We start from the raw sequence: 1153433 nt of genomic DNA on the forward strand, positions 1-1153433 counted from the left end.
TTACTTTGTGGCTGTGTGATACTCAAATTCTATACAGTGCAATTTAGCACCCCCAAAAATTTGAAAGGCAACAGATTTGCCAGTGTGGTATTTCCGTTACAGCCGTCATATATCTCTGCTCCAAGTTTTGCCATTGGAGGCCGGTGTACTTATTTTTTGGCTGTGAGATGCTCAAATCCTATTCAGCGCTTTCGCATAAATTAACTTTAAATAAAAAATTGAATACAGTCTGTTAGGTCAGGCTGAGGCCTGCCTCGTGTTTGGGTTTGAAAAATCGTAGATTTGCAGGCATACTGATCACATATTATTTTGTTACTAATAAAGACATTTGAAATAGTGCAGTAGTCCATTTAAAATGGTTAAGGCAAGGGGCAAGGGACGGGGAAGTGTAGGTGATGCTGATGGTGCATCCAGAGGACGAGGCCGTGGGCAAGGTGAAGATGGGCAACAACAAAGACCCACATCTTCTCGCTCGACCTTCCTGTCCCAGTTTCTAGGGGACCGCAGCACACCACTATTGAAGTCAGAGCAGTGTGAAACGGTTGTTGGTTGGATAGCGGATAATGCTTCCAGTCACTTAGCCACCACCACCACCTTGTCTTCCAAATGGTCAAGACTGAGTAGCCATGAGTGTGGCCAGGATATTCCTCACCCTGATCCTCCTTCCTCCCACCATGCCGAGTGCTCTGAGACAACTGATCCCACACTTGGACACTCTGATGAGCTGTTCAGTTTTCCATTTCAAGATTCAATAATCTCTGTCGGTCAACTTGAAGTGGGGAAAGATGAGACCGCATGTAGAGCTGCCCAAAGCTTTGACCAGTCCCGGTCACACGAAGGTGATGAAGAGACACAATTGCCAGAAAGTCAGGAGGAGGAGCAGAGTGCGGATGTGAAAGACGAGGTGTGGATGGCATAGTGACTGACCCAACATGCAGGAGGACATGCATAGCGAGGACAGCAGCACAAATGAGGAAGGAGGCATATCCCCCCAACAAGCAGGAAGAAGTAGTGTGGTTGCCACAGACAGAAGGCATGCATACGTTCCCCGTAACACCAACATGAGTGAAGTTGCCATTCCACCTGTGAGATCTTCCCGAGTTTAGCTATTTTTTAAAGACTCTGCCGATAACCCCAAACAGGCCACTTGCAACACCTGCCATGCCCGCATCAGCAGGGGTAGCAAAACAACCACCCTGACCACCACCAGCATGATCAGGCACATGCAAGCAAAGCACCAGACTTTGAGGGCCAAACCCCAGGCTCCACGACCACTGCCTGCTGGTCACATCACTGCTTCTTCCACTGTTTTGCATAGAAGCCAATCCCCAGTACACCATGCATGTGAAGATGCCTCTAGCCCTGCACCTGTTGTGGCCCACAGTCAAGCAGCAACAATCAGCAAGCCCATCCACGTCCTTGTCCCAGCACAGTGTTCAGTTGTCTATAACCCAATCTTTGGAACACAAGCGGATATACCCAGCCAACGCCCCACAGGCCACAGTCCTCAATTCTAATATTTCTCTTCTGCTTGTGCTAGAAATGCTGCCTTTTAGGATTGTTGAGATGGAATCTTTCCACAACCTGATGGCGGCGGCCGTCCCAAGGTACTTGGTCCCCAGTCGCCACTATTTCTCCCGTTGTGCTGTACCGGCATTACACCAGCATGTGTCCCACAACATTACCTGTGCCCTCAACAATGCTGTTACCGGGAAAGTCCACCTAACCATGGACATGTGGACAAGTGCTTGAGGCCAGGGACGGTACATCTCACTGACGGCACACTGGGTTAACATAGTGGAAGCCAGGACCCAGTCGGACCTTGGGATGGAACACATCCTCCCCACACCGAGGATTGCTGGCCCTATGTCAATCAGGGTTGCCTCCACAGTCTACAGCTCCTGCACCTCCTCCTCCTCCTCTTCACCCTCCATATCTGAAATCAACACATCAGTCAGAAGCTGGAAGCACTGCAGCACTGCCTCAGCCAAGCGGCAACAGGCTGTTCTGAAGCTAATCTACTGTACATAGGTGACAAACCGCACAATGCAGAAGAATTGAGGAAAGCGCTGAAAGAGCAATCAGATGTTTGGATGACACAGCTGAACCTAAAGCCAGGCATGGTCGTGTGTGACAACGGCCGTAACCTGGTGGCAGCTCTGAGGCAAGGTGAGGTCACACACGTAACTTGCTTGGCCCATGTGCTTAACCTCGTGGTTCATCGTTTTCTGAAAAGCTACCCAGAGCTGCCAGATCTGCTAGTAAAAGTATGCCATCTGTCTGCTCATTTCAGAAAGTCAGCTACCACTTCAGCTGCCCTTGCCGTGCTTCAGCAGCGGTTTCAGCTTTCAGCTCACCGACTGTTGTGTGATGTCTCCACGCATTGGAACTCTATGCTTCAAATGTTGGAAAGGATTTGTGAGAAGAAGAGTGCCGTTGTTGACTACCAACATCAACAAGGCCATCGAATTTCAGGTCAGACTCCACACATAAGACGTCAGGAGTGGACATGGATGTCAGACATATGTAACATCCTCCAAAACTTTAAGGACTGCACCAAGATGGTGAGAGTCGATGATGCCATAATTAACATCAACATCCCGCTTCTCAGCATTCTGAAAAACTCTCTGCTCACAATCAAAGAGGATGCATTGCAGTCGGAGCATGAGGACATGGAGCAAGGAAACATACAGGGGGATAACACTCAGCCCAGCCTCATGTCTTCTCAACATGGATTGGTAGGCAATTAGGAAGAGGAGGAAGAAGAGCAGGAGCTACTTTCATGCGCTATAGATGGTACTACAAACAAATCTGTATTAGCTTTTGTTCAGCAGGTATGGCCTGAGGACAGGGAGGAATAAGATAAGGAGGAGGACAACAGCATGGTCAGTCGTCCTGTTGGTAAGGACACGGAAGTCTTGCCAGTTAGCAGTTTGGCACACATGGCTGACTTTATGTTGCTCTGCATTTCACGTGATCCTCGGATTATCAAAATTTTGTGTGACACTCATTACTGGTTGGTGACACTTCTAGACCCACGCTACAAGGAGAACTTTCAATCTCTTCTGCCTGAGGCAGAGAGGTGTACAAAAATGTTGCAGTTCCACAGGGCCCTTGTAGCGGAATTAGTTAGAAAATTCCCAAGTGAGAACGCTGGCAGCAGACGTCAGGGCTTGTTGTACAACCAAGGACTCCAAGCGATAGAGACAGAAGTACAATCCAGCTCAGGTAGGGAAACAATGGCCAAGTTCTGGCATAGATTTCTCAGACACTCTCATCGTGGTGACACAGAGGCAAGGGGGGCTGTCACAAGAAGTACAATGTTTGGGAAGATGGTGAGGGAGTACCTTGCAGATCGTACAAACGTCCTCCGTGATTCCTCTGTGCCTTTTAATTATTGGGTATCCAAGCTGGACACGTGGCATGAACTGTCTATCTACACCGTGGAGGTCCTAGCCTGCCCTGCTGCTAGCATTCTGTCAGAGTGGGTTTTTAGTGCCGCTGGTGGAATTATAACAGAAAGCGCATCCGCCTGTCAACTGAAAATGCTGACAGGCTGACTTTTATCAAAATGAACAAGGCCTGGATTGGGAAAGACTTCTGTACACCACCAAGTGAAACCAGCGAAACATAACCTGAAATACATTCTCTGTTTTGGGGAGGTGTATTCTCATGCACCTCTTCACAACCACACATGGATATACGCTTCCAGATTTGGTCTGTTTGTTTTTATCCTTATCCTCATCCTCCACATCCAGAACCACTATATCACCAGGGTGAACGTGGTCTGTACGGTGCATTTTGGCCAAGGGCGCTGTGATGGCACTCTTTTATTTTTTTTAAAAAAGGACAACACATTGGGGAATTGGGCATGATATTTCTTTGGGCCTACTTCTTAACTCAGTCTCCTGCAATCTGTCCTGTACCTGCCAATAGATCACCAAGGTGAACGTGCTCTGTAGGGTGCATGTTGGCCAAGGGGTCTGTGATGGCACTCTTTTCTTAAAAAAAAAAAGGATTTTACATTGGGGAATTGGGCATGACATTACATTGGGCCGACTTCTTAACTCTGTCTCCTGCAATGTGTCCTTTAACTGCCATGAGATGACCAGGGTGCACGTGCTCAGTACTGTTATAGGCAGGTGATTTTTGGGCATGGGGCTCTGAAGGCACTATTTCATTTTGCAAAAACAGGACCCCACATTGGGGAATTGGGCATTACATTACATTGGGCCCACTTCTTAAGTCTGTCTCCTGCAATTTGCCGTTTAACTGCCACTAGATGACCAGGGTGCACGTGCTCAGTACTGTTATAGGCTGGTGATTTTTTGGCACAGGGGCTGTGAAGGCACCATTTCATTTTGTAAAAACAGGACCCCACATTGGGTAACTGGGCACTACAGAACATTGGGCCTACTTCTTAAGTCTGTCTCCTGCAATGTGTCCTTTAACTGCCACTAGATGACCAGGGTGCACGTGCTCAGTACTGTTATAGGCCGGTGATTTTTGGGCACGGGGGCTGTGAAGGCACTATTTCATTATGTAAAAACAGGACCCTACATTGGGGAATTGGGTATTACATTACATTGGGCCTACTTCTTATGTCTGTCTCCTGCAATGTGTCCTTTAACTGCCACTTGATGACCAGGGTGCACGTGCTCAGTACTGTTATGATCCGGTGATTTTTGGGCACAGGGGCTGTGATGGCACTATATTTTTATGTCCAAAAAGGACAACAAATTGGGGAATTGGGCATGACATTTCTTTGGGCCAACTTCTTAACTCGGTCTCCTGCAATCTGTCCTGTACCTGCCACTAGATCACCAGGGTGAACATGCTATGTATAGTGCATTTTGGCCAAGGGAGCTGTAATGGCACTATTTTAATCAGTCCAAGAAGGACACAATAATGGGGAATTGGGCATGGCATTCCATTGGGCCTATTTCTTAACTCAGTCTCCTGCAATCTGGTCTGTAACTGCCGATAGTTCACCAGGGTGAACGTGCTCTGCACGGTGCATTTTGGCCAAGGGGGCTGTAATGGCACTACTGGCACAGTTCAGAAAGGACACCACATTGGGGAATTGGGGATGGCATTCCTTTGGGCCTACTTCTTAAGTCTGTCTCCTGCAATGTCTCTTGTTTAACTGCCACTAGATCACCAGGCTGAACGTGCTTTGTACTGTTATAGGCTGGTGAAGTTTGGTCAAGGGGGCTGTGATGGCACTAGTCTATTTTTACAAAAGATACCCCCATTGGTGAAACCACATCCTTGTTGGCAAACACTTCATAATCATAACATTTGTGTACCTTAAAGAGCTCACTTGAAAAGCTCATTTTTGTGTTGCCTGGTTGCTGACATTGGACACAATACACTTCATAGAAATTTGATAAAGCAATGCTGTTACTTTGCCTCAGTGGTTCATTAAAAATATACCTTTGTCCACTATATTTGTTTCTCTCCTTCCGAGCCTTAACTTTGTCTGCCTCAAATGTACAAATGGAGAATATACAAATGGCGATTTGTAAGCAAGATTAAAATACTGTATACTGAATGCATTCAGACAATCACATAGTTGCATTTCTTGTAAAACATTTATAGATGTGACAGACAATGCTCAAAGTGACACAATATTGTTAAATGTTTGTTTATTCACTTTACAAACAGTTCTAAGCCTTTATATGTTTGCTGTTTGTCATTGTAAAACATTAAGGTTTACTGAAACTATGGCGGTGGTGGTTTTATCAAAATCCTTTTGGCTTTTATTTTCTAGGGGTTTATGGCCCCTCATCTGATGACTCCATGGTATCTCATTTTCATCCAACCTTGAAAAGTGGCCACTTGAAGGTACGTGTGAAACTAGAGTTACTACATAGTGCTATTCACTGTATAAGACCAGAGAAACATGACTAAGACAGATGCCAAAACTGGGGTACCTGTACATGTACAGTGTGCTGATAACTGCATAATTGGGGACGCCCATGCAGAGTAGGTAATCTCCCAGGGATCCTGTGTCTTGGTGTTGCTTCTCTGATATTCCAGACGGATGATGTTTAAAAGCCACTTGGTGATGATCTAACTGTGCTGTATGTAGTCAATCTTCATATATACATATTCACTATATTTATTTAATCCTTATATGTACTTATTAACCTGTGTATGTTAACACATGCAAAAGTGTACGCACTGACACTATTCAATCATACTATTCCTTGAATTTTGTAGTTTGCAATAAAATTGTCTTGTATTGCAAGTATTTGCCTTTTTTAAAGCCGTATCTGAACCTTAGTGTTAAAAACATGTCAAATAAAATAGCAAAATTCTCCTGTAAATAATTGTGCAAAGAGGGAACCATTAAAAAATATGAGTGAATTTCCTGGGCCCATCCAGTATGTGGGTTCCAATGCCTAATGGGGTGCATATGACTATGCAGCAGGGCTCGCCTTCCTGCCAATGTATAAAACAAAGGAGTATGGAGCACAAAATGCATGTGGATGTAAAGTGGATTTTCCTGGGCCCATCCAGTATGTGAGTTCAAAGGCTTATTGGGATGCATGGGAATTGGTATCAGGGCACGCCTTGAATTCAATGGAACACTTTTCCTGGAGTCCCCCTGGACTTATGACAGGGATATCGTGGTGCATCGTAATTGTTGGCAGCACATCCACTCACAGAAGAGGCTACAACAGCTTAGGAGACCCACTGTTTCATAATGGCCCTTTAAGAAGATTAATGCCACCTGATGCACCAGTAAAAATAGGCTCTGTGACTTTGAGAATCCCTCCTTCATAAGTGAAACAAGATGGGTCTGCTTATGTGTCACACACCACATGGCCAGCTAGGGTTGTTAAATGTTACAATGACATTTCCCAGTGAATGCATTTGTAGTGGTTGAAAGCAATGTTAAAGTTGAAAAACGCTTCAAAAACGCAGCGTCTGAACTAAGCCTAATTGGGAGAGGGAATTTTTGGTCTGGGGTTAAATATTTAGCCTTACAGGCAAGTCATTAACCTGCAAAGGATGTACCTTGACATATTTCCAAGCAAAATCCGTTTTGGTTTCGTTTTCATGTGTTTTATGTGGCATCGGGAAAAATGGCATGAATCTTGGAAAAAATGATTAAGTCTGTGACCTAGGAGTCAGGAATGCTTCCAGGGGCGATCCCCATGATGTCCCTCTGTCATTTGAGCAGTGATTCCATCATTTTCAGACTTTTTAAACCTTAAAAGGACCCCCGGGGGGATCGCGGTAAAAATACTCAGGTCTCCCATAGACTTACATTGGGCTCGTTGTTCTGGCCGAGTACCCGAGTATTTCAATTTGCTCGACCCAATCAACGAGCAGCCGAGCATTTTAGTGCTCGCCCATCACTACCTGCAGACCTCTATTGTTCAAATGTACAGGTCCTTCTCAAAAAATTAGCATATAGTGTTAAATTTCATTATTTACCATAATGTAATGATTACAATTAAACTTTCATATATTATAGATTCATTATCCACCAACTGAAATTTGTCAGGTCTTTTATTGTTTTAATACTGATGATTTTGGCATACAACTCCTGATAACCCAAAAAACCTGTCTCAATAAATTAGCATATTTCACCCATCCAATCAAATAAAAGTGTTTTTTAATAACAAACAAAAAAACCAACAAATAATAATGTTCAGTTATGCACTCAATACTTGGTCGGGAATCCTTTGGCAGAAATGACTGCTTCAATGCGGCGTGGCATGGAGGCAATCAGCCTGTGACACTGCTGAGATGTTATGGAGGCCCAGGATGCTTCAATAGCGGCCTTAAGCTCATCCAGAGTGTTGGGTCTTGCGTCTCTCAACTTTCTCTTCACAATATCCCACATATTCTCTATGGGGTTCAGGTCAGGAGAGTTGGCAGGCCAATTGAGCACAGTAATACCATGGTCAGTAAACCATTTACCAGTGGTTTTGGCACTGTGAGCAGGTGCCAGGTCGTGCTGAAAAATGAAATCTGCATCTCCATAAAGCATTTCAGCCGATGGAAGCATGAAGTGCTCCAAAATCTCCTGATTGCTAGCTGCATTGACCCTGCCCTTGATGAAACACAGTGGACCAACACCAGCAGCTGACATGGCACCCCACACCATCACTGACTGTGGGTACTTGACACTGGACTTCAGGCATTTTGGCATTTCCTTCTCCCCAGTCTTCCTCCAGACTCTGGCACCTTGATTTCCGAATGACATGCAAAATTTGCTTTCATCAGAAAAAAGTACTTGGGACCACTTAGCAACAGTCCAGTGCTGCTTCTCTGTAGCCCAGGTCAGGAGCCTCTGCCGCTGTTTATGGTTCAAAAGTGGCTTTACCTGGGGAATGCGGCACCTGTAGCCCATTTCCTGCACACGCCTGTGCACGGTGGCTCTGGATGTTTCCACACCAGACTCAGTCCACTGCTTCCTCAGGTTCCCCAAGGTCTGGAATCGGTCCTTCTCCACAATCTTCCTCAGGGTCCGGTCTCCTCTTCTCGTTGTACAGCGTTTTCTGCCACATTGTTTCCTTCAAACAGACTTACCATTGAGGTGCCTTGATACAGCACTCTGGGAACAGCCTATTTGTTGAGAAATTTCTTTCTGGGTCTTACCCTCTTGCTTGAGGGTGTCAATGATGGCCTTCTTGACATCTGTCAGGTCGCTAGTCTTACCCATGATGGGGGTTTTGAGTAATGACCCAGGCAGGGAGTTTATAAAAGCCTCAGGTATCTTTTGCATGTGTTTAGAGTTAATTAGTTGATTCAGAAGATTAGGGTAATAGGTCGTTTAGAGAACCTTTTCTTGATATGCTAATTTATTGAGACAGGTTTTTTGGGTTATCAGGAGTTGTATGCCAAAATCATCAGTATTAAAACAATAAAAGACCTGACAAATTTCAGTTGGTGGATAATGAATCTATAATATATGAAAGTTTAATTGTAATCATTACATTATGGTAAATAATGAAATTTAACACTATATGCTAATTTTTTGAGAAGGACCTGTATACTAAGCAGTCACCCCATCCATGAACTGGTAGGTTGTGAGTGGCCGTCTATTTAGTATTTTGCACCTGTGTTTTGCAACATCTTTGCTACATGGGCTGGCTGTATCCTGTAGTACATTTGTTCAGAGACCTGGGCGGGTAAGCGGTGCTGCCCTTTTTCAGCTGTATTTTTGAATTTTTGGACGGCTTTTTGTCCTCTTTTGTGGCTTTGCTACTAGCATGGTCTCATAAAATAACATTGGTCTGTGTGCGATCCGATGTTTCGTCAGATTGCACTCCGACTGAAAATATGCTTGTCTACACCAGCCCTAAGATAGGGATAGGTGAAATGCACATAATGCAAACCATCCATAATTAATGTGCAGTGGTGCATCTGGACATTTTAGAGGCATAAATGTGAGTATTGGATTGCATGCTTTTTTGTGTTGTGTTTTAATTTTATCACTGTTACTATTTTTGTTGTGGGAACTTTGGTATGGTAATTCCATAAGAATGCTTTCATTATAGCTCGGATTGGAACATAGTATTAAAAAAAGGCTTTTTACTTTTCTTTGTCCAGTAGTTCAGCAATATTTTTAATACCCTTGCTTTATCATTTTCTTCTCAGAGAGAACATTGCAATAGAAATTCCCCAAAACCCTGAATATGTTGATGTAGAGAAATGTAACAGTAAGTATTTAGTGTTTTGTAAATTACATTGATTGCTATAGGTGGTTTCAATTGATTCATGCGCATATTATAAAACCAATATCGAAGTGAACATAAACCATAATAACCGAAAAGGTATATAAAAGATATAATTTTATTGAAAATAAAAAATAAAAATTACAAAAAAGGAAAAAACAACCAATAATACTACAACATGTAACAAAAGATATTTTGAATGAGGAGACCAGATCCATATAATATAAAAGGTACTAAAAAAGTACATGTATATACTAAAACATATAACCCTACAAAGTGCAACAAAATGAGACAAAGTAGATGACCCCCAAAAAATAAGTCATCCATCTCAGTAAAGTGCATATGCATCCATCATAAATAGTCTAACCTAGACAAAATAAGTGCATAAAGCTCTGGAAAAATACTAGTACCAGTGTACCTTTGGCGAAACGTACGTTGGAGTCGGAGTCCTTGAGGGTCACAGATCATCTTCACACTGGTACTAGTATTTTTCCAGAGCTTTATGCACTTATTTTGTCTAGGTTAGACTATTTATGATGGATGCATATGCACTTTACTGAGATGGATGACTTATTTTTTTGGGGTCATCTACTTTGTCTCATTTTGTTGCACTTTGGAGAGTTATATATTTTAGTATATACTTTTTTAGTACCTTTTATATTATATGGATCTGGTCTACTCATTCAAAATATCCTTTGTTACATGTTGTAGTATTATTGGTTGTTTTTTCCTTTTTTGTAATTTTTATTTTTTATTTTCAATAAAATTATATCTTTTATATACCTTTTCGGTTATTATGGTTTATGTTCACTTCGATATTGGTTTTATATTTGCTGGTGGACATTAATTCACTAGGGTGAATTGTGTTGTTTATCATGCGCATATTACTTTAATGACTTTAGTTTTATTTGTTGGGATAAAAATATGTTTTGTTTTAGTTGCCAATGCAGGCATCATTTTTTAACACATAGTTTACAGGTTTTTAGAAATTTTAGGCTTATAGTTTGAAAATTTGTAACAAAAAATTTATTTTTACATAATTTTTAATTTTCTGGTGATCATATATTGTTACCCTGATGTTACTATCTACTATCTAATCAGATGACTAGACAGTCTACACCCACACTATGAAAATATATTAATCTACGGCAGAGGGTGTTCAGTATTAACCTGCACATTAGTGCAATATATTTGTGAGCTCATGCAGAAGTAGAGCACTCCTTCCAGCACATGGGAAAAAATATTTTTAGCAGACCCCTTCTGATCTACAGGGAATTTCTCATCACATATTAGTAAAAAAAAGTTGTAAAGCCTCAGGCTGCCGTCACACTAGCAGTATTTGGTCAGTATTTTACATCAGTATCTCTCAGCCAAAACCAGGAGTGGGTGATAAATGCAGAAGTGGTGCATATGTTTCTATTATACTTTTCCTCTATTTGTTCCACTCCTGGTTTTGGCGTACAAATACTGATGTAAAATACTGACCAAATACTGCTAGTGTGACGGCAGCCTCATTGTTTTCCTTTCATTTTGCTTTATTCTAGATAAATAATTTCACATATATCATGCCCTATTTTTTTCTTTACAAATGTTTTATTTATTTTTTGGAGGAACATCTTATCTTTTGTTTTAAACTTTAATGAATAATGAACGATGACTTTTGATTTTCCTATGGTGGCCTTTATAAAGTCCCCAGAATTCATGGTATCTATTCAATATAAATCACTGACAATTAGAGATACATCATGGAGGTGTCCACAGTAAGTATGCAAGCAACCAAGCCATCCAATGAGGATGGCTAAATACAGTGTGCCCGTAAAGTCATGGTGCACTTTTGACCAGTCACTGGAAAGCAGCAAAAAACGATAGAAATGTGAAATCTGCTCCAAATAAAAGAAAAACTCCCCCATTTTCATACCTATTAAGTGCAGTTTGATGTGGGCTCCATTTTATTGCCCTACACACATCCAAACGATAGCATAAGCTTGTGGTTGCATGATGTCACAGACCTGGCAGTGTATTAATCAGAGTTCAGTTTATCAGGGGTTAGTCTGACTGGGGGCTCAGCAACAGTTTAAATGATTTTGTGTTGTTAGATTGGTTCTTGTTATCTCTCCTCATGAACAGGTCTGATATGATTGGGCCAGAGAAAGGGCGCCAAAATGTAAACTATAAAAGTGCACCATGACTTTACAGACACACTGTAGTACTCCTCAAAGTAGTCTAATAGGTATGCAGAAGAAAAGATTTAAAATCTAACTTTTAATAGGATTCATTTAAAGAGCTCTAACTTATATAAAACACACACAACAAAAGTATATTCAAGAAATAAAATAATGATAATAAAGTCCTAGATAGTAGTATTAATGGTTCCGGTCTCACCCAGTCCATAAATTTCAGACCCGATGCAACGCTCGAACACACACACCACATATCTCGGCAGTTGGAAATATCACTGATGTTTTCCCTCATTCTCCTCCTGAATTTATATATAATCTTTCAATGTATTCTTTGCCACAACTTTCATTTTTAATAGGATATAAAGTCATTGATAATTTCTTTGTGCAATCTTACTTGTAAAAGTTTTACCTGTCTCTATAAAAGGACACGCTACATATCCCTGACATAAATAACAGTCTTTCGGTCTATTGGGGAGCCAGATTTCAGTAGTTGGTAAAACAGGAAAGTGAAAATGTACTATACAGTCACCAATAGATCGATTCTTTCAGCACTTAATTCTGGGGAGGGGCTTACTAGATTTCCGAAATCCTTATCCATCTTTAATATGTCTAGTGTTAATTAGGATATTCCTCACATCTAGTGCCCCATTGTCAAAGGTGGTTATTAGACGAACAGTTTTGTCCTCAATTTTTCTCCTGCTGCTGGGAGAAAGTTCTAACTTTTAGAACAAAGAGAGTGTTGAAACACTACCTGTCACGATTCCCCTGACCGCTGTCACCAATGGGTCAGGATTCCCACCGTGACCGTCACCCCTACGTCACGGATTGAGGTGACTTTCGGCCAACAGACGGCTATCACATGTGCAGGGGGGCTTATCTTAGTTATCCCTCCACTGCTAACAATGTGATGAGAAAACACACTCAAGGCTATTGACCTCTTAGTTTACAGCAGGGGCTTTGTTGTGAATTCTGTGGTCAGGCTCCCTCCTGTGGTCATGAGTGGTACTGCGGCTGGTTCTGTCCATGAGCTTCCTTTGGTGGATGTGAGTGGGGCTGCGGCTTCTGAGTTTCCTTCCTCAGGTGAGGAGGTAAAGTCGTTAGGTGCTGCTCTATTTAACTCCACCTAGTTCTTTGTTCCTGGCCTCCAGTCAATGTTCCAGTATTGGTCTTGCTCTCTCCTGGATCGTTCTTGTGCCTGTCTGCCCTGCTAAGTTCTGCTTGTATTACTTTTGTTTGCTATTTTTTCTGTCCAGCTTGCTATATTGGTTTGTTTTGCTTGCTGGAAGCTCTGGGACGCAGAGGAAGCACCTCCGTACCGTTAGTCGGTGCGGAGGGTCTTTTTGCGCCCTCTGCGTGGTTGTTTGTAGGTTTTTGTGCTGACCGCAAAGCTATCTTTCCTATCCTCGGTCTATTTAGTAAGTCGGGCCTCACTTTGCTAAAATCTATTTCATCTCTGTGTTTGTATTTTCATCTTTACTCACAGTCATTATATGTGGGGGGCTGCCTTTTCCTTTGGGGAATTTCTCTGAGGCAAGGTAGGCTTATTTTTCTATCTTCAGGGCTAGCTAGTTTCTCAGGCTGTGCCCGAGGCGCCTAGGTCTGGTCAGGAGCGCTCCACGGCTACCTCTAGTGTGGTGTGATAGGATTAGGGATTGCGGTCAGCAGAGTTCCCACGTCTCAGAGCTCATCCTATGTTATTAGTAACTATCAGGTCATTTTCAGTGCTCTTAACCACCAGGTCCATTGTGGTTCTAAATCACCAGTTCATAACAGTACTGGAGGCCCAAAGTACTAATGCTTCTCAATAGAGGGAAAAGAGAAGTTCTGAGACCATTTTTTTTTCTCTGCACTGTGTTTTGTCTTTCTTTTCCCCTAGACATTTGGGTGGTTCAGGACACAGGTGTAGTGATGGACATTAAAGGCCTGTCTTCTTGTGTGGATCATCTCACTGCAAGAGTACAAAATATTCAAGACTTTGTGGTTCAGAATTCTATGTTAGAACCTAGAATTCCTATTCCTGATTTGTTTTCTGGAGATAGAGCTAAGTTTCTGAGTTTTAAAAATAATTGTAAACTATTTCTGGCTTTGAAACCCCGCTCCTCTGGTGACCCAGTTCAACAAGTTAAGATCATTATTTCTTTATTACGTGGCGACCCTCAAGACTGGGCATTTTCTCTTGCGCCAGGAGATCCTGCATTATGTGATATTGATGCGTTTTTTCTGGCGCTCGGATTGCTGTATGATGAACCTAATTCAGTGGATCAGGCAGAGAAAAATTTGCTGGCTCTGTGTCAGGGTCAGGATGAGGTAGAGATATATTGTCAGAAGTTTAGGAAAGTGGTCTGTGCTCACTCAATGGAATGAATGTGCGCTGGCAGCAATTTTCAGAAAGGGTCTCTCTGAAGCCCTTAAGGATGTCATGGTGGGATTTCCTATGCCTGCTGGTCTGAATGAGTCTATGCCTTTGGCCATTCAGATCGATCGACGCTTACGTGAGCGTAAGACTGTGCACCATTTGGCGGTATTATCTGAGCATAAACCTGAACCTATGCAATGTGATAGGACTTTGACCAGAGCTGAACGGCAAGAACACAGACGTCGGAATGGTCTGTGTTTTTACTGTGGTGATTCCACTCATGCTATCTCCGATTGTCCTAAGCGCACTAAGCGGTTCGCTAGGTCTGCCACCATTGGTACGGTACAGTCGAAATTTCTTTTGTCCGTTACTTTGATCTGCTCTTTGTCATCCTATTCTGTCATGGCATTTGTGGATTCAGGCGCTGCCCTGAATTTGATGGACTTGGAGTATGCTAGGCGCTGTGGGTTTTTCTTGGAGCCTTTGCAGTATCCTATTCCATTGAGAGGAATTGATGCTACGCCTTTGGCCAAGAATAAGCCTCAGTACTGGACCCAACTGACCATGTGCATGGCTCCTGCGCATCAGGAGGATATTCGCTTTTTGGTGTTGCATAATCTGCATGATGTGGTCGTGTTAGGGTTGCCATGGCTACAAGTCCCTAACCCAGTATTGGATTGGAAATCTATGTCTGTGTCCAGCTGGGGTTGTCAGGGGGTACATGGTGATGTTCCATTTCTGTCTATTTCATCATCCACCCCTTCTGAGGTCCCAGAGTTCTTGTCAGATTACCGGGATGTATTTGATGAGCCCAAGTCCAGTGCCCTACCTCCGCATAGGGATTGCGATTGTGCTATCGATTTGATTCCTGGTAGTAAATTTCCTAAAGGTTGACTGTTTAATTTGTCTGTGCCTGAGCACGCCGCTACGCGGAGTTACGTAAAGGAATCCTTGTCGAAGGGTCATATTCGCCCGTCGTCGTCGCCATTGGGAGCAGGGTTCTTTTTTGTGGCCAAGAAGGATGGTTCGTTGAGACCTTGTATTGATTACCGCCTTCTAAATAAAATCACAGTCAAATTTCAGTACCCCTTGCCGCTGCTGTCTGATTTGTTTGCTCGGATTAAGGGGGCTAGTTGGTTCACCAAGATAGATCTTCGTGGTGCGTATAATCTTGTGCGTATTAAACGGGGCGATGAATGGAAAACAGCATTTAATACGCCCGAGGGCCATTTTGAGTACCTGGTTATGCCATTCGGGCTTTCCAATGATCCATCAGTATTTCAGTCCTTTATGCATGACATCTTCCGAGAATACCTGGATAAATTCCTGATTGTATACTTGGATGATATTTTGGTCTTCTCGGATGATTGGGAATCTCACGTGAAGCAGGTTAGAATGGTGTTCCAGGTCCTGCGTTCGAATTCTTTGTTTGTGAAGGGGTCAAAGTGTCTCTTTGGTGTTCAGAAGGTTTCATTTTTGGGTTTCATTTTTTCCCCTTCTACTATCGAGATGGACCCTGTTAAAGTTCAGGCCATTTATGATTGGACTCAGCCGACATCTCTGAAGAGTCTGCAAAAGTTCCTGGGCTTTGCTAATTTTTATCGTCGCTTCATCAGTAATTTTTCTAGTATTGCTAAACCGTTGACTGATTTACCAAGAAGGGTGCTAATGTGGTCAATTGGTCTTCTGCTGCTGTGGAAGCTTTTCAGGAGTTGAAGCGTCGTTTTTCTTCTGCCTCTGTGTTGTGCCAGCCAGATGTTTCGCTCCCGTTCCAGGTCGAGGTTGATGCTTCTGAGATTGGAGCAGGGGCTGTTTTGTCGCAGAGAAGTTCTGATGGCTCGGTGATGAAACCATGTGCCTTCTTTTCCAGGAAGTTTTCGCCTGCTGAGCGTAATTATGATGTTGGCAATCGAGAGTTGCTGGCCATGAAGTGGGCATTAGAGGAGTGGCGTCATTGGCTTGAAGGAGCTAAGCATCGCGTGGTGGTCTTGACTGATCACAAGAACTTGACTTATCTCGAGTCTGCCAAACGGTTGAATCCTAGACAGGCTCGTTGGTCGCTGTCTTTCTCCCGTTTTGACTTTGTGGTTTCGTACCTTCCGGGTTCTAAGAATGTGAAGGCGGATGCTCTGTCTAGGAGTTTTGTGCCCGACTCTCCGCGTTTGCCTGAGCCGGCGGGTATTCTCAAAGAGGGGGTTATTTTGTCTGCCATCTCCCCTGATTTGCGGCGGGTGCTGCAAAAATTTCAGGCTGATAGACCTGACCGTTGCCCAGCGGAGAAACTGTTTGTCCCTGATAAATGGACGAGTAGAGTTATCTCTGAGGTTCATTGTTCGGTGTTGGCTGGTCATCCTGGAATCTTTGGTACCAGAGATTTGGTGGCTAGATCCTTTTGGTGGCCGTCTCTGTCGCGGGATGTGCGTTCGTTTGTGCAGTCTTGTGGGATTTGTGCTCGGGCTAAGCCCTGCTGTTCTCGTGCCAGTGGCTTGCTTTTGCCCTTGCCAGTCCCGAAGAGGCCCTGGACACATATCTCTATGGATTTTATTTCGGATCTCCCCGTCTCTCAAAAGATGTCGGTCATCTGGGTGGTTTGTGATCGCTTCTCTAAGATGGTCCATTTGGTACCCTTGTCTAAATTGCCTTCCTCCTCTGATTTGGTGCCATTGTTTTTCCAGCATGTGGTTCGTTTACATGGCATTCCGGAGAACATCGTTTCTGACAGAGGTTCCCAGTTTGTTTCGAGGTTTTGGCGAGCCTTTTGTGCTAGGATGGGCATTGATTTGTCTTTTTCCTCGGCTTTCCATCCTCAGACAAATGGCCAAACTGAACGAACCAATCAGACCTTGGAAACATATCTGAGATGTTTTGTTTCTGCTGATCAGGATGATTGGGTGTCCTTTCTGCCTTTGGCTGAGTTCGCCCTTAATAATCGGGCAAGCTCGGCTACTATGGTTTCGCCGTTTTTCTGCAATTCTGGTTTCCATCCTCGTTTCTCTTCAGGGCAGGTTGAGTCTTCGGACTGTCCTGGTGTGGATACTGTGGTGGATAGGTTGCAGCAGATTTGTACTCATGTAGTGGACAATTTGACATTGTCCCAGGAGAAGGCTCAACGTTTCGCTAACCGCAGGCGCTGTGTGGGTCCCCGACTTCGTGTTGGGGATTTGGTTTGGTTGTCGTCTCGTTATATTCCTATGAAAGTTTCCTCTCCTAAATTTAAGCCTCGTTTCATTGGTCCGTATAGGATTTCTGAGGTTCTTAATCCTGTGTCTTTTTGTTTGACCCTCCCAGCTTCTTTTTCCATCCATAACGTATTCCATAGGTCATAGTTGCGGAGATACGTGGCACCTGTGGTTCCATCCGTTGATCCTCCTGCCCCGGTTTTGGTTGAGGGGGAGTTGGAGTATATAGTGGAGAAGATTTTGGATTCTCGTATTTCGAGACGGAAACTCCAGTACCTGGTTAAGTGGAAGGGTTATGGTCAGGAAGATAATTCCTGGGTCTTTGCCTCTGATGTTGATTCTGCCGATCTGGTTCATGTCTTTCATTTGGCTCATCCTGGTCGGCCTGGGGGCTCTGGTGAGGGTTCGGTGACCCCTCCTCAAGGGGGGGGTACTGTTGTGAATTCTGTGGTCAGGCTCCCTCCTGTGGTCATGAGTGGTACTGCGGCTGGTTCTGTCCATGAGCTTCCTTTGGTGGATGTGAGTGGGGCTGCGGCTTCTGAGTTTCCTTCCTCAGGTGACGAGGTTAAGTCGTTAGGTGCTGCTCTATTTAACTCCACCTAGTTCTTTGTTCCTGGCCTCCAGTCAATGTTCCAGTATTGGTCTTGCTCTCTCCTGGATCGTTCTTGTGGCCTGTCTGCCCTGCATAAGCTAAGTTCTGCTTGTGTTACTTTTGTTTGCTATTTTTTCTGTCCAGCTTGCTATATTGGTTTGTTTTGCTTGCTGGAAGCTCTGGGACGCAGAGGAAGCACCTCCGTACCGTTAGTCGGTGCGGAGGGTCTTTTTGCGCCCTCTGCGTGGTTGTTTGTAGGTTTTTGTGCTGACCGCAAAGCTATATTTCCTATCCTCGGTCTATTCAGTAAGTCGGGCCTCACTTTGCTAAAATCTATTTCATCTCTGTGTTTGTATTTTCATCTTTACTCACAGTCATTATATGTGGGGGGCTGCCTTCTCCTTTGGGGAATTTCTCTGAGGCAAGGTAGGCTTATTTTTCTATTTTCAGGGCTAGCTAGTTTCTCAGGCTGTGCCCGAGGCGCCTAGGTCTGGTCAGGAGCGCTCCACGGCTACCTCTAGTGTGGTGTGATAGGATTAGGGATTGCGGTCAGCAGAGTTCCCACGTCTCAGAGCTCGTCCTATGTTATTAGTAACTATCAGGTCATTTTCAGTGCTCTTAACCACCAGGTCCATTGTGGTTCTAAATCACCAGTTCATAACAGGGCTTATTCTAGGTATCCCACTGCTTTCAATATACCACAAACTGCAGGGATTTATGTATATCCCGCTTACAGTTCCACATAACACTTGCAGCTCTCTGGCGCCCCCTTACTCTCAGGTCAGATTAGGTACTGCACCCTGGGTAATTAGTCGCCAGACAGACTGCCTGCTATGTACTGGCTATTGGGCACGCTGCAGCGACGCGATAACTACTCCCACTCAGGCAGGAACAATAATTATTAACGCCGCCGCCACTACAACACAACCCAAAAGTCTGCACACTATCGGTATCACTGCCACCAGCTTCGATTAAACGGGTCCGAAGCTAACCCAACACAGTAGCGTATTTCCCTTCAGAAGACAGGGTAAGTTTAGAGCAGGATGAACGAACTAATATTAAATATTATATCCCATAAAAATAATTAGGCAGTGCTTTATTAAAAATATTTTATAAAGAAGTTATAAATGAGACAATTGCAAATACAGTGGGGCAAAAAAGTATTTAGTCAGTCAGCAATAGTGCAAGTTCCACCACTTAAAAAGATGAGAGGCGTCTGTAATTTACATCATAGGTAGACCTCAACTATGGGAGACAAACTGAGAAAAAAATCCAGAAAATCACATTGTCTGTTTTTTTATCATTTTTTTTGCATATTATGGTGGAAAATAAGTATTTGGTCAGAAACAAACAATCAAGATTTCTGGCTCTCACAGACCTGTAACTTCTTCTTTAAGAATCTCCTCTTTCCTCCACTCATTGCCTGTAGTAATGGCACCTGTTTAAACTTGTTATCAGTATAAAAAGACACCTGTGCACACCCTCAAACAGTCTGACTCCAAACTCCACTATGGTGAAGACCAAAGAGCTGTCAAAGGACTCCAGAAACAAAATTATAGCCCTGCACCAGGCTGGGAAGACTGAATCTGCAATAGCCAACCAGCTTGGAGTGAAGAAATCAATAGTGGGAGCAATAATTAGAAAATGGAAGACATACAAGACCACTGATAATCTCCCTCGATCTGGGGCTCCACGCAAAATCCCACCCCGTGGGGTCAGAATGATCACAAGAACGGTGAGCAAAAATCCCAGAACCACGCGGGGGGACCTAGTGAATGAACTGCAGAGAGCTGGGGCCAATGTAACAAGGCCTACCATAAGTAACACACTACGCCACAATGGACTCAGATCAGAAGTGCCAGACGTGTCCCACTGCTTAAGCCAGTACATGTCCGGGCCCGTCTGAAGTTTGCTAGAGAGCATTTGGATGATCCAGAGGAGTTTTGGGAGAATGTCCTATGGTCTGAAGAAACAAAACTGGAACTGTTTGGTAGAAACACAACTTGTCGTGTTTGGAGGAAAAAGAATACTGAGTTGCATCCATCAAACACCATACCTACTGTAAAGCATGGTGGTGGAAACATCATGCTTTGGGGCTGTTTCTCTGCAAAGGGGCCAGGAAGACTGATCCGGGTACATGAAAGAATGAATGGGGCCATGTATCGTGAGATTTTGAGTGCAAACCTCCTTCCATCAGCAAGGGCATTGAAGATGAAACATGGCTGGGTCTTTCAACATGACAATGATCCAAAGCACACCGCCAGGGCAACGAAGGAGTGGCTTCGTAAGAAGCATTTCAAGGTCCTGGGGTGGCCTAGCCAGTCTCCAGATCTCAACCCTATAGAAAACCTTTGGAGGGAGTTGAAAGTCCGTGTTGCCAAGCGAAAAGCCAAAAACATCACTGCTCTAGAGGAGATCTGCATGGAGGAATGGGCCAACATACCAACAACAGTGTGTGGCAACCTTGTGAAGACTTACAGAAAACGTTTGACCTCTGTCATTGCCAACAAAGGATATATTACAAAGTATTGAGATGAAATTTTGTTTCTGACCAAATACTTATTTTCCACCATAATATGCAAATAAAATGATAAAAAAAACAGACAATGTGATTTTCTGGATTTTTTTTTCTCAGTTTGTCTCCCATAGTTGAGGTCTACCTATGATGTAAATTACAGACGCCTCTCATCTTTTTAAGTGGTGGAACTTGCACTATTGCTGACTGACTAAATACTTTTTTGCCCCACTGTATGTACAAGGGTAATTATAACATAAAGGGAATAAAGGAGAAAAGATAACACTTACATGTTCAAAGAATGACAGGCAACCATACGTCCCAGCTCATTTGGACGTGCTGCTGGCTTCAGGAGCAGACAAGAAGTCAGGAAGCAATCTGAGCTGGGGAAGCCTGCCACAAACTTAATACCTTAAGGCTGTGACATCACAGAAAGGCTGGCTTATCCAGACCCTCCTCTCTCTACATTCTGAGTAAACTTTAAACTATTTTCTCTAATTTCTATAACTTCACTACAAAACACGTCATAGTTCTAACAAACCCATCAATCATCTCGGATTAACGTGAGCATTCTAATGAGATCAAATATGTCCTATCTGGGATACATATTTACAGAGAAAACCCTACTTCTTTACCAGATGGAGTTAGAAGCCCGAGTTTCAAGGGATGGGTACATACACCGAGTGGGAATACGAATTTATGTTTTCGTGTTCTTACCGTAAACATGGTGCATAATATTGTATAAAAACCAAACAAAGAATCTTTCATGAATTTTGGAGCCACTTTTCCAGTTTCAACTAGTGCAGGTGGGAGGGGTGAGGGAATTTCCTCAAGCCTGGAATTTATGACCCCAGGGCAATAAAACCCCCTTCTAGCATACAGTCCGTAGCCCAGAGAGAAACATGGAGAGTCAGCTAGTGAAGGGGGGGGGGTGGTTTAGCCCACCTCATGAGCTGAAGAGCAACTAAACTTATATGATATTTCATACCATATCGTGACACTACCCTCACCCTTTTCTCTGAACAATTACATCTTAATAAAAATATTGTCACTTGGGGTAGCTTTTTTAGGGGAAGCAGATGATAGCTATCCCATTTGAGGAGTGCATTTTTGGCAGTTGGGTTTCAGAATATGGTTGTTTGTAGTGCCTCATTCTTTGTTTTAGTGAACAAAAGATCCAGAAAAGACAGTTTTTGTTCTTTAATTTCATAGGTAAATATTAAAACTATTGAGTTGGTGGTCAATAGTGATGAGTGAATGTGATCGGTGATACTCGGATATCCCTTGAGTATCTGGGTGCTATGATGTGCTTGGCATTTGGTGTACGTTGTCTGCTGCTTAGATGTAATGCTCGAATTCCTGCCATGCATGTTTGGCTGGCGCCTGTTATACAGTCAATAACATGTAGGGATTGCCAGCCAGCCATCTCAGTAGTAGCATTTCTTTGATTGGTTGGCTGCATTAATTCATCAGAGGTTATAAAAGGACTTGTGCCACCACGCTAGGCACACTGATGCCATTACATAACTTAGTGTCAGATCTGATTGGAGGGAGAGAGTAGTTGTCCAGTTATGTGTGACCAGTCTAGCAATCAGAGTCCTCTAAAGATGATACAGTTGCTGAACCACCATACTAAAAATCCTTCAAAGGGCTAACCTTGCGCTTTGCTGTTTCTATGTGATACATTCTGATGAGCCTAAGGACAGCTGCTATCACAAGACTGTGGAGACCTGTGTGTTGTCTACAGTGCCTTCCCCCCTCCCACCTATCCCACAATGAAACACAGACAGTCCTATGTGAATTGAACAGGTCCGTCTCAGTTTATTAACCACTTAAACCCCGTTAATGACTGGACCAATTTTTACAATTCTGACCACTGTCCCTTATGAGGTTATAACTCTGGAACGCTTCAACGGATCCCGGTGATTATGACAGTGATTTCTCAAGACATATTGTACTTCATGACAGTGGTAAAATTTCTTCGATATTACCTGTGTTTAAACGGAAATTTGGCAAAAATTTTGAAAATTTCGCAATTTTCCAACTTTGTATTTTTATGCCCTTAAATCACAGAGATATGTCACAGAAAATACTTACGTAACATTTCCCACATGTCTACTTTACATAAGCCCAATTTTGGAAACAAGATTTTTTTTTGTTAGGGAGTTATAAGGGTTAAAATTTGACCAGCAATTTCTCATTTTTACAACACCATTTTTATTTAGGGACCACATCACATTTGAAGTCGATGGATTGGTCTGTAGGCATCACGTTGCATTTGCAGAGCCCCTGATGTACCTAAACAGTAGAAACCCCCTACAAGTGACCCTATATTGGAATCTAGACCCCCAAGGAACTTATCTAGATGTGGTGTGAGAACTTTCAACCCACAAGTATTTCACTACAGTTTATAACGCAGAGCTGTGAAAATAAAAAATTATTTTTGTTCCACAAAAATGTTTTTTAGCCCCCCAAATTTGTATTTTCCCAACAAGAGAAATTGGACCCCAGAAGTTATTTTCCAATTTGTCCTGAGTACGCTGATACCCCATATGTTGGGGTAAACCCCTGTTTGGGCGCACGGGAGAGCTCGAAAGGAGCAGTGTTTTACTTTTTCAACACAGAATTGGATGGAATCAGATGCCATGTCGCATTCGGAGAGCCCCTGATGTGCCTAAACAATGGAAACCCCAAATTCTAACTGAAACTCTAACCCAAACACACCCCTAATCCCAACCACATCCCTAACCCCAACCCTAACCACACCCCTAACTCCAACACACCCCTAACCCTAATCCCAACCATAACCCTAACCACACCCCCAACCCTGACACACCCCTAACCCTAATCCAACCGTAAATGTAATCCAATCTCTAACCCTAGCCCCAACCCTAACCCTAGCCCTAACCCTAACAATAACCCTAACCCTAGCCCTAACCCTAGCCCTAACCCTAGCCCTAACCCTAATGGGAAAATTGAAGTAAATACATTTTTTTATTTTTTTTTTATTTTTCCCAAACTAAGGGGGTGATGAAGGGGGTTTGATTTACTTTTATAGCGGGTTTTTTTAGCGGATTTTTATGATTGGCAGCTGTCACACAATAAAAAACGCTTTTTATTGCAGAAAATATTTTTCTGCGTTACCACATTTTGAGAGCTATAATTTTGCCATATTTCGGTCCACAGAGTCATGTGAGGGCTCGTTTTTTGCATGACGAGTTGTAGTTTTTATTGGTAACATTTTCGGGCACGTGAAATTTTTTGATCGCTTTTTATTCCGATTTTTGTGAGGCAGTATGACCAAAAACCATCTATTCATGAATTTCTTTTTTTTGGGGGGGGCGTTTATACTGTTATGTGTTTGGTAAAATGGATAAAGCAGTTTTATTCTTCGGGTCAGTATGATTACAGCGATACCTCATTTAGATTTTTTTTTATGTTTTGGCGCTTTTATACGATAAAAACTATTTTATAGAAAAAATAATTATTTTTGCATCGCTTTATTCTGAGGACTATAACTTTTTTATATTTTCACTCATGATGCTGTATGGCAGCTCGTTTTTTGCGGGACAAGATGACATTTTCAGCGGTATCATGGTCATTTATTTCTGTCTTTTTAATCGCGTGCTATTCCACTTTTTGTTCGGCGGTATGATAATAAAGGTTTTTTTTCTGCCTTGTTTTTTTTAATTTTTTTTTACGGTGTTTACTGAAGGGGTTAACTAGTGGGACAGTTTTATAGGTCGGGTCGTTACAGACGCGGCAATACTAGATATGTGTACTTTTATTTTTTTTTTATTTAGATAATGGAATGTATTTATTGGAACAATATTTTTTATTTTTTATTTATTTATTTATTTAGTTTTTTTTTTTTTTTCCACATGTAAAAAAATTTTTTTTTAAACTTTTTAACTTTGCCCCAGCGGGGGGCATCACATTATATTGACAGATCGCTGATCTGACACGTTGCTGTGCATTGTGTCAGATCAGTGATCACACAGGCAGAGCAGGGGGGTAAGAGACCCTCGGAGCAACGCGGTCACATCACGTTACTCCGATGGTCTCAGGGAAGCATGCAAGGAGCCCCCTCCCTGCGCGATGCTTCCCTATACCGCCGGAACACTGCGATCATATTTGATCGCACTGTGTCAGGGGTTAATGTGCCGGGGGCGGTCCGTGACCATTCCTGGCACATAGTGGCGGATGTCAGCTGAGATAGTCAGCCGACACAAGCAGCAATCGGCCGCACTCCCCCCATGAGCATGGCTGATCGCACTGGATGTACAATCCCAATACTGGGAATTAGGAATTAAGTCCTTGGTCACCTTGACGGGATAGTACGTCCAATGGGATTAAGGAGTTAATTACATCAGCAGAAAAAGGCAATTACATTTCGTAATGGGCGGCTCATCACTGTGCTCCTGTCCGCAATTGACAGACAATTTGGCCAATGAGGGGTTACAAACCTTTGCCCTCCTCTGCTTCTTCCGCTGTGACTTAGTATCGCTAACAATGGTTAGTTATATATACATAATCATTTTTTTTTTACACATTTACATCTATCCACCAGATAGTAAAGCAATTCACACCTCATAAGGGAAGGAAAGTGGGGCAAAAGCTTCCAGGTGTCGGCCAGGTGGGAAAGAGGAAGCTACTGACCCATACACCTGGATTTAACCTTGTAAGTGTTGCCGTAGGAGCCTTCCCCTTTAAGAACCATTGGCCGGCAGGGGTATCCCAATTAGTGCATCAACAAGGGGAGTGGTGCAATAGGGGAATTGGGCACTGATGGTATTTTATTGGCTTTAGTCACATGGGCTCCACAGTCAGAGGCACGTTCCTTATGCAATTCCGTGCCTGCCAAACTGTGGAGACCTGTGTGTCGTAAACAGTGCCTTCCCCCTCCAACCAATCCTGCAATGAAACACAGACAGTCCTAGGTGGCTTGAACAGTTCGGTCACAGTTTAATAATTACATCAACAGAGAAAGGCAATTGCATTTCATAAGGGGTGGCTCATCGCCGAGGTCCTGTCCGCGATTGACAAGCAATTTAGCCAATGAGCAGTTAAGAACCTTTGCCCTCCTCCGCTTCTTCCACCACGAAGGATCCCGTGTATGACCTACACAGGACTCCGACCCCCAACCCATCAACATTAGGACCTGTTCAACTCCATCCTCTAAGCCAGAGGCCAATGTCTGTCAGGTGAACTCTGTCCGGTCTTAATAGTGCTGTGTTATTCCCTTCCAGCTGGTGGTGATGAACTCTGATACCTCATTTTCTTCTCATAAATTTTCCAATCCGAGCATTGACCATGACCATGCCTGGCTGTAGGTTCAGCGGTGTCATCCGCAGATCTGCCGGCTCTTTCAGAGCTGTCCACAACTGTTCAGCATTGTGCAGTTTGTCACCTAAGCATATTAGCTTCAGCACAGCCTGTTGCCGCTTGGCTGAGGCAGTGTTCAGTGCTTCTAGCTTGTGACTGATGTGGTCATTTCAGAGATGGAGACTGAAGAAGAGGAGGAGGAAGAGGAGGATGAGGTGCAGGAGCGATAGACTGTGATGGCAATCCTTGGCATCTGGAGGACATGTTCCATCCCAAGGCCTGACTGGGTCCCGTCCTCCACTATGTTAACCCAGTGTGCCATCAGCAAGATGAACTGTGCCTGCCCACATGCACTTGTCCATGTGTCCATCGTTAGTTTCCTAGTAACTGCATTGTTTGAGGGCATGGCTAATGTTGTGGGACATGTGCTTGTGTAATGTGGGGGCGGCACACCGGGAGAAATAGTGGCGGCTGGGGACTGAGTACTAAGGGACGGCAGCCGACATAAGGTTGCAGAAAGCTTCCATCTCCATGAGCCTAAAGGCAAGATTTTGAGTCCAAGCAGTCACGAAATATGGGTTTTTAGTAGTGTAGCTTCTGGGGCATTGGCTGTGTTTTTGCGCTTGCATTCCAAGAACGGGGGTATGGACAACTGAACGCTGCACTTGGACAAGGACAAGAACATGCTTGCTGAGGGTGCTAGTTGAATCTGTGCAATGACAGGTGCATGGCAGGAGGCATCTTTGCATGCACCATGGACAGGGGATTGGCTTGTACGCACAACAGCGGAAGAAGCAGTGGTGTCACCCGAAGACACTGTTCCTGGACTCGGTTTCAGACCCCAAAGTCAGGTGCTTTGCTGCCATGTGCCTGATCATGTCGGTGGTGGTCAGGCTGGTAGTTTTGCTGCCCCTCCTGATGCAGGCCTCGCAGGTGGTGCAAATGTCCTTTTTTTGGGTTATCTGCAATGTCTTTAAAAAACAGACTCGGGAAGATCTAACAGTTGGACTGGCAACTTCCGTTATGTTGGTGTTACAGGGAATGGTTGCCTGCCTTCTGTCTGAGGCCACCACACTGCTTTATAAAGCCTGTTGGGGTGCTACGCCTTCCTCCCCCTGTGTGCTGCTGTTCTTGTTTTGCATATCCTCTTGCCATATTGGGTCAGGTACTATAATATCCACCTCCTTATCTTCCACTTCCGCACCCTGATCCTCCTCCTGACTTTCTGGAAAATATGTCTCATCATCGTCTACCTCTTGTGACACTTTCCCACCGTCGCCTTCTTGTGACCGTGGCTGCTCAAATATTTGGACATCACAGCATGTGATCTCCTCTTGCCCCGCTTCAAGAGGCCCGAATCTATGAATGGAAAAGTGAACAGCCTCTTCAGAGTGTTCAAGTGTGGGATGAGTTGTCTCCGGGCACTTGGTGGGAGGAAGGAGGATCAAGGTGAGGAATATGCGATCCAGACACACAGCTTCTGATACTTGACCATGTGAAAGACAGGGTGGTGGTGGTGGTGGCAAACTTACTGGAAGCATTATCCACTATTCGCTATCCAACCAACAACCTTTTAACACTGCTCTGGGTTCAATAGCAGTAGTAGTAGTAGTAGTGCTGTGGTCCCCTAGTAATTGGGACAGGAAAGTCGGGTGAGAAGATGTGGGTATTTGTTATGGCAACAATTTTTGCTTGCCCACGGCCTTGGCCTTGAACCCTGCATGCACCATCACATCCAGTTCCCCATCCCTTGCCACATGCCTTGCCCATTTTAAACGGACGACAATATTTTCTACGTTCAGTACAAATGGCTGAGTTTTGAGCGCACTTACATGTGATCCATGTGACGTACAAACCACAGTTTTAAATAGCTGGCCTGTAGGTAACTATTTTTAACAGCAAACTGGTGTCAATAACGTCACTAACACACTTAATAAATAATCTTAATAATAATAATCTTTATTTTTATATAGCGCTAACATATTCTGCAGCGCTTTACAGTTTGCACACATTATCACCGCTGTCCCTGATGGGGCTCACAATCTAGAATTCCTATCAGTATGTCTTTGGCATGTGAGAGGAAACCGGAGTGCCCGGAGGAAACCCACGCAAACACGGAGAGAACATACAGACTCTTTGCAGATATTGTCCTGGGTGGGATTAGAACCCAGGACCCCAGTGCTGCAAGGCTGTAGTGCTAAGCACTGCGCCACCGTGCTGCCCACACTGCAACAAAATGTAAATGGAGACCAGAAATGGCAGAATTTTGAGCACACTTATATGTGATCTGTGTGACGGACAAACCACAGTTTTAAATAGCTGTTTTTTTTAGCAACAAACTGGTGTCAATAACTTCGCTAGCACACTGTGTTAGGCACTGGGATTCTCCCGCTGTACAGGGTAGATCCCAAGCCTTGTCTGCATCTGCGGTCTTTCATTCAGTTTCGGCCTTTGCGGTTGCTGCCGAGCATTGACGTCAGTCCCAGTGTCTTGCTCAGGCTCGTGCTGTTTGCCTGATTACTGCTGGCTCTTCAGCCAAATCGATGGTAACCAGTGGTAGGCAGCGATGAACGGATGCTCTGGAGGCTAAGTCGAGAAATCACCCTACTGAGCATGTTGGTGATGTTGCGGCGTCTCATTGGTGGCAGGTGTCTGCTGCTCTGGTGATGCGGCAGCCCCCAATTGGTCCGCGAGCAAGGTCCTATCCGTCTGGATTTGAACATATAAAAGGGTCTCAAAGGCACACGCAGACATGCTAGTATCATTCTTGTTACATGGGTGTATGGGACACTGCGCCAGTGTGATGTTTACCAACATGTGCTCAGGGTCAGAGAAAAGCCGTTAGAATTTCAGTTCTCTGGAGAGGAGTTGGTTTAGTGCATTTTCTGATTGTGTGACCACAAGGCTATGTTCTCCAGTGAGGTTAACAGGGGTCGTATCTAGTGCCATACTTCTTTCGTTTCTTTGTGCAAGTGACAAAGCTCCGTTGCAGAGCATCAGTTCCGTTTCTGTGTGCGAGTGGCACAGCTCAGCTGCAGAGCATCTGTTTTGTTTCTGCGAGCGAGTTCTGTGTTTTGTGCTGTTCACACTGAGTGGCGTTTAACTCAGTGTCTGCAAGCAATCGCTCACTGTGTCTTCCGTCATTGTTCACACTAGCCGCAGTTTAATATCTCTGCATGGTGGACCCCAGGTTGCGATTGCACTTTACTATTAAATTTATTTAGTTCAATCCGCCAAACCTAACAGACTGCAACAAAATTTAAATGGAGGCCAGAAATAGCAGAATTTTGAGCGCACTTATACGTGATAGATGTGACGGACAAAATACAGTTTTAAATAGATGGATTTTTAGCGCTGTATTATGGAAAGGATCTGGCTGTATTCTGCAGTGCCAACAAGCAAATGGATTAGAAAAACTGTTTTCTGGATTGTTTTTAAGCAAATAATCAGGATTAGGATCTGAAAAAAAATTATTCCTGGCCCCTGATACTGGGAACTATGTCTAGAAATAACTGTAAAAGTAGTAGCAGACAGAACTGGAACTCTTTTTTATTATGAAAATACAGATAAAATTACTAATTTACAAAACAGTGGACAAAACAAAAGAGCTTAAAACCAATAGACCAGAGTCCAGAGTCCAAAAGAAGCTTTCCAGCTTCAAGGACCCCCAGCAAGGACTTTTCCATATCTTTACTTTCCTCCTAATGCCAGAAAACAAAAGAACAAAACTTAACACGTATTTATCCACATCCACACATTTTTAACAAAAAAACAAGAATGAAAAAGCCTGGACCATTTGCCCATAAAAAGAAAACAAAAAGCCTCCTTGGCCATAGCAAACCTGGCTAAACAATTAAACCAGACTGTGAAACACACACTTTTTTCCCTTTAATTTTTTTTTCTAATTTAACTTAAAAAAAAATATATATATATATATTTTTTTATTTTAATTTTTTTTCAATACAGCAAAAACCTAACCCAACCTAACACCTTGCACCCAAAGGTCCATGAAAAGTCTCATGCCTATCACAGCACACCAAGGTCCATGAACAGTTTATCATGCCCTTATACTTTAATAGGTCCCCTGTTATGATCTGGTGGCCTAGGAGCAGCATGAGACGTACTCTGGAGAAGGTGGTACCTGTACTGACCGCAAACCCTGAACTTAGCATCGCAACTAGAAGTAGCCGTGGGGAGTACCTAACACTCCCTAGACCCCTCGACACAGCCTAAGAACTAACTTCCCCTAAAGACAGAAACGGGAAAACTATCTTGCCTCAGAGAAAATCCCCAAAGGATAGACAGCCCCCCACAAATATTGACTGTGAGAGGAGAGGGAAATAACATACACAGACTTGAAATCAGGATTTAGCATAGGAGGCCATTCTAGCTAAAAAGAAAGAAAAGGACAGAGTACTATGCGGTCAGTATTAAAACACTAGAAAATATCCACCACAGAAAATACTAATCACCACATCTGACTAAAGACATGGAGGGTATATCTGCATCTCCAGAGACACAGCTTGGCTGGAAAAAATCGTTCACAGACAAAGCTGGACTAGACAAAACATGAAAATGCACAGAACTATAAGGTCCACAGCAGGTGGACAGCAAAAACAAAGCCAGAACTTATCTTTGTTGAAATGGACAGCAAAACAGGAGAGACCAGGAATGGATGTGAATCCTCCAAAAACAATGGACAACTGGCACTGACTAAAGGATAAAGCAGGACTTAATAGCCCAGCCCAAATTGCAAAAAGTGGATACACCTGATAAATGCTGCGATCCAAAGACAGCAGCACTACCATTCATAACCACCGGAGGGAGCCCAAGAGCAGAATTCACAACAGTCCCCCCAACATGCTATCTAACACTTTTTCTTCACAGGCAAACCATACAATCATAATAGAAGCAAGAAAAAAAGAACAAAACCAAAACACCTATACATTGCTTATCCATTTTACAATTTATGACTTTAGCATTACAGAACAAAAAACAAAACACTTAATTTTCAGACCCAAGTTTTGCACCTGCAAGCCCAATATCCATTATTCTCTTTTCCTTCCAAAACAAAAAGCTATTGGTGAGACACAACAGCTCAGCACCAGCTAAATTGAGTTTTTTAAGAGGCCTCAGACCTGACTACACACACCAAGCACCCTGCCCCTTTGCAACTAAAGCTGTCCCTCATCCCTTATAAAGCTGACCCTATCTATCCCTACTTGCTACTTACTATCCCTCCTCGACCTAATTTACCAAAATTAACTATCTATCCCTAAACTGTCTCTCCCTGTCTGTTTGCCACTATGCCTCTATCTGACCCTAAACACCCCTTTATCTTATCTTATCCTATCAAAACAATCACACCAAGCTAGCTTTCCCTAGGGTACATAAAAGGAGAAACCCCTCCAAAGTCGGGAGGCCTTCTCTGCACCCAGCCTCTCAAACTCCATAGAACGTATTTTGCCCAGGTCACCCAAGATGTTGCTAACCACCCCTTCCCGGGGGAGGGCTTTCTGCTGTGTTGACACTAAGCACCGAGCATTCTAAGTGTAAAACCTAACCACTAAACTGACTAAGAATAATAGGCCCTGATCTCGGCAACCCAGGGACCTGAATGCCCCATAGGCCCACTCCGCATAGGAAAGGCATGCTAGCCTAGGCCAGCCAACAGAAATGCCCACCCTGTTGTAGGCCCCTGTATTAAAGGGACACCGAAGGAGGAAGTGCTCCATGCTTTCCAGCGTGTTGCCACACTCCTCTTGGGGACAATCCCGGTCATCAGGGTTCCTGTACTTCAGGTTGTCCCTCACATACAGTTTCCCATGGAAGCAGCACTAAGCCAAGTCCCAAAACTTCAAGGGGATCCATTCAGAGTTCAATAACACAAGCCCCACCTCCAGATCCCGGCCTGGGCAATCTTTGAGCACCAGAGGCTTCTGGAAATGGGTCAACAGAACCCTACTGTCAAGGAATTTCCTCGACATGGTCCTGACTCCGGATCTCCCACATCCCCTGACCCCACCAGCAGATCACCTTCAGAACCAGGGCAGCCCAAGCCATGTGGTGTGCTAAGGTCCTTCACCTGCCCTCCTGTCTCCCATTCCTGGAAAAAAGGAAAAAACCATCCCATGCAGGAGAATATCCACGGAGGAGCCCTCTCTAACCAGAGGTTGGTGATGTTTGTTTTAATAAAGGTGTTTACTATAAACACAACAGGGTTGACCATACCCATCCCTCTTAGTCTCCTCGTGCGGTACATGACCTCTCTCTTGATTAGGTTCCCCCATAACAGTTGGAAGAACAGGCTATAGACCTGTGTCCAAAGAGGTTATGGCAACATGCAGACACTGCCCAGGTATATTAACAAGGGAAGCAGAAAACCTTTGGCCAATTTGACTCTTTCTTCCAGGGTTAAGGACCAATCATTCCATTGGTCTACCTTTTGGGCGATGATCTTAAGTCTGCCCTCCCAATTTTGCTGGTGGTAGTCCCCAGGCCGAAATTGATGCTTAGAATTTTTTGCTGAGGCCTGAGGCCCAGGAAGGGTGTCCGGGTGTTAGGAGTCGAGTTTCCTCTGCTGCACAGGGGGAATCTCGATCCGTCTCCGCTGCGGTCTCCCATTCTTCTCCAGCCGCAGTGGAGTCTGCTCAGCGGGGACGTCGATCCCAGCATCTCGCTCAGTCTGACTCTGTGCGAAGAGTTGCTGCTGCTTTTCCTGCTTCTGCCATTGAAGCCAGTGCTGGGCAGCGGCGAGTGGACGTTTCTGGATCTAAGTCCTGCTTTTCTCTGTCTGAGCATGCCCAGGGCAGGATCTCCCGTTGGAGATCGAGGGTCACATGCTCAGGTACTGCAGCACATCCCACTGGTCCTTTTGGCAGGTCCTGAATGGGCAGAACTTCTGTAGCTGTTTCCTGTGCTTCAGCTATATAAACTGCGCATGACCGCACGGCCATGCGCTAGTATTGTCTTGTAAATATGTGTGTGTGTTGTGAGTGAAAGTCGCTCTTTAAATAACCCTCCCTATTGAATGATTGTTCGCGGAAGGTGTATGTTTGCTATCTAGTGCCCGACTTATCCAACAGCACGTAACACACATTACAGCTACCAGTTGCTGTGTCTGCCTGTACGGCGCCGTGCACTTGCTCTGCGCTTTCCTGACCCAAGCCTGGGTGGTTAGTGGCGTCCGTCTGTGCGGCACCGCACGCACTCTTGTGCCTTTATATTATTATTTCGTTTCCTTACACACCCAGTTGCGGTGTTGTGCCAGCAAGTGTCTAATCGGACTTCAATCCTAGTTGGGGTTGAGTTCGCTGACTTTTTGCTCGAGCTCTATGTGCGGTACCGCTGTCCTGTGACGCAACAGGATCGCTTCCTTCACGCAGGGTGAAGTTAACCCGTGCGTGTATACTTATAGTACCGCCATATAGTCCGTCTTACTAGCAGCAGGGTTTTTACCTGCACGCTGGACCTCGGACTGCGAACGCACCTAGTTCCATTTCATCTTGTACTTGGTGTGTTCCGCCAGTCCTTAACATAATACTAGCGCCAAGGTCTGGCTAGTAAATGATGGACGATCAGCGTTCACAGCGGTACATCCAGCAGCTGGAGGGAAGGTTGGCGGCTCTTGAGCGTTCAACCTCAGCTGTGGATGTCACTGCTGTCGCTGTTCAGGCTGCTAGTGTTGCTGCAGCCACCTTGTCCACTGCCGCTCCTGTCCCAACTCTAACTCGCCTCCCGCTTCCAGAGAAATTCTCTGGTGACAGTAAGTCTTGTAAGGGTTTCATGAGTCAGTGCTCTATCCATCTCGAGCTTCTGGCCTCTCGTTTCCCTGCAGAGCGGGCTAAGGTTGGATTTATAGTGTCTCTTCTATCGGACAGGGCGTTGCAGTGGGCTACGCCGCTATGGGAGCGTAGCAATCATGTGGTGCAGAGTGCTCCGTTGTTTCTGAGCACTCTGAAACAGGTCTTTTTAGGACCTCGTGTCACCCATGATACGGCGCTCCAATTGTTGGCATTGACTCAGGGCTCGTCCTTGGTCAGTCATTTTGCCGTCCACTTCCGCACCTTAGCATCTGAGCTGGAGTGGTCGGATAAAGCCCTCATTCCAACATTTTGGAGGGGGCTGGCTGACCACGTTAAGGACGCCCTGGCCACTAGGGAGATTCCCGCCACACTGGAGGAATTAATAACTCTATCCACTCGTATTGATCTCCGTTTTCACGAGCGGAGGTTAGAGCGAGCCCAGTGTAGGCAGAGGTTTCGGCTGGCTCCCACCTTCGCCAAACCTTTGGAATCTCCAGACCAGGCTCCTGAGCCCCATGGGCCTGTGGTAGAGTCATGAGCGGGATCTAAGTCCCGGACCGCTCGTGCACTCCAGATTTGTCATCTTTGCCAACAGACAGGACATCTTGCCTCCAGATGTCTCCAGCAGTCGAGGAAACGTCAGCGTCTAGTGGTAGTTGGAGGAGGTGCACTAGACACGGCGACGTTTGCCTCTAAATTGTCCTTTAAGGGGACAATAACATTGGGCTCATCCTCTCACTCGGTAGAACTCTGCGTGGATTCTGGGGTGGAGGGCAATTTTATGTCTTCAGCCTTCGCCCAACGTCACGCAATTCCTCTGGTCATGCTATCTCAACCAGTAACGGTACGAGTGGTGAATGGGTCGACACTGCCCGCACAGATTACACATCAAACTATCCCTTTTACTCTGTCCATGTCACCATCTCATCAGGAGATTATATCTCTACTCGTCATTCCTGAGGAAATTGATGAGGTTCTCTTGGGGATACCTTGGTTACGGTACCACTCTCCTCACATCGAGTGGTCCTCAGGCAGAATTCTGGGATGGGGTGAATCTTGTGGGAACAGGTGTCATCGAGAGTGCGTTCAGGTTACTACTACAGAGGTACCCGCAGATCTTTCCTCTCTCCCCAAGCAATATTGGTCTTATGCAGACGTGTTCTCCAAAAAGGCAGCGGAGACCCTTCCGCCTCATCGCCCCTATGACTGTCCTATTGATCTCTTGCCTGGTGCTGAGCCTTCCCGGGGTCGAGTCTATCCATTATCTCTCCCGGAAACGGAGGCAATGTCTCAGTACATTCAAGAGAATCTGGCAAGAGGGTTCATCAGGAAGTCAGTGTCACCTGCTGGGGCAGGGTTCTTTTTCGTGCAGAAGAAGAATGGAGAACTACGTCCATGCATAGACTACAGGGGTCTTAATGCTATCACAGTTAAGAACAAGTACCCTTTGCCTTTGATATCTGAGCTTTTCGATAGGCTTCGGGGAGCTAGAGTGTTTACTAAACTAGATCTGTGGGGTGCTTATAACCTGATTCGCATCCGTGAGGGGGACGAATGGAAAACGGCATTTAACACCAGAGATGGGCACTATGAGTATCTGGTGATGCCCTTCGGGCTCTGTAATGCACCTGCCGTTTTCCAAGACTTTGTCAACGACATCTTCCGGGATATGCTTTCCACCTCGGTTGTAGTCTATCTGGATGATATTCTCATCTTTTCTTCAGATATTGACTCCCACCGGAGAGATGTTGGCAGAGTCTTCGACCTCCTACGGGCAAACTCTCTTTATGCGAAGTTGGAGAAGTGTGTGTTTGAGCAGGAGTCCTTACCTTTCCTGGGCTATATCATCTCCGCCCAGGGATTGGCTATGGATCCTGCCAAACTACAGGCTGTGATGGACTGGCAAGAGCCCCATTCTCTTAAAGCGGTGCAGCGCTTTATGGGGTTCATAAACTATTACCGCCAGTTCATTCCCCACTTCTCAACTCTGGTAGCTCCCTTGGTAGCCCTCACCAAGAAGGGAGCGAATCCCAAATTGTGGTCGGAAGAGGTCTCGAAGGCCTTCACTTCTATTAAGTCCCACTTTGCTAGCGCTCCCATCTTACATCGTCCTGATGTGGATAAGCCATTCCTAATGGAGGTGGATGCCTCGTCCGTTGGTGCTGGAGCAGTCCTCTATCAAAAGGATGCTCAAGGTCGGAAGCATCCATGCTTCTTCTTCTCTAAGACCTTCACGCCAGCGGAGAGAAACTACTCCATCGGGGACAGGGAGTTGCTAGCAATGAAGTTGGCCTTTTCGGAGTGGAGACACCTTCTGGAAGGTGCGCGGTTTCCCTTCCAAGTTTACACGGACCACAAAAATTTGGTCTATTTGCAAATAGCCCAGCGGCTAAATTCTCGCCAGGCCAGATGGTCCCTGTTCTTCTCCCGGTTCCACTTTTCCCTTCATTATCTCACCGGGGAGAAGAATATCCGTGCTGACGCTCTCTCTCGCTCCCTTATGTCAACTGAGGAGAGAGCCTGAGAACCGTAGCGCCGGTTTCGCTACAGTCTGTGCCTCCGGGCAAGACTTTTGTGCCCATTAATTTGCGACCGGAGGTTCCCTCTTGGGCTCATTCGTCCAGGGTGGGTGGACACTTTGGTACAACGAGGACATCTGAGCTACTGGCGAGGACGTACTGGTGGCCGCATATGGTCCGGGATGTCAGGGATTATATTCTGGCGTGTGTCTCCTGCGCCAAAAATAAATCTCCGCGTCAAAGGCCAGCTGGGTTGCTCTATCCCTTGCCGGTGGCAGATAGGCCCTGGGAGATGGTCGGGATGGACTTTGTTGTGGGTTTACCCAAGTCTGGCGGCTGTACCATCATTTGGGTCATCACCGATCATTTCTCAAAAATGGTGCATTTGGTGCCACTACCACGGTTACCTTCTGCACGGGCCTTGGCAGCGTTGTTCATTAAACACAACTTCCGCCTACATGGTATGCCTGACAAAATTGTCAGTGACCGGGGTCCCCAGTTTGCGTCTCGGTTCTGGAGAGAGCTTTGTCGTCTTCTCAGTATTGAGTTGAATCTCTCTTCCGCTTATCATCCCGAGACGAATGGGTTGGTAGAGAGGGCCAACCAGACCTTGGTCACATACCTGCGACATTTTGTTTCAGCCAGGCAGGATGACTGGGCATCCTTGCTATCATGGGCAGAGTTTGCACTGAACACCGCCGTAGCCGACTCCACTGGACAAACCCCATTCCTCCTCAACTATGGTCAGCATCCACGGGTACCTGTACCTATGCCCGTGTCTTCCGCCGACTCCAGGGTGGCAGACTGGGCTGTGGAGGCACGGGATATTTGGGACTGCACTCAGGATGCCATTCGGGCCTCTAAGGAGAGAATGAGGTCCTCCGCCGATGCTCATCGACGCCCCGCTCCGACCTTTGCTCCTGGCGACTTGGTGTGGCTCTCCGCCCGTAACATCAGGCTGCGAGTTGAGTCCACTAAATTTGCTCCTCGCTACTTGGGTCCATTCAAGGTCCTCGAGCAGGTTAATCCTGTGGTCTATCGTTTGGCCCTTCCGCCACGCCTGGGTATCACCGACACCTTTCATGTGTCCCTCTTGAAACCCGTGTATATGTCCCAGTTTTCTGAGTCATCTGCTGGGACATCGGGTTCGTCTACGGACGATTATGAGGTGAATGCTATTTTGGGGTTCAAGGTGGTACGTGGCAAAAAATTTTATTTGGTAGACTGGAAGGGTTATGGCCCCGAAGACAGGTCCTGGGAACCTGTTGAGCACATTCGGGCCCCGCAGCTCATTGCTGCCTTCGAACGTAGCGAGGCCCAAGGAGGGGTGAGCCCTAGGAGGGGGGGTAATGTTAGGAGTCGAGTTTCCTCTGCTGCACAGGGGGAATCTCGATCCATCTCCGCTGCGGTCTCCCATTCTTCTCCATCCGCAGTGGAGTCTGCTCAGCGGGGACGTCGATCCCAGCGTCTCGCTCAGTCTGACTCTGTGCGAAGAGTTACTGCTGCTTTTCCTGCTTCTGCCATTGAAGCCAGTGCTGGGCAGCGGCGAGTGGACGTTTCTGGATCTAAGTCCTGCTTTTCTCTGTCTGAGCATGCCCAGGGCACGATCTCCCGTTGGAGATCGAGGGTCACATGCTCAGGTTCTGCAGCACATCCCATTGGTCCTTTTGGCAGGTCCTGAAAAGGCAAAACTTCTGTAGCTGTTTCCTGTGCTGCAGCTATATAAACTGCGCATGACCGCACGGCCATGCGCTAGTATTGTCTTGTAAATATGTGTGTGTGTTGTGAGTGAAAGTCGCTCTTTAAATAACCCTCCTTATTGAATGATTGTTCGCGGAAGGTGTATGTTTGCTATCTAGTGCTCGACTTATCCAACAGCACGTAACACACATTACAGCTACCAGTTGCTGTGTCCGCCTGTACGGCGCCGTGCACTTGCTCTGCGCTTTCCTGACCCAAGCCTGGGTGGTTAGTGGCGTCCGTCTGTGCGGCACCGCACGCACTCTTGTGCCTTTATATTATTATTTTGTTTCCTTACACACCCAGTTGCGGTGTTGTGCCAGCAAGTGTCTAATCGGACTTCAATCCTAGTTGGGGTTGAGTTCGCTGACTTTTTGCTCGCTATGTGTGGTACCGCCGTCCTGTGACGCAACAGGATCGCTTCCTTCACGCAGGGTGAAGTTAACCCGTGCGTGTATACTTATAGTACCGCTATATAGTCCGTCTTACTAGCAGCAGGGTTTTTACCTGCACGGTGGACCTCGGACTGAGAACGCACCTAGTTCCATTTCATCTTGTACTTGGTGCGTTCCGCCAGTCCTTAACACCGGGAGATCAAAACTCAGATCCACCCTTCCAGCCAGAGACTCTGACACTTTTCCTGGTTGAACATAGACCAGGAAGCCTCTGAGCAGAGCTCGACCTCAGACATTACCCAATTTGCCTCCTATTTCGAGGATACAAAAAGGGAGACATCATCGGTGTCCACTACCACCCTCAGCGTGGCCCCCGGCCCCACCAAGTTCATCCTGATTCCCACCAACGGTCCACGATCCACCCTCCTTTGAAGGGGATTAATCACGAACACGTATAACAGTGGGCTCAACGGTCAACCCTGGCGGACGCCAGAACCAACCTCAAAAGGGTGACCCACCCAACCGTTCACAAGCGGAAAAGTCTCTGTCCCTTTGTACAAGATCTTTAACCAATTTACAAACCTCCCATTCAGACTGCTCCTCAAAAGGACAGACCAAAGGTACTTGCGTGTTATGACCTAGTGGTCAGGACAACAATGGACCTAGTGGTTAAGAGCACACAGAATGACCTGATAGTTTCTGATAATAAGGACGAGCTCTGGGACGTGGGAACTCTGCTGACCGCAATCCCTAATCCTTTCAAACACACTAGAAATAGCCGTGGATTGCGCCTAACGCTCCCTATGCAACTCGGCACAGCCTAAGGAACTAGCTAGCCCTGAAGATAGAAAAATAAAGCCTACCTTGCCTCAAAGAAATTCCCCAAAGGAAAAGGCATCCCCCCACATATAATGACTGTGAGTAAAGATGAAAATACAAATATAGAGATGAAATAGATTTAGCAAAGTGAGGCCCGACCTACTGAACAGACCGAGGATAGGAAAGGTTACTTTGCGGTCAGCACAAAAACCTACAAAAAGACCACGCAGAGGGCGCAAAATGACCCTCCGCACCGACTCGGTGTGGAGGCGCTCCCTCTGCGTCCCAGAGCTTCCAGCAAGCAAGACAACAATAAAAATAGCAAGCTGGACAGAAAAATAGCAAACCAAAGAAATACAAGCTGGAACTTAGCTTCTGCTGGGAAGACAGGTAACAAGAACGATCCAGGAGAGAACTAGACCAATACTGGAACATTGACAGGTGGCATGGAGCAAAGATCTAAGTGGAGTTAAATAGAGCAGCAGCTAACGAATTAACCTCGTCACCTGTGGAAGGAAACTCAGAAACACCCACCAGAGGAAGTCCATGGACAGAACCAGCCGAAGTACCATTCATGACCACAGGAGGGAGCCCGACAACAGAATTCACAACAGTACCCCCCCCTTGAGGAGGGGTCACCGAACCCTCACCAGAGCCCCCAGGCCGACCAGGATGAGCCAAATGAAAGGCACGAACCAGATCGGCAGCATGAACATCAGAGGCAAAAACCCAGGAATTATCTTCCTGACCATAACCCTTCCACTTGACCAGGTACTGGAGTTTCCGTCTCGAAACACGAGAATACAAAATCTTCTCCACCACATACTCCAACTCCCCCTCAACCAACACCGGGGCAGGAGGATCAACGGATGGAACCACAGGCGCAACGTATCTCTGCAATAACGACCTATGGAACACATTATGGATGGCAAAAGAAGCAGTAAGGGCCAAACGAAATGACACAGGATTGATAACCTCAGAAATCTTTTACCAACCAATGAAACAAGGCTTAAACTTAGGGGAGGAAACCTTCATAGGAACATAACGAGACAACAACCAAACCAAATCCCCAACACGAAGTCGGGGACCCACACAGCGCCGGCGGTTAGCGAAACGTTGAGCCTTCTCCTGGGACAATGTCAAATTGTCCACCACATGAGTCCAAATCTGCTGCAACCTATCCACCACAGTATCCACACCAGGACAGTCCGAAGACTCAACCTGCCCTGAAGAGAAACGAGGATGGAAACCAGAATTGCAGAAAAATGGCGAAACCAAAGTAGCCGAGCTGGCCCGATTATTAAGGGCGAACTCAGCCAACTGCAAAAAGGACACCCAATCATCCTGATCAGCAGAAACAAAGCATCTCAGATATGTTTCCAAAGTTTGATTAGTACGTTCGGTTTGGCCATTTGTCTGAGGATGGAAAGCCGAGGAAAAAGACAAATCAATGCCCATCCTAGCACAAAAGGATCGCCAAAACCTCGAAACAAACTGGGAACCTCTGTCAGAAACGATGTTCTCCGGGATACCATGTAAACGAACCACATGCTGGAAAAATAATGGCACCAAATCAGAGGAGGAAGGCAATTTAGACAAAGGTACCAAATGGACCATTTAGAAAAGCGATCACAAACCACCCAAATGACCGACATCTTTTGAGAGACGGGGAGATCCGAAATAAAATCCATAGAAATATGCGTCCAGGGCCTCTTTGGGACCGGCAAGGGCAAAAGCAACCCACTGGCACGAGAACAGCAGGGCTTAGCCCGAGCACAAGTCCCACAGGACTGCACAAAGAACGCACATCCCGTGACAAAGAGGGCCACCAGAAGGATCTAGCCACCAAATCTCTGGTACCAAAGATTCCAGGATGCCCAGCCAACACCGAACAATGAATCTCAGAGATAACTCTACTAGTCCATCAGGGACAAACCGTTTCTCCGCTGGGCAATGGTCAGGTCTATCAGCCTGAAATTTTTGCAGCACCCGCCGCAAATCAGGGGAGATGGCAGACAAAATTACCCCCTCTTTGAGAATACCCGCCGGCTCAGGAACACCCGGAGAGTCAGGCACAAAACTCCTTGACAGGGCATCAGCCTTCACATTCTTAGAGCCCGGAAGGTACGAAACCACAAAATCAAAATGGGAGAAAACTAACGACCATCGAGCCTGTCTCGGATTCAACCGTTTGGCAGACTCAAGATAAGTCAAATTCTTGTGATCTGTCAAGACCACCACGCGATGCTTGGCTCCTTCCAGCCAATGACGCCACTCCTCGAATGCCCACTTCATGGCCAACAACTCACGATTACCAACATCATAGTTACGCTCAGCAGGCGAAAACTTTCTAGAAAAGAAAGCACATGGCTTCATCACCGAGCCATCAGAACTTCTTTGCGACAAAACAGCCCCTGCTCCAATCTCAGAAACATCAACATCAACCTGAAACGGAAGCGAAACATCTGGCTGGCACAACACAGGGGCAGAAGAAAAACGACGCTTCAACTCCTGAAAAGCCTTCACAGCTGCAGAAGACCAATTGACCACATCAGCACCCTTCTTGGTCAAATCAGTCAACGGTTTAGCAACAGTAGAAAAATTAGCGATGAAGCGCCGATAAAAATTAGCAAAGCCAAGGAACTTTTGCAGGCTCTTCACAGATGTCGGCTGAGTCCAATTGTGAATGGCCTGGACTTTAACAGGGTCCATCTCGATAGTAGAAGGGGAAAAAATGAACCCCAAAAATGAAACCTTCTGAACTCCAAAGAGACACTTTGACCCCTTCACAAACAAGGAATTCGCACGAAGGACCTGGAACACCATTCTGACCTGCTTCACATGAGACTCCCAATCATCCGAAAAGACCAAAATATCATCCAAACACACAATCAGGAATTTATCCAGGTACTCTCGGAAGATGTCATGCATAAAGGACTGAAATACTGATGGAGCATTGGAAAGCCCGAATGGCATAACCAGGTACTCAAAATGGCCCTCGGGCGTATTAAATGCTGTTTTCCATTCATCGCCTTGTTTAATACGCACAAGATTATACGCCCCTCGAAGATCTATCTTGGTGAACCAACTAGCCCCTTTAATACGAGCAAACAAATCAGACAGCAACGGCAAAGGATACTGAAATTTGACTGTAATTTTATTAAGAAGGCGGTAATCAATACAAGGTCTCAAAGAACCATCCGTCTTGGCCACAAAAAAGAACCCTGCTCCTAACGGTGATGACGACGGGCGAATATGGCCTTTTTCCAAGGATTCCTTTATATAACTCCGCATAGCGGCGTGTTCTGGCACAGATAAATTGAATAATCGGCCCTTAGGAAACTTACTACCAGGAATCAAATTAATTGCACAATCGCAATCCCTATGAGGAGGTAGGGTACTGGCTTTGGGCTCATCAAATACATCCCGATAATCCGACAAAAACTCTGGAACTTCAGAAGGAGTGGAAGACGAAATAGACAAAAATGGAACATCACCATGTACCCCCTGGCAGCCCCAGCTGGACACAGACATAGATTTCCAATCCAATACTGGATTATGGACCTGTAGCCATGGCAACCCCAAAACGACCACATCATGCAGATTATGCAACACCAGAAAGCGGATATCCTCCTGATGTGCAGGAGCCATGCACATGGTCAATTGGGTCCAGTACTGAGGCTTATTCTTGGCCAAAGGCGTAGCATCAATTCCTCTCAATGGAATAGGATACTGCAAGGGCTCCAAGAAAAAACTACAGCGCCTAGCATACTCCAAGTCCATCAAATTCAGGGCAGCGCCTGAATCCACAAATGCCATAACAGAATAGGATGACAAAGAGCAAATCAGAGTAACAGACAATAGAAATTTAGACTGTACCGTACCAATGGTGGCAGACCTAGCGAACCGCCTAGTGCGCTTAGGACAATCGGAGATAGCATGAGTGGAATCACCACAGTAAATACACAGCCCATTCCGACGTCTGTTTTCTTGCCGTTCAGCTCTGGTCAAAGTCCTATCACATTGCATAGGCTCAGGCCCATGCTCAGATAGTACCACCAAATGTTGCACAGCTTTACGCTCACGCAAGCGTCGATCGATCTGAATAGCCAAGGACATAGACTCATTCAGACCAGCAGGCATGGGAAACCCCACCATGACATCCTTAAGGGCTTCAGAGAGAACCTTTCTGAAGATTGCTGCCAGGGCACATTCATTCCACTGAGTGATCACAAACCACTTTCTAAACTTCTGACAATATATCTCCGCTTCATCCTGACCCTGACACAGAGCCAGCAAGATTTTCTCTGCCTGATCCACTGAATTAGGTTCGTCATAAAGCAATCCAAGCGCCAGGAAAAACGCATCAACATCACGCAATGCCGGATCTCCTGGCGCAAGGGAAAATGCCCAGTCTTGAGGGTCACCACGTAACAAAGAAATAATGATCTTTACTTGTTGAACAGGGTCACCTGAGGAGCGAGGTTTCAAGGCAAGAAACAATTTACAATTATTTTTGAAATTCAAGAACTTAGATCTATCACCAAAAAACAAATCAGGAATTGGAATCCTAGGCTCTGACATCGGATTCTGAACCACAAAATCTTGAATGTTTTGTACCCTTGTAGTGAGATTATCCATCCAAGAGGACAGACCTTGACTGTCCATGTTTACACCAGTGTCCTGAACCACCCAGAGGTAAAGGGGAAAAGAGAGACAAAAAACACTGCAAAGAAAAAAATATTGTCTCAGAACTTCTCTTATCCCTCTATTGAGATGCATTAGTACTTCTGGCCACCTGTACTGCTATGACCTAGTGGTCAGGACAACAATGGACCTAGTAGTTAAGAGCACACGGAATGACCTGATAGTTTCTGATAATAAGGACGAGCTCTGGGACGTGGGAACTCTGCTGACCGCAATCCCTAATCTTATCAAACACACTAGAAATAGCCGTGGATTGCGTCTAACGCTCCCTATGCAACTCGGCACAGCCTAAGGAACTAGCTAGCCCTGAAGATAGAAAAATAAAGCCTACCTTGCCTCATAGAAATTCCCCAAAGGAAAAGGCAGCCCCCCACATATAATGACTGTGAGTAAAGATGAAAATACAAACATAGAGATGAAATAGATTTAGCAAAGTGAGGCCCGACCTACTGAACAGACCGAGGATAGGAAAGGTTACTTTGCGGTCAGCACAAAAACCTACAAAAAGACCACGCAGAGGGCGCAAAAAGACCCTCCGCACCGACTCACGGTGCGGAGGCGCTCCCTCTGTGTCCCAGAGCTTCCAGCAAGCAAGACAACAATAAAAATAGCAAGCTGGACAGAAAAATAGCAAACCAAAGAAATACAAGCTGGAACTTAGCTTCTGCTGGGAAGACAGGTCACAAGAACGATCCAGGAGAGAACTAGACCAATACTGGAACATTGACAGGTGGCATGGAGCAAAGATCTAAGTGGAGTTAAATAGAGCAGCAGCAAACGAGTTAACCTCGCCACCTGTGGAAGGAAACTCAGAAACACCCACCAGAGGAAGTCCATGGACAGAATTAGCCGACGTACCATTCATGACCACAGGAGGGAGCCCGACAACAGAATTCACAACACTTGCGATCCACTCAGTCAAAAGCCTTCGCTTGGTCTAAGGATGGCAAATACCCTTTCCAGTGACCCACCCTGCCCTGCTCCACTGCCTTCCGGACACCGAGCACAGCAGCAAACATACGGAGGCCTAGAACAGAGCAGCGCTGAGCGCTCGAAAGGAGCCAGGGTGCAAACTTCACCAACCGATTGAACAACACCTTTGCCAGAACTTTTCGGTCCATATCGACAAGCGCTATAGGACACCAATTCTCAATACAGGATGAGTCTTTACCTTTCGACAGAATAATCAGGGCTGACATCCTCATTGATCTGGGAAGAGTGCCTGAGGAAAGATATTCATTAAAAATCTCAGTCAAGAGGGGGACCAAAGAGTCCCTAAAGGTCTTGTAAAACTTGGATGTTAAGCCATCTGGACCAGGTGATTTTTTTGGGCCGGAGCCCATCAACCGCCAGTCTCACTTCCTCTTCCCTGAATGCCTCTGCCAAAACAAGAAGAGAGGGGTCATCCCCTGGCTCAGGAATGGTTTCAGCCAGGAAAGTCGATATCCCATCTCGATCCAAATCCCTCTTTCGCAAGAGGCGTGAGTAAAAGGATCTGACTACCTCCAGGATCCCTGGAGTTTCCTCCTCAGAGCCTGATACAAGTGATGCCTGTTTAGACTTCTGAGGCTCGAAACCTGACGGAAGAAATTCGCCACCCTTTCTTTGAAGAACTCCCACCACATAGACTTACTACTACAGAGATCCAAAAGAGGTACCTCGCTCTGAAGAAAGTACTCAAAAGATTGTCTCACCTCCGCTTATTCCAGAAGGGATGAATTCAGCTTCCATAGGCCTTTCCCCATGCAGGGAGTCTCTACAACATTCAAGGAAAAGAAAATTAAACAGTGGTCGGAGAATTCCACCTCAACGGCAGATACTGCGGAAAAGATGGCAATTCTCCTTAAAAAAAAACCTATCTACTCTAGACCTACTGCTTCCCCTATGAAAGGAGGTGAAAACCCCATGACCTGGGGTGTGACGGATGTGGACATCCACCAGGATAACTTCACTAGCTATGCTATTTAGGGTATTGCTATCATAAGCCAGTCTTCGGTCTCCGGGACCCCCTCATCACGGGATCTCGTAATGGTGTTAAAATTCCAACCAAAGACCACCTGCCGACTCGTAAAAAAAAAGGGCTTGACCTTCAGGAAGAGACATTTACGGTCCCACTTAGATTGTAGATATTAGTGAGCCAAAGCTCTTGTCCCCTCATGAAGACATCTAAAACTAGGCACCTCCCCATTTCTACCTCAATCACCCATCTGCATTCCACTGATGTAGTCTTAAAAAGGACCGCCACCCCACTACACAGCTCGGCTGCAAGAGACCAGTATGAGGGCCCGCTCCTCCACTCCCTTTTAGCTTTATAAATGGCCCCCATGTCGGTTAGTCTGGTCTCCTGCAAAAACAAAATGTCAGCCTCAATTCGGGTGAAAAAAATCAAAGGCTGCAATTCTAGCCACATCTGACTTTATACTGGCGACATTAATAGATGCCAGAGTCAACGGGGTGGGTTCCGCCATATGGGTGATTACGTTGGATGGCCTTCTTTTTCCCCATCCCCTCTTCTCCCTTTCCCCCTGAAGAGGGATCATGCTCCTCCCTTCTTTTTAGGGAGACTGAGGTGTCCATGCTCCCATTTATCTCCTTGCCTATGGGCTCCATGGCAGTCCCCCCCAGAGGAAACAGCATCCTCCGGAGGACAGATGCCACCGACCCCTCACACCTGACCTCCATCTCAGCAGAGTCATAGAGGGCTTGGAACTGGTTGGAGAGGGTGATCAAAGGGGAGCTGGTGAGCCATTCCTCTGGCATACTTACAGCCAGGGGGGTTGGAAGGCGATTTAACCTTCCCTTTCTTCCCCCTTTTCTTGGTACATTTGACACCCTTTTCTGTGGGCTGCTCCATGACCTCCTCATCCACACTTTCATACTGGGAGGAGTTGTTGGAGTCAGCCAGGTCCTTCTTCTCCATCCTCCTGATCTCCTTGCATACCTCTTTCTCCCCCAGGGCCTCAGAGACACCAGCCACATGGACAGGCATTGCCCCAGTTGCCTAAGGCTCTCCCTGCCCCTCACCCCCCATGGCGCTTTGCCTGCCTCTTTTGATAGAAGGCACCTCTAGCCTAGTCCTTCCTCATCTGCCCCTCAGCTAATCTCCCACCACCACCACCTGCTATGGCAGAGGTTGTGCCGCCAGGGGTTTCCCCCATGGTCCCCCCCAGTCTGTCCTGCAGCGGCATTGGAAAAGGAGTGGGGACAGGGGCTATATGAGTGACACAGATCACCACACAGGTGGCACCTAATGTTCCATCCCACAACACAAGGCATATTTCTGCACATTGCAGCTCCTAGCGCTCCTTCTCCCATCAATACGATCAGCTGTATCAGCTAAATGCCGGTACAGCTGATCTTCCGATGATGGCTGGGGCCCACTGCTGGCACTGGCTCCCCCACCTGCTCAGAGGTCCATAGCGGCCGGGTAGCAGAGCAGGGAAATTGATTCTCCCTGCTCTGCTGCAGAATGTAACTGTATCATAGCTCCGGGTGGGCCCCCTCAGAGCACCGGGCCCGGGGCGCCCACAGCCTTCCCCCCCAGTAGCTACGCTACTGCTGTGCCCTCTAAATTATAAAACAACCCTCTGTAATATAGTAATGCTGGGTGCAAGTGCCCTAGAAAACAGTGCCCATATATTGCCCCCTAGAAAGTAATATTGCCCTGTGAGCCCCTTTGACAGTCACAGTAACCTGAGTTCCCCTATAATAAGTGCCCACTTTACATTGGATAATGTCCCGAGTCTCCCCCTGTACAGCTCCCCTACACACAGTATGATGCTCTTTTTTTTACACAGTATAATGCCCCCTCACTCTATAGTACCACCCACACAGTATACTGGCCCCTTAGTAGCCCCCAAACTCTTTGATGGCTCCAACACTGTAAGATGACCCCCTAACTATAATCTCCACACTGTATGATGGCCCCCTAGATAGCATCCATATAAAATAATGCCCCAGATAGTCCTCAATATAGTATAATGTACTTCCCATAGTCCTCAATATAGTATAATGCACTACCCATAGGCCTACTCTATATTGTATAATGCACCTCCATAGGCAGACTCTATAGCATAAAGCAGCTCCCATAGGCAGACCCTGCAGCATAAGGCAGCACCCCATAAGAAAACTCTGTAGTATAAGGCAGCCTCCCATAAGCAGACCCTGTAGTATAAGGTAGCACCCCATAGGAAGACCCTGCAGTATAAGGCAGCACCCCCATAGGCAGACTATGTAGTATAAGGCAGCACCCCATAGGCAGACCCTGTAGCATATGGCAGCACCCCATAGGCAGACCCTGTAGTATAAGGCAGCACCCATAGGCAGACCCTGTAGTGTAAGACAGCATGTTACGGAATTGCAACACAGAACTAGAATAGAAGGGGAAAACTGACCCTGCACTGAGACTATGCTGATACCCTACGATGGAGTGGGTGACCCATTCCTTGCGAATAGATCCACTGATGATCCTAGGTTAAACTGAAGCGAAGACCTATAGACAGGGGGAAGGGGGTCCCTGAAAGATCTAAGGACTGGGTATAAAAACAGGTCACCTCCTAATAGAAAACACAGATATGGCTGCAGAAATCAACTGAAAACAAAAACTAAGGATATCAGAACCAGAGATCCCAGGACTGCACAATATCAAACTCAGAAAGCTATCAAAGCATCTAGCCAGAACTCTAGCGGATTAACACTGTTGTCCAGCAAGGAATGGGAGGCAGGTGCTGGGTAATAAAGAGTGATACAATCACCTCACTTAAAGGGAACCTGTCACCTGAATTTGGCGGGACCAGTTTTGGGTCATATGGGCGGAGTTTTCAGGTGTTTGATTCACCCTTTCCTTACCCGCTGGCTGCATGCTGGCCGCAATATTGGATTGAAGTTCATTCTCTGTCCTCCGTAGTACACGCCTGCGCAAAGCAAGATTACCTTGCACAGGCGTGTACTACGGAGGACAGAGAATGAACTTCAATCCAATATTGCGGCCAGCATGCAGCCAGCGGGTAAGGAAAGGGTGAATCAAACACCTGAAAACTCCGCCCATATGACCCAAAACTGGTCCCGCCAAATTCAGGTGACAGGTTCCCTTTAAGACAACCCAGCACCAGGGAAAAAGACCAGCAGCCAGAAAACCACTACAAGATGGCGGATGGTCAAAAACAAAACAGATTCTAACAGCCACACCATGGCAAGGAAGACTCTTTTGGCCATGTCCTACCCTACTCTAACTTATTAAACATGTCTTAAAATATCCTACACTCTTTTTAGGTATATTTTCTTTATTTTTCTTTAAGGGGATGGGTCACATTAAATTAAAAAAAAAATGCCCATTAATACCACATGCAAGGCACAAATACCATCACACCATGATCAGACCACATATTACCACCACATAGTTACCGAATAATACCAAATACAAGAGTAATGCTCAATCATCACGCACTCTCTTGATAGATGCTTGTGAGAATTTTATTGTACAGATGCAGCAATAACACAATTCAGGTGCAGGGATAGAGAAAATGGTCAGGCAACAAGAACATAATGTTTCGACCCTCACAGGATTTTATTCATATAGTCGCTGTTGGCAAAGTTCATTGCAGCCTATAATCTAAGATGCAGGTGCTCCCCTGGACCCAGGTGTCCTTTGCAATTAGAATATCCTTTATACTGTTCAGTAGTGTTGAGCGATACCGTCCGATACTTGAAAGTATCGGTATCGGATAGTATCGGCCGATACCCGAAAAATATCGGATATCGCCGATACCGATATCCGATACCAATACAAGTCAATGGGACATCAAGTATCGGAATGTATCCTCATGGATCCCAGGGTCTGAAGGAGAGGAAACTCTCCTTCAGGCCCTGGGATCCATATTAAAGTGTAAAATAAAGAATTAAAATAAAAAATATTGTTATATTCACCTCTCCGGCGGCCCCTGGACATCAGCGGGAGGATCCGGCGTCCGGCACGGCTTCTTTCTTCAAAATGCGCGCCTTCAGGACCTGTGGAATGACGTCCCGGCTTCTGATTGGTCGCGTGCCGCCCATGTGACCGCCACGCGACCAATCAGAAGCCGCGACGTCATTCCTCAGGTCCTAGAAGGCGCTCATTCTAGGACTTTAGCTGAGGAATGACGTCGCGGCTTCTGATTGGTCGCGTGGCGGTCACATGGGCGGCACGCGACCAATCAGAAGCCGGGACGTCATTCCACAGGTCCTGAAGGCGCGCATTTTGAAGAAAGAAGCCGTGCCGGACGCCGGATCCTCCCGCTGATGTCCAGGGGCCGCCGGAGAGGTGAATATAACAATATTTTTTATTTTAATTCTTTATTTTACACTTCCGATACCGATACCCGATATCACAAAAATATCGGATCTCGGTATCGGAATTCCGATACCGCAAGTATCGGCCGATACCCGATACTTGCGGTATCGGAATGCTCAACACTACTGTTCAGTGAACCTTGCCAAGAGAGACTATATGAATAAGACTCTGTGAGGGTCGAAAGGTTATGTTCTTGTCGCTTCACCATTTTCTCTATCCCTGCACCTGAATTGTGTTATTTCTGCATCTGTGTCTGTACAACAAAATTCATACAAGCATCTATCAAGAGTGTGCGGTGATTGAACATTAGCCTACTATGGGGATTGCCATCCCACTTCACCAGCACCTCGGAACTCTCCAGGCTAGAGTGCTCGCCACACTACCCATCTACGAGGGGCGATCCAAAAGTAATGATAATCAATACTAAACACAATGAATATAGTCAAAAATTTTTTTTATTTTTTTACATAGTCTCCTATCAAGTCTATACATTTAGTCCATCTCTTTTCTAAACTTAGAATTCCCTTAGAAAAAAATTCTTGATCTTGACCCTCAAAAAAATCCCCAACAGCGGTTATCACGTCGCTATTGTCATCAAATTTCTTGCCCCGGAGGTGTTCCTTGAGTCGAAGAAAGAGAAAGAAGTCACTGGAGGGCTAGATCTGGCCAATAGGGGGGTGTTCCACCAGTTCAAAGCCCGCTTCTTGAATGGTAGCCATGGCAACAGCAGCTTTGTGAGCCGGCGCGTTATCTTGGTGAAACAACACTCCAGCCCGCAGTTTGTCGCGCCTTTTCTCCTTGATAGCCTCCCACAATCTTCTTATTTGTTCTGCGTAGTAGGAGCCCGTAATAGTGGCTCCCTTCTCCAAATAGTCCACCATAATAATTCCTTCATCGTCCCAAAAAACGGACGCCATAACCTTCCCTGCTGAGCTTGACACTTTGAATTTCTTCGGCGTTGGTTCGTCGGCTCGTTTCCACGTCATCGATTGTTGTTTAGTTTCGGGATCAAAGTGGTGGATCCAGGTCTTGTCCATGGTCAAAAAACGTAACAAAAAATTTTCCTTGTCTGCTTGGAACTTTTCGAGATTTGCTATTGAAATGTCAACTCGTTTCTTCTTTTGCTCATCGGTTAACATTTTTGGCACCCAACACGCGGAGACCTTTCTCATATGCAATTCTTTTGCATGGATTCTTTGAATACTGCCATATGAGATCCCTGGGACCTCAGCTACATGCCTGATAGTCACTCTTCGATCTGCCAATACAACTTCTTCAACTTTTTTCACGTTTTCTTCATTGAGGGACGTGGATGGGCGTCCTTGACGATGTTCATCTTCCTTCGATGTTCTTCCCAGCTTAAATTCCTTGGCCCAGCATGCAACTGTGGAATATGGAGGAGAAGAGTCCCCCAATGTTTCCACCAAGTCGCTGTGTATGTCTTTGGTAGTCATTTTTTTCAAGCAGAGGTATTTGATGAAAGCTCTGAGCTCGTTTTTTTCCATTTTGATGTTCACTCCTCGGCAGTTCATATTCAAATGAATGTAGCTCCCGGGAATCGTGGTCTATTTAAGTGATTTTGTTTTCCTGGACTAGTGGGTACCTAAGAGAGAAGAAAACATTTTATTTTAATTTCTGTGTGCAATAGAAATAAGCGATTATCATTACTTTTGGATCGCCCCTCGTATTACCAAATACAAGGCACAAATACCAACAAACCATGACCAGACCACATATTACCACTACGTAGTGACCAAATAATACCACATACTAGGAACAAATACCACCACACCCTGCTTGGACCACATATTACAACCACATAGTGACCGAATAATACAACATGCAAGGTACAAATACCACTACACCATGACCAGACCACATATTACCACCACATAGTGACCAAATACTACAATACTGATCAATAATTAAAAGAACACAATGCTAAGTGCCATTATACACAGTAGCTCTGTATATACTGTCAGTGTACAGATAATAGAGTGATCGCAAGTGACATTATACACAGGAGCTCTGTATGGAGTGTATGGTGCACAGGTGATAGAGTGATCACCAGTGGCAATATACACAGAAGCTCTGAATATAGTGTTAGCATACAGGTAATACAGTGATCACCATTGACATTATACTAAGGAGTTCTGTACATAGTGTCATTGTACAGGTAATACAGGGATCTCCGGTCAAATTACACACAGGTGTTCTGTACATAGTATACAGTATATAGTGTAAGTGTACAGGGAATACACTGACTTACCAGTGAAATTTCTAGTTGAGGTCCTTAATTTTTCTTGTTTTCTTCATCCAGTGCAGACCGCCATCAACTACTCCAGCCAGGACTCGTTTCTGTATAAAATAACATAGTTATTTAGAGCACCGCTTCCAAAGCACGTTCCCCACTTTTTTCCTTTCTTCTACACTACACAGGCGAATGCAGACTTGCACAAACCATTAATTTATCATTAGTTATTATGCAACCCACCATTACAAATATAAAATTATAATGGGCTACTGTTTCCCCACCAACTATAAATAGTCCCATTTCCCACCTAATAAATATACACCTAATAAATATATAAATTAATTAACCCCTGTACTCTTCCCTAATTCATTACCAGTCACTGCATCCTCAATGCCCCTCACTAGAGATGAGCGAAACGGGTCGAAATTTTTCAAAAGTCGCCGACTATTGGCAAGGTCGGGTTTCATGAAACCCGACCCGACCCCAGTGTGGGGTCGGCCATGAAGTCGGCGATCTTTTGAATCTAGAATCGGAATTCCGATACCGATTCCCGATATGTTTATATCGGGAATTGGTATTGGAATTCAGATTTAAGTGGAAAATAGGTAAATAGGTAAATAGAGGTAAATAGTGAGGGGTAGGGTTGAGCGACCTTTACTTTTATAGGATCGGGTCGGGTTTCACGAAACCCGACTTTTTCAAAAGTCGGGTCGAGTGAAATCGGCCGATCCTATAAAAAAGTCGGGGTCGGGGTCGGCCGAGACTCGAAACCCAATGCAATGCATTGGGTTTCCATGGTTCCCAGGGTCTGAAGGAGCGGAAACTCTCCTTCAGGCCCTGCGATCCATATTTTAGTGTAAAATAAAGAATAAAAATAAAAAATATCGCAATACTTACCCTCTGACGCGCCCTGGTACTAACCGGGAACCTTCGTTCCTTAGAATCAGCCTTCCAGGACCTTGCGGTGACGTCGCGGTGACGTCGCGGCTTGTGATTGGCCGTGCGGCCGCCCACGTGACCGCTCGCGCGACCAATCACAAGCCGCGACGTCACCGCGACGTCACCGAAGGTCCTGGAAGGGCTGATTCTTAGGAAGTAAGGCTGCCGGAAAGAAGCAGGGCGCGTCCGAGGGTGAGTATATTCCTATTAGGTATATACTCACCCTCGGACGCGCCCTGCTTCTTTCCGGCAGCCTTCCTTCCTATTCCTATTAGGTATATACTCACCCTCGGACGCGCCCTGCTTCTTTCCGGCAGCCTTCCTTCCTAAGAATCAGCCCTTCCAGGACCTTCGGTGACGTCGCGGTGACGTCGCGGCTTGTGATTGGTCGCGCGAGCGGTCACATGGGCGGCCGCGCGGCCAATCACAAGCCGCGACGTCACCGCGACGTCACCGCAAGGTCCTGGAAGGCTGATTCTAAGGAAGGAAGGTTCCCGGTTAGTACCAGGGCGCGTCAGAGGGTAAGTATTGCGATATTTTTTATTTTTATTCTTTATTTTACACTAAAATATGGATCGCAGGGCCTGAAGGAGAGTTTCCGCTCCTTCAGACCCTGGGAACCATGGAAACCCAATGCATTGCATTGGGTTTCGAGTCTCGGCCGACCCCGACCCCGACTTTTTTATAGGATCGGACGATTTCACTCGACCCGACTTATGAAAAAGTCGGGTTTCGTGAAACCCGACCCGATCCTATAAAAGTAAAGGTCGCTCAACCCTACCCCTCACTATTTACCTCTCATTCCCCTGATTCATTATATTTACATGCCTCTTACATCACAATTCATTATGTCATGTCTTCTCTTTCTCCCACCTCTATTTTCCATTTTCGTCTGAAATAGATTCTAATTTTTTTAATTGAATTGCGCATTTTATAGGTGACTGTAAAAGTGGAAAAAGTTTAGAAATTATTCTTCTTGGTATGATTTTTTTTGCATGACAAAAACATGGCATTTTAACAAAGGTGTGCTATAATTATTCTGGGCTTTTTTTACCCACACTTTTTTGTGCGTTTGAATTATTATTAATTGATCCCTTTTAATGCATATCTAATAAATAATATGATTATATTAGGTGGATTTTACTGTGAAATTTTTAACTCGGCAATACCCCACTCCTGTCAAACTCAGATGTCCCTGTTGCTGTTGACCGAAACATGTCTGGGGGAAAATGTGTGTAAATGGGTTAGTAACTGGCTTAGTGATAGAAAGCAGAGGGTGGTTATAAATGGTATAGTCTCTAACTGGGTCGCTGTGACCAGTGGGGTACCGCAGGGGTCGGTATTGGGACCTGTTCTCTTCAACATATTCATTAATGATCTGGTAGAAGGTTTACACAGTAAAATATCGATATTTGCAGATGATACAAAACTATGTAAAGCAGTTAATACAAGAGAAGATAGTATTCTGCTACAGATGGATCTGGATAAGTTGGAAACTTGGGCTGAAAGGTGGCAGATGAGGTTTAACAATGATAAATGTAAGGTTATACACATGGGAAGAGGGAATCAATATCACCATTACACACTGAACGGGAAACCACTGGGTAAATCTGACAGGGAGAAGGACTTGGGGATCCTAGTTAATGATAAACTTACCTGGAGCAGCCAGTGCCAGGCAGCAGCTGCCAAGGCAAACAGGATCATGGGGTGCATTAAAAGAGGTCTGGATACACATGATGAGAGCATTATACTGCCTCTGTACAAATCCCTAGTTAGACCGCACATGGAGTACTGTGTCCAGTTTTGGGCACCGGTGCTCAGGAAGGATATAATGGAACTAGAGAGAGTACAAAGGAGGGCAACAAAATTAATAAAGGGGATGGGAGAACTACAATACCCAGATAGATTAGCGAAATTAGGATTATTTAGTCTAGAAAAAAGACGACTGAGGGGCGATCTAATAACCATGTATAAGTATATAAGGGGACAATACAAATATCTCGCTGAGGATCTGTTTATACCAAGGAAGGTGACGGGCACAAGGGGGCATTCTTTGCGTCTGGAGGAGAGAAGGTTTTTCCACCAACATAGAAGAGGATTCTTTACTGTTAGGGCAGTGAGAATCTGGAATTGCTTGCCTGAGGAGGTGGTGATGGCGAACTCAGTCGAGGGGTTCAAGAGAGGCCTGGATGTCTTCCTGGAGCAGAACAATATTGTATCTTACAATTATTAGGTTCTGTAGAAGGACGTAGATCTGGGGATTTATTATGATGGAATATAGGCTGAACTGGATGGACAAATGTCTTTTTTCGGCCTTACTAACTATGTAACTATGTAACTATGTAACTATGTAAGGGGTTAGATGCCAGAGATCTGAAAACAGCCATTGCAAACATAACAGAGCTCACTCTGTCAATCACACTGATATATCATCTGTGCCCTAAAGAATGTATGTCATGGACCTCCAAGGGTGATTGTCAATTGATGTTTTTCCTTGTTTCCTTCAGCTTCCTCTCTGTTGAATTTGGAACAATGTAAGATTGGAATGGAGTCTCCATTTCCCAGTGGTTTTGTGCTAGAAAATAGCTGGAAACCTGTGTTTTGCAGCATTTCCAACTTCACTAACCAAGAACAGAGGTACAATTGTTTAAATGACAAAATGATCTACTTCATGGGAGACTCAACCGTACGACAATGGTTTACATATCTAGTGCAGACTTTTAAAGGTAAGATGATGTTGATGGCTATCGGTTTGCATAGTAAACCAAATTGTCAAATAAAGGTATATTTTGAAGTGTCCATAATCTAAGAGGGTCTTAACTAAATAACTACAATGTCCACTGGAATCTTCAGCATGGATGAAGTTTATTACATTGTAGTGTTGAACTTTTTGCAACTGGATCACACAATACTGTATATAAGTTCATTTATCCCTCCTTTTCTTAGAGTATTAAAGAGTTTGATATTGCATGTGTATTATCCCTGCAAAAGTTGGGTCACACTTTAAATGTCAAAAAACAACATTTTATTTGATATTACTTAAGAAATCTCATATAAATAACACTAAACAGAAACCGGAAAATACAAGACATAAAAACGGACATGCGTAAGTGATTGTATAAAATAATGATGGCCAAGATTAATGTCAGTATTATATTTAAAATGTATATGTGACTGTAAGAATAACAAATGATTTCTACATCTAGTTAAAGGAAATCTGTCAGCAGATTTTTGCTACCTCATCTGAAAGCAGCATAATGTAGGAAAAGAGATTCTGAATCCAATAACGGATCACTTAGCTTACTAGGTGCAGCAGTTATAGCACAGAGTTTATAGATTTACCCATACAGCAGAGCTAAAAAAGCTGACCCTGCCCCACCAGGATCTCCATACAGTTATGGCCGAAAGTGTTGGCACCCTTGAATTTGTTATGGAAATTTGGGTTGGATAAATCTATCCCGTGTGTGCTGCGGCCGTTCCCAATAAGACTGAGTATTTTGAGCGCTCAAGAATGAGACTGCACAACATTGTGACAATAACATTGCATCAATACTGATCATTTATTGTACATACATAGTTTTACAATTGCATATAGAAAGGAGTGGTTAGGGGTGGTTAGTTAATTACCATATTGTATAGCTCCTCTGTTATTGGTTATCTAAATATATATGGAATATTGTGATTAATGCACATATGAATGCTGATTAAGCAACTACATTTTAGCTGTCTGCATCTTTCTGCATCTAGGACAAAGTTGAGACATCTGATCAGCACTTAATACATCTGGAGTTGTTCCGCTTTTTGCCTGGAAACCCCCCAGTCTGTCTGGCTTATATCAGTTTAGGTCAACCATTTTAAGCCATTGATTATAATATATATAGATATATTTGCGTTTATATGAGTATATATGAGTATAGAGGAGTATACATGCAAGTGAGATCTACATGATATATATATTTCTATCACCAAATTGCTCCAGAAAATGAAGGACTTCTCCCCAAAAATTATTCCAATTACACATGTTTTTAATGCACATGTTTGTTTCCTTTGTGTGTATAGGAACATCATCAAAAAAACAAAGTAAAAAGGCATATTGGACATAATTTCACATAAAACCACAAAAATGGGGCGGACACAATTGTTGACATCATCAACTTAATATTTGGTTGCACACACTTTGGAATAAATAACTGCAATCAATCGCTTCCTATAACCATCAACCAGCTTCTTATACCTTTCAATTGGAAGTCTGGACCACTGCTCCAATGTGCCTTCTCCCAACAGCAATTATAAGATCTCTCCACAAGTGTTCAATGGGATACAATGGCCACTTCAGAACTCTCTAGCACTTTTTTTATATCCATTTCTAGGTACTTCTTGAAGTATGTTTGGTGTCAATAAATTGTATTTGTATTGTAAAACTTCATTTACCCAGATGATAAATAAAAATTGGTAAATGTCACTGTCCAGATAGCTTGTCCACTGAGATTCAACAAAATGTTCACTCAGCGCTAAATCTTACTCAGGTCCTTTATCACCCATATACAGTATGTTCTGCCCATGTCAGAGCTTTATTAAGGTAGATCCCTGATAAATCCCAATACTTCAATGACTTTATAGTAGGTTAAGATTTTCGACTTTAAGAAATGGTATCTAATGTAAGTATAGAATAAGAAGGAAAAAGATGCAGCACTCACCCGTGATCTTCATCAAAATGTGTCCTTTATTCAGCGATACAAGCCATACAGAATGTAAAACGGCATTCGCAGGGATATGTGAGGGAGCGGGGAACACAATCGATCTATTTCAAGATCTAGTAATCAAAGATATAGAGGCAATATTATATAAAAAAACACTAAAAAATCTATTAACACAGGAGGAAAAAGCCTTAAAAGAAATACAAACGTGGAATGATATCATTATCCGAAGAGCCGATAAAGGCGGAAATATTGTCTTACTAGAGAGATCCTATTATATTGAGGAAGCACTATCCCAACTAGATGACACAGAAACCTATATCAGATTAGATGGCAACCCCACAAATAAATTTAAAGAAAAATTGAGGAGTCTATTAAGAAAGCATGTAGAAAAGGGGACGTTAACAAGAGGGAGAGCCGAGAAACTAATGCCGGAATTTCCAAATTTCGCGCATTGGTATAGCATCCCCAAAATTTACAAAAACGCAGAAAAACCGCCAGGACGCCCAATAATCTCGGGCAGAGAATCGTTGACCGAACCCCTATCTCAGTTCTTAGATTGGCTACTAAAACCATTGCTATCAAAAATCCCCTCCTTCATAAAGGATTCAGGAGATTTTCTCCTGGCCCTTAAAGACTTTCACTGGCAGCCCACTTTCGCTCTTGCATCAATTGACATCGTTAATCTCTATACTAGAATTCCACAACAAAAAGGGTTGGAGGCAATCCACCATATTCTAATGAATACAGATAAAGATTCAAATTTTATTCCATTTGTGTTGGATAGTCTCGAATTCGTTTTGTCGCATAATGCCTTTAAGTTCTTAGATAGATGGTATCTCCAAAAAGTTGGCACCGCGATGGGTACCCCGGTGGAATGTGTCTTTGCAAATCTGTTTTTAGCAGCTTTTGAGGAGAGACATGCCACCGGACCCCAGAACCCATACCTTCGGCATATACAGCTCTATTTAAGATTCGCCGATGATATCTTTATACTGTGGGATGGCGAAGAATCTAAATTTAACGAGTTTGTTGCTTTCCTAAATAACAATAAGGAGGAAAACATGAAATTTACTTCAGTATTCAACAATAGAGAATTAGAATTTTTAGATGTCAAAGTAGAAATCGTGAATGAAACTATAATAACGAAAGTCCATAGAAAAAGTACAGCCACAAATAATATCTTACATTTCAAAAGTGCCCACCCGAATCACACAAAGCATAGTATTCCATATAGTCAAATGGTTAGATTACGAAAAATTAATAACAATGAGGAAAATTACAAAAACCAGGTAGATGAACTAAAAAAGTCTACTAAATAGAGGATATCCAGCAAATGTTTTACAACAAGCAGAATTTAGAGCAGCTAAACTATCTCAATCTCAGCTGTTGGAAAAGGGCATTAAAAAAATAAATAAATAAATAAAAAACGTGAGCGGAGGTTCTAATAAAAACCGCAGGTTCACATTCACATTTAAACATAGCCCACTTGACAAAGACATACAAGCAGCGATATGAAAAAATTGGCACGTGCTGCAAAAAAATGCCGATTTTAGAAATCTTCCGGAGACTTCTCCTCTATTCGCTTATAAACGATCAGTCAACATAGGAGACCTTGTCGTAAAAAATAAAGTGTCACCACCAACAAACAATTGGTTAACTAAAATTACACCGCAAGGTAATCACAAATGCGGCAATTGTAGTGTATGCAATTTGCACAAAGTAGATAACCCATTGCGAATTGGTATGATTGAACATTTTGTGAAGGATTTCATAACCTGTAAGAGTAAATTCTTGGTATATGTTATTTTCTGCCCTTGTCAACGATTTTACATCGGCAAGACAATTAGACCACTCATAGTCCGAATTCGAGAGTATTACAATTCAATTCGGACAGGAAAGGGACGTGTGCGCTTTGTAGAGCATATGGCGGAGGCACATAATAGTGACCCAAACCAATTGCGTTTTGCAGGTTTAGAGATAGTTAATTTCTCACAATATGGCGGTAATCATGACCGCCAACTCCTGCAGCGCGAGGCTAAATGGATCCTAAAAACTAACGCACAAGGACCAGGGGGTCTTAATGATAAACTTGACATGGCAGTGTTCATATAATACTCTTGTAACTTATCACTCTGTATTAAGAGACTCTGTTGTTTTTACCCTTCACATCTTGCAATTAATAGAGTCAGGTGGGTCTAAACCCTTATAAGGAAATGACATCACCTGTTTGAGCATGGACCCGTAGAAGCGCCGTAGCGCGAAACGGCCGTCGTCCGGTCTCTTCTCACTCCCGCTCCCTCACATATCCCTGCGAATGCCGTTTTACATTCTGTATGGCTTGTATCGCTGAATAAAGGACACATTTTGATGAAGATCACGGGTGAGTGCTGCATCTTTTTCCTTCTTATTCTATGGTTATGGACTAGTTCTTATATATGCATAGCACCACCCGCAACTCACAAATTGGAGACCTCACTTGTCCAGCCGAAGTAGATCATATATGCAGACTTCCTATTGCGGTTTAGTGGATCTCAGTGCCGGTCACTCCTTTTTCTCTTTATAACGAAGTATCTAATGTAAGTCTTAGGCTGAATATACACAAATTATTGAGAGCAAGTATTCCTAAGAATGCACGTTTCCCCATAATCAGCCCCTCTAAACAGGCTGCCAGTAACCCGATGGATGCTTCTCTGTTAAAAATCATCTTTCTCTGCACCACATGACTCCATGTTAAAAAAGAAAAGTACTGCCAAAAACAATGGTATTCTATGCAAATAGAATGATTGTGAGCAGCTGCTGGCCTTTCTAATGAGACTAGTAAACAATTCCACAGGTTTGGTAGTCTAAATGCACACTTAGGGTACCGTCACACTGAAACGATGCTGCAGCGATACGACAACGATGTCGATCGCTGCAGCGTCGCTGTTTGGTCGCTGGAGAGCTGTCACACAGACAGCTCTCCAGTGACCAACGATCCCGAAGTCCCCTGGTAACCAGGGTAAACATCGGGTTACTAAGCGCAGGGCCGCGCTTAGTAACCCGATGTTTACCCTGGTTACCATCGTAAAAGTAAAAAAACCAAACACTACATACTTACCTACCGCTGTCTGTCCCCGGCGCTCTGCTTTCCTGCACTGACTGTGAGCACAGCGGCCGGAAAGCACAGCGGTGACGTCACTGCTCTGCTTTCCGGCTGGCTGGCGCTGACACTGACACAGGATGCAGGAGTGCAGAGAAGCACATCGCCGGGGACAGACAGCAGAAGGTAAGTATGTAGTGTTTGCTTTTTTTACGTTTACGCTGGTAACCAGGGTAAACATCGGGTTACTAAGCGTGGCCCTGCGCTTAGTAACCCGATGTTTACCCGGGTTACCAGTGAAGACATCGCTGAATCGGCGTCACACACGCCGATTCAGCGATGTCAGTGGGAAATCCAGCGACGAAAGAAAGTTTCAAACGATCTGCTACGACGTACGATTCTCAGCGGGGTCCCTGATCGCAGGAGCGTGTCAGACACAGCGAGATCATAAGGATATCGCTGGAACGTCACAAATCGTGCCGTCGTAGCGATCAAAATGCCACTGTGTGATGGTACCCTTAGGGCCCTCATACACATTTGACTGAAGTCAGCTGGATCCACTGGCATTGTCAGCTTAGGGTGAACTAACGTGGATGATGGTCAGGACAGATATCGATGTCCATGGTTCTCCCTAAGATAAGCTGCCGGCCAGCATGTCAGTAGGCAGCTTTCTCATAGGGAACACAGGAGCACTCTGCGGAAAGAGCATTCCTGTGTATGGTAGTGTTTGCTGAAGTGGCTTTTGGCCAAACGATCGGGGAAGGTATAATTTAGTCTACAGCCATCTAGTATGAATGGCCAGATTTAGGAGCCACAAACACTTTAGATAGCTATTGGCAGAATGTCGAATGTTCAGCTCGACCAAAAGCTCCCGTCTTTTCTAGACTCCTAGACCAGTAGTTTATCTCTGCACTGAACAAAATCACTGTCCTTTGAAATTCCACATGTATTATTTTTTAATCCCAAATTTTCTGTCCGATGAAGATTGAGAGGCCTTTATATGAGACCATCAGCTAAACCCGACATTAGGTGCATGGGGGTCTTTACTAGTGCTGATCGAGCATACTTGGTAATGCTCGGTACTCGCCCAAGCATCGCTTTACTCGCAGGGTTCAGCGAGCGCCGAGCATTTCTGGGATTGTTAGGCGGGAGTTCAGCTCCACGTCCTGCATGTTTGGCGCTCTTTAGAACGCCAATCCACATTCAGGGATTGTGTGCCACGCACTGTAATGCCACAGTCATGTTGGTTGTGGCATTACAGTGATTGGCAGAGCGTCATCAGGTATATATCAGACCTGGCGCCACCCTGCTCGACACATTCAGCTCCGGAATCAGCTAGTGTAGGGAGGGAGAGTTGCTACCGAGATACTATCAGATTTGGGGGTTTCAAAGATAGTGTGGGTATACCATAATTGAATACACAAATCCAGCTATATCAACAGTCCTTCTAAGGACTAATTATGGGGTATATAGATTGCAGTGCTAGATAGGCAGGCAGTGTATGTGGGTATATACTTATCAGTAGAAGGCATGCAGGCACTCTATGTGGGTATATACAGTAGATATCACCGCTAGTCAGGCAGGCATTGCATGTGGCATACTTCATTGCATACATCAAGAGGGTCCATTCCATTTCTTTCTGATGCTGCTGCCTATTACATATATTGACAGTATAGACATAGCCCCAGGTGGTCAGGAATATTTTTTTTTTGCATCTTAATCCTGATTATTTTATTCCAAAGCAATCCAGAGCACATGCTTATGTTCTCCATTTGCTTGTTGGCAAAATACAGCCAGATCCTTTTCATAGTACAGTGTGAAAATCCAGCTATTTTAAATGGGTTTGCCAGTCCCAGTGATCACAACTGAGTGCGCAGAAAATTGCCATTTTTGTGGTACTGTAAAAAAATGTTGGAGTGTATTATCCAATTTCTTGACACCATTTTGCTGCCAAAAAAATATTTAGCTACTAAAAAAATATTTAGCTACAGAGCAGATATTTTCCACGGAGTTTTGTCCACCACAAGGATCGCATATCATTGCGGTCAAAATTGTGCCATTTCAGGCCTCCATAGAATTGTTTTTGTTGTTGTCTTAGCCTGCTTATTGACACATTTTTTCTGGCCAAAAAAAAAGAACACAGGCCAGATATTTGAAAGTATGGTATCTCCGTCACATGCCTTAGCTATCTGTGGGCTAAAAATTGTGGCATTTGAGGCCTCCATTCAACTGTTTTTGCTGTGTGTTACCCTAGTTCTTGACACTATTTTCCTGTAAGAAAATAAAAATACACACCACATATTTTACAGTCTGGCATCTCCGTCACATGCCTCATCTATCTGTGAGCTAAAAATTTTGGTATTTCAGGCCTCCACTGAACTGTTTTTGCTGTGTCTTCCAATAATTCATGACACTATTTTCGGGTAAGAATATAAAAATACAGGCCACATATTTTACAGTCTGGCATCTACGTCACTCGATTCATCTATCTGTGGGCTAAAAATTATTGCATTTAAGGCCTCCATTCAACTGTTTTTGCTGTGCTACCCTAGTTCTTGACACTATTTTCCTGTAAGAAAATAAAAATACAGGCCACATATTTTACATTCTGGTATCTCCGTCACATGCCTCATGTATCTGTGGGCTACAAATTTTTGCATTTGAGGCCTGCATTTAACTTTTTTGCTGTGTCTTAGCCTACTAATTGACACAAGTTTGCAGTTTTCAAAAAAGGCCAGATATTTGAAAATGGGTTATCTCCGTCACATGCCTCACCTGTGGGCTAAAATAGGGGCAATTTTTGTGCTCCACTGAATTGTTTTTGCTGTGTATTAGCCTACTTATTTACACTACTTTGCTGTTCAATAAAAAAAAATCCAGGCCAGATAATTTAAAGTGGGGTATCTCCGTCACACGCCTCATCTATCCGTGGTGTAAAAATTGTGGCATTTGAGGCCTCCATTGAACTGTTTTTGCTGTGTCTTAGTCTAGTTATTGACGCCAGATATTTTAAACTGTGGTTTTTCCGCACATGGATCACATTTAATTTAGCTCCAGGCATTTTTAGTGAACGTGGCAAATATTGTAGTACATTTAAAATGGGCAACACATGTGGCAAGGGACGGGAAAGTGGACGTGATGGTGCATGCAGAGGGTGAGGCCGAGGCCGTGGGCAAGCTGAAATTGGGTCACAACAAACACCCACGTCTCCTTGCTCAACATTCCTGTCACAATTACCGCAGAAGCACACCACTATTGAAACCAGAGCAGTGACAAAAGGTTGTTGGTTGGATAGCGGATAATGCTTACAGTCACTTTGCCACCACCACCATCACCTGTCTTCCACTCGGTCAAGTCTGAGTAACCGTGAGTGTGGACCGTATATATTCCTCACCCTGATTCTCCTTCCTCGCACAATGCCGAGTGCCCTGAGACAACTGATTCCACACTTGGACACTCCAAAGAGCTGTTCACTTTTCCATTTATAGATTTTGTCTGGTTTGCTTGAAGCAGGGCAAGAGGAGGTTGCATGCATTGATTTTGGTCACACGGAGTCGATGGTGGGAAAGTGTCACAAGAGGAGGACGATGAAGAGACACAGTTGCCAGAAAGTCAGGAGGAGGACCAGGGTGCGGAAGTGGAAGACAAGGTTGTTGATGATATAGTAACTAACCAAGCTGGCAGGAGGACAGGCAAAGCGAGCACAGCAGCAAACAGGGAGGTAAGCGTAGCACCCCAAATGGCACAAAGAAGCAGTGTGGTGGCAGCAGACAGGAGGCAGAAAACCATTACCCGTAACAGCTACCCAACGGAAGTTGGTAGTACAACTGTTAGGTCTTCCCGAGCCTGGTTGTTTTTCAGGATTCAGCTGACAACCACAAACAGGCCATTTGCACCACCTACCATGCTCGCATCAGCAAGGGTAGCAACACAGCCTGACCACCACCAGCATGATCAAGCGTATGGCAGCAAAGCACCTGACTCTGTGGGCCGTACCCCAGTGTCAAGGAACAGTGTCTGCAGGTGACACCACTGCTTCTTCCTATGTTGTGCATGCAAGCCAATCCTCTGTCCATGGTGCATGCGAAGATGCCTCCTGCCTGTCGTTGCACACGCTCAATTAGAACCATCATTGTTATGACCTGGTGGTTAGGACAATAATGGACCTGGTGGTTAATAGCACACGGAAAGACCTGATAGTTACAATAATACAGGGCAAGCTCTGGGAAGTGGAAACTCTGCTGACCGCAATCCCTAATCCTATCACACACACTAGAAATAGCCGTGGATTGCTCCTGAGTCCTAACGCTCCCTATGCAACTCGTCACAGCCTCAGAACTAGCTAGCCCTAAAGATAGAAAAATAAAGCCTACCTTGCCTCAGAGAAATTCCCCAAAGGAAAAGGCAGCCCCCCACATATAATGACTGTGAGTTAAGATGAAAATCACAAACACAGAGATGAAATAGATTATAGCAAAGAGAGGCCCGACTTACTGAACAGGCAGAGGATAGGAAAGGTAACTTTGCAATCAGCACAAAAACTACAAAAAAAACCATGCAGAGTGCGCAAAAAGACCCTCCGCACCGACTCACGGTGCGGAGGCGCCACCCTGCATCCCAAAGCTTCCAGCAAGCAAAACAAAAATCAAAATAGCAAGCTGGACAGAAAAATAGCAAACAAGAGAAAAACAAGCAGGAACTTAGCTTCTGCTGGAGAAGACAGGTCACCAGAACGATCCAGGAGCGAACTAGACCAATACTAGAACATTGACAGGTGGCATGGAGCAAAGATCTAAGTGGAGTTAAATAGAGCAGCCAGCTAACGAATTAACCTCGTCACCTGTGGAAGGAAACTCAGAAGCCGCAGCCCCACTCACACCCACCAGAGGAAGCCAATGGACAGAACCAGCCGAAGTACCATTCATGACCACAGGAGGAAGCTTGACAACAGAATTCACAACAGTACCCCCCCCTTGAGGAGGGGTCACCGAACCCTCACCAGAGCCCCCAGGCTGACCAGGACGAGCCAAATGAAATGCACGAACCAGATCGGCAGCATGAACATCAGAGGCAAAGACCCAGGAATTATCTTCCTGACCATAACCCTTCCACTTGACCAGGTACTGGAGTTTCCGTCTCGAAATACGAGAATCCAAAATCTTCACCACATACTCCAACTCCCCCTCAACCAACACCGGGGCAGGAGGAACCACAGGCGCCACGTATCTCCGCAATAATGACCTATGGAACACATTATGGATGGCAAAAGAAGCTGGAAGGGTCAAACGAAATGACACAGGATTGAGAACCTCAGAAATCTTATACGGACCAATGAAACGAGGCTTAGACTTAGGAGAGGAAACCTTCATAGGAACATAACGAGATGACAACCAAACCAAATCCCCAACACGAAGTCGGGGACCCACACAACGCCAGCAGTTAGCGAAACGTTGAGCCTTCTCCTGGGACAATGTCAAATTGTCCACCACATGAGTCCAAATCTGCTGCAACCTATCCACCACAGTATCTACACCAGGACAGTCCGAAGACTCAACTTGCCCTGAAGAGAAACAAGGATGGAAACCAGAATTGCAGAAAAACTGCGAAACCAAAGTAGCCGAGCTGGCCCGATTATTAAGGGCGAACTCAGCCAAAGGCAAAAAGGACACCCAATTATCCTGATCAGCAGAAACAAAGCATCTCAGATATGTTTTCAAAGTCTGATTAGTTCGTTCGGTTTGGCCATTTGTCTGAGGATGGAAAGCCGAGGAAAAAGACAAATCAATGCCCATCCTAGCACAAAAGGATCGCCAAAACCTCGAAACAAACTGGGAACCTCTGTCCGAAACGATGTTCTCCGGAATGCCATGTAAACGAACCACATGCTGGAAAAACAATGGCACCAAATCAGAGGAGGAAGGCAATTTAGACAAGGATACCAAATGGACCATCGTAGAGAAACGATCACAAACCACCCAAATGACCGACATCTTTTGAGAGACAGGGAGATCCGAAATAAAATCCATAGAAATATGCGTCCAGGGCCTCTTCGGGACCGGAAAGGGCAAAAGCAACCCACTGGCACGAGAACAGCAGGGCTTAGCCCGAGCACAAGTCCCACATGACTGCACAAAAGAACGCACATCCCGTGACAAAGACGGCCACCAAAAGGATTTAGCCACCAAATCTCTGGTACCAAAGATTCCAGGATGACCAGCCAACACCGAACAATGAACCTCAGAGATAACTCTACTAGTCCATTTATCAGGGACAAACAGTTTCTCCGCTGGGCAACGGTCAGGTCTGTCAGCCTGAAATTTTTGCAGCACCCACCGCAAATCAGGGGAGATGGCAGACAAAATTACCCCCTCTTTGAGAATACCCGCCGGCTCAGGAACACCCAGAGAGTCGGGCACAAAACTCCTTGACAGGGCATCAGCCTTCACATTCTTAGAGCCCGGAAGGTACGAAACCACAAAATCAAAACGGGAGAAAAATAGCGACCATTGAGCCTGTCTAGGATTCAACCGTTTGGCAGACTCGAGATAAGTCAAATTCTTGTGATCCGTCAAGACCACCACGCGATGCTTGGCTCCTTCAAGCCAATGACGCCACTCCTCGAATGCCCACTTCATGGCCAACAACTCTCGATTGCCAACATCATAATTGCGCTCAGCAGGCGAAAACTTTCTAGAAAAGAAAGCACATGGTTTCATCACCGAGCCATCAGAACCTCTTTGCGACAAAACAGCCCCTGCTCCAATCTCAGAAGCATCAACCTCGACCTGAAACGGGAGCGAAACATCTGGCTGGCACAACACAGGGGCAGAAGAAAAACGACGCTTCAACTCCTGAAAAGCTTCCACAGCCGCAGAAGACCAATTGACCACATCAGCACCCTTCTTGGTCAAATCAGTCAACGGTTTAGCAACACTAGAAAAATTAGCAATGAAGCGACGATAAAAATTAGCAAAGCCCAGGAACTTTTGCAGGCTCTTCACAGATGTCGGCTGAGTCCAATCATAAATGGCCTGAACTTTAACAGGGTCCATCTCGATAGTAGAAGGGGAAAAAATGAAACCCAAAAATGAAACCTTCTGAACTCCAAAGAGACACTTTGACCCCTTCACAAACAAAGAATTCGCACGAAGGACCTGGAACACCATTCTGACCTGCTTCACGTGAGACTCCCAATAATCCGAAAAGACCAAAATATCATCCAAATATACAATCAGGAATTTATCCAGGTATTCTCGGAAGATGTCATGCATAAAGGACTGAAATACTGATGGAGCATTGGAAAGCCCGAATGGCATAACCAGGTACTCAAAATGGCCCTCGGGCATATTAAATGCTGTTTTCCATTCATCGACCTGTTTAATACGCACAAGATTATACGCCCCTCGAAGATCTATCTTGGTGAACCAACTAGCCCCTTTAATACAAGCAAACAAATCAGACAACAGCGGCAAAGGATACTGAAATTTGACTGTAATTTTATTAAGAAGGCGGTAATCAATACAAGGTCTCAAAGAACCATCCTTCTTGGCCACAAAAAAGAACCCTGCTCCTAACGGTGATGACGACGGGCGAATATGACCTTTCTCCAAGGATTCCTTTATATAACTCCACATAGTGGCGTGTTCTGGCACAGATAAATTGAACAGTCAGCCCTTAGGAAACTTACTACCAGGAATCAAATTAATTGCACAATCGCAATCCCTATGAGGAGGTAGGGCACTGGATTTGGGCTCATCAAATACATCCCGGTAATCCGACAAAAACTCCGGGACTTCAGAAGGAGTGGACGACGAAATTGACAAAAATGGAACATCACCATGTACCCCCCGACAACCCCAGCTGGACACAGACATAGATTTCCAATCCAATACTGGATTATGGACCTGTAGCCATGGCAACCCCAAAACGACCACATCATGCAAATTATGCAACACCAAAAAGCGAATATCCTCCTGATGTGCAGGAGCCATTCACATGGTCAATTGAGTCCAGTACTGAGGCTTATTCTTGGCCAAAGACGTTTCATCAATTCCTCTCAATGGAATAGGATACTGCAAGGGCTCCAAGAAAAAACCACAGCGCCTGGCAAACTCCAAGTCCATCAAATTCAGGGCAGCGCCTGAATCCACAAATGCCATAACAGAATAGGACGACAGAGAGCAAATCAGAGTAACGGGCAAAAGAAATTTAGACTGTACAGTACCAATGGTGGCAGACCTAGCGAACCGCTTAGTGCGCTTAGGACAATCGGAGATAGCATGAGTGGAATTACCACAGTAAAAACACAGCCCATTCCGACGTCTGTGTTCTTGCCGTTCAGCTCTGGTCAAAGTCCTATCACATTGCATATGCTCAGGTCTATGCTCAGATAATACCGCCAAATGGTGCACAGCTTTATGCTCACGCAAGCGTCGATCGATCTGAATGGCCAAAGACATAGACTCATTCAGACCAGTAGGCGTGGGAAATCCCACCATGACATCCTTAAGGGCTTCAGAGAGACCCTTTCTGAAAATTGCTGCCAGGGCACATTCATTCCACTGAGTAAGCACAGACCACTTTCTAAACTTCTGACAGTACACCTCCGCTTCATCCTGACCCTGACGCAGAGCCAGCAAGATTTTCTCTGCCTGATCCACTGAATTTGGTTCATCATAAAGCAATCCAAGCGCCAGAAAAAACGCATCAACATCACGCAATGCCGGATCTCCTGGCGCAAGGGAAAATGCCCAGTCTTGAGGGTCGCCACGTAACAAAGAAATAATGATTTTCAATTGTTGAACAGGATCACCTGAGGAGCGGGGTTTCAAAGCAAGAAACAATTTACAATTATTTTTGAAATTCAGAAACTTAGATCTATTCCCAAAAAACAAATCAGGAATTGGAATCCTAGGCTCTGACATCGGATTTTGAACCACAAAATCTTGAATGTTTTGTACCCTTGCAGTGAGATGATCCAGACAAGAGGACAGACCTTGAATGTCCATATCTACACCTGTGTCCTGAACCACCCAGAGGTAAAGGGGAAAAAAGAGACAAAACACACTGCAAAGAAAAAAAAATGGTCTCAGAACTTCTCTTATCCCTCTATTGAGATGCATTAATACTTTGGGCCACCTGTACTGTTATGACCTGGTGGTTAGGACAATAATGGACCTGGTGGTTAAGAGCACACGGAAAGACCTGATAGTTACAATAATACAGGGCAAGCTCTGGGAAGTGGGAACTCTGCTGACCGCAATCCCTAATCCTATCACACACACTAGAAATAGCCGTGGATTGCTCCTAACGCTCCCTATGCAACTCGTCACAGCCTCAGAACTAGCTAGCCCTAAAGATAGAAAAATAAAGCCTACCTTGCCTCAGAGAAATTCCCCAAAGGAAAAGGCAGCCCCCCACATATAATGACTGTGAGTTAAGATGAAAATCACAAACACAGAGATGAAATAGATTATAGCAAAGAGAGGCCCGACTTACTGAACAGACAGAGGATAGGAAAGGTAACTTTGCGATCAGCACAAAAACTACAAAAAAAAACACGCAGAGTGTGCAAAAAGACCCTCCGCACCGACTCACGGTGCGGAGGCGCCACCCTGCATCCCAGAGCTTCCAGCAAGCAAGACAAAAATCAAAATAGCAAGCTGGACAGAAAAATAGCAAACAAGAGAAAAACAAGCAGGAACTTAGCTTCTGCTGGAGAAGACAGGTCACCAGAACGATCCAGGAGCGAACTAGACCAATACTAGAACATTGACAGGTGGCATGGAGCAAAGATCTAAGTGGAGTTAAATAGAGCAGCCAGCTAACGAATTAACCTCGTCACCTGTGGAAGGAAACTCAGAAGCCGCAGCCCCACTCACACCCACCAGAGGAAGCCAATGGACAGAACCAGCCGAAGTACCATTCATGACCACAGGAGGGAGCTTGACAACAGAATTCCCAACACATCATCAAGCACGTCCACGTCCTTGTCCCAGCGCAGAGTTCAGTTGTCCATACCCCAGTACTTGCAACGCAAGCGCAATTACACTGCCAACGCCCCACAGTCCACACTACTAAATTCACACATTTCTCCTCTGCTTGCGCTTGAAATGTGGCCTTTTGGGCTCGTGGAAACGGAAGCTTTCTGCAACCTGATGGCGGCAGCCGTCCATTGGTACTCGGTCCCCAGCCACAACTATTTCTCCCAATGTGCCGCCCCTGCTTTACACAAGCACGTGTCCCACAACATTAGCCGTGCCTTCAACAATGCTGTTACTGGGAAAGTGCGCCTAACCACAGATACTTGGACAAGTGCTTCTGGGCAGAGATGTTACATCTCGCTGGCGGCACACTGGGTTAGCATAGTGGAAGCTGGGACCCAGTCAGATCTTGGGACAGAACACGTGCTCCTGACGCTGAGGATTGTGAGCCCTACGTCAATCAGGGTTGCTCCTACAGTGTACAGCTCCTGCACCTTCTACTCCTCCTCCCCTTCAGCCGCCATCTCCAAAATGACCACTTCAGTCACAAGCTGGAAGCACTGCCTCAGCCAAGTAGCAATAGGCTGTGCTGAAGCTAATATGCTTATGTGACAAACAGCACAATGCTGAAGATTTGTGGACAGATCTGAAAGAGCAGGCAGATCTGTGGTGATGCTGCTGAACCTACAGCCAGGCATGGTCATGTGAGACATCGGCCATAATCTGGTGGCGGCTCTGAGGCGAGGTGAGCACACACATATACCATGCCTGGCCCATGTGCTTAACCTCGTTGTTCAACAGTTTCTCAAAAGCTTCCCGGAGTTGCCAGATCTGTTTGTCAAGGTACGCTGCCTGTGTGTCCATTTCAGAAAGTCAGCTATAGCTTCCTCCACCCTTGCCATGCTTCAGCAGAGTTTGCAGCTTCTGGTTCACCAACTGTTGTGTGATGTCCCAACGCATTGGAACTCTACAACGCAGATGTTGGAAAGGATTTGTGAGCAGAAGAGGGCAGTTGTTGACTATCAGCATTGACTATTAATATTCAGTACAGACTCCACATATAAGACCTCAGGAGTGGACATGGATGTCAGACATATGTACCATCCTACAAAACATTGAGGACTCCACAAAGATGGTTAGCGGATATGATGCCATAATTAGCATCACGATCCCACTTCTCTGTGTCCTGAAACACTCTCTGCTCTCTATCAAAGAGGATGCATTGCATGCGGAGATTGATGAGATGAAGTAAGGAACCATACATGGTGACTACACACAGCCCAGCCTCATCTCATCCCAATGTCGATTGGGTGACAATGAGGAAGAGGAGAAGGAAGAGCAGGAGCTACTTTCATGCACTATAGACGGTACTACAAGCACAACTGTCATACCGTCTGTTCATTGCAGATGGCCTGAGGAAAGGGAGGAGGACAGCATGGTCAGTCGTCCTCTTGGTGAGGAAATGGATGTCTTGCCTGTTAGCAGTCTGACACGCATGGCTGAGTTTATGTTACGCTGCCTTTCCCGTGACCCTCACGTTCTCAAAATTTTGGGTGACAGTCATTACTGGCTGGTGACACTTCTAGACCCACGCTACAAGAAGAACTTTCAATCTCTTATTCCAGAGGCAGACAGGTGTACTAAAATGGTGCTGTACCAGATGGCCTTTGTTGCGGAATTATTAAAAAAATTCCCATCTTATAACACTGGCGGCAGAGGTCACAGTTCGTTGGGCAACCAAGGAATACAGGTGAGAGAGACACAACTCCAATCTAGCAGAGGCAGGGGAACACTGTCAAAGTCCGGGGAGAGTTTTCTCAGACCCTTCCATCGCACAGGCCCTGAGGCATGTGGTACTGTCACAAGCAGTGCAAGTTTTGGAAGATGCTGAGGGAGTACCTTGCTGACTGTACCAGCGTCCTCTGTGATTCCTTTGTGCCTTATAATTATTGGGTATCCAAGCTGGACACATGGCATGAACTGGCTCTGTATGCTTTGGAGGTCCTGGCCTGCCTTGCCGCTAGCATTTTGTCAGAGTGGATATTTAGTGCCTCTGGTGGAATTATAACTGATAAACGCATCCGCCTGTCAATTTAAAATGCTGACAGGCTGGCTCTTCTAAAAATGAACAAGGGCTGGATTGGGACAGACTTCTCTACACCACTGAATGATAACAGTGAAACATAACCTCAAATCCGTGTCATTTTTTTGGAGGTCTATTCCCATGCACCTCTTCACACCCACACATGGGTATACGCTCCCTGATTTTGCCTATTTGCTGTTGTTGTCCTCCTCCTTTTCATCCTCATCATCCACCTCCACAATATCATCATGGTGACCATGGTCAGTGATGGAACAGCCACGTTAATGTGTTAAAGGGTGTTTTTGATGCCAGTAAAAAAAGTTTACACATTATTTTGATGTGTACCCCAAGGGGCAAATGATTGTTACAAGTATAGGAGACCCACTCCTTTAAATTGGGTAAAGAGTTTTTAGAAGGCCATCCTCAACGTCTCTTCAGACATCACCACTAGATCACTAGAGTGAACATTTTCCTTGATGCAACAGTCATGTTAGTGTGTTAAAAGGTGTTTATGATGCCTGTAAAAAAATGTTTACACATTATGTTGATGTGTACCCCCCAGGGGCAAATGTCTGAAATTCTGTACTGCAGGTTCTACCGCCTTAACACTGCAATTCTCCACTGCAGATTTTTCAGCCTCCACACTGAAATTCTACACTGCAGGTATTTCATCCTCAGCACTGTCATTCTCCATTGCTGGGTCTTCAGCCTCAACACTGACATTCTCCAATGCAGGTTCTTCAGCCTCAACACTGCCTTTCTCCACTGCTGGTTCTTCAGCCTCAACACTGCAATTCTCCACTGGCGGGTCTTCATCCTCAACACTGACATTCTACAATGCAGGTTCTTCAGGCTCAACACTGAAATTCACTGCATAGGCAAACAGAATGGGAGTACCAACTTCCTAATAATGTGAACTTTGGTTTCATGTGGCCATCCAAAACGTCTGTTCAAAGGGTTATTGGGTTGCGTGCAAATGTGGGGCAGGCCTTGCATTCACTTCATGGGCAAACTTTATGGGAGTAAAAAAAATCATAATAATGTGAGCTTTGGTCTCATGTGGCCATCCAGGATGTCTGTTCAAAGGGTTTTTGGGGTGCGTCCAAATTTGGGGCAGGCCTTGCATTCAATGCATAGGCAATAACAGTATAGAAGACACACTGTTTAATAATGGGAACAACAAAGCTCTCTAAGAATAGTGAGGACCAACTGCTGTCCTTTTAAGAATAATGGCCTTCCTCCTTTAATAGCTCCTCCTTCATAAATGAAACAGGATGTGTCTGATGATGTGTCACACACGACATGGTCAGCTAAGGTTGAAAATGTTAAAATGACATTTCCCAGTGAATGCACTTGTCTTGGTTGAAAGCAATGCTAAAGTTCAAAAACGCATCAAAAACGCTACGTGTGAACATAGCCCAACTGTCACGATCCATGTTTGGATCTGTGGCAGATCGGGTTTCCCTCTGATTTAAACCTTTTTTCCTTTCTGGTCATTGGGGGTTAATGCAGTTTCACAACACCCCCCCCGGTGGCCGCTGGTGTTATTGCATTGCTGCTGGGTCAGCTGATGTTTGTGACCACTCCCATCATCCTTAATAAGGTCACCTGGTGCATCAACTGACTGTTGGTTATACAGGTCCTTTTAGGAGACCAACCTTGCAGTAGCAGCTCCCTGGTGTCAGCCAAGTCTGGTGTTTGGAGCTCAGTTGCTGTACTATCTATGTTGTGGAGTCTGCAGCGGCGTGCAAAAGCTAAGTTCTGAGTTTTGTTTCTTTGTAGTTTGTGCATTCACTTTTTGGTATCGTGTTCCCTTCTCTCTCATATTGTTTTTTTCCTGTTTATTTGCTTTGTGGTGCTGTTTACACTGTTTACACTACTGGTGGGGGTTGGGGGTTTAGTTCAGGGTTTAACAGGAGACAGGGACAGGTCGGTGACTTGGCATCCCTACCTTCAAGGGTACCCCCAAGTTAAGGAAAGACAGGGCTACCCCTAGCCTGAGGGGTAGTTCAGGGGCCCAGATTCCTAATCTCCAGTCTTCCTAACCTTGCTCCGTGACACCAACTGATGGAGGAACATTTTTGTTTTGGGTTATTTATTTTCCCTTACATACAAATCATTACCCTGGAAAGGATGTTCGTTAAAAGGACTCTGTCACCTGAATTTGGAGGGAGCAATTTTCAGCCATAGGGGCGGGTTTTTCGGGTGTTTGATTCACCCTTTCCTTACCCGCTGGCTGCATGCTGGCTGCAATATTGGATTGAAGTTCATTCTCTGTCCTCCCTAGTACATGCCTGCACAAGGCAATCTTGTCCATCCAGTTCCGAACCCTGTCTGCTGAATTGGCCTGAAACAATGACACTCTCTATGCTACACCAATCTATCCAGTTGGATCAGAGACAAATTTTGGTGGTAGAGATTTGCCTTCTTCCTTTGAAGACTTGGTTTCCCTTGACACCTGAGTATACCTGGATTTTAAAAGAACAGTCAAGGGATAAACTAGATTTTTATGTCCCACATTTTAGAGTGTCTTCAAAATCTCCTAGAATTACCTACCAGAACCCGTGCAAGTGGGTAGAAAAAAATTATCATCAGCTCGGGGGCGGACATATTATTGGTGGAACTTGTGCACAGAGACCTAAGAGGTGCAGAGGGGAAATTTCCATTTCCAAAGTAGGTGGCATTGTGCATTATGAGCTATTGGCTGCAAAGGACCCACATACTGTTCTTGCACGGGGGCCCTCTTTTGTCTGTGTCTGCCAATGCATCAGTTAAAATATTCTGTTACCTTACTGAAGGTAGGGTCAAATAGGGCAAATACCCTATCCAGCGGATATATTGATGATTTATTTAATTAGAGAGGTTAGGGCACATCAGGGATAACTGAAGACAAGTGGGGGCGCCACGCTCGATTCTTTATGGTGCCAATTTCCATTGCCTAGGCAGTGGTGACGTACAGGAGAAAGTAATTCACCCCACTGTGCTTATACAGGTTTGTATAGTATAGGGAATTAACTAGGCTATTCCCTATAAGAGATCTTCCTCTATCAATCTACAGTAACTGTAATGTAAGGTGTCCTATTTATAGGTCAGACTATATATATGTGCTGTTTGTATTGTTTGTATTGTTTGTGTTGTGGCACTTTATAGGTGACTTTATCTATACGAATAGAAAGTGATTTTAATTTTTTTTTTCTTTAAAATAGTTTCTGACACCCTTGCTTAAAATCAATAAATGGGGGCTATAGCAAGAGGGGCTGACTTTGGGGACATTAGGAGTTGCTAGCTGTGGAGAGATTATGAGGGGCTGGTTGTAGGAATATTATGTGGGGCGGACTGCGGGGGCATTACAAGAGGGGCGGACTGCGGGGGCATTATGAGGGCCTGACTGTGTGGACATTAAGTCAGGCTGACTGTGGGGAGAAGATGAGGGGCTGATGGTGGGGACATTATGATAGACATGTTGTTGAGGATATTACAAGAGTGGTTGTGGACGCAGCATCCAGATGTTGCAGCATAGTGGAGGGGATTTCATGAAATCCCGTCTCCACTATGCGTTAAAGGACGCAGGCGGCAGACCCGCGTAAACGAACATGTGGCGCATCTTTTCAGAATGCAGCATGTTTACCATAGACAATTATTAGATGCGGTAAAACCACATCTAATGATTAGTCACATGCGTAGTAACTGCGTTAATGGAGCTTACTACGCATGTCTACTAATTCACATGCCGGTTCACCTGTCCCGCCGTCGGAAGTCCCTCGTCCACTGCAGTTCTCGCGATAACTTAGCTTATCGCGAGAACTGCCATGCACGTGACCGGGGTTATCTCCGGTCACTAGGCTGGTTCTCATGATCAGCTGATTGTGAGAGCGCTGCAGTGTAGGTGATCGCTGGAGAGTTATCTCCGGTGATCATCTACAGGCTCTGCTACATCTGGATGTCAGGAATCCAGATGTAGCAGAGCTGGACTCATCTAGACTGTGTGCACATACAACACACAACATACAACATTGAACATACAACATACACCATGCAACATACAACATACACCATGCAACATGCACCATTCAACATGCACCATACAACATACATTAAACATGCAACATACAACACGCAACATACATTACATACAACATACACCATACATTGACTAGCACTTGCTTATTACTGTGATTTTTTTTTACAAGAGTATTTTTGACCTTACAGTGCTCTTTTCTGTCTTCAAGTTTCTTGGTGGTGTGTGAACAGGTTCCTACAGACTTGTTCATTGTGCAAGTAGCCCATGTGTTTCTGGTTCTATAATTGTTCTCTTGTTTCTACAAGACTAGGGAGTCCACCACTCCTTATGGGTCATTTGCATCAAAGCTGTTCCATCCAGCATGTCCACATGGATATTCCCTCTCTGAACCCTGCTTATACAGGTACTATACAGATAATCAGGTTTTTAAATACATCAGATAGGGATTATATACATTAGGTAGGACTGCTCTATATGGTTATACCTTGACGATTGGTGGAGCAGCTAAGTATACCGTATATACTCGAGTATAAGCCGACCCGAGTATAAGCCGACCCCCCTAATTTTGCCACAAAAAACTGGGAAAACTTATTGACTCGAGTATAAGCCTAGGGTGGAAATGCAGCATTTACCGGTGAATTTCAAAAATAAAAGTAGATCATTATTTCCCCATAGCTGTGCCATATAGTGCTCTGCACCGTTCATATTTCCCCATAGGTGTGAACCATATAGTGCTCTGCACCGTTCATTGTGCCCCCTAGCTGTGCCATATACGGTGCTCTGCACCGTTCATTGTGCCCCATAGATGTGCCATATACGGTGCTCTGCACCGTTCACTGTGCCCCATAGCTGTGCCATATACGGTGCTCTGCACCGTTCACTGTGCCCCATAGATGTGCTGTGCCATATACGGTGCTCTGCACCGTTCACTGTGCCCCATAGCTGTGCTGTGCCATATACGGTGCTCTGCACCGTTCACTGTGCCCCATAGCTGTGCTGTGCCATATACGGTGCTCTGCACCGTTCACTGTGCCCCATAGCTGTGCTGTGCCATATACGGTGCTCTGCACCGTTCACTGTGCCCCATAGCTGTGCTGTGCCATATACGGTGCTCTGCACCGTTCACTGTGCCCCATAGCTGTGCTGTGCCATATACGGTGCTCTGCACCGTTCACTGTGCCCCATAGCTGTGCTGTGCCATATACGGTGCTCTGCACCGTTCACTGTGCCCCATAGCTGTGCTGTGCCATATACGGTGCTCTGCACCGTTCACTGTGCCCCATAGCTGTGCTGTGCCATATACGGTGCTCTGCACCGTTCACTGTGCCCCATAGCTGTGCTGTGCCATATACGGTGCTCTGCACCGTTCACTGTGCCCCATAGCTGTGCTGTGCCATATACGGTGCTCTGCACCGTTCACTGTGCCCCATAGCTGTGCTGTGCCATATACGGTGCTCTGCACCGTTCACTGTGCCCCATAGCTGTGCTGTGCCATATACGGTGCTCTGCACCGTTCACTGTGCCCCATAGCTGTGCTGTGCCATATACGGTGCTCTGCACCGTTCACTGTGCCCCATAGCTGTGCTGTGCCATATACGGTGCTCTGCACCGTTCACTGTGCCCCATAGCTGTGCTGTGCCATATACGGTGCTCTGCACCGTTCACTGTGCCCCATAGCTGTGCTGTGCCATATACGGTGCTCTGCACCGTTCACTGTGCCCCATAGCTGTGCTGTGCCATATACGGTGCTCTGCACCGTTCACTGTGCCCCATAGCTGTGCTGTGCCATATACGGTGCTCTGCACCGTTCACTGTACCCCATAGCTGTGCTGTGCCATATACGGTGCTCTGCACCGTTCACTGTACCCCATAGCTGTGCTGTGCCATATACGGTGCTCCGCACCGTTCACTGTGCCCCATAGATGTGCCATATACGGTGCTCTGCACCGTTCACTGTGCCCCATAGATGTTCCACATAAATTTGTGCCGCCGCTGCCGCAATAAAGAAAAAAAAACACATACTCACCTCCCTTGATTGCAGCTCCCGGCGTCTCGTTCCGGCGCCTCCATCTTCCCGGCGTCTCTGCTCTGACTGATCAGGCAGAGGGCGCCGCGCACACTGTATGCGTCATCGCGCCCTCTGCCTGAACAGTCAGAGAGCAGAGACGCCGGGAAGATGGAGGCGCCGGTCGGGAAGATGGATCGGCGCCCGGCGGCTGGAACGAGGACAGGTGAATATGCTATACTTACCTAGTCCTGGCGATCCTCGCGCTGTCCCCTCCTGTCTTCGGTGCCGCAGCTTCTTTCTCTATCAGCGGTCACCGGCACCGCTGATTAGAGAAATGAATAAGCGGCTCCGCCCCTATGGGAGGTGGAGCCGCTTATTCATTTCTGTAATGAGCGGTCCCACGTGACCGCTGAAGAGAGGAAGAAACTGCAGCGCCGAAGCCCGTGGGACGGCAGGGACAGCGCGAGGATCGCTGGGACTAGGTAAGTATACCTCAGCGCCCTCTCCCCCTCACCCGCCGACCCCACCGCTACCGTGACTCGAGTATAAGCCGAGGGGGGCACTTTCAGCCCAAAAATTTGGGCTGAAAATCTCGGCTTATACTCGAGTATATACGGTACATTTTTTTGCAAAAAAGTATCAACTAAATACCCTGTTTTTTCCATCTTTTGACTAGCACTTGCTTATTACTGTGATTTTTTTTTACAACAGAGTATTTTCGACCTCACTGTGCTCTTTCGTGTCTTCAAGTTTCTTGGTGGTGTGTGAACAGGTTCCTACAGACTTGTTCATTGTGCAAGTAGCCCATGTGTTTCTGATACACCATACAACATGCAACATACACCAAACATGCAACATACAACATATAGCATGCAACATACACCATGCAACATGCACCATGCAACATACACCATACAACACACACACAATACAACATGCAACATACACCAAACATGCAACATACAACATGCAACACACAGTACATACAACATACACCATACAACACATACATACAGTACACTACATACAACATACATATAGACATACAGTACATACATATAGACATACAGTACATACAACATAGAGTACATACTCACCATCACCTTGTCACCTTGATCCCCGAAGCCATTCTCACCTGTAAAAAATATTAAAATAATAAACAAACAATATACTGCCTGATCTGCAGAAATCCAATTAAAACAAGTGTCCAACGACAATCTCCCATGGAGAGCAGCCACATCAGCTGATGTGACCACTCTCCAGGGGCTCCAGGAATATAATGACGGAAGGTATCCTTCAGCAATGTATTCCTCCGCCTCTGTGGGAAATAGTCCATACTCTCACTTGTGGCACTGCTTTGTGGGAAAATTCCCACGCAGCTTTGCCATAAATTGAGACCCTGAACTCTGGTAACCTCTTCAGTGATGCACTGCAGGAGCCATTGTCTCCTGTCAGTGTGTCACTGAAGGTTTATAGAGCAGTGACATCACCCGATGTCACTGTTCTATAGGGGAGATCATCGTGGGACGGCGGAAAGGTAGTATACGGTTGGTTTATTATTTTTAACTTTTTGCAGGTGATCGAGTATGGTAAGTATGGTGAAATTAAGAATATTAAAATACTTTTTCCTGGCTGTGTCTTTTTTTAACCCTTTCACTACTATAGGATTAGTAATGGATAGGCGTCTTATTGACGCCTCTCCGTTACTAACCAGGCTTAATACCACCTTACATTAGCAAGGTGACATTAACCCCTTATTGCCCCATATCCCACCGCTACAGGGGAGTGGGAAGAGAGGGGTTAAGTGCCAGAATTACAGATGCGCCATTTCTGGGGCGGCTAGGGGCTGGTATTTGTAGCTGGGGGGGGGGCAATAACCATGGCCCCTCTCTAGGCTATGAATATCAGCCCGCAGCTGTCTGCGTAGCCTTTTTGGCTATAAAATATAGGGGACCCCATGTGATTTTTTTTTTGGGGGGTCCCCCTAATTTAATAGCCAGTAAAGGCTACGCAGACAGCTGTGGGCTGATATTCATAGCCTAGAGAGGGGCCATGGGTATTACCCCCAAGGCTACAAATATTTGTCCCCGCCCATCGGCTTTCTGCCTCTGGCCAGAAAATTGCACGGGAGCTCATGCTGTTTTTTTCCCATTTTTTTTTAATTAAACGTTCATTAATAAACATCGGCCTTGCTATTATATATCTACTAGATGGTGGCCCGATTCTAACGCATCGGGTATTCTAGAATATGTATGTAGTACATTTACAAAGCTGTGTTTAAATCCCACTGCAATATCTCTGATTGGTCGCGGCCGGCCGGGCGCAACCAATAAGTGAAGAGTGGTTTAAATCCTGCGTCAATTCACGGCCGGACTGCACCTGTCGCTGATTGATCGGGGGCGGCTGTCGCGACCAATCAGCGACGCGGGATTTCCATTACAGACTAACAGACCCTTAGACGATTATATATATAGATGGATAATCTATCTATAGATAGATATATCTATAGATACATAGATATACTAAACATCAGGCTTGGTATTATATATCGATCTATCTATCTATTATCTATCTATTATCTATCATATCTATCTATTATCTATCTATCGTATCTATTTATCTATTATCTATCATATATCTATTGTATCTATTATCTATCGATATATCTATCTAGCTATCTATAGATATATCTATCGATAGATATGTTTATAGATAGATAATAGATACGATCGATAGATACGATAGATAGATACGATAGATCTAGCTATCTATTATCTATCTATCTATTATCTATCTATCTATCTATCTATCTATCTATCTATCTATCTATCTATCTATCTATCTATCTATCCCGTATCTATCTATCATCTATCTGTTATCTATCATCTATCTGTCTGTGTGTAAACATTCTTCAATTGAGTATGTAAATGAAGAGGTTGGACAAGAAATTACATCACCATTCTTTTTTTTTAATCTTTATTGAGCTTACAAAAACACACACAAATCCGCATGAAAAAAATGCATGAAAAACGCAGGTGACCTGCCAGTGACCTCAGGTGCAGATTTGGTGCAGATTTTACCTGCGTCAAATCCTGAGCAAATCCTGATGCAATCCTGACTGTGGAAACATACCCCAACACAGAGGCAGAAGGAACCAAAGAGACTGACACCCTGCGTCTTGGGCTGTCTTGTGTTTACCCGGCTGCAACCCGGAGGATAAAGAGTGCAGTGCACTGAGTGAGTACAGAGACTTGATACCGGCATGTGGTCACCCAGTGAAACTGGAGAGATGGAAGTTCGGCCGGTTTATTGACTGCATCATATAGCCATGTATTACTAATGGACTGTATGAAGAAGCGGGATAACGTATAGACTGTGTGAAGTAACACAATAAAGGAGCGTTTTATTTGAACTTGCTTGGTTCACTACCGTTTCACTGTGCATGGTCCTACCGCTGCATCACAACTGATAGTGGTTCTGGTGATGTATTCATGTACTGGATGGTGGTTCGGGTGCCATATTAATGTATTGATGTTGGTTATATTGACTTATTTATATACTGATGATGGTTCTGGTGCCATATATATTTATGTACTATTGATGGCTCTGGTGTTCATATTCAAGTTCTGATGATGGTTCTGGTGATGATTACATCACCAGAACAACCATAACTACATGAATATATCAAAAGAACCAACATTTTGCATCAATATGTCATTAGAACCACAACCCACAAAAAATATGGAACAAGAACCACCATTTGTTTTGCAGCAAGCTGTATTTATCGCATGACTAATGTAAAAACCATCAGACGTATCACATTATCTATACTGTGTCTGTTTAGTTTCCTTTAGGGTATCCACCAAATACTGGACAATTTAATTGAAACAAAGCAACCACCATTATAGCTAGGCTTTTTTAGTTTCCATGACCTTCCTTGGGTCTGACCTTTAAAATATAGGATGTCAGGGATGAATATCATTATTTACCGGTGAAACCAATAGATGCCACGCTTGAGGATGTTAGAAACATTAGCCACCCACATACAGTATCTGGTGTGAAGTAATTCACCAATCCCACCTGTATAGCTAGTGGCAATAAATCCCGGAGCTGATACCAAATAATCCTCCAGGCTCCTCCACTGACCACACACTAAGTATGAGTGGCGCTCAGACGCCGATGTCCCTCAGCTTACCTTATACCAATTAGATGCGGCTGAGTATGGACCCGTGCTGAGTGTGTCTTCACCCGCCCAGTCGGTTTTCCCGGGACTGCGGTGTGGTGTGTATCAGATGGCGGGGTGCAGTATAGTGAAGCCCCGGCCGGTAGCGTTCCCTGAATACCGCATGTAACAAAAAAGATGGCCGATAGGCTCCTCCTACCTCGTGACGTCACCTGTAGTACGGAGCGCTAGAACGCTCAAAAAAGGGGGATAGGAAACAACCAACGCGTTTCGAAGAGTGACCCTCTTCTTCCTCAGGGTATAATATCATTATTTGTCCCTTGTATTGTGTAAATGGTTCAAAAAAATATTGAATGATAAAATATCTAACTTTGAAAACACAATTGAAAATGCCAGAAAAAAAAGAGCAAAATATATCCTATAGAAAATATAAAGTTTATTTCTAGAGAAAATACACTGAAAATTCATATAAAACGACAAAGTGGATAGATGATCTACACAGATGTAAAATGCACTGGACCCAGTAGTTTGTAATGGATGGGGGAGAGTAAAAAGTATCAGAAAAAATTAAAGTGCTGGTGCTCATACAGTTTTTGTTCCCAAGTTTCACAAAGTGCAAATATATGGAATATTTATTTATCATATATACCAAAGGGATTCAATCACTGGTTAGGTAATAAGGTATGTACCGATGTAAGAGAAACAAAAACTGCAATAAGGCTAACATCTGCTCTTACCCATAATGGCCAACTGAGACCAAATGCTGTCAGCTCCAATGCGCGTTTCGCTTGGGCTTCCTCGGGCTTCCCCACAGGGCTTACTCCACTCGTTAGGAAGGCCATTCATGACAAAAAAAGGAATTTAGCATATATAAATCTAAAGTGTCAGCTCTACCATTTAACCCCTTAGTGACAGAGCCAATTTGGTACTTAATGACCGAGCCAATTTTTACAATTCTGACCACTGTCATTTTATGAGGTTATAACTCTGGAACGCTTCAACGGATCCCGCTGATTCTGAGGTTGTTTTTTCGTGACATATTGTACTTCATGTTAGTGGTAACATTTCTTCGATATTACTTGCAATTATTTATGAAAAAAACGGAAATATGGCGCAAGTTTTTTAAATTTTGCAATTTTCAAACTTTGTATTTTTATGCCCTTAAATCAGAGAGATATGTCACGAAAAATAGTTAATAAATAACATTTCCCACATGTCTACTTTACATCAGCACAATTTTGGAAACAACATTTTTTTTTGTTAGGGAGTTATAAGGGTTAAAATTTGACCAGCAATTTCTCATTTTTACAACACCATTTTTTTTTTAGGGACCACATCACATTTGAAGTCATTTTGAGGGGTCTATATGATAGAAAATAACAAAGTGTGACACCAATCTAAAAACTACACCCCTCAAGGTTCTCAAAACCACATTCAAGAAGTTTATTAACCCTTTACGTGCTTCACAGGAACTGAAACAATGTGGAAGGAAAAAATGAACATTTAACTTTTTTTTGCAAACATTTTAATTCTGAACCATTTTTTTTTATTTTCACAAGTGTAAAAACAGAAATGTAACAATAAATTTTGTTACACAATTTCTCCTGAACACGCCAATACCCCATATGTGAGGGTAAAACACTGTTTGGGCGCACCGCAGAGCTTGGAAGTGAAGGAGCGCCGTTTTACTTTTTCAATGTAGAATTGGCAGGAATTGAGATTGGATGCCATGTCGCGTTTGGAGAGCCCCTGATGTGCCTAAACAATGGAAAACCCCCACAAGTGACACTATTTTGGAAACTAGACCCCTTAAGGAACTTATCTAGATGTGTGGTGAGCACCCTGAACCCTCATATGCTTCACAGAAGTTTATAACGTTGAGCCGTGAAAATAAAAAATTGCATTTTTTCTACAAAAATGATTTTTTTGCCCCCAAATTTTTATTTTCACAAGGGTAACAGGAGAATCTAGACCACAAAAGTTGTAGGGCGATTTCTTCTGAGTACGTCAATACCCAATATGTGGGGGTAAACCACTGTTTGGGCGCACCGCAGAGCTTGGAAGAGAAGGAGTGCCGTTTTACTTTTTCAATGTAGAATTGGCTGGAATTGAGATTGGACGTCATGTCGCGTTTGGAGAGCCCCTGATGTGCCTAAATAGTAGAAACCCCCCACAAGTGACCATGTTTTGGAAACTAGACCCCCCATGGAACTTATCTAGATGTGTGGTGAGAATTTTGAATGCCCAAGTGCTTCACAGAAGTTTAGAATGCAGAGTCATGAAAATAAAAAATATTTTTATTTCCACAAAAAAGATTTTGTAGCCCCCAAGTTTTTATTTTCACAAGGGTAACAGGAGAAATTGGACCACTAAAGTTGTTTTCCAATTTATCCCAAGTACGCTGATGCCCCATATATGGGGGTAAACCACTGTTTGGGCGCACGGCAGAGCTCAGAAGGGAGGGAGCACCATTTGACTTTTTGAGCGCAAAATTGGCTGTCGTGTTTGGAGACCCCCTGATGTACCTAAACAGTGGAAACCCCCCAATTCTAACTCCAACACACCCCTAACCCTAATCCCAACCCGATCCATAATCCTAATCACTTACCCTAACGATAATCACAACCCTTACCCCAAAACAACAGTAATGTCAACCCTAACCATAACCCTAATCAAAACCCTAAATCCAACACACCCCTAATCCTAATCTCAACCCTAACCTCAAACCTAACCCTAATCCCAATACACCCCTAATCACAACCCTAACCTTAACCCTAATCCCAAACCTAACCCTAATCCCAAGCGTAACCCTAATACCAACCCTAATCCTAATCCCAACTCTAACCCTAACTTTAGCCCCAACCCTAGCCCTAACTTTAGCCCCAACCCTAACCCTAATACCAACCCTAATCCAAACCCTAACCCTAATCCCAACTCTAACCCTAACTTTAGCCCCAACCCTAGCCCAAACTTTAGCCCCAACCCTAACCCTAGCCCTAAGGCTACTTTCACACTTGCGTCGTTTGGCATCCGTCGCAATCCGTCGTTTTGGACAAAAAATGGATCCTGCAAATGTGCCCGCAGGATGCGTTTTTTGCCCATAGACTTGTATTGCCGACGGATCGTGACGGATGGCCACACATCGTGTCCATCAAGCACTGGATCAGTTGTGTTTTGGCGGACCGTCGGCACAAAAAAACTTTCAATGTAACGTTTTTTTGTGTCGCATCCGCCATTTCTAACCGCGCATGCGTGGCCGTAACTCCGCCCCCTCCTCCCCAGGACATAGATTGGGCAGTGGATGCGTTGAAAAACTACATCCACTGCCCACGTTGTGTACAATTTTCACAACGTGCGTCGGTATGTTGGGCCGACGCATTGCGACGGCCCCGTACCGACGTAAGTGTGAAAGAAGCCTAACCCTAAATTTAGCCCCAACCCTAACCCTAAATTTAGCCCCAACCCTAACCCTAGCCCTAACCCTAGCCCTAACCCTAACCCTAGCCCTAATCCTAGCCCTAGCCCTAACCCTAACCCTAGCCTTAACCCTAGCCCTAACCCTAGCCCTAACCCTAACCCTAGCCCTAATTTTAGCCCCAACTGCTCTTGTCCTGCCGGCCAGCAGATGGCGACAGATGGCGGGCGCACTGCGCATGCGCCCGCCATTTTCTTTTGCCATGAGGACGTCAGGAGGAGCAGCAGGAGGACCCAGGGACACCGGTAAGTATGGCAGGGTCCCCGAATCCCCCTATTTCTCTGTCCTCTGATGTGCGATCTCATCAGAGGACAGAGAATTACACATTACTTTTTTTTTTTTGCGGTCGCCGGTAAACAGTTAATTACCGGCGATCGCAAAACAGGGGTCGGTAAAACCTACCCCGATCATGTTCTTTGGGGTCTCAGCTACCCCCGACAGCCAAGACCCCAAAGATTCTCCCGTTACCGGCTGGCGGGCGCATGCGCCCGCGATTTTTTTGCCGGAAAAAGATGGCAGCGCCCATCGGGAGCCACGAGGAGCACCGGGGGAGACAGGTAAGTATTGGGGGGCTACCTGGGACCCCATTTCTCTGTCCTCTGATGTGCGATCACATCGGAGGACAGAGAAATTAAAAAGAAATCGCGTTTTTGGTTTTTTTTTGCTATCGCCGGTAAACGGTTATTTACCGGCGATCGCAAAAGCGGGGTCGGTAAAAGAACCTCCGAGTCATGTTCTCTGGGGTCTCGGCTACCCCCGGCAGCCGAGATCCCGGATAAAATCCGACTCTGGGGGGCGCTATTTACTTTTTCCACAGCGCTGTTAATTAACGGCGCTGTGGTTTAAGTACCCTTAGCGGCTGCCGTTAAAAGGCGTATCGGCGGTCGTTAAGGGGTTAAATATTATGAAGAGCTGAATGTACTCTAGAAAAATGCAATCAAAACAGCAAAAGTAGAAAATGAACAGCAGCAGAACAAATTCCAAGATGTAAATACAAAAACACAAGGAAAACACATGTGGATCCTTTGAAAAATGCTAGTGGGAAGTTGGTCCCTGAAGATCAAAAGAAGGCAGAATTATTAAAAAAGGTTTTTTTTCTTTATACTCAAAAGACAGTGATGCATGTAGTCCATCCCATTGCTCGTAATATGTCATCTAATATACTCCGTTGGCAGGACCCCAAGCCCAGATGGGCTGCATTCAATGATTCTCAAGGAACTTAGCTGAGTTATTTCTTTACCCTGTACATATAAATTTTAGAGACTTTCTAGTGATTAGACCGGTGCCAAGTGACAGGCACAAAGTTAGTATGGTGCCCATTTTAAAAAATATGCTTTGCTTATACAGAGCTATCTTATTAAGCAGCACTTTACAGACATAATCAACACTGTCCCCAATAGGGCTCACAATCTAAATTCCCTATCAGTATGTCTTTTGTTCTTTCACAGATAATACACCAGTAAGCTTCAAATCAGTTATGATAAATAATCTTGAGGGTTTTGTAAGCCAACCTAATTAATTTTTATTAAGAGGTGGTGTAATCTTGGACAGAGGGGTAGATGTGGATGTGGTAATTTTTGACTTTGCAAAAAATATTTGACATTGTCCCACATAGATACCTAATAGGTAAATTAAAGCCAATATGATTAGAAAGTAAGGTTTGTAATTGGAGTGAAAACTGGTTCAAAGACCACATCAAGAAAGTTTTGCTAAATGACTGCCTATCTGAATGGCCTTCAGTTGTAAGTTATACAGTGGGGAAAAAATATTTAGTCAGCCACCAATTGGGCAAGATCTCCAACTTAAAAAGAGTGGCCTGTAATTGACATCATAGGTAGACCACAACTATGAGAGTCAAAATGAGAAAACAAATCCAGAAAATCACCTTGTCTGATTTGGCAAGATTTATTTTGCAAATTATGTTGGAAAATAAGTATTTGGTCATTAACAAAAGTTCATTTAAATATTTTGTTATATATCCTTTTTTTGGCAATGACAGAGGTCAAACTTTTTCTGTAAGTCTTCACACGGTTGGCACACACTGTTGGTGGTATGTTGGTCCATTCCTCCATGCAGATCTCTAGAGCAGCCTGTCGGTGGGCAACACAGACTTTCAACTCCCTCTAAAGGTTTTTTATGGGGTTGAGATCAGGAGACTGGCTAGGCCACTCCAGAAACTTCATATGCTTCTTATGAAGCCACTCCTTTGTTGCCCTGGCGGTGTGCTTGTTATTATTATTATGCTGAAACACCCATCCACGTTTCATCTTCAATGCCCTTGCTGATGGAAGGAGGTTTGCACTCAAAATCTCATGATAAATTGCCCCATTCATTCTTTCATGTACACGGATGAGTCATCCTGGTCCCTTTGCAGAGAAACAGCCCCAATGCATGATGTTGTCACCCTCATGTTTCACAGTAGGTATGGTGTTCTTTGGATGCAACTCAGCATTCTGTCTTCTCCAAACACGACGAGTTTTGTTTCTACCAGTTATACTTTGGTTTCATCAGACCATATGACATCCTCCCAATACTGTTCTTGATAATTCAAATGCTCTCTAACAAACTTCAGACAGGCCAGGACATGTACTGGCTTAAGTAGGGGGACACGTCTGGCACTGCAGGATCTGAGTCCCTGGCGGCGTGGTGTGTTACTGATGGCAACCTTTGTTACAGTTGTCCCAGCTCTATGCAGGTCATTCACTAGGTCCCCCTGTGCGGTTCTGGGATTTTTGCTCACCATTCTTTTGATAATTTTGACCCCATGGGATGAGATCTTGCGTGGAGTCCCAGATCGAGGGAGATTATCAGTCGTCTTGTATGTCTTCCATTTTCTTATTATTGCTCCCACAGTTGATTTCATCACATCAAGCTGCTTGCCAATTGCAGATTCAATCTTCTCAGCCTGGTGCAGGGCTACAATTTTGTTTCTGGTGTCCTTTCACAGCTCTTTGGTTTTCACCATAGTGGAGTTTGGAGTGTGACTGTTTGAGGTTGTGGATAGGTGTATTTTATACTGATAGCAAGTTCAAACAGGTGCCATCACTACATGTCATGAGTGGAGGACATAAGAGTCTCCTCAAGAAGAAGTTACAGGTCTGATAGAGCCAGAATTCTTGCAGGTTTTTAGGTGACCAAATACTTATTTTCCAACATAATTTGCTAAATAAATCTTGCCAAATCAGACAAGGTAATTTTCTGGATTTGTATTCTCATTTTTACTCTAATAGTTGTGGTTTACCTATGATGTCTATTACAGGCCTCTCTCATCTTTTTATGTGGTAGAACTTGCACAATTTGTGGCTGACTAAATGTGTTTATTTTCTCTCTGCATTTCCAAGATTCAGCCATGAGTCTGCTGGTATTTAACTTATTTATTAATGATATGTAAGACAGGATTAATAGAGGTTTTTTTTTCGAATTTTGCAGATGACACCAAACAAACTTGTGTGGTGTAGTGTATGGAAAATGTTCATAAATTACAGACTGACTTGGATAAAATGAGTGTTTTGGTATTCACTTGGCAGATGAGGTTCAATGTCGATAAATGAAGAGTTATGTTTATCACTGAGAGTGGGGTATTCAGATCGCTGGGCAACATTGGATTCTGGGGGTCATATGGATGGTGGCCGTGCCTGGTGCCTGTGCTCTGGGGACAGTGAAACAGGGATTAAAAAGAAAAAGGAAAACAAAAATTAGAAAAAAGAGTTTGTGATGCAGGTTGGAGTGTTCGGCTGTAATATGGCCAGCACTGCAGATGATCCTTGGGGGGTAGGTGATGATGGCTGTGCAGATGTTTAACTCCCCTCCAACTAGGGCTGGCCCCCAGGGATAGTGATAGAAGTAGATGGTGCAGAGTAATAAGTCAGGAGACAAGGAAAGTCACTTTCCCATTTACTGAAGTTCAAATACAGTTTCAGAGGATGGAATACAACTCTCAACAGGTATACAGTCTGCTCTGAACGATGGGAATTATCTCTCTCTGCAGTGATTCAGTATAAACACCCTGCTGCTCTAATACTTTTTGGGACAGCAGAGAGAGTCACCGCTCTGCTTTCCGACCGCTGTGCTCACAGCCAGTGCAGGAGGAGTGCAGAGAAGCAGAGCGCCGGGGACAGACAGCGGTAGGTAAGTATGTAGTGTTTGTTTTTTTTACTTTTACGCTGGTAACCAGGGTAAACATCGGGTTACTAAGCGTGGCCCTGCGCTTAGTAACCCGATGTTTACCCTGCTTACCAGTGAAGATATCGCTGGATCGGCGTCACACACACCGATCCAGCGATGTCAGCGGGAGATCCAGCGACGAAATAAAGTTCTGGACTTTCTTCAGCGACCAACGATCTCCCAGCAGGGGCCTGATCGTTGGTCGCTGTCACACATAACGATTTCCTTAACGATATCGTTGCTACGTCACAAAAAGCAACGATATCGTTAACGATTTCGTTATGTGTGACGGTACCTTGAGGGAGGAGGGTAAATTGTGTTTGCAGTTGTCCCCAGCAGAGAAAGCATAACTCCCATCATTTGAAATACACATATAAAATAGTACATATGTGACTATTTTGCGGTGCGCAGACACAGGGTGCCAAATTCCTCCCTAGTTAAAGATAGCACGTCCTTGGGTTACACCACCGAATGCTGGCATATAATAAAATTATGTAACATTTAACCTGAGTATAAGTAAACAGTCACATTGACTGAGTTGTGGATTACAGCCCAAAACCACTTCTGATTGGTTGGCTCGTCCCTGAATGCAGCTGCAGGGCACACAGACCGTACAACAGGATACACGTCATACACCCTGCTGTTCAGGAAAAAGGGACGTGAGATTACCGAGCTGGAGTTGGACCCAGAGGAGGACTACTGACGGACAAGGATGTCTACCTGGGTCCATGAACATCAGCATCATTTGCAGACTCTACATCGATTGGTGTAGACTAAGTTTCAAGAACTTGAGGACCATGAGACAATGCCCCTGTGAGGGACAGCTCTCAAGGCTGGAGACTTGGTGCTGGTCCGAGACAAGCGGCCACGAGGCAAGTTAGAGCTTCGATAGGAAAAAACTCTGTATCTGGTGAAACGCCGAATCGGATCCAATGGTTCCATCTATGAAGTTCAGGCTGAAGGGGAAGGAGGGGCCCCTACCCGAGTAGTTCACTGGAGTATGCTGTGTCCTTGCCTGTCACGAGATAACAAGAAGGAAGAGAGAGTGTCGAGTGTCCCCGAAATGCCCACTACAGCCACCTTTGAATGTGATGAAGAATCATCATCTGCCTCATCCTCTGACCTGGATGGTCTGCTACCCATCAGCAAGGGGAAGTGTCAGGACCTGAGACTCCTGAAATGGCTGCTCCATTGGACTATGATGCTTCCCCGTCCTCGACTACCCAGCCTGACTCGACCACTCAACCTGACCTATGCCGCACAGAATAAACGACAGCTGGAATACCTCCCAATTGTTATGAACAAAACCAATTTATTTGGCAGCGGATTACACAAGATATGGAGGAAGGTAATGCCTACTGAAAGAACTCTCGCCTGTGGAATGGTGAGCTAAAGGTCAGGGGGTGTGTAAGGAGGAAGACCGGGCCCACGGGTGCTTGTGCTGAGCTGGATCCGGAGCTGTCGAGGCTGCGTCCCAGGTTGTTCAGGGGAAAGAATAGTTAACTGGACAGAGATGGTCATCCGGAAGCAGGGGGTGTAGCAAAAGAGAAGCGTGCGCGGCGGCAGTGAGTTTTGGCACGAATAAGCAGCACGCAGCAGGGTGAGAGGCATGCTCTGTCCCCTGAGCATCTGCGCTGCGTCAGGCTGTATTTGCTGGCTCCCATCACCACAAGTGGGACTGTAAGAGAGAGGAATGCATGGAGGAGAGACATATGTTTGCAGCCCTCCGTGCCAGTTGCTGTACGCCAGCCCACGTTTGACTCTGGCCGCACAGGTTTATGGACTAGGAGCTCAGCAGAAGGTACCGGAGAACGACCGCTGCCGCCAGAAGACGGCCCCTAATTTAAAGGACATCATTTGTGGACATCTTCCCAGCCGCTGCAGGTACTGCAACCCCTGCGTGATCATCTGCGGAGGAGGAACATGAAGGACATGTTAAGTTTCATAATTGGGCTGCTGTTATTCTGCATTTGTTGCTCATTTCATTTCCCTGTGAGGAGTTTACTGCTCTGTTGGATTAAACTGTTAAATTTATTAACTCTTGCTTTGCCTCCTGTCTATCACTGCATCCTGCAACCTGCTTACACATGCATGAGGCATCAGAGTATGGCCCAGAATTTACAGCTTGGAATTGAAGTTTCAAAGAGGACCTGGTGGCTAAAAGAGCAGTTTAAGCCTTCTTAGCTGGGAGACCTGAAACCTAATGCAACACTTCCAATTTCAAAATTTTTTACTCCAGCCAAACTCCGATGGCACAAACATCAGTTTCATACAGTAATATTGGTAGAAAAAATGTAAGGAAAGTACCACAGGTAGTTGGCAGAAAGTAAGTGCAGGCCTGTCTGTCTGTAAGCCCTACTTTCACAGGCAACCCACCAGATGGAGACCAACTCATCTACATATTCAGGCCAACAGACTTTCCTGCTCGTGCGCTTCCGCCCCGATTTCCAGAAAAGAAATGCGCAGATTCACCCGCAAACTCTTCTGCAAGGCCTGTTTAAGCAGCGCATCCCTGAGGCTTGCCACTAGTTGGTCTCTCAAAATTACATCAGAAGGTATGATGTCCACACCATCCTGCTTAGCGATTGCGGCATTGATCTCCTGCTGTGCGTTCATATATTGGGTCACAGACTCCCCCTCCCTTTGGACAAGGCTAAACAAGCATATCCGCAATACTCCGTTATCCGTTGGGTCCCCAGGTATCTCTTGCAAGATCTGCAACACCTTGGTGAAAGTGTTCTGCTCATGCAGGGGCCGGAACATGACAGAGCACCTAGCTTCCCCGTTCAGGGCAATCGCAGCAATCTCTGTCTGCATGGCGGGGGTTATGGGGGGCATTCTTAGCATGCCTTTAACCTGCTAGGACCAGTCTCATAGCAGTGAATTGGGCCCTGCAAACTTTTGGAGATTGATGAGCATAGCCCCCAGTGGCAAGCTAGCCCTTGGGACACCCATGGCCGCTTGGTCTGCCACCTCTGCACCTGTGGATTGCATCTTGCCGACTATGTCAAGTGTAAGCAGGTTGCGGGATGCAGTGACGGACAGGAGGCAGAGCAAGAGTTATCAAGTTTAATAGTTTAATCTAACAGAATAGTGAACTCCTTGTAGGGAGATGAATGGTTAAAAAGGAAATAAAATGAGCAACAAATGAAGAATGACAGCAGTCAAATTATCAACATAATCGTATCCTTTATGTTCCTCCACCACAGAGATGATCCCACAGAAGTTGCAGTGTTGGCGGCGGCCAGGAAGATGTCAACAAATGGGGTCCTTTAAACAAGGGTCCATCTTCTGGCGGCAGCAGTCGGTTTCCGGTACTGTCTGCTGAGCCCCTTGTCCATAAACCTGCGCAGCCAAATCAAACAAGGCCACAGCACTTATAGACTCAAATGTGGGCTGGCGTACAGTAACTGGCAGAGAAAGCTGCAAGCATATGTCTGGTTCTCGGCTATCAATTCTCCATCCAAGCGTGGTACTCATGGTTACTGAGCACACAGCACCCCTCTCCCTTATGGTCCCGCTTGTGGTGACGGGAGCCAGCAAATACAGTCCGATGCAGCGCCGATGCTCAGGGGACGGAGTACGCTTCTCACCCTGCTGTGTGCTGCTTGTTCGTGCCAAAACTGACTGCTGCCACACGCGCTTCTCCTTTGCCATACCACCTGCTTCCAAATCACCGGATCTGTCCGGTTCACTATTCTTTCCCCCGGACAACCTGGAATGCAGCCTTGACAGTTCCGGACTCGGCTTGGTCTTCCTCCTTACACATGGCCCATGGCTGCCTGCTGATGTGCCATTTGCTAATTTCTACTGTGGGTCTATTGATGCCTCTTTTCATGATGTCATTTTTTTCAAGCTATAGAAACACTGTAACTATATATAACTATGTAACTATGTATTTTGGGGAGTGTGAACATTCTTAAATAAACTGTTCCAAACTAAAGGTCAAACAAAACTTTCACCATTTTGGGAAAAGGAACAATCTCACCAAATCAAAGCGCCAGTCCATCACATCCTTGAAAATTAATAATCAGATTGTAATATGTGCCACAGAAAAGAGAGGCACGATTGTTACATCACAAGGGTCCACCTATGTGAATGAGGTGCTATGGATCCTGATTGATGTGCAATATTATGAAAGGTTATCATGGGATCCTTCCTTGCATTATTTCAAAGAGTACGATGATTTAGTTGGTAATGCAATAAAAAAAAACAATCTTCTAAATAAAACAAATATTTTATTTGTATTAAATAATGTCATTTACCTTATTTTTATTTTTTACCTAAAATCCCCAAAAGTTTCATTCATCCTCCTGGTCATCCCACCATGTTTGGGATCAAATCCATTACAGCACATTATTTACACTATATTGATTTGTTTCTCCAACAATATGTATATGAATAATCATCACATATACGTGATTCATCCCATTTCATTACGGAAACAAATCAAACACTAGTCCCTTCTAAGTAGTCCTTAGATTCAAGCCCATTATATTGTAATATAAAGCATTATTTAGGGCTAAAATCTATTTGAATTCTTCCTCTTTGGAATAATTCAATTCCTATCAACCAAACACGATTTCTTTTACACAGCACTGACTTTATATTAAATCACAGTATTTTCTTTTCATTTGAGGGTGTGACCTTATGGTAGTTGAGGTGCTGCAAAACAGGAACGCAATTTGCCCCAAAGAATGCAAATTTGTTCATGGGTCCTTCCTGCGAAATGGGTCACATCTTATTTTACAAAAGATTTCTAGATGATGTATTTTTTTATTATTTGTACAGGGGCAGATAGCACAATTTTTGTTGCTAAATTTAACATGAATCATCGGGATTTGAATTTTTCATTTCCAGATTCCAAAACGCATACTGAATTTTTAGACCTCATCATCTCATACGATGATAAAGGCAACAATTCTGCCGCCCATTTTTAAAATATAGATGTAAAATAGTCATTTAGATTTTACGTGTAGCTTTTATCCCAAGTGGGTTATAAATAAATCATACTAGCAATATTGGTGTATTCATAAAAATTGTACACATGATGATTAGTCATGAATCTCATATTTTTACAGAGGAGATTCCAAGAGAAAGGATACATGTGTTCAGCATATATGTGTGTATGTATGTGTTCTTTGTATACATATGTGTGATATATTTCTGATTTATTTTGCTATCACTTTGACCATCTTATGTGCTTGGAAGATTTTGTATACCGTTTAGTATCTGATGAGAGCGGGTTTGATAACTATATTATTGAGCATTAGGATGGTTATTTGTCAGCTTTACCAGTCTTCCACCATCTTGCTTATGCATGCACATAATGTTACCAGGAGGTCAGTAATGATTTGCAATGTAATGTAAACTTCTGCATTTGCACTATTTATCCTATACAACCCTTTAGTGGTTTCCTTCATGTTTCTCCTAATTTTATATTATGACGTTCTTTTTGTTAATTAAAAATAAGTTTTGGATCAATTTGCATATAAATTTGTTGCCTGTATTGTTTTTTTTTTATTGAATACTGATGTATGTATAATATATAGTGTTTGTGTCACTTGTGATATGCATAGTATGTGTTCAGTAGTACATTTCTAAATGCCAGCAGCCCAGACGTGAGTTCATGGATGTAAATATGTCAATAATCACCCCAGCGAACAGAAGGACGATCATATATCGGGTAAGTGTATTATTTATGCTGGAAAAAAAATCGTTCTAGGCAGCACATTGATTGTTGGAAACAGGATAAATGTTGCTGAAAGCATGATACTATATGGGGACAGAATGATTTATTAGTGATTGATCTACACCCATCATTCATGCTTAATGGTCAGAAATCAGCATGTGTAAATGCACCCTAAATGTTTCCATATAATGATGTAATATGTTAGATAAAGTGGGGCCCCAAATTCTAACACCGACCCTGCTAGCCATACGGTAGTTTATATCACAGTAGCTGACCATAAGTATACTATAATGTATATATTACATTCTATTTTGTCATCATTTCTTTGTTGATAAAATCCTACTAATACTTTCTATTTTTGTGAATACCATACCTGTTCTTTCTTTCTGTTGAATATCAGGTCATTTTCATTTAATATTTCCCCTTAGTCTAGGTTATTTTAAGCATTAACAGTACAGTGATACGATTTGTTTCTATTGATGATTAGTGGAAAATTAATTTTAAGTTTTATTAAATATTCATTTTACTATTATATAAAAGCTTTTACACTTTTGAAAGTGAACGTTTTGTCAACCTTGTCTTTTTGATACTAGCAGTTTCTAAACCCAAATCCTTAATTCCAAGTCCAACACTAAGTGCCACTGACATATTTTCTAAATTGGTCAAATCTTATTTGATCTACAAACAATATATTAATGGTAATATGAATGACCCAGAGTTATGTGCTTTGTATTGGTAAACGATTAGTAGGATTTAAATGGAACCTCTCAAACGAATCCCTCTAAGGGAAAATATCTCAATAAAGACACCATCTAATGGAATATTTAATCACTCTTGAGGTATATGCAGATACAATATTGTAGTACCCGACAAACACTATGAATCTGTCATGCCTCCTGCATCTCCCTCTTGCTCTTTTCATACTTACCTGTCCCGGCGCACCGCTGCTGCCGCTTCTGCCGCTTCTGCCGCTTCTGCTGGGTCTTCCTGCTCCCGCTGTGCATGTCCGTCTCTGCGCGCTCCCGGACTGTCCGCGCGCCGCCTGGACTCCTCTCTTCCTCTCTCTGCGCTGAATCCTGGTCCTCGGCGCCAGCGCATGCGCACTTCACCTTCTTGCTCTGGCGGCGCACTCCCACAGACTGGTCTTCGCGCTCTCCGCTCCTCCCTTTCCTGATCCTGGAGGTTCCAGACCCGGAAGGGCTCACTACTCCTGCTATATCAGGTAGCCTTTCCTCATACTCCTTGCCTGATTGTCATTTGTCTTCATTTGACCCAGGTCCTCCTTACCTTGTTCTGTCCTGTGTCTCCGCCATTCCCTGCCAGTCCTGGGCGTCCGCCATATCCGGTCGGTCCTGTGTTTCCGCCATACCCTGCCTGTCCTGGTCGTCCGCCATATCTAGTCCACTCTGTGTTTCATAGAAGATAACGTAGGCACAACTCGCTAGTGGTGCTCAAGTAGGTGCCCAAACCGTGCTAGTAGAATAGAAAAACTTGGCACACACAGGACGTAGATGCGATGAAATTTAATGAGGTAACAGTACATACAATAGTAGACGTTTCGGTCAATTTTTAGACCTTCATCAATGTACTAGATAAATAGAAAGTGAAAAAAATATAATATAAACAAGGTATATACAAAATAAAGGTCATCTGACAACATGTAGACAAGGCTTCTCAGGCCGCCGGATCAATATAACGGTACGTATGAACAACTATACAAAAGCCGTCACTGGTCACTCACAATCATTATAGAGCAATCATAGTGAAAATTAGCAGCATGGCAGAATAACTTGCGGTGATAGAGGTACCAATGATGGTAAGTATGTAAAGATAGGCTTGTGCCCTGGGTGATATAGACTGTGGTATATAGGAGCAAGAAAACAAGAGGAAAATATAAAAATATAAAACGAACCAACCCTCTTCTTAATATTTAAAGGCTCAGGGTCATATATGGGAGAATACCTAATGGGAGCAGAACATGGGTGTTATTGCATGTGCCTATTGCGAATGGGCAGTGATGTGAGTCATGGAAGCGTACCTACCCCACACTATAGGTCAGGAATGTCGTAGTGACACTGTAGGGTAAAATAAACAATAAACAGCTGTGAGGTAAAATCCTAACACAGCGGGCAGAGCGTAGAGAGCCGATGCCGGTGGAATAAACTTACCCAGGTCAGAAGATGTGAACAGCGTGGGATGGACGCAGTATCCACTGCTTGTCCGGTGCGCTGGGTCAGTGCTGGCATACTGCGGTATATAAGCGCTGGTCTCAGTGAGCAGGAGACCGCGCGGCCGGAAATGGATAACCGGAAGTGACTCGAAGAGGGGGCGGAGCGTGATCAGGTGGATATTGTGAGCATTCCACTGAGAAGAAAAGTGGGTGGCACTGGAGATATGTTTGCGTTCCACCCCTGAGCATGCGCACAGAAGCCTGGCAGCAGAAGATACCTAGAGCAAAAGTGCACTCCGATGGGTCTATTTTGAGTGACGTGAAGAAGGTGTAGAGAGGGTGGTGGTGTTCTTGAAGACATTCGTGGGTACACAATCTTAATATAGACGATTCTGCAAGGGAAATGCAAAAGAATTAGTCTTTTTGGCACCCAAAAGGCAACATATTGTAAATAAAACATACATACATCATGAATACAAAGTGCAAGACCGGGAACATTTGTCAAAGACGAGATTTTCTCTCAAATGGAAACCAACCTCAGGTATCGCTGTTAGGTAGGCACCTACAATTGGGAGAAATAAATCAGAGAGACAGACAGCAGGTTGTCTTTCAGAAATAATCTGCTTTATTGTCCCCCCAGCCCTCTTTTATAGCCCAAAAGTCACAAGGAGTATAGGTTACACAACATTTGGCAAAAACACACATATTACTTGACGGCTTGTCACTTTTGCCCAAGATAGAGGGCGGGGGTGTTTTGTACATATTTGTGGTAAAATAGGAATTTGCCAGGATTATGTAGGTTATTCTGGTGAAGAGGTCAAGAACAGATGCACATCCTTGAGAGGATATCAACTCCCAATCTACGGACATTCTTCCTGGAATAACTGACCTTTAACTAGATGGAATGTCCGGGAAACTGGACTCAGGGAGACTTAGATGATAATACTTGACCCCTTGCTTAAGAGAAATATATTTTATTTATTTCAGATTAACCATTTCTTTCACAATTCCCCTCTTTTTATCATCTAATTCACCTTGCCCTATCTGATCCCTTCCTACCGCTAGGTCTGCAGAATAGCCTTACTTCACGAAATACACAGCTTATCTAATGTATATCATGGGATGCCAGTCCTGCTGCGCATCCATTCAGACTATACCTGGGAATCAGACCTACCGTATATACTCGAGTATAAGCCGAGATTTTTAGTCCATTTCTTTGGGCTGAAAGTCCCCCTCTCGGCTTATACTCGAGTCATATACCGGGAGGTCGGCAGGTGAGGGGGAGCGGGGGCTGTGTAATCATACTTACCTGCTCCTGGCGCGGTCCCTGCAGTCCCTGGCTTCCCCGGCGCTGCAGATTCTTCCTGTACTGAGCGGTCACATGGCACCGCTCATTAAAGCAATGAATAGGCAGCTCCACCCCCATAGGGGAGGAGCCGCATATTCATTGCTGTAATGATCGGTGCCATGTGACCGCTCAATTACAGGAAGAAGCTGCAGCGCCGGAGAAGCCAGGGACTGCAGGGACCGCGCCGCAGCAGGTAAGGGGAGCGCAGCGCTATAATTACCTGCTCCTCGCTCCGGTGCGGCTCCGTCTCCAGCGTCCTCTAGCAGTGACGCTCAGGTTAGAGGGCGCTGTGACGTAGTCAGTCCGCGCCCTCTGCTGAGCGTCAGCGCTGGAGACGGAGCCGCACGAGGAGCAGGTAAATATTGAAAGCGCTGCCATCCTGAGCAAGAGAGGTGAGTATGTGATTTTTTTTTTTTATTGCAGCACCAGCAGCATTATATATGGAGCATCTATGGGGCCATAAAGAATGGTGCAGAGCAATCTATATGGCACCACACAGCGTGATAAGGAGCATCTATGGGGCCATAATCAAAGGTGCAGAGCATATATATATGGCACAGCTTTATAAGGAGCATCTATGGGGCCATAATCAAAGGTGCAGAGCAATAAATACATGGGGCACAGCTTTATAAGGAGAATCTATGGGGCCATAATCAACGGGTCAGAGCAATATATACGGCACAGCTTTATAAGGAGCACCTATGGGGCCATAATGAACAGTGCAGAGCATATATGGCACAGCTTTATAAGGAGCATCTATGGGGCCATAATCAGCGGGTCAGAGCAATATATACGGCACAGCTTTATAAGGAGCATCTATGGGGCCATAATCAAAGGTGCAGAGCATATATATATATATATATATATATATATATATGGGGCACAGCTTTATAAGGAGCATCTATGGGGCCATAATCAAAGGTGCAGAGCATTATATATATGGCACAGCATTATAAGGAGCATCTATGGGGCCATAATGAACGGTGCAGAGCATATATATGGCACTGCATTATAAGGAGCATCTATGGGGCAATAATGAACGGTATAGAGCATCTATTTTTATTTTTGAAATTTACCAGTAGCTGCTGCATTTTCCACCCTAGGCTTATACTCGAGTTAATAAGTTTTCCCAGTTTTTTGTGGCAAAATTAGGGGGGTCGACATATACTCGGGTCGGCTTATACTCGAGTATATATGGTACTTTCCCTTGACAAACCCTAACCACTATAGAAAGTTCTAAGTAAGGGGATTTTATATGTGTATAAATATAGTGTTAATACATTAATATATAAGGATATATATAAAGATATAAGATTTAGATATAGACATATGAATTTCAATGTATAAACGGTTTCTTTATGTGAAGCTCATATTCGAGGAAAGTTCATTTAATAAGAAAATCTTGTTGAATTCTTGTGAGCGTTCTTCCTTAGGTTAGACCATCGGCTTTCCACATTGCATACAATCCGACAGGTCCACCGAAGTTTGTTTGTTGCAGAAGATGCATTCACGCTGGGGTGAAGTTATAAAGGTAGTCATCATTACTTGAGTAGACTTTATCTCTGAATCAGTATCGATTTTTACTTCACGTTTACCTGGAAAACAGTTGCATTTAGAACTGAGAATTTTCTTGATCAACAGTACGAACAACTTAACAACTACTGCGAGGATCAAAATTACGAACACAATCTGAATAAGAAAATGCATTATCCCAGACAACCAACCGCCTATTCCCTTGAACCAATTTAAAGGATTTAACCATGAGAGCCACTCAGGAAAAGGCAAATCTTCGAGTGAATTAGCTTTTCACACTCCTTCCTTAATTAGCCTTGCTTGCTCTGTCATGGCTGACTCTCATAAGTCCGGAAGGATATATATAATGGCAGCATGCAGGTCCTACCACCTGGCAGAATCCTCCCTGTGTGGCAGTGAGATAGTCAAGGACCATGGAATGTTGGTTGGTGATTACTATAAGCTGTTTAGTATATATGGATTCGACATTAAGAACGTCAAATAAATATTCAGTTACATTATCAAAGATATCCCCCAGTTCCTCTATCATCTGAGCATTTCTTACAGTTCCAAACATAAGGCCAAGGGGACCGGTCATTATCATTCCTGTCTTAAGGTACCATGGGGTTTGCATTAGATGGCCTTTTTGTGGAGATGACACACTCCATTTCACTATCATGTGGTTCGTGATATTATTATAAGGGAAATCCCTTTCTTCCCACACCCACGTGGCTGGTTCTAGTCTAGCCAGAGTACAGGCACCCTATGCTCCTCGGGGAATCCACCTGTATGCATACTATGTATACCCCCTTGGGCAACTCAAACTGATATTCACTTGTGAGGGCCACAACTATTGAAACCATGAGTGTGGTATCGGAGTAGAGACTCCAGGAATCATCCAAATCAGTGGTGACTGACCTATAATATTGTAGTGTCTGGCATTGGGGAGTAGTATTAATACTTATAGACATTTCAGCTGCCCCATCCCCAAGTTTGCCCTCCCTGGTTTCTTCATCTACATGGACAGCTTCTCTTTCCCTGCATATGTTAGTGTCTCCTCCCATGAAGAAATAATTTCTTGACCAATTGGAGTTATGCAGCATCCATTCTAGACAGACGCCCCTATAACATTGGAGTTTACCTTCCTTGGGGAAAGGGACCTTGGCAGGAAAACTAACTTTCAGCTCCTGATCTGGAACCTTTCCTATATAATTCCTGTCTACTTCCCTATTTCCCCAGGTGCCATCGTTATCCTTGAATTCAAACAGATTATTTGGATGCTTACTTGAAGGATCCCTGGTTCCAGTAAGATTAAACTGGAACCATGGTTGTTTAGTCCATCCCGTAATGGGCAAAGCAGCGGCAGTTTTACTCTGCTGCTCAGAGAGATCCAAAGGCCGCATGTCCCAACACCCCCTTATGAACAGGTCTTGTTCAGATAGTGGAGTTACAAAATAGGGCATAGTCTTAGCAGCTATGGGGGCATGGGAACAGATCCAACAATTTGACAAGTTTCGGGCTTGAGCAATATAGTTATGATACTGGACAAATTTATTAGTCCACTGTTTTGACATATCACTATCTCAGGCCTCAGGTACTCCTTTGCTTAGTTTACCATGCTCCAAGAAAACATGCATGAGAAGTTTGAAGGGATAGTACTTTCCTGGTTGCATTTCTTTTAGTTCTTGTGGAATCTGTAACAGTGAGACGCGTGGATCCAGGCAGGCTTTCCTTCCAGCTTGACTGAAGTTGGTGTGGTCAGCTGGACTTGGTATGGTCCCTCAAATCGGGGGTCAAGGCTTTTTCTCAGATGTTTCCTCGTCACCACCCAATCTCCAGGCTTGAGATCGCGCGAACCTGGCAAGGAGGAGGGATCTGGAATGGAACTGAAAACACGAGTGTGAATTTGTTGCAATATTTGTTGCAATGCGCCAACATAAGCTGTCATATTGGAATGAGAGGCCTGCATCTGCTGAGGGAAGTACAACCCTGTTTTGGGAGGTCCTCCAAAAAGAATCTCATATGGACTCAGACTAGTCCTTTTGGTTGGCGTAACCCTTACTGTATACAATGCAATGGGAAGGCACTCAGTCACCTGTTTCTGCCATTGCTTTTTGGATTTTCATTTTTAGAGTACCATTCAACCTTTCCACCTTACCGCTACTTTGCGGATGGTACGGAGTGTGGAAGGACTGCTCAATGCCTAGAGCTCGAGTGATTTCTTGACACACTTGTGACGTGAAGTGACTACCTCTATCGCTTTCAATGACCTCGGGCACTCCAAATCTGCAAACTACCTCTGATAAGTTTCTTTGCAACAGTGCGTGCATTAGCACAAGAACAGGGCCAGGCTTCTGGCCAGTTGGAAAACAAATCAATGCACACTAGTACGTATTCATAGGTGCCTACCCTTGGAAGCTGTATGAAATCAATTTGCACTCGCTGAAAAGGATACAATGGTCTAGTGGTGCACTTTGGCGGCACCTTCACCGTTTTACCTATGTTATGGCAGGCACAGATAACGCATCCCTGTATGAATTTGGCAGCAGCATAGTGGAAACCTGGAGCGACCCAACTTGCTTTTACCTGACTTACCATTGCATCTTTGGACTGATGCGTTTTGCCATGAGAGAGAGAGAGAGCACATCATGGGGAACAGTGCCCTTGGAAGGCAGTACTTACTGTCGGCTCTCCACAGACCATCTTCTTCCTTCACACATAGGTGCCTTTGCCAGTCTTCTTTTTCTGGAGTAGAGGCCTGTTCTTGCAGGCTCTGGAGTAGTTGTAGGTCCATCCCCCCGGACACCTGTACAGTGTATATCTCTGTGGGGAGAGGAGAAAGTGCAGCAGCTTTTGCTGCAATGTCAGCTCTATTATTGCCTTCAGCTTCTCTAGTGCGCTCTTTAGTGTGAGCCTGCACTTTGATTATTGCGACTCTCTTTGGCAGCTCTAGTGCTCTCAGGAGTTGAGCTACCAACTCTGCATTTTTAATGGGTTTGCCAGAGGAACCAACAAACTGCCTGCTCTTCCATATGGGACCGTAATCATGGCAGATGCCAAAAGCATAGCGACTATCTGTAAAAATATTTGCTATTAGATGTTCAGCCATTATACACGCCTCAGCGAGTGCCCTCAATTCAGCTTCCTGAGCAGACATCCCAGGTGGCAAGGCTTCACTTTTAACTACACCATGTTGGTCAACCACAGCATACCCTGTGTGGGGTATTCCATCCTGATAAAATCGTGACCCATCCACATAAAGCTCTAGATCTGCATTAGGAAATGGTGTCTCTTGCACATTGGCGAGTGGTTGTGTTTCTGCATCCATAAGCTCAAAGCAATTATGCTGAGCTTCAATTTCTTGGTCATCATCTGAGTCAGGTAACAAAGTGGCTGGGTTTAGAACAGTACACCTTTTTATTGTTACATTTGGAGGTGTCAGCAAAGCCACTTCGTACTTTGTCAGTCTATTCATTGACAAATGTTTTGTTCTGGCTTGGAGCAATAGCTCCTGTACAGAGTGTGGTACTAAAATCTCCAAAGGATTATCCAGCACCAAATCTGCAACCTTTTCCTTCAGTACCGCACACGCGGCAATTGCTCTGATACATGTGGGTGCTCCCTTGGCCACTATATCCAGTTGGGCGGAATAGTATCCCAAAGGGCGATGTTTTCCCCCATGCTCCTGTGTTAATACACCTTTAGCATGTCCCCCCGATTCATAACAGTACAAACGAAAAGGGAGGTCATAATTTGGAATTCCTAGTGCTGGGGCTGAGAGAATGGCTCCCTTCAGGTCCCTGAACCCCTCTTTGGCTTCTGGGGTCAGTTGATATGGCTGCCCCTTGTTGCATGTGGACAATACATCAAAGAGGGGCTGCATCAATTGAGATGCAGCAGGAATCCACTCTCGACAATATCCTATCAGCCCCAGGAATGTTCTTAGTGCAGGGATTGATGCGGGCTCCACTGCTTGGCTAATAGCCTTTTTCCTTTCTGGTGTTATGTGTTTCAACTGTGATGAGATGCAGTGTCCCAAAAACGTGACTTTTTCTTTTGCCATCTGCAATTTTTCTTTGGACACCTTGCATCCCTCATGATACAAAAAGATCAATAGAGAAACTGTTTCTTTTAGACAGACTTTTCTGTTCGGGGTACACAATAGCAGGTCATCAACATATTGTAACAATTGTACCTCGCCATTTTCAGGGTGCCAGGAGAGCAGAATCCCCGCCATTGGCTCAGAGAACATAGAGGGGGATGTTGCTCCTCCTTGAGGCAAGCGTGTCCAACAATACTGTTTGCCTTCATGGGTGAATGCAAACAGCAGCTGGCTTTCCTCATCAATAGGCACCGAGAAAAAGGCGTTGCTTAGATCAATTACAGTGAAACATTTTGCATTGTTTGGAATTTGATTCAACAGAGTGTGTGGGTTTGGAACTATCGGTATGTCAACAATCATTAGTTTGTTAATTTCTCTGAGATCATGTACCATGCGGTAAACCGCTGGCTGTCCCTCAATCTGCTTCTTTTTTACCGGAAAAAGAGGTGTATTATATACGGATCATGACGTTCAAAAGTTCTGATCCATGCAGCCACTTGCTCCTCATATCCATGCTTTTCAATCCACGCAGCATGCTCTCTGCTAAACCGTTTCCATCTCTCAGCATCCAAACACCCATTCTTCGGCATACCTGCCCTTTCTAAAATCCTTGCTGCATTTCTAACAGCCTTCTTGCCATGCTCTAGACACACCAGGTCCTTCATTTTATATCTTGGATCCTTATCTTGTCCTGGCCTGGTAAATCTAGCAGCCATAACAGCTGTGAAAGGGAGCCACCCCTGTCTTCAGTCCTGCTATGTAATCACCAGAATCCACTGGTCTATCAGTGATTCCTGTCTCCACGGCAATTAGCTGTACTGCAGCTCTCTGTTCTTTCCTGATGCTGGAGTAAATTCTTTTAAACAAATAACTGTATACCACTATGAATAACACAATTCCAAATACCAGTGCTATATACTCTCCATACATTAACATCTGAGATCCTACTGAAATATGAGTATGCCAAATCAATTCCTGATTCTTATTTATAAAGTGTTAAAATAATACTCATGGGTGACCATGTCCTGCCACTGAGGCATATACCATCTAGTATTTATAATGTATGTCCAACTTTTACTCAGCGCCTGAGGGTGTGGGACTACGTGACAAGAGAACACTCTATATAACTTATTTCTTCGGCTATACTGATGCGGAAATACAGGCGACAAATGCACTCTTTTCAGAAACCAATCTTCCTCACCCCCTACTCGCTTTTCAACTATAGTGACAGAACACAAACAGTGTGTACAAGGCATACAGCATGTATATAAGGAGTATTACCAATATAAATTCTCTTTGCCGTAATCAATCTTGGTTCCTGCAACTCGTGGATGTCATAACCAGAAAACCACTAGTGACTTGTCCTTAAATGCTCTAGAAGTTAATAAATTCTCAAACAGGCTGAATACACTTGTTTATCCTAACAACCAACGTTACAGCAGTATACCATGATAAGGTGATCTATCATTAAATACAAAGCAAAAATAGCACAAAGGGTAAGATAAATGGTGCAGGTATAACAAGACATAATATAACTTCTACTGCAAATATCCAAATATCCGAGACTATTTTTAGCAGAACCGCATGTTGTGCAACAGAAATACAAATAAACACACCCAGTGATCAGAATATATCAACAAAAACCGGAGCCAGTCCGGATGTAGAAAGAGACACAGCCTGGATCACAGTACACAATACAGACGGGACGTACTGTTCTGACATGTTACAACAATTTAGCAGCACCTTTTTATGGAACAGATGGGCTTGGAGATGAATTTGATTATTGTACCACAATTTAAGCACACAAGCAAAATCAACAGTGACGGATAACGGAGTATGATGACAATCATGATAAAAAAGAGGTAAAAAAAATTGACAACATAAAACAAACAGCAGAGATGACAACAAATAACACAAAAACACAAATATTTCTACCTGAAGGGATTCCCATTAGAAAAACCCGGCAGACTGACCTCCTACCGGCCTCCCCGTCCGGAGAGACAGGAAAAAAAATGTGTGAGCAATAGCTCACTTACCCGGGTTCTATTTTTCCCCCCTTTCTCGGACCAGGCGGCAGGTAACTTGATTCAGTCTGGAACGGTAGTCGAAGGGGAATGGAGTGGAAATCTCGCTGGGAAGCCTCCAAGTTGGCAAAGTATTAGGGCAAATCTTTCAAGGCAAAAAGGATTGAATATCGTACTCCCTATTTAGGCCCCTTGGGGCCAAAATCTGGAGTTCGTGAATCCAGTATGCCTCCCTTTTCTTTAGCAGATTGATGCGTTCACCCCTACACCCCCCCCCCCCCCCCGCCGAGGTGGTGCGACAGAATCAATTACCTGGAATTTTAATTGGGCAATGGTGTGTCCTGCAGTGATGAAGTGATAAGGAATATAAATGTAAAAGAGTTCAACACCCCTTTTCTTCCCTGCTTCAGGAGACCACGGAACATACTAGACAAATTAGTCAAGGCAGATATAGGCCCTTCTAGTCAGGCAATAAAACAACGTTTCTTCATGAACCACAAATTCGGCACCTGCCTACAGTGCACACAGTGCAACAATGTCCAGAAAGGACAGAGCTTCTACCATCCCCTAAACGGGAAACAATATACCATCAAGGAATATTTCACATGTGACTCATCGTTTGGTTAACGTCATCTACTTGGTTAAGTGTCCATGCGGTCTCTGTTACATAGGTGAAACCACCCAACCCATAAGAGACCGCATATCTAAACGCAAATCAACCATTAGATGCAAGAATCTATTATTGCCTATTCCTTGGAGTCCCGTTTGTCGGCCCTTCAGACCTCTGATCCTGGGAGCGCTCCAACAGGAGCTTGCTCAGCAGCGTGATACCCAGGCCCACATTCTGAATTATATGGTGTCTGTGGATGGTCGTCTGCTTGCCCTTCAGTCCGCCGCCTCTGTCTCATTCCAGGCTACAACTCCTCACCCCTTGCCCCATTTGGCAAAGAGGGTTTCTTAATCAGTGCCAACTACATTTTGAGTTGCTGCCTCAGCAGTATCCCACTGACCGAGCAAAGGTGGCTTTTGTTGTGTCCCATTTAGCGGGAGAGAGCTTAGCCTGGGTGAAACCTCTCTGGGAGCGTGATGACCCTTTCTCGATACGTTCGGCAAGGTGTTTGATGAGCCTGGTCGCCTGGCTTCTGCTATGGAATCACTCTTTAATCTTCACCAGGGTATGCTCTTTGTGGGTCAATACGCCATTTGGTTCCGCACCCTGTCTTCCGAGTTAAACTGGAACAATGAGGCTTTGGTGGGAGCTTTTTGGTGAGGTCTCTCAGCCCAGATCAAGGACGAGTTGGCTGGCCAGGATACTCCGACATCATTAGAGGATCTGATCTCCCTGGCAACCCATATAGACTTACGCTTCCAGGAGCGCTCCCTTGAGGCCGCTAGAGAGAGAAGATTTCCTCGTGTTCCTCTGGCTACCTCTAGTTCCTCCCGTCCTTGCTCTGTGTCTTCTCCAGCCATTCCTACTCCGGAACCCATGCAGGTAGACTGACTTAAGCCTGTAGAGCAGGGTCGTAAAGAGAGACTCGCTCAAGGGCTCTGTTTCTACTGCGGCAGTGCTTCTCATTTCCTGCGTTCCTGTCCCGAAGCTGGGAAACGCCTCCGCCTAGGAAGTCCTCTCATATCTCATCTAGGTGATTCTGACTCCTCTCCACCTTTGACTCTTTCTGTTCTTTTGCATTTAGGTTATAAGCGTTTCTCTGAATTAGCTTATATTGATTCTGGTTCGGCCGGAAATTTCATTCAGCTCGAGGCGGTTAGAAGACTTTGGATTCCTGTCAGGTCCCTGGAGACTCCTTGGAGGATTACTTCAGTCGATGGTCAACCCCTGCGGGAGTCTGTTACTCAGGTTACCGAAGAACTGGAATTACAGATCGGAGTCCGACATCGAGAGAAAATTGTCTTTTACGTGCTACCCTCCTTGTCTCATGATATTCTTCTCGGTCTTCCTTGGTTAGGGAAGCACGAGCCAACCCTCGACTGGCAGTCTGGGGACATTCTGCATTTGGGACATCTCTGCCAAAATCGCTGCTTGCTTCCCGTCCAGTTTAAAACCTCTTCTCAATCAACTTCTGTGTCTCCAGATTTACCATCTGCCTATGTGACGTTTGCTGACGTCTTCAATAAGAGACGCATATGATTGCCCGATCGACCTCGTTCCTGGTTCCACTCCACCTAGGGGCCGGATCTACCCTCTGTCCACTGCTGAGACTCAAGATATGACCGAATATGTTTAAGAGAACTTAGCCAAAGGCTTTATTCTAAAGTCGTCTTCTCCTGCTGGTGCAGGGTTCTTTTTCGTCAAGAAGAAAGATGGTACTTTTCGTCCTTGCATCGACTACCGAGGTCTCAATAATATCATGATTAAGAACAAGTACCCACAACCTCTCATTCCAGAACTATTTGACAGTCTCCGTGGAGTGCGTATCTTCACTAAGTTAGATCTCCATGGGGCCTACAATCTCATCCGTATCCATCCCGGAGATGAGTGGAAAACCGCATTCAACACCTGGGATGGTCATTACATGTACATGGTTATGCCTTTTGGTCTGTGCAATGCTCCCGCTGTGTTCCAGGAATTTGTCAATGATGTGTTCCGGGATTTACCTTATTCTTGTGTGGTGGTGTACTTGGATGATATTCTTATATTCTCTTCAGATCTTTCTTCCCACAGAAGTGACGTTCGTCAAGTCCTCTTACGCCTTAGAGCGAATCGTCTGTATGCCAAGCTTGAGAAGTGCGCCTTTGAACAGTCGTCCCTACCATTCTTAGGATACATCATATCTGATTCTGGTCTACATATGGATCCGGGAAAAGTGTTCGCTGTGCAGAACTGGCTGCGTCCTCAAGGCGTCAAGGCGATCCATCTGTTCCTTGGATTCGCTAATTACTACCGGCAGTTCATCCCTCACTTTTCTACCCTGTCCAGCTCCATCTTTGCTTTGATCCGCAAGGGAGCTAACCCTCACTCCTCGACCCCGGAGGTCGAAAACGCATTCCAGTCTTTGAAACAAGCCTTTGCAACAGCTTCCGTTCTCCATCGTCCAGAGATTAGCAAGCCCTTCATTCTGGAGGTGGATGCTTCTGCTATCGGAGCCAGCGCAGTTCTTTCCTAGAGGTCTTCCTCTGGTTAGCTGGTCACCTGCAGCTTCTTTTCTAAGACCTTCTCCATGGCTGAGAGGAACTATACCATTGGAGACAGAGATTTGCTGGCTATCAAACTAGCGTTGGAGGAGTGGTGGTATTTGTTGGAAGGAGTTGTTCATCCTTTTAAGATCTACACTGACCACAAGAATCTGGCTTACATCCGGTCTGCACTGAGACTTAATCCTTGGCAAGCTAGGTGGTTGCTGTTCTTTGCCCGATTTGATTTTGAGCTACATTTCTGTCCTGGCAATAAGAACTTCAAAGCTGACACCCTATCCAGATCCTTTCTGACTGCCGATGTTGAGGAGAGACCTTCACATCGTGGATCCTAGCAAGGTCATCTTGGTTGCTCCCATTACCTTGACTTCATTGCCTCCGGGTAAGACTTATGTTCAAGAGCGCAACAGGAAGCAAGTTTTACGTTGGGGTCATGCTTCCAAGCTGGCAGGTCATGTCGGTTTCAAGAAAACCCTTTCTTTGGTGTTGCGGTACTACTGGTGGCCATCTCTTCCTCAAGACATCCGAAGTTTCATCGCTTCCTGCCCATCCTATGCTAAGAACAAAGTTCCTAGACATTTACCCTCTGGTCTATTGCATCCACTTCCAGTTCCCTCGGCTCCTTGGCGACAGCTTGCAATGGACTTTATCACTGATCTGCCTTGGTCCTCAGGTCATACAGTTATCTTTGTGGTCGTGGATCGATTTTCCAAGATGGCTCATTTCGTTCCTCTTCCTGGTTTACCTTCTGCTCCCGAATTGGCAAAGATCTTCATCGCTCATATTTTTCAGATTCACGGCTTTCCTCAGCACATAGTTTCGGATAGAGGAGTTCAATTCACCTCACGCTTCTGGCGTGCATTATGCAAACTTATGGATGTGACTTTGGATTTCTCCTCTGCCTACCACCCTCAAACTAATGGTCACGCAGAGCGCACAAATCAAATCCTGGTCACCTACCTCCGTCATTTCTCTAACGGCCATCAAAACGACTGGTCCAGTCTGCTCCCTTGGGCCGAGTTTGCATACAACAACCACACTAGTGAATACTCTTCCAAGTCGCCTTTCTTTGTCGTCTATGGGCAACATCCTGGTGTACCTTTGCCAGTACTCCCTGCTTCGGGTGTGCTGGCGGCCGATCTTCTGCCGAGGAGTTTTCTAGGGTCTGGCAGGAGACCAAAACCGCACTTTAACGAGCTAGAGACAGAGTTAAAAGACATGCTGACAAGAGGCATCTGGATTCTCCGTCTTTTCAACCTGGTGATAAAGTATGGTTATCTTCCAAGTTTATTCAGCTTAAGATTCCTTCATGTAAGTTAGGTCCACGATATATTGGTCCATTCGAGGTGTCAGCTTGTATTAATGATGTTGTTTACAAGTTATGGTTACCCGTCTCGCTTTGCATTCCAAATTCATTTCACGTTTCTCTACTCAAGCCAGTCATTCTCAACCAATTTCACCCTACCACTGGCCAGTCGCCTCTACCTATTTCCGCAAAAGATGTCTTTGAAGTTAGGGACATTCTGGCTATGAAGAAATCTCGAGGTAGGACCCTCTTTTTAATTGATTGGAAGGGCTTTGGTCCTGAGGAGAGATCTTGGGAGCCTTGAGAGAATATCCAGGCTCCTCGAATTCTAGCTAAGTTTCTTTCTAATCTTAGGAGGAGGGGGCGTAAGGAGGGGGTACTGTCACGCCTCCTGCATCTCCCTCTGGCTCTTTTCATACATACCTGTCCCAGCACGCCGCTGCTGCTGCTTCTGCTGGGTCTTCCTGCTCCCAGCATGCGTGTCCATCTCTGCATGCTCCCGGACTGTCCACGCGCCACCTGGACTCCTCTCTTCCTCTCTGTGCGCTGAATCCTGGTCCTCGGCACCGGCGCACTTCACCTTCTTGCTCTGGTGGTGCACGTGCACTCCCACAGGCGGGTCTTCGCTCTCTCCACTCCTCCACTTCCGGATGCCTTTCCCCATACTCCTTGCCTGATTGTCATTTGTCCTCATTTGACCCAGGTCCTCCTTACCTTGTTCTGTCCTGTGTCTCCGCCATTCCTTGCCAGTCCTGGGCGTCCGCCATATCCGGTCCGTCCTGTGTTTCCGCCATACCCTGCCTGTCCTGGTCGTCCACCATATCCAGTCCACTCTGTGTTTCAGTCACTGTCACTCAGTCCTGTGTCTCCGCCTTAGCCACTTCCGCGTCTTTCCTCTCCTGATTCCTGTTCCCTGGTATCAGCTTCCACGGCAATAGTCTCCCTCGAGCCTGCCCCTATTGCTCCCTGTATAGGGGGTGGTCTATCTGGTTAGCTCACCCTTGGGAGGTTCGTTGTCGCGGTACTGTCGTAGCTGTTTTCATTCTGACCCAAACGTCAGTTGACAGATCACCAGTGAGACCAAATTGTGGAATTACGCCCGTCATTTTACAAGCGCGCTTGGAGACAAAAAGACACCTCACACATATCCTGTGAGCAAGTCACTTTTATCTGAAGTAATAGAGCAAGAGGCAATATTTTATACCATTTACAACATTAATGCAATTCATGTAGCCCCCACCATCACCCAGGGTCATACTGACCTTTAACCCCTTACCGGCATCGGACGTACTATACCGTCCGATGCCGGCTCCCCTGCTTTGATGCAGGGCTCCGCGGTGAGCCCGCACCAAAGCCGGGACATGTCAGCTGTTTTGAACAGCTGACATGTGCCCGTAATAGGCGCGGGCAGAATCGCGATCTGCCCGCACCTATTAACTAGTTAAATGCTGCTGTCAAACGCAGACAGCGGCATTTAACTACCGCTTCCGGCCGGGCGGCCGGAAATGACGTCATCGCCGACCCCCGTCACATGTCCGGGGGTCGGCGATGCGTCTCCATTGTAGCCATAGAGGTCCTTGAGACCTCTATGGTTACTGATTGCCCGTCGCTGTGAGCGCCACCCTGTGGTCGGCGCTCACAGCACACGTGCAATTCTGCTACATAGCAGCGATCAGCAGATCGCTGCTATGTAGCAGAGCCGATCGTGCTGTCCCTGCTTCTAGCCTCCCATGGAGGCTATTGAAGCATGGCAAAAGTTAAAAAAAAAAGTTTAAAAAAATGTGAAAAAAATAAAAAAAACATAAAAGTTTAAATCACCCCCCTTTCGCCCCAATCAAAATAAATCAATAAAAAAAATATCAAATCTACGCATATTTGGTATCGCCGCGCTCAGAATTGCCCGATCTATCAAATAAAAAAAAGTATTAACCTGATCGCTAAACAACGTAGCGGGAAAAAAACTCGAAACGCCAGAATTACGTTTTTTTGGTCGCCGCGACATTGCATTAAAATGCAATAACGGGCGATCAAAAGAACGTATCTGCACCGAAATGCTATCATTAAAAACGTCATCTCGGCACGCAAAAAATAAGCCCTCAACCGACCCCAGATCACGAAAAATGGAGACGCTACGAGTATCGGAAAATGGCGCAATTTTTTTTTTTTTTTTTTTTTTTTTTTTAGCAAAGTTTGGAATTTTTTTTTACCACTTAGATAAAAAATAACCTAGTCATGTTTGGTGTCTATGAACTCGTAATGACCTGGAGAATCATAATGGCAGGTCATTTTTAGCATTTAGTGAAGCTAGCAAAAAAGCCAAACAAAAAACCAATGTGGGATTGCACTTTTTTTGCAATTTCACCGCACTTGGAATTTTTTTCCCGTTTTCTAGTACACGACATGCTAAAACCAATGATGTCGTTGAAAAGTACAACTCGTCCCGCAAAAAATAAGCCCTAACATGGCCAAATTGACGGAAAAATAAAAAAGTTATGGCTCTGGGAAGGAGGGGAGCGAAAAACGAACACGGAAAAACGAAAAATCCCCTGGTCATGAAGGGGTTAATCTCTCACGTACCAAATAACATGTTGTGACTGAATGTTGAGAACATACATGATAAGAAGTGTAGTCTCCTTGAAGCGGAGACACTAAGACTACTGCATCAACAGATTCTAGCAATTGTAGCAATTAAAGGCAAAAGGCACTTAAAGGCAAACTATTAACCCTTCTATATCAATTTCCTCCTTTTGTAAATGGTATAACCTCTGCTACGGGGTCAGCTGATGTCCACAAAGGAGCTACTGTCTCATGGGTATAGTACCCACAAGGGGACTTCCTACCTGCTTCGCCCATCCACCCTCAGTGTGGACACTCACCTCCCCCGTCAGCAGTGGCTACACGGGGCCTATGATACACTACAGAAGGTTCAGCCTTAGATTTTTTTTTTCTACACCTACATTATTCCATAGCTTAGGTAATACATATATTAGTGCTTTTACGGCTACATAAAACAATAAGCAAAGCAACAAAATTTGCATACAAGTCTGTAAAATACCAAAAATAATCCATCCCGCTAGGCCGCTAAGCCAATTGGCTGGATTTAAAAAGGAGTCTCTATATTGTATTAGTCTCATTAAGAACCTTAAGGAACCAAGAAAATCTGAGTCCAAGTCTCACTGTGCATGCAGTGGGGTGCTAATACCTTCCTTGGCTCCTGGGGTAAGGCTAAGTACAGCATAGTCCTTGCAGATACTGGGCTGTGTGTACAGATCCAACAGTCCAGCAGTTTTTGTCCTTCCGCGTCTTTTATAAGAAAAGCAAGATGTTGAATAAGTTTGTTTATCCAGTGCCTCTGTAAGGTGCAAACATTCTACCACTGCCAGCAAGGTGATTAGGACAACAGTCATTCTGCTGGTAAAAAGATCTTTTTGCAGTGACTGGCATGGATCCAGGTCGGCTTTCCCTCAAGTTTCCCTGAGGTGAATGTGGTCAGCTGGACTTTAGAATGGGCCATCAAACTGTGGATCTAGGCTCCTTCTCACGTGTCTGTGTATGACCACCAATCACCTGGATTCAGCTGATGTATGTCTGCACTGGCATTAGGATCTGGAATGGATGAAAACATATGTTTATGCAACACATTAAGTCTTTTCTGTAAGGCCTGGACATGGGCTGTCATAGCACCGTGTTGCATTTGTAGCACCTGTGGGAAGTACAGACTGGCCTTTGGCACACCACCAAACAGGACTTCAAAAGGACACAAGCCTGTCTTTCTATTTGGAGTGTGTCTGACTGACATGAGTGCAAGAGACAAGCACTCTACCCCGCTCTTTCCTGTGTCTGCCATGGCCTTTGATTTTCCAGTTTAAGTGTCCCGTTTAGTCTCTCCACTTTCCCACTACTTTGTGGTCTATATGGTGCATGATATGCATGCTGTACTCCCAGGACCTGCATGACTTCCCTCATTGTTTCTCCCGCGAAGTGTGTACCCCTATCACTTTCTATGGTTTCTAGGACACCATACCTGCAGATCAGTTCTTTCATCAGTTTGTCTGCAGTCACTTTAGTATTTGCACATTTTACCAGATAGGCTTCCAGCCAACCAGAGAAGAGATCTACACATACTAAGACATTTTTCACACACTCCTACCTTGGGTAGCTGTATGTAGCCAGTCTGCAGTCTCTGAAACGGGTAGAGAGGCCTGGGTGTAGCTTTCTTAGGGATTTTTACTGTTTTACCTGGGTTGTGCTGTGCACAGATGAGGCATGACTGTACGAGGTTTGCGGCTGCGTAACTGAAACCAGGAGCGATCCAGAAGGCATCTTGTGTTGCTTGCGCCAGGATTGGGAGCAGGGATCTTGGTATATACAATTTATCCTTATTCTCCCATACTCTTTCTGAGTTCAGCTCAGCTCCCATTCTCCCAGTGTTCCCTCTCTGTTTGGGCAGCTGGAGGGATTTCAGAACATCTAGGCTCAATGTGGCTGGAATACGCTGACTCTCCTCACCACCGTCCACTGCTCCCTAGGCCGCCTTGCTGCTGCTTTAGCAGCCTCGTCTGTCCTTCTGTTGCCCTTTTCCTCCACAGAGTCACCGTCCGTGTGTGCTTTTTACCTTGACGATGCCAACCTGGACTGATAACGTCAATGCCTCCACTAATTGTTTCACCACCTCTGCATTTTTAATGGACTTACCGGCTGATGTAAGAAACGTTCTGCTTCTCCAGATAGGGCAATAATCATGGAATATTCCCCATGCACAATTTGAATCTGTGTAACTGTTAGCGACTTTACTTGCAGCAACTCTACACGCCTCAGTGAGTGCCTTCAACTCTGCCTCCTGCACCGACATGTGAGGAGCGAGTGGTTCAGCTCGGATTACCTCATATGAGGATACTACTGCATATCCAATGTAGAGTCGCCCATTCTGGTGGTATCTGGAGCCATCTACAAAAATAAAAAACCTCAAAATATGCATTAGGAACAGGTTTTTTTCTTCCCACGAACATATGTAAAACCCACTGTCTCCTGACTCATCAGTTCCTATGCGGTCACGTTCGTGCGTCATGTCAACGTCATGTCATGTTCTCTTTCCCACCTGCCAATGCTGTCACCAATGTGCGTCATGTCATGTTCTCTTTCCCACCTGCCAATGCTGTCACCAATTCCCCCTTTTCTGAATCCACAGGCAGATGAGTGGCTGGATTCAGAACATTATGTCTTTTGAGGGTGACATATTCAGGAATTAGTATTAGAGCACATTCAAGTCTGATCAGTCTGATCTGTCTATCCATGGGAGGCCCGGGTACAGGTGTTTTGGTTGAACTTGTACGAGTATGGCATTAATGTCACGTGGGGAACAAATTGTCAAAAAGAAAAAGTCAGTGTGATTTCACATGCCTTTCAGTAAATCAGCAGCTCTTACAGCACGTACACATGTAGAAGACCCTCTAATCACGGGGTCTAATTGTGCTAAGTAGTAAGCTATCGGTCTCTGTTTCTTTCCATGTTGTTGTGTCAGTACTGCGTTAGCATGTCCACCCTGCTCTGTGAAAAATAAGAAAAATGGCTGATCATAGTTTGGAATGTCTGACACAATCAGCAGTTTGAGAGAGTGGAAGGAGTCAATTGTTTCTTGAGTGAGATTGTAGGGGTCTGATGGCAAACAGTCATAGAGTGGGTGCATCATTTGTGAAGCAGACCTTATCCAAGGCCTACAGTAGGTCACCAAATCTAGAAAAGTGCGTAGATGCTGGTGTGACCTGGGTAAAGGGAGATTTGTATTGCCTGTTTTCTGTCTTGAGTCAGGTGTCTTGTACCTTCAGCAATACAATGTCCTAAAAATGTCACCTTTTGTTTGCAATACTGTAGTTTGTCACGTGAGACTTTGCAAACCTATTCTGCTAAAAACACAGCAAGGAAACTGTAGCTTCCTTGCAGGACATCTGGTCCGGGCAGCAGAGCAAGAGGTTATCCACGTACTGTAATAGTACAATCTGTGGATGAGGTGGTTGCCACTGCTCAAGAATCCCTGCCATCGCTGTTGAATAGATGGCTGGGGAGTTCTTTCCCCCTTTGTGGGAGGACCGTCCAACAGTATTGTTTACCTTCGTGAGTGAAAGAAAAAAGATACTGATAGTCAGAGTGCAGTGGTTCAGAGAAGAATGCATTTGCCAAATCAATAACTGTGAAACATTTTGACGTCGTGGGGATCTGTGACCGTACGGTGTGTGTATTAGGGACAGTTGAGGTCACACTCACTGTAACATCATTAATAGCTCGTTAGTCATGAACTATTCTGTAAGTGTCAGGGGAACTGTTGTGAATTCCGTTCTTGGTTGTAAGTAGTATTTTGGTGAGTTCTGCTCTTGGGCTCCTCCTGTGGTCTTTAGTGGTATTGCTGCTTCTTGGATTTAGCTTCTCAGCTGTTTCCTTTGATCGTCTTTTGGGCTCGGCTATATTAGTCTGGCCTTAGCCCTCAATCAATGCCAGTTGTCAATTGTATCTGACTGGAGTCATTGCTCTTTGGACTTTCCTGACACTCTGACTAAGTTCTGCTAAGCTAAGTTCTTCCATGTCCTTTGCGGTTCACTTATGTGGACTTGTTGTTTTTGTACTGTCTTGTTTTTGCTCATTTGTCCAGTTTATCAGTATGGATCTATTTAGCTAAACTGGAAGCTCTGGGCAGCAGGGTTTGCCCTCCACACCTTTAGTTAAGGTGTGGAGATTTTTGCATTTCTCTGCGGTGGACTTTTTCTAGTTTTTTCTACTGACCGCACAGAGCTCTTTTCTGTACTTTCCTTTCTAGCTAGAAGTGGCCTCCTGTGCTCAATCTTGTTTCATACTATGTATGTCATTTCCTTCTCCTCTCACCGTCATTACATGTGGGGGGCTGTCTTTCCTTTGGGGATTTTCTCTGAGGCAAGATAGTTTTCCTGCTTCTATCTTTAGGGGTAGTTAGCTCTTAGGCTGTGACGAGTTGCATAGGAAGCGTTAGGAGCAATCCACGGCTGCTTCTAGTTGTGTGTTGAGCTTAGGATCTGCGGTCAGTATAGATACCACCTGCTCAGAGCTAGTCTCATGTCGCTCCATAATCACCAGACCATAACAGGGAACCCTTGGGTCCTTTTTTTTTTCTTAATGGGATACAAAGGGGTGTTGCAGGGGGAATATCTCTGCACTAGAACCCCTGCCTTAACATACTCTTTAATATTCCTGCTCAGGGCCATTGATTTGACTAGACTTAAGGGGTATTGCCTTAACCAAAGAGGAGTGATTACTTCTCTTGATTTATCATGACAGGGGGAATGGGCAGCCGACCCATATCAGATTTTCCCTTGCCCAAACGGTGTCTGGTACCTGACTCTTTTCCCTGACCTCAGATATTCTGGTGTCAGGTGTTACTTTCACTACTCTTGCCATATACACCATTTCTGCAATATTACACAAGTGTTTTATATAAGTCACACATTAATGTCCAAATATTATTTATACCCGTATTTGATTGGGTAGAGTACCCCTTAAAAAAAACTAAATTTGATTCACAAAATGTTACCAAAAGAAAATTATATATATGATTAAGAAAGATACTGAATCATAAAATGGGGGAGCACAATGCCATAGGTCACAGCAAAGAACAAGCTTATTCTAAGAAGGTAGCAGCCCTATATAAATCCATAACTAACAGTTCCAAATACAAAAAGAAGGGATTTGAAAAATACCAAATATCGATGTCAGTTGCTTGCGATAAGGTATAAAAACTGGAAAAGACAAATAAACAGTGACTATGGTTTGAGCCAATGTAATGAATGGCTTAAAAACTATATATCATATGATGACAACCTAGAAATACACGGTAACTATACCATCTTGTGTAAGGAAACTACTAAACTGGTAAATTAATGGAATTAAGTGTAACTATAATAGGGCATGATTTATCTGTGGTATAATGTGCACGTGGAAGACCCTGGCGTCCCTCTGCCACAAGTGTTTATATGAAAGGGGACTTGTGACTGTAATACCCTCAGGAGAGTACTGTATAGTGGCCTAGACAGCACTCAACTCTGCTCCCAGCAAATTCATAGGGGTATTGTCACTAACAATAAGTTTGTAAGCACCTCTTGGCTGTCTCGTGACTCTAGTCTTTTCTTGTTTAGTCATAGGGGCTTCAGTCGCTTGTCCCCCTACCCTCACGTATTCCACAGTCTCATCAGTAATCATGTCTGGCAGTATCAAGTCTTTGTGTACTAGTCCCAGCTGCCCCAGTGTCGGTCAAGAATTCTGTCTATTTCCCTCCCATCATTGGTATGGTGGTCATCAAGGCAGGACCAAGTCCGGAGGGGACAAGAACAGGGCACACATTTGTCACTGGGTTGTCAGTTTCCTAGTCTGAAGGTGAAGGAGGAGGAAGATTGGTCTGAGTGTCCATTTTCTCCACAATTCCAGCACTTCACTGTTTCTAAGTCCTTAGGTCCCTTACTACGTCTCTACTGTTTTCCTTGTGCTCCAGCATACATGACACGTCGTCTTATTGTCTTAGTCTCTTCAACTCCTGAGCAACCTTCAGAAGATCTTTGGATCTACATTTCTCCATTTAGGTCTGGCTGTCTGTACTGCGTCTCGTAAGCCTTTGTCATACCGTTAATGAATGTATTTACAAATATTTTAACATCGAGTGGGTTTACTGGACTGTACCCCATGTCTGCCCATTTCAGCTGTAACCGTCCAGAGTACATCTCTACTCTCTCTCCTTTAGTCACATCTGTAAAAGTCTTAATTTGCATCCTAGTACGTCACCTGCTTTTGTGCTCACCAACTCTCTAGGTCTGCTCAGGTGCACTTATACATCCATCATATTGTCTTTGTCTGTAAAATGGGAAAAGTTTGATCTCAGGGTCACCCAGTTATTTTAGCGTAGCTAGCTAGTCAGAGGGCTTCCAGGGATAATACTCCTGTATCTGTCTTCCACTACCTGATGTGGTTGGTTCTCTGGTGGTGGGGGTGACTAGATGACTGGTTGGGGGTGACATGAAATGCTGGTCTACAGCTCCTTCCCAAAAGGATTACTGTCAGCTTACTCCCAAAAGTTAATGTCCCCACTACCCACTAACCACAATCCTGTGTCAGCTTCTTATCTCACTACATGTGATCTTGCCTGGACAGGATTCAGTGTAATTCACTTAGGTTGGGTTACAGCACAGATCATACAAGTATTTCTCCAGTCTGGGTTTATCTGACCGCAATGTTTACAAGTCCATCTGTCTTGTCTTGGTCTCTGGTTATACAAAGGTATGAACATACCAGTAATGTGTCGGTCATAGTCGGACTTTTGAGCATCAAAACATTCATAATACACCTTACTTCCATCCTGCTGCACTCTCTCAGACGCCATTTATTCACATGCTATTTTCCTCCTTTGTCTGTGCATTTTTGAACATCCAAACATCCATCCACTCACTGGCATTTTTGCCTGTTTCAATATTGGTCTCACATCTTTCACTGCTTCCTTTTTCCAATCTGTACAGCGGTTTTTGGATCCCATTGGGGGCCCTGACTGCATACAGAATAAGTTGCCCATGGCTTCAACTTATCCGCTCAGACACTCACCTCTAAAAATGCCCTTTTTAGTGTGCCTTGCCTTAAACCAGGGTTGCAACACGTGACAAGTCAGAGCGAGTGTCAAGGTTTAGCGAGCAGGTTACACCACCTACCACTCGGTAGACCTAAAGGATTCTAGCGGGCAGGTTAAACCACCTACCACCCGGTCTTTCTTTCTCCCCGGTGGTGGGCCTTGACACCTTCTCTGTGATTAAGGATCTTCACCTGTTTGCTTGGTCCCTATTGTTCAAACGTTATTTTTTTGATGACAATCTCCATCAACTATTTCCAACAGAGGAGGAACAGAATACACTGAGGACCCTTGAGGAGCTCTCCAGTGAAAATGTTGCGGAGGGAGGTAAGATTCCATCTGCCATTAAACCACGATCTAAGAGGTTTCCCCCTCTTTCCACATGTGCCCCTATTGATATGTTCGTCCAGGTGGTCACCCAGGATCTACTTAAAATACCTCAGCACCTTGGGAGGGATAATTTAAGTAGAGATGAAAGGTTACGACTGCGGCATCTCAGGGACCTTCCCGATGTTGTACTGAAACAGGCCGACAAGGGGGGAAATGTGGTCATTTGGCCAAAAGTGATGTATGAAAAGGAGGCATTTAGGCAACTACATAACACCATTTGCTATAAGAAACTTACCTTCAACCCCTTGTCGGCCTTCAGTGCACAACTGGATGGGATCCTGGATGCTGCTGTTGCCGGAGGTGTCATTACTGGTGAACTCTCTAAAGCACTCCGTGTTATTGAACCGACCGTCTCGACCTTCTATCTCCTTCCCAAGGTGCACAAAGATGCGTTGGTGCCTCTTGGGTGACCGATCATTTCGGGCAATGGGAATTACCTCGAGAAGGTCAATCAGTGGATTGACTTTCATCTTCAACCCTTGGTCATTACTTACCCTCATTTTTGAGGGACACTGGGGAGCTCCTCAAGAAGGTTGATTCAGTCCATCTAGATGAGAATACTATCTTGATGACAGCAGACGTCGAATCATTGTATACGAACATTAAACATAAGGATGGACTCAGTGCTGTTCGCTTTTTTCTGGATTTATCTGGATCCTCCTCTGATTTTGGAAATTTTTTATTAGAATTATTAGAGTTTGCTCTAACTCACAATTTTTTTATTTTTAAGGGGTCCTTCTTCCTGCAGCTCCAGGGAACAGCCATGGGAGCGGCCTTTGCTCCCTCCTATGCTAATCTGTTCCTGGGGCTGTGGGAGAGGGACCTCTTCCTGTCAGATCGGGGGTTGTCAATGGACCGGGCCCTTCTATGGGCCCGGTACATTGATGACATACTCATGATCTGGCAGGGATCTTCGGATGAATTGGTTTCACTTATGGATGATCTTAATATCAATGATTCAAATATTCATCTTACGTACCAGTGGAGTAGGGAGAGAGTGGAATTTTTGGACGTTACCATCAAGAAGGACCAGCTCGGCTTCCTTCAAACTGATTTGTTTAGGAAGCCGACTTCCACGAATTCCCTGCTCCACGCATCATCTTGTCATCCACCACATGTCATTAGGGCTGTACCGGTCGGGCAGTTCCTTCGTTTACGAAGGATCTGCTCGACCGAGTCAGATTTTGAACAACAGGCCAAAGAGCTTCAGATTAGATTCCTTAATCGTGGGTACAGTAAGCGATCTATTAAGAAGGCTTACAATAGAGCTAGGTCTGCCTCCAGGGAGTCTTTGGTTTATAATCATTCATCTAGGGGATCCCGTCAAGCTGATAGGCAGTTACGCTTCGTGACCAACTTTATTTCCCAAGCTTCCAGAATCCGTGAGTCCTTATTAAAATCTTGGCCCATCCTTAAGGTAGATAAAACCATCTCTAAAATACTACCTGATCATCCCCTTATTTCTTTTAGACGTGCGAGAAATCTCAAAGACCATCTTACGAGGAGTCATTATGAGGGGGTACCTAGAGTTACCTTTCTTGATGGTGCTCCTCCTCGTTTTGGCTCTTCTCCTTGCGGCCATTGTGTGGCGTACTCCAATATGGAGCGGACCAGTGTATTCTCTGACTCTAGTGGTGAAAAAACATTCAATATCAGAAGTAGGATTGACTGCACAACACGTTATATCATCTATTACGCCACGTGCCCATGTGGCTTAATATACGTGGGGCTTACTTCTCGCCAATTTAAGATTCGCATTCGCGAACACGTGCGTGGTATTGAGGCAGCGGCTATCCATACTTCTGATGTTGCAGAATTAAAAACACTCCCTAGACATTTCAGGGAACATCATGGCTGTAATGGTAGATTGATTAAATTTAGGGGTATTGATAGTCTGGATGTTGGCATCAGAGGCGGCAAGCTTACTAATAGGCTTGCTCGCCTTGAGGCCAAATGGATTTGGACCTTGCGGACAATTCATCCCCTTGGTCTCAACGAAAATTTAAGTTTTGTCCCATTTTTGTGATGGTCAGACTGTTGAGCACTCTTTTTGATGATGGGTGTTCATTCAATTTGTTTTTAATTATTTTATCTTTTTTCAAGTTTTAGTTGTGATATTTTGTTCTATGGCTATTTTCGGATGAGATCTGTTCTTACCTGTGCCGTATATCCTTGAATGAGGCGCTAGAAGAGGACTACAAAGAAGAAGAAATAGAGAGAGAAGGAGAAAAAGAAGTAAGGCTACGTTCACATTAGCGTTGCGCGCCGGTGCGTCGGCGACGCAACGCACGACGCACAAAAAACGCACGCAAAACGCGCGAAAAAATGCTGCATTTTGCGACGCGTGCGTCGTTTTTTGACGAAAATCGGACGCACGAAAAATGCAACTTGTTGCATTTTCTTGCGTCCGACGCTAGCGTCAAAAATGACGCACGTGTCGAAAAACGCAACCAAAAAAACGCACACGTCCCCTATGTTAAACATAGGGGCGCGTCGCCGCTGCGTCGCCAACGCAACAGCGACGCACATTAGCGGAACGCTAATGTGAACGTAGCCTAAAAGATGAATAAAAGAAACTGTTATCATACTGCCATCTGGTGGACATTTTAATTTCATGCATGCTATATATATATATGTATACTATTTATATGGAAAAGAAGTCTGCTGTTAGTTATGATTTTTGTAGTTTATGGAAATTAGTACCTTTATTGCCGCTATTGCTTGACATGTGATGATTCTATAACCATATGTGACGTGATGTTTATATGTTAAGTACTATCGGCCTACGTACTGTTATTTATTCCAAAAGCTGCTTTTTAGTACAGTATGTCATTATATTTTCCATGTATGGTCAAAATATATATCTCATATATGATTATGTATGCTATAACTATCCTTCCAGATCGGTACGATCTATTTCCCTTCTTTGCCCATATCCTCTATGGAGTCCATTCCCCGAGTACGCCACTGCGCATGCACCCGCCAGGCAGATTCTCCAAGGTGAACGGCGCTCCGGTGCGTTGTGTACACTGGTCTTGTGGGGCCCCACATGTACCAGTGCGCATGGCCCGGATGACGCTGCTTCCCTTGGTTGTGCCGGCGGTTGCTAGGAGATGCGCCTTCCCATCCGGGTTACGCCACGGGTTCACTTCCGGTTTTCGGCCTTTTATACCGCACATGTTTCTCAGCTTGCTATGCGCCCCCTGACGAATGTGTTCCGAAACGCGCGTTGGGGCGGACACTGAGGCGCTGCGCTTACCTAGGATTATTACCGCTCTATATAGCTTCTAATTAGTGTCAATGTCGTATGTTGTGCTTAATACTGCACTGTTTAATATATTGTGACTTGTTAGCACTTCAGTCCATTATGACTCTATTCTTGCCCCATATTGACCTGACTATGCTAATTTGTTGCACTTATGTGGTGCAGTAGTCTGTTACTATGGATTGGTAGGCAGTTGTCTCAGTGTCCCACATGCACTGTTTGTTTTTAAATACTGTTGGATGACTCTATTGTCATCATTGTCCCCTTGCCTTGCACTTTATAAATAAAGCAATTTTATTTAAGACATAAGGTTATCTTCTTGGATTTATTTCCTTTCCCCCCTGCACCTACCACCCGGTAGATCAGCTGGCTAGCACAGCTCCATGGAACGGCAAGGTTACACCACCTATGTGCCGTAGGCTGACTGTAGGAGGTTACACCACCTACTACATCAGCCGTGCAGTTGGCTACCTCCTCCGTTGATCCTCAATTTGCTATATCAATCACTCAACTTGAAGCAGGTGAATCTATTGCCAATCTTTTCAATCACTTACAAGTTTCCTCTAAAACTAGGCACAGTTCTTTTCACTTTCAAATTCCACCTTGAACTTACGATATTTGTTTCTACTTCAATACATACAGTACTATTGCTTTAAACACAAATCTCTCAGCGCGTACTGAACCAAGGACAGAATATGCACAGCTCCATATTCTTCAGCGCAGCTCCATGTCCCCCCCTTTCTCTGGCCCGCAGCACAAGGAGGAGAAATCACAAACAATTTGCGCAGGGGTTCGCCCCTCCCATCAGCTATAAACACAGATAAGAGCTTGTTGTCTTACACACAGAAACAGAATGCAGCAGTTTTCAGACTTAGGGTATGCTCACACGTTCAGGATTTCCATCCTTTTTTTTTCAGGACAGTTTTTTTAAAAAACTGCAGCTCTTGGCAGAAAACGCAGGTCCTTTTTTTGGTCCTTTTTTTGTCCTTTTTTGATGCGTTTTTTGATGCGTTTTTTGATGCGTTTTTTTATCCTTTTTTTGCAGTTTTCTATGCAGAGACTGTGTGTTTCCTAGGAAGCTTTTTAGGGCTAAAATGGCTGAAAATACCCTAACCCTACCCCTAACCCTACCCCTAACCCTACCCCTAACCCTACCCCTAACCCTAACCCTACCCCTAACCCTACCCCTACCCCTAACCCTAACCCTACCCCTAACCCTACCCCTAACCCTACCCCTAACCCTAACCCTACCCCTAACCCTAACCCTAACCCTACCCCTAACCCTACCCCTAACCCTAACCCTAACCCTACCCCTAACCCTACCCCTAACCCTAACCCTACCCCTAACCCTAACCCTACCCCTAACCCTACCCCTAACCCTAACCCTACCCCTAACCCTACCCCTAACCCTACCCCTACCCCTAACCCTAACCCTAACCCTACCCCTAACCCTACCCCTAACCCTAACCCTAACCCTACCCCTAACCCTAACCCTACCCCTAACCCTACCCCTACCCCTATTCTAACCTTAGTGAAAAAAAAAAAAAAAATTCTGAATTTTTTTATTGTCCCTACCAATGGGGGTGACAAAGTGGGGGGGGGTGTCATTTACTATTTTTTTAATTTGATCACTGAGATAGGTTATATCTCAGTGATCAAAATGCACTTTGGAGCGAATCTGCCGGCCGGCAGATTCGGCGGGCGCACTGCGCATGCGCCCGCCATTTTGCAAGATGGCGGCGCCCAGGGAGAAGACGGCCGGACGGACACCGGGACGCCGGGTAAGTATAAGGGGGGGAGATTAGGGCACGGGGGGGGCATCGGAGCACTGGGGGGGGGGCATCGGAGCACGGGGGGGGGGCATCGGAGCACGGGGGGGCGGGATCGGAGCACGGGGGGGCAGCCACACTCCGCCCACGCACTTCCGCCCGCTCCCCCGCACTTCCTGCTGCAGCGGTTCTGCACATCAAATCGCAGTAAAACCCGCAGATATATTTTTGATCTGCGGGTTTTACTGCGATTTTGACCTCACAATGGAGGTCTATGGGTGCAGAACCGCTGCGGTTCAGGAAAAAGAAGTGACATGCTCCTTCTTTTTTGCCGCAGCTATTCTGCGCGGCTTTTTAAACGAAATTACGGATTATGTGCACAGCAGTGACTGTTTTCCATAGGGTTACATTGTTATGTACCCTGCATGGAAAACAGCTGCGGAACCGCAGCGGCAAAACCGCTGCGGTTCCGCAGTAAAAAACGCACTGTGTGAACATGGCCTTAATCTCTACAAAACATTCATCCTCTCGGCTTAAAAACAGTTTCTCTATACAGGCAGATCACTGCACAACTTGAATAAGCTGATTCTGACCGCGTCCGGCCAAAACACATATAGAAACCTATCCAATGTCAAACCATATATAACACAGGCTTCACTGAATCTCAGATGTAAATTAAATGTGCATTAAAAATATCCACAACTCATTTATCCTGGACAATTAACAACAGTTAGATAAGTAGTGAAGTAATGATACTTATGTGATCACTCATACATACATACAAGGTTCACACAGCCTGCCTATTTTGCACTTTGGAATTAACACAACTCTATATAACAAAAACTGCAGCAGTGTCCACTGACACTCTGAAAGCACTTTAAGGCCAAACAACAAAAACCACGGTCCTAATACAAAATACAGCTTCATATAATGTACTGCCAATCCAAAATGACCAAAATAACAACACTGCACAGAGTCTTCTATCCCAGCTCTGTATTACACACACTAAACAAATACACAACCAATTAGGACACTGACAAATAATACAGATAACAATTATCATCTTATAACTCTATTATTCAACTCTCATACGGACATAAACAGAAAACAAACACAAAACTCACTGGTGATGTGGATTCTTTGAACCATGTTCGCAGCCTTTTACCCAGAGGTATGGAGAGATCCAGATGAGAGATTGCAAGTGCAAAACAGGTTTGTAAGAATAACATTTCTCACCTTGCTGCAGCTGGTGTTTTGCATGTCCAATTTCTCATCTGGATCTAACCCTTCTATATCAGTACTGTGGGTCCACTCTAGGGGTTCGGAAGTTCTGACAGAATCTGCTAAATAATAACACAGCCAGCTCTATAACTTAAGCTTCTAGCATATAGACTGCCTATAAATGTTTAAGGGCCCAAGGTAATTACCTTTTTGCATTTGTCATGATCCATAGGCTGTAGCAGAACAATTGCAATAGGCCCATGATTTTGACTGTAGCATTACGTGGTCTTGATGATTTTAAAGTATATATTTTTCTTTGTCTTTTTGAACAGGTCTCAAGACATTTGATCTGCATAGAGCAGGAATGGATACTTTGATGGTAGCAGTAGATCAAAAAAGAAATATTAATTTACAGTGGAAAAAGCACAGTCATCCAATTGTTGCAAGTCGCATTTACATGGTCAAAGATGATGCTTATGTCCATGAACAGATCGATCGACTAGCTGGAGGTTCCAATTATGTGATTGTCATTTGTTTGGGTCAGCACTTCAGACCTTTCCCGGTCCAACTTTTTATTAGAAGAGTTATTCTGGTGCAAAAGTCTTTGATTCGTCTCTTTTTGAGGAGTCCCGATACCAAAGTCATCATCAAAACTGAAAATACAAGAAATGATGATCTTAGTTCAGAGAGATTCAGTGACTTCCACGGGTATATCCACAACCTGATTTTGAAAGATGTCTTCAGAAATCTTCCTGTTGCTGTGGTTGATGCTTGGGACATGACTGTTGCTCACAATACACATGATGTTCATCCTCCAGAACATGTAGTCAAGAGCCAGATAGATTTGCTCCTTACATACATTTGTTAATTTTACTAGTAAAAAATCCAATTATTTTCTATTCTATTCTACTTCACATCTTGAATTTGGAATCCTATAATTGAGGCCACTATGTTGTTGTGAAGCATACTAATAGATAAGATAATAAAAAACTGAGAAGAAATGAAAATATAACCAATGGTGTACTTATTATATAGGAAGGGGTCACGGTTACATTTAACCCCTTCATGACCCAGCCTATTTTGACCTTAAAGACCTTGCCGTTTTTTGCAATTCTGACCAGTGTCCCTTTATGAGGTAATAACTCAGGAACGCTTCAACGGATCCTAGCGGTTCTGAGATTGTTTTTTTGTGACATATTGGGCTTCATGTTAGTGGTAAATTTAGGTCAATAAATTCTGCGTTTATTTGTGATAAAAACGGAAATTTGGCGAAAATTTTTTAAATTTCGCAATTTTCACATTTTGAATTTTTATTCTGTTAAACCAGAGAGATATGTGACACAAAATAGTTAATAAATAACATTTCCCACATGTTTACTTTACATCAGCACAATTTTGGAAACAAAATTTTTTTTGTTAGGAAGTTATAAGGGTTTAAAATTTCACCAGCGATTTGTCATTTTTACAACGAAATTTACAAAACCATTTTTTTTAGGGACCACCACACATTTGAAGTCAGTTTGAGGGGTCTATATGGCTGAAAATACCCAAAAGTGACACCATTCTAAAAACTGCACCCCTCAAGGTACTCAAAATCACATTCAAAAAGTTTATTAACCCTTCAGGTGCTTCACAGCAGCAGAAGCAACATGGAAGGAAAAAATGAACATTTAACTTTTTAGTCACAAAAATTATCTTTTAGCAACAATTTTTTTATTTTCCCAATGGTAAAAGGAGAAACTGAACCACGATAGTTGTTGTCCAATTTGTCCTGAGTACGCTAATACCTCATATGTGGGGGTAAACCACTGTTTGGGCGCACGGCAGGGCTTGGAAGGGAAGGAGCGCCATTTGACTTTTTGAATAAAAAATTGGCTCCACTCTTTAGCGGACACCATGTCACGTTTGGAGAGCCCCGTGTGCCTAAAAATTGGAGCTCCCCCACAAGTGACCCCATTTTGGAAACTAGACGCCCCAAGGAACTTATCTAGATGCATAGTGAGCACTTTGAACCCCCAGGTGCTCTACAAATTGATCCGTAAAAATGAAAAAGTACTTTTTTTTCACAAAAAAATTCTTTTAGCCTCAATTTTTTCATTTTCACATGGGCAACAGGATAAAATGGATACTAAAATGTGTTGGGCAATTTCTCCTGAGTACACCAATACCTCACATGTGGGGTAAACCACTGTTTGGGCACATGGTAAGGCTCGGAAGGGAAGGAGCGCCATTTGACTTTTTGAATGAAAAATTATTTCCATCGTTAGCGGACACCATGTCGCGTTTGGATAGCTCCTGTGTGCCTAAACATTGGCGCTCCCCCACAAGTGACCCCATTTTGGAAACTAGACCCCCCCAAGGAACTTATTTAGATGCCTAGTGAGCACTTTAAACCCTCAGGTGCTTCACAAATTGATCTGTAAAAATGAAAAAGTCCTTTTTTTTCACAAAAAAATTCTTTTCGCCTCAATTTTTTCATTTTCACATGGGCAGTAGGATAAAATGGATCATAAAATTTGTTGGGCAATTTCTCCCGAGTACGCCGATACCTCATATGTGGGGGTAAACCACTGTTTGGGCACTCGGCAGGGCTCGGAAGGGAAGGCGCGCCATTTGACTTTTTGAGTGGAAAATTAGCTCCAATTGTTAGCGGACACCATGTCGCGTTTGGAGAACCCCTGTGTGCCTAAACATTGGAGCTCCCCCACAAGTGACCCCATTTTGGAAACTAGACCCCCAAGAAACTTATCTAGATGCATATTGAGCACTTTAAACCCCCAGGTGCTTCACAGAAGTTTATAACGCAGAGCCATGAAAATAAAAAATAATTTTTCTTTCCTCAAAAATGATTTTTAGCCTGGAATTTCCTATTTTGCCAAGGATAATAGGAGAAATTGGACCCCAAATATTGTTGTCCAGTTTGTCCTGAGTACGCTGATACCCCATATGTGGGGGTAAACCACTGTTTGGGCGCACGGCAGGGCTCGGAAGGGATGGCACGCCATTTGGCTTTTTAAATGGAAAATTAGCTCCAATCATTAGCGGACACCATGTCACGTTTGGAGAGCCCCTGTGTGCCTAAACATTGGAGATCCCCCAGAAATGACCCCATTTTGGAAACTAGACCCCCAAATGAACTAATCTAGATGTGTGGTGAGGACTTTGAACCCCCAAGTGCTTCACAGAAGTTTATAACGCAGAGCCGTGAAAATAATAAATACGTTTTCTTTCCTCAAAAATAATTATTTAGCCCAGAATTTTTTAATTTTCCCAAGGATAACAGGAGAAATTTGTTGTCCAGTTTCTCCTGAGTACGCTGATACTCCATATGTGGGGGTAAACTACTGTTTGGGCACATGCCGGGGCTCGGAATTGAAGTAGTGACGTTTTGAAATGCAGACTTTGATGGAATGCTCTGTGGGCGTCACGTTGCGTTTGCAGAGCCCCTGATGTGGCTTAACAGTAGAAACCCCCCACAAGTGACCCCATTTTGGAAACTAGACCCCGAAAGGAACTTATCTAGATGTGTGGTGAGCACTTTGAACCCCCAAGTGCTTCATAGAAGTTTATAATGCAGAGCCGTGAAAATAAAAAATATACGTTTTTTTTCCTCAAAAATAATTATTTAGCCCAGAATTTTTTAATTTTCCCAAGGGTAACAGGAGAAATTTGACCCCAATATTTGTTGTCCAGTTTCTCCTGAGTACGGTGATACCCCATATGTGGGGGTAAACTACTGTTTGGGCACATGCCGGGGCTCGGAATTGAAGTAGTGACGTTTTGAAATGCAGACTTTGATGGAATGCTCTGTGGGCGTCACGTTGCGTTTGCAGAGCCCCTGATGTGCCTAAACAGTAGAAACCCCCCACAAGTGACCCCATTTTGGAAACTAGACCCCGAAAGGAACTTATCTAGATGTGTGGTGAGCACTTTGAACCCCCAAGTGCTTCACAGAAGTTTATAATGCAGAGCCGTGAAAATAATAAATACGTTTTCTTTCCTCAAAAATAATTATTTAGCCCAGAATTTTTTATTTTCCCAAGGGTTACAGGAGAAATTGGACCCGAAAATGTTGTTGTCCAGTTTCTCCTGAGTATGATGATACCCCAAGTGTGGGGGTAAACCACTGTTTGGGCACACGTCGGGGCTCAGAAGGGAAGTAGTGACTTTTGAAATGCAGACTTTGATGGAATGGTCTGCGGGCATCACATTGCGTTTGCAGAGCCCCTGGTGTGCCTAAACAGTAGAAACCCCCCACAAGTAACCCCATTTTAGAAACTAGACCCCCCAAGGAACTTATCTAGATATGTGGTGAGCACTTTGAACCCCCAAGTGCTTCACAGACGTTTACAACGCAGAGCCGTGAAAATAAAAAATCATTTTTCTTTCCTCAAAAATGATGTTTTAGCAAGCATTTTTTTAGATTCACAAGGGTAACAGGAGAAATTGGACCCCAGTAATTGTTGCGCAGTTTGTCCTGAGTATGCTGATACCCCATATGTGGGGGTATACCACTGTTTGGGCACACGTCGGGGCTCGGAAGTGAGGGAGCACCATTTGACTTTTTGAATACGAGATTGGCTGGAATCAATGGTGGTGCCATGTTGCGTTTGGAGACCCCTGATGTGCCTAAACAGTGGTAACCCCTCATTTCTAACTCCAACACTAACCCCAACACACCCCTAACCCTAATCCCAACTGTAGCCATAACCCTAATCACAACACACCCCTAACCCTAATCACAACCCTAACCACAACCCTAATTCCAACCCTAGCCCTAAGGCTATGTGCCCACGTTGCGGATTCGTGTGAGATATTTCCGCACCATTTTTGAAAAATCCGCGGGTAAAAGGCACTGTGTTTTACCTGCGGATTTTCCGCGGATTTCCAGTGTTTTTTGTGCGGATTTCACCTGCGGATTCCTATTGAGGAACAGGTGTAAAACATGGAATCCGCACAAAGAATTGACATGCTGCGGAAAATACAACGCAGCGTTTCCGCGCGGTATTTTCCGCACCATGGGCACAGCGGATTTGGTTTTTCATATGTTTACATGGTACTATAAACCTGATGGAACACTGCTGCGAATCCGCAGCGGCCAATCCGCAGCCAAATCCGCACCGTGTGCACATAGCCTAATTCTAAAGGTATGTGCACACGCTGCGGAAAACGCTGCGGATCCGCAGCAGTTTCCCATGAGTTTACAGTTCAATGTAAACCTACGGGAAACAAAAATCGCTGTACACATGCTGCGGAAAAACTGCACGGAAACGCAGCGGTTTACATTCCGCAGCATGTCACTTCTTTGTGCGGATTCCGCAGCAGTTTTACAACTGCTCCAATAGAAAATCGCAATTGTAAAACCGCAGTGAAATGCGCAGAAAAAAACGCGGTAAATCCGCCATAAATCCGCAGCGGTTTAGCACTGCGGATTTATCAAATCCGCAGCGGAAAAATCCGCAGAGGACCAGAATACGTGTGCACATACCGAAACCCTAACCCTAGCCCTAACCCTAACCCTACCCCTAACCCTACCCCTAACCCTAACCCTAGCCCTAACCCTAACCCTACCCCTAACCCTACCTCTAACCCTACCCCTAACCCTAACCCTACCCCTAACCCTACCCCTAACCCTACCCCTAACCCTAACCCTACCCCTAATCCTAACCCTAGCCCTAACCCTAACCCTACCCCTAACCCTACCCCTAACCCTACCCCTAACCCTAACCCTAACCCTATTCTAACATTAGTGGGGAAAAAAAAATGTCTATTTTATTATTGTCCCTACCTATGGGGGTGACAAAGGGGGGGGGTTCATTTATTATTTTTTTTATTTTGATCACTGAGATATAATCTATCTCAGTGATCAAAATGCACTTTGGAACGAATCTGCCGGCCGGCAGATTCGGCGGGCGCACTGCGCATGCGCCCACCATTTTGGAAGATGGCGGCGCCCAGGGAGAAGACGGACGGGACCCCGGCAGGATCGGTAAGTATGATAGGGTGGGGGGGACCACAGGGGGGGGAATCGGAGTGCGGCAGGCGTGGAACGGAGCACGGGGGGCATGGAACGGAGCACGGGGGGCTGTAACGGAGCACAGGGGGCTGGAACGGAGCATGGGGGGGTGGATCGGAGTGCAGGGGGGGTGATTGGAGCACGGGGGGATGATTGGAGCACGGGGGGAGCGGACAAGAGCACGGGGGGGAGCGGAGCACTAGACGGAGGGGAGCCGGAGCAGTGTACCGGCCAGATCGGGGGGCTGGGGGGGCGATCGGTGGGGTGGGGGCACACTAGTATTTCCAGCCGTGGCCGATGATATTGCAGCATCGGCCATGGCTGGATTGTAATATTTCACCCGTTATAATAGGTGAAATATCACAATTCGCTCTGATTGGCAGTTTCACTTTCAACAGCCAATCAGAGCGATCGTAGCCACGAGGGGGTGAAGCCACCCCCCCTGGGCTAAACTACCACTCCCCCTGTCCCTGCAGATCGGGTGAAATGGGAGTTAACCCTTTCACCGGATCTGCAGGGACGCGATCTTTCCATGACGCCACATAGGCGTCATGGGTCGGATTGGCACCGACTTTCATGACGCCTACGTGGCGTCATGGGTCGGGAAGGGGTTAAAGGTGGAGGCCTAGCTCAGGTTCACATTCTAGTTTTACCTCATAGCTAGTTGATAGTTCCTCATTGATAGTTTGATAATTCCTTAAAAGTTCTGACTAGAAAGAAAAGATGAGGAAGACTTAAAGAGGTTCTCAACTACCCTGTTATGTCTGCTAATGAAAGGTGTAATGAAGGCAATCCAGAGACACAGTGTGCCTAGCGATCCGAGCGCACACAGTGATCTGACAAATACCAAAAAACAAAAGAACGAGCTCTGAGACGTGGAAACTCTGTAGACTGCACACCTGATCCTATCCTAAACACAACTAATAGCGGCTGTGGATTGCGCCTAGCAACTACCTATGCAACTCGGCACAGCCTAAGAAACTAGCTAGCCTGAAGATAGAAAAATAGGCCTGACTTGCCCCCAGAGAAATACCCCAAAGGAAAAGGCAGCCCCCCACATATAATGACTGTGAGTAAGATGAAAAGACAAAACGTAGGGATGAAATAGATTCAGCAAAGTGGGGCCCGATAATCTTAGACAGAGCGAGGATAGTAAAGCGAACTTTGCAGTCTACAAAAAACCCTAAAGCAAAAACCACGCAAAGGGGGCAAAAAAGACCCACCGTGCCGAACTAACGGCACGGCGGTACACCCTTTGCTTCTCAGAGCTACCAGCAAAACAAAAGACAAGCTGGACAGAAAAAAAGCAACAAAATAGCAAAAAAGCACTTAGCTATACAGAGCAGCAGGTCACAGGAACAATCAGGAGAAGCTCAGATCCAACACTGGAACATTGACAAGGAGCAGGGATAGCAGAATCAGGCGGAGTTAAGTAACGAAGCAGTTAACGAGCTCACCAGAACACCTGAGGAAGGAAGCTCAGAAGCTGCAATACCACTTGTGACCACAGGAGTGAATTCAGCCACAGAATTCACAACAGTACCCCCCCTTGAGGAGGGGTCACCGAACCCTCACCAGAGCCCCCAGGCCGACCAGGATGAGCCGCATGAAAGGCACGAACAAGATCGGGAGCATGAACATCAGAGGCAAAAACCCAGGAATTATCTTCCTGAGCATAACCCTTCCATTTAACCAGATACTGGAGTTTCCGTCTAGAAACACGAGAATCCAAAATCTTCTCCACAATATACTCCAATTCCCCCTCCACCAAAACCGGGGCAGGAGGCTCAACAGATGGAACCATAGGTGCCACGTATCTCCGCAACAACGACCTATGGAATACATTATGTATGGAAAAGGAGTCTGGGAGGGTCAAACGAAAAGACACAGGATTGAGAACCTCAGAAATCCTATACGGACCAATAAAACGAGGTTTAAATTTAGGAGAGGAAACCTTCATAGGAATATGACGAGAAGATAACCAAACCAGATCCCCAACACGAAGTCGGGCACCCACACGGCGTCTGCGATTAGCGAAAAGTTGAGCCTTTTCCTGGGACAAGGTCAAATTGTCCACTACCTGAGTCCAGATCTGCTGCAACCTGTCCACCACAGAATCCACACCAGGACAGTCCGAAGACTCAACCTGTCCTGAAGAGAAACGAGGATGGAACCCAGAATTGCAAAAAAATGGAGAAACCAAGGTAGCCGAGCTGGCCCGATTATTAAGGGCGAACTCAGCCAACGGCAAAAAGGACACCCAATCATCCTGGTCAGCAGAAACAAAACATCTCAGATATGTTTCCAAGGTCTGATTGGTTCGTTCGGTCTGGCCATTAGTCTGAGGATGGAAAGCCGAGGAAAAGGATAGGTCAATGCCCATCCTACCACAAAAGGCTCGCCAAAACCTTGAAACAAACTGGGAACCTCTGTCAGAAACAATATTCTCAGGAATGCCATGCAACCGAACCACATGCTGAAAGAACAAAGGCACCAAATCAGAGGAGGAAGGCAATTTAGCCAAGGGCACCAGATGGACCATTTTAGAAAAGCGATCACAGACCACCCAAATGACTGACATCTTTTGAGAAACGGGAAGGTCAGAAATGAAATCCATCGAAATATGTGTCCAAGGCCTCTTTGGGACCGGCAAGGGCAAAAGCAACCCACTGGCACGAGAACAGCAGGGCTTAGCCCTAGCACAAATCCCACAGGACTGCACAAAAGTACGTACATCCCGTGACAGAGATGGCCACCAGAAGGATCTAGCCACTAACTCTCTGGTACCAAAGATTCCAGGATGACCAGCCAACACCGAACAATGAAGTTCAGAGATAAGTTTATTAGTCCACCTATCAGGGACGAACAGTTTCTCCGCTGGACAACGATCAGGTTTATTCGCCTGAAATTTTTGCAGCACCCGCCGCAAATCAGGGGAGATGGCAGACACAATGACTCCTTCCTTGAGGATACCCGCTGGCTCAGATAAACCCGGAGAGTCGGGCACAAAACTCCTAGACAGAGCATCCGCCTTCACATTTTTAGAGCCCGGAAGGTACGAAATCACAAAGTCGAAGCGGGCAAAAAATAACGACCAACGGGCCTGTCTAGGATTCAAGCGCTTGGCAGACTCGAGATAAGTCAAGTTCTTATGATCAGTCAATACCACCACGCGATGCTTGGCTCCTTCAAGCCAATGGCGCCATTCCTCGAATGCCCACTTCATGGCCAGCAACTCTCGGTTGCCCACATCATAATTACGCTCAGCGGGCGAAAACTTCCTGGAAAAGAAAGCACATGGTTTCATCACTGAGCAATCAGAACCTCTCTGTGACAAAACCGCCCCTGCTCCAATCTCAGAAGCATCAACCTCGACCTGGAACGGAAGAGAAACATCTGGCTGACACAACACAGGGGCAGAACAAAAACGACGCTTCAACTCCTGAAAAGCTTCCACAGCAGCAGAAGACCAATTAACCAAATCAGCACCCTTCTTGGTCAAATCGGTCAATGGTTTGGCAATGCTAGAAAAATTACAGATGAAGCGACGATAAAAATTAGCAAAGCCCAGGAACTTTTGCAGACTTTTCAGAGATGTCGGCTGAATCCAATCCTGGATGGCTTGGACCTTAACTGGATCCATCTCGATAGTAGAAGGGGTAAAGATGAACCCCAAAAATGAAACTTTCTGCACAACGAAGAGACACTTTGATCCCTTCACAAACAAAGAATTAGCACGCAGGACCTGAAAAACCATTCTGACCTGCTTCACATGAGACTCCCAATCATCTGAGAAGATCAAAATGTCATCCAAGTAAACAATCAGGAATTTATCCAGATACTCACGAAAGATGTCATGCATAAAAGACTGAAACACAGATGGAGCATTGGCAAGTCCGAACGGCATCACTAGATACTCAAAATGACCCTCGGGTGTATTGAATGCAGTTTTCCATTCATCTCCTTGCCTGATTCTCACCAGATTATACGCACCACCCACAGGACTGTACAGTACCAATGACGGCAGACCTAGCGGACCGCTTAGTGCGCTTAGGACAATCAGAAATAGCATGAGTGGAATCACCACAGTAGAAACACAGCCCATTCAGACGTCTGTATTCTTGCCGTTCAACTCTGGTCATAGTCCTATTGCACTGCATAGGCTCAGGTTTAACCTCAGGCAATACCGCCAAATGGTGCACAGATTTACGCTCGCGCAAGCGTCGACCGATCTGAATGGCCAAAGACAAAGACTCATTCAAACCAGCAGGCATAGGAAATCCCACCATGACATCCTTAAGAGCCTCAGAGAGACCCTTTCTGAACAAAGTTGCCAGAGCAGATTCATTCCACTGAGTGAGTACTGACCATTTCCTAAATTTCTGACAGTATACTTCTATATCATCCTGACCCTGGCACAAAGCCAGCAAATTTTTCTCAGCCTGATCCACTGAATTAGGCTCATCGTACAGTAATCCGAGCGCCAGGAAAAACGCATCTACACTACTCAATGCAGGGTCTCCTGGCGCAAGAGAAAATGCCCAGTCTTGAGGGTCGCCGCGCAAAAAAGAAATAATAATCAAAACCTGTTGAATAGGATTACCAGAAGAATGAGGTTTCAAGGCCAGAAATAGCTTACAATTATTTTTGAAACTTAGAAACTTAGTTCTATCTCCAAAAAACAAATCAGGAATAGGAATTCTTGGTTCTAACATAGATTTCTGATCAATAGTATCTTGAATCTTTTGTACATTTATAACGAGATTATCCATTGAAGAGCACAGACTCTAAATATCCATGTCCACACCTGTGTCCAGAATCACCCAAATGTCTAGGGGAAAAAAAAAATGAACACAGAGCAGAGAAAAAAAAATGGTGTCAGAACTTTTTCTTTCCCTCTATTGAGAATCATTAGATGGCTCCTTGTACTGTTATGTCTGCTAATGAAAGGTGTAATGAAGGCAATCCAGAGACACAGTGTGCCTAGCGATCCGAGCGCACACAGTGATCTGACAAATACCAAAAAACAAAAGAACGAGCTCTGAGACGTGGAAACTCTGTAGACTGCACACCTGATCCTATCCTAAACACAACTAATAGCGGCTGTGGATTGCGCCTAGCAACTACCTATGCAACTCGGCACAGCCTAAGAAACTAGCTAGCCTGAAGATAGAAAAATAGGCCTGACTTGCCCCCAGAGAAATACCCCAAAGGAAAAGGCAGCCCCCCACATATAATGACTGTGAGTAAGATGAAAAGACAAAACGTAGGGATGAAATAGATTCAGCAAAGTGGGGCCCGATAATCTTAGACAGAGCGAGGATAGTAAAGCGAACTTTGCAGTCTACAAAAAACCCTAAAGCAAAAACCACGCAAAGGGGGCAAAAAAGACCCACCGTGCCGAACTAACGGCACGGCGGTACACCCTTTGCTTCTCAGAGCTACCAGCAAAACAAAAGACAAGCTGGACAGAAAAAAAGCAACAAAATAGCAAGAAAGCACTTAGCTATACAGAGCAGCAGGTCACAGGAACAATCAGGAGAAGCTCAGATCCAACACTGGAACATTGACAAGGAGCAGGGATAGCAGAATCAGGCGGAGTTAAGTAACGAAGCAGTTAACGAGCTCACCAGAACACCTGAGGAAGGAAGCTCAGAAGCTGCAATACCACTTGTGACCACAGGAGTGAATTCAGCCACAGAATTCACAACACTACCCTAACTCAGTAACTGTATTTGCCATAAATGCCTAAGGATAATGTCCCGAAGATCCTCATATACTTTTTCTGCCAATTTTCATATTGTTTTATACCTTTTCAGCTTCACTTCCTGTCAACTGTAACCAGCTCTGATACTCGCAGCCATCACTTCTTCATCAGGATCTTCTGCTCTCACCTAACTACATGTCACATTATCACTTGTTCTGGGCTACAAGCCAGCAGTGACTACAGCCCCTGTGAATCTACCTTAACCCCTCTTACTCCTCCCTCAGCTTCACACACACAACCTCAGCATAATGTCCTGACCTACATTGCATAAGAGTAGAGATGAGCGGATAGATCAGCAGAGAATCAAATTTGACTCGAATTTCCTTAAAAAATAGAGTTCCACGTGATTTCGAACAATCTGCAATTTGATTTGCGATGATCGGCAAAAAAAATTGCCCAATGCCATACTACACAGGCTACACTCAGAGAGAGGGCTAATAGCATCAAGCATAACAATGAATTATTCCCCTAAAGCATTGCAGCAATCCGATCACGTGGTATAGCACAGCCAATCAGAGTGGTTTTCACAGATAGTATAAAACATAGGGGTCAACCAAGGAATGACATTTTATACTTGCACTGTGTAGGGGTAGGAGCTCACAGAGTACACGGCATAAGGCCTTATTGACACATCAGCATCTGGTCAGTATTTTGTCAGGTGTTGGTATGCCAAAACCAGGAGTCAAACTTACAGAGAAAAACTATAACTGAAAATGAAAACCTGTTCTGTGTTTTGGAGACACCTCTGGTTTAGGTATACAAATACTGATGAAGTACTGATCAAAAATACTAAAATGTTATTAAACCTAAGGAACAGAAAAATACCTAAATCAATCATGTTAGTACCTCAGGGTTGATGTACTAAATTGAAAATGTGAGTGATAGTCTCAGTCTGTGAATAGAAATCCAAGATTTAAGTGATATACAGTGAACTGTTATAGGGTCACACCATCACCACTGTGACTGTGAATTACTATATCTGTGATATACTATATAACAGCAACAGTGCCTTAAACTCTGAGTGATAAAGCCAATTTTTTAGCTTAATGACCAAGTCCTAGTTTTAAAATCTGACCATTGACATTTTATGTGGCAATAACTCTGGAATGTTTCTATGTATAATAATAGTTGTTTTTTCATGATACATTATATTTTGTTAGTGGTAAATTTAGGTTGAAAAGCTTTTAGTTTTTGGGGAAAATTACTAAAGTTTTATGAAGTATAGGTGGCACTAGAGTTCTAGTTCTCTTCCTCTCTGAAGAGACAATTTGCATAATTAAAATTTTATGGGAACTTAGAAAAAATTGCAAATGAATATATCCTTAAAAGCAGATTGTCATACTACACAAAATAATTAAAGGGAACCTGTCACCCCGTTTTTTCGATATTAGATAAAAATATCGTTCAATAGGGCCTGAGCTCTGCTTTACATTAATACCTTTTACTAATCACTAATTTACGGCTGTCAATCACCCCGCTCCGGTCCGATGGGCGGGGCCTAATCGCCGATTCTCCCCACCTCCGGCTTTTCACTACGAATCTTCTTCCCGGCGTTGCCGTTGTATTTTGCACCTGCGCATTCAAGTGTCATCTCGTGTCTGCGCAGTATGCTTTGACCAACTGTGGGCAAAGCATGCAACATTATTGCGCATGCACCGGCTTTTGACACTAAATTCTCTGCCCCGGAAGTCTGTATATGCAAATTGTGTTGTCCTAGACACAGTAAAACTTTTCCCATCCAAGACATAACGCTGTAACCCACTGCTAGCGTAAGTTTTGTGACAATTTCGCTAATCTATCTATCTATTTATCTATCTATCTCTTTACATCTATCAATCTATGCATTTATCTCTTTACATCTATCTCTCTATTTCTTTACATCTGTCAATCTCATTCTATCTGTTATTCCTTCTAACTTTCTTATTCCTTATTTCTATCTATTTATCTATTTCATCTAAGAGTAGAGTACATCCAACATACACCCTACAACATACACAATGCAATATACAACATACACCATGCAACATACACCATGCAACATACACCATACACCATGCAACATATGGCCGGCGTCACACTCAGCATATAAAAATACGGTCTGTAATTTACGGCCGTAATACGCAGAAAAGTCCCCAAAATAGTGGTCTGTATCTCCTCCGTAGGCAGGGTGTGTCAGCGTATTTGGCGCATGGCATCCTCCGTATGTAATCCGTATGGCATCCGTACTGCGAGATTTGCAGGCTTGCAAAACCGACATACGGATATACAAGGGATCCATGTGCTCAAAAAATAATAAAAACATATGTACTGTATATATTATATATATATGTTAGTGAGACACATATATATATATATATATATATCAATCATAAGAAATAAATAGAAAGGGATGGCACTAGAGCGATACAATTTAATCAGGACGGAATCCCAAGTTGTCAGGTGTCACGCATGCTGGGGGTAGTGGTGCTCTGCACACCAATAATGAATGAAGAGTTCATATGAACAATAAAGAAAAAATATGCGGCACTCACCCCAATGTAGCAGTGAAGGCGTGAACTTTAATGGAGAAAATAAATCAATAATACATCCGTCAGGACATAAGGTAAGCAGGAGGGTGCGGTAATGGAGCTTGGACCAAGCTCCATTACCGCACCCTCCTGCTTACCTTATGTCCTGACGGATGTATTATTGATTTATTTTCTCCATTAAAGTTCACGCCTTCACTGCTACATTGGGGTGAGTACTGTAAATGACGAAAGCTAGCACTCAACGGTAGTGAGTCACGGTGCTAGTGAACGGGTCATAAAAGTCCCATAAACCATAGGATGAAGAAATCACTGCACTCGTATGTTGAAGTTGCTTGAACAAGTGTAAAGTTTTATTCACAAGTGAGAGTTCATGTTGAAGCGATAGGCAAAATAACGTTTCGGCCAACTCGTGGCCTTGTTCACAATATCGCTGCGGTTAAACAAAAAAGAAAAGCAGAAATCAGACAATATACAAATATACATATGTACAAATAACAAAAGTATATACACATTTGGGCGAATGCATGTCAACGGAGTTATGTTCAAGAGGTCCGATCAAAAAGATAAAAACATAGACTGAATTCCACCTATAGAGCAAGATGAGGGTAACTAAACCCTGTGGTCCCAATGAGGCATATTGGACAAAGGTAAAAACAAGTAAGGCAGGTAGGGCGGAGGTAGAGAACAAAACAAAGTATGCTGACGGATAAGAACAATGAACATACCCAAAGAATATACTTGTGGTGAATTGTTTAGAGTACTGGATGGTTAGGATAATTTTGGTGGGGGACCCAGTCAGAGGTACCTGCAAGGAACAATATAATGTAAGGTACGACCAAAAGCTGTATAGGGGCAGTATGGTACTATGTGGTGGAACCTGGAACAACTAAACACACTCAATAGACCTTGGGGCAGGAAGCTATCTCTTGTGTTAGATTATGTAACATAGGAAACTACAGACATGGTGGAATGATCGTTATAAAGAGGCATGGTGTTAGGGGTCGAGTTCCCGCTTCTGCACAGGGGGAATCTCGAGCCACTTCCGCTGCGGTCTCCCATTCTTGTCCAGCCGCAGTGGAGCCTGCTCAGCAAGGACGTCGGTCCCAGCGTCTTGCTCATTCTCACTCTGTTCTGAGAGTTAGTGCTGCTTCTCCAGTCTCTGCCATTAAAGTCAGTGCTGGTCAGCAGCGAGCGGACTTCTCTGGGACTAAGTCCTTGTCTGCATGTACTGAGCATGCCCAGCGTAAGGTCTCCCGTTGGAGATCGAGGGTCATGTGCTCAGGCTCTGCAGCACATTCCATTGGTCCTCTTGGCAGGTCCTAGAAGGGCAAAAGTGCTGTGGCCACTTCCTGTGCTGCTGCTATATAAACTGCGCATGACCGCACGGCCATGCGCTAGTATTGTCTTACAATTGCTTATGTGTGTATGTTGTGAGTGCAAGTCGTCCTTGGAAACCCCTACCCTATTGAATGTCTGTTCGCGGAAGGTGTATGGCTGCTATCTAGCGCCCGACTTAGCCTACAGCACTAAACACACATCACAGCGTCCTGTAGCTGTGCCTGCCAGTACGGCGCCGTGCGCCTGCCTTGCGCTTTCCATACCCGAGTCTGGGTGGTTAGTGGCGTCCGTTAGTGCGGCATCGCTCGCACTCTTGTGCACATAGATTCCTTAAGGTTCTCTACACACCCAGTTGCGGTGTTACGCCAGCAAGGGTCTAATCGGGCTCCAATCCCTTCTGGGGTTAAGTCCGCTGACCACTTGCTCGCGCACTAGTGCGGTACTGCGTTCCTGTGAATTAACAGGATCGCTTTCTTCACGCTGGGTGAGGTTTAACCCACGCGTGTATACTTTAGTGTACCGCCATATTGTCTGCAAATTGCTAGCAGCAGGTTCTCACCTGCACGGTGGACCCCGGACTGCGAACGCACCTTTATCATCTGTCTTGGTGCGTTCCGCCAGTCCTAACAGAATACTAGCGCCAGGGTCTGGCTAGTAAAATGGCGGACGATCAGCGTTTACAGCGGTACATCCAGCAGCTGGAGGGAAGGTTGGCGGCTCTTGAGCGTTCAACCTCAGCTGTGGATGTTACTGCTGTCGCTGTTCAGGCTGCAAGTGTGGCTGCAGCTACCTTGTCCACTGCCGCTCCTGTACCGACGCTATCTCGCCTCCCGCTACCAGAGAAATTTTCTGGTGACAGTAAGTCCTGAAGGGGTTTCGTGAGTCAGTGCTCAATACATCTCGAGCTTCTGGCCTCTCGTTTCCCTACAGAGCGGGCTAAGGTGGGCTTTATAATTTCCTTATTGTCGGACAGGGCGTTGCAGTGGGCTACGCCGCTGTGGGAGCGTGGCGATCATGTGGTGCAGAGTGCTCCGTTATTCCTGGTTATTCCTAGTCTTTCTAGGACCTCGTGTCACCCATGACACGGCGCTCCAACTGTTGGCACTGACTCAGGGCTCGTCCTTGGTCAGCCTTTTTGCCGTCCATTTCCGCACTCTGGCATCTGAGCTGGAGTGGTCGGATAAAGCCCTTATCCCTATATTTTGGAGGGGGCTGGCTGACCACGTTAAGGATGCTCTGGCCACTAGGGAGATTCCCGCCACACTGGAGGAGTTAATAGCAGTATCTACTCGCATTGACCTCCGTTTTCACGAGCGGAGGTTAGAGCGAGCCCAGTGTAGGCAGAGGTTTCGGCTGGCTCCCACCTTCACCAAACCTTTGGAATCTCCAGTTCAGGCTCCTGAGTTCCAGGAACCTAAGGTGGTGTCACGAGCGGGATCTAAGTCTCAGACTGCTCGTGCACTCCAGGGTTGCCATGTTTGCCAACAGTCAGGACATCTTGCCACCAGATGTCATCAGCGGTCGAGGAAACGTCAGCGTCTAGTGGTAGTAGGTGGAGGTGCACTAGACACTGCGACGTTTGCCTCCAAATTGTCCTTTAAGGGGACAATTACCTTTGGCTCATCCTCCCACTCGGTAGACCTCTGCGTGGATTCTGGGGCGGAGGGCAATTTTATGTCTTCTGCCTTCGCCCAACGTCACGCAATACCCCTGGTTATGCTATCCCAACCAGTAACGGTACGAGTGGTGAATGGGTTGACACTCCCCGCACAGATAACACATCAGACCATCCTTGTTACTCTGTCCCTGTCGCCATCCCATCAGGAGATTATTTCTCTGCTCGTCATTCCTGAGGGTATTGATGAGGTCCTGTTGGGGATACCTTGGCTACGGTACCACTCTCCTCACATCGAGTGGTCCTCAGGCAGAATTCTGGGATGGGGTGAGTCATGTGGGGGTAGGTGTCACCGAGAGTGCGTTCAGGTTGCTACTACTGAGGTACCCGCAGATCTATCCTCTCTCCCCAAGCAATATTGGTCTTATGCAGACGTGTTCTCCAAGAAGGCGGCGGAGACCCTTCCGCCCCATCGCCCCTATGACTGTCCTATCGATCTCTTGCCTGGTGCTGAGCCTCCCCGGGGTCGAGTCTATCCGTTATCTCTCCCGGAAACGGAGGCAATGTCTCAGTACATACAAGAGAATCTGGCAAGAGGGTTCATCAGGAAGTCAGTGTCACCTGCTGGGGCAGGGTTCTTCTTCGTGCAGAAGAAGAATGGAGAACTACGTCCATGCATAGACTACAGGGGTCTTAATGCTATCACAGTTAAGAACAAGTACCCTTTGCCGTTGATATCTGAGCATTTCGATAGGCTTCGGGGAGCTAGAGTGTTTACGAAACTAGATCTGCAGGGTGCTTACAACCTGATTCGCATCCGTGAGGGGGACGAATGGAAAACGGCATTTAACACCAGAGATGGGCACTATGAGTATCTGGTTATGCCCTTCGGGCTCTGTAATGCACCTGCCGTTTTTCAAGACTTTGTCAACGACATCTTCCGGGATATGCTTTCCACCTCGGTTGTAGTCTATCTGGATGATATTCTCATCTTTTCTCCAGATATTGACTCCCACCGGAGAGATGTTGGCAGAGTCTTCGACCTCCTACGGGCAAACTCTCTTTACGCAAAGTTGGAGAAGTGTGTGTTTGAGCAGGAGTCCTTACCTTTCCTGGGCTATATCATCTCCGCCCAGGGATTGGCTATGGATCCTGCCAAACTACAGGCTGTGATGGACTGGCAAGAGCCCCATTCTCTTAAAGCGGTGCAGCGCTTTATGGGGTTCATAAACTATTACCGCCAGTTCATTCCCCACTTCTCAACTCTGGTAGCTCCCTTGGTAGCCCTCACCAAGAAGGGAGCGAATCCCAAATTGTGGTCGGAAGAGGTCTCCAAGGCCTTCACTTCTATTAAGTCCCACTTTGCTAGCGCTCCCATCTTACATCGTCCCGATGTGGATAAGCCATTCCTACTGGAGGTGGATGCCTCGTCCGTTGGTGCTGGAGCAGTCCTCTACCAAAAGGATGCTCAAGGTCGGAAGCATCCATGCTTCTTCTTCTCCAAGACCTTCACGCCAGCGGAGAGGAACTACTCCATCGGGGACAGGGAGTTGCTAGCAATGAAGTTGGCCTTTTCGGAGTGGAGACACCTTCTGGAAGGTGCGCGGTTTCCCTTCCAAGTTTACACGGACCACAAAAATTTGGTCTATTTGCAGACAGCCCAGCGGCTAAATTCTCGCCAGGCCAGATGGTCCCTGTTCTTCTCCCGGTTCCACTTTTCCCTTCATTATCTCGCCGGGGAGAAGAATATCCGTGCTGACGCTCTCTCTCGCTCCCTTATGTCAACTGAGGAGGAGGAAGAGGAGCCTCGGCTTATTGTCCCTTCCGAGAGCCTGAGAACCGTGGCGCCGGTTTCGCTAGAGTCTGTGCCTCCGGGCAAGACTTTTGTGCCCATTAATTTGCGACCGGAGGTTCTCTCTTGGGCTCATTCGTCCAGGGTGGGTGGACACTTTGGGACAAAGAGGACATCTGAGCTACTGGCGAGGACGTACTGGTGGCCGCATATGGTCCGGGATGTCAGGGATTATGTTCTGGCGTGTGTCTCCTGCGCCAAAAATAAATCTCTGCGTCAAAGGCCAGCTGGTTTGCTCTATCCCTTGCCGGTGGCAGATAGGCCCTGGGAGATGGTCGGGATGGACTTTGTTGTGGGTTTGCCCAAGTCTCGCGGCTGTACCATCATTTGGGTCATCACCGATCATTTCTCAAAAATGGTGCATTTGGTGCCGCTGCCGCGGTTACCTTCTGCACGGGCCTTGGCAGCGTTGTTCATTAGACATATCTTCCGCCTACATGGTATGCCAGACAAAATTGTCAGTGACCGGGGTCCCCAGTTTGCGTCTCGGTTCTGGAGAGAGCTCTGTCGTCTTCTCAGTATTGAGTTGAATCTCTCTTCCGCTTATCATCCCGAGACGAATGGGTTGGTAGAGAGGGCCAACCAGACCTTGGTCACATACCTGCGACATTTTGTTTCAGCCAGGCAGGATGACTGGGCATCCTTGCTATCATGGGCAGAGTTTGCACTGAACAACGCCGTAGCCGACTCCACTGGACAAACCCCATTCCTCCTCAACTATGGTCAGCATCCACGGGTACCTGTGCCTATGCCCGTGTCTTCCGCCGACTCCAGGGTGGCAGACTGGGCTGTGGAGGAACGGGATATTTGGGACCGCACTCAGGATGCCATTCGGGCCTCTAAGGAGAGAATGAGGTCCTCCGCTGATGCTCATCGGCGCCCCGCTCCGACCTTTGCTCCTGGCGACTTGGTGTGGCTCTCCGCCCGTAACATCAGGCTGCGAGTTGAGTCCACTAAATTTGCTCCTCGCTACTTGGGTCCATTCAAGGTCCTCGAGCAGGTTAATCCTGTGGTCTATCGTTTGGCCCTTCCGCCACGCCTGGGTATCACCGACACCTTTCATGTGTCCCTCTTGAAACCCGTGTATATGTCCCGGTTTTCCGAGTCATCTGCTGGGACATCGGGTTCGTCTACGGACGATTATGAGGTGAACGCTATTTTGGGGTGCAAGGTGGTGCGTGGTAAAAAATTTTATTTGGTGGATTGGAAGGGTTATAGCCCCGAGGACAGGTCCTGGGAGCCTGTTGAACACATTCGGGCTCCGCAGCTCATTGCTGCCTTCGAACGTAGCGAGGCCCAAGGAGGGGGGGGCCCTAGGAGGGGGGGTAATGTTAGGGGTCGAGTTCCCGCTTCTGCACAGGGGGAATCTCGAGCCACTTCCGCTGCGGTCTCCCGTTCTTGTCCAGCCGCAGTGGAGCCTGCTCAGCAAGGACGTCGGTCCCAGCGTCTTGCTCATTCTCATTCTGTTCTGAGAGTTAGTGCTGCTTCTCCAGTCTCTGCCATTAAAGTCAGTGCTGGTCAGCAGCGAGCGGACTTCTCTGGGACTAAGTCCTTGTCTGCATGTACTGAGCATGCCCAGCGTAAGGTCTCCCGTTGGAGATCGAGGGTCATGTGCTCAGGCTCTGCAGCACATTCCATTGGTCCTCTTGGCAGGTCCTAGAAGGGCAAAAGTGCTGTGGCCACTTCCTGTGCTGCTGCTATATAAACTGCGCATGACCGCACGGCCATGCGCTAGTATTGTCTTACAATTGCTTATGTGTGTATGTTGTGAGTGCAAGTCGTCCTTGGAAACCCCTACCCTATTGAATGTCTGTTCGCGGAAGGTGTATGGCTGCTATCTAGCGCCCGACTTAGCCTACAGCACTAAACACACATCACAGCGTCCTGTAGCTGTGCCTGCCAGTACGGCGCCGTGCGCCTGCCTTGCGCTTTCCATACCCGAGTCTGGGTGGTTAGTGGCGTCCGTTAGTGCGGCATCGCTCGCACTCTTGTGCACATAGATTCCTTAAGGTTCTCTACACACCCAGTTGCGGTGTTACGCCAGCAAGGGTCTAATCGGGCTCCAATCCCTTCTGGGGTTAAGTCCGCTGACCACTTGCTCGCGCACTAGTGCGGTACTGCGGTCCTGTGAATTAACAGGATCGCTTTCTTCACACTGGGTGAGGTTTAACCCACGCGTGTATACTTTAGTGTACCGCCATATTGTCTGCAAATTGCTAGCAGCAGGTTCTCACCTGCACGGTGGACCCCGGACTGCGAACGCACCTTTATCATCTGTCTTGGTGCGTTCCGCCAGTCCTAACACATGGTCTAAACGTTATACCTGTCAAGGTACTGCGAACGTTGTCCCAGCTTGGGAATGATAATTGCATACGGCTGTAGAGGAAAATAGAGTGTAAGACACCAGGAATGAGGTGTCGCCAGATATCCACATGTATACAGGAAAAAATGAGGATAGTACCTGTTTGAATCTATGAACGTGTCAGGTAACAAGGTCCCTGTGTAATATAAGGTGTCCCGAGGAGATCAGCAGATAATAGCGCTGTGAAAAGGGAAGTGGGTTTGAGAACCAGAGTAAAACAAAGCCACTACTTATCTGAAGGGACAATGCTGTCATACATCTTTGAGGTAGCAGATCCTGGGAAGCAGAGCCAGCGTAGGTGTGATGTGCCGACACCGTCCGTGTCTAGGCAGAGGGGAGGCTGCTAATCCTATCTGTCTCCCTGCTCAAATAGGGCTCCCGCCGGTCATGTGACCGGATATGCGATGGTACATGGGCGCCTGCGCAGAGCGCACTAGTGGGAAGCTGAACGCTGTAACCAGGAGGGAGAAGCTGCGCCTGCGTGTGACGCATCAGTGGCGGCGCCTGCGCAGTGGGAATAATACAGGCTTGTGTTGCCTAATGCAGGACGGCGCCTGCGTGTAACGCATCGGTGGCGGCGCCTGCGCAGTGGGAATCACACAGCTTGTGTTGCCTAATGCAGGACGGCGCCTGTGCGTTGTGCTTTGATAGCGGCGCCTCCGTGGTGATAATAGTAGTCAGCACCTGCGCAGAGAGGGGTGTCAAATGAATGACGGAGGCAGGGGCTTACAGGGCAGTAGGCAAGGTTTGCATAGTCACGTGTGGTCTTGGTGTGTCCCTAACATGGGGGTGAGCTGTTAGACATGTATGAAAGCACAAATAGTCACCATTTAGTGAGTATTGTGAACATGATCCCTGGAGTACACAACTGTAAACAATTTATAAAGAATAAATCACCAACAAATATATGTATACATTTTTTTCTTTTCAATGGTAGGAGTCCAAACCGAAGAGGAAGGGAGGAAAATGATTAAACCTAGTGAGAACAATATGGGGTATAGGTCTAAGAACAAGAAAATAAAGATAGTAAAAGAGTAAGATAAATGAAAATGATGAAGCTAATGGAAATAATGCAACTAATGAAAATAATGGAAAATAATGGAAATAATGAAACATCAAAAATAATAAAAAAATGAAAAATTGAAAAAAAGAAAAAAAGATAAGAAAAAAATAAGAGATTTTATGAAAATGAATATTTATGGAGAAAATAAAAAAATACAAATAAAAATAAAAAATGAAAAATAAAATGATGAAAATTGAAATTGGAAGGGTATGTGTCTTACCGTCATAGACGTACAAGTTGCGGATATTGCAAGTGCGAAAGGTCAGTTGATCTACATAAAAAATGAAATCAAGTTAGCCAATCTATTTCTCGGTTCAGACCGTGTGGGTATAGGGTATCGAGAGTGTAGATCCAAAATGTTTCACGTTGTTTCAATAATTTCACGTGGTTGCCCCCTCTTCTGGGGCGAGGAACCTTTTCTACAACCTGCAAGCGCAATTGGGCCACATTGTGCTTAGCTTCCTCAAAGTGAAGGGGGAGGGGGAGCCACAGTTTCTCACAACGAATTGTGGATTTGTGGCTAGATATGCGTTCTCTAATTGTTTGTGTTGTTTCCCCTACATATAATAGTCCACAGGGACATTTGATAATATAGACAACGAAATTAGTGTTACAAGTGCAATAATCCTTGATGTGGTATGATTTACCTGTCCGGGGATGCACTATTTCGTTGCCCTTTATTATATTGGAACAGCATGTGCAATTGAGGCAGGGGAAGGTTCCTGTACGTTTTTGTCCCGTGAGTGTCATAGTGATCGATGTCTTAGAGGTGCCCAGATCGGCTCGTACTACCCTATCATGGATGTTTCTGGGTCTTCTAGTACACATAAGTGGGGGATCCTTAAAAATTGGGATATTGGGATAGGCCTTGTTCAATAGTGGCCAGTGTCCCCGGATGAGGTTGTGTATTTTTCTGCATGGTAGGGTGGTGACTATGTACGAAGGGGAGTCTAGGACTTTTATGTGGAGTAATAATAGCATTTTCTGTCTCATTGAGCACCCGAGAGGACTCGGTGTCAAGGAGGTTAGTGGGATAATTCCGAGCTTTGAATTTGTTGGTCATCTCCTGGATCCTGTTTGTCCTGACTACTGGATTGGAAACAATTCTGGATACTCTTTTGAATTGAGATCTGGGCAGGCTATTCTTAGTGGATTTAGGGTGACAACTACTATAAAGTAGGAGGCTGTTACAGTCCGTTGGCTTGGTGTAGATGTCAGTGTTAAGATTACCCAGGGAATCTTTGAGTACTTTGGTGTCTAGAAATGTAATCTCACGGCTATGGTACAGTAGTGTAAATGATAACTCGGGTCTGACAGTATTAATGGTCTTGTGGAATTCCTGTAGGCTGGTGTAATCACCCTGCCAAATACAAAAAATGTCATCGATATATCTGTACCAGGTTTTAGCGTGTTCCTGAAATTGAAGATTAGGGTATATGTGCTCTTGTTCGAATCTGTCCATGTACAAATTAGCGTACGCCGGGGCCACATTCGACCCCATGGCGGTACCGCAAGTCTGTACAAAAAAGTCATCTTCAAAGAGAAATTTTTTTTCTCTGAGTACTAAGTTGAGTAGGTCTAAGCAGAGACCCTGGGATTCCTTATCAATGTTGGCTTCTTGTAATGTGAGTGAGACAGCTTCAATCCCCTTATCATGTGTAATAGAGGTATATAGACTATTTACATCCAATGTGCAAAGTAAACTATCAGGTGAGATATTGGAGATGTTGTGGATCTTGGTGAGGAAATCGCTCGTGTCCAATATGAACGATTTTGTAGTCTTAGTATACGGTGTGAGTAACTTTTCCAGAAATACAGAAAGAGGATTGAGTATAGAGTCTGTGGACGCCACAATAGGGCGGCCTGGTGGGTTTTGAAGATTCTTATGGATTTTGAGTAAAATGTACAGTACCGGGGTTACCGGGTGGTGATTGATAAGGTAAGTTCTGGTTTTGGCATCGATGGTTTTGGAGTCAACGTACTTGTTGACCACAGTGTTGATTTTTTGGCGTATGGCAAATGTGGGATCCCCTTGCAGTTTCTTATATGTGTTGATATCAGAGAGTTGTCTTCTAACCTCAGTAATGTATTGGTGTTTATTCATAACCACGATGGCACCTCCCTTGTCTGCCGGTTTAATTACAATATTTTTGTTCTCACTCAGTGAGTCGAGGGCTTGTTTCTCTAGAGAATTTAGGTTATGGCGGACAGGGAGGAAGCCAAGGCGCTGCTCATGAATGACTTTCTTGATGTCCCTGTCAAGTAGGTTCACAAAGGTTTCAACTGCATGGTTGGTTTTGGGTGGGACAAATGTGCTAGGGTTCCTGAGGCCCAATGCTCCTAAAGTAATCCTGGGTTCGTAGCCCTGGTCAGATGATGTGCCTAATCTATTGATTACCGGGTTAGTGTTATCCTCAAAATGTACTTTCAGTCTCACGTTTCTGTAGAAACGTTGGAGGTCCTTCTCTAGTTGGAAGGAATCCCATTTAAGGGTTGGGCAAAAGGATAAGCCCATGTTTAAGACCTTCAGTTCAAGGGGAGAAAGGGTATAGTTAGAGATATTTATGACAGAGTTTGGACCCCTACCTGTGACCTCAGCGTCATGTGTCGATCCACGTCTCTTCTTCCTTGCCCTCCTTGTGGGCGCGCGGTTTGCCCTAAAAAACGCGGTCCAGTTGTTGGTGCTCCCCCCGTTTCGCTTCCGGATCCACCTGAGGAGCCTCCGGCTGGCGAGGAGCCTCCTGAGGGGTAATTTCCCCCGGGTGTGTGTCGGTATTTTGATCTTGATCGGCGGGGAAATGGGTCTTCCCATTTGTAAACTCTATTGGTCTGGTAGTCCTCAATGTCCCTCTGAAATTTCGTACGCTTCCTTTCTTCTAGAGTCCTCTGATGAGTAATCAATATGGAGTCTACTTTACTTTTGAGAGAGGTGAATTCTGTATTGCTTAAGGCGGATGTAAGCTGTGTCTCGATGCTTTCAATTTTCTCTTCAGTGTTTTTGATAGCTTCTTGTAGATATTCTATAGTCAATAGCATAATATCAAATGAACATTTGTTCAAGATTTTTTGAAACGTGTCACAATATTTTGAATTGTCAGAGAACAGAGTTGGACGTAGATTGCAACGGAGGCCTCGCGGTATTTTGGCTTGTCGATGATACTCTCCTAAAGTCGCACAGTGTAGATCGTATCCAATGAGTTTCTTTCTCTCCTTCTCCCAGTCCCTTGATTTTACGTCCTTACTTGGTAGGTGGAGGAAGTCCGTCTTTGTCTTTATCCTTGATAGGATGGTTGAGCCAGTGGCTTCATCATAGACATAGGTTTCGTTTGACATGAACTCGGTCGGTGCTTGAAGCTTAGATAGCAAATACTGTAAATGACGAAAGCTAGCACTCGACGGTAGTGAGTCACGGTGCTAGTGAACGGGTCATAAAAGTCCCATAAACCATAGGATGAAGAAATCACTGCACTTGTATGTTGAAGTTGCTTGAACAAGTGTAAAGTTTTATTCACAAGTGAGAGTTCATGTTGAAGCGATAGGCAAAATAACGTTTCGGCCAACTCGTGGCCTTGTTCACAATATCGCTGCGGTTAAACAAAAAAGAGAAGCAGAAATCAGACAATATACAAATATACATATGTACAAATAACAAAAGTATATACACATTTGGGCGAATGCATGTCAACGGAGTTATGTTCAAGAGGTCCGATCAAAAAGATAAAAACATAGACTGAATTCCACCTATAGAGCAAGATGAGGGTAACTAAACCCTGTGGTCCCAATGAGGCATATTGGACAAAGGTAAAAACAAGTAAGGCAGGTAGGGCGGAGGTAGAGAACAAAACAAAGTATGCTGACGGATAAGAACAATGAACATACCCAAAGAATATACTTGTGCTGAATTGTTTAGAGTACTGGATGGTTAGGATAATTTTGGTGGGGGACCCAGTCAGAGGTACCTGCAAGGAACAATATAATGTAAGGTACGACCAAAAGCTGTATAGGGGCAGTATGGTACTATGTGGTGGAACCTGGAACAACTAAACACACTCAATAGACCTTGGGGCAGGAAGCTATCTCTTGTGTTAGATTATGTAACATAGGAAACTACAGACATGGTGGAATGATCGTTATAAAGAGGCATGGTCTAAACGTTATATTTCATCCAGCGCGAGATAGCCGGCTTTTCCTATCTCCTTCCAAAACCCGACATGATATGAGACATGGTTTACATACAGTAAACCATGTCATATTCCCATGTTTTTGCATATTCCACACTACTAATGTTAGTAATGCGCCCAAACAGTGGGGGTAAACCACTGTGTGGGCACATGGCAGAGCTCGGAAGGGAAGGAGCGCCGTTTTTTCTTTTCAATGCAAAATTGTTTCAAATTGAGATTGGACGCCATGTTTGGAGAGCCACTGATGTGCCTAAACAGTGGAATTCCCCAATTTTAACTGAAACCCTAACACAAACACTCCCCTAACCCTAGCAATAACCCTAACCACACCCCTAACCCGAACACGCCCCCAAAACTAATCCCAACCCTAACCACAAATCTAACTCCTACACACCCCTAACCCTATTCCCAACCATAACCCTAACCCCAACCGTAAATGTAATCCAAACCCTATCCCTAACTTTAGCCCCATCCCAAACTTTAGCCTCAACCCTAACCCTAACTTTAGCCCCAACCATAACCCCAACCCTAATTTTACCCCTAACCCCAACTTTAGCCTCAACCCTAACTCTAACCCTGAGGGAAAATGGAAATAAATACATTTTTTAATTTTATTATTTTTCCCTAACTAAGGGGGTGATGAAGGGGGGGTTGATTTACTATTTATAGCCTATTTTTTAAGTCAATTTTTATGATTGGCATCTGTCACACACTAAAAGACGCTTTTTATTGCAAAAAAATTGTTTTCGCGTCTCCACATTGTGAGAGCTATAATTTTTCCATATTTTGGTCCACAGAGTCATGTGAGGTCTTGTTTTTTACGGGACAAGTTGACGTTTCTTGACGTTTTTATTGGTACCATTTTCGGGCACGTGAAATTTTTTGATCGCTTTTTATTCCGATTTTTGTAAGGCAGAATGACCAAAAACCAGCAATTCATGAATTTGTTTTGGAGGGGGGGAGTTTATACCATTCCACGTTTGGTAAAATTGATAAAGTAGTTTTATTTTTCGGGTCAGTATGATTACAGTGATACCCAATTTCTGTCATTTTTTTATGTTTTGGTGCTATTATACGATAAAAACTATTTTATATAAATTATTTTTGCATCGCTTTATTCTGAGGACTATAACTTTTTAATTTTTTCGCTGATGACGCTGTATGGCAGCTCGTTTTTTTGCGGGACAAGATGACGTTTTGAGCGGTACCATGTTTTTTTAAAAATCCCTCTTTTTGAACGCATGTTATTCCACATTTTTTCGGCGGTATGATAATAAAGCGTTGTTTTTTTCCTCGTTTTTTTTTTTACGGTGTTCACTGAAGGGGTTAACTAGTGGGACAGTTTTATAGGTCGGGTCGTTGCAGATGCGGCAATACTAAATGTGTACTTTTATTGTTTTTATATTTAGATAAAGAAATGTATTTGTATTTTTTTCTTTATTTAAGATTTTTTTTTTTTACTTGTTCACTTTGTCCCAGGGGGGGACATGACTATATATATATATATATATATATATATATATATATATATAATTATTATATACATATACTTGCAAGCCGCCTCCCTGCAGGACCTGGAAGGAGCCCCGCGACCATTTTGAATCCGGGGCCTGCAGGGAGGAGGAGGTAGGAAACCCTCGGAGCAACGCGATCACATTGCATTGCTCGAGGGTTTCAGGGAAGATCGCAGGGAACCCCCTCCTTGCGTGATGCTTTCCTATGCCTCCGGCACGCTGTGATCATGTTTGATCACAGTGTTCCGGGGGTTAATGTGCCAGGAGTGGTCATACGTGCCCATACCACCTCGACGGGATAGTACATCATATGTTAGAAAAGGGTTAAAAGGAAGCAGCGGAGTGAGGCAACCCCTCACATGTGGTGGCTCGAGTATGGGCAGCAAACCAGCAACCCGGATAGAGACTGTGGACATCTGCATGTCCTGGGTGAAATTCGCCATCCAGCACAAGCTGTCCGGCAACATGGAGGAGCTGGTGAAACATCTTGTGAAGGTGCAGCTAGCACAACAGGAAATGAGTAAACTGTTGGTACAGCAGCTTCAGCAATTTAATCAGCAGCAGCGACAGCAGCAGGAGGCGCTAACGCAACAAATGGAACTCCTTGCAGAGGCAGTTCGGGTAAGGCCGGTGGTCTCCTCTTCATCTCCGGAAGGTGATGCATACACCCAGAAGACGGTAATGCGAGCTATGCAGAAAATGACTGGGGTGATATGGAAGTCTTCTTGACAGTTTCTGAGTGAGTGGCTGAATGGGAGAGACTTCTGCCGGAGCAGTGGGCAGAGGTACTGGTGCCATATCTGATGTGGGAGCCCCAGAAGGATGATCATGACTTAGCCTTCCAGGATGCCAATGAGTATGAGAAGTTAAAAACTGAGACATGGCACACCTGGAAGTGACAATGTCTGTAAGGGCTCAATGAGTCCATCATTGGTTATATGCTGGCGATAAACCACCCCGCTCACAGATGTTCGACTTGCTACACCTGGTCCAAAAGTGGCTGCAGCCAGAGTCGTCCACTCCAGCGCAGTTGGTCGAGTGGGTGGTGATAGACCGATTAATTTATGCTTTACCCAGGCCAATACAGACCTGGGTTGCCCAGGGCGACGTCCAGAATGAAGATGATTTGGTTTGACTGGATGAGAGGTAATAGGTGGTGGAGAAATCCCTGGAGAGACCAGATGATACTACTCTCCTCTACTGGGATACCCAAAAGGGGGTGGGATGATCAAAGAGGGTGGCTGGGCCCACAGTGGGGGGACAACCCAATCCTACTGAGAGGACCTCTAAGACTGGGATGAAAGACAAGATCTGTTGGTGGTGTTACAATCCCGGGCACGTAGCCATTCAGTGCAATATACTCCCTGAACTTATGGACTGCAGTCTCGGCAGACGGTGCTTGTATTATGCTTACCCGGTCTGCAGGGTGGACTGTAAACCCAGCGACGGCCCCCAGTCGTGTGCCATCTCCATAAATGGGGTGAAGATCCTCGAGCTGCTCTACTCTAGAAGTCTGGTGACAGTAATCAGCACTGCACTACCCCACCAGTTAATCCCCAGTAAGTTGATGGTTGTCCGCTGCATACATAGAGAATCTAAGGACTACCCTGTCACCAGAGTACCCATGGGGACAGACTGTGGTAATATGACCCATGGGGTTGGGGTAGTGAGAGACTTGATCTATCCCATCATACCGGGTTGTGAATGATCTCTATTCTGGGACTTGTGTCAGAAAGGGTCTGTACCGAGTGTCCTAGTTCAAAGCCAGGCCCCTCTGAAGGTAACTCCATCAGGAGTAGAGAGGATGGAATTTCCCCTTTGTGTCCTCACTGGAGAGGATAACGAGACTGTACAGAAGAAGCCAACTTCCCTGACTTAGAGGTGCTCTGGGAGAACGTTGAAACTGCTCAGCTTCGAGACCTCATGTTGAAATATGCTTTTTAAAATGTCACTGTTTGTAATGGGGTTGCTCAAAAGCCGGGGGCTGACACCAGGTTCCCTTATTTTGCTGTGACTAGAGAGATACTGTATCGGGTGACCAAATTGCGGGGTGGAGAAATTGTGGAACAGCTGCTAGTTCCAACATCACATTGGTGGCGGGTTCTAGATATGGCCCATACACATATACTGGGTGGTCACCTAGGGATAGAGAAAACTCAGGAGAGAATACTGCAGAGATTCCGTTGGCCAGGTTGTTACCGTGAGATTCTAGATTATTGTAGGTTTTGCCCCACCTGCCAGATAACTGCCCCTCTATCTCACTTCAGAAGTCCCTTAGTGCCATTACCAGTGACAGAAATTCCCTTTGAAAGAATCGCTATGGACCTGGTGGGTCCTCTTGTTAGGTCTGCATATGGCCACCAATACATCTTGGTTGTGATGGATTATGCAACACGATAACCTGAAGCAGTGCCACTGAGAAACTTATCAGCTGACACACATCTTTGCCAGGACCGATTTGCCCAAGGAAATCTTGATGGATCAGAGAACGCCATTTATGAGGCGATGCGGGAGCTGTGTAGTGTCATACAGATCGCTCTGCTGTAAACCTCCGTGTACCATTCGCAGACCGATGGCCTGGTAGAGAGCTTCAACAAAACCTTGAAGGCTATGCTCAAGAGTTTCATTGAGAAGGATGGTCAAGACTGGGACTATCTGCTCCCATTCTTGCTTTTCTCCATTAGAGAAGTTCCACAGGCCTCCACGGGGTTCTCGCTATTTGAACTTCTGTACTGCCGACATCCACGAGGGCTCCTGGATATCACCAAAGGAACCTGAGAAGTCGATACCACATCACACCGAAGCGTGATAGAGCATGTCACCCAGCTGCAGGAGAAGATGGCTAACGTAATGCCTATCGTGATGGAACATCTGGCCAGGCGCAGGAGGCTCGAGCCAGGGTTTCACAAACGATCAGCCAGTACTCATACCAAAGGTGGAAAGCAAGTTCCTGGCCAAGTGACAAGACCCATATGAGGTCGTGGAGAAACTTAGGGATGTGAATTACAAGGTACACCATCCCGGTCGCAGGAAGCTGTACCAGGTGTACCATGTGAATCTGCTCAAACCCTGGCGAGACCATGATCCACTGGAAGCTCCCTACCTTGGGGCCTCTCCTAAAGCCAAGGTCGAGGAGGTTGCGATCGTGGAGATGTTAACACCAGCACAGAAGTAGCAATGTCGAGAGCTGCTACAGCAGAACTGTGATCTATTCTTGGAATTGCCAGGGCACCCACAGGTCATTGAAAATGACATTTTAACGGAACCACAGTTACAGGCAGGGCCGCCATCAGGCCATTACAGGCATCACTGCAGTATGGGGCCCGGTGATGAGGAGCAAAAAGCGAGCACGCTGGCAGCCGGTCCGGTCCGCGCTCTGCTCGGGCCCCCCTGACATTTTTATTCAGGCTGCGGCTGCGCAGCTGCCACTGTGCCTAAATGAGCCCTGTAGCTTTAAGGCAGCTGTGCCCGCGGTGCATCATGGGCCGCAAGTTCGTGACGTCACACGCTGCCCTGCTCCACTTCCTCATTCCGGAGCAGAGCACCGTGCGATGTGCCACCACGTGGCTGCGCCTGTGGATGGCGGAGGAGCAGACGGCGGAGGGAGCAGAAGAGACAGGCGGCAGCGGGGGACCACCGGACGATGAGGGACCCGGCGGAGGACCAGACGGCGGAGGAGAAGAGGCAGGCGGCAGCGGGGGACCACCGGAGACACTGGGGGCAGAATGCTGGAGACACTGGGGGCAGAATGCTGGAGACACAGGGGCAGAATGCTGGAGACACAGGGGCAGAATGCTGGAGACACAGGGGCAGAATGCTGGAGACGCATTGGCAGAATGCTGGAGACACGGGCAGAATGCTGGAGACACAGGGGCAGAATGCTGGAGACACTGGGGGCAGAATGCTGGAGACACTGGGGGCAGAATGCTGGAGACACTGGGGGCAGAATGCTGGAGACACAGGGGCAGAATGCTGGAGACACAGGGGCAGAATGCTGGAGACCAGGGGCAGAATGCTGGAGACACAGGGGCAGAATGCTGGAGACACGGGGCAGAATGCTGGAGACACTGGGGGCAGAATGCTGGAGACACTGGGGGCAGAATGCTGGAGACACTGGGGCAGAATGCTGGAGACACTGGGGCAGAATGCTGGACACAGTGACAGGGGCAGAATGCTGGACACAGTGACAGGGGCAGAATGCTGGACACAGGGGCATACTGTGAGACCCGGGGGCAGAATGCTGGACATTGGGGCAGAATGCTGGACATTGGGGCAGAATGCGAGACACAGGGCAGAATGGAGATACGGGGCATGATTGGAGACACGGGGCAGGATGAAAGACATGGGGGCATGACTGGAGACAGATGGGGAGGATTGGAGACAGATGGGGCAGAATGGAGACACAGGGGGCATGATTGGAGACAAGTGGCAGGATTGCAGACATGGGCAGAATGGAGACATGGGGCATGATTGGAGACACTGGCAGCAGAATTGGAGACAGATCATGCAGGATCATGGGGCAGGATGGATATGATGGAGACAGATGGGGCAGGATGGGGAGATCATATGGGGCAGAATGAATACTCATGAGGGCAGGATGGGAGAACATATGGCTGACGCCAGGAATGAGACACACGGTGGCCAGGATGGGGAATATTATTACCATAGGGGCTAATTTAGGGATATTATTACTGCAGTGATGTACCGTATTTATTTTATTTTTTGAGGACACGGTTTTAAATGGGGGGGCGGTCCTGTTACTGTGTAGAGTGACACTATGTCGCCACTTTTTCTTCATGTGGTGTAATGTAGAAGTTGGGAAAAAATAAGTAATGTATTCTACAAGCAGAGCTCGAGATAACTGTGTTATTTCCTGCAGAGAGAAGTCCTGGCTGGATGAAATGATGGCGGTCTGTGCTGGATGAAAGATGAAGGACTTCACCTAGAGACGTCACTGGTGAGTCAGTGTGTTACCTATACACTGACACTATACACTGTATACTATATACAGAGCTCCTGTGTATAATTTCACTAGTGATCACTGTATTATCTGTACACAGACACTGCATACTAAGTACAGATCTCCTGTGCATAATGGCACTTATGGTGATCGTAAGGTGCTTTTTTTTAAATTACTGATCACAATTGTAGTATTCAGTCACTATGTGGTGGTAATATGTTGTCTGGTCATGGTGTAGCGGTATTTGTTCTTTGTATGTGATACTATTCGATCACTGTGGTGGTAATATGTCATCTGGTCATGGTGTAGCGGTATTTGTTCTTTGTATGTGATATTATTCGATCACTGTGGTGGTAATATGTCATCTGGTCATGGTGTAGCGGCATTTGTTCTTTGTATGTGATATTATTCGATCACTGTGGTGGTAATATGTCATCTGGTCATGGTGTAGCGGTATTTGTTCTTTTTATGTGATATTATTGGTCATTTTAAAAATTGAAAAATAAATAAAAATATACCTAAATTGTATTGCATATTTTAACAAATATTTAATAGGTTACAGTAGAGTAGGGCCCGGCCAAAAGTGTCTACCGTGTTATGGTGGCGGCTTAAAAAATCTTTTGGCCAAAACAAAAGCTGCTGGCTATGTATGTGATCTGGTGATGGGAACTGTTAATGTGTGATAGGTGAGAAGTGGAGTTTTTCCAAGAGAGAGCGGTGGGACTGTGGACAGTTCGAGGGGTGGAGCGTGGAGGTGGGGCTGGGGTGGAGCCTGTGCGGAGTCTCAAGGGGGCCCCAAAAATTTTGCCAGTATGGGGCCCCGAAATTTCTAGTGGCAGCCCTGGTTACAGGTGAACTTAACATCCTACAGAAACCCCAAAGCATGCCGGGAGATAATCTCACAAGAGGTGAAGAGGATGCTGGATATCGGGGTAATAGAGGAATCAAAAAGTGGCTGGTCCAGTCCCATCGTCCTCGTACTAAAGCCCAGTGGCGAGTGGTGGTTTTGCAATGACTACTGCAAGCTCAATGAAGTGTCCAGTGTTGACGCATACCCGATGACCCGCGTAGATGAACTGATCGTGCGACTGGGTCCCGCGAGACATATCACCACCCTCAACCTAACAAAGGAGTACTGGCAGATGTACTGTACGTCGCAGAGCACCAAAGAGAAGACGGCTTTCTCAACGCCTGATGGCTGCTTCCATTACACCAGGATGCCATTCGGATTGCATGGTGCCCTGCTACCTTCCAGTGGGCGATGGATCGGGTCTTGGCACCACATAGGAAGTATGCCGCCGCTTACTTGGATGACATCGCCATCTTCAGCCAAGACTGTAGCTCGCATCTCTTAAAAGTACAGGCGATCCTTGATGCCTTGAGGAAAGTGGGGCTTACGATAAACCTGAAGAAATGTGCCATCGGGAAGGAGGAGGCAAGGCATTTGGGCTACATCGTTGGGGGCAGAGTAATTAAGCCCCAATGGAGGCAATTCAGGAATGGTTGCAACCACTGTCCAAGAAGGAAGTGAGGGCATTTCTTGGAACTGTGGGATATTACCTGCAGTTTGTCCCAAACTTCACCATTAGGGTTGAGCGACTTTTACTTTTATAGGATCGGGTCGGGTTTCACGAAACCCGACTTTTTCAAAAGTCGGGTCGAGTGAAATCGGCCGATCCTATAAAAAAGTCGGGGTCGGGGTCGGCCGAAACACGAAACCCAATGCAGTGCATTGGGTTTCTGTTATGATCAGGTAATTCAGTACCACAATTGGCATAGAAGTCAGAGTACATACAGTGACCTGACAACAACCCAAAAACACAGAACGAGCTCTGAGACGTGGGAACTCTGCTGACCGCAATCCCTAATCCTCTCCAACACACACTAAAGGCAGCCGTGGATTGCGCCTAACGCTCCCTATGCAACTCGGCACAGCCTGAGAAACTAGCTAGCCTGAAGATAGAAAATAAGCCTACCTTGCCTCAGAGAAATACCCCAAAGGAAAAGGCAGCCCCCCACATATAATGACTGTGAGTTAAGATGAAAAGACAAACGTAGAGATGAAATAGATTTAGCAAAGTGAGGCCCGACTTTCTGAACAGAGCGAGGATAGGAAAGGTAACTTTGCGGTCAACACAAAACCATACAAACAACCACGCAAAGGGGGCAAAAAGACCCTCCGTACCGACTAACGGCACGGAGGTACACCCTCTGCGTCCCAGAGCTTCCAGCAAGCAAGAAAAACCAAATAAGCAAGCTGGACAGAAAAAACAGAAAACAAAAAATAACACAAGCGAAACTTAGCTATGCAGAGCAGCAGGCCACAGGAACGATCCAGGAGGAAGCAAGTCCCATACTAGAACATTGACTGGAGGCCAGGATCAAAGCACCAGGTGGAGTTAAATAGAGCAGCACCTAACTACTTCACCACTACACCTGAGGAAGGAAACTCAGAAGCCGCAGTACCACTCTCCTCCACCAACGGAAGCTCACAGACAGAATCAGCCGAAGTACCACTTGTGACCACAGGAGGGAGCTCTGCCACAGAATTCACAACAGGTTTCCAATGGTTCCCATGGTCTGAAAGAGAGGAAACTCTCCTTCAGGCCCTGCGATCCATATTTAAGTGTAAAATAAAGAATTAAAATAAAAAATATTGCTATACTCACCCTCTGACGCGCCCTGGTACTAACCGGGAGCCTTCCTTCCTTTGAATCAGCGCGTGAAAGACCTTCCGATGACGTCGCGGCTTGTGATTGGTTGCGCGACCGCCCATGTGACCGCTCACGCGACCAATCAGAAGCCGCGACGTCACCGAAGGTCCTTCAAGCGCTGATTCTTAGGAAGGAAGGAAGGCTGCCGGAAAGAAGCAGGGCACGTCCGAGGGTGAGTACATTCCTATGTACTACCTTCTGGGCCGTAGGGTCAAATTAGTGTCAGACTATGCTCCACTGAGATGGTTGAGTGAGAAAAAGGGTAAGAACGCCAGGTTGACAAGGTGGTTCTTAGCTCTTCAGGACTTCTTGTTTCAGGTCGAATACAGGCCAGGGGAGTTACATGGCAACTTAGATGTCCTCTCCCGGATTCCCTGTCTAGTGTCTGATGGTGCCAAAACCCCCGGCTTTGGGCAGAGGGGGGGAACATTTAACAGAGTCACTGGCTTTGTGGCAGAAGGGAGGCACGTGTCACTGCGCATGCAGCGGTCAGTGATGTGAAACCGGCACGTTTTTGTGTTTCTAGCACACTAGGTACTGAGAGGCTGGTAGAGTTTAATGGGCCGGTTTTATGTGAGCATCCACAGTGGGCAAGGCCAGACTGGCCTTCGGGCACTTCTGGCAAATGCCAGATGGGCCGGTGCCAGGAGTGGGACAGTTGAATGCAATGATGGAGGAGAGAGCGTCTGTTGTTGCTCCCTTTCCCATCATTCCCCGCTCTGCCTCGCACTGACACTGCGGGTGCGCGATGACGTCATATCATTGCGCACCTGTTGTGTGGCCGGGCAGACTGCTGCTGCTGAAACCGGAGCCGGGAGCAGCGCGGGGAACGAGGAGAGGTGAGGAGAGTGTGTGATTTTTATTTTTTTAATATCAGTGAGTGGATTGTGGGGCAATTGGGGGAGCTGTATTACATTCTATAGGGGCTGGCTGCACTACATTCTATGGGGGCTGGCTGCATTACATTCTTTGGGGGCTGGCTGCATTACATTCTATGGGGCTGGCTGCATTACATTCTATGGGGCTGGCTGCATTACATTCTATAGGGGCTGGCTGCATTACATTCTATGGGGCGCTGTATTACATTCTATGGTGACTGTGCTGTATTACATTCTATGGGGGGCTTTATTACATTCTATGGTGGTTGGCTGTATTACATTCTATGGGGGCTGTGCTGTATTACATTCTATGGGGGCTGTGCTGTATTACATTCTATGGGGGCTGGCTGCATTACATTCTATGGGGGCTCTGCTGTATTACATTCTATTGGGGGGCTTTATTACATTCTATGGGGGTTGGCTGCATTACATTCTATTGGGGGCTTTATTACATTCTATGGGGGCTGTGCTCTATTACATTCTATGGGGGCTGTATTACATTCTATTGGGGGAGGGCTTTATTACATTCTATGGGAGCTGGCTGCATTACATTCTATTGGGGGGCTGTATTAAATTCTATGGGGGCTGGGCTGTATTACATTCTATGGGGGCTGTGCTGTATTACATTGTAGGGGGCTGTATTGCATTCTTTGGGGGGCTGTATTACATTCTATGGGGGCTACATTATATTCCATGGGGTGTTGTATTATATTCTGAGGGGAGGTGGGCTGTATTATATTCTATGGGGGGCTGTATTACATTCTCTGGGGGCTACATTATATTCTATGGGGAGCTGTATTATACTATATGAGGAGGGCTGCATTGTATTCTATGGAGGGGCTACATTATATTCTATGGGGGGCTGCATTATGCTCTATGAGGGGGCTACCATATATTATATATGCAGGGGCTACATTATACTATATGAGGGGGCTGCATTATATTCTCTGGGGGGCTACATTATACTCAAGGGGCTACAATATATTCTGTGGGGTGGCTGCATTATACTTGGAATATACATATATATTTGGAAGACTGTTGTAATGCCCACAGGGTGTGACAAGGTAAAGTGGACTCACTAGACCACTGATGGTGCAGTGGCGGCTGTATACCCGATACTCAAAAAACAGGAGAGTAGATCTCATAAACCAAAAGATATTTGTTAACAAAGTTAAAACAAAAAGGAAACATGTGTCAGAGGGAAAGAACCTCTGGATCACAACACTGTACCACGTAGTGGAATGCCGGGCAAGGTGTACCCCTATACAGGGATTCCCCCATCACAACACCAGGTGGCCTGAATGCTACGAATCCAGGACCAGAGGACGACCCGTACTGACAAACTAGCAACACAGTAGAATACTTGGGTCAGCTGGTGGGGACAATCCCAGAAGCTCCATGAAATCCAGGAAGGTTGATTCCACTGGTAGCAGGATCTGGAGGATTCCGTGAGGAGAGGCAAGACAACCTGGAGTGAGAACCGGAGAGACCAGAAGAGTCCAGAATGGGATTCACCAGAAGAGAACTCTGTGAAAATAGAGACATACCGTATTTTTCACTTTGTAAGACGCTCCGGATTATAAGACGCACCCCAAATATTGAGGAGAAAAATAGGAAAAAAACTTTTTTTTAATAAATTGGTGGGGCGTCTTATAATCCATGCGTCTTATTACTCACCAGGGGTTGTGACTGCAGCGGATCAGGGTCCCAGGGTCGGTGCTGGAGGCAGGAGTGGAACATTGCTGCAGGCTGGGATGAGGGGGTCTGCAGGGGGGCTCCTGTGCTGCAGGGCTGTCTCCGGGGCTGCAGGGCTGTCTCCTGGGCTGCAAGGCTGTCTCGGGGGCTGCAGGGCTGTCTCGGGGACTGCAGGGCTGTCTTCGGGGCTGCGGGGGGGCTCTGGCGACATTTTGTGAAAGACCAGAGCCCCCCGGCAGTTCGTCCATGCGTTCCTGTATGACTGACTCCAGGAAAATGGCCGCCAGAATCTCGAGAGATGAGATCTCAGCGCTGAAATCTCATCTCCCGAGATTCCGGCGGCCATTTTCCCAAAGTCAGTCATACTGGAACTAACTCCGGGAAAATGGCCGCCGGAATCTCGAGAGATGAGATTCCGACGGCCATTTTCCCGAAGTCAGTCATACAGGAACGCATGGACAAACTGCCTGGGGGCTCTGGTCTTTCACAAAATGTCGCCAGAGCCCTCCGCAACACCGGAGTTTCCAGGATCTCTCGGGACAGCAGCGGGCAGCAGCGGACAACCGCGGCAGCGGACACCCCCTCATCCCAGCCTGTAACGGTAAGCGGTATATCCGCTTTGTAAGACGCACCCCCATTTCCCCACCAAATTTGGGGGAAATAAAGTGCGTCTTACAAAGCGGAAAATACGGTAAGTAAAGTGCAGAGCACAGCAGAGCGTGGCCTGAAGCTGAGGCAACAATCCAAAGAATGAACACATAGCCCAGGCACCTCCCTAAAGGGGAAGGTGCTTTTTATGCACAGAGCATCATAACACAGACAGCCCTAATAGCGAACAGGTGTCCTGCTGTTTCAAGTATGTGCAGGAAGCAGGGCACGGCTCCTAAGAGCATTTCCAGGAGACCTGCCAAGAGGATGCAGGTTCTTAGCAGAGAAAGAAGCCGCAGATCGTCTGGAGCCACAGACAGGGTGAGTAAGGTTGTGTGATAGGCGCCGGTCTCCCTGCACAGTGGAGACCGAACCTGCGGCTGAGGGCATGACAACTGTGGCAGTACATTATACTATATGGAGGACTGAGGAGTGTATTATACTATATGGAGGACTGAGCAGTGTATTTTTATATATGGAGGACTATGAGGAGTGTATTAAACTATATGGAGGACTGAGGAGTGTATTATACTATATGGAGGACTGAGGAGTGTATTATACTATTTGGAGAACTGAGGAGTGTATTATACTATATGGAGGACTGAGGAGTGTATTATACTATATGGAGGACTGAGGAGTGTATTAAACTATATGGAGGACTGAGGAGTGTATTATACTATATGGAGGACTGAGGAGTGTATTATACTATTTGGAGAACTGAGGAGTGTATTATACTATATGGAGGACTGAGGAGTGTATTATACTATATGGAGGACTGAGGTGCACATTATAATATATGGAGGACTATGGGGTGTATTATACTAAACAAGCAAAATGCTGCCTATTCATCAAGTGATTGGATTGTTTATGTGGGAACAGAAATCCTTGTTGTCAGCAGCACATCGCCGGTGTAAACTGTAGATGTGCTGCTGATAACATGATACTGTATGGGGACAGATTGATCTAATTGTGATTGTTCTGTCCCCATCATTCTTTCTCAGTTGGTGTAAAGAGACCAGGAAACAAGTGAACGACTTCAGTATTGTCGATCCCACTCATTTAGCGGCCTGAGATCAGTGTATGTAAATACAGCAGAAATGCTTCTCAGGGAGATGAGGCAAGGATGATGACAGTTGTAGTTAGCACCCGACGTCTGGGAATAGAGATAACTCTACTGCTTTTCCCAGCCGCCAAATCATTTAATTCTGGTATGTGTAATAATTTTTAGGATTGATGTCAGCTGCGTAATGTCAGCTGCTATCAATCCCTGGTGTAAGTAATGGAGAGGTGTCTATCAGACACCCCCACTGCTAGTCCAGACCTGTCGACACCCAGTGACTCTGAAGAGCGGTAACGGTGGTAACAGTACTACTTTTCACAGTCGCCGAGCTCAGCGCAAGACCCAGAATATCTGAAGAGTGGTGACGTTACTGATGTCACCGCTCTTCAGAGTCACCGGGTCTCATGCTGCGCAGCAGAACCAAAAGTGGCTGTAGGCAAAGTTTATGGAGCATCAGAATGAGGTTCCATAGCCTTTGCTCGTCTCATCCCTTTATTATCTACGAGATCCAGTTATGTAGGTGTTGTAGCTGTTTTCGCTCTGACCCAGAGTCAGATAGCCAGATCACCAGTGAGGCCAAATTGTGGAATTACGCCCTTAATTGACAAGCGCTTGGAGACAAAAGAATCGCACACGTTGTTCTGTGTGAAATTCACTTTTATCTGATGTAATACAGCAAGAGGCAGTATTTTATACCATTTTACAACAAATGTAACTCTCAATGTAATTCATGTAGCCCCCACCATCACCCAGGGTCATATTGACCTTTATTTCTCACATACCCAGAACATGTTGTGGCTGACTATTGAGAACTTACATGATAAGAAGTATAGTCTCCTTGAAGAGGAGACTAGCAGACTATTGTAACAACAGATTCTTGAAATTCTAACAGTTAAAGGCAAAAGGCACTTAAAGGCAAACTATTAGCCCTTCTATATCATAGGTAAAGTAGCGTTTTTTCTTGGTACTGCAACTAAAAGCAATAAATAGAACTGAGCTGTATTGTTGGATACAGCTCTAATTATATGTTATATAGTCGCGTTACACTCCCCTCACTTCTTATAACCTTCAAGTGTACAAAGATATTATACAGTCACCATGTGACAAGTGGGCCTGTGTAACTTCAAATGCCAGGGCTGAATTTTAGTCCCAGTCTGGCCCTGGCAGTGGGGGTGGGAGGGTGCTCACCGTATCCAGGGCCGGACTGGCCATCGGGCAGTTCTGGCAAATGCCAGAAGGGCCGGTGGCAGTAGTGGGCCGCTCGAGTGTGCCGCTGTCGGCACACTCCCTCCGTTGTCGGCAGATTCCCGGCCCCGCATTCAACTATACCGGCGTCATAGACGCCGGTACAGTTGAATGCAAAGATGGAGGAGAGAGTGTCTGCTGTCGCTCCCTCCCCCATCATTCCCCGCTCTGCCTGCCGCTGACACTGCGGGTGCGCGATGACGTCATATCATCGCGCACCTGCTGTGTGACTGGGTGGGCAGACTGCAGCTCCTGAGACCAGAGCCAGGAGCAGCGCGGGGCAAGAGGAAAGGTGAGTAGAGTGTTTTTTTTTATTATTATTATATATCAATGAGTGATAACTGGATTGTGGGGCTATTGGGGGGGGGCTGAATTACATTCTATGGGGCTGGGCCGCATTATATTGTATGGTGGCTGTGCTGCATTACATCCTATGGGAACTGGCTGCATTACATTCTATGGGGGCTGTGCTGCATTACATTCTATGCGGGCTGTGCTGCATTACATTCTATGGGGGCTGTGCTGTATTACATTCTATGGGGGCTGTGCTGCATTACATTCTATGGGGGCTGGCTGCATTACATTCTATGGGGCTGGGCTGCATTACATTCTATGGGGCTGGGCTGCATTACATTCTATGGGGGCTGGCTGCATTACATTCTATGGGGGCTGGCTGCATTACATTCTATGGGGGCTGGCTGCATTACATTCTATGGGGACTGGCTGCATTACATTCTATGGGGCTGTGCTGCATTACATTCTATGGGGCTGGGCTGCATTACATTCTATGGGGGCTGGGCTGCATTACATTCTATGGGGGCTGTGCTGTATTACATTCTATGGGGGCTGTGCTGCATTACATTCTTTGGGGCCTGTGCTGTATTACATTCTATGGGGCTGGGCTGCATTACATTCTATGGGCCTGGGCTGCATTACATTCTATGGGGACTGGTTGCATTACATTCTATGGGGTCTGTGCTGCATTACAGTCTATGGGGTCTGTGTTGTATTACATTCTATGGGGCTGGGCTGCATTACATTCTATGGGACTGTGCTGCATTACATTCTATGGGGGCTGGTGTTATGACCTGGTGGTTAGGACAATAGTGGACCTGGTGGTTAAGAGCACCCGGAAAGACCTGATAGTTACAATAACATAGGACAAGCTCTGGGAAGTGGAAACTCTGCTGACCGCAATCCCTAAGCCTATCACACACACTAAAAATAGCTGTGGATTGCTCCTAACGCTCCCTATGAAACTCGTCACAGCCTCAGAAACTAGCTAGCCCTAAAGAGGAAAATAAAGCCTACCTTGCCTCAGAGAAAATTCCCAAAGGAAAAGGCAGCCCCCCACATATAATGACTGTGAGTTAAGATGGAAATGACAAACACAGAGATGAAATAGATTCAGCAAAGAGAGGCCCGACTTACTAATACAGACAGAGGATAGAAAAGGTCACTTTGCGGTCAGCACAAAAACCTACAAAAAGCCACGCAGAGTGTGCAGGGAAAAAAACTCACGACTCACGGTGCGGAAGAGCCACCCTGCATCCCAGAGCTTCCAGCAAGCAAGACAATATAAACAATAGCAAGCTGGACTGAAAAATAGCAAATAGGTAAATAGCAAAAGGAACTTAGCTTCTGCTGGAGTGAACAGGTAAACAGAACGATCCAGGAGCAAACTAGACCAGTAGAACAACATTGCCAGCTGGCATCCAGCAATGATCCAAGTGGAGTTAAATAGAGTAGCCAGCCAACGAATTAAGCTCGTCACCTGTGGAAGGAAACTCAGAAACACCCACAGCCACCAGAGGAAGTCCATGGACAGAACCAGCTGAAGTACCATTCCTGACCACAGGAGGGAGCTCGACAACCGAATTCACAACAGTACCCCCCCTTGAGGAGGGGTCACCGAACCCTCACCAGAGCCCCCAGGCCGACCAGGATGAGCCAAATGAAAGGCACGAACGAGATCGGCAGCATGAACATCAGAGGCAAAAACCCAGGAATTATCCTCCTGACCATAACCTTTCCACTTGACCATGTACTGGAGTTTCCGTCTCGAAATACGAGAATCCAAAATCTTCTCCACCACATACTCCAACTCCCCCTCAACCAACACCGGGGCAGGAGGATCAACGGATGGAACCACAGGCGCCACGTATCTCCGCAACAACGACCTATGGAACACATTAGGGATGGCAAAAGAAGCTGGAAGGGCCAAACGAAATGACACAGGATTGAGAACCTCAGAAATCTTATACGGACCAATGAAACGAGGCTTAAACTTAGGAGAGGAAACCTTCATAGGGACATAACGAGACGACAACCAAACCAAATCCCCAACACGAAGTCGGGGACCCACACAGCGCCGGCGGTTAGCGAAACGTTGAGCCTTCTCCTGGGACAATGTCAAATTGTCCACCACATGAGTCCAAATCTGCTGCAACCTATCCACCACAGTATACACAACAGGACAGTCCGAAGACTCAACCTGCCCTGAAGAGAAACGAGGGTGGAAACCAGAACTGCAGAATAACGGCGAAACCAAAGTAGCCGAGCTGGCCCGATTATTAAGGGCGAACTCAGCCAAAGGCACAAAGTCTGATTAGTTCGTTCGGTTTGGCCATTTGTCTGAGGATGGAAAGCCGAGGAAAAAGACAAATCAACGCCCATCCTAGCACAAAAGGATCGCCAAAACCTCGAAACAAACTGGGAACCTCTGTCCGAAACGATGATCTCCGGAATGCCATGTAAACGAACCACATGCTGGAAAAATAATGGCACCAAATCAGAGGAGGAAGGCAATTTAGATAAGGGTACCAAATGGACCATCTTAGAAAAGCGATCACAAACCACCCAAATGACCGACATCTTTTGAGAGACAGGGAGATCCGAAATAAAATCCATAGAAATATTCGTCCAGGGCCTCTTCGGGACCGGCAAGGGCAAAAGCAAGCCACTGGCACGAGAACAGCAGGGCTTAGCCCGAGAACAAGTCCCACAGGACTGCACAAAAGAACGCACATCCCGTGACAAAGACGGCCACCAAAAGGATCTAGCCACCAAATCTCTGGTACCAAAGATTCCAGGATGCCCAGCCAATACCGAACAATGAATCTCAGAGATAACTCTACTAGTCCATTTATCAGGGACAAACAGTTTCTCTGCTGGGCACCGATCAGGTCTATCAGCCTGAAATTTTTGCAGCACCCGCCGCAAATCAGGGGAGATGGCAGACAAAATTACCCCCTCTTTGAGAATACCCGCCGGCTCAGGAACACCCGGAGAGTCAGGCACAAAACTCCTTGACAGGGCATCAGCCTTCACATTCTTAGAGCCCGGAAGGTATGAAACCATAAAATCAAAACGGGAGAAAAATAGCGACCATCGAGCCTGTCTAGGATTCAACCGTTTGGCAGACTCAAGATAAGTCAAATTCTTGTGATCTGTCAAGACCACCACGCGATGCTTGGCTCCTTCAAGCCAATGACGCCACTCCTCGAATGCCCACTTCATGGCCAACAACTCTCGATTACCAACATCATAATTGCGCTCAGCAGGCGAAAACTTTCTAGAGAAGAAAGCACATGGCTTCATCACCGAGCCATCAGAACTTCTCTGTGACAAAACCGCCCCTGCTCCAATCTCAGAAGCATCCACCTCAACCTGAAACGGGAGCGAAACATCTGGCTGGCACAACAAAGGGGCAGAAGAAAAACGACGCTTCAATTCCTGAAAAGCTTCCACAGCCGCAGAAGACCAATTGACCACATCAGCACCCTTCTTGGTCAAATCAGTCAATGGTTTAGCAACACTGGAAAAATTAGCGATGAAGCGACGATAAAAATTAGCAAAGCCCAGGAACTTTTGCAGGCTCTTCACAGATGTCAGCTGAGTCCAATCGTAAATGGCCTGGACTTTAACAGGGTCCATCTCGATAGTAGAAGGGGAAAAAATGAAACCCAAAAATGAAACCTTCTGAACTCCAAAGAGACACTTTGATCCCTTCACAAACAAGGAATTCGCACGAAGGACCTGGAACACCATTCTGACCTGCTTCACATGAGACTCCCAATCATCCGAAAAGACCAAAATATCATCCAAATACACAATCAGGAATTTATCCAGGTACTCTCGGAAGATGTCACGCATAAAGGACTGAAACACTGATGGAGCATTGGAAAGCCCGAATGGCATAACCAGGTACTCAAAATGGCCCTCGGGCGTATTAAATGCTGTTTTCCATTCATCGCCCTGTTTAATACGCACAAGATTATACGCCCCTCGAAGGTCTATCTTGGTGAACCAACTAGCCCCTTTAATACGAGCAAACAAATCAGACAGCAACGGAAAAGGATACTGAAATTTAACTGTAATTTTATTAAGAAGGCGGTAATCAATGCAAGGTCTCAACCATCCTTCTTGGCCACAAAAAAGAACCCTGCTCCTAACGGTGATGACGACGGGCGAATATGGCCTTTCTCCAAGGATTCCTTTATATAACTCCGCATAGCGGCGTGTTCTGGCACAGATAAATTGAACAATCGGACCTTAGGAAACTTACTACCAGGAATCAAATTAATTGCACAATCGCAGTCCCTATGAGGAGGTAGGGCACTGGCTTTGGGCTCATCAAATACATCCCGATAATCCGACAAAAACTCCGGAACTTCAGAAGGAGTGGAAGACGAAATAGACAAAAATGGAACATCACCATGTACCCCCTGGCAACCCCAGCTGGACACAGACATAGATTTCCAGTCCAACACTGGATTATGAACCTGTAGCCATGGTAACCCCAAAACGACCACATCATGCAGATTATGCAACACCAAAAAGCGGATATCCTCCTGATGTGCAGGAGCCATGCACATGGTCAATTGGGTCCAGTACTGAGGCTTATTCTTGGCCAAAGGCGTAGCATCAATTCCTCTCAATGGAATAGGATACTGCAAGGGCTCCAAGAAAAACCCACAGCGCCCAGCAAACTCCAAGTCCATCAAATTCAGGGCAGCGCCTGAATCCACAAATGCCATAACAGAATAGGATAACAAAGAGCAAATCAGAGTAACGGACAATAGAAATTTAGACTGTACCGTACCAATGGTGGCAGACCTAGCGAACCGCTTAGTGCGTTTAGGACAATCGGAGATAGCATGGGTGGAATCACCACAGTAAAAACACAGCCCATTCCGACGTCTGTGTTCTTGCCGTTCAGCTCTGGTCAAAGTCCTATCACATTGCATAGGCTCAGGCCTATGCTCAGATAATACCACCAAATGGTGCACAGCTCTACGCTCACGCAAGCGTCGATCGATCTGAATGGCCAAAGACATAGACTCATTCAGACGAGTAGGCATGGGAAATCCCACCATGACATCCTTAAGGGCTTCAGAGAGACCCTTTCTGAAGATCGCTGCCAGGGCACACTCATTCCACTGAGTGAGCACAGACCACTTTCTAAACTTCTGACAATATGTCTCTACTTCATCCTGACCCTGACACAGAGCCAGCAAGACTTTCTCAGCCTGATCTACTGAATTAGGTTCGTCATAAAGCAATCCAAGCGCCAGGAAAAACGCATCAACATCACGCAATGCCGGATCTCCTGGCGCAAGGGAAAATGCCCAGTCTTGAGGGTCGCCACGTAATAAAGAAATAATGATCTTTACTTGTTGAACAGGGTCACCTGAGGAGCGAGGTTTCAAGGCAAGAAACAATTTACAATTATTTTTGAAATTCAAGAACTTAGATCTATCACCAAAAAACAAATCAGGAATTGGAATCCTAGGCTCTGACATCGGATTCTGAACCACAAAATCTTGAATGTTTTGTACCCTTGTAGTAAGATTATCCATCCAAGAGGACAGACCTTGAATGTCCATGTCTACACCTGTGTCCTGAACCACCCAGAGGTATAGGGGAAATGAGAGACAAAACACGCTGCAAAGAAAAAAAATGGTCTCAGAACTTCTCTTATCCCTCTATTGAGATGCATTAATACTTTGGGCCAGCTGTACTGTTATGACCTGGTGGTTAGGACAATAGTGGACCTGGTGGTTAAGAGCACCCGGAAAGACCTGATAGTTACAATAATATAGGACAAGCTCTGGGAAGTGGAAACTCTGCTGACCGCAATCCCTAAGCCTATCACACACACTAAAAATAGCCGTGGATTGCTCCTAACGCTCCCTATGAAACTCGTCACAGCCTCAGAATCTAGCTAGCCCTAAAGAGGAAAATAAAGCGTACCTTGCCTCAGAGAAATTTCCCAAAGGAAAAGGCAGCCCCCCACATATAATGACTGTGAGTTAAGATGGAAATGACAAACACAGAGATGAAATAGATTTAGCAAAGAGAGGCCCGACTTACTAAAACAGACAGAGGATAGAAAAGGTCACTTTGCGGTCAGCACAAAAACCTACAAAAAGCCACGCAGAGTGTGCAGGAAAAAAACTCACGACTCACGGTGCGGAAGAGCCACTCTGCATCCCAGAGCTTCCAGCAAGCAAGACAATATAAACAATAGCAAGCTGGACTGAAAAATAGCAAATAGGTAAATAGCAAAAGGAACTTAGCTTCTGCTGGAGTGAACAGGTAACCAGAACGATCCAGGAGCAAACTAGACCAGTAGAACAACATTGCCAGCTGGCATCCAGCAACAATCCAAGTGGAGTGAAATAGAGTAGCCAGCCAACGAATTAAGCTCGTCACCTGTGGAAGGAAACTCAGAAACACCCACAGCCACCAGAGGAAGTCCATGGACAGAACCAGCCGAAGTACCATTCCTGACCACAGGAGGGAGCTCGACAACCGAATTCACAACAGGCTGGCTGCATTACATTCTATGGGGACTGGCTGCATTACATTCTATGGGGACTGAGCTGTAATGCTGGATACAGCTGTAATTATATGTTATATATATTCGTGTTACACTCCCCTCACTTCTTGTAACCTTCAAGTGTACAAAGATATTATACAGTCACCATGTGACAAGTGGGCCTGTGTCACTTCAAATGCCAGGGCTGAATTTTAGTCCTAGTCTGGCCCTGACCGTACCCCTTTTCCCCCCAGGACCTGCAGGAGTATGAGGACCTGCAGTGATGTCATGATTAGAGTTGAGCGACCTTGACCTTTTTAGAGTCGAGCCGGGTTTCGCGAAACCCGACTATCTCAAAAGTCGGGTCGAGTGAAATCGGCCGATTATGACGTAAAGTCGGGATCGACCGAAATACGAAACCCAATGCAAGTCAATGGGGCAGCATAGTCGGCAGTGAGTGGGGGCCAGGAAAACACCTAGAGTGCCCATTTTAATGTCAAAACCATCCATTCTTCTTAATGAAGCTTGTCAAGCGTAATTAACCTTATAATAATTGGAAGGCATTTGAAATTGGGGGTCATTTGGCTAAAGTTGTGGTGGGTAGGGCTGGTTCAAGTAATTAGTGGGCCCAGGAAATCTGGACCACGTCACAGCAGTGGAGCAGGGAGAGGTAAGTATTTCAACTTTGCAAGTGCTGTGAACCTGAGCAAGCAGGGGGGGCCCACTCGTTGGCATTGGCACTGGCACAGGGCCCCTCAAAGTACAGCGGTGTGTTTGCCCGGCGGGGGCGCCTCCCACCGGCAGCAACACTTTTGCGTACTATGAGAGGCCCTGTGCCAGTGACGTCGCCAACTAGTATTCCTCCCCCCACCTGATGAAGGAACCTGCACTTTCATCTGCACCTTCCTCTTTGTCCCCGTGTAAGGTGGTATGGTATGCGGGAAGAGGAACCTGACTTTCAGCAGGGTCACAATCTTGCTGTGTAGCGTGCACGGGGAATTTTGCGTTATGGGTCAATGTACCAGCAGACTCATCTATCACTGGCTGGGCAATGGGCAGGATGAGGAGGAAACACAGATATAGGCCCAAAGAATAAAGTTGGCTAAATGCAGTTCAAAATTGGTAACACAGGACTAACCAGGGGGCATTGCAGTGGAGGACAACTGGAATGAGAGGCTGACACAGAGAGTAGGCCCAAATCAGTAAGTAGTCGAAATGCAGTTTAAAATTGGCAACCGTAGTAAACAGGCGGCACAGCTTTGTTCAGTGGAGGAGAACAGCAAGGAGTGGCAGACACCGATAGTAGGCCCCAACCCAACTAGTAGGCCAAATGCAGTCTAACATTAACAACTACTTAACGAGCGCCTGAAAACGGAATTTCAGGACAGGAAACCAGGAGAACAGCAAGGAGCGGCAGACACTGTTAGTAGGCCCCAAACCAACTAGTACGCCAAATGCAGTTGTTCCATTTAACCACAATTTAACGAGAGCCTGAAGATGGAAGCTCAGGAAAGGCAACCTGGGGAACACCTTGGAGTGTAACACACCATCTCTCTCCACCCCATACCCATTTTGTAGGCCTAATGCAGTGTAGTTTTCTACAACTACTAAACGAGAGTCTGAAGACCGAAGCAATGGCAAGGAAACCTGGGGAACACCTTGGAGTGTAACACACCATCTCTCTCCACCCCATACCCAATTTGTAGGCCTAATGCAGTGTAGTTTTCCACAACTACTAAACGAGAGTCGGAAGATCGAAGCAATGGCGAGGAAACCTGGGGAACACCTTGGAGTGTAACACACCATCTCTCTCCACCCCATACCCAATTTGTAGGCCTAATGCAGTGTAGTTTTCTACAACTACTAAACGAGAGTCGGAAGATCGAAGCAATGGCGAGGAAACCTGGGGAACACCTTGGAGTGGAACACACCATCTCTCTACACCCCATACCCAATTTGTAGGCCTAATGCAGTGTAGTTTTCTACAACTACTAAACGAGAGCCGGAAGATCGAAGCTCAGGAAAGGCAACCTGGGGAACACCTTGGAGTGTAACACACCCTCTCTCTACACCCCATACCCAATGTGTAGGCCTAATGCAGCGTAGTTTCCAGCAACTTCTAAACGAGAGCCGGAAGATCGAAGCTCAGGAAAGGCAACCTGGAGAACACCTTGGAGTGTAACACACCATCTCTCTACACCCCATACCCAATTTGTAGGCCTCATGCAGCATAGTTTCCGACAACTACTAAACGAGAGCATGAAGATCGAAGCTCAGGAAAGGCAACCTGGGGAACACCTTGGAGTGTAACACACCCTCTCTCTACACCACGGAAGGGCTGATTCTTAGGAAGGAAGGCTGTCGGAAAGAAGCAGGGCGCGTCCGAGGGTGATTATATTCTTATTAGGTATATACTCACCCTCGGACGCGCCCTGCTTCTTTATTTGTAATGAATGTTTATTTGCAATGTGCTTTTGACTTACTCTATTTTTTTGGTAAATAATGATTTTATTATTTTCATTGTTTTGCATCTTCTTGGCAATAATATAAAGAAGACGCGACAGGACAACACTCGGTGGATGCCATATCTGTGTTTTAAATTTAAAAAAACTTTCAGTTAACTACTTGCAGGAGAAAGTTATTGTAGCTGGTGGCCATTTTTAGTACTGTACCAGATTTTTGTTGTATGTGTTTGTTTTTAATTTTAAAATGTCTGCAATTGATATCTCTCCAGTATTTTCTTTTTTATAAGCAAAATACTTATTTTTTTATTTTCTGATGTTGGTTCAAGGGGTACACGGGCAGCAGTAGACAGGTCAGTGGAGGCCTAGTGGAAGGAGGGACCGCAGACAGGCTTCGAAGGCCTAACATAATAAATTGGGCTGGCTGTAGGCAATTAAAAAATTGGTTCCAGGGGAACACGGGCAGCAGTGGCCTGGTCAGTGTAGTAGTAGTGGAAAGAATGGGCCGCAGACAGGCTTCGAAGGCCTAACATAACAAAAATTGGGATGTAGGCAATTTACAATTGGTTCCAGGGGAACACGGACAGCAGTAGACAGGTCAGTGGAGGCCTAGTGGAAGGAGGGACCGCAGACAGGCTTCGAAGCCCTAACATAATAAATTGGGCTGGCTGTAGGCAATTTAAAATTGGTTCCAGGGGAACACGGGCAGCAGTAGACAGGTCAGTGGAGGCCTAGTGGAAGGAGGGACCGCAGATGCGCCAATGTTTCCCCCATACCCAATTTGTAGGCCTAATGCAGCGTAGTTTCCAACAACTACTAAACGAGAGCCGGAAGATCGAAGCTCAGGAAAGGCAACCTGGAGAACACCTTGGAGTGGAACACACCATCTCTCTACACCCCATACCCAATTTGTAAGCCTAATGCAGCGTAGTTTCCAACAACTACTAAACGAGAGCCGGAAGATCGAAGCTCAGGAAAGGCAACCTGGGGAACACCTTGGAGTGTAACAAACCCTCTCTCTACACCCCATACCCTATTTGTAGGCCTAATGCAGTGTAGTTTCCAACAACTACTAAACGAGAGCCGGAAGATCGAAGCTCAGGAAAGGCAACCTGGGGAACACCTTGGAGTGTAACACACCCTCTCTCTACACCCCATACCCAATTTGTAGGCCTAATGCAGTGTAGTTTCCAACAACTACTAAACGAGAGCATTAGATCGAAGCTCAGGAAAGGCAACCTGGAGAACACCTTGGAGTGGAACACATCATCTCTCTACACCCCATACCCAATTTGTAGGCCTAATGCAGCGTAGTTTCCAACAACTACTAAACGAGAGCCGGAAGATCGAAGCTCAGGAAAGGCAACCTGGGGAACACCTTGGAGTGTAACACACCCTCTCTCTACACCCCATACCCAATTTGAAGGCCTAATGCAGCGTAGTTTCCAACAACTACTAAACGAGAGCCGGAAGATCGAAGCTCAGGAAAGGCAACCTGGGGAACACCTTGGAGTGTAACACACCCTCTCTCTACACCCCATACCCAATTTGTAGGCCTAATGCAGCGTAGTTTCCGACAACTACTAAACGAGAGCATGAAGATCGAAGCTCAGGAAAGGCAACCTGGGGAACACCTTGGAGTGTAACACACCCTCTCTCTACACCACGGAAGGGCTGATTCTTAGGAAGGAAGGCTGTCGGAAAGAAGCATTGCGCGTCCGAGGGTGATTATATTCTTATTAGGTATATACTCACCCTCGGACGCGCCCTGCTTCTTTATTTGTAATGAATGTTTATTTGCAATGTGGTTTTGACTTACTCTATTTTTTTTGGTAAATAATGATTTTATTATTTTCATTGTTTTGCATCTTCTTGGCAATAATATAAAGAAGACGCGACAGGACAACACTCGGTGGATGCCATATCTGTGTTTTAAATTTAAAAAAACTTTCAGTTAACTACTTGCAGGAGAAAGTTATTGTAGCTGGTGGCCATTTTTAGTACTGTACCAGATTTTTGTTGTATGTGTTTGTTTTTAATTTTAAAATGTCTGCAATTGATATCTCTCCAGTATTTTCTTTTTTATAAGCAAAATACTTATTTTTTTATTTTCTGATGTTGATTCAAGGGGTACACGGGCAGCAGTAGACAGGTCAGTGGAGGCCTAGTGGAAGGAGGGACCGCAGACAGGCTTCGAAGGCCTAACATAATAAATTGGGCTGGCTGTAGGCAATTAAAAATTGGTTCCAGGGGAACACGGGCAGCAGTGGCCTGGTCAGTGTAGTAGTAGTGGAAAGAATGGGCCGCAGACAGGCTTCAAAGGCCTAACATAACAAAAATTGGGATGTAGGCAATTTACAATTGGTTCCAGGGGAACACGGACAGCAGTAGACAGGTCAGTGGAGGCCTAGTGGAAGGAGGGACCGCAGACAGGCTTCGTAGGCCTAACATAACAAAAATGTCAATACAATGGTATTGACAGTGCCAGGCATTGAAGGATGTCAGCGCATAGACTAAACATTGGTGGAGCTGTGAGAGAAAATTTTGCAAGTGGTAGAGCACTGTTTGAGCTGGGGGGGGGGACTGTCTTGTGGCCGGCGGTACAGGCCCAGGGCCCCTCATATTACAACGGTGTGTCTGACGTTGGGTGCGCACCACCACCGCCAGACACTTTATTGTACTATGAGGGACCTAGTGGCAGTGCCGTCGACCAAAAGCGGGCACACCCACCTCTTCAGACAAACAGTACTCTCACGGGTGCTGGCGCCAAGTGGCGATACCACGGCCCCGTGTGGGGACTTTGGCCATTTAGGGAGGTGTTAAAATGTCGGATGCTGGACAATCAGGTGCTGCAAATTACGAGATTGGAAAAGTCGTTCAGAATAGTCCACAGGCAAGACCTTTACATAGGAAAGCTAGGTGTCAGCCGAGCAAGGTGGGGCAAAAGATTTCGAAATCCAGTTGTGGTTCATTTTAATGAAGGTTAGATCATCTACATTTTGGGTAGCCAGACGAGTCCTTTTTTCTGTTAGTATTGAACCTGCAGCACTGAATACTCTTTCTGATAGGACACTAGCTGCCAGGCAAGCAAGCTCCTGCAATGCATATTCTGCCAATTCTGGCCAGGTGTCTAATTTTGATGCCCAGTAATCAAATGGGAATGACGGTTGAGGGAGAACGTCGATAAGGGATGAAAAATAGTTAGTGACCATACTGGACAAATGTTGTCTCCTGTCACTTTGAATTGATGCTACAGTACCTGTCCTGTCTGCGGTCATAGCAAAATCACTCCACAACCTGGTCAGAAAACCCCTCTGGCCAACGCCACTTCTGATTTCTGCCCCTCTAACACCTCTGGTCTGCTGGCCCCTGCAGCTCGTGTGAGAACGTTCACGGGCGCTGTGTGCAGGGAATGCCAGAAGCAAACGGTCAACAAGAGTTGATTGTTTGGTTGCTAATATTAGTTCCAAGTTCTCATGTGGCATTATATTTTGCAATTTGCCTTTATGGCGAGGATCAAGGAGGCAGGCCAACCAGTAATCGTCATCGTTCATCATTTTTGTTATGCGTGTGTCCCTTTTGAGGATACGTAAGGCATAATCCGCCATGTGGGCCAAAGTTCCAGTTCTCAAATCTGTGGTTGTGCTTGGTTGAGGGGCAGTTTCAGGCAAATCCACGTCACTTGTGTCCCTCCAAAAACCAGAACCCGGCCTTGCCGTGCCAACAATTTCCACTGGCCCCGGAAAAGCTTCCTCATTAAAAATATAATCATCCCCATCATCCTCCTCGTCCTCCTCCTCTTCGCCCGCTACCTCGTCCTGTACACTGCCCTGGCCAGACAATGGCTGACTGTCATCAAGGCTTTCCTCTTCCTCAGCTGCAGACGCCTGATCCTTTATGTGCGTCAAACTTTGCATCAGCAGACGCATTAGGGGGATGCTCATGCTTATTATGGCGTTGTCTGCACTAACCAGCCGTGTGCATTCCTCAAAACACTGAAGGACTTGACACATGTCTTGAATCTTCGACCACTGCACACCTGACAACTCCATGTCTGCCATCCTACTGCCTGCCCGTGTATGTGTATCCTCCCACAAAAACATAACAGCCCGCCTCTGTTCACACAGTCTCTAAAGCATGTGCAGTGTTGAGTTCCACCTTGTTGCAACGTCTATGATTAGGCGATGCTGGGGAAGGTTCAAAGAACGCTGATAGGTCTGCATACGGCTGGAGTGTACGGGCGAACGGCGGATATGTGAGCAAAGTCCACGCACTTTGAGGAGCAGGTCGGATAACCCCGGATAACTTTTCAGGAAGCACTGCACCACCAGGTTTAAGGTGTGAGCCAGGCAAGGAATGTGTTTCAGTTGGGAAAGGGAGATGGCAGCCATGAAATTCCTTCCGTTATCACTCACTACCTTGCCTGCCTCAAGATCTACAGTGCCCAGCCACGACTGCGTTTCTTTCTGCAAGAACTCGGACAGAACTTCAGCGGTGTGTCTGTTGTCGCCCAAACACTTCATAGCCAATACAGCCTGCTGACGTTTGCCAGTAGCTGCCCCATAATGGGAGACCTGGTGTGCAACAGTGGCAGCTGCGGATGGAGTGGTTGTGTGACTGCGGTCTGTGGACGAGGTCTCGCTTCTGCAGGAGGACGAGGAGGAGGGGGTGCGAACGGCTACAGCCAACTGTTTCCTAGACCGTGGGCTAGGCAGAACTGTCCCAAACTTGCTGTCCCCTGTGGACCCTGCATCCACCACATTTACCCAGTGTGCCGTGATGGACACGTAACGTCCCTGGCCATGCCTACTGGTCCATGCATCTGTTGTCAGGTGCACCTTTGTGCTCACAGATTGTCTGAGTGCATGGACAATGCGCTCTTTAACATGCTGGTGGAGGGCTGGGATGGCTTTTCTGGAAAAAAAAGTGTCGACTGGGTAGCTCGTAGCGTGGTACAGCGTAGTCCATCAGGGCTTTGAAAGCTTCGCTTTCAACTAACCGGTAGGGCATCATCTCTAACGAGATTAGTCTAGCTATGTGGGCGTTCAAACCCTGTGTACGCGGATGCGAGGCTAAGTACTTCCTTTTTCTAACCATAGTCTCATGTAGGGTGAGCTGGACTGGAGAGCTGGAGATCGTGGAACTAGCGGGGGTGCCGGTGGACATGGCAGACTGAGAGACGGTGGGAGATGGTATTGTTGCCGCCGGTGCCCTAGATGCGGTGTTTCCTACTACGAAACTGGTGATTCCCTGACCCTGACTGCTTTGGCCTGGCAAAGAAACCTGCACAGATACTGCAGGTGGTGCAGAAAATGGTGGCCCTACACTGCCGGAAGGGATGTTGCGTTGATGACTAGCTTCATTGGCCGAGGGTGCTACAACCTTAAGGGACGTTTGGTAGTTAGTCCAAGCTTGCAAATGCATGGTGGTTAAATGTCTATGCATGCAACTTGTATTGAGACTTTTCAGATTCTGCCCTCTGCTTAAGGTAGTTGAACATTTTTGACAGATGACTTTGCGCTGATCAATTGGATGTTGTTTAAAAAAATGCCAGACTGCACTCTTTCTAGCATCGGATACCTTTTCAGGCATTGCAGACTGAGCTTTAACCGGATGGCCACGCTGTCCTCCAACAGGTTTTGACTTTGCCACGCGTTTTGGGCAAGATACGGGCCCGGCAGATGGAACCTGTTGCGATGTTGATGCCTGCTGCGGCCCCTCCTCCTCCGCTTCAGAACTGCTGCCGCCTGCACCCTGTTCCCCCAATGGCTGCCAATCGGGGTCAAGAACTGGGTCATCTATTACCTCTTCTTGTAGCTCGTGTGCAACTTCGTCTGTGTCACCGTGTCGGTCGGTGGTATAGCGTTCGTGATGGGGCAACATAGTCTCATCAGGGTCTGATTCTTGATCAGCACCCTGCGAGGGCAATGTTGTGGTCTGAGTCAAAGGACCAGCATAGTAGTCTGGCTGTGGCTGTGCATCAGTGCACTCCATGTCAGATTCAACTTGTAATGGGCATGGACTGTTAACTGCTTCACTTTCTAAGCCAGGGACAGTATGTGTAAAGAGCTCCATGGAGTAACCCGTTGTGTCGCCTGCTGCATTCTTCTCTGTTGTTGTTTTTGCTGAAGAGGACAAGGAAGCGACTTGTCCCTGACCGTGAACATCCACTAACGACGCGCTGCTTTTACTTTTACCAGTTTCACGAGAGGAGGCAAAAGAGCTAGAGGCTGAGTCAGCAAGATAAGCGAAAACTTGCTCTTGCTGCTCCGGCTTTAAAAGCGGTTTTCCTACTCCCAGAAAAGGGAGCGTTCGAGGCCTTGTGTAGCCAGACGACGAACCTGGCTCCACAGCTCCAGACTTAGGTGCAATATTTTTTTTCCCGCGACCACCTGATGCTCCACCACTACCACTACCCTCATTACCAGCTGACAATGAACACCCCCGGCCACGACCTCTTCCACCAGACTTCCTCATTGTTTTAAAAACGTTACCAAACTAACGGTATTTGTTGCTGTCACACAACTTACACGGTGAGCTATAACTTCAGTATGATTTAGCTACCCCTTTACAGGTGGGTGAGACCACAACGAAAATCAGCCACAATGTTACACACTCTGTTGTTGTTGGCAACAAATGAGAGAGATGCCACACACGCAGGACTGTCACTGAAGCGCAAATGTAAATATTAATCTCCCACTGATTTGTGTTTTTTTTTTTAAAATGGAGACTTTAGAAAAAAAAATAATAAAAAAAAATGATTTTTTAAGGAAGAATTTATAAACCAAATAAAATGAAATGATTGTTTTAGGGAGAATTTAGAAAACAAAAAAAAAAAAAAAAAGGCTTTGTAGGGCCCACTGAGTGAGAGAGGACGCACACAGGAGTCAGGAGTGGCACACAAGCCCAGAGGCCAATATTTATCTCCCACTGATTGATTTATTGATTTTTTCAGGTAGAATTTAGAACCCAAATCAACCAAAAAAATTAATAGGCTTTCTATGGCCCACAATTGGAGAGAGAGAGAGAGAGAGATGGCACACCCAGGAGTCAAGACTGGCACACAAGCAGAAAGGGCAATATTAATCTCCCACTGATTTGATTTTTTTTTTTTTTCAAGGAGACTTTAGAAAAAAAAAATACAAAAAAAATGATTTTTTCAGGAATAATTTAGAAACCAAATAAAATAAAATGATTTTTTCAGTGAGAATTTAGAAAACAAATAAAACAAAAAATAGGCTTTCTAGGGCCCACTGAGTGAGAGATGACGCACACAGGAGTCAGGAGTGGCACACAAGCCCAGAGGCCAATATTTATCTCCCACTGATTGATTTAGTGATTTTTTCAGGTAGATTTTGGAACCCAAATCAAGCAAAAAAATTAATAGGCTTTCTATGGCCCACAATTGGAGAGAGAGAGAAAGATGGCACACCCAGGAGTCAAGACTGGCACACAAGCAGAAAGGGCAATATGAATCTCCCACAGATTTGATTTTTTTTTTTTTTTCAGGGAGACTTTAGAGAAAAAAAAATACAAACAAAATGATTTTTTCAGGAATAATTTAGAAACCAAATAAAATAAAATGATTTTTTCAGGGAGAATTTAGAAAACAAATAAAACAAAAAATAGGCTTTCTAGGGCCCACTGAGTGAGAGATGTCGCACACAGGAGTCAGGAGTGGCACACAAGCCCAGAGGCCAATATTTATCTCCCACTGATTTAGTGATTTTTTCAGGTAGATTTTGGAACCCAAATCAAGCAAAAAAATAAATAGGCTTTCTATGGCCCACTTAGTGAGAGATGGCACACACAGGAGTCAGGAGTGGCACACAAGCCCTGAGGCCAATATTTTTCTCCCACTGATTGATGTAGTTATTTTTTCAGGTAGATTTTAGAACCCAAATCAAGCAAAAAAAATAAATAGGCTTTCTATGGCCCACTGAGTGAGAGATGACACAGACAGGGATGGCACTCTAGCAGAAATGCCAATCTTAATCTCCCACAAAAAAAAAAAAAAAAGGAACTGTCCTTCAATTACTATCTCTCTGCAGTAATCTCAGCCAGGTATGGCAGGCAGCAATGAGGAGTGGACTGATGCACAAATTAAATAAAAAGTGTGGACAAACAAACAAGATAGCTGTGCAGAAAGGAAGGAACAAGAGGATTTGTGCTTTGAAAAAAGCAGTTGGTTTGCACAGCGGCGTACACACAGCAATGCAGCTATCAGGGAGCCTTCTAGGGCAGCCCAATGAGCTACAGCGCTGAGGGGAAAAAAAAAAATGTAGCTTCCACTGTCCCTGCACACCGAAGGTGGTGTTGGGCAGTGGAAATCGCTACAGCACAAGTGGTTTTGTGGTTAATGGACCCTGCCTAACGCTATCCCTGCTTCTGACGAAGCGGCAGCAACCTCTCCCTAAGCTCAGATCAGCAGCAGTAAGATGGCGGTCGGCGGGAACGCCCCTTTATAGCCCCTGTGACGCCGCGGACAGCAAGCCAATCACTGCAATGCCCTTCTCTAAGATGGTGGGGACCAGGACCTATGTCATCACGCTGCCCACACTCTGCGTTTACCTTCATTGGCTGAGAAATGGCGCTTTTCGCGTCATTGAAACGCGACTTTGGCGCGAAAGTCGCGTACCGCATGGCCGACAACGCACAGGGGTCGGATCGGGTTTCATGAAACTCGACTTCGCCAAAAGTCGGCGACTTTTGAAAATGTTCGACCCGTTTCGCTCAACCCTAGTCATGATCACATGACTAGTACATGTGATATATGCCTGGACCTGGGGTTCAGTCTGTGTTGCGTCTTTGGATAGGAAGTACTTCCATGTAGCTCCAAGGAGGAGCTGAGGACAGTGTGTTGTGTCTGCAGGTTGAAATCTGCAGAGAAAGGTCTCTGTTTAACTTACTTTGTTTTGTTTTTTCCTTTAACCCCTTAACGACTGCTGATACGCCTTTTAACGGCGGCAGTTAAGTGTACTTAAAAAAAAAAAAAAGTGAATAGCGCCCCCCAGAGTCAGATTTTCTCTGGGTTCCCGGTTGCCGGGGGTAGCCGAGACCCCAGAGAACATGATTCGGTGTTTTTTTACCGACCCCCGAGTTGCGATCGCCGGTAATTAACCGCAAAAAATAAGAACGCGATTTCCCTTTTAATTTCTCTGTCCTCCAATGTGATCGCACATTAGAGGACAGAGAAATGGGGTCCCCAATAGCCCCCCGATACTCACCCGTCTCCTCCGGTGCTCCTCGTGGCTCCCGATGGGCGCCGCCATCTTCTTCTGGCAAAAAATGGCGGGCGCATGCCCAGTGCGCCCGCCGGCCGGCACCCAGAGGACAGTGTGTCAGTGTCGGTAAGAACCGACCCCTGTTTTGCGATTGCCGGTAATTAACTGTTTACCGGCGGTCGCAAAAAAAAAAGCGATCGGTCATTCTCTGTCCTCTGATGTGATCGCACATCAGAGGACAGAGAAATAGGGGGATTCGGGGGAGCCTATCATACTTACCGGTGTCCCTGGGTCCTCCTGCGTCCCCTCCTGCCCGCGGGCTTCTTCCTCGGGAAAGAAAATGGTGGGTGCATGCGCAGTGTGCCCGCCATCTGCTGCCATCTGCCGGACAGCAGGAGAAAGGAGTTGGGGCTAAATTTAGGGTTAGGGTTGGGGCTAAATTTAGGGTTAGGGTTAGGGTTGGGGCTAAATTTAGGGTTAGGCTTCTTTCACACTTGCGTCGGTACGGGGCCGTCGCAATGCGCCGGCCCGACGTACCGACGCACGTTGTGAAAATTGTGCACAACGTGGGCAGCGGATGCAGTTTTTCAACATATCTGCTGCCCAGTCCATGTACTGGGGAGGAGGGGGCAGAATTACGGCCACACATGAGCGGAAATGGCGGACGCAGCGTACAAAAAAAAGGTTACATTGAACTTTTTTTTGGGACGACGGTCTGCCAAAACACAATGGATCCAGTGCACAACGGACGCGACGTGTGGCCATCCGTCGGCAATACAAGTCTATGGGCAAAAAAGACATCCTGCGGGCACATTTGCAGGATCCGTTTTTTGTCCAAAACGACGGATTGCGACGGATGCCACACGATGCAAGTGTGAAAGTAGCCTTAGGGCTAGGGTTGGGGCTGAAGTTAGGGCTAGGGTTATGGTTAAATTTAGGGTTAGGGTTGGGGCTATATTTAGGGTTAGGGTTGGAGCTAAATTTAGGGTTAGGGTTGGGGCTAAAATTAGGGTTAGGGCTAGGGTTAGGGTTGGGGCTAAAGTTAGGGCTGGGGTTGGGGGTAAAGTTAGGGCTAGGGTTGAGGCTAAAGTTAGGGTTAGAGTTGGGATTAGGGTTTGGATTCGGGCTGGTATTAGGGTTAGGGTTGGCATTAGGGTTAGGTTTGGGAGTAGGGTTAGGTTTGGGATTAGGGTTAAGGTTGGGATTAGGGTTAGAGGTGTATTGGGATTAGGGTTAGGTTTGAGGTTAGGGTTGAGATTAGGATTAGTGGTGTGTTGGATTTAGGGTTTTGATTAGGGTTATGGTTAGGTTTGAGATTAGATTTGTTTTGAGGTTAGGGTTGTGATTATCGTTAGGGTTGTGATTAGGATTATGGATCCGGTTGGGATTAGGGTTAGGGGACTGTTGGGGTTAGGGTTGGAGTTAGAATTGGGGGGTTTCCACTGTTTAGGTACATCAGGGGGTCTCCAAACATGACAGCCAATTTTGCGCTCAAAAAGTCAAATGGTGCTCCCTTCTGAGCTCTGCCGTGTGCCCAAACAGTGGTTTACCCCCACATATGGGGCATCAGCGTACTCGGGATTAATTGGACAACAACTTTTGGGGACCAATTTCTCCTGTTACCCTTGTGAAAATAAAAACTTGGGGGCTAAAAAATCTTTTTTGTGGTAAAAAATATATTTTTTATTTTCACGACTCTGCATTATAAACTTCTGTGAAGCACTTTTGCATTCAAATTTCTCACCACATATCTAGATAAGTTCTGTGAGGGGTCTAGTTTCCAAAATGGGGTCACTTGTGGGGGGTTTCTACTGTTTAGGTACATCAGGGGCTCTGCAAACGCAACATAATGCTGGCAGACCATTCTATCAAAGTCTGCATTCCAAAATGGCGCTCCTTCCCTTCCGAGCTCTGCCGTGCGCCCAAACAGTGGTTTACCCCCACATATGGGGTACCAGCATACTCAGGACAAATTGGACAACAACTTTTGGGGTCCAATTTCTCCTGTTACCCTTGCAAAAATAAAAACTTGGGGGCTAAAAAATCTTTTTTGTGGAAAAAATATATTTTTTATTTTCACGACTCTGCATTTTAAACTTCTGTGAAGCACTGGGGCATTCAAAGTTCTCACCACATATCTAGATAAGTTCCTTGGGGGTCTATTTTCCAAAATCGGGTCACTTGTGGGGGGTTTCTACTGTTTAGGCACATCAGGAGCTCTCCAAACGCGACATGGCGTCCGTTCTCAATTCCAGCCAATTCTACAATGAAAAAGTAAAACGGCACTCCTTCTCTTCCAAGCTCTGTGGTGCGCCCAAACAGTGGTTTACCCCCACATATGGGGTATCGACATACTCAGAAGAAATTGCCCAACAACTTTTGTGCTCTAATTTCTCCTGTTACCCTTGTGAAAATAAAAATTTGGGGACAAATGCGATTTTTTATTTTCACGGCTCTACGTTATAAACTTCTGTGAAGCACTTGGGGGTTCAAAGTGCTCACCACACATCTAGATAAGTTCCTTAAGGGGTCTAGTTTCCAAAGTGGTGTCACTTGTGGGGGTTTCCACTGTTTAGGCACACCAGGGGCTCTCTAAACATGAAATGGCATCCAATCTCATTCCAGCCAATTCTGCATTGAAAAAGTCAAACGGCGCTCCTTCACTTCCAAGCTCTGCGGTGCGCCCAAACAGTGGTTTACCCCCACACATGGGGTATCGGCGTATTCAGGAGAAATTGCACAACAAAATTTATGGTTAAATTTCTGTTTTTACACTTGTGAAAAAAAAATGGTTCTGAAGAAAAATATTTGCAAAAAAAAGTTAAATGTTCATTTTATCCTTCCACATTGTTTCAGTTCCTGTGAAGCACGTAAAGGGTTAATAAACTTCTTGAATGTGGTTTTGAGCACCTTGCGGGGTGCAGTTTTTAGAATGGTGTCACACTTGGTTATTTTCTATCATATAGACCCCTCAAAATGACTTCAAATGTGATGTGGTCCCTAAAAAAAATGGTGTTGTAAAAATGAGAAATTGCTGGTCAACTTTTAACCCTTATAACTCCCTAACAAAAAAAATGTTGTTTCCAAAATTGTGCTGATGTAAAGTAGACATGTGGGAAATGTTATTTATTAACTATTTTTTGTGACATATCTCTGTGATTTAAGGTCATAAATATACAAATTTTGAAAATTGCTAAATTTTAAAAATGTACACCATATATCGAAGAAATGTTACCACTAACATGAAATACAATATGTGATGAAAAAACAATCTCAGAATCAGCGGGATCCGTTAAAGCGTTCCAGAGTTATAACCTCATAAAGTGACAGTGGTCAGAATTGCAAAAATTGGCTCGGTCATTAAGTACCAAATTGGCTCTGTCACTAAGGGGTTAAGCTAGGAATGATCTGGTTTTGTTTTCTGAAGCCTGCCTTGGTCTATGTGGACTTTAATAAACCAGCAGGTGTTTTACTGCCAAAGTGTTCCTGCGTCTACCTGAGGAAGCATCGAATTAAGGCAATCCCTCACAAGATGCAAATATTGGGTATATACAGCAATATGTCCACAGATATTAAATAGATTCATAGTCCTTTATTATTCCATGGTAAAATGGATGAATTTCACTCATTTCAAACAATTCAGTTCATATTCATAGTACCATTCATAGTACAATGAATAAGAACTGAATTGTACTAAATGCGTAAGGTTCATCCTAAATATTTTTTGCACTGTTTTTCAACAATGTTTTTAATCTCTAATTTTAAATATGGAAAGATAAAGGACTTTGATTTTATTTAATTACTGTAGGCATTACGCTGGCTACACCCAACAATTGCATCTGTACAAACTTATGGAAATCATCAATCAAAGAATGTCTCTGAGCTGTAGTAACACCTCCCCGTCAGTAAGCCATTCTACTATTTGATTTCACACAGCATCTAAGCTCCAATCTAACATTTTTCACATCTGGCTCCAATAGGTAAGTGAAGTATTTCATTAATTGCCCATCGTGTAGTTATATTTCTGATGTAGGATATATTTTGCACGTATTAATAACTGAATTAAATTTACCTATAGTCTTATGTATAGCGTTGCTATATCTAATATCATTAGCTCTGCCTCTGCTACATCTGTTTATTTACCTTGAAAGCCCATTATGGGTAAAAAAAAAAAAAAAATCTTTTATTATTTAACAAATTTCAAAGAGCGAAGGAGAAAGTTTTGAAATGCTGTTGTGGCAGACTGATAAGTCATTTTTTGTTATTTTTGAAATTCTTGGTGTTGGATCTTTATTCTTTAACATTGAAATACCAAATCTGAGTTTGGCCCTTTGCTTCAGAGAACCATATGGAAAGTGCCCTTGCTGCTTCTATGGTAGGTACATCCGTGACTGGTAAAAAAAAAAAAAATTGTCAGTTTGTTTGGATATCAAAAGACTGGAAAATCTGAAGGGTTTAATTGTAGGCTGTCAGGTACTTACAGTAAATAGATGTTACTGTATCTAATCTAAAAAAGTATTATATTTAACGTTTCAAAAATCTTCAGTTTTGCATTGTTTATTTCTACATCACTAGAGCTCTACGAGGAGGGAAATTGTCACTTGAAAGAAAAGCTATTAACCTGCAGATATGGGGTTAATCTGCAGGTTAATGGTGTTTTGAACCTGTCCAGCACTGACTGACAGCTTGCTCTAGATCACGGCATGCTGTCAATCAGTGCCGGAGGTGCAGTTACTGCCATCGTTTTCTATACACATATCGGTGACTAAAACCGCACCAACGACACCCTTGTGACTGAAACTCAAATGCTGCCAGGGAAAATAAAGTTTATTTCCTTTTGGCAGCGAGGTGAAAATGCAGGCACCTTGTAGGATCAGAACTCAGATTAACCCAATATCTGCAGGTTATTTTCGTTTATTTCATGTGAAAAGTTTCCTTTTATTATTAATTGTGAGGTGAATTGAAAATGTTTTAAAAGTACTTAAGTGTTTTAAAATTAGATTACTTTATAACACAAGCTTGAAAAAATGATTTAAAAATCAAAAATGTTGGCATACTGAAATGTATATTCAGTTAATGCACTCAATACTTGGTTGGGCCTCCTTTTGCATCAATTACTGCATCAATGTGGCGTGGCATGGAGGTGATCAGCCTATGGCACTGCTGAGGGGTTATGGAAGCCCAGGTCACTTTGATGGCAGCATTCAGCTTGTCTGCATTGATGGGTCTTGTGACTCTAATCTTCCTCTTTACAATACCAAATAGATTCTCTATGGGGTAAAGGTAAGGTGAGTTTGCTGGCCAATCAAGCAAAGTGATACTGTTGTTTTTAAACCACCTGTACTTTTGGCAATGTGGAAAGGTGCCAAGTCCTGCTGGAGAATGAAATTTCCATTTCCAAAAAGCTTATCAGCAGAGGGAAGCATGAATGTGGAGATTTCACACGACACCTCAAGCAGCTTGGATTGTGGTCTCTCCACTCTTCTTCCAGACTGTGGGACCTTGATTTCCAAGGTCTTATGTGAGGTTTCCACAATAAGTGATGGTTGGGGAGCCATGTCATCTGCCGGTATAGATCCACTGTGTTTTATCAAGACCAGAGTCAGCGCAGCCGTCTACCAGGACATGTTAGCGCACTTCATGCTTCCCTCTGCAGACAAGCTTTTTGGAGATGGAAATGTCATTCTCCAGCAGGACTTGGCACCTGTCCACACTGTCAAAAGTACCAGTTCCTGGTATAAAAACAACAGTATCACTGTGCTTGATTGGCCAGCAAACTCATCTGACCTTAACCCCATAGAAAATCTGTGAGGTATTGTCAAGAGGAAGATGAGACACAAGACCCAACAATGCAGACGAGCTGAATGCTGCTCTCAACGCTACCTCGGCTTCCATAACATCTCAGCAGTGCCACAGGCTGAATCCCTCCATGCCATGCCGCATTGATGCAGTAATTGATGCAAAAGGAGGCCCGACTAAGTATTGAGTGCATTTACTGAACATACATTTCAGTAGGCTAACATTTTGGATTTTAAAATCATTTTTTCAAGCTGGTATTAAAAAGTATTCTAATTTACTGGGATAATGACTTTTGGGTTTTCATTGGCTGTAAGCCATAATCATCAACATTATCAGAAATAAACACTCAAAATAAATCACTCTATTTGTAATGACTCTATCTAATATAAGAGTTCTAATTTTGTGAGATGCACCTGTATCACTAACTTCTAGTACCTTCCCCATTGCTTTCAAACCTGCTAAAATCACACCCATCCTTAAAAAGCCATCTCTTGACCCGAGCACAATGTCCAGCTAGCACCCCATAGCTTTGCTCCCACTTGCTTCCAAGCTCCTTGAGCAGCACATCCACACTGAACTTTCCTCTCACTTTGCATCTAACTCACTCTTCCACAACCTACAGTCTGGCTTCCACCCTCACCATTCCACTGAGACTGCCCTGACCAAACTTACTAACGACTTACTTACAGCCAAAGCTAACAGACTATTCTCTATACTCCTCTTTCTTGACCTGTCCTCTGCCTTTGACACAGTTGACCCCTCTGCCTTTGACACAGTTGACCACTGCCTCCTACTACAGATCCTCTCTTCATTTGGTTTCAAAGACCTTGTCCTATTCTGGATCTCCTCATACCTTACCAACTGCACATTCAACGTTTCCTACACCCACACTACCTTCTCATTTCGACCTTTCTCTGTTGGTGTCCCTTAAGGCTCTGTCCTAGAACCCCTTCTCTTTTCAATCTATACCCTTGGCCTGGGACAACTCATAACTATGGCATCAAGTACCATCTATATGCTGATGACACTCAGATCTACCTCTCTGGCCCAGATGTTACCTCTTTGCTGTCCAGAATCCCAGAGTGTCTATCAGCCATATCCTCCTTCTGCTCCTCTCACTTTGTCAAGCTCAATGTGGACAAATCTGAACTAATTATCTTTCCTCCATCTCACATATCTTCCCATCCTGATCTATCACAATAAATGAAATCACACTTTCCCATGTCCCGGAAGTCCGCTGCCTCAGAGTAATCCTTGACTCTGCCATGTCCTTCAAACAAGAGAGGAGCGAATATTTCACTATTTGATTTGGATTACGCTTGCCGAATTTGCAATATTCACAGATTAATTTGTCGAATATTCGCCGAACATTACCAAACACCATTATATTCAATGGGAGGCAAAAAGAAACACATGCACAACCCCTTAGAACAGCCCCAAATGCTGCCAAAACACATCAAATGAGGGGCAGACACCAAGAAAGTGGCCTCATCTCATCCAAAGTACAAAGTACAAATTTTAGCATGGAACAGCAGCATTCAGCCAGTCATGAGGTATCAGGGTCTGGGCCAGCATTTACAGCACTCCAATGAACGTCACAGTAAGACGAGGTGGGTGAGGGATTGGTGTAGGGCCCCTTTGCTGGGAGCCCTGATAAATCATGGAACACCTCTACCTGCTTTCATGCTGAGCCACACTCAGGTGGCACAAATATCAGTTTTCTAGACTACCATTGTCAGAAAAATTTAAGGATAGTAACATGGGTAGTTGAGTGCAAGGAAGTGTAGGCCTGACAGCCTCGGAGGCCTACTGCAACAGGCAATGTATGAAGGAGACCTAACCAGGAGTGTTCACATTTCCAAAAATTATTGGCAGACACCACAAAAGTGGCATCAATTTCACCACAGTAGAACTAGTCTAATAGGGTCTGACAGGTCTTTCTTTACACCCAGTCCAGCAGATGGACACCCTACCAGGAGTGTTCTCGTTTAAAGAAATGAGGGCCTAACACCACAGAAGTGGCATCAATTTCCCAACAGTAGAAATAGTCTAATAGGGACCAACAGGTCTTTCTCTACACCCAATCCAGCAGATGAACACCCTGCAAGTTGTGTCCACATCTATAGAAATGAGGGCCTTACACCACAGAAGTGGCATTAATTTCAACACAGTAGAAACAGTAGAACAGGCACCAACAGGTCTTTCACTACGCCCAATCCAGCAGATGGACACACTATCAGGAGTGTTCACATTTAAAGAAATGAGGGCCTTACACCACAAAGTGGCATCAATTTCACTACAGTAGAAATAATCTAATAAGGACTGACAGGGCTTTCACTACACCCATTGCAGCAGATGGACATCCTACCAGGAGTGTTCACATTTAAAGAAATGAGGGCCTTACACCACAAAGTGGCATCAATTTCACTACAGTAGAAATAATCTAATAAGGGCTGACAGGGCTTTCACTACACCCATTGCAGCAGATGGACATCCTACCAGGAGTGTTCACATTTAAAGAAATGAGGGCCTTACACCACAGAAGTGGCATCAATTTCACCTCAGCAAAAAATAGTATAATAGGGACCAACAGGTCTTTCTCTACTCCCAATCCAGCAGATTGACACCCAACAAGGAGTGTTAACATTTTAAAAAATGAGGGCCTGACATCACCAAAGTGGAATAACTTTCACGAGAATAGAAATAGTATAATTGGGACCGACACATCTTCCACTACAGTTAACAGTAGATGTAGACTGACCATGACTGTTCACATTTCCACAAATTTGTGTAAACAGAAGCAGTAGCCACAGAAGCAACACTAAAGATATCACAGAGTGCAGTTACATGACATTAATGCATCACACTAAAAAATGCAATATCACCTAGTCTGTACAGTCTGGGATTGGGGTGAAAAAGTCTTTGGAGATCCATGACTTGTTCATCTTAATGAAAGTTAGGCAGTCAACACTTTCAGGGGACAACCGTATGCGCTTATCCGTCACAACACCACCAGCAGCGCTGGAGACACCTTCTGAGAGAACGCTAGCTGCCAGGCACGATAAAACCTCCAAGGCATGTGAGGCGAGCTCAGGCCAACCCTCAATTTTTGAAGACCAAAATGTGAAAAGGTCGAAACCCTCCCTGATGGTATCAATATTTAAATCTAGATACTCCTGCACCATCCTCTCCAAACCCTCCCTGATGGTATCAATATTTAGATCTAGATACTCCTGCACCATCCTCTCCATTTGTTCACCACGTGTAAAACTTGGACTCTGTTGTGCTGGAGCACGAGTTTGTCTTAAAAAAAAGTGTTAAACGACTTACAGAAATTGCTTCTTCCACTTACACCACTGCTGCTGCTAATGTTTTGGAGTTGTCGAATTGTCAGGACGGATGTTGGAAGTCTACAACTGAGATGCAAACTGTGTGCTTCACTGCTGTCTTGGGGAAAAGCTCTCTTAAGCTTATATAAAAACGTATTTCAATGCTCCAGCATTCACGGGTCTTTTTCTAGGGCAGGAATCATCTGGCAAAATTTGGATTTATAATGTGGATCTAATAAAGTGGCAACCCACTAGTCATAATCATTAGTGATGGGCAAGCACCAAAATGCTCGGGTGCTCGTTGCTCGGGTCGAGCAAATTGGAATGTTCGGGTGCTTGACCCAAGCAACGAGCCCAATTTAAGTATGTGGGAAACTAGAGCATTTTTACTGAGGCCCCCCCGAACGGTCTGCAGATGGACTAAAAATTGCGAAAATCGATGGGAACAGTGCTCAAATTACAAGGGAACGTCTGACTCCCAGGTCACTGCTGTGAACAATGTTGTCAGTATTACGCCACTTTTCCAGACTCACAATAAAACATACAAGCACGAAACCAAAATGGATTTTCCTGGGAAATATGTTAAGGAGCATCCTTTCCAGGGTAATGACTAGGGTTGAGCGAAACGGATCGGACAAATTCAAAAATCGCCAACTTTCAGCAAAGTCGGGTTTCATGAAACCCGACCCGATCCTGGTGTGGGATCGGCCATGAGGTCGGTGATCTACGCGTCAAAGTCGCATTTCGTATGACGCTTTCAGCGCCATTTTTCAGTCAATGAAGGGGGACGCAGAGTGTGGGCATAGGTCTCGGTCCCCACCATCTTAAAGAAGGGCATGACAGTGATTGGCTTGCTTTCTGCGGCGTCACAGGGGCTATAAAGGGGCGTGCACGCCGACCGCCATCTTACTTCTGCCGATCGTAGCATAGGGAGAGGTTGCTGCAGCTTTATCAGAAGAAGGGATATCGTTAGGGAGGGAAGATTAACCCCCAAACTGCTTGTGCTGTAGCGATTTCCACTGTCCAACACCACCATTTTTTTGCAGGGATAGTGGAGGCTATATTTTTGGAGGCTCCCTGATAGCTGCATTGCTGTTTGCGCACTGCTGTGCAAACCAACTGCTTTTTTAAAAGCAAAAATCCTGTTGCTCCTTCTGCACAATTATCTTGTTTATTTGTCCACACTTTTGTGTGCAGCAGTCGTTTTTATTGCTGCCATACTTGTCCTGAGATCATTGTAGGGAGATTGAAATTGTACTACAGTCCTTGTATTTTCTCATATATCTTCCAGCCACTTTCTGCCACTTAGATTGCGTTGTTATATACTGTACACTGGGCCTGAGTTTTGTTTGTCTCCCCCCAAAAAAGTGAGGTTCAAATTCTCACAAAGTGGATATACTTCAGTCCTGTTGGTTTTTCGTATATCAGCCAGCCACTTTCTGCCTCTTACATTGTGTTGTTTTATACACTGGGCCTGAGTTTTGTTTGTCTCCCCTCCCCAAAAAGGGAGATTCAAATTCTCACAAAGTAGATATACTTCAGTCCCATTAGTTTGTTGTATATCAGCCAGCCACTTTCTGCCACTTACATTGTGTTGTTTTATGCACAGGGCCTGAGTTTTTGTTCAGTCTCCCCCAAAAAAAGGGAGATTCAAATTCTCACAAAGTGGAGATACTTCAGTCCCGTTAGTTTTTCGTATATCAGCCAGCCACTTTCTGCCACTTACATTGCATTGTTTTATACACTGGGCCTGAGTTTTGGTTCAGTCTCCCAAAAAAAAGGGAGATTTAAATTCTCAACAAGTTTACATACACCTTCTACCTTGTTTTACAGTACCATATAACGGTTGTTATTTTGGTTAGATTTTCCAAAAAATTAGGAAGTCTGGTGGAAGAGCCCGTGGGCAGTGGTTGCCAGCTGGTACTGATGGTGGTGGTGGTGGTGGTGCATCTAGTGGTAGTGGCAAAAGCACAATAGCACCTAAGGTTGGAGGTGTTGAGCCAGTGTCATTGTCTGGCTACACAAGGCCTCGAAGGCTCTCTTATCTGGGTGTAGGAAAACAGCTTTTAAAGCCAGTGTAACAGGCCAGATTAAACCCCCCCACACCCAGAATATACCCGGGGTTAAAGTGGCCTAGGCCAGATTATACCCCGGGTATATTCTGGCCTAGCCCAAACTATACCCCGGGGTATAAATTGGACTAGTCCAGATTATACCCCTCCAGGTCAGAATATAACCCAGCTGCTATAGATCAGATTTTTCAGCCTTTTGAGAACCATTGAGTGATATAATCAATAACGTAGCCCCAGGCAGCAAACGGGACCCCAGGCAGTGCACAGGACCCCAGGCAATCCACAGGGGCCCCAGGCAGTCCACAGGGTCCCAGGCAGCCCACAGGGCTCCAGGCAGCGCACAGGGGCCTTAGGCAGCACACAGGGCCCCTGGCAGAACACAGGGCCCCAGGCAGCGCACAGGGCCCCAGGCAGCGCACAGGGCAACAGGCAGCACAGAGGGGCCGCAGGCAGCAGAGGGGCCCCAGGCCGCACAGAGGTGCCCCAGGAAGAGCACAGAGAAAATAGAAAGTGCACGGGGCCCCATACAGCGCACAGGGCCCCAGGCAGCGCACAGGACCCCAGACAGTGCACAGGGGCCCCAGGCAGCACACAGGGGCCCCAGGCAGTGCACAGGGCTCCAGACAGTGCAAAGGGGCCCCAGGCAGCACAGAGAGGCCCCAGGCAGTGCACGGGGCCCCAGGCAGAGCACAAGCACAAGGGAAAGCGGCAGTGCACAGGGCCCCAGGCAGTGCACAGGACCCCAGGCAGCCCACAGGGACCCCAGCCAGCCCATAGGAGCTCCAGGCAGCACATGGGGCCCCAGGCAGAGCACAAGGCCCCATACAGCACACAGGGCCCAAGGCAGCAAACAGGGGCCACAGGTAGCACACAGGGCCCCAGGCAGAACACAGGGCCCCAGGCAGCACACAGGGGCCCCAGGTAGCACACAGGGCCCCAGGCAGAACACAGGGCCCCATGCAGCACACAGGGGCCCCAGGCAGCGCACAGGGCCCCAGGCAGCACAGAGAGGCCCCAGGCAGAGCACAAGGGCCACAGGAAGTGCATGGGGCCCCAGGCAGTGCACAGGACCCCTGGCAGCCCACAGGGACCCCAGCCAGCCCATAGGGCCCCAGGCAGCACAGAGTGGCTCCAGGCAGCCCACGGGACCCCAGGCAGCCCAGAGGGGGTCCCAAATAGTGAACAGGGGCAGAGACAGTGAGCAAGGGGGTAAGAGAGTGCAGAAGGAGGGGAAATAGACAGAGCACATGTCCCCTGTGCGCTGTGTGGGCCCCCTGTGTGCTATCTGGGACCCACTGTACGCTGTCTGGGACCCCCTGTGCGATGTCTGGGGCCCTGCTCTTGAGTATATCACTCAATCCTAGTTTCACATTTGCGTACAGCCGTGCACATGCATACACTCTCAGTGAAGCCTTGACCACTGCTGCTCCCTGCCGGTTAAGCTCTGCCCACATTCTTTTGATGGTGCTGCAACCCGCGGCGAAGGCAACAAGTTGGATTTTGTTGAATTCACCAAATCGTCAAAACAACGCATGCGAACGCAAACGCAAACATCCGCAGGGCCTGCCTATCCAATGATAAAGATAGGGAACGCAGGCCGCATGCGTACCTGGGCGGAGCTTAACTGGCAGGCGTGGCAGTGGGCGGGGCTTCACTAAGAGCGTACACAGCCGTGCGCAAATGTGAAACTAGCCTAAGATGTCTAGGACCCCTGTGCGATGTGTGATGTCTGGGGTCCCTGTGCGATGTCTGGAGCACCGTTCTTGAGTACATCACTCAATGGTTCTCCTAAGCATCAAAAATCTGATCTACAGCAGCAGGGGTATATTCTGGCCCAGAGGAGTATAATCTGGCCTAGGTATAATATACCTATGGTCTATACTCCTCTAGGGCAGAATATTAGTGTGTTTTCGCTGCTGTAGTGCTACAGTATATATAGATGCACATACACAAACCATATACCATTTTATGTGGCTTTTGTCAGATTTTCATGCAGTCTGCAGCAGATTTCCATCTTCCACGTGACATGGAGAAATCTGCTGTGCTTCTGCACAAAAAAATCCACATCATTGGGATGCGAATTTTGATGCAGATTGACTGCTCATTTTTTCCCTGTTGAAAATCAGCAGCAAATCTAGTGCAAGGGACTAGACTTATAGCATGTGTTGGAGGCATTACATTGAACTGACAGTAGATGGTGCAGTTCCACCAGTGCATAGTTAATGTTATGTGTTGTATCTTGTTATGTATGTTTCCCTCTGCTCTCTATGATATGCACCTTAAGTTCTCCAGTGTGTGTTCCTATTCTATCCTGATAAGGTATATAAAGTGAACTTGGAACACCTCCAACAAAAAAAAAGTTTTCCAATTTTGACAACAATGGAAGACCAAGTATATGATCAGCTTTTGAGATTCTACACTGCAACAGAACAAAAGTACCCCCAGTGGATCTACGATCTACCTCCAGAGAAACATTCAAATGCCATGTCCCAGTTTAGACAAACATCTAAGCCATACTGAGCAGAGAAAGGGATAATATACTATGGAAAAAAGGAGGTTCTCACTAAAACCGACTGCCATATATCTTGAAGGCCTGACACGACAACCCAACTTCTGGTGGCCATTTTGGTAGAGACAAACATTTGCCAAAATTTCTGACCGTTATTACTGGAAGGGAATGAAGAATGATGTTTACCAACATTTCAAAGCCTGTCAAAAATGTTTTGTCACATGTCCCAAAATCAGCAAAGAAGCTCCACCACTCAACAGTATACCACTGCCTGGAAAAGTATGGAGCTTAGTTGGGATTGATATGATCGGTCCTCTTCAGGAAACATCAAACGGCAACAAATATATAGTTGCTGTCACTGATCATTTTTCGAAGTGGACTGAAGCAACAGCTGTTCCATACAAGAGTGCCATGTCAGTAACAAATTTTTTGTACACCATTTTTTGCCGCTTAGGCTGTATGGACACTCTGATTAGCGACCAGGGAAGAGAGTTTGTGAACTCGATCATCGACAACCTGATGGATAATTTTAAAACAGATCACCGCATTTCATCTGCCTACCACCCACAAACAAATGGTCAGCAGGAACGTGACAATCGAATACTCAATCTCTTTGCAAGCTTGTCAATGACCAAGGAACCAACTGGGACCAGTTCATCCCTGGTGTTTTTTTTGCCTATCACACATCTGTGCATGCCTCAACCAAGTGCACTCCATTTGAAGTCATGTATGGATGAAAGGCTAAGCTTCCTATTGACCTCAATCCATCAGAAAATGAAACTGTGGATGTCATGTCTCTTTCAGATGATGCCAACCCTGATGTGCTAAATACACTCACAACCATTCATAACAGGTTCCTCTCCACTGTAAGTACCAACATCCATTCTGCTCAGGAACACCAAAAGTGTGCCTTTGATCCCCGACACAAGAGCAACAAAGAAATCACTGCTGGCACCATTGTTTATATCAAGAATCAATGTCGTATTCATCGCATGGGTTCAAAGATGGCACCATACTGGGTTGGACCCTACTTACTTGTGGAATCCTTAACCAAGGGACAAGTAAAACTAAAGAACAATAAGACTGGCAAGATACTAAGCAACACCTACCATGCCAGCAACCTTAAGATTTACCAGGATGAAGAGACTTCTCTACCACCACAGTCCCCTGATGACTGTCCTAGTGACTCTGCCACAAAGAAACACCAGCAAACCAAGACTTTCAACCCACTTCAGGAAGGAAGTATCTTACCACCACTCTTGACCTTACGTTTAATAGGGTTGTGTACTTTGGAGGCACAAGAGATCTTGGACAACCACGGCGTACATATAAAACCAAAGGTGATGGGAACTGCTATTTTCGGGCCATCAGCTATTTCCTGACAGGAACAGAGGACAACTACTCCCTTCTCAGAGCTAAAGTCATCCACCACATGAAAACTGACTTGTCCAAAAAACTACAGGGCTACTGTAATCAAGCTGTGAATGAATATGTGAACACCTCTGGCATCTCTCGTGATGGAGTCTGGGCAACTGATGCTGAAATCATGGCCACAGCAAATCTGCTCAGTTGTGACATCGTCATCCACACCAAAGTTGGTGACACCATGGATTGGTTGACCTATCCCGCAAGCTTCAATCTGCAGTCAACAACAGAACATGCACTTTATCTTGAAAACAATCATGGGTGGCTTCCTGCAGCTCAAGTCTAACTACGCCATCAAGAGCTCTAGTGAAGTCTTCTAGGAGCTCCTGATCTCCAGCCTGGAAATCAACATCCATCGGCCACACTGCTGCTGTAAATCATCTCGTTTTACTATCTAAGCCTCCATGAGAGTGTGCTGCGCCTGGTGGACCACAAGAAAATAGCTTTTACAGACTGTGAAGGGTTCTCTGGAGCCTGAGCCTCGACACCTGGTGAGTGTAACGGGCCTGTGCGTCCCCTGTGGAGGAGGGCCTGTGATTTGCTCTCTGCACCTCTCGCTTCTCAAACATCTAACAACAGAAACACCAGCACTTTTATCATTTTCCAGAGCTTTCCTTAATCCTTCATGGAGTTGTATCCTCAAGTACACTGTCCTGGGCTTGTCCCACACCTAACCTTGTCAAGCTGGACCTAAAATGAGGTGACAAGCTTTGGCACCACCAGACATAATGCGGCTCATACCAGCTTTCACTGACTCTCCTGACCGCTGAGGCGCTTACCGCTAGCACCGCAGCACGACTGGGCACATGATGACCCGAGGCAGATCTCATAAGAAGGCCTCTCCTCCTTGCCTGCCAGACTTCTTTCCGTGGTCTCAAACCGCACATGCCGCACGGAAAATGGCGGCGGCTTCTCCCTCCAGATCATCACACTCCTCCTGCGGCTCCCGGGATTCATAAAGAGGTGAGACTTCAGCGGCAGCACAATATAGCAGCTCTGCACCTATGACCAGGGGGGATATGAAAGAATTCCTCACATCTATACGCGCCTCATTAAAAGAGGATATGCAGGACATGTTGAAGGAGATAAGAGGAGATATTAACTCCTAAGGGGCCCACACGGATCATTTGGAAAACAAAATATCCGACTATGTCTCTGTAATTAACACTCTGGTGGATGAAAACCAAGTTATAAAAGGCAAGTTAGCAGGGGCGTTTAATAAATTGCACGACTTAGAGGACAGATCCAGGAGGAACAATATTTGTGTGAGAGGAATCCCTGAGAATGTTGCAGATAAAGATTTAGCTGCTTTCCTTCTGAAATTTATACAGGCTGTTCTGCCCTCACTTTCCTTGAGAGATCTACTGACGGACAGGGTTCATAGAACACCCAAGCCCAAGCATCTAGATCCATCTCTTCCTAGAGACATCCTTGCACAGATTCATTTGTACACTACTAAAGAGACATTCCTGCGGCAGATAAGGAGCCCCCCTGACCTACCCCCTAAATTCCGGGATCTCCAGGTTTTCCCGGATTTGTCAGCTGCTACCTTGGCCAAAAGGAGAGAATACGCCCATGTCTGTAAAGCATTGAGGTGCATGTAAAGAAGCTGCGGAGACACCATCACGTGTTTCTCGACGCAAGCAGTGAATAGCCAGGCCTTTCCCCGAGAAGGAACAACCACGGGAAGGGCAGCATCCTGTGAAGGAAAGCCACCTATGCCAAGCATGGTATCCATCCACAGACAGCTGTTTCGGGGTTTTTGCCCCTCATCAGTGTGGAGTAGGAATCTGGCTATTAGGAACAGTGCCTAGTAAAAAGGCTATAAAGGCACAGATGATTGGCCTCGGGGAGACCAAAACATCCAACACCGCGGAGACACCATCACGTGTTTCTCAACGCAGTGATTCCAGAACACTGCCCCCATCCCTTATGGGAAATATGCAGATGCATGTAAAGAAGCTGCGGAGACACCATCACGTGTTTCTCGACGCAAGCAGTGAATAGCCAGGCCTTTCCCCGGGAAGGAACAACCACGGGAAGGGCAGCATCCTGTGAAGGAAAGCCACCTATGCCAAGCATGGTATCCATCCACAGACAGCTGTTTCGGGGTTTTTGCCCCTCATCAGTGTGGAGTAGGAATCTGGCTATTAGGAGCAGTGCCTAGTAAAAAGGCTATAAAGGCACAGATGATTGGCCTCGGGGAGACCAAAACATCCAACACCGCGGAGACACCATCACGTGTTTCTCAACGCAGTGATTCCAGAACACTGCCCCCATCCCTTATGGGAAATATGCAGATGCATGTAAAGAAGCTGCGGAGACACCATCACGTGTTTCTCGACGCAAGCAGTGAATAGCCAGGCCTTTCCCCGGGAAGGAACAACCACGGGAAGGGCAGCATCCTGTGAAGGAAAGCCACCTATGCCAAGCATGGTATCCATCCACAGACAGCTGTTTCTTTTTTTCTTTTTTTTCCCTCAGATGGGAAAATCCACGGTCCAGAATTCCAAGACCAAAGAAAAATCCCAAACAGCTGCGTCAAATCCAAAACACAAAAGCTGTTCCCATCATCATCGGAAAATTTCAGTTTACTACAACATCAAAAAAAACAAGTCAAGACATATTTACAAGGTATCTCCACTTCTTCACCTTCCAAATCCCTTCGGCATCCACCTCCCCCCTTCTTCTTTTATCCCATAGAAAACACACATACATCTTCCCCAAAATCACTTTTAGACTATTCTTTACTACAATTTCCTTTCTCTTAAAAACATACACATTCCTCACATCCCATAATACTTCCTTTATACATGCAACTATTAACCACAACACTCTCTCCTTCACTCCATCACACATTCCCAAGCCAAACATGAACAACTCGAATGATAACAAGCTCACACCACACAATTCTTTACACAACGGTCCCATTCTTCCAATCACCTCCCTAGCATAATGACAATTCCAAAACACATGTATTACACTTTCCCTTCCACCACATCCACCTCTCGGACACATATCATTTCTCCCCAACCCACGATTCTTCTGAAATTCCCTAACTGGTAACACTCCATGCAAAGACTGCCACACAATCTCACTCTGCCTATTCGTCATACCGTCTAACCGCACTTTCTTCCATACTTTTTCTATATCATTCCCTCTTACCATGTTTATTCCACACTCTGTCTCTCTACATTCACACTCTGTCTCTCTACATTCAATCATCCTATATACAGCCTTCTTATTACTCAACAACCTAACATCCACATCACATAGCTCATACTTCACCAAAAATTTATAAACCCACACATACCATCTAGGCACGTCAAAAGCAACCGGATACCTCAGATCCCTCTCTCGCCACTTCAAACGAAATAAATACGCCCCAAACAAAAACCTACACAGACAAGAAAACTTGCCATCCATCCTAATCACCCTCAACACAAAAACCACAATATTTACACCAAAAAACACCTCAAGGTTTGGAAAACCCAACCCACCTTTTTCTAAACGTTTCACCAAAACCTCCCTCCTAGCCCTCTCCATTCTTGAATTCCACAAAAACACAAACAGAATCCTATTTAACCCCCTCATACACATATACCCCGGCGGAAAGACCACTGCAATATATAAGAAAATAGGCAAAATCACACTTTTAATAACTAAGATTTTTCCAAAAAACAAAAGACTTCTCATCTTCCAAAAACATAACTTCCGCTCAACCTTTCCTTTCGCATCATCCCAACTTTCTTTCCCATCCAAACTCTCTGAAAATTTCACCCCCAAAACCTTAATAGACCCAGTCACCTCATTCACTCCTACATCCTTACTTAAAACCCCTCCCCCAAAAACCTTACACTCACTCTTCTCCCAATTCACCTTTAATGCTGACGCACCACAAAAAATAGACGCTAATAACTTCACCCGCCTCACAGAATACTCTGAATCACACAACACACACACGTCATCCATATAAGCACTAACCTTCCATTCCCTCCCTCCACCTCCTGGCACTTGTACTCCTCTAATCACTTTATCTTTCCTCAACATACAAAGCAACGGTTCAATCGCACAAATAAAAACCACAGGAGACAAAGGACAACCTTGTCGCACACCTGAAAAAGCATTCACTCTTCTACCCACAGAACCATTCATCAAAACACAACTATAAATGTCTTTATATAAGCTCCTCACCCTCCAAACAAAATCAGGCGGAAACCCCATTCTCAATAATACCCGGAACAAAAAACTATGTGATAACCGATCATACGCCTTTTCAAAGTCCAAACTCAAAACAAATACACTCTTCTTCCGACTCATACAGTCCCACAAACAATCTCTCAACATACACACACACTCATGTATACGTCTCCCAGGCACTGCACAACACTGTTCATCCCCAATCACACTCTCTATCACATCACGCATCCTATTCGCCATTACTTTCGCATAGATCTTATAATCGCAATTCAACAACGTTATCGGTCTCCAATTTTTTAAACTCTTCAAATCTCCTTTTTTAGGTATTAACACAACCATCCCTGCACGCATACTCTCAGCCACCTCCATACTAGACCACATATACTTACACATATCCACAAAATCCTTACCAATCACATGCCACATCACCCTATAAAACTCTATAGGAAGTCCATCCTCTCCTGGAGTCTTATTTAACGCCATGCTATTCATTACCTTCCATACCTCATCACCTGTCACCTCACCCATCACTCTCTCTCTCTCCATCTCACTCAATTTATTTTCTAATACACTTAGTACATCCTGCTCCAAAGCCTCATCCCTCCACTTCACTGCATACAGCTCCTCATAAAACTTAGCCACATGTTCACACATATCCTCCCCACTTACCTCTCTTCCATCCTCTGCATTCAAAACACCCATACTCTGCTTTTTCCCAAAAACCTTTTTAAAGAAAAACCTCGAACACCTTTCATCTTGCTCCATTCTATCAATTTTTGCCCTAAAAATAATACTCTTCCCTTTCTCTTCCAAAAACTGTTTAATTTCTTTTTTAACCTTTTTTATCCCCTCCTCCACCTCCATTCCTCCTTCCCTCAATTTATACAATAAACATAAACGGGCATTCAACTTAACAAACTTTTCCCTCTTAATTGCCGCAAATTCATACCCCACACTTTTAAAAAACTTTTTTGTCTGCCTCTTAACCCAATCCCACCACTCACAAACATTCCCAAAACTTTCCTTACTTTTACACCACTGTTCATACTTTCTCACATACTCCTTCCTCACAGCTTCATTTTCCAACAATTTCACATTTAATTTCCACAAACCCTTTCCAAACACACCACTAACATTAATATCTAACTCGCACAACACACAAACATGGTCCGAAAAAATGACCCTATCCTGCTTATATCCAACAGGAATAATATTTTTAGAAATAAAACAATAATCCAACCTGGACTGTGCTCTTCCACCATCAGAAAAAAAGGTATCTAACAAAGGGTTAACCTTACACACACGCTGCATATCACTCAAATCAAAGTCAGTAACTAACTCCAGCAAAACTTTTCCAGACACATCCACATTCACTCCCCCCACATCACAATTCATATCACCCACAATCACCACAGGCACTCTTCCTGGAACAAAAAGCTTCACTTTTTCAAATAATAACTTACTCTCATTTTTTTCTACTGGCGCATAAATATTGATAACACAAAACTTAGCATTTTTATATTCAAAATTTGCTAAGATACACCTCCCCACCTCCACCACCAAATAATTATTCAAAACAACCTCCTGCCCCTTAACTAAAATACCCACACCATCATTTCTATTATTTGCACTACCAGACCACACAGACGCACCATAAGACCACTCATCCCCTTTCACACCATCCACAATCCCACATTCTTGCAAACAAAAAATAGATGCACTCTGCATAGCTAAAAAATCCAAAATTGCTGCTCTCCTCCTCGCTTTCTTAAAAACTCTTACATTTTGAGAAACTATAGAAAAACCCATACTATAAAAACAAAAAAACAATGCAAAAATTACCACAAAACTACACACATTACACAAAAAGCCCTTGACAAAGGTCAAGACTCACAGAAAGGAGAGAAAAAAAAAAACAGATCCACTGAGCTTTCATTTTACCCAGTATCACCATTGTCCTCCTCTGCCATTTGGACTGAACAGCAAGTCTCTGAACCACTAACCCCTTCGTGCTCACTCCATTTTTTTTTTTAGCTGGCCCAATTTTCCTCTTAGGCATACTACTGCATGCCTCATCACTTTCCCCATCATCCTCCCTCTGACACTTATTCGCACCCCTGTCCTGATCTGAAGAAAGCCCTCTAATATTCTGAGGATCTGAGGGGTGCACAGGGCTCTCAGCTTCAGAAATATGCACGTCTTCCTCCGTTGCATCCATTGCTTTCTCAAGAGAAAACATTTCAGGCACAGTAGAGTCATCATCTTCTTCCTCATCTTCTTCCTGATCTTCCTTATTAAACCCCTTCTCTACTTTTTTTGCCGCCAACCAAAACTCCTTATCTTCCTTCTGTGCATCACTCATAGTACCACGGGGTGCTAGCACAATGTCATCTGGAGTCACAGAGCGTCTTTCCCTCTCCCTCTCCCTCCTTTCCTCTCTCTCCATTCTTTCAGTTTCCTTCCTGATAGTCGCCAACCTCCTCCTTCTCTCCTCCTCCTCTCTCCATTCACTCTCTGAGCGTCTAGGCGCCCGCCACGGACAATCCTTATACATGTGGTCACTACTACCACACACGTCACAGGTCTTAGCCATCGGGCAATCACCAGCCATATGCCCCTCCTTCTTGCAGTTTCGGCAACACTGCCCCTTCTGGCAGTCTGCCTGGACATGTCCAAAAGAGAAACATCTCCTGCAAAACAGAGGCTGCCCATGGTACATGAGGAAACCCCTATGCCCTGCCACAGAGAAGTTCGCCGGAGGGTGTCTGAACCCACCCACACTGCCAGGATCTCTTCTGAACTTTACACGATATTTGTATCGACAATTGAAGATTCCTAAACAGTTCACTTGCTTCTCTCCCTTTGAAACAAAGTCACAATACTGTGAGAGGAAGCTCTCCAACAATGCAGGTTCAGTAAAGGGGTTATAGACAGTGATAGTCACCTGCCTTTCCTGAAGACCAAACAGTGGTTCACATTTGACTCCCTTCAAACAGGGATCTCCGGCATGATTCCGAAACCACTCATAGACATTCAGGCAATAATGCTCCGACATAAAAGTAACATCGTAGTTACCTTGATTAGGGAACTCATTGATGCTATAGATGTTCTCCCGCTTTCCTCCAGCCTTTTCCTCAATAAGGTCACGTACAATAAAGACCACGCTGTTCCTTGCCCGGATAGATGGCTCCAACGTCACTCGGATGGTGTTCTTCACATAACTCATCTTCAAAGCTGTCGGTACAAATGACCACAGAAAAAAACAGAAGTCTTCTAGGAGCTCCTGATCTCCAGCCTGGAAATCAACATCCATCGGCCACACTGCTGCTGTAAATCATCTCGTTTTACTATCTAAGCCTCCATGAGAGTGTGATGCGCCTGGTGGACCACAAGAAAATAGCTTTTACAGACTGTGAAGGGTTCTCTGGAGCCTGAGCCTCGACACCTGGTGAGTGTAACGGGCCTGTGCTTCCCCTGGGGAGGAGGGCCTGTGATTTGCTCTCTGCACCTCTCGCTTCTCAAACATCTAACAACTAGTGTTGAGCATTCCGATACCGCAAGTATCGGGTATCGGCCGATACTTGCGGTATCGGAATTCCGATACCGAGATCCGATACTTTTGTGGTATCGGGTATCGGTATCGGATACATAGAGATGTGTAAAATAAAGAATTAAAATAAAAAATATTGATATATTTACCTCTCCGGCGGCCCCTGGACTCAGCGCGGGTAACCGGCAGGCTTCGTTGTTCAAAATCAGCGCTTTCAGGACCTGAGAATCACGTCCCGGCTTCTGATTGGTCGCGGGCCGCCCATGTGACCGCCACGCGACCAATCACAAGCCGCGACGTCACCGCAAGCTATTAACGCGCTCATTTTTAAAAATGAGCGCGTTAATGGCTTTCAAAGACGTAGCGGCTTGTGATTGGTCGCGTGGCCGCGACCAATCACAAGCCGCGACATCACCGCACGCTATTAACGCGCTCATTTTTAAAAATGAGCGCGTTAATGGCTTTCAAAGACGTAGCGGCTTGTGATTGGTCGCGGCCACGCGACCAATCACAAGCCGCGACGTCACCGCAAGCTATTAACGCGCTCATTTTTAAAAATGAGCGCGGTAATGACTTTCAAAGACGTAGCGGCTTGTGATTGGTCGCGGCCACGCGACCAATCACAAGCCGCTACGTCTTTGAAAGTCATTAACGAGCTCATTTTTAAAAATGAGCGCGTTAATAGCTTGCGGTGACGTCGTGGCTTGTGATTGGTCGCGTGGCGGTCACATGGGCGGCCCGCGACCAATCAGAAGCCGGGACGTGATTCTCAGGTCCTAAAAGCGCTGATTTTGAACAACGAAGCCTGCCGGTTACCCGCGCTGAGTTCAGGGGCCGCTGGAGAGGTAAATATATCAATATTTTTTATTTTAATTCTTTATTTTACACATCCCTATGGATCCCAGGGCCTGAAGGAGAGTTTCCTCTCCTTCAGACCCTGGGAACCATGAGAATACCTTCCGATACTTGATGTCCCATTGACTTGTATTGGTATCGGATATCGGTATCGGCGATATCCGATATTTTTCGGGTATCGGCCGATACTATCCGATACCGATACTTTCAAGTATCGGACGGTATCGCTCAACACTACTAACAACAGAAACACCAGCACTTTTATCATTTTCCAGAGCTTTCCTTAATCCTTCATGGAGTTGTATCCTCAAGTACACTGTCCTGGGCTTGTCCCACACCTAACCTTGTCAAGCTGGACCTAAAATGAGGTGACAAGCTTTGGCACCACCAGACATAACGCGGCTCATACCAGCTTTCACTGACTCTCCTGACCGCTGAGGCGCTTACCGCTAGCACCGCAGAACGACTGGGCACATGATGACCCGAGGCAGATCTCATAAGAAGGCCTCTCCTCCTTGCCTGCCAGACTTCTTTCCGTGGTCTCAAACCGCACATGCCGCACGGAAAATGGCGGCGGCTTCTCCCTCCAGATCATCACACTCCTCCCGCGGCTCCCGGGATTCATAAAGAGGTGAGACTTCAGCGGCAGCACAATATAGCAGCTCTGCACCTATGACCAGGGGGGATATGAAAGAATTCCTCACATCTATACGCGCCTCATTAAAAGAGGATATGCAGGACATGTTGAAGGAGATAAGAGGAGATATTAACTCCTTAGGGGCCCACACGGATCATTTGGAAAACAAAATGTCCGACTATGTCTCTGTAATTAACACTCTGGTGGATGAAAACCAAGTTATAAAAGGCAAGTTAGCAGGGGCGTTTAATAAATTGCACGACTTAGAGGACAGATCCAGGAGGAACAATATTTGTGTGAGAGGAATCCCTGAGAATGTTGCAGATAAAGATTTAGCTGCTTTCCTTCTGAAATTTATACAGGCTGTTCTGCCCTCACTTTCCTTGAGAGATCTACTGACGGACAGGGTTCATAGAACACCCAAGCCCAAGCATCTAGATCCATCTCTTCCTAGAGACATCCTTGCACAGATTCATTTGTACACTACTAAAGAGACATTCCTGCGGCAGATAAGGAGCCCCCCTGACCTACCCCCTAAATTCCGGGATCTCCAGGTTTTCCCGGATTTGTCAGCTGCTACCTTGGCCAAAAGGAGAGAATACGCCCATGTCTGTAAAGCATTGAGGGACATCAATATACGTTACCGATGGGGGTTTAATCCTGTGCATTTGATTATCACTTATGTAGGTCGCACGGTTGCTTGCTCCTCGCCTAAACAGGCAGAGGAGAGGCTTACGGCCTGGAAAATACCCTTTGCTACCAGACCTGCGGATACAGGAAGGAAAATAGCCTCAGACTGGTCTACGGATTGACAGTGCCACACGGACGGTGTCTGTATGGCTGAGCTCTCCTACTGCACCCCTCAGTGGGCCTTTGGATTGTGAACCTCTCACTTCCACCCCTTTACGCAGATTCTGTTCTGCGGACAGTCTGGACTGTTCCGGGCGTTCTTACGAGGATTCCTCGTATATTGACCTATGTTTTGGTCTTTTTTCTGTTTTTTTTTTCTTTTTCCTTTTGTTTTTACTTCTTTTTATTTCTTAGTTTTTGGTTCTTTTTACTACATACTTGACCTTCCCCTTTCTTCCCCCCAGGTTTTTTCTCTCCAAATCCCTGGGCATTTTCTGTCTATATTGATGTTTGATTGTTATTATGGAACTGACAGTTATTTGTATATAAGTTTCGGTACACCGCCAGTGGGGTCACTGGGTAATACCAGCAGTATAGACTTTAGTATAACGGTACCATGAGTTTACAAATTCTTTCTTTGAATGTCAGGGGTTTAAACTCCCCTGAGAAGAGATCTATGATGTGGATGGAGGTGAAGCGGTTAAGGGCAGATATTATCTGCTTGCAGGAGACCCATTTGTTGGTTGAGGATAATATTAGGCTCCATCATCCCCTCTTCCCACACATTCTATTTGCTAATGACCCAACCAAAAAGGCTTGTGTGTGCATCATGGTGAAAAATACAATTGCTTTTAAATTGATAGCGCAAAATAATGACCCAATGGGTAGGTGCTTAACTATCACGTGCATATTGAATGGTGAGTTACACACGTTGACAAATCGTTATGCTCCCAATGAGGGACAACATAAATTCCTGAGAACAACCTTTCATGAAGTCTCTGCGAATGTGAAGGGTAGCAATATAATATGAGGTGACTTTAATCTCCCCATGCGGGTGGACCTTGATTGCTCTTCTGGTAGCAGACGACCTAGAGGGGACTTGAATCTCCTCACAGGCGAATTTCACCTGCATGATTTTTGGAGATATTCGCATGCATCTGAGAGGGATTATACCTTTTACTCTTCCAGGCATTCCACATACTCCCACATTGATTATTTTCTAACAGACAGTGCAACCTTGTCCAGATGTAGATTTGCAACTATAAGCTTAATAACGTGGTCTGATCATGCTCCCATCACTCTAACTCTTACTTTAGCACAACAAGCTAACCCAGCCTTTAGGTGGTGATTAAATGACGCATTGCTGCTGAATGGGGAGGTGTTAGATAGAATCTCTTCGGAGTTGGAACATTATTTTCAGATACACGATAATGGAGAGGTTTCTGATGAGTCCTTATGGTTGGCGCATAAAGTAGTGATTAGAGGTGTGCTTCTCCAACAAGCTTCCTACCTGAAAAGGAAGAGGGAGAGTAGCAGATAGGCTTTACTTTCCCACCTGCAATATTTAGACAATATCAACAAGTCTGCTCCAACGCCTTCTATCTCCGAGGAGATCTATCAGATTAGGTTTAAATTGAGAGAAAATCTTCTGGCCAGATATGCACATAACATGAAGAAATTTATGTAATGTATATGCCGCAGGTGATAGAGCAGGTGCACTCCTGGCGCGCAGAGTACGTAAGAGGGAAGCTAAATCAAGAGTGGAACATATCTTAGATAAAAATGGGAAGGCCCTCAGGAACCCTCAGGACATAGTCCAAGCTTTTGCAGAATATTATTTCAAAAACCTGACCTGCACATCCAAACATAGACTGAGTGTGAACAGGTGCTGAACCCAGAGTCGCCAACTCGCATATAGTTAAATAGGGCAGCACACTGCAGCGCCAAAACATGCAAACTTGAAAAAACGAAATTTGAACTGCATTACTGCACTAGAAATATGAAAAATGAGAGCTTTTAGCGCACAAAAATGGCCAATTTTATGTGTACCTCGTAGCCACGTTAAGGCATCTCTCTTATACGAGGTCCTACGTTTGACCTACCTCACTGAGAATAAACGTCTCCATCTGAATGGGTACATGTAAAAACCTCTTCTTGGACTCAAATTCTCTCTCTATGTGGAGGGGTATTGGACCTACTATAATTAAAACACCTGAAGCTAGGAGGCGGGGAGTGCACGATCAGAAGGCTAGAGAATACATTTCAAAAACCTGACCTGCACATCCAAACATAGACTGAGTGTGAACAGGTGCTGAACCCAGAGTCGCCAACTCGCATATAGTTAAATAAATAGGGCAGCACACTGCAGCGCCAAAACATGCAAACTTGAAAAAACGAAATTTGAACTGCATTACTGCACTAGAAATATGAAAAATGAGAGCTTTTAGCGCACAAAAATGGCCAATTTTATGTGTACCTCGTAGCCACGTTAAGGCATCTCTCTTATACGAGGTCCTACGTTTGACCTACCTCACTGAGAATAAACGTCTCCATCTGAATGGGTACATGTAAAAACCTCTTCTTGGACTCAAATTCTCTCTCTATGTGGAGGGGTATTGGACCTACTATAATTAAAACACCTGAAGCTAGGAGGCGGGGAGTGCACGATCAGAAGGCTAGAGAATACATTTCAAAAACCTGACCTGCACATCCAAACATAGACTGAGTGTGAACAGGTGCTGAACCCAGAGTCGCCAACTCGCATATAGTTAAATAAATAGGGCAGCACACTGCAGCGCCAAAACATGCAAACTTGAAAAAACGAAATTTGAACTGCATTACTGCACTAGAAATATGAAAAATGAGAGCTTTTAGCGCACAAAAATGGCCAATTTTATGTGTACCTCGTAGCCACGTTAAGGCATCTCTCTTATACGAGGTCCTACGTTTGACCTACCTCACTGAGAATAAACGTCTCCATCTGAATGGGTACATGTAAAAACCTCTTCTTGGACTCAAATTCTCTCTCTATGTGGAGGGGTATTGGACCTACTATAATTAAAACACCTGAAGCTAGGAGGCGGGGAGTGCACGATCAGAAGGCTAGAGAATACATTTCAAAAACCTGACCTGCACATCCAAACATAGACTGAGTGTGAACAGGTGCTGAACCCAGAGTCGCCAACTCGCATATAGTTAAATAAATAGGGCAGCACACTGCAGCGCCAAAACATGCAAACTTGAAAAAACGAAATTTGAACTGCATTACTGCACTAGAAATATGAAAAATGAGAGCTTTTAGCGCACAAAAATGGCCAATTTTATGTGTACCTCGTAGCCACGTTAAGGCATCTCTCTTATACGAGGTCCTACGTTTGACCTACCTCACTGAGAATAAACGTCTCCATCTGAATGGGTACATGTAAAAACCTCTTCTTGGACTCAAATTCTCTCTCTATGTGGAGGGGTATTGGACCTACTATAATTAAAACACCTGAAGCTAGGAGGCGGGGAGTGCACGATCAGAAGGCTAGAGAATACATTTCAAAAACGTGACCTGCACATCCAAACATAGACTGAGTGTGAACAGGTGCTGAACCCAGAGTCGCCAACTCGCATATAGTTAAATAAATAGGGCAGCACACTGCAGCGCCAAAACATGCAAACTTGAAAAAACGAAATTTGAACTGCATTACTGCACTAGAAATATGAAAAATGAGAGCTTTTAGCGCACAAAAATGGCCAATTTTATGTGTACCTCGTAGCCACGTTAAGGCATCTCTCTTATACGAGGTCCTACGTTTGACCTACCTCACTGAGAATAAACGTCTCCATCTGAATGGGTACATGTAAAAACCTCTTCTTGGACTCAAATTCTCTCTCTATGTGGAGGGGTATTGGACCTACTATAATTAAAACACCTGAAGCTAGGAGGCGGGGAGTGCACGATCAGAAGGCTAGAGAATACATTTCAAAAACCTGACCTGCACATCCAAACATAGACTGAGTGTGAACAGGTGCTGAACCCAGAGTCGCCAACTCGCATATAGTTAAATAAATAGGGCAGCACACTGCAGCGCCAAAACATGCAAACTTGAAAAAACGAAATTTGAACTGCATTACTGCACTAGAAATATGAAAAATGAGAGCTTTTAGCGCACAAAAATGGCCAATTTTATGTGTACCTCGTAGCCACGTTAAGGCATCTCTCTTATACGAGGTCCTATGTTTGACCTACCTCACTGAGAATAAACGTCTCCATCTGAATGGGTACATGTAAAAACCTCTTCTTGGACTCAAATTCTCTCTCTATGTGGAGGGGTATTGGACCTACTATAATTAAAACACCTGAAGCTAGGAGGCGGGGAGTGCACGATCAGAAGGCTAGAGAATACATTTCAAAAACCTGACCTGCACATCCAAACATAGACTGAGTGTGAACAGGTGCTGACCCCATAGTCGCCAACTCGCATATAGTTAAATAAATAGGGCAGCACACTGCAGCGCCAAAACATGCAAACTTGAAAAAACGAAATTTGAACTGCATTACTGCACTAGAAATATGAAAAATGAGAGCTTTTAGCGCACAAAAATGGCCAAGCTAAATCAAGAGTGGAACATATCTTAGATAAAAATGGGAAGGCCCTCAGGAACCCTCAGGACATAGTCCAAGCTTTTGCAGAATATTATATCGGCTTGTATAATTTAAAAGATGACCCTTCTACTCCCCAACCAGATCACCAATCTATTTGTAAATATCTAGACTCTATAACATTACCCCGTATTACATCTGAGCAGCTAAACTACCCTAATTCTCCCTTCACAGATGTAGAAATTAACTCAACTATTAAACAAACTAAATCTCATTAGGCGCCAGGCCCAGACGGGCTGACAAATGACTATTATAAATCCTTTCATCTGTTGCTGACTCCATATTTGCAGAGATTATTCTCGGTCTGGAGAGACTCGGGTGCTGTGATGGCTCCTGGTTTGGAGGCTACCATATCTACCATACCCAAGCCTGGGAAACCCCTCACACACCCTGGTGACTTTAGTGCGCTTCTTGGGGCACCTGTGTGCTACCTGGGGCCCTGGGTGCTGTCTGGGGCCCCGTTATTAAGAATGTCACTCAATGGTTCTCAAAAGCCTGAAAAATCTGATCTACAGTAGCTGGGGTATAATCTGACCTGGAGGGGTATAAACTGGACTAGTCCAATTTGTACCCCGGGGTATAGAATACACCCGGGGTATAATCTGGCCCAGAGGGGTATATACTGAACTAGTCTAATTTATACCCCGGGGTATAGTTTGGGCTAGGCCAAAATATACCCGGGGTATAATCTGACCTAGGCCACTTTAACCATGGGTATATTCTGGGCGGGGGGTTAATCTGGCCTGTTACACCGGAGCAGCAGGAAAACGTTTTGGCTTTCCTTGCTGACTCAGCCTCTAGCTCTTTCGTCTCCTCTTCACAAAGTTCCAAATATAAAAGCAGCGAGTCATCAGTGGATGCTCCTGGTCAGGAACAAGACGTTTCCTTGTGTCCTTCAACCAAACCAAAAGTGAAGGATGCGTCAGGCGACACTACAGGTTTCTCCATGGAGTTCTTTACACATACCGTTCCTGGGTTAGAAAGGGAAATTGATAACTGCCCATTACAAGATGAATCGGACATGGAGTGCACTGATGCACAGCCACAGCTAGATTATTATGCTGTTCCATTGACTCAGATCACTACATTGCCCTCGCAGTGTACTGAGCCAGAATCTGACCTTGATGAGACTATGGTGCCCCATCCCGAACGCTATAGCACCTTACACGGTGACACAGAGGAAGGTGCACATGACATTGAAGAGGAGGTGATAGATGACCCAGTTGTTGACCCAGATTGGCAGCCATTGGGGGAAGAGGGTGCTGCTGCCAGTAGCTCAGAAGCGGAGGAGGATGATCCGCAGCAGCCATCTACATCGCAACAGCTGTCATCTGGCAGGCCCGTATCAGGCCAAAAACATTTGTCAAAAACAGTTTTAGGACAGAGCAGCCATCCGCTGAAAGTAGCACAGCCTGCAATGCCTGAAAAGGTATTCCATAGTAGGAAGAGTGCAGTGTGGCAATTTTTTAACCAAGATCCGAATGATCAGTCCAAAGTTATATGTAAGAAATGCTCCAAGACCTTTAGCAGAGGGAGGAATCTTCAAAATTTAAAGACAACGTGCATATTTAGACATTTAACCAGCATGCACTTGCAAGCCTGGACTAACTACCAAACGTCCCGTACCATTGGTGCATCTGCTCAGAATGAAGGTAGTCAGCAACGCTACATTGCTTCCCTCACTGTAAGCCCACGGGTTAGGACACCACCAGCAGCAAATGTGGAGGTATCGTCGCAAGGCCAAAGCTGTCAGGGAATCACAAGGTTCTTGGTAGGAAACACTGTATGTAGGCCAACATCAAGAAAACCATCGCCAACCCTCTCTCAATCCGCCATGTCCACCACCACCCCCGCTAGTTCCACCATATGCAGCTCTCCAGTCCAGCTCACCCTACAAGAGACTCTCATTAGGAAAAGAAAGTACTCATCCTCTCCTCTGCGTACACAGGGTTTGAACGCCCACATTGCTAGACTAATCTCGTTAGAGATGATGCCCTACCGGTTGGTTGAAAGCGAAGCTTTCAAAGACCTGATGGCCTACGCAGTACCATGCTATGACCTACCCAGTCGGCACTTCTTTGCGAGAAAAGCCATCCCAGCCCTACACCAGCATGTCAAAGACTGCATTGTCCATGCACTGAGGCAATCAGTCAGTGGAAAGGTGGACCTGACAACAGATGCATTGACCAGTAGGCATGGCCAGGGACGTTACGTGTCCATCACGACACACTGGGTTAATGTGGTGGATGCAGGGGACAGCCATAGTGGGACAGTTCTTCCTAGCCCATGGTCTAGGAAACAGTTGGCTGTAGGCATTCGCCACCCATCCTCTTCCTCCTCTTCCTCCTCCAGAAGCGAAAGCTCATCCACAGAGAGCAGTCGCACGACCATTCCATCCGCAGCTGCCAGTGTTGCACACGAGGTGTCCCATTATGGAACAGCTAGTGGTAAGCGTCAGCAGGCTGTGCTGCAAATGAAGCGTTTGGCCGACAACAGACACACCGTGGAAGTACTGGCCCAGTACTTGCAGCAAGAAACTCAGTCATGGCTGGGCAGTGTACATCTTGAGGCAGGCAAGGTAGTCAGTGATAACAGTAGGAATTTTATGGCTGCCATAGCCCTTTCGGAAATGAAACACATACCTTGCCTGGCTGACACCTTGAACCTGGTGGTGCAGTGCTTCCTCAAGAATTACCCTGATATACCAGACCTGCTCCTGAAGGTGCGCAGACTTTGCTCGCACATCCGCCGGTCGCCCGTACACTCCAGCCGTATGCTTAACCATCAGCAATCGCTGAATCTTCCCCAGCACCGCCTAATAATTGACGTTGCAACAAGGTGGAACTCCACACTGCACATGCTTCAGAGGCTGTGCGAACAGAGGCGTGCTGTAATTAATTTGTGGGAGGATACACATACACGGGCAGGCACTTGGATGGCAGACATGGAGTTGTCTGGTGTGCAGTGGTCGAAGCTACAAGACCTCTGTCAAGTCCTTCAGTGTTTTGAGGAATGCACACGGCTGGTAAGTGCAGATAGTTACATAGTTATTAAGGTTGAAGGAAGACTATAAGTCCAACTAGTTCAACCCATAGCCTAACCTAACATGCCCTAACATGTTGATCCAGAGGAAGGCAAAAAAAAACAATGTGGCAAAGAGTAAGCTCCACCTTGGGGAAAAAAATTCCTTCCCGACTCCACATACGGCAATCAGACTAGTTCCCTGGATCAACGCCCTATCAAGGAATCTAGTGTATATACCTTGTAACATTATAGTTTTCCAGAAATGTATCCAGTCCCCTCTTAATTTAAGTAATGAATCACTCATTACAACATCATACGGCAGAGAGTTCCATAGTCTCACTGCTCTTACAGTAAAGAATCCACGTCTGTTATTATGCTTAAACCTTTTTTCCTCCAGACATAGAGGATGCCCCCTTGTCCCTGTTTCAGGTCTATGATTAAAAAGATCATCAGAAAGGTCTTTGTACTGCCCCCTCATATATTTATGCATTAAAATAAGATCACCCCTTAGTCTTCGTTTTTCCAAACTAAATAGCCCCAAGTGTAATAACCTATCTTGGTATTGCAGACCCCCCAGTCCCCTAATAATCTTTGTCGCTCTTCTCTGCTCCAGCTCCAGTTCAGCTATGTCTTTCTTATACAACGGAGACCAGAACTTTGCACAGTATTCTAAGTGTGGTCGAACTAGTGACTTGTACAGAGGTAAAATTATGTTCTCCTCATGAGCATCTATGCCTCTTTTAATGCATCCCATTATTTTATTTGCCTTTGTAGCAGCTGCCTGACACTGGCCACTGAATATGAGTTTGTTATCCACCCATACACCCAGGTCTTTTTCATTGACGGTTTTGCCCAGAGTTTTAGAATTAAGCACATAATTATACATCTTATTACTAGAGTTGAGCGACCTTGACCTTTTTAGAGTCGAGCCGGGTTTCGCGAAACCCGACTATCTCAAAAGTCGGGTCGAGTGAAATCGGCCGATTATGACGTAAAGTCGGGATCGACCGAAACACGAAACCCAATGCAAGTCAATGGGGCAGCATAGTCGGCAGTGAGTGGGGGCCAGGAAAACACCTAGAGTGCCCATTTTAATATCAAAACCATCCATTCTTCTTAATGAAGCTTGTCAAGCGTAATTTACCTTATAATAATTGGAAGGCATTTGAAATTGGGGGTCATTTGGCTAAAGTTGTGGTGGGTAGGGCTGGTTCAAGTAATTAGTGGGCCCAGGAAATCTGGACCACGTCACGGCAGTGGAGCAGAGAGAGGTAAGTATTTCAACTTTGCAAGTGCTGTGAACCTGAGCAAGCAGGGGGGGCCCACTCGTTGGCATTGGCACTGGCACAGGGCCCCTCAAAGTACAGCGGTGTGTTTGCACGGCGGGGGCGCCTCCCACCGGCAGCAACACTTTTGCGTACTATCAGAGGCCCTGTGCCAGTGACGTCGCCAACTAGTATTCCTCCCCCCACCTGATGAAGGAACCTGCACTTTCATCTGCACTTTCCTCTTTGTCCCCGTGTAAGGTGGTATGGTATGCGGGTAGAGCAACCTGACTTTCAGCAGGGTCACAATGTTGTTGTGTAGCGTGCACGGGGAATGTTGCGTTATGGGTCAATGTACCAGCAGACTCATCTATCACTGGCTGGGCAATGGGCAGGATGAGGAGGAAACACAGATATAGGCCCAAAGAATAAAGTTGGCTAAATGCAGTTCAAAATTGGTAACACAGGAATAACCAGGGGGCATTGCAGTGGAGGACAACTGGAATGAGAGGCTGACACAGAGAGTAGGCCCAAATCAGTAAGTAGTCGAAATGCAGTTCAAAATTGGCAACCGTAGTAAACATGCGGCACAGCTTTGTTCAGTGGAGGAGAACAGCAAGGAGAGGCAGACACCGATAGTAGGCCCCAACCCAACTAGTAGGCCAAATGCAGTCTAACATTAACAACTACTTAACGAGCGCCTGAAAACGGAATTTCAGGACAGGAAACCAGGAGAACAGCAAGGAGCGGCAGACACTGTTAGTAGGCCCCAAACCAACTAGTACGCCAAATGCAGTTGTTCCATTTAACCACAATTTAATGAGAGCCTGAAGATAGAAGCTCAGGAAAGGCAACCTGGAGAACACCTTGGAGTGGAACACACCATCTCTCTCCACCCCATACCCATTTTGTAGGCCTAATGCAGTGTAGTTTTCTACAACTACTAAACGAGAGTCGGAAGACCGAAGCAATGGCAAGGAAACCTGGGGAACACCTTGGAGTGTAACACACCATCTCTCTCCACCCGATACCCATTTTGTAGGCCTAATGCAGTGTAGTTTTCTACAACTACTAAACGAGAGTCGGAAGACCGAAGCAATGGCAAGGAAACCTGGGAAACACCTTGGAGTGTAACACACCATCTCCACCCGATACCCATTTTGTAGGCCTAATGCAGTGTAGTTTTGTACAACTACTAAACGAGAGTCGGAAGACCGAAGCAATGGCAAGGAAACCTGGGGAACACCTTGGAGTGTAACACACCATCTCTCTCCACCCGATACCCATTTTGTAGGCCTAATGCAGTGTAGTTTGTACAACTACTAAACGAGAGTCGGAAGACCGAAGCAATGGCAAGGAAACCTGGGGAACACCTTGGAGTGTAACACACCATCTCTCTCCACCCGATACCCATTTTGTAGGCCTAATGCAGTGTAGTTTTCTACAACTACTAAACGAGAGTCGGAAGACCGAAGCAATGGCAAGGAAACCTGGGGAACACCTTGGAGTGTAACACACCATCTCTCTCCACCCCATACCCAATTTGTAGGCCTAATGCAGCCTACTTTCCGACAACTACTAAACGAGAGCATGAAGATCGAAGCTCAGGAAAGGCAACCTGGGGAACACCTTGGAGTGTAACACACCCTCTCTCTACACCACGGAAGGGCTGATTCTTAGGAAGGAAGGCTGTCGGAAAGAAGCAGGGCGCGTCCGAGGGTGATTATATTCTTATTAGGTATATACTCACCCTCGGACGCGCCCTGCTTCTTTATTTGTAATGAATGTTTATTTGCAATGTGGTTTTGACTTACTCTATTTTTTTGGTAAATAATGATTTTATTATTTTCATTGTTTTGCATCTTCTTGGCAATAATATAAAGAAGACGCGACAGGACAACACTCGGTGGATGCCATGTCTGTGTTTTAAATTGAAAAAAACTTTCAGTTAACTACTTGCAGGAGAAAGTTATTGTAGCTGGTGGCCATTTTTAGTACTGTACCAGATTTATGTTGTATGTGTTTGTTTTTAATGTTAAAATGTCTGCATTTGATATCTCTCCAGTATTTTCTTTTTTATAAGCAAAATACTTATTTTTATATTTTCTGATGTTGGTTCAAGGGGTACACGGGCAGCAGTAGACAGGTCAGTGGAGGCCTAGTGGAAGGAGGGACCACAGACAGGCATCGAAGGCCTAACATAATAAATTGGGCTGGCTGTAGGCAATTTAAAATTGGTTCCAGGGGAACACGGGCAGCAGTGGCCTGGTCAGTGTAGTAGTAGTGGAAAGAACGGGCCGCAGACAGGCTTCGAAGGCCTAACATAACAAAAATTGGGCTGTAGGCAATTTAAAATTGGTTCCAGGGGAACACGGGCAGCAGTAGACAGGTCAGTGGAGGCCTAGTGGAAGGAGGGACCGCAGACAGGCTTCGAAGCCCTAACATAATAAATTGGGCTTGCTGTCGGCAATTTTAAATTGGTTCCAGGGGAACACGGGCGGCAGTAGCCAGGTCAGTGTAGTAGTAGTGGAAAGAACGGGCCGCAGACAGGCTTCGAAGGTCTAACATAACAAAAATTGGGCTGTAGGCAATTTAAAATTGGTTCCAGGGGAACACGGGCAGCAGTAGACAGGTCAGTGGAGGCCTAGTGGAAGGAGGGACCGCAGACAGGCTTCGAAGCCCTAACATAATAAATTGGGCTGGCTGTAGGCAATTTAAAATTGGTTCCAGGGGAACACGGGCAGCAGTAGACAGGTCAGTGGAGGCCTAGTGGAAGGAGGGACCGCAGACAGGCTTCGAAGGCCTAACATAATAAATTGGGCTGGCTGTAGGCAATTTAAAATTGGTTCCAGGGGAACACGGGCAGCAGTGGCCTGGTCAGTGTAGTAGTAGTGGAAAGAACAGGCCGCAGACAGGCTTCGAAGGCCTAACATAACAAAAATTGGGCTGTAGGCAATTTAAAATTGGTTCCAGGGGAACACGGGCAGCAGTAGACAGGTCAGTGGAGGCCTAGTGGAAGGAGTGACCGCAGACAGGCTTCGAAGGCCTAACATAAGAAAAATGTCAATACAATGGTATTGACAGTGCCAGGCATTGAAGGATGTCAGCGCATAGACTAAACATTGGTGGAGCTGTGAGAGAAAATTTTGCAAGTGGTAGAGCACTGTTTGAGCTGGGGGGGGGGGACTGTCTTGTGGCCGGCGGTACAGGCCCAGGGCCCCTCATATTACAACGGTGTGTCTGACGTTGGGTGCCACCGCCAGACACTTTATTGTACTATGAGGGACCTAGTGGCAGTGCCGTCGACCAAAAGCGGGCACACCCACCTCCTCAGACAAACAGTACTCTCACGGGTGCTGGCGCCAAGTGGCGATACCACGGCCCCGTGTGGGGACTTTGGCCATTTAGGGAGGTTTTAACATGTCGGATGCTGGACAATCAGGTGCTGCAAATTACGAGATTGGAAAAGTCATTCAGAATAGTCCACAGGCAAGACCTTTACATAGGAAAGCTAGGTGTCAGCCGGGCAAGGTGGGGCAAAAGATTTAGAAATCCAGTTGTGGTTCATTTTAATGAAGGTTAGATCATCTACATTTTGGGTAGCCAGATGAGTCCTTTTTTCTGTTAGTATTGAACCTGCAGCACTAAATACTCTTTCTGATAGGACACTTGCTGCCGGGCAAGCAAGCTCCTGCAATGCATATTCTGCCAATTCTGGCCAGGTGTCTAATTTTGATGCCCAGTAATCAAATGGGAATGACGGTTGAGGGAGAACGTCGATCAGGGATGAAAAATAGTTAGTAACCATACTGGACAAATGTTGTCTCCTGTCACTTTGAATTGATGCTGCAGTACCTGTCCTGTCTGCGGTCATAGCAAAAGCACTCCACAACCTGGTCAGAAAACCCCTCTGGCCAACGCCACTTCTGATTTCTGCCCCTCTAACACCTCTGGTATGCTGGCCCCTGCAGCTCGTGTTAGAACGATCACGGGCGCTGTGTGCAGGGAATGCCAAAAGCAAACGGTCAACAAGAGTTGATTGTTTGGTTGCTAATATTAGTTCCAAGTTCTCATGTGGCATTATATTTTGCAATTTGCCTTTATAGCGAGGATCAAGGAGGCAGGCCAACCAGTAATCGTCATCGTTCATCATTTTTGTTATGCGTGTGTCCCTTTTGAGGATACGTAAGGCATAATCCGCCATGTGGCCCAAAGTTCCAGTTCTCAAATCTGTGGTTGTGCTTGGTTGAGGGGCAGTTTCAGGCAAATCCACGTCACTTGTGTCCCTCCAAAAACCAGAACCCGGCCTTGCCGCGCCAACAATTTCCACTGGCCCCGGAAAAGCTTCCTCATTAAAAATATAATCATCCCCATCATCCTCCTCGTCCTCCTCCTCCTGTTCGCCCGCTACCTCGTCCTGTACACTGCCCTGGCCAGACAATGGCTGACTGTCATCAAGGCATTCCTCTTCCTCAGCTGCAGACGCCTGATCCTTTATGTGCGTCAAACTTTGCATCAGCAGACGCATTAGGGGGATGCTCATGCTTATTATGGCGTTGTCTGCACTAACCAGCCGTGTGCATTCCTCAAAACATTGAAGGACTTGACACATGTCTTGAATCTTCGACCACTGCACACCTGACAACTCCATGTCTGCCATCCTACTGCCTGCCCGTGTATGTGTATCCTCCCACAAAAACATAACAGCCCGCCTCTGTTCACACAGTCTCTGAAGCATGTGCAGTGTTGAGTTCCACCTTGTTGCAACGTCTATGATTAGGCGATGCTGGGGAAGGTTCAAAGAACGCTGATAGGTCTGCATACGGCTGGAGTGTACGGGCGAACGGTGGATATGTGAGCAAAGTCCACGCACTTTGAGGAGCAGGTCGGATAACCCCGGATAACTTTTCAGGAAGCACTGCACCACCAGGTTTAAGGTGTGAGCCAGGCAAGGAATGTTTTTCAGTTGGGAAAGGGAGATGGCAGCCATGAAATTCCTTCCGTTATCACTCACTACCTTGCCTGCCTCAAGATCTACAGTGCCCAGCCACGACTGCGTTTCTTTCTGCAAGAACTCGGACAGAACTTCAGCGGTGTGTCTGTTGTCGCCCAAACACTTCATAGCCAATACAGCCTGCTGACGTTTGCCAGTAGCTGCCCCATAATGGGAGACCTGGTGTGCAACAGTGGCAGCTGCGGATGGAGTGGTTGTGCGACTGCGGTCTGTGGACGAGGTCTCGCTTCTGCAGGAGGACGAGGAGGAGGAGGAGGGGGTGCGAACGGCTACAGCCAACTGTTTCCTAGACCGTGGGCTAGGCAGAACTGTCCCAAACTTGCTGTCCCCTGTGGACCCTGCATCCACCACATTTACCCAGTGTGCCGTGATGGACACGTAACGTCCCTGGCCATGCCTACTGGTCCATGCAACTGTTGTCAGGTGCACCTTTGTGCTCACAGATTGCCTGAGTGCATGGACGATGCGCTCTTTAACATGCTGGTGGAGGGCTGGGATGGCTTTTCTGGACAAAAAGTGTCGACTGGGTAGCTCGTAGCGTGGTACAGCGTAGTCCATCAGGGCTTTGAAAGCTTCGCTTTCAACTAACCGGTAGGGCATCATCTCTAACGAGATTAGTCTAGCTATGTGGGCGTTCAAACCCTGTGTACGCGGATGCGAGGCTAAGTACTTCCTTTTTCTAACCATAGTCTCATGTAGTGTGAGCTGGACTGGAGAGCTGGAGATCGTGGAACTAGCGGGGGTGCCGGTGGACATGGCAGACTGAGAGACGGTGGGAGATGGTATTGTTGCCGCCGGTGCCCTAGATGCAGTGTTTCCTACTACGAAACTGGTGATTCCCTGACCCTGACTGCTTTGGCCTGGCAAAGAAACCTGCACAGATACTGCAGGTGGTGCAGAAAATGGTGGCCCTCCACTGCCGGAAGGGATTTTGCGTTGATGACTAGCTTCATTGGCCGAGGGTGCTACAACCTTAAGGGACGTTTGGTAGTTAGTCCAAGCTTGCAAATGCATGGTGGTTAAATGTCTATGCATGCAACTTGTATTGAGACTTTTCAGATTCTGCCCTCTGCTTAAGGTAGTTGAACATTTTTGACAGATGACTTTGCGCTGATCAATTGGATGTTGTTTAAAAAAATGCCAGACTGCACTCTTTCTAGCATCGGATACCTTTTCAGGCATTGCAGACTGAGCTTTAACCGGATGGCCACGCTGTCCTCCAACAGGTTTTGGCTTTGCCACGCGTTTTGGGCAAGATACGGGCCCGGCAGATGGAACCTGTTGCGATGTTGATGCCTGCTGCGGCCCCTCCTCCTCCGCTTCAGAACTGCTGCCGCCTGCACCCTGTTCCCCCAATGGCTGCCAATCGGGGTCAAGAACTGGGTCATCTATTACCTCTTCTTGTAGCTCGTGTGCAACTTCGTCTGTGTCACCGTGTCGGTCGGTGGTATAGCGTTCGTGATGGGGCAACATAGTCTCATCAGGGTCTGATTCTTGATCAGCACCCTGCGAGGGCAATGTTGTGGTCTGAGTCAAAGGACCAGCATAGTAGTCTGGCTGTGGCTGTGCATCAGTGCACTCCATGTCAGATTCAACTTGTAATGGGCATGGACTGTTAACTGCTTCACTTTCTAAGCCAGGGACGGTATGTGTAAAGAGCTCCATGGAGTAACCCGTTGTGTCGCCTGCTGCATTCTTCTCTGTTGTTGTTTTTGCTGAAGAGGACAAGGAAGCGACTTGTCCCTGACCGTGAACATCCACTAACGACGCGCTGCTTTTACTTTTACCAGTTTCACGAGAGGAGGCAAAAGAGCTAGAGGCTGAGTCAGCAAGATAAGCGAAAACTTGCTCTTGCTGCTCCGGCTTTAAAAGCGGTTTTCCTACTCCCAGAAAAGGGAGCGTTCGAGGCCTTGTGTAGCCAGACGACGAACCTGGCTCCTCAGCTCCAGACTTAGGTGCAATATTTTTTTTCCCACGACCACCTGCTGCTCCACCACTACCACTACCCTCATTACCAGTTGACAATGAACGCCCCCGGCCACGACCTCTTCCACCAGACTTCCTCATTGTTTTAAAAACGTTACCAAACTAACGGTATTTGTTGCTGTCACACAACTTACATGGTGAGCTATAACTTCAGTATGATTTAGCTACCCCTTTACAGGTGGGTGAGACCACAACGAAAATCAGGCACAATGTTACACACTCTGTTGTTGGTGGCAACAAATGAGAGAGATGCCACACACGCAGGACTGTCACTGAAGCGCAAATGTAGATATTAATCTTCCACTGATTTGTTTTTTTTTTTTTAAAAGGGAGACTTTAGAAAAAAAAAAATAATAAAAAAAAATGATTTTTTAAGGAAGAATTTATAAACCAAATAAAATGAAATGATTGTTTCAGGGAGAATTTAGAAAACAAATTAAAAAAAAATAGGCTTTCTATGGCCCACTGAGTAAGAGAGGACGCACACAGGAGTCAGGAGTGGCACACAAGCCCAGAGGCCAATATTTATCTCCCACTGATTGATTTAGTGATTTTTTCAGGTAGATTTTGGAACCCAAATCAAGCAAAAAAATAAATAGGCTTTCTATGGCCCACAATTGGAGAGAGAGAGATGGCACACCCAGGAGTCAAGACTGGCACACAAGCAGAAAGGGCAATATTAATCTCCCACTGATTTGATTTTTTTTTTTTTTTTCAGGGAGACTTTAGAAAAAAAAAATACAAAAAAAATGATTTTTTTCAGGAATAATTTAGAAACCAAATAAAATAAAATGATTTTTTCAGGGAGAATTTAGAGAACAAATAAAACAAAAAATAGGCTTTCTAGGGCCCACTGAGTGAGAGATGACGCACACAGGAGTCAGGAGTGGCACACAAGCCCAGAGGCCAATATTTATCTCCCACTGATTGATTTAGTGATTTTTTCAGGTAGATTTTGGAACCGAAATCAAGCAAAAAAATAAATAGGCTTTCTATGGCCCACAATTGGAGAGAGAGAGAGAGATGGCACACCCAGGAGTCAAGACTGGCACACAAGCAGAAAGGGCAATATTAATCTCCCACTGATTTGATATTTTTTTTTTTTTTTCAGGGAGACTTTAGAAAAAAAAAATACAAAAAAATGAATTTTTCAGGAAGAATTTAGAAACCAAATAAAATGAAATAATTGTTTCAGGGAGAATTTAGAAAACAAATAAATAAAAAAAAGGCTTTCTATGGCCCACTGAGTGAGAGAGGACGCACACAGGAGTCAGGAGTGGCACACAAGCCCAGAGGCCAATATTTATCTCCCACTGATTGATTTAGTGATTTTTTCAGGTAGATTTTGGAACCCAAATCAAGCAAAAAAATTAATAGGCTTTCTATGGCCCACAATTGGAGAGAGAGAGATGGCACACCCAGGAGTCAAGACTGGCACACAAGCAGAAAGGGCAATATTAATCTCCCACTGATTTGATTTTTTTTTTTTTTTCAGGGAGACTTTAGAAAAAAAAAATACAAAAAAATGAATTTTTCAGGAAGAATTTAGAAACCAAATAAAATAAAATGATTGTTTCAGGGAGAATTTAGAAAACAAATAAAAAAAAAATAGGCTTTGTAGGGCCCACTATTTGTGAGAGAGATGGCACGCTCAGGACTGGCACACAAGCCCAGAGGCCAATATTAATCTCCCACTTTTTTTTTTTTTCCAGGGAAAATTTATAAACCCAATAAAAAAAATAATAAATAGGCTTTCTATGGCCCACTATCTGAGAGAGAGAGATGGCACGCTTAGGACTGGCACACAAGCCCAAAGGCCAATATTAATCTCCCACTGATTGATTTATTGATTTTTTCAGGTAGAATTTAGAACCCAAATCAAGCAAAAAAATTAATAGGCTTTCTATGGCCCACTGAGTGAGAGATGGCACACACAGGAGTCAGGAGTGGCACACAAGCCCTGAGGCCAATATTTTTCTCCCACTGATTGATGTTGTGATTTTTTCAGGTAGATTTTGGAACCCAAATCAAGCAAAAAAATAAATAGGCTTTCTATGGCCCACTGAGTGAGAGATGGCACACACAGGAGTAAGGAGTGGCACACAAGCCCTGAGGCCAATATTTTTCTCCCACTGATTGATGTAGTGATTTTTTCAGGTAGATTTTAGAACCCAAATCAAGCAAAAAAATAAATAGGCTTTCTATGGCCCACTGAGTGAGAGATGACACAGACAGGGATGGCACTCTAGCAGAAATGCCAATCTTAATCTCCCACAAAAAAAAAAAAAAAGGAACTGTCCTTCAATTACTATCTCCCTGCAGTAATCTCAGCCAGGTATGGCAGGCAGCAATAAGGAGTGGACTGATGCACAAATTAAATAAAAAGTGTGGACAAACAAACAAGATAGCTGTGCAGAAAGGAAGGAACAAGAGTATTTGTGCTTTGAAAAAAGCAGTTGGTTTGCACAGCGGCGTACACACAGCAATGCAGCTATCAGGGAGCCTTCTAGGGCAGCCCAATGAGCTACAGCGCTGAGGAAAAAAAAAAATGTAGCTTCCACTGTCCCTGCACACCGAAGGTGGTGTTGGGCTGTGGAAATCGCTACAGCACAAGCGGTTTTGTGGTTAATGGACCCTGCCTAACGCTATCCCTGCTTCTGACGAAGCGGCAGCAACCTCTCCCTAAGCTCAGATCAGCAGCAGTAACATGGCGGTCGGCGGGAACGCCCCTTTATAGCCCCTGTGACGCCGCGGACAGCAAGCCAATCACTGCAATGCCCTTCTCTAAGATGGTGGGGACCAGGACCTATGTCATCACGCTGCCCACACTCTGCGTTTACCTTCATTGGCTGAGAAATGGCGCTTTTCGCGTCATTGAAACGCGACTTTGGCGCGAAAGTCGCGTACCGCATGGCCGACCCCGCACAGGGGTCGGATCGGGTTTCATGAAACCCGACTTTGCCAAAAGTCGGCGACTTTTGAAAATGAACGACCCGTTTCGCTCAACCCTACTTATTACTTCTACCCAAGTGCATGACCTTACATTTATCCCCATTAAAGCTCATTTGCCATTTATCAGCCCAAGCTTCTAGTTTACATAAATCATCCTGTAATATAAAATTGTCCTCCTCTGTATTGATTACCCTGCAGAGTTTAGTGTCATCTGCATATATTGAAATTCTACTCTGAATGCCCCCTACAAGGTCATTAATAAATATGTTAAAAAGAAGAGGGCCCAATACTGACCCCTGTAGTACCCCACTGCTAACCGTTACCCAGTCCGAGTGTGCTCCATTAATAACCACCCTTTGTTTCCTATCCCTGAGCCAGCTCTCAACCCACTTACACATATTTTCCCCTATCCGCATTATTCTCATTTTATGTATCAACCTTTTGTGTGGCACCGTATCAAAAGCTTTTGAAAAGTCCATATACACTACATCCACTGGGTTCCCTTGGTCCAGTCCGAAACTTACCTCTTCATAGAAACTGATCATATTAGTCTGACATGAACGGTCCCTAGTAAACCCGTGCTGATACTGGGTCATGAGGTTATTCCTCTTCAGATACTCCAGTATAGCATCCCTTAGAATGCCCTCCAGGATTTTACCCACAGTAGAGGTTAAGCTTACTGGCCTATAATTTCCGAGTTCAGTTTTTGTCCCCTTTTTGAATATTGGCACCACATTTGCTATACGCCAGTCCTGTGGTACAGACCCTGTTATTATGGAGTCTTTAAAGATTAAAAATAATGGTCTATCAATGACTATACTTAAATCCTGCAGTACTCGAGGGTGTATCCCATCCGCCCCCGGAGATTTGTCAATTTTAGTGATTTTTAGATGCTGCTGCACTTCCTGCCGGGTTAAGCAGGTGACATTTAATTGGGAATTTTTATCACTAGTCATTTTGTCTGCCATGGGATTTTCTTTTGTAAATACTGATGAAAAAAAGTCATTTAGCATATTGGCTTTTTCCTCATCCTCATCCACCATTTCACCCAGACTATTTTTAAGGGGGCCAACACTATCATTTTTTAGTTTCTTACTATTTATGTAGTTAAAGAATATTTTGGGATTATTTTTACTCTCTCTGGCAATGAGTCTCTCTGTCTCAATCTTTGCTGCCTTGATTTGCTTTTTACAGAATTTATTTAATTTTTTGTATTTATTTAATGCCTCCTCACTACCTACTTCCTTTAATTCTCTAAATGCTTTCTTTTTGTCACTTATTGCGCCCCTTACAGCTCTATTTAGCCATATTGGTTTCCTCCTATTCCTAGTATGTTTATTCCCATATGGTATATACTGTGCACAGGTCCTATCCAGGATGCTAATAAACTTCTCCCATTTTCTTTGTGTATTTTTGTGTCTCAGGATATCGTCCCAGTTAATTGCACCAAGATCCTCTCTCATCCTTTGGAAATTTGCCCTCCTGAAGTTTAGTGTCCTTGTAACCCCTCTATTACACATCTTTTTAAAGGATACATGAAAACTTATTATTTTGTGATCACTATTCCCCAAGTGACCCCCAACCCTTATATTTGATATGCGGTCTGGCCTGTTGGTTAATATTAGGTCTAGCAGTGCCCCCCTTCTTGTTGGGTCCTGAACCAGTTGTGAAAGGTAATTGTCTCTCATAGTTGTCAAAAACCAATTACCTTTGCTGGAACTGCAGGTTTCTGATCCCCAATCTATTTCAGGGTAGTTGAAGTCCCCCACAATAATGACTTCCCCTTGAGTCGCAGCTTCATCTATTTGCTTTACGAGGATATTCTCCATTGCTTCCATTATTTTTGGAGATTTATAACAAACCCCTATCAGTAATTTATTATTTTCCCCCCTCCCCTTATCTCCACCCACAGGGATTCTACATTTTCATTAAATTCACCTATATTATCACGCAGGATGGGTTTTAAGGACGATTTGACATATAGACACACCCCACCCCCTCGCTTATCTGTATGGTCATTTCTGAACAGGCTATAGCCCTGCAAGTTAACAGCCCAGTCATGGCTCTCATCCAGCCATGTTTCAGATATCCCCACCATGTCATAATTATGCTCTAACAACATTAGTTCTAATTTGTCCATTTTGTTGGCAAGGCTTCTGGCATTAGTATACATGCACTTGATGTTCCTTTCTGTACCTCTAGTCTTTCTTCAATTATTAACTATTCTAACCCCACCCCCCATGCCACCGCCACCCCCAACTTCCTTATTTGTGCCCAGGTCTCTGTCTGCACTATCTTCCCCTCCTATAAATTGAATACCCCCCCAATCCCTAGTTTAAACACTCCTCCAACCTTCTAGCCATTTTCTCCCCAGCACAGCTGCACCTTCCCCATTGAGGTGCAGTCCATCCCTAGCGTAGAGCTTGTAGCCAACTGAGAAGTCAGCGCAGTTCTGCAGGAACCCAAGCTGTCCTTCCTACACCAATTCTTGAGCCACTTATTAACCTCCCTAATCTCCCGTTGCCTCTCTGGCATGGTACAGGCAGTATTTCGGAAAATACCATGTTGGAGGTCTTTGCTTTCAGCTTGCAGCCTAATTCGCCGAAATCATCTTTAAGGACCTTCCACCTACCTCTAACTTTGTCATTTGTGCCAATGTACACCATGACCACTGGGTCCTCACCAGCCCCTCCCAGTAATCTGTCCACCCGATCAGCGATGTGTCGGACTCGAGCGCCAGGTAGGCAGCACACCGTTCGACGATCCCTGTCTTTATGACAGATTGCCCTATCTGTTCCCCTAATAATTGAGTCCCCCACTACCAGCACCTGTCTGGCCTGCCCTGCTCTCCTATTTCCCTCCTTACTGGAGCAGTCACTCCGGCTTTCAGAGGACATGCCTGGCTGCAGCAGTGCTACCCCTGTACTGGCACCCCCCTCATCTGCCAACTTAGCAAACTTATTGGGGTGTTCCAGATCAGGACTAGCCTCCCTGGCACTCTTCCCTCTACCCTGCTTTCTAACTGTCACCCAGCTTGCTACTTCACCGTCCTGCAGCTCTATCCTACCATCCCCCCCTCATCTATCACATTGAGCGTCTGCTCAGTGAGCAGAGGACTCCTCTCCATATTGTCTATGGATCTCAGTGTTGCCAACTGCACATTTAGATTCAGAATCTGGGTTTCCAAATGCACAACGTGCTCACATCTCGCACAGCAGTATGCACCCTCGACCGGCTGATCAAGGACTGCATACATGTGGCAAGATGTGCACTGGATGGCATTAACAATAGTGGAGTACATTTTCTAATGGGGATTGCACCAGATAGAAAAGTTAAATAAAAAAAATAAAAAATAAATACAAAGTATTAATAAAAAACAGACAGTAATTCCTCCCTTGGAAACTCCCTGAATCCAAAGTCACTGAATCACAAGTCACACTTACCGCCGTTCACACTTACGCTCAGCTCACACTCAGCTCGCTCACACTCGCTATGCTGAAGATTTATAGATTTTTTTTTTCTCTAGTTCCCCTCAACAGCAATCCACCTTGCTGTTCAAATGCACTTCCAAAAGAAGACGCCATTATAAGCATGAGCATCCCACTAATGCGTCTGCTGATGCAAAGTTTGACGCACATTAAGGAGCTGGCGTCTGCAGCCAAGGAGGCGGGAAGGCTCGATGACAATCAGACTTGTCTGCTCAGGGAACTCTCCTGGACGACGTGGCAGATGAAGAGGAGGAGGATGGTGATGAATATTTATGGGAGGTGGATGCTTCTCAATAGAAACTGGTGGCGTTGCAAGGTCAGGTACAGGGTTTTTGCGGGACACAAGTGATGTTGATTTGCAAGAAAGTGCTCCTCAACCCAGCACAAGCAGTGAATTGACACCTGGAACATTGGCCCACATTGCTGAGTATGCCTTGCGTATCCTAAAAAGGGACCCCCGCATTATCAAAATGATGACCGATGACAATTACTGGTTGGCCTGCCTCCTGGATCCACGATATAAAGGAAAATTACACTGGCACAGGGTCCCTCATAGTACAATGAAGTGTCTCTGACGGTGGTGGTGCACAACCAATGTCAGACACACCGTCATAATATGAGGGGCCTTGTGCCAGTACTGCCGCCCACGAAAGTGTTCCCCCCCAGTTCAAACAGTGCTTTACCACATGCAATACTTACCTCTCCCTGCTCCACCACTGTGTAGTCTGTGCTGTTAAATCCTTCAATGGCACTGCCAATACAAATTTGTTGAAATGATAGATGATAATTAAAATACCGTATATACTCGAGTATAAGCCGAGATTTTCAGCCCAAATTTTTGGGCTGAAAGTGCCCCTCTCGGCTTATACTCGAGTCACGGTGGCGGTGGGGTCGGCGGGTGAGGGGGAGAGGGCGCTGAGGTATACTTACCTAGTCCCAGCGATCCTCGCGCTGTCCCTGCCGTCCCACGGGCTTCTGTGCTGCAGCTTCTTCCCCTCTTCAGCAGTCACGTGGGACCGCTCATTACAGAAATGAATAGGCGGCTCCACCTCCCATAGGGGTGGAGCCGCCTATTCATTTCTCTAATCAGCGGTGCCGGTGACCGCTGACAGGAAGAGGCTGCAGCACAGAAGACGGGGAGGAAGGCGGGGAGCGCCAGGATCGCTAGGACTAGGTAAGTATGGCATATTTACCTGTCCACGTTCCAGCCGCCGGGCGCCGCTCCATCTTCCCGGCGCCTCCATCTTCCTGGCGTCTGCGCTCTGACTGTTCAGGCAGAGGGCGCGATGACGCATATAGTGTGCGCGGCACCCTCTGCCTGATCAGTCAAAGCAGAGACGCCGGGAAGATGGAGGCGTCGGGACCGGACGCCGGGAGCTGCAAGCAAGAAAGGTGAGTATGTGTTTTTTTTTTTTTATTGCAGCAGCAGCGGCACAGATTTATGTGGAGCATCTATGGCGCAGTATGAACGGTGCAGAGCAATATATGGGGCATCTGTGCAGCATCTATGGGGCAATATGAACGGTGCAGAGCACTGTATGGGGCATCTGTGCAGCATCTATGGGGCAATATGAACGGTGCAGAGCACTGTATGGGGCATCTGTGCAGCATCTATGGGGCAATATGAACGGTGCAGAGCACTGTATGGGGCATCTGTGCAGCATCTATGGGGCAATATGAACGGTGCAGAGCACTGTATGGGGCACAGATATTGGGCAAAAATGAACGGTGCAGAGCATATATGGGGCACAGATATGGGGCAATATGAACGGTGCAGAGCACTATATGGCACAGCTATGGGGAAATAATGATCTATTTTTATTTTTGAAATTCACCAGTAAATGCTGCATTTCCACCCTAGGCTTATACTCGAGTCAATAAGTTTTCCCAGTTTTTTGTGGCAAAATTAGGGGGGTCGGCTTATACTCGGGTCGGCTTATACTCGAGTATATACGGTATACAGGGGCCCTGGCCTCCATTTAGACCAGTTAATACTTTGCACCTACTACCACTGTCTGCTACTCAGCAGAGAAGCCCACCCTTGTACCTAGCTATGCCACCTGTTTATTTATGAAGAATTTTTTGGCAGACATTTAGCCCACTTTATTATTTGGGCCTACTAACTGTGTCTGCCACTCATTACAGTTGTCCTCCACTGAACAAAGCAATGCCACCTGTTTAGTCCTGTTACCAATTTTGAACTGCATTTACCCTACTTTAGTGTTTGGGCCTACTAACTGTGTCGGCCACTCATTACAGTTGTCCTCCACTGAAGAAAGCTATGCTGCTTGTTTAGTCCTGTTACCAATTTTGAACTGCATTTAGCCTACTTTATTCTTTGGGACTATATCTGTGTTTCCTCCTCATCCTGCCCATTGGCCAGCCACTGCTACATGAGTCTGCTGGTACATTGACCCAGACCACTAGGTTCCCCTTCCCGCATACTATACCACCTAACACGGGGACAAAGAGGAATGTGCAGATGAAAATGCTGGTTCCTTCATCAGGTGGGGGGGGGGGCATACTCGTTTGCGACGTCACTGACACAGAGCCCCACATAGTACGCAAAAGTGTCTCTGTCGGTGGGAGGCGCCCCCGCCGTCAAACACACCGCCGTACTTTGAGGGGCCCTGTGCCAGTGCCAATGCGAAAAAGTGGGCCCCCCCTGCTTGCTCGGGATCACAGCACTTGCAAAGTTTTAATTACTTTTAATACTTTAATACTCTCCCTGCTCCACTGCCGTGACGTAGTCCGCGTTTCCTGGGCCCACGAAAAACTTGAACCAGCCCTACCCCCCCACTTTAGCCAAATGACCCCCAATTTTCAATGCCTAACTATTATTATAAGGTAAATTAAGATTGACAAGCTTAAGTGACAAGAATTGATGTTTTTGACATTAAAATGGGCACTGTAGGTGTTTTCCTGTCCTCCACTCACTGCCGACTTTGATTCCCCATTGACTTCCATTGGGTTTCGTGTTTCGGTCGTTCCCCGACTTTTCGCAATAATCGGACGATTTCACCCGACCCGACTTTTGACAAAATCGGGTTTCGCGAAACCCGACTCGATCCTAAAAAAGTAAAATTCGCTCAACCCTAGTGGTAATGTATCAAGTCGGCACTACCCTTTAAATCGGTCCTTTGACTTCGGGCATGTCACCATGAAATGCAGACAAATCTGCAGGCCTTTAAAGGAAAAAGGGTTGTATCCAGCAAAAGTTAAAAATCAGAGGCGTAGCTAGGGTTTCAACTTAGGGGGCGAAACATCTGGGTGGGCCCCTAACCAGTTAACCCTGATTACAGTTACGGGTGGTGATGGGGGGGGGCGGCATTATGGGTGGTAATGGGGTGGGGGGGCAGGATTATGGGTGGTGATGGGGTGGGATTGTGTGTGGTAATGGGGTGGGATTATGTGTGGTGATGGGGTGGGGGATGGGATTATGTGTGGTGATGGGGTGGGGTGGTGGTGATGGGTTGGGGGGCCTTGATGGGGTGGGGGGCGGGATTGTGTGTGGTGATGGGGTGGGGGGTGGAATTATGGGCGGTGATTGGGAGGGGGGCAGGACTCTGGGCGGTGATGGGGTGGGGGGGCAGAATTATGGGTGGTGATAAGGTTGGGGGGCAGGATTATGGGCGGTGATGGGGTGGGGGCGGGATTATGGGCAGTGATGGGGTTGGGGGGCGGGATTGTGTGTGGTAATGGGGTGGGATTATGTGTGTTGATGGGGTGGGGGGCGGGATTTTATGTGGTGATGGGGTGGGGGTGTGTGATTATGGGTGGTGATGCGGTGGGGGGCGGCATTATGGGTGGTGATGGGGTGGGGGGGCATTATTGTGTCTGGTAATGGGGTGGGATTTTGTGGTAATGGGGTGGGGGGCGGAATTATGTGTGGTGATGTGGTGGGGGTGGGATTATGTGTGGTAATGGGGTGGGGGGCGGGATTGTGTGTGGTAATGGGGTGGGGGTGGGATTATGTGTGGTGATGTGTTGGGGGTGGGATGTCCTTCACAGTTCCCCTGTACAAAGTATGATGGACTTGCAGCTCCCTTATACACAGTATGATGGGCCCACAGCTCCCTTATACACAGTATGATGGGCCCGCAGCTTCCTTATACACAGTATGATGAGCCCGCAGCTCCCTATACACAGTATGATTAGCCCGCAGCTCCCTTATACACAGTATGATGAGCCCGCAGCTCCCTTATACACAGTATGATGGACCCGCAGCTCCCTTATACACAGTATGATAGGGCCACAGCTTCCTTATACACAGTATGATGGGCCCGCAGCTTCCTTATACACAGTATAATGAGCCCGCAGCTCCCTTATACACAGTATGATGGACCCACAGCTCACTTATACACAGTATGATAGGGCCACAGCTTCCTTATATACAGTATGATGGGCCTGCAGCTTCCTTATACACAGTATGATGGGCCCGCAGCTCCCTTATACATAGTATGATGGGCCCGCAGCTCATTTATTCCAAGCCTTTATCAACTTTATAGTAATAAATTGCTTATTATTAAATTATTAAAGCACCACTCTAGCAGGATTTTTTTTTCCACCGTTGGAGTGGTGTTTTAAGTGCAAGTCCCGTCCCCGGTCATGTACTCATCCTCCGGCGTATTCACTATTTTGTGGCACTGCTGCAGTCCCACGGCTCAAACTTGTGAGCGCAGCTTCTGACTGGCCAGAAGTTAGAAGCTATGTCACAAGCGCTCAATGTAACACTATGAGGCTATGTGCACACATTGTGGATTCATGTGCAGATTTTTCAGCACCGTTTTTGCAAAATTCACAGGTAAAACGTGCTGCATTTTACCTGTGGATTTACCGTGGATTTCTTGTGTTTTTTGTGAGGATTTCGCCTGCGTTTTTACACCTGCGGATTCCTATACAGGAGCAGGTGTAAAACGCTGCAGAATCCGCACAAAGAATTGACATGCTGCAGAAAATACAACGCAGCCTTTCCGCGCGGTATTTTCCGCACAATGTGCACTGCGGATTTGTTTTTCTATAGGTTTCCATGGTACTGTACAACGCATGGAAAACTGCTGCGAATCTACAGCAGCCAATCCACTGTGGATCCGCAGCCAAATCCGCAACATGTGCACATAGCCTGAGAGTGAGAAAGAGGCCGAGGCTCCCATAGACTCACATTGATTAGTGACCTGCGCTGCTCCATGAAACACTGGGGCAGTGGACAGGTCACAAACTGCAGGCGACGGAGCCGAGCAGAGACAAAAACAGATGAAAACGCCAGAAGGTGAGTATCAGACAGGGGGCAGGGGACGTGGATTTTCAGCATCGCTCCAGCAGTGAAATAAAAAAAAATGCTGGAGTGGTGCTGTAAATGTGATGCAGCTCTTAATTACTGTATGGGGGCTTCTTATACTAATACTCATAAAAGACCCAGTGGTACATATCAAAAGCCCCCTACCCCCCATCTCCAGCCTCCCCAGACAGCAAATATTACGTGATGGAGCACATATAATACCATAACAAAACATTATAATATTCAGCCCCCAGTGCCCTGTCCCTCCTCCTTCATTTCAGCCCCAATGCCTTCATCAACTCACATCCACCCCCTCAGTGCCCTGTCCCACTTCACCCACCTTCAGCCCCCACAACACCCCCATGGTCTCACATTTACCCCCCAGTGCCCTGTCTCCCCTCCCCCACTTCAGTACCCAATACCCCCATCATCTCACATCCACCCCCTCAGTACCCTGTCCCCCCTCACCCACTTTCAGCGCCCACAATACCCCAATGGTCTCACAATCACATCACAGTGACATACCTGAATTTAATAAACCTAAAAAGTTCCATCCCCAGCACTTACTGATAAAGTTTGCAGGCAGGACCAGGAAGTGTCTAGGTGAAATGCAAGATGTGGACACTGGGACCCAGCGTGCTTGAGCCAATCCCAGCGTGCACAGAGTGAAGAAAACTGCAGCCAGGGAAAAGCTTCATGATCAGGTCAGACGGGCGACACCATTCACTGCAGGAGGGAGACTGCAGCCGGCCACTGTGCTAGTAGCGTGCAGAATCTCCGTCAGATAGGAGCAGACATTATACTTCTCTGCTCCTATGCTGTGTTCTGCCTGGTCACAGAAATGGGCCTGGCTCCTGATAGGCCCCTTCATGTGACAGTGCCCGGGGTGATGGTGCCCTCTGCCCCCCCCAGTAGCTACGCTACTGTTAAAAACAGTATATTGGGAAATTTTAAAAAGACACATTGTCATGAGTCAGTGCATCAATTGTGTATTGTGAATCGCAGATCTTCCATTTAACCTGTGTGTTTGGATCCCAAACACACAGGCTAAATTTCCACTTACATCAAGCCCATCACTGCCAATACGATTCTCCATGCTCGTGGAGCGCCCCCAAGGGCAGCAGGATACTCGGTACTGGGTCCTTCAGTTCACAGGGGGATGTCTCGGTGGCTGACCCGGTCCATGGCCCTAGGGACGTCTGTGTGAAAGGGAAAGGTATTTAAAGGGGAAATGGTTGAGACGCCACCTGTGGTATTCGGTCAGAGTGACCGACGCTGCTTTAAGGGGGGTCCGCTGCAGTGATGTTATGGCAGCTAGATGGTATACCTTCCCACAGGTGAAGTATGTCCCCAGGGCTTCCCAGTGTGTAAGATGGTGGATGGTGAGAGGCGCAGTGAAGAACGAGGACACAAGGTTGCAGTCTCTTTACCTTTTTACTGAAGGCTTCAGCATCCACAGTCCAGGACACCAGATCACAGGGCAGGCAGAGTCAGGCTGGTTTGGAGGCAGATCTAGAGTCCCCTTGTCCAGGTAGAAATCAGTAGCCTTCCTCAAGCGCCGTGGTGTTGTAGTACCTTACGCTGAGCCTGTCATAAGGTCCTCACAGATGCTATAGATGTTATGTCTCTTTCTCTGTCCCCCAGATGGATAGGACAAACCCGTATGACCGGTGGCTTAAGGCATTTTACAGGGACTCTATCATGCCCCATCCTCCAAGCGGTGCCACCTTGCCTCCTGGGTGTAGGGGCGGATAGGTAACATGAAATTAGCTGTCCTGCCGGTCTCTGGAGCAAGGCATAAAGGACTGTTGCTCCCTCGGTGTTCCGGCTACCAGGATCCTGCACCTCAGACCTGCAACTCCTCCTTGTATCCACTCCTTTGCTATGACTTCTTCACCCTCTCTACAATACAATTCTCTTTCAGTGTCCCTTCTTAGAAACTGCCGCACTTAGGGCAGGCACAGCTCCGTGTCCTTCTGTTTCAGCCTCTGACAGGCTCCCACCCCTGTCAGGGACCAACTACCTGAGCAAAGCTCAGCCAGCAACTGCGTAGGGCTACGTTCACATTTGCGTTGTGCGGCGCTGCGTCGGCGACACAACGCACAACGCAAATATGAACGCATGCACAAACGCTGCATTTTCCGACGCATGCGTCGCTTTTTGCATGGTTTTGGGCGCAGGAAAAACTGCATCATGCTGCGTTCCCTGCGCCCTGACGCATGCGCTGCAGCGACGCATGCGTCGCAAAACACAAATGCAACGCATGTCCATGCGCCTCCATGTTAAATATAGGGGCGCATGGCGCGTGCGTCGCCGCATCTGCGCCCGACGCAGCCGGGAGCGGTGCAAATGTGAACGTAGCCTTACTTCTCCCCAGGCAACCAGTTTTACCTTAGTGTGAAGAGTGCCCTAATAAATAGGAGCAAAGCTCCCCCTGGTGGCCTGGAGTGCGAAATGTGATGCATGTTTGTGATACCTGGATTCGGTTGTCCTTCTTTGCCTCCAAACGTAACATCACTCATCCCTAGAGGAGAATGATATTACTGCAACGACCAGGGCGCTGCTCTTGTAGCAACCATCCTGAGCATACAATTTGATCCATCCTGGAGGGGGAATTAAGTAGACTAAAAAGAAATTCAGATATTCTAGATAGGAACATCAGTGAATCTTATAGTAGATTGGGAAAAAGGGGTTACCCCCCCTCCCCCCACTGGTTCCTAGACACGGCGGGCAATATTATTCAGTCTAAAAATAGACCAGATTCCATGAAGGGAACGAAACAAGACTACGGATGGGATAATTAAACCTATCTTATCAATATAATAAAGCCTTCAATGTAATCGTGTCAAAAATATCATATATAAATTATTACCAATTCTTTATCAGGATCCAATTCTGTATTTTATTTTACAACCAGGCTGTTCCATAGTAGCAAAGAAAGAATTTACAATAGGGAACATAGTTTTCCATAACTTCTTTTGCTCTCAAACTAATTTAGAAACATGGCTTTCATGCAAAGGCTTCCTATAGGTGTGCTGGCAATAGATGTAGGACCTGTTTATATGCATTGAACATCTAGACATTTCATAATCATGACAAATCTTGTAATTAAGATAACAACAACTAAAAATATATACATAATAGGGTGGGGGGAGGAAACCATTGGAGACGTCTGCATAGCAGGGAAGCCTTTTGGAATTATAATTTAGGTACCCACGTCCCTTATAGATTGAATATGCGCAGGGATACTATGTTTTATTATTAATCTTGACAGGACATTTTTTTCTGTTTTGATATACAATTCTGATGTTTTTCTATGTTCATTTCAATCTCACTTCAATTTGTTCTTTGTACATTTTGGTTGTTTGTATACCTATGGTATTTATGCAAAATGTGAGCAGGTGATATGACTTGGCTGATCATCTGCTTTAATTTCAGTTGCCATAGTGTTTGCTCACATTTGAACTTAACACCAATGACAAAGGACACCAGAGTCACTTCTGAAACATGTTACAATGTCCATCTACCCCTTTACCCTCTTTAATGTATGTGTCATTTTTAACTTTTCCAATAAATTAACTGTTTTTAACTGGAGCTGGATACAACCCTTTTTGCTTTGAATGTTTCCTATTTCTGGTCAGGAGGACTTCCATGTTCCTCCACACTGAACCGCATCAGCTGAGCTGGCTCCTCTACCTAAAATCGGCACGCAGATCCTATGTTATAGAACAGGGGGTGCTGAGTAGATTGACATGCAGTTTTGTGAGAAAATATTCAGTTTAATCTCTGTTTTAATAATATAAACCTCTGCTCTTTCACTTATACAAGGAAAGTTGTAAGTCAATGATAGGACTGCACACTGGACCAAAAATCCCAGAAGAGAAAGAGAAATTGATTAGATGATAAATACACAGATTATATCAAATCTTTTCTCACAAAAGTATATATTAACCTACTTCGCTCCCCCTGCTCTATAACATGGTACCTGCATATTGGGCGCCATTTTCATAGTGACAGGTTCTCTTTAATATCAGCGGACTTAGCTTAGCTCAACACAATGATGTTAAAAGCAGATGATGGATATGTCACACAGCCATCATCTGCTTGCAATGCCTCTGAGCCTGCTCCACACACCCGGTCCCAAATTGCGCCATATATGTAAAAGCTTTGCTCAAGAGCCATAACTTTGCATTGTTCCACATAGCTGTGAGAAGGCTTGATTTCTTGCAGGAGGAATTGTTCTTTTGAATGTCACCATTCATGTTATCATGTGATGCACAGGAAAGTAGGAAAAAATTCCAAGGGCGTTGAAATTACAAAAAAAGTGCAACTCCGCAATTTTGGGGGGTTTTTGTATTTACCATGTTCACTAAACGATAAAACGGACGTAATAATAGAATTTTCCAGGACTGTGTGATTAGGCAGATGCCAAACATCCATAGTTTTTCATTTTATTGATGAAAAAATTTTGAAATTTGCAAAATAAAATTGTTTCTGTCACCATTTTCCAACACCAATAACGTGACTACTGGGCTGTGTTAGGACTTATTTTTTATGCACTAAAGCTGTCATTTTTACTGATACTGTTGTGCAGTAGATACAATATTTTGATTGTCTCTTATTGCATTTTATTGCAATGTTACAATGGCCCAAATAAATAAAATTCTCGTCTTTTGATTTCTTTTCTCATTATACCTATTTACTAATTGGATTCATTTATTTTATAATTTGATAAATCGGACTTTTACAAATGCAGAGATACTACATATGCATTTTGTTTTTTTTTAACAGTTTATTAATAATTGGCAAAAAGATTAATTACATTTTCATTTTTTTATTTTTTTAATATTTTACTGTGTTTTACTCCATTTGGGGAACTTGAACATGAGGTCGTCTGATCACTTCTGCTCTACACAGCAGTGCAACAGCACTGTTATGTACATCGAAAATCACGGTCTCCTAAGAATGCCAGCTACAGGCTGGTAATTACAGATGTACCATAATGTCAGGCAGCAGCAGACCCTTGGCTGTTCTGGCAGTTCATCGGCGCACCACGATCAAGACACAGGCGCAATGATAGCATAAAATTACGCATGCCCTTCTGGTGTGCATTAAATGCCATCGCCAGAGGTTGATAGAGGCTTTTAACAGATTAACAGCCGAGAGCAGAGCTTTGCTCCACCATCAACTGTTAGAGGCAAACGATGGCTGAATCATTCACCTATCTGCCTGTAAAAATGAGGGCCAGCATCAAAATCAAGGAAAGATCAACATGTTTCAACTTGCATCTAAATAGTCAAGATCTGACCTGGTAACATGATTGGTTGCATCATAAAAGTAATTACCGTAGTATATATGCCAAATACAATAAAGAAATGTAATTAAAAGAGGTGTGACAGAAAATAATAGCCGTGTACCTATGAATAAATTTAATAATGGCAGATAAAATGATATCCTGCATTTAGACAATATATATAAAAAGTTAGGGAGAGTGGTGTTTAAAGATGAATTCAATATTGGGTAATTAAATCATGCCTTGCGTTTAAACCATATGGAATTCGCATGTCTATCATAAACATCAAGTAGGATTCTCTATTTAACAACTTGTGTTTCTGATTTCCACCTCTATATGGTTTGTATACTTTCTCTATTTCAGAAAATTTAAAGTTAGTTAGGCTGCCCTTAAGGATATTAGGAAAATGTTTAGATGCAGCAGATGCCGATATTGCCATGGAATTAGCCACACCCGAAAGATGGCATCTAATGCGGACTTTTAATGGACATGACGTACAGCCTGTATATTGTACTTTGCATTCATCACACCCTATTAAATATACTACATTTGTAGTAATGAAATTGATGTACTCACGTATCGGGAAATGAGAGGAATTATGAGTAGAACAAAACTGATCCTCTTTTTGTGCATGATCACACGCTTTGCAGCGATTCGCTCCGCATTTGAAAAAACCTTTGGTGTTAAGCCAGGTTCTGTGATTATGTGATTTATTTGGATTGCTATCAAAAAGGCTGGGAGATAAGACTGAGCCCAAGGTGAGTGCTCTCTTAGCTGCAAAGTGTATATTGTTTTTCCATATCTCTCTTAGCTAGTCATCTTGGTTCAGCATGGTTACATATTTTTTATGATCATAACTATGTTGATATATTGTGGACTGTAATTAGTTGTGAAAGTGACCATGGATTTATTTAGTTCTGATTAATTCACCATAGAGGATGTTATTAATGATGTGGGGAGGGTGGCAAGATTTAGCTATCAAAATATTGCTGGTGGCCGTAGGCTTTCTATAGGGTATGATTGTTACCCCATGATTAATTGCATCACTGGACAGTTGTAGTTCCAAAAAGTTAATGCTGTACTTTTGGTAGGAGTAAGTAAATCTCAAGCCTTGTCTGCTGCGGTCTCTCATTCTGCATCAGCCGCAATGGAGCCTGCTCAGCGGAGACGCCGGTCCCAGCATCTCGCTCACTCTGGTTCTGTGCAAAGGGTTACTGCTGCCTTTCCAGGCTCTGCCATTGTAGCCTGTACTGATCAGCGCGAGCAGACGTCTCTGGGACTGTCCTGCTTTTCCCCTTTTGAGCATGCCCAAAGGAAGACCTCTCAGTGGAGGTCTGGGGTCACATGCTCAGGTACTGCAGTAGCTCCTATTGGTCCTCCAGGAAGGTCCTGAAGTTGCTCAGTTACTGTAGCAGTTCTCGTTGGTCCTCTAGGAAGGTCCTGAACTTGCTGCCGCTGTAAAAGGTTCACATGGCCGCACGGCCATGCGCTAGTATACACTTGTTTATGTGTGTGTGTTGTGAGTGAAAGTCGTTCTTTAATCATCCCCTCCCTTGTGTTTGAATGCTTGCGTAAGGAGGATGATTGTAATCTAGCGCCCGACTTTACCAACATAGTACACAAACAGCGTCTATTGCTGTGACAGCCAGGGTGGCACCGTGAGCTATCACTGCGCTTTCCAAACCCAAGTCTGGGTGGTTAGTAGCATCCGCCAGTGCGGCACCGCATGCACTCTCGTGCTACTTTATTATATATTATTTCCATTACGTGCGGTACTGCGGCCCTGTGACGCAACAGGGTTCGCTTCTTTCACACAGGGTGAAGCTAACCTGTGTGTGTATCCTCATTGTACCGCCATATAGTCTGTCATTGCTTAGCTGCAGATTCCATCTCTGCATGGTGGACCCCGGGCAGCGAATGCACCTTATTCCTTTTCTCCAATTATTTGGTGCGTTCCGCTAGCCCTAACATAAGTGAACTTTAAATTGAAATTATTCCTGTTGATATGGTCGGTAAATGCAATGACCTCCTCCCATGCCCTCCCCCCACACACACCAGGAGGAGTTAATCAATGAAGCAATCATACCAAGTAATATGTGTGCTGTAAATAATATTGTCATTGTACCAAAAAAAGCTCTTCCCATCTCGACATAGTGATGTTGACTAGAGATGGTGAGAATTTGGCACCGATGCTGACTCCTCGCTTTTGAAAGAAGTATCTGTTAACAAAACTAAAATAGTTATGGTTGAGAAGAAAATGAACTGCAGAGATCAAGAACTCTTTAATTTCAATATCGTAATTACTGAAGGTGTCAAAGTGGTATGACAAGCTAGACAAAGCAATAGAATATGGAATAGATGTGTAAAGCCTCACTACATCACAGGAGAGTCAGGCATAGTCATTAGGCCAGAAGAATTTATCAAAAATAGTAGTAACATATTTAAAGTCCTTGATATAACTGGGGGTTTCCTGAACTAAGGGTTAAAGGTAATGATCCACCCAGGCCCCTATCCTTTCACCCAATGATCCTATTCCTGCTATTATGAGTCTTAAAGGTGGAAAAAAAAGTTTTTTATGGATTTTTGGGAGTGAGTGGTAGATTGATGTAACTGGATGATCGTTGTAGAGATATTCTGCCATTTTTCTATTTATGGCACCTATATTCAACCCCTCCTATATAAGATCTTGAAGGATAGAGTTATATTGATTAGTGGGATCTGTAAATAATTCTTTATAAACCTCAACATTTTCCAAACCAATAAGGTTAAGTTTCCTGTATAGTCCAGTGTCCAACAAAATAATAGTGCAGCCTTTGTCAACCTGCCATACTATAAGATCATAGTTGTTAATGATTTCTTTAAGTGCATCTTTTTCAGCACACATTAAATTAGAATTCTGCTTTGCAGTTCCCAAGGTCTGTTTTTTCAATTCCACTAAATCCTTCTCTATAAGATCCTGAAAACGATCTAACACTGGAGGCCAAGATTGCAGTGGGTAAAAAAAGGATTGTCAATCGTAAACTGATATTTATCCCCTTTCTGTCATTAGACTTACTATTCCGTCCATATGGGGTGGGCCCTACTTCCCATGGACGGAATAGTACATCGTAGGCGATCGGCTGTGCTCATGGGGGGAGCGCGGCCAATTGCCGCCGGGTGTCAGATGATTATTACAGCTGACATCCGGCACTATGTGCCAGGAGTGGTCACGGACCGATCCCGGCACATTAACCACCAGCAAACTGCAATCAAAGATGATTGCAGCGTTCTGGCAGCACAGGGAAGCATCGCGCAGGGAGGGGGCTCCCTGCGTGCTTCCCTGAGACCCTAGGAGTCTCCTAGGAGTCTCCTACCTCCTCCCCCTGCAGGCCCTGGATCCAAAATGGCCACGGGGGTCTTTCCGGGTCTTGATATTCCCCCCCCCCCCCCCCCCCCCCCGGGGTAATGTTACAAAAGTAAAAAAAAATGTTTACACGTGTAAAAAAATAAATAAATATCGTTCCAATAAATACATTTGTTTGTCTAAATAAAAAAAAAACAATAAAAGCACATATATTTAGTATTGCCGCATTCGTAACGACCCGACCTATAAAACTGTTCCACTAGTTAGCCCCTTCAATGATCACCGTAAAAAAAAAAAAAAAAAGAGGCAAAAGACAACGCTTTATTGTCATACCGCCAAACAAAAAGTGGAATAACATATGATCAAAATGCAGATATAAATAACCATGGTATAGCTGAAAATATCATCTTGTTCCACAAAAACCGAGCTGCCATACAGCATCATCAACGAAAAAATAAAAGTTATAGTCCTCAGAATAAAGTGATGCATAAATAATTATTCTTATAAAAAATAGATTTTATCGTGTAAAAGCGCCAAAACATAAAAAATGATATAACTGAGGTATCGATGTAGTCGTACTGACCCGAAGAATAAAACTGCTTTATCAATTTTATCAAACGTGGAACGGTATAAACGCCCCTCCCCCAAAAGAAATTCACGAATTGCTGGTTTTTGTTCATTCTGCTTCACAAAAATCGGTATAAAAAGCGATCAACAAATGTCACGTTCCCAATCATGGTACCAATAAAAACGTCAACTCGTCCCGCAAAAAACAAGATCTCACATGACTCTGTGGACCAAAATATGGAAAAATTATAGCTCTCAAAATGTGGAGATGCAAAAACTATTTTTTGCAATAAAAAGTGTCTTTTAGGCTGGTTTCACACTTGCGTTTTGATCTGCAGCATTTGAACCGCAAAAAAAGCATGCTTTTTTTCCCTATGTTTAACATTAAAAACGCATGCGTTTTTTTTACGCATTTGGCCGCGTTTTTCAACGCATACTTTTTTTGCTGCATGCGTTCTGTCACAGAAATGCAACATGTAGTAATTTTCAGAGGCTTCTTTTGACGCATAAAAACGCATGCGTTTGCTTGCGTTTTTTTGCGTAAAAAAATACATTGATGTCTATGGAAACGCATTTGTTTTTGTGTACATGCGTTTGCATGCGTTTTTGAATGCATGCGTTTCAATTAAGATAACCATGTCTAGACACTGATAAGACACCCCCTACCAACAAGGTGATAAAAGGGAGGTTGGGGAAAGTTTCAGGACACTTCTCATCAGACTCTCAAGAAGACAGGACACTGGCTGGACGCATTTTGGAGGACAAGACCCAAATCAATGTGAGTATATCCTAACCAATGCCGTTATTTTCTATTTTTTGGCTCTACATGTCCTAATTTCTTCCATTTATTTCTTTCTACATGCATCAGAATGTCTTCTGAGGAGTCTTCATCTGAGGAGGAATACCAGCCACGTGAGTCGGAAGTGGAGCACGTCAGTGAGGTGAGTGTTTGCCTCATCAGATTGGTAAGTATTCACTGTCACATCGACACGTGCAACAATTTTATTTTTACTTTTTTTTAGAGCATTTCTACTGAGGCACAGACCGGGCAGGAGCAGCGGAGTCAAGGTCCGGTGGGAAGACGGCAGCGGGTATGTATACAAGGATGATTGTCCTCATTGTAAAATTCTTGAATCTTACTTTCTTTCCACTCGTATTTCTTAAATTTTTTCTTCTGGAATCCTTTTGTATGTTTACGTTTGTATTCATGCCATTTCTCATCATCTGTTCTCTTTCTTTTCCTTATGTGATAGAGCAAACTTTAATGATTGTCTTTATTTTTTAGGACTCACGACGGGATGATGACCTTATCGACAACGACCTTCTAATAACCCTGGTCCATGAGCGAGTTCCGTTGTGGGACAGCCGGGATCCACTGCATTCGATGAACACCACGCTCTGCCGTTTATGGAATGAGGTGGCCCAAGCGTTGTGGGATGGATGGGACAATGCCACGCCACGGGTCCGTAGTGCATTTGGTAAGTATTGCACTGCACTGTGAAGCAGCCGAGACCTTTGCCGTGCTCTCTTGACTGTGTGTGATGAAAACTCTCTGGAGTTTCTCTTATCACACACAGTTGTCTTCGAATGGCAAAACTTCCATTTCCTGACCATAATGTTTTTTTTTTTTTTAACAGTGGACAAAGTCAAAACACGTTGGCGTTCCATGAAGGACCGCTTCAACAAGGACCTGCGCCAAGAGAGTCGTGCTGCCAGTGGTTCAGGAGCAAGGATCAGACTGTACAAGTATCATCGCGTGCTGTCATTTCTAAGACCGGTCCTTGTCCAGAGAACGTAAGTTTTTCTCACATTCTTCCGGTTGTATTGTATTGACATAATCTGTATTTTAAAATTCCACAGGATTTAGTGTCTGGTTATTTTATGGTATTAATTTTCTGTTTCCTTTTTTTCACAGCACACACAGCACGACTGTTGGCCCAGGCTCTGGAGCGGTCCCTCTTCAGGCTGCCACGGACCCGTCCCAGCCATCCAGCAGCGCAGCAGCAGGTGGGCCTTTCACACTAACTGGAGACCAGGGAGCTGGCCCATCAGGTCTTCTCCTTTCGCAGTCCTCTTCCACTGCACCCTTTTTTTTGGGGGGGATCATCCCGGCAGCGACAGAGGGCTTCGGACAGGTCACTCATGCCCGAGTTTTTGCACTTGAGCTCGGTTTTACACGAAGCAATCAAGGCTTTAGGTGACCGAATGGATGTTTCTCATAACCTCTTAAATTGCCGTATCAAAGAGGTCACCAAAAGCCTTGATCAAGTGAAAGCCGACCTCCAGAGGCCAGCTCATCATTTTTTCAATCAAATTGAGCAGAGCATGTCAGAATACCTTAGCCCTGATCTCCAGCTCAGTGTGATGCAGGCCTGCAATGCTGCTTTTGTGCAGGCTATGCAGCAGAGTCGTTACTTACAGCAGACAGTGGCGGCATATCCAACTGTGCCGTCACTGTCACGATTAACCTCCATGCCGACCTCTGCTGCATACCACTGCACGGCCATCTCTATTCCTTCCACAGGCGGACTCCACTACAGTGCCAACACCATGACGAGTGCAGTTGGACATCCCACCGCAACCACCGTGACCACCGCTGCTCCAACTTGGACCTCCTCCACTGACACCATGATGCAGCAGGACCCTGGTGTTGCTTTTAGGATCGGCCCCACCATGATGCAGCAGGACCCTGGCGTGGCTTTCAGGACCTCCCCCACCATGATGCAGCAGGACCCTGGCGTGGCTTTCAGGACCGCCCCCACCACGATGCAGCAGGACCCTGGCATGGCTTTCAGGACCGCCCCCACCACTATGCAGCAGGACCCTGGCGTGGGTTTCAGGACTGCCCCCACCACGATGCAGCAGGACCCTGGCAGGGCTTTATGTTCCCCCCCACCACGACGCAGCAGGACTCAAGCATGGCCGAGCGCTCGACAAGCGCAATGGACTGTGAGACAGTGCTGCAGCCCGACCCTGTCGGGTCTCCCGCCACCACGCTACAGCATATGAGCCCGCCAAGACATCCCCTACCAGGCAAAGCCAACAAAAAACTCAACAAAAAAACAAAACAAGAAACTCTTAGTATTCCTCCCCCTTCACCTACCGATGTGTCTGTATTGTCAGTTTTGTCTCACCCTTCCAGTGCGTCTCAAGCCTCTCATGTGTCAAGCCCCATCCCCGAACTTCAAGACCCTTCTAGTTTCATTGCCCCTTCTCCTGCCACCTCTGCGTTGTCCACGGTTAGCCAGGCCTCAGTTCTTCACACCCCCCATTTACATCACGCAACCCCAAGCCGGCGTGGTTCAAAAAAATAAGTTTTTTACATTGTTAAAAAAATAAAACAAGTTTGATTTGCCACAATTTTGTTTGGTTTATTGAGTCTTTCGCCGCCGGCAACACACACTGTGCACCAATAAACTTCGCCACACACTTATTTTTTGGGCCAAAACATATCTCCAGTAGTTAAAAAAACAAGACTGCAGCTATATATGTGTGTCTTTAGTATACAGATATGAAGTGGCCCCAAAAATATAACATGTATCTACATAATTTCTTTTTGTATATGCCAAGTGTGGCAGTATGAAGTGAAAATGGTGGAAAAACAGTGCAGTCCTCTACTGAACAGGTCAGGTGTAAAAAAAACTCAACAGTTATGACTAGGGTTGAGCGACCTTTACTTTTTTAGGGTCGAGTCGGCTTTTGCGAAACCCGACTATCTCAAAAGTCGATTAAGGCAGCACACTGCAGCGCCAAAACATGCAAACTTGAAAACACGAAATTTGAACTGCATTACTGCACTAGAAATATGACAAATGAGAGCTTTTAGCGCATAAAAATGGCCAATTTTATGTGTACCTGGTAGCCTCTTTACGGCATCTCTCTTATACCAGGTCCTACGCTTGCCTTACCTCGCTGAGAATAAACGTCTCCATCTGAATGGGTACATGTGAAACCTCTTCTTAGACTAAAATTCTCTCTCTCTGTGGAGGGGTATTGGACCTGCTGTAATTAAAACACCTGTAGGCTAGGAGGCGGAGTGCACGATCAGAAGGCTAAAGAATACATTTCAAAAACCTGACCTGCACATCCAAAAATAGACTCAGTGTGAACAGGTGCTGAACCTAGAGTCGCCAACTCGTATATAGTTAAGTAAATAAGGCAGCACACTGCAGCGCCAAAACATGCAAACTTGAAAACACGAAATTTGAACTGCATTACTGCACTAGAAATATGAAAAATGAGAGCTTTTAGTGCATAAAAATGGCCAATTTTATGTGTACCTGGTAGCCTCTTTACGGCATCTCTCCATAGGTAGGGACAATAATAAAATAAAGAATTATTATTTTTTTCTTCCACTAAGGTTGGGGCAAGAAAGGGTTAGGGTTAGGGTTTCGGTATGTGCACACGTATTCTGGTACTCTGCGGATTTTTCCGCTGCGGATTTGATAAATCCGCAGTGCTAAACCGCTGCGGATTTATGGCAGATTTACCGCGGTTTTTCTGCGCATCTCACTGCAGTTTTACAACTGCGATTTTCTATTGGAGCAGTTGTAAAACCGCTGTGGAATCCGCAGAAAGAAGTGACATGCTGCGGAATGTAAACCGCTGCGTTTCCTTGCAGTTTTTCTGCAGCATGTGTACAGTGATTTTTGTTTCCCATAGGTTTACATTGAACTGTAAACTCATGGGAAACTGCTGCGGATCCGCAGCGTTTTCCACAGCGTGTGCACATACCTTTAGAATTAGGCTATGTGCACACGGTGCGGATTTGGCTGCGGATTCGCAGCAGTGTTCCATCAGGTTTACAGTACCATGTAAACATATGGAAAACCAAATCCGCTGTGCCCATGGTGCGGAAAATACCGTGCAGAAACGCTGCGTTGTATTTTTCGCAGCATGTCAATTCTTTGTGCGGATTCCGCAGCGTTTTACACCTGTTCCTCAATAGGAATCCACAGGTGAAATCCGCACAAAAAACACTGGAAATCCACGGTAAATCCGCAGGTAAAACGCAGAGCCTTTTACCCGCAGATTTTTCAAAAATGATGCTGAAAAATCTCACACGAATCCACAACGTGGGCACATAGCCTTAGGGTTAGGGTTGGAATTAGGCTTGTGGTTAGAGTTAGGGGTGTGTTGGGGTTAGGGTTGTGGTTAGGGTGTGTTGCGGTTAGGGTTGTGATAAGGGTTATGGCTACAGTTGGGATTAGGGTTAGGGGTGTGTTGGGGTTAGTGTTGGAGGTAGAATTGAGGGGTTTCCACTGTTTAGGCACATCAGGGGTCTCCAAACGCAACATGGCGCCACCATTGATTCCAGCCAAACTTGTATTCAAAAAGTCAAATGGTGCTCCCTCACTTCCGAGCCCCAACGTGTGCCCAAACAGTGGTTTTTCCCCACATATGGGGTACCAGCATACTCAGGACAAACTGTGCAACAATTACTGGGGTCCAATTTCTCCTGTTACCCTTGTGAAAATAAAAAAATGCTCGCTAAAACATCATTTTTGAGGAAAGAAAAATGATTTTTTATTTTCACGGCTCTGCGTTGTAAACGTCTGTGAAGCACTTGGGGGTTCAAAGTGCTCACCGCATAACTAGATAAGTTCCTTTGGGGGTCTAGTTTCTAAAATAAGGTCACTTGTGGGGGGTTTCTACTGTTTAGGCACACCAGGGGCTCTGCAAACGCAACGTGACACCCGCAGACCATTCCATTAAAGTCTGCATTTCAAAAGTCACTACTTCCCTTCTGAGCCCCGACGTGTGCCCAAACAGTGGTTTACCCCACACATGGGGTATCAGCGTACTCAGGAGAAACTGGACAACAACTCTTGGGGTCCAATTTCTCCTGTAACCCTTGGGAAAATAAAAATTCTGGGCTAAATAATTATTTTTGAGGAAAGAAAACGTATTTATTTTTTTCACGGCTCTGCGTTATAAACTTCTGTGAAGCACTTGGGGGTTCAAAGTGCTCACCACACATCTTGATAAGTTCCTTTCTGGGTCTAGTTTCCAAAATGGGGTCACTTGTGGGGGGTTTCTACTGTTTAGCCACATTAGGGGCTCTGCAAACGCAACGTGACGCCCGCAGAGCATTCCATCAAAGTCTGCATTTCAAAACGTCACTACTTCACTTCCGAGCTCCGGCATGTGCCCAAACAGTAGTTTACCCCCACATATGGGGTATCACCGTACTCAGGAGAAACTGGCCAACAAATATTGGGGTCAAATTTCTCCTGTTACCCTTGGGAAAATTAAAAAATTCTGGGCTAAATAATTATTTTGGAGGAAAGAAAACGTATTTATTATTTTCACGGCTCTGCGTTATAAACTTCTGTGAAGCACTTGGGGGTTCAAAGTGCTCACCACACATCTAGATAAGTTCCTTTCAGGGTCTAGTTTCCAAAATGGGGTCACTTGTGGGGGGTTTCTACTGTTTAGCCACATCAAGGGCTCTGCAAACGTAACGTGACGCCGGCAGAGCATTCCATCAAAGTCTGCATTTCAAAACATCACTACTTCACTTCCGAGCCCCGGCATGTGCCCAAACAGTAGTTTACCCCCACATATGGGGTATCACCGTACTCAGGAGAAACTGGACAACAACTTTTGGGGTCAAATTTCTCCTGTTACCCTTGGGAAAATAAAAAATTGCAGGCTAAAAGATCATTTTTGAGAAAATATTTTTTTTTTTATTTTCATGGCTCTGCGTTATAAACTTCTGTGAAGCACTTGGGGGTTCAAAGTCCTCACCACACATCTAGATTAGTTCCTTTGGGGGTCTAGTTTCCAAAATGAGGTCATTTGTGGGGGATCTCCAATGTTTAGGCACACAGGGGCTCTCCAAACGTGACATGGTATCCGCTAATGATTGGAACTAATTTTCCATTTAAAAAGCCAAATGGCGTGCCTTCCCTTCCGAGCCCTGCCATGCGCCCAAACAGTGGTTTACCCCCACATATGGGGTATCAGCATACTCAGGACAAACTGGACAACAACATTTGGGGTCCAATTTCTCATACTACCCTTGGCAAAATAGGAAATTCCAGGCTAAAAAATCATTTTTGAGGAAAGAAAAGTTATTTTTTATTTTCATGGCTCTGCGTTATAAACTTCTGTGAAGCACCTGGGGGTTTAAAGTGCTCAATATGCATCTAGATAAGTTCCTTGGGGGGTCTAGTTTCCAAAATGGGGTCACTTGTGGGGGAGCTCCAATGTTTAGGCACGCAGGGGCTCTCCAAACGCGACATGGTGTCCGCTAACAATTGGAGCTAATTTTCCATTCAAAAAGTCAAATGGCGCGCCTTCCCTTCCGAGCCCTGCCGTGTGCCCAAACAGTGGTTTACCCCCACATATGAGGTATCGGCGTACTCGGGAGAAATTGCCCAACAAATTTTAGGATCCATTTTATCCTGAGGCCCATGGGAAAATGAAAAAATTGAGGCGAAAAGAAATTTTTTGTGAAAAAAAAGTACTTTTTCATTTTTACAGATCAATTTGTGAAGCACCTGAGGGTTTAAAGTGCTCACTGGGCATCTAGATAAGTTCCTTGGGGGGTCTAGTTTCCAAAATGGGGTCACTTGTGGGGGAGCTCCAATGTTTAGGCACACAGGGGTTCTCCAAACGCGACATGGTGTCCGCTAACGATGGAGATAATTTTTCATTCAAAAAGTCAAATGGCGCTCCTTCCCTTCCAAGCATTACCATGTGCCCAAACAGTGGTTTACCCCCACATGTGAGGTATCGGTGTACTCAGGAGAAATTGCCCAACAAATTTTAGGATCCATTTTATCCTGTTGCCCATGTGAAAATGAAAAAAATGAGGCTAAATAATTTTTTGGTGAAAAAAAAAGTATTTTTTCATTTTTACGGATCAATTTGTGAAGCACCTGGGGGTTCAAAGTGCTCACTATGCATCTAGATAAGTTCCTTGGGGTGTCTAGTTTCCAAAATGGGGTCACTTGTGGGGGAGCTCCAATTTTTAGGCACACGGGGGTTCTCCAAACGTGACATGGTGTCCGCTAAAGAGTGGAGCCAATTTTTCATTCAAAAAGTCAAATGGCGCTCTTTCCCTTCCAAGCCCTGCCGTGCGCCCAAACAGTGGTTTACCCCTACATATGAGGTATCAGCGTACTCAAGACAAATTGGACAACAACTTTCGTGGTTCAGTTTCTCCTTTTACCATTGTGAAATCAAAAAAATTGTTGCTAAATATAATTTTTGTCACTGAAAAGTTAAATGTTCATTTTTTCCTTCCATGTTGCTTCTGCTGCTGTGAAGCACCTGAAGGGTTAATAAACTTCTTGAATGTGATTTTGTGCACCTTGAGGGGTGCAGTTTTTAGAATGGTGTCACTTTTGGGTATTTTCAGCCATATAGACACCGTAAACTGACTTCAAATGTGAGGTGGTCCCTAAAAAAAATGGTTTTGTAAATTTCGTTGTAAAAATGAGAAATCGCTGGTCAAATTTTAACCCTTATAACTTCCTAGCAAAAAAAAATTTTGTTTACAAAATTGTGCTGATGTAAATTATACATGTGGGAAATGTTATTTATTAACTATTTTGTGTCACATAACTCTGGTTTAACAGAATAAAAATTCAAATTGTGAAAAATTCAAAATTTTCGCCAAATTTCCATTTTTATCACAAATAAACGCATAATTTATTGACCTAAATTTACCATTAACATGAAGCCCAATATGTCACGAAAAAACAATCTCAGAACCGCTAGGATCCGTTGAAGCGTTCCTGAGTTATTACCTCATAAAGGGACACTGGTCAGAATTGCAAAAAACGGCCAGGTCATTAAGGTCAAAATAGGCTGGGTCCTGAATGGGTTAACCCAAATTTGGACTGTCATTAGTTTAGATTTTGAACGTACCGTAATGTCACCAGCAGACGTTCCTCGGGTGGAATTGCTCTATGGAGCTGGGTGTCCTGTCGCCGTATGGCTCCTTGGACACGAGACAGCAAATCCCGTAACGATTCTTGCAACATTCTCCTGTACTCCTGGAATTTCTCCGGGTTGGCATTCAGCTCAGCATAGAGCGTGTGATGTGCTCCACGGCTCTCACGCACTTCAATGATGGGGTGCCTCCAAAAACACCTACGTTGTCTCCTTCTCCATCTTTCGCGATTTCGGTCTTGCTCCCAAGCAAAAGCACAGGCAAGAAACATCTTGAAGCTGAAATCCAGGTTGAAATAAAAGCTCTCCATGCGAAGATCCATCATGACACAGGATACAGTAGCAAGCTGTTAAAATTTCAGTATCCGTAGGGTCTATATATAGAGAGCCCATCATTTGCCCCCTCTCTAGTCCCATTGGTGGTGTCTGGTTATCTTTTTTTTGCTCTTGTGAAATTTCTCTTCTTGGACAAAAAAAACGCAAACGCATGAAAAAACGCATGTAAACGCGTTAAAACGCTACGTTTTTTTAAACGCATGCGTTAACGCATGCGTCAAAAAAACGCTGCGTTTGTCCACTTTTACATGCGTTTTTTCATGCGTTTGCAGATGCGTTTAAAACGCTGCAGATCAAAACGCAAGTGTGAAACCAGCCTTAATGTGTGACAGCTGCCAATCATAAAAACCGCTAAAAAAACGCTATAAAAGTAAATCAAACCCCCCTTCATCACCCCCTTAGTTAGGGAAAAATAATAAAATTTTAAAAATGTATTTATTTCCATTTTCCCATTAGGGTTAGGGTTGGGGCTAAAGTTAGGGTTAGGGTTGGGGCTACTGTTAGGGTTAGTGCTACATTTAGGGTTGGGGCTACAGTTAGGGTTAGGGTTGGGGCTACAGTTAGGGTTGAGGCAACAGTTAGGGTTGGGGCTACAGTTAGGGTTAGGGTTGGGGTTAAAGTTAGGGTTAGGGTTGGGGCTACATTTAGGGTTGGGGCTAAAGTTAGGGTTGGGGTTAAAGTAAGGGTTAGGGTTGGGGCTAAGGTTAGGATTGGGGCAAATGTTAGGGTTAGGGCTACAGTTAGGGTTGGGGTTACAGTTAGGGTTAGGGTTGGGGCTAAAATTAGGGTTAGGGTTGGGGCTAAAATTAGGGTTAGGGTTTGGATTACATTTACGGTTGGAATTAGGGTTGGGATTAGGGTTAGGGGTGTGTCACAGTTAGGCGTGTGATTGGGTTGGGATTAGGGTTAGGGGTGTGTTGGAGTTAAGAATGTGGTTGGGGTTAGGGGTGTGTTGGGGTTAGGGATGTGGTTGGGATTAAGGTTAGGGGCATGTTCGGGTTAGGGGTGTGGTTAGGGTTATGTTTGGGATTAGGGTTAGGGGTGTGTTTGGGTTAGGGTTTCAGTTAGAATTGGGGGGTTTCCACTGTTTAGGCACATCAGGGGCTCTCCAAACGCGACATGGCGTCCGATCTCAATTCCAGCCAATTCTGCGTTGAAGCAGTAAAACAGTGCTCCTTCCCTTCCGAGCTCTCCCGTGCGCGAAAACAGGGGTTTACCCCAACATATGGGGTATCAATGTACTCAGGACAAATTGGGCAACAAATTTCTCTGGTTACCCTTGGGAAAATAAAAATTTGGGGGGCTAAAAAATCATTTTTGTTGGAAAAAAAATGATTTTGTATTTTCACGGCTCTGCGTTATAAACTGTAGTAAAACACTTGGAGGTTCAAAGTTCTCATAACACATCTAGATAAGTACCTTGGGGGTCTAGTTTCCAATATGGGGTCACTTGTGGGGGGTTTCTACTGTTTAGGTAGATCAGGGGCTCTGCAAACGCAATGTGACGCCTGCAGACCAATCCATCTAAATCTGCATTCCAAACGGCGCTCCTTTCCTTCCAAGCTCTTATGCCACTTTTACAGACTCACAATAAAACATACAAAAATGAAACCAAAATTATTTTTCCTGGGAAATATGTTAAGGAACATCCTTTCCAGGGTAATGACTTGTATATAAGGCAAAATAAATAGCCAAAAACAAAAATGCTCCTCCACACCTTGGGCTATCTTCACACGTAGCATTTTTGATCCGTTTTTGAACAATAACATTGCTTTCAACCAAGACAAATGCATTCACTGGGAAATGTAATTTTATAATTTTACAAACTTATCCGGCGATGTGGTGTTTGACACATCATGAGACACATCCTGTTTCATTTATGAAGAAGGGACTCTGAAAGTCACAAAGCCTTTAATATTCTTAAAGGGCCAGCAGTCGGACCTCGCTATTCTTAGAGAGCTATCAGCCGGGTATTGCTTATGTAGTGAGTGGCAGGGCTGCCTAAAATTTGGATGCACCCCAATACCCCTTTGAAGAGACGTACAGGAGGGCCTCATGAAAAAATGTTCCCATTATTAGGAAAGGGTCTCCCATACTGTTTGCCTATGCAATTAATGCAACGGCTGCCAAAGCACTCCAATGACCCTGGGAAGAGACATGGAGAACCTCATAAAAAATGTTCCCATTAGAAAGGAGCGGGTCTCCAATACTTGTAATGCTCATGCAATAAGTGTATGAGATGACAAATATTTAACCCTGGGGGTATACATGAACATACTGTCTAACAAATTGTTTTTTTATGGCATCATAAACACCCTTTAAAAAAAAATGTTGTGGGTATTGCATCACGGACCACGGCACCCTGGTGATGTGGTGGAGGATGAGGAGAAGGAGGACAACAGCAAATAGCCAAAATCAGGAAGCGTATACCCATGTGTGGGTGTGAAGAGGTTCATGGGAATAGACCTTTCAAAAAAGAGACTGGATTTGAGTTTATTTTATGCTGCTATCATTCGGTGGTGTTGAAAAGTCTGTCCCAATGCATCCCTTGTTCATTTTTTTTTAAGAGTCAGCCTTTTCAGTTTTCAGTTATAATTCCACCAGCAGCATTAAAAACCAGCTCTGACAAAACACTAGCAGCAGGGCAGGCCAGGACCTCTAAGGCATAGAGAGACAGTTCATGACACATGTCCAGCTTGGCTATCCAATAATTATAAGGCACAGAGGAATCACAGAGGACGTTGGTACAGTCAGAAATGTACTCCCTCAGCATCTTCCCAAACTTTGCACTCCTTGTGAGATTACCCTGCGTCTCAGGGCCTGTGCGATGGGAGGGTCTGAGAAAAATCTCCCAGAACTTTAACAGTGTTCCCCTGCCTCTGCTGGATTGGATTTGTCTCTCTCGACTGTACTCCTTGGTTGTCCAGCGAACTGTGACCTCTGCCGCCAGCATTTTCAGGCAGGAATTTTTATAATAATTCTGCATCAATGGCCCTCTGGTACAAATTATGACCTCTGCTGCCAGCGTTTTCCTATGGGAATTTTTTAAATAATTCCATCGGTACTTTCTATGATCTTAAGTCGGAGGAAGAGGAGCAGAGGCGACTTGATGCAGTGCTTGCCATCTACTGGAACATATGTTCTCTGTGGCCCTAAACTACAAAGCGTACCGCTGTGTGGCTGCCAAAGAAAGGGAGTTGCTCATCCAGTAACAGAAATTGTAAAAATGATGCGCATATTCTGACTACCTGTCTCCCAACCCTAAACAGCTATTCAGTACTTTCAATTCTTTTACTGCGTTCATCTCCTCTCATCTCAGCTGAATACTTTGCCTCACCACCTGTGAATTTGTCTCAATAACATCCCACCTCATTCCAAACTTTACCACAGTCTTCATGACAAGCATAACCCACCTCTTCAACCTGTCGCTAATAACTGGTGTCTTCCATCCTGATTGACATATACCTCGATCACATCCATTCTCAAAAAGCCCAACCTTGACCAATCCTCTGTGTCTACTAATCGCCCAATATCATTTCTCCCCTGTGCCTCCAAACTACTGCTACAATATGCCGCCACTTGTCCAAGTAGGGGTTTGGTAAGGGCACTTAGTTGAGCCCCTTCGAGGCTTTCAGAGTGATACAGAACAGTGTTTCCACCAACTTGCCCGTTAGTCTCCATCTGCTAGGTTAGTTGTAGTGAAAGAGGTGTCGGTCCCCGCTATACTAATTCTACTTTATTGTAATTGATGCACTTTATTGATGTCAGCCACTAATTTTTATAAATGTGTAAACTCCTGGTTGGGTCTCCTTCATGTGTGTTGCCTGTAGCAGTAGGCCTCTGAAACCAGCAGGCCTCTGCCTCGTTGGACTCAACTACCCGTGTTACTATCCTTAAATTTTTCTGACAATGGTAGTCTGCAAAACTGATATTTGTGACACCTGTGTGGCTCAACATGAAAGCAGGTAGAGGTGATGCATGTGGTATCAAGGCTCCAGCACAGGAGACCTACACCAATCCCTCACCTACCTCGTCTTAGGCTGGGTTCACATTGCATCTTTGGCGTCCTTTAGACGGACTACGTTACACCGCGGCATAATGGGCGTGCGCTAGCGATGTGCTGTCATTGAGTGACGGACCCTGGGACATGGGCTGCAGCATTTCCGGGTCCATCACTGCTAGCACAGATAGAGCATCTGCTAGCTCTATTTGCGCTAACGTGCTGACATAACGGCACTTGTGTTAACAGCAGCCCGTTAACGCATGGGTTGAACTGGCTGCTGTTAACGCAATTCTTACTGTTACATTCAATTGAAAGCTGTAAATGCTGTCCCACACCCCGATACCTCATGCCTGGCTGATTGCTGCAGTGCCATGCTACAATTAGTATGTGGATAAATGGAGGCCACTTTCCTGGTGTCTGCCCCTTATTTGATGTGTTTTGGCAGCATTTGGGGCCGTTATAAGGTGTTGTGCATGCCTTTGTTTTTGCTTCACATTGAGCTGAATGGCGTTCGGTTATGTTTTGTGAATATTTGTCTAATTAATCAGCCAATATTGCAAATTTGGCAATCGTTACTGAAGTGAACACTGAAATATTTGCTCATCTCTACACAAAACCATATTCAAGAAGTTTGTTAACCTTTCAGGTGCTTCACAGGAACTAAAGCAGGAAGGAAAAAATGAACAGTAACATTTTTTTTCACAAAAATTGTATTTTGGCTCCAAATTTGTTATTTTCTCAAAGCTAAGATGAGAAAATGGACACTAACATTTGTTGTGCAATTTCTTCTAAGTATGCTGATGCCCCACATGTGGGAGAAATCCACTGTTTGGGTGCACAACAGGTTTTAGAAGGGAAGGAGCATCATTTGACTTTTTGATCATAAAGATGGCTGGAATTGAGATTGGACATCATGTCACGTTTGGAGAACCCCTGATGTGCCTAAACAGTGGAAATCCCCACAAGAGACACCATTTTGGAAATGAGACCCCTCAAGGAATTTATCTAGATGTGTTGTGAGCACCTTCAATCTCCAGGAGTTTCACAGAAGTTGATAACGTAGAGCTGTGAAAATAAAAAAATTACATGTTACCCACAAAAATGTACTTTTAGCCCCATTTTTTATTTTCAAAAGGGTAGCAAGAGAAAATGACCCTAAAATTTGTTGTCAAATTTTTGTGGAGTATGCTGATACCCTATATGTGGGGAAATAATACTATTTGGTTACACGGCAAAACTTGAAAGGGAAGGAGCACCATTTGACTTTTTAAATGCAAAAATGGCTGGAATTGAGAGCGGATAACATGTTTTGCTTGGAGAGCCCCTGATGTTCCTAAACAGTGGAAACTCCCACAATTGACCACATTTTGGAAACTAGACCCCACAAGGAATGTATCTTGATGTGTGGTGAGCACCTACAACCCCCAGGTGTCACAGAAGTTTATAACGTAGAGTTGTGAAAAAAAAATCACATTTTACCCAAAAAATGTACTTTTAGCCCCAATATTTTTGTTTTCTCATGGGTAACAGTAGAAAATGGACCCCAAAATTTGTTGTGCAATTTCTTCTGAGTACGACTATACTTCATATGTGGAGGAAAACTACTGTTTGGGCGCACGGCAGGGCTTGGAAGGGAAGGAGCACCGTTTAACTTTTTGAAAACAAATTGGCTAGAATTGAGAGCGGACGCTATGTAGCGTTTGGAGAGCCCATGATGTGCCTAATCAGTGGAAACTCCCCACAAGTGACCCCATTTTAGACACCACACCCCTCAAGTATTTTATCCAGGAGTATAGTAAGCATTTCAAACTCACAGATACTACACAGATTTGATCACATTAGGTCGTCATGTTGCACATTTTCATTTATTTTTCATGAAAATTATGTTTTAGCCCCAAATTTGTAATTTTCACACTGGATAATAGGGAAATTGAACCATATAATTTGTTGCACAATTTGTCCTGAGCACGATGATATCCCATATGTGGTCAAAAACGTCTGCTTATGCACTTGGCACAGCTAGGAAAGGAAAGAGCACTATTTGCTTGGGATAGATTGTGAATGCCATGTTGTATTTGAAGAGCCCCTATCATGTGAAAACAGCAGGAACCCCCCACAAGTGACACCATTTTGGAAACTACACCTCTCAAGGAATTCATCTAAGGGTGTAGTGACTATTTTGAACCCATAGATGACTCAGAATTTTATAACATTGAGACATGGAAATATGATATTTTAGTGGTAAAAATGTAATTTTTGTATTTGCTGCAAATTTGTTGTACATAAGGGTCAATAGGTGAAATTAGGCCCCACAATTTATTATGCAATTTTTTCCCATTGCAGTGCTGCCCCATATGTTGTCAGAAATTATAATATTAAACAAAAAATACCACGCTAAAAATCTGTGTTTAGGTGGGAAGGTCTACCCACCTGAACAAGTGCTCAGTAAGATGCGATTATATGTATACAGCAATAAGCAGGGAGGACTCACACATCCGTGCGGAGCCAAAGACGACCCGGACGGTGGTGTCCCTGGTTGCATGGAGAGAAGCAACCTCTTCTTTGAAACAGCGCAAGTATGAACATCGCATATGAGTGAAACTGCCATGTGATGACTGCTGGAACCTGCAAGCAGAGCTGAATCCTGACAATGAGAATATTTCAAAAATGAATTTGCTTTTGCATCGTCATATTCTGAGAGCTGTAACTTTTTATTTTTTATACCCAATGAGCCATATTAGGGCTTCTTTCTTGCGGGACGGTTTACAGTTTTCATTTCTACCATTTATTTTTTACATCTGACTTTTTGATCTCTTTTTTTTCACTTTTTTGTGTGTCACTATGATGAAAAAGCAACAATTTTTATTTATTTTTTTCGCCGTTTTCCAAACAGAATAAATAAAATGCCAGTCATATCGTTTTGGACATGGCAATGTCAATTGTGTACTTTTTTTGTTTATTTTTGTTTTATCAGAAGCGGTGCATTTCGAGTGATGAAACTTTTTTGTGATTTGTGTGTGCTTTTTGTGTTTATTTCACTTTGTTTTATTTTAATTTTTTTCACTTTTTTTACTTAGTCCCACTGTGGGACATATCATTTTTACTTTGATTGCTGGTCTCATACACTGCATTACTCATGTACAGCAGTGCATGAGCGCAGTCAGTGCTTCACTGACACAGCCTGTGAGACCCAGCTTATGGCTGGGGTCACACTTGCGTGTGCAATGAGAGAAAGTTGCGCGTCTCTTGCATCAATACCCGGCACTGCCGCCAGCACTCGGGACTGGAGCACGCTGCTGCATGTATTTCTAGGCAGCTGAAATCTCCGGTCCCGAGTGCCGGCGGCAGTCCCGGGTATTGATGCAAATTTCTCACATTTCACACGCAAGTGTGACCCTGGCCTATAGCTGAATCTCACAGGCCACTATACCCTGGGGTAATCACATGACCTCAGGGTACATGCTAATCATCAGGACCCATGATTCTGATCGCAGGGGTCTGTTAGTTACTAAGGGGGTCTTGTGACCTGCTGGCAACAACTTTAAATATGTTTGTCGCAATTGACAGCAGTATTAAAGGGGTTAATCGGTCCTGATTGGTGGCAAAACAAGCCAGGTCCGATACTGCAGGGTGTCAGCTGTCATGTGCAGCTAACAACCATGGGAATCAATGCCAGGTGGCACTATTCCCCTTTGCCATTTTAATGGGTATCGGCGGTCATTGAGGGTTAACCCCTTAACGACTGCCCATACGCCTTTTAAGTAGTTAACTACCACTTAGGTAGTTAAGAGTACTTAAACCACGTTAATTAATGGCACTGTGGAAAAAGTGTATAGCGCCCCCAGAGTTGGATTTTCTCTGGGGGAGACCCCATAGAACATGATTCCGGTAGGTTTTTACCCCCGGATTATTAACAGTTTACCGGCGACCGCAAAAATAAAGAGCAATTTGCCATCCAATTTCTCTGTCCTCTGATGTGATCGCACATTAGAGGAGAGAGAAATAGGGTCCCCGATGCCCCCTGATACTTACCGGTGTCTCCCAGTGTCCGTAGGTCCTCTCGCTTCCTCCCTCCATGGGTAGCTGAGACCCCAAAGAACATAATTCGGGTTGGCTTTTACCAACCTGGTTTTGTGATCTCCACTACTAATGGTGTAGCGGCGTCCTCAAAAAAAAAGTCTGATGTGCCATGTAATTTCTCTCTCCTCTGATGTGATCGCATATCAGAGGAGAGAGAAATAGGACCCCTGATCCCCCCCCATACTTACCAGTGTCTCCTGGTGCTCCTCGGCCTTCCTGCTTCCTCCAGTGGGCACCGCAATCTTTATCAGTGAAAAAATCGCGGGCGCATGCGCAGTGCACCCGCTGAGATCTGCCCGCAGGCACCCGGCAACAATAGGAAGATTTTTCCTATTAGTTCATTTTGGTCACTGTGATAAACCCTATCACAATGATCAAAATAAAAAAATAGTAAATGACCCCCCTTTATCACTCCCTCAGTTAGGGAAAAATAATAAAACAAATAAAAGGTATTTATTTCCATTTTCCCATTAGTGTTAGGGTTGGGGCTAAAATTAGGGTTAGGGTTAGAGTTGGGGCTAAAATTAGGGTTAGGGTTGGGGCTAAAATTAGGGTTAGGGTAAGGCTTCTTTTACACTTACCGAGGCATTGTGTCCCGTTTTTGCAGGCCCAATAGATTTCTATGAGGCTGCAAAAATGGGCCGCAATAATTTTCCGGAGCGCCGTGTGGCCATGAGTGCCGTATTTACCACTGTGAAAAAAATATCGAGCCTGCTCGATATTTTTCACTGCTAACTGACAAATTGGCAATACAGCCCGCAAAAAAGGCCCGCAATAATGGGCTGCAAAAAACCCGGTAAGTGTGAAAGAAGCCTTAGGTTTGGGATTAGGGTTAGGCTTGGGATTAGGGTTATGGTTAGGGATGGAATTAGTGTTACGGTTACGTTTGGGATTAGGGTTATGGGTGTGTTGGGATGAGGGTTAGGTTTGTGGTTAGGGTTATGGTTAGGGTTGGGATTAGGGTTAGGGGTATGTTGGGGTTAGGGTTGAGATTAGGGTTATGGTTAGGGTTGGGATAAGGGGTGGGTTGGGGCTAGGGTTGTGATTAGGATTATGGTTAGGGTTGGGATTAGGGTTAGTGGTGTGTTGGGGTTAGGGTTGGAGTTGGAATTGGGGGTTTCCACTGTTTAAGTTCATCAGGGGGTCTCCAAACGTGACATGGCTCCACCATTGATTCCAGCCAATTAAGCGTTGAAAAAGTCAAATGGTGCTCCCTCCCTTCTGAGCTCTGCCGTGCACCCAAACAGTTGTTTACCCTCACATATGGGGCTTAAGCGTACTCAGAACAAATTGGACAACAACTTTTGGGGTACAGTTTCTTCTGCTACCCTTGAGAAAATAAAAAAAATTGGGGACTAAAAAAATCATTTTTGTGGAAAAAAAGATTTTTTTTCACGGCTCTGCGTTATAAACTTCTGTGAAGCACTTGTGCGTTCAAAGTGCTCACCACACATCTAGATAAGCTTCATGGGGGGGGGTTAGTTTCCAAAATGGGGTCACTTGTGGGGGGTTTCTACTGTTTAGGCACATCAGTAAACGCAACATGATGCCCGCAGACCATTCTATCAAAGTCTGCATTCCAAAACGGCGCTCATTCTCTTCCGAGCTCTGCCATGCGCCCAAACAGTGGTCCCCCCCACATATGGGGTATCAGCATACTCAGGACAAATTGCCCAACAAACTTCATGGTCCAATTTCTCCTATTACCCTTGAGAAAGTAAAAATTTGGGGGTGAAAATAATAATTTTGGGGGAAAAAATTATGATTTTTTATTTTCACTGCTCTACGTTATGAAACTTCTGTGAAGCACTTTGGGGTTCATAGTGCTAAATTCAGTTCTTTAAGGGGTGTAGTTTTCAAAATGGTGTCACTTGTGGGGGGTTTCCACTGTTTAGGCACATTAGGGGCATCCTAAATGCAACATGGTGTCCGATCACAATTTCAGCCAATTCTGCATTGAAAAAGTCAAACGGCACTCCTTCTCTTCCAAGCTCTTCCGTGCGCACAAAAAGTGGTTTACCCCCATATATGGGGTATCGGCATATTCAGTTCAAATTGCACAACTTCTTTGGTGGTCTAATTTCTCCTGTTACCATTGTGAAAATTAAAATTTGGGGGCTAAAATATCATTTTTGTGGAAAAAATATGTTTTTTTTATTTTCACGGCTCTAAGTTATAAACTTCTGTGAAGCACTTGAGGGCTTAAAATGCTCACCACACATCTAGATAATTTCCTTAAGGGGTCTAGTTTCCAAAATCGTTTCACTTGTGGGGGGTTTCTACTGGTTAGGCACATTAAGGGTATCCTAAACACAACATGGTGTCTGATCTCAATTCCAGCCAATTCTGCCTTGAAAAAGTGAAACAGCACTCCTTCTACTCCAAGCTCTGCCATGCTCCCAAACAGTGGTTTACCCCCTCAAATGGTGTATTGTCGTATTCAGGAGAAATTGCTCAACAAATTTTGTGGTTCATTTTCTCTTTTTACACTTGTGAAAATAAAAAAAATTGGTTCTGAAGTAAAATGTTTGTAAAAAAAGTTAAATGTAAATTTTTTCCTTCCACATTGCTTCACTTCCTGTGAAGCACGTAAAGGGTTAATAAAATTCTTGAATGTGGTTTTGAGCACCTTGAGGGGTGTAGTTTTTAGAATGGAGTCACTTTGGGGTATTTTCTGTCATGAACACCCCTCAAAGTGACTTTAAATGTGAGATGGTCCCTAAAAAAAAGGTTTTGCAAATTCTGTTGTAAAAATGAGAAATCGCTGGTCAACTTTTAAACCTTACAACTTCCTAACAAAAAAAAAAATTGGTTCAAAAATTGTGCTGATGTAAAGTTGACATGTGGGAAATGTAATTTATTAACTATTTTGTGGGACATATCTCTCTAATTAAATGGCATAAAAATTCAAAGTTTGAAAATTGCAACATTTTTAAAATGTTTGCCATGTTTCTGTTTTTTTCATAATTAAACGCAAGTAGTATTGAAGAAATTTTACCACTAATATGAAGTACAATATGTCACGAAAAAATATTCTCAGAATCAGCGGGATCCGTTAAAGCGCTACAGAGTTATAACCTCATAAAGTGACAGTGGTCAGAATTGCAAAAATTGGCCCGGTCATTAAGTACCAAATTAGCTCTGTCACTATGGAGTTGAAAAGGTTTTGTGACAACAAGCCAGAAATTCTTTACATTTAAAACAGAGCAATTGTTTTGTCTCAAGAAAAAGAGGATAATTTTTAGATAACTTGATAAATTATTTGTAATTATCTAATCGTTTGGGGATTAGCCAAAATGCAGACCCCCCAAAATGGATTCTTTTTTCACTTCTAGGTGGGAGGCCATTACGTCTTCACATTAAAACTGTACAGTACATTTGTTTTGCCTTCCTAATTAAAGGGACCATATTTGGATGCCTTATCAAAAAGCTATTGCTTTTTCATTTTGGAAAATGAAAAACTCTTTATAAAATGCCACAACTTCTTCCAATTCCAACTCACAGCAAAATAAGAAAATACCCTGCAGTACATAAATAAATAAATACATAAATAGCAAAATTGCTTGAAAATATATGGTACTTAGGTAATATAATTTTGATCATAAGATGTAAAAACCATACCACCATGTCAACGTGACACTATTCCGGACCGTCCTAACCTTGAGTATTAAAACCTTACAATATGTCAAGTGACGTAAAATGAATGAGACCTACCTAATGGACACCTAGTCATGGGGATCTATATGAATGTAATGTCCAACTGAAGATAAAGGGAGACCACCCACTTATTTGTGCAGAGTGCAAAAACCCTGAGACAAAAACCTTAATAGATGAACTGGAATATAAGTTGCATGCAGCATACAGGTGCATGGGAACACTGACCACTAAACAGGCAAAACCCAAGTTAAAAATAAAATAAGCGAATATCCTGCAGTAAATAAATAAATAGCAATAGTGCCTGAAAATAATATAGGGTACATAACTAACATAATTTTGATAAAAAAAAAAATCTAAAAGCCATCCTACCACATCATGGTGACCCTATTCGGGACATCCTGACCTCTAGTATTAAAACTTTACCATATGTCAAAGGACATAATGTGAATAAGGGCTGTCTGTAAACAACAGCATCTGTCCTGTCCCCCCCACCCCCCAAGGAACATTTTTTGGATGGTTTATACAATGTAGGTACCCTAAAAAGTCTGATACTGCAGTTTGTTGTTAGATACACCGCTAGTCACCTCTGGTTACCAATTTACCATCTGTTTTCCTCTAGCCAGGTAGATTGAAGTCATTTCAGGGGGTTGTCCTACCTTAGGCTGCAGGTCTTCAATCACTTTATGAGATCGTAAACTCTCACATCACGTAATTGTCCTTAATTATATATTGGGGTCTGGAAATACCCCCAGAGTATAAGAAACATTAATATGCAGAAAAAAATGATACCTCACAGCTCACCTGTCTGGCACCTCTTCTAATATCTCTAACATGCGAGTACGGCGGCGGTAATGAGAGACTCCAAGGACCAAATGGAGGACAACAAACAGCAGAGGTGGCCAGAGAGGTGGTGTGAGTGTTAGGTTTTTTTAGCAAAACAAGTCATATGCCATTTTGCTGAATTGGCACAGAGCGAATTACAGAAAATCTATATTCTGGATAAAAAAGATTCTTGTAAATTTCCACTTCAATAAATTCTTATGCATGTAATCTGATGAATAGAAAACAAAGGCCCCTCCATGAAAGGGAACCAGTCACCTACTTTTTCGTATATAGAGCAAGGTACTGCAGTACGCAGACGCCTGGAAAGGTCAGAGAGGCTCAGCGCCTGTGCACTGCAGTACTTTGCAATGCCCTCAAGAGGGCAGACAAAGTACGCCTGCGCAGGAGCTTCGACAGGGAGTAAGGATGAGGACATCATCGCATGAAGATGGGAGGCGCCGGACCTGGACCGAGATGCCCATCAGACCGGACCACCCCTGGGTGAATATAATATAACTTGTTTTTCTTATCTTTCAGGTTACATTGGGGGCTTATCTACAGCATTACAGAATGTCAAGACTATTGACGCTCTGCTTTTTTCAAAGGAGGACAGCTGTATTGAGTGGCGCAGACAGACACAGGTAGTAGGCCTTAAACCAAAAATGTGGCTCACTGCAGTTTAAAAAAGGTTACAGGGGTACACAGGCAGCATTGCTCTGGGCAGTGGAGGACAATTTCAATAGTGGACCGCAGACAGAGTTTGTACGCCTACTATTAAAAAAAGGATGCTCTATGCAATTAAAAATAGGTTCCAGGGGTCCACGGGCAGCAGTGCTGTGGTCAGTGGATGAGTATTGGAAGGAGGGACCGCAGACAGGCGTAGTAGGCCTAACATAACAAAATTAGGTTGTAGGCACTTTAAAATTGGTTCCAGGGGTACACGTGCAGCAGTGGTGTGGTCAGCGGAGGACAATTTGAATTAGGGACTGCAGACAGACTTTGTAGGCTGTCCCCTGTGGACCATGCATCCAACACATTAACCCAGTGCGCCGTAATAGACACCTAACTTTTTGTGGACATGCCTACTGGTCCATGCGTCTCTTGTCAGGTGCACCTTTCTACTGTTTGATTGCCTGAGTGCTATGACAATGCACTTTTTCATGCCGGTGGAGGGCTGGGATGGCTTTTCTCGCAAAAGAAATGTCGACTGGGTAGCTTGAACCGTGGTACAGCGTAGTTCATCTGGGCTTTCTAAATATAAAACAAAGAAAAAAACGAGGCTCCATGCACTTTCAGCTGGGTTCCAGGGGTACACGGCCAGCATTGGTCTGGTCAGTGGAGAACTATTGGAAGGAAGGACCGCAGACAGGATTCGAAGGCCTAACATAATAAAATTGGGCTGTAGGCACTTTATAATTGGTTCCAGGGGTACACGGGCAGCAGTAGACAGGTCAGTGGAGGCCTAGTGGAAGGAGGGACCGCAGACAGGCTTCGAAGGCCTAACATAAAAAAAATTGGGCTGTAGGCACTTTTAAATAGGTTCCAGGGGTACACGGGCAGCAGTGGTCTGGTCAGTGGAGGAGTAGTAGAAAGAACGGACCGCAGACAGGCTTCGAAGGCCTAACATAATAAAATTGGGCTGTAGGCACTTTATAATTGGTTCCAGGGGTACACGGGCAGCAGTAGACAGGTCAGTGGAGGCCTAGTGGAAGGAGGGACCGCAGACAGGCTTCGAAGGCCTAACATAAAAAAAATTGGGCTGTAGGCACTTTTAAATAGGTTCCAGGGGTACACGGGCAGCAGTGGTCTGGTCAGTGGAGGAGTAGTAGAAAGAACGGACCGCAGACAGGCTTCGAAGGCCTAACATAATAAAATTGGGCTGTAGGCACTTTATAATTGGTTCCAGGGGTACACGGGCAGCAGTGGTTTGGTCAGTGGAGGAGTAGTAGAAAGAACGGACCGCAGACAGGCTTCGAAGGCCTAACATAATAAAATTGGGCTGTAGGCACTGTGAATTCTCTTGCAGGAGTACACAGGCAATGAGCACCATTGGTGTTGTCAGCGGCGGCCGATTGTAATGAGTGTCTGCCAGTTAGTAGTCCCAAAAAATCAATACATGTTAATGTCTCGCATTACAACAAAAAGATGAACCAAAAGGGTGCAATCATTAGGTACAGGGTTGGGCTCCTCTGCGTAGTTTCAGACCTAGTAATTTTGCACAAAGTATTTACTTGGGTAAATATAGGACACTGCCCCTGACTATGTTAAGTACCATCATACATGTCAACACAATAGTATTGTCAGTGGCAGTAATTTACGGATGTCAGGGCATAGACTAAACATAGGTGTAACTGTGAGAGATAATTGTGCAAGTGGTAGAGCAATGTTTGAGCTGGGGGTGGGTGAACTCTCTTGTGGCCGGCAGTACATGCCCAGGGCCCCTCATGTTACAACAGTGTGTCTGACGTTGGGTGCGCACCACCACCGCCAGAGACACTTTATTGTACTATGAGGGACCCAGTGGCAGTGCCGTAGACCAAAAGCGGGCATACCCACCTCTTCAGACAAACAGCACTCTCACGGGTGCTTGCGCCAAGTGGCGATACCACGGCCCCGTGTGGGGAGTTTGGCCATTTAGGGAGGTGTAAACATGTCGTATGCTGGACAATCAGCTGCTGCAAACTACGAGATTGGTAAAGTCATTCAGAGTAGTCCACAGGCAATACCTTTTCATAGGAAAGCTAGGTGTCGGCCGGGCAAGGTGGGGCAAAAGAATTCGAATTCCAGTTGTGGTTCATTTTAATGAAGGTTAGATCATCAACATTTTGGGTGGCCAGACGAGTCCTTTTTTCGGTTAATATTGAACCTGCAGCACTGAATACTCTTTCTGATAGGACACTAGCTGCCGGGCAAGCAAGCTCCTGCAAAGCATATTCTGCCAATTCTGGCCAGGTGTCTAATTTGGATGCCCAGTAATCAAATGGGAATGACGGTTGAGGTAGAACATCGATAAGTGATGAAAAATAGTTAGTAACCATACTGGACAAATGTTGTCTCCTGTCACTTTGAATTGATGCAGCAGTACCTGTCCTGTCTGCGGTCATAGCAAAATCACTCCACAACCTGGTCAGAAAACCCCTCTGTCCAATGCCACTTCAGATTTCTGCACCTCTAACACTTCTGTTCTGCTGCCCCCTGCTGCTCGTGTGAGAACAATCACGGGCGCTGTGTGCTGGGAATGCCTGAAGCAAACGGTCAACAAGAGTTGATTGTTTGGTTGCTAATATTAGTTCCAAGTTCTCATGTGGCATAATATTTTGCAATTTGCCTTTATAGCGAGGATCAAGGAGGCAGGCCAACCAGTAATCGTCATCGTTCATCACTTTAGTAATGCGCGTGTCCCTTTTGAGGATACGTAAGGCATAATCCGCCATGTGGGCCAAACTTCCAGTTGTCAAATCAGCGGTTGTCCTTGGCTGAGGGGCAGTTTCAGGCAAATCTACGTCACTTGTGTCCCTCAAAAAACCAGAACCCGGCCTTGCCACGCCACCAATTTCCAGTGGCCCCGGAAAAGCTTCCTCATTAAAAATATACTCATCCCCATCATCCTCCTCATCCTCCTCCTCTTCGCCCGCTACCTCGTCCTGTACACTGCCCTGACCAGACAATGGCTGACTGTCATCAAGGCTTTCCTGTTCCTCTGCTGCAGACGCCTGATTTTTTATGTGCGTCAAACTTTGCATCAGCAGATGCATTAGGGGGTGCTCATGCTTATTATGGCATTGTCTGCACTAACCAGCCGTGTGCATTCCTCAAAACACTGAAGGACTTGACACATGTCTTGTATCTTCGACCACTGCACACCTGACAACTCCTTGTCTGCCATCCTACTGCCTGCCCGTGTATGTGTATCCTCCCACAAAAACATTGCAGCCCGCCTCTGTCCGCACAGTCTCTGAAGCATGTGCAGTGTTGAGTTCCACCTTGTTGCAACGTCTATGATTAGGCGATGCTGGGGAAGGTTCAAAGACCGCTGATAGGTCTGCATACGGCTGGAGTGTACGGGCGAACGGCGGATATGTGAGCAAAGTCCGCGCACTTTGAGGAGCAGGTCGGATAACCCCGGATAAGTTTTCAGGAAGCACTGCACCACCAGGTTTAAGGTGTGAGCCAGGCAAGGAATGTGTTTCAGTTGGGAAAGGGAGATGGCAGCCATGAAATTCCTTCCGTTATCACTCACTACCTTGCCTGCCTCAAGATCTACTGTGCCCAGCCACAACTGCGTTTCTTTCTGCAAGAACTCGGACAGAACTTCCGCGGTGTGTCTGTTGTCGCCCAAACACTTCATAGCCAATACAGCCTGCTGACGCTTGCCAATAGCTGCCCCATAATGGGACAACTGGTGTGCAACAGTGGCAGCTGCGGATGGAATGATTGGGCGACTGCGATCTGTAGACGAGCTCTCGCTTCTGCAGGAGGACGAGGAGGAGGAAGAGGGGGTGCGAACACCTACAGCCAACTGTTTCCTAGACCGTGGGCTAGGCAGAACTGTCCTGAAATTGCTGTCCACTGTGGACCCTGCATCCACCACATTCACCCAGTGTGCCGTGATGGACACGTAACGTCCCTGGCCATGCCTACAAGGTCTATGCATCTGTTGTCAGGTGCACCTTTGTACTCACAGATTGCCTGAGTGCATGGACGATGCGCTCTTTAACATGCTGGTGGAGGGCTGGGATGGCTTTTCTCAAAAAGAAGTGTCGACTGGGTAGCTCGTAGCGTGGTACAGCGTAGTCCATCAGGGCTTTGAAAGCTTCACTTTCAACTAACAGGTAGGGCATCATCTCTAACGAGATTAGTCTAGCTATGTGGGCGTTCAAACCCTGTATACGCGGATGCGAGGATAAGTACTTCCTTTTTCTAACCAGAGTCTCATGTAGAGTGAGCTGGACTGGAGTGCTGGAGATCGTGGAACTAGCGGGTGTGCCGGTGGACATGGCAGACTGAGAGACAGTTGGAGACAGTATTATTTCCACCTGTGCCCTAGATGCAGTGTTTCCTACTACGAAACTGGTGATTCCCTGACCCTGACTGCTTTGGCCTGGCAAAGAAACCTGCACAGATACTGCAGGTGGTGCGGAAAATGGTGGCCTTACAGTGACGGCAGGGATGTAGCGTTGGTGAGTAGCTTCATTGGCCGAGGGTGCTACAACCTTAAGGGACGTTTGGTAGTTAGTCCAGGCTTGCAAATGCATGGTGGTTAAATGTCTATGCATGCAACTTGTATTTAGACTTTTCAGATTCTGACCTCTGCTTAAGGTAGTTGAACATTTTTGACAGATGACTTTGTGCGGATCAATTGGATGTTGTTTAAAAAAATGCCAGACTGCACTCTTTCGAGCCTCGGATCCCTTTTCAGGCATTGCAGACTGAGCTTTAACCGGATGGACACGCTGTCCTCCAACAGTTTTTGGCTTTGCCACGCGTTTTGTCCCATCTACGGGCCCGGCAGATGGAACCTGTTGCGATGCTGATGCCTGCTGCGGCCCCTCCTCCTCCGCTTCAGAACTACTGCCGCCTGCACCCTGTTCCCCCAATGGCTGCCAATCGGGGTCAACAACTGGGTCATCTATAACCTCCTCTTCTAGCTCGTGCGCAACTTCGTCTGTGTCACTGTGTAAGTCGGTGGTAGAGCGTTCGTGACGGGGCACCATAGTCTCATCAGGGTCTGATTCTGGATCAGTACCCTGCGAGGGCAATGTTGTGGTCTGAGTCAAAGGACCAGCATAGTAGTCTGGCTGTGGTTGTGCATCAGTGCACTCCATGTCAGATTCAACTTGTAATGGGCATGGCCTGTTAACTGCTTCACTTTCTAAGCCAGGGACGGTATGTGTAAAGAGCTCCATGGAGTAACCCGTTGTGTCGCCTGCTGCATCCTTCTCTATTGTTGTTTTTGCTGAAGAGGACAAGGAAGCGACTTGTCCCTGACCGTGAACATCCACTAACGACGCGCTGCTTTTACATTTACCAGTTTCAAAAGAGGAGGCAAAAGAGCTAGAGGCTGAGTCAGCAAGGTAAGCCAAAACTTGCTCTTGCTGCTCCGGCTTTAAAAGCGGTTTTCCTACTCCCAGAAAAGGGAGCGTTCGAGGTCTTCTGTAGCCAGACGACGATCCTGGCTCCACAGCTCCAGGCTTAGGTGCAATATTTTTTTTCCCACGACCACCTGATGCTCCACTACCACTACCATCATTACCAGCTGACAATGAACGCCCACGGCCACGACCTCTTCCACCAGACTTCCTCATTGTTCTAAAAACGTAACCAAAGTAACGGTATTTGTTGCTGTCAAACAACTTACACGGTGAGCTATAACTTCAGTATGATTTAGATATCCCTTTACAGGTGGGTGAGACCGCAAGGAAAATCAGGCACAATGTTACACACTCTGTTTTCGGTGGCACCAAATGAGAGAGATGCCACACACGCAGGACTGTCACTCAAGCAGAAATGTCAATATTGATCTCCCACTTTTTTTTTTTATTTGTTCAGGGAGAACTTAGAAACCAAATAAAAAAAAAATAGGCTTTCTATGGCCCACTATTTGAGAGAGAGAGATGGCACACCCAGGAGTCAAGACTGGCACACAAGCAGAAAGGGCAATATTAATCTCCCACTGATTTTTTTTTTTTTTTTCAGGGAGACTTTAGAAACAAAATAAAATAAAATGATTTTTTCAGGAAGAATTTAGAAACCAAATAAAATAAAATGATTTTTTAAGGGAGAATTTAGAAACCAAATAAAAAAAAATAGCCTTTCTATGGCCCAGTGCCCACTATTTGAGAGAGAGAGATGGCACACCCAGGAGTCAAGACTGGCACACAAGCAGAAAGGGCAATATTAATCTCCCACTGATTTCTTTTTGATTTTTTCAGGGAGAATTTAGAAACACAATAAAAAAAAATAGGCTTTCTATGGCCCAGTGCCCACTATTTGAGAGAGAGAGATGGCACACCCAGGAGTCAAGACTGGCACACAAGCAGAAAGGGCAATATTAATCTCCAACTGATTTTTTTTTTATTTTTTCAGGGAGAATTTAGAAACACAATAAAAAAAAAATAGGCTTTCTATGGCCCAGTGCCCACTATTTGAAAGAGAGAGATGGCACACCCAGGAGTCAGGAGTGGCACACAAGCAGAAAGGGCAATATTAATCTCCCACTGATTTCTTTTTGATTTTTTCAGGGAGAATTTAGAAACACAATAAAAAAAATAGGCTTTCTATGGCCCAGTGCCCACTATTTGAGAGAGAGAGATGGCACACCCAGGAGTCAAGACTGGCACACAAGCAGAAAGGGCAATATTAATCTCCAACTGATTTTTTTTTTTATTTTTTCAGGGAGAATTTAGAAACACAATAAAAAAAAAATAGGCTTTCTATGGCCCAGTGCCCACTATTTGAAAGAGAGAGATGGCACACCCAGGAGTCAGGAGTGGCACACAAGCAGAAAGGGCAATATTAATCTCCCACTGATTTCTTTTTGATTTTTTCAGGGAGAATTTAGAAACACAATAAAAAAAAAAATAGGCTTTCTATGGCCCAGTGCCCACTATTTGAGAGAGAGATGGCACACCCATGAGTCAAGACTGGCACACAAGCAGAAAGGGCAATATTAATCTCCCACTGATTTTTTTTTTTCAGGGAGACTTTAGAAACAAAATAAAATAAAATGATTTTTTCAGGAAGAATTTAGAAACCAAATAAAATAAAATGATTTTTTAAGGGAGAATTTAGAAACCAAATAAAAAAAAATAGCCTTTCTATGGCCCAGTGCCCACTATTTGAGAGAGAGAGATGGCACACCCAGGAGTCAAGACTGGCACACAAGCAGAAAGGGCAATATTAATCTCCCACTGATTTTTTTTTTTTTTTTTCAGGGAGAATTTAGAAACACAATAAAAGAAAAATAGGCTTTCTATGGCCCACTATTTGAGAGAGAGAGAGAGATGGCACACCCAGGAGTCAGGAGTGGCACACAAGCAGAAAGGGCAATATTAATCTCCCACTGATTTCTTTTTGATTTTTTCAGGGAGAATTTAGAAACACAATAAAAAAAAATAGCCTTTCTATGGCCCAGTGCCCACTATTTGAGAGAGAGAGATGGCACACCCAGGAGTCTAGACTGGCACACAAGCAGAAATGGCAATATTAATCTCCCACTGATTTTTTTTTATATTTTTTCAGGGAGAATTTAGAAACACAATAAAAGAAAAATAGGCTTTCTATGGCCCACTATTTGAGAGAGAGAGAAATGGCACACCAAGGAGTCAAGACTGGCATACAAGCAGAAAGGGCAATATTAATCTCCCACTGATTTTTTCTTTTTTTTTCAGGGAGACTTTAGAAACAAAATAAAATAAAATGATTTTTTCAGGAAGAATTTAGAAACCAAATAAAATAAAATGATTTTTAAGGGAGAATTTAGAAACCAAATAAAAAAAAAAATAGCCTTTCTATGGCCCAGTGCCCACTATTTGAGAGAGAGAGATGGCACACCCAGGAGTCAAGACTGGCACACAAGCAGAAAGGGCAATATTAATCTCCCACTGATTTTTTTTTTTCAAGGAGACTTTAGAACTAAAATAAAATAAAATGATTTTTTCAGGAAGAATTTAGAAACCAAATAAAATAAAATGATTTTTTTAAGGGAGAATTTATTAACCAAATAAAAAAAAATAGCCTTTCTATGGCCCAGTGCCCACTATTTGAGAGAGAGAGATGGCACACCCAGGAGTCAAGACTGGCACACAAGCAGAAAGGGCAATATTAATCTCCCGCTGATTTTTTTTTTATTTTTTCAGGGAGAATTTAGAAACACAATAAAAAAAAAATAGCTTTCTATGGCCCACTATTTGAGAGAGAGATGGCACACCCAGGAGTCAAGACTGGCACACAAGCAGAAAGGGCAATGTTAATCTCCCACTGATTTTTTTTTTTCAAGGAGACTTTAGAAACAAAATAAAATAAAATGATTTTTTCAGGAAGAATTTAGAAACCAAATAAAATAAAATGATTTTTTTAAGGGAGAATTTAGAAGCCAAATAAAAAAAAATAGCCTTTCTGTGGCCCAGTGCCCACTATTTGAGAGAGAGAGATGGCACACCCAGGAGTCAAGACTGGCACACAAGCAGAAAGGGCAATATTAATCTCCCGCTGATTTTTTTTTTTTTTTTTCAGGGAGAATTTAGAAACACAATAAAAAAAAAGAGCTTTCTATGGCCCACTATTTGAGAGAGACATGGCACACCCAGGAGTCAAGACTGGCACACAAGCAGAAAGGGAAATATTAATCTCCCACTGATTTTTTTTTTCAGGGAGACTTTAGAAACAAAATAAAATAAAATGATTTTTTCAGGAAGAATTTAGAAACCAAATAAAATAAAATGATTTTTTAAGGCAGAATTTAGAAACCAAATAAAAAAAAATAGCCTTTCTTTGGCCCAGTGCCCGCTATTTGAGAGAGAGAGATGGCACACCCAGGAGTCAAGACTGGCACACAAGCAGAAAGGGCAATATTAATCGCCCACTGATTTTTTTTTTATTTTTTCAGGGAGAATTTAGAAACACAATAAAAAAAAATAGGCTTTCTATGGCCCACTATTTGAGAGAGAGATGGCACACCCAGGAGTCAAGACTGGCACACAAGCAGAAAGGGCAATATTAATCTCCCACTGATTTTTTTTTTTCAGGGAGACTTTAGAAACAAAATAAAATAAAATGATTTTTTCAGGAAGAATTTAGAAACCAAATAAAATAAAATGATTTTTTAAGGGAGAATTTAGAAACCAAATAAAAAAAAATAGCCTTTCTATGGCCCAGTGCCCACTATTTGAGAGAGAGAGATGGCACACCCAGGAGTCAAGACTGGCACACAAGCAGAAAGGGCAATATTAATCTCCCGCTGATTTTTTTTTTTATTTTTTCAGGGAGAATTTAGAAACACAATAAAAAAAAAGAGCTTTCTATGGCCCACTATTTGAGAGAGAGATGGCACACCCAGGAGTCAAGACTGGCACACAAGCAGAAAGGGCAATGTTAATCTCCCACTGATTTTTTTTTTCAAGGAGACTTTAGAAACAAAATAAAATAAAATGATTTTTTCAGGAAGAATTTAGAAACCAAATAAAATAAAATGATTTTTTAAGGGAGAATTTAGAAACCAAATAAAAAAAAATAGCCTTTCTGTGGCCCAGTGCCCACTATTTGAGAGAGAGAGATGGCACACCCAGGAGTCAAGACTGGCACACAATCAGAAAGGGCAATATTAATCTCCCACTAATTTTTTTTTTTTCAGGGAGACTTTAGAAACAAAATAAAATAAAATGATTTTTTCAGGAAGAATTTAGAAACCAAATAAAATAAAATGATTTTTTAAGGGAGAATTTAGAAACCAAATAAAAAAAAATAGCCTTTCTATGGCCCAGTGCCCACTATTTGAGAGAGAGAGATGGCACACCCAGGAGTCAAGACTGGCACACAAGCAGAAAGGGCAATATTAATCTCCCGCTGATTTTTTTTTTTATTTTTTCAGGGAGAATTTAGAAACACAATAAAAAAAAAGAGCTTTCTATGGCCCACTATTTGAGAGAGACATGGCACACCCAGGAGTCAAGACTGGCACACAAGCAGAAAGGGAAATATTAATCTCCCACTGATTTTTTTTTTTCAGGGAGACTTTAGAAACAAAATAAAATAAAATGATTTTTTCAGGAAGAATTTAGAAACCAAATAAAATAAAATGATTTTTTAAGGCAGAATTTAGAAACCAAATAAAAAAAAATAGCCTTTCTTTGGCCCAGTGCCCACTATTTGAGAGAGAGAGATGGCACACCCAGGAGTCAAGACTGGCACACAAGCAGAAAGGGCAATATTAATCGCCCACTGATTTTTTTTTTATTTTTTCAGGGAGAATTTAGAAACACAATAAAAAAAAATAGGCTTTCTATGGCCCACTATTTGAGAGAGAGATGGCACACCCAGGAGTCAAGGCTGGCACACAAGCAGAAAGGGCAATATTAATCTCCCACTGATTTTTTTTTTTTCAGGGAGACTTTAGAAACAAAATAAAATAAAATGATTTTTTCAGGAAGAATTTAGAAACCAAATAAAATAAAATGATTTTTTAAGGGAGAATTTAGAAACCAAATTAAAAAAAAATAGCCTTTCTATGGCCCAGTGCCCACTATTTGAGAGAGAGAGATGGCACACCCAGGAGTCAAGTCTGGCACACAAGCAGAAAGGGTAATATTAATCTCCACTGATTTTTTTTTATTTTTTCAGGAAGAATTTAGAAACACAATAAAAAAAAAAAAGGCTTTCTATAGCCCACTACTTGAGAGAGAGAGATGGCACACCCAGGAGTCAAGACTGGCACACAAGCAGAAAGGGCAATATTAATCTCCCACTGATTTCTTTTTGATTTTTTCAGGGAGAATTTAGAAACACAATAAAAAAAAATAGGCTTTCTATGGCCCACTATTTGAGAGAGAGAGATGGCACACCCAGGAGTCAAAACTGGCACACAAGCAGAAAGGGCAATATTAATCGCCCACTGATTTTTTTTTTTATTTTTTCAGGGAGAATTTAGAAACACAATAAAAAAAAATAGGCTTTCTATGGCCCACTATTTGAGAGAGAGATGGCACACCCAGGAGTCAAGACTGGCACACAAGCAGAAAGGGCAATATTAATCTCCCACTGATTTTTTTTTTTCAGGGAGACTTTAGAAACAAAATAAAATAAAATGATTTTTTCAGGAAGAATTTAGAAACCAAATAAAATAAAATGATTTTTTAAGGGAGAATTTAGAAACCAAATAAAAAAAAATAGCCTTTCTATGGCCCAGTGCCCACTATTTGAGAGAGAGAGATGGCACACCCAGGAGTCAAGACTGGCACACAAGCAGAAAGGGCAATATTAATCTCCCGCTGATTTTTTTTTTTATTTTTTCAGGGAGAATTTAGAAACACAATAAAAAAAAAGAGCTTTCTATGGCCCACTATTTGAGAGAGAGATGGCACACCCAGGAGTCAAGACTGGCACACAATCAGAAAGGGCAATATTAATCTCCCACTGATTTTTTTTTTTTCAGGGAGACTTTAGAAACAAAATAAAATAAAATGATTTTTTCAGGAAGAATTTAGAAACCAAATAAAATAAAATGATTTTTTAAGGGAGAATTTAGAAACCAAATAAAAAAAAATAGCCTTTCTATGGCCCAGTGCCCACTATTTGAGAGAGAGAGATGGCACACCCAGGAGTCAAGACTGGCACACAAGCAGAAAGGGCAATATTAATCTCCCGCTGATTTTTTTTTTTATTTTTTCAGGGAGAATTTAGAAACACAATAAAAAAAAAAGAGCTTTCTATGGCCCACTATTTGAGAGAGACATGGCACACCCAGGAGTCAAGACTGGCACACAAGCAGAAAGGGAAATATTAATCTCCCACTGATTTTTTTTTTTCAGGGAGACTTTAGAAACAAAATAAAATAAAATGATTTTTTCAGGAAGAATTTAGAAACCAAATAAAATAAAATGATTTTTTAAGGCAGAATTTAGAAACCAAATAAAAAAAAATAGCCTTTCTTTGGCCCAGTGCCCACTATTTGAGAGAGAGAGATGGCACACCCAGGAGTCAAGACTGGCACACAAGCAGAAAGGGCAATATTAATCGCCCACTGATTTTTTTTTATTTTTTCAGGGAGAATTTAGAAACACAATAAAAAAAAATAGGCTTTCTATGGCCCACTATTTGAGAGAGAGATGGCACACCCAGGAGTCAAGACTGGCACACAAGCAGAAAGGGCAATATTAATCTCCCACTGATTTTTTTTTTTTCAGGGAGACTTTAGAAACAAAATAAAATAAAATGATTTTTTCAGGAAGAATTTAGAAACCAAATAAAATAAAATGATTTTTTAAGGCAGAATTTAGAAACCAAATAAAAAAAATAGCCTTTCTTTGGCCCAGTGCCCACTATTTGAGAGAGAGAGATGGCACACCCAGGAGTCAAGACTGGCACACAAGCAGAAAGGGCAATATTAATCGCCCACTGATTTTTTTTTTATTTTTTCAGGGAGAATTTAGAAACACAATAAAAAAAAATAGGCTTTCTATGGCCCACTATTTGAGAGAGAGATGGCACACCCAGGAGTCAAGACTGGCACACAAGCAGAAAGGGCAATATTAATCTCCCACTGATTTTTTTTTTTCAGGGAGACTTTAGAAACAAAATAAAATAAAATGATTTTTTCAGGAAGAATTTAGAAACCAAATAAAATAAAATGATTTTTTAAGGGAGAATTTAGAAACCAAATAAAAAAAAATAGCCTTTCTATGGCCCAGTGCCCACTATTTGAGAGAGAGAGATGGCACACCCAGGAGTCAAGACTGGCACACAAGCAGAAAGGGCAATATTAATCTCCCGCTGATTTTTTTTTTTATTTTTTCAGGGAGAATTTAGAAACACAATAAAAAAAAAGAGCTTTCTATGGCCCACTATTTGAGAGAGAGATGGCACACCCAGGAGTCAAGACTGGCACACAAGCAGAAAGGGCAATGTTAATCTCCCACTGATTTTTTTTTTCAAGGAGACTTTAGAAACAAAATAAAATAAAATGATTTTTTCAGGAAGAATTTAGAAACCAAATAAAATAAAATGATTTTTTAAGGGAGAATTTAGAAACCAAATAAAAAAAAATAGCCTTTCTATGGCCCAGTGCCCACTATTTGAGAGAGAGAGATGGCACACCCAGGAGTCAAGACTGGCACACAAGCAGAAAGGGCAATATTAATCTCCCGCTGATTTTTTTTTTTATTTTTTCAGGGAGAATTTAGAAACACAATAAAAAAAAAGAGCTTTCTATGGCCCACTATTTGAGAGAGACATGGCACACCCAGGAGTCAAGACTGGCACACAAGCAGAAAGGGAAATATTAATCTCCCACTGATTTTTTTTTTTCAGGGAGACTTTAGAAACAAAATAAAATAAAATGATTTTTTCAGGCAGAATTTAGAAACCAAATAAAAAAAAATAGCCTTTCTTTGGCCCAGTGCCCACTATTTGAGAGAGAGAGATGGCACACCCAGGAGTCAAGACTGGCACACAAGCAGAAAGGGCAATATTAATCGCCCACTGATTTTTTTTTTATTTTTTCAGGGAGAATTTAGAAACACAATAAAAAAAAATAGGCTTTCTATGGCCCACTATTTGAGAGAGAGATGGCACACCCAGGAGTCAAGACTGGCACACAAGCAGAAAGGGCAATATTAATCTCCCACTGATTTTTTTTTTTTCAGGGAGACTTTAGAAACAAAATAAAATAAAATGATTTTTTCAGGAAGAATTTAGAAACCAAATAAAATAAAATGATTTTTTAAGGGAGAATTTAGAAACCAAATAAAAAAAAAAATAGCCTTTCTATGGCCCAGTGCCCACTATTTGAGAGAGAGAGATGGCACACCCAGGAGTCAAGTCTGGCACACAAGCAGAAAGGGTAATATTAATCTCCACTGATTTTTTTTTATTTTTTCAGGAAGAATTTAGAAACACAATAAAAAAAAAATAGGCTTTCTATAGCCCACTACTTGAGAGAGAGAGATGGCACACCCAGGAGTCAAGACTGGCACACAAGCAGAAAGGGCAATATTAATCTCCCACTGATTTCTTTTTGATTTTTTCAGGGAGAATTTAGAAACACAATAAAAAAAATAGGCTTTCTATGGCCCACTATTTGAGAGAGAGAGATGGCACACCCAGGAGTCAAGACTGGCACACAAGCAGAAAGGGCAATATTAATCTCCCACTGTTTTTTTTTTCCAGGGAGACTTTAGAAACAAAATAAAATAAAATGATTTTTTCAGGAAGAATTTAGAAACCAAATAAAATAAAATGATTTTTAAGGGAGAATTTAGAAACCAAATAAAAAAATAGCCTTTCTATGGCCCAGTGCCCACTATTTGAGAGAAAGAGATGGCACACCCAGGAGTCAAGACTGGCACACAAGCAGAAAGGGCAATATTAATCTCCCACTGTTTTTTTTTTCCAGGGAGACTTTAGAAACAAAATAAAATAAAATGATTTTTTCAGGAAGAATTTAGAAACCAAATAAAATAAAATGATTTTTTAAGGGAGAATTTAGAAACCAAATAAAAAAAAATAGCCTTTCTATGGCCCAGTGCCCACTATTTGAGAGAGAGAGATGGCACACCCAGGAGTCAAGACTGGCACACAAGCAGAAAGGGCAATATTAATCTCCCACTGATTTTTTTTTTTTCAGGGAGACTTTAGAAACAAAATAAAATAAAATGATTTTTTCAGGAAGAATTTAGAAACCAAATAAAATAAAATGATTTTTTAAGGCAGAATTTAGAAACCAAATAAAAAAAATAGCCTTTCTTTGGCCCAGTGCCCACTATTTGAGAGAGAGAGATGGCACACCCAGGAGTCAAGACTGGCACACAAGCAGAAAGGGCAATATTAATCGCCCACTGATTTTTTTTTTATTTTTTCAGGGAGAATTTAGAAACACAATAAAAAAAAATAGGCTTTCTATGGCCCACTATTTGAGAGAGAGATGGCACACCCAGGAGTCAAGACTGGCACACAAGCAGAAAGGGCAATATTAATCTCCCACTGATTTTTTTTTTTCAGGGAGACTTTAGAAACAAAATAAAATAAAATGATTTTTTCAGGAAGAATTTAGAAACCAAATAAAATAAAATGATTTTTTAAGGGAGAATTTAGAAACCAAATAAAAAAAAATAGCCTTTCTATGGCCCAGTGCCCACTATTTGAGAGAGAGAGATGGCACACCCAGGAGTCAAGACTGGCACACAAGCAGAAAGGGCAATATTAATCTCCCGCTGATTTTTTTTTTTATTTTTTCAGGGAGAATTTAGAAACACAATAAAAAAAAAAGAGCTTTCTATGGCCCACTATTTGAGAGAGAGATGGCACACCCAGGAGTCAAGACTGGCACACAAGCAGAAAGGGCAATGTTAATCTCCCACTGATTTTTTTTTTCAAGGAGACTTTAGAAACAAAATAAAATAAAATGATTTTTTCAGGTAGAATTTAGAAACCAAATAAAATAAAATGATTTTTTAAGGGAGAATTTAGAAACCAAATAAAAAAAATAGCCTTTCTGTGGCCCAGTGCCCACTATTTGAGAGAGAGAGATGGCACACCCAGGAGTCAAGACTGGCACACAATCAGAAAGGGCAATATTAATCTCCCACTGATTTTTTTTTTTTCAGGGAAACTTTAGAAACAAAATAAAATAAAATGATTTTTTCAGGAAGAATTTAGAAACCAAATAAAATAAAATGATTTTTTAAGGGAGAATTTAGAAACCAAATAAAAAAAAATAGCCTTTCTATGGCCCAGTGCCCACTATTTGAGAGAGAGAGATGGCACACCCAGGAGTCAAGACTGGCACACAAGCAGAAAGGGCAATATTAATCTCCCGCTGATTTTTTTTTTTATTTTTTCAGGGAGAATTTAGAAACACAATAAAAAAAAAGAGCTTTCTATGGCCCACTATTTGAGAGAGACATGGCACACCCAGGAGTCAAGACTGGCACACAAGCAGAAAGGGAAATATTAATCTCCCACTGATTTTTTTTTTTCAGGGAGACTTTAGAAACAAAATAAAATAAAATGATTTTTTCAGGAAGAATTTAGAAACCAAATAAAATAAAATGATTTTTTAAGGCAGAATTTAGAAACCAAATAAAAAAAAAAATAGCCTTTCTTTGGCCCAGTGCCCACTATTTGAGAGAGAGAGATGGCACACCCAGGAGTCAAGACTGGCACACAAGCAGAAAGGGCAATATTAATCGCCCACTGATTTTTTTTTTATTTTTTCAGGGAGAATTTAGAAACACAATAAAAAAAATAGGCTTTCTATGGCCCACTATTTGAGAGAGAGATGGCACACCCAGGAGTCAAGACTGGCACACAAGCAGAAAGGGCAATATTAATCTCCCACTGATTTTTTTTTTTTCAGGGAGACTTTAGAAACAAAATAAAATAAAATGATTTTTTCAGGAAGAATTTAGAAACCAAATAAAATAAAATGATTTTTTAAGGGAGAATTTAGAAACCAAATAAAAAAAAAATAGCCTTTCTATGGCCCAGTGCCCACTATTTGAGAGAGAGAGATGGCACACCCAGGAGTCAAGTCTGGCACACAAGCAGAAAGGGTAATATTAATCTCCACTGATTTTTTTTTATTTTTTCAGGAAGAATTTAGAAACACAATAAAAAAAAAATAGGCTTTCTATAGCCCACTACTTGAGAGAGAGAGATGGCACACCCAGGAGTCAAGACTGGCACACAAGCAGAAAGGGCAATATTAATCTCCCACTGATTTCTTTTTGATTTTTTCAGGGAGAATTTAGAAACACAATAAAAAAAATAGGCTTTCTATGGCCCACTATTTGAGAGAGAGAGATGGCACACCCAGGAGTCAAGACTGGCACACAAGCAGAAAGGGCAATATTAATCTCCCACTGTTTTTTTTTTCCAGGGAGACTTTAGAAACAAAATAAAATAAAATGATTTTTTCAGGAAGAATTTAGAAACCAAATAAAATAAAATGATTTTTAAGGGAGAATTTAGAAACCAAATAAAAAAATAGCCTTTCTATGGCCCAGTGCCCACTATTTGAGAGAAAGAGATGGCACACCCAGGAGTCAAGACTGGCACACAAGCAGAAAGGGCAATATTAATCTCCCACTGATTTTTTTTTTTTTTTCAGGGAGAATTTAGAAACACAATAAAAAAAAATAGGCTTTCTATGGCCCACTATTTGAGAGAGAGAGATGGCACACCCAGGAGTCAGGAGTGGCACACAGGCAGAAAGGGCAATATTAATCTCCCACTGATTTCTTTTTGATATTTTCAGGGAGAATTTAGAAACACAATAAAAAAAAAATAGGCTTTCTATGGACCAGTGCCCACTATTTGAAAGAGAGAGATGGCACACCCAGGAGTCAGGAGTGGCACACAAGCAGAAAGGGCAATATTAATCTCCCACTGATTTCTTTTTGATTTTTTCAGGGAGAATTTAGAAACACAATAAAATAAAAAAAAAATAGGCTTTCTATGGCCCACTAGTTGAGAGAGAGAGATGGCACACCCAGGAGTCAGGAGTGGCACACAAGCAGAAAGGGCAATATTAATCTCCCACTGATTTTTTTTTATTTTTTCTGGGAGTATTTAGAAACCCAATAAAAAATTAATAGGCTTTCTATGGCCCACTATTTGAGAGAGAGATGGCTTACTCAGGACTGGCACAGAAGCCCAAAGGCCAATATTAATCTCCCACTGTATTTTTTTTATCAGCGAGAATTTATAAACCCCACAAAAAAAAATAGAAAAATGAAAAGGCTTTCTATGGCCCACTATGTGAGAGAGATGGCACACACAGGGATGGCACTCTAGCAGAAATGCCAAACTTAATCTCCCAACAAAAAAAAACAAAAAAAGGGACTGTCCTACAATTACTATCTCCCTGCAGTAATCTCAGCCAGGTATGGCAGGCAGCAATAAGGAGTGGACTGATGCACAAATTAAATAAAAAGTGTGGACAAACAAACAAGATAGCTGTGCAGAAAGGAAGGAACAACAGGATTTGTGCTTTGAAAAAAGCAGTTGGTTTGCACAGCGGCGTACACACAGCAATGCAGCTATCAGGGAGCCTTCTAGGGCAGCCCAATGAGCTACAGCGCTGAGGAAAAAAAAAGTAGCTTCCACTATCCCTGCAAACAAAAGGTGGTGTTGGACAGTGGAAATCGCTACAGCACAAGCGGTTTGGTGGTTAATGGACCCTGCCTAACGCTATCCCTGCTTCTGACGAAGCGGCAGCAACCTCTCCCTAGGCTCAGATCAGCAGCAGTAAGATGGCGGTCGGCGGGAACGCCCCTTTATAGCCCCTGTGACGCCGCAGACAGCAAGCCAATCACTGCAATGCCCTTCTCTAAGATGGTGGGGACCAGGACCTATGTCATCACGCTGCCCACACTCTGCATCCACCTTCATTGGCTGAGAAATGGCGCTTTTCGCATCATTGAAACGCGACTTTGGCGTGAAAGTCGCGTACCGCATGGCCGACCCCACACAAGGGTCGGATCGGGTTTCATGAAACCCGACTTTGCCAAAAGTCGGCGACTTTTAAAAATGAACAATCCGTTTCGCTCAACCCTAATTATAGGTGTATTTATGCCAAAGAATTCAGTTAGATGCTTGAAAATGTGATCACTTGTAGATCTTAGTGTCACCCGCTACAACCTCAGTTTGAACTTCATACGGCTTGTCCTTCTTTGGGTTGCTATTTCAGTGTTGGCGAATGTATTAAAAAGAGCAATTCACAGCTATGAATGGACTCAATGTGGAAGTGAAACAGCTATTTCCCTCAAAAATTAAATTATTAGCTAAGGAATATGTAATACATTGAAGCAACATTGCGCTACTGTGATTTTATTCCTCCAAAATTTACAGATTTTCTGTATATCTATGATTATGTGATAATTGTCTTTATCCTTTTTGTTTTTTAGGAGAACCAATAGAATGTCGAAACCTAACACAACACAGTTTAAGATGGTCTTGGGCCTTGCAATATTTTTCATCACCTTGCTTAGCTTCATCATTCATCTTAAGGTAGGTACTTCATTAGATAAGTTATCGTGCATTTCACAGCATTTTTACTTGTGTAACTGAAATTTTTTTGCCAATTTCTCATCAGCCTAATGACCTTAAAATCGTACTATATCTCTCTGTTTGAAAAGGCTAATGCATCAATCCCATCAAATGAACCAAACAGCATAGATATTCAAATAAGTGAACTAATGACTCTCATAAATCATACTGTTCCAAATGTCGATTTTACATTTTTAAATGCAACAACCAGTGCCAAAAATAGCAAGGCAACCATTGTAGATGAGAAAACTAATTACTGTGTTGGAGACACCATAACTGTTCGGGTGGAGATGTGTAACTTCTTGGGAGGAAAAAAACTGATGGAGGAGACTTTTTAAGAGCTCGTATTTTTTCTCCAAAACTTGGTGCTGGAGCTTCTGGAGAGATTAAAGACTTAAAAAATGGAACCTATAATGTATATTTTACTCTGTTTTGGGAAGGTGAAGTGAAGATCTCTGTTCTCTTTATGCATCCAAGTGAAGGAGTCTCTGCTTTATGGAAGTCAAGGAACCATGGATACAAATATATCAAATATACCAGGAAATTCCTTAATAAAAGTCAAGAAGTAGTGACAGAATGTGGATTTTCTTTAAACACAAAAGGTGTTAAATGTAACTATGAGAATAAAAGATATGGAGAATCTTTCTACTGCTTTAAACCTCCTGGTGTAGCTTGTGAGGCTTTCATATCTTTGAAGAGTGAAAACAATCCTTATACTTATCTGACTAAAATTCAGAAACATCTCTTTGCAAGGTAAATACCAGATTCAATTCAATTAAAGTAGATAGAAATATTTTATTATTTTTTTTAATCATTTTTCTGACTTGACATGGTTACAGTATGTCACAACAAACATGCACCACCAAGCAAAATGAAATAAATGGTCAAATGCAGCCTATTCCGAGTACATCAAGGTACAGTGCCTTAAAAAAGTATTCATATCCAGTGAAGTTTTCCATTTTTTTCAAGTTACACCTCTGTGGAGGCATGGGGTCAGCAGGCACCCCAGTCCGCTAGCTGAAACTGCATGGACCAGGGATCATCCCGTCGAACACGCGCTTTCCCTTTAACTGGGCATAACGCTACTTAGAGAACACAGGGTGATGGTAAGCCGTATTACAATGCTTTATTGAACCACAAAACAGGCAGATAACACATAGAAAAATCCCAGCAAAATACCCCAAGATGGTGCACATTAGAGTCTCAACCTTCCATTGACTCGCCGGGATAATGGCAGCTGTTACTTCAGCACTTCCAGAGCCGATTACATCACATGTGGAACTAACACAGACACACAGAGAGGAGGTAACAACAAGTGTAGGAAGATGACAGTTCATTGAGGTACAAGGCCAATTGACCCAAGGGTCACAACCTGGCTTCTCCAAACATCTCCATGGTTAAGCAATGGTCAATGGAGCAGATCTGTATACTTCCATCTAGGGCCGAGGTCTCCTAAGTTGTTTCCTGTAGAATGATAGATTTGTGTCCATTGTGATGGAACCATGATGTATTGGCAGCAGTCTTGGCACAATCTCTGGCTGTCTCTCCCTCTCTCAGTCTCTTGAACACAGGCAGATCCTCCTTTTTATAGGTCACAACTTCTAATTCATTCACTCCACCACAGGCTTGGGGGAAGGTGGTAGGGGGTTATCCCTGTTATGATCCAGTGACCTTGGAGCAGCATGAAAACTTTCACTGGAGTAGGTGGTAACTATACTGACTGCAAATCCTGATCTTAACACCGCAACTAGAAGTAGCCGTGGGGTGTACCTAACAAGCCCTAGACACCTCGTCACAGCCAGAGGACTAAATACCCCTAAAGATGGAAATAGGAATACTATCTTGCCTCAGAGCAGAACCCCAAAGGATAGGCAGCCCACCACAAATATTGGCTGTGAGTAAGAGAGGAAAGACACACACAGTCAGAAAACAGGATTTAGCACAAGAGGCCGCTCTAGCTAAAATAGGAAAGGATAGGACAGAGTTCTGTGCGGTTTGTATTAAAACCCTTCCAAAAATATCCACAGCAGATTATACAAAAATTCCTCCATCTAACTAAAGACGTGGAACGTATATCTGCAACTCCAGAGACTACTAAACTCAGAGCAGGAATACAATAAAAAAAACAAGCACACAGCTTGTGTGCCATAGAAAAAGAAACAGACACTTATATTTGCTGAATTGACAGCTAAGCAGGAGAGCCAGACAGAGATCCAATACTTCCCAAGAAACATTGACAACTGGCAAGGACTAATGAGTAGGGTTGAGCGAAACGGGTCGGCCACTTTCAGAAGTGGCAAATTTTTGGCAAAGTCGGGTTTCATGAAACCCGACCCGACCCCTCTGTGGGGTCGTCCATGAAGTCGGCGATCTTCTGAATGTGGTATCGGAATTCCGATCCCGATTCCCGATATGTTTGCAATATCGGAAATCGGTATCGGAATCCATATTTAATGTAAAATAAAGAATTAAAATAAAAAATATCGCAATACTTACCCTCTGACGCGCCCTGGTACTAACCGGAACCTTCCTTCCTTCGAATCAGCGCTTCCAGGACCTGGCGGTGACGTCGCAGTGACGTCGCGGCTTGTGATTGGTCGCGCGGCCGCCCATGTGACCGCTCGCGCGACCAATCACAAGCCGCGACATCACCGCGACGTCACCGAAGGTCCTGGAAGGGCTGATTCGAAGGAAGGAAGGCTGCCGGAAAGAAGCAGGGCGCGTCCGAGGGTGAGTATATTCCTATTAGGTATATACTCACCCTCGGACGGGCCCTGCTTCTTTCCGGCAGCCTTCCTTCCTAAGAATCAGCCCTTCCAGGACCTTCGCTGACGTCGCGGTGACGTCGCGGCTTGTGATTGGTCGAGCGGTCACATGGGCGGCCGCGCGACCAATCACAAGCCGCAACGTCACCGCGACGTCACCGCCAGGTCCTGGAAGCGCTGATTCAAAGGAAGGAAGGTTCCGGTTAGTACCAGGGCGCGTCAGAGGGTAAGTATTGAGATATTTTTTATTTTAATTCTTTATTTTACACTTAAATATGGATCGCAGGGCCTGAAGGAGAGTTTCCGCTCCTTCAAACCCTGGGAACCATTGGAAACCCAATGCACTGCATTGGGTTTCGAGTTTCGGCCGACCCCGACCCCGACTTTTTTATAGGATCGGCCGATTTCACTCGACCCGACTTTTGAAAAAGTCGGGTTTCGTGAAACCCGACCCGATCCTATAAAAGTAAAGGTCGCTCAACCCTACTAATGAGTCCTGCAAACCTAAATACTCCAGTCAGAACTGCAATCAGCAGATACACCTGTCCAGGACTGCAGCCCAGAGACAACTGCATTACCACCTACAACCACCGGAGGGAGCCCAAAAGCAGAATTCACAACAGTACCCCCCCCTTGAGGAGGGGTCACCGAACCCTCACCAGAGCCCCCAGGCTGATCAGGATGAGCCAGATGATAGGCACGAACCAAATCAGCGGCATGGACATCAGAGGCAAAAACCCAAGAATTATCTTCCTGGCCATAACCCTTCCATTTGACAAGGTACTGAAGCTTCCGCCTCGAAAAACGGAATCCAAAATCTTCTCAACAACATATTCCAACTCCCCATCAACCAACACAGGGGCCGGAGGATCAACAGAGGGAACAACAGGCTCCACATATTTCCGCAATAAAGATCTATGGAAGACATTATGGAAAGCAAAAGAGGCCGGAAGCGCCAGTTGAAAAGACACCGGATTAGTAATCTCAGAAATCCTATAAGGACCAATAAACCGAGGCTTAAACTTAGGAGAAGAAACCTTCATAGGAACATGACGGGAAGACAACCAGACCAGATCCCCAACCCGAAGCCGGGAACCAACACACCGACGACGGTTAGCAAAACGTTGAGCCTCCTCCTGAGACAACACTAAATTGTCCACCACATGAGCCCAAATCTGCTGCAACCTGTCAACCACAGAATCCACACCAGGACAGTCAGAAGGCTCAACCTGCCCAGAAGAAACACGAGGATGAAAACCAAAATTACAAAAGAAAGGCGAAACCAAAGTAGCCGATCTAGCCCGATTATTAAGGGCAAACTCGGCCAATGACAAGAAAGCCACCCAATCATCCTGATCAGCAGACACAAATCATCTCAAATAAGTCTCCAAAGTCTGATTAGTTCGCTCGGTCTGACCATTTGTCTGAGGATGAAACGCAGAAGAAAAAGACAAATCAATGCCCAGCCTAGCACAAAAGGCCCGCCACACACATAATGGGTTTGGAAAGAATTCAGACCCTTTAAATTTTTCACTTTGTTTCACTGCAGCCATTTGGTAAATTCAAAATGCTTAGCTACTTACCGGCAGCAGTGTTTTTCTGATACCATGACAGCACGACGAGAGAGGGGATCCACCCTTCAGAGACAGGAAACCTACCGACACAAAAGGGTGGCACTTATCTCCCACATCAGTTGGATTACAGAGAATGAGAGGACCTCCCAGGTTAGTAGCACAATATTCAACATCTTTAAACTAAATACAATTTTCACATATGTACAAGCCTTCAGCCCCGAAGAGTGCTCACGCACATGTGAAGGGAGGGAATATAAGGGTGCTGTCGTGGTATTTGAAAAACACCACTACCGGTAAGTAGCTAATCATTTATTTGGTCTCCCTTAGCAGCACCACGAGAGAATTACAGAGATGTAAAGATAATGGGAAGGGACTACTGCCTCAAGAACCCTTCTTCCAAATGTGAGATCAGAAGAGCCACCCAAATTCAGTCTATAATATCTGAAGAACGTGGATGGAGAAGACCACGTAGCCGCCTTACATACTGTATGTCCTCAATCGACACTTCTGACCTCTCCACCCACGATGTCACCATGGCTCGGGTGGAGTGCTCCTTAAAGCCTTTTGGAACCACAGTGCCATTTTCTGTGTATGGCAAAGAAATTGCCTCCCTAATCCACCTGGTTAAGGTGCTTTTGGAGACTCTAAAACATTTCCTAATCCCCTGAAAGGCCACAAACAAAGAATTTTTCTTAATAAGACAAAGAGAACAGCGATCCGCACCACCAATTAAGCGCACTGTGAACGGTCCGGTGGGTTAACCCTTGCTGGTCTGCAAGATTTCGGGTGCTAAAGCCAAGAAAGCATACGGACGTGCATGTAAGCAGGAAGGAATACGGCAGCACTCACCAATCTTCTGTGCAGGTCACTTTATTAATACATCATCTTCACGGCACGGGCGTGTATAACCAGGGCAATGTGAGGGCTGAACGACGGCCGTTTCACACCTATCCGGCGCTTCAATGGGTTCAATGTGTGGGCGGACGTGACGCCTTAAGAAGAGTGCTCGATCCCCGCAGCCTCCTCCGGCCTCACTCCGCCCACTCACAGTACACAACACTAAAAACCACAATCAAAAATTACAATTAAAAACAATGCTAATACAAGAAAGTACACATTAGCAATCAATTGTGCGTGTTTTAGCAACTAAAAAGTAGCGAAGGGTGTTCAATATCCCTATACAACCAATTCCTGGTTCTGCTGTCAGTGATCCGATTCTGCACCAATATGTCCCTTATCTGGGTACTCCTTTTATTAGAGATCAAAGGGCCCCTAGCTGTCACTTCGGCCAGCTCTCTGTCCCTATCCAGTAGGTGCCAATTATTTCTAATAGCTGCCCTGATCTGTTGATCCATCGGGCCGTACTGGAAACAGAGCGTAAATCTTTTACCTGTGGGGTTAGCCATATTTCTTACTCTACTAGTCTGGTGGCTCATTTTCCTCTGTGCCTCCTGCCAAATATGCTCGGGATATCCTCTGTGTTTTAATCTTATTTCTAATTCGTTGGACTGTGTAGAGAAACTCTCTTCTGTGTTACTGGCCCTCTTGGTTCTAACTAATTGCCTATGCGGCAATGCACATTTAGTATGGCTGGGGTGATAGCTATCAAAGTGCATAAGTGCATTGGTAGCTACCGATTTCCGGTACAGTGAAGTCCTATTCTTTCCATCCTCTATGTCAATAGCCACATCTAAAAAGTCCAAATGTAGGCCTCCAAAGACCGAGGTAAAGGCCATCCCCATACTATTGTCATTAAGCAGGGCAACGAAATCTTCAAAATTTTCCTCCGACCCATCCCAAACTAGGAACATGTCATCGACATACCGCAAATACATTCGATATGTTTCAGAAATATGTTCCTGGTTGAATACAGATAAAGCTCCTCAAAATGACCCAGATATAGGTTTGCGAACGTGCATGCTGCCGGAGTCCCCATGGCAGTGCCAACTACCTGAAGGTATCAGAGGTCCATGAATGTAAAGACATTGTGTGTAAGAATGAATTTAAGGCTATGGCAAATAAACTCTATGACATTACTCTCTTTGTGTGTAGTTTGTAAAATCTGGCGTATAGAATCTACTCCTTGCTCTTGTGGAATCCGTGTGTATAGGTTAGTGACATCAATTGATGCCAATCTGTAACTGGGTTGTCAAGAAAACTGCTGGATCTGCATTGAAAACGCCCCAGTATCTTTAATATATGACGGAATGTGTATGAGTAACGGACGCAATAACCAGTCTATATATTTAGAGAGTGGTTCTGTAAGAGAATCCCCCCCCGACACAATCGGTCGGCCTGGTGGGTTATCCGTGGCCTTATGAATCTTTTGGACAATGGTACCAATGTGGCTTAATGGGGAACTCAACGCAATTTATCCGCTCTATTACAAGAGAGAACCCCGGTCTCTACTGCTTGTCTTAACAGCGATCTTAACTCCCCTTTAAATTTATTGGTGGGGTCTCCCCCCAGCCTCCTGTAAGTTTTGTCATCTTGTAATTGTCTAAGAGCTTCATCAATATACATGTTCCTCGGGATAAGTACGGTTTTACCCCCCTTATCGGCGGGTCGGACTATCGTGTCCCTCCATCCCCTTATTTCATTCAAAGCCTTATTCTCTTCAGGCGTAAGATTGGATGGAGCTTTGGGGTAGATTAAGGCCTGTACGTCTCTGAGTACTTGTGCCTCGAACAGATCGATGGAGTTACCAGGAGACACTGGGGGCATATACCGGGATGCTGTTCCTCCTGTGAACGGTGTAATAGGCGCTGTGCGTGGTGCCGAGGTATGTGGCGCCTCCCCAGCGAGGCTAAGTAACAACTCAGCCTCACTGTAGGTGTCAGCTAATGTTTGCAAGCCCGCCCCCGCCATAAAGCCTATGGGTCCAATCGTACATGGTTGTTCCCCTTCTGAATTATTCATAATAGACGAACTGTTCAAAAAATGTTTATACAGGTGAATCTTACGAACTGATTTAAATAAATCTATTTGGAATTCGATGAGATCAAAATCATTAGGGATACAGAAGTTAAGGCCCTTCGTGAGTAGTGACCGATGTGCATCGTTCAATGTATAGCTGGTCAGATTCACTACATGCTGTTCGTGGAGCTCTCTTAGCGCTTCTGTCTCCACGATACGTATTTCCTTTTGCGCTCCTGCATGGATCTGCCGTCTCTTGCCTCCTCGGCGCGTCCTTCTCCTCCTGAAGGGAAAGCTTCTTCAGGCGCTACTCCTGCACCACGACTCTCCGCCGAGCTCACTGACGCAGCCGCCCCCTCACTCTGGCTCGAATCGGACTCAGTGGTGACGTAGTCCCTTCGCTGAAAGGCATTACGTTTTCGAAATCTCTTTCTGTTGTGACCGGATTTGGCTGGATCATTATAGCGTTTATTGTCGGCTGTCTGTTGTTTGTGCCAGGTAAAGACCTGTCCCAGGTCAAAGTCTCTTTTGTCTCGTATAAATTTGTCGCGCTTCCTCTGCTTGATATCTGCTTGAATGGGAATAAGTTTAGTCTCCATTCTTTTATTCAATTGTATCCATTGATTTTCAGTAAGTCTTGTTTGTAATTCCACCTTGGTTTTTTGTATATCGGACTCAATTTGATCATAGTTTCGGATATTAGAAGTTAATACTAATTGCAACAACTCCTGCGAACATTTGAGCATAATTCGCTCCCATTGTGCCCGAAAGTCAGGATCATTTGTGAAACGGGATATATCTTTCCAGACTCTCAATCCCCGTGGGACTCGCCCACTCTCAGCATATGATGTTAAGGAGTTGTTGGTCCAAAATAGTTTCACCTCACGTTCAGACAAATTAAGCAACTTATATTCCAACGCTTTACTGCTTAATGTTTGTACCTCATCAGCCTCTTCACATTCCTTAAAGTAATTAATTACATCCACCCGGCCGGCTTTGAGACCTGTGCTCGCAGATCCAGCATCTGCCTCCATTATAATGGCAGTGTTCACCCAACGATATCTCTGGGTGTTCAACTCACGTAGTTCAACAGTCAATCAGTGTGCTGGGTCCACAGAAGAACATGAATCATAATAAGACAAAAAGAACAGCGATCCGCACCACCAATTAAGCGCACTGTGAACGGTCCGGTGAGTTAACCCTTGCTGGTCTGCAAGATTTCGGGTGCTATAGCCAAGAAATCATGCGGACGTGCATGTAAGCAGGAAGAAATACGGCAGCACTCACCAATCTTCTGTGCAAGTCACATTATTAAAACATCATCTTCACTGCACGGGGGTGTATAACCAGGGCAATGTGAGGGCTGAACGACGGCCGTTTCGCACCTATCCGGCGCTTCAACAGGTTCAATGTGTGGGCGGACGTGACACCTTAAGAAGAGTGCTCGATCCCCACACCCTCCTCCGGCCTCACTCCGCCCACTCACAGTACACAACACTAAAAACCACAATTGGCACCTACTGGATAGGGACAGAGAGCTGGCCGAAGTGACAGCTAGGGGCCCTTTGATCTCTAATAAAAGGAGTACCCGGATAAGGGACATATTGGTGCAGAATCGGATCACTGACAGCAGAACCAGGAATTGGTTGGAGCGTGCTACTCCCCTAGGTAATTACCGGTGTGGACATTGCTCATACTGTAGGCAGCACATTATTGATAGGATTTTACATATCAGGCCAGTGGAGCATAAAGTTATGCAGTTCATCACGTGTCAAACCAAACATGTTGTTTATGCGGTCTGGTGCCCGTGTGGGAGGTACTATATAGGCAAAACTATCAGATGTCTGTACACACGCTTCAGGCAACACTGTAGGTCGGTGGTTACAGGAAAGGGGGCACCCAGACTTATTAGTCATATACGTGAGATACATGATGGGAATTCAGGAGTGATGACCTTTGCTGGCATAGAGCAGGTTAAAATGTCCAAAAGAGAGGGCGACCATCATAATCTATTGCTCAGGCGAGAAGCAGTATGGATCATGCGGACAGTTGCAATGGGTCCCAGGGCTTAACGAAAAAGTCGATATGTCTATTTTTTTATGAGACATATGAGGTTCCATAAAGGAAATAATTGGGCCCCTTGCAATAATGTATATAATATACAATAAGATTGGTTAATATATCCGTGCACCTAGGTCCTATTTGGAACTGTCACATGGATGGAGACAGGTAATGCCTCTTATGCCCCCTCACATTACAGGTGGATAGAGAGGTCAAAGTAAATGAGACATACATACCCCACCTGAACCTTTCTCTGCGAGACAGGGATTTTCAGTTAGTTATCTGATAAAACTGAAGGTCGGCTCATGTAGATAGATAGTATAGGGATATTGAACACCCTTTGCTACTTTTTAGTTGCTAAATCACGCACAATTGATTGCTAATGTGTACTTTCTTGTATTATCATTGTTTTTAATTGTAATTTTTGATTGTGGTTTTTAGTGTTGGGTACTGTGAGTGGGCGGAGTGAGGCCGGAGGAGGGTGCGGGGATTGAGCACTCTTCTTAAGGCGTCACGTCCGCCCACACATTGAACCCGTTGAAGCGCCGGATAGGTGCGAAACGGCCGTCGTTCAGCCCTCACATTGCCCTGGTTATACACCCCCGTGCCGTGAAGATGATGTTTTAATAAAGTGACCTGCACAGAAGATTGGTGAGTGCTGCCGTATTCCTTCCTGCTTACAAAGAATTTTTCTTCTTCAACGGGTCAGTTGCTGAAATATAAGATGACACCTCCTAACATCTAACAAATGGAGCTTCCTTTCCTTTTGATTAGTGGGGTTATCGCAAAAGGAAGGACTATTTCCTGCAGTCTGTGGAATTTGGAAGTGACTTTTGGCAGATACAGGGGATCTGGTTTCAAAACAACCCTATCATCCCTGAACTGGGTATATGGAGGCTGTCTAGATAGGGCCTGCATATCACCAACCCTCCCAGCCAAAGTCAGCGCAACTAAATGGCAGTCTTGAGTGATAGAAATTTTATCAGGGCCTTCTTAATAGGCTCAAAAGGGGCCTCTGTCCATAGTCAATACCAGGTTCAAGCCCCATGGTACCAAGTGCTGCTTAAGGATGGGCCTAGACCTAGCCGCTGCTCTAATAAACCTGGATATCCAGTAATTGCTTGCTAGATCACAATTATACAGGGCTGCTAATGCCGACACCTGGACTTTAAGGGTGCTCGTGACTAGACCCATCTCCAAGCCCCTCTGCAGGAACTCCAACACCTGGTTTATCTTAACCTTTCCTACAAAATCTCCTCCCCGAGACTGACAGGAACTTTCTCCAGGTTCTGGCATAAATTCTAGTAGTAGACGCCTTCCTGCTTTTTAGCAAAGTCTCTACCAGGCCTCCAGAAAACCCTTTCTCCCTCAGCAGTGCCCTCTCAAACTCCACGCCATCAGGTGTAGGTTGGACACTTGTAGATGGAAGATCGATCCCTGTGAGAGGAGATCTGCGAGCTCCGGGAGAACCCATGCGTTGGTGAAAGACATCTTTCTTAACCAGGGTAACCACGGTCTTCTGGGCCAGAACAGAGATATCAGTATTACAGATGCCCTGTCTTGCCGTATCTTCCTTAGCAAAAACAGAATCAGGGCTATTGGGGGAAAAGCATATGCTAGCCTGAAGTCCTATGGGATCCAGAGGTCATCCACCGCATGTGGGTCTTCTCTGGGATTTAAAGAACAAAACCACCGCACTGCCCTTTCCCCTTGCTGGCGAACAAGTCTGTCCGGGGACCCCCACATCTGTACAATCTGGTTGAAGATAGTCTGATTCAAGACCATTCCCCCTGCCTGAGCTTGTAGCGGCTTAAAAAAAATCGTCTCTGACGTTCTCCTTCCCTTTTATGTGAAGAGATGTTAATGACAACAGATGAGTTTCGGCCATCTGAAAAATATGATCCGTCACCTCCATCAATGAACTGCATCGTTTCCCCCCCTGGTGGGTAATATAGGCCACAGTTACCTGATTGTCTGAAAACACTCTGACATGATGGCCCTGCAGGGATAAAAGGAGCTCTCTTAATGCTCGCTCCACAGCTAATAGCTCAAGATCTGACCACACCCCCTGGACCCACACCTCCCCCATATGCACCACCAAACCCTTGGGGCTAGCATCCGTAGTAACAATTTGGGAAATCTGGTTTACCCTGGGGACCCCTTTATAAAGGTTTGGCAAGTGTAACTGGGACACCCCAGGGTCCTGGTCATCCCAGTGACATTGCTTTCCTCACGGTGAAAGTAGTGTTATGCTTGGAAGTGATGAAGGATATCTCTTTATCAGGTAATCACAATGCACACAACATGTTCACACTCCAGGCCACACATGTTTACACTCCAGGCCACAAGGGGGAGCTTTTGATCCAATTCCTAGATGACTCCCCTATATACAGTGGGGCAAAAAAGTATTTAGTCAGTCAGCAATAGTGCAAGTTCCACCACTTAAAAAGATGAGAGGCGTCTGTAATTTACATCATAGGTAGACCTCAACTATGGGAGACAAACTGAGAAAAAAAATCCAGAAAATCACATTGTCTGTTTTTTTAACATTTTATTTGCATATTATGGTGGAAAATAAGTATTTGGTCAGAAACAAAATTTCATCTCAATACTTTGTAATATATCCTTTGTTGGCAATGACAGAGGTCAAACGTTTTCTGTAAGTCTTCACAAGGTTGCCACACACTGTTGTTGGTATGTTGGCCCATTCCTCCATGCAGATCTCCTCTAGAGCAGTGATGTTTTTGGCTTTTCGCTTGGCAACACGGACTTTCAACTCCCTCCAAAGGTTTTCTATAGGGTTGAGATCTGGAGACTGGCTAGGCCACTCCAGGACCTTGAAATGCTTCTTACGAAGCCACTCCTTCGTTGCCCTGGCGGTGTGCTTTGGATCATTGTCATGTTGAAAGACCCAGCCACGTTTCATCTTCAATGCCCTTGCTGATGGAAGGAGGTTTGCACACAAAATCTCACGATACATTGCCCCATTCATTCTTTCACGTACCCGGATCAGTCGTCCTGGCCCCTTTGCAGAGAAACAGCCCCAAAGCATGAGGTTTCCACCACCATGCTTTACAGTAGGTATGGTGTTTGATGGATGCAACTCAGTATTCTTTTTCCTCCAAACACGACAAGTTGTGTTTCTACCAAACAGTTCCAGTTTGGTTTCATTAGACCATAGGACATTCTCCCAAAACTCCTCTGGATCATCCAAATTCTCTCTAGCAAACTTCAGACGGGCCCGGACATGTACTGGCTTAAGCAGTGGGACACGTCTGGCACTGCAGGATCTGAGTCCATGGTGGCGTAGTGTGTTACTTATGGTAGGCCTTGTTACATTGGTCCCAGCTCTCTGCAGTTCATTCACTAGGTCCCCCCGCGTGGTTCTGGGATTTTTGCTCACCGTTCTTGTGATCATTCTGACCCCACGAGGTGGGATTTTGCGTGGAGCCCCAGATCGAGGGAGATTATCAGTGGTCTTGTATGTCTTCCATTTTCTAATTATTGCTCCCACTGTTGATTTCTTCACTCCAAGCTGGTTGGCTATTGCAGATTCAGTCTTCCCAGCCTGGTGCAGGGCTACAATTTTGTTTCTGGTGTCCTTTGACAGCTCTTTGGTCTTTACCATAGTGGAGTTTGGAGTCAGACTGTTTGAGGGTGTGCACAGGTGTCTTTTTATACTGATAACAAGTTTAAACAGGCGCCATTACTACAGGTAATGAGTGGAGGAAAGAGGAGACTCTTAAAGAAGAAGTTACAGGTCTGTGAGAGCCAGAAATCTTGATTGTTTGTTTCTGACCAAATACTTATTTTCCACCATAATATGCAAAAAAAATGTTAAAAAAACAGACAATGTGATTTTCTGGATTTTTTTTTCTCAGTTTGTCTCCCATAGTTGAGGTCTACCTATTATGTAAATTACAGACGCCTCTCATCTTTTTAAGTGGTGGAGCTTGCACTATTGCTGACTGACTAATTACTTTTTTGCCCCACTGTATATATATATATATATATATATATATATATTGTGGTTTGGAAGGAAAGTCAGACAGTTCCTGTCAGAGAGAGACAGAGGAGAGTGCAGACCGACATAGTGTCAGAAGGTCTGAAGGGGCCCTGTAGTCTGAAGTACTACAGCCCCTGGAGAAAGAGACATACAGAAGGAAAGAACATCGTTCAGTGAGCGTGAAGGAGAACAAAACACAGGAGAGTGATATCAGGGGAGACCAGCTGTGGATGAGCTGCCTCCCTCTGAAGTGCAGATAACCGGTAGCTGGAATACCGAGGTTGTAAAGGACTCTGCGACTTACAGTAGAGACCGGCAGGACATCTGAACTGCAAGTTACCTGTCCACCTCAATGCCCAGGAGGCACAGTGACGCATAGAGCCCGGGACATGATAGAGATCCTGTAAAAAGGCTCGAGTCACCTGTCATACGGGTTTGTGTCCTATCCTATATGGGGAATTGTGAGGACCCTAACAGAAGCCATAGGCAGTAAGGGAATACAACACCACTGCACTAGAGGAAGGCTTTTAACTCCACCTGGTAAAGGGGAACTCTAGATTTGCTTCCAAGCTGGCCGGACCTTGCCTGTACCTGTGATCTGGTACTCTGGACTGTGGCTTCCTGAAGTCTTCAGTAAACCAGGTAAAGAGACTGCAAACCTGTGTCCTCATTCTTTACTGCACCATTCACCATCTTCTACACACCTGGAGCCCTGGGTATATACTTCACCTGTGGGAAGTTATACCATCTAGCTGCCATAACATCACCCCAAAGGACCCCTTAAAGCAGTGTCGGTCCCCACTGACTGAATACCACAGGTGGTGTCACAAACTTAAACTTTATTCAATTTCACTTTTACATGGGCGCCCAGGGCCATGGACTGGAATGGAATTGAGCCCGGCATACGGCCGGAATGCAAGATGTGAGTGAGCCTAAAATTGACAGTGCCCCCTAAGGGATATAGATAGGTTATTAACCACTCTCTGCACCTGATACCAACTACTTTTGACTCTGGCAGTCAACATTCCTGAACTTCAGAGTCCAGAACGAGACCAAGAAACTCCTGTACCCTCAGGGGCTCCAACCGTGACTTCTTGAAATTAATGAGCCACCCTAGATTTATTAAAACCAATATTACCACCTCCAATTGAGCACTCCAGTGCTGGAGTGAACATCCCACAATTAGAAAGTCGTACAGATAGGGAACTACCAGGATGTCCTGCTCATGAAAATGTGCCATCACCTCTGCGACTACTGTAGTAAAAACCGGAGAAGCAATGGCGAGGCCAAATGGAAGAGCTCTAAACTGGAAATGATGTATCACACCCCCCAGAGATACTGCCACTGTGAGATACTGCTGGAACCCCGCATGTATCCGAATGTGATAGTAAGCATGTTTGAGATCTAATACTAATACTAATACTAATAATGAAGCAATCCTTAAAGAACAGTTTTATTGCTGACAGTACTGACTCAATTTTTTAAAGCATCATTTTTATTGTATTTTTTAAACAAGTAAGAAAAATACATACTGCAAATGTTGTTCTAGACTGTTACACAAAAAACAAAACAATCATTAATCTTTTAGCACAAATACTAATAACATACCCCCGAATGTCCACATCTATCCAGCTTCAATGATTGTAGTCTAACAATCAAATCCTGAACAAAACATCTGATGAAATTATCATGTGACAAATTTTAATTTACCCAAGCTACCACTTTAGTCGTCAAACAAATACCAATCTGAGTTAATAAAAGACCTCATTATCTCCTGTATTTCCCCAGTAGACAATAACCATTCTATGAACACTCTCCATTTAAAAAAAAAAAATATTTTCGTCATCTTATCTTTATTCTTTTCTGCTTCTCTTTTTCTCTAAATATAGAACAGACATTAGTCCTGCTTTAATCTCTTTTGTCCCTGGAAGTGTACTGGCCAATCAGTATTGTAAAATTAAACGTTTTGTTACCAGTGTAATAGTGTGGAACAAGTCATGTAACTGTCCCCCTCTTGTTTTGCCTGTCGTATAATGAGACAACCGGCACATTGGGTCAATGTCCACCCAGATACCACACATCTGCAGATACATTTCTTGAACCGTGGTCCAAAGCTCTTGTGCCTTAGGACATGACCATATGCCATGCTCCATTTCTGTTTTGTATGTGCTACATTTGGGACAACTCATCTGCCTATCAGGGTTCTGTGAAGTTGGCGGGATATTAAAGTCACATATTATTATTATTTCTGCATTATTCTAAATTGGCTCTCCCTCCATTGCTCATTTATGATATGCTCTGACTCCCTTTTAAAGGATCGGACCAATAAGAACCTATTCAGACCTCTCAGGATAATAATGGTCCAAAACGAACCGTCTTATTTCTTAATCAGGAAAAAGGGGGAATAGAACCTTGCCTCTTTCTGACGTAGGAACATCTATCAGGACAGCTTTCTGACATAGTTCCTGGACCTCTTATTCCAATGCCTACTGTTCTGTTGGTGAAGAACGAATAGGAGTCAACATAAACCTGTCCTGAGGTACTTTCAGGACCTCAAACTTAAGACCTATACTGATGACACCATGAATCCATGCACTGTCTGTAATTTTTGCCCAGGCCGGGTAGAAAGCTGAAAGCCTCCCCCCACCTGATCTGTCAGTCATTGGGGCGGTTTCTTATGATATCGGTAAGAACTGATCATGTAGCCTCTACCTTTCCTTTTATTGTCCCATCTAGCTTTGTCTCTAGATGATCTCCTATGGCTGGACGACTTCCTACAGAATTCACGCCTATGTGAAGGACCCGCCAAGCTCGGCAACCTTTTCTTGCTGTCCCCCACCTTCTCCAAGAGCTCATCTAATACTGGCCCATACAGGTGTCCTCCTTCACAAGGAATACTGCACAACTTAGACCTTGTTTGAATATCCCCAGGCCAGCACTTCAGCCACAAGGCTCTGCGTGCAGCATTAGAAAGGGCTGCAGTTCTTGCTGCCAGCCTTACTGAGTCCGCCGAAGCATCCAAAAGAAAAGCTGCCACCCCCTGAATTATGGGGAGAGAAGACAGGATACTGTCTCTTGAAGCTTTTTCCATAAGCTGTTCCTCCAACCGGTCTAACCAGACCATTAGCGATCTAGCTGTGTAGGTGGCCGCCACTGCAGGCCTAAGGGACCCCGCTGATGTCTCCCAGGTGCCCATTAGAAAGACCTCTGCTTTCCTATCCAACAGGTCTTTTAAACTCCCCATGTCCTCAAATGGCAGTTAGGCTTTCCTTGATGCTTTAGCAATTGCTGAGTCAATTTTTGGGGTTTCTTCCCATAATTTATTATACTAAAAACTCAAATCGGAGACGTGTCCTAAAGCTTCTTGGGATAGTGAGTTTTTTTCTACCTCCTCCCATTCCTCTAGAATCATAGCTTTAATGTGCATATTGACCGGAAATACTTTATTCATACGGTGTCTCAAGCCGCCAAACTTTTGATCCTGTACTGAGGAAGGAGGTAGACTCGTATCGCCTACTCCCATAGTATTCCTGACTGCTGGCAACAAGGTGTCTGTATCTTCCCAGGAAAAGAGATATTTTTTCTTTTCTTCTGTGAGACCCAGCACAATTTCCTCACTTTACTCCTGTTCTGCATCAGAGTCGATTGAGGCCTCTTCCCCTTCAGAACTGGACTCCTTCTCCAACCGTGGTCTCTTTGGTTTAGGGCCTACTCGGGAGGGATGTAGAGCGGCAAACTCTGACACAGTGCTTTGAACTTCCTCCCTAATTATGGTTCTTATGTCCAACATAAAAGAGGAGTGTTCATCTTTGACCACTTTCGCGATCCACTTTGGGCATAATTGCTTTCCATATGCATCAGGTAATTTTGCATTACACATGGCACACTTATTTCCCTTCTTTTTAGGAGCAGATGTAGCAATGGTCCTTTTAGGAGTTTCCTTGTCCTATAATGGAACACAGGAATAAACTATTGAATATACCCCCTCTAATTGGTCATGGCCAGAAGACAGAGAGACAGAGGGGCAGAGTAAGGCACAAGGTCCCAGACACTCACTTGTATTGGGGTCTTAGTAGGAGTATCAGGCAGATTAATGGAGTGTCCATCCATTGCTGGCTTATCTTATGCACTGAACATCAACTCCCATCCCCTACCATGCCTTATATAGTCTCACCTGTCTTCCATCTGAATCATTAGGAAAAAAGTGGTTCCCTTTTAATTCCTAGGGTTTGGTGCTGTTTTTAAAAAATAGGCCGGAAATGCGTTCCACGGTGGAATGCACGCTGGCCGCTAGAAGGCGCTCGTCCACCTCGAAACCGGAAATCCTCTTCTGTGCATGTAAAATGCACTCTGGACATGCCGCGCGAGCTGAGAGCCCCTCGGGAGGGGAAGCGGCTCCCTTCAGGGTCCACCGCCGGCGTGGACCAGGCTGAGGGACCCCATGTACTGCGGGGTGTCAGCCTCCGGACCTCCGGCAAAAGGGGGGAAGATGACAAGGATCCCCGCCCGATCCTCCTGCATCCGGCATCAGAGCTTCTGCTCCTGGAGAAAAGGTAAACCTCTTCCGCGTCCATTCTGATAGGGACAGAAAAAACACAGAGGGCCTTTTAACCTCATGTGTGTTGCTGTCCCTATCAAGGATAAGAAGGAGAACCTCCTGTTGGTGCTGTTAGGAGGGACGTCCTGGAAAAAAGGATTGAGTGGCAGACACAGTGGCAGATTGAGTGGCAGACTGTAATGAGTGGCAGACACAGTTAGTAGGCTCAAGTAATTTAGTGGGCCAAATGAAGTTCAAAATTGATAACAGGAGTAAACAGGCGGCACTGCTTTGTTCAGTGGAAGAGAACACCAAGCAGCGACAGACACCGTTAGTAGACCCAACCAAACCAGTAGCCGAAATGCAGTTTAATATCTCATATAGCCCGAAAGCCTGAAGATTGAAGCTCAGCTTTGTAAAATGGAGGAGAACACCAAGCAGCGGCAGACACCGTTAGTACACCCAACCAAAGCAGTAGCCCAAATGCAGTTTAATATCTGATATAGCCCGAAAGCCTGAAAATTGAAGCTCGTCTTTGTAAAGTGGAGAACACCAAGCAGCGGCAGACACCGTTATTACGCCCAACCAAAGCAGTAGCCCAAATGCAGTTTAATATCTGATATAACCCGAAAGCCTGAAGATTGAAACTCAGATTTGTAAAGTGCAGGAGAACACCAAGCAGCGGCAGACACCGTTAGTACGCCCAACCAAACCAGTAACCCAAATGCAGTTTAATCTCTGGTATAGGCCGAAAGCCTGAAGATTGAAGCTCGTCTTTGCTCAGTGAAGGCAAACAACAAGCAGCGGCAGACACCATTAGTACGCCAACCAAACCAGTAGCCCAAATGCAGTTAAATATCTGATATAGCCCGAAAGCCTGAAGATTGAAGCTCAGATTTGTAAAGAGGAGGAGAACACCAATCTGCAGCAGACACTGTTAGTACGCCCAACCAAACCAGTAGCCCAAATGCAGTTTAATATCTGATATAGCCTAAAGATTGAAGCTCAGCTTTGTTCAGTTGAGAAAAGCAAGCAGCGTTAGACACCCTTATTAGGCCCAACCAAACAAGTAGTTCAAATGCAGTTTAATATCTGATAAAGCCCGAAAGCCTGAAGATTGAAGCTCAGATTTGTAAAGTGGAGGAGAACACAAAAGCAGCGGCAGACACCGTTATTAGGCCCAACCAAAGAAGTAGTTCAAATGCAGTTTAATATCTGATATAGGCCGAAAGGCTGAAGTTTGATGCTCAGATTTGTTCAGTCGAGAACACCAAGCAGCCGCAGACACCCTTATTAGGCCCAACCAAACAAGTAGTTCAAATGCAGGTTAATATCTGATAAAGCCCGAAAGCCTGAAGATTGAAGCTCAGATTTGTAAAGTGGAGGAGAACACCAAGCAGCGGCAGACACCGTTAGTACGCCCAACCAAAGCAGTAGCCCAAATGCAGTTTAATATCTGATATAGCCCAAAAGCCTGAAGATTGAAGCTCAGATTTGTAAAGTGGAGGAGAACACCAAGCTGCGGCAGACACCGTTAGTACGCCCAACCAAACCAGTAGCCCAAATGCAGTTTAATATCTGATATAGCCCGAAAGTCTGAAGATTGAAGCTCAGCTTTGTTCAGTTGAGAAAAGCAAGCAGCTGAAGACACCGTTAGTAGGCCCAACCAAACAAGTAACCCAAATGCAATTTAATCTCTGATATAGGCCGAAAGCCTGAAGATTGGAGCTCATATTTGTAAAGTAGAGGAGAACACCAAGCAGCGGCAGACACCGTTATTAGGCCCAACCAAAGAAGTAGTTCAAATGCAGTTTAATATCTGATAAAGCCCGAAAGCCTGAAGATTGAAGCTCAGATTTGTAAAGTGGAGGAGAACACAAAAGCAGCGGCAGACACCGTTATTAGGCCCAACCAAAGAAGTAGTTCAAATGCAGTTTAATATCTGATATAGGCCGAAAGGCTGAAGTTTGATGCTCAGATTTGTTCAGTCGAGAACACCAAGCAGCCGCAGACACCCTTATTAGGCCCAACCAAACAAGTAGTTCAAATGCAGGTTAATATCTGATAAAGCCCGAAAGCCTGAAGATTGAAGCTCAGATTTGTAAAGTGGAGGAGAACACCAAGCAGCGGCAGACACCGTTAGTACGCCCAACCAAAGCAGTAGCCCAAATGCAGTTTAATATCTGATATAGCCCAAAAGCCTGAAGATTGAAGCTCAGATTTGTAAAGTGGAGGAGAACACCAAGCTGCGGCAGACACCGTTAGTACGCCCAACCAAACCAGTAGCCCAAATGCAGTTTAATATCTGATATAGCCCGAAAGTCTGAAGATTGAAGCTCAGCTTTGTTCAGTTGAGAAAAGCAAGCAGCTGAAGACACCGTTAGTAGGCCCAACCAAACAAGTAACCCAAATGCAATTTAATCTCTGATATAGGCCGAAAGCCTGAAGATTGGAGCTCATATTTGTAAAGTAGAGGAGAACACCAAGCAGCGGCAGACACCGTTATTAGGCCCAACCAAAGAAGTAGTTCAAATGCAGTATAATATCTGATATAGGCCGAAAGCCTGAAGATTGAAGCTCAGATTTGTTCAGTCGAGAACACAAAGCAGCTGCAGACACCCTTATTAGGCCCAACCAAACAAGAAGTTCTAATGCAGTTTAATATCTGATAAAGCATGAAAGCCTGAAGATTGAAGCTCAGATTTGTTCAGTCGAGAACACCCAGCAGCCGCAGACACCCTTATTAGGCCCAACCAAACAAGTAGTTCAAGTGCAGTATAATATCTGACAAAGCCCGAAAGCCTGAAGATTGAAGCTCAGATTTGTAAAGTGGAGGAGAACACCAAGCAGCGGCAGACACCCTTATTAGGACCAACCAAACAAGAAGTTCAAATGCAGTTCAATATCTGATATAGGCCGAAAGCCTGAAGATTGAAGCTCAGATTTGTTCAGTTGAGAACACCAAGCAGCAGCAGACACCATTAGTATGCCCAACCAAACAAGTAACCCAAATGCAGTTTAATCTCTGATATAGGCCGAAAGCCTGAAGATTGAAGCTCAGATTTGTAAAGTGGAGGAGAACACCAAGCTGCGGCAGACACCGTTAGCATGCCCAACCAAAGCAGTAGCCCAAATGCAGTTTAATATCTGATATAGCCAGAAAGCCTGAAGATTGAAGCTCAGATTTGTAAAGTGGAGGAGAACACCAAGCAGCGGCAGACACCGTTATTAGGCCCAACCAAAGAAGTAGTTCAAATGCAGTTTAATATCTGATATAGCCCGAAAGCCTGAAGATTGAAGCTCAGCTTTGTTCAGTTGAGGAAAGCAAGCAGCTGAAGACACCGTTAGTAGGCCCAACCAAACAAGTAACCCAAATGCAATTTAATCTCTGATATAGGCCGAAAGCCTGAAGATTGAATCTCAGATTTGTTCAGTGGAGAACACCAAGCAGCGGCAGACACCGTTATTACACCCAACCAAACAAGTAGCCGAAATGCAGTTTAATATCTGACATCGGCTGAAAACTGAGGCTCAGCTTTTTTGAGTGAAGGACAACCGTAATGGTAGGCAGACACAGTTAGTAGGCATAAATAAGAAAGTAGTCAAAATGCAGTTGAAAATTGGTTAGTAGAGTACACAGGCGTTATAGCTTTGTTCAGCGGAGGTCAACTGTAATATGTGGCTCAGACAGACACGATGTAGGCCTAGAATTAAACAGGGTGGCTAATTGCAGTTCAAAATTTTTTAAGAGGAATACACGAGCGGCACAGCGTGGTTCAGCGGAGGAGGACAAGTGTAATTAGTGCCTCTGACACACTGAGTAGGCCTAAAATAAAAAAGAAGGCTATAATCAGTTCACACTTGGTAAGAGGAGTACACAGGCGGACTTGCTGGGTTCAGCGGTGGGGGACAACTCTTGTGAGAGTCTGACACAGTTACTAGTCCAAAATAACTAAGTTGCCTAAATGCTTTTATAGATTGGTAAGAGGAGCACACAGGCAGCATAGCTTTGGTTCAGCGGAGGACTACTGTAATAAGTGGCTCAGACAGGCTAACAGGCAGACAGACAGAGGCGTAACCTAAAAAAAGGTGGCTAATTGCAGTCGAAAACTGCTAGCAGGACTAACCAGGCGGCCTAGCTTGTTTCATGGAGGGACAGTTGTAATGTGTGGCACAGACAGAGGCCTAACCTAAAAAAGGTGGCTAATTGCAGTCAAAAACTGCTAGCAGGACTAACTAGGTAGCCTAGCTTGTTTCGGGGGGGACAGTTGTAATGTGTGGCACAGACAGACAGTCAAACAGATGCCTAACATTAAAAAGGTGGCTAATTGCAGTTCAAAACTGCTAGCAGGACTAACCAGGCGGCCTAGCTTGTTTCAGGGGGGGACAGTTGTAATGTGTGGCACAGACAGACAGAGGCCTAACATAACAAAGGTGGCTAAGTGCAGTCCAAAATTTGTAAGAGGAGTACACAGGTGGCATAGCTTTGTTCAGCGGAGGTCAACTGTTAGACATGGCTGACACAGTTAGTAGGCCAAAATACTAAAGTGGGCTAAATATCAGCCAAGGAATTGGTCATAAATAAACTGGTGGCATAGCAAGGTACAGGGGTGGGCTCCTCTGCAGAGTTGCAGACAGGGGTAGTTGGCGCAAAGTATTAAGGGGTGTAAATGGAGGCCAGGGCCCCTGTATATTTTTACGATCATCTCTCATTGCAACAAATTTGTAATGGCAGTGCCATTTAAGGAGTTAACAGCACAGACTACACAGTGGTGGGGCAGGGAGAGGTAAGTTTTGCAAGTGGTAGAGCACAGTTCGAGCTGGGGGGGAACACTCTCTCGTGGGCGGCGGTACTGGCACAGGGCCCCTCATATTACGACAGTGTGTCTGACGTTGGCTGTGCACCACCACCATCAGGGACACTTCATTGTAGTATGTGGGACCCTGTGCCAGTGCCGTCGCCCAAGAGTGGGCACACCCACCTGTCCAGGCAAATGGCACTCGCACGGGTGCTTGAGCCAGATGGTGACCACGGCCCTGTGGGGAGAGTCAGCCCATTTAGGGAGGCAAAAAAATGGCCTATGGTAGACATTCAGCTGCTGCAAATGGAGGAATTGGAGAAGTCAGTAAGAGGACGGCAAAAGTAAGACATTTTTCAGGCAAGCTACGTGTCAGCAGGGGAAGGTGGGGCAAAATAATTTAAAATCCATGATTGGTTCATTTTAATGAAGGTTAGATCATCAACATTTCGTGGAGCCAGATGTGTCCTTTTTTCGGTCAGTATTGAACCAGCAGCACTGAAGACACTTTCTGAGAGAACACTAGCAGCTGGGCAAGCAAGCTCCTGTAATGCATATTCTGCCAATTCGGGCCAGGTGCCTAGTTTAGATGCCCAGTAATCAAAGGGGAATGACCTGTGAGGGAGAACATCGATAAGGGAGGAAAAATAGTTCGTAACCATACTGGACAAATGCTGTCTCCTGTCACTTTGAATCGATGCAGCAGTATCTGTCGTGTCTGCGGTCATTGCGAAATCACTCCACAACCTGGTGAGAAATCCCCTCTGGCCAACGCCACTTCGGCTTTGTGCACCTCTAACACCTCTGCCATGTTGCCCCCTACAGCTTGTGTGAGAACCATCAGCGCCACTGTGTGCTGGGAATGCCTGACCCAAACGGTCTACAAGAGTTGCTTGTTTGGTAGCCAATATTTGCTCTAGGTTCTCATGTGGGATGATATTTTGTAATTTGCCTTTGTATCGCGGATCCAGGAGGCCTGGCAACCAGTAATCGTCATCGGTCATCATTTTGATAATGCGTTGGTCCCGTTTTAGTATACGCAAGGCATACTCTGCTATGTGGGCCAATGTTCCAGGTGTCAATTCACTGCTTGTGCTGGGTTGAGGAGCACTTTCTTGAAAATCAACATCACTTGTGGCCCGCAAAAACCCTGTACCTGACCTTGCAATGCCACCAGTTTCTATTGCCCCCTGAGAAGCATCCTCCTCCCATAAATATTCAGCCCCATCATCCTCCTCCTCTTCATCCGCCACCTCGTCCCTGAGACTTCCCTGACCAGACAATGGCTGACTGTCATCAAGGCTTCCCTCCTCCTCGGTCGCAGACGCCTGCTCCTTGATGTGCGTCAAACTTTGCATCAGCAGACTCATTAGTGGGATGCTCATGCTTATTATGGCGTCATCCGCACTGACCAGCCGTGTGCATTCCTCAAAACACTGAAGGACTTGACAGAGGTTTTGGAGCTTCGACCACTGCACACCAGACAACTCCATGTCTGCCATCCAACTGCCTGCCCATGTATGTGTATTCTCCCACAAATACATGACAGCATGCCTCTGTTCGCACAGCCTCTGAAGCATGTGCAGTGTAGAGTTCCACCTTGTTGCAACGTTGATTATTAGGCGGTGCTGTTGAAGATTCAGCGACCGCTGATGGTTAAGCATACGGCTGGAGTGTACGGGTGACCGGCGGATGTGCGAGCAAAGTCTGCGCACCTTCAGGAGCAGGGCAGGTATATCAGGGTAATTCTTGAGGAAGCACTGCACCACCAGGTTCACGGTGTGAGCCAGGCAAGATATGTGTTTCATTTCGGAAAGGGCTACATCAGCCATAAAATTCCTTCCGTTATCACTGACTACCTTGCCTGCCTCAAGATGTACACTGCCCAGCCATGACTGAGTTTCTTGCTGCAAGTACTCGGCCAGTACTTCTCCGGTGTGTCTGTTGTCGCCCAAACACTTCATTTGCAGCACAGCTTGCTGACGCTTACCACTACCTGTTCCACAATGGGACACCACGGGTGCAACACTGGCAGCTGCCGATGGAGTGTTCGTGCGACTGCGCTCTGTGGATGAGCTTTCGCTTCTGGAGGAGGAGGAGGTGCAAATGCCTGCAGCCAACTGTTTCTTAGATCATGGGCTAGGCAGAACTTGTCCACTATGGCTGTCCCCTGTGGACCCTGCATCCACCACATTAACCCAGTGTGCCGTGATGGACACGTAACGTCCCTGGCCATGCCTACTGGTCCATGCATCAGTTGTGAGGTGCGCCTTTCTACTGACCGATTGCCTCAGTGCATGGACAATGCATTCTTTGACATGTTGGTGGAGTGTTGGGATGGCTTTTCTCGTAAAGAAGTGTTGACTGGGTAGGTCATATCGTGGTACTGCGTAGGCCATGAGGGCTTTGAAAGCTTTGCTTTCAACCAACTGGTAGGGCATCATCTCTAAAGAGATTAGTCGAGCAATGTAGCCATTCAAACCCTGTGTACGCGGATGAGAGGAAGAGTACTTTCTTTTCCTATCGAGAGTCTCTTGCAGGCTGAGCTGGACTGGCGAGCTGCATATGGTTGAAATTGCGGGGGTGATGGTGGACATGGCAGATTTAGAGAGGCTTGGTGATGGTATTCTTGATGTGGCCCTACTTACAGTGTTTCCAACCAAGAACCTTGTGATTCCCTGACCCTGACTGCTTTCGCCTTGAGACAATACCTCCACATTTGTTACTGGTGGTGTCATAACTGGTGGGCTTCCAGTGAGGGAAGCAATGTTGCGTTGCTGACTAACTTCAATATGACCAGGATCATCAACGGTACGGGAAGTTTGGTAGTTAGTCCATGCTTCCAAGTGCCTGCTGGTTAGATGTCTACACATGCACGTTGTATTTAAACTTTGTTGATTCTTCCCTCTGCTAAAGGTCTTTGAGCATTTCTTACATATAACTTTGGACTGATCATTCGGATCTTGGTTAAAAAATTGCCACACTGCACTCTTCCTACTATGGAATACCTTTTCAGGCTTTGGCCGTCGTGCTACTCTCACCGGATTGCAATGCTGTCCTACACCTGTTGTGGTTTTTGACACACGTTTTGGGCCTGATGCGGGCCTGCCAGTTGACAGCTTTTGCGATGTAGATGGCTGCTGCTGATCATCCTCCTCTGCTTCTGACCAACAGGCAGCGGCACCCTCTTCCCTCAATGGCTGCCAATCAGGGTCAACAACTGGGTCATCTATCACCTCCTCTTCAATGTCATGTGCTCCGTCCTCTGTGTCACTGGCGTTCGGGACTGGGCACCATTGTCTCATCAGGGTCAGATTCGGGCTCAGTACACTGCGAGGGCAAAGTAGTGATCTCAGTCAATGGAACAGCATAATAATCAAGCTGTGGCTGTGCATCTGTGCACTCCATGTCCGATTCATCCTGTAATGGGTTTTTAACAATTTCCCTCTCTAACCCAGGCAGGTTATGTGTAAAGAGCTCCATGGAGTAAAGTGTAGTGTTGCCTGACACATCTTACACTTTTGGTTTGGGTGAAGGACACAAGGAAGCAATTTTTTGCGGACCTGGAGCAGCCACTGACAACTCACTGGTTTTAGATTTTGAAGCTTCTGAAGAGGAGGTGAAAGAGCTAGAGGCTGAGTCAGCAAGGAAAGCCAAAACTTGTTCCTGCTGCTCCAGCTTTAAAAGCTGTTTTCCAACTCCCAGATAAAGGAACCTTCGAGGCCTTGTGTAGCCAGACGATGACGCTGCCTCAACACCTCCAGCCTTTGGTGCTATCTTGCTTTTCACTGTACCACCAGATGCTCCACTACCACCAACACCATCAGTACCAGCTGGCAACGACCGCCCACGGCCTCTTCCACCAGACTTCTTCATTTTTGCGGGAAAGTAACCAAAATAACAACCGTTATATGCTACTGTTAAACAAAATAGAAGGTGTATATTTACTTTAGAATAATTTATATATCCCTTTTTTTGGCGGGAAGACTGCAGGGAAAAACAGGCCCTGCATATAACACAACACAATGTACAAGGCAGAACGTGGCTGGCAGATATACGCCAAACAGAACTCACGTAGATCCACTTAGTGGCAATTTAAAGCTCCCTTTTTGTGGGAGACAGCAGGAAAAAAACGGCCCTGAGTATAATACCACACAATGTACAAGGCAGAACGTGGCTGGCAGATATACGCCAAACAGAACTCACGTAGATCAACTTAGTGGCAATTTAAAGCTCCCTTTTTTGGTGTGGGTGACTGCAGGAAAAAACAGGCCCTGTGTATTACACCACACAATGGACAAGGCAGAACGTGGCTGGCAGATATACGCCAAACAGAACTTAAGTAGATCCACTTAGTGGCAATTTAAAGCTCCCTTTTTTGTGGCAGACTACAGGAAAAAACAGGCCTTGTGTATAACACCACACAATATACAAGGCAGAACGTGGCTGGCAGATATACGCCAAAGAGAACTCACATAGATCAACTTAGTGGCAATTTAAAGCTCCCTTTTTTTTGTGGGAGACAGCAGGAAAAAACAGGCCCTGTGTATAACACAACACAATGTACAAGGCAGAACGTGGCTGGCAGATATACGCCAAACAGAACTCACGTAGATCAACTTAGTGGCAATTTAAAGCTCCCTTTTTTTGGTGTGGGTGACTGCAGGAAAAAACAGTCCCTGTGTATTACACCACACAATGGACAAGGCAGAACGTGGCTGGCAGATATACGCCAAACAGAACTCACGTAGATCCACTAAGTGGCAATTTAAAGCTCCCTTTTTTGTGGGAGACTGCAGGAAAAAAACAGGCCCTGTGTATTACACCACACAATGTACAAGGCAGAACGTGGCTGGCAGATATACGCCAAAGAGAACTCACATAGATCAACTTAGTGGCAATTTAAAGCTCCCTTTTTTTGTGGGAGACAGCAGGAAAAAAACAGGCCCTGTGTATAACACAACACAATGTACAAGGCAGAACGTGGCTGGCAGATATACGCCAAACAGAACTCACGTAGATCAACTTAGTGGCAATTTAAAGCTCCCTTTTTTTTGTGGGAGATGGTAGGAAAGAACAGGCCCTGTGTATAACACCACACAATGTTGAAGGCAGAACGTGGCTGGCAGATATACGCCAAACAGAACTCACGTAGATCCACTTAGTGGCAATTTAAAGCTCCCTTTTTTTGTGGGAGACGGTAGGAAAAAACAGTCCTTGTGTATAACACCACACAATATACAAGGCAGAACGAGGCTGGCAGATATACGCCAAAGAGAACTCACATAGATCAACTTAGTGGCAATTTAAAGCTCCCTTTTTTTGTGGGAGACAGCAGGAAAAAACAGGCCCTGTGTATAACACAACACAATGTACAAGGCAGAACGTGGCTGGCAGATATACACCAAACAAAACTCACGTAGATCAACTTAGTGGCAATTTAAACCTCCCTTTTTTTTGTGGGAGACTGCAGGAAAAAACAGGCCCTGTGTATAACACCACACAATGTACAAGGCAGAACGTGGGTGGCAGATATACGCCAAACAGAACTCACGTAGATCAACTTAGTGGCAATTTAAAGCTCCTTTTTTAGGTGGGAGACTGCAGGAAAAAACAGGCCCTGTGTATTACACCACACAATGTACAAGGCAGAACGTGGCTGGCAGATATACGCCAAAGAGAACTCACGTAGATCAACTTAGTGGCAATTTAAAGCTCCCTTTTTTTGTGGGAGACAGCAGGAAAAAACAGGCCCTGTGTATAACACAACACAATGTACAAGGCAGAACGTGGCTGGCAGATATACGCCAAACAGAACTCACGTAGATCAACTTAGTGGCAATTTAAAGCTCACTTTTTTGTGGGAGACAGTAGGAAAAAACAGGCCCGTGTATAACACCACACAATGTACAAGGCAGAACGTAGCTGGCAGATATACGCCAAAAAGAACTCACGTAGATCAACTTAGTGGCAATTTAAAGCTCCCTTTTTTTTGGTGGGAGACAGTAGGAAAAAACAGGCCCTGTGTATTACACCACACAATGTAGAAGGCAGAACGTGGCTGGCAGATATACGCCAAACAGAACTCACGTAGATCCACTTAGTGGCTATTTAAAGCTCCCTTTTTTTGTGGCAGACTGCAGGAAAAAACAGGCCTTGTGTATAACACCACACAATATACAAGGCAGAACGAGGCTGGCAGATATACGCCAAAGAAAACTCACATAGATCAACTTAGTGGCAATTTAAAGCTCCCTTTTTTTGTGGGAGACAACAGGAAAATACAAGCCCTGTGTATAACACAACACAATGTACAAGGCAGAACGTGGCTGGCAGATATACACCAAACAAAAGTCACGTAGATCAACTTAGTGGCAATTTAAAGCTCCCTTTTTTTTTGTGGGAGACAGTAGGAAAAAACAGGCCCTGTGTATAACACCACACAATGTAGAAGGCAGAACGTGGCTGGCAGATATACGCCAAACAGAACTCACGTAGATCAACTTAGTGGCAATTTAAAGCTCCCTTTTTTTCATGGGAGACTGCAGGAAAAAACAGGCCCTGTGTATAACACCACACAATGTACAAGGCAGAACGTGGGTGGCAGATATACGCCAAACAGACCTCACGTAGATCAACTTAGTGGCAATTTAAAGCTCCTTTTTTTTTGTGGGAGACAGCAGGAAAAAACTGGCCCTGTCTATAACACCACACAATGTACAAGGCAGAACGTGGCCGGCAGATATACGCCAAACAGAACTCACGTAGATCAACTTAATGGCAATTTAAAGCTCCTTTTTTTGGTGGGAGACTGCAGGAAAAAACAGGCCCTGTGTATAACACCACACAATGTACAAGGCAGAACGTGGCTGGCAGATATACGCCAAAGAGAACTCACGTAGATCAACTTAGTGGCAATTTAAAGCTCCCTTTTTTTTGGTGGGAGACAGTAGGAAAAAACAGGCCCTGTGTATTACACCACACAATGTAGAAGGCAGAACGTGGCTGGCAGATATACGCCAAACAGAACTCACGTAGATCCACTTAGTGGCTATTTAAAGCTCCCTTTTTTTGTGGCAGACTGCAGGAAAAAACAGGCCTTGTGTATAACACCACACAATATACAAGGCAGAACGAGGCTGGCAGATATACGCCAAAGAAAACTCACATAGATCAACTTAGTGGCAATTTAAAGCTCCCTTTTTTTGTGGGAGACAGCAGGAAAATACAAGCCCTGTGTATAACACAACACAATGTACAAGGCAGAACGTGGCTGGCAGATATACACCAAACAAAAGTCACGTAGATCAACTTAGTGGCAATTTAAAGCTCCCTTTTTTTTTGTGGGAGACAGTAGGAAAAAACAGGCCCTGTGTATAACACCACACAATGTAGAAGGCAGAACGTGGCTGGCAGATATACGCCAAACAGAACTCACGTAGATCAACTTAGTGGCAATTTAAAGCTCCCTTTTTTTCATGGGAGACTGCAGGAAAAAACAGGCCCTGTGTATAACACCACACAATGTACAAGGCAGAACGTGGCTGGCAGATATACGCCAAACAGAACTCACGTAGATCAACTTAATGGCAATTTAAAGCTCCTTTTTTTGGTGGGAGACTGCAGGAAAAAACAGGCCCTGTGTATAACACCACACAATGTACAAGGCAGAACGTGGCTGGCAGATATACGCCAAAGAGAACTCACGTAGATCAACTTAGTGGCAATTTAAAGCTCGCTTTTTTGGTGGGAGACAGCAGGAAAAAACAGGCCCTGTGTATAACACCACACAATGTACAAGGCAGAACATGGCTGGCAGATACATCAAAAAATCCAAGGGCGGTAGTAGAATTTCAATCTCCCTACAATGTTTAAAAGATAAGTATGGACTGCTGCACACAAAAGAGTGTGGACAAACAAACGAGAACTGTGCAGAAAAAAGCAACAGGATTTTTGCTTTTAAAAAAGCAGTTGGTTTGCACAGCGGCGTACACACAACAATGCAGCTATCAGGGAGCCTAATAAGGCAGCCTAATAAGCTACAGAGCTAATGCACCAAAAAAAAACTCCACTGTCCCTGCAAAGAAAAGGTGGTGTTGGACAGTGGAAATCGCTACAGCACAAGCAGTTTCGGGGTTAATATTCCCTCCCTAAGTATATCCCCCTTCTGACGAAGCTGCAGCATCCTCTCCCTATGCTCAGATCGGCAGAAGTAAGACGGCGGTCGGTGTGCAGGCCCCTTTATAGCCCCTGTAATGCCGCAGAAAGCAAGCCAATCACTGCCATGCCCTTCTCTAAGATGGTGGGGACCGAGACATATGTCATCACGCTGCCCACACTCTGCGTGCTCCTTCATTGGCTGAGAAATGGCGCTGAAAACGTCATACGGAAAGTGACTTTGGCGCGCAGATCACCGACCGCATGGCCGATCCCACAGTGGGGTTGGGTTTCACGAAACCAAAGTCGGCGACTTTTGAAGATGTCCCATCCGTTTCGCTCAACCCTGTGAGGTCAGGCTGTGAGGGAGCGCAGGCTCAGTGACGTCACCGCTAGGGTTGAGCGACCTTGACCTTTTTAGAGTCGAGTCGTGTTTCGCGAAACCCGACTATCTTAGAAGTCGAGTCGAGTGGAATCGGCCGATTATGGCGAAAAGTCGGGTATCGCCCGAAACACGAAACCCAATGCAAGTCAATGGGGGAGCATAGTCGGCAGTGAGTGGAGGCCAGGAAAACACCTACACTGCCCATTTTAATGGCAAAAACATCCATTCTTGTTACAGAAGCTTGTCAATCGTAATTTAGCTTATAATAATTGGAAGGCATTTGAAATTGGGGATCATTTGGCTAAAGTTGTGGGGGGTAGGGCTGGTTCAAGTAATAAGTGGGCCCAGTAAATGTGGACCACGTCACGGCAGTGGAGCAGGGAGAGGTAAGTATTTCAACTTTGCAAGTGCTGTGATCCTGAGCAAGCAGGGGGGGCCCACTCGTTGGCATTGGCACTGGCACAGGGCCCCTCAAAGTACAGCGGTGTGTTTGCACGGCGGGGGCGCCTTCCACCGGCAGCAACACTTTTGCGTACTATGAGAGGCCCTGTGCCAGTGACGTCGCCAACTAGTATTCCTCCCCCCACCTGATGAAGGAACCTGCACTTTCATCTGCACCTTCCTCTTTGTCCCCGTGTAAGGTGGTATGGTATGCGGGAAGAGGAACCTGACTTTCAGCAGGGTCACAATCTTGCTGTGTAGCGTGCACGGGGAATTTTGCGTTATGGGTCAATGTACCAGCAGACTCATCTATCACTGGCTGGGCAATGGGCAGGATGAGGAGGAAACACAGATATAGGCCCAAAGAATAAAGTTGGCTAAATGCAGTTCAAAATTGGTAACACAGGACTAACCAGGGGGCATTGCAGTGGAGGACAACTGGAATGAGAGGCTGACACAGAGAGTAGGCCCAAATCAGTAAGTAGTCGAAATGCAGTTCAAAATTGGCAACCGTAGTAAACAGGCGGCACAGCTTTGTTCAGTGGAGGAGAACAGCAAGGAGTGGCAGACACCGATAGTAGGCCCCAACCCAACTAGTAGGCCAAATGCAGTCTAACATTAACAACTACTTAACGAGAGCCTGAAAATGGAATTTCAGGACAGGAAACCAGGAGAACAGCAAGGAGTGGCAGACACCGATAGTAGGCCCCAAACCAACTAGTACGCCAAATGCAGTTGTTCCATTTAACCACAATTTAATGAGAGCCTGAAGATAGAAGTTCAGGAAAGGCAACCTGGAGAACACCTTGGAGTGTAACACACCATCTCTCTACACCCCATACCCAATTTGTAGGCCTAATGCAGCGTAGTTTCCAACAACTACTAAACGAGAGCCGGAAGATCGAAGCTCAGGAAAGGCAACCTGGAGAACACTTTGGAGTGGAACACACCATCTCTCTACACCCCATACCCAATTTGTAGGCCTAATGCAGTGTAGTTTCCAACAACTACTAAACGAGAGCATGAAGATCGAAGCATTGGCGAGGAAACCTGGGGAACACCTTGGAGTGGAACACACCATCGCTCTACACCCCATACCCAATTTGTAGGCCTAATGCAGCGTAGTTTCCAACAACTACTAAACGAGAGCATGAAGATCGAAGCATTGGCGAGGAAACCTCGGGAACACCTTGGAGTGGAACACACCATCTCTCTACACCCCATACCCAATTTGTAGGCCTAATGCAGTGTAGTTTCCAACAACTACTAAACGAGAGCATGAAGATTGAAGCATTGGCGAGGAAACCTGGGGAACACCTTGGAGTGGAACACACCATCTCTCTACACCCCATACCCAATTTGTAGGCCTAATGCAGCGTAGTTTCCAACAACTACTAAACGAGAGCCAGAAGATTGAAGCTCAGGAAAGGCAACCTGGAGAACACCTTGGAGTGGAACACACCATCTCTCTACACCCCATACCCAATTTGTAGGCCTAATGCAGTGTAGTTTCCAAGAACTACTAAACGAGAGCCGGAAGATCGAAGCTCAGGAAAGGCAACCTGGAGAACACCTTGGAGTGGAACACACCATCTCTCTACACCCCATACCCAATTTGTAGGTCTAATGCAGCGTAGTTTCCAACAACTACTAAACGAAAGCATGAAGATCGAAGCAATGGAGGGGAAACCTGGGGAACACCTTGGAGTGGAACACACCATCTCTCTACACCCCATACCCAATTTGTAGGCCTAATGCAGTGTAGTTTCCAACAACTACTAAACGAGAGCCAGAAGATCGAAGCTCAGGAAAGGCAACCTGGAGAACACCTTGGAGTGGAACACACCATCTCTCTACACCCCATACCCAATTTGTAGGCCTAATGCAGTGTAGTTTCCAACAACTACTAAACGAGAGCATGAAGATCGAAGCATTGGCGAGGAAACCTGGGGAACACCTTGGAGTGGAACACACCATCTCTCTACACCCCATACCCAATTTGTAGGCCTAATGCAGCGTAGTTTCCAACAACTACTAAACGAGAGCCGGAAGATCGAAGCTCAGGAAAGGCAACCTGGAGAACACCTTGGAGTGGAACACACCATCTCTCTACACTCCATACCCAATTTGTAGGCCTAATGCAGTGTAATTTTCTACAACTACTAAACGAGAGTCGGAAGACCGAAGCAATGTGGACGAAACCTGGGAAACACCTTGGAGTGGAACACACCATCTCTCTACACCCCATACCCAATTTGTAGGCCTAATGCAGCGTAGTTTCCAACAACTACTAAACGAGAGCCGGAAGATCGAAGCTCAGGAAAGGCAACCTGGAGAACACCTTGGAGTGGAACACACCATCTCTCTACACCCCATACCCAATTTGTAGGCCTAATTCAGGGTAGTTTCCAAGAACTACTAAACGAGAGCCGGAAGATCGAAGCTCAGGAAAGGCAACCTGGAGAACACTTGGAGTGGAACACACCATCTCTCTACACCCCATACCCAATTTGTAGGCCTAATGCAGCGTAGTTTCCAACAACTACTAAACGAGAGCCAGAAGATTGAAGCTCAGGAAAGGCAACCTGGAGAACACCTTGGAGTGGAACACACCATCTCTCTACACCCCATACCCAATTTGTAGGCCTAATGCAGTGTAGTTTCCAAGAACTACTAAACGAGAGCCGGAAGATCGAAGCTCAGGAAAGGCAACCTGGAGAACACCTTGGAGTGGAACACACCATCTCTCTACACCCCATACCCAATTTGTAGGCCTAATGCAGTGTAGTTTCCAACAACTACTAAACGAGAGCATGAAGATCGAAGCACTGGCGAGGAAACCTGGGGAACACCTTGGAGTGGAACACACCATCTCTCTACACCCCATACCCAATTTGTAGGCCTAATGCAGCGTAGTTTCCAACAACTACTAAACGAGAGCCGGAAGATCGAAGCTCAGGAAAGGCAACCTGGAGAACACCTTGGAGTGGAACACACCATCTCTCTACACTCCATACCCAATTTGTAGGCCTAATGCAGTGTAGTTTTCTACAACTACTAAACGAGAGTCGGAAGACCGAAGCAATGTGGACGAAACCTGGGGAACACCTTGGAGTGGAACACACCATCTCTCTACACCCCCTACCCAATTTCTAGGCCTAATGCAGCGTAGTTTCCAACAACTACTAAACGAGAGCCGGAAGATCGAAGCTCAGGAAAGGCAACCTGGAGAACACCTTGGAGTGGAACACACCATCTCTCTACACCCCATACCCAATTTGTAGGCCTAATGCAGTGTAGTTTCCAAGAACTACTAAACGAGAGCATGAAGGTCGAAGCATTGGCGAGGAAACCTGGGGAACACCTTGGAGTGGAACACACCATCTCTCTACACCCCATACCCAATTTGTATGCCTAATGCAGCGTAGTTTCCAACAACTACTAAACGAGAGCCAGAAGATTGAAGCTCAGGAAAGGCAACCTGGAGAACACCTTGGAGTGGAACACACCATCTCTCTACACCCCATACCCAATTTGTAGGCCTAATTCAGTGTAGTTTCCAAGAACTACTAAACGAGAGCCGGAAGATCGAAGCTCAGGAAAGGCAACCTGGAGAACACTTGGAGTGGAACACACCATCTCTCTACACCCAATACCCAATTTGTAGGCCTAATGCAGTGTAGTTTCCAAGAACTACTAAACGAGAGCCGGAAGATCGAAGCTCAGGAAAGGCAACCTGGAGAACACCTTGGAGTGGAACACACCATCTCTCTACACCCCATACCCAATTTGTAGGCCTAATGCAGTGTAGTTTCCAACAACTACTAAACGAGAGAATTAAGATCGAAGCAATGGCGAGGAAACCTGGGGCAAACCTTGGGGAGGCAGACACCGTTAGTAGGCCCTACCAAAGTTGTACCCCCAATGCAGTTTTAAAATTCCTAGAGGCTGAAAACAAGACTATTGACGCTCAGCTTTTTTCAAAGGAACACAGCTGAATTGAGTGGCGCAGACAGACACAGGTAGTAGGACTTAACCCAAAAATGTGGCTCACTGCAGCTTAAAAAAGTTACAGGGGTACACAAGCAGCAGTGCTCTGGGCAGTGGAGGACAATTTCAATAGTGGACCGCAGACAGACTTTGTACGCCTACTATTGAAAAAAGGATGCTCTATGCAATTAAAAATAGGTTCCAGGGGACCACGGGCAGCAGTGGTGTGGTCAGTGGACGAGTATTGGAAGGAGGGACCGCAGACAGGCGTAGTAGGCCTAACATAACAAAATTAGGCTGTAGACACTGTAAAATTGGTTCCAGGGGTACACGGGCAGCAGTGGTGTGGTCAGCGGAGGAAAATTGGAATTAGGGACTGCAGACAGACTTTGTAGGCTGTCCCCTGTGGACCATGCATCCAACACATTAACCCAGTGCGCCGTAATGGACACGTAACTTTTTGTGGACATGCCTACTGGTCCATGCGTCTCTTGTCAGGTGCACCTTTCTACTGTTTGATTGCCTGAGTGCTATGACAATGCAGACTTTTTCATGCCGGTGGAGGGCTGGGATGGCTTTTCTCGCAAAAGAAATGTCGACTGGGTAGCTTGAACCGTTGCACAGCTTAGTTCATCTGGGCTTTCTAAATATAAAACAAAGAAAAAAAGGAGGCTACATGCACTTTCAGCTGGGTTCCAGGGGTACACGGCCAGCATTGGTCTGGTCAGTGGAGAACTATTGGAAGGAAGGACCGCAGACACGCTTCGAAGGCCTAACATAATAACAGATGGCTGTAGGCAATTTTACATTGGTTCCAGGGGTACACGGGCAGCAGTGGTGTGGTCAGTGGAGGCCTAGTGGAAGGAGGGACCGCAGACAGGCATCGAAGGCCTAACATAATAACACATTGCTGTTGGCAATTTTAAATTGGTTCCAGGGGAACATGGGCAGCAGTGGCCTGGTCAGTGTAGTAGTAGTAGAAAGAACGGACCGCAGACAGGCATCGAAGGCCTAAAATAAAAATATTGGGCTGGCTGTAGGCAATTTTAAATTGGTTCCAGGGGTACACGGGCAGCAGTGGTGTGGTCAGTGGAGACCTAGTGGAAGGAGTGACCGCAGACAGGCATCGAAGGCCTAACATAATAACACATGGCTGTAGGCAATTTAAAATTGGTTCCGTGGGTACACGGGCAGCAGTGGTGTGGTCAGTGGAGGCCTAGTGGAAGGAGTGACCACAAACAGGCATCGAAGGCCTAACATAATAACACATTGCTGTTGGCAATCTTAAATTGGTTCCAGGGGAACACGGGCAGCAGTGGCCTGGTCAGTGTAGTAGTAGTAGAAAGAACGGACCGCAGACAGGCATCGAAGGCCTAAAATAAAAAAATTGGGCTGGCTGTAGGCAATTTTAAATTGGTTCCAGGGGTAAACGGGCAGCAGTGGTGTGATCAGTGGAGGCCTAGTGGAAGGAGTGACCGCAGACAGGCATCGAAGGCCTAACATAATAACACATTGCTGTTGGCAATTTTAAATTGGTTCCAGGGGAACACGGGCAGCTGTGGCCTGGTCAGTGTAGTAGTAGTAGAAAGAACGGACCGCAGACAGGCATCGAAGGCCTAAAATAAAAAAATTGGGCTGGCTGTAGGCAATTTTAAATTGGTTCCAGGGGTACACGGGCAGCAGTGGTGTGGTCAGTGGAGGCCTAGTGGAAGGAGTGACCGCAGACCGGCATCGAAGGCCTAACATAATAACACATGGCTGTAGGCAATTTTAAATTGGTTCCGTGGGTACACGGGCAGCAGTGGTGTGGTCAGTGGAGGCCTAGTGGAAGGAGGGACCGCAGACAGTCTTCGAAGGCCTAACATAAAAAAATAGGGCTGTTGGCAATTTAAAATTGGCTCCAGGGGTACACGGGCAGCAGTGGTCTGGTCAGTGTAGTAGTAGTAGAAAGAAGGGACTGCAGACAGGCTTCGAAGGCCTAACATAACAAAATTGGGCTGTTGGCAATTTAAAATTGGTTCCAGGGGTACACGGGCAGCAGTACAATGGTCAGTGGAGGCCTAGTGGAAGGAGGGACCGCAGACAGGCTTCGAAGGCCTAACATAACAAAAATGTCAATACAATGGTATTGTCAGTGCCAGGCATTGAAGGATGTCAGCGCATAGACTAAACATTGGTGGAGCTGTGAGAGATAATTTTGCAAGTGGTAGAGCACTGTTTGAGCTGGGGGGGGGAACTGTCTTGTGGCCGGCGGTACAGGCCCAGGGCCCCTCATATTACAACGGTGTGTCTGATGTTGGGTGCGCACCACCACCGCCAGAGACACTTTATTGTACTAGGAGGGACCCAGTGGCAGTGCCGTCGACCAAAAGCGGGCACACCCACCTCTTCAGAAAAAAAACAGCACTCTCACGGGTGCTGGCGCCAAGTGGCGATACCACGGCCCCGTGTGGAGAGTTTGGCCATTTAGGGAGGTGTAAACATGTCGTATGCTGGACAATCAGGTGCAGCAAATTACGATATTGGAAAAGTCATTCATAATAGTCCACAGGCAAGACCTTTTCATAGGAAAGCTAGGTGTCAGCCGGGCAAGGTGGGGCAAAAGATTTCGAAATCCAGTTGTGGTTCATTTTAATGAAGGTTAGATCATCTACATTTTGGGTAGCCAGACGAGTCCTTTTTTCTGTTAGTATTGAACCTGCAGCACTGAATACTCTTTCTGATAGGACACTAGCTGCCGGGCAAGCAAGCTCCTGCAATGCATATTCTGCCAATTCTGGCCAGGTGTCTAATTTGGATGCCCAGTAATCAAATGGGAATGACGGTTGAGGGAGAACGTCGATAAGGGATGAAAAATAGTTTGTAACCATACTGGACAAATGTTGTCTCCTGTCACTTTGAATTGATGCTGCAGTACCTGTCCTGTCTGCGGTCATAGCAAAATCACTCCACAACCTGGTCAGAAAACCCCTCTGGCCAACGCCACTTCTGATTTCTGCCCCTCTAACACCTCTGGTCTGCTGGCCCCTGCAGCTCGTGTGAGAACGCTCACGGGCGCTGTGTGCAGGGAATGCCAGAAGCAAACGGTCAACAAGAGTTGATTGTTTGGTTGCTAATATTATTTCCAAGTTCTCATGTGGCATTATATTTTGCAATTTGCCTTTATAGCGAGGATCAAGGAGGCAGGCCAACCAGTAATCGTCATCGTTCATCATTTTAGTAATGCGTGTGTCCCTTTTGAGGATACGTAAGGCATAATCCGCCATGTGGGCCAAAGTTCCAGTTCTCAAATCTGCGGTTGTGCTTGGTTGAGGAGCAGTTTCAGGCAAATCCATGTCACTTGTGTCCCTCCAAAAACCAGAATCCGGCCTTGCCGCGCCAACAATTTCCAGTGGCCCCGGAAAAGCTTCCTCATTAAAAATATAATCATCCCCATCATCCTCCTCGTCCTCCTCCTCCTCTTCGCCCGCTACCTCGTCCTGTACACTGCCCTGGCCAGACAATGGCTGACTGTCATCAAGGCTTTCCTCTTCCTCAGCTGCAGACGCCTGATCCTTTATGTGCGTCAAACTTTGCATCAGCAGACGCATTAGGGGGATGCTCATGCTTATTATGGCGTTGTCTGCACTAACCAGCCGTGTGCATTCCTCAAAACACTGAAGGACTTGACACATGTCTTCAATTTTCGACCATTGCACACCTGACAACTCCATGTCTGCCATCCTACTGCCTGCCCGTGTATGTGTATCCTCCCACAAAAACATAACAGCCCGCCTCTGTTCGCACAGTCTCTGAAGCATGTGCAGTGTTGAGTTCCACCTTGTTGCAACGTCTATGATTAGGCGATGCTGGGGAAGGTTCAAAGAGCGCTGATAGGTCTGCATACGGCTGGAGTGTACGGGCGAACGGCGGATATGTGAGCAAAGTCCACGCACTTTGAGGAGCAGGTCGGATAACCCCGGATAACTTTTCAGGAAGCACTGCACCACCAGGTTTAAGGTAGGAATGTGTTTCAGTTGGGAAAGGGAGATGGCAGCCATGAAATTCCTTCCGTTATCACTCACTACCTTGCCTGCCTCAAGATCTACAGTGCCCAGCCACGACTGCGTTTCTTTCTGCAAGAACTCGGACAGAACTTCCGCGGTGTGTCTGTTGTCGCCCAAACACTTCATAGCCAATACAGCCTGCTGACGTTTGCCAGTAGCTGCCCCATAATGGGAGACCTGGTGTGCAACAGTGGCAGCTGCGGATGGAGTGGTTGTGCGACTGCGGTCTGTGGACGAGCTCTCGCTTCTGCAGGAGGACGAGGAGGAGGGGGAGGGGGTGCGAACGGCTACAGCCAACTGTTTCTTAGACCGTGGGCTAGGCAGAACTGTCCCCAAAATTGCTGTCCCCTGTGGACCCTGCATCCACAACATTCACCCAGTGTGCCGTGATGGACACGTAACGTCCCTGGCCATGCCTACTGGTCCATGCATCTGTTGTCAGGTGCACCTTTGTGCTCACAGATTGCCTGAGTGCATGGACGATGCGCTCTTTAACATGCTGGTGGAGGGGTGGGATGGCTTTTCTGGAAAAAAAGTGTCAACTGGGTAGCTCGTAGCGTGGTACAGCGTAGTCCATCAGGGCTTTGAAAGCTTCGCTTTCAACTAACCGGTAGGGCATCATCTCTAACGAGATTAGTCTAGCTATGTGGGCGTTCAAACCCTGTGTACGCGGATGCTAAGTACTTCCTTTTTCTAACCATAGTCTCATGTAGGGTGAGCTGGACTGGAGAGCTGGAGATCGTGGAACTAGCGGAGGTGCCGGTGGACATGGCAGACTGAGAGACGGTGGGAGATGGTATTGTTGCCGCCGGTGCCCTAGATGCAGTATTTCCTACTACGAAACTGGTGATTCCCTGACCCTGACTGCTTTGGCCTGGCAAAGAAACCTGCACAGATACTGCAGGTGGTGCAGAAAATGGTGGCCCTACACTGCCGGAAGGGATGTTGCGTTGATGACTAGCTTCATTGGCCGAGGGTGCTACAACCTTAAGGGACGTTTGGTAGTTAGTCCAAGCTTGCAAATGCATGGTGGTTAAATGTCTATGCATGCAACTTGTATTGAGACTTTTCAGATTCTGCCCTCTGCTTAAGGTAGTTGAACATTTTTGACAGATGACTTTGCGCTGATCAATTGGATGTTGTTTAAAAAAATGCCAGACTGCACTCTTTCTAGCATCGGATACCTTTTCAGGCATTGCAGACTGAGCTTTAACCGGATGGCCACGCTGTCCTCCAACAGGTTTTGGCTTTGCCACGCGTTTTGGGCAAGATACGGGCCCGGCAGATGGAACCTGTTGCGATGTTGATGCCTGCTGCGGCCCCTCCTCCTCCGCTTCAGAACTGCTGCCGCCTGCACCCTGTTCCCCCAATGGCTGCCAATCGGGGTCAAGAACTGGGTCATCTATTACCTCTTCTTGTAGCTCGTGTGCAACTTCGTCTGTGTCACCGTGTCGGTCGGTGATATAGCGTTCGTGATGGGGCAACATAGTCTCATCAGGGTCTGATTCTTGATCACTACCCTGCGAGGGCAATGTTGTGGTCTGAGTCAAAGGACCAGCATAGTAGTCTGGCTGTGACTGTGCATCAGTGCACTCCATGTCAGATTCAACTTGTAATGGGCATGGACTGTTAACTGCTTCACTTTCTAAGCCAGGGACGGTATGTGTAAAGAGCTCCATGGAGTAACCCATTGTGTCGCCTGCTGCATGCTTGAAACCAGGGATTCAAGCTTCAGGAGGCTAATTTGCATATTCCAGGTGCCTTCTGGGAGAAGCGAAGTCTCCCTAAGCTAGAAGATCGTTGGGTACAGTCGGGACCAGCTGCTTCGAAAGCATCACCAAACCAGGGATTCAAGCTTCAGGAGGCTAATTTGCATATTCCAGGTGCCTTCTGGGAGAAGCGAAGTCTCCCTAAGCTAGAAGATCGTTGGGTACAGCCGGGAGCAGCTGCTTCGAAAGCATCACCAAACCAGGGATTCAAGCTTCAGGAGGCTAATTTGCATATTCCAGGTGCCTTCTGGGAGAAGCGAAGTCTCCCTAAGCTAGAAGATCGTTGGGTACAGCCGGGACCAGCTGCTTCGAAAGCATCACCAAACCAGGGATTCAAGCTTCAGGAGGCTAATTTGCATATTCCAGGTGCCTTCTGGGAGAAGCGAAGTCTCCCTAAGCTAGAAGATCGTTGGGTACAAGAGAGCTTGGCTGAGTAGATTACACAAGAAGGAAAACACACAGCAAGTCAGCAGGATCTAGGAGCAACATGGCAGATGTGACAACCTACATGGTGAGCTGCAGCATGTGCTACATGTTCACAGATCGACCAGAAGAAGAATCCAATTTCACCTGTCAGAAGTGTAGACTAGTGGCCCTTTTAGAAGAAAAGGTGCGGGGTCTGGAAGAAAGAATAGCAACTTTGAAACTCATCAAAGAGAATGAAGACTTTCTAGACAGAACAGAAGCATCTCTACTGGTCACAGAAGGTGCAAAAAGTGTCAGAGAACCTCCAAAAGCAGATGAGTGGAAGCATGTGACCAAAAGAAGCAAGAAGACCATGGAGAAATCACCAAACACAACTGAAGAACCGATATCAAATCTTTGTAGAGGATGAAGATGGCACACCTAAGAATGAAGCAATACCAGCAAGCAAAAAAGAAAAGGGCACACAGCAACAAGTGACAGCAAAAAGTACAGCCAAGAAGCAACGAAGAGTGGTGGTGGTGGGAGACTCACTACTGAGAGGCACCGAAGCAGCCATCTGTAGACCGGACATAACTGCAAGAGAAGTATGCTGCCTTCCAGGTGCGATGATCAAGGATGTGACCGATAGGATACCAAAGCTCTTCAGCTCCAAGGACGTCCACCCATTTCTTCTGATACATGTTGGCACCAATGACACGGCAAGGAAGGACCTACCGACAATCTGCAAGGACTTTGAAGAGTTGGGGAAGAAAGTAAAGGAACTGGATGCACAGGTAGTTTTTTCTTCTATCCTTCCAGTAGACGGGCATGGCACCAGGAGATGGAACAGGATCCTTGATGCAAACAACTGGCTAAGACGATGGTGCAGACAACAAGGATTTGGATTCCTGGACCACGGTGTGAATTACTGGTATGATGGACTCCTCGCCAGAGACGGACTACACCTCAACAAACCTGGGAAACACACATTCGCCAGAAGACTCGCTACACTCATCAGGAGGGCGTTAAACTAGAAGAAGAGGGGACGGGAAGAAAAACATTAGACTCGAACAAAGACGACCCAGGAAAACATACTCAGAAGGGAGGTAAGAACATTTCTAAAACAATCCACAGTGAGGAGATTGGAACAAAACAAAATCCTCTAAACTGCATGCTCGCAAACGCCAGAAGCCTGACAAACAAGATGGAAGAACTAGAAGCAGAAATATCTACAGGTAACTTTGACATAGTGGGAATAACCGAGACATGGTTAGATGAAAGCTATGACTGGGCAGTTAACTTACAGGGTTACAGTCTGTTTAGAAAGGATCGTAAAAATCGGAGAGGAGGAGGGGTTTGTCTCTATGTAAAGTCTTGTCTAAAGTCCACTTTAAGGGAGGATATTAGCGAAGGGAATGAGGATGTCGAGTCCATATGGGTTGAAATTCATGGAGGGAAAAATGGTAACAAAATTCTCATTGGGGTCTGTTACAAACCCCCAAATATAACAGAAAGCATGGAAAGTCTACTTCTAAAGCAGATAGATGAAGCTGCAACCCATAATGAGGTCCTGGTTATGGGGGACTTTAACTACCCGGATATTAACTGGGAAACAGAAACCTGTGAAACCCATAAAGGCAACAGGTTTCTGCTAATAACCAAGAAAAATTATCTTTCACAATTGGTGCAGAATCCAACCAGAGGAGCAGCACTTTTAGACCTAATACTATCTAATAGACCTGACAGAATAACAAATCTGCAGGTGGTTGGGCATTTAGGAAATAGAGACCACAATATTGTGCAGTTTCACCTGTCTTTCACTAGGGGGACTTGTCAGGGAGTCACAAAAACATTGAACTTTAGGAAGGCAAAGTTTGAACAGCTTAGAGATGCCCTTAATCTGGTAGACTGGGACAATATCCTAAGAAATGAGAATACAGATAATAAATGGGAAATGTTTAAGAACATCCTAAATAGGCAGTGTAAGCGGTTTATACCTTGTGGGAATAAAAGGACTAGAAATAGGAAAAACCCAATGTGGCTAAACAAAGAAGTAAGACAGGCAATTAACAGTAAAAAGAAAGCATTTGCACTACTAAAGCAGGATGGCACCATTGAAGCTCTAAAAAACTATAGGGAGAAAAATACTTTATCTAAAAAACTAATTAAAGCTGCCAAAAAGGAAACAGAGAAGCACATTGCTAAGGAGAGTAAAACTAATCCCAAACTGTTCTTCAACTATATCAATAGTAAAAGAATAAAAACTGAAAATGTAGGCCCCTTAAAAAATAGTGAGGAAAGAATGGTTGTAGATGACGAGGAAAAAGCTAACATATTAAACACCTTCTTCTCCACGGTATTCACGGTGGAAAATGAAATGCTAGGTGAAATCCCAAGAAACAATGAAAACCCTATATTAAGGGTCACCAATCTAACCCAAGAAGAGGTGCGAAACCGGCTAAATAAGATTAAAATAGATAAATCTCCGGGTCCGGATGGCATACACCCACGAGTACTAAGAGAACTAAGTAATGTAATAGATAAACCATTATTTCTTATTTTTAGTGACTCTATAGCGACAGGGTCTGTTCCGCAGGACTGGCGCATAGCAAATGTGGTGCCAATATTCAAAAAGGGCTCTAAAAGTGAACCTGGAAATTATAGGCCAGTAAGTCTAACCTCTATTGTTGGTAAAATATTTGAAGGGTTTCTGAGGGATGTTATTCTGGATTATCTCAATGAGAATAACTGTTTAACTCCATATCAGCATGGGTTTATGAGAAATCGCTCCTGTCAAACCAATCTAATCAGTTTTTATGAAGAGGTAAGCTATAGACTGGACCACGGTGAGTCATTGGACGTGGTATATCTCGATTTTTCCAAAGCGTTTGATACCGTGCCGCACAAGAGGTTGGTACACAAAATGAGAATGCTTGGTCTGGGGGAAAATGTGTGTAAATGGGTTAGTAACTGGCTTAGTGATAGAAAGCAGAGGGTGGTTATAAATGGTATAGTCTCTAACTGGGTCGCTGTGACCAGTGGGGTAGCGCAGGGGTCAGTATTGGGACCTGTTCTCTTCAACATATTCATTAATGATCTGGTAGAAGGTTTACACAGTAAAATATCGATATTTGCAGATGATACAAAACTATGTAAAGCAGTTAATACAAGAGAAGATAGTATTCTGCTACAGATGGATCTGGATAAGTTGGAAACTTGGGCTGAAAGGTGGCAGATGAGGTTTAACAATGATAAATGTAAGGTTATACACATGGGAAGAGGGAATCAATATCACCATTACACACTGAACGGGAAACCACTGGGTAAATCTGACAGGGAGAAGGACTTGGGGATCCTAGTTAATGATAAACTTACCTGGAGCAGCCAGTGCCAGGCAGCAGCTGCCAAGGCAAACAGGATCATGGGGTGCATTAAAAGAGGTCTGGATACACATGATGAGAGCATTATACTGCCTCTGTACAAATCCCTAGTTAGACCGCACATGGAGTACTGTGTCCAGTTTTGGGCACCGGTGCTCAGGAAGGATATAATGGAACTAGAGAGAGTACAAAGGAGGGCAACAAAATTAATAAAGGGGATGGGAGAACTACAATACCCAGATAGATTAGCGAAATTAGGATTATTTAGTCTAGAAAAAAGACGACTGAGGGGCGATCTAATAACCATGTATAAGTATATAAGGGGACAATACAAATATCTCGCTGAGGATCTGTTTATACCAAGGAAGGTGACGGGCACAAGGGGGCATTCTTTGCGTCTGGAGGAGAGAAGGTTTTTCCACCAACATAGAAGAGGATTCTTTACTGTTAGGGCAGTGAGAATCTGGAATTGCTTGCCTGAGGAGGTGGTGATGGCGAACTCAGTCGAGGGGTTCAAGAGAGGCCTGGATGTCTTCCTGGAGCAGAACAATATTGTATCATACAATTATTAGGTTCTGTAGAAGGACGTAGATCTGGGTATTTATTATGATGGAATATAGGCTGAACTGGATGGACAAATGTCTTTTTTCGGCCTTACTAACTATGTTACTATGTTACTATGTATTCTTCTCTGTTGTTGTTTTTGCTGAAGAGGACAACGAAGCGACTTGTCCCTGACCGTGAACATCCACTAACGACGCGCTACTTTTACATTTACCAGTTTCACGAGAGGAGGCAAAAGAGCTAGAGGCTGAGTCAGCAAGATAAGCCAAAACTTGCTCTTGCTGCTCCGGCTTTAAAAGCGGTTTTCCTACTCCCAGAAAAGGGAGCGTTCGAGGCCTTGTGTAGCCAGACGACGAACCTGGCTCCACAGCTCTAGACTTAGGTGCAATATTTTTTTTCCTACGACCACCTGATGCTCCACCACTACCACTACCCTCATTACCAGCTGACAATGAACGCCCCCGGCCACGACCTCTTCCACCAGACTTCCTCATTGTTTTAAAAACGTAACCAAACTAACGGTATTTGTTGCTGTCACACAACTTACACGGTGAGCTATAACTTCAGTATGATTTAGCTACCCCTTTACAGGTGGGTGAGACCGCAAGGAAAATCAGGCACAATGTTACACACTATGTTTTTGGTGGTAACAAATGAGAGAGATGCCACACACGCAGGACTGTCACTGAAGCACAAATGTAAATATTAATCTCCCACTGATTTGTTTTTTTTGTTTTTTTTCAGGGAGACTTTAGAAAAAAAAATAATAGAATAAAATGATTTTTTAAGGAAGAATTTAGAAACCAAATAAAATAAAATGATTTCTTCAGGGAGAATTTAGAAAACAAATAAAACAAAAAATAGGCTTTCTATGGCCCACTGAGTGAGAGTTGACGCACACAGGAGTCAGGAGTGGCACACAAGCCCAGAGGCCAATATTGTTCTCCCAATGATTGATGTAGTGATTTTTTCAGGTAGATTTTGGAACCCAAATCAAGCTAAAAAAATAATAGGCTTTCTATGGCCCACAATTGGAGAGAGAGAGAGAGAGATGGCACACCCAGGAGTCAAGACTGGCACACAAGCAGAAAGGGCAATATTAATCTCCCACTGATTTGATTTTTTTTTTTTCAGGGAGACTTTAGAAAAAAATAAATAATAAAAAAAAATGATTTTTTCAGGAAGAATTTAGAAACCAAATAAAATAAAACGATTTTTTCAGGGAGAATTTAGAAAACAAATAAAACAAAAAATAGGCTTTCTATGGCCCACTGAGTGAGAGATGACGCACACAGGAGTCAGGAGTGGCACACAAGCCCGGAGGCCAATATTTATCTCCCACTGATCGATTTATTGATTTTTTCAGGTAGAATTTAGAACCCAAATCAACCAAAAAAATAAATAGGCTTTCTATGGCCCACTATTTGTGAGAGAGATGGCACGCTCAGGACTGGCACACAAGCCCAGAGGCCAATATTAATCTCCCACTTTTTTTTTTTTTTTTCAGGGAAAATTTATAAACCCAATAAAAAAAATAATAAATAGGCTTTCTATGGCCCACTATCTGAGAGAGAGAGATGGCACACTTAGGACTGGCACACAAGCCCAAAGGCCAATATTAATCTCCCTTTTTTTTTCAGGGAGAATTTATAAAACCCAAAAAAAATAAATAAATAGGCTTTCTATGGCCCACTATTTGTGAGAGAGATGGCACACTCAGGACTGGCACACAAGCCCAGAGGCCAATATTAATCTGCCACTTTTTTTTTTTTTTTTCAGGGAAAATTTATAAACCCAATAAAAAAAAAAAAATAGGCTTTCTATGGCCCACTATCTGAGAGAGAGAGATGGCACGCTTAGGACTGGCACACAAGCCCAAAGGCCAATATTAATCTCCCACTGATTGATTTATTGATTTTTTCAGGTAGAATTTAGAACCCAAATAAAGCAAAAAAAAAAAAATAGGCTTTCTATGGCCCACTGAGTGAGTGATGATGCACACAGGAGTCAGGAGTGGCACACAAGCCCTGAGGCCAATATTTTTCTCCCACTGATTGATGTAGTGATTTTTTCAGGTAGATTTTGGAACCCAAATCAAGCAAAAAAATAAATAGGCTTTCTATGGCCCACTGAGTGAGAGATGGCACACACAGGAGTCAGGAGTGGCACACAAGCCCTGAGGCCAATATTTTTCTCCCACTGATTGATGTAGTGATTTTTTCAGGTAGATTTTAGAACCCAAATCAAGCAAAAAAATAAATAGGCTTTCTATGGCCCACTGAGTGAGAGATGGCACAGACAGGGATGGCACTCTAGCAGAAATGCCAATCTTAATCTCCCACAAAAAAAAAAAAAGGAACTGTCCTTCAATTACTATCTCCCTGCAGTAATCTCAGCCAGGTATGGCAGGCAGCAATAAGGAGTGGACTGATGCACAAATTAAATAAAAAGTGTGGACAAACAAACAAGATAGCTGTGCAGAAAGGAAGGAACAAGAGGATTTGTGCTTTGAAAAAAGCAGTTGGTTTGCACAGCGGCGTACACACAGCAATGCAGCTATCAGGGAGCCTTCTAGGGCAGCCCAATGAGCTACAGCGCTGAGGGAAAAAAAAAAATGTAGCTTCCACTGTCCCTGCACACCGAAGGTGGTGTTGGACAGTGGAAATCGCTACAGCACAAGCGGTTTGGTGGTTAATGGACCCTGCCTAACGCTATCCCTGCTTCTGACGAAGCGGCAGCAACCTCTCCCTAAGCTCAGATCAGCAGCAGTAACATGGCGGTCGGCGGGAACGCCCCTTTATAGCCCCTGTGACGCCGCAGACAGCAAGCCAATCACTGCAATGCCCTTCTCTAAAATGGTGGGGACCAGGACCTATGTCATCACGCTGCCCACACTCTGCGTTTACCTTCATTGGCTGAGAAATGGCGCTTTTCGCGTCATTGAAACGCGACTTTGGCGCGAAAGTCGCGTACCGCATGGCCGACCCCGCACAGGGGTCGGATCGGGTTTCATGAAACCCGACTTTGCCAAAAGTCGGCGACTTTTGAAAATGAACGACCCGTTTCGCTCAACCCTAGTCACCACTAGTTACTGAGCCTGCGCCCCCTGCATCTCATTCATTCCCCAGTACTTACAGCCGGGAGCGGTCCCATTAGCAGCGCTCCCGGTTTTAAGCTTTATCTCCCCCAGATACTGCCTGGGACATTCGGTATATTGGACTGCGTCGGAACAGGGAGTATTTGTGTTGGTTTATTTCATTTTTATTTCAGGAGATCGAGGGCTTTGCTTGGAATGGCAGACTAATAAAGATGGCAAAACTGTGTGTATTGTTTTATTTCATTAAAAGACTTTTGAAGACTTATGAAAATACGGTCCGTTTTATACGGCCGTAATACGCTGAAAAGTCCCCAAAATAGTGGTCCGTAGCTCCTTCGTAGGCAGGGTGTTTCAGCGTTTTTTGCGCATGGCATCCTCCGTATGTAATCCGTATGTCATCCGTACTGCGTGTTTTTATCGCAGGCTTGCAAAACCGACATACGGATATACAAGGGATCCATGTGTAAAAAAAAAAACAAAACATATATACTGTCTATATATATATATATATATATATATATATATATATGTCAGTAGACACATATATGTATATATATTAATATTTCATCCAGCGCGATATAGCAGAAAGCCGGTAATTCAATTACCGGCTTTTGCTTTCTCCTTCCTAAACCCGACATGATATGAGACCTGGTTTACATACAGTAAACCATCTCATATCCCCATTTTTTTTTGCATATTCCACACTACTAATGTTAGTAGTGTGTATATGCAAAATTTGGCCGTTCTAGCTAGTAAATTAATGGGTTAAATGGCGGAAAAAATTGGCGTGGGCTCCCGCACAATTTTCTCCGCCAGAGTAGTAAAGCCAGTGACTGAGGGCAGATATTAATAGCCTGGAGAGGGTCCACGGTTATTGCCCCCCCCCGGCTAAAAACACCTGCCCCCAGCCACCCCAGAAAAGGCACATCTGGAAGATGCACCTATTCTGGCACTTGGCCACTCTCTTCCCATTCCCGTGTAGCGGTGGTATATGGGGTAATGAAGGGTTAATGTCACCTTGCTATTGTAAGGTGACATTAAGCCAAATTAATAATGGAGAGGCGTCAATTATGACACCTATCCATTATTAATCCAATACTAGTAAAGTGTTAAAAACAACCACATACACATTATTAAAGATTAATTTAATGAAAAAATCACAAAGGTTGTTGTATTAATTTATTCTACTCTCAATCCACTCACTGAAGACCCTCGATCTGTAAAGAAAAAAATAAAAATAAACCAACAATATACATACCTTCCGAGGATCTGTCACGTCCAATGATGTAAATCCATCTGAAGGGGTTAAAATATTCTGCAGCCACGAGCTTTGCTAATGCAACGTTGCTCATGTCTGCAAAACCCCGGAGAATGTAGGTAAAGTAGGTCATTGACCTATATTTACCTGCATTTGCGGTGAGGCGCCCTCTGCTGGTTGTTCCTAGATCGTGGGAACTTTCCTAGAAAGCGCCCTGGCTCGAGTTCATATGAGGACAACCAGCAGAGGGCGCCCTCTTATGATCTCGAGCAATACGGTGACAAACGCAGCATGCTGCGATTTTCTACGGCCGTAGAAAGCCGTATAATACTGATCAGGAAAATATGGCAGATAGGAGCAGGGGCATAGAGAATAATTGTGCCGTATTTTATGCGAGTTTTACGGACGTAGTTTCTGCGCTCTTACGTCTGTAAAAATCGCTAGTGTGAGGCCGGCCTTACTGTATATGTGTTTATTTAACCCTTTAACTACTATAGGATTAGTAATGGATAGGTGTCTTACTGACACCTCTCCATTACTGAGCTGGCTTAATGTCAATAGGAAGGTGACATTAACCCCTCATTACCCCGCTTGCCACTGCTACAGGGCAATTGGGAAAAGTCGAGCAAAGTGCCAGAATTGGCGCATCTAATAGATGCACCTTTTCTGGGCAGCTACAGGCTTCTATTTTTAGGCTGGGGGGCCTATATCAATTATCAATGGCCCCTTACCAGCCCCTAGCTGTGAGCTTTAGCAAGGTTGGTTGTCAAAAATGGGGGGGACCCCGTGACGTTTTTTTTTTTAAATTATTATTTAAATATTTTTTTTTAAAAAGCATGATGACTTGTGATGAGTGAACATGCTCACCACTACTCGTTACTCACCCGAGTATCGCTATGCTCGGCGCACTCGGCGAGCAGTGAGCATTTCTGGGATTCTTCGGCGGTAACTGCAGTCTCCACCCAGCAGTTTTGGCGGACTTTAGAGACCCAATCACGATGCAGGGATTGTCTGCCAGGCCATGAAACGCCGCAGCCATCTTTGTTGTGGTCGTACAGTGATTGGCTGGGCTGCACAGCATTATCTCAAGTATAAGAGACCTGGCGCCGCCCTGCTCACCGCATTCTGTTCCTATTTCAGCGAGAGTAGGGAGACATCAGTAGGTTAAGTGTTTTTGAATATCCATATTGAATCAGGAGCCCCATATAATGCTCCATACAGTTCATGATGGGCCCCATAAGATGTTCCATATTAAAATATGCCCCATATAATCCTGCATAAAGGTTAATAAAGGCCCCAAGAGATGCTCCATAGACACATTTTCCCAATATAATGCAACACAATTGCTGATTATGGCCCCATAAGATGCTCCATAAAAATATTTGCCCCATATAGTGCTGCACAAACCTTAATTATGGCCCTATAAGATGCTCCATACAAATACTTGCCCCATATACCGTAATGCTCCACAAACGTTAATTATGGCCCCATACAGACACTTGCCCCATATAGTGCTGCACAAACTTTATGGCCCCATGGATGCTCCATACAAACACTGTCCCATATAGTGCTGCACAAACGTTATGGCCCCATATAGTGCTGCACAAACGTTATGGCCCCATAGATGTAGAGCGCCCCCAGACACAGGGCCGCGGGTTACTCGGTACCGGTCCTCTCTGTCTCGGTTCTAGGGTTGTCACGAGGGCTGGACCTGGTCCGTGACCCTGCTAAGAGGCATCCAATGAAAGGGTGGTGTAAGTTTGTCAAGGATTCGTGACGCCACCTGTGGTATTCGGTCAGGGTGACCGCCGCTGCTTAGAGGCCCACTGGGGTGATGGAATGGCAGCTAGATGGAACACCATCCCACAGGCGAAGTATATCCCCAGGGCTTCCCAGTAGTGTAGGTGGCGATGGTGTGAGGCGCAGTTAATAATGAGGACACAGGGTTGCAGTCTCTTTACCTTTTTACTGATGACTTCGGGATCCGCAATCCAGAGCACTGCTAACAGGGCTGGCTGAGACCGGCCAGTCCGAAGGCACATCCAGAGTTCCCTTTGCAGGTGGAAATCAGTGCCTACCAACTAGCGCCTGTGTGTTGTAGTTCTTCCCTGCTGAGCATTCGAGATAGTCCTCACAACTTTCGTATTCATTCTTTTCTCTCTCTCTCTCTCTCTCTTCGTCCCCCAAGTATATCTGGCTAGGACGCACCCATTTGACGGGAAGGCTCGGAGCTATTCTGAGACCCTAGAGATGCCCCTCTCCACGCTTGCCCCCTATGTCTTCTTAGGTGATGTATGGTAGACAGCCAACCTATAATCAACTGTCCTGCCGCTGTTTGAAGTAATGCTTGGAGTCAGTTACTTCCTCGGCGTTCCGGCCACCGGCTATGCACCTCAGTAGGATGTTGCCAATCTCGGGGCATGACTCCTACTGGCTCTCCTTTGTGCTCTAATCTCGTTTCTCACTTCTCCACAATATCCTTCGCTTCGTGTCCTTCCTTAGGATGCCGCCGCAAGGTAGTGCAGGCGCTGCTCCTCTGAGTTCTGTCCTTCTGCTATGTACCTGCCAGGAACTCACCCCTGACAGGTCCTCCCTGGAGCTCTCCCAGGCTGCGTTCTGACTAACTTCCTATCCAACCCCCAGTTTTACCAGAGTGTGAGGAGTGGCCTAATACATATTGCCTTTTGCTCCCCCTGGTGGCCGGAGTGTGAAGTGTAATGTGTGACTGTGATACCTGGTCAGATAAACTCCTTTAGTGCAATCAGACATAACATCACTCCCCTTAGTGGCAGAGCGACATTACTGCAACGACCAGGACTCTGGGGCGCTGCACTCCCCCCCCCCCCCCCCCCCCCGGTTAAATCCAGTACTCCCGGACTGGGAAAAAAAGAACAACAATACATGTTAGAAAAAGACATACAAAATTTTGAAATGCTATGAATAAGTAAATATAACAAGGCTTCCCTTTATGGGAGGTGAGGTCACTTGAACATTACAAACAGAAACATATTGAAATATTTTAAATAACATCCTAATCTACGGACTATAAATAATTTCTATTACCCAGCCCGGTATTCTACTAAGTGCAAATCTCTGAACAATAATTTAACTTTCCCTTTAAGGGCGTATAAGCTGAACCCACTAAAGGCTTACTATCAAAACACTATGGTACAAAGCTAACTTTTCTGTATTTCTTCTGACTTCACACACATGCAGGATCGCCTGGCTATTCATCCGGGCCTACTGCCTTTCTTCTTCTAGGTTCACAGCAACCTTCTATCAACCATCTCTCTATGGTTCTCAGACTCACTAACCCCTACGGGTTTAAGCAGCAAAAGAGCAGGAAACAAACAGTTAACTATTTACATTTGTCGAGGTTTTGAGGTTTATTCCTGTGACGGTAGGTTGCAAGGCATCAGTTGGTAGCGAACACTTCCTGGCCTGGGAAGATCTGTATTCGACTTCTCATCCAATGCGGTATCAATGTCACTAATCGGTTTTTCAGGTATAATCTGGGTTCAAATGTCAATTTTGGTAGTAGGTTCATTAGCGGCAATAATGCCCACTGTGGTAATTGTCAGCTCAGAGTTAGTCTTAGTCATGGCAGCAGGTGGCGCGGCTACGGGGCCTACCAGTAGGTCTTCTGTCTCTGGGGCAGGGTCGTTTTTCATACCTGCTTCAGATGCGGTCCCTCCGGTGCCGGCCTGCTCCGTCTCAGCTGGGATCTGGAACGCTGACTGCGGGGCCTTGTGCTGCGGCATTGTCATCTCTATTTGCAGCATCTCGCTTTCCGGCAGGGCCTTGCTTTCTGGCTTCGGAGCGTTGGAACTTCTTTCCTGCTCCGGACCAAACGAGGCTGCCAACAGACGTCTGGTGAGGCCCCCGATGACGGTCTCCTTCCACCCGGCCTTAGTGCTCAGCTGCGTCTGCCGGAGTTGATTGCTGAGCTCGTCCACTCCGGCCTGCAGGAAGTCGGGGCCAACAGGTGATGCCTGGCCGCGGTATCTCTCTGGGTAGCTGAGGGAGTCATCTGCTCCGACCCCACGCTCCGATCCCTGGCGGCTGGCCATGGCGTCTCCCACGTGGCTAATGTCCTCCTTGTCCTTTTCCCGCTCTCTTCTCCGTGGGCGGTTTCGTTTCTTTGGTCTCCTCCCACCATTGAGGATCAGGAGGCGGATCTCGGCTGCTGACGGACACGTCCTCAAGGTACAGAAATATTTAGACTGGGCGGCCATTGTTTTTTGCGCTTCTCAGTTCGTTCACGCCCACAACTCCACAACTTCTTCTTCTCCTGCGCTCCTCATGGTGTGGCAATGGCGGCGGTTTTGGCGGGAATCTTGGCGGCAAATAGCAATTCACAGTCATTGCAATAAATCACAGTTCAAGCACAATTCAATCACAGCTCTAAGGCACACATGACCTGATTCTGCAGGCTTAAGTACATCCTGTTCGTGATGCCAAGTTAGAGCGCCCCCAGACACAGGTCCGCGGGTTACTCGGTACCGGTCCTCTCTGTCTCAGTTCTAGGGTCGTCACGGTGGCTGGACCCGGTCCGTGACCCTGCTAAGGGGCGTCCAATGAAAGGGTGGTGTAAGTTTGTCAAGGATTCTTGACGCCACCTGTGGTATTCGGTCAGGGTGACCACCGCTGCTTAGGGGCCCGCTGGGGTGATGGAATGGCAGCTACATGGAACACCTTCCCACAGGCGAAGTATATCCCCAGGGCTTCCCAGTATTGTAGGTGGCGATGGTGTGAGGCGCAGTTAATAACGAGGACACAGGGTTGCAGTCTCTTTACCTTTTTACTGATGATTTCAGGATCCGCAATCCAGAGCACTGCTATCAGGGCTGGCTGAGACCGGCTGGTCCGAAGGCACATCCAGAGTTCCCTTTGCAGGTGGAAATCAGTGCCTACCAACTAGCGCCTGTGTGTTGTAGTTCTTCCCTGCTGAGCATTCGGGATAGTCTTCACAACTTTCGTATTCGTTCTTTTCTCTCTCTCTCTCTCCTTCCACCAAGTATATCTGGCTAGGACGCACCCGTTTGACGGGAAGGCTTGGAGCTATTCTGAGACCCTAGAGACACCCCTCTCCACGCTTGCCCCCTATGTCTTCTTAGGTGATGTATGGTAGACAGCCAACCTATAATCAACTGACCTGCCGCTGTTTGAAGTAATGCTTGGAGTCAGTTACTTCCTCGGTGTTCCGACCACCGGCTATGCATCTCAGTAGGATGTTGCCAATCTCGGGGCTTGACTCCTACTGGCTCTCCTTTGTGCTCTAATCTCGTTTCTCACTTCTCCACAATATCCTTTGCTTCGTGTCCTTCCTTAGGATGCCGCCGCAAGGTAGTGCAGGCGCGGCTCCTCTGCGTTCTGTCCTTCTGCTAGGTACCTGCCAGGAACTCACCCCTGACAGGTCCTCCCTGGAGCTCTCCCAGGCTGCGTTCTGACTAACTTCCTATCCAACCCCCAGTTTTACCAGAGTGTGAGGAGTGGCCTAATACATAGTGCCTTTTGCTCTCCCTGGTGGCAGGAGTGTGAAGTGTAATGTGTGACTGTGATACCTGGTCAGATGAACTCCTTTAGTGCAATCAGACATAACATCACTCCCCTTAGTGGCAGAGCGACATTACTGCTACGACCAGGACTCTGGGGCGCTGCAGATGCTTCATACAAAACACTTGCCCCATATAGTGCTGCACAAACTTTATGGCCCCATATAGTGCTGCACAAACGTTATGGTCCCATATAGTGCTGCACAAACTTTATGGCCTCATATAGTGCTGCACAAACTTTATGGCCCCATATAGTGCTGCACAAATGTTATGGCCCCATATAGTGCTGCACAAACGTTATGGCCCCATATAGTGCTGCACAAACTTTATGGCCCTTTATAGTACTGCACAAATGTTATGGCCCCATATAGTGCTGCACAAACGTTATGGCCCCATATAGTGCTGCACAAACGTTATGCTCCCATATAGTGCTGCACAAACTTTATGGCTCCATATAGTTCTGCACAAACTTTATGGCCCCATATAGTGCTGCACAAACGTTATGGCCCCATAGATACTCCATACAGACACTTGCCCCATTTGCTGTTGTTGTGATTAAAAAAAAAATCACATACTCACCTCTCCATTGCTCAGGTCCCCGGCACTTTCAATAGTCACCTGCTCCTCATTCCGGTGCAGCTCCATCTTCAGCACTGACGTTCAGCAGAGGGCGCGCACTAACCACGTCACCGCGCCCTCTGACCTGTGCGTCACTGCTGAAGAACTGAACGAGGAAAGGTGACTATCGTGCAGCGCTTCCCTCCCTGTATACTCACCTGCAATCTTGCCTTGTGCAGGCGTGTACTATGGAGGATAGAGAATGAACTTCAATCCAATATTGCAGCCAGCATGCAGCCAGCGGGTAAGGAAAGGGTGAATCAAAAACCCCAAAACCCCGCCTCCATGGCTGAAGATTGTTCCCTCCAAATTCAGGTGACAGTGTCCCTTTAAATGAGGTTGAGTACATACAGTAGACGTTTCGGTCTAATCAATAGACCTTCATCAATGTACCTCACTCAATTTGTAAAATTGGTGCTCCAATTCATGCAGTGGACAGGGAGTCCCTGTGGTGGAGGAATAGCTCCTAGTAGTTGAGAGGGAGCAGGCCGCGCAGTGGGAGGAGACCGGTGCCTGCGGACCGTGGATGCAGTATCCACTGCTTGTTACTTTGCCTCAGTAGTTCGTTAAAAATATAGCTTTGTCCACTATATTTGTTTCTCTCCTTGCGAGCCACAACTTTGCCTGCCTCAAATGTACAAATGGAGAATATACAAATGGTGATTTGTAAACAAGATTGAAATACTTTCTGACAATCACATAGCTGCATTTCTTGTAAAACATTTAAAGATGTGACAGACAATGCTCATAATCTTGATAAATGTTTGTTTATTCACTTCACAAACAGTTCCAAGCCTCTATATGTTTGCTGTTTGTCATTGTAAAACATTAAGGTTTACTGAAACTATGTCGGTCGTGGTTTGATCTAAATGCTTGTGGCTTTTATTTTCTAGGGGTTTATGGCCCCTTGTCTGATGACTCCATGATATCTCAGTTTCATCCAACCTTGAAAGATGGCCACTTGAAGGTGTGGGTGAAACTAGAGTTACTACATAATGTCATTCACTATATAAGACCAGAGAAACATGACTAAGACAGATGCCAAAACTGGGGTACATGTACAGTGTGCTGATACCTGCATAATTGGGGACGCCTATGCAGTGTAGGTAATCTCCCAGGGGTTCTCTGTCTTGGTGTTGCATCTCTGATATTCCAGACGGATGATTTTTAAAAACCTCTTGGTGATTATCTAACTATTAGATGGTGGCCCGATTCTAACGCATTGGGTATTCTAGAATATGCATGTCCACGTAGTATATTGCACAGCCCACATAGTATATTGCCCAGCCACGTAGTATATTGCCCAGCCACGTAGTATATTGCCCAGCCACGTGGTATATTGCCCAGCCACGTAGTATATTGCACAGTCACGTAGTATATTGTCCAGCCACGTAGTATATCCCCCAGCCACGTAGCATATTGCCCAGATACGTAGTATATTGCCCAGTGACGTAGTATATTGCCGAGACACGTAGTATATTGCCCAGCCCAGTGACATAGTATATTGCCCAGCGACGTAGTATATTGCTCAAGTTACGTAGTATATTGCCTAGTGACATAGTATATTGCGCAGCCACGTAGTATATTGCCCAGTGACGTAGTATGTTGCCCAGTGACGTAGTATATTGCACAGCGACGTAGTATACAGCACAGAGCCACGTAGCATATTGCCCAGTTATGTAGTATATTGCCCAGTTACGTAGTATATTGCCCAGTGACGTAGTATACAGCACAGAGCCACGTAGTATATTGGCCAGTTACGTAGTATATTGCCCAGTGACGTAGTATACTTCCCAGTGACGTAGTATACAGCACAGAGCCATGTAGTATATTGCACAGCGAAGTAGTATACAGCACAGAGGCACGTAGTATATTGGCCAGTCACATAGTACATTGCCCAGCTACGTAGTATATTGCCCAGCCAGGTTTGTCACAGGTTAAAAAATAAAAAAATAAACATATACTCACCTTTCCGAGGGAGCCCTTGTAGTCCACTGCAGCTTCCGGTCCCAGGGTTGGTATCAGCGCAGGACCTGTGATGACGTCGCGGTCACATGACCGTGACGTCATGGCTGGTCTTTGTAGTGCAGGCGCGCAGGGCCTGTGATGACGTCGCGGCCACATGACCGTGTCGTCATGGCAGGTCCTTGTCGCGCAGGCGCACAGGGCCTGTGATGATGTCGCGGTCACATGACCGTGATGTCACGGCAGGTCCTTCTGCCACCGGAACCTGCAATGGAGGATGGCAGCCGACACGAGCGGCAATGGAGGGTGAGTATAGCAGGTTTTTTTTTTATTATTATTATTTTTAACATTAAATTTTTTACTATTGATGCCGCATAGGCAGCGTCAATAGTAAAAAGTTGGGGACACACAGGGTTAATAGCAGCGGTAACGGAGTGCGTTACCCACGGCATAACGCGGTCCATTACCGCCGGCATTAACCCTGTGTTAGCAGTGACCGGAGGGGAGTATGCGGGCAACAGGCACTGACTGCGCACTGACTGGGGGGAGTAAGGAGCGGCCATTTTCTTCCGGACTGTGCCCGTCACTGATTGGTCGCGGCAGCCATGACAGGCAGCTGGCGAGAGCAATCAGCGAATGAATAACCGTGACAGACAGAAGGACAGACAGACGGAAGTGACCCTTAGACAATTATGTAGTAGATACTGTATTTAGTAAACCTTCAAATATACGTAATCACTATATTTATTTAATCCTTATATGTATTTATTAACCTGTATATGTTAACACATAGAAAAGTATACGCACTCACACCATTCAATTATACTATTCCTTGAATTTTGCAGATTTGCAATAAAATTGCCTTGTATTGCAAGTATTTACCTTTTTTAAAGCCGTATCTGAACCCTAGTGTTAAAAACATGTCAAATAAAATTGCAAAATTCTCCTGTAAATAATTGTGCAAAGAGTAGTGTTGAGCATTCCGATACCGCAAGTATCGGGTATCGGCCAATATTTGCGGTATCGGAATTCCGATACCGAGTTCCGATATTTTTGTGATATCAGGAATCGGTATCGGGATTAAGATTCATGTGTAAAATAAAGAATAAAAATAAAAAATATTGATATACTCACCCTCGGACGCGCCCTGGTTGTCACCGCTGCAACCGCCATGCTTCCGTTCCTAAGAATGAGCGCGTTAAGGACGTTCGATGACGTCGCAGTTTCCTCTTCTTCAGACCCTGGGAACCATAGAGGATACCTTCCGATATTTGTGTCCCATTGACTTGTATTGGTATCGGATATCGGTATCGGCGATATCCGATATTTTTCGGATATCGGCCGATACCATCCGATACCGATACTTTCAAATATCGGACGGTATCGCTCAACACTAGCAAAGAGGGAACTATCATTCCATTAAAAAATACGAGTGAATTTTCCTGGGACCATCCAGTATGTGGGTTCCAAGGCCTAATGGGGTGCATATGACTGACTATGCAGCAGGGCTGGCTTTGCTGCCAATGTATAAAACAAAGGAGTATGGAGCACAAAATGCATATTGTGAAGTGGATTTTCCTGGGCCCATCCAGCATGTGGGTTCAAAGGCTTATTGGTGTGCATATGAATTGGTATCAGGGCACGCCTTAAATTCAATGGAACACTTTTTGTGGTGCGTCGTAATTATTGGCAGCCCATCCACTCACAGCATAGGCTACAACCAGCGTCGGACTGGAGCACCTTGGGCCCACCAGAGAAAATCATTCTTGGGGCCCACTATGTAGCTACATAAAAATAGATACAAGACCACCAATTGTGTGGTAAAGAGCGCTAATATCAGGGTATAATATAAGGTAGTTCACGTCTTAATAAGATAGCAAGGGTTGGGGTAGCCCCCTCACAGAATATAGTGTAGCCCCCTCATAAAATATAATGCGGTCCCCTCTCATAGAATATAATGCAGCACCCCACAAAATATAATGCAACCCCTTCAGGTATGACACAGTCCCCACCATAGAATATAATGTAGCACCCCCATAGGGTATAATGCAGCCCCCCTCATATAGTATAATGCAAGCCACCGCAGAATATAATGTAGTCCCCTGAGAGAATGCAGTTCCGCCACAGAATATAATGCAGCCCCCCATATAGTATACTGTAGCCCCCTCATATAGTATGATGTAGCCCCCATAATATAATGTAGTACCCTGAGTATAATGCAGTCCCCCCACAGAATATAATGTAGCCCCAAAAGGCCGTATTTAGAGTTTCTGCTGCCCTAGGCACTTTTAGTGCTGCCTCCCCCTTTGGTGAGTATGACACTATCGGCATAGACTTTGGCAAGAATCGCTGATGTGAAAGTCGCCTTTTGCAGTAGATCTCTCCGTGTTTGCATGGGTTTCCTCCGTGCACTCCGGTTTCCTCCCACCTTCCAAAGACATACTGTATGATAGGGATTCTAGATTGTGAGCCCCATCGGGGACAGCAATGATAATGTGTGCAAAACTGTAAAGCGCTGCGGAATATGTTAGTGCTATATAAAAATAAAGATTATTATTATTATCAGGCAGTTTTTCTGCATCTGCCGCGTAACGGATCACTTACAGCAACACTGCATTCGGACTCATTCATTCCCTATGGGATTTGTGACACTTGCCGTGATCTGGCAAATGCGGTACCATACCTCCCAACTTTTGAAGAAGGGAAGGAGGTACAAAGTTTGCGGCGCGCGTAGTGCGCCGCGGCAAATTTTAGGCCACACCTCTGACCACACCCACTTCACAACTAGTCACACCCATATCCACATTCCAACCACACCCATTTAGCACTGCTGATCACATTGTTTTATATACAATTATTATAAACAAAAAAAATATGGCCACACATGATGCTCAATACTGTATAATGGCCACACACATGATGCTCCATACTGTATATTGGCCACACATGATGCTCAATACTGTATAATGGCCACACATGATGCTCCATAATGTATAATGGCCACACATGATGCTCCATAATGTATAATGGCCACACAGTGCTCCATACTGTATAATGGCCACACATAGTGCTCCATACTGTATAACGGCCACACACAGTTCTCCATATTGTATAATGATCCCACATGATGCTCAATACTGTATAATGGCCACAAATGATGCTCCATACTGTATAACGGCCACACATGATGCTCCATACTGTATAATGATCCCACATGCTCAATACTGTATAATGGCCACAAATGATGCTCCATACTGTATAACGGCCACACATGATGCTCCATACTGTATAACGGACACACATGTTGCTCCATACTGTATAATGTCCATTGGCCACACATGATGCTCCATACTGTATAACGGCCACACATGATGCTCAATACTGTATAATGGCCCCACATGATGCTCAATACTGTATAATGGCCACACATGATGCTCAATACTGTATAATGGCCACACACAGTTCTCCATACTGTATAATGATCCCACATGATGCTCAATCTTGTATAATGACCCCCACTCCTGCATGCATGGCTCATATCCCCCTCCTGTATGCATGGCTCATATTCCCCCTCCTGTATGCATGGCTCATATTCCCCCCCTGAATACATGGCTCATATTCCCCCCCCCCCCGAATGCATGGCTCATATTCCCCCCCCCCCGAATGCATGGCTCATATTCCCCCCCTGAATGCATGGCTCATATTCCCCCCCCTGAATGCATGGCTCATATTCCCCCCCTCACCCCGAATGCATGGCTCATATTCCCCCCTCTATGCTTGGCTCATATTCCCCCCCTGAATGCATGGCTCGTATTTCCCCCCCTGAATGCATGGATCTTATTCCCCCTGTATGCATGGATCTTATCACCCCCTGTATGCATGGCTTATCTCTCCACCCCCCGCTCCCATCTTGCATGGCGCGCCGGCTTATGTCCTCCTTCAGACCCCCCATGTGTGTGACAGCGCTCCCTCCTTCCCCACAGACCCCCCCATGTGTGTGACAGCACCCCCTCCTTCCCCACAGACCCCCACGTGACAGCACCCCCTCCCTCCCCACAGACCCCCATGTGACAGGACCCCCTCCTTCCCCACAGACCCCCACGTGACAGCACCCCCTCCTTCCCCACAGACCCCCATGTGACAGCACCCCCTCCTTCCCCACAGACCCCCACGTGACAGCACCCTTTCCTTCCCCACAGACCCCCACGTGACAGCACCCCCTCCTTCCCCACAGACCCCCACGTGACAGCACCCCCTCCTTCCCCAAAGACCCCCACGTGACAGCACCCCCTCCTTCCCCACAGACCCCCATGTGACAGCACCCCCTCCCCCACATTCAAAAGTCACCCTGCTCTCTGTACAGCCTCCATGTAGGAGCGTCCACTTATCTGTGCCCCCACAACTCTCAGATCAGCCCCATGGAGTCCTGTGTACAGAGCCCCCACCATTGCGCCGCTCCTCAGCCTCTCTCCACAGCACAGGAGGTCTCCTGCTATCAGCGCTGCACTGGAGGATGCCCCGCCCCCGTCCCTCATACTCACCTGACCTGACCCGACGTCCCTCAGACTCACCTGTCCTGTCCCACACACCGCGCGGCCGCGTCGACATGGCTCCAGGCTCTGTCCCGACTTCCGGCACAGCACCTTCTTCCTGCTTGAGCGGTCATGTGATACCGCTAATTAAGGTCATGAATATGCGCATATTCATTACCTTAATGAGCGGTACCACATGACTGCTCATTCAGGAGGAGTTGAGCTGCAGACGCCGAGACCAGCCATCGCTGGAGCAGGGTGAGTATCGTCTTCAAGGAAGGAGGGAGGGAGGCCCTGGAGCAGTGGGGGCCCACACAGCAGGTGTCAGTGCCTGGGCCCACCGGAGAATCCTCCGGTTCTCCGGTGGGCCAGTCCGAGCCTGGCTACAACAGCTTAGGAGGCCCAGTGTTTCACAATGGCCTTTTAAGAAGATTAATGCCGCCTGATGGACCAATAAAAATAGGCTCTGTGACTTAAGAGTCCCTCCTTCGTAAATGAAACAAGATTGGTCTGCTTATGTGTCACACACCACATGGCCAGCTAGGGGTGTTAAATGTTACAATGACATTTCCCAGTGAATGCATTTGTAGTGGTTGAAAGCAATGTTAAAGTTGAAAAACGCTTCAAAAACGCAGCGTCTTAACTAAGACTAAGTTGGGGAGGAAATTTTCAGTCTGGGGTGAAATATTTGGCCTTACAGGCAAGTCGTTAACCTGCAATGGATGTACCTTGACATATTTCCAAGCAAAACCCTTTTTGGTTTAGTTTTATTGTGTTTTTTGTGTCACCGGGAAAAATGGCATAAATCTCTGAAAAAATTGATTAAAGCTGTGAACTAGGAGTCAGGAATGCTTCCAGGGGTGATCCCCATGATGTCCCTGTGTCCTTTGAGCAGTGATTCCATCATTTTCAGACGTTTTTAGACCTTAAAAGGACCCCCGGGGGGATCGCAGTAAAAATACTCGGGTTTCCCATAGACTTACATTGGGCTCGCTGTTCTGGCCGAGTACTCGAGTATTCCAATTTGCTCGACCCGAGCAACGAGTATCTGAGCATTTTAGTGCTCGTCCATCACTAGAAATGAAGCATTACACAATAATTTGGCAAAAATATATGTTATACAATGGGTTGTCAAATACATCCTGAGACACGAGAAAGATTACATAAGAGAACGAGGGGGAACTTGTTAAATATGCTTATTTCGTACATTTATTTAATCAGGACTCTTTACCAAATGCGATAATTTTAAAGAAAAATGTCATGATATTTTCATAAAAAATGTAGTGGTTTATTGGATTGTCCACAAAAAAACCACATTGCCGCAAAACATAAAACAGGTGAAGTAGTTACAAAGAGATTGTCCATTTGTCCATATCAATGTTTGTTTCTCATCTTTCCTGAAATTCTGGTAGTTCTGAATGGTAAATGGCATCTGTTCCTGTCATTGAGAATGGTAGAAGTCTTCATTAGCACAGCTAGCAGCTGTTCATTCTGTCTGTCTGGAGTCTGTAGAGAGTGAAGGTGACAGCCCCCACGTGACCGCCCCCAAGTGAATATATATGCCCCATAGAGCACGTGCTCTCTCTATAGGGAGTTAACATCTACTCTGAGCTAAATATACAGGAATAGCTTTTGTATTCTCAGCGAAAGGCAATGTGCTCAGTACAGAATTGAGAATAAGAATAATTCAATTAATAATTAATATTTAACAGAACCTTCCAGAACTTTTCATATGTCAGTGTGACCTGGTTCAAAAGTTGACATTCTCACGAAGAATTGGGCTGTAAAGAGAATTTTGGAAACAACAATGTTTTTGACCAATTTTTCGGACTTGTAAGAAAAACCATTAAGCCATTAAAATACCAGCATGTAGACAGATGATAACTGCAACATATGCCATTCTTGCATAAGTCACAGAGCCTATTTTTACTGGTCCATCAGGCAGCATTAATCTTCTTAAAAGGCCATTGTGAAACACTGGGCCTCCTAAGCTGTTGTAGCCAGGCTCGGACTGGCCCACCGGAGAACCGGAGGATTCTCCGGTGGGCCCAGGCACTGACACCTGCTGTGTGGGCCCCCACTGCTCCAGGGCCTCCCTCCCTCCTTCCTTGAAGACGATACTCACCCTGCTCCAGCGATGGCTGGTCTCGGCGTCTGCAGCTCAACTCCTCCTGAATGAGCAGTCACGTGATACCGCTCATTAAGTTAATGAATATGCGCATATTCATGACCTTAATTAGCGGTATCACATGACCGCTCAAGCAGGAAGAAGGTGCTGTGCCGGAAGTCGGGACAGAGCCTGGAGCCATGTCGACGCGGCCGCGCGGTGTGTGGGACAGGACAGGTGAGTCTGAGGGATGTCGGGTCAGGTCAGGTGAGGACGGGGGCGGGGCATCCTCCAGTGCAGCGCTGATAGCAGGAGACCTCCTGTGCTGTGGAGAGAGGCTAAGGAGCGGCGAAATGGTGGGGGCTCTGTACACAGGACTCCATGGGGCTGATCTGAGGGTTGTGGGGGCACAGATAAGTGGACGTTCCTACATGGGGGCTGTACAGAGAGCAGGGTGACTTTTGAATGTGGGGGAGGGGGTGCTGTCACATGGGGGTCTGTGGGGAAGGAGGGGGTGCTCAGCGTATCCAGTTCAAATTGCTAATACTGACCTACAAAGCCATCCACAACCTGTCTCCTCCATATATCTCTGAACTAATCTCTCGATATCTTCCCTCACGTGATCTCCGGTCCTCCCAAGACCTCCTTCTCTGCTCCACACTTATTCGCTCCTCATCCAATCGCCTCCAAGACTTCTCCCGAATATCCCCCATCCTCTGGAACTCTCTGCCCCAACACGTCCGACTATCAACCACAGTCGGATCCTTCAGACGGAACCTGAAAACTCATCTCTTCAGGAAAGCCTACAGCCTGCACTGACACCGCTGCTGCCTCATCACTATCGAAGCTACCGCCTCACCAACACCGGAGCTACCGCCTCACCAACACCGGAGCTACCGCCTCACCAACACCGGAGCTCCTGCAACCCTCAACCTACTGTCTCCTTCCCCATAATCCTGTGGAATGTAAGCCCGCAAGGGCAGGGTCCTCGCCCCTCTGTATCAGTCCGTCATTGTTAGTTTGTTTACTGTATGTGATATTTGTAACTTGTATGTAACCCCTTCTCATGTACAGCACCATGGAATCAATGGTGCTATATAAATAAATAATAATAATAATAATAATAATAATAATAAATAATTTTCTTGTATTTTACTCAGAACAGAAATTTACTATTTCTTTCACACAATGTATTTACAGATGAATTTGCTTTTCTCCTATGCATGATTTCTCATAAGCTGGCATTTCAGATCTCAAAAAAGTATCATTTTTATTTAGGGACAAGTGCCTTTACAGCTTATTTCCCTGTTTAAAAATGAACTGTCAGGTTGCATCCCTGTATTTGATTAAGCACAGCACCTTAGCTTTGCAAATAATGTGTGTTTTACACAGCCATTTATTTTCTGCCTCACACTGCAGCACTTGAAACGGAGCATCACGCACTGCTTTTAACTGCTTAAATGCCGCTATAAATATCTGACAGCAGCATTTAACGCATACAATACCGGGGTTTCCATGCTTTCATTGCCCCCTTGCGCTGAGATCACGATTTACCAATGGTTTGCCATTGAAGCCAGGGATACTATATATATACCTATATACCTAATAGGAATATACTCACCCTCGGACGCGCCCTGCTTCTTTCCGGCAGCCTTCCTTCCTAAGAATCAGCCCTTCCAGGACCTTCGGTGACGTCGCGGGTGACGTCGCGGCTTTAGGTGTATACATGAATTAGGATCCAACACAGTACCTGCATAGGTATTATAGCAGTAAGAACTAGTAAACACGATGCACATCAGCTACTCGGTGTAGGGGCAAAACACCCTAAAAAAATTAATGATGGCAGTGTAACAAGAGCGGTAATAAGCAGCACTTACATGGAGTCTGTCTGTGTGTATGGCATCCCTGCCGCCCCAACGCACGTTTCGCTTCTTCGTCAGGAGGTGATGTGCATCGTGTTTACTAGTTCTTACTGCTATAATACCTATGCAGGCACTGTGTTGGATCCTAATTCATGTATACACCTATAGTGGATGTCCCTGCTTCTTAGCAGTTACCTTGTATTAATTTTATCTGTATTAATTATTTAATAAAAGTTTATTGATATTGGCACTTTATACTGGTTTTTCTCTGAGTTGATATAGTAACATTCAGTTTTTTGTGCCTTTGTGATATGGTTTGGGTTTAGTGTTGTAGTTATGTTTCATGAACTTGTATTTTGGGAGCAGCACCTAAAGGATTTATGGGGCTACAGCATTTCGGCTAATGTCAGCTTGAAGGGGTTGGAGATATTTGAATCTGACAATCAGCAGCGGTGCGGATGTGCTTTTCTTTCTTTCTTGTTCAACATGTAGGGATTGTCTGCAATGTACTTTAATGCTGCAGCCTTGTTGGTTGTGGCATTACAGTGATTGGCTGGCCGCACAGCGTCATCAAGTCCAGCACCCGGCGTACCTGGGCAAGTGCCGGGGCCCTGGCGAGACGGGTGCCCATTCAAGGCCGGAGTTAGGGGCAGGCAGCTGCCAGTGCCTAGGACCGGGAGCTGTCAAATTATACTCACCTACCTACTTCTGGCGCGGTCCCTGCAGCCGTCCCCGGCTCCCCAGCTTCTTCCTGTACTGAGCGGTCACATGGTACCACTCATTACAGTAATGAATATGCATATTCATTACTGTAATGAGCAGTAACGGTGACTGCTAAATACAGGAAGAAGCAGCAGCGCCAGGAAGCAGGGACTGCACAGCGCCAGGAGCAGGTGAGTATAACGGGGAGGGGAGCGCTGCGCTGCACGATATTTACCTGCTCCTCGTTCCAGCCGCCACTCCACCTCTGTCTTCAGCGTCTTCGGCAGTGAGGCTCAGGTCAGAGGGCGCGGTGACGTGGTTAGTGCGCGCTCTCTGCCTGAGCGTCAGTGCAGAAGACGCTGAAGAAGATGGAGCGGCAGCTGGAACGAGGACAGGTGAATATTGAAAGTGCCGGGGGCCTGAGCGAGGTGGGTATGTGATTTTTTTTTTATCACAGCAACAGCAAATGGGGCAAATGTCTGTATGGAGCATCTTATGGGGCCATAACGTTTATGCAGCACTATAATGGGGCAAGTGTCTGTATAGAGCATCTATGGGGCCATAACGTTTGTGCAGTACTATATGGGGGCAAGTGTCTGTATGGAGCATCTATGGGGCCATAACGTTTGTGCAGCACTATATGGGGCAAGTGTCTCTATATACTACATGGCTGTTCCATATACTACGTGGGCCGTGTTATATACTACGTGGGCTGTTATATGCTACGTGGGCTGTGCTATATATTAGATGGCTGTTCTATAAACTACGTGGGCCGTGTTATATACTATGTGGCTGTACTATATACTATATGGGTTGTTATATGCTACGTGGGCAGTGCTATATACTACGTGGCTGTGTAATATGCTACGTGGGCTGTTATATACTACATGGCTGTGTTATATGCTACGTGGCTGTGCTATATACTACGTGGGCTGTGTTATATACTACATGGCTGTGTTTTTATGCTATCATGAATCGTAGTATGTGTTAAAGGGGGGGGCCACTGAGACTCTTTTGCCTGGGGCCCTCAAAAACCTGGAGCCGGCCCTGATCAAGTCTATATCAGACTTGGCACCGCCCTGCTTGGCACAGCCACCTCCAGAATCAGACAGTGTAGGGACAGATTTGGGGGTTTCTAAGTTAGCGTGGGTATACCATAATAGAATACACAAATCCAGCTTAATCAACAGTCGTTCTAAGAACTAATAATAATAATAATTATTATTATTATAGCGCTTTACATGTGAGGAGGGGTATACATAACAAAAACAGGTACAATAATCTTGAACTTTACAAGTCCCAACTGGTACAGGAGGAGAGAGGACCCTGCCCGCGAGGGCTCACAATCTACAAGGGGTATAAAGATTGTGGGGTATATAGATTGTAAAACTAGCTGGCAGGGAGTTTCTGTGGGTATATTGATATCAGTAGCAGGCAGGCATTGTATGTGACATACTTTATTGCATGCTTCATGGGGGACCATTCCATTATTGTCTGCTGCTGCTGGCTATTACATATATTGATTGTATATACATAGCCGCAGGTATCAGTGGCAATTAATTTATTTTTTTTGCATCTTATTCCTGATTATTTTATTCCAAAGCAATCTAGAGCCCCGTTTCTTTTCTCCATTTGCTTGTTCAGAATGCAGCCAGATCCTTTTCATAGAACAGCATGAAAAGCTAGCTATTTTAAACTGGTTTGCACGTCCCAGCCATCACATCTGAGTGCACAGAAAATTCTGCCATTTTTGTGGTACCGTAAACATTTTTTGGAGTGTCTTATATTTTCTTGACACAGTTTTGCTACCCCAAAAATATTTAGCTGCCAAAAAAATATTTAGTTACAGGGCAGATATTTTACACTGAGTTTTGTCCGCCACACGGATCGCATATCATTGTGCTAAAAATTGGGCCATTTCAGGCCTCCATAGAATTTTTTTTCTTCTGTCTTAGCCCACTCATTGACACAATTTAGCTGGGCAAAAAAAAATATATATGTAGGCCACATATTGAACAGTGTGGTATCTCCGTCTGACGCCTCATCTATCTGTGGTCTACAAATTGTGGCATTTGAGGCCTTCATTCAACTGTTTTTGCTGTCTGTTACTCTAGTTCTATACGCTATTTCGCGTTAAAAAACAAAAATACAGGCCACATATTGAACAGTTTGGTAATTCTGTCAGTCATCATCGATCTTGTAGCCTAAAAATTGTGGCATTTGAGGTCTACATTCTACTATTTTTGTTGTGTGTTACCCTAGTTCTATACACTATTTTGCGTTTAAAAAAACCCCAAAAATACAGGCCACTAGTGTTGAGCGATACCTTCCGATATTTGAAAGTATCGGTATCAAATTGTATCGGCCGATATCCGAAAAATATCGGATATCGCCGATACCGATACCCGATACCAATACAAGTCAATGGGACACAAATATCGGAATGTATCCTGGAATGGTTCTCAGGGTCTGAAGGAGAGGAAACTCTCCTTCAGGCCCTGGGATCCATATTCATGTACAAAATAAAGAATAAAAATAAAAAATATGGATATACTCACCCCTCCGGCGGACCCTGGACCTTAGCGGTGTAACCGGCACCCTCCGTTCCTAAGAATGAGCTGGTGAAGGACCTTCGATGACGTCGCGGCTTGTGATTGGTCGCGTGACCGCTCATGTGACCGCTCATGCGACCAATCACAAGCCGCGACGTCATCGCAGGTCCTTCACTCGCTCATTCTTAGGAACTGCCGGTTGCAGCGGTTACAACCAGGGGGCGTCCGAGGGTGAGTATATTCATATTTTTTATTTTTATTCTTTATTTTACACATAAATAATCATCCCGATCCCGATTCCCGATGTCGCAAAAATATCGGAACTCGGGATCGGAATTCCGATATCGCAAATATCGACCGATACCCGATACTTGCGGTATCGGAATGCTCAACACTATAGGCCACACATTGAACAGAGTAGTATCTCAATCAGGCACCTCATCTATCTGTGGGCTGCTAATTGTGGCATTTGAGACCTCCATTTAACTGTTTTGGCTGTCTGTTACCCTAGTTCTATACACTATTTTGTGTTAAAAAAAAAGATACTGGCCACATAATGAACATCGTGTTATCTCCGTCAGACACCTCAACTATCTGTGGGCTACAAACTGTGGCATTTGAAGCCTCCATTCAACTGTTTTGGCTGTTTGTTACCCTAGTAATATACACTATTTTGCGTACAAAAAAGGCCACATATTTAACAGAGTAACATGTCTGTCAGACGCCTCATCTATCTGTGTGCTACAAATTGTGGCACTTGAGGCCTACATTAAAATGTTTTTGCTGTTTTTTACCCTAGTTTTATACACTATTTTGCGTTATAAAAAGGCCACATATTGAACAGTGTGGTATGTCTGTCAGATGCCTTATCTATTTCTGGCTTACTAATTGTAGCATTCCATCAGACACCCCATCTATCTGTGTCCTACAAATTGTGGCATATGAGGCCTCCATTCAACTATTTTGGTTGTCTGTTACCCTAGTTCTGTACAGTATTTTGAGTTAAAAAAAGATACAGACTACATATTGAACAGTGTGGTATCTCCGTCAGACACCTTATCTATCTCTGGGCTGCAAATTGTGGCATTTAAGTCCTCCATTTAACTGTTTTGGCTGTATGTTACCCTAGTTCTATATACTATTTTGCGCATAAAAATAAAAAATACAGGCCACATATTGAACAGTGTGGTTATTCCGTCAGAGGCCTACAAATTGTGGCATTGAGGCCTCCATTCAACTGTTGTCTGTTACTCTAGTTCTATTCACTATTTTTGTTAAAAAAAGATACATATTGAACATTGTGGTATCTCCGTCAGACGCATCATCTATCTGTGGGCTACAAACCGTGGCATTTGAGGCCTATATTCAACTGTTTTTGCTGTGTGTTGCCCTAGTTGTATACACTATTTTGCATTAAAAAATAAAAAATACAGGCCACATATTTAATAGTTTGTTATCTCCATCAGAGTCCTCATCTCTCTGTGGCCTACAAATTGTGGCATTTGAGGCCTCCATGCAACTGTTTTGGCTGTCTGTTAACCTAGTTTTATACACTATTTGCATTAAAAATAAAAAAACAAAGGCCAAATATTGAACAGTGTAGTATCTCTGTCAGAAGCCTTATCTATCTGTGGCCTTCAAATTGTGGCATTTGAGACCTCCATTCAACTGTTTTGGCTGTCTAATACCCTAGTTCTGTACAATATTTTGCATTAAAAGAAAAGATACAGGTCACGTATTGAACATTGTGTTATCTCCGTCAGACGCCTCAACTATCTGTGGCTACAAACTGTGGCATTTGAAGCCTACATTCAACTGTTTTTGCTGTGTGTTACCCTAGTTCTATACACTATTTTGTGTTAAAAAACAAAAAAGACAGTCAACATATTAAACAGTGTGGTATCTCCGTCAGACGCCTCATCTATCTGTGGGCTACAAATTGTGACACTTGAGATCTCCATTCAACTGTTTTTGCTGTCTGTTACCCTAGTTCTATACACTATTTTGCGTTAAAAAACAAAAAAGACAGTCAACATATTAAACAGTGTGGTATCTCCGTCAGACGCCTCATCTATCCGTGGGCTACAAATTGTGGCACTTGAGATCTCCATTCAACTGTTTTTGCTGTCTGTTACCCTAGTTCTATACACTATTTTGCGTTAAAAAGAAAGATACAGGCCACATATTGAACATTGTGTTATCTCCGTCAGACGCCTCAACTATCTGTGGGCTACAAGCTGTGGCATTTGAAGCCTACATTCAACTGTTTTTGCTGTGTGTTACCCTAGTTCTATACACTATTTTGTGTTAAAAAACAAAAAAGACATATTGAACAGTGTGGTATCTCCGGCAGACGCCTCATCTATCTGTGGGCTACAAATTGTGGCATTTGACATCTCCATTCAACTGTTTTTGCTGTTTGTTACCCTAGTTCTATACACTATTTTGCGTTAAAATGAAAGATACAGGCCACATATTGAAAATTGTGTTGTAACTAACAGTATTTACCAAGTGAAAAGTTTTGCCAATTGTAAAACTTTGGGTGTAATTTATCTTTGTACTTGCATTCCATTGGCACGTCATGTGAGCCTTAAACATGGGGCGATTGTAGTTGTATCTCCTTTCGTGTAATTGAGACTATACAACCATCCATCAGTCATGGTGATTTAAACATAAATATAATCTAGTGAAAAACACATTGGATATTTTCGATGGAATCCCTTGTTAGGGCTAGCGGAATGTACCAAATAATTAGAGAGAAGGTATGAGGTGCATTCGCAGCCCGGGGTCCACCGTGCAGAGATGGAACCTGCTGCTGAGTAAGAAGGACTATATGGCAGTACAATGTGGATACACACATGGGTTAACTTCACCTTGTATGAAGGAAGCGAACCCTGTTGTGTCACAGGGCCACGGTACCGCACAAAGAGCACAAGCAATGAATCACAGAACTCTATCCCAGGACACAGGATTAGAGATCGTGTAGACCTCTTGCGCTCGACACCACAATTGGGGTATCAGAGTAACTGAAAATGTAACTTTATTCACAAGAGTGCGTGCTTTGCCACTCTGGTGGACACTACTAACCACCCAGACCCGGGTTAGGAAAGCGATCTAATAGCGCACGGCGCCGCACTGGCGGTCACAGCCATTAGAAGCTGTTTTGTGTGTTTTTGTGCTGATATCTCAGCCGGGCACTAGATAGCAGACATCCACCTTACGCGAGCAATCATACACAAGGGAGGGGATGATTAAAGAACAACTTGCACTCATCAACACACACACATGTTTTCAAATGTACACTAGCGCATAGCCGAGCGGCCATGCAAACCTTTTATAGCGGCACTGCTACAAGACCTTCCAGATGGTCCAATAGGATCCGCAACAGGACCTGAGCATGTGACCCTCGACCTCCAATGGGAGGTCGTCCCGTGGGCATGCTCAGTATGGGAAAAGCAGGACTTAGTCCCAGAAAGATCTGCTAGCTGCTGATCAGTGCTGGCTACAAAGGCAGAGCCTGGAAGGACAACAGTAACCAGTTGCCCAGTATCAGTCTGAGCTAGACACTGGGACCGATGTCTCCACTGAGCAGGCTCCACTGCGGCTGGAGAAGAATGGGAGACCTCAGCAGAGCTGGTTCGAGATTCCCGCTGTGCAGAGGCGGGAACTCAACACCTAACATCCCTTTGCCCAAATTATTGAATTAGCAGCTGATATACCTGATTTTTACCTATTTATAGCAGGGTATTTGTTCATTTGGTTTCATTCTTAGAATTTTTTTCTCAGCTATATTCAGAACAGGCCAATAGATTTGTATGGGTGTTCACAGCTAATTACAATTGGAGTTTATACACAGTAATACATTAGTGAATAGTAACTTTGAATTATTCCATAGGACACATGATCTTTCTAACTATTTTGAATGACCTTTTTTCAGCTGAAAACCAAATTTACTCAAAATAAAAATACTGAAAGACATGAAGTAACACATCTGTCAGTTGCTATCCCAACACCGTCAGAAGATGAACTTAAAAGCACTGAAATGTTCAACATGATATCCGCCATGATGCCAAACCTTACTTTGACTGACCTTGACAAAACATCAAATGCGACGAGGAGCAGAGCCACCATAGTCTATCCCAAACAGAGATACTGTGTCGGAGACAACTTAATTGTCCGAATTGACATGTTTGACAACTTAGGTAAAAAGAAAACTTATGGAGGAGACTTCATGAAAGTAAGAATCTCCACACCTGATCTCAAGGCAGCGGCATCTGGTAAAGTTGTAGATTTCAATAATGGAACTTATAATGTTCATTTCACCTTGTTTTGGGAGGGGAGAGTTCATATTTCTATTGTACTCTACCACCCAAGTGAAGCAGTTACAGCTCTATGGAGAGCAAGGAACAAGAATTATGGTCTTGTATACTTCATAGGAACCTTTGTGAATGGTGATCAACAAGTCAAAAGTGAATGTGGATTCCAGCTGGACTCTGACAAAAACATTTGTGAATATGGAAATGAGGAAAACAATGAAGTATTTTATTGCTATAAACCAGAATCTCTGAGCTGTGGGTCAATAGCCTCCCTCCATTCCTTCAATAGGGATCTCTCATTCCTAAATCCATTTGGAAACAAGCTGTTAAAAAGGTACGGATGTAATACGCTTTTTCCTCAATTTTATTTTTAATCTATTTGGAATAAAGCTAGCCTTGTATGCATTAGATTATATTTTGCTGAAGATGGTGGTTTCTGCATCATTGGAGGAGCAGCGTAACCTGTTTGTAGGGGAATTATTCACCTGGTTCTGCCAAACACGTTGTTAGGCCAGTCTCACACGTCCAGATAATTCCGGTATCGACAGCGGCTTTTAACTAGCGCTCCTGACCGTGCGGCCAGAAGTCCTCGCACTGCAGACACCCGTCACATCATCGGGGGTCATCGGTGTGTTGCCATAACAACCAGAGGTCTCCTTGAAACCTCTATGGTTGTTGATGGTCAATTGCTTTGAGCGCCACCCTTTGGTCGGCGTTCAAAGCAACCCTGCATTTCTGCTACATAGAGGTGATCTGTGCTTCACCTCTATGTAGCAGAGGCGATCGAGTTGTGCATGCTTCTAGCCTCCTATGGAGGCTATTGAAGCATGACGAAATTTAAAAAAAAAAGTGTTTAAAAATATAAAAAAATAAAAAATATATAAAAGCTCAAATCACCCCCTTTCGTCCCAATCAAAAGAACGTATCTGCACCAAAATGGTATCATTAAAAACGTTAGCTTGGCACGCAAAAAATAAGCCGTTATCGGAAAATTGCGCAACTTTTTTTTTTAATTTTTTTTTTTTTAGCAAACTTTTGAATTTTTTTTTAACACTTAGATAAAACAGAACCCAGACATGTTTGATATCTATGAACTTGTAATGACCTGGAGAATCATAATGGCAGGTCAGTTTTAGCATTTAGTGAACCTGGCAAAAAAGCCAAACAAAAAAAAATATGGGATTGCACTTTTTTTGCAATTTCATCGCACTTGGAATTTTTTTCCCGTTTTCTGTTCCACGACATGGTAATACCAATGGTATCATTCAAAAGTACAACTCATCCTGCAAAAAATAAGCCCTAAACATGGCCATATTGACGGAAAAATAAAAAAGTTATGGCTCTGGAAATAATGGGAGCAAAAAACGAAAATGAAAAAAGCTCCGGGGGTGAAAGGGTTAAGTAAACTGGAGAAAAACAATCTTCCCTATAACTACTTGCTGTCTTTCTTTCTTTCTTTCTTTCTTTCTTTCAATGTTCTTTGTATTTAACGGTAGTAAAATATACAGTGAATGGTAAACATATCATGAACAATAATCCATGTGTGGAAATGGAACATACGATAAAAAAAAATGATCATGACCTTAGATGTATTGCAAAGCATATAGAAGAATATAAACAGGTAAAGAAAATTATTACAATAACATAAAGCGGTAAACCCTTAGAGATATTTGCTTAACATAGTATGACTTAATGTAGCAAATTAACCTAACATGGCAAAATCTATTAAAGTTGTGTTACTTTATAATTTTTTTTTTATAATTAAGTAGAATTAAATTTTATCAAAGTTATTTTCCCTTATGCAAACTTAAATTTAGAAATTAAAGAGGATTAGCTAAGGGAAAGGAAGTAACAAAGCAGGGTAAGGGAGGGTTTAGAGAGGTGGAGAGGGTGAGGAATGGGGGGAAGAGGGGGAAGATGGGGAGGATCTCTGGTGATGTGGATATTGTTTAGTTAAGATGAGATTTTAATATAATACAATGGTTTGGATCGAAAAAGAATCCAAGGCTGCCAGGTCTCATAGAATTTATTAACACCATGGTTCACTCTATCCACTAATTCCGCAGTATGATAGATTTGGTCTATTTTGTGATAAAGTTGCTGGGTCGTAGGTAAAGCAGATGTCTGCCAGTGTCCATATATCAAGGATTTCCCTGCTGCGATTATACAGTCATGGCCAAAAGTATTGACACCCCTGCAATTCTGTCAGATAATACTCATTTTCTTCCTGAAAATGATTGCAAACACAAATTCTTTGCTATTATTATCTTCATTTAATTTGTCTTAAATGAAAAAACCCAAAAGAGAATGAAGCAAAAAGCAAAACATTGATCATTTCACACAAAACTCCAAAAATGGGCCAGACAAAAGTATTGGCACCCTCAGCCTAATACTTGGTTGCACAACCTTTAGCCAAAATAACTGCGACCAACCGCTTCCGGTAACCATCAATGAGTTTCTTACAATGATCTGCTGGAATTTTAGACCATTCTTCTTTGGCAAACTGCTCCAGGTCCCTGATATTTGAAGGGTGCCTTCTCCAAACTGCCATTTTTAGATCTCTTCACAGGTGTTCTATGAGATTCAGGTCTGGACTCATTGCTGGCCACCTTAGAAGTCTCCAGTGCTTTCTCTCAAACCATTTTCTAGTGCTTTTTGAAGTGTGTTTTGGGTCATTGTCCTGCTGGAAGACCCATGACCTCTGAGGGAGACCCAGCTTTCTCACACTGGTCCCTACATTATGCTGCAACATTTGTTGGTAGTCTTCAGACTTCATAATGCCATGCACACAGTCAAGCAGTCCAGTGCCAGAGGCAGCAAAGCAACCCCAAAACATCAGGGAACCTCCGCCATGTTTGACTGTAGGGACCGTGTTCTTTTCTTTGATTGCCTCTTTTTTTTCTCCTGTAAACTCTATGTTGATGCCTTTGCCCAAAAAGGTCTACTTTTGTGCCATCTGACCAGAGAACATTCTTCCAAAACGTTTTAGGCTTTTTCAGGTAAGTTTTGGCAAACTCCAGCCTGGCTTTTTTAAGTCTCGGGGTAAGAAGTGGGGTCTTCCTGTGTCTCCTACCATACAGTCCATTTTCATTCAGACGCCGACGGATAGTACGGGTTGACACTGTTGTACCCTCGGACTGCAGGGCAGCTTGAACTTGTTTGGATGTTAGTCGAGGTTCTTTATCCAACATCTGCACAAACTTGCGTTGAAATCTCTTGTCAATTTTTTTCCGTCCACATCTAGGGAGGTTAACCACAGCGTCATGGGCTTTAAACTTCTTGATGACACTGCGTACGGTAGACACAGGAACATTCAGGTCTTTGGATATGGACTTGTAGACTTGAGATTGCTTATGCTTCCTCACAATTTGGTTTCTCAAGTCCTCAGACAGTTCTTTGGTCTTCTTTCTTTTCTCCATGCTCAATGTGGTACACACAAGGACACAGGACAGAGGTTGAGTCAACTTTAATCCATGTCAACTGGCTGCAAGTGTGATTTAGTTATTGCCAACACCTGCTAGGTGCCACAGGTAAGTTACAGGTGCTGTTAATTATACAAATTAGAGAAGCATCACATGATTTTTCGAACAGTGCCAATACTTTTGTTCACCCCCTTTTTTATGTTTGGTGTGGAATTATATCCAATTTGGCTTTAGGACAATTCTTTTTGTGTTTTTTCATTTAAGACAAATTAAATGAAGATAATACCAAATAATTTGTGTTTGCAATCATTTTCAGGAAGAAACTGAGTATTATCTGACAGAATTGCAGGGGTGTCAATACTTTTGGCCATGACTGTAGATTTGGCAAGTTTATAACTACTTGCTGTCATCGGCCGTAAATGTATGGTGCAAGTCGGTAGCGGATGTATAGAGCTGGCTCACAAGGTGAGTCCGACCTATACTCATCAGGATAATGGCTGTGAAACACAGCAAGGACCTGCCTCTAACAGCCATGAGTAGAGGACAGCTCCACTTGTGAATATTTACATGATAAATGCTGTTAGCACACTTTGACAGTAGCACTAACAAGATGCCGGCATGGGTGTACATCATTCTACTTTCCCATTGGCACCCCTTGAGGCGATTGTATGACATGAAGGGGTAGCTATGAGAATCGACAGTCTTTTGTAGACCTCTGTGCCTGTCATCATTATTGCTTTGAAAAGAGGGCCATGATTTTTACTATATGCAGCAAAACTATGGTTTAGCTGTGTAATGTACAAGAGATCAAATGAATGCAATGCAAGGTAAGTAGAATCTAGCGAGAGACTGTGACTTGGTAATAAAATATAGCTTTCAATGAGCCATTTAAAATAAGAACATCACCAGTAGTGCTCCACAGAATGAAACATTGCAGTGTTAGGACCAACGCATTTCGACTTGCATGTTAATACATCGTTTGCTCAGCAACTATCCGTGTGAGTTCTGGACTTCAGGAATCTATATTTCTATCAGGTGAGTTGACATTTTTTCACTTTTTTCTGCTTATCAAATTAATGCAGTCTCAAGCCCCCTAAGGGGAATAATACATACAGCAAAAAGTAAAAAAAATGATATAAAATCCGTAAATTTTCAAATGAATCCCCTTTTCACCCATTAAAAAGAGCAACAATAAGAAAATATTCTTATGTGTTATCACTGCATTCATAAAAGTATGGTTTATCAAAATATTTGAAAAATATTATAACGTAAAAAAGGGTATATATGCACTACAATTAACTAATGCTAAAGGAAACCTACCTTTGCTTCTGTGTTTCCAAGATCTTATGTGCCTTCCTTGGTTTTTCCTACGGATAGGGAGAGGAGATAGTTTGGCTTATCCTGGATCCACCCAAGGTAGTGTATCAGTAATCCTGGTTTCTTGCTTGATCCTCCACCGATTGTGCAGACAGCGAGCCGGCCATTCACGTCTGTCCTTACACTGCTTTGTTGGAGTCTGCCGTCCTGTGCCTGGGTGATGTCACTCAAGACACAAACTTTCCTTCACATAGGAAGAGAAGAGTGCAGCTAATTATCCAATGTGTTTCAGAGGATGCAACCACCTTCATCAGGGATTACAGGGATCAGGGAGGAGCAGGCAGATATTTTATAGGTCCGTATATCCAGTTATTGGTGGAATAAAAAGCAATGCAATTAGAAGGCAAAGAGTTCAATTTCGCTGTTTAGACCATATAGTCTTAATGAGTTTAGTAGAAAAATCCATTTGCTTTCTTTTTTTGACATGCTATAAATGAAATTTCCCCCTCCACCTGCTGACTCCTTGTCAGTCCTCTCTGCCGGGAAAGCTGCCTCACGGGGATCACAACTTGCCTGGGCGGCACACCTTAGTCAGTCCAGACCCACCGAAGGACGGTAGCTTTCCCAACAGTTTCACTGTGCGCTTTTCAGGGATACGGTCCTACTCCCAGGACCTCCCAACACACAAGCATGTGGCCTGTCCAGGTGATATTCAGGACTTTGTCCAACACCCCAGGCATGTGACCTGTCCAGGTGCTATTCAGGACGTTAGTACAATACCCCAGGCCACCAAGTGCAAAGCCCCACCATGTGCTGTTCAGGAATCCTACTCCCAGGACTTCCAATACGGGCCTCCAGGACCTTGCACTTGGTCCCTTCAGATCCAAACACTGGAAGCCCACACAGGAACCACACAGAAAACTCACAGCCACCTGTGACCCACACCCTGGTCACATCATATACCTCTAACCACTCCCCTGGGTGGGAGTGTGGGTGTGTGGCTAGTTTGTCCCACCCAACTCACGTAACTAGCCCTGCCAGCCTCCCATTATAAACATGCAAAATACTTGTGGGACTACAGGTCCCAGAACACCACAACGCACAGTCTCCTCCTCTGCAACACACATATCAGCCATTCACTACAATGCCGGACTTTATCACGTTACCACAGTCATGCCTGCGATTGCCACGCATTCCTATGGCCTCAATACGCCTCTGTCTGTATACTGGGGAGACCTTGCAACGCCCCCTACCTGTTACAGGGGTCACTGCATCAAATTATAGAAACCAGGCAAACCAGTGTGAGGACAGATGTAACTGGCCGTCATGCTGTCTGCACAATCGGTGGAGGATCAAGCACAAACCCAGGACAGCTGATACACTACCATGGATGGATTCAGGATAAGTCAAACTATCTCCTTTCCCTATCCGTAGGAAAACTAAGGAAGTTACGTCAGATCTTGGATTCACAGAAGTAAAAGTAGGCTTCCTTAAGCATTAGTTAATTGTAGCGCATACAAATGGTTATTGGTTTATGTACGCACGGTGGTAAAAAGTGAGTTTGTAAGCAGTTCTTTTAACAATTTAAGAAAGTTTGTGCTCATGCACATAATTTAGCATTTCAACAAAGTTACTTTTGCCTAGTACATAAGCAGCATGCCTGTCTCGATCCATGTTTGGATCTGTGGCAGATCCGGTTTCCCTCTGATTAAAACCTTTTTTCTTTCTGGTCATTTGGGTTTAATGTAGTCCCCCCTCCCCCCTGGCCTCTGTTGTAATTGCATTGCATTGCTGCTGGGTCAGCTGATGTTGGTGGTGACCACTCCCACTATCCTTCATAAGGTCACCTGATGCATCAGCTGACTGTTTGTTATACAGGTCCCTCTGGAGATTAACCAAGCAGGTGGAAGGAGTTTTCTGAGTGCAGTGATTCTTCTGCTGAATATACATACCTGGTGCATTACTCTGCTGTACTGTGCATTTCAGCAGAGAAAGCTAAGTGTTGCTTGCTTATACCTTGTCTGTCTAAACTTTCCCTTTGTGTTTATTAGTGCAGAGGTGGGACCAGTGTTCTCACTCGCCAATTCCCTACCCAGGGATAGGTGCAGGGCAAGTGAGGGCTAAGGTATCCAGCTCGGCGACAGGTTGAAAGAACCTGTATAGGGACGTCAGGAAGATTAGGGCACATCCTTTGAAAAAAGTGCAGGAGGTGTCCATTTCCCCATTCCCTATTGCAGGGCCCACCATTGTTATTGTGTTCCCGGTGTTCCCTTGTGAGTTCCGCCGTTTTGTGACAGACCACCCGTTTGGTTGTGACAATACCTTTCCACATTTTCTTCCCCTTTCTTCTCCTCTGTTTAAACATGACCAATCTATGATATTACATCAAACAAAGACTCACTCACATGCTATCTCATTCCCAGTATTATCAATATAATGAATTAGCACTAGAAGACATCTCCATACTGCGCAGGTATTAAAAAGATAACTTTTGTTAAGAATACAAATAAAAGAATTAAGGGAGGTGATGTTGTTGGAGAGGTATCTTGCCTATAACAATATCCCCAAAGGCTTACAAATACATAAGACCTTAGCCAGTCATATGGAGGATTCTGAATGCATCAAGGAGTGGAACCTTATGCTTCACGAATTCTCAAACAAGCAGTTCAATTTATCATTGGCAAAAGGCAGCAAATATTGAAAAGACTAAATGACGAAATTGTTGAAAATTTTGAATCAATTAAGGACCATAAAAATCATCTACAGGTGAATGCATTATATATGAAATATCTGTATAATCTGTATCCTTGCATCGCTGCCGCCTCGCCCCTACCTTCTGCATCTTCCCAACTATCCCATAGAATGTAAGTCCGCAAGGACCGGGTCCTCTCCCCTCTTTACCAGTCTGTCACTGTAAACTTGTTTACTGTAAATGATATCTATAACCCTGTATGTAACCCCTTTCTCATGTACAGCACCATGGAATTAATGGTGCTATATAAATACATAATAATATAATAAAGAGCAAGAAATTAGGGGGAAGTACTGTCCAAGTTCATGAGAGATGAAATTCCTTATATTGATAAACTAAATGATACTCAATCACATAGGTATCATGCAGATAGAAGAGAGAAAAATAAATCTATGGGCAATTCATATCAAACAGTGGATGAAATTCATACTGGTATCAGCCATTATTAGAAATTATGGTACATACATTAAAGGAAATAATTATATGATCCCTTGCTGGCTGCATCCTGTAGTGCATTTGTTCAGAGATCTGGGCAGGTAAGCGGTGCTGCCCTTTTTCTACTGTATTTTTGAATTTTTGGATGGTTTTTAGTCCTCTTTAGAGTTGAGCGACCTTGACCTTTTTAGAGTCGAGCCGAGTTTCGCGAAACCCGACTATCTCAAAAGTCGGGTCGAGTGAAATCGGCCGATTATGACGTAAAGTCGGGATCGACCGAAACACGAAACCCAATGCAAGTCAATGGGGCAGCATAGTCGGCAGTGAGTGGGGGCCAGGAAAACACCTAGAGTGCCCATTTTAATGTCAAAACCATCCATTCTTCTTAATGAAGCTTGTCAAGCGTAATTTACCTTATAATAATTGGAAGGCATTTGAAATTGGGGTTCATTTGGCTAAAGTTGTGGTGGGTAGGGCTGGTTCAAGTAATTAGTGGGCCCAGGAAATCTGGACCACGTCACGGCAGTGGAGCAGGGAGAGGTAAGTATTTCAACTTTTCAAGTGCTGTGAACCTGAGCAAGCAGGGGGGGCCCACTCGTTGGCATTGGCACTGGCACAGGGCCCCTCAAAGTACAGCGGTGTGTTTGCACGGCGGGGGCGCCTCCCACCGGCAGCAACACTTTTGCGTACCATGAGAGGCCCTGTGCCAGTGACGTCGCCAACTAGTATTCCTCCCCCCACCTGATGAAGGAACCTGCACTTTCATCTGCACCTTCCTGTTTGTCCCCGTGTAAGGTGGTATGGTATGCGGGAAGGGGGACCTGACTTTCAGCAGGGTCACAATCTTCCAGTGTAGCGTGCACGGGAAATGTTGCGTTATGGGTCAATGTACCAGCAGACTCATCTATCACTGGCTGGGCAATGGGCAGGATGAGGAGGAAACACAGATATAGGCCCAAAGAATAAAGTGGGCTAAATGCAGTTCAAAATTGGTAACACAGGAGTAACCAGGGGGCATTGCAGTGGAGGACAACTGGAATGAGATGCTGACACAGAGAGTAGGCCCAAATCAGTAAGTAGTCGAAATGCAGTTCAAAATTGGCAACAGTAGTAAACAGGCGGCACAGCTTTGTTCAGTGGAGGAGAACAGCAAGGAGTGGCAGACACCGATAGTAGGCCCCAACCCAACTAGTAGGCCAAATGCAGTCTAACATTAACAACTACTTAACGAGCGCCTGAAAACGGAATTTCAGGACAGGAAACCAGGAGAACAGCAAGGAGCGGCAGACACCGATAGTAGGCCCCAAACCAACTAGTACGCCAAATGCAGTTGTTCCGTTTAACCACAATTTAATGAGAGCCTGAAGATAGAAGTTCAGGAAAGGCAACCTGGAGAACACCTTGGAGTGGAACACACCATCTCTCTACACCCCATACCCAATTTGTAGGTCTAATGCAGCGTAGTTTCCAACAACTACTAAACGAGAGCATGATGATCGAAGCATTGGCGAGGAAACCTGGGGAACACCTTGGAGTGGAACACACCATCTCTCTACACCGCATACCCAATTTGTAGGCCTAATGCAGCGTAGTTTCCAACAACTACTAAACGAGAGCATGATGATCGAAGCATTGGCGAGGAAACCTGGGGAACACCTTGGAGTGGAACACACCATCTCTCTACAGTGGAACACACCATCTCTCTACACCCCATACCCAATTTGTAGGCCTAATGCAGCGTAGTTTCCAACAACTACTAAACGAGAGCCGGAAGATCGAAGCTCAGGAAAGGCAACCTGGAGAACACCTTGGAGTGGAACACACCATCTCTCTACAGTGGAACACACCATCTCTCTACACCCCATACCCAATTTGTAGGCCTAATGCAGCGTAGTTTCCAACAACTACTAAACGAGAGCATGAAGATCGAAGCAATGGAGAGGAAACCTGGGGAACACCTTGGAGTGGAACACACCATCTCTCTACACCCCATACCCAATTTGTAGGCCTAATGCAGCGTAGTTTCCAACAACTACTAAACGAGAGCATGATGATCGAAGCATTGGCGAGGAAACCTGGGGAACACCTTGGAGTGGAACACACCATCTCTCTACAGTGGAACACACCATCTCTCTACACCCCATACCCAATTTGTAGGCCTAATGAAGCGTAGTTTCCAACAACTACTAAACGAGAGCCGGAAGATCGAAGCAATGGAGAGGAAACCTGGGGAACACCTTGGAGTGTAACACACCATCTCTCTACACCCCATACCCAATTTGTAGGCCTAATGCAGCGTAGTTTCCAACAACTACTAAACGAGAGCCGGAAGATCGAAGCAATGGAGAGGAAACCTGGGGAACACCTTGGAGTGTAACACACCATCTCTCTACACCCCATACCCAATTTGTAGGCCTAATGCAGCGTAGTTTCCAACAACTACTAAACGAGAGCATGAAGATCGAAGCAATGGAGAGGAAACCTGGGGAACACCTTGGAGTGGAACACACCATCTCTCTACACCCCATACCCAATTTGTAGGCCTAATGCAGCGTAGTTTCCAACAACTACTAAACGAGAGCATGATGATCGAAGCATTGGCAAGGAAACCTGGGGAACACCTTGGAGTGGAACACACCATCTCTCTACAGTGGAACACACCATCTCTCTACACCCCATACCCAATTTGTAGGCCTAATGCAGCGTAGTTTCCAACAACTACTAAACGAGAGCCGGAAGATCGAAGCAATGGAGAGGAAACCTGGGGAACACCTTGGAGTGTAACACACCATCTCTCTACACCCCATACCCAATTTGTAGGCCTAATGCAGCGTAGTTTCCAACAACTACTAAACGAGAGCATGAAGATCGAAGCAATGGAGAGGAAACCTGGGGAACACCTTGGAGTGGAACACACCATCTCTCTACACCGCATACCCAATTTGTAGGCCTAATGCAGCGTAGTTTCCAACAACTACTAAACGAGAGCATGATGATCGAAGCATTGGCGAGGAAACCTGGGGAACACCTTGGAGTGGAACACACCATCTCTCTACAGTGGAACACACCATCTCTCTACACCCCATACCCAATTTGTAGGCCTAATGAAGCGTAGTTTCCAACAACTACTAAATGAGAGCCGGAAGATCGAAGCAATGGAGAGGAAACCTGGGGAACACCTTGGAGTGTAACACACCATCTCTCTACACCCCATACCCAATTTGTAGGCCTAATGCAGCGTAGTTTCCAACAACTACTAAACGAGAGCCAGAAGATCGAAGCAATGGAGAGGAAACCTGGGGAACACCTTGGAGTGTAACACACCATCTCTCTACACCCCATACCCAATTTGTAGGCCTAATGCAGCGTAGTTTCCAACAACTACTAAACGAGAGCCGGAAGATCGAAGCAATGGAGAGGAAACCTGGGGAACACCTTGGAGTGGAACACACCATCTCTCTACACCCCATACCCAATTTGTAGGCCTAATGCAGCGTAGTTTCCAACAACTACTAAACGAGAGCATGATGATCGAAGCATTGGCGAGGAAACCTGGGGAACACCTTGGAGTGGAACACACCATCTCTCTACAGTGGAACACACCATCTCTCTACACCCCATACCCAATTTGTAGGCCTAATGCAGCGTAGTTTCCAACAACTACTAAACGAGAGCCGGAAGATCGAAGCTCAGGAAAGGCAACCTGGGGAACACCTTGGAGTGGAACACACCATCTCTCTACACCCCATACCCAATTTGTAGGCCCAATGCAGCGTAGTTTCCAACAACTACTAAACGAGAGCCGGAAGATCGAAGCTCAGGAAAGGCAACCTGGGGAACACCTTGGAGTGTAACAAACCCTCTCTCTACACCACGGAAGGGCTGATTCTTAGGAAGGAAGGCTGTCGGAAAGAAGCAGGGCGCGTCCGAGGGTGATTATATTCTTATTAGGTATATACTCACCCTCGGACGCGCCCTGCTTCTTTATTTGTAATGAATGTTTATTTGCAATGTGGTTTTGACTTACTCTATTTTTTTGGTAAATAATGATTTTATTATTTTCATTGTTTTGCATCTTCTTGGCAATAATATAAAGAAGACGCGACAGGACAACACTCGGTGGATGCCATATCTGTGTTTAAAATTGAAAAAACCTTTCAGTTAACTACTTGCAGGAGAAAGTTATTGTAGCTGGTGGCCATTTTTAGTACTGTACCAGATTTTTGTTGTATGTGTTTGTTTTTAATGTTAAAATGTCTGCATTTGATATCTCTCCAGTATTTTCTTTTTTATAAGCAAAATACTTATTTTTATATTTTCTGATGTTGGTTCCAGGGGTACACGGGCAGCAGTGGTGTGGTCAGTGGAGGACTAGTGGAAGGAGTAACCGCAGACAGGCATCGAAGGCCTAAAATAATAACACATGGCTGTAGGCAATTTTAAATTGGTTCCAGGGGTACACGGGCAGCAGTGGTGTGGTCAGTGGAGGCCTAGTGGAAGGAGTGACCGCAGACAGGCATCGAAGGCCTAAAATAATAACACATGGCTGTAGGCAATTTTAAATTGGTTCCAGGGGTACACGGGCAGCAGTGGTGTGGTCAGTGGAGGCCTAGTGGAAGGAGTGACCGCAGACAGGCATCGAAGGCCTAAAATAATAACACATGGCTGTAGGCAATTTTAAATTGGTTCCAGGGGTACACGGGCAGCAGTGGTGTGGTCAGTGGAGGCCTAGTGGAAGGAGTGACCGCAGACAGGCATCGAAGGCCTAAAATAATAACACATGGCTGTAGGCAATTTTAAATTGGTTCCAGGGGTACACGGGCAGCAGTGGTGTGGTCAGTGGAGGCCTAGTGGAAGGAGGGACCGCAGACAGGCTTCGAAGCCCTAACATAATAAATTGGGCTGGCTGTAGGCAATTTTAAATTGGTTCCAGGGGTACACGGGCAGCAGTGGTGTGGTCAGTGGAGGCCTAGTTGAAGGAGGGACCGCAGACAGGCTTCGAAGCCCTAACATAATAAATTGGGCTGGCTGTAGGCAATTTTAAATTGGTTCCAGGGGTACACGGGCAGCAGTGGTGTGGTCAGTGGAGGCCTAGTGGAAGGAGTGACCACAGACAGGCATCGAAGGCCTAACATAACAAAAATGTCAATACAATGGTATTGTCAGTGGCAGGCATTGAAGGATGTCAGCGCATAGACTAAACATTGGTGGAGCTGTGAGATAATTTTGCAAGTGGTAGAGCACTGTTTGAGCTGGGGGGGGAACTGTCTTGTGGCCGGCGGTACAGGCCCAGGGCCCCTCATATTACAACGGTGTGTCTGACGTTGGGTGCGCACCACCACCGCCAGAGACACTTTATTGTACTAGGAGGGACCCAGTGGCAGTGCCGTCGACCAAAAGCGGGCTCACCCACCTCTTCAGACAAACTGCACTCTCACGGGTGCTGTCGCCAAGTGTCGATACCACGGCCCCGTGTGGGGAGTTTGGCCATTTAGTGAGGTGTAAACATGTCGTATGCTGGACAATCAGGTGCAGAAAATTACGAGATTGGAAAAGGCATTCAGAATAGTCCACAGGCAAGACCTTTTCATAGGAAAGCTAGGTGTCAGCCGGGCAAGGTGGGGCAAAAGATTTCGAAATCCAGTTGTGGTTCATTTTAATGAAGGTTAGATCATCTACATTTTGGGTAGCCAGACGAGTCCTTTTTTCTGTTAGTATTGAACCTGCAGCACTGAATACTCTTTCTGATAGGACACTAGCTGCCGGGCAAGCAAGCTCCTGCAATGCATATTCTGCCAATTCTGGCCAGGTGTCTAATTTTGATGCCCAGTAATCAAATGGGAATGACGGTTGAGGGAGAACATCGATAAGGGATGAAAAATAGTTTGTAACCATACTGGACAAATGTTGTCTCCTGTCACTTTGAATTGATGCTGCAGTACCTGTCCTGTCTGCGGTCATAGCAAAATCACTCCACAACCTGGTCAGAAAACCCCTCTGGCCAACGCCACTTCTGATTTCTGCCCCTCTAACTCCTCTGGTCTGCTGGCCCCTGCAGCTCGTGTGAGAACGATCATGGGCGCTGTGTGCAGGGAATGCCAGAAGCAAACGGTCAACAAGAGTTGATTGTTTGGTTGCTAATATTAGTTCCAAGTTCTCATGTGGCATTATATTTTGCAATTTGCCTTTATAGCGAGGATCAAGGAGGCAGGCCAACCAGTAATCGTCATCATTCATCATTTTAGTTATGCGTGTGTCCCTTTTGAGGATACGTAAGGCATAATCCGCCATGTGGGCCAAAGTTCCAGTTCTCAAATCTGCGGTTGTGCTTGGTTGAGGGGCAGTTTCAGGCAAATCCACGTCACTTGTGTCCCTCAAAAAACCAGAACCCGGCCTTGCCGCGCCACCAATTTCCAGGGGCCCCGGAAAAGCTTCCTCATTAAAAATATAATCATCCCCATCATCCTCCTCGTCCTCCTCCTCTTCGCCCGCTACCTCGTCCTGTACACTGCCCTGGCCAGACAATGGCTGACTGTCATCAAGGCTTTCCTCTTCCTCAGCTGCAGACGCCTGATCCTTTATGTGCGTCAAACTTTGCATCAGCAGACGCATTAGGGGGATGCTCATGCTTATTATGGCGTTGTCTGCACTAACCAGCCGTGTGCATTCCTCAAAACACTGAAGGACTTGACACATGTCTTGAATCTTCGACCACTGCACACCTGACAACTCCATGTCTGCCATCCTACTGCCTGCCCGTGTATGTGTATCCTCCCACAAAAACATAACAGCCCGCCTCTGTTCACACAGTCTCTGAAGCATGTGCAGTGTTGAGTTCCACCTTGTTGCAACGTCTATGATTAGGCGATGCTGGGGAAGGTTCAAAGAACGCTGATAGGTCTGCATACGGCTGGAGTGTACGGGCGAACGGCGGATATGTGAGCAAAGTCCACGCACTTTGAGGAGCAGGTCGGATAACCCCGGATAACTTTTCAGGAAGCACTGCACCACCAGGTTTAAGGTGTGAGCCAGGCAAGGAATGTGTTTCAGTTGGGAAAGGGAGATGGCAGCCATGAAATTCCTTCCGTTATCACTCACTACCTTGCCTGCCTCAAGATCTACAGTGCCCAGCCACGACTGCGTTTCTTTCTGCAAGAACTCGGACAGAACTTCCGCGGTGTGTCTGTTGTCGCCCAAACACTTCATAGCCAATACAGCCTGCTGACGTTTGCCAGTAGCTGCCCCATAATGGGAGACCTGGTGTGCAACAGTGGCAGCTGCGGATGGAGTGGTTGTGCGACTGCGGTCTGTGGACGAGCTCTCGCTTCTACAGGAGGACGAAGAGGAGGAGGAGGGGGTGCGAACGGCTACAGCCAATTGTTTCCTAGACCGTGGGCTAGGCAGAACTGTCCCAAACTTGCTGTCCCCTGTGGACCCTGCATCCACCACATTTACCCAGTGTGCCGTGATGGACACGTAACGTCCCTGGCCATGCCTACTGGTCCATGCATCTGTTGTCAGGTGCACCTTTGTGCTCACAGATTGCCTGAGTGCATGGACGATGCGCTCTTTAACATGCTGGTGGAGGGCTGGGATGGCTTTTCTGGAAAAAAAGTGTCGACTGGGTAGCTCGTAGCGTGGTACAGCGTAGTCCATCAGGGCTTTGAAAGCTTCGCTTTCAACTAACCGGTAGGGCATCATCTCTAACGAGATTAGTCTAGCTATGTGTGCGTTCAAACCCTGTGTACGCGGATGCGAGGCTAAGTACTTCCTTTTTCTAACCATAGTCTCATGTAGGGTGAGCTGGACTGGAGAGCTGGAGATCGTGGAACTAGCGGGGGTGCCGGTGGACATGGCAGACTGAGAGACGGTGGGAGATGGTATTGTTGCCGCCGGTGCCCTAGATGCAGTGTTTCCTACTACGAAACTGGTGATTCCCTGACCCTGACTGCTTTGGCCTGGCAAAGAAACCTGCACAGATACTGCAGGTGGTGCGGAAAATGGTGGCCATACACTGCCGGAAGGGATGTTGCGTTGCTGACTAGCTTCATTGGCCGAGGGTGCTACAACCTTAAGGGACGTTTGGTAGTTAGTCCAAGCTTGCAAATGCATGGTGGTTAAATGTCTATGCATGCAACTTGTATTGAGACTTTTCAGATTCTGTCCTCTGCTTAAGGTAGTTGAACATTTTTGACAGATGACTTTGCGCTGATCAATTGGATGTTGTTTAAAAAAATGCCAGACTGCACTCTTTCTAGCATCGGATACCTTTTCAGGCATTGCAGACTGAGCTTTAACCGGATGGCCACGCTGTCCTCCAACAGGTTTTGGCTTTGCCACGCGTTTTGGGCAAGATACGGGCCCGGCAGATGGAACCTGTTGCGATGTTGATGCCTGCTGCGGCCCCTCCTCCTCCGCTTCAGAACTGCTGCCGCCTGCACCCTGTTCCCCCAATGGCTGCCAATCGGGGTCAAGAACTGGGTCATCTATTACCTCTTCTTGTAGCTCGTGTGCAACTTCGTCTGTGTCACCGTGTCGGTCGGTGGTATAGCGTTCGTGATGGGGCAACATAGTCTCATCAGGGTCTGATTCTTGATCAGCACCCTGCGAGGGCAATGTTGTGGTCTGAGTCAAAGGACCAGCATAGTAGTCTGGCTGTGGCTGTGCATCAGTGCACTCCATGTCAGATTCAACTTGTAATGGGCATGGACTGTTAACTGCTTCACTTTCTAAGCCAGGGACGGTATGTGTAAAGAGCTCCATGGAGTAACCCGTTGTCTCGCCTGCTGCATTCTTCTCTGTTGTTGTTTTTGCTGAAGAGGACAAGAAAGCGACTTGTCCCTGACCGTGAACATCCACTAACGACGCGCTGCTTTGACATTTACCAGTTTCACGAGAGGAGGCAAAAGAGCTAGAGGCTGAGTCAGCAAGATAAGCCAAAGCTTGCTCTTGCTGCTCCGGCTTTAAAAGCGGTTTTCCTACTCCCAGAAAAGGGAGCGTTCGAGGCCTTGTGTAGCCTGACGACGAACCTGGCTCCACAGCTCCAGACTTAGGTGCAATATTTTTTTTCCCACGACCAGCTGATGCTCCACCACTACCACTACCCTCATTACCAGCTGACAATGAACGCCCCCGGCCACGACCTCTTCCACCATACTTCCTCATTGTTTTAAAAACGTAAACAAACTAACGGTATTTGTTGCTGTCACACAAATTACACGGTGAGCTATAACTTCAGTATGATTTAGCTACCCCTTTACAGGTGAGTGAGACCACAACGAAAATCAGGCACAATGTTACACACTCTGTTGTTGGTGGCAACAAATGAGAGAGATGCCACACACGCAGGACTGTCACTGAAGCACAAATGTAAATATTAATCTCCCACTGATTTGATTTTTTTTTTTTTTTAAGGGAGACTTTAGGAAAAAAAAAATAGAATAAAATGATTTTTTCAGGAAGAATTTAGAAACCAAACCAAATAAAATGATTTTTTCAGGGAGAATTTAGAAAACAAATAAAACAAAAAAAGCCTTTCTATGGCCCACTGAGTGAGAGATGACGCACACAGGAGTCAGGAGTGGCACACAAGCCCAGAGGCCAATATTTATCTCCCACTGATTGATGTAGTGATTTTTTCAGGTAGATTTTGGAACCCAAATCAAGCTAAAAAAATAATAGGCTTTCTATGGCCCACAATTGGAGAGAGAGAGAGAGATGGCACACCCAGGAGTCAAGACTGGCACACAAGCAGAAAGGGCAATATTAATCTCCCACTGATTTGTTTTTTTTTTTTTTTTTTTTCAGGGAGACTTTAGGAAAAAAAAAATAGAATAAAATGATTTTTTCAGGAAGAATTTAGAAACCAAAGAAAATAAAATGATTTTTTCAGGGAGAATTTAGAAAACAAATAAAACAAAAAAAGCCTTTCTATGGCCCACTGAGTGAGAGATGACGCACACAGGAGTCAGGAGTGGCACACAAGCCCAGAGGCCAATATTTATCTCCCACTGATTGATGTAGTGATTTTTTCAGGTAAATTTTGGAACCCAAATCAAGCTAAAAAAAATAATAGGCTTTCTATGGCCCACAATTGGAGAGAGAGAGATGGCACACCCAGGAGTCAAGACTGGCACACAAGCAGAAAGGGCAATATTAATCTCCCACTGATTTGTTTTTGTTTTTTGTTTTTCAGGGAGACTTTAGGAAAAAAAAAATAGAATAAAATGATTTTTTCAGGGAGAATTTAGAAAACAAATAAAACAAAAAAAGGCTTTCTATGGCCCACTGAGTGAGAGAGGACGCACACAGGAGTCAGGAGTGGCACACAAGCCCAGAGGCCAATATTTATCTCCCACTGATTGATGTAGTGATTTTTTCAGGTAGATTTTGGAACCCAAATCAAGCTAAAAAAATAATAGGCTTTCTATGGCCCACAATTGGAGAGAGAGAGAGAGATGGCACACCCAGGAGTCAAGACTGGCACACAAGCAGAAAGGGCAATATTAATCTCCCACTGATTTGTTTTTTTTTTGTTTTTTTTTCAGGGAGACTTTAGGAAAAAAAAAATAGAATAAAATGATTTTTTCAGGAAGAATTTAGAAACCAAAGAAAATAAAATGATTTTTTCAGGGAGAATTTAGAAAACAAATAAAACAAAAAAAGGCTTTCTATGGCCCACTGAGTGAGAGATGACGCACACAGGAATCAGGAGTGGCACACAAGCCCAGAGGCCAATATTTATCTCCCACTGATTGATGTAGTGATTTTTTCAGGTAGATTTTGGAACCCAAATCAAGCTACAAAAAATAATAGGCTTTCTATGGCCCACAATTGGAGAGAGAGAGAGAGAGATGGCACACCCAGGAGTCAAGACTGGCACACAAGCAGAAAGGGCAATATTAATCTCCCACTGATTTGTTTTTTTTTTTTTTTTCAGGGAGACTTTAGGAAAAAAAAAATAGAATAAAATGATTTTTTCAGGAAGAATTTAGAAACCAAATAAAATAAAATGATTTTTTCAGGGAGAATTTAGAAAACAAATAAAACAAAAAAAGGCTTTCTATGGCCCACTGAGTGAGAGATGACGCACACAGGAGTCAGGAGTGGCACACAAGCCCAGAGGCCAATATTTATCTCCCACTTTTTTTTTTTTGTTCCAGGGAAAATTTATAAACCCAATTAAAAAAATAATAAATAGGCTTTCTATGGCCCACTATCTGAGAGACAGAGAGAGATGGCATGCTTAGGACTGGCACACAAGCCCAAAGGCCAATATTAATCTCCCTTTTTTTTTTAAGGGAGAATTTATAAAACAAAAAAAAATAAATAAATAGGCTTTCTATGGCCCACTATTTGTGAGAGAGATGGCACGCTCAGGACTGGCACACAAGCCCAGAGGCCAATATTAATCTCCCACTTTTTTTTTTTTTCCAGGGAAAATTTATAAACCCAATAAAAAAATAAATAAATAAATAGGCTTTCTATGGCCCACTATCTGAGAGAGAGAGATGGCACGCTTAGGACTGGCACACAAGCCCAAAGGCCAATATTAATCTCCCACTGATTGATTTATTGATTTTTTCAGGTAGAATTTAGAACCCAAATAAAGCAAAAAAAAAAAAAAAGGGCTTTCTATGGCCCACTGAGTGAGTGATGATGCACACAGGAGTCAGGAGTGGCACACAAGCCCTGAGGCCAATATTTTTCTCCCACTGATTGATGTAGTGATTTTTTCAGGTACATTTTAGAACCCAAATCAAGCAAAAAAATAAATAGGCTTTCTATGGCCCACTATTTGTGAGAGAGATGGCACGCTCAGGACTGGCACACAAGCCCAGAGGCCAATATTAATCTCCCACTTTTTTTTTTTGGTTCCAGGGAAAATTTATAAACCCAATAAAAAAAAAAAAAATAGGCTTTCTATGGCCCACTATCTGAGAGAGAGAGATGGCACGCTTAGGACTGGCACACAAGCCCAAAGGCCAATATTAATCTCCCACTGATTGATTTATTGATTTTTTCAGGTAGAATTTAGAACCCAAATAAAGCACAAAAAAAAAAAAAAAGGGCTTTCTATGGCCCACTGAGTGAGTGATGATGCACACAGGAGTCAGGAGTGGCACACAAGCCCTGAGGCCAATATTTTTCTCCCACTGATTGATGTAGTGATTTTTTCAGGTAGATTTTAGAACCAAAATCAAGCAAAAAAATAAATAGGCTTTCTATGGCCCACTGAGTGAGTGATGATGCACACAGGAGTCAAGAGTGGCACACAAGCCCTGAGGCCAATATTTTTCTCCCACTGATTGATGTAGTGATTTTTTCAGGTAGATTTTATAACCCAAATCAAGCAAAAAAATAAATAGGCTTTCTATGGCCCACTGAGTGAGAGATGACACAGACAGGGATGGCACTCTAGCAGAAATGTCAATCTTAATCTCCCACAAAAAAAAAAAAAACAGGGAGTGTCCTTCAATTACTATCTCCCTGCAGTAATCTCAGCCAGGTATGGCAGGCAGCAATAAGGAGTGGACTGATGCACAAATTAAATAAAAAGTGTGTACAAACCAAAAAGATAGCTGTGCAGAAAGGAAGGAACAAGAGGATTTGTGCTTTGAAAAAAGCAGTTGGTTTGCACAGCGGCGTACACACAGCAATGCAGCTATCAGGGAGCCTTCTAGGGCAGCCCAATGAGCTACAGCGCTGAGGGGGAAAAAAAAAAAAATGTAGCTTCCACTGTCCCTGCACACCGAGGGTGGTGTTGGGCAGTGGAAATCGCTACAGCACAAGCGGTTTGGTGGTTAATGGACCCTGCCTAACGCTATCCCTGCTTCTGACGAAGCGGCAGCAACCTCTCCCTAAGCTCAGATCAGCAGCAGTAACATGGCGGTCGGCGGGAACTCCCCTTTATAGCCCCTGTGACGCCGCAGACAGCAAGCCAATCACTGCAATGCCCTTCTTTAAGATGGTGGGGACCAGGACCTATGTCATCACGCTGCCCACACTCTGCGTTTACCTTCATTGGCTGAGAAATGGCGCTTTTCGCGTCATTGAAACGCGACTTTGGCGCGAAAGTCGCGTACCGCATGGCCGACCCCGCACAGGGGTCGGATCGGGTTTCATGAAACCCGACTTTGCCAAAAGTCGGCGACTTTTGAAAATGAACGACCCGTTTCGCTCAACCCTAGTCCTCTTTTGAGGTTTTGCCACTAGCTTTGTCCCATAAACTAACATTGGTCTGAGTGCGATCCGATGCTTCGTCAGATTGCACTCCGACCGAAAATATGCTTGTGCAGTGGTGCATCTGGACATTTTAGAGGCATAAATGTCAGTATTGGATTGCATGCTTTTTTGTGTTGCATTTTAATTTTATTGTCACTGCTACGATTTTTGTTGTGGGAACTTTGGTATTGTAATTCCATATGAATGCTTTCATTATAGCTCGAATTGGAACAAAGAAATAAAAAAAAAAGCTTTTTACTTTTCTCTTTGTCGACTAGTTCAGAGATATTTTTAATACCCTTGCTTTATCATTTTCTTCTCAGAGAGAACATTGCAATAGAAATTCCCAAAAACCTTGAATATGTTGATGTAGAGAAATGTAACAGTAAGTATTTAGCGTTTTGTAAATTACATTGATTGCTATATGTGGTTTCAATTGATTTATGCGCATATTACTTTAATGACTTTAATTTTAATTTGTTGGGATAAGAATCCGCTTTGTTTTAGTTGCCAATGCAGGCATCATTTTTAATACACATAGTTTACTGGTTTTTAGAAATTTTAGGCTTATAGTTCGAAAATTTATGACAAAAAATGTATTTTTTCATCATTTTTAATTTTCTGGCAATCATATATTGTTACCCTGATGTTACTATCTAATCAGATGACTAGACAGACTACACCCACACTATGAAAATATATTGATCTACAGCAGAGGGTGTTCAGTATTAACCTGCACATTAGTGCAATATATTTGTGAGCCCATGCAGAAGTAGAGCACTCCTTCCAGCACATGGGAAAAATATTTTCAGCGGACCTCTTCTGATCTACATGAAATTTCAGACCTCATCACTAGTGTTGAGCGATACCTTCCAATATCGCGAAATATCGGATCGGATTGGATTGGACCGATACCCAAAAAATATCGGGTATTGCCGACTCCGATACCGAAAACCAATGCAAGTCAATGGGACACAAATATCGGAAAGAAAATAAACCCTTTCTTTCCTTGCACATCCAGTTCCGGAGGGGGGAAGAGTGTGGGCGGCGCGTGGGCGAAGACTGCGTCTGTGTGTGCGGGCGGGGTCTATGCGGGACCATGGGGGGTCTGTGTGGGCCTGCCAGGGATCTGTACGGGCCTCTCGGGGGTCTGTGCGGGCTGCTGGTGGTCTGTGTGGTCTGCCGGGGGTCTGTGCGGGCCTGCCAGGGGTCTGTACGGGCCTCTCAAGGGTCTGTGCGGGCTGCCGGGGGTCTGTGCAGGCCTGCCGGGGGTCTGTGTGGGCCTCTCAGGGGTCTGTGTGGGCTGCCAGGGGTCTGTGCGGGCCTGCCGGAGGTCTGTACGGACCTCTCAGGGGTCTGTAGGGCCTCTCGGGGGTCTTTGTGTCTGTGTGCAGGCATCTTTCGATGGGACTACAAGTCCCATCAGGCTATGCCTGCTACAATGACAGTGATTGACACATAAGCCAATGATGGGACAGTAGTAGTCCCATCATCCGGCTAATGTGTTGAATGTAAAAAAAAAACAAACACAAACATGCATACTACATACTACATACATACAACATACATACATACAACACACTATATGCTACGTACATACTACATATATACATACAACATACATACAACATACCACATGCATACCACATACACACATACTAAATACTACATACAACATACTATATACTACATACGTACTACATACTACATACATACAACATACTACATACATACTACATCCATACATACAACATACTACATACATATACACATTTCAACATATGTCCTTAAATAAGCTATAAATGGCACTTCAAATAACTGCATCAACAAAAAGCGGATTTAGATCCCATTAACCGCACAAAGAGAACCATGTAAGTAAAAGCAGAATATCTTTATTAATTACTATACATAAAAACAAACAAAAAACAAGACCTGATATATAACAACAAAGTGTCCAGTGAGAGATGAGAACCTACGTACTGTCCATAAACATAATAGCGATATTAACCAGTAATAATGGTATATATAGAGAGGATATAATAGAACTAGAGAGAGTACAAAGGAGGGCAACAAAATTAATAAAGGGGATGGGAGAACTACAATACCCAGATAGATTAGCGAAATTAGGATTATTTAGTCTAGAAAAAAGACGACTGAGGGGCGATCTAATAACCATGTATAAGTATATAAGGGGACAATACAAATATCTCGCTGAGGATCTGTTTATACCAAGGAAGGTGACGGGCACAAGGGGGCATTCTTTGCGTCTGGAGGAGAGAAGGTTTTTCCACCAACATAGAAGAGGATTCTTTACTGTTAGGGCAGTGAGAATCTGGAATTGCTTGCCTGAGGAGGTGGTGATGGCGAACTCAGTCGAGGGGTTCAAGAGAGGCCTGGATGTCTTCCTGGAGCAGAACAATATTGTATCATACAATTATTAGGTTCTGTAGAAGGACGTAGATCTGGGTATTTATTATGATGGAATATAGGCTGAACTGGATGGACAAATGTCTTTTTTCGGCCTTACTAACTATGTTACTATGTTACTATGTTACTATATATATATGTATATATATGTATATATATACATATATATATATATATATATATAATTTGCTATATAGACCGCTAGATGAGTAAGCTATGATGCCTGCTGGTAAACCATAATATGATCCACACTATGGAAATACAGGGGGAAGTATCAATACTACCACATGCCTAAGCAATAACCCCATCCATACGCTGAATCCTGCGTCACCAACACAATCCTCCTTCTAGCTCCTATATTTCTAAATATTTCCTATGGACAACAAATTATATATGTATGAAGAGGATAGTACCGTAAATGTAGTAGGTCCCTTCTCCCATGTGTGCCCCGATGCGCGTTTCGCCCAGAGCTTCTTCCGGGGGCGTGGTTAACGTGAGGACCTCGCGGTCATTAAATACAGCAAGCCACCAATAGAAATTCGGCAAATAATAAGGGGCGTGAACTAAGAGGTAAGTAGATGTCCGCCTTACTAAACGGCGCATGCGGCCAATGTCACCCTCCGGATATAAACAGAGGCACCTCCAGGTCAGCGCTCACTGGAAGGCAAGCGGAATTGCCAGCGTGTCCAGGTACGAGCGCTCCCGGAAATGCACGGAGCTGGGACATCAAGGCGCATGCGCACAGCCCGGAGGACATACCACAGTGGGGGAGAATGCCGATACCAAGAGAGCAAAGAAAAATAAACTCATTGTGCATGTATAAATGGAAGAGTAAACGAATAAAATAATTATTAACCAGTGTACTTTACTGAATAAAAATAATAATAAAAATAATACTGGTGAACCCGATGTGAGTATGTGAATAAACAAAATATAAAATTATAAAATCATCATAACTGTGCTCTGAATATATTTACCGTACTTATGACATTGTGTCCAACTCAATTCATAATTTAAACCCATAACGGGGACACTAAACGTGCATAAAAAATACATTAATTAAAAATAAAATGAATACCAATTAAAAAGGTATGTATATAATAAATCTAGTGATTACGAAATAAGTGATATATATTTTATTAAGATAAAATAGAACAAAAGTGCATGTGCCCACTGAGATAAAGTGCATGGGTGCTGAGTAAATATAAATATAGCTGCCACTAACTACCATCATATATATAGTCTCACAATGTGATCTTCAAACCCTATAATACTCTTCTTAATAGATTTTAATGAATAAGAGAGCTATATATTAAAAATAACATATATAGATAGATGTCACTCTAAGAATATATATATATAGATCTTATCAAAAGGTTAATAACACCTAAAACAATGACTTAATTTTTAAGGACTATGCCTGCATACCTATAATATATTCAAATCACAGACTTCCAATTTTTACCAATATTCCCATTTTTAAAATATATATATATATATATATATATATATATATATATATGTTATTGAAATATCCTTTTATTCTCTCTTTATTTCTTTTCTCTTTTCTTTTTTCTCTTTTTTTCTTCTTTTTTTCTTCCTATTTTCCCAAGAATGTCCATTCTCCTCCATGGTATCATATACGTCAAATACATGTCCTCCGACTATAGGAAAATAAAAAGGGGGTCATCACACAGCACACCAATGTCGAACCATCTATTGGAAAAAGATTAAAAATTAGTAAAAGATACCCATATTGTTAAAAATTATATATGAAATATTTAATAACCCACACTAAAAAGGATGTCCTCAAAAATATTAGAATCAACCTTTAAATCCCAAATAAGATGTCTATAAAAATGCTGAGAAGCCAAAACTTTCATTGAGGCCCTGTGGACTCATGGCATCCAATCGATAAATCCACTTGCTCTCAAGCTGGGCTAGGGCTCGGCCCAAATCACCACCCCTTGTCCCCAAGCCATGTGTACCTGTGGAAAGATATATATCGGTCTCACGACTAGAGAGCTCAGAATAAGGACACGTGAGCATGTAAGGGATATTGAAAAAGCCATGACATTGGTATGGTCAATTTATGTAGGGTGCTTAACCTTCTAGGCCCCAGGCCTGAAGATTTCCCCCTCCCCCCATAAACCATAAACGACACTAAAGCCAATGTTGGATAATTTTGGCCACAGCAGCCTTTATTAAACAAACAAATTAACATTACATAACTAAATAAACAATAAATCGGGGGTTGGTCCTTGAAGCTTGAAAATCTGGCGATTAAACAAAACCGTAACAAACAGTGGACGAACCAACCGTAACTTACTCCCAGCCGTTACCCCCTGGCTCGGGAGCACCAAATCACCCCGAAGGGTGCCATCGTCCACTGAACCTCTGAGGATCAAGCCACCGCTGGCCAAATCCCCCCAAAATCACCAGACCAAATAACCACCACATAAGACCAACTGAGGAATTCATATACCCACGGACCCCCAGCGCAATTTAGCACCAACTTCAAGGACCCCTCCCAACCGCCACAACGAGGGTCTCTTGACCCCTCAAAGACCCGAGACCCCCCCACACCGAATTGCTATGGCCCTCTCAATACCTTGTTGTAAACCCAGTGCCCATAGATCAATACCCACAGCGTTTAGGTGCACACCGTCACCCAACAAAAATTCCTCGCCCCCATCCTCCAGGTCCACATGCCTCACTGCCACACCTCCATTCCGTTGTACAAACCCGGACACAGCCCGATTGTGTTTGATCCGCACTTTATTAATCTTCGCAGACGATCTCGCGTGGCGCCAACGCCTGCGCGGCACGATATCCGACCACACGACAGTCAAGCCACTGTACGCCAACCATAAGCGTAAAAGGTCGTGCTTAATGTCCCTCACCAATTCCTGGAAAGGACGGACACCCAGATCGTTGCCTCCCGCGTGGAGCACCAAAATGTCTGGAGGCCTGTCAAGCTGGGCACTGTTGTGCACCTCCTGGCTGACCCTGCTCCATTCCATGCCCCGGAAACCTAACCAACGAATGACCGCCACGTCCCGATGAAACCCGAGCTGCTGTCCGTCTCGTCGCATATCGGCCCGTCGAGCGCCCCAATGGACATACGAGTGTCCCAATATCCAGAAAAAGAAGGGCTTGGCACCTACAACAAAAAGAAACTTAACATAGAAAACCATACAATAACTCTCTAACTTCGTAACGCCCCCCCCAGCCCCTCAGGGCCGAATGTAACTCCTGTACCTGTTCGACTCCCATCTACCAATTCTTTGCACCACCTCGGGCAACAAACCGCCCAACGCGGCCTCAGTCGCAGCCCCGATCCAAAAGGAATGCGAGGCGAGACGAGACGTATCCAAACCCATCAGCGCTAACCCCTGTCTAAAAACCGCTATGAATTGAAATTTTGACAAAAACGACCCATCCGCGTGGCATAATAAAGGCCCAGACCTCACCGGATCAAAACTGAGGAACGCCTGTAAACAACGAATGGGGCACATTAACAAATTAACCACTGCCCCCAGCACAACCCTTCGACCCCTTCCCAGCTGATCCGTTTTAGACCGCCGAATCCAGAATTCCAAACGACCGTTAGCCAGCACAACATCCTTAGCCAGCAAACCTCCACAACTACTCCTGCTCGGAGCCACCAGCTCCCCGATCCGCAAAGCCCCAAAAAAGGCTAAGGAAAAAGCCAAACGGAAAAGAGCGATCTCAAAATCCGAAACACAAACTTCCCCCAAGCGCCCCCCTAGGGATTCCAACATCTGGAAAGAAACCGGGCATCTGCGGTCCCCCGCACCTCTCTGTCGCCCGAACCCCTTAAATACCTGCCAGACCAGAAACACTTTCGTCAGATCCCTGAGCCCTCTAAGTTTAAAGCCAAAAGCCAAGCCCGCACAAATGTGCCCAGCCTTTGCTGAGGACCAGCCCTCCTTAGCCTCTTTACTCAGCCACAAAAATAAGGCGCCCACCTGATCTTCCGCAGAACCTCCACCCTGGCAGGATTCCAACCATCCTTCCCATGCACCCCATACTCCCAAGTGCTGGGAGCCAATGAAGCCCTTATCAAATGGTCTGCTGCCCTGAGACCATGCTCCAGAGTTTCGGTGGGCAATCCAGACCCAGTTCCTCCACCGTCGGAGCCAGTACATGAAATCGATCCCACTGCAAACGAGACAATGAGTCAGCGATAGAATTCTGAACCCCGGGAACATGAGTGGCAGTAACATGCGCATTTAAAGACAAGCAAAACCCGAAACACCGGAGGTGAGGATGCTGATAGGCTGTTGATAGCACACACCACACCCATATTGTCGTAATTAAAACGGATTCTCCTATTCCGAAACTCAGACTGCCACAAATGCACGGCCACCAAAATGGGAAAGATCTCCAGCAAAGTCACATTTTTAACCAAGCTGTTCGCAAACCATTCAGCTGGCCACCTCGTCGCGCACCACTGTCCTCTGAAGTAGGCCCCAAAACCTACACCGCCGGAAGCATCAGTAAACAAATCCAATTCTGTGTTAACTACAACGTCCTCCATGAGCAAAGACCTACCATTGTAATCCGCTAAAAAAGGATCCCAAACCTCCAAATCGGCCCTGTGCTCAGCTGTTAGCCGTACAAAATGATGCGGCGCACGAACTCCACTCGTGGCGGCCGCTAGTCTACGGGAAAAAACCCTCCCCATCGGAACGATGCGGCACGCAAAATTCAATTTACCAAGCAACGACTGAACCTCCCGTAACTGCAACTTCTTCACGTGCCTTGCCCTTGCGACCTCAAGCCGTAAAGCGACCACCTTCTCCTCCGGTAAACGAAATTCCCAATTCACTGTGTCGATAACAATGCCCAAGAACGAAAGGCACATACAAGGCCCTTCAGTCTTGCCCGGAGCCAACGGCACGCCAAAGAGCTCAGCCACCCAACAAACTGCACGCAAAACAAATTCACAGCACCGGGAATCTGCCAGACCAATGCACAAAAAGTCATCCAAGTAATGGATAACCGAATCAAAGCCCAATGTGTCCCGTACGACCCATGTAATGAACGAACTAAACGTTTCGAAGTACGAACACGACATGGAACAGCCCATCGGCAAACATCTGTCCACAAAAAACCCGCCGTTCCAAAAACACCCCAATAACCTTAAACTCTCCGGGTGAACCAGCAACAAGAGAAAAGCGGATTCAATGTCCGTCTTCGCCAAAAGCGCTCCCCTACCGCAACGCCGAACCCAACGGGCCACCTCGTCAAACGATGTATAAACAACCGAGCAGAGTTCCGGATCAATCCCGTCATTGATGGATCGACCCCGAGGGTACGACAAATGGTGAATTAGCCTGAACTTATTAGGTTCTTTTTTAGGCATGACACCCAATGGGGAAACCACCAAATCCACAATAGGGGGGTGTTTAAACGGCCCCGACATTCTGCCCAAAGCAACCTCCTTTGACAATTTCTCAGTGACGACACCAGCATATTCCTCAGCAGACCTGAGGTTTTTACAAGACCGGGGGATAGCAAACGGGGGGGGGGTATCCTAAAACCATCCTGAAACCCAGACCGCAACAGTTCGGCCCCCTTCCTGTCAGGGTACCTACTTAGATAAGGGGCCATCGCGCCCAGCTTCACCGGCGTCACCCCCTTTGGAATTACCAGACTCGGTCTTGGACTTGTTCTTTTTGAAACATCGTGCGGCACCATGTGAGGAACCACTGCAGTGCGAACACACGTGCTTAAACCTGCACGTAGCGCCGAATCTGCACTGGCCCTCATTAAATTGCCAGCATAAGCCATGCTTCTGCCCTCCCGACTGACTCCCGGACCCCCCAGCGGTCCCTTGGGATGCAGACTGGCCGGTGCCACTGGCCCCACCCTGAAAGGGTTGTCCCAACCGTGTGGGTGCCATCACCCGAAGCCATAAGCCAATATCATTTTGATCCCAACGTATAGCCGGTCGTATCGCTTTTCTCTGCCTGAACTGCTCATCATATCGGAGCCACGCCTGACCCCCATATACACGGTGTGTCTCACCAATCGAGTCCATTTAACAGAAAAGGCCAGAACAATTCTCAGGCGCCTTCTCACCCACAACGCTGGCCAGGATCGCAAATGTCTGCAACCAATTTACGAAAGTCTGCGGTATAAGCCGCCACCTACGCTTCTCTTCCTCCTCCTTCTTGCTCTCATCTTTTTTCCCCTTGTCCAAGTTAAACTTTTCCAGAAGAAGAAGGGAAAAGATTTCGACGTATTCGTCTTTCCAAATCTTTTCCCTCACTTCCTTCTTTAAATGGACCCCCAGCGGGCCCTCAAAGCACACAAACACTTCGCCATGCGCCCTGTCATCTAAATTAATCCTGCATTCTTTCTCTTTCTCGGTCTGTACTGATACGGACACCGGCTCAACAGCACTGTTGTGTGCCACCAGGCCCCAACCCGGAAACACACGCCCGGCTTCTCGCGGCCCTACCCACGCGGCCAACTGACCAGGCAAAGACACACCGCTATCCAGCCGCGCGATCAACTCTCTGACATTACCCAGCGCCCTGACTAACTATGCCCGACGCCCCCACCGTACCGACCCCCACAGACTGAGATACCGCAGTGGACGAACAAGACATGGAGCTATACTCACCGGGCTGCGAGAGAGCTGTGATCCCTCCAGCTGCTGGGCGTGCGTCCATACCATCGATCGATGTTCTCAAAGCTCCTTCAGGACCCTCCGGGAGAGGAGGTCCACTGATGACCGATCTCACGGATCCAGCTGGCGACGCTGCCGAGGGCCCGGCCGCCCTGGAAACGGGGAGCCTGTTGCTTGCAGATAAGCCAGCGGGCCCCTGAACCGGGGCATCCCTGCTGACTCTGGACCCCCAGCCCGATCCATAATGGGGGGAGTGATGCGACGATCCACTGCCAGCACTCCAGTGCTGGCACACGCCGAGAGCGCCATCAGCGCCATCTGGTGGCAGGTCCAGCAACCCCGGAACCACTGGGGGGCCACTTGCCGCTGCATTCACTGCCGTGCTCCACCGCTGCGTCATTCCCGGCGACGAAGCAGGACGCCTGCCAGGTGAGCTACCCCGGCAGCCTGCTGTAATATCCCTGGGTCCTCCTGCAACCCCAGCGAGCGCTAGCTCCGCCCCAGGCACAGGGCGGGAAGGGCTGCGCGACGCTGTAGGCCTCAGCCCGGCTGGTGGATTCCTCCCAGCCCGGGGCCTGCTGGGGCGCTTGGATGCAGGCGCCCAGACTGTAGGGTCCCGGGAGGGGCTCCGGCACCGGCGCTGAGGTCTGGAAGGGATGTCGGGAGAAAGCCGCTCTGGGGCACGTACCCGGCATGAACGCCACAGCGTTCCGGAATCCGCCGCTGCAGCGCCGCTTCAACCGCCGATGATCCCCGCCATTTGTGCTTCCAGCAAGCCCGGCGGCTGGCTCGCCGCTGCCTGCCGGAGAAACTCCAGGGCCTGGGCCACGGACGCCATGGTGAGTGGAGGAGCGAGGGGACTTCTCGCTGCGCTTCAGAGCGGGAAAGTGCCCCGCTCCTCCCCCTAACATTATAAATCCCCCACCCATTAACATAGCCACCCCCTCTAATGCCTCATTTCACCCACCCCCACCCCTCTCTTTCCCCAACCCCTGTCATGTCGGCTTCCACTAAGCGCCGCATGGGGGATGGGCGCCTGCTCCAGCCTGCACTAGACCATTGAGGACATCAACATTTTAAAATCCTTACCTAGGCATTTTAAAAAAACATCACGGGTACCTAAGTAAAGATCTCACTGTGAGAGGTATAGATCTGGTGAGCATGGGGACAAGGGGTGGTGATTTGGGCCGAGCCCTAGCCCAGCTTCAGAGCAAGTGGATTTATCGCTTGGGTGCCATGAGTCCACAGGGCCTCAATGAAAGTTTTGGCTTCTCAGCATTTTTAAAGACATCTTATTTGGGATTTAAAGGTTGATTATAATATTTTTGAGGACATCCTTTTTAGTGTGGGTTATTATATATTTCATATATAATTTTTAACAATATGGGTATCTTTTACTAATTTTTAATCTTTTTCCAATAGATGGTTCGACATTGGTGTGCTGTGTGATGACCCCCTTTTTATTTTCCTATAGTCGGAGGACATGTATTTGATATATATGATACCATGGAGGAGAATGGACATACATACATTACATACAATACATACATATAGACATACAGTACATATAACATATAACATAGAGAACATACTCACCATCACTTGTCACTTTGTTCCCCGAAGCCACTGTTATCTGTAAAAATATTAAAATAACAAACAAACAATAAACCCCCTGATCTGCAGAAATCCATGAATGTCCTAGGACGATCTCCCGTGGAGAATGGCAGCATCAGCTGATGCGACCGATCTCTAGGGGCTCCAAGAATACAATGACAAGAGGAAGGTATCCTTCCGCACTGTATTCCTCTGCCGCTGTAAAAAAATAGTCCCTAGTCTCACTTTTGGCATTGCTGTGTGAGAAAGTTCCCACGCAGCTTTTGCCATAAAGTGAGACCAGTGAACTATAGTAACCTCTCAGTGATGCACTGCAGGAGCCATTGTCTCCTGTCAGTGTGTCACTGAGGGTCCTATAGAGCAGTGACATCACCTGATGTCACTGTTCTATAGGGGAGATCGTCGTGGGACACTCGTTATTAATTGGACTACGGCGGACAGATAGTATACTGTTGTGAATTCCGCTCTTGGGCTCCCTCCGGTGGTTGTAAGTGGCACTTTTGTGAGTTCTGCTCTTGGGCTCCCTCCGGTGGTTTTAAGTGGTATGGCTGCTCCTTGGATTTAGCAGTCTGCAGCTGCTTCCACTGATTGTCTTTCTGCTCGGCTATTTATGCCTGGCTCTTCCCTTCAGCCAGTGCCACTTGTCAATGGTTCCTGGTTGGATTCACATCTCTCTTGGATTTCCCTGATATCCTGACCAGTTCAGCAAAGATAAGTCCTTGCTTTGCTCTTTTCTGTCCACATGTTGTGGACTTATTCGTTCTGTGCATTCTATGTTTTGTCCAGCTCGTCAGTATGGATTAAGTCAGTTAAGCTGGAAGCTCTGGGAAGCAGATTTACCCTCCACACCTTTAGTCAGGTGTGGAGATTTTTGTAAACTCTGTGTGGATTTTTGTAGTTTTTAATACTGACCGCACAGTATTCTATCCTGTCCAATCTATCTAGCTAGACTGGCCTCCTGTGCTACATCCTGGTTTCATTCTGTGTATGTCTTTTCCGTCTCCACTCACAGTCATTACTTGTGGGGGGCTATCTATCCTTTGGGGATTTTCTCTGAGGCAAGATAGTTTTCCTGTTTCTATCTTTAGGGGTAGTTAGTTCTCAGGCTGTGACGATGTGCCTAGGGAGTGACAGGAGCATCCCATGGCTACTTCTAGTGTTGTGTTGAGCTTAGGGACTGCGGTCAGTACAGGTACCACCTCCTTCAGAGCTCGTCCCATGTTGCTCCTAAACCACCAGATCATAACAGTATACGGTTTATTATTTTACATTTTTTGCAGGTGCTGAAGTATGGTAAGCATGGTTAAATTAAGAATATTAAAATACCTTTTTCTGGCTGTGTCTTTTTTTTTTTAACTCTTTCATTACTGTAGGATTAATAATGGATATGCGTCTTATTGACGCCTCTCCATTATTAACTCAGCTTAATGTCACCTTACAATAGCATGGTGATATTAACCCCTTATTACCCCATATCCCACCGCTACACGGGAGTGGGAAGAGAGAGGCTAAGTGCCGGAATTGGCGCATCTTACAGATGCGCCATTTCTGGGATGGCTGCGGATAGGTATTTGTAGCCGGGGGCCAATATCCATAGCCCCTCTCTAGGCTGTGAATATTAGCCCGCAGCTGTCTGCATAGCCTTTCTGGCTATAAAATATAGGGGGACCCCACATCATTTATTTTAATAGCCAGTAAAGGCTACGCAGACAGCTGCGGGCTGATATTCATAGCCTGGCAAGGGCCATGGGTATTACCCCCTTCCCTGGCTACAAATATTGGCCCCCGGCCGTTGGCTTTCCAACTCTGGCACAGAAAATTGCACGGGAGTCCACGTCAATAAGACGCCTATCCATTATTTATCCTACAGTAGTGAAAGAGTTAAAATAAAAATAAAGACACAGCCAGAAAAAAGTATTTTAATATTCTTAATTTAACCATACTTACCATACTTCAGCGCCTGCAAAAAACGTAAAATAATAAACCGTATACTACCTGTGCACCGTAGTTCAATTAATAACGAGTGCCCCACGACGATCTCCCCTATAGAACAGTGACATCAGGAGATGTAACTGCTCTATAGGACCTTTAGTGACACAGAGACAGGATACAATGGCTCCTGCAGTGCATCACTGAGAGGTTACTATAGTTCACTGGTCTCACTTTATGGCAAAAGCTGCGTGGGAACTTTCTCACACAGCAATGGCAAAAGTGAGACTAGAGACTATTTTTTTACAGTGACGGAGGAATACAGTGCGGAAGGATACATTCCTCCCGCCATTGTATTCTTGGAGCCCCTAGAGAGCGGTCGCATCAGCTGATGCTGCCGTTCTCCACAGGAGATCGTCGTGGGACACTCGTGGATTTCTACGGATCAGGGAGTATATTGTTTGTCTGTTATTTTAATATTTTTTACAGATGACTCTGGCTTCGGGGCGCAAAGTGACAAGTGATGGTGAGTATGTACTCTATGTTATATGTACTGTATTTCTATATGTATGTATTGTATGTAAAGTATGAATGTATTGTATGCAGTATGTATGTAGTATGTATGTATGTAGTATGCATGCAGTATGTATGTATGTAGTATGTATGTAGTATGTTGTATGTAGTATGTAGTATGTTTGTATGTAGTATGTATGTAGTATGTATGTATGTTGTATGTATGTAGTATGTATGTCAAGGGTGTCAAACTGCATTCCTCGAGGGCTGCAAACAGGTCATGTTTTCAGGATTTCCTTGTACTGCACAGGTGATAATTTAATCACCAACTCATTATTTGTGTAGGTGATTAAATTATCACCTGTGCAGTACAAGGAAATCCTGAAAACATGACCTGTTTGCAGCCCTCGAGGAATGCAGTTTGACACCTCTGATGTATGTAGCATGTATGTTGTATGTATGTATGTAGTATGCATGTAGTATGCATGTAGTATGTAGTATGTATGTAGTATGTATTTGTATGTATGTTATATGTATGTGATATGTTGTATGTATGTAGTATGTTGTATGTAGTATGTATGTAGTATGTTGTATGTATGTGTGTAGTATGTAGTATGTTGTATGTATGTAGTATGAATGTAGTATGTATGTTGTATGTATGTAGTATGTATGCATGCTGTATGTATGTACGTATGTTGTATGTTGTATGTAGTATGTATGTCTGTGTTTTTGTTTTTTTTACATTCAACACATGGCGGATGATGGGACTACTACTGTCCCATCATTGGCTAATGTGTCAATCACTGTCATTGTAGCAGGCATAGCCCGATGGGACTTGTAGTCCCATCGGACGATGCCTGCACACAAACACAACCCCCGACAGGCCCGCAGAGACCCCCGACAGGCCCACAGAGACCCCCGGCAGCCCACACAGACCCCCAGTAGGCCTGCACAGACCCCCGGCAGCCCGTACTGACCCATGGCAGCCTGTACAGACCCCCGGCAGCCCGCACAGACCCCCAGCAGGCCCATACAGACCCCCAGCAAGCCCGCACAGACCCACCACAGTCACGCACAGACCTCGCATGCACACACAGACACGCAGTCTCCGCTCACCCGCCCACACTCCATTATAGTGCATCATTGCACTATGGGAACTTCCGATTCCGGTATTCAATATTGTGAAAGTATTGGATCTCAGTATCAGAACTCTGAGACAGCGAATATCGGCCAATACCCCATATTTGCAGTATCGGAATGCTCAACACTACTCATCACATATTAGTAAAAAGTTGGAAAGCCTTATTGTTTTCCTTTCATTTTGCTTTATTCTAGTTAAATAATTTCACATATATCATACCCTATTTTTTTTCTTTACAAATTTTTTATTTATATTTTGGAGGAGCATCTTATTTTCATTTTAAACTTTAATGATTTATGAACGTTGACTTTTGATTTTCCTATGGTGGCCTTTATTAAGTCTCCAGAATTCATGGTAACTATTCAATATAAATCACTGAAAATTAGAGATACAGAGGTGTCCACAGTAAGTATGCAAGCAACCTAGCCATCCAATGAGGATGGCTAAATATAGTGTGTCAGTAAAGTCATGGTGCACTTTTGACCAGTCACTGGAAAGCAGCAAAAAAACGATATAAATGTGAAATCTGCTCCAAATAAAAGAAAAACTCTCCCAGTTTCATACCTATTCAGTGCAGTTTGATGTGGGCTCCATTTGTTGCCCTACACACATCAAAATGATAGCATAATCTTGTGGTTGCATGATGTCACAGACCTTGCAGTGTATTAATCAGAGTTCAGTTTATCAGGGGTTAAACTGACTGGAGGCTCAGCAACAGTTTAAATAAGTTTGTGTTGTTTGATTGGTTCTTGTTATCTCTCCTCATGAACAGGTCTGATATGATTGAGCCAGAGAAATTGTGCCAAAATGCGAACTATAAAAGTGCACCATGATTTTACGGACACAATGTAGTACTCCTCAAAGTAGTCTAATATGTGTTGAGTTCCCGCGTCTGCACAGGGGGAATCTCGAACCATCTCTGCTGCAGTCTCCCATTCTTCTCCAGCCGCAGTGGAGTCTGCTCAGTAGAGACGTCGTTCCCAGCATCTTGCTCAGTCTCACTCTGTGCATAGGGTTACTGCTGCTTTGCCTGCTTCTGCCATTGAAGCCAGTGCTGGACAGCGGCGAGCAGATGCTTTTGGGATCTATGTCCTGCTTTTTCCCTTCTGAGCATGCCCAGGGTGAGATCTCCCATTGGAGATCGAGGGTCACATGCTCAGATGCTGCAGCGGTTCTCATTGGTCCTTTATTGGAAGGTCCTGAACGTGCTGCAGCTATATAAGCTGTGCATGACCACACGGCGATGCGCTAGTGTACATTTGTAAACGTGTGTGTGTTGTGATTGAAAGTCGTTCATTAAAATCCCCTCCCTATTGGATGACTGTTCGTGGAAGGTGGGTGATTGCTATCTAGCGCCCGACTTAGCTATCAGCACATTAAACACCTTACAGCGTCTAATAGCTGTCACAGCCAGTGCGGCGCCATGCGCTTTCACAGCGCTTTCCTGACCCAAGTCTGGGTGGTTAGTGGCGTCCGCCAGTGCGGCACCGCATGCACTCTCGTGCATCATTTATTATTACTTTGGTCAGGCTGACACCCCATTAGCGGTGTCGAGCGCAAGTAGTCTAGTCGGACTCGGATCCCAAGTCTTGGGACTGAGCTTGGTGACTCCTTGCTTGCGCTCTTGTGTGCGGTACCGCGGCCCTGTGAAATAACAGGGTTCCCTTCCTTCACACAGGGTGAAGTTAACCCGTGTGTGTATTCATAATGTACCGCCATATAGTCCGTCATTACTTGGCAGCAGGTTCCATCTCTGCACGGTGGACCCCAGGCTGCGAACGCACCTTAATCTATCTTATTATTTGGTGCGTTCCACTAGCCCTAACATTACACTAGCGCCAGGGTCTGGCTAGTAATGACGGACATAGAGCAATCCTTGCGGTATATCCAGCAGCTGGAGGGTAGGTTGGTGGCTCTCGAGAGCTCAACCTCAGCTGTGGATGTTACCGCAGTTGCTGTACAGGCTGCTAGCGTGGCTGCAGCAACCTTATCCACTGCCACCCCTGTTCCGACATTATCTCGCCTCCTGCTGCCAGAAAAATTTTCTGGAGATAGCAAATCTTGTAGAGGATTCATGAGTCAGTGCTCTATTCACCTCGAGCTCCTGGCTGCATGTTTTCCCACAGAGCAGGCTAAGGTGGGATTTATTGTCTCTCTCTTGTCGGACAGGGCGTTGGAATGGGCTACGCCGCTGTGGGAGCGTGGCGATCATGTGGTGCAGAGTGCTCTGCTGTTTCTGAGTACTCTGAAACAGGTCTTTTTAGGACCTCAAGTCACCCATGATACTGCGCTCCAACTGCTGGCATTAACTCAGGGTGAGTCCTTGGTCAGCCATTTTGCCGTCCACTTCCGCACTTTAGCTTCTGAGCTGGTCGGATAAAGCCCTTATCCCCATATTTTGGATAGGGCTGGCTGATCACATGAAGGACGCTCTGGCCACTAGGGAGATTCCTGCCACACTGGAGGAGTTAATAACTATCTCTACTCGTATTGACCTCCGTTTTAATGAGTGGAGGTTAGAATGAGCCCAATGTAGGCAGAGGTTTCGGCTGGCTCCTACCTGCGTCAAACCTCTGGAATCTCCGGTCCTGGTTCCTGAGTCACATGACGCCATGGAAGTGTCACGAGCGGGATCTAAGTCCCGGACCGCTTGTGCACTCAAGGTCTGTCATGTTTGCCAGCAGTCCGGACATCTTGCCACCAGATGTCCCCAGCGGTCGAGGAAACGTCAGCGTCTAGTGGTAGTGGGTGGAGGTACACTAGACACGGCAACGTTTGCCTCCAAATTGTCCTTTAAGGGGACAATCATAGGCTCATTCTCCCACTCGGTAGAGCTCTGTGTGGATTCTGGGGCGGAGGGCAATTTTATGTCTTCTGCCTTTGCCCAACGTCACGCAATACCCCTGGTTATGCTAGCTCAGCCAGTAACGGTACGAGTGGTGAATGGGTCGACACTGCCCTCACAGATAACACACCAGACCATCCCTTTTACTCTGTCCATGTCACCATCCCATCAGGAGATTATATCTCTGCTCGTCATTCCTGAGGAGATTGATGAGGTCCTGTTGGGAATACCTTGGCTACGGTACCACTCTCCTCATATCGAGTGGTCCTCAGACACAATTCTGGGATGGGGTGAATCTTGTGGGGGTAGGTGTCAGAAGGAGTGCGTTCAGGTTGCTACTACAGAGGTACCCGCAGATCTTTCCTCTCTCCCCAAGCAATACTGGTCTTATGCAGACGTGTTCTCCAAAAAGGCGGTGGAGACCCTTCTGCCCCATCACCCCTATGACTGTCCTATTGATCTCTTGCCTAGTGCTGAGCCTCCCCGGGGTTGGGTCTATCCGTTATCTCTCCCGGAGACGGAGGCAATGTCACAGTACATCCAGGAAAATCTGGCAAGAGAATTCATCAGGAAGTCAGTGTTACCTGCTGGGGCAGGGTTCTTCTTCGTGCAGAAGAAGAATGGAGAATTGCGTCCATGCATAGACTACAGGGGTCTTAACGCCATCACCGTTAAGAATAAGTATCCTTTGCCCTTGATATCTGAGCTCTTCGATAGGCTTCGTGGAGCAAGGATATTTACTAAATTAGATCTGCGGGGTGCTTACAACCTGATTCGCATCCGTGAGGGGGACGAATGGAAGACGGCTTTTAACACCAGGGATGGGCACTATGAATATCTGGTGATGCCCTTCGGGCTCTGTAATGCCCCAGCCATCTTCCAAGACTTTGTGAACGACATCTTCCGGGATATGCTCTCCACCTCGGTCGTAGTCTATCTGGATGACATTCTCATCTACTCTCCAGACATTGACTCCCACCGGAGAGATGTTTGCAAAGTCTTCGACCTCCTATGGGCAAACTCCCTCTATGCCAAGTTGGAGAAGTGTATGTTCGAGCAGGAGTCCTTACCTTTCCTGGGCTATATCATCTCCGCCCAGGGATTGGCTATGGATCCTGCCAAACTACAGGCTGTGATGGACTGGCAGGAACCCCATTCATTTAAAACGGTGCAGCGCTTTATGGGGTTCATTAACTACTATCGTCAGTTCATCCCACACTTCTCAACTTTGGTAGCTCCCTTGGTTGCCCTCACCAAGGAGGGAGCAAATCCCAAGTTGTGGTCAGAGGAGCTCTCCAAGGCCTTTCTCTCGATTAAGTCACACTTCGCTAGCGCTCCAATCCTACATCGCCCCGATGTAGATAAGCCATTTGTCATGGAGTTGGATGCCTCTTCCGTTGGTGCTGGAGCAGTCCTTTTCCAAAAGGATGCTCAAGGTCGGAAGCATCCTTGCTTCTTCTTCTCCAAGACCTTCACACCAGCGGAGAGGAATTATTCCATCGGGGACAGGGAGTTGCAAGCCATGAAGTTAGCTTTTTCAGAGTGGAGACACCTCTTGGAGGGAGCTCGCTTTCCCTTCCAAGTGTTCACTGACCACAAGAACTTGGTGTACCTGCAGACAGCCCAGCGGTTAAATTCTCGCCAGGCCAGATGGTCCTTGTTCTTCTCCCAGTTTCATTTCATCCTCCATTTTCTTTCTGGGCAGAAGAACATTTGGGCCGATGGTCTCTCTCGCTCCGTTGTGATATCTGTGGAGGAGGAAGAGGAGCCTCGGCTTATTGTCCCCACCGAGAGCTTGAGAACTGTGGCCCCGGTTTCACTAGAGTATGTGCCTCCGGGCAAGACTTTTGTACCATCCAGTTTGCGACAGGAGGTTCTCTCTTGGGAACACTCGTCCAGGGTGGGTGGACATTTTGGTTCCAAAAGGACATCTGAGTTACTGGCAAGGACATACTGGTGGCCGCATATGGCTCGTGATGTCGCAGAATATGTTCGGGCGTGTGTCTCTTGCGCCAAGAACAAGTCCCCTCGGCAACGGCCAGCTGGTTTGCTTTACCCTCTGCCGGAGGCGGACAGGCCCTGGGAGATGGTCGGGATGGACTTTGTAGTGGGCTTACCCAAGTCTCGTAACTGCACCATTATCTGGGTGATCACCGACCATTTTTCCAAAATGGTGCACTTGGTGCCTCTTCCACGGCTACCTTCTGCACGGGCTCTGGCTGTGTTGTTTATCAAACACATCTTTCGCCTACACGGTATGCCAGACAAAATTGTTAGTGATCGGGGTCCCCAGTTTGTGTCTCAATTCTGGAGAGAGCTTTGTCGTCTACTCAGTATTGAGTTGAATCTCTCTTCGGCATATCATCCCGAGACGAATGGGTTGGTAGAGAGGGCCAACCAGACCTTGGTCACATATTTACGACATTTTGTCTCTGCCAGGCAGGATGACTGGGCATCCTTGCTCCAGTGGGCAGAGTTTGCGCTTAAAAACTCTGTAGCCGACTCCACCGGTCAGACTCCATTCCTCCTAAATTACGGCCAGCATCCGCATGTCCCTGTGCCCATGCCTGTGTCTTCCGCCGATTCCAGGGTGGCAGACTGGGCTGTGGAGGCACGGGACATTTGGGACTGCACTCAGGATGCCATTCGGGCCTCCAAGGAGAGAATGAGGTCCCCCGCTTATCGGCGCCCCGCTCCGACCTTTGCTCCTGACGACTTAGTGTGGCTCTCCGCCCGTAAAATCAGGCTGCGTGTTGAGTCCACTAAGTTTGCACCTCGCTACTTGGGTCCCTTCAAGGTCCTCGAACAGGTTAACCCTGTGGTCTACCATCTGGCCCTTCCTCCACGCTTGGGTATCACCGACACCTTTCATGTGTCCCTCTTGAAACCCGTATACATGTCCCGGTTTTCCGAGTCATCTGCCGGAACATCGGGTTCATCTACAGATGATTACGAGGTGAACGCTATTTTGGGGTGCAAGGTGGTACGTGTGTGATAATGTGTGCAAAAAACTGTAAAGCGCTGCGGAATATGTTAGCGCTATATAAAAATAAAGATTATTATTATTGTACGTGGCAAAACATTCTATTTGGTGGATTGGAAGGGTTATGGCCCAGAGGACAGGTCCTGGGAGCCTGCTGAACACATTCAGGCTCCACAGCTCATTGCTGCCTTTGAGCGTAGCGAGGTCCAAGGAGGGGGGGCCCTAGGAGGGGGGATAATGTTAGGTGTCAAGTTCCCGCCTCTGCACATGGGGAATCTCGAACCATCTCTGCTGCGGTCTCCCATTCTTCTCCAGCCGCAGTGGAGTCTGCTCAGCGGAGACGTCGTTCCCAGTGTCTTGCTCAGTCTCACTCTGCATAGGATTACTGCTGCTTTGCCTGCTTCTGCCATTGAAGCCAGTGCTGGGCAGCGGCGAGCAGACGTTTTTGGGATCTAAGTCCTGCTTTTTCCCTTCTGAGCATGCCCAGGGTGAGATCTCCCATTGGAGATCGAGGGTCACATGCTTAGATGCTGCAGCGGTTCCCATTGGTCCTTTATTTGAAGGTCCTGAACGTGCTGCAGCTATATAAGCTGCGCATGACCGCACGGCCATGTGCTAGTGTACATTTGTAAACGTGTATGTGTTGTGAGTGAAAGTCGTTCATTAAAATCCCCTCCCTATTGGATGACTGTTCGCGGAAGGTGGGTGAGTACTATCTAGCGCCCGACTTAGCTACCAGCACGTTACACACCTTACAGCATCTAATTGCTGTGACCGCCAGTGCGGAGCCATGCGCTTTCACAGCGCTTGACTGACGGAAGCCTGGGTGGTTAGTGGAGTCCACCAGTGCGGCACCGCATGCACTCTCATGCATCTTTTATTATTACTTTGGTTACGCTGACACCCTATTAGCGGTGTCGAGCGCAAGTAGTCTAGTCGGACTCGGATCCCAAGTCTTGGGACTGAGCTTGGTGACTCCTTGCTTGCGCTCTTGTGTGTGGTACCACGGCCCTGTGACTTAACAGGGTTCGCTTCCTTCACACAGGGTGAAGTTAACCCATGTGTGTATTCATATTGTACCGCCATATAGTCCATCATTACTTGGCAGCAGGTTCCATCTCTGCACGGTGGACCCCGGGCTGCGAACGCACCTTAGTTTATCTCATTATTTGGTGCGTTCCGCTAGCCCTAACAATATGTTTGCAGAAGAAAAGATTTAAAATCTAACTTTTAATAGGTATCATTAAAAGAGCTCTAACTTATATAAAACACACACAACAAAAGTATAAACAAGAAGTAAAATAATGATAATAAAGTGCTAGATGGTAGTATTAAAGGTTCTGTTCTCACCCAGTCCATAAATTTCAGACCCGGTGGGACTCTCGACCACACACCACATTTATGTGCCTAGCCAAAGATGTATCTCGACAGTTATAAATATCACTGATGTGTTCCCCCATTCTCCTCCTGAATTTATATATAATCTTTCCAATGTATTCTTTGCACAACTACATGTGCCTTTTTAACAGTTTTTAAAGTAATTGATAATCGGATGTGAGGGCGATCTGGCTACGACATCTGTCACCCCATTGATCGCTAGGGTTGATTCGGCTGATCTGGCTGGCTAGGCGGGTGTCCCCTTCCTCCCTCACCGCTCCATGTGCGTCCCTCCCGAAGCTGCGCGCTCGGTCGAAGAGGATGGCTGTCCCCGGTAGATGAAGCACCGATCTCCGGTCAAGGGAATGTCTTTGTGTAATCTTACTTGTAAAAGTTTTACTTGTCTCTATAAAACGACACGCTACACATCCCTGACATAAATAAGTCTTTCGGTCTATTGAGGAGCCAGGTTTCAATAGTTGGTAAAACAGGAAAGTGAAAATGTACTATACGGTCACCAATAGATCGATTCTTTCAGCACACAATTCTGGGTAGGGGCTTAATAGATTTCCGATATCCTTATCTGTCTTTAATATGTCTAGTGTTTAATTATGATATTCCTCACATCTAGTGCCTCATTGTCAAAGGTGGTTATTAGATGAACAGTTTTGTCCTCAATTTTTCTCCTGCCCGTTGGGAGAAGGTTCTTACTTTTAGAACAAAGAGAGAGTTGAAACATTACCCTCACCCTTTTCTCTGAACGATTACACCTTAATCATAATATTGTCACTTGGGGTAGCTTTTTTTAAGGGAAGCAGATGATAGAGATGATAGCTATCCCATGTGAGGAGTGCATTTGTGGCAATTGGTTTTCAGAATATGGTTGTTTTTAGTGACCCATTCTTTGTTTTAGTGAACAATAGATCCAGAAAAGACAGTTTTTGTTCATGAATTTCATAGGCAAATTTTAAAACTATTGGTGTTAGTGGTCAATAGTGATGAGTGAATGTGATCGGTGATACTCGGATATCACTTGACTATCTGGGTGCTATGATGTGCTTGACATTCTCTGCTGCTTAGATGTAATGCTCAAATTCCTGCCCCGCATGTTTGGCGCTTGATATACAGTCAATAAACATGCAGGGATTGCCTGCCAGCCATCTCGGTAGTAGCATTACTTTGATGGGTTGGCTGCATTAATTCATTAGAGGTTATAAAAGGACTTGTGCCACCACGCTAGGCACACAGATGCCATTACATAACTCAGTGCCAGATCTGATTGGAGGGAGAGAGTAGTTGTCCAGGTACAGTACAGAGCAAAAGTTTGGACACGCCTTCGCATTTAAAGATTTTTCTGTATTTTCATGACTACGAAAATTGTACATTTACACTGAAGGCATCAAAACTATGAATTAACACATGCGGAATTATAAACTTAACAAAAAAGTGTCAAACAACTGAAATGATATCTTATATTCTAGGTTCTTCAAAGTAGCCACCTTTTGCTTCACAGGTGTGCCCTGTTAGGTTTAATAAGTGGGATTTCTTGTCTTATAAATGGGGTTGGGACCATCAGTTGTGTTGTGCAGAAGTCTGGAGGATACACAGCTGACACTCCTACTGAATATACTGTTAGAATTGGTATTATGGCAAGAAAAAAGCAGCTAAGTAAAGAAAAACGAGTGGCCATCATTACTTTAGGAAATGAAGGTCAGTCAGTCCGAAAAATTGGGAAAACTTTGAAAGTGTCCCCAGTGCAGTGGCAAAAACTATCAAGCGCTACAAAAAAAACTGGCTCACATGAGGACCGCACCAGGAAAGGAAGACAAAGATTCACCTCTGCTTCTGAGGATAAGTTTATCTGAGTCACCAGCCTCAGAAATTGCAAGTTAACAGCAGCTCAGATTTGAGACCAGGTCAATGCCGCACAGAGTTCTATCAGCAGACACATCTCTACAACAACTGTTAAGAGGAGACTTTGTGCAGCAGGCCTTCATGGTAAAATAGCTGCTAGGAAACCATTGCTAAAGACAGGCAACAAGCAGAAGAGACAGGGGAAATCTGTGCTTTGGTCTGATGAGTCCAAATTTGAGATCTTTAGTTCCAACCACCGTGTCTTTGTGCGACGCAGAAAAGGTGAACGGATGGACTCTACATGCCTGGTTCCCACCGTGAAGCATGGAGGAGGAGGTGTGATGGTGTGGAGGTGCTTTCCTGGTGACACTGTTGGGGATTTATTCAAAATTGAAGGCATACTGAACCAGCATAGCTACCACAGCATCTTGCAGCGGTATGTATTCCATCCGGTTTGCGTTTAGTTGGACCATCATTTATTTTTCAACAGGACAATGACCCCAAACACACCTCCAGGCTGTGTAAGGGCTATTTGACCAAGAAGGAGAGTGATGGGGTGCTACACCAGATGACCTGGCCTTCACAGCCACCAGACCTGAACCCAATCGAGATGGTTTGGGGTGAGCTGGACCGCAGAGTGAAGCAAAAGGTGGCTACTTTGAAGAACCTAGAATATAAGACATATTTTCGTTGTTTCACACTTTTTTGTTAAGTATATAATTCCACATGTGTTAATTCATAGTTTTGATGCCTTCAGTGTGAATGTACAATTTTCATAGTCAAAACAGAAGAAAGTAGGTTTGAGCGAAACGGATCGATCAATTTCATAAATCGCCGACTTTCATCAAAGTCGGGTTTCGTGAAACCCGAGCCGATCCCAGTGTGGGATCGGCCATGCGGTCGGCGATTATTGCGCCAAAGTCGCGTTTCATATGACGCGTTCAGCGCCATTTCTCAGCCAATGAAGGTGGACGCAGAGTGTGGGCAGCGCGATGACATAGGTCTCAGTCCCCACCATCTTATAGAAGGGCATTAGTGATAATTAATAAGTAACATTTCCCACATGTCTACTTTACATCAGCACAATTTTGGAACCAAAATTTTTTTTTGTTAGGGAATTATAAGGGTTAAAATTTGAGCAGCAATTTCTCATTTTTACAACACCATTTTACAACACACAATTTTTTAGGGACCAGATCACATTTGAAGTCATTTTGAGGGTTCTATATGATAGAAAATACCCAAGTGTGACACCATTCTAAAAACTGCACCCCTCAAGGTGCTCAAAACCACATTCAAGAAGTTTATTAACCCTTCATGTGTTTTACAGGAATTTTTGGAATGTTTAAATAAAAATGAACATTTAACTTTTTTTCACAAAAAATTTACTTCAGCTCCAATTTGTTTTATTTTACCAAGGGTAACAGGAGAAAATGGACCCCAAAAGTTGTTGTACAATTTGTCCTGAGTACGCTGATACCCCATAAATGGGGGTAAACCACTGTTTGGGCGCATGGTAGAGCTCGGAAGGGAAGGAGCGCCATTTGACTTTTCAATGCAAAATTGACTGGAATTGAGATGGGACGCCATGTCGCGTTTGGAGAGCCCCTGATGTGCCTAAACATTGAAACCCCCCACAAGTGACACCATTTTGGAAAGTAGACCCCATAAGGAACTTATATAGATGTGTGGTGAGCACTTTGACCCACCAAGTGCTTCACAGAAGTTTATAATGCAGAGCCGTAAAAATAAAAAAATCATATTTTTTCACCAAAATGATCTTTCACCCCCAATTTTTTATTTTCCCAAGGGTAAGAGAAGAAATTAGACCACAAACGTTGTTGGGCAATTTGTCCTGAGTACGCCGATACCCTATACGTGTGGGTAAACCACTGTTTGGGCGCATAGCAGAGCTCGGAAGGGAAGGAGCGCCATTTGACTTTTCAATGCAAAATTGACTGGAATTAAGATGGGACGCCTTGTTGCGTTTGGAGAGCCCCTGATGTGCCTAAACATTGAAACCCCCCACAAGTGACAACATTTTGGAAAGTAGACCCCTGAATGAACTTATCTAGATGTGTGGTGAGCACTTTGACCCAACAAGTGCTTCACAGAAGTTTATAATGCAGAGCCGTAAAAAATAAAAAATCATATTTTTTCACAAAAATGATCTTTTCGCCCCCAATTTTTTATTTTCCCAAGGGTAAGAGAAGAATTTGGACCCCAAAAGTTGTTGTTCTATTTGTCCTGAGTACGCTGATACTCGATATGTGGGGGTAAACGACTGGGCGCATGGCAGAGCTCGGAAGGGAAGGAGCGCCGTTTGACTTTTCAATTTCAAAATTGACTGGAATTGAGATGGTACGCCATGTTGCGTTTGGAGAGCCCCTGATGTGCCTAAACATTAAAACCCCCCACAACTGAAACCATTTTGGAAAGTAGACCCCCTAAGGAACTTATCTAGATGTGTTTTGAGAGCTTTGAACCCCCAAGTGTTTCACTACAGTTTATAACGCAGAGCCATGAAAATAAAAATTCTTTTTTTTTTTTTCAAAAAAATGATTTTTTAGCCCCCAGTTTTGTATTTTCACAAGGGTAACAGGATAAATTGGACCCCAAATGTTGTTGTCCAATTTGTCCTGAGTACGATGATACCCCATATGTGGGGGGGAACCACTGTTTGGGCACATGGCATAGCTCGGAAGGGAAGGAGCGCCATTTGGAATGCAGACTTAGATGGATTGGTCTGCAGGCGTCACGTTGCATTTGCAGAGCCCCTGATGTACCCAAATAGTAGAAACCCCCACAAGTGACCCCATATTGGAAACTAAACCTCCCAAGGAACTTATCTAGATGTGTTGTGAGAACTTTGAACCCCCAAGTGTTTCACTACAGTTTACAATGCAGAGCCGTGAAAATAAAAAATCTTTTTTCCCCACAAAAATAATTTTTAGCCCCCCAAATTTTTATTTTCCCAAGGGTAACAAGGGAACTTGGACCCCAAAAGTTGTTGTACAATTTGCCCCGAATAAGCTGATACCCCATATGTTGGGGTAAACCCCTGTTTGGGCGCACAGGAGAGCTCGGAAGGGAAGTAGCACTGTTTTACTTTTTCATACATCATTATTTACTCCCCCACCCTCAAAATTCATCATTATTTGCCCTCTCCCCTGTCCCTAAGTCATAATTTGCTGTCCCCACCCTCAATTCATCATTTTCAGTACCCCGTCCCCCACCCTCAATTCATCATTTGCAGTCCCCTGTCCCTCACCCTCAATTCATCATTTGCAGGAACATTAGGTGAAGCTGATATATCCTGTGTACGGGGGTGTCAAAAGAAATAGTTTTCCTTTGTCTAGATGCTTTATGCAGCAAGAGACAGTGATATTCATGTCCCTTATTCATTGGTAGGGTCGATTCTCATGTACTAATCATGCCACATTGGCCCCTCCATTGTGGTGATGGTTGCCCCGTTTCCACCCCTACTTTATCATTTGCAGTGCCCTTGCCCTACGTCATCATTGGCAGTCACCCCCAGTTCATAATTTGTAGTCACCCTCCCCCGCTTCATCATTTGCCGTCCCCCTCACCCACTCAGTTCATCATTTGCAGTCCCCTTCTCCCACTTCATCATTTGCTGTCCCTCACCCCCGTTTCATCATTTGCAGTCCCATCCCTTCATCATTTGCAGTCCCTAACCTCTGCTCATTTCATCATTTGCAGTCCCCCTCCCTCCCACTTTATCATTTACAGTCCCCTTCCCTTTATCATTTGTAGTCACCCTCTCCCCACTTAATCATTTGCAGTCCCGATCCCCCCACATCGTCATTTGCAGTCCCTCTAGCTTCATCATTTGCAGCCCCCCTCCCCGACTTCATCATTTGCACTCTCCATGCCGCGCTCACTTCATCATTTGCAGTCCCCCTCCCCTTTATCATTTGCCAATTTTTCATGCTGATAGATTTCTACCCAAAAAGACTGACTACTGTCATAAATTCAAAGGATACTTCAACAAAGTTAAAGGTGTGCATATTTATGCAACCATATTGTTTTAGTTCATTATTTTCCTTTTTCATCCGAAATAAATTATATTTTTTTATTGAATTGCGCAGTTTATAAGTGACTGACTGTACAAGTAGAAAAGGTTCTGAAATTATTCTTCTTGGTATGATTTTTTTTTACATGACAAAAACATGGCATTTTAACAAAGGTGTGTTATAATTATTCTGGGCTTTTTTCTACCCACACTTTTTTGTGTGTTTGAATTATTATTACGGTAATTTATTCCTTTTATTGCATATCTAATAAATAATATGATTTTATTAGGAGGATTTTACTGTGAAATTTTTAACTCGGCAATACCCCACTCCTTCTGTCAAACTCAGATGTCCCTGTTGCTATTACCGTAATTAAAATATGCCAGGGGTTAGATGCCAGAGCTCTGAAAGCAGCCATTGCAATCAGAACAGAGCTCGCTCTGTCAATCACACTGATAGATCATCTGTGCCCTAAAGAATGTATGTCATGGACCTCCAAGGGTGATTGTCAATTGATGTTTTTCCTTGTTTCCTTCAGCTTCCTCTCTGTTGAATTTGGAACAATGTAAGATTGGAATGGAGTCTCCATTTCCCAGTGGTTTTGTGCTAGAAAATAGCTGGAAACCTGTGTTTTGCAGCATTTCCAACTTCACTAACCAAGAACAGAGGTACAATTGTTTAAATGACAAAATGATCTACTTCATGGGAGACTCAACCGTACGACAATGGTTTACATATCTAGTGAAGACTTTTAAAGGTAAGATGATGTGGATGGCTATCGGTTTACATAGTAAACCAAATTGTCAAAGGTATATTTTGAAGTGTCCATAATCTAAGAGGGTCTTAACTAAATAACTACAATGTCCACTGGAATCTTCAGCGTGGATGAAGTTTATTACATTATAGTGTTGAACTTTTTGTAACTGGATCACACAATACTGTATATAAGTTCATTTTTCCCTCATTTCCTTAGAGCGTTAGAGAGTTTGATATTGCATGTGTATTATCCCTGCAAAAGATGGGTCACACTTTAAATGTCAAAAAACATTTCATTTGATATTACTTAAGAAATCTCATATAAATAACATTAAACAGAAACAGGAAAATACAAGACATAAAAACGGACATGAATAAGTGATTGCATAAAATAATTTCTACACCTAGTGAAAGGGAATCTGTCAGCAGATTTTGCTACGTCATCTGAAAGCAACATAATGTAGGAAAAGAGATTCTGAATCCAATAATGGATCACTTAGTTTACTGGGTGCAGCAGTTTCAGCACAGAGTTTATAGATTTAGCCATACAGCAGAGCTAAAAAAGTCATGGCTGAAAGTGTTGGATCCCTTGACATTGCTCCAGAAAATGAAGTATTTCTCCCCCAAAATTATTCCAATTACACGTTTTGTTATGCACATGTTTGTTTCCTTTGTGTGTATATAATCTATATTTTTTATATAGCGCTAACATATTCCGCAGCGCTTTACAGTTTGCACACATTATCATCACTGTCCCCAATGGGGCTCACAATCTAGAATCCCTATCAGTAGGGTTGAGCGAAACGGGTCGGCCATTTTCAGAAGTCGCCGACTTTTGGCACAGTCGGGTTTCATGAAACCCGACCCGACCCCTGTGTGGGGTCGGACATGAGGTCGGCGACCTTCTGAATCTGGTATCGGAATTCCGATACCGAGTTCCGATAGGTTTGCAATATCGGAAATCGGTATCGGAATCCATATTTAAGTGTAAAATAAAGAATTAAAATAAAAAATATTGCTATACTCACCCTCTGACTCGCCCTGGTACTAACCAGCAGCCTTCCTTCCTTAGAATCAGCGCGTGAAGGGCCTTAGATGACGTCGCGGCTTGTGATTGGTCGTGCGACCGCCCATGTGACCGCTCGCGCGACCAATCACAAGCCGCGACGTCACCGAAGGTCCTTCAAGCGCTGATTCTATTTTACACTTCCTAATAGGAATATACTCACCCTCGGACGCGCCCTGCTTCTTTCCGGCAGCCTTCCTTCCTAAGAATCAGCGCTTGAAGGACCTTTGGTGACGTCGCGGCTTGTGATTGGTCGCGCGAGCCGTCACATGGGCGGTCGCGCGACCAATCACAAGCCGCGACGTCATCGAAGGCCCTTCACGCGCTGATTCTAAGGAAGGAAGGCTGCCGGTTAGTACCAGGGCGCGTCAGAGGGTGAATATAGCAATATTTTTTATTTTAATTCTTTTATTCTTCATCTTACACTTAAATATGGATCCCAGGGCCTGAAGGAGAGTTTCCTCTCCTTCAGACCCTAGGAACCATTGGAAACCCAATGCACTGCATTGGGTTTTGTGTTTCGGCCGACCCCGACCCCGACTTTTTTATAGGATCGGCCGATTTCACTCGACCCGACTTTTGAAAAAGTCGGGTTTCGTGAAACCCGACCCGATCCTATAAAAGTAAAAGTCGCTCAACCCTACCTATCAGTATGTCTTTGGAATGTGGGGGGAAACCAGAGTACCCGGAGGAAACCCACGCAAACACAGAGAGAACATACAAACTCTTTGCAGATATTGTCCTGGGTGGGATTAGAATACTTGTCAGTAGAAGGCATACAGGCACTCTATGTGGGTACATACAGTAGATATCACTGCTAGTTAGGCAGGCATTGCATGTGGCATACTTCATTGCATACATAAAGAGGGTCCAATCTATTACTGTCTGATGCTGATGCTGCCTATTGCATATATTGACAGTATATACATAGTCCCAGGTATCAGTGGGCAAGAATATTTTTTTTGCATCTTAATCCTGATTATTTTATTCAAAAGCAATCCAGAGCACATATTTTTTTTTCTACGTTTGCTTGTTGGCAAAATACAGCCAGATCCTTTTCCTAGTACAGCGTGAAAATCCAGCTATTTTAAATGGGTTTGCCCATCCCAGCGATCACAACTGAGTGCACAGAAAATTGCCATTTTTGTGGTACTGTAAAAAATTTTTGGAGTGTCTTACACAATTTCTTGACACCATTTTGAAGCCAAAAAATTATTTAGCTACTAAAAAAATATTTAGCTACAGAGTAGATATTTTCCACGGAGTTTTGTCCGCCACATGGATCGCATATCATTGCGGTCAAAATTGTGCCATTTCAGGCCTCCATAGAATTGTTTTTGTTCTGTCTTAGCCTACTTATTGACACAATTTGTCTGGCCAAAAAAAAACACAGGCCAGATATTTGAAAGTGTGGTATCTCCGTCATATGCCTTATCTATCTGTGGGCTAAAAATTGTGGCATTTAAGGCCTCCATTCAACTGTTTTTGCCGAGCCCAGGGTCCAGGAACAGTGTCTGCAGGTGACACCCCTGCTTCTTCCACTGTTGTGCATGCAAGCCAATTCCCTGTCCATGGTGCATTCGAATATGCCTCCTGCCTGTCGTTGCACACACTCAATTAGAACCATCATCAAGCACGTCCACGTCCTTGTCCCAGCGCAGAGTTCAGTTGTCCATACCCCAGTACTTGGAATGCATGCGCAAATACACTGCCAACACCCCACAGTCCACACTACTAACACATTTCTCCTCTGTTTGTTCTTGAAATGTGGCCTTTTGGGCTCGTGGAAACGGAAGCTTTCTGCAACCTGGTGGCGGTAGCCGTCCCTTGGTACTCGGTCCCCAGCCGCAACTATTTCTCCCAGTGTGCCACCCCTGCTTTACACAAGTACGTGTCCCACAACATTAGCCGTGCCTTCAACAATGCTGTTACTGGGAAAGTCCACCTAACCATGGATACGTGGACAAGTGCTTCTGGGCAGGATTGTTACATCTCACTGGCGGCACAATGGGTTAACATAGTGGAAGCTGGGACCCAGTCAGATCTTGGGACAGAACACGTGCTTCCGACGCCGAGGATTGCGGGCCCTACGTCAATCAGGGTTGCTCCTACAATGTACAGCTCCTGCACCTTCTCCTCCTCCTCCCCTTCAGCCTCCATCTCCAAAATGACCACATTAGTCGCAAGCTGGAAGCACTGCCTCAGCTGTTGTGAATTCTGTGGTCAAGCTCCCTCCTGTGGTCATGAGTGGTACTTCGGCTGGTTCTGTCTATGAGCTTCCTCTGGTGGATGTGAGTGGGGCTGCGGCTTCTGATTTTCCTTCCTTAGGTGACGAGGTTAAGTTGTTAGGTGCTGCTCTATTTGGCTCCACCTAGTTCTTTGTTCCTGGCCTCCAGTCAATGTTCCAGTATTGGTCTTGCTTTCTCCTGGATCGTTCTTGTGGCCTGTCTGCCCTGCATAAGCTAAGTTTTGCTTGTGTTACTTTTGTTTGCTATATTTTCTGTCCAGCTTGCTATATTGGTTTTTCTTGCTTGCTGGAAGCTCTGAGACGCAGAGGGAGCACCTCCGTACCGTTAGTCGGTGCGGAGGGTCTTTTTGCCCCCTCTGCTTGGTTGTTTGTAGGTTTTTGTGCTGACTGCAAAGCTATCTTTCCTATCCTCGGTCTATTCAGTATGTCGGGCCTCACTTTGCTAAAATCTATTTCATCTCTGTGTTTGTATTTTCATCTTAACTCACAGTCATTATATGTGGGGGGCTGCCTTTTCCTTTGGGGAATTTCTCTGAGGCAAGGTAGGCTTATTTTTCTGTCTTCAGGGCTAGCTAGTTTCTCAGGCTGTGCCGAGTTGCATAGGGAGCGTTAGGCGCAATCCACGGCTACCTCTAGTGTGGTATGATAGGATTAGGGATTGCGGTCAGCAGAGTTCCCACGTCTCAGAGCTCGTCCTATGTTAGTAACTATCAGGTCACTTTGTGTGCTCTTAACCACTAGGTCCATTGTGGTTCTGAATCACCTGTTCATAACAGTACTGGAGGCCGAAAGTACTAATGCTTCTCAACAGAGGGAAAAGAGAAGTTCTGAGACCATTTTTTTTTCTCTGTACTGTGTTTTGTCTTTCTTTTCCCCTAGACATTTGGGTGGTTCAGGACACAGGTGTAGTGATGGACATTAAAGATCTGTCTTCTTGTGTGGATCATCTCACTGCAAGAGTACAAAATATTCAAGACTTTGTGGTTCAGGATTCTATGTTAGAGCCAAGAATTCCTATTCCTGATTTGTTTTCTGGAGATAGAGCTAAGTTTCTGAGTTTTAAGAATAATTGTAAACTGTTTCTGGCTCTGAAACCCCGCTCCTCTGGTGACCCAGTTCAACAAGTTAAGATCATTATTTCTTTATTACATGGCGACCCTCAAGACTGGGCATCTTCCCTTGCGCCAGGAGATCCTGCATTATGTAATATTGATGCATTTTTTCTGGCGCTCGGATTGCTGTATGATGAACCTAATTCAGTGGATCAGGCAGAGAAAAATTTGCTGGCTCTGTCTCAGGGTCAGGATGAGGTAGAGATATATTGTCAGAAGTTTAGGAAGTGGTCTGTGCTCACTCAATGGAATGAATGTGCGCTGGCAGCAATTTTCAGAAAAGGTCTCTCTGAAGCCTTTAAGGATGTCATGGTGGGATTTCCTATGCCTGCTGGTCTGAATGAGTCTATGTCTTTGGCCATTCAGATCGGTCGACGCTTGTGTGAGCGTGAAACTGTGCACCGTTTGGCGGTATTATCTGAGCATGGACCTGAGCCTATGCAGTGCGATAGGACTTTGACCAGAGCTGAACGGCAAGAACACAGACGTCAGAATGGGCTGTGTTTTTACTGTGGTGATTCCACTCATGCTATCTCCGATTGTCCTAAGCGCACTAAGCGGTTCGCTAGCTCTGCCACCATTGGTACGGTACAGTCGAAATTTCTTTTGTCCGTTACTTTGATCTGCTCTTTGTCATCCGATTCTGTCATGGCATTTGTGGATTCAGGCGCTGCCCTGAATTTGATGGACTTGGAGTATGCTAGGCGCTGTGGGTTTTTCTTGGAACCCTTGCAGTATCCTATTCCATTGAGAGGAATTGATGCTACGCTTTTGGCCAAGAATAAGCCTCAGTACTGGACCCAGCTGACCATGTGTATGGCTCCTGCGCATCAGGAGGATATTTGCTTTTTGGTGTTGCATAATCTGCATGATGTGGTCGTGTTGGGGATTTGGTTTGGTTGTCATCTCGTTATATTCCTATGAAAGTTTCCTCTCCTAAGTTTAAGCCTCGTTTCATTGGTCCGTATAGGATTTCTGAGGTTCTTAATCCTGTGTCTTTTCGTTTGACCCTTCCAGCTTCTTTTTCCATCCATAACATATTCCATAGGTCATTGTTGCGGAGATACGTGGCACCTGTGGTTCCATCCGTTGATCCTCCTGCTCCGGTTTTAGTTGAGGGGGAATTGGAGTATATAGTGGAGAAGATTTTGGATTCTCGTATTTCGAGACGGAAACTCCAGTACCTGGTTAAGTGGAAGGGTTATGATCAGGAAGATAATTCCTGGGTCTTTGCCTCTGATGTTCATGCTGCCGATCTGGTTCGTGCCTTTCATTTGGCTCATCCTGGTCGGCCTGGGGGCTCTGGTGAGGGTTCGGTGATGAAACCATGCGCCTTCTTTTCCAGGAAGTTTTCGCCTGCTGAGCGTAATTATGATGTTGGCAATCGAGAGTTGCTGGCCATGAAGTGGGCATTCGAGGAGTGGCGTCATTGGCTTGAAGGAGCTAAGCATCGCGTGGTGGTCTTGACTGATCGCAAGAACTTGACTTATCTCGAGTCTGCCAAACGGTTGAATCCTAGACAGGCTCGTTGGTCGCTGTTTTTCTCCCGTTTTGACTTTGTGGTTTCGTACCTTCCGGGCTCTAAAAATGTGAAGGCGGATGCCCTGTCTAGGAGTTTTGTGGCCGACTCTCCGGGTTTGTCTGAGCCGGCGGGTATTCTCAAAGAGGGGGTAATTTTGTCTGCCATCTCCCATGATTTGCGGCGGGTGCTGCAAAAATTTCAGGCTAATAGACCTGACCAACGCCCAGCGGAGAAACTGTTTGTCCCTGATAAATGGACGAGTAGAGTTATCTCTGATGTTCATTGTTCGGTGTTGGCTGGTCATCCTGGAATCTTTGGTACCAGAGATTTGGTGGCTAAATCCTTTTGGTGGCCGTCTCTGTCGCGGGATGTGCGTTCGTTTGTGCAGTCCTGTGGGATTTGTGCTCGGGCTAAGCCCTGCTGTTCTCGTGCCAGTGGGTTGCTTTTGCCCTTGCCAGTCCCGAAGAGGCCCTGGACACATATCTCTATGGATTTTATTTCGGATCTCCCCGTCTCTCAAAAAATGTCGGTCATTTGGGTTGTTTGTGATCGCTTCTCTAAGATGGTCCATTTGGTACCCTTGTCTAAATTGCCTTCCTCCTCTGATTTGGTGCCATTGTTCTTCCAGCATGTGGTTCGTTTACATGGCATTCCGGAGAACATCGTTTCTGACAGAGGTTCCCAGTTTGTTTCGAGGTTTTGGCGAGCCTTTTGTGCTAGGATGGGCATTGATTTGTCTTTTTCCTTGGCTTTCCATCCTCAGACAAATGGCCAGACTGAACGAACCAATCAGACCTTGGAAACATATCTGAGATGTTTTGTTTCTGCCGATCAGGATGATTGGGTGTCCTTTTTGCCTTTGGCTGAGTTCGCCCTTAATAATTGGGCCAGCTCGGCTACTTTGGTTTCGCCAATTTTTTGCAATTCTAGTTTCCATCCTCGTTTCTCTTCAGGCAGGTTGAGTCTTCTGACTATCCTGGTGTGGATTCTGTGTTGGATAGGTTGCAGCAGATTTGGACTCATGTGGTGGACAATTTGACATTGTCTCAGGAGAAGGCTCAACGTTTCGCTAACCGCAGGCGCTGTGTGGGTCCCCGACTTCATGTTGGGGATTTGGTTTGGTTGTCATCTCGTTATATTCCTGTGAAAGTTTCCTCTCCTAAGTTTAAGCCTCGTTTCATTGGTCCGTATAGGATTTCTGAGGTTCTTAATCCTGTGTCTTTTCGTTTGACCCTTCCAGCTTCTTTTTCCATCCATAACGTATTCCATAGGTCATTGTTGCGGAGATACGTGGCACCTGTGGTTCCATCCGTTGATCCTCCTGCTCCGGTTTTGGTTGAGGGGGAGTTGGAGTATATAGTGGAGAAGATTTTGGATTCTCGTATTTCGAGATGGAAATTCCAGTACCTGGTTAAGTGGAAGGGTTATGGTCAGGAAGATAATTCCTGGGTCTTTGCCTCTGATGTTCATGCTGCCGATCTGGTTCGTGCCTTTCATTTGGCTCATCCTGGTCGGCCTGGGGGCTCTGGTGAGGGTTCGGTGACCCCTCCTCAAGGGGGGGTACTGTTGTGAATTCTGTGGTCAAGCTCCCTCCTGTGGTCATGAGTGGTACTTCGGCTGGTTCTGTCTATGAGCTTCCTCTGGTGGATGTGAGTGGGGCTGCGGCTTTTGAGTTTCCTTCCTCAGGTGACGAGGTTAAGTCGTTAGGTGCTGCTCTATTTGGCTCCACCTAGTTCTTTGTTCCTGGCCTCCAGTCAATGTTCCAGTATTGGTCTTGCTTTCGCCTGGATCGTTCTTGTGGCCTGTCTGCCCTGCATAAGCTAAGTTTTGCTTGTGTTACTTTTGTTTACTATATTTTCTGTCCAGCTTGCTATATTGGTTTTTCTTGCTTGCTGGAAGCTCTGAGACGCAGAGGGAGCACCTCCGTACCGTTAGTCGGTGCGGAGGGTCTTTTTGCCCCCTCTGCGTGGTTGTTTGTAGGTTTTTGTGCTGACTGCAAAGCTATCTTTCCTATCCTCGGTCTATTCAGTAAGTCGGGCCTCACTTTGCTAAAATCTATTTCATCTCTGTGTTTGTATTTTCATCTTAACTCACAGTCATTATATGTGGGGGGCTGCCTTTTCCTTTGGGGAATTTCTCTGAGGCAAGGTAGGCTTATTTTTCTGTCTTCAGGGCTAGCTTGTTTCTCAGGCTGTGCCGAGTTGCATAGGGAGCGTTAGGCGCAATCCACGGCTACCTCTAGTGTGGTATGATAGGATTAGGGATTGCGGTCAGCAGAGTTCCCACGTCTCAGAGCTCGTCCTATATTAGTAACTATCAGGTCACTTTGTGTGCTCTTAACCACTAGGTCCATTGTGGTTCTGAATCACCTGTTCATAACACTCAGCCAAGTGGCAACATGCTGTGCTGAAGCTAATGTGCTTAGGTGACAAACAGCACAATGCTGAAGAGTTGTGGACAACTCTGAAAGAGCAGACAGATCTGTGGTGATGCCGCTGAACCTACAGCCAGGCATGGTCATGTTTGGCAGTGGCCGTAATCTGGTGGCGGCTCTGAGGCGAGGCGAGCTCACACATGTACCATGCCTGGCCCATGTGCTTAACCTCGTTGTTCAACAGTTTCTAAAAAGCTTCCCGGAGCTGCCACATCTCTTTGTCAAGGTACTCTGCCTGTATGTCCATTTCAGAAAGTCAGCTATAGCTTCCTCCACCCTTGCCGTGCTTCAGCAGAGTTTGCAGCTTCCGGTTCACCAACTGTTGTGTGATGTCCCAACGAGTTGGAACTCTACATTGCAGATGTTGGAAAGGATTTGTGAGCAGAAGAGGGCAGTTGTTGACTATCAGCATTGACTATCAGTATTTAGTACAGACTCCACATATAAGACCTCAGGAGTGGACATGGATGTCAGACATATTTACCATCCTCCAAAACATTGAGGACTCCACCAAGATGGTTAGCGGCAATGACGCCATAATTAGCATCACCATCCCACTTCTCTGTGTCCTGAAACGCTCTCTGCTCACTATCAAAGAGGATGCATTGCATGCGGAGATTGATGAGATGGAGTAAGGAACCATACAGGGTGACTACACACAGCCCAGCCTCATCTCATCCCAATGTCGATTAGGTGACAATGAGGAAGAGGAGAAGGAAGAACAGGAGCTACTTTCATGCGCTATAGACGGTACTACAAGCACAACTGTCATACCGTCTGTTCATTGCGGATGGCCTGAGGAAAGGGAGGAGGAGGAGGACAGCATGGTCAGTCGTCCTCTTGGTGAGGACACGGATGTCTTAGCAGTCTGCCACACATGGCTGAGTTTATGTTACGCTGCCTTTCCCGTGACCCTCGCATTCTCGAAATTTTGGGTGACAGTCATTACTGGCTGGTGACACTTCTAGACCCATGCTACAAGAAGAACTTTCAATCTCTTATTTCAGAGGCAGACAGGTGTACTAAAATGGTGCAGTACCAGAGGGCCTTTGTTGCGGAATTACTAAAAAAATTCCCATCTTGTAACACTGGCGGCAGAGGTCACAGTTCATTGGGCAACCAAGGAATACAGGTGAGAGAGACAACTCCAATCTAGCAGAGGCAGTGGAACACTGTCAAAGTTCTGGTAGAGTTTTCACAGACCCTTCCATTACACAGGCCCTGAGGCATGGGGTACTGTCACAAGTAGTGTTGAGCATTCCGATACCGCAAGTATCGGGTATCGGCCGATATTTGCGGTATCGGAATTCCGATACCGAATTCCGATACTTCCCGCGTATCGGATACCGGAATCGGAAGTTCCCAGAATTCAAACTGAAAGCAGCAGCCAATGAGGAATGAATGGAAGTGTGGGCACATCCTGTTTAGCATGGTGGGCATGTAAGTACTTGCAAGGCTGTGATTGGCTGCTGAAATGATGTCACTCTGCACTATAAAAAATGCTGCCGCCATTTTGCGCTCACTCTGCTGTAATTTCAGTTAGGGACAGGATGCTGTGTTCTAACTGAGGGCCAGTTGAGATAGCTAATTGCTTTATTTTCCTTTCCCAAGGCTAATTTAGCAAAACACTGTGTGTTCTTCACTGTTCACCTTGCTCTTGCCTTGCAGCGCTGTTTTAACAGCGTTCTGCAAGGTCTCTGTGTGTGTGTGTGTGTGTGTGTGTGTGCAGCTCACTCTGTAGTCTGTGTGCAGCCATATACCCGGTTGTATTCAGCTCAGGGGGGGTTCACACTGCCTCACACAGTTGTCCTATTTTGCTCATAGTGCAGCCTGCTGCACATTTTTTCTCAAATTTCCTATTAGTGTCTTTCCACCCGTCTCCAGCTAAATTGTGGAAAAACACTACATAGGATAACCTAGAGGGGGGTTTTTGGGCCTTGCAGCGCCGTTTACGGCTGTCTGCACGGTCTCCGTGTGAGCCCAGCTCGCCCTGTAGTCTGTGTGCAGCCATAGCCGGTTGGATTCAGCTCAGGGTTCGTTACTGCCTCATACCTTGAAAAAAATTTCCCTTTTTTTCAAATAGTGCAGCCTGTTTAAAATTTAAAAAAAAAAAATTCCTATTAGTGTTTTTCCACCCGTCTCCAGCTAAATTGTGGAAAATCACTACATAGGATAACCTAGAGGGGTTTTTTTGGGCCTTGCAGCGCCGTTTACGGCTGTCTGCACGGTCTCTGTGTGAGCGCAGCTCGCCCTGTAGTCTGTGTGCAGCCATAGCCGGTTGGATTCAGCTCAGGGTGCGTTACTGCCTCATACCTTGAAAAAAAATTTCCTTTTTTTCAAATAGTGCAGCCTGTTTAAAATTAAAAAAAAAAAATTCCTATTAGTGTTTTTCCACCCGTCTCCAGCTAAATTGTGGAAAAACACTACATAGGATAACCTAGAGGGGGTTTTTTGGGCCTTGCAGCGCCGTTTACGGCTGTCTGCACGGTCTCTGTGTGAGCGCAGCTCGCCCTGTAGCCTGTGTGCAGCCATAGCCGGTTGGATTCAGCTCAGGGTGCGTTACTGCCTCATACCTTGAAAAAAATTTTCCTTTTTTTCAAATAGTGCAGCCTGTTTAAAATTTAAAAAAAAAAATTCCTATTAGTGTCTTTCCACCCATCTCCAGCTAAATAGTGGAAAAACACTACATAGGATAACCTAGAGGAGGGTTTTTGGGCCTTGCAGCGCCGTTTACGGCTGTCTGCACGGTCCCCGTGTGAGTTAAACTTGCTCTGTAGTCCGATCTGCAGAAAAAAAAAAAAGGAAAGTTCACCAAACACAACTTAACACTTGTGTAGGCCACATTTGAAAAATAATAAAGTTTAGTCCACACTTTACAACATTAGTGTTTCTTACACCTGTTAGGAGGAGCATTTCAGGAATAAGCACACTAAGGCCTTAGTACTTTTCTGCTTATCTTTATCTGTCAACCAAGATGAAGAGGGCAGGGAGTAAGGCACGTGGGCGTGGGCGCGGAGCAGGGAGAGGAGCAGGGAGAGGACGTGGTGATTCTGTGCCTGCTGCGGGCACCGGTGACTCGTCGTCACTCAGTTTCAGCAGGGAATAGTGTTGAGCATTCCGATACCGCAAGTATCGGGTATCGGCCGATATTTGCGGTATCGGAATTCCGATACCGAATTCCGATACTTCCCGCGTATCGGATACCGGAATCGGAAGTTCCCAGAATTCAAACTGCACGCATCAGCCAATGAGGAATGATTGGAAGTGTGGGCACATCCTGTTTAGCATGGTGGGCATGTAAGTACTGGCAAGGCTGTGATTGGCTGCTGAAATGATGTCACTCTGCACTATAAAAAACGCTGCCGCCATTTTGCGCTCACTCTGTTGTGATTTCAGTTAGGGACAGGACGCTGTGTTCTAACTGAAGGCCAGTTGAGCTAGCTAATTGCTTTATTTTCCTTTCCAAAGGCTAATTTAGCAAAACGCTGTGTGTTCTTCACTGTTCACCTTGCTCTTGCCTTGCAGCGCTGTTTTAACAGCGTTCTGCAAGGTCTCTGTGTGTGTGTGTGTGCAGCTCACTCTGTAGTCTGTGTGCAGCCATATACCCGGTTGTATTCAGCTCAGGGGGGGTTCACACTGCCTCACACAGTTGTCCTTTTTTGCTCATAGTGCAGCCTGCTGCACATTTTTTCTCAAATTTCCTATTAGTGTTTTTCCACCCGTCTCCAGCTAAATTGTGGAAAAACACTACATAGGATAACCTAGAAGGGGGTTTTTGGGCCTTGCAGCGCCGTTTACGGCTGTCTGCACGGTCTCCGTGTGAGCCCAGCTCGCCCTGTAGTCTGTGTGCAGCCATAGCCGGTTGGATTCAGCTCAGGGTTCGTTACTGGCTCATACCTTGAGAAAAATTTTCCTTTCTTTCAAATAGTGCAGCCTGTTTAAAAATTTTAAAAAAAATTCCCTATTAGTGTTTTTCCACCCGTCTCCAGCTAAATAGTGGAAAAACACTACATAGGATAACCTAGAGGGGGGTTTTTGGGCCTTGCAGCGCCGTTTACGGCTGTCTGCACGGTCTCCGTGTGAGCCCAGCTCGCCCTGTAGTCTGTGTGCAGCCATAGCCGGTTGGATTCAGCTCAGGGTTCGTTACTGGCTCATACCTTGAGAAAAATTTTCCTTTCTTTCAAATAGTGCAGCCTGTTTAAAAATTTTAAAAAAAATTCCCTATTAGTGTTTTTCCACCCGTCTCCAGCTAAATTGTGGAAAAACACTACATAGGATAACCTAGAGGGGTTTTTTTGGGCCTTGCAGCGCCGTTTACGGCTGTCTGCAAGGTCTCCGTGTGAGCCCAGCTCGCCCTGTAGTCTGTGTGCAGCCATAGCCGGTTGGATTCAGCTCAGGGTTCGTTACTGCCTCATACCTTGAGAAAAATTTTCCTTTTTTTCAAATAGTGCAGCCTGTTTAAAAATTTTAAAAAAAATTCCCTATTAGTGTTTTTCCACCCGTCTCCAGCTAAATAGTGGAAAAACACTACATAGGATAACCTAGAGGGGGTTTATTGGGCCTTGCAGCGCCGTTTACGGCTGTCTGCACGGTCTCTGTGTGAGCGCAGCTCGCCCTGTAGTCTGTGTGCAGCTCTAGCCGGGTGGATTCAGCTCAGGGTGCGTTACTGCCTCATACCTTGAAAAACAATTTCCTTTTTTTTCAAATAGTGCAGCCTGTTTAAAATTAAAAAAAAAAAATCCTATTAGTGTCTTTCCACCCGTCTCCAGCTAAATAGTGGAAAAATACTACATAGGATAACCTAGAGGAGGGTTTTTTGGCCTTGCAGCGCCGTTTACGGCTGTCTGCACGGTCTCTGTGTGAGCGCAGCTCGCCCTGTAGTCTGTGTGCAGCTATAGCCGGTTGGATTCAGCTCAGGGTGCGTTACTGCCTCATACCTTGAAAAACAATTTCCTTTTTTTCAAATAGTGCAGCCTGTTTAAAATTTAAAAAAAAAATTCCTATTAGTGACTTTCCACCCGTCTCCAGCTAAATAGTGGAAAAACACTACATAGGATAACCTAGAGGAGGGTTTTTTGGCCTTGCAGCGCCATTTACGGCTGTCTGCACGGTCTCCGTGTGATTTAAACTAGCTCTGTAGCCCGATCTGCACAAAAAAAAAAGTAAAGTTCACCAAACACAACTTAACACTTGTGTAGGCCACATTTGAAAAATAATAAAGTTTAGTCCACACTTTACAACATTAGTGTTTCTTACACCTGTTAGGAGGAGCATTTCAGGAATAAGCACGCTAAGGCCTTAGTACTTTTCTGCTTATCTTTATCTGTCAACCAAGATGAAGAGGGCAGGGAGTAAGGCACGTGGGCATGGGCGCGGAGCAGGGAGAGGAGCAGGGAGAGGACGTGGTGATTCTGTGCCTGCTGCGGGCGCCGGTGACTCGTCGTCACTCAGTTTCAGCAGGGAACAGTCCTTCATGCGCAGCTTTGTCGGAGAGCGCCGTGCACCGCTGCTGCGTGAAGACCAAATTGAAGCCGTTGTCGGGTGGATGGCAGCTAACGCCTCGGCATCGACTTCAGTTAGTGCCACATCCTCTCAGGCACAGAGCACTGGAGAGCAGCCATCTGTCTCTTCACCACCTGCCAAATTGGCCAGGCAGTCAGAGAGCCCAGGACAGGAGCCGTCTCTACTTCTGTTCTCTGAATCTCTTGGCTTGGAAACAGGGGGCCAGCCAAGCAGCATTGGAGAAATGGAAGAAGAGGCAGTGTGCAGTGATGCCCAACAGCTTTTTCTCTCTGACTCTGAAGAGGCAGGTGGGCCAGTGCCTCCGGTGACCACAGCGCAGTACGCATCTGATGATGAAACTCAGGTGCCGCTTTCTGATGCGTACTGTGCTGCCGAGACTACCCAGGAGGAGCAGTTGGTGGCAGAGGGTAGTGGAGATGATGAGGTCCTTAACCCATCGTGGCGTGAGGAACAGGAAGGTGGTGGGAGCAGCTCTGAGGAAGAGCTTCCCCTTACGGGCCAAAGAGGGAGAGGGAGGGGGAAGACTGCGGAGCCTGTAGCCTCCACTTTGGCACCCGTTAGGAGCCTGTCTCTTTCCAAACCAAAAAGGGCGCTCCCAAGACTTGCAGTGCCTGGTCCTTTTTTGACACAGTTGCAGATGACATTTGTTTTGTCAAATGCAAGCTGTGTCATCAGAAAGTAAAAAGAGGTAAAAGTGTCAGCAACCTCAATACCACAAATATGTGGAAACATGTGCGGACCAGGCACGCGGTGGAGTTACAGAAACACAGTGAAGACGTAGGCCAACCAACAGCGGCAGCTACCACCTCTTCATCTCGTGTTGCCTCTTCCTCCACTGTTGTCCAGAGACCTAGTGTAATTCCACCCACAGCACCACCTTCCCAGTCATCCTCACACTCCCAGTCTACTCTACAGCCATCGGTAGTACAGGCATGGGAGAAAAGGCGGGCATTCTTGGCCAACCACCCCCGAGCACAGGCTCTGAATGCAGGCATTGCCAAACTGTTGTCCCTGGAAATGCTCTCGTTCAGGCTGGTGGAGACTGACAGCTTCCGTGACTTGATGGCATTGGCAGTCCCACAGTACAAGGTGCCCAGCCGCTTTTACTTCAGCAGGCAGGCTGTCCCTGCCCTGCACAGGCATGTTGAGGCAAACATAAAACATGCGCTACTGAACGCCGTCAGTAGCAAGGTCCACCTCACTACCGATGCGTGGACCAGTCAGCATGGACAGGGGCGATATGTTTCCCTCACTGCCCATTGGGTTAATGTTGTTGAGCCAGGTACAGATCGTGCGAGTGGCGCAGGACGTGTCCTGCCCACTCCAAGGATTGCAGGAATCCAGTCTGTACGCATCGACTCCTCCTCTTACACAAGTTCCTCAGATTCCTCTCTGCAGGATCCGTCACAGTCCACCTCCACATGGACCCGTGAACGTTTACCTATGACTGACATGAGCACAGCCGTGGCCAGACGTCAGCAGGCCGTCTTGAAACTAGTTTCATTGGGGCATCGAAGCCACACAGCGCAGGAGCTCTGGAATGCCATCAAGCAGGAGAGCGATGTGTGGTTACTGCCAGCGAATCTCCAGCCAGGCATGGTAGTGTGTGACAATGGCCGAAATCTGGTGGCAGCTTTGGCCCTTGGCAACCTCACTCACATCCCATGTCTGGCACATGTGCTCAATTTGGTTGTGCAGAGTTTTCTGAGGGACTATCCGGATCTTGATGCCCTGCTGCACAAGGTCCGCCTAGAGTGTGCTCACTTGCGGCGTTCCAGCTTGGCAAGATCCCGCATTGCTGCTCTGCAGCGCCGATTCCGCCTTCCGGAACACCGCATCATATGTGACCTACCTACCCGGTGGAATTCCACGTTACATATGTTGGAGCGGTTGTGTGAGCAGCAGCAAGCAGTTATGGAGTACCAGCTGCATCAGGCGCAAAGAAGTCGCAGTCAGCACCGATCAGACTTCACAACCACAGAGTGGGCCACTATGAAGGACGTCTGCCAGGTTTTGCGTCCTTTTGATTATTCCACGCGGATGGCAAGTGCAGATGATGCACTAGTCAGCATGACTGTCCCCCTTATCTGCCTGCTTCAGCAAACTTTGCAAGGGTTAAGGGATGATGTTGTGGAAGAGGTGGAGGATGAGGAGTCACCTTTTCCATCAGCTTCTGGAGAGTCAGCGCCACGTGGTTCCTCACAAAGGGGTACGCAGGGGCCAATTTGTGAGGAGGATGAGGAGGAGTCAATGGAGGAGGAAGAGCTCCGTCCAGAGGAGGGAGCGACACAATTGTCCAGTGGTCAGTGTGTACAGCGAGGGTGGGGTGATGACGAGCGGGCAGAGATCATGTCTCAAGCAGGGGACAGCGTTTCTGGGCCAGTTGGCACTCTGCAGCACATGGTGGATTTCATGCTGCAGTGCCTGAGAAACGACCGCCGCATCGACCACATTCTCAACATGCCTGATTATTGGGTGTTCACCCTCCTCGATCCTCGCTACCGGGACAACGTCCAAAACCTCATCCCAGCGTTGACCCGGGAGCGTAAATTGCGGGAGTACCACGACACACTGGTGAATTCCATCATCTTCTCCTGTCCAACTGAGAAGAGTGCTGCTAGTGCTTTACAAAGCAGCTCAGTGCGTCGAGGCAGTGGGGGAGGCTCTGCCCAAAGAGGGAGCAGAAGCAGTGCCTCTGCCCAAGGCAAGCCCAGTATGGCACAACTCTGGCACACTTTTGTGTGCCCGCCCCAAATGTCTACACCATCACCGGCGGCTCCAGTCAGCAGGAGGCAACGGTTCCGTCAGATGGTGACAGACTACATGGCTTGCCCTCTTACTGTACTCCCAGACGGCTCTTCCCCGTTCAAGTTTTGGGTCTCTAAGCTGGATACATGGCCAGAGCTAAGCCAGTATGCATTGGAGGTGCTGGCTTGCCCTGCGGCTAGTGTCTTATCGGAACGTGTCTTTAGTGCCGCAGGTGGTGTACTAACAGACCGTCGCATGCGACTGTCCTCCGATAACGTTGACCGGCTTACTTTCCTGAAAATGAACCAGGCCTGGATCTCGCAGGAATTTGCCACTCCTCTGCCTGATTAAGTAATTGGGTGTCATCCAGGTCTCCTGCTGTGTTCATCTTTCTACCACCTGAACTGCTATTCCTGGGCTCCAACACCGCCAGTTGCGGCTCAGAAGTGCAGGCTGCACAGTAAAAACATACGACCCAGTGTTATTGGGTTTCAGTAACGTCAGCTGATCCCCAGCTGTGTAGCCGGCAATGTGTCCTGCGACCGCCACGCTGGCACAACAACCTAAATGTAAGGGAACCTGTCCCCCCCCCCCACACCCGTCGTTTGTTACTGAAAGAGCCATCTTGTGCAGCAGTAATGCTGCACAAGGAAAAGGTAGCTCTATTTTTTTAGCTCCTTGCACACGCAGAACTTAACACTTATAAAATGTGCTCACTGATACCGTTATACTGTCCCGGAGCTGGGACTTTCCTTCGTAATGTGACGCAGCACAGCCGTCATTCCTACCCCCTTGGTGCCATGCGCTGCCTCCTCAGCATTGTTTTAAGCTGTCACGGAGCCTGCGCTGTTCTGTTATCCCTTGGGCATGCCCTATTTGCGCTGCCTGTCTTCTGACATAATTTGGTGTCAGGCTGGCTGCGCCTGTGCGGCCGCGCTGCCCGAGATCCCGCCTCGCTGTGTCTTCTGATTGAGTCACACTGCGGGCCTGGGATCCATGGGCATGCGCAGTGCATATCTTCCCCCTCGGGCTCTCGCTCATTTCCCTCCGCCTTCTTTAGACTGTGCGCCGTCAGCTGATCCCTAATAGCATGCCACGGCCCTGACACCGCACAGTCTGAAGAAGAGGGAAGGAGGGGAGTGAGAGTCGAGGATATGCACTGTGCATGTCCATGGTTCCAAGGCCCGCAGTGGGATTACGTTGGACGAGACTGCGAGGTGGGATCTGGAGCAGCGTGGACGCACAGGCAGTAACAGCCTGACACCAAATTATGTCAGAAGACAGGCAGCGCTGATTGGGCATGGCCAAGGGCTAACAGAACAGCGCAGGCTCCGTGACAGCTTAAAACAATGCTGAGGAGGCAGCGCACGGCACCAAGGGGATAGGAATGTCAGCTGTGCTGTGTCCCATTACGAAGGAAATTCGCACCTCCGGGACGGTTTAACGGTATAAGGGGACACATTTTTAGTGTTTACTTCGGTGTTTGCAAGGAGCATAATTAAAAGAACCACCTTTTCCTTTTGCATCGTTAGGGATGCACAAGATGGCTCTTTCAGCTACAAACGTCTTGGGGGGGGGTTAAAGGTTCCCTTTCAACTTGCTACAATCAGGCTTCGGCCTACACTCTGTTCCTCTGCTCCTCCTGCTGTCCCTGGGCTCTAACACCGCCAGTTGGTGCCTGGAAGTGATGTGTGCACAGTCAACAGTCGCTCCTCTGTTATTGGGGTTCAGTAACGTCAGCTGATCCCCAGCTGTGTGTGCGGCAATACCTCCAATCTGCTCCTCCTGCTGTCCCTGGGCTCTAACACCGCCAGTTGGTGCCTGGAAGTGCTGTGTGCACAGTCAACAGTCGCTCCTCTATTATTGGGGTTCAGTAACGTCAGCTGATCCCCAGCTGTGTATCCGGCAACGTGTCATGCGACCGCCACGCTGGCACAACTAAAATGTAAGGTGACCTGTCCCCCCCCCCCCCAGGCGTTTGTTACTGAAAGAGCAACCATGTGCAGCACTAATACTGCACAAGGGAAAGGTTGCTCTTGAAATTATGCTCCTTGCAAACGCTGAACTACACACTCATGTAATGTGTCCCCTCACACCGTCCAACCGTCCCGGAGGTGGGACTTTCCTTTGTAATGTGACGCAGCACAGCCGTCATTGCTGCCCCCTTGGCACCGTGCGCTGCCTCCTTAGCGTTGTTTGATTCCGTCATGGACCCTGCGCTGTTATGTTATCCCGTGGCCATGCACAGTTTGCGCTGCCCGTCCTCTGACATCACTTGTTGTCGTCCTGGCTGCGCCTGTGCGTCCACGCTGCCCGAAATCACACCTCGCAGTGTCGTCTAATGTGATCCCACAGTGGGCCTGGTATCCATGGCCATGCGCAGTGCATCTACTAGCCTCTCACTCCCCTTCTTCAAGCTTCTTCAGACTAGGCGGCGTCAGCTGATCCCTAATAGCATGCCACGGCTGTGACGCCGCACAGTCTGAAGAAGCAGGAAGGAGGTGAGTGAGAGGCGATGATATGCACTGCGCATGCCCATGGATCCCTGGCCCGCAGTGGGACTACATTAGATGACACTGCAAGGTTTGATCTCGGGCAGCTTGGACGCACAGGCACTGCCAGCCTGACACCTACATGATGTCAGAAGACGGCCACCGCTAACTGTGCATGGCCAAGGGATAACATTACAGCGCGGGCTCCGTGACAGAACCAAACAACGTTGAGGAGGTGGCGCCCGGCACCAAGGGGGTTGGAATGACGGCTGTGCTGTGTCACATTACAAAGGAAAGTCCCACTTCCGGGATGGTTTGACGGTGTGAGGGGACACGTTATATGAGTGTGTACTTCAGCGTTTGCAAGGAGCATAATTTTCGGAGCCACCATTTTCCATGTGCAGTATTACTGCTGTACAAGATGGCTCTTTCAGCAACAAATGCCTGGGGGGGGGGGGGTTAAAGTTTCCCTTTCAACTTGCTCCACTGCAGGCTTCGGCCTACACTCTGCTCCTCTTTGATTCCCTGTGTTTCAACACTGTCAGTTGCGACCTGGAAGTGTTGTCTACACAGAAAAAACACTAGGTGATGTGTCAGTGGGGTTCAGCACCGCCAGCTGTTCCCCTGCTGTGTAGTCGGCAACGTGTCCAGCACAAGCCACGCTGGCACAACAGAACAAAAGCTGCCACCAGTGCAGGCTTCGGCCTACACTCTGCTCCTCTCCTCCTCCTGCTGACCCTGGGCTCAAACACCGCTAGTTTTTGCCCGGAAGTGCTAGCTGCATAGAGAAAAACACCAGCCAATGTGTAAGTGGGGTTCAGCAACGCCAGCTGTTCCCCTGCTGTGTAGCCGGCAACGTGACCTGCAAACGCCACGCAGGCACATGAACTGAAATTAAAGGGAACCAGGCCCCACCCCCCAAGGTGTTTCTATGTATAACAGCCACCTAGTACAGCAGTACTGCTGCATTTGTACAAGGTGGCTGACTTTTCCTCCTTGCCCACGTTGAACTCAACACGTACAAAATGTGTCTCATTGAGACCATTCCACTGTCCCTGAGGTGTGACTTTCCTTTCTGATGATACGCAGCACCCCCCTTGGTAGCGTTTCCCATCTTTTGTCATCATGGTTAGCTGGCTGCGCCTGTGCATCCACCCTGCTAGAAACAACGCCCCTCGTTGTCATATTTATTTTGTCAGCGAGGGTGTGGTTTATGGGCACGAGCAGTGCATATGTTCGCCTGTCTTAACTCATCTCCTTCCGCCTTCTTCAGACTGTGCGGCCTCCTGGCCGTGGTAGGCGATAAGGGATCAGCTGAGGCCGCCCAGTCTGAAGCAGGTGTAAGGACATGTGTGAGCGGCAAACCTATTTACTGCACAAGGCCACGAATCCCAGCCACGCAGTGTGATTTTTTGAAAACACACTGTGGGTCTGGGATTCATGTCCATCGCTAACCGCAACGGCCGACATGAAATGAGGTCAGAAGACAGGAAGCGCTCACAGCGCATGGCCAAGGGATCACAATAGCGCAGACTCCTGTACAGCAAATAACAACGCTCAGGAATCTGCGCCCAGCACCTAGTTGTAAATTTTGACACCTGTGCTGCATCTCCTTAAAAAGACAAGTCACGTCTCCACTACTGTTTGACAGTATAGTGGGCTAAATAGTGTACGTGTTTTATTCAGCGTGTGCAAGTAGCAAATTAAATAGAGCAACCTTTTACTTGTGCAGCATTAATGCTGCACAAGGTGTGGCTCTTGTACCTTGCAACACCTGAGGGGGGGTTAAAGGTAACCTTTGAAATTGGTTCAACTAGGCTTCGGCCTACACTCTGCTCCTCTCCTGCTGACCCTGGGCTCAAACACCGCTAGTTTTTGCCCGGAACTGCTAGCTGCACAGAGAAAAACACCAGTCAATGTGTTAGTGGGGTTCAGCACCGCCAGCTGTTCCCCTGCTGTGTAGTCGGCATCGTGTCCAGCACAAGCCACGCTGGCACAACTGACCGAAAGCTGCCACCAGTGCAGGCTTCGGCCTACACTCTGCTCCTCTCCTCCTCCTGCTGACCCTGGGCTCAAACACCGCCAGTTTCTGCCCGGACATGCTAGCTGCACAGAGAAAAACACCAGCCAATGTGTTAGTGGGGTTCAGCGCCGCCAGCTGTTCCCCTGCTGTGTAGCCGGCATCGTGTCCAGCACAAGCCACGCTGGCACAACCGACCAAAAGCTGCCACCAGTGCAGGCTTCGGCCTACACTCTGCTCCTCTCCTCCTCCTGCTGACCCTGGGCTCAAACACCGCTAGTTTTTGCCCGGAACTGCTAGCTGCACAGAGAAAAACACCAGCCAATGTGTTAATGGGGTTCAGCACCGCCAGCTGTTCCCCTGCTGTGTAGCCGGCATCGTGTCCAGCACAAGCCACGCTGGCACAACCGACCAAAAGCTGCCACCAGTGCAGGCTTCGGCCTACACTCTGCTCCTCTCCTCCTCCTGCTGACCCTGGGCTCAAACACCGCTAGTTTTTGCCCGGAACTGCTAGCTGCACAGAGAAAAACACCAGCCAATGTGTTAGTGGGGTTCAGCACCGCCAGCTGTTCCCCTGCTGTGTAGCCGGCAACGTGTCCTGCAAACGCCACGCAGGCACATGAACTGAAATTGAAGGGAGCCTGCCCCCCACCCCCAGGTGTTTCTATGTATAACAGCCATCTTGTACAGCAGTACTGCTGCATTTGTACAAGGTGGCTGACTTTTTTCTCCTTGCCCACGTGGAACTCAACACGTACAAAATGTGTCTCATTAGAGACCATTCCACTGTCCCTGAGGTGTGACTTTCCTTTCTAATGACACGCAGCACCCCCATTGTTAGCGCTGCCCGTCTTCTGACATCATTGGTTGGCTGGCTGTGCCTGTGCGTCCGCCCTGCCCGACACAACGCCCCTCGTTGTCTCATATATTTTGACTGCGAGGGTGTGATTGATGGGCACGAGCAGTGCATATGTTCCCCTGTCTTCACTCCCCTCCTTCCGCCTTCTTCTGACTGTGCGGCCTCATGGCCGCGGCATGCGATAAGGGATCAGCTGAGGCCGCCCAGTCTGAAGCAGGTGTAAGGACATGTGTGAGCGGCGAACATATTTACTGCACAAGGCCACGAATCCCAGCACCGCAGTGTGACTTTAGGAAAAGGCACTGTGGGTCTGGGATTTATGGCCATCGTTAACCGCACCGGCCAACATGAAATGAGGTCATGAGACGGCCTGCACTAACAGGGTATTGCCAAGGGATAACACAAGAGCGCAGTTTCCTGTACTGCAAATAACAACGGTAAGGAATCTGCGCCCAGCACCTAGGTGTAAATTTCTACACCCGTGCTGCGTCTCTTTAAAAAGACAAGTCACGCCTCCACTACTGTTTGACAGTATGATGGGCTAAATAGTGTACGTGTTTTATTCAGCGTGTGCAAGGAGCAAAATTAAGAGAGCAACCTTTGACTTGTGCATCATTAATGCAGTTCAAGGTGTGGCTCTTGTACCTTGCAACACCTGAGGGGGGGTTAAAGGTTACCTTTGAAATTGGTTCAACTAGGCTTCGGCCTACACTCTGCTCCTCTCCTCCTCCTGCTGACCCTGGGCTCAAACACCGCCAGTTGTAGCCTGGAAGTGCTAGCTGCACAGAGAAAAACACCAGCCAATGTGTTAGTGGGGTTCAGCACCGCCAGCTGTTCCCCTGCTGTGTAGCCGGCATCGTGTCCAGCACAAGCCACGCTGGCACAACCGACCAAAAGCTGCCACCAGTGCAGGCTTCGGCCTACACTCTGCTCCTCTCCTCCTCCTGCTGACCCTGGGCTCAAACACCTCCAGTTTCTGCCCGGAAGTGCTAGCTGCACAGAGAAAAACACCAGCCAATGTGTTAGTGGGGTTCAGCACCGCCAGCTGTTCCCCTGCTGTGTAGCCGGCAACGTGTCCTGCAAACGCCACGCAGGCACATGAACTGAAATTGAAGGGAGCCTGCCCCCCACCCCCAGGTGTTTCTATGTATAACAGCCACCTTGTACAGCAGTACTGCTGCATTTGTACAAGGTGGCTGACTTTTTTCTCCTTGCCCACGTGGAACTCAACACATACAAAATGTGTCTCATTAGAGACCATTCCACTGTCCCTGAGGTGTGACTTTCCTTTCTAATGACACGCAGCACCCCCATTGTTAGCGCTGCCCGTCTTCTGACATCATTGGTTGGCTGGCTGTGCCTGTGCGTCCGCCCTGCCCGACACAACGCCCCTCGTTGTCTCATATATTTTGACTGCGAGGGTGTGATTGATGGGCACGAGCAGTGCATATGTTCCCCTGTCTTCACTCCCCTCCTTCCGCCTTCTTCTGACTGTGCGGCCTCATGGCCGCGGCATGCGATAAGGGATCAGCTGAGGCCGCCCAGTCTGAAGCAGGTGTAAGGACATGTGTGAGCGGCGAACATATTTACTGCACAAGGCCACGAATCCCAGCACCGCAGTGTGACTTTAGGAAAAGGCACTGTGGGTCTGGGATTTATGGCCATCGTTAACCGCACCGGCCAACATGAAATGAGGTCATGAGACGGCCTGCACTAACAGGGTATTGCCAAGGGATAACACAAGAGCGCAGTTTCCTGTACTGCAAATAACAACGGTAAGGAATCTGCGCCCAGCACCTAGGTGTAAATTTGTACACCTGTGCTGCGTCTCCTTAAAAAGACAAGTCACGCCTCCACTACTGTTTGACAGTATAATGGGCTAAATAGTGTACGTGTTTTATTCAGCGTGTGCAAGGAGCAAAATTAAGAGAGCAACCTTTGACTTGTGCATCATTAATGCAGTTCAAGGTGTGGCTCTTGTACCTTGCAACACCTGAGGGGGGGTTAAAGGTTACCTTTGAAATTGGTTCAACTAGGCTTCGGCCTACACTCTGCTCCTCTCCTCCTCCTGCTGACCCTGGGCTCAAACACCGCCAGTTGTAGCCTGGAAGTGCTAGCTGCACAGAGAAAAACACCAGTCAATGTGTTAGTGGGGTTCAGCACCGCCAGCTGTTCCCCTGCTGTGTAGTCGGCATCGTGTCCAGCACAAGCCACGCTGGCACAACTGACCAAAAGCTGCCACCAGTGCAGGCTTCGGCCTACACTCTGCTCCTCTCCTCCTCCTGCTGACCCTGGGCTCAAACACCGCCAGTTTTTGCCCGGACATGCGAGCTGCACAGAGAAAAACACCAGTCAATGTGTCAGTGGGGTTCAGCAACGCCAGCTGTTCCCCTCCTGTGTAGCTTGCAACGTGACCTGCAAACGCCACGCAGGCACATGAACTGAAATTGAAGGGAGCCTGCCCCCCACCCCCAGGTGTTTCTATGTATAACAGCCACCTTGTACAGCAGTACTGCTGCATTTGTACAAGGTGGCTGACTTTTTTCTCCTTGCCCACGTGGAACTCAACACGTACAAAATGTGTCTCATTAGAGACCATTCCACTGTCCCTGAGGTGTGACTTTCCTTTCTAATGACACGCAGCACCCCCATTGTTAGCGCTGCCCGTCTTCTGACATCATTGGTTGGCTGGCTGTGCCTGTGCGTCCGCCCTGCCCGACACAACGCCCCTCGTTGTCTCATATATTTTGACTGCGAGGGTGTGATTGATGGGCACGAGCAGTGCATATGTTCCCCTGTCTTCACTCCCCTCCTTCCGCCTTCTTCTGACTGTGCGGCCTCATGGCCGCGGCATGCGATAAGGGATCAGCTGAGGCCGCCCAGTCTGAAGCAGGTGTAAGGACATGTGTGAGCGGCGAACATATTTACTGCACAAGGCCACGAATCCCAGCACCGCAGTGTGACTTTAGGAAAAGGCACTGTGGGTCTGGGATTTATGGCCATCGTTAACCGCACCGGCCAACATGAAATGAGGTCATAAGACGGGCATCTCTAACATGGCATTGCCAAGGGATAACACAAGAGTGCTGACTCCTGTACAGCAAATAACAACGCTCAGGAAGCTGCGCCAAGCACCAAGGCGTTATTTGGGACACCTGTGCTGCGTCTCCTTAAAAAGCCAAGTCACGCATCCACTACAGTTTGACTGTAGAATGGGCAAAATTGTGTACGTCTTTCATTCAGCGTGTGCAAGTAGACAAATTAATAGAGCAACCTTTCACTTGTGCAGCATTAATACTGCACAAGGTGTGTCTCTTGTACTTTGTAACACCTGAGGGGGGGTTAAAGGTTTCCTTTGAAATTGGTTCAACTAGGCTTCGGCCTACACTCTGCTCCTCTCCTCCTCCTCCTCCTGCTTCACCACGGGCTCTAACATCGCTAGTTTTTGCCCGAAAGTGCTAGCTGCACAGAGAAAAACACCCGCCATTGTGTTAGTGGGGTTCAGCAATGCCAGCTGTTCCCACACTGTGTAGCCGGCAAAGTGTCCTGCAAACGCAACGCTGACACAAAGCTGCCTCCAGTGCAGGCTTCGGCCTACACTCTGCTCCCCCTGCTTACCCTTTGTTCCAGCACCGCTAGTTGGGGCTCTAGGAAGACAATCTTTAATAGGCAACGCATCTGGGTTCCAGCACCGCCAGCTGGTTCTCGGCAGTGTTCTTGACACAGGTACTCCCTCGTGCCAAGCCTGGTTTCAGCACCGTCAGCTGTTTCCGGGTTGTGTCAAGCTCACTGAGACGCCTATGCTTGCCCCGTCGTGGTGCGGTCGGGTTAGCCAACTCCAGGGTGCCTCCAGTTTAGGAGCTTCCTATGTAAGCTGCGTGAACTGGTAGTCAAGGCTGGTTCTGTAGTGCCAGTAGGCCCAGCTCCCCCTGTAGGACTGTTGGGGTTCGGTAACTGCGGCTGCCTCGCGGCCTAGCTGTTCTCTCCTCTCCTGTGGGCCTTCGGGTCCACCACCTGGTTCCAGAACCGTCAGCTGGTTCCAGGCCGAGCCTTTGGCTTAGGTGCCTCCTCCTGGGTATCCGAGTTCCGCCAACGTCAGGCGGTCCTTGGTAGTGCTTTTAAGCGCGGGCACCTACAGCTTAGTAACCGGGTTCCAGCACCGCCAGCTGGTCCTCGGTCGTGCCATTGGCTCTTGCACACTGGGGCAACGCATCTGTGTTCCAGCACCGCCAGCTGGTTCTCGGCAGTGTTCTTGACACAGGTACTCCCTCGTGCCAAGCCTGGTTTCAGCACCGTCAGCTGTTTCCGGGTTGTGTCAAGCTCACTGAGACGCCTATGCTTGCCCCGTCGTGGTGCGGTCGGGTTAGCCAACTCCAGGGTGCCTCCAGTTTAGGAGCTTCCTATGTGGGCTGCGTGAACTGGTAGTCAAGGCTGGTTCTGTAGTGCCAGTAGGCCCAGCTCCCCCTGTAGGACTGTTGGGTTCGGTAACTGCGGCTGCCTCGTGGCCTAGCTGTTCTCTCCTCTCCTGTGGGCCTTCGGGTCCACCACCTGGTTCCAGCACCGTCAGCTGGTTCCAGGCCGAGCCTTTGGCTTAGGTGCCTCCTCCTGGGTATCCGAGTTCCGCCAACGTCAGGCGGTCCTTGGTAGTGCTTTTAAGCGCGGGCACCTACAGCTTAGTAACCGGGTTCCAGCACCGCCAGCTGGTCCTCGGTCGTGCCATTGGCTCTTGCACACTGGGGCAACGCATCTGGGTTCCAGCAACGCCAGCTGGTTCTCGGCAGTGTTTTTGACACAGGTACTCCCTCGTGCCAAGCCTGGTTTCAGCACCGTCAGCTGTTTCCGGGTTGTGTCAAGCTCACTGAGACGCCTATGCTTGCCCCGTCGTGGTGCGGTCGGGTTAGCCAACTCCAGGGTGCCTCCAGTTTAGGAGCTTCCTATGTAAGCTGCGTGAACTGGTAGTCAAGGCTGGTTCTGTAGTGCCAGTAGGCCCAGCTCCCCCTGTAGGACTGTTGGGGTTCGGTAACTGCGGCTGCCTCGCGGCCTAGCTGTTCTCTCCTCTCCTGTGGGCCTTCGGGTCCACCACCTGGTTCCAGCACCGTCAGCTGGTTCCAGGCCGAGCCTTTGGCTTAGGTGCCTCCTCCTGGGTATCCGAGTTCCGCCAACGTCAGGCGGTCCTTGGTAGTGCTTTTAAGCGCGGGCACCTACAGCTTAGTAACCGGGTTCCAGCACCGCCAGCTGGTCCTCGGTCGTGCCATTGGCTCTTGCACACTGGGGCAACGCATCTGTGTTCCAGCACCGCCAGCTGGTTCTCGGCAGTGTTCTTGACACAGGTACTCCCTCGTGCCAAGCCTGGTTTCAGCACCGTCAGCTGTTTCCGGGTTGTGTCAAGCTCACTGAGACGCCTATGCTTGCCCCGTCGTGGTGCGGTCGGGTTAGCCAACTCCAGGGTGCCTCCAGTTTAGGAGCTTCCTATGTGGGCTGCGTGAACTGGTAGTCAAGGCTGGTTCTGTAGTGCCAGTAGGCCCAGCTCCCCCTGTAGGACTGTTGGGTTCGGTAACTGCGGCTGCCTCGTGGCCTAGCTGTTCTCTCCTCTCCTGTGGGCCTTCGGGTCCACCACCTGGTTCCAGCACCGTCAGCTGGTTCCAGGCCGAGCCTTTGGCTTAGGTGCCTCCTCCTGGGTATCCGAGTTCCGCCAACGTCAGGCGGTCCTTGGTAGTGCTTTTAAGCGCGGGCACCTACAGCTTAGTAACCGGGTTCCAGCACCGCCAGCTGGTCCTCGGTCGTGCCATTGGCTCTTGCACACTGGGGCAACGCATCTGGGTTCCAGCAACGCCAGCTGGTTCTCGGCAGTGTTTTTGACACAGGTACTCCCTCGTGCCAAGCCTGGTTTCAGCACCGTCAGCTGTTTCCGGGTTGTGTCAAGCTCACTGAGACGCCTATGCTTGCCCCGTCGTGGTGCGGTCGGGTTAGCCAACTCCAGGGTGCCTCCAGTTTAGGAGCTTCCTATGTAAGCTGCGTGAACTGGTAGTCAAGGCTGGTTCTGTAGTGCCAGTAGGCCCAGCTCCCCCTGTAGGACTGTTGGGGTTCGGTAACTGCGGCTGCCTCGCGGCCTAGCTGTTCTCTCCTCTCCTGTGGGCCTTCGGGTCCACCACCTGGTTCCAGCACCGTCAGCTGGTTCCAGGCCGAGCCTTTGGCTTAGGTGCCTCCTCCTGGGTATCCGAGTTCCGCCAACGTCAGGCGGTCCTTGGTAGTGCTTTTAAGCGCGGGCACCTACAGCTTAGTAACCGGGTTCCAGCACCGCCAGCTGGTCCTCGGTCGTGCCATTGGCTCTTGCACACTGGGGCAACGCATCTGTGTTCCAGCACCGCCAGCTGGTTCTCGGCAGTGTTCTTGACACAGGTACTCCCTCGTGCCAAGCCTGGTTTCAGCACCGTCAGCTGTTTCCGGGTTGTGTCAAGCTCACTGAGACGCCTATGCTTGCCCCGTCGTGGTGCGGTCGGGTTAGCCAACTCCAGGGTGCCTCCAGTTTAGGAGCTTCCTATGTGGGCTGCGTGAACTGGTAGTCAAGGCTGGTTCTGTAGTGCCAGTAGGCCCAGCTCCCCCTGTAGGACTGTTGGGTTCGGTAACTGCGGCTGCCTCGTGGCCTAGCTGTTCTCTCCTCTCCTGTGGGCCTTCGGGTCCACCACCTGGTTCCAGCACCGTCAGCTGGTTCCAGGCCGAGCCTTTGGCTTAGGTGCCTCCTCCTGGGTATCCGAGTTCCGCCAACGTCAGGCGGTCCTTGGTAGTGCTTTTAAGCGCGGGCACCTACAGCTTAGTAACCGGGTTCCAGCACCGCCAGCTGGTCCTCGGTCGTGCCATTGGCTCTTGCACACTGGGGCAACGCATCTGGGTTCCAGCAACGCCAGCTGGTTCTCGGCAGTGTTTTTGACACAGGTACTCCCTCGTGCCAAGCCTGGTTTCAGCACCGTCAGCTGTTTCCGGGTTGTGTCAAGCTCACTGAGACGCCTATGCTTGCCCCGTCGTGGTGCGGTCGGGTTAGCCAACTCCAGGGTGCCTCCAGTTTAGGAGCTTCCTATGTGGGCTGCGTGAACTGGTAGTCAAGGCTGGTTCTGTAGTGCCAGTAGGCCCAGCTCCCCCTGTAGGACTGTTGGGTTCGGTAACTGCGGCTGCCTCGCGGCCTAGCTGTTCTCTCCTCTCCTGTGGGCCTTCGGGTCCACCTCCTGGTTCCAGCACCGTCAGCTGGTTCCAGGCCGAGCCTTTGGCTTAGGTGCCTCCTCCTGGGTATCCGAGTTCCGCCAACGTCAGGCGGTCCTTGGTAGTGCTTTTAAGCGTGGGCACCTACAGCTTAGTAACCGGGTTCCAGCACCGCCAGCTGGTCCTCGGTCGTGCCATTGGCTCTTGCACACTGGGGCAACGCATCTGGGTTCCAGCACCGCCAGCTGGTTCTCGGCAGTGTTCTTGACACAGGTACTCCCTCGTGCCAAGCCTGGTTTCAGCACCGTCAGCTGTTTCCGGGTTGTGTCAAGCTCACTGAGACGCCTATGCTTGCCCCGTCGTGGTGCGGTCGGGTTAGCCAACTCCAGGGTGCCTCCAGTTTAGGAGCTTCCTATGTGGGCTGCGTGAACTGGTAGTCAAGGCTGGTTCTGTAGTGCCAGTAGGCCAGCTCCCCCTGTAGGACTGTTGGGTTCGGTAACTGCGGCTGCCTCGCGGCCTAGCTGTTCTCTCCTCTCCTGTGGGCCTTCAGGTCCACCTCCTGGTTCCAGCACCGTCAGCTGGTTCTCGGCAGTGTCTTTTGCTCTTGTACCTTCTGCTCCCCATCCTGGTTCCAGTACCGTCAGCTGGTTCCGGGCAGAGCCTTTGACTTAGGTGCCTCCTTCTGGGTATCCAAGTTCCACCAACGTCAGGTGGTCCTTGGTAGTGCTTTCAGGCACGGGTACCTCCTGCTTAGTAACCGGGTTCCAGTATCGTCAGCTGGTCCTCGGTAGTTCCATTGGCTCTTGGACCTTCGGCTACCCATCCGGGTTCCAGTACCGTCAGCTGGTTCTCGGCAGTGTCTTTTGCTCTTGTACCTTCTGCTCCCCATCCTGGTTCCAGTACCGTCAGCTGGTTCCGGGCAGAGCCTTTGGCTTAGGTGCCTCCTTCTGGGTATCCAAGTTCCACCAACGTCAGGTGGTCCTTGGTAGTGCTTTCAGGCACGGGTACCTCCTGCTTAGTAACCGGGTTCCAGTAACGTCAGCTGGTCCTCGGTAGTTCCATTGGCTCTTGGACCTTCGGCTACCCATCCGGGTTCCAGTACCGTCAGCTGGTTCTCGGCAGTGTCTTTTGCTCTTGTACCTTCTGCTCCCCATCCTGGTTCCAGTACCGTCAGCTGGTTCCGGGCAGAGCCTTTGGCTTAGGTGCCTCCTTCTGGGTATCCAAGTTCCACCAACGTCAGGTGGTCCTTGGTAGTGCTTTCAGGCACGGGTACCTCCTGCTTAGTAACCGGGTTCCAGTAACGTCAGCTGGTCCTCGGTAGTTCCATAGGCTCTTGAATCTTCGGGTAGCCATCCGAGTTCCAGTTCCATCAGCTGGTTCTTGGCATTTTCTCAGCCTTCTTGTACCTTCTGCTACATTTCCAAGTTGAAGACCCTAAAGTCGACGACCCGGAAGACCACCCCGATGACGACGACGACGACGACCCGGAAGACCACCCCGATGACGACGACGACGGCGGAGACGACGACGGCGGAGATGACGACGGCGGAGACGACGACGGCTGAGACGACGACGGCGGAGATGACGACACTGGAGACGACGACCCTGGAGACGACGACATGGAAGACCGAGAAGCAGAAGAACAAGAGGCTGCAGAACAAAGAGCAGAAGAACATTAAGCATAAGACTTAATATCAGAGCAAAAGATATTATCTAAATTATATGCAGAAGAAGACTAAGCAGTGTATGGGGGTGAGTCCGTTCCTCCTCGTGGTGCCCCTGGATAAAGCCTGATGCTACAGGCCAAACTGAACGCGGACAAATGTAACTTTTGTGATTGGCAGAACGGAAGGTGTAATCTTCCAACTTTTATAGATAACAACTACGGGAGTGCCTGTCACAAATGAGAATATGATGAAGAAGTAGAATAGGAAGAATAACAGTGGAATAAAAAGAATATGTAGAATAGGAAGAATAATAATAGTTGAATAAAATGAATATGAAGAATGTAATAAAAAAAAAAAAAAGGTAAAGGATGAAGAAGAAGATGAATAAGGTGAAGAAGAAGTTGATGTCAAAGATGAGGATGATGATGAAGATGAAAGTGTGGGAAAAGAAAAAAAAAAAAAGAAAAAAAAGAAGGGGAAGGGCGTGGAATAGTGAAACATCAATATCTGACAAAATAAAAAAAAAAATTTACATAGTCAATATCTTTGTCACTCCTAAAGTCTTAAAAAAAAAACAAAAAACATGCTATTCTATTTGATTGGGATAAACCTCTATGACTTTAATGTCTCCGCCACCTCCCCAAATACATCCGGCATTATTCTTAGTTGTTTTCCTTCATGTAGAATGAACCTACAAGGCAAGAAAGGGTTTATTTTAATTCTGATATTTTGGTCCCATTGACTTGCATTGGGATCGGGTATCGGTATCGGCGATATCCGATATTTTTTTTGAATATCGGCCGATCCAATCCGATACCGATACTTTCCGATATCGGAAGGTATCGCTCAACACTAGCAGGGAACAGTCCTTCATGCGCAGCTTTGTCGGAGAGCGCCGTTCACCGCTGCTGCGTGAAGACCAAATTGAAGCCGTTGTCGGGTGGATGGCAGCTAACGCCTCGGCATCGACTTCAGTTAGTGCCACATCCTCTCAGGCACAGAGCAATGGAGAGCAGCCATCTGTCTCTTCACCACCTGCCAAATTGGCCAGGCAGTCAGAGAGCCCAGGACAGGAGCCGTCTCTACTTCTGTTCTCTGAGTCTCTTGGCTTGGAAACAGGGGGCCAGCCAAGCAGCATTGGAGAAATGGAAGAAGAGGCAGTGTGCAGTGATGCCCAACAGCTTTGTCTCTCTGACTCTGAAGAGGCGGGTGGGCCAGTGCCTCCGGTGACCACAGCGCAGTACGCATCTGATGATGAAACTCAGGTGACGCTTTCTGGTGTGTACTGTGCTGCCGAGACTACCCAGGAGGAGCAGTTGGTGGCAGAGGGTAGTGGAGATGATGAAGTCGTTGACCCATCGTGGCATGAGGAACAGGAAGGTGGTGGGAGCAGCTCTGAGGAAGAGATTCCCCTTACGGGCCAAAGAGGGAGAGGGAGGGGGAAGACTGCGGAGCCTGTAGCCTCCACTTTGGCACCCGTTAGGAGCCTGTCTCTTTCCAAAGCCAAAAAGGGCGCTCCCAAGACTTGCAGTGCCTGGTCCTTTTTTGACACAGTTGCAGATGACATTTGTTTTGTCAAATGCAAGCTGTGTCATCAGAAAGTAAAAAGAGGGAAAAATGTCAGCAACCTCAATACCACAAATATGTGGAAACATGTGCGGACCAGGCACGCGGTGGAGTTACAGAAACACACTGAAGATGTAGGCCAACCAACAGCGGCAGCTACCACCTCTTCAGCTCGTGTTGCCTCTTCCTCCAGCTCACGCACAGCTGGTTTGGCTTCCTCCCAGGATCGCCATGGAAGAACCTCTGGCACTGTTGTCCAGAGACCTTGTGTAATTCCACCCACAGCACCACCTTCCCAGTCATCCTCACACTCCCAGTCTACTCTACAGCCATCGGTAGTACAGGCATGGGAGAAAAGGCGGGCATTCTCGGCCAACCACCCCCGAGCACAGGCTCTGAATGCAGGCATTGCCAAACTGTTGTCCCTGGAAATGCTCTCATTCAGGCTGGTGGAGACTGACAGCTTCCGTGACTTGATGGCATTGGCAGTCCCACAGTACAAGGTGCCCAGCCGCTTTTACTTCAGCAGGCAAGCTGTCCCTGCCCTGCACAGGCATGTTGAGGGAAACATAAAACATGTGCTACTGAACACCGTCAGTAGCAAGGTCCACCTCACTGTTATGTTTGCTAATGACAGGTGTTATGAAGGCAATCCAGAAACACAGTGTGCTTAGCGATCAGAGCGCACACAGTGATCTGACAAATACCCAAAAATACAAGAACGAGCTCTGAGACGTGGAAACTCTGTAGACTGCACACCTGATCCTATCCTAAACACAACTAAAAGCGGCTGTGGATTGCGCCTAACAACTACCTAGGCAACTCGGCACAGCCTAAGAAACTAGCTAGCCTGAAGATAGAAAAATAGGCCTGACTTGCCCCAGAGAAATTCCCCAAAGGAAAAGGCAGCCCCCCACATATAATGACTGTGAGTAAGATGAAAAGACAAAACGTAGGGATGAAATAGATTCAACAAAGTGGGGCCCGATATTCTAGGACAGAGCGAGGACAGTAAAGCGAACTTTGCAGTCTACAAAAAACCCTAAAGCAAAACCACGCAAAGGGGGCAAAAAAAAACCCACCGTGCCGAACTAACGGCACGGCGGTACACCCTTTGCGTCTCAGAGCTTCCAGCAAAACAAAAGACAAGCTGGACAGAAAAAAAGCAACAAAAAAGCAAAAAGCACTTAGCTATACAGAGCAGCAGGTCACAGGAACAATCAGGAGAAGCTCAGATCCAACACTGAAACATTGACAAGGAGCAAGGATAGCAGCATCAGGCGGAGTTAAGTAATGAAGCAGTTAACGAGCTCACCAGAACACCTGAGGGAGGAAGCTCAGAAGCTGCAGTACCACTTGTGACCACAGGAGTGAATTCAGCCACAGAATTCACAACAGTACCCCCCCTTGAGGAGGGGTCACCGAACCCTCACCAGAGCCCCCAGGCCGACCAGGATGAGCCGCATGAAAGGCACGAACAAGATCGGAAGCATGAACATCAGAGGCAAAAACCCAGGAATTATCTTCCTGAGCATAACCCTTCCATTTAACCAGATACTGGGGTTTCCGTCTAGAAACACGAGAATCCAAAATCTTCTCCACAATATACTCCAATTCCCCCTCCACCAAAACCGGGGCAGGAGGCTCAACAGATGGAACCATAGGTGCCACGTATCTCCGCAACAACGACCTATGGAATACATTATGTATGGAAAAGGAGTCTGGGAGGGTCAAACGAAAAGACACAGGATTGAGAACCTCAGAAATCCTATACGGACCAATAAAACGAGGTTTAAATTTAGGAGAGGAAACCTTCATAGGAATATGACGAGAAGATAACCAAACCAGATCCCCAACACGAAGTTGGGGACCCACACGGCGTCTGCGATTAGCGAAAAGTTGAGCTTTCTCCTGGGACAAGATCAAATTGTCCACTACCCGAGTCCAGATCTGCTGCAACCTATCCACCACAGAATCCACACCAGGACAGTCCGAAGACTCAACCTGTCCTGAAGAGAAACGAGGATGGAACCCAGAATTGCAAAAAAATGGAGAAACCAAGGTAGCCGAGCTGGCCCGATTATTAAGGGCGAACTCAGCCAACGGCAAAAAGGACACCCAATCATCCTGGTCTGCAGAAACAAAACATCTCAGATATGTTTCCAAGGTCTGATTGGTTCGTTCGGTCTGGCCATTAGTCTGAGGATGGAAAGCCGAGGAAAAGGATAGGTCAATGCCCATCCTACCACAAAAGGCTCGCCAAAACCTTGAAACAAACTGGGAACCTCTGTCAGAAACAATATTCTCAGGAATGCCATGCAACCGAACCACATGCTGAAAGAACAAAGGTACCAAATCAGAGGAGGAAGGCAATTTAGCCAAGGGCACCAGATGGACCATTTTAGAAAAGCGATCACAGACCACCCAAATGACTGACATCTTTTGAGAAACGGGAAGGTCAGAAATGAAATCCATCGAAATATGTGTCCAAGGCCTCTTTGGGACCGGCAAGGGCAAAAGCAACCCACTGGCACGAGAACAGCAGGGCTTAGCCCTAGCACAAATCCCACAGGACTGCACAAAAGTACGTACATCCCGTGACAGAGATGGCCACCAGAAGGATCTAGCCACTAACTCTCTGGTACCAAAGATTCCAGGATGACCAGCCAACACCGAACAATGAAGTTCAGAGATAAGTTTATTAGTCCACCTATCAGGGACGAACAGTTTCTCTGCTGGACAACGATCAGGTTTATTCGCCTGAAATTTTTGCAGCACCCGCCGCAAATCAGGGGAGATGGCAGACACAATGACTCCTTCCTTGAGGATACCCGCTGGCTCAGATAAACCCGGAGAGTCGGGCACAAAACTCCTAGACAGAGCATCCGCCTTCACATCTTTAGAGCCCGGAAGGTACGAAATCACAAAGTCGAAGCGGGCAAAAAATAACGACCAACGGGCCTGTCTAGGATTCAAGCGCTTGGCAGACTCGAGATAAGTCAAGTTCTTATGATCAGTCAATACCACCACGCGATGCTTAGCTCCTTCAAGCCAATGACGCCACTCCTCGAATGCCCACTTCATGGCCAGCAACTCTCGATTGCCCACATCATAATTACGCTCAGCGGGCGAAAACTTCCTGGAAAAGAAAGCACATGGTTTCATCACTGAGCAATCAGAACCTCTCTGTGACAAAACCGCCCCTGCTCCAATCTCAGAAGCATCAACCTCGACCTGGAACGGAAGAGAAACATCTGGCTGACACAACACAGGGGCAGAACAAAAACGACGCTTCAACTCCTGAAAAGCTTCCACAGCAGCAGAAGACCAATTAACCAAATCAGCACCCTTCTTGGTCAAATCGGTCAATGGTTTGGCAATGCTAGAAAAATTACAGATGAAGCGACGATAAAAATTAGCAAAGCCCAGGAACTTTTGCAGACTTTTCAGAGATGTCGGCTGAATCCAATCCTGGATGGCTTGGACCTTAACTGGATCCATCTCGATAGTAGAAGGGGTAAAGATGAACCCCAAAAATGAAACTTTCTGCACACCGAAGAGACACTTTGATCCCTTCACAAACAAAGAGTTAGCACGCAGGACCTGAAAAACCATTCTGACCTGCTTCACATGAGACTCCCAATCATCTGAGAAGATCAAAATGTCATCCAAGTAAACAATCAGGAATTTATCCAGATACTCACGGAAGATGTCATGCATAAAAGACTGAAACACAGATGGAGCATTGGCAAGTCCGAACGGCATCACTAGATACTCAAAATGACCCTCGGGCGTATTGAATGCAGTTTTCCATTCATCTCCTTGCCTGATTCTCACCAGATTATACGCACCACGAAGATCTATCTTAGTGAACCAACTAGCCCCCTTAATCCGAGCAAACAAGTCAGATAACAATGGCAAGGGATACTGAAATTTAACAGTGATCTTATTAAGAAGGCGGTAATCAATACACGGTCTCAGCGAACCATCCTTCTTGGCTACAAAGAAGAACCCTGCTCCCAGTGGTGATGACGATGGGCGAATATGTCCCTTCTCCAGGGATTCCTTCACATAACTGCGCATAGCGGCGTGTTCGGGCACGGATAAATTAAATAATCGACCTTTAGGGAATTTACTACCAGGAATCAAATTGATAGCACAATCACAATCCCTATGCGGAGGTAGAGCATCGGACTTGGGCTCTTCAAATACATCCTGATAATCAGACAAGAACTCTGGGACCTCAGAAGGGGTGGATGACGAAATCGACAAAAATGGAACATCACCATGTACCCCCTGACAACCCCAGCTGGATACCGACATGGAATTCCAATCCAATACTGGATTATGGGTTTGTAGCCATGGCAACCCCAACACGACCACATCATGCAGATTATGCAACACCAGAAAGCGAATAACTTCCTGATGTGCAGGAGCCATGCACATGGTCAGCTGGGCCCAGTATTGAGGTTTATTCTTGGCCAAAGGTGTAGCATCAATTCCTCTCAATGGAATAGGACACCGCAAAGGCTCCAAGAAAAACCCACAACGTTTAGCATAATCCAAATCCATCAGATTCAGGGCAGCGCCCGAATCCACAAACGCCATGACAGAAAACGACGACAAAGAGCATATCAAGGTAATGGACAGAAGGAATTTGGACTGTACAGTACCAATGACGGCAGACCTAGCGGACCGCTTAGTGCGCTTAGGACAATCAGAAATAGCATGAGTGGAATCACCACAGTAGAAACACAGACCATTCAGACGTCTGTATTCCTGCCGTTCAACTCTAGTCATAGTCCTATCGCACTGCATAGGCTCAGGTTTAACCTCAGGCAGTACCGCCAAATGGTGCACAGATTTACGCTCGCGCAAGCGTCGACCGATCTGAATGGCCAAAGACAAAGACTCATTCAAACCAGCAGGCATAGTAAATCCCACCATGACATCCTTAAGAGCCTCAGAGAGACCCTTTCTGAACAAAGCTGCCAGCGCAGATTCATTCCACTGAGTGAGTACTGACCATTTCCTAAATTTCTGACAATATTCTTCTATATCATCCTGACCCTGGCACAAAGCCAGCAAATTTTTCTCAGCCTGATCCACTGAATTAGGCTCATCGTACAGCAATCCGAGCGCCAGGAAAAACGCATCGACACTACTCAATGCAGGGTCTCCTGGCGCAAGAGAAAATGCCCAGTCTTGAGGGTCGCCGCGCAAAAAAGAAATAATAATCAAAACCTGTTGAATAGGATTACCAGAAGAATGAGGTTTCAAGGCCAGAAATAGTTTACAATTATTTTTGAAACTTAGAAACTTAGTTCTATCTCCAAAAAACAAATCAGGAATAGGAATTCTTGGTTCTAACATAGATTTCTGATCAATAGTATCTTGAATTTTTTGTACATTTATAACGAGATTATCCATTGAAGAGCACAGACCCTGAATATCCATGTCCACACCTGTGTCCAGAATCACCCAAATGTCTAGGGGAAAAAAAAAAAATGAACACAGAGCAGAAAAAAAAAAAAAAATGATGTCAGAACTTTTTCTTTCCCTCTATTGAGAATCATTAGTATGGCTCCTTGTACTGTTATGTTTGCTAATGACAGGTGTTATGAAGGCAATCCAGAAACACAGTGTGCTTAGCGATCAGAGCGCACACAGTGATCTGACAAATACCCAAAAATACAAGAACGAGCTCTGAGACGTGGAAACTCTGTAGACTGCACACCTGATCCTATCCTAAACACAACTAAAAGCGGCTGTGGATTGCGCCTAACAACTACCTAGGCAACTCGGCACAGCCTAAGAAACTAGCTAGCCTGAAGATAGAAAAATAGGCCTGACTTGCCCCAGAGAAATTCCCCAAAGAAAAAGGCAGCCCCCCACATATAATGACTGTGAGTAAGATGAAAAGACAAAACGTAGGGATGAAATAGATTCAGCAAAGTGGGGCCCGATATTCTAGGACAGAGCGAGGACAGTAAAGCGAACTTTGCAGTCTACAAAAAACCCTAAAGCAAAACCACGCAAAGGGGGCAAAAAAAACCCACCGTGCCGAACTAACGGCTCGGCGGTACACCCTTTGCGTCTCAGAGCTTCCAGCAAAACAAAAGACAAGCTGGACAGAAAAAAAGCAACAAAAAAGCAAAAAGCACTTAGCTATACAGAGCAGCAGGTCACAGGAACAATCAGGAGAAGCTCAGATCCAACACTGAAACATTGACAAGGAGCAAGGATAGCAGCATCAGGCGGAGTTAAGTAATGAAGCAGTTAACGAGCTCACCAGAACACCTGAGGGAGGAAGCTCAGAAGCTGCAGTACCACTTGTGACCACAGGAGTGAATTCAGCCACAGAATTCACAACACCTCACCACCGATGCGTGGACCAGTCAGCATGGACAGGGGCGATACGTTTCCCTCACTGCCCATTGGGTTAATGTTGTTGAGCCAGGTACAGATCGTGCGAGTGGCGCAGGACGTGTCCTGCCCACTCCAAGGATTGCAGGAATCCAGTCTGTACGCATTGACTCCTCCTCTTACACAAGTTCCTCAGAATCATCTCTGCAGGATCCGTCACAGTCCACCTCCACATGGACCCGTGAACGTTTACCTATGACCGACATGAGCACAGCCGTGGCCAAACGTCAGCAGGCCGTCTTGAAACTAGTTTCATTGGGGAATCGAAGCCACACAGCGCAGGAGCTCTGGAATGCCATCAAGCAGGAGAGCGATGTGTGGTTACTGCCAGCGAATCTCCAGCCAGGCATGGTAGTGTGTGACAATGGCCGAAATCTGGTGGCAGCTTTGGCCCTTGGCAACCTCACTCACATCCCATGTCTGGCACATGTGCTCAATTTGGTTGTGCAGAGTTTTCTGAGGGACTATCCGGATCTTGATGCCCTGCTGCACAAGGTCCGCCTAGAGTGTGCTCACTTGCGGCGTTCCAGCTTGGCAAGATCCCGCATTGCTGCTCTGCAGCGCCGATTCCGCCTTCCGGAACACCGCATAATATGTGACCTACCTACCCGGTGGAATTCCATGTTACATATGTCGGAGCGGTTGTGTGAGCAGCAGCAAGCAGTTATGGAGTACCAGCTGCATCAGGCGCAAAGAAGTCGCAGTCAGCGCCGATCAGACTTCACAACCACAGAGTGGGCCACTATGAAGGACGTCTGCCAGGTTTTGCGTCCTTTTGATTATTCCACGCGGATGGCAAGTGCAGATGATGCACTAGTCAGCATGACTGTCCCCCTTATCTGCCTGCTTCAGCAAACTTTGCAAGGGTTAAGGGATGATGTTGTGGAAGAGGTGGAGGATGAGGAGTCACCTTTTCCATCAGCATCTGGAGAGTCAGCGCCACGTGGTTCCTCACAAAGGGGTACGCAGGGGCCACTTTGTGAGGAGGATGAGGAGGAGTCAATGGAGGAGGAAGAGCTCCGTCCAGAGGAGGGAGCGACACAATTGTCCAGTGGTCAGTGTGTACAGCGAGGGTGGGGTGATGACGAGCGGGCAGAGATCATGTCTCAAGCAGGGGACAGCGTTTCTGGGCCAGTTGGCAGTCTGCAGCACATGGTGGATTTCATGCTGCAGTGCCTGAGAAACGACCGCCGCATCGACCACATTCTCAACATGCCTGATTATTGGGTGTTCACCCTCCTCGATCCTCGCTACCGGGACAACGTCCAAAACCTCATCCCAGCGTTGACCCGGGAGCGTAAATTGCGGGAGTACCACGACACACTGGTGAATTCCATCATCTTCTCCTGTCCAACTGAGAGGAGTGCTGCTAGTGCTTTACAAAGCAGCTCAGTGCGTCGAGGCAGTGGGGGAGGCTCTGCCCAAAGAGGGAGCAGAAGCAGTGCCTCTGCCCAAGGCAAGCCCAGTATGGCACAACTCTGGCACACTTTTGTGTGCCCGCCCCAAATGTCTACACCATCACCGGCGGCTCCAGTCAGCAGGAGGCAACGGTTCCGTCAGATGGTGACAGACTACATGGCTTGCCCTCTTACTGTACTCCCAGACGGCTCTTCCCCGTTCAAGTTTTGGGTCTCTAAGCTGGATACATGGCCAGAGCTAAGCCAGTATGCATTGGAGGTGCTGGCTTGCCCTGCGGCTAGTGTCTTATCGGAACGTGTCTTTAGTGCCGCAGGTGGTGTACTAACAGACCGTCGCATGTGACTATCCTCCGATAACGTTGACCGGCTTACTTTCCTGAAAATGAACCAGGCCTGGATCTCGCAGGAATTTGCCACTCCTCTGCCTGATTAAGTAATTGGGTGTCATCCAGGTCTCCTGATGTGTTCATCTTTCTACCACCTGAACTGCTGTTCCTGGGCTCCAACACCGCCAGTTGCGGCTCAGAAGTGCAGGCTGCACAGTAAAAACATACGACCCAGTGTTATTGGGTTTCAGTAACGTCTGCTGATCCCCAGCTGTGTAGCCGGCAATGTGTCTTGCGACCGCCACGCTGGCACAACAACCTAAATGTAAGGGAACCTGTCCCCCCCCCGGCGTTTGTTACTGAAAGAGCCATCTTGTGCAGCAGTAATGCTGCACAAGGAAAAGGTAGCTCTTTTATTTTAGCTCCTTGCACACGCAGAACTTAACACTTATAAAATGTGTTCACTGATACCGTTATACCGTCCCGGAGCTGGGACTTTCCTTCGTAATGTGACGCAGCACAGCCGTCATTCCTACCCCCTTGGTGCCATGCGCTGCCTCCTCAACGTTGTTTTAAGCTGTCACGGAGCCTGCGCTGTTCTGTTATCCCTTGGCCATGCCCTATTTGCGCTGCCTGTCTTCTGACATAATTTGGTGTCAGGCTGGCTGCGCCTGTGCGGCCGCGCTGCCCGAGATCCCGCTTTGCAGTGTCTTCTGATTGAATCACACTGCGGGCCTTGGATCCATGGGCATGCGCAGTGCATATCTTCCCCTCGGGCTCTCGCTCATCTCCCTCCGCCTTCTTTAGACTGTGCGCCATCAGCTGATCCCTAATAGCATGCCACGGCCGTGACACCGCACAGTCTGAAGAAGAGGGAAGGAGGGGAGTGAGAGTCGAGGATATGCACTGTGCATGCCCATGGATCCAAGGCCCGCAGTGGGATTACGTTAGACGACACTGCGAGGTGGGATCTGAAGCAGCGTGGACGCACAGGCACTGACAGCCTGACACCAAATTATGTCAGAAGACAGGCAGCGCTAATTGGGCATGGCCAAGGGATAACAGAACAGCGCAGGCTCCGTAACAGCTTAAAACAACACTGAGGAGGCAGCGCATGGCACCAAGGGGATAGGAATGACAGCTGTGCTGTGTCCCATTACGAAGGAAATTCGCACCTCCGTGACGGTTTTACGGTATAAGGGGACACATTTTTAGTGTTTACTGCTGTGTTTGCAAGGAGCATAATTAAAAGAGCAACCTTTTCCTTTTGCATCCTTAGTGCTGCACAAGATGGCTCTTTCAGCTACAAACGTCTTGGGGGGGGTTAAAGGTTCCCTTTCAACTTGCTCCAATCAGGCTTCGGCCTACACTCTGTTCCTCTGCTCCTCCTGCTGTCCCTGGGCTCTAACACCGCCAGTTGGTGCCTGGAAGTGCTGTCTGCACAGTCAACAGTCGCTCCTCTGTTATTGGGGTTCAGTAACGTCAGCTGATCCCCAGCTGTGTGTGCGGCAATACCTCCAATCTGCTCCTCCTGCTGTCCCTGGGCTCTAACACCGCCAGTTGGTGCCTGGAAGTGCTGTCTGCACAGTCAACAGTCGCTCCTCTGTTATTGGGGTTCAGTAACGTCAGCTGATCCCCAGCTGTGTGTGCAGCAATACCTCCAATCTGCTCCTCCTGCTGTCCCTGGGCTCTAACACCGCCAGTTGGTGCCTGGAAGTGCTGTGTGCACAGTCAACAGTCGCTCCTCTGTTATTGGGGTTCAGTAACGTCAGCTGATCCCCAGCTGTGTATCCGGCAACGTGTCATGCGACCGCCACGCTGGCACAACTAAAATGTAAGGGGACCTGTCCCCCCCCCCCCTAGGCGTTTGTTACTGAAAGAGCCACCTTGTGCAGCACTAATACTGCACAAGGAAAAGGTCGCTCTTGAAATTATGCTCCTTGCAAACGCTGAACTACACACTCATGTAATGTGTCCCCTCACACCGTCAAACTGTCCCTGAGGTGGGACTTTCCTTTGTAATGTGACGCAGCACAGCCGTCATTGCTACCCCCTTGGCACCGTGCGCTGCCTCCTTAGCGTTGTTTGATTCCGTCCTGGACCCTGCGCTGTTATGTTATCCCTTGGCCATGCACAGTTTGCGCTGCCCGTCCTCTGACATCATTTGTTGTCGTCCTGGCTGCGCCTGTGCGTCCACGCTGCCCGAAATCCCACCTCGCAGTGTCGTCTAATGTGATCCCACAGTGGGCCTGGTATCCATGGCCATGCGCAGTGCATATACTAGCCTCTCACTCCCCTTCTTCACGCTTCTTCAGACTAAGCGGCATCAGCTGATCCCTAATAGCATGCCACGGCCGTGACGCCGCACAGTCTGAAGAAGCAGGAAGGAGGTGAGTGAGAGGCGATGATATGCACTGCGCATGCCCATGGATCCCTGGCCCGCAGTGGGATTACATTAGATGACACTGCGAGGTTGGATCTCGGGCAGCTTGGACGCACAGGCACTGCCAGCCTGACACCTAAATGATGTCAGAAGACGGGCACCGCTAACTGTGCATGGCCAAGGGATAACATTACAGCGCGGGCTCCGTGACAGAACCAAACAACGTTGAGGAGGTGGCACACGGCACCAAGGGGGTTGGAATGACGGCTGTGCTGTGTCACATTACAAAGGAAAGTCCCACTTCAGGGATGGTTTGACGGTGTGAGGAGACACATTATATGAGTGTGTACTTCAGCGTTTGCAAGGAGCATAATTTTCGGAGCCACCATTTTCCATGTGCAGTATTACTGCTGTACAAGATGGCTCTCTCAGCAACAAATGCCTGGGGGGGGGGGTTAAAGGTTCCCTTTCAACTTGCTCCACTGCAGGCTTCGGCCTACACTCTGCTCCTCTTTGATTCCCTGGGTTTCAACACTGTCAGTTGCCACCTGGAAGTGTTGTCTACACAGAAAAAACACTAGCTGATGTGTCAGTGGGGTTCAGCACCGCCAGCTGTTCCCCTGCTGTGTAGTCGGCAACGTGTCCAGCACAAGCCACGCTGACACAACAGAACAAAAGCTGCCACCAGTGCAGGCTTCGGCCTACACTCTGCTCCTCTCCTCCTCCTGCTGCCCCTGGGCTCAAACACCGCTAGTTTTTGCCCGGAAGTGCTAGCTGCACAGAGAAAAACACCAGCCAATGTGTTAGTGGGGTTCAGCACCGCCAGTTGTTCCCCTGCTGAGTAGCCGGCAACGTGACCTGCAAACGCCACGCAGGCACATGAACTGAAATTAAAGGGACCCTGCCACCCACCCCAAGGTGTTTCTATGTATAACAGCTACCTTGTACAGCAGTAATGCTGTATTTGTACAAGGTGGCTGACTTTTTCTCATTGCCAACGTGGAACTTAACACGTACAAAATGTGTCTCATTGAGACCATTCCACTGTCCCTGAGGTGTGACTTTCCTTTCTAATGGTACGCAGCACCACCCTTGGTAGCGCTGCCCGTCTTCTGACATCATTGGTTGGCTACCTGTGCCTGTGCGTCCGCCCTGCCCGACACAACCCCCCTCATTGTCTCATATATTTTGGCTGCGAGGGTGTGATTGATGGGCATGTGCAGTGCATATGTTCGCCTGTCTTAACTCATCTCCTTCCGCCTTCTTCAGACTGTGCGGCCTCATGGCCGTGGTAGGCGATAAGGGATCAGCTGAGGCCGCCCAGTCTGAAGCAGGTGTAAGGACATGTGTGAGTGGCAAACATATTTACTGCACAAGGGCACGAATCCCAGCCACGCAGTGTGGTTTTTTGAAAACACACTGCGGGTCTGGGATTCATGGCCATTGCTAACCGCACCGGCCAACATGAAATGAGGTGAGAAGACAGGCAGCGCTCACAGCGCATGGCCAAGGGATCACAATAGCGCAGACTCCTGTACAGCAAATAACAACGCTCAGGAGGCTGCGCCCAGCACCAAGGCGTTATTTATGTGCACCTGTGCTGCGTCTCCTTAAAAAGACAAGTCACGCCTCCAATACAGTTCTACTGTTCAATGGGCTAAATTGTGTACGTCTTTCATTCTGCGTGTGCAATGAGCAAAACTTAAAGAGCAACCTTTAACTTGTGTAGTTTTACTGCTGCACAAGGTGTGGCTCTTCAACATTGTAACACCTGAGGGAGGGTTAAAGGTTACCTTTGAAATTGGTTCAATTAGGCTTCGGCCTACACTCTGCTCCTCCTGCAGACCCTGGGCTCTAACTACGCCAGTTGGGGCCCGGAAGTGCTGGCTGCACAGAGAAAAACACCCACCATTGTGTCAGTGGGGTTCAGCACCGCCAGCTGTTCCCCTGCTGTGTAGCCGGCATCGTGTCCAGCACAAGCCATGCTGGCACAACAGACCAAAAGCTGCCACCAGTGCAGGCTTCGGCCTACACTCTGCTCCTCTCCTCCTCCTGCTGACCCTGGGCTATAACACCGCCAGTTGTAGCCTGGAAGTGCTAGCTGCACAGAGAAAAACACCCGCCAATGTGTTAGTGGGGTTCAGCACCGCCAGCTGTTCCCCTGCTGTGTAGCCGGCATCGTGTCCAGCACAAGCCACGCTGGCACAACCGACCAAAAGCTGCCACCAGTGGAGGCTTCGGCCAACACTCTGCTCCTCTCCTCCTCCTGCTGACCCTGGGCTCAAACAATGCTAGTTTTTGCCCGGAAGTGCTAGCTGCACAGAGAAAAACACCAGCCAATGTGTTAGTGGGGTTCAGCACCGCCAGCTGTTCCCCTGCTGTGTAGCCGGCAACGTGACCTGCAAACGCCACGCAGGCACATGAACTGAAATTAACCCCTTCATGACCCAGCCTATTTTGACCTTAAAGACCTTGCCGTTTTTTGCAATTCTGACCAGTGTCCCTTCATGAGGTAATAACTCAGGAACGCTTCAATGGATCCTAGCGGTTCTGAGATTGTTTTTTCGTGACATATTGGGCTTCATGTTAGTGGTAAATTTAGGTCAATAAATTCTGTGTTTATTTGTGATAAAAACGGAAATTTGGCGAAAGTTTTGAAAATTTCGCAATTTTCACATTTTGAATTTTTATTCTGTTAAACCAGAGAGTTATGTGACACAAAATAGTTAATAAATAACATTTCCCACACGTCTACTTTACATCAGCACAATTTTGGAAACAAAATTTTTTTTTGCTAGGAAGTTATAAGGGTTAAAATTTGACCAGCGATTTCTCATTTTTACAACGAAATTTACAAAACCATTTTTTTTAGGGACCACCTCACATTTGAAGTCAGTTTGAGGGGTCTATATGGCTGAAAATACCCAAAAGTGACACCATTCTAAAAACTGCACCCCTCAAGGTGCACAAAACCACATTCAAGAAGTTTATTAACCCTTCAGGTGCTTCACAGCAGCAGAAGCAACATGGAAGGAAAAAATGAACATTTAACTTTTTAGTCACAAAAATGATTTTTCAGCAACAATTTTTTTATTTTCCCAATGGTAAAAGGAGAAACTGAACCACGTAAGTTGTTGTCCAATTTGTCCTGAGTACGCTGATACCTCATATGTGGGGGTAAACCACTGTTTGGGCGCAAGGCAGGGCTTGGAAGGGAAGGAGCGCCATTTGACTTTTTGAATGAAAAATTGGCTGCACTCTTTAGCGGACACCATGTCACATTTGGAGAGCCCCCGTGTGCCTAAAAATTGGAGCTCCCCCACAAGTGACCCCATTTTGGAAACTAGACGCCCCAAGGAACTTATCTAGATGCAGAGTGAGCCCTTTAAACCCCCAGGTGCTTCACAAATTGATCCGTAAAAATGATAAAGTACTTTTTTTTCACAAAAAAATTCTTTTAGCCTCAATTTTTTCATTTTCACATGGACAACAGGATAAAATGGATCCTAAAATTTGTTTGGCAATTTCTCCTGAGTACACCGATACTTCACATGTGGGGGTAAACCACTGTTTGGGCACATGGTAAGGCTCGGAAGGGAAGGAGCGCCATTTGACTTTTTGAATGAAAAATTATCTCCATCGTTAGCGGACACCATGTCGCGTTTGGAGAGACCCTGTGTGCTTAAACATTGGAGCTCCCCCACAAGTGACCCCATTTTGGAAACTGGACCCCCCAAGGAACTTATCTAGATGCCTAGTGAGCACTTTAAACCCTCAGGTGCTTCACAAATTGATCCGTAAAAATGAAAAAGTACTTTTTTTTTCACAAAAAATTTATTTTCGCCTCAATTTTTTCATTTTCACATGGGCAATAGGATAAAATGGATCCTAAAATTTGTTGAGCAATTTCTCCCGAGTACGCCGATACCTCATATGTGGGGGTAAACCACTGTTTGGGCACACGGCAGGGCTCGGAAGGGAAGGCGCGCCTTTTAACCTTTTGAATGGAAAATTAGCTCCAATTGTTAGCGGACACCATGTCGCATTTGGAGAGCCCCTGTGTGCCTATGCAATGGAGCTCCCCCACAAGTGACCCCATTTTGGAAACTAGACCCCCCAAGGAACTTATCTAGATGCATACTGAGCACTTTAAACCCCCAGGTGCTTCACAGAAGTTTATAATGCAGAGCCATGAAAATAAAAAATAATTTTTCTTTTCTCAAAAATGATTTTTTAGCCTGGAATTTCCTATTTTGCCAATGGTAATAGGAGAAATTGGACCACAAATGTTGTTGTCCAGTTTGTCCTGAGTATGCAGATACCCCATATGTGGGGGTAAACCACTGTTTGGGCGCACGGCAGGGCTCAGAATGGAAGGCACGCCATTTGGCTTTTTAAATGGAAAATTATCTCCAATCATTAGCGGACACCATGTCGCGTTTGGAGAGCCCCTGTGTGCCTAAACATTGGAGATCCCCCACAAATTACCCCATTTTGGAAACTAGACCCCCAAAGGAACTAATCTAGATGTGTAGTGAGCACTTTGAACCCTCAAGTGCTTCACAGAAGTTTATAACGCAGAGCCATGAAAATAAAAAAAAAAAATTATTTTCTCAAAAATGAATTTTAGCCCGCAATTTTTTATTTTCCCAAGGGTAACAGGAGAAATTTGACCCCAAAAGTTGTTGTCCAGTTTCTCCTGAGTACGCTGATACCCCATATGTGGGGGTAAACCACTGTTTAGGCACATGCTGGGGCTCGGAAGTGAAGTAGTGACGTTTTGAAATGCAGACTTTGATGGAATGCTCTGTGGGCGTCACGTTGCGTTTGCAGAGCCCCTGATGTGCCTAAACAGTAGAAACCCCCCACAAGTGACCCCATTTTGGAAACTAGACCCCCAAAGGAACTTATCTAGATGTGTGGTGAGCACTTTGAACCCCCAAGTGCTTTACAGAAGTTTATAACGCAGAGCCGTGAAAATAATAAATACGTATTCTTTCCTCAAAAATAATTTTTTAGCCCAGAATTTTTTATTTTCCCAAGGGTTACAGGAGAAATTGGACCACAAAAGTAGTTGTCCAGTTTCTCCTGAGTACGCTGATGCCCCATGTGTGGGGGTAAACCACTGTTTGGGCACACGTGGGGGCTCAGAAGGGAAGTAGTGACGTTTTGAAATGCAGACTTTGATGGAATGCTCTGTGGGCGTCACGTTGCGTTTGCAGAGCCCCTGATGTGGCTAAACAGTAGAAACCCCCCACAAGTGTCCCCATTTTGGAAACTAGACCCCGAAAGGAACTTATCTAGATGTGAGGTGAGCACTTTGAACCCCCAAGTGCTTCACAGAAGTTCATAACACAGAGCAGTGAAAATAATAAATACGTTTTCTTTCCTCAAAAATAATATTTTAGCCCAGAATTTTTTATTTTCCCAAGGGTTACAGGAGAAATTGGACCACAAAAGTTGTTGTCCAGTTTCTCCTGAGTACGCTGATACCCCATGTGTGGGGGTAAACCACTGTTTGGGCACACGTGGGGGCTCAGAAGGGAAGTAGTGACTTTTGAAATGCAGACTTTGATGGAATGGTCTGCGGGCGTCACATTGCGTTTGCAGAGCCCCTGGTGTGCCTAAACAGTAGAAACCCCCCACAAGTGACCCCATTTTGGAAACTAGACCCCCAATGGAACTTATCTAGATGTGTGGTGAGCACTTTCAACCCCCAAGTGCTTTACAGAAGTTTATAACGCAGAGCCGTGAAAATAATAAATACGTTTTCTTTCCTCAAAAATAATTTTTTAGCCCAGAATTTTTTATTTTCCCAAGGGTTACAGGAGAAATTTGACCACAAAAGTTGTTGTCCAGTTTCTCCTGAGTACGCTGATGCCCCATGTGTGGGGGTAAACCACTGTTTGGGCACACGTGGGGGCTCAGAAGGGAAGTAGTGACTTTTGAAATGCAGACTTTGATGGAATGGTCTGCGGGCGTCACGTTGCGTTTGCAGAGCCCCTGGTGTGCCTAAACAGTAGAAACCCCCCACAAGTGACCCCATTTTGGAAACTAGACCCCCCAAGGAACTTATCTAGATATGTGGTGAGCACTTTGAACCCCCATGTGCTTCACAGACATTTACAACGCAGAGCCGTGAAAATAAAAAATCATTTTTCTTTTCTCAAAAATGATGTTTTAGCAAGCAATTTTTTATTTTCTCAAGGGTAACAGGAGAAATTGGACCCCAGTAATTGTTGCGCAGTTTGTCCTGAGTATGCTGGTACCCCATATGTGGGGGTAAACCACTGTTTGGGCACACGTCGGGGTTCGGAAGTGAGGGAGCACCATTTGAATTTTTGAATACAAGATTGGCTGGAATCAATGGTGGCGCCATGTTGCGTTTGGAGACCCCCTGAAGTGCCTAAACAGTGGAAACCCCTCAATTCTACCTCCAACACACCCCTAACCCTTATCCCAACTGTAGCCGTAACCCTAATCACAACCCTAACCCCAACACACCCCTAACCACAACCCTAACCCCAACACACCCCTAACCCTAACCACAACCCTAATTCCAACCCAACCCTAACCCTAAGGCTATGTGCCAACGTTGCGGATTCGTATGAGATTTTTCAGCACCATTTTTGAAAAATCCGCGGGTAAAAGGCACTGCGTTTTACCTGTGGATTTACCGTGGATTTCCAGTGTTTTTTGTGCGGATTTCACCTGTGGATTCCTATTGAGGAACAGGTGTAAAACGCTGCGGAATCCGCACAAAGAATTGGCATGCTGCGGAAAATACAACGCAGCGTTCCCGCGCGGTATTTTCTGCACCATGGGCACAGCGGATTTGGTTTTCCATATGTTTACATGGTACTGTAAACCTGATGGAACACTGCTGCGGATCCTCAGCCAAATCCGCACCGTGTGCACATAGCCTAATTCTAAAGGTATGTGCACACGCTGCAGAAAATGCTGCGGATCCGCAGCAGTTTCCCATGAGTTTACAGTTCAATGTGAACCTATGGGAACCAAAAATCGCTGTACACATGCTGCGGAAAAACTGCACGGAAACGCAGCGGTTTACATTCCGCAGCATGTCACTTCTTTCTGCGGATTCCGCAGCGGTTTTACAACTGCTCCAATAGAAAATCGCAGTTGTAAAACCGCAGTGAAATGCGCAGAAAAACCGCGGTAAATCCACGATAAATCGGCAGCGGTTTAGCACTGTGGATTTTTCAAATCCGCTGCGGAAAAATCCGCATAGGACCAGAATACGTGTGCACATACTGAAACCCTAACCCTAGCCCTAACCCTACCCCTAACCCTAACCCTAACCCTACCCCTACCCCTAGCCCTAACCCTAGCCCTAACCCTAGCCCTAACCCTAGCCCTAACCCTTCCCCTAACCCTAACCCTACCCCTAACCCTAACCCTAGTTCTTACCCCAACCTTAGTGAAAAAAAAAAATTCTTTATTTTTTTTATTGTCCCTATCTATGGGGGTGACAAAGGGGGGGGTCATTTACTATTTTTTTTATTTTGATCACTGAGATAGGTTATATCTCAGTGATCAAAATTCACTCTGGAACGAATCTGCCGGCCGGCAGATTCGGCGGGCGCACTGCACATGCGCCCGCCATTTTGGAAGATGGCGGCGCCCAGGAAAGAAGACGGACGGACCTCGGGCGGCCAGGTAAGTATAAGGGGGGGGAGATCAGGGCACGGGGGGGTGGATCGGAGCATGGGGGGGGTGGATCGGAACACGGGAGGGAGGATTGGAGCACGGGGGAGGATTGGAGCACGGGGTGAGGGATCGCTGTGCGGGGGGGTGGATCGGAGCACGGGGGGGGGGGGGTCGCTGTGTGCGGGGGGTGGATCGGAGTGCAGGGGGGTTGGATTGGAGCACGGGGGTGTGATTGGTGCACGGGGGAAGCGGACAGGAGGACGGGGGAGCGGAGCACAGGACGGAGGGGAGCGGACCACAGATCGGGGGGCTGGGGGGGCGATCGGAGGGGTGGGGTGGGTGCACATAAGTGTTTCCAGCCATGGCCGATGATATTGCAGCATCGGCCATGGCTGGATTGTAATAGTTCACCAGTTTTTTAGGTGAAATATTACAAATCGCTCTGATTGGCAGTTTCACTTTCAACAGCCAATCAGAGCGATCGTAGCCACGAGGGGGTGAAGCCACCCCCCCTGGGCTAAACTACCACTCCCCCTGTCCCTGCAGATCGGGTGAAATGGGAGTTAACCCTTTCACCCGATCTGCAGGGACGCGATCTTTCCATGACGCATATGCTGCGTCATGGGTCGGAATGGCACCGACTTTCATGACGCAGCGTATGCGTCAAAGGTCGGGAAGGGGTTAAAGGGAACCTGGCCCCACCCCCCCAGGTGTTTCTATGTATAACAGCCACCTAGTACAGCAGTACTGCTGCATTTGTACAAGGTGGCTGATTTTTTCTCCTTGCCCACGTTGAATTAAACACGTAAAATATGTGTCTCATTACAGACCATTACAATGTCCCTGAGGTGTGACTTTCCTTTTTAATGACACGCACCACCCCCCTTGGTAGCGCTGCCCGTCTTCTGACATCATTGGTTGGCTGCCTGTGCCTGTGCGTCCGCCCTGCCCGACACAACCCCCCTCGTTGTCTCATATATTTTGGCTGCGAGGGTGTGATTGTTGGGCATGTGCAGTGCATATGTTCGCCTGTCTTAACTCATCTCCTTCTGCCTTCTTCAGACTGTGCGGCCTCATGGCCGTGGTAGGCGATAAGGGATCAGCTGAGGCCACCCAGTCTGAAGCAGGTGTAAGGACATGTGTGAGCGGCAAACATATTTACTGCACAAGGCCACGAATCCCAGCCACGCAGTGTGATTTTTTTGAAAACACACTGCGGGACTGGGATTCATATCCATTGCTAACCGCACCGGCCAACATGAAATGAGGTGAGAAGACAGGCAGCGCTCACAGCGCATGGCCAAGGGATCACTATAGCGCAGACTCCTGTACAGCAAATAACAACGCTCAGGAATCTGCGCCCAGCACCTAGTTGTAAATTTTGACACCTGTGCTGCGTCTCCTTAAAAAGACAAGTCACGCCTCCACTACTGTTTGACAGTATAATGGGCTAAATAGTGTACGTGTTTTATTCAGCGTGTGCAATGAGCAAAATTAAGAGAGCAACCTTTGACTTGTGCAGCATTAATGCTGCACAAGGTGTGGCTCTTGTACCTTGCAACACCTGAGGGGGGGTTAAAGGTTACCTTTGAAATTGGTTCAACTAGGCTTCGGCCTACACTCTGCTCCTCTCCTCCTCCTGCTGCCCCTGGGCTCAAACACCGCTAGTTTTTGCCCGGAAGTGCTAGCTGCACAGAGAAAAACAACAGCCAATGTGTTAGTGGGGTTCAGCACCGCCAGCTGTTCCCCTGCTGTGTAGCCGGCATCGTGTTCAGCACAAGCCACACTGGCACAACCGACCAAAAGCTGCCACGAGTGCAGGCTTCGGCCTACACTCTGCTCCTCTCCTCCTCCTGCTGACCCTGGGCTCAAACACCGCTAGTTTTTGCCCGGAACTGCTAGCTGCACAGAGAAAAACACCAGCCAATGTGTTAGTGGGGTTCAGCACCGCCAGCTGTTCCCCTGCTGTGTAGCCGGCATCGTGTCCAACACAAGCCACGCTGGCACAACAGACCAAAAGCTGCCACCAGTGCAGGCTTCGGCCTACACTTTGCTCCTCTCCTTCTCTTGCTGACCCTGGGCTCTAACACCGCCAGTTTTTGCCCGGACATGCTAGCTGCACAGAGAAAAACACCAGTCAATGTGTCAGTGGGGTTCAGCACCGCCAGCTGTTCCCCTGCTGTGTAGCTGGCAACGTGTCCTGCAAACGTCATGCAGGCACCTGAACTGAAATTAAAGGGAACCAGCCCCCACCCCCCAGGTGTTTCTATGTATAACAGCCACATTGTACAGCAGTACTGCTGCATTTGTACAAGGTGGCTGACTTTTTCTCCTTGCCCACGTTTAAATAAACACGTACTAAATGTGTCTCATTGAGACCATTCCACTGTCCCTGAGGTGTGACTTTCCTTTCTAATGATACGCAGCACCACCCTTGGTAGCGCTGCCCGTCTTTTGACATCATTGGTTAGCTGGCTGCGCCTGTGCGTCTGCCCTGCTCGAAACAACGCCCCTCGGTGTCTTATTTTTTAGGACAGCGAGGGTGTGATTGATGGGCATGTTCAGTGCATATGTTTGCCTGTGTTCACTCATCTTCTTCCGCCTTCTTCAGACTGGGTGGCCTCATGGCCGCGGCATGCGATAAGGGATCAGATGAGGCCGCCCAGTCTGAAGCAGGTGTAAGGACATGTGTGAGTGGCAAACATATTTACTGCACAAGGCCACGAATCCCAGCCACGCAGTGTGATTTTTTGAAAACACACTGTGGGTCTGGGATTCATGTCCATCGCTAACCGCAATGGCCGACATGAAATGAGGTCAGAAGACAGGAAGCGCTCACAGCGCATGGCCAAGGGATAACAAGAGCGCAGACTCCTGTACAGCAAATAACAATGCTCAGGAAGCTGCGCCCAGCACCTAGGTGTAAATTTTGACACCTGTGCTGTGTCTCCTTAAAAAGACAAGTCACGCCTCCACTACTGTTTTATAGTATAATGGGCTAAATAGTGTACTTGTTTTATTCAGCGTGTGCAAGGAGCAAAAGTAATAGAGCAACCTTTTACTTGTGCAGCATATATGCTGCACAAGGTGTGGCTCTTGTACCTTGAAACACCTGAGGAGGGGTTAAAGGTTACCTTTGAAATTGGTTCAACTAGGCTTCGGCCTACACTCTGCTCCTCTCCTCCTCCTGCTGACCCTGGGCTATAACACCGCCAGTTGTAGCCTGGAAGTGCTAGCTGCACAGAGAAAAACACCCGCCAATGTGTTAGTTAGGTTCAGCACCGCCAGCTGTTCCCCTGCTGTGTAGCCGGCATCGTGTCCAGCACAAGCCACGCTGGCACAACTGACCAAAAGCTGACACCAGTGCAGGCTTCGGCACTGGGGGGGGGGAGGGGTTAAAGGTTCCCTTTCAACTTGCTCCACTGCAGGCTTCGGCTTACACTCTGCTCCTCTTTGATTCCCTGGGTTTCAACACTGTCAGTTGCCACCTGGAAGTGTTGTCTACACAGAAAAAACACTAGCTGATGTGTCAGTGGGGTTCAGCACTGCCAGCTGTTCCCCTGCTGTGTAGTCGGCAACGTGTCCAGCACAAACCACGCTGACACAACAGAACAAAAGCTGCCACCAGTGCAGGCTTCGGCCTACACTCTGCTCCTCTCCTCCTCCTGCTGCCCCTGGGCTCAAACACCGCTAGTTTTTGCCCGGAAGTGCTAGCTGCACAGAGAAAAACACCAGCCAATGTGTTAGTGGGGTTCAGCACCTCCAGTTGTTCCCCTGCTGTGTAGCCGGCAACGTGACCTGCAAACGCCACGCAGGCACATGAACTGAAATTAAAGGGACCCTGCCACCCACCCCAAGGTGTTTCTATGTATAACAGCTACCTTGTACAGCAGTAATGCTGTATTTGTACAAGGTGGCTGACTTTTTCTCATTGCCAACGTGGAACTTAACACGTACAAAATGTGTCTCATTGAGACCATTCCACTGTCCCTGAGGTGTGACTTTCCTTTCTAATGGTACGCAGCACCACCCTTGGTAGCGCTGCCCGTCTTCTGACATCATTGGTTGGCTGCCTGTGCCTGTGCGTCCGCCCTGCCCGACACAACCCCCCTCATTGTCTCATATATTTTGGCTGCGAGGGTGTGATTGATGGGCATGTGCAGTGCATATGTTCGCCTGTCTTAACTCATCTCCTTCCGCCTTCTTCAGACTGTGCGGCCTCATGGCCGTGGTAGGCGATAAGGGATCAGCTGAGGCCGCCCAGTCTGAAGCAGGTGTAAGGACATGTGTGAGTGGCAAACATATTTACTGCACAAGGGCACGAATCCCAGCCATGCAGTGTGGTTTTTTGAAAACACACTGCGGGTCTGGGATTCATGGCCATTGCTAACCGCACCGGCCAACATGAAATGAGGTGAGAAGACAGGCAGCGCTCACAGCGCATGGCCAAGGGATCACAATAGCGCAGACTCCTGTACAGCAAATAAAAACGCTCAGGAGGCTGCGCCCAGCACCAAGGCATTATTTATGTGCACCTGTGCTGCGTCTCCTTAGAAAGACAAGTCACGCCTCCAATACAGTTCTACTGTTCAATGGGCTAAATTGTGTACGTCTTTCATTCTGCGTGTGCAATGAGCAAAACTTAAAGAGCAACCTTTAACTTGTGTAGTTTTACTGCTGCACAAGGTGTGGCTCTTCAACATTGTAACACCTGAGGGAGGGTTAAAGGTTACCTTTGAAATTGGTTCAATTAGGCTTCGGCCTACACTCTGCTCCTCCTGCAGACCCTGGGCTCTAACTACGCCAGTTGGGGCCCGGAAGTGCTGGCTGCACAGAGAAAAACACCCACCATTGTGTCAGTGGGGTTCAGCACCGCCAGCTGTTCCCCTGCTGTGTAGCCGGCATCGTGTCCAGCACAAGCCATGCTGGCACAACAGACCAAAAGCTGCCACCAGTGCAGGCTTCGGCCTACACTCTGCTCCTCTCCTCCTCCTGCTGACCCTGGGCTATAACACTGCCAGTTGTAGTCTGGAAGTGCTAGCTGCACAGAGAAAAACACCCGCCAATGTGTTAGTGGGGTTCAGCACCGCCAGCTGTTCCCCTGCTGTGTAGCCGGCATCGTGTCCAGCACAAGCCACGCTGGCACAACCGACCAAAAGCTGCCACCAGTGGAGGCTTCGGCCAACACTCTGCTCCTCTCTTCCTCCTGCTGACCCTGGGCTCAAACAACGCTAGTTTTTGCCCGGAAGTGCTAGCTGCACAGAGAAAAACACCAGCCAATGTGTTAGTGGGGTTCAGCACCGCCAGCTGTTCCCCTGCTGTGTTGCCGGCAAAGTGACCTGCAAACGCCACGCAGGCACATGAACTGAAATTAAAGGGAACCTGGCCCCACCCCCCAGGTGTTTCTATGTATAACAGCCACCTAGTACAGCAGTACTGCTGCATTTGTACAAGGTGGCTGATTTTTTTCTCCATGCCCACGTTGAATTAAACACGTAAAATATGTGTCTCATTACAGACCATTACAATGTCCCTGAGGTGTGACTTTCCTTTTTAATGACACGCACCACCCCCCTTGGTAGCGCTGCCCGTCTTCTGACATCATTGGTTGGCTGCCTGTGCCTGTGCGTCCGCCCTGCCCGACACAACCCCCCTCGTTGTCTCATTTATTTTGGCTGCGAGGGTGTGATTGTTGGGCATGTGCAGTGCATATGTTCGCCTGTCTTAACTCATCTCCTTCTGCCTTCTTCAGACTGTGCGGCCTCATGGCCGTGGTAGGCGATAAGGGATCAGCTGAGGCCGCCCAGTCTGAAGCAGGTGTAAGGACATGTGTGAGCGGCAAACATATTTACTGCACAAGGCCACGAATCCCAGCCACGCAGTGTGATTTTTTGAAAACACACTGCGGGTCTGGGATTCATATCCATTGCTAACCGCACCGGCCAACATGAAATGAGGTGAGAAGACAGGCAGCGCTCACAGCGCATGGCCAAGGGATCACTATAGCGCAGACCCCTGTACAGCAAATAACAACGCTCAGGAATCTGCGCCCAGCACCTAGTTGTAAATTTTGACACCTGTGCTGCGTCTCCTTAAAAAGACAAGTCACGCCTCCACTACTGTTTGACAGTATAATGGGCTAAATAGTGTACGTGTTTTATTCAGCGTGTGCAATGAGCAAAATTAAGAGAGCAACCTTTGACTTGTGTAGCATTAATGCTGCACAAGGTGTGGCTCTTGTACCTTGCAACACCTGAGGGGGGGTTAAAGGTTACCTTTGAAATTGGTTCAACTAGGCTTCGGCCTACACTCTGCTCCTCTCCTCCTCCTGCTGCCCCTGGGCTCAAACACCGCTAGTTTTTGCCCGGAAGTGCTAGCTGCACAGAGAAAAACAACAGCCAATGTGTTAGTGGGGTTCAGCACCGCCAGCTGTTCCCCTGCTGTGTAGCCGGCATCGTGTCCAGCACAAGCCACACTGGCACAACCGACCAAAAGCTGCCACCAGTGCAGGCTTCGGCCTACACTCTGCTCCTCTCCTCCTCCTGCTGCCCCTGGGCTCAAACACCGCTAGTTTTTGCCCGGAAGTGCTAGCTGCACAGAGAAAAACAACAGCCAATGTGTTAGTGTTGTTCAGCACCGCCAGCTGTTCCCCTGCTGTGTAGCCGGCATCGTGTCCAGCACAAGCCACGCTGGCACAACAGACCAAAAGCTGCCACCAGTGCAGGCTTCGGCCTACACTTTGCTCCTCTCCTCCTCTTGCTGACCCTGGGCTCTAACACCGCCAGTTTTTGCCCGGACATGCTAGCTGCACAGAGAAAAACACCAGTCAATGTGTCAGTGGGGTTCAGCACCGCCAGCTGTTCCCCTGCTGTGTAGCTGGCAACGTGTCCTGCAAACGTCATGCAGGCACCTGAACTGAAATTAAAGGGAACCAGCCCCCACCCCCCTGGTGTTTCTATGTATAACAGCCACCTGGTACAGCAGTACTGCTGCATTTGTACAAGGTGGCTGACTTTTTCTCCTTGCCCACGTTTAAATAAACACGTACTAAATGTGTCTCATTGAGACCATTCCACTGTCCCTTAGGTGTGACTTTCCTTTCTAATGATACGCAGCACCACCCTTGGTAGCGCTGCCCGTCTTTTGACATCATTGGTTAGCTGGCTGCGCCTGTGCGTCTGCCCTGCTCGAAACAACGCCCCTCGGTGTCTTATTTTTTAGGACAGCGAGGGTGTGATTGATGGGCATGTTCAGTGCATATGTTTGCCTGTGTTCACTCATCTTCTTCCGCCTTCTTCAGACTGGGTGGCCTCATGGCCGCGGCATGCGATAAGGGATCAGATGAGGCCGCCCAGTCTGAAGCAGGTGTAAGGACATGTGTGAGTGGCAAACATATTTACTGCACAAGGCCACGAATCCCAGCCACGCAGTGTGATTTTTTGAAAACACACTGTGGGTCTGGGATTCATGTCCATCGCTAACCGCAACGGCCGACATGAAATGAGGTCAGAAGACAGGAAGCGCTCACAGCGCATGGCCAAGGGATAACAAGAGCGCAGACTCCTGTACAGCAAATAACAACGCTCAGGAAGCTGCGCCCAGCACCTAGGTGTAAATTTTGACACCTGTGCTGCGTCTCCTTAAAAAGACAAGTCACGCCTCCACTACTGTTTTACAGTATAATGGGCTAAATAGTGTACGTGTTTTATTCAGCGTGTGCAAGGAGCAAAAGTAATAGAGCAACCTTTTACTTGTGCAGCATATATGCTGCACAAGGTGTGGCTCTTGTACCTTGCAACACCTGAGGAGGGGTTAAAGGTTACCTTTGAAATTGGTTCAACTAGGCTTCGGCCTACACTCTGCTCCTCTCCTCCTCCTGCTGACCCTGGGCTATAACACCGCCAGTTGTAGCCTGGAAGTGCTAGCTGCACAGAGAAAAACACCCGCCAATGTGTTAGTTGGGTTCAGCACCGCCAGCTGTTCCCCTGCTGTGTAGCCGGCATCGTGTCCAACACAAGCCACGCTGGCACAACTGACCAAAAGATGACACCAGTGCAGGCTTCGGCCTACACTCTGCTCCTCTCCTCCTCCTGCTGCCCCTGGGCTCAAACACCGCTAGTTTTTGCCCGGAAGTGCTAGCTGCATAGAGAAAAACACCTGCCAATGTGTTAGTGGGGTTCAGCACCGCCAGCTGTTCCCCTGCTGTGTAGCCGGCAACGTGACCTGCAAACGCCACACAGGCACATGAACTGAAATTGGAGGGAGCCTGCCCCCCACCCCCAGGTGTTTCTATGTATAACAGCCACCTTGTACAGCAGTAATGCTGCATTTGTACAAGGTGGCTGACTTTTTCTACTTGCCCACGTGGAACTCAACACGTACAAAATGTGTCTCATTGAGACCATTCCACTGTCCCTGAGGTGTGACTTTCCTTTCTAATGATACGCAGCACCCCCCTTGGTAGCGCTTCCCGTCTTCTGACATCATTGGTTGGCTTGTTGCGCCTGTGCGTCCGCCCTGCCTGAAACAATGCTCCTCATTGTCTTACTTATTTTGACTGCGAGGGTGTGATTGATGGGCACGAGCAGTGCATATCTTCTTCTGTCTTAACTCATCTCCTTCCGCCTTCTTCAGACTGTCCGGCCTCATGGCCGCGGCAAGCGAGAAGGGATCAGCTGAGGCCGCCCAGTCTGAAGCAGGTGTAAGGACATGTGTGAGCGGCGAACATATTTACTGCACAAGGCCACGAATCCCAGCACCGCAGTGTGACTTTATAAAAAGGCACTGTGGGTCTGGGATTTATGGCCATCGTTAACCGCACCGGCCAACATGAAATGAGGTCATAAGACGGCCTGCACTAACAGGGTATTGCCAAGGGATAACACAAGAGCGCAGTCTCCTGTACTGCAAATAACAACGGTAAGGAATCTGCGCCCAGCACCTACAGGTCCTTCTCAAAAAATTAGCATATAGTGTTAAATTTCATTATTTACCATAATGTAATGATTACAATTAAACTTTCATATATTATAGATTCATTATCCACCAACTGAAATTTGTCAGGTCTTTTATTGTTTTAATACTGATGATTTTGGCATACAACTCCTGATAACCCAAAAAACCTGTCTCAATAAATTAGCATATTTCACCCATCCAATCAAATAAAAGTGTTTTTTTAATAACAAACAAAAAAACCATCAAATAATAATGTTCAGTTATGCACTCAATACTTGGTCGGGAATCCTTTGGCAGAAATGACTGCTTCAATGCGGCGTGGCATGGAGGCAATCAGCCTGTGACACTGCTGAGATGTTATGGAGGCCCAGGATGCTTCAATAGCGGCCTTAAGCTCATCCAGAGTGTTGGGTCTTGCGTCTCTCAACTTTCTCTTCACAATATCCCACAGATTCTCTATGGGGTTCAGGTCAGGAGAGTTGGCAGGCCAATTGAGCACAGTAATACCATGGTCAGTAAACCATTTACCAGTGGTTTTGGCACTGTGAGCAGGTGCCAGGTCGTGCTGAAAAATGAAATCTTCATCTCCATAAAGCATTTCAGCCGATGGAAGCATGAAGTGCTCCAAAATCTCCTGATAGCTAGCTGCATTGACCCTGCCCTTGATGAAACACAGTGGACCAACACCAGCAGCTGACATGGCACCCCACACCATCACTGACTGTGGGTACTTGACACTGGACTTCAGGCATTTTGGCATTTCCTTCTCCCCAGTCTTCCTCCAGACTCTGGCACCTTGATTTCCGAATGACATGCAAAATTTGCTTTCATCAGAAAAAAGTACTTGGGACCACTTAGCAACAGTCCAGTGCTGCTTCTCTGTAGCCCAGGTCAGGCGCCTCTGCCGCTGTTTATGGTTCAAAAGTGGCTTTACCTGGGGAATGCGGCACCTGTAGCCCATTTCCTGCACACGCCTGTGCACGGTGGCTCTGGATGTTTCCACACCAGACTCAGTCCACTGCTTCCTCAGGTTCCCCAAGGTCTGGAATCAGTCCTTCTCCACAATCTTCCTCAGGGTCCGGTCTCCTCTTCTCGTTGTACAGCGTTTTCTGCCACATTGTTTCCTTCCAACAGACTTACCATTGAGGTGCCTTGATACAGCACTCTGGGAACAGCCTATTTGTTGAGAAATTTCTTTCTGGGTCTTACCCTCTTGCTTGAGGGTGTCAATGATGGCCTTCTTGACATCTGTCAGGTCCCTAGTCTTACCCATGATGGGGGTTTTGAGTAATGAACCAGGCAGGGAGTTTATAAAAGCCTCAGGTATCTTTTGCATGTGTTTAGAGTTAATTAGTTGATTCAGAAGATTAGGGTAATAGGTCGTTTAGAGAACCTTTTCTTGATATGCTAATTTATTGAGACAGGATTTTTGGGTTATCAGGAGTTGTATGCCAAAATCATCAGTATTAAAACAATAAAAGACCTGACAAATTTCAGTTGGTGGATAATGAATCTATAATATATGAAAGTTTAATTGTAATCATTACATTATGGTAAATAATGAAATTTAACACTATGGGCTAAATAGTGTACGTGTTTTATTCAGCGTGTGCAAGGAGCAAAATTAAGAGAGCAACCTTTGACTTGTGCAGCATTAATGCTGTTCAAGGTGTGGCTCTTGTACCTTGCAAAACCTGAGGGGGGGTTAACGGTTACCTTTGAAATTGGTTCAACTAGGCTTCGGCCTACACTCTGCTCCTCTCCTCCTGCTGCTGCCCCTGGGCTCAAACACCGCTAGTTTTGGCCCGGAAGTGCTAGCTGCACAGAGAAAAACACCAGCCAATGTGTTAGTGGGGTTCAGCAACGCCAGCTGTTCCCCTGCTGTGTAGCCGGCAACGTGACCTGCAAACGCCACGCAGGCACATGAACTGAAATTGAAGGAAGCCTGCCCCCCACCCCCAGATGTTTCTATGTATAACAGCCACCTTGTACAGCAGTACTGCTGCATTTGTACAAGGTGGCTGGCTTTTTCTACTTGCCCACGTGGAACTCAATACGTTCAAAATGTGTCTCATTGAGACCATTCCACTGTCCCTGAGGTGTGACTTTCCTTTCTAATGATACGCAGCACCACCCTTGGTAGCGCTTCCCGTCTTTTGACATCATTGGTTAGCTGGCTGCACCTGTGCGTCCGCCCTGCTCCAAACAACGCCTCTCGGTTTCTTATTTATTTTGTCAGCGAGGGTGTGGTTTATGGTCACGAGCAGTGCATATGTTCGCCTGTCGTCACTCATCTCCTTCCGCCTTCTTCAGACTGTGCAGCCTCATGGCCGCGGCATGCGAGAAGGGATCAGCAGAGGCCGCCCAGTCTGAAGCAGGTGTAAGGACGTGTGTGAGCGGCCAAAATATTTACTGCTCAAGGCCACGAATCCCAGCACCGCAGTGTGACTTTATGAAAAGGCACTGTGGGTCTGGGATTTATGGCCATCGTTAACCGCATCGGCCAACATGAAATGAGGTCATAAGACGGGCAGCGCTAACAGGGCATTGCCAAGGGATAACACAAGAGCGCAGACTCCTGTACAGCAAATAACAACGCTCAGGAAGCTGCGCCAAGCACCAAGGCGTTATTTGGGACACCTGTGCTGCGTCTCCTTAAAAAGCCAAGTAACACATCCACTACAGTTTGACTGTAGAATGGGCTAAATTGTGTACGTCTTTCATTCAGCGTGTGCAAGTAGACAAATTAATAGAGCAACCTTTCACTTGTGCAGCATTAATACTGCACAAGGTGTGTCTCTTGTACTTTGTAACACCTGAGGGGGGGTTAAAGGTTTCCTTTGAAATTGGTTCAACTAGGCTTCGGCCTACACTCTGCTCCTCTCCTCCTCCTCCTGCTTCACCACGGGCTCTAACATCGCTAGTTTTTGCCCACAAGTGCTAGCTGCACAGAGAAAAACACACGCCATTGTGTTAGTGGGGTTCAGCAACGCCAGCTGTTCCCCCACTGTGTAGCCGGCAAAGTTTCCTGCAAACGCAACGCAGACACAAAGCTGCCTCCAGTGCAGGCTTCGGCCTACACTCTGCTCCCCCTGCTTACCCTTTGCTCCAGCACCGCTAGTTGGGGCTCTAGGAAGACAATCTTTAATAGGTAACGCATCTGGGTTCCAGCACCGCCAGCTGGTTCTCGGCAGTGTTTTTGTCACGGGTACTCCCTCGTGCCCAGCCTGGTTCCAGCACCGTCAGCTGTTTCCGGGTTGTGTCAAGTTCACTGAGACGCCTATGCTTGCCCCGTCGTGTTGCGGTCGGGTTAGCCAACTCCAGGGTGCCTCCAGTTTAGGAGCTTCCTATGTGGGCTGCATGAATTGGTAGTCAAGGCTGGTTCTGTAGTGCCAGAAGGCCCAGCTCCCCCTGTAGGACTGTTGGGGTTCGGTAACTGCGGCTGCCTCGCGGCCTAGCTGTTCTCTCCTCTCCTGTGGGCCTTCGGGTCCACCACCTGGTTCCAGCACCGTCAGCTGGTTCCGGGCCGAGCCTTTGGCTTAGGTGCCTCCTCCTGGGTATCCGAGTTCCGCCAACGCCTGGCGGTCCTCGGTAGTGCTTTTAAGCGCGGGCACCTACAGCTTAGTAACCGGGTTCCAGCACCGTCAGCTGGTCCTTGGTCGTGCCATTGGCTCTTGCACACTGGGGCAACGCATCCGGGTTCCAGCACCGCCAGCTGGTTCTCGGCAGTGTTTTTGTCACAGGTACTCCCTCGTGCCAAACCTGGTTTCAGCACCGTCAGCTGTTTCCGGGTTGTGTCAAACTCGCTGAGACGCCTATGCTTGCCCCGTCGTGTTGCGGTCGGGTTAGCCAACTCCAGGGTGCCTCCAGTTTAGGAGCTTCCTATGTGGGCTGCATGAATTGGTAGTCAAGTCTGGTTCTGCAGTGCCAGTAGGCCCAGCTCCCCCTGTAGGACTGTTGGGGTTCAGTAACTGCGGCTGCCTCGCGGCCTAGCTGTTCTCTCCTCTCCTGTGGGCCTTCGGGTCCACCACCTGGTTCCAGCACCGTCAGCTGGTTCCGGGCCGAGCCTTTGGCCTAGGTGCCTCCTCCTGGGTATCCGAGTTCCGCCAACGCCTGGCGGTCCTCGGTAGTGCTTTTAAGCGCGGGCACCTACAGCTTAGTAACCGGGTTCCAGCACCGTCAGCTGGTCCTCGGTCGTGCCATTGGCTCTTGCACACTGGGGCAACGCATCCGGGTTCCAGCACCGCCAGCAGGTTCTCGGCAGTGTTTTTGTCACAGGTACTCCCTCGTGCCAAACCTGGTTTCAGCACCGTCAGCTGTTTCCGGGTTGTGTCAAACTCGCTGAGACGCCTATGCTTGCCCCGTCGTGTTGCGGTCGGGTTAGCCAACTCCAGGGTGCCTCCAGTTTAGGAGCTTCCTATGTGGGCTGCATGAATTGGTAGTCAAGGCTGGTTCTGTAGTGCCAGTAGGCCCATCTCCCCCTGTAGGACTGTTGGGGTTCGGTAACTGCGGCTGCCTCGGCCTAGCTGTTCTCTCCTCTCCTGTGGGCCTTCGGGTCCACCACCTGGTTCCAGCACCGTCAGCTGGTTCCGGGCCGAGCCTTTGGCTTAGGTGCCTCTTCCTGGGTATCCGAGTTCCGCCAACGCCTGGCGGTCCTCGGTAGTGCTTTTAAGCGCGGGCACCTACAGCTTAGTAACCGGGTTCCAGCACCGTCAGCTGGTCCTCGGTCGTGCCATTGGCTCTTGCACACTGGGGCAACGCATCCGGGTTCCAGCACCGCCAGCTGGTTCTCGGCAGTGTTTTTGTCACAGGTACTCCCTCGTGCCAAACCTGGTTTCAGCACCGTCAGCTGTTTCCGGGTTGTGTCAAACTCGCTGAGACGCCTATGCTTGCCCCGTCGTGTTGCGGTCGGGTTAGCCAACTCCAGGGTGCCTCCAGTTTAGGAGCTTCCTATGTGGGCTGCATGAATTGGTAGTCAAGGCTGGTTCTGTAGTGCTAGTAGGCCCAGCTCCCCCTGTAGGACTGTTGGAGTTCGGTAACTGCGGCTGCCTCGCGGCCTAGCTGTTCTCTCCTCTCCTGTGGGCCTTCGGGTCCACCACCTGGTTTCAGCACCGTCAGCTGGTTCTCAGCAGTGTCTTTTGCTCTTGTACCTTCTGCTCCCCATCCTGGTTCCAGTACCGTCAGCTGGTTCCGGGCAGAGCCTTTGGCTTAGGTGCCTCCTTCTGGGTATCCAAGTTCCACCAACGTCAGGTGGTCCTTGGTAGTGCTTTCAGGCACGGGTACCTCCTGCTTAGTAACCGGGTTATTATTTATTATTATTATACATTTTTATAGCGCCATTTATTCCATGGCGCTTTACATGTGAATACGGGGCAAATATAGACAAATACATTAAACATGAGCAGATAATAAGGCACACGAGTACATAAGGAGGGAGGACCCTGCCCGCGAGGGCTCACAGTCTGCAGGGGGTGGGTGAGGATACACTAGGAGAGGTTCCAGTAACGTCAGCTGGTCCTCGGTAGTTCCATTGGTTCTTGGACCTTCGGCTACCCATCCGGGTTCCAGTACCGTCAGCTGGTCCTCGGTCGTGCCATTGGCTCTTGCACACTGGGGCAACGCATCCGGGTTCCAGCACCGCCAGCTGGTTCTCGGCAGTGTTTTTGTCACAGGTACTCCCTCGTGCCAAACCTGGTTTCAGCACCGTCAGCTGTTTCCGGGTTGTGTCAAACTCGCTGAGACGCCTATGCTTGCCCCGTCGTGTTGCGGTCGGGTTAGCCAACTCCAGGGTGCCTCCAGTTTAGGAGCTTCCTATGTGGGCTGCATGAATTGGTAGTCAAGGCTGGTTCTGTAGTGCCAGTAGGCCCATCTCCCCCTGTAGGACTGTTGGGGTTCGGTAACTGCGGCTGCCTCGGCCTAGCTGTTCTCTCCTCTCCTGTGGGCCTTCGGGTCCACCACCTGGTTCCAGCACCGTCAGCTGGTTCCGGGCCGAGCCTTTGGCTTAGGTGCCTCTTCCTGGGTATCCGAGTTCCGCCAACGCCTGGCGGTCCTCGGTAGTGCTTTTAAGCGCGGGCACCTACAGCTTAGTAACCGGGTTCCAGCACCGTCAGCTGGTCCTCGGTCGTGCCATTGGCTCTTGCACACTGGGGCAACGCATCCGGGTTCCAGCACCGCCAGCTGGTTCTCGGCAGTGTTTTTGTCACAGGTACTCCCTCGTGCCAAACCTGGTTTCAGCACCATCAGCTGTTTCCGGGTTGTGTCAAACTCGCTGAGACGCCTATGCTTGCCCCGTCGTGTTGCGGTCGGGTTAGCCAACTCCAGGGTGCCTCCAGTTTAGGAGCTTCCTATGTGGGCTGCATGAATTGGTAGTCAAGGCTGGTTCTGTAGTGCTAGTAGGCCCAGCTCCCCCTGTAGGACTGTTGGGGTTCGGTAACTGCGGCTGCCTCGCGGCCTAGCTGTTCTCTCCTCTCCTGTGGGCCTTCGGGTCCACCACCTGGTTCCAGCACCGTCAGCTGGTTCTCAGCAGTGTCTTTTGCTCTTGTACCGTCTGCTCCCCATCCTGGTTCCAGTACCGTCAGCTGGTTCCCGGCAGAGCCTTTGGCTTAGGTGCCTCCTTCTGGGTATCCAAGTTCCACCAACGTCAGGTGGTCCTTGGTAGTGCTTTCAGGCACGGGTACCTCCTGCTTAGTAACCGGGTTATTATTTATTATTATTATACATTTTTATAGCGCCATTTATTCCATGGCGCTTTACATGTGAATACGGGGCAAATATAGACAAATACATTAAACATGAGCAGATAATAAGGCACACGAGTACATAAGGAGGGAGGACCCTGCCCGCGAGGGCTCACAGTCTGCAGGGGGTGGGTGAGGATACACTAGGAGAGGTTCCAGTAACGTCAGCTGGTCCTCGGTAGTTCCATTGGTTCTTGGACCTTCGGCTACCCATCCGGGTTCCAGTACCGTCAGCTGGTTCTCGGCAGTGTCTTTTGCTCTTGGACCTTCTGCTCCCCATCCCGGTTCCTGTACCGTCAGCTGCTTCCGCGCTGAGCCTTTAGCTTAGGTGCCTCTTTCTGGGTATCCGAGTTCCGCCAACGTCAGGCGGTCCTTGGTAGTGCTTTTTAGCACGGGTACCTCCTGCTTAGTAACCGGGTTCCAGTAACGTCAGCTGGTCCTCGGTAGTTCCATAGGCTCTTGAACCTTCGGGTAGCCATCCGAGTTCCAGTTCCATCAGCTGGTTCTTGGCATTTTCTCAGCCTTCTTGTACCTTCTGCTACATTTCCAAGTTGAAGACCCTAACGTCGACGACCAGAAAGACCACCCCGATGACCACGACGACGACGGCGGAGACGACGACGGTGGAGACGACGACACTGGAGACGACGACCCTGGAGACGACGACATGGAAGACCGAGAAGCAGAAGAACAAGAGGCTGCAGAACAAAGAGCAGAAGAACATTAAGCATAACTAGTGTTGAGCATTCCGATACCGCAAGTATCGGGTATCGGCCGATATTTGCGGTATCGGAATTCCGATACTGAATTCCGATACTTCCCGCGTATCGGATACCGGAATCGGAAGTTCCCAGAATTCAAATTGAACGCAGCAGCCAATGAGGAATGAATGAAAGTGTGGGCACATCCTGTTTAGCATGGTGGGCATGTAAGTACTGGCAAGGCTTGGATTGGCTGCTGAAATGATGTCACTCTGCACTATAAAAAAGCGCTGCCGCCATTTTGCGCTCACTCTGCTGTGATTTCAGTTAGGGACAGGACGCTGTGTTCTAACTGAGGGCCAGTTGAGCTAGCTAATTGCTTTATTTTCCTTTCCAAAGGCTAATTTAGCAAAACGCTGTGTGTTCTTCACTGTTCACCTTGCTCTTGCCTTGCAGCGCTGTTTTAACAGCGTTCTGCAAGGTCTCTGTGTGTGTGTGTGTGCAGCTCACTCTGTAGTCTGTGTGCAGCCATATACCCGGTTGTATTCAGCTCAGGGGGGGTTCACACTGCCTCACACAGTTGTTCTTTTTTGCTCTTAGTGCAGCCTGCTGCACATTTTTTCTCAAATTTCCTATTAGTGTTTTTCCACCAGTCTCCAGCTCTATTGTGGAAAAACACTACATAGGATAACCTAGAGGGGGGTTTTTGGGCCTTGCAGCGCCGTTTACGGCTGTCTGCACGGTCTCCGTGTGAGCCCAGCTCGCCCTGTAGTCTGTGTGCAGCCATAGCCGGTTGGATTCAGCTCAGGGTTCGTTACTGGCTCATACCTTGAGAAAAATTTTCCTTTTTTTCAAATAGTGCAGCCTGTTTAAAATTTGAAAAAAAAAATTCCTATTAGTGTCTTTCCACTCGTATCCAGCTAAATAGTGGAAAAACACTATATAGGATAACCTAGAGGAGGGTTTTTTGGCCTTGCAGCGCCGTTTACGGCTGTCTGCACGGTCTCCGTGTGAGCCCAGCTCGCCCTGTAGTCTGTGTGCAGCCATAGCCGGTTGGATTCAGCTCAGGGTTCGTTACTGGCTCATACCTTGAGAAAAATTTTCCTTTTTTTCAAATAGTGCAGCCTGTTTAAAATTTGAAAAAAAAAATTCCTATTAGTGTCTTTCCACTCGTATCCAGCTAAATAGTGGAAAAACACTATATAGGATAACCTAGAGGAGGGTTTTTTGGCCTTGCAGCGCCGTTTACGGCTGTCTGCACGGTCTCCGTGTGAGCCCAGCTCGCCCTGTAGTCTGTGTGCAGCCATAGCCGGTTGGATTCAGCTCAGGGTGCGTTACTGCCTCATACCTTGAAAAACAATTTCCTTTTTTTCAAATAGTGCAGCCAGTTTAAAATTTGAAAAAAAAAATTCCTATTAGTGTCTTTCCACTTGTATCCAGCTAAATAGTGGAAAAACACTATATAGGATAACCTAGAGGAGGGTTTCTTGGCCTTGCAGCGCCGTTTACGGCTGTCTGCACGGTCTCCGTGTGATTTAAACTAGCTCTGTAGCCCGATCTGCACCAAAAAAAAGGTTAAGTTCACCAAACACAACTTACACTTGTGTAGGCCACATTTGAAAAATAATAAAGTTTAGTCCACAATTTACAACATTAGTGTTTCTTACACCTGTTAGGAGGAGCATTACAGGAATAAGCACACTAAGGCCTTAGTACTTTTCTGCTTATCTTTATCTGTCAACCAAGATGAAGAGGGCAGGGAGTAAGGCACGTGGGCGTGGGCGCGGAGCAGGGAGAGGAGCAGGGAGAGGACGTGGTGATTCTGTGCCTGCTGCGGGCGCCGGTGACTCGTCGTCACTCAGTTTCAGCAGGGAACAGTCCTTCATGCGCAGCTTTGTCGGAGAGCGCCGTGCACCGCTGCTGCGTGAAGACCAAATTGAAGCCGTTGTCGGGTGGATGGCAGCTAACGCCTCGGCATCGACTTCAGTTAGTGCCACATCCTCTCAGGCACAGAGCACTGGAGAGCAGCCATCTGTCTCTTCACCACCTGCCAAATTGGCCAGGCAGTCAGAGAGCCCAGGACAGGAGCCGTCTCTACTTCTGTTCTCTGAATCTCTTGGCTTGGAAACAGGGGGCCAGCCAAGCAGCATTGGAGAAATGGAAGAAGAGGCAGTGTGCAGTGATGCCCAACACCTTTTTCTCTCTGACTCTGAAGAGGCAGGTGGGCCAGTGCCTCCGGTGACCACAGCGCAGTACGCATCTGATGATGAAACTCAGGTGCCGCTTTCTCGTGCGTACTGTGCTGCTGAGACTACCCAGGAGGAGCAGTTGGTGGCAGAGGGTAGTGGAGATGATGAGGTCCTTGACCCATCGTGGCGTGAGGAACAGGAAGGTGGTGGGAGCAGCTCAGAGGAAGAGCTTCCTCTTACGGGCCAAAGAGGGAGAGGGAGGGGGAAGACTGCGGAGCCTGTAGCCTCCACTTTGGCACCCGTTAGGAGCCTGTCTCTTTCCAAAGCCAAAAAGGGCGCTCCCAAGACTTGCAGTGCCTGGTCCTTTTTTGACACAGTTGCAGATGACATTTGTTTTGTCAAATGCAAGCTGTGTCATCATAAAGTAAAAAGAGGGAAAAATGTCAGCAACCTCAATACCACAAATATGTGGAAACATGTGCGGACCAGGCACGCGGTGGAGTTACAGAAACACACTGAAGATGTAGGCCAACCAACAGCGGCAGCTACCACCTCTTCAGCTCGTGTTGCCTCTTCCTCCAGCTCACGCACAGCTGGTTTGGCTTCCTCCCAGAGACCTTGTGTAATTCCACCCACAGCACCACCTTCCCAGTCATCCTCACACTCCCAGTCTACTCTACAGCCATCGGTAGTACAGGCATGGGAGAAAAGGCGGGCATTCTCGGCCAACCACCCCCGAGCACAGGCTCTGAATGCAGGCATTGCCAAACTGTTGTCCCTGGAAATGCTCTCGTTCAGGCTGGTGGAGACTGACAGCTTCCGTGACTTGATGGCATTGGCAGTCCCACAGTACAAGGTGCCCAGCCGCTTTTACTTCAGCAGGCAGGCTGTCCCTGCCCTGCACAGGCATGTTGAGGCAAACATAAAACATGCGCTACTGAACGCCGTCAGTAGCAAGGTCCACCTCACCACCGATGCGTGGACCAGTCAGCATGGACAGGGGCGATATGTTTCCCTCACTGCCCATTGGGTTAATGTTGTTGAGCCAGGTACAGATCGTGCGAGTGGCGCAGGACGTGTCCTGCCCACTCCAAGGATTGCAGGAATCCAGTCTGTACGCATCGACTCCTCCTCTTACACCAGTTCCTCTGATTCCTCTCTGCAGGATCCGTCACAGTCCACCTCCACATGGACCCGTGAACGTTTACCTATGACCGACATGAGCACAGCCGTGGCCAAACGTCAGCAGGCCGTCTTGAAACTAGTTTCATTGGGGCATCGAAGCCACACAGCGCAGGAGCTCTGGAATGCCATCAAGCAGGAGAGCGATGTGTGGTTACTGCCAGCGAATCTCCAGCCAGGCATGGTAGTGTGTGACAATGGCCGAAATCTGGTGGCAGCTTTGGCCCTTGGCAACCTCACTCACATCCCATGTCTGGCACATGTGCTCAATTTGGTTGTGCAGAGTTTTCTGAGGGACTATCCGGATCTTGATGCCCTGCTGCACAAGGTCCGCCTAGAGTGTGCTCACTTGCGGCGTTCCAGCTTGGCCAGATCCCGCATTGCTGCTCTGCAGCGCCGATTCCGCCTTCCGGAACACCGCATCATATGTGACCTACCTACCCGGTGGAATTCCACGTTACATATGTTGGAGCGGTTGTGTGAGCAGCAGCAAGCAGTTATGGAGTACCAGCTGCATCAGGCGCAAAGAAGTCGCAGTCAGCGCCGATCAGACTTCACAACCACAGAGTGGGCCACTATGAAGGACGTCTGCCAGGTTTTGCGTCCTTTTGATTATTCCACGCGGATGGCAAGTGCAGATGATGCACTAGTCAGCATGACTGTCCCCCTTATCTGCCTGCTTCAGCAAACTTTGCAAGGGTTAAGGGATGATGTGGTGGAAGAGGTGGAGGATGAGGAGTCACCTTTTCCATCAGCTTCTGGAGAGTCAGCGCCACGTGGTTCCTCACAAAGGGGTACGCAGGGGCCAATTTGTGAGGAGGATGAGGAGGAGTCAATGGAGGAGGAAGAGCTCCGTCCAGAGGAGGGAGCGACACAATTGTCCAGTGGTCAGTGTGTACAGCGAGGGTGGGGTGATGACGAGCGGGCAGAGATCATGTCTCAAGCAGGGGACAGCGTTTCTGGGCCGGTTGGCACTCTGCAGCACATGGTGGATTTCATGCTGCAGTGCCTGAGAAACGACCGCCGCATCGACCACATTCTCAACATGCCTGATTATTGGGTGTTCACCCTCCTCGATCCTCGCTACCGGGACAACGTCCAAAACCTCATCCCTGCGTTGACCCGGGAGCGTAAATTGCGGGAGTACCACGACACACTGGTGAATTCCATCATCTTCTCCTGTCCAACTGAGAGGAGTGCTGCTAGTGCTTTACAAAGCAGCTCAGTGCGTCGAGGCAGTGGGGGAGGCTCTGCCCAAAGAGGGAGCAGAAGCAGTGCCTCTGCCCAAGGCAAGCCCAGTATGGCACAACTCTGGCACACTTTTGTGTGCCCGCCCCAAATGTCTACACCATCACCGGCGGCTCCAGTCAGCAGGAGGCAACGGTTCCGTCAGATGGTGACAGACTACATGGCTTGCCCTCTTACTGTACTCCCAGACGGCTCTTCCCCGTTCAAGTTTTGGGTCTCTAAGCTGGATACATGGCCAGAGCTAAGCCAGTATGCATTGGAGGTGCTGGCTTGCCCTGCGGCTAGTGTCTTATCGGAACGTGTCTTTAGTGCCGCAGGTGGTGTACTAACAGACCGTCGCATGCGACTATCCTCCGATAACGTTGACCGGCTTACTTTCCTGAAAATGAACCAGGCCTGGATCTCGCAGGAATTTGCCACTCCTCTGCCTGATTAAGTAATTGGGTGTCATCCAGGTCTCCTGCTGTGTTCATCTTTCTACCACCTGAACTGCTATTCCTGGGCTCCAACACCGCCAGTTGCGGCTCAGAAGTGCAGGCTGCACAGTAAAAACATACGACCCAGTGTTATTGGGTTTCAGTAACGTCAGCTGATCCCCAGCTGTGTAGCCGGCAATGTGTCCTGCGACCGCCACGCTGGCACAACAACCTAAATGTAAGGGAACCTGTCCCCCCCCCCCCCCCCCCCGTCGTTTGTTACTGAAAGAGCCATCTTGTGCAGCAGTAATGCTGCACAAGGAAAAGGTAGCTCTTTTTTTTTAGCTCTTTGCACACGCAGAACTTAACACTTATAAAATGTGTTCACTGATACCGTTATACCGTCCCGGAGCTGGGACTTTCCTTCGTAATGTGACGCAGCACAGCCGTCATTCCTACCCCCTTGGTGCCATGCGCTGCCTCCTCAGCGTTGTTTTAAGCTGTCACGGAGCCTGCGCTGTTCTGTTATCCCTTGGGCATGCCCTATTTGCGCTGCCTGTCTTCTGACATAATTTGGTGTCAGGCTGGCTGCGCCTGTGCGGCCGCGGTGCCCGAGATCCCGCCTCGCAGTGTCTTCTGATTGAGTCACACTGCGGGCCTGGGATCCATGGGCATGCGCAGTGCATATCTTCCCCTCGGGCTCTCGCTCATTTCCCTCCGCCTTCTTTAGACTGTGCGCCGTCAGCTGATCCCTAGCATGCCACGGCCGTGACACCGCACAGTCTGAAGAAGAGGGAAGGAGGGGAGTGAGAGTCGAGGTTATGCACTGTGCATGCCCATGGTTCCAAGGCCCGCAGTGGGATTACGTTAGATGAGACTGCGAGGTGGGATCTGGAGCAGCGTGGACGCACAGGCACTGACAGCCTGACACCAAATTATGTCAGAAGACAGGCAGCGCTAATTGGGCATGGCCAAGGGCTAACAGAACAGCGCAGGCTCCGTGGCAGCTTAAAACAACGCTGAGGAGGCAGCGCACGGCATCAAGGGGATAGGAATGACAGCTGTGCTGTGTCCCATTACGAAGGAAATTCGCACCTCCGGAACGGTTTAACGGTATAAAGGGACACATTTTTAGTGTTTACTTCGGTGTTTGCAAGGAGCATAATTAAAAGAGCAACCTTTTCCTTTTGCATCCTTAGTGCTGCACAACATGGCTCTTTCAGCTACAAACGTCTTGGGGGGGGGGGTTAAAGGTTTCCTTTCAACTTGCTCCAATCAGGCTTCGGCCTACACTCTGTTCCTCTGCTCCTCCTGCTGTCCCTGGGCTCTAACACCGCCAGTTGGTGCCTGGAAGTGCTGTGTGCACAGTCAACAGTCGCTCCTCTGTTATTGGGGTTCAGTAACGTCAGCTGATCCCCAGCTGTGTGTGCGGCAATACCTCCAATCTGCTCCTCCTGCTGTCCCTGGGCTCTAACACCGCCAGTTGGTGCCTGGAAGTGCTGTGTGCACAGTCAACAGTCGCTCCTCTGTTATTGGGGTTCAGTAACGTCAGCTGATCCCCAGCTGTGTGTGCGGCAATACCTCCAATCTGCTCCTCCTGCTGTCCCTGGGCTCTAACACCGCCAGTTGGTGCCTGGAAGTGCTGTGTGCACAGTCAACAGTCGCTCCTCTGTTATTGGGGTTCAGTAACGTCAGCTGATCCCCAGCTGTGTATCCGGCAACGTGTCATGCGACCGCCACGCTGGCACAACTAAAATGTAAGGGGACCTGTCCCCCCCCCCCCCCTAGGCGTTTGTTACTGAAAGAGCCACCATGTGCAGCACTAATACTGCACAAGGGAAAGGTCGCTCTTGAAATTATGCTCCTTGCAAACGCTGAACTACACACTCATGTAATGTGTCCCCTCACACCGTCCAACCGTCCCGGAGGTGGGACTTTCCTTTGTAATGTGACACAGCACAGCCGTCATTGCTACCCCCTTGGCACCGTGCGCTGCCTCCTTAGCGTTGTTTGATTCCGTCATGGACCCTGCGCTGTTATGTTATCCCTTGGCCATGCACAGTTTGCGCTGCCCGTCCTCTGACATCATTTGTTGTCGTCCTGGCTGCGCCTGTGCGTCCACGCTGCCCGAAATCACACCTCGCAGTGTCGTCTAATGTGATCCCACAGTGGGCCTGGTATCCATGGCCATGCGCAGTGCATATACTAGCCTCTCACTCCCCTTCTTCACGCTTCTTCAGACTAGGCGGCGTCAGCTGATCCCTAATAGCATGCCACGGCCGTGACGCCGCACAGTCTGAAGAAGCAGGAAGGAGGTGAGTGAGAGGCGATGATATGCACTGCGCATGCCCATGGATCCCTGGCCCGCAGTGGGACTACATTAGATGACACTGCAAGGTTGGATCTCGGGCAGCTTGGACGCACAGGCACTGCCAGCCTGACACCTACATGATGTCAGAAGACGGGCACCGCTAACTGTGCATGGCCAAGGGATAACATTACAGTGCGGGCTCCGTGACAGAACCAAACAACGTTGAGGAGGTGGTGCCCGGCACCAAGGGGGTTGGAATGACGGCTGTGCTGTGTCACATTACAAAGGAAAGTCCCACTTCCGGGATGGTTTGACGGTGTGAGGGGACACATTATATGAGTGTGTACTTCAGCGTTTGCAAGGAGCATAATTTTCGGAGCCACCATTTTCCATGTGCAGTATTACTGCTGTACAAGATGGCTCTTTCAGCAACAAATGCCTGGGGGGGGGGGTTAAAGGTTCCCTTTCAACTTGCTCCACTGCAGGCTTCGGCCTACACTCTGCTCCTCTTTGATTCCCTGGGTTTCAACACTGTCAGTTGCCACCTGGAAGTGTTGTCTACACAGAAAAAAACACTAGGTGATGTGTCAGTGGGGTTCAGCACCGCCAGCTGTTCCCCTGCTGTGTAGTCGGCAACGTGTCCAGCACAAGCCACGCTGGCACAACAGAACAAAAGCTGCCACCAGTGCAGGCTTCGGCCTACACTCTGCTCCTCTCCTCCTCCTGCTGACCCTGGGCTCAAACACCGCTAGTTTTTGCCCGGAAGTGCTAGCTGCACAGAGAAAAACACCAGCCAATGTGTTAGTGGGGTTCAGCAACGCCAGCTGTTCCCCTGCTGTGTAGCCGGCAACGTGACCTGCAAACGCCATGCAGGCACAGGAACTGAAATTAAAAGGGAACCTGGCCCCACCCCCCCAGGTGTTTCTATGTATAACAGCCACCTAGTACAGCAGTACTGCTGCATTTGTACAAGGTGGCTGACTTTTTCTCCTTGCCCACGTGGAACTCAACACGTACAAAATGTGTCTCATTGAGACCATTCCACTGTCCCTGAGGTGTGACTTTCCTTTGTAATGATACGCAGCACCCCCCTTGGTAGCGTTTCCCGTCTTTTGTCATCATGGTTAGCTGGCTGCGCCTGTGCATCCGCCCTGCTAGAAACAACGCCCCTCGTTGTCATATTTATTTTGTCAGCGAGGGTGTGGTTTATGGGCACGAGCAGTGCATATGTTCGCCTGTCTTAACTCATCTCCTTCCGCCTTCTTCAGACTGTGCGGCCTCCTGGCCGTGGTAGGCGATAAGGGATCAGCTGAGGCCGCCCAGTCTGGAGCCGGTGTAAGGACATGTGTAAGCGGCAAACCTATTTACTGCACAAGGCCACGAATCCCAGCCACGTAGTGTGATTGTTTGAAAACACACTGTGGGTCTGGGATTCATGTCCATCGCTAACCGCAACGGCCGACATGAAATGAGGTCAGAAGACAGGAAGCGCTCACAGCGCATGGCCAAGGGATCACAATAGCGCAGACTCCTGTACAGCAAATAACAACGCTCAGGAATCTGCGCCCAGTACCTAGGTGCAAATTTTGACACCTGTGCTGCGTCTCGTTAAAAAGACAAGTCACGCCTCCACAACTGTTTGACAGTATAATGGGCTAAATAGTGTACGTGTTTTAGTCAGCGTGTGCAAGGAGCAAAACAAATAGAGCAACCTTTTACTTGTGCAGCATTAATGCTGCACAAGGTGTGGCTCTTGTACCTTGCAACACCTGAGGGGGGGGTTAAAGGTAACCTTTGAAATTGGTTCAACTAGGCTTCGGCCTACACTCTGCTCCTCTACTCCTCCTGCTGACCCTGGGCTCAAACAGCGCTAGTTTTTGCCCGGAAATGCTAGCTGCACAGAGAAAAACACCAGCCAATGTGTTAGTGGGGTTCAGCACCGCCAGCTGTTCCCCCGCTGTGTAGCCGGCATCGTGTCCAGCAAAAGCCACGCTGGCACAACCGACCAAAAGCTGCCACCAGTGCAGGCTTCGGCCTACACTTTGCTCCTCTCCTCCTCCTGCTGACCCTGGGCTCAAACAACGCCAGTTTCTGCCCGGACATGCTAGCTGCACAGAGAAAAACACCAGCCAATGTGTTAGTGGGGTTCAGCACCGCCTGCTGTTCCCCCGCTGTGTAGCCGGCATCGTGTCCAGCACAAGCCACGCTGGCACAACCGACCAAAAGCTGCCACCAGTGCAGGCTTCGGCCTACACTTTGCTCCTCTCCTCCTCCTGCTGACCCTGGGCTCAAACAACGCCAGTTTCTGCCCGGACATGCAATCTGCACAGAGAAAAACACCAGTCAATGTGTCAGTGGGGTTCAGCAACGCCAGCTGTTCCCCTGCTGTGTAGCTTGCAACGTGACCTGCAAACGCCACGCAGGCACATGAACTGAAATTGAAGGGAGCCTGCCCCCCACCCACAGGTGTTTCTATGTATATCAGCCACCTTGTACAGCAGTACTGCTGCATTTGTACGAGGTGGCTGACTTTTTCTCCTTGCCCACGTGGAACTCAACACGTACAAAATGTGTCTCATTAGAGACCATTACAATGTCCCTGAGGTGTGACTTTCCTTTGTAATGACACGCAGCACCACCCTTGTTAGCGCTGCCCGTCTTTTGACATCATTGGTTAGCTGGCTGCGCCTGTGCATCTCCCCTGCTCGAAACAACGGCCCTCGGTGTCTTATTTTTTTGGACAGCGAGGGTGTGATTGATGGGCATGTGCAGTGCATATGTTTGCCTGTGTTCACTCATCTCCTTCCGCCTTCTTCAGACTGGGTGTCCTCATGGCCGCGGCAGGCGATAAGGGATCAGATGAGGCCGCCCAGTCTGAAGCAGGTGTAAGGACATGTGTGAGCGGTGAACATATTTACTGCACAAGGCCACGAATCCCAGCACCGCAGTGTGACTTTAGGAAAAGCCACTGTGGGTCTGGGATTTATGGCCATCGTTAACCGCACCGGCCAACATGAAATGAGGTCATGAGACGGCCTGCACTAACAGGGTATTGCCAAGGGATAACACAAGAGCGCAGACTCCTGTACAGCAAATAACAACGCTCAGGAATCTGCGCCCAGTACCTAGGTGCAAATTTTGACACCTGTGCTGCGTCTCGTTAAAAAGACAAGTCACGCCTCCACAACTGTTTGACAGTATAATGGGCTAAATAGTGTACGTGTTTAATTCAGCGTGTGCAAGGAGCAAAATTAAATAGAGCAACCTTTGACTTGTGCATCATTAATGCTGTTCAAGGTGTGGCTCTTGTACCTTGCAACACCTGAGGGGGGGGTTAAAGGTAACCTTTGAAATTGGTTCAACTAGGCTTCGGCCTACACTCTGCTCCTCTACTCCTCCTGCTGACCCTGGGCTCAAACACCGCTAGTTTTTGCCCGGAAATGCTAGCTGCACAGAGAAAAACACCAGCCAATGTGTTAGTGGGGTTCAGCACCGCCAGCTGTTCCCCTGCTGTGTAGTCGGCAACGTGTCCAGCACAAGCCACGCTGGCACAACAGAACAAAAGCTGCCACCAGTGCAGGCTTCGGCCTACACTTTGCTCCTCTCCTCCTCCTCCTGCTGACCCTGGGCTCTAACACCGCTAGTTTTTGCCCGGACATGCAATCTGCACAGAGAAAAACACCAGTCAATGTGTCAGTGGGGTTCAGCAACGCCAGCTGTTCCCCTGCTGTGTAGCTTGCAACGTGACCTGCAAACGCCACGCAGGCACATGAACTGAAATTGAAGGGAGCCTGCCCCCCACCCCCCCAGGTGTTTCTATGTATATCAGCCACCTTGTACAGCAGTACTGCTGCATTTGTACGAGGTGGCTGACTTTTTCTCCTTGCCCACGTGGAACTCAACACGTACAAAATGTGTCTCATTAGAGACCATTACAATGTCCCTGAGGTGTGACTTTCCTTTGTAATGACACGCAGCACCCCCATTGTTAGCGCTGCCCGTCTCCTGACATCATTGGTTGGCTGGCTGTGCCTGTGCGTCCCCCCTGCCCGACACAACGCCCCCCGTTGTCTCATATATTTTGACTGCGAGGGTGTGATTGATGGGCACGAGCAGTGCATATGTTCCCCTGTTTTCACTCCCCTCCTTCCGCCTTCTTCTGACTGTGCGGCCTCATGGCCGCGGCATGCGATAAGGGATCAGCTGAGGCCGCCCAGTCTGAAGCAGGTGTAAGGACATGTGTGAGCGGCGAACATATTTACTGCACAAGGCCACGAATCCCAGCACCGCAGTGTGACTTTAGGAAAAGCCACTGTGGGTCTGGGATTTATGGCCATCGTTAACCGCACCGGCCAACATGAAATGAGGTCATGAGACGGCCTGCACTAACAGGGTATTGCCAAGGGATAACACAAGAGCGCAGACTCCTGTACAGCAAATAACAACGCTCAGGAATCTGCGCCCAGTACCTAGGTGCAAATTTTGACACCTGTGCTGCGTCTCGTTAAAAAGACAAGTCACGCCTCCACAACTGTTTGACAGTATAATGGGCTAAATAGTGTACGTGTTTAATTCAGCGTGTGCAAGGAGCAAAATTAAATAGAGCAACCTTTGACTTGTGCATCATTAATGCTGTTCAAGGTGTGGCTCTTGTACCTTGCAACACCTGAGGGGGGGGTTAAAGGTAACCTTTGAAATTGGTTCAACTAGGCTTCGGCCTACACTCTGCTCCTCTACTCCTCCTGCTGACCCTGGGCTCAAACACCGCTAGTTTTTGCCCGGAAATGCTAGCTGCACAGAGAAAAACACCAGCCAATGTGTTAGTGGGGTTCAGCACCGCCAGCTGTTCCCCTGCTGTGTAGTCGGCAACGTGTCCAGCACAAGCCACGCTGGCACAACAGAACAAAAGCTGCCACCAGTGCAGGCTTCGGCCTACACTTTGCTCCTCTCCTCCTCCTCCTGCTGACCCTGGGCTCTAACACCGCTAGTTTTTGCCCGGACATGCAATCTGCACAGAGAAAAACACCAGTCAATGTGTCAGTGGGGTTCAGCAACGCCAGCTGTTCCCCTGCTGTGTAGCTTGCAACGTGACCTGCAAACGCCACGCAGGCACATGAACTGAAATTGAAGGGAGCCTGCCCCCCACCCCCCCAGGTGTTTCTATGTATATCAGCCACCTTGTACAGCAGTACTGCTGCATTTGTACGAGGTGGCTGACTTTTTCTCCTTGCCCACGTGGAACTCAACACGTACAAAATGTGTCTCATTAGAGACCATTACAATGTCCCTGAGGTGTGACTTTCCTTTGTAATGACACGCAGCACCCCCATTGTTAGCGCTGCCCGTCTCCTGACATCATTGGTTGGCTGGCTGTGCCTGTGCGTCCCCCCTGCCCGACACAACGCCCCCCGTTGTCTCATATATTTTGACTGCGAGGGTGTGATTGATGGGCACGAGCAGTGCATATGTTCCCCTGTTTTCACTCCCCTCCTTCCGCCTTCTTCTGACTGTGCGGCCTCATGGCCGCGGCATGCGATAAGGGATCAGCTGAGGCCGCCCAGTCTGAAGCAGGTGTAAGGACATGTGTGAGCGGCGAACATATTTACTGCACAAGGCCACGAATCCCAGCACCGCAGTGTGACTTTAGGAAAAGCCACTGTGGGTCTGGGATTTATGGCCATCGTTAACCGCACCGGCCAACATGAAATGAGGTCATGAGACGGCCTGCACTAACAGGGTATTGCCAAGGGATAACACAAGAGCGCAGACTCCTGTACAGCAAATAACAACGCTCAGGAATCTGCGCCCAGTACCTAGGTGCAAATTTTGACACCTGTGCTGCGTCTCGTTAAAAAGACAAGTCACGCCTCCACAACTGTTTGACAGTATAATGGGCTAAATAGTGTACGTGTTTAATTCAGCGTGTGCAAGGAGCAAAATTAAATAGAGCAACCTTTGACTTGTGCATCATTAATGCTGTTCAAGGTGTGGCTCTTGTACCTTGCAACACCTGAGGGGGGGGTTAAAGGTAACCTTTGAAATTGGTTCAACTAGGCTTCGGCCTACACTCTGCTCCTCTACTCCTCCTGCTGACCCTGGGCTCAAACACCGCTAGTTTTTGCCCGGAAATGCTAGCTGCACAGAGAAAAACACCAGCCAATGTGTTAGTGGGGTTCAGCACCGCCAGCTGTTCCCCTGCTGTGTAGTCGGCAACGTGTCCAGCACAAGCCACGCTGGCACAACAGAACAAAAGCTGCCACCAGTGCAGGCTTCGGCCTACACTTTGCTCCTCTCCTCCTCCTCCTGCTGACCCTGGGCTCTAACACCGCTAGTTTTTGCCCGGACATGCAATCTGCACAGAGAAAAACACCAGTCAATGTGTCAGTGGGGTTCAGCAACGCCAGCTGTTCCCCTGCTGTGTAGCTTGCAACGTGACCTGCAAACGCCACGCAGGCACATGAACTGAAATTGAAGGGAGCCTGCCCCCCACCCCCCCAGGTGTTTCTATGTATATCAGCCACCTTGTACAGCAGTACTGCTGCATTTGTACGAGGTGGCTGACTTTTTCTCCTTGCCCACGTGGAACTCAACACGTACAAAATGTGTCTCATTAGAGACCATTACAATGTCCCTGAGGTGTGACTTTCCTTTGTAATGACACGCAGCACCCCCATTGTTAGCGCTGCCCGTCTCCTGACATCATTGGTTGGCTGGCTGTGCCTGTGCGTCCCCCCTGCCCGACACAACGCCCCCCGTTGTCTCATATATTTTGACTGCGAGGGTGTGATTGATGGGCACGAGCAGTGCATATGTTCCCCTGTTTTCACTCCCCTCCTTCCGCCTTCTTCTGACTGTGCGGCCTCATGGCCGCGGCATGCGATAAGGGATCAGCTGAGGCCGCCCAGTCTGAAGCAGGTGTAAGGACATGTGTGAGCGGCGAACATATTTACTGCACAAGGCCACGAATCCCAGCACCGCAGTGTGACTTTAGGAAAAGCCACTGTGGGTCTGGGATTTATGGCCATCGTTAACCGCACCGGCCAACATGAAATGAGGTCATGAGACGGCCTGCACTAACAGGGTATTGCCAAGGGATAACACAAGAGCGCAGACTCCTGTACAGCAAATAACAACGCTCAGGAATCTGCGCCCAGTACCTAGGTGCAAATTTTGACACCTGTGCTGCGTCTCGTTAAAAAGACAAGTCACGCCTCCACAACTGTTTGACAGTATAATGGGCTAAATAGTGTACGTGTTTAATTCAGCGTGTGCAAGGAGCAAAATTAAATAGAGCAACCTTTGACTTGTGCATCATTAATGCTGTTCAAGGTGTGGCTCTTGTACCTTGCAACACCTGAGGGGGGGGTTAAAGGTAACCTTGGAAATTGGTTCAACTAGGCTTCGGCCTACACTCTGCTCCTCTACTCCTCCTGCTGACCCTGGGCTCAAACACCGCTAGTTTTTGCCCGGAAATGCTAGCTGCACAGAGAAAAACACCAGCCAATGTGTTAGTGGGGTTCAGCAACGCCAGCTGTTCCCCCGCTGTGTAGCCGGCATCGTGTCCAGCACAAGCCACGCTGGCACAACCGACCAAAAGCTGCCACCAGTGCAGGCTTCGGCCTACACTTTGCTCCTCTCCTCCTCCTCCTGCTGACCCTGGGCTCAAACACCGCTAGTTTTTGCCCGGAAATGCTAGCTGCACAGAGAAAAACACCAGCCAATGTGTTAGTGGGGTTCAGCAACGCCAGCTGTTCCCCCGCTGTGTAGCCGGCATCGTGTCCAGCACAAGCCACGCTGGCACAACCGACCAAAAGCTGCCACCAGTGCAGGCTTCGGCCTACACTTTGCTCCTCTCCTCCTCCTCCTGCTGACCCTGGGCTCAAACACCGCTAGTTTTTGCCCGGAAATGCTAGCTGCACAGAGAAAAACACCAGCCAATGTGTTAGTGGGGTTCAGCAACGCCAGCTGTTCCCCCGCTGTGTAGCCGGCATCGTGTCCAGCACAAGCCACGCTGGCACAACCGACCAAAAGCTGCCACCAGTGCAGGCTTCGGCCTACACTTTGCTCCTCTCCTCCTCCTCCTGCTGACCCTGGGCTCAAACACCGCTAGTTTTTGCCCGGAAATGCTAGCTGCACAGAGAAAAACACCAGCCAATGTGTTAGTGGGGTTCAGCACCGCCAGCTGTTCCCCTGCTGTGCAGCTTGCAACGTGACCTGCAAACGCCACGCAGGCACATGAACTGAAATTGAAGGGAGCCTGGCCCCCACCCCCAGGTGTTTCTATGTATAACAGCCACCTTGTACAGCAGTACTGCTGCATTTGTACAAGGTGGCTGATGTTTTCTCCTTGCCCACGTGGAACTCAACACGTACAAAATGTGTCTCTTTGAGACCATTCCACTGTCCCTGAGGTGTGACTTTCCTTTCTAATGATACGCAGCACCCCCCTTGGTAGCGCTTCCCGTCTTCTGACATCATTGGTTGGCTACTTGCGCCTGTTCGTCCGCCCTGCCTGAATAAAATGCTCCTCGTTGTCTTAATTATTTTGACTGCGAGGGTGTGATTGATGGGCACGAGCAGTGCATATCTTCGCCTGTCTTAACTCATCTCCTTCAGCCTTCTTCAGACTGTGCAGCCTCATGGCCGCGGCATGCAAGAAGGGATCAGCAGAGGCCGCCCAGTCTGAAGCAGGTGTAAGGACGTGTGTGAGCGGCCAAAATATTTACTGCTCAAGGCCACGAATCCCAGCACCGCAGTGTGGCTTTATGAAAAGACACTGTGGGTCTGGGATTTATGGCCATCGTTAACCGCACCGGCCAACATGAAATGATGTCATAAGATGGGCAGCGCTAACAGGGCATTGCCAAGGGATAACACAAGAGCGCAGACTCCTGTACAGCAAATAACAACGCTCAGGAAGCTGCTCCAAGCACCAAGGCGTTATTTTGGACACCTGTGCTGCGTCTCATCAAAAAACCAAGTCACGCATCCACTACAGTTTGACTGTAGAATGGGGTAAATTGTGTATGTCTTTCATTCAGCGTGTGCAAGTAGACAAATTAATAGAGCAACCTTTCACTTGTGCAGCATTAATACTGCACAAGGTGTGTCTCTTGTACTTTGTAACACCTGAGGGGGGGGTTAAAGGTTTCCTTTGAAATTGGTTCAACTAAGCTTCGGCCTACACTCTGCTCCTCTCCTCCTCCTCCTGCTTCAACACGGGCTCTAACATCGCTAGTTTTTGCCCGCAAGTGCTAGCTGCACAGAGAAAAACACACGCCATTGTGTTAGTGGGGTTCAGCAACGCCAGCTGTTCCCCCAGTGTGTAGCCGGCAAAGTGTCCTGCAAACGCAACGCAGACACAAAGCTGCCTCCAGTGCAGGCTTCGGCCTACACTCATCTCCCCCTGCTTACCCTTTGCTCCAACACCGCTAGTTGGGGCTCTAGGAAGACAATCTTTAATAGGCAAGGCAACGCATCCGGGTTCCAGCACCGCCAGCTGGTTCTCGGCAGTGTTCTTGTCACAGGTACTCCCTCGTGCCAAGCCTGGTTTCAGCACCGTCAGCTGTTTCCGGGTTGTGTCAAGCTCACTGAGACACCTATGCTTGCCTCGTCGTGGTGCGGTCGGGTTAGCCAACTCCAGGGTGCCTCCAGTTTAGGAGCTTCCTATGTGGGCTGCGTGAACTGGTAGTCAAGGCTGGTTCTGTAGTGCCAGTAGGCCCAGCTCCCCCTGTAGGACTGTTGGGGTTCGGTAACTGCGGCTGCCTCGCGGCCTAGCTGTTCTCTCCTCTCCTGTGGACCTTCGGGTCCACCACCTGGTTCCAGCACCGTCAGCTGGTTCCGGGCCGAGCCTTTGGCTTAGGTGCCTCCTCCTGGGTATCCGAGTTCCGCCAACGCCAGGCGGTCCTTGGTAGTGCTTTTAAGCGCGGGCACCTACAGCTTAGTAACCGGGTTCCAGCACCGTCAGCTGGTCCTCGGTCGTGCCATTGGCTCTTGCACACTGGGGCAACGCATCCGGGTTCCAGCACCGCCAGCTGGTTCTCGGCAGTGTTCTTGTCACAGGTACTCCCTCGTGCCAAGCCTGGTTTCAGCACCGTCAGCTGTTTCCGGGTTGTGTCAACTTCACTGAGACACCTATGCTTGCCTCGTCGTGGTGCGGTCGGGTTAGCCAACTCCAGGGTGCCTCCAGTTTAGGAGCTTCCTATGTGGGCTGCGTGAACTGGTAGTCAAGGCTGGTTCTGTAGTGCCAGTAGGCCCAGCTCCCCCTGTAGGACTGTTGGGGTTCGGTAACTGCGGCTGCCTCGCGGCCTAGCTGTTCTCTCCTCTCCTGTGGACCTTCGGGTCCACCACCTGGTTCCAGCACCGTCAGCTGGTTCCGGGCCGAGCCTTTGGCTTAGGTGCCTCCTCCTGGGTATCCGAGTTCCGCCAACGCCAGGCGGTCCTTGGTAGTGCTTTTAAGCGCGGGCACCTACAGCTTAGTAACCGGGTTCCAGCACCGTCAGCTGGTCCTCGGTCGTGCCATTGGCTCTTGCACACTGGGGCAACGCATCCGGGTTCCAGCACCGCCAGCTGGTTCTCGGCAGTGTTCTTGTCACAGGTACTCCCTCGTGCCAAGCCTGGTTTCAGCACCGTCAGCTGTTTCCGGGTTGTGTCAACTTCACTGAGACACCTATGCTTGCCTCGTCGTGGTGCGGTCGGGTTAGCCAACTCCAGGGTGCCTCCAGTTTAGGAGCTTCCTATGTGGGCTGCGTGAACTGGTAGTCAAGGCTGGTTCTGTAGTGCCAGTAGGCCCAGCTCCCCCTGTAGGACTGTTGGGGTTCGGTAACTGCGGCTGCCTCGCGGCCTAGCTGTTCTCTCCTCTCCTGTGGACCTTCGGGTCCACCACCTGGTTCCAGCACCGTCAGCTGGTTCCGGGCCGAGCCTTTGGCTTAGGTGCCTCCTCCTGGGTATCCGAGTTCCGCCAACGCCAGGCGGTCCTTGGTAGTGCTTTTAAGCGCGGGCACCTACAGCTTAGTAACCGGGTTCCAGCACCGTCAGCTGGTCCTCGGTCGTGCCATTGGCTCTTGCACACTGGGGCAACGCATCCGGGTTCCAGCACCGCCAGCTGGTTCTCGGCAGTGTTCTTGTCACAGGTACTCCCTCGTGCCAAGCCTGGTTTCAGCACCGTCAGCTGTTTCCGGGTTGTGTCAACTTCACTGAGACACCTATGCTTGCCTCGTCGTGGTGCGGTCGGGTTAGCCAACTCCAGGGTGCCTCCAGTTTAGGAGCTTCCTATGTGGGCTGCGTGAACTGGTAGTCAAGGCTGGTTCTGTAGTGCCAGTAGGCCCAGCTCCCCCTGTAGGACTGTTGGGGTTCGGTAACTGCGGCTGCCTCGCGGCCTAGCTGTTCTCTCCTCTCCTGTGGACCTTCGGGTCCACCACCTGGTTCCAGCACCGTCAGCTGGTTCCGGGCCGAGCCTTTGGCTTAGGTGCCTCCTCCTGGGTATCCGAGTTCCGCCAACGCCAGGCGGTCCTTGGTAGTGCTTTTAAGCGCGGGCACCTACAGCTTAGTAACCGGGTTCCAGCACCGTCAGCTGGTCCTCGGTCGTGCCATTGGCTCTTGCACACTGGGGCAACGCATCCGGGTTCCAGCACCGCCAGCTGGTTCTCGGCAGTGTTCTTGTCACAGGTACTCCCTCGTGCCAAGCCTGGTTTCAGCACCGTCAGCTGTTTCCGGGTTGTGTCAACTTCACTGAGACACCTATGCTTGCCTCGTCGTGGTGCGGTCGGGTTAGCCAACTCCAGGGTGCCTCCAGTTTAGGAGCTTCCTATGTGGGCTGCGTGAACTGGTAGTCAAGGCTGGTTCTGTAGTGCCAGTAGGCCCAGCTCCCCCTGTAGGACTGTTGGGGTTCGGTAACTGCGGCTGCCTCGCGGCCTAGCTGTTCTCTCCTCTCCTGTGGACCTTCGGGTCCACCACCTGGTTCCAGCACCGTCAGCTGGTTCCGGGCCGAGCCTTTGGCTTAGGTGCCTCCTCCTGGGTATCCGAGTTCCGCCAACGCCAGGCGGTCCTTGGTAGTGCTTTTAAGCGCGGGCACCTACAGCTTAGTAACCGGGTTCCAGCACCGTCAGCTGGTCCTCGGTCGTGCCATTGGCTCTTGCACACTGGGGCAACGCATCCGGGTTCCAGCACCGCCAGCTGGTTCTCGGCAGTGTTTTTGTCACAGGTACTCCCTCGTGCCAAGCCTGGTTTCAGCACCGTCAGCTGTTTCCGGGTTGTGTCAAGCTCACTGAGACACCTATGCTTGCCTCGTCGTGGTGCGGTCGGGTTAGCCAACTCCAGGGTGCCTCCAGTTTAGGAGCTTCCTATGTGGGCTGCGTGAACTGGTAGTCAAGGCTGGTTCTGTAGTGCCAGTAGGCCCAGCTCCCCCTGTAGGACTGTTGGGGTTCGGTAACTGCGGCTGCCTCGCGGCCTAGCTGTTCTCTCCTCTCCTGTGGGCCTTCGGGTCCACCACCTGGTTCCAGCACCGTCAGCTGGTTCTCGGCAGTGTCTTTTGCTCTTGTACCTTCTGCTCCCCATCCTGGTTCCAGTACCGTCAGCTGGTTCCGGGCAGAGCCTTTGGCTTAGGTGCCTCCTTCTGGGTATCCAAGTTCCACCAACGTCAGGTGGTCCTTGGTAGTGCTTTCAGGCACGGGTACCTCCTGCTTAGTAACCGGGTTCCAGTAACGTCAGCTGGTCCTCGGTAGTTCCATTGGCTCTTGGACCTTCGGCTACCCATCCGGGTTCCAGTACCGTCAGCTGGTTCTCGGCAGTGTCTTTTGCTCTTGTACCTTCTGCTCCCCATCCTGGTTCCAGTAACGTCAGCTGGTTCCGGGCAGAGCCTTTGGCTTAGGTGCCTCCTTCTGGGTATCCGAGTTCCGTCAACGTCAGGCGGTCCTTGGTAGTGCTTTTTAGCACGGGTACCTCCTGCTTAGTAACCGGGTTCCAGTAACGTCAGCTGGTCCTCGGTAGTTCCATAGGCTCTTGAACCTTCGGGTAGCCATCCGAGTTCCAGTTCCATCAGCTGGTTCTTGGCATTTTCTCAGCCTTCTTGTACCTTCTGCTACATTTCCAAGTTGAAGACCCTAACGTCGACGACCCGGAAGACCACCACGATGACGACGACACGGAAGACCACCCCGATGACGACGACGACGACGGCGGAGATGACGACACTGGAGACGACGACCCTGGAGACGACAACATGGAAGACCGAGAAGCAGAAGAACAAGAGGCTGCAGAACAAAGAGCAGAAGAACATTAAGCATAAGACTTAATATCAGAGCAAAAGATATTATCTAAATTATATGCAGAAGAAGACTAAGCAGTGTATGGGGGTGAGTCCGTTCCTCCTCGTGGTGCCCCTGGATAAAGCCTGATGCTGCAGGCCAAACTGAACGCGGACAAATGTAACTTTTGTGACTGGCAGAACGGAAGGTGTAATCTTCAAACTTTTATAGATAACAACTACGGGAATGCCTGTCACAAATGAGAATATGATGAAGAAGTAGAATAGGAAGAATAATAACAGTGGAATAAAAAGAATATGTAGAATAAGAAGAATAATAATAGTTGAATAAAATGAATATGAAGAATGTAATAAAAAAAAAAAAATAGGTAGAAGATGAAGAAGAAGATGAATAAGGTGAAGAAGTTGATGTCAAAGATGCTGATGATGATGAAGATGAAAGTGTGGGAAAAGAAAAAAAAAAAGAAAAAAAAGAAGGGGAAGGGCGTGGAATAGTGAAACATCAATATCTGACAAAATAAAAAAAAAATTTACATAGTCAATATCTTTGTCACTCCGAACGTCTTAAAAAAAAACAAAAAACATGCTATTCTATTTGATTGGGATAAACCTCTATGACTTTAATGTCTCCGCCACCTCCCCAAATACATCCGGCATTATTCTTAGTTGTTTTCCTTCATGTAGAATGAACCTACAAGGAAAGAAAGGGTTTATTTTAATTCCGATATTTTGGTCCCATTGACTTGCATTGGGATCGGGTATCGGTATCGGCGATATCCGATATTTTTTGAATATCGGCCGATCCAAACCGATACCGATACTTTCCGATATCGGAAGGTATCGCTCAACACTAAGCATAACACTTAATATCAGAGCAAAAGATATTATCTAAATTATATGCAGAAGAAGACTAAGCAGTGTATGGGGGTGAGTCCGTTCCTCCTCGTGGTGCCCCTGGATAAAGCCTGATGCTGCAGGCCAAACTGAGCGCGGACAAATGTAACTTTTGTGACTGGCAGAACGGAAGGTGTAATCTTCCAACTTTTATAGATAACAACTACGGGAATGCCTGTCACAAATGAGAATATGATAAAGAAGTAGAATAGGAAGAATAATAACAGTTGAATAAAATGAATATGTAGAATAGGAAGAATAATAATAGTTGAATAAAATGAATATGAAGAATGTAATAAAAAAAAAAAAGGATGAAGATGAAGATGAATAAGGTGAAGAAGAAGTTGATGTCAAAGATGCTGATGATGATGAAGATGAAAGTGTGGGAAAAGTAAAAAAAAAAGAAGGGGAAGGGCGTGGAATAGTGAAACATCAATATCTGACAAAATTAAAAAAAAATTTACATAGTCAATATCTTTGTCACTCCGAACGTCTTTAAAAAAAACAAAACATGCTATTCTATTTGATTGGGCTAAACCTCTATGACTTTAATGTCTCCGCCACCTCCCCAAATACATCCTGCATTATTCTTAGTTGTTTTCCTTTAAGTAGAATGAACCTACAAGGAAAGAAAGGGTTTATTTTAATTCCGATATTTTGGTCCCATTGACTTGCATTGGGATCGGGTATCGGTATTGGCGATATCCGATATTTTTTGAATATCGGCCGATCCTATCCTATCCGATACCGATACTTTCCGATATCGGAAGGTATCGCTCAACACTAGTCACAAGCAGTGCAAGTTTTGTAAGATGCTGAGGGAGTACCTTGCTGACTGTACCAGCATCCTCCGTGATTCCTTTGTGCCTTATAATTATTGGGTATCCAAGCTGGACACATGGCATAAACTGGCTCTGTATGCCTTGGAGGTCCTGGTCTGCCTTGCCGCTAGCGTTTTGTCAGAGCGGATATTTAGTGCCTCTGGTGGAATTATAACTGATAAACGCATCCGCCTGTCAATTTAAAATGCTGACAGGCTGACTCTTCTAAAAATGAACAAGGGCTGGATTGGGACAGACTTCTCTAAACCACTGAATGATAACAGTGAAACATAACCTCAAATCAGTGTCATTTTTGGGAGGTCTATTCCCATGCACCTCTTCACACCCACACATGGATATACGCTCCCTGATTTCGCCGATTTGCTGTTGTTGTCCTCCTCCTTCTCCTCATCCTCATCACTAGTGTTGAGCGATACCTTCCGATATCGGAAAGTATCGGTATCGGTTTGGATCGGCCGATATTCAAAAAATATCGGATATCGCCGATACCGATACCCGATCCCAATGCAAGTCAATGGGACCAAAATATCGGAATTAAAATAAACCCTTTCTTTCCTTGTAGGTTCATTCTACATGAAGGAAAACAACTAAGAATAATGTAGGATGTATGGGGGTGGTGGCGGAGACATTAAAGGCAATGAGGATTAGTCCAATCAAATAGAATAGCATGATTTTTTTTTTTTTTAAAGACGTTCGGATTGAAAAAGATATTGACTATGTAAATTTTTTTTTATTTTGTCAGATATTGATGTTTCACTATTCCACGACCTTCCCCTTCTTTTTTTTCCTTTTCCCACACTTTCATCTTCATCATCATCAGCATCTTTGACATCAACTTCTTCACCTTATTCATCTTCTTCTTCATCTTCTACCTATTTTTTTTTTTTATTACATTCTTCATATTCATTTTCTTCAACTATTATTATTCTTCCTATTCTACATATTCTTTTTATTCCACTGTTATTATTCTTCCTATTCTACTTCTTCATCATATTCTCATTTGTGACAGGCATTCCCGTAGTTGTTATCTATAAAAGTTGGAAGATTACACCTTCCGTTCTGCCAGTCACAAAAGTTACATTTGTCCGCGTTCAGTTTGGCCTGCAGCATCAGGCTTTATCCAGGGGCACCACGAGGAGGAACGGACTCACCCCCATACACTGCTTAGTCTTCTTCTGCATATAATTTAGATAATATCTTTTGCTCTGATATTAAGTGTTATGCTTAATGTTCTTCTGCTCTTTGTTCTGCAGCCTCTTGTTCTTCTGCTTCTCGGTCTTCCATGTCGTCGTCTCCAGGGTCGTCGTCTTCAGTGTCGTCATCTCCGCCGTCGTCGTCTCCGCCGTCGTCGTCTCCGTCGTCGTCTCCGCCGTCGTCGTCGTCGTCGTCATCGGGGTGGTCTTCCGGGTCGTCGTCGTCGTCGTCATCGGGGTGGTCTTCCGGGTCGTCGACTTAAGGGTCTTAAACTTGGAAATGTAGCAGAAGGTACAAGAAGGCTGAGAAAATGCCAAGAACCAGCTGATGGAACTGGAACTCGGATGGCTACCCGAAGGTTCAAGAGCCTATGGAACTACCGAGGACCAGCTGATGTTACTGGAACCCGGTTACTAAGCAGGAGGTACCCGTGCTAAAAAGCACTACCAAGGACCGCCTGACGTTGGCGGAACTCGGATACCCAGAAGGAGGCACCTAAGCCAAAGGCTCTGCCCGGAACCAGCTGACGTTACTGGAACCAGGATGGGGAGCAGAAGGTACAAGAGCAAAAGACACTGCCGAGAACCAGCTGACGGTACTGGAACCCGGATGGGTAGCCGAAGGTCCAAGAGCCAATGGAACTACCGAGGACCAGCTGACGTTACTGGAACCCGGTTACTAAGCTGGAGGTACCCGTGCCTGAAAGCACTACCAAGGACCACCTGACGTTGGTGGAACTTGGATACCCAGAAGGAGGCACCTAAGCCAAAGGCTCTGCCCGGAACCAGCTGACGTTACTGGAACCAGGATGGGGAGCAGAAGGTACAAGAGCAAAAGACACTGCCTAGAACCAGCTGACGGTGCTGGAACCAGGTGGTGGACCCGAAGGCCCACAGGAGAGGAGAGAACAGCTAGGCCGCGAGGCAGCCGCAGTTACCGAACCCCAACAGTCCTACAGGGGGAGCTGGGCCTACTGGCACTACAGAACCAGCCTTGACTACCAGTTCACGCAGCCCACATAGGAAGCTCCTAAACTGGAGGCACCCTGGAGTTGGCTAACTCGACCGCACCACGACGGGGCAAGCATAGGCGTCTCAGTGAAGTTGACACAACCCGGAAACAGCTGACGGTGCTGAAACCAGGCTTGGCACGAGGGAGTACCTGTGACAAGAACACTGCCGAGAACCAGCTGGCGGTGCTGGAACCCGGATGCGTTGCCCCAGTGTGCAAGAGCCAATGGCACGACCGAGGACCAGCTGACGGTGCTGGAACCCGGTTACTAAGCTGTAGGTGCCCGCGCTTAAAAGCACTACCAAGGACCGCCTGACGTTGGCGGAACTCGGATACCCAGGAGGAGGCACCTAAGCCAAAGGCTCGGCCCGGAACCAGCTGACGGTGCTGGAACCAGGTGGTGGACCCGAAGGTCCACAGGAGAGGAGAGAACAGCTAGGCCGCGAGGCAGCCGCAGTTACCGAACCCCAACAGTCCTACAGGGGGAGCTGGGCCTACTGGCACTACAGAACCAGCCTTGACTACCAGTTCACGCAGCCCACATAGGAAGCTCCTAAACTGGAGGCACCCTGGAGTTGGCTAACTCGACCGCACCACGACGGGGCAAGCATAGGCGTCTCAGTGAAGTTGACACAACCCGGAAACAGCTGACGGTGCTGAAACCAGGCTTGGCACGAGGGAGTACCTGTGACAAGAACACTGCCGAGAACCAGCTGGCGGTGCTGGAACCCAGATGCGTTGCCCCAGTGTGCAAGAGCCAATGGCACGACTGAGGACCAGCTGACGGTGCTGGAACCCGGTTACTAAGCTGTAGGTGCCCGCGCTTAAAAGCACTACCAAGGACCGCCTGGCGTTGGCGGAACTCGGATACCCAGGAGGAGGCACCTAAGCCAAAGGCTCGGCCCGGAACCAGCTGACGGTGCTGGAACCAGGTGGTGGACCCGAAGGTCCACAGGAGAGGAGAGAACAGCTAGGCCGCGAGGCAGCCGCAGTTACCGAACCCCAACAGTCCTACAGGGGGAGCTGGGCCTACTGGCACTACAGAACCAGCCTTGACTACCAGTTCACGCAGCCCACATAGGAAGCTCCTAAACTGGAGGCACCCTGGAGTTGGCTAACTCGACCGCACCACGACGGGGCAAGCATAGGCGTCTCAGTGAAGTTGACACAACCCGGAAACAGCTGACGGTGCTGAAACCAGGCTTGGCACGAGGGAGTACCTGTGACAAGAACACTGCCGAGAACCAGCTGGCGGTGCTGGAACCCGGATGCGTTGCCCCAGTGTGCAAGAGCCAATGGCACGACCGAGGACCAGCTGACGGTGCTGGAACCTGGTTACTAAGCTGTAGGTGCCCGCGCTTAAAAGCACTACCAAGGACCGCCTGGCGTTGGCGGAACTCGGATACCCAGGAGGAGGCACCTAAGCCAAAGACTCGGCCCGGAACCAGCTGATGGTGCTGGAACCAGGTGGTGGACCCGAAGGTCCACAGGAGAGGAGAGAACAGCTAGGCCGCGAGGCAGCCGCAGTTACCGAACCCCAACAGTCCTACAGGGGGAGCTGGGCCTACTGGCACTACAGAACCAGCCTTGACTACCAGTTCACGCAGCCCACATAGGAAGCTCCTAAACTGGAGGCACCCTGGAGTTGGCTAACTCGACCGCACCACGACGGGGCAAGCTTAGGCGTCTCAGTGAAGTTGACACAACCCGGAAACAGCTGACGGTGCTGAAACCAGGCTTGGCACGAGGGAGTACCTGTGACAAGAACACTGCCGAGAACCAGCTAGCGGTGCTGGAACCCGGATGCATTGCCCCAGTGTGCAAGAGCCAATGGCACGACCGAGGACCAGCTGACGGTGCTGGAACCCGGTTACTAAGCTGTAGGTGCCCGTGCTTAAAAGCACTACCAAGGACCGCCTGGCGTTGGCGGAACTCGGATACCCAGGAGGAGGCACCTAAGCCAAAGGCTCGGCCCGGAACCAGCTGACGGTGCTGGAACCAGGTGGTGGACCCGAAGGTCCACAGGAGAGGAGAGAACAGCTAGGCCGCGAGGCAGCCGCAGTTACCGAACCCCAACAGTCCTACAGGGGGAGCTGGGCCTACTGGCACTACAGAACCAGCCTTGACTACCAGTTCACGCAGCCCACATAGGAAGCTCCTAAACTGGAGGCACCCTGGAGTTGGCTAACTCGACCGCACCACGACGGGGCAAGCATAGGCGTCTCAGTGAAGTTGACACAACCCGGAAACAGCTGACGGTGCTGAAACCAGGCTTGGCACGAGGGAGTACCTGTGACAAGAACACTGCCGAGAACCAGCTGGCGGTGCTGGAACCCAGATGCGTTGCCCCAGTGTGCAAGAGCCAATGGCACGACTGAGGACCAGCTGACGGTGCTGGAACCCGGTTACTAAGCTGTAGGTGCCCGCGCTTAAAAGCACTACCAAGGACCGCCTGGCGTTGGCGGAACTCGGATACCCAGGAGGAGGCACCTAAGCCAAAGGCTCGGCCCGGAACCAGCTGACGGTGCTGGAACCAGGTGGTGGACCCGAAGGTCCACAGGAGAGGAGAGAACAGCTAGGCCGCGAGGCAGCCGCAGTTACCGAACCCCAACAGTCCTACAGGGGGAGCTGGGCCTACTGGCACTACAGAACCAGCCTTGACTACCAGTTCACGCAGCCCACATAGGAAGCTCCTAAACTGGAGGCACCCTGGAGTTGGCTAACTCGACCGCACCACGACGGGGCAAGCATAGGCGTCTCAGTGAAGTTGACACAACCCGGAAACAGCTGACGGTGCTGAAACCAGGCTTGGCACGAGGGAGTACCTGTGACAAGAACACTGCCGAGAACCAGCTGGCGGTGCTGGAACCCGGATGCGTTGCCCCAGTGTGCAAGAGCCAATGGCACGACCGAGGACCAGCTGACGGTGCTGGAACCTGGTTACTAAGCTGTAGGTGCCCGCGCTTTAAAAGCACTACCAAGGACCGCCTGGCGTTGGCGGAACTCGGATACCCAGGAGGAGGCACCTAAGCCAAAGACTCGGCCCGGAACCAGCTGATGGTGCTGGAACCAGGTGGTGGACCCGAAGGTCCACAGGAGAGGAGAGAACAGCTAGGCCGCGAGGCAGCCGCAGTTACCGAACCCCAACAGTCCTACAGGGGGAGCTGGGCCTACTGGCACTACAGAACCAGCCTTGACTACCAGTTCACGCAGCCCACATAGGAAGCTCCTAAACTGGAGGCACCCTGGAGTTGGCTAACTCGACCGCACCACGACGGGGCAAGCTTAGGCGTCTCAGTGAAGTTGACACAACCCGGAAACAGCTGACGGTGCTGAAACCAGGCTTGGCACGAGGGAGTACCTGTGACAAGAACACTGCCGAGAACCAGCTAGCGGTGCTGGAACCCGGATGCATTGCCCCAGTGTGCAAGAGCCAATGGCACGACCGAGGACCAGCTGACGGTGCTGGAACCCGGTTACTAAGCTGTAGGTGCCCGTGCTTAAAAGCACTACCAAGGACCGCCTGGCGTTGGCGGAACTCGGATACCCAGGAGGAGGCACCTAAGCCAAAGGCTCGGCCCGGAACCAGCTGACGGTGCTGGAACCAGGTGGTGGACCCGAAGGTCCACAGGAGAGGAGAGAACAGCTAGGCCGCGAGGCAGCCGCAGTTACCGAACCCCAACAGTCCTACAGGGGGAGCTGGGCCTACTGGCACTACAGAACCAGCCTTGACTACCAGTTCACGCAGCCCACATAGGAAGCTCCTAAACTGGAGGCACCCTGGAGTTGGCTAACTCGACCGCACCACGACGGGGCAAGCATAGGCGTCTCAGTGAAGTTGACACAACCCGGAAACAGCTGACGGTGCTGAAACCAGGCTTGGCACGAGGGAGTACCTGTGACAAGAACACTGCCGAGAACCAGCTGGCGGTGCTGGAACCCAGATGCGTTGCCCCAGTGTGCAAAAGCCAATGGCACGACTGAGGACCAGCTGACGGTGCTGGAACCCGGTTACTAAGCTGTAGGTGCCCGCGCTTAAAAGCACTACCAAGGACCGCCTGGCGTTGGCGGAACTCGGATACCCAGGAGGAGGCACCTAAGCCAAAGGCTCGGCCCGGAACCAGCTGACGGTGCTGGAACCAGGTGGTGGACCCGAAGGTCCACAGGAGAGGAGAGAACAGCTAGGCCGCGAGGCAGCCGCAGTTACCGAACCCCAACAGTCCTACAGGGGGAGCTGGGCCTACTGGCACTACAGAACCAGCCTTGACTACCAGTTCACGCAGCCCACATAGGAAGCTCCTAAACTGGAGGCACCCTGGAGTTGGCTAACTCGACCGCACCACGACGGGGCAAGCATAGGCGTCTCAGTGAAGTTGACACAACCCGGAAACAGCTGACGGTGCTGAAACCAGGCTTGGCACGAGGGAGTACCTGTGACAAGAACACTGCCGAGAACCAGCTGGCGGTGCTGGAACCCGGATGCGTTGCCCCAGTGTGCAAGAGCCAATGGCACGACCGAGGACCAGCTGACGGTGATGGAACCTGGTTACTAAGCTGTAGGTGCCCGCGCTTAAAAGCACTACCAAGGACCGCCTGGCGTTGGCGGAACTCGGATACCCAGGAGGAGGCACCTAAGCCAAAGACTCGGCCCGGAACCAGCTGATGGTGCTGGAACCAGGTGGTGGACCCGAAGGTCCACAGGAGAGGAGAGAACAGCTAGGCCGCGAGGCAGCCGCAGTTACCGAACCCCAACAGTCCTACAGGGGGAGCTGGGCCTACTGGCACTACAGAACCAGCCTTGACTACCAGTTCACGCAGCCCACATAGGAAGCTCCTAAACTGGAGGCACCCTGGAGTTGGCTAACTCGACCGCACCACGACGGGGCAAGCTTAGGCGTCTCAGTGAAGTTGACACAACCCGGAAACAGCTGACGGTGGTGAAACCAGGCTTGGCACGAGGGAGTACCTGTGACAAGAACACTGCCGAGAACCAGCTAGCGGTGCTGGAACCCGGATGCATTGCCCCAGTGTGCAAGAGCCAATGGCACGACCGAGGACCAGCTGACGGTGCTGGAACCCGGTTACTAAGCTGTAGGTGCCCGTGCTTAAAAGCACTACCAAGGACCGCCTGGCGTTGGCGGAACTCGGATACCCAGGAGGAGGCACCTAAGCCAAAGGCTCGGCCCGGAACCAGCTGACGGTGCTGGAACCAGGTGGTGGACCCGAAGGTCCACAGGAGAGGAGAGAACAGCTAGGCCGCGAGGCAGCCGCAGTTACCGAACCCCAACAGTCCTACAGGGGGAGCTGGGCCTACTGGCACTACAGAACCAGCCTTGACTACCAGTTCACGCAGCCCACATAGGAAGCTCCTAAACTGGAGGCACCCTGGAGTTGGCTAACTCGACCGCACCACGACGGGGCAAGCATAGGCGTCTCAGTGAAGTTGACACAACCCGGAAACAGCTGACGGTGCTGAAACCAGGCTTGGCACGAGGGAGTACCTGTGACAAGAACACTGCCGAGAACCAGCTGGCGGTGCTGGAACCCAGATGCGTTGCCCCAGTGTGCAAAAGCCAATGGCACAACTGAGGACCAGCTGACGGTGCTGGAACCCGGTTACTAAGCTGTAGGTGCCCGCGCTTAAAAGCACTACCAAGGACCGCCTGGCGTTGGCGGAACTCGGATACCCAGGAGGAGGCACCTAAGCCAAAGGCTCGGCCCGGAACCAGCTGACGGTGCTGGAACCAGGTGGTGGACCCGAAGGTCCACAGGAGAGGAGAGAACAGCTAGGCCGTGAGGCAGCCGCAGTTACCGAACCCCAACAGTCCTACAGGGGGAGCTGGGCCTACTGGCACTACAGAACCAGCCTTGACTACCAGTTCACGCAGCCCACATAGGAAGCTCCTAAACTGGAGGCACCCTGGAGTTGGCTAACTCGACCGCACCACGACGGGGCAAGCATAGGCGTCTCAGTGAAGTTGACACAACCCGGAAACAGCTGACGGTGCTGAAACCAGGCTTGGCACGAGGGAGTACCTGTGACAAGAACACTGCCGAGAACCAGCTGGCGGTGCTGGAACCCGGATGCGTTGCCCCAGTGTGCAAGAGCCAATGGCACGACCGAGGACCAGCTGACGGTGATGGAACCTGGTTACTAAGCTGTAGGTGCCCGCGCTTAAAAGCACTACCAAGGACCGCCTGGCGTTGGCGGAACTCAGATACCCAGGAGGAGGCACCTAAGCCAAAGACTCGGCCCGGAACCAGCTGATGGTGCTGGAACCAGGTGGTGGACCCGAAGGTCCACAGGAGAGGAGAGAACAGCTAGGCCGCGAGGCATCCGCAGTTACCGAACCCCAACAGTCCTACAGGGGGAGCTGGGCCTACTGGCACTACAGAACCAGCCTTGACTACCAGTTCACGCAGCCCACATAGGAAGCTCCTAAACTGGAGGCACCCTGGAGTTGGCTAACTCGACCGCACCACGACGGGGCAAGCTTAGGCGTCTCAGTGAAGTTGACACAACCCGGAAACAGCTGACGCTGCTGAAACCAGGCTTGGCACGAGGGAGTACCTGTGACAAGAACACTGCCGAGAACCAGCTAGCGGTGCTGGAACCCGGATGCATTGCCCCAGTGTGCAAGAGCCAATGGCACGACCGACGACCAGCTGACGGTGCTGGAACCCGGTTACTAAGCTGTAGGTGCCCGTGCTTAAAAGCACTACCAAGGACCGCCTGGCGTTGGCGGAACTCGGATACCCAGGAGGAGGCACCTAAGCCAAAGGCTCGGCCCGGAACCAGCTGACGGTGCTGGAACCAGGTGGTGGACCCGAAGGTCCACAGGAGAGGAGAGAACAGCTAGGCCGCGAGGCAGCCGCAGTTACCGAACCCCAACAGTCCTACAGGGGGAGCTGGGCCTACTGGCACTACAGAACCAGCCTTGACTACCAGTTCACGCAGCCCACATAGGAAGCTCCTAAACTGGAGGCACCCTGGAGTTGGCTAACTCGACCGCACCACGACGGGGCAAGCATAGGCGTCTCAGTGAAGTTGACACAACCCGGAAACAGCTGACGGTGCTGAAACCAGGCTTGGCACGAGGGAGTACCTGTGACAAGAACACTGCCGAGAACCAGCTGGCGGTGCTGGAACCCAGATGCGTTGCCCCAGTGTGCAAGAGCCAATGGCACGACTGAGGACCAGCTGACGGTGCTGGAACCCGGTTACTAAGCTGTAGTTGCCCGCGCTTATAAGCACTACCAAGGACCGCCTGGCGTTGGCGGAACTCGGATACCCAGGAGGAGGCACCTAAGCCAAAGGCTCGGCCCGGAACCAGCTGACGGTGCTGGAACCAGGTGGTGGACCCGAAGGTCCACAGGAGAGGAGAGAACAGCTAGGCCGCGAGGCAGCCGCAGTTACCGAACCCCAACAGTCCTACAGGGGGAGCTGGGCCTACTGGCACTACAGAACCAGCCTTGACTACCAGTTCACGCAGCCCACATAGGAAGCTCCTAAACTGGAGGCACCCTGGAGTTGGCTAACTCGACCGCACCACGACGGGGCAAGCATAGGCGTCTCAGTGAAGTTGACACAACCCGGAAACAGCTGACGGTGCTGAAACCAGGCTTGGCACGAGGGAGTACCTGTGACAAGAACACTGCCGAGAACCAGCTGGCGGTGCTGGAACCCGGATGCGTTGCCCCAGTGTGCAAGAGCCAATGGCACGACCGAGGACCAGCTGACGGTGCTGGAACCTGGTTACTAAGCTGTAGGTGCCCGCGCTTAAAAGCACTACCAAGGACCGCCTGGCGTTGGCGGAACTCGGATACCCAGGAGGAGGCACCTAAGCCAAAGACTCGGCCCGGAACCAGCTGATGGTGCTGGAACCAGGTGGTGGACCCGAAGGTCCACAGGAGAGGAGAGAACAGCTAGGCCGCGAGGCAGCCGCAGTTACCGAACCCCAACAGTCCTACAGGGGGAGCTGGGCCTACTGGCACTACAGAACCAGCCTTGACTACCAGTTCACGCAGCCCACATAGGAAGCTCCTAAACTGGAGGCACCCTGGAGTTGGCTAACTCGACCGCACCACGACGGGGCAAGCTTAGGCGTCTCAGTGAAGTTGACACAACCCGGAAACAGCTGACGGTGCTGAAACCAGGCTTGGCACGAGGGAGTACCTGTGACAAGAACACTGCCGAGAACCAGCTAGCGGTGCTGGAACCCGGATGCATTGCCCCAGTGTGCAAGAGCCAATGGCACGACCGAGGACCAGCTGACGGTGCTGGAACCCGGTTACTAAGCTGTAGGTGCCCGTGCTTAAAAGCACTACCAAGGACCGCCTGGCGTTGGCGGAACTCGGATACCCAGGAGGAGGCACCTAAGCCAAAGGCTCGGCCCGGAACCAGCTGACGGTGCTGGAACCAGGTGGTGGACCCGAAGGTCCACAGGAGAGGAGAGAACAGCTAGGCCGCGAGGCAGCCGCAGTTACCGAACCCCAACAGTCCTACAGGGGGAGCTGGGCCTACTGGCACTACAGAACCAGCCTTGACTACCAGTTCACGCAGCCCACATAGGAAGCTCCTAAACTGGAGGCACCCTGGAGTTGGCTAACTCGACCGCACCACGACGGGGCAAGCATAGGCGTCTCAGTGAAGTTGACACAACCCGGAAACAGCTGACGGTGCTGAAACCAGGCTTGGCACGAGGGAGTACCTGTGACAAGAACACTGCCGAGAACCAGCTGGCGGTGCTGGAACCCAGATGCGTTGCCCCAGTGTGCAAAAGCCAATGGCACGACTGAGGACCAGCTGACGGTGCTGGAACCCGGTTACTAAGCTGTAGGTGCCCGCGCTTAAAAGCACTACCAAGGACCGCCTGGCGTTGGCGGAACTCGGATACCCAGGAGGAGGCACCTAAGCCAAAGGCTCGGCCCGGAACCAGCTGACGGTGCTGGAACCAGGTGGTGGACCCGAAGGTCCACAGGAGAGGAGAGAACAGCTAGGCCGCGAGGCAGCCGCAGTTACCGAACCCCAACAGTCCTACAGGGGGAGCTGGGCCTACTGGCACTACAGAACCAGCCTTGACTACCAGTTCACGCAGCCCACATAGGAAGCTCCTAAACTGGAGGCACCCTGGAGTTGGCTAACTCGACCGCACCACGACGGGGCAAGCATAGGCTTCTCAGTGAAGTTGACAAAACCCGGAAACAGCTGACGGTGCTGAAACCAGGCTTGGCACGAGGGAGTACCTGTGACAAGAACACTGCCGAGAACCAGCTGGCGGTGCTGGAACCCAGATGCAATGCCCCAGTGTGCAAGAGCCAATGGCACGACTGAGGACCAGCTGACGGTGCTGGAACCCGGTTACTAAGCTGTAGGTGCCCGCGCTTAAAAGCACTACCAAGGACCGCCTGGCGTTGGCGGAACTCGGATACCCAGGAGGAGGCACCTAAGCCAAAGGCTCGGCCCGGAACCAGCTGACGGTGCTGGAACCAGGTGGTGGACCCGAAGGTCCACAGGAGAGGAGAGAACAGCTAGGCCGCGAGGCAGCCACAGTTACCGAACCCCAACAGTCCTACAGGGGGAGCTGGGCCTACTGGCATTACAGAACCAGCCTTGACTACCAGTTCACGCAGCCCACATAGGAAGCTCCTAAACTGGAGGCACCCTGGAGTTGGCTAACTCGACCGCACCACGACGGGGCAAGCATAGGCGTCTCAGTGAAGTTGACACAACCCGGAAACAGCTGACGGTGCTGAAACCAGGCTTGGCACGAGGGAGTACCTGTGACAAGAACACTGCCGAGAACCAGCTGGCGGTGCTGGAACCCGGATGCGTTGCCCCAGTGTGCAAGAGCCAATGGCACGACCGAGGACCAGCTGACGGTGCTGGAACCCGGTTACTAAGCTGTAGGTGCCCGCGCTTAAAAGCACTACCAAGGACCGCCTGGCGTTGGCGGAACTCGGATACCCAGGAGGAGGCACCTAAGCCAAAGGCTCGGCCCGGAACCAGCTGACGGTGCTGGAACCAGGTGGTGGACCCGAAGGTCCACAGGAGAGGAGAGAACAGCTAGGCCGCGAGGCAGCCGCAGTTACCGAACCCCAACAGTCCTACAGGGGGAGCTGGGCCTACTGGCACTACATAACCAGCCTTGACTACCAGTTCACGCAGCCCACATAGGAAGCTCCTAAACTGGAGGCACCCTGGAGTTGGCTAACTCGACCGCACCACGACGGGGCAAGCATAGGCGTCTCAGTGAAGTTGACACAACCCGGAAACAGCTGACGGTGCTGAAACCAGGCTTGGCACGAGGGAGTACCTGTGACAAGAACACTGCCGAGAACCAGCTGGCGGTGCTGGAACCCGGATGCGTTGCCCCAGTGTGCAAGAGCCAATGGCACGACCGAGGACCAGCTGACGGTGCTGGAACCCGGTTACTAAGCTGTAGGTGCCCGTGCTTAAAAGCACTACCAAGGACCGCCTGGCGTTGGCGGAACTCGGATACCCAGGAGGAGGCACCTAAGCCAAAGGCTCGGCCCGGAACCAGCTGACGGTGCTGGAACCAGGTGGTGGACCCGAAGGTCTACAGGAGAGGAGAGAACAGCTAGGCCGCGAGGCAGCCGCAGTTACCGAACCCCAACAGTTCTACAGGGGGAGCTGGGCCTACTGGCACTACAGAACCAGCCTTGACTACCAGTTCACGCAGCCCACATAGGAAGCTCCTAAACTGGAGGCACCCTGGAGTTGGCTAACTCGACCGCACCACGACGGGGCAAGCATAGGCGTCTCAGTGAAGTTGACACAACCCGGAAACAGCTGACGGTGCTGAAACCAGGCTTGGCACGAGGGAGTACCTGTGACAAGAACACTGCCGAGAACCAGCTGGCGGTGCTGGAACCCAGATGCGTTGCCCCAGTGTGCAAGAGCCAATGGCACGACTGAGGACCAGCTGACGGTGCTGGACCCCGGTTACTAAGCTGTAGGTGCCCGCGCTTAAAAGCACTACCAAGGACCGCCTGGCGTTGGCGGAACTCGGATACCCAGGAGGAGGCACCTAAGCCAAAGGCTCGGCCCGGAACCAGCTGACGGTGCTGGAACCAGGTGGTGGACCCGAAGGTCCACAGGAGAGGAGAGAACAGCTAGGCCGCGAGGCAGCCGCAGTTACCGAACCCCAACAGTCCTACAGGGGGAGCTGGGCCTACTGGCACTACAGAACCAGCCTTGACTACCAGTTCACGCAGCCCACATAGGAAGGTCCTAAACTGGAGGCACCCTGGAGTTGGCTAACTCGACCGCACCACGATGGGGCAAGCATAGGCGTCTCAGTGAAGTTGACACAACCCGGAAACAGCTGACGGTGCTGAAACCAGGCTTGGCATGAGGGAGTACCTGTGACAAGAACACTGCCGAGAACCAGCTGGCGGTGCTGGAACCCAGATGCGTTGCCTTGCCTATTAAAGATTGTCTTCCTAGAGCCCCAACTAGCGGTGTTGGAGCAAAGGGTAAGCAGGGGGAGATGAGTGTAGGCCGAAGCCTGCACTGGAGGCAGCTTTGTGTCTGCGTTGCGTTTGCAGGACACTTTGCCGGCTACACACTGGGGGAACAGCTGGCGTTGCTGAACCCCACTAACACAATGGCGTGTGTTTTTCTCTGTGCAGCTAGCACTTGCGGGCAAAAACTAGCGATGTTAGAGCCCGTGTTGAAGCAGGAGGAGGAGGAGAGGAGCAGAGTGTAGGCCGAAGCCTAGTTGAACCAATTTCAAAGGAAACCTTTAACCCCCCCCTCAGGTGTTACAAAGTACAAGAGACACACCTTGTGCAGTATTAATGCTGCACAAGTGAAAGGTTGCTCTATTAATTTGTCTACTTGCACACGCTGAATGAAAGACATACACAATTTACCCCATTCTACAGTCAAACTGTAGTGGATGCGTGACTTGGTTTTTTGATGAGACGCAGCACAGGTGTCCAAAATAACGCCTTGGTGCTTGGCGCAGCTTCCTGAGCGTTGTTATTTGCTGTACAGGAGTCTGCGCTCTTGTGTTATCCCTTGGCAATGCCCTGTTAGCGCTGCCCATCTTATGACATCATTTCATGTTGGCCGGTGCGGTTAACGATGGCCATAAATCCCAGACCCACAGTGTCTTTTCATAAAGCCACACTGCGGTGCTGGGATTCGTGGCCTTGAGCAGTAAATATTTTGGCCGCTCACACACGTCCTTACACCTGCTTCAGACTGGGCGGCCTCTGCTGATCCCTTCTCGCATGCCGCGGCCATGAGGCTGCACAGTCTGAAGAAGGCGGAAGGAGATGAGTTAAGACAGGCGAAGATATGCACTGCTCGTGCCCATCAATCACACCCTCGCAGTCAAAATAATTAAGACAACGAGGAGCATTTTATTCAGGCAGGGCGGACGAACAGGCGCAAGTAGCCAACCAATGATGTCAGAAGACGGGAAGCGCTACCAAGGGGGGTGCTGCGTATCATTAGAAAGGAAAGTCACACCTCAGGGACAGTGGAATGGTCTCAAAGAGACACATTTTGTACGTGTTGAGTTCCACGTGGGCAAGGAGAAAACATCAGCCACCTTGTACAAATGCAGCAGTACTGCTGTACAAGGTGGCTGTTATACATAGAAACACCTGGGGGTGGGGGCCAGGCTCCCTTCAATTTCAGTTCATGTGCCTGCGTGGCGTTTGCAGGTCACGTTGCAAGCTACACAGCAGGGGAACAGCTGGCGTTGCTGAACCCCACTAACACATTGGCTGGTGTTTTTCTCTGTGCAGATCGCATGTCCGGGCAAAAACTGGCGGTGTTTGAGCCCAGGGTCAGCAGGAGGAGGAGAGGAGCAAAGTGTAGGCCGAAGCCTGCACTGGTGGCAGCTTTTGGTCGGTTGTGCCAGCGTGGCTTGTGCTGGACACGATGCCGGCTACACAGCGGGGGAACAGCTGGCGGTGCTGAACCCCACTAACACATTGGCTGGTGTTTTTCTCTGTGCAGCTAGCATTTCCGGGCAAAAACTAGCGTTGTTAGAGCCCAGGGTCAGCAGGAGGAGGAGAGGAGCAGAGTGTAGGCCGAAGCCTAGTTGAACCAATTTCAAAGGTTACCTTTAACCCCCCCTCAGGTGTTACAAAGTACAAGAGCCACTCCTTCTGCAGCATTAATGCTGCACAAGTAAAAGGTTGCTCTATTAATTTGTCTACTTGCAGAAGCTGAATGCAACACGTACACTATTTAGCCCATTATACTGTTAAACAGTAGTGGAGGCGTGACTTGTCTTTTTAAAGAAAAGCAGCACAGGTGTCGAAAACAACACCTTTTTGCATGGGCGCAGCTTCCTGAGCGTTGTTAGTTGCTGTACAGGAGTCTGCTCTCTTGTGATCCTTTGGCCATGCGCTGTGAGCGCTTCCTGTCTTATGACCTCATTTCATGTTGGCCGTTGCGGTTAGCGGTGGACATGAATCCCAGACCCACAGTGTGTTTTCAAAAAATCACACTGCGTGGCTGGGATTCGTGGCCTTGTGCAGTAAATATGTTTGACGCTCACACATGTCCTTACACCTGCTTCAGACTGGGCGGCCTCATCTGATCCCTTATCGCATGCCGCGGCCATGAGGACACCCAGTCTGAAGAAGGCGGAAGAAGGTGACTTAAAACAGGCGAACATATGCACTGCACATGCCCATCAATCACACCCTCGCATCCAAAATATGAGACAACGAGGGGCGTTGTGTCGGGCAGGGCGGACGCACTGGCACAGGCAGCCAACCAATGATGTCAGAAGACGGGCAGCGCTAACAATGGGGGTGCTGCGTGTCATTAAAAAGGAAAGTCACACCTCAGGGACATTAGCATTGGTCTCTAATGAGACACATTTTGTACGTGTTGAGTTCCACGTGGGCAAGGAGAAAACATCAGCCACCTTGTACAAATGCAGCAGTACTGCTGTACAAGGTGGCTGTTATACATAGAAACACCTGGGGGTGGGGGGCAGGCTCCCTTCAATTTCAGTTCATGTGCCTGCGTGGCGTTTGCAGGTCATGTTGCAAGCTACACAGCAGGGGAACAGCTGGCGTTGCTGAACCCCACTGACACATTGACTGGTGTTTTTCTCTGTGCAGATTGCATGTCCGGGCAAAAACTAGCGGTGTTAGAGCCCAGGGTCAGCAGGAGGAGGAGGAGAGGAGCAAAGTGTAGGCCGAAGCCTGCACTGGTGGCAGCTTTTGGTCGGTTGTGCCAGCGTGGCTTGTGCTGGACACGATGCCGGCTACACAGCGGGGGAACAGCTGGCGGTGCTGAACCCCACTAACACATTGGCTGGTGTTTTTCTCTGTGCAGCTAGCATTTCCGGGCAAAAACTAGCGGTGTTTGAGCCCAGGGTCAGCAGGAGGAGGAGAGGAGCAAAGTGTAGGCCGAAGCCTGCACTGGTGGCAGCTTTTGGTCGGTTGTGCCAGCGTGGCTTTTGCTGGACACGATGCCGGCTACACAGCGGGGGAACAGCTGGCGGTGCTGAACCCCACTAACACATTGGCTGGTGTTTTTCTCTGTGCAGCTAGCATTTCCGGGCAAAAACTAGCATTGTTAGAGCCCAGGGTCAGCAGGAGGAGGAGAGGAGCAGAGTGTAGGCCGAAGCCTAGTTGAACCAATTTCAAAGGTTACCTTTAACCCCCCCTCAGGTGTTACAAAGTACAAGAGCCACTCCTTCTGCAGCATTAATGCTGCACAAGTAAAAGGTTGCTCTATTAATTTGTCTACTTGCACAAGCTGAATGCAACACGTACACTATTTAGCCCATTATACTGTTAAACAGTAGTGGAGGCGTGACTTGTCTTTTTAAAGAAAAGCAGCACAGGTGTCGAAAACAACACCTTTTTGCATGGGCGCAGATTCCTGAGCGTTGTTAGTTGCTGTACAGGAGTCTGCGCTCTTGTGATCCTTTGGCCATGCGCTGTGAGCGCTTCCTGTCTTATGACCTCATTTCATGTTGGCCGTTGCGGTTAGCGGTGGACATGAATCCCAGACCCACAGTGTGTTTTCAAAAAATCACACTGCGTGGCTGGGATTCATGGCCTTGTGCAGTAAATATGTTTGACGCTCACACATGTCCTTACACCTGCTTCAGACTGGGCGGCCTCATCTGATCCCTTATCGCCTGCCGCGGCCATGAGGACACCCAGTCTGAAGAAGGCGGAAGGAGATGAGTGAACACAGGCAAACATATGCACTGCACATGCCCATCAATCACACCCTCGCTGTCCAAAAAAAGAAGACACCGAGGGGCGTTGTTTCGAGCAGGGGAGATGCACAGGCGCAGCCAGCTAACCAATGGTGTCAAAAGACGGGCAGCGCTAACAAGGGTGGTGCTGCGTGTCATTACAAAGGAAAGTCACACCTCAGGGACATTGTAATGGTCTCTAATGAGACACATTTTGTACGTGTTGAGTTCCACGTGGGCAAGGAGAAAAAGTCAGCCACCTTGTACAAATGCAGCAGTACTGCTGTACAAGGTGGCTGTTATACATAGAAACACCTGGGGGTGGGGGGCAGGCTCCCTTCAATTTCAGTTCATGTGCCTGCGTGGCATTTGCAGGTCACGTTGCAAGCTACACAGCAGGGGAACAGCTGGCGTTGCTGAACCCCACTGACACATTGACTGGTGTTTTTCTCTGTGCAGATTGCATGTCCGGGCAAAAACTAGCGGTGTTAGAGCCCAGGGTCAGCAGGAGGAGGAGGGGAGGAGCAAAGTGTAGGCCGAAGCCTGCACTGGTGGCAGCTTTTGGTCGGTTGTGCCAGCGTGGCTTTTGCTGGACACGATGCCGGCTACACAGCGGGGGAACAGCTGGCGGTGCTGAACCCCACTAACACATTGGCTGGTGTTTTTCTCTGTGCAGCTAGCATTTCCGGGCAAAAACTAGCGTTGTTAGAGCCCAGGGTCAGCAGGAGGAGGAGAGGAGCAGAGTGAAGGCCGAAGCCTAGTTGAACCAATTTCAAAGGTTACCTTTAACCCCCCCTCAGGTGTTACAAAGTACAAGAGCCACTCCTTGTGCAGCATTAATGCTGCACAAGTAATAGGTTGCTCTATTAATTTGTCTACTTGCACACGCTGAATGCAACACGTACACTATTTAGCCCATTATACTGTTAAACAGTAGTGGAGGCGTGACTTGTCTTTTTAAAGAAAAGCAGCACAGGTGTCGAAAACAACACCTTTTTACATGTGCGCAGCTTCCTGAGCGTTGTTAGTTGCTGTACAGGAGTCTGCGCTCTTGTGATCCTTTGGCCATGCGCTGTGAGCGCTTCCTGTCTTATGACCTCATTTCATGTTGGCCGTTGCGGTTAGCGGTGGACATGAATCCCAGACCCACAGTGTGTTTTCAAAAAATCACACTGCGTGGCTGGGATTCGTGGCCTTGTGCAGTAAATATGTTTGACGCTCACACATGTCCTTACACCTGCTTCAGACTGGGCGGCCTCATCTGATCCCTTATCGCCTGCCGCGGCAATGAGGACACCCAGTCTGAAGAAGGCGGAAGGAGATGAGTGAACACAGGCAAACATATGCACTGCACATGCCCATCAATCACACCCTCGCTGTCCAAAAAAATAAGACACCGAGGGGCGTTGTTTTGAGCAGGGGAGATGCACAGGCGCAGCCAGCTAACCAATGATGTCAAAAGACGGGCAGCGCTAACAAGGGTGGTGCTGCGTGTCATTACAAAGGAAAGTCACACCTCAGGGACATTGTAATGGTCTCTAATGAGACACATTTTGTACGTGTTGAGTTCCACGTGGGCAAGGAGAAAAAGTCAGCCACCTTGTACAAATGCAGCAGTACTGCTGTACAAGGTGGCTGTTATACATAGAAACACCTGGGGGTGGGGGGCAGGCTCCCTTCAATTTCAGTTCATGTGCCTGCGTGGCGTTTGCAGGTCACGTTGCAAGCTACACAGCAGGGGAACAGCTGGCGTTGCTGAACCCCACTGACACATTGACTGGTGTTTTTCTCTGTGCAGATTGCATGTCCGGGCAAAAACTAGCGGTGTTAGAGCCCAGGGTCAGCAGGAGGAGGAGGAGAGGAGCAAAGTGTAGGCCGAAGCCTGCACTGGTGGCAGCTTTTGGTCGGTTGTGCCAGCGTGGCTTTTGCTGGACACAATGCCGGCTACACAGCGGGGGAACAGCTGGCGGTGCTGAACCCCACTAACACATTGGCTGGTGTTTTTCTCTGTGCAGCTAGCATTTCCGGGCAAAAACTAGCGTTGTTAGAGCCCAGGGTCAGCAGGAGGAGGAGAGGAGCAGAGTGTAGGCCGAAGCCTAGTTGAACCAATTTCAAAGGTTACCTTTAACCCCCCCTCAGGTGTTACAAAGTACAAGAGCCACTCCTTGTGCAGCATTAATGCTGCACAAGTAAAAGGTTGCTCTATTAATTTGTCTACTTACACACGCTGAATGCAACACGTACACTATTTAGCCCATTATACTGTTAAACAGTAGTGGAGGCGTGACTTGTCTTTTTAAAGAAAAGCAGCACAGGTGTCGAAAACAACACCTTTTTGCATGGGCGCAGCTTCCTGAGCGTTGTTAGTTGCTGTACAGGAGTCTGCGCTCTTGTGATCCTTTGGCCATGCGCTGTGAGCGCTTCCTGTCTTATGACCTCATTTCATGTTGGCCGTTGCGGTTAGCGGTGGACATGAATCCCAGACCCACAGTGTGTTTTCAAAAAATCACACTGCGTCGCTGGGATTCGTGGCCTTGTGCAGTAAATATGTTTGACGCTCACACATGTCCTTACACCTGCTTCAGACTGGGCGGCCTCATCTGATCCCTTATCGCCTGCCGCGGCCATGAGGACACCCAGTCTGAAGAAGGCGGAAGGAGATGAGTGAACACAGGCAAACATATGCACTGCACATGCCCATCAATCACACCCTCGCTGTCCAAAAAAATAAGACACCGAGGGGCGTTGTTTCGAGCAGGGGAGATGCACAGGCGCAGCCAGCTAACCAATGATGTCAAAAGACGGGCAGCGCTAACAAGGGTGGTGCTGCGTGTCATTACAAAGTAAAGTCACACCTCAGGGACATTGTAATGGTCTCTAATGAGACACATTTTGTACGTGTTGAGTTCCACGTGGGCAAGGAGAAAAAGTCAGCCACCTTGTACAAATGCAGCAGTACTGCTGTACAAGGTGGCTGTTATGCATAGAAACACCTGGGGGTGGGGGGCAGGCTCCCTTCAATTTCAGTTCATGTGCCTGCGTGGCGTTTGCAGGTCACGTTGCAAGCTACACAGCAGGGGAACAGCTGGCGTTGCTGAACCCCACTGACACATTGACAGGTGTTTTTCTCTGTGCAGATTGCATGTCCGGGCAAAAACTAGCGGTGTTAGAGCCCAGGGTCAGCAGGAGGAGGAGGAGAGGAGCAAAGTGTAGGCCGAAGCCTGCACTGGTGGCAGCTTTTGGTCGGTTGTGCCAGCGTGGCTTGTGCTGGACACGATGCAAGCTACACAGCAGGGAAACAGCTGGCGTTGCTGAACCCCACTAACACATTGGCTGGTGTTTTTCTCTGTGCAGCTAGCAGTTCCGGGCAAAAACTAGCGGTGTTAGAGCCCAGGGTCAGCAGGAGGAGGAGGAGAGGAGCAAAGTGTAGGCCGAAGCCTGCACTGGTGGCAGCTTTTGGTCGGTTGTGCCAGCGTGGCTTGTGCTGGACACGATGCAAGCTACACAGCAGGGAAACAGCTGGCGTTGCTGAACCCCACTAACACATTGGCTGGCGTTTTTCTCTGTGCAGCTAGCATTTCCGGGCAAAAACTAGCGTTGTTAGAACCCAGGGTCAGCAGGAGGAGGAGAGGAGCAGAGTGTAGGCCGAAGCCTAGTTGAACCATTTTCAAAGGTTACCTTTAACCCCCCCTCAGGTGTTACAAAGTACAAGAGCCACTCCTTCTGCAGCATTAATGCTGCACAAGTAAAAAGTTGCTCTATTAATTTGTCTACTTGCACACGCTGAATGCAACACGTACACTATTTAGCCCATTATACTGTTAAACAGTAGTGGAGGCGTGACTTGTCTTTTTAAAGAAAAGCAGCACAGGTGTCGAAAACAACACCTTTTTGCATCGGCGCAGCTTCCTGAGCGTTGTTAGTTGCTGTACAGGAGTCTGCGCTCTTGTGATCCTTTGGCCATGCGCTGTGAACAGCTGGCGTTGCTGAACCCCACTAACACATTGGCTGGTGTTTTTCTCTGTGCAGCTAGCAGTTCCGGGCAAAAACTAGCGGTGTTTGAGCCCAGGGTCAGCAGGAGGAGGAGAGGAGCAAAGTGTAGGCCGAAGCCTGCACTGGTGGAAGCTTTTGGTCGGTTGTGCCAGCGTGGCTTGTGCTGGACACGATGCCGACTACACAGCAGGGGAACAGCTGGCGGTGCTGAACCCCACTGACACATCACCTAGTGTTTTTTCTGTGTAGACAACACTTCCAGGTGTCAACTGACAGTGTTGAAACCCAGGGAATCAAAGAGGAGCAGAGTGTAGGCCGAAGCCTGCAGTGGAGCAAGTTGAAAGGGAACCTTTAACCCCCCCCCCAGGCATTTGTTGCTGAAAGAGCCATCTTGTACAGCAGTAATACTGCACATGGAAAATGGTGGCTCCGAAAATTATGCTCCTTGCAAACGCTGAAGTACACACTCATATAATGTGTCCCCTCACACCGTCAAACCATCCCGGAAGTGGGACTTTCCTTTGTAATGTGACACAGCACAGCCGTCATTCCAACCCCCTTGGTGCCGTGCGCCACCTCCTCAACGTTGTTTGGTTCTGTCACGGAGCCCGCGCTGTAATGTTATCCCTTGGCCATGCACAGTTAGCGGTGCCCGTCTTCTGACATCATTTAGGTGTCAGGCTGGCAGTGCCTGTGCGTCAAAGCTGCCCGAGATCCAACCTTGCAGTGTCATCAAATGTAATCCCACTGCGGGCCAGGGATCCATGGGCATGCGCAGTGCATATCATCGCCTCTCACTCACCTCCTTCATGCTTCTTCAGACTGTGCGGCGTCACGGCCGTGGCATGCTATTAGGGATCAGCTGATGCCGCCTAGTCTGAAGAAGCATGAAGAAGGGGAATGAGAGGGTAGTATATGCACTGCGCATGGCCATGGATACCAGGCCCACTGTGGGATCACATTAGACGACACTGCGAGGTGGGATTTCGGGCAGCGTGGACGCACAGGCGCAGCCAGGACGACAACAAATGATGTCAGAGGACGGGCAGCGCAAACTGTGCATGGCCAAGGGATAACATAACAGTGCAGGGTCCATGACGGAATCAAACAACGCTAAGGAGGTAGCGCACGGTGCCAAGGGGGTAGCAATGACGGCTGTGCTGCGTCACATTACAAAGGAAAGTCCCACCTCTGGGACGGTTGGACGGTGTGAGGGGACACATTACATGAGTGTGTAGTTCAGCGTTTCCAAGGAGCATAATTTCAAGAGCGACCTTTCCCTTGTGCAGTATTAGTGCTGCACATGGTGGCTCTTTCAGTAACAAACGCCTGGGGGGGGGGGGGACAGGTCCCCTTACATTTTAGTTGTGCCAGCGTGGCGGTCGCATGACACGTTGCCGGATACACAGCTGGGGATCAGCTGACGTTACTGAACCCCAATAACAGAGGAGCGACTGTTGACTGTGCACACAGCACTTCCAGGCACCAACTGGCGGTGTTAGAGCCCAGGGACAGCAGGAGGAGCAGATTGGAGGCATTACCGCACACACAGCTGGGGATCAGCTGACGTTACTGAACCCCAATAACAGAGGAGCGACTGTTGACTGTGCACACAGCACTTCCAGGCACCAACTGGCGGTGTTAGAGCCCAGGGACAGCAGGAGGAGCAGATTGGAGGTATTACCGCACACACAGCTGGGGATCAGCTGACGTTACTGAACCCCAATAACAGAGGAGCGACTGTTGACTGTGCACACAGCACTTCCAGGCACCAACTGGCGGTGTTAGAGCCCAGGGACAGCAGGAGGAGCAGAGGAACAGAGTGTAGGCCGAAGCCTGATTGGAGCAAGTTGAAAGGGAACCTTTAACCCCCCCCCCCAAGACGTTTGTAGCTGAAAGAGCCATCTTGTGCAGCGCTAAGGATGCAAAAGGAAAAGGTTGCTCTTTTAATTATGCTCCTTGCAAACACAGAAGTAAACACTAAAAATGTGTCCCCTTATACCGTTAAACCGTCACGGAGGTGCGAATTTCCTTCGTAATGGGACACAGCACAGCTGTCATTCCTATCCCCTTGGTGCCATGTGCTGCCTCCTCAGCGTTGTTTTAAACTGTCACGGAGCCTGCGCTGTTCTGTTATCCCTTGGCCATGCCCAATTAGCGCTGCCTGTCTTCTGACATAATTTGGTGTCAGGCTGTCAGTGCCTGTGCGTCCACGCTGCTCCAGATCCCACCTCGCAGTCTCGTCTAACGTAATCCCACTGCGGGCCTTGGATCCATGGGCATGCACAGTGCATATCCTCGACTCTCACTCCCCTCCTTCCCTCTTCTTCAGACTGTGCGTTGTCACGGCCGTGGCATGCTATTAGGGATCAGCTGACGGCACACAGTCTAAAGAAGGCGGAGGGAAATGAGCGAGAGCCCGAGGGGAAGATATGCACTGCGCATGCCCATGGATCCCAGGCCCGCAGTGTGACTCAATCAGAAGACACTGCGAGGCGGGATCTATGGCAGCGCGGCCGCACAGGCGCAGCCAGCCTGACACCAAATTATGTCAGAAGACAGGCAGCGCAAATAGGGCATGGCCAAGGGATAACAGAACAGCGCAGGCTCCGTGACAGCTTAAAACAACGCTGAGGAGGCAGCGCATGGCACCAAGGGGGTAGGAATGACGGCTGTGCTGCGTCACATTACGAAGGAAAGTCCCAGCTCTGGGACGGTATAACGGTATCAGTGAACACATTTTATAAGTGTTAAGTTCTGCGTGTGCAAGGAGCCCAAAAAAAATAGCTACCTTTTCCTTGTGCAGCATTACTGCTGCACAAGATGGCTCTTTCAGTAACAAACGACGGGGGGGGGGGGGCAGGTTCCCTTACATTCAGGTTGTTGTGCCAGCGTAGCGGTCGCAGGACACATTGCCGGCTACACAGCTGGGGATCAGCTGACGTTACTGAAACCCAATAACACTGGGTCGTATGTTTTGACTGTGCAGCCTGCACTTCTGAGCCGCAACTGGCGGTGTTGGAGCCCAGGAATAGCATTTTAGGTGGTAGAAAGATGAACACAGCAGAAGACCTGGATGACACCCAATTAATTAATCAGGCAGAGGAGTGGCAAATTCCTGCGAGATCCATGCCTGGTTCATTTTCAGGAAAGTAAGCCGGTCAACGTTATCGGAGGATAGTCGCATGCGACGGTCTGTTAGTACACCACCTGCGGCACTAAAGACACGTTCCGATAAGACACTAGCCGCAGGGCAAGCCAGCACCTCCAATGCATACTGACTTAGCTCTGGCCATGTATCCAGCTTAGAGACCCAAAACTTGAACGGGGAAGAGCCGTCGGGGAGTACAGTAAGAGGGCAAGCCATGTAGTCTGTCACCATCTGACGGAACCGTTGCCTCCTGCTGACTGGAGCCGCCGGTGATGGTGTAGACATTTGGGGCGGTCACACAAAAGTGTACCAGAGTTGTGCCATACTCGGCTTGCCTTGGGCAGAGGCACTGCTTCTGCTCCCTCTTTGGGCAGAGCCTCCCCCACTGCCTCGACGCACTGAGCTGCTTTGTAAAGCACTAGCAGCACTCCTCTCAGTTGGACAGGAGAAGATGATGGAATTCACCAGTGTGTCGTGGTACTCCCGCAATTTACGCTCCCGGGTCAACGCAGGGATGAGGTTTTGGACGTTGTCCTGGTAGCGAGGATCGAGTAGGGTGAACACCCAATAATCAGGCATGTTGAGAATGTGGTCGATGCGGCGGTCATTTCTCAGGCACTGCAGCATAAAATCCACCATGTGCTGCAGAGTGCCAACCGGCCCAGAAACGCTGTCCCCTGCTTGAGACATGATCTCTGCCCGCTCGTCATCACCCCACCCTCGCTGTACACACTGACCACTGGACAATTGTGTCGCTCCCTCCTCTGGACGGAGCTCTTCCTCGTCCATTGACTCCTCCTCATCCTCCTCACAAATTGGCCCCTGCGTACCCCTTTGTGAGGAACCACGTGGCGCTGACTCTCCAGAAGCTGATGGAAAAGGTGACTCCTCATCCTCCACCTCTTCCACCACATCATCCCTTAACCCTTGCAAAGTTTGCTGAAGCAGGCAGATAAGGGGGACAGTCATGCTGACTAGTGCATCATCTGCACTTGCCATCCGCGTGGAATAATCAAAAGGACGCAAAACCTGGCAGACGTCCTTCAGAGTGGCCCACTCTGTGGTTGTGAAGTCTGATCGGCGCTGACTGCGACTTCTTTGCGCCTGATGCAGCTGGTACTCCATAACTGCTTGCTGCTGCTCACACAACCGCTCCAACATATGTAACGTGGAATTCCACCGGGTAGGTAGGTCACATATGATGCGGTGTTCCGGAAGGCGGAATCTGCGCTGCAGAGCAGCAATGCGGGATCTGGCCAAGCTGGAACGCCGCAAGTGAGCACACTCTAGGCGGACCTTGTGCAGCAGGGCATCAAGATCCGGATAGTCCCTCAGAAAACTCTGCACAACCAAATTGAGCACATGTGCCAGACATGGGATGTGAGTGAGGTTGCCAAGGGCCAAAGCTGCCACCAGATTTCGGCCATTGTCACACACTACCATGCCTGGCTGGAGATTCGCTGGCAGCAACCACACATCGCTCTCCTGCTTGATGGCATTCCAGAGCTCCTGCGCTGTGTGGCTTCGATGCCCCAATGAAACTAGTTTCAAGACGGCCTGCTGACGTTTGGCCACGGCTGTGCTCATGTCGGTCATAGGTAAACGTTCACGGGTCCATGTGGGGGTGGACTGTGACGGATCCTGCAGAGAGGAATAGGAGGAACTGGTGTAAGAGGAGGAGTCGATGCGTACAGACTGGATTCCTGCAATCCTTGGAGTGGGCAGGACACGTCCTGCGCCACTCGCACGATCTGTACCTGGCTCAACAACATTAACCCAATGGGCAGTGAGGGAAACATATCGCCCCTGTCCATGCTGACTGGTCCACGCATCGGTGGTGAGGTGGACATTGCTACTGACGGCGTTCAGTAGCGCATGTTTTATGTTTGCCTCAACATGCCTGTGCAGGGCAGGGACAGCCTGCCTGCTGAAGTAAAAGCGGCTGGGCACCTTGTACTGTGGGACTGCCAATGCCATCAAGTCACGGAAGCTGTCAGTCTCCACCAGCCTGAACGAGAGCATTTCCAGGGACAACAGTTTGGCAATGCCTGCATTCAGAGCCTGTGCTCGGGGGTGGTTGGCCGAGAATGCCCGCCTTTTCTCCCATGCCTGTACTACCGATGGCTGTAGAGTAGACTGGGAGTGTGAGGATGACTGGGAAGGTGGTGCTGTGGGTGGAATTACACAAGGTCTCTGGGAGGAAGCCAAACCAGCTGTGCGTGAGCTGGAGGAAGAGGCAACACGAGCTGAAGCGGTGGTAGCTGCCGCTGTTGGTTGGCCTACATCTTCAGTGTGTTTCTGTAACTCCACCGCGTGCCTGGTCCGCACATGTTTCCACATATTTGTGGTATTGAGGTTGCTAACATTTTTCCCTCTTTTTACTTTCTGATGACACAACTTGCATTTGACAAAACAAATGTCATCTGCAACTGTGTCAAAAAAGGACCAGGCACTGCAAGTCTTGGGAGCGCCCTTTTTGGCTTTGGAAAGAGACAGGCTCCTAACGGGTGCCAAAGTGGAGGCTACAGGCTCCGCAGTCTTCCCCCTCCCTCTCCCTCTTTGGCCCGTAAGAGGAAGCTCTTCCTCTGAGCTGCTCCCACCACCTTCCTGTTCCTCACGCCACGATGGGTCAAGGACCTCATCATCTCCACTACCCTCTGCCACCAACTGCTCCTCCTGGGTAGTCTCAGCAGCACAGTACGCACGAGAAAGCGGCACCTGAGTTTCATCATCAGATGCGTACTGCGCTGTGGTCACCGGAGGCACTGGCCCACCTGCCTCTTCAGAGTCAGAGAGAAAAAGGTGTTGGGCATCACTGCACACTGCCTCTTCTTCCATTTCTCCAATGCTGCTTGGCTGGCCCCCTGTTTCCAAGCCAAGAGATTCAGAGAACAGAAGTAGAGACGGCTCCTGTCCTGGGCTCTCTGACTGCCTGGCCAATTTGGCAGGTGGTGAAGAGACAGATGGCTGCTCTCCAGTGCTCTGTGCCTGAGAGGATGTGGCACTAACTGAAGTCGATGCCGAGGCGTTAGCTGCCATCCACCCGACAACGGCTTCAATTTGGTCTTTACGCAGCAGCGGTGCACGGCGCTCTCCGACAAAGCTGCGCATGAAGGACTGTTCCCTGCTGAAACTGAGTGACGACGAGTCACCGGCGCCCGCAGCAGGCACAGAATCACCACGTCCTCTCCCTGCTCCTCTCCCTGCTCCGCGCCCACGCCCACGTGCCTTACTCCCTGCCCTCTTCATCTTGGTTGACAGATAAAGATAAGCAGAAAAGTACTAAGGCCTTAGTGTGCTTATTCCTGTAATGCTCCTCCTAACAGGTGTAAGAAACACTAATGTTGTAAATTGTGGACTAAACTTTATTATTTTTCAAATGTGGCCTACACAAGTGTTAAGTTGTGTTTGGTGAACTTAACTTTTTTTTTGGTGCAGATCGGGCTACAGAGCTAGTTTAAATCACACGGAGACCATGCAGACAGCCGTAAACGGCGCTGCAAGGCCAAAAAACCCTCCTCTAGGTTATCCTATATAGTGTTTTTCCACTATTTAGCTGGATACAAGTGGAAAGACACTAATAGGAATTTTTTTTTTCAAATTTTAAACTGGCTGCACTATTTGAAAAAAAGGAAATTGTTTTTCAAGGTATGAGGCAGTAACGCACCCTGAGCTGAATCCAACCGGCTATGGCTGCACACAGACTACAGGGCGAGCTGCGCTCACACAGAGACCGTGCAGACAGCCGTAAACGGCGCTGCAAGGCCCAAAAAAAACCCTCTAGGTTATCCTATGTAGTGTTTTTCCACAATTGAGCTGGAGACTGGTGGAAAGACACTAATAGGAATTTTTTTTTTTTCAAATTTTAAACAGGCTGCACTATTTCAAAAAAAGGAACATTTTTCTCAAGGTATGAGCCAGTAACGAACCCTGAGCTGAATCCAACCGGCTATGGCTGCACACAGACTACAGGGCGTGCTGGGCTCACACGGAGACCGTGCAGACAGCCGTAAACGGCGCTGCAAGGCCAAAAAACCCTCCTCTAGGTTATCCTATATAGTGTTTTTCCACTATTTAGCTGGATACGAGTGGAAAGACACTTATAGGATTTTTTTTTTTTCAAATTTTAAACAGGCTGCACTATTTGAAAAAAAAGGAAAATTTTTCTCAAGGTATGAGCCAGTAACGAACCCTGAGCTGAATCCAACCGGCTATGGCTGCACACAGACTACAGGGCGAGCTGGGCTCACACGGAGACCGTGCAGACAGCCGTAAACGGCGCTGCAAGGCCAAAAAACCCTCCTCTAGGTTATCCTATATAGTGTTTTTCCACTATTTAGCTGGATACGAGTGGAAAGACACTAATAGGAATTTTTTTTTTCAAATTTTAAACAGGCTGCACTATTTGAAAAAAAGGAAAATTTTTCTCAAGGTATGAGCCAGTAACGAACCCTGAGCTGAATCCAACCGGCTATGGCTGCACACAGACTGCAGGGCGAGCTGGGCTCACACGGAGACCGTGCAGACAGCCGTAAACGGCGCTGCAAGGCCCTAAAAACCCCCTCTAGGTTATCCTATGTAGTGTTTTTCCACAATAGAGCTGGAGACTGGTGGAAAAACACTAATAGGAAATTTGAGAAAAAATGTGCAGCAGGCTGCACTAAGAGCAAAAAAGAACAACTGTGTGAGGCAGTGTGAACCCCCCCTGAGCTGAATACAACCGGGTATATGGCTGCACACAGACTACAGAGTGAGTGGCACACACACACACACACACAGAGACCATGCAGAACGCTGTTAAAACAGCGCTGCAAGGCAAGAGCAAGGTGAACAGTGAAGAACACACAGCGTTTTGCTAAATTAGCCTTTGGAAAGGAAAATAAAGCAATTAGCTAGCTCAACTGGCCCTCAGTTAGAACACAGCGTCCTGTCCCTAACTGAAATCACAGCAGAGTGAGCGCAAAATGGCGGCAGCGCTTTTTTATAGTGCAGAGTGACATTTCAGCAGCCAATCCCAGCCTTGCCAGTACTTACATGCCCACCATGCTAAACAGGATGTGCCCACACTTTCATTCATTCCTCATTGGCTGCTGCGTTCAATTTGAATTCTGGGAACTTCCGATTCCGGTATCCGATACGCGGGAAGTATCGGAATTCGGTATCGGAATTCCGATACCGCAAATATCGGCCGATACCCGATACTTGCGGTATCGGAATGCTCAACACTACTCATCACCCACCATCACTATATCATAATGGTGACCATGGTCTGTGATGGAACAGCCACGTTAATGTGTTAAAGGGTGTTTTTGATGCCAGTAAAAAAAATGTTTACACATTATATTGATTTGTACCCCCCAGGGGGAAATGGTTGTCAGACCATACACTTAGTGTATGGGCATTACAAGTATAGGAGACCCGCTCCTTTAAATTGGGTAAAGAATTTTTAGAAGGCCATCCTCAACGTCTCTTCAGATACCACCACTAGATCACTAGAGTGAACGTTTTCCGTGATGCAACAGTCATGTTATTGTATTAAAGGGTGCTTACTACGTGGCTCTGTGCTGTATACTCCGTCGCTGTGCAATATACTATGTGGCTAGGCAATATACTACGTGCCTGGGCAATATACTACGTGACTGGGCAATATACTGTGTGGCTGGACAATATACTCCGTCGCTGTGCAATATACTCAATCGCTGGGCAATATACTACGTGGCTGGGCAATATACTACGTGGCTGGGCAATATACTACGTGGCTGGGCAATATATTACGTCGCTGGGAAATATACTACGTGGACATGCATATTCTAGAATACCCAATGCGTTAGAATCGGGCCACCATCTAGTACTATATAATGGGGGGCTGCAGTGGCCATCATACTGCATGGGGGTGCGGTGGGGGACATTATAATGTATTTTGGGGGGCTGTTGTTGATATACTGTATGGCCAGCTCTAGTAACCATCAAACTTTGTAGGGGGACAGTGTGAGGAGGAAGGTACAGTTTGGAGAGGACAACGTGGTGGGCTGTGTGAGAGCATAGTGTGAAAAGGTGGCACATACTGGATATGGAGATAGGGCAGCATGAAATGTGAGCACAGTATGGAAAGAGGTTAGCAAGATGGGGACATTGTGGAAATTGGAGAATGTAATGGAAAACAGTGAAGAGGGGACAGCCATACTATATGCCGTGAGAGCGGACGGTGCTGTGATTACAGCTGATTATAGGAAACCATGTTGTGGTTATAGCTCATAAGGACAGACATATACTATAGTAGCCTTTTTAAGGCATAGCATAGACAGATATTTTTTTGCAGAGGGCAGTTTAATAATTTTTAATGGCACCTTGTTAGGGTTTGCTGCAGAAGAGCAGAGAATAGGAACATCTGCAGAGAAGAATTCTGAATGTGAAAAGTCATCATGGCATCTAAAGAAGATGGAGACAAAAAAATAGGAATGACTCAATAAGAGTTGTCACCTTTAGTTGTCATTTTTATTTGTTGATACTGACAACATCTCGTCAGTATTGTCTTTCCAGTATGATCTGCAGTCTGATAATGACTGATAACAACTCCCAGCATCTTGTTTCCATTGTTAAAGATATATTGAGAGTTGTAGTTTTATGACATACAAATGTGAATATAGGCCTAAATTTACATTACAATTGATTGCTTCACTAAGCTTGGTGATGTACTCATTATTTTTATTATTATTTACTGTTATAGCGCCATTTATTCCATGGCGCTTTACATGTGAGGAGTGGTATACATAATAAAAACAAGTACAATAATCTTAAACAATACAAGTCATAACTGGTACAGGAGGAGAGAGGACCCTGCCCGCGAAGGCTCACAATCTACAAGGGATGGGTGAGAATACAGTAGGCGAGGGTAGAACTGGTCATGCATGGTCATGTTTGGTTAATCGGTGGTTACTGCAGGTTATAGGCTGCTGATGGTGGATCTGGTGATATACTTATTTACTGATTATGGTTCTGGTGATGCATTTACATACTGATGGAGGTTCTGGTAATGTATTAATATACTGTGTGAGGCAGTGACCCCTGTTACTGCTAAGGGGTGCTGTATGTGCTCTCTAGAATGTGTATGAAAGCGTAGTGAGGCCATAAGGGCGTACTATCGACACAGGTGTGGCTGTAATTAGAATAGTCAAGCAGTGACTGATTAAAAGCCCTGTAGTAGAGGGGGAGGTGTGTCAGTGTTGAGCTTGGAAGCAGACAGAGCAGTTGTCTGCAGAGCTCTCTCTGTGTGGAGCAAGGGTGTGTTTCCACGGTCAGGAAACGCTGCGTGTTGGACGCTGTGTAGAGCCGCAGTTTCAAACACGCAGCGTCCAGATGTTGCAGCATAGTGGAGGGGATTTCATGAAATCCTGTCTCCACTATGCGTTAAAAGACGCAGGTGGCAGACCCACGTAAACGGACATGCGGCGTATCTTTTCAGAATGCAGCATGTGTTTACAATGCGGCGACGCTTCGCCGCCGCGCCGTAAATTTACCATAGACAATCATTAGATGCAGTAAAACCGCATCTAATGATTAGTCACATGCATAGCAACTGCGTTTACGGAGCTTACTACGCTTGTCTACTAATTCACTGCTGATTGTGAGAACGCTGCAGTGTAGGTGATCGCTGGAGAGTTATCTCCGGCGATCATCTACAGGATCTGCTACATCTGAATGTCAGACATCCAGATGTAGCAGAGCTGGACTTGTCTAGATTGTGTGCACATACAACACACAACATACAACATTGAACATACAACATACACCATGCAACATACCACATACACCATGCAAAATGCACCATGCAACAAGCACCATGCACCTTACAACATACACCAAACATGCAACATACAACATACAGTACATACAACATACACCATACAACATGCAACATACACCAAACATGCAACATACAACATGCAACATACACCATGCAACATGCACCATGCAACATACACCATACAACTCACAAAATACAACATGCAACATACACCAAACATGCAACATACAACATGCAATATACAGTACATACAACATACACCATACAACACATACATACAGTACACTACATACAACATACATATAGACATACAGTACATACATATAGACATACAGTACATACAACATAGAGTACATACTCACCTGTTAAGATCAGGTGACCTTGGAGCAGCATGAAAACTTTCACTGGAGTAGGTGGTAACTATACTGACCGCAAACCCTGATCTTAACACCGCAACTAGAAGTAGCCGTGGGGTGTACCTAACAAACCCTAGACACCTCGTCACAGCCGGAGGACTAAATACCCCTATAGATGGAAATAGGAATTCTACCTTGCCTCAGAGCAGAACCCCAAAGGATAGGCAGCCCCCCACAAATATTGACTGTGAGTAGTAGAGGAAAAGACACACGCAGGCAGGAAACAGGATTTAGCAAATGAGACACACACTAGCTAAATAGGAAAGGATAGGACAGGATACTAAGCGGTCAGTATTAAAAATCCTTCCAAAAATATCCACAGCAGAAAATACAAAAACTCCACCATCTAACTAAAGATGTAGAGCGTATATCTGCAACTCCAGAGAATCTAACAAGACTGAGAAAACACTGACACAGTCTAAGCTGGACAAGAGAAAAACAAATGAATAGCACAGAATATAAGCACACTGCATGTGTGCCACAGGAAAAGAATCAGACACTTATCTTTGCTGAATTGGCAGCAAGGCAGGAGGAACTAGAAAGTGATCCAACACTTCACAAGAAACATTGACAACTGGCAAGGACTAATGAATCCTGCACACCTAAGTATCCCAGTCAGAACTGCAATCAGCAGATACACCTGTCCAGGACTGCGACTCAGAGACAACTGCATTCCCACCTACAACCACTGGAGGGAACCCAAGAGCAGAATTCACAACAGTACCCCCCCTTGAGTAGGGGTCACCGAACCCTTACCAGGGCCCCCAGGACGATCAGGATGAGCCAGATGAAAGGCATGGACCAAATCAGCAGCATGGACATCAGAGGCAAAAACCCAAGAATTATCCTCCTGGCCATAACCCTTCCATTTGACAAGGTACTGAAGCCTCCGCCTCGAAAAATGAGAATCCAAAATCTTCTCAACCACATACTCCAACTCTCCATCAACCAACACAGGGGCCGGAGGATCAACAGAGGGAACAACGGGCACCACATATTTCCGCAATAAAGATCTATGGAAGACATTATGGATAGCAAAAGAGGCCGGAAGCGCCAAACGAAAAGACACCGGATTAATAATCTCAGAAATCTTATAAGGACCAATAAACCGAGGCTTAAACTTAGGGGAAGAAACCTTCATAGGAACATGACGGGAAGACAACCAGACCAGATCCCCAACCCGAAGCCGGGAACCAACACACCGACGACGATTAGCAAAACGTTGAGCCTCCTCCTGAGACAACACCAAATTGTCCACCACATGAGCCCAAATCTGCTGCAACCTGTCAACCACAGAATCCACACAAGGACCGTCAGAAGGCTCAACCTGCCCAGAAGAAAAACGAGGATGAAAACCAAAATTACAAAAGAAAGGCGAAACCAAAGAAGCCGAACTAGCCCGATTATTAAGGGCAAACTCGGCCAATGGCAAGAAGGCCACCCAGTCATCCTGATCAGCAGACACAAAGCATCTCAAATAAGTCTCCAAAGTCTGATTAGTTCGCTCGGTCTGGCCATTTGTCTGAGGATGAAATGCAGAAGAAAAAGACAAATCAATGCCCAGCCTAGCACAAAAGGCCTGCCAAAACCTAGAAACAAACTGGGAACCTCTGTCGGACACAATATTCTCCGGAATACCATGCAAACGAACCACATGCTGAAAAAACAACGGAACCAAATCTGAAGAGGAAGGCAATTTAGGCAAAGGCACCAAATGAACCATCTTAGAGAACCGGTCACAAACAACCCAGGTAACAGACATCTTCTGGGAGACAAGAAGATCAGAAATAAAATCCATCGAAATATGCGTCCAGGGCCTCTCAGGGACTGGCAATGGCAACAGCAACCCACTAGCACAGGAACAACAAGGCTTGGCCCGCGCACGAGTCCCACAGGACTGCACAAAAAACCGCACATCACGCAACAAAGAAGGCCACCAAAAGGACCTACCAACCAAGTCTCTGGTACCAAAAATGCCAGGATGACCAGCCAACACGGAACAGTGAACCTCAGAAATCACTCTACTAGTCCATCTGTCAGGAACAAACAGTTTCCCCACAGGACAGCGGTCAGGTTTGTCAGCCTGAAATTCCTGAAGAACCCATCGTAAATCAGGGGAAATATCAGAAAGGACCACCCCTTCTTTCAGAATACCGACCGGTTCTAAGACCTTAGGAGAATCAGGCAAAAAACTCCTAGAGAGGGCATCAGCCTTAATATTCTTAGAACCCGGAAGGTACGAGACCACGAAATCAAAACGGGAAAAAAACAAGGACCATCGAGCCTGTCTAGGATTCAGCCATTTGGCAGACTCGAGGTAAATCAAATTCTTATGATCGGTCAAGACCACAATACGGTGCTTAGCTCCCTCGAGCCAATGTCGCCACTCCTCAAACGCCCACTTCATAGCCAACAACTCCCGATCGCCGACATCATAATTGCATTCAGCAGGCGAAAACTTACGGGAAAAGAAGGCACACGGTTTCATCAAGGAACCAACAGGATCCCTCTGAGACAAAACGGCCCCTGCCCCAATCTCAGAAGCGTGTTATGAAAGGTAATTCAGTACCACAATGGACATAGAGGTCAGCGCACATACAGTGACCTGGCAATAACCCAAAAAACAAGAACGAGCTCTGAGACGTGGGAACTCTGTTGACCGCAATCCCTAATCCTCTCCAACCACACTAAAGGCAGCCGTGGATTGCGCCTAACGCTGCCTATGCAGCCTAAGCACGGCCTGTGAAACTAGCTAGCCTGAAGATAGAAAATAAGCCTACCTTGCCTCAGAGAAATACCCCAAAGGAAAAGGCAGCCCCCACATATAATGACTGTGAGTTAAGATGAAAAGACAAACGTAGAGATGAAATAGATTTAGCAAAGTGAGGCCCAACTTTCTGAACAGAGCGAGGATAGGAAAGGTAACTTTGCGGTCAACACAAAACCCTACAAAAACCACGCAAAGGGGGCAAAAAGACCCTCCGTACCGAACTAACGGCACGGAGGTACACCCTCTGCGTCCCAGAGCTTCCAGCAAGCAGAAAAAAAACAAATTGACAAGCTGGACAGAAAAAAACAGCAAACAAATAGCAAAGAGGAACTTAGCTATGCAGAGCAGCAGGCCACAGGAACGATCCAGGAGGAAACAGGTCCAATACTAGAACATTGCCTGGAAACCAGGATCAAAGCACTAGGTGGAGTTAAATAGAGAAGCACCTAACGACTTCACCACATCACCTGAGGAAGGAAACTCAGAAGCCGCAGTACCACTTTCCTCCACCAACGGAAGCTCACAGAGAGAACCAGCCGAAGTACCACTTGTGACCACAGGAGGGAGCTCTGCCACAGAATTCACATCAGTACCCACCCCTTGAGGAGGGGTCACCGAACCCTCACCAGAGCTCCCAGGACGACCAGGATGAGCCATATGAAAGGCACGAACAAGATCGGGAGCATGGACATCAGAGGCAAAGACCCAGGAATTATCTTCCTGAGCATAACCCTTCCACTTAACCAGATACTGGAGTTTCCGCCTTGAAACACGAGAATCCTAAATCTTCTCCACAATATACTCCAACTCCCCCTCCACCAAAACCAGGGCAGGAGGATCAACAGATGGAACCATAGGTGCCACGTATCTCCGCAACAATGACCTATGGAATACGTTATGTATGGAAAATGAATCTGGAAGGGTCAGACGAAAAGACACAGGATTAAGAACCTCAGAAATCCTATACGGACCAATAAAACGAGGTTTAAACTTAGGAGAGGAAACCTTCATAGGAATATGACGAGAAGATAACCAAACCAAGTCCCCAACCCGAAGTCGGGGACCCACACAGCGTCTGCGATTAGCGAAACGTTGAGCCTTCTCCTGGGACAAAGTCAAATTGTCCACCACATGAGTCCAAATCTGCTGCAACCTGTCCACCACAGTATCCACACCAGGACAGTCCGAAGACTCAACCTGTCCTGAAGAGAAACGAGGATGGAACCCAGAGTTGCAGAAAAACGGTGAAACCAAGGTAGCCGAGCTGGCCCAAATATTAAGGGCGAACTCAGCCAAAGGCAAAAAGGACACCCAGTCATCCTGATCAGCAGAAACAAAGCATCTCAGATATGTTTCCAAGGTCTGATTGGTTCGTTCGGTCTGGCCATTAGTCTGAGGATGGAAAGCCGAAGAAAAAGACAAGTCAATGCCCATCCTACCACAAAAGGCTCGCCAAAACCTCGAAACAAACTGGGAACCTCTGTCAGAAACGATATTCTCCGGAATGCCATGCAAACGAACCACATGCTGGAAAAACAATGCCACCAAATCAGAGGAGGAAGGCAATTTAGACAAGGGTACCAAATGGACCATCTTAGAGAAGCGATCACAAACCACCCAAATGACCGACATCTTTTGAGAGACGGGGAGATCCTAAATAAAATCCATAGAGATATGTGTCCAGGGCCTCTTCGGGACCGGCAAGGGCAAAAGCAACCCACTGGCACGAGAACAGCAGGGCTTAGCCCGAGCACAAATCCCACAGGACTGCACAAAAGTACGCACATCCCGCGACAGAGATGGCTACCAAAAGGATCTAGCCACCAACTCTCTGGTACCAAAGATTCCAGGATGACCAGCCAACACCGAACAATGAACCTCAGAGATAACTTTATTCGTCCACCTATCAGGGACAAACAGTTTCTCCGCTGGGCAACGATCAGGTTTATTAGCCTGAAATTTTTGCAGCACCCGCCGCAAATCAGGGGAGATGGCAGACACAATTACTCCCTCTTTGAGGATACCCGCCGGCTCAGATACACCCGGAGAGTCGGGCACAAAACTCCTAGACAGAGCATCCGCCTTCACATTTTTAGAGCCCGGAAGGTATGAAATCACAAAGTCAAAACGGGCAAAAAACAACGACCAACGAGCTTGTCTAGGATTCAACCGCTTGGCGGACTCGAGATAAGTCAAGTTCTTATGATCAGTCAAGACCACCACGCGATGCTTAGCTCCTTCAAGCCAATGACGCCACTCCTCGAATGCCCACTTCATGGCCAGCAACTCTCGATTGCCAACATCATAATTTCGCTCAGCAGGCGAAAACTTCCTGGAAAAGAAGGCGCATGATTTCATCACCGAGCAATCAGAACTTCTCTGCGACAAAACAGCCCCTGCTCCAATCTCAGAAGCATCAACCTCGACCTGGAACGGAAGCGAAACATCTGGTTGACACAACACAGGGGCAGAAGAAAAACGACGCTTCAACTCTTGAAAAGCTTCCACAGCAGCAGAAGACAAATTGACCACATCAGCACCTTTCTTGGTCAAATCGGTCAATGGTTTAGCAATACTAGAAAAATTGCAGATGAAGCGACGATAAAAATTAGCAAAGCCCAGGAACTTTTGCAGACTTTTCAGAGATGTCGGCTGAGTCCAATTATGGATGGCTTGGACCTTAACAGGATCCATCTCGATAGTAGAAGGGGAAAAGATGAACCCAAAAAATGAAACCTTCTGAACACCAAAGAGACACTTTGATCCCTTCACAAACAAAGAATTAGCACGCAGGACCTGAAACACCGTTCTGACCTGCTTCACATGAGACTCCCAATCATCCGAGAAGATCAAAATGTCATCTAAGTACACAATCAGGAATTTATCCAGGTACTCTCGGAAGATGTCATGCATAAAGGACTGAAACACTGATGGAGCATTGGCAAGTCCGAATGGCATTACTAGATACTCAAAATGGCCCTCGGGCGTATTAAATGCAGTTTTCCACTCATCGCCTCGCTTAATACGCACAAGATTATACGCACCACGAAGATCTATCTTGGTGAACCAACTAGCCCCCTTAATCCGAGCAAACAAATCAGATAACAATGGCAAGGGGTACTGAAATTTAACCGTGATCTTATTTAGAAGGCGGTAATCTATACAAGGTCTCAGTGAACCATCCTTCTTGGCTACAAAAAAGAACCCTGCTCCCAATGGCGACGATGACGGGCGAATATGCCCCTTCTCCAAAGACTCCTTCACATAACTCCGTATAGTGGCGTGCTCAGGCACAGATAAATTAAACAGTCGACCTTTTGGGAATTTACTACCAGGAATCAAATCGATAGCACAATCACAATCCCTATGCGGAGGTAGGGTATCGGACTTGGGCTCATCAAATAAATCCCGGTAATCAGACAAGAACTCAGGAACCTCAGAAGGGGTGGATGACGAAATAGACAGAAATGGGACATCACCATGTACCCCCTGACAACCCCAGCTGGACACAGACATGGATTTCCAATCTAAAACTGGATTATGGACTTGTAGCCATGGCAACCCCAACACGACCACATCATGCAGATTATGCTACACCAGAAAGCGAATAACCTCCTGATGTGCAGGAGCCATGCACATGGTCAGCTGGGTCCAGTACTGAGGCTTATTCTTGGCCAAAGGCGTTGCATCAATTCCTCTCAATGGAATAGGACACTGCAAGGACTCCAAGAAAAACCCACAACGCCTAGCATACTCCAAGTCCATCAAATTCAGAGCAGCGCCTGAGTCCACAAATGCCATGACAGAATACGATGACAAAGAGCAGATCAAGGTAACGGACAGAAGAAATTTTGACTGTACCGTACCAATGGTGGCAGACCTAGCGAACCGCTTAGTGCGCTTAGGACAATCAGAGATAGCATGAGTGGAATCACCACAGTAGAAACACAGCCCATTAAGACGTCTGTGTTCTTGCCGTTCAACTCTGGTCAAAGTCCTATCGCACTGCATAGGCTCAGGTTTAAGCTCAGGTAATGCCGCCAAATGGTGCACAGATTTACGCTCGCGCAAGCATCGACCGATCTGAATGGCCAAAGACATAGACTCATTCAGACCAGCAGGCATAGGAAATCCCACCATGACCTCTTTAAGGGCTTCAGAGAGACCTTTTCTGAAATAGCTGCGAGCGCACCTTCATTCCACTGAGTGAGTATGGACCACTTTCTAAATTTCTGACAATATACCTCTATTTCATCCTGACCCTGACACAGAGCCAGCAAATTCTTCTCTGCCTGATCCACAGAATTAGGCTCATCGTACAGCAATCCGAGCGCCAGGAAAAATGCATCGATATTACTTAATGCAGGATCCCCTGGCGCAAGGGAAAATGCCCAGTCCTGAGGATCGCCACGCAAAAAAGAAATAATGATCCTAACTTGTTGAACTGGGTCACCAGAGGAGCGAGGTTTCAAAGCAAGAAATAGTTTACAATTATTTTTGAAACTCAGAAATTTAGTTCTATCTCCAAAAAACAAATCAGGAATAGGGATTCTCGGTTCTAACATAGAATTCTGAACCACAAAGTCTTGAATACTTTGCACTCTTGCCGTGAGCTGATCCACACATGAAGACAGACCTTTAATGTCCATTGCTACACCTGTGTCCTGAACCACCCAAATGTCTAGGGGAAAAAAAAAGGCAAAACACAGTGCAAAGAAAAAAAATGGTCTCAGAACTTCTTTCTTCCCTCTATTGAGAATCAATAGTACTTTGGCTTCCAGTACTGTTATGAAAGGTAATTCAGTACCACAATGGACATAGAGGTCAGCGCACATACAGTGACCTGGCAATAACCCAAAAAACAAGAACGAGCTCTGAGACGTGGGAACTCAGTTGACCGCAATCCCTAATCCTCTCCAACCACACTAAAGGCAGCCGTGGATTGCGCCTAACGCTGCCTATGCAACTCGGCACGGCCTGAGAAACTAGCTAGCCTGAAGATAGAAAATAAGCCTACCTTGCCTCAGAGAAATACCCCAAAGGAAAAGGCAGCCCCCACATATAATGACTGTGAGTTAAGATGAAAAGACAAACGTAGAGATGAAATAGATTTAGCAAAGTGAGGCCCAACTTTCTGAACAGAGCGAGGATAGGAAAGGTAACTTTGCGGTTAACACAAAACCCTACAAAAACCACGCAAAGGGGGCAAAAAGACCCTCCGTACCGAACTAACGGCACGGAGGTACACCCTCTGCGTCCCAGAGCTTCCAGCAAGCAGAAAAAAAACAAATTGACAAGCTGGACAGAAAAAAACAGCAAACAAATAGCAAAGAGGAACTTAGCTATGCAGAGCAGCAGGCCACAGGAACGATCCAGGAGGAAACAGGTCCAATACTAGAACATTGCCTGGAAGCCAGGATCAAAGCACTAGGTGGAGTTAAATAGAGAAGCACCTAACGACTTCACCACATCACCTGAGGAAGGAAACTCAGAAGCCGCAGTACCACTTTCCTCCACCAACGGAAGCTCACAGAGAGAACCAGCCGAAGTACCACTTGTGACCACAGGAGGGAGCTCTGCCACAGAATTCACAACAGAAGCATCAACCTCAACCTGAAACGGAAGAGAAACATCCGGTTGGCGCAACACCGGAGCAGAAGTAAATCGACGTTTAAGCTCCTGAAAGGCAGAGACAGCCGCAGAGGACCAATTCGCCACATCAGCGCCTTTCTTCGTCAAATCGGTCAAGGGTTTAACCACGCTGGAAAAATTAATAAAACGGCAATAAAAATTTGCAAAACCCCAAAATTTCTGAAGGCTTTTCACGGATGTGGGCTGAATCCAATCATGAATGGCCTGAACCTTATCCGGATCCATCTCTATAGACGAGGGAGAAAAAATAAAGCCCAAAAAAGAAACCTTCTGCACCCCAAAGAGACACTTAGACCCTTTCACAAACAAAGCATTGTCACGAAGGATCTGAAATACCATCCTGACCTGTTGCATATGAGACTCCCAATCATCGGAAAAAATCAAAATATTGTCCAAATATACAATCAAGAGTTTATCAAGATAAGTCCGGAAGATATCATGCATGAAGGACTGAAAAACAGATGGAGCATTAGAGAGTCCGAATGGCATCACAAGGTATTCAAAATGGTCTTCGGGCGTGTTAAACGCAGTTTTCCATTCATCACCCTGCTTAATACGAACAAGATTTTATGCCCCCCGAAGGTCAATCTTCGTAAACCAACTAGCTCTCTTAATCCTAGCAAACAAATCGGAAAGCAAAGGTAAAGGGTATTGAAACTTGACCGTGATCTTATTCAAGAGGCGATAATCAATACAGTTTCTCAAGGAACCATCTTTTTTAGCAACAAAAAAGAACCCCGCTCCCAACGGTGAAGAAGATGGTCGAATATGCCCTTTCTCCAAAGACTCCTTAATATAGCTCCGCATGGCGGTATGTTCAGGCACAGACAGGTTGAAAAGTCAACCCTTAGGAAACTTACAGCCTGGAATTAAGTCAATAGCACAATCGCAGTCCCTGTGCGGTGGAAGGAAACTGGACTTGGGCTCATCGAATACATCCTGAAAATCTGACAAAAACTCAGGAATTTCAGAAGAGGAAGAAGAGGAGATTGACATCAAAGGAACATCATTATGAACCCCCTGACAACCCCAACTAGTCACAGACATGGACTTCCAATCCAACACAGGATTATGTACCTGCAACCACGGAAAACCCAGCACGATAGCATTATGCAAATTATGCAACACCAGAAATCGACAATCTTCCTGATGGACTGGCGCCATGCGCATTGTCACCTGTGTCCAAAACTCGGGCTTATTTTTAGCCAAGGGTGTAGCATCAATGCCCCTTAAAGGAATAGGGTTCTGCAAAGGCTGCAAGGGAAAACCACAACGCTTGGCAAACTCAAAGTCCATTAAGTTCAAGGCGGCGCCTGAATCCACAAACGCCATGACAGAAAATGATGACAATGAGCAGATCAAGGACACAGATAACAAAAATTTAGGTTGTACAGTACTGATGGTAATTGAACTGGCGATCCTCTTTGTCCGCTTAGGGCAGACAGAAATGACATGAGAAGCGTCGCCACAATAATAACACAACCTATTCTGACGTCTGAAACCTTGTCGTTCCATTCTAGACAGAATCCTATCACACTGCATAGGCTCAGCAATTTGCTCTGAGGATAACGCCACAGCGTGCACAGTTCTGCGCTTCCGCAAGCGCCGGTCAGTCTGAATGGCCAGAGACATAGAATCACTCAGTCCAGAAGGCGTGGGAAACCCCACCATAACATCTTTAACGGATTCAGAAAGACCCTTTCTGAAAATTGCCGCCAAAGCATCATTATTGCATTTAATCAACACCGACCATTTTCTGAATTTCTGACAATACAATTCTGCCGCCTCTTGACCCTGAGACAGGGCCAACAAGGTCTTCTCAGCTTTATCCACAGAATTAGGTTCATCATATAACAATCCCAAAGCCTGAAAAAAGGAGTCTACATCAAGCAAAGCTGGATTCCCAGATTCCAGGGAAAATGCCCAATTCTGCCCACGCAGCATGGAGATGACAATTTTAACCTGCTGAATGGAATCACCGGAGGATCGAGGTCTGAAAGCAAAAAACAGTTTACAGTTGTTTTTAAAACTCAAAAATTTGGACCTGTCACCAAAAAACAAATCAGGAGTAGGAATCTTCGGTTCTAAACAAGGAGTCTGAACAATATAATCAGAAATACCCTGTACCCTAGCAGCAAGCTGGTCTACACGAGAAGCTAATTCCTGAACATTCATGCTAGCACAAGGCTCTTCAGCCACCCAGAGATAAAGAGGGAGGAGAAGACAAAGTAGACTGAAGAAAAAAATGGCTCAAGACCTTTCTTCCCTTCTTCTGAGATGCATTTAACTCATTATTGGCCAGTTGTACTGTTAAGATCAGGTGACCTTGGAGCAACATGAAAACTTTCACTGGAGTAGGTGGTAACTATACTGACCGCAAACCCTGATCTTAACACCGCAACTAGAAGTAGCCGTGGGGTGTACCTAACAAACCCTAGACACCTCGTCACAGCCGGAGGACTAAATACCACTATTGATGGAAATAGGAATTCTACCTTGCCTCAGAGCAGAACCCCAAAGGATAGGCAGCCCCCCACAAATATTGACTGTGAGTAGTAGAGGAAAAGACACACGCAGGCAGGAATCAGGATTAAGCAAATGAGGCACACACTAGTTAAATAGGAAAGGATAGGACAGGATACTAAGCGGTCAGTATTAAAAATCCTTCCAAAAATATCCACAGCAGAAAATACAAAAACTCCACCATCTAACTAAAGATGTGGAGCGTATATCTGCAACTCCAGAGAATCCAACAAGACTGAGAAAACACTGACACAGTCTAAGCTGGACAAGAGAAAAACAAATGAATAGCACAGAATATAAGCACACTGCATGTGTGCCACAGAAAAAGAATCAGACACAAAAAAGAAATAATGATCCTAACTTGTTGAACTGGGTCACCAGAGGAGCGAGGTTTCAAAGCCAGAAATAGTTTACAATTATTTTTGAAACTCAGAAATTTAGTTCTATCTCCAAAAAACAAATCAGGAATAGGGATTCTCGGTTCTAACATAGAACTCTGAACCACAAAGTCTTGAATACTTTGCACTCTTGCCGTGAGCTGATCCACACATGAAGACAGACCTTTAATGTCCATTGCTACACCTGTGTCCTGAACCACCCAAATGTCTAGGGGAAAAAAAAGGCAAAACACAGTGCAAAGAAAAAAAAATGGTCTCAGAACTTCTTTTTTCCCTCTATTGAGAATCATTAGTACTTTGGCTTCCAGTACTGTTATGAAAGGTAATTCAGTACCACTGAATTTGCTGAATTGGCAGCAAGGCAGGAGGAACCAGAAAGTGATCCAACACTTCACAAGAAACATTGACAACTGGCAAGGACTAATGAATCCTGCACACCTAAATATCCCAGTCAGAACTGCAATCAGCAGATACACCTGTCCAGGCCTGCGACTCAGAGACAACTGCATTCCCACCTACAACCACTGGAGGGAAGCCAAGAGCAGAATTCACAACACTCACCATCAGCTTGTCACCTTGATCCCCGAATCCATTGTCACCTGTAAAAAATATTAAAATATTAAACAAACAATATAGTCCCTGATCTGCAGAAATCCAATTAAAATGAGTGTCCCACGACAATGTACCATGGAGAGCAGCCCCATCAGCTGATGAGACCACTCTCCAGGAGCTCCAGGAATACAATGACGGAAGGTATCCTTCAACAATGTATTCCTCCGCCTCTTTGAGAAATAGTCCATACTCTCACTTGTGGCACTGCTGTGTGGGAAAATTCCCATGCAGCTTTGCCATAAAGGGGGACCCTGAACTCAGGTAACCTTTTCAGTGATGCACTGCAAGAGCCATTGTCTCCTGTCAGTGTGTCACTGAAGGTCTATAGAGCAGTGACATCACCCGATGTCACTGTTCTATAGGGGAGATCATCGTGGGACACTCGTTATTAATTGGACTACGGCGGAAAGGTAGTATACGGTTGGTTTATTATTTTTAACTTTTTGCAGGCGATCGAGTATGGTAAGTATGGTGAAATTAAGAATATTAAAATACTTTTTTCTGGCTGTGTCATTTTTTTAACCGTTTCACTACTATAGGATTAGTAATGGACAGGCGTCTTATTGACGCCTCTCCATTACTAACCGGGCTTAATGTCATCTCACATTAGCAAGGTGACATTAACCCCTTATTACCCCATATCCCACCTCTACAGGGGAGTGGGAGGAGAGGGGCTAAGTGCCAGAATTGGCGCATCTTACATCCATTTCTGGGGTGGCTGGGGGCTCGTATTTGTAGCTGGGGTGGGGGGGCAATAACCATGGCCCCTCTCTAGGCTATGAATATCAGCCCGCAGCTGTCTGCGTAGCCTTTCTGGCTATAAAATATAGGGGGACCCCACATGATATTTTTTGGGGGGTCCCCCTAATTGAAAAGCCAGTAAAGGCTACGCAGACAGCTGCGGCCTGATATTCATAGTCTAGAGAGGGGCCATGAGTATTACCCCCTACCAAGTCTAAAAATATTGACCCCCGGCCATCAGCTTTCCGCCTCTGGCACAGAAAATTGCATGGGAGCTCACACCATTTTTTTCCCGTTTTTTTTTTAAATTAAACGTTCATTAACCCCTTTCTGACCTCGGGGTAGTATGTCCGAGGTCAGATCCCCTGCTTTGATGCGGGCTCCGGCGGTGAGCCCGCATCAAAGCCGGGACATGTCAGTTGTTTTGAACAGCTGACATGTGCCCGTAATAGGCGCGAGCAGAATCGCGATCTGCCCGCGCCTATTAACTAGTTAAATGCCGCTGTCAAACGCAGACAGCGGCATTTAACTACCGCATCCGGCCGGGCGGCCGGAAATTACGTCATCGCTGACCCTCGTCACATGATCGGAGGTCGGCGATGTTTCTCCATTGTAACCATAGAGGTCCTTGGGACCTCTATGGTTACTGATCGCCGGTAGCTGTGAGCGCCACCCTGTGGACGGCGCTCAGAAGAACACCTGCAATTCTGCTACATAGCAGCGAACAGCAGATCGCTGCTATGTAGCAGAGGCAATCGTGCTGTGCCTGCTTCTAGCCTCCCATGGAGGCTATTGAAGCACGGCAAAAGTAAAAAAAAAGTTTAAAAAAATGTCAAAAAAATAAAAAAAATATAAAAGTTTAAATCACCCTCCTTTCGCCCCAATCAAAATAAATCAATTAAAAAAAATCAAATCTACACATATTTGGTATCGCCGCATTCAGAATCGCCCGATCTATCAACTAAAAGAAAGCATTAACCTGATCGCTAAACAGCGTAGCGAGAAAAAAATTCGAAACGCCAGAATTACGTTTTTTTGGTCACCGCGACATTGCATTAAAATACTATAACGGGCGATCAAAAGAACGTATTTGCACCAGAATGTTATCATTAAAAACGTCTTCTCGGCACGCAAAAAACAAGCCCTCAACCGACCCCAGAACATGAAAAATGGAGACGCTACGAGTATCGGAAAATGGCGCAATTTTTTTTTTTAGCAAAGTTTGGAATTTTTTTTTACCACTTAGGTAAAAAATAATCTAGTCATGTTAGGTGTCTATGAACTCGTACTGACCTGGAGAATCATAATGTCAGGTCAATTTTAGCATTTAGTGAACCTAGCAAAAAAGCCAAACAAAAAACAAGTGTGGGATTGCACTTTTTTTGCAATTTCACCGCACTTGGAATTTTTTTCCCGTTTTCTAGTACATGACATGCTAAAACCAATGATGTCGTTCAAAAGTACAACTCGTCCCGCAAAAATTAAGCCCTCACATGGCCAAATTGATGGAAAAATAAAAAAGTTATGGCTCTGGGAAGGAGGGGAGTGAAAAACGAACACGGAAAAACGAAAATCCCAAGGTCATGAAGGGGTTAATAAACATTGGCCTTGCTATTACATATCTACTAGATGGTGGCCCGATTCTAATGCATTGGGTATTCTAGAATATGTATGTAGTTTATTTACGAAGCCGTTTTTAAATCCCGCTGCAATATCGCTGATTGGTCGCTGCCGACCAGGCGCAACCAATCAGCGAAGCGTGGTTTAAGTCCCGCGCCAATTCACGGCCGGACTGTGCCTGTCGCTTATTGGTGATGGGTGGCTGGCGCGACCAATCAGCGACGCGGGATTTCCACTACAGACAAACAGACCCTTAGACGATTATATATATAGATGGTAATCTATCTATAGATATATTTATAGCTAGATATATCTATAGATACATAAATATAATAAACATCGTTGCTTAGTATTATATATCGATCTATCTATCTATCATCTATCTATCATCTATCTATTATCTATCCTATCTATCTACTATCTATCTATCTATCATATATCTATCGTATCTATCTATTATCTATCGATATATCTATCTAGCTATCTATAGATATATCTATGGATAGATATATTTATAGATAGATAATAGATACGATCGATAGATACGATAGATAGATGCAATAGATCTAGCTATCTATTATCTATCTATTATCTATCTATCCCGTATCTATCTATCTATCTATCTATCTATCTATCTATCTATCTATCTATCTATCATCTATCTGTTATCTATCATCTATCTGTCTGTGTGGAAACATTCTTCAGCTGAGTATGTAAATGAAGAAGTTGGACAAGAAATTACATCACCATTCTTTTTTTTGTATATCTTTATTGAGCTTACAAAAACACACACAAATCCGCATGAAAAAAACGCATCAAAAAACGCATCAAAAACGCAGGTGACCTGCCTGTGACCTCAGGTGCAGATTTGGTGCAGATTTTACCTGCGTCAAATCCTGAGCTAATCCTGATGCAATCCTGACTGTGGACATACCCCAACATAGAGGCAGAAGGAACCAAAGAGACGGACACCCTGCGTCTTGGGCTGTCTTGTGTTTACCCGGCGGCAATTCGGAGGATAAAGAGTGCAGTGCACTGAGTGAGCACAGAGACTTGATACCGGCATGTGGCCACCCAGGGAAACTGGACAGATGGAAGTTTGGCCGGTTTATTGACTGCATCATATAGCCATGTATTACTAATGGACTGTATGAAGAAGCCGTATAACGTATAGACTGTGTGAAGTAACACAATAAAGGAGCGTTTTATTTGAACGTGCTTGGGTCACTGCCGTTTCACTGTGTATGGTCCTACCGCTGCATCACAACTGATAGTGGTTCTGGTGATGTATTCATGTACTGGATGGTGGTTCTGGTGCCATATTAATGTATTGATGGTGGTTCTATTTATTATTTATATACTGATGATGGTTCTGGTGCCATATATATTAATGTACTATTGATGGCTCTGGTGTTCATATTCAAGTTCTGATGATGGTTCTGGTGATGATTACATCACCAGAACAACCATAACTACATGAATATATCAAAAGAACCAACATTTTACATCAATATGTCATTAGAACCACAACCCACAAAAAATATGAAACCATAACCACCATATGTTTTGCAGAAAGCTGTATTTATCGCATGACTAAAACCATCAGACGTATCACATTATCTATAATGTGCCTGTTTAGTTTCCTTTAGGGCAGGGGTCCCCAACCTGTAGCTCGCGAGCCACATGTGGCTCGCCTGCTCCTGAAATGTGGCTCGCCGACGGTGACCGGAAAGAAGACTGTGTTAAGTCCCCAGGGATAATATGCCGCCCCTCCTGTGTCAATCACTGACTGCATTCACTCCTGCGCAGTAGTCACTGTGCTCAATTGAAGCCGCACAAAGTCTTGCGAGACTTCACAAATCTCACAAAACTTTGGTTACTGCGGCTTCAATAGAGCACAGTGACCCGCGCCACCAGGGCTGCCATCAGGGCATTACTGCCCTGACTGGCGAATGGGGCCTGATCAGCAGAGGAGGCCCACATCGGGCCCCGTCTCTTCTGCTGATTGAGCCCCAGCGGCAGGCTTCTGCTCCATGCAGTAACTGAACCTTCGTCCGAGATGCAGGTTTAGTTACTCTATTGCAGTGTGGGCCCAGGCCCGCACGGCAATAGTTAAAGCCACCAGCCAATCGGCGGCTGGCAGCTGACCTCAGCGCGCACTTCACCGGCGAATGACGTTATTGTCATTCTCCGGCAAGTACGCGCTTGAGACGTCTGGGATGGATCATCATTGCCGCAGGAGCGCGGCAAGGTACGAAGAAAGTTATTTTTTTTTTTAAAGCAATATGTTTCACTGGCAGGATGGAGACACATGGACCATGTGTCTCCATCCATGTGTCTCCATCCTGCCCGGGGCAGAATAGAGACATGGGTGCAGGATGGAGATAAGGGGCAGAATGGAAACAAGGGGCAGAATGGAGACAAGGGGCAGAATGGAGACACGGCGGCAGGATGGGAGAAATGGGCAGAATGGAGAGGGGGCAGAATGGACACAGGGGGCAGAATTGGAGACACAGGGCAGGATGGAGACATGGTGCAGGATGAAGACAGATGGGGCAGGATGGAGACAGATGGTGCAGGAACATGGGGCAGGATGGAGACAGATGGTGCAGGATCATGGGGCAGGATGGAGACAGATGGGGCATCATCATGGTGCAGGATGGAGACACAAGATGCAGGATCACGGGGCAAGATGGAGACAGATGGTGCAGAATCATGGGGCAGGATGGATACGATGGAGACAGATGGGGCAGGATCATGGAGCAGGATGGAGACAGATGGGGCAGGATCATGGGGCAGGATGGAGACACATGGTGCAGGAATATGGGGCAGGATGGAGACAGATGGTGCAGGATCATGGGGCAGGATAGAGACAGATGGGGCAGGATGGAGACAGATGGGGCAGGATCATGGGGCAGGATGGAGACACATGGTGCGGGATCATGGGGCTGGATGGATATAATGGAGACAGATGGGGCAGGATCATGGGGCAGGATCATGAGGCAGGATCATGGGACAGATGGGGCAGGATCATGGAACAGATGGTGCAGGATCATGGGGCAGATGGGCAGGATCATGGGACAGATGGGGCAGGATCATGGGACAGGTGGGGCAACATCATGTGACAGATGGGGCAGGATGAGATATCACATGGAGGCAGGATGGGTGAACATATGGCTGGAGCAAGGAATGAGACACACGAGGGCCAGGATGGGGGAAATTATTACTGCAGTGAGGTATTTATTTTATTTTTTGAGGATAGTGTTTTAAATGGGGGAGGCGGTCCTGTTACTGTGCAGAGCAACACTGTGGCCTTTTTTTCTTCATTTGGTGTAGTTTAGAATTTGGGGGAAAAAAAAGTAATGTGTTCTGCAAGCGGAGCTCAAGTTAACTGTGTTATTTCCTGCAGAGACAAGCCCTGGCTGGAAGAAGTAACGGTTGTCGGTGCTGGATGAAGATGAAAAGCAAAGATGTAGGACTTCACGTACAGACGTCACTGGTGACTCAGTGGGTTACCTGTACACTGACACTACTGTACTACAATGTGGCTCTCGACCAACTTTCATAGCAGAATGTGACTCTCAAGGTGAGAAAGGTTGGGGACCCCTGCTTTAGGGTATACACCAAATACTCGACACTAGAGTTGAGCGACTTTTACTTTTTTAGGATCGAGTCGGGTTTCGTGAAACCCAACTTTCTCAAAAGTCGGGTCGGGTGAAATCGGCCGATTATTGCAAAAAGTCGGGGGCCGACTGAAACACGAAACCCAATGCAAGTCAATGGGGAATCAAACTCGGCAGTGAGTGGAGGATAGGAAAACACCTACAGTGCCCATATAATGCCACAAACATCCATTCGTATTACTGAAGCTTGTCAATCTTAATTTACTTTATAATAATAGTTAGGCATTGAAAACTGGGGGTCATTTGGCTAAAGTTGTGGGAGGGTAGGGCTGGCTCAAGATTTTCTTGGGCCCAGGAAACACGGAATACATCACGGCAGTGGAGCAGGGAGAGGTAAGTATTTCAACTTTGCAAGTGCTGTGATCCTGAGCAAGCAGGGGGGACCCACTCGTTGGCACTGGCACTGGCACAGGGCCCCTCATAGTATGGCGGTGTGTTTGACGGCGGGTGATGCCTCCCACCGGCAGAGACACTTTTGCGTACTATGAGGGGCCCTGTGCCAGTGACGTCACCAACGAGTATGCCCACCCCCACCTGATGAAGGAACCTGCACTTTCATCTGCACCTTCCTCTTTGTCCCCGTGTAAGGTGGTATAGTATGCGGGAAGGGTAACCTGACTTTCAGCAGGGTCAAATTCTGGCTGTGTAGAGTGCAAGGGGAAGGTAGTGGTCTGGGTCAATGTACCAGCAGACTCATCTAGCAGTGGCTGGGCAATGGGCAGGATGAGGAGGAAACACAAAACATAGGCCCAAATAATAAAGTAGGTTAAATGCAGTTCAAAACTGGTAACAGGACTAAACTGGCGGCATTGCTTTGTTTAGGGGAGGACAACTGCAATGAGAGACTGACACAGTTAGTAGGCCCGAAAAAGTAAGTAGGCTAAATGCAGTTCAAAATTGGTAACAGGACTAAACTGGTGGCATTGCTTTGTTCAGTGGAAGACAACTGTAATGAGTGGCGCAGACACAGTTTGTAGGCCCACAATAAAAAAGTTGACTAAAAGCAGTTCAATATTGGTAACAAGAGTAAACAGGAAGCATTGCTTTGTTTAGTGGAGGACAACTGTAAGGAGTGGCAGACACAGTTAGTAGGCCCAAGTATTACAGTAAGCTAAATGCAGTTCAAAACTGGTAACAGGACTAAACAGGAGGCATTGCTTTGTTCAGCGGAGGACAACTGTAATGAGAGGCTGACACAGTTAGTAGGACCAAATAAGTAAGTAGGCTAAATGCAGTTCAAAATTGGTAACAGGACTAAACTGGTGGCATTGCTTTGTTCAGCGGAGGACAACTGTAAGGAGGGGCAGACACAGTTTGTAGGCCCACAATAAAAAAGTTGGCTAAAAGCAGTTCAATATTGGTAACAGGAGTAAACAGGCAGCATTGCTTTGTTCAGTGGAGGACAACTGTAAGGAGTGGCTGACACAGTTAGTAGGCCAAAATAATAAAGTGAGCTAAATGTCTGCCAAAAAAATCTTCATAAATTAACAGGTGGCATAGCTAGGTACAGGGGTGGGCTCCTCTGCTGAGTAGCAGAGAGTGGTAGTTGGCGCCAAATATTAACTGGTCTAAATAGAGGCCAGGGCCCCTGTATATTTTTACGATCATCTATCATTTCAACAAATTTGTATTGGCAGTGCCATTGAAGGATTTAACAGCACAGACTACACACTGGTGAAGCAGGGAGAGGTGTTATGATGCGGTGGTTTAGGAGCAACATGGAACGAGCTCTGAAGGAAGTGGTAACTGTACTGACCGCAGTCCCTAAGCTCAACACAACACTAGAAGTAGCTGTGGGATGCTCCTAACTCTCCCTAGGCACCTCATTCACAGCCTAAGAGCTAAGTACCCCTAAAGATAGAAGCAGGAAAACTATCTTGCCTCAGAGAAAATCCCCAAAGGATAGATTAGCCCCCCACAAATAATGACTGTGAGTGGAGAGGGGAAAGACATACACAGAATGAAACCAGGATGAGCACAGGAGGCCAGTATAGCTTGATAGATAGGACAGGATGGAATACTGTGCGGTCAGTATAAAACACTACAAAAATCCACGCAGAGTTTACAAAAAATCTCCACACCTGACTAAAGGTGTGGAGGGTAAATCTGCTTCCCAGAGCTTCCAGCAAGACAGAATTAATTCATACTGAAAATGCTGGACAAACATAGAAAGCACAGAACGGAAAAGTCCACAAACTGTGAATAGAAAAGAGCAAGCAAGAACTTAGCTTTGCTGAAGTGGTCAGGATAACAGGGAAATCCAAAGAGATGTGAATCCAACCAGGAACAATTTACAAGTGGCACTGGCTGAAGGAAAGAGCCAGGCATAAATAGCCGAGCAGAAAAGACGATCAGTAGAAACAGTTGCTGACAGCTAAATCCAAGGAGCAGCCATACCACTTGAAACCACAAGAGGGAGCCCAAGAGCAGAACTCACAAAAGTGCCACTTACAACCACTGGAGGGAGCCCAAGAGCGGAATTCACAACAGTACCCCCCCTTGAGGAGCTGTCACCGAACCCTCACCAGAGCCCCCAGGCCGATCAGGACGAGCCAAGTGAAAAGCACGAACCAAATCGGTGGCATGGACATCGGAGGCAACAACCCAAGAATTATCCTCCTGGCCATAACCCTTCCACTTGACAAGATACTGAAGCCTCCGCCTCGAAAAACGAGAATCCAAAATCTTCTCAACCTCATATTCCAACTCTCCCTCAACCAACACCGGGGCAGGAGGGTCAACCGAGGGAACAACAGGCACCACATATCTCCGCAACAAAGATCTATGGAAAACATTATGAATGGCAACAGAGGCTGGAAGAGCCAAACTAAAAGACACCGGATTAACAATTTCAGAAATCCTATAAGGACCAATAAACCGAGGCTTAAACTTAGGGGACGAAACCTTCATAGGAACATGACGAGAAGACAACCAAACCAAATCCCCCACACGAAGCCGGGGACCAACACACCGACGGCAGTTAGCAAAACGCTGAGCCCTTTCCTGAGACAACGTCAAATTGTCCACCACATGAGTCCAAATCTGCTGGAGCCTGTCCACCACAGAATCAAAACCAGGACAATCAGAAGGCTCAACCTGCCCAGAAGAAAAACGAGGATGAAAACCAGAATTACAAAAGAAAGGTGAAACCAAAGTAGCCAAACTAGCCCGATTATTAAGGGCAAACTCGGCCAACGGCAAGAAAGACACCCAATCATCCTGATCAGCAGACACAAAGCATCTCAAATAGGTCTCCAAGGTCTGATTAGTTCGCTCAGTTTGGCCATTAGTCTGAGGATGAAACGCCGAAGAAAAAGACAAATCAATGCCCATCCTAGCACAAAAAGCCCGCCAAAATCTAGAGACAAACTGAGAACCTCTGTTAGACACAATATTCTCCGGAATGCCATGCAAACGAACCACATACTGAAAAAACAATGGAACCAGATCTGAGGAGGAAGGCAACTTAGGCAAAGGTACCAGATGGACCATTTTAGAGGACCGGTCACAAACAACCCAGATAACAGACATCTTCTGGGAAACAGGAAGATCCGAAATAAAATCCATGGAAATATGCGTCCAGGGCCTCTCAGGGACCGGCAAAGGCAAAAGCAACCCACTAGCGCGGGAACAGTAAGGCTTGGCTCGGGCGCAAGTCCCACAGGACTGCACAAAAGCACGGACATCGCGCGACAAGGAAGGCCACCAAAAGGTCCTAGCAACCAAATCTCTGGTACCAAAAATCCCAGGATGACCGGCCAACACTGAACAGTGAACCTCAGAAATCACCTTACTTGTCCATCTATCAGGAACAAACAGCTTCCCCACAGGACAGCGGTCAGGCCTATCAGCCTGAAATTCCTGAAGCACCCGCGGCCGCCGCAAATCAGGGGAGATGGCAGAAAGAATCACCCCTTCCTTAAGAATGCCAACCGGCTCAAGGACTCCAGGAGAATCAGGCAAAAAACTCCTAGAGAGGGCATCAGCCTTAACATTCTTAGATCCCGGAAGATACGAGACCACAAAATCAAAATGGGAGAAAAACAGGGACCATCGAGCCTGTCTAGGATTCAGCCTCTTGGCCGACTCGATGTAAATCAGATTCTTATGATCGGTCAGGACCACAACGCGGTGCTTAGCTCCCTCAAGCCAATGTCGCCACTCCTCAAACGCCCACTTCATAGCCAACAACTCCCGATTGCCGACATCATAATTGCATTCCGCAGGCGAAAACTTTCTGGAAAAAAAAGCACACGGTTTCATCAAAGAACCATCAGACTCCCTCTGAGACAAAACGGCCCCTGCCCCAATCTCAGAAGCGTTGACCTCAACCTGAAAAGGAAGAGAAACATCCGGCTGACGCAACACAGGGGCAGAAGTAAATCGGCGTTTAAGCTCCTGAAAGGCCTCAACAGCCGCAGAGGACCAATTCGTCACATCAGCGCCTTTCTTCGTCGAATCAGTAAGGGGCTTAACCACACTGGAAAAGTTGGCAATGAAACGGCGATAGAAATTAGCAAAGCCCAAAAATGTTTGAAGGCCCTTCGCAGATGTGGGTTGAATCCAGTCATGAATAGCTTGGACCTTAACAGGATCCATTTCTATAGATGAGGGAGAAAAAATAAAACCCAAAAAATAGACCTTCTGAACTCCGAATAGGCACTTAGACCCCTTCACAAACAAAGCATTATCACGAAGGATCTGGAACACCATCCTGACCTGCTTCACATGAGACTCCCAATCATCGGAAAAAATCAAAATATCATCCAAATATACGACCATGAATTTATCAAGATAGTTGCGAAAAATATCATGCATGAAAGACTGGAACACAGATGGAGCATTAGAGAGCTTAAATGGCATCACAAGGTATTCAAAATGGCCTTCGGGCGTATTAAATGCAGTTTTCCATTCGTCACCCTGTTTAATACGAACAAGATTATATGCCCCTCGGAGGTCAATCTTAGTAAACCAACTAGCCCCCTTAATCTGAGCAAACAAATCAGTAAGCAAAGGCAAGGGGTATTGGAATTTGACCGTGATCTTATTAAGAAGACAATAATCAATACAGGGTCTCAAGGAGCCATCATTCTTAGCAACAAAAAAGAAACCCGCTCCCAATGGAGACGAAGAGGGCCGAATATGCCCCTTCTCCAAAGACTCCTTAACATAACTCCGCATGGCGGCTTGCTCTGGCACAGACAGATTGAAAAGTCGGCCCTTAGGGAACTTGCAACCAGGAATCAACTTAATAGCACAATCACAGTCCCTGTGCGGTGGAAGGGAAGTGGACTTGGGCTCATCAAATACATCCTGGAAATCCCACAAAAACTCAGGGATCTCAGAAGAGGGGGAAGAGGAAATTGACATCAAAGGAACGTCACTATGTACCCCTTGACAACCCCATCTAGTCACAGACATAGTTTTCCAATCCAGCACCGGATTATGTTCCTGTAACCATGGAAAACCCAGTACAACAACATCATGCAGGTTATGCAACACCAGAAAACGGCAATCTTCCTGATGTGCTGGAGCCATGTACGTAGTCATCTGCGTCCAGAACTGAGGTTTATCCTTGGCCAAGGGTGTAGCATCAATACCCCTCAAAGGAATAGGGCTCTGCAAAGGCTGCAAGGAAAAACCACAGCGCCTGGCGAATTCTAAGTCCATTAAGTTCAGGGCAGCGCCTGAATCCACAAATGCCATGACAGAAAAGGACGACAAAGAGCAAATCAGGGTCACATATAAGAGAAATTTAGGCTGTATAGTACTAATGGTAACAGACCTAGCGACTCTCTTAGTACGCTTATGGCAATCAGAGATAACATGAGCAGAATCACCACAGTAAAAACACAGCCTATTCTGACGTCTGAATTCCTGCCGTTCTGTTCTAGTCAAAATCCTATCACATTGCATAGGTTCAGGACTCTGCTGAGAGGACACTGCCATATGGTGCACAGCTACGCCGATCAATCTGAATGGCTAGAGACATAGATTCGCTCAAACCGGCAGGCGTAGGAAAGCCCACCATAACATCTTTAAGGGCTTCAGAAAGACCTTTTCTGAAAATAGCAGCCAGAGCCTCCTCATTCCATTTAGTGAGCACAGACCATTTTCTAAATTTCTGGCAGTATACAGTATACAGGTCCTTCTCAAAAAATTAGCATATAGTGTTAAATTTCATTATTTACCATAATGTAATGATTACAATTAAACTTTCATATATTATAGATTCATTATCCACCAACTGAAATTTGTCACGTCTTTTATTGTTTTAATACTGATGATTTTGGCATACAACTCCTGATAACCCAAAAAACCTGTCTCAATAAATTAGCATATCAAGAAAAGGTTCTCTAAACGACCTATTACCCTAATCTTCTGAATCAACTAATTAACTCTAAACACATGCAAAAGATACCTGAGGCTTTTATAAACTCCCTGCCTGGTTCATTACTCAAAACCCCCATCATGGGTAAGACTAGCGACCTGACAGATGTCAAGAAGGCCATCATTGACACCCTCAAGCAAGAGGGTAAGACCCAGAAAGAAATTTCTCAACAAATAGGCTGTTCCCAGAGTGCTGTATCAAGGCACCTCAATGGTAAGTCTGTTGGAAGGAAACAATGTGGCAGAAAACGCTGTACAACGAGAAGAGGAGACCGGACCCTGAGGAAGATTGTGGAGAAGGACCGATTCCAGACCTTGGGGAACCTGAGGAAGCAGTGGACTGAGTCTGGTGTGGAAACATCCAGAGCCACCGTGCACAGGCGTGTGCAGGAAATGGGCTACAGGTGCCGAAATGGGCTACAGAGAAGCAGCACTGGACTGTTGCTAAGTGGTCCCAAGTACTTTTTTCTGATGAAAGCAAATTTTGCATGTCATTCGGAAATCAAGGTGCCAGAGTCTGGAGGAAGACTGGGAGAAGGAAATGCCAAAATGCCTGAAGTCCAGTGTCAAGTACCCACAGTCAGTGATGGTGTGGGGTGCCATGTCAGCTGCTGGTGTTGGTCCACTGTGTTTCATCAAGGGCAGGGTCAATGCAGCTAGCTATCAGGAGATTTTGGAGCACTTCATGCTTCCATCGGCTGAAATGCTTTATGGAGATGAAGATTTCATTTTTCAGCACGACCTGGCACCTGCTCACAGTGCCAAAACCACTGGTAAATGGTTTACTGACCATGGTATTACTGTGCTCAATTGGCCTGCCAACTCTCCTGACCTGAACCCCATAGAGAATCTGTGGGATATTGTGAAGAGAAAGTTGAGAGACGCAAGACCCAACACTCTGGATGAGCTTAAGGCCGCTATTGAAGCATCCTGGGCCTCCATAACATCTCAGCAGTGTCACAGGCTGATTGCCTCCATGCCACGCCGCATTGAAGCAGTCATTTCTGCCAAAGGATTCCCGACCAAGTATTGAGTGCATAACTGAACATTATTATTTGATGTTTTTTTTGTTTGTTATTAAAAAACACTTTTATTTGATTGGATGGGTGAAATATGCTAATTTATTGAGACAGGTTTTTTGGGTTATCAGGAGTTGTATGCCAAAATCATCAGTATTAAAACAATAAAAGACGTGACAAATTTCAGTTGGTGGATAATGAATCTATAATATATGAAAGTTTAATTGTAATCATTACATTATGGTAAATAATGAAATTTAACACTATATGCTAATTTTTTGAGAAGGACCTGTAGTTCTGCCACCTCCTGACCTTGACACAAGGCTAATAGGGTTTTTTCTGCATGATCCACAGAATTAGGTTCATCATATAATAATCCGAGCACTTGAAAAAATGCATCTACATTCAATAATGCCGGATCCCCTGTTTCAAGAGAAAAAGCCCAGTCTTGAGGGTCACCACGCAGCAAGGATATGATGATTTTTACTTGCTGAATGGGATCACCAGAAGAACGGGGTTTCAAAGCAAAAAAAAATTTGCAGTTATTTTTAAAGTTCAAAAACTTGGATCTGTCCCCAAAAAACAAATCAGGAGTAGGATTTCTAGGCTCTAAAGCCAGAGTCAGGACAACATAATCTTGGATACTCTGTACTCTTGCAGCAAGTTGATCCACACGAGAAAACAAACCCTGAACATCCATGCCAGAGCATATATCCTGAACCACCCAGATATCAAGAGGAAAAAAGAGACAAACCAGAGCACAGAAAAAAAAATGGTTCAGAACTTTCTTTTCCTTCTTTTGAAATGCATTTAATTCGTTTTTGGCCACTTGTACTGTTATGATGCGGTGGTTTAGGAGCAACATGGAACGAGCTCTGAAGGAAGTGGTAACTGTACTGACCGCAGTCCCTAAGCTCAACACAACACTAGAAGTAGCCGTGGGATACTCCTAACTCTCCCTAGGCACCTCGTTCACAGCCTAAGAGCTAACTACCCCTAAAGATAGAAGCAGGAAAACTATCTTGCCTCAGAGAAAATCCCCAAAGGATAGATTAGCCCCCCACAAATAATGACTGCGAGTGGAGAGGGAAAAGACATACACAGAATGAAACCAGGATGAGCACAGGAGGCCAGTATAGCTTGATAGATAGGACAGGATGGAATACTGTGCGGTCAGTATAAAACACTACAAAAATCCACGCAGAGTTTACAAAAAATCTCCACACATGACTAAAGGTGTGGAGGGTAAATCTACTTCCCAGAGCTTGCAGCAAGGCAGAATTAATTCATACTGATAACGCTGGACAAACATAGAAAGCACAGAACGGAAAAGTCCACAAACTGTGAACAGAAAAGAGCAAGCAAGAACTTAGCTTTGCTGAACTGGTCAGGATAACAAGGAAATGCAAAGAGATGTGAATCCAACCAGGAACAATTTACAAGTGGCACAGGCTGAAGGAAAGAGCCAGGCATAAATAGCCGAGCAGAAAAGACGATCAGTAGAAGCAGCTGCTGACAGCTAACTCCAAGGAGTAGCCATACCACTTGAAACCACAAGAGGGAGCCCAAGAGCAGAACTCACAAAAGTGCCACTTACAACCACCGGAGGGAGCCCAAGAGCGGAATTCACAACAGAGAGGTAAGTTTTGCAAGTGGTAGAGCACTGTTCGACCTGGGGGGAACATTCTCTTGTGGGCGGCGGTACTGGCACAGGGCCCTTCATATTACGACGGTGTGTCTGACGTTGGTTGTGCACCACCACCGTCAGATACACTTCATTGTACTATGAGGGGCCCTGTGCCAGTGCCGTCGCCCAAGAGTGGGCACACCCACCTGTCCAGGCAAACGGCACTCGCACGGGTGCTTGTGACAAGTGATGACCACGGCCCTGTGGGGGGAGTCAGCCCATTTAGGGAGGTATAAAAATGGCCTATGGTGGACATTTAGCAGCTGCAAAAGGAGGAATTGGAGCAGTCAGTAAGAGGAGGCCAAAAGCAAGACATTTTTCAGGCAAGCTACGTGTCAGCAGGGGAAGGTGGGGCAAAATAATTTGAAGTCCATGATTGGATCATTTTAATGAAGGTTAGATCATCAACATTTTGGGTAGCCAGACGAGTCCTTTTTTCGGTCAGTATTGAACCAGCAGCACTGAAGACTCTTTCTGATAGCACACTAGCAGCTGGGCAAGCGAGCTCCTGTAATGCATATTCTGCCAATTCAGGCCAGGTGTCTATTTTAGATGCTCAGTAATCAAAGGGGAATGACCTGTGAGGGAGAACATCGATAAGGGAGGAAAAATAGTTCATAACCATACTGGACAAATGCTGTCTCCTGTCACTTTGAATTGATGCAGCAGTACCTGTCGTTTCTGCGGTCATTGAGAAATCACTCCACAACCTGGTCATAAAACCCCTCTGTCCAACGCCACTTCTGATTTGTGCACCTCTAACACCTCTGCCATGTTGCCCCCTACAGCTCGTGTGAGAGCCATCACCGCTGCTGTGTGCTGGGAATGCCTGAACCAAACGGTCTACAAGAGTTGCTTGTTTGGTAGCCAATATTTGCTCAAAGTTCTCATGTGGCATGATATTTTGTAATTTTCCTATATATCGTGGATCCAGGAGGCAGGCCAACCAGTAATCGTCATCGGTCATCATTTTGATAATGCGGGGGTTCCTTTTTAGGCTATGCAAGGCATACTTGGCCATGTGGGCCAATGTTCCAGGTGTCAATTCACTGCTTGTGCTGGGTTGAGGAGCACTTTCTTGGAAATCAACATCATTTGTCTCCCGCAAAAACCCTGTACCTGACCTTGCAATGCCACCAGTTTCTATTGCCCCCTGAGAAGCATCCTCCTCCCATAAATATTCATCCCCATCCTCCTCCTCCTCTTCATCCACCCCCTCATCCAGAAGAGTTCCCTGAGCAGACAATGGCTGACTGTCATCAAGGCTTCCCTCCTCCTCGGCTGCAGACGCCTGCTCCTTAATGTGCGTCAAACTTTGCATCAGCAGACGCATTAGTGGGATGCTCATGCTTATGATGGCGTCGTCTGCACTTACCAGCCGTGTGCATTCCTCAAAACACTGAAGGACTTGACAGAGGTCTTGTAGCTTCGACCACTGCACACCTGACAACTCCATGTTTGCCATCCAACTGCCTGCCCGTGTATGTGTATCCTCCCACAAATACATTACAGCACGCCTCTGTTCGCACAGCCTCTGAAGCATGTGCAGTGTGGAGTTCCACCTTGTTGCAACGTCGATTATTAGGCGGTGGTGGGGAATCTTCAGCGATCGCTGATGTTTCAGCATACGGCTGAAGTGTACGGGCGACCAGCGGATGTGCAAGCATTGTCTTCGCACCTTCAGGAGCAGGGCTGGTTACCCCGGATAATTTTTCAGGAAGCACTGCACCACCAGGTTCAAGGTGTGAGCCAGGCAAGGTATGTGTTTCAGTTCTGAAAGGGCTATGGCAGCCATAAAATTCCTTCCGTTATCACTACCTTGCCTGCCTCAAGATGTACACTGCCCAGACATGACTGAGTTTCTTGCTGCAAGTACTCAGCCAGTACTTCCGCGGTGTGTCTGTTGTCGCCCAAACACTTCATTTCCAACACAGCCTGCTAACTCTTACCACTAGCTGTTTCATAATGGGACACCTCGTGTGCAACACTGGCAGCTGCAGATGGAGTGGTCGTGCCACTGTGCTCTGTGGACGAGCTTTCGCTTCTGGAGGAGAAGGAGGGGTGGCGAACGCCTACAGCTAACTGTTTCCTAGACTGTGGACAAGGCAGAACTTGTCCACTATGGCTGTCCCCTGTGGACCCTGCATCCACCACATTAACCCAGTGTGCCGTGATGGACATGTAACATCCCTGGCCATGCCTACTGGTCCATGCATCTATTGTGAGGTGCACCTTTCTACTGACTGATTGCCTCAGTGCATGGACAATGCGGTCTTTGACATGCTGGTGGAGGGCTGGGATGGCTTTTCTCGCAAAGAAGTGTTGACTCAGTAGGTCATATCGTGGTATTGCGTAGGCCATCAGGGCTTTGAAAGCTTCGCTTTCAACCAACTGGTAGGGCATCATCTGTAACGAGATTAGTCTAGCAATGTGGGCGTTCAAACCCTGTGTACACGGATGAGAGGATGAGTACTTTCTTTTCCTAACGAGAGTCTCTTGTAGGGTGAGCAGGACTGGAGAGGTGCATATGGTGGAAATAGCGGTGGTGGTGGTGGACATGGTGGATTGAGAGAGGGTTGGTGATGGTATTCTCAATGTTGGACTACATACAGTGTTTCCTACCAATAACCTTGTGATACCCTGACTGCTTTGGCCTTGCGACGATGCCTCCACATTTGCTGCTGGTGGTGTCCTAACCGGTGGGCTTACAGTGAGGGAAGCAATGTAGCGTTGCTGACTACCTTCATTCTGAGCAGGTGCACCAACGGTACGGGACGTTTGGTAGTTAGTCCAGGCTTGAAAGTGCATGCTGGTTAAATGTCTATGCATGCACGTTGTATTTAAATTTTGGACATTCTTCCCTCTGCTAAAGGTCTTTGAGCATTTCTTACAGATAACTTTTGACTGATCATTCGGATCTTGGTTAAAAAATTGCCACACTGCACTCTTCCTACTATGGAATACCTTTTCAGGCATTGCACGCTGTGCTACTTTCACCAGATGGCTACGCTGTCCTAAAACTGTTTTTGTTTTTGACAAACGTTTTTGGACAGATACTGGCCTGCCAGATGAAAGCTGTTGCGATGTAGATGGCTGCTGCGGATCATCCTCCTCTGCTTCTGAGCTACTGGCAGCGGCACCCTCTTCCCCAATGGCTGCCAATCTGGGTCAACAACTGGGTCACCTATCACCTCCTCTTCAATATCATGTGCACCTTTCTCTGTGTCACCGTGTAAGGTGCTATAGCGTTCGGGACAGGGCACCATAGTCTCATCAGGGTCAGATTCTGGCTCATTACACTGCGAGGGCAATGTAGTGATCTGAGTCAATGGAACAGCATAATAATCTAGCTGTGGCTGCGCATCAGTGCACTCCATGTCTGATTCATCTTGTAATGGGCTGTTAACAATTTCCCTTTCTAACCAAGGCACAGTATGTGTAAAGAGCTCCATGGAGTAACCTGTAGTGTCGCCTGCCGCATCCTTCACTTTTGGTTTGGGTGAAGGACGCAAGGAAGTGACTTGTTCCTGACCGGGAGCATCCACTGACGACTCGCTGCTTTTATATTTGGAACTTTCTGAAGAGGAGGCGAAAGAGTTAGAGGCTGAGTCAGCAAGGAAAGCCAAAACTTTTTCCTGCTGCTCCGGCTTTAAAAGCCGTTTTCCTACTCCCAGATAAGGGAGCCTTCGAGGCCTTGTGTAGCCAGACGATGACGCTGGCTCAACACCTCGAGCCTTAGGTCCTGTTTTGCTTTTCCCACTACCACCAGATGCTCCACCACCATCACCACCATCATTACCAGCTGGCAACGACCGCCCATGGCCTCTTTCACCAGACTTCCTCATTTTTGGGAAAATGTAACTAAAATAACAACCGTTATATGGTACTCTAAAACAAGGTAGAAGGTGTATATAAGCTTGTTGAGAATTTAAATCTCCCTTTTTTGGGGGGGAGACTGCAGCAAAACTCAGGCCTTGTGTATTACATTACACAATGTAAGTGGCAGAACGTGGCTGGCAGATATACAACAAACAGAACTGACGTAGATCCATTTAGTGGCAATTTAAATCTCCCTTTTTTGGGGGGAGACTGCAGCAAAACTCAGGCCCAGTGTATTACACTACACAATGTAAGTGGCAGAACGTGGCTGGCAGATATACGACAAACAGAACTGACGTAGATCCACTTAGTGGCAATTTAAATCTCCCTTTTATTGGGGGGAGACTGCAGCAAAACTCAGGCCCTGTGTATTACACTACACAATGTAAGTGGCAGAACGTGGCTGGAAGATATATAAAAAAATACAAGGACTGTACTACAATTTCAATCTCCCTACAATGATTTCAGGACTATTATGGCAGCCAGCAATAAAAAGGACTGCTGCACACAAAAGTGTGGACAAATAAACAAGATAACTGTGCAGAAAGGAGCAACAGGATTTTTGCTTTAAAAAAAGCAGTTGGTTTGCACAGCGGTGTACAAACAGCAATGCAGCTATCAGGGAGCCTTATAAGGCAGCCTAATAAGGCTACGTTCACATTGGCGTTCCGCCAATGTGCGTCGCTGTTGCGCCGGCGACGCAGCGGCGACGCAGCGGCGACGCGCCCCTATGTTTAACATAGGGGACGCGTGCGTCGTTTTGGTGGCGTTTTTCGCCACGTGCGTCGTTTCCGACGCTAGCGTCGGACGCAAGAAAACGCTACATGTAGCATTTTCTGTGCGTCCGATTTTCGTCGGAAAACGACGCACGCGTCGCAAAACGCGCGCGTTTTTGCGCGCGTTTGCGCGCGTCTTAGCGTGCGTCGCGCATTGCGTCGCCGACGCACGGCGGCGCAACGCTAATGTGAACATAGCCTAAGCTACAGAGCTGGTGCACAAAAATCTAGCCTCCACTGTCCCTGCAAAGAAAAGGTGGTGTTGGACAGTGGAAATCGCTACAGCACAAGCGGTTTGGGGTTAATCTTCCCTCCCTAATTATATCCCTGCTTCTGATGAAGCTGCAGCAACCTCTCCCTATGCTGAGATCGGCAGAAGTAAGATGGCGGTCGGCATGCACGCCCCTTTATAGCCCCTGTGACGCCGCAGAAAGCAAGCCAATCATTGTCATGCCCTTCTCTAACATGGTGGGGACCGAGACCTATGTCATCACGCTGCCCACACTCTGCATCCTCCTTCATTGGCTGAAAAATGGCGCTAAACGCGTCATATGAAACGCGACTTTGGCGCAAAGATCGCCTACCTCATGGCCAATCCCACACATGGGTTCGGGTCGGGGTTCATGAAACCCGACTTTGTTGAAAGTCGGCGATTTTTGAATTTGTCCGATCCGTTTCGCTCAACCCTACTGGACACTTTCATTTTTATGAAGAGGTGACGGTAATCTTGGACAGAGGGGTAGTTGTGGATGTAGTAATTTTGGACTTTGCAAAAATATTAGACATTGTCATAGATATCTAATGGGTAAATTAAAGCCAATATGATTAGAAAGTAAGGTTTGTAATTGGAGTGAAAACTTATTCAAAGACCACATCCAGAAAGTTTTGCTGAATGACTGCTAATCTGAATGGCCTTCAGTTATAAGTTATAAAGTGGGGATAAAATATTTAGTCAGCCACCAATTGGGCAAGATCTCCAACTTAAAAAGATGAGAGTGGCCTGTAATTGACATCATAGGTAGACCACAACTATGAGAGTCAAAATGAGAAAACAAATCCAGAAAATCACCTTGTCTGATTTGGCAAGATTTATTTTGCAAATTATGTTGGAAAATAAGTATTTGGTCATTAACAAAAGTTCATCTAAATATTTTGCCACTCCAGGAACTTCATATGCTTCTTATGAAGCCACTCCTTCATTGCCCTGGTGGTGTGCTTGGGATCATTATCATGCTGAAAGACCCATCCACGTTTCATCTTCAATGCCCTTGCTGATGGAAGGAGGTTTGCACTCAAAATCTCACAATTAAATGGCCCCATTCATTCTTTCATGTACACGGATCAGTCATCCTGGTCCCTTTGCAGAGAAACAGCCCCAATGTATGATGTTGTCACCCTCATGTTTCACAGTAGGTATGGTTTTTTGTGAATGCAACTCAGCATTCTGTTTAACTCCCCTCCAACTAGGGCTGGCCCCCAGGGATAATGATAGAAGTAGATGGTGCAGAGTAATAAGTCAGGAGACAAAGAAAGTCACTTTACCATTTACTGAAGTTCAAATACAGTTTCAGAGAATGGAATACAACTCTCACCAGGTAAACAGTCTGCTCTGCACGATGGGAATTATCTCTCTCTGCAGTGATTCAGTATAAACACCCTGCTGCTCTAATACTTTCTGGGACAAAGGTTTCCTGGAGTATGAAACTTCCAGTACAGCCAAGTACTCACAGCGTTACCTCCCCTGGCAACTTGCAGTGAGAATCCTATGTGAAGAACGTGTTTGTTCTTGCACAGTCTCTCACCGATTCTCTGTTGCTATGGAGCTCCTGGGAAAAACAATTCACTGCTGGTTAAGAAAACCACACAGCATCTCAGCTTACCACTCAACTCTGGAAGTCTGGATGGACTAAGAGCTGATACCCTGATCCTTCTCAGTATGGTCCCTGAAGGAAGCACATGTATCTCCTCCCTGAACATTCTCCATTTTCTTTTTCTACTATCCCTTCACAGACTAACTACACCTCTCCCCTCCCAGTTAGGATATCTGTGCAAAGCTCTAAGCTTCAGGCAGAGTAAGAGAGCAGGGTATATTGTGTTTGCAGTTGTCCCCAGCAGAGAAAGCATAACTCCCATCATTTGCAATACACATATAAAATAGTACATGTGTGACTATTTTGTGGCGACGCAGACACAGGGTGCCACATTCCCCCCTAGTTAAAGATAACATGTCCTTGGTTTACACCACCGAACGCTGGCATATAATAAAATTAGGTAACATTTAACCTGAGTATAAGTAAACAGTCACATTGACTAAGTTGTGGATTACAGCCCAAAACCACTTCTGATTGGTTTGCTCATCCTTGAGTGCAGCTGCAGGGCACACAGACCATACAAGAGGACACACGCCATACACCCTGCTGTTCAGACAAAAGGGACGAGAGATTACCAAGCTGGAGTTGGACCCAGAGGAGGACTACTGACGGACGGGAATGTCTACCTGGGTCCATGAACATCAGTATCATTTGCAGACTCTACATTGATTGGTGCAGACTAAGTTTCAAGAACTTGAGGACCATGAGACAATGCCCCTTTGAGGGACAGCTCTCAAGGCTGGAGACTGGGTGCGGTTCCGAGACAAGTGACCACGAGGCAAGTTAGAGCTTCGATGGAAAAAACTCTGTATTTGGTGAAATGCCAAATGGGATCCAATGGTCCCATGTAGGAAGTTCAGGCTGAAGGGGAAGAAGGGGCCCCTACCTGAGTAGTTCACCGGAGTATGCTGTGTCCTTGCCTGTCACGAGATCCCAAGAAGGAAGAGAGTGTCGAGTGTCCCCAAAATGCCCACTACAGCAACCTTCGAATGTGATGAAGAAAAATCATCTGCCTCATCCTCTGACCTGGATGGTCTGCTACCCATCAGCCTAGGGGAAGTGTCAGGACCTATGACTCCTGAAATGGCTGCTCCATTGGACTATGATGCATCCCCGTCCTCGACTACCCAGCCTGACTTGACCACTCAACCTGACCTATGCAGCACAGAATGAACGACAGCTGGAATACCTCCCAATTGTTATGAACAAAACCAACTTATTTGGCAGCGGATTACACAACATATGGAGGAAGATAACGCCTACTGAAAGAACTCTCGCCTGCGGAATGGTGAGCTAAAGGTCAGGGGGGGTGTAAGGAGGAAGACCGGGCCGCGGGTGCCTGTGCTGAGCTGGATCTGGAGCTGTCGAGGCTGCGTCCCAGGTTGTTCGGGGCCCAGGTTGTTCGGGGGAAAGAATAGTGAACTGGACAGACCTGGTGATCTGGAAGCAGGGGTGTAGCAAAAGAGAAGCGTGCGCGGCGGCAGTCAGTTTTGGCATGAATAAGCAGCACACAACAGGGTGAGAGGCATGCTCTGTCCCCTGAACACCTGCGCTGCGTCGGGCTGTATTTGCTGTCTCCCATCAACACAAGCGGGACTGTAAGAGAGAGGGGTGCGCGGAGGAGAGACATATGTTTGTAGCCCTCCGTGCCAGTTGCTGTATGCCAGCCCATGTTTGACTCTGGCCGTACAGGTTTATGGACTAGGAGCTCAGCAGAAGGTACCGGAGAACGACCGCTGCTGCCAGAAGACGGCCCATAATTTAGAGGACACCATATGTGGACATCTTCCCAGCCGCTGCCGTCACTGCAACCCCTGCGGGATCATCTGCAGAGGAGAAACATGAGGGACATATTAAGTGTGATAATTGGGCTGCTGTTATTCTGCATTTGTTGCTCATTTCATTTCCCTGTGAGGAGTTTACTGCTCTGTTAGATTAAACTGTTAAATTTATTAACTCTTGCTTTGCCTCCTGTTTGTCACTGCATCCCACAACCTGCTTACACATGCATGAGGCATCAGAGTATGGTCCTGTTATGACCTAGTGGTCAGGACAATAATGGACCTGGTGGATAAGAGCACACGGAATGACCTGATAGTTACTGATAATATAGGACGAGCTCTGGGACGTGGGAGCTCTGCTGACCGCAATCCCTAATCCTATCAACCACACTAGAAATAGCCATGGATTGCGCCTAACGCTCCCTATGCAACTCAACACAGCCTAAGAAACTAGCTAGCCCTGAAGATAGAAAAATAAAGCCTACCTTGCCTCAGAGAAATTCCCCAAAGGAAAAGGCAGCCCCCCACATATAATGACTGTGAGTAAAGATGAAAATACAAACACAGAGATGAAATAGATTTAGCAAAGTGAGGCCCGACTTACTGAACAGACCGAGGATAGGAAAGGTTACTTTGCGGTCAGCACAAAAACCTACAAAAAGACCACGCAGAGGGCGCAAAAAGACCCTCCGCACCGACTCACGGTGCGGAGGCGCTCCCTCTGCGTCCCAGAGCTTCCAGCAAGCAAGAGCAATCGAAATAGCAAGCTGGACAGAAAAATAGCAAACCAGAGAAAAACAAGTAGTCACTTAGCTTCTGCTGGGAAGACTGGTCACAAGAACGATCCAGGAGTGAACTAGACCAATACTGGAACATTGACAGGTGGCCTGGAGCAAAGATCTAAGTGGAGTTAAATAGAGCAGCCAGCTAACGAATTAACCTCGTCACCTGAGGAAGGAAACTCAGAAACACCCACAGCCACCAGAGAAAGTCCATGGACAGAACCAGCCGAAGTACCGTTCATGACCACAGGAGGGAGCCTGACAACAGAACTCACAACAGTACCCCCCCCTTGAGGAGGGGTCACCGAACCCTCACCAGAGCCCCCAGGCCGACCAGGACGAGCCAAATGAAAGGCACGAACCAGATCGGCAGCATGAACATCAGAGGCAAAAACCCAGGAATTATCTTCCTGACCATAACCCTTCCACTTGACCAGGTACTGGGGTTTCAGTCTCGAAATACGAGAATCCAAAATCTTCTCCACCACATACTCCAACTCCCCCTCAACCAACACCGGGGCAGGAGGATCAACGGATGGAACCACAGGCACCACGTATCTCCGCAACAATGACCTATGGAACACATTATGGATGGCAAAAGAAGCAGGAAGGGCCAAACAAAATGACACAGGATTGATAACCTCAGAAATCTTATACGGACCAATGAAACGAGGCTTAAACTTAGGAGAGGAAACCTTCATAGGAACATAACGAGACGACAACCAAACCAAATCCCCAACACGAAGTCGGGGACACACATAACGCCGGCGGTTATCGAAACGTTGAGCCTTCTCCTGGGACAATGTCAAATTGTCCACCACATGAGTCCAAATCTGCTGCAACCTATCCACCACAGTATCTACACCAGGACAGTCCGAAGACTCAACCTGCCCTGAAGAGAAACGCGGATGGAAACCAGAATTGCAGAAAAACGGCGAAACCAAAGTAGCCAAGCTGGCCCGATTATTAAGGGCGAACTCAGCCAACGGCAAAAAGGACACCCAATCATCCTGATCAGCAGAAACAAAGCATCTCAGATATGTTTCCAAAGTCTGATTAGTTCGTTCGGTTTGGCCATTTGTCTGAGGATGGAAAGCCGAGGAAAAAGACAAATCAATGCCCATCCTAGCACAAAAAGATCGCCAAAACCTCGAAACAAACTGGGAACCTCTGTCAGAAACGATGTTTTCCGGGATACCATGTAAACGAACCACATGCTGGAAAAATAGTGGCACCAAATCAGAGGAGGAAGGCAATTTAGACAAGGGTACCAAATGGACCATCTTAGAAAAGCGATCACAAACCACCCAAATGACCGACATCTTTTGAGAGACGGGGAGATCCGAAATAAAATCCATAGAAATATGCGTCCAGGGCCTCTTCGGGACCGGCAAGGGCAAAAGCAACCCACTGGCACGAGAACAGTAGGGCTTAGCCCGAGCACAAGTCCCACAGGACTGCACAAAAGAACGCACATCCCGTGACAAAGACGGCCACCAAAAGGATCTAGCCACCAAATCTCTGGTACCAAAGATTCCAGGATGCCCAGCCAACACTGAACAATGAATCTCAGAGATAACTCTACTAGTCCATCTATCAGGGACACAGTTTCTCTGCTGGGCAACGGTCAGGTCTATCAGCCTGAAATTTTTGCAGCACCTGCCGCAAATCAGGGGAGATGGCAGACAAAATTACCCCCTCTTTGAGAATACCCGCTGGCTCAGGAACACCCGGAGAGTCAGGCACAAAACTCCTTGACAGGGCATCAGCCTTCACATTCTTAGAGCCCGGAAGGTACGAAACCACAAAATCAAAACGGGAGAAAAATAACGACCATCGAGCCTGTCTCGGATTCAACCATTTGGCAGACTCAAGATAAGTCAAGTTCTTGTGATCTGTCAAGACCACCACGCGATGCTTGGCTCCTTCAAGCCAATGACGCCACTCCTCGAATGCCCACTTCATGGCCAACAACTCTCGATTACCAACATCATAATTGCACTCAGCAGGCGAAAACTTTCTAGAAAAGAAAGCACATGGCTTCATCACCGAGCCATCAGAACTTCTTTGCGACAAAACAGCCCCAGCTCCAATCTCAGAAGCATCAACCTCAACCTGAAACGGGAGCGAAACATCTGGCTGGCATAGCACAGGGGCAGAAGAAAAATGACGCTTCAACTCCTGAAAAGCCTCTACAGCTGCAGAAGACCAATTGACCACATCAGCACCCTTCTTGGTCAAATCAGTCAACGGTTTAGCAACACTAGAAAAATTAGCAATGAAGCGCCGATAAAAATTAGCAAAGCCCAGGAACGTTTGCAGGCTCTTCACAGATGTCGGCTGAGTCCAATCGTAAATGTCTTGGACTTTAACAGGGTCCATCTCGATAGTAGAAGGGGAAAAAATGAACCCCAAAAATGAAACCTTCTGAACTCCAAAGAGACACTTTGACCCCTTCACAAACAAGGAATTCGCACGAAGGACCTGGAACACCATTCTGACCTGCTTCACATGAGACTCCCAATCATCCGAAAAGACCAAAATGTCATCCAAATATACAATCAGGAATTTATCCAGGTACTCTCAGAAGATGTCATGCATAAAGGACTGAAATACTGATGGAGCATTGGAAAGCCCGAATGGCATAACCAGGTACTCAAAATGGCCCTCGGGCGTATTAAATGCTGTTTTCCATTCATCGCCTTGTTTAATACGCACAAGATTATACGCCCCTCGAAGATACTGTTGTGAGTTCTGTTGTCGGGCTCCCTCCTGTGGTCATGAATGGTACTTCGGCTGGTTCTGTCCATGGACTTTCTCTGGTGGCTGTGGGTGTTTCTGAGTTTCCTTCCTCAGGTGACGAGGTTAATTCAAAAGTCGGGTCGAGTGAAATCGGCCGATCCTATAAAAAAGTCGGGGTCGGCCGAAACTCGAAACCCAATGCAGTGCATTGGGTTTCCAATGATTCCCAGGGTCTGAAGGAGAGGAAACTCTCCTTCAGGCCCTGCGATCCATATTTTAGTGTAAAATAAAGAATTAAAATAAAAAATATCGCTATACTCACCCTCTGACGCGCCCTGTTACTAACCGGGAACCTTCCTTCCTTCGAATCAGCGCTTGCAGGACCTTGCGGTGACGTCGCGGTGACGTCGCGGCTTGTGATTGGTCACGCGGCCGCCCATGTGACCGCTCGCGCGACCAATCACAAGCCGCGACGTCACCGCGACGTCACGCAAGGTCCTGCAAACGCTGATTCTTAGGAAGAAAGGCTGCAGGAAAGAAGCAGGGCACGTCCGAGGGTGAGTATGTTCCTATTAGGTATATTCCTATTAGGTATATACTCACCCTCGGACGCGCCCTGCTTCTTTCCGGCAGCCGGCAGGGCGCGTCCGAGGGTGAGTATATTCCTATTAGGTATATTCCTATTAGGTATATACTCACCCTCGGACGCGCCCTGCTTCTTTCCGGCAGCCTTCCTTCCTAAGAATCAGCACTTGCAGGACCTTGCGTGACGTCGCGGCTTGTGATTGGTCGCGCGAGCGGTCACATGGGCGGCCGCGCGACCAATCACAAGCCGCGACGTCACCGCGACGTCACCGCAATGTCCTGCAAGCGCTGATTCGAAGGAAGGAAGGTTCCCGGTTAGTACCTGGGCGCGTCAGAGGGTGAGTATAGCGATATTTTTTATTTTAATTCTTTATTTTACACTTAAATATGGATTCCGATACAGATTTTCGATATTGCAAACATATCGGATCTCGGGATCGGAATTCTGATACCAAATTCAGAAGATCGCCGACTTCATGGCCGACCCCACACAGGGGTCGGGTCGGGTTTCATGAAACCCGACTTTGCCAAAAGTCGGCGACTTCTGAAACTGGCCGACCCGTTTCGCTCAACCCTAATCATCACATATACGTGATTCATCCCATTTCATTACGGAAATAAATAAAATACAAGTCCCTTCTAAGTAACCCTTTTTTTAGATGCAAGCCCATTATATTCTAATATAGAGCATTATTTAGGACTAAAATCTGTTTGAATTCTTCCTCTTTGGAATAATTCAATTCCCATCAACCAAACACAATTTCTTTTACACAGCACAGACTTTATATTAAACCACAGTAGTTTTTTTTTCATTTGAGGGTGTGACCTTATGGTAGTTGAGGTGCTGCATAACAGGAACACAATTTGCCCCAAAGAATGCAAATTTGTTCAACTGGCTTTTTTTCGTCTCTGTTTATTGAGCGGTCCTTCCTGCGAAATGGGTCACATCTTATTTTACAAAAGACTCCTAGATAATGCATTTTTTTATTTGGACAGCTAGATGATGTATTTTTTTTATTTGTACAGGGGCAGATAGCACAATTTTTGTTGCTGAATTTAACTTGGATCATTGGAATTTGAATTTTTCATTTCCAGATTCCAAAATGCATATTGAATTTTTAGACCTCATCGTCTGATACGATGATAAAGGGGTCATTCCATGTCAAGTGAACCAATGATTTTTACCACTATATTTTTATTTCTTTTGAGATTTTGTTATTTGGTAATAGTGTGTCAGAGAATGCAAAATGTGAAGAAAAAAAAATTCTAGATTTTTTTTTAAAATTTTTTATTGATTTTCAAAGTTCAGAAAAAGTGTGAATTTCGGTGTTGCCTGCCTTTACCTTTCTTCCCATAACTCAGGCTAGAAAAAAGATAGAGAAACAAAATAAACACCATTCTATTCAGAACTGTACAGGCTTTCCCCAGATATGTCACAAGAGTATTTTTTGCAAGTGCAAAACTTTATAATGCATTTCTGAAAAAACGTTTGATTTAAAAATTTCAAAATCTGCACCTGTGCCTGCTCTGCTCCTAGCCACATCTGTACCAAAATACAAGCTGGGATCGTGATGGGATCATATTTTAAAAAATAAAACTATTACAGTGTCAATTCAGAAATCTCACACTCAGATCTGTTCAGCCTGTGGTCTAACAGTGTGGGGTCTATATTTACCAAATAATCCATGATTTTTAGATATTACTGTATTAATTTATTATGTTACAGCTTGGAAGCAGGAGAGGACAGAGGAGAAGCTTTGTTAGGGCTGAGAATGACCAGGGGTAGACAGTGACTGCAGAGCAGATGACCGGCCAACAGCCCTAGCCTCCAGAGTAGAGTTGAGCGACCTTGACCTTTTTAGAGTCAAGCCGGGTTTCGCGAAACCCGACTATCTCAAAAGTCGGGTCGAGTGAAATCGGCCGATTATGACGTAAAGTCGGGATCGACCGAAACACGAAACCCAATGCAAGTCAATGGGGCAGCAAAGTCGGCAGTGAGTGGGGGCCAGGAAAACACCTAGAGTGCCCATTTTAATGTCAAAACCATCCATTCTTCTTAATGAAGCTTGTCAAGCGTAATTTACCTTATAATAATTGGAAGGCATTTGAAATTGGGGGTCATTTGGCTAAAGTTGTGGTGGGTAGGGCTGGTTCAAGTAATTAGTGGGCCCAGGAAATCTGGACCACGTCACGGCAGTGGAGCAGGGAGAGGTAAGTATTTCAACTTTGCAAGTGCTGTGAACCTGAGCAAGCAGGGGGGGCCCACTCGTTGGCATTGGCACTGGCACAGGGCCCCTCAAAGTACAGCGGTGTGTTTGCACGGCGGGGGCGCCTCCCACCGGCAGCAACACTTTTGCGTACCATGAGAGGCCCTGTGCCAGTGACGTCGCCAACTAGTATTCCTCCCCCCACCTGATGAAGGAACCTGCACTTTCATCTGCACCTTCCTGTTTGTCCCCGTGTAAGGTGGTATGGTATGCGGGAAGGGGGACCTGACTTTCAGCAGGGTCACAATCTTGCAGTGTAGCGTGCACGGGAAATGTTGCGTTATGGGTCAATGTACCAGCAGACTCATCTATCACTGGCTGGGCAATGGGCAGGATGAGGAGGAAACACAGATATAGGCCCAAAGAATAAAGTGGGCTAAATGCAGTTCAAAATTGGTAACACAGGACTAATCAGGGGGCATTGCAGTGGAGGACAACTGGAATGAGAGGCTGACACAGAGAGTAGGCCCAAATCAGTAAGTAGTCGAAATGCAGTTTAAAATTGGCAACAGTAGTAAACAGGCGGCACAGCTTTGTTCAGTGGAGGAGAACAGCAAGGAGTGGCAGACACCGATAGTAGGCCCCAACCCAACTAGTAGGCCAAATGCAGTCTAACATTAACAACTACTTAACGAGCGCCTGAAAACGGAATTTCAGGACAGGAAACCAGGAGAACAGCAAGGAGCGGCAGACACCGATAGTAGGCCCCAAACCAACTAGTACGCCAAATGCAGTTGTTCCGTTTAACCACAATTTAATGAGAGCCTGAAGATAGAAGTTCAGGAAAGGCAACCTGGAGAACACCTTGGAGTGGAACACACCATCTCTCTACACCCCATACCCAATTTGTAGGTCTAATGCAGCGTAGTTTCCAACAACTACTAAACGAGAGCCGGAAGATCGAAGCAATGGAGAGGAAACCTGGGGAACACCTTGGAGTGTAACACACCATCTCTCTACACCCCATACCCAATTTGTAGGCCTAATGCAGCGTAGTTTCCAACAACTACTAAACGAGAGCATGATGATCGAAGCATTGGCGAGGAAACCTGGGGAACACCTTGGAGTGGAACACACCATCTCTCTACAGTGGAACACACCATCTCTCTACACCCCATACCCAATTTGTAGGCCTAATGCAGCGTAGTTTCCAACAACTACTAAACGAGAGCCGGAAGATCGAAGCTCAGGAAAGGCAACCTGGAGAACACCTTGGAGTGGAACACACCATCTCTCTACACCCCATACCCAATTTGTAGGCCCAATGCAGCGTAGTTTCCAACAACTACTAAACGAGAGCCGGAAGATCGAAGCAATGGAGAGGAAACCTGGGGAACACCTTGGAGTGTAACACACCATCTCTCTACACCCCATACCCAATTTGTAGGCCTAATGCAGCGTAGTTTCCAACAACTACTAAACGAGAGCCGGAAGATCGAAGCAGTGGAGAGGAAACCTGGGGAACACCTTGGAGTGTAACACACCATCTCTCTACACCCCATACCCAATTTGTAGGCCTAATGCAGCGTAGTTTCCAACAACTACTAAACGAGAGCCGGAAGATCGAAGCTCAGGAAAGGCAACCTGGGGAACACCTTGGAGTGTAACAAACCCTCTCTCTACACCACGGAAGGGCTGATTCTTAGTAAGGAAGGCTGTCGGAAAGAAGCAGGGCGCGTCCGAGGGTGATTATATTCTTATTAGGTATATACTCACCCTCGGACGCGCCCTGCTTCTTTATTTGTAATGAATGTTTATTTGCAATGTGGTTTTGACTTACTCTATTTTTTTGGTAAATAATGATTTTATTATTTTCATTGTTTTGCATCTTCTTGGCAATAATATAAAGAAGACGCGACAGGACAACACTCGGTGGATGCCATATCTGTGTTTAAAATTGAAAAAACCTTTCAGTTAACTACTTGCAGGAGAAAGTTATTGTAACTGGTGGCCATTTTTAGTACTGTACCAGATTTTTGTTGTATGTGTTTGTTTTTAATGTTAAAATGTCTGCATTTGATATCTCTCCAGTATTTTCTTTTTTATAAGCAAAATACTTATTTTTATATTTTCTGATGTTGGTTCCAGGGGTACACGGGCAGCAGTGGTGTGGTCAGTGGAGGCCTAGTGGAAGGAGTGACCGCAGACAGGCATCGAAGGCCTAAAATAATAACACATGGCTGTAGGCAATTTTAAATTGCTTCCAGGGGTACACGGGCAGCAGTGGTGTGGTCAGTGGAGGCCTAGTGGAAGGAGTGACCGCAGACAGGCATCGAAGGCCTAAAATAATAACACATGGCTGTAGGCAATTTTAAATTGGTTCCAGGGGTACACGGGCAGCAGTGGTGTGGTCAGTGGAGGCCTAGTGGAAGGAGTGACCGCAGACAGGCATCGAAGGCCTAAAATAATAACACATGGCTGTAGGCAATTTTAAATTGGTTCCAGGGGTACACGGGCAGCAGTGGTGTGGTCAGTGGAGGCCTAGTGGAAGGAGTGACCGCAGACAGGCATCGAAGGCCTAAAATAATAACACATGGCTGTAGGCAATTTTAAATTGGTTCCAGGGGTACACGGGCAGCAGTGGTGTGGTCAGTGGAGGCCTAGTGGAAGGAGTGACCGCAGACAGGCATCGAAGGCCTAAAATAATAACACATGGCTGTAGGCAATTTTAAATTGCTTCCAGGGGTACACGGGCAGCAGTGGTGTGGTCAGTGGAGGCCTAGTGGAAGGAGTCACCGCAGACAGGCATCGAAGGCCTAAAATAATAACACATGGCTGTAGGCAATTTTAAATTGGTTACAGGGGTACACGGGCAGCAGTGGTGTGGTCAGTGGAGGCCTAGTGGAAGGAGTGACCGCAGACAGGCATCGAAGGCCTAAAATAATAACACATGGCTGTAGGCAATTTTAAATTGGTTCCAGGGGTACACGGGCAGCAGTGGTGTGGTCAGTGGAGGCCTAGTGGAAGGAGTGACCGCAGACAGGCATCGAAGGCCTAAAATAATAACACATGGCTGTAGGCAATTTTAAATTGGTTCCAGGGGTACACGGGCAGCAGTGGTGTGGTCAGTGGAGGCCTAGTGGAAGGAGTGACCGCAGACAGGCATCGAAGGCCTAAAATAATAACACATGGCTGTAGGCAATTTTAAATTGGTTCCAGGGGTACACGGGCAGCAGTGGTGTGGTCAGTGGAGGCCTAGTGGAAGGAGTGACCGCAGACAGGCATCGAAGGCCTAAAATAATAACACATGGCTGTAGGCAATTTTAAATTGGTTACAGGGGTACACGGGCAGCAGTGGTGTGGTCAGTGGAGGCCTAGTGGAAGGAGTGACCACAGACAGGCATCGAAGGCCTAACATAACAAAAATGTCAATACAATGGTATTGTCAGTGGCAGGCATTGAAGGATGTCAGCGCATAGACTAAACATTGGTGGAGCTGTGAGATAATTTTGCAAGTGGTAGAGCACTGTTTGAGCTGGGGTGGGGGGAAACTGTCTTGTGGCCGGCGGTACAGGCCCAGGGCCCCTCATATTACAACGGTGTGTCTGACGTTGGGTGCGCACCACCACCGCCAGAGACACTTTATTGTACTAGGAGGGACCCAGTGGCAGTGCCGTCGACCAAAAGCGGGCTCACCCACCTCTTCAGACAAACTGCACTCTCACGGGTGCTGTCGCCAAGTGTCGATACCACGGCCCCGTGTGGGGAGTTTGGCCATTTAGTGAGGTGTAAACATGTCGTATGCTGGACAATCAGGTGCAGAAAATTACGAGATTGGAAAAGGCATTCAGAATAGTCCACAGGCAAGACCTTTTCATAGGAAAGCTAGGTGTCAGCCGGGCAAGGTGGGGCAAAAGATTTCGAAATCCAGTTGTGGTTCATTTTAATGAAGGTTAGATCATCTACATTTTGGGTAGCCAGACGAGTCCTTTTTTCTGTTAGTATTGAACCTGCAGCACTGAATACTCTTTCTGATAGGACACTAGCTGCCGGGCAAGCAAGCTCCTGCAATGCATATTCTGCCAATTCTGGCCAGGTGTCTAATTTTGATGCCCAGTAATCAAATGGGAATGACGGTTGAGGGAGAACATCGATAAGGGATGAAAAATAGTTTGTAACCATACTGGACAAATGTTGTCTCCTGTCACTTTGAATTGATGCTGCAGTACCTGTCCTGTCTGCGGTCATAGCAAAATCACTCCACAACCTGGTCAGAAAACCCCTCTGGCCAACGCCACTTCTGATTTCTGCCCCTCTAACTCCTCTGGTCTGCTGGCCCCTGCAGCTCGTGTGAGAACGATCACGGGCGCTGTGTGCAGGGAATGCCAGAAGCAAACAGTCAACAAGAGTTGATTGTTTGGTTGCTAATATTAGTTCCAAGTTCTCATGTGGCATTATATTTTGCAATTTGCCTTTATAGCAAGGATCAAGGAGGCAGGCCAACCAGTAATCGTCATCATTAGTGTTGAGCATTCCGATACCGCAAGTATCGGGTATCGGCCGATACTTGCTGTATCGGAATTCCGATACCGAGATCCGATATTTTTGTGATATCGGGTATCGGTATCGGAAGTGTAAAATAAAGAATTAAAATAAAAAATATTGTTATAAAACGAAAAAATAGAAAGCAGCACAGCCCGATATAGAGTGGCCAGATGGAGTCACTGCGGGAACCACTGAGCTCAGCATGCACAGTGAGGTGCACGCGTCCAAGGCACAGCAAACATGTAGATCAAAAAATGAAGAAAGACGCGGCAACACTCACCGATCCTGTAAAGCGGGCTTTACCTCTTTATTCAAGTAAGTGTGAGACCATCTTCACGGCACGGGGGAAACAAAATGAAGGAGGTGAGCGGGGGAGAGGACAACAGCCGTTTCGCGCCTGCACCGGCGCTTCTACGGGTGGACCCGTAGAAGCGCCGGTGCAGGCGCGAAACGGCTGTTGTCCTCTCCCCCGCTCACCTCCTTCATTTTGTTTCCCCCGTGCCGTGAAGATGGTCTCACACTTACTTGAATAAAGAGGTAAAGCCCGCTTTACAGGATCGGTGAGTGTTGCCGCGTCTTTCTTCATTTTTTGAAAAAATATTGTTATATTCACCTCTCCGGCGGCCCCTGGACATCTGCGCGAGGAACCGGCGTCCGGCACGGCTTCTTTCTTCAAAATGCGCGCCTTTAGGACCTGTGGTATGACGTCCCGGCTTCTGATTGGTCGCGTGCCGCCCATGTGACCGCCACGCAACCAATCAGAAGCCGCGACGTCATTCCTCAGCTAAAGTCCTAGAATGAGCGCCTTTTAGGACCTGAGGAATGACGTCGCGGCTTCTGATTGGTCGCGTGGCGGTCACATGGGCGGCACGCGACCAATCAGAAGCCGGGACGTCATTCCACAGGTCCTAAAGGCGCGCATTTTGAAGAAAGAAGCCGTGCCGGACGCCGGATCCTCCCGCTGATGTCCAGGGGCCGCCGGAGAGGTGAATATAACAATATTTTTTATTTTAATTCTTTATTTTACACTTTAATATGGATCCCAGGGCCTGAAGGAGAGTTTCCTCTCCTTCAGACCCTGGGATCCATGAGGATACATTCCGATACTTGATGTCCCATTGACTTGTATTGGTATCGGATATCGGTATCGGCGATATCCGATATTTTTCGGGTATCGGCCGATACTATCCGATACCGATACTTTCAAGTATCGGACGGTATCGCTCAACACTAGTCATCATTCATCATTTTAGTTATGCGTGTGTCCCTTTTGAGGATACGTAAGGCATAATCCGCCATGTGGGCCAAAGTTCCAGTTCTCAAATCTGCGGTTGTGCTTGGTTGAGGGGCAGTTTCAGGCAAATCCACGTCACTTGTGTCCCTCAAAAAACCAGAACCCGGCCTTGCCGCGCCACCAATTTCCAGTGGCCCCGGAAAAGCTTCCTCATTAAAAATATAATCATCCCCATCATCCTCCTCGTCCTCCTCCTCCTCCTCTTCGCCCGCTACCTCGTCCTGTACACTGCCCTGGCCAGACAATGGCTGACTGTCATCAAGGCTTTCCTCTTCCTCAGCTGCAGACGCCTGATCCTTTATGTGCGTCAAACTTTGCATCAGCAGACGCATTAGGGGGATGCTCATGCTTATTATGGCGTTGTCTGCACTAACCAGCCGTGTGCATTCCTCAAAACACTGAAGGACTTGGCACATGTCTTGAATCTTCGACCACTGCACACCTGACAACTCCATGTCTGCCATCCTACTGCCTGCCCGTGTATGTGTATCCTCCCACAAAAACATAACAGCCCGCCTCTGTTCACACAGTCTCTGAAGCATGTGCAGTGTTGAGTTCCACCTTGTTGCAACGTCTATGATTAGGCGATGCTGGGGAAGGTTCAAAGAACGCTGATAGGTCTGCATACGGCTGGAGTGTACGGGCGAACGGCGGATATGTGAGCAAAGTCCACGCACTTTGAGGAGCAGGTCGGATAACCCCGGATAACTTTTCAGGAAGCACTGCACCACCAGGTTTAAGGTGTGAGCCAGGCAAGAAATGTGTTTCAGTTGGGAAAGGGAGATGGCAGCCATGAAATTCCTTCCATTATCACTCACTACCTTGCCTGCCTCAAGATCTACAGTGTTCAGCCACGACTGCGTTTCTTTCTGCAAGAACTCGGACAGAACTTCCGCGGTGTGTCTGTTGTCGCCCAAACACTTCATAGCCAATACAGCCTGCTGACGTTTGCCAGTAGCTGCCCCATAATGGGAGACCTGGTGTGCAACAGTGGCAGCTGCGGATGGAGTGGTTGTGCGACTGCGGTCTGTGGACGAGCTCTCGCTTCTGCTGGAGGACGAAGAGGTGGAGGAGGGGGTGCGAACGGCTACAGCCAATTGTTTCCTAGACCGTGGGCTAGGCAGAACTGTCCCAAACTTGCTGTCCCCTGTGGACCCTGCATCCACCACATTTACCCAGTGTGCCGTGATGGACACATAACGTCCCTGGCCATGCCTACTGGTCCATGCATCTGTTGTCAGGTGCACCTTTGTGCTCACAGATTGCCTGAGTGCATGGACGATGCGCTCTTTAACATGCTGGTGGAGGGCTGGGATGGCTTTTCTGGAAAAAAAGTGTCGACTGGGTAGCTCGTAGCGTGGTACAGCGTAGTCCATCAGGGCTTTGAAAGCTTCGCTTTCAACTAACCGGTAGGGCATCATCTCTAACGAGATTAGTCTAGCTATGTGTGCGTTCAAACCCTGTGTAAGCGGATGCGAGGCTAAGTACTTCCTTTTTCTAACCATAGTCTCATGTAGGGTGAGCTGGACTGTAGAGCTGGAGATCGTGGAACTAGCGGGGGTGCCGGTGGACATGGCAGACTGAGAGACGGTGGGAGATGGTATTGTTGCCACCGGTGCCCTAGATGCAGTGTTTCCTACTACGAAACTGGTGATTCCCTGACCCTGACTGCATTGGCCTGGCAAAGAAACCTGCACAGATACTGCAGGTGGTGCGGAAAATGGTGGCCCTACACTGCCGGAAGGGATGTTGCGTTGCTGACTAGCTTCATTGGCCGAGGGTGCTACAACCTTAAGGGACGTTTGGTAGTTAGTCCAGGCATGCAAATGCATGGTGGTTAAATGTCTATGCATGCAACTTGTATTGAGACTTTTCAGATTCTGTCCTCTGCTTAAGGTATGAAACCAGGAGAACTATGAGTCAAAATAGGCCAAAAGGTAATCTAGAATAATTTTATTAGAAAATGTAATCAAAAAACAAATAAGATCATGTACCATATAAGTGACATCATGTGATAATACCGTGAGTACATCAAGAACCCAAGATCACAGAACAGGATACTGAAAGGTATATAAAACGTAATGCAATGCACACAAGTGCAATTAACATGCCATAAACAAATGTACCAAAATGAAGACAGATTGTGGCAAATTATAGCTAATTCAAATGTATAATACCAGTACTATTACCCACATAGCTGTCATCAAATAGCGTACAAATGCAAGTGCTGGATAAGGATTAGTTACCCATGATAGTCGTGACAGGTCCTGTCCCGGTCCGAGGTGCTACCCCAATGCGCGTTTCGTGTCAAATGAATCCCGCTTCCTCAGGACGCCCCCTGAGGAAACGGGATTCATTTGACGCGAAACGCGCGTTGGGGTAGCACCTCGGACCGGGACAGGACCTGTCACGACTATCATGGGTAACTAATCCTTATCCAGCACTTGCATTTGTACGCTATTTGATGACAGCTATGTGGGTAATAGTACCGGTATTATACATTTGAATTAGCTATAATTTGCCACAATCTGTCTTCATTTTGGTACATTTGTTTATGGCATGTTAATTGCACTTGTGTGCATTGCATTACGTTTTATATACCTTTCAGTATCCTGTTCTGTGATCTTGGGTTCTTGATGTACTCACGGTATTATCACATGATGTCACTTATATGGTACATGATCTTATTTGTTTTTTGATTACATTTTCTAATAAAATTATTCTAGATTACCTTTTGGCCTATTTTGACTCATAGTTCTCCTGGTTTCATATGATTATTATTAGAGTCGCCTTTTTATTAATTTTTGGTTGTTATTTATAACTGATGTTCGGTTGGTACCTCTGCTTAAGGTAGTTGAACATTTTTGACAGATGAATTTGCGCTGATCAATTGGATGTTGTTTAAAAAAATGCCAGACTGCACTCTTTCTAGCATCGGATACCTTTTCAGGCATTGCAGACTGAGCTTTAACCGGATGGCCACGCTGTCCTCCAACAGGTTTTGGCTTTGCCACTCGTTTTGGGCAAGATACGGGCCCGGCAGATGGAACCTGTTGCGATGTTGATGCCTGCTGCGGCCCCTCCTCCTCCGCTTCAGAACTGCTGCCGCCTGCACCCTGTTCCCCCAATGGCTGCCAATCGGGGTCAAGAACTGGGTCATCTATTACCTCTTCTTGTAGCTCGTGTGCAACTTCGTCTGTGTCACCGTGTCGGTCGGTGGTATAGCGTTCGTGATGGGGCAACATAGTCTCATCAGGGTCTGATTCTTGATCAGCACCCTGCGAGGGCAATGTTGTGGTCTGAGTCAAAGGACCAGCATAGTAGTCTGGCTGTGGCTGTGCATCAGTGCACTCCATGTCAGATTCAACTTGTAATGGGCATGGACTGTTAACTGCTTCACTTTCTAAGCCAGGGACGGTATGTGTAAAGAGCTCCATGGAGTAACCCGTTGTGTCGCCTGCTGCATTCTTCTCTGTTGTTGTTTTTGCTGAAGAGGACAAGGAAGCGACTTGTCCCTGACCGTGAACATCCACTAACGACGCGCTGCTTTGACATTTACCAGTTTCACGAGAGGAGGCAAAAGAGCTAGAGGCTGAGTCAGCAAGATAAGCCAAAACTTGCTCTTGCTGCTCCGGCTTTAAAAGCGGTTTTCCTACTCCCAGAAAAGGGAGCGTTCGAGGCCTTGTGTAGCCAGACGACGAACCTGGCTCCACAGCTCCAGACTTAGGTGCAATATTTTTTTTCCCACGACCAGCTGATGCTCCACCACTACCACTACCCTCATTACCAGCTGACAATGAACGCCCCCGGCCACGACCTCTTCCACCATACTTCCTCATTGTTTTAAAAACGTAAACAAACTAACGGTATTTGTTGCTGTCACACAAATTACACGGTGAGCTATAACTTCAGTATGATTTAGCTACCCCTTTACAGGTGAGTGAGACCACAACGAAAATCAGGCACAATGTTACACACTCTGTTGTTGGTGGCAACAAATGAGAGAGATGCCACACACGCAGGACTGTCACTGAAGCACAAATGTAAATATTAATCTCCCACTGATTTGATTTTTTTTTTTTTTCAGGGAGACTTTAGGAAAAAAAAATAATAGAATAAAATGATTTTTTCAGGAAGAATTTAGAAACCAAATAAAATAAAATGATTTTTTCAGGGAGAATTTAGAATAGAAATAAAACAAAAAAAGGCTTTCTATGGCCCACTGAGTGAGAGATGACGCACACAGGAGTCAGGAGTGGCACACAAGCCCAGAGGCCAATATTTATCTCCCACTGATTGATGTAGTGATTTTTTCAGGTAGATTTTGGAACCCAAATCAAGCTAAAAAAAATAATAGGCTTTCTATGGCCCACAATTGGAGAGAGAGAGAGAGAGAGATGGCACACCCAGGAGTCAAGACTGGCACACAAGCAGAAAGGGCAATATTAATCTCCCACTGATTTGTTTTTTTTTTTTTTTTTCAGGGAGACTTTAGGAAAAAAAAAATAGAATAAAATGATTTTTTCAGGAAGAATTTAGAAACCAAATAAAATAAAATGATTTTTTCAGGGAGAATTTAGAAAAGAAATAAAACAAAAAAAGGCTTTCTATGGCCCACTGAGTGAGAGATGACGCACACAGGAGTCAGGAGTGGCACACAAGCCCAGAGGCCAATATTTATCTCCCACTGATTGATGTAGTGATTTTTTCAGGTAGATTTTGGAACCCAAATCAAGCTAAAAAAATAATAGGCTTTCTATGGCCCACAATTGGAGAGAGAGAGAGAGAGATGGCACACCCAGGAGTCAAGACTGGCACACAAGCAGAAAGGGCAATATTAATCTCCCACTGATTTGTTTTTTTTGTTTTTTTTTTTCAGGGAGACTTTAGGAAAAAAAAAAATAGAATAAAATGATTTTTTCAGGAAGAATTTAGAAACCAAAGAAAATAAAATGATTTTTTCAGGGAGAATTTAGAAAACAAATAAAACAAAAAAAGGCTTTCTATGGCCCACTGAGTGAGAGATGACGCACACAGGAGTCAGGAGTGGCACACAAGCCCAGAGGCCAATATTTATCTCCCACTTTTTTTTTTTTGTTCCAGGGAAAATTTATAAACCCAATAAAAAAAATAATAAATAGGCTTTCTATGGCCCACTATCTGAGAGACAGAGAGAGATGGCACGCTTAGGACTGGCACACAAGCCCAAAGGCCAATATTAATCTCCCTTTTTTTTAAGGGAGAATTTATAAAACCAAAAATAAATAAATAAATAGGCTTTCTATGGCCCACTATTTGTGAGAGAGATGGCACGCTCAGGACTGGCACACAAGCCCAGAGGCCAATATTAATCTCCCACTTTTTTTTTTTTTTCCAGGGAAAATTTATAAACCCATTAAAAAAAAAATAAATAAATAGGTTTTCTATGGCCCACTATCTGAGAGAGAGAGATGGCACGCTTAGGACTGGCACACAAGCCCAAAGGCCAATATTAATCTCCCACTGATTGATTTATTGATTTTTTCAGGTAGAATTTAGAACCCAAATAAAGCAAAAAAAAAAAAAAAGGCCTTTCTATGGCCCACTGAGTGAGTGATGATGCACACAGGAGTCAGGAGTGGCACACAAGCCCTGAGGCCAATATTTTTCTCCCACTGATTGATGTAGTGATTTTTTTCAGGTAGATTTTAGAACCAAAATCAAGCAAAAAAATAAATAGGCTTTCTATGGCCCACTGAGTGAGTGATGATGCACACAGGAGTCAAGAGTGGCACACAAGCCCTGAGGCCAATATTTTTCTCCCACTGATTGATGTAGTGATTTTTTCAGGTAGATTTTATAACCCAAATCAAGCAAAAAAATAAATAGGCTTTCTATGGCCCACTGAGTGAGAGATGACACAGACAGGGATGGCACTCTAGCAGAAATGTCAATCTTAATCTCCCACAAAAAAAAAAAAAAAAACAGGGAGTGTCCTTCAATTACTATCTCCCTGCAGTAATCTCAGCCAGGTATGGCAGGCAGCAATAAGGAGTGGACTGATGCACAAATTAAATAAAAAGTGTGTACAAACCAAAAAGATAGCTGTGCAGAAAGGAAGGAACAAGAGGATTTGTGCTTTGAAAAAAGCAGTTGGTTTGCACAGCGGCGTACACACAGCAATGCAGCTATCAGGGAGCCTTCTAGGGCAGCCCAATGAGCTACAGCGCTGAGGGAGAAAAAAAAAATGTAGCTTCCACTGTCCCTGCACACCGAAGGTGGTGTTGGGCAGTGGAAATCGCTACAGCACAAGCGGTTTGGTGGTTAATGGACCCTGCCTAACGCTATCCCTGCTTCTGACGAAGCGGCAGCAACCTCTCCCTAAGCTCAGATCAGCAGCAGTAACATGGCGGTCGGCGGGAACGCCCCTTTATAGCCCCTGTGACGCCGCAGACAGCAAGCCAATCACTGCAATGCCCTTCTCTAAGATGGTGGGGACCAGGACCTATGTCATCACGCTGCCCACACTCTGCGTTTACCTTCATTGGCTGAGAAATGGCGCTTTTCGCGTCATTGAAACGCGACTTTGGCGCGAAAGTCGCGTACCGCATGGCCGACCCCGCACAGGGGTCGGATCGGGTTTCATGAAACCCGACTTTGCCAAAAGTCGGCGACTTTTGAAAATGAACGACCCGTTTCGCTCAACCCTACTCCAGAGGCCATATTCACACCAAATCTTAACACCCAGGAAACTCCTCAAATGGAGGGAGAAAACTATTCTTAACATCCAGTTCATGTATTGTACAAACCAGGACTACGAAGAGGAGGAGAGTTTGTGAAAACCTCGGTTACAGGAAGCAGAAAGGGGACTCGGCAATACCGGACTGTCATCCCATGTAGGGAAACAGAAATAAAAACAAGGGTTTCGTCATTCAGCAAAGAGAGTGACGTCCATGACGTGGTAGAAGGCAGCAGAAGATCGGCAATGGATGACATGACTGGTGATGTGACCTGTGAATATGATTGGCACTGGTGGCGGCTACTGTAATCTCCAAAGATTGTGAAAATGAAGTAGAAGTAGAAAGGACTTTTCTGCAGCTTCTGGTCCAGCGCCGTCCTTTGTGTATCCAAGAAAACCAGACATTGTAAAAGTTAACAAAAATCAGATATTATCTCAGGTGGAGCCGAGCCCCATGACCGGCCGTACATAATCTGACACAAGGAAACGGCCATTGCTAGTAAGCGCTTATGGACAAGATGACATTTCACCCACTAGAAGGGACACATTGATGATAACAGGCCAGTGTAAAAACCTACCATTAATTGTTTAATTAGTTCATATTTTATAAAACGAGGATTTAACTACTGTACTATTTTTCTTAAACACTTCATAAATGACATGTTTAGTGATATAGTAGGAAAAAATTGTTACATGTTTAAATAGGTGGTAAAAATATTGGTTATTTTAATCTTGTTTTTAACATATAATTAGGATGAGACTGTATTTGGAAAATCAGACTTGAGGATATGACCACCTTTTTTCTTTTGGCTTGTTCAATGAATTCAGGTTGAAAATGCTGAGCAAGTTGTGTTATGATGATTAAGATGTATTTATTCTGGCACTTCGGGATTTGTTTTTTGTGTTTCTTTATTGTTACATATAAATGTTGACTTCACTACGTTGTAATTTGAAAAGAAAAAGGGAAGAAACTCACACAAACATAAAATCAGATGATTCAAGGCTTAAGAAAAAATACAAATTTGATAGGTCTCAAGTTGAATCCCTGTGCAAATATAAACAAGAACACAAGTAACACACATGCATGTTTTCACAATTTTGCATCAAAATTTTTGAATTTGATTTCTCCAAAACAAAATATCAAGAAACATAGTCTTGTGACATGTCAAATGAAAGCTGGTACCGTTCTGAGAACAATAATGCCTCTGCCACCTCTTTATCTTAATTCTAGCCCGAGATATGATAAAAAATGTAAAGCCTTACCAGGCCAAAATCTGCACTTTTTCAAAACTTTAAAAATCTGTATAAAATTAACTGATGAAGAAAAAAAATTCTAAACTTTTAATTTATAATTAACTAAAGTAGTACTTCATAAAAACAAAAAATAAAAAAAATCTAAAGACATCAGGTAAAAAAAATATTCATATTTGGATCACTTGATATGGAATGACCCAAAGGCAACAATTCTGCAGCCCATTTTGAAAATATAGATGCAAAATAGTTATTTAGATTTTACGAGTAGCTTTTATCCCAAGTGGGTTATAAATAAATCATACTAGCAATATTGGCATATTCATAAAAATTGTACACATGATGACTTTAGTCATGAATCTCATATTTTTACAGAGGAGATTCCAAGAGAAAGGATACATGTGTTCAGCATATATGTGTGTATGTATGTGTTCTTTGTATACATATGTGTGATATATTTCTGATTTATTTTGCTATCACTTTGGCCATCTTATGTGCTTGGAAGATTTTGTATACTCTTTCGTATCTGATGAGAGCGGGTTTGATAACTATGTTATTGAGCATTAGGATGGTTATTTGTCAGCTTTACCAGTCTTCCACCATCTTGCTTATGCATGCACATAATGTTACCAGGAGGTTAGTAATGATTTGCAATGTAATGTAAACTTCTACATTTGCACTATTTATCCTATACAACCCTTTAGTGGCTTCCTTCATGTTTCTAATAATTTTATATTATGATGTTCTTTTTATTAATTAAAAATAAGTCTTAGATCAATTTGCATATAAATTTGTTGCCTGTATTGTTTTTTTTATTGAATACTGATGTATGTATAATATATAGTGTTTGTGTCACTTGTGATATGCATAGTATGTGTTCAGTAGTACATTTCTAAATGCCAGCAGCCCAGACGTGAGTTCATAGATGTAAATATGTCAATAATCACCCCAGCGAACAGAAGGATGATCATATTTCGGGTAAATGTATTATTTATGCTGGAAAAAAAATCATTCTCGGCAGCACATTGATTGTTGGAAACAGGATATATGCTGCCGAAAACATGATACTATATGGGGACAGAATGATTTATTAGTGGTTGATCTACACCCATCATTCTCGCTTAATGGTCAGAAATCAGCATGTGTAAATGCACCCTAAATGTTTCCATATAATGATATAATATGTTAGAATTTGGGGCCCCACTTTATCTACCACCGACCCTGCTGGCAATACGGTAGTTTATATCACAGTAACTGACCATAAGTATACTATAATGTATATATTACAATCTATTTTGTCATAATTTCTTTGTTGATAAAATCCAAGTACCGTAATACTTTCTATTTTTGTGAATACCATACCTGTTCTTTCTTTCTGTTGAATATCAGGTCATTTTCATTTAATATTTCCCCTTAGTCTAGGTTATTTTAAGCATGAACAGTACAGTGATAAGATTTTTTTCTATTGCTTAGTGGAACATTAATTTTAAGTTTTATTAAATATTAATTTTACCATTATGTAAAAGTTTTTACACTTTTGAAAAGTGAAAGTTTTGTCAACCTTGTCTTTTTGATAGTAGCAGTCTCTTAACCCAAATCCTTAATTCCAAGACCAACACTAAGTGCCACTGACATATTTTCTAAGTTGGTCAAATCTTATTAGCTCTACAAACAATATATTAATGGTATTATGAATGACCCATAGTTATGTGCTTTGTAATGGTAAAAGGTTAGTAAGATTTAAATGGAGCCTCTCAGACCAATCCCTCTAAGGGAAAATATCTCAATACATACACCATCTAATGGAATATTTAATCACTCTGGAGGTATATGCAGATACAATATTGTAGTGCCCGAAAAACACTATGAATCTACTAAATAATAGCACAGCCAGCTCTATAACGTAAGCTTCAAGCATATAAACTGCCTATGAGTGTTTAAGGGCCCAAGGTAATTACCTACAGTCATGGCCAAAAGTATTGACACCCCTGCAATTCTGTCAGATAATACTCATTTTCATTCTGAAAATGATTGCAAACACAAATTATTTGGTATTATTATCTTCATTTAATTTTGTCTTAAATGAAAAAACACAAAGAGAATGAAGCAAAAAGCAAAACATTGATCATTTCACACAAAACTCCAAAAATGGGCCAGACAAAAGTATTGGCACCCTCAGCCTAATACTTGGTTGCACAGCCTTTAGCCAAAATAACTGCAACCAACCGCTTCCGGTAACCATCAATGAGTTTCTTACAATGCTCTGCTGGACTTTTAGACCATTCTCTTTGGCAAACTGCTCCAGGTCCCTGATATTTGAAGGGTGCCTTCTCCAAACTGCCATTTTTAGATCTCTCCACAGGTGTTCTATGGGATTCAGGTCTGGACTCATTGCTGGCCACCTTAGAAGTCTCCAGTGCTTTCTCTCAAACCATTTTCTAGAGCTTTTTGAAGTGTGTTTTGGGTCATTGTCCTGATGGAAGACCCATGACCTCTGAGGGAGACCCAGCTTTCTCACACTGGGCCCTACATTATGCTGCAAAATTTGTTGGTAGTCTTCAGACTTTCATAATGCCATGCACACGGTCAAGCAGTCCAATGCCAGAGGCAGCAAAGCAACCCCAAAACATCAGGGAACCTCCACTATGTTTGACTGTAGGGATCGTGTTCTTTTCTTTGAATGCCTCTTTTTTTTTCTCCTGTAAACTCTATGTTGATGCCTTTGCCCAAAAAGCTCTACTTTTGTCTCATCTGACCAGAGAACATTCGTCCAAAACAATTTAGGCTTTTTCAGGTAAGTTTTGGCAAACTCCAGCCTGACTTTTATATGTGTCGGGGTAAGAAGTGTGGTCTTCCTGGGTCTCCCACCATACAGTCCCTTTTCATTCAGATGCCGACGGATAGTACGGGTTGACACTTTGTACCCTCGGACTGCAGGGCAGCTTGAACTTGTTTGGATGTTAGTCGAGGTTCTTTATCCAACATCCGCACAATCTTGCGTTGAAATCTCTTGTCAATTTTTCTTTTCAATCCACATCTAGGGAGGTTAGCCACAGTTAAATGGGCTTTAAACTTCTTGATGACACTGCGCACGGTAGACACAGGAACATTCAGGTCTTTGGAGATGGACTTGTAGCCTTGAGATTGCTCATGCTTCCTCACAATTTGGTTTCTCAAGTCCTCAGACAGATCTTTGGTCTTCTTTCTTTTCTCCATGCTCAATGTGGTACACACAAGGACACAGGACAGCGGTTGAGTCAACTTTACTCCATGTCAACTGGCTGCAAGTGTGATTTAGTTATTGCCAACACCTGTTAGGTCCCACAGGTAAGTTATAGGTGCTGTTAATTACACAAATTAGAAAAGCATCACATGATTTTTCGAACAGTGCCAATAGTTTTGTCCACCCCCTTTTTTATGTTTGGTGTGGAATTATATCCAATTTGGCTTTAGGACAATTCTTTTTGTGTTTTTTCATTTAAGATAAATTAAATGAAGATAATAATACCAAATAATTTGTGTTTGTAATCATTTTCAGGAAGAAAATGAGTATTATCTGACATAATTGCAGGGGTGTCAATACTTTTGGCTATGACTGTATTTGCATGTGTCATGATCCATAGGCTGTAGCAGAACAATTGCAATAGGCCCATGATTTTGACTGTAGCATTACGTGGTCTTGATGTTTTTAAAGTTTATGTTTTTCTTGGTCTTTTTGAACAGGTCTCAAGACATTTGATCTGCATAGAGGAGGAATTGAAACTTTGATGGTAGCAGTGGATCAAAAAAGAAATATTAATTTACAGTGGAAGAAGCACAGTTATCCATATGTTGCAAGTCACAGTTACATGGTCAAAGATGATGCTTATGTCCATGAGCAGATAGATCGACTAGCAGGAGGTTCCAATTATGTGATTGTCATTTGTTTGGGTCAGCACTTCAGACCTTTCCCAGTCCAACTTTTTATTAGAAGAGTTATTCTGGTGCAAAAATCTTTGATTCGACTCTTTTTGAGGAGTCCCGATACCAAAGTCATCATCAAAACTGAAAATACAAGAAATGATGATCTTAGTTCAGAGAGATTCAGTGACTTCTATGGGTATATCCACAACCTGATTTTGAAAGAGGTCTTCAGAAGTCTTCCTGTTGCCGTGGTTGATGCTTGGGATATGACTGTTGCTCACAATACACATAATGTTCATCCTCCAGAACATGTAGTCAAGAGCCAGGTAGAATTGCTCCTTACATACATTTGTTAATTTTACTAGTAAAAAATCAATTTATTTTCTATTCTATTCTACGTCACATCTTGAATTTGCAATCCTATAATTAAGGCCACTAGGTTGTTGTGATAGTTTGAAAATTCCTCAAAAGTTCTGACTAGAAAGAAAAGATTACTTAAAAAGGTTCTCAACTACCCTAACTCAGTAACTGCATTTGCCATAAATGCCTAAGGATAATGTCCCGGAGATCCTCATATACTTTTCTGCCAATTTTAATATTGTTTTATACCTTTTCAGCTTCACTTCCTGTCACTTGTAACCAGCTCTGATACTCGCAGCCATCACTTCTTCATCAGGATCCTTTACTCCCACCTAACTACAAGCCACTTTATTGCTTCTGCTGGGCTACAAGCCAGCAGTGAGTACAGCCCCTGCAAATCTACCTTAACCCCTCTCACTCCTCCCCCAGCTTCACACATACAACCTCAGCATAATGTCCTGACCTACATTGCATAGGAGTAAAGATGAGCGGATCGATCAGCAGAGAATCAAATTTGACTCGAATTTAATAAAAAAACAGAGTTCCACGTGAATTTGAACAATCTGCAATTTGATGTGTGAGGATGGGCGAAAAAAAATGCCCAATGCCATTCTACACAGGCTACACTCAGAGAGAGGGCTAATAGCATCAAGCATAACAATGAATTATTCCCCTAATGCATTGCAGCAATCCGATCACGTGGTATAGCACAGCCAATCAGAGTGGTTTTCACAGGTAATATAAAACATAGGAGTTGACCAAGGAATGACATTTTATACTTGCACTGTGTAGGGGTAGGAGCTCACAGAGTACACGGCATAAGGCCTTATTGACACGTCAGCATCTGATCAGTATTTTGTCAGGTGTTGGTATGCCAAAACCAGGAGTCGAACTTACAGAGAAAAACTATAGCTGAAAATTAAAACCTGTTCGGAATTTTGAAGACACTCCTGGTTTAGGTATACAAATACTGATGAAGTACTGATCAAAAATACTAATATGTAATTAAAACCTAAGGAACAGAAAAAGGCCTAAATCAATTGTTATAGTACCTCAGGGTTGATGTACTAGATTGAAAATGTGAGTGATAGTCTCAGTCTGTGAATAGAAATCCAAGATTTAAGTGGTATACAGTGAACTGTTATAGGGTCTCACCATCACCACTGTGACTGTGAATTACTATATCTGTGATATATAACAGCAACAGTGCCTTAAACTCTGAGTGATAAAGCCAATTTTTTCTGACCATTGTCATTTTATGTGGCAATGACTCTGGAATGTTTCTATGTATAATAATAATTGTTTTTTCGTGATGCATTATATTTTGCTAGTGTTAAATTTAGGTTGAAAAGCTTTTAGTTTGTGGGGAAAATTACTAACACTTTATGAAGTATAGGTGGCAAATTTGCATAATTAAAATGTTATGAGAACTTAGAAAAAATTGCAAATGAGTATATCCTTAAAAGCAGATTGTCATACTACACAAAATGATTAAAGGGAACCTGTCACCCTGTTTTTTCGATATTAGATAAAAATATTGTTTAATAGGGCCTGAGCTCTGCTTTACATTAGTACCTTCTATATCCCCCGATTCCCCACCTTTGCAGAGAAAATACCTTAGTAATCTCGCTGTTTTCGTCTGTCAATCACCCCGTTCCGGTCCGATCCGATGGGCGGGGCCTAATCACCGATTCTCCACACCTCCGGCTTTTCACTACGAATCATCTTCACGGCGTTGGCGTTGTATTTTGCGCCTGCGCATTCAAGTGACATCTCGCGCTTGCGCTGTATGCTTTGACCAACTGTGGGCAAAGCATACAACACATTATTGCGCATGCACCGGCTTTGTCGCTAAACTCTTTGCCCAGGAAGTCTGTATATGCAAATTGTGTTGTCCTAGACATAGTAAAACTTTTCCCATCCAGGACATAACGCCGTAACCCACTGCTAGCGTAAGTTTTGTGACAATTTCGCTAATCTATCTATCTATCTATCTCTTTACATCTATCTATCTCTCTATTTCTTTACATCTGTCTATCTCATTCTACCTGTTATTCCTGCTAACTTTCTGATTCCTTCTTTCTATCTATTTATCTATCTCATCTATCTAGGAGTAGAGTACATCCAACATACACCCTACAACATACACCATGCAACATACAACATACACCATGCAACATACACCATGCACCATACAACATACACCATACACCAAGCAACATACAACATACACCATACAGCATGCAACATACACCATTCGACATACACCATGCGACATACACCATGCGACATACACCATACGACATGTGACCTACGATATGCGACATATGACATGCAACATACCACATGTGACATACGACATGTGACATGCGACATGCAACATACCACATGCAACAGGTGACATACAACATGCTGCATGCAACAAACCACACGCGACACGCTACATGTGACATGCTACATGCAACATGAGACATGCTACATGTGACATGTCACATGCTGCATACCATATGTGGCATGTGGCATTCAACATACAACATGAGACAGGCAACATACGACATGTGACATACAACATGCGACATACGACATACTACATGTGACATACCACATGCGCCATGCAACATGTGACATGCAACATACTACATGCAACATACCACATGCAAAATGCAACATATCACATGCGACAAGTGACAAGCAACATACCAAATGTGACAAGCTACATGTGACATGCTACATGCCACATGCGACATGCACCATGCTACATGCAACATACCACATGTGACATACTACATGTGACATGCAACATACCACATGCACATGCAACATGTGGCATACAACATGTGACATGCAACATACAACATACGACAAATGACATACTACATGCAACATACCACATGCGACAAGCGGCATGCTACATGTGACATGCAACATTCCACATGCAACATGTGACATGCAACATACCACATGTGACAAGCAACATACGACATGCAATATACTGTACATACATACAGAACATGCAACATACAGTATATACATACAGTACATACAGTCAAGGCTGGACTGGCCATCGGGCACTTCTGGCAAATGCCAGAAGGGCCGGTGGCAGTAGTGGGCCGCTCATGTATGCCGCTGTCAGCACACTCCTTCCGCTGTCAGCACACTTCCCCCGCTGTAAGCACACTCCCCCCGCTGTCAGCACACTCCCCCCGCTGTCAGCACACTCCCCTCACTGTAAGCACACTCCCCCCGCTGTCAGCACACTGCCCCCACTGTCAGCACACTCCCCGCCCCGCATTCAACTATACCAGCGTCATAGACGCTGGTACAGTTGAATGTTATGATGGAGGAGAGAGCGTGTGCTGTCGCTCCCTCTCCCATCATTCCCCGCTCTGCCTCTGACACTGCAGGTGCGCAATGACGTCATATCATCGCGCACCTGCTGTGTGCTGGGCGGGCAGACTGCAGCCGCTGAGACCGGAGTCGGGAGCAGTGCGTGGCATGAGGAGAGGATTGTACAGGTCCTTCTCAAAAAATTAGCATATAGTGTTAAATTTCATTATTTACCATAATGTAATGATTACAATTAAACTTTCATATATTATAGATTCATTATCCACCAACTGAAATTTGTCAGGTCTTTTATTGTTTTAATACTGATGATTTTGGCATACAACTCCTGATAACCCAAAAAACCTGTCTCAATAAATTAGCATATCAAGAAAAGGTTCTCTAAACGACCTATTACCCTGATCTTCTGAATCAACTAATTAACTCTAAACACATGCAAAAGATACCTGAGGCTTTTATAAACTCCCTGCCTGGTTCATTACTCAAAACCCCCATCATGGGTAAGACTAGCGACCTGACAGATGTCAAGAAGGCCATTATTGACACCCTCAAGCAAGAGGGTAAGACCCAGAAAGAAATTTCTCAACAAATAGGCTGTTCCCAGAGTGCTGTATCAAGGCACCTCAATGGTAAGTCTGTTGGAAGGAAACAATGTGGCAGAAAACGCTGTACAACGAGAAGAGGAGACCGGACCCTGAGGAAGATTGTGGAGAAGGACTGATTCCAGACCTTGGGCAACCTGAGGAAGCAGTGGACTGAGTCTGGTGTGGAAACATCCAGAGCCACCGTGCACAGGCGTGTGCAGGAAATGGGCTACAGGTGCCGCATTCCCCAGGTAAAGCCACTTTTGAACCATAAACAGCGGCAGAGGCGCCTGACCTGGGCTACAGAGAAGCAGCACTGGACTGTTGCTGAGTGGTCCCAAGTACTTTTTTCTGATGAAAGCAAATTTTGCATGTCATTCGGAAATCAAGGTGCCAGAGTCTGGAGGAAGACTGGGGAGAAGGAAATGCCAAAATGCCTGAAGTCCAGTGTCAAGTACCCACAGTCAGTGATGGTGTGGGGTGCCATGTCAGCTGCTGGTGTTGGTCCACTGTGTTTCATCAAGGGCAGGGTCAATGCAGCTAGCTATCAGGAGATTTTGGAGCACTTCATGCTTCCATCGGCTGAAATGCTTTATGGAGATGAAGATTTCATTTTTCAGCACGACCTGGCACCTGCTCACAGTGCCAAAACCACTGGTAAATGGTTTACTGACCATGGTATTACTGTGCTCAATTGGCCTGCCAACTCTCCTGACCTGAACCCCATAGAGAATCTGTGGGATATTGTGAAGAGAAAGTTGAGAGACGCAAGACCCAACACTCTGGATGAGCTTAAGGCCGCTATTGAAGCATCCTGGGCCTCCATAACATCTCAGCAGTGTCACAGGCTGATTGCCTCCATGCCACGCCGCATTGAAGCAGTCATTTCTGCCAAAGGATTCCCGACCAAGTATTGAGTGCATAACTGAACATTATTATTTGATGGTTTTTTTGTTTGTTATTAAAAAAACACTTTTATTTGATTGGATGGGTGAAATATGCTAATTTATTGAGACAGGTTTTTTGGGTTATCAGGAGTTGTATGCCAAAATCATCAGTATTAAAACAATAAAAGACCTGACAAATTTCAGTTGGTGGATAATGAATCTATAATATATGAAAGTTTAATTGTAATCATTACATTATGGTAAATAATGAAATTTAACACTATATGCTAATTTTTTGAGAAGGAACTGTATGGTTTTTTTTATATATATATATATATACTAGCTATTGAACCCGTTCTACGCCCGGGTGGTGACCATTTATATTGGTATATGGTCTCCATCCTGGTATGTGCTGCTCCATCCTGCGTCCCCATCCTGCCATGTGCTGCTCCATCCTGCATCCCCATCCTGTCATGAGCTGCTCCATCCTGCGCCCCCATCCTGACATGTGCTGCTCTCATCCTGCGTCCCCATCCTGTCATGAGCTGCTCCATCCTGCGCCTCCATCCTGTCATGTGCTGCTCCATCCTGCGTCCCCATCCTGTCATGTGCTGCACCCATCCTGCGCCCCCATTCTGTCATGTGGTGCTCCCATCCTGCACCCCCATTCTGACATGTGCTGCTCCCATCCTGCACCCCCATTCTGCGCCTCCATTCTGACATGTGCTGCACCCATCCTGCGCCTCCATTCCGACATGTGCTGCACCCATCCTGCGCCTCCATTCTGTCACTGGCTGCTCCCATCCTGCGTCCCCATCCTGTCATGTGCTGCTCCCATCCTGCACCCCCGTTCTGTCATGTGCTGCTTCCATCCTGCACCCCCGCTCTGTCATGTGCTGCTCCCATCCTGCGACCCCATTCTGTCATGTGCTGCTTCCATCCTGCACCCCCGTGCTGTCATGTGCTACTGCCATTCTGCGCCCCCGTTCTGTCATGTGCTGCTCCCATCCTGCGCGCCCGTTCTATCATGTGCTGCTTCCATCCTGCACCCCCGTTCTGTCATGTGCTGCTGCCATCCTGCACCCCCGTTCTGTCATGTGCTGCTGCTATCCTGCGCCCCCGTTCTGTCATGTGCTGCTCCCAACCTGCGCCCCCGTTCTGTCATGTGCTGCTTCCATCCTGCACCCCCGTTCTGTCATGTGCTGCTCCCATCCTGCGCCCCCGTTCTGTCATGTGCTGCTGCCATCCTGCGCGCCCGTTCTGACATGTGCTGCTCCCATCCTGCACCCCTGTTCTGTCATGTGCTGCTTCCATCCTGCACCCCCGTTCTGTCATGTGCTGCTGCCATCCTGCACCCCCGTTCTGTCATGTGCTGCCCTATTCTGTCATGTGCTGCTACCATCCTGCGCCCCCGTTCTGTCATGTGCTGCTCCCATCCATATGCCCCATACGCTGCTCCATAAAGGTTTATGACCCCCATCAGGTGACGTAAGTAACAAATAGCTGTGGCATGAAGTGCCACAGCCTCATGGCACAGCAATTTGTTACTTACGCTACCTGATTCTTTTCCGGCGCCATTGTCTTGCTCCTCCTGGTGCCGGAATCGGCGCCTGCGCAGTCCACGCTTTCCGGCGCCATTTTCTTGAAGACACACTGCTGTATGTCTTCAAGAAAATGGCGCCGGAAAGCGCAGACTGCGCAGGCGCCGATTCCGGCACCGGGAGGAGCAAGACAATGGCGCCGGAAAGGAATGGCGTAAGTAACAAATTGCTGTGGCATGAAGTGCCACAGCCTCATGGCACAGCAAGTTTTTACTTACGCTATTCGTTTCGGGCGCCATTGTCTTGCTCCTGGTGCAGGAATCGGCGCCTGCGCAGTCCGCGCTTTCCGGCGCCATTTTCTTGAAGACACACAGCAGTGTGTCTTCAAGGAAATGGCGCCGGAAAGCGTGGACTGCGCAGGCGCCGATTCCGGCACCAGGAGGAGCCAGACAATGGCGCCCAAAACAAATAGCGTAAGTAAAAACTTACTATGGCGGCGGATTATTTGCATAATCAGGGCGCAAATATGTAGACGGCGTCCCCGTGCTCCCGACCCCCTGCTCTCGGCGGCATTTTTTCTATAATGTAACGCTAGGAGTGTCGCGCCTGCGCAGTCTATTAAGGCTTCGGACAGAGTGACGTTCCCAGCGTTATATTATAGATATCAACGAGTGATTACTGGATTGTGGGGCTATTGGGGGGCTGTATTAAATTCTATGGGGACTGTGCTGTATTACATTCTATGGAGGGGCTTTATTACATTCTATGGGGGGCTTTATTACATTCTATGGGGGCTGGCTGCATTACTTTCTATGGGGGTTGTGCTGCATTACATTCTATGGGGGTTGTGCTGCATTACATTCTATGGGGGCTGGCTGCATTACATTCTATGGGGCTGGCTGCATTATATTCTATGGGGCCTGGCTGCATTACATTCTATGGGGCTGTGCTGTATTACATTCTATAGGGGGCTTTATTACATTCTATGGGGGCTGGCTGCATTACTTTCTATGGGGCTTGGGCTGCATTACATTCTATGGGGCTGGCTGCATTACGTTCTATGGGGGCTGGCTGCATTATGTTCTATGGGGGCTGGCTGCATTATGTTCTATGGGGCTGGCTGCATTACGTTCTATGGGGGCTGGCTGCATTATATTCTATGGGGGCTGGCTGCATTACATTCTATGGGGCTGGCTGCATTACATTCTATGGGGAAGGGCTGTATTACATTCTGTGGGGGCTGTATTACATTCTCTAGGGGATACATTATATTCTATGGGGGCTGTATTATATTCTATGAGGGGTGATTGCATCATACTCTATGAGGGGGCTACATTATATTCTATTGGGAGCTGCATTATACTATATGAGGAGGGCTGCATTGTATTCTATGGAGGGGCTACATTATTTTCTATGGGGGGCTGCTTTATGCTCTATGAGGGGGCTAACATATATTATATATGCAGGGGCTGCATTATACTATATGAGGGGGCTGCATTATATTCTCTGGGGGGTTACATTATACTCAGAGGGCTACAATATATTCTGTGGGGTGGCTGCATTATACACTGGGGTGGCATCATTATACTATATGTGGGCAGCGTTATACTGTATCGACGACTATGGGGAATACATTATACTATATGAAGAACTATGGGGTGCATTATACTATGGGAAGTGAATTGTACTACAGGGATGACTATGGCAGTGCATTATACTATATGGAGCACTGAGGAATGTATTATACTATTTGGAGGACTGAGGAGTGTATTTACTATATGGAGGACTGTGGCAGTAAATTATACTATATAGAGGACTGAGGAGTGTATTATACTATATGGAGGACTGAGCAGTGTATTTTAATATATGGAGGACTGAGGAGTGTATTCTACTATATGGAGGACTGAGGAGTGTATTATACTACATAGAGGACTGAGGAGTGTATTATACTATATGGAGGACTGAGGTGCACATTATAATATATGGAGGACTATTGGGTATATTATACTAAACAAGCAAAATGCTGCCTATTCATCGAGTGATTGGATTGTTTATGTAGAAACAGAAATCCTTGTTCTCAGCAGCACATTGCCGTTGTAAACTGTAGTTGTGCTGCTGGTAACATGTTACTGTATGGGGACAGATTGATCTAATTGTGATTAGCCTGTTCCCTTCATTCTTTCTCAGTTGGTGTAAAAAGGCCAGGAAACAAGCGAACGACTTCAGTATTGTCAATCACACTCGTTTAGCGGCCTGAGATCAGCGCATGTAAATACAACAGAAATGCTTCACAGGGAGACTAGGCAAGTATGATGACAGTTGTAGTTAGCACTCGGCGCCTGGGAATAGCGCTAACTCTACTGCTTATCCAAGCCGCCAAAGCATTTAATTCTGGTATGTGTAATGATTTTTAGGGTTGATGTCAGCTGCTATTAATCCCTGGTGTAAGTAATAGAGAGGTGTCTATCAGACACCCCCACTACTAGCCCAGACCTGGAGAGACCCAGCGACTATGAAGAGCGGTGACGGTAGTAACAATACCGCTCTTCAGTCGCCGAGCTCAGGGCAAGACCCAGAATATCTGAAGAACGGTGATGTTATTGATGTCACCGCACTTCAGAGTCACCGGATCTCGTGCTGCGCAGCGGAACCAAAAATGGCTGTAGGCAAAGTTTATGTAGCTTCAGAATGAGGTTCCATAGCCTTTGGTAGTCTCATCCCTTCATTATCTACGAGATCCAGTTATGTAGGTAATGTAGCGGCTTTTCTTGGTATTGCAACTAAAAGCAATAAATAGAACTGAGCTGTAATGCTGGATACAGCTGTAATTATGTTACATAGTCGTGTTACACTCGCCTTCTTGTAACCTACAAGTGTGCAAAGATATCATACAGTCACCATGTGACAAGTGGGCCTGCGTAACTTCAAATGCCAAGGCTGAATTTTAGTCCTAGTCCGACCCTGCATACAGTACATTAAACATAGAGTACATACTCACCATCACCTTGATCCCCGAAGCCATTGTCACCTGTAACAAATAATAAAATAACAAACAATATACTTCCTGATCCGCAGACATCTAATTAAAATGAGTGTCCCACGACGATCTCCCGTGGAGAGCAGCCACATCAGCCGCCCCCCCAGGTGTGTATAATTTAACCTCTTTTTCTCGTCTTTCAGGAAAAATCAGTGGCTTATCTACAGCATTACAGAATTCTGTAGATAAGCCCCTGATGCTGGTGGGCTTAGCTCACCTTCGATTTTGGGGGTGACAGGTTCTCTTTAACATAAAAACAATAAAAAAAATGGTGTGGGCTCCCGCGCAATTTTCTGTGCCAGAGGGGGAAAGCCGACGGACAGGGGCCAATATTTGCAGCCTGGGAAGGGGTTAATACCCATGGCCCCTCTGAGGCTATGAATATCAGTCTGCAGCTGTCTGCGTAGCCTTTACTGGCTATTAAAATAGGGGGACCCCCCAAAAAAATGACGTTGGGTCATGCAGGCTGATATTCATAGCCTAGAGAGGGTCATGGATATTTGCCCCCCGGTACAAATACCAGCACCCAACAGCCCAAAAAAAGGAGCATCTGTAAGATGCGCCAATTCCGGCACTTAGCCCCTCTCTTCCCACTTCCGAGTAGCGGTGGGATATGGGGTAATAAGGCGTTAATGTCACCTTGCTAACGTAAGGTGACATTAAGCCCGGTTAATAATGAAGAGGAGTCAATAAGACGCCTCTCCATTACTAATCCTATGGTAGTGAAAGTGTAAAAAAAAAAAAAAGACAGCCAGAAAAAAGTATTTTATTATTTTTAATTTCACCATACTTACCATACTCGAGCGCCTGAAAAAAAAAAGTAAAAATAATAAAGAAACCGTATACTTACTTTCCGCCGTAGTCCAATTAATAACGTGTGTCCCACGACGATCTCCCCTATAGAACAGTGACATCGGGTGATGTCACTGCTCTATAGACCTCCAGGGACACACTGACAGGAGACAATGGCTCCTGCAGTGTATCACTGAGGTTACTTTAGTTCAGAGTCTCACTTTATGGCAAAGCTGCCTTGGATTTTTCCTACACAGCAGTGCCACAAGTGAAACTAGGAACTATTTTCTCACAGGGGCAGAGGAATACATTGTGGGGAATACATTATGGAAGGATACCTTCCATCATTGTATTCCTGGAACCCCTGGAAAGCGGTCACATCAGCTCAGTCTGTCCATTGAACTGTGGATGATAGCCCGACGGACATGACAAATGAACCTTTAGTCTGTCACAAAAGGCACACCAAAAGCGAGCCACAAGCTGTGGTCCCCTATTGGAGACAATGTCTGTGGGAACACCATGGAGTCTGACAATCTCTTTCACAAATGCCCTGGCAAGTGCTTTAGTGCAGGGTAATTTATTGAACGGGACCAGATGGCACATCTTACTAAACCGGTCCACAACAACCCAGATAACAGAAAAACCCTCAGAGACCGGCAGGTCGGTGATAAAATCCATTGCAAGATGCATCCATGGAGAACTAGGAACCTCTAGCGCACACGGTACACTGACGCACCCACTTGACAATTTCTCTTAGCCACCCACCCACCAGAAACTCCGACCGATCAACTTTGTTTTGGCAATCCCTGGATGACACGCCAAACAAGACTCATGACATTCCGTAAACAATGCTCTCCTCTGGGCTTTAGGCACAAATAATTTCCCATACGGAGTGTTAGTTGGTGCCGCGTCCTGGGATTTAAGAATGCTATTTTCCAACTCAGAACCTAATGCTGCCACCACTCCTCTCTGCAGAATAGATTCTTCCTTTTCAGTATTAACCGCTGGGGAGAAACTTCGAGACAAAGCATCAACTTTAACATTTTTTGTCCCAGGGATATATGTCACAGAGAAATGGAACCGGGCAGAAAACAATGCCCATCTAGCTTGATGGGCATTCAAACGTTTAGCAGCATCCAAATAGATCAGGTTCTTATGATCAATAAAAACTGATATAAGATGTCTAGCGCCCTCCAAAAAATGTCGCCAATACTCGAATTACATAGTTTTGAAGTTGCGTTATTCTTGTATTTGCGTTAATTTGTCATTTTTGAGAAGTAATTTCCTACAATTACAGAATTACATAGTTTTAAAGTTGCATTATTCTTGTATTTGCGTTAATTTATAATTTTTGAGAAGTATTTTGCAACATAAATGTTTTCTAATTGCATTTTCCTATTTGTCTTTGTTCATTTGCATTTGCATTTTGAAGAATAAAAATATTTCTAACGATTAAGGCCTTCATCAGAGTCGGAAATTGCGTTTAGTTAACTTTTACCACCATCATCTGCTGGTCAGAGTCAGAATTCTGTGACTCAAAGTTACTTTTACCAACACATGCTGGTAAATGTAAAGATTTACCAATTCGCCCAGGTTAAAGTCCAAAATCGTTCGTTTATATGGAATACATCTGACTTTTACCAATGCTGTTGAGAAATGTTAACATTTACCAAGACTTCACCGGTAAAAGTCCAATTTTACTTTTCATTTTGAGCTTTTACCAACAGCCTCGTTTAGTGTCCAGATTGACCGGTAAATCTTAGGTTTTACCGTCCTTCTGACTTTTACAGTAACATGGATAAGAAATAGTACCTTTAGTGCGCAGTCAGAGAGACAGATAAAATACACATTGTGAAGAATAGCGTGTGAAGGGAAGAGAATAGAAATGTTATTATAGGTAATTGCAAGAGAGGGAGAGAGATAGGAATTGTTAATACTGTTAGGCCCTCTTCACACGTCCATATAATACCGGTACCAGAAGAAACAGTGCCAATGTCATCAGTGGTTTGGATAAGTGTGCCATCAGTGTGTTATCAGTGTCACGTATGTTTTTTTCCGGTGTGGCTTAAGAAAAATCAGTTCCAAAGCTTCTTCTATACTTTGCAATGTGGAACACGTACAGCACAAGGACAGCACACAGATGACACACAGATGCCATCCATGTGCTGTACATATATTATACAGACTCATTTCCTCTATTAGTCTGCTCCTGCACAGTACTAATTTTTGCCTCGTGCCATGTTTTCCTTTTGCTGCACCCAATATTGCTGTATCTTCTATGTCAAACTACAACATACTAGCATATAAACACCACACCACTGCTTACTTATTTTAGTTTAGTCAGCAACAATTTAGCAATGTGCGGAACTCGATAACAATCACAGGAGTTTCATTAAAAAATGGCTGGCAAAATAAAGAATGGAAATGAACCATTTTGTTGTTTCTTGGGCTCTCCGTGCAGGTGTTGCAACAGTGAAACAGCTGTGACACTTGCTGCTGCGGCGCCGATCAGCTGATTATCGGGAGCGCTCCAGGTATCCAGGTTCCCGATGCAGCCATTCGATAAGCGCTATAGCTATTCGGATAAGGAGTTATCCAAAGCTATTCGATCATCCCTAATTGACACCGCTAACATTTTTTCAGGTGTGTATTTAAGCAGTCATGTGAATGAGGCATAAGACTATGGAAGGCTGCAGTGCAAGTAGCAGCACAGTCATTAGTAACCCATGTAGGCCCCAGTTAGCTGTGATCTCTGGTAGGTGCATTATTTCATAAAAGAATAGATGAATTATGTTATGTTTCCAAATGTTAATACATTACTTTTAAAAATAAAAAATAATACAAATAAATACGTTGGTGTTTTGTCATTATTAGGGTTCAATAGCTTTTATTACATTTTCTTAAAAATAAAAAAGAACAGTCAACTGATATCTAATACAGACATTTTTTCCTGCTCTAGACTTAAGTACAAATAAGTTTATCATCATTAGATAAAACAGTTTGAATAATTATAACAGTTTCCAGGTGAGATATATAATAGAGCAGATAATATCTGGTCACATTAATCTAGGGTATCATGGTATCAAGCATCAAGGTTGCCAACTATCCAAAAATTCTAGGACAGACCATAAAAATAGGGTACTTCTTTGATCTATTTGTAAAAAAATGTGAAAGTGTCCGTGATTTTTTTTTAAGCTGAAGAAGCTTACACAGATTATTTAGACTAATTATCATCATTTCACAGCTTACAGTGAATGCAGATGTTGTCTTCATATCAGAATTATAGGCTGTCGACAAATATGACTTATAATAATTTATTATGGTTTTCTGATTTGTCCATAAAAAATATTGTCCGTTTGTGATTTTTTGATAAGCTGTCCAGAAAAAGTCAAGTTGGCATCTTTGTTGAGCAGAAGAGCTATTGATCCATGGCCCCTAAATATTTTAGATTTTTTTTATGAGAAGATAACATAAGCAATTGTTTTTTCAAGTGTGCAAGAATTATTTACAGAAGAAATAATATCTAAAAGCAGAACAGAGGGGCTCATCCAATACTTCAAAAGAGTTGTGTAGGAATAACATGACGTAATGAATAGCTATGCTAATTGAGGGGTTAATTCATTTTTGTGTGTATTGTAGTATATGTCAAATAACTTACGCTTTTCAAATATAAATATACTCTTGGACAGTGCCATAGAACATGAGGTCGTGTACCACTACCCTTACAGTCTCTACTAGAGATGAGCAAATTTGCTCAGGTTCCCTCTTATTCGGCAAGCTATAGCGTTTGCCAAATAAGCTGCAGAGGAAACCCGGATTCCTGGAGCGTGCCAGCCAATCAGCTGATTGGCATCGCAGCTGCATGTGTCACAGCTGTGTCACAGTCACGGCACATGCATGGAGAGCCTATTTGTTGGGCTCTCCATGTATGTGTCGTGACTGTGACACAGCCGCGACACATGCAGCTGCGGCGCCGATCAGCTGATTTGCCGGCGCGATCCAGGAAGCCGGGTTCCCTCTGCCTCTTGCCGAATAAGAGGGAACCTGAACATATTCGCTCAACTCTAGACTCTCTACAACATAAGTTTTACTGTCCTGAATACAGATGTTGCAATTTGTCTTTGGTAAGATGTTATCTCAATATGGTTTCCATAATGTGCACTAAATGTGAGTTACATTTAACAGCTTTATGTATTAAATTATAGCTTTTTGCCATTCTTCGCAGCTGAGTTGTAGGACTAGTTCTTGCTTCAACATACTATGGGTGTTACATTTTTTAAATTCTCTGAAAAGTATGCTATTGCTGAGTTTCAAGAACCAGGCTGTTTAGTACCGGTGATTACCATCCGTTTGCCAATAGCCATATACAGGTGCTTCTCACAAAATTAGAATATCATCAAAAAGTTAATTTATTTCAGTTCTTCAATACAAAAGGTGAAACTCATATATTATATAGAGTCATTACAAACAGAGTGATCTATTTCAAGTGTTTATTTCTGTTAATGTTAATGATTATGGCATACAGCCAATAAAAACCCATAAGTCATTATCCCAGTAAATTAGAAAAATTAACAACAAAAAAAACACCTGCAAAGACTTCCTAAGCTTTTGAAAAGGTCCCTTAGTCTGTTTTAGTAGGCTCCACAATCATGGGGAAGACTGATGACTTCACTTTTTGTATTGAAGAATAATAAGAAGAATTTTTGAGAAGCACCTGTATGTTGATGTCACTTTAACATTACAAATGCTGTCATTGTGAAAAAAAAAGTTTGAAAGGATTAGGATACAGTCCTAGATAACCTCAAAGTGTCATACATGATGATGTCTTTTCAGGGCAATTGGAGGCTTTGGAGCACTTTCGATTCTATCTGAGTAAAGGTACCGTCACACTGAACGATATCGCTAGCAATCCGTGACGTTGCAGCGTCCTGGCTAGCGATATAGTTGAGTTTGACACGCAGCAGCGATCAGGATCCTGCTGTGCCATCGTTGGTCGGTGCAGAAAGTCCAGAACTTTATTTCGTCGCTGGACTCCCGCAGACATCGCTGAATCGGCGTGTGTGACGCCGATTCAGCGATGTCTTCACTGGTAACCAGGGTAAACATCGGGTTACTAAGCGCAGGGCCGCGCTTAGTAACCCGATGTTTACCCTGGTTACCAGTGTAAATGTAAAAAAAAAAAACACTACATACTTACATTCCGGTGTCTGTCCCCCGGCGCTGTGCTTCTCTGCACTGACAGTGAGCGCCAGCCGGAAAGCACAGCGGTGACGTCACCGCTCTGCTTTCCGGCCGGCACTTACACAGTGCAGAGAAGCAGAGCGCCGGGGGACAGACACTGGAATGTAAGTATGTAGTGTTTTTGTTTTTTTACGTTTACGCTGGTAACCAGGGTAAACATCGGGTTACTAAGCGCAGCCCTGTGCTTAGTAACCCGATGTTTACCCTGGTCACCCAGGGACCTCGGCATCGTTGGTCGCTAGAGAGCTGTCTGTGTGACAGCTCTCCAGCGATCACACAGCGACGCTGCAGCGATCGGGATCGTTGTCTAGATCGCTGCAGCGTCGCTAAATGTGACGGTACCCTAACTTTTTTACCAAATCAGATTAAATGAATCCAAAACAAATTTTGCGAAGTTCACTCATCTATAGTGATGACTTTTAACAGTAACAGAATTAACTATAAGTTGTGCTCGTAAATACTTAAACTTTAACTATATCATAAGCAAAAGGTGTATCTTGAAGCAGCTCTTTCCATATACCCGCTTACATCATATGGACATCATAGTGATAGGATCTGGGATAGGGACCTCCCCCCCATTATACAGTAAGGCTAATATGTCTATAACTTAGTCATACACAAAGTTCTGTAGCATGAATTGGTTGTCGATATCATAAGTCTGTTGAAAATCACTACCTCAGACTAAAATCTTTGCAGTTTTGAGAATGTCAATAATTTGTTTTAGACAGGAATCTCTGGTGAGAGTCATGTCACTTTATGTGGTAAATGATTCTACAAATCCTAATGATACTGAGAATGCTATTTTCAATGAAATATTGTACTTTTTGTTAGTGTTAGATTTAGATTGATATAATTTGCATTTATTTAGAAAATTTGCTAAAATGTGATGAAGGACTTAGAAAAAATTTCCAATTTTTACATTTAGAAATTTTATGTCATTAAAAAAAAGTCAAACCACGCAAAAATAACATTGATCATATGCCGATTTTACATTAACCATGTTTTGAAATGTCTCTTTTTTTGTCAGGATGCTAGAAAGTTTAAAAGTTTAGCATTAAGTTTTCATGTTTTAAACAAAATTTCACATGTGAAGTGGTCCCTAAAAAATATAGATTTTTATAAAAAGACTTTCATGGGTCTAAATGTCAGAACACCACCAAAAAATACTCCATTTTATATACTGCACACCTTATAAAATGTAAAACCCCATTCAGGAAATTATTTTAGCCCTTCAAATGTTTCACAGGAATAAACATAAAAGTGAAAAAAGACTAAAGTGGCAAAACTGAAAAATGTATTTTTTTTTATAATAAAATATGGTTTTTGTTTACGTTTTCCATTTTTAAAAGGGGAATATGAAAAAATAGACCCCACTATTTCAATCAAACATGACAAGATCTCATGTGTGGTCGGACACCACTGTTTGGGCACATAGCAAGTCTGTTGGTCTAGTCCCAAATTTTTCATTTTAACAAGGGATAATAGAACATGACCCACAATTTTTTATGCAATTTCTGGAGTATGCCAATATCCCATATGTGGCAGGTAGCACAAGTTAAAAAAAAGCCCTCAATGAATTCATCAATGCTTATAGTAAGCATTTTGGCACTATAGGTTTTTCAATACAGCAAGGACGATTGTATCAGTAAGGTAGATAGCCGCAAGGATCATTATTAATAGGATAATACCTAACTTTTAATGTGTAATCAATTAAAATCAGGAGAACAACATACAGTTAGGTCCATATATATTTGGACAGAGACAACATTTTTCTAATTTTGGTTATACTTATAGACATTACCACAATGAATTTTAAACAAAACAATTCAGATGCAGTTGAAGTTCAGACTTTCAGCTTTCATTTGAGGATATCCACATTAAAATTGGATGAAGGGTTTAGGAGTATCAGCTCCTTAACACGTGCCATCCTGTTTTTAAAGGGACCAAAAGTAATTGGACAATTGACTCCAAGGCTATTTCATGGACACGTGTGGGCAATCCCTTCGTTATTTCATTCTCAATTAAGCAGATAAAAGGTTTGGAGTTGATTTGAGGTGTGGTGCTTGCATTTGGAAGGTTTTGCTGTGAAGTAAACATGAGGTCAAAGGAGCTCTCCATGCAGGTGAAACAAGCCATCCTTAAGCTGCGAAAACAGAAAAAACCCATCCGATAATTTGCTACAATATTAGGAATGGCAAAATCTACAGTTTGATACATACTGAGAAAGAAAGAAAACACTGGGGAACTCATCAATGCAAAAAGACCTGGGCGCCCACGGAAGGCAACAGTGGTGGATGATCGCAGAATAATCTCCATGGTGAAGAGAAATCCCTTCACAACAGCCAACCAAGTGAACAACACTCTCCAGGGGGTCAGCGTATCAATATCTAAATCTACCATAAAGAGAAGACTGCATGAAAGTAAATACAGAGGGTTCACTGAACGGTGCAAGCCACTCATAAGCATCAAGAATAAAAAGGCTAGACTGGACTTTGCTAAAAAACATCTAAAAAAGCCAGCACAGTTCTGGAAGAACATTCTTTGGACAGATGAAACCAAGATTAACCTCTACCAGAATGATGGAAAGAGAAAAGTATGGTGAAGGCGTGGTACAGCTCATGATCCAAAGCATACCACATCATCTGTAAAACACGGTGGAGGCAGTGTGATGGCTTGGGCATGCATGGCTGCTGGTGGCACTGGGTCACTAGTGTTTATTGTTGATGTAACCCGGGACAGAAGCAGCCGAATGAATTCTGAGGTATTCAGAGACATACTGTGTGCTCAGATCTAGCCAAATGCAGCCAAACTGATTGGTCATCATTTCATACTACAGATGGACAATGACCCAAAACATAAAGCCAAAGCAACCCAGGAGTTTATTAAAGCAAAGAAGTGCAATATTCTTGATTGGCCAAGTCAGTCACCTGATCTCCACCCAATTGAGCATGCATTTCACTTGTTAAAGAATAAAACTTCAGACAGAAAGGCCCACAAACAAACAGCAACTGAAAACCACCGCAGTGAAGGCCTGGCAGAGCGTCAAAAATGAGGAAACACAGCGTCTGGTGATGTCCTTGTGTTCAAGATTTCAGGCAGTCATTGCCAACAAAGGGTTTTCAACCAAGTACTAGAAATGAACATTTTATTTAAAATTATTCAATCTGTCCAATTACTTTTGGTCCCTTTAAAAACCGGGTGGCACATGTTAAGGAGCTGAAACTCCTAAACCCTTCTTCCAATTTTAATGTGGATACCCTCAAATGAAAGCTGAAAGTCTGAACTTCAACTGCATCTGAATTGTTTTGTTTAAAATTCATTGTGGTGATGTTTATAACCAAAATTAGAAAAATGTTGTCTCTGTCCAAATATATATGGACCTAACTGTATGTAAACAATGCCACAAAGAAAGTGCATAAAAACAATAACAGTGCAGATAATAAAATGTCTGGTCTCACCCCTTCGATGTCCTGGAGTAAGCCATTTTTCCACTAGCGAAAACGGAGGAAGGAGTATGCTGCATTAGCTGCACTGTTGTGCCCTGTGCTGGTCTTCTGTCCTTACAAGGACAGTCCCCAAGCGTGGTCCTGTCCTAGAGAATGTCCCTCAGTTCCCTCCCAACATGTTTTGTCCACCGGTCAAAGTGGACTCATCAAGAGAATGGGAATATATAGAGATATTAGGGTTCAAAATTTAGAACTAAAGTGAAATCTTTGGGGAATCAATTTTTTTTAAATATACAAGGGTATCCCTATGATCAGGGACTCATATCCACAGAGTTCTGCACAACTTGGAAAAGGCGATACCTATAGCACTGATTCTGTGCTCTGTGGGTTTTAAATACCATATCTCACTACTTGAAACACCCTCAGGGTCTGATGTCATTTCCCCACCGGGTCTCCTGCATGTTTGGCTCATGTTCAATCACAACAGGGATTCCCCAGAAGACCAGCCTTCTATTAGTGGTAACATCCCCTTCCCATACCTCCACTCTAGTGACATGAAGTGTGCGGTGTCATAGAGAAGACATCTCACTGCTACAGTGTAAAGGGCAGGGAAACCCCCACTAACATACAGGGTAGGAGCTGCCAGTCAGGCCGGGCAAATATTAATTCATAAGTCCTAAGTTACACCTCTCTGATGCACTTTTCATGGGGAATATGGGGGAATTTGAATGTAATGGAAGGGGCCTAAACCTAGGGGAATGGGAGGGGGTTGGGTAGGGTTTGAGTGGTAAAAAAGGGTACAAGAACAAATACTCCTTAGAGCAGGGCCAGCTGCATGTATGTGTGCAACACACACACGTACCTCAGAATGTCCTCTCTCCCTCTCTGAACCACTGTCCCGGAAGAAGAATATACTGAGGGGGCGTGGCCTAATACAAGGGGTGTGTCAGCTGCTTCTCCTGCTAGCTGTGCGGGACAAGTAGAGTACCGTGCGGGACTGTGGGGCACAGCCTCAAAATCAGGACAGTCCCACAGTATGAGAGACAGTTAATAATAATAATAATCTTTATTTTTATATAGCGCTAACATATTCCGCAGCGCTTTACAGTTTGCACACATTATCACTGTCCCCGATGGGGCTCACAATCTAGATTCCCTATCAGTATGTCTTTGGAGTGTGGGAGGAAACTGGAGAACCCGGAGGAAACCCACGCAAACACGGAGAGAACATACAAACTCTTTGCAGATGTTGTCCTGGGTGGGATTAGAACCCAGGACCCCAGCGCTGCAAGGCTGTTGTGCTAACCACTGAGCCACCGTGCTGCCCACGGTTGAGAACTATGGGTTACCCTAATACCTCAATGTTGCAGGACAGTATTGCTGACCACTGCCCAACAACCAGACCACATTTTGTACATCAAAATAGTCTTCAACTTTATTATACCCTGAAACCTTAGTTCATCTGGTTACATCACATATACATATAAAGATATCTATGCATATTAATATACATGTTAAATATTATTTGCATGCCATGTAACTGATCTGTATAGATAATGTTCTCTGTGTATTAATATCTACAACAAAACAATACACACATCCATTATTTGTTGCCACAGTTCCAGACATTAGCATCCAGACTTCTTGAATTTAACAGTGGTCAACCGTACATGTGCAACTTGATTGCAGAAAGTGATATCATGCTGTAAAGTCCTGAGTTACCAGATTAAACACATTGCTTTCCAGTGAAGTTTGCCACTTGCCCCAGTGTCGCTGAATCTCAGCCTGTACCTGAAAGAAATGTAGATAAAAATAGGAACATGGTAAGAAGACATTTTGAAGACATTTTGGAATGACAGATGACTTGTAATATTAATATTTGTTAAAATTTTAGGCAAGAGAACACATTTCAGAGTATCAAGGTAAGCTTGGAGGGGCAGGTTGGATTTTACCTGATAACTAGTTTCAAATTTGTCTGGCAGCCTCTTATCTAAGGGTGGTTTCACACTTGCGTTTTTGTCTGCAGCGTTTTTTTCCTATATTTAACATTGAAAACGCATGCGTTTTTTGGTGTACGCGTTTGCATGCGTTTTTGAACGCATGCGTTTTTTTACTGCATGCGTTCATTTTCAGAAATGCAACTTGTAGTATTTTTGAGAGGCGTTTTTTGGACCAAAAAAAACGCATGCGTTTTCATGCGTTTTTTTGGGGTCAAAAAATACATTGGAGTCAATGGGGACGCATGCGTTTTTTTGTGCATGCATTTTTTTGCGTTAAAAACGCATGCGTTTTTCTATTAAAAAAACAGAAAACACACTGATATGCCACCCCCAACATAAAGGTGATAAAGGGATCCTAACTCTAACCCTACCCCTAACCCTACCCCTAACCCTACCCCTAACCCTAAGGGATCCTAACCCTACCCCTAACCCTACCCCTACCCCTAACCCTACCCCTAACCCTAACCCTAAGGGATTCTAACCCTAACCCTACCCCTAACCCTACCCCTAACCCTACCCCTAACCCTAACCCTACCCCTAACCCTAAAACCTACCCCTAACCCTAACCCTAAGGGATCCTAACCATAACCCTACCCCTAACCCTACCCCTAACCCTAATCCCTTTAGGGTTAGGGTTAGGGGTAGGGTTAGGGGTAGGGTTAGGATCCCTTAGGGTTAGAGGTAGGGTTAGGGGTAGGGTTAGGGTTAGGATCCCTTAGGGTTAGGGTTAGGGGTAGGGTTAGGGGTAAGGTTAGGGTTAGGATCCCTTAGGGTTAGAGGTAGGGTTAGGGGTAGGGTTAGGGGTAGGGTTAGGATCCCTTAGGGTTAGGGTTAGGGGTAGGGTTAGGGGTAGGGTTAGGGTTAGGATCCCTTAGGGTTAGGGTTAGGGGTAGGGTTATGGGTAGGGTTAGGATCCCTTAGGGTTAGAGGTAGGGTTAGGGGTAGGGTTAGGGGTAGGGTTAGGGTTAGGATCCCTTAGGGTTAGGGGTAGGGTTAGGGGTAGGGTTAGGGTTAGGATCCCTTAGGGTTAGAGGTAGGGTTAGGGGTAGGGTTAGGGTTAGGATCCCTTAGGGTTAGAGGTAGGGTTAGGGGTAGGGTTAGGGTTAGGATCCCTTAGGGTTAGGGGTAGGGTTAGGGGTAGGGTTAGGGTTAGGAACCCTTAGGGTTAGAGTTAGGGTTAGGGTTAGGGGTAGGGTTAGGATCCCTTAGGGTTAGGGTTAGCGGTAGGGTTAGGGTTAGGATCCCTTTAGGGTTAGGGTTATGATCCCTACCCCTAACCCTACCCCTAACCCTAACCCTAACTATTTCTGTTTATAGTGGGTTTTTTACTTTATTTTGATGATTGGCAGCTGTCACACATTTCTCAGCATGCGTTTAAAAAACGCAAACGCATGAAAAAACGCATGTAAACACGTCAAAACGCCGCGTTTTTTTCACCACATGCAAAAACGCATGCGTAAAAAAAACGCAACGTTTGCACGCGTTTACATGCGTTTTTTCACCATGCGTTTTTTTGCGTTTTTTACCGCAAAAACGCACCAAAAAAAACGCAAATGTGAAACCAGCCTAAATTACATGACATAACGGAATGGTGTGGCCCTTTTAAGAGGTCAAAGATAATCATCTTGTAGATTGTGAGCCTTCGCGGGCAGGGTCCTCTCTCCTCCTGTACCAGTTATGACTTGTATTGTTTAAGATTATTGTACTTGTTTTTATTATGTATACCCCTCCTTACATGTAAAGCGCCATGGAATAAATGGCGCTATAACAATAAATAATAATAATAATAATGATAGTGGTCACCAGGAGTGGCCACCTTAGACAGTGGAAGTGAAAAGGATTAGAGTGCCATGTCAAGTGCATGAACCCGAGGCAATTATGGTATTACTCACTCAGTGGGACAGTTGGAGGAACAGCATAATATAAGCGCTGGACAGTGCCATTGCAAGATAATTGCAGGGAAACAGTGCCAAATGTGTAGCACATCCCTCCTAGAGGGGAATAATGCTAAGATTTTTTTTTCATTTCCACAGCACTTTACAATTAAAAGGGGACATGTACAAATAAGATAAGACATTACAGTGTAACACATAGTTGAACACATGGCAAGAGGATTGAGGACCCTGCATGCAAGCTTACAATCTAAGGAAATAAGAGGGACACAAATGGTAAAAACAAAATGCTTATCATGTATGATCCAGTCATCTATATAATAAATAGGGGTATTCAAATAGCGTTGCATGAACCGATCACCAACCAGCATCTATAAACGTTCAGATAAAAACTGCTAATAAGTGTGTCAAAGAAAAAACAAAGAATAGTTACACTAGTGAAGTGAGGTGATAGGCCAGTCTAAAGAAATGTCTTTTTAGGGCACACTTAAAATTGTGGATACTGGGAATTAACTGAAGTAGTTAATTCCAGAAATTTGGTGCAGCTCAAGAGAAGACCTGGAGATGGGAGTGGGAGTTTCATATTCTAGAGGATGTTAGTCTTACGTCATGAGTGAAATGGAAAGGATGGTAGGGTATAGACAGAGATAATAAAGGAGATGTAGGGTGATGCATAACTGTGGCGAGCTTTATGGATAAGAGCGATACGTTTAGAGTGTAGACATCAGTGTAGCAGTTGGACAGAAATATGATCATGGTTGCTGTTTTCAACATAGATTGGAGAATGCAATGGATGAAGATCTATCTAGTAGTAGGCCCTGTAGCAATTCTAGCTGGAATTACCAAAAACAGTAGACCTGAAAGAGTGCAGGGGGTGTGGTGTCGAGCTGAAGGGATCAGGAGCAGGGATGAGCGGACTCATGGAAGTTCGGGTTCTAGTTCAAGACCAAACTCTATAAATATACTGTGTATCTTCACTTCCTGGAGAAGCCAGTGTTTTAAGCATAGTCTAGTGGCCTAGTGGACAGCAGATCTGTCGACTTTTGTGGTTGTCAATATTACCTATAACAGCACATGAAACATATGGGATGTAATTAAAAGGTGGTCTCCAGTTGAGATGCTTCTCTGTGATCCAGACTGGAGAGATTCTTTCATATACTTGCTCACCAATGCATCATATAATTGTCCATTCATTTAAATTGTCACCATGTTTTACTACAATTCCCTTATATTTGCCACTGTATCAGAAATGTATGGTTAGATATGGTCTCTCCTTGGTGATAACTGATCGCCGCACGGTCTTCTATTTTACATGCCTATCCAATGAATATATAATTTATGCAACTTTGCCTATCGTGTTTATGAATGATGAAAGAGCTACATATTATTTAGCATTATAATATGAAATTGTCATAAATGTCATTACACATTTGAAATGAAATAGGTATTTTAGCAATGTTTACCTCTCCATTAAGGAAGCAGTATAATAAAGCCACAATGAAACCCTGTGGAGGAAAAAAATAATAACGTTAGTAATATGAAAATATGAAAATAAAATAGATACATGTCCATCAAGTTCAACCTTTCTCCAACCTACGTGCTCTACAACTCAAATGTAGTCAAAATTGCTTAAAAGGATTATAAAAATTTAGTTCTTCACCTTACAAAAGCAGTCAGAAAATTTCAAATGATCAGTGCATATATACCCTGCCACTGTCATTAATTATAGTTTTATATTTATTAATAAAAACCTCAAACATAATGATATGTAAATATGTTTGGGATCAATTATGTACACAAAAAGCATTCTCAATCATACTAGTAAAAAGCTAATAACCAAAAAAAAAAACCTTCTTTAAATTTACTACATGTACATGCCTTTCATGTGGGCCAGGCCAGGAGTTTTCAAGACAACCTGATCTGTGATTATGAAGAGGTGAGTAGAAACCTGGACAAAGAGGTATCTGTGTATATGGGGGTCGGTCGATTCATCAAAGTTTTTATGTCAGAAAACTGGCATAAAAGCTGTGAAATGTCAGGTTTTTTTGTGCAATTGGAGGTTGCGTAAAACTTGTGCAAATGTTGGCATTTTTATCCCAGAAATGCTACTCCAGCTCCTTACAAATGTAGAATTTGTGGCGCGGTGCACCGAGGCACATGCCACAGAAGAGGCGTGCTGAATTCATGACATGGTGTGTGCATCTTAACGAATTCAGCGCCATGTACTCCAGAAAGAATGGAAATAGCGCTATGCCAGTCTTGATGGATCTGACCCATAATATTCTAAGGGATGTAACAAATTCAAATAAGCAATTTTGGGCTGCACTAACAAAATGCATGGTCTCTATTCAAATGATCAGCACGGGGTGCTTAGAGTTAGACTATCACTGAACAGATATTGATGTAATATTATAATTTCCTTGTCTATGATTTAACGTAACAAGAAAAAACTGTAACAACTCCTAAATTAACTACACCATTCATTGCAAGTAAATATTCATCCACATCTTCCTTTATCATAATTTAGTGACAAGTGAAAGAAAAATCTAGCAAAATCTTTCAAATCTTTAAAACATTCTCAATATTTCCAAATCATGGTGAATACCAAATCATTTTGAACATATACGCTCTGAACAAGGGCATACATAACTCTAAACACCTTTGATTGGACCTATTGTCTTTGTTATTGAATGGTGAGAACCTCTGTAGCACTACCCACCCCAGAGAAACTACATTATAAATGAAGGTTCAGGAAATGAACCCAGGGTCATTAAAAGGCGTGATGGACAAAAAAAAAGTGGACATCAGATGGATGGAAGCCGCCAAGTTTTCGTAAACTATAAATATAGTTTTATTATCAATACTATATGAAATATTATCAATACTATATGAAATGATGTCATTGGTGGGGTGGTGGTGTATTTGAACAGAGCTGTATTGGAATTATTTTATAAATGGTGGTCAAATGACAAATTGATATGCAAAATTGATTGCACTAGCATGTATAAACTATAGAATTTCTTTACATTGTATCAATTACATTATACTACCATAAGTTGGTTTGTACTTTTTGGGGGTATACCTGTTTTTACATGATTATACATTTTTAAATGATTTCTAAATAAAACTTGAATTTCATCATAGATCTCTTCTTTGTCTGTGACATTTTTTTGTTATTGACTAACAAAATTTCATATCTTATGCTATGCATAATCTTTGGAAATTATAGAAAACTTCTCACAATTACAGTATCATAGTCCCTCACACTTGTACTAGTTCCCTGGGTGTCTCTGTGGTGGCACTCCTCTTCACACTCAGGCCTTAATTTACAGTCTTCTCTGATGTGGGCACTTTTCTCCCCTTTTTGGGTGGCTAATCCTTGCCTATTTGGTGAATACACTTTTCGCAGTCAAGAATAAACCTCAATGCTCCCCTCTGAAGTAATAATCCTCACTCTCTTCTAATGACTCTCATGCAGGTGAGCTGGCCTTCATCTTGGACAAACTGCACCAACTGATAGTAAGACTGGGGCTTCTTATCTTCTTACTCTATGGCCATTAGTAAGCCCTAGGGCTCTACCCCTTAACAGCGACTACTACTCACCCCCACTTGCTAGCTAGTTATGGCACAGACTCTTTTCACTGTGCTGAACTTCTTTTTTTCTCTTCTGTTGTGTAATCTGCATGTGTCTAGAAATTTTAAGGTACCCTATAGCAGAAAGCAACTTACAAAATATAGCTTTTAATGAGTATCCAAGATATTCTCCTGTCTACATAAACACATATATATGTAGCACTACAATTTTACCTGGACACTAACCATTTTTTAACCTGTTCTATACTCATTTGTTAAAATAGAAAATAATCATGTCAGTCAATCATACTGAAAGAAAAGGACCTTGACCTTTGTGGTGGGGGCGACCATTTCCTCCACACCCTAATCCGCTTACCCGTACACTCATAAAAATATGGTCGAAAACATACAGCATCCTATCACCCCCCTCTTCACCATTGTTAACCCTCTCTGATATCATAACTCATACAATTGGAAACCGAGCTAAATGCTACCCAATAGATCAAATGATAGGTGAGGGAACACTTCTTACACTAACAGAATTGCATGAAAGGCCTGATCTGACAAGCCTTAATTTTCTGCAGTACTCAACACTTAAAGAAACACTGAAAAAAATGCAATATTTTTCGGATACTACACGCAAGCCTACCTCGTTTGAAACACTGTGTGCTAAGTCGTCCAGACCCACTAAAATACTCTCCATAATCTATCAAACACTTATACTTGACGAGCTAAATCTCAAGAGAGCATATATTTTAGGATGGGAAAAAGATTTAGGATGCACCTTCACGCAGGCGCAAGTAACGCACATTTATAAATATTCACATGGCCCTACAAGTTGCGTTAAAACCCAGGAAAATTCTTATAAGATAGTTTCTAGATGGTATATCTCACAAACGCAACTTCGGGCCTGGAGATTGAGTTCACACGACAACTGCTGGAGATGCGAATCAGGAGAGGGCGGATACCTTCACCTTTGGTGGTCCTGTCCGGAGATTCGTGGTTTCTGGACAATGATAGAACAATTGATAAGAGACGAGACTGGGAAGAAGATACAATTGTCCCCAGAAATAGCGCTCTTAAATTTCCCTGTGTGACCTAGATACACATGGCTCACCATACTAGCTCAAAACATATTAGCTGCAGCCAAGTTGTTAATCCCTACATTCTGGAAAACCATGAACGTTCCGACATACCAACAAATGCTGAAGAAAATAGACCAATTATACCACATGGCTGAACTGGTAGCCTTGGTTAACCATTCTCAACCTAAATTTGAGGGAATCTGGCTCCCTTGGGTCACATTCAGATCGTCCACCAAGCTGGCAGCAGTTGAAGACTGATCGAACCAAATAACAGGGCCTACGATGCACCCCCCCCCTCCTCTACCCTAAACTCTCAACCCTTTCTACCCTCTCTTTCTCCCCTCTATCTCTTAATCTTCTTTGCTACTATATTAGACTTTAAGGAATTTTTATATTCTACACAATTATTGATGGAGACCTTGACTCTGGTTCTACTATCATTCTCAAATGAGCTGATTACTCTGTAAAAAGGAGCTCCATCTCCATCGTTTATTGTTAAAAAAGTTAAATTACTTACTTATTATTTGTTATTACAAATGTTTTCTTTTTTCTGTCTATTTGGAATACCTTTCAATAAAAAGAACATTGAAAAGAAAGAAAAGGAACAGTCCCACCCTAAAACTGTCACAGGCATATGAGATGTTTCCAAGAAAAGGAAAAAAATCGAGTTTCTTAGATGAAAAAACATGTACTTTATTTCCAAAAGTTTAAAAACATTGTTGCAAGCAATCCATGGTGATCTAATAGCTAGGTGTTTCAAACACAGAGATGTGTTCTATTTCAAAGCTGCTTGTAATAAAGAGGCATGCTATACATCTGCTGCATATAGAGTGATGGATTCTCCAATATCATTATCCTTTAGGAGAATAGGCCAATATTTTTGTAAACTTGCTCTTACCTCTGAGGCCCCATTGTTAAAGGTGGTAATTAGGGTTGAGCGAAACGGGTCGAAAATTTTCAAAAGTCGCCGACTTTTGGCAAGGTCGGGTTTCATGAAACCCGACCCGACCCCTGTGTGGGGTCGGCCATGAAGTCGGCGATCTTTTGAATCTAGAATCGGAATTCCAATACCGATTCCCGATATGTTTATATCGGGAATTGGTATTGGAATTCAGATTTAAGTGTAAAATAAAGAATTAAAATAAAAAATATGGCAATACTTACCCTCTGACGCGCCCTGGTACTAACCGGGAACCTTCTTTCCTTAGAATCAGCCTTCCAGGACCTTGCGGTGACGTCGCGGTGACGTCGCGGCTTGTGATTGGCCGCGCGGTCGCCCATGTGACCGCTCGCGCGACCAATCACAAGCCGCGACGTCACCGAAGGTCCTGGAAGGGCTGATTCTTAGGGAGGAAGGCTGCCGGAAAGAAGCAGGGCGCGTCCGAGGGTGAGTATATACCTAATAGGAATATACTCACCCTCGGACGCGTCCCCTGCTTCTTTCCGGCTGCCTTCCTTCCTAAGAATCAGCCCTTCCAGGACCTTCGGTGACGTCGCGGTGACGTCGCGGCCTGTGATTGGTCGCGCGAGCTATCACATGGGCGGCCGCGCGGCCAATCACAAGCCGCGACGTCACCGCGACGTCACCGCAAGGTCCTGGAAGGCTGATTCTAAGTAAGGAAGGTTCCCGGTTAGTACCAGGGCGCATCAGAGGGTAAGTATTGCGATATTTTTTATTTTAATTCTTTATTTTACACTAAAATATGGATCGCAGGGCCTGAAGGAGAGTTTCCGCTCCTTCAGACCCTGGGAACCATGGAAACCCAATGCACTGCATTGGGTTTCAGGTTTCGGCCGACCCCGACCCCGACTTTTTTATAGGATCGGCCGATTTCACTCGACCCGACTTTTGAAAAAGTCGGGTTTCGTGAAACCCGACCCGATCCTATAAAAGTAAAGGTCGCTCAACCCTAGTGGTAATTAAACAGTTTCTAATTTTTCCCTGGGTTTACGGGGATTGGAGTAAGTAATTGGGTTCCCTCTCTTGTCATATCTTCTTCAAATACCTTTTTAGAATTTTAATGGGATATCCTCTCTCTAGGAAACTAACCCTCAGGTGCCCTACATATTGTTTAAAGGAATCATATCATGAACAGTTTCTCCAAATTGTATAATACTGGCCCTTGGTGTTGCCCTTTTTAAGGGAGACTGGATAGCTACTTTTCAATCTTAATAGCCAATTATATACTGTTAGTTTTCTATACGTCTGAGTGATCAATTTTCCCTCTGGTTCATTTTGAATTGGGATATCATGAAAAGGTAATTTTTCTTTAAAAAATGAAATACAGACCTAAGCCATTGATGTTCAGTTCTGCCACAAATTTAGCAAATTCACAAGTATCACTTTTCCAAACCACAAAAATGTTGACTATATAGCGTGAACATAGCATGACCTTTTCTACACCGATAATAGGTACATCTCGAAAAACTAGTTTTTCCCCCACCAGCCCAGGAGCAGAATTTATATAAAATTTAGCCCAGTGGCTCCTCATTGCTGTACCAATTGTGCGTGTCCAGAAATTTTAACCGAAAAGTCACAAGGATTAAACCCTTGTGTTTACCAGTGGCATCCCAGAATTTTACACCACTACCCCATGAAAATATACAGTTAAAGATAACCTGTTGATCCATTCACACTTCCCAAAGCATGAGCAGCATCAATCAGCATGGCTGTAAGATTTCAGTAAGTATATCTTTCTCTGAAACATACGTGGGGACAATAGGAAGAGACGAGACTAGTCTAGAACTGCCACAACCGTATTATCAAATTATCCAAACATCGATCCAGGTGATTAACAGATCTCTCCCTTTGGACATACAAAAGTGAGACCTATCAATCAACTAGAGAGTAAAGAGGTGAGGGGAAAACCCCACACTGGCAGCATTGGACAAGTCTTGTCTCTCTCTATGGTCCCCGTTCAGATCTTTAACCCCTTCACCCCCCGAGCTTTTCTCGTTTTGCGTTTTCGTTTTTCACTCCCCTCCTTCCCAGAGCCAAAACTTCAATATGGCAATGTGAGGGCTCACTCATTTTTTGCTGGTCGAGTTGTACTTTTGAACGACACCATTGGTTTCACCATGTCGTGTACTAGAAAACAGGAAAAAAAAATCCAAATGCGGTGAAATTGCAAAAAAGTGCACTCCCACACTAGTTTTTTGGGGGGCTTTTTCAGTAGGTTCACTAAATGCTATAACTGACCTGCCATTATGATTCCCCAGGTTATTATGAGTTCATAGACACCAAACATGTCTAGGTTCTTTTGTATCTATTTCGTGAAAAAAAATTCCAAACTTTGCTAAAGAACAAATTGAGCAATTTTCCAATACCGGTAGCGTCTCCATTTTTCGTGATCTCGGATTAGGTGAGGGCTTATTTTTTGCGCACTGAGCTGATTTTAATGATACCATTTTGGTGCAGATATGATCTTTTGATCGCCCGTTATTGCATTTTAATGCAATGTTGAGGCCACCAAAAAAAACTTTTGGCGTTTTGACTTTTCTCGCTATGCCGTTTAACGATCAGGTTAATCCTTTTGTTATTGATAGATCAGGAGATTCTGAACACGGCAATACCAAATATGTGTATGCTTGATTTTATTTTTATTATTTTGAATGAGGCAAAAGGGGGGTGATTTGAACTTTTATACTTTTTTTTATTTTTTTATATTTTTACACACATTTTTTTTTACTTTTGCCATGCTTCAATAGTCTCCATAGGAGACTACAATCTGGCATAACTCGATCGGCTCTGCTACATAGAGGCAATGGTCAGATTGCCTTTATGTAGTAGAATTGCTGAGTTGCCATGCCACTGGGTGGCGCTCATAGCAATCCGGCACTGACAACCATAGAAGTCTCAAGGAGACATACATACCTTTTCTATATAATGATTCATTAGACATAAAAGGTATGTATTGTGACCTTTGTACAAAGACATAGAAAAATAGCACTGGTTAGTTAAATGGGGTTATCTGAGATTTTTTTTTACAAAGTGATTAAGAACTAACAGGCAGGTAGATGCTAATGGTCTGCCTGTTGTGCCCAGCTCCGATCACTGCCAGCATAAAACAGTCACAGACCGCTCCTGCCGGACACTCAGAAGCCTCCTCTGACATCACATCAGCAGAGAACCGACTTCTTTTCTGCTCTGCTCTGTTGACAGGGCATCTTTGACGACATCATGCTGATTGAAAGCTGGATCCTCACTGCCTAACTGCAGGAAGCCGTCTGTCAATCAGGACGACTCCATCAATTGTGCTGAGTCAACAAAGCAGCCCGGGAGAAGAAGAGCTCCTCTGTTGATATAGAGCAGCTGAATCACTGGCAGGAGTGGTCTATGAATGCTCTGAGCCTGAGCCGGGTGCAACAGGCAGGTGGTTAGCAAATACCTGCCTGTTGAGGTACCGTTACACTAAGCGACTTACCAACTATCACGACCAGCGATACGACCTGGCCGTGATCATTGATAAGTCGTTGTGTGGTCGCTGGGGAGCTGTCACACAGACAGCTCTCTCCAGCGACCAACGATCAGGGGAACGACTTCGACATCGTTGAAACTGTCTTCAACAATGCCGAAGTCCCCCTGCAGCACCCGGGTAACCAGGGTAAACATCGGGTTACTAAGTGCAGGGCCGCGCTTAGTAACCCGATATTTAGCCTGGTTACCATTGTAAAAGTTAAAAAAAAACACTACATACTCACATTCTGATGTCTGTCACGTCCCCCACCGTCAGCTTCCCTGCACTTTCTGTGTCAGCGCCGGCAGTAACAGCGGTGACGTCACCGCTGTGCTCTGCTTTACGGCCGGCACTGACAGTCAGTGCAGGGAAGCTGATGGCGGGGGACGTGACAGGCATCAGAATGTAAGTATGTAGTGTTTTTTTTTTAACTTTTACAATGGTAACCAGGGTAAATATCGGGTTACTAAGCGCGGCCCTGCACTTAGTAACCCGATATTTACCCTGGTTACAAGTGAACATATCGCTGGATCGGCGTCACACACGCCGATCCAGCGATGACAGTGGGTGATCAGCGACCAAAAAAAGGTCCTGATCATTCCCCAACGACCAACGACCTCCCAGCAGGGGCCTGATCGTTGGTCGCTGTCACACATAACGAGATCGTTAGCGGGATCGTTGCTACGTCACAAAAAGCATGACATTGCAATGATATCGTTAATGATATCGTTATGTGTGAAGGTACCTTTAGTTTTTGGATACATAGTAAAAAAAAATCCTGGATGACATCTTTAAGGCCGTGTTCACATGTTGCGGTTTTTACCACAGATCCGCTGCGTTTTTGACGCATCCATCCATCTATATATCCATAGATATATCCATAGATAAATCTATATATCTATACATGGATATCTATGGATATATGAATAGATATATCTATAGATATAACTATGGATATATCAATCTATAGATATATTTATAGATAGATAGTTATATCTATAGATACATAGATATATCTATCCATATATCTATCTGGCTACTTTCACACATCAGGTTTTTGCCGTCAGGCAGAATCCGGCGAGTTTTGAAAAAAACGGTTCTGTGTTTTTTTCCGCCGAATCCGTTTTTTCTCATAGAGTTGTATTAGCGCCGGATTGCGCCTGATGGCCACACGTTTCATCCGTTTTTTGCCGGATCCATCAGAAAAGCTGTTTCCAGCGGACAGAGAAAACGTACAGATGAACAGTTTTTCTGTCCGGCGAAAAAACGCACAATGACGGATCCGGCGAAAAACGTATGAAACAGATGTGAAATGATGAATCTGGCATCCGAATCCGGTTTTTTAATGTATTTTTCCATTGAAATCATGCACATTTTCCATTCTATCTCTCTCAAAAAAACGGATCAGTTGCATCAGTTTTTAACTATTTGCAACGGATCCGTTTTTTCAAAAATTCGCTAGATCCTGCCTGATGGATCAATGTAGATAGATATATGGATAGTTAGGCTACTTTCACACATCAGTTTGTTTCCGTCAGACAGGATTGGGCAAATTTTTGAAAAAACAGATCCGTTGAAAATAGTGAAAAATATTTTTTGATTTTTTTTTTAGACAGAGAGCGAGAGAGAGAATGGAAAATGTGCATGATTTCAATGGAAAAAATGCATAAAAAACCGGATTCGGATGCCGGATTCATCATTTCACATCTCAGTTTCACACGTTTTTCGCAGAATCCGTCGCTGTGCGTTTTTTCGCAGGACAGAAAAAAACGTACCTCTGTACATTTTTTCCTTCTGCCGGAAACAGTTTTTTTTTACAGATCCGGCAAAAAACAGATGAAACGTGTGGCCGTCAGGCGCAATCCGGCACTAATACAACTCTATGAGAAAAAAAAGGGATCCGGCGAAAAAGTTTTTTCAAAACTCGACAGATTATGCCTGACGGCAAAAACCTAATGTGTGAAAGTAGCCTAACTATTAGTGTTGAGCGATACCGTCCGATACTTGAAAGTATCGGTATCGGATAGTATCGGCCGATACCCGAAAAATATCGGATATCGCCGATACCGATATCCGATACCAATACAAGTCAATGGGACATCAAGTATCGGAATGTATCCTCATGGATCCCAGGGTCTGAAGGAGAGGAAACTCTCCTTCAGGCCCTGGGATCCATATTAAAGTGTAAAATAAAGAATTAAAATAAAAAATATTGTTATATTCACCTCTCCGGCGGCCCCTGGACATCAGCGGGAGGATCCGGCGTCCGGCACGGCTTCTTTCTTCAAAATGCGCGCCTTCAGGACCTGTGGAATGACGTCCCGGCTTCTGATTGGTCGCGTGCCGCCCATGTGACCGCCACGCGACCAATCAGAAGCCGCGACGTCATTCCTCAGGTCCTAGAAGGCGCTCATTCTAGGACTTTAGCTGAGGAATGACGTCGCGGCTTCTGATTGGTCGCGTGGCGGTCACATGGGCGGCACGCGACCAATCAGAAGCCGGGACGTCATTCCACAGGTCCTGAAGGCGCGCATTTTGAAGAAAGAAGCCGTGCCGGACGCCGGATCCTCCCGCTGATGTCCAGGGGCCGCCGGAGAGGTGAATATAACAATATTTTTTATTTTAATTCTTTATTTTACACTTCCGATACCGATACCCGATATCACAAAAATATCGGATCTCGGTATCGGAATTCCGATACCGCAAGTATCGGCCGATACCCGATACTTGCGGTATCGGAATGCTCAACACTACTAACTATCCATATATCTATCTACATCTATCTATCTATCTATCTATCTATCTATCTATCTATCTATCTATCTATCTATCTATCTCATTCTATCTATCTATCTATCTATCTATCTATCTGTCTGTCTGTCTGTCTATCTATGTGTGTAATGGAGTGTGGGTTGGACAAATGTAAAAGAGGAAGTTGGACAAGACATGACACCACAAATCTTTATTTGTTTTGTTTAATAATACATCTTTATTTAACTTTCATAAACGCATAAAAAAAACATCAAAACCGCACAAAAAATGCATCAAAACCGCATCAAAAACGCACCTGTGTTTTCTGCCAAGAGCTGCGGATTTAGTGCAGAAAAATCCACGGGCAAATCTGCAACGTGTGCACATACCCTTAGGCTATGTGCACACGATGCGGATTTGCTGCGGATCCGCACTGTGATTTACAGTACAATGTAAATCAATTTGTAAAAAAAAAAAGTTGCGCAGATGGTGCGAAAAAATCAGTGTAATTGCTGCGGATTTAAAAGAAGTGCATGTCACTTCTTTTGTGCGGATCTGCAGCGTTTCTGCACCCCTCCATGATAGAAATTCGCAGTGGCAAAAACTGCATAAAATCCGCACAAAATCCGCATAAAAACCGCGGCAAATCCGCAGCTGCCGATTCTGCCAGGAGATGCGGATTTTGTGCAGAAAATTCTGCACCACATTTCCAACGTGTGCAAATAGCCTAAAGGTTGCATCCTGCTGACAGGTTGCTAAAAAAAGGAAAAAGAAATGCTATTAGAATTAGCATTTCTAGCGTGAAGTTCAAGTATTATTACCTATCAAAAATAATCCATGAAAGGACTTTGATGCTTGTGGGGAGGGAAAGCTATGCCATCTGGTCAAATCCCAGAATAAGGCTGCCGTCACACTAGCAGTATTTGGTCAGTATTTTACATCAGTATGTTTCAGCCAAAACCAGGAGGGGAACAATTAGAGGAAAAGTATAGTAGAAACATATGCACCACTTCTGTATTTATCATCCACTCCTGGTTTTGGCTTACAAATACCGATGTAAAACACTGACCAAATACTGCTAGTGTGACGGCAGCCTAAAGCTAATTTAGCATAAAATGCAAAAAAAAAAGGTAATGGTGGTTGTTATAGAAAAGTGTCAGAACACACAGAGAATAACAGCTTGGTTTACATGGGCTGTATATTTGATGATCCGTCAGAGGGCCTATACTGGCCCATGAAACAATGAAGCTTTCTTCCTTTGATGAGTCATGTTTTCTTTACCATCCTGAGGTCGGTCAGATGCATGTACGTCATTTACCTGGGAAAGAGACGTAACCAGGATGCCCAATGAGAAGGAGACAAGCCAGCAGTAGTGTAAAGCTTTGGGCAAAACTCTTCTGGGAAACTTTGGGATCTGACTCTAATTTGGAATGTTGCATTGACATCTAGCTCAAAATTTCATCTTTCTAAAGAAAAAATTGTCGTCCTTTAAATTGTTCCGAAGACATTCTATTTAAAGACAATTGAACTGATTATGAGAATAATCTTTTAACTATAATAAGTTTCTAAAACAGTTTAGCATAAATGTCATGATTGCATTTTAAGTTTTTTTATATATAAAAAAACTTCATGACGAATATGAAAAATGTTATGGTATGAAAAATACCTCAATGATTATTAATAGTGATGAGCGAATATAGTCGTTACTCGAGATTTCCCGAGCACGCTCGGGGGTCCTCCGAGTATTTTTTTAGTGCTCGGAGTTTTAGTTTTTCTTGCTGCAGCTGAATGACTTACATCTGTTAGCCAGCATAAGTACATGTGGAGATTCCCTAGCAACCGGCAACCCCCACATGTACTTATGCTGGCTAACAGATGTAAATCATTCAGCTGCAGCAAGAAAAACTAAATCTCCGAGCACTAAAAAAATACTCGGAGGACCCCCGAGCGTGCTCTGGAAATCTCGAGTAACGACTATATTCGCTCATCACTAATTATTATGAATACTCCAAATGCTAAGACATATTTAGTAAACATAAAGCAATAAGTCATTGAATATAGACCATTGTCACCATGCTATATTGTATTACAATGATCACAAAAATAATAGTAAAAAATCAATCACCTGATTTGATCCAAGAACAAGTTCAAAATATAATCTTGCCCAGACTCCAATGTGCTCAGGAAACAAGGCAAAAACGACGTAATGAATACCAAACAAAGGGATCAGCAGAAGAGTAGATTTAGCCAGTCTCCTATGAAAGAGAAAAGCCAAAATAAAAAATTTGATTTATCATCATCATTTTGAAAATAGGAACTGACACAAAGAAAAAAAAAACAATCATAAGGGCTATTATACCTACAAAACATCCCTCTGACCCTTGTAGTTCGCAGAGCTTCTCTTAATGCTTTGAGGGGTCACTTTTCATTACAGCATTTCTAAAGGTGTCTTCAGATGATCCCTCTTTGTGCTGCAAATTTATTGAGATTGATCATGAAGACCCTTTCATACTCGGTCTTGACCCCCATCTCTTGAGTTTGTCCCAAGAAATCTTTACTAATTTAAATGACTACCATTGAGATTATGTCAATACATCTTTTCTTTTAATTTTTAAATATAAATGTACCGTAATGATGAACAATACGAATAATGAAATTATTTCACCATTGCCCAAGAATAAGTTTCTTCATTCACACGGGCAAAAGTGTGTAGTTAACCATGTTCACACCTTACGGATCTTTCCTAGTGTAATCTTATGTCAAGTATAAATTACTTAGAAAATGGGCAACTTCTTTAAGACTTGTAAACTGGACAACCTCTTAACCCTGAGGCTGGTTCCATATGCTTAGATTGCTTATATAGATAAATGACTCTTGTCTAATATAGAAGCATGTTTTTGGAATATAACATCACAAGGATACAATACCAATCTACTTTTCAAAAGGCTCATGTGACCCTGTCTTTTTGATTTTGATGGGTGTCTAACAATTTTTGCCTACTTATCCAGGAGAGCATTAGAGTGGTCAAACATTCATGGTGGATGAGAGGGTCTGGCTAGCAAACTTTGTTCTTGTTTCATATTTTTAGGATTAAAAGAAGGCACAAGTTAATAAAGATCAACCTGTAACCTAATATGCTGCTGATCCAGAGGATGGAAGAAAAACATGACACAAATGTTAATTAGTATTACCCCTATTAGGAGGAACATGTATTCTTGACTCTAAATATGGGAATCAGAATAGATCCTCGGATCCACATCTCATCCCCAAAATCTAGTACCTATAACATATAATATTATACTTTTCAAGAAAGTCATCCAGACCATCCTTGATCATTTTTATTGAATCGACCATCACATTTTGAGAGAGTTCTATATTCTCACTGATCGTACACTAAAGAACTGCTATCTGTAATGTTGATTAAACCTTCTTATCTTCTTGCTCTAGACATAGAGGATGCCACATTTGTCACTATTGCAAGGCTTGCTGTCAAAAGAGCATTACAAATATCTCTGTACTTTACATTCATATATCTCTGTACATTGTAGTAAGATCATCTTTAAGCCTTCTTTTTTCCAAACTGGACAATCTCAAGTTTGGTAACCTATCTTTGGTACTGTAGTCCTCTCATTTCTTCGACCCATCATCCCATGGCTTTGGCAAAACATGCTGGAAGGCATGTGGAACAGTAAGAACCTGGACAATAGGCTATGCTAGACTGCAGATAAACAAGAAAGGCAGAATACACCAGAAGCCACAGAGCCAGGAGGGCAGATGAAGAGGAAAATGGCAGCTCTGTATCAGCACTCAAATGTAGGCAACAGGTTGCAAAGCAGCGAATGTGGACAGGCTTTAATAACAATTTATAATGCATACAGCAAATTATGGATTCACCAGTCCAGAAGCTTTTGTGGAAAAGTAGATGCCAGTTCCATTAAATGGAAGAGATTTTCAGGAACCTTCTTACAGTGTAGAATTTGCTTAAGCTCATACTCTGATCAATAGCAAAAGCAGGAACTGTCTTCTGTCATTATTGTAGAAGAGAATTTGTCAAGAAGGAGAGAATGTTGTAGTGAGACATGAAAGGCATTAGGAATTTTCAACATATGAGGCAGTTTAAAAAAAAACATGACGAGATAACTTTGCTGAATAATTTAGAATGGACCGCCGATTAACTTAAAAGGCAATTATTTGCTTTTTGCAATGAGTCTTCAAATAGATGTTTTTGGTGGAAAGCCAAACCTTACCTTGGAAGATATGTTGAGAACAGATTGTCCGTGTATATAAGCATTCTTCTTTGCTTTAGCTGCACCTGCTGCCACATTGGATTGCACCTCAGTCCAGATATTATGTATGTTTTGAGAGACAACTTTCACAGTAGGAAGTAGACTTTCCTCATGCAACTAGCAGAGAAAGGTGAGGTTCTCAACCATACACTGTAACAAATGGAGATTTTCCAGAAGACTTTCCAACTGAATTGTTGTGGGTGAATTTGATCTGGCTACTTATCTCAATGGGATAGGAGAAAATCTGCTAGATATTGCTCCAAGGTCCGATTGATTCTATCAGTTTGATTCTGTCAGAAAGAGTCCAACATAAGACTTTCTGAAGGAGTGCCTTTGAGACCAAAGAACATCCTTGAGGTGGAAAATTGGAAGAAGAAGAAGACATTCAAGCAACAATATGTTCAGGTTTGATTTCATGTGAGGGTGAATCTTCAGAGGCAGCATGAGGATCAAAGTGTCATGATACCTCTGCTTAGTGTGTCTTGGACACAGTGACTGACAGCTCAGTCTTCCAATCTAGTGCAGGGGCTTGCTGGGCTCATGGTATTTTGAAAGAAAGCTCAGCCTTCCAAACTGAGACTAGGAGGTGCTAAGCTTCCTTCAGTTGTTCCCTGTTCTGAATGATTATCCAGATACTTATGTGGAGACAAAGTGGGGAATCAGTGGGTGTTCTACCCCCCACCATTGGTACCCCGCTTTAGGTGGGCACCCACAGAGAGGAGGTAACAACAAGATTAGGAAGCTCACAGTCCTTTGAGGCATTAAATGCTTTGTCATCACAACTTAGTTGAGCTGACAGCCCCACATCTTTTCCAGTCATAACATTTGTTTGGTGGTGCTTTGCCTTGCATTCCTGTGCTCACTTTGATGATCTATTGCTGCCTGACCTTGGACCTTGTTCTGACCATCTGCTTTCGTAGCCCCTTTGCTCTGATCCACTATCTTTACTGTTATTTTTACCTTGGACCGTTACCTGACTGCGTCTTTGTCTTTTCCCTTTTTTTTACTATGTGCTCTCTTAGTATGTGACCCTAGAACATTTGACTACCCAGCCTCACAGCTTGTCTGTGAGTAGTGACTAGCGTCACACAAAGGACTAGGATTGGGAATCAGCCCTGTGGTATTCCTTAGCAGGATGGTGATGAAGTCAATCCATGAAAAGAAGAGTATTATCAAGCTTGGTAGGGATTCACCCTGTGGGCTGACTGAATGCAAGATTTTTGTTGTCATCAGAAACACAGCTACTTCCCATAGATGTCACCATTTCTTAAGAGCTACTATTGTGGCTTAGCACGCATGGTCAGCAATTGAATAATTCCATTCTGATTGAAAAAATTATTGGCAAAGAAGAAGAATCAACAGTGGTTGTTTTTCGTTCCAAAGGAATTTTGTTAAAAAAAACACCTTTTACCTTTTGAGGTATGATGATCTGTTGATATTAGGATTATGTAAGGCAAAAACAGTGTGAAAAACAAAATTTAAGTTCTTGGAAAGCTTGCACTGCAGAATCCAAGCACTTCTGTGAATGAGCACCCTTCTGAGTTATGGCCGTAAGAGTAGCCACCATATGAGAGTAATTTGTAATGAACTGGCAGTAATAATTTGAAAAACCAAGTAAACTTTTGAAGGCTTTTAGAGAAATATGTTGTGGCCAATCAAAAATAGCAACATTTATTTCTGAATCCATTTTGAGACCTCCAAATGATATGATGTATGGTGACCTCCACTTTACCCACACTCCTCGTTCTGGCAGCAGACATGGCGAAGGAGGGGGTTTCCTTCTTTCTAAAAACTGTTCCTTCAATCCTGCTCTGCTGAGCTGAAGAAGTACTGAATCTACAAAAGCATGAAGGGAATGAGGGTATAGAATCAATCATAGGACAGTCCCGATACCATAATGGTGCAGCCCACATCAACAAATGTCTAGATAAATGCATGCTATTTTCGCCGGTCAAAAAAAATCTGTTGAAAAAGCTCAAAGGGTACAGTGTATTGGTTCACAGGCCTTAGGATTAAAAGTATGGAAGAGGTAGGTAAGTGTGTAGATGTTACCGAAGCAGAATGTTCTAGGTAACAAGACAATGTTAACAACAATATTAATCAATTAGCCCATATATCAAGTGTAGCATAAATCAAATAACCTACCATAGCAAAACAGCATGTAATATTTAAATAACCATAAAATGAATGAGTGATAAAAAAAAGAATGAAACAGTGGAGCAAAAATAAATATTAAAATATAATATCAAATCGTAATGGAAATCAAAGTATAAATATAAATGAAATTCATGAGATATGAATAGTTAAATATATTACCAAACAAATTGTGGCAGTGATATGTCAAATAAACATGCATGCAGGCAAAAAAATAAAGTGTAAGTGCAACAAAATAATACATAAATAGATATCATAAGAATAAATCATCCACCAGGCTGAGACAAAATATTCCTAAATGTCACAGGGGCCGGACCACTGTACTAATTGTCACGGAGATAAGGTACACGTGTTACCAGTGCCGTACTACTCACACTGGGCTCACAGCTCTACTTCTTTCTTTGTCAGCCCTGATATAGCACTTCAAACTCTGCTGCATATCCCTGCTGCCTCCATCTGGCTATAGGAAGGCATGAACAATTCTGCAGGAAGTTAACCCTGCTGTGTCCTGCAAGGTTTGTCTTTCCCTGCCTATCCCCTGGTATTGACTTGTTTGTGGATGTAATGAAATTAACTTTACGATATGTGGTTTATGTGGAGATAATAAACCAAATAGACTGATTTAAGTGAGAAAACTGCTCCTGTGTGCTTTAAGGTACCTTCACACTAAACGATATCGCTAGCGATCCGTGACGTTGCAGCGTCCTCGCTAGCGATATCGTTCAGTTTGACACGCAGCAGCGATCAGAATCCTGCTGTGATGTCGTTGGTCGGGGCTAGAGGGCCAGCACTTTCTTTGGTCGCTGGCTCTCCCGCAGACATCGCTGAATCGGCGTGTGTGACACCGATTCAGCGATGTCTTCGCTGGTAACCAGGGTAAACATCAGGTTACTAAGCGCAGGGCCGCGCTTAGTAACCCGATGTTTACCCTGGATACCATCCTAAAAGTAAAAAAAAACAAACACTACATACTTACCTTCCGCTGTCTGTCCTCCGGCGCTGTGTTTTCCTGCACTCACTGTGAGCACAGCGGCCGGAAAGCAGAGCGGTGACGTCACCGCTCTGCTTTCCGGCCGCTGTGCTCACAGCCAGTACAGAGAAGCACAGCGCCGGGGACAGACAGCTGAAGGTAAGTATGAAGTGTTTGTTTTTTTTTACTTTTAGGATGGTATCCAGGGTAAACATCAGGTTACTAAGCGCGGCCCTGCGCTTAGTAACCCGATGTTTACCCTGGTTACCGGCATCGTTGGTCGCTGGAGAGCGGTCGGTGTGACAGCTCTCCAGCGACCAAACAGCGACGCTGCAGCGATCCGGATCGTTGTCTGGATCGCTGCAGCGTCGTTTAGTGTGAAGGTACCTTTAATCCCATGCCAAGTGAGTTTCCCCAAAAGCACTCAGGTAGCACTATCTCACACTACCCATAGAAGGCACTTTCGTCAGGTTTTGCAACATCTATGTGAGAACATTTGTTCGCCAAGTTGTCTAAATGTGTCTTTTGAAATAAACTCTCCTTGCCTTTCTTCGGCGACAGAGTTTCCAACCATGGTGTCACGGGTTTAGAGATGGTTCAGAAGACCGCAGTATCTGATTTCACATACTCCTGCACTGATTAGAAGCACTTCCTCTTCATATTGCAAGTTTTTATTAGCATTGCAGGGGTCAAACTGTTCAGCTTAGAGTCTCTGAAGCGGTCCTGCTTGGTTGATCTCAGCTGTTCATTATTGGCCACTCCCCTCTTCTATATATACTTGCCCCTGGAAATCTGGATTGCCAGTGTTAGTCTTGTACTGCCTGGCATGTAGTGGAGTTGTTGGTTGTTGTTAGAGAAGTTTAAAGTGTTGATCTGCAAGTGTTGCTTGGTTTTTGTGCTGTGTGCGATTCCTCATCTTTTCCTATTTAGTTTACCCTCTTTTTCTCTCCGGTGTTTCTCTCTGTCATTTGCATATTTGTATGTTTGGTATTTTCATTTATCCCTGTATGTTCTTCCTTGTTAGTCTGGTTTGTGTATATACATACACTATTACTCACCATTTCCCTGGACAGGGGAGGGGGACAGATATAGGGCTGATTCAGGAGGACAGCAAGGTACGTGGCCTTGGCATCTTCACCATCAGAAGTAATCTGGGGAGCAGGGATAGCTAGCATTAAGGACCTGGAAGGAGCCCCTGGACCCACGTATTCTGACAACAGAGTTGTAACACAGGGTCTCAAAATGAATCCTGAAAAGGTTTCTGCTGTTCTCTCCTGGCCTTGTCCCCAAAGCTTGCAGGCCATCCAGTGGTTCATGGGTTTCACCAACTTTTGCAGACAAGTTATTCTGCACTTCTCATCCATCATTGCACCTATCTCCATCATAACTAAGAAGGGGGAATAATGCCAAAGTCTGGCTTGAGTCGACCAAATCGACCTTCCAGCATTTAAATAAGGCCTTTGCGAGAGCTCTGGTGCTGCACCACCCCAATCCCAACAAACAGTTTCTCTTGGGGTAGATGCCTCCTCTATCAGTGCTGGGGCAGTTCTCCTGCAAAGAACATCTTCAAGGAAGTTTCACTCTTGTGGTTTCTTCTTTAACCCCTTCATGACCCAGCCTATTTTGACCTTAATGACCTGGCCGTTTTTTGCAATTCTGACCAGTGTCCCTTTATGAGGTAATAACTCAGGAACGCTTCAACGGATCCTAGCGGTTCTGAGATTGTTTTTTCGTGACATATTGGGCTTCATGTTAGTGGTAAATTTAGGTCAATAAATTCTGCGTTTATTTGTGATAAAAACGGAAATTTGGCGAAAATTTTGAAAATTTCGCAATTTTCACATTTTGAATTTTTATTCTGTTAAACCAGAGAGTTATGTGACACAAAATAGTTAATAAATAACATTTCCCACATGTCTACTTTACACCAGCACAATTTTGGAAACAACATTTTTTTTTGCTAGGAAGTTATAAGAGTTAAAATTTGACCAGCGATTTCTCATTTTTACAACGAAATTTACAAAACCATTTTTTTTAGGGACCACCTCACATTTGAAGTCAGTTTGAGGGGTCTATATGGATGAAAATACCCAAAAGTGACACCATTCTAAAAAATGCACCCCTCAAGGTGCTCAAAACCACATTCAAGAAGTTTTTTAACCCTTCAGGTGCTTCACAGCAGCAGAAGCAACATGGAAGGAAAAAATGAACATTTAACTTTTTAGTCACAAAAATTATCTTTTAGCAACATTTTTTTTATTTTCCCAATGGTACAAGGAGAAACTGAACCACGAAAGTTGTTGTCCAATTTGTCCTGAGTACGCTGATACCTCATATGTGGGGGTAAACCACTGTTTGGGCGCACGGCAGGGCTTGGAAGGGAAGGAGCGCCATTTGACTTTTTGAATGAAAAATTGGCTCCACTCTTTAGCGGACACCATGTCACGTTTGGAGAGCCCCCGTGTGCCTAAAAATTGGAGCTCCCCCACACGTGACCCCATTTTGGAAACTAGACGCCCCAAGGAACTTATCTAGATGCATAGTGAGAACTTTGAACCCCCGGGGGCTTCACAAATTGATCCGTAAAAATGAAAAAGTACTTTTTTTTCACAAAAAAATTCTTTTAGCCTCAATTTTTTTCATTTTCACATGGGCAACAGGATAAAATGGATCCTAAAATTTGTTGGGCAATTTCTCATGAGTACACCGATACCTCACATGTGGGGGTAAACCACTGTTTGGGCACATGGTAAGGTTCGGAAGGGAAGGAGCGCCATTTGACTCTTTGAATGAAAAATTATCTCCATTGTTAGCGGACACCATGTCGTGTTTGGAGAGCCCCCGTGTGCCTAAACATTGGAGCTCCCCCACAAATAACCCCATTTTGGAAACTAGACCCCCCAAGGAACTTATCTAGATGCATATTGAGCACTTTAAACCCTCAGGTGCTTCACAAATTGATCTGTAAAAATGAAAAAGTACTTTTTTTTTCACAAAAAAATTCTTTTCGCCTCAGTTTTTCATTTTCACATGGGCAATAGGATAAAATGAATCCTAAAATTTGTTGGGCAATTTCTCCCGAGTACGCCGATACCTCATATGTGGGGGTAAACCACTGTTTGGGCACACGGCAGGGCTCGGAAGGGAAGGCGCGCCATTTGACTTTTTGAATGGAAAATTAGCTCCAATTGTTAGCGGACACCATGTCGCGTTTAGAGAGCCCCTGTGTGCCTATGCATTGGAGCTCCCCCACAAGTGACCCCATTTTGGAAACTAGACCCCCCAAGGAACTTATCTAGATGCATATTGAGCACTTTAAACCCCCAGGTGCTTCACAGAAGTTTATAATGCAGAGCCATGAAAATAAAAAATAATTTTTCTTTCCTCAAAAATGATTTTTAGCCTGGAATTTCCTATTTTGCCAAGGGTAATAGGAGAAATTGGACCGCAAATGTTGTTGTCCAGTTTGTCCTGAGTACGCTGATACCCCATATGTGGGGGTAAACCACTGTTTGGGCGCACGGCAGGGCTCGGAAGGGAAGGCACGCCAATTGGCTTTTTAAATGGAAAATTAGCTCCAATCATTAGCGGACACCATGTCACGTTTGGAGAGCCCCTGTGTGCCTAAACATTGGAGATCCCCCACATATGACACCATTTTGGAAACTAGACCCCCAAAGGAACTAATCTAGATGTGTGGTGAGGACTTTGAACTTCCAAGTGCTTCACAGAAGTTTATAACGCAGAGCCATGAAAATAAAATAAAAATTTTATTTTCTCTAAAATGATTTTTTAGCCTGCAATTTATTATTTTCCCAAGGGTAACAGGAGAAATTTGACCCCAAAAGTTGTTGTACAGTTTCTCCTGAGTACGCTGATACCCCATATGTGGGGGTAAACCACAGTTTGGGCACATGTCGGGGCTCGGAAGTCAAGTAGTGACATTTTGAAATGCAGACTTTGATGGAATGCTCTGCGGGCGTTACGTTGCGTTTGCAGAGCCCCTGATGTGGCTAAACAGTAGAAACCCCCCACAAGTGACCCCATTTTAGAAACTAGACCCCGAAAGGAACTTATCTAGATGTGAGGTGAGCACTTTGAACCCCCAAGTGCTTCACAGAAGTTTATAACACAGAGCAGTGAAAATAATAAATACGTTTTCTTTCCTCAAAAATAATTTTTTAGCCCAGAATTTTTTATTTTCCCAAGGGTTACAGGAGAAATTGGACCCCAAAAGTTGTTGTCCAGTTTCTCCTGAGTACGCTGATACCCCATATGTGGGGGTAAACCACTGTTTGGGCACACGTCGGGGCTCAGAAGGGAAGTAGTGACTTTTGAAATGCAGACTTTGATGGAATGGTCTGCGGGCGTCACGTTGCGTTTGCAGAGCCCCTGGTGTGCCTAAACAGTAGAAACCCCCCACAAGTGACCCCATTTTGGAAACTAGACCCCCCAAGGAACTTATCTAGATATGTGGTGAGCACTTTGAACCCCCAAGTGCTTCACAGACGTTTACAACGCAGAGCCGTGAAAATAAAAAATCATTTTTCTTTCCTCAAAAATGATGTTTTAGCAAGCAATTTTTTATTTTCTCAAGGGTAACAGGAGAAATTGGACCCCAGTAATTGTTGCCCAGTTTGTCCTGAGTACGCTGATACCCCATATGTGGGGGTAAACCACTGTTTGGGCACATGTCGGGGCTCGGAAGTCAAGTAGTGACGTTTTGAAATGCAGACTTTGATGGAATGGTCTGCGGGCGTCACGTTGCGTTTGCAGAGCCCCTGGTGTGCCTAAACAGTAGAAACCCCCCACAAGTGACCCCATTTTGGAAACTAGACCCCCCAAGGAACTTATCTAGATATGTGGTGAGCACTTTGAACCCCCAAGTGCTTCACAGACGTTTACAACGCAGAGCCGTGAAAATAAAAAATCATTTTACTTTCCTCAAAAATGATGTTTTAGCAAGCAATTTTTTATTTTCTCAAGGGTAACAGGAGAAATTGGACCCCAGTAATTGTTGCCCAGTTTGTCCTGAGTACACTGATACCCCATATGTGGGGGTAAACCACTGTTTGGGCACACGTCGGGGCTCGGAAGGGAAGGAGCACCATTTGACTTTTTGAATAAAAGATTGGCTGGAATCAATGGTGGCGCCATGTTGCGTTTGGAGACCCCCTGATGTGCCTAAACAGTGGAAACCCCTCAATTCTTACGCCAACACACCCCTAACCCTTATCCCAACTGTAGCCGTAACCCTAACCACAACCCTAACCGCAACACACCCCTAACCACAACCCTAACCCCAACACACCCCTAACCCTAACCACAACCCTAATTCCAACCCAACCCTAACCCTAAGGCTATGTACCCACGTTGCGGATTCGTGTGAGATTTTTCCGCACCATTTTTGAAAAATCCGCGGGTAAAAGGCACTGCGTTTTACCTGCGGATTTACTGCGGATTTCACCTGCGGATTCCTATTGAGGAATAGGTGTAAAACGCTGCGGAATCCGCACAAAGAATTGACATGCTGCGGAAAATACAACGCAGCGTTTCCGTGCGGTATTTTCCGCACCATGGGCACAGCGGATTTGGTTTTCCATAGGTTTACATGGTACTGTAAACCTGATGGAACACTGCTGCGGATCCGTAGCGGCCAATCCGCTGCGGATCCGCAGCCAAATCCGCACCGTGTGCACATAGCCTAATTCTAAAGGTATGTGCACACGCTTTGGAAAACGCTGCGGATCCGCAGCAGTTTCCCATGAGTTTACATTTCAATGTAAACCTATGGGAAACAAAAATCGCTGTACACATGCTGCGGAAAAACTGCACGGAAACGCAGCGGTTTACATTCCGCAGCATGTCACTTCTTTCTGCGGATTCCACAGCGGTTTTACAACTGCTCCAATAGAAAATCGCAGTTGTAAAACCGCAGTGAAATGCGCAGAAAAACCGCGGTAAATCTGCCATAAATCCGCAGCGGTTTAGCACTGCGGATTTATCAAATCCGCTGCAGAAAAATCCGCAGAGGACCAGAATACGTGTGCACATACCGAAACCCTAACCCTAACCCTACCCCTAACCCTACCCCTACCCCTACCCCTAACCCTAACCCTACCCCTAACCCTAACCCTACCCCTAACCCTACCCCTACCCCTAACCCTACCCCTACCCCTACCCCTAACCCTACCCCTAACCCTAACCCTAACCCTAGTTCTAACTCCAACCTTAGTGAAAAAAAAAAAAAATTCTTTATTTTATTATTGTCCCTATCTATGGGGGACAAATGGGGGGGGTCATTTACTGTTTTTTTATTTTGACCACTGTGATAGATTATATCACAGTGATCAAAATTCACATTGGAACGAATCTGCCGGCCGGCAGATTCGGCGGGCGCACTGCGCATGCGCCCGCCATTTTGGAACATGGCGGCGCTCGGGGAAGAAGACTGACGGACCTCGCCAGGATCGGTAAGTATAAGGGGGGGAGATCAGGGCACAGGGGGGGGAGATCAGGGCACAGGGGGGGGAGATCAGGGCACGGGGGGGCGTCGGAGCACGGGGGGGGAGGGATCGGAGCATGGGGGAGAGTGATCGGTGTGCGGGCGGGTGGATCGGTGTGCAGGGGGGGTGGTTCGGAGCACGGGGGGGGATCGGAGTGCGGGGGGGGTTTGATTGGAGCACGGGGGGGTGTGATTGGAGCACGGGGGAGCGGACAGGAGGACGGGGGAGCGGAGCACAGGACGGAGGGGAGCGGACCACCGATCGGGGGGCTGGGGGGGCGATCGGAGGGGTGGGGTGGGGGCACATTAGTATTTCCAGCCATGGCCGATGATATTGCAGCATCGGCCATGGCTGGATTGTAATATTTCACCATTTTTTTAGGTGAAATATTACAAATCGCTCTGATTGGCAGTTTCACTTTCAACAGCCAATCAGAGCGATCGTAGCCACGAGGGGGTGAAGCCACCCCCCCTGGGCTAAACTACCACTCCCCCTGTCCCTGCAGATCGGGTGAAATGGGAGTTAACCCTTTCACCCGGCCTGCAGGGACGCGATCTTTCTGTGACACAGCATATGCGTCACAGGTCGGATTGGCACCGACTTTCATGACGCATACGCTGTGTCACAGGTCGGGAAGGGGTTAAACTGTTTTCGGCAGCCGAGTGAAAATGGCACCTCGAGGAATGACAACATCTAATTGAAGGCGCTAGCTATTCAGTAATAATATGCACAGACCATAAGAATTGGACTTTTCTACAGTCCACCAAACGGTTAGATCCTCATCAAGCCAGGGTTGTACTCTTCCGGACCCATTTTGACTTTGAGATGCACTTCCAACCATTCTTCTTGAATGTCAAAGCAAATGCTCTGTCTCTATCTCTTGATAGAGGAGTCACAGCACATCATCGTCATCACCAGGATTGTTGAAGCAGCCCCTGTCTTCCTGAATTATATCCCTCTGGGCAAAACCTTTGTCTCTATTGCTAAGAAGAGGAGAATCTTTCCTAGAGACCCAAATTCCAGCTAGCTGGCCATGTGGGCATGCAAAAATTTACTGAGCTGATCGTCGCTTTTGGTAGCCCTCACTGGCCAAGAATGTTTTGGACTTTGTAACCACTTGTTCACAATGCGTCAGAGACAGTCCCCCCTGGAAGAAACCTGCTTGTCTCCTTCAGCCTCTGTCTGCTCCTTTCCATTCCCTGGCAACTTATTGCTATAAGTTTCTGAGTCGCCTGCCAGAGTTGTGGGGTACTCTGTGCTGGGTCCGGTACTCACAGGGGGATGTCACGGGGGCGGCGACCCAGTCTGTGGCCCTGGGCGCCCATGTAAAAGGGAAATTCTTTAAAGGGATTTGGTGAATAAAGTTTGTTCGTGACGCCACCTGTGGAATTTGGTCAGTGGGGACCGATGCTTAAAAGGGTCCACTGGGGTGATGTTATGGCAGCTAGATGGCATAACTTCCCACAGGTGAAGTATGTCCCCAGGGCTCCCGGTGTATAGATGAAGATGATGAACAGTGCAGTAAAGAATGAGGACACAGGTGTGCAGTCTCTTTACCTGGTTTACTGTACTCTTCAGGCAGCCACAGTCCAGGGCACCAGATCACAGGTACAGGCAGGGTCCCGCCGGCTTGGAAGCGAATCCAGAGTTCCCCTTTACCAGGTGGAGATGAAAGCATGAAAGATGAAAGCACTGTGGTACCTGATAAAGAAGATCTTTCATCGCTTTCGAGCGTAACATCACTCTCCCCATGAGGAAAGCAATGTCACTGTGACGACCAGGACCCTAGGGCATCACACTTCATCACAGACCTGCCCTCTCCAAGGGTCATGACACCATCTGGGTTTTGGTGGATCGGTTCTGTAAGATGGCTCACTTCATTCCTCTTGCTGATCTTCCTTGCACTCAGAAGCTTGCCACGCATTTCTTACAGCAGTGTTTCGTTTCAACCATCTTCCTCTCTAATCATGGAGTAAAGTTCACTTTGAAATTTTGAAGGGCCCTTTGCAAGCTGCTGAATGTCCAGCTGGATTTTTCCTCCTTGTAACATCTGTAGACCAATGGGCAAGTGAAACAGGTTAATCAGATTCTTGAGAACTACCTCCACTATTTTATCTTTATCAGGATGCCTGGGTAAAAATTCTTCTTTTGGCTGAGTTTTCCTACAACAATCACATTGGGGAGTCTTCCGAATCATTTCCATTCTTCATTGTATATTCCCAGCATCCTCAAGTGTCCTCTCCTATGTCTGCTTCCTCCGGGGTACCTGCAGCTTATTCCTTGTACAGTGACTTCCTTCAGACCTGGCAGAAACACAATGCTGTGCCTCAGATGAAGACTCATGTAGACAAGAAGAGAGGTTCGCTGCCTCAGTATCATCCTGGAAATAAAGTCTGCCTGTCATCTCAGAATATTCGCCTAAATGTACCTTTGCACAAGTTCACCCTCTAGTACCATGGTTTGTACAAAATCCTCAGGCAACTTAATCCAGTGACCTACTGTCTTCAACGTCCTGCAAATCTACAGTTAGCAAACTTCTTTCATGTCTTGCTTCTGAATCGCTTCTCGAAGACTCATGCTACTTTCACTACCTCTGTTCCTGAGGGTCCCTCAGACGTCTTTGAGGTTAGGGACATCCTAGATAATAAAAAGGTTTGGGGGAGGACCTTCTATCTGATAGACTGAAAGGGTTTTTGACCTGAGGAGAGATCCTGGGAGCCTGCAGAGAACATCAGTGCCCCTGTCATTTTGAAAAGGTTTCTTCGTCGGGCTGCCAAATGCGTTCACCACTCTGCTCCTCTCTGTGTCAGGCCACCACGCTGAGTCCTCATGTAGCATCTCCAACTCTGCTACATATCCCTGCTGTCTACACCTGGCTATAGGGAGGTGCGGCCAGATCCTGAAGATTTAACCCTGCTGTGTCCTGCAGGGTATGCCTTCCCAAGCCTATCCCCTGACAGAAGTGGATATATTAGTCTGCTCCTCCTCCTGTTCCCTGCCTGAACTTAGGTTCCTGTGCTAGTCCATTTTCAGCCTTCTGTCGGTGTGTTTTCTTGTCTCATCTTCCCTGTTTGACCCATCTCGTTTACCAATTCTGCTCGACCTCTCCACTCCTGACCCTGGCTTTGTATATTGAACGCGTGCTGCCTTCCCTGACCTTGAACCGTCTGACTATATTTCTATCTCGCCGTTCTGTATGTCGCCTACCTGCCCTGACCTGGAGTCAGATGCTGCAGGTCCAGAGACTACCTGGAGTGATAGGTAGCAGAATACAGAGCAGATTGTAACATAATGTAAACAGACTCGAATTACAGTTTGTGATGCTTACAACAAATGATGTGTTAAACAGCAAATCACAAAAGCAGCGGAATCTTGTTATGGAATTCACAGTAGATTACAAAGTAATATGAACAAACTAATAACAGTCTATGATGCTTTAAGCAAACAATGGGGCAATCTGTATATCATCTGAAGCAGTAGGTGCTAGTTGTAGAAATCTGAGAAGTCTGAAGAGATTATAGAAACATAAGAAGCTGGATTTTGGCAAACAACAAAAACATAGCAACTTTCTAAAAGGCCTTATGAGATGATATTACATAGGAAAACAAAGCAACTTGTAAGAACTAAACAAAACAAAGGATGATAGCCATAGAGCAAGGTATCAAAGCCCATATCTGACGATGAGTAAGGTGCATAATAAAGAGGACCCAATACCGACCCCTGTGGTGTGCCACTGGTAACTGTGACCCAAAAAGAGTTTAATTAAAACTACCTTGCATTTCCTACTACTGAGCTAGAAATTAAGTTATGCTCTCGTTTAATGTACCAGACAACCTCCATATTCACAAGCTTTATATAATCTTACTCCCACCATTGAATGTCAGGTTTCTGCCTATAAACAGTTGTGAGGAAACGGGGGGGTCGGTGGGTGCCCAATTCCACTAGCCGAAACCACATAGACCAGATATCGTCCTGCCTAATGCCCGCTCTCCCGTTAAATGTTGGCATAATGCTACTCAGACAACACAGGGTGAGGGTAAAATAGTGTGGCAGTACTTTATTGAACCACAACACACAATAGCAAACAGAACAGGTCCAGCAATAACCCCCAAGATGGTGCACATTACAGGGTCTCACCCTTCCGCTAACTCGCCGGGATAATGGTAGTTGATACATCAGAGCTCCCAGGGTAGCTATTCCTCCTGTGATACACACACAGAGAAGCGGTAATGACAAGCGTAGGGAGATGACCGAAAACAATCCAAACAATGCCCAAAGCTAGCTGACACAAGAGTCACCACCTTGCTTATCCGAAAATCTCCATGGAATCAGGCGACCAGTGGATCCCAAACCTAGCTTTCTCCAAACATTTCCATGGTTCAGCGATGCTCAATGGATCAGACCTTTATCCTTTCAATCAGAGCCGAAAACCCCTAGGCTGTTTCCTATAGAATCATAGATCTGTGTCCCTCATGATGGTGCCATGTGTTAGGTGTCGAGTTCCCACCACTGCACAGGGGGAATCTCGGACCATGTCTGCTGCGGTCTCCCATTCTCCTCCAGCCGCAGTGAAACCTTCTCAGCGGAGACGTCGGTCCCAGCGTCTGGCTCAGCCTGATACTGTGCGTATGGTAACTGCTGCCTTTCCAGGCTCTGCCTTTGTAGCCAGCACTGGTCAGCGGCAAGCAGGCTTTTCTGGGACTAAGTCCTGCTTTTCACGCACTGGACATGCCCACGGGAGGACCTCTCATTGGAGGTCGTGGTCACACGCTCAGGCCCTGTAGCAGCTCCTATTGGTCCACTAGGAAGGTCCTGAAGAGCTGCAACTATAAAAGGTTTGCATGGCCGCATGGCCATGTGCTAGTATCATTTGTGCTTTGTGCTTGTCGCCAGTAATACTCTGCCACTCAGGCTACACGTAGAGAGTGTCCGTTAGCCGTGTGAAATTACATAGGCAGCTAGCGTTAGTGGGGGCAATTAGTCGTTTAGCTTAGCATCTGGTTCCTTCATGTGTGCGGTTAGCACAGAAGAGTTTCAGAGCAAGCACAACCCTAGTTAGGGTTTTAGTCCCACTTATTATTTCACGACTCTGTGAAGCAAGAGGGTTCGTGCTGATACTGACCAAGTAACGGAACGCGCATCTAATCTGACATTGTACCTCTATATAGGGCCGCCATTTCTCTAGCAGCAGGCTTCTCTCCTGCACGGTGAACCCCGAGCTGCAAACGCACCTATAACAACTCATATATTTACTCGGTGCTTTCCGCCAGCCGTAACACCATGATGAATTGGCTACAGTCCTGTCTCTCGTCCATTGTGTGTTTTGCAGAATGTCCGATTGGTAGCTCTGTGTTATGAGTCTTTTTATACCCGAGGCATGTAAGCTATTTTTAGAATTACCCAGTGTCCTTCAGTCCACCCTCACATTCTTTCCCACTCTACTTTCGAAGTCAACAAACTGGTTCCAGAATACAATGCACAATTAGCATATCAGCACACCTTAATAGACAAAGATAAACACATACTGTGTTATATGGTATATCAACTTACAAGTCACTATTACAGGCTTACCCAAACAAAAGTCTGTTTTATTGACCCACCAGAAATCAAAACTCAAATCCAAAAGCCAACACTCAGATAAAAAGTCAATTCATCTTGGTTTGCCAAACAGTCATCTGGGTAATTAAGATATAATCTTGTTTCTTCACAACAGTGAACACAGAAAACTGCCAATCAATGGTGCGGATGGTGTTATATAGAGCTCTGCCTTCAAATAACTGGTGGATCAGCAGCAGATAAAACAGTGACTTTATTACAACTGCAGCAAGCAGCCCAGTAAGTGACAGATCACTGGAATCAGGATTTTTGCCCTTGGTGACAGATTTCCTTTAAGTTGACATTTTTATAGACAATTTATAGTACCCCTAAGAATGTCATTTGTCATGGAATTTTCTTGTGAACATACAGTAAAGAAGTTGTTTAATAGATTGGGCTTTCTCTCATTCTCTTCCACTATTTCACCCAGATTCTTTTTGAGGGAATCAACACTTCAGCTTTTCAGTTTCTGAGTCTCTTACTGTTAAATAACTGAATACTATTTTGGGTTACTCATACTTTATTTGGAATTTATTCTCTCTGTGTAAGCTTTGCTGCCTTTCTGTTTTTTTTTTATTCATTTTATTTTTCTCTCTGTATTTGGCAATGACTCGTCACTATCATCATACTTCAGTTCTCTTCTCTAACCACGTTTTTACATTTATTGCTTCCCTTACAGCTTTATTTAGTCATAGTAGTTTTCTACTATTTCTAACTTGTTTTTCTCCTATAGGTTATATATTGTACACAGGTCCTATTCATAATGCTTATCAAAGTGTCCCCTTTGCTTTGTGTACTTTTCTTCATTCTTCAGGAGATTCTAAAGTTGTTCTATGGGGTAGAGTGAAGGACTCTGTGCTGCTAGTTAGGTTCTTCCATGCCAAACTCGCTCATCCAACCCACTATGCACTTTGCTTTGATGACTTGGGCACAGTCTTGCTAGAACAGAAAAAAAAGGCCTTATACAAACTGTTCCCACAAAGTTGTAATCATAATCATACCATTATCTAAAATATCTTGATGAAGCATTAAGATTTCTCTTCACTGGAACTAAGGTGCATAGGCCAATTCCTGAAAAACATCCCCACAGCATTATCCCTTTTCCACCAAATTTTACAGTTGGCACACTCAGTGCAGTCAGGGAAGTAACTTGTTGTGAGTTCTGTATTTGGGCTCCCTCTGGTGGTTACTGATGGTACTGGGTGATTTGTGTTCTGCTGTCTCTGGTGTCCACCTGTTCTATTAGCATTTGGGAGTTTCCTATTTAACCGGGCTTTCTTGTCATTTCCCCGCCGGCTATCAAGGTTATCAGAGTGTTTTGTTACCTCAGCTTCTGGCTTCAGTAATCTTCAGGACAAGCTAAGTTTTTGATTTTCTTGTTCCACGTTTTGCTTTATTTTTTGTCTTGTCCAGCTTGCATATAATTGTTTCTTTGCTGCTGGTTGCTCTAGTGGGCTGTAATTGCTCCTCATGTTCCATGAGTTGGAACATGAGTTCAAGTAATTACAGGATGGTTTTTTGAAGGGTTTTTTGCTGACCGCGCAGTTTACTTTTGTATCCTCTGCTATCTAGTTTTAGCGGGCCTCATTTTGCTGAATCTGTTTTCATACTGTGTATGTGCCTTCCTCTCATTTCACCGTCATTATATGTGGGGGGCTGCTATTTCTGTGGGGAATTTCTCTGGAGGCAAGAGAGGTCTGTGTTTCTTCTTATAGGGGAAGTTAGATCTTAGGCTGGTGCGAGACGTCTGTTTTTCCAGAACGTGGTTCGTTTGCATGGGATTCCGGAGAACATCGTTTCTGACAGGGGATCCCAGTTTGTGTCTAGATTTTGGCGGACGTTCTGTGCTAAGATGGGCATTGATTTGTCCTTTTCGTCTGCATTCCACCCTCAGACGAATGGCCAGACGGAGCGAACTAATCAGACCTTGGAAACTTATTTGAGGTGTTTTGTTTCTGCTGATCAGGATGACTGGGTTACCTTTTTGCCGCTGGCCGAGTTTTCCCTTAATAATCGGGCTAGTTCTGCTACCTTGGTTTCTCCTTTCTTTTGTAATTCGGGGTTTCATCCTCGTTTTTCCTCTGGTCAGGTGGAGCCTTCTGATTGTCCTGGAGTGGACATAGTGGTGGATGGGTTGCATCGGATTTGGAGTCATGTGGTGGACAATTTGAAGTTGACCCAGGAGAAGGCTCAGCAGTTTGCTAATCGCCGTAGCCGCGTGGGTCCTCGACTTCGTGTTGGGGACTTGGTGTGGTTGTCTTCTCGTTTTGTTCCTATGAAGGTCTCTTCTCCTAAGTTCAAACCTCGGTTCATCGGTCCTTATAGGATCTTGGAAATTCTTAACCCTGTGTCGTTTCGTTTGGATCTCCCGGCATCGTTTGCTATTCATAATGTGTTCCATCGGTCGTTGTTGCGGAGGTATGAGGTACCTGTTGTTCCTTCGCTTGAGCCTCCTGCTCCGGTGCTGGTGGAGGGAGAATTGGAGTATGTTGTGGAGAAGATCTTGGATTCTCGTGTTTCCAGACGGAAACTCCAATATTTGGTCAAGTGGAAGGGTTATGGTCAGGAGGATAATTCTTGGGTGGTTGCCTCTGATGTTCATGCTGATGATTTGGTCCGCGCTTTTCATAGGGCTCATCCTAGTCGCCCTGGTGGTTCTCGTGAGGGTTCGGTGACCCCTCCTCAAGGGGGGGGTACTGTTGTGAGTTCTGTTTTTGGGCTCCCTCTGGTGGTTACTGATGGTACTGGGTGATTTGTTTTCTGCTGTCTCTGGTGTCCACCTGTTCTATTAGCATTTGGGAGTTTCCTATTTAACTGGGCTTTCTTGTCATTTCCCCGCCGGCTATCAAGGTTATCAGAGTGTTTTGTTACCTCAGCTTCTGGCTTCAGTAATCTTCAGGACAAGCTAAGTTTTTGATTTTCTTGTTCCACGTTTTGCTTTATTTTTTGTCTTGTCCAGCTTGCATATAATTGTTTCTTTGCTGCTGCTTGCTCTAGTGGGCTGTAATTGCTCCTCATGTCCCATGAGTTGGAACATGAGTTCAAGTAATTACAGGATGGTTTTTTGAAGGGTTTTTTGCTGACCGCGCAGTTTACTTTTGTATCCTCTGCTATCTAGTTTTAGCGGGCCTCATTTTGCTGAATCTGTTTTCATACTGTGTATGTGCCTTCCTCTCATTTCACCGTCATTATATGTGGGGGGCTGCTATTTCTGTGGGGAATTTCTCTGGAGGCAAGAGAGGTCTGTGTTTCTTCTAATAGGGGAAGTTAGATCTTAGGCTGGTATGAGACGTCTAGGATCAACGTAGGCACGTTCCCCGGCTATTGTTATTTGTGTGTTCAGGTTTAGGGTCGCGGTCAGCTCAGGTTCCATCACCCTAGAGCTCGTTGGTGCTTGTCCTTTTGTGATTCCCTGCCATTGGAATCATGACAGTAACTGGCGTATAGCAAATGTGGTGCCAATATTCAAAAAGGGGACAAAAACTGAACTCGGAAATTGTAGGCCAGTAAGCTTAATCTCTACTGTGGGTGAAATCCTGGAGAGCATTCTAAGGGATGCTATACTGGAGTATCTGAAGAGGAATAACCTCATGACCCAGTATCAGCACGGGTTTACTAGGGACCGTTCATGTCAGACTAATTTGATCAGTTTCTATGAAGAGGTACGTTCCGAACTAGACCAAGGGAACCCAGTGGATGTAGTGTATATGGACTTTTCAAAAGCTTTTGATACGGTGCCACAAGAAAGTTTGATACATAAAATGAGAATACTGGGGATAGGGGAAAATATGTGTAAGTGGGTTGAGAGCTGGCTCAGGGATAGGAAACAAAGGGTGGTTATTAATGGAGCACACTAGGACTGGGTAGCGGTTAGCAGTGGGGTACCACAGGGGTCAGTATTGGGCCCTCTTCTTTTTAACATATTTATTAATGATCTTGTAGGGGGCATTCAGAGTAGAATTTCAATATTTGCAGATGACACTAAACTCTGCAGGGTAATCAATACAGAGGAGGACAATTTTATATTACAGGATGATTTATGTAAACCTAGAAGCTTGGGCTGATAAATGGCAAATGAGCTTTAATGGGGATAAATGTAAGGTCATGTACTTGAGTAGAAGTAATAAGATGCATAATTATGTTCTTAATTCTAAAACTCTGGGCAAAACCGTCAATGAAATGAAAAAGACCTGGGTGTATGGGTAGATGACAAACTCCTATTCAATGGCCAGTGTCAGGCAGCTGCTACAAAGGCAAATAAAATAATGGGATGCATTAAAAGAGGCATAGATGCACATGAGGAGAACATAATTTTACCTCTATACAAGTCACTAGTTCGACCACACTTAGAATACTGTGCACAGTTCTGGTCTCCGGTGTATAGGAAAGACATAGCTGAACTGGAGCGGGTGCAGAGAAGAGCGACCAAGGTTATTAGAGGACTGGGGGGGTCTGCAATACCAAGATAGGTTATTACACTTGGAGCTATTTAGTTTGGAAAAACGAAGGCTAAGGGGTGATCTTATTTTAATGTATAAATATATGAGGGGACAGTACAAAGACCTTGCTGATGATCTTTTTCATCATAGGCCTGAAACAGGGACAAGTGGGCATCCTCTGCGTTTGGAGGAAAAAAGGTTTAAGCATAATAACAGACGCGGATTCTTTACTGTAAGAGCAGTGAGACTATGGAACTCTCTGCCGTATGATGTTGTAATGAGTGATTCATTACTTAAATTTAAGAGGGGACTGGATACATTTCTAGAAAAGTATAATGTTACAGGGTATATATACTAGATTCCTTGATAGGGCGTTGATCCAGAGAACCAGTCTGATTGCCGTATGTGGAGTCGGGAAGGATTTTTTTCCCCAATGTGGAGCTTACTCTTTGCCACATGGTTTTTTTTTTGCCTTCCTCTGGATCAACATGTTAGGGCAAGTTAGGTTAGGCTATGGGTTGAACTAGATGGACTTAAAGTCTTCCTTCAACCTTAATAACTATGTAACTATGTAATATGAAGCTGTATGGGGACAATATGATTTTGTATGGGGACATTATGAAGCTGTATGGGGACAATATGATTCAGTATGGGGACAATATGATTCTGTATGGGGACAATATGAAGCTGTATGGGGACAATATGATTCTGTATGGGGACAATATGATTTTGTATGGGGACAATATGAAGCTGTATGGGGACATTATGAAGCTGCATGGGGACAATATGATTCTGTATGGGAATAATATGATTCTGTATGGGGACATTATGAAGCTGTATGGGGACAATATGATTCTGTATGGGGACATTATGAAGCTGTATGGGGACAATATGATTCTGTATGGGGACGATATGATTCTGTATGGGGACAATATGATTCTGTATGGGGACAATATGATTCTGTATGGGAACAATATGATTCTGTATGGGGACATTATGAAGCTGTATGGGGACAATATGATTCTGTATGGGGACATTATGAAGCTGTATGGGGACAATATGATTCTGTATGGGGACAATATGATTCTGTATGGGAACCATATGATTCTGTATGGGGACAATATGAAGCTGTATGGGGACACTATGAAGCTGTATGGGGACAATATGATTCTGTATGGGGACAATATGAAGCTGTATGGGGACATTGTGAAGCTGTATGGGGACAATATGATTCTGTATGGGGACATTATGAAGCTGTATGGGGACAATATGATTCTGTATGGGGACAATATGATTCTGTATGGGGACAATATGATTCTGTATGGGGACAATATGATTCTGTATGGGAACAATATGATTCTGTATGGGGACAATATGAAGCTGTATGGGGACATTATGAAGCTGTATGGGGACAATATGATTCTGTATGGGGACAATATGAAGCTGTATGGGGACATTATGAAGCTGTATGGGGACAATATGATTCTGTATGGGGACATTATGAAGCTGTATGGGGACAATATGATTCTGTATGGGGACAATATGATTCTGTATGGGGACAATATGATTCTGTATGGGGACAATATGAAGCTGTATGGGGACATTATGAAGCTGTATGGGGACAATATGATTCTGTATGGGGACACTATGAAGCTGTATGGGGACAATATGATTCTGTATGGGGACAATATGAAGCTGTATGGGGACAATATGATTCTGTATGGGGACAATATGAAGCTGTATGGGGACAATATGATTCTGTATGGGGACAATATGATTCTGTATGGGGACAATATGATTCTGTATGGGGACAATATGATTCTGTATGGGGACAATATGATTCTGTATGGGGACAATATGAAGTTGTATGGGGACATTATGAAGTTGTATGGGGACATTATGAAGCTGTATGGGGACAATATGATTCTGTATGGGGACATTATGAAGCTGTATGGGGACAATATGATTCTGTATGGGGACAATATGAAGCTGTATGGGGACATTATGAAGCTGTATGGGGACAATATGATTCTGTATGGGGACATTATGAAGCTGTATGGGGACAATATGATTCTGTATGGGGACAATATGATTCTGTATGGGGACAATATGATTCTGTATGGGGACAATATGAAGCTGTATGGGGACAATATGATTCTGTATGGGGACAATATGATTCTGTATGGGGACAATATGAAGTTGTATGGGGACATTATGAAGTTGTATGGGGACATTATGAAGCTGTATGGGGATAATATGATTCTGTATGGGGACATTATGAAGCTGTATGGGGACAATATGATTCTGTATGGGGACAATATGAAGCTGTATGGGGACAATATGATTCTGTATGGGGACAATATGATTCTGTATGGGGACAATATGAAGTTGTATGGGGACATTATGAAGTTGTATGGGGACATTATGAAGCTGTATGGGGACAATATGATTCTGTATGGGGACATTATGAAGCTGTATGGGGACAATATGATTCTGTATGGGGACAATATGAAGCTGTATGGGGACAATATGATTCTGTATGGGGACAATATGAAGCTGTATGGGGACAATATGATTCTGTATGGGGACAATATGATTCTGTATGGGGACAATATGAAGTTGTATGGGGACATTATGAAGTTGTATGGGGACATTATGAAGCTGTATGGGGACAATATGATTCTGTATGGGGACATTATGAAGCTGTATGGGGACAATATGATTCTGTATGGGGACAATATGATTCTGTATGGGGACAATATGAAGCTGTATGGGGACAATATGATTCTGTATGGGGACAATATGATTCTGTATGGGGACAATATGAAGTTGTATGGGGACATTATGAAGTTGTATGGGGACATTATGAAGCTGTATGGGGACAATATGATTCTGTATGGGGACATTATGAAGCTGTATGGGGACAATATGATTCTGTATGGGGACAATATGATTCTGTATGGGGACAATATGATTCTGTATGGGGACAATATGAAGCTGTATGGGGACAATATGATTCTGTATGGGGACAATATGATTCTGTATGGGGACAATATGAAGTTGTATGGGGACATTATGAAGTTGTATGGGGACATTATGAAGCTGTATGGGGACAATATGATTCTGTATGGGGACATTATGAAGCTGTATGGGGACAATATGATTCTGTATGGGGACAATATGATTCTGTATGGGGACAATATGAAGTTGTATGGGGACATTATGAAGTTGTATGGGGACATTATGAAGCTGTATGGGGACAATATGATTCTGTATGGGGACATTATGAAGCTGTATGGGGACAATATGATTCTGTATGGGGACAATATGAAGCTGTATGGGGACAATATGATTCTGTATGGGGACAATATGAAGCTGTATGGGGACAATATGATTCTGTATGGGGACAATATGATTCTGTATGGGGACAATATGAAGTTGTATGGGGACATTATGAAGTTGTATGGGGACATTATGAAGCTGTATGGGGACAATATGATTCTGTATGGGGACATTATGAAGCTGTATGGGGACAATATGATTCTGTATGGGGACAATATGAAGCTGTATGGGGACAATATGATTCTGTATGGGGACAATATGATTCTGTATGGGGACAATATGAAGTTGTATGGGGACATTATGAAGTTGTATGGGGACATTATGAAGCTGTATGGGGACAATATGATTCTGTATGGGGACATTATGAAGCTGTATGGGGACAATATGATTCTGTATGGGGACAATATGAAGCTGTATGGGGACAATATGATTCTGTATGGGGACAATATGAAGCTGTATGGGGACAATATGATTCTGTATGGGGACAATATGAAGTTGTATGGGGACATTATGAAGTTGTATGGGGACATTATGAAGCTGTATGGGGACAATATGATTCTGTATGGGGACATTATGAAGCTGTATGGGGACAATATGATTCTGTATGGGGACAATATGATTCTGTATGGGGACAATATGATTCTGTATGGGGACAATATGAAGCTGTATGGGGACAATATGAAGTTGTATGGGGACATTATGAAGTTGTATGGGGACATTATGAAGCTGTATGGGGACAATATGATTCTGTATGGGGACAATATGAAGCTGTATGGGGACATTATGAAGCTGTATGGGGACAATATGATTCTGTATGGGGACATTATGAAGCTGTATGGGGACAATATGATTCTGTATGGGGACAATATGATGCTGTATGGGGACAATATGATTCTGTATGGGGACATTATGAAGCTGTATGGGGACAATATGATTCTGTATGGGGACAATATGATGCTGTATGGGGACAATATGATTCTGTATGGGGACAATATGAAGCTGTATGGGGACAATATGATTCTGTATGGGGACAATATGATGCTGTATGGGGACAATATGATGCTGTATGGGGACAGATCATTCTGTTCCCATCATTACTCGTTAGCCTGTGTAAACAGGCAAGTAAAAATGCATCCTTCAATTTGTACAGTAGTCGATCAGCACTCATTAGCAGGCTGAGATCAGTCTTTCTGAATGTACATTACAATTCAAAAGATTTTTAACAGCGCATCACAAAGGTTTAGTAAAGTTTCAAGGTATGTACACTGTGCATTGTGTCAAAACTGCTCCATGGGACCTTTTACAAGCAGTGTGTAAACAGCACTGTAGTCACAGTATAAGGGTAAGTTCACACAGGGCGTTTTTGCTGCTTTTTATTTCTGCAGCAAAACTTTATCGTCTTGGCAGGAAAGAAGCTGAGCTAAAAATGCAGTTTTACGTGCGTTTTGGTGTGTTTTTTGCAGCGTTTTTGCCAAAAAAAATTTCATGCTTTTTTTTCTTTTTGTGCATGCCAATAAAGTTGAGTGCACACAGAGAAAAAAGCCAACAACTTCCAGTAGATAGAACAGATAGATTGAATAGATAGATTGATAGAATAGAATAGATTAGAATTATTAGAATAGAATAGAATGAATAGATAGATTGATAGAATATAGATGAATAGATAGGTAGATAGATAGATAGACAGATAGATAGATAGATAATAGATAGATAGATAGATAGATAGATAGATAGATAGATTACCTGCGGTAACCTCTTCCCCGGCATTTTCCCACGGTGCAGAGGTTACCTCAGGTCAGGCTGTGAGGGAGCGCAGGCTCAGTGACGTCACCGCTAGTTACTGAGCCTGTGCCCGCTCCGTCTCATTCATTCCCCAGTAGCTTACAGCCGGGAGCGCTCCCATTAGCAGCGCTCCCAGTTATAAGCTTTATCTCCCCCAGATGCTGCATGGGACACTCATTATATCGGACTACGACAGATCAGCAGTATACTTTTGTTTTTTTATTTCATTTTTATTACAGAAGATCGATGGCTTCACTTTGGGCTTTGGAATGGCAGAACAATAAAAAGATGGTCAAAACTGTGTGGTGTTTTATTTCATTAAAAGACTTTTTTCTTCGTGTGTGTCTTTATTTAACCCTTTAATTAATATAGGATTAGTAATGGAGAGGTGTCTTCAGTGGCGTAACTACAAAGTTATGGGCCCCGCTGCGAACTTTCAAATGGGGCCCCCCCCCCGCCAAAATATTTTTCACCCGAATCCACATCCTGCCCATGCTCCTGCCCCATCCGACTCCGCACTCTGCCCCATCCGACTCCGCACTCTGCCCCATCCGACTCCGCACTCTGCCCCATCAGACTCCTCACTCTGCCCCATCCGACTCCTCACTCTGCCCCATCCGACTCCTCACTCTGCCCCATCCGACTCCGCACTCTGCCCCATCCGACTCCTCACTCTGCCCCATCCGACTCCGCACTCTGCCCCATCCGTCTCCGCACTCTGCCCCATCCGTCTCCGCATTCTGCCCCATCTGTCTCCCCATTCTGCCCCATCCGTCTCCGCATTCTGCCCCATCCGTCTCCGCATTCTGCCCCATCCGTCTCCTCACTCTGCCCCATCCGACTCCTCACTCTGCCCCATCCGACTCCTCACTCTGCCCCATCCGACTCCTCACTCTGCCCCATCCGACTCCTCACTCTGCCCCATCCGACTCCTCACTCTGCCCCATCCGACTCCTCACTCTGCCCCATCCGACTCCCCACTCTGCCCCATCCGACTCCCCACTCTGCCCCATCCGACTCCACACTCTGCCCCATCCGTCTCCACACTCTGCCCCATCCGTCTCCACATTCTGCCCCATCCGTCTCCACATTCTGCCCCTGTCTCCACATCTCACCAGAACAGCAGGAACCGGAAATCTGCTGCTGGTTGATACCAGAGAACACGAGCTGCACACAACCAGGACTGAGCTGCTGAGAGCTGAAGGACCTGTGGTGACGTCATCGTCATGTGATCAGGAGGCGGAGCTGATAAATGGTGAAAGCCCTATGATAGTGATGACGTCACCACAGGATCTTCAGCTCTTCCTTTCAGATCAGGCGTCGGCTGCTGATCTGATGTGTGCGCCCGGCAGGTCAGGTGGAGGGCCGGTCTGTCTGTTGCCGTGCGGGAGGAATCACCTGCACGGCAACAGTTTTTAACTTTTTGCTGGTGTCGGCGTGCATCTGACCTGCCGGGGCCCCTGACTTCCCCCGGGCCCGGTCGCAGTGGCGACTGCTGCGACCGTGGTAGTTACGCCACTGGGTGTCTTAATATTTACTAAGCCGACTTAATGTCACCTTACAATAGCAAGGTGACATTAACCCTTTATTACCCCGCTTGCCACCGCTACAGGGTAAGTGGGAAGAGCAGAGCAAAGTGCCAGAATTGGCGCATCTAATAGATGCATCTTTTCTGGGCAGCTGCGGGCTGCTATTTTTAGGCTGGGGGGGGGGGCCTATATCAATGGCCCCTTACCAGCCTGAGAATACCAGCCCCCAGCTGTGAGCTTTAGCAAGGCTGGTTGTCAAAAATTATTTAAATAATTTTTTAAAAAAGCGTGAGTGCCCCTCTATTCTTGATAACTAGCCTTGCTGAAGCTCACAGCTGGGGTTTTTGTCTGGCTGGTTATTAAAATTAGGAGGGGACCCACGCTGTTTTTTTAATTTATTTATTTATAGCGCAGGAGTAGCAGATGAATACTCCCATCCGCTGCTCCTGCTCTCACTGTAATTAGCATTAGCAGGTGTCAGATGATGGGAGCAGTTGTCCCGCCAGCTGACACCAGTGATCGAAGGTGAGTTTACACCTTCGATCACAGCTGATCGCTCCCGCTGTCTTCTGACAGCGGGGAGCCACGGCTCTCTGACCGGCGGGATGATTACCCCGCCAATCAGAAGTGGTGTTTGCGGCGCTGTCATGCATATGACAGCGTGTCAAAGACTAATGTCAGACCACTTATTCAAGTGAATGGGGGTCCGCTGCTGGATGACAGGCTGCATGAACGCATCGTGCAGCCTGCCATCTAGATGTAGCAGAGCCGAGTGTAACGTCACATCCGGCTCTCCTTGACTTTTCTGCAGCAAATACGCTGCAAGAAAAGTCAACCTTGCGTATTTGCAGCATTTTTTCACCACCCATTCAAGTCAATGGGTGAAAAAATGCTGGAAAAACGCTGAAAGAAGTGACAAGTGACCTCACAAAAACCCAATGTGTGTGCATGTGATTTCTGAAATCTCATAGGCTTTGCTGGTACTCTAAAAACAGCTGAAAATTAGCATAAAAATGCAGCAAAAACGCCCTGTGTGAACTTACCCTAAAAATGGTATATGGTGCTCATTTAACAATTTGCAATCAATCAAAAAAAGTTGAAAAATATATGATAGATAGATAGATAGATAGATTGATATATATGGGATAGATAGATAGATAGATAGATAGATAGATAGATAGATAGATAGATAGATAATAGCTAGATAGATAATAGATAGATAGATGAATATATAGATAGATAGATAGATAGATAGATAGATAGATAGATAGATAGATAGATAGATAAATAGATAGATAGATAATAGACATATAGATAATAGATAGATCACAGGGGAACAATTTGAAAAACATTTTCTATTGAGTTAGGTTTTTGAGCTGATTTATACTAAAATTGTCATGCTGATTCCAAAAATGTAGTCAGTTTTTTTCTAGCACGTCAAGTTTTTCCTCCACAACTTACCTGCCAGAGAAGCACAATCGCACTGATATCTGTAATAAGACTTGTTATCTGATTACAATTCGACTCATATAGAGCTACGTGGCAACTTGTAAGAGTAGTCACAATTTTGTCATGCCTATTTCTTATATATTTCATTTTTTGTTCATATTTGTACTATTTAATAAAAAATAACAACACTTTTTAGGTACAGTAGTTTACATAGTTTTGAGAAGACAAAAATCCTATAGTTCAAAAACTTGACGTGATAGAGAAAAACTGAGATCATTTCTGGATTCAGCATCCAAAAATTAATTAAGAACAGTTGTCTGACCTAACTCTTAAAAAATTGTGTTTCCCAGTGAGATAGATAGATAGATATGAGAGGTAGATAGATAGAAAATAGATAGATAAATAGATAGATAATAGATAGATTGGGACACGTTTCTTAACCCCTTCATCCGATTTTCCTTTCTTCCATTTTCCCTTTTTCCTCCCTTCTTCCAAAAGCCATAACTTTTTTATATTTCTGTCAATATAGCCTTATGAGGGCTTGTTTTTTGCAGGGCGAGTTGTACTTTTCAATTTCAATATTCTTTTTACCATATATTGTACTGAAAACTGGTAAAAATACCAAATGCGGTAAAATTGCAAAAAAAATACAACTCCACAATTGTTTTTTATTTACCATGTACACTATATGGTAAAACTGACCTGGCAATATGGTTCACCAGGTCAGTACAAGTGTGCAGATATCAAAAACATAACATAGAAAAAATGAAAATTTGAATGAAACAAAATGTTTGCTTTCATTGAAATTTTTCAAGATCCGCAGTGTTTACATTTTTCGGGATATTGGGCTGTGTGAAGGCTTATTTTTTGCACCCTGAGCTGAAGTTTTTACAGATAATATTTTGGGGTACATACAACGTTTTGATTGCAGTTCATTACATTATATTGTGGCCAAAAAATTCTTGCATCTTAATATTTTTTTTCGTAACGCTGTTTAGCGATTGGATAAACTTACTTTATATTTTGATATTTCTGAATGTGATTATACCAAATGTGTATTTCTTATTGCTTTATTTTCAATGGGGCAAAACGAGAGTGATTTGAATTTTTGTGGGGGGTTCATATTTTTAAAAACTTTTTTTTAAAACTTTTTACTGTGTTTAAAAATACTTGAAGCTGCGATCATCTGATCATTTGTGCTACTGGAACTTCTATGTATAGCAGAAATCACAATATGAATGCCGGACAATCGTAATGATAGGCACGGTTGTCATCTGCAGTCCGCCAGCTGTCATGTCAACCCATCAGTGCCCCAAGATCACATCACAGGTGCGCCAATGGAAGATTGAAATTACGTGTTCCCTCCTGGCGCATATTTAATCCCACTGTCAGAGATTGACAGTGGGATTTAACAGGTTAGCAGCCACAGTAGGAGCACCATGAAGTCACAAAGTGAAGTCCATGTAAATTTACAGAGCATGATTTCTGAATACTGAGTCATTTGCTGCACAAAAGTTGCCAATGCTCTACTGACTCACTAAATGCAGAGCTCCAAACCTCCTATGGCATTAACAGCAACACATAAACTGCCCCAGGAGCTTGAGGTCATGCAAGACTTAGGCTGGTTTCACATTTGCGTTTTTTGCCACTGCGTTTTTGTGCAAAAAAAGCATGCATTTTTCTCCTATACTTAACATTAAAAACGCATGCTTTTTTTGCATGCGTTATGCCGCGTTTTGACAACGCATGCGTCTTTTCTATGCATGCGTTTTGTTGCAGAAATGCAACATGTAGAAATATATAGCGGCGTTTTTTTGCCGCAAAAAAACGTATTGCTGTCTATGTAAACGCATGCGTTTTTAAGCACATGCGTTTGCATGCGTTTTAATAAAAAAACACAAGAATACACACTGATAAGCCAACCCCCAACCCTAACCCTAACCATAAGGGATCCTAACCCTAACCCAAACCCTAACCCTAAGGGATCCTAACCCTAACCCAAACCCGAAGGGATCCTAACCCTAACCCTAAGGGATCCTAACCCTAAGGGTTAGGGTTAGGATCCCTTAGGGTTAGGGTTAGGATCCCTTCGGGTTTGGGTTAGGGTTAGGATCCCTTAGGGTTAGGGTTTGGGTTAGGGTTAGGATCCCTTAGGGTTTGGGTTAGGGTTAGGATCCCTTAGGGTTAGGGTTAGGATCCCTTAGGGTTAGGGTTTGGGTTAGGGTTAGGGTTAGGATCCCTTAGGGTTAGGGTTAGGATTCCTTAGGGTTATGGTTAGGGTTAGGGTTAGGATCCCTAGGGTTACTAGGGATCCTAACCCTAACCCTAACCCTAGCTATTTCTGTTTATAGTGGGTTTTCTTGTTGATTTTGATGATTGGCAGCTGTCACACACTTCTCATCATGCGTTTCAAAAATGCAAACGCAGGAAAAAAAACGCATGTAAACGTGTCAAAACGCCGCGTTTGTATTAAAACATGCAAAAACGCATGCGTCTAAAAACGCAGCATTTAAACGCGTTTAAACGCGTTTTTTCACCAAATGCGTTTGCGTTTAAAACGCTGCGTTTTTAAACGCAAATGTGAAACCAGCCTTACAGGTGTGTCTCACAAAATTAGAATTTCATCAAAAAGTTAATTTATTTTAGTTCTTTAATACAAAAAGTGAAACTCATATATCATATAGAGTCCTTACAAACTGACTGATCTATTTCAAGTGTTTATTTCTGTTAATGTTGATGATTATGGCTTACAGACAATGAAAACCCAAAAGTCATTATCTCAGTAAATTAGAATAACTAACAAAAACACTCGCAAAGGCTTCCTAAGCATTTAAAAAGGTCCATAAGTCTGTTTCAGTAGGCTCCACAATCATGGGGAAGACTGCTGACTTGACAGATGTTCAGGAGGTAGTCATTGACACACTCCACAAGGAGGGTAAGCCACAAAAGGTCATTGCTAAAGAAGCTGGTTGTTCAGAAAGTGCTGTATCCAAGCATATTAATGGACAGTTGAGTGGCAGGAAAAAGTGTGGTAGAAAAAGGTGCACAAGCCTTCAGGATAACCGCAGCTTTGAAAGGACTGTTAAGAAAAGGTAATTCAAAAATTTGGGGGAGATTCACAAGAAGTGGACTGCTGCTGGAGTAATTTCTTCAAGAGGCAACATATACAGACGTATCTAGGACATGGGCTACAAGTGTTACATTCCTTTTTTCAAGCCACTCATGACCAATAGACAACGCCAGAAGAGTCTTACCTGGGCCAAGGAGAAAAAGAACTGGACTGTTGCTCAGAGGCACACAATTCAAGATGCTTGAGGTCTACTGTGATGTTTCCACAACCAGTGATGGTTTTGGGGAACCATGTCATCTGCTGACGGAGGTCCACTGTGTTTTATCAAGACCAAAGTCAGCACAGCTGTCTACCAGGAAATTTTAGAGCACTTCATGCTTCCCTCTGCAGACAAGCTTTTTGGAGATGAAAATGTCATTCTTGAGAAGGACTTGGCACCTGCCCACACTGTCAAAAGTACCAATACTTGGTTTAGAAACAACAGTATTGGCGAGTTTGATTGGTCAGAAAACTCGCCTCACTTTATCCCCATAGAGAATCTATTGGGTATTGTCAAGAGGAAGATGGGAGACACCAGACCCAACAATGCAGATGAGCTGAAGGCTGCTATCAAAGCAACCTGGGCTTCCATAACACCTCAGCAGTGCCACAGACTGATAGCCTCCAAGCCACGCCACATTGATGCATTAATTGATGCAAAAGGAGCCCTAGCTAAATATTGATTCCATTTACTGAACATACATTTCAGTAGGCCAACATTTCGGATTTTAAAATCATTTTTCAAGCTTGATGCAAAAGGAGCCCCAAACAAGTACTGAGCTCATTTATTGAACATACATTTCAGTAGGGCAACATTTTGGATTTTAACTCATTTTTCAAGCTGGTGTTATAACGTATTCTAATTTACTGAGAAAATTACTTTAGTGTTTTCATTGGCTATAAGCCATAATCATCAACATTAACAGAAATAAACACTTGAAATAGATCACTCTGTTTTTAATGACTCTATATTATATATGAGTTTCACTTTTTGTATTGAAGAACTGAAGTAAATTAACTTTTTGATGATATTCTAATTTTGTGCCAGTAGGAGAATACAGGTTGCTTGTCGATTATGAGAAACCTAAGGCATTAAAAGCAACTGAATCAATCGGCATTATTATTAACCCAGAGGCCCAACTTTTGCATGCCTGCCAGTATTCTAGTTCTCGCATCGGGGAAGTCATTTTTTAGTGTTAATTGAAGTGCGTAGATACTGACCCTCAGGCTAAGGGTCCCTGGCCATTACTGTCACAGGAATACCCATGAAGGTGGAGTTGCCAAGGGCCTCATTCCTTGTTATGCTCCTAGCTATCACTAATCTATACAGTGTATGGGGAAATACATAACAAGACAGACAAGGCAGAAGTTCAATCACAGTACAGTCTCTCAGGGAAATACACAGAAGAATATAAAGTGTACACCCCGCGAGGCAACACAGTAATATAAAGAAAATAGGGCAACGACTTTAGAAATAACCACTAATAACCAGGACGTGTCCAACTCTTTATACCAGGATAGAGAAATATTGCTGGCATTACTGGGACAGTGAAGCCAGCTTAAATAAGGAAAAAACAGACATGACTGGTTCTCCCACAGCATGTGACCACAGACAATCAACAACCTAAGTTCAGCAAAGAATTAACTCCTTCCAACCTACCAGGGAGCTGCAGCTCTAGAAGCTGATGCCCAAGTCACTTTATGCTGACCATAACTATCTTTTTAGTCACATGGAGTAGTGTCAGAATCTGTGGAATCCACAGACCCTGATGCCACTATGACAGTTGGAGATGTTTGAGAAAACCTCCTGCTTACAATCTTTGGGATGAACTAAGACAGAGATTGTGAGCACGGCCATCTCATCCAACATCACTGTTTGACCTCACAAATGCTCTTCTGGATGGGCAAACATTTCTAAAAACACCTCCAAAACCTTATGGAAAATCTTTGCAGAAGTATGCGAGCTGTTTTAGGTTTGAAGGCGGGGCCAAGTTCATACTTTTGCCTATGGATTTAGAATGTGATGTCGCAAAATGTCCTGTAGGTGTCATGTGGAGGTGTCCCAAGTCCCAGGACTTTTTCTATATTGTATGAATAGATAGGGGAGAGACAAATTTGAGATAGATAAATTTATACATTCACTGCTCAAAAAAATGAAGGGAACACTTAAAACAACAGATTATAACTCCAAGTAAATCAAACTTCTGTGAAATCAATCTCTCCACTTAGGAAGCAACATTGTTTGACAATCAAGTTCACATGCTGTTGTGCAAATGGAATAGACAACAGATGGAAATTATTGGCAATTATCAAGACACACTCAATAAAGGAGTGGTTCTGCAGGTGGGGGCCACAGACCACATCTCAGTACCAATGCTTTCTGGCTGATGTTCTGGTCACTTTTGAATGTTGGTTGTGCTTTCACACTCGTGGTAGCATGAGACGGACTCTACAACCCACACAAGTGGCTCAGGTAGTGCAGCTCATCCAGGATGGCACATGAATGCGAGCTATGGCAAAAAGATTTGCTGTGTCTGTCATCGTAGTGTCCAGAGCCTGGAGGCTCTACCAGGAGACAGGCCAGTACACAAGGAAGACGTGGAGGGGGCCGTAGGAGGGCAATAACCCAGCAGCAGGACTGCTACTTCTGCCTTTGTGCAAGGAGGAACAGATGGAACACTTCCGGAGCCCTGAAAAATGACCTCCAGCAGGCCACAAATGTGCAACATCCACAGATGGGGGTTGTGCTTCGAGCACCCCCAGACGCAGGGCCTCGGGTTGCTCAGTACCGGTCCTCTCTGTCTCAGTTCTAGGGTTGTCACGGTGGCAGGACCCGGTCCGTGACCCTGCTAAGGGGCGTCCAATAAAAGGGATGATGAAAGTCGGCTAAGGTTTCGTGACACCACCTGTGATGTTCGGTCAGGGTGACCAACGCTGCTTGGGGTCCACTGGGGTGGTGTTATGGCAGCTAGATGGTATGCCTTCCCACAGGTAAAGTATATCCTCAGGGCTTCCCAGTAGTGTAGGTGGTGATGGTGTGAGGCGCAGTCAATAACGAGGACACAGGGTTGCAGTCTCTTTACCTTTTACTGAAGGCTTCGAGATCCTCAATCCAGAGCCCTGTCAACAGGGCTGTCTGAGACCGGCCGGTCCGAAGGCACATCCAGAGTTCCCTTTGCAGGTGGAAATCAGTGCCTACCAACTAGCGCTTTTGTGTTGTAGTTCTTCCCTGCTGAGCATTCGGGATAGTCCTCACAACTTCTGTTCTCGTTCTTTCTAGTTCTTTCTCTCTCCGTCCCCCAGGTTTGTTATGGCTAGGACGCACCCGTTAGACGGGAAGGCTCGGAGCTATTCTGGGACCCTAGAGACGCCCCTCTCCACACTTGCCCCCTATGTCTGCTTAGGTGATGTATGGTAGACAGCCAACCTATAATTAACTGTCCTGCGGTATTTGAAGTAAGGCATAGAGTCAGTTACTTCCTTGGTTTTCCGGTCACCAGCTACGCGCCTCAGTAGGATGTTGCCGTTCTCGGGGCACGACTCCTACTGGCTCTCCTTAGTGCTTGATCTTGTTTCTCACTGTCCACAATATCCTTCGCTTTGTGTCCTTTCTTTAGATGCCGCCGCAAGGTAGTGCAGGCGTGGCTCTGTAACGATCTGTCCTTGTCGCTAGGTACCTGCCAGGTTCCCACGCCTGACAGGGACCCCCTGAATCTTCCCCGCAACACCCCCTGCCACGGGATGTTGCCTGGACAAAACCCAGTCAGCTTCTCTCTAACTTCCTATCGAACCCCTAGTTTTACCAAAGTGTGAGGAGTGGCCTAATAAATAGAACCTTTTGCTCCCCCTAGTGGCCGGAGTGTGAAGTGTACTGTGTGCTGGTGATACCTGGTCAGATGAACTCCTTTAGTGCCATCAGATGTACCATCACTCCCCTTAGTGGCAGAGCGACATTACTGCAACGACCAGGTCTCTGGGGTGCTGCATGCTCACAGCCCAACACCATGTAGGACACTTGGCATTTGCCACAGAACACCAGGATTGGCAAATTTGCCACTAGCGCCCTGTGCTCTTCACAGATGAAAGCAAGTTCACACTGAGCACATGTGACAGACATGGCAGAGTCTGGAGACACCGTGGAGAGCGATCTGCTGCCTGCAACATCCTTCAGCATGACCAGTTTGGCAGTGGGTCAGTAATGGTGTGGGGTGGCATTTCTTTGGAGGGCCGCACAGCCTTCCATATGTTTGCCAGAGGTAGCCTGACTGCCATTAGAGTCACACATTCTGTCTGTATGTGGTTTTCGGCTTGACAATGCATATGTTTGCTTTAACCCTTTGCTCCTTTCCCCTAATTTGAGCTGGGATACTGTTGGCTGTTACCTGGATGGAGCCTTCTCAGTTCCCTGCTCTGCTGCGCAGCCGTACATGGGTGGTTAGGTCTTTTCTATTGCTTGACCATCCGCACGTGAGGTCCCTGGTTGCCGCTGTTGAAGCTGTCTGTGGGTTGTGAGGTCATTTGCAGCTGGTGCATGACTTTCCATGTGTGTCAGTGCTTGCAGTCGCTGCCAGGTGCACTAAGACACAGTTCCTGTTTCTGTTTGTGTTTAGGGCGTGCACGGCCACACCTCCCCTGCTTTTATCAGGGTTCCTGTGTGTACTTGAAATGCTGTCCCCAGCCAATTGCTGAGGAGCAGCTCCTATATTAAGCTCCCCTGCTCTATGGGCGGGGCCTGAGCTACCCACAAAGCTCCTGAACTTTGATATGTGTGTTCGTGTTCCTGCACCTCTCCTGTCTATGTTTTGGTACCAAAGTCCTTGCCTTGATTCCTGTTTTGTTCTGTTCTGGCACCTGTCTTGGAGGAGGTATATCCAGGCCTGAATCCTTGATCCTGTACCTGTCCTGTACCTGAACCTGTCTGAACTGTGTCTGCTGTGATTATGTTCCTGGAATCCCTCTGCATCTGGAGTCTTGCACCCAGTGACTTTGGGTCTCTTGTAACCGGTGTTTCCGCTGAGCATCTACTACTCTGTGCTCTGGATACCATGTGGTGCTAGCTCCTGGCAGGCTCAGTAATCCTGCAGTTCTAGCACCATCCCGCTTGAGTTCTTCCTAGGTCTGTTGCCCGGCGCCTGATGACCGCTGTCTGGAGCTTGGAGCCTGATGACTGTGTTGGTTGCCTGTAGGTCGTGTCGGATGTCCGGAACCAAACGACTCCTGTCTGATGTCTGCCGGTGACCCTGGGACCAGATGTCCTGATGTCCTGTCTGTACCCTGATGTCCTGCCTGCGTCCTGATGACCTCGTGTACCCTGATGTCCTGATGACCTTGTGTACCCTGATGTCCTGTGGGTACCCTGATGTCCTGTGTCCTATATCCTGATGTAACTGATGACCTGGGCTGCCACGCCAGTGTACCAGCTGATGACCTGGGCTGCCACGTCAGTATCCCAGATGTCTATCCGATGTCCTGATGACATTATGTACCCTGATGTCCCGATGACCTCATGTACCCTGATGTCCTGCCTGCGTCCTGATGTCTTCATGTGTTCTGATGTTTTGCCTGCATCCTGATGACCTCATGTACCCTGATGTCCAGCCCGTGTCCTGATGTCCCGCCTATGTGTGCCTCGGTGATCCGTTGGTGCCTTGGGGTCCACTGGGTGGTACCCTTCTGGGAGGTGTGGAATCGGGAGCCTGGCATAGTCATGTTTGATTTATGTACTGTGTGACTTTACTTTAGTAAACTTTACTTTCTCTATACCTGAAGTTGTGCGGTGTAATCAAGTTCTACGTGTTTTCTTGTCCACATGCTCAGCTACCACAGAACCCCGGTCTCTGCCCTCCCCTAGTTCGGGTAGGCTTGGGTCCCCCTCTGCGGTATAAAGGGTCTGTATTGTGTCCCCGGGGGATGCGCGCCATACGCCCTCGTGGTGGGTCGGCTTGGGGGCGTCTTTGGGCTGGCCCGCATAAGCGGCTGCAGCTGATCGGGACAATTAGGTAACGAGATGAGATCCTCAGACCCCTTGTGAGACCATATGCTGGTGCGGTTGGCCCTGGGTTGCTCCTAATGCAGGACAATGTCAGACCTCATGTGGCTGGAGTGTGTCGGCAGTTCCTGCAAGATGAAAGCATTGAAGCTATGGACTGGCCTGCCCGTTCCCCAGACCTGAATCCGATTGAAGACATATGCGACATCATGTCTCGCACCATCTACCAACGTCAGGTTGTACCAAAGACTGTCTAGGAGTTGGGGGATGCTTTAGTCCAGGTCTGGGTGGAGATCCCTCAGGAGACCATCCGCCGCCTCATCAGGAGCATGCCCAGGCATTGTAGGGAGATCATACAGGCACATGGAGGTCACACACACTACTGAGCATCATTTCCTTGTCTTGAGGCATTTCCTCTGAAGTTGGATCAGCCTGTAACTTCATTTTCCACTCTGATTTTGAGCATCATTCGAACTCCAGACCTCCGTGGGATATTAGTTGTGATTTACGTTGATCATTTTTAGGTTTTATTGTTCTTAACACATTCCACTATGTAATGAATAAAGATTTACAACTGGAATATTTCATTCAGTGATATCTAGCATGAGGGATTTTAGTGTTCCCTTTATTTTTTGAGCAGTGTATTTAGTCCAAGCCCATGTAAACTTGGAATATATAAAATTTTAACTCTTTTGAAATGGGAGTCCTGCCTTTCTTCACTGTTTGTATTTTAAAGTCCAGTGGTCCAGGTTCTGTGGCAGTATGCTCAACCCTCCTAAGCCGTCTATATGGACGAGTAAGTCATGGGAAGTTGAATAAAATGAGACCTTGATATCTGCAATCCAATGTCTTATTCAAGAGAAATCCATGTTTTTATTAATATGTACGATCGTGGTTACAATCTTGCAGAACTTAACGTCATTTAACGTGACTTTGCTATAGTCGCTGCCTATTGCCTTTTGCTGTTGGGCTCAGCATAAACAGTTCCGGGCAGGCAGTCAGTGCATTGATCCAAGAATAAGCAACACATATACAGTATCTAGTGATTCGGCCCACCCCTCATCCCATTGATCCTTGTGACTCTCCTGTTTTGCTTGAAACACGAAGCTATATTCAATGCTCATAAATAAAATGTAAAATGTCTCAGCGTTACTCACATGTACTGCTGCTTGTAGTTTTTACTGATATCTGGACATCGTATTTTTTGCAGAAGAATTCTGATCACATTTAGAAATATGACGAAATTCAGCTAAAGAGTAAGAAAAGACAGGAAGAAATGCTGTTATCTCTGCAGATTCTACATCTGCATCCTAATTCTCAGTCTGCAGGATTATATTTATTTAGTTTTTACTTTCCGAAACTGGAAGTAGCTACATAATTTTAATAGGACTTAAAATATGGACTTAAAATATTTAATAGGACTTAAAATATGGCTGCCTTTTTTATATAAAAAAAAACAGCACCACACACGGCTTCAGATTTTATATTGCATAATTGAGCTGCATTACCAGACCAAGCCATGGATAGGTGTAGCGCTCTTCCTGGACTAACTGTATAGTTTGTTTCATATACAGTACAGAGCAAAAGTTTGGACACACCTCCTCCTTTAAAGATTTTTCTGTATTTTCATGACTATGAAAATTGTAAATTCACACTGAAGGCATCAAAACTATGAAATAACACACGTAGAATTATATACTTAACAAAAAAGTGTGAAACAACTGAAAATATGTCTTATATTCTAGGTTCTTCAAAGTAGCCACCTTTTGCTTTGATGACTGCTTTGCACACTCTTGGCATTCTCTTGATGAGCTTCAAGAGGTAGTCACCGGAAATAGTTTTTAATTCACAGGTGTGCCCTGTCAGGTTTAATAAGTGGATTTTCTTGCCTTATAAATGGGGATGGGACCATCAGTTGTGTTGAGCAGAAGTCTGGTGGATACACAGCTGATAGTCCTACTGAATAGACTGTAAGAATTAGTATTATGGCAAGAAAAAAGCAGCTAATTAAAGAAAAACGAGTGGCCACCATTACTTTAAGAAATGAAGGTCAGTCCGAAAAATTGGGAAAACTTTGAAAGTGTCCCCAAGTGCAGTTGCAAAAAACATCCAGCACTACAAAGAAACTGGCTCACATGAGGACCACCACAGGAAAGGAAGACCAAGAGTCACCTCTGCTTCTGAGGATAAGTTTATCTGAGTCACCAGCCTCAGAAATCGCAGGTTAACAGCAGCTCAGATTAGAGGCCAGGTCAATGCCACACAGAGTTCTAGCAGCAGACACATCTCTACAACAACTGTTAAGAGGACACTTTGTGCAGCAGGCCTTCATGGTAAAATAGCTGCTAGGAAACCACTGCTAAGGACAGGCAACAAGCAGAAAAGACTTGTTTGGGCTAAAGAACACAAGGAATGGACATTAGACCAGTGGAAATCTGTGCTTTGGTCTTATGAGTCCAAATTTGAGATCTTTGGTTCCAACCACCGAATCTTTGTGTGACGCAGAAAAGATGAACGGATGGACTCTACATGCCTGGTTCCCACCGTGAAGCATGGAGGAGGAGGTGTGATGGTGTGGGGGTGCTTTGCTGGTGACACTGTTGGGGATTTATTAAAAATTGAAGGCATACTGAACCAGCATGGCTACCACAGCATCTTGCAGCGGCATGCTATTCCATCCGGTTTGCGTTTAGTTGGACCATCATTTATTTTCCAACAGGACAATGACCCCAAACACAACTCCAGGCTGTGTAAGAGCTATTTGACCAAGAAGGAAAGTGATGGTGTGCTACACCATATGACCTGGCCTCCACAGTCATCAGACCTGAACCCAATTGAGATGGTTTGGGGTGAGCTGGACCGCAGAGTGAAGGCAAAAGGACCAACAAGTGCTAAGCATCTCTGGGAACTCCTTCAAGATTGTTGGAAGACCATTCCCGGTGACTACCTCTTGAAGCTCATCAAGAGAATGCCAAGAGTGTGCAAAGCAGTCATCAAAGCAAAAGGTGGCTACTTTCAAGAACCTAGAATATAAGACATAATTTCAGCTGTTTCACACTTTTTTGTTAAGTATATAATTCCACATGTGTTAATTCATAGTTTTGATGCTTTCAGTGTGAATTTAGAATTTTCATAGTCATGAAAATACAGAAAAATCCTTAAATAAGAAGGTGTGTCCAAACTTTTGCTCTGTACTGTAGCTAGCATCATAGGTTATAACAGCATGAAACATTTAAAGGTAGCATTCAGGTGGACATAACTAGCTTCTTCTTTCTAAGATTTTAAGGATATGTTCACACGATGCGTTTTTGCAGCATTTTTGTTTTGCTTTTTCATGCAAACTAAAAGCTATTTTTAAAGAACCAACAAAAGGTAAGTGATTTCAGAAATCTTATGCACATAATTGACCTTTTTTCCTGACTGAATTGGAAAAATGGTGCATTTTTGAAAACTGTAGCAGGTCACCTTCTATGAATTCAGCAGGAAAAAAGAAAGAAACCAGAACGTATCGTTCCTAATCACGTCTGACCACTTTTAACAAGGGCAGTCCCCAAGTTTGAGCCTACTTAGTGAAGCCCTCAGGAGGGACTGCCTTATCCTCACATGGAGGACGCCGCTGAATGAGGTTATGTCTGCCACTGCAGAATACCTCCACTAACCTGGACATTTAACCTGGACATTTTATTCCCCTGATGAACCCCCGTAACGGGGAGGGAAACGCGTTGGGAAGAGAAAGAGGACATATCATCCAGGGTGGTTATACTAACTAAAGGGCTTCACTAAGTAGGCTCAAACTTGGGGACTGCCCTTGTTAGGGCGGGAGTCTTATACACGGGGCACGACAGGGAAGATAGCTTCAAACCCTTCCCCCCCACCTATCTATATCTTTTTTTTTTTTTTCTCCCCCCCATTGGAAAAGGTCTATTGGTCTCCGTCCCATGCCGTGCTCTCAATAAGCACAAGAATCTATAACAAGAAGAGAGACAGCAATTGGGTGAGATCATGCCGTTTTTCTTGTCTAGTGCACCTTTAAACATGAGCACCAAATTGTTTTTAAAGTACACATAATTTTAGAGGTATACATATTAAATGTTAAGTTTTAGAGTCTAGTGGCTGGCTATGCTGGGTTGTTGGCAGGTCACCTTCTACCAGCATTTTGGGGTTTTTGTAACATTTTTCTTTTTTGTAAGGCTTTATAAAGTTTCCATTTATTGTAGTTATTAATTGTTCATTTCTTATGTTTGCTTATTTTTTCTCAGTCCGGGAATACTGAATTGTACTAGGGGAAAAAGTGGCACCCCAGGAGTCTGGATGCCACAGTGGCAATGCTTCCCTTACAGGGGGTGATGTCATGTCTGAAAACAAGAAGGAATTCCTTTAGCAGGTACATCAGCATGCAACACTTTCCTGATTCCAGATCAGAAGGGGAGCTCGAAACCCAGTTTCAGTGGAGCTCCTCTGGTAAGTTCTGGTCTGGAGGCGGTGTTAGTCAGTCAGAGCTAGTCTGAGGAAGCAAGTGAGGAGAGCCTGGGATTGGAGCTGCGACTGGGCTCACCCCAGGACTGAGCGCCAAAGATCGGATTCTGGAGTCCGTGGTTGTTTGGGAACTGCAGGCCCAGCATCTAAAACCGGAGAACCGGAGATTGCAGGTCTCCTGGTCCCATCTGACACCTGAAGGCACAGCGGCATACCAGAGCCCGGAGTCACCACAAGGGAGTGACACCTGAACAGGCTCAAGCTGCCTGCCATGTGGGTAGTGTACCATTTTATGGACAGACAGTAAGAGGGACTTGAATAGAGCATAAAGCATCAGGAACCTAGAGAACAGCACAGTAGGGAGGCCTCCAACTCCACCTAGCAAGGGGGATTCCAAATTGCTTCCAGGCTGCCCAGATCTCCAACACCACCTGTTACCTATGCTTCAGACTGCACCTTTGACCAGGAATTAAAGGTAAAGAAAATTACAGCCCTTGTGTCCTCTACTCCATTTCTCACACCCTCAGTCCTGTACCCCAACGTCCACCATCCATCATGATCTGTACCGGTAGCCCTGGGGCACCGCTCCGCCTGTGGGAAACAGAACCATCCCAGCTGCATCACCATCCGCCCCAGCTGACTCCCTAAGCAGCGTCGGCCATTTATAGCCGAATACCACAGGTGGTGTCACGAACAATCCCCTACAAACATTCCTAAATCCCTTTTATTGCGCGCCCAGGGCCACGGACCGGGCCACCGCTGCCATGACCACCCCTTTTAGAGCCGTGCGACCTGGTTCCGAGTACCCCACGGCCTAGCGGGTGTTGCATGCCTACAGTCAGGAATTGCTGCGGTTTTTACGCTGCACATTTATGCACCTGCAGATAACATGTGGCATGGGTATACGAGCCGCAGCATGTTAATTTTTGTTGTGGAGACGTAGATTTCCACAACAGAAATTTCAACAATAGAATATATTGAATGTGGTAAATCAGCATGGCTCAGTGATCACATGCGGATTTACCTGCGTGATTAGAACGCACTAAAAATACGCTGCATCTAAAGCAATGCTACTTCCTGATTGTGGGAATGTACCCTTGCAGGGTTTTTGCAGCTTTTTTTTCACCATAGAAAGCAATGATAAACAGCAAAAAACACTGCAAAAAACACAACCATGTGCTTTTATTGCTTTTTTGGTGAATAAAACTAGCTTTATGTACAGTAGACCAATGATACATGTAATCTGCATCAAAAAGCTGCATAACCTGCTTTTTGTAAGCAGCTTCTTTATTGTCAGGAAAGCAAATTTTTCCTGCAGAAAAAATGCTGCAAAAATGCAATGTGTGAACATAGCCTAATTGGTATAGCTGACAGCCTAGCATTGATGACAAAAACGTGATTTGTGTCAAGCAAATGCAGCACTGAAGTAATTTGGCAGACCTGAAAGAAATAATCTTGTGAATGAATGACACAGGATGAATATGTGGTATAGGGCAAGAGACACCAGCACTGTATATGTTGTGCTGTATTCAAATTTAAAAGTGCTTATGCATTGCCATCCAGTGGTCATTTCTGGTACTGCAGGGCTCACAGGCAAACTAAGTATTACTAGTGATGAGAGAGCCTGCTGGGATAAGATGCTTAACCCCTTCATGATCTTGGGTATTTTCGTTTTTTTTCATTTTTCGCTCCCCTCCTTCCCAGAGCCATAACTTTTTTATTTTTCCGTCAATATGGCCATGTGAGGGATTATTTTTCGCTGGACAAGTTGTACTTTTGAATGACACCATTGGTTTTAGCACGTCGTGTACTAGAAGACGGGAAAAAAATTCCAAGTGCGGTGAAATTGCAAAAAAAAGTGCAATCCCACACTTGTTTTTTGTTTGGCTTTTGTGTACAACATTCACTAAATGCTTAAACTGACCTGCCATTATGATTCCCCAGGTCATAATGAGTTCACAGACACCAAACATGTCTAGGTTATGTTTTATCTAAGTGGTAAAAAATGTTTCCAAACTTTGCTAAAAAAAAAAAAAAAAAAAAAAAAATTGCGCAATTTTCCGATACCCGTAGCGTCTCCATTTTTCGTGATCTCGGGTTGGGTGAGGACTTATCTTTTGCATGCCGATCTGATGATTCTAATGATACCATTTTGGTGCAGATACTTTCTTTTGATCGCGTCGCATCGCGTGTTTGACAGCGGCATTTAACTAGTTAATAGCGGCGGGTAAATCGCGATTCCACTCGCCGCTATTGCGGGCACAAGTCAGCTGTTCAAAACAGCTGACATGCCGCCACTTTGATACGGGCTCACCGCTGGAGTCCGCATAAAAGCAGGGGTTCTGACCTCGGGCAGGATAGTACGTGCTCAAAAAATATGTTCGGAGTGCTCAAAAAATATGTTCAAGGCGTCGCAACTGCATTTTGCACCGCCGCTACACATGCAGGGATTGCCTAACAAACAAACAATTCCCGCATGTGTAAAAGTTGTCGAACAGCCGAGTGACATGGAGCCACGGTGACTTGGGTGACTTGGGCATATTTTTGAGCACCCCAAAATGTTTAGTTAGCACTGGATCATGCTTGGCTAACACCTTATCTGAGCACGCTCGCTCATCACTATTTCTTAGGCCGGTTTCACACGTCAGTGGCTCCGGTACATGAGGTGACAGTTTCCTCACGTACCGGAGACACTGACTCACGTAGACACATTAAAATCAATGTGTCTCTGCACATGTCAGCGTGTTTTCACAAACCGTGTGTCCGTTTGGAAAACACGGAGACATGTCAGTGTTCGTGGGAGCGCACATATTACATGGACCCATTAAAAGTCAATGGGATGTTGTCCGTGTGCAGTCTGTGTGCCGTGCAGGAGACAGCACTACAGTAAGCGCTGTCCCCCCAGCGTGGTGCTGAAGCCACCATTCATTTTTTCTCTCCAGCAGCGTCCGCTGGAGAGAAGATATGAAAAATCTTTTATTTTTTGGTGATTAAAAAAAAGATCCCTGTCCCCAACCCCCTCCCACCCCCCTGTGCGCCCTCTCCCCCCCCCCCGCTGTTAATAAAATACTTACCCGGCTCCCTCGCTGCTTCTTCATAGGGGTGGAGCCGCATATTCATCACTGTAATGGACGGCACCATGTGACCGCTCATACAGGAGAAGCTACGGCGAGGAGAAGAAGCAGCGAGGGCGCCAGTTAAGTATTTTATTAACAGCGGGGGGGGGGGGGGGGTTTGAGGGTGCGCAGGGGGTGGGAGGGGGTTGGGGACAGGGATCTTTCTTTTAAACACCAAAAAAAAAAAGGATTTTTCATATCTTCTCTCCAGCGAATGCTGCTGGAGAGAAGAAATGAATGGCGGCTTCAGCACCAGATGCAGGGGACAGCGCTTAACTGTAGCACTGTCTCCTGCACGGTGCGTGTGGTACCCAGTCGGCACACGGGCGGCACATGAATGCCGCACGTGTGCCACAATGATGTGCCACGTGAGCACACGGACACACGGACACGGATAATTCCGGTACCGATTTTTCCGGTACCGGAATTATCTGGACGTGTGAGACTGGCCTTAGGCCACATTCACATGTCCAGTATTTTGTCAGTGTTTCACTTTAGTATTTGTAAGCCATTACCAGGAGTGGGTGATAAATACAGAAGTGGTGCATATTATACTTTTCCTCTAATTGTTCTACTCCTGGTTTTGCCTTATAAACACTGATGTAAAATTCTGACCAAGTACTGCTAGTGTGAACGTGGCCTTAACAAGAGATAAGTGAATCTTTTGAAATTCAAATTAATTATTTTTACTGTTTCCCCAAAATTAGATTTGCGGTGAATTGCAAGTAATCCAAATACCCTAAGAAGACATGCATAAAAGGTTGAGGTCTCCTAGGACTGTATCCAAATCATTTCAAGCTCTTTAATGCAAACATAACCTTAGTTATGTCAAATTTGTCCCAACATACAGTATATGACTATGGGTAAAAGGAATGCTAATGATTCTTCTTCTATCTGTAATGTTTCTTTGGTGTTTCCTGGCTTTCCCTCCCTATGTCTCCTGCAAAACTGTGACCTGTGATGTCCTACTACTATACTTATTCATTATCAAATGTCTGCTGCATTCCCTGCTTCTGCTTTTATACAGGCTGCGAGAGTCCTTTTTGATTTGATTTGCTGTAACATGTGATGAGATAGCTGCAAGGCATTCTAGGGAAGCCCGCCTGGTCGCACCGAGGTCATGTGAACTTTCTCTGACTGATGCAATCTTCTGAAATGTGCAAAAGTTTAGGCAATTGTAACCAATCGAATCACAAACTGTTCGGATTTACAGAGTTCAACCCATGGTCCATGGTTGCAAGAATCAGAGCCAGGCTATACTGCCTGAACATTTCAGAGATAATATAGTTTGAAGAGCTGGCTGAGGACTATAGGGAGACATCTGACTAGTCTGATACCGCCTTCCCCACGCACCACTTTAGTTGACTGACAGGTCTCTCCTCATGTACACACCAACGCTTCAAGCTATTTCTTCTCTGAAACGCTCAAGCGTACGACTGGGTTTTGATGCTTGCTGCCCCCTAGTTTAGGCAGGATAAATCAAGTGTTAGCTTCTCCATAACTATAACCTATATATTGTAAGAATAATCTTTACTTATGTAGCAGCCGCATATTCAGCAGAGCTGTACAATTCAGATCGCACACGTATAAAGAACACATAGCAGCAACAAAGTTATGATGCAAACACCAGGAGCGAGGACTCTGCTCCCAAAAGCTTACAACCTATGAATAAATAGAGGTGACAAAAGAGGTAAAAATCATTATATGATTGCTCCACTTTGGGAGTAAATCTTATAGCAGGTGAATATTACTAAATTACTGTCATATAATATAATTGTATAAGTTTACCACATTATCAAACTAGTAAAATCTGTTCAAATAGTTTGTACTTACAAATATAGCAACCAGTATTGGGGTCTTGATTATCCACCAGTAAATGTTTTCATAGTCATCCCAGCACCTGCATGACAGAATGAATCTGTCATTAGAACCATGATGGTATGATGCCAACCACCAGTAGATGGCGCCATTAATTATGTTATGTTCACAGGAATTTAAAGCAGTGGTTAGAAAATAAAAAAATTATCATTTTTCCGAACTCATGCATTTTTTGCTAACTCCCCTAGAGACAGCCAGGAAAAAAGATGCCCAGACTTCCCGAAGAAATCCCCCAGGTGCATTGTGACCTGTTCATAATAAACATAGCTATTAGCTATTTAGAAGCTCTGGGGTTTGTATCACTTTAGAGGGTCATTATGTATAGTTGGGGACTAGGATCTGTATTTAGGGGGTTTGGTTTATGATCTGTATTACTTCATGGGGTCTGGTAGTTGCATTCATTTAAGGATTCTGGTTTGCCATCTGCATCTAAGAAGTCTTCTTTGGGTTTTTTTTTTGTTTATGGGGTATGTATTACTCAGTAGGGGTATATAATTATTTGTGGGTCAGATATGGGGTCTGTATTTTAGGGTTTTATAAAGGGGGTCTTAGGCACTATTTAGGGTTTGGGAGCATGTCCTACATAAGCATATTTACTAAATGAAAAATTGTACAATGCGCATCACCTACAAATTTCTGCCACAGACATCGGTCGTTCGGGGCCATGTCCTTCTATTCCTATTGTTCACTCCATTCCCAACCTCCACATCGTTTTTAACCCCTTCATGACCCAGCCTATTTTGACCTTAAAGACCTTGCCGTTTTTTGCAATTCTGACCAGTGTCCCTTTATGAGGTAATAACTCAGGAACGCTTCAACGGATCCTAGCGGTTCTGAGATTGTTTTTTCGTGACATATTGGGCTTCAGGTTAGTGGTAAATTTAGGTCAATAAATTCTGTGTTTATTTGTGATAAAAACGGAAATTTGGCGAAAATTTTGAAAATTTCGCAATTTTCACATTTTGAATTTTTATTCTGTTAAACCAGAGACACAAAATAGTTAATAAATAACATTTCCCACACGTCTACTTTACATCAGCACAATTTTGGAAACAAAATTTTTTTTTGCTAGGAAGTTATAAGGGTTAAAATTTGACCAGCGATTTCTCATTTTTACAACGAAATTTACAAAACCATTTTTTTTAGGGACCACCTCACATTTGAAGTCAGTTTGAGGGGTCTATATGGCTGAAAATACCCAAAAGTGACACCATTCTAAAAAATGCACCCCTCAAGGTACTCAAAACCACATTCAAGAAGTTTATTAACCCTTTAGGTACTTCACAGCAGCAGAAGCAACATGGAAGGAAAAAATGAACATTTAACTTTTTAGTCACAAAAATGATTTTTCAGCAACAATTTTTTTATTTTCCCAATGGTAAAAAGAAAAACTGAACCACGAAAGTTGTTGTCCAATTTGTCCTGAGTACGCTGATACCTCATTTGTGGGGGTAAACCACTGTTTGGGCGCACGGCAGGGCTTGGAAGGGAAGGAGCGCCATTTGACTTTTTGTATGAAAAATTGGCTGCACTCTTTAGCGGACACCATGTCACGTTTGGAGAGCCCCCGTGTGCCTAAAAATTGGAGCTCCACCACAAGTGACCCCATTTTGGAAACTAGACGCCCCAAGGAACTTATCTAGATGCATAGTGAGCCCTTTAAACCCACAGGTGCTTCACAAATTGATCCGTAAAAATGAAAAAGTACTTTTTTTCACACAAAAAATTCTTTTAGCCTCAATTTTTTCATTTTCACATGGACAACAGGATAAAATAGATCCTAAAATTTGTTTGGCAATTTCTCCTGAGTACACCGATACCTCACATGTGGGGGTAAACCACTGTTTGGGCACATGGTAAGGCTCGGAAGGGAAGGAGCGCCATTTGACTTTTTGAATGGAAAATTATCTCCATCGTTAGCGGACATCATGTCGCGTTTGGAGAGACCCTGTGTGCTTAAACATTGGAGCTCCCCCACAAGTGACCCCATTTTGGAAACTGGACCCCCCAAGGAACTTATCTAGATGCCTAGTGAGCACTTTAAACCCTCAGGTGCTTCACAAATTGATCCGTAAAAATGAAAAAGTACTTTTTTTTCACAAAAAATTTCTTTTCGCCTCAATTTTTTCATTTTCACATGGGCAATAGGATAAAATGGATCCTAAAATTTGTTGAGCAATTTCTCCCGAGTACGCCAATACCTCATATGTGGGGGTAAACCACTGTTTCGGAACACGGCAGGGCTCGGAAGGGAAGGCGCGCCATTTGACTTTTTGAATGGAAAATTAGCTCCAATTGTTAGCGGACACCATGTCGCATTTGGAGCGCCCCTGTGTGCCTATGCAATGGAGCTTCCCCACAAGTGACCCCATTTTGGAAACTAGACCCCCCAAGGAACTTATCTAGATGCATACTGAGCACTTTAAACCCCCAGGTGCTTCACAGAAGTTTATAATGCAGAGCCATGAAAATAAAAAATAATTTTTCTTTTCTCAAAAATGATTTTTTAGCCTGGAATTTCCTATTTTGCCAATGGTAATAGGAGAAATTGGACCACAAATGTTGTTGTCCAGTTTCTCCTGAGTACGCAGATACCCCATATGTGGGGGTAAACCACTGTTTGGGCGCACGGCAGGGCTCAGAAGGGAAGGCACGCCATTTGGCTTTTTAAATGGAAAATTAGCTCCAATCATTAGCGGACACCATGTCGCGTTTGGAGAGCCCCTGTGTGCCTAAACATTGGAGATCCACCACAAATGACCCCACTTTGGAAACTAGACACCAAAAGGAACTAATCTAGATGTGAGGTGAGCACTTTGAACCCTCAAGTGCTTCACAGAAGTTTATAACGCAGAGCCATGAATACAAAAAAAAAAATTTCTTTTCTCAAAAATGATTTTTTAGCCCGCAATTTTTTATTTTCCCAAGGGTAACAGGAGAAATTTGACCACAAAAGTTGTTGTCCAGTTTCTCCTGAGTACGCTGATACCCCATATGTGGGGGTAAACCACTGTTTAGGCACATGCTGGGGCTCGGAAGTGAAGTAGTGACGTTTTGAAATGCAGACTTTGATGGAATGCTCTGCGGGCGTCACGTTGCGTTTGCAGAGCCCCTGATGTGGCTAAACAGTAGAAACCTTCCACATGTGACCCCATTTTGGAAACTAGACCCCGAAAGGAACTTATCTAGATGTAAGGTGAGCACTTTGAACCCCCAAGTGCTTCACAGACGTTTACAACGCAGAGCCGTGAAAATAAAAAATCATTTTTCTTTCCTCAAAAATGATGTTTAGCAAGCAATTTTTTATTTTCTCAAGGGTAACGGGAGAAATTGGACCCCAGTAATTGTTGCGCAGTTTGTCCTGAGTATGCTGGTACCCCATATGTGGGGGTAAACCACTGTTTGGGCACACGCCGGGGCTCGGAAGTGAGGGAGCACCATTTGACTTTTTGAATACAAGATTGGCTGGAATCAATGGTGGCGCCATGTTGCGTTTGGAGACCCCCTGATGTGCCTAAACAGTGGAAACCCCTCAATTCTAACTCCAACACACCCCTAAACCTTATCCCAACTGTAGCCGTAACCCTAATCACAACCCTAACCCCAACACACCCCTAACCACAACCCTAACCCCAACACACCCCTAACCCTAACCACAACCCTAATTCCAACCCAACCCTAACCCTAAGGCTATGTGCCAACGTTGCGGATTCGTATGAGATTTTTCAGCACCATTTTTGAAAAATTCGCGGGTAAAAGGCAGTGCGTTTTACCTGCGGATTTACCGCGGATTGCCAGTGTTTTTTGTGCGGATTTCACCTGCGGATTCCTATTGAGGAACAGGTGTAAAACGCTGCGGAATCCGCACAAAGAATTGACATGCTGCGGAAAATACAACACAGTGTTCCCGCGCGGTATTTTCCGCACCATGGGCACAGCGGATTTGGTTTTCCATATGTTTACATGGTACTGTAAACCTGATGGAACACTGCTGCGGATCCGCAGCCAAATCCGCACCGTGTGCACATAGCCTAATTCTAAAGGTATGTGCACACGCTGCGGAAAACGCTGCGGATCCGCAGCAGTTTCCCATGAGTTTACAGTTCAATGTAAACCTATGGGAACCAAAAATCGCTGTCAACATGCTGCGGAAAAACTGCACTGAAACGCAGCGGTTTACATTCCGCAGCATGTCACTTCTTTCTGCGGATTCCGCAGCGGTTTTACAACTGCTCCAATAGAAAATCGCGGTTGTAAAACCGCAGTGAAATGCGCAGAAAAACCGCAGCAAATCCGCGATAAATCCACAGCGGTTTAGCACTGCGGATTTATCAAATCCTCTGCGGAAAAATCCGCAGAGGACCAGAATACGTGTGCACATCCCGAACCCTAACCCTACCCCTATCCCTACCCCTAACCCTACCCCTAACCCTAACCCTAACTCTACCCCTAACCCTAACCCTTCCCCTAACCCTAGTTCTTACCCCAACCTTAGTGGAAAAAAAAAATTATTTATTTTTTTTATTGTCCCTACCTATGGGGGAGACAAAGGGGGGGGGGGTCATTTACTATTTTTTTTATTTTGATCACTGAGATATAACCTATCTTAGTGATCAAAACTCACTTTGGAACGAATCTGCCGGCCGGCCGGCACTGCACATGCGCCCGCCATTTTGGAAGATGGCGGCGCCCAGGAAAGAAGACGGACGGACCCCGGGAGGCTAGGTAAGTATAAGGGGGGGGAGATCAGGGCACAGGGGGGCGTCGGAGCACGGGGGGGTGGATCGGAGCATGGGGGGGTGGATCAGAACACGGGGGGGTGGATTGGAGCACGGAGCGGGGGATCGCTGTGCGGGGGGGTGGATCGGAGCACGGGGGGATCGCTGTGCGGGGGGGATCGCTGTGCGGGGGGTGGATCACTGTGCGAGGGGGTTTGATTGGAGCACGGGGGGTGTGATTGGAGCACGGGGGGAGCGGACAGGAGGACGGGGGAGTGGAGCACAGGACGGAGGGGAGCGGACCACAGATCGGGGGGCTGGGGGGGCGATCGGTGGGGTGGGGTGGGGGCACATTAGTGTTTCCAGCCATGGCCGATGATATTGCAGCATCGGCCATGGCTGGATTGTAATATTTCACCAGTTTTTTAGGTGAAATATTACAAATCGCTCTGATTGGCAGTTTCACTTTCAACAGCCAATCAGAGCGATCGTAGCCACGGGGGGGTGAAGCCCCCCTGGGCTAAACTACCACTCCCCCTGTCCCTGCAGATCGGGTGAAATGGGAGTTAACCCTTTCACCCGATCTGCAGGGACGCGATCTTTCCATGACGCATATGCTGCGTCATGGGTCGGAATGGCACCGACTTTCATGACGCAGCGTATGCGTCAAAGGTCGGGAAGGGGTTAAGTTTCTTTCCCCCACCATCTTGAATGAAGAAAACTTCTGGAAATGCTGTTTTCCAGGAAGTTTAGAGTAATTTTGTCTTTATTTTCCTGGAGATGTGCCCAGTAGAACTTCCCAGATGTTTCAGGAGAATTGGTAAGGTAGAACATTTTAATCACTCAAAATCTTCTTGATGCCTCTTCTCAAAAGTTGGGAAGTGTGAACTGATATAATAAGATGAATGCAATCTCTGAAATGCTCTATTTAAACACTAGAATCTGTTCTGTTCAGGTTCATATTTATTTTGATACAAACACAGAAACCAAGAACTCTTTGCAAACCGCGGGAGACTTCCATTAGCCTGTGTGCTAATCTATAGAGTAAAGCTTTTAAAAGGACATTGAGTTAAGCCATTGGGAGTACCCGAAGTGATCCACACATAAAGTGGTCCACTATAGTATACACTATAGAGGTAGTCCCAAACACTGAAATGTGGAAAAACAAAGGAACTGCTTTGTTTTCCAAAAAAAGTCTAGCAATTGGCCAAGGGGCGTAGAAGGGGGAAACAAACATTAGTCCTGTCATTAGTAACAAAGCCTCCTAAATTCTATGTATACCACTATTACCAGATCTTAAAGAGGACCTGTTACTTGCTCAAAAAATTTACTTAAATACATTTTACAAATCCCTGAGCTCTCCTGATTCTGCTGCTGTTTTGTGTTTTGAGCTGCGTCACTCCAGTGCAGATATATTCACATTTGTTTCTTCTGACAACCATGTGAAATCTCTGCTTGCAGTCCAATTGGGAGTTTCTTCAGAATCTTCTTTGGGAGCATGCACTTTCACCCCTTCATCTCAGATGCTGCAAATCACAGCTCATCAGTGTCTGAGACTGTTAGACAAGCAGCTTAGCTGTGAATAGAAGCATCTGGGAGGGAGGTATGAAAGCGCACACCTCTAGATATTACGTCCAGTTGAACAATCTGGAGACACGGGGGTCGGCGGGTGCCCAGGTCCGTTGCCAAAACCGTATAGACCAGGGATCGTCCCGACGAATGCCTGCTCTCCTTTTAATGTGAGCATAACATTATTGAGATAACACAGGGTGAGGGTAGAACAGTGTGGCAATACTTTATTGAACCACAAAACAGGCAGAAAACATGTAGAACAGTGCCAGTAAAATAACCCAAGATGGTGCACATTAGAGTCTCACCCTTCCGCTGACTTGCCAGATAATAACAGCTGTTACTTCAGAGCTCCCAGGGTCAGCTACCGCACATGTGGAGCGCACACAGAGAGAAGGTAATGACAAGCTAAGGAAGGTGACAGTCCATTGAGCTACAAGGCCAATTGACCCCAGGGTCACAACCTGGCTTCTCCAAATATCTCCATGGCGTCAGGAAACTGGTGGGTCCCAATCCTGGCTTTCTTCAAACGTATCCATGGTTCAGCGATGGTCAATGGAGCAGATCTGTACTCTTCGATCCAGGGACGAGGTCACCTAGTTTGTTTCCTGTAGAATGATAGATCCGTGTCCCTCGTGATGGAGCCATGATGTATGGGCGGCAGTCCTGTAGAGTACCCTGGATGTGTGAATGTCTTGGCTGAATCTCTGGCTCTCTCTGTATCTCTGAACACAGGCCGATCCTCTTTTTATTAGGTCACAACTTTTCATTTAGGAATTCCACCACAGGCTTGGGAGAAGATGGTAGGGGCCATCCCTCACTGCTGAAGTGTTCAAACAACATGCATAGATTGTCCTTCATATTGCAGAGCACGAATGTTTCATCAACATATTAACAAATATTCAAACATTGTGCCTTTGTTTCCCAATGATAGTAGAACAATACTAGGACTGCAATGCAAGGACAGATACAATAGTTAATCAGCAGTCAGTCAACAAATGGTAGCCATTTAACATGAAATCAATGACAATAAGGGCTCATACTCACTTGCGTGAAATACGGCCCAGTCTCACATGTTAAAACCCGGCTCTGCCGCCGGCACTCCAGACTGCTATGCGACTGCATAGCAATATATGGAGCTGCACACTCCGCTCCCAAGTGCCAGCGGCAGAGCCAAGTGTTACTAGCCAAGACTTGGCCGTATTTCACTCAAATGAGTATGAGCCCTAAGGGTCAACAGTCATTCTCACATGAACTCTAACTCATGTCCCTGGGCCTACTGAAATATTTCATTTGGTTAGTTAAGATACAATGCTGTGTCTTCACAAACAACAAGCAGAGATTTCACATAGTGCACTCAAGAAGAAACAAATGTAAATATCTCTACTATGAAATGACACGGCACAAAATGGAAAAGCACTGCAAAAACAGGAGAGCTCAGGGATTTTATAAGTCATTTAACTCAATATTTTGTGCAAGTGGTTACATTAAAAGGCAGACATGAAAGTTATTCTAAGAGACTAAAGTATACAACTAAGACAACTTTTAAGTGGCCATTTTGTTTTTGGTAACGGAGGTCTGTTTTGTGACTTAATGGAATTATGGTGAAAAAAGTCAAATCCTCACCCAGTGTTATCAAAGCTGATCCGAGTCTTTATCCACACTGCAATAGTAAGTGCCGGGAGACCTGCAAAAATTAAGCAATTATTAAAGAGCTCCTAATAATAAAGAGCAGACCCCTTACAAAATGGATAACACCTCACGATAACTGTATATGTAATAAAATCTATGAAAACATAGATCATTACTAAAACCCAATTTACAAATTGTGAAATGATAATAAAATTGGATCATAAGTGGCTGATCCTTACCCTACAGTATATGATATACTTTTGCTATTATCACCTACCCTACAAAAATTAAATAATGTTAAAGTTGGAAGTGTACATTTTTCCAACCTCTGAGTTTTCTTTCTATGAATTTCTCAGTGGCTTTTTAAGGACTTGTGAGATGAAGACCCATACTCAGCTGTCCCTATTGTATTTCCTAGAATCTAATTCCAAGTATAAGAAGGGACTCACCCCAGCCAATAATGATGTACCACCAAAAATACCTCTTCTGCGAGGTAAATGTGAGAGTGAGAAGAGTGTGCAGATACATTCCCTCCACCAGAAGCCAAGAGAAATTGGCAAGGATGGAGTACTGGAAGAACACCACAGCCGCCTTACAGTTTACCTGAAATGAGAGGAAGTTCAAGAGTTTAAGGAGTTTTCCATTCCAAGAATAACTTGGCTGCATTTTTTGCAAAAATAGCACAACAACTGTCCACATGCTCTATGTGGAATTGCAGCTCAGCTCCATTTCTTGGGTTTTCTCTGTAATGATGAGTCCTCCAGGGTGGGACACATTCTTTCAACCAGACCCCGTGCAGCGCCGATGTCCCTGCATGCTTCTCTCCTTCATCTGGCAGGGACACTGGCTCACTCACTGCCTCGGCCACCCTGCAGTTCTGCCTTTTTTCCGCATGACACGCAGATCATCGGGCACTTTGCATAGGGCGCAAGCGTGTGTGGATTCCTTCTTAATGGGGCAGCAAAAGCCATCCTAAAGTGTTCTCAGCCAATGGCTAGGATACACGTATTATTTAACCTCTTAACCCCCAAGGGTGGTTTGACTGTTAATGACCAGGCCAATTGTTACAATTCTGACCACTGTCCCTTTATGAGGCAATAACTCTGGAACACTTCCATAGATCCAAGAGATTCTGACACTGTTTTTTTCATGACATATTTTACTTCATGATAGTAAAATTTCTTTGATATGACTTGCGTTTATTTGTGAAAAAAACGGAAATTTGACAAAAATGTTTAAAATTTTGCAATTCTCCAACTTTGAATTTTCATGCTCTTAAATCACAGAGATATGTCACAAAAAATACTTAATAAGTAACATTTCCCACATATCGACTTTACATCTGTACAATTTTGGGACCAAATTTTTATTTTGTTAGGAAGTTAGAAGAGTTAAAAGTTGACCATCGATTTCTCATTTTTACAACATCATTTTTTTTAGGAACCACATCACATTTGAAGTCACTTTGAGGGGTATATATGATAGAAAATTCCCAAAGTGACATCATTCTAAAAACTGCACCCTCAAGGTGCTCAAAACCACATTCAATAAGTTTATTAACCCTTCAGGTGCTTCACAAGAATTTTTGGAATATTTAAAAAAAATAAACATTTAAATGTTTTCACAAAAAATTTGTTTCAGATCCAATTTGTTTTATTTTACCAAGGGTAACAGGAGAAATTGGACCCAAAAGTTGTTGTACAATTTGTCCTGAATATGCCAATACCCCATATGTGGGGGTAAACCATTGTTTGGGCGCATGGCAGAGCTCGGAAGGAAAGGAGCGCCGTTTGTCTTTTCAAAGCAAAATTGGCTGGAATTGAGATCAGATGCCATGTCGCGTTTGAAGAGCCCCTGATGTGCCTAAACAGTGGAAACCCCCACAAGTGACCCCATTTTGGAAAGTAGACCCCCTAAGGAATTTATCTAGATGTATGGTGAACACTTTGAACCCTCAAGTGCTTCACAGAAGTTTATAATGTAGGGCCGTAAAAATAAAAAATCATATTTTTTTCCCAAAAATGATCTTTTTGCCCCAATTTTTATTTTCTCAAGGGTAACAGGAGAAATTGGACTGAAAAAGTTGATGTCCAATTTGACCTGAGTACGCTGATACTCCATATGTGGGGGTAAACCACTGTTTTGGTGCAGAGCTCGGAAGGGAAGGAGCACCATTTTACTTTTTCAACGCAGAATTGGCTGGAATTGAGATCGGACGCGATGTCGCGTTTGGAGAGCCCCTGATGTGCTTAAGCAGTGGAAACCCCCAATTCTAACTTCAACCCTTACCCTAACACACCCCTAACCCTAATCCCAACCCTAACCATAACCCTAACCACACCCCTAACCCTAATCTCAACCCTAATTCCCAACCCTAACCCCAACCGTAAATGTACTCCAAACACTAACCCCAACTTTAGCCCTAACCTTAACCCTAACTTTAGCCACAATCCAAACCCTAGCTTTAGCCCCAACCCTAACTTTAGCCCCCACCCTAACTTTATCTCTAACTCTAATGGAAAAGTGGAAATAAATACGTTTTATTTTATTATTTTTCTCTAACTAAGGGGGTGATAAAGGGGGGGTTTGATTTACTATTTATAGTGGATTTTTATAGCTGATTTTTATGTTTGGCAGCTGTCATACGCTAAAAGACGCTTTTTATTGCAAAAAATAGTTTTTGCATCACCACATTTTGAGAGCTATAATTTTTCCATATTTTGGCCCACAGAGTCATGTGAGGTCTTGTTTTTTGTGGGACGAGTTGATGTTTTTATTGTTGCCATTTATTGGCACATGACATTTTTTGATCTCTTTTTGTTACGATTTTTGGGAGGCGGAATGAACAAAAAACAGCAATTAATGAATTTCTTTTGGGTGGGGTGTTATACAATTCTGCATGTGGTAAAATTAATAAAGCAGGTTTATTTTATGGATTAGTACGATTACAGCGATACCTCATTTATATCATTTTTTATGTTTTGCCGCTTTTATACAATAAAAACTATTTTATATAAAAAATAATTATTTTTGCATCACTTTATTCTGAGGGCTATAACTTTTTTATTTTTTCACTGATGATGCTGTATGGTGGCTCGTTTTTTGCCGGACAAAATAATATTTTCAGTGGTACCATGTTTATTTATATCCATCTTTTTGATCACATGTTATTCCACTTTTTACTCAGGGGTTTGATGATAAAGCATTGTTTTTTTGCCTTTTTATTTATTTTTTTACGGTGTTCACTGATAATCAGCTGACACCCGGCCGCTATCGGCCTCGCTCCCCCCATGAGTGCAGCTGATCGTGTATGATGTACTATCCCATCCATGGGAATTAAGTCCCAGGTCACATGGACGGGAGTGTATGTCTGATGGCAGAAAGGGGTTAAGGTACCTCCAACTGAATGAAGGTGCCTGTGAAATGTGTAAAGTTAGTCACTTGCACACTTGCTTGTTGTCAGGTCCCCAGTACCTGCCAGTCTGTCTACCTGTCCAGTACCTGTCTGCCTTTACTTGCCTTGTCTCCCTGTATTTCAGCCATATGAACCCGCACCTGCGAGTGCTTATCTGTATACCTGTAAAACCAGCCAGCACCTGCCAGTGCTTTTCTGTATTCCAGTCAAACCAGCACGCACCTGCCAGTGCTTATCTGTATACCAGCCGGACCAGCCCGCAACTGCCAGTTCTTATCTGTATACCAGCAAAATCAGCCTGCCCCTGCCAGTGCTTATCCGTATACCAGCCGAACCAGCCCACATCTGCTAGTGCTTATCTGTATACCAGTCAAACCAGCACGCACCTGCCAGTGCTTATCTGTATACCAGCCGAACCAGCACACACCTGCCAGTACATATCTGGACCAGCTTGCACCTACCAGTGCTTATGTATATACCACCCAGATCAGTCTGCACCTGCCAGTGCTTATCTGTATACCAGACAGACGATGAAAACCACAAAAAGAGGAAAAATTCCTCCAACATTCAAGAGAAAAACAAAAACAGGCAGAGATGCTTACCTGTCTAAATGGGCCTCAATACAATTGCACTACCAGGGTGCAGCGGACCCAAGTAAAATGGCAACTGCAAAGGTTCAATACCAAATGAAATAGCCAGCCTTCAATCAGGGATTGGCCGTGTGGTACACCAATGCCAAAAAAAATATACTCTGTATGTGGCAATATTCACACAAGGAATGCAGAGCATCTGGTTCTCAGCCTATTAATGACGCATTTGTTTTTTTTTTTTTAGCAGACAGACGAGCTCGCACCAGCAGTGCCTATCCATACTAACGATACCAGCCATATCTGCCAGCATCTGTAGTTCCTGTGTTCCTGCCTGTATTAGCTGTACTCTCTCCGTTCCAGATACCTGTCCCTTGGGGGTCTGCTGTCGTGCGTCCGAATTCTGTCCTAGTATAGCACTTGGTGTCCATAGGAAGTCAAGCCTAACCCCACCATCAGGGGCTCTAGGGAAGAGTCAGGTGCTCACCTAGTCCTGCCCCTCCAGGTTCTCCTCGGACCACGGCACAGTGATTCCACCACTCCCTTTACAACCCTGTTTTGGCTAATATATGATGATCCTGGCTTATATACTTGATTGATGTATTAATGTTTTATAAGACCAAAAACAAACCAATATTCACCCTAAAATGGATTGTAATGGATGGGGAAAAATGCATAGTAAAACATTTCATTAATATGGTGAAGTAACAACAATTATGCCATATATCAGTATACTAAGCTTTAGACGTCACTCAAACATATGTTTACCGTAGACATGGTGCAATGATCAATATCCTCATCTGCAAATAGAATGGCATCTTTAATAAATACAGCAGCTCCACGTATGATGAAAGATACAAAAAGGTTCATGTGGATGTAATTTCTGGGGCAATGAAGTTTCCTGTGGAGAAAACACCAAGACATGGTATCAACGTTGGGGTTATTCAGTTTGGAAAAATGAAGGCACAGACGATTTTCTTAAAATTCTGGAGATGGAACATCAAGCTATCTATCTATCTATCTATCTATCTATCTATCTATCTATCTATCTATCTATCTCTCTATTTATTTATCTATCTATCTACTATCTATCTATTATCTTTCTATTATCTATCTAATTATCTATCATCCATCTATCTATTATCTATCATCTATCTGCCTATCTATTATCTATCATCTATCTAGCTATCATCTATCTATCTATTTTGTGTGCTAAGTAAATTTTATAAGTATATTTAAATAGCAGTAATGCAGTCTACATATCATGTATTCAATGTTTGCATTGTGACTATGCACTTGTGAACTGATTCATATTAATAGATATCTAGTAACATGAATCAGTTTGCAAGCGCATAGTTACATAGAAGCTTGAGCTTGTTACCCTTCATTAAACCCTTGATATACCAAGCCTGCTTTTCACCTTCATGAGCACGCCAAATTTTACAACACTAACCAATGTCACTTTATATGGTAATAACCCTGGAACGCTTCAACGGATCCAACTGATTCTGAGAATGTTTTCAACTGACATACTGTACTTCATGCTAGCGGTAAAATTTATTCGCAATAACTTGCATTTATTTGTGAAAATATTGGAAATTTGGCGAAAATTTGGATAATTTTGCAATTTTAACATAGTAACATAGTAACATAGTTAGTAAGGCCGAAAAAAGACATTTGTCCATCCAGTTCAGCCTATATTCCATCATAATAAATCCCCAGATCTACGTCCTTCTACAGAACCTAATAATTGTATGATACAATATTGTTCTGCTCCAGGAAGACATCCAGGCCTCTCTTGAACACCTCGACTGAGTTCGCCATCACCACCTCCTCAGGCAAGCAATTCCAGATTCTCACTGCCCTAACAGTAAAGAATCCTCTTCTATGTTGGTGGAAAAACCTTCTCTCCTCCAGACGCAAAGAATGCCCCCTTGTGCCCGTCACCTTCCTTGGTATAAACAAGTCCTCAGCGAGATATTTGTATTGTCCCCTTATATACTTATACATGGTTATTAGATCGCCCCTCAGTCGTCTTTTTTCTAGACTAAATAATCCTAATTTCGCTAATCTATCTAGGTATTGTAGTTCTCCCATCCCCTTTATTAATTTTGTTGCCCTCCTTTGTACTCTCTCTAGTTCCATTATATCCTTCCTGAGCACCGGTGCCCAAAACTGGACACAGTACTCCATGTGCGGTCTAACTAGGGATTTGTACAGAGGCAGTATAATGCTCTCATCATGTGTATCCAGACCTCTTTTAATGCACCCCATGATCCTGTTTGCCTTGGCAGCTGCTGCCTGGCACTGGCTGCTCCAGGTAAGTTTATCATTAACTAGGATCCCCAAGTCCTTCTCCCTGTCAGATTTACCCAGTGATTTCCCGTTCAGTGTGTAATTGTGATATTGATTCCTTCTTCCCATGTGTATAACCTTACATTTATCATTGTTAAACCTCATCTGCCACCTTTCAGCCCAAGTTTCCAACCTATCCAGATCCATTTTTATGCCCTTAAATCAGAGAGTTATATCACACAAAATTGTTAATAAATAAGATTTACCACATGTCTACTTTATATCTGCATCTTTTTTTAAACAGAATTTTTTTGTTAGGAAGATAGAAAGGTTAAAATTTGATCAGCAATTGATTTTAATCTTTTGTTGGGAACATTTTACATAACATTTAGGATCACATTTATCTTGTGCTCTACGGTGAGCACTTACTTTGCGGTGTCCATCTAAATCTCTGAATGACATGATTCTGATGAAACCCCTGAGAGATCCATTCACTACAATGAGGCAGCAGAGTTACTCTGGACTCCATCTGGCCTCTGCTCAGCATTGTCCTGCTTTTCAAAAGTGCACAAAACTGTGGCGGACCGCTCTTTTATGGACACCTAAAAAGATGGGCACTGTCGCATCATAGGCCAACATATGAGTCATATGAGGGCATGTTTTATGCTGGACAAGTTGACATTTTCATTGGTACCATTTTCGGGCTCGTAAAGTTTTATTATTGCTTTCTCTTCCAATTTTTGGGAGGCAGAATGAACAAAAACCTGAAATTCAGGGATTGTTTTTTTTTTTTTTTTCATGTCGTTCTGTGTGTGATAAAATTGATAAGGCAGCTTTATTCTTTGGGTCAGTACAATTACAGCGATACCACATTTATATAAATTTTTTTGTTTTGGCGCTTTTACGTAATAAAACTATTTTATAAAAAAATAATTATTTTTGCATTGCTTTATTCTGAGACTTATAACTTTTTTATTTTTCAACAGATGGAGCTGTGGGGCAGCTTGTTTTTTGCAGGACAAGATTATATTTTCAGCTATACCATTTTTATTTACATTTTTTTTTTCTATAATGTTTTATTCCACTTTTTCATTAGCGGTATGGTGAAATCTGTCAATTTTTATATACATATTTTTTATGATGTTCACTAAAGGGGTTAACTAGTGTGACAGTTTTATAGGTCGGGTAATTCCAGCCATGTCAGTACCAATTTGTTGTTTATTTTTTGCTTTTACATAAAAATACTAATTTATGGATATAATATTTTTACTTTTTTGTGATGTTTTTAAAAAAAATGTTTTTACTATTTATTTTTACTTTGGTGTACTTTATTACTTAGTACCTTTATAGGACTTTCAATTGTAACATAGTAACATAGTAACATAGTTAGTAAGGCCGAAAAAAGACATTTGTCCATCCAGTTCAGCCTATATTCCATCATAATAAGTACCCAGATCTACGTCCTTCTACAGAACCTAATAATTGTATGATACAATATTGTTCTGCTCCAGGAAGACATCCAGGCCTCTCTTGAACCCCTCGACTGAGTTCGCCATCACCACCTCCTCAGGCAAGCAATTCCAGATTCTCACTGCCCTAACAGTAAAGAATCCTCTTCTATGTTGGTGGAAAAACCTTCTCTCCTCCAGACGCAAAGAATGCCCCCTTGTGCCCGTCACCTTCCTTGGTATAAACAGATCCTCAGCGAAATATTTGTATTGTCCCCTTATATACTTATACATGGTTATTAGATCGCCCCTCAGTCGTCTTTTTTCTAGACTAAATAATCCTGATTTCGCTAATCTATCTGGGTATTGTAGTTCTCCCATCCCCTTTATTAATTTTGTTGCCCTCCTTTGTACTCTCTCTAGTTCCATTATATCCTTCTTGAGCACCGGTGCCCAAAACTGGACACAGTACTCCATGTGCGGTCTAACTAGGGATTTGTACAGAGGCAGTATAATGCTCTCATCATGTGTATCCAGACCTCTTTTAATGCACCCCATGATCCTGTTTGCCTTGGCAGCTGCTGCCTGGCACTGGCTGCTCCAGGTAAGTTTATCATTAACTAGGATCCCCAAGTCCTTCTCCCTGTCAGATTTACCCAGTGGTTTCCCGTTCAGTGTGTAATGGTGATATTGATTCCCTCTTCCCATGTGTATAACCTTACATTTATCATTGTTAAACCTCATCTGCCACCTTTCAGCCCAAGTTTCCAACTTATCCAGATCCATCTGTAGCAGAATACTATCTTCTCTTGTATTAACTGCTTTACATAGTTTTGTATCATCTGCAAATATCGATATTTTACTGTGTAAACCTTCTACCAGATCATTAATGAATATGTTGAAGAGAACAGGTCCCAATACTGACCCCTGCGGTACCCCACTGGTCACAGCGACCCAGTTAGAGACTATACCATTTATAACCACCCTCTGCTTTCTATCACTAAGCCAGTTACTAACCCATTTACACACATTTTCCCCCAGACCAAGCATTCTCATTTTGTGTACCAACCTCTTGTGCGGCACGGTATCAAACGCTTTGGAAAAATCGAGATATACCACGTCCAATGACTCACCGTGGTCCAGTCTATAGCTTACCTCTTCATAAAAACTGATTAGATTGGTTTGACAGGAGCGATTTCTCATAAACCCATGCTGATATGGAGTTAAACAGTTATTCTCATTGAGATAATCCAGAATAACATCCCTCAGAAACCCTTCAAATATTTTACCAACAATAGAGGTTAGACTTACTGGCCTATAATTTCCAGGTTCACTTTTAGAGCCCTTTTTGAATATTGGCACCACATTTGCTATGCGCCAGTCCTGCGGAACAGACCCTGTCGCTATAGAGTCACTAAAAATAAGAAATAATGGTTTATCTATTACATTACTTAGTTCTCTTAGTACTCGTGGGTGTATGCCATCCGGACCCGGAGATTTATCTATTTTAATCTTATTTAGCCGGTTTCGCACCTCTTCTTGGGTTAGATTGGTGACCCTTAATATAGGGTTTTCATTGTTTCTTGGGATTTCACCTTGCATTTCATTTTCCACCGTGTGGAGAAGAAGGTGTTTAATATGTTAGCTTTTTCCTCGTCATCTACAACCATTCTTTCCTCACTATTTTTTAAGGGGCCTACATTTTCAGTTTTTATTCTTTTACTATTGATATAGTTGAAGAACAGTTTGGGATTAGTTTTACTCTCCTTAGCAATGTGCTTCTCTGTTTCCTTTTTGGCAGCTTTAATTAGTTTTTTAGATAAAGTATTTTTCTCCCTATAGTTTTTTAGAGCTTCAATGGTGCCATCCTGCTTTAGTAGTGCAAATGCTTTCTTTTTACTGTTAATTGCCTGTCTTACTTCTTTGTTTAGCCACATTGGGTTTTTCCTATTTCTAGTCCTTTTATTCCCACAAGGTATAAACCGCTTACACTGCCTATTTAGGATGTTCTTAAACATTTTCCATTTATTATCTGTATTCTCATTTCTGAGGATATTGTCCCAGTCTACCAGATTAAGGGCATCTCTAAGCTGTTCAAACTTTGCCTTCCTAAAGTTCAATGTTTTTGTGACTCCCTGACAAGTCCCCCTAGTGAAAGACAGGTGAAACTGCACAATATTGTGGTCGCTATTTCCTAAATGCCCAACCACCTGCAGATTTGTTATTCTGTCAGGTCTATTAGATAGTATTAGGTCTAAAAGTGCTGCTCCTCTGGTTGGATTCTGCACCAATTGTGAAAGATAATTTTTCTTGGTTATTAGCAGAAACCTGTTGCCTTTATGGGTTTCACAGGTTTCTGTTTCCCAGTTAATATCCGGGTAGTTAAAGTCCCCCATAACCAGGACCTCATTATGGGTTGCAGCTTCATCTATCTGCTTTAGAAGTAGACTTTCCATGCTTTCTGTTATATTTGGGGGTTTGTAACAGACCCCAATGAGAATTTTGTTACCATTTTTCCCTCCATGAATTTCAACCCATATGGACTCGACATCCTCATTCCCTTCGCTAATATCCTCCCTTAAAGTGGACTTTAGACAAGACTTTACATAGAGACAAACCCCTCCTCCTCTCCGATTTTTACGATCCTTTCTAAACAGACTGTAACCCTGTAAGTTAACTGCCCAGTCATAGCTTTCATCTAACCATGTCTCGTAGCAGTCTGATCAATTGTAGCAGTCTGATCACTGTTATAAAGCATTGCAATGCACCATGAATGTAGGGGTTCAAAATGCTGGAAGCCGTGCAGATACTGCTCCTGGAATTAAGGCTACGTTCAGATTAGCGTTTCCCGACGCTGCGTCGGGAAACGCAGCGGCGACGCACGCGTCATGCGCCCCTATGTTTAACATGGGGGACGCATGCGTTTTTCTTGTTGCGTTTTCCGACACGTGCGTCGTTTTTGACGCTAGCGTCGGACGCAAGAAAATGCAACAAGTTGCATTTTTCTTGCGTCCGATTTTTGTCAAAAAACGACGCACGCGTCGCAAAACGCAGCGTTTTTTCGTGCGTCGTGCGTTGCGTCGCCGACGCAGCGGCGCGCAACGCTAATCTGAACGTAGCCTAAGAGCCTGGTGTCAGCTATGATGTTAGCTGAACACTAGGTGGCGATAATGCGCACACAACTCCTGTGCCCACAAAATCTCCATGACACACCCAGTACGTCCAAGGTCGTGAAGAGGTTAAATATGGTTGAATTGTAAAGTGTTGCGGAATACGTTGGTGCTATATAAATAAAGATTATTATTAATATGGTGCTCAATGTTTTGTATGCTTATATTCAGCCGATATCGCTTGTCTAATATGTATGGGCGACTCCAGTCCATAGTTATGCAGATCTGCACAATGGAGAAAAGGTAACGCTCTGACATTTTCCTTAAAAGGGTTAAGCACATTAATTTGGATCTGTGGGGAAGGATAAGAGTTAAGTATGCAAATATTATATAATGAGAATTCCTATGTGTCCAAACTTTAGAAAAACCCGGTAGAAATAATTAGCCCAATATTGTAAGGGTATGACAGAGACTGTCATGTTCCTGACCATGAAGACAACAATTGCGAATACTGTCATGCATTTTAAGTCCATTTTATGGTGTCATGTGAAATGTAAAATGTATAGAGTGTTATGTAGCTAATGTACAGTGTGATAAGTACTGATGCTGCTGTGTGGGTACTGCAAAGGTAACACCTAAGGTAATTATGGTACACTAAACTGAGATAGAGAAAAGTACAGGATATATTTTAGTGCTTAAGGTAGAGATAGACAGTTACTGTAGATACAGTTAATATTTTGGGAATAGCCCAGCTTGAGAGGGGACTTGGGCAAGTAGAAAAAGGATCCACTTCCTGGTTTAGTGGGTTAGTAAAAGTTAGAGTAAGTGGGAAGTTTGTGTGAAGATCAAATTCAAGATGCAGTGGACTGGAGTCACGTGGAGTACATAGTGTTCTGGCAGCATGAAGTCATACAAAATCTCCTGTGCCCGAACAAGGCCCTGAGGAGTGTGCCTTAATCCCTTCCATACAGAGCAAGCTGGACCGGGAACCTCCATGATGGAGATATGTCAGATCTCAGTAATATCCCCACTGATACTCTTTAGTCAACAGCCTCCAAACTTCTGTCACTTACTTCATCTTTTGGACTTACTCAGTGGTCCTCCGCAGCCACCCACACAGACGGAAATACGCTAGACCTGGTCTTCACTAGTCTCTGCTCTCTATCTAAATTCACCACCTCTCCTCTCCCTTTATCCGCCCACATCTGCTCACTTTCTCATCCCTGTCCTCACAGGTCACCCATGTCCAGCAGCATGCGCACCCCCGCAGAAACCTTGCATACCTAGACACCCACACACTCTCTGACTCTATCCTACCACTGGCATCCATATCCTCACTCCACGACACAGACAGTGCCGCTGCTTCTACAATGCCACCTCTTGCATCAGCTATTGACATGGTTGCCCCTCTCGTTCATGGAATAGTGTGACTTATCAATAGACAACCCTGGCACAATAACACCTTTAAAAAGCTCCTGCAAGTGTCCAAGGTTGCTGAGCGGCATTGAAAGAAAATGCATGTGCAAGATGACTTCACTGCATTCAAACAGGCAGCTTTTATATCTGCTCTCACCTCTGCTAAACAGACCTACTTCACAACCCTTGTATCTTCCCTATCCTAAAACCCCAAACAGTTAGGCTAGGTTCACATTGCGTTAGTGCAGTCCGTTCAACGCATACGTTAAACGGACTGCGCTAACGCAAGTGCCGACTTTGCACAGCGATAGCGCAGATGGAGCATCTGCTAGCTCCATCTGTGCTAGCAGTGATGGATCCGGAAACGCTGCAGCCCGCGTCTTGGGTCCATCACTCAAATGATGGCACATCGCTAGCGCACGCCCACTGTGGGCGTGCACTAGCAATGCGTCTGACATTGCAGTCTGTGCCGGCGTTAACGGACTACGTTACACCGCGTTATGCCGCGGTGTAACATAGTCCGTTAAACGTACCGCCATAATGCAATGTGAACCCAGCCTTTATTCAGAACCTTTAACTCCCTCCTCCGCCACCCACTGCCCCCTCCGACCTCCCTCATCTCTGCTGAGGACTTTACCACACACTTTAAAAATAAGATCGACCAAACAAGGCAAGTCTTCATTGTTCAACCACCACAACCCCTTTGTATACCAGACCAATGCCCCAAAAAAACCATAACCTCCCTACTCAACATCACTGAGGGGGGGCTTAATTGTCTCCTCTCCAAATCGCACCTCCCCAACTGTGCGCTCAACCCCATCCCATCCCACCTGTTCCCCAACCTCACCACCACTCTTATCCCATCCTTAACCCACCTCTTCAACCTATTATTAACTCCTGGCACCTTCTCTTCTGCTTTCAAGCATGCCACAATCACACCTATCCTTAAAAAGCCAACCCTCGATCCAACTGCTATGTCCAGCTATCACCCAATATCGCTGCTCCCATTCGCTTCCAAACTCCTGGAGCAACAAGTCCATGCTGAACTTTCTTCCACCTCTCATCTAACTTTCTCTTTGACAATCTACAATCTGGTTTCCGGCCCCATCACTCAACTGAGACAGCCCTGACCAAAATTACTAACGACCTACTTACAGCCAAAGCTAACGGACAACACTCTGTACTCCTCCTTCTAGACCTGTTCTCTGCTTTTGACACAGTTGACCACTACCTCCTACTACAGATCCTCTCCTCCTTTGGCATCAAGGACCTCACCGTATCCTGGATCTCCTCATACCTTTCCAACCACAAATTCAGCGTCTCCCACTCTCACACTACCTCCTCATCCCACCCTCTCACTGTTGGATTCCCTCAAGGCTCTGTTCTAGGACTCCTACTCTTCTCAATCTATTCACCTGGCCTGGGACAACTCATAAAGTCTCATGGATTCCAGTACCACCTTTATGTTGATGACACTCAGATCTACCTTTCCGGCACAGACGTCACCTCTCTGCTGTCCAGAATCCTGGAGTGTCTATCAGCCATATCCTCTTTCTTTTCCTCTCGCTTCCTCAAACTCAATGTGGACAAATCAGAACTCATCATCTGTCCTCCATCTCAAAGATCTTCCTTACCTGACCTATCTATTGCAATTAACGACATCATGCTTTCCCCCGTACCGGCAATTCGCTGCCTTGGAGTAATCCTAGACTCTGCCCTGTCCTTCAAACCACACATCCAAGCTCTTTCCACCTCCTGTCGCCTCCAGCTGAAAAATATCTCCAGAATCTGTCCTTTCCTCAACCATCAATCTACTAAAATGCTTGTGCATGCCCTCATCATCTCCCGCCTTGACTACTGCAACATCCTTTTCTGTGGTCTCCCAGCTAACACCCTTGCACATCTCCAGTCCATCCTTAACTCTGGTGCCTGACTAATTCATCTCTCTCCTCACTTCTCCTCCGCTTCCCCCCAATGCATATCTCTTCACTGGCTCCCATTGCCTCAGCATATCTAGTTCAAATTACTAATACTGACCTACAAAGCCATCCATAACTTGTCTCCTCCATATATCTCTGAACTAATCTCCCGATATCTTCCTTCATGCAATCTCCGGTCCTCCCAAGATCTCCTTCTCTCCTCCACACTTATTCGCTCCTCACACAACCGCCTCCAAGACTTCTCCCGAATATCCCCCATCCTCTGGAATTCTTTGCCCCAACACGTCCAACTATCAACCACATTCTGATCCTTCAGACGGAACCTGAAAGCCCATCTCTTCAGGAAAGCTTACAGCCTGCACTGACCCCGATGCCTCCTCAACACTACCGGAGCTACTGCCTCACCAACACCGGAGCTGCTGCAACCCTCAACCTTCCCCAACATCCTGTAAAATGTAAGCCCACAAGGGCAGGGTCCTCTCACCTCTGTATCAGTCTGTAATTGTTAGTTTGCTTACTGTAAGTAGTATATGTAATTTATATTTAACCCCTTCTCATGTACAGCACCATGGAATCAATGGTGCTATATAAATAAATAAGCATAAATAATATTGCTGTGCAGGATGTGGAGTCCCTAGGGCTAACAGGAGCTATTAAAATAGGGACAATCTGAGCTGAACGTAAGCGGACGCTTGAAATGTACTGTGTTAATGAAACTGGAACCGGAAGGTGCTGTGCCCAATAATGCATATTAAAAACTGATGTACTTGAACTGTCCAGTGTGGCCCCTGATGTGTGTGTGGCTGATCCTTGAACCAAGGATGAGGATGCAGCGGAGGCCTCTGGCCTACAAGTGAGTACAAAGCAAACATAATAGCACAACATATATAGACTGGGACACTGTGTGTATGTGGAGTGCCAAGGCGTGGAGATGCAGCAGCTTACCCATGGCTACCGTCCTGGGCACCCTACAATGTGGCGATATTTTGGCTTAAAAAAATAATTAGCCTTTCTCTAACTTTTGTGTTATCCTGTGAAACCTGTTGGAGCCAGTGGCTTGGTGATTGAAGATGCGCACTCTGTGTTAGTGCAGCGCCCCAGAGTCCTGGTCGTTGCAGTAATGTTATTCTTCCACCAAGTGGAGTGATGTTACGTCTGAAGGCATTGAAGGAGATCTTCTGTCCAGATATCACAACCACAAAACACACTTCACACTCCAGTCCTCCAGGGGGAGCCATGCTTCTATCTATTAGGGCACTCCTCACACTTAGGTAAAACTGGTGGGTTGGTTAGGAAGTTAGACAGAAGCTGACTGGAGGGAGTGGGAGATAGTCAGTGAGTCCCGACCGAGTTTGGCAGAGGCTGGTTGGAGTGGGTTCCAGCCAGCTCCAGACTGCGGCCTGCGGAAGACGAAGGTACACGGAGCTGCGCCTGCATCCCATGCGGCAGCATCCTAAGAAAGGACACGAAAGGAATTGTGTTGCAGTGAGTGAGCAACGAAGTCATAGCAAAAGGAGAGGAACATCAGAGGGAGACCAGCTAGAAGCAGGCTGCCTCCTTCTGAAGCGCAGTACCAGTAGCCAGAACACCGAGGGAGTAAGGATCTCTATGCCATTACTTCAGAGACTGGCAGGACAGTTGATTCCACGTCGGCTGCCCGACCATATACCCAGGAGGCAGGGTGGCAACTTGTGGAGGCCGGGGCGTCTCTAGGGTCCCTATAAAAAGTCTCAGGCCACCAGTCATACGGGTTTGTCCTATCCGTCAGGGGGACAGAGAGAAGAGACTTAACATCTACAATAGTTGTGAGGACCTTACCGAGTTGCTCAGCAGGGAGGTACTACAACACCCAGGTGCTAGAGGAAGGCTATTGAATTCCACCTGGATAAGGGGACTGTGGATTTGCCTTCAGACCGGCCAGACTCTGCCTACCCTGCCATCCGGCACCCTGGACTGTGGATGCTGAAGCCTTCAGTAAAGGTAAAGAGACTGCAACCTTGTGTCCTCGTTATTCACCGCGCCTTACATCATCCACCATCTACACTCTGGGAAGCCCTGGGTACATACTTCACCTGTGGGAAGGTATACCATCTAGCTGCCAAAACATCACCCCAGTGGACCCCTAAGCAGTCGGTCACCCTGACCGAATACCACAGGTGGCATCACAAACATTATCCCTTTAAAGACCTTTCCCCCACTATTTACAGAGGACATTCCCCTAGGGCCACGGACCGGGTCAGCCACAGTGACATCCCCACTGAGTACAGAAGAAGGGCCTGGATCCGAGTACCCTACAGCCCTTGGGGGCGCTGTATTAGTGATTGGAGAGGCGCACTCGTGTTGCTTGAATAACTGGTTTATCTACAGGAAAAACAGCAACTTCAAACAAAATAAAGCAGGTGTCAAGAGGTGCAAGCTGCTATGACTGCATAATATACGAAGTGCTAAATATAAGTGCTAAGATACCAGCAAACATTGAATACATGATATGTAGATTGCTTTACTGCTAGCTAAAATATACTTACATAATGAAGGTACTTAGCACACAAATTGGCGAATTCATGAAACCACACCAGCTGCGACAAGGCGACCTTTCTTTGATAGAAAGCAATACTTAACATTTATCATGCATGAATCACCTGGGCCAAAAGGCACATAAGATCCAGTACTTTATATTACATGCAGTCATAACAGCTTCCACCTGTTGTTACTTGCTTTATTCTGTTCAGAGGTACTGGTCAGTTTTTGTAGTATGAGGTGGTGGCTGACTCCATAATTGGCTGAGCATGCCTCTTCCCATCAGCTTTACAGTATGCTGTTTTTAAACAGTGCTGGAATCTTCTTGCTTTTTAAATTTCTTGGCTATCAGCCTGACAGAGGCATGTTTGATAAATATTAGGTTTACGGTCCTATCAAACAAAGATCATCTTGTTATGGCTGCTGGGCTCTCCTGAATTGGCCAATCTATGAGCTACAGTCGTGGCCAAAAGTATTAACACCCCTGCATTTCTGTCAGATAATACTCAGTTTCTTCCTGAAAATGACTGCAATCACAATTTCTTTGGTATTATTATCTTCATTTAATTTGTCTTAAATGAAAAAAACACAAACGAGAATGAAGCAAAAAGCAAAACATTGATCATTTCACCTAAAGCTCCAAAAATGGGCCAGACAAAAGTATTGGCACCCTCAGCCTAATACTTGGTTGCACAGCCTTAAGCCAAAATAACTGCGACCAACCGCTTCCGGTAACCATCAATGAGTTTCTTACAATGCTTTGCTGGAATTTTAGACCATTCTTCTTTGGCAAACTGCTCCAGGTTCCTGATATTTGAAGGGTGCCTTCTCCAAACTGCCATTTTTAGATCTCTCCACAGGTGTTCTATGGGATTCAGGTCTGGACTCATTGCCGGCCACCTTAGAAGTCTCCAGTGTTTTCTCTCAAACCATTTTCTAGTGCTTTTTGAAGTGTGTTTTGGTTCACTGTCCTGCTGGAAGACCCATGACCTCTGAGGGAGACCCAGCTTTCTCACACTGGACCCTACATTATGCTGCAAAATTTGTTGGTAGTCTTCAGACTTCATAATGCCATGCACACAGTCAAGCAGTCCAGTACCAGAGGCAGCAAAGCAACCCCAAAACATCAGGGAACCTCCACCATGTTTGACTGTAGGGACCGTGTTCTTTTCTTTGAATGCCACTTTTTTCTCCTGCAAACTCTATGTTGATGCCTTTGCCCAAAAAACTCTACTTTTGTCTCATCTGACCAGAGAACATTCTTCCAAAACGTTTTAGGCTTTTTCAGGTAAGTTTTTGCAAACTCCAGCCTGGCTTTTTTGTGTCTCGGAGTAAGAAGTGGGGTCTTCCTGGGTCTCCTGCCATACAGTCCCTTTTCATTCAGATGCCGACGGATAGTATGGGTTGACACTGTTGTACCCTCAGACTGCAGGACAGCTTGAACTTGTTTGGATGTTAGTCGAGGTTCTTTATCCAACATCCATACAATCTTGTGTTAAAATCTCTTGTCAATTTTTCTTTTCCGTCCCCATCTAGGGAGGTTAGCCACAGTGCCATGGGCTTTAAACTTCTAGATGACACTGCGCAAAGTAGACACAGGAACATTCAGGTCTTTGGAGATGGACTTTTTGCCTTGAGATTGCTCATGCTTCTTCACAATTTGGTTTCTCAAGTCCTCAGACAGTTCTTTGGTCTTCTTTCTTTTCTCCAGGCTCAATGTGGTACACACAAGGACACAGGACAGAGGTTGATTCAACTTTAATCCATGTCAACTGGCTGCAAGTGTGATTTAGTTATTGCCAACACCTGTTAGGTGCCACAGGTAAGTTACAGGTGCTGTTAATTACACTAATTAGAGAAGCATCACATGATTTTTCGAACAGTGCCAATACTTTTGTCCACCCCCTTTTTATGTTTGGTGTGGAATTATATCCAATTTGGCTTTAGGACAATTCTATTTGTGTTTTTTCATTTAAGACAAATTAAATGAAGATAATAATAACAAAGAATTTGTGTTTGCAAACATTTTCAGGAAGAAACTGAGTATTATCTGACAGAATTGCAGGGGTATCAATACTTTTGGCCACTGTGATATAGAAGATGCTAAGCACAGCCTAAATAGGGGAGGTGCACAGTCATAGGTGCCCAAACCTGAACGTATACAATATAAAGTGACTAGCACACTCCAGGGTGTTGTGATGCAAAAAAGTGGGGATTTATTACATACAGTAAATCACAAACGTTTCGGTCGATACTGGACCTTCATCAGTGTGCTAGGTATAATTGTATACTTGTATGGCCCCAAAAACAATAGACTACTCGGATTTGCATCAATCAGACATGCTGGAAAAAAAGCAACAAGCCGGGAAGAAACAGAACCAGGCTGGTCAACTGACGGTGAGTCAGAATAATGGGTGGCGCTGAGGCTTAAAAGAGCTGTCAGTACGCCGGGACACTAGGGATAAATGCGGTATCCACCGCTAATTGCTTTTTTTCCAGCATGTCTGATTGATGCAAATCCGAGTAGTCTATTGTTTTTGGGGCCATACAAGTATACAATTATACCTAGCACACTGATGAAGGTCCAGTATCGACCGAAACGTTTGTGATTTACTGTATGTAATAAATCCCCACTTTTTTGCATCACAACACCCTGGAGTGTGCTAGTCACTTTATATTGAATACTTTTGGCCACAACTGTAAGTACTTTCAGTTCATTTGTATATTCTATATAGCGGTTCAAATTAATATTCAATGTTTGTATACATCTTAGCTCTTACAGAATGCTGCTGTATGATTTAGTTTGTATCTATTTACCTACTTATCTATGTCTGTTTGTCTGTCCACCCATCGGTCTGTTCATATACCTACATTTCTTTCCATCTTTCTATATCATTTCTATTTGGTTGTCAAACAGAAAAAAAAAGGAGGAAGCGCGCCAATACCCATGCCAGGCTGATGCATACACGGTGTATTTTCTGTCATGGGCCCTCCCATTTCTGTATGGATGCTGGCAAACTTCTTCCTTTTTCTCTTTTTCATATCTTGTCTTTGGGTCTAGGACTCGTGCATCCAGGCAAATTATTCACCTGAGGTGTTGGTGCTGTTGTGTTTTTGTGGTATCTATTGGTTATTTTTGTCGTTTTCTTCCTGCATTCCTATGCTACCTTCTATACATACTAAATTGTGTTCTTTTTATTTTGTTGGACTCACTGGAAGCTTAATAACTTTTAATGTTCTTTGGCTTTTATAACTTTCTACCGATTCCCTCTGGTTATCAAACATTCAGCTCATTACCAGTTCTGCCTCACATTCTAGATAAACTTCATGCTGCGGCCTCTTATTGTGCTCATTTATCACTGTCTAAAGTTTTACATTTCAGAGAAAATAGATTTGACGAAATTACATGGGAAAAAGGCTTTCAATTAAAAAACGATACAGACAGCATAAAAACATGGAAAGCATCGTCAGTAAAAATCTAATAAGAAGAAACCATCCAGAGACATCAGTCTAGTATAAAGAGAAAATATTGCTCAGCTACTAATAATCATGGATGAGGGTTATTGTTTGGGACAGAAACGATAAGGGAAAGATCCAAACCCTTAATGATTTCTTATTTTTTCTTTTTTTCACTGACTCAGCTGTATGAGGCCTTATTTCATGGTGAACAAATTGTATTATTTTCCAATGATAGGCATGCTGTATATTAGGAGGCTGGGAGAAGCTACAAAGTTGTGCTGTCAGCCTCTACATGGAGCATTCCACCACTCTACTCCTAGCAGGTAATTTCCATCTATTTACTGATGGCATTGCATTCTACTATTCTTATCTACTGGCAGGCCTGGACTGGCCATCTGGCAATTCTGGCAAATTCCAGATGGGCCGATGCCAGCTGTGGGACACTCCTTTGCTCTAGGGACACACATGCAAATGTTCCCCCTGGCACCCTATTTGTTCTATTTAGAGTACTGCACTGTTCAGAGATAAACTCCAGTGCGACCTGACCTCCGCTTCTTCCTATCCCCATTAAGTACATGAAGGAGGAAGCAGGGAATGACGCCAATGCAGCCAATCAGATTAATCATGCTTAGTGACTTAGCCAGCCCAGCAAGAGCAGCCGAGGCATAGATAGAACAGGAGCATGGTGACAGTCATGCTCAGGTGAGTTTTGCAGAGTACATGCCCTCCCACATTCAGGCCTGAGAATAGAGCTTCTCCAAGTGTGAAACAATTGTCCTCTGGCAGCTCCTCTTTTTGATCAGCTGCTCCCCCTCTTATCACTGTCCTGTGTTTATAGAAACTTTGTGCACAAGACACTGGATTTATCCCTTTTGTTGCCTCCCTGCAACTGACTTGCAGAACTCTATTTTTAGCTAGGTAGTGAAAGGGTTAAACCTTGTGCCTTTTGTAAATTGGTTTTACAAACTGAAGATAGCAGTGATAGGATGTGAAGAGGTCATTGCTGTTTCTTCTGACAGTGCGTGAAGCTGTGCCACAGAGCCCTGATTACAAAAGTCCCCCAATAAAAATTAAAGGGAACCTGACTGATACCCTAGCCCCCTAAACAAGCGTCACCGCTGATCTTTGCAAACTTTGCTCATGCAGATATTTTTCTACTTCCCTGGGAATTTGCAGTGAAGTTGTACGTACCCCAACTGCATTAGCACACTTCCAGGGAGGTAGCAATGATGCTGTACTTGGCCAGCCGCATAGTTTGCAAAGGGTTGTGCTTATGTAAGGAGGTGGCGGAGACCATCAGTGCTCCCTCTCTCCTAGGTGCTGATCCTGTGCGCTTTATGCAGTACCCGAAAGGTGTACCTGTGTCTTAATGTTTACTGTAATGTGCTATATTTGCATTGTATTATTATGTGAAGTTCCCTTTAAATTGTTTATGTGTACTATATTAACTTAGGGACAACAAGGAGTTAAGCTTTTGGGCTGGACTAGCAGCCTAGAGGCAGCAGGAGGTTCCTGCTCCTCAGTCAGGGCCCGGACAGGCTTGCCCGGGCGGGTGCTCAGCAGTAATCCACAGCTTGTCAAACCTCAGGAGGGAGAATAGAAACTGCTCACCCAGATCTATGGGCAGTGAAGTGGGCACCGGGACTGAGTAGTGCCCCGCCGAGGACTATAAGTGTCCTGAAATCAGCTTAAGAATTGTCACTGTGGACTGTCACTATTGCTGCCACCATTGCTGCCATTGATATAGTGAAGAATACTAGGGAAAGAGCAGGAAGATTTGTTCCATTTACTGCATCCACTTTTTCTACTTCTTTTATTCTACAATAAATTGTTTCCCTGTTGGATTACAACTGTGTTCTTGGATCCTGATTGTCCATGCTGGAGAGACAGTGGAGAAGAGGTAAACTGCCTGGTGTTGCATCTGTCCTGTCTGTTTATGTGCAAGGGGGCGGGGTGCTTTTGGACTGTTGCTTTGAGTGGCCTCGCCTGCGACTACCACCCTGTGCCACCTTGTTACACTTATACAAGGAGAGGGAAGATTAGTACAGGGAAATAAACACCTCCTGATTAGTTAGTCCCCCATTAATTTACATACTGTAGCTTGAGAACAGGTTTAATCCCTTCTCAATCCCTATGTTCCTCTTGTAAAATAATAACACCTATGCTCACCTTGAGGGCAGGGGACTGTTCCACCAATGTCAGCAATGGCTGTAGATTGCGTAATGCTGTGTTATGCAATCCATGTGGCCAATCATTACTGGCTTCACTCTGCTCACTTTTGGATAAATCCAATAAATCCAGAGGAAGTGATAGTTATGACTGCTCTCACCTCCTACAGATGTCAGTTACGTCCAAAGGAGAGAAGAGTGAATCAGCTGCTGAATTGCCACTGGGATCACGTGGAACGGCGCCGGAGGGGAGTAGAAGAGTTATTGTTTTACTAGGAGATATAAAATAATAGTGATTGAAAAGGGGTTGTCCGAGTAGTGAATAACCTCTTTAATTTTACATTTATCATCAATCTCTTAAGCAATAAAAAGAGAAATGTAGAAAATATAGAAAAAGGGTGCAATACAGTCATGATGGCAGTTTACGGGGCTAGGGCAGCTGACAGGTTTCCTTTAATTATACATTTAGATTCAGTGAATGCACCTTAAAAGGGTGGTTTGAAGCTAATGAATTTCATCCTAAATGACTATTTATTATAAAAATAATATGATATATTTTCTAATATGCTTTAATTATAAATTTCATCCTAAATGACTCTTTGTTGTAATAATAATCTGATATATTTTCTAATATGCTTTAATTATAAAGTTCTTATCATAACCTCTCTAATTTAACAGCTTTAGTTATTTTTTTTTACCTGTATTCCTTTTTGATGATGTCCCGTTTGAGAATCCCCAGTGCATGCTAGGATACTTAAACGATTGATCATCAGGAGAGATAGGCTGCGGTCAGTGCTCCCCATCCTGAAACGAAGTGTCATCAAGGGGTGTAACTTTTGCAGAAGCACAAGGACCCAAGAGGTAAGGGGGCCCATTTCCACCTACGAAACAAGTGGAATTGTCACTATGGTGTGCTATTAGATTGCAAAAGCCCATACACTGTTCTTGCGCAGGGGCCCTTTTCTGCTTGTATCCACCAGTGGCGTCATCAGTGACATCCATTTCAGGGGATGGGCTAGTCGCTGCTCTAAGTAACATGCATCAGTTGTCAATTCCGACATATGCTCAGTAGGATGCAATATTCTGTGCAATATTCTTCTCAGTGCAGTGTAAGTGCGCAACCTTTGCCGGCTCTAATGAGAAGTGATGATCTGGAAGGAGTGTACTGGTATTGCACATTGGGAAAGAATAGGGAGAGCAGAAGTCAGCCTTGCCCCCAGATAGTGAAGTCACGTTCATGGGTGGGGCTTGTCCTTGCTCGCTGCATTCCATCATTGCACAGCCGGCTATCAGTCAAATATGCCAGGATGTACTTATTGTTGCTGCTCTCACTGATGCATGCACACGCGATGACTCTGACGCCACACTACACAGGCACCACCCATCCCGGCTTTAGACAGAAGGACGCATCCACTGTTATATATAAGATTTTATGAATGTTATGTAGCTATTTTTGATTGAAGGTCATTGTCAAAGCCATCTTTTATTGACTGGTACCCATGAACATGACCAGTGCTCATATGAAAAAGTTTGATCTCACTGATGTTTCATGATGATACCAATTCATTCAGTCAGGAACACAGGAGCAGAAATCTAGCAAGGATTAGTTCTATATTACCCTGTTGTGCCTCATGTGTTGCTCCCTCCTTGACAAGGGCACTATCCAAGTATAATGCTGCCTCAGTAATACCCAAAAATATGTAGCCTCCTTACTCGTTTCCTCCTCTCCATGGATGATTCTTCAGGGGAGTTTAAGAACCGTTGGGTGTATAAGGAGTAAAGAACGGGCATATAAAGAGTTCCTGCAGTGGCTGGAAACTAAGTATTGGATCTGACAAGTTGTACCAGAGCCCATAATAGATATGCAGTCAGCTCATGTACTGCTCTCTCTCTTTTACCATACAAATGTTCAGCACGATAATTAACTTTTGATAAACTTTTCAAACTCAATTATTTAACCCTGGCCAAGAAAAAGGATTTAATAAGAAATGGTAGGTAAGTACAATGGGGAAAATAAGTATTTTTCACACTATCGATTTTGCGAGTTTTTCCACCTACACAGAATGGAGAGGTCTGTAGTTTTTTCAATGACCTGAAGAGAGCTGGGACCACAGTCTCAAACATTACCATTAGTAACAAACTATGCTGTCATCGATTAATATCCTGCAGGGCATGCAAGGTATCCTTGCTCATGCCAGCACACGTTCAGGCCCGTTTGAGATTAGCCAATGACCATCTGGATTATCCAGAGGAGGCGCTGAAATATTATGTGGTATTATGTGTGTTTCTCCACTCATAGTTAGTGGTTGAATGAAGACATTTATTGTTAAACTACTTTGTTTTCTCTTTATAAATCATAATGACAACCCAAAACATCCAAATGACCCTGATCAAAAGTTCACATACTCTGGTGATTTTGGCCTGATTACATGCACAAAAGTTGACACAATTGGGTTTGAATGGCTACTAAAGGTAACATCCTCACCTCTTTGCTTGTAATTAGTGTGTGTGCATAAAAGCTGAGTGAATTTCTGGGATCCAGACAGACTCTTGCATCTTTCATACAGCCACTGACATTTCTGGATTGTGAGTTATGGGAAAAGCAAAAGAATTGTCAACAGATCTACGGGAAAATGTAGTTGAACTGTTTAAAACAGGAAAGGGATACAAAAATATATCCAAGGAACTGCTAATGGCAGTCAACAGCATTCAAACTTTGATTAACAAATGGAAAATGAGGGGCTCTGTAAAAACAAAACCACGGTCAGTTAGACCAACAAAAATGTTGTCCACAACTGCTATTGTTTGGGATGCAAAGAAAACCCCACAAATAACATCAGCTGAAATATAGGACTTTCTGAAAACTAGTGGTGTGGCTGTTTCAAGATGCACAATAAGGAGGCCGTTAAAGAAGCTGCATAGTCGAGTCGCCAGAAGAAAGCCATTACTGCACAAATGCCACAAAAGTATCTCACCTACAATATGCAAAATAGCACAGAGACAAGCCTCAAAACTTCTGGAACAAGGTAATTTGGAGTGATGAGACCAAAATTTAACTTTTTCGCCACAACCATACACGTTACATTTGGAGAGAAGTCAACAAGGCCTATGATGAAAGGAACACCATTCCCACTGTAAAGCACAGAGGTGGATCGCTGATATTTTGGGGATGTGTGAGCTACAAAGACACAGGAAACTTGGTCAAAGTTGAAGGAAAGATGAATGCAGCACGTTATCAGCAAATACTGGAGGCAAAATTGCACTCATAAGCCAGGAACCTCCGCATTGGATGTACTTAGATGTTCTAACATGACAACGATCCAAAACACAAGGCCAAGTCAACCTGTCATTGGCTACAGTAGAACAAAATGAAGGTTCTGGAGTGGCCATCTCAATCTCCTCACCTCAATATCATTGAGCCACTCTGGGGAGATCTCAACCATGTAGTTCATGCTAGACAGCCCAGAAATTTGCAGGAACTGGAGGCTATTTGCAAAGGAGAGTGGGCAGCTTTACCATATGAGAAAATAAAAAACCTCATCCACAACTACCACAAAAGACTTCAAGCTGTCATTGATGTTAGAGGGGGCAATACACGGTATTAAAAAATGGAGTATGTAAACTTTTGATAAGGGTCATTTGGATGTTTTGGTTGTCATTATGATTTAAAAAAGAAAACACAGTAGTTTGACAATAAATGGCTTCACCCAACCACTAACCATAAGTGGAGAAAAAGTGTTGGTGTTATCATTCATGTTCTCTGAAAAAGGCCAAGAAAGCAAAAATTCTGTTGGGGTATGTAAACTTTTGAGCACAACTGTATGTTTTTGCATAGCAGTGAGCGGTGCGCTCTGCCTCCCCTGCCCTCATCACAGAGTATTGGCGCTGCGACAGGTGGCATAGAGAGCCCCCGTCGCATACAGAGGGACCGCTGCAGAACAGAGCAGAGCTGTGCACACAGAGCAGAGCCATGCACATCGAGCAGACCAGAAGGACAGGGACTGCTGTGATGAGGGGAGCTGTGTGTCTAGCAACAGCAGCAGCCAGAGAGAGAAGTGCTCCGTCCGGGGAGTACCAGCATTGTGCAGGCCAGCATCCACCATCTCCCACCGTCAGCAGCGGGGATTAGAGAGGGAGAGTGATGTGCAGTGTGTGCCTTGTGACTACAGAGAGAGGTGCAGAGTGCCGGTGACTACCAGAAAGCAAGGCGCCAAACGCACCTTGTCCGTGAGTACAACACACGTGCCCCATGAGATTGACCGGGGACAGGACAGACCCTTGCACCCTGACTGTGCCATTATAGATTTGCTGAGCCACGTTGGGCTAGTACAGGACTGTGGTCTGTACCCTTTTCAGACACTACAGTAGGGACCAATGAGTGCTTTGGTCTCAGAGCATCCATACAGCATAGGCCCGTGCCCAAGCACTGCCATCACCACCGCTGACAGAGACTGTGAGGAGAGTCATGCAGGGGACATGTCAGTCTCAGACAGTGTTGTGGCCCACTCTCTTCTGGCCACATCAGTATATGGCCTAGGGCTCAGTGGAAGGTACCGATCCTGACCAGATAAAAAAGATGCTAAGTGGAACTGAGATATCTCCTCCTGCAGATGTACAGTAGAATATAAAGAGAACAAATTTCTTGACCTGCCACATATTGACCCAGAAGAGGAACAGGCTCCTGAAATTACTGCTTCATCAGTTTTGGATGCGGCCCCATTCTCTATCACCCAACCTGAAGTTCTGAATACCCCTAATGAGCAGATTCAAGAAGAACTCTCGCCCGTGGAATGGCAAGTTAAAGGAGAGGGAGAGTGTAAGGGGGTCGACAGCACTGCAAGTACCTGCATGCCGGGTCAGCAACTAGAGAGGCTGCATCCCCTGTTCCCGGGGGGAAGCCTGAGTGAGCTGGACCTTCCCCCATTGCCTGGGGGAAGTGCTAGTGGGGCGGACATTCCCAGGAGGGCAGAGAAAGAAGAGGAGAAAGAGCCCGCAGTGAGGGGAAAAAATAGAAAAGCGCACGCAGACGGTCAGTTTGCAGAGCAGCACGCAGAGCAGTGAGCGGTGCGCTCTGCCTCCCCTGCACTCACCACAGATTACCGGAGGTGTGACAGGTGGCATAGAGAGAGCCCCCAACATCTGCAGAAGGACCGCTGCAGAACAGAACAAAGCCATGCACACAGAGCAGTGCCATGCACATCGAGCAGACCAGAACGATAGGGACTGCTGCGCTGTCCCTATCCTTCTGGTCTGGGGAGCTGTTTGTTTGGTCAGAGGAGCTGTTCGTCTAGCAGCAGCAGCCAGAAAGAGGAGTGCTCTGTCCGGGGAGTACCAGCATTGTGCAGGCCAGCGTCCACCATCTCCCGCCGTCAGCAGCGGGGATTAGAGAGAGAGAGTGATGTGCAGTGTGTGCCTGGTGACTACAGAGAGAGGTGCAGAGTACCGGTGACTACCAGAAAGCAAGACGCCAAATGTACCGTGTCCGTGAGGGCAACATACATGCCCCATGCGAGTGACCAGAGACAGGACAGACCCTTGCACTCTGACTGTGCCATTATAGATTTGCCGAGCCACGTTGGGCTCATTCAGGACTGGGGCTTGAACAGGACTGTGGCCCGTACCCTTGTCAGACACTACAGCAGAGACCATTGAGTGCTTCGGTCTCAGAGCATCCATTCAGCGTAGGCCAGCGCCCAAGCACTGCCATCGCCACCGCTGACAGAGACTGTGAGGAGAGTCGTTCAGGGGCCATGTTGGGCTCAGACAGTGGCCCACACTCTTCCAGCCACATCAGTATATGGACTAGGGCTCAGAGGAAGGTACCAGAGAAGGACTGCTGCCACCAGAAGACGGGGCATTGATGCCAACAGGACCTTCAAGGAAAAGATACCGTGCCAGCTGTTGTAGGCGCTAACCATTTCATGGACCGAAGAATCATTGACTCTCATCAAAACTGCCATTACTATTACCGCTATTCTACACCTCACCATATCCTTTGCCATTGAACTGTTTTATCCCCTATTAAACTCTTTACCTCCCTGTGTGAAGTATTCCCTTGTTAATAAACTTGTTAACCCTTGCTCTGCCTCCTGTCCGACACTGCATCCCGCAACCTGCTTACACATTTATACAACACAGTACGGTGTTGAATATTTGATCAAAGTTTTAGGACTTTCTCCTTCTATTTCTATTGCTGAGCTGTGAGCTCTGACAACTGCTAAATATCCTACATCACATCAAAATCTCTGCATTCCCTGCATACTGTAGACTGTTACACAGGCTATAATAGTCCCTCCTGATTAGCCGCTCTATATCATGTGGTGTGATGGCTTCAGGGTAATAAAGGGAAGCTGGCAAGATCATGCCTGAGGTCATGTAATCCTTCTGTAGATGATGCAATCTTTTGCAATGTGTAAAAAGGACGCTATCAGTTTTTAACGACCCGCACAAATCCAATTGCAAATTGTTCATATTCGTCATAAAATCAATTTCCTCATTTTGCTTGACAGCCATAAAATAAATGGCTAACCATGTAACAGATGGTCCACAAGTATTACTAAGACTTACTACGAGTTGTCTGAAGGAGCATATCATTTTAAATGATGAATGTGTATATAACAGAGTACAAACACCTAATATTGGACAACAATGCAAAAAAGATAGGGCAATTGAGTTATGGTAACTAGTATAAAGAGAGATATCTGAAGATTTCATAGACCAATGAAACTAAAAGAGATGTCAAATTTTCAAAAAATCTTCACATGCATACTTCATATCTATGGTGAGATGTACTGTATATTACCGATAGACACCAGGGATCTTTTCTGTAAATGAACACACCAGCATTATATTCTCATCACCTCTGAAAATAAGTACTTTATATTGACAGAATGTAATGGTGAAGCCTCTGGGACGATTAGAATCAACCACTAGATCCCACATCAATAGTGCTGCCTGTAGGCCAAGCCAAATTATGTGGTTGTCAGTCACTCTTGATCCTGAGGCATTAGATAGGACAAAAATATTCTCAGAAGATTAGCATATGACTGTACAATTTGGTCCCTCTCCCCTTCCACTGAGGCTTAACCACTTTATTATCACTTACTTTTCCTGTCTGTCAGCCAAGGAAAGAATTAAGAGTTTGACTCTATTTGCATTTAAAGAGCTGTCGGGGTTCATTATACACTTCCAAAAGGGGAACATGGTGTTCTTATTGCTTAGCAAGTCATACAGCTTAATCCCACGGTTCATTACATAATACACCTGTGATTGCTTGAAGATTACACCAACTGAATGCAAGGTTGTAAACTTTGTCAATCAGGCATCTAATTCTATATACCACTGGGAAAAGGATACCGTGATGTTCAAAATGAAAATAATCTCAGGAAGGAACAGCTCTGGGGATGAGAAAACCAGAGCCATGAATACTTATTTTCTTATCAGCACTTCTATTTCTCTACATATTAAAAAGCTTCTAATGAAAAAATAACAAAATAGTTCTCTGCAAATAAATCTGTTCTTCTACCTAATCTTTATAACACAACTCATCAATGGATATTTTCTTCTAATGTTCCAGGAGTCTACCGGGACATAACAATGCATGTTGGCTTCTGATTGAAACGACTGATAATTACAAATATAATATGAATTGACCTAGATTATAAATGAGAAGAAGAGCTAATAAATACATTTTAACCAGGAATTCAAGTTCAATGTGATATGTAGATATAGTCAAGAATGTATTCAGGGGAATACATTAGACAGAAGCTGGTTGGGTTTGAAAAACCATTGAATGAGTATTCAAGGGGTTGTCCGGGATTTTAATATTGATGACCTACAGTATCCTCATGGAATGTATCTAGATGTGTTGTGGGCAACTTGAACCCTCAGGTGCTTTGTAGAAGTTTATAATGTATAGCTGTGAAAATAAAAAGTCACAGTTTTCCTGCAAAAATGTTTTTAGCCCAAAATTTTGCATTTTCACAAGGGTGACAGGAGAAAATGGACCATACAATTTGCGGTGCAATATCTCCTGAGTACATAGATACACCATATGTGGTCAAAAACTACTTTTGAGGCACAGTGAAAAGTTCGGAAGGTAAGAATGTTGGAGTTCATATCTTGCTGAAATGGTTTGAGGGTGCCATGTCACATTGGCAGAGCCCCTGAGGTTCTAGAACCGCAGAAACCCTCCATAAGTGATGCCATTTTACAAATGACACCTCTCAATGAATTCATCTAGGGGTGCAGTGAGCATGTTGACATTACATGTGCATCACAGAAATTTATACCATTGGGTGGTGAAGAAAGAATAATTATATTTTTACAACCAAAATGTTGTTTTAGCTAAAAATTTGTAATTAATTTTTATAAGAACTAATAGGAAAAAATGTACCTCTCAGTTTGTTGTGCAATTTCCCCTGAGTACGTAAATACCCTACATGTAATCGGGAACTTCTTTTGAGGCACACTGCAAAACTCAGAGTGGAAGGAGCGCCATAATTAAATGCAGATTTTACTGATATCTTTTAGGGGTGCCATGACCCACTGGGAGAGCCGATTAGTAACCAGAACAGCAGAAACCCCATAAGAGACCCTATTTTACAAACGACACCTTGCAATGAATTCATCTAAGGGTGCAGTGATCATATTCACACCATGGGTGTGTCACAGAATTTTATACCATTGAAAAAAGCATTATTCCATTTTTACCACAAGAAAATTGTTTTAGCCTCAGAGTTTTAAGGGTAAATGGGTAAAAATTGCACCAAAATTTGTCGAACAATTTCTGCTGAAAGTGGTAATATTGAATATGTGGCTGTACAGTACTGGTTAGCCACACTGAAAGACTCAATAAGGACAAAGCGTTTTCTGCCTCCTGCAGCGCAGATTTTCCTAGAATAGTTTACAGAGCCCCTAAATGGTAGAAGAGCAGAATACCCCCAGTGATCTCATTTTGGAAATTATACCCATTTGGGAATTTATCTACAGGTGTGGTGATGATTTTTCTCCAGAGTTGTTCTCCAGAAATGATCAGCAATGGATGCTGCTGAGTGAAAATTCCATATCTGCTATTGTAGTACCCATACATAATGTGCCCAGTACACTGTAGTGCCCAGTACGTTGTAGTGCCCAGCTTGTGCTTTTAGAGACATGCTGTTAGCTTTGGCGGATTGCACCAAATAAAATATAAATTACAGTGCAATTGCAACCCGAGGTCCATCGTGCAGAGATGTAAAACTGTTGCTACTGTGAACAATAACGGAAACAAAACAGCGAGTGTTAACTTAAACATACTGTGTTAACACCACTCAGTATGAACAGGACGCAGAATACATTGCTCTGTTAACTTCACAGAGAGGTAGAGCTCCGAGTTTGCTAAGTATTGAACCCCGTTAAAAGTCACAGGGAAGATAGCATGTGAAGAGAGCTTGCTCTGCAACTAAACTGTGCTAACTGCACACATGAATGAAGCAGATGCTAATGTAAGATGATGAGCTGTGATTACATCAGGAGAGCATTAAGACCCTGCTGCTGCTGCACATTTGAGCTGAGAGCAAAAGCCCGGAGAAGTGTATGTGCTTGGGGTTGGGGCCTAGTGTCTGCTGTATAGGGCTCTGAGAGATGATGCTGCTAGAAGCAGAGAGACTGCCATGACATTGCTATTGGTCGATCCCTCGAAGGGATAACACCCCCATTTTTATACCTAACCTTCCGTTATTTCGTCACCAAACCCCCCACCAAATAATGACAGACTCTGATCTTGGATTATAATTGGCCACAGTGGCCTTTATTATAAACATACAACAAGAATAAATAACGTAGGGGAGGAGTCCTTGAAGCTCCAAACTGGTGGTCAACCATAACAGGGAGTGGACAGAAACATACCATATATTTACTCCCAGCCGTAACCACCCAGGCTCGGAAGCACCAAACTACCCCGAAGGGTTAACCATGTCCACTTTTAACCTGGGGATCCGGCCCACCGTTGCCAAGATCCCCCCCGGAACCACCAGACCCGAAAACCAAGTTTACACCCACTGAAGGATCCGTACCCCGACGGATCCCCCAGGCCAATTCATCACCAACTCCAAGGACCCCTCCCACCGCATCGAGCCACCATGACCCAAAACAATAACCCGAAAATGCAACAATACAAAAAACACGATAAAACAGGGCGGGCGGGCGGGATCTTCTTAATGCTCCAGAGCGGGAACTGGTAAGCCCCACCCCACCCATACCTTATAAACCCCTGCCTCATACATAACACCCCCCTCCCCTAATTAACCCCTTCCACTCCTATCTCTCCCTCCCAAACCCCTGTCATGACGGCCTGCACGTACGCCGTCTGCGGGGGGGGGGGGGTGTTACGGCTCCCTCCGGCCTGCTCTTGACATTGCTATTGGTCGATCCCTCGAAGGGATAACACCCCCATTTTTATACCTAACCTTCCGTTATTTCGTCACCAAACCCCCCCACCAAATAACGACAGACTCTGATCTTGGATTATAATTGGCCACAGTGGCCTTTATTATAAACATACAACAAGAATAAATAACGTAGGGGAGGAGTCCTTGAAGCTCCAAACTGGTGGTCAACCATAACAGGGAGTGGACAGAAACATACCATATATTTACTCCCAGCCGTAACCACCCAGGCTCGGAAGCACCAAACTACCCCGAAGGGTTAACCATGTCCACTTTTAACCTGGGGATCCGGCCCACCGTTGCCAAGATCCCCCCCGGAACCACCAGACCCGAAAACCAAGTTTACACCCACTGAAGGATCCGTACCCCGACGGATCCCCCAGGCCAATTTATCACCAATTCCAAGGACCCCTCCCACCGCCACAACGAGGGTATTTGAATACCTTAAATACCCGAGACCCCACCACACTTCACCGCTATTGCCCTTTCAACACCGTTTTGTAAATCCAAAGCCCATAAGTCCATGCCCACAGCGTTCAGGTGAACACCATCACCCAGGAGAAAGTCCTCCCCACCCTGTTCCAGTTCCAAATGACAGACAAACAAACCTACATTCTTTACCACAAACTTGGCAACCGCCCGATTAACCTTAATCCTGGCTTTATTGACCTTATCCGCAGATCTGGCGTGCCTCCAATATCTCCTTGGAACAATATCAGACCAAACCACCAACACATCCCCAAAAGACGCCCACAATCTGAGAAGGTCATGTTTTATATCCCGTATCAGCTCCCGACAGGGGCAAATCCCCAAATCGTTTCCTCCAACGTGCAACACCAAAATGTCTGGAGATCTGTCTAGACAAGCATTGTTATGCACTTCCTTCAAGACCCTGTTCCAGCCCAATCCCCGAAAGCCCAACCATCTGACCACGGCCACCTCTTTGGAGAACCCGAGCTGTCGACCGTCGCGCCGAACGTCCACCCGTCTCGCGCCCCAATACACGTACGAGTGGCCGACGATCCAAATCAACAGGGGATTGGAACCTGAAAAATACATAACAACTTAAATCCACAACCGTACTTCAAACACAACAACATCGAGAAAAAACACCATCTTCCCCTCAACCCCCATTTAAGGTCTCACGTAGCTCTTATAACGCCTCGACTCCCATCTCCCAATTCGTTGCACCACTTCCGGTGCTAAACCTCCTAAAGCCGTCTCAGTCGCGGCCCCAATTCGGAAGGAGTGAGAAGCAAATCGAGAAGCATCTAATCCCAACTCCCCTAGAGCCCGTCTAAGCACCGCCACAAATTGAAACTTGGACAAAAAGGACCCATTTTCATGACACAACAAAGGACCCTCCTTAGACGGCTGAAAACAACTAAAAGCCTCCCAGCAACCAACGGGACACATGAGCGAACCCACAACAGAGCCCAAAACCACACATTTGCCTCTACCCTCCTGATCAGTCTTCGATCTACGCAACCAAAATTGTAAACCCCTTTCGGTCAACACCACATCCCTAGCCAAAAGCCACCCTTGCACGTACGTGCTAGGCGACACGATCTCACTCACCCGCAGCGCGCCAAAAAATGCCAGCGAAAATGCTAAACGGAAAAGAGCCACTTCAAAGTCAGATGTGCAAATCTCACTGAGCTTCACACCTACTCGTTCCACCAAGCCAAAGGAAATCGGGCGCCTTAGATCGCCCTTACTCGCCCTCCTTCTAAATCCCTTCACCGCCTGCCTTACTAAAAACAACTTCGTTAAATCCCGTAAACCTCTCAGCTGAAAACCAAAAGCCAAAGCCGACCGAATCCTCTCTACTTTAGATGCCGACCAACCGTCATCGGCACCACGTCTCAACCACAACAACAGGGCCCCTACCTGATCGTCACCCATGCTCTCCACCCCACAAGACACCAACCAGGACTCCCAATCACACCACACCGACCGGTATGCTGCCCACATGCTGGGTGCCAAAGACGCCTGAATCAAAGGTCCTGCAGCCCGGATACCACGTTCCAGAGTTCCTGCGGGCAATCCCGACCCGTCTCCTCCGCCTCTGGAGCCAAAGCACGGAAACGCTCCCACTGAAACCGAGACAAAGAGTCAGCGATGGAGTTCTCAACACCGGGCACGTGGGTTGCCAAAACATACGCATTAATAGACAAGCAGAACAAAACTAACTGCCGCAGAACCTGAATAACTGGGGGGGACGATGCCGTCAAACTGTTGATAACACAGACTGCCATGTTATCACAATTAAACCATACCCGGCGATTGCGCAAATCTTCTTTCCACAGATAAACAGCCACCAAAATAGGAAAAATCTCCAATAAAGTAACGTTTTTTACCAGCCCGGAACCGAACCAGTCGTCCGGCCACCTGGAGGCACACCATCGACCACCAAAAAAGGTGCCAAAACCAATCCCACCCGACGCATCCGTGAACAAATCCAATTCATGATTGCCCACCACCTCCTTCATCAAAAGCGATCGAACATTGTACCGTGCCAAAAAACTATCCCACACCTCCAAATCTGCTTTGTGCTCACTGGATAAGCGCACGAAATGATGGGGAGCCTTCACCCCCGCTGTAGCACCTGCGAGCCTCCGAGAAAACACCCTCCCCATTGGGATGATTCTGCACGCAAAATTCAATTTGCCAAGAAGAGACTGAACTTCCCGCAGAGGCAATTTCTTCAAGCGACGTGCTCGAGCCAACTCGCTTTTCAAACCGACCACCTTCTCCTCGGGTAACCGAAACTCCCACGCTACCGTATCAATGACAATGCCTAGAAATGAAATACACGTACTGGGCCCCTCAGTTTTCTCTGGCGCCAGCGGAACACCGAACCGCTTGGCCACCCAAATCACAGTCTGTAACGCCATTTCACAACAACCAGATTGAGCAGGCCCAATGCACAAAAAATCATCCAAATAATGGATGATGTAATCCAAACCAGACACGTCCCGAGCGACCCACTCCAAAAACGAACTAAAGGCCTCAAAATAAGCACAAGACAAAGAACAACCCATCGGCAAACATCTGTCAACATAAAACCCTTGGTCCCAATAACAACCTAACTGTTGTGAATTCTGTGGCAGAGCTCCCTCCTGTGGTCACAAGTGGTACTTCGGCTGATTCTCTCTGGGAGCTTCCGTTTGTGGAGGAAACTGGTACTGCTGCTTCTGAGTTTCCTCCCTCAGGTGATCTGGTGAGGTCGTTAGGTGCTTCTCTACTTAACCCCACCTAATGCTTTGATTCATGCTTCCTGTCAATGTTCCAGTGTTGGACTTGTGTTTCTCTGGATCATTCCTGTGGCCTGCTGCTCTGCAGAGCTAAGTGCTTCTTTGCCATTTGTTGCTATTTTTTCTGTCCAGCTTGTCTATTTGTTTTGCTGGAAGCTCTGGGACGCAAAGGGTGTACCTCCGTGCCGTTAGTTCGGTACGGAGGGTCTTTTTACCCCTTTGAGTGGTTTTCTTTAGGGTTTTGTGTAGACCGCAAAGTTATCTTTCCTATCCTCGTTCTGTCTAGAATATCGAGCCTCACTTTGCTGAATCTATTTCATCCCTACGTTTGTCTTTTCATCTTACTCACAGTCATTATATGTGGGGGGCTGCCTTTTCCTTTGGGGTATTTCTCTGAGGCAAGGTAGGCTTATTTTTTCTATCTTCAGGCTAGTTAGTTTCTCAGGCTGTGCCGAGTTGCATAGGTAGCGTTAGGCGCCATCCACGGCTGCCTCTAGTTGTGTTTGGAGAGGATCAGGGATTGCGGTCTGCAGAGTTCCCACGTCTCAGAGCTCGTTCTATTATTTTGGGGATTGTCAGATCACTGTATGTGCTCTGACCTCCATGTCCATTGTGATACTGAATTGCCTTTCATAACACCTAACAGTCTAACGCTGTCCGGATGGACAGGAAGTAACCGGAACGCCGATTCAATATCTGTCTTAGCCAATAATGCTCCCTTGCCGCATCTACGTACCAAACGTGTAGCCTCATCAAAAGACGTATAAACCACGGAGCAAAGCTCCGGATCTATTCCGTCATTCACAGACCGCCCCTTAGGGTAAAACAAATGATGAATTAACCTAAACTTGTTAGGCTCCTTCTTTGGAACCACACCCAACGGGGAAATAACCAAATCCTCAAGGGGTGGAGTGGGAAAAGGACCAGCCATCCTACCCAACGCCACTTCCTTGTTCAACTTTTCCGACACTACCGCGGCGTGTAGCACAGCCGACTTCAGATTCCTTACAACCTGCGGAATACTAAACGCAGGGGCCGGAATCTGAAAACCATCCCGAAAGCCCAAAAACAACAGCTCCGCCTTCTGCCTGTCTGGAAACCTATCTAGAAAGGGGGCCATCTCGTCCAGCCTCACCGGCGTCACCCCCTTTTGAATTTCCGTCAGGCTTAGCCTTCTTTTTGAAGCACTTCGCGGCCCCATGGGAGGATCCACTGCAATGCGAGCACACGTGCTTGAATTTACAGGTAGCCCCAAATTTGCACTGGCCGTCGTTAAACTGCCAGCACAGGCCGTGTTTCTGGCTCGCTTGGCCAGACTGACTACCCGATCCTGTACTGCCTTGTGCTGAGGTCTGGCCGGCGTTTCCGGCCCCCCCTTGAAAGGAGTGACCAAACTTTGTGGGCGCCATCACTCGCAACCACAGACCAATGTCCTTCTGATCCCACCGGATCGCCGGACGAACAGCCTTCCGCTGCCTAAACTGCTCATCGTACCGGAGCCAAGCCTGACCCCCGTATGCCCTGTGCGCCTCGCCTATCGAATCCATGTAACAGAAGAGCGCCGAACAATTTTCCGGCGCCTTCTCACCCACTACGCTAGCCAAAATTGCAAACGCTTGCAACCAGTTCACAAAAGTCTGCGGAATGAGGCGCCACCTCCGTTTTTCTTCATCCTCCTTCTTACTGTCCTCTTTTTTGCTCTTATCTAAATTGAACTTTTCTAAGGGAAGAAGTGAAAAAATTTCCACGTACTCATCTTTCCATATCTTCTCCCTTACTTCCTTCTTCAAATGGGCCCCAAGCGGCCCCTCAAAACATACGAAAACCTCGCCCCGCGCTTTGTCATCTAAACGAATCCCACCTTCCTTCTCCTTTTCAGTCTGCACCGACACCGACACCGGGACACTTGAACTGCTGGGTGCCAACCCACCCATCCCAGGTGCCCCTATACCCACATCCGCAGAACCAACCCACGCAGCCAACGGGGACGGCACCGACCTAACGCCACCCAACCTCGCGAGCAACTCACGGATGCTAGACAATAACTCACCTACCCCCTCGCTCCTCGAAACCGACCGGGACCCCGCCTGCTCCCCCATAGCCCCTACCCCATCTGCCTGCCTATCCCCCACCACCGGGAAAAACAATCGTGTTTGTGACAAAACAGACATGGAATCTTGCTCACCCAGCTGCAGAGGAACGGAAGTCCCCTCAGCCGCAGACGTCCTCCTTATCCCGCTGTCCTCGGCTCCTGGTCCACTCCGTGAAGACCCACGAGGTTGTGTCTCCCCGCGTGATGATGAACGTGATGATGCGGCCCCGTCTCGGCCCGACACTGGAGATCCTGATGCGGCCCGGTGGGAAGAACTGCCCGGCACAAGCCCATCGTACCTTCCAGGCCCTGGTGACGCCCGACCAGTACTTCCTCGGGGTCCGTCTTGTAATCCGGTTGAAGCAACTGGAATGCTGGGCGGGCCTGGCCTCACAGGGGAAGAAGCTGCGCTGCCGGCCGCTGCATAACCGGCTCTCCCCCGCTGTCTGGCCGTAACTTGTGTGCTGGACGGGCCCAGCCGCACAGGGGAAGAAGCGGCGCTGCCGGCCGCTGCCGTACTAGCTCTCCCCCGCTGTCTGGCTGCAGAAGCAGGAGCAGAACGCCCAGCAGCAGCTGCACTGCGGCGCCCCCCCGTCATGTCACCGGCACTTAGCTCTCCAGCGCACGCAGACCCCGCCCCCTGAGCTGAGGGAGCAGGCCTAACCACCGCCGCAGGCCCCGTCGCCGCCTGTGTGTTCTTCCCGGACCGGGCCCTGTTGGGACGCTTAGCGGCGGGCACTCGGTCCGGAGGGTCCCTGGAGGGACTTCTACGCCGTCGCTGGGGATGAATCGGATCCGGGGACAGCCGTTGAGGAGGCCGCACGCGCCGGGAGGGCCACTCACCGCCAGTCACCGTCTGTGCTCCTCGGCTGCCGCTGCCGCTGCCACCATCACCGCCGCTACCGCTGCCCAGTATACTGGCCACCTGGGCCTCTAACCAGCCTGGAGGCTGGCTCTCCGCTGCCACCCGCAGCTGCTGTAGAACGCCATCGATCCCGGACATGGCACCTCTATCTTCTTGATGCTCCAGAGCGGGAACTGGTAAGCCCCACCCCACCCATACCTTATAAACCCCTGCCTCATACATAACACCCCCCTCCCCTAATTAACCCCTTCCCCTCCTATCTCTCCCTCCCAAACCCCTGTCATGACGGCCTGCACGTACGCCGTCTGCGGGGGGGTGGGACGGCTCGCTCCGGCCTGCTCTTGAGAGACGCACTGTGAGGCAACTGATAAGAAGTGAGGAGTTTGGACTCTGTATGGACTGTTTGCTGCCAATGTGTTTTGTGAGGGTGTTAAGCATGAGAGCAGTGTGACTTTGGAGCTCTATGGAATCCCTGATGTGCTGATTTGAAAAGCAACAGAAGGCATTGATCCTGTGGAGACCCAGGCGGGTTGCTATCAGGAAAGTTGAAAGTGACTGCTGGAGGAGAGATGACATCCTGTATTGAGAGGGATCCTGTCAAGCCCTGTTGAAGTGTTATCTCGTACCGTATCCTAAGGCTTTAGAACTGTAAGTCCCCAGCGTGTGCGCTTGGCATCGGCCAAAAATATGTCGAGCCTTGTTTTGCTGTAGCTGTTTTGGCGCCGAAGAATTTGGGACTGGCTGCAGCCAATGCAAATTATATGCCTGAGTAGAGACTCATCTCAGGTTAATGGTATTGTAATAATAGATACCCGGGTATCCCCAGATTAAGAGTTTAAGAGCTTCTGGTATATCTATATGTATTGTATTGTGGATTCTGATCAATTTATACTCAGTGTGCCATCCCAGGGGGTGCTATAATACCACCTCATCCGATTTACACCTGTTTTCTCAGTATGTTGTTTGACCTTTTGTTAGGTAAATTTCTTCTAAAAAAACCTTAGTGTAATACACTTAAAGTGAGAACCTTGGGACTGGCACATTGATTTCAGCTCTGGCTGAATGATTGTAAATAATAGGGGAATCTCAGGCTGTTTCATTCAATATTGAATTTCACTTCAACTCCTATTACAGTAAAGGAAGTGTTATTATTTCTATCTCTGTCTCAGTTTGTGACTCACTGGATCTTATTCAGACCTCTGGTCATTACACTAAACCAAGAGAACAAACTCATATGACGCTATGTACAAAACCCTGTAGCTTTTGTAGAGAAATATAGCATAAGGGTTGAGCTTGCTTTGTAGCTGAACTGGGCCAATCGCACACATGAACGAAACAGATGAAAAGCCAAGCGGCTAGTTACCCCATTCCTGACACTGCTGAACCTGTGCCTGACCTGCACCCGAAGCATATAGCAGGCTTAAGACTCAGGCATTGAGCCAAGGGAACGAAACCGCATAAGTGTGCAACCAGCCTGCCAATGTGTACAGTCTCTGAGCAAATACACACATACACATGCAGACAGAGTGGTAGAGTAGCCACCCATACACACCAAGAATAAATGATACTAGTACACCCGCATGTGCCGCTGAGAGACTTTTAAATGCAAGGCTCCACCCCAAACACTCATGCCCAGCTGGCCATGACATCGCCTGCGGGCCAATCTGGAGCTACCACATCACCAGAGCAGCAAACGTTCGACCACCAATGAGAAGATGCCACATCACAGACATGCTCAGTAAGGTGATCTCTGGACTTAGACTCCAGAGTGCAAGGCTGCACCTGTATATCACTGGTTACTATAGACTTGGCTGGAGAGCCAGCAGCAACCAAGCGTATACCACGAGCCTGAACAAGCTGCTGTGACCGACATTTGTGCTGAGCAGCAATCGCAGTGGCTGGAATTGAATGGGAGACCACAGTACCAAATAAGGCTTGAGATCTATTCCTCGCAGCGGCATAACATTACCCCCCACTCTAACATCCACCTGGTGACATTTTTCGTGCTTGAAAGTCACCACAAGCTGGGGGGCATGGATGTGCTTTTGCTCATCAGCCGAAGTTCTCCTTTGCTCCAAACACTCAGTGGTCCTTTTAATACTAGAGAGGCCACACTGTTTGAAAAAATGTGCCCCAGAGTGACCCTCCAATTGAAGATTAGATGATATGTAGATCTTGCCCAGGGAAACCTGATCCTTAAGGCATAGACTGTCACAGAACTGCCCCATTTCTGTATGCTTCCTATTGCCCAATCATTCTGAGGAAAATGGAGGTGCAGCCAAGGCATCCCCAGAAGTACCTCATCTATACCCTCAAAGATAGCTAGAAAAGAGATTATCTCCTGGAGACACGGTGAGAGTAAAAGGTATAGTCTGATGGGAAATCGGGTTTGGTAAAATGGACCCAATAGCTACCTGTATAGACAATGGTTTAGGAAGCATCACTAATGGAACTGCATGCCATTGGGCAAAGGTAGCAGACATGAAATTGACCTCCACCCCAGAGTTTATGCAAGCCTCAGCATTGAGAGTAGTTGACCCAAACGTCAAAGAAACCCCAAAGGCCTATTTGGAAGAGACATCAACTGGAACTAATGTCTTCAAAGGGAGATTTGTAGTTAAAATTCTGCGCTGCCGCTAAGATGAATTTCAGGAGAGTATAGTTGATTCACAGTGGTTTTATTCAACGCGTTTCAGGGGTCTCATGCCCCCTTCATCAGGAAATACCACACAGAAAATCGGTCTGCCAGGGGGATTATGAAGAATTTTCTGCACTTTTGGCAGATGGTAAAAAAAAAGGGATACTTGGGTTCTTAATAGTTAAAAAATTATTCTCCTTAGGGTACCGTCACACTATACCATTTCGATCGCTACGACGGTACGATTCGTGACGTTCCAGCGATATCGTTACGATATCGCTGTGTCTGACACGCAGCAGCGATCAGGGATCCTGCTGAGAATCGTACGTCGTAGCAGATCGTTTAGAACTTTCTTTCATCGCTGGATCTCCCGCTGTCATCGCTAGATCGGTGTGTGTGACACCGATCTAGCGATGCGATCCAGCGATGCGTTCGCTTGTAACCAGGGTAAACATCGGGTTACTAAGCGCAGGGCCGCGCTTAGTAACCTGATGTTTACCCTGGTTACAAGCGTAAAACTAAAAAAAAACAAACAGCACATACTTACATTCTGGTGTCCGTCAGGTCCCTTGCCGTCTGCTTCCCGCACTGTGACTGCCGGCCGTAAAGTGAAAGCAGAGCACAGCGGCTGTGCTTTCACTTTCACTTTACGGCCGGCAGTCAGTGAGTGCAGGAAGCAGACGGCAAGGGACCTGACGGACACCAGAATGTAAGTATGTGCTGTTTGTTTTTTTTTAGTTTTACCCGATGTTTACCCTGGTTACCCAGGGACCTCGGCATCGTTGGTCGCTGGAGAGCTGTCTGTGTGACGGCCAGGTCATATCGCTGGTCGTGATCGTAGGTAAATCGTATAGTGTGACGGTACCCTTACTGTTAAAGATATTCTGTAAAATCCCCTCAGCGATAAGAGCATTATAGGCTTTAATGGAGTTGGAGTAGTTACTCAATGAGCTTTTTACATAATAATCAGTGTCAGATAAAATCCTATTAGCTTCATTGATGTAGTCGCATCGGTTCTGAATTACTATCCCTCCTCTTTTGTCGGCTGATCTAATCACAATCAAACTATTAAGTGAAAGTGCTTTCAGCGCTTGCTTCTCTTGCAAATTAAGATTAGATTTCATCTTTTTATTGCTGACAGTACCACATGTAATTTTCTCAAATTCTTTTAGTACGATATCATTAAAGGCATTAATTTGGTGGCTTTTATCTTCTAACAGATAAAAATTAGATTTAGATGGTACATCTAGGTGAAAAACATCTAAAGCACCATGGGCGCCTTCTTCAACACCTGAGGAACTAATTGTGGTGTCTTTAGCAAAGTGTCTTTTCAGGGTTAGCTTTCTAATACAAATCTGTAAGTCCAAAAAGAGGTCAAAGTCCTTAGATTTATTATTGAAACAAAAGGATAATCCTTTGGAGAGAAGAGCTGTTTCGTTCGTAGTTAGAATATATTCTGGTAAATTAAAAATATTATTAGAAGTACAGCCTTTATCATTACTCGAGCGTTGGTTCGCTGCTTAAATTGTTACTCTTATGTACGTGATGCAATTTTAAACTCACTAATTATAATTTTTGTAATTTTAGATCACCACAAACCAGCACAAATTAATCTTTACATATATATTTATATTTTTTAATGTAAAATAATAAAACATGATTTTATTCCATATTCAATGTAAAGATTCCAATGAATTTTCAATAAGAAAAAGCAGCCTGTTGATTCCTCACGGTAGTTCATCTGTAAGGCATTCTCTTCTGAACTAGAGTAACTAGAGTAACTCCTTTTCTTACAGGTTCTTGTCCATTCAAGTAGCGATCGTTTTTTTTTTTCTTTATGTCCTCCTAAATGCTGCAAATTTGCAACTATTGTCTAGAAATATATAAGTCATTGTATTTTTTTGATTATATATACCTCTGTAATCGTTTGAGTTGTTAATTATCATTGAACTTTGACACTGGGTCATCTGACCTGTTGGTGCTCATCTTTTTTTGTAACCTAGCAAAACTATTTATACCTGTGATGCCTGTATATTCTGTGTAGTATTTCCTGATGAAGGGGGCATGAGACCCCTGAAACGCGTTGAATAAAACCACTGTGAATCAACTATACTCTCCTGAAATTCATCTTAGCGGCAGCGCAGAATTTTAACTACAAATCTCCCTTTGAAGACATTATTTTCTCTGGTCGGTGAAGACCTGTGGATCTGCAGCAGCCGCTATCTATATGCTCTAATCTCATCTTAACCAGGTGAGCAAATTTGGTGTATATTCTCCTCTGTGTAACGTGGATAAGACCCTATTGCGCTCTTTGTCTCCCCATTGTTTTGCAATAATCAACTGGAACTAGTGAGACTCTCCCTAAAGCCACTAGACGCTGTGACTCCCTCTAACGCTTGGGACATTTATTGGCACAATGGCCAACTTGCCGACAGGCAAAAAAAGTCAGTTATAGATGTACAAAGCAGGTGATTGATTCTGCTTGAGAGACATCCATGGGCTCTACAGGGTTATCAACCTGAGTTGGAGTATCCATGGGAAGGGTGAAATTCAGAGCCATCAGAATCCCAGAACTACTCTGAGCTCGCTCCAATCCCCTCTCAGCATGCCGAAGATCTATGCACGTGGACACAGATATTAATTCCTCCAGAGTAGTAGGAATTTCCCTAGTGGCCAAAGCATCCCTGACATGATCTGCTAAACCCCTCCAGAAGATAGGTATTATTATTATTATTATTTATTTATATAGCACCATTGATTCCATGGTTCTGTAGATGAGAAGGGGTTACATACAAATTTACAGATATCACTTACAGTAAGAAAACTAACAATTAAAGACTGATACAGAGGGGCGAGGACCCTGACCTTGCGAGCTTACATTCTACAGGATGGTGGGGAACGAGACAATAGGTTGAGGGTGGCAGCAGCTCCGGTGTTGGTGAGGCGGTAGCTCCGGAAGTGGTGAGGAGGCAGTGGGGTCAGTGCAGGCTGTAAGCTTTCTTGAAGAGGTGGGTTTTCAGGTTCTGTCTGAAAGATCCGAATGTGGTTGATAGTCGGCGTTGTTGGGGCAAAGAATTCCAGAGGATGGGGGATATTCGGGAGAAGTCTTGGAGGCGGTTGGGTGAGAAGCGAATAAGTGTGCAGGAGAGAAGGAGGTCTTGGGAGGACCGGAGATTATGTGAGGGAAGATATCGGGAGATTAGTTCATAGATATATGCACCGATTCTTTGGAATGCACTACCTAGGTTAATACGATTAATCCCCACAGTTTTAAGCGTGCCCTAAAAACTCATTTGTTCAGATTGGCCTACCACCTCAACGCATTAACCTAACTATCCCTGTGTGGCCCATTCAAAAAAACAAAAAAAACAAAAACATAATCAGGTTCTTTGCAACATGTTCTCATTCACTGTATGCAGTTATTAGCCCTCTGTGTCTGTACTGCTACATACTTAGGCAGTTAACTGGTTCATGCAGCTTTACATGAACACCTGAGCCTTACACTATGGCTGGTCCGAATAACTAAAGCAATTGTTACCATCCACCTCTCGTGTCTCCCACTTTTCCTCATAGTTTGTAAGATTGCGAGCAGGGCCCTCATTCCTCTTGGTATCTATTTTGAACTTTGATTTCTGTTATGCTATAATGTCTATTGTCTCTACATGTCCCCTCTATAATTTGTAAAGCACTGCAGAATATGTTGGCGCTATATAAATAAAATTATTATTATTATTATTATTATGGATGGCTTTGTAGGTCAGTATTAGTAATTTGAACTGGATACGCTGAGGGAATGGGAGCCAGTGAAGAGATTTGCAGAGGGGGGAAGCGAAGGAGTAGTGACTCATGGAGAGAGATTAATTAGTCGGGCAGCAGAGTTAAGGATGGACTGAAGAGGTGCAAGGGTGTTAGCAGGGAGGCCACAGAAACGGATGTTGTAGTAGTCGAGGCGGGAGATGATGAGGGCATGCACAAACATTTTAGTAGATTGACGGTTGAGGAAAGGACAGATTCTGGAGATATTTTTGAGCTGGAGGCAATAGGAGGTGGAAAGAGCTTGGATGTGCGGTTTGAAGGACAGGGCAGAGTCAAGGCTTACTCCGAGGCAGCGGACTTCCGGTACGGGGGAAAGCGTGATGTCGTTAATTGCGATAGGTCAGGTAAGGAAGATCTATGAGATGGAGGAAAGATGATGAGTTCAGATTTGTCCACATTGAGTTTGAGGAAGAGAAAGGAGAAGGAGGAGGATATGACTGATAGACAATCCGGGATTCTGGACAGCAGAGAGGTGACGTCTGGGCCAGAAGGGTAGATGTGAGTGTCATCAGCATAAAGGTGGTACTGGAATACACTGGACTTTATGAGTTGTCCCAGGCCAAGTGTATAGATTGAGAAGAGTAAGGGTCCTAGAACAGAGCGTGGGGGGATTCCAACAGAGAGAGGGTGGGATGAGGAGGTGTGTGGGAGTGGAAGACGCTGATTGTGCAGTTGGAAAGGTATGAGGAGATCCAGAATAGGGCAAGGTCTTTGATGCCAAAGGAGGAGAGGATCTATAGTAGGAGGCAGTGGTCAACTGTGTCGAAAGCAGAGGACAGGACAATGAGGAGGAGTATATAATATTGTCCATTAGCTTTTGCTGTAAGTAGGTCATTAGTAATTTTGGTCAGGGCTGTCTCAGTTGAGTGATGGGGGCAGAAACCAGATTGTAGATCATCAAAGAGCAAGTTAGATGAGAGGTGGGAGGAAAGTTCACCGTGGACGTGCTGCTCCAGGAGTTTGGAAGCGAATGGAAGCAGTGATATTGGGCGATAGCTGGACATAGCAGTTGGATCAAGGGTTGTTTTTTTAAGGATAGGCGTGAGGTATCAGGATCTTATCAGGCCACTCCAACTCAGAAGTCAGAGTACAAAATAGGATGGAATATTGACTAACCAAGGACGAACCCTGAGTTAATGCCAGAAGTTGGAGTGCGGTATCATGGATTACTTGTGGCCCCAAAAAGACCTCTTTCAGGGCACCCAAAAAATGGGAGGCATTAAGAAGCATTTGTTCATCATGCTCCCATAACAGTGTAGCCCACTCCAACGCTCTGCCTGACTAAAGGAAAATCATAAATCCCACCTTGGTCCGATCAGTTGGGAATTGTGCAGTAACTCCAGGTTAATTGAGCAATGATTCACAAAATTTCTGCAGGCCTTACTGTCCCCAGAAAATGTATCAGCAGCGAAAAACGTGGTCCAGGTGGAACAGGCACTGCAGCAGAAACCATAGAGGCTGCTTTGCTGGCTGCCTGATCTGCTACAGCAGCAAAGTCAACAGCTGAAGGTGCCCCCTCAAGAGAGGACAACCTGCTCTCCAGCTGTTGAATGTACCACTGGAGTCGCTGCTCGCCGCCATTCCTAGCCAGACCCTTGTGCTAGTATACTGTTAGGGTTGGTGGATTTCACCAAATAATATATAAATTAAAGTGCAATTGCAACCCAGGGTCCACCGTGCAGAGATGTAAAACTGCTGCTAGTGTGAACAATGATGGAAACAAAACAGCAAGCATTACCTTAAACACACTGTGTTAACACCACACAATATGAGCAGAATGCAGAATACCTCACTCTGTTAACTTCACAGAGTGGTAGAGCTCCGAGTTTGTTAAGTATTGAACCCCGATAAACGTCACAGGGAAGATAGCATGTGAAGAGAGCTTGCTCTGCAACTAAACTGTGCAAACTGCACACATGAATGAAGCAGATGCTAAGCCAAGAGAACAAGCTCATATGAGGCTATGTACAAAACCCTGTAGCTTTTTTAGAATAGTATAGCATAAAGGTTGAGCTTGCTCTGTAGCTTAACTGTGCCAGTCGTGCACATGAACGGAACAGATGCAAAGCCAAGCGGCTATTTACCCCAGTCCTGAAACGAGTGAACCTGTGCCTGACTGGCACCCAAAGCATGTAGCAGACTTAAGACTCAGGCGTTGAGCCAAGGGAATGAAACCGCATTAGTGTGCATCAAGCCTGCCAACGTCTACAGTCTCTAAGCAAATACACACACATGCAGACAGAGTGGTAGAGTAGCCACCCACACACACCAAACTTAAATGATACTAGCGCGCCCGTGTGCACCGCATAGAACCTTTTAAACGCAAGGCTCCACCCCAAACACTCACGCCCAGTCAGCCGTGACATCACCCGCGGGTCAATCCGGAGCTGCCACATCACCAGAGCAGCAAATGTCCGACCACCAATGAGAAGAAGCATCATCACGGACATGCTCAGTAAGGTGATCTCTGGACTTAGACTCCAGAGTGCAAGGCTGCACCTGTATATCACTGGTTGCCATAGACTTGGCTGGTGAGCCAGCAGCAACCAAGCGTATACCACAAGCATGAGCAAGACGCTGGGACCGTCGTCTGAGCTGAACAGCAATCACAGCAGCCGGACTTGAATGAAAGACCACAGTACCAGATAAGGCTTGAGATCTATCCCACGCAGAGGGAGAATCTCGACGCCTAACACATGCACCTGTAAATTAGGTGGGCTCTCATCGCTACAGAAATGACACACATGTGGATGCTAAATGTGAATTAGGCATACTGTGGGGCTCAGAAGGGAAGGGGCCACTTGGATTTGGGAGTGCAGGATCCGTTCACTATAATAAGGAAGCAGAGTTACTCTCGACTCCGTCTGCCCTCTGTTCAGTGGTGTCCTTCTTTTCAGGGGTGCATAAAACTGTAGCCGACCACACTTTTATGCTTGCCTAACAAGACAGCCACACCCATATTATAGGCCAGATAGAGTATACAATGTCTCCATCTGCCTCATTATAAATAAACTTTCATTGGGGGTTCTGTCTGAATCACGTATTTCAAAGATTTACATGGAAACCCCAGCATAAGCGCTCATAAAAGAGCACAGGATAAACGTGAGTCAAGCCTTTCTGTGATCTTTGGGAATCAGAATGAACAAATCAATAGTAGGTGAATAATTATTTTTATTTTTATAATGCCGTTCCTTGGGCGGTATAAGTGAATAGACAACTCTAATTTTCGGGTTGGTGCGATTACAGCGATACCCAACTTATTTCATTTTTTTATGTTTGGCTGCTGTCACACACAAGACGCTTTTTTTTTGCAAAGCTAGTATTTACATAGCCATATTTTGAGAGCTATAATTTTTATATATTTCTGTTGATATAGTTAAATGAGGGCTTGTTTTTTTGCGGGACGAGTTGAGGTTTTTATTGGTACCATGTTCAGGCACATGACATTTTTTATCCCTTTCTACTTCAATTTTTTGGGAGACAGAATGAATAAATACCAGAAATTCAGCAATTGTTTTCTGGGGAGTTCACTTTATGCCACTGCGTGTGTGGTAATATTGACAAGGCAGCTTAATCTTTCTTGTCAGTATTACAGCAATACCACATTTATATCATTTTTTTAATCTTTTGGCGCTTTTATACAATAAAACTATTAGAAATACCAACAATTTTGACCACATGTGATTAATCAACACGGGGCATTGGGTATGTATCTGTGGTGCCCCTGAGGGTCCAGTTGCCACAGAGGTGCTGCACCTCAGCCAGAGATGTGGTACTCCACTCTCGGGTAAGGAGGGGACACTACCCAGTACCCACACACTAGCACCCAACACTAGACCTCTCCAGGCCAAGGAGGAACTAGATAGAAAGTGTGGGTGGAGAGAGAATGAGTTGTAAGGAGTTGTCATGGAAACAGGAGGGAGGAGTTAGTCACTTAGATAGACAGTTGGAAAGCTGGGGACTGGAGGAGAGAGGAGCCTGTCCCAGCATCAGAGGACAGAGAGAGAACAAGGAGGATAGAGAGAAGTTCCAAAAAGTGAGAGAGGAAGAATGGGTCCTAGGGGCATGGGTAACGAGGATTCCACCCGTGGGGCCCAAATCCATGCTGACCATAGTCGGGTGGAGGGGCCAGGTCGCAGTGGGGGAACTGGCCCCCAGATTAGTGGAGGAACAACAAGATTCAGCTAGCAAGCCGGAGGCTGTGGTAACAGTATGTGCCACAGCCACAATCACACACATTCACTGAAAAGGCAGCCACAAAGGGTCAAGGGGACCAAGAGGACGTCGCCCAACAGGACCTGAGGCTGCTGGCTTGGGACACTGTATGTGAAAGTGCAAGGCAAGAGAGGCGGGAGCCAGTGCAGTGAGACGGCCAGAGAAAGAACATAAGAAGGGGGTTCTGGCAAAGTGTACCCCAATTTACCTGAGAGCAGACTGGATCATCATCACACTCCCAGAGGACACAGCACCCGGCTGGAGATTGCATATAAGAACTGTGAGTAAAGTGTGGAAACTGCACCCTGATGTGTCCTCTGAATTATTACTGCATCACCGACCCTGCTCCACAACAGTTCATCATTGACTTAATCACTTTAACTACCCTGGGGCCTAGCTCTATGCCTGGAGAGCTGTACCAACTCTGCTGCATCACCAACTGCCCCAATGGAACCGCAGTGTCGGCCATCTTCTTATTGCCGAACACCACGGGTGGCATCACGAACTAATCCCCCATAAACTTCACCTCCCCTTTAATTGAGTTTTATTGGATGCCCAGGGCCATGGACCGGGTCACTGCTGCCTTGACAACCCCCTTAAGAACCATCGGACCTGGCCTGAGTACCCCACGGCCCAAGCGGGCGATCCATATCAAACCTAGAAACCTCGTTCATGTCATGGTATAGGACATGGTTAATGTCATGCTCTTTCAGGGTTAACTTTTGCTGGCCTCCCACTGGATCTGGGAGGGGTATTTATACTCACTCCAGACTTGGATTCCCTGTTAGCTATACTGTTGTTTTGACTGTGTGCCTAACCCTCTGGTTGCGTGTATACTGTATTGCTTGTTTGTTTCTCGTGTATGACCTGGTCTGTTCGCTCACTCTGTTCTCTGTCTCACGTTTTGGTACTTTTGTCTTCTCCGGTTCTGACCTCCTGGCTTGGCTATTGTTACTCCGCTACAGTTTGTCCCTATTGTACTGTCTATTGCCCGTTCTGATTTACTGATCTCTTGCTATGTCCTGACTATCCGTTCTGTCTAATTCTTTTGTACTGTCATGCTATCTCGTGCTTTGACCCCGGCCTAACTAGGTTTACGTCCCTGTCTATACCCTTTGGTAACTTTGTCCCGCAGCTACCCTTCTAGGAGTTTTCCTTTAGCTGCTAGCTCTCTGGAGCTTAGAACATGCCCCCAGCGGTCACGTGCTTCAGGTCCTGGTTGTTAGAAGCACGCATCTTCACTGCTGCTGCTCCGCTCCACAAGTATCTTTGAGAACAGTTTGATTTGCTCAGGACACGTGCACTGGCTCAGTGAGCAAGTGCAGTGTGGTGTTCCTGACAGTTCAGCTTACATTAGCCATTGCAAAGCCGTAATTCTCCATCTGGTTTCGGCACTAAAGCTATTTCACTGGACTAGCCACTCTTGGATTCCTCAATGACTCCTAGGCTCAGCATCAGCTTCACCTTTTGAGATCTCGGCGGGTTTCGGGAATCCGATATTTCTTCACATTGACCTGGACATTAGGGTCCATCAGAACCTCATGCTCTATGAGGCCCATACATCACTTAGTATCGGTATCTGCCAAAATAGATTTCAGCTGATTGGAGAGGGACATTTTAGTTGAGCATACCTTTACAGAAACTCCTCATGCAAACCATTTAGGGAGATTCTTCAGTCTCTTATCATACACAGGAGATTTGGTGTTGAACAGATTAGTAATAGAATAGTTTATAAAGGGCTACGAGGCATAGCATTGTGCGCAGGAAGCTTTGGAGGAAATATACCTAGGAAAAAAACATACTGTGTATACAGTTGTGGGTCATCATACTGTCTTTAGGGTGTATGGTGCATAATACTGGGTATAGGGGGTTATGGTTGCCATAATTCTGTTTATAGGAGGCTATGAGCCATAATACTGTGTACAGTGGTGTTATGTATCATTATACTCTGCATAGGAGGGCAATGCACCATCATAGTGTGTATAGGGATCTACAGTTGTGCTCAAAAGTTTATATACCCCAGCAGAATTTTTGCTTTCTTGACCTTTTTTCAGAGAATATGAATGATAACACCAAAACTTTTTCTCCACTCATGGTTAGTGGTTGGGTAAAGCCATTTATTGTCAAACTACGGTGTTTTCTCTGTATTCATGTGCTGAAGGTGGTTCTGGTAATGTAATAATTTACTGATGTTGGTTTTGATGCTGTATTATGTACTAATAGTGATTCTGTGATGTTTTTATGTGCTGATGGTGGTTCTGCTGCTATATTCATTTACTGAGGTTTGTTGGGTGATGTTTTCATGTACTGTTAATGGTTGAGGTGCTGTATTGATTTATTAATGTTAATTCTGGTGCTGTATTTATTAATTATAGTTCCGCTGCTTTATTCCTGTACAGATGGTAATTCTGGTGCTGCATTCATGTGCCGAAGGTGGTTTTGGTTTTGTAATCATGTACTGATGGTTCTGATACTGTTTTATTGGCTGATGAAGATCTAGTGCTGTATTCCTGTACTGTTGGTTTGGGTGCTGTATTTAAGTACTGATGGTGATTCTGGTGCTGCATTCATGCATTGATAGTAGTCCTGGTGATGTATTTATGTCCTGATGATGATGTCGCCGCTGTTTCTAAGTACTGTCGATGGTTCTACTGTAATATTCCTTCATAGTAAAATGTGATTTGTTCTATATACTGCAGTAATGTGGTAAAGTAGTATATAGTATAATCAGATGTTCACAGGTTCAAGTCTTCTATGACTAAGTGTACACACAGCATCAGAAACGTGTCGAAGTGTTTTTTCTACCATTATGTGTATTTTAATTATTTCACATTTATGAAATACAATTTCAAGATTTTACTATATTTTTGATGTGCCAACCAGCTTTATTTTTCTTGAATATATTTTCTGGTGGTCAGTTATAGTCCGGGTGCCATCCATCAAAACATTGGATCACACTTGGACCAATGGTGTTCAATGAGGCCATGCATATGTCCCATTTTTCCTTAAACTGAGTAGTCTGAGTAAAAAATTGTAACATGAACGATTTGCCCCAAATAACCAGTTGACATTTGCATATCACTTATCATCATCACCTATTCTTTATTATGTACTGTACAGCAGCAGACACACCATTGGTGCAAACAGGGGAACAGGAGTAAATGGGCCCCACTTCCACCTCCGAAGCAGAAGCACGCCCATCAAAATGTTTATCCTCATAATATGTTGCAGTCATAATATCATATTATATAGAACTGTGTACTTACAATTGCTCAATTTCTACCCAGCTAATTCTTCTTTTCCATTAGGTCTATGACATCACTTGATTAGAAACTGACTGAATCGTTCTATATAGAAACAGGAGGTCAATTTTCCCTGTTTTATTCAGAAGTCATTGCAAAACTGCCTGGAGCTGATGAGGGAAATGATAAATGCCTGGACAAGAGACTTTTTATTTCTACATCGAGCAGAGAAAAGAGAGCAATTAGCTGGTTAGAAAGGCAAAATGAGTAAGTACACAGTGCTATATAATATGATGACTGCAATATATTAAGACGATACGAACTTTGATGGGAGGAGGAGTGCTTCTTTAACATAAACACATTAATTTCTTATGACATACAGTATTTTCTTTAACATCTGGACTAGAGATTGAAACAGATTGGAGAACTGTTTACTGACCCTTTAGGGAGGGTGAATATTTGAAGCTCAGTGATACAGGTGCTTCTCACAAAGCTATCAACAACCTGTCTCCTCCATACATCTGTGACCTCGTCTCCCGGTACTTACCTACATGCAACCTCCGATCCTCACAAGATCTCCTTCTCTACTCCCCTCTTATCTCCTCTTCCCACAATCATATACAAGATTTCTCTCGCGTATCACCCCTACTCTGGAACCCTCTACCACAACACATCAGACTCTCGCCTACCATGGAAACCTTCAAAAAGAACCTGAAGACCCACCTCTTCTGACAAGCCTACAACCTGCAGTAACCACCAATCAACCAAACCACTGCATGACCAGCTCTATCCTCACCTAATGTATTCTCACCCATCCCTTGTAGATTGTGAGCCTTTGCGGGCAGGGTCCTCACTCCTGTACCAGTTATGACTTGTATTGTTTAAGATTATTGTACTTGTTTTTATTATGTATACTGTTATGATACGGTGGTCTAGGAGCAACATGGAACGAGCTCTGAAGAAAGTGGTAACTGTACTGACCGCAGTCCCTAAGCTCAACACAACACTAGAAGTAGCCGTGGAATGCTCCTAACTCTCCCTAGGCATCTCGTCACAGCCTAAGAGCTAACTACCCCTAAAGATAGAAGCAGGAAAGCTATCTTGCCTCAGAGAAAATCCCCAAAGGATAGATTAGCCCCCCACAAATAATGACTGTGAGTGGAGAGGGAAAAGACATACACAGAATGAAACCAGGATGAGCACAGGAGGCCAGTCTAACTAAATAGGTAGGACAGGATGGAATACTGTGCGGTCAGTATAAAACACTACAAAAATCCACGCAGAGTTTACAAAAAAACCAAATCTCCCACACGAAGCCGGGGACCAACACACCGACGGCGGTTGGCAAAACGTTGAGCCCTTTCCTGAGACAACGTCAAATTGTCCACCACATGAGTCCAAATCTGCTGCAGCCTGTCCACCACAGGATCAACACCAGGACAATCAGAAGGCTCAACCTGCCCAGAAGAAAAATGAGGATGAAAACCAAAATTACAAAAGAAAGGTGATACCAAAGTAGCCGAACTAGCCCGATTATTAAGGGCAAACTCGGCCAACGGTAAGAAAGACACCCAATCATCCTGATCAGCAGACACAAAGCATCTCAAATAGGTCTCCAAGGTCTGATTAGTTTGCTCAGTTTGGCCATTAGTCTGAGGATGAAACGCTGAAGAAAAAGACAAATCAATGCCCATCTGTCATGATTCCAATGGCAGGGAATCACAAAAGGACAAGCACCAACGAGCTCTAGGGTGATGGAACCTGAGCTGACCGCGACCCTAAACCTGAACACACAAATAACAATAGCCGGGGAACGTGCCTACGTTGATCCTAGACGTCTCGCACCAGCCGAAGATCTAACTTCCCCTATTAGAAGAAACACAGACCTCTCTTGCCTCCAGAGAAATACCCCACAGGAATAGCAACCCCCCACATATAATGACGGTGAAATGAGAGGAAGGCACATACACAGTATGAAAACAGATTTAGCAAAATGAGGCCCGCTAAAACTAGATAGCAGAGGATACAAAAGTAAACTGCGCGGTCAGCAAAAAACCCTTCAAAAAACCATCCTGTAATTACTTGAACTCATGTTCCAACTCATGGAACATGAGGAGCAATTACAGCCCACTAGAGCAACCAGCAGCAAAGAAACAATTACATGCAAGCTGGACAAGACAAAAATAAAGCAAAACGTGAAACAAGAAAATCAAAAACTTAGCTTGTCCTGAAGATTACTGAAGCCAGAAGCTGAGGTAACAAAACACTCTGATAACCTTGATAGCCGGCGGGGAAATGACAAGAAAGCCCGGTTAAATAGGAAACTCCCAAATCCTAATAGAACAGGTGGACACCAGAGACAGCAGAACACAAATCACCCAGTACCATCAGTAACCACCAGAGGGAGCCCAAAAACAGAACTCACAACAGTACCCCCCCTTGAGGAGGGGTCACCGAACCCTCACGAGAACCACCAGGGCGACCAGGATGAGCCCTATGAAAAGCGCGGACCAAATCATCAGCATGAACATCAGAGGCAACCACCCAAGAATTATCCTCCTGACCATAACCCTTCCACTTGACCAAATACTGGAGTTTCCGTCTGGAAACACGAGAATCCAAGATCTTCTCCACAACATACTCCAATTCTCCCTCCACCAGCACCGGAGCAGGAGGCTCAAGCGAAGGAACAACAGGTACCTCATACCTCCGCAACAACGACCGATGGAACACATTATGAATAGCAAACGATGCCGGGAGATCCAAACGAAACGACACAGGGTTAAGAATTTCCAAGATCCTATAAGGACCGATGAACCGAGGCTTGAACTTAGGAGAAGAGACCTTCATAGGAACAAAACGAGAAGACAACCACACCAAGTCCCCAACACGAAGTCGAGGACCCACGCGGCGACGGCGATTAGCAAACTGCTGAGCCTTCTCCTGGGACAACTTCAAATTGTCCACCACATGACTCCAAATCCGATGCAACCCATCCACCACCATGTCCACTCCAGGACAATCAGAAGGCTCCACCTGACCAGAGGAAAAACGAGGATGAAACCCCGAATTACAAAAGAAAGGAGAAACCAAGGTAGCAGAACTAGCCCGATTATTAAGGGCAAACTCAGCCAGCGGCAAAAATGTAACCCAGTCATCCTGATCAGCAGAAACAAAACACCTCAAATAAGTTTCCAAGGTCTGATTAGTTCGCTCCGTCTGGCCATTCGTCTGAGGGTGGAATGCAGACGAAAAGGACAAATCAATGCCCATCTTAGCACAGAACGTCCGCCAAAATTTAGACACAAACTGGGATTCTGGAAAATCAGAGGGACCAACTCAGAGGAGGAAGGCAACTTAGGCAAGGGTACAAGATGAACCATTTTAGAAAAGCGGTCACACACAACCCAGATGACGGACATTTTTTGAGAGACAGGGAGATCCGAAATAAAGTCCATGGAAATGTGCGTCCAAGGCCTCTTCGGGATAGGCAAAGGTGACAACAATCCACTGGCTCGAGAACAGCAAGGCTTAGCCCGAGCACAAACCTCACAAGACTGCACAAAAGAACGCACATCCCTCGACAAGGAAGGCCACCAAAAAGACCTGGCCACCAAGTCTCTAGTACCAAATATTCCAGGATGACCTGCCAACGCAGAAGAATGGACCTCGGAGATGACTCTACTGGTCCAACTATCCGGAACAAACAGTCTCTCAGGCGGACAACGATCAGGTTTACCCGCCTGAAACTCCTGCAAAGCACGTTGCAAGTCTGGGAAGACGGCCGACAAAATCACCCCATCCCTAAGGATACCAGTGGGCTCAGAATTTCCAGGGGAGTCAGGCACAAAACTCCTAGAAAGAGCATCCGCCTTCACATTCTTTGAACCTGGCAGGTATGAAACCACAAAATTGAAACGAGAGAAAAACAGTGACCAAAGAGCCTGTCTAGGATTCAGACGCCTGGCAGACTCAAGGTAAATCAGATTTTTGTGATCAGTCAAGACCACCACACGATGTCTAGCACCCTCCAGCCAATGACGCCACTCCTCAAATGCCCACTTCATGGCCAAAAGTTCCCGATTACCCACATCATAATTCCGCTCAGCGGGCAAAAATTTTCTAGAAAAGAACGCACATGGCTTCATCACCGAGCAATCGGAGCTTCTCTGTGACAAAACCGCCCCCGCTCCAATCTCGGAAGCATCAACCTCAACTTGGAAAGGAAGCAAAACATCAGGCTGACGCAACACAGGAGCAGAAGAAAACCGGCGTTTAAGTTCCTGAAAGGCCTCCACAGCCGCAGGAGACCAATCAGCAACATCAGCACCCTTCTTAGTCAAATCCGTCAAAGGCTTAACAACACTAGAAAAATTAGTTATAAAACGACGATAGAAATTAGCAAAGCCCAAGAACTTCTGCAGACTCTTAAGAGATGCAGGCTGCGTCCAGTCACAAATAGCCCGAACCTTGACGGGATCCATCTCAATAGTAGAAGGGGAAAAAATATACCCCAAGAAAGAAATCTTCTGGACTCCAAAGAGACACTTTGAGCCCTTTGCAAACAAGGAATTAGCCCGCAGGACCTGAAACACCTTCCTGACCTGCTGAACATGAGACTCCCAGTCATCAGAAAAAACCAAAATATCATCCAAATACACAATCATAAATTTATCCAGATATTCACGGAAAATATCGTGCATAAAGGACTGGAAGACTGAAGGAGCATTAGAAAGTCCGAAAGGCATTACCAAATACTCAAAATGGCCCTCAGGCGTATTAAATGCGGTTTTCCACTCATCACCTTGCTTTATTCGTATAAGATTATACGCACCCCGAAGATCAATCTTAGTGAACCATTTAGCCCCCTTAATGCGAGCAAACAAATCAGTCAACAAAGGCAAAGGATACTGATATTTTACGGTAATCTTATTCAAAAGACGAGGAGGGATTCAAGCTTGAGGAGGCTAATTTGCATATTCCAGGTGCCTTCTGGGAAAAGCGAAGAGTCTCCCTAAGCTAGAAGATCGTTGGGTACAGCCGGGACCAGCTGATTGGAAAGCATCACCAAACCAGGGATTCAAGCTTGAGGAGGCTAATTTGCATATTCCAGGTGCCTTCTGGGAAAAGCGAAGAGTCTCCCTAAGCTAGAAGATCGTTGGGTACAGCCGGGACCAGCTGATTGGAAAGCATCACCAAACCAGAATTTTTGCCTGTAGGACATTATTGCAAGAGAGCTTGGCTGAGTAGATTACACAAGAAGGAAAACACCCAGCAAGTCAGCAGGATCTAGGAGCAACATGGCAGATGTGACAACCTACATGGTGAGCTGCAGCATGTGCTACATGTTCACAGATCGACCAGAAGAAGAATCAAATTTCACCTGTCAGAAGTGTAGACTAGTGGCCCTTTTAGAAGAAAAGGTGCGGGGTCTGGAAGAAAGAATAGCAACTTTGAAACTCATCAAAGAGAATGAAGACTTTCTAGACAGAACACAAGCATCTCTACTGGTCACAGAAGGTGAAAAAAGTGTCAGAGAACCTCCAAAAGCAGATGAGTGGAAGCATGTGACCAAAAGAAGCAAGAAGACCATGGAGAAATCACCAACCACACAACTAAAGAACCGATATCAAATCTTTGTAGAGGATGAAGATGGCACACCTAAGGATGAAGCAATACCAGCAAGCAAAAAAGAAAAGGGCACACAGCAACAAGTGACAGCAAAAAGTACAGCCAAGAAGCAACGAAGAGTGGTGGTGGTGGGAGACTCACTACTGAGAGGCACAGAAGCAGCCATCTGCAGACCGGACATAACTGCAAGAGAAGTATGCTGCCTTCCAGGTGCGATGATCAAGGATGTGACCGATAGGATACCAAAGCTCTTTAGCTCCAAGGACGTCCACCCATTTCTTCTGATTCATGTTGGCACCAATGACACGGCAAGGAAGGACCTACCGACAATCTGCAAAGACTTTGAAGAGTTGGGGAAGAAAGTAAAGGAACTGGATGCACAGGTAGTTATTTCTTCTATCCTTCCAGTAGACGGGCATGGCACCAGGAGATGGAACAGGATCCTTGATGCAAACAATTGGCTAAGACGATGGTGCAGACAACAAGGATTCGGATTCCTGGACCACGGTGTGAATTACTTGTACGATGGACTCCTCGCCAGAGACGGACTACACCTCAACAAACCTGGGAAACACACATTCGCCAGAAGACTCGCTACACTCATCAGGAGGGCGTTAAACGAGAAGAAGAGGGGACGGGAAGAAAAACATTAGACTTGAACAAAGAAGATCCAGGAAAACATACTCAGAAGGGAGGTAAGAACATTTCTAAAACAATCCATAGTGAGGAGATTGGAACAAAACAAAATCCTCTAAACTGCATGCTCGCAAACGCCAGAAGCCTGACAAACAAGATGGAAGAACTAGAAGCAGAAATATCTACAGGTAACTTTGACATAGTGGGAATAACCGAGACATGGTTAGATGAAAGCTATGACTGGGCAGTTAACTTACAGGGTTACAGTCTGTTCAGAAAGGATCGTAAAAATCGGAGAGGAGGAGGGGTTTGTCTCTATGTAAAGTCTTGTCTAAAGTCCACTTTAAGGGAGGATATTAGCGAAGGAAATGAGGATGTCGAGTCCATATGGGTCGAAATTCATGGAGGGAAAAATGGTAACAAAATTCTCATTGGGGTCTGTTACAAACCCCCAAATATAACAGAAACCATGGAAAGTCTACTTCTAAAGCAGATAGATGAAGCTGCAACCCATAATGAGGTCCTGGTTATGGGGGACTTTAACTACCCGGATATTAACTGGGAAACAGAAACCTGTGAAACCCATAAAGGCAACAGGTTTCTGCTAATAACCAAGAAAAATTATCTTTCACAATTGGTGCAGAATCCAACCAGAGGAGCAGCACTTTTAGACCTAATACTATCTAATAGACCTGACAGAATAACAAATCTGCAGGTGGTCGGGCATCTAGGAAATAGCGACCACAATATTGTACAGTTTCACCTGTCTTTCACTAGGGGGACTTGTCAGGGAGTCACAAAAACACTGAACTTTAGGAAGGCAAAGTTTGACCAGCTTAGAGATGCCCTTAATCTGGTAGACTGGGACAATATCCTCAGAAATAAGAATACAGATAATAAATGGGAAATGTTTAAGAACATCCTAAATAGGCAGTGTAAGCGGTTTATACCTTGTGGGAATAAAAGGACTAGAAATAGGAAAAACCCAATGTGGCTAAACAAAGAAGTAAGACAGGCAATTAACAGTAAAAAGAAAGCATTTGCACTACTAAAGCAGGATGGCACCATTGAAGCTCTAAAAAACTATAGGGAGAAAAATACTTTATCTAAAAAACTAATTAAAGCTGCCAAAAAGGAAACAGAGAAGCACATTGCTAAGGAGAGTAAAACTAATCCCAAACTGTTCTTCAACTATATCAATAGTAAAAGAATAAAAACTGAAAATGTAGGCCCCTTAAAAAATAGTGAGGAAAGAATGGTTGTAGATGACGAGGAAAAAGCTAACATATTAAACACCTTCTTCTCCACGGTATTCACGGTGGAAAATGAAATGCTAGGTGAAATCCCAAGAAACAATGAAAACCCTATATTAAGGGTCACCAATCTAACCCAAGAAGAGGTGCGAAACCGGCTAAATAAGATCAAAATAGATAAATCTCCGGGTCCGGATGGCATACACCCACGAATACTAAGAGAACTAAGTAATGTAATAGATAAACCATTATTTCTTATTTTTAGGGACTCTATAGCGACAGGGTCTGTTCCGCAGGATTGGCGCATAGCAAATGTGGTGCCAATATTCAAAAAGGGCTCTAAAAGTGAACCTGGATATTATAGGCCAGTAAGTCTTACCTCTATTGTTGGTAAAATATTTGAAGGGTTTCTGAGGGATGTTATTCTGGATTATCTCAATGAGAATAACTGTTTAACTCCATATCAGCATGGGTTTATGAGAAATCGCTCCTGTCGAACCAATCTAATCAGTTTTTATGAAGAGGTAAGCTATAGGCTGGACCACGGTGAGTCATTGGACGTGGTATATCTCGATTTTTCCAAAGCGTTTGATACCGTGCCGCACAAGAGGTTGGTACTAGTGTTGAGCGATACCTTCCGATATCGGAAAGTATCGGTATCGGTTTGGATCGGCCGATATTCAAAAAATATCGGATATCGCCGATACCGATACCCGATCCCAATGCAAGTCAATGGGACCAAAATATCGGAATTAAAATAAACCCTTTCTTTCCTTGTAGGTTCATTCTACATGAAGGAAAACAACTAAGAATAATGTAGGATGTATGGGGGAGGTGGCGGAGACATTAAAGGCAATGAGGATTAGTCCAATCAAATAGAATAGCATGATTTTTTTTTTTTTTAAAGACGTTCGGATTGAAAAAGATATTGACTATGTAAATTTTTTTTATTTTGTCAGATATTGATGTTTCACTATTCCACGACCTTCCCCTTCTTTTTTTTCCTTTTCCCACACTTTCATCTTCATCATCATCAGCATCTTTGACATCAACTTCTTCACCTTATTCATCTTCTTCTTCATCTTCTACCTATATTTTTTTTTTTATTACATTCTTCATATTCATTTTCTTCAACTATTATTATTCTTCCTATTCTACATATTCTTTTTATTCCACTGTTATTATTCTTCCTATTCTACTTCTTCATCATATTCTCATTTGTGACAGGCATTCCCGTAGTTGTTATCTATAAAAGTTGGAAGATTACACCTTCCGTTCTGCCAGTCACAAAAGTTACATTTGTCCGCGTTCAGTTTGGCCTGCAGCATCAGGCTTTATCCAGGGGCACCACGAGGAGGAACGGACTCACCCCCATACACTGCTTAGTCTTCTTCTGCATATAATTTAGATAATATCTTTTGCTCTGATATTAAGTCTTATGCTTAATGTTCTTCTGCTCTTTGTTCTGCAGCCTCTTGTTCTTCTGCTTCTCGGTCTTCCATGTTGTCGTCTCCAGGGTCGTCGTCTCCAGTGTCGTCATCTCCGCCGTCGTCGTCTCAGCCGTCGTCGTCTCCGCCGTCGTCGTCTCCGCCGTCGTCGTCGTCGTCATCGGGGTGGTCTTCCGGGTCGTCGTCATCGGGGTGGTCTTCCGGGTCGTCGACGTTAGGGTCTTCAACTTGGAAATGTAGCAGAAGGTACAAGAAGGCTGAGAAAATGCCAAGAACCAGCTGATGGAACTGGAACTCGGATGGCTACCCGAAGGTTCAAGAGCCTATGGAACTACCGAGGACCAGCTGACGTTACTGGAACCCGGTTACTAAGCAGGAGGTACCCGTGCTAAAAAGCACTACCAAGGACCGCCTGACGTTGGCGGAACTCGGATACCCAGAAGGAGGCACCTAAGCCAAAGGCTCTGCCCGGAACCAGCTGACGGTACTGGAACCCGGATGGGTAGCCGAAGGTCCAAGAGCCAATGGAACTACCAAGGACCAGCTGACATTACTGGAACCCGGTTACTAAGCAGGAGGTACCCGTGCCTGAAAGCACTACCAAGGACCACCTGACGTTGGTGGAACTTGGATACCCAGAAGGAGGCACCTAAGCCAAAGGCTCTGCCCGGAACCAGCTGACGGTACTGGAACCAGGATGGGGAGCAGAAGGTACAAGAGCAAAAGACACTGCCGAGAACCAGCTGACGGTGCTGGAACCAGGTGGTGGACCCGAAGGCCCACAGGAGAGGAGAGAACAGCTAGGCCGCGAGGCAGCCGCAGTTACCGAACCCCAACAGTCCTACAGGGGGAGCTGGGCCTACTGGCACTACAGAACCAGCCTTGACTACCAGTTCACGCAGCCCACATAGGAAGCTCCTAAACTGGAGGCACCCTGGAGTTGGCTAACTCGACCGCACCACGACGGGGCAAGCATAGGCGTCTCAGTGAAGTTGACACAACCCGGAAACAGCTGACGGTGCTGAAACCAGGCTTGGCACGAGGGAGTACCTGTGACAAGAACACTGCCGAGAACCAGCTGGCGGTGCTGGAACCCGGATGCGTTGCCCCAGTGTGCAAGAGCCAATGGCACGACCGAGGACCAGCTGACGGTGCTGGAACCCGGTTACTAAGCTGTAGGTGCCCGCGCTTAAAAGCACTACCAAGGACCGCCTGGCGTTGGCGGAACTCGGATACCCAGGAGGAGGCACCTAAGCCAAAGGCTCGGCCCGGAACCAGCTGACGGTGCTGGAACCAGGTGGTGGACCCCAAGGCCCACAGGAGAGGAGAGAACAGCTAGGCCGCGAGGCAGCCGCAGTTACCGAACCCCAACAGTCCTACAGGGGGAGCTGGGCCTACTGGCACTACAGAACCAGCCTTGACTACCAGTTCACGCAGCCCACATAGGAAGCTCCTAAACTGGAGGCACCCTGGAGTTGGCTAACCCGACCGCACCACGACGAGGCAAGCATAGGTGTCTCAGTGAGCTTGACACAACCCGGAAACAGCTGACGGTGCTGAAACCAGGCTTGGCACGAGGGAGTACCTGTGACAAGAACACTGCCGAGAACCAGCTGGCGGTGCTGGAACCCGGATGCGTTGCCCCAGTGTGCAAGAGCCAATGGCACGACCGAGGACTAGCTGACGGTGCTGGAACCCGGTTACTAAGCTGTAGGTGCCCGCGCTTAAAAGCACTACCAAGGACCGCCTGGCGTTGGCGGAACTCGGATACCCAGGAGGAGGCACCTAAGCCAAAGGCTCGGCCCGGAACCAGCTGACGGTGCTGGAACCAGGTGGTGGACCCCAAGGCCCACAGGAGAGGAGAGAACAGCTAGGCCGCGAGGCAGCCGCAGTTACCGAACCCCAACAGTCCTACAGGGGGAGCTGGGCCTACTGGCACTACAGAACCAGCCTTGACTACCAGTTCACGCAGCCCACATAGGAAGCTCCTAAACTGGAGGCACCCTGGAGTTGGCTAACCCGACCGCACCACGACGAGGCAAGCATAGGTGTCTCAGTGAGCTTGACACAACCCGGAAACAGCTGACGGTGCTGAAACCAGGTTTGGCACGAGGGAGTACCTGTGACAAAAACACTGCCGAGAACCAGCTGGCGGTGCTGGAACCCGGATGCGTTGCCCCAGTGTGCAAGAGCCAATGGCACGACCGAGGACTAGCTGACGGTGCTGGAACCCGGTTACTAAGCTGTAGGTGCCCGCGCTTAAAAGCACTACCAAGGACCGCCTGGCGTTGGCGGAACTCGGATACCCAGGAGGAGGCACCTAAGCCAAAGGCTCGGCCCGGAACCAGCTGACGGTGCTGGAACCAGGTGGTGGACCCCAAGGCCCACAGGAGAGGAGAGAACAGCTAGGCCGCGAGGCAGCCGCAGTTACCGAACCCCAACAGTCCTACAGGGGGAGCTGGGCCTACTGGCACTACAGAACCAGCCTTGACTACCAGTTCACGCAGCCCACATAGGAAGCTCCTAAACTGGAGGCACCCTGGAGTTGGCTAACCCAACCGCACCACGACGAGGCAAGCATAGGTGTCTCAGTGAGCTTGACACAACCCGGAAACAGCTGACGGTGCTGAAACCAGGTTTGGCACGAGGGAGTACCTGTGACAAAAACACTGCCGAGAACCAGCTGGCGGTGCTGGAACCCGGATGCGTTGCCCCAGTGTGCAAGAGCCAATGGCACGACCGAGGACTAGCTGACGGTGCTGGAACCCGGTTACTAAGCTGTAGGTGCCCGCGCTTAAAAGCACTACCAAGGACCGCCTGGCGTTGGCGGAACTCGGATACCCAGGAGGAGGCACCTAAGCCAAAGGCTCGGCCCGGAACCAGCTGACGGTGCTGGAACCAGGTGGTGGACCCCAAGGCCCACAGGAGAGGAGAGAACAGCTAGGCCGCGAGGCAGCCGCAGTTACCGAACCCCAACAGTCCTACAGGGGGAGCTGGGCCTACTGGCACTACAGAACCAGCCTTGACTACCAGTTCACGCAGCCCACATAGGAAGCTCCTAAACTGGAGGCACCCTGGAGTTGGCTAACCCAACCGCACCACGACGAGGCAAGCATAGGTGTCTCAGTGAGCTTGACACAACCCGGAAACAGCTGACGGTGCTGAAACCAGGTTTGGCACGAGGGAGTACCTGTGACAAAAACACTGCCGAGAACCAGCTGGCGGTGCTGGAACCCGGATGCGTTGCCCCAGTGTGCAAGAGCCAATGGCACGACCGAGGACTAGCTGACGGTGCTGGAACCCGGTTACTAAGCTGTAGGTGCCCGCGCTTAAAAGCACTACCAAGGACCGCCTGGCGTTGGCGGAACTCGGATACCCAGGAGGAGGCACCTAAGCCAAAGGCTCGGCCCGGAACCAGCTGACGGTGCTGGAACCAGGTGGTGAACCCCAAGGCCCACAGGAGAGGAGAGAACAGCTAGGCCGCGAGGCAGCCGCAGTTACCGAACCCCAACAGTCCTACAGGGGGAGCTGGGCCTACTGGCACTACAGAACCAGCCTTGACTACCAGTTCACGCAGCCCACATAGGAAGCTCCTAAACTGGAGGCACCCTGTAGTTGGCTAACCCGACCGCACCACGACGAGGCAAGCATAGGTGTCTCAGTGAGCTTGACACAACCCGGAAACAGCTGACGGTGCTGAAACCAGGCTTGGCACGAGGGAGTACCTGTGACAAGAACACTGCCGAGAACCAGCTGGCGGTGCTGGAACCCGGATGCGTTGCCCCAGTGTGCAAGAGCCAATGGCACGACCGAGGACCAGCTGACGGTGCTGGAACCCGGTTACTAAGCTGTAGGTGCCCGCGCTTAAAAGCACTTCCAAGGACCGCCTGGCGTTGGCGGAACTCGGATACCCAGGAGGAGGCACCTAAGCCAAAGGCTCGGCCCGGAACCAGCTGACGGTGCTGGAACCAGGTGGTGGACCCCAAGGCCCACAGGAGAGGAGAGAACAGCTAGGCCGCGAGGCAGCCGCAGTTACCGAACCCCAACAGTCCTACAGGGGGAGCTGGGCCTACTGGCACTACAGAACCAGCCTTGACTACCAGTTCACGCAGCCCACATAGGAAGCTCCTAAACTGGAGGCACCCTGGAGTTGGCTAACCCGACCGCACCACGACGAGGCAAGCATAGGTGTCTCAGTGAGCTTGACACAACCCGGAAACAGCTGACGGTGCTGAAACCAGGTTTGGCACGAGGGAGTACCTGTGACAAAAACACTGCCGAGAACCAGCTGGCGGTGCTGGAACCCGGATGCGTTGCCCCAGTGTGCAAGAGCCAATGGCACGACCGAGGACTAGCTGACGGTGCTGGAACCCGGTTACTAAGCTGTAGGTGCCCGCGCTTAAAAGCACTACCAAGGACCGCCTGGCGTTGGCGGAACTCGGATACCCAGGAGGAGGCACCTAAGCCAAAGGCTCGGCCCGGAACCAGCTGACGGTGCTGGAACCAGGTGGTGGACCCCAAGGCCCACAGGAGAGGAGAGAACAGCTAGGCCGCGAGGCAGCCGCAGTTACCGAACCCCAACAGTCCTACAGGGGGAGCTGGGCCTACTGGCACTACAGAACCAGCCTTGACTACCAGTTCACGCAGCCCACATAGGAAGCTCCTAAACTGGAGGCACCCTGGAGTTGGCTAACTCGACCGCACCACGACGGGGCAAGCATAGGCGTCTCAGTGAAGTTGACACAACCCGGAAACAGCTGACGGTGCTGAAACCAGGCTTGGCACGAGGGAGTACCTGTGACAAGAACACTGCCGAGAACCAGCTGGCGGTGCTGGAACCCAGATGCGTTGCCTTGCCTATTAAAGATTGTCTTCCTAGAGCCCCAACTAGCGGTGTTGGAGCAAAGGGTAAGCAGGGGGAGATGAGTGTAGGCCGAAGCCTGCACTGGAGGCAGCTTTGTGTCTGCGTTGCGTTTGCAGGACACTTTGCCGGCTACACACTGGGGGAACAGCTGGCGTTGCTGAACCCCACTAACACAATGGCGTGTGTTTTTCTCTGTGCAGCTAGCACTTGCGGGCAAAAACTAGCGATGTTAGAGCCCGTGTTGAAGCAGGAGGAGGAGGAGAGGAGCAGAGTGTAGGCCGAAGCCTAGTTGAACCAATTTCAAAGGAAACCTTTAACCCCCCCCTCAGGTGTTACAAAGTACAAGAGACACACCTTGTGCAGTATTAATGCTGCACAAGTGAAAGGTTGCTCTATTAATTTGTCTACTTGCACACGCTGAATGAAAGACATACACAATTTACCCCATTCTACAGTCAAACTGTAGTGGATGCGTGACTTGGTTTTTTGATGAGACGCAGCACAGGTGTCCAAAATAACGCCTTGGTGCTTGGCGCAGCTTCCTGAGCGTTGTTATTTGCTGTACAGGAGTCTGCGCTCTTGTGTTATCCCTTGGCAATGCCCTGTTAGCGCTGCCCATCTTATGACATCATTTCATGTTGGCCGGTGCGGTTAACGATGGCCATAAATCCCAGACCCACAGTGTCTTTTCATAAAGCCACACTGCGGTGCTGGGATTCGTGGCCTTGAGCAGTAAATATTTTGGCCGCTCACACACGTCCTTACACCTGCTTCAGACTGGGCGGCCTCTGCTGATCCCTTCTCGCATGCCACGGCCATGAGGCTGAACAGTCTGAAGAAGGCGGAAGGAGATGAGCTAAGACAGGCGAAGATATGCACTGCTCGTGCCCATCAATCACACCCTCGCAGTCAAAATAATTAAGACAACGAGGAGCATTTTATTCAGGCAGGGCGGACGAACAGGCGCAAGTAGCCAACCAATGATGTCAGAAGACGGGCAGCGCTACCAAGGGGGGTGCTGCGTATCATTAGAAAGGAAAGTCACACCTCAGGGACAGTGGAATGGTCTCAAAGAGACACATTTTGTACGTGTTGAGTTCCACGTGGGCAAGGAGAAAACATCAGCCACCTTGTACAAATGCAGCAGTACTGCTGTACAAGGTGGCTGTTATACATAGAAACACCTGGGGGTGGGGGCCAGGCTCCCTTCAATTTCAGTTCATGTGCCTGCGTGGCGTTTGCAGGTCACGTTGCAAGCTGCACAGCAGGGGAACAGCTGGCGGTGCTGAACCCCACTAACACATTGGCTGGTGTTTTTCTCTGTGCAGCTAGCATTTCCGGGCAAAAACTAGCGGTGTTTGAGCCCAGGGTCAGCAGGAGGAGGAGGAGAGGAGCAAAGTGTAGGCCGAAGCCTGCACTGGTGGCAGCTTTTGGTCGGTTGTGCCAGCGTGGCTTGTGCTGGACACGATGCCGGCTACACAGCGGGGGAACAGCTGGCGGTGCTGAACCCCACTAACACATTGGCTGGTGTTTTTCTCTGTGCAGCTAGCATTTCCGGGCAAAAACTAGCGTTGTTAGAGCCCAGGGTCAGCAGGAGGAGGAGAGGAGCAGAGTGTAGGCCGAAGCCTAGTTGAACCAATTTCAAAGGTTACCTTTAACCCCCCCTCAGGTGTTACAAAGTACAAGAGCCACTCCTTCTGCAGCATTAATGCTGCACAAGTAAAAGGTTGCTCTATTAATTTGTCTACTTGCACAAGCTGAATGCAACACGTACACTATTTAGCCCATTATACTGTTAAACAGTAGTGGAGGCGTGACTTGTCTTTTTAAAGAAAAGCAGCACAGGTGTCGAAAACAACACCTTTTTGCATGGGCGAAGCTTCCTGAGCGTTGTTAGTTGCTGTACAGGAGTCTGCGCTCTTGTGATCCTTTGGCCATGCGCTGTGAGCGCTTCCTGTCTTATGACCTCATTTCATGTTGGCCGTTGCGGTTAGCGATGGACATGAATCCCAGACCCACAGTGTGTTTTTAAAAAATCACACTGCGGTGCTGGGATTCGTGCCCTGGTGCACTAAATATGTTTGCCGCTCACACATGTCCTTACACCTGCTTCAGACTGGGCGGCCTCATCTGATCCCTTATCGCCTGAGGACACCCAGTCTGAAGAAGGCGGAAGGAGATGAGTGAACACAGGCAAACATATGCACTGCACATGCCCATCAATCACACCCTCGCTGTCCAAAAAAATAAGACACCGAGGGGCGTTGTTTCGAGCAGGGGAGATGCACAGGCGCAGCCAGCTAACCAATGATGTCAAAAGACGGGCAGCGCTAACAAGGGTGGTGCTGCGTGTCAATACAAAGGAAAGTCACACCTCAGGGACATTGTAATGGTCTCTAATGAGACACATTTTGTACGTGTTGAGTTCCACGTGGGCAAGGAGAAAAAGTCAGCCACCTTGTACAAATGCAGCAGTACTGCTGTACAAGGTGGCTGTTATACATAGAAACATCTGTGGGTGGGGGGCAGGCTCCCTTCAATTTCAGTTCATGTGCCTGCGTGGCGTTTGCAGGTCACGTTGCAAGCTACACAGCAGGGAAACAGCTGGCGTTGCTGAACCCCACTGACACATTGACTGGTGTTTTTCTCTGTGCAGATTGCATGTCCGGGCAAAAACTAGCGGTGTTAGAGCCCAGGGTCAGCAGGAGGAGGAGGAGAGGAGCAAAGTGTAGGCCGAAGCCTGCACTGGTGGCAGCTTTTGGTCGGTTGTGCCAGCGTGGCTTGTGCTGGACACGATGCCGGCTACACAGCGGGGGAACAGCTGGCGGTGCTGAACCCCACTAACACATTGGCTGGTGTTTTTCTCTGTGCAGCTAGCATTTCCGGGCAAAAACTAGCGGTGTTTGAGCCCAGGGTCAGCAGGAGGAGGAGAGGAGCAAAGTGTAGGCCGAAGCCTGCACTGGTGGCAGCTTTTGGTCGGTTGTGCCAGCGTGGCTTGTGCTGGACACGATGCCGGCTACACAGCGGGGGAACAGCTGGCGGTGCTGAACCCCACTAACACATTGGCTGGTGTTTTTCTCTGTGCAGCTAGCATTTCCGGGCAAAAACTAGCGGTGTTTGAGCCCAGGGTCAGCAGGAGGAGTAGAGGAGCAGAGTGTAGGCCGAAGCCTAGTTGAACCAATTTCAAAGGTTACCTTTAACCCCCCCTCAGGTGTTGCAAGGTACAAGAGCCACACCTTGAACAGCATTAATGATGCACAAGTCAAAGGTTGCTCTATTTAATTTTGCTCCTTGCACACGCTGAATTAAACACGTACACTATTTAGTCCATTATACTGTCAAACAGTAGTGGAGGCGTGACTACTAGTCTTTTTAAGGTGACGCAGCACAGGTGTACAAATTTACACCTAGGTGCTGTGCGCAGATTCCTTACCGTTGTTATTTGCAGTACAGGAAACTGCGCTCTTGTGTTATCCCTTGGCAATACCCTGTTAGTGCAGGCCGTCTCATGACCTCATTTCATGTTGGCCGGTGCGGTTAACGATGGCCATGAATCCCAGACCCACAGTGGCTTTTCCTAAAGTCACACTGCGGTGCTGGGATTCGTGGCCTTGTGCAGTAAATATGTTCGCCGCTCACACATGTCCTTACACCTGCTTCAGACTGGGCGGCCTCAGCTGATCCCTTATCGCATGCCGCGGCCATGAGGCCGCACAGTCAGAAGAAGGCGGAAGGAGGGGAGTGAAAACAGGGGAACATATGCACTGCTCGTGCCCATCAATCACACCCTCGCAGTCAAAATATATGAGACAACGGGGGGCGTTGTGTCGGGCAGGGGGGACGCACAGGCACAGCCAGCCAACCAATGATGTCAGGAGACGGGCAGCGCTAACAATGGGGGTGCTGCGTGTCATTAAAAAGGAAAGTCACACCTCAGGGACATTGTAATGGTCTGTAATGAGACACATTTTGTACTTGTTGAGTTCCACGTGTGCAAGGAGAAAAAGTCAGCCACCTTGTACAAATGCAGCAGTACTGCTGTACAAGGTGGCTGTTATACATAGAAACACCTGGGGGGGTGGGGGGCAGGCTCCCTTCAATTTCAGTTCATGTGCCTACGTGGCGTTTGCAGGACACGTTGCCAGCTACACAGCAGGGGAACAGCTGGCGGTGCTGAACCCCACTAACACATTGGCTGTTTTTTTTATCTCTGTGCAGCTAGCATGTCCGGGCAGAAACTGGCGTTGTTTGAGCCCAGGGTCAGCAGGAGGAGGAGAGGAGCAAAGTGTAGGCCGAAGCCTGCACTGGTGGCAGCTTTTGGTCAGTTGTGCCAGCGTGGCTTGTGCTGGACACGATGCCGACTACACAGCAGAGGAACAGCTGGCGGTGCTGAACCCCACTAACACATTGGCTGGTGTTTTTCTCTGTGCAGCTAGCATGTCCGGGCAGAAACTGGCGTTGTTTGAGCCCAGGGTCAGCAGGAGGAGGAGAGGAGCAAAGTGTAGGCCGAAGCCTGCACTGGTGGCAGCTTTTGTTCTGTTGTGCCAGCGTGGCTTGTGCTGGACACGTTGCCGACTACACAGCAGGGGAACAGCTGGCATTGCTGAACCCCACTAACACATTGGCTGGTGTTTTTCTCTGTGCAGCTAGCATTTCCAGGCAAAAACTAGCGGTGTTTGAGCCCAGGGTCAGCAGGAGGAGTAGAGGAGCAGAGTGTAGGCCGAAGCCTAGTTGAACCAATTTCAAATGTTACCTTTAACACCCCCCTCAGGTGTTGCAAGGTACAAGAGCCACACCTTGAACAGCATTAACCCCTTCAAGACCCAGCCTATTTTGACCTTAAAGACCTTGCCGTTTTTTGCAATTCTGACCAGTGTCCCTTTATGAGGTAATAACTCAGGAACGCTTCAACGGATCCTAGCGGTTCTGAGATTGTTTTTTCGTGACATATTGGGCTTCATGTTAGTGGTAAATTTAGGTCAATAAATTCTGCATTTATTTGTGATAAACACGGAAATTTGGCGAAAATTTTGAAAATTTCGCAATTTTCACATTTTGAATTTTTATTCTGTTAAACCAGAGAGATATGTGACACAAAATGGTTAATAAATAACATTTCCCACATGTTTACTTTACATCAGCACAATTTTGGAAACAAAATTTTTTTTTGTTAGGAAGTTATAAGGGTTAAAATTCGACCAGCGATTTGTCATTTTTACAACGAAATTTACAAAACCATTTTTTTTAGGGACCACCTCACATTTGAAGTCAGTTTGAGGGGTCTATATGGCTGAAAATACCCAAAAGTGACACCATTCTAAAAACTGCACCCCTCAAGGTACTCAAAACCACATTCAAGAAGTTTATTAACCCTTCAGGTGCTTCACAGCAGCAGAAGCAACATGGAAGGAAAAAATTAACATTTAACTTTTTAGTCACAAAAATTATCTTTTAGCAACAATTTTTTTATTTTCCCAATGGTAAAAGGAGAAACTGAACCACGAAAGTTGTTGTCCAATTTGTCCTGAGTACGCTGATACCTCATATGTGGGGGTAAACCACTGTTTTGGCGCACGGCAGGGCTTGGAAGGGAAGGAGCGCCATTTGACTTTTTGAATCAAAAATTGGCTCCACTCTTTAGCGGACACCATGTCACGTTTGGAGAGCCCCCGTGTGCCTAAAAATTGGAGCTCCCCCACAAGTGACCCCATTTTGGAAACTAGATGCCCCAAGGAACTTATCTAGATGCATAGTGAGCACTTTGAACCCCCAGGTGCTTCACAAATTGATCCGTAAAAATGAAAAAGTACTTTTTTTTCACAAAAAAATTCTTTTAGCCTCAATTTTTTCATTTTCACATGGGCAACAGGATAAAATGGATCCTAAAATGTGTTGGGCAATTTCTCCTGAGTACACCAATACCTCACATGTGGAGGTAAACCACTGTTTGGGCACATGGTAAGGCTCGGAAGGGAAGGAGCGCCATTTGACTTTTTGAATGAAAAATTATTTCCATCGTTAGCGGACACCATGTCGCGTTTGGATAGCTCCTGTGTGCCTAAACATTGGCGCTCCCCCACAAGTGACCCCATTTTGGAAACTAGACCCCCCAAGGAACTAATTTAGATGCCTAGTGAGCACTTTAAACCCTCAGGTGCTTCACAAATTGATCTGTAAAAATGAAAAAGTAATTTTTTTTCACAAAAAAATTCTTTTCGCCTCAATTTTTTCATTTTCACATGGGCAGTAGGATAAAATGGATCATAAAATTTGTTGGGCAATTTCTCCCGAGTACGCCGATACCTCATATGTGGGGGTAAACCACTGTTTGGGCACTTGGCAGGGCTCGGAAGAGAAGGCGCGCCATTTGACTTTTTGAATGGAAAATTAGCTCCAATTGTTAGCGGACACCATGTCGCGTTTGGAGAGCCCCTGTGTGCCTAAACATTGGAGCTCCCGCACAAGTGACCCCATTTTGGAAACTAGACCCCCCAAGGAACTTATCGAGATGCATATTGAGCACTTTAAACCCCCAGGTGCTTCACAGAAGTTTATAACGCAGAGCCATGAAAATAAAAAATAATTTTTCTTTCCTCAAAAATGATTTTTTAGCCTGGAATTTCCTATTTTGCCAAGGATAATAGGAGAAATTGGACCCCAAATATTGTTGTCCAGTTTGTCCTGAGTACGCTGATACCCCATATGTGGGGGTAAACCACTGTTTGGGGGCTCGGAAGGGATGGCACGCCATTTGGCTTTTTAAATGGAAAATTAGCTCCAATCATTAGCGGACACCATGTCACGTTTGGAGAGCCCCTGTGTGCCTAAACATTGGAGATCCCCCAGAAATGACACCATTTTAGAAACTAGACCCCCAAAGGAACTAATCTAGATGTGTGGTGAGGACTTTGAACCCCCAAGTGCTTCACAGAAGTTTATAACGCAGAGCCATGAAAATAAAAAAAAAAATTATTTTCTCAAAAATGATCTTTTAGCCTGCAATTTTTTATTTTCCCAAGGGTAACAGGAGAAATTTGACCCCAAAAGTTGTTGTCCAGTTTCTCCTGAGTACGCTGATACCCCATATGTGGGGGTAAATCACTGTTTGGGCACATGCCGGGGCTCGGAAGTGAAGTAGTGACGTTTTGAAATGCAGACTTTGATGGAATGCTCTGTGGGCGTCACGTTGCGTTTGCAGAGCCCCTGATGTGGCTTAACAGTAGAAACCCCCCACAAGTGACCCCATTTTGGAAACTAGACCCCCAAAGGAACTTATCTAGATGTATGGTGAGCACTTTGAACCCCCAAGTGCTTCATAGAAGTTTATAATGCAGAGCCGTGAAAATAATAAATACGTTTTCTTTCCTCAAAAATAATTATTTAGCCCAGAATTTTTTAATTTTCCCAAGGGTAACAGGAGAAATTTGACCCCAATATTTGTTGTCCAGTTTCTCCTGAGTACGGTGATACCCCATATGTGGGGGTAAACTACTGTTTGGGCACATGCCGGGGCTTGGAATTGAAGTAGTGACGTTTTGAAATGCAGACTTTGATGGAATGCTCTGCGGGCGTCACGTTGCGTTTGCAGAGCCCCTGATGTGCCTAAACAGTAGAAACCCCCCACAAGTGACCCCATTTTGGAAACTAGACCCTGAAAGGAACTTATCTAGATGTGTGGTGAGCACTTTGAACCCCCAAGTGCTTCATAGAAGTTTATAATGCAGAGCCGTGAAAATAATAAATACGTTTTCTTTCCTCAAAAATAATTATTTAGCCCAGAATTTTTTATTTTCCCAAGGGTTACAGGAGAAATTGGACCCCAAAAGTTGTTGTCCAGTTTCTCCTGAGTACGCTGATACCCCATATGTGGGGGTAAACCACTGTTTGGGCACACGTCGGGGCTCAGAAGGGAAGTAGTGACTTTTGAAATGCAGACTTTGATGGAATGGTCTGCGGGTGTCACATTGCGTTTGCAGAGCCCCTGGTGTGCCTAAACAGTAGAAACCCCCCACAAGTGACCCCATTTTAGAAACTAGACCCCCCAAGGAACTTATCTAGATATGTGGTGAGCACTTTGAACCCCCAAGTGCTTCACAGACGTTTACAACGCAGAGCCGTGAAAATAAAAAATCATTTTTCTTTCCTCAAAAATTATGTTTTAGCAAGCATTTTTTTAGATTCACAAGGGTAACAGGAGAAATTGGACCCCAGTAATTGTTGCGCAGTTTGTCCTGAGTATGCTGGTACCCCATATGTGGGGGTAAACCACTGTTTGGGCACACGTCAGGGCTCGGAAGTGAGGGAGCACCATTTGACTTTTTGAATACGAGATTGGCTGGAATCAATGGTGGCGCCATGTTGCGTTTGGAGACCCCTGATGTGCCTAAACAGTGGTAACCCCTCAATTCTAACTCCAACACTAACCCCAACACACCCCTAACCCTAATCCCAACTGTAGCCATAATCCTAATCACAACCCTAACCCCAACACACCCCTAACCACAACACTAACCCCAACACACCCCTAACCCTAACCACAACCCTAATTCCAACCCTAACCCTAAGGCTATGTGCCCATGTTGCGGATTCGTGTGAGATATTTCCGCACCATTTTTGAAAAATCCGCGGGTAAAAGGCACTGTGTTTTACCTGCGGATTTTCCGCGGATTTCCAGTGTTTTTTGTGCGGATTTCACCTGCGGATTCCTATTGAGGAACAGGTGTAAAACGCTGCGGAATCCGCACAAAGAATTGACATGCTGCGGAAAATACAACGCAGCGTTCCCGCGCGGTATTTTCCGCACCATGGGCACAGCGGATTTGGTTTTTCATATGTTTACATGGTACTGTAAACCTGATGGAACACTGCTGCGAATCCGCAGCCAAATCCGCACCGTGTGCACATAGCCTAATTCTAAAGGTATGTGCACACGCTGCAGAAAATGCTGCGGATCCGCAGCAGTTTCCCATGAGTGTACAGTTCAATGTAAACCTATGGGAAACAAAAATCGCTGTACACATGCTGCGGAAAAACTGCACGGAAACGCAGCGGTTTACATTCCGCAGCATGTCACTTCTTTGTGCGGATTCCGCAGCGGTTTTACAACTGCTCCAATAGAAAATCGCAATTGTAAAACCGCAGTGAAATGCGCAGAAAAAAACGCGGTAAATCCGCCATAAATCCGCAGCGGTTTAGCACTGCGGATTTATCAAATCCGCAGCGGAAAAATCCGCAGAGGACCAGAATACGTGTGCACATTCCTAACCCTAACCCTAACCCTACCCCTAACCCTACCCCTAACCCTACCCCTAACCCTAACCCTACCCCTAACCCTAACCCTAACCCTAACCCTAACCCTAGCCCTACCCCTAACCCTACCCCTAACCCTACCCCTAACCCTACCCCTACCCCTAACCCTAACCCTATTCTAACATTAGTGGAAAAAAAAAATTTCTTTATTTTTTTATTGTCCCTACCTATGGGGGTGACAAAGGGGGGGGGGTCATTTATTATTTTTTTTATTTTGATCACTGAGATAGATTATATCTCAGTGATCAAAATGCACTTTGGAACGAATCTGCCTGCCGGCAGATTCGGCGGGCGCACTGCGCATGCGCCCGCCATTTTGGAAGATGGCGGCGCCCGGGAGAAGACGGACGGGACCACGGCTGGATCGGTAAGTATGATAGGGTGGGGGGGGACCACGGGGGGGGGGATCGGAGCACGGGGGGGGGGAATCGGAGCGCGGGAGGGGTGGAACGTAGCGCGGGGGGCGTGGAACGGAGCACGGGGGGGCTGGAATGGAGCACGGGGGGGTGGAACGGAGCACGGGGGGGGTGGATCGGAGTGCAGGGGGGGTGATTGGAGCACGGGGGGGTGATTGGAGCACGGGGGGAGCGGACACGAGCACGGGGGGGAGCGGAGCACTGGACGGAGGGGAGCCGGAGCAGTGTACCGGCCAGATCGGGGGGGTGGGGGGGCGATCGGAGGGGTGGGGTGGGGGCACACTAGTATTTCCAGCCATGGCCGATGATATTTCAGCATCGGCCATGGCTGGATTGTAATATTTCACCCGTTATAATGGGTGAAATATTACAAATCGCTCTGATTGGCTGTTGAAAGTGAAACTGCCAATCAGAGCGATCGTAGCCACGAGGGGGTGAAGCCACCCCCCCTGGGCTAAACTACCACTCCCCCTGTCCCTGCAGATCGGGTGAAATGGGAGTTAACCCTTTCACCCGGTCTGCAGGGACGCGATCTTTCCATGACGCCGCATAGGCGTCATGGGTCGGATTGGCACCGACTTTCATGACGCCTACGTGGCGTCAAAGGTCGGGAAGGGGTTAATGATGCACAAGTCAAAGGTTGCTCTATTTAATTTTGCTCCTTGCACACGCTGAATTAAACACGTACACTATTTAGCCCATTATACTGTCAAACAGTAGTGGAGGCGTGACTACTAGTCTTTTTAAGGAGACGCAGCACAGGTGTACAAATTTACACCTAGGTGCTGTGCGCAGATTCCTTACCGTTGTTATTTGCAGTACAGGAAACTGCGCTCTTGTGTTATCCCTTGGCAATACCCTGTTAGTGCAGGCCGTCTCATGACCTCATTTCATGTTGGCCGGTGCGGTTAACGATGGCCATAAATCCCAGACCCACAGTGGCTTTTCCTAAAGTCACACTGCGGTGCTGGGATTCGTGGCCTTGTGCAGTAAATATGTTTGCCGCTCACACATGTCCTTACACCTGCTTCAGACTGGGCGGCCTCAGCTGATCCCTTATCGCATGCCGCGGCCATGAGGCCGCACAGTCAGAAGAAGGCGGAAGGAGGGGAGTGAAAACAGGGGAACATATGCACTGCTCGTGCCCATCAATCACACCCTCGCAGTCAAAATATATGAGACAACGGGGGGCGTTGTGTCGGGCAGGGGGGACGCACAGGCACAGCCAGCCAACCAATGATGTCAGGAGACGGGCAGCGCTAACAATGGGGGTGCTGCGTGTCATTAAAAAGGAAAGTCACACCTCAGGGACATTGTAATGGTCTGTAATGAGACACATTTTGTACTTGTTGAGTTCCACGTGTGCAAGGAGAAAAAGTCAGCCACCTTGTACAAATGCAGCAGTACTGCTGTACAAGGTGGCTGTTATACATAGAAACACCTGGGGGGGTGGGGGGCAGGCTCCCTTCAATTTCAGTTCATGTTCCTGCGTGGCGTTTGCAGGAAACGTTGCCAGCTACACAGCAGGGGAACAGCTGGCGGTGCTGAACCCCACTAACACATTGGCTGGTGTTTTTCTCTGTGCAGCTAGCATGTCCGGGCAGAAACTGGCGTTGTTTGAGCCCAGGGTCAGCAGGAGGAGGAGAGGAGCAAAGTGTAGGCCGAAGCCTGCACTGGTGGCAGCTTTTGTTCTGTTGTGCCAGCGTGGCTTGTGCTGGACACGTTGCCGACTACACAGCAGGGGAACAGCTGGCGGTGCTGAACCCCACTAACACATTGGCTGGTGTTTTTCTCTGTGCAGCTAGCAGTTCCGGGCAAAAACTAGCGGTGTTTGAGCCCAGGGTCAGCAGGAGGAGTAGAGGAGCAGAGTGTAGGCCGAAGCCTAGTTGAACCAATTTCAAAGGTTACCTTTAACCCCCCTCAGGTGTTGCAAGGTACAAGAGCCACACCTTGTGCAGCATTAATGCTGCACAAGTAAAAGGTTGCTCTATTTGTTTTGCTCCTTGCACACGCTGACTAAAACACGTACACTATTTAGTCCATTATACTGTCAAACAGTTGTGGAGGCGTGACTTGTCTTTTTAACGAGACGCAGCACAGGTGTCAAAATTTGCACCTAGGTACTGGGCGCAGATTCCTGAGCGTTGTTATTTGCTGTACAGGAGTCTGCGCTATTGTGATCCCTTGGCCATGCGCTGTGAGCGCTTCCTGTCTTCTGACCTCATTTCATGTCGGCCGTTGCGGTTAGCGATGGACATGAATCCCAGACCCACAGTGTGTTTTCAAAAAATCACACTGCGTGGCTGGGATTCGTGGCCTTGTGCAGTAAATAGGTTTGCCGCTTACACATGTCCTTACACCTGCTCCAGACTGGGCGGCCTCAGCTGATCCCTTATCGCCTACCACGGCCAGGAGGCCGCACAGTCTGAAGAAGGCGGAAGGAGATGAGTTAAGACAGGCGAACATATGCACTGCTCGTGCCCATAAACCACACCCTCGCTGACAAAATAAATATGACAACGAGGGGCGTTGTTTCTAGCAGGGCGGATGCACAGGCGCAGCCAGCTAACCATGATGACAAAAGACGGGAAACGCTACCAAGGGGGGTGCTGCGTATCATTACAAAGGAAAGTCACACCTCAGGGACAGTGGAATGGTCTCAATGAGACACATTTTGTACGTGTTGAGTTCCACGTGGGCAAGGAGAAAAAGTCAGCCACCTTGTACAAATGCAGCAGTACTGCTGTACTAGGTGGCTGTTATACATAGAAACACCTGGGGGGGTGGGGCCAGGTTCCCTTTTAATTTCAGTTCCTGTGCCTGCATGGCGTTTGCAGGTCACGTTGCCGGCTACACAGCAGGGGAACAGCTGGCGTTGCTGAACCCCACTAACACATTGGCTGGTGTTTTTCTCTGTGCAGCTAGCACTTCCGGGCAAAAACTAGCGGTGTTTGAGCCCAGGGTCAGCAGGAGGAGGAGAGGAGCAGAGTGTAGGCCGAAGCCTGCACTGGTGGCAGCTTTTGTTCTGTTGTGCCAGCGTGGCTTGTGCTGGACACGTTGCCGACTACACAGCAGGGGAACAGCTGGCGGTGCTGAACCCCACTGACACATCACCTAGTGTTTTTTCTGTGTAGACAACACTTCCAGGTGGCAACTGACAGTGTTGAAACCCAGGGAATCAAAGAGGAGCAGAGTGTAGGCCGAAGCCTGCAGTGGAGCAAGTTGAAAGGGAACCTTTAACCGCCCCCCCCAGGCATTTGTTGCTGAAAGAGCCATCTTGTACAGCAGTAATACTGCACATGGAAAATGGTGGCTCCGAAAATTATGCTCCTTGCAAACGCTGAAGTACACACTCATATAATGTGTCCCCTCACACCGTCAAACCATCCCGGAAGTGGGACTTTCCTTTGTAATGTGACACAGCACAGCCGTCATTCCAACCCCCTTGGTGCCGGGCGCCACCTCCTCAACGTTGTTTGGTTCTGTCACGGAGCCCGCGCTGTAATGTTATCCCTTGGCCATGCACAGTTAGCGGTGCCCGTCTTCTGACATCATGTAGGTGTCAGGCTGGCAGTGCCTGTGCGTCCAAGCTGCCCGAGATCCAACCTTGCAGTGTCATCTAATGTAGTCCCACTGCGGGCCAGGGATCCATGGGCATGCGCAGTGCATATCATCGCCTCTCACTCACCTCCTTCCTGCTTCTTCAGACTGTGCGGCGTCACGGCCGTGGCATGCTATTATGGATCAGCTGACGCCGCCTAGTCTGAAGAAGCGTGAAGAAGGGGAGTGAGAGGCTAGTATATGCACTGCGCATGGCCATGGATACCAGGCCCACTGTGGGATCACATTAGACGACACTGCGAGGTGTGATTTCGGGCAGCGTGGACGCACAGGCGCAGCCAGGACGACAACAAATGATGTCAGAGGACGGGCAGCGCAAACTGTGCATGGCCAAGGGATAACATAACAGCGCAGGGTCCATGACGGAATCAAACAACGCTAAGGAGGCAGCGCACGGTGCGAAGGGGGTAGCAATGACGGCTGTGCTGCGTCACATTACAAAGGAAAGTCCCACCTCCGGGACGGTTGGACGGTGTGAGGGGACACATTACATGAGTGTGTAGTTCAGCGTTTGCAAGGAGCATAATTTCAAGAGCGACCTTTCCCTTGTGCAGTATTAGTGCTGCACATGGTGGCTCTTTCAGTAACAAACGCCTAGGGGGGGGGGGGGGGACAGGTCCCCTTACATTTTAGTTGTGCCAGCGTGGCGGTCGCATGACACGTTGCCGGATACACAGCTGGGGATCAGCTGACGTTACTGAACCCCAATAACAGAGGAGCGACTGTTGACTGTGCACACAGCACTTCCAGGCACCAACTGGCGGTGTTAGAGCCCAGGGACAGCAGGAGGAGCAGATTGGAGGTATTGCCGCACACACAGCTGGGGATCAGCTGACGTTACTGAACCCCAATAACAGAGGAGCGACTGTTGACTGTGCACACAGCACTTCCAGGCACCAACTGGCGGTGATAGAGCCCAGGGACAGCAGGAGGAGCAGATTGGAGGTATTGCCGCACACACAGCTGGGGATCAGCTGACGTTACTGAACCCCAATAACAGAGGAGCGACTGTTGACTGTGCACACAGCACTTCCAGGCACCAACTGGCGGTGTTAGAGCCCAGGGACAGCAGGAGGAGCAGAGGAACAGAGTGTAGGCCGAAGCCTGATTGGAGCAAGTTGAAAGGAAACCTTTAACCCCCCCCCAAGACGTTTGTAGCTGAAAGAGCCATGTTGTGCAGCACTAAGGATGCAAAAGGAAAAGGTTGCTCTTTTAATTATGCTCCTTGCAAACACCGAAGTAAACACTAAAAATGTGTCCCTTTATACCGTTAAACCGTTCCGGAGGTGCGAATTTCCTTCGTAATGGGACACAGCACAGCTGTCATTCCTATCCCCTTGATGCCGTGCGCTGCCTCCTAAGCGTTGTTTTAAGCTGTCACGGAGCCTGCGCTGTTCTGTTAGCCCTTGGCCATGCCCAATTAGCGCTGCCTGTCTTCTGACATAATTTGGTGTCAGGCTGTCAGTGCCTGTGCGTCCACGCTGCTCCAGATCCCACCTCGCAGTCTCATCTAACGTAATCCCACTGCGGGCCTTGGAACCATGGGCATGCACAGTGCATAACCTCGACTCTCACTCCCCTCCTTCCCTCTTCTTCAGACTGTGCGGTGTCACGGCCGTGGCATGCTAGGGATCAGCTGACGGCGCACAGTCTAAAGAAGGCGGAGGGAAATGAGCGAGAGCCCGAGGGGAAGATATGCACTGCGCATGCCCATGGATCCCAGGCCCGCAGTGTGACTCAATCAGAAGACACTGCGAGGCGGGATCTCGGGCAGCGCGGCCGCACAGGCGCAGCCAGCCTGACACCAAATTATGTCAGAAGACAGGCAGCGCAAATAGGGCATGCCCAAGGGATAACAGAACAGCGCAGGCTCCGTGACAGCTTAAAACAACGCTGAGGAGGCAGCGCATGGCACCAAGGGGGTAGGAATGACGGCTGTGCTGCGTCACATTACGAAGGAAAGTCCCAGCTCCGGGACGGTATAACGGTATCAGTGAACACATTTTATAAGTGTTAAGTTCTGCGTGTGCAAAGAGCTAAAAAAAAAAAGCTACCTTTTCCTTGTGCAGCATTACTGCTGCACAAGATGGCTCTTTCAGTAACAAACGACGGGGGGGGGGGGACAGGTTCCCTTACATTTAGGTTGTTGTGCCAGCGTGGCGGTCGCAGGACACATTGCCGGCTACACAGCTGGGGATCAGCTGACGTTACTGAAACCCAATAACACTGGGTCGTATGTTTTTACTGTGCAGCCTGCACTTCTGAGCCGCAACTGGCGGTGTTGGAGCCCAGGAATAGCAGTTCAGGTGGTAGAAAGATGAACACAGCAGGAGACCTGGATGACACCCAATTACTTAATCAGGCAGAGGAGTGGCAAATTCCTGCGAGATCCAGGCCTGGTTCATTTTCAGGAAAGTAAGCCGGTCAACGTTATCGGAGGATAGTCGCATGCGACGGTCTGTTAGTACACCACCTGCGGCACTAAAGACACGTTCCGATAAGACACTAGCTGCAGGGCAAGCCAGCACCTCCAATGCATACTGGCTTAGCTCTGGCCATGTATCCAGCTTAGAGACCCAAAACTTGAACGGGGAAGAGCCGTCTGGGAGTACAGTAAGAGGGCAAGCCATGTAGTCTGTCACCATCTGACGGAACCGTTGCCTCCTGCTGACTGGAGCCGCCGGTGATGGTGTAGACATTTGGGGCGGGCACACAAAAGTGTGCCAGAGTTGTGCCATACTGGGCTTGCCTTGGGCAGAGGCACTGCTTCTGCTCCCTCTTTGGGCAGAGCCTCCCCCACTGCCTCGACGCACTGAGCTGCTTTGTAAAGCACTAGCAGCACTCCTCTCAGTTGGACAGGAGAAGATGATGGAATTCACCAGTGTGTCGTGGTACTCCCGCAATTTACGCTCCCGGGTCAACGCAGGGATGAGGTTTTGGACGTTGTCCCGGTAGCGAGGATCGAGGAGGGTGAACACCCAATAATCAGGCATGTTGAGAATGTGGTCGATGCGGCGGTCGTTTCTCAGGCATTGCAGCATGAAATCCACCATGTGCTGCAGAGTGCCAACTGGCCCAGAAACGCTGTCCCCTGCTTGAGACATGATCTCTGCCCGCTCGTCATCACCCCACCCTCGCTGTACACACTGACCACTGGACAATTGTGTCGCTCCCTCCTCTGGACGGAGCTCTTCCTCCTCCATTGACTCCTCCTCATCCTCCTCACAAATTGGCCCCTGCGTACCCCTTTGTGAGGAACCACGTGGCGCTGACTCTCCAGAAGCTGATGGAAAAGGTGACTCCTCATCCTCCACCTCTTCCACCACATCATCCCTTAACCCTTGCAAAGTTTGCTGAAGCAGGCAGATAAGGGGGACAGTCATGCTGACTAGTGCATCATCTGCACTTGCCATCCGCGTGGAATAATCAAAAGGACGCAAAACCTGGCAGACGTCCTTCATAGTGGCCCACTCTGTGGTTGTGAAGTCTGATCGGCGCTGACTGCGACTTCTTTGCGCCTGATGCAGCTGGTACTCCATAACTGCTTGCTGCTGCTCACACAACCGCTCCAACATATGTAACGTGGAATTCCACCGGGTAGGTAGGTCACATACGATGCGGTGTTCCGGAAGGCGGAATCGGCGCTGCAGAGCAGCAATGCGGGATCTGGCCAAGCTGGAACGCCGCAAGTGAGCACACTCTAGGCGGACCTTGTGCAGCAGGGCATCAAGATCCGGATAGTCCCTCAGAAAACTCTGCACAACCAAATTGAGCACATGTGCCAGACATGGGATGTGAGTGAGGTTGCCAAGGGCCAAAGCTGCCACCAGATTTCGGCCATTGTCACACACTACCATGCCTGGCTGGAGATTCGCTGGCAGTAACCACACATCGCTCTCCTGCTTTATGGCATTCCAGAGCTCCTGCGCTGTGTGGCTTCGATGCCCCAATGAAACTAGTTTCAAGACGGCCTGCTGACGTTTGGCCACGGCTGTGCTCATGTCGGTCATAGGTAAACGTTCACGGGTCCATGTGGGGGTGGACTGTGACGGATCCTGCAGAGAAGAATCAGAGGAACTGGTGTAAGAGGAGGAGTCGATGCGTACAGACTGGATTCCTGCAATCCTTGGAGTGGGCAGGACACGTCCTGCGCCACTCGCACGATCTGTACCTGGCTCAACAACATTAACCCAATGGGCAGTGAGGGAAACATATCGCCCCTGTCCATGCTGACTGGTCCACGCATCGGTGGTGAGGTGGACCTTGCTACTGACGGCGTTCAGTAGCGCATGTTTTATGTTTGCCTCAACATGCCTGTGCAGGGCAGGGACAGCCTGCCTGCTGAAGTAAAAGCGGCTGGGCACCTTGTACTGTGGGACTGCCAATGCCATCAAGTCACGGAAGCTGTCAGTCTCCACCAGCCTGAACGAGAGCATTTCCAGGGACAACAGTTTGGCAATGCCTGCATTCAGAGCCTGTGCTCGGGGGTGGTTGGCCGAGAATGCCCGCCTTTTCTCCCATGCCTGTACTACCGATGGCTGTAGAGTAGACTGGGAGTGTGAGGATGACTGGGAAAGTGGTGCTGTGGGTGGAATTACACAAGGTCTCTGGGAGGAAGCCAAACCAGCTGTGCGTGAGCTGGAGGAAGAGGCAACACGAGCTGAAGAGGTGGTAGCTGCCGCTGTTGGTTGGCCTACATCTTCAGTGTGTTTCTGTAACTCCACCGCGTGCCTGGTCCGCACATGTTTCCACATATTTGTGGTATTGAGGTTGCTGACATTTTTCCCTCTTTTTACTTTATGATGACACAGCTTGCATTTGACAAAACAAATGTCATCTGCAACTGTGTCAAAAAAGGACCAGGCACTGCAAGTCTTGGGAGCGCCCTTTTTGGCTTTGGAAAGAGACAGGCTCCTAACGGGTGCCAAAGTGGAGGCTACAGGCTCCGCAGTCTTCCCCCTCCCTCTCCCTCTTTGGCCCGTAAGAGGAAGCTCTTCCTCTGAGCTGCTCCCACCACCTTCCTGTTCCTCACGCCACGATGGGTCAAGGACCTCATCATCTCCACTACCCTCTGCCACCAACTGCTCCTCCTGGGTAGTCTCAGCAGCACAGTACGCACGAGAAAGCGGCACCTGAGTTTCATCATCAGATGCGTACTGCGCTGTGGTCACCGGAGGCACTGGCCCACCTGCCTCTTCAGAGTCAGAGAGAAAAAGGTGTTGGGCATCACTGCACACTGCCTCTTCTTCCATTTCTCCAATGCTGCTTGGCTGGCCCCCTGTTTCCAAGCCAAGAGATTCAGAGAACAGAAGTAGAGACGGCTCCTGTCCTGGGCTCTCTGACTGCCTGGCCAATTTGGCAGGTGGTGAAGAGACAGATGGCTGCTCTCCAGTGCTCTGTGCCTGAGAGGATGTGGCACTAACTGAAGTCGATGCCGAGGCGTTAGCTGCCATCCACCCGACAACGGCTTCAATTTGGTCTTCACGCAGCAGCGGTGCACGGCGCTCTCCGACAAAGCTGCGCATGAAGGACTGTTCCCTGCTGAAACTGAGTGACGACGAGTCACCGGCGCCCGCAGCAGGCACAGAATCACCACGTCCTCTCCCTGCTCCTCTCCCTGCTCCGCGCCCACGCCCACGTGCCTTACTCCCTGCCCTCTTCATCTTGGTTGACAGATAAAGATAAGCAGAAAAGTACTAAGGCCTTAGTGTGCTTATTCCTGTAATGCTCCTCCTAACAGGTGTAAGAAACACTAATGTTGTAAATTGTGGACTAAACTTTATTATTTTTCAAATGTGGCCTACACAAGTGTTAAGTTGTGTTTGGTGAACTTAACTTTTTTTTTGGTGCAGATCGGGCTACAGAGCTAGTTTAAATCACACGGAGACCGTGCAGACAGCCGTAAACGGCGCTGCAAGGCCAAAAAACCCTCCTCTAGGTTATCCTATATAGTGTTTTTCCACTATTTAGCTGGATACAAGTGGAAAGACACTAATAGGAATTTTTTTTTTCCAATTTTAAACTGGCTGCACTATTTGAAAAAAAGGAAATTGTTTTTCAAGGTATGAGGCAGTAACGCACCCTGAGCTGAATCCAACCGGCTATGGCTGCACACAGACTACAGGGCGAGCTGCGCTCACACAGAGACCGTGCAGACAGCCGTAAACGGCGCTGCAAGGCCCCAAAAAAACCCTCTAGGTTATCCTATGTAGTGTTTTTCCACAATTGAGCTGGAGACTGGTGGAAAGACACTAATAGGAATTTTTTTTTTTTCAAATTTTAAACAGGCTGCACTATTTCAAAAAAAGGAAAATTTTTCTCAAGGTATGAGCCAGTAACGAACCCTGAGCTGAATCCAACCGGCTATGGCTGCACACAGACTACAGGGCGAGCTGGGCTCACACGGAGACCGTGCAGACAGCCATAAACGGCGCTGCAAGGCCAAAAAACCCTCCTCTAGGTTATCCTATATAGTGTTTTTCCACTATTTAGCTGGATACGAGTGGAAAGACACTTATAGGATTTTTTTTTGTCAAATTTTAAACAGGCTGCACTATTTGAAAAAAAAGGAAAATTTTTCGCAAGGTATGAGCCAGTAACGAACCCTGAGCTGAATCCAACCGGCTATGGCTGCACACAGACTACAGGGCGAGCTGGGCTCACACGGAGACCGTGCAGACAGCCGTAAACGGCGCTGCAAGGCCAAAAAACCCTCCTCTAGGTTATCCTATATAGTGTTTTTCCACTATTTAGCTGGATACGAGTGGAAAGACACTAATAGGAATTTTTTTTTTCAAATTTTAAACAGGCTGCACTATTTGAAAAAAAGGAAAATTTTTCTCAAGGTATGAGCCAGTAACGAACCCTGAGCTGAATCCAACCGGCTATGGCTGCACACAGACTACAGGGCGAGCTGGGCTCACACGGAGACCATGCAGACAGCCGTAAACGGCGCTGCAAGGCCCAAAAACCCCCCTCTAGGTTATCCTATATAGTGTTTTTCCACAATTTAGCTGGATACGAGTGGAAAAACACTAATAGGAAATTTGAGAAAAAATGTGCAGCAGGCTGCACTAAGAGCAAAAAAGAACAACTGTGTGAGGCAGTGTGAACCCCCCCTGAGCTGAATACAACCGGGTATATGGCTGCACACAGACTACAGAGTGAGCTGCACACACACACACACACAGAGACCTTGCAGAACGCTGTTAAAACAGCGCTGCAAGGCCAGAGCAAGGTGAACAGTGAAGAACACACAGCGTTTTGCTAAATTAGCCTTTGGAAAGGAAAATAAAGCAATTAGCAAGCTCAACTGGCCCTCAGTTAGAACACAGCGTCCTGTCCCTAACTGAAATCACAGCAGAGTGAGCGCAAAATGGCGGCAGCGCTTTTTTATAGTGCAGAGTGACATCATTTCAGCAGCCAATCCCAGCCTTGCCAGTACTTACATGCCCACCATGCTAAACAGGATGTGCCCACACTTTCATTCATTCCTCATTGGCTGCTGCGTTCAATTTGAATTCTGGGAACTTCCGATTCCGGTATCCGATACGCGGGAAGTATCGGAATTCAGTATCGGAATTCCGATACCGCAAATATCGGCCGATACTTGCGGTATCGGAATGCTCAACACTAGTTGGTACACAAAATGAGAATGCTTGGTCTGGGGGAAATTGTGTGTAAATGGGTTAGTAACTGGCTTAGTGATAGAAAGCAGAGGGTGGTTATAGTCTCTAACTGGGTCGCTGTGACCAGTGGGGTACCGCAGGGGTCAGTATTGGGACCTGTTCTCTTCAACATATTCATTAATGATCTGGTAGAAGGTTTACACAGTAAAATATCGATATTTGCAGATGATACAAAACTATGTAAAGCAGTTAATACAAGAGAAGATAGTATTCTGCTACAGATGGATCTGGATAAGTTGGAAACTTGGGCTGAAAGGTGGCAGATGAGGTTTAACAATGATAAATGTAAGGTTATACACATGGGAAGAAGGAATCAATATCACCATTACACACTGAATGGGAAACCACTGGGTAAATCTGACAGGGAGAAGGACTTGGGGATCCTAGTTAATGATAAACTTACCTGGAGCAGCCAGTGCCAGGCAGCAGCTGCCAAGGCAAACAGGATCATGGGGTGCATTAAAAGAGGTCTGGATACACATGATGAGAGCATTATACTGCCTCTGTACAAATCCCTAGTTAGACCGCACATGGAGTACTGTGTCCAGTTTTGGGCACCGGTGCTCAGGAAGGATATAATGGAACTAGAGAGAGTACAAAGGAGGGCAACAAAATTAATAAAGGGGATGGGAGAACTACAATACCCAGATAGATTAGCGAAATTAGGATTATTTAGTCTAGAAAAAAGACGACTGAGGGGCGATCTAATAACCATGTATAAGTATATAAGGGGACAATACAAATATCTCGCTGAGGATCTGTTTATACCAAGGAAGGTGACGGGCACAAGGGGGCATTCTTTGCGTCTGGAGGAGAGAAGGTTTTTCCACCAACATAGAAGAGGATTCTTTACTGTTAGGGCAGTGAGAATCTGGAATTGCTTGCCTGAGGAGGTGGTGATGGCGAACTCAGTCGAGGGGTTCAAGAGAGGCCTGGATGTCTTCCTGGAGCAGAACAATATTGTATCATACAATTAGGTTCTGTAGAAGGACGTAGATCTGGGGATTTATTATGATGGAATATAGGCTAAACTGGATGGACAAATGTCTTTTTTCGGCCTTACTAACTATGTTACTATGTTACTATGTTACTATACAAGGCCTCAAGGACCCATCTTTTTTGGCCACGAAAAAAAAACCTGCTCCCAAAGGGGACGAAGATGGACGGATATGTCCCTTTTCCAAGGACTCCTTAACATAATCCCGCATAGCAGTATGCTCTGGCACTGACAGATTGAACAAACGACCTTTAGGAAATTTACTACCAGGAATTAAATCTATAGCACAATCGCAATCCCTGTGAGGAGGAAGCGAACTGAGCTTAGGCTCCTCAAAAACATCCTGATAATCAGACAAAAATACAGGAACCTCAGAAGGAGTAGATGAAGCGATAGAAATCGGAGGTGCATCATCATGAACCCCCTGACATCCCCAGCTTAACACAGACATTGTTTTCCAGTCAAGGACTGGATTATGAGTTTGTAACCATGGCAGACCAAGTACTAGAACATCATGTAAATTATACAATACCAGGAAGCGAATCACCTCCTGATGAACGGGAGTCATACGCATGGTCACTTGTGTCCAGTACTGAGGTTTATTCATAGCCAAAGGTGTAGAGTCAATTCCCTTCAAAGGAATAGGGACTTCCAGAGGCTCAAGACTAAACCCACATCGCTTGGCAAATGACCAATCCATAAGACTCAGGGCAGCGCCTGAATCTACATAGGCATCGACGGAAATGGATGATAATGAGCAAATCAGAGTCACAGACAGAATGAACTTAGACTGTAACGTACTAATGGCAACAGACTTATCAACCTTTTTTGTGCGTTTAGAGCATGCTGATATAACATGAGCTGAATCACCACAATAAAAGCACAACCCATTTTTCCGCCTATAGTTTTGCCGTTCACTTCTAGACTGAACTCTATCACATTGCATTGTCTCAAGTGCCTGTTCAGAAGACACCGCCAAATGGTGCACAGGTTTGCGCTCCCGTAAACGTCGATCAATCTGAATAGCCATAGTCATAGACTCATTCAGACCCGTAGGCGCAGGGAACCCCACCATAACATCTTTAATGGCCTCAGAAAGGCCATCTCTGAACTTTGCAGCCAGGGCGCACTCATTCCACTGAATAAGCACTGACCATTTCCGAAATTTTTGACAATATATTTCTGCTTCATCTTGCCCCTGAGAGAGAGCTAATAAAGCTTTTTCAGCCTGAATCTCCTGGTTAGGTTCCTCATAGAGCAAACCCAATGCCAGAAAAAACGCATCCACATTAAGCAACGCAGGATCCCCTGGTGCCAATGCAAATGCCCAATTTTGAGGGTCACCCCGCAGGAAAGATATAATAATCTTAACCTGCTGAGCAGGGTCTCCAGAAGAGCGAGATTTCAAAGAAAGAAACAACTTGCAATTGTTCCTAAAATTCAGAAAACTAGATCTATCTCCAGCAAAGAACTCTGGAATAGGAATTCTAGGTTCAGACATAGGAGCATGTACAACAAAATCTTGTATATTTTGAACCTTAGCAGCAAGATTATTCAAGCTGGAAGCTAAACTCTGGACGTCCATGATAAACAGCTAAGGTCAGAGCCATTCAAGGATTAAGAGGAGGGAAAAAAAAATCAGCCAGGTTGCAATTAAGGCTAGGCAGCAACCTCAGAGGAGAGAAAAAAAAAAACTTCCTCAGACTACTTTTCCTCCTACTTCAGCCCAAACATTTTTTGGCCGGCTATACTGTCATGATTCCAATGGCAGGGAATCACAAAAGGACAAGCACCAACGAGCTCTAGGGTGATGGAACCTGAGCTGACCGCGACCCTAAACCTGAACACACAAATAACAATAGCCGGGGAACGTGCCTACGTTGATCCTAGACGTCTCGCACCAGCCGAAGATCTAACTTCCCCTATTAGAAGAAACACAGACCTCTCTTGCCTCCAGAGAAATACCCCACAGGAATAGCAGCCCCCCACATATAATGACGGTGAAATGAGAGGAAGGCACATACACAGTATGAAAACAGATTTAGCAAAATGAGGCCCGCTAAAACTAGATAGCAGAGGATACAAAAGTAAACTGCGCGGTCAGCAAAAAACCCTTCAAAAAACCATCCTGTAATTACTTGAACTCATGTTCCAACTCATGGAACATGAGGAGCAATTACAGCCCACTAGAGCAACCAGCAGCAAAGAAACAATTACATGCAAGCTGGACAAGACAAAAATAAAGCAAAACGTGAAACAAGAAAATCAAAAACTTAGCTTGTCCTGAAGATTACTGAAGCCAGAAGCTGAGGTAACAAAACACTCTGATAACCTTGATAGCCGGCGGGGAAATGACAAGAAAGCCCGGTTAAATAGGAAACTCCCAAATCCTAATAGAACAGGTGGACACCAGAGACAGCAGAACACAAATCACCCAGTACCATCAGTAACCACCAGAGGGAGCCCAAAAACAGAACTCACAACACCCATCCTAGCACAAAAGGCCCGCCAAAATCTAGAGACAAACTGAGAACCTCTGTCAGACACAATATTCTCCGGAATGCCATGCAAACGAACCACATACTGAAAAAATAATCTGAGGAGGAAGGCAACTAAGGCAAAGGTACCAGATGGACCATTTTAGAGAACCGGTCACAAACAACCCAGATAACAGACATCTTCTGGGAAACAGGAAGATCCGAAATAAAATCCATGGAAATATGCGTCCAGGGCCTCTCAGGGACCGGCAAAGGCAAAAGCAACCCACTAGCGCTGGAACAGCAAGGCTTGGCCAGGGCGCAAGTCCCACAGGACTGCACAAAAGCACGCACATCGCGCGACAAGGAAGGCCACCAAAAGGACCTAGCAACCATATCTCTGGTACCAAAAATCCCAGGATGCCCAGCCAACACTGAACAATGAACCTCAGAAATTACCTTACTTGTCCATCTATCAGGAACAAACAGCTTCCCCACTGGACAGCGGTCAGGCCTATCAGCCTGAAATTCCTGAAGCACCTGCCGCAAATCAGGGGAGATAGCAGAAAGAATCACCCCCTTCTTAAGAATGCCAACCGGCTCAAGGACTCCAGGAGAATCAGGCGAAAAACTCCTAGAGAGGGCATCAGCCTTAACATTCTTAGATCCCGGAAGATACGAGACCACAAAATCAAAACGGGAGAAAAACAGGGACCATCGAGCCTGTCTAGGATTCAGCCGCTTGGCCAACTCGAGGTAAATCAGATTCTTATGATCGGTCAGGACCACAACACGGTGTTTAGCTCCCTCAAGCCAATGTCGCCACTCCTCAAACGCCCACTTCATAGCCAACAACTCCCGATTGCCGACATCATAATTGCGTTCCGCAGGCGAAAACTTTCTGGAAAAAAAAGCACACGGTTTCATCAAAGAACCATCAGACTCCCTCAGAGACAAAAGGGCCCCTGCTGTTGTGAATTCTGTTTTCGGGCTCCCTCCTGTGGTCATGAATGGTACTTCGGCTCGTTCTGTCCGTGGACTTTCTCTGATGCCTGTGGGTGTTTCTGAGTTTCCTTCTACAGGTGACGAGGCTAATTCATTAGTGGGCTGCTCTATTTAACTCCACTTGGATCCTTGTCCGATGCCAGCTGTCAATGTTGTAGCATTGGTCTAGTTCGCTTCTGGATCTTCCTGGTTACCTGTTTCCTCCAGCAAAAGCTAAGTTTCGCTTTGCTTTTTTCTTGTTTGCTATTTTTTCTGTCCAGCATGCTTATGTGAATTTTGCCTTGCTTGCTGGAGGCTCTGGGACGCAGGGGGGCGCCTCCGCTCCGTTAGTCGGTGCGGATGGTATTTTTCCCTGCACTCTCTGTGTGGCTTTTTGTAGGGTTTTTTGCTGACTGCAAAGTGACCTTTCCTATCTTCTGTCTGTTTAGTAGGTCGGGCCTCTCTTTGCTAGATCTATTTCATCTCTGTGTTTGTGATTTCGTCTTGCTCACAGTCAGTATATGTGGGGGCTGCCTTTTCCTTTGGGGAATTTTCTCTGAGGCAGGATAGGCTTATTTTTCCTATCTCTAGGGCTAGCTGGTTCTGAGGCTGTGACGAGGCGCCTAGGTCATGATGGGAGCGCTCCACGGCTATTTCTGGTGTGCGTGATAGGATTGGGGATTGCGGTCAGCGGAGGTTCCACTTCCCAGAGCTTGTCCTGTTCAAATGTGCTATCAGGTCTTTTCTGGTGCTCTATCTACCAGGTCCACTATTTGTCCTAACCACCAGATCACAACACCCTGCCCCAATCTCAGAAGCATCGACCTCAACCTGAAAAGGAAGAGAAACATCCGGTTGACGCAATACAGGGGCCGAAGTAAATCGGCGTTTAAGCTCCTGAAAGGCCTCAACAGCCTCAGAGGACCAATTCGTCACATCAGCGCCTTTCTTTGTCAAATCAGTAAGGGGCTTAACCACACTGGAAAAGTTGGCAAAGAAACGGCGATAGAAATTAGCAAAACCCAAAAAATTTTGAAGACCCTTCACAGATGTGGGTTGGATCCAGTCATGAATAGCTTGGACCTTAACAGGATCCATTTCTATAGATGAGGGAGAAAAAATAAAACCTAAAAAAGAGACCTTCTGAACTCCGAATAGGCACTTAGACCCCTTCACAAACAAAGCATTATCACGAAGGATCTGGAACACCATCCTGACCTGCTTCACATGAGACTCCCAATCATCGGAAAAAATCAAAATATCATCCAAATATACGACCATGAATTTATCAAGATAATTGCGGAAAATATCATGCATGAAAGACTGAAACACAGATGGAGCATTAGAGAGCCCAAATGGCATCACAAGGTATTCAAAATTGCCTTCGGGCGTATAAAATGCAGTTTTCCTTTCGTCACCCTGTTTAATACGAACAAGATTATATGCCCCTCGGAGGTCAATCTTAGTAAACCAACTAGCCCCCTTAATCTGAGCAAACAAATCAGTAAGCAAAGGCAAGGGGTATTGGAATTTGACCGTGATCTTATTAAGAAGACGATAATCAATACAGGGTCTCAAGGAGCCATCCTTCTTAGCAACAAAAAAGAAACCTGCTCCCAATGGTGACGAAGAGGGCCGAATATGCCCTTTCTCCAAAGATTCCTTAACATAGCTCCGCATGGCGGCATGCTCTGGCACAGACAGATTGAAAAGTCGGCCCTTAGGGAACTTACAACCAGGAATCAAGTTAATAGCACAATCACAGTCCCTGTGCGGAGGAAGGGAACTGGACTTGGGCTCATCAAATACATCCTGGAAATCCGAAAAAAAAACTCAGGGACCTCAGAAGAGGGGGAAGAGGAAATTGACATCAAAGGAACGTCACTATGTACTCCTCAACAACCCCAACTAGTCACTGACATAGTTTTCCAATCCAGCACCGGATTATGTTCCTGTAACCATGGAAATCCCAGTACAACAACATCATGCAGGTTATGCAACACCAGAAAGCGGCAATCTTCCTGATGTGCAGGAGCCATGTACATAGTCATCTGTGTCCAGTACTGAGATTTATCCTTGGCCAAGGGTGTAGCATCAATGCCCCTCAAAGGAATAGGGTTCTGCAAAGGCTGCAAGGAAAAACCACAGCGCCTGGCGAATTCTAAGTCCATTAAGTTCAGGGCAGCGCCTGAATCCACAAATGCCATGACAGAAAAGGACGACAATGAGCAAATCAGGGTCACAGATAAGAGAAATTTAGGCTGTATAGTACTAATGGTAACAGACCTAGCGACTCTCTTAGTACGCTTAGGGCAATCAGAGATAACATGAGCCGAATCACCACAGTAAAAACACAGCCTATTCTGACGTCTGAATTCCTGCCATTCTATTCTAGTCAAAATCCTATCACATTGCATAGGTTCAGGACTTTGCTCAGAGGATACTGCCTGTTGTGATAGGCAATTCAGTATCACAATGGACATAGCGGTCAGAGCACATACAGTGATCTGACAATAACCCAAAATAATAGAACGAGCTCTGAGACGTGGGAACTCTGCAGACCGCAATCCCTAATCCTCTCCAAACAACACTAGAGGCAGCCGTGGATTGCGCCTAACTCTGCCTATGCAACTCGGCACAGCCTGAGAAACTAGCTAGCCTGAAGATAGAAAATAAGCCTACCTTGCCTCAGAGAAATACCCCAAAGGAAAAGGCAGCCCCCCACATATAATGACTGTGAGTTAAGATGAAAAGACAAACGTAGGGATGAAATAGATTCAGCAAAGTGAGGCCCGACTTTCTTAACAGAGCGAGGATAGGAAAGATAACTTTGCGGTCTACACAAAACCCTAAAGAAAACCACGCAAAGGGGGCAAAAAGACCCTCCGTACCGAACTAACGGCACGGAGGTACACCCTTTGCGTCCCAGAGCTTCCAGCAAAACAAATAGACAAGCTGGACAGAAAAAATAGCAAACAAATAGCAAAGAAGAACTTAGCTATGCAGAGCAGCAGGCCACAGGAATGATCCAGGGAAAAACAAGTCCAACACTGGAACATTGACAGGAAGCATGGATAAAAGCATTAGGTGGAGTTAAGTAGAGAAGCACCTAACGACCTCACCAGATCACCTGAGGGAGGAAACTCAGAAGCCGCAGTACCACTTTCCTCCACAAACGGAAGCTCCCAGAGAGAATCAGCCGAAGTACCACTTGCGACCACAGGAGGGAGCTCTGCCACAGAATTCACAACAGTACCCCCCCCTTGAGGAGGGGTCACCGAATCCTCACCAGAGCCCCCAGGCCGACCAGGATGAGCCACATGAAAGGCACGAACAAGATCGGGAGCATGGACATCAGAGGCAAAAACCCAGGAATTATCTTCCTGAGCATAACCCTTCCATTTAACCAGATACTGGAGTTTCCGTCTTGGAACACGAGAATCCAAAATCTTCTCCACAATATACTCCAATTCCCCCTCCACCAAAACCGGGGCAGGAGGGTCAACAGATGGAACCATAGGTGCCACGTATCTCCGCAACAATGACCTATGGAATACGTTATGTATGGAAAAAGAATCTGGGAGGGTCAGACGAAAAGACACAGGATTAAGAACCTCAGAAATCCTATACGGACCAATGAAACGAGGTTTAAACTTAGGAGAGGAAACCTTCATAGGAATATGACGAGAAGATAACCAAACCAGATCCCCAACACGAAGTCGGGGACCCACACGGCGTCTGCGATTAGCGAAATGTTGAGCCTTCTCCTGGGACAAGGTTAAATTGTCCACTACATGAGTCCAAATCTGCTGCAACCTGTCCACCACAGTATCCACACCAGGACAGTCCGAAGACTCAACCTGTCCTGAAGAGAAACGAGGATGGATCCCAGAATTGCAGAAAAATGGCGAAACCAAGGTAGCCGAGCTGGCCCGATTATTAAGGGCGAACTCAGCCAAAGGCAAAAAGGACACCCAGTCATCCTGATCGGCAGAAACAAAGCATTTCAGATAGGTTTCCAAGGTCTGATTGGTTCGTTCGGTCTGGCCATTAGTCTGAGGATGGAAAGCCGAGGAAAAAGACAAGTCAATGCCCATCCTACCACAAAAGGCTCGCCAAAACCTCGAAACAAACTGGGAACCTCTGTCAGAAACGATATTCTCTGGAATGCCATGCAAACGAACCACATGCTGGAAGAACAATGGCACCAAATCAAAGGAGGAAGGCAATTTAGACAAGGGTACCAGATGGACCATCTTAGAAAAGCGATCACAGACCACCCAAATGACTGACATCTTTTGAGAAACGGGAAGATCCGAAATAAAATCCATAGAGATATGTGTCCAAGGCCTCTTCGGGACCGGCAAGGGCAAAAGCAACCCACTGGCACGAGAACAGCAGGGCTTAGCCCGAGCACAAATCCCACAGGACTGCACAAAAGTAAGCACATCCCGCGACAGAGATGGCCACCAAAAGGATCTAGCCACTAACTCTCTGGTACCAAAGATTCCAGGATGACCAGCCAACACCGAACAATGAACCTCAGAGATAACTTTATTCGTCCACCTATCAGGGACAAACAGTTTCTCCGCTGGACAACGATCAGGTTTATTAGCCTGAAATTTTTGCAGCACCCGCCGCAAATCAGGGGAGATGGCAGACACAATTACTCCTTCCTTGAGGATACCCGCCGGCTCAGATAAACCCGGAGAGTCGGGCACAAAACTCCTAGACAGAGCATCCGCCTTCACATTTTTAGAGCCCGGAAGGTACGAAATCACAAAGTCAAAACGGGCAAAAAACAGCGACCAACGAGCCTGTCTAGTATTCAAACGCTTAGCAGACTCGAGATAAGTCAAGTTCTTATGATCAGTCAATACCACCACGCGATGCTTAGCTCCTTCAAGCCAATGACGCCACTCCTTGAATGCCCACTTCATGGCCAGCAACTCTCGGTTGCCCACATCATAATTTCGCTCAGCAGGCGAAAACTTCCTGGAAAAAAAAGCGCATGGTTTCATCACTGAGCAATCAGAACCTCTCTGCGACGAAACAGCCCCTGCTCCAATCTCAGAAGCATCAACCTCGACCTGGAACGGAAGAGAAACATCTGGTTGACACAACACAGGGGCAGAAGAAAAACGACGCTTCAACTCTTGAAAAGCTTCCACAGCAGCAGAAGACCAATTGACCAAATCAGCACCCTTCTTGGTCAAATCGGTCAATGGTTTGGCAATACTAGAAAAATTGCAGATGAAGCGACGATAAAAATTAGCAAAGCCCAGGAACTTTTGCAGACTTTTCAGAGATGTCGGCTGAGTCCAATCATGGATGGCTTGGACCTTAACAGGATCCATCTCGATAGTAGAAGGGGAAAAGATGAACCCCAAAAATGAAACCTTCTGCACACCAAAGAGACACTTTGATCCCTTCACAAACAAAGAATTAGCACGCAGGACCTGAAAAACCGTTCTGACCTGCTTCACATGAGACTCCCAATCATCCGAGAAGATCAAAATGTCATCCAAGTACACAATCAGGAATTTATCCAGGTACTCTCGGAAGATGTCATGCATAAAGGACTGAAACACTGATGGAGCATTGGCAAGTCCGAATGGCATCACTAGATACTCAAAATGACCCTCGGGCGTATTAAATGCCGTTTTCCATTCATCGCCTCGCCTGATTCGCACCAGATTATACGCACCACGAAGATCTATCTTGGTGAACCAACTAGCCCCCTTAATCCGAGCAAACAAATCAGATAACAATGGCAAGGGGTACTGAAATTTAACAGTGATCTTATTAAGAAGGCGGTAATCTATACAAGGTCTCAGCGAACCATCCTTCTTGGCTACAAAAAAGAACCCTGCTCCTAATGGCGACGATGACGGGCGAATATGCCCCTTCTCCAGGGATTCCTTCACATAACTGCGCATAGCGGTGTGCTCAGGCACGGATAAATTAAACAGTCGACCTTTTGGGAATTTACTACCAGGAATCAAATTGATAGCACAATCACAATCCCTATGCGGAGGTAGGGCATCGGACTTGGGCTCATCAAATACATCCCGGTAATCAGACAAGAACTCTGGAACCTCAGAAGGGGTGGATGACGAAATTGACAGAAATGGAACATCACCATGTACCCCCTGACAACCCCAGCTGGACACCGACATGGATTTCCAATCCAATACTAGATTATGGGCTTGTAGCCATGGCAACCCCAACACGACCACATCATGCAGATTATGCAACACCAGAAAGCGATGTGCAGGAGCCATGCACATGGTCAGCTGGGTCCAGTATTGAGGCTTATTCTTGGCCAAAGGCGTAGCATCAATTCCTCTCAATGGAATAGGACACTGCAAGGGCTCCAAGAAAAACCCACAACGCTTAGCATATTCCAAGTCCATCAAATTCAGGGCAGCGCCTGAATCCACAAACGCCATGACAGAATACGATGACAAAGAGCAGAGCAAGGTAATGGACAGAAGAAATTTTGACTGCACTGTACCAATGGTGGCACACCTAGCGAACCGCTTAGTGCGCTTAGGACAATCAGAGATAGCATGAGTGGAATCACCACAGTAGAAACACAGCCCATTCAGTCGTCTGTGTTCTTGCCGTTCAACTCTGGTCATAGTCCTATCGCACTGCATAGACTCAGGTTTAATCTCAGGTAATACCGCCAAATGGTGCACAGATTTACGCTCACGCAAGCGTCGACCGATCTGAATGGCCAAAGACATAGACTCATTCAAACCAGCAGGCATAGGAAATCCCACCATGACATCCTTAAGGGCTTCAGAGAGACCCTTTCTGAATATAGCTGCCAGCGCAGATTCATTCCATTGAGTGAGCACGGACTACTTTCTAAATTTCTGGCAATATCCCTCTATCTCATCCTGAGCCTGACAAAGAGCCAGCAAATTCTTTTCTGCCTGATCCACTGAATTAGGCTCATCGTACAGCAATCCGAGCGCCAGGAAAAACGCATCAATATTACTTAATGCAGGATCTCCTGACGCAAGAGAAAATGCCCAGTCCTGAGGGTCGCCACGCAAAAAAGAAATGACGATCCTAACCTGTTGAACTGGGTCACCAGAGGAGCGAGGTTTCAAAGCCAGAAATAGTTTACAATTATTGTTGAAACTCAGAAATTTAGTTCTATCTCCAAAAAACAAATCTGGAGTAGGAATTCTCGATTCTAACAAAGAATTCTGAACCACAAAATCTTGAATATTTTGAACTCTTGCCGTGAGCTGATCCACACATGAAGACAGACCTTTAATGTCCATTGCTACACCTGTGTCCTGAACCACCCAAATGTCTAGGGGAAAAAAAAGGCAAAACACAGTGCAAAGAAAAAAAAATGGTCTCAGAACTTCTTTTTTCCCTCTATTGAGAATCATTAGCACTTTTGGCTTCCTGTACTGTTGTGATAGGCAATTCAGTATCACAATGGACACAGCGGTCAGAGCACATACAGTGATCTGACAATAACCCAAAATTATAGAACGAGCTCTGAGACGTGGGAACTCTGCAGACCGCAATCCCTAATCCTCTCCAAACAACACTAGAGGCAGCCGTGGATTGCGCCTAACTCTGTCTATGCAACTCGGCACAGCCTGAGAAACTAACTAGCCTGAAGATAGAAAATAAGCCTACCTTGCCTCAGAGAAATACCCCAAAGGAAAAGGCAGCCCCCCACATATAATGACTGTGAGTTAAGATGAAAAGACAAACGTAGGGATGAAATAGATTCAGCAAAGTGAGGCCCGACTTTCTTAACAGAGCGAGGATAGGAAAGATAACTTTGCGGTCTACACAAAACCCTAAAGAAAACCACGCAAAGGGGGCAAAAAGACCCTCCGTACCGAACTAACGGCACGGAGGTACACCCTTTGCGTCCCAGAGCTTCCAGCAATACAAATAGACAAGCTGGACAGAAAAAATAGCAAACAAATAGCAAAGAAGAACTTAGCTATGCAGAGCAGCAGGCCACAGGAATGATCCAGGGAAAAACAAGTCCAACACTGGAACATTGACAGGAAGCATGGATAAAAGCATTAGGTGGAGTTAAGTAGAGAAGCACCTAACGACCTCACCAGATCACCTGAGGGAGGAAACTCAGAAGCCGCAGTACCACTTTCCTCCACAAACGGAAGCTCCCAGAGAGAATCAGCCGAAGTACCACTTGTGACCACAGGAGGGAGCTCTGCCACAGAATTCACAACAACTGCCATATGGTGCACAGCTTTGCGCTAGCGCAGACGCCGATCAATCTGAATGGCTAGAGACATAGATTCGCTCAAACCGGCAGGCGTAGGAAAGCCCACCATAACATCTTTAAGGGTTTCAGAAAGACCTTTTCTGAAAATAGCAGCCAGAGCCTCTTCATTCCATTTAGTGAGCACAGACCATTTTCTAAATTTCTGGCAGTAAAACTCTGCCGCTTCCTGACCTTGACACGAGGCCAACAGGGTTTTTTCCACATGATCCATAGAATTAGGTTCATCATACAATAATCCGAGCGCTTGAAAAAATGCATCTACATTCAATAATGCCGGATCACCTGTTTCAAGAGAAAAAGCCCAGTCTTGAGGGTCACCACGCAGCAAGGATATGATGATTTTTACTTGCTGAATGGGATCACCAGAAGAACGGGGTTTCAAAGCAAAAACAATTTGCAGTTATTTTTAAAGTTCAAAAACTTGGATCTGTCCCCAAAAAACAAATCAGGAGTAGGAATTCTGGGCTCTAAAGCCGGAGTCTGGACAACATAGTCCTGGATACACTGTACTCTTGCAGCAAGTTGATCCTCACGAGAAAACAAACCCTGAACATCCATGCCAAAGCATATATCCTGAACCACCCAGATATCAAGAGGAAAAGAAAAAAAAAGACAAACTGGAGCACAGATAAAAAAAAATGGTTCAGAACTTTCTTTTCCTTCTTTTGAGATGCATTTAATTCATTTTTGGCCACTTGTACTGTTATGATACGGTGGTCTAGGAGCAACATGGAACGAGCTCTGAAGGAAGTGGTAACTGTACTGACCGCAGTCCCTAAGCTCAACACAACACTAGAAGTAGCCGTGGAATGCTCCTAACTCTCCCTAGGCATCTTGTCACAGCCAAAGAGCTAACTACCCCTAAAGATAGAAGCAGGATAGCTATCTTGCCTCAGAGAAAATCCCCAAAGGATAGATTAGCCCCCAACAAATAATGACTGTGAGAGGAGAGGGAAAAGACATACACAGAATGAAACCAGGATGAGCACAGGAGGCCAGTCTAACTAAATAGATAGGACAGGATGGAATACTGTGCGGTCAGTATAAAACACTACAAAAATCCACGCAGAGTTTTAAAAAAATCTCCACACCTGACTAAAGGTGTGGAGGGCAAATCTGCCTCCCAGAGCTTCCAGCAAGACAGAATTAATTACACTGATAAACATAGAAAGCACAGAATGGATAAGTCCACAATCTATGGACAGAAAAGGGCAAGCAAAAACTTAGCTTAGCTGAACTGGACAGGATAACAGGGAACTCCAAAGAGATGTGAATCCAACCAGGAACCATTTACAAGTGGCACTGGCTGAAGATAGAGCCAGACTTAAATAGCCGAGCAGAAGAGACGATAAGTGGAGGCAGCTGATGACAGCTAACTCCAAGGAGCAGCCATACCACTAGAAACCACAAGAGGGAGCCCAAGAGCAGAACTCACAAAAGTGCCACTTACAACCACTGGAGGGAGCCCAAGAGCGGAATTCACAACAGTATACCCCTCCTCACATGTAAAGCCCCATGAAATAAATGGTGCTATAACAATAAATAATAATAATAATATCATCAAAATTTAATTTATTTCAGTTCTTCAATACAAAAAGTGAAATTTGTATATTATATAGAGTCATCTATTTCAAGTGTTTATTTCTGTTAATTTTGATGATTATGGCTTACAGCCAATGAAAACCCTAAAGTCATTATCTCAGTAAATTAGAATAATTAACAAAAAAAACTGCAAAGACTTCCTAAGCATTTAAAAAGGTCCCTTAGTCTGTTTCAGTAGGCTCCACAATCATGGGAAAGACTGCTGACTTGACAGATGTCCAGACGGCAGTCACTGACACTCTACAAAGAGGGTAAGCCACAAAAGGTAATTCCTAAAGAAGATGGCTGTTCACAGAGTGCTGTATCCAAACATATTAATGGAAAGTTGAGTGGAAGGAAAAAGTGTGGAAGAAAAAGGTGCACAAGCAACCGGGATAACCACAGCCTTGAAAGGATTGTTAAGAAAGGGTCATTTCAAAATTTGGGGGAGATTCACAAGGAGTGGACTGGTCCTGGAGTCATTGCTTCAAGAGCCACCACACACAGACGTATTCAGGGCATGGGCTACAAGTGTTGTATTCCTTGTGTCAAGCCACTCATGACTAATAGACAATGCCAGAAGCGGTCTTACCTGGGCCAAGGAGAAAAAGAACTGGACTGTTGCTCAGTGGACCAATGTGTTGTTTTCAGAAGAAAGTAAATTTTGCATTTCATTTGGAAATCAAGGTCCCAAAGTCTGGAGGCAGAGTGGAGAGGCACACAATCCAAGCTGCTTGAGGTCTACTGTGAAGTTTCCACAATCACTTATGGTTTGGGGAACCATGTCATCTGCTGGTGAAGGTCCACTGTGTTTTATCAAGACCAAAGTCAGCGCAGCTGTCTACCAGGAAATTTTAGAGCACTTCATGCTTCCCTCTGCCAACAAGCTTTTTGGAGATGGACATTTCATTCTCCAGCCGGAGAACCTGTCCACACTGCCAAAAGTACCAATACCTGGTTTAAAAACAACAGTACCACTGTGCTTGATTGGCCAGCAAACTGCCTGACCTTAACCCCTTAGAGAATCTATGGGTTATTGTCAAGAGGAAGATAAGAGACATCAGACCCAACAATGCAGACAAGCTGAAGGCTGCTATCAAAGCAACCTGGGCTTCCATAACACCTCAGCAGTGCAAGACTGATAGCCTCCAAGCCACGCCACATTGATTCATTAATTGATGCAAAAGGAGCCCCAGCTAAATATTGATTCCATTTACTGAACATACATTTCAGTAGGCCAACATTTCAAATTTTAAAATCATTTTTCAAGCTTTTGTTATAAAGTATTCTAATTTACTGAGATAATGACCTTGGGGTCTTCATTGACTGTAAGCCATAATCATCAACATTAACAGAAATAAAAACTGACTATATAATATGAGTTTCAATTTTTGTATTGAAAACCTGAAATATATTATCTTTTTGATAATATTCTAATTTTGTGTGAAGCAGATTTCTGAACATCTTCTACAGTATGTAGGCCTCTGTAAACATTTTTAAAAATCTATCGCAACCATGTGCGTTCTACTCACCTAAAGAGGGAGAAGATGCTAATGGCGCTGACCAGTGCTAGCAAAGAAGCAGCATACCCACAAGTGTACATTATCTTCACTGTGTAGAAATGGTCCTTCTGAAATAAAAAAAATGACTGACTTTCAGAATTATAGAAAAATAGGGGTTAACAATTATAGATGGGTTTGAAGACAAAAGTGTAGGACACCAACAAAGTTATAACATTGCGGGTCAGCAATCCTTTACGATGCATGTGTGCTGCTGACAGAAATTCAGGTAACAAATATTATTCACTAGGTAACCAATGACTTAAAGGGCATATGTCAGTAGGATCAATCCTCCTGAGACATTTATATGGGCATTCAGTACAAAACTCATCAAGCACAATATAACACTGTGGCCAGGAGTGAACACATATCACTCCCCCGTCGTAAGCACCAGAAGAAGATAACTGAAAAGGACTGCTCCCAAATACAATATACACAAAAAATGGAGCATACTCAATGTCCCACCAATCATGATAAAAAGGTTATTTTATTGAAATAAATCATATATACAAATAAATTAATATACATATTACAATGAAGACCCAAAAACAGGAGGTACAAAGGGAAAACTGGCGATGAATTGGGGAAGGAGTGGGAGATAAAGTGTATCCCATCAAGGCATAGGCATGATTTTGGTCGTACCACGCAGAGTTCAATGGCTAAACCCATCAAAACAGCGTCATTACATATATAGGTAACATACCCATCATGAGCCCAGAACGACTGCAATTATATCCGCATGCATACCCGTGAGTAGAGGTGACTCCCACGGCTTCCCAAATGCCCCTGACGCGCGTTTCACGGTCCAGCTTTTTCAAAGGGGATTCTCTCCTGCCTCCCAAGTTATACAGATAAGTGCAAATTTTCATTTCAAACAGTGCTATATTCAAGAGTGGGAGCTTTCCATTTCACAAACTGTGTGGCTGTATAATTGTGCATTTCTTAAAGCTACTGGTCGTCCTTATTCTTAAAGAGACAGTACCGGTATTAACACCAAAATGTTTGACCCTCTTCATAATGACCAGGCAGAGTCCACTAACTGTGCACCATCATCGTCATTAGCTAGTGTTCCAGTTTTACAGGCTAATGCCAACAACCTGGTTCCAGCCCCTGTCAAGGCCACTGGCATACCATTCTTCATAGGAACCTCTAGTCTCCCAATCTAGAGAGGAGGTCCCCATACACTTGCTTGATTAAAAAAAAGCTAATGTACACCTTTGAACTCTTCTCAGGTTCTCCCCATCAGCGGGTACAACTTCTCCTGGGCCAGCTTCAAGGTCCAGTGGCTGAAGAAGTCCATCCCTGGCGATCTACTGAAAAGACCAGGGTAAAACAGATCCTCACCCACCTGAGAAAAGAATTTGAACACCAGTCGCCTATCGATTTTCATCTAAAATTTTACAATCGACATCAGGAACCAGGTGAAACCCTCTAGGACTACGCATTAGCCCTTCAGTCTGCATACAGGGCTTTACAGCAAATAGACAATCTAGATCCTGCTTGTTATGAAAGGCAATTCAGTATCACAATGGACATGGAGGTCAGAGCACACACAGTGATCTGACAATAACCCAAAATCATAGAACGAGCTCTGAGACGTGGGAACTCTGCAGACCGCAATCCCTAATCCTCTCCAAACAACACTAGAGGCAGCCGTGGATTGCGCCTAACTCTGCCTATGCAACTCGGCACAGCCTGAGAAACTAACTAGCCTGAAGATAGAAAATAAGCCTACCTTGCCTCAGAGAAATACCCCAAAGGAAAAGGCAGCCCCCCACATATAATGACTGTGAGTAAAGATGAAAAGACAAACGTAGGGATGAAATAGATTCAGCAAAGTGAGGCCCGACTTTCTTAACAGAGCGAGGATAGGAAAGATAACTTTGCGGTCTACACAAAACCCTAAAGAAAACCACGCAAAGGGGGCAAAAAAACCCTCCGTACCAAACTAACGGCACGGAGGTGCACCCTTTGCGTCCCAGAGCTTCCAGCAAAACAATTAGACAAGCTGGACAGAAAAAATAGCAAACAAATAGCAAAGAAGAACTTAGCTATGCAGAGCAGCAGGCCACAGGAATGATCCAGGGAAAAACAAGTCCAACACTGGAACATTGACAGGAAGCCAGGAACAAAGCATTAGGTGGAGTTAAGTAGAGAAGCACCTAACGACCTCACCAGATCACCTGAGGGAGGAAACTCAGAAGCCGCAGTACCACTTTCCTCCACAAACGGAAGCTCCCAGAGAGAATCAGCCGAAGTACCACTTGTGACCACAGGAGGGAGCTCTGCCACAGAATTCACAACACCTGCTGCCACAGAAAACATAATCACTGACAGATTGATAGAAGGTGTGGATTCCAGACTCGTACAAAGTAAACTCTGCATGCTAGCAGCACAAAACTCCAACATGACTTAGGCCAGGTTCACATTGCGTTAACAGCAGCCCGTTCAATACATACACTATGTTCCAAATTATTATGCAGTTGACATTTTTCTCAGATTTTCCTAAATGGTCAGTGCAAATGACAGTCAGTCTAATAAAAGTCATCACCCGTTAGCGCAGGGGTGTCAAACTGCATTCCTTGAGGGCTGCAAACAGGTCATGTTTTCAGGATTTCCTTGTACTGCACAGGTGATAATTTAATCACCTACACAAATAGTGAGTTGGTGATTAAATTATCACCTGTGCAGTACAAGGAAATCCTGAAAACATGACCTGTTTGCAGCCCTCGAGGAATGCAGTTTGACACCCCTGCGTTAGCGTATACATCGAATTTTATTGAAGAAACCTCCCAATGATAACAGAATAATCTCCAAAATGAATAAAAACTCAAAATGCACTGTTCCAAATTATTAGGCACAGTAGAATTTCTAAACATTTGATATGTTTTAAAGAACTGAAAATGCTCATTTGATGAATTTGCAGCTTTAGGAGGTCACATTCATTGAACAAAAAAGCTATTTATCTCCAAAACATCCTAACAGGCCAAGTTACATGTTAACATAGGAACCCTTCTTTGATATCATCTTCACAATTCTTGCATCCATTGAACTTGTGAGTTTTTGGAGAGTTTCTGCTTGTACGTCTTTGCATGAAGTCAGAATAGCTTCCTAGAGTTGCTGTTTTGATGTGAACTGCCTTCCACCCTCATAGATCTTTTGCTGGATGATACTCCAAAGGTTCTCTATAGGGTTGAGGTCAGGGGAAGATGGTAGCCACACCATGAGTTTATCTCCTTTTATGCCCATAGCAGCCAATGACTCAGAGGTATTATTTCGGGCATGAGATGGGGCATTGTCATGCATGAAGATGATTTTGCTCCTAAAGGCACGTTTCTGCTTTTTAGACCATGGAAGAAAGTTGTCAGTCAGAAACGCTATTTACTTTACAGAGGTCATTTTCACATCTTCAGGAACCTTAAAGGGCCCCACCAGCGGTTTCCCTATGATTCCTGCCCAAAACATGATTTCTTCACCTCCTTGCTGACGTCGCAGCCTTGTTGTGGCATGGTGGCCATCCACCAACCATCCACTACTCCATCCATCTGGACCATCCAGGGTTGTTCAACACTCATCAGTAAACAAGACTGTTTGAAAATTAGTCTTCATGTATGTCTGGGCCCACTGCAACCGTTTCTGCTCATGAACACTGTTTAGGGGTGGCCAAATAGTAGGTTTATGCACCACAGCAAGCCTTTGAAGGATCCTACACCTTGAGGTTCGAGAGACTCCAGAGGCACCAGCAGCTTCAAATAACTGTTTGTTGCTTTGTAATGGTATTTTGGCAGCTGCTCTCTTAATCCAATGAATTTGTCTGGCAGAAACCTTCCTCATTATGCCTTTATCTGCATGAACTCTGTCTGTGCTCTGTTTCAGTCACAAATCTCTTCACAGTATAATGATCACAAAGTTTTTGTGAAATATCTAATTTTTTCATACCTTGTCCAAGGGATTGCAAAATATAACGCTTTTCAGCAGCAGAGATCCTTTTTATTTCTCATATTGCTTGAAACCTTTGGCCTGCTTAATAATGTGGAACATCATTTTTAAGTAGTTTTCCTTTAATTAGAATCACCTGGAAAACTAATTATCACATGTGTTTAAGATTGATTTTAGTTATCTATTGATCCCTGAGTTACAATATCATCCACGAGTTTATTTGAAAAACAAAACAATTAAATCTTTATGACACTTAAATCTAATTTGCATAATAATTTGGAACACAGTGTACGTTAACGGGCTGCTGTTAACGCAAGTGCCGATGTGTCATCATGCTAGCGCAGATAGAGCTAGCAGATGCTCTACCTGCGCTAGCAGTGACAGACCCAGAAACGCTGCAGCCCATGTCCCAGGGTCCGCCACTCAATGACGGCACATCGCTAGCGCACGCCCATTGTGGGTGTGCGCTAGTGATGCGTCTGACATAGGACATAATGGCGGCATTAACGGACTGCGTTACATCGCGTTATGCCGCGGTGTAACATAGTCCGTCTAATGGACGCCACAGACGCAGTGTGAACCCAGCCTTAGACTTAGACTTTAAAGCTGTAGCCTTGCAGGTAGTGGGTAATGACTCACCTTGTCCCCACTATGCTCCTGCTCCTTGTTCTCTAGACCTGGCTGTCAGAATATTCATCGTATCTCCACTTTCACCTGCTCCACTTATGCAGGCCACACAGTCTGTGCCATCCCCTACTCTCAGTCATACTCCTATTACCCCAGATGCACTTCTCCAAGTCCTTGACTTTGTATACCAAGCCTTGAAGGAACTAAAAAGCCAAAGTCCTGCACCACGTGAGTCATTTGTAAGTCGGGCAGTGTCCCCAGAACCACGTTCTAGTCGCCCAGGTGATGGAGGGCTGCCATCTGGAGATTGGGTCTACTGTACTTATTGTGAGCATCCTGAGCACTATAAGTATCAATGCTATAAGTTAAACGGGCCACCCCTGGGCACCATTTGGCACTATGTGGGCAAAATACAATACTATAACTTTGTTATTAATAATATTGCCGTGTAACTGTAGAACGTAGTGAAGCCTTGAAAGGAAAGGGCACTGTCTATGCTGAGTCAGGGTTATCATGCACTAAATGAACACTGCAGGGACAGCATACCACTATGTGGGCACTATATGGGTATAATGTGGTTAAAGTATATTAGTCTCTATATGAGCCTTCTATGATTTTATGAGAACATATTTTGCCATTCAATGGTCACTGTTTGGCACTATGTGGGCGCTAGTCAGCTGTGCATAAAAAAATATTCACAAATAGTGTGTATTTCTCTATTTATTGGTTCTTGTTCTCAGTTTCTGCTAAGTGGCAGATCACATTTGCAATGGAAACAGCCAACACAAACACAAACTAAAATCGCATTTAATTAAATGCTGTTGTTCCAATAACCCAAGCAGTGAGTTTTTGCCCCCTCCGGTGTGCATTACTTAGATCCATTACCTATAATACTATCACGCACTCCTGTGCAGTATAAATATAATTAGATAATTGCCAGTTACTATGGAAACAACTGTAACATTTTGTATGAAATTTTCTGTAACTGCACATGGAGAGCGTAACATGCACTGTCGTGTGCAGTATGGACTTCAAACCACAGTTTCCATAACGCATTTTACATTTATTGAGAAGTATGTCAGCCTGATAAGAAGGAAATGAATCACCTGTAACTGTCACAGTGGTTTGGCCATATATTTTCCTTAAAGCAACACTAAAGAAAATATGGCAAAATGCAAAATAAGTAAAATAACATTATATAGAATATAATAAAACAATCCTATAAAAAAATAATAAAATAAAAAATTATTAACAAAATATTAATGTAAAACTAAAGATAGAGTGTTTGATACACTCCAGAATTTGCAAGTTTTCCCACCTACAAACAATGGAGAGGGCTGTAATTTTTCTGTTATCCTTGTGTGCATGGCCCTATCCCTATCCTTGTATGCATGGCTCCATCCCCATCCTTGTATGCATGGCCCCATCCCTTTGACTTTTCAATGCAAAATTGACAGGAATTGAAATTGGATGCCATGTTGCGTTTAGAGAGCCACTGATGTGCCTAAACATTGAAACCCCCCACAAGTGACACCATTTTGGAAAGTAGACCCCCTAAGGAACTTATCTAGATGTGTGGTGAGCACTTTGACCCACCAAGTGCTTCACAGAAGTTTATAATGCAGAGCCGTAAAAATAAAAAATATTTTTTTTCCCACAAAAATTATTTTTTAGCCCCCAGTTTTGTATTTTTCCAAGGGTAACAGGAAAAATTGGACTCAAAAGTTGTTGTCCAATTTGTCCTGAGTATGCTGATTCCCCATATGTGGAGGGGAACCACCGTTTGGGCGCATGGGAGGGCTCGGAAGGGAAGGAGCGCCATTTGGAATGCAGACTTAGATGAAATGGTCTGCAGGCGTCACATTGCGTTTGTAGAGCCCCTAATGTACCTAAACAGTAGAAACCCCCCACAAGTGACCCCATATGGGAAACTAGACCCCCCATTGAACTTATCTAGATGTGTTGTGAGAATTTTGAACCCCCAAGTGTTTCACTACAGTTTATAACGCAGAGCCGTGAAAATAAAAAATCTTTTTTTTCCACAAAAATTATTTTTTAGCCCACAGTTTTGTATTTTCCCAAGGGTAACAGGAGAAATTGGACCCCAAAAGTTGTTGTCCAATGTACGAAGTACGCTGATACCCCATATGTTGGGGTAAACCCCTGATTGGGCGCACGGGAGAGCTCGGAAGGGAAGGAGCACTGTTTTACTTTTTCAACGCAGAATTGGCTGGAATTGAGATCGGATGCCATGTTGCATTTGGAGAGCCCCTGATGTGCCTAAACAGTGGAAACCCCCTAATTAAAACCTAATCCAAACACACCCCTAACCCTAATCCCAACGGTAACCCTAACCACACCTCTAACCCTGACACACCCCTAACCCTAATCCCAACCCTATTCCCAACCGTAAATGTAATCCAAACCCTAATCCTAACTTTAGCCCCAACCCTAACCCTAACTTTAGCCCCATCCCTAACTGTAGCCTTAACCCTAACCCTAGCCCTAACCCTAGCCCTAACCCTAGCCCTAACCCTAAGCCTAACTCTAACCCTAGCCCACCCTAGCCCTAACCCTAACCCTAACCCTAATGGGATAATGGAAATAAATACATTTTTTAAATTTTTTTATTCTTCCCTAACTAAGGGGGTGATGAGGGGGGGGGTTGATTTACTTTTATAGCGGGTTTTTTTAGCGGATTTTTATGATTGGCAGCCGTCACACACTGAAAGACGCTTTTTATTGCAAAAAATATTTTTTGCGTTACCACATTTTGAGAGCTATAATTTTTCCATATTTGGGTCCACAGAGTCATATGAGGTCTTGTTTGTTGTGGGACGAGTTGACGTTTTTATTGGAAACATTTTCGGGCACGTGACATTTTTTGATCGCTTTTAATTCCGATTTTTGTGAGGCAGAATGACCAAAAACCAGCTATTCATGAATTTCTTTTGGGGGAGGCATTCATACCATTCTGCGTTTGGTATAATGGATAAAGCAGTTTTATTCTTCATTTATATCATTTTTTTTAAGTTTTGGCACTTTTATATGATAAAAACTATTTTATAGAAAAAATAATTATTTTTGCATCGCTTTATTCTGAGGACTATAACTTTTTTGTTTCTTTGATGATGCTGTATGGTGGCTCGTTTTTTGCGGGACAAGATGACGTTTTCAGTGGTACCATGGTTATTTTTTTGATCGCGTGTTATTCCACTTTTTGTTTGGCGGTATAATAACAAAGCGTTGTTTAATACCTCATTTTTTTTTCACGGTGTTCACTGAAGGGGTTAACTAGTGGGACAGTTTTATAGGTCGGGTCGTTACGGACGCGCCGATACTAAGTATGTGTAACTTTTATTGTTTTTTTTTTATTTAGATAAAGAAATTTATTTATAGGGGGGGGAAAAGCATCATGTTATAGTGTAAGATCGCTGATCTGACACTTTGCTGTGCACTGACGTGCACTCCTGCAGGCTTACCAGCGCTTGCTATGAGCAGGCGCTGGTAAGCCACCTCCCTGCAGGACCCAGATGCAACCCCGTGGCCATTTTGTATCCGGCCTGCTGCAGGGAGGAGGAGGAAAGAGACCCTCGCAGCAACGCGATCACGCGTTGCTCCGGGGGCCTCAGGGAAGCACGCAGGGAGTCCCCTCCCTGCACGATGCTTTCCTATACCGCCAGAACCCTGAGATCATGTTTGATCGCAGTGTACCGAGGGTTACAGTGCCGGGGGCTGTCCGTGACCGCTGCTGGCACATAGTATCGGATGTCAGCTGCGATAGTCAGCTGACACCCGGCCGCGATCGGCCACGCTCCCCCCCGTTTGCATCCGATCGCTATGACGTACTATCCTGTCGGTGGGCATACGGGCCCACTCCACCTCAACGGCATAGTACGTCTAATGTCAGAAAGGGTTTAATTAGAAGAATTCAACTACTGGTAAGTTAATTATTCATTAAAAAGTGTCTAACAGACAGTTGACTATGAAAGAGTGTTACTTAACAAAGAAAACCCCTTCCATTTCATGCTGTCAGTAATGGCACCATACAGTTAGGTCCATATATATTTGGACAGAGACAACATTTTTCTAATTTTGGTTGTAGACATTACCACAATGAATTTTAAACAAAACAATTCTGGTGCAGTTGAAGTCCAGACTTTCAGCTTTCATTTGAGGGTATCCACATTAAAATTGGATGAAGGGTTTAGGAATTTCAGCTCCTTAACATGTGCCACCCTGTTTTAAAAGGGACCAAAAGTAATTGGACAGATTCAATAATTTTAAATAAAATATTCATTTTTAGTACTTGGTTGAAAACCCTTTGTTGGCAATGACTGCCTGAAGTCTTGAACTCATGGACATCACCAGACGCTGTGTTTCCTCCTTTTTGATGCTCTGCCAGGCCTTCACTACGGTGGTTTTCAGTTGCTGTTTGTTTGTGGGCCTTTCTGTCTGAAGTTTAGTCTTTAACAAATGAAATGCATGCTCAATTGGGTTGAGATCAGGTGACTGACTTGGCCATTCAAAAATATTCCACTTCTTTGCTTTAATAAACTCCTGGATTGCTTTGGCTTTATGTTTTGGGTCATTGTCCATCTGTAGTATGAAACGGTGACCAATCAGTTTGGCTGCATTTGGCTGGATCTGAGCACACAGTATGGCTCTGAATACCTCAGAATTCATTCGGCTGCTTCTGTCCTGTGTCACATCATCAATAAACACTAGTGACCCAGTGCCACTGGCAGCCATGCATGACCAAGCCATCACACTGATTCCGTCGTGTTTTACAGATGATGTGGTATGCTTTGGATTATGAGCTGTACCACGCCTTCGCCATACTTTTCTCTTTCCATCATTCTGGTAGAGGTTGATCTTGGCTTCCTCTGTCCAAAGAATGTTCTTCCAGAACTGTGCTGGCTTTTTTAGATGCTTTTTAGCAAAGTCCAGTCTAGTCTTTTTATTCTTGATGCTTATGAGTGGCTTGCACCGTGCAGTGAACCCTTTGTATTTACTTTCATGCAGTCTTCTCTTTATTGTAGATTTGGATATTGATACGCCGACCTCCTGGAGAGTGTTGTTCACTTGGTTAGTTGTTGTGAAGGGGTTTCTCTTCACCATGGAGATTATTCTGCGATCATCCACCACTGTTGTCTTCCGTGGGCGCCCAGGTCTTTTTGCATTGATGAGTTCACCAGTGCTTTCTTTCTTTCTCAGGATGTACCAAACTGTAGATTTTGCCACTCCTAATATTGTAGCAATTTCTCGGAAGGGTTTTTTTATGTTTTCGCAGCGTAAGGATGGCTTGTTTCAGCTGCATGGAGAGCTCCTTTGACAGCATGTTTACTTCACAGCAAAACCTTCCAAATGCAAGCACCACACCTCAAATCAACTCCAGGCCTTTTATCTGCTTAATTGAGAATGACATAGCGAAGGGATTGCCCACACCTGTCCATGAAATAGCCTTGGAGTCAATTGTCCAATTACTTTTGGTCCCTTTAACCCCTTTACCCCCAAGGGTGGTTTGCACGTCAATGACCAGGCCAATTTTTACAATTCTGACCACTGTCCCTTTATGAGGTTATAACTCCGAAACGCTTCAACGGATCCTGGTGATTCTGACATTGTTTTCTCGTGACATATTGTACTTCATGATAGTGGTAAAATTTCTTTGATAGTACCTGCGTTTATTTGTGAAAAAAACGGAAATTTGGCGATAATTGAGAAAATTTCGCAATTTTCAAACTTTGAATTTTTATGCAATTAAATCACAGAGATATGTCACACAAAATACTTAATAAGTAACATTTCTCACATGTCTCCTTTACATCAGCATAATTTTGGAACCAAATTTTTTTTTTGTTAGGGAGTTATAAGGGTTAAAAGTTGACCAGCAATTTCTCATTTTTACAACACCATTTTTTTTTAGGGACCACGTCTCATTTGAAGTCATTTTGAGGGGTCTATATGATAGAAAATGCCCAAGTGTGACACCATTCTAAAAACTGCACCCCTCAAGGTGCTCAAAACCACATTCAAGAAGTCTATTAACCCTTCAGGTGTTTAATAGGAATTTTTGGAATGTTTAAATAAAAATGAACATTTAACTTTTTTACACAAAAAATTTAATTCAGCTCCAATTTGTTTTATTTTACCAAGGGTAACAGGAGAAAATGGACCCCAAAAGTTGTTGTCCAATTTGTCCTGAGTACGCTGATACCCCATATGTGGCAGTAAACCACTGTTTGGGCGCATGGTAGAGCTCGGAAGGGAAGGAGCGCCGTTTGACTTTTCAATGCAAAATTGACAGGAATTGAGATGGGACGCCATGTTGCGTTTGGAGAGCCACTGATGTGCCTAAACATTGAAACCCCCCACAAGTGACACCATTTTGGAAAGTAGACCCCCTAAGGAACTTATCTGGATGTGTGGTGAGCACTTTGACCCACCAAGTGCTTCACAGAAGTTTATAATGCAGAACCGTAAAAATAAAAAATCATATTTTTTCACAAAAATAATATTTTTTCCCCCAATTTTTTATTTTTCCAAGGGTAAGAGAAGAAATTGGACCTCAAAAGTTGTTGTCCAATTTGTCCTGAGTACGCTGATACCCCATATGTGGCAGTAAACCACTGTTTGGGCGCATGGGAGAGCTCGGAAGGGAAGGAGCGCCGTTTGACTTTTCAATGCAAAATTGACAGGAATTGAGATGGGACGCCATGTTGCGTTTGGAGAGCCACTGATGTGCCTAAACATTGAAACCCCCCACAAGTGACACCATTTTGGAAAGTAGACCCCCTAAGGAACTTATCTGGATGTGTGGTGAGCACTTTGACCCACCAAGGGCTTCACAGAAGTTTATAATGCAGAGCCATAAAAATAAAACAAAATTTTTTTCCCACAAAAATTATTTTTTAGCCCCCAGTTTTGTATTTTCCCTAGGGTAACAGGAGAAATTGGACCCCAAAAGTTGTTGTCCAATTTGTCCTGAGTACGCTGATACCCCATATGTGAGGGGGAACCACCGTTTGGGCGCATGGGAGGGCTCGGAAGGGAAGGAGCGCCATTTGGAATGCAGACTTAGATGGAATGGTCTGCAGGCGTCACATTGCGTTTGCAGAGCCCCTAATGTACCTAAACAGTAGAAACCCCCCACAAGTGACCCCATATTGGAAACTAGACCCCTCAATGAACTTATCTAGATGTGTTGTGAGAACTTTGAACCCCCAAGTGTTTCACTACAGTTTATAACGCAGAGCCGTGAAAATAAAAAATCTTTTTGTTTTCCCACAAAAATTATTTTTAGCCCCCAGTTTTGTATTTTTCCAAGGGTAACAGGAGAAATTGGTCCACAAAAGTTGTTGTCCAATTTGTCCTGAGTACGCTGATACCCCATATGTGAGGGTAAACCCCTGTTTGGGCACACGGGAGAGCTCGGAAGGGAAGGAGCACTGTTTTACTTTTTCAACGCAGAATTGGCTGGAATTGAGATCGGACGCCATGTCGTGTTTGGAGAGCCCCTGATGTGCCGAAACAGTGGAAACCCCCCAATTAAAACTGAAACCCTAATCTAAACACACCCCTAACCCTAATTCCAATGGTAACCCTAACCACACCTCTAACCCTGACACACCCCTAATCCCAACCCTATTCCCAACTGTAAATGTAATCTAAACCCTAACCCTAACTTTAGCCCCAACCCTAACTGTAGCCCCAACCCTAACCCTAGCTCTAACCCTAACCCTAGCCCTAACCCTAGCCCTAACCATAACCCTAGCCCTAACCCTAGCCCTAACCCTAGCCCTAACCCTAACCCTAGCCCTAGCCCTAACCCTAGCCCTAACCCTAGCCCTAGCCCTAACCCTAGCCCTAACCCTAGCCCTAATGGGAAAATGGAAATAAATACATTTTTTTTTATTTTTCCCTAACTAAGGGGGTGATGAAGGGGGGTTTGATTTACTTTTATAGCGAGTTTTTTAGCGGATTTCTATGATTGGCAGCCGTGACACAGTGAAAGACGCTTTTTATTGCAAAAAATATTTTGAGTCATGTGAGGTCTTGTTTTTTGCGGGACGAGTTGACGTTTTTACTGAAAACATTTTCGGGCACGTGAAATTTTTTGATCGCTTTTTATTCCGATTTTTGTGAGGAAGAATGACCAAAAACCAGCTATTCATGAATTTCTATTGGGGGAGGCGTTTATACTGTTCCGCGTTTGGTAAAATTGATAAATCAGTTTTATTCTTTGGGTCAGTACAATTACAGCGATACCTCATTTATATCATTTTTTTATGGTTTGGCGCTTTTATACGATAAAAACTATTTTACAGAAAAAATAATTATTTTTGCATCGCTTTATTCTCAGGACTATAACTTTTTTATTTTTTTGCTGATGATGCTGTATGGTGGCTCGTTTTTGCGGGACAATATGACGCTTTCAGCGGTACCATGGATATTTATATCTGTCCTTTTGATCGCGTGTTATTCCACTTTTTGTTCGGCGGTATGATAATAAAGCGTTGTTTTTTGCCTCGTTTTTTTTTTTTTTTTCTTACGGTGTTTACTGAAGGGGTTAACTAGTGGGCCAGTTTTATAGGTCGGGTCGTTACGGACGCGGCAATACTAAATATGTGTACTTTTATTGGTTTTTTTTTATTATTTAGATAAAGAAATGTATTTATGGGAATAATATTTTTTTTTTTTTCATTATTTTGGAATATTTTTTTTTATTTTTTTTTACACATTTGGAAAATTTTTTTTTTACTTTTTTACTTTGTCCCAGGGGGGGACATCACAGATCAGTGATCTGACAGTTTGCACAGCACTCTGTCAGATCACTAATCTGACATGCAGCGCTGCAGCCTTCACAGTGCCTGCTCTGAGCAGGCTCTGTGAAGCCACCTCCCTCCCTGCAGGACCCGGATCCGCGGCCATCTTGGATCCGGGGCTGGAGGGAGCAGGGAGGGAGGTGAGACCCTCGCAGCAACGCGATCACATCGCGTTGCTCCGGGGGTCTCAGGGAAGCCCGCAGGGAGCCCCCTCCCTGCGCGGTGCTTCCCTGCACCGCCGGCACATCGCGATCATGTTTGATCGCGGTGTGCCAGGGGATAATGTGCCGGGGGCGGTCCGTGACCGCTCCTGGCACATAGTGCCAGATGTCAGCTGCGATAAGCAGCTGACACCCGGCCACGATCGGCCGCGCTCCCCCCGTGAGCGCGGCCGATCGGCTATGACGTACTATCCCGTCCAGGGTCAGATAAGCCCAGGGCACCTCGACGGGATAGTACGTCTAAGGTCACAGAGGGGTTAAAAACAGGGTGGCACATGTTAAGGAGCTGAAACTCCTAAACCCTTCATCCAATTTTAATGTGGATACCCTCAAATGAAAGCTGAAAGTCTGATCTTCAACTGCATCTGAATTGTTTTGTTTAAAATTCATTGTGGTAATGTCTATAACCAAAATTAGAAAAATGTTGTCTCTGTCCAAATATATATGGACCTAACTGTATGTAATACAAATGTCACACGACCTGAGAAAGATATTAATTTCTTTACACAAGAAAGATGAAGGCTATAAAAAGCTTTATTTATCAGTCAGAGTACTGTGGCAAAAGTATCCAAAAAATTTATCAAAGATGAAACTGTAATCAAGCAAGCAGCTTGGATGGTAAACATATCATTCATTCTCTGAGCTGAAATATCCTGCATGTCTATTGCTCCAGTCCCTGACAGCAAGCAGCTTGGATGGTATCTGAGTCATTCTATCTTCGGCATTGAATCCTGCATGTATCTATATATGTTAGTCATCCTATTATGCCTTTGTTTGTGTTTATAGATATTTAACTCACTTTTGCATGTCCATACTCAGAGAGATCACATAACTGTTTCAAAGCGGTTTATGATCCATGTAGACCTGGACATTTGTTTATCTGATCACTACATTTATTATGTCCTGTTGTCTCAACTGAGTTAGATTGATTGCTAACGAGCTTTAACCCAAAAAAAAAAAAAAAAAAAAATGAGAGATCTTAGGGCTAGCCTTCTATAAATGTAGATTTAGCTTGGGGATGCATTCGTGCAGGGGTGCATTCGTGCACTGTAATTCGTGTATTTTTTATTCAAAGTACTTTTTTTCTAAGTACTCGGCAGTTATAACATGGCAGTTAGACAGGGCAGGAGACAGGTAAGACAATCTAAATCTAATCCATATTCACTTGAAACAGCACAAATACTCACCATATTTATTTGTATAATCTATATTCTGGCTGCTGCATTCACTCACATTCACCGCCCTCGCATTAACTCTCTACACTCCATCCATATCGGCCCCTCTGTCCTTGCCTCTCCTATGTATAGCACTCATGCTCTATTCACATTGCTTAACAGCACAGATCCATTCAGTCCCACCATCCAACACAAGAGATGCTCTCACAAATCACTTAACCATCTGCTCACTCTTTCGATCCTCCATCTCCTAGTCGCTGGAGACATATCTCCAAACCCCGGCCCCCCATGTTATAGCCAGTCAAACCTCCCAATTGCTACACCCAGAAACCCCTCTAACCTTATTAATATTCCCTGCATGCCTTCTGTCTCTTTCAATTGTGCCCTTTGGAATTCTCGCTCTGTGTGTAATAAACTCTCCTTCATTCATGACTTCTTCCTTTCTAATTCTCTTAATCTCCTGGCTCTTACTGAAACCTGGATCCAGCAGTCAGACACCACTGCTGCTGCTGCTCTTTCATATGGTGGACTACACTTTTCTCATACCCCAAGATCAGACAACAGAGCAGGTGGAGGCGTTGGCCTGCTCCTTTCACCCAAATGTACTTTCCAAGTTATCCCCCAAGTACCCTCACTTGTCTTCCCTTCCTTTGAGGTCCATGTGGTCAGACTCTACGTCCCCTTTTCCATGCGAGTGGCGGTGGTGTATCGTCCTCCCGGCCCCTCTCATCAGTTCCTGGATCACTTTGCCACCTGGCTTCCACACTTTCTCTCCTGTGACACCCCCACCCTTATCATGGGTGATTTCAACATCCCCATTGCCTCTCCCCTCTCCCCATCTGCTTCTCACCTTTTATCTCTATCCTCCTCTTTTGGCCTCTCGCAGCATACTAACTCTCCAACACATGAAGATGGAAACTCCCTTGACTTGGTCTTCTCCCGACTTTGCTCAGTGGATGATTTCACAAACTCCCCTCTCCCGCTCTCTGACCACAACCTTCTTTCATTCTCTATCAAGAACTGCCATCCCGCTCAGGTCACCCCCACTTTCCACACTTATAGAAACATACAGGCCATTAACACCCAGAAACTTATGAAGAACTTGCAGTCCTCATTGGCCCCTATCTCCTCCATCTCATGTCCTGATTCTGCATTGAAGCATTACAATGAAACCCTGCAAAGTGCTCTGGATGAAGCTGCTCCTCCTATACATAAAACAACTCGGCACAGACGGCAACAACCGTGGCACACGCTGCAAACACATTTCCTGCAGCGGTGCTCCAGGTGCGCAGAACGTCTGTGGAGAAAATCTAATCTACCCGAAGATTTCATCCATTATAAGTTCATGCTAAAGACATACAACTCTGCCCTTCACCTCTCCAAACAAACCTACTTCAACACCCTCATCACCTCCCTGTCCAATAACCCTAAACGTCTCTTTGACACGTTCCAGTCCTTACTCAACCCAAGAGAGCAGGCCCCAACCACGGATCTCCGTGCTGACGATCTGGCCAATTACTTCAAAGAAAAAATTGACCACATTCGACAGGAAATCATCTCCCAATCTCTTCATACCATGCACTGTCCTCCCTCCCCCACTGCATCTAGTTCACTCTCTGACTTTGAAGCAGTTACAGAAGAAGAAGTAAGCAGGCTCCTTGCATCTTCTCGCCCGACCACTTGCACCAGTGACCCCATTCCGTCACATCTCCTCCAGTCCCTTTCCCCGGCTGTCACCTCTCACCTAACAAAAATATTCAACCTTTCCCTCACTTCCGGTATTTTTCCCTCCTCATTTAAGCATGCCATCATACATCGATTACTTAAAAAACCATCCCTCGATCAAAACTGTGCCGCTAATTATAGACCTGTCTCTAATCTTCCCTTCATCTCTAAACTCCTCGAACGCCTGGTCCACTCCCATCTTACCCGCTATCTCTCAGATAACTCTCTTCTCGACCCTCTTCAATCTGGCTTCCGCTCTTTACACTCTACTGAAACTGCCCTCACTAAAGTCTCTAATGACCTACTTACAGCTAAATCTAAAGGTCTCTACTCCATGCTAATTCTCTTGGATCTCTCTGCAGCATTTGATACTGTGGATCATCAGCTCCTCCTCACTATGCTCCGCTCCATCGGCCTCAAGGACACCGTTCTCTCCTGGTTCTCCTCCTATCTCTCTGACCGATCCTTCACTGTATGTTTTGCTGGTTCCTCCTCCTCTCACCTTCCCCTTACTGTTGGGGTTCCTCAAGGATCAGTCCTAGGCCCCCTACTCTTCTCGTTGTATACTGCCCCTGTTGGACAAACAATCAGTAGATTTGGTTTCCAGTACCATCTCTATGCTGACGACACCCAATTATACACTTCTGCTCCTGATATCACACCGACCTTTTTAGAAAACACCAGTGATTGTCTTACCGCTGTCTCTAACATCATGTCCTCCCTCTATCTGAAACTAAACCTGTCAAAAACTGAACTCCTCGTGTTCTCTCCCTCTACTAACCTACCTTTGCCTGACATTGCCATCTCCGTGTGCGGTTCCACCATTACTCCAAAGCAACATGCCCGCTGCCTTGGGGGTCATCCTTGATTCTGACCTTTCTGTACCTGACCTTTCTGTATTTCTGTTATGCTGTAATGTCTATTGTCTGTACAAGTCCCCTCTATAACTTGTAAAGCGCTGCGGAATATGTTGGCGCTATATAAATAAAAATTATTTTTATTATTATTATTATTATTATCTCACAAAGATGTCCAGACTGACTACTGACGTTAACACCATCAGTGAGGCGTCTGATTGAGTCCAAGTTAATTCTGCAGCAGCCCAATGACCCCCAAAACACAACTAAGTAACTGTTAGCAGCGGGTTAATCAGCGTGATGTCCACAACGAGCAACAGAGAATGTTCATTTATTAAGAATCAAGAACATCCAGCTTACAACATGAGAACAGGATCATTCTGATTTCTGAGAGAGAGAGAGCTGCTGCTGCTGCTGTGACCTTTCAGCTTCAGCTACACACACAAGAAATGTGCTCACAGGGAAGGGGGAGGAGGAACATCCTGTCTGTAAGTGAGGACTCCTTTTTTTTATAACTTTGTTGACATGTGAACAATATGCATGCAGATATATAAATCACATCACATTAAACAAACAATAGTTGTTGCAATACATACAGATCAATATGCATTAGGCCAACACCCCCACTCAACAACTACTTATTCTGTCAGTCCCATAGTGCTTCTCAACTCTTGGAACCTAGGTCGTGGCAATGGCTTCGTCAAAATATCAGCTAACATTTTATCAGTTTCACAATAAACAAATTGAATTACGCCACGATCTATTAAATCATGTAGATGATGACATCTGACATCGATGTGCTTAGTTCTAGCACTGATCTTTTCACTGCATGCAAGTTTAATGCATCCTTGGTTGTCCTCATATATCACCGTTGGCTGAGTTAACGGTTTACCAAGATCATCCATCAGTTGTCTTAGCCAAATGATCTCCTGACTTGCATAGGCTGCAGATACATACTCAGCTTCTGTAGATGACAAAGCAACAGATACTTGTTTTCTACTAGACCAGGAGATTGAACTTTCTCCAAGTTTAAATACGTATCCGCTTGTGGATTTACGATCTTGCGAATCACCAGCCCAATCTGAGTCAACATAGCAGGTGAGTTTTAGATTTCCTGCTGCAGATATTTTTAAATTTATACCTTGTGTCCCTTTTAAATATTGGAGAACTCTTTTAACGGCATTCCAGTCCTTTTGGCGCAGTTTCTCCACATAGCTGCACAATATTCCAACTGCTGTTGTAATATCCGGTCGAGTCATAGTTGATATATATAGAAGTGCCCCCACTGACTGTCGATATTTCTCGTTTTTAGGCAACAGGTCATCTTCTTCCAGTTTCAGGTAGGATGATTCCATTGGCGTTGATACACCTTTGGCTTCTGTCATTCCGAACTGATCCAAAATTGAATTAATCTTTGCACTTTGATTTAAAAGAAAACTTCCATCTTCCTCTCTCTGGATGTGGATTCCTAGATAATATGTCACATTTCCTAGGTCTTTCGTTTCAAAATGCTGGTTCAAAATTTTAGTAATTTTCCCAATTTCAGCTTCTTCTTGATGAACTACAATTACATCGTCCAAATATAAGAGAATATACATCCATTTTACATCTGTATATCTCGTGTACAGGCATGGATCCGCTTGACATCTTTTACATCCTTCTTCTAACAAGACTTTGTTCATTTTAGTGTTCCATGCTCTCGCCGATTGCTTAAGACCATAAAGAGATTTTTGTAGTTTGCAAACAAGATTCTTTCCACCTTCCTTTACATAACCTTCAGGTTGAGTCATGTATAAGTCATCCTCAATGTCACCATTTAAAAATGCAGTTTTGATATCCAAATGTCTGACAAACATCCTTTGTACTGCAGCTACCGCTAACAATGCTCTAAATGTTGTCTGCTTAGCGACCGGGGAAAAAGTAGCATCATAGTCTCCGCCATATTTTTGAGAATATCCTTTTGCGACCAACCTCGCTTTAAATCTGTGGACTTTACCTTCAGAATCATATTTGGTTTTAAATACCCATTTGCACTTAATTGCCTTTTTATCCTGTGGTAACTCATTGAGTTTCCAAGTTTGAAGTTGATGAAGCGAGTTCATTTCTTCATTCGCGGCATTGATCCACTTTGTTCTTTCATGGGCGGGTAGTTTCTACATTTCATCCCATGACTGTGGTTCTGACTCAGGCAGTGTCTTCACAATGTAGGATAAACGTTTAGCTGGTATTCCTTTGTTTGATCTTGAGGACCGTCTAATTTCAGGTTCACTTAGGCCTTTTGTTATTCCTTCAGTGGTTGAAGAGTCCAGCCAGACTTCTACATTCTTTTCTTCGTTGTCTTGTAATTGTGATTGAGATTGTTGTTGTTGCTTCATCTGGACTACTGGCATAATGTCATAAAACTTGGGTGACACGAAGTTTTCATCAAACACTACATCTTTACTTATTGTGACCTTGTTTGTCTCTGGGTGTAAAATTCTATAACCTTTCTGGGCTTCACTGTAGCCTACCAGGATGCCTTCCTTGGCATGAGATTCCCACTTAGTTCGTTTTTCTTTGGGAACATGTGCAAATGCTTTACTTCCGAAAATCCTTATGTGCTGTAGTTTTGGTTTTGTACTATTCGATTGCTCAAATGGAGTTTTCTCTGTCGCTTTACTTGGTAGGTTGTTCTGAAGATAACAAGCCATCATAATAGCTTCGCCCCAATATACTGTAGGCAAATTTGCATCAAATAACATACTTCTTGTGCTTTCACAGAGTGTCCGGTTCCTTCTTTCTGCTACACCATTTTGCTCAGGGTTGTATGGTACAGTAGTTTGAAATATGATTCCGTTTTTCTTTAAAATGCTCTGTGTTTCATTACTTGTATACTCAGTTCCATTATCTGCACGTAAAGTTTCCAAACTTGTTGTGTACTTCAGCTAGATATATTCCAAGTTTCTCTGGAACTTCATTTTTGCTGTGAAGTAAATAGACAACTGTATATCTTGAATTGTCATCAATAAATGTAAGGAAATATCTCTTCTTTCCAGGGGTCTGAGTACGCATTGGACCACAGATATCTGTGTGTACTAAATCTAGTGGTTGTTCTGTTCTTGTAGTACTTTTCTTAGGAAAGGCTTTTCTGGACATTTTCCCTTTGATACAGCTGGAATACCTCATTGTCTGATTACATGAATCAATTGTAATATTGTCAGCTAATTGTTCTTGAAATAACTTTCTTATTGCTTCTGGGTCTCTATGCGCAAGCCGCCTGTGCCATACATGAATACAGTTCTTGTGCAGTTCTTGCTTAGCTGTGCATACACACTCTTTACATTTCAACTGATACAGTTCATCTTTAATTTTTCCTTTTGCTAATGTGTGACCCTCCTTTGAGATGATGCAGCTATCTTCCTCAAATGTAACTTCATTTCCTTGTTTTGTGATCTTTTTCACAGATAATAGATTACTTTCAAGACTAGGCACATATAGTACATCTTTTACATGGATCCTTCTACTTTGTGTAGCAGAGATGTTACAATCAATATAACCGTCTCCTATGCCTTCTGAGTTCATGCACTGACCGTTTGCCATTATCACTTTCTCTGACTTATTTTGGTTAAGCTTGGTAAAGAAGTCTCTGTCATTGGTCATGTGACTGGTTGCACCAGAATCTATACACCACGCATGCTTTGATTTAAATGCATTGACTGATGTGAATGCAGCTTCAGTATTTGCTGAATCATTGTTTCCAGATACAGCACTCTTAACTCTCTGTTGGCTGTTTTGCTTTTTCAGATGATTCATTTTAGCTTTCCAGACTCTGCATTCAGCTTTTAAATGACCTGACTTCTTGCATACAAAACATTCACGTGTCTCTTTAGGGTGGTTTCTGCTGGTGGGCACATCATGTGTTGTAAAGCAGTTTCCTTGTTACACATCTTGCTGCTCACATTTTCTGCCTTTCTCTTATATTCATCTACAAGATTTCCTCTGACGTATTCCAATGTCAGCTCATCATCTGGGCGTGCATCTAGTGCAGTTACCAGAGTGTCATAGCTTTCTGGGAGACCACTAAGTAATAGTGCTGCTACATGGAAGTCCTTCATATCTTCCCCAATGCCCCGCAGGCGCTCTACGGTCTCCAGAATATTTCTAATGTAGTCCTGCATGTCCTGGTCATTGTGTAGCTTAGACTGATACAGCTTTCTCATTAGATAGAGTTTATTACTTAAATTTATTCTCTCATGTACTTTCTGCAACTGCTCCCACATTTCCTTTGCAGATTCACACTTACACACATGCACAATCTGATCATCCTCTATACTGAGTGATATGGTGCTCTGTGCTTTCTGATCCATTTCTAGCCATTCCTGTGGTACTGGGTCAGGCTTAGGGTCCTGAGTGTATTTCCACGTACCTTCTCTTATCAGCAGCATCTTCAACTTGAATTTCCAGGATTGGTAGTTCTGGTTATTCAGGCTTGGCACTGTAAACTTTGTTGAGTTGCTGCTGGCGGCCATTTTACTTCTTCTCAGTTTGCTGTTGTCTTTCTATCTCTGTGCTCTGGAGGTTTGGGATTGCTTTGACTCCTGGGCCCATAACCTGTTAGCAGCGGGTTAATCAGCGTGATGTCCACAACGAGCAACAGAGGATGTTCATTTAATAAGAATCAAGAATATCCAGCTTACAACATGAGAACAGGATCAATCTGATTTCTGAGAGAGAGAGAGAGCTGCTGCTGCTGCTGCTGCTGTGACCTTTCAGCTTCAGCTACACACACAAGAAATGTGCTCACAGGGAAGGGGGAGGAGGAACATCCTGTCTGTAAATGAGGACTCCTTTTTTTTTTTTAACTTTGTTGACGTGTACAATATGCATGCAGATATATAAATCACATCATATTAAACAAACAATAGTTGTTGCAATACATACAGATCAATATGCATTAGGCCAACAGTAACTGTCTTCAGCATAAAGAAGAACAAGGAGCTCTTAAAGTGATGCTATGGCCCACAGTGAACCCTGATCCCAACATCATCAAGTCTGTCTGGAGCATATTTCAATCACATCTGCTTTTTATCAGTTCTGGGTAAAGCTACTCATTCGAGTTACTATATATATTTTTTTAAAATCAGTAATTAACATCAATTACGTTAGATAGATAGATAGATAGATAGATAGATAGATAGATAGATATGTTTTTGACTCGCCTTTTCATCTGTCTCATTGCTGGTGTTAAAGAAACAGGCCTTCAGGTAAGGTGGGGAATGAGCAGTCCAGCCATTGCTGGTGCAATTCCTAGTGATGCCAACTGAAGAAAAAAATATATAATTGTATTAGTTTCATAAATCAATTGTTTTTGCAATAATATTAGTAAGAATGAGCTAAACTAGAGCAGCAGTTATATCGCCCAAAGGTAAACAGGAGTTCCCAAGAACTTTCGAAATTCTGAAAGATATTCAAATCTTTATTTCTGAAGTCTTTTCAAATTTTAAAATTTATAACATGTGATTTAGTTATCTAAATAGATACAATAACTAGTGCAAGTTTCTCAACTAGGATGCCACTGATGACTGAATGAGGAGGCAATGCCCTAAAGTGTATGGTGTGACACTTTTGGTTTTGACTTGAAGGTTTCAACATTCTGACCTGAGCCAAAAAGTTGATCTGCGCATGCTCCACCTCTGGCACCATTTTATTGAAGTCCTGAACACAACTCCCACTGCACACACCCCACGCACACAACGATGGCGGCGGAGCAAAATTTTAAAAAGGAGTCAGATCACTGAATAATCAGTGCCCTGCACAATAAGCAGAGGAAGCTGGTGGGGAGGTGGAGACCAAGAACGAGACTCTGCTCCCATGTCCCGCCCCGAAACCCACAAGATGTCATTTTATGAAAACTTCATAGGGTGAGTATTAAACAACCACTGAGTGGATCCCTTCATATCAGGTATCATATTAATCAGCATCACAGTGCCATTACAGCCACGTCTTTAGTTTATAGGGCTCAATCCTGCAAAAATGTTCTCTTTACCGAGGACTAATTTCACCTGCTGTATCTCATCAGCGCTTTTTTGAAAATGTTGAGCATCTCCCATTTAGGGACCAGAGGTGCATAACATTTAGAGGAACACAAATAGCTCTTTCATTCTTGGTTGGATTGACAACGTATCAGAGAATCCTATGTTGATCTGACATGATAATGAGCCCTAAAGATTCAGCAGAAGACAACTGCATTTGCAGGTGACTTTATAAACTCTTACCTAAGGTCTATATCTTATGGGTTAATTCATATGGGTTGATTGTGACTTGTAGGATCGCTACTTCCAACAGGTGGCGCTATAGAGTTTAAGTCCTCTTTTTTATCAGAAGAGGCAATTTGCATATGATATTTCCCAGAGGAGCATTGCATGGCGAATAAGCCTCCTTACCTTGACAAGCCAGAGATGGTATGTCACTCTCCATAAGGAGAAACGATACCCCTTAGACCCGAGTCCAGATCCTCTCACCTAGCCAAATCAGTTCTCATGCTTCGCACTGACGAGGGCCAACAGCCCGAAACACCGTCTGCGAATTGAGATATTGATTTGGCTTTTATCCTAAGTCATATTGCACGACTCGTTAAAGGGTTGATTGTGACTTGTAGGATCGCTACTTCCAACAGGTGGCGCTATAGAGTTTAAGTCCTCTTTTTTCTCAGAAGAGGCAATTTGCAAACAACCTATTAGAATTTATTGATGATCTATCCTGCATGTCCAAAGTTAATGCAGTTTTTTAAATCATTATACTAAATGTGTAAATGGAGGGTGGGCCCTTAGAATTAGAGATATTAATGAGGGTGTAATTGCAATAATGAGAGGACTGACATAAAGTCTTCAAAAATGTCTGCTCCCATGATCATTGTTTTCTGATATCTCCAGTTGAACAATAAAAACAGAACAATTTAGGATTAGTGTCCTGTGTTAACCAGAAGCATAATCTGACACTCTTTGGACCTTTATAAGCTGTTCTGTTTTGTTTTGTTTTTTTTGCTGAAAGGCGGTTAAATCACCCATACGGTTCCAGAGATATGGGATGTTTTATTTTGCACTAATTTTAATGGTTTTTACCAAAGGGGTGTTGTTCTGGGGTCGTGTCTTTAGTTTTCACAATTACCTTGTGAACACCGCCCCCTTGTTAAGCACCATAAAAATTAGCACTAGATAGTAACGCTCATTTCTCTGGAACTGTATAGTGGATAAAAAAAAACAGAATACTCAAGTGATGAGTTAGAATAAACTAAGAACAAACAGTGGCCACTTTTGACCTGGTTACAGTTCCTCTTTAATGTACAATCTGTAACAAAGCTCCCACCTACCATGTGCCATACTTGTGTGGCAAAGAGGCTTGTGTACCTCCTCAGAAAACTCTGCACTTTCAATTGTATAACTGATTTCTGGGATCCAGTACAAGAATGGGTAGAACATCTTAATGACTTCAATCTTTTTTATTTATAACAATAACTACCGTAAGTGTTCTGTTTTGGATTTTCTCCATGTCCCCACACATGAGAGCATAACTTGCCACTCTTAAGCCCCAATTCAAAATTTGTAGCAGGGTTCTGCACCTAGCATGTGCTAGGTATAATGTTGGTGCCTTCTTATGTGGCATAGGTGTTTATTGGCCCAATTTAGGCACCTGAGACTAGATGTGACTACTACCAGTGCACCTCTATACTTGGATTCCTACCGAGTCTTCATACAACACAGAAATAAAATTTGTCCTCAATAAGAAATATTCCAGATAACACAGTTGATACATCGAGCATGCTGGTTTTAGAGCTCATTTACAAATTCTAGAATGTTATTGAAACCGTGCTCTGCGATTCTTATGCACTCTGCCTTAGTGGTGATAATGTTCACAGATAACCTACTGGATTAATGCATTTCTCAGCTTGCTTTCATAATCCATCCAAGTGATGTGGCCTTTTCTATAAAACTGTGCAACGTGCTGTGAAGACTGACATTACACTCCAAATTTCCTGCTTCCTATACACTGAAGGATGGCCATTTTATATGATATGAGTCATACTTTGAAATATATATTGCCTGCTATCATTGAGCATTATCCTAACCCTAGTTTCTTCATACCCGAATGTCTCGGGCCTAATGGTGGCATGGTAAACTCTTCATATAGTAATTCAATGTGTAAAAAGTATACTTTATAAATACAAACAAAAGGAAGTTGAATGTCTGATTGAACGCATTATTGGATCTAAATGGATATTGTTTCTCCTTCTTTAGGTTTACTTGTAATACTGGCCTTAGGCTAGGGTCACATTGCGTTAGTGCAACCCGTTTAGCGCTAGCGCTAGCGGATTGCGCTAACGCAATGTTTTTAATGGGGCCGCGGTAACGTCCCCGCTCTCGCAGATCCCCGATCTGCGAGAGCGGGGAACAGACCGCGGGCGCGCCTCGGACGCTGCGAGCAGTGTCCGCGGCGCGCCAGGAAACACCGGCGTGTCGCTAGTGCGTGCCGAACATGGCACGCGCTAGTGCTGCGTGTTCCCATTGCCGTGAATGGGCGCGCTAACGGACGCGTTGCACGGCGTTAATTTCGCCGTGCAACCCTGTCCGTTAAGCGCGTTCCCATAACGCAATGGGAACCCAGCCTTACTCCATGAGGAACAGCTCTTTAGTGCCAACTAAGGACAGTTTCACATTAGCTTTTTTTTGCGCAGCGTAGTCCCTTGTACTGTCCGCGTGCGTCTTGCATACCTATCTTTAACATTGTAAACGCAGGGGCATACGTTGGCATCAGTTTGTGTGCGTATGTATGCGGATGCGTGTGTCGTTTCGCGGTGTCCGGCGAATGCAACGTGTTGCCTTTTTTGAGGCGTCAAATATGCGCAGGCATACGCATGCTGATGAGTGCGTATAAACAACGCATTACTGTCTATGGGAACCCATTGGTACGCATGGATATGCGCATGGATGCGTTCGATGCGCATACGTTCTTCAGACTGAACATGTCCAGGAAAAGGTTTCAGCCACTCCAAAAACCAAGCTGTATAAAAAGAGGGTGCTGACACTGTAATTCCTGTACTATCAAGACTCTTGAAGTTATCACAATACTCTGGATGTGCTTCCAAGACTCTGGATTTCATCTGAAGACTCTGGATGTGAGTATAGAAGCTATGAAAATGTCTGTCCGTCTCTTTCACTGCAGTCTGTACTCTGTCTCTTTGTGTTTTTCATGTTATGTTAAGACCTGAACGCTGCCCAGAGTGGACAAGACACAGATGAAGTGAGTACATTTGCTATACTGATTGGTTTGTATTGACTGTCAATACGACACATAAATCATATATCAAAATCATGTATTTTCTTTATAGGACACTTCCGGTGCTGAACAGCCAGAGCAGTTGAGTGATGATACTTCCCTGGGTTGTCGTGCCTGAGTTCCTGAGGTGGAAAGACGGCATGTTAGTAGTCTTGATTGTTTTTGGTTTAAGTGTTTCATCTTTAAAACTATTACTTAATTTTTTTGTGTTTCTTTGATGTCTAGGTTCCACAACACGAGGAAGCCAATACCATCATTGAAAATAATCAACTGATTAATCTTGTGCAAGAGTGAATAGCATTGTGGGACACCTGTGTTCGTCAACATTCTGGCTCTGTAATGATTCGATGACACTGGAAAGAAGTTGCCCGATTGCTCTTGGCTAAATGGGACCGTGCCACCACACAGGTCTGAAAGGATTTTCATAAGTATTGCAATGTGGTCTGATGCGGCAGTGAACCTGTAAATGTAGGTGTATTGTTTTACTTTACTTTTTACTTTATTTTTATTTTTTCCCCCCTTTAAAGTGAAGAGAGTAAAAGTCGATGAAGGATCGCTTCAATAAAGATATGAATGATAGAATGAGAGAGGAGATTCAGGTTTGAAGTGGTGCTGCTCCAAATATATCAAAATACAAATACCATCACATGCTGGATTTCCTGAGCCCTGCAGTTGCTCATCGAACGTGAGTATCTTTGTGTTGTATTCAATTATCTAACATCTGAATTGTTCAGTTCTAGAAGATATGTTGGCGCTTTCTGAAATGTTATTTTTTTTTAAGTAATGTTTTTAATTTATTTTCTACACAGGACCTGGAGCAGTACCACACAACCTGGATCGTCCTAAGTTGGAGCGGCCCCTCATCGAACAGCCACGGAACACTCTCAATCATCCACCAGCGATGCAGCAACTGAGCAGGCTTCACAGGCTGGGGAACCGGCAGCTGGTCCATCAGGTTTTCCCCTCTCCCAATTCTCTGCCACTGCTTTTGTTGGGACTTCTCGCCAGAGGCAGAGGGCCTGGGAGAGGTCAGTCATGCCCGAGTTTATTCACTTAAGCTCGATCTTCCAGGATGGAATGAAGGTGATTGGAGATAGACTGGACAGTGGGTTCACTCAGGTGAAGACACTTTTCTAGGATGTCCACAGACGCCTTGACCTTCTGGAAGCCAACCTTCAGAGACTGGCGCAACATTTTTTTTCCACAATAGAGCGGGGCGTGTCAGAAAACTTTACACCTGAACTCCAGCTGAACATCATGCAAGCCTACCAATCTGCTTACAGTCAGACCTTGTAGAAGTCCCGAAGCTACCATCTGCAGGCTGGATATTACCAGCAGGCGAACATTTCTTTCCCACCACAGCAACAAAGCCAAGGACAGCATCGGTGGGCGAAGATGCCAGCACCAAACTATCCTCTGCCAACAATGTTGGACATTACAACTGTTCTCCCAGTTCACAGCTACACCATGCTCCAGAGTGAAGTACCCCTGCAGCATGCAGCATCCACCATGCTGCCGAGTGCAGCACCCCTCCAGCATGCATCTTCCACCATGCTGCTGAGTGCAGCATCCCTGCAGCATGCAGCATCCACCACACTGCCCAGTCCAGCACAATGCCAGCATGCAGAATCCACCACGCTGCCCAGTCCAGCACCATGCCAGCAGGCAGCATCCACCACACTGTCCATTCCAGCACCACTCCAGCACACTGCTACAGAAGCCACCAGTCCCACTCAGCCAAGCAAGAAACGCAGAGGTACCTACAAAAAACAGACTCCCACTAGTGACTCTGCTCAGCACAGGAAAATGAAGACCCAGAGCAAAAAATGTCGGACAAAATTGGACTCACCACCTCCACCCTCACCTCCCAATGTGTCTCTGTTTTCAAATATGTCACTATCTTCCTTTTGTCTCTCCTTTCCAATTTGTCTATCCCCTCCCAAGATTCTACTCCTAATGTGTCATCTACTCCCAATGTGTCAAGTCCCATCCCTGATCGAATCCTGCAATTTACTTCCCCTTCTGCTGAAACCCCTTCATCATCGACTACCACACAATCATCACAGCTCAACACCCCCAAGAACCACAATATCTCGCTGTCAGACAAACCCCAAACATAAACCCAATTGTTGGTTAATGGCAAATAAACAGTTGTTTGTTGTTGGTAAATACATTTTTTATTTTGATTGCACAATCCCTGTGTTTTCTTTGTCGCTTTATGTGAAAACACACACGTGTGTATTGTATTGGTGAGTGAAGTAGTAACGGGTGTTTCACTGAAGTTGTTTTATTAGTAGTAAAGTCAGCAAACATTACAGGTACATTTACTTACAAGTGTATTAAACCATATTGTCTTGCCATGCCACATGTCCAATATCCGAAACAAAGTAAGCAGCAAACTTATCCCTCATCTGGGCAACTTCCACTGTAGTCCTCAGAGGGTGATCACAGTAAACCTGCAAAGTGCTGGCAACAGTTTCGTCAAGTTCTCATTGTTGTCGCTCTTTGCCAGGATGTTATTGTGCATAACAGCACACGCTTTGACCACATCATCAATTTTCTCAGTTTTTAGATTGATTGGTGTTCTCAAAATGCGCTATTTAGATGCTTTGTGCCCTTTTCAGTTGGTAGTTGAAAATCCTTTTGGTGTGATTCAAGTCCCGACTTGAGTGCAGTTTTATGAGGTTGGCACACATTTGAAACACCTCATTCCCAACAACAGCAATCAGCATTGGCAGTCTTTCAGTGTTTGGAAGAGGTTGTGGCACTGGAAAATTTAAATTAATACCATACAAACGTTGGCCCATGTCAGAGTTTTTGAAAGTCTGAGAGTAATTTCCTCATCCAAATGAGCCAACGTTCATGGCGAGAAATCGACAGTCAGCATCTGCAATCGCCATGAGAACAATTGAAAAGTATTTTTTGTAATTGAAATACTCGAATCCACTTAGAGCAGGTTTCATAATCCTTATGTGTTTGCCGTCCACCGCCCCCACACAGTTTGGAAAATTACACATTTTCTTAAATTTTGCTGCATTTTCAGCCACAGTTCAGTTGTGGGTTGAGGAAAGAAATCTGCATGCAGAACATCACATAAAGCACTGCAGGTGTCTCCAACAATCCCAGAAAGGGTAGACACTCCAATCCGGAATTGAAAATGTAGAGATTTCCAGAAAATGGAAAAAAAAATTGGTACATGTGTACATGTGTTTGGTTTTCAAAATTACATAGCCCAGGGTCACCAACAGACGTTCCTCAGCAGGAATTGCTCAACGTAGTTGTGTGTCCTGCCTGGTGATGAATCCTCGGACACGTTGCAGCAAGTCATCTAAGCTCTGTTTTGACATCCACGTGTAGTTGAAAAACTTCTCCAGGTTTTCACGCAGCTTGGTGTAAAATGAGTGGTAGGCTCTCTCGGACTTCAACGGTGGGGTGTTGCAAGTAGCGACGATGACGACTTCTCCATCTTTCTCTTCTTCTTTCTTCTTCACAAGCCACACCAAAACAAAAAGGCAATTTCAGTGACAAATCGAGATTACGATAGAAGCTCTCCATGCCAAGATCCATCTTGCAGCTGGATACAGCAGCAAAAAATAAGGATTTCATCTGTGTAGGGTCTATATACAGAATCCCCATAAGACACGCCCATTGTGTGTGGCTTTTGTCAAGGAAATTCTCCTGGAACAGCATTTGGCGCATACCAAAATCCATGGAAATTTTGAACGCATGCGCAGAAACAACGCCAACGCATCCAAAAACGCATACAAATGCATGCACACGCAGCGTTTTTTAGCATCATGCATAAGCTGATGTGGATAAAAAACGCAGTGTAACCATGTGTTGGCATGCGTTTTGGCATGCGTTTGCGCATGCAGATGATACGCTGCCCAGAGATACTATAATGTGTACCTAGCCTAATAGAGGTAACTACCCTATATGTCACTTATTGACCCCTTAGTCTGTGAAAAAAAGACGAAGCAAATAAGCCAAGCCAGAATTTCCAGCAAAAGAAGGAGAGGAGACATCAACTTCTAAATTGCTGCTTCAGGGTTCTGGTGCTTTCTCAGTAGAGTCAGTACAAATGAGGACAGTGATTTACTATGTGAATTGCCTTTAATTTTGGTCTTGGGATACAGTTTGTCAGCATGGAGACCAACTGTTGGCGTACAAAGCTTTATATACAAGACAGTGCTCTTTTGATTCAATGTTGTGAAAGTATTAATGTCACTCTCCCACCTTTGCTGCCACCTCAATTTTTCTTAGCTAAAGATTTAGGGTTATTATTATTATTATTTATTATTATAGCGCCATTTATCTCATGGCGCTTTACATATGAGGAGGGGTATACATAATAAAAAGAAGTACAATAATCTTAAACAATACAAGTCATGACTGATACAGTAGGAGAGGGGACCCTGCCCACAAGGGCTCACAATCTACAAAGGGATGGGTGAGGATGCAATAGGTGAGGGTAGAGCTGGTTGTGCAGCGGTTTGGTCTATCGGTGGTTACTGCAAGTTGTAGGCTTGTCAGAAGAGGTAGGTCTTCAGGTTCTTTTTGAAGGTTTCGATGGTAGGTGAGAGTCTGATATATTGTGGTAGAGAATTCCAGAGTAGGGGTGATGCGCCAGAGAAATCTTGTATGCTAGTGTGGGAATAGGAGATAAGAGGGGAGTAGAGAAGGAGATCTTGTGAGGATCGGAGGTTGTGTGCAGGTAAGTAATGGGAGATGAGGTCACAGATGTATGGAGGAGACAGGTTGTGGATGGCTTTGTATGTCATGGTTAGGCTTTTGTACTGGAGTCTCTGGGCAATGGGGAGCCAGTGGAGGGATTGACAGAGGGGAGAGACCGGGGAATAGCGGGGGGACAGGTGGATTAGTTGGGCAGCAGAGTTCAGAATAGATTGGAGGGGTGCGAGATTGTTAGAGGGGAGGCCACAGAGCAGGAGGTTGCTGTAGTCGACACGGGAGATGATGAGGGCATGGACTAGGGTTTTTGCAGATTCTTGGTTTAGGAATGTATGGATCCGTGAAATATTTTTGAGTTGAAGGCGGCAGGAAGTGGAAAGGGCTTTGATATGTGGTTTGAAGGAAAGATCAGTGTCAAGGATTACCCCAAGGCAGCAAGCTTTTGGGACTGGGGAGAGTGGGCAGCCGTTTACTGTAATGGATAGGTTCATTGGGGGGGTCGCGTGAGATGGGGGAAAGATGATGAATTCTGTTTTGTCCATGTTAAGTTTTAGAAATCTAGCGAAGAAGAAGGATGAAATAGCGGACAGACATTGAGGGATTCTGGTTAGTAGGCTGGTGATATCTGGTCCAGAGATGTAGATCTGTATGTCAGCAGCATAGAGGTGATACTGAAAGCCATGAGATTCTATGAGCTGTCCCAGGCCAAAGGTGTAAATGGAGAAGAGCAGTGGCCCTAGGACTGAACTTTGCGGGACTCCGACAGATAGGGGGTGAGGTGAGGAGGTGATGTGTGAGTGGGAGACGCTGAATGTCCGGTCTGTTAAGTATGATGAGATGCAGGTTAGGGCCAAGTCTGTGATGCCAAGGGATGAGAGGGTCTGTAATAATAGGGAATGGTCCACTGTGTCAAAGGCAGAGGACAGGTCCAGGAAGAGGAGGACAGAGTAGTGTCGCTTGCTCTTGGCGGTTAATAGATTATTTTTGACCTTAGTTAGGGCAGTTTCAGTGGAGTGGTGTGACCGGAAGCCAGACTGTAAGCGGTTGAAGAGGGAGCAGGAAGAGAGATGGGATGACATTATAAGATGGATGTGTTGCTCCAGTAGTTTTGAGACACAGGGGAGAAGTGATATAGGGCGATAACTAGGTACAGAGGATGGGTCAAGAGAGGGCTTTTTGAGGATAGGTGTGATTGAGATATGTTTAACCCCTTAATGACCGCCAATACGTCTTTTAACTGACCTGAGATATAAGAGAATAGCCTCCCCATACAGATGACAATCCAGCATCTGTTGGTTGTACACTATAGCTGACAACTTGCTGTATCAGCCACGATCAGTATTTGCACCTTCTAAATCTGTTTAACCCCTTAGATGCTGCTGCCAATAGTGACTACATCATTATAAATGGTTAACAGAGTGTGGGGGCTTCTTCTTTATCCCAATTGGTGCCCTCAGATCATGATTTTGTTGTCCTGATGTTTGCGATGGCAATTCATGACCAAATAGCGGCCTTAGAGTCTGACAGCTTTAGTAATCTGTTTAGAAGTTAGAGGCATTTAGGTGGTAAAAATACACATTTTCATTTCTGTCATGCCACTTTGCATTAATTCCTGTAAAGCACCTGAAGGGTTAATAAACTACCTGACAGCAGTTTTCAATATGTTTAGGGGTGCTGTTTTTAAAATGGTATCACGTTTGGGGTTTTCCCAATATATGGGACCCCTAAAGTCACTTCAAACATGGATAGGTCCCTAAAAAAATAAATGTGGTAAATTTCTTTGAAAAAATGAAAAATTGCTGCTACATTTTTAAACCTCCTAAAATGCTAACAAAATAAAATAACATTTTACAAATGGTGCTGATGTAAAGCCGACATGTGGGAAATGTTATTTATTAATGGTTTGCTGTTGTATGACCATCTGGATTAAAGGGATAATCATTCAAATTTAGAAAATTGCTAATTTTTTTTCATTTTTCTCAAATTTTTTATATTTTTTATAAATAAACACAAAAAATGTTGAACTAAATTTACCATTATCATAAAGTATAATGTGTCACGAAAAAACGATCTCAAAATCACTGGGATTTGTTGAAGCGTTGCAGAGTTATTACCACATAAAGTGACACTGGTCAGATTTCAAAAATTTGGCTCGGTCACTAAGGGGTTAAAGCTTGAGGGGAAAACACCAGTTGTTAGTGATAGGTTGAAGGGATGGGTTAGGGTTGGGATGAAGACTGTGGTGAGGTTTGAGATGAAGTGGGAAGGGATTAGGTCAAATGCACAGGTGGTGAGATGCGATCTTGAGAGTTGAAGGTTGGGTGATTAGAGGGTAAGAAATATATATAATTTATTCTTCTTGCACAATATAAAATATTTTATTGATGGTCATAGTGATTAAGTTTAGCGATGAGTGAATTTGTTTGGAAAACGATCGCCAAACATAAATTCAGCACGAATATGACACATTCTGATTTGTGATCGGAAACACAATCAAAATGTTATAAAATCGGTCACATTCGGTAAAAAGTATGGGAAAATATTTGCGTTGCCACAAAAGTATTTTCAGCACTTTAGCAGCATAATCGTGGTGTATCATGAGCGTTTAGCATGTGTTTGATGAGGGGAGGGGGTTTGCAGAGCTCAGATGCGCGGCGTTCTTGTAAACAGAATTTTTTGTTTTCTAACGTTATGTGTGCACATTGCGGCTAGCCAATCAGGGCACAGGAAACATCCACAATGTCCTGACACAACGGCTTGTGTCATTGGCTGCTGAAATCACATGTCCCTCTCCATATATGGAATGGACATCTGGTTTTAGTGCCTCTTTGACACTGTAACAGCGCACAGAGGCTGCTCCTGACGCTGGCACTGTTAGCAGCAAGATTTTAGCTAGTTAGATAGGTGGTTGTATATTAGTTGGATAGTGTAGCTAGCTTGTGTCCAGTGTGGCTGTTAAATTTACCTTTCAGCATTTTTTTTCTTGGCCACAGACAAGGCTAGCATGGCACATGTCCTACAAGTGTGTTGTGCACTGCTTCTATCGTGCTCCATGCACAAATATAGCATTCTAAACAATAACTTTTCACTAGCTAAATGTGAAACAGCCTGCTGTCTCCTACCTTGTCATGGTGATATGAAACTGTCTGCAGACCTAACACACATTGAAAAAAATTATAATTTTTCTGTTGTAAAAAGTTAGAGAGCCCATCGTATCACATTTTGTCATTTTGTTGGGTTGAAATTAAGCTCTCTGGAGATCTCATGCACATAACCAAAAAATGTTTTCTGTTGCTAATAGTGTTGAGCGATACCTTCCGATATCGGAAAGTATCGGTATCGGTTGGGATCGGCCGATATTCAAAAAATATCGGATATCGCCGATACCGATACCCGATCCCAATGCAAGTCAATGGGACCAAAATATCGGAATTAAAATAAACCCTTTCTTTCCTTGTAGGTTCATTCTACATCAAGGAAAACAACTAAGAATAATGTAGGATGTATTGTGGGAGGTGGCGGAGACATTAAAGGCAATGAGGTTTAGCCCAATCAAATAGAATAGCATGTTATTTTTTTTTTTAAAGACGTTCGGAGTGAAAAAGATATTGAGTATGTAAATTTTTTTTTATTTTGTCAGATATTGATGTTTCACTATTCCACGCCCTTCCCCTTCTTTTTTTTCTTTTTTTTTTTTACTTTTCCCACACTTTCATCTTCATCATCATCAGCATCTTTGACATCAACTTCTTCTTCACCTTATTCATCTTCTTCTTCATCTTCTACCTATTTTTTTTTTTTATTACATTCTTCATATTCATTTTATTCAACTATTATTATTCTTCCTATTCTACATATTCTTTTTATTCCACTGTTATTATTCTTCCTATTCTAATTCTTCATCATATTCTCATTTGTGACAGGCATTCCCGTAGTTGTTATCTATAAAAGTTGGAAGATTACACCTTCCGTTCTGCCAGTCACAAAAGTTACATTTGTCCGCGTTCAGTTTGGCCTGCAGCATCAGGCTTTATCCAGGGGCACCACGAGGAGGAACGGACTCACCCCCATACACTGCTTAGTCTTCTTCTGCATATAATTTAGATAATATCTTTTGCTCTGATATTAAGTCTTATGCTTAATGTTCTTCTGCTCTTTGTTCTGCAGCCTCTTGTTCTTCTGCTTCTCGGTCTTCCATGTCGTCGTCTCCAGGGTCGTCGTCTCCAGTGTCGTCATCTCCGCCGTCGTCGTCTCAGCCGTCGTCGTCTCCGCCGTCGTCGTCTCTGCCGTCGTCATCGGGGTGGTCTTCCGGGTCGTCGTCGTCGTCATCGGGGTGGTCTTCCGGGTCGTCGTCATCGGGGTGGTCTTCCGGGTCGTCGACTTTAGGGTCTTAAACTTGGAAATGTAGCAGAAGGTACAAGAAGGCTGAGAAAATGCCAAGAACCAGCTGATGGAACTGGAACTCGGATGGCTACCCGAAGGTTCAAGAGCCTATGGAACTACCGAGGACCAGCTGACGTTACTGGAACCCGGTTACTAAGCAGGAGGTACCCGTGCTAAAAAGCACTACCAAGGACCGCCTGGCGTTGGCGGAACTCGGATACCCAGAAGGAGGCACCTAAGCCAAAGGCTCTGCCCGGAACCAGCTGACGTTACTGGAACCAGGATGGGGAGCAGAAGGTACAAGAGCAAAAGACACTGCCGAGAACCAGCTGACAGTACTGGAACTCGGATGGGTAGCCGAAGGTCCAAGAGCCAATGGAACTACCGAGGACCAGCTGACGTTACTGGAACCCGGTTACTAAGCAGGAGGTACCCGTGCCTGAAAGCACTACCAAGGACCACCTGACGTTGGTGGAACTTGGATACCCAGAAGGAGGCACCTAAGCCAAAGGCTCTGCCCGGAACCAGCTGACGGTACTGGAACCAGGATGGGGAGCAGAAGGTAGAAGAGCAAAAGACACTGCCGAGAACCAGCTGACGGTGCTGGAACCAGGTGGTGGACCCGAAGGCCCACAGGAGAGGAGAGAACAGCTAGGCCGTGAGGCAGCCGCAGTTACCGAACCCCAACAGTCCTACAGGGGGAGCTGGGCCTACTGGCACTACAGAACCAGCCTTGACTACCAGTTCACGCAGCCCACATAGGAAGCTCCTAAACTGGAGGCACCCTGCAGTTGGCTAACCCGACTGCAACACGACGGGGCAAACATAGGCGTCTCAGCGAGTTTGACACACCCCGGAAACAGCTGACGGTGCTGAAACCAGGTTTGGCACGAGGGAGTACCTGTGACAAAAACACTGCCGAGAACCAGCTGGCGGTGCTGGAACACAGATGCGTTGCCCCAGTGTGCAAGAGCCAATGGCACGACCGAGGACCAGCTGACGGTGCTGGAACCCGGTTACTAAGCTGTAGGTGCCCGCGCTTAAAAGCACTACCAAGGACCGCCTGACGTTGGCGGAACTCGGATACCCAGGAGGAGGCACCTAAGCCAAAGGCTCGGCCCGGAACCAGCTGACGGTGCTGGAACCAGGTGGTGGACCCCAAGGCCCACAGGAGAGGAGAGAACAGCTAGGCCGCGAGGCAGCCGCAGTTACCGAACCCCAACAGTCCTACAGGGGGAGCTGGGCCTACTGGCACTACAGAACCAGCCTTGACTACCAGTTCACACAGCCCACATAGGAAGCTCCTAAACTGGAGGCACCCTGGAGTTGGCTAACCCGACCGCACCACGACGGGGCAAGCATAGGCGTCACAGTGAGCTTGACACAACCCGGAAACAGCTGACGGTGCTGAAACCAGGCTTGGCACGAGGGAGTACCTGTGACAAGAACACTGCCGAGAACCAGCTGGCGGTGCTGGAACCCAGATGCGTTGCCCCAGTGTGCAAGAGCCAATGGCACGACCGAGGACCAGCTGGCGGTGCTGGAACCCGGTTACTAAGCTGTAGGTGCCCGCGCTTAAAAGCACTACCAAGGACCGCCAGACGTTGGCGGAACTCGGATACCCAGGAGGAGGCACCTAAGCCAAAGGCTCGGCCCGGAACCAGCTGACGGTGCTGGAACCAGGTGGTGGACCCCAAGGCCCACAGGAGAGGAGAGAACAGCTAGGCCGCGAGGCAGCCGCAGTTACCGAACCCCAACAGTCCTACAGGGGGAGCTGGGCCTACTGGCACTACAGAACCAGCCTTGACTACCAGTTCACGCAGCCCACATAGGAAGCTCCTAAACTGGAGGCACCCTGAAGTTGGCTAACCCGACCGCACCACGACGGGGCAAGCATAGGCGTCTCAGTGAGCTTGACACAACCCGGAAACAGCTGACGGTGCTGAAACCAGGCTTGGCACGAGGGAGTACCTGTGACAAGAACACTGCCGAGAACCAGCTGGCGGTGCTGGAACCCAGATGCGTTGCCTATTAAAGATTGTCTTCCTAGAGCCCCAACTAGCGGTGTTGGAGCTAAGGGTAAGCAGGGGGAGCAGAGTGTAGGCCGAAGCCTGCACTGGAGGCAGCTTTGTGTCTGCGTTGCGTTTGCAGGACACTTTGCCGGCTACACAGTGGGGGAACAGCTGGCGTTGCTGAACCCCACTAACACAATGGCGTGTGTTTTTCTCTGTGCAGCTAGCACTTGTGGTCAAAAACTAGCGATGTTAGAGCCCGTGTTGAAGCAGGAGGAGGAGGAGAGGAGCAGAGTGTAGGCCGAAGCCTATCTGAACCAATTTCAAAGGAAACCTTTAACCCCCCCTCAGGTGTTACAAAGTACAAGAGACACACCTTGTGCAGTATTAATGCTGCACAAGTGAAAGGTTGCTCTATTAATTTGTCTACTTGCACACGCTGAATGAAAGACGTACACAATTTAGCCCATTCTACAGTCAAACTGTAGTGGATGCGTGACTTGGCTTTTTAAGGAGACGCAGCACAGGTGTCCCAAATAACGCCTTGGTGCTTGGCGCAGCTTCCTGAGCGTTGTTATTTGCTGTACAGGAGTCTGCGCTCTTGTGTTATCCCTTGGCAATGCCCTGTTAGAGCTGCCCGTCTTATGACCTCATTTCATGTTGGCCGGTGCGGTTAACGATGGCCATAAATCCCAGACCCACAGTGCCTTTTCATAAAGTCACACTGCAGTGCTGTGATTCGTGGCCTTGAGCAGTAAATATTTTGGCCGCTCACACACGTCCTTACACCTGCTTCAGACTGGGCGGCCTCTGCTGATCCCTTCTCGCATGCCGCGGCCATGAGGCTGCACAGTCTGAAGAAGGCGGAAGGAGATGAGTTAAGACAGGTGAAGATATGCACTGCTCGTGCCCATCAATCACACCCTCGCAGTCAAAATAAGACAACGAGGAGCATTGTTTCAGGCAGGGCGGACGCACAGGCGCAACAAGCCAACCAATGATGTCAGGAGATGGGCAGCGCTAACAATGGGGGTGCTGCGTGTCATTAAAAAGGAAAGTCACACCTCAGGGACATTGTAATGGTCTGTAATGAGACACATTTTGTACTTGTTGAGTTCCACGTGTGCAAGGAGAAAAAGTCAGCCACCTTGTACAAATGTAGCAGTACTGCTGTACAAGGTGGCTGTTATACTCCCCAGTTCATGTGCCTGCGTGGCGTTTGCAGGTCACGTTGCCGGCTACACAGCAGGGGAACAGCTGGCGTTGCTGAACCCCACTAACACATTGGCTGGTGTTTTTCTCTGTGCAGCTAGCACTTCCGGGCAAAAACTAGCGGTGTTTGAGCCCAGGGTCAGCAGGAGGAGGAGAGGAGCAGAGTGTAGGCCGAAGCCTGCACTGGTGGCAGCTTTTGGTCAGTTGTGCCAGTGTGGCTTGTGCTGGACACGATGCCGGCTACACAGCGGGGGAACAGCTGGCGGTGCTGAACCCCACTAACACATTGGCTGGTGTTTTTCTCTGTGCAGCTAGCACTTCCGGGCAGAAACTGGCGGTGTTTGAGCCCAGGGTCAGCAGGAGGAGGAGAGGAGCAGAGTGTAGGCCGAAGCCTGCACTGGTGGCAGCTTTTGGTCAGTTGTGCCAGCGTGGCTTGTGCTGGACACGATGCCGACTACACAGCAGGGGAACAGCTGGCGGTGCTGAACCCCACTAACACATTGACTGGTGTTTTTCTCTGTGCAGCTAGCAGTTCCAGGCAAAAACTAGCGGTGTTTGAGCCCAGGGTCAGCAGGAGAGGAGCAGAGTGTAGGCCGAAGCCTAGTTGAACCAATTCTTCTGACCTCATTTCATGTCGGCCGTTGCGGTTAGCGATGGACATGAATCCCAGACCCACAGTGTGTTTTCAAAAAATCACACTGCGTGGCTGGGATTCGTGGCCTTGTGCAGTAAATAGGTTTGCCGCTCACACACGTCCTTACACCTGCTCCAGACTGGGCGGCCTCAGCTGATCCCTTATCGCCTACCACGGCCAGGAGGCCGCACAGTCTGAAGAAGGCGGAAGGAGATGAGTTAAGACAGGCGAACATATGCACTGCTCGTGCCCATAAACCACACCCTCGCTGACAAAATAAATATGACAACGAGGGGCGTTGTTTCTAGCAGGGCGGATGCACAGGCGCAGCCAGCTAACCATGATGACAAAAGACGGGAAACGCTACCAAGGGGGTGCTGCGTATCATTAGAAAGGAAAGTCACACCTCAGGGACAGTGGAATGGTCTCAATGAGACACATTTTGTACGTGTTGAGTTCCACGTGGGCAAGGAGAAAAAGTCAGCCACCTTGTACAAATGCAGCAGTACTGCTGTACTAGGTGGCTGTTATACATAGAAACACCTGGGGGGGTGGGGCCAGGTTCCCTTTAATTTCAGTTCATGTGCCTGCGTGGCGTTTGCAGGTCACGTTGCCGGCTACACAGCAGGGGAACAGCTGGCGTTGCTGAACCCCACTAACACATTGGCTGGTGTTTTTCTCTGTGCAGCTAGCACTTCCGGGCAAAAACTAGCGGTGTTTGAGCCCAGGGTCAGCAGGAGGAGGAGAGGAGCAGAGTGTAGGCCGAAGCCTGCACTGGTGGCAGCTTTTGTTCTGTTGTGCCAGCGTGGCTTGTGCTGGACACGTTGCCGACTACACAGCAGGGGAACAGCTGGCGGTGCTGAACCATGGGCATGAGCAGTGCATATCATCGCCTCTCACTTACCTCCTTCCTGCTTCTTCAGACTGTGCGGCGTCACGGCCGTGGCATGCTATTAGGAATCAGCTGACGCCGCCTAGTCTGAAGAAGCGTGAAGAAGGGGAGTGAGAGGCTAGTATATGCACTGCGCATGGCCATGGATACCAGGCCCACTGTGGGATCACATTAGACGACACTGCGAGGTGTGATTTCAGGCAGCGTGGACGCACAGGCGCAGCCAGGACGACAACAAATGATGTCAGAGGACGGGCAGCGCAAACTGTGCATGGCCAAGGGATAACATAACAGCGCAGGGTCCATGACGGAATCAAACAACGCTAAGGAGGCAGCGCACGGTGCCAAGGGGTAGCAATGACGGCTGTGCTGCGTCACATTACAAAGGAAAGTCCCACCTCCGGGACGGTTGGACGGTGTGAGGGGACACATTACATGAGTGTGTAGTTCAGCGTTTGCAAGGAGCATAATTTCAAGAGCGACCTTTCCCTTGTGCAGTATTAGTGCTGCACATGGTGGCTCTTTCAGTAACAAACGCCTGGGGGGGGGGGACAGGTCCCCTTACATTTTAGTTGTGCCAGCGTGGCGGTCGCATGACACGTTGCCGGATACACAGCTGGGGATAAGCTGACGTTACTGAACCCCAATAACAGAGGAGCGACTGTTGACTGTGCACACAGCACTTCCAGGCACCAACTGGCGGTGTTAGAGCCCAGGGACAGCAGGAGGAGCAGATTGGAGGTATTGCCGCACACACAGCTGGGGATCAGCTGACGTTACTGAACCCCAATAACAAAGGAACGACTATTGACTGTGCACACAGCACTTCCAGGCACCAACTGGCGGTGTTAGAGCCCAGGGACAGCAGGAGGAGCAGATTGGAGGTATTGCCGCACACACAGCTGGGGATCAGCTGACGTTACTGAACCCCAATAACAGAGGAGCGACTGTTGACTGTGCACACAGCACTTCCAGGCACCAACTGGCGGTGTTAGAGCCCAGGGACAGCAGGAGGAGCAGATTGGAAGTATTACCACACACACAGCTGGGGATCAGCTGACGTTACTGAACCCCAATAACAGAGGAGCGACTGTTGACTGTGCACACAGCACTTCCAGGCACCAACTGGCGGTGTTAGAGCCCAGGGACAGCAGGAGGAGCAGATTGGAGGTATTGCCGCACACACAGCTGGGGATCAGCTGACGTTACTGAACCCCAATAACAGAGGAGCGACTGTTGACTGTGCACACAGCACTTCCAGGCACCAACTGGCGGTGTTAGAGCCCAGGGACAGCAGGAGGAGCAGATTGGAGGTATTGCCGCACACACAGCTGGGGATCAGCTGACGTTACTGAACCCAAAATAACAGAGGAGCGACTGTTGACTGTGCACACAGCACTTCCAGGCACCAACTGGCGGTGTTAGAGCCCAGGGACAGCAGGAGGAGCAGATTGGAGGTATTGCCGCACACACAGCTGGGGATCAGCTGACGTTACTGAACCCCAATAACAGAGGAGCGACTGTTGACTGTGCACACAGCACTTCCAGGCACCAACTGGCGGTGTTAGAGCCCAGGGACAGCAGGAGGAGCAGAGGAACAGAGTGTAGGCCGAAGCCTGATTGGAGCAAGTTGAAAGGGAACCTTTAACCCCCCCAAGACGTTTGTAGCTGAAAGAGCCATCTTGTGCAGCACTAAGGATGCAAAAGGAAAAGGTTGCTCTTTTAATTATGCTCCTTGCAAACACCGAAGTAAACACTAAAAATGTGTCCCTTTATACCGTTAAACCGTTCCGGAGGTGCGAATTTCCTTCGTAATGGGACACAGCACAGCTGTCATTCCTATCCCCTTGATGCCGTGCGCTGCCTCCTCAGCGTTGTTTTAAGCTGTCACGGAGCCTGCGCTGTTCTGTTAGCCCTTGGCCATGCCCAATTAGCGCTGCCTGTCTTCTGACATAATTTGGTGTCAGGCTGTCAGTGCCTGTGCGTCCACGCTGCTCCAGATCCCACCTCGCAGTCTCGTCTAACGTAATCCCACTGCGGGCCTTGGAACCATGGGCATGCACAGTGCATAACCTCGACTCTCACTCCCCTCCTTCCCTCTTCTTCAGACTGTGCGGTGTCACGGCCGTGGCATGCTAGGGATCAGCTGACGGCGCACAGTCTAAAGAAGGCGGAGGGAAATGAGCGAGAGCCCGAGGGGAAGATATGCACTGCGCATGCCCATGGATCCCAAGCCCGCAGTGTGACTCAATCAGAAGACACTGCGAGGCGGGATCTCGGGCAGCGCGGCCGCACAGGCGCAGCCAGCCTGACACCAAATTATGTCAGAAGACAGGCAGCGCAAATAGGGCATGCCCAAGGGATAACAGAACAGCGCAGGCTCCGTGACAGCTTAAAACAACGCTGAGGAGGCAGCGCATGGCACCAAGGGGGTAGGAATGACGGCTGTGCTGCGTCACATTACGAAGGAAAGTCCCAGCTCCGGGACGGTATAACGGTATCAGTGAACACATTTTATAAGAGTTAAGTTCTGTGTGTGCAAAGAGCTAAAAAAAAAGAGCTACCTTTTCCTTGTGCAGCATTACTGCTGCACAAGATGGCTCTTTCAGTAACAAACGACGGGGGGGGGGGGGGGGGGCACTGCTTCTGCTCCCTCTTTGGGCAGAGCCTCCCCCACTGCCTCGACGCACTGAGCTGCTTTGTAAAGCACTAGCAGCACTCCTCTCAGTTGGACAGGAGAAGATGATGGAATTCACCAGTGTGTCGTGGTACTCCCGCAATTTACGCTCCCGGGTCAACGCAGGGATGAGGTTTTGGACGTTGTCCCGGTAGCGAGGATCGAGGAGGGTGAACACCCAATAATCAGGCATGTTGAGAATGTGGTCGATGCGGCGGTCGTTTCTCAGGCACTGCAGCATGAAATCCACCATGTGCTGCAGACTGCCAACTGGCCCAGAAACGCTGTCCCCTGCTTGAGACATGATCTCTGCCCGCTCGCCATCACCCCACCCTCGCTGTACACACTGACCACTGGACAATTATGTCGCTCCCTCCTCTGGACGGAGCTCTTCCTCCTCCATTGACTCCTCCTCATCCTCCTCACAAATTGGCCCCTGCGTACCCCTTTGTGAGGAACCACGTGGCGCTGACTCTCCAGAAGCTGATGGAAAAGGTGACTCCTCATCCTCCACCTCTTCCACCACATCATCCCTTAACCCTTGCAAAGTTTGCTGAAGCAGGCAGATAAGGGGGACAGTCATGCTGACTAGTGCATCATCTGCACTTGCCATCCGCGTGGAATAATCAAAAGGACGCAAAACCTGGCAGACGTCCTTCATAGTGGCCCACTCTGTGGTTGTGAAGTCTGATCGGCGCTGACTGCGACTTCTTTGCGCCTGATGCAGCTGGTACTCCATAACTGCTTGCTGCTGCTCACACAACCGCTCCAACATATGTAACGTGGAATTCCACCGGGTAGGTAGGTCACATATGATGCGGTGTTCCGGAAGGCGGAATCAGCGCTGCAGAGCAGCAATGCGGGATCTGGCCAAGCTGGAACGCCGCAAGTGAGCACACTCTAGGCGGACCTTGTGCAGCAGGGCATCAAGATCCGGATAGTCCCTCAGAAAACTCTGCACAACCAAATTGAGCACATGTGCCAGACATGGGATGTGAGTGAGGTTGCCAAGGGCCAAAGCTGCCACCAGATTTCGGCCATTGTCACACACTACCATGCCTGGCTGGAGATTCGCTGGCAGTAACCACACATCGCTCTCCTGCTTGATGGCATTCCAGAGCTCCTGCGCTGTGTGGCTTCGATGCCCCAATGAAACTAGTTTCAAGACGGCCTGCTGACGTTTGGCCACGGCTGTGCTCATGTCGGTCATAGGTAAACGTTCACGGGTCCATGTGGAGGTGGACTGTGACGGATCCTGCAGAGAGGAATCAGAGGAACTGGTGTAAGAGGAGGAGTCGATGCGTACAGACTGGATTCCTGCAATCCTTGGAGTGGGCAGGACACGTCCTGCGCCACTCGCACGATCTGTACCTGGCTCAACAACATTAACCCAATGGGCAGTGAGGGAAACATATCGCCCCTGTCCATGCTGACTGGTCCACGCATCGGTGGTGAGGTGGACCTTGCTACTGACGGCGTTCAGTAGCGCATGTTTTATGTTTGCCTCAACATGCCTGTGCAGGGCAGGGACAGCCTGCCTGCTGAAGTAAAAGCGGCTGGGCACCTTGTACTGTGGGACTGCCAATGCCATCAAGTCACGGAAGCTGTCAGTCTCCACCAGCCTGAACGAGAGCATTTCCAGGGACAACAGTTTGGCAATGCCTGCATTCAGAGCCTGTGCTCGGGGGTGGTTGGCCGAGAATGCCCGCCTTTTCTCCCATGCCTGTACTACCGATGGCTGTAGAGTAGACTGGGAGTGTGAGGATGACTGGGAAGGTGGTGCTGTGGGTGGAATTACACTAGGTCTCTGGACAACAGTGGAGGAAGAGGCAACACGAGATGAAGAGGTGGTAGCTGCCGCTGTTGGTTGGCCTACGTCTTCACTGTGTTTCTGTAACTCCACCGCGTGCCTGTTCCGCACATGTTTCCACATATTTGTGGTATTGAGGTTGCTGACACTTTTACCTCTTTTTACTTTCTGATGACACAGCTTGCATTTGACAAAACAAATGTCATCTGCAACTGTGTCAAAAAAGGACCAGGCACTGCAAGTCTTGGGAGCGCCCTTTTTGGCTTTGGAAAGAGACAGGCTCCTAACGGTTGCCAAAGTGGAGGCTACAGGCTCCGCAGTCTTCCCCCTCCCTCTCCCTCTTTGGCCCGTAAGGGGAAGCTCTTCCTCAGAGCTGCTCCCACCACCTTCCTGTTCCTCACGCCACGATGGGTCAAGGACCTCATCATCTCCACTACCCTCTGCCACCAACTGCTCCTCCTGGGTAGTCTCGGCAGCACAGTACGCATCAGAAAGCGGCACCTGAATTTCATCATCAGATGCGTACTGCGCTGTGGTCACCGGAGGCACTGGCCCACCTGCCTCTTCAGAGTCAGAGAGATAAAGCTTTTGGGCATCACTGCACACTGCCTCTTCTTCCATTTCTCCAATGCTGCTTGGCTGGCCCCCTGTTTCCAAGCCAAGAGATTCAGAGAACAGAAGTAGAGACGGCTCCTGTCCTGGGCTCTCTGACTGCCTGGCCAATTTGGCAGGTGGTGAAGAGACAGATGGCTGCTCTCCAGTGCTCTGTGCCTGAGAGGATGTGGCACTAACTGAAGTCGATGCCGAGGCGTTAGCTGCCATCCACCCGACAACGGCTTCAATTTGGTCTTCACGTAGCAGCGGTGCACGGCGCTCTCCGACAAAGCTGCGCATGAAGGACTGTTCCCTGCTGAAACTGAGTGACGACGAGTCACCGGCGCGCGCAGCAGGCACAGAATCACCACGTCCTCTCCCTGCTCCTCTCCCTGCTCCGCGCCCACGCCCACGTGCCTTACTCCCTGCCCTCTTCATCTTGGTTGACAGATAAAGATAAGCAGAAAAGTACTAAGGCCTTAGTGTGCTTATTCCTGAAATGCTCCTCCTAACAGGTGTAAGAAACACTAATGTTGTAAATTGTGGACTAAACTTTATTATTTTTCAAATGTGGCCTACACAAGTGTTAAGTTGTGTTTGGTGAACTTAACTTTTTTTTTGGTGCAGATCGGGCTACAGAGCTAGTTTAAATCACACGGAGACCGTGCAGACAGCCGTAAACGGCGCTGCAAGGCCAAAAAACCCTCCTCTCGGTTATCCTATATAGTGTTTTTCCACTATTTAGCTGGATACGAGTGGAAAGACACTAATAGGAATTTTTTTTTTTCAAATTTTAAACTGGCTGCACTATTTGAAAAAAAGGAAATTGTTTTTCAAGGTATGAGGCAGTAACGCACCCTGAGCTGAATCCAACCGGCTATGGCTGCACACAGACTACAGGGCGAGCTGCGCTCACACAGAGACCGTGCAGACAGCCGTAAACGGCGCTGCAAGGCCAAAAAACCCTCCTCTAGGTTATCCTATATAGTGTTTTTCCACTATTTAGCTGGATACGAGTGGAAAGACACTAATAGGAATTTTTTTTTTCAAATTTTAAACAGGCTGCACTATTTGAAAAAAAGTAAAATTTTTCTCAAGGTATGAGCCAGTAATGAACCCTGAGCTGAATCCAACCGGCTATGGCTGCACACAGACTACAGTGCGAGCTGCGCTCACACAGAGACCGTGCAGACAGCCATAAACGGCGCTGCAAGGCCAAAAAACCCTCCTCTAGGTTATCCTATATAGTGTTTTTCCACTATTTAGCTGGATACGAGTGGAAAGACACTAATAGGAATTTTTGTTTTTCAAATTTTAAACAGGCTGCACTATTTGAAAAAAAGTAAAATTTTTCTCTAGGTATGAGCCAGTAACGAACCCTGAGCTGAATCCAACCGGCTATGGCTGCACACAGACTACAGGGCGAGCTGGGCTCACACGGAGACCGTGCAGACAGCCGTAAACGGCGCTGCAAGGCCCAAAAACCCCCCTCTAGGTTATCCTATGTAGTGTTTTTCCACAATAGAGCTGGAGACTGGTGGAAAAACACTAATAGGAAATTTGAGAAAAAATGTGCAGCAGGCTGCACTAAGAGCAAAAAAGGACAACTGTGTGAGGCAGTGTGAACCCCCCCTGAGCTGAATACAACCGGGTATATGGCTGCACACAGACTACAGAGTGAGCTGCACACACACACACACACACACAGAGACCTTGCAGAACGCTGTTAAAACAGCGCTGCAAGGCAAGAGCAAGGTGAACAGTGAAGAACACACAGCGTTTTGCTAAATTAGCCTTTGGAAAGGAAAATAAAGCAATTAGCTAGCTCGACTGGCCCTCAGTTAGAACACAGCGTCCTGTCCCTAACTGAAATCACAGCAGAGTGAGCGCAAAATGGCGGCAGCGTTTTTTATAGTGCAGAGTGACATCATTTCAGCAGCCAATCCAAGCCTTGCCAGTACTTACATGCCCACCATGCTAAACAGGATGTGCCCACACTTCCAATCATTCCTCATTGGCTGCTGCGTTCAGTTTGAATTCTGGGAACTTCCGATTCCGGTATCCGATACGCGGGAAGTATCGGAATTCGGTATCGGAATTCCGATACCTCAAATATCGGCCGATACCCGATACTTGCGGTATCGGAATGCTCAACACTAGTTGCTAAACATCATACAGTAGGGGGACAAAGTTTTAAATCGTTTGTACATCTAGTTTGTAATAAAGGCCTGATCCAGAAGCCATCAAAAATTGTTTTTTTTCCTAGTGTCATACAGTAGAGGTCCTGACTTTCAAATATTTTGTAGCATCTAGTGTCTTATAGAGGCCTGATCCAGAGGCTACCAAAATTTTTGTTCCTAGTCTCATACAGTAGGGGACCTGACTTTCAAATATTTTGTAGCATCTAGTGTGTTAGAGAGGCCTAATCCAGAGGCCATAAAAAATTCTTCTGCTCCTAGTGTCATAAAGTAGGGGGGACATGACTTTCAAATAGTTTATAGCATCTAGTGTGTTATAGAGGCCTGATCCAGAGTCCACCAAAAATTCTTCAGTTCCTAGTGTCATGCAGTAGAGGAACTGACTTTCAAATAGTTTATAGCATCTAGTGCGTTATAGAGTACTGATCCAGAGGCTACCATAAAATTATTCTGTTCTTAGTGTCATACAGCAGGGTACCTGACTTTCAAATGGTTTTCAGCATCTAGTGTATTATAGAGGCCTGATCCGGATAACACCAAAAAATTCTACTGTTGTCATTCACTAGGGGGACCTGACTTTCAAATAGTTTGTAGCATTTAGTGTGTTATAGAGGCCTGACCCAGAGGCCTCAAAAAACTCTTCTGTTGCTAATGTCATACAGTAGGGGACCTGTCTTTCAAATAGTTTGCAGCATCTAGTGTGTTATAGAGGCCTGGTACAGATGCCACCAAAAATACTTCTGTTACTAGTGTCATATAGTATGGGACATCTCACATTCAAATATTTTGTAGCATCTAGTGTGTTATAGAGGCCTGAACAAGAGGCCGCAAAAAACTCTTCTGCCAGAACACCGCCACCTGCAGGACCGAGGTATAAATCGGTTGACCCCTGGATGAAGCTTTCAATAGCGAAACGCGTGTCGGGTGTGGTGGGTCCCTGGCTGTCAACTTTGATAAGGTAATAAGGTTTTCATGGTCTATACTTAGGGTTTTACCGATTTATACCTCGGTCCTGCATGTGGCGGTGTTCTGGCACTTTATTTATCTGCGTTGTATGCATTTTTTGGCACCAAAATATATTTTTATTTAACATTTTTGCACTTTAAACTATGCACCTTGTATTTATGCAGTGTTCGACTCGCACTACCTGTAGGCTAAGTTGATGGATAGTTTAAAATATTATACACCCCAGTATTCATTGAGACTGTTAATATATGCACCTGATATAATTATGCCACTTTGATGCCATACCTACCTTTTCTTTTCCTGTACTTCTATTCCATTTAAAATGTTTCTTATGTATTCTTTATGTGTTTTTGATATATTGAAATAAAGTTTGCATTTTTTAACCAACTAAAAAAGCTTTAGTTTAGGTGAGATTTATAGTTGTAGCTTGCTGTTGGTATTTACTTTTTAGTTTCTTTATTGGTGTTGACATTCATATAGTTTGTAGCATATACTGTGTTATAGAGGCCTGATCTAGAGGGCACTAAAAAATTCTTCTGTTCTTAATGTCATACAGCAGGGTACCTGACTTTCAGATAATTTGCAGCATCTAGTGTGTTATAGAGGCCTGATCCAGACGCCACTAAAAAATTCTTCTGTTCCTAGTGTCATACACTAGGGGAACTGACTTTTAATTATTTTGCAGTATGTAGTGTCTTATAGAGGCTTGATTCAGAGGCCACCAAAATATTCTTCTGTTCCTAATGTCATATAGTAGGGGAACTGACTTTCAAATATTTTGTAGCATGTAGTGTCTTATAGAGGCTTGATCCAGAGGCCACCCAAAAATTATTCTGTTCCTAGTGTCATACAAAAGGGGACCTGACTTTCAAATAGTTTGTGGCATCTACTGTGTTACAGAGGCCTGATTCAGAGTCAAAAAAATATTCTTCTGATTCTAGTGTCATACAGCAGGGGACCTGACTTTCAAATATTTTTTCGTACCTAGTGTGTTATAGAGGCCTGATACAGAGGCCACCAAAAAATTATTCTGTTCCTAGTGTCATACAGTAGGGGACATCTCACATTCAATTAGTTTGTAGCATCTAATAAATAAATAATCTTTATTTTTATATAGCGCTAACATATTCCGCAGCGCTTTACAGGTTGCACACCTTATCATCACTGTCCCCTTTGGGGCTCACAATCTAAATTCCCTATCAGTATGTCTTTGGAATGTGGGAGGAAACCGGAGTACCTGGAGGAAACCCACGCAAACACAGAGAGAACATACAAACTCTTTGCAGATGTTGTCCTTGGTGGTGTTTGAACCCAGGACTCCAGCGCTGCAAGGCTGCTGTGCTAACCACTGCTCCACCGTGCTGCCCATCTAGTGTGTTATAGATGTCTTATCCAGAGGCCACCAAAACTTCTTCTGTTCCTAGTGTCATACAGTGTGGAACATACTTTCAATTAGTTTGTAGCATCTAGTATGTTACAGAGGCCTGATCCAGAGGGCACCAAAAAATTCTTCTGTTCCTAGTGTCATACAGTAGGGGACCTGACTTTCAAATAGTTTGTAGCATCTAGTGTGGTATAGAGGCCTGATCCAAAGGTCACCAAAAAAATCTTCTATTCCTAGTGTCATACAGTAGGGGATATCTAACATTCAAATATTTTGTAGCAACTAGTATGTTATAGAGGCCTAATCCAGAGGCCACCAAAAAAATTCTTCTGCTCCTGTAAGATCTTTTGGAACACCTGGAGTGGACCCACAGATCCATGACAACGAACCTCCCAAGGGTGAGCTGAGTACAGGCTAGACCAAAGGAGCACTGGGAAGGGGAAGACACAAAGGAAGCAGGACAGGACAGAGACACCAGACTAACAGAGTGCAGAGCAGACACTGGGAAGGCTGGACTGGACGAGGAGACAAGGAAGCCTGAGAAAGGCAGAGAAGCTGAACTGACTGGACAGAGCGGAGACTCAGAACAGGCAGAGCAAAGACAAAGGTGGACCTGAGTCACAGAAGCACAAATGACAGACAGGCAAGGAACAGAGGAAATACATGGAGTGCTGAAGGACTTCCGGGTCACGGTCCTCCAGGATCACAGAGAGGAGATACAGAGTGCCTGTAAATCAGAAAGAGAAAGTGCTGGAGTGGGCGGTGGGCACGCGCACCCTACGAGAACCAGAGAGCGGAGAAAAATGAAGGAGAAGACGCGCGCCTGCAGGAGGAGCACGCTGCAGCAGGTAAGTATGAGCGGGGGAGTGGCGGTGGTCGCAACAGCAGGCTTCGCCGCAGAAGGAGTGGCCGGGACAGTACCCCTCCCCTTACTCCCCTCCTTTCTAAGACCAGACAGAAACCTGGATAAAATCTGAGGATCTTATATGTTCTCACGGGGCTCCCAAGACCTCTCTTCGGGGGAAAAACCGTTCCAATCAACCAAAAAGAGAGTTTTACCTCGAGACTATTTCATGGCAAGAATCTCCTTAACCTCAAAGACATCTGGGTTGGAGACAGGTAAGGAGTTTGAGCAGGAGAAACATGGAACTGATTGAAGATGACTGGTTTTAAAAGGGAAACGTAAAAAGAGTTAGGTATGCGAAGAGAAGCGGGCAATTTCAGTTTGCAAGCAACATCATTGATACGAGACAAAACCTCGAAAGGACCTATGTACCGTGGACCCAATTTATATGAGGGGATCTTTAAATAAATAAACCTGGAGGACAGCTACACCTTATCACCTGGCCGGTATAAGGGAGGATCCAGACGTCTCTTATCGGCATGTCTCTTAATCCTGGCTTGTGCCCGTTTCAAGGCAATTTTGGTCTCCTGCCAGACCCTGGAGAACTCCTCGGACAGAAGATCAGTGCTGGCACACCCGAGACAGGAAGTACCGGTAGAGTTATACCAGGATGTTGCCCATAGACGATAAAGAAGGGGGATTTGGAAGTAGACTCATTAATGTGGTTACGCGAACTCAGCCCACGGAAGCAAATTAGACCAGTCATTTTGATGACCGTTGGAAAAATGACGGAGATAAGTCATCAGTATTTTGTTTGTGCACTCTGCTTGTCCATTGGTCTGAGGATGATAAGCTGTAGAGAAATCAGGTAACATTCATCAGTTTGAATAGAGCTCGCCAAAAACAAGAGGCGAACTGGACTCCTCTATTTGAGACTATGTGCAAACGGAAAACCGTGAATCTGGAAGATATGAGCAATGAAGATTCTCATCAATTCAGGAGCGGAAGGTAATCCTGGCAAAGGGATGAAATGAGCTATCTTGGAGAATCGATCCACGACTACAAAAATGACTGTATGACCAGAAAACAAAGGAAGGTCTGTAATAAAATCCTTAGCGATATGCTGCCAGGGGGCCGAAGGAACTGGAAGTGGATGTGGGAGACCGGAGGGTAGATGTCTGGGGATGTTGTTTCTTCCACAGGAAGGAAATGAGGCAACAAAACTTTGAACATCCCCCAATAGTGGCGCGTGATGAGAGCAAGTGTCTTCTTGTATTCTACATGGCCTGCTAGTTTTGAGGCATGGCCCCAACGTAGGACTCGAGACCTTTCGTTTACCTGGACAAAGGTTTTACCTGGTGGTAAAGAAGACATGCTGACCGGAGACACAAGAATAATTTTGCTGGGATCCATGATGTGTGCCGGCTCCTCAACATCAGATGTGAGAAATGACATGGACAAAGCTGTATTTCGAAGTAAAAACGGGCAAAGAACAACGACCATCTAGCTTGTTGAGGATTCAATCTTTGCGCCGAGCGGATATATTCCAAATTCTTATGATCTGTGAAGATCTTGAAATGGTGAACATCTCCCTCCAACAGATAATGCCACTCCTCCAGCGCCAATTTTATGGCCAATAGTTCCTTGTCACCGATGGCATAGTTTCTCTCTGAGGCGGAGAAGATTTTGGAAAAGAAACCACAAGTAGCCAGCTGTCCGGAAGAGGATCTTTGGGAAATTACCACACCAGCACCAATGGCAGAAGCGTGTACCTCAAGAATGAAGGGCTTGTTGACCTCAGGCTCACGGAGTACAGGAGCCAAAGCAAAGGCTTGTTTCAGAGAGCGAAAAGCATCTTCAGTTTCAGAAGACCAGATGTGGGGGTTGGACCCCTTGCAAGTCAAAGCAGAAATTGAGGCGACCAGAGTGGAGAAATGTGGGATAAACTGCCGGTAGTAATTTGCGAACCTGAGGAAGCGTTGGATAGCTTTTACTCCCTGAGGACATGGCCAGTTAAGCACAGCAGACACTTTTTCTGGGTCCATTTGCAAGCCAGAGTCAGAAATGATATAGCCAAGAAATGGTAGCGAAGACTGCTCAAAAACGCACTTCTCAAGTTTGGCATAAAGACGGTTCTCTCTAAGACGAGGCAGCACTTGGCGGACATCCCTTCTGTGGGAAGCAAGATCTGAGGAGAACACCAAAATGTCGTCTAAATCAGGGGTGTCAAACTGCATTCCTCGAGGGCTGCAAACAGGTCATGTTTTCAGGATTTCCTTGTACTGCACAGGTGATAATTTAATCACCAACTCATTATTTGTGTAGGTGATTAAATTATCACCTGTGCAGTACAAGGAAATCCTGAAAACATGACCTGTTTGCAGCCCTCGAGGAATGCAGTTTGACACCCCTGGTCTAAATATACCACCACACAGGAGTAGAGTAGATCACGGAAAACATCATTCACAAACTCCTGGAACACCACTGGTGCGTTACACAAGCCGAAAGGCATGACTAAATACTCATAGTGGCCATCTCGAGTGTTAAAAGCAGTTTTCCATTCATCTCCTGAACAAATACGGATTAGATTGTAAGCTCCACGAAGATCCAATTTCGTGAAAATTCGGGCTCCCCTCAGGCAATCAAACAACGCAGGAATGAGAGGTAGCCGGTACTTGTTCTTGATCGTGAGATTGTTGAGACCACGGTAGTCAATACAAGGATGAAGGGACCCGTCCTTCTTCTTAACGAAGAAGAAACCTGCATCAGCAGGGAAGGAGGATTTGCGAATAAAACCTTTAGATAAATTCTCCCGGACGTATTCAGTCATGGCTTGATTCTCGGTAGGAGACAACGGGTAGATTCGACTTCGGGGAGGAGTAGAGCCCGAAACAAGATCAATTGGGCAGTCGTAGGGTCGATGCGGAGGTAAAGTCTCTGCCTCTTTCTTATTGAAGACATCCAGGAAAGACAAATATGAAGAAGGTAAATGTGAAGACACCGAAATTGGACGAGAAGGTTTTTTGGGCAAAACAGGAAGCAGACAGTTACTCTGGCAGAAGAGTCCCCAACGCAAGATTTTGCCAGACCGCCAGTCAATACAAGGCTTGTGAGTCCTCAACCAAGGAAGTCCGAGAAGAAACGTGTGGGATAAAGAAGACAACACAAAGAAGACGATCTTCTCACGATGCAGGATTCCAATTTGGAGTTCCAATTCTTCGGTTACCAACGTAACGGACTCCCGCAGAGGTTGGCCATCGACTGACGCAATCTGTCGAGGAGTCTCCAGGGATCTAACCGGAATCCACAATCTACTAACTGCCTCGAGTTAAATAAAGTTTCCGGCTGCCCCAGAATCTATATAAGCAGAGTCACAGAAACGTTTATTACCCAAATGTAAAAGAACAGAAAGAGTGAGGGGTTGAGAGGGTTCTGGGATACCTAGGGAGACCTCACTTACCAATCCTAGGTGGAGGCGTTTCCCGGCCTCAAAGGACAGGAATGCAAGAGATGAGATGCACTACCACAATAGAAACAGAGACCTTGAGTTAGTCTCTCTTTCCGACGTTGCTCCACAGGCTTAAGACCATCCACCTGCATGGGTTCTGGGGCAGAATTAGCAGAAGAAGACTCAGACCGAGGACGGGAAGAGCTAGGAGAAACAGGAGGAAGTCGAGGGAACCTCCTCTCTCTAGCGGATTCTCGAGAACGTTCTTGAAAATGTAAGTCAATGCGAATTGCCAATGAGATGAGATCCTCCAAGGAAGTTGGAGTATCACGACCTGCCAACTCGTCCTTATTTCTAGGAGAAAGCCCCCGCCAGAAGGCTCCCACCAAAGCCTCATTATTCCATCCTAATTCGGATGAAAGGGTGTGAAACCGGATAGCGTATTGGCCCACCGAAAGCGTACCTTGTTGAAGGTTGAACAGAAACTCGGTGGTAGAGACCAAACAACCCGGTTCATAAAACACTTTGCAAAACGGATCAAAGTAGGTGGAGAGTTGAGAAACAAGGGGATCATCCCACTCCCGGAGAGGATTAACCCACGCCAAAACCTCACCCTCTAAGTGAGAGATTACAAAAGCCACTTTAGAACGGTCAGTGGGATACTGCATGGGAAGTAACTCAAAATGAAGCTGGCATTGATTTAAAAACCCTCTACACAATTTTGGATCCCCACTTTAGCCAGACGGGGAGGTGGGTGAGGAGCTGAGGCCAGAGAAGAGACGGGAGCCAAAGACTGGAGGGCGCGAAGACGATAATCCACAGAAGCCATAAAATTTAGAATATGAGCCTGTGTGTCACGCTGTTGGGCCAGCTCCTGTTGGAGACTGCTAACTGCGATGCGCTCCCAGGATCGGAGGCCTGCAGGGATGAGAGACAAGATTCCAAGGTTTTCAAAAAGGACATAATCCTAGACTGATTCTCCCTAAGGAACAATTTCTTCTGGGTAGGAGTCGGGGTACCAGTGGGGTCTACGGCCTGTCTGTACTGTGAGATCTTTTGGAACACCAGGAGTGGACCCACAGATCCATGACAACAAACCTCCCAAGAGTGAGCTGAGTACAGGTTAGACCAAAGGAGTATTGGGAAGGGGAAGACACAAAGGAAGCAGGACAGGACAGAGACACCAGACTAACAGAGTACGGAGCAGACACTGGAAAGGCTGGACTGGACGAGGAGACAAGGAAGCCTGGGAAAGGCAGAGAAGCTGAACTGGCTGGACAGAGCAGAGACTCAGAACAGACAGAGCAAAGACAAAGGTGGACCTGAGTCACAGAAGCACAAATGACAGACAGGCAAGGAGGAAGGAATCGCCTTAAATACATGGAGTGCTGAAGGACTTCCGTGTCACGGTCCTCCAGGATCACAGAGGAGATACAGAGCACCTGTAAATCAGAAAGAGGAAGTGCTGGAGTAGGCGATGCGCATGCGCACCCGACGAGAACCAGGTAGTGGACAAGAATGAAGGAGAGGAAGCACGCCTGCAGGAGGAGCGTGCTGCAGCGGGTAAGTATGAGCGGGAGGAGCGGTGGTGGTCCCGGCAGCAGGCACGGCCGCAGAAGTAGTGGCCGTGACAGCTCCTAGCATCACACAGTAGGGGACTTGACTTTCAAATAGTTTGTAGCATCTAGTGTGTTATAGAGGCCTGATCCACAGGCCACCCAAAAATTTTTTGTTCCTAGTGTCATACAGTAGGGTACCTGACTTTCGAATAGTTTGTAGCATCTTGTAGCATCCTGTGTGTTACAGAGGACTGATCCAGAGGCCTGGGCCTTTTTTGACACTGCAAAGGATAAGCCAACTAATGTAATCTGCCAACTTTGCAAAAAAAAAACTGAGCAGAGGTAAAAATTGCAATAATTTGATTACTAAATGTATGAACCTTCACATGCGCAATCAACATCCATTACTCTAGGAATCCCACTGCACTAAAATGCGGACCAGCAAACCTCAACAACCATCAGCCGCCCCATCAATCGCATCTGCTGCTTCTTCCTCCTCCTCTGTAATCATGCCAACTATTGATACACAGGTCTTCGACTGCAGAACCTTGGGTTCTTTGCCCGCTCCAGTCATGCTGACTGAAAGCCCGCCATCAGCTGTAATGGATGCGACATGCCTGCTGTTTTAGACCCATCTCAGAGAACGAACACACCACAACTTTCGCAATCCACCATAATATCTCCACCTGCACCTCTCTCACGGTCCAGCAGTTTGTCCGGTTCACCATGCTCCTCAGCACTCCTCTCTCAGCACTGCAGCCAGCCCATGGTACCGCAGTTGTGCTTGCGAAAAAGATTGTTTCCTCCTACGCATGACAAAGCTGAGAGGTTGAATTCCACCATGTCCAATCTGTTGGCCACGGAAATGCTGCCTTTCTGCCTGGCAGATACAGACAGTTTCCAAAAGCTGATGGTCATCGCAGTACCCCAGTACCAAATGATTAGTCGCCATTACTTTTCTAAGAAAGCTGTGCCTGTGCTACACCAGCATGTCGCAGACATCACCCATTCCTTGACTAAATCTATGTCTTCCAGCGTGCATTTCACCACAGGCACTTGGACGATTAAGCATGGCCAAGGACATTACATCTAGCTGACTGGGCACTGGGTGACTCTGATGGCTGTGGAGGCAGGCGCTGCTCCACAAGCCTTGGAATACCCAAGGTTTGCAGGACAAACCTCTACATTTAACACTTCTTCCACTGCTTCTGCCTCCTCCTCTATCTCCTCTAGTTCCTCCACTTGCACCCTCTACCTCAATGAGGCGCACATTCCAACACTGCAGAGCGAATCCCCACCACCTCTGTACTGCGTAGCCAGGGCTCACGACAATCGGGCAGTGTTAAAATTGATATGCCTTGGAGATCGCAGTCATAAAACTGAAGAGTTTTGGACAGCTCTGCAGGCTGAGTTTGAGCAATGGCTGTCTCTGCTGAACCTGCATCCAGGAATGTCCGTGTCTGATAATGGTGCGAACCTGGTGGCGGCCCTACTGTGAGGCAGGCTCACACATGTGCCTCGCATGGCTCACGCCCTCAACCTGGTGGTACAACATTTTCTCCATTATCCTGGCCTTGGTGAGCTGCTGCAGAGAGCACGGAGGCTATGTGGTCACTTCTGCCATTTGCACCCCTCAGGTCATTGACTTGCATCAATACAGAGGTATTTGTCAATGTCAGTTAAAAGATTGATATGCGATGTGTCAACACGGTGGAATTCCACTCTTCACATGTTGTAGCGACTGTGGAAGCAGCCACGAGTATTGACGCTGTGTGTCATGTTGTATAGCCTGCGCCGATGCAGTAAGGATGTGGCGCATATCACGTTTATTGAGTTGGCACAGATTAAGGACCTCGTCATCCTTTTGCACAGTTTCAAAATGGCTACTAAGATGGTTAGCACTGACGACACCATCATCAGCATCACAATTCCAGTCATCTATTTGCTGGAGCAGACTTTGAATAGCCCGCAGGAGGAGATGGTGGTCCCAGAAGAAGAGGGGGAGTCAGAGGAAGATGCAGAAGGTATAATATTGTCTCTAAGTTTCAGACTGTCACCAAGGGAGGGTGGATTACTGCAATCGAGGGGGGCTGGCGATAACAGACAAACTGTTATGGACGGTACGAACAGATGGAGGAGGAAGAGGAGATGGGCGAGCAACAGTCGGATGAATAGGATAATCCTCCCCTGTCAGTTTTCCATGGTTGGTGGGAGGGGACAGGGGAAACAAGCATCATTGTTACCCAGTCTCCAACACAGCATGGTCTCGGACCTCATGGTAAAGCCTGTGCTGCGCCCCAGGGTCCTGGTCATTGCAGTAATGTCATTTCCCTCTAGGGGGGAGTGATGTTATGTTTGGAGGCAATAAAGGAGATCTCTTTACCAGGTAACACAAACATACAAGACATTTCATACTCCAGTCCACCAGGGGGAGCTATGCTCCTCTTTATTAGGGCACTCTTCACACTTAGGTAAAACTGGTGGCCTGGAGAGGAAGTTAGACAGTTGCTGGCTGAGCTTTGCTCAGGTAGTTGTTCCCTGACAGGGGTGGGAGCCTATAAGAGGCCTAGACGAAAGGTCACGGAACTGCGCCTGCCCCACGTGCGGCAGTTCCTAAGGAAGGACATGAACAGAGAACTGTATTGTAGAGAGTGAAAAGAAGTCATAGCAAAGGAGTGGATACCAGAAGGAGTTCTGCCCTGCATAGGCTGCCTCCTTCTGAGGCACAGGATCCCGGTAGCTGGAACACCGAGGGAGCAACAGTCCTTTATGCCTTGCTCCAGACACCAGCAGGACAGCTAATTTCACATTACTGATCCGCCCTATACCCAGGAGGCAAGGTGGCACTCATGAGAGGCCGGGGTATGATAGAGTCCCTGCAAAAAGCCTCACGCCACCGGTCATACGGGTTGTCCCATCTGGGGGACAGAGAGAGAGACATAACATCTGTAACATCTTCAACAGTTGTGAGGACCCTATGAGAGGCCTAGCAGTAAGGTACTACAACACCACGGTGCTAGAGGAAGGCTACTGATTTCTACCTGGATAAGGGGATTCTGGATTTGCCTCCAAACCGGCTGGACACTGCCTGCCCTGTGATGTGTCCTCTGGACTGTGGATGCTGAAGTATTCAGTAAAAGGTAAAAAAACTACAACATTGTGTCCTCGTTCTTCACTGTGCCTCACAGCATCCACCATCTACACACTCAGAAGCCCTGGGGACATACTTCACTTGTGGGAAGGTATCCCATCTAGCTGCCATAACATCACCCCAGCGGACCCCTTAAAGCAGCGTCGGTCACCCTGACCGAATACCAAAGGTGGCGCCACGAATAGGGTTGAGTCAAACGGATCGGGCAAATTCAAAAATCGCCGACTTTCGGCAAAGTTGGGTTTCATGAAACCCGACCCGATCCTAGTATGAGATAGGCCACGAGGTCGGCGATCTTCGTGCCAAAGTCGCATTTCGTATGGCGCTTTCAGCGCCATTTTTCAGCCAATGAAGGAGGACACAGAGTGTGGGCAGCATGATGACATAGGTCTCGGTCCCCACTATCTTAGAGAAGGGCATGACAGTGATTGGCTAGCTTTCTGCGGCGTCACAGGGACTATAAAGGGGTGTGCACGCCGACCGCCATCTTACTTCTGCAGATCGTAGCATAGGGAGAGGTTGCTGCAGCTTCATCAGAAGAAGGGATATAGTTAGGGAGGGAAGATTAACCCCCAAACCGCTTGTGCTGTAGCGATTTCCTCTGTCCAACACCACCTTTTCTTTGCAGGGACAGTGGAGGCTATATTTTTGTGCATCAGCGCTGTAGCTTATTAGGCTGCCTTATAAGGCTCCTTGATAGCTGCATTGCTGTTTGCACGCTGCTGTGCAAAGCAACTTCTTTTTTAAAAGCAAAAATCCTGTTGCTCCTTTCTGCACAGTTATCTTGTTTATTTGTTCACACTTTTGTGTGCAGCAGTCCTTTTTATTGCTGCCATACGTGTCCTGAGATCATTGTAGGGAGATTGAAATTGTACTACAGTCCTTGTATTTTTTCATATATCTTCCAGCCACGTTCTGCCACTTACATTGTGTAGTGTTATACACTGGGCCTGAGTTTTGGTGCATTCTCCCCCCCCCAAAAAGGGAGATTCAAATTGTCACAAAGTGGATCTACGTCAGTTGTGTTAGTTTGTTGTATATCTTCCAGCCACGTTCTGCCACTTACATTGTGTAGTGTTATACACTGGGCCTGAGTTTTGGTGCCGTCTCCCCCCAAAAAAGGGAGATTTAAATTGTCACAAAGTGGATCGACGTCAGTTCTGCTAGTTTGTCGTATATCAGCCAGCCACGTTCTGCCACTTACATTGTGTAGTGTTATACACTGGGCCTGGGTTTAGGTGCAGTCTACCCCCCCAAAAAAGGGAGATTTAAATTGTCAAAAAGTTGATCTACGTCAGTTCTGTTTGTTTGTCGTACATCAGCCAGCAACGTTCTGCCACTTACATTGTGTAGTGTTATACACTGGGCCTGGGTTTTGGTGCAGTCTCCCACCAAAAAAGGGAGATTCAAATTCTCACAAAGTGGATCTACGTCAGGCCTGTTAGTTTGTCGTATATCAGCTAGCCACGTTCTGCCACTTACATTGTGTAGTGTTATACACTGAGCCTGAGTTTTGGTGCAGTCTCCCCCCAAAAAAGGGAGATTTAAATTGTCACAAAGTGGATCTACGTCAGTTCTGTTAGTTTGTCGTACATCAGCCAGCCACGTTCTGCCACTTACATTGTGTAGTGTTATACACTGGGCCTGAGTTTTGGTTCAGTCTCCCCCCAAAAAAAGGAGATTTAAATTCTCAACAAGTTTATATACACCTTCTACCTTGTTTTACAGTACCATATAACAGTTGTTATTTTGGTTAGATTTTCCCAAAAATGAGGAAGTCTGGTAGAAGAGGCCGTGGGTGGTCGTTGCCAGCTGGTACTGATGGTGGTGGTGGTGGAGGAGCATCTGGTGGTAGTGGGAAATGCAAAATAGCACCAAAGGCTCGAGGTGTTGAGCCAGCGTCATTGTCTGGCTACACAAGGCCTCGAAGGCTCCCTTATCTGGGAGTAGGAAAACAGCTTTTAAAGCCGGAGCAGCAGGAAAAAGTTTTGGCTTTCCTTGCTGACTCAGCCTCTAGCTCTTTCGGTTCCTCTTCAGAAAGTTCCAAATATAAAAGCAGCGAGTCGTCAGTGGATGCTCCCGGTCAGGAACACGTCGCTTCTTTGTGTTCTTCACCCAAACCAAAAGTGAAGGATGAGGCAGGCAACACTCCAGTTTACTCCATGGAGCTCTTTACACATACCGTGCCTGGGTTAGAAAGGGAAATTGTTAACAGCCCATTACAAGATGAATCGAACATGGAGGGCACTGATGCCCAGCCACTGCTAGATGAGTCTGCTGGTACACTGACCCAGACCACTACATTCCCCTTGCACTCTACACAGCCAGAACCTGACCCTGCTGAAAGTTAGGTTCCCCTTCCCAAGTACTATACCACCTTATACAAGGACAAAGAGGAAGGTGCAGATGAAAGTGCAGCTTCCTTCCTCAGGTGGGGGGAGGCATACTCATTCCCAACAGAATAGATAGCAGCTGACAGCACTCTCAATAGGGGCGCCCGTTCAACATCCAGGGAACCGTCCCGGATCCAATATAGTCAGAGAAATGTAAAAAGAACAGCGCTCCATCCGGGTGTAGATTTTCTTAGAACAAATTTATTAAAGCCATAATCCAGCAACGTTTCGACCGGTATGCGGTCTTTATCAAGCATATAATACAACAGGGGCAGCCATCTTAAATAGCAAGGGTGCCACATAGTGCACCAATCACCATCAATCACCACCCCCCCACATATAATAAATAACTCCTAGAAAAAACAGACATCAATGTTCCATATATACAAGTATCACAAATAAACAATCTTATAATGTATAAAACACCACAAAACGCCGTCCAGATGCAGAGTTAATCCTGTGTTCATCCTGAATTCATACGGTGTTCCTTCCTGTATATCCGTTTCCATAGGGACACTAAGCCAATCATAGGATCCGGTATCGGTACGTCCATGTCTCCAGAGGCGATCAACCAATTGTGTCCTCCGATCCATGTAGTCTCGCAGAGGTCACCCAATCCAGCACCAGTCATTAGAACAATATCCTATCCGGGTCAATAGACTCCCCAATTAAAGCGCATAAATCCGCGCAGCCGCACAGGCACTGAATGAGACACCGCTCACGGCCGTGCCAGCGACCCGCCCACCGGACATACCGCGCATGCGCAACACAGGCACTCAGAACCCAAGCGCCATATGTGTGCGCAGGCGCACCACGCCGATGTTCGGACACCGCCACAGATCCGAAGACGCCGCCCATTCATGTATCCTGAGTGCGCAGCGGCCACCAAGTGTGCGCACTGCCGGCAGGTGCATAGAAGGCACCAGTGGTGATGCGCACGCGCATCACAGTCAGGGTGAGCTTCACAAGAGTCTTCATTCTATAAACCGGATACAAAAGGCGCAACCCTCATAGAGGACACTAGCAAAACCCCACTCATGTACAAAGATCATACCGGGAATAACATATGAACAAAAGTAATACAGAACATATGGAAAACCCCACCAATCCCACTACATAAAGGCAACATATCAGTAAATTTACACGGCATTAAATGTGAAATAAAACCACACAAACTATCTAGACACTGAGGCAATCAAATAGCACAATGGAGACAGGAATAACAATAAATATCCATTCATTCATATTTCTTACAAAGGAAATCATTCCGATACTAGAAGATCCATCTCCATGAGCCTTTGATCGTCCCAGTGTCTACAAAATACAAATAAAAACATGACATAAAGAATGTCAAATAAACAAATGTCTATTAAAAACAAACATATACTGACGAATTCACTGCACAAGGGAATAGAAACCAGATTAGGCACAAGATAACAGATTGAAATCCAAATTTAGACCCTTTGGTTGTAACGTCCCCAATGTGTAGATCCATCTCATCTCTTTTTTCTTTAATATTTGCACCCTATCACCACCTCTCCTTAACATGGGGACACTATCAATGACCCGAAAGCGAAGTTGGTTAACAGAGTGTCTCATTTCCATAAAATGTTTAGGGATTGGTAAGTCTGTCAGGCCTGTTCTTATTGTACTTTTATGCTTGCTAATGCGGATTTTGACTGCTGTAGTTGTCTCACCTATATACGCCAGGCCACATGGGCAAACAATCATGTATATTACATAATTAGACAAGCAAGTATACCTTTCTTTCAAACAGATTTTTACCAGTATGAGGGTGATGAAAAGCATCACCCTTCAGCATGTTGTTGCAACAGGCACAACCCAGACACGGAAAATTACCGAGTCTGGTTGTGCCCAAAAGTTGTTGTACCGGGGTTCTCTCAGAACCGACGTCAGACCTCACTAATTTGTCCCTTAGATTCCGCCCCCTTCTGAACGACATCATCGGTGGTGACCTAAAGCCCTCAATGGCCGGCAGGCCACGTTGGAGAAACGACCAGTGTCTCTTCAACACCCATCCAATCTGGTTACTGGCAGAGTTATAAGTGGATACAAAGGGGATGCGCACATCAGGCTGTCTACTAGGTGGTTTCTTACCAATCCCATCTCGTGATATACCGCGGGCCTTAATCCTAAACCCATCCACCACCGTCCTTGGGTATCCCCTTTGTAGAAATTTTCCACACATCTCCTCCAGTCTTCGGTCTATTCTCTCCTCATCAGACACGATGCGTCTGACACGTATGAGTTGACTCCATGGAAGGGAGCCCACCATTTTCCTAGGGTGATTACTATCAAACAATAGAAGGCTATTTCTATCAGTCCCCTTGATGTAAATGTCAGTCCTCAACATGCCTCCCTCTTTGTAGACCAAGGTGTCCAAAAACTGTATCTGAGTGACGGAATGGGTAAGGGTAAACTGCAATTCGGGGTATACACTGTTGATCTCCCCCAAAAAATCCTCCAGTCCTTTCAACTCCCCATCCCATACAACAAAAATATCATCAATGTAACGCCACCAGGCTCTGACGTGGCGCCAGAAGGTAGAACTGTACACGAACCTGTCCTCGAATACCGCCATATAGATGTTAGCGTAAGTCGGGGCCACATTGGACCCCATGGCGGTACCCCTAAGCTGCTGGAAATATTCATCACCGAAGAGGAAATAATTCCTCCTCAGGATGAACTCCAGCAGCGTGAGGACAAGCTTTGGTGGCTTTAGGTCACCACCGATGATGTCGTTCAGAAGGGGGCGGAATCTAAGGGACAAATTAGTGAGGTCTGACGTCGGTTCTGAGAGGACCCCGGTACAACAACTTTTGGGCACAACCAGACTCGGTAATTTTCCGTGTCTGGGTTGTGCCTGTTGCAACAACATGCTGAAGGGTGATGCTTTTCATCACCCTCATACTGGTAAAAATCTGTTTGAAAGAAAGGTATACTTGCTTGTCTAATTATGTAATATACATGATTGTTTGCCCATGTGGCCTGGCGTATATAGGTGAGACAACTACAGCAGTCAAAATCCGCATTAGCAAGCATAAAAGTACAATAAGAACAGGCCTGACAGACTTACCAATCCCTAAACATTTTATGGAAATGAGACACTCTGTTAACCAACTTCGCTTTCGGGTCATTGATAGTGTCCCCATGTTAAGGAGAGGTGGTGATAGGGTGCAAATATTAAAGAAAAAAGAGATGAGATGGATCTACACATTGGGGACGTTACAACCAAAGGGTCTAAATTTGGATTGCAATCTGTTATCTTGTGCCTAATCTGGTTTCTATTCCCTTGTGCAGTGAATTCGTCAGTATATGTTTGTTTTTAATAGACATTTGTTTATTTGACATTCTTTATGTCATGTTTTTATTTGTATTTTGTAGACACTGGGACGATCAAAGGCTGATGGAGATGGATCTTCTAGTATCGGAATGATTTCCTTTGTAAGAAATATGAATGAATGGATATTTATTGTTATTCCTGTCTCCATTGTGCTATTTGATTGCCTCAGTGTCTAGATAGTTTGTGTGGTTTTATTTCACATTTAATGCCGTGTAAATTTACTGATATGTTGCCTTTATGTAGTGGGATTGGTGGGGTTTTCCATATGTTCTGTATTACTTTTGTTCATATGTTATTCCCGGTATGATCTTTGTACATGAGTGGGGTTTTGCTAGTGTCCTCTATGAGGGTTGCGCCTTTTGTATCCGGTTTATAGAATGAAGACTCTTGTGAAGCTCACCCTGACTGTGATGCGCTTGCGCATCACCACTGGTGCCTTCTATGCACCTGCCGGCAGTGCGCACACTTGGTGGCCGCTGCGCACTCAGGATACATGAATGGGCGGCGTCTTCGGATCTGTGGCGGTGTCCGAACATCGGCGTGGTGCGCCTGCGCACACATATGGCGCTTGGGTTCTGAGTGCCTGTGTTGCGCATGCGCAGTATGTCCGGTGGGCGGGTCGCTGGCAGGGCCGTGAGCGGTGTCTCATTCAGTGCCTGTGCGGCTGCGCGGATTTATGCGCTTTAATTGGGGAGTCTATTGACCCGGATAGGATATTGTTCTAATGACTGGTGCTGGATTGGGTGACCTCTGCGAGACTACATGGATCGGAGGACACAATTGGTTGATCGCCCCTGGAGACATGGACGTACCGATACCGGATCCTATGATTGGCTTAGTGTCCCTATGGAAACGGATATACAGGAAGGAACACCGTATGAATTCAGGATGAACACAGGATTAACTCTGCATCTGGACGGCGTTTTGTGGTGTTTTATACATTATAAGATTGTTTATTTGTGATACTTGTATATATGGAACATTGATGTCTGTTTTTTCTAGGAGTTATTTATTATATGTGGGGGGGTGGTGATTGATGGTGATTGGTGCACTATGTGGCACCCTTGCTATTTAAGATGGCTGCCCCTGTTGTATTATATGCTTGATAAAGACCGCATACTCATTCCCAACGTCACTGGCACAGGACCCCTCAAAGTACACAAAAGTGTCTCTGCCGGTGGGAGGCGCCACCCGCCATCAAACACACCGCCGTACTATGAGGGGCCCTGTGCCAGTGCCAAGGCCAATGAGTGGGCCCCCACTGCTTGCTCAGGATCACAGCACTTGCAAAGTTGAAATACTTACCTCTCCCTGCTCCACCGCCGTGACGTATTCCGCGTTTCCTGGGCCCACAAAAATCTTGAGCCAGCCCTACCCCCCCACAACTTTAGCCAAATGACCCCCAGTTTTCAGTTTGCCTAACTATTATTATAAAGTAAATTAAGATTGACAAGCTTCAGTAATACGAATTGATGTTTTTGGCATTAAAATGGGCACTGTAGGTGTTTTCCTGTCCTCCACTCACTGCCGACTTTTTGGCATCACGAACAGGATCTACTCAAGCCTGAAAATCAGGTCATGTGTGCTTAGAGACTGTGCCAGATTTGTGCTTGAACTGTGATTTACTAAGAACTGTGTATTGCAAAAGACCGCCAAAAATTCCCGTCAAAACCGCCGCCATTATAGCGCCATGCAGCGTGCAGGAGGAGTGGGGCGTGTCATCGTGGGCGTAGCTTGGAAGAACGGCGCAAAAACATAAGCCGACCCCCACAGATATTACTACGTCAGAAAAATATGCCCATCAACCAAAGGAATCCGCCTCCTAGTCTGGGATCGTGGAGGAAGAAGGAACCGCCCTCTAGAAGAGGAGGAGCAGAAACCGGAGGAGGAAGCAGACACTCCCCTGGTTGGCAACATGACGAGCGGAGGTCACCATGATGAGGGGGAGAATACCCGCAGTGCTGTTCGCCAATCGGAAGCTGAGGAGGCTCCGCCGCCATATATGAACCCGGAGGTTCTCAGTGCGGAAGTGGAGGAGCTGTGCCGCCAGCTCTGGAAGTCTTGGTACCGCGCAGCTGCCAGCATCCAGGAGCAGCAGCGCAGCCAGCTGACGGAGCCGCAGCCTGCAGTGGAAGAGACCAGCAGCAGCGATGCCGTGGCCGCGGGTAAGCCTGCAAACCCTGCCCTGGTAGCTGAGGACACTGCCCCCACTAGTGCCAGTCGATTCACCTCCACCACCACCACCCAGGCGGGTGTGTAGCCACCTAGAGTGGGAAAGGCCCTGGGAGACCCTGAGGACCTCCGACGCCTTGCTGTTGCCCACTAAGCCGACTGTGGGCATCCAAGGAGAGTGGGTGACCTTCAGGTGGACCCATACCACCACTGATCCAATCAGGTTCCCTGGAGAGGCTCAGCAGGCGGGAGAGAGCATCGAGATCATCACCCAGCAGGAAAACCGCCGGCAGCTGGCCCTGCAGCGTGAAGAGTGGGAGAAGAAGAAACAACTTAAGCGCCAGGCCACGCATGAACGGGATCTGCAGGCCAAAGCCCGGGCCCGTAAGATGGGCCATGGAGATCGGGGTCCTTGGAGGTGTGGGACAGTAGATTGATACCGGCTGGGGATTCATTAAAGAACCAGACATTTACCCTGAGGTCTTTGTGAACAGGCGAGATGTGGAGGCGTACTTGATGGAGGTCCACCCTGGTATTGACGTCTACCCTGGTGATCGTGTTACTTACACCAGGCACTGGGGAGACAAGGGGTGGTATGCCCTCCATGTTCATAAACTCGAGTTGGATGAAGGAAGGTCATCATCTCAGGACTCGGGGCTGTTGTCACCGGAGGCTCCACATTGTCCAACACCGCCTCCATCGGGCCAGGTGAGAGAAACAACAACAGCTGCCCCTGAAAGAGCACCTGTCGTTCTGTGCTCCAGATGTGCTGGTGCCTTAGTGGAGCAGAGAACTGTAAGCACACAGACTCCAATCCAGAGTGCAGATGCACTATATGTGATGCATTTGAATAACAGTAGACCCGTGGGGGTTGGTTAAAACTTTACACTGTGACTTAGACAAAGAAAATGTTGAATTGCACTTAATAGATAGTATACTTGTAAGGGTAATGGTATTTCATAGTTAGTTGGAATATTGTTTTTGCTAAATTGTTCCATTCCAAAATGTAAGTAAGTTTTATCATGCAACGTTCAAGTGTCCTTACCTCCCATAAAGGGAAGGACAGTTACATTAACTTGTTTTACAGCATTTCAAAAATTTGTATATCTATTCCTAATGGATTTAACAGGAGAGGGGGGTGGTGAGTGCAGCGCCCCTGGGTCCTGGTCGTAATGCCTGGTCCTGGCAGTAATGTCATTTCCCTCTGGGGGGAGTGATGTTACGTTTGGAGGCAATAAAGGAGATCACTAGCCTGGAGAGGAAGTTCGGCAGTTGCTAGCTGAGCTTTGCTCAGGTAGTTGTTCCCTGACAGGGGTGAGAGCCTGTCAGAGGCCTAGACGGAAGGTCACGGAACTGCGCCTGCCGCACTTGCGGCAGTTCCTAAGGAAGGACACGAACAGAGAACTGTATTGTAGAGAGTGAGAATAAGTCATAGCAAAGGAGTGCATACCAGAAGGAGTTCTGCCCTGCACAGGCTGCCTCCTTCAGAGGTGCAGGATTCCGGTAGCCGGAACACCAAGGGAGCAACAGTCCTTTATGCCTTGCTCCAGAGACCCCGAAACAGCTGTCTGTGGATGGATACCATGCTTGGCATAGGTGGTTTTCCTTTATTGGATGTTTTCCTTTATTGGATGCTGCCCTTCCCGTGGTTGTTCCTTCCCAGGGAAAGGCCTGGCTATTCATTGCTTGGGTTGAGAAACACGTGATGGTGTCTCCACAGCTTACTTTACATGCATTTGCGTATTTCCCACAAGGGATGGGGCCAGTGTTCTGGATCACTGCGTTGAGAAACACGTGATGGTGTCTCCGCGGTGTTGGATGTTTTGGTCTCCCCGAGGTCATTCATCTGTACCTTCACAGCCTTTTACTAGGCACTGCTCCTAATAGCCAGTTTCCTACTCCACACTGATGAGGGGCAAAAACCCCAAAACAGTTGTCTGTGGATGGATACCATGCTTGGCATAGGTGGTTTTCCTTTATTAGATGTTTTCCTTTATTGGATGCTGCCCTTCCCGTGGTTGTTCCTTCCCCGGGAAAGGCCTGGTTATTCATTGCTTGTGTTGAGAAACACGTGATGGTGTCTCCGCAGCTTACTTTACATGCATTTGCATATTTCCCATAAGGGATGGGGGCAGTGTTCTGGATCACTGCGTTGAGAAACACGTGATGGTGTCTCCGCGGTGTTGGATGTTTTGGTCTCCCCGAGGTCATTCATCTGTACCTTCATTGCTCCAGAGACCGGCAGGACAGCTAATTTCACATTACTGATCTGCCCTATACCCAGGAGGCAAGGTGGCACCCACGAGAGGCCGGGGCATGATAGAGTCCCTGCAAAAAGCCTCACGCCACCGGTCATACAGGTTGTCCTATCCATCTGGGGGACAGAGAGAGAGAGACATAACATCTGTAACATCTTCAACAGTTGTGAAGACCTTATGAGAGGCTCAGCAGTAAATTACTACAACACCATGGTGCTAGAGGAAGGCTACTGATTTCCGCCTGGATAAGGGGATTCTGGATTTGCCTTCAAACCGGCCGGATCCTGCCTACCCTGTGATCTGTGCTCTGGACTGTGGAGGCTGAAGCCTTCAGTAAAAGGTAAAGAAACTGCAACCTTGTGTCCTCGTTCTTCACTGCGCCTATCACCATCCACCATCTACACACTGGGAAGCCCTGGGGACATACTTCACCTATGGGAAGGTATACCATCTAGCTGCCATAACATCACCCCAGCGGACCCCTTAAAGCAGCGTCGGTCACCCTGACCAAATACCACAGGTGGTGTCATGAACATATCCCTTTAAAGACCTTTCCCTTTAACATGGACGTTTCCACGGGCCATGGACCGGGTCAGCCACCGTGACATCCCCCTGAGAACCGAAGGACCCAGAACCGAGTACCCCACTGTCCACGGGGGCGCTCCACCTGACATATAGTGCCTTAGTGCTGCACTATCTGCAACATGATCCCCGTATAGTTATGGTTAGGAATACTGCTGACTACAGGGTTGCCATGTGAGCAGGTTGTGGGATGCAGTATCAGACAGAAGGCAGAGCAAGGGTTAACAAATATAACAATTTTAATTTAGCGGGGGGGGTTAACGCCTTGCAGGGAGGTGCAGGGTTAAATGAGGAGAGTAATAGTCCAATTGAAAGTTAATGAACAAAGCAAATGTCAGAAGTTCCTCTGACTGAAGATACTACTTGGGGGTTGATAGCACCAATAACAACTGGCGCGGTGCTTGTCCAAGAATATTCGGTTGGCAATGGTGGGCCATCTTCTGGCGGCAGCAGTCGGTCTTCAGCACCTTTCACTGAGCCCCTAGTCCATGAACATATGCGGCTGGAGCAAACAAGGCTGCAGCACGATCAGGGTCTCCCGTGGGTGCGAAGGTGTATGCTGGTATGGTGGGTTGCAAACGTCTGTCCAGTACCTGTTTCTCTCATTGCGGCACGTGTGCTGTACCGACAGTCACGAAGTGCACGGCACCTCGTTCTCTGCTATCCACCGGGCATGCTGCACTTCTCTCTTTGTGCTGCATGCTGCATGTTCCCGCCAAGACTGAAGTGCCAACAACAACTGGCGTGATTTTTCTCCAACGAGGTCCGGCAGACCACAGTCCGACGATGAGGGCAGCAGCGAACAGTCCTAAACTCTGCTCTGGCTCTTAGGCTGGCGTGCGGCACTTAGCTGAACAGGGCTCCTGGCTCTTTCCTTATTACTGCAGTGGGCTCCGGCAGAATCCCGGCATCAGGTCAGCCGCATGTCATTGCGGCCTGGCTGCACGCCCCTCAGAGCCCGCTGCACATGCACCTTGCCTCTGTCACCACCAGCGGGAAACTGCCCAATGCTGCGCACGCTTTTACTTATAACTGCGCCGCCAGCTTCCAGGTCAGGGAACCTGTCTGGGCCTTTTTGCCTTTCCTGAACAACATGGGATGCAGCCTCAGCAGTTTCGGACCCGGTCTGGAAAAGGTGCCCGCAGTCCGGTCTTCCTCCTTACACACCCCTCTCCTTTAGCTCATCATTCCATGGGCGAGGACTCTTTGTGCCCCTTTATGTGCTTCAGAGGTGGGCTAGATGCCCACAGTTTCTGCACCATTTCTGCCTCTCTTGCACTTTGCTTTGCCAAAGAAAATTATTTTGCGTGTATTGCAAGGGCGAAACATTAGCGTGGTCACACTGAGCACTTTGAGGCACCTCTTGAATTTTCTCATCGGGAATACTCAGAACGTCAGGTATCTCATACAAAATTTCAACATCGGGCTTTTCTCCATGGCATTGAATGTCCTCCTCCACTAGGTCATCTGACTGCACTTCATCATTAGGCCGCAGCTCACAGTTTTCTCCAGCCTCACAGCCATCTAGAACATGGAGTGACACCTGCATACTCGGTACCTCCTTCAGCTGCATTAGTGTACTGTCCCCAACACCTGATGGTGCACTAGGTGTGAGTTCTACCTCTGTCTCTTCGCTGAGGCCACCGTCATCTTCAACTTCCTTGCTCTTGGGTAATGCAGAAATCTTGCTGCAGGCAAATGACACAGTCTCCCTTGCTTCTCAGCGTCCGACGCCATGGCTCTGTCTTGCCCTAGGTGAGGCTCCCCTTCACTCACCGTACCATTTCTTCCAGGTGTAGCATTCTCTCCAGTGAGCACGATTTCTAGGGGGTGAGCGAATCTTCCCCATCAGCTGTCTCGTGTTGGGCAACTCCTAGACATGTATAGGAATACTGGATTAGATTCTGGGGCTGCTGCTGGAGTTTCTCTTATGCTCCCTGTCTCCCCTCTAACTTCTCTTATCCCTTGTCATAAGTTACCCTGGGGTATGGGATTGGACTCCAAGGCAGCAGCAAGGGCTTCCTTTAGGCTCCCTATTTCTGCCCTCATTTTTCGCATTTCCTGCCATAATTTGCGGAACCACTCCGGCTCTGCTACGTTCGGGGTAGGTATTTTGCTGGTCCGGACCAACCCTGCAAATGCTGCGGTCCCCTGCTCCTGTTCTCTTAGGCGTGCTTCAGCCCCAATTTCTGAGAAAGTCATAAGCTGCCTAGCATGCAGGGGCTCCTGTAAAACTTGTTTAAGCAGCTCATCTCTAAAGCCTGTCACTAGCTGGTCTCTCAGAATTATATCAGGTTAGTATAACTAAATACCCTGTATTTTTCCATCTTTTGACTATCACTTGCTTATTACTGTGATTTTTTTTACAACAGAGTATTTTTGGCCTCATTGTGCTCTTTTGTGTCTACAAGTTTCTTGGTGGTGTGTGAACAGGTTCTTACAGACTTGTTCAATGTGCAAGTAGCCCATGTGTTTCTGGTTCTATAATTGTTTTCTTGTTTCTACAAGACTGGGGAGTCCACCACTCCTTATGGATCATTTGCACTAAAACTTTTCCACTCAGCATGTCCACATGGATATTCCCTCTCTGAACCCTGCTTATACAGGTACTATACAGATGATCAGGTTTTTAAATACATCAGATAGGGATTATATACATTGGCTAGGACTGCTCTATATGGGTATAACTTGATGATTGGTGGAGCAGCTTGGTATACATTTTTTTGCAAAAAAATATATCAACTAAATACCCGGCTTTTTTCCATCTTTTGACTAGCACTTGCTTATTACTGTGATTTTTTACAACAGAATATTTTTGGCCTCATTGTGCTCTTTTGTGTCTTCTTGGTGAGAAAAGTACAACTTCAGTCTTGCTCACCTGGTGTGGTTGTGCAAGGAGGCACAACACTGGTAAAAGTTTGCATACAAGGGTGATCATTACAAACTTGTTTATGTGGACATTTGAGTCCCTATCGCCGATTAGATCCCAAATATTATTAACATTATATAGATTATCTGTTCCTTATCTGGTGCGGTATGGAATGATAGGCGTCCCTCTTTGTTGACTAACTCAATTCCAACATTTGGGGCTTTCATTCACTGAAAACATTTCCAAGGAAAGTATTATCTTCCTGGATTTAGGATTATACCATGAAGATAATAGCGTCAGAAGACAAACTCATTTTAAGCCAGTCGACACTAACGGCTGTTTGGATTTTTTTTAGTTCACACTACTCCAAATAAAAGACAAATATTCCATCTAGTTAATTCCATAGTATTATACACAACTGTATTTCCAACACAGATTATGTACAACAATCACAGGTTTTGTTTTCCAGGTTTAAAGAAACAAGGTATCCAAAATAATTAGTACATGCAGCATATCAACGCAATCTCACTCTCAGGCCGGTTTCACACGTCAGTGTCTCCGGTACGTGAGGTGACAGTTTCTTCACATACCGGAGACACTGACACACGTAGACGCATTAAAATCAATGCATCTGTTCAGATGTCATTGATTTTTTGCGGACCGTGTCTCTGTGTGCCAAACACGGAGACATGTCAGTGTTCGTGGGAGCGCACGTATTACACGGACCCATTAAAGTCAATGGGTCCATGTAAAACACGTACCGCACACGGACGTTGTCCGTGTGCAGTCCGTGTGCCGTGCAGGAGACAGCGCTACATTAAGCGCTGTCCCCCTCACTGGTGCTGAAGCCGCGATTCATATCTTCCCTGCAGCCGCGTTTGCTGCAGAGAAGATATGAATAATAGTGTGGAGCCGCATATTCATTACTGTAATCGGCGGCCCCACGTGACCGCATACAGGAGAAGCTGCTGCCAGACCAGGAAGCAGCGACAGCCAACGAGGGAGGCGGGTGAGTATTTTCAGAACAGCGGGGGGGGGGGGGGCGCACAGGGGGTGGGGGGGTGCACAGGGGGTGGGAGGGCGGGGGGCACATAGATCTTTATTTTAAACACTATTATTCATATCTTCTCTGCAGCAAACGCTGCTTCAGGGAAGATATGAATCGCGGCTTCAGCACCAGATGCTGGTAAGTGTGGTACCCAGCACAGTGCGTGTGGTACCCAGTGGGCACATGGGCAGCACACGTGTGCCGCACGTGTGCCACACTGATGTGCCACAGAAACGTAGGGGCACACGGACACGGATAATTCCGGTACCGATTTTTTCCGGTACTGAAATTATCTGGACGCGTGAAACCGGCCTCACACAGGATGATTGCCTGAAAAACAATCCTCAAAACATGATGCTATTGATAGCACAGCAAAGTGGAAATACAGCTTCATTACCACCTACAAGAGAGTCCACCAATACATCCGCTGTATTCTTGAAAAATATTGGTTCTTACTGAGAAAAAAACAAATACTAAGATCTGATCCCAAAAAGACCTAGGTAGAACAATTAAAAATTATATAGCACCTAGTTATTTACACCCCGCCCCGCCCCCCCCCCCCCCCCAAAAAAAAACAAAAAACAAAAAAAAAAACACCAGTAAATGTGCCATGTGTCCAAAAAATGAGAAAAAATAAATTTTTAAATGTGGAAAAAAAACGTTGTGACTGTAGTAAAATTATAGATCATGGTAAGAATAATGTAAATATAAAAAACAGCAATGCCACATACAATTGTACCCAAGAATTAACCTGTGGTTCTGATTTTGTTGTGTATGTGGTGACTTATGTGTGTGGAGTTTTATATGACGGCCGCACTACACAGTCACTATGAAATTGTATGCATGGTCATAGGCATAATGTGAAAATAGGGTTTTTGAAACAAAGATTATCTAAGCACATTACTCTTCTACAAAACAAAATCTTTGAATGTATAAAAGTCACGCCAATAGAACAAATATCTGCATCAACAAGAAAAACAGTTCTTAATGCCGAAGAGTCCTATTGGATATACAGACTTTGCAGTTTGTACCCTGATGGACTGAACGAGATATCCGATCTCGTATAAATCAATCAATAGAATCCCTGTTTGCTTTGTTTTTGCTTTGTGGGTTTTTTCAATATCTACCGTATATTTAAAAAAAAATATTATTTTTTTTTCCTTTCAAAATTTTTTTAATCTTTTTATTATCTCTGGTGACTGCATCTCTTCCAGTTTACCGCTTGACCACTTGCACCAAGAGGAGAGAGGTGTTTAATTAGGCATATGCACAGGTGCATTTTTTTTATTTTGTGAACATGTACATTGACATGTGTGATTGCCTAAAATTACAGATATACGGTTTTAACCCTTGAATAGGTGAAGGAGGGGTGATGTTATATAAGATGTCTGTACAACATTCTTTTCTTGGGGATGAAGTTATAATATACATACTTTAAATGCTAAAGAGTCTGATAGATAGCGATTGGTTCCTCAGTTAGGACAACCACACCCATTAGCAATGAAAATGAGGTATAAATAGCTTATAACAAAATCATTTTATTATACACCTGATGAAGGCCTACATGGCCGAAACGTTTTGTTTTGTTTTTAAATCTTTCAATATTCTTATTATCTTTTATAAAATTTTGCATTTTACTTAGCCAATAAAATATCATGTGATTCACTATCAAAGATACTTGGTTCTTTGTATATAACCCTCTTATTCCAAATTGGGTTAAGGATCCTCTGAAGGAAGCGCCCTGAAACTTCTTTATTCACAATATCACATGGAGGAAAAAAAAATTCTGTTAGAGGAAATTCATCTCCATGTTATTATAGGCAGGCAGCACACCGGTGGAAGGATCACCCTTGTTTGCAAACTTTTCCCAGTGTTGTGCCTCCTTGCCCAACCACACCAGGTGAGCAAGATTCAAGTAGTACTTTTCTCACTAAGTAAGATTGACTCATATACGACGCTTAGATAGTGCTCTCCCTCTCTTTCCCCTCATCCTCTCTTTCCCAGGACCTCATTCACACAGCACCAGCTGATTAATCTTGAACAGACCATCAGCAGTGAGGAGAAACATTTAAAGGGACACTGTCACCTGAATTTGGAGGGAACAATCTTCAGCCATGGAGGCGGAGTTTTCGGGTGTTTGATTCACCCTTTCCTTACCCGCTGGCTGCATGCTGGCTGCAATATTGGATTGAAGTTCATTCTCTGTCCTCCATAGTACACGCCTGCACAAGGTGCAATCTTGCCTTGCGCAGGCGTGTACTATGAAGGACAGAGAATGAACTTCAATTCAATATTGCAGCCAGCATGCAGCCAGCAGGTAAGGAAAGGGTGAATCAAACACCCCAAAACCCCGCCTCCATGGCTGAAGATTGTTCCCTCCAAATTCAGGTGACAGTGTCCCTTTAAGAAACGTCTGGAGCAGAATCTATCTATATAATTGTCTAAGGGTCACTTCCATCTGTCTGTCTTTCTGTCTGTCTTTCTGTCTGTATTTCTGTCTGTATTTCTGTCTGTCTGTAACAGAAATCCTGCGTCGCTGATTGGTCGCGGTCGGCAGGCGACGGGCACAGTCCGGACGCAAATTTGCCCCTTCATACTCTCCGTCAGTGCCTCCTCCATACTCCCCTTCAGTCAGCACTCACACAGGGTTAATGGCTGCATTACACCGCGTTATGCCGCAGTGTAATGCAGTCTGTTAATGCTGCTATTAACCCTGTGTGACCAACTTTTTACTATTGATGCTGCCTATGCAGCATCAATAGTAAAAAGATCTAATGTTAAAAATAATAAAAAAAATAAAAAATCATTATATACTCACCTTCCCGATGCTGTGGGCCATGCATTGCGGTCTCGCGAGATGATGACGTAGCGGTCTCGCAAAACCACTACGTCATTATATCGCAAGACTGCAATGCATTCTTGGGACCGGAGCATCGCGAGGAGTATCGCTAAACGCCTCGCCTGGATCTGGGGGCCGCCGGAAGGTGAGTATATAACTATTTTTTAATATCAAAAGAACAAAACACGGCAACACTCACCGAGCCTGTGATCAGAATTTGTCTTTATTGCAGCACAAAAACACGTATCTTCATGGAGATGCCATGAAGATACGTGTTTTTGTGCTGCAATAAAGACGAATTCTGATCACAGGCTCGGTGAGTGTTGCCGTGTTTTGTTCTTTTGATATTAAGCAGTCTCTCTCCTGCCTTTACACGTGAGCACCTCCCGAGAACAGCAGTTTCAGTACTTATTAAACTCATCTGTCACTGGGTTCCACTGGAAGCTGTGCTGCTTTACTTTCATTCTTTTTGGTTATATAACTATTTTTTATTTTAATTCTTTTTTATAACAGAGATATGGTGCCCACATTGCTATATACTACGTGGGCTGTGTTATATATTGCGTGGGCTGTGTTATATACTATGTCTCTGTGCTACATACTACGTGGGCTGTGCTATACACTACGTGGGCTGTGCTATATACTACGTGGCTATGTTATATACTACGTGGGCTGTGCTACATACTACGTAGCTGGGCAATATACTACGTGCCCTGTGTTATATACTACATGGCCTGTGTTTTATACTACGTGGCCTGTGTTATATACTATGTGGGCTGTGTTATATACTACGTGGGCTGTGTTATATACTAGGGGCCTGTGTTATATACTACATTGCCTGTGTTATATACTAAGTGGGCTGTGTTATATACAACGTGGGCTGTGTTATACACTGCGTGGGCTGTGCTATATACTACGTGGGCTGTGATATACACTGCGTGGGCTCTGCTATATACTACGTGAGCTGTGTTATACACTGCGCGGGCTGTGCTCTGTACTACAATATAATGACATACCGGAACCGATAATGAAGAAAGACCATATTAAAACTGAATGCTCCTATACAACAATAGAAGACATATGGAAAAAACCTAGAGCTTTGCAATCCCAATAATAGCTAGTAAAAATAAAAATATAATAATAAATGCCTGAAAAATTGCTGTAGAAAATATATAACTCTCTTTATTTATAGTATAGAATAAACAAGGCACACAAGTGTATAAAAATCACAAGAAATACACAAAAATTACACCACAAATATTGGAGGGGTCTAATAGCAAATGATGCAAAGAACTGGCGTGGCAGGCAATCTGTAAAATGAGAACACTCCCAATAACCTCACATGTGTGTGTATAAAAGGGAAGAGTGACCTCAGAAATAAGCCAGAAAGATGGGCTGGAGACTGTACAGAGCCTGTCAATAATAAAGATGATTAACTATATTTAAGAGGGGATTGGATACCTTTCTGGAAAAGTATAATGTTGCAGGTTATATATACTAGATTCCTTGATAGGGCGTTGATCCAGGGAACTAGTCTGATTGCCGTATGTGGAATCGGGAAGACTTTTTCCCCAAAGTGGAGCTTACTATTTGCCACATGTGGTTTTTTTGCCTTCCTCTGGATCAACATGTTAGGGCATGATAGGTTAGGCTATGGGTTGAACTAGATGGACTTATAGTCTTCCTTCAACCTTAATAACTATGTTACTATGTTACTATGACTTATTGCTTCCCTGTTTGATCATGTGGAGCTAATCCACTTGGACACAAGGAGAGATATAGCCCATACTAAGCAGGCTGATTCACGTACTGTTATTATGGATCTTTTTTCTTGGTTTGAAACAAATATGAAATCTGAAATTAGAAATCAAATAGGTGCCAAATTTTTAGATCTTTGCATCACTCATAAACAAACACCAAAGGGCTTACAGATAGGTATACCATCTACCTTTTAAAATGATTCACAATTCACTGAAATGTGAAGGAAACACCTCTACACCTGTTCAGAAGGGCTAATAAAAATGCCATTTAAAAAACGAAGAGAGCAAGCAATCTCTGCTTCTTCAATATGTGACACGTGAATACAAGATTTAGAGTAATTTGCCTTATCACTCTTATGCAAAGAGACCAATGCTGAAGTCACAACTAGGTTAAAGAAATATGAAATAAGCCTAGTTGAAAAGAAAGCTCAGAAACTTAAATGTGATCAAAATAATTATCCAAATAGAGATAAAAATAAAAACATCCACACCAGAGATCATTCATTCATATAATACAGTGGGGAAAAAAATATTTAGGCTAGTTTCACACTAGCATTTTGCTTAGCTGCGGAAGGCTGCGGAATTCCTCTGTGAAGCCCCGCCCATAGCTGCACCTCCATCACTCAGATCCGCCCACTTCCGCATGCGGCCTGCGTACCTATCCTTAACATTAGATATGCAAGTCGTGCGGATGTATGCGAATGCCTCCGCATGCGTTGTTTTGGCAATGCTGCGACCCGCGTCAAACGCAGCTGGTTGGAAATTTTTTTTGCTCTGCATCGTCAAAATGATGCATGCGGAGGCATCCACATACATCCACATGACCTGCATACCTAATGTTAAAGATAGGTAGGCAGGTTGCATGCGAAAGTGGGCGGAGCTGAGCGGCGGAGGTGCAGCCGTGGGGGGCTTCACAGAGGAAGTCCACAACTCTCTGCAGCTCAGCAAAATGCTAGTGTGAAACTAGCCTTAGTCAGCCACCAGTTGTGCAAGTTCTCCCACTTAAAAAGATGAGAGAGGCCTGTAGTTGACATCATAGGTAGACAACAACTATGAGAGTCAAAATGAGAAAACAAATCCAGGAAATTACCTTATCTGATATTACAAGGTTAATTTTACAAATTATGGTGGAAAATAAGTATTTGGTCATTGACAAAAGTTCATCTGAATATTTTGTTATATATCCTTTGATCCTTTGTTTGCAAGGACAGAGGTCAAACGTTTTCTGTAGGTCTTCACAAGGTTGGCAAAAACTGTTGGTGTTATGTTGGCCCATTCCACCATGCAGATCTCCTCTAGAGCAGTGATGTTTTGGGCCTTTCGCTGGGCAACATAGACTTTCAACTCCCTCCAATGGTTTTCTATGGTGTTGAGATCTGGAGACTGGCTAGGCCACTCCAGGACCTTCATATACTTCTTATGAAGCCACTTCTTCATTGCCCTGGCAGTGTGCTTGGGATCATTATCATGCTGAAAGACCCATCCATGTTTCATCTTCAATGCCCTTGCTGATGGAAGGAAGTTTGCACTCAAAATCTCATGATACCTGGCCCCATTCATTCTTTCATGTACACGGATCAGTCATTCTGGTCACTTTGCAGAGAAACAACCCCAAAACATGATTTTGCCACCCCCATGCTCCACAGTATGTATGGTGTTCATTGGATGCAACTCAGCATTCTGTCTCCTCCAAACACGGCGAGTTTTGTTTCTACCAAACAGTTCTACTTTGGTTTCATCAGATCATATGACATTCTCCCAATAGTCTTCTGCATAATCCAAATGCCCTCTAGCAAACTTCAGATGGGCCTGAACAATTACTGGCTTAAGCAGGAGTACATATCTGGCACTGCAGGATCTGAGTTCCAGGTGGCATAATATCTTACTGATGGTAGCATTTATTATGGTGGTCCCAGCTCTATGAAGGACATTCACTTGGTCCCTCCTTGTGGTTCTGGGATTTTTCTCACCGTTCTTGTGATCATTTTGACCACATGGGGTGAGATGTCGCGTTGAGCCTCAGATTGAGGGAGATTATCAGTGGTCTTGTATGTCTTCCATTTTCATATTTTTGCTCCCACAGATGATTTTATCACACCAAGCTGCTTGCCTATTGCAGATTCCATCTTCCCAGCCTGATGCAGGGCTACAATTTTGTTTCTGATGTCCGTCGACAGCTCTTTGGTCTTCACCATAGTGGAATTTGGTGTGTGACTGTTTAAGGTTGTGAACAGGTGTCTTTTATACTGATAACAAGTTCAAACAGGTGCCATTACAACAGGTAATGAGTGGAGGACAGAAGAGCCTCTTAAAGAAGAATTTACAGGTCTGTGAGAGCCAAATTTGTTCAGTAACTTTTCCTGAGTACGCTGATACCCCATATGTGGGGAAAATCTACTGTTTTAGTGCACGGCAGGGCTGGGAAGGAGCGCCATTTGATTTTTTTAACCCTAAATTTGCTGGAATAATTATCATATGCCATGTTGCATTTGAAGAGCCCCTGAAGTGCCTAAACAGTGTAAGCCCCCACAAGTGATACCATTCTGGAAACTAGACACCTTAAAAATTTTATTGAGGGGCATAGTGAGCATTTTGAACCCACGGGTATGACACAGAATTTGATAACATTAGGTTGTCCTATTGAATTTGTCGTCATTAGTGTTGAGCACAAGTGCTCGCTTCTCTAGTTTACATTGGGTGCTTGGGTATGCACCAAAAATCACGGGTGCTCGAGTGCTCCCCGCCCAGTATGTTTTGTGGCTGTTAGACACCCAAAAAAAGCATTTGGTGATCTGCAATGCTCAGTTCATACCTGAGAACCCGATACAAACTCAAGTAGCAAGCACTTACGCTCAACACTAGCCATTATATCGTCATTTTTTTACTTCTGAAAACAGCCCAATTCTAACTCCAATGCTAATCCCAAACATAACCCCAACCCTAAACTTAACCCCAACCCTAAAACAACCCTAACACAAGCCTAACCCAAACCTAACCCCAACTGCAAACAATGGAAAATATAAAAAAAAATATTTTATAATTTTTATCTAACTAAGGGGATGACAAAGGGGGATTTGATTTACTATTTGTTTTATTTTGATCACTGTGATAGGATCTATCACAGTGAACAAAATAATAGGGGACCGTAAAATACGGCCCAGATCATGTTCTCCAGAGACTCAGCTACCCCGAGACCCCAAAGATTTTCTGACTCTGAGGGCGCTAAACCCTTATTCCCGTTCTGGGTTTTAAAATTGCAATGAGGAAATAAGGCCCCATTTTAATGCATATTGGCAGTCACTAAGTGGTTAAAATGACTAAAAATATCCAAAAGGATTATTAATGGAAAGTTATGGAATTCACCTATATACAGTACGCTCCTGCATTAAATGTGTGATTTCCCCCAGGTTCTGCACAAATTGCCATAATTTAGAAAAATGTGATATCAGGAGCAAAGAATAGACATGAGAAAAATAACCAATAAAGGCAATCACAAAATGGACCACCTACCTTTTGTCGTCAGAAATATCTGAAGACTTTCAGGACAATAGACAGTTACAGTCTCTCCTAATGAAGCTGTGTTCCAACAATTAACCCCATCCCATTCAGTCGGACATCCTGAGAAAGAATAAGAAGGTTATGTTTTGATAAATTTTGGAATCATAGTAATTTTCTAATGAGACAGGAGGGCTCCACGTTTTACTAAATGCACAACCACAAAGAAAACAAAGTATTCAATGATATGGAAATTACTTATAGCCATATTTTATTCCCAACTATTTCTATTTCACTTTAAAAAACCTCCTGATTTTTTAGGCACGTCCGAAAGAATTTTTAAGCAGAAATATTACCCGTGGTTATCCAGTTTTTTGTTTCAGATACCTCTTGAACGTTTAACCCTGTTACTCGTATACCCAGAAGTACTTGAGTGTTCCCGTTCTTACCTAGGATCAAGATCTACAGCTGCTTCTCACCTGCATCACCGGGAAGGACAAGTAATAATCGACCCTTGCATATGTATTCTTATGATTTTGTTCAAAACTCTATTGCACTATTATTGGCCCAATGTTCTGGTATAATAACCTCTAAAGTTTTATATTTACACACTCTAGGCTTGATGAGACTTAACCCTACAACCCAACTCCTAGAGTTGCTCTTAATATTCACTATGCCAAACCCCTCCTCCCTTGATACCTGAACTTATCTGTAATCCGCTTTTTGGTCTAATCTGTCCACTCCCTATACAATTTATTTTAATACTTACACACGAATCTGGTATATACATGTGCAAATACCATTATAGAAGGCTTATTGCACGTTAATACACCCAGCTAATCCTAACCCCCCCATATACTTAACTTTAGTTATCTCATCAGAATGCGTTCCTGGTAATTCCACATGACCCCACAGTGTTCTTAGACATTGCTGCTCAGCACTTTGTGCTTTGCCATTCTCGAGATTACCCCTTTTTCCTCTACTGGTTCCCCCCATCAAGTTGCATGATTTGTTTTGCCCGTTTTATTACTCACTCCCTTTTCTTGCCAGAGAGAACTAAACAGGTATGATCCTGTCCTCAACTTTACCCCCAATCCTAGTTACAGGCCGCAATTGAGGAGCTTCCGATGGACTCCTAATACTCCTTTACTATGCCATTAACAATTGTGTCACACAATGTGCGGGGCCTTAATTCTCTGCACAAACGTACCAAGGCTTTCCGTTATTATAGATCCAAACAAGCAGATGTGATCTGTCTCCGGGAGACACTCTTCTCAACCAATTCTTACTCAAAATTTCTGTCTGCTTCTTACCCACTCTTCTATACAGCTAATGCCCCTAACAAAACCAAAGGCATCACCATTTGTTTTAAGAAGTCTGTCCCCTTCGTTTTCAAGTCTTCAGTTGCAGACAAAGAAGGTCGTTATATAATGGTGACTGATTCTATCTTTGACGATCTGGTAACCATTGTCTCTTACTATGCTCCTAACACTCATCAAGCTGCCTTCTTTTCTCAACTATTTGATCTGGTCTCCGAACATGCCCAAGGCGCCACGCTGCTCTGTGGTGACTCTAATTGTATACTTAAAACTAGCCTTGATAAGTCTACAGGTCCCCAACCCCCAATCCTTATGGCTTCACACCCTTCTGCAGACTCTGCAGCTCTCAACAAACTCCGATCACAGCACCAATGGGTAGACTATGGAAAGAGCTACACCCTTCAGACAAAGACTGCACTTATTTCTCTCCACGCCATCTAGTTTACACCAGAATAGACCATATATTAGTTCACCTGTCTTTCATGTCAAATGTGTCAAATATTACTATTCAGTCAACTCCTTTGTCCAATCATTCCCAAATTCAACTTACTTGCTCCACACTTCACCCACGACCCCACTCAGTCAACTGGACTCTGAATGACTCCTTGCTCTACTTCCCTGACATTGCACAAAGACTGAAAAATCATCTTGAGTCAGCCTCCTCACCAATTTCCCTACGGGAAGCCTATAAAACAGTGTTGAGAGTTTTCTGCATTCAAGAGGCCTCTCCCAAGAAAAAGGACAGATGTGCCAGGGTAGCTGATCTAGAGAAAAGAGTGTCAGTTTTAGAGTCCCAGATGAAGAGCTCTCCTTCTCCTATAACGTACCAAGACCTCTCCCTTGCTCAAGCCAAACTTGACCTCTGTCTTTCCAAAAATGCAGATCGCGCTATCCGTTGGTTGAAGCAGCACTTTTATGCTCTTAATAACTTAATGCTTTCCATTACCTCGCCCTCCCATATGTTTACGTACTCTCTTGGGTATTACAACCAACCCATAACGGATAACCCTTATATTTCAACAAAAAATTGAACAAGTATATAATGACACTACCACTGTAAATGTAGAAACGATGGAAACTTTTCTAGACTCTATTACTCTCCCAGCCCTCAGCCCTAATATGACTGATCTCCTAAATCAGGCTATCACTCCCTGTGAAATAGAATTAGCAATCCGACAACTAAAATCCAATAAGAAACCAGGTCCAGATGGATTCACTGCTCTTTACTATAAGAAATATGAGCCTGTTCTAATCCCTCACCTAACTAGTTATTTTAACTCTTTAAGGGAAGGTAACAAACTAGGGGCAGCCTCTCTAATGGCAGCAATATCCGTGATACCGAAGCCAAACTCAGACCACTTATTGTGGTGTAACTACAGACCAATATCCCTTATTAATTTAGACCTCAAGCTCCTTAGCTAAAATTCTGTCTCAGCATCTAAATTCGGGCCTGGGATCTCTAATATATAGAGACCAGCTTGGCTTTTTTCCGTGCAGACTATACTCAGATAACATACGTACAATCTCCAATTTACTGCATCCCTGCAAAAGCATAATCTATCAAGTATGTTATTATTACTTGATATAAAAAAGCCTTCGATTCTATTTCTTGGCAATACCGATTTGCAGTCTTATGTAAATGGAAGTTCCCTGATCATTTTCTCTCATGGATCCATGCTCTTTATAGTTCCCCTTCGGCTCATGTTCGCTATAATGGCTTCTCCTCTGTGTTTTTTCCTACTAGAAGAGGCACTCATCATGGTTGTCCCCTTTTACCACTATTATTCTTCCTTGCAATTGAACCATTAGCTATCCATCTCCGTCTCAATACTAGTATACAAGGCGTGGAAATTGCATAATTTTCTCACAAAATTTTTATGTTCGCGGATGATATATTGCTTCTCCTATCAGCTCCAAAGACTTCCCTGCCAACCCTACTTCAATCCTTCAGTAACTTTGAATACATTTCTGGCCTACAGAATAACCACTCAAAATCGTATGCCATGAATATATCCCTTCCGCCTACTACTATCCCACAGCTCCAACAAGATTTCCCTTTTCAATGGGCCACTAACCAACTAGAATACTTAGGAGTGAAACTGACACCCAATCTGGAATATCTCTTTTCAGCCAATTGCCCTCAAATGCTTTGTAAAAATTGCGTGTTACTTCAGAGAAGTTCGGAGAAGTTACATCTTTCCTGGCTAGGCCATGTATGTGCACTTAAGATGGCTCTACTCCCCAAACTGCTTGACCTATTTCGAGTTTTGCCAATCTCTGTCCCTTCACACAACCTTAAAACAGCCCAGTGATTAGTTAACATTTTTTGTTTGGAAGGGTGGCCTCCCTAGGGTTAATAGCGATACCCTTTATCAACACAACTTAAAAGGAAGCCTGGGAGTTCCCAACCTCTCCAGGTACTACCAAGCAGCCCAATTGGCTCAATTAACCTTATATCATGCCTATTCAGAACCCCCTCTGTGGCTTTCACTGGAGGCTCCCGATTGCCTCCAGGTACTACCAAGCAGCCCAATTGGCTCAATTAACCTTATATCATGCCTATTCAGAACCCCCTCTGTGGCTTTCACTGGAGGCTCCCAATTTGCCTCCCAGCTCAACGTAGGCAAATTTCGAAATTTATTATAATGCATTCCCTTAAAATTTGGCATTCAGTGAAATACTCCTCAAAGTTAATCTCTCCTTTTTTGCATCTTGCCCCCCTCTGGGGTGATCCTCAGTTTCCCTCAGGTACTGAGTCACTTGGGAACTTTCGATTATGGATCAAAGTGGGGATAACTAGAGTCCACTATCTGTTTAAAGCTGATGGAATTATTTCATTTCCAGTTCTACAAGAAAAATATCCCCCCAGAGAATTATATTATTTTGCTATCTTCAACTCAAACATTTATCACCTCATTACTAAGAAACTCTGTCACCTCATTACTAAGAAACTCTATTCCACCTCATACATTTACACTCTTCAAACAAAGATGCCACCAAAATCCTCTCACCCCAGATACTATATCACTTCTTTACTCCGATATTAACCCCCCTCATATAGACGTTGCTTAAACTACATTTCTCATTGGGAGTCTGATATTGGCTCCACTTTAGCTGAATCAGAATGGTCCCAAATCCGGTCCTCCCCTACTGGAGGAATACTAAATACTTTAATGTTGGAAGCAAATTATGAAGTGTTGACTAGGTGATACCTGACCCCAGCTAGCTAGAGTGGCCAAGGCAGTCACTAACTACTCCCACAATTGCTTTAGAGGGCGCAACTCGGCAGGAGATATGTTCCATATATGGTGGTTATGCCCAATAGTACATAGATTTTGGATCAGAGTATACCACCTTATCTTCTCAATTACAAATATTAGCCTAAAAAAGAACCCTTGGGAAGCTTTACTTAATAAATGTATTCTCAAGGCCCTTATTCATACTCAAGCTCTCATTACATTTATATTTTTAGCAGTCAAACAAACCATAGGTTTGGCATGGAAAAAAACAAGTCTAGACGTCTCTGAAGTTATAAAACGTCTCTCCTGGTATATGATTAAAAAAAAATTATCCGCCATACTGACAGACAAAGTTCACAAACTTGAAAAAATATGGCTCCCCTGGGCAGAATATGCCAATCATAACCCCTTTGCCACCCCCCGTATTTCGGTTAAACGCTCCTGACTCCCCTGACTCTGGTTGAGGCATTTATTTGGAATGGGACATAATGCACCCTCTTCCTTGGGCTTCTTTTCCCTCCCCTTTCCCTCTCACCCTGTTATTTTCCAATTGCTTGTTGTTCCCCTCCCTACATGCATTCTATGGAATATACACTGCTCAAAAAAATAAAGGGAACACTTAAACAGCAGAATATAACTCCAAGTAAATCAAACTTCTGTGAAATCAAACTGTCCACTTAGGAAGCAACACTGTTTGACAATCAATTTCACATGCTGTTAGTTGTGCTTTCACACTCATGGTATCATGAGATGGGCTCTACAACCCACAAAAGTGGCTCAGTTAGTGCAGCTCATCCAGGATGGCACATCAATGTGAGCTGTGAAAAGAAGGTTTGCTGTGTCTGTCAGTGTAGTGTCCAGAGGCTGGAGGCACTACCAGGAGACAGGCCAGTACACCAGGAGACATGGAGGGGGCCGTAGGAGGGCAACAACTCAGCAGCAGGACCGCTACCTCAGCCTTTGTGCAAGGAGGAACAGGTGGAGCACTGCCAGAGCCCTGCAAAATGACCTCCAGCGGGCAACAAATGTGCATGTGTCTGCACAAACAGTTAGAAACAGACTCCATGAGGATGGCCTGAGTGCCCGACATCCACAGATGGGGTTGTGCTCACAGCCCAACACCATGCAGGATGCTTGGCATTTTCCACAGAACACCAGGTTTGGCAAATTCACCACTGGCGCCCTGTGCTCTTCACAGATGAATGCAGGACACACTGAGCACATGTGATAGAGTCTCGAGATGCCATGGAGAGCAATCTGCTGCCTGCAACATCCTTCAGCATGACCGGTTTGGCAGTGGGTCAGTAATGGTGTGGGGTGGCATTTGTTTGGAGGGCCATACAGCCCTCTATGTGCTCTCCAGAGGTAGCCTGACTGCCATTAGGTACCGAGATGAGAGTCAGCCCAGGCTTCCTCCTAATGCAGGACAATGTCAGACCTCATGTGGCTGGAGTGTGTCAGCAGTTCCTGCAAGATGAAGGCATTGAAGCTATGGACAGGCCCGCCCATTCCCCAGACCTGAATCCGATTGAACACATCTGGGACATCATGTCTCACACCATCGACCAAAGTCACATTACACCACAGACTGTAGAGAAGTTGGCGGATGCTGCAGTCCAGGTCTGGAAGGAGATCCCTCAGGAGACCATCCGACACCTCATTAGGAGCATGCCCAGGCATTGTAGGGAGATCATACAGGAATGTGGAGGCCACACACACTACTGAGCATCATTTCCTTGTCTTGAGGTATTTTCACTGAAGTTGGATCAGCCTTTAACTTCATTTTTCACTTTGATGTTGAGCATCTTTCCAACTCCAGACCTTCGTGGGATATTAGTTGTGATTTACGTTAGTCATTTTTAGGTTTTATTGTTCTCAACACATTCCACTATGTAATGAATAAAGAATTATAACTGGAATATTTCATTCAGTGATATCTTAGATGTGGGATTTTAGTGTTCCCTTTATTTTTTTGAGCAGTGTATGTCTGTATTAAGGTTTGTTAATATTTACCTTGATTGTAAACTTCAATAAAAATGTATTGTTAAAAAAAATCTACTGCTTTTGAAATTGTTGGCAATAACACATCTCAAAAATATTTAGACAGAGTTAATAAAAGTTAGTAAATTAAAATGAAGTCATATGACTGTGTATAAAAAGAGCAGGTTAGAGAAGCAGAGACTCTCAGAATCATAGATTGTAGGAGGTTCATCAATCTATGAACAACTGCTTCAAAAACTTGTGGAACAATTTCCAAAAATTGTTTACCAACATAAAATCGCCAAGTTTTTGAAGATCCCACCATCAACAGAAAATAATATCATCAAAAATTCAGAAATTCTAGAGAAATCCAAGTGCACAAGTGAAAAAAGCTGATTAGATGTTGTATATTGTATCTTCAGCCTTTCAGGCGACAGTGCATTTAAACAAACATGATTCTGCCATGCAAATCACTACAAAGGCTCAGAAATACTTCCAGAAATCATTCTTTATATAAACATCGACCCGCAATGGAAAATATTGGACAGGCACTTGTCCAGACAGGTTTTTTAGGACAGTAGTCAAGCACCAAATTTTTGCATCAACCCTGCCAAGAAGACAGCACTATGCTCAAGATAATTGTTTCAACAGTGCTGATGCCCCTGTCTCCTTCCTCCTCCCTGCAGGGACTCTGACGTGTTAACTTACAACTCCATGCTCCCCCAGCTTCTCTCTCCTCCCAGGACCTGCGCTCGGCACAATAACAGTTTGCTAGGGCCATGGAACCCAATGACTCTCATACCCCTCCAGTCTCAGACCCATACCACGAGATGACCCGTGAGACAGATCACCAAGACAAGATCCTATATTACCTACAGACTCTTAATACCTGCCTGGATGCTTTGACAACAACGGTCGCATCCGCTACAGTTCAAGCTGCGACAGTGACCATTCAGTCCGCAATTCAGTCCGCACATACCTGCACAACCTAGAATGATCTTTCAAAAAAATCGTACTCTTACGAATCTTGTCGCCCCCAGCAATATAACTCTCAAGTTCTCATCTTCCTGCACAACCCGGATATGCCATAGACCAGGTTGTTATGCATACAGGACCCCTAAGTGCCTGTGCTGTGCTTTCATACTGAATGGGACACAGGAATTCAAGTCCTATACTACAGGTGCCAGCTTCAAAATCAACTGCCATGTTAGCTTCCAATCCTGCTACGTCATTTATCTAATTGAATGTGGTTGTGGCTTGCAGTACATTAGTTGGATGATACAGACAATGCATGCTAGACTCAACAAGCACCGTCAAAACATCCGTAATGGGTTCATGCTACATAGTCTTTCTAAACATTTCTCCTTAGTGCATCAAAAGAATTTGAATACATTAAAACTTACTGTCATCGACCAGATTCCAGATGATTGGCCTGACCGGTATAATAATCTAATAAGAAGGGAGAATTTCTGGATTTTTAAGGTTGGCACACTGGCCCCTGAAGGGTTAAACCTCACTATTGCGAAAATTACGTAGTATATGCATGCTCCTATTCATATATTAATTACAGTTAGGTCCATATATATTTGGACAGAGACAACATTTTTCTAATTTTGGTTAAAGACATTACTACAATGAATTTTAAACAAAAAAATTCAGATGCAGTTGAAGTTCAGACTTTCAGCTTTCATTTGAGGGTATCCACATTAAAATTGGATGAAGGATTTAGGAGTTTCAGCTCCTTAACATGTGCCACCCTGTTTTTAAAGAGACCAAAAGTAATTGGACAATTGACTCCAAGGCTATTTCATGGACAGGTGTGGGCAATCTCTTCGTTATGTCATTCTCAATTGAGCAGATAAAAGGCCTGGAGTTGATTTGAGGTGCGGTACTTGCATTTGAAAGGTTTTGATGTGAAGTAAACATGCGGTTAAAGGAGCTCTCCATGCAGGTGAAACAAGCCATCCTTAAGCTGCGAAAACAGAAAAAACCCATCCGACAAATTGCTACAATATTAGGAGTGGCAAAATCTACAATTTGGTACATCCTGAGAAAGAACGAAAGCACTGTGAACTCATCAATGCAAAAAGACCTGGGCGCCCACGGAAGACAACAGTGGTGGGTGATCGCAGAATAATCTCCATGGTGAAGAGAAACCCCTACACAGCAGCCAACCAAGTGAACAACACTCTCCAGGAGGCAGGCGTATCAATATCCAAATCTACCATAAAGAGAAGACTGCATGAAAGTAAATACAGAGGGTTCACTGCACGGTGCAAGCCACTCATAAGCATCAAGAATAAGAAGGCTAGACTGGACTGCGCTAAAAAACATCTAAAAGAGCCAGCACAGTTCTGGAAGAACATTCTTTGGACAGATGAAACCAAGATCAACCTCTACCAGAATGATGGAAAGAGAAAAGTATGGCCAAGGCGTGGTACAGCTCCTGATCCAAAGCATACCACATCATCTGTAAAACACGGCGGTGACAGTGTGATGGCTTGGGCATGCATGACTGCCAGTGGCATTGGGTCACTAGTGTTTATTGATAATGTGACACAGGACAAAAGCTGCCGAATGAATTCTGAGGTATTCAGAGACATATTTTGTGCTCAGATCCAGACAAATGCAGCAAAACTGATTGGTCGTTGTTTCATACTACAGATGGACAATGACCCAAAACATAAAGCCAAAGCAACCCAGGAGTTTATTAAAGCAAAGAAGTGGAATATTTTTGAATGGCCAAGTCAGTCACCTGATCTCAACCCAATTGAGCATGCATTTCACTTGTTAAAGACTAAACTTCAGACAGAAAGGCTCACAAACAAACAGCAACTGAAAACCACCACAGTGAAGGCCTGGCAGAGCATCAAAAAGTAGGACACACAGCGTCTGGTGATGTCCATGAGTTCAAGACTTCAGGCAGTCATTGCCAACAAAGTGTTTTCAACCAAGTACTAAAAATGAACATTTTATTTAAAATTATTGAATCTGTCCAATTACTATTGGTCCCTTTAAAAAGAGGGTGACACATGTTAAGGAGCTGAAACTCCTAAACCCTTCATCCAATTTTAATGTGGATACTCTCAAATGAAAGCTGAAAGTCTGAGCTTCAACTGCATCTGAATTGTTTTGTTTAAAATTCATTGTGGTAATGTCTATAACCAAAATTAGAAAAATGTTGCCTCTGTCCAAATATATATGGACCTAACTGTATATGTATATTTTATGTGTACTGTTCTTATTTGTCTTTTAATTAATTTTAGATTGTTTTTTAACTTATGTCTTTTACTTTGCATCATCCCTGGTACATTCTCTTAGTGATACCTAGACTGGCCCGTTGTAACTATACTGTATGGGCAGTCTGTGGAATTGTGTCTGATTGTTCATAGGCAGCTTTCCTTTTATATATTTTTCCCACCCCACTCTACCTATAACTGCCACCTGAGGAAGACAGAGCTATTCCGTTGAAAAGCGTTGTGATAACTAATAAATGAAGATTTTATATCAACTCACCATCTCGCATGCGCTCTTTTGACCATTTTTTTTTTTCCCTTCTCATTCAGTCCACAAGTCATGCTTCAAGTCCCAGACCCCATCTGTCTGCACCACTATATTTTGATGGGGATCCAAAGCAATGCCGAACTTTTAGCAACCAGGAATCAATGCACTTTGAACTGCTGTCATGCCAGTTCCCCTCTGATCGAGCAAAGGTAGCCTTTCCAATGTCCCATCTTGGAGGAGAGCTACTGATGTGGCTCAACCCCTTGTGGGAAAAAGGAGATGCGATATTCTCAGATCTGCAGACCTTCCTAGAGGCGTTACGCAAGGTATTTGATGAACCAGCCCAAGTTATTTCTGCTGCCTAATCCCTCCTCAGACTATGCCAGACCAGTCTGTCTGTAGGCCAATACGCAGTTTATTTCCACACCTTGGCTTCTTAACTTGGATGGAACAATGAAGCTGGTAGTCGCCTTCTAGGACGGATGAATTAGCAAGACGAGACATTCCTATTACACTGGATGATCTAGTTTCCCTGACCATCCATATAGACCTCCAGTTCCAGGCATACTCCTGAGAAATAGTGCATAAAAGAAGACCACTTCTTCTGGCCCAGTTTTTCCATAGGCCGCTTATTTCTCAGCCTACTGCGACCGCAGCATCTCTTGAGCCTATGCATGTCGAAATGTGGAGCTGGTTGAGCAACTGCAGGAGATCCATCAAGTCAAGGGCTTGTGCATTCTATTGTGTTGAAACTGGTCATCTCATTTGCTCTTGTCCCAAGAGGCCGGGAAAATCAAAAGCTTAGGGAAGTTGGGAGAGGCTGCCCTGGGTGAGAACAATTCCTCTTCGCTATTAATCTTGACTGTATCTGTGACTTGTGGAGGTTCCAGTTCTTTGATACAGCGCATCTTAATTCCGGGGAAGCAGGGAACTTCATATAGCAAGCATTGGTAGATCACTATCAGATCCACAGTTCGGCAACTCCAAAATCCATTGCTGGTGTCATCTGTCGATGGGAAACCCCTAGCTGAGGCCATTCAGGTGGTCATCAAGCAAGTAGAGCTCCAGATAGCAATACTGCGCACTGAGAAGATCGCCTTCTACATGCTTCCTAGCTCATCTTATCCGCTTCTGTATCTTCCTATCTTCCATGGCTCCACATGCATGCAGACGTCTTCAATAAAAAAGAAACATAGATGTTACCTATGCATATCGGCGATATGACTGCTCTATAGACCTGCTTCTGGGATCATCACCTCCACAAGTCCATATTTACCCTCTGTCCCAGGCGGAGCCTCTTGCCATGTCCGAGTATGTTAAGGAGAATTTGGCTTGGGGTTTCATTTAGAAGTCCCCTTCTCCAGCTGGAGCCAGCTTCTTCTTTTTTTTCCCTTCTCATTCAGTCCACAAGTCATGCTTCAAGTCCCAGACCCCATCTGTCTGCACCACTATATTTTGATGGGGATCCAAAGCAATGCCGAACTTTTAGCAACCAGGAATCAATGCACTTTGAATTGCTGTCATGCCAGTTCCCCTCTGATCGAGCAAAGGTAGCCTTTCCAATGTCCCATCTTGGAGGAGAGCTACTGATGTGGCTCAACCCCTTGTGGGAAAAAGGAGATGCGATATTCTCAGATCTGCAGACCTTCCTAGAGGCGTTACGCAAGGTATTTGATGAACCAGCCCAAGTTATTTCTGCTGCCTAATCCCTCCTCAGACTATGCCAGGCCAGTCTGTCTGTAGGCCAATACGCAGTTTATTTCCACACCTTGGCTTCTTAACTTGGATGGAACAATGAAGCTGGTAGTCGCCTTCTAGGACGGATGAATTAGCAAGACGAGACATTCCTATTACACTGGACGATCTAGTTTCCCTGACCATCCATATAGACCTCCAGTTCCAGGCATACTCCTGAGAAATAGTGCATAAAAGAAGACCACTTCTTCTGGCCCAGTTTTTCCATAGGCCGCTTATTTCTCAGCCTACTGCGACCGCAGCATCTCTTGAGCCTATGCATGTCGAAATGTGGAGCTGGTTGAGCAACTGCAGGAGATCCATCAAGTCAAGGGCTTGTGCATTCTATTGTGTTGAAACTGGTCATCTCATTTGCTCTTGTCCCAAGAGGCCGGGAAAATCAAAAGCTTAGGGAAGTTGGGAGAGGCTGCCCTGGGTGAGAACAATTCCTCTTCGCTATTAATCTTGACTGTATCTGTGACTTGTGGAGGTTCCAGTTCTTTGATACAGCGCATCTTAATTCCGGGGAAGCAGGGAACTTCATATAGCAAGCATTGGTAGATCACTATCAGATCCACAGTTCGGCAACTCCAAAATCCATTGCTGGTGTCATCTGTCGATGGGAAACCCCTAGCTGAGGCCATTCAGGTGGTCATCAAGCAAGTAGAGCTCCAGATAGCAATACTGCGCACTGAGAAGATCGCCTTCTACATGCTTCCTAGCTCATCTTATCCGCTTCTGTATCTTCCTATCTTCCATGGCTCCACATGCATGCAGACGTCTTCAATAAAAAAGAAACATAGATGTTACCTATGCATATCGGCCATATGACTGCTCTATAGACCTGCTTCTGGGATCATCACCTCCACAAGTCCATATTTACCCTCTGTCCCAGGCGGAGCCTCTTGCCATGTCCGAGTATGTTAAGGAGAATTTGGCTTGGGGTTTCATTTAGAAGTCCCCTTCTCCAGCTGGAGCCAGCTTCTTCTTTGTAAAGAAAAAGGATGAGACCCTCTGACCTTGCATTGATTATAGGGATCTCAATCAGATCACTGCTAAGAGCAAGTATCAATTGCTGTTGATTCCGGAGTTGTTCAACTGACTCAGAGGTGCTAGGATTTTTACCAAACAGGATCTATGAGGAGCATACAATCTAATCCGGAAACATTGAGGAGATGAATGGAAGATGGTTTTAAACACCCAGGACGGTCATTATGGATACCGAATTATGTCATTCGGACTCAGTAATGTCCAGTTATATTCCAAGTTTTGAGACCTCCTCTACACTTGTATCGTTGTTTAACTGGACAATATCTTGGTATTATCTTCAGATCTGCCCTTTCATAGGCAGAACATTCACCAAGTTCTGCAGCAACTCAGGGAGAATTGCCTGTGTGCTAAATTTGATAAATGTGTGTTAGAACAATCTTCTCTACCTTTCCTAGGTTATATCATCTCGGACACAGGTCTAGTGATAGTTACGGAGAAGGTGCCTTCCATCTTCGAGTGGCCCTGAAAGCATCTACTATATAATTGTCTAAGGGTCACTTCCGTCTGTCCTTCTGTCTGTCTGTCTGTCACAGTTATTCATTCGCTGATTGGCCTCGGCAGCTGCCTGTCATAGCTGCCGCGACCAATCAGCGACGGCCACAGTCCGGAAGAAAATGGCCGCTCCTTCCTCCCCGCAGTCAGTACCCGGCGTCCGCATACTCCCCTCCGGTCAGAGCTCACACAGGGTTAATGGCAGCATTGACCGCGGTGTAACGCACTCGGTTAACGCTGCTATTAACCCTGTGTGACCACCTTTTTACTATTCATGCTGCCTATGCAGCATGAATAGTAAAAATATCTAATGTTAAAAAAAAAAGAAAAAAATAGTTACATACTCACCCTCCGGTGGCCCCCCCGGATCAGGAACCAGCCTTTCCCGCTCCGTGCGACGCCCCGGTGACCGCTGCATGCATTGCGGTCTCGCGAGATGATGAGGTACGGTCTCGCGAGACCGCTACGTCATCATCGCGCGAGACCGCAATGCACTCTTCAGACCGGACCGCGCGGCATGCATCGGGAACCGACCGCTTCGATCCGGAGGCTCCAGGAGGTGAGTATGTAACTATTTTTTATTTTAATTCTTTTTTTTTAACAGGGATATGGTGCATACTACGTGACTGTGCTTTATACTACATGGCTCTGTGCTGTATACTACGTGACTGGCCAGTATACTACGTGGCTCTGTGCTGTATACTATGTGGCTCTGTGCTGTATACTACGTGACAGGGCAGTATACTACGTGGCTCTGTGCTGTATACTACCTGGCTCTGTGCTGTATACTAAGTGGCTCTGTGGTGTATACTACCTGGCTCTGTGCTGTATACTACCTGGCTCTGTGCTGTATACTACGTGGCTCTGTGCTGTATACTACGTGGCTCTGTGCTGTATACTACGTGTCTCTGTGCTGTATACTACGTGGCTCTGTGCTGTATACTATGTGGCTCTGTGCAATATACTATGTGACTGGGCAATATACTAGGTGAACTACGTGGCTGGGCAATATACTACGTGACTGGGCAATATACTACGTGGCTCTGTGCTGTATACTATGTGACTGGGCAATATACTACGTCACTGGGCAATATACTACGTGGCTCTGTGCTGTATACTATGTGACTGGGCAATATACTACGTCACTGGGCAATATACTATTTGGCTGGGCAATATACTACGTGGTTGGGCAATATACTACGTGGACATACATATTCTAGAATACCCGATGCTTTAGAATCGGGCCACCATCTAGTTAAAGATAACCAGCGATTCATGGAATTTACCAACTACTACTGACAATTCATTCCTCATTTTTCATCACGGACAGCTCTTATTTCTGCCATGATCCATAAGGGTGCCAATCCGAAGGTATGGACTCCAGAGGCTTAGAATGCTTTTCTCTCCTTGAAACAGGCCTTGTCCTCCACTCCAGTATTACATCAGCCAGAAGTGAACAATCAATTCTTTCTGCAGGTAAACATTTCTTCTTCTGGGGCTGGAGCAGTTCTTACTCAGAAGTCTCCTTCCGGCCATATGGTGGCCTGCGGTTTGTTCTCCAAGGTCTTCTCTGCCCTGGAGCATAGCACCGAGAGATGTTAGCAATCAAGATGGCTTTTCGAGAGAGCAGTCCATCCAGTCATCATTCATACTGAACACAAGAACCTGGCCTATTTGCAGTCCGTGCAAAGACTGAATCTGCATCAAGCTAGGTGGTCACTATTTTTTGCCTGTATTGATTTTGTCTGCGTTTTCACCCAGCTGGCAGAAACAAATTCAGTGCACTTTTCCACTCCTTCATGCCCACTGACCAAGAGGAGGAACCTCAACTCAACATCAAGCCATCCAAGATGGTTAGAGGCGAGTTTAGCAATGAAGGCACTACTCCAAGCTGGGCAGAAAAGACATTGCAGTTCATATCATGTCACTACCGGTGCCCTACCATGTGTAAGGAAGTCTTGAATTTCGTTTTCGGATGCCCTTCTTGTGCTTGCAACAAAACTCCTAGGCAACTCCTGTCTGGGCAACTCTTACCATTTCTTGTGCCCTTGGTGCTATTGCTGCATATTGCTATGGATTTTATTACAGATCTTCCTGTGTCCTGGGGCTGTTCCATCATCTGTGTAGTGGTGGAACGCGTCTCAAAGATGGCACATTTCACCCCTGGCCTCGCTCCATACACTTGTATTGCATGACCCCGCAACCTGTCAAGAGACACGGTTGCCCAGAAAGTGCAGCCGTCTAGTGGTTGCAGCCTCACTCAATGCAAGTGTGTAGAGTGAGGCCGCACCCACTAAACAGACTCTGGCCGGGAGTATATATATCGCATACATCACCACCGCTCCAGACTAAGAAAGCAGCGAATCCTCGCAGCGTACAGTGCATGACCTGGGGGGAATTCATAAGTCTGCAGTCACACAGAGTGACTGCAACTTTCCATTGTAGTCCGGACAACCCCTTTAATGAATCACTAAAATTGGTTGAACATGGATGACGTGTCTTTTTTTCAACGTACCATGTAACTATAAAATTGGCATTTACTTCTCAATTTGCAAGACTTAAATGAGATATCCAACTTGAAAGACATGTTGTCTAGTGCAAGGTAAATGTATTAATATAATTGAATTACAAAAGCTTTCCCGACCACAAGATATCAGTGCTAGTACCTCAACATCTACCTTGGGTCTGACATGCAAGAGAGCTCACTGTTTTGACGCAAAAGCAATGATGTCTATGAAGAGGCTGACTGACTGGTCTATGAAAAAGTCATGATGGAAAAGATAGGTGGTTTAGCTGTTGAAATAAATGTTGAAATATGCCCATTCGGGCAAATTACTGCTCTTGTGCTGACATAGACATTTCCAAAGCCAAAATTGGAGATATTGATGTGATAGATCCAATGATGAGACAGGGCAGCTTTTGTAATCCAATTAAAATATACTCAATCTTTTTCCACTTTACACACATTAAAAAAAATTTTTTTTTATCTTTTTATCAAACAAGACATCCCCCTCATGGTAGACTTATCCTGTTGGTTTATCAGGCAGCTATTCCTAATGAAATCCTCATACATATACATGCTTTGTTAGGCTGATAGTGCATGTGTATGATGGGGAGTAAGAGTAATCAATTGTCAGACACCTATGGAAGTGGCTTTGCCCTATGAGAACTAAGGATCAGAACCCGACATAGGACTAACATCCCATACACATTAATTGGTTGGCAAGTCCTTCCAACACTAGTGAGTCCAGCTGCTCTTGGTCTAAAGTATATATAATAATAATAATAATAATTTTTATTTATATAGCGCCAACATATTCCGCAGCACTTTACAATTAAGCGGGGACATGTACAGACAATAAATTCAGTATAAGTTAAGACAATTTAAACAGTGACATTAGGGGTGAGGTCCCTGCTCGCAAGCTTACAATCTACAAGGAAATGGGGGGACACAATAGGTGAAAAGTGCTTGTTATTTCAGGTCTGGCAATTATAATAAATAGGGATTTCCATATAAAGCTGCATGATCCGGTCATCAGCCCGTGTGTTTAAGTGCAATAGTCAAGTATCAAGTGCAGTTATCGTGTGCATGGAGGGTGTGGAGACAGATGAATAGTAGGGTGCAGAGTCACATGCAGATAATATTTGGAAGGAAGGAACAGGACAAAGTTAGTTTACTGAGTAGTTGATGTGGTAGATAGATGCCTTTTCAGTTTTGCAGATATCTGGTAGAGAAACAAGAGCTTTCATTCCATGCAGGGTGTTTTTGAAATCTGCAATATTATTGAGTCAATTTCTCTTGCAAGTACACTGAGATTTATGTTTGAATTTTCTCCATAGAGGTTGCATCTGCATCTGAATATGCATTTCTACTGTGTTTCTGCTGCTTAAACTAAGCACTAAAAATGCAAATAAATCACACGACTGAATCAATAATAGAATTTCTTCAAAGTTAAATACCAGGAAGTATCAAAAACAAAGCAGCTTTATTTAAAACACTAGATGGTTGCCCGATTCTAACGCATCGGGTATTCTAGAATATGCATGTCCACGTAGTATATTGCACAGCCCACGTACTATATTGCCCAGTGACGTAGTATATTGCCCAGCCACGTAGTATATTGCCCAGCCACGTAGTATATTGCCCAGCCACATAGTATATTGCCCAGTGATGTAGTATATTGCCCAGTGACATAGTATATTGCCCAGCCACGTAGTATATTGCCCAGCCACGTAGTATATTGCCCAGCGACGTAGTATATTGCCCAATGACATAGTATATTGCCCAGCCACGTAGTATATTGCCCAGTCACGTAGTATATTGCCCAGTGACGTAGTATATTGCCCAGCCACGTAGTATATTGCCCAGCCACGTAGTATATTGCTCAGTGACGTAGTATATTGCCCAGCCATGTAGTATATTGCCCAGTTACGTAGTATATTGCCCAGTGACGTAGTATATTGCCCAGCCACATAGTATATTGCCCAGCCACGTAGTATATTGCACAGCGACGTAGTATACAGCACAGAGCTATGTAGTATACAGCACAGACACGTAGTATACTGCCCAATCACATAGTATATTGGCCAGTCACGTAGTATATTGCCCAGCTACGTAGTATATTGCCCAGTCATGTATATAACAGGTTACAAAATAAAAAATAAGGCCCAGGGGTGGTATGAGCGCAGGACCTGTGATGATGTCGCGGTCACATGACCGTGACGTCATGTAAGGTCCTTCTCGCATAGCATCTTTGGAACCGGAACCTGCCACTTGCACTGCCAAGGACAGCACGCACGTCGGAGGGTGAGAATAACCTTTTTTTTTAATTATTATTATTTTTAACATTAGATCGTTTTACTATTGATGCTGCATCAATAGTAAATAGTTGGTCACACAGGGTTAATAGCTGCGTAACCGGAGTGCGTTACACAATGCTCCGGTAACGCTGATATTAACCCTGTGTGAGGGCTGACTGGATGACTGGAGGGGAGTATGGAGCGGGTACTGACTGCGGGGAGGAAAGAGCGGCCATATTGCTGCCGGACTGTGGCCGTCGCTGATTGGTCGTGGCAATGGCCATGGGCGTTTTGCCACGACCAATCAGCGACTTGGATTCCATGACAGACAGAGGCCGCGACCAATGATATCCGTGACAGACAGGAAGACAGACAGAAAGACAGAAGTGACCCTTAGACAATTATATAGTAGATGATACACCAAAGCGAGACAAAAACATTAAAAAAAAAATGAAAATAACATCATTTAGCTAATAGGTATAGAAATGCTGTCGAAAATCTGCAACATCAAAAGCTCACCAAATACTCATCACCGAATCTTAATTAAAGGGAGCTCACCCCTGGAGGGGGCCACAACCCCAATTTACACTACAAAAAAAAGGACTGAACACCAGAATGAACTAAATTAATGTACAAATGTACAACTACTGTATGTGGTCACTATACAGTACAAACATATACGGTGCATTGGTCAGCACACCGTAATTTTTGAATGACGTCATTGATGAACTCTACTAATGCTAGATATGCAAAAAATATAAGGTAAAGAGATAGCGTTTTTAAATCAAAAAGTGCAAAAAACATCCAAAAAAAAACAAAATTATACTACCCTCTGAACAATAGATTTACATTTTAATTTAAAGGGAACCTGTCAGCTCCCCCGTGCTCCCAGAACCACCAGCAGTTGTGTGTACATAGCTATATACCCCGCCTAACAGTCCCTGTATTACATTACACACATAAACAGATCTTTAGAACAAGTATTTCTAAATTCCATTTATGATATGTAAATGAGGCCTTTGACTAGCTGATAAGGCATTAGTGTCCTCAGACTTGTCAGCCCATTTGCCTTGTTATCACACTCTTGTGCATGTGATAACATGACTTACAAGGGCCAGAGTCATCGCCAGTGCTATACATGTACATGATCAGAAGTGAAGAAGGCTTCCAATCATGCGCAGTGTGACTCTCTGAAACTGGCACGCGTACACCCGGCTTCAGACAATCAATGCAGTGAGGGAAGGAAGCCGTGCACATGAGCGAGGTATGTATAGTATTGGCGATGACTCTGGCGCTTGTAAGTCATGTTATCACACCCACAGGGCTGTGGTAAAATGGTAAGTGGGTCAACTAGTCTGGGGACACTAACGGCACATAGTCAAAGGCTTCTATTACATATCATAAGCGTACGTTAGAAATGCTTTTTCTACAGATCTGTTTTTTGGTTCTGGGAGCATGGGGAACCTGACAGGTTCCCTTTAAAGTTTTTAGGCACCTTCGATTGTTACCTTCAGTTGGGGATCTGAGTATTGTCTCATTCTGTGATCTCATTTTCTTATAGCATTGGGCCTCCTGCTCAAGAACCTGAAGGACCAGTTCACATTCGGGGTGTGTACAGCTGACCTAATGAAGACAGAAAGCACAGGTGAATTCAACTGAAATAGCATGCTTTTAGTGTAAGGAGATGGACATACTGCTGTTGTATAGTATAATGTAAACAATGATACGCGTTAATAAGGAGAGTAGAGAGAGTTGGAGTTGATGATTTGAGACTGTGTGAAAATGCTCCGTCTTGTGAAGGAAACATTCATAAAGTTGTATACCTGCTACCTACTGTACATAATTTCCACTGCAAACACAGTGGATTGAGGACCCTAGTTTCACAAGGTATTCCCCCACCTCCTACACTAGTTACTGTACCCTCTTCTCCTCCTCTTCCTCCATTTCCTAGTTGTCAAACATATCAGGCTTAGGAAACCCTACACAAAAGAAGTCCTCCAAAAAATGGCATATAACAATATAAATGTTATTGAACCATATCTAAAACATATGACATCATACAGAAAGGAATGAAAAAAACAAGCAAACATTGGGCAGAAGTATGAATCAGATCCAACAATAATAATAAGTGCATAAATAGCATCAATGGTGTCCCACTGTAAATATATCAATAAAAGCACAGTGCTTAAAGTGAATCAAGTGCAAAGGTGCATATACATGTGGATCAAAAACATCCTGCAGGACTGGGTAAAATTATTTCAGTAATATGATCCAATGCATTATAAGCAAAGTTACTCAGAAGCTTTATAAAGGAGAAATGTTTCTGTGCAGATCATAGCCAGGCATGGAGATGAAATGAAAAAAGTTCACAATGAATACTCCAGGCTGCCACATCGTACCCCCTGACACGCGTTTCGAGAATCTCTTCCTCCGAAGGGGTGCATGAAAACACTGCAGCACTGCCTCGGTGAGGTGGGAAACAGAGTCTGCTGAAACTATGTTTGCTTAGGTGACCACCAGGCACACGGTCATAGAGTTGTTGAAAGTTATAACAGACAAGACTGATTTGTGGCTCTCACAGTTGAACCTACAATCAGGCATGGTCCTATGTGATAATGGCCGCAACCTGATGGTGGCTCTGAAGCTTAGCAAGATCCAATTGCAAAAGATTTACCGAGTCTGGTCCCGGCGGAGGCGACTGGTGAGGGAGCCGGCGGGAACGCTAGCCACCATCTTGGGACTGCGGGCGGGAAGGGTCTGAAGACGCGGGGGCTCCGGCGGGGGTCGGACCAACTTGATCCCCTGCTCCATACCTGTCCCCCTGCGGCTGCCGTCGGGATCGTCCGCCCGGGACTGCCGGTGAATTGAAGGAGTCGCGTGGCACCGGGGAGGCTGACCGGCTTGTCTTGATGGGAGGCGCTGGGACAGGCCGCCGGATCACGAGGCAGCACCCGAGGAGAAGGTGCACGCTCGGCCTGGTGAGCGCAGAGACTGGCTCCAGAGGAACACCCGCTTAGCTGCAGGATTGCCGGACGAACACTGGCGGAGTGACCTCCTTTCAGCCGCCGACACCGTTTAGCTGGCGGCTCCTGCACCACGCCGCCCGGAGGATTGCTGTGACCTCTGGTGCCCGCTGCAGCTGCTGCTGTGGAGCCGACGACGGTGAGAACCAGCAGAGCACCTATAACTCTGAGGTGGGTCCTTCCACACTAGGAGGCTTTAACCGGGGACTGCGGGCATCGCTCAGATCTGGGCATTGGGGGAGACTAGCCGCGGATCATTGTAGCTGCTGCTATTTGGCACCCAGCGGTTCCGCCCAAACTAGCCCCCATCTTTGGGGTCACTGAGGCTTCCTACACTCCACCACAAACGCTATCCGCTGGTATCAGAACTGACCCCCCCACCACCACCACCACCACCTAAGACTGCACCATCTAACCTCCTGAAAACCTTACTGCTGCACGCTTTTCTAACAACCTTCTAAAGGACCCCTCCCCCATTGGGGCTTTATTACAATACCCTACCTTCTCCCACTCCTGCCTGTACAACGTAGGATGTAGCTATCACTAAGAGGAGCTGGAGGAGATTTGGGAGTTCTCTATTTTCTTTGACTTGCAGCAATTTACCTACAATGGTCAAATCCATACAAAAATCAACTAGATCAAACTCTAGATCCGTTAGCTCTACCCCTCAAGCAGATATAGAAAAATTCCTAAAAAAACGAAACAACCCAGCCATTACCGCCAAACCTCCCCAATCACAAGAGAGAGACATGGAGACTCACACAGAATCGGAATGTGAAAGCGACGGAGATACAGATGATCAGGCTGGAGGAGATCAAGTCACCAGATCATTTATCAAGAGAATCCTAAGCAAAGCCCTGGGTCCTATAGGCAGAGACCTCTCAACTATTAAACAAGACCTCAACCAACCGGGCCATAGAATAGAAGCAGTAGAAACCTCTCAATCAGAATTAATTCATAGTACTAACTCCTCCCTGAGCTGCCATGTCCAGCAAGAAGAGCACATAAATCGAATTTATAACATACTAGAGGACCACGAAAATAGGGAGAGAAGAAATAATCTCAGACTAAAAGGTGTTCCAGAATCGACCCTCCCAGAAGCACTGATCCCTACTGCCATTGAAATCTTCCGCTCAATTCTCAACCCATCAGACCCTCTTGAGATTGACCTAGTAAGAGTTCATAGAGCTCTGAAACCAAAACCGAAACCTGACAAAGCTCCACGAGATGTTCTATGCCGCTTTCTCGATTATAGAACCAAAGACCTGTTGCTAAAAAGAGCCCGGGAGGCGGAGTCGATCACACATGGTGGGACTCCAATCTACATCTTTCAGGATCTCTCAGCCTCCACTCTATATAAGAGATGTCTCCTGAAACCCCTCACCTTTGTTCTTCAGCAGAGACACTACCCATACCGCTGGCTATTCCCCTTTTGTATTTCTATATCGGCTAAGGACCGGAAATTTGTGATCAAATCTACGGCTGATATTAAAAATGTCTGCAAGGAACTGGAGATCCAACTTGATCAACCGCCTATTTTGGAGACTGTTCATGAAACCCATAGGCTGAGGCCCCTGCCTGTACCTTCTCCCTGGCAGGACTCCTCGGCCTCAAAATCTGCACGCTCAAAACGCCGCTCCTCCAAGAATACATCACCAAGAGACAAAGACCATGACCCAGACTGAGTGAGACTAGGAGCAAAGAGTAGAAAATTCAAAAGAAAGAAGATTTTCCTGTTACCTTCTTGTTCTTTGACATATGTTCTTTTCTTTGAACTCATACAATTTTTGCTCTCGAGTTTATTGAGCTTATTGTTTTCTTTGTTGTTCCCCTTGGTCAGCAAAGACTTATGTCTACGTAACGTTCTTGCTGCAATTTTTGAAGTATAAAAACTCCAACATGTTGTTGTTTATATGACTCCCTTCTCTGACCTCCTTCTCCATGTCCCCTACCTAAGCTATGAAAAGTTTCATATCACCTAACGTTACCCCCTCCTATCTACCATGTTCTGACCATTTTGTTTTCTTATGTTCTCATGATTCTAACAGTTTTTCCTTTTCATCTACCCTCACCCCTAGACACCCCTTCTCTCCTCATGATCCGTGGGACGAGCCATCCCTCTGCTTGATCTGCTCTAAACTACACGCATCATGGCGGTGAACCGTAAGTCTTTCCAGATTATCTCACACAACGTGCACGGACTGAACTCCCCAATTCCCAGGTCGCAAACTTTAAATTCTTTCAAAATATCTAAATATGACATTCTACTTCTACAAGAGACCCATTTTACTAAAGACAAAACCCCTACATTTGAAAAATGCTTTTTTGACAGGTGGTGCCATGCTACATCCCCTCAAAAGGGATCAAGTGGAGTATCAATAGCATTCGCTAGAGATATACCTTTCCTCCTTGTAGAATGCCTATCTGATCCTGAAGGCACAGTTATCCTAGGAGGCGACCTTAATGTAGCATTAGACCCCACTCTAGACACCTCAACCAAGAAAAGCTCCATTTCATTAAAAGATCTAGCCCGTCTCAAATCACTATTACATTCCCTTGAACTGATCAATGCATGGCGCTATTTACACCCAACAGATACTGACTACACTTTTTACTCACCCCCCCACAACTCCTATCATCGCCTGGATTACATTTTAATCTCTAGACCCCTCCTCCATTCTACCATAAGCATGAATATAATTCCCGCTATCCACTCTGACCACTCTATAGTTCTAATTAATCTAGAATTCCATAAACCATACTCTAACTCTAGGACATGGAGACTTAATGAATCACTACTACAACGTGAAGACGTCAAAAAATGTATCCGTGAATCGCTCCAAGAATATTTTAAACTTAACTCTACCCCTGACATTGACCCTCCACTATTGTGGGAAGCCCATAAGGCCACGATTCGCGGTGTATTCATTTCAATTGCTTCGTTCTTAAATAGACAGAAAAAAGCAGAAATCCTAGCCCTATATAATGACATTGTGGCCTTGGATGCTTGCCATAAGAAAGAATTATCAGGTGATGTACTTTCCCAACTCACGAAAAAACGCCAATCTTTAAAAGATTAAATGCTCGCACTTCCAAATATTACCTTTCCTGGAAGAACAAAATTTTTGCTCATTGGGATAATGCATCCAAACTCATGATCTCTTTGATCAAAAAACGCCAAGCTCGAACCTTCATTCATAAAATTAAATCTACTGAAGGTCAAACTACGCAACAATATAACCAGATCACTGATGCATTTTTGACCTTCTTTAAAGATCTATACCAACTTCGCCAAAGTGACTCAACAGACGACAAAAATCAAAGGCAAACCAAAACCTGAGCTTTTTTATCCTCCTTACACCTCCCCCAACTTTCTGCTCTCCAACAGCAGTGCCTGGTCAGACCCTTCGACCTCTCTGAGCTTCAGTCCACCCTGTCTGGTAGGGCAAAAGGGAAATCCCCAGGCCCGGACGGACTCCCCAAAATATACTACAAATCCTTCTTTGACATTTTGGGCCCCCACCTAATAAATGTGTGTAATGCAGTTCTGGATGGTAAATCTTTCCCCTCCCATTCGCTTGAAGCCCATATCTCCCTTCTTCATAAAGAAGGGAAAGACCCAGAAAGTTGTGGAAGCTACAGACCTATTTCCTTGCTTAATGTTGACCTAAAAATGTATGCGAGTCTTATTGCAAGAAGACTAGCGGAGCTACTACCACAACTCATCTCACCCAACCAAATGGGTTTTTTGACAGGCCGGGAGGGGAGGGACAACACCTCCAGAATTCTACACCTAATACAATACGCAAAAATGAACAAGATTCCTCTTGTCTTATTGGGGACGGACGCCAAAAAGGCCTTCGACAGGGTGGACTGGACATTCTTACGTGAAACTCTCCTCACCTTTCACTTCCCCCCCCCAGTTAGTAGACGCAATTTTCCAGATGTATACCACTCCCTCAGCCCGACTAAGAATTAATAACTTACTATCAGACCCCTTCTATATTCAAAATGGTACGAGGCAGGGGTGCCCTCTCTCTCTGATTCTATATGTGCTAGCCATGGAACCTCTAATCCAAAGCATTCAACATAATGTAGATATCAAAGGGATCCAGGTTGGCGGCTTCCATCACAAGTCTGCAGCATTTGCAGATGATCTTCTGGTGGTACTGTCTGATCCTGGGAGGGGTATCCCTGCCTTTGTCCATACAATAGAGCTCTATGGGGAACTATCCAACTACAAAATCAACATCACAAAGTAAGAAGCATTAAGCCTTAATATTCCCAAATCCGGAATCGATAAACTGAAAAAACTTTACCCCTTCAAATGGCCCCCCAAGTTCATAACAAATCTGGGTATCAAAATTGGAAGGTAGATGGGAGAGCTCTTGGAGCTCAATATTGTACCCTTACTAAAGCAGGCCACCTTCACGGTCAACTCCTGGAAAGCCCCCTTCCTATCTTGGATGGGAAGAAAAAATCTGTTGAAAAGCATTATACTACCTAATTCTTATATCTCTTCCAGATGCTCCCTATCTATATTCCCAAATACTACCTGGCCAAAATTAACTCCTTCTTCATCAACTTTGTCTGGAATAATAAACGTCCTCGAATTAACGCTACCACATTAGCTTTACCAAGGTTGGAGGGAGGCATGGGTGTACCTGATATTTTCCAATATTATAAAGCCGCTATGCTCTCTAGAGTAGTTGATTGGATCAGAAAACCCACCGAAAAACTTTGGCTGCCCATTGAAGAACACCTCGCTCCTATCCCCCTACGAACCATGACACTACTACATGATTACTCCAATTTAAATCAACTTCTTTCCAACGAATTAACTATAGCTGTACTTAAAATTTGGAGAACCGTGTTTCCCAAACTAACCCCACCTATCTCCCCAATTTTGACAATACAGGACGTCATTGGACCCATCCCCCCTAAATTACCACATAGGGACTTGCCTAGACCACCGTTACCAATAGACGTCTTCTTCACTGAAGGTTCAGTGATGAGTTTCCCCGAGTTCCAGACGTCTAATCCTCATTTAAATATTACTTTCCTTCACTACAAAACACTAAGGGACTATTGCTATAAAAAGAAAAACCAGCTTAATTTATTCCGCCCCATCACACCCTTTGAACAACTCTGCGCCCAACACAATCCACCAAAAAAGGTCCTATCCAAACTCTACCAAAATTCTGATTGCCGAAAAAGCCGTTGCCAAAAGAGCATTTATAGGACTCTGGGAACGGGATCTCAATATCTCGTTCCATCAAGACCAAATCACCTCCATTTACAACAATTCACACGGACCTTCCCAATGTGTGAAGTTGCAAGAAAACTCCTATAAAGTGATATTGAGGTGGTATCGACCACCCTCTCAGATACACCTATGGCACTCACCCACTCCCGAGACATGCTGGAGATGCTGCTCTGATGTGGGTTCTTACCTACATATCTGGTGGACTTGTCCAAAAATTATGCGCTACTGGCAACTGATAGCAGATATTATATTTTCAGTACTAGGCCGAGCCCCAACCCTAGACCCCCAGTCTGTACTACTCAACTTCCCCTTTGGCCCAAAGATTCATCAATATCCAAACTAGCTAGTAATATCATAGCGGCCGGAAAATACCTAATACCCACCATGTGGAAATCTACTCTTATTCCCACAAAAAACAAATCCTAGACAAAATAGATTTAGTGTATTACACAGCTGAATTAGTAGCCTATACCCAGGAGTCTCTCACCTCCTTCCGGAACATTTGGGGGCCTTGGTCCGTGTACTGCTCCAGCTCAGATTTTTTCTCAAACACCTCTATAAACACAGAAAACTAACTGATTCCAAGCTATATCATATATGGGATGGCTCGCCCTGAAGTTTCTTCCTGAATTCCTGCCTTGCTTTGGATCACCAACCCCCTCCCCTCCGATTTCCTCCCCCCCTACTCCCGCCCTCCCTCAATCCTCCCCTCCCCTTTTCTTTCTCCTCCTCTTCTTCTCTCTTCCCCTTATCGTTAAGTTGATGAAACACTTATTAACAGAGTCAATCTTGAACCACCATGTCCTACTCTTCGAAGTAATGAGTTGGCCCACTGATCAAAGGTTAAATTTGGGCCCTTTATCTTGGTTCAATGTAAAATAAGTGATTATACATGATTGTCTCTTTTTTTTTCTACGCATGATTTATCATATTATACTGTGTATCGTATAACTTGCTCTTTTTTTCCTGTATTATACATCTTTTCTCAATAAAAAGAAAGTTGAAAGAAAGAAAGCAAAAGATTTACCAAAAGCCTCCAAACCACCCACAAAGCTTTACACACTAACTTTTCTAATAATGTCTGTCTATATAGTCAAAGACCTCCAGTCATTTTTTGTAATCTGCACAAAAATTTGGCAACAAGTCTTCAGTTGCTCTGCAGTGCCACCATAGAGAAATTTAATATTACATGATGCCTATTTAAATAAATGGACTCTATGTAAATCATGGACAAGTTGAGTCCATCATTGCCCATCTAATTTTTAGACGCTCCAAATGATTGACAATGCCTACAGGTCCTTCTCAAAAAATTAGCATATAGTGTTAAATTTCATTATTTACCATAATGTAATGATTACAATTAAACTTTCATATATTATAGATTCATTATCCACCAACTGAAATTTGTCAGGTCTTTTATTGTTTTAATACTGATGATTTTGGCATACAACTCCTGATAACCCAAAAAACCTGTCTCAATAAATTAGCATATTTCACCCATCCAATCAAATAAAAGTGTTTTTTAATAACAAACAAAAAACCATCAAATAATAATGTTCAGTTATGCACTCAATACTTGGTCGGGAATCCTTTCGCAGAAATGACTGCTTCAATGCGGCGTGGCATGGAGGCAATCAGCCTGTGACACTGCTGAGATGTTATGGAGGCCCAGGATGCTTCAATAGCGGCCTTAAGCTCATCCAGAGTGTTGGGTCTTGCGTCTCTCAACTTTCTCTTCACAATATCCCACAGATTCTCTATGGGGTTCAGGTCAGGAGAGTTGGCAGGCCAATTGAGCACAGTAATACCATGGTCAGTAAACCATTTACCAGTGGTTTTGGCACTGTGAGCAGGTGCCAGGTCTGTTATGGCTGGCAATCAGGCAACACAGCGTGCAGTAATCAGCGCACATACAGAGATCTGGCAATAACCAAAAACAATAGGACGAGCTCTGAGACGTGGAATCTCTGTAGACTGCAGTACCTGATCTATCCTCACACAACTATAAGCAGCAGTGGATTGCGCCTATCAACTACCTATGCAACTCGGCACTGCCTGAGGAGCTGACTAGCCTGGAGATAGAAATACAAGCCTGACTTACCTCAGAGAAATACCCCAAAGGAATAGGCAGCCCCCCACATATAATGACTGTTAGCAAGATGAAAAGACAAACGTAGGAATGAAATAGATTCAGCAAAGTGAGGCCCGATATTCTAGACAGAGCGAGGATAGCAAAGAGAACTATGCAGTCTACAAAAAACCCTAAAACGAAAACCACGCAAAGGGGCAAAAAGACCCACCGTGCCGAACTAACAGCACGGCGGTGCACCCCTTTGCTTCTCAGAGCTTCCAGCAAAAGTTAATAGCAAGCTGGACAGAAAAAACAGAAAACAAACTAGAAGCACTTATCTAGCAGAGCAGCAGGCCCAAGGAAAGATGCAGTAGCTCAGATCCAACACTGGAACATTGACAAGGAGCAAGGAAGACAGACTCAGGTGGAGCTAAATAGCAAGGCAGCCAACGAGCTCACCAAAACACCTGAGGGAGGAAGCCCAGAGACTGCAATACCACTTGTGACCACAGAAGTGAACTCAGCCACAGAATTCACAACAGTACCCCCCCCCTTGAGGAGGGGTCACCGAACCCTCACCAGAACCCCCAGGCCGACCAGGATGAGCCACATGAAAGGCACGAACAAGATCTGGGGCATGGACATCAGAGGCAAAAACCCAGGAATTATCTTCCTGAGCATAACCCTTCCATTTGACCAGATACTGGAGTTTCCGTCTAGAGACACGAGAATCCAAAATCTTCTCCACAATATACTCCAATTCCCCCTCCACCAAAACAGGGGCAGGAGGCTCCACAGATGGAACCATAGGTGCCACGTATCTCCTCAACAACGACCTATGGAATACATTATGTATGGAAAAGGAGTCTGGGAGGGTCAGACGAAAAGACACCGGATTGAGAATCTCAGAAATCCTATACGGACCAATAAAACGAGGTTTAAATTTAGGAGAGGAAACCTTCATAGGTATATGACGAGAAGATAACCAAACCAGATCCCCAACACGAAGTCGGGGTCCCACACGGCGTCTGCGATTAGCGAAAAGCTGAGCCTTCTCCTGGGACAAGGTCAAATTGTCCACTACCTGAGTCCAGATCTGCTGCAACCTGTCCACCACATAATCCACACCAGGACAGTCCGAAGACTCAACCTGTCCTGAAGAGAAACGAGGATGGAACCCAGAATTGCAGAAAAATGGAGAGACCAAGGTAGCCGAGCTGGCCCGATTATTAAGGGCGAACTCAGCCAACGGCAAAAATGACACCCAATCATCCTGGTCAGCGGAAACAAAACATCTCAGATATGTTTCCAAGGTCTGATTGGTTCGTTCGGTCTGGCCATTAGTCTGAGGATGGAAGGCCGAGGAAAAAGATAGGTCAATGCCCATCCTACCACAAAAGGCTCGCCAGAACCTCGAGACAAACTGGGAACCTCTGTCAGAAACAATATTCTCAGGAATGCCATGTAAACGAACCACATGCTGGAAGAACAAAGGCACCAAATCAGAGGAGGAAGGCAATTTAACCAAGGGCACCAGATGGACCATTTTAGAAAAGCGATCACAGACCACCCAAATGACCGACATTTTTTGAGAAACGGGAAGGTCAGAAATGAAATCCATCGAAATATGTGTCCAAGGCCTCTTCGGGACCGGCAAGGGCAAAAGCAACCCACTGGCACGTGAACAGCAGGGCTTAGCCCTAGCACAAATTCCACAGGACTGCACAAAAGCACGCACATCCCGTGACAGAGATGGCCACCAGAAGGATCTAGCAACCAACTCCCTGGTACCAAAGATTCCTGGATGACCGGCCAGCACCGAACAATGAAGTTCAGAGATAACTTTACTAGTCCACCTATCAGGGACGAACAGTTTCTCGGCCGGACAACGATCAGGTTTATTAGCCTGAAATTTCTGCAACACTCTCCGCAAATCAGGGGAGATGGCAGACACAATGACTCCTTCCTTGAGGATACTCGCCGGCTCAGATAACCCCGGAGAGTCGGGCACAAAACTCCTAGACAGAGCATCCGCCTTCACATTTTTAGAGCCCGGAAGGTATGAAATCACAAAATCAAAACGAGCAAAAAATAACGACCAACGGGCCTGTCTAGGATTCAAGCGCTTGGCAGACTCAAGATAAGTAAGGTTCTTATGAGCAGTCAAAACCACCACGCGATGCTTAGCACCCTCAAGCCAATGACGCCACTCCTCGAATGCCCACTTCATGGCCAGCAACTCTCGGTTGCCCACATCATAATTACGCTCAGCAGCAGAAAATTTCCTGGAAAAGAAAGCACATGGTTTGAACACTGAGCAACCAGAACCTCTCTGTGACAAAACCGCCCCTGCACCAATCTCAGAAGCATCAACCTCGACCTGGAACGGAAGAGAAACATCAGGTTGACACAACACAGGGGCACAGCAAAAACGACGCTTCAACTCCTGAAAAGCTTCCACGGCAGCAGAAGACCAATTAACCAAATCAGCACCCTTCTTGGTCAAATCGGTCAATGGTCTGGCAATGCTAGAAAAATTACAGATGAAGCGACGATAAAAATTAGCAAAGCCCAGGAATTTCTGCAGACTTTTTAGAGATGTCGGCTGAGTCCAATCCTGGATGGCCTGAACCTTAACCGGATCCATCTCGATAGTAGAAGGGGAAAAGATGAACCCCAAAAATGAAACTTTCTGCACACCGAAGAGACACTTTGATCCCTTCACGAACAAGGAATTAGCACGCAGTACCTGGAAAACCATTCTGACTTGCTTCACATGAGACTCCCAATCATCTGAGAAGATCAAAATGTCATCCAAGTAAACAATCAAGAATTTATCCAGATACTCACGGAAAATGTCATGCATAAAAGACTGAAAAACAGATGGAGCATTGGCAAGTCCGAACGGCATCACCAGATACTCAAAATGACCCTCGGGCGTATTAAATGCCGTTTTCCATTCATCTCCCTGCCTGATTCTCACCAGATTATACGCACCACGAAGATCAATCTTAGTAAACCAACTAGCCCCCTTAATCCGAGCAAACAAGTCAGAAATCAATGGCAAGGGATACTGAAATTTAACAGTGATCTTATTAAGAAGGCGGTAATCAATACACGGTCTTAGCGAACCATCCTTCTTGGCTACAAAAAAGAACCCTGCTCCCAATGGTGACGACGATGGGCGAATATGTCCCTTCTCCAGGGACTCCTTCACATAACTGCGCATAGCGGTGTGTTCAGGTACGGACAAATTAAATAAACGACCCTTAGGGAATTTACTACCAGGAATCAAATCGATAGCACAATCACAATTCCTATGCGGAGGTAGGGCATCAGACTTGGACTCTTCAAATACATCCTGAAAGTCCGACAAGAACTCTGGGATGTCAGAAGGAATGGATGACGAAATAGACAAAAATGGAACATCACCATGTACTCCCTGACAACCCCAGCTGGTTACCGACATAGAGTTCCAATCCAATACTGGATTATGGGTTTGTAGCCATGGCAACCCCAACACGACCACATCATGCAAATTATGCAGTACCAAAAAGCGAATAACTTCCTGATGTGCAGGAGCCATGCACATGGTCAGCTGGGCCCAGTACTGAGGCTTATTCTTGGCCAAAGGTGTAGCATCAATTCCTCTCAACGGAATAGGACACCGCAAAGGCTCCAAGAAAAATCCACAACGTTTAGCATAATCCAAATCCATCAGATTCAGGGCAGCGCCTGAATCCACAAACGCCATGACAGAATATGATGACAAAGAGCACATTAAGGTAATGGACAAAAGGAATTTGGACTGTACAGTACCAATAACGGCAGAGCTATCGAACCGCCTAGTGCGTTTAGGACAATTAGAAATAGCATGAGTAGAATCACCACAATAGAAACACAGTCTGTTCAGACGTCTGTGTTCGTGCCGTTCTACTTTAGTCATAGTCCTGTCGCACTGCATAGGCTCAGGCTTACTCTCAGACAATACCGCCAGATGGTGCACAGATTTACGCTCGCGCAAGCGACGACCGATCTGAATGGCCAAGGACATAGACTCATTCAAACCAGCAGGCATAGGAAATCCCACCATTACATCCTTAAGAGCTTCAGAGAGACCCTTTCTGAACAAAGCCGCTAGTGCAGATTCATTCCACAGAGTGAGTACTGACCATTTCCTAAATTTCTGACAATATACTTCTACATCATCCTGACCCTGGCATAAAGCCAGCAGATTTTTCTCAGCTTGATCCACTGAATTAGGCTCATCGTAAAGCAATCCCAGCGCCTGGAAAAATGCATCAACATTACTCAATGCAGAATCTCCTGGTGCAAGAGAAAACGCCCAGTCCTGTGGGTCGCCGCGCAAAAAAGAAATAATAATCAAAACCTGTTGAATAGGATTACCAGAAGAATGAGGTTTCAAGGCCAAAAATAGCTTACAATTATTTCTGAAGCTCAGGAACTTAGTTCTGTCACCAAAAAACAAATCAGGAATCGGAATTCTTGGTTCTAGCATCGATTTCTGATCAATAGTATCTTGAATCTTTTGTACATTTACAACGAGATTATCCATTGAGGAGCACAGAGCCTGAATATCCATGTCCACAGCTGTGTCCTGAAGCACTCTAATGTCTAGGGGAAAAAAAAGACTGAAGACAGAGCTAAGAAAAAAAAATGATGTCAGGATTTCTTTTTTCCCTCTATTGGAAATCATTGAAGGGCTCCTTGTACTGTTATGGCTGGCAATCAGGCAACACAGCGTGCAGTAATCAGCGCACATACAGAGATCTGGCAATAACCAAAAACAATAGGACGAGCTCTGAGACGTGGAATCTCTGTAGACTGCAGTACCTGATCTATCCTCACACAACTATAAGCAGCAGTGGATTGCGCCTATCAACTACCTATGCAACTCGGCACTGCCTGAGGAGCTGACTAGCCTGGAGATAGAAATACAAGCCTGACTTACCTCAGAGAAATACCCCAAAGGAATAGGCAGCCCCCCACATATAATGACTGTTAGCAAGATGAAAAGACAAACGTAGGAATGAAATAGATTCAGCAAAGTGAGGCCCGATATTCTAGACAGAGCGAGGATAGCAAAGAGAACTATGCAGTCTACAAAAAACCCTAAAACGAAAACCACGCAAAGGGGCAAAAAGACCCACCGTGCCGAACTAACAGCACGGCGGTGCACCCCTTTGCTTCTCAGAGCTTCCAGCAAAAGTTAATAGCAAGCTGGACAGAAAAAACAGAAAACAAACTAGAAGCACTTATCTAGCAGAGCAGCAGGCCCAAGGAAAGATGCAGTAGCTCAGATCCAACACTGGAACATTGACAAGGAGCAAGGAAGACAGACTCAGGTGGAGCTAAATAGCAAGGCAGCCAACGAGCTCACCAAAACACCTGAGGGAGGAAGCCCAGAGACTGCAATACCACTTGTGACCACAGAAGTGAACTCAGCCACAGAATTCACAACAGTACCCCCCCCTTGAGGAGGGGTCACCGAACCCTCACCAGAACCCCCAGGCCGACCAGGATGAGCCACATGAAAGGCACGAACAAGATCTGGGGCATGGACATCAGAGGCAAAAACCCAGGAATTATCTTCCTGAGCATAACCCTTCCATTTGACCAGATACTGGAGTTTCCGTCTAGAGACACGAGAATCCAAAATCTTCTCCACAATATACTCCAATTCCCCCTCCACCAAAACAGGGGCAGGAGGCTCCACAGATGGAACCATAGGTGCCACGTATCTCCTCAACAACGACCTATGGAATACATTATGTATGGAAAAGGAGTCTGGGAGGGTCAGACGAAAAGACACCGGATTGAGAATCTCAGAAATCCTATACGGACCAATAAAACGAGGTTTAAATTTAGGAGAGGAAACCTTCATAGGTATATGACGAGAAGATAACCAAACCAGATCCCCAACACGAAGTCGGGGTCCCACACGGCGTCTGCGATTAGCGAAAAGCTGAGCCTTCTCCTGGGACAAGGTCAAATTGTCCACTACCTGAGTCCAGATCTGCTGCAACCTGTCCACCACATAATCCACACCAGGACAGTCCGAAGACTCAACCTGTCCTGAAGAGAAACGAGGATGGAACCCAGAATTGCAGAAAAATGGAGAGACCAAGGTAGCCGAGCTGGCCCGATTATTAAGGGCGAACTCAGCCAACGGCAAAAATGACACCCAATCATCCTGGTCAGCGGAAACAAAACATCTCAGATATGTTTCCAAGGTCTGATTGGTTCGTTCGGTCTGGCCATTAGTCTGAGGATGGAAGGCCGAGGAAAAAGATAGGTCAATGCCCATCCTACCACAAAAGGCTCGCCAGAACCTCGAGACAAACTGGGAACCTCTGTCAGAAACAATATTCTCAGGAATGCCATGTAAACGAACCACATGCTGGAAGAACAAAGGCACCAAATCAGAGGAGGAAGGCAATTTAACCAAGGGCACCAGATGGACCATTTTAGAAAAGCGATCACAGACCACCCAAATGACCGACATTTTTTGAGAAACGGGAAGGTCAGAAATGAAATCCATCGAAATATGTGTCCAAGGCCTCTTCGGGACCGGCAAGGGCAAAAGCAACCCACTGGCACGTGAACAGCAGGGCTTAGCCCTAGCACAAATTCCACAGGACTGCACAAAAGCACGCACATCCCGTGACAGAGATGGCCACCAGAAGGATCTAGCAACCAACTCCCTGGTACCAAAGATTCCTGGATGACCGGCCAGCACCGAACAATGAAGTTCAGAGATAACTTTACTAGTCCACCTATCAGGGACGAACAGTTTCTCGGCCGGACAACGATCAGGTTTATTAGCCTGAAATTTCTGCAACACTCTCCGCAAATCAGGGGAGATGGCAGACACAATGACTCCTTCCTTGAGGATACTCGCCGGCTCAGATAACCCCGGAGAGTCGGGCACAAAACTCCTAGACAGAGCATCCGCCTTCACATTTTTAGAGCCCGGAAGGTATGAAATCACAAAATCAAAACGAGCAAAAAATAACGACCAACGGGCCTGTCTAGGATTCAAGCGCTTGGCAGACTCAAGATAAGTAAGGTTCTTATGATCAGTCAAAACCACCACGCGATGCTTAGCACCCTCAAGCCAATGACGCCACTCCTCGAATGCCCACTTCATGGCCAGCAACTCTCGGTTGCCCACATCATAATTACGCTCAGCAGCAGAAAATTTCCTGGAAAAGAAAGCACATGGTTTGAACACTGAGCAACCAGAACCTCTCTGTGACAAAACCGCCCCTGCACCAATCTCAGAAGCATCAACCTCGACCTGGAACGGAAGAGAAACATCAGGTTGACACAACACAGGGGCACAGCAAAAACGACGCTTCAACTCCTGAAAAGCTTCCACGGCAGCAGAAGACCAATTAACCAAATCAGCACCCTTCTTGGTCAAATCGGTCAATGGTCTGGCAATGCTAGAAAAATTACAGATGAAGCGACGATAAAAATTAGCAAAGCCCAGGAATTTCTGCAGACTTTTTAGAGATGTCGGCTGAGTCCAATCCTGGATGGCCTGAACCTTAACCGGATCCATCTCGATAGTAGAAGGGGAAAAGATGAACCCCAAAAATGAAACTTTCTGCACACCGAAGAGACACTTTGATCCCTTCACGAACAAGGAATTAGCACGCAGTACCTGGAAAACCATTCTGACTTGCTTCACATGAGACTCCCAATCATCTGAGAAGATCAAAATGTCATCCAAGTAAACAATCAAGAATTTATCCAGATACTCACGGAAAATGTCATGCATAAAAGACTGAAAAACAGATGGAGCATTGGCAAGTCCGAACGGCATCACCAGATACTCAAAATGACCCTCGGGCGTATTAAATGCCGTTTTCCATTCATCTCCCTGCCTGATTCTCACCAGATTATACGCACCACGAAGATCAATCTTGGTAAACCAACTAGCCCCCTTAATCCGAGCAAACAAGTCAGAAATCAATGGCAAGGGATACTGAAATTTAACAGTGATCTTATTAAGAAGGCGGTAATCAATACACGGTCTTAGCGAACCATCCTTCTTGGCTACAAAAAAGAACCCTGCTCCCAATGGTGACGACGATGGGCGAATATGTCCCTTCTCCAGGGACTCCTTCACATAACTGCGCATAGCGGTGTGTTCAGGTACGGACAAATTAAATAAACGACCCTTAGGGAATTTACTACCAGGAATCAAATCGATAGCACAATCACAATTCCTATGCGGAGGTAGGGCATCAGACTTGGACTCTTCAAATACATCCTGAAAGTCCGACAAGAACTCTGGGATGTCAGAAGGAATGGATGACGAAATAGACAAAAATGGAACATCACCATGTACTCCCTGACAACCCCAGCTGGTTACCGACATAGAGTTCCAATCCAATACTGGATTATGGGTTTGTAGCCATGGCAACCCCAACACGACCACATCATGCAAATTATGCAGTACCAAAAAGCGAATAACTTCCTGATGTGCAGGAGCCATGCACATGGTCAGCTGGGCCCAGTACTGAGGCTTATTCTTGGCCAAAGGTGTAGCATCAATTCCTCTCAACGGAATAGGACACCGCAAAGGCTCCAAGAAAAATCCACAACGTTTAGCATAATCCAAATCCATCAGATTCAGGGCAGCGCCTGAATCCACAAACGCCATGACAGAATATGATGACAAAGAGCACATTAAGGTAATGGACAAAAGGAATTTGGACTGTACAGTACCAATAACGGCAGAGCTATCGAACCGCCTAGTGCGTTTAGGACAATTAGAAATAGCATGAGTAGAATCACCACAATAGAAACACAGTCTGTTCAGACGTCTGTGTTCGTGCCGTTCTACTTTAGTCATAGTCCTGTCGCACTGCATAGGCTCAGGCTTACTCTCAGACAATACCGCCAGATGGTGCACAGATTTACGCTCGCGCAAGCGACGACCGATCTGAATGGCCAAGGACATAGACTCATTCAAACCAGCAGGCATAGGAAATCCCACCATTACATCCTTAAGAGCTTCAGAGAGACCCTTTCTGAACAAAGCCGCTAGTGCAGATTCATTCCACAGAGTGAGTACTGACCATTTCCTAAATTTCTGACAATATACTTCTACATCATCCTGACCCTGGCATAAAGCCAGCAGATTTTTCTCAGCTTGATCCACTGAATTAGGCTCATCGTAAAGCAATCCCAGCGCCTGGAAAAATGCATCAACATTACTCAATGCAGAATCTCCTGGTGCAAGAGAAAACGCCCAGTCCTGTGGGTCGCCGCGCAAAAAAGAAATAATAATCAAAACCTGTTGAATAGGATTACCAGAAGAATGAGGTTTCAAGGCCAAAAATAGCTTACAATTATTTCTGAAGCTCAGGAACTTAGTTCTGTCACAAAAAAACAAATCAGGAATCGGAATTCTTGGTTCTAGCATCGATTTCTGATCAATAGTATCTTGAATCTTTTGTACATTTACAACGAGATTATCCATTGAGGAGCACAGAGCCTGAATATCCATGTCCACAGCTGTGTCCTGAAGCACTCTAATGTCTAGGGGAAAAAAAAGACTGAAGACAGAGCTAAGAAAAAAAAATGATGTCAGGATTTCTTTTTTCCCTCTATTGGAAATCATTGAAGGGCTCCTTGTACTGTTATGGCTGGCAATCAGGCAACACAGCGTGCAGTAATCAGCGCACATACAGAGATCTGGCAATAACCAAAAACAATAGGACGAGCTCTGAGACGTGGAATCTCTGTAGACTGCAGTACCTGATCTATCCTCACACAACTATAAGCAGCAGTGGATTGCGCCTATCAACTACCTATGCAACTCGGCACTGCCTGAGAAGCTGACTAGCCTGGAGATAGAAATACAAGCCTGACTTACCTCAGAGAAATACCCCAAAGGAATAGGCAGCCCCCCACATATAATGACTGTTAGCAAGATGAAAAGACAAACGTAGGAATGAAATAGATTCAGCAAAGTGAGGCCCGATATTCTAGACAGAGCGAGGATAGCAAAGAGAACTATGCAGTCTACAAAAAACCCTAAAACGAAAACCACGCAAAGGGGCAAAAAGACCCACCGTGCCGAACTAACAGCACGGCGGTGCACCCCTTTGCTTCTCAGAGCTTCCAGCAAAAGTTAATAGCAAGCTGGACAGAAAAAACAGAAAACAAACTAGAAGCACTTATCTAGCAGAGCAGCAGGCCCAAGGAAAGATGCAGTAGCTCAGATCCAACACTGGAACATTGACAAGGAGCAAGGAAGACAGACTCAGGTGGAGCTAAATAGCAAGGCAGCCAACGAGCTCACCAAAACACCTGAGGGAGGAAGCCCAGAGACTGCAATACCACTTGTGACCACAGAAGTGAACTCAGCCACAGAATTCACAACACAGGTCGTGCTGAAAAATGAAATATTCATCTCCATAAAGCATTTCAGCCGATGGAAGCATGAAGTGCTCCAAAATCTCCTGATAGCTAGCTGCATTGACCCTGCCCTTGATGAAACACAGTGGACCAACACCAGCAGCTGACATGGCACCCCACACCATCACTGACTGTGGGTACTTGACACTGGACTTCAGGCATTTTGGCATTTCCTTCTCCCCAGTCTTCCTCCAGACTCTGGCACCTTGATTTCCGAATGACATGCAAAATCAGAAAAAATGACATGCTTTCATCAGAAAAAAGTACTTGGGACCACTTAGCAACAGTCCAGTGCTGCTTCTCTGTAGCCCATTTCCTGCACACGCCTGTGCACGGTGGCTCTGGATGTTTCCACACCAGACTCAGTCCACTGCTTCCTCAGGTTCCCCAAGGTCTGGAATCGGTCCTTCTCCACAATCTTCCTCAGGGTCCGGTCTCCTCTTCTCGTTGTACAGCGTTTTCTGCCACATTGTTTCCTTCCAACAGACTTACCATTGAGGTGCCTTGATACAGCACTCTGGGAACAGCCTATTTGTTGAGAAATTTCTTTCTGGGTCTTACCTTCTTGACATCTGTCAGGTCGCTAGTCTTACCCATGATGGGGGTTTTGAGTAATGAACCAGGCAGGGAGTTTATAAAAGCCTCAGGTATCTTTTGCATGTGTTTAGAGTTAATTAGTTGATTCAGAAGATTAGGGTAATAGGTCGTTTAGAGAACCTTTTCTTGATATGCTAATTTATTGAGACAGGTTTTTTGGGTTATCAGGAGTTGTATGCCAAAATCATCAGTATTAAAACAATAAAAGACCTGACAAATTTCAGTTGGTGGATAATGAATCTATAATATATGAAAGTTTAATTGTAATCATTACATTATGGTAAATAATGAAATTTAACACTATATGCTAATTTTTTGAGAAGGACCTGTATATGGATGAGGTTGACTGGTAAAGAAAACTCATATGATGTGAACCCATATGAAAATACTGTATTATAGAATGCTGACTTACTTAAGGTGGGTCTTTTGTCCAGATCCTCTTTTCTTAGCTAGATGATTTCCTTCTCTGATTGACCATTATATACAGACAGCTTCTTAATTTTAATAAGCGCTGTGCAATGCATAATTTTCCCCATGGTAGCACTGGAAGAAAATCAAATAACTGAACACTTGCTGACCAAGATTATAGCTGATTTTGGGGGGACCAAGTACCACCAAGACACCCCATGATTAGCTTATTAACTGGGAACCTCTATAACAAAGAGGCATTATCCAAAGTGTATATTCCTTCCAACATTCTCTAGTAGAGTATTTGAAAAAATATGTTATAAATCAAGAAAAGCCTTAGTTTAAATTGTTTTTTGGCATCTTCATAAATAGGTAACATTGCAAATGGATAAAAAACAAGCAAATTTGTAATTTACCATTTACTAAACACACTCTCCATTCTCAAAAACATGTTTTTTTATTTTATCGTTTCACAAAATTTATGAAAGGTGATAACTTGCAGATAAATGGGGGTCCTGGTCCAATGCTGAAAGCACCAATATTCGAAAGACTGACTCTAAAATGTCAACCAATGGGTGTACTTGGCTATTTCCATCAGTCCTATAGAGAATGAATTACCTTTTGGCATGCATGACAGTGGTGTTGTTATAGCTCATAAGGACAGAGAGTGTGGCGGCCATATACCATAGAAGACGTATTTAGGGCACAATATAGACAGATGTTTTTATGCAGAGGGACGTTTAATAACACTCTTATTTTAAGGGCATTATGTCGGGATGTGCTGCAAAAAAACAGAGAGGATGGAAGTCTGTAGATATGAGCTGTGGATGTGAGAAGTAATCATGGAGTCTGGATAAGATGAAGACGAAAGGGAAAGAGAAGGACTCCAAACAAGGAAGATGTCACTTATAAGGTACCTGGATGTAAATATTTATTTGTGATCCTGCCTGTGTCTCATTAGTGCTGGTTCCTGTATGGTCCGAGTCTTATAAAGACTGATAACAACAACTCAACTCACAGCATCTCCTTACCATTGTTAAGGACATACTGGGAGATACGCAATTATACACTACTCAAAAAAATAAAGGGAACACTTAAACAACAGAATATAACTCCAAGTAAATCAAACTTCTGTGAAATCAAACTGTCCACTTAGGAAGCAACACTGTTTGACAATCAACTTCACAAACTTTTGAGCAAATGGAATAGACAACAGATGGAAATTATTGGCAATTATCAAGACACCCTCAATAAAGGAGTGGTTCTGGAGGTGCGGACCACAGACCACATCTCAGTACCAATGCTTTCTGGCTGATGTTTTGGTCACTTTTGAATGTTGGTTGTGCTTTCACATTCGTGGTAGCATGAGATGGACTCTACAACCCACACAAGTGACTCAGGTAGTGCAGCTCATCCAGGATGGCATATCATTGCAAGCTGTGGCAAGAAGGTTTGCTGTGTCTGTTAGAATAGTGTCCAGAGGATGGAGGCGCTACCAGGAGACAGGCCAGTACACCGGGAGATGTGGAAGGGGCCGTGGGAGGGCAACAACCAAGCATCAGGACTAGTGTTGAGCATTCCGATACCGCAAGTATCGGGTATCGGCCGATACTTGCGGTATCGGAATTCCGATACCGAGTTCCGATACTTTTGTGGTATCGGGAATCGGTATCGGATCCATAGTGATGTGTAAAATAAAGAATTAAAATAAAAAATATTGATATATTCACCTCTCCGGCGGCCCCTGGACATCACCGCTGCTAACCGGCAGGCTTCTTTGTTTAAAATGAGCACGTTTAGGACCTGAGAATGACGTCGCGGCTTCTGATTGGTCGTGTGCCGCTCATGTGACCGCCATGCGACCAATCACAAGCCGCGACGTCATTCTCAGGCACTAAACTCCTCATTCTAGGAATTTAGGACCTGCAAATGACGTCACGGCTTCTGATTGGTCGCGTGGCGGTCACATGAGCTGCACGCGACCAATCAGAAGCCGCGACGTCATTCTCAGGTCCTAAACGCGCTCATTTTAAACAAAGAAGCCTGCCGGTTACCCGCGGTGATGTCCAGGGGCCGCCGGAGAGGTGAATATATCAATATTTTTTATTTTAATTCTTTATTTTACACATTAATATGGATCCCAGGGCCTGAAGGAGATTTTCCTCTCCTTCAGACCCTGGGATCCATCAGGATACCTTCCGATACTTGGTGTCCCATTGACTTGTATTGGTATCGGATATCGGTATCGGCGATATCCGATACTTTTCGGGTATCGGCCGATACTATCCGATACCGATACTTTCAAGTATCGGACGGTATCACTCAACACTAATCAGGACTGCTACCTCAGGATTTGTGCAAGGAGGAACAGGAGGAGCACTGTCAGAGCCCTGCAAAATGACCTCCAGCAGGCCACAAATGTGTCTGCACAAACGGTTGGAAACCGACTCCATGAGGATGGTCTGAGCGCCCGACGTCCTCAGATGGGGTTTGTGCTCACAGCCCAACACCGTGCAGGATGCTTGGCATTTGCTCAGAACACCAGGATTGGCAAATTCGCCACTAGCGCCCTGTGCTCTTCACAGATGAAAGCAGGGTCACACTGAGCACATGTGACAGACATGACAAAGTCTGGACACGCCGTGGAGAGCGATCTGCTGCCTGCAACATCCTTCAGCATGACTGGTTTGGCAGTGGGTCAGTAATAGTGTGGGGTGGCATTTTTTTGAAAGGCCGCACAGTCCTCGCCAGAGGTAGCCTGACTGCCATGAGATATCGAGATGAGGCCCTCAGACCCCTTGTGAGACCATATGCTGATGCAGTGGGCCTGGTTTCCTCCTAATGCAGGACAATGCCAGACCTCATGTGGCTGGAGTGTGTCAACAGTTCCTGCAAGATGAAGGCATTGAAGCTATGGACTGGCCCGCTCGTTCCCCAGACCTGAATCCGATTGAGCACATCTGGGACATCATGTCTCATACCATCCACCAACGTCACATTGCACCACAGACTGTCCAGGAGTTTGCGGATGCTTTAGTCCAGGTCTGGGAGGAGATCCCTCAGGAGAACATCCGCATCAGGAGAATGCCCAGGCCTTGTAGAGATGTCATACAGGCACGTGGAGGCCACACACACAACAGAACCTCATTTCCTTGTCTTCAGGCATTTCCTCTGAAGTTGGACCAGCCTGTAATTTGATTTTCCACTTTGATTTTGAGTATCATTCCAAATCCAGACCTCCATGGGATATTAATTTTGCTTTACATTGATCATTTTTATGTTTTATTGTTCTGAACACCTTCCACAATGTAATGAATAAAGATTTGCAACTGAAATATTTTATTCAATGATATCTAGGATGTGGTATTTTAGTGTTCCCTTTATTTTTTGAGCAGTGTATATGGGGCTGACCTAACAATACAATTGATTGCTGTACTAAGCTAAGCTAGGTTCTTATGGTGGTTCTGGTGATGCATTCATGTGCTTATGATGTACTGGTGTTGTGTTTATGTACTGATGGTGCTTCTGGTGATGTACAGTGGGGCAAAAAAGTATTTAGTCAGTCAGCAATAGTGCAAGTTCCACCACTTAAAAAGATGAGAGGCGTCTGTAATTTACATCATAGGTAGACCTCAACTATTGGAGACAAACTGAGAAATAAAAATCCAGAAAATCACATTGTCTGTTTTTTTATCATTTTATTTGCTTATTATGGTGGAAAATAAGTATTTGGTCAGAAACAAACAATCAAGATTTCTGGCTCTCACAGACCTGTAACTTCTTCTTTAAGAGTCTCCTCTTTCCTCCACTCATTACCTGTAGTAATGGCACCTGTTTAAACTTGTTATCAGTATAAAAAGACACCTGTGCACACCCTCAAACAGTCTGACTCCAAACTCCACTATGGTGAAGACCAAAGAGCTGTCAAAGGACACCAGAAACAAAATTGTAGCCCTGCACCAGGCTGGGAAGACTGAATCTGCAATAGCCAACCAGCTTGGAGTGAAGAAATCAACAGTGGGAGCAATAATTAGAAAATGGAAGACATACAAGACCACTGATAATCTCCCTCAATCTGGGGCTCCACGCAAAATCCCACCCCGTGGGGTCAGAATGATCACAAGAACGGTGAGCAAAAATCCCAGAACCACGCGGGGGGACCTAGTGAATGAACTGCAGAGAGCTGGGACCAATGTAACAAGGCCTACCATAAGTAACACACTACGCCACCATGGACTCAGATCCTGCAGTGCCAGACGTGTCCCAATGCTTAAGCCAGTACATGTCCGGGCCCATCTGAAGTTTGCTAGAGAGCATTTGGATGATCCAGAGGAGTTTTGGGAGAATGTCCTATGGTCTGATGAAACCAAACTGGAACTGTTTGGTAGAAACACAACTTGTTGTGTTTGGAGGAAAAAGAATACTGAGTTGCATCCATCAAACACCATACCTACTGTAAAGCATGGTGGTGGAAACATCATGCTTTGGGGCTGTTTCTCTGCAAAGGGGCCGGGACGACTGATCCGGGTACATGAAAGAATGAATGGGGCCATGTATCGTGAGATTTTGAGTGCAAACCTCCTTTCATCAGCAAGGGCATTGAAGATGAAACGTGGCTGGGTCTTTCAACATGACAATGATCCAAAGCACACCGCCAGGGCAACGAAGGAGTGGCTTTGTAAGAAGCATTTCAAGGTCCTGGAGTGGCCTAGCCAGTCTCCAGATCTCAACCCTATAGAAAACCTATGGAGGGAGTTGAAAGTCCGTGTTGCCAAGCGAAAAGCCAAAAACATCACTGCTCTAGAGGAGATCTGCATGGAGGAATGGGCCAACATACCAACAACAGTGTGTGGCAACCTTGTGAAGACTTACAGAAAACGTTTGACCTCTGTCATTGCCAACAAAGGATATATTACAAAGTATTGAGATGAAATTTTGTTTCTGACCAAATACTTATTTTCCACCATAATATGCAAATAAAATGTTAAAAAAACAGACAATGTGATTTTCTGGATTTTTTTTTCTCAGTTTGTCTCCCATTGTTGAGGTCTACCTATGATGTAAATTACAGACGCCTCTCATCTTTTTAAGTGGTGGAACTTGCACTATTGCTGACTGACTAAATACTTTTTTGCCCCACTGTATATGTGATCTGATGGTTGTTCTAGTGACTTATTTATTTTATGATGATTGTTCTGGTGTTGTATTTATGTGCTATTGGTAGCTCTGGTGTTCCATTTATGTACTGATGATGAGTTTGGTTTTGTATTCATATACTGATGATGGTTTTGATGATGACTACAACAACAGAACAACCATGACTACATGAATACATCCCCAGGACCATTATTACGACATGAATACATCATCAGAACCATCAGTAACATATGAATTGCTAGTTACCTGACCTACTGTATTGGAGGAGGGTGCATTACAGGTCCTGTTACCTTAGTCTCTAACTCAGACCCTTTGCTTAGGGGCAGAGGGGTGGGGGTGCCATTGGCTTAATCTGAAAAGGGAACCAAAATATAGTGTCCCGGCCCTGATACTAGAAACAGTAATTTTTTTTGTGTTCCTATAAAACTACAAAAATAATAAAAAGCAATTACAAAAACTTATTTTTTTTCTTAGTCTATTTGAACCTTAAACATTTTATGTTGGAGCTAAAGCTATTGAGCCACAAGCTCCAGTGATTTAATGGGGAGAATTTTGTGTACTTGATCTGAATAGCAGAGACAAATGCTGGAAAGGATGAACAATGCAAATAGGGTCTATTTGGAATCAAACAGTAATAAAAGAACATGCGGAGTGGTGCTCACCTCGTGTGGTTGTGTGCACACAATCACTGATAGCGTTAAAGGCTGCTGCAGATCCAAGGTGAAAATGAAAGAAATAAAACTGAGCAATGGGTTAATCTGCACTGCCCTGGAGAAAGAATATAGTGGTTGTCCTGATAAAGAAGTTGTCAGGGTATGTGCACACGTATAATGGTCCACTGCAGATTTTTCCACAGCGGATTTGATAAATCCGCAGGGCAAAACCGCTGTGGTTTTTCCTGCGGATTTATTGCGTTTTCTATTGCGGATTTACATCTGCAGTTTTCTATTGGAGCAGATGTAAAAACGCTGCGGATTCCGCACAAAGAATTGACATGCTGCGGAAAATAAAACGATGCGTTTCCGTGCGTTTTTTTCCGCAGCATGGGCACAGTCTTTTGCTTTCCCATAGGTTTACATTGTACTGTAAACTCATGGGAAACTGCTGCGGATCCGCAGCTGCGGAAACGCTGCGGATCCGCAGCAAAATCCACAACGTGTGCACATACCCTAAAACTTTGAAAGGTGTTGAGGATTAGCCCAACTAAACTTGGATCTGCATCCCTAAGAGCAGCACAAATTAACCCATTACTTTTTGTTTTGTTTCTTCCTCTGATCTGTATTGCAGACTCCACCATCAGATTCGGCTACTTTCACACTTGCGTCGGTACGGGCCCATCGCAATGTGTTGGGCCGACGTACCGACGTACGTTGTGAAATAAATGAACAACGGGGGCAGTGGATGCAGTTTTTCAACGCATCTGCTGCCCCATTGTAATGTCCAGGGAGGAGGGGGCGGAGTTCTGGCGGGCATGCACGGTCGGAAATGGCAGACACGACGCACAAAAAAAGTTACATGTTATGTTTTTTGTGCCGATGGTCCACCAAAACACGACGCATCCGTCGCACAATGGATGCGATGTGTGGCCATACGTCGCAATGCGTCGGCTAATGCAAGTTTATGGAGAAAAAACAAATCCTGCGGGCAAATTTGCAAGATGCGTTTTATCTCCAAAACTACGCATTGTGACGTCCGTCACACAACGCTAGTGTGAAAGTAGCCTTCTACCGATACATTGTACATAGCAGTATATTTTTATGTCTTTCTATTTTAGACAAAGAATAAAAGAGTTTTTTTGTGTAAATCTTTTTTATTGATATAAGTTGCATACAATTATTCATTACAGATCAGATCATCATCAAACAAATACATAGTTAAGTGGCTTTCATTGTAAGCACTTTTGAACAATAAAATGCATTGAGATTTGAAATAACTTGAGTAGTAATATTCCTTTTATCTTCCTTAATGTAAATATATAGAATTAGGGAACCGTCACACTATACGATTTACCTACGATCACGACCAGCGATATGACCTGGCCGTGATCGTAGGTAAATCGTAGTGTGGTCGCTGGGGAGCTGTCACACAGACAGCTCTCCAGCGACCAACGATGCCGAGGTACCCGGGTAACCAGGGTAAACATCGGGTTACTAAGCGCTTAGTAACCCGATGTTTACCCTGGTTACCAGCGTAAAAAAAACCAAACAGCACATACTTACATTCCGGTGTCCGTCAGGTCCCTTGCCGTCTGCTTCCCGCACTCACTGACTGCCGGCCGTAAAGTGAAAGTGAAAGCACAGCACAGCGGTGACGTCACCGCTGTGCTCTGCTTTCACTTTACGACCGGCAGTCACTGAGTGCGGGAAGCAGACGGCAAGGGACCTGACAGACACCAGAATGTAAGTATGTGCTGTTTGTTTTTTTTAGTTTTACGCTTGTAACCAGGGTAAACATCGGGTTACTAAGCGCGGCCCTGCGCTTAGTAACCCGATGTTTACCCTGGTTACAAGCGAACGCATCGCTAGATCGGTGTGTGTGACACCGATCTAGCGAAGCCAGCGGGAGATCCAGCGACGAAAGAAAGTCCTAACGATCTGCTACGACGTACGATTCTCAGCAGGATCCCTGATCGCTGCTGCGTGTCAGACACAGCGATATCGTAACGATATCGCTGGAACGTCACGAATCGTACCGTCGTAGCGATCGAAATGGCAGTGTGTGACGGTACCCTTAGTTAAGGTTCGAGAACTGGAACAACTATGTTGTAACATCATATAGAAACCTTGAGATAGCTTAAACTTTATTTATGTTTAAGAAGAGATAGAGAAGAAGAGAGAGAGATAGAAGAGGGGGGAAAAGAGGGGGAGAGGAGGAGGTTAGGTTCCTGGTTTCCTGTCTGCAATCAACTGTTTCTGATATGCTTATGAAGGTCCTGGGTATGAGTAAGTGTAATTAAAAAAAAAAATTAAATCAGTCAACCCATCCAAGACATTAAGTCCGGAGTCTCTCTGAACATAATCCATGGAGACCATATGTTTAGAACTTTGTCTAAGGTTCCAGTATCTTGTCCAATCAATTGCTCCATTCTGAATATATGGTTCAATTCCAGGACAAGATCGGAGCGTGAAGGAGATTTGGATTGTTTCCAATAACGGGGTATTAGGTTGCTTGTAGCTGTGAGAAAGTGTCTAAGAAGACCTCCCTTAAATCTGGCAATGGAGAGATCGCATATAGATAGTAAGGCTAGTTCCATTGTGGGCTGCATCTTGTAAAAGGATAATTTATTGTGGAGATTGTCCACCCCTAAATAAACCAACAATATACTTACCCTCCGCAGATCTGTAACGTCCAACGATGTAAATCCTTCTGAAGGGGTTAAAACATTTTGCAGCAAGGAGCTGTGCTAATGCAGGCTGCTCCTCGCTGCAAAACCCCAGGGAATGAGGCTAAAAATAGATCAATGATCTATATTTAGCTTCATTTGCGGTGAGGCGCCCTCTGCTGGCTGTTCATAGATCGTGGGAAATTACCTAGCCAGGGAGCTTTCTAGGTAATTTCCCACGATCTATGAACAGCCAGCAGAGGGCGCCTCACCGCAAATGAAGCTAAATATAGATCATTGATCTATTTTTAGCCTCATTCCCTGGGGTTTTGCAGCGAGGAGCAGCCTGCATTAGCACAGCTCCTTGCTGCAAAATGTTTTAACCCCTTCAGAAGGATTTACATCGTTGGACGTTACAGATCTGCGGAGGGTAAGTATATTGTTGGTTTATTATGTTTTTTTACTCACAGAACGAGGGTCTTCAGTGACTGGATTGGGCGTTGAATAAAATACTGCAACAACCATTGTTTTTATTTCATTAAAATAATTTTAAAAAATGTGTTTGTGTTTTATTTAACCCTTTACTAGTATTGGATTAATAATGGATAGGTGTCATAATTGACGCCTCTCCATTATTAATTAGGCTTAATGTCACCTTACAATAGCAAGGTGGCATTAACCCTTCATTACCCCATATCCCACCGCTACACGGGAATGGGAAGAGAGTGGCCAAGTGCCAGAATAGGCGCATCTTCCAGATGTGCCTTTTCTGGGGTGGCTGGGGGCAGATATTTTTAGCCAGGGGGGGGCCAATAACCGTGGACCCTCTCCAGGCTATTAATATCTGCCCTCAGTCACTGGCTTTACTACTCTGGCGGAGAAAATTGCGCGGGAGCCCACGCCAATTTTTTCCGCCATTTAACCCTTTATTTTAAGAGCTAGAACGGCCAAATTTTGCAGATACACACTACTGACATTAGTAGTGTGGAATCTGCAAAAAAAATGGAGAGAAGACATGGTTTACTGTATGTAAACCATGTCTCAAATCATGTCGGGTTTTAGGAAGGAGAAGGAAAAAGCCGGTAATTGAATTACCGGCTTTCAAGCTGTCTAGCGCTGGAATAAATATTAATATATATACATATATGTGTCTCACTGACATATATATATATATATACCTATTCTATGTGTACACATTTATTCTACCTATTCTACTGTAAGCTGTCAGTGTGATTTTACTGTACACCGCACTGAATTACCGGCTTTTCTCTCTAATATATGTGTCTACTGATATATATATATATATATACAGTATATATATATTTTCTTTTCTTTTTGGGACACATGGATCACTTCTATAGCGGTATGTTGGTTTTGCTAGCCTGCGAGAAAACCACGCAGTACGGATGCCATACGGATTACATACGGAGGATGCCATGCGCAAAAAACGCTGACACACCCTGCCTACGGAGGAGCTACGGACCACTTTTTTCGGGACTTTTCAGCGTATTACGGCCGTAATATACGGACCGTATTGTTTTACGCTGTGTGTGACGCCGGCCTAAAAAGGAGGCTTTATCCCGTCCAGTGGGAAAATCTAGGTTGTCGATAACCGGAGTCATGGAGCCAGGTATCGAGGAAATGTTAAGTTTTTGGTTACCATTTTTAATGAAAATAACTAGATTTCTTGTGAGGAAGGGGAGTTCCTCTTTCAATTCCTGTGCGTTTTTCTTTTGCCAAATGTTTGCAATGGGATTGGTCGATGAAAGCTTAGATTCTAGGCTTACCCATTTTTTGTTACATGCGTGATGAAAAAGATCCAAAACGCATGTTCCTAGAGATGCATAGTTATAAAGTTGGAAGTTTGGAAGGCTTTGTCCTCCTGTCCGCTTAGACCTGCTTAGGAGCTGGTATGATACACGTGAGCACTTGCCACACCAGATGTATCGTGTGATTATAGTCTTAAGTCTGGAGAAGAAGGAAGGCGGGAGAGCCATAGGGATAGTCTGGAAAAAATAGAGGAGGCGTGGCAGCAAGTCCATCTTGATGGAATTAATCCTACCCAGCCAGGAAAAATGTAGTTTGCTCCACCTCTCCAGATCCATCTCAGCCCTGCGGATGGCCAATCTATAATTGGCCTCGTATAACTGTGTTGTTTTTGAGATTAGTGTTATGCCCAAGTATCCAAGGGAGTCCGTTCGCCATCTGAACGGAAAGGAGGAGCGCAGCTGAGAAACCAGAGAGGGCGAAAGTGAGATATTTAGTACTTCCGATTTATGTGAATTTATTTTGAAATTGCTCAGAAATCCAAATCTCCATAGCTCTGAAATGATGTTGGGAATAGTGGTTATGGGGGAGGTGATGTATACGAGCACATCATCAGCAAAATTTGTGTTCTTCTGACTGAATCTCTATTCCCTTTATAGATGAATTGTTGCGGATCGCAGTGGCTAAATGTTCCATAGTTAATACGTAAAACAAGCGTGAAAGGGGAGACCCCTGTCTAGTGCCGTTACGAATTTGTATAGGATCCGACAGAGAACCATTCACTTTGATCTGTGCCGAGGGGGATTCATAAAGAGCCATGATACTCCTCAGCATTTTCTTTTTCAGCCCAATGCCTTCTAGTGTTCGATGCATGAATTCTCACCCCACCCTATCGAATGCTTTTTCAGCATCAATTGAAAATATACACATGGGATCACCGCCTCTGTTTGCCCTATCAATCAGAGAGATAGATCTTATAGTGTTGTCTCTCGCCTCCCTTCCTGGAATGAAACCGACCTGGTCCTGATTGATCAAATGGAGCAGAAGACTGTTTAATCTTTTAGCTATCATTTTAGTATAAATTTTCAAGTCTATATTGATAAGTGAGATGGGGCGATAACTGCTACACAGCGCAGGGTCTTTCTCCGGCTTTGGGATGACCGTTATATGTGCAGTTAGGGCTTGTGGTGGGAAGGACCCTTCTGAGGCCACAAAATTACAAGAGGTTAAAAGCGGAGTACATAGCACATCCGAGAACTGTTTATAAAAGCTAGCTGTGAAACCATCAGGTCTAGGGCTTTTACCTAGCTTCAGATCCTTAATCACAGAGGAGACCTCTTCTAATGAAAAATTGTCCTCCAGATCTGTCAGAGACTCCTCTGAGATAGTGGGTAATTGGTTTGACTGGATATAGGATTTGATTTTATCATGAAGTGAGTGCGGGGGAAGATCGTTAAAGTGGTCCTTTATGTTATAGAGAGAATTATAATAGTCGTGAAAGCCAGAGAGTATGTCCTGCGTGCAATAAACTTTTTTACCCATGATGGCGTTTTTGATATATGGAATGAATGTTTGTGGGCCTCGTGGATGGAGCGCTCTTGCCAAAAGTTTGCCACTTTTGTTACCTAGGTGATAGAAGCGACTCTTTATTTTCTCTCGTAAACACCGGGATTTCTGATCTAGGATAGTGAGTAATTTTTGTCTGGCCGTGGACAGGTTTGACAAAGTGAGCGGGGAGAGATCCTGTTTATGCTGCGTTTCTAGTTTGTATATTTGGGAGGAGAGATCAGCAATTTCTGCAGTGCGGTCTCTTTTAAGGCGAGCACCATGTGATATGAATCCGCTGGTGTTCCCAGACTCACCGGGTCCTTCTGCGTTGCGCCGCAATCCCCCTCCTTGCCTCACGATTCTGTGTCCGCTCCGGGGCTCTGCCTCCTGCTGCTCCTTCACCACGGGGGCTCCACGAGGGAGCAGTAATGGCGCCTTCTGTCTGCGGTGCTGCGGGCTCCGGCCGGCGTCTCCTCCTCAAAAAGCCTCCCTCGGCACGGGGTTCAGGCAGCGCCGGGTAGAGGACTCTGTATTCTCCAAATTTGAGGGCTTTTTGGAGATTTGGATGTAGTTGTGGGGTTCCCAGTCTGGAAAATCTGGGGAGCTCGTACTAGCCACGTCTGCTCCGTTCAAGCCCAGGCCACGCCCCCAAAAGAGATTTTGTTAATATTATAAAATTACTACAAAATAATGAAAAACAGTTAATAATGAAAAAATAATATGATTTTAAAGCATTTTTAAAAATAATAAACACAAATCAGCAAATAATAGACATACAAGTACTTGATGTCCCTGTAATCCTGACGACCCACACTACACAGCAATCAAATTATTTACAAGGTTCAGTAAATGGCGTAAAAAAATGGCGTGATTGATACTTTTTCTCTATTGAATCCATAAAAAATGTAATAAAACAGTAACACCGAGGCTGTGTTCACATGTAGCGTAAAAGCTGCTTTGTTTATACTGCTTTTTTTCCTGCAGGTGTCCTCACTAGTGTTGAGCATTCCGATACCGCAAGTATCGGGTATCGGCCGATACTTGCGGTATCAGAATTCCGATACCGAGATCCGATACTTTTGTGGTATCGGATCAATAGGGATGTGTAAAATAAAGAATTAAAATAAAAAATATTGATATGCTCACCTCTCCGACGGCCCCTGGACATCACGCTGGTAACCGGCCGGCTTCTTTGTTTAAAATGAGCGCCTTCAGGACCTGCGAATGACGTCGCGGCTTCTGATTGGTCGCGTGCCGCCCATGTGACCGACACGCGACCAATCAGAAGCCGCGACGTCATTCGCAGGTCCTGAAAGCGCTCATTTTAAACAAAGAAGCCGGCCGGTTACCAGCGTGATGTCCAGGGGCCGCCGGAGAGGTGAATATATCAATATTTTTTATTTTAATTCTTTATTTTACACATCCCTATGGATCCCAGGGCCTGAAGGAGAGTTTCCTCTCCTTCAGACCCTGGGAACCATGAGAATACCTTCCGATACTTGATGTCCCATTGACTTGTATTGGTATCGGATATCGGTATCGGCGATATCCGATATTTTTCGGGTATCGGACGATACTATCCGATACCGATACTTTCAAGTATCGGACTGTATCGCTCAACACTAGTGTTGAGCGATACAGTCCGATACTTGAAAGTATCGGTATCGGATAGTATCAGCCGATACCCGAAAAATATCGGATATCGCCGATACCGATATCCGATACCAATACAAGTCAATGGGACATCAAGTATCGGAAGGTATTCTCATGGTTCCCAGGGTCTGAAGGAGAGGAAACTCTCCTTCAGGCCCTGGGATCCATAGGGATGTGTAAAATAAAGAATTAAAATAAAAAATATTGATATATTTACCTCTCCGGCGGCCCCTGAACTCAGCGCGGGTAACCGGCAGGCTTCGTTGTTCAAAATCAGCGCTTTTAGGACCTGAGAATCACGTCCCGGCTTCTGATTGGTCGCGGGCCGCCCATGTGACCGCCACGCGACCAATCACAAGCCGCGACGTCTTTGAAAGCCATTAACGCGCTCATTTTTAAAAATGAGCGCGTTAATAGCTTGCGGTGACGTCGCGGCTTGTGATTGGTCGCGGCCGCGACCAATCACAAGCCGCGACGTCACCGCAAGCTATTGACGCGCTCATTTTTAAAAATGAGCGCGTCAATAGCTTGCGGTGACGTCGCGGCTTGTGATTGGTCGCGGCCGCGACCAATCACAAGCCGCTACGTCTTTGAAAGTCATTAACGCGCTCATTTTTCAAAAATGAGCGCGCTAATAGCTTGCGGTGACGTCGCGGCTTGTGATTTGTCGCGTGGCGGTCACATGGGCGGCCCGCGACCAATCAGAAGCCGGGACGTGATTCTCAGGTCCTAAAAGCGCTGATTTTGAACAACGAAGCCTGCCGGTTACCCGCGGACTCACCAGGGGCCGCCGGAGAGGTAAATATATCAATATTTTTTATTTTAATTCTTTATTTTACACATCTCTATGTATCCGATACCGATACCCGATACCACAAAAGTATCGGATCTCGGTATCGGAATTCCGATACCGCAAGTATCGGCCGATACCCGATACTTGCGGTATCGGAATGCTCAACACTACTCAACACTAGTCCTCACCACACGGCGCAATAACAATCTTCTCTGATTATTGCGTGTTGGCTGTTCTTCCTTTATGCGTTTTCCTCCTTATTTGATGCGATTTGGTGCAGATATGATGCTAATTCTGCACTTAAAGATACAATGGCTTTTTTTTCATGCTTTTATTTCGAAGAAGCCTATACAGAACAAATGTACCAATACCATAAAGTTCAGCAGCATCTTTAGATGCAACAAGGCTGGACATTTCACGTAATCACATCCACCTTGCTTAGATATTTAGGCCAAGTTCACACTGGGTGTTTTTTCTGAGTTTTTTTATACTAATTTACAGTATCAGCATAGCCTATGAGATTTCATAAATCTCATGCAGACACATTGGTTTTAATGTTATCAGTATTTTGTGCTTTGCATGTTTTTTGGACATAGTTCATGTCACTTCTGTCAGCGTTTTTTCAGCGTTTTTCATCCACTGACTTGAATGGGTGTTGAAAAAAAAGGTGAAAAAATGCAGCAACAATGCAGGTATCATTTTTTTGCAGCGTTTTTTGTGCCAAAGCTTCATTCTCTGAAATAGAAGACACAAAAGAGAATAGTAAAACGAAAAACACTCAGTTTGAAAAAATGTTGCAGTAATCCGCAAGTGCTAGTAAAAGATGTAAAAAACAGGGTATTTGGTTGATACGTTTTTTGCAAAAAATGTATACTAAGCTGCTCTACCAATCTTCACGGTATACCCTTATCAGAGCAGTCCTAACTAATGTATGCAATCCCTATCTGATGTATTTAAAAACCTGATCATCTGTATATAACCTGTGTGAACAGGGTTCAGAGAGGAAAAATCCATGTGTGCATACAGGGTAGAACAGCTTTTGTGCAGATAGCCCAAGAGGAGTGGTGGAACTCCCCAGTCTTGTAGACACAAGAGAACAATTATGGAAACAGGAACACATGGGCTACTTGCACAGTGAACAAGTCTGTATGATCATGTTCACACACCACCAAGAAACCTGAAGACACAAAAGAGAATAGTAAAACCAAAAACACTCAGTTTGAAAAAATGTTGCAGTAATCCGCAAGTGCTAGTAAAAGATGTAAAAAACAGGGTATTTGGTTGATACGTTTTTTGCAAAAAATGTATACTAAGCTGCTCTACCAATCTTCACGGTATACCCTTATCAGAGCAGTCCTAACTAATGTATGCAATCCCTATCTGATGTATTTAAAAACCTGATCATCTGTATATAACCTGTGTGAACAGGGTTCAGAGAGGAAAAATCCATGTGTGCATACAGGGTAGAACAGCTTTTTCTCTGAAATAGGAATTTTTTTTCAATACTAAACTTTATCAGTATGCACAAGAGACAAATCTAGCATGCCAAAACCACTGCAAAAATGCAAGGCAAACATTCTTTTTTCCCTCTAGCTTCATTCCTGCAGAAAAAAAAGCCTAGTGTGAACTTACCCTTAGACCTTGTTCACATGTAGCATAAGTGCTCCGTATTTACATCTGCTTCTTTTGCGCAGAAATTCTGCTGTGTTTACCTGTTCAAGCAAAGTGGTTGTGATTTCAGGAAAACTGTGCCCCCAGTGGTCTACAGACACTGCTGAGCTGTGTGGTTTTGGTGCTTTTTTCTGACTATTATGTGGAGCCTTAAAAAACTACATGTAAAAAACTGCAGTTACTTTTTTGTATGCAGAATCAAAGCTTCTCTGTACTATCAAAACACATTAAAAATGCGTCTTCACATCTTCCCCAGAAACCCCTAAAATAAGGGGGAAAAGGCCTAAAAAAATGCAACAATAGTCAGAGAAGATTGTTGTGTAATTTGGTGCAGATTCTGCAGAAAACAAAAAACATAGTATTTATGCAGCGTGGGAGCATGGCCTTGCAAACACTATAAAGCCAGATATTATACAGTAAAGCTACGTAAAGCTGAGAAAGTTTTGGCGGCTCCAATTGTGAATGAATTAACACAAAATAATCCACAGTTCCTAACTAGAGAAGACCAAGAGGCACAGATAATGTCGGCCCAGCCCCGGTTTAATAGAGATGGGCGGACCCATGGATGTTCGGGTTTGGCGGGTTTGGCCAGACAGTTAAAAAAAGTTCCAGAACAGTACCCGAACCTGGACTCGAACATCCAGTGTTTGCCACGCTGTCATGTGCAATGGCGGTAAAATCATTACCGCCAGTCAGACAGCTGCAGTTCTAACGCTGTCAAATGAAATCGTTAGCCTGCAGCTGCGATCGGAGGTAAAAAGTTTACCTCCGGTCACTGGTGTCAGCTGATAGGACGACTGCTCCTATCAGCCCATGCCTGTTGCCGCTAATAACCGCGAGAGCAGTTGCAGTTGCGACTGATGAATACTGCGCCTGCAGTTTAAATAAATAATTTTAAAAAAATGGCATGGGTCCCCCTGTATTTTTGCTAACCAGCCAGGTAAAACTGGCAGCTGTGGGCTGCAATGCTCATCTGCCAGCTTTAGCAAAGCTGGTAATCAAGAATAGAGGGGTTCCCATTCCGTTTTCTAAATTATTTAAATAAATAATTAAAAAAACATAGTGGGGTCCCCTCATTTTTGATAACCAGCCAAGCAAAAGCAGACAGCTGGTAGCTGGTACCCTCAGACTGGTAAAGGTATCTACTAGATGCTCCAATTCTGGCACTTTGCCTGGCTCTTCCCACTTGCCCTGTGGTGATGGCAAGTGGGGTTCATATTTGTTGAACTGATGTCACCTTTGTATTGTCTGGTGAAATCAAGCCCGTGGCTTAGTAATGGTGAAGCATCTATAAGACACCTATCCATTACTAATCCTTTAGTTGTATTGTAAATAAACACAGAGCAAGAATAAAATCCTTTATTTTAAATAAAACTTTTACCTTTTTATTTAAAAATAAAAAAGTTTTACTCAACTAACACCCATTTCATTGAAGCCCTCGTCGCCTGCAATTCACATAAAATAATAAACAAAAATTCTCTCCTAACGCCCAATTCCGCTGAAGCCAATGTCTTCTGTAAAAAAACAAATCTAATAAACAAGCATATCCCTCAACTGTCCACCATTCTGCCCCATGCTATAATCCATGGATACGGATAAACAGTTTTCAACTTGGACTATGCCAAGATGCGACTGTCCGGGCTGAAAACCACTGGAGAATGACTGGCTGTTAACTCAGTTTCAGTGACTAGTGATCACATCATCAAGGTTACTGAGGATGCATTCCCAGCCGGGCCCAAGACCTGAGGGGACCTCGGTGAGATCAAGGCTAGCACAGTGAGAAAAAGTCTCATGGTGCAGCAGTGTTTGCCGGGCTATTATGCACAGTAACATGAACTTTCTGGTGAAGTTTATGTTCTGGGTCCGTGCCAAAACAGTATGTGTTCGGTATGGACTCCAAACTTTACCGTTCGTGTAAACACATCTCTACTGGTTAATTAAAAGCCATTCCGGGGATGCCGGAAGGTAAGAGATTGGTGACTTTCTGTCTAGCCGCAAGGTATCACTGATCTGGATGCTGAACTGGAGTCCCGTGAATCTGCTCACATCTAGCTCCAACAATCCTGGATACAGCAAACAGTCCAGAATTTGGGTCTACGCCCTGCACGTCTCGGCTGTTTGCTCAATGTCCCTCACTGCCACCACCCCTCTGACATCACCTCCTGCCTGGGTAGAAAGAAATGGTAAATGGGTGCGGGTTGGGGTGTGACCAGGGGCGTGACCAAAATTTATCACAGCGCACATAGCGCCACATAATCTCTCCCTTTTTATGTTCTTGGGAGGTTTGGGTAAATCCCATTTAAAAGATCTAGTAGATATTGATAATTATTACTAACTGGCACCCAAAAAGTCAAGACATTCTACAATGACCTATCAAAGAGGCTGTGGCTGGGCAAGGAAATTATCTCAGAAGGCAGAGATGGATCTGGATAAGTTGGAAACTTGGGCTGAAAGGTGGCAGAAGAGGTTTAACAATGATAAATGTAAGGTTATACACATGGGAAGAAGGAATCAATATCACCATTACACACTGAACGGGAAACCACTGGGTAAATCTGACAGGGAGAAGGACTTGGGGATCCTAGTTAATGATAAACTTACCTGGAGCAGCCAGTGCCAGGCAGCAGCTGCCAAGGCAAACAGGATCATGGGGTGCATTAAAAGAGGCCTGGATACACATGATGAGAGCATTATACTGCCTCTGTACAAATCCCTAGTTAGACCGCACATGGAGTACTGTGTCCAGTTTTGGGCACCGGTGCTCAGGAAGGATATAATGGAACTAGAGAGAGTACAAAGGAGGGCAACAAAATTAATAAAGGGGATGGGAGAACTTCAATACCCAGATAGATTAGCGAAATTAGGAATATTTAGTCTAGAAAAAAGACGACTGAGGGGCAATCTAATAACCATGTATAAGTATATAAGGGGACAATACAAATATCTCGCTGAGGATCTGTTTATACCAAGGAAGGTGACGGGCACAAGGGGGCATTCTTTGCGTCTGGAGGAGAGAAGGTTTTTCCACCAACATAGAAGAGGATTCTTTACTGTTAGGGCAGTGAGAATCTGGAATTGCTTGCCTGAGGAGGTGGTGATGGCGAACTCAGTCGAGGGGTTCAAGAGAGGCCTGGATGTCTTCCTGGAGCAGAACAATATTGTATCATACAATTATTAGGTTCTGTAGAAGGACGTAGATCTGGGGATTTATTATGATGATATATAGGCTGAACTGGATGGACCAATGTCTTTTTTCGGCCTTACTAACTATGTTACTATGTTACTATGTTAGAGGCTTGGGAAGAGTCTTGTTATGCCCAGAGCACTTAATTCCTCATTTGCATGCCTTATGTCTGACTCCTGGGGAATGCAGCAACAGGTAAAAGATATAAAGATGCCGATTGATTTAGCTTTCAAAGACCTTTATGCCGCCCATATATGTAGTTTGAAATGGTGTTCCCTTTAAATGTTGGGGAAAACACTTTATCTTCGTGTGATAAAAGTAAAATCTACCTTTAAATATTGATAAAGCTATATTTGGCTTACCCTGTATTCCCATTTTGTGGTAAATAATCCCCAGACCTAACAATAAACTTAAGTGTTCTTGATTTGCTTGTCATGCTGGGAGTTGTAGTGTCAGAACAGTGATATAGTCTAAACCAGTGGCGTAACTACCGCGGTCGCAGCGGTCGCCAGTGCGACCGGGCCCGGCAGGTCAGGGGCCCGGGCCCGGCAGGCAGGCTCGGACTGGCAGTGCCTCCCCCCGCTCCAGGGCCTCCCCCCGCTCCAGGGCCTCCCCCCACTCCAGGGCCCCCCCCCACCGCCGCCGCTGCCTTGAATACTCACCCTGCTCCAGCGATGGTCTCGGCGTCTGCACTGCAGCTCGTTCCTGCTTGAGCGGTCACGTGACACCGCTCATTAAGATCATGAATATGCGCATATTCATGATCTTAATGAACGGTGTCACATGACCGCTCAAGCAGGAAGAAGGTGCTGCACCGGCGCCACCGCCTGGAGTCGGGACAGAGCGCGAGGGATGTCGGCATGGCCGTGCAGTGGGACAGGTGAGTATGAGGGCCGGGGGGACGGGGGATGAAGGAGGACATAAGCCGGCGCGCCGAGCAGGAGCGGAGAGATAAGCCTGCATACAGGGGGGAATATAAGCCATGCAGGGGGGAATATAAGCCATGCAGGGGGGGATATGAGCCATGCAGGGGGGAATATGAGCCATGCAGGGGGGGATATGAGCCATGCAGGGGGGAATATAAGCCATGCAGGGGGGAATATAAGCCATGCAGGGGGGAATATGAGCCATGCAGGGGGGAATATGAGCCATGCAGGGGGGAATATGAGCCATGCAGGGGGGAATATGAGCCATGCAGGGGGGAATATGAGCCATGCAGGGGGGAATATAAGCCATGCAGGGGGGAATATAAGCCATGCATACAGGGGGGGGGGAATATGAGCCATGCATACAGGGGGGGAATATGAGCCATGCATACATGGGGAGATATGAGTCATGCATGCAGGAGGGGAAATATGAGCTATGTATATGGGATAGGAGGGAGATGAGCCATGCATACAGGAGGGGGGTCATTATACAGTATTGAGCATCATGTGTGGCCGTTATACAGTATGGAGCATCATTTGTGGTCATTATACAGTATTGAGCATTATGTGGGATCATTATACAGTATGGAGAACTGTGTGGCCGTTATACACTATGGAGCACTATGTGTGGGTGGTCATTATACAGTATGGAGCACTGTCTGGCCATTATACAGTATGGAGCAATGTGTGGCCATTATACACTATAGAGCATCATGTGTGGCCATTATACACTATGGAGCATCATGTGTGGCCATTATACAGTATGCAGCATCATGTGTGGCCATTATACAGTATGCAGCATCATGTGTGGCCATTATACAGTATGGAGCATCATGTGTGGTGGCCGTTATACAGTATTGAGCATCATGTGTGGCCATTATTCTATGGGGGTTACATTGAGTTGTATGGCAGGGCTGCAGGGGGGGGGGCCCATTTGGAAGTTCGCACCGGGGCCCCTAACTTTGTAGTTACGCCACTGGTCTAAACTATAGTAATTTAAAGGGAATTACTACCTTTTCTGACTGTATAGTGTGGGTGGTATGCATTGACAGTATATTTAGACCACTGTGCAGTGAATTAAAAGAAGTAAAACCATGATGAAATAATTATGAGGGCTGACAATATTGTAATAAGCAGAACAAATAAAATTATAGTACCGGCTTTAACAATTTGTTCCTGGTACCTCTACTCCCACACCGCTCTTTTTCAGCTAACAGGTACATGACAAGCGTTGTCAAAAAGTTCAAAACATGGAATTGTACCATTATTCAAAGCATAGCTCATTAATCTAAAAAAAAAGAAAAGATGTGCATTTGAGGGGATCAAAGACCCCTCTGCTACATAATAAAACACTAGTATTATAAAAGGTAGATGGTGTGTGTGTCATCACATATTTTACACTGGGGCTGAAACGTTAAGATTAGTGTTGAGCGATACCTTCCGATATCGGAAAGTATCGGTATCGGATAGGATCGGCCGATATTCAAAAAATATCGGATATCGCCGATACCGATACCCGATCCCAATGCAAGTCAATGGGACCAAAATATCGGAATTAAAATAAACCCTTTCTTGCCTTGTAGGTTCATTCTACATGAAGGAAAACAACTAAGAATAATGCCGGATGTATTTGGGGAGGTGGCGGAGACATTAAAGTCATAGAGGTTTATCCCAATCAAATAGAATAGCATGTTTTTATTTTTTTTTTAAGACGTTCGGAGTGACAAAGATATTGACTATGTACATTTTTTTTTAAATTTTGTCAGATATTGATGTTTCACTATTCCACGCCCTTCCCCTTCTTTTTTTTCTTTTTTTTTTTTCTATTCCCACACTTTCATCTTCATCATCATCAGCATTATTGACATCAACTTCTTCTTCACCTTATTCATCTTCTTCTTCATCCTTTACCTTTTTTTTTTATTATTACATTCTTCATATTCATTTTATTCAACTATTATTATTCTTCCTATTCTACATATTCTTTTTATTCCACTGTTATTATTCTTCCTATTCTACTTCTTCATCATATTCTCATTTGTGACAGGCATTCCCGTAGTTGTTATCTATAAAAGTTGGAAGATTACACCTTCCGTTCTGCCAGTCACAAAAGTTACATTTGTCCGCGTTCAGTTTGGCCTGCAGCATCAGGCTTTATCCAGGGGCACCACGAGGAGGAACGGACTCACCCCCATACACTGCTTAGTCTTCTTCTGCATATAATTTAGATAATATCTTTTGCTCTGATATTAAGTCTTATGCTTAATGTTCTTCTGCTCTTTGTTATGCAGCCTCTTGTTCTTCTGCTTCTCGGTCTTCCATGTCGTCGTCTCCAGGGTCGTCGTCTCCAGTGTCGTCGTCTCCAGTGTCGTCATCTCCGCCGTCGTCGTCTCCGCCGTCGTCGTCTCCGCCGTCGTCGTCGTCGTCATCGGGGTGGTCTTCCGGGTCGTCGTCGTCATCGGGGTGGTCTTCCGGGTCGTCGACTTTAGGGTCTTCAACTTGGAAATGTAGCAGAAGGTACAAGAAGGCTGAGAAAATGCCAAGAACCAGCTGATGGAACTGGAACTTGGATGGCTACCCGAAGGTTCAAGAGCCTATGGAACTACCGAGGACCAGCTGACGTTACTGGAACCCGGTTACTAAGCAGGAGGTACCCGTGCTAAAAAGCACTACCAAGGACCGCCTGACGTTGGCGGAACTCGGATACCCAGAAGGAGGCACCTAAGCCAAAGGCTCTGCCCGGAACCAGCTGACGGTACTGGAACCAGGATGGGGAGCAGAAGGTACAAGAGCAAAAGACACTGCCGAGAACCAGCTGACGGTACTGGAACCCGGATGGGTAGCCGAAGGTCCAAGAGCCAAAGGAACTACCGAGGACCAGCTGACGTTACGGGAACCCGGTTACTAAGCAGGAGGTACCCGTGCCCGAAAGCACTACCAAGGACCACCTGACGTTGGTGGAACTTGGATACCCAGAAGGAGGCACCTAAGCCAAAGGCTCTGCCCGGAACCAGCTGACGTTACTGGAACCAGGATGGGGAGCAGAAGGTACAAGAGCAAAAGACACTGCCGAGAACCAGCTGACGGTGCTGGAACCAGGTGGTGGACCTGAAGGCCCACAGGAGAGGAGAGAACAGCTAGGCCGCGAGGCAGCCGCAGTTACCGAACCCCAACAGTCCTACAGGGGGAGCTGGGCCTACTGGCACTACAGAGCCAGCCTTGACTACCAGTTCACGCAGCCCACGTAGGAAGCTCCTAAACTGGAGGCACCCTGGAGTTGGCTAACCCGACAGCACCACGACTGGGCAAGCATAGGCGTCTCAGTGAGCTTGACACAACCCGGAAACAGCTGACGGTGCTGAAACCAGGCTTGGCACGAGGGAGTACCTGTGTCAAAAACACTGCCGAGAACCAGCTGGCGTTGCTGGAACCCAGATGCGTTGCCCCAGTGTGCAAGAGCCAATAGCACTACCAAGGACCGCCTGACGTTGGCGGAACTCGGATACCCAGGAGGAGGCACCTAAGCCAAAGGCTCGGCCTGGAACCAGCTGACGGTGCTGGAACCAGGTGGTGGACCCGAAGGTCCACAGGAGAGGAGAGAACAGCTAGGCCGCGAGGCAGCCGCAGTTACCGAACCCCAACAGTCCTACAGGGGGAGCTGGGCCTACTGGCACTACAGAACCAGCCTTGACTACCAGTTCACGCAGCCCACATAGGAAGCTCCTAAACTGGAGGCACCCTGGAGTTGGCTAAACCGACCGCACCACGACGGGGCAAGCATAGGCGTCTCAGCGAGTTTGACACAACCCGGAAACAGCTGACGGTGCTGAAACCAGGTTTGGCACGAGGGAGTACCTGTGACAAAAACACTGCCGAGAACCAGCTGGCGGTGCTGGAACCCAGATGCGTTGCCCCAGTGTGCAAGAGCCAATGGCACGACCGAGGAACAGCTGGCGGTGCTGGAACCCGGTTACTAAGCTGTAGGTGCCCGCGCTTAAAAGCACTACCAAGGACCGCCTGACGTTGGCGGAACTCGGATACCCAGGAGGAGGCACCTAAGCCAAAGGCTCGGCCTGGAACCAGCTGACGGTGCTGGAACCAGGTGGTGGACCCCAAGGCCCACAGGAGAGGAGAGAACAGCTAGGCCGCGAGGCAGCTGCAGTTACCGAACCCCAACAGTCCTACAGGGGGAGCTGGGCCTACTGGCACTACAGAACCAGCCTTGACTACCAATTCACGCAGCCCACATAGGAAGCTCCTAAACTGGAGGCACCCTGGAGTTGGCTAACCCGACCGCACCACGACGGGGCAAGCATAGGCGTCTCAGCGAGTTTGACACAACCCGGAAACAGCTGACGGTGCTGAAACCAGGTTTGGCACGAGGGAGTACCTGTGACAAAAACACTGCCGAGAACCAGCTGGCGGTGCTGGAACCCAGATGCGTTGCCCCAGTGTGCAAGAGCCAATGGCACGACCGAGGACCAGCTGGCGGTGCTGGAACCCGGTTACTAAGCTGTAGGTGCCCGCGCTTAAAAGCACTACCAAGGACCGCCTGACGTTGGCGGAACTCGGATACCCAGGAGGAGGCACCTAAGCCAAAGGCTCGGCCTGGAACCAGCTGACGGTGCTGGAACCAGGTGGTGGACCCCAAGGCCCACAGGAGAGGAGAGAACAGCTAGGCCGCGAGGCAGCCGCAGTTACCGAACCCCAACAGTCCTACAGGGGGAGCTGGGCCTACTGGCACTACAGAACCAGCCTTGACTACCAGTTCACGCAGCCCACATAGGAAGCTCCTAAACTGGAGGCACCCTGGAGTTGGCTAACCTGACCGCAACACGACGGGGCAAGCATAGGCGTCTCAGTGAGCTTTACACTACCCGGAAACAGCTGATGGTGCTGGAACCAGGTTTGGCACGAGGGAGTACCAGTGACAAAAACACTGCCGAGAACCAGCTGGCGGTGCTGGAACCCAGATGCGTTGCCTATTAAAGATTGTCTTCCTAGAGCCCCAACTAGCGGTGCTGGAGCAAAGGGTAAGCAGGGGGAGCAGAGTGTAGGCCGAAGCCTGCACTGGAGGCAGCTTTGTGTCAGCGTTGCGTTTGCAGGACACTTTGCCGGCTACACAGTGTGGGAACAGCTGGCGTTGCTGAACCCCACTAACACAATGGCGGGTGTTTTTCTCTGTGCAGCTAGCACTTGCGGGCAAAAACTTGCGATGTTAGAGCCCGTGGTGAAGCAGGAGGAGGAGGAGAGGAGCAGAGTGTAGGCCGAAGCCTAGTTGAACCAATTTCAAAGGAAACCTTTAACCCCCCCTCAGGTGTTACAAACTACAAGAGACACACCTTGTGCAGTATTAATGCTGCACAAGTGAAAGGTTGCTCTATTAATTTGTCTACTTGCACACGCTGAATGAAAGACGTACACAATTTAGCCCATTCTACAGTCAAACTGTAGTGGATGCGTGACTTGGCTTTTTAAGGAGACGCAGCACAGGTGTCCCAAATAACGCCTTGGTGCTTGGCGCAGCTTCCTGAGCGTTGTTATTTGCTGTACAGGAGTCTGCGCTCTTGTGTTATCCCTTGGCAATGCCCTGTTAGAGCTGCCCGTCTTATGACCTCATTTCATGTTGGCCGGTGCGGTTAACGATGGCCACAAATCCCAGACCCACAGTGCCTTTTCATAAAGTCACACTGCGGTGCTGGGATTCGTGGCCTTGAGCAGTAAATATTTTGGCCGCTCACACACGTCCTTACACCTGCTTCAGACTGGGCGGCCTCTGCTGATCCCTTCTCGCATGCCGCGGCCATGAGGCTGCACAGTCTGAAGAAGGCGGAAGGAGATGAGTTAAGACAGGCAAAGATATGCACTGCTCGTGCCCATCAATCACACCCTCGCAGTCAAAATATATGAGACAACGAGGGGCGTTGTGTCGGGCAGGGCGGACGCACAGGCACAGCCAGCCAACCAATGATGTCAGAAGACGGGCAGCGCTAACAATGGGGGTGCTGCGTGTCATTAGAAAGGAAAGTCACACCTCAGGGACAGTGGAATGGTCTCTAATGAGACACATTTTGTACGTGTTGAGTTCCACGTGGGCAAGGAGAAAAAGTCAGCCACCTTGTACAAATGCAGCAGTACTGCTGTACAAGGTGGCTGTTATACATAGAAACACCTGGGGGGGTGGGGCCAGGTTCCCTTTAATTTCAGTTCATGTGCCTGCGTGGCGTTTGCAGGTCACGTTGCCGGCTACACAGCAGGGGAACAGCTGGCGGTGCTGAACCCCACTGACACATTGGCTGGTGTTTTTCTCTGTGCAGCTAGCACTTCCGGGCAGAAACTGGAGGTGTTTGAGCCCAGGGTCAGCAGGAGGAGGAGAGCAGCAGAGTGTAGGCCGAAGCCTGCACTGGTGGCAGCTTTTGGTCAGTTGTGCCAGCGTGGCTTGTGCTGGACACGATGCCGGCTACACAGCGGGGGAACAGCTGGCGGTGCTGAACCCCACTGACACAATGGTGGGTGTTTTTCTCTGTGCAGCTAGCATGTCCGGGCAGAAACTGGCGGTGTTTGAGCCCAGGGTCAGCAGGAGGAGGAGAGGAGCAGAGTGTAGGCCGAAGCCTGCACTGGTGGCAGCTTTTGTTCTGTTGTGCCAGCGTGGCTTGTGCTGGACACGATGTCGGCTACACAGCAGGGGAACAGCTGGCGGTGCTGAACCCCACTAACACATTGGCTGGTGTTTTTCTCTGTGCAGCTAGCACTTCCAGGCTACAACTGGCGGTGTTATAGCCCAGGGTCAGCAGGAGGAGGAGAGGAGCAGAGTGTAGGCCGAAGCCTAGTTGAACCAATTTCAAAGGTAACCTTTAACCCCCCCTCAGGTGTTGCAAGGTACAAGAGCCACACCTTGAACTGCATTAATGATGCACAAGTCAAAGGTTGCTCTCTTAATTTTGCTCCTTGCACACGCTGAATAAAACACGTACACTATTTAGCCCATTATACTGTCAAACAGTAGTGGAGGCGTGACTTGTCTTTTTAAGGAGACGCAGCACAGGTGTACAAATTTGCACCTAGGTCCTGGGCGCAGATTCCTTACCGTTGTTATTTGCAGTACAGGAAACTGCGCTCTTGTGTTATCCCTTGGCAATACCCTGTTAGTGCAGGCCGTCTCATGACCTCATTTCATGTTGGCCGGTGCGGTTAACGATGGCCATAAATCCCAGACCCACAGTGCCTTTTCCTAAAGTCACACTGCGGTGCTGGGATTCATGGCCTTGTGTAGTAAATATGTCCGCCGCTCACACATGTCCTTACACCTGCTTCAGACTGGGCGGCCTCAGCTGATCCCTTATCGCATGCCGCGGCCATGAGGCCGCACAGTCAGAAGAAGGCGGAAGGAGGGGAGTGAAGACAGGGGAACATATGCACTGCTCGTGCCCATCAATCACACCCTCGCAGTCAAAATATATGAGACAACGAGGGGCGTTGTGTCGGGCAGGGCGGACGCACAGGCACAGCCAGCCAACCAATGATGTCAAAAGACGGGCAGCGCTAACAATGGGGGTGCTGCGTGTCATTAGAAAGGAAAGTCACACCTCAGGGACAGTGGAATGGTCTCTAATGAGACACATTTTGTACGTGTTGAGTTCCACGTGGGCAAGGAGAAAAAGTCAGCCACCTTGTACAAATGCAGCAGTACTGCTGTACAAGGTGGCTGTTATACATAGAAACACCTGGGGGGGTGGGGCCAGGTTCCCTTTAATTTCAGTTCATGTGCCTGCGTGGCGTTTGCAGGTCACGTTGCCGGCTACACAGCAGGGGAACAGCTGGCGGTGCTGAACCCCACTGACACATTGGCTGGTGTTTTTCTCTGTGCAGCTAGCACTTCCGGGCAGAAACTGGAGGTGTTTGAGCCCAGGGTCAGCAGGAGGAGGAAAGGAGCAGAGTGTAGGCCGAAGACTGCACTGGTGGCAGCTTTTGGTCGGTTGTGCCAGCGTGGCTTGTGCTGGACACGATGTCGGCTACACAGCAGGGGAACAGCTGGCGGTGCTGAACCCCACTAACACATTGGCTGGTGTTTTTCTCTGTGCAGCTAGCATGTCCGGGCAGAAACTGGCGGTGTTTGAGCCCAGGGTCAGCAGGAGGAGGAGAGGAGCAGAGTGTAGACCGAAGCCTGCACTGGTGGCAGCTTTTGGTCGGTTGTGCCAGCGTGGCTTGTGCTGGACACGATGTCGGCTACACAGCAGGGGAACAGCTGGCGGTGCTGAACCCCACTAACACATTGCCTGGTGTCTTTCTCTGTGCAGCTAGCAGTTCCGGGCAAAAACTAGCGGTGTTTGAGCCCAGGGTCAGCAGGAGAGGAGCAGAGTGTAGGCCGAAGCCTAGTTGAACCAATTTCAAAGGTTACCTTTAACCCCCCCTCAGGTGTTGCAAGGTACAAGAGCCACACCTTGTGCAGCATTAATGCTGCACAAGTAAAAGGTTGCTCTATTTAATTTGCTCCTTGCACACGCTGAATAAAACACGTACACTATTTAGCCCACTATACTGTCAAACAGTAGTGGAGGCGTGACTTGTCTTTTTAAGGAGATGCAGCACAGGTGTCAAAATTTACACCTAGCTGCTGGGCGCAGATTCCTGAGCGTTGTTATTTGCTGTACAGGAGTCTGCGCTATTGTGATCCCTTGGCCATGCGCTGTGAGCGCTTCCTGTCTTCTGACCTCATTTCATGTCGGCCGTTGCGGTTAGCGATGGACATGAATCCCAGACCCACAGTGTGTTTTCAAAAAATCACACTGCGTGGCTGGGATTCGTGGCCTTGTGCAGTAAATATGTTTGACACTCACACATGTCCTTACACCAGCTTCAGACTGGGCGACCTCATCTGATCCCTTATCGCCTGCCGCGGCCATGAGGACACCCAGTCTGAAGAAGGCGGAAGGAGATGAGTGAACACAGGCAAACATATGCACTGCACATGCCCATCAATCACACCCTCGCTGTCCAAAAAAATAAGACACCGAGGGGCGTTGTTTCGAGCAGGGCAGACGCACAGGCGCAGCCAGGTAACCAATGATGTCAAAAGACGGGCAGCGCTAACAAGGGTGGTGCTGCGTATCATTAGAAAGGAAAGTCACACCTCAGGGACAGTGGAATGGTCTCAATGAGACACATTTTGTACGTGTTGAGTTCCACGTGGGCAAGGAGAAAAAGTCAGCCACCTTGTACAAATGCAGCAGTACTGCTGTACAAGGTGGCTGTTATACATAGAAACACCTGGAGGTGGGGGGCAGGCTCCCTTCAATTTCAGTTCATGTGCCTGTGTGGCGTTTGCAGGTCACGTTGCAAGCTACACAGCAGGGGAACAGCTGGCATTGCTGAACCCCACTGACACATTGACTGGTGTTTTTCTCTGTGCAGCTCGCATGTCCGGGCAAAAACTGGCGGTGTTAGAGCCCAGGGTCAGCAGGAGGAGGAGAGGAGCAATGTGTAGGCCGAAGCCTGCACTGTTGGCAGCTTTTGGTCGGTTGTGCCAGCGTGGCTTGTGCTGGACACGATGCAAGCTACACAGCAGGGGAATGGCTGGCGTTGCTGAACCCCACTGACACATTGACTGGTGTTTTTCTCTGTGCAGATCGCATGTCCGGGCAAAAACTGGCGGTGTTAGAGCCCAGGGTCAGCAGGAGGAGGAGAGGAGCAGAGTGTAGGCCGAAGCCTGCACTGGTGGCAGCTTTTGTTCTGTTGTGCCAGCGTGGCTTGTGCTGGACACGTTGCCGACTACACAGCAGGGGAACAGCTGGCGGTGCTGAACCCCACTGACACATCACCTAGTGTTTTTTCTGTGTAGACAACACTTCCAGGTGGCAACTGACAGTGTTGAAACCCAGGGAATCAAAGAGGAGCAGAGTGTAGGCCGAAGCCTGCAGTGGAGCAAGTTGAAAGGGAACCTTTAACCCCCCCCCTCCAGGCATTTGTTGCTGAAAGAGCCATCTTGTACAGCAGTAATACTGCACATGGAAAATGGTGGCTCCGAAAATTATGCTCCTTGCAAACGCTGAAGTACACACTCATATAATGTGTCCCCTCACACCGTCAAACCATCCCGGAAGTGGGACTTTCCTTTGTAATGTGACACAGCACAGCCGTCATTCCAACCCCCTTGGTGCCGGGCGCCACCTCCTCAACGTTGTTTGGTTCTGTCACGGAGCCCGCGCTGTAATGTTATCCCTTGGCCATGCACAGTTAGCGGTGCCCGTCTTCTGACATCATGTAGGTGTCAGGCTGGCAGTGCCTGTGCGTCCAAGCTGCCCTAGATCCAACCTTGCAGTGTCATCTAATGTAGTCCCACTGCGGGCCAGGGATCCATGGGCATGCGCAGTGCATATCATCGCCTCTCACTCACCTCCTTCCTGCTTCTTCAGACTGTGCGGCGTCACGGCCGTGGCATGCTATTAGGGATCAGCTGACGCCGCCTAGTCTGAAGAAGCGTGAAGAAGGGGAGTGAGAGGCTAGTATATGCACTGCGCATGGCCATGGATACCAGGCCCACTGTGGGATCACATTAGACGACACTGCGAGGTGTGATTTCGGGCAGCGTGGACGCACAGGCGCAGCCAGGACGGCAACAAATGATGTCAGAGGACGGGCAGCGCAAACTGTGCATGGCCAAGGGATAACATAACAGCGCAGGGTCCATGACGGAATCAAACAACGCTAAGGAGGCAGCGCACGGTGCCAAGGGCGTAGCAATGACGGCTGTGCTGCGTCACATTACAAAGGAAAGTCCCACCTCCGGGACGGTTGGACGGTGTGAGGGGACACATTACATGAGTGTGTAGTTCAGCGTTTGCAAGGAGCATAATTTCAAGAGCGACCTTTCCATTGTGCAGTATTAGTGCTGCACATGGTGGCTCTTTCAGTAACAAACGCCTAGGGGGGGGGGGGGGACAGGTCCCCTTACATTTTAGTTGTGCCAGCGTGGCGGTCGCATGACACGTTGCCGGATACACAGCTGGGGATCAGCTGACGTTACTGAACCCCAATAACAGAGGAGCGACTGTTGACTGTGCACACAGCACTTCCAGGCACCAACTGGCGGTGTTAGAGCCCAGGGACAGCAGGAGGAGCAGATTGGAGGTATTGCCGCACACACAGCTGGGGATCAGCTGACGTTACTGAACCCCAATAACAGAGGAGCGACTGTTGACTGTGCACACAGCACTTCCAGGCACCAACTGGCGGTGTTAGAGCCCAGGGACAGCAGGAGGAGCAGATTGGAGGTATTGCCGCACACACAGCTGGGGATCAGCTGACGTTACTGAACCCCAATAACAGAAGAGCGACTGTTGACTGTGCACACAGCACTTCCAGGCACCAACTGGCGGTGTTAGAGCCCAGGGACAGCAGGAGGAGCAGAGGAACAGAGTGTAGGCCGAAGCCTGATTGGAGCAAGTTGAAAGGGAACCTTTAACCCCCCCCCCAAGACGTTTGTAGCTGAAAGAGCCATCTTGTGCAGCACTAACGATGCAAAAGGAAAAGGTGGTTCTTTTAATTATGCTCCTTGCAAACACCGAAGTAAACACTAAAAATGTGTCCCCTTATACCGTTAAACCGTCCCGGAGGTGCGAATTTCCTTCGTAATGGGACACAGCACAGCTGACATTCCTATCCCCTTGGTGCCGTGCGCTGCCTCCTCAGCGTTGTTTTAAGCTGTCACGGAGCCTGCGCTGTTCTGTTAGCCCTTGGCCATGCCCAATTAGCGCTGCCTGTCTTCTGACATAATTTGGTGTCAGGCTGTTACTGCCTGTGCGTCCACGCTGCTCCAGATCCCACCTCGCAGTCTCGTCCAACGTAATCCCACTGCGGGCCTTGGAACCATGGACATGCACAGTGCATATCCTCGACTCTCACTCCCCTCCTTCCCTCTTCTTCAGACTGTGCGGTGTCACGGCCGTGGCATGCTATTAGGGATCAGCTGACGGCGCACAGTCTAAAGAAGGCGGAGGGAAATGAGCGAGAGCCCGAGGGGAAGATATGCACTGCGCATGGCCATGGATCCCAGGCCCGCAGTGTGACTCAATCAGAAGACACAGCGAGGCGGGATCTCGGGCAGCGCGGCCGCACAGGCGCAGCCAGCCTGACACCAAATTATGTCAGAAGACAGGCAGCGCAAATAGGGCATGCCCAAGGGATAACAGAACAGCGCAGGCTCCGTGACAGCTTAAAACAACGCTGAGGAGGCAGCGCATGGCACCAAGGGGGTAGGAATGACGGCTGTGCTGCGTCACATTGCGAAGGAAAGTCCCAGCTCCGGGACAGTATAACGGTATCAGTGAACACATTTTATAAGTGTTAAGTTCTGCGTGTGCAAGGAGCTAAAAAAAAAGAGCTACCTTTTCCTTGTGCAGCATTACTGCTGCACAAGATGGCTCTTTCAGTAACAAACGACGGGGGGGGGGGGGTTCAGGTTCCCTTACATTTAGGTTGTTGTGCCAGCGTGGCGGTCGCAGGACACATTGCCGGCTACACAGCTGGGGATCAGCTGACGTTACTGAAACCCAATAACACTGGGTCGTATGTTTTTACTGTGCGGCCTGCACTTCTGAGCCGCAACTGGCAGTGTTGGAGCCCAGGAATAGCAGTTCAGGTGGTAGAAAGATGAACACAGCAGGAGACCTGGATGACACCCAATTACTTAATCAGGCAGAGGAGTGGCAAATTCCTGCGAGATCCAGGCCTGGTTCATTTTCAGGAAAGTAAGCCGGTCAACGTTATCGGAGGATAGTCGCATGCGACGGTCTGTTAGTACACCACCTGCGGCACTAAAGACACGTTCCGATAAGACACTAGCCGCAGGGCAAGCCAGCACCTCCAATGCATACTGGCTTAGCTCTGGCCATGTATCCAGCTTAGAGACCCAAAACTTGAACGGGGAAGAGCCGTCTGGGAGTACAGTAAGAGGGCAAGCCATGTAGTCTGTCACCATCTGACGGAACCGTTGCCTCCTGCTGACTGGAGCCGCCGGTGATGGTGTAGACATTTGGGGCGGGCACACAAAAGTGTGCCAGAGTTGTGCCATACTGGGCTTGCCTTGGGCAGAGGCACTGCTTCTGCTCCCTCTTTGGGCAGAGCCTCCCCCACTGCCTCGACGCACTGAGCTGCTTTGTAAAGCACTAGCAGCACTCCTCTCAGTTGGACAGGAGAAGATGATGGAATTCACCAGTGTGTCGTGGTACTCCCGCAATTTACGCTCCCGGGTCAACGCAGGGATGAGGTTTTGGACGTTGTCCCGGTAGCGAGGATCGAGGAGGGTGAACACCCAATAATCAGGCATGTTGAGAATGTGGTAGATGCGGCGGTCGTTTCTCAGGCACTGCAGCATGAAATCCACCATGTGCTGCAGAGTGCCAACTAGCCCAGAAACGCTGTCCCCTGCTTGAGACATGATCTCTGCCCGCTCGTCATCACCCCACCCTCGCTGTACACACTGACCACTGGACAATTGTGTCGCTCCCTCCTCTGGACAGAGCTCTTCCTCCTCCATTGACTCCTCCTCATCCTCCTCACAAATTGGCCCCTGCGTACCCCTTTGTGAGGAACCACGTGGCGCTGACTCTCCAGAAGCTGATGGAAAAGGTGACTCCTCATCCTCCACCTCTTCCACAACATCATCCCTTAACCCTTGCAAAGTTTGCTGAAGCAGGCAGATAAGGGGGACAGTCATGCTGACTAGTGCATCATCTGCACTTGCCATCCGCGTGGAATAATCAAAAGGACGCAAAACCTGGCAGACGTCCTTCATAGTGGCCCACTCTGTGGTTGTGAAGTCTGATCGGCGCTGACTGCGACTTCTTTGCGCCTGATGCAGCTGGTACTCCATAACTGCTTGCTGCTGCTCACACAACCGCTCCAACATATGTAACGTGGAATTCCACCGGGTAGGTAGGTCACATATGATACGGCGTTCCGGAAGGCGGAATCGATGCTGCAGAGCAGCAATGCGGGATCTGGCCAAGCTGGAACGCCGCAAGTGAGCACACTCTAGGCGGACCTTGTGCAGCAGGGCATCAAGATCCGGATAGTCCCTCAGAAAACTCTGCACAACCAAATTGAGCACATGTACCAGACATGGGATGTGAGTGAGGTTGCCAAGGGCCAAAGCTGCCACCAGATTTCGGCCATTGTCACACACTACCATGCCTGGCTGGAGATTCGCTGGCAGTAACCACACATCGCTCTCCTGCTTGATGGCATTCCAGAGCTCCTGCGCTGTGTGGCTTCGATGCCCCAATGAAACTAGTTTCAAGACGGCCTGCTGACGTTTGGCCACGGCTGTGCTCATGTCGGTCATAGGTAAACGTTCACGGGTCCATGTGGAGGTGGACTGTGACGGATCCTGCAGAGAGGAATCTGAGGAACTGGTGTAAGAGGAGGAGTCGATGCGTACAGACTGGATTCCTGCAATCCTTGGAGTGGGCAGGACACGTCCTGCGCCACTCGCACGATCTGTACCTGGCTCAACAACATTAACCCAATGGGCAGTGAGGGAAACATATCGCCCCTGTCCATGCTGACTGGTCCACGCATCGGTGGTGAGGTGGACCTTGCTACTGACGGCTACTGGGACAAACAGTTTCTCCGCTGGGCAACGATCAGGTTTATTAGCCTGAAATTTTTGCAGCACCCGCCTCAACATGCCTGTGCAGGGCAGGGACAGCCTGCCTGCTGAAGTAAAAGCGGCTGGGCACCTTGTACTGTGGGACTGCCAATGCCATCAAGTCACGGAAGCTGTCAGTCTCCACCAGCCTGAACGAGAGCATTTCCAGGGACAACAGTTTGGCAATGCCTGCTTTCAGAGCCTGTGCTCGGGGGTGGTTGGCCGAGAATGCCCGCCTTTTCTCCCATGCCTGTACTACCGATGGCTGTAGAGTAGACTGGGAGTGTGAGGATGACTGGGAAGGTGGTGCTGTGGGTGGAATTACACTAGGTCTCTGGACAACAGTGGAGGAAGAGGCAACACGAGATGAAGAGGTGGTAGCTGCCGCTCTTGGTTGGCCTACGTCTTCACTGTGTTTCTGTAACTCCACCGCGTGCCTGGTCCGCACATGTTTCCACATATTTGTGGTATTGAGGTTGCTGACACTTTTACCTCTTTTTACTTTCTGATGACACAGCTTGCATTTGACAAAACAAATGTCATCTGCAACTGTGTCAAAAAAGGACCAGGCACTGCAAGTCTTGGGAGCGCCCTTTTTGGCTTTGGAAAGAGACAGGCTCCTAACGGGTGCCAAAGTGGAGGCTACAGGCTCCGCAGTCTTCCCCCTCCCTCTCCCTCTTTGGCCTGTAAGGGGAAGCTCTTCCTCAGAGCTGCTCCCACCACCTTCCTGTTCCTCACGCCACGATGGGTCAAGGACCTCATCATCTCCACTACCCTCTGCCACCAACTGCTCCTCCTGGGTAGTCTCGGCAGCACAGTACGCATCAGAAAGCGGCACCTGAGTTTCATCATCAGATGCGTACTGCGCTGTGGTCACCGGAGGCACTGGCCCACCTGCCTCTTCAGAGTCAGAGAGAAAAAGCTGTTGGGCATCACTGCACACTGCCTCTTCTTCCATTTCTCCAATGCTGCTTGGCTGGCCCCCTGTTTCCAAGCCAAGAGATTCAGAGAACAGAAGTAGAGACGGCTCCTGTCCTGGGCTCTCTGACTGCCTGGCCAATTTGGCAGGTGGTGAAGAGACAGATGGCTGCTCTCCAGTGCTCTGTGCCTGAGATGATGTGGCACTAACTGAAGTCGATGCCGAGGCGTTAGCTGCCATCCACCCGACAACGGCTTCAATTTGGTCTTCACGCAGCAGCGGTGCACGGCGCTCTCCGACAAAGCTGCGCATGAAGGACTGTTCCCTGCTGAAACTGAGTGACGACGAGTCACCGGCGCCCGCAGCAGGCACAGAATCACAACGTCCTCTCCCTGCTCCTCTCCCTGCTCCGCGCCCACGCCCACGTGCCTTACTCCCTGCCCTCTTCATCTTGGTTGACAGATAAAGATAAGCAGAAAAGTACTAAGGCCTTAGCGTGCTTATTCCTGAAATGCTCCTTCTAACAGGTGTAAGAAACACTAATGTTGTAAAGTGTGGACTAAACTTTATTATTTTTCAAATGTGGCCTACACAAGTGTTAAATTGTGTTTGGTGAACTTTACTTTTTTTTTTGTGCAGATCGGGCTACAGAGCTAGTTTAAATCACACGGAGACCGTGCAGACAGCCGTAAACGGCGCTGCAAGGCCAAAAAACCCTCCTCTAGGTTATCCTATGTAGTGTTTTTCCACTATTTAGCTGGAGACGGGTGGAAAGACACTTATAGGAATTTTTTTTTTTAAATTTTAAACAGGCTGCACTATTTGAAAAAAAGGAAATTGTTTTTCAAGGTATGAGGCAGTAACGCACCCTGAGCTGAATCCAACCGGCTATGGCTGCACACAGACTACAGGGCGAGCTGGGCTCACACGGAGACCGTGCAGACAGCCGTAAACGGCGCTGCAAGGCCCAAAAACCCCCCTCTAGGTTATCCTATGTAGTGTTTTTCCACAATTTAGCTGGAGACGGGTGGAAAAACACTAATAGGAAATTTGAGAAAAAATGTGCAGCAGGCTGCACTATGAGCAAAAAAGGACAACTGTGTGAGGCAGTGTGAACCCCCCCTGAGCTGAATACAACCGGGTATATGGCTGCACACAGACTACAGAGTGAGCTGCACACACACACACACACACAGAGACCTTGCAGAACGCTGTTAAAACAGCGCTGCAAGGCAAGAGCAAGGTGAACAGTGAAGAACACACAGCGTTTTGCTAAATTAGCCTTTGGAAAGGAAAATAAAGCAATTAGCTAGCTCAACTGGCCCTCAGTTAGAACACAGCGTCCTGTCCCTAACTGAAATCACAGCAGAGTGAGCGCAAAATGGCGGCAGCGTTTTTTATAGTGCAGAGTGACATCATTTCAGCAGCCAATCACAGCCTTGCCAGTACTTACATGCCCACCATGCTAAACAGGATGTGCCCACACTTCCAATCATTCCTCATTGGCTGCTGCGTTCTGTTTGAATTCTGGGAACTTCCGATTCCGGTATCCGATACGCGGGAAGTATCGGAATTCGGTATCGGAATTCCGATACCGCAAATATCGGCCGATACCCGATACTTGCGGTATCGGAATGCTCAACACTAGTTAAGATATTATTTTCATTTTGCATAGCATTTAAAGGGGTCTCCAAAATCTTATCCCTATATATACTGTAGTAGGAATAATAATAATAATAATAATAATAATATCAAATGCCTTCAATTAGAAATGTAGTATAGTTCTTCTGATTCGCTGTGCTGCTTAACCCTATGTGCAGGGCACTGCAGTAGCTTAGGTATCCATGGTTATGACCACTAACAGCTAACTAAGGCCGGTTTCACACGTCAGTGTCTCTGGTACGTGAGGTGACAGTTTCCTCACATACCGGAGCCACTGACTCACGTAGACACATTGAAATCAATGCATCTGTGCAGATGTCAGTGATTTTTTGCGGACCGTGTCTCCGTGTGCCAAACACGGAGACATGTCAGTGTTCGTGGGAGCGCACGGATTACACGGACCCATTAATGTCTTTATTTTAAACACGAGAAACCAAAAAAAAAAGGAATATTCATATCTTCTCTACAGCAAACGCTGCTGCAAAGAAGATATGAATGGGGCTTCAGCACCACATGCAGGGGACAGCGCTAAACTTTAGCGCTGTCTCCTGCACAGTGCGTGTGGTACCCAGTGGGCACATGGGCGGCACACGTGTGCCGCACGTGTGCCACACTGATGTGCCACAGAAACACACGGGCACACGGACACGGATAATTCCGGTACCGATTTTTCCGGTACCGGAATTATCTGGACATGTGGGACTGCCCTCACTAGCTAAGCTAAGTTACTACAATGCCCTACACATGGGGTACGTGACACAGCGAATCAGAAGAACTATAGTACAATTTGTACATAAAGTGAATATATGGACACATCAGAAGACAACATTGATGGGGGCTTGTGATTCAGTCTATTTTAATTTTCCAATGAAAGCCATTTTTTGCTTTTATTTTATTCTACTCAACTAAGTATTTGATCTTATTTATTTATTTTGTTATATGATTCCAGTGATATGGACCTTTAATTTAATACAAATTTCTTTGGTCTTTTCCAAAGAGGTGTTGCTTCAAGTATTCTATGATGGCGTGGGTTTAGGCTTCACTGCATTATTCAGGATCGGGCTATTTTCCCTTGTTCCTGACCAAGCACAGTGTCAGGTTTTATTGTACATGCGCTTTTAACGGCTCCAAAAAAAAACGTTCTTTTTTTGCTATACATAGGGCTTAACTTTTACATAATTTTTATATATTTTTTGCTAATATCAAGAGAAAAATAGGAAACTTCACCTTTTTTTAAATATTTTGCGACCATAAAAGACCGCTAAAAATAAAACATTTTAGATTGTCTCTTTCTTTAGTTTTGATTTTAGTTTTCTTGCTTTTTTATTTATTTTTTTTTATTTCACACGCTGTGCTTGCAACACCCCCCTTCCCTACCCCAAACACACACACACACACACACACTAAGGTCTTAAAAGACTTTTTTGGAGGCATTTCAGCATTTTGTGTCTAAATTCCCCTGTAACTGGGGTTGGTATAGGAGCCACAGTCGCAGGGGAAATTCAACCTCCTAACTGCAGAGCTGAATAGCGCTCTTAAGTGCTATCAGTGTCTGTTCCCTCCCTATACCCAGCAATCACATGACCACTGGGTCCAGAGGAGGAAGCACAGTCAGTGCTCCCTAATCTGTATATGAAATCGAAAAGGCATACATGGCAATATACCATGTTTGCCTGATCTGTTGGGTGTCTGGCTGTGTCTGACAGTCGGCTCCACACCATCACAGCTGCATAATCTCCTGCAACCTGCTTATTCTACACTGACATTTTAGAACACCAGTGCAGAATCAAGTGTGCACTGCCCACATATTTGTAGTCTATGGGCTGTCCAGAAATAATCTGTAATCCGCACCCCTTGTAAAGATGATAAAAAATAGTAAAAAAATAAAAATGCCCATATCTCTGGAACTAAATTTTCAGAATTATAGAAACAAAAACTGAAAACTTAAGGGAGGTCAGCATTGGGAATAAAATATGAGCAAGAACTGGCCACTTTTCATCTGATGATAGGTCCTCTTTAAGTAGCCTAGCCTGCAGTAGAGATCCTGCCTAATGTCCTGACTATAATGAATCTCTGGATGTTGAAGGTTAAGTTTCTGATCAACTATTACCCCTCCATGACGGTTTTTCCTTTTCTCTCTATTATTGTGTCTGTGGACAGGGAACAAGAAACTGGGGTCTGTTATTCTAGTAATGGGGAATCCAGCATATGGACCTTCATTGATTTAACATTTATTGCCTAACCGGTGGATGTTTGTGCTTCCATTACCCCTTTAAAATGAAGACTGATTTTCTAGAAACAGCTCCACTCTTATCCAAGGGTTGTGTCTGGTATTGCAGTTCAGCTCTCTTCACTTGTCTATTGCTGAGCTGCAACACCGGACATGGATCCTGATTTATTTACATTGTCATTTTGTATGTCAGTCTTAATAAAGGAAGTGCCGGTGTATTATGCGCATATTAATTAAAAGTATACACCTATTAAAGGAAAGATATCAACAGAAAATGACCTATTGTTTAAATCTGTTAAATGTATATTTATAATTGTGGCGTAAATTATAAAGAATTTGTCGGGCAAGGTTGGCCATCTCGTCTAAGCTATGCCAACTTTTCAATAAGCTGTTAGAGCGGGTTGGAACTGGAGTAAATAAAAAGTAGAAAAATGTTTGTGCAACTTCAAGCATTACAATAAAACATGCAACATTTCAGGCACTTTTACACCATAATTCTGGCAAAAATTGTTTGATGAATAGGGGACTACAATCTATGGAAAATAGTGGCACTGTTTGTAGAGAAAAAGTGGGTCGGGGCTGAGCTGTAATGCAATGCACAGCCAAATGTGTCATTGTTTGTGCAAAAGATCAACCTAAAGGGATTGTCCGATGAAGACGTTTTATCACCTGACCAGAGGATAAGTGGTAACTGGTTAATTGGTACGGGTTGACTGCTGGGACCCTCACTAATTGGAAGAATGGGGGACTCCTAGCCCCGATAGTATAAAGCGACAATGCGCATGCTTAACTGTCGCTTTATTCATTCCCTATGGGGCAGCCGAGCAGCTTTGTTCCGCGGCACCATAACGAATGAATGGAGCTGTGCTCAATGCTCATGTATTCCACCTGCCATGCCATTTTTTAACAGTGACCTACTGGGGTTAAAAACTCTTGATATGTCGATCAGTATAAGTCCCAACAGTCGGAACCCCACCAGTCACCCCTCCCATGCATATGTGACAACAACTTGATTTCACTGGACATCCCCTTTAATCTTCTCATCTCATACAATTCCTTTAAGGAAGCTCTGACTGTTAAATAAATGAGAAAGGAAAGGATTCTCCTCAATATATTTTCTCATTGCAGCAAATAGCTTAAGTCTTGTCTTGTGTTCTCATTTCAGACACCTTTTGCAAAGTTACTTACACCAGGGGGAACAAGGAATGGATGTCCCTCATGTCCTGACCTAATGAAGATCGACTATCCTCCCAGGTTCATCTTGTCTTCCAAACGTTCCCTTAAGGCAGTGTTCCCCAAGTCCGGTCCTCAAGAGCCACCAACAGGTCATGTTTTGAGGATTTCCTTAGCATTGCACAGGTCATTGAATGCTTGCCTGTCCAGGTGATGCAATTATCACCTGTGCAATACTAAGGAAATCCTCAAAACATGACCTGTTGGTGGCTCTTGAGGACCGGACTTGGGGAACACTGCCTTAAGGGGTTAAGAGACGTAGAACACCCACACATATAATACACACCAATAGTCGAATACTAAGAGGAGTATCAGGAACTTACCACCCCAGAAGAGAGCAACAGAAGAACAACATAGATATTCCCATGGATTCTTCGGAAGTAATTTGATGGTGTAAGGTGAGACATGTCAGGAGGACAGTGTGGTCTTCTGCAGGTAATGTTCCTGTAAGATGTAGCACTCAATGTCGAAAGTCAAAGTGAATAAAGGATGTTCTACATGTAAGTCATACAGAACATTTATTTGTTTCTCCTTTAACGAGTGCAATCCCCATTAAAGAAAGCTTTAGGTAGTTCTTCAGAAACCTCTCTCCCGTGCCTGGTCCTTCCCTGGAATGCTACATCTCAGCCCAGGTAGAGCTATCTCCTCCTCCCAGGATGATGGACTCTCTCCCCCTTCCTAATCCTTCTCAATTGAATGTTTCTGTTCTCTGGTCACAGCCTCTCAGAGCTCCTCATCTGCCTCCTCACCTCAGTGTAATGTCTCTGGAGGGTTAAGAGCTAAGACAGAGGATGTGAGAATTTAGCGATTTCCCCCGGTGAGCCGTGCAGAGAGGTGGCTGCATCCTAATAACCATTTTAGATTGCACAAAGTATTGATCGACTTGATCTTCTGGACATAAAAGATGAATGAAGCTGTTAGTATATTGAAGCAAGAGGAGGTGAAGCTCTGGATTTTCATCTTTTTTTCTTTGAATATTTTTTTTTTCAGTTTATTAGCATTATTATTCCGTTTTCTGCACAAAAATGCAATTCCTCATGCACAATGAAGACTGACACGGGTGCCCCAGCTGGAAAAATGTAGAGGGATATGTGCACGTTATGAGAAAAATTTACACTAAAAAAGAAAACTATTGATGGTGACGAAAAAAAAAAACAAGTTCTCCCGCAGCGTCGAAATGGTATGGTTCTTTGCATCCATCAACAGAAAATATTTTTCCATAAAAAAAAATTGCTTTTATCGTGGAAAAATAAAATAAAAAAGCTAGCATGTATTACTGAATAATTATAATATGACTGTAATCTAAGGACCTGCAGCATTAGCATTAAAGTTATTGCGTCTTTGATTCCAATCATAAACACAATATTGAAAAAAACAATCTCAGAAATGCGTTTTCCTTCTCAATACAAAAAAAAGTAGTAATACATTTTTTTTTACATTACATGAATTAAATGTATTATGGTGCTGCCAAAAATACAACTTGCCCCGCAAAAAAAAAAAACAAGCCTTCATACAGCAACGTCAACAGAGAAATAAAAAACTTATGGCTCTGAACATATATAGAAACAAAAAAATGTAAATATAAACCTCCAAGTACAAATCCATGTGTACTTAAAGGGTTAAAGGGAATCTGTCAGCAAGTTTTTGCTACCCAGTCTGAGAGCAGCATGATATATAGACAGAGACCCTGATTCCAGTCTTGTTTCACTTACTGGCCCACTTGTAGATATGATAAAATCGTTGTTTTATCAGCAGAAGATTACCAATAAAGGACCTGCTACTATTTGGTCCTCCATATTCATGAGCTCCGTATAACCATACCCCCATCGCTGTTTGGTTGGCAGCTTTATGCCTATGCACAGTATTGAAAGAAAGCTGCAAATCAATGGTGTGGGCGGATTATACAGGGCCCAGCATCCAGAGAACTGGTAGATCTGCAGGAGAAAAAACACAGATTTTTTCAAAACTGCAGCAAACAATCCCGTAAGTGATACATCGCTAGAATCAGGGTCTCTGCCTCCATAACATGCTGCACTCAGATGGGGTAGCAAAAACCTGGTGACAGATTCCCTTTAACAATACAACAGTACACATTCAGCTGTAAATGACTGCAGTTGTGACTGTAGAAAGCCAGAATGTTATCATATGTCTCTATGTCTATGCTAAAAAATTGGCATAGGGGATAACTCACTGATTGTATAGAATCCATGTGCTGGGAACCCCAGCGATCCTAAGATTGAGACTTCGGAACCCTAGAAAAAGAACTCTACATCCCTGTCCGGAATGGAACAGAGGTGCGCATCCTCGGCCTCGACTTCATTCATTCTATATGTGTTGGCCAAGAAAAGCATTGGCTATTTCTGGCTGTCCCATAGACAATGAATGGAGTAGAGGCTGAGAATGCGCTCCTCTGCTCCATTCACAATGATGATCCAGATACTCAATGTCGCACTGGGGTAAGGGTGTGGACTGTAATGTCCTGCTCCTGCCCCTGAAGACAATAATCGCATCATGTGTTCAGTGTCATGCTGTTTTACATGTATTGTGATGTGTTAATGTTCAGAGTATAAATAAGGTAAAGAGTTAATGTACAATGTGAGTAATGTACAGTGCAGGGTAAGCACAATATATGACATAGACTAGGATTAGGGCAGAATAAATAGTGACAGGCCTGGATGCATAAGTGAGAGTGGCAGTGGTAGGGAAAAGCAGGCGCTTCCAGATTGTTAGGGTATGTGCACATGGTCAGTAATTGGCAGCGCCTTAGACGCAGCACATGTCCGCTGCATCAAAAACGCTGCCGGCTATTGAACGCAGGTAAATCCGCATGTGTTCACTGAACCGTGCGGATTCACCGTGTCCAATACATTGTATGGGTGACATTTATCTTGTGGACACTCGCGTCTCCGCCAGATAAATAGGCATGCTGCAGTCTGGAATAATGTGCCGCATGTCCATCTCCGCAGGTAAGCCGTGGGCATCTCTGGACATGGGACTTCTTGAAATCCCATCCACTATGCTGTAACAGCTGCACGCTGTGGATTGGACGCTGTGCAAATATGCAGCATTTACTTATGGTGTATGTAACAACCCTGCTGACATCACTGCATGGCCTCCGATCCCCCACCTGCCTGTTACATCAGCGTAATCACTCCGGGCCATGCTGTGAGTTGTCTGCTGCTGGCTCCATGCAGTGTGCCTCATGTCTGCCTGCTCTGTGCACGCTTCCTGGCTGTGTGCATAGGGGGGCGGCAGTGCAAATCCAGATTCTTATTGATACTGTGTGCACCTCCCTAAGGTGTCCCCGGCTAATTGCCTAGAGGCCTCTGATACATAAGGCATCCTCCCCTATTGGAGGATGCCTGAGCAAACTATTTCCCTCAGTTAGTATCTTGCTACTGAGCTGCCAGGTCCTGTCCTGTCTCTGCCTCTGGGGGCTGCAATACCCAGGCCTATATCCGTGTCCAGTTCCAGTCTGTTCCTGTCTGTACTCTGGCCTTTGTCCGTTCCTGTTGTTCCTTGCCTGTTAGTCCTTTTCCAATCTGCTGTGCGTACCTTTACGTTCACTCACTCCTGCTTTGCTCAACCTGTGGCTCTGCGCCTCTCTGATCTGCTCACCACAACCTGTGGCTCTGCGCCTCTCTGCTCTGCTCACCACAACCTGTGGCTCTGCGCCTCTCTGCTCTGCTCACCACAACCTGTGGCTCTGCGCCTCTCTGCTCTGCTCACCACAACATGTGGCTTTGTGCCTCTCTGCTCTGCTCGCCACAACCGGTTGCTTTGCACCTCTCTGCTCTGCTCGCCACAACCTGTGGCTTTGCGCCTCTCTGCTTTGCTCGCCACAACCTGTGGCTTTGCTCTGCTCTCAGCTCCGCACTCTGTGACTTGCTCTGCTCTCGGCTCTGTTGTCTTTTTGTCCACCTTTCATCCATGTTCAATAAACGTTATTTTCCCTGTTGGAGTACAGCTGCCTTCAGGACCCTTATTTGCCTAGACTACAGTGACCAGAGAAGAGAAGGTAACTCCTGGGAAAAAGGCTATGACAGCTCTGTATTGCATGTGCGAGGGGCCGGGGTGTCTGTAGACTGTGTTTTGTGGGTGAAATTGGCCAGGACTACCACCTCGGTCGCCCTTGTTACAGCTGCAGCCCCCCAACCTACTGTCTCCTTCCCCATCATCCTGTGGAATGTAAGCCCACAAGAACAAGGTCCTCTTCTCTCTGTACCTGTGTGACTTTGTTAGTTTGTCTACTGGAAGTGATATTTGTATTTCTTTGTAACCCCTTCTCATGTACAGCACAATGGAATCAATGGAGCTACATTAATAAATAATAATATGTGTGCGGCTGTTCCTGAAGATGGAGATCAGAGGATCGCGGAGCCCTGTGGCCTGCAAGTGAGTGTAACGCACCCTGCAGTTGACAGCACAATGGGGCTGGGACACAAATTTTCTGTAAAGTGTCAGGGCGACATGGAGCAACAGCTCGACGATGGCTACCACCCTCTGGCACCTTACACTGGCATGCTAAGGGCCCACCAGTAACATCAACTCTCTATCACGTTTCTGTCAATGCCGGATCCATCAGGTGGGAACAAAGCTTACGGAAAGGTGAACATGTCCAGTTCCTGAAGGAAGATGGACCGTGGGGCAGGTTTGTGGTTGTAGTTTCTCGGATCCAGACCGAAGGGAGGGATGAGCCGGAAGATATCCAGCCTCGCCAGGAAGTGTCAGCGCCCAAATTCGTCACGCTCCCGAGAGTCAAAATCAGAAGTTTCAGTATAGGAACGGGTTTCAGTTCTCGTGAAGCCACAGCTGAAGGCAAAGTCAGACGTGACAGCCTATCTGGCCATGGTGCACATGCCTCAGGGAGCACACTTGGCCAAAAAACAAAAAACCCAGTGCTTTCAGACCTCAAATAATGCAAAGAAAACAATTTCATAATTATTTAGAAACAACAATACAAATGGTTTAACTAAGGAACAGTTCAGAAATCAATATTTTGTGGAATAACCATGATTTTTAATCACAACTTTTATGCGTCTTGGCATGCTTTCCACCAGTCTATCACACTGCTTCTGGTGCAAAAATTTAAGGAGTCCTACTTTGTTTGATGACTTGTGACTATCCATCATCCTCTTGATTACATTCCAGAGGTTTTCAATGGGATTCAGGTCTGGAGATTGGGCTGCCCATGACAGGGTTTTGATGTGGTGGTCTCTTAATTTTTGCCAGAGCTGTACATAATGGCAAATATATAGATTTCTTAGCTGTTTTTTTAAACAGTAAGTGATAGACTAGTGTTGAGCATTCCGATACCGCAAGTATCGGGTATCGGCCGATACTTGCGGTATCGGAATTCCGATACCGAGATCCGATACTTTTGTGGTATCGGGTATCGGTATCGGATACATAGGGATCTGTAAAATAAAGAATTAAAATAAAAAATATTGATATATTTACCTCTCCGGCGGCCCCTGGACTCAGCGCGAGTAACCGGCAGGCTTCGTTGTTCAAAATCAGCGCTTTTAGGACCTGAGAATCACATCCCGGCTTCTGATTGGTCGCGGGCCGCCCATGTGACCGCCACGCGACCAATCACAAGCCGCGACGTCACCGCAAGCTATTGACGCGCTCATTTTTAAAAATGAGCGCGTCAATAGCTTGCGGTGACGTCGCGGCTTGTGATTGGTCGCGGCCACGCGACCAATCACAAGCCGATATGTCTTTCAAAGCCATTAACGCGCTCATTTTTAAAAATGAGCGCGTCAATAGCTTGCGGTGACGTCGCGGCTTGTGATTGGTCGCGGCCACGCGACCAATCACAAGCCGATATGTCTTTCAAAGCCATTAACGCGCTCATTTTTAAAAATGAGCGCGTCAATAGCTTGCGGTGACGTCGCGGCTTGTGATTGGTCGCGGCCACGCGACCAATCACAAGCCGATATGTCTTTCAAAGCCATTAACGCGCTCATTTTTAAAAATGAGCGCGTCAATAGCTTGCGGTGACGTCGCGGCTTGTGATTGGTCGCGGCCACGCGACCAATCACAAGCCGATATGTCTTTCAAAGCCATTAACGCGCTCATTTTTAAAAATGAGCGCGTCAATAGCTTGCGGTGACGTCGCGGCTTGTGATTGGTCGCAGCCACGCGACCAATCACAAGCCGATATGTCTTTCAAAGCCATTAACGCGCTCATTTTTAAAAATGAGCGCGTCAATAGCTTGCGGTGACGTCGCGGCTTGTGATTGGTCGCGGCCACGCGACCAATCACAAGCCGATATGTCTTTCAAAGCCATTAACGCGCTCATTTTTAAAAATGAGCGCGTCAATAGCTTGCGGTGACGTCGCGGCTTGTGATTGGTCGCGGCCACGCGACCAATCACAAGCCGATATGTCTTTCAAAGCCATTAACGCGCTCATTTTTAAAAATGAGCGCGTCAATAGCTTGCGGTGACGTCGCGGCTTGTGATTGGTCGCGGCCACGCGACCAATCACAAGCCGATATGTCTTTCAAAGCCATTAACGCGCTCATTTTTAAAAATGAGCGCGTCAATAGCTTGCGGTGACGTCGCGGCTTGTGATTGGTCGCGGCCACGCGACCAATCACAAGCCGCTATGTCTTTCAAAGCCATTAACGCGCTCATTTTTAAAAATGAGCGCGTCAATAGCTTGCGGTGACGTCGCGGCTTGTGATTGGTCGCGTGGCGGTCACATGGGCGGCCCGCGACCAATCAGAAGCCGGGACGTGATTCTCAGGTCCTAAAAGCGCTGATTTAGAACAACGAAGCCTGCCGGTTACCCGCGCTGAGTTCAGGGGCCGCCGGAGAGGTAAATATATCAATATTTTTTATTTTTATTCTTTATTTTACACCTCCCTATGGATCCCAGGGCCTGAAGGAGAGTTTCCTCTCCTTCAGACCCTGGGAACCATGAGAATACCTTCCGATACTTGATGTCCCATTGACTTGTATTGGTATCGGATATCGGTATCGGCGATATCCGATATTTTTCGGGTATCGGCCGATACTATCCGATACCGATACTTTCAAGTATCGGACGGTATCGCTCAACACTATGATAGACGTTTCCCTCATTCAAAAAAGATAGGCAACATAGTCAAAAAGAATTACATCACATGTAAATGAGTAGTACATATTGGTGTACTACTGATACAGAAAGTAGTAGACATTGGTGTACTGCTGATGTAGAGAGAAGAAGATATTGGTGTACTGCTGATGTAAAGAGTAGTAGACATTAGTGTACTGCTGATGTAGATATTGGTGTACTACCAATACAGAGAGTAGTAGATATTGGTGTACTACTGATACAGAGAGTAGTAGATGTTGGTGTACTGCTGATTCAGAAATTAGTACATATTGGTGTACTACTGATATAGAGAGTAGTAGATGTTGGTGTACTGATGATTCAGACACTGCTAATGTAGAGAGTAGTAGATATTCGTGTACTCCTGATGTAGAGAGTAATAGATATTGGTGTACTGCTGATGTGGAGAGTAGTAGATATTGGTGCACTGCTGATGTAGATAGTAGTAGGTATTGGTGTACTGCTGATGTAGCGAGTAATATATATTGGTGTACTACTGATATAGAGAGAGGTAGATATTGGTGCACTGCTGATGTAGAGAGTAGTAGACATTTGTGTACTACTGATGTAGAGAGTTGTAGATATTAGTGTTCTGCTGAAGCAGAGAGTAGTAGATATTGGTAAACTACTAATGTAGAGAATAGTAGATATTGGTGTACTCCTGATGTAGAGAGTAGTAGATACTGGTGTACTACTGATGCGGAGAGTAGTAGATATTAGTGTACTGCTAATGCAGAGAGCAGTAGATATTGGTGTACTGATGATGTAGAGAGTGTAATACTGATGTAGACAGTTGTAGATATTAGGGTACTGATGATGCAGAGAGTAGTAGATATTGGTGTACTGCTGAAGCAGAGAGTAGTAGATATTGGTAAACTACTAATGTAGAGAATAGTAGATATTGGTGTACTCCTGATGTAGAGAGTAGTAGATACTGGTGTACTACTGATGCGGAGAGTAGTAGATATTAGTGTACTGCTAATGCAGAGAGCAGTAGATATTGGTGTACTGATGATGTAGAGAGTGTAATACTGATACAGACAGTAGTAGATATTGGTGTACTGATGATGCAGAGAGTAGTAGATATTGGTGTACTGCTGATTCAGAAAGCAGTAGATAATGGTGTACTGCTGATGTAGAGAGTAGTAGATATTGGTGCACTGCTGATATAGATAGTAGTAGGTATTGGTGTACTGCTGATGTAGAGAGTAATATATATTGGTGTACTACTGATATAGAGAGTAGTAGATACTGGTGTACTACTGATGCAGAGAGTAGTAGATATTAGTGTACTGCTAATGCAGAGAGCAGTAGATATTGGTGTTCTGATGATGTAGAGAGTGTACTACTGATGTAGAGAGTTGTAGATACTATGGTACTACTGATGCAGAGAGTAGTAGATATTGGTGTACTACTGATACAGACAGTAGTAGATATTGGTGTACCACTGATATAGAGAGTAGATAATATTCGTGTACTACTGATACAGAGAGTAGTAGATATTGATGTACTGCTAATGCAGAGAGTAGTAGATATTGGTGTACTACTGATGTAGAATGTAGTAGAAATTGGTGTAGTATTGCTATAGAGAGTAGATATTTGTGCACTGCTGATGTAGAGAGTAGTAGATATTGGTGTACTACCGATACAGAGAGTAGTAGACATTGGTGCACTGCTGATTCAGAAATTAGTACATATTGGTGTACTACTGATATAGAGAGTAGTAGATGTTGGTGTACTGATGATTCAGACACTGCTAATGTAGAGAGTAGTAGATACTGGTGTACTGATGTAGAAAGTAATATATATCGGTGTACTGTTGATGTAGAGAGTAGTAGATATTGGTGTACTACTGATACAGAGAGCAGTAGATATTGGTGTACTGCTGATTCAGAAAGCAGTAGATAATGGTGTACTGCTGATGTAGAGAGTAGTAGATATTGGTGCACTGCTGATATAGATAGTAGTAGGTATTTGTGTACTGCTGATGTGGAGAGTAATATATATTGGTGTACTACTGATATAGAGAGAGGTAGATATTGGTGCACTGCTGATGTAGAGAGTAGGAGACATTTGTGTACTACTGATGTAGAGAGTTGTAGATATTATTGTACTGCTGATGCAGAGAGTAGTAGATATTGGTAAACTACTAATGTAGAGAGTAGGAGATATTTGTGTACTCCTGATGTAGAGAGTAGTAGATACTGGTGTACTACTGATGCAGAGAGTTGTAGATATTATTGTACTGCTGATGCAGAGAGTAGTAGATATTGGTAAACTACTAATGTAGAGAGTAGTAGATATTTCTGTACTCCTGATGTAGAGAGTAGTAGATACTAATGTACTACTGATGCAGAGAGTAGTAGATAATAGTGTACTGCTAATGCAGACAGCAGTATATATTGGTTTACTGATGATGTAGAGTGTGTACTACTGATGTAGAGAGTTGTAGATACTAGTGTACTGCTAATGCAGAGAGTAGTAGATATTGGTGTACTGCTGATGTAGAGTAGTAGATATTGGTGTACTACTGATACAGACAGTAGTAGATATTGGTGTACTGCTAATGTAGAGAGTAGTAGTTATTGGTGTACTACTGATATAGAGAATAGTAGATATTGGTGTACTGATAATGTAGAGAGCAGTAGATATTGGTGTACTACTGATACAGAAAGTAGTAGATATTAGTGTACTACTAATGCAGAGAGCAGTAGATATTGGTGTTCTGATGATGTAGAGAGTGTACTACTGATGTAGAGAGTTGTAGATACTAGGGTACTGCTGATGCAGAGAGTAGTAGATATTGATGTACTGCTGATTCAGAAAGTAGTAGATATTAGTGTACTGCTGATGTAGAGAGTAGTAGATATTGGTGTACTGCTGATGCAGAGAGTAGTAGATATTGGTGTACTACTGATGTAGAATGTAGTAGAAATTGGTGTACTATTGCTATAGAGAGTAGATATTTGTGCACTGCTGATGTAGAAAGTAGTAGATATTGGTGTACTACCGATACAGAGAGTAGTAGACATTGGTGTACTGCTGATTCAGAAAGTAGTACATATTGGTGTACTACTGATATAGAAAGAGGTAGATATTGGTGTACTGCTGATGCAGAGAGTAGTAGACATTTGTGTACTACTGATGTAGAGAGTTGTAGATATTATTGTACTGCTGATGCAGAGAGTAGTAGATATTGGTAAACTACTAATGTAGAGAGTAGTAGATATTGGTGTACTCCTGATGTAGAGAGTAGTAGACACTGGTGTACTACTGATGCAGAGAGTAGTAGATATTAGTGTACTGCTAATGCAGAGAGTAGTAGATATTGGTGTACTGCTGATGTAGAGTAGTAGATATTGGTGTACTACTGATACAGACAGTAGTAGATATTGGTGTACTGATGATGTAGAGAGCAGTAGATATTGGTGTACTACTGATACAGAAAGTAGTCGATATTGGTGTACCACTGATATAGAGAGTAGATAATATTCGTGTACTACTGATACAGAGAGTAGTAGATATTGATGTACTGCTGATTCAGAAAGTAGTAGATATTAGTGTACTGCTGATGTAGAGAGTAGTAGATATTGGTGTACTGCTGATGCAGAGAGTAGTAGATATTGGTGTACTACTGATGTTAAGAGTAGTAGAAATTGGTGTACTATTGCTATAGAGAGTAGATATTTGTGCACTGCTGATGTAGAGAGTAGTAGATATTGGTGTACTACCGATACAGAGAGTAGTAGACATTGGTGCACTGCTGATTCAGAAAGTAGTACATATTGGTGTACTACTGATATAGAGAATAGTAGATGTTGGTGTAGTGCTGATTCAGACACTGCTAATGTAGAGAGTAGTAGATATTGGTGTGCTCCTGATGTAGAGAGTAATAGATATTGATGTGCTGCTGATGTAGAGAGTAGTAGATATTGGTGTACTGCTGATGTAGAGAGTAGTATATATTGGTGCACTGCTGATTCAGAAAGTAGTAGATATTAGTGTACTGCTGATGTAGAGAGTAGTAGATATTGGTGTACTGCTGATGCAGAGAGTAGTAGATATTGGTGTACTACTGATGTAGAGAGTAGTAGAAATTGGTGTACTATTGCTATAGAGAGTAGATATTTGTGCACTGCTGATGTAGAGAGTAGTAGATATTGGTGTACTACCGATACAGAGAGTACTAGACATTGGTGCACTGCTGATTCAGAAAGTAGTATATATTGGTGTACTACTGATATAGAGAGTAGTAGATGTTGGTGTACTGCTGATTCAGACACTGCTAATGTAGAGAGTAGTAGATATTGGTGTGCTCCTGATGTAGAGAGTAATAGATATTGGTGTACTGCTGTTGTAGAGAGTAGTAGATATTGGTGTACTGCTGATGTAGAGAGTAGTAGATATTGGTGCACTGCTGATATAGATAGTAGTAGGTATTGGTGCACTGCTGATATAGAGAGTAATATATATTGGTGTACTCCTGATATATAGAGAGGTAGATATTGGTGTACTGCTGATGTAGAGAGTAGTAGAGATTTGTGTACTACTGATGTAGAGAGTTGTAGATATCAGTGTACTGCTGATGCTGAGAGTTGTAACATAGTGACATAGTAATATAGTTAGTAAGGCCGAAAAAAGACATTTGTCCATCCAGTTCAGCCTATATTCCATCATAATAAATCCCCAGATCTACGTCCTTCTACAGAACCTAATGATTGTATGATACAATATTGTTCTGCTCCAGGAAGACATCCAGGCCTCTCTTGAACCCCTCGACTGAGTTCACCATCACCACCTCCTCCTCAGGCAAGCAATTCCAGATTCTCACTGCCCTAACAGTAAAGAATCCTTTTCTATGTTGGTGGAAAAACCTTCTCTCCTCCAGACGCAAAGAATGCCCCCTTGTGCCCGTCACCTTCCTTGGGATAAACAGATCCTCAGCGAGATATTTGTATTGTCCCCTTATATACTTATACATGGTTATTAGATCGCCCCTCAGTCGTCTTTTTTCTAGACTAAATAATCCTAGTAATCCTTGTAGATATTGGTAAACTACTAATGTAGAGAGTAGTAGATAATGGTGTACTCCTGATGTAGAGAGTAGTAGATACTGGTGTACTACTGATGCAGAGAGTAGTAGATATTAGTGTACTGCTAATGCAGAGAGCAGTAGATATTGGTGTACTACTGATATAGAGAGTAGATAATATTGGTGTACTACTGATACAGAGAGTAGTAGATATTGATGTACTGCTGATTCAGAAAGTAGTAGATATTAGTGTACTGCTGATGTAGAGAGTAGTAGATGCTGGTGTACTACTGATACAGAGAGTAGTAGATATTGGTGTACTGCTAATGTTGAAAGTAATAGATGTCGTTGTACTGCTAATGTAGAGACTATTAGAGATCTGTGTACTCCTGATGTAGAGAGAAGTAGACACTGGTAGTAGATATTGGTGCATTACTGATGTAGAGTACTAGATATTAGTGTACTGCTGATGCAGAGAGTACTAGATATTGGTGTACTACTGATGTAGAGAGTAGTAGATATTGGTGCACTACTAAGGCCAGAGTCACACTACAGCAAGATACGACCAAGTCTCACAGGTAAAATCCCTCCTCTGGCACCGGCATTCCGGAGCAGAGCGTGCAGCCGCACAGCAACACATGGAGCTGCACGCTCCGCTCCCAAGTGCCGGCGCCAGAGGAGGCGAAACTCGGCCGTATCTCGTGTATGTGTGATCCAGGCCTAATATAGAGAAGAGTAGAGATTGGTGTACTGCTGATGTAGATAGTAGTAGACATTGTGTACTGCTGATGTTGAGAGCTGTAGATATTAGTGTAATGCTGTTATGGAGAGTAGTAGATGTTGGTGTACTGCTGATGTAGAAAGTAGTGGATATTGGTGTACTTCTGATGTAGAGTGTAGTAGATATTGGTGTACTGCTGATGTAGAGAGTATTAGACATTGGTGTACTGCTAATATAGAGAGTAGTAGACATTAGTGTACTTTTGATGTAGAGAGTGGTAGATATTGGTGTACTGATGATGTAGAGCGTGTGCTACTGATATAGAGAGTTGTAGATACTAGTGTACTGCTGATGCAGAGAGTAGTAGATATTGGTGTACTGCTGATTTAGGGAGTAGTAGATATTGGTGTACTACTGATATAGAGAGTAGATAATATTGGTGTATTACTGATACAGAGAGTAGTAGATATTGCTGATTCACAAAGTAGTAGATATTAGTGTACTGCTGAAGTAGAGAGTAGTAGATACTGGTGTACTACTGATGCAGAGAGTAGTTGATATCGGTGTACTGCTGATGTAGTAAGTAATAGATGTTGGTGTATCGCTAATGTAGAGACTAGTAGATATCAATGTACTCCTGATGTAGAGAGTAGTAGACACTGATAGTAGATATTGGTGTATTACTCATGTACAAAGTACTAGATATTAGTGTACTGCTGATGCAGAGAGTAGTAGATATTGGTATACTGCTGATGTAGAGAGTAGTAGATATTGGTGTACTGCTGATGTAAAGTGTAGTAGATATTAGTGTACTGCTGAAGTAGAGAGTAGTAGATACTGGTGTACTACTGATACAGAGAGTAGTTGATATCGGTGTACTGCGGATGTAGAAAGTAGTAGACACTGATAGTAGATATTGGTGTATTACTCATGTACAAAGTACTAGATATTAGTGTACTGCTGATGCAGAGAGTAGTAGATATTGGTATACTGCTGATGTAGAGAGTAGTAGATATTGGTGTACTACCGATACAGAGAGTACTAGACATTGGTACACTGCTGATTCAGAAAGTAGTATATATTGGTGTACTACTGATATAGAGAGTAGTAGATGTTGGTGTACTACTGATGTAAAGAGTAGTAGATATTGGTGTACTTTTGATGTAGAGTAGTAGACATTGGTGTACTGCTGATGTAGAGAGTAGTAGACATTGGTGTACTGCTGATGTAGAGAGTAGTAGACATTGGTGTACTGCTGATATAGAGAGTAGTAGACATTGGTGTACCACTGATATAGAGAGTAGATAATATTTGTGTACTACTGATACAGAGAGTAGTAGATATTGGTGTACTGCTGATACAGAGAGTAGTAGACATTGGTGTACTTTTGATGTAGAGAGTAGTAGACATTGGTGTACTTTTGATGTAGAGAGTAGTAGACATTGGTGTACTTCTGATGTAGGGAGTAGTAGACATTGGTGTACTGCTGATGTAGAGAGTAGTAGTCATTGGTGTACTGCTGATGTAGAGAGTAGTAGACATTGGTGTACTTTTGATGTAGAGAGTAGTAGACATTGGTGTACTTTTGATGTAGAGAGTAGTAGACATTGGTGTACTGTTGATGTAGAGAGTAGTAGACATTGGTGTACTGTTGATGTAGAGAGTAGTAGACATTGGTGTACTTTTGATGTAGAGAGTAGTAGACATTGGTGTACTTTTGATGTAGAGAGTAGTAGACATTGGTGTACTTTTGATGTAGAGAGTAGTAGATACTAATGTACTACTGATGCAGAGAGTAGTAGACATTGGTGTACTGCTGATGTAGAGAGTAGTAGACATTGGTGTACTGCTGATATAGAGAGTAGTAGACATTGGTGTACCACTGATATAGAGAGTAGATAATATTTGTGTACTACTGATACAGAGAGTAGTAGATATTGGTGTACTGCTGATACAGAGAGTAGTAGACATTGGTGTACTTTTGATGTAGAGAGTAGTAGACATTGGTGTACTTTTGATGTAGAGAGTAGTAGACATTGGTGTACTGCTGATGTAGGGAGTAGTAGACATTGGTGTACTGCTGATGTAGAGAGTAGTAGTCATTGGTGTACTGCTGATGTAGAGAGTAGTAGACATTGGTGTACTTTTGATGTAGAGAGTAGTAGACATTGGTGTACTTTTGATGTAGAGAGTAGTAGACATTGGTGTACTGTTGATGTAGAGAGTAGTAGACATTGGTGTACTGTTGATGTAGAGAGTAGTAGACATTGGTGTACTTTTGATGTAGAGAGTAGTAGACATTGGTGTACTTTTGATGTAGAGAGTAGTAGACATTGGTGTACTTTTGATGTAGAGAGTAGTAGACATTGGTGTACTGTTGATGTAGAGAGTAGTAGACATTGGTGTACTACTGATGTAGAATTTTGCAAAGAACAAAATAAAGTACATGTATTAAAGATGTGAATTCTATCACTACTAAGCATTTAATAACTGAATGATTTATAATTTGTGTAAGATGCAGGGTGAAGATGCATAAAAAATATACAAATGTATTATTAAAACTTAGTAAAACATCCAAAATCCCTTTGGCAATTACTTGTTGTCTCCAGCATTAAATACATCTTCCCATGAATTTTATATTGCCCATGGTTTCATCTTACGCCTCATCTGCATACACATTATAAGCGAAGAGCAATCATTGGGGAGTGAAAGCAATCTTATATTGTTGATTTTGATTTTCAAGAAGTCTCTTACATAAAAAGGTAACGCCATATCACTTTGGTAATTTTTATTTTGTTTACAGTTTTCCCCACCTTCAACCTCCTTTAAAAAAAGAAGTCAATATTTTCTCCTAACTCAGGAGCAGTATGCAAAGCTAGAAGAAAAAACCACAGGAGATTTAGAGATTCATTATTTCCTAAACCGATGGCATTACTTTCTAATCGGTCGAGGACTCGAGGTGCAACCTTTGGGACCTCTGCTACACTTGGGGTATGTTTCCACGTTCAGGAAACGCTGCGTGTTTGACGCTGCATAGAGACGCAGCGTCAAACACGCAGCGTCCAGATGTTACAGCATAGTGGAGGGGATTTAATGAAATCCCATCTCCACTATGCGTGGTAACACGCATCCGGCGGCCCTGCGATTCCGGACATTCGGCGCGTCTTTTTAGATCGCAGCATGTCCGTTTACCTTGCGGCGACACTGCGCCACCGCAAGGTATAACAAAGGGTCCAATGTGTGGGGTGCGATGATACCGGATGTGTGCAATGAACACATCCGGCATCATCGTGTCCCCAGAAGGGGCGGAGCTTTGGGCGGAGCGATTTTGCCGCTCCGTCCAAACTGCTGGCCATCACGAACGTGGACACGTACCCTTACAGGATGTTCTTGGCCACCTGTGCAGGGAGTTGCAGCTGGCACCATTCATGTGAATGATTACATGCTAGTGCTCATTGCACAGTAGGTTTTCAGGACGGCTAATTTGTTGGGAAGAACAGTGGGGCACTTGAACGCTAATGTGAGAAGGTGGAGATGTTACCCATGTTCCCTCTTGAAGACGTATATTATATATTTTGACGTTTGAATAAATAATAATTTGTATTGATAGTGATAGGCAATGTTCTGCCCAGCACTAGGTAGCTTACAGGGTTAAAAGTTGAGACTAGCTGAGAGTGGGTAGGGAGTAATGTGAAGGGACAGAAGGCGTTTCCTGTCACGAAGGCAGATAGGGACTAGTTTGCAGCTAGAGCAGACCTTTTTTATGACTACTCAGCAGGGTCACATGAATTGTGTGTCCCTAAAGTGAGCGGAGAACAAGGCAACAGATAGCATGATCCAGAGTGGAGACATGGAAAAGTGTTAGAAGGAGTGAAGGATTCTCTGCAGATGAAGTCTGGGGCAGGATACAGAGGTATCTGAGCAGCACTGAGAAGGAAAGTGGGACTTTTCACATCTGGCTTGTCTGCCTATGGCGGCGTACATCCTCCGTTATGCTCCGCCTACATCCACATGCATCCTGAGTCATCCTGCATACTTATCTTTAACATTGGGTATCCAGGGACATACAGTTAGGGCCAGAAATATTTGGACAGTGACACAATTTTCGCGAGTTGGGCTCTGCATGCCACCACATTGGATTTGAAATTAAACCTCTACAACAGAATTCAAGTGCAGATTGTAACATTTAATTTGAAGGGTTGAACAAAAATATCTGATAGAAAATGTAGGAATTGTACACATTTCTTTACAAACACTCCACATTTTAGGAGGTCAAAAGTAATTGGACAAATAAACATAACCCAAACAAAATATTTTTATTTTCAATATTTTGTTGCAAATCCTTTGGAGGCAATCACTGCCTTAAGTCTGGAACCCATGGACATCACCAAACGCTGGGTTTCCTCCTTCTTAATGCTTTGCCAGGCCTTTACAGCCGCAGCCTTCAGGTCTTGCTTGTTTGTGGGTCTTTCCGTCTTAAGTCTGGATTTGAGCAAGTGAAATGCATGCTCAATTGGGTTTAGATCTGGAGATTGACTTGGCCATTGCAGAATGTGCCACTTTTTGGCACTCATGAACTCCTGGGTAGCTTTGGCTGTATGCTTGGGGTCATTGTCCATCTGTACTATGAAGCGCCATCCAATCAACTTTGCAGCATTTGGCTGAATCTGGGCTGAAAGTATATCCCGGTACACTTCAGAATTCATCCGGCTACTCTTGTCTGCTCTTATGAGGTCAATAAACACAAGTGACCCAGTGCCATTGAAAGCCATGCATGCCCATGCCATCACGTTGCCTCCACCATGTTTTACAGAGGATGTGGTGTGCCTTGGATCATGTGCCGTTCCCTTTCTTCTCCAAACTTTTTTCTTCCCATCATTCTGGTACAGGTTGATCTTTGTCTCATCTGTCCATAGAATACTTTTCCAGAACTGAGCTGGCTTCTTGAGGTGTTTTTCTGCAAATTTAACTCTGTCCTGTCTATTTTTGGTATTGATGAATGGTTTGCATCTAGATGTGAACCCTTTGTATTTACTGTCATGGAGTCTTCTCTTTACTGTTGACTTAGAGACAGATACACCTACTTCACTGAGAGTGTTCTGGACTTCAGTTGATGTTGTGAACGGGTTCTTCTTCACCAAATTAAGTATGCGGCGATCATCCACCACTGTTGTCATCCGTGGACGCCCAGGCCTTTTTGAGTTCCCAAGCTCACCAGTCAATTCATTTTTTCTCAGAATGTACCCAACTGTTGATTTTGCTACTCCAAGCATGTCTGCTATCTCTCTGATGGATTTTTTCTTTTTTTTCAGCCTCAGGATGTTCTGCTTCACCTCAATTGAGAGTTCCTTTGACCGCATGTTGTCTGCTCACAGCAACAGCTTCCAAATGCAAAACCACACACCTGGAATCCACCCCTGACCTTTTAACTACTTCATTGATTACAGGTTAACGAGGGAGACACCTTCAGAGTTAATTGCAGCCCTTAGAGTCCATTGTCCAATTACTTTTGGTCCCTTGAAAAAGAGGACGCTATGCATTACAGAGCTATGATTCCTAAACCCTTTCTCCGATTTGGATGTGGAAACTATCATATTGCAGCTGGGAGTGTGCACTTTCAGCCCATATTATATATATAATTGTATTTTTGAACATGTTTTTGTAAACAGCTAAAATAATAAAACTTGTGTCACTGTCCAAATATTTCTGGCCCTAACTGTATGTTGTATGCGGATCTTAAAGAGGGATGTACGCAGCCATACCCAAACCAGCCAAACGCAAGTGTGAAACCTGCCTAAGAGAGAAAGTGCCCCATGTGGTAGTTCCAATGAGCTGGCAAGCAGAGACGTTAAGTAACAGCCATAGTGGCAAAAATGGCTCTTCTAAAGGGAAAAGGACCACAAACCACAGGTTGAAAAATAGAACTCTCACTTGCTAGTTAGTGGTGCTATTTTTGGAGACTATATAAGCTCCCAAAGTGCTTTGCTGGGTGGTGGTGGTGAAGCCAGAGAGTGAAGATAAAAGACAGAACTCTGGAAGGAACGGAATGTGCATGAAAATGTCATATGGTATAAGAGAAATGTCCACAAAGTTATGCACCCACTATTACTTGTAAATACTTCTCCCTACGTTATTGTTCAGTAAAAGACAGTTTATTTTTGAGTGGTGTTCTCCCCAATTGAACTCTACAACATGTTGTCCTGGCCAGCCGAAATCACCAGCAGTCTGCAAGGCAGTCTCACCCCATAACTAAAGTCTACACACCCATCCAGGACTAGTATCTTCATGTAGCCTGACGGGGAGAAGAAGATGAGTATCTTGCCCGCAGCTACCACCCCATGCCACATTACACTGACATGTATGGTGGCTTCTCAAAGTTCAGATCAGCCAGGGTCCCAAAAGTCGGACAGCCACAGGTCAGAAAGTAATGCTATCTGCAGACTGTGAGCCCTCGCGGGCAGGGTCCTCCCTCCTTATGTACTCGTGTGCCTTGTTATCTGCTCATGTTTAATGTATTTGTCTATATTTGCCCCGTATTCACATGTAAAGCGCCATGGAATAAATGGCGCTATAAAAATGTATAATAATAATAATAATAATATGTAAAAAAAAAAAAAAGGTGAATTTCAGGTGTTTTTCAGACAATTTTCATTGTTGTTTTTTTCTTCTTACTGTTGTTATCTGTACAATGTATATTTTTCTGTGTTTTTCAAGTTCTACAGTGAAACCTATAAGAAAAATTTCAAATAGGTATATCTTGAGCATATTGTATTTAAATAAAATAGACATAAAAAAGACTGCAGCAGCACATTGCGTTCATCAAGGTACAGTGGGAAAAATATGTACGTACTTTTTTCCTCCATAAAAGCTGCTAGCTGCATGGAGAATTGTGTTTCCACCTGTAGGTTTCCTATAAATTGCAGAAGAAATATTGGTCCTGATAAATAGCCTGTAATCCTACCTCCCGAGAGAGAAACTATATTACACCTTCCAGTGGGGACTTATCGCAACCTCGACGGGTTGGAAGTGATTGTTCAGCCTGTGGTAGGCGGAGGAGTGGACCAAGAAATCATCATAGCTTGTACGATAGCTGTGGTCCAGCGAGGACACGTCCCCATAAGATCTTTGATTGTGGGCCCCGGGGAGGTCACCTTGCCAAGAGGGACAGATCTGGCGCTGGTGTACCTACATAAGAGTGAAGTGGTGAGTCAGAAGGAGATGCCTGTATTGCCGATAGAAGGTGTGAAGTGGACCCTAGCAGTTGCTGCGGGGGCCAAAAAGACACCATCTGTGGAGTGGACGGGTCATCCTTGATCAAATGGAAGTGGATGTGAAGGTTCTGGGCCCTGAGTGTGTGCAAGCGATAGAAGCTATGCTGTGGGAAAATAAGGCTGCATTCACCCATCATGCCGAGGATTTCAACTGTACTGAAGCCATCACGCATGAGATACCAACCAGGGATGCTTGTCCAATTCGAGAATGATACCAGCAGATCCCACCAAAGATGTACCAAGAGGTGGAGACATTACAGAGGCAGATGCTGGATTCAGGAGTAGTGCAGAGTAGTCAGAGCCCTTGGGCAGCCCCGGTGGTGCTCATCAAGAAAAAGGATGGGACCATACGGTTCTGTGTAGATTACAGGAAACTCAATGCCTGCACTGTTCGAGACTCGTATCCACTGCCCCGCATCGAGGAATCTTTGACAGCACTGGGGAAAGCCAAGTACTTCTCCACCTTGGACCTAGCAAGCGGATACTGGCAACTAGCCGTGGCAGAGAAGGACAAAGAGAAAAAATGCCTTCATCCTCCCTATGGGAATGTTTGAGTTTAACCGGATGCCCTTCGGGCTCTCCAATGCTCCGGCCACGTTTCAATGGCTTATGGAAAAGTGTTTGGGAGACTTAAATTTTGAGGCTACCCTGATCTATCTGGATGACATCATTGTGGTTTCGGCCTCATTCGAAGAACACATCGCCCGGCTTGGACAGGTACTCGGAAGACTGCGGGCTCATAACCTGAAGATGAAGCCAAAGAGGTGCCACCTCTTCAAGAGACAGATCGAGTACCTGGGCCACATAGTGTCACAAGATGGAGTGGTACCCTCACCAGAAAAAATAGCTACTATCCATAAGTGGCCAGTCCCTCAAACAGTGAGAGAACTCCAGGCCTTTCTGGGGCTCACTGGGTACTACCGCTGGTTTGTCAAAGACTTCGCAAAAGTGGCGGGTCCTCTGAATGAGCTGCTGAGGGGGACTGCTGGAGTGCTGAAGACCCAGTGTATCCCTTGCAGGTACGGACTGGGGCTTAAATTCAGTCCTTGCATTTGAAATCACACAGGCCCATGTTGTTAGCGGCAGAGTGTCATACTGCAATGACCAGATCTCTGGGGCGCTGCACCAGCTCTCTTCAGGTCATTGATAAGGTCATCCCATGTAGTTCTGGGCTGATTCCTGACCTTTCTTGACATCATCCTTCCTTACCCCATAAGGCGAGATCTTGCATGGAGCCCCAGACCGAGGAAGATACTTGCAAAATCGGCAGGGGATCAGTTACTTATTTTCCCTACTGTATAGATGCCTATCTGTATGCATATGTGAATAAATGACAAAATACTGACTTGCACTTCCATGCTAGTGTGAATAAATGCATACTAGGAGCAGCCATCTCCATATACCCATATACAATAAACAACAAAAGTTGCACGCTGTAGTGCTAAAGCATGTTAATATGAAATATATGAAAAATGAATAGCACCTGTTCACACTAGCCTGGAAGTGCCAGTCAGTTTTTGTCATTTGTATATTAATTGTCTGACTGAGCATTCCACCCTCCAGCACGTGGTGGATTTTAATTGCAACAGGGTCCTACCTACCCATAAATTCAGACTTTGAAGAGAGGTATTCACATCTACCCAGGAATTCAGACTTCAGTTTTAGAGAGATATTCACACTAGACATGCAGGATCCAGCAGTTCTGAGATCGCTTTCTCGTTGGCTGCTGGTGAAGCATGAATTGGCCAAATTATGTGCTAAGCATCTCTATTTTTTCCTAGTCCAAAAGCAGTACTGCTATTCGTTTTTCATATATTTCATATTGACATGGTTTAGCACTACAGAGTGCAATTTTTTTGTGTATATGTACTATATATAATAACTAACTATTGAACCCGTTCTACGCCCGGGTGGCGAGCATTTATATTGGTATATGGTCTCCATCCTGGTATGTGCTGCTCCATCCTGCGTCCCCATCCTGTCATGTGCTGCTCCCATCCTGCGTCCCCATCCTGTCATGTGCTGCTCCCATCCTGCGTCCCCATCCTGTCATATGCTGCTCCCATCCTGCGTCCCCATCCTGTCATGCGCTGCTCCCATCCTGCGTCCCCATCCTGTAATGCGCTGCTCCCATCCTGCGTTCTCATCCTGTCATGCGCTGCTCCCATCCTGCGTCCCCATCCTGTCATGCGCTGCTCCCATCCTGCGTCCCCATCCTGTCATGCGCTTCTCCCATCCTGCGTCCCCATCCTGTCATGCGCTGCTCCCATCCTGCGTCCCCATCCTGTCATGTGCTGCTCCCATCCTGCGTCCCCATCCTGTCATGTGCTGCTCCCATCCTGCGTCCCCATCCTGTCATGTGCTGCTCCCATCCTGCGTCCCCATCCTGTCCTGTGCTGCTCCCATCCTGCGTCCCCATCCTGTCATGTGCTGCTCCATCCTGCGTCCCCATCCTGTCATGTGCTGCTCCATCCTGCGTCCCCATCTTGTCATGTGCTCGCTCCATCCTGCGTCCCCATCCTGTCATGTGCTGCTCCATCCTGCGTCCCCATCCTGTCATGTGCTGCTCCATCCTGCGTCCCCATCCTGTCATGTGCTGCTCCATCCTGCGTCCCCATCCTGTCATGTGCTGCTCCCATCCTGCATCCCCATCCTGTCATGCGCTGCACCCATCCTGCGTCCCCATCCTGTCATGCGCTGCTCCCATCCTGCGTCCCCATCCTGTCATGCGCTGCACCCATTCTGCGTCCCCATCCTGTCATGCGCTGCTCCCATCCTGCATCCCCATCCTGTCATGCGCTGCTCCATCCTGCGTCCCCATCCTGTCATGCGCTGCTCCATCCTGCATCCCCATCCTGTCATGTGCTGCTCCATCCTGCGTCCCCATCCTGGCATGTGCTGCTCCATCCTGCGTCCCCATCCTGTCATGTGCTGCTCCATCCTGCGTCCCCATCCTGTCATGTGCTGCTCCATCCTGCGTCTCCATCCTGTCATGCGTTGCTCCCATCCTGTGTCCCTGTCCTGTCATGTGCTGCTCCCATCCTGCGTTCCCGTCCTGTCATGTGCTGCTCCATCCTGCATCCCCATCCTGTCATAATAATAATAATCTTTATTTTTATATAGCGCTAACATATTCCGCAGCGCTTTACAGTTTTGCACACATTATCATCACTGTCCCCGATGGGGCTCACATTCTAGAATCCCTATCAGTATGTCTTTGGAATGTGGGAGGAAACCGGAGTGCCCGGAGGAAACCCACGCAAACACGGAGAGAACATACAAACTCTTTGCAGATGTTGTCCTGGGTGGGATTAGAACCCAGGACCCCAGCGCTGCAAGGCTGCAGTGCTAACCACTACGCCACTGTGTCATGTGCTGCTCCATCCTGCGTCCCCATACTGCCTCTGACCCGCTCGGCCCCGCTGCCTCTGACCCGCTCGGCGCCGAGTGCTGGGGGGCCTGAGCAGGCGGGGACACCGGCGCGCTGTGGGGGTCAGGTGCCGGTATCGCCGCCAGCTCAGGTTCCCCAGCACTTACTATATTCACCTGTCCTCAATTCCACAGCTGTGCGCCGCCATCTCCCGGTCCTCTGGCTGTGACTGGTCAGTCAGAGGGCGGCGCCGGCGCGCATTAAGCGCGTCATCGCGCCCTCTGAACTGAAAGTCACAGGCCGAGGACCGGGAAGATGGCGACGCACAGCGGTGGAACGGAGGACAGGTGAATATAGCCGATACTCACCCTCCTGGCGGTCCCTGCTTCTCTGTTGGAGATCGCGGTGTGCGTTCAGTGTTAACGCATACCGCAATCTCCCGGGAGCGTCACTCTGTGAGGCCCAGACTGTATAAATCCTTAAAGGGGTCGCAGCAGGAGGACCGTATTTACACCGATCATTATGGGTGAGTTGTAGCCTTCCCTTGGGACATGTAGGGGTAGCGGGGACTTGCCCTCCTTGGTAGCGCTCATAAGGATTTATACTTAGAACTAATATTTTCTACCTATTTGGATTCACTACCCCCTTGTATCCCTCTTTAGGGTCCGCTTTACTCACCTTTATTATTATTTTTCTTATTTACACTATTGGTCGCAATCTCCTGCTGTGCTAGCAGGTTCCTTGTACGTATCCTTTCTCTTTTTGTGTCTGACCTTATGTTTTGGTTGTTACTGTTTATAATTATATTTGTGTCAATAAACTGGCTTTTATTCTTTCATTCTTTTGGTGTTCATTGTACTCCATGTCCTCTGGTATTGGTGGAACCAGGCATGTGGAGTCCATCCGTTAACCTTTTCTGCGTCGCACAAAGACACGGTGGTTGGAACCAAAGATCTCAAATTTGGACTCATCAGACCAAAGCACAGATTTGCACTGGTCTAATGTCCATTCCTTGTGTTCTTTAGCCCAAAAAAAGTCTCTTCTGCTTGTTGCCTGTCCTTAGCAGTGGTTTCCTAGCAGCTATTTTACCATGAAGGCCTGCTGCACAAAGTCTCCTCTTAACAGTTGTTGTAGAGATGTGTCTGCTGCTAGAACTCTGTGTGGCATTGACCTGGTCTCTAATCTGAGCTGCTGTTAACCTGCGATTCCTGAGGCTGGTGACTCGGATAAGCTTATCCTCAGAAGCAGAGGTGACTCTTGCTCTTCCTTTCCTGGGGTGGTCCTCATGTGAGCCAGTTTCTTTGTAGCACTTAATGGTTTTTGCCACTGCACTTGGGGACACTTTCAAAGTTTGCCCAATTTTTCGGACTGACTGACCTTCATTTCTTAAAGCAATGATGGCCACTTGTTTTTCTTTACTTAGCTGCTTTTTTCTTGCCATTATACAAATTCTAACAGTCATTAGGAATATCAGCTGTGTATCCACTAGACTTCTGCACAACACAACTGATGGTCCCAACACCGTTTATAAGGCAAGAAATCCCACTTATTAAACCTGACAGGGCACACCTGTGAAGTGAAAACCATTCCCGGTGACTACCTCTTGAAGTTCATCAAGAGAATGCCAAGAGTGTGCAAAGCAGTCATCAAAGCAAAAGGTGGCTACTTTGATGAACCTAGAATATAAGACATATTTTCAGTTGTTTCACACTTTTTTGTTAAGTATATAATTCCTCATGTGCTAATTCATAGTTTTGATGCCTTCAGTGTGAATGTACAATTTTCAAAGTCATGAAAATACAGAAAAATCTTTAAATGAGAAGGTGTGTCCAAACTTTTGGTCTGTACTGTATATATTTATTAAATTCAGTTAAATTGATCTTAACATGTTCCCCAAACCACCACCATTATAATTTAAAGCCCTATTCCTACGTTCCCAGCAAGCCCGACATATTTCAGTTCCTCGTCATATGTAAATCACCTAGGGTTAATCCATCGGGGTGTCTCTTCATACAGAACAGTTGGACTTCAGACATTGAAATCAGACCCCACTGGGTGTAATTATCATCCCACTCACTTGCCATGTCATCTCCGCAAGTGATGAGGAGGACATCATTCACTCTCACGGGGGTGTGGGTGAATCTGACTGCGGCATCTGAGGTCAGACTCTTCTGGAAGAAGATACATCTAGCTGGACTAGTCTTAGGTAATTTGCATACAGCAAAAAAATAAAATATAAGTTGTTAGGCAGTTATACCAATAATTGTCCAGTCCATCAAGATCCTGATGGAAATGCAGGAATAAAACCCTAAATCACAATTTAAAGGGGAAAAAAAAATGAAAGAAATGTGCAATGACTCACAAGCATCCAAAATGTAAGATTCCTGCTTGTTGGCTCAGTGGAAGGTAGATTCAGCAAACATTTGATGTGTCCAGCATTAAAAATAGTTATTTTGTTTACTCTTCGTTAAAAAAGACCCAGCACATCATACGCGCTGAATAATAGCATACACTGCTTTAATTAAAACACATATTGCACTCAAACCATATAAGCACCTTTCCAGTTGTCATTTATGATGTCAGCTGGATCTGTTTTTAATTAATAATTAATAACATAACTACAATGTTTTATTTTTAATTCTCTATGCTGCACACCGAATGTTTTTTTTAAAAATCTAAATCATAATGGTGGTGATTTCAGACTCTTAGGAAAGCTGAGAGAATCCTATTAGTACCTTTAATATCAGTTTTTTTAGGTGAATAAAATAAGTTGGTATACAGGGGGCCCTGATATTTTAGTGCAGCGGTTTTCATAAAATTGAATAAATTTTTCCCTCATCTATCTCAACCTCCCTACCAGATCACTAAAAATTACATCTTGCTTTCATGTGTATCACAAGCCCGCTTCCTGGGTGTATCCATTGACTCCGTATTTCAACCACATGTTCAAGCACTTACCAACTCCTGCCACCTCCAATTCCAAAATTATTGTCAGAATTTGTCTTTTCTTTAACTGGAATCAACTAAAATGTTAGTGCATGTGTAATGCACGTACTAATATGCCATAGGTCATGCATCATGTGGAGTGCGGATGCTACCACTTCGCTATGGCAGGGACAAGAAAAGAAAGGAAAAAAAAAGTTTGCGGTGCCAGGGGGCACTTAAATAACCTCTGCTTCCTGGTAGTGTGACGTAATGTGGTGCACTCCAAATAGTCCAGAAAACAGGGAGGCCAGAGGGGCTGTTTATAAATTTTACTTGTTGCATGAATACACAGGTACATCTAGATGAACGATGATTTAATGGAAATTCAATTCTACTGCAGCAATCACAGTTACTTTCCAGTATAGTAATGCAGATATATAAATGGTGCAGTGATCCCTGCCAGTATAGTAATGCAGATATATAAATGGTGCCGTGATCCCTGAACTCCAACTTCTGCTTATATGCCCAGTCCTGATCACACATTTTTCTGAAGTTGATGTTGTGGCTTTTTATATATGGAAACTTTGACTGCCTCCTTACCTGCGCCTTCAGCTTTCCTAGGTGACTACACTTGTGCACAAAATGTCTCCTTCTCCACCAGACCAGGACCCCTCATGTGTTCTAACCATGAGACCTTATGGCCATATATGGAAAGCAGGGCTGCTCTGTCAACTCTTTACAACCTCCTGATAGCAGAACATAACAAGTACATCACCTTGTGCATATCTACTATATAATTGTCTACGGGTCACTTCCGTCTGTCTGTCTTTCTGTCTGTCTGTCTGTCACGGAAATCCCAAGTCGCTGATTGGTCTCGATCAAACGGCCACGACCAATCAGCGACGGGCACAGTGCGGCCGCTAAATGGCCGCTCCCTACTCACCTGCCGTCAGTGCCCGCTCCATACTCCCCTCCAGTCAGCGCTCACACAGGGTTAATGGCAGCGTTAATGGACCGCGTTATGCCGTGGTCTCAGGGAAGCACGCAGGGAGCCCCCTCCCTGCGTGATGCTTCCCTATACCGCCGGAACACTGTGATCGTGTTTGATCGTAGTGTGCCGGGGGTTAATGTGCCGGGGGTGGATTTCAGCTGCGACAGTCAGCTGACACCCAGCCGCGATCGGCCGTGCTCCCCCCGTGAGCGTGGCTGATCGCGTACTATTCTGTCCTTGGGAAGTAGGGCCCACCCCACATGGACGGAATAGTACGTCCAATGGCAGAAGGGGGATAAAAAATCATTATATACTCACCTTCTGTCAGCCCCCGGATCCAGCCCAGGACTTTCCCGCTCCTCGCGACGGTCCGGTCCATGCATTGCGGTCTCTCAAGATGATGGCGTAGCGTTCTCATGAGACCGCTACATCAATATCTTGTGAGACCGCAATGTACTCTTGGGACCGGAGCGTCGCGAGGAGCATCGGTAAAGCCTGGGCTGGAACAGGGGGCTGACTGAAGGTGAGTATATAACTATTTTTTATTTTAATTATTTTGTTAACAGGGATATGGTGCCCACATTGTTATATACTACGTGGGCTGTGTTAGATTCTGCGTGGGCTGCGTTATTTACTACATCTTCGTTCTATATACTATGTGGGCTGTGCTATATACTACTTGGCTGTGGTATATATTACGTGGCTGGGCAATATACTACATTGCTGTGCTCTATACTACGTGGCCTGGATTATATACTGCATGGGCAGTGTTATATACTACGTCTCTGTGCTATATTCTACGTGGCTGTGCTATATACTATGTGGCTGTGCAATATACTACATGGGTGTGCTATATACTACGTGGCTGTGCTATATACTATGTGGTTGGGCAATATACTATGTGGCTGGGCAATATACTATGTGTCTGTGCTATATACTATGTGTCTGTGCTATATACTACGTGTCTGTGCTGTATACTACGTGGCTGGGCAATATACTATGTGGCTGAGCAATATACTACGTGGCTGGGCAATATACTACATGGCTGGACAATATACTACGTGTCTGTGCTATATACTACGTGTCTGTGCTATATACTAAGTGTCAGTGCTATATACTACGTGTCTGTGCTATATACTACGTGGCTGGGCAATATACTACGTGGCTGTGCTTTTTACAACATGAGCTGTGCTAAATACTACGTGGCTGGGCAATATACTACGTGGCTGTGCTATATACTACGTGGCTGTGTTATATACTACGTGGGCTGTGTTATATACTACGTGGCTGTGCTATATACTACGTCGGCTGTGTTATATACTACACTAGATTGTGGCCCGATTCTAACGCATCGGGTATTCTAGAATATGCATGTCCCCGTAGTATATGGACAATGATGATTCCAGAATTCGCGGCAGACTGTGCCCGTCGCTGATTGGTCGAGGCAACCTTTATGACATCATCGTCGCCATGGCAACCATTATGACATCTACGTCGACACTGTGCTCGTTGCTGATTGGTCGAGGCCTGGGGGCCTCGACCAATCAGAGACGCGGGATTTCTACATCGATACTGTGCCCGTCACCGATTGATTGGTCGAGGCCACCAGGCCTCGACCAGAGACGCGGGATTTCCAGGACAGACAGATGAAAAAACCCTTAGACAATTATATATATAGACTAGATTGTGGCCCGATTCTAACGCATCGGGTATTCTAGAATATGCATGTCCCCGTACTATATGGACATGATGATTCCAGAATTCGCGGCAGACTGTGCCCGTCGCTGATTGGTCGAGGCAACCTTTATGACATCATCGTCGCCATGACAACCATTATGACATCCACTTCGATACTGTTCCCGTCGCTGATTGGTCAGAGACGCGGGATGTCTACGTCCTTTATGACATCTGCTGTGAATTCTGTTGTCGAACTCCCTCCTGTGGTCGTGAATGGTACTTCGGCGAGTTCTGTCTATGGGCTCCCTCTGGTGGCTGTGAGTGAAGCTGCTGCTTCTGAGGTTACTTACACAGGTGACGTGGTTTATCCTTTGGTTGACTGCTCTATTTAACTCCTCTCAGATCGTTACTCCATGCCAGCTGTCAATGTTTTTGCATTGGTTCAGTTCGCGCCTGGATCTCTCTGGTGACCTGCCTTCTCCTGCAGAAGCTAAGTTCCTGATAGTCATTATTTGTTCACTGTTTTCTTGTCCAGCTGGTTTTCATGATTTTGTCTTGCTAGCTGGAAGCTCTGGGATGCAGAGTGGCCCCTCCGCACCGTGAGTCGGTGCGGAGGTCTTTTTTGCACACTCTGCGTGGTCTTTTGTAGGTTTTTGTGCTGATCACAAAGTTACCTTTCCTATCCTCTGTCTATTTAGTAAGTCTGGCCTCCCTTTGCTGAAACCTGTTTCATTTCTGCGTTTGTGACTTTCATCTTTTCTCACAGTCAATATATGTGGGGGGCTTCCTTTACCTTTGGGGAATTTCTCTGAGGCAAGGTAGGCTTTATTTTCTATCTCTAGGGCTAGATAGTTCTTAGGCTGTGACGAGGCGCCTAGGTCTGGTCAGGAGCGCTCCACGGCTATTTCTAGTGTGTGTGATAGGATTAGGGCTTGCGGTCAGCAGAGATCCCACATCCCAGAGCTCGTCCTGTATGAGGTTTAACTATCAGGTCATTCCGGGTGCTCCTAACCACCATGTCATAACAGTACAGCTGGCCAAAAGTATTAATGCATCTCAATAGAGGGATAAGAGAACTTCTGAGACCATTTTTTTTTCTTTGCACTGTGTTTTGTCTTTCTTTTCCCCTAGACTTTTTGGTGGTTCAGGACACAGGTATAGATATGGACATTCAAGGTCTGTCCTCTTGTATGGATCATCTCTCTGCAAGGGTACAAAACATTCAAGATTTTGTGGTTCAGAATCCTATGTTAGAGCCTAAAATTCCTATTCCTGACTTATTTCCTGGGGATAGATCTAGGTTCTTGAATTTCAAAAATAATTGTAAACTGTTTCTAGCTTTGAAACCCCGCTCCTCTGGTGACCCCGTTCAACAGGTAAAAATCATTATTTCTTTGTTGCATGGTGACCCTCAAGACTGGGCATTTTCCCTTGCGCCAGGAGATCCGGCATTGCGTGATGTTGATGCGTTTTTTCTGGTGCTTGGATTGCTTTATGATGAACCAAATTCAGTGGATCAGGCAGAGAAAATCTTGCTGGCTTTGTGTCAGGGTCAGGATGAAGCGGAGGTGTACTGTCAGAAGTTTAGAAAGTGGTCTGTGCTTACTCAGTGGAATGAATGTGCCCTGGCGGCAACTTTCAGAAAGGGTCTTTCTGAAGCCCTTAAGGATGCCATGGTGGGATTTCCCACGCCTGCTGGTCTGAATGAGTCTATGTCTTTGGCCATTCAGATCGATCGGCGCATGCGTGAGCGCAAAGCTGTGCGCCATCTGGCGGTATTCTCTGAGCATAGGCCTGAGTCTATGCAGTGTGATAGGACTTTGACCAGAGCTGAACGGCAAGAACACAGACGTCGGAATGGGCTGTGTTTTTACTGTGGTGAATCCACTCATGCTATCTCCGATTGTCCTAAGCGCACTAAGCGATTCGCTAGGTCTGTGACCATTGGTACGGTACAGTCTAAATTTCTTTTGTCCGTTACTCTGATTTGCTCTCTGTCGTCCTATTCTGTAATGGCATTTGTGGATTCAGGCGCTGCCCTGAATTTGATGGACTTGGAGTTTGCCAGGCGCTGTGGTTTTTTCTTGGAGCCCTTGCAGTATCCTATTCCATTGAGAGGAATTGATGCTACGCCTTTGGCCAAGAATAAGCCTCAGTACTGGACTCAATTGACCATGTGCATGGCTCCTGCACATCAAGAGGATATTCGCTTTTTGGTGTTGCATAATCTGCATGATGTGGTCGTTTTGGGGTTGCCATGGCTACAGGTCCATAACCCAGTGTTGGATTGGAAATCTATGTCTGTGTCCAGCTGGGGTTGTCAGGGGGTACATGGTGATGTTCCATTGCTCTCAATTTCACCTTCCACTCCTTCTGAAGTCCCTGAGTTTTTATCAGATTACCGGGATGTATTTGAAGAGCCCAAATCTGGTGCCCTACCTCCTCATAGGGATTGCGACTATGCTATTAATTTGATTCCTGGTAGTAAGTTTCCTAAGGGCCGTCTGTTTAATTTATCTGTGCCAGACCACGCCGCTATGCGGAGTTATATAAAGGAATCCTTGGAGAAGGGTCATATTCGTCCGTCGTTGTCACCATTGGGAGCAGGGTTCTTTTTTGTGGACAAGAAGGATGGTTCTTTGAGACCTTGTATTGATTACCGCCTTCTTAATAAGATCACAGTCAAATTTCAGTATCCTTTGCCGCTGCTGTCTGATTTATTTGCTCGGATTAAGGGGGCTAGTTGGTTCACCAAGATAGATCTTCGTGGTGCGTATAATCTTGTGCGAATTAAACAGGGTGATGAATGGAAGATGGCATTTAATACGCCCGAGGGCCATTTTGAGTACCTGGTTATGCCATTCGGGCTTTCTAATGCTCCATCTGTGTTTCAGTCCTTTATGCATGACATATTCCGAGAGTACCTGGATAGATTCATGATTGTATATTTGGATGACATTTTGGTCTTTTCGGATGATTGGGAATCTCATGTGAAGCAGGTCAGAATGGTGTTCCAGGTCCTTCGTGCGAATTCCTTGTTTGTGAAGGGTTCAAAGTGTCTCTTTGGAGTTCAGAAGGTTTCATTTTTGGGTTTCATTTTTTCCCCTTCTACTATCGAGATGGACACTGTTAAAGTTCAGGCCATTCACGATTGGACTCAGCTGACATCTGTGAAGAGCTTGCAGAAGTTCCTGGGCTTTGCTAATTTTTATCGTCGCTTCATCGCTAACTTTTCCAGTGTTGCTAAGCCATTGACTGATTTGACCAAGAAAGGTGCTGATGTGGTCAATTGGTCCTCTGCGGCTGTAGAGGCTTTTCAGGAGTTGAAGCGTCGTTTTGCTTCTGCCCCTGTGTTGTGTCAGCCAGATGTTTCCCTCCCTTTTCAGGTGGAGGTTGATGCTTCTGAAATTGGAGCAGGGGCTGTTTTGTCGCAAAGAAGTTCTGATGGCTCGGTGATGAAACCCTGTGCCTTCTTTTCTAGAAAATTCTTGCCTGCTGAGCGCAATTATGATGTGGGCAATCGGGATTTGTTGGCCATGAAGCGGGCATTCGAGGAGTGGCGACATTGGCTTGAAGGAGCTTAACATCGCGTTGTGGTCTTGACGGATCACAAGAATTTGACTTATCTCGAGTCTGCCAAACGGTTGAATCTTAGACAGGCTCGATGGTCGCTCTTTTTCTCCCGTTTTGATTTTCTGGTTTCATACCTTCCTGGATCTAAGAATGTGAAGGCTGACACCCTGTCAAGGAGTTTTGTGCCTGACTCTCCGGGTGTTCCGGAGTCGGCGGGTATTCTTAAAGAAGGGGTAATTTTGTCTGCCATTTCCCCTGATTTGCGGAGTGTGCTGCAAAAGTTTCAGGCTGATAGACCTGACCGTTGTCCTACGGAGAAACTGTTTGTCCCTGATAGATGGACTAGTAGAGTTATCTCAGAGATTCATTGTTCAGTATTGGCTGGTCATCCTGGAATCTTTGGTACCAGAGATTTGGTGGCTAGATTCTTTTGGTGGCCTTCTTTGTCACGGGATGTGCGTTCTTTTGTGCAGTCCTGTGGGATTTGTGCTCGGGCTAAGCCCTGCTGTTCTCGTGCCAGTGGGTTGCTTTTGCCCTTGCCGATCCCAAAGAGGCCCTGGACGCATATTTCCATGGATTTTATTTCTGATCTCCCTGTTTCTCAAAAGATGTCGGTCATTTGGGTGGTTTGTGATCGCTTCTCTAAGATGGTCCATTTGGTACCCTTATCTAAACTGCCTTCCTCCTCTGATTTGGTGCCATTGTTTTTCCAGCATGTGGTTCGTTTGCATGGCATTCCAGAGAACATCGTCTCGGACAGAGGTTCCCAGTTTGTTTCGAGGTTTTGGCGGTCCTTTTGCGCTAAGATGGGCATTGATTTGTCTTTTTCTTCGGCTTTCCATCCTCAGACTAATGGCCAAACCGAACGAACTAATCAGACTTTGGAGACATATCTGAGATGCTTTGTTTCTGCTGATCAGGATGATTGGGTGTCTTTCTTGCCTTTGGCTGAGTTCGCCCTTAATAATCGGGCCAGCTCGGCTACTTTAGTTTCTCCTTTTTTCTGTAATTCTGGTTTCCATCCTCGTTTCTCTTCAGGGCAGGTTGAGCCTTCGGACTGTCCTGGTGTGGATGCGGTGGTGGACAGGTTGCAGCAGATTTGGACTCATGTGGTGGACAATTTGACATTGTCCCAGGAGAAGGCTCAACGTTTCACTAACCGCCGGCGTTGTGTTGGTCCCCGACTTCGTGTTGGGGATTTGGTTTGGTTGTCATCTCGTCACGTTCCTATGAAGGTTTCCTCTCCTAAGTTTAAGCCTCGTTTCATTGGACCATATAAGATTTCTGAAGTTCTTAATCCTGTGTCATTTCGTTTGGATCTTCCAGCTTCTTTTGCCATCCATAATGTGTTCCATAGGTTGTTATTGTGGAGATACGTGGCGCCTATGGTTCCCTCCGTTGATCCTCCTGCCCCGGTGTTGGTCGAGGGGGAGTTGGAGTATGTGGTGGACAAGATTTTGGATTCTCGTGTTTCGAGACGGAAACTCCAGTACCTGGTCAAGTGGAAGGGTTATGGTCAGGAAGATAATTCCTGGGTTTTTGCCTCTGATGTTCATGCTGCCGATCTTTTTTCGTGCCTTTCATTTGGCTCATCCTGATCGGCCTGGGGGCTCTGGTGAGGGTTCGGTGACCCCTCCTCAAAGGGGGGTACAGTTGTGAATTCTGTTGTCGAACTCCCTCCTGTGGTCGTGAATGGTACTTCGGCGAGTTCTGTCTATGGGCTCCCTCTGGTGGCTGTGAGTGAAGCTGCTGCTTCTGAGGTTCCTTACACAGGTGACGTGGTTTATCCTTTGGTTGACTGCTCTATTTAACTCCTCTCAGATCGTTACTCCATGCCAGCTGTCAATGTTTTTGCATTGGTTCAGTTCGCTCCTGGATCTCTCTGGTGACCTGCCTTCTCCTGCAGAAGCTAAGTTCCTGATAGTCATTATTTGTTCACTGTTTTCTTGTCCAGCTGGTTTTCATGATTTTGTCTTGCTAGCTGGAAGCTCTGGGATGCAGAGTGGGTGATATTATTAATACCATAGGGGCTAATTTAGGGATATTATTACTGCAGTGATGTATTTATTTTATTTTTTGAGTATACTGTTTTAAATGGGGGGCGGTCCTGTTACTGTATAGAGTGATACTATGTCGCCTTCTTCATGTGGTGTAATGTAGAAGTTGTGAAAAATTAAGTAATGTGTTCTGCAAGCGGAGCTCGAGATAACTGTGTTATTTCCTGCAGAGAGAAGTCCTGGCTGGATGAAATGATGGCGGTCTGTGCTGGATGAAAGATGAAGGACTTCACCTAGAGACGTCACTGGTGAGTCAGTGTGTTACCTATACACTGACACTATACACTGTATACAGAGCTCCTGTGTATAATTTCACTAGTGATCACTATATTATCTGTACACAGACACTGCATACTAAGTACAGATCTCCTGTGTATAATGGCACTTATGGTGATAGTATGGTGCTTTTTTAAAAATTACTGATCAGAATTGTAGTATTCAGTCACTATGTGGTGGTAATATGTGGTCTGGACATGGTGTTGTGGTATTTGTTCCTTGTATGTGATATTATTCGATCACTGTGGTGGTAATATGTGGTCTGGTCATGGTGTTGTGGTATTTGTTCCTTGTATGTGATATTATTCGATCACTGTGGTGGTAATATGTCATCTGGTCATGGTGTTGTGGTATTTGTTCCTTCTATGTGATATTATTGGGCATTTTAAAAATTGAAAAATAAATAAAAATATACCTAAATTGTATTGCATATTTTAACAAATATTTAATAGGTTACAGCAGAGTAGGGCCCGGCCAAAAGTGTCTACCGTGTTATGGTGGCGGCTTAAAAAATCTTTTGGCCAAAACAAAAGCTGCCTGCTATATGTGTGATCTGGTGATGGGAACTGTTAATGTGTGATTGGTGAGAAGTGGAGTTTTTCCAAGAGAGAGCGGTGGGACTGTGGACAGTTCGAGGGGTGGAGCCTGGAGGCGGGGCTGGGGTGGAGCCTGGGCGGAGTCTCAAGGGGGCCCCGAAAATTTTGCCAGTATGGGGCCCCGAAATTTCTAGTGGCAGCCCTGTCTACCACTGACCATATGGCGGTATTATCAAAATCGGTCTTTGTATAGAGATTATCTTCAGTAACAGCGCGGTCATCTTCTGAGGTTCTCCTCCACTATTAGGGCGCATCACCCAGCTGTAATCAAGGTTACCTGGTTAGGGGCCCACTCAGAAGCTTTGCGCCTCCTGAACCAACACCGTAGCTACGCCTCTGAAGGCCATCCAAAATCTGTCTCCTCCATTCATCTCCAAACTAATCTCCCAATACCCTCACACACGTAATCTCTGGCTCTCATAAGACCTCTATTCCTTATCTGCTCCCTTATTTTCCTCAAGCAGTAGCCTATAAGTCTCCACTCCTGTACTCCCCATTCACTGGAATTTAGTACCTCAACATGCCCAATTAATTCCCACATTTGAAACCTTTAGACACAACTTAAAAACCAATCTCTTCAGAAAATCCTGCAGCCTGCAATGACCCCACTGCCACCTTACTACCACTGAAGCTGCTCCAACCTCTGACTTACTGTCTCCTTCCCAATACCATGTAGATTTTAAACCTGTGATGACAGGATCCTATTTCTCTCTGTACCAGTCTGTCACAATTTATTTACTGTATTTCATATGTGATCTAAATATGTTTTATATGTACAGTGGTGACAAAAAGCATTGCACTTTTTTAAAGTGTGATTACTTCTGTCTGTTTATTGTGATGCCATTTTCTCTGTAATTTTAGTAAACCGGAAGTACAATAACAAATTGTATTGTGGTACCGTGTTAGCCAGAAAAATTGATGTGAATATTTTTCTGCCCAATGATGACAGAAGTATTCAAGGAGTGATACCTTTATTGACTAACCAGAAAATAATATGTTTGCAGGCTTTCAGAGCACAGTGGCTCCTTCTTCAGGCTTGCTTACAAAAAAACAAATCAAGCCTGAAGAAGGAGCCACTATGCTCCGAAAGCTTGCAAACATATTATTTTCTGTTTAGCCAATAAAGGTATCACTCCTAGAATACTTCTGTCATCATTGGGCAGAAAAATATTCACATCAGTAAACCGGAAGCAAATGGTTGTCAGCTATAAGGATGAAAATTGTGTTTAACATTTTTTTTTATCTCTTTATATGTTAGTTTTCAACATTTGCTGGGCGAAAGGTTTTGAATATTTTGTCATGTGTAGTCAAATTTTGCCTACTTTTTATTTTCTGCCATGTTTTAACCGAAAAACACACAAAGACAAAAACAAACTTCTCACCAGATGTCAGAAAGCTTAATATTTTTATAGTGAAGTCAGGAAAAAGCAAAAAAGAGATATCTGGAATTCAACTGCTCTCAGAGTAAAGTGTCACTTATAATAAAAGAAAGTTGTGGAACAGCAGACACACCTAGAAGTAGACGACCACAGAAAACGTCCTCCAAGGTTGATCACATTATTAAGAAATAATCAGTATCTGATGTCCATAAAATTGCTGTACAGATTTAGCATGAAATGAATGAAGAATATGGGGTCAAATTAAGATGCCAAACTGTGGTGCGACAGCTAAGGGCAGCAGGGGTAAATGCACGAGTTATGGTGTTGTGGTCAGATGAATCCAAGTTCAATCTGTTTGGTAGTGATGGCAAGTGCTATATACAGTTGTGCTCAAACGACTACATACCCCGGCAGAATTTTTGCTTTCTTGGCCTTTTTTTCAGAGAATGTGAAATGACAACACCCAAATCACCCTGGTTAAAAGTTCACATACCTCATTTCTTAATACCGTGTATTGCCCCCTCTAACATCAATGATGGCTTGAAGTCTTTTGTGGTAGTTGTGGATGAGGTTCTTTATTTTCTCAGATGGTCAAGCTGCCCACTCTTCTTGGCAAAAAGCCTCGGTTCCTGTAAATTCCTGGGATGTCTAGCATGAACTGCGCGCTTGAAATCACCTCAGAGTGGCTCAATGACATTGAAGTCAGGAGACTACCATGCCAGAGAATTATTTCAGACATCACTTCTCTGAGGTGATGCGGACTGAATGGGGGCCAGTGATCAAGTTGACGGTGGCCAACCAATTGCCCATCCTGGTTGCAGGGGTGGTCTGGATGCAAACTACCTTGTGTGGCAAGGCTGTGGGCTGAAAAGGAGTACTATTGACCACTGGAGACCGCTGGAGACCCTGGCAGTGGCCCCACCATGATGCTAGCGATTAATGTGCTGAAGGAACTTGGGACCATCCTAGTCAGTGAGTCACCCAATCATTTTATTCATCGATGGAGCCCCCGCATCCCCCAAAGGAAGGTGTTCCAACAGCTGATATGGGTAGCCCAGGCTCAAGAGATGTCAAGAGAAGGAAAAGTCCTGGAGAAGGTGGTTGTGCCGGGCTCTGCCAAACTTGTTTTACCACCTGGCCGGACTGTGCTCACGCTGCCCATGCAAGCCTGTACCCCCCTCGAAGGAGTGGAAGTTCAAATAGAGCCATTTCTGATGTATCAACTGCCTTCAGGACTTCTCATTGCTTGGACATTAGCCACCGTCCACGACGGTAATGTAGTGGTGCGGTGTGTCAACCTAGGGGAGGACAATCCCCCTCCCAAGAGTATAGTGGCGCAAGGACTGGGCATGCCGGAAGTGCTGACACAAACAGAGGCCGTTCAGTAAGCAGTGAAACAAGGTGATCCCTGGACTGTAGCCATGAATGTGCCCTCAGAACCTTCATCTAACACAATGAAAGAGGGGCAGCGGATCCTGGAGCAGATGTGGGCTGAACTGATGGGACTCTCATCGCAACAGGTGCAGCAGGTAGAAGCTATGCTAGGGCATTATCAGGATGTCTTCGCTCATCATGACAATGATGCACCACAGCCATAATTCACAGGATTCCTACAGGAAGTGCCGCACCGATTCAGGAGTGTTATAGACAGATCCTGCCACAAATGTAACAGGAAGTGAAGGAAATGCTGACACTTATGCTGCAGAGTGGGTCATCTGGGAGAGCCAGAGCATGTGGGCAGCTCCCATCATTTTAGTTTGGAAAAAGGATGGAACCGTTTTTGTGTTGACTACAGCCGACTAAATGCCTGTACAGTGCCAGACTCGTATTCCTTACAGAGAATTGAGGAGTCGTTGTCCGTCCTGGAACAAGCCAAATACTTCTCATCGTTAGATCTAGCCAGTGAATATTGGCAAGTGCCCATGACTGAGCAAGACCGGCTGAGGACAGCATTCATAATGCCTATGGGGTTGTTCGAATTCCACTGGATGCCCATCGGTCTTACCAACACGCCTGACATCTTTCAGCGACTGATGGAGCGGTGCTTAGGAGACAAGAACTTTGAAGCCACCCTGATTTATTTGGATGACATCATTGTCTATGCAGCTACTTTCAAGAAACATCTTCGATGAATGGAGCTGTTGTTGAGTCGGCTGCAGAAGCACGGCTTGAAAGTGAAACCTCAGAAGTGTCAACTCTTCCTCCAGCAAATTGAATACCTCGGAAATGTTGTATCCGCTGAGGGCGTGCGACCTGGGTGTGAAAAGATAGCAGCAGTACAGGAATGGCCCACTCCGAAGACAGTGAAGGACGTGGGGGCCTTTCTGGAGCTTACGGGGTACTATCGACAGTTCAAGAAGGGCTTCCCCTGAATTGTCAATCCACTGCTAGATTTGTTGAGGGGAGTGCCATCTGGTGCGAAGAATTGGACCATACAGTGGGGAAGAAGCCAGGAGGAAGCCTTTCGAGCCCTGAAGATGGCCCTGACTGAAGTGCCCATAGTGGCTTATGCAGACATTCCTCAACCTTTCATCCTCCTCACCGATGGGAGTCTCCAGGGATTAAGGGCTGTATTGTTACAGATACAGGATGGAAAGGAACAAGTGATTGCCTACATGAGTTGGTCTCTTCATGACTCAGAACAAACCCACAACAACTATAGTTCTTTCAAGTTGGAGTTACTAGCATTAGTGTGAGCAATGATAGAGCAGTTTGCCGAGATCCTGCCGAGTACCTGTCAGGATCCGAAGTCTTGGTGCGCACTGATAACAATCCCCTGGACCACCTAAAAAAAATTGCAAAATTGGGGGCCTTGGAGCAAAGATGGGTTGCCCGTATGGCAAAACATCAATACAAGATTGCCTACAGGAAAGGAGCTGAGAATACACATGCCGATGCCTTGTCCAGAGTGACTCACGAGGGACCTGGTCATGACCGAGACGAGGAGTTGGAGGCAGAAAAGATCCCTGGGTTCCAGAACATCGCCAGGACGTTGGCGAGGGCATGGCAATAGGTTGAAGAGGCATCAGAAAAACACCTATTTGGACGACCTCGAGATGACTGGGTGCAGCTTCAACATGAAAACAGAGAACTCACTTAGTTGAAACAATGGGTGGCCCTAAAGCAACTTCCCAGCCAGTATGAGCGGGATGCCTTATCCCCAGGAATGCTGCAGATTCTCTGACAATGGGAGAGGCTCCAACTGGAAGATGGCTTGCTGTATCATAAAGTGCAGTTGGTACAGGAATTGGGAGTCACCTGGTAAGTAGTACTCCCCGAGAAGGTGATCAGTGAGGTAGCCACGGAAGCTCATGTAAGAGGGGCTCACTTTGGTCTGGAGAAGACATTTCAGTGGTTACGGAAACTGGTCTTTCATCCTCGTTTGAAGTCTGCAGTGAAGAAGAGGCCTGTCGACAGTGTTGGAGATGTGAACTGGCTAAACCTCCAGAACAGAGAGCTCCTAAGCAGAATATTATGACCTCCGCTCCCTTGGAACTGCTAATGATCAACTACTTGACCATGGGTCCTGCTCATCTATGATATAAACATTGTCTTGTAATGATCGATCATTTCACTAAGTTCGCTGTGGTGACTCCGTCCCGGGATCAGACGGCTGAGTCAGCTGCACAGGCCATTTGTCAAGATTTCATCCAGGTGTATGGGTGCCCGAAAAGGTTCCATTCTGACCAGGGCGCCTGCTTTCAAGGTTGAATGATGGAGGAACTCCATCCCCTGTATCCAATTGAAAAGCCCAGGACGACACCTTACCATCCGCAGGGGAATGGAGCCTGCGAACATTTCAACCAGACGCTGATTCAAATGTTGAGAATGTTGGAGGAAGACACGAAAGTCCGTTGGCCCGAGTATATAGCTGAGATAGTCTGGGCGTACAATAACCGAGTGCACAGTACAACCAGATACACGCCATGCACCCAGCTGTTCAGCCGAAAAGGATGAGAGATTACCGAGCTGGAGTTGGGTCCAGAGGAGGACTACTCAATGGCCGGGGTGTCCAACTGGGTCCGCGAACATCGACATCGCTTGCAGACTCTACATCGACTAGTATAGACCAAGTTTTGGGAACTTGAGCACCATGAGATGACGCCCCTGCGAGGAACAGTTCTGAAGGCGGGGGACCGAGTATTGGTTCGAGACAAGCGACATAGAGGCAAGCTAGAGCATTGATGGGAACAAACTCTGTATCAGGTGAAACATCAAATTGGGACTGATGGACCCGTCTATGAAGTCCAGCCTGAGGGAAAAGAAGGGGCCCCTACCCGAGTAGTCCACCAAAGCATGCTACATCCTTGCCTGTCACGAGATCCCGAAATAGAAGGGAGAGCACCAAGTGTTCTCAAAATGTCCACTCCAGCGACCTTTGATGGTGATGAAGAAGAAGAACCTGCCTCACCCTCTGATCTAGATGGTCCACTACCCACTGGCCCAGGGGAAGTGTGAGAACCTAAAACTCTTGATATGGCTGCTCCATTGGACCTGGACGCATCCCCGTCCTCAACTGCCCAACCTGACTCGACCACCCAACCTGACTTACGCCACACAGAATGAACGACAGCTGGAATACCTCCCAATCATTATGAATAAGACCAATTTATTTGGCAGCAGATCATTCAAGAGATAGAGGAGTGTCAACGCCTGCTGCAAGAACTGTCGCCCATGGAATGGCGAGCTAAAGGAGAGGGGAAGTGTAAGGAGGAAGACTGGGCTGCGGGTACCTGTACTGAGCCGGGTCGGGAACTGTTGAGGCTGCCTCCCTTGTTGCCTGGGAGAAAGAATGAGAAGCCGGACCAACCTCATGATCGGGGCAGGAGGGTCAAGATAAAAGCAAAAGCACGCGGAGAAGCCGGCAGTTTTGCACAAACTAGCAGCAGCACACAGCTGGGTGAGCAGCGTGCTCCGTCCCCTGAGTACCGGCGCCGCGACAGGCAGAGGAGAGAAAGCCAAGCACCAGACAGAATTGTGCGGCCTTCACTGCCAGTGACTTCGCACCCTTTCCCGTTTGACACTGGAAGTGCCACGGCCTTGTGTGCTTCAGCTGCCCGTGTTTAAGGACTAGGGGCTCAGCAGAAGGTAACGGAGATCGACCGCTGCTGCCAGAAGACGGACATCATTTAATGGACCCAATCTTTGGACATCTCCCTGGACGCTCCCGGTGCTACAACCCCTGCGGGACCAACAGCTGAGGAGGAGCATGAATGACACGATAAGTTCTTTAACTGGACTGCTATTGTTTTACTTTCATTATTCTTATTAACCATTCTTTAACCATTTACCTCCCTGCGAGGAGTGAATACTATGTTCTATTAAATTGTTACATTTGGTTAACCCTTGCTCGGCCTTCTGTCTGTCACTGCATCCCGCACCCTGCTTACAACAACTTCACGCACTTTCAATTCATCACCAGGAAAATAGCATTATAACTAGACAGAAGTAATCACACAATAAGAAAAAATGCTACACTTTTTGATGCCACTGTATGTAACTCTTTTCACATGTAAAGCACCATAGAATCAATGGTGCTTTAAAAATAAATAATAATAATAATAATAATATGACACATGATGTTAAAATGCATCACAATTATTAAGACAGCAGCTTCCAAACCTATATATATCTATTATAGAGTCTGTGTGGCCATCTTGTTTCTATTCACATATCTACAGCGGGGAAAGTAAGTATTTGATACACTGTCCATTTTGCAAGTTTTCAAACCTACAAAGAATGGAGAGGTCTGTAATTTTTATTGTAGATACACTTCAATGGTAAGAAATGGAATCTAAAAAATAAAACCAGAAAATTACACTGTATGATTTTTAAATAATTAAATTTCATTTTATTGCATGCAATAAGTATTTGATCACCTACCAACCAGCAAGAATTTCAGCTCTCACAGACCTGTTAGTTTTTCTTTAACCAACTTTCCTACTCTGCACTCACTACCTGTATTAATTGCACCTGTTTGCATTTGTTACCTGTATAAAAGACATCTGTCCACACAATCAATCACACTCCAACTTCTCCACCATGGCAAAGACCAAAGAGCTGTCTTAGGCTATATTCACACTTAGCGGTTTTTACCGCGGAACCGCCGCGATTTTGATGCTGCGGGTCCGCAGCAGTTTCCATAGCGTTTACAGTAACATGTAAACCCTATGGAAACCGCAAACCGCTGTGCACATGCTGCGGGAAAAACCGCGCGGGAACGCAGCGGTTTACAACCCGCAGCATGTCACTTCTTTGTGCAGAATCGCTGCGATTCTGCACCCATAGGAATACATTGAACCGCTTACTTCCCGCATGGGGCTGTGCCCACGTTGCGGGAAGTAAGCGGATAATGTGCGGGTGGTACCCGGGGTGGAGGAGAGGAGACTCTCCTCCAGGCCCTGGGAACCATATTTGGGGTTAAAAAATAAAAAATCTGGTTATACTCACCCTCTGATGTCCGGAGCTCCTGGGCGCTGCACGCGGCTGTCCGGTCAGAGTTGCTGTGCGACCAGGACCTGCGGTGACGTCGCGGTCACATGACCGTGACGTCACGATGGGTCCTTCTCGCACAGCATCTCTGGAACCGGACCGCCGGGTGCAGCGCCGAGGGATCGGGACGTCAGAGGGTGAGTATAACCAATTTTTATTATTTTTAACATTACTATTGATGCTGCATATTGCTGCATATGCAGCATCAATAGTATAGGCGGAAACCCGCAGCGGAAAACGAGGAACAAACCGCGATAAATCTGCAGGGAGAACCGCAGTTGTTTTGCCCTGCAGATTTATCAAATCCGCTGCGGGAAAACCCGCAGAGGGACTCCGCAAGGTGTGAACATAGCCTAAGGACACCAGGGACAAAAATGTAGACCTGCACAAGGTTGTGATGGGCTACAGGACAATAAAGAATCAGCTTGGTGAGAAGGCAACAACTGTTGATTATTAGAAAATGGAAGACACACAAGATGACTGTCAATCTACCTCAGTCTGGGGCTCCATGTAAGATCTCGCCTTGTGGGATATGGATAATTCTGAGAAAGGTTTGGAATCAGCCAAGGAATACATGGGAGAACCTTGTCAATGACCTGAAGAAAGCTAACACCTCATCTTTAAATATTACCATTAGTAACACACTACATCGGCATGGATTAAAATCCTGCAGGGCATGCAAGGTCCCCCTGCTAACGTCAGCGCATGTCATGGGCCCTTCCAGAATGACAATGACCCGAAACACACAGCCAGGGCAACTAAGGAGTGGCTTCGTAAGAAGCATTTCAAGGTCCTGGAATGGCTTAGCCAGTCTCCAGACCTGAACCTAATAGAAAATCTTTGGAAGGAGCTGAAACTCAATATTTCCCAGTGACAGACCTGAAACTTGAAAGATCTGGAGAAGATCTGTATGGAGAAGTGGGCCAAAATCCTTGCTGCAGTGTGTGCAAACTTGGTGAGGGTCTACAGGAAACGTTTGACATCTGTAATTGCAAACAAAGGTTTATGTACCAAATATAAAGTTCTGTTTTTGAATCAAATACTCGTTTCATGCAATAAAATGCAAATGAATTATGTAAAAATCATACAATGTCATTTTCTGGATGTGTTTTAAGATTCTGTCTCTCACAGTTGAAGTGTACCTAATGATAAAAATTGCAGAACTCTCCATTCTTTGTAGGTGGTAAAACTTGCAAAGTCAGTAGTGTATCAAATACTTATTTCCCCCACTGTATATAGTAATTATGATCCTTTTACCATGTATTTATATAAAGTATATATATTTGGCTTTGTTACTATATCTATGTAGTAATGTTGTACCACAGTTCCACCCATCAATGTGTCTGGGATGCAGATACTGATACCTCAGCTGTCCAATCTGGTACACAGACGTGCTGAAGCTGTTAATGTGTTTATTGACAGATGTCATAGTAGCTGGCTGTCTTCAGGTTTTCATTATCCCAGGTGATTGCCATGCTACTTAACTGGGCTGTTACTCCCAGACCTCTGACAGACATACATTCAGCTACTGTGTGGTTTGTCTCTCTGTGCCTTGCATTCTGTTTATAGATTTTTTGTTGCCTGACCTCGGACCTTGTTCTGACCATCCATTTGTTTAACCCCTTCTGCTCTGATCCTCTATCCTCCTGGTGTTCTGACCTCAGAACATTACCCGAGTACACCTTTGCCTCTTTGTTTTGTTTATGACATAGATTCCTCGCTTTTGACCTCAGACTCCTGACGGCTTGGCCATGAGAAGTGTCTCAGTGTCTCAGCTTGCTTCTGGTTTTAGTTCACCAGCAGTAGTCTTGGTTCTACAACCCCTGGCAAAAATTATGGAATCACCGGCCTAGGAGAAAGTTCATTCAGTTGTTTAATTTTGTAGAAAATAAGCAGATCACAGACATGGCACAAAACTAAAGTCATTTCAAATGGCAACTTTCTGGCTTTAAGAAACACTAAAAGAAATCAAGAACAAAAAATGTGGTAGTCAGTAATGGTTACTTTTTTTAACCAAGCATAGGGGAAAAATTATGCTTGGATAAAAAACTTTAGTTTTGTGCCATGTCTGTGATCTGCTTTTTTCTACTCAATTGAACAACTGAATGAACATTCTCCAAGGTTGGTGATTCCATAATTTTTGCCAGGGGTTGTATTACAGTATGTTTGTAATAAGCTTGATTATGGTGCCATATCTATAGGTGCTTCTCACAAAATTATATCATCAAAAAGTTAATTTATTTCAGTTCTTCAATAGAAAAAGTGAAACTCATATATCATATAGAGTCATTACAGAGTGATCTATTTCAAGTGTTTATTTCTGATGATATTCTAATTTTGTGAGAAGCACCTGTAGCTTGTGTCCTATAATGTTTAATCCTATGGATGGCTGATATTATTGTATTCATAACCTGGGTCTGGGAAATGGAGAAATGAAATGAATAAAATTACTGGTTTTACGCTAATCCTACCAGTCATGAAATATGTATGTAATCTTAATGTTCCTGTGCAAGAATCATTGTTGTGGCACGTTTTATTATTTTTTTAATTTTTGATTGCTAGAATAAGGAATCACAGAAGGCTAAAAAAAACAGTCTTTATTCCATCTATTTTTCTCAATTTTCCTTAAAAACAATCCACACATTATTACAGTTCAGTACGGTATATAGAGTGCTGGGCAAGAGTTTAAGGAAGGTCTGAAAAAAACGCTGCAAAATAAGAATTAAAAATAGAAGTATTAATAGTTGATTTTTGATCAATAAGCAAAATGCAAGGTAAATAAACAAAATAAAAAGAAATCTAAGGGTTTATGCAGACATATCAGTCCGACAGCGACTGAGAAAATATCAGGTTGCACTGTGTCCAATGATATTCAATGGGGCCGCGCATATGTCTGATTTTTTTTCTCGGACCAAGCCGGTCCAAGCTAAAACCGCAGCATGCACGATTGAAATCCAATATTTGGATCGTACTAGGCCTGCAAATCAGTGAGTCAGTGAAAACCATTAGATTGCACTTGGATGACATCTGAGTGCAGTCCAATTTCCATGGACTGACAGAAAGGAGAAGATGGAGAATTTTATTTCTCCATCTTATCTTCATCTGAGCGAATTGGTCACACTATCATTGCATTTCATCAGCATTTGATTAGAGTTTGCTTTGTGTATCTGATGTGATTTTCCTGGATCAGACAATATAGGCTCTTGTGACTAGAGATAAGCGGCGTTCAAGTCGAACTGTTCGACAATCTCAAATTTGAGCTGTTTTGGGCGGTGTTCGAGTCATTTGACGAACCCGAACAATTTGCTTAAAATTCGGCTGTTCGAGTTTCTGTTCGATAACTGTTCGTTCAGCAAAAGCCTCGCTTGATTTGCACATTAAAACTGTTTATCAATGTTAATAGACTGTTTCAGTGTATAGTGGGTGGGGGGGAGCTGATAAATCTGTGCTGAAATAACGCCGATCTCCATTTTTTTCTCTTTTCCGCATTTACAGTGGGGCGGTGCAGTCTCTCAGCCTATGAGCAGTGCACACACACACAGCAATGTGCATGTGATGCACACAAGCAAGGGCATGTGTCATTGGCTGTGTATGTCACATGTCCTTGCCCTATAAGAACCAGCCATTTGCCCAATCGCCACCATTTCCTCACTGCTGCAGCTTAGTGTTAGATGGCACTGCTGCTGCTGTAGCTGCTATACACACAAAGAATGTTTTTTTGGAGTGAATTGTCAGTTAATAGTTTGGGGCCTAGGAGCAGTGTCTGCACGTCAGCAGAGTAGCCCGCCTGTGAAACAAACTATACCGCCTGTGTATCTCAATTTTCACTGCATCTTATCCAGTTATTAGTTTTGGGCCCAGTACCACAGTTTGGCCACTCAGTTCTGCTCGGTTTTCATCCATCGGTTGATGTGCCAACAACCACAGATACAGAGTTGCCTATTAGTTAAGCATTAAAATGAGTGGCAAAAGGCCTGCTGCTGTTGGAAAGGGCAAAAAGGCTGTGTCCGTGGGGTAGGTAGTAAAGCAACAGTAACATCTGCAGAAGAAAGACCATCTTCCAGCCAAAGTAAGATATCTACTTCTTTTCGTGGACAATCTGATATGATCCCTTTCTTACGACCATCGCTACGAGCATCGCTACAAATTCCAGATGAGGCACAAAAACAGCAGGTGCTTGAACGGATATCAAGTGCTTGTTCAAGTGGGCTCTCCTCCATGTCAACTTCAACATCACAACTACTCCAGTCCTCAGAGTTGTCACCCCAATCGCACTTACTTCCTCACAGCTCCCAAGTCTCCAGCTGCCCATCTGAGCATGGGGTAACACACATGGATGAGTCTGTAGAGCTGTTTACACATACTATAGCCTGGGAATCAGAGGTCTGCTCCAGAGCTTCTGTGAATCCAGATGACGAAATGATCTGCACTGATGCCAAGAATCTTTGTGAGTCAGATCCAGGCCCATAATGTAATACTAGATACAATGACACGTCACTCCTCTTGGTGGTGCTCAAAAGAGGGGTTACCACTCCCCTATCAAATACTCAAAAAATTGTTCCGGCACTCAAAAGATTCAATGCTTGTGCAAAATTATTATTTTTATTTTTTATTATTATTTTTTATTTATTAAGGAAATATACTCCAGGAATATAATGTAACGTTTCGGTCATTACACTGACCTTCATCAGACTGGAATGTACAAAAGAGAACAAAACAAATATTACCATGTAGTAATATCAAAATCCAATTTTGAAAACAACATGAAATAAATCACAATAATGATGGCAATGTAATACCAGAAAAAACATGAAAAAATTAACATGAGAAAATTAACTGAATGAACCGATATGACATAAAATAAATTTGGAATAATGTCAATGACTCCCTCCAAAGTCCTTGCTCATATGTTGAAACCATTTCCCAGTATAATTGTGTGTGAGGTTTTAACAGAACCCACTAAAAAATGAATCATCTCATTCATAATCAAAGTATTCTCCTCCACAAACAGCTAAATAGGAAAACGGAAAAAATACGGAAAAAAACCTTACCAAAAGAATGATAGGGATAATTGTTCAGGATGTTATCTGTAATTGATGATGTGACATAAATCCCTGGACCTAGCGCAGTGGATAGCAGGTGAAGACCAGGGAAAAGGCGCCATAAGTGCACTATGTACGAGTGCATTTATTTGTAGTGACTAGACCGGAAATAGGGTGCCAGAGATGACGTGTGTAGCGTCTTTGGAGCGCTTGTGGAATCCAAACACACCGTCCCCATTATAGTTGTCATGTGCGCCTGTATCTCCGTTGTTCCACTGTGAAATATTCCTGTGATGCGCAGAACCGGAAGTGCGTCATTGGAATCCCCGGTATACCGGAAGTGCTCTGTGAGAACGCAAACAAAGGAAGAAAAGGGTTGGTGCAGGGGGCGGTCCTCATCTCTGGAACTAATGGAAGGTAAGTATCATAATAAGAGAGGAATATCATGAAGTAACCTAAAAGACATCAAAAAAGATTATATTCAATGAGAAGAAATAAAAAGAGGAGAAATCAAGAAAATAACAGGAAACAGTATTCTAGCGGCAATAACCAAACAAAGGTAAATAGACAGACAGGGCAGGTGATGCATGAAGAACCTCTGGGAACAAAAGATAGGGAGTAGTGAGAAATATAGGAAAATGTTATTAGTACATAATAACAGATACATAATCCCTTATTGAAAATTGACAGTTTATCAATGACAAAGTACACAGCAATAACAGGGATTAAAATAAACCCGTAACATCGAAATCCCTATTAAGTCCCTTTGGTTCCATACTTTGTAAGAAATGGATCCAGTATGCTTCTCTAGCTAGTAATCTCTTGGTTAAATCACCACCACCTCTCCTGCCCACACTAACCTGTTCCAACACCAAAAAACGTAACTGTGCTATTGTATGGCCTGCTGTATTAAAATGATATGGGATGGGAAGATGGTTTTTCTTACAACATATATTCGATTTATGATGGGATATGCGATCTTTGATCGCTTGTTTGGTATCACCCACATATATTTTACCACATGGGCACTTGATGGCATATATAACTGATTTGGAATTACAGGTAAAAAAAACCTGTTATCGGAATATCAACACCAGTTAATGGATGTGACATTTTAGAACCTTTGAGAACATTTGCGCATTGGGCGCATTGTAAACATGGAAACATCCCTTTTTGTGGGGTACAAAAGAATGTTTGTCTCGAACTAGTCAAGGATGAACCTATGTCAGCCCTGACTATCTTATTTTTAAGATTACTAGGCCTCCTGAAACAAGGTAAAAAGGGCACCTGGAACTCTGGAATACTAGGAAAACTATCACGTAGAATGTGCCAATATTTACGAATTGTATTATGTACTTTATACATAAATGGATGGTATGGGTGAACGAAAGCAATTCTATTTGAGGTCGATGGTCTAGGAGATGCATGTACTATAGACTGAGCTTGCTGAAGGAGTCGTTGGGGATAGCCTCTTTGTACAAACTTCTGTTTCATCTCTTCTAAACATTGTGAATGTATTTCGGGATCACTCACCCGAACTCTTTCAAATTGAGATACTAGAACAGATATCTTGTACAAAGAGGCTATCCCCAACGACTCCTTCAGCAAGCTCAGTCTATAGTACATGCATCTCCTAGACCATCGACCAGTCACCAAGGCTCAACTGCATCAGGCAGTGTTTACATTGAAATGTCTGGGAAATGTGAGTCACACAGCAGAGGAGTTGTGGTCAGCTCTGGAGACTGAGTTCCATCAATGGTTGTCTCCACTCAACCTGCAGCCAGGGAAAGCTGTGTGCGACAATGCTACAAACCTGGGTGCGGCCCTTCGCCGGGGCAATGTCACACACGTGCCTTGTATGGCTCACCTGGTTGTCCAGCAATTTTTATAACACTATCACGGACTAGATGGGCTTCTACAGAGGGCACGGTCACTGTGTGCTCACTTCCGCTGTTCGCATCCCGCAGCTTGACGACTTGTATCTCTACAGAAGTCGTTGGGCCTGCCAGTTCACCGGTTGAAATGCGATGTGCCCACACGGTGGAATTCAACTCTGCACATGTTGCAGCGACTGTGGTAGCACCGACGAGCCCTGGTGCAATACGTTATGACGTATAGCATGGGCCAACGAGATCAAGAGGTGGGGCAAATCACGCTGCAGGAGTGGTCTCAGATCAGGGACCTATGCACCCTTCTGCACAGTTTTGAAATAGCAACGAAGATGTTTAGTGCTGACAATGCCATTATCAGCATGACCATTCTGGTGATTTACATGCTGGAGCACACCTTACACAGTGTTTGGAGTCAGGTCGTGGAACATGAGGAGGAGGAGGAACAGGAGGAGTCGTATGCGGAAGGGGTCATATCTCCAAGGTCAAGAAGGTTGGCAGCACCAAGGCGGCTGGCATTGGAGGCTGGGGGAGAGGGGTTACCGAGGGCGCATGGTAGCAGCCAAACTGTTGAGGAAGGTGCAGGAGGCGAGGGAGAAGTGGAGGACGAACTGGCGCTGGGCATGGAAGACTCATTAGATGAGGGAGACCTTGATCAAATTTCTGTTGTGCGAGGTTGGGGGGAGAGGGCAGACGAAGGAAGCATGATTCTCACCTCGCCACCACCAAGACAACAAGGACTTGGTCCTCCTGGATGCGCAAGACACATGAGTGCATTCTTGCTGCACTACCTGCAACATGACCCTCGGATTGTCAGAATCCGAAGTAATGCTGACTACTGGGTTGCCACACTCTTAGATCCCCAGTACAAAAGCAAATTTGGCGAAATAATTCCTGCCATAGAAAGGGATTCAAGCATACAGGAGTATCAGCAGAGACTGTTACAGAATCTAACATCTGTTACAGAATCTAACATCTGCTTTTCCACAAAACACCAGTGGTGCACATAGTCAATCTCTGAGTTCTAACTTGCCAACCATGGGACTATCGAGTCATCACTCAAACCATAACAGTAACATCATATCTGGTGGTAACAGCAATTTTTTCCAATCGTTTCAAGATTTTTTTAGACCATCCTTTGCAAGGCCACAGGAGACACGAAGTCTGACGCACAGTCAACGCCTAGAGAGGATGGTGCAAGAGTATCCCTAAGTTAACATCGATGCCATGACTGCGGAACTGGACCCTAGCTCATTTTGGGCTTCCAATCTTGAAAAATGGCCTGAGCTCACAACTCACGCCTTGGAGATCTTGTCGTGTCCGCAGCCAGCGTTCTCTCTGAACGTGTGTTCAGCGCTGCTAGTGGTGTGCTGACAGATAAGCGCACGCGGCTGTCCAGTGACAATGTAGACAGACTAACGTTCATCAAGATGAACAAATCCTGGACTTTTCTACCCCTGTGTCATCTTAGAGAGACTAAAGGCTTGATGATTTTTGAAATTCACCTCACAACCGTTTTAAAAAAATCTGGCGAAATTGATGCCACTTAAGTGGTGTCTGTGTCCGAATTTTGGAAAAAATGGAGACTCTTTTATTTAGTCCCCTTGCTGAGTTTTACATGATGTTGCCATCATCAATTCCAGGTGGGTGGGGTCGTCTGCAGCGTTGTTTCCTCATACTGTGGCCTGGGATTCAGAGGTCTGCTCCAAAGCTTTAGTGTCTGCTAGTCAGCAGAGTAGCCTAGCCACCCACCGCCTGTTTACCTAAGTACTATTTATAACGGCATGCAGCCCAGGAAATCCTTTTGGGCCTAATAGAATTTGGTGCTACTTAGCAGTGCCTTTACCCATGAAGCAAGCTACACCGCCTGTTTACCTAAGTACTATTTTGTAACGGCATCTAGCCCAGGAAATCCATTTGAGCCTAGAAGAATTTAGTGCTACTAAGCAACGTACTCCACCCATGAAGCAAGCTACACCGCCTGTTTACCTAACTACTATTTTGTAACGGCATCTAGCCCAGTAAAATCCTTTTGGGCCTAGTGGAATTTAGTGATACTCAGCAGCTTACCCCACCCTTGAAGCAAGCTACACCGCCTGTTTACCTAACTACTATTTTTTATCGGCATCTAGCCCAGGAAATCCTTTTGGGCCTAATAGAATTTAGTGATACTCAGCAGTGTACCCCACCCATGAAGCAAGCTACACCGCCTGTTGATCTATTTACTAATTTTTAACTGCATCTAGCCCAGGAAATCGTTTTGTACCTAATAGCATTTTGTGCTACTCAGCAGATTACCCCACCCATGAAGCTAGCTACACCGCCTGTTTACCTAACTACTATTTTGTAACGGCATCTAGCCCAGGATATCCGTTTGGGCCTAGTAGAATTTAGTGCTACTCAGCAGCGTACCCCACCCATGAAGCAAGCTACACCGCCTGTTTACATAAATACAATTTTTTAACGGCATCTGGCCCAGGAAATCCTTTTGGGCTTAGTAGCAATTTCTGCTACTCAGCAGAGTACCCCACCCATGAAGCAAGCTACACCGCCTTCTTTCTTTCTCAATCAAACCCCTCGGCTCTGGGGTGTCCACTCTCCCTCCAGCTCTCTCCTTTTCACAGGTGGACTACCGCATGTTTTCACACTGTGGCGAATCTTTTGGGCAAGGTAATGGATAATATGTGCCGCCTTACAAACATCCATGACGACACATTCGAGGAAGCAACTATACGCCTCAAATAGTGAGCAGGATATGGAGCACCCCATGGGCAAACAGCGATCTATGTAGTATGCGCCTTCACAGAAGCAGCCCAATGGGAGGACACTATTCGGAGGCACAGGTAGTAACCGGAACACACCCTCAATGTCTGTTTTGGCCATTAGGGTGCCCCTTACCAACTTCTTGACCCGCCTAATTGCCTCGTCAGAGGAGGTAGAGTATATAGTACTGTACTTGGTTCCACGTCGATGTTGTCGTTCACTGACCTGCTCCTTGGATATTACAAATGGTGGATTAGTCTGAATGTATTGGGTTCATTTTTTGGCACAACTCCCAACGGGGGTACCACTACGTCTTCTAAGGAAAGTGTTCTGAATGGACCTTCCGCCATTCTACCTAAAGATATTTCTTTTTTTCTTTTTTTTGTCAAGACGTCAGGGTGTTGGTAGAGTGAGTTTAGATTTTTACTCCAGCCTTTCTTGATTTTAGAAGGGCATGACATGCCTATATCTGTGTCTCCTCCTCCTTTTACTCCTCTACCTCTTTTCTTTTCGCATGACTATATGTAGTTGTGACTTTTCCATGTTTTTTGTGTCTTCTGAGCAGTTTGTCAGCTTTTGGACACCTTTTAAGGTGTTTTCTATGTGTTTTCTATTTGTTTGTATGTGTTTGTGTTTGCCTGCCATTGGTTTCAATGGGGTTCGACGGTGTTCGTCGAACATTCGACGAACAGTTCGGCGAACACCTCCTTGATCGAAGAAACGAACCGAACCCGAACACTAGGGAGGTTTGCTTTCAAAATCAGCACCAGTTCTTCTATGTACACTTGCAAAGTTTTTGAAGGAATATGACAGGCACGTTGTTCCAAAAATCTTGGAGAACTAACCACAAATCTTCCGTGGATGTAGGCTTGTGGAAATCCTTCTTGAAGATGTTGAGATCGGGGCTCTGTGGGGGCCATATCATCACTTCTAAGATGCCTTGTTCTTCTCTACATTGAACATAGTTCTTAAAGATATTGGCTGTATGTTTGGAATCAATGGCTAGGATCCAAGAAGTATTGTTTATCCTTGCGGAGAGTGACATGTTAAGCATGCTGAGATGAAGAGACTTAAAGCTGGAATGCTCCTCTGGGAAATATGCAAATTGGTATCTTTAGAGAAGAAGAAGACTAGAACTCTAGTGCCACCTATTGGAAGTATCAATCCTAACAGTCAATGTCAACCCTTTAACGAGCATTGTCACATGACTAAGGGTAAAAAAGCCAAACTAGAATCTCAATTTGCAGACACTGTGTTTCAGGGTACTGCCCCTCATCAATGCAAAGTGTGAGATCTGGTTTGGCTGTGTGAGAGGTGTCTGACCGGGATCCAAGAGGTATTGTTTGTCCTTGTGGAGAGTGACATGTTAAGTATGATGAGATTAAGAGACTTAAAGCCACAATGTTCCTCTGGGAAATATGTAAATTTGTGTATTCAGAGAGGAAGAAAACTAGAACTCTAGTGCAATCCTAGAAGTCTGTGGCTGCAAATTTATCCTACAGCAGGACAATCAGATACCACCCAATGCAGAAGCTCTGGTTCCAGGAACCTCATGTGAGCAGCAGTAATCATTAGGGAAAAACTGCAGCATCCAATGCAGAGGAAATGTAGTATTACATGGCACCCATTCAAATAAATGTCTGCCTGTGTAAATAATTGGATATATTTGCAGTGATTATTCACTTTAGCTAATGGAGTGCAGGGACACCACACCGCTTTATAACATCCGTATACAATAATGAGACAACCCTTCCAAGGTGATGCAGATTTTTGCCACTTTTGTTATTTTTTTTTTCTCACTTAAAGTACATTAGCTGATAAGGGTTGTTTTTTTCCTCCTTATGATTATTATAAGGTGCCATATGTTGTTTATTCAAGATGTGGTATCTGCTTTTTTATATTACACATGACCCGGTGTCGGGTACAAGATGTGACTGTTATTATATTCCTCTCTTACCGTCTCATATTGTTCTTGTTTCTGTCCCCTGCAAACACTCTGAGATTAACCAGCAAATGTCAGAATTTAAAGCAAGGCTGACATCTTGTTCAATAGTGAATTCACAGCACAGTATTGAATGCCAGCTAGAGTGATGTTCCACCTTTAAAATTACTTTCAAAATATATATCTATGTATCTATCTATCTATCTATCTATCTATCTATCTATCTATCTATCTATCTATCTATATATATATATATATATATATATATATATAAATATATATATACACACACACACACACTGCGCAAAAAAAATAAAGGGAACACTTAAACGACAGAATATAACTCCAAGTAAATCAAACTTCTGTGAAATCAAACTGTCCACTTAGGAAGCAACACTGTTTGACAATCAATTTCACATTCTGTTGCGCAAATGAAATAGACAACAGATAGAAATTATTGGCAATTATCAAGACACACTCCATAAAGGAGTGGTTCTGCAGGTGGGGACCACAGACCACATCTCAGTACCAATGCTTTCTGGCTGATGTTTTGGTCACTTTTGAATGTTAGTTGAGCTTTCACACTAGTTGTAGCATGAGACGGACTCTACAACACACACAAGTGGCTCAGGTAGTGCAGCTTATCCAGGATGGCACATCAATGCGAGCTGTGGCAAGAAGGTTTGCTGTGTCTGTCAGCGTAGTGTCCAGAGGCTGTAGGTGCTACCAGGAGACAGGCCAGTACACCAGGAGATGTGGAGGGGGCTGTAGGAGGGCAACAACCCAGCAGGAGGATCGGTACCTCAGCCTTTGTGCAAGGAGGAACAGAAGGAGCACTGCCAGAGCCCTGCAAAATGACCTCCAGCAGGCCACAAATGTGCATGTGTCTGCATAAGCAGTTAGAAACTGACTCCATGAGCATGGTTTCAGTGCCCGACATCCACAGATGGGGGTTGTGCTCACAGCCCAACACCATGCCGGACGCTTGGCATTTGCCACAGAACACTGGGATTGGCAAGTTCACCACTGGCGCCCTGTGCTCTTCACAGATGAAAGCAGGTTCACACTGAGAACATGTGACAGACATGTGCAGAGTCTGGAGATGCCGTGGAGAGCGATCTGCTGGGACAGTAATGGTGTGGTGTGGCATTTCTTTGGCGGGCCGCACAGCCTTCCATGTGCTCACCAGAGGTAGCCTGACTGCCATGAGGTACCGAGATGAGATCCTCAGACCCCTTGTGAGATATGCTGGTGCGGTTGGCCCTGGGTTCCTCCTAATGCAGGACAATGCCAGACCTCATGTGGCTGGACTGTGTCAGCAGTCACATGCTACATGTAACGCTACATGTAACGTTTTTTGCTCCTGACGGACCGCTTTTTCCAACCGCGCATGCGCGGCCGGAACTCCGCCCCCACCTCCCCGCACCTTACCATGGGGCAGCGGATGCGCCGGAGAAATGCATCCGCTGCCTCCATTGTGCAAAGCGCTAAACGCTAGCGTCGGAATCTCTCCCCGACGCATTGCGACGGGGAGATTCCGACGCTAGTGTGAAAGAAGCCTAATTGCAAACAAAGATTTCTGTACCAAATATTAAGTTCTGTTTTTCCATTGTATCAAATACTTATTTCATGAAATAACATGCAAATTAATTTTGTAAAAATCATGCAATGTGATTTTCTGGAATTTTTTTACACTCTGTCTCTCACAGTTGAAGTGTACCTACCTATGATAAAAATTACAGAACTCTCCACTTTTTGCTTGTAGGTGGGAAAATTTGCCAAATCAGCAGTGTATCAAATACTTATTTCCCCACTGTACATACACAACATATAGGCACATATGCTCGTATACATCTACTATATAATTGTCTAAGGGTCACTTCCATCTTTCTGTCTGTCTTTCTGTCATGAAAATCCCAAGTCGCTGATTGGTCACGGTCAAACGGCCATGACCAATCAGCGACGGGCACAGTGTGGCCGTGAAATGGCCGCTCCTTACTCCCCTGCCGTCAGTGCCCGCTTCATACTTCCCTCCAATCAGCGCTCACACAGGGTTAATGGCAGCGTTAACGGACCACGTTATGCCGCAGTGTAACGCACTCCTTTAACGCTGCTATTAACCCTGTGCGACCAACTTTTTACTATTGATGCTGCCTATGCAGCATCAATAGTAAAAAGACCTAATGTTAAAAATAATAAAAAAATAAAAAATCATTATATACTTACCTTCCGTCGGCCCCCGAAACCAGCCCAGGTGTTTACCGATGCTCCTCGCGATGCTGCGGTCCCAAGAGTGCATTGCAGTCTCGCGAAATGATGATGTAGCGGTCTCGCGAGACTGCTACAGACACATAGTATATAGCACAGATACGTAGTATGTTGCCCAGCCACGTAGTATATTGCCCAGCCATGTAGCACAGACATGTAGTATACTGCCCCGCCACGTAGTATATAGCACAGACACGTAGTATATAGCACGGACACATAGTATATTGCACAGCAACGTAATATATTGCACAGCCACGTAGCAAATAGCACAGAGACATAGTATATAACACAGCCCATGCAGTATATAACACAGGCCACTTAGTGTAGAGCACAGCAATGTTCAGGCCTCCTAACCATCATAGGTACCCTTGAGATAAGGGAAAGCCAAAGCTCCATTATAGTGGCAGGGACAGGTGTGGGTCTCAGTACACCGTCCTGCCCTTATCGCCGTTATCAGCGTGACAGTATCACTGACCTAAAAAATTTTCTTCGTCCAACATGGACCCCATTGCTGCTTTAGCTGGACAATTACAGCAGCTCAGTCTAGAGGTGGCTGACCTCCACTCGGCGGTTGTACAGCGCACTCCAGTGGCCACGGCAGGGGTTGCTACACCACCACAAGCTTCTCTGGAACCTAAGATTGCATTACCTGACAGGTTCTCTGGGGGGCGCGACAAGTTTGTTACATTCAGGGAAGCCTGTAAATTATACTTTTGGTTACGTCCTCACACTTCAGGTTCAGAGGAGCAGAGGGTTGGGATTATAGTATCACTTTTACAGGGTGATCCCCAGACCTGGGCATTTTCACTTCCCGCTGACGCTTTGCCGTTACGGACTGCGGAGGAGTTTTTTCGAGCCCTAGGTCAAGTGTATGATGATCCTGACCGCGTCTCTCTCGCTGAGTCCACAATACGCCATCTTACACAGGGAGACCGGCCAGTAGAGGAGTACTGCTCTGAGTTTTGGAGACGGGCTACTGACACAAAGTGGAATGACCCTGCACTCCGCAGTCAATTTTATCAGGGCCTATCTGATAAAATAAAAGATGCATTCGCCCTACAGGAGACACCAACCACACTGGAGGCAGCTATGTCTCTTGCGATCCGTGTGGACCGTCGCCTGTGCCAGAGACTTAATGAATCGCTGCTATTCAAGGGTAATTCAGATTTGGACTCACCAGAATCTGAGTCTCTAGGAGAACTTATGCAGTTGGGTGGCGCTTCTCGTTCTAAGTAGGCTGCAGTGGTACGGCATAAAAGAGCTGCATGTTTTTTTTGAGGCAGAAAGGGTCATTATGCGAATGTGTGTCCATCTAGAAGACAACGGTCGGAAAACTATTGAGCCTGGGTTGCGGGGAGGTTGGCAACTCGGGTGTACTTGTTTCCTCCATAGATAAGCCACAATTTTTCTTACCAGCTGAGATTCGTCTTGGTGATAGTAGCCTCAATATCTTTGCCTTTCTGGACTCTGGGGCAGGGTTTAATTTAATTGATGCTGGGTTTTTCAGGCACAAGGGCTTAAGACTCAAGAGTTGTCTAGACCCATACCTGAAATTGCTATTGATTCTGCACCTTTGAGCCAGGGGACTTTCACTCCGTCCGTGGGGTGAGCCTACAAATAGGGGCATTGCACTCCGAGTCAATAGATTGTTATGTGTTGGGGGGATTGCCGTCGCCTTTAGTACTTGGTTTACCATGGCTCACGTTACACAAACCGGTGTTAGACTGGCAGACTCGGGAGATTACTAGGTGGAGTGAGTTTCGCCAGGAACATTGCCTGGGCACTTGTTTGGTCGGGTTGAGTTCTCAGGTTCTGCCAGAGTTCATCTCTGATTTTGAGGATGTATTCTCTGAGGAGGGGAGTCAGGAGCTACCTCCACATCGCCCTTATGATTGCGCCATACGTCTCATTCCTGGTGCTAAACTGCCTAAGAGTAGGCTATACAACATCTCTGCCCCAGAGAGACAGGCCATGAAGGACTATGGCCAAGGGTCATATCAGACCCTCGTCATCACTCATTGCTGCTGGGTTCTTCTTTGTAAAGAAGAAGGATGGGGGTTTAGGCCCATGCTTAGACTTCCGTGAACTGAATCAAATTACGGTCCGGGATTCTTTCCCGCTCCCTCTTATTCCGGACCTCTTTAATCAAATTGTGGGGGCTAAGTGTTTCTCCAAATTAGACCTCAGGGGGGCATATAATCTCATTCGGATGAAGGAGGGGGATGAATGGAAAATGGCGTTTAATACTCCAGAGGGACATTACGAGAACCTGGTCATGTCTTTTGGGTTGTGTGGTGCTCCTGCGGTGTTCCAAAGCTTTGTCAATGATATACTTAGTCATCTGATAGGTAGGTTTGTGGTGGTATATCTCGATGACATCTTAATTTATTCCCCTGACCTCGAGTCCCATCAGGTTCATGTAAGGCAGGTCCTTCAGGTACTCAGGGACAATAAACTATTTGCCAAACTTGAGAAATGCATGTTCGCGGTCAAAGAGGTTCCATTCTTGGGTTATTTCTTATCCTCCACAGGATTTCGTATGGATCCAGCTAAGGTCAAAGCAGTCCTGGAGTGGGAGCGTCCTGAGGACCTTAAAGCCTTACAGAGGTTTTTAGGTTTTGCAAACTACTATCGCAAATTTATTAAAGACTTTTCAGTAGTAGCCAAACCTTTAACAGATATGACAAAGAGAGGCACAGACTTCTCTGCCTGGTCCAGTGCGGCCTGCCAGGCTTTTGAGACTTTGAAGAAGTGTTTTTCCACTGCACCCATATCAATACAGCTTGACATCATGCAGCCATTTGTGGTAGAGGTGGATGCCTCTGAGGTGGGGGTGGGAGCTGTATTGTCACAGGGGATTTCTCCGAGTAAGTGGCGTCCATGTGCATTTTTCTCGAAAAAATTATCTCCTACTGAGAGGAATTATGATATTAGTAACAGGGAGCTGTTGGCAATTAAATGGGCATTTGAAGAATGGCACCATTTTTTGGAGGGAGCTATTCACCCAGTCATGGTGATCACAGATCACAAAAATCTGTTGTATTTAGAATCTGCGAAGCGTCTCACACCTAGGCAAGCTAGGTGGTCTCTGTTCTTCATCAGGTTCAATTTCTACATTACGTATAGGCCGGGAAGCAAGAATGTCAAGGCCGATGCGTTATCCCGTTGTTTTCCCGGGGGTGGGGATAACTGTGATCCAGGTCCTATACTGCAGAAGGGTGTAATTGTCACCGCAATTAATTCGGATCTTGAGAGAGAGGTGGTAGAGGCGCAGGGGGACGCCCCAGCAGCCTGTCCTGTAGGTAAACTGTACATTACTGCTAATCTTCGTCTTAGAATCATCAATGAATATCATGATTCGGTTCTGGCCAGACACCCTGGAAGTAAGGTTACCTCGGACCTTCTGACTCGGCGTTTTTGGTGGTCTGGGGTAAATCATGATGTACAGGAATATGTCGCTGCCAGCAGTGTGTGTGCGCGTTCCAAGACGCCTCGTACTCGCCCGTCTGGGTCTCTTCAACCTCTGGTGATTCCCAATAGACCGTGGACCCATTTGTCAATAGACTTCATCACTGACTTACTGGTTTATGAGGGTAATACAGTTATTTTAGTCGTAGTTGACAGATTTAGCAAAATGTCACATTTTATTGCTCTTCCTGTGTTACCTAATGCCAAGACTCTGGCACAGATCTTTATCAAGGAGGTTGTGAGATTGCATGGTGTTCCTTCAGATATTGTATCAGACCGTAGGGTGCAGTTTATTTCTAAGTTTTGGAGGGCTTTTTGCAGCCGATTGGGGATTCATTTGTCATTTTCTTCAGCTTTTCATCCTCAATCTAATGGTCAAACAGAACGTGTAAATCAAAATCTTGAAACTTATCTCAGGTGTTTCATTTCTGAAAATCAGGAGGACTGGGTTAAAAACTTACCGTTGGCAGAGTTTGCTATTAACAACCGTATTTATGAGTCCACTGGTAAGTCCCCGTTTTTCGGGGCATATGGTTTTCATCCTCAACTCAGTTCTTTTAATAGGAAGGATTCCTCAGGGGTGCCTGAAGAGGAGAGGTTTTCTTCGTCCATCACATCCGTTTGGCAAGGCATTCTTGATAAATTAAAGAGGATGGGTTCCAGGTATAAGAATGCGGCTGATCGGAGACGTGTGGAAGGTCCGGACCTGTGTGTGGGTGATTGGGTTTGGTTGTCCTCGAAAAATATTAAGCTGAGAGTTCCCTTGTGGAAATTGGGCCCTAGGTTCATTGGCCCTTATAGGATTGTGGCCGTCGTGAATTCAGTTGATTTTCGGCTGGCTTTGCCTCAGTCATTTAAGATCCATAATGTTTTTCATCGCTCCTTACTCAGAAAGGTTGTGGCGTCATCCAATCCATCCTCTTCACCTCAATCTTCGGTCCTTTTTAGTTTCAAAAAGTTTTATTGAAATTTCAACTTCAGCAGTTATAAAACAAAATTTAAATGTGAGTGTGCTCCCTCACAGGGGAGTCTATAACTGAGAAATATAAGAACACATACTTATTATGGACGCAAGGGGGGACAATACAAAGACAACACAAGGGAGAAACTGAAGGGAAAGGGGAACTGTATTTACATTTTAATTTGTAACAAACATTGTCCCCTCAGATTCGGATCACTATGGGGACAGACGTGGAGTCTGACTCAGGAGTAAATTAGGCTGCATGTCCATCCATGGGCTCCATATCTTATAGAACTGATTCCACATATCATTTCTAGTAGCCTCAATGCGTTCATAAAGCATGATGGTAGTCATCCTTTCCTTAACCATTCGTAGCGACAACGTGGGGAACCTCCATTTCGAAGCAATCTGTATTTTAGTAGCTATAAAGAGAAAAGTAACCAACTTAAATAGGTTTTTAGGAAGAGTCGGGTGTCTCGCCCAAAGGAGAAAAACAGAGGCGTCCAAATTGGTCTTTCTCCCAGCCAATTGGTCTACTAGCAGATTTATTTTTTGCCATAAGTTGGACACCACTGGGCATGTCCACCATATATGTTTCATATCCCCGGGCAAGTTACATCCCTGAAAGCATAAGTTTGAGACATTCGGGAATATGCATCTCCGGTCCTTTTTGATGGAAATCTCGAGTTCCAGATTTCCAGGGTTATTCTCGTTTAGTTTGTCGGTCCCTACAATATGTGGTACACTGGAGAGGGTACGGTCCTGAGGAGAGGACGTGGGTACCTGCTGCCGATGTCCATGCGGTTAGGTTGGTTCGGGCATTTCATACAGCTTATGCTGAGAAACCTGGTCCTGAGGTTCCGGAGGTCCCTCGTAGAAGGGAGGGGGGACTGTCACGGGGCTACCGTGACAGAGAGGTTCCAGAGAACCGCAGCACTCTGGGCCTCATTCACACACAGAACAGAAGCTCTTCTCCTGTATTCTGACCTGGCTGCTTTGTGCCAGCAGTGCAGGAGTTAACCTTGTTGCTGAGTTGCTGTGAGCTGGGTCTCTCAGCTGAAGTGGATTTTGTAATCTCCTCCCCTATATAGACCCAGCCTTGACTACAGCTATTGTCAGTGATCAGTTCTGCTGCCTGGCTTGGAGGTTGAAGGAGCGTAGTGTTGGAGCTTGGAGGATTATTTACAGAGATTGGTGTCTGCTGTTTTGGTTGCATGTTAAACCCGTTTTCCTTCCTAGTTTTTTCCTTCTCTTCCCATCTCTGTGTTTCCTCCGTGGTTGTGTGAGCATTTGGTGAGTTTGAGACTTTTAGTTACCTTGTCTGTATACCCTATTTATTGTTGTATTTATACACTGGTGCAGTCCACCTCCCTGGGGGGGAGAGGGGGCCATGGATAGGGCCTGCACAAGAGACAGGGATACGCTGGCAGCTTAGGCCTCCTAACCATCATAGGTACCCCTGAGATAAGGGAAAGCCAGGGCCCCATTATAGTGGCAGGGACAGGTGTGGGTCCCAGTACGCCATCCTGCCCTTATCACCGTTATCGGCGTGACACCTTCCGTCGGCCCCCAGATCCAACCCAGGCGTTTACCGATGCTCCTCGCGACGCTCCGGTCCCAAGAGTGCATTGCGGTCTCGAGAGATAATGATGTAGTGGTCGCGCGAGACCGCTACGTCATCATCTCGCGAGACCGCAATGCACTCTTGAGACGGAGCATCGCGAGGAGCATCGCGAGGAGCATCGGTAAATGCCTGGGCTGGTTTGGGGGGCCAACGGAAGGTCAGTATATAATGATTTTTTTATCATTATTATTTTTAACATTAGATCTTTTTACTATTGATGCTGCATAGGCAGCATCAATAGTAAAAAGTTGGTCACACAGGGTTAATAGCAGCATTAGCGGAGTGCGTTACACCGCGGCATAACGCGGTCCGTTAATGCTGCCATTAACCCTGTGTGAGCGCTGACTAGAGGAGAGTATGGAGCGGGCACTGACAGCAGTGTAGTAGGGAGCGGCCATTTCACGGCCACACTGTGCCCGTCGCTGATTGGTCATGGCCGTTTGACCGTGACCAATCAGCGACTTGGGATTTCCGTGACAGACAGACAGAAAGACAGACAGAAAAACAGATGGACAGAAAGACAGAAGTGACCCTTAGACAATTATACAGTAGATTTTTATGGTGTTCTCATCCTTCTGTAAAGCTGAAAATAACTTAATTTATTACCATGCCGACACAGACCACCCCCTGACACAAACTGCAGGGGGAGCCCATAATCAGGAACTTCTCTTTGTCTGGCATGAAGCATCCTCATTAAGGCTAAGTTCACATTAGCGTTTGAGTCTTCGGTGTGGTGCTGCGGACTTCTTTCCTTAAGCTCCACCTACTTCTGCATGCGTTCTGCTTGCCTATCTTTAACATTGGGTATGCAGGGACATGCGTTGAATGCGGATGCATCCATGTGCATCATTTTATTGTGCCCGCCGAAAGCAACATGTTGCATTTTCTTGCGTTCAGCAGGCAAGTCAAAATGACGCACGCGGACACATCCGCATACAACGCATGTCCCTGCATACCCAATGTTAAAGATAGGTACGCAGGACGCATGCAGAAGTAGGCGCAGCTAAGGAAAGAAGTCCGCAGCACTACGCTACGGACTCAAACACCAATGTGAACCCAGCCTAACTTAAAACTTCAAACACAGATTAAAAAAGAAACACAAGACAAATTTCTCCAACCCAGGTATCATTTTAATCGGTGTAACAGCATCAACCTGACAATGTTGGCTCTGACGGGATGATGTGGGATATTAGGAGCAGTAGTCCGGTGGGTCTGGCTGACTGGATGATGTGAGATATTAGAGGTAGTAGTCTGGTGGCTCTGGCTGATGGGATGATTGGGATATTAGAGGTAGTAGTCTGGTGGCTCTGGCTGACAGGAGGATGTGGGAAATCTGTTCATCTTTGCACCGGAAGGAAAAACCAATGTTGTTTACCAAAAGGCTCTTGAATGAGTTGAATATAAAATACTATTAATATTTGGGTATTCATTTAGTTAATTTGTGTTGCAAATCTGTAGTGTTGAATATGTAATGTGAAATGTTTTTATGAGCAATATAATCATTATAATTTGCCCGCTTGAGGCTGATGCAGTCGGCCCTGGGTTCCTCCTAATGCAGGACAATGCCAGACCTCATGTGGCTGGAGTGTGTCAGCAGTTCCTGCAAGATGAAGGCATTGAAGCTATGGACTGGCCAGCCCGTTCCCCCGACCTGAATCCAATTGAACACATCTGGGTCATCATGTCTCGCACCATCCACCAACGTCAGGTTGCACCACAGACTGTGCAGGAGTTGGTGGATGCTTTAGTCCAGGTCTGGGAGGAGATCCTTCAGGAGAGCATCCACCGTCTCATCAGGAGCATGCTCAGGCATTGTAGTGAGGTCATACAGGCACTTGGTGGCCACACACATTACTGAGCATCATTTCCTTGTCTTGAGGCATTTCCACTGAAGTTTTATCAGCCTGTAATTTGATTCTTCACTTTGATTTGAGTATCATTCCAACTCCAGACCTCCATGGGATATTAATTTTGATTTCCATTGATGATTTTTGTGTGATTTTGTTGTCACCACATTCAACTTTGTACAGAACAAAGTATTCATTCAATGAGAATATTTAATTCATTCGGATCTAGGATGTGTTATTTGAGTGTTCCCTTTACTTTCTGGAGCAGTATATATATACCGGCGCCGGCGCAGTCTGGCCCCCACAGAGTGACGCTCCCAGCAGATCGCAGTATGCGTAAGCACTAAACGCATACCGCAATCTCCACCGGAGAGTCAGGGACCGCCAGGAGGGTAAGTATATTCACCTTTCCCCATTCCAGCGCTGCGTGCGGCTCCGTCTCCCGGCTCCTCTGCTGTGACAGTGTGAAATGGCGCCTGCGCAGTCCGCACTTTCCGGCGCCATTTTCTTGAAGACACACTGCCGGCGCCATTTTCTTGAAGACACACTGCAGGTGTGTCTTCAAGAAAATGGCGCCGGAAAGCGCGGACTGCGCAGGCGCCGATTCCGCCAGCAGGAGGACCAAGAAAATGGCGGCGGAAATGAATCAGGTGGCGCAAGTAACAAATTGCTGTGGCATGAGGCCGTGGCACTTCATGCCACAGCTATTTGTTACTTACGCCACCTGATACAGGGCATATACTATGGAGCATCTTATGGAGCAGCGTATGGAGCTCCATAAGATGCTCCATAGTATATGCCCTGTATATAAGAATGGTGCCGCAGGATGGGAGCAGCACATGACAGAACGGGGGCGCAGGATGGGAGCAGCACATGACAGAACGGGGGTGCAGGATGGCAGCAGCACATGACAGAACGGGGGCGCAGGATGGGAGCAGCACATGACAGGATGGGAGCAGCAAATGACAGAACGGGGGCGCAGGATGGGAGCAGCACATGACAGAACGGGGGCGCCGGATGGGAGCAGCACATGACAGAACGGGGGCGCAGGATGGGAGCAGCACATGACAGAACGGGGGTGCAGGATGGCAGCAGCACATGACAGAACGGGGGCGCAGGATGGGAGCAGCACATGACAGGATGGGAGCAGCAAATGACAGAACGGGGGCGCAGGATGGGAGCAGCACATGACAGAACGGGGGCACAGGATGGGAGCAGCATATGACAGAACGGGGGCGCAGGATGGGAGCAGCACATGACAGAACGGGGGCGCAGGATGGGAGCAGCACATGACAGTACGGGGGCGCAGGATGGGAGCAGCACATGACAGAACGGGGGCGCAGGATGGGAGCAGCACATGACAGGATGGGAGCAGCAAATGACAGAATGGAGGCGCAGGATGGGAGCAGCACATGACAGAACGGGGGCGCAGGATGGGAGCAGCACATGACAGAACGGGGGCGCAGGATGGGAGCAGCACATGACAGAATGGGGGCGCAGGATGGAGCAGCACATGACAGGATGGGGACGCAGGATGGAGCAGCACATGACAGGATGGGGACGCAGGATGGAGCAGCACATACCAGGATGGAGACCATATACCAATATAAATGCTCGCCACCCGGGCGTAGAACGGGTTCAATAGCTAGTATATATATATATATGCAGGTTTTTATACATGTAGACAGAAACATATATATACATGCTTATATACATACACAAATAGGCAAGCTTAAATATATAGATAAGCCTTATTCATACACAAAAACACATACACGCAGATACACTTTTACATACATAAGTATACACAGACCAAATGCACACACAGAACAAGTTATATATTCGTACTAAGCAAGTGGAACCTGAAGAAACCCTCAGTGATGGAGATTGCGATCTCCTAAGCGCAGCTTCATTCCTGTTTTCATCCACGTGGCTAAATGTGTATGTTTGAGAAAGGTCAATATAGACTGAAATGTCATGTGCATTATACACATTGTCTTGTAAGCCACACAATTCATCTTTCAATCTTTTAATTTCATCTTTTTTCACCATAGTCACGTTGGAGTGCTGGATTTCTCTACTATCAAACTGTGAAGAGACCACCCTCAGTGGAGATTAGCATGAGGCAGTCAGGCGGGAATCAGTAGTTCTATTTGCTTTGAAGAGCTGCTCCTGGAAACCAACATGAAAGAACTCTCGAGTCCTGTGCTTCAACTCTGCTTAGAATGAAAGTGGCTAAGTGAGTGGTCCAAACTGGCTGTAATTTACCCGTACAGCATAAAGACGGTGAATAGTGATGAGCGAATATACTCTTAACTCGAGATTTCTCGAGCATGCTTGGGGGTCCTTCGAGTATTTTTAGTGCTCGGAGATTTAGTTTTTCTTGCAGCAGCTGAATGATTTACATCTGTTAGCCAGCATAAGTACATGTGGGGGTTTCCTGGTTGCTAGGGAATCCCCACATGTACTTATTCTGGCTACAGATGTAAATCATTCAGCTGCAGCAATAAAAACTAAATTTCCAAGCACTAAAAAATAACGAGTATATTTGCTCATCACTAATGGTGAACGATTTGGGCAGCTATAATCCTTGGAACCCGTGCTGCTTTAGGAGGTGGTCGGATTGATGAAGATGTTGTGGCAACAGAGGGGTGCACATGATGCTGTTTGAAGCTTGATGTGTTGATGTTTGATTATTTATGTATGATAAAAAGGTTTTATTCAATCCCTATGGCTGGTGTTGTGTTTGGTTCTTCTCTAGGCTTTGCCTAAAGGCCATCCCTGGGAATGCAGAAGGTTTGTTCACTAAGGGAACCACACTAGCTTAGGGAATCTAGTTTGCATTACACGGGGCATTAGGTAGTTAATAGTGTTGGAATTAGCCCATAGTCTGAGCAGGGTTAGAGAGTTATTATAAGAAAAGTTTTCTGGGTTGGGGGGAGTTAGAGAATTGGACTCAGTCAAGTGCAAGTTCAAAGAGAGAGTCTAGGGAGTGTGAAAGTAAGCTGGACAAGGCATATGTAATAGGTGCTAGAAGAGTCAGATGTAGCAGAGCCAAAAAGGTGGTGTTAAGTCAAGTTTCCCCATAGCATCAAAGCACATCCGAAGTTTCAACTGAACGACGGGGCAGTCTTCAGCTTGAGGTCCGGAAGGGGTTTTGAGTGCCATACCCTTGTCTCCCAGTGAGGAAGATGTCGGCAAGGTCCAGGGCCAGCATTAGGGGCAGTCAGACTAGGCAGCTGCCTAGGGCCCCTGCTCCTCCAGGGGCCCCTAGCCAGTGGTGTGCCACTAATAGCGGCACACCACGCATCATGCATTCAACTTATCGGCATCATAGACACCGATACAGTTGAAAGCACTGATGGAGGAGAGAGCATCAGATGATGCTCCCTCTCCCATCACCCCCATTCTGCTTGTGACTCAGCAGGTGTGCAACAATGTCTTTTCATCGTGTGCCATGCTGTGCCAACAGTGCAGCTGATGACACAGGAGCAGAGCCTGCAGCAGTGCTGGGAACAAGAAGGAGAGATGAGTATTGTGTGTGTGTGTCTGTGTGTCCCTGCATTATATTGTGAGTGGGGGGGCTGCACTATACTGTGTGTGTGCGGGGGGCTGCACTATAACGTGTGTATCTGGGGCTGCATTATACTGTGTGTATCTGGGGGGCTGCACTATACTGTGTGGGGGACTGCACTATACTGTGTCACACTGTGGTGTTGGCTGTACTATGCTATGTGTGCGGGGACTGCACTATACTCTGTGTGTGGGGGGCTGCATTATACTGTGTTATGGGGGTTGCATTATTCTATGTGGGGTGTTGTCGCAGGTCTCGACCTTTTCTCTGATGAGTCCACCCTAGAGATAATGTCACGGCACCGGAGAAATAAGACACAGTACACCTGCTATGTATCCAAAGTATCTCTAGTAGTGTTGAGCATTCCGATACCGCAAGTATCGGGTATCGGCCGATATTTGCGGTATCGGAATTCCGATACCGAGTTCCGATATTTTTGCGATATCGGGAATCGGTATCGGGAAGAAGAATCATGTGTAAAATAAAGAATAAAAATAAAAAATATTGATATACTCACCTTCAGACGCGCCCTGGTTGTAACCGCTGCAACCACCATGCTTCCCTTCCTAAGAATGAGCGTGTGAAGGACCTGCGATAACGTCGCGGCTTGTGATTGGTCGCATGAGCGGTCACATGAGCGGTCACGCGACCAATCACAAGCCGCGACGTCATCGAAGGTCCTTCACGCGCTCATTCTTAGGAAGGGAAGCATGGCGGTTGCAGCGGTTACAACCAGGGCGCGTCCAAGGGTGAGTATATCAATATTTTTTATTTTTATTCTTTATTTTACACATGAATATGGATCCCAGGGCCTGAAGGAGAGTTTCCTCTCCTTCAGACCCTGGGAACCATTACAGCATACATTCCGATATTTGTGTCCCATTGACTTGTATTGGTATTGGATATCGGTATCGGCGATATCCGATATTTTTCGGATATCGGCCGATACAATCCGATACCGATACTTTCAAATATCGGAAGGTATCGCTCAACACTAATCTCTAGTTTATTAAGCTTACACACACTTTTTATGCATTCTTATGTCGGAGGCAGATTCTCCATATATGGGCTAAGCATTGGAGAGTTTATTCCCTTGCCTCCCTATGGTTTCGCAAACATATTTTTCTATACAAAACATTATTCGTTATCTTCCAAGGACATTTCATCCTCCATGCTCTGCAACAATTATTCAATAACAGCAATATCAGCTGTATGAAGAATAGTGAATAGCAACTTTAGTAACACTTACACAAAATGGAGGCAAGAAAGATAAAATGGATCCTGCTATAACAGGGGCTGCATTATACTCTATGAGAAGGGCTGTGTGTCACTGTGTGGGGGTGCTGCATTATACTGTGTGTGAGGGGACCTTCATTATACTGTGTGGGGGGCTGCATTATGCTGTGTGTGTGAGATGGCCTGCATTATACTGTGTGTGTCTGCATTATACTGTGTGTGTGGGGGGCTGCATTATACTCTATTGGGGGGCTGCATTATATTCTATGATGGGGCTACATTATACTGTGTGTGGGCTGCAATATACTTTGAGGGGGGCTGCAGTATGCTGTTATTGGGCTGCAGTATACTCTGAGGTGGGATGCAGTATACTCTGAGGGGGGCTGCATTATGCTCTGAGGGGGCTACATTTTACTCTGAGGGTGCGACATTACTGTGTGTGCGGGGCTGCTTTATCCTCTATGAGAGGGCTGCAGTATACCTTATGAGGGGTGATGCAGTCTACTCTGAGGGCTGCAGTATACTCTATCAAGGACCATGAGGAGTGCATTATACTATATGTACTATATGGGAACTGCATTAAACTGTATCGAGGACTATCTTTCCCCATCATTCTTCCTCAGCCGATGTAAAGAAACTCGGGAACAATATCGAACGACTTCAGTATTGTTGATCACGCTCATTTAGTGGCCTGAACTCAGCGAATGTAAATACAACTGAAAAGTTTCTGTGTGATGGTACAATATATTAGCATTTGGGGCCCCACTTCAAACTTTTGCCCAGGGCTCCACTTTGTCTAAAATCAAAAATCAGCCTTGGCTGTGTAGCAGATAAAGGGAAAAATAATGGCTTACAGGGAAGCTGTTTTGCTAGAAGGAGGTTATCTGGGGCCAAAAGAGCAGCTGGGCTAGGGACAAGTCGGGCAGTAAGGAGACAAAGGCTGATAGGCCAAGAAACAAAGGAAACACACTAAATGTTGACTATGATGTATTCTGTATGCTGCAGCTGTGTGTAACCAAATTGCACAGTAAAGCTGAACATGTTAACCGGGTCCCACGTTCTCCTGTCTTGTCAGAAGCTACAGTTGGACCCGATCCCATGGACGGGGAGCTAGAATTTACTCCTGAAGGAACAGTGAGTGAAGAACAAACTCCTCCGCAACACACTCTCTTGACTAACTCCCGTTTAGAAACGGGGTTTCATGGCAACCAAAACTCAGATGGGGCCCACAGCAAAACGGCCCTGCACCCACCTTCACTGCTGCCCAATCCACTAAAATTATATGCAGTCATTCCAACACTGAAGAGCAACCAGCCCAGTGGGCAATTGTCACACTGCTCCTCGGCCCAGCACTGTACTGCTTGTTGTCTAGGTTGGACTGCAGCTGATATCCTAGGTGAGGAGAGCAGTATTTACAAGCTCTTTTCTTTAGCGTTTGTTTGTGCTGATCTGAAGCTGGTTGGATAGCTGGACTCAGCCAGTGTCAGTGCCCCTGCGCTCCTCAGCTGCTTCTGTTTACAGCAGGCCAGTGAAGCGACCATGCCACTGAAATAAACTGTCAATCAGTAATTTAACCCCTTCCGCCACTGGCAAGCAGAAAGTCGGATGGCAGGTGAGCCATGCGCTCTTGAAGAATCATGATAGAAAAAATCCCTCTAATGGTGGTAAGTAAAGTTATTATTTTTTTGTGAACAATCATACACGAAAAAGAATGCTCTAGCTTTGATGGGGTCAGGTTTGCTTTTACATCTGCTTTAAACAACAAAACTTTTTTGAAGGTAGTGAAATCTCAATCTGTCATTTGTATCTGACAGTCTGTAATGAGGTTTTAGCTAATATCTTATTCAGCGCTAATTAAGAATGTTTGGCCGCTGCACCTGCGGAAGTCTAATCTATTTCAGGTTACTTATGAGAGCTTTCATTTAAATCTTCGCTGCTTCATCCTCCCTGGGGACCTAATATAACAAGCAGCAGGTACTGAGGCTAACGGCGTGCATGCACAACGACCAAAGCGACACTATCAATTCTCTAAAGACACCATGACTGGATTACACAGGAGACTTGCACAACAAGGAAATGAATACATATATATTAAAATATTAAAGTCTATGCTGGAAGGCTTAAGGTGCTGCACCAAGCAATTTAACTGTGTATCGCCTCCTTACTGCATTAGACACCACATGTAGGAGGGAGGATATGACTGTCAAATACATTGACAGCTTCCATTATGTAGACTGATATTGAGTTATTTTCAGCTGCTCAAATATTGGCAACGTATTCCATATTCCAATCACGGGAATGGGATGAACATACAAGCTCCATGCAGATGTTGGCTCTAGTTGGATCGAACCCAGGCCTTAGTGATGCATTGACCAACAAAAACCTAAGGCCCTGCAAGATAGCTACTAGGAATTCAACTACAATGCAAGTTTTGTTTTTTAACATTTGCATCACACTATTTCTTTAAAGGAATATTGTGTGATATCATGTACAGGTATTTGGTGTTCCCCCCTGTCTCATCCACAACACCAACTATTCCCTGTAGAAAGCATAACACTTTGATATTTTTCTAAAGTACTACCAATAATGGGTTTACCAGAACAGCCATTGCTGCTTTCCTCCAAGACTGAAGATGGTCTCCATAGAAAGTTTGAGTTAGGCTATGTGCACACGTTGCCGATTTTGATGCGTTTCCGCAGCATTTTTGGATGTGTGGAATTGCATCAAATCCGCAGTGTAGTGCACAAGCAATGTTAGTCAATGGGAAATTGAGAATTGTTGTGCACATGCTGTGGAAAAAAACATGCGGATTTGTAGCATTTTATTTTGCGCAGCATGTCAATTCTTTTTGCGGATCTGCAGCATTTCTGCGCCCATTGACTTCCATTGATTCAGTCAATTCCGCAGCAAAATCGCAGGTTTAAAAAGATCTGCGGTTTTACTGCAGAGTTGGGCGCAAGAAACGCTGCCAATCGGGAGGAGGAAGAATGTGGGCGGAGACTATAAGTGTGGACGGAGTGTGTGTGTGGAGAAGATGTGCGTGTTTGTGTGCGGGTGTTTGTGTGTGTCTTTGGGGGTCTGTGGGGCTGTGTGCGGGTGTTTGTGTGTGTCTGTGGGGGTCTGCTGGGCTTTGTGTGTGTGTGTGTATGTGGGCAGGCATCATCCGATGGGACTACTAGTCCCATCCGGCTATTCCTACCACAGTGACAACTAGCCAATGATGCGACAGAAGTAGTCCCATCATCCGGCTACTGTGTAAAAAAAAACACACGCACATACACACATCCTGTACATACTGACCAATCACCTAGTCCCCGATGCCCTCGATCACCTGTAAAAAAAATATTAAATAATAAACCAACAGTATACTCCCTGTTCTGAGTTAATAACGAGTGTCCCATGACGATATCCCGTGGAGAGCTGTCACATCGGCAGATGTGACCGCTCTCCAGGGGCTCCAGTGATACAATGACAGGAGATAATCCTCCGCACTGTATCCCTCCGCCGTCATGAGTTCAGCAGAGTTCATACTGTCACTTGCGGCACCGCTGCATTCTCATGCAGCAGTCCCGTAAAGTGAGAACATGAACTCATTGAACCCTCAGCGATAAAACTACAGGAGCCATTGTCTCCTGTCAGTGTGTCACTGGAGGCCCTGTAGAGCGGTCACATCTCCTGATGTGACTGCTCTATAGGGGAGATCGTCGTGGGACAGTCGTTATTAAATGGACTACATCGGACAGGGAGTAATTGTGTTGTTTTTTTTGCAGGAGACCTGGGGCATCGCATGGATTGGCAGAACAATAAATATGGGAAACTGTGTAGTTTTATATTTCATTAAAATACTTTATTCTGGCTGTGTCTTTATTTAACCATTTAACATCCATAGGATTAGTAATGGATAGATGTCTTATTGACGCCTCTCCATTACTAAGCTGGCTTGATGTCACTTTACAGTTCAAAGGTGATATTAACCCCTTATTAACCCATATGCCACCACTACAGGGCAGTGGAAAGAGAGAGGCTAAGTGCCCAAATTGGCACATCTTAGAGATGTGCCATTTCTGGGGCGGCTGTGAGCTGGTGTTTGTATCCATGGCCCCTTCTCAGGCTATGAATATCAGCCCACAGCTGTCTGCATAGCCTTTTCTGGCTATTAATTATAGCCCACGCTATTTTTTGGGGGGTCCCCCTGTTATAGTAGCCAGTAAAGGCTAAATATACAGCTGCGGGCTGATATTCATAGCCTGGGAAAATCCATGGGTATCAACCCATTCCTAGGCTATAAACATTGGCCACCAGTTGCTGGCTTTTCCTCTCTGGCACAGAAAATTTCGCTGGAGCGCATGCCATTTTTTTTCAATTTTTATTTAAATTAAACAGATATTGCGTTTAAGGACAGGATCACGCTTGCGAGAAACTCTTACAAGTCTCGCACCTCAATACCCGGCACTGCCACCGACACACGGGACTGGAGTGCGCGACTGCATGTATTTCTATGCAGCTGAATGCTCCGGTCCCGAGACCCAGCGGCAGTGCCGGGTAGTGAGGTGCAAGACTCACGCGACTTTCTCACAAGTGTGACCCTGTCCTAACGCAGATTTTGTGTGTGCATGTGTGTCTCTATTTAACTCTTTATGTACCATTTTATTATGTTTATTACTAAACATTGGGCTTGGTATTATCTATCTATCTATAGATATATCTATCTATTATCTATTTATAGATCTACCATCTATCTATCTATAGATCTATCTATCTATCTATCTATAGATCTATCTATCTATCTATAGATCTGTCTATCTTTCTATTATCTACCTATCTATAGATCTATCTATAGATGTATCTATCTATCTGTGTGTGTAAACATTATTCTTCAACGGAGTATGTAAAAGAAGAGGTTGGACAAGAAATGACATCACAATTCTTTTTATTTTTTGTTAAATAATAGATCTTTTTTTAGCTTACAAAAACGCTTACAAATCCACATGAAAAAAACGCATGAAAATCTGCGCAGATTTTTACCTGCGTTTTCTACCAAGAGATGCAGAATCTGAGCAGAAAATTCCACAGGCAAATCTGCAACGTGTGCACATACATTTAGTCTTTCTTTTCCCATCTCTGGGCTACATTGGAGGAAAAAGAATTGTCTTGAACTTTTTCAATTCTGACCAGTGTTACTTCATGTGCTAATAACTCTGGAAGAATTACACATATCCTAGTGATTCTGAAAATGTTTTTTTATGACATATTGTACATCATGTTAGTGGTAAATTTTTGTCAATACTTTTCGTTTATTTATGAAAATAACATTTTTTGCAATTTTGCATTTTCAGACTTTGAATTTTTATGCCCCTCAACCAGATAGTAATATCAAACAAAATAGTTCATAAATGACATTTATCACATGTCTACTTACGTCAGCTTCTTAATTTTTTAAATATCCTTTTTTTCTTAGAAAGCTAGAAGGGTTGAGGTTATGTGCCCATGTTGGGAATTCGTGTGCTGATTTTTCCTCACCGTTTTTGCAAAATCTGCAGATAAAGCGCACTGCGTTTTACTTGCGGATTTACCACGGATTTCCTGCGGTTTTTGTGTGGATTTCACCTGCTTTTTTACACCTGTGGATTCCTATTGAGGTGCAGGTGTAAAACGCTGCGGAATCCGCACAAAGAATTGACATGCTGCGGAAAATACTACGCAGCGTTACCGAGGGGTATTTTCCACAGCATGTGCACTGCGGATTTGGTTTTCCATAGGTTTACATGGTACTGTAAACCGCATGGAAAACAGCTGCGAATCTGCAGCGGCTAATCCGCTGCGCATCCGCAGGCAAATCCGCAACATGTGCAACCCCCCACAAGTGACCCCATTTTGGAACTATACCCCTCAAGGAAATTATCTAAAGGTATGACGAAACCCTTCAATCCACAGGTGCTTCACAGAATTTTAGCTGTGAAAATGAAAAAATATATTTTTTTCCCAAAAATGTTGCTTCAGTCCAAACTCTATCCTTTTCACAAGGGATCAAAAGAAAATAACCTGACTTTTGGATATGGGATGGACCCCACTACTTCTTAAAACCACCATAACTACTGTAAACCTAGGTACTAAAATAAATACACAAAACACATTATTTTGGTTGTCAAAATGGCCACAGCTTTTATTCAAATCACAGAATTAAATAATCACAGTAGGAGTCAGGTGGAGTGCTAGTACATTGGGATTCACAAGTACTGCGATATCCCCAGGGGCTGGCTGGCAAATTTTAGCCTGGGGGGCAAGCACAAGCAATGGCCCACGAGTAGTGGCTCATCCTTAAAGGGGTTGTCGGATCTTAAGCTACATGTCTACAGTTACTATGTGTGAATGCTCATATCGTGCGCACTGTGCGCTATGAGGATTCTCTGGTGCCGGCGCCGGGAACAGGTGGTCTGGTGACCGCAAGCATGCGAGAGATTATATATATATATATATATATATATATATATATTGACACACAGTCCCACTGTATAATGACAGGCACAGCCCCACTGTATCATGACACACACACACAGCCCCACTGTATAATTCATGACACACACAGCCCCACTGTATAGTGACACACACACAGCCCCACTCTATAATGAGGAGTGGTACTGTGCAGTGTATAGATACAGAATAAGGCCACATTCACACGGTCAGTATTTGGTCAGTATCTGACCTCAGTATTTGTAAGCCAAAACCAGGAGTGGGTGATAAATACATACAGAAGTGGTGACGTGTTTCTATTATACTTTTCCTCTGGATTGTTCCACTCCCGGTTTTGGCTTACAAATACTGATGAAAATACTGAACAAATACTGACCATGTAAAAGTGGGCTTAATACAGGTGCTCATTAGGGTGGAATCACACTAGAATATGGCATCGCATGTGATCTGACAATGATAGTCGGCTCTTGCTCTGCTGTGAGCGTGATCAGAGTGTCCGTGCTCCAATGCTCTCGCAGCACAGGTGTGGAGGAGACGGAGAAATTAATTTCTCCATCTACTTAATGGTCTGACTCGCTGTGTATCAGACTGCAACATCTGCTGAGAAAAAAAAACCATGACTGCACACGGACAGCAAGTGAGAAGATGATTGTACCACTTTTGTGGAAGAAAATGGAACCGATTTTTTTTTTATACTCTATTAGTCAATGTGGCAACATTTCACTTCCATATCAGAGAAATGTTCAGTTATGGATCCAAAACGTTGCCACATGGGCCAATAAAGAGTCCGCTACTTTTCTCACAATTAATCGGAGTGATAGATAGACAGATACACATATACATAAGAACAGATACTGAGAATTACACCATTTATGCAGGACATTAGAAGTATACACAGCTCCACAATATACCGTATATACTTGAGTATAAGTCGACCCAAGTATATGACGAGGCACCTAATTTTGCCACAAAAAACTGTGAAAACGTATTGAGTTGAGTATAAGCCGGGTATGCATTGTCCCCACATCCCCGTCCTTGTAGGCATGGCTCCCCTGTCCCTGTATGCATGGCTCCTCATCCCCATTCTTGTCTGCATGGCTCCTTATCCCCGTCTTTGTGTGCATGGCTCCTTGTCCCCGTCCTTGTCTGCATGGCTCCTTATCCCCTGTCCCTGTATGCATAGCTCCTTATCTCCATCCTTGTATGCATGGCTCCTTATCCCTGTTCATGTATGCATGGTTCCTAAAAAAAAAAAAAAAAAACACATCCTACTTACCTTCCTTGCATGGCCTCGCAGCATCTTGTTCCGGTGCCAGCAGCTCCTGTGGCCAGGCGATCACGTGTCCCCCACTCATTAAGGTAATGAATATTCACCCACACCTATGGGAGTGGAGAGGGGAGAATACTCATTACCTTAATGAGCGGAAGACACGTGATTGGTCGTCCTGAAGAGCTGCTAGCGCCGGAACGAGATGCAGCAAGGGTGTGCAGGGAAGGTAAGTAGGATGTGTGCTGGAAGCTGGCGGCTGTGGCTGTCAACGCTATAAGAGAAATGAATATTCACTGCCAGTGCAGTGGATATTCATTTCTTTTTAGCAGCGGCACAGGCTTTAGCCACAGCTGCCGGCTCCTGCCTCTGTCACCTGCTGCTCCTTCTCAGTCTTTCTGGGACAATGATTTGTGTATAAGCCGAGGGGGGTGTTTTCAGCACAAAAAAAATATGCTGAAAAACTCGGCTTATACACAAGTATATATGGTATACTACAATATATTATATACACAGCGGCATATTATATACCGAGTTAAGGAATATAGAGCGGTGCATATATTATATAGTGTAGAGATGTGGCAGCAGTGTATATATAGTGTGAATTCCACACTATATGCATAGCGCCATACTATATAAACATCTCTACACTAAATAAACATCTCTACAATATATGGTAATTAAGACAGCATTATACTATATTATGATGCATACATCACATAGGAGACACTGCGACTGCTTAACATATATCACATTGAAACTACTGTATATACAATACATAGTTGATACTGCGACTGATGTGTATAGTTGTAGTATCACCTATATAGTGTATGTGATACTGTGACTGCTGTACACACATTATATAGATGAAACTGATATAGATATATGTGTATATATATACACACACACTAGATGGTGGCCCGATTCTAACGCATCGGGTATTCTAGAATATGCACGTCCATGTAGTATATTGCCCAGCCACATAGTATACTGCCCAGCCACGTAGCATATTGCCCAGCCACGTAGCATATTGCCCAGCCACATAGCATATTGCCCAGCCACGTAGCATATTGCCCAGCCACGTAGCATATTGCCCAGCCACGTAGTATACTGCCCAGCCACATAGTATACTGCCCAGCCACGTAGTATATTGCCCAGCCACGTAGTATATTGCCCAGCCACATAGTATATTGCCCAGCCACGTAGTATATTGCCCAGCCACGTAGTGTATTGCCCAGCCACGTAGCATATTGCCCAGTCAGATAGTATATTGCCCAGCCACGTAGTATATTGCCCAGTCACGTAGTATATTGCCCAGCCACGTAGTATATTGCCCAGCCACGTAGTATATTGGCCAGCCACGTAGTATATTGCCCAGCCACGTAGCATATTGCCCAGTCAGATAGTATATTGCCCAGCCACGTAGTATATTGCCCAGTCACGTAGTATATTGCCCAGCCACGTGGTATATTGCCCAGCCACGTAGTATATTGGCCAGCCACGTAGTATATTGCCCAGCCACGTAGTATATTGCCCAGTCACGTAGTATATTGCCCAGTCACGTAGTATATTGCCCAGTCACGTAGTATATTGCCCAGTCACGTAGTATATTGCCCAGTCACGTAGTATATTGCCCAGTCACGTAGTATATTGCCCAGCCACGTGGTATATTGCCCAGCCACGTAGTATATTGGCCAGCCACGTAGTATATTGCCCAGCCACGTAGTATATTGCCCAGTCACGTAGTATATTGCCCAGTCACGTAGTATATTGCCCAGTCACGTAGTATATTGCCCAGTCACGTAGTATATTGCCCAGTCACGTAGTATATTGCCCAGTCACGTAGTATATTGCCCAGCCACATAGTATATTGCCCAGTCACGTAGTATATTGCCCAGTTACGCAGTATATTGCCCAGTCACGTAGTATATTGCCCAGTCACGTAGTATATTGCCCAGTCACATAGTATATTGCCCAGTCACGTAGTATATTGCCCAGTCACGTAGTATAGTGCCCAGTCACGTAGTATAGTGCCCAGTCACATAGTATAGTGCCCAGTCACGTTTTATATTGGCCAGTCACGTAGGTATATAACACAGCCCACGCAGTATTTAGCAGTGTGTGCACCATATCCCTGTTAAAAAAATAATTAAAATAAAAAATAGTTATATACTCACCCCTGGGATCCAGCGAAGCTGTGTGATGCGGCCGCCATCTTCCGTTCCAAGTCCGCCAAGTCTTCTGGTTAAGTTCGCAATGCATCTCTGGGAACTGAAGATGGCGGCCGGCTGTAGCGCATCGTCCAATGACGGAAGGTGAGTATAGCAGGTTTTTTTATTATTATTATTTTTAACATTACATCTTTTTACTATTGATGCTGCATAGGCAGAATCAATAGTAAAAACTTGGTCACACAGGGTTAATAGCGGCGGTAATGGAGTGAGTTACCCGCGCCATAACGCGGTCTGTTACCGCTGGCATTAAGCCTGTGTGAGCGGTGACTGGAGGGGATTATGGAGCAGGCACTGACTGCGGGGAGTATGGAGCGGGGAGTTTGGAGTGGGCGCCGGGGACACTGACTGCGGGGAGTATGGAGCGGGGGCGCCGGGGACACTGATTGCGAGGAGTATGGAGCGGGCGCCGGGGACACTGACTGCGGTTAGTATGGAGCGGGCGCCGGGCACTGTGACTGCAAGGGAGGGACTAATCGGACTGTGCCCGTCGCTGATTGGTCGCGGCAGCCATGACAGGCAGCTGGCGAGACCAATCAGCGATGCGGATTTCTGTTACGGAAGTTGAGGAAAGAAATATGGAAGTACCCCTTAGGCAATTATATATATAGATTAGACACAGATAGTGCGACTATACACAGCAGTGTCACCTATATAACGTATATACATTAGTCTGTACATTATACAGGTGATATTGCAAATGTTGGATACACGTTATATAGGCGATACTGCTACTGCTGTATATAAAGATAGTATCACCTATATATCATATATACAGCAGTCTATATTCATTATATAGGCAATACTGCTACTGATGTGTATATACGTTATATATAGGTGTTACTGCTGTGTATATATGTTCGTATGTGTGTGTGTATATACATACACACACACACACACCAGTATCACCTACATAACGACATATATACACAGAAGTATCACCTATATACACATCAGTAGCAGTATTGCATATATAGTGTGTATAGACTGCTATATATACATTATATAGGTGATACTGCTATATATAATCACTATACCACCTATATAATGTATGTATAGTAGTCTATATCCTATATAGGTTACACTGCTACTGATGCATATACATATACATACACACACACCGCAGTGTCACCTATATAAGGTATATACGCACCAGTAGCAGTGTCACCTATATAAGATATAGACTGCTATACATGCATTATAGTGGTATAGTGATTATATACAGCAGTATCACCTATATAATGTATATATAGCAGTCTATACACATTATATAGGCAATACTGCTGTATATACATTAAAAAAAATAATCTTGGGACTCACCCAGGTGACTGAGATGGGGAGGAGGTCGGGAGGATAAAGAGCTGAGGTGGATCGGGTGTCGCGTCCTGGCCAGCGTTGGCAGTGAAGAGGAGAGGATCATCCCAGGCATTGGTGAGCAGTCTTCTCTGACGCTGGTGCAGGCCGGCCAGCGTCAGACACAGTCAGGCTATGCACGCCGGCATTTTCAAATATCACCATGTGCGCGCGCGCATGGTCTCCTGCTTGCCCGCTCTGACATGGGAGCAGACGAGCACGCGCAGGAACGAGGACCCGCGGCCGTGTTCGCACACTAGTGCGGGCCGCTGCACGCGCATGGTCTTCTGCTTGCCCGCTCTGACATGGGCAGCAGACGAGCATGCGCAGGAACGAGGACTGCGGCCGTGCTCGCACAGTGCGGGCCGCCGCGGCACTTGTCAGAGCAGGCAACGCGCGCACGCAGGCCCGGCTGGAGGGATGCGGCGCGCTATGTATTAAAATCACTGCTGCTCCTCCAGCGGCCCTGTGTACCTGTTCAGGCACCGGCCCGAGGGGCAGATGCATTCCTGCCACCCGGCCCAGTCCGCCCCTGGATATACCCCCAGCTGTCTGACATACAGCACCAGGACAGACAGCCATAAAGGGGCGGCACGCACTGGCTTGCTATTCAAGCAGAGCCAGTAAACTTTCAGGGCACCAATGACCCTATTATCCTCACTCCTGTGCTTAACCACTGCGCCCACCCCTGATTGATGTTACCATTACAAAGTCCTTGAGGCTGGCCACCAAAGCCGAGCCTGCTCACCAACATGAGGTTTTACATCCTCTATTAATTAAAATGAGTCCACGTTAAGGCCTCTTTCACACTTCAGTTTTTCGGCGTCAGTCAAAAACCGCCATTTTCGTGAAATGGCGGATCCGCCATTTTTTTTTGGCGGATCCGCTATTTTCTCATTGACTTGCATTAGAGACGGATTGTGGCGGATGGTCGTCCGTTCCATCCGCCATGCGACGGATCCGTCGATATTTGGCGGACGTTGTCTAGACATTGACGGACTTTGTAACGGATCCGTCGTTTCCGCCTTTTTTTAGAATGGGCGCCTATGGGCGACGGATCCGTCGCGATCCGTTTTTTGGCGGATCTGTCGCCTCAATCCGCTTTTTTTGATTGAGCATGCTCCAAAAAGTGGATACTTTGCCCAGACAACCCAAAAACTATATAAAGAGGACAGGTCATTCCCAATGTACCAGCCAGCAAGAGAGACCCTTCAATGCAAGAGAGACCCAGCCAGCAAGACCTTGCCAGCCAGCCAGAGAGGCCCTGCCAGCTAGCCAGAGAGGCCCTGCCAGCCAGAGAGGCCCTGCCAGCTAGCCAGAGAGGCCCTGCCAGCCAGAGACACACTGCCAGACCCTGCAAGCAAGACCTTGCCAGCCAGGCCCTGCCAGCCAGCCAGAGAGGCCCTGCCAGCCAGCCAGAGAGGCCGTGCCAGCCAGACCCTGCCTGAGACAGCCATGTGAGTACTGCCATCCAGCGTGCATGTGTGTGTGTGTGTGTGTGTGTGCGCATTTGTGTATGACGTACTGAGTACAGCAAGAGCTTTTAAAACCTGAATCCAACCTGAGGCCTGCCGTTGTCCTGCAACAGCCAGTGCACTGCTACAGTCCAGATCCACCCCGAGGCCTGCCACTGTGAATATATCAAGCTCCAGCTGGAGGACTGATGGCCGTGTGTGTGTGTGTGTATTTTTGTACTGCTGTGTGCTTTTGTATGTATGTGTTTTTACGGGCCTGCACCTTATTATGCCTTCGTCAATATTATGCCTTTTCATGTGTTATGCTTGCGTTATGACTCTGCTAGCAGGTATGTTTGTTTGCATCTTGTTGGTTGCATGTGCATTTGTCAATGCCATATTGGTTAATGTTGATTTTTGATGTATTTACTAAAGGTACCGTCACACGCTGCAGCGATACCGACAACGATCCGGATCACTGCAGCGTCGCTGTTTGGTTGCTGGAGAGCTGTCACACAGACAGCTCTCCAGCGACCAACGATGCCGGTAACCAGGGTAAACATCGGGTTACTAACTGCAGAGCCGCGCTTAGTAAATCGATGTTTACCCTGTTTACCAGTGTAAAAGTAAAAAAATAAAGGTAAATTCCGCTGTCTGTCCCCGTGCTGTGCTTCTCTGCATTGTGAGCGCCATCCAGCCGTAAAGCAGAGTACAGTGGTGACGTCACCACTCTGCTTTCCGGCCGCTGTGCTTACACAGGGCAGAGAAGCAGAGCGCCGAGGGACAGACAGAAGGTGGCTGTGTGTGCGTGCGTGCGTGCGTGTGCCTGCCTGCCCTGTTTATATGTTTTTCATACTATGCTGGTATTTTGAATAGCTGTGCTGTAAAATGTGTTTTGTGTGTGTGTATAAATGATGTGTGATGTGTTCTGCATCTTTGTTGTTTTCCATAATGTACTTGTATTTCAAATAAAGAGCAGTGTAGCTCCTACTGTACCCTAAAAAAAAGAAAATTTTAAAAAATATAGTAATAAAAATTTCACAAATCTGTCAGTAGTCTCATTTCAAGATAAATGTAATATTGGGTATACATGCAGTAAAGGTTATATATACAAATGTGTAATGCAAATCTTTGCTATAGAATATGTTATCTGGTTTTAGAAAATACAAACTGTAGGGTAATCATAATTAACAATTTTGGGGATTGGTAATTTAATTTCGAATGAGTAACATTTTTTATAAGGTTAAAATTTGTTTAGGTGGGTTTTAACAGCATGCGCATTGCGCATATCAAGTTCTAAGTAGTTTTGGTGTTGTTTTAAAGGGATTTTTTGGGGTTCTTTTTTTGTGGGGAAACAGGAGGTAGAGGGTTTGGCAGCTTGTGCATCAAGCATATCAAGTTTGACGGTTAAGAATTTTTTTTTTCTTTTGTGATGGGGGAAATCAAAAATAAGTTGGCACTGTAGGTACTGTAGTAGGTACTGACCCAAAACGTACACAAGCAGGCTCCCCAATTTTTTTAAAAAGTTGTAAGTGTAAAGTCCCTACAGCTGCATCTATCCTTTTGTATAGTAGCTTAGAACTCTCTTTATACTTGCAGATTCTAGGGACCAAGAGGACCCAAGCAAGGGACCGACCGACCCAAGCTATACGCAAGCCCCAAGTTTAGGAAACAGATGTAAGTGTAAAGTCCTGAAAGCTGCATCTATCTATCTATCCTTTTGTATAGTAGCTTAGAACTCCCTTTATGCTTGCAGATTCTAGGGACCAAGAGGACCCAAGCAAGGGACCAACCGACCCAAGCTATACGCAAGATCATAATGTCTTCTTCTGAGAGCCCCCCAGCACATCATCACCAAACTGAGGTGTTAATTTTTTTTCTTCATAAATTTTTTATTTTGGTGCAACAATGGCAATTGTATTTTAAGCCTTTATGTGTTTATTCTGTATTCACAGGAATATGAAGCAGAGGGGCTAACCGAAGGAGACGGACAGGGTGGAGAAATACAAGGAGCGGGAGCGCATAGTGTAAGTTTTGAACAGACCGATCCTCACATACAATGCACTACACCCAACACAAACATTCAGCACAGCACACAATACATATGCCTCGATCAAAGAACATTATTAATTTTATTTTTTTTTTTAAATTAGTCTTCACAATCCGGGGCTCGACGTAGAGTTCCTCAAAGCACCTCCCATAGTCGTCGGAATGATAATCGCGGCGGTCGCCGAAGAGTAAGTTCCTTTTTTGTTTGGTGTTTAGTAAAATGTAAAATTCATGTGTTGTAATCTTTCCCTTTTTATTCTTATCTTTTTGTTAGGCTTCACAGCGTGCTCCCGAACAAGATGATGAAGAGGAGGGCATCGATGTGAACACCCTCATCGAAGCAGTACAAAGTCGGGAGCCACTGTGGAACATGTCGGACCGCCGCCATGCTGACCAGTTAATCACCCGACGGCTATGGGAGGAAGTGTGCAGTGCTGTTATGGATAACTGGGAGGAACTCGATGCTGGGGCCCAGGATCTAGCGCGTAAGTATTCACACTTCATAACCTTATGTTAGCATGATTTAATGTGGTGTATAGTAACCAATTTTTACTTTCTCTTTCCAGGTAACAGGATTATCGTGCGGTGGCGGTCACTCAGGAATCGCTTCAAGAGGGAGTTTAATAAGGAGATGCAGGCCCCGAGTGGATCTAGAGGACGCAGGAGCAGATACAAACATGCCAGAGCACTGTCGTTCCTCCAGTCGACGCTGCTGAGCAGAAGGTAAATATTAAACACCACATATTTTCAGTCAAACTGTAAAAATGTGTAGCCTTCAATTTTTTTTGCAGCAAGGGCAATTGTAATATCCAGATACTAATTTTTTTTTTTCTTCTTTAACAGCACTTTCTGCAGCACTCGGGAGCCTGCATCAGAGTTGCACCCCTCTGGAGCGATCCCTCAAGAGTCCGCCACCGGGGACCACGTCGACCCCTCTGTTTCTGCACCTTCCCTTTCGTTTGATCCCTCAGCCTCATCCACCAGCGCTGGAGCAGCAGGGCGGACTTTGTCACTTGAAGCTGCAGGTGATGAGTTAGAGTTCCCTTTACCCCACCCCTCTGCCACTGCCGCAACATCTAGACCAACTTTGTGGTCAGGACGGCAGCGCCAGAGAGGTCAGGAAAGGAGCTATGCGCCTGACTTTTTGCAGCTGAATGCATCCTTTCACAGTGCCATCAAGCTTTTGAGTGAGCAAACGTCTGCTGGGTACAATATGCTTAACAAAAGCATACTTGAACTCAGCAGTCGTCTTGATAGGATGCAATCAGATGCAAACCAGTCACCAAGGCACTGTTTTTTTCAGTCGGTCCTCAGGCACAAGGAAAATCTAACTCCTGACCTGCAGATGCATGTGATGCAAGGCTGCCACACTGCTCTAGCGCAGGCGATGTCCCATGCCCCTCCACCTACCCTTCATGTGTCAACACCTTTCCCCTCTCAATCCACCGTCTATCCTCCCGTCCGTCCTCCTCCTGTCCGTCCTCCTCCCGTCCATTCTACGCCTTCGTCATTTGTTCCTTCCCCCCTTAGTCTTTCCCAGTTTTTACCGTCCCCCTTCCATTCTTCCCCTTTAACTTCTCCGTTCCCAATCCCACCAACACCTTCATACCTCCCACACACCACATCTGCACCTCAACTCTCTACACAACCTCATGTTTTCACCACCCATTCCACTTCTGTTCCTCCCCGTGATGTCCTGTCCCCCACTCTCGACGTGGTCCACCCTGTCAGCCCCTCCGCTACTATCTCCACCCCAAACTATGAAAATCTGTAAAAGTCAATAAAAAAACAGTTTTTTGGTTTAAAAGCAATTTTATTGTCTTTTTTTTTTTTTTTGTAAAGTTTTTAAGTCACCAAGGTTATGGCAATAGTAACAATAACAGTGTTTAAAGGGTACCGTTGCAAAACATACAATGCTGCATTAAAGTACAAAGATTTTGTAAGCAAACAAAAAATGGTATTTTTACAAGTGTAAAAAGAAAAAATTTTTTACACCATTTCATACTGCCAGTCAACTGATCCTGCAGGAGACATGAAGTAGTCTGCAAAACTGTCCCGCATTCTGGAGACTGCTACTGGACTGCGAAAAGTGGGGTTTTGGTAATCCCGTAAGGTGCTTTCTGAAACATTATCCTCCAGGGAAACTTGTTCTTTTGATAAAACAAAATTGTGCAGGACAACGCACGCTTTGACCACATCATCGACAGTTTCAGTCTGCAGTTTAATTGCAGTTAGCAGGACTCTCCATTTGGCAGTTAAGATGCCAAAAGCACATTCCACTACTCTTCGTGCTCTGGTTAAGCGGTAATTGTAAATTTTTTTCCTCTGGGTCAGTCCACTACTTCCAAAGGGTTTCAGCAAGTGTGGGGAAAGCTGGAAGGCATCATCTCCAACACAAACAAATGGTAATGGTGGACCAGTGGTTCCAGGGAGAGGTCTAGGGGGCGGAAAATCAAATGTCTCTCCATATAAACGGCGCCCCATTGGTGAATTTTTAAAGATTTGTGAATCATTTGCGCGTCCATACGCACCGATATCAACAGCGATGAACTTGCATTGTGCATCGGCTATGGCCATCAACACAATAGAGAAGTACTTCTTATAGTTATAAAACTGTGATCCAGAGCCTGAAAGTTTGATGATCCGTATGTGCTTTCCATCAACTGCTCCAACACAATTTGGAAACTGGCAAATTTGATGAAAATTTTGGGCGATCTCCAGCCACCTCTCCTGTGATGGCTCTGGGATGTATTCCACTTGTAGGCACTCCCACAATACCCGGCAGGTATCTCTGATGATCCCCGAGATGGTGGATATCCCAAGTCGAAATTGGAAATGGAGGGATGAGAACGACTCTCCAGCTGCAAGGAAACAAAACGAAAAGACAATAATTAATAAAAAAATTCAAAAAACATTACAGTTATAAGTCTGATGAATGAGAATCATTTAAAAAAAAAATTACTTACCGAATAGTCACCATGAGACGCTCTGCTGGTGATATTGAGAATCGCATCTGGGTGTCTCATCTCCGTATACAGTCTTCCACATAGCCCAATAAAAACTCGAAATTTTCAGCTCTCATCCTCACATAATTGAAGAACTTTTGAGGGTTTTCTCTTAGTTCCATGTAAAGCGTGGAATAAACACCACGGGTCATACGTTGTGCTGTGATGGGATGGATCCACAGCCTTCTCTTCCGCCGCTGCCGTAGGATGCGAAGTCTTTGTTCCTCCCTCTCTCGAACGCTGACTGCCAACTGATTTGCCTCAAAAGTAAAATCCGCATAGATCTTTGCAATGTTCGCCAGGACTCCTTCCATTTCTGCCACTTTCTCTACAACCTTTCAAAGATGTGGTGTAAATACACGCTATATATAGTTTTCCAGTAGTTTCCAGTAGCCAATCACATTGAAATCCTCCCCTTTTAAAAAACGGATCCGTCAAAAAACGGTTACAACGGATGTAAAAACGGTCGCAACGGTTCTAACGGATCCGTTTTTTTAACGGATCAGGGCAGCTGATCCGTCAAAAAAACGGATCCGTTAGAACCATTTTTCCACAAAATTTGCCGTCGATCCGCCACGATGTCGGACCTAACTGACGCCACACAACTGAAGTGTGAAATAAGCCTAACTTGTCTGCAACTTCCACCTGACTCCTAAACCGCAAAGCCGTGATGGGTTATAAATTCCAAGTCTCATTTGACACTTTTTTTTTAATAATTAAATAATTTTTGTAAACTTAAAAACTAGAAGTCCCTGCAAAAGCATTAATGGGACTAAACTTGGCAAACCCCCGACTCACAAAGAGTCATCCTACAGCGCTCAGGAGAGGAAAAAACCCCTGTGGAGGAAACCTCCAGGGAACCATGGCTGAAGGATTGCCCTTTTCTTGGGTTTAGAAGGTTACCGCAAATAATAACTCTTTATAGCCAATATACAATTTAACCTGGTACAAGATATACAATGACAAATTCAAAAATACAATAAAGCATTTATCATTATACAAGCAATAATTAAAAAGTTTAAGGACAGAGATTATAAACAGGGCGGGTGGGCGGGTAATGTTTCCTCCTGTCCATCCTGTGAGAGAAAGAGGGAGAGCCAGAGTTGCCTCCCCTATATAAGCCCCACCCTCCTCACAGTAATACACCAGGCACAAACATCTAAACTTCCTCTTAAAGCAACAACTCTCTTTTTTAAAATCTGCAACGCAATACAAACAAAAGCTGCAGGAGTTCTCGGTCCACCCATCCCCAAGTCATGCCCACCTCCGTCTAGTCTCCAGTGGTTTCTATACAATTGTTGTGCAATTTCTCCTCAGTACCCTGATATGTGGTTGAAAACTACTGTTTGGGCGCACGACTGGGCTTGGAAAGGAAGTAGCAACATTTGACTTTTGGAGCACAATTTTGACTTGAATAGATTGTGGATGCCATATCACATTTGAAGAGCCTCTGACATGCCCAAACAGCAGAAATCCCTACAAGTGACACCCATTTTGAAAACTTCACCTCTTGTCAAATTCATCTAGGGGTTAGTAAGCATTTCTAACCTCGAGGTAATTCACAGTATTGTATAACATTGGGGTGAGTAAATGGAAAGTTACCATTTTTTCCACTAAAATGTTTCTCACAGTCCCAAGTATTCAATTTTCAAAAGGAATAATTTGAGAAAATGAACAGTACAGTGTGCTAAGCAATTTCCTGCAGAGTATGGCAATACCCCATAAGTGTTCGAAAACTACATTTAGGCTGCATGCACACGTTGTCGATTTTGCTGCAGATCCGCAGCGGATTTGATGCTGCGGATCTGCAGCAGTTTTCCATGAGTTTACAGTACCATGTAAACATATGGAAAACAAAATCTGCAGTGCAAATGTGGCACCCCAGGGTCCTGGTCGTATTGCTTTCCTCTCGGGGAGAGTTATGCTACATTTGGAGCATTTGGAGGCAAGGAAGGATAACTGCATCCAGGTACTACAAACATGCAACACTTCACACTCCAGGCCACCAGGGGGAGCTTTTGCTCCTCTTTACTAGGTCACTCCCCAGACTGGTGGTCTGTAGAGAAAGTTAGTCAGTCCTTCAGGGAAGGTGTTCCTGGCAGGAGCGAATTCCTGTCAGAGGACAGAGAGGGTTCACAGAGCTATGCATGCCCACAGAGCTGCAGCCCCCAGAAAGAAACATTGAAAGACGAATTGTTTGCAGCAAGCATGCAGGAGAGGAAGCACAGGAGAGGATACCAGAAGGGGACCAGCACCGAGCAGGCTGCCTCCTTCTGAGGCGCAGAAACTCCAGTAGCTGGAACACTGAGGTTGTGAGGACCTCTACGCCTTACATCAAAGACCGGCAGGACAGCTAATTGCACGTTACCTGTCCGCACCTACACCCAGGAGGCACGGTGACCCACAGAGCTGGGTCATCTAAGAGATCCTATAAACAGGCTCAAGTCACCAGTCATACGGGTTTTGTCTTATCCTATCTGGGGGACAGAGAGAGAGATAACATCTGTGAGGACCTTATATGAAGCCTTAGGCAGTAATGAACTACACCACTACAGCGCAAAGGAAGGCTTTTATTCTCCACCTGGACAAGGGGACTTTGAACTTGACTCCAAACTGACTGGACTCTGCCTGCCCTGTAATCTGATGCCCTGGACTGTGGATGCTGAAGTCTTCAGTAATGGTAAAGAGACTTCAACCTTGTGTCCTCATTCTTCTCCGCGCCTCTCATGATACCACCATCTTCACACTGGGAAGCCCTGGGGATATACTTCACCTGTGGGAAGGTATACCATCTAGCTGCCATAACATCACCCCAGTGGACCCCTTAAAGCAGCGTCGGTCACCCTGACCGAATACCACAGGTGGCGTCACGAACATAAACATTATCCCTTTAAAGACCTTTCTCTTGTACATCAGCTCTCAGGGCCATGGACCGGGTCGCAGCCACCATGACATCCCCCTGTGAACACCGGACCTGGTACCGAGTACCCCTAGCCCGTGGGGCGACCCACACATGCTGTGAAAGCCGTGATTCATATCTTCTCTGCAGCAGCCTTTGCTGTAAAGAAGATATGAAAAATCCTTTTTTTTTTTGTTTCTCGTGTTTAAAATAAAGGTCCATGTCCCCATCCCCTCCCACCCCCCGTGCCCCCGCCCGCTGTTCTTAAAATACTCACTCGGCTCCCTCGCTGGCTGGCGCTGCTTCCTGTCCTGGCCGCACCTTCTACTGTATGAGCGGTCACGTGGGGCCGCTCATTTACAGTGATGAATATGCGGCTCCACCCCTATGGGAGGTGGAGCCGCATATTCATGACTGTAATCGGTGGCCCCACGTGACCGCTCATACAGTAGAAGGTGCGGCCAGGACAGGTGCGTACCATTTTCAAACACATAACAGCTTTCTATTCCAATTTTTGAGAGGCAGTATGAACAAAAACCAGCAATTTAGGATTTGTTTCTTGTTTTTTTTCATGACATTCACCTTGTGGTAAAAGGGATGACAGGTTTACTCTTTGTGTCAGTACGATTACAGCAATACAACATTTATATCATTGCTTATGTTTTGCTGCTTTTACACAATCAAAACTATTTTATAGAAGGAAGAATTGTTTTTGCAATTCTATTCTGAGAGCTATTTTGTTTATTTCTCCACTTATGGATCTCTATGGCAGCTTGATTATTGCAGGACAAGATGATGTTTTCAGCAATACCACTTATGTTTGCATTTGACTTCTTGATCGCATGTTGTTCACTGGTAAGATAAAAAAGCATAGTTTTTCACACTTTTTTATGTTGTTTTTATAGTGTTCACTGAAGGGTTTCACTAGTGTGACAGTTTTATAGATCAGGTCATTCCGGATGTGGCAATATCAAATATGTGTACTTTTGTTGCTTATTTTTTTATAGATATATAAATTGGTATATTTTTTTCATTTTCATTTTGTGATTTATTTAACAATATATATTTTTACATTTTTTAATTTTTTTTTTCTTTTTTACTTAGTTCCTCTATAGGACTCTAACTTTTATTACTCTGATCGCTGGTATAATGCATTGCAATGCACCAGCACTGCAATGCATTACACCTGTCAGTGTTACACTGACAGAACGCCTTTTTGACCATGGTGCTAGTATAGTCTAAACAGGCTACTGTAGCTGGCAGACTTGTAGGTAATCATGACAACCTCAGGCTATCATAGCAATGGTAGGCCTTTGCGAGGACATCGTGGTTGTGCCTTTCTGAAGGGAGAGGAGGTCCTTCCCTCTCCCAGACTCCTAAAGGCTGTGATTGCTATTGATTGCAGCATTTAGGGGGTTAAATGAGCAGGGCGGTATGCCAAGCTCCCGGAGGAGATGCATTATCCAGTGTTCAGGGGTGAGAGGGTTAACACGTAGTCAGTCAGGTAGGCACAAACAGGAGACCCAATCCAGGCAGTTCAGTCTAAGGCTATGTGCGGTGGTGCCGCAAGTGAGAGCACCGGAGCTGATCAGCTGATGAACTCCGGTGAACTCTCTGACAGTAGCTCAGTGGTATACATTGCAGAAGTGGTTACCTCCTGTCAGTGTATCGTCATCAGCTGGGTAGAGCAGGATTACGTGGACTACGGAGGACAGGTGATTATATGGTGGTTTATTAAGTTTTATTTTTTCTAGGAGATGAGGGCATCGGGGATTTGAGTGTTAGGTGATTATAGTGTGTTTTTTTTATTTCCATTTGAATATGTATGTAATTATTTTACATGTTTTTTTTTTAAGTGTGAGCACAGGCGCCGGCTGATGAAAGTCTACGTCTCCCATCAGCGGCTCCTGTTATCACTCTTATCAGTGACAGCAGACGTAGGCTGATGGGAAGAGTAGTCTCATCAACCCACGCCTGCTGACCTAAAGTAAGTTTTTTAACGTGGGTTAGCGCTGCGGGTTACAGTCAAATCTGCGGGGTCACGCTGACATCTGACAGCATGACCCTGCAACGCTCTGACCAACGGTCTTATCGGCGGAAGTGTTACTGCCGATAAGAACCACCGCACCGATGTTTCCCATGCTGTCACACAGATGAAACAAAAACTCAGCAAATCTGCAAATATTTTTATACTTGCATTTTTGCTGTGGTTTTGACTAAGTTGAAGTCAATGGGTGAAAAACACTGCAGAAACGCACAAAGAATTGACATGCTGCAGAAAAAAAAACGCACTGCAAATACTCAAGGAAAATTTCTGATTATGTGCACAACACTTCAGGATTGTCATTGAATTAGCTGTCATAAGGATTCCATGGCATTTTTGGCCCATATCCGCCTGGGGAAAATTATGCGGAAACAATCAAAAGCGCACCGTGTGCACATAGCCTAAGAGTGAGCTCAGACAAGGAAAGAAGTCAGGAAAGACTGGTCAGCGAGGCTCGGGGCAAATACAGTAAGGAAGATAGTCACAGGTTTTTTGTTTATGTTGTTCCAGAAAGAGTCTGAAGCCAGAGAAAGTAGGAAGATGCAGCTGAAGAGGAATGGCTGTCTAGGAAGCTTGAAAGCCCCTAACTCCCCAAGTGAGAAGTTTCATCACTTGTGCCATTAAAAAATGTTTGTTGAAGAGATGTCCCTCCCTGTACTTAAATCTAACGAAAGGTGTCTGCGTCTCCTTCTGTGCTTTGTGACGAAGTGTCCACAGCCACAACAGCAACGAACAGACACACTGGAAACAGGCTCCTGTTTTCTGTAGCATGACACTCGCCTACAACTACCACCCTGGGCAACATTACATATGCATAAGTGAACATCTAGGGGATATTAAGCATAGCAAAGATAAACTGATATCCCATCATGTCCACCAAAAACATGGAGGAAATGACAAACACAAGTAAAGTCAGCTCACTTGTATTCTTATTCATGAAAGTCAGACATGGTCTGTGCACAGAACACCTGGAGCTCAACAAGATAGATAATTAGAAATGATAAAATTTAGCAGTAGCCTTAATAAAATGCATTTTCTTTATTGTAAATCAATAAAACAACTTGGCAAATCCATGCAAAGTTAAAAATAGCAAACATGTTTCAGGGCTATGTCCTTAATCATTGCATGACAAATGATAAGTACATTTCCTTTTGTGCTATTAAGATGGTTCCACCGTCCATTAGTCAAGGTGGCTGGGATAGGAGGATTATTCAACGAGAAACACGATGGATTTACTGGTTGAACTCAAGTAGTCCCAAGGAAATAAATGAACAACTTAACTTCACAAGTTTTACCAACGGTAACTTGGTCAGACCAAACTTTTGTTGCACTATTTACATTGTTTTTTTTATTTGACCTTAATAGCATGGACCCAGATTCATATAGGCATTTTTAGACCACATGTAGGTTTATTTATACACTGAGTGCAGAATTATTAAACAAGTGAGTATTGTGACCATATCATAATTTTAACTTATATTTTTCTACTCCTTGCTGTTTAAAGTTGAATGCTAATTGGATGAAGCAGATCAGGTTATATGTATTTGTGTAATGAGGGATGGTTAGGCCTAAGGATACAACATCCATTATCAAGATGTGAAGAATTATTAGGCAGTTTGCTTTTCCCAAAAAAAGCCAAAAAAAGAGAATCAACGGACCCTGAAACATCAAAAATTGTTAAAAGTCTCACAGAGAGATGCAGCACTTTTGAAATTGCTAAGATATTGGGGTGTGATCACATAACAATCAAAAGTTTTGCTGCCAATATTCAGCCGAATCGCAAAAAAAAATGTCTTTACAAACAAAGACACGCATTAACTACCAAAGGTTTGAGAAGAATCAAACATGAAGCGACCAGGACCCCATTATCCTCCAGTGTTGTCATATTCCAGAACTGAAGCCTCCCTGGAGTGCCCAGAAGTATAAGATGCTCTGTGCTCAATGACATAGCCAAGGTAAGGAAGGCTGAGACCTGACCACCACTGAAGAAGACCTTGATAAAAGGTGTTGAAATCCTTAGGCCATATCCTCTCTAATGACTAGGATATTGCAAATGGCTCCAGCTGTATAAATCAAGACACCACATTGAGTGTCTAAGAAAATATATGGCCACAGCAGCCTTTACTACATATTAATGGTACAATTAATTGAAAACCAATAACACTGTCAATTAAGGAGGTCATAAATGGCTCCAACTGGCAGCACCCGATTTTAAATCTGAAGTCGCATCACACCGACTCAGGGTGCTGATGAAATTATCAGTTTGCTGCCTAACATTCCTTTTTATGACAGAAAAAAGACTGGCACATCCAAACTAGTGTGAATAGGTGCATACCAGGAGCAGCTACCTCCATATACAAAAAAAGGTTGCACTCTATCGTGCCAAAACACGTCAAATATGAAATACATGAAATATGAATAGCAAAATTGCTTTTTGAACATTAGGAAAAAAAAAATGTTTTGAGACGCTTAGCACAGAATTTGGCCAAATAGTGTGAGCCCATCAACCATCGTCAAGGTGGTCTCATTAAAAAACTTGGTTGTTGAATCACGGGTGAGCTGGTTTATGTTCCTTCTTACAAAATTTATATTTAATACAGAGCTAGATAGCAGAAAAGCCAGTAATTTAATTGCCGACTTTTGCTATCTCCTTATCAAACCCAACAGGATGTGAGACATGGTTTACATACAGTAAACCATTTTATATCCCTTATTTTTTTTACATATTCATCACTACTAATGTTAGAAAAGGCAGCTGCATTAGCAGGCTCCTGGTTGTAAAATTATCTAACCCCTTCAGATGGATTTACATCGTGGGACATGACTGTACGGCGGACAGGTAAGGGATATTGGTGTTTTTTTATTTTTCCATTTTTTTTCAGAAGATCGAGGGTCATCAGTTGGATTAAGAGTACAATAAAGATATTAAAACCCATGTGTTTTTATTTCATTATAATACTTTATTCATAATGTGTGTGTTTTTTAACTCTTTATTACTATTGGATTAATAATGGATAGGTGTCTTATTGACAGCTCTCCATTATTAACCTGGCTTAATGTTACTTAACATTAGCAAGGCCAGATTAACCCTTTATTACCCCATAACCCACCGCTACTCGGGAGTGAGAAGAGAGAGGCTAAGTGCCAGAATAGGCACATCTTACAGATGTGCCTTTTCTGGGGTAGCTGTTGGCAGATGTTTTTAGCCGGGGAGGGGGGGGGGGGCAATATCCATGGTCCCTCTCAAGGCTATTAATATCTGCCCTCAGTCACTGGCTTTCCCACTCTGACGGAGAAAATTGCACGGGAGCCCACGCCAGTTTTTTTCGTGATTTAACCCTTTTTTTGTAACACCTAGAGCTCCCAAATTTTGCACACAGACACTTCTTACATTATTAGTGAGGAATACAGTTAGGTCCATATATATTTGGACAGAGACAACATTTTTCTAATTTTGGTTATATACATTACCACAATGAATTTTAATCAAAACAATTCAGATGCAGTTGAAGTTCAGACTTTCAGCTTTCATTTGAGGGTATCCACATTAAAATTGGATGAAGGATTTAGGAGTTTCAGCTCCTTAACATGTGCCACCCTGTTTTTAAAAGGACTAAAAGTAATTGGAAAATTGACTCCAAGGCTATTTCATGGAAAGGTGTGGGCAATCCCTTCGTTATGTCATTCTCAATTAATCAGATAAAAGGCCTGGAGTTGATTTGAAGTGTGGTGCTTGCATTTGGAAGGTTTTGCTGTGAAGTAAACATGCGGTCAAAGGAGCTCTCCATGCAGGTGAGCTCTCCATGCAGGAGCTCTCCTTAAGCTGCGAAAACAGAAAAAACCCATCCGAGAAATTGCTACAATATTAGGAGTAGCAAAATCTACAGTTTGGTACATCCTGAGAAAGAAAGAAAGCACTGTGAACTCATCAATGCAAAAAGACCTGGGCGCCCACGGAAGACAACAGTGGTGGATGATCGCAGAATAATCTCCATGTTGAAGAGAAACCCCTTCACAACAGCCAACCAAGTGAACAACACTCTCCAGGAGGTAGGCGTATCAATATCCAAATCTACCATAAAGAAAAGACTGCATGAAAGTAAATACAGAGGGTTCACTGCACGGTGCAAGCCACTCATAAGCATCAAGAATAAAAAGGCTAGACTGGACTTTGCTAAAAAAAACATCTAATAAAGCAAGCACAATTGTGGAAGAACATTCTTTGGACAGATGAAACCAAGATCTACCTCTACCAGAATGATGGAAAGAGAAAGGTATGGCAATGGCATGGTACAGCTCATGATCCAAAGCATACCACATCATCTGTAAAACACGGCGGAGGCAGTGTGATGGCTTGGGCATGCATGGCTGCCAGTGGCACTGGGTCACTAGTGTTTATTGATGATGTGACACAGGACAGAAGCAGCCGAATGAATTCTGAGGTTTTCGGAGACATACTGTGTGCTCAGATCCAGACAAATGCAGCCAAACTGATTGGTCGTCGTTTCATACTTCAGATGGACAATGACCCAAAACATAAAGCCAAAGCAACCCAGGAGTTTATTAAAGCAAAGAAGTGGAATATTCTTGAATGGCCAAGTCAGTCACCTGATCTCAACCCAATTGAGCATGCATTTCACTTGCTAAAGACTAAACTTCAGACAGAAATGCCCACAATCAAACAGCAACTGAAAACCACCGCAGTGAAGGCCTGGCAGAGCACCAAAAGGAGGAAACCCAGAGTCTGATGATGTCCATGAGTTCAAGACTTCAGGCAGTCATTGCCAACAAATGGTTTTCAACCAAGTACTAAAAATGAACATTTTATTTAAAATTATTGAATCTGTCCAATTACTTTTGGCCCCTTTAAAAACAGGGTGGCACATGTTAAGGAGCTGAAACTCCTAAACCCTTCATCCAATTTTTATGTGGATACCCTCAAATGAAAACTAAAAGTCTGAACTTCAACTGCATCTGAATTGTTTTGTTTAAAATTCATTGTGGTAATGTCTATAACCAAAATTAGAAAACTGTTGTCTCTGTCCAAATATATATGGACCTAACTGTATGTACAAAAATAAGGGATATGAAATGGTTTACTGTATGTAAACCATGTCTCATATCCTCTTTGATAAGGAGATAGCAAAAACCGGCAATTGAATTACCGGCTTTTCTGCTATCTAGCTCTGTCTTAAATACTATAGTGTATAGTATAAATATATATATATATATATATATATATATGTGTGTGTCACTGACATATATATATATATATATATACATATATATATATATATATATATATATATATATAAATACTAGCTGAAGAGCCCGGCGTTGCCTGGGCATAGTAAATATCTGTGGTTAGTTATAGCACCTCACTTCTCTTATTTTCCCATCACGCCTCTCATTTTCCCCCTCACATCTCTCATTTTCTCCCTTATACCTCTCATTTTCCCCCTCACTCCTCTTATTTCCCCCCTCACTCCTCTCATTCCCCCCTAACACTTGTCATTTCAACTTCACACCTGTCATTTTCCGATCACTCCACTATTTTCCCTCACTCCTTTCATTTTGCACTCACACCTTTTCATTTTCACCTCACACCCCTCATTTTCACCTCACACCTCTCATTTTCATACATGTTTGTCATCTCCCTTATATATACTATACACCTGTGTGTCATCTCCTGTATGTACTATATACCTGTATGTCATCTCCTCCTATATATAGTATATACCTGTATGTCATCTCCTATATATAGTATATACCTGTATGTCATCTCCTGTATATAGTATATACCTCTGTCATCTCCCCTGTAAATAGTATATACCTGCTGTATGTCATCTCCTCCTGTATATTGTATATACCTATCTGTCATCTCCCCTGTGTATAGTATATACCTGTGTGTCATGTCCTCCTGTATATAGTATGTACCTGTATGTCATCTCCTCCTGTATATAGTATATACCTGTGTGAAATTTCCTCCTGTATATAGTATATATTGGTGTGTCATCTCCCCTGTATATAGTATATATGTGTGTGTCATCTCCTCCTGTATATAGTATATACCTGTGTGTCATCTCCCCTGTATATAGTATATATGTGTGTGTCATCTCCCATGTATATTGTATATACCTGTGTGTCATCTCCTCCTGTATATAGTATACTAGATGGTGGCCCAATTCTAACGCATCGGGTATTCTAGAATATGCATGTCCACGTAGTATATTGCCCAGTCACGTAGTATTTTGCCCAGTCACGTATTATAATGCTCCATGCAGTTATGGCCCCATAGAGGCCGGCTGGCCTTGACCAATCAGCGACACGGGATTTTCAGGACAGACAGACAATTAAACCCTTAGACAATTATATATATAGATACCTGTGTGTCATCTCCTCCTGTATATAGTATATACCTGTGTGTCATCTCCCCTTTATATAGTATATACCTGTGTGTCATCTCCCCTGTATATAGTATATACCTGTGTGTCATCTCCCCCGTATATAGTATGTACCTGTATGTCATCTCCCTGTATATAGTATATACTAGTGTGTCATCTCCTCCTGTATATTGTGTATACCTGTGTGTCATGTCCTCCTGTATATAGTATATACCTGTATGTCATCTCCTCCTGTATATAGTATATACCTGTGTGTCATCTCCCCTGTATATAGTATATATGTGTGCGTCATCTCCTCCTGTTTATAGTATATACCTGTGTGTCATCTCCTCCTGTATATAGTATATACCTGTGTGTCATCTCTCCTGTATATAGTATATATCTGTATGTCATATCCTCCTCTATTAGACCGCGTTCACATGTTATTTGGTCAGTATTTTTACCTCAGTATTTGTAAGCTAAATTGGCAGCCTGATAAATTCCCAGCCAACAGGAAGCCCTCCCCCCTGGCAGTATATATTAGCTCACACATACACATAATAGACAGGTCATGTGACTGACAGCTGCCGTATTTCCTTTATGGTACATTTGTTGCTCTTGTAAATTGTCTGCTTATTAATCAGATTTTTATTTTTGAAGGATAATACCAGACTTGTGTGTGTTTTAGGGCGCGTTGCATATGTCAAGTTGTGTGTGTTGAGTTACATGTGGCGACATGCATGTAGCAACTTTTTGTGTGTCGAGTTGCATGTAACAGGTTAGGGTAGCAAGTTGTGTGCAGCAAGTTTTGCGCATGGCGAGTTTTGCGCATGCCGAATTCTATGTGTGGTGCGTTTTGAGTACGTGCAAGTTTTGTGTGAGGCAACTTTTGCATGTGTTTTGAGCAGCGACTTTTGTGTTTTGACTTTTATGTGGCGAGGTTGGTGTATGTGTGGTGAAATGTGTGCTGAGGGTGGTATATGTGTTCAAGCACGTGGTAGTGTGGCGCATTTTGTGTGTGTGTTCATATCCCCGTGTGTGGTGAGTATCCCATGTCGGGGCCCCACCTTAGCAACTGTACGGTATATACTCTTTGGCGCCATCGCTCTCACTCTTTAAGTCCCGCTTGTTCACATCTAGCAGCTGTCAATTTGCCTCCAACACTTTTCCTTTCACTTTTTCCCCATTATGTAGATAGGGATAAAATTGTTTGGTGAATTGGAACGCGCGGGGTTAAAATTTTGCCTCACAACATAGCCTATGACGCTTTCGGGGTCCAGACGTGTGACTGTACAAAATTTTGTGGCTGTAGCTGCGACGGTGCAGATGCCAATCCCGGACATACACACACATTCAGCTTTATATATCTATAATATAACTCTGGGATCGTCACTCTGTCTGAAGCCTTTATAGACTGCGCAAGCGCAAGCGCCGGCGCAGTCTGGCCCCCACAGAGTGACGCTCCCAGGAGATCGCGATATGTGTAAACACTGAACGCACACCGCGATCTCCACCGGAGAGTCAGGGGCCGCCAGGAGGGTAAGTATATTCACCTGTGCCCCGTTCCAGCACTGCGTGCGGCTCCATCTCCCGGGTCCTCTGCTGTGATGTTCACAGTTCAGAGGGCGCGATGAAGCGCTTAATGCGCGCCGGCGCCGCCCTCTGACTGAACAGTCACAGCCAGAGGAGCCAGAAGATGGCGGCGCGCAGCGGTGGAACGGGACAGACAGGTGAGTATAGCAAGTGCTGGGGGCCTGAGCTAGCGGTGATACCGGCACCTGACCCCCACAGCGCGCCGGTGTCCCCGCCTGCTCAGGCCCCCAGCACTCGGTGCCCAGCGACCATAGGTGAGTATGGCATTTTTTTTTTATATATGCCAGCAGCATATGGGGCATACACTATGAAGCATCTTATGGGGGGCATATAATACAATGGAGCATCTTATGGGGGGCATATAATACAATGGAGCATCTTATGGGGGGCATATAACACAATGGAGCATCTTATGGGGGGCAAATAATACAATGGAGCATCTTATGGGGCCATCAACCATAATGGAGCAGTGTACGGGGGCATATATTATGGAGCATCTTATGGGGGCCATAAACCTTTATGGAGTAGTGTATGGGGGCATACACACTGGAGCGTCTTATGGGGGCCATAAACCTTTATGGAGCAGTGTACGGGGGCATACACACTGGAGCGTCTTATGGGGGCCATAAACCTTTATGGAGCAGTGTACGGGGGGCATGCACTATGGAGCATCTTATGGGGGCCATAAACCTTTATGGAGCAGTGTACGGGGGGCATACACTATGGAGCATCTTATGGGGGCCATAAACCATAATGGAGCAGTGTACGGGGCATATACTATGGAGCAACTTATGGGGGCCATCAACCATAATGGAGCAGCTTATGGGGCATATGGATGGGAGAAGCAAATTAAAGAATGGTGGCGCAGGATGGGAGCAGCACATGACAGAACGGGGCCGCAGGATGGGAGCAGCACATGACAGAATAGGGCAGCACATGACAGAACGGGGTTGCAGGATGGAAGCAGCACATGACAGAACGGGCGCAGGATGGGAGCAGACATGACAGAACAGGGGCACAGGATGGAAGCAGCACATGACAGAACGGGGGCACAGGATGGGAGCAGCAAATGACAGAATGGAGGCGCAGGATGGGTGCAGAACATGTCAGAATGGAGGCACAGGATGGGTGCAGCACATGTCAGAATGGGGGCGCAGGATAGGAGCAGCACATGTCACAATGGGGGCGCAGGATGGGAGCAGCACATGACAGAATGGGGGCGCAGGATGGGTGCAACACATGACAGAATGGGGGCGCAAGATGGGTGCAACACATGACAGGATGGGGACGCAGGATGGAGCAGCACATGTCAGAATGGGGGTGCAGGATTGGAGCAGCACATGTCAGAATGGGGGTGCAGGATGGGTGCAGCACCTGACAGGATGGGGACGCAGGATGGAGCAGCTCATGACAGGATGGGGACCATATACCAATATAGATGCTCGCCACCCGGGCGTAGAACGGGTTCAATAGCTAGTTAGATATATACATAAATACAGTATATATACCTATTCTATGTGTAGACATTTATTTTAGCTATTCTGTTCTAACCTGTCAGTGAGATTTTACTGGACACCGCACTGAATTACCGGCTTTTCTATAGAACAGCTTTACCTATTTCTCGCAAGTCACACGCATGGTCCGTGTGTAATCCATATTTTTCTCGCCCCCATAGACTTTCATTGGCAGATTTTTTGTGCAAGACGCTTACAAACGCAGCATGCTGCAATTTTCTCAGCCTGTAAAATACAGCCGAGAAATATACGGCAGATAGGAGCTGCCCCATAGCATAGAGAAACATTGGTCAGTGTGCAATGTGTGGTTTTTGCGCCTCTCATACGTCCATATTCCTCTCTAGTGTGACCCCGGCCTAATAGTGCACAACCAGTTAAACAATATTTCTAGATTTCACTTGAATAGGCATAAAACCACTTTTAAATAAATTGCACATTCTACTTCGAGCATCCTGAGGGCTAAACATGTAACTTCTGCTGCGAATACACATTGTAACCATCTAGCCCAGGGATAAATACATTTCCATTGCAGTATAAAATAATTTATAGCTGGTTCTCATATTCATGGCAATATAAAGTAGAATATATTTCATTATCAATTTATTTATTTAATACAGTAAATATTGTGTTTGCATATTATTATATCACTAGCATGAGCCAGGCATTGCCTGGGAATAGTAAATAACTGTGGTTAGTTATAACAAATTATAATGATTAGATTGCACATAAATTGTCGCTGTATGTCATCTCCCCCGTATATAGTATATACCTGTATGTCATCTCCTCTATATATTTTATACCTGAATGTCATCTCTCCTGTATATAGTATATACCTGTATGTCATCTTTCCTGTATATATTATATACCTATATGTCATATCCCTCAGTATATAGTATATGTCTGTATGTCATCTCCTCCTGTATATAGTATATACCTGTATGTCATCTCTTCTGTATATAGTATATACTTGTACATCTCGCAGGTTCCCTCCCATCTGTACACGGTGGAGGCGCAGTGTCCCCACAGCACATAGGATTTCAGCATGGAGGCTCCGCCCCTGATGCTCGGTTCTGTGCATGTGAGGCCATGTTGTGAGGAGCTGCCACTGGAGCTGCCGAATGCGGTGAGTTCTGGGGGTGCTCAGGGGCTCACCGGGATGTGCTCTGTGCTCGGGCCCTAATGTGCGTGGTGCTCTGTGAGCCCGGCAAGTGCTCGATGCTTGGGGGTGAGGAGCCCGGGTGTTTTCAGTGCAAGGGGCGGGGAGCCAGAGATGTTCACAGGAGGCAGTAAGCCTGGGATGTGCTCGGTGCCGGTATTTCTCTGCTCTGATATTTGTCTGCTGAGGGACAGACACCAGTCGGAATACCGGGATGGATGATGTGGGATACTAGGGGTAGTAGTCCGGTTACATGTGGCCTGTGCCAAACCGCGCACTGATGCTTTGTGTGTGGCATGAGTGTGGCTATGTAGAGTTGGTGTGGCTTGATACATACACACACACACACACATACACTCAGCTTTATATATATAGATACTTACATCTGCTCTAGAAAACCTGTATTCAAACATTCTATTAGCACATTTTAATCTAATACATAGTTACATAGTTATTAAGGTTGAAGGAAGACTATAAGTCCATCTAGTTCAACCCATAGCCTAACCTAACATGCCCTAACATGTTGATCCAGAGGAAGGCAAAAAAAACCATGTGGCAAAGAGTAAGCTCCACATTGGGGAAAAAAATTCCTTCCTGACTCCACATACGGCAATCAGACTAGTTCCCTGGATCAACGCCCTATCAAGAAATCTAGTGTATATACCCTGTAACATTATACTTTTCCAGAAAGGTATCCAGTCCCCTCTTAAATTTAAGTAATGAATCACTCATTACAACATCATACGGCAGAGAGTTCCATAGTCTCACTGCTCTTACAGTAAAGAATCCGCGTCTGTTATTATGCTTAAGGGTATGTTCACACGTTCCTGATTTCCATCCTTTTTTTTTCAGGACTGAAACCGCAGCTCTTGGCAGAAAACGCAGGTCCTTTTTTTGGTCCTTTTTTTGTGCTTTTTTGGTGCGTTTTTTGATGCGTTTTTTGATCCTTTTTTTTATGCAGTTTTCTATGCAGAGTCTGTGTGTTTTCTAGGAAGTTTTTTTAGGGTTAAAATGGCTGAAAATACCCTAACCCTAACCCTACCCCTACCCCTACCCCTAACCCTACCCCTAACCCTAACCCTACCCCTACCCCTAACCCTACCCCTAACCCTACCCCTAACCCTACCCCTACCCCTAACCCTAACCCTACCCCTAACCCTACCCCTACCCCTACCCCTAACCCTAACCCTAACCCTATTCTAACCTTAGTGGAAAAAAAAAAAATTCTTAATTTTTTTATTGTCCCTACCTATGGGGGTGACAAAGGGGGGGGGTGTCATTTACTATTTTTTTATTTTGATCACTGAGATAGGTTATATCTCAGTGATCAAAATGCACTTTGGAACGAATCTGCCGGCCGGCAGATTCGGCGGGCGCACTGCGCATGCGCCCGCCATTTTGCAAGATGGCGGCGCCCAGGGAGAAGACGGCCGGACGGACACCGGGAGGCCGGGTAAGTATAAGGGGGGGAGATTAGGGCACGGGGGGGCATCGGAGCACGGGGGGGGCATCGGAGCACGGGGGGGGCATCGGCGCACGGGGGGGCATCGGAGCATGGGGGGTGGGATCGGGGCAGCCACACTCCGCCCACGCACTTCCTGCTGCAGCGGTTCGGCACCACAAACCGCAATAAAACCCGCAGATATATTTTTGATCTGCGGGTTTTACTGCGGGTTTGACCTCACAATGGAGGTCTATGGGTGCAGAACCGCTGCGGCTCTGAAAAAAGAAGTGACATGGTACTTCTTTTTTACCGCAGCTATTCAGCGCGGCTTTTTATCCCGATTCCCGCATCATGTGCACAGTGGTTCCTGTTTTCCATAGGGTACATTGTACTGTACCCTGCATGGAAAACAGCTGCGGAACCGCAGCAGCAAAAACGCTGCGGTTCCGCAGAAAAGAACGCACTGTGTGAACATGGCCTAAACCTTTTTTCCTCCAAACGCAGAGGAAAATAGTTAGGGGTCCCATAATCAGGACCTCAATCAACTATCCAAAACCTGAGAGATGCTAGAAGGAGCATCTCTGTCAGTGTAGGATCAAGCTCTTCAGTGGTTTATGTGCACAGGTTATTGATTTCAGGGGGTTCCAAATCAAGCTTTTCTTCCACAGTGTAGTGTGGGAGGGAGGGGGAATTTTTAATTAAAGTGTATTAGAAAAAAAGATTAGGGTATTAATAGGTTGGGAAGGTCCTTGGATATTGGCCTAGCAAGACCAGCCCTCAGCTGCACCAGAAATGGCACATCCATTAGATGCACCAATTCTCGCCTCGACTCTTCCCAATTGCCCTGGTGTGGTGGCAATCGGGGTAATGGGATTGTGGGGTTGATGTCAGCTGTGTAATGTCTGTTGACATTAAGCCCAAGGGTTAGTAATGGAGAGATGTCTATAAAATATGCCCATTACTAACCCAGTAAGTAAAAAGAGAAAAAACACACCAAAGAAAAAATCCTTATTTGAAAAAAAAACACAAAAAAATCTTTATTTGATAAAATAAAATAAGATACATAATCTACATGGTCTACCATAATTCATAATATGGTGGTCCCATGATGATCCCAGACTTCTTCATCCAGTCTATGGAGCTCCATTCAGAGAACACTGCTCCATAGACTGGAGCAGCAGCTGTTGCCGGATCTTGCACTGCACTCCGTGAAACCTGTCTGCTGTGAACTGTGGTGATGTTTCCGTTCACAGGAGATGGTTCTTTTGAGGGCAGCACCACTGTGAACTGATTTGACCTTACTGACATCACCTCAGTTCACAGGAGCCAGGTCTCATGGAGCGCAGCGCGAGACCTAGCAGTTGCTGATGCTCTAGTCTATGGAAAATCAGCAAATGGGACCTAAAAATTAATTTACTATAAATAGTTAAAAGGTCTAATCAGCGGCCAGAATATAGACACATAAAACCAATGACCACCAAACAAAACAAACCCCTTGGGCAGGGGTGTCAAACTGCATTCCTCGAGGGCTGCAACCAGGTCATGTTTTCAGGATTTCCTTGTACTGCACAGGTGATAATTTAATCACCTACACACATAATGATTGCAGCACCTTGTGCAATGCTAAGGAAATCTTGAAAACACGCATGGTTTGCGGCCCTTGAGGAATGCAGTTTGACACCCCTGCCCTTGGGTGAATACTTACAGCCAGTATCTCATTTCTTCTATACTTCATTGCGTTTAATATTATCCAGAGTTATTATCATGTTGGGTGAGGTCAGTCTGATTTTCTCCTATACATTATGTATTTTTTCAATTGAATAATACTATTAAGATATTGCTACACTGATATGTCTATATAAATTCAAATGCAATGAATGTATTTGGTAGTAACACAGCACCCCACTTTGAAGGAATGTTTTGTTTGTTTTCTCATTGTTTTTACTAACCCATGGGAGTGATGGCAGAGGACATCAACCCCACAATCCTATTACCCAAATTGCCTCCGCAACAATGCAATTAAGCTTCAGAATTGGTGCATCTAATGGATGTGCCATTCCTTGGGCTGCAGAGGGCTTGGCTTATTAAGCTGGGAAGGGGCCAATATCCATGGACCATTCCAGCCTATTAATATCAGCCCCCAGCTGTTTGATTTGCCTAAGCGGTTTACTAAAATTAGGGGGGACCACACATCATTTTTGCAGGGTCCCTTTTTAATAATAGTCTGAAAAGATCCGTGGGGCAAAAAATGCAAAAAATAATGTGGGGCCTTCCCTATTTTTAACAACCAGCAAAGGCTAGGCAGACAGCTGTGGGCTGATATTAATAGGCTGGAAAGGACCATGGATATTGGCCCCCTCCCAGTCCAATAAGACCAGTCCTCAGATGCCCCAGAAATGGCACATTCATTAGATATGTAAATTCTGGTGCTTAGCCTCTACTCTTCCCAATTGCCCTGGTGTTCATGTCAGCTGTGTAATGTCCGCTGACATCAAGCCCAAGTAATGGGCTTAATATCAGACATGTCTGTCAAACACCCCCATTACTAACCCAGTAGAGTCAAAAGGAATGAAAACACACACACAGAAAATGTCTTAATTTAATAAAAGCACTATCTGTCAATTTCCTTTTTTTACCTATTTATTACCATAGATAAATATTCCACATAGCCCGCCCAAGTCCATATGGAGGTCCCACAACGATTCCCATTTTCTTCTTCCAGTCTATGGAGCCCTGTTCAGAGAACGCAGCTCCAGAGACATCACCAGAGTGAGAAATTAATGTGTGGCGTGAGAACTGGCAGTAAGTTTTCATGCTACAAGTGGTGACATCAGTAAGGTTCAGCGTCTGTGAACAGCGACAACCTTACTGATGTCACCGCTCTTCACTGTAGCCAGGTTTTTGTGCTACACAGCTTGAGACCAGGCAGTGGCTGCAGCTCCAGTCTGTGGAGCTGGGTTTTAAGAGCAAAGCTCCACAGACTGGATGAAAAGGACAGAAATCATTGTGGGATTTCTGTTTGGATTACATAAAGTTTATACTCCATAAAGTTTATGATGGCACCATAAGATGCTCCATAGACACATTTGCCCAATATAATGCTGCACAAATGTTGATTGTGGTCCCATAAGATGCTCCATAAAGATATTTGCCCCATATTGTGCTGCACAAACCTTGATTATGGCCCCATTAGATGCTCCATACAAACACTTGCCCCATATAATGCTCCACAACCGTTAATTATGGCCCCATAAGATGCTCTATAAAGATATTTGCACCATATAGTGCTGCACAAATGTTATGGCCCCATAAGATACTCCATACAGACAATTGCCCCATATAGTGCTGCACAAACGTTATGACCCCATGCAGACACTTGCCCCATATAGTGCTGCACAAACTTTATGGCCCCATACAGACACTTGCCCCATTTGCTGTTGCTGCGATAAAAAAAATCACATACTCACCTCTCCGTCGCTCAGGCCCCCGGCACTTTCAATATTCACCTGACTTCGTTCCGGTGCCGCTCCATCTTCAGCGTCTTCTGCACTGACGTTCAGGCAGAGGGCGCGCACTAACCACGTCATCGTGCCCTCTGACCTGTGTGTCACTGCAGAAGACGCTGAAGATGGAGCGGCGCCGGAACGAGGAGCAGGTGAATATCGTGCAGCTCTCCCCCTCCCCATTATACTCACCTGCTCCTGGCGCGGTCCCTTGCTTCCCGTCGCCGCAGCTTCTTGCTGGACTGAGCGGTCACCGTCACCGCTCATTACAGTAATGAATATGCGGCTCCACCCTTATGGGAGGTGGAGCCACATATTCATTACTGTAATGAGCGGTACCTGTTATGACCTGGTGGTCAGGACAATAATGGACCTGGTGGTTAAGAGCACACGGAATGACCTGATAGTTACTAATAATATAGGACGAGCTCTGAGACGTGGGAACTCTGCTGACCGCAATCCCTAATCCTATCACACACACTAGAAATAGCCGTGGAGCGCTCCTGACGCTCCCTAGGCGCCTCGTCACAGCCTAAGGAACTAGCTAGCCCTAAAGATAGAAAAATAAAGCCTGCCTTGCCTCAGAGAAATTCCCCAAAGGAAAAGGCAGCCCCCCACATATAATGACTGTGAGTAAAGATGAAAATTACAAACACAGAGATGAAATAGATTTAGCAAAGTGAGGCCCGACTTACTGAACAGACAGAGGATAGGAAAGGTAGCTTTGCGGTCAGCACAAAAAACTACAAAAAGACCACGCAGAGGGCGTAAAAAGACCCTCCGCACCGACTCACGGTGCGGAGGCGCTCACTCTGCGTCCCAGAGCTTCCAGCAAGCAAGACAACAATCAAAATAGCAAGCTGGACAGAAAAATAGCAAACCAGAGAAAAACAAGCAGGAACTTAGCTTCTGCTGGGAAGACAGGTCACAAGAACGATCCAGGAGTGAACTAGACCAATACTGGAAAATTGCCAGGTGGCATGGAGCAATGATCTAAGTGGAGTTAAATAGAGCAGCCAGCTAACGAATTAACCTCGTCACCTGTGGAAGGAAACTCAGAAGCAGCAGCTCCACTCACAACCACCAGAGGAAGCCCATGGACAGAACCAGCCGAAGTACCATTCATGACCACAGGAGGGAGCTTGACAACAGAATTCACAACAGTACCCCCTCCCCCTTGAGGAGGGGTCACCGAACCCTCACCAGAGCCCCCAGGCCGACCAGGACGAGCCAAATGAAAGGCACGAACCAGATCGGCAGCATGAACATCGGAGGCAAAGACCCAGGAATTATCTTCCTGACCATAACTCTTCCACTTGACCAGGTACTGGAGTTTCCGTCTCGAAATACGAGAATCCAAAATCTTCTCCACCACATACTCCAACTCCCCCTCAACCAACACCGGGGCAGGAGGATCAACGGATGGAACCACAGGCACCACGTATCTCCGCAACAATGACCTATGGAATACATTATGTATGGCAAAAGAAGCTGGAAGGGTCAAACGAAACGACACAGGATTGAGAACCTCAGAAATCTTATACGGACCAATGAAACGAGGCTTAAACTTAGGAGAGGAAACCTTCATAGGAACATAACGAGACGACAACCAAACCAAATCCCCAACACGAAGTCGGGGACCCACACAGCACCGGCGGTTAGCGAAACGTTGAGCCTTCTCCTGGGACAATGTCAAATTGTCCACCACATGAGTCCAAATCTGCTGCAACCTATCCACCACAGTATCTACACCAGGACAGTCCGAAGACTCAACCTGCCCTGAAGAGAAACGAGGATGGAAACCAGAATTGCAGAAAAACGGCAAAACCAAAGTAGCCGAGCTGGCTCGATTATTAAGGGCGAACTCAGCCAAAGGCAAAAAGGACACCCAATCATCCTGATCAGCAGAAACAAAGCATCTCAGATATGTCTCCAAAGTCTGATTAGTTTATTCGGTTTGGCCATTTGTCTGAGGATGGAAAGCCGAGGAAAAAGTCAAATCAATGCCCACCCTAGCACAAAAGGCTCGCCAAAACCTCGAAACAAACTGGGAACCTCTGTCCGAAACGATGTTCTCCGGAATGCCATGTAAACGAACCACATGCTGGAAAAACAATGGCACCAAATCAGAGGAGGAAGGCAATTTAGACAAGGGTACCAAATGGACCATCTTAGAGAAGCGATCACAAACCACCCAAATGACCGACATCTTTTGAGAGGCAGGGAGATCCGAAATAAAATCCATAGAGATATGCGTCCAGGGCCTCTTCGGGATCGGCAAGGGCAAAAGCAACCCACTGGCACGAGAACAGCAGGGCTTAGCCCGAGCACAAGTCCCACAGGACTGCACAAAAGAACGCACATCCCGCGACAAAGATGGCCACCAAAAGGATCTAGCCACCAAATCTCTGGTACCAAAGATTCCCGGATGACCAGCCAACACCGAACAATGAACCTCAGGGATAACTCTACTAGTCCATTTATCAGGGACAAACAGTTTCTCCGCTGGGCAACGATCAGGTCTATCAGCCTGAAATTTTTGCAGCACCCGCCGCAAATCAGGGGAGATGGCAGACAAAATTACCCCCTCTTTGACAATACCCGCCGGCTCAGGAACACCCGGAGAGTCGGGCACAAAACTCCTTGACAGGGCATCAGCCTTCACATTCTTAGAGCCTGGGAGGTACGAAACCACAAAATCAAAACGGGAGAAAAATAGCGACCAACGAGCCTGTCTAGGATTCAACCGTTTGGCAGACTCGAGATAAGTCAAATTCTTGTGATCCGTCAAGACCACCACGCGATGCTTGGCTCCTTCAAGTCAATGACGCCACTCCTCGAATGCCCACTTCATGGCCAACAACTCTCGATTGCCAACATCATAATTGCGCTCAGCAGGCGAAAACTTTCTAGAAAAGAAGGCACATGGTTTCATCACTGAGCCATCAGAACTGCTTTGCGACAAAACAGCTCCTGCTCCAATCTCAGAAGCATCAACCTCGACCTGAAACGGAAGCGAAACATCTGGCTGGCACAACACAGGGGCAGAAGAAAACGACGCTTCAACTCCTGAAAAGCTTCCACAGCCGCAGAAGACCAATTGACCACATCAGCACCCTTCTTGGTCAAATCAGTCAACAGTTTAGCAACACTGGAAAAATTACTGATGAAGCGACGATGAAAATTAGCAAAGCCCAGGAACTTTGCAGACTCTTCACAGATGTCGGCTGAGTCCAATCATAAATGGCCTGGACTTTAACAGGGTCCATCTCGATAGTAGAAGGGGAAAAAATGAAACCCAAAAATGAAACCTTCTGAACTCCAAAGAGACACTTTGACCCCTTCACAAACAAAGAATTCGCACAAAGGACCTGGAACACCATTCTGACCTGTTTCACGTGAGACTCCCAATCATCCGAGAAGACCAAAATATCATCCAAATATACAATCAGGAATTTATCCAGGTACTCTCGGAAGATGTCATGCATAAAGGACTGAAATACTGATGGAGCATTGGAAAGCCCGAATGGCATAACCAGGTACTCAAAATGGCCCTCGGGCGTATTAAATGCTGTTTTCCATTCATCGCCCTGTTTAATACGCACAAGATTATACGCACCACGAAGATCTATCTTGGTGAACCAACTAGCCCCCTTAATCCGAGCAAATAAATCAGACAGCAGCGGCAAAGGGTACTGAAATTTGACTGTGATCTTATTAAGAAGGCGGTAATCAATACAAGGTCTCAAAGAACCATCCTTCTTGGCCACAAAAAAGAACCCTGCTCCCAATGGTGATGACGACGGGCGAATATGACCCTTCTCCAAGGATTCCTTTACATAACTCCGCATAGCGGCGTGCTCTGGCACAGATAACTTGAACAGTCGGCCCTTAGGAAACTTACAACCAGGAATCAAATTGATAGCACAATCGCAATCCCTATGAGGAGGTAGGGCACTGGATTTGGGCTCATCAAATACATCCCGGTAATCCGACAAAAACTCCGGGACTTCAGAAGGGGTGGATGACGAAATAGACAAAAATGGAACATCACCATGTACTCCCTGACAACCCCAGCTGGACACAGACATAGATTTCCAATCCAATACTGGATTATGGACCTGTAGCCATGGCAACCCCAAAACGACCACATCATGCAGATTATGCAACACCAAAAAGCGAATATCCTCCTGATGTGCAGAAGCCATGCACATGGTCAATTGGGTCCAGTACTGAGGCTTATTCTTGGCCAAAGGCGTAGCATCAATTCCTCTCAATGGAATAGGATACTGCAAGGGCTCCAAGAAAAAACCACAGCGCCTAGCAAACTCCAAGTCCATCAAATTCAGGGCAGCGCCTGAATCCACAAATAGGATGACAAAGAGCAGATCAGAGTAACGGACAAAAGAAATTTCGACTGTACCGTACCAATGGTGGCAGACCTAGCGAAACGCTTAGTGCGCTTAGGACAATCGGAGATAGCATGAGTGGAATCACCACAGTAAAAACACAGCCCATTCCGACGTCTGTGTTCTTGCCGTTCAGCTCTGGTCAAAGTCCTATCACATTGCATAGGCTCAGGTCTATGCTCAGATAATACCGCCAAATGGTGCACAGCTTTACGCTCACGTAAGCGTCGATCGATCTGAATGGCCAAAGACATAGACTCATTCAGACCAGCAGGCATGGGAAATCCCACCATGACATCCTTAAGGGCTTCAGAGAGACCCTTTCTGAAAATTGCTGCCAGGGCACATTCATTCCACTGAGTGAGAACAGACAACTTCCTAAACTTCTGACAATATATCTCTACCTCATCCTGACCCTGACACAGAGCCAGCAAGATTTTCTCTGCCTGATCCACTGAATTAGGTTCATCATAAAGCAATCCGAGCGCCAGAAAAAACACATCAACATCACGCAATGCCGGATCTCCTGGCGCAAGGGAAAATGCCCAGTCTTGAGGGTCGCCACGTAACAAAGAAATAATGATTTTCACTTGTTGAACAGGGTCACCTGAGGAGTGAGGTTTCAAAGCAAGAAACAATTTACAATTATTTTTGAAATTCAGAAACTTAGATCAATCCCCAAAAAACAAATCAGGAATTGGAATCCTAGGCTCTAACATCGGATTCTGAACCACAAAATCTTGAATGTTTTGTACCCTTGCAGTGAGATTATCCATACAAGAGGACAGACCTTGAATGTCCATATCTACACCTGTATCCTGAACCACCCAGAGGTAAAGGGGGAAAGAGAGACAAAACACACTGCAAAGAAAAAAAAATGGTCTCAGAACTTCTCTTATCCCTCTATTGAGATACATTAGTACTTTGGGCCACCTGTACTGTTATGACCTGGTGGTCAGGACAATAATGGACCTGGTGGTTAAGGGCACACGGAATGACCTGATAGTTACTAATAATATAGGACGAGCTCTGAGACGTGGGATCTCTGCTGACCGCAATCCCTAATCCTATCACACACACTAGAAATAGCCGTGGAGCGCTCCTGACGCTCCCTAGGCGCCTCGTCACAGCCTAAGGAACTAGCTAGCCCTAAAGATAGAAAAATAAAGCCTGCCTTGCCTCAGAGAAATTCCCCAAAGGAAAAGGCAGCCCCCCACATATAATGACTGTGAGTAAAGATGAAAATTACAAACACAGAGATTAAATAGATTTAGCAAAGTGAGGCCCGACTTACTGAACAGACAGAGGATAGGAAAGGTAGCTTTGCGGTCAGCACAAAAAACTACAAAAAGACCACGCAGAGGGCGCAAAAAGACCCTCCGCACCGACTCACGGTGCGGAGGCGCTCACTCTGCGTCCCAGAGCTTCCAGCAAGCAAGACAACAATCAAAATAGCAAGCTGGACAGAAAAATAGCAAACCAGAGAAAAACAAGCAGGAACTTAGCTTCTGCTGGGAAGACAGGTCACAAGAACGATCCAGGAGTGAACTAGACCAATACTGGAACATTGCCAGGTGGCATGGAGCAATGATCTAAGTGGAGTTAAATAGAGCAGCCAGCTAACGAATTAACCTCGTCACCTGTGGAAGGAAACTCAGAAGCAGCAGCTCCACTCACAACCACCAGAGGAAGCCCATGGACAGAACCAGCCGAAGTACCATTCATGACCACAGGAGGGAGCTTGACAACAGAATTCACAACATGTATCATGTGACCGCTCGGTACAGGAAGAAGCTGGGGCGCCGGGAAGCCAGGTACCGCGCCAGGAGCAGGTGAGTATGATTAGACAGCCCCTGCTCCCCCTCCCCTGCCGACCCCTGTGTATGACTCGAGTATAAGCCGAGGGGGGGACTTTCAGCCCCAAAAAATGGGCTGAAAATCTTGGCTTATACTCGAGTATATACTGTAATTAGTTTTCTGTGTGGTTATTTTTGTTCCTTTTGACTACAGGAATAGTAATGGGGTGTCTGACAGACACCTCTCCATTACTTATTCGTGGACTTGATGTCAGCGATGATATTACACAGCTGACATCAACCCCAAAACCATTACCCCGATTGCCACAGCACCAGGGCAATCGGTAAAAACCAAGGCTAAGCACCATAAATGATGCATCTAATGGATGCGCCAATTCTGGTGCAACTGAGGGCTGGTCTTATTGGGCTGGGAAGGGGACAATATTCATGGCTCTATCCAACCTATTAACATCAGCTCACAGCTGTCTGCCTAGCCTTTGCTGGTAATTAAAAATAGGGGGAACCCCATGTCATTTGTTTTCTAGGGTCACCCCTTTTTAATAACCAGAAAAAGGCTAAGCATACAGATGTGAGCTAATATTAATATTCTGGTAAGATCCATGGTAATTGGCACCTTTCCAAACTATCAAGGCCAGCCCCCAGCTAACTGCTTTCCCTTTGCTGGTTATTAAAAATAAGTGGGACCTCACACCGTTTTTTCCATTAATTTATTTTTCAGCTAAATACAAGTACAGAAAATTACACATGCAAAGCACTGATTATCTATCTCACTGATATATTTTAGCTATCTATATCTGTATTTAAGATAGCTTTATTAGTTAGAAAACTAGCTTGAAATGACAGAATTACTGTATGTAAACTATGATGTTAAAAACGCATCGCATACGGATTACATACGCATGTCATAAGGAAGTCATACCGATGCTTGTTGAGAAAAACTGCATTGTAATCGCATGACATTTGCATGGCACTCACATGAAACTTGTCCTACTTTTCTGGATCAACACCTTAGTTACATAATCGTAACACGGAGGACTACATGAAGAATTAATACATCCACAACATTGAGGTCACAATGAAAAATATTAACAATTAACACAGTGCCATCTGCTATCTGTGCAAAATAGTCCCTCCACAGCATATGTAAGCCTGAAGCTGTTGTATACTCGAACACCTCTACTCAACCGCTAAGGTTCAGTCCATTATGCCCAAGCTCTTCATCAGCCCAGAACTTCTCCCTCTTCACTCTCTTCAGTCACCAGCTTTACCAAAAATATCCTCAGTTATGTCATCAGCTGGGAGTTAGTCCAGAAGTCCCCCTTTAGAAAATGGAGCAGAACATCAATATGCTTGATTACTGTGTTAACTCTTTCTCTCTGTGTTAATGGCAGACATTCTTGGTTGTCATACATGGATTTAATTTCTTCAGACTTTATTTATTGGCTTCTATTTCTGAGAGTTGAGATATTTCTTCCTAAAATGCGGGTTTGTAAGCATTGACTGTGTTTGCTTTGTATGAGAGACGTACAGGTGATTTACCTTTCTTTTCTCTTGTCGAATGCCTTGGTTCAGTTGTATCTGCTCCATTTTTAGTGTTTGGGCTTTCACTGTTGTTAATGGGTCTGTTTGAGAATTAGGATTTTGTATCCGTTTTAATTGTATCTGCATCTGACAAAAATTGTGTATTGTTCTGTTCACCAAGCTGGGCTGAGCTGCTCTTTGTGTGCCCGTTGCCTGGGCTGATAACCTGTCACAAATTTCAGCTTTCCGCAGAATCATTCATTGTGGGAGAATAACCTGTTTTATTTGGGACATTAGCTGCTTCATCACAACATGGATGATTACAGAATGAAGGACTAACACAGAGACAACAAAGACATCACACAGTACAGTATGGAAATACAAACCCTAACAATTAACACAGCACTATCTGCTTTCTGCTCAACACAATCCCTCCACAGTATAACTAGGCCTGCAGCTGTTGTATACCACAACGCATGTAAGTACACCAGAGAAGTAAGTTGATAGAGCGTAACATTGCACAGTAAGTTCTGTTTCTCAGTAATAAATCGAAATAGAGATAAATAAGAGTTCCATCAGGATACCTAGCAAATGAAATCTACCTGCTGTGTGAAACCAGCTGGGAAATGTGTTTAGATATGGAGTGTAATGATCGAAAAGAGAACATCTGTCACTCACAAAAATAGATATAGGAAATCCAGAAAATATAATATCATATGGCAAATGCACTGAGCTCAGAAGCTAAGAAAACATTTGAAACGCAATGCAATTTGCCACCAATATCTAAAGTAATTCAGAAGAAGTTTGGATGAATAGTTCTCAGCCTTCAGGTCTAATGCAACTCTATGCTATGCAGAATAGTTAGTATGTATTGTGGAGAATACCTCTGCAATATGGTATCTAGTGGAGAACTCTATAAAAACTTTCTTATGCCTTTCCTTGAAATCCGAACTATAAGGACATACAGAAGTGTCCTATACACTTCAGTGGGTGCCTTGTTATGTCTCAGTACAAGTGGGGCTCCATACATTTTTAGGTGTTCTCTTGTGCCCTATTATGGCTCTATTGTTACACGTGGAGGAAAGACAATTATGGCAGCTAAATAGGAAAGGGTTCTGAATCTTTACAGTAAGAGCAATCAGACTGGAATACCGACCACAATAGGTAGTAATGGCATTTACTATAATAACATTTAAAAAAAGGTCTGGATGCTTTTTTAACAAAACATGACATTTTGAGCTATAAATAATCTAGCAATATAAAATATATAACTTTGAAGATAAGTTGAACTCGATGGTCCTAAGTATTTTTTCAACCTATGTAATTATGTGAACTGTATATTAGGAAAATGCTTGAAACGTAATTCCCTATAATATTATTTCACAAGTAATTTCCCCTTATTTTTTCTGTGTAAAATGCTAGCTATAAATCCAACCTCTGGATTTAAAAAGTGCAAAAGACTCTGGAAACACTTGCACGTTTAATCTGTATTTCTTATGGTGCCTAAGGGAAGCCATAATGATAGGCGCCTGCTTGGTAACAAGTGCAGTTATTTGCCTCTATAATGAAGGGAATTACCAATGATGAAATGGTTAATACTTGGGTCCTGCATCAGTAATAACCCCTGCAGTAACCATGACAACTGTTATGAGTAGGGTTGAGCGAAACGGGTCATTCATTTTCAAAAGTCGCCGACTTTTGGCACAGTCGGGTTTCACAACACCCGACCCGACCCCTGTGTGGGGTCGGCCATGCGGTACGCGACTTTCGCGCCAAAGTCGCATTTCAATGATGCTAAAAGCGCCCTTTCTCAGCCAATGAAGGTGGACGCAGAGTGTGGGCAGCGTGATGACATAGGTCCTGGTCCCCACCATCTTAGAGAAGGGCATTGCAGTGATTGGCTTGCTGTCTGCGGCGTCACAGGGGCTATAAAGAGGCGTTCCCGCCGACCGCCATCTTACTGCTGCTGATCTGAGCATAGGGAGAGGTTGCTGCCGCTTCGTCAGAAGCAGGGATAGCGTTAGGCAGGGTCCATTAACCACCAAACCGCTTGTGCTGTAGCGATTTCCACTGTCCAACACCACCTTTTGTTTGCAGGGACAGTGGAAGCTACATTTTTTTTTCCTCAGCGCTGTAGCTCATTGGGCTGCCCTAGAAGGCTCCCTGATAGCTGCATTGCTGTGTGTACGCCGCTGTGCAAACCAACTGCTTTTTATAAAGCACAAATCCTGTTGTTCCTTCCTTTCTGCACAGCTATCTTTTTTGTTTGTCCACACTTTTGATGTAATTTGTGCAGCAGTCCACTCCTTCTTATTGCTGCCTGCCATACCTGGCTGAGATTACTGCAGGGAGATAGTAATTGTAGGACAGTCCCTTTTTTTTTTTTTTAATTCTCCCTAAAAAAATAAGTTGTGGGAGATTAAGATTGGCATTTCTGCTAGAGTGCCATCCCTGTGTGTGCCATCTCTCTTAAATAGTGGGCCATAGAAAGCCTAGTGTTTTGTTTTTTAAATTTGGTATCTAAATTCTCCCTGAAAAAAAAAAAACAGTGGGAGATTAATATTGGCCTTTCTGCTTGTGTGCCAGTCCTGAGTGTGCCATCTCTCTTAAATAGTGGGCCATAGAAAGCCTAGTGTGTTTTTTTTTTAAATTTGGTATCTAAATTCTCCCTGAAAAAAAAAAACAGTGGGAGATTAATATTGGCCTTTCTGCTTGTGTGCCAGTCCTGAGTGTGCCATCACTCTTAACCCCTTAAGCCCCGAGGGTGGTTTGCACGTTAATGACCGGGCCAATTTTTACAATTCTGACCACTGTCCCTTTATGAGGTTAAAACTCTGGAACGCTTCAACGGATCTTGGCGATTCTGACATTGTTTTCTCATGACATATTGTACTTCATTTTAGTGGTAACATTTATTCGATATAACTTGCGTTTATTTGTGAAAAAAATGGAAATTTGGCAAAAATTTAGAAAATTTTGCAATTTTCCAACTTTAAATTTTTATGCCCTTAAATCACAGAGATATGTCACGCAAAATACTTAATAAGTAACATTTCCCACATATCTACTTTACATCAGCACAATTTTGTAACCAAAATTTTTTTTTGTTAGGGAGTTATAAGGGTTAAAAGTTGACCAGCAATTTCTCATTTTTACAACACCATTTTTTTTAGGGACCACATCTCATTTGAAGTCATTTTGAGGGGTCTATATGATAGAAAATACCCAAGTGTGACACCATTCTAAAAACTGCACCACTCAAGGTGCTCAAAACCAAATTCAAGAAGTTTATTAACCCTTCAGGGGTTTCACAGGAATTTTTGGAATGTTTAAATAAAAATGAATATTTAACTTTTTTTCACACAAAATTTATTTCAGCTCCAATTTGTTTTATTTTACCAAGGGTAACAGGATAAAATGGATGCCAAACGTTGTTGTACAATCTGTTCTGAGTACGCTGATACCCCATATGTGGGGGTAAACCACTGTTTGGGCGCATGGCAGAGCTCGGAAGGAAAGGAGCGCCATTTGACTTTTCAATGCAAAATTGACAGGAATTGAGATGGGACGCCATGTTGCGTTTGGAGAGCCCCTCATGTGCCTAAACATTGAAACCCCCCACAAGTGACACCATTTTGGAAAGTAGACACCCTAAGGAACTTATCTAGATGTGTGGTGACCATTTTGACACACCAATTGCTTCACTGAAGTTTATAATGCAGAGCCGTAAAAATAAAAAATCATATTTTTTCACAAAAATGATCTTTTCGCCCCCAATTTTTCATTTTCCCAAGAGTAAGAGAAGAAATTGAACCTCAAAAATTGTTGTCCAATTTGTCCTGAGTACGCTGATACCCCATATATGGGTGTAAACCATTGTTTGGGCATATGGCAGAGCTCGGAAGGGAAGGAGCGCCATTTTACTTTTCAATGCAAAATTGACTGGAATTGAGATGGGATGCCATGTTGCGTTTGGAGAGCCCCTGATGTGCCTAAACATTGAAATCCCCACAAGTGACACCATTTTGGAAAGTAGACCCCTTAAGGAACTTATCTAGAGGTGTGGTGAGCACTTTGACCCAACAAGTGCTTCACAGAAGCTTATAATGCAGAGCCGTAAAAATAAAAAATCATATTTTTTCACAAAAATGATCTTTTCGCCACCAATTTTTTATTTTCCCAAGGGTAAGAGAAGAAATTAGACCACAAAAGTTGTTGTGCAATTTGTCCTGAGTGCGACGATACCCAATATGTGGGGGTAAACCACTGTTTGGGCGCATGACAGAGCTCGGAAGGAAAGGAGCGCCATTTGACTTTTCAATGCAAAATTGACTCTAATTGAGATGGGACGCCATGTTGCGTTTGGAGAGCCCCTGATGTGCCTAAACATTGGAACCCCTCACAAGTGACACCATTTTGAAAAGTAGTCCCCTTAAGGAACTTATCTAGATGTGTGGTGAGCACTTTGACCCAACAAGTGCTTCACAGAAGTTTATAATGCAGAGCCGTAAAAATAAAAAATCTTATTTTTTCACAAAAATGATCTTTTCGCCCCCAATTTTTTATTTTCCCAAGGGTAAGAGAAGAAATTAGACCACAAAAGTTGTTGTGCAATTTGTCCTGAGTGCGACGATACCCCATATGTGGGGGTAAACCACTTTTTGGGCGCATAGCAGAGCTCGGAAGGGAAGGAGCGCCATTTGACTTTTCAATGCAAAATTAACTGGAATTAAGATGGGACGCCATGTTGGTTTGGAGAGCCCCTGATGTGCCTAAACATTAAAACCCCCCACAAGTGACACCATTTTGGAAACTAGACCCCCTAAGGAACTTATCTAGATGTGTTTTGAGAGCTTTGAACCTCCAAGTGTTTCACTACAGTTTATAACGCAGAGCCGTTAAAATAATTTTTTTTTTTTCGCAAAAATTATTTTTTAGCCCTCAGTTTTGTATTTTCACAAGGGTAACAGAATAAATTGGACCCCAAAAGTTGTTGTCCAATTTGTCCTGAGTACGCTGATACCCAATATGTGGGGGGGAACCACTGTTTGGGCGCATGGCAGAGCTCGGAAGGGAAGGAGCGCCATTTGGAATGCAGACTTAGATGGATTGGTCTGCAGGAGTCACGTTGCATTTGCAGAGCCCCTGATGTACCCAAACAGTATAAACCCCCCACAAGTGACCCCATATTAGAAACTAGACCTCCCAAGGAACTTATCTAGATGTGTTGTGAAAACTTTGAACCCCCAAGTGTTTCACTACAGTTTACAACGCAGAGCCGTGAAAATAAAAAATCCTTTTTTTTTCCCACAAAAATGATTTTTAGCCCCCCAAATTTTTATTTTCCCAATGATAACAAGAGAACTTGGACCCAAAAAGTTGTTGTCCAATTTGTCTCGAGTACGATGATACCCTATATGTTGGGGTAAACCCCTGTTTGGGCGCACGGGAGAGCTCGGAATTGAAGAAGCACTGTTTTACTTTTTCAATGAAGAATTGGCTGGAATTGAGATTGGACGCAATGTCGCGTTTGGAGAGCCCCTGATGTGCCTAAACAGTGGAAATCCCCAATTATAAATGAAACCCTAATCCAAACGCACCCCTAACCCTAATCCCAACTGTAACCCTAACCACACACCTAACCCTGACACACCCCTAATTCTAATCCCAACCCTAATCCTAACCGTAAATGTAATCCAAACCCTAACCCTAGCCCCAACCCTAGCCCTAACCCTAGCCCTAACCCTAACCCTAGCCCTAACCCTAGCCCTAACCCTAATGGGAAAATGGAAATAAATACATTTTTTAAATTTTATTATTTTTCCCTAAGGCTAGGTTCACATTGCGTTAGGGAAATCCGTTTAGCGCTAGCGGATTGCGCTAACGCAATGTCTTTTTAGGTGTCGTGTTTAGTGGTCGCGTTAACGTCCCCGCTCTGGAAGATCGGGGATCGGACCTCGGGCACGCCGCGGACGCTGCAAGCAGCGTCCGAGGCGCGCCACAAAAGAACGGCACCTTGCTAGCGCGAGCCGAAAATGGCACGCTCTAGCGATGCGCTACACCCGAAAATCACATTGCTGTCAATGGGTGTGCTAACGGACCCGTTGCACGGCGTTAATTGTGACATTTTCGCCGTGCAACGTTAACCCATTAACGCGATGTGAACCTAGCCTAACTAAGGGGGTGATGAAGGGGGGCTTGATTTACTTTTATATCGTTTTTTATATCGGATTTTTATGATTGGCAGCCGTCACACACTAAAAGACGCTTTTTATAGCAAAAAAGTTTTTGCGTCTCCACATTTTGAGACCTATAATTTTTCCATATTTTGGTCCACAGAGTCATGTGAGGTCTTATTTTTTGCGGGACGAGTTGACGTTTTTATTGGTTACATTTTCGGACACGTGACAGTTTTTGATCGCTTTTTATTCCGATTTTTTGTGAGGCAGAATGACCAAAAACCAGCTATTCATGAATTTCTTTTGGGGGAGGCGTTTATACCGTTCCGCGTTTGGTAAAATTGATGAAGCAGTTTTATTCTTTGGGTCAGTACGATTACAGCGATACCTCATTTATATCATTTTTTTAATGTTTTGGCGCTTTTATACGATAAAAGCTATTTTATAGAAAAAATAATTATTTTGGCATCGCTTTATTCTGAGGACTATAACTTTTTTATTTTTTTGGTTATGATGCTATATGGCGGCTCGATTTTTGCGGGATAAGATGTCGTTTTCAGAGGTACCATGGATATTTATATCCGTCTTTTTGATCGCGTGTTATTCCACTTTTTGTTCAGCGTTATGATAATAAAGCGTTGTTTTTTGGCTCGTTTTTTTTTTTTTTCTTACGGTGTTCACTGAAGGGGTTAACTAGTGGGCCAGTTTTATAGGTCGGGTCGTTACGGACGCGGTGATACTAAATATGTGTACTTTTATTTTTTATTTGTTTGTTTTTTAGATAAAGAAATGTATTTATGGGAATAATATTTTTTTTTTCTTCTTTATTTAGGAATTTTTTTTCTTTTTTTTTTTTTACGTGTGGAAATTTTTTTTTTTACTTTTTCACTTTGTCCCGGGGGGGACATCACAGATCACCGATCTGACAGTGTGCACAGCACTCTATCAGATCGGTGATCTGACATACAGCCGGGCAGGATTAGAGCTGCAGCCTGATTCTGACCCGGAAGTGCTCCCTGCAGTACCCGGATGCAGCCCGGCGGCCATTTTGGATCCGGGGACTGCAGGGAGAAGACGCTCGGTACACGGTGAGTACATCACCGTGTACCGATCGTCTCAGGGAAGCGCGCAGGGAGCCCCCTCCCTGCGCGATGCTTCCCTGCACCGCCGGCAGACCGCGATCATCTGAGAAAGGCCAATATTAATCTCCCACTGTTTTTTTTTTCAGGGAGAATTTAGATACCAAATTTAAAAAAAAACACACTAGGCTTTCTATGGCCCACTATTTAAGAGAGATGGCACACTCAGGACTGGCACACAAGCAGAAAGGCCAATATTAATCTCCCACTGTTTTTTTTTTCAGGGAGAATTTAGATACCAAATTTAAAAAAAACACACATTAGGCTTTCTATGGCCCACTATTTAAGAGAGATGGCACACTCAGGACTGGCACACAAGCAGAAAGGCCAATATTAATCTCCCACTGTTTTTTTTTTTTCAGGGAGAATTTAAATAACAAATTAAAAAAAAAAACACTAGGCTTTCTATGGCCCACTATTTAAGAGAGATGGCACACTCAGGACTGGCACACAAGCAGAAAGGCCAATATTAATCTCCCACTGTTTTTTTTATTTTTTCAGGGAGAAGTTAGAAACCAAATTTAAAAAAAAACACTAGGCTTTCTATGGCCCACTATTTAAGAGAGATGGCACACTCAGGACTGGCACACAAGCAGAAAGGCCAATATTAATCTCCCACTGTTTTTTTTTCAGGGAGAATTTAGATAACAAATTTTTTTTAAAAAACACTAGGCTTTCTATGGCCCACTATTTAAGAGAGATGGCACACTCAGGACTGGCACACAAGCAGAAAGGGCAATATTAATCTCCCACTGTTTTTTTTTTTCTGGGAGAATTTAGATACCAAATTAAAAAAAAAAACACTAGGCTTTCTATGGCCCACTATTTAAGAGAGATGGCACACTCAGGACTGGCACACAAGCAGAAAGGCCAATATTAATCTCCCATTGTTTTTTTTTTCAGGGAGAATTTAGATACCAAATTTAAAAAAAACACACACTAGGCTTTCTATGGCCCACTATTTAAGAGAGATGTCCTGAGTGTGCCATCTCTCTTAAATAGTGGGCCATAGAAAGCCTAGTGTGTTTTTTTTAAAATTTGGTATCTAAATTCTCCCTGAAAAAAAAACAGTGGGAGATTAATATTGGCCTTTCTGCTTGTGTGCCAGTCCTGAGTGTGCCATCTCTCTTAAATAGTGGGCCATAGAAAGCCCCGTTTTTTTTTTTTAAATTTGGTTTCTAACTTCTCCCTGAAAAAATAAAAAAAACAGTGGGAGATTAATATTGCCCTTTCTGCTTGTGTGCCAGTCCTGAGTGTGCCATCTCTCTTAAAAAGTGGGCCATAGAAAGCCTAGTGTTTTTAAAAAAAATTTGTTATCTAAATTCTCCCTGAAAAAAAAGAACAGTGGGAGATTAATATTGGCCTTTCTGCTTGTGTGCCAGTACTGAGTGTGCCATCTCTCCTAAATAGTGGGCCATAGAAAGCCTAGTGTGTTTTTTTTTTAAATTTGGTATCTAAATTCTCCCTGAAAAAAAAAAAACAGTGGGAGATTAATATTGGCCTTTCTGCTTGTGTGCCAGTCCTGAGTGTGCCATCTCTCTTAAGTAGTGGGCCATAGAAAGCCTAGTGTTTTTTTTAAAATTTAGTATCTAAATTCTCCCTGAAAAAAAAAACAGTGGGAGATTAATATTGGCCTTTCTGCTTGTGTGCCAGTCCTGAGTGTGCCATCTCTCTTAAATAGTGGGCCATAGAAAGCCTAGTGTTTTTTTTAAATTTGGTATCTAAATTCTCCCTGAAAAAAAAAAACAGTGGGAGATTAATATTGCCCTTTCTGCTTGTGTGCCAGTCCTGAGTGTGCCATCTCTCTTAAAAAGTGGGCCATAGAAAGCCTAGTGTTTTTTAAAAAAATTTGTTATCTAAATTCTCCCTGAAATAAAAAACAGTGGGAGATTAATATTGGCCTTTCTGCTGGTGTGCCAGTCCTGAGTGTGCCATCTCTCTTAAATAGTGGGCCATAGAAAGCCTAGTGTTTTTTTTTTTAAATTTGTTATTTAAATTCTCCCTGAAAAAAAAAAAAAAAACAGTGGGAGATTAATATTGGCCTTTCTGCTTGTGTGCCAGTCCTGAGTGTGCCATCTCTCTTAAATAGTGGGCCATTGAAAGCCTAGTGTGTGTTTTTTTTTAAATTTGGTATCTAAATTCTCCCTGAAAAAAAAAAAACAGTGGGAGATTAATATTGGCCTTTCTGCTTGTGTGCCAGTCCTGAGTGTGCCATCTCTCTTAAGTAGTGGGCCATAGAAAGCCTAGTGTTTTTTTTTAAATTTAGTATCTAAATTCTCCCTGAAAAAAAAAACAGTGGGAGATTAATATTGGCCTTTCTGCTTGTGTGCCAGTCCTGAGTGTGCCATCTCTCTTAAGTAGTGGGCCATAGAAAGCCTAGTGTTTTTTTTTAAATTTGGTATCTAAATTCTCCCTGAAAAAAAAACAGTGGGAGATTAATATTGGTCTTTCTGCTTGTGTGCCAGTCCTGAGTGTGCCATCTCTCTTAAATAGTGGGCCATAGAAAGCCTAGTGTGTGTTTTTTTTTAAATTTGGTATCTAAATTCTCCCTGAAAAAAAAAAACAGTGGGAGATTAATATTGGCCTTTCTGCTTGTGTGCCAGTCCTGAGTGTGCCATCTCTCTTAAGTAGTGGGCCATAGAAAGCCTAGTGTTTTTTTTTAAATTTAGTATCTAAATTCTCCCTGAAAAAAAAAACAGTGGGAGATTAATATTGGCCTTTCTGCTTGTGTGCCAGTCCTGAGTGTGCCATCTCTCTTAAATAGTGGGCCATAGAAAGCCTAGTGTTTTTTTTTAAATTTGGTATCTAAATTCTCCCTGAAAAAAAAAAACAGTGGGAGATTAATATTGCCCTTTCTGCTTGTGTGCCAGTCCTGAGTGTGCCATCTCTCTTAAAAAGTGGGCCATAGAAAGCCTAGTGTTTTTTAAAAAAATTTGTTATCTAAATTCTCCCTGAAATAAAAAACAGTGGGAGATTAATATTGGCCTTTCTGCTGGTGTGCCAGTCCTGAGTGTGCCATCTCTCTTAAATAGTGGGCCATAGAAAGCCTAGTGTTTTTTTTTTAAATTTGTTATTTAAATTCTCCCTGAAAAAAAAAAAAAAAACAGTGGGAGATTAATATTGGCCTTTCTGCTTGTGTGCCAGTCCTGAGTGTGCCATCTCTCTTAAATAGTGGGCCATTGAAAGCCTAGTGTGTGTTTTTTTTTAAATTTGGTATCTAAATTCTCCCTGAAAAAAAAAAAACAGTGGGAGATTAATATTGGCCTTTCTGCTTGTGTGCCAGTCCTGAGTGTGCCATCTCTCTTAAGTAGTGGGCCATAGAAAGCCTAGTGTTTTTTTTTAAATTTAGTATCTAAATTCTCCCTGAAAAAAAAAACAGTGGGAGATTAATATTGGCCTTTCTGCTTGTGTGCCAGTCCTGAGTGTGCCATCTCTCTTAAGTAGTGGGCCATAGAAAGCCTAGTGTTTTTTTTTAAATTTGGTATCTAAATTCTCCCTGAAAAAAAAACAGTGGGAGATTAATATTTGCCTTTCTGCTTGTGTGCCAGTCCTGAGTGTGCCATCTCTCTTAAATAGTGGGCCATAGAAAGCCTAGTGTTTTTTTTTAAATTTGGTATCTAAATTCTCCCTGAAAAAAAAAAACAGTGGGAGATTAATATTGCCCTTTCTGCTTGTGTGCCAGTCCTGAGTGTGCCATCTCTCTTAAAAAGTGGGCCATAGAAAGCCTAGTGTTTTTTAAAAAAATTTGTTATCTAAATTCTCCCTGAAATAAAAAACAGTGGGAGATTAATATTGGCCTTTCTGCTGGTGTGCCAGTCCTGAGTGTGCCATCTCACTTAAATAGTGGGCCATAGAAAGCCTAGTGTTTTTTTTTAAATTTGTTATTTAAATTCTCCCTGAAAAAAAAAAACAGTGGGAGATTAATATTGGCCTTTCTGCTTGTGTGCCAGTCCTGAGTGTGCCATCTCTCTTAAATAGTGGGCCATTGAAAGCCTAGTGTGTGTTTTTTTTAAAATTTGGTATCTAAATTCTCCCTGAAAAAAAAAACAGTGGGAGATTAATATTGGCCTTTCTGCTTGTGTGCCAGTCCTGAGTGTGCCATCTCTCTTAAGTAGTGGGCCATAGAAAGCCTAGTGTTTTTTTTTAAATTTAGTATCTAAATTCTCCCTGAAAAAAAAACCAGTGGGAGATTAATATTGGCCTTTCTGCTTGTGTGCCAGTCCTGAGTGTGCCATCTCTCTTAAGTAGTGGGCCATAGAAAGCCTAGTGTTTTTTTTTAAATTTGGTATCTAAATTCTCCCTGAAAAAAAAAAAACAGTGGGAGATTAATATTGGCCTTTCTGCTTGTGTGCCAGTCCTGAGTGTGCCATCTCTCTTAAGTAGTGGGCCATAGAAAGCCTAGTGTTTTTTTTTAAATTTAGTATCTAAATTCTCCCTGAAAAAAAAAACAGTGGGAGATTAATATTGGCCTTTCTGCTTGTGTGCCAGTACTGAGTGTGCCATCTCTCTTAAATAGTGGGCCATAGAAAGCCTAGTGTGTTTTTTTTTAAATTTGGTATCTAAATTCTCCCTGAAAAAAAAAAACAGTGGGAGATTAATATTGGCCTTTCTGCTTGTGTGCCAGTCCTGAGTGTGCAATCTCTCTTAAATAGTGGGCCATAGAAAGCCTAGTGTTTTTTTTTTAAATTTGGTTTCTAACTTCTCCCTGAAAAAATAAAAAAAACAGTGGGAGATTAATATTGGCCTTTCTGCTTGTGTGCCAGTCCTGAGTGTGCCATCTCTCTTAAATAGTGGGCCATAGAAAGCCTAGTGTTTTTTTTTAAATTTGGTATCTAAATTCTCCCTGAAAAAAAAAAACTGTGGGAGATTAATATTGGCCTTTCTGCTTGTGTGCCAGTCCTGAGTGTGCCATCTCTCTTAAATAGTGGGCCATAGAAAGCCCCGTGTTTTTTTTTTTTTAATTTGGTTTCTAATTTCTCCCTGAAAAAATAAAAAAAACAGTGGGAGATTAATATTGGCCTTTCTGCTGGTGTGCCAGTCCTGAGTGTGCCATCTCTCTTAAATAGTGGGCCATAGAAAGCCTAGTGTTTTTTTTTAAATTTGGTTTCTAAATTCTCCCTGAAAAAATAAAAAAAAACCGTGGGAGATTAATATTGGCCTTTCTGCTTGTGTGCCAGTCCTGAGTGTGCCATCTCTCTTAAATATGGGCCATTGAAAGCCTAGTGTTTTTTTTTTTTTTATTTGGTATCTAAATTCTCCCTGAAAAAAAAAAAACAGTGGGAGATTAATATTGGCCTTTGTGGCATCTCTCTCGTTTGGTGCTACAGAAAACAGAGTGTGTAACATCGTGCCTGATTTTCCTTGCAGTCTCACCCACCTATAAAGGGATATCTAAATCATACAGAAGTTAGAGTTCACCTTGTAAGTTGTTTGACAGTAACAAATACCGTTAGTTTGGTGACGTTTTTAAAACAATGAGGAAGTCTGGTGGAAGAGGTCGTGGCCGTGGGCGTTCATTGCCAGCTAGTAATGATGGTAGTGGTAGTGGAGCATCGGGTGGTCGTGGGAAAAATAATATAGCACCTAAGTCTCGAGCTGTGGAGCCAGGTTCGTCGTCTGGTTACACAAGGCCACGAACGCTCCCTTTTCTGGGAGTAGGAAAACCGCTTTTAAAGCCGGAGCAGCAAGAGCAAGTTTTGGCTTACCTTGCTGACTCAGCCTCTAGCTCTTTTGCCTCCTCTTCTGAAACTGGTAAATGTAAAAGCAGCGCGTCATTAGTGGATGTTCACAGTCAGGGACAAGTTGCTTCCTTGTCCTCTTCAGCAAAAACAGCAACAGAGAAGGATGCAGCAGGCGACACAACGGGTTACTCCATGGAGCTCTTTACACATACCGTCCCTGGCTTAGAAGTGAAACCGTTAACAGGCCATGCCCATTACAAGTTGAATCTGACATGGAGTGCACTGATGCACAGCCACAGCCAGACTACTATGCAGGTCTTTTGACTCAGACCACAACATTGCCCTCGCAGGGTACTGATCCAGAATCAGACCCTGATGAGACTATAGTGCCCCGTCACGAACGCTATACCACCGACTTACACGGTGAGGTGACACAGACGAAGTTGCACACGAGCTAGAAGAGGAGGTTATAGATGACCCAGTTGTTGACCCCGATTGGCAGCCATTGGGGGAACAGGGTGCAGGCGGCAGTAGTTCTGAAGCGGAGGAGGAGGCGCCACAGCAGGCATCAACATCGCAACAGGTTCCATCTGCCGGGCCCGTATCTGGCCCAAAACGCGTGGCAAAGCCAAAACCTGTTGGAGGACAGCGTGGCCATCCGGTTAAAGCTCAGTCTGCAATGCCTGAAAAGGGATCCGATGCTAGAAAGAGTGCAGTCTGGCATTTTTTTAAACAACATCCAATTGATCGGCGCAAAGTCATCTGTCAAAAATGTTCAACTACCTTAAGCAGAGGTCAGACTCTGAGAAGTCTAAATACAAGTTGCATGCATAGACATTTAACCACCATGCATTTGCAAGCCTGGACTAACTACCAAACGTCCCTTAAGGTTGTAGCACCCTCGGCCAATGAAGCTAGTCAGCAACGCTACATCCCTTCCGTCAGTGTAAGGCCACCATTTTCCGCACAACCTGCAGTATCTGTGCAGGTTTCTTTGCCAGGCCAAAGCAGTCAGGGTCAGGGAATCACCAGTTTCGTAGTAGGAAACACTGCATCTAGGGCACCGGCGGCAACAATACCGTCTCCAACCGTCTCTCAGTCTGCCATGTCCACCGGCACCCCCGCTAGTTCCACGATCTCCAGCTCTCCAGTCCAGCTCACCCTACATGAGACTCTGGTTAGAAAAAGGAAGTACTTAGCCTCGCATCCGCGTACACAGGGTTTGAACGCCCACATAGCTAGACTAAACTCGTTAGAGATGATGCCCTACCGGTTAGTTGAAAGCGAAGCTTTCAAAGACCTGATGGACTACGCTGTACCATGCTACGAGCTACCCAGTCGACACTTCTTTTCGAGAAAAGCCATCCCAGCCCTCCACCAGCATGTTAAAGAGCGCATCGTCCATGCACTCAGGCAACCTGTGAGTACAAAGGTGCACCTGACAACAGATGCATGGACCAGTAGGCATGGCCAGGGACGTTACGTGTCCATCACAGCACACTGGGTGAATGTGGTGGATGCAGGGTCCACAGGGGACAGCAATTTGGGGTCAGTTCTGCCTAGCCCACGGTCTAGGAACAGTTGGCTGTAGCCGTTCGCACCCCCTCCTCCTCCTCCTCATCCTCTTGCAGAAGCGAGAGCTCGTCCACAGACCGCAGTTGCCCAACCACTCCATCCGCAGCTGCCACTGTTGCACACCAGTTGTCCCATTATGGGGCAGCTACTGGCAAGCGTCAGCAGGCTGTAATGGCTATGAAGTGTTTGGGCGACAACAGACACACCGCAGAAGTTCTGTCCGAGTTCTTGCAGAAAGAAACGCAGTCGTGGCTGGGCACTGTAGATCTTGAGGCAGGCAAGGTAGTGAGTGATAACGGAAGGAATTTCATGGCTGCCATCTCCCTTTCCCAACTGAAACACATTCCTTGCCTGGCTCACACCTTAAACCTGGTGGTGCAGTGCTTCCTGAAAAGTTATCCGGGGTTATCCGACCTGCTCCTCAAAGTGCGCGGACTTTGCTCGCATATCCGCCGTTCGCCCGTACACTCCAGCCGTATGCAGACCTATCAGCGGTCTTTGAACCTTCCCCAGCATCGCCTAATCATAGACGTTGCAACAAGGTGGAACTTAACACTGCACATGCTTCAGAGACTGTGCGATCAGAGGCGTGCTGTTATGTATTTGTGGGAGGATACACATACACGGGCAGGCAGTAGGTTGGCAGACATGGAGTTGTCAGGTGTGCAGTGGTCGACGATACAAGACATGTGTCAAGTCCTTCAGTGTTTTGAGGAATGCACACAGCTGGTTAGTGCAGACAACGCCATAATAAGCATGAGCATCCCCCTAATGCGTCTGCTGATGCAAAGTTTGACGCACATAAAGGAGCAGGCGTCTGCAGCAGAGGAAGCGGAAAGCCTTGATGACAGTCAGCCATTGTCTGGTCAGGGCAGTGTACAGGACGAGGTAGCGGGCGAACAGGAGGAGGAGGACGAGGAGGATGATAGGGATGAGTATTTTTTTAATGAGGAAGCTTTTCCGGGGCCACTGGAAATTGGTGGCGTGGCAAGGCCGGGTTCTGGTTTTCTGAGGGACACAAGTGACGTAGATTTGCCTGAAACTGCTCCTCAACCCAGCACAACCGCAGATTTGACAACTGGATTGTCAAGCGGATTATGCCTTACGTATCCTCAAAAGGGACACACGCATTACTAAAATGATGAACGATGACGATTACTGGTTGGCCTGCCTCCTTGATCCTCGCTATAACGGCAAATTGCAAAATATTATGCCACATGAGAACTTGGAACTAATATTAGCAACCAAACAATCAACTCTTGTTGACTGTTTGCTTCAGGAATTCCCAGCACACAGCGCCCGTGATCGTTCTCACACAAGCTGCAGGGGGCAGCAGACCAGAGGTGTTAGAGGTGCACAAATCAGAAGTGTCGTTGGACAGAGGGGTTTTCTGACCAGGTTGTGGAGTGATTTTGCTATGACCGCAGACAGGACAGGTACTGCAGCATCAATTCAAAGTGACAGGAGACAACATTTGTCCAGTATGGTTATTAACTATTTTTCATCCCTTATCTATGTTCTCCCTCAACCGTCATTCCCATTTGATTACTGGGCATCCAAATTAGACACCTGGCCAGAATTGGCAGAATATGCATTGCAGGAGCATGCTTGCCCGGCAGCTAGTGTCCTATCAGAAAGAGTATTCAGTGCTGCAGGTTCAATATTAACCGAAAAAAGGACTCGTCTGGCTACCCAAAATGTTGATGATCTAACCTTCATTAAAATGAACTACAACTGGATTTCGAATTCTTTTGCTCCACCTTGCCCGGCTGACACCTAGCTTTCCTATGAAAAGGTCTTGCTTGTGGACTACTCTGACTGACTTTTCCAATCTCGTAATTTGCAGCAGCTGATTGTCCAGCATACGACATGTTTACACCTCCCTAAATGGCCAAACTCCCCCACGGGGCCGTGGTCTCGCCACTTGGCGCAAGCACCCGTGAGTAGGCTTGAGCGAAACGGGTCGTTCATTTTCAAAAGTCGCCGACTTTTGGCAAAGTCGGGTTTCATGAAACCCGATCCGACCCCTATGCGGGGTCGACCATGCGGTACGCGACTTTCGCGCCAAAGTCGCGTTTCAATGATGCGAAAAGCGCCATTTCTCAGCCAATGAAGGTAAACGCAGAGTGTGGGCAGCGTGATGACATAGGTCCTGGTCCCCACCATCTTAGAGAAGGGCATTGCAGTGATTGGCTTGCTGTCTGCGGCGTCACAGGGGCTATAAAGGGGAGTTCCCGCCGACCGCCATGTTACTGCTGCTGATCTGAGCTTAGGGAGAGGTTGCTGCCGCTTCGTCAGAAGCAGGGATAGCGTTAGGCAGGGTCCATTAACCACCAAACCGCTTGTGCTGTAGCGATTTCCACTGCCCAACACCACCTTCGGTGTGCAGGGACAGTGGAATCTACATTTTTTTTTTCCCCTCAGCGCTGTAGCTCATTGGGCTGCCCTAGAAGGCTCCCTGATAGCTGCATTGCTGTGTGTACGCCGCTGTGCAAACCAACTGCTTTTTTCAAAGCACAAATCCTCTTGTTCCTTCCTTTCTGCACAGCTATCTTTTTTGTTTGTCCACACTTTTTATTTAATTTGTGCATCAGTCCACTCCTTATTGCTGCTTGCCATACCTGGCTGAGATTACTGCAGGGAGATAGTAATTGTTGGACGCTCCCTGTTTTTTTTTTTGTTTTTTTTTGTGGGAGATTAAGATTGACATTTCTGCTAGAGTGCCATCCCTGTGTGTGCCATCTCTCACTCAGTGGGCCATAGAAAGCCTATTTATTTTTTTGCTTGATTTGGGTTATAAAATCTACCTGAAAAAATCACTACATCAATCAGTGGGAGAAAAATATTGGCCTCAGGGCTTCTGTGCCACTCTTGACTCCTGTGTGTGCCATCTCTCAGTCAGTGGGCCATAGAAAGCCTATTTATTTTTTTGCTTGATTTGGGTTCTAAAATCTACCTGAAAAAATCACTACATCAATCAGTGGGAGAAAAATATTGGCCTCAGGGCTTTTGTGCCACTCCTGACTCCTGTGTGCATCATCACTCACTCAGTGGGCCATAGAAAGCCTATTTTTTTTTTTTTGCTTTATTTGGGTTCTAAATTCTACCTGAAAAAATCAATAAATCAATCAGTGGGAGATTAATATTGGCCTTTGGGCTTGTGTGCCAGTCCTAAGCGTGCCATCTCTCTCTCTCAGATAGTGGGTCATAGAAAGCCTATTTATTATTTTTTTTATTGGGTTTATACATTTTCCCTGGAACAAAAAAAAAAAAGTGGGAGATTAATATTGGCCTCTGGGCTTGTGTGCCAGTTCTGAGCGTGCCATCTCTCTCACAAATAGTGGGCCATAGAAAGCCTATTTATTTATTTTTTTTTGGTTTTATAAATTCTCCCTGAAAAAAAAAAGGGAGATTAATATTGGCCTTTGGGCTTGTGTGCCAGTCCTAAGCGTGCCATCTCTCTCTCTCAGATAGTGGGCCATAGAAAGCCTATTTATTATTTTTTTTATTGGGTTTATAAATTTTCCCTGAAAAAAAATAAAAAGTGGGAGATTAATATTGGCCTCTGGGCTTGTGTGCCAGTCCTGAGCGTGCCATCTCTCTCACAAATAGTGGGCCATAGAAAGCCTATTTATGTTTTTGGTTGATTTGGGTTCTAAATTCTACCTGAAAAAATTAATAAATCAATCAGTGGGAGATAAATATTGGCCTCTGGGCTTGTGTGCCACTCCTGACTCCTGTGTGCGTCATCTCTCACTCAGTGGGCCATAGAAAGCCTATTTTTTGTTTTATTTGTTTTATAAGTTCTCCCTGAAAAAATCATTTTTATTTTATTTGGTTTCTAAATTCTTCCTGAAAAAAATCATTTTTTTTTTTTATTATTTTTTTTTTCTAAAGTCTCCCTGGAAAAAAAAAAATCAAATCAGTGGGAGATTAATATTGCCCTTTCTGCTTGTGTGCCAGTCTTGACTCCTGGGTGTGCCATCTCTCTCTCTCTCTCCAATTGTGGGCCATAGAAAGCCTATTATTGTTTTAGCTTGATTTGGGTTCCAAAATCTACCTGAAAAAATCACTACATCAATCATTGGGAGAACAATATTGGCCTCTGGGCTTGAGTGCCACTCCTGACTCCTGTGTGCGTCATCTCTCACTCCGTGGGCCATAGAAAGCCTATTTTTTATTTTATTTGTTTTCTAAATTCTCCCTGAAAAAATCATTTTATTTTATTTGGTTTCTAAATTCTTCCTGAAAAAATCATTTTATTCTATTATTTTTTTTTCCTAAAGTCTCCCTGAAAAAAAAAAAAAATCAAATCAGTGGGAGATTAATATTGCCCTTTCTGCTTGTGTGCCAGTCTTGACTCCTGGGTGTGCCATCTCTCTCTCTCTCTCTCTCTCCAATTGTGGGCCATAGAAAGCCTATTATTTTTTTAGCTTGATTTGGGTTCCAAAATCTACCTGAAAAAATCACTACATCAATCAGTGGGAGATAAATATTGGCCTCTGGGCTTGTGTGCCACTCCTGACTCCTGTGTGCGTCATCTCTCACTCAGTGGGCCATAGAATGCCTTTTTTTGTTTTATTTGTTTTCTAAATTCTCCCTGAAAAAATCATTTTATTTTATTTGGTTTCTAAATTCTTCCTGAAAAAATCATTTTATTCTATTATTTTTTTTTCCTAAAGTCTCCCTGAAAAAAAAAAAAAAATCAAATCAGTGGGAGATTAATATTTACATTTGTGCTTCAGTGACAGTCCTGCGTGTGTGGCATCTCTCTCATTTGTTGCCACCAACAACAGAGTGTGTAACATTGTGCCTGATTTTCGTTGTGGTCTCACTCACCTGTAAAGGGGTAGCTAAATCATACTGAAGTTATAGCTCACTGTGTAAGTTGTGTGACAGCAACAAATACTGTTAGTTTGGTTACGTTTTTAAAACAATGAGGAAGTCTGGTGGAAGAGGTCGTGGCCGGGGGCGTTCATTGTCAGCTGGTAATGAGGGTAGTGGTAGTGGTGGAGCATCAGGTGGTCGTGGGAAAAAAAATATTGCACCTAAGTCTGGAGCTGTGGAGCCAGGTTCGTCGTCTGGCTACACAAGGCCTCAAACGCTCCCTTTTCTGGGAGTAGGAAAACCGCTTTTAAAGCCGGAGCAGCAAGAGCAAATATTAGCTTATCTTGCTGACTCAGCCTCTAGCTCTTTTGCCTCCTTTCGTGAAACTGGTAAATGTCAAAGCAGCGCGTCGTTAGTGGATGTTCACGGTCAGGGACAAGTCGCTTCCTTGTCCTCTTCAGCAAAAACAACAACAGAGAAGAATGCAGCAGGCGACACAACGGGTTACTCCATGGAGCTCTTTACACATACCGTCCCTGGCTTAGAAAGTGAAGCAGTTAACAGTCCATGCCCATTACAAGTTGAATCTGACATGGAGTGCACTGATGCACAGCCACAGCCAGACTACTATGCTGGTCCTTTGACGCAGACCACAACATTGCCCTCGCAGGGTAATGATCAAGAATCAGACCCTAATGAGACTATGTTGCCCCATCACGAACGCTATACCACCGACCGACATGGTGACACAGACGAAGTTGCACACGAGCTACAAGAAGAGGTAATAGATGACCCAGTTCTTGACCCCGATTGGCAGCCATTGGGGGAACAGGGTGCAGGCGGCAGCAGTTCTGAAGCGGAGGAGGAGGGGCCGCAGCAGGCATCAACATCGCAACAGGTTCCATCTGCCGGGCCCGTATCTTGCCCAAAACGCGTGGCAAAGCCAAAACCTGTTGGAGGACAGCGTGGCCATCCGGTTAAAGCTCAGTCTGCAATGCCTGAAAAGGTATCCGATGCTAGAAAGAGTGCAGTCTGGCATTTTTTTAAACAACATCCAATTGATCAGCGCAAAGTCATCTGTCAAAAATGTTCAACTACCTTAAGCAGAGGACAGAATCTGAAAAGTCTCAATACAAGTTGCATGCATAGACATTTAACCACCATGCATTTGCAAGCCTGGACTAACTACCAAACGTCCCTTAAGGTTGTAGCACCCTCGGCCAATGAAGCTAGTCAGCAACGCAACATCCCTTCCGGCAGTGTAGGGCCACCATTTTCCGCACCACCTGCAGTATCTGTGCAGGTTTCATTGCCAGGCCAAAGCAGTCAGGGTCAGGAAATCACCAGTTTCGTAGTAGGAAACACTGCATCTAGGGCACCGGCGGCAACAATACCATCTCCCACCGTCTCTCAGTCTGCCATGTCCACCGGCACCCCCGCTAGTTCCACGATCTCCAGCTCTCCAGTCCAGCTCACCCTACATGAGACTATGGTTAGAAAAAGGAAGTACTTAGCCTCGCATCCGCGTACACAGGGTTTGAACGCCCACATAGCTAGACTAATCTCGTTAGAGATGATGCCCTACCGGTTAGTTGAAAGTGAAGCTTTCAAAGCCCTGATGGACTACGCTGTACCACGCTACGAGCTACCCAGTCGACACTTTTTTTCCAGAAAAGCCATATAAGCCCTCCACCAGCATGTTAAAGAGCGCATCGTCCATGCACTCAGGCAATCTGTGAGCACAAAGGTGCACCTGACAACAGATGCATGGACCAGTAGGCATGGCCAGGGACGTTACGTGTCCATCATGGCACACTGGGTGAATGTTGTGGATGCAGGGTCCACAGGGGACAGCAAGTTTGGGACAGTTCTGCCTAGCCCACGGTCTAGGAAACAGTTGGCTGTAGCCGTTCGCACCCCCTCCTCCTCCTCTTCATCCTCCTGGAGAAGCGAGAGCTCGTCCACAGACCGCAGTCGCACAACCACTCCATCCGCAGCTGCCACTGTTGCACACCAGGTCTCCCATTATGGGGCAGCTACTGGCAAACGTCAGCAGGCTGTATTGGCTATGAAGTGTTTGGGCGACAACAGACACACCGCGGAAGTTCTGTCCGAGTTCTTGCAGAAAGAAACGCAGTCGTGGCTGGGCACTGTAGATCTTGAGGCAGGCAAGGTAGTGAGTGATAACGGAAGGAATTTCATGGCTGCCATCTCCCTTTCCCAACTGAAACACATTCCTTGCCTGGCTCACACCTTAAACCTGGTGGTGCAGTGCTTCCTGAAAAGTTATCCGGGGTTATCCGACCTGCTCCTCAAAGTGCGTGGACTTTGCTCACATATCCGCCGTTCGCCCGTACACTCCAGCCGTATGCAGACCTATCAGCGTTCTTTGAACCTTCCCCAGCATCGCCTAATCATAGACGTTGCAACAAGGTGGAACTCAACACTGCACATGCTTCAGAGACTGTGTGAACAGAGGCGGGCTGTTATGTTTTTGTGGGAGGATACACATACACGGGCAGGCAGTAGGATTGCAGACATGGAGTTTTCAGGTGTGCAGTGGTCGAAGATTCAAGACATGTGTCAAGTCCTTCAGTGTTTTGAGGAATGCACACGGCTGGTTAGTGCAGACAACGCCATAATAAGCATGAGCATCCCCCTAATGCGTCTGCTGATGCAAAGTTTGACGCACATAAAGGAGCAGGCGTCTGCAGCTGAGGAAGAGGAAAGCCTTGATGACAGTCAGCCATTGTCTGGCCAGGGCAGTGTACAGGACGAGTTAGCGGGCGAAGAGGAGGAGGAGGATGAGGAGGATGATGGGGATGATTATATTTTTAATGAGGAAGCTTTTCCGGGGCCACTGGAAATTGGTGGCGCGGCAAGGCCGGGTTCTGGTTTTTGGAGGGACACAAGTGACGTGGATTTGCCTGAAACTGCCCCTCAACCAAGCACAACCGCAGATTTGAGAACTGGAACTTTGGCCCACATGGCGGATTATGCCTTACGTATCCTCAAAAGGGACACACGCATAACTAAAATGATGAACGATGACGATTACTGGTTGGCCTGCCTCCTTGATCCTCGCTATAAAGGCAAATTGCAAAATATAATGCCACATGACAACTTGGAACTAATATTAGCAACCAAACAATCAACTCTTGTTGACTGTTTGCTTCTGGTATTCCCTTCACACAGCGCCCGTGATCATTCTCACACGAGCTGCAGGGGCCAGCAGACCAGAGTAGTTAGAGGGGCAGAAATCAGTAGTGGCGTTGGCCAGAGGGGTTTTCTGACCAGGTTGTGGAGTGATTTTGCTATGACCGCAGACAGGACAGGTACTGCAGCATCAATTCAAAGTGACAGGAGACAACATTTGTCCAGTATGGTTACAAACTATTTTTCATCCCTTATCGATGTTCCCCCTCAACCGTCATTCCCATTTGATTACTGGGCATCAAAATTAGACACCTGGCCAGAATTGGCAGAATATGCATTGCAGGAGCTTGCTTGCCCGGCAGCTAGTGTCCTATCAGAAAGAGTATTCAGTGCTGCAGGTTCAATACTAACAGAAAAAAGGACTCGTCTGGCTACCCAAAATGTAGATGATCTAACCTTCATTAAAATGAACCACAACTGGATTTCGAAATCTTTTGCCCCACCTTGCCCGGCTGACACCCAGCTTTCCTATGAAAAGGTCTTGCCTGTGGACTATTCTGAATGCCTTTTCCAATCTCGTAATTTTCTGCACCTGATTGTCCAGCATACGACATGTTTACACCTCACTAAATGGCCAAACTCCCCACACGGGGCCGTGGTATCGACACTTGGCGACAGCACCCGTGAGAGTGCTGTTTGTCTGAAGAGGTGGGTGTGCCCGCTTTTGGTCGACGGCACTGCCACTGGGTCCCTCCTAGTACAATAAAGTGTCTCTGGCGGTGGTGGTGCGCACCCAACGTCAGACACACCGTTGTAATATGAGGGGCCCTGGGCCTGTACCGCCGGCCACAAGACAGTTCCCCCCCCAGCTCAAACAGTGCTCTACCACTTGCAAAATTATCTCACAGCTCCACCAATGTTTAGTCTATGCGCTGACATCCTTCAATGCCTGCCACTGACAATACCATTGTATTGACATTTTTGTTATGTTAGGCCTTCGAAGCCTGTCTGCGGTCACTCCTTCCACTATGCCTCCACTGACCACACCACTGCTGCCCGTGTACCCCTGGAACCAATTTAATATTGCCTACAGCCATGTGTTATTATTTTAGGCCTTCGATGCCTGTCTGCGGTCACTCCTTACAATATGCCTCCACTGACCACACCACTGCTGCCCGTGTACCCCTGGAACCAATTTAAAATTGCCTACAGCCAGCCCAATTTTTTTATTTTAGGCCTTCGATGCCTGTCTGCAGTCCGTTCTTTCTACTACTACGACACTGACCAGGCCACTGCTGCCCGTGTACCCCTGGAACCAATTTAAAATTGCCTACAGCCATGTGTTATTATTTTAGGCCTTCGATGCCTGTCTGCGGTCACTCCTTACAATATGCCTCCACTGACCACACCACTGCTGCCCGTGTACCCCTGGAACCAATTTAAAATTGCCTACAGCCAGCCCAATTTTTTTATTTTAGGCCTTCGATGCCTGTCTGCGGTCCGTTCTTTCTACTACTACTACACTGACCAGGCCACTGCTGCCCGTGTACCCCTGGAACCAATTTAAAATTGCCTACAGCCATGTGTTATTATTTTAGGCCTTCGATGCCTGTCTGCGGTCACTCCTTACAATATGCCTCCACTGACCACACCACTGCTGCCCGTGTACCCCTGGAACCCATTTAAAATTGCCTACAGCCAGCCCAATTTTTTTATTTTAGGCCTTCGATGCCTGTCTGCGGTCACTCCTTCCACTAGGCCTCCACTGACCACACCACTGCTGCCCGTGTACCCCTGGAACCAATTTAAAATTGCCTACAGCCAGCCCAATTTTTTTATTTTAGGCCTTCGATGCCTGTCTGAGGTCACTCCTTCCACTAGGCCTCCACTGACCACACCACTGCTGCCCGTGTACCCCTGGAACCAATTTAAAATTGCCTACAGCCATGTGTTATTATTTTAGGCCTTCGATGCCTGTCTGCGGTCACTCCTTACAATATGCCTCCACTGACCACACCACTGCTGCCCGTGTACCCCTGGAACCAATTTAAAATTGCCTACAGCCAGCCCAATTTTTTTATTTTAGGCCTTCGATGCCTGTCTGCGGTCCGTTCTTTCTACTACTACTACACTGACCAGGCCACTGCTGCCCGTGTACCCCTGGAACCAATTTAAAATTGCCTACAGCCAGCCCAATTTTTTTATTTTAGGCCTTCGATGCCTGTCTGCGGTCCGTTCTTTCTACTACTACTACACTGACCAGGCCACTGCTGCCCGTGTACCCCTGGAACCAATTTAAAATTGCCTACAGCCATGTGTTATTATTTTAGGCCTTCGATGCCTGTCTGCGGTCACTCCTTACAATATGCCTCCACTGACCACACCACTGCTTCCGGCCGTGTACCCCTGGAACCAATTTAAAATTGCCTACAGCCAGCCCAATTTTTTTATTTTAGGCCTTCGATGCCTGACTGCGGTCACTCCTTCCACTAGGCCTCCACCGACCACACCACTGCTGCCCGTGTACCCCTGGAACCAATTTAAAATTGCCTACAGCCATGTGTTATTATTTTAGGCCTTCGATGCCTGTCTGCGGTCACTCCTTACAATATGCCTCCACTGACCACACCACTGCTGCCCGTGTACCCCTGGAACCAATTTAAAATTGCCTACAGCCAGCCCAATTTTTTTATTTTAGGCCTTCGATGCCTGTCTGCGGTCCGTTCTTTCTACTACTACTACACTGACCAGGCCACTGCTGCCCGTGTACCCCTGGAACCAATTTAAAATTGCCTACAGCCATGTGTTATTATTTTAGGCCTTCGATGCCTGTCTGCGGTCACTCCTTACAATATGCCTCCACTGACCACACCACTGCTGCCCGTGTACCCCTGGAACCCATTTAAAATTGCCTACAGCCAGCCCAATTTTTTTATTTTAGGCCTTCGATGCCTGTCTGCGGTCACTCCTTCCACTAGGCCTCCACTGACCACACCACTGCTGCCCGTGTACCCCTGGAACCAATTTAAAATTGCCTACAGCCAGCCCAATTTTTTTATTTTAGGCCTTCGATGCCTGTCTGCGGTCACTCCTTCCACTAGGCTTCCACTGACCACACCACTGCTGCCCGTGTACCCCTGGAACCAATTTAAAATTGCCTACAGCCATGTGTTATTATTTTAGGCCCTCGATGCCTGTCTGCGGTCACTCCTTACAATATGCCTCCACTGACCACACCACTGCTGCCCGTGTACCCCTGGAACCAATTTAAAATTGCCTACAGCCAGCCCAATTTTTTTATTTTAGGCCTTCGATGCCTGTCTGCGGTCCGTTCTTTCTACTACTACTACACTGACCAGGCCACTGCTGCCCGTGTACCCCTGGAACCAATTTAAAATTGCCTACAGCCAGCCCAATTTTTTTATTTTAGGCCTTCGATGCCTGTCTGCGGTCCGTTCTTTCTACTACTACTACACTGACCAGGCCACTGCTGCCCGTGTACCCCTGGAACCAATTTAAAATTGCCTACAGCCATGTGTTATTATTTTAGGCCTTCGATGCCTGTCTGCGGTCACTCCTTACAATATGCCTCCACTGACCACACCACTGCTTCCGGCCGTGTACCCCTGGAACCAATTTAAAATTGCCTACAGCCAGCCCAATTTTTTTATTTTAGGCCTTCGATGCCTGTCTGCGGTCACTCCTTCCACTAGGCCTCCACCGACCACACCACTGCTGCCCGTGTACCCCTGGAACCAATTTAAAATTGCCTACAGCCATGTGTTATTATTTTAGGCCTTCGATGCCTGTCTGCGGTCACTCCTTACAATATGCCTCCACTGACCACACCACTGCTGCCCGTGTACCCCTGGAACCAATTTAAAATTGCCTACAGCCAGCCCAATTTTTTTATTTTAGGCCTTCGATGCCTGTCTGCGGTCCGTTCTTTCTACTACTACTACACTGACCAGGCCACTGCTGCCCGTGTACCCCTGGAACCAATTTAAAATTGCCTACAGCCATGTGTTATTATTTTAGGCCTTCGATGCCTGTCTGCGGTCACTCCTTACAATATGCCTCCACTGACCACACCACTGCTGCCCGTGTACCCCTGGAACCAATTTAAAATTGCCTACAGCCAGCCCAATTTTTTTATTTTAGGCCTTCGATGCCTGTCTGCGGTCACTCCTTCCACTAGGCCTCCACTGACCACACCACTGCTGCCCGTGTACCCCTGGAACCAATTTAAAATTGCCTACAGCCAGCCCAATTTTGTTTATTTTAGGCCTTCGATGCCTGTCTGCGGTCACTCCTTCCACTAGGCTTCCACTGACCACACCACTGCTGCCCGTGTACCCCTGGAACCAATTTAAAATTGCCTACAGCCATGTGTTATTATTTTAGGCCTTCGATGCCTGTCTGCGGTCACTCCTTCCACTAGACTTCCACTGACCAGACCACTGCTGCCCGTGTACCCCTGGAACCAATTTAAAATTGCCTACAGACAGCCCAATTTTTTTATGTTAGGCCTTCGATGCCTGTCTGCGGTCCGTTCTTTCTACTACTACTACACTGACCAGGCCACTGCTGCCCGTGTACCCCTGGAACCAATTTAAAATTGCCTACAGCCAGCCCAATTTTTTTATTTTAGGCCTTCGATGCCTGTCTGCGGTCCGTTCTTTCTACTACTACTACACTGACCAGGCCACTGCTGCCCGTGTACCCCTGGAACCAATTTAAAATTGCCTACAGCCATGTGTTATAATTTTAGGCCTTCGATGCCTGTCTGCGGTCACTCCTTACAATATGCCTCCACTGACCACACCACTGCTGCCCGTGTACCCCTGGAACCAATTTAAAATTGCCTACAGCCAGCCCAATTTTTTTATTTTAGGCCTTCGATGCCTGTCTGCGGTCACTCCTTCCACTAGACCTCCACTGACCACACCACTGCTGCCCGTGTACCCCTGGAACCAATTTAAAATTGCCTACAGCCATGTGTTATTATTTTAGGCCTTCGATGCCTGTCTGCGGTCACTCCTTACAATATGCCTCCACTGACCACACCACTGCTGCCCGTGTACCCCTGGAACCAATTTAAAATTGCCTACAGCCAGCCCAATTTTTTTATTTTAGGCCTTCGATGCCTGTCTGCGGTCCGTTCTTTCTACTACTACTACACTGACCAGGCCACTGCTGCCCGTGTACCCCTGGAACCAATTTAAAATTGCCTACAGCCATGTGTTATTATTTTAGGCCTTCGATGCCTGTCTGCTGTCACTCCTTACAATATGCCTCCACTGACCACACCACTGCTGCCCGTGTACCCCTGGAACCAATTTAAAATTGTCTACAGACAGCCCAATTTTTTTATTTTAGGCCTTCGATGCCTGTCTGCGGTCCGTTCTTTCTACTACTACTACACTGACCAGGCCACTGCTGCCCGTGTACCCCTGGAACCAATTTAAAATTGCCTACAGCCAGCCCAATTTTTTTATTTTAGGCCTTCGATGCCTGTCTGCGGTCCGTTCTTTCTACTACTACTACTACACTGACCAGGCCACTGCTGCCCGTGTACCCCTGGAACCAATTTAAAATTGCCTACATCCATGTGTTATTATTTTAGGCCTTCGATGCCTGTCCGCGGTCACTCCTTCCACTAGGCCTCCACTGACCACACCACTGCTGCCCGTGTACCCTTGGAACCAATTTAAAATTGCCTACAGCCAGCCCAATTTTTTTATTTTAGGCCTTCGATGCCTGTCTGCGGTCCGTTCTTTCTACTACTACTACACTGACCAGGCCACTGCTGCCCGTGTACCCCTGGAACCAATTTAAAATTGCCTACAGCCATGTGTTATTATTTTAGGCCTTCGATGCCTGTCTGCGGTCACTCCTTACAATATGCCTCCACTGACCACACCACTGCTGCCCGTGTACCCCTGGAACCAATTTAAAATTGCCTACAGCCAGCCCAATTTTTTTATTTTAGGCCTTCGATGCCTGTCTGCGGTCCGTTCTTTCTACTACTACTACACTGACCAGGCCACTGCTGCCCGTGTACCCCTGGAACCAATTTAAAATTGCCTACAGCCATGTGTTATTATTTTAGGCCTTCGATGCCTGTCTGCGGTCACTCCTTACAATATGCCTCCACTGACCACACCACTGCTGCCCGTGTACCCCTGGAACCAATTTAAAATTGCCTACAGCCAGCCCAATTTTTTTATTTTAGGCCTTCGATGCCTGTCTGCGGTCACTCCTTCCACTAGGCCTCCACTGACCACACCACTGCTGCCCGTGTACCCCTGGAACCAATTTAAAATTGCCTACAGCCAGCCCAATTTTGTTTATTTTAGGCCTTCGATGCCTGTCTGCGGTCACTCCTTCCACTAGGCTTCCACTGACCACACCACTGCTGCCCGTGTACCCCTGGAACCAATTTAAAATTGCCTACAGCCATGTGTTATTATTTTAGGCCTTCGATGCCTGTCTGCGGTCACTCCTTCCACTAGACTTCCACTGACCAGACCACTGCTGCCCGTGTACCCCTGGAACCAATTTAAAATTGCCTACAGACAGCCCAATTTTTTTATGTTAGGCCTTCGATGCCTGTCTGCGGTCCGTTCTTTCTACTACTACTACACTGACCAGGCCACTGCTGCCCGTGTACCCCTGGAACCAATTTAAAATTGCCTACAGCCAGCCCAATTTTTTTATTTTAGGCCTTCGATGCCTGTCTGCGGTCCGTTCTTTCTACTACTACTACACTGACCAGGCCACTGCTGCCCGTGTACCCCTGGAACCAATTTAAAATTGCCTACAGCCATGTGTTATAATTTTAGGCCTTCGATGCCTGTCTGCGGTCACTCCTTACAATATGCCTCCACTGACCACACCACTGCTGCCCGTGTACCCCTGGAACCAATTTAAAATTGCCTACAGCCAGCCCAATTTTTTTATTTTAGGCCTTCGATGCCTGTCTGCGGTCACTCCTTCCACTAGACCTCCACTGACCACACCACTGCTGCCCGTGTACCCCTGGAACCAATTTAAAATTGCCTACAGCCATGTGTTATTATTTTAGGCCTTCGATGCCTGTCTGCGGTCACTCCTTACAATATGCCTCCACTGACCACACCACTGCTGCCCGTGTACCCCTGGAACCAATTTAAAATTGCCTACAGCCAGCCCAATTTTTTTATTTTAGGCCTTCGATGCCTGTCTGCGGTCCGTTCTTTCTACTACTACTACACTGACCAGGCCACTGCTGCCCGTGTACCCCTGGAACCAATTTAAAATTGCCTACAGCCATGTGTTATTATTTTAGGCCTTCGATGCCTGTCTGCTGTCACTCCTTACAATATGCCTCCACTGACCACACCACTGCTGCCCGTGTACCCCTGGAACCAATTTAAAATTGTCTACAGACAGCCCAATTTTTTTATTTTAGGCCTTCGATGCCTGTCTGCGGTCCGTTCTTTCTACTACTACTACACTGACCAGGCCACTGCTGCCCGTGTACCCCTGGAACCAATTTAAAATTGCCTACAGCCAGCCCAATTTTTTTATTTTAGGCCTTCGATGCCTGTCTGCGGTCCGTTCTTTCTACTACTACTACTACACTGACCAGGCCACTGCTGCCCGTGTACCCCTGGAACCAATTTAAAATTGCCTACATCCATGTGTTATTATTTTAGGCCTTCGATGCCTGTCCGCGGTCACTCCTTCCACTAGGCCTCCACTGACCACACCACTGCTGCCCGTGTACCCTTGGAACCAATTTAAAATTGCCTACAGCCAGCCCAATTTTTTTATTTTAGGCCTTCGATGCCTGTCTGCGGTCACTCCTTCCACTAGGCCTCCACTGACCACACCACTGCTGCCCGTGTACCCCTGGAACCAATTTAAAATTGCCTACAGCCAGCCCAATTTTTTTATTTTAGGCCTTCGATGCCTGTCTGCGGTCACTCCTTCCACCAGGCCTCCACTGACCACACCACTGCTGCCCGTGTACCCCTGGAACCAATTTAAAATTGCCTACAGCCATGTGTTATTATTTTAGGCCTTCGATGCCTGTCTGCGGTCACTCCTTACAATATGCCTCCACTGACCACACCACTGCTGCCCGTGTACCCCTGGAACCAATTTAAAATTGTCTACAGACAGCCCAATTTTTTTATTTTAGGCCTTCGATGCCTGTCTGCGGTCCGTTCTTTCTACTACTACTACACTGACCAGGCCACTGCTGCCCGTGTACCCCTGGAACCAATTTAAAATTGCCTACAGCCAGCCCAATTTTTTTATTTTAGGCCTTCGATGCCTGTCTGCTGTCCGTTCTTTCTACTACCACTACACTGACCAGGCCACTGCTGCCCGTGTACCCCTGGAACCAATTTAAAATTGCCTACAGCCAGCCCAATTTTTTTATTTTAGGCCTTCGATGCCTGTCTGCGGTCCGTTCTTTCTACTACTACTACACTGACCAGGCCACTGCTGCCCGTGTACCCCTGGAACCAATTTAAAATTGCCTACAGCCAGCCCAATTTTTTTATTTTAGGCCTTCGATGCCTGTCTGCGGTTCGTTCTTTCTACTACTACTACACTGACCAGGCCACTGCTGCCCGTGTACCCCTGGAACCAATTTAAAATTGCCTACAGCCATGTGTTATTATTTTAGGCCTTCGATGCCTGTCTGCGGTCACTCCTTACAATATGCCTCCGCTGACCACACCACTGCTGCCCGTGTACCCCTGGAACCAATTTAAAATTGCCTACAGCCAGCCCAATTTTTTTATTTTAGGCCTTCGATGCCTGTCTGCGGTCACTCCTTACACTAGGCCTCCACTGACCACACCACTGCTGCCCGTGTACCCTTGGAACCAATTTAAAATTGCCTACAGCCAGCCCAATTTTTTTATTTTAGGCCTTCGATGCCTGTCTGCGGTCACTCCTTCCACTAGGCCTCCACTGACCACACCACTGCTGCCCGTGTACCCCTGGAACCAATTTAAAATTGCCTACAGCCAGCCCAATTTTTTTATTTTAGGCCTTCGATGCCTGTCTGCGGTCACTCCTTCCACCAGGCCTCCACTGACCACACCACTGCTGCCCGTGTACCCCTGGAACCAATTTAAAATTGCCTACAGCCATGTGTTATTATTTTAGGCCTTCGATGCCTGTCTGCGGTCACTCCTTACAATATGCCTCCACTGACCACACCACTGCTGCCCGTGTACCCCTGGAACCAATTTAAAATTGTCTACAGACAGCCCAATTTTTTTATTTTAGGCCTTCGATGCCTGTCTGCGGTCCGTTCTTTCTACTACTACTACACTGACCAGGCCACTGCTGCCCGTGTACCCCTGGAACCAATTTAAAATTGCCTACAGCCAGCCCAATTTTTTTATTTTAGGCCTTCGATGCCTGTCTGCTGTCCGTTCTTTCTACTACCACTACACTGACCAGGCCACTGCTGCCCGTGTACCCCTGGAACCAATTTAAAATTGCCTACAGCCAGCCCAATTTTTTTATTTTAGGCCTTCGATGCCTGTCTGCGGTCCGTTCTTTCTACTACTACTACACTGACCAGGCCACTGCTGCCCGTGTACCCCTGGAACCAATTTAAAATTGCCTACAGCCAGCCCAATTTTTTTATTTTAGGCCTTCGATGCCTGTCTGCGGTTCGTTCTTTCTACTACTACTACACTGACCAGGCCACTGCTGCCCGTGTACCCCTGGAACCAATTTAAAATTGCCTACAGCCATGTGTTATTATTTTAGGCCTTCGATGCCTGTCTGCGGTCACTCCTTACAATATGCCTCCGCTGACCACACCACTGCTGCCCGTGTACCCCTGGAACCAATTTAAAATTGCCTACAGCCAGCCCAATTTTTTTATTTTAGGCCTTCGATGCCTGTCTGCGGTCACTCCTTACACTAGGCCTCCACTGACCACACCACTGCTGCCCGTGTACCCCTGGAACCAATTTAAAATTGCCTACAGCCATGTGTTATTATTTTAGGCCTTCGATGCCTGTCTGCGGTCACTCCTTACAATATGCCTCCACTGACCACACCACTGCTGCCCGTGTACCCCTGGAACCAATTTAAAATTGCCTACAGCCAGCCCAATTTTTTTATTTTAGGCCTTCGATGCCTGTCTGCGGTCCGTTCTTTCTACTACTACTACACTGACCAGGCCACTGCTGCCCGTGTACCCCTGGAACCAATTTAAAATTGCCTACAGCCAGCCCAATTTTTTTATTTTAGGCCTTCGATGCCTGTCTGCGGTCCGTTCTTTCTACTACTACTACACTGACCAGGCCACTGCTGCCCGTGTACCCCTGGAACCAATTTAAAATTGCCTACAGCCAGCCCAATTTTTTTATTTTAGGCCTTCGATGCCTGTCTGCGGTCACTCCTTACACTAGGCCTCCACTGACCACACCACTGCTGCCCGTGTACCCCTGGAACCAATTTAAAATTGCCTACAGCCATGTGTTATTATTTTAGGCCTTCGATGCCTGTCTGCGGTCACTCCTTACAATATGCCTCCACTGACCACACCACTGCTGCCCGTGTACCCCTGGAACCAATTTAAAATTGCCTACAGCCAGCCCAATTTTTTTATTTTAGGCCTTCGATGCCTGTCTGCGGTCCGTTCTTTCTACTACTACTACACTGACCAGGCCACTGCTGCCCGTGTACCCCTGGAACCAATTTAAAATTGCCTACAGCCAGCCCAATTTTTTTATTTTAGGCCTTCGATGCCTGTCTGCGGTCCGTTCTTTCTACTACTACTACACTGACCAGGCCACTGCTGCCCGTGTACCCCTGGAACCAATTTAAAATTGCCTACAGCCAGCCCAATTTTTTTATTTTAGTCCTTCGATGCCTGTCTGCGGTCCGTTCTTTCTACTACTACTACACTGACCAGGCCACTGCTGCCCGTGTACCCCTGGAACCAATTTAAAATTGCCTACAGCCATGTGTTATTATTTTAGGCCTTCGATGCCTGTCTGCGGTCACTCCTTACAATATGCCTCTGCTGACCACACCACTGCTGCCCGTGTACCCCTGGAACCAATTTAAAATTGCCTACAGCCAGCCCAATTTTTTTATTTTAGGCCTTCGATGCCTGTCTGCGGTCACTCCTTCCACTAGGCCTCCACTGACCACACCACTGCTGTCCGTGTACCCCTGGAACCAATTTAAAATTGCCTACAGCCATGTGTTATTATTTTAGGCCTTCGATGCCTGTCTGCGGTCACTCCTTCCACCAGGCCTCCACTGACCACACCACTGCTGCCCGTGTACCCCTGGAACCAATTTAAAATTGCCTACAGCCAGCCCAATTTTTTTATTTTAGGCCTTCGATGCCTGTCTGCGGTCACTCCTTCCACGAGGCCTCCACTGACCACACCACTGCTGCCCGTGTACCCCTGGAACCAATTTAAAATTGCCTACAGCCAGCCCAATATTTTTATTTTAGACCTTCGATGCCTGTCTGCGGTCACTCCTTCCACTAGGCCTCCACTGACCACACCACTGCTGCCCGTGTACCCCTGGAACCAATTTAAAATTGCCTACAGCCATGTGTTATTATTTTAGGCCTTCGATGCCTGTCTGCGGTCACTCCTTACAATATGCCTCCACTGACCACACCACTGCTGCCCGTGTACCCCTGGAACCAATTTAAAATTGCCTACAGCCAGCCCAATTTTTTTATTTTAGGCCTTCGATGCCTGTCTGCGGTCCGTTCTTTCTACTACTACTACACTGACCAGGCCACTGCTGCCCGTGTACCCCTGGAACCAATTTAAAATTGCCTACAGCCAGCCCAATTTTTTTTATTTTAGGCCTTCGATGCCTGTCTGCGGTCCGTTCTTTCTACTACTACTACACTGACCAGGCCACTGCTGCCCGTGTACCCCTGGAACCAATTTAAAATTGCCTACAGCCAGCCCAATTTTTTTATTTTAGGCCTTCGATGCCTGTCTGCGGTCCATTCTTTCTACTACTACTACACTGACCAGGCCACTGCTGCCCGTGTACCCCTGGAACCAATTTAAAATTGCCTACAGCCATGTGTTATTATTTTAGGCCTTCGATGCCTGTCTGCGGTCACTCCTTCCACTAGGCCTCCACTGACCACACCACTGCTGCCCGTGTACCCCTAGAACCTATTTATAATTGCATAGAGCATCCTTTTTTTAATAGTCTGCCTGCGGTTCACTATTGAAATTGTCCTCCACTGCCCAGAGCACTGCAGCTTGTGTACCCCTGTAACTTTTTTCTGCTGCAGTGAGCCACATTTTTGGTTTGAGTCCTACTACCTGTGTCTGTCTGCGCCACTCAATTCAGCTGTGTTCCTTTGAAAAAAGCTGAGCGTCAATAGTCTTGTTTTCAGCCTCTAGGAATTTTAAAACTGCATTGGGTGTACAACTTTGGTAGGGCCTACTAACGGTGTCTGCCTCCCCAAGGTGTTCCCCAGGTTTCCTCTCCATAGCTTCAATCTTCATGCTCTCGTTTAGTAGTTGTTGGAAACTACGCTGCATTAGGCCTACAAATTGGGTATGGGGTGTAGAGAGATGGTGTGTTCCACTCCAAGGTGTTCTCCAGGTTGCCTTTCCTGAGCTTTGATCTTCATGCTCTCGTTTAGTAGTTGTTGGAAACTACGCTGCATTAGGCCTACAAATTGGGTATGGGGTGTAGAGAGATGGTGTGTTCCACTCCAAGGTGTTCTCCAGGTTGCCTTTCCTGAGCTTCAATCTTCATGCTCTCGTTTAGTAGTTGTTGGAAACTACGCTGCATTAGGCCTACAAATTGGGTATGGGGTGTAGAGAGATGGTGTGTTCCACTCCAAGGTGTTCCCCAGGTTTCCTCTCCATTGCTTCGATCTTCATGCTCTCGTTTAGTAGTTGTTGGAAACTACGCTGCATTAGGCCTACAAATTGGGTATGGGGTGTAGAGAGATGGTGTGTTCCACTCCAAGGTGTTCTCCAGGTTGCCTTTCCTGAGCTTCGATCTTCATGCTCTCGTTTAGTAGTTGTTGGAAACTACGCTGCATTAGGCCTACAAATTGGGTATGGGGTGTAGAGAGATGGTGTGTTCCACTCCAAGGTGTTCCCCAGGTTTCCTCTCCATTGCTTCGATCTTCATGCTCTCGTTTAGTAGTTGTAGAAAACTACACTGCATTAGGCCTACAAATTGGGTATGGGGTGTAGAGAGATGGTGTGTTCCACTCCAAGGTGTTCCCCAGGTTTCGTCCACATTGCTTCGGTCTTCCGACTCTCGTTTAGTAGTTGTAGAAAACTACACTGCATTAGGCCTACAAATTGGGTATGGGGTGTAGAGAGACGGTGTGTTACACTCCAAGGTGTTCCCCAGGTTTCGTCCACATTGCTTCGATCTTCCGACTCTCGTTTAGTAGTTGTTGAAAACTACACTGCATTAGGCCTACAAATTGGGTATGGGGTGTAGAGAGATGGTGTGTTCCACTCCAAGGTGTTCTCCAGGTTGCCTTTCCTGAGCTTCAATCTTCATGCTCTCGTTTAGTAGTTGTTGGAAACTACGCTGCATTAGGCCTACAAATTGGGTATGGGGTGTAGAGAGATGGTGTGTTCCACTCCAAGGTGTTCTCCAGGTTGCCTTTCCTGAGCTTCAATCTTCATGCTCTCGTTTAGTAGTTGTTGGAAACTACGCTGCATTAGGCCTACAAATTGGGTATGGGGTGTAGAGAGATGGTGTGTTCCACTCCAAGGTGTTCTCCAGGTTGGCTTTCCTGAGCTTCAATCTTCATGCTCTCGTTTAGTAGTTGTTGGAAACTACGCTGCATTAGGCCTACAAATTGGGTATGGGGTGTAGAGAGATGGTGTGTTACACTCCAAGGTGTTCTCCAGGTTGCCTTTCCTGAGCTTCAATCTTCATGCTCTCGTTTAGTAGTTGTTGGAAACTACGCTGCATTAGGCCTACAAATTGGGTATGGGGTGTAGAGACATGGTGTGTTCCACTCCAAGGTGTTCAACAGGTTTCATCGCCATTGGTTCGATCTTCATGCTCTCGTTTAGTAGTTGTTGGAAACTACGCTGCTTTAGGCCTACAAATTGGGTATGGGGTGTAGAGAGATGGTGTGTTCCACTCCAAGGTGTTCTCCAGGTTGCCTTTCCTGAGCTTCAATCTTCATGTTCTCGTTTAGTAGTTGTTGGAAACTACGCTGCATTAGGCCTACAAATTGGGTATGGGGTGTAGAGAGATGGTGTGTTCCACTCCAAGGTGTTCTCCAGGTTGCCTTTCCTGAGCTTCAATCTTCATGCTCTCGTTTAGTAGTTGTTGGAAACTACGCTGCATTAGGCCTACAAATTGGGTATGGGGTGTAGAGAGATGGTGTGTTCCACTCCAAGGTGTTCTCCAGGTTGCCTTTCCTGAGCTTCAATCTTCATGCTCTCGTTTAGTAGTTGTTGGAAACTACGCTGCATTAGGCCTACAAATTGGGTATGGGGTGTAGAGAGATGGTGTGTTCCACTCCAAGGTGTTCTCCAGGTTGCCTTTCCTGAGCTTCAATCTTCATGCTCTCGTTTAGTAGTTGTTGGAAACTACGCTGCATTAGGCCTACAAATTGGGTATGGGGTGTAGAGAGATGGTGTGTTCCACTCCAAGGTGTTCTCCAGGTTGTCTTTCCTGAGCTTCAATCTTCATGCTCTCATTTAGTAGTTGTTGGAAACTACGCTGCATTAGGCCTACAAATTGGGTATGGGGTGTAGAGAGATGGTGTGTTCCACTCCAAGGTGGTCTCCAGGTTGCCTTTACTGAGCTTCAATCTTCATGCTCTCGTTTAGTAGTTGTTGGAAACTACGCTGCATTAGGCCTACAAATTGGGTATGGGGTGTAGAGAGATGGTGTGTTCCACTCCAAGGTGTTCCCCAGGTTTCCTCTCCATTGCTTCGATCTTCATGCTCTCGTTTAGTAGTTGTTGGAAACTACGCTGCATTAGGCCTACAAATTGGGTATGGGGTGTAGAGAGATGGTGTGTTCCACTCCAAGGTGTTCTCCAGGTTGCCTTTCCTGAGCTTCGATCTTCATGCTCTCGTTTAGTAGTTGTTGGAAACTACGCTGCATTAGGCCTACAAATTGGGTATGGGGTGTAGAGAGATGGTGTGTTCCACTCCAAGGTGTTCCCCAGGTTTCCTCTCCATTGCTTCGATCTTCATGCTCTCGTTTAGTAGTTGTTGGAAACTACGCTGCATTAGGCCTACAAATTGGGTATGGGGTGTAGAGAGATGGTCTGTTCCACTCCAAGGTGTTCTCCAGGTTGCCTTTCCTGAGCTTCAATCTTCATGCTCTCGTTTAGTAGTTGTTGGAAACTACGCTGCATTAGGCCTACAAATTGGGTATGGGGTGTAGAGAGATGGTGTGTTCCACTCCAAGGTGTTCTCCAGGTTGCCTTTCCTGAGCTTCAATCTTCATGCTCTCGTTTAGTAGTTGTTGGAAACTACGCTGCATTAGGCCTACAAATTGGGTATGGGGTGTAGAGAGATGGTGTGTTCCACTCCAAGGTGTTCCCCAGGTTTCCTCTCCATTGCTTCGATCTTCATGCTCTCGTTTAGTAGTTGTTGGAAACTACGCTGCATTAGGCCTACAAATTGGGTATGGGGTGCAGAGAGATGGTGTGTTCCACTCCAAGGTGTTCTCCAGGTTGCCTTTCCTGAGCTTCGATCTTCATGCTCTCGTTTAGTAGTTGTTGGAAACTACGCTGCATTAGGCCTACAAATTGGGTATGGGGTGTAGAGAGATGGTGTGTTCCACTCCAAGGTGTTCCCCAGGTTTCCTCTCCATTGCTTCGATCTTCATGCTCTCGTTTAGTAGTTGTAGAAAACTACACTGCATTAGGCCTACAAATTGGGTATGGGGTGTAGAGAGATGGTGTGTTCCACTCCAAGGTGTTCCCCAGGTTTCGTCCACATTGCTTCGGTCTTCCGACTCTCGTTTAGTAGTTGTAGAAAACTACACTGCATTAGGCCTACAAATTGGGTATGGGGTGTAGAGAGACGGTGTGTTACACTCCAAGGTGTTCCCCAGGTTTCGTCCACATTGCTTCGATCTTCCGACTCTCGTTTAGTAGTTGTTGAAAACTACACTGCATTAGGCCTACAAATTGGGTATGGGGTGTAGAGAGATGGTGTGTTCCACTCCAAGGTGTTCCCCAGGTTTCCTCTCCATTGCTTCGATCTTCATGCTCTCGTTTAGTAGTTGTTGGAAACTACGCTGCATTAGGCCTACAAATTGGGTATGGGGTGTAGAGAGATGGTGTGTTTCACTCCAAGGTGTTCTCCAGGTTGCCTTTCCTGAGCTTCAATCTTCATGCTCTCGTTTAGTAGTTGTTGGAAACTAAGCTGCATTAAGCCTGCAAATTGGGTATGGGGTGTAGAGAGATGGTGTGTTCCACTCCAAGGTGTTCTCCAGGTTGCCTTTCCTGAGCTTCAATCTTCATGCTCTCGTTTAGTAGTTGTTGGAAACTACGCTGCATTAGGCCTACAAATTGGGTATGGGGTGTAGAGAGATGGTGTGTTACACTCCAAGGTGTTCTCCAGGTTGCCTTTCCTGAGCTTCAATCTTCATGCTCTCGTTTAGTAGTTGTTGGAAACTACGCTGCATTAGGCCTACAAATTGGGTATGGGGTGTAGAGAGATGGTGTGTTCCACTCCAAGGTGTTCCCCAGGTTTCATCGCCATTGGTTCGATCTTCATGCTCTCGTTTAGTAGTTGTTGGAAACTACGCTGCTTTAGGCCTACAAATTGGGTATGGGGTGTAGAGAAATGGTGTGTTCCACTCCAAGGTGTTCTCCAGGTTGCCTTTCCTGAGCTTCAATCTTCATGCTCTCGTTTAGTAGTTGTTGGAAACTACGCTGCATTAGGCCTACAAATTGGGTATGGGGTGTAGAGAGATGGTGTGTTCCACTCCAAGGTGTTCTCCAGGTTGCCTTTCCTGAGCTTCAATCTTCATGCTCTCGTTTAGTAGTTGTTGGAAACTACGCTGCATTAGGCCTACAAATTGGGTATGGGGTGTAGAGAGATGGTGTGTTCCACTCCAAGGTGTTCTCCAGGTTGCCTTTCCTGAGCTTCAATCTTCATGCTCTCGTTTAGTAGTTGTTGGAAACTACGCTGCATTAGGCCTACAAATTGGGTATGGGGTGTAGAGAGATGGTGTGTTCCTCTCCAAGGTGTTCTCCAGGTTGCCTTTCCTGAGCTTCAATCTTCATGCTCTCGTTTAGTAGTTGTTGGAAACTACGCTGCATTAGGCCTACAAATTGGGTATGGGGTGTAGAGAGATGGTGTGTTCCACTCCAAGGTGTTCTCCAGGTTGTCTTTCCTGAGCTTCAATCTTCATGCTCTCGTTTAGTAGTTGTTGGAAACTACGCTGCATTAGGCCTACAAATTGGGTATGGGGTGTAGAGAGATGGTGTGTTCCACTCCAAGGTGTTCTCCAGGTTGCCTTTCCTGAGCTTCAATCTTCATGCTCTCGTTTAGTAGTTGTTGGAAACTACGCTGCATTAGGCCTACAAATTGGGTATGGGGTGTAGAGAGATGGTGTGTTCCACTCCAAGGTGTTCCCCAGGTTTCCTCTCCATTGCTTCGATCTTCATGCTCTCGTTTAGTAGTTGTTGGAAACTACGCTGCATTAGGCCTACAAATTGGGTATGGGGTGTAGAGAGATGGTGTGTTCCACTCCAAGGTGTTCTCCAGGTTGCCTTTCCTGAGCTTCGATCTTCATGCTCTCGTTTAGTAGTTGTTGGAAACTACGCTGCATTAGGCCTACAAATTGGGTATGGGGTGTAGAGAGATGGTGTGTTCCACTCCAAGGTGTTCCCCAGGTTTCCTCTCCATTGCTTCGATCTTCATGCTCTCGTTTAGTAGTTGTTGGAAACTACGCTGCATTAGGCCTACAAATTGGGTATGGGGTGTAGAGAGATGGTGTGTTCCACTCCAAGGTGTTCTCCAGGTTGCCTTTCCTGAGCTTCGATCTTCATGCTCTCGTTTAGTAGTTGTTGGAAACTACGCTGCATTAGGCCTACAAATTGGGTATGGGGTGTAGAGAGATGGTGTGTTCCACTCCAAGGTGTTCCCCAGGTTTCGTCCACATTGCTTCGGTCTTCCGACTCTCGTTTAGTAGTTGTAGAAAACTACACTGCATTAGGCCTACAAATTGGGTATGGGGTGTAGAGAGATGGTGTGTTACACTCCAAGGTGTTCCCCAGGTTTCGTCCACATTGCTTCGATCTTCCGACTCTCGTTTAGTAGTTGTTGAAAACTACACTGCATTAGGCCTACAAATTGGGTATGGGGTGTAGAGAGATGGTGTGTTCCACTCCAAGGTGTTCTCCAGGTTGCCTTTCCTGAACTTCTATCATCAGGCTCTCATTGAATTGTAGTTAAATGGAACAACTGCATTTGGCGTACTAGTTGGTTTGGGGCCTACTATCGGTGTCTGCCACTCCTTGCTGTTCTCCTGGTTTCCTGTCCTGAAATTCCATTTTCAGGCTCTTGTTAAGTAGTTGTTAATGTTAGACTGCATTTGGCCTACTAGTTGGGTTGGGGCCTACTATCGGTGTCTGCCACTCCTTGCTGTTCTCCTCAACTGAACAAAGCTGGGCCGCCTGTTTACTACGGTTGCCAATTTTGAACTGCATGTCGACTACTTACTGATTTGGGCCTACTCTCTGTGTCAGCCTCTCATTCCAGTTGTCCTCCACTGCAATGCCCCCTGGTTAGTCCTGTGTTACCAATTTTGAACTGCATTTAGCCCACTTTATTCTTTGGGCCTATATCTGTGTTTCCTCCTCATCCTGCCCATTGCCCAGCCAGTGATAGATGAGTCTGCTGGTACATTGACCCATAACGCAAAATTCCCCGTGCACGCTACACAGCAAGATTGTGACCCTGCTGAAAGTCAGGTTCCTCTTCCCGCATACCATACCACCTTACACGGGGACAAAGAGGAAGGTGCAGATGAAAGTGCAGGTTCCTTCATCAGGTGGGGGGAGGAATACTAGTTGGCGACGTCACTGGCACAGGGCCTCTCATAGTACGCAAAAGTGTTGCTGCCGGTGGGAGGCGCCCCCGCCGTGCAAACACACCGCTGTACTTTGAGGGGCCCTGTGCCAGTGCCAATGCCAACGAGTGGGCCCCCCCTGCTTGCTCAGGATCACAGCACTTGCAAAGTTTAAATACTTACCTCTCCCTGCTCCACTGCCGTGACGTGGTCCAGATTTACTGGGTCCACTAATTACTTGAACCAGCCCTACCCCCCACAACTTTAGTCAAATGACCCCCAATTTCAAATGCCTTCCAATTATTATAAGGTAAATTACGATTGACAAGCTTCTTTAACAAGAATGGATGTTTTTGCCATTAAAATGGGCAGTGTAGGTGTTTTCCTGGCCTCCACTCACTGCCGACTATGCTCCCCCATTGACTTGCATTGGGTTTCGTGTTTCGGGCGATACCCGACTTTTCGCGATAATCGGCTGATTCCACTCGACTCGACTTCTAAGATAGTCGGGTTTCGCGAAACACGGCTCGACTCTAAAAAGGTCAAGGTCGCTCAACCCTACCCGTGAGAGTGCCGTTTGTCTGAAGAGGTGGGTGTGCCCGCTTTTGGTCGACGGCACTGCCACTGGGTGCCTCATAGTACAATAAAGTGTCTCTGGCGGTGGTGGTGCGCACCCAAAGTCAGACACACTGTTGTAACATGAGGGGCCCTGGGCCTGTACCGCCGTCCACAAGAGAGTTCCCCCCCCAGCTCAAACATTGATCTACCACTTGTACAATTATCTCTCACAGTTCCACCAATGTTTAGTCTATGCGCTGACATCATTCAATGCCTGGCACTGACAATACCATTGTGTTGACATGTATGATGGTACTTAACATAGTCAGGGGCAGTGTCCTATATTTACACCAGTATATAATTATTACTAGGTCTAAAACTCAGTAGAGGAACCCACCCCTGTACCTAAGTATTCCACCCTTTTGTGTTTTGGTTTTGTTGTAATGCAAGACATTAACATTTAGTTATTTTTTTGGAGTACTAACTGGCAGACACTCATTACAATCGGCCTCCGCTGACAACACCAATGCTGCCGTGTACCCCTGCAAGAGAATTGCAAGTGCCTACAGCCAAATTTTGTTATGTTAGGCCTACTACGCCTGTCTGCGGTCCCTCCTTCCACTAGTCCTCCACTGACCTGACCACTGCTGCCCGTGTACCCCTGGAACCAATTTTAAAGTGCCTACAGCCAAATTTTGTTATGTTAGGCCTACTACGCCTGTCTGCGGTCCCTCCTTCCACTAGTCCTCCACTGACCTGACCACTGCTGCCCGTGTACCCCTGGAACCAATTTTAAAGTGCCTACAGCCAAATTTTGTTATGTTAGGCCTACTACGCCTGTCTGTGGTCCCTCCTTCCACTAGTCCTCCAGTGACCTGTCTACTGCTGCCCGTGTACCCCTGGAACCAATTTTAAAGTGCCTACAGCCAAATTTTGTTATGTTAGGCCTACTACGCCTGTCTGCGGTCCCTCCTTCCACTAGTCCTCCAGTGACCTGTCTACTGCTGCCCGTGTACCCCTGGAACCAATTTTAAAGTGCCTACAGCCAAATTTTGTTATGTTAGGCCTACTACGCCTGTCTGCGGTCCCTCCTTCCAATAGTCCTCCAGTGACCTGACCTCTGCTGCCCGTGTACCCCTGGAACCAATTTTAAAGTGCCTAAAGCCAAATTTTGTTATGTTAGGCCTACTACGCCTGTCTGCGGTCCCTCCTTCCACTAGTCCTCCAGTGACCTGTCTACTGCTGCCCGTGTACCCCTGGAACCAATTTTAAAGTGCCTACAGCCAAATTTTGTTATGTTAGGCCTACTACGCCTGTCTGTGGTCCCTCCTTCCACTAGTCCTCCAGTGACCTGACCACTGCTGCCCGTGTAACCCTGGAACCAATTTTAAAGTGCCTACAGCCAAATTTTGTTATGTTAGGCCTACTACGCCTGTCTGCGGTCCCTCCTTCCACTAGTCCTCCAGTGACCTGACCACTGCTGCCCGTGTAACCCTGGAACCAATTTTAAAGTGCCTACAGCCAAATTTTGTTATGTTAGGCCTACTACGCCTGTCTGCGGTCCCTCCTTCCACTAGTCCTCCAGTGACCTGACCACTGCTGCCCGTGTAACCCTGGAACCAATTTTAAAGTGCCTACAGCCAAATTTTGTTATGTTAGGCCTACTACGCCTGTCTGCGGTCCCTCCTTCCACTAGTCCTCCAGTGACCTGACCACTGCTGCCCGTGTAACCCTGGAACCAATTTTAAAGTGCCTACAGCCAAATTTTGTTATGTTAGGCCTACTACGCCTGTCTGCGGTCCCTCCTTCCACTAGTCCTCCAGTGACCTGTCTACTGCTGCCCGTGTACCCCTGGAACCTATTTTAAATTGCATAGAGCATCCTTTTTTTAATAGTAGGCATACAAACTCTGTCTGTGGTCCATAATTGAAATTGTCCTCCACTGAACAGACCAATGCTGCCTGTGTACCCCTGTAACCTTTTTTAAACTGCATTGAGCCAAATGTTGTGTTTAAGGCCTACTACCTGTGTCTGTCTGCGCCACTCAATACAGCTGTCCTCCTTTTAAAAAAGCTGAGCATCAATAGTCTGGTTTTCAGCCTATAGGAATTTGAAAACTGCATTGGGGCTACTACTACTACTTCGGTAGGGCCTACAAAACGGTGTCTGCCGCTCCAAGGTGTTCCCCAGGTTTCCTCTCCATAGCTTCGAGCTTCTAGCTCTCGTTTAGTAGTTGTTGAAAACAGCACTGCATTAGGCTTACAAGTTGGGTCTGGGTTGTAGAGACGGTGTCTTCCGCTCCAAGGTGTTCTCCAGGTTTTCTCTCCATTGCTTGAATCTTAAAGCTCTCGTTTAGTAGTTGTTGAAAACAACACTGCATTAGGCCTACAAGTTGGGTCTGGGGTGTAGAGACGGTGTGTTCCACTCCAAGGTGTTCCCCAGGTTGCCTCTCCATTGCTTCAATCTTAAAGCTCTTGTTTAGTAGTTGTTGAAAACAACACTGCATTCGGCCTACAAGTTGGGTCAGGGGTGTAGAGACGGTGTGTTCCACTATAAGGTGTTCCCCAGGTTTCGTCTCCATTGCTTCGATCTTCTGGCTCTCGTTTAGTAGTTGTTGAAAACAACACTGCATTAGGCCTACTAGTTGGGAATGGGGTGTAGAGATGGTGTGTTCCACTCCAAGGTGTTCCCCAGGTTGCCTCTCCATTGCTTCAATCTTAAAGCTCTTGTTTAGTAGTTGTTGAAAACAACACTGCATTCGGCCTACAAGTTGGGTCTGGGGTGTAGAGACGGTGTGTTCCACTCCAAGGTGTTCCCCAGGTTTCCTCTCCATAGCTTCGAGCTTCTAGCTCTCGTTTAGTAGTTGTTGAAAACAACACTGCATTAGGCCTACAAGTAAGGTCTGGGTTGTAGAGACGGTGTCTTCCGCTCTAAGGTGTTCTCCAGGTTTCCTCTCCATTGCTTCAATCTTAAAGCTCTCGTTTAGTAGTTGTTGAAAACAACACTGCATTAGGCCTACAAGTTGGGTCTGGGTTGTAGAGACGGTGTCTTCCGCTACAAGGTGTTCCCCAGGTTGCCTCTCCATTGCTTCGATCTTCTGGCTCTTCTTAAGTAGTTGTTGAAAACAACACTGCATTCGGCCTACAAGTTGGGTCTGGGTTGTAGAGATGGTGTCTTCCACTCCAAGGTGTTCCCCAGGTTTCCTCTCCATTGCTTCAATCTTCATGCTCGTCTTAAGTAGTTGTTGAAACAACACTACATTAGGCCTACAAGTTGGGTCTGGGTCGTAGAGACGGTGTCTGCCGCTCCAAGGTGTTCTCCAGGTTGCCCCATAATCGAAGCTGCATAGAGCCTATTTTGTAATTTTACGCCTACAAAGTCTTTCTGTGGTCCCTCCTTCCAATTGTCCTCCACTGAGCACAACATGCAGAACGTGTACCCATGTAACCTTTTTTAAACCAGCGTCGAGCCAACTTTGTGGTTTAAGGCCTACTTGTATTGTCTGGCTGCGCCACTCAATACAGCTGTCCTCTTTACAAAAAATGACCTACAATTATCTGGTTTTCAGCCTACCGGAATTTTAAAACTGCAGTGGGCCTACTAGTTGGGTTGGGGCCTTCTATCTGTGTCTGCCGCTCCTTGCTGTTCTCCTACAGTGAACAAAGCTGTGCCGCCTGTTTACTACTCTTGCCAATTTTGAACTGCATTTAGACTACTTACAGATTTGGGCCTACTCTCTGTGTCAGCCTCTCATTCCAGTTGTCCTCCACTGAACAAAACAATGCCCCCTGGTTAGTCCTGTTACCAATTTTGAACTGCATTTAGCCCACTTTATTCTTTGGGCCTATATCTGTGTTTCCTCCTCATCCTGCCCATTGCCCAGCCAGTGATAGATGAGTCTGCTGGTACATTGACCCATAATGCAACATTCCCCGTGCACGCTACACTGCAAGATTGTGACCCTGCTGAAAGTCAGGTCCCCCTTCCCGCATACCATACCACCTTACACGGGGACAAAGAGGAAGGTGCAGGTGAAGGTGCAGGTTCCTTCATCAGGTGGGGGGAGGAATACTCGTTGGCGACATCACTGGCACAGGGCCTCTCATAGTACGCAAAAGTGTTGCTGCCGGTGGGAGGCGCCCCCGCCGTGCAAACACACCGCTGTACTTTGAGGGGCCCTGTGCCAGTGCCAATGCCAACGAGGGGGCCCTTCCTGCTTGCTCAGGATCACAGCACTTGCAAAGTTGAAATACTTATCTCTCCCTGCTCCACTGCCGTGACGTGGTCCAGATTTACTGGGCCCACTAATTACTTGAACCAGCCCTACCCCCCACAACTTTAGCCAAATGACCCCCAATTTCAAATGTCTTACAATTATTATAAGCTAAATTAAGATTGACAAGCTTCAGTAACAAGAATGGATGTTTTTGCCATGAAAATGGGCTCTGTACATGTTTTCCTGGCCTCTATTCACTGCCGACTATGCTCCCCCATTGACTTGCATTGGGTTTCGTGTTTCGGTCGATCCCCGACTTTTCGCGATAATCGGCCGATTCCACTCGACTCAACTTTTGAGATAGTCGGGTTTCGCGAAACCCAACTCGACTCTAAAAAGGTCAAGGTCACTCAACCCTAGTCACCAGTGATCACTGTATTACCTATACATTATATACAGAGCTCCTGTGTATAATACCACCAGTGATCTCTGTATTACCTCTACAAAGACAATGCATTCTAAGTACAGATCTCCTGTGAATACTGGCACTTATGGTGATAGTATTGTGTGTTTTTTTTTATTACTTAGTAACATAGTAACATAGTAAGGCTGAAAAAAGACATTTGTCCATCCAGTTCAGCCTATATTCCATCATAATAAATCCCCAGATTTACGTCCTTCTACAGAACCTAATAATTGTATGATACAATATTGCTCTGCTCCAGGAAGACATCCAGGCCTCTCTTGAACCCCTCGACTGAGTTCGCCATCACCACCTCCTCAGGCAAGCAATTCCAGATTCTCACTGCCCTAACAGTAAAGAATCCTCTTCTATGTTGGTGGAAAAACCTTCTCTCCTCCAGACGCAAAGAATGCCCCCTTGTGCCCGTCACCTTCCTTGGTATAAACAAATCCTCAGCGAGATATTTGTATTGTTCCCTTATATACTTATACATGGTTATTAGATCGCCCCTCAGTCGTCTTTTTTCTAAACTAAATAATCCAAATTTCGCTAATCTATCTAGGTATTGTAGTTCTCCCATCCCCTTTATTAATTTTATTGCCCTCCTTTGTACTCTCTCTAGTTCCATTATATCCTTCCTGAGCACCGGTGCCCAAAACTGGACACAGTACTCCATGTGCGGTCTAACTAGGGATTTGTACAGAGGCAGTATAATGCTCTCATCATGTGTATCCAGACCTCTTTTAATGCTCCCCATGATCCTGTTTGCCTTGGCAGCTGCTGCCTGGCACTGACTGCTCCAGGTAAGTTTATCATTAACTAGGATCCCCAAGTCCTTCTCCCTGTCAGATTTACCCAGTGGTTTCCCGTTCAGTGTGTAATGGTGATATTGATTCCTTCTTCCCATGTGTATAACCTTACATTTATCATTGTTAAACCTCATCTGCCACCTTTCAGCCCAAGTTTCCAACCTATCCAGATCCATCTGTAGCAGAATACTATCTTCTCTTGTATTAACTGCTTTACATAGTTTTGTATCATCTGCAAATATCGATATTTTACTGTGTAAACCTTCTACCAGATCATTAATGAATATGTTGAAGAGAACAGGTCCCAATACCGACCCCTGCGGTACCCCACTGGTCACAGCGACCCAGTTAGAGACTATACCATTTATAACCACCCTCTGCTTTCTATCACTAAGCCAGTTAGTAACCCATTTACACACATTTTCCCCCAGACCAAGCATTCTCACTTTGTGTACCAACCTCTTGTGCGGCATGGTATCAAACGCTTTGGAAAAATCGAGATATACCACGTCCAATGACTCGTTGTCCAGCCTATAGCTTACCTCTTCATAAAAACTGATTAGATTGGTTTGACAGGAGCGATTTCTCATAAACCCATGCTGATATGGAGTTAAACAGTTATTCTCAATGAGATAATCCAGAATAACATCCCTCAGAAACCCTTCAAATATTTTACCAACAATAGAGGTTAGACTTACTGGCCTATAATTTCCAGGTTCACTTTTAGAGCCCTTTTTGAATATTGGCACCACATTTGCTATGCTCCAGTCCTGCGGAACAGACCCCGTCGCTATAGAGTCCCTAAAAATAAGAAATAATGGTTTATCTATTACATTACTTAGTTCTCTTAGTACTCGTGGGTGTATGCCATCCGGACCCGGAGATTTATCTATTTTGATCTTATTTAGCCGGTTTCGCACCTCTTCTTGGGTTAGATTGGTGACCCTTAATATAGGGTTTTCATTGTTTCTTGGGATTTCACCTAGCATTTCATTTTCCGCCGTGAATACCGTGGAGAAGAAGGTGTTTAATATGTTAGCTTTTTCCTCGTCATCTACAACCATTCTTTCCTCACTATTTTTTAAGGGGCCTACATTTTCAGTTTTTATTCTTTTACTATTGATATAGTTGAAGAACAGTTTGGGATTAGTTTTACTCTCCTTAGCAATGTGCTTCTCTGTTTCCTTTTTGGCAGCTTTAATTAGTTTTTTAGATAAAGTATTTTTCTCCCTATAGTTTTTTAGAGCTTCAATGGTGCCATCCTGCTTTAGTAGTGCAAATGCTTTCTTTTTACTGTTAATTGCCTGTCTTACTTCTTTCTTTAGCCACATTGGGTTTTTCCTATTTCTAGTCCTTTTATTCCCACAAGGTATAAACCGCTTACAGTGCCAATTTAGGATGTTCTTAAACATTTTCCATTTAATATCTGTATTCTTATTTCTGAGGATATTGTCCCAGTCTACCAGATTAAGGGCATCTCTAAGCTGGTCAAACTTTGCCTTCCTAAAGCTCAGTGTTTTTGTGACTCCCTGACAAGTCCCCCTAGTGAAAGACAGGTGAAACTGTACAATATTGTGGTCGCTATTTCCTAGATGCCCGACCACCTGCAGATTTGTTATTCTGTCAGGTCTATTAGATAGTATTAGGTCTAAAAGTGCTGCTCCTCTGGTTGGATTCTGCACCAATTGTGAAAGATAATTTTTCTTGGTTATTAGCAGAAACCTGTTGCCTTTATGGGTTTCACAGGTTTCTGTTTCCCAGTTAATATCCGGGTAGTTAAAGTCCCCCATAACCAGGACCTCATTATGGGTTGCAGCTTCATCTATCTGCTTTAGAAGTAGACTTTCCATGATTTCTGTTATATCTGGGGGTTTGTAACAGACCCCAATGAGAATTTTGTTACCATTTTTCCCTCCATGAATTTCGACCCATATGGACTCGACATCCTCATTCCCTTTGCTAATATCCTCCCTTAAAGTTGACTTTAGACAAGACTTTACATAGAGACAAACCCCTCCTCCTCTCCGATTTTTACGATCCTTTCTAACTGTAACCCTGTAAGTTAACTGCCCAGTCATAGCTTTCATCTAACCATGTCTCGGTTATTCCCACTATGTCAAAGTTACCTGTAGATATTTCTGCTTCTAGTTCTTCCATCTTGTTTGTCAGGCTTCTGGCGTTTGCGAGCATGCAGTTTAGAGGATTTTGTTTTGTTCCAATCTCCTCGCTGTGGATTGTTTTAGAAATGTTCTTACCTCCCTTCTGAGTATGTTTTCCTGGGTCTTCTTTGTTTGAGTCTAATGTTTTTCTTCCCGTCCCCTCTTCTTCTAGTTTAACGCCCTCCTGATGAGTGTAGCAAGTCTTCATGTGTGTTTCCCAGGTTTGTTGAGGTGTAGTCCGTCTCTGGCGAGGAGTCCATCGTACAAGTAATTCACACCGTGGTCCAGGAATCCGAATCCTAGTTGTCTGCACCATCGTCTTAGCCAGTTGTTCGCATCAAGGATCCTGTTCCATCTCCTGGTGCCATGCCCGTCTACTGGAAGGATAGAAGAAAAAACTACCTGTGCATGCAGTTCCTTTACTTTCTTCCCCAACTCTTCAAAGTCTTTGCAGATTGTCGGTAGGTCCTTCCTTGCCGTGTCATTGGTGCCAACATGTATCAGAAGAAATGGGTGGACGTCCTTGGAGCTGAAGAACTTTGGTATCCTATCGGTCACATCCTTGATCATCGCACCTGGAAGGCAGCATACTTCTCTTGCGGTTATGTCCGGTCTGCAGATGGCTGCTTCTGTGCCTCTCAGTAGTGAGTCTCCCACCACCACCACTCTTCGTTGCTTCTTGGCTGTACTTTTTGCTGTCACTTGTTGCTGTGTGCCCTTTTCTTTTTTGCTTGCTGGTATTGCTTCATCCTTAGGTGTGCCATCTTCATCCTCTACAAAGATTTGATATCGGTTCTTCAGTTGTGTGGTTGGTGATTTCTCCATGGTCTTCTTGCTTCTTTTGGTCACATGCTTCCACTCATCTGCTTTTGGAGGTTCTCTGACACTTTTTTCACCTTCTGTGACCAGTAGAGATGCTTCTGTTCTGTCTAGGAAGTCTTCATTCTCTTTGATGAGTTTCAAAGTTGCTATTCTTTCTTCCAGACCCCGCACCTTTTCTTCTAAAAGGGCCACTAGTCTACACTTCTGACAGGTGAAATTGGATTCTTCTTCTGGTCGATCTGTGAACATGTAGCACATGCTGCAGCTCACCATGTAGGTTGTCACATCTGCCATGTTGCTCCTAGATCCTGCTGACTTGCTGTGTGTTTTCCTTCTTGTGTAATCTACTCAGCCAAGCTTTCTTGCAATAATGTCCTACAGGCAAAAATTTGTGCGCCGTAAGGCGCGCGGTTTGGTGATGCTTTCCAAGCAGCTGGTCCCGGCTGTACCCAACGATCTTCTTGCTTAGGGAGACTCTTCGCTTTTCCCAGAAGGCACCTGGAATATGCAAATTATCCTCCTCAAGCTTGAATCCCTGGTTTGGTGATGCTTTCCAAGCAGCTGGTCCCAGCTGTACCCAACGATCTTCTTGCTTAGGGAGACTCTTCGCTTTTCCCAGAAGGCACCTGGAATATGCAAATTATCCTCCTCAAGCTTGAATCCCTGGTTTGGTGATGCTTTCCAAGCAGCTGGTCCCGGCTGTACCCAACGATCTTCTTGCTTAGGGAGACTCTTCGCTTTTCCCAGAAGGCACCTGGAATATGCAAATTATCCTCCTCAAGCTTGAATCCCTGGTTTACTGATCAGTATTGTAGTATTCAGTCACTATGTGGTGGTAATATGTGGTCTGGAAATGGTGTTGTGGTATTTGTCCCTTGTATGTGCTATTTGGTCACCAAGTGGTGGTAATATGTGGTGGTAATATGTGGTCTTGACATGGTGCGGTGGTATTTGTCCCTTGTATGTAGTATTATTCGGTCACTATGTGGTCTGGTCATGGTGTGGTGGTATTAAGTCACAGGTTTGGCATGTGTTGGTGACACCATTAGGCCCAGTTTAAGTTCAAAACAGGAAAACCATTTTTGGTAACCTTTGTGTGTATTGAGCCGGGGGGGGGGGGCACCAAACTCGGGAACAGCCCCGGGCAGCAAAAGCTTAAGCTACGCCTCTGAAGGGAGCCTTCGAGGCCTTGTGTAGCCAGACGATGACGCTGACTCAACACCTCCAGCCTTAGGTGCTATTGTGCTTTTGCCACAACCACCAGATGCACCACCACCACCACCACTGGTGGCTGGCAACCACCGCCCATGGCGTCTTCTACGAGACTTCCTCATTTTTTGGGAAATCTAACCAAAATAACAACCGTTATATGGTACTGTAAAACAAGGTAGAAGGTGTATATAAACTTGTTGAGAATTTGAATCTCCCTTTTTTTGGGGGGAGACTGACCCAAAACTCAGGCCCAGTGTATAAAACAAAGCAATGTAAGTGGCAGAAAGTGCTTGGCTGACATACACCAAACTAACAGGACTGCAGTAGAACCATTTTGTGAGAATTTGAAATTCCCTTTTTTGGGTGGAGACTGACCCAAAACTCAGGCCCAGTGTATAAAACAATGCAATCTAAGTGGCAAAAATTGGCTGGCTGACATACACCAAATGAACAGGACTGCAGTAGATCCACTTTGTGAAAATTTGAATCTCACTTTTTTGGGGGGGAGACTGACCCAAAACTCAGGCCCAGTGTATAAAACAACGCAATGTAAGTGGCAGAAAGTGGCTGGAAGATATATGAAAAAATACAAGGACTGTAGTACAATTTCAATCTCCCTACAATGATCTCAGGAAAAGTGTGGCAGCAATAAAAAGGACTGCTGCACACAAAAGTGTGGATAAATAAACAAGAGAACTGTGCAGAAAGGAGCAACAGGATTTTTGCTTTTAAAAAAGCAGTTGGTTTGCACAGCGGCGTGCAAACAGCAATGCAGCTATCAGGGAGCCTTATAAGGCAGCCTAATAAGCTACAGAGCTGATGCACAAAAATATAAACTCCACTGTCCCTGCAAACAAATGGTGGTGTTGGACAGTGGAAATCGCCACAGCACAAGCAGTTTCGGGGTTAATCTTCCCTCCCTAACTATATTCCTTCTTCTGATGAAGCTGCAGCAACCTCTCGCTATGCTACGATCGGCAAAGGTAAGATGGCGGTCGATGTGCACGCCCCTTTATAGCCCCTGTGATGCCGCAGAAAGCAAGCCAATCACTGTCATGCCCTTCTTTAAGATGGTGGGGACCGAGACCTATGTCATCACGCTGACCACACTCTGCGTCCTCCTTCATTGGCTGAAAAATGGCGCTGAACGCGTCATATGAAACGCGACTTTGCCGTTCCCAGCGCAGGTCCGGTGCACTCAACGTCTCTCCTGCTCTGCAACGCTCAGGACAGAGGCTGAGCGCGCAGTGATGACGTCATCGCGCCCTCTGCCCTGAGACGTCGCAGAGTCAGAGAGCGCTGAAGACGCTGCAGCTACCGCGCAGCCGCAGGAACCAGGAGAGGTGAGTATTAGCGCTGGCACGGGGGGGGCGCCCGAAGATTTAAAGGGCACACATCTTTTTTTTTTTTCCCTCCTCCTGCAGCGCCGGCCGCGGCCCGGTGACCCGCCCCCCGCAGTGTGCCGCCCGGGGCGGCCCGCCCCCCCGCACCCCCCTTCCTACGCCACTGCTGCTAACAGGGCTGTCTGAGTCCGGCCGGTCTGAAGGCACATTCAGAGTTCCCTTTGCAGGTGGAAATCAGTGCCTACCAACTAGCGCCTGTGTGTAGTAGTCATTCCCTGCTGAGCATTCGGGATAGTCCTCACAACTTTTGTATCTGTTCTTTCTCTTCTCCGTCCCCCAAGTTTATCTGGCTAGGACGCACCCGTATGACGGGTAGGCTCGGAGCTATTCTGGGACCCTAGAGATGCCCCTCTCCAACTTTGCCCCCTATCTCTGCTTAGGTGATGTAAGGTAGACAGCCAACCTATGATCAACTCTCCTGCCACTGTTTGAAGTAATGCTTGAAGTCTGTTACTTCCTTGGCGTTCCGGTCACCGGCTATGCGCCTCAGTAGGATGTTGCCGATCTCAGGGCACAACTCCTACTGGATATCTCCTTGTGCTGCGATTTCGTTTCTCACTTCTCCACAATATCCTTCGCTTCGTGTCCTTCCTTAGGATGCCGCCGCAAGGTAGTGCAGGCGCGGCTCCGTAACTGTCTGTACTTTCTGCTAGGTACCTGCCATGAACCCACCCCTGACAAGTCCTCCCTGGATCTCTCCCAGGCTACGTTCTGACTAACTTCCTATCCAACCCCCAGTTTTACCAAAGTGTGAGGAGTGGCCTAATACATAGTGCCTTTTGCTCCCCCTGGTGGCCGGAGTGTGAAGTGTAATGTGTAACTGTGATACCTGGTCAGGTGAACTCCTTTAGTGGAATCAGACATAACATCACTCCCCTTAGTGGCAGAGCGACATTACTGCAATGACCAGGACTCTGGGGCGCTGCACATACTCCTATCCACATTCCAACTAGACGTGTGCAGCCTCTCAATACAAGTGCACGTCTAGTCGGAATGTGGCCAGAAGTATGCCTAGAGGATTGACAATTCTGCAGTCACATAGTCTAACTTTTGTGAATAGCCTGGACAACTCCTTTTAACCTCTGTGAAAATTAATGAAAGTATACGTAGAGGAACTGACTAACGAATCGCATGTGGGCTGTCACGTGACCTTCTCTACTTCATTGTGGCACTGGTTTCCCCTCGTTTAATTTTTGCAGTACTGCTTTTAGGTTAAGCAGACTTTAGGTCCAATCCAGCGGATCCTTTATCAAAATATATTTTTAATGACTTTTACTACCTAACCTTAAATATGTTCAACTGTATATCATTTATGCTGATATCAATAGTTACTGGAATTACCCTTTAGGTTTTTTCTTTTTTTTTTTCATTGTTCATGAATTACAGACAAGCTCCTGCCACAAATTACACTTATCACCATGGTCTGCTCTATTACAAAGAAATCCTATTATTCCTCTTCCATACGCTGCTTGGATCTGAAGCCGTCAATCTCTTATAATGATAAACGATTTGTTCTCCTTTCTACGTGGAAAGAGGTAATAGTAAAACGTTTATTCCCTAGCATAAATCTTTATTATAAAGGCTTTACAAGCCGAAACCTTATTTAAAGATTCACTCATAACCTGTACACACAATGGTGACATTTTACAATATCTTACAGATTATGGCATTACTCCTGCACACGGTTTGAAATTTTGGCTTTATTGGTGGATCATAAAAATAGATTGTGCTGAGGTGATGAATATAAAAGAAATAGAATATAAATCATACAGCTAGGGATTCAGAGCAGAAGGTGAAGGTTTGGGGCGCAGAACACAGTCAATGACTGCTTTCTTCTGCACTACTGCAAATCAGTCAATATTACATGAATGGTAGAAAAAAAAGACTTTAATGTGAGTTTGTCACCCACAGGTGCCAAGAGCTCAGTCAATGTCAGTTTGTGTGCAACCTCTGGTCCTACAGTCCTATATGTAGTGGCCCCTCGCTGCACACATGATAGCACAGTAGCTGGTGGATGATGCAGATAGGAGAGGAAGAAGAGAGCATGTTATTACACTGCAAGAGCCGAGCACACCCAATGTCAGCATATGTGCACTCTCTCATCGCCCACTCCTGTCCGATCCTGCATGCAGCAAGTGTCCTCATAGAACAAACCCTCATACAAAGGTAAAATGTTTCTTTGAATGCAGTTTAGTTGTCGTCGTCACACTTTGCTGCGATGGACTGCGGAGACCCGTGTGTCGTAAACAGTGCCTTCCCCCCTCCCACCAGTCCTGAAAAGACAATGCAAACAGGCCTAGATGGGTTGAACAGGTCAGTCACAGTTTATTAATTTGATAAGCTTACAGCCAAAGGCCCAGTCGGCGACCGACAGGCGGGCAGCCAGTGAGCGGCTACGAACCTTTGCCCCTCTCTACACTTCCGCTGTGACTTAATAACGACAGTATTATTATCATTAATTTTAAATTTCAAGTATAAATTTCACATTTATCCTGAAAGCACAAAAAATCAATGAATATGTAAGGGAGGGAGGGTGGGTCAACAGCTTCCAGGGGGTCAGCAGGGGAGAAAGAGGAAGGCACCTGAATTTAACCCTTGAGGGTGTGGCCGGATGCCCCTTCCTCTTTCTTCCCGTTGGTCAGCTGGGCGTCCCAATTGGTGCATCACCTGGGGGAGTAGTGGGAGGGGGAAATTGGACACTGCACAGTGTTTCCTAGAAGGTTTTCCGTGGGGGCTCCGCAGTCAGAGGCACGTTCCCTAAGCGGTACCGTACCTGCCATTATGTCACATAAGTGGTGCAGTTGTTGAAAGAGTCAATGTGGAACCATGAAACCGTTCTCTAAATGAATGGCAGGAGTCAGTACCTCTTTGTGGTATGTTAGATAAGGGGAATCATCCCTTAAAAGAAACTGTCATGTTGAAAATAGTATTTGATCTGCAGGTAGGATGATATAGAGCAGGAAGAGCTGAGCAGATACATATACAGTACCTTTCTGTGGGAAAAGTTTCACTAAAATGTCCATTTTATTCATTGAAATTCCCGTTGTCTATACACATATTAGTCCAGTGGGCATCCCTACTAGTGATGGACAGTCTTCATTGTATGACTGTGCATGCAGGGACCGCTGTCAGTCACTAGTAGGACCACTCACTGGATTCATATGCATACAGCCACCAGGGATTTAAAAAAATACAAGTTATAATGAGTATTTTACAACAAACCTAAATATCAACCTGTATAAAAATATGAAGAGATGCAACACTCACCTGTTTGCAGTTAGAACAATGTCTTTAACCTTGTAATGGTTTAATAAAGACATCGTTCTAACTGTAAACGGGTGAGTGCCGCATCTCTTCATATTTTTACACAGTCTGCTTGATGCTTTTTGTGCTGAGCACCGGATACCCATTGCATTGAAACGCTGATTATTGGGTTTTAAACGGATCGAGTGTTCAACAGTATATGTTCTCCTGGTGCCGTTCGTTCACTTTTTCTTTCTGGATATTGCTAAATATCAACCTGCTCAGCTTTTACTTCTTTAAACCATGTTGTCCACAGATCAGACAGTATGTACAGAAAGACGGGCCCCATCTTAACAACTATAGGTTTAATAGTTGAAGATTCCAGCAATGCAAGGTCAGACCTTCAAGAGTAAGTAGAGCTGATGCGCAATTGGCACTCCACCAGAATCAGGAGCCTACATAGAAATCATGGCTCATGGGTCCACATAGCAAAAGTTCTAATTGGGTCCACCACCTTCCAAAAAAATCAATATTAGGTCACAGAAGTAAATCTCACAACTTTACAGCCCTTACAAAGTAATTTTCCTCCCATTGAAGCCCTAAGATTGCCTTTGCATTGCCCCCATAAAGTAAGATGCCAACAATAGTGTCCCTCTCAAAACACAGCATGATACTCTCACAGTGAATTATTTCACAGTGCCCACCACACACACATTATGATGACCCTTCTGTACCCCCCACATCCTCAACCTTCCCCTGGCAAATTATGTTGACCTCAAAACAGTATGATGCCCCAACTGTGATTTGCCACACAGCCCTCCATACAGTATAATAGATTTCCATACAGTATAACGGCCCACATACCCCTCCACTCAGTATGATGGTCCCAACACAGTGTTGGACTGGGGTGCCAAGGGCCCACCAGTAATCAACTCCAGGGCCGGCCCCTCTTTTCAGCTACGTGCAAATGTGAAATTATCCTCAATCACAAATTTATATAACAATAAACTGGGTAGATTGATAAACGAATAAGATGCTGTCTTTCCCTGTACATAGTGATTTAAGTATACAGTGCCAAATTCTGCTCAAATAAGAGGGCAGTGGCCCACTGTTGCACAGGCACCCACAGGAGGATTTTCTTGTTCTCCTGTGAGCCAGTCCAAGCCTGCCCCAACATAACTATCCACATTGTATAATTGCCTTGAATAGCACTCCAAACAGTATAATGGCCCCTACCTAGTCCTCCAAACAGCATACTGGCCCCTATACAGCATGATGGACCCCACAAAAATCTTTGCACTCTATAATTGCTTGCATACAGTGTAATGGCCCATACATAGCCCTTCAAACAGTATAATGGTCCCCACATAGCCCTTCAAATAGCTTAATGCCCCCTACATAGACCTACAAACAGTATAATGCCCCCCACATAGACCTACAAACATTAAAATGGCAGCTCCATATAGACCTGTGAGTTGCTCACCAGGGTAATGGGGATACTCGGTACTGGGTCCGGTCACTCTTAAAGGGGATGTCACGATGGCTGCGACCCGGTCCGTGGCCCTGGGCGCTCACTTAAAAGGGGGAAAGGTCTTTAAAGGGAATTTGGTAATAAAGTCTATTCGTGACCCCATATGTGGTTCTTGGTCAGAGGTGACCGACGCTGCTTAAAGGGGTCCTCTAGGGTGATGGTGTTGCAGCAAGATGGTGACGCTTCACGACCTGGACTCTTCAGGTGCTGCTTCACTTCCAGGCGTGGTGTGGGCAAATAACATACAGTCCTATGCCCTCCGATTCTGCTATGTGTCCTAGAGTACCACAAAAGCTTTGGGCTCCCAGTGCCTGGTTTCTGCGCTTCGGCTCTGAGGGTGCCCAGTCACAGTTCCCCTCTGAACCCTTTTCCACTCCTTTGCTCCTTCCCTCAATAGCTCCACTACATACAACAACCGCTCGGGTTCTCGTCCTTCCCTGGAGCTGCAGCTCAGTCCTGGCTGCACGGCCCTGTAGTCGGCACTCTGCTCCAGACTTCCCTTCTCCTCAGTGTCTCTCTCCAACTGAACTAACTCCTCCTCCAGACCAGGATGGAAATCAGGGAAGTTCCCCTAAAACAGGGTTCTGAGCTCCCCCTTCTGGCCTGGATTTAGAATGTGTTATGCGTAGGTGCTTACCTGGTAAAGAGAATCCTCCTCGCCTCCAAGCATGATATCGCCCTCCCTGAAAGGAAGGCAACATGACTGTAACAACCGGTTACCTGGGGTGTTACAGCTGCAAACAGAATAATAGTCCCCTCACGTAGTCCTGCAAACAGTATAATGGCCCCCATATGTTCCTGCAAGCAGTATAGTGGTCCCTTCGCATAGTCTTGCAAACAGTATAATCAGTATAATTTCAACGCTCCTGAAATATCCCTTTAATGAACCACTCCAGCATTTTTTATTATTATATCAGCACTAGAGTGGTGCCACAAATGTAGGTTTTCTCACCTTAGTAATATACTCACCACCTGCTGTCTTCACTGTCTCTGCTCCGGTCCCATGCCTCCATCTTGTGACTACAGCTTCTGGTTGACTGGAAGTCAGAGGTAACGGTCACAAGCTCTCAGTGTAAGTTTATGAAAGCCTCAATCTTGCTCTCAGACTTAGGGCTCGCTCATACCAGCACAGATTCTCTCATGCGAGAGGATCAGATCGATTACGCTAATGACAATTGGATCAAACTCTGTCAAAGTTTGACAAAAAAAAAAAAACTCGTACATCCAAACTAGTGTGAATAGGTGCATACCACGAGCAGCTACCTCCATACATAAATATACAAAAAAGGTTGCACTCTATCGTGCAAAAGCATGTCTAATCTGAAATATATGAAATATGAATAGCAAAATGGCTTTTGAACATTAGGAAAATATTTAAGAGACGCTTTGCACAGAATTTGATATAATCAAATAGTGTGAGCCCATCAACCGTCGTCAAGGTGGTCTCATAAAACTGATGGGTCCCTGACCCCCCCTGTCTAAATGTGAACACTTACCAAAGGCCAATGTCTGTATGATCACCTGGGTGATAGTGGACACCTCTGTTCAGCAAAGCCTACATATGAGTTGGCCGGGACCAAGTGTGATGAGATGCAATTAAAAACCACATGGTGATGGGAGGAGTGCTAAGTCAGTCAGCTACCATAGAAATGACAAAAAAAAAATGACAAAAAAAAAAAAGTTTGGTCAGAGTCTCATCTTAGTGTGATCCAATTCTCTTGCATGAGAGAAACTCTAACACAGGTTTTGAGAAACACGTGATGGTGTCTCCGCGGTGTTGGATGTTTTGGTCTCCCTGAGGCCAATCATCTGTGCCTTTATAGCCTTTTTACTAGGCACTGCTCCTAATAGCCAGATTCCTACTCCACACTCATGAGGGGCAAAAACCCCGAAACAGCTGTCTGTGGATGGATACCATGCTTGGCATAGGTGGCTTTCCGTCATAGGATGCTGCCCTTCCCGTTGTTGTTCCTTCCCGGGGAAAGGCCTGGCTATTCACTGCTTGCGTCGAGAAACACGTGATGGTGTCTCCGCAGCTTCTTTACATGCATCTGCATATTTCCCATAAGGGATGGGGGCAGTGTTCTGGAATCACTGCGTTGAGAAACACGTGATGGTGTCTCCGCGGTGTTGGATGTTTTGGTCTCCCCGAGGCCAATCATCTGTGCCTTTATAGCCTTTTTACTAGGCACTGCTCCTAATAGCCAGATTCCTACTCCACACTGATGAGGGGCAAAAACCCCGAAACAGCTGTCTGTGGATGGATACCATGCTTGGCATAGGTGGCTTTCCTTCATAGGATGCTGCCCTTCCCGTGGTTGTTCCTTCCCGGGGAAAGGCCTGGCTATTCACTGCTTGCGTCGAGAAACACGTGATGGTGTCTCCGCAGCTTCTTTACATGCATCTACACTCCTGAAGAGACACACATTTTTTCCTTCCTCTTTTCCTTACTTCGGACTCCGTCTGGATTTTCACCAGGAACGTAACCCTTGATTGGAAGCCTGTCATCATCGGGTAATGAGGCTTTTTGCCGACACTATACATTCTTATGACATTGAACTATTCATCTATTTGCGTACCTGAACTAATGCATTTTTATATATATCTTTTAATATGTGTGCAGCCATTGCACTGAAAGACTGATTGTATTCATTGTTGTGTGCTAATTTTATTATTAAATAGCTAGTATATCTTATGGGTTATAGGCAGCCTCGTTTCTACTAAGGATAGAATATATGCACAGCGTGAAATATATGTAGGTTTTACAATCATTATCAAAACCAAATTACTCCCAGCCGTTACCACACTGGCTCGGGAGCAACAAAAACCCCAGCGGGTTCACTGTTCACGCTAAAATTCCAGGGGAACCGACCACCCTGCCGGAACCCCCACCCCAGTCACCAGATCCAAAATCAATTGAACTCTAAATACAGAGGAGCCATAAGCCAATGGCTCCCCCCAACCCAATTTCCACCAACTCCAAGGACTCCCCCCAGCCACCACAACGAGGGACTTTGAATACCTCAAAGCCCCGAGACCCCACCAAAACGAAACGCTATGGCCTTCTCCACACCCTCCTGCAAACCAAGCGCCCAAAAATCAATCCCCACCACATTTAAATGCACCCCGTCGGCCAGCCAGAATGCCCCATCACCTTTTTCCAATTCAAAGTGCCTTACGGCAACTCCACTATTCCGGACACCAAAAGCAGACACCGCTCTGTTTACTTTGATCCTTGCCTTATTAATTTTATCCAATGACCGCATATTCCGCAAACTCTTCCGCGGCACGATCTCCGACCAAACCACTGCCAAACCAGGATATAACAGCCATAACCACAACAATTCCTGCTTTATATCCCTAATTAACTCTCTAAAGGGTCTCACCTCCAAATCATTACCCCCCACGTGCAACACCAATATATCTGGTGACTTATCCAATATGACTGCATGCCCCTAAAACCAATCCACCGGACCACCGCCACCGACCGATCGAAGCCCAGCTGTCTACCCTCCAACCGTACATCCGTGTTGTGAATTCTGCTCTTGGGCTCCCTCCGGTGGTTATGAGTGGTAGTGCTGCTGTATTTGGATCGCAGCATTTATCAGGTGTGTTCACTTTTTGCAATTTGGACTCAGCTATTTAGTCCTGCTTGATCCTTTAGTCAGTGCCAGTTGTCCATTGTTTTTGGAGGATTCACATCCCTTTCTGGTCTTTCCTGTTTGCTTTGCTTTTCAACAAAGATAAGTCCTGGCTTTGTTTTTGCTGTCCACATGCTGTGGGCCTTATAGTTCAGTGCATTTTCATGTTTTGTCTTGTCCAGCTTGTTTGTGTAAGGATTTTTTGCAGCCAAGCGGTATCTCTGGAGATGCAGATATACCCTCCATGTCTTTAATCAGATGTGGAGATTTGTATTTTCTGTGGTGGATATTTTCTAGTGTTTTAATACTGACCGCATAGTTCTCTGTCCTATTCTTTCTTTTTAGCTAGTAAGGCCTCCTTTGCTAATCCTGATTTCAGTCTGCGTTTGTCATTTCCCTCTCCTCTCACAGTCAATATTTGTTGGGGGCTGTCTATCCTTTGGGGATTTTCTCTGAGGCAAGATAGAAGCGGGAAAACTATCTTTAGGGGAAGTTAGTCCTTAGGCTGTGTCGAGGTGTCTAGGGAGTGTTAGGTACATCCCACGGCTATTTCTAGTTGCGCTGCTAAGTTCAGGGTTTGCGGTCAGTACAGGTACACCTTCTCCAGAGTACGTCACATGATGCCCCAAAGCCCCAGATCATAACAGTACAACTGGCCAACAATGAGTTAATTGCATCTCAGAAGAAGGGAGGAAAGGTTTTGAGCCATTTTTTTTCCTTAGCCTGTTTTGTCTTTTCCTCCCTCTTAATCTCTGGGTGGCTGCGGAACCTAGTAATAACATGAATGTTCAGGAGTTAGTTTCTCGTGTGGATCAGCTTGCTGCTAGGGTACAGGGTATTTCAGATTATATTGTTCAGACTCCTGCCTTAGAACCTAAGATTCCTACTCCTGATTTATTCTTTGGTGACAGATCCAAATTTTTGAGTTTCAAAAATAACTGTAAACTGTTTTTTGCATTGAAACCCCGGTCCTCTGGTGATCGCATTCAGCAGGTTAAAATTATCATATCCCTGCTGCGTGGTGACCCACAGGATTGGGCATTTTCCCTGGAAACTGGCAATCCTGCTTTGCTTAATGTTGATTCTTTCTTTCAAGCATTGGGGTTATTGTATGATGAGCCTAATTCTGTGGATCGAGCTGAGAAGATCTTGTTGGCCCTGTGTCAGGGTCAAGAAGCGGCAGAATAGTATTGCCAGAAATTTAGAAAATGGTCTGTACTGACTAAATGGAATGAGGATGCCTTGGCGGCAATTTTCAGAAAGGGTCTTTCTAAATCCGTTAAAGATGTTATGGTGGGGTTCCCCACGCCTGCTGGTCTGAGTGATTATATGTCTCTGGCCATTCAGATTGATCGGCGCTTGCGCGAGCGCAGAATTGTGCACACTGTGGCGTTGTCCTCTGAGCGGAGCCCTGAGCCTATACAGTGTGATAGGATTTTGTCTAGAGCTGAACGTCCAAGATTCAAGCGTCAGAATAGGTTGTGTTTTTACTGCGGCGATTCTGTTCATGTTATTTCTGATTGCCCTAAGCGTACAAAGAGAATCGCTAGTTCTGTTACCATCAGTACTGTACAACCTAAATTTCTGTTATCTGTGACCTTGATCTGCTCATTATCATTATTTTCTGTCATGGCATTTGTGGATTCAGGCGCCGCTCTGAACTTAATGGACTTAGAATTTGCCAGACGTTGTGGTTTCCCCTTGCAGCCTTTGCAGAACCCTATTCCTTTAAGGGGCATTGATGCTACACCGTTGGCTATAAATAAACCTCAGTTTTGGACACAGCTGGCCATGCGCATGGCGCCAGCCCATCAGGAAGATTGTCGTTTTCTGGTGTTGCATAATTTGCATGATGATATTGTGCTGGGTTTTCCATGGTTACAGGTACATAATCTGGTGTTAGATTGGAGATCTATGTCTGTGACTAGTTGGGGTTGTCAGGGGGTTCACGGTCACGTTCCCTTGATGTCAATTTCCTCTTCCCCCTCTTCTGAAATTCCTGAGTTTTTGTCAGATATCCAGGATGTATTCAATGAGCCCAAATCCAGTTCCCTTCCACCGCATAGGGACTGTGATTGTGCTATTGACTTGATTCCAGGTAGTAAGTTCCCTAAGGGCCGACTTTTCAACCTGTCTGTGCCAGAACATGCCGCCATGCGGAGCTATATTAAGGAGTCTTTGGAGAAGGGGCATATTCGGCCATCTTCTTCACCATTGGGAGCAGGTTTTTTTTTTGTTGCCAAGAAGGATGGCTCCTTGAGACCCTGTATTGATAATCGCCTCTTGAATAAGATCACGGTCAAATTTCAATACCCTTTGCCTTTGCTTACTGATTTGTTTCCTAGGATTAAGGGGGCTAGCTGGTTTACAAAGATTGACCTTCGAGGGGCATATAATCTTATTCGTATTAAGCAGGGTGACGAATGGAAAACTGCATTTAATACGCCCGAAGGCCATTTTGAATACCTTGTGATGCCATTCGGACTCTCTAATGCCCCATTTGTGTTCCAATCCTTCATGCATGATATCTTTCGGAGTTATCTTGATAAATTCATGGTTGTATATTTGGATGATATTTTGATTTTTTTCCGATGATTGGGAGTCTCATGTGAAACAGGTCAGGATGGTATTTCAGATCCTCCGCAATAATGCTTTATTTGTGAAGGGGTCGAAGTGCCTCTTTGGAGTGCAGAAGGTTTCTTTTTTGGGCTTCATTTTTTCTCCCTCATCTATAGAAATGGATCCGGTTAAGGTTCAGGCCATTCACAATTGGATTCAGTCCACATCTGTGAAGAGCCTTCAGAAATTCTTGGGCTTTGCTAATTTTTATCGTCATTTCATTGCCAACTTCTCCAGTGTGGTTAAACCTATGACCGATTTGACGAAGAAAGGCGCTGATGTGACGAATTGGTCCTCCGCGGCTGTTTCTGCCTTAAACGCCGATTTACTTCTGTCCCTGTGTTGCGTCAGCCGGATGTTTCTCTTCAATTTCAGGTTGAGGTTGACGCGTCTGAGATTGGGGCAGGGGCCGTTTTGTCTCAGAGGAGTTCTGATGGTTCCTTGCTGAAACCGTGTGCCTTCTTTTCTCGGAAGTTTTCGCCTGCGGAACGCAATTATGATGTCGGCAATCTGGAGTTGTTGACTATGAAGTGGGCATTTGAGGAGTGGCGACATTGGCTTGAGGGGGCCAAGCACTGTATTGTGGTCCTGACCGATCATAAGAATCCTAGACAGGCTCGATGGTCCCTGTTTTTCTCCTGTTTTGATTTTGTGGTCTCGTACATTCCTGGTACTAAGAATGTTAAGGCGGATGCCCTCTCTAGGAGTTTTTTTCCTGATTCCCCTGGGGTTCTTGAGCCGGTCGGCATTCTGAAGGAAGGGGTGATTCTTTCTGCCATCTCCCCTGATTTACGACGAGTTCTTCAGGAATTTCAGGCTAATAAACCTGACCACTGTCCAGTGGGGAAACTGTTTGTTCCTGATAGATGGACTAGTAAAGTGATTTCTGAGGTTCATTGTTCTGTGTTGGCTGGCCATCCTGGGATTTTTGGTACCAGAGATTTGGTTGGTAGGTCCTTTTGGTGGCCTTCTTTGTCGCGGGATGTGCGTTCTTTTGTTCAGTCCTGTGGGATTTGTGCGCGGGCTAAGCCTTGCTGTTCCCGCGCTAGTGGGTTGCTTCTGCCTTTGCCGGTCCCTGAGAGACCTTGGACGCATATTTCTATGGATTTTATTTCAGAGCTTCCGGTTTCCTAGAGGATGTCTGTTATCTGGGTGGTTTGTGACCGGTTTTCTAAGATGGTTCATTTGGTACCTTTGCCTAAATTGCCTTCCTCTTCTGATTTGGTTCCGTTGTTTTTTCAGCATGTGGTTCGTTTGCATGGCATTCCGGAGAATATTGTGTCCGATAGAGGTTCCCAGTTTGTTTCTAGGTTTTGGCGGGCCTTATGTGCTAGGCTGGGCATTGATTTGTCTTTTTCTTCCGCATTTCATCCTCAGACAAATGGCCAAACCGAGCGAACCAATCAGACTTTGGAAACTTATTTGAGATGCTTTGTGTCTAGTGATCAGGATGATTGGGTGGCTTTCTTGCCATTGGCCGAGTTTGCCCTTAATAATCGGGCTAGTTCTGCTACCTTGGTTTCGCCTTTTTTTTGTAATTTTGGTTTTCATCCTCGTTTTTCTTCAGGGCAGGTTGAGCCTTCTGATTGTCCTGGTGTGGATTCTGTGGTTGACAGGCTGCAGCAGATTTGGGCTCATGTGGTGGACAATTTGGTGTTGTCTCAGGAGAAGGCTCAGCGTTTTGCTAACCGTGGTCGGTGTGTTGGTTCCCGGCTTCGGGTTGGGGATTTGGTCTGGTTGTCTTCCCGTCATGTTCCTATGAAGGTTTCTTCCCCTAAGTTCAAGCCTCGGTTTATTAGTCCTTATAGGATTTCTGAGATTATCAATCCAGTGTCTTTTCGTTTGGCCCTTCCAGCCTCTTTTTCCATCCATAATGTTTTCCATAGATCTTTGTTGCGGAAGTATGTGGTGCCCGGGGCCTGCTGGCACCGTGATTTGATGGCGCCTGGCCTGGAGGGTCCCTAGATGGGCTCCTACGGAGCTGAGTCGGGAGATATCCGATCCGGGGGCCTGGCCCGACGCGAGCGCCGCAGAGGAGACGCCGACGCCTGACCGCCGCTCCCTGATGCCTGCCACCTGCTGCTCCAGCCAGCCGGGAGGGTGTGAAGCCGCCGCAGACCTCAGGCTCTCCAGGATCCGGTCGACATGGTAAGGTGTACACCAGTTGCCCAGAGAGCGGGAACTGCTAGGCCACACCCCCCCACCACTAGTTAAACTCCTGCTTTCCCCCTAAGCCCTCACCTATTAACCCTAACCCCTCCCTCCATCCCATGGTCATGCTGACCTTCACTTACGCCGCTGGGGGGAGGGGTGGCTCCAGCTCCGGCTCCGGCCATTACTGACACCTTCAAATTGCATTGAGTTGTGTGAAATCTCAGCAGCAGCAGGGAGGGGAGACACTGAGGAGCCATCACCAGCCGAGCTGGGCAAATATTGAGTTTAACTTTAAATTATAGGATTATATCGACATTCATGGACTCTCAGGGTACGTTCCCATGGTCGGTAAACGCTGCGGGTTGGACGCTGCATCCAACCCGCAGCGTCCAGATGTTGCAGTATAGTGGATGTGATCTCAAGAAATCCCATCTCCACTATGCGTGTACCGGCGCCTGCGGATCACCTACAGAGACGATATTTGTCGCTTCTTTCCAGACCGCATGTCTATTTTTCTTGCGGAGACACTAGCATCTGCAAGATAAATGTCCCCGCACAATGTATTGGGCTGCGGTGATTCCGCACGGTTCAATGAACACATGTGTTCAAAAGCCGTCAGCGCTTTGGACGCAACGGACAAGTGCTGCGTCCAAACCGCTGCCAATTACTGACTGTATGCACCCGGCCTCATAGTAACTACACCAACCTCATTAGGTATCTGAGATGTACAGTATGTCAAAATGTATGCAGTACGTATATTGAAATCTGGGCACAGATCTGCTCTAAGTGGCATATTTATCACATTGGTTTGCACAAGGTGGCACAAAAGTGGGTATAGGAATATGTAAGACTATATTTAGCACTTACTTGATTAAAAAGGGTTAAATAAATGTAAAAGTAATTATCAAATAATAATGAAATGCAAATAAACTCGTTTTGTTGTGCATCAGTTACCGTCATAATGTGATGTGATACATCTCATTGATTAAGCTGCAGGCCTGCTTTAGTGCCACCCTGCATTCTTCTGTAGAATAGAAGGTCCCTGATAATATTACTAAACAAAAGAGCCATGCTGCTCAGATTGCATGCTTCAGTTTCACAGCATGAAATACGTAAAGAATAAGATCTTTTATTTATTGCTGCCAGAAAAAGATCAGCAAAAAAACCCTTTTTTTTTTACCAAGCAGCTGTCTGATTATTTTTACTATTACACAGAGGACTATGACTGCTGAGATTACAAGCCAGGCTTCAATTTCACTGCACATAATCCCAAAATAATTGTAGGTATGGCATGTGTTGTATCTGTCTAACAGCCGTGAATCATGCAGCCGCAGGGACTCGAACATCATATACGAGCATGTCCAAGATGCTTGGATAATCTGAGCATATTCGCTCATCACTAGTCCCTACTGTTCCCTCACTCGCTACACTGTTTTTTTTTTTTACTTCCTCTTTGATGTGTGATGCAGTGACCCCTGCTGCAACTAGGAGGCGCTGTGTGTGCTCCTCGGGATATGCATGGAGGCGTATCTGTGGTTATAATGATGGTGAAACAGTGACTGGCAGAGTTGTAAATGGCCGATATGTGTCGCAGATGGAGTCTGCGCTGTAAGCCTGAAGTAATGTTGTTGTTCTGGGACCAGTATTCCCACAAGTGTTTGTATAGTTATGAAGGGAGGCTTACTGGGCTAGGTCAAGAGCTGGGTGGGTCGGACTAGCCACACACAACTCCCATCTATGGGAGTGGTTACAACTACATAATGTGACCAGGGTGTGGTCACTTAGCGGTGTAGTGGTCTCTGTAATGGAGACTGTGTGAGATCCTGGACGGCTTGTCTGAATAGTGCACTGTGAGGCCGTAGATCTGAAGACCTGAGTGTTGGGAGATCATGGGAGTAGGATCGGATCCCTGTTAAGCGCACTGAGAGACTTGCGTGTTGGACGGTCCCAGGTGGGGACAGACGTCCTGAATAGTGCACTGAGTGGCCTGTGTTGGAAGTCCTGGGAGTAGGATTCCTGAAGAGCACATGGGAAGGAGTGGATGCTGAGTCAGCAGCGGCACTGCTCGGGGAGCTACAGCCCGTCTGAGGATCTGGACTGTCGGGTGTCAGGTGGCCTAGTGAGCAAGTCATTGTCCGGGATGGTGATCCCAGGTCGGCAGCTTCCCTGAGAGAGGACTGACAGGAGTCAGCGTGTGGAACAGGAGCTCCTGACAGGTAACCCAGAGTATGGGGAACTGTGTGCACTGACAGCGGGCCAGTAATGAACTGTGTGGTCTCCCACTGTAACTGGATGAAGGGGGGTCTAGCGTATTTAGAGACCATGACCCGGTTTATGATGCCATAATAAACCGCATGGACTGTTTTTGTGAGAAAAACGTGCCTGAGTGACTGAGTCCCGTTGCTAAGCGAGTGTCCCCCAACACATGCAGTAAGCGTTATCTCACAGATGACACTTTATTTAAGAATTGCAGTGCATGCTGGGATAGTCAAATGAGTTATCATCAGGAGGCAGGGGCTACGGTCACACACAGAGATATGCATGAACAGACATATACATACAGAGATATGCATGAACAGACATATACATACAGAGATATTCGTGCACAGACATATACATATAGAAATATGCGTGCACAGACATATACATACAGAGATAAGCGTGCACAGACATATACATACAGAAATATGCGTGCACAGACATATACATACAGAGATATGCGTGCATAGACATATACATACAGAGATATGCATGCACAAACATATATACACACCGAGATATGCGTGCACAGACATATACATACAGAGATAAGCATGCACAGACATTTACATACAGAGATATGTGTGCATAGACATATACATACAGAGATATGCCTGCACAGGCATATGCACACACAGAGATATGCGTGCACAGACATATACATACAGAGATAAGCGTGCACAGACATCTTCAGAGAGTTACATATGCACAGACATATACACACAGAGATATGCATGCATAGACATATACATAGAGATAAGCGTGCACAGACATATACATACAGAGATACGCGTGCACAGACATATACATACAGAGATATGCGTGCATAGACATATACATACAGAGATATGCCTGCACAGACATATGCACACACAGAGATAAGCATGCACAGACATTTACATACAGAGATATGCGTGCACAGACATATACATACAGAGATAAGCGTGCACAGACATCTACAGAGAGTTACATATGCACAGACATATACATACAGAGATAAGCGTGCACAGACATCTACAGAGAGTTACATATGCATAGACATATACATACAGAGATACGAGTGCACAGACATATACATAGAGATAAGCGTGCACAGACATATACATACAGTTACATATGCACAGACATATGCATAGAGATAAGCGTGCACAGACATATACATACAGAGATACGCGTGCACAGACATATACATACAGAGTTACACGTGCACAGACATATACATACAGAGATACGCGTGCACAGACAGACATATATACACACAGAGATAAGCGTGCACAGACATATACAGACAGAGATATGCATGCACAGACAGACATATATACACACAGAGATAAGCGTGCACAGACATATACAGACAGAGTTACATATGCATAGACATATACATACAGAGATACGAGTGCACAGACATATACATAGAGATAAGCATGCACAGACATATATATACAGAGTTACATATGCACAGACATATACATACAGAGATATGGGTGCACAGACACATACATGCAGAGTTACATATGCACAGACATATACATAGAGATAAGCGTGCACAGACTTATACATACAGAGATAAGCGTGCACAGACATATACATACAGAGTTACACATGCACAGCCATATATATATATATATACAGAGATACGCGTGCACAGACATATACATACAGAGTTACAGATGCACAGACAAATAGATACAGAGAAATGCATGCACAGACATATACATACAGAGACATGCATGCATAGGCACATACATACAGAGAAATGGATGCACAGGCACATACATACAAAGACATGTATGTGTGGCGCCCCAGGGTCCTGGTCATCACAGTAGCATTACTTTCCTCACGGGGAGAGATTGATATTACGTTTGGAGGCAAGAAGGGTTAACTGTCACCAGGTAAACACAAGCATGGAACACATTTACACTCCAGGCCACCAGGGGGAGCTCTTGATCCTATTTACTAGGTGACTCCCCATATGTATGGCAGGCTGTAGGGAAAGTTAGTCAGCTCTTGCCAGGAGACAGACTGGAGCAGTCTGAGGCAGAAGAGGGTGTACGGAGCTGTGTAGCCGCAGTGCTTCAGCTCCTAGAAAGAGACTTACAGAAAGCCGAATACATTGCATTTAGCGTGAAGGAGAGCGAAGCACACGAGAGGATACCACTGGGAGACCAGCCACGAGCAGGCTGCCTCCTTCTGAGGCGCAGAAACCGGTAGCCAGACCACCGAGGTTGTAAGGACTCTATGACTTACAGCAGAGACCGGCAGGACAGCTGAACTCCCAAGTTACCTGTCCGCCTTAATACCCAGGAGGCACAGTGATGCCTTTAGAGCCTGGGGCATGCTAGAGTCCCTATAAACGGGCTCAAGTCACCAGTCATACGGGTTGTGTCCTATCCTATACGGGGGACAGAGAGAGAACATCTGTGAGGACCTTATCTGAAGCCATAGGCAGTAAGGGACTACAACACCACGGCGCTAGAGGAAAACTTTGATTTCCACCTGGATAATGGTACTCCTACCTTGCCTCCAAGCCGGTTGGACCCTGCCTGCCCTGTGATCTGGTACCATGGACTGTGGCTGCCTGGAGTCTTCAGTAAACAAGGTAAAGAGATTGCAAACCTGTGTCCTCGTTCCTTACTGTGCCATTCAACATCTTCCATCTACAAGTCCGGGAGCCCTGGGGATATACTTCACCTGTGGGAAGTTATACCATCTAGCTGCCATAACATCACCCCAGCGGGCCCCTTAAAGCAGAGTCGGTCCCCACTGACCGAATACCACAGGTGGCTCACGAACATAAACTTTATTCCCTTTAAAGACCTTCCTCTTTTACATGGGTGCCCAGGGCCACGGACTGGGTCGCCACCGTGACATCCCCCTGTGAACACCGGACCTGGTACCGAGTACCCCACTGCCCTGGCAGGGCGACTCATCTGCACAGACACATACAGTGGGGGAAATAAGTATTTGATCCCTTGCTAATTTTGTAAGTTTGCCCTCTGACAAAGACATGAACAATCTATAATAAGGGTAGGTTAATTTTAACATTGAGAGATAGAATATCAAAAATAAATGCAGATAATCACACTGTATACAAGGCTTGTTAAAGGGTCAACATTGACTGTTAGGATTGCTACTTCCAATAGGTGGCACTAGAGTTCTAGTCCTCTTCCTCTCTGAAGAGACAATTTGCATATTTCCCAGAGGAGCATTGTGGCTTTAAGTCTCCTCACCTTGACATGCTGAACATGTCACTCTCCGTAAGGAGAAATGATACTTCTTGTATAAATTATATACATTTATTTGCATTTTGCAGTGAGAAATAAGTATTTGATCCCTCTGGCAAACAAGACTTAATACTTGGTGGTAAAACCATTGTTGGCAAGCACAGCAGTCATACGTTTTTTGTAGTTGATGATGTGGTTTGCGCACATGTCAGGATAAATTTTGGTCCACTCCTCTTTGCAGATCGTCTCTAAATCATTAAGATTTTGAGGCTGTTGCTTGGCAACTCGGAGCTTCAACTCCCTCCATAAGTTTTCTATGGAATTAAGCTCTTGTGACTGTCTAGGTCACTCCGAGACCGTAATGTGCTTCTTTTTTGGGCTACTCCTTTGTTGCCTTGGCTGTATGTTTTAGGTCACTGTCCTGCTGCAAGACCCAGCCAAGACCTATTTTTAATGTCTTGGATTTTACTGTACATGGCTCCATCCATAGTCGTATTGATGCAGTGAAATAGTCCTGTGCCCTTACCAGAGAAACACCCTCAAAACATACTGTTACCACCTCCATGCTTGACAGTAGGGACAGTGTTCTTTGGGTCATAGGCAGCATTTCTCTTCCTCCAAACATGGCGAGTTGAGTTAATGCCAAAGAGCTCAATTTTAGTCTCATCTGACCACAGCACCTTCTCCCAATCACAGAATCATCCAGGTGTTCATTAACAAACTTCAGACCGGCCTGCACATGTGCCTTCTTGAGCAGGGAGACCTTGAGGGCACTGCAGGATTTTATACATTTACAGCGTAATGTGTTACCAATGGTTTTCTTGGTGACTGTGGTTCCAGCTGCCTTGAGATCATTAACAAGTTCCTCCATGTAGTTTTAGGCTGATCTCTGACCTTCCTCATGAGCAAGGATACCCCACAATGTGAAATTTTGCATGGTGCCTCAGATCGATGTCGATTGACAGTCATTTTGTATTTCTTCCATTTTCTTACTCTTGTACCAACAGTTGTCTCCGTCTCACCTAGCATCTTACCTATGGTTTTGCAGCCAATTCCAGCTTTGTGCAGGTCTATGATCTTGTCTCTGACATCCTAAAAAGCTTTGGTCTTGCCCATGTTGTAGAGGTTAGAGTCTGACTAATTAATTGAGTCTGTGGACAGCTGTCGTTAATGCAGGTAACGAATTGATTAGGAGCATCTAACTAGACTGTAGGAGTCAGAACTCTTAACCACTTAGCCCCCTGATGTATTTTCTTTTTTTGTGTTTTCGTTTTTTGCTCCCCTTCTCCCCAGAGCTATACGGTTTTTATTTTTCAATATGGCAGTGTGAGGGCTTGTTTTTTGTGGGATGAGTTGTAATTTTGAATTACACCAGTGGTTTACCATGTCGTGTACTAGAAAATGGGAAAAAAATTCCAAGTGCCGTGAAATTGCAAAACAAGTGCAGTCCCACACTTTTTTTTTTTGTTTGGGTTTTTTACTAGGTACTAAAACTAACTTTCCAGTATGATTCTCCAGGTCATTATGAGTTCAGACACCAAACATGTCAAGGTTCTTTTTTATCTAAGTGGTGAAAAAAAATTCCAAACTTTGTTAAAAAAAAATTGCGCCATTTTCTGATCCCATAGCGTCTCCATTTTTCAGGATCTCGGGTCAGGCGAAGGCTTATTTTTTGCGTGTCGAGCTGACGTTTTTAATTATACCATATTGGTGCAGATAAAATCTTTTGCTCTCCCGTTATTGCATTTTAATGCAATGTCGAGGCAACCAAAAAAATGTAATTCTGGGGTTTTGACTTTTTTTCTTGCTACACCATTTAGCGATCAGGTTAATCCTTTTTTTCATTGATAGATCGGGCGATTCTGAAGGCGGCGATACCAAATATGTGTAGGTTTGATTTTTTTTCTATTGTTTTATTTTGAATGGGGCAAAAGGGAGGGGTGATTTGAACTTTTATATTTTTTTAATATTTTTATATTTTTAAAAACATTTTTTTTACATTTTCCATGCTTCAATAGGCTTTTATGGGAGACTAGAAGCTGCCATAACCTGATAGGCTCTGCTACATAGAAGCAATGATCAGATCGCCTCTATGTACTACAAATACTTGCTATGAGCACCGACCACTGGGCAGCACTCACAGCAAGCTGACAGTGACAACAATATTTCACGCCCCACTTTTCAGTTTTTGAATCTCCACAAAAATGTAAAATAACCAATAAATTTCGTTCAACTTCACAATTGTGTTCCACTTGTTGTTGATTCTTCACCAAAAATTTACATTTGGTATCTTTATGCTTGAAGCATGATATGTGGGAAAAGGTTGAAAAGTTCCAGGGAGCCGAATACTTTCGCAAGGCACATACATACAGAGCCATGAATGCACAGGCACATACCTGCAGAGACATGGATGCACAGGCCAGGGCCGCCATCAGGGCATTACAGGCATCACTGCCGTATGGGGCCCGGTGATTAGGAGCAAAAAGGGGGGCCCGAGCGAGCACGCTGGCAGCCGGTCTGGTCCGCGCTCTGCTCGGGCCCCCCCTGACATTTTTATTCAGGCTGCGGCTGCAGTGCCACTGTGCTGTGCCTGCTGTCTCTAAATGAGCCTTGTACCTTTAAGGCGGCCGGGCCCGCGGTGATTCATGGGCCCGCCCGCCGCAAGTTAGTGACGTCACACGCTGCCCTGCTCCACTTCCTCATTCCGGGACCAGAGCAGAGCAGCGTGCGGCGGCACACCACGTGGACGGCGGAGGCCGAGGGAGCAGAGAAGAGGCAGCGGGGGACCACCGGACGACGAGGGACCCGGCGGAGGAGAAGAGGCAGGCGGCAGCGGGGGACCGGTCACCGGCAGAGGAGAAGAGGGCAGAGGCAAGCGCCGGCGGCAGCGGGGCCCGGGGGACCGGCAGAGCAGAGGAGAAGAGGCAAGCGCCGGCGGCAGCGGGGCCCGGGGGACCGGCAGAGCAGAGGAGAAGAGGCAAGCGCCGGCAGCAGCGGGGCCCGGGGGACCTATCAGTGGGGCAGAAATGCTGGACACAGTGGGGCAGAAATGCTGGACTCAGTGGGGCAGAAATGCTGGACTCAGTGGGGCAGAAATGCTGGACACAGTGGGGCAGAAATGCTGGACACAGTGGGGCAGAAATGCTGGACACAGTGGGGCAGAAATGCTGGACTCAGTGGGGCAGAAATGCTGGACACAGTGGGGCAGAAATGCTGGACACAGTGGGGCAGAAATGCTGGACACAGTGGGGCAGAAATGCTGGACACAGTGGGGCAGAAATGCTGGACACAGTGGGGCAGAAATGCTGGACACAGTGGGGCAGAAATGCTGGACACAGTGGGGCAGAAATGCTGGACACAGTGGGGCAGAAATGCTGGACACAGTGACAGGGGCAGAATGCTGGACACAGTGACAGGGGCAGAATGCTGGACACAGGGGCAGACTGTGAGACCCGGGGGCAGAATGCTGGACATTGGGGCAGAATGCTGGACATTGGGGCAGAATGCAAGACACGGGGCAGAATGGAGATACAGGGCATGATTGGAGACACGGGGCAGGATGAAAGACATGGGGGCATGACTGGAGACAGATGGGGGAGTATTGGAGACAGATGGGGCAGAATGGAGACTCAGTGGGGCAGAAATGCTGGACTCAGTGGGGCAGAAATGCTGGACACAGTGGGGCAGAAATGCTGGACACAGTGGGGCAGAAATGCTGGACACAGTGGGGCAGAAATGCTGGACACAGTGGGGCAGAAATGCTGGACACAGTGGGGCAGAAATGCTGGACTCAGTGGGGCAGAAATGCTGGACTCAGTGGGGCAGAAATGCTGGACACAGTGGGGCAGAAATGCTGGACACAGTGGGGCAGAAATGCTGGACACAGTGGGGCAGAAATGCTGGACACAGTGGGGCAGAAATGCTGGACACAGTGGGGCAGAAATGCTGGACACAGTGGGGCAGAAATGCTGGACACAGTGGGGCAGAAATGCTGGACACAGTGGGGCAGAAATGCTGGACACAGTGGGGCAGAAATGCTGGACACAGTGGGGCAGAAATGCTGGACACAGTGGGGCAGAAATGCTGGACACAGTGGGGCAGAAATGCTGGACACAGTGGGGCAGAAATGCTGGACACAGTGACAGGGGCAGAATGCTGGACACAGTGACAGGGGCAGAATGCTGGACACAGTGACAGGGGCAGAATGCTGGACACAGGGGCAGACTGTGAGACCCGGGGGCAGAATGCTGGACATTGGGGCAGAATGCTGGAAATTGGGGCAGAATGCGAGACACGGGGCAGAATGGAGATACAGGGCATGATTGGAGACACGGGGCAGGATGAAAGACATGGGGGCATGACTGGAGACAAATGGGGGAGGATTGGAGACAGATGGGGCAGAATGGAGACACAGGGGGCATGATTGGAGACAAGTGGCTGGATTTCAGACATGGGGGCATGGTTGGAGACATAGGGGGCAGAATGGAGACATGGGGCATGATTGGAGACAGATCGTGCAGGATCATGTGGCAGGATGGATATGATGCAGAAAGATGGGGCAGGATGGAGAGATCACATGGGGCGATCATATGGGGCAGGATGGGGAGATCATATTGGGCAGGATGGGGAGATCATATGGGGCAGAATGGATACTCATGAGGGCAGGATGGGAGAACATGTGGCTGACGCCAGGAATGAGACACACGGTGGCCAGGCTGGGGGATATTATTACCATAGGGGCTAATTTAGGGATATTATTACTGCAGTGATGTATTTATTTTATTTTTTGAGGACACGGTTTTAAATGGGGGGGCGGTCCTGTTACTGTGTAGAGTGACACTATGTCGCCTCTTTTTCTTCATGTGGTGTACTGTAGAAGGTGGGAAAAATTAAGTAATGTATTCTACAAGCGGAGCTCGAGATAACTGTGTTATTTCCTGCAGAGAGAAGTCCTGGCTGGATTAAATGATGGCGGTCTGTGCTGGATGAAAGATGAAGGACTTCACCTAGAGACGTCACTGGTGAGTCAGTGTGTTACCTATACACTGACACTATACACTGTATACTGTATACAGAGCTCCTGTGTATAATTTCACTAGTGATCACTGTATTATCTGTACACAGACACTGCATACTAAGTACAGATCTCCTGTGTATAATGGCACTTATGGTGATAGTATGGTGCTTTTTTTAATTACTGATCAGAATTGTAGTATTCAGTCACTATGTGGTGGTAATATGTGGTCTGGACATGGTGTTGCGGTATTTGTTCCTTGTATGTGATATTATTCGATCACTGTGGTGGTAATATGTCATCTGGTCATGGTGTAGCGGTATTTGTTCCTTGTATGTGATATTATTCGATCACTGTGGTGGTAATATGTCATCTGGTCATGGTGTTGCGGTATTTGTTTCTTGTATGTGATATTATCCGATCTCTGTGGTGGTAATATGTCATCTGGTCATGGTGTAGCGGTATTTGTTCCTTGTATGTGATATTATTGGTCATTTTAAAAATTGAAAAATAAATAAAAATATACCTAAATTGTATTGCATATTTTAACAAATATTTAATAGGTTACAGTAGAGTAGGACCCGGCCAAAAGTGTCTACCGTGTTATGGTGGCGGCTTAAAAAATCTTTTGGCCAAAACAAAAGCTGCTGGCTATATGTGTGATCTGGTGATGGGAACTGTTGATGTGTGATAGGTGAGAAGTGGAGTTTTTCCAAGAGAGAGCGGTGGGTCTGTGGACAGTTCGAGGGGTGGAGCGTGGAGGCGGGGCTGGGGTGGAGCCTGGGCGGAGTCTCAAGGGGGCCCCGAAAATTTTGCCAGTATGGGGCCCCGAAATTTCTAGTGGCAGCCCTGGCACAGGCACATGCATACAGAGACATGGATGCACAGGCACATGCATACAGAGACATGGATGCACAGGCACATACATGCAGATACATGGATGCACAGGCACATATATACAGAGCCATGAATGCACAGGCACATACCTGCAGACATGGATGCACAGGCACAAACATACAGAGACATGGATGCACAGGCGCAAACATACAGAGACATGGATGCACAGGCGCAAACATACAGAGACATGGATGCACAGGCGCAAACATACAGAGACATGGATGCACAGGTGCAAACATACAGAGACATGGATGCACAGGCACATATATACAGAGCCATGAATGCACAGGCACATACCTGCAGACATGGATGCACAGGCACAAACATACAGAGACATGGATGCACAGGCACAAACATACAGAGACATGGATGCACAGGCGCATACATACAGAGACATGGATGCACAGGCACATACATAGAGAGACATGGATGCACAGACATACATACAGCAACATGGATGCACAGGCACATACATACAGAGACATGGTTGCACAGGCAGGCACTTACATACAGAGACATGGATGCACAGGCACATACATACAGAGACATGGATGCACAGTCACATACATACATAGACATGGATGCACAGGTACATACATTCAGAGACATGGAAACACAGGCACACATATGCAAAGACGTGGATGCAGAAGCACATACATACAGAGACATGGATGCACAGGCACATACATACAGAGACATGGATGCACAGGCACATACATACAGAGACATGGATGCACAGGCACATGCATACAGAGACGTGGATGTACAGGCACATACATACAGAAACGTGGATGTACAGGCACATACATACAGAAACGTGGATACACAGGCACATACAGAGACATGGATGTGGAGCGCCCCCAGAGACAGGGCCACAAGTTCTCGGTACCGGGCCTCTCTGGTTCGGTGCTGAGCCTGTCACGGTGGCTAGACCCGGTCCATGACCCTGCTAAGGGGCATCCAGTAAAGGGGGTACAGTCTGTCAGGGGTTCGTGACGCCACCTGTGGTGTTCGGTCAGGGTGACCGACGCTGCTGTGGGGTCCGCTGGGGTGATGGAGTGGCAGCTGGATGGTATAACTTCCCATAGGTGAAGTATGTCCCCAGGGCTTCCCAGTAAGGTGGGTGGTGATGGTGTGAGGTGCAGTCAATAATGAGGACACAAGGTTGCAGTCTCTTTACCTCTTTAGTGAAGGCTTCAGTGTCCTCAATCCAGAGTACGTTTAACAGGGCTCTCAGAGACCGGCCGGTCCGATGGGCACATCCAGAGTTTCCTTCGCAGATGGAAATCGTCGCCTGTGTGTTGTAGTCCTACCCTGCTGAGCATTCGGAATAGTCCTCACAACTGCTGTTCTCGTTCGTTCGTTCTCTACAGCTCTCTCTCTTTCTCTTTAGTTCCAGATGTTACTAGTTTCTCGTCCCCCAGGTATATTTTGGCTAGGACGCACCCGTATGACGGGAAGGCTTGGAGGTCTTCCGGGACCCTAGAGACGCCCCTCTCCCAATGTTGCCCCCTATGTCTTCTTAGGAAATTTAAGGCAGACAGCCAACCTATAATTAACTGTCTGGCGGAGTTTGAAGTAAGGCCTGAAGTCAGTTACTCCTACGGTGTTCCGGCCACCGACTACGCGCCTCAGTAAGATGTTGCCTCTCTCTCTCTCGGCACGACTCTTACTGGTTCTCCTTTGTGCTTGATCTCGTTTACACTGTTCCACAATATCCTTCCCTTCGTGTCTTTCTTAGGATACCGCCGCAGGGTGTGCAGGCGCGGTTCCGTTACGTTCTGTTCTGTTCGCTAGGCACCTGCCAGGTTCCCACACCTGACAGGGACCCCCTGTGCCTTCTCCCTGCAACACCCCCTGCAACGGGATGTTGTCTGAATCCAACCCAGTCAGCTTCTGACTAACTTCCTCCCCAGCCCCTAGTTTTACCAATGTGAGGAGTGGCCCAATAAATAAAGCCTTTTTCTCCCCCTAGTGGCCGGAGTGTGAAGTGTAATGTGTTCTGGTGATACCTGGTCAGGAGAACTCCTTAGTGCCATCAGACGTACCGCCACTCCCCTTAGCGGCAGACTGCCATACTGCAACGACCAGGTCTCTGGGGCGCTGCAGATGCACAGGCACATACATGCAGAGACGTGGATGCAGAAGCACATACATGCAGAGACATGGATGCACAGGAACATACATGCAGAGAAATGGATGCACAGGCACAAACATAGAGATACAAGTGTAATAGAGTGCAAGGTTGAGTATGTCACCACGGAACAGACAGACCAACTGTTGAAGGGGATTTATTAACAGGGGTAAAATTCTCCTCGCAGGGAGTAAACAGGGGGTTAATAGAGACAAATCAAACAGTAAACAGTTAG

General features: G+C 45.9%; 3 protein-coding genes across 3 annotated transcripts; 2 read left to right on the plus strand and 1 right to left on the minus strand.

Moving 5' to 3' along the window:
• Window positions 1-5726: 5726 nt before the first annotated feature.
• On the plus strand, window positions 5727-129619 carry LOC138664646 (NXPE family member 2-like). Its single transcript, XM_069751532.1, has 4 exons — window positions 5727-5847; window positions 9622-9683; window positions 55859-56077; window positions 128960-129619. Exons 3-4 carry the CDS (start codon window positions 55897-55899, stop codon window positions 129493-129495), a joined length of 717 nt encoding a protein of 238 aa, XP_069607633.1. The 5' UTR covers window positions 5727-5847; window positions 9622-9683; window positions 55859-55896; the 3' UTR covers window positions 129496-129619.
• Window positions 129620-192517: 62898 nt separating this feature from the next.
• LOC138664647 (NXPE family member 4-like) lies at window positions 192518-597631 on the plus strand. Its single transcript, XM_069751533.1, has 6 exons — window positions 192518-192552; window positions 291861-291963; window positions 365983-366695; window positions 387835-387896; window positions 415434-415652; window positions 597096-597631. Exons 2-6 carry the CDS (start codon window positions 291874-291876, stop codon window positions 597629-597631), a joined length of 1620 nt encoding a protein of 539 aa, XP_069607634.1. The 5' UTR covers window positions 192518-192552; window positions 291861-291873.
• Window positions 597632-617923: 20292 nt separating this feature from the next.
• On the minus strand, window positions 617924-957693 carry LOC138664648 (vasoactive intestinal polypeptide receptor-like). The gene is made up of 13 exons (XM_069751535.1): window positions 957366-957693; window positions 896016-896130; window positions 876405-876512; window positions 817043-817143; window positions 794446-794543; window positions 695576-695708; window positions 691255-691408; window positions 690800-690860; window positions 682842-682908; window positions 674574-674665; window positions 634392-634521; window positions 621864-621905; window positions 617924-618299 (listed from the first exon to the last, which is right to left on the minus strand). Exons 1-13 carry the CDS (start codon window positions 957447-957449, stop codon window positions 618207-618209), a joined length of 1278 nt encoding a protein of 425 aa, XP_069607636.1. The 5' UTR covers window positions 957450-957693; the 3' UTR covers window positions 617924-618206.
• Between the last annotated feature and the right edge of the window lie 195740 nt (window positions 957694-1153433).

This window comes from Ranitomeya imitator, chromosome 2 (genome assembly GCF_032444005.1).
Source record: "Ranitomeya imitator isolate aRanImi1 chromosome 2, aRanImi1.pri, whole genome shotgun sequence".
NCBI classification, from domain to species: domain Eukaryota; kingdom Metazoa; phylum Chordata; class Amphibia; order Anura; family Dendrobatidae; genus Ranitomeya; species Ranitomeya imitator.

What these genes read in the sequence shown, in the direction of transcription:
- LOC138664646 (XM_069751532.1), top strand. Translation starts at nt 55,897, where the DNA reads ATGGAGTCTCCATTTCCCAGTGGTTTTGTGCTAGAAAATAGCTGGAAA. An exon ending in TCTAGTGCAGACTTTTAAAG is followed by an intron (nt 56,078 to 128,959) that starts GTAAGATGATGT and finishes CTTTTTGAACAG; the next exon opens with GTCTCAAGACATTTGATCTG.
- LOC138664647 (XM_069751533.1), top strand. Translation starts at nt 291,874, where the DNA reads ATGTCGAAACCTAACACAACACAGTTTAAGATGGTCTTGGGCCTTGCA. An exon ending in GCTTCATCATTCATCTTAAG is followed by an intron (nt 291,964 to 365,982) that starts GTAGGTACTTCA and finishes ACCTTTTTTCAG; the next exon opens with CTGAAAACCAAATTTACTCA. An exon ending in TGATGTAGAGAAATGTAACA is followed by an intron (nt 387,897 to 415,433) that starts GTAAGTATTTAG and finishes TGTTTCCTTCAG; the next exon opens with CTTCCTCTCTGTTGAATTTG.
- LOC138664648 (XM_069751535.1), bottom strand. Translation starts at nt 957,449, where the DNA reads ATGTCTCACCTTACACCATCAAATTACTTCCGAAGAATCCATGGGAAT. An exon ending in ATCATTGCACCATGTCTACG is followed by an intron (nt 691,409 to 695,575) that starts GTAAACATATGT and finishes CTCTCATTTCAG; the next exon opens with GTAAACTGTAAGGCGGCTGT. An exon ending in ACTGCTTCCTTAATGGAGAG is followed by an intron (nt 618,300 to 621,863) that starts GTAAACATTGCT and finishes CATTTCTTTCAG; the next exon opens with GTACAGGCTGAGATTCAGCG.